We start from the raw sequence: 1,153,433 nt of genomic DNA on the forward strand, positions 1-1,153,433 counted from the left end.
CACGTCACTGGAAAGCCAGCACGCGATCCACAAATCACGAAACCGCACCAGGTTCGCACAGTGACACTGTACTGGTTGTAAGCACATTCGGACATTAATCGCAATTGCAGATCGTTGTAATGTAGAAGCCGAGTTTATCTTTCCGTGAATTCCCCGTCTCCCGCACACCACACAGCTCTGTGGCTGCATCAGCGGTCGATTGTTGCTGCTGGCGCCACGGAATGATGGCAGTTAGATTCAGAGTTTCTCCGGAGTAACTGGGACTCTGTTAAAGGAATGAAAACAGAAAGAAGTAACGAATGAGGCAACTCGGAATCAAACAGTACGTTTCTGGTAGATTAATGCGATGACAATTTTGAATGATAACTTTGGTGATGCGACTGCGTTACCAGCAATTACAGAAACCCAGGTTTTAAGTTGGGCCCTCCACAGACAAACTCACTATAGTTATCGTCCGTGCCAAGTTTCATTTTAAACACAACGGAATTGTACTATTTCCAATGAACCACACATAACTGAGCCTGTAATTCATGACCAAGTTGACTATTACTACTACTGCTACTCTCGTATTTTTTTTAGGTAAGGAATTAGCAAAATGCTGTCAATCATCCTGGAAACAATTCCTCTATCCAGAGCATTTCTTTCTCCGACAGAGGTATGATTTTACAATTACCTTTGCATGTAATTCGTACTTTACTGTATAAACTGCATATCTAGTAAAAGGGCGAACCGAGTTAAGTACTGCATAGTGTGAATGAATGCTGCGATTTTCCAACAAAGAACAACGGGCACAAAATACTGAGACTCGCCTACAGATATCTGCCGTCACCGAGCTGCAGTGGCAGCTGAGTCATTCGTGAAATCTTAATGGTGGCCACGGCTGCTGAGGCTCGTCTACAGATGCAGCAGCAGCCCACAGTGTGGGGTGACGTCACAAGGCACCCCTGTCTCCAAGACAACGCGCGACGTGTGTTACTATATCTTATCACTTATTTCCCTTTATCGAGCATTTCCATATTTACTCACCTTTGAACTCCACTATATTTTCTCGGTATCAATACAATCAATTTAAACGCTCTGTATAATACTTTTTTACGAGCGGCACGATTATTAACAATTTTACATTCAATTTTGTCGGGCACTTGTTCGTTAGTTACTGTATTTCCTCAATCTAAACCCAGCGTCAAACAAGTTGCGTGCACCTCTGAAACTTGGCCCGCCTTTACAAGGTACATCTCTAGTAGTGTTAGGTGCTTAACACGTCTGTACGATTTGCGTGCAAAACTTGATCTTCTATGAAAAAGGCAGACGTCATTTCGCGTCTGCTGCCAGTTGTAAGATGCATTCCAGTAACGTGTCCCACTCACTGACCAGTTACGCCGATTTTAATCTGTCCACCCGGTGCCATATCGCCGCCCACAGATTTCTGGATAGTCCTCCTACGTAACACAACTTTTCCGCTCTTTGCCTCCCGCTGCTGTTGATGTAGTTCAGATTTTCCGTTTCAAGATTCGCCAGACAGTCGATCGCTCGTAACACGCGGTCCGCGACCGCTTTCTCTGAAGACTGCCGCCGGTTGTTAATTTGGCTCTTTCTCCATTCAGATGATGTATCTTCCAGTGTCGCACCCAACTGCTTATGCCTCTTGTTACTCCATGCTACGAATTGTGACCTTTTACTGAAGACCTAAGAAAAATTAATGCCACGTATTATTTTGAGTAGTTGAAAAGTACACTTCGTAGGCAATATACTTGCACCTGACATTGAAATCAATTTTTTTCCTCTCAGGAAAAAAGAAAAGATGTTCCGGGGAGTGTTGGAATGTGACGAAAAAAACAGTATTTATTTCCATTCTTTGCAAAAGAAATAGGAAATATAAACTTATTTTATGTTTTAATATGCTACTGCTTATTTGAAAGCGCTTAGCAACGCTTCGCTCGAGAACGATAACAGTCTGAAATTTATTCTACGGCTCCTGACTGCGTTATACGATATTCTCTGGTGCTGTGTGGAGGCGAATTTGGAACCGCAGCCGCCTGTTTCTCTGGTGTGGCGGTCTTGTCCGCTCGCAGTTATCTCATTTTATCTTCTATCATACATATAGGCTACAGCCCTCCCTCGTTGCCCACTACAAGAGATTTCGATGTACGGATGTTCTGTTTTTATTTCTTGGAAGTGCGTGATTCGCACCCGAATCAGCGGTACACGCTGTGATGGCGCCCCGTGTTGCAGAAGACGGTAACTGCGAAAGGAGTTACAGAGGACGCAGTGTCGTCGATGGCCGACAGATGGCAGCATGCGACTTCCCCTGTTAAGCTTTGATATAGGGAATATGCCGGTGAAACGGAATACAGAGCGCGAAAAAGATGTATACGGGCTCCATTGTGTATAATATGGACACTGAAATTCTCATACCTTTATATAGTAAATTATAAATGTCGAACGGAGGAGAAAGTTTAGCGTAAAAATAAAATTTTTGAATCTCTTGTGTTTCCGTTTCGAGAAAGTAACGGTATGTTAATAATCGCTTTCATTGTGTCAAACAAAATATAAACGTTATTTAACAGTTCTACACACGGCTAATGAATGTGCTTTCCATAAAGCGATCTGTCGCTACCGCTTCTGGTTCGTCATGTAAACGCTATCATATCGACTCCCGAAACCTCGTTACCGATGCCGGATTTCTTGCTGTATTTCGAAGGAAAAAAACACCACCACAACATTCCATCGATTTACCGTTTTAAGCACATTCATTTTATCGAAGAATTGAGACTGCGGTCAGCACCCTTCTCGTGTCATGTCTGATAATGTGTAACGGTGCAGGACGGCGAAACCCCGCCCAACTGCCACTGCTTACGTTTGCGTTTTCTCACACACGTCAGTGACTGACTACCAAAAGGGACGCCACTCGAACGCCAGCACGGGTTACACAAAATCGTAAAACCAGCGTCGCATTCGCATAATGACACGGTACTGGCGTTGGGCACTTTTAATCGCGGTTGCAGATCGTAGAAACACAGAGGCTGAGTTTATTTTTCCGTTAATTCTGCGTCTGCTGCAGCCTACAGAGCTTTGTCGCTGCCACAGTGACCTATTGTTGGTGCTGGCGCTCCAAAATGTCGGCAGTTTATAACTTGATCGCGAACAATGGCGGTTTTAAGGAGGAAATGAAAACGGAAAAAAATGATAGTATATGCACAACCACCACTCAAACTTTACATTTTTCGGCGTTAAAAATAAACCTTTATACGATAAACAACGTCGGTGGGGCACACATAACTGCACGTAGTCCATATAAACCCTCATTTAGAGTTAGGCCTTCCTCACACAAACTCGCAAAAGTTATCGTTCTGTCCAATCGAAATTACGCATCGTATTCTTCAATGAAAAATGGTACTTGTGGCGTCATGCTTGCGTGACACTTCCACCTGCCTATAGCAAACGATTGTCTTCTATATTAAACACTGTCCGCACATAAAAGCATTTCAATATTTTCGCAATAGTAATTGACGAGCTACAAAGATTTATCGTCTTGTTACTGCTTAATTATCATGTCGTCATTCACAAACGTTATGTGAGCTTCGAGCACCGGTTTGTTAACAAGGATTGATAATGTTTTATCGCTCTGCAACAGCGGCTGAAACTCGTATGCAGACGTAGAAGCCGAATCGCAAAAGTCGTCGTTCGTTCCAACAGAAACTACCTATATGATACTGGTCGCTAGAAAATGATATTAACTTATATAAGCGAGACTAATTTCCATAGCCGTTGTCTTCCCAAAGCTGAATGTTTCGTAAACTCATCATCATAATTAGTTCAGAGGCTTTCGTTTCTTCAGCAATACGTAAATGAACAATTACAGAGACTTGGAACCGTGCCGAAACTTTCGTTACAAATGGGAACGGAGTGTACCGCAGCGACATTGCTCAGACACTCGCTTTCGGCGTTCTTCGCCGGATTAGCCGCGAATAACAAACCGAGGTTCGGGCGAATCTCTCCGTCGCCTCTTTGTGGCCCAGCCGACTACAGCCGTGCTGGCAAACAAGGTGTCGATGTCTGCGACGCTGCTTCCACCACAGGTTAAAAGTTATCAAGTCTAGGAGAGCCTCTGCAGCTTCCCAGCAGCCGCCGTGACGGTACAAGTTACTGCTGTACACTCTCGTCTCTGCGGCCTGTCTTCTCACGGAACAGATGTTCCTTGGTTTTACCTGAATATAAATAACTTAAATAATGTTGCCAAAACACTACAGCGAATATTTACATTTATTACTAACTGTTTTCTCGCATTATCGTCCAAAGCATATTCAGGTTTCCTAATACCCTCACTGTTTTCACATGTGTTTGTGGCCGCCGGCAATCAAACGCGCCATTAGCAGTGCAGGAAACTCTCCGTCGTCAAACCAGCGTCGGAGACAAATTTGCTTACCGAGAAAGCAACTTGTGAAGGTTTGCATCTATTATAGAGCCGACACAGCTTGGCCTGTTGTAGGACACACTAAGAGAAGACATGTAGCACTCGAAACAGACCGTCGTTTTAGGAAGTTAAGGAATTTCAAGGGCTTACTTTTTGCTTGTCTCTAGCTTCAATACACTCTAAAATCATCCCAGAGGTGTTTATGTTACCGTCTGCAACTCTGTCGCTTACGTATAATTAATCTGGCCTAAACTTGTGTTTTAGGAGCTGACTGCTTGACATGTTTTGCTTAATTTGGCACCTTCCATTGCGACGTGGTGCTGTGGCCCTTTACATATTCGGCCACACACTAAAAGTGTGTTACAATTGTCGTGATGATAATGGATAGAGAATGAGTTGTTGTTATTATCCTGCGTAGCTCTGCAGTCACTATGCGACAGTACTTAATTAACTAAAGGCCACGGCAGGCGTTACTTGCTCGTACACCACAGTGACGTCATAACATCCACACTCGCGTCTCATTCATTACGGCTGCCCACTGCCACATATGCTAGCCCTGAAATCGGGCGAGCCCGGCCTTTTTGCTTCTCGCTAGAATAACACGGCAACTACTCTAAAAAGAGACATGCATTTCTGGACAGACGATTTTTCCATTTAATACAACTTTTCTTTTACTACACATTTGGAAAGCGTGTAATCGGCGGATATCTGTCCGATCGTGTCTAACTCACGGGCTACAAGCGCAAAACTTGTACTCCTCACGGCTTTGTGTTCGCCTCGACAAACGGATTACGTGACGTCTGTTGCCAACATGCTGATTTTATTCCTGCAGCGTCTTCATATCTCGAAATTCTACCGCAGTCGGTTCCACATTCTTGGTATATATTAAAACAATCCGGCGATTTATTCGAATGACCACGAATACAAATGTTGTCATTTTTATTTCCTCTTCTTAAACGTACCATTCGCCGTGGTTCAACAGTCGACATCGCAAAGCTGTACCACAGATCGGCGCGATTTGTATATCTACACACTCTCTCGAAGCGATTGTCCAATATGGGACAAACACAACTGCCACGACATTTGCGATGATACAATTGTTCTCTACTATTCGAATCTCCGATTTCTCAGTAACATACTTGCGTAGGGGAGCGTATCTGGTACTCAGTCCGTTTCTGTGATCGTCAAATAGTGGGACAGCTACTATTAATTACATTGAGCAGTCTCTGCAAACGGATCTGCCAATAGCAGTTCCGTCTCATCACGCAACCTCTGCGATATGGATCCTGGAAATGTGCTTATGACCACAGCCAGCCTCTCGCTTAGTGGCGAGGGCCACGGCAAACAGTGGCCGGAGACAAGACACCCCCTGACTCTGTGCACAGCCGTGTGGATGGGTTTGTAGTCTTTGACAAGTTTTGTCGCCGTGCCTAAACGCCTAAAGCTTTTTGGTGAAATGTGTTTGCAACAGTGTCCATCTCGGACTTCTTTCCACAACGAGCGTAATCCTGATCGCTCAAGAAACCACCTACGAATGCTTCAATGGCCGAGCACGTGACTTTTGAACGTTGCTCCACTTCCAATCTCCACCCTCCACCACATCACGACTCCACTGGCGTCTGCCAGGAAGCCGTACTCTCCACTACTTGTTAATGTCTCCACCGCGTATTACGTAAAGACTGATAAGTCTTCTTCGTGAAGGACATCTGCATTGCAGAGACCACGCGTGTAATAATTATGAAGCCCGGGACATCGACGTTTGCTCACTCTAGCAAAGTCGATTACTGTTTAACGTGTAACCACATGATTAAAACTGTTTCCGAAATTTTCCTCCCCTGAATGTTGTTTTCCGTGTAGTCGTCGTCTCTGTCGTACCGTTCATCCTGACTGCTCAGTACAAACATGGAAACTTGCTGCAGGTGTCAGATACCTACATGGAGGACATGAGGCAAATTTCACGACATTTCAGTACAGTGAAAACCGTAAATAGAATATAGTTCGCCTCTGCCAGGGGAACAAATCAGGGCAACTCGGTCTCGTGGGTTACTGTGTCGCAGGTATATATCGAGATACGGAGAGCAGTTGATATCACGCTATTCATCGGTCTCTGAGTCATCACTTCCACATCACAGAAACTATAAAATTAATTCGTCTCTATGATAGGAGCAATGCTACCAACGCCATTAAAAGTTGCGTATCATTTTCAGTCCATAGGGAACTGACCAATGGTGCATTGTCTCTCTCGTTCCATTAATACCGACGTTGTAGGGGCTCATAATATGTTGCCCCATAATAATGTGCCAGACGCTTTTCTCACCACATTTATACATTTATTACTTGCTTAAACGTTTCGCATCTTCTTTCACGTACTTTCCGTCTACTAAATTTTATAGTTGTATATCGCTAACAACGCATTCCGTCATTTTGTCGTTTCCAGCACTTTCTATGGAGGCGTGGAGTTCGACTATCATTATGTCACTTGCTACGACACGCTTACTTAATTAAGTGGTGAGTCATTTTTCATTTACTTTGACCTTTTTAAGACATCTTCAAGTATTAAACATGGACATGCGATTGTCTTCATTTCTAAGGAAATATTGTGTGGTACGTCTCCTAAGTATGATGAACGTGTATGTGATGTTTTAAAGTTTTCTTGTTCTCATCCTGAAGACTGGTTAGTCCAAAGACTGTGTTCACCCGTACATTTTCTATAAATTACCTTTCATTTTGGGTAAATAAGTCTCCATGTCAGATTTTAATTACACTCCTGTAGCGCCCAAATTTCGCATTTGCGGCTCTTACTTGCGGCACTCAAATTCCTACGATTCGTACTGTCTTTCCGCCCTGCACTTTTGGTCAAATTGTTTTTCCGTACGCTGTATAACATTCCTGGATGGCAAACGTCGCTCAGCCAGCACCGTTTAAATTATTCACTTTTTACAGACGCTACACGTATCTCACTGAATGACGCGCAGCCAGGTTGACCGCCCACATTCCGCCACGTCACTGGAAAGCCAGCACGCGATCCACAAAATCACGAAACCACCATCAGATTTGCATGGTGACACCGTACTGATTGTAAGCACACTCAGACATTAATCGCAAACGCAGATCGTAGTATGCAGAAGCCGTGTTTATCTTTCCGTTAATTCTGCGTCTGCTGCAGACCACAGAGCTCTGTCGGTTCATCAGCGGTCGATTGTTGGTGTTGGCGCCACGGAATGATGGCAGTTAGATTCAGGCTTTCTCCGCAGTAACTGGGATTCTATTAAAGAAATCAAAACAGGAAGGAGTAACGAAAGCGGCAACTGGCAGTCAAACAGTACGTTTCTGTTAATTTAATGCGATGACAATTTTGAACGATAATGTTCGTGATGCGATTGAGTTACCAGCAATCACAGAAACCCAGGTTTTATGTTGCGTCCACCACAGACAAACTCACTAAAGATATCGTCCCTGCCACGTTCCTACGAACTACGCACAACTGAGCGTGTAATTCATGACGAAGTTGACTATTAATTTTACTAGTCTCGTATTTTTCTTAGGTAAAGAATGAGGAAAATGCTCACACGTGATAGAAGTGTTACGTCTATCATGCAATCGTGGAGGAGACAGTTGCTCCAGCCAGAGCAGAAATGCCCTTCATGTAATTTATATTTTTCTTTATAAACTGAACATTTAGTAACAGAGCGAGCCCAATTACATACTGCTTAGTGTGAATAAATGTTTCAATTTTTTGAGCAACCGTGATAAACAAGAACAAAATACTAAGACTTGGCTACAGATGTCCGCCATCATAGGGCTGCAGTGACAGCTGAGTCGTTCCTGAAGTCTTAATGGCGGCCACAGCGGCTGAGGCGCCACATCGCACTCCTGTCTCCCTAGACCACGCGCGACGTGTCTCGCTGCATCCAATCATTTATTTATCTTAATCGAGCATTTCGATAGTTTCTCACCCTTGAACACCAGTGTATTTTCTCGGTATCACTATAGTCAATTTAAACGCTCTGTATAATACTTTTTTACGAGCGGCATGATTATTAACAATTTTACATTCAATTTTTGTCTGGTTATTCGTTTGTTTCCGACTTTCCTCATTCTACACTCAGTAAACGTCAAGCATATTTGCTTGTACATTTCAAAGTTGCTCCACTATTACCGGGTATATCTTTAGTAGTATTAGGCGCATAACATATCTTTATAATTCATATGCAAATTCCGATCTTCCACAAAAAAGACACATGTCAATCCGTGTAGCTGGTTAAGAGAAACATTGGAGTCTCTCCCTACTCAAGCCAGCGAACTAATGTCCAAAACTGTGAGCACAGCATAATGCTGCGTCTGCCGCCAGTTGTCAGACGCATTCCAGTATCCTGTCTCACTCACTGACCGGTTACGCCGATTTTAATCTGTCACACGGTGCCATATCGCCGCCCACAGATTGCTGGATGCTCTTCCTATCTATCAGAACTTGTCCGGCCTTTGCCTCCCGCTACTGTTGATGTTCAGATTTTCCGTTTCAAGATACGCCAGGTAGTCCGTCGCACTCGACACCTGATTCGCGACCGCTTTCTCTGAAGACTGCCGCCGGTTGTTACTTTAGCTCTTTCTCCATTCAGATGATGTATCTTCCAGCGCCGCACCTAACTGCTTATGTCTCTTGTTCTCCATGCCAGGAATTGTGCCCTGTCACTGAAGAACTAAAGAGAAATTAAGGCCACGTATTATATTAAGTAGTTGAAAAGTACGCTTCGCAGGGAATATACTTGCACCTGACTTTGAAATCAATTTTTTTCCTCTCACGAAAAAAGAAAAGATGTTCCTGTTAGTGTTGGAATGTGACGAAAAAAAAACCTTATTTATTTCCATTTTTTTCATAGGACATAGAAAATATAAACTTATTTCATGTTTTAATATGCTACCACTTATTTGAAAGCGCTGACCAACGCCTCGCTCGAGAACGAAAACCATCTAGAATTTATTCTACACCGCCTGACTGCGTTATACGATATTCTCTGGGGCTGTGTGGCGGCGGATTTGGAATCGCTGCCGCCTGTTTTTCTGATGTGGCAGTCTCGTCCGCTCACAGTCATCACATTTTACTTTCTGTCATACAAACACGCTACAGCCTTCCCTCGTTGCCCAGAAGAGATTTCGATGTACAGATGTTCTGTTTTTATTTCTTGAAAGTGCGTGAATCGCACCCCAACCAGCGTTATCGAAAGACACGTTCTGATGGCGACCCGTGTTGCAGAATAAGTCAACTGCGAAAGGAGTTACAGAGGACGCAGAGTAGTCGATGGCCGACAGATGGCAGCATGCGACTTGCCGTGTTTAGCTTTGATATACCGAATAAGAAGTTGGAAAGGAATAAACAGCGTGGAAAAGAGTATGTTTACGGGCGACATTGTGTCACTCAACGATCAACGACCTTGTATATAATAATGGACACGGAAATTCTGATATCTTGTTGCAGAAAATTATAAATGTCGAACGAAGGAGAAATGTTAGGCGTAAAAATAAAATCTTTGTTTCTCTGTGTTTCCGCTTCGAAAAAGAAACTGTATGTTAATGATCGCTTTCATTGTGTCAAACAAAATATAAAACGTTATTTAACAGTGCTAGAGACGGCTACCGAATGTGCTTTTCATAAACCGAATCTGCCACTACCGCTGCTGGTCCGACATGTAAACGCTATCACATCGATTCCCGAAACATGGTCACGGATGCCGGATTTCGTACTGTATTTTGAAGCGAGAAAAAATACCGCAGCATTCCATCATTTTACGGTTTTAAGCACTTTAATTTTATCGAAAATTGAGACTGTGGTCAGTACCCTCGTCATGTCATGTCTGATAATGTGTAACGGTGCAGGATGTCAAAACCCCGCCCAACCGCCACTGCTTACGTTTGCATTTTTTCACACACGTCAGTGACTGACTATCAAATGGGACGCAACCCGAACGCCAGCACGGGTTACACAAAATCGTAAAACCAGCGTCGCATTCGCATAATGACACGGTAATGACGTTGGGCATTTTTAATCGCGCGTGCAGATCGTAGAAAGACAGAGGCTGAGTTTATTTTTCCGTTAATTCTGCGTCTCCCGCGGCCCACACAGCATTGTCGCTGTCTCTGCGACTGATTGTTGCTGCTGGCGCTCCACAATGTCGGCAGTTTTAACTTTCGCGCGCATAATGGCGGTTTTATGGAGAAAATGAAAACGGAAAAGGGATAGTAAGTGCACAAGCGTCAGTCAAACTTTACATTTATCGAAGTTGTAAGCGAGTAAACCTTTAAGTGATAAATAACGTCAATGGAACCCACATGACTGTATTTAATCTATATAAACCCACATTTAGAGTTAGGCCCTTCAGACATAAACTCGCAAAAGTTATCGTTGTGTCCAATCGAAATTACGCATCGTATTCTTCAATGAAAAATACCACTGACTTCCAGTAATCACTTGTGGCGTCATGCTTGCATTACACTTCCACCTCCCTGCAGCAAACTATTGTGTGCTATATTACACACTCTGTTCGCATTTGAAAGCATTTCAATATTTTCGCAATAGTAATGGACGAGCTATAAAGATTCAACGTCTTCTTCCTTCTTACTTATCCTGTTGGCATTCACATACATAATGTGAGTGCCGAGCACCGATTTGTTCACATGGAGAGCCAATGATTTATTGCTCTGAAATAGCGGCTAAAACTCGTATGCAGACGTGGACAGTAACAATCTATCGTAATCGTCACCAGGAAATGATACGAACTGATGTAATCGACAATAATTTCCATAATCGTTCTCTTTCCAAAGCTAAATGTTTCGTAGACTCGTCATCGTAATTAGTTCAGAGGTTTTCGTTTCTTCAGCAGTACATAAACGAACACTTACAAAGAGGTGAATTTTTGAAATGTCGCGAAAGCAGTACTGCGCCGAAAATTTCGTTACAACTGCGAACGGAGTGGGTCGCAGCGGCATTCTGGATACAAATGCTTTCGGCGTGTTTGGCGCGTTAGATTTGAATAAGAAATCGAGATTCGGACGAATCTCTCCATTGCCTCTCTCTGCACCAGCCGGCTGCAGCCGTGCTGTCAAAGAAGGCGTCGATGTCTGCGACGCTGCTTCCCCCCCCCCCCCCCCCCCCATGCTCGAATCGCAACCAAGTCGGGGAAATCCTCTGCAGCCCCTCAAGGAAAGGCTGTAGCCGCGGTGCCGGTGCAAGTATCTGCTCTACGTTCCCGTCTCTTGCGGCCTGCCTTTCCACGGAACTGATGTACCTTGGTTTTACCTCAGTATAAATAACGCAACTAATTTTACCTAAAATACTACAGCGAATATTTACATTTATTGCTAACTGTTTTATCGCATTATCGTCCAAAGTATATTCAGGTTTCGTAATACCCTCTCTGTTTTCACACGTGTTTTTGGCCGTGGGCAAGCAAATTGCACCATTAGCAGAGCAGGAAACTCACCACCGTAAAACCAGAGACGAATTTGCTTACCTGGAAAGCTGCCTATGACATTATGTATTCTGGAACCGACACAGCTTGGTCTGTTATTGGCCACGCTAAGAAAATACATTTGGCTCTCGGAAAGTTCCGTCGTTTTAGGAAGTTAAGGAATTTCAAGAGCATACTTTTAGTTTGTCTCTAGCTTTAGTTCACCCTAGAAACATCTGAGTGGTGTGTACGTAACCGTTTGCAACTCTGTCGGTTACATGTATTTATTCAGGCCTTACTTGTGTTGTAAGGGCTGGCTGCTTGACATGTTTTCCCTGATGCATGATTTTCTGAAGAGGTTTAGTACGACACTTTTTTTTCTAGTGTATGTGTTAACCCTCTTTGAAAGCGTGCAAATGGCGGATGTCTGGCCGATCGTTTTTAAGTCACCGGGCTACAAGCGCAAACCTTATACTCGTTATGGTTTCAAAATTCTAACGTAGTCTGTTTCACATTCTTGGTATATATTAAAACAATTCCGCAATGTTTTTTTGAAAAACCACGAAAATAAAAGTTGTCATTATTTATACCCTCTTGTTAAACGTGCCATTCGTCGTGTTTCAACAGACGGCGTCGCAAAGCTGTACCACACATCTGTGCGATTTGTATTCCTAGATACTCTCTCGAAGTCATTGCTCAATATGGGACAAAAACGTCTGCGGGACATCTGCGATGATAGAATCGTTCTCTAGTATTCGAATCTTCGATTTCTCCGTAATATACTTACATTAGGAAGCGTATCTGGTACCCAGTCCGTTTCTGTGAACGTCAAATAGTAGACATCTTCAACTTTTGTAGTCCTGTCTTCCTCAGTTGCGTGTAATATTACGGTATATTGATAATTTTTGCTTATGGACCGTCTGACAGTCTGCAACAGAAACCAATACATTGCATTGAAACAAGCGTTCAGTTCATAGTGCTGTGGAATGTGGGAAAAAAACCGCAAATTCGCATTCGTAAGAAGAAGAGCACCGAAAATGCAACAGGAGCGTAATATGTAAGAAATTGTCCACGCAACCTGCCACTGATGATGTCTTGCAGAAAATAAAGGCGAAACGCGTATGGCACTAAAATTGTGTTTTATTCAGTTGCTGTCAGACGGTCGATAAGTGAAAATTATCAATATACCGTCAAATAGTAGGACTGCCAATAGCAGTTCTGTCTTATCACGCAAACACTGCGATATGGATCCTGGAAATGTGCTAATAGCCACAGCCAGCCCCTCGCTTAGTGGCTAGGGCTACGGCAAACAGTGGCCGGAGACAAGGCACCCCCTGACGCTGTGCACAGCGGTCTGAATGGGTCCTCAGTCTTTGAGTAGTTTTGCCGCCGTGCGTAAACGCCAAACGCTTTTCGGTGAAATGTGTTTGCAGCAGTGCCCATCTCGCGCTTCTTTCCGCAACGAGCGTAATCCTGATTGTTTAATAAATCAGCTACGTACGCTTCAGTGGCCGTGCACGAGGCTTTTGGACATCCCTTTACGTGCAGTCTGCTCCTCACCTTCCCCCATATCACGACTCCACTGGCGTCTGCCAGGATTCCGTACTCTCCACTACTTGTTAATGTTTCCTCTTCATATTACACAAAATGACAAGTTCGCTTCGTCAAGGGCAGCTCCATTGCAGAGAGATGCGTGTAAAAATTATGAAGCTCTGGACATCGACGTTTGTTCATCCTATCAAAGCCGATTAATGTTTAACATGCAACCTCATCATTAGAGAAAAATGGTTTCCGAAATTTTCCTCACCTGACTGCTGTTTCCCGTGTAGTCGTCGTCTCTGTCGTACCGTTCATCTTGACTGCCGTATACAAACATGGAAAATCGCAGCAGGTGTCAGATACCTTGACGGAGGACTAGAGGCAAAATTCACCACGTTTGAGTACAGTCAAAAACGTAAATAAATTGAATGTGGTTTGCCTCTGATCAGAAGAAGAAATGAGGGCTACTTGCTTCCATAGGTTAACGTGTGGGGGGAGTTGATATGACGGTATTCATCGGTCTCTGTCATCACTTCCACGTCACAGAAGCTGTAAAAATACTTTACTTACGACGATAGGAGCAATGGGACCAACACAGTTAAAAATCGTGTTTAATTTTCAGTGCTTTGGGAACTGACCACCGGTGCACTGTCTCTCGTTTCGTGAATACCGATGCTGCAGGGGCTCATATGTTGCTCCATAGTAACGTCACGGAGGCTATTGTGATGACATTTGTAGATTCACTACTTCAGTCGAGGACTTTTTGCGATCAAGAAACGTATCTTACAGTCTAGCGCCTTGGTTAAACGTATCGCACTTTTTCTAATAAATTTTAAAGTTATCTACCAGTACCAACGCATTCCGTCATTTTGCCGTTTCCAGCACTTTCTATGGACTCCTGAGAAGTTGACCATCATTCTGCCTCGTCTTGTCTCACATGTACAGTGTGTGAAAAAAAAAAAAAAAAACAGTCTGACCCAAAGTGTAGGGCAGAAAGACAGCATTGAAAAAAGCAATCCGAGTATAGGAACTAGAGATCGCTGTTGAATATTTATAGCGCTATGCCAGCATAAAAACGGTGGGCAGTTTGAACATTTGCTGCGACATACTTAACACTAAGTAAGTGGTGGATCACGTTTCCTTTACTTTGCCCTTTTGAAGACATCTTGAAATATAAAACATGCACATGTGATTGTCTAAAGAAGTGTTTTGTGGAACGTCGGCTAAGTATTATACACGTGTATGTGATGCTTTGAGTTTTCCTTGTTACCTTCCTGAGACTCGTTCGTCCATAGACTGTGGTTACACTTACAGTTTCTGTGAATTGTCTTTCATTTTGAGTAAAGACGTCCACATGTCAGATTTCAATTACGTTCCTGTAGCGCCGAAAATACAAATTTGCGACCCCGAGTTGTACTCACTATGTTTCATACTGTCTTTGCGCGCTACACTTTTGGTCAAATCGTTTCTCCGGTCCCTGTATAACGATGCAGGATGGCGAAACCAGCACTGCTTAATTTGTTCACTTTTAACGTACGCTACACATACTTCACTGAATGACTCCCACCCCGGTCTTCCGCCCACATTGCGTCACGTCACTGGAAAGCCAGCACGCGACACACAAAATCACGAAACCAGCATCAGATCTGCATAATTACTCCGTACTGATTGTCAGCACATTTAGACGTTAGTCACAAATACATATAGTAGTAATGTAGAAGCTGGATTCATTTTTCTGTTAATTTTCCGTCTCCTGCAACCGACAGAGCTTTGTCGCTGCGTCAGAGACCGATTGTTGCTGCCAGCACCGCGGAATGTTGGCAGTTTTAACTCTCCCGCGAGTAATGGCGCTTTTCTGAAATAAGTGAAAACGGGAGAAAAATTCAGATGCAAGTGTTCATCATCGAAATGTGAGTGAATCCCAACTTGACGCATGTCTACCCACAGCAAGAACTCGCGTAGGTGTGTGTCCTTCCCCACATGTGAATCACACTCCTAGTCGCTGGCCAGTTGTACCACTGTAACGCATCCGGACTGTACTGTTTCGTACTCGGCACATTCGTGGACGGCCTTCTGTCACAGCTGCCTCCAGCTGATTTTACGCTACACCCCCGAGAAGGAGGCGATTGAGTGAAAAAATCTCCCGGTAAACATGTAAGGAAATCGTAACGAAGTACCGTCAAAACGTTTTAATCGAAGCCAAATAACTCACTGATGCTGTTTCATTACGCTTGCGTGGATCACACGCGTCGTGCAGAATACCTGGAACGGTAAGAGCTGGAACGTATTCACACTCCATGGTTTTCAAGACGTATAATGGACAGAAAAATTGCTCTACAGCCAAGGAGAAATCTTAGTCGTGTACCTAGAATTAGCGAATATGTTGTCACCAGGCCTCGCTTATGATGACGTAATTAAAAAGTTGACAGCATCATTTCTTTGTATCGATGTGTTAAATGGTAACAGATAAGAAAGGATTCCTCGAATGCCTTTACACACTGCTCATGATAGGAGGACGACTGCATTCGAGTCAACAATTAATTCACTGAGAAGGCAAAGAAATGGAAAAAGCTTGCGTCAGCGATATTATTCTGTCGTGTAGCTGGGTGGCGCCTATCGCGAGAATGAAGTCCGCCAAAAGTTTGGTTTACGATGCCTGACTTCGTTATGTGCTCCTCGCTGGCGTATGTGAATCTGTGAACACACACCGGGCTTCATGTGTTCGACCGTAGAGATACACATATACACGGCGCCTGCATCTATCCTTCCCGTGTTGTGGTTCGAAACCAAATGGATTAGACGGTTGCACTATCTGCAACTGGAATCAAGTACTGACTTCAACATCTGATCTTGTTGCATTAGTATCACTCATTTGGTAATTCAATTAATCTACTTTCTACAAGATTCGCGGCGTTAATGCGACAACTATCCTTGTTACGTTTGGCCATGTGGAACGACAGCAAACGTTTCAAACACTGCCCTGCCAACTCTTTATTTTCACAAATGGCAGAATTACAGGAATGCGACGAATTTCTCTTCTTGTTGGACTGTGGCTCATTCAGCTGGCCTCTTCCACAGAATCGGTTGGCGGGAATCATATAGTTTTCTGGCCATTTCCTCACGGCTACGGTCTAGCGGTTCTGGCGCTGCAGTCCGGAACCGCGGGACTGCTACGGTCGCAGGTTCGAATCCTGCCTCGGGCATGGGTGTGTGTGATGTCCTTAGGTTAGTTAGGTTTAAGTAGTTGTAAGTTCTAGGGGACTTATGACCTAAGATGTTGAGTCCCATAGTGCTCAGATCCATTTGAACCATTTGAACCTCACGGCTACGTCTCATGTGTGGCATTATGCTTTAAGAAGTGACATCCGTAACGTCCTATTTTTACCCGGAATAAAAACCTACGACCTGTGCTTTATCTAGTATAAATGACGAACCAATATCGAGATAAGAAGAAAACGTTGCTTGTAGAGTAAATTCATAATAGTGGGTTAGAGATTAACGCTCTGTCGTGTCAAAAATTTTCGCCATTCGTAGAGTTTCGGAAATGACGACCGACACAGCCAACATCCCTGCTTTCATCCAACCCAAGGATTTTGGGAAATGTTTGCCGCGTAGCGTGTGCTGTTGTCATTTGGGTTGAAATTCCCTCTTTTGAAAGAGTGTCCAAACATTCCTGAGTGATCCGTCAGTGGGCAAACTGTAACATCTTTTGTTTCACGTGTCTTTGTGATGGTCGGCAAGCATGGAACTCACCGCTGTCAGCCCAGCCCTACAAACGCATATGCAGATGTGTAGTCATACTGTGGAAAATTTACATATGTTCCATACACATGGCGTTCCATGATACACAACCGTGACGTTATAACATCTACACTCCCATCCTGTTTATTACGAGAGATTGTCACAACCCACATATGCAGCCCCTACCTCGTCCTCTGTTCACCAAGATGATACGTTCAGTGTTCCAAAAGATTCCTCCGTGTTATCGTTGTAGTTGCATCTTCCTCCGCAAAGTAGTTCTGCGACGTCTCACACATTCCGGCCACGTATCAATTCAATATCAGAGTTGCCTTGACGACGACACAGAGTAAATTACTCATTAATATCTGCTTCTACAAAATGCGTTGTGCACTCTCCGTCGTGTTTAAATGGTCCTTACTAGAAGACTGTAGTAGAAACTGGCGCCAGTCATACATGTACGTAATCTTTGAAAACTGTGACCCAATTACGGGAGACACACAGTTGCCGTACTAGAACCACTGTCTACTACTAGAAGTTTTAATTTGTCATTGATACACTGACTTTGGCGTAACAGAGCGTCTGTTGTACTCAGGAGATTTGCATGAATAATGCATGCTACGGCACTTCTGTTTCTTTCAGACCGATGCCTCGACGTAAACATCGAAACTTCCAGTTGCTATTGAAGTTTTGGAGCCAGTGAAGATCTGGTTCTGGAGGAAGTATTTTGCTGCTTTCAGTTTAGTCAGTATTGGTAACATTTGAAGCTAATTTGTCTTCTGGTCAGAAGAAACTGATAGCACCTCTTAGTTTCGCCGGCAGATTATACTTTACCGTTCCTGCACGTACAGCCACCACGTCACACAGCGTGTGTTACTCTTGCGCCGTAGCTTTATAGTGAGAGCAGAAAGGAGAAAAAAGACAGCTGATATCAGCATATTTAAAGAAGTCATTCATTTCTGTGTACGTTATTCACCTCTCGCTGTGTGCCCTGCTCTGTTTGGGAAAGGAGGAAGCGTCGGTAGCAAACTTTTGTCAACGGCTGAATCTGGAGGTCGTCCGTACTAGCGAGGCGATGAAGGCATTTGCGAACTAGGGGTAAATCTGTTTAATTTTTTGTTATTTCATCGCATAGGTGAATAGACGGAATCAGCATAGTGTGGTCTCCCCTAATCCACAGAAGATACGATAAGAAATGTTGCGTTCTTCCGATTAATCTACAGCTAAGAAAAACCTTATCATCGTAATCGCAGTTCCTTCCAGTTCACCGCCCTGTAATTCGTCAGAATCAGATAAACGGACAATTCAAATGACGCAGTGTTTACAATAAACTGTTGCGAAAACAGCTGTGCGCCTAAAATTCCGTTACAACGGGGAACGGAGTCGGTCGCGACGGCATTCTTACGTCAGACGCTGTCCGTGCTCTTGTCGAGTTAAACTTTTGTATCTGTTCAGGATTACTTTAGAAAGATTCGCCTCCTTTACTTCGGCTCCGCATCACTGTCGCCGTGCTGCCAGACGAGGTGTCGACGTCTGCGACGCTGCTACCCCACGTCCGGACGCAAATGATTCGACCAACTGCTCCGTAGAATAGCCGCTGCGCAAATTGAATTTTTTGGGGGGAAATCTGGTTTTTGCGGCTTCTCTGACGACAGAAAAATGTGAATCCCTTTTCTTATACAAAAGAATGTCTGTATTCCTATATTTTTTGTTGGTAACAGTACTCTAAATATTTTTACGTGTAACGCTAGGCAAAGTATTACACTTAGATGAGGCAAGTGGTAAACGAGGGAAAATGTTAGAAACATGGCGCGCTTCCCAGAATTGACTGTTCCCTTCGCTTCAGTTGTGTTACACATATTCAGGTCTAGGGAGGGCGTCTCTTGCTGATACACTGTGGAGACGTCGCAACATCGACACTCGCGAGTCATTCATTACCGACGATCCTGCACTGGCAAACACGCCACGCCTGTAATCGAGTGACCCTGGCCTCACATTCTCATTACTAAAGTACTGAAGAAACAATTTCTTTCCATTTCAATGAGTCTCTTTTTGCTCTACTATACGCTTGATACACCTTGAAAACGTAAACGGCGGACATCTTTCCGACTGGTTTCAACTCTGCTAGCTGCAGCTGCCAACTAATATAATTATTAATCGCTCTGTCTGCTGATTGTGCAAAAGGACCGCGCGAGCCGAGTAGACGACATGTTTACATCGCTGTGACGTCTTCTTTCCGGAAATGCTGCTGTGGTCTCCTGTACATTCCGGTCGTGTATAAAAACAGGCCAGTCTCGCCTTCTTGACAATGTGGAAACACGTAAAGTTATCCTTTTTGTAACCTGTTGTCAAGTATGCCGTCCAGTCTCTATCGTGTTTGAATAGTGGGTACCACAAAGCCGTAAAAGAAGTAAGTGCGCAACCTGTATCTACACTTAGTTCACAACCGTGCACCAGTAAACGTAACTTTTGTCGCTCAATACAGCACCTTCCAACGCTTTAACGCACGTGGATACTTTTGAACACCCGTCTATGTGCAACCTCCTCCTGCTCCCCATGTTTTCACTGGCGTCCGTAACAAGTCCGTACCCTCCACCATTTGTTAATGTCTGCTCTCGATATTAGGGAAACACCGAAAAGTTCGCTGTACCGAGGATAGTTGCATTGCAGAGGCTACGAGCGTAAATGTTATGAAGCTCGCAAAATAGAGGCTTCTTCGGACTAACGTTTCATATGCAAACATGACTAGAGAAAAGCTGTTGCCCACAGTTTCGTCTTGTGAATGTTGTGTCCCGTGTAAACGTCATATCTGTCGTACCGTCCGCCTTACCTGCTCAGTAACCAGGCTAGGTGTTAAATCACAGAAAATATTAAATTCTGGTCGAGGTCTACGTGGTTTCATAGATTGTTGTCCACATGTTTCAGATGTTTATTGAAATACAAAGAGAAGTTAATATCGCCGTATTCGACAGCCTCTGAGTCATCAATACCGAATCACAGGCGATAAAAAAGAGTACCGCCGTTACTCACGTTGATGGTAACAATGTGACCAACGCAGTTAAAAATTTTGCTTCGTTTTCAGTGCTTTGGCAGTTGACCGACGGTGCATAGTCTTTACTTTCATTAATATTGACTCTGTGCGGTCTCACGTGTTGCCCCATAATAGCGTGACTGATACTCTTGTCACGACACTTGTACATTTACTACTTTACCTGAGGACATTTTGTAATCAAGAAACGTATTTCACATCTATTTCCTTAGCGCCTTTGTTAAATGTATCATACTTATCATCCACTGAATTTTAAAGTTACAAATTGCTTCCAACGCATTCCGTCATTTTGCCGTTTTTCACACTTTCCATCAAAGATTAAGTGTACTGGACTCTACAGAATTCGACCAACCGTCTGTCACGCCTCGACTGGCATATGCAGGGTGCGGAAACACAATTTGACCAAAAGTGTAGGGCACAAGGACGGCATCAAATGAAAGAATCTCAATATAGAAGCCAGAGGCCGCACGTGAATATTTAAGGCGCTATGTCAGCATGACAACGGTGGTCGGTTTCAACATTCGCTACAGATAATTATGTTAATTAAGTGGCTGCTTATCCGTCATTCATTTTGGCTCTTTTATGAGATACTTAAAAATAAAACATGGTGCGTCAGCCAAGTCCGATACACGTGTGATACTTTAAATTTATCCTGTTCTTCAAATATTCTGTTTACGTATACACGTTCTGCAAATGCAGATCGTAGTAATATAGAAGCCGAGTTTATCTCTCCGTTAATTCACCATATCTCGCAGACCACAGAGCTCTGTCGGTGCATCAGCTGTCGATTGTTGCTGTAGGCGCCACGGAAAGATGGCAGTTAGATTCTGACTTTCTCTAGAGCAACTGCGATTCTATTAAAGAAATGAAAACAGAAAGAAGTAACGAACGCGGCGGCTAGCAGTCAGACAGCACTTTTCTTTTAGTTTAATGCGACGACAATTTTAAAAGATAAACAGTTTTATCTATTAAAAAAATCAAAGTTTAAAGTTACGCTCGCAACGGACAAACTCACTAAAAGTTATCGTCCTTGCCACATTTCATTTTACACACAACTGAATCAGACTATTTCTTACGAGCTACACATAATTAAGCCTGTAATTCATAACGAAGTTGACTGTTACTATTCCTACTGTTGTATCTTCCTTACGTAACGCTCACATGAGATAGTAGTCTTGTGTCTAGCACGCTATCACCCAGGAAACAATACCTCCAGCCAGAGCATTTCCTGTTGCCACACATGAATGATTTTGTCATTACCTCTACATGTAATTCATGTGACCTTCCAAACTGAATTACGTGAATGAATGTGGCAGTTTTCTCGGCAACAACGATAAACAAGCAAAAAAATAGAAAGACTTGGCTATAGATGTCTGCCATCACAGGGCTGTCGTGACAGCTGAGTCTTCCGTGACGTCTTAATGGTGACGACAGCGGCTGAGGGGCGTTTAGAGGCGGCAGCAGACCACACTGACGTGTGACGTCACTTGGCGACCAAGTCCTCTTGTATCCGCTGCAATTAATCATTTATTTTTATCGATCATTTCATAGGTATACATTTTCGGTAAATTAACCATCATCTGGTGCCAAGATGCCCGTGTGGGAGATTTTAATTACGTTCCGGTACCGCCGGAAATGTGCAATTGCGACGCCTAAATGCTATTCTCAAATTTCTGTGTTTCATGCAGCCTTTCCTGGCTACACTTTTCATCATATATTTTGTATGTACCCTGTACAACGATGCGGGATGGCAAACTTCGCTGAATCAGCACTGCTTAAATTTTTAATTTTTTACGTACACTGCACGTATGTCATTCAATGACTCCCACGCCGATCGTCCACCTATATTTTGCTACGTCACTGGAACGCTAGCACGCGACACACAAACCGTGAAACCAGCATCAGCTCCTCATAATTACACTGTACAGAGTGTGAGCGAATTTAAAAGTTAATCACAAATGTAGACAGTAGTAATGTAGAAGCTGAATTTCTTTCTCTGCTAGTCTTCCTTTCTCCTGCAACCGACAGAGCTTTGTCGCTGCCTCAGTAACTGATTGTTGCTGCTACCACGAGGATCGGTGTAAATTTTAGCTCTCCCGCGAGTAGTGGCGGTTTTCTGAGATAAACGAACACGGGAGGAAAATATATATGCAAGTGTTCGTCATCGAAACGATAGTGAATCCCTAATTGGCACAGCGACTTAATTTTTAATATTTAGGAACAGCAGAATCTTGCGTTGCCCGCCAATTGCGAGATGCGTGTCCATTCCCGCACGTGAATCACACTCCTAGCCGCTCGTAGTTGTACCATTGTAATGCATTCGGAGTGTGCTGTTTCGCACTCCGCACCTACATGGATAGCCTTCTGTCTCAGCTGCCTCTAGCTGGTCTTACCCTACACTCCTGAGAATGAGGAGATTCTGTGAGTAAATCTTCCCGAAAACACGTATACTAGTCGTCAAAAAGTACCGTCGAAACGTTTTTATCCAAGCCAATTACCGCATGTGATACTTTTATTATGCTCACTTGCATGACGTGCGCTGTGCGGAGTATGCGTAGCGATAAGGGATGGAGCTCCACGGTTTTGAAGACGTATGATGGCTAGAAAAATTCCTCTCGAGTCAAGGCGAAACCTTAAACACGTACATAGGATTAGCAGATATGTAGTCACCACTCATCGATTGTCAAGACATAATAAAGAAGTTGACAGCGACGTGTGTTTCGTATCGACGCGGATTGTAATCGCAGTGTCAGAACGTGTTTTACTTCGTACAATGTGTCCAGCTGTTGTCCCGTTTCTACAGATTGCGTTCGTAACTAGTAACGGATAAGGAAAAAGATCTATCGTCGGCTTTTACACACTGCATATGTGAAGACGAGAACCGCAGTGAAGGTCACAACTAATTTACTGGAAAGGCGATAAAAACAAAAAACAAAAAATCTTCTATCCGCGATATTACTCTGTCATGTCGCCGGTGAGCAATGATCGCGAGAACAAAAGTCACCAAGGCTTTATTTTACGGTGCCTGACTGCGTTATACGCTGCTCTTTGGCGCATGCGGACACACACCACGTTTCAAAATGGTTCAAGTGGCTCTGAGCACTATGGGACTCAACTGTTGAGGTCATAAGTCCCCTAGAACTTGAGAACTACTTAAACCTAAGTAACCTAAGGACATTACACACATCCATGCCCGCGGCAGGATTCGAACCTGCGACCGTAGCGGTCGCGCGGTTCCAGTCTGTAGCGCCAAGAACCGCTCGGCCACTCCGGCCGGCACACCACGTTTCATACCTTAGGCCATAGAGATACACATATTAAGGCACGTGCATCTATCCTTACTGTGTTGAGGTTCGAAACCAAGGCAGTTGCAGTATTTATAAAAACTTCATTCTGCAGTATTTATAGGTAGAATCAAGGACTGATTTCAACAACTGATCTCCTTCTTGTATTAGTATCACACACGTAGTAATGAAGTTGAGCTAATTTCCCCAAGATTCGCAGTGTTAATCCGATAACTGTCCTTATTGCAGTTGGCCACGTGAAACGACATCAAACGTTCCAAACACTGCCCTGACAATTCTTTGTTTTCACAAACGACAGAATACAGTAATACGACGAATTCCTGTTCTTGTTGGAATGTGGCTCATTTAGCTGGTCGCTTCCACAGAATCGGTTTGGCGGGGAGCATATAGTTTTCTGGCCGTTTCATCGGGAGTACGTGTGAGGTGTGTTATTAAGCTTTAAGAACATCCGTGATGTCCGAATTTACACAGAATACGAGGCTATGATCCCTGCATAATCCAGTACAGATACTGACACAGTATCGAGATATGAAACGTGATCTACCGAATACGTCACTCATGGAAGACATTAATATACCGAGTTAGAGATCAACATCCTGTCGTCTCATAATCTTCGCCATTCGTAGCGTTTTAGACCTGACGACACGCAACACAACGATTTTGAAACAGGTTTGGTGCGTAGCTTGTGGAGTCTGTTGGGTTAAAATTCTCCCTATTTAAAGAGTGTGTCCAAACATTCCTCAGTGTTCCGCCACCGGGTAGACTGCAACGACTTTTGTTTCACGTGTGTTTGAGACGGTCTGCAAGCACTTGCATAGTAAGCAGTGCTGATAATTCACTGCCGCCCATCCATCCCGGGAAACGCACAATATGCAGATGTAGAGACACGTACTTTGGAAAGTGTACGCACATTCTGTACCCATCGCGGCAGGCCTCGTTACGTGGTACACAACCGTGACGTCACAACACGGACACACTCGCCCTCTTTATTACGGCCGACTCTGCAGCGCCACACGTGCAGCCCCTGCCTTCCACAGAGCTCGGCCTGACAGTCTTCTTACTAAGACGATGCGTTTAGTATTGCAAAATATTTGTCCTATTATGAAGTTTTAGCATCTAAATGATGTACTGCTACTGCTTTAATATACGATCAAAACATATAAATGGCGTACATGTAATCGATCGCTGGGAAAACAGGGATTACAAGTTCCAAACGCACAAATTACCGTAGCTTTGTTTTCTGCATCGACAATCGAATCGCATAGCCTTTGTTGCCAAAGAGTTTTCCTTGTAGTTTGCTTCTTCCTCTGCGAAGTAGTACTGTGATTTCTTACACATTCCAGGCACGTATCAGCTCAGTCGCCTCGATGACAATAGAGAAGAAATTTTTCATTTCAGGGTTCTCGTACGAAGTTTGGTGTCCGCTACTCGACGTGTCCGAAATGTCCATACTACTAGGAATCTGTACTACAAATTGGCACACGCCGTATATGTAATGCAATTCTTTGGAAACCATGTCCCAGTTAGGGCAAACGCAGTCACCGAGTCGAAACTACTGTGCACTGTTAGAATCTTTCATCTGCCTGACTCTACATAGGTTGCGTCACAGGTACTCTGAACATTTCAGGGAATGTCGCCTACTACTTTTGTTTCGTTCAGAACGATGCTTCGAAGTAAATATCAAAACTTGCAGGATGAAAGAGCACAGTGTTGTCCTTAATCCACAGAAAACACGATAAGAAATGTTACGCTCCTCCGATTACGCCGCAGCTAAGAGAAGCCTGCAGCTCATCATCGTAATCGCATTTCTCTCCGCGTCACACCTCTGTCATTCGTCAGTACGAGATAAACGAACAACTAAAATGACGCGGTGTTTATAAATTGCCACGAAACCTGCTGTGGGCCGAGAATTCCGTTACAACTGGGAAGGGAGTTGCTCGCAACGGCATTCCTGCGTCGGACGCTGTCCGTGTTCATGGGAACGGCTGGTTAACTGTAGCCATTGTACGAGGTGGAACAGGTGTATCAAGTGTGTCTGGATTGGAAAGCTTTGTGGACAGAGACATCATAGCTTATAAAACCTATCACGTTACGGAATTAGCAAATAAGGATTTCGGCAAATCAGCATACATGTCACCTTCACCTTTCGTCCTGTATACTCGTAATAGACGTAAGATTAATGTAAATCAAAGTGTGTATATTTGGTGTAAAGGAAAAGGAGTTTGTGAGTATGTTAAATTTGTTGGAGATTGTACACCGTATTTTCATAAATAAATTGACCTGTAGCGTAGCCCGGGCGAACGCGTTATGCAGGAAGTTTTTTTTTGGCAGGGGGGGTCAGGGGGGGGCGCAGCCCCCCCCTGCAACGCATAGAGTTTGCTACGTTAATGGCGGCCGCGCGCTTTCCGCGCCAGCCGCGCGGTTGCGCAACGTACTTGGCAGCGCCTCACGAGCACGGCCCTTAATATTACTAGGGCCGTGCCGGCGAGTTTGCCATGTAGTTATAACATGGAGATAACACAGGCCGGCGAGCGCTGTGTTAACGAGACAAACAATATACAAGGCAGTGGAAGACGTCGAAATGACAACATCCGCTGCGGACAAGAAGAAGAATACTATGAAATCTGTTTCAGCACACGCACTGCTGGATGGACCATCTGTGTTTTGTGGATGCAGACTGAATTTCAGCATTGATGTGAATGACACATTTACACATGGGAACGGTTGGTTAACTGTAGCTATCGTCCGAGGAGGTACAGGTGTATCAACAGTGTCTGGATTGGAAAGCTTCGCGGACAGAGACATCGTAGCCTATAAAACCTATCCTGTTACTGCCGTCGTTCTGCCAGGGAACATGCCGATGTCCGCGACTCTGTTTCCCCGCGCCGGGACGTAAATGATTCGACGAGTTGCTCTGGACAACAGATGCCGTCCAGGTTGTAATTACTGTCGCAAAATCTGATATGTGCGGCCCCTTTGATGTCAGAATACGTAAAGCCTTTGTATGAAATAAAAAAGTTTGCATCCCTCAGTTTAGCGTTGATAACAGTACTTTAATTATTTTTGCCTAAAACACAAGTGCGAAATATTGTACAAAGTTGTTGCTGGTCTTCAGTTATGAGACTGGTTTCATGCAGCTCTCCATGCTACCCTATCCTGGGCAAGCTTCTTCATCTCCCAGTACTTATTGCAACATACGTCCTTCTGAATCTGCTTAGTGTATTCATCTCTTGGTCTCCCTCTACGATTTTTACCCTCCACGCTGCCCTCCAATGCTAAATTTGTGATCCCTCGATGTCTCAGAATATGTCCTACCAACCGATCCCTTCTTCTAGTCAAGCTGTACCACAAGCTCCTCTTCTCCCCAATTATATTCAATACCTCCTCATTAGTTATGTGATCTACCTATCTAATCTTCAACATTCTTCTGTAGCACCACATTTCGAAAGCTTCTATTCTCTTCTTGTCCAAACTGTTTATCGTCCATGTTTCACTTCCATACATGGCTACACTCCATACAAATACTTTCAGAAACGACTTCCTGACATTTAAATCTAAACTCGATGTTAACAAATTTCTCTTCTTCAGAAACGCTTTCCTTGCCATTACCACTCTACATTTTATATCTTCTCTACTTCGACCTTCATCAGTTATTTTGCTCCCTAAATAGCAAAACTCCTTTACTACTTTAAGTGTCTCATTTCCTAATCTAATTCCCTCAGCATCACCCGACTTAATTCGACTACATTCCATTACCCCCGTTTTGCTTTTGTTGACATTCATCTTATATTCTCCTTTAAAGACACTGTCCATTCCGCTCAAGTGCTCTTCCAAGTTCTTTGCTGTCTCTGACAGAATTACACTGTCATCGGCGAACCTCAAAGTTTTTATTTCTTCTCCATGGATTTTAATACCTACTCCGAATTTTTCTTTTGTTTCCTTCACTGCTTGCTCAATATACAGATTGAATAACATTGGGGATAGGCTACAACCCTGTCTCACTCCCTTCCCAACCACTGCTTCCCTTTCATTCCCCTCGACTCTTATAACTGCCATCTGGTTTCTGTACAAATTGTAAATAGATTTCGCTCCCTGTATTTTACCCCTGCCACTCATCTATACACAGTTAAGCCGAATACATTTTTCCGTCAGTTCTCCGTCCCTGCGGCCGACAGAGCTTTGCCACTGCCTCAGCTGCTGACTGTCGCTGCTGGCGCTCCTAAATGTCGGCAGTTCCACTCCCTCGCGAGTGACGGCGGTTTCCTGGCCTAAAGGAAAGCGGGAAAAGTTTTTCGAAAATGCCCACAGAAGAACGTCGCGTCGCCTGCCATTTACGAGATGCGTAACCATTCCCACATGCCATAATCACACTCCTAGTCGCTGGCTAGTTGCACTGTTTTAATGCATCCGGACACAGCTATTTCGCAGTCCCACTTTCATGGGTGGCCTTCTGTCACAGCTGCCTCCAGCTGATGGGGGGGGGGGGAGGAGGTTTTGTGAGAAAATGCTCAAGAAAACACGGATGGAAATCGTCAAAAAATACCGTCAAAACATATTTATCCGTGCCAGGTAACGCATGTGATTCTGCTTTATTATGCTCACCTAGATGACACGCGATGCGTGGTAAGAGGTGTAACGTATTTTTACGCTCCAAGATTATGAAGACTTGCAACCGCTAGAAAGATTCGTCTTGAGTCGAGGCGAAATCTTAATCATATTTGTATTATCAACGTGTATTTTGTAAACAGGCATCGATTGTGAAAATGTAATAAAAACAAATATCATGTGTTTTGTGCCGATGCGGAACTTAAACGCCGTGTGAGAAACTGTTTCCTTCCTTGGGGCAATGTGTCCAGCAGTTGCTTCTCTGCTTATACATGTTCCATTAGTAACTGGCAACTGAAAAAAGAGATCTATCCAGGACCTTCGCACACTGCATCTATGAGAACAAAGATCACGTTCAAGACAAACGGCGGTAGAAAATTAGAATAAAAACTTTGTGTCATCCATATTCTTTTGTCCTTTTGCTGGGCAGAGCCGGTCGCGTGATCGAACGCCACCAAAGCTTCATTCACGGTGCCTGAATGCGTTATTTGCCGCTCGTTGGCCAGTGTAAAACTTTGGACTCACACTATTTTCCGTACCTTCGGCCGACCTCTAAATTCTGCCGTAGTGTCCTTCATATTCCTGCCATTTATTAAAGCACTCTGACAATTTTTTTTATTATCACGTGAAACAAAAGTTATCATTTTGATGTCCTCTTATTGAATGAGCTGTCCCTCGTGTCGCATCGCAGAGTTGTCCCACAAGTCAGTGCGATTTGTATATCTGTGTACTCTTCCTAAATCATTCCCCAGTGTGGGACAAGCACATCTGCGAGAAATTTGTTATCAGACAATTATTATCTACTGTTTGAATCTCTGATTTGTTGGTACTATACATATTTAGGGACATGCGTGAGGTCTTCAAATCGTCTCTTTGACAGTAAAATAGTAGGACTGTTAATACATTCCACATAGGGCCGTCATTGCAAATCGATCTGCCAATAGCAGTTCTGTCTTATCACGGAAACACTGCAATATCGATGCTGCAAATGTCCTTATAACCACAGCCAACCTCTCGCTTAGGGGCATAGGCTCCATCACACAACACTGATTGATTACCCTATCACAAGTTTTCTGGCCATCCCTAAACGCCTAATCTTTTCAGGTGCAAAACCCTTCCACCAGTGCCCGCCTCGCATTTCTTTCGACAACCAGCGTAATCCTGGTCGGTTACAGAGGAGCCGCTAACGATGTAGTGGGCCTGGATAAGACTTTTGAACATCCCCTTACGTCTGACCTCATCATACTCTTCCAACTTATATTTTCACTGGCGTCCGTAAGGGATTCGTTCTCTACATTACTTGTTGACCTCTTCGTTTTGCAATACGGAAACACCACTAAGGTCGTTTCATTGTCGATAGTTTGCTCAGCGGAGACCATGGGTCTGAAACGTATGAATCTTGGAACGTAACGCAGGCGTTCGTTCCGGCTAGTAGAATCGATTAAGGTTTAACATGTAAACATGACTACAGAAGAGTAGTTTCCGAAATTTTGATCATCCCAATGTTGTGTCCCGCATGGCCGCCGTCTGTGTCGCGCCGTTCGTCTTGACTGCTCAGTACAAACATGGAAACTCGCAGCAGGTATCCGATTCTGTTAGCCCACCTTGATGCAGGGCTAGAAGCAATATTCACAACATTTCAGTACTGTCAAAACAGTTAATAAGTAGAATGGTGTTTGCCTCTGGTCCGGAGAAGGAGTAGGGCCTACTTGGTTCCATAGAGTATCGTCCTTGTGTCGTAGATATATATCGAACTAAGAAAGAGTAATCAATGTCACCGAATTCATGCTGCTCCGAAACATTACTTCAACATCATAGACGGTATAAATTTATTTCGTCTTTAATTTTAAACGCTTTGGCAACAGACTAACGGTGCTTGCTTTCACTAATACCTGTTCTGTGGGGCCTCACGCGTTGCCCTACAATAGCGTGACAGACACTCTTGTCACGACATTTCTGCGTCCACCACTCTACTAGAGGACTTTTTGTAATCACGAAACGTATTTCACGTGTAATTCAGTACTGCTTCGTTATAAGTGTGACATTCCTTTCACGTAGTTACTGTCTACTGAATTTTAAAATTACTAGTCGCTACCAACGTATTCCGCCATTTTGCCGTTCTTAGCACTTTCTACCAAGGATTAAGTGTACTGGACTCGTGAGAATTCGAACAACAGAGTGTAATGCATCGTCTGGCATACACAGGGCGCGGAAAACCAGTCTGACGAAGACAGTATCAAATGAAGGAATCTGAGTATAGAAAATACAGGTCGCAATTAAATCGTTGAACCACTATGCCAGCATGAAAACGGTGGTCAGTTTGAACATTTTCTATACATACTCATGTTAACTAAGTGGTGCCTAATTTTTCACTAATTTTGACCTTTTTGATATATATTCAAACAAGAAACATTGACATGTGGGTGTCCTCATTCATGAAGAAGTACTATCTCGTTCGTCAACTAAATACGATACACGTGTTAGTGATATTTTAAATTTATCTTGTTATAATCGTGACTGGTTAGTCCGAAAGTTCTGTTTATATATACATTTTCTGTAAATTACCTATCATTTTGAACAAGGACCACCGTATGTCAGATTTCAATTACGTTCCTGCACCACTGAAAATATATATTTACGACTTGTAGTTGCCATACACAAATTCCTATGCTACATGCTGTCCTTCCGCCCTGCAATCTTGGTCAAATGGTTTCTGCACGCCCTGTATATCGGTGCTGGATGGCAAAACTAGCTCAAACAGAACTGTTTAAGTTATTCACTTCATACGTTCGTTACAAGTATGTCACTGAATGACACCCAGCCAGGTTGTCCCCCTATGTTCCGCCACGTCTCTGGAAAGCCTGCACGCGATCCACAAAATCACGAAACCAGTTCCAGATTCGCATACTGACACTGTACTGATTGTAAGCACATTCAGACATTAATCGCAAATGCAGATCATAGTAATCTAGAAGCCGAGTTTATCTTTTCGTTAATTCTCCGTCTACTGCAGTCCACAGAGCTCTGTCGCTGCATCAGCGGTCGATTGTTGCTGTTGGCGCCACAGAATGAAGGCAGTTACGTTCAGAGTTACTCCGGAGTAACTGGGCTTCTATTAAAGCAATGAAAAGAAAGAAGTAACAGACGGGGCCACTAGGAATCAAACAGTACGTTTCTCTTAGTTTAATGCGGTGACAATTTTGAACGATGAGCTTCGTGATGCGATTCTGTTAACAGCAATTACACAAGCCCAAGTTTTAAGTTGGGCCCTCCACAGACTAACTCACTATAGTTATCGTCCTTGCCAAGTTTCATTTTACACACAACTAAATTACACTATTTCTTATGAACTACACATAACCGAGCCAGTAATTCATGACGAAGTTGACTATTCCTACTACCACTCTCGTATTTTTCTTAGGTAAGGAATGAGCAAAATGCTCACACGAGACAGCAGTCTTGCAATCATCCAGGAAATAATTCCTCCAGCCACAGCAATTCCTTTTGCGACACAGGAATGATTTTACAATTACCTGTGCATGTAATTCATATTGAACTTTATGAACTGAATATTTAGTAAAAGGGCGAACCGAATTACGTACTGCATAGTGTGAATGAATGCTGCAATTTTGGCGGCAACAAAGAACAACGAGCACAAAATACTAGGACTCGGCTACAGATGTCTGCCATCATAGGGCCGTAGTGGCAGCTGAGACGTCCGTCAAGTCTTAATGGCGGCCACAGCGGCTGATGTCCGCTACAGACGTAGCGGCAGCCCAGACGGACGTGTGACGTCACACGGCACCCCTGTCTCCCTGGAGCACGCGCCACGTGTCTCGCTGTATCTAATCATTTATTTCGCCTTATCGAGCATATCATCACATTCGAACACCAGTATATTTTGTAGGTATCAATATAATCAATTTAAACCATCTTTATAATACCTTGTTACGACCAGAATGATTATTAACAATTTTACATTCAATTGTTGTCGGGTACTTATTCGTCAGTTCCTGTCTTTCCTCATTCTACGATGATGAGCCTACAAACCAATTAGATTTGGAAAGAGAACGATTATGTAGATTATTGTGCCTTTTATCAGTTAATATCATTTTCTAGTGATCAATACGGTAGGTAGTTTCTGTTGGAACGAACGACGACTTTTGCGATTCGCTTTCCACGTCTGCAATCGAGTTTTAACCGCTATTTCACAGCAATAAAACGTTATCACTGCATGTTAACAAACCGGTGCTCGACGCTCACATTACGTATGAGAATGCCGACATGATAATTAAGAAGCGATAAATCTTTATAGTTCGCCCATTACTACTGCGAAATATTGAAGTGCTTTTATGTGCGGACAGAGTGTGTAAAGTAGTACACAATCGTTTACTGTCGAAAGGTGGAAGTGTTATGCAAGCAAGACACCACAAGTCATTAGAAGTAAGTAGCATTTTTCATTGAAGAATATGACGCATAATTTCGATTGGACGGAACGATACCTTTTCGAGTTTGTGTGTAGAATACCTAACTCTAAATGCTGGTTTGTATAGACTACATACAGTTAGGCATGCCCCACCGAGGTAATTTACAGTTTAAAAGTTTACAACTTGGATAAACGTAAAGTTTGACTGGTCATTGTGCATTTGTTATAATTTTTTCCCGTTTTCATTTTCTCCATAAAACCGCCATCATTCGCGAGAATGTTATGAACTACCGATATTTTGGAGCGCCAGCAGGAACAATCAGTCGCTGAAGCATCGACAAAGCTCTGTGGGCCGCAGGAGACGGAGAATTAACGGAAAAATAAACCCAACCTTCTATATTTCTACGGTCTGCGATCGCGATTAAATGCGTTCAAAGTCAGTACCGTGTCATTGTGAATCCGACGCTGCTTTTACGATTTTGTGGAACCCGTGCTGGCGTTCGAGTGGCGTGGAGTAACATAGGCGGACCTCTCTTCTACAAGTCATTCAGTGACGTATGTGAAAAAAAGCAAACGTGAGCAGTGTTGTTGGAGCGATGTTTTGTCATCCGGCACCGTTACACATGAGGTGCTGCCCGCAATCTCAAGAGCCCCGCACTCATTCCTCGATAGAATGAATGTGCTTAAAACGGTAGACCGAACGCGGTGATGCGCCGGTTAGCACACTGGACCCGCATTCGGGAGGACCACGGTTAAAACCCGCATGCGGCCATCCTCATTTAGGTTTTCCGTATTTCCCTGAATCGCTTCAGGTCAATGCCGAGATGGTTTCTTTGAAAGGGCACTGCCGACTTCCTTCCCCGTCCTTCCCTAATCCGACGACCTGGCTGTTTGGTTCCCTCCCCCGTCAAACTCACTAAAACGGTAAACAAGGTGTCGATGTCTGCGACGCTGCTTCCACCATGCTTGAAACGTTATCAGGTCTCGGAGATCCTTTGTAGCTCCTCGACGCTAAAAGACAACAGCCGGCGTGGCGGTAGAGGTCGCTGCCGCACATTGTCATCTCTGCGGCCTGTCTGTTCACGGAACTGATGTCCCTTGGTTGTACCTGAATATAAATAACGTAATTAATATTGCCTAAAACACTGCAGCGAATATTTACATTTATTACTAACTGTTTTCTCGCAATGTCGTCCTAAACATATTCAGGTTTCGTAATATCTTCACCGTTTTCCCATGTGTTTTTTTTTTTTTTTTTGGCCCTCGGCAAGCAAATGCACCATTAGCAGTGCAGAAAACTCACCGCCGTCAAACCAGCATCTGAGACGAATTTGCTAGCCTAAAAAACTGGTTATTATAGTTTGCAAGTATTCTGGAACCGACAGAGCTTGGTCTATTATTGGCCACACTAAGACAATACATTGAGCACCCGAGCAGCTCCGTCGTTGTCGGAAGTTAAGGAATTTCGAGGGCTTACTTTTCGTCTGGCTTCGATACACACTAAAAACATCTCAGCCGTTTGCATGTAACCGTTTCCAACTCTGTCGCCTACATGTAATTATTCTCGCCTTACTCGTTTTCTAGGAGCTGACTGCTTGGTATGTTGACCTTATTATGGCATTTTCCGACGCGAAAAGAAAAAGTTTTTATTATTTTCTCTCGTACTATCAAGAGTTTAGTGAGTATCTGTGCAGTTTATTTTTATTTTTATTTTCTTGGATAGTACTTCATTAACTAAAGGCAACGGCAGGCGTGTCTTGCTGATACCCTATGGTGACGTCCTAACATCCAGACTCGCGTCTCGTTCATTACGAACAGCTCTGCACTGCCAGATATCCTATCCCTGGAATCGAGTGAGCAGGGCCTTCTAGCTTCTCACTAGAATAATACATTAAGTACACTAAAAAGATCACGCTTTTCTGGACAGATTACTTTTTTCCCCATTTAATACCACTCTCTTTGTTAGTATAGATACAAACACACTTTGAAAGCGTGTAGATAATAGGCATCTGTCCGATCGTGTTTTAACTCACCGGCCTACAAGCGCAAGACTTTACGCTCCTCGTGGCTTTGTGTTCGCCTCGACAAACGGATCACGTGCTCTCTGTTGGCAACATGCTAGTATTATTCCTGCAGCGTCTCACATCTCGAAAGTCTACCGTAGTCGGTTTCACATTCTTGCTATATGTTAAAACAAACCCGCAATTTTTTTGATAACTAAGAAAACAAATTTGTCATTTTTATTTCCTCTTATTAAACGTACCATTCGTCGTGTTTCAACAGTCGAGATCGCAAAGCTGTACCACAAATCGGCGCGATTTGTATATCTACGAGACTATCTCGAAGTCATTGCCCAATATGAGAGAAACCCATCTGCGTGACATTTGCGATGGTAGAATTATTATCTAGTATTCGAATCTCCGTTTTCTCAGTAAAATGAAGACGTAGGGAAGCGTATCTGGTACTCAGTCTGTTTCTGTGACAGTCAAATAGTAGCTTCCTGGCAGATTAAAACTGTGTGCCCGACCGAGACACGAACTCGCGACCTTTGTCTTTCGCGGAAGGCAAAGGTCCCGAGTTCGAGTCTCGGTCGGGCACACAGTTTTAATCTGCCAGGAAGTTTCATATCAGCGCACACGCCGCTGCAGAGTGAAAATCTCATTCTGTCAAATAGTAGGACTGCTACTGCGTAGCACATAGGGCCGTCTTAGCAAACCGATCTGCCAATAGCTGTTCTGTCTTATTACGCAAACTCTGTGATACCTATCCTGGAAATGTGCTTATGACCGCAGCCAGCCTCTCGCTTAGGGCCAAGGGCCACGGCAAACAGTGGCCGGAGACGAGACACCCCCTGACTCTCTGCACAGCGGTGTGAATGTTTTTACTCTTTGAGTAGTTTTGCCGCCGTGCCTAAACGCCTAACGCCTTTTGGTGAAATGTGTTTGCAGCAGTGCCCATCGCGCACTTCTTTCCACAACGAGCGTTATCTTTATCGCTTAATAAGTCAGCTATGAACGCTTCACTGCCCGTGCACGAGGCTTTTGAACATCCATCTGCCCGCAGTCCCTTCCTCGCCTTCCACCACCGCATCATGATTTCACTGGCGTCTGTCAGTAATTCGTACTCTGCACTATTTGTTAATGTCTCCTGTTCATATTACACAGAGACTGATAAGTTCGCTTCGTCAAGGACAGCTGGATTGCAGAAACCATGCGTGTAAAAATTATGATGCTCGGGACGTCGAAGTTTGTTGAGCCTAGCAAAGACGATTAATGTTTAACATGTAAGTACATGATTAGCGAAAAACGGTTTCCAAAATTTCATCTGAATGTGGAGATCTGCGTTTGCCGTACCGATCATTTTGACTGCTCAATACAAACATGGAAGCTTGCAGCAGGTATTAGATACCTACATAGAGGACTTCAGCCAAATTTCAGTACAGTCAAAACCGCACAGAAATAGAACAAATGAGGGCAGCTGGCTTCCATAGGTTACTGTGTCGCAGGTATACATCGAGGAACAGAGAGCAGTCGGTATCACAGTATTCACCGGTCTCTGAGTCATCACTTTCACATCACACACGCTAGGAAATTATTTCGTCTCTAGTCACGATGATAGGAGCAATGCAACCGCGCCAATAAAAGTTGTGTTTCATTGTCAGTGCATTGGGAACTGCCCAGTCGTGCATTGTCTCTCGTTCCATTAATACCGATGCTGTAGGGGCTCATAATATGTTGCCCCATAATACTGTGACAGACGCTTTTGTCACGACATTTATACATTCACTACTTCGGTCGAGGACTTTTTCTAATCAAGAAACGTACTTTACATCTTACATAGTAGCACCTTGGTTAAACGTATCGCATTTTCTGTCACGTACTTACCGTGTACTAAATTTTAAAGTTGTATATCGCTGCCAACGCATTCCGCCATTTTGCCGTTTCCAGCGCTGGACTCGTGAGAAGTCGACTATCGTTATTAGCTACGACATACTTACGTTAATTAAGTAGTGGCTCATTTTTCTTAGACATCTTGAAACATTAAACATGGACATATTACTGTCTTCATTTCTAAAGAAGTACTGTCTGCTAGGTCGGCTAAGTATGATAAACGTATATGTGGTGTTTTAACTTTTTCTTGTTCTCATCCTGAAGACTGGTTAGTCGAAAGTCTGTGTTCCAGGTAGATTTTCTGTCAATTACCATTCATTTTGAGTGAAGACGTCCCTATGTCAGATTTTTATTACGTTCCTGTAGCGCCGAAAATACGCACTTCCGACCCTTAGTTGCGTTACTCAAATTTCTATGTTTCCCACTGTCACTCCACCCTGCACGTTTGGTCAAATTGTTTTCTTTCATCCCGTATAACGTTGCTGGAAGGCAAACGTCGCTCAGCCAGCACCGCTTACAGTATTCACTTTTTCACATACGCTACACACATGTCATTGCTCGACTCCAACTCACATCGTCCGGCTATATTCCGCCACGTCACTGGAACGCAATCACGCGAAACGTAAAATCGCGAAACCAGCGTCAGATCTGCATAACTGAACTGTACTGATTACGAGCACATTTCGACGGCCGGCCGATGTGGCCGTGCGGTTCTAGGCGCTTCAGTCTGGAACCGCGCGACCACTACGGTCGCAGGTTCGAATCCTGCCTCGGGCATGGATGTGTGTCACGTCCTTGGATTAGTTAGGTTTAAGTAGTTCAAAGTTGTAGGGGACTGGTGACCTCAGAAGTTAAGTCCCCCAGTGCTCAGAGCCATTTGAGCCATTTTTGAACCACATTTCGACGTTAATCACAAATGCAGATAGTGGTAATGTTCAAGCTGCATTTATTTTTTCGTTAATCTTCCTCCTTCTGCAACTGAGAGAGCTTTGGCGCTGCCCGAGCGACTGTTGCTGTTACTGTCAGCATCGCGGATCGTTGGCGGTTTTAGCTCTCCCGCGAGATTTGACGGTTTCTGAAGTAAATGAAAACGGGAAAAAATGTTCATCGTCGAAATAAGAGTGAATCCGTAGTTGATGCACCGATTTATTTTCAATTTCTACCCACAGCAGAACCTCGCGTATCCCTCCAGTTGCGAGAGACACGTGTCCTTTCCCACGTGTGAATCGCTCTCCTGGTCGCTGGCCAGTTGTACCATTGTAAGCACCCGGACTGTGTTGTTTCGCACTCGGCACATTCATGGATGGCCTGGCCTTCTTGCCACAGCTGCCTCCAGCTGATGTTACCCTACACTACTGAGAAGGAGGCGATTGTGCGACAAATACTTCCGGAAAACACGCATAGAAATCGTCTAAAAATACCGTCGAAACGTTTTTATCCAAGCCAGTTAACTCATGTGATGCCGTTTTATTATGCTCACCTGGGTATGCGTTTTGCGGAATAGGCGTAGCGGAAAGGGGTGGGACGTGTCTACACTCCATGGTTTTGAAGACGTGTAATGCCTAGAAGAATTCCTCTAGAGTCAAGTTGTTGTTGTTGTGGTCTTCAGTCCTGAGACCGGTCTGATGCAGCTCTCCATGCTACTCTATCCTGTGCAAGCTTCTTCATCTCCCAGTACCTACTGCAACCTACATCCTTCTGAATCTGCTTAGTGTATGCATCTCTTGGTCTCCCCCTACGATTTTTACCCTCCACGCTGCCCTCCAATACTAAATTGGTGATCCCTTGATGCCTCAGAACATGTCCTACCAACCGATCCCTTCTTCTGGTCAAGTTGTGCCACAAACTCCTCTTCTCCCCAATCCTATTCAGTACCTCCTCATTAGTTATGTGATCTACCCACCTAATCTTCAGCATTCTTCTGTAGCACCACATTTCGAAAGCTTCTATTCTCTTCTTGTCCAAACTATTTATCGTCCATGTTTCACTTCCATACATGGCTACACTCCATACAAATACTTTCAGAAAAGACTTCCTGACACTTAAATCTATACTCGATGTTAACAAATTTCTCTTCTTCAGAAACGCTTTCCTTGCCATTGCCAGTCTACATTTTATATCCTCTCTACTTCGACCATCATCAGTTATTTTGCTCCCCAAATAGCAAAACTCCTTTACTACTTTAAGTGTCTCATTTCCTAATCTAATACCCTCAACATCACCCGACTTAATTCGACTACATTCCATTATCCTCGTTTTGCTTTTGTTGATGTTCATCTTATATCCTCCCTTCAAGACACCATCCATTCCATTCAACTGCTCTTCCAAGTCCTTTGCTCTGACAGAATTACAATGTCATCGGCGAACCTCAAAGTTTTTATTTCTTCTCCATGGATTTTAATACCTACTCCGAATTTTTCTTTTGTTTCCTTTACTGCTTGCTCAATATACAGATTGAATAACATCGGGGAGAGGCTACAACCCTGTCTTACTCCCTTCCCAACCACTGCTTCCCTTTCATGTCCCTCGACTCTTATAACTGCCATCTGGTTTCTGTATAAATTGTAAATAGCCTTTCGCTCCCTGTATTTTACCCCTGCCACCTTTAGAATTTGAAAGAGAGTATTCCAGTCAACATTGTCAAAAGCTTTCTCTAAGTCTACAAATGCTAGAAACGTAGGTTTGCCTTTCCTTAATCTTTCTTCTAAGATAAGTCGTAAGGTCAGTATTGCCTCACGTGTCCCAGTATTTCTACGGAATCCAAACTGATCTTCCCCGAGGTCGGCTTCTACTAGTTTTTCCATTCGTCTGTAAAGAATTCGTGTTAGTATTTTGCAGCTGTGGCTTATTAAACTGATTGTTCGGTAATTTTCACATCTGTCAACACCTGCTTTCTTTGGGATTGGAATTATTATATTCTTCTTGAAGTCTGAGGGTATTTCGCCTGTTTCATACATCTTGCTCACCAGATGGTAGAGTTTTGTCAGGACTGGCTCTCCCAAGGCCGTCAGTAGTTCCAATGGAATGTTGTCTACTCCGGGGGCCTTGTTTCGACTCAGGTCTTTCAGTGCTCTGTCAAACTCTTCACGCAGTATCGTATCTCCCATTTCATCTTCATCTACATCCTCTTCCATTTCCATAATATTGTCCTCAAGTACATCGCCCTTGTATAGACCCTCTATATACTCCTTCCACCTTTCTGCTTTCCCTTCTTTGCTTAGAACTGGGTTTCCATCTGAGCTCTTGATGTTCATACAAGTGGTTCTCTTATCTCCAAAGGTCTCTTTAATTTTCCTGTAGGCAGTATCTATCTTACCCCTAGTAAGATAAGCCTCTACATCCTTACATTTGTCCTCTAGCCATCCCTGCTTAGCCATTTTGCACTTCCTGTCGATCTCATTTTTGAGACGTTTGTATTCCTTTTGCCTGCTTCATTTACTGCATTTTTATATTTTCTCCTTTCATCAATTAAATTCAATATTTCTTCTGTTACCCAAGGATTTCTACTAGCCCTCGTCTTTTTACCTACTTGATACTCTGCTGCCTTCACTACTTCATCCCTCAAAGCTACCCATTCTTCTTCTACTGTATTTCTTTCCCCCATTCCTGTCAATTGTTCCCTTATGCTCTCCCTGAAACTCTGTACAACCTCTGGTTCTTTCAGTTTATCCAGGTCCCATCTCCTTAAATTCCCACCTTTTTGCAGTTTCTTCAGTTTTAATCTACAGGTCATAACCAATAGATTGTGGTCAGAGTCCACATCTGCCCCTGGAAATGTCTTACAATTTAAAACCTGGTTCCTAAATCTCTGTCTTACCATTATATAATCAATCTGATACCTTTTAGTATCTGCAGGGTTCTTCCATGTATACAACCTTCTATCATGATTCTTAAACCAAGTGTTAGCTATGATTAAATTGTGCTCTGTGCAAAATTCTACCAGGCGGCTTCCTCTTTCATTTCTTAGCCCCAATCCATATTCACCTGCTATGTTTCCTTCTCTCCCTTTTCCTACACTGGAATTCCAGTCACCCATAACTATTAAATTTTCATCTCCCTTCACAATCTGAATAATTTCTTTTATTTCATCATACATTTCTTCAATTTCTTCGTCATCTGCAGAGGTAGTTGGCATATAAACTTGTACTACTGTAGTAGGTGTGGGCTTCGTATCTATCTTGGCCACAATAATGCGTTCACTAAGCTGTTTGTAGTAGCTTACCCGCGTTCCTATTTTCCTATTCATTATTAAACCTACTCCTGCATTACCCCTATTTGACTTTGTGTTTATAACCCTGTAGTCACCTGACCAGAAGTCTTGTTCCTCCTGCCACCGAACTTCACTAATTCCCACTATATCTAACTTTAACCTATCCATTTCCCTTTTCAAATTTTCTAACCTACCTGCCCGATTAAGGGACCTGACATTCCACGCTCCGATCCGTAGAACGCCAGTTTTCTTTCTCCTGATAACGACATCCTCTTGAGTAGTCCCCGCCCGGAGATCCGAATGGGGGACTATTTTACCTCCGGAATATTTTACCCAAGAGGACGCCATCATCATTTAATCATACAGTAAAGCTGCATGCCCTCGGGAAAAATTACGGCCGTAGTTTCCCCTTGCTTTCAGCCGTTCGCAGTACCAGCACAGCAAGGCCGTTTTGGTTATTGTTACAAGGCCAGATCAGTCAATCATCCAGACTGTTGCCCTTGCAGCTACTGAAAAGGCTGCTGCCCCTCTTCAGGAACCACACGTTTGTCTGGCCTCTCAACAGATACCCCTCCGTTATGGTTGTACCTACGGTACGGCTATCTGTATCGATGAGGCACGCAAGCCTCCCCACCAACGGCAAGGTCCATGGTTCATGGGGGGGGGGGGGGGGTAGAGTCAAGGCGAACTCTTAATCGTGTACTTAGAATTATCGGATATGTTACCAGCCACTGGCTTGTAAACATGTAATAAAACAGTTGACAGCATCGTTTGTTTTTTATCAGTGTGAAATTTAAACCCAGTGTGAGAATCTGTGTTACTTCGTCGCAATGTGTCCAGCTGTTCACCTTCTGTTCCTACAAACTGCATTCGTTAAATGGTAACAGATGCAAAACGATCCGCTGAGGGCCTTTACACACTGCACATGAGAGGGGAGACAGCGCATTCAAGTCAACAGTCAATCCACCGAAGAGGCGGTAAACAGGAAAAAGCTTGCGTCAGCGATGTTATTGTGTCTTGCCGCTGATCAGCGCCGATCGCGACATCGAAGACAGTGAAAGCTTCATTTTACGGTGCTCGACTGCGCCGTCCGCTCTTCGCTGGGGAGTGTGAAGCTGTGGACACACACCACGTTTCATACGTTCGACCATACAGATACACATATGCTCGGCGCCTGCCTCTACCCCTGCTGTGCTGATGTTCGAAACCCAGTGGACTAGACAATTACATTATCAATGCCTGCAATCAAACACTGACTTCAACATCTCCTTTTGTTGTATTTGAATTAACCTAATTTCCCCAAGATTCGCAGTGTTAATGCGATAACTATCCTTGTTACGTTTGGCCAGGTGGAACGACAGCAAACTTCTCAAACACTGTCCTGACAACTCTTTATTTTAACAAACGACAAAACTGCAACAATTCGAGGAATTCCTGTTCTTGCTGCACTGCGTCTCATTTAGCTGGCCGCTTCCGCGGAAGACTGAATACCGGTTTGGCGGGAAGCACATAGCCACCTCACGTGTGGCATTATGCTTCAAGAAGTAGCATCCGTAATCTCCGATTTTTACACGGAATAAAGAGCTATGACTTGTGTTTCATCCAGTACAGATATCGACACAATATCGAGATAATAAGCGAGATGTACCAGAAAACGTTACTTGTAAATTCATAAAAGTGGGTCAGAGGTTAACTTTCTGTCGTGCCAAATATCTTCGCCATTCGTAGAGTTTTAGATGTGACGACCGACATAGCCTACATCCCTACTTCCATCCAATCCAAGGACTTTGGAATACGTTGGCCGCGTAGCGTGTGCGGTCGTTTGGCTTGAAATTCTCTCTTTGCAAAGAGACTGTCCAGACATTCCTCAGCGCTCCGTCAGTGGGCGAACTGCAACGACTTTTGTTTCACGTGTGTCTGTCGTTGTCGGCAAGCACTTGCATCTTAAGCAGTACCGACAACTCACCACTGTCAACCCAGCCGTGAAAACGCGTATGCGGGTGTAGACACCTACTTTAGGGAATTTAGTTGTGTTCCGTGCGCATCGCGTTCCACGACAGACAACCGGGACGTTACAACATTGGCACTCGCGTCCTGTTTATTACGACCAACTCTCAAACCCCACGTGTTCAGCCCATACCGTCGCCAGATCTTGCCCTTATACTCTCCTCACTAAGATGATACGTTTAGCGTTTTGAAAGATTCCTCCTGTTATCAAGTTTACGTGTTTAAAAAGCGTACTTTTTGTTCTGCTACAGCTTTAATAAACTTTTATAACAAATAAACTAGCCGGTCGTTTGGAACACGGCGGGTTACAAGTGCCAAACCCACAAATTTCCATCGCCTCGTTTTCTACCACAACAATCGTATCGCGCAACTTCTGCTGCCAAAGTGTTAACTTTGTAGTTCCACCTTCATCCGCGATGTAGTGCTGCAATATCTTACACATTCCGGCCACGTATCAGTATTAAAGTTGCCTTGATGACGACCCAGATGAAATATAAAATTAATATCTCCTTTTACCAAAAGTGTTCTCCACTCTCTGCTGCGGTTAAATAGTCCATACTAGAAAACTGTACTAGCATTGGCGGGAATCGTACATGTACGTAATCTTTCAAAACTGTGACCCGATTACGGGAAACCAGAGTTATTCTGTTCTATTAGAATTTTTAATATGTCAGTGATACAATGAATTTTTGTAGTAAAGCGTTTCCCGTACTCAGAACATTTCTATACTACGACTCTTGTTTCGTTCAGATCGATGCTTCGATGTAAACATCGAAACATCCAGCTGCTATTAAAGATTTGGAGCCAGTGCAGGTATGGTTATGGAGGCAGTATTTCGGTGCTTCCAGTTTACTCAGAATTGGTAACATTTGAAACCACCTTCTCTTCTGGTCAGGAGAAACTATAGCACCTCGTTGTTCCGACAGATTATACTTCACCGTTCCTGCATGTGGAACCACCACGAAAGAAAAAGAGACGCTTCGTATCAGTATATTTAACGACGTCATTCGTTTCTGTGTATGTCATTCACCTCTCGCAATGTGTACTTCTTTGTCTCAGAATTAAGGAAGCGTCTCTAGTTAGTAGTGGTAGCAAACTTTTCTCAACGGCTAAATCTCCGTTTTCAACCCGGAGCTCTCCCTACTAGCAAGACGATGAAGTGATTTGCCAACTCGGGTTACATCTTCTGTTTTTTTTAATATACTTCTGTTTTTTTTAATATACTTCCACTGCTTAGGGGAATTGACTGAAACAACATTCAGGCAAACACGACAAGAAATGTTACTTTTTTACGATGAAACTACACCTACGAAAAGCCTTCACCTCATCATCGTAATAGCAGTTCTTTCCAGTTTACCGTTCTGTAATACGTCAGTATTATATAAATGGACAATTGCAATGACGCTGTGCTTATAAATTGCCGCGGAAACAGCTTTGGACCGAAAATTCCGTTACAACTGGGAACGGAGTTGCTCGCGACGGCATTCTTGCGTCAGACTCTGCCCGTGTTCTTGGGAGTTAAGCTTTACTTAACAGGTCTAGATTATTTTGAAAATGTCCATCGCCTTTTTTTCGGCACCGTATCACTATCCTCATGCTGGCAGAGAAGGTGTCGACATGTGCGACGCTGTTTCCCCACGTCGGGACCCAAATGATTCGACAAATTGACCTGTACAACAGCATCTGTACAGCTTGAAATTATTTTTGCGAAATCTGATCTTTGCGGCCTCTCTGATAACAGAGAAATGTGAAGCCCCTTTTTATGTAAAAGAATGTCTGTATTCCTCGATTTTTCGTTGATAACAGTACTCTAAAGATTTTTGCGTAAAACGCTTGGCGAAGTATTACACTTGGATGAGGCAAGTAGAATACTACGGAAAAAGTTATAACTATGGCTCGCTTTCCAGAATTAACTGTTCCCTTCGCTTCAGGTGTGTTACACATATTCAGGTCTCGGGAGGGCGTCTCTTGCTGATACACTGTGGAGACGTCGTAACTTCGACACTCGCGACTCACTCACTACGAACGAACCTGCCCTGCCAAACACGCCACCCCTGTAATTGAGTGACCCTGGCCTCACATTCTTATTATTAAAGTACTGAAGAAACAATTTTTTCACATCTTAATGTGTCTCATTTTTGCTCTAGTATACACACAATTCACCTTGAAAACGCAAACGGCGGACATGTTTCCGACTGGTTTCAATTCTCCCGGTTACAATTGCCAACTACATAATTGTTAATCGCTGTGTCTGCTGAAGCCGGAAAAGTATCGCGCGAGCCGCGCAGACGACATGTTCTTTCCCGACATGGTGCAGTGGTCTCCTCCACATTTTGGTCGTATATAAAAACAGGCCCGTACGTGTCTTGTTGACAATGTGGAAACACGTTATCATTTTTGTAACCTCTTTGTCAAGTATGCCATCCATTCTCCATCGTGTTTGAATAGTCGATACCACAAAGCCGCAAAAGAAATAGGTGCGCAACCTGTATCTACACTTTATTCATAACCGTCCACCAGTAAGTGTAACTTTGGTCGCTCAATAAGCACCTACGAACGCTTTAAAGGGCGTGAACACTTTTGAACACCCTTTCATGTGCAATCTCTTCCTCCTTATATTTTCAGAGGCGTCCATTAGAAATACATACCCTCTACCATTTGTTGACGTTTCCTCTCGATGTTAGAAAAACACCGACAAGTTCGCTGTATCAAGCGCAGTTGCACTGCAGACATCATGCGCCTAAAAATTATGGAGATCGCAACATGGAGACTCCTTCAGACTAGCAGAACTTATTAAGGTAACGATGACCAGAAAAAAGCGATTTCCGAAATTTTCGTCTTCTGAATGTTGTGTCCCGTGCAAACGTCGTATCTGTCGTGCCGTTCACTTTGCCTGCTCAGTAAACAGGCCACATGGAAATACGCAGCAAACACTAAATTCTGGTCGACGGCTGCGTGGTTCCATATATCAAAGGAAATGGTTCAAATGGCTCTGAGCGCTATGGGACTTAACTCCTGAGGTCATCAGTCCGCTAGAACTTAGAACTACTTAAACCTAACTAACCTAAGGACAACACACACATCCATGCCCGAGGCAAGATTCGAACCTGCGACCGTAGCGGTCGCGCGGTTCCAGACTGAAGCGCGTAGAACCGCTCGGACACTCCGTCCGGCTTCTACATATCATCGCCCATATGTTTTAGGCATATATTGAGATACAAAGAGAAGTTAATGTCACCGTACTTGACAGTCTCTGCCGAATCACAGACGATATGAAAGAGTACCGTGATTACTAACCGTGATGGTAAGAACGTGACCAACGCAGTTAAAAATAATGCTTCGTTTTCAGTGCTATGGCAATTGACCAACAGTCTATGGTCTTTGCTTTCCATAATACCGATTCTGTGGCGTCTCATGAGTTGCCCCATAATAACGTCACTGACACTCTAGTCACGACACTTACATATTTACTACTTAACTAGAGGACATTTTGTAATCAAGTAACGTATTTTACAACATTTTCTTAGCGCCTTTCTTAAACGTATCACAGTTATCCGTCTACTGGATTTTAAGGGTGGACATCACTGCGAACGCTTTCCGTCATTTTGCCGTATTTAGCACTTTCTACCAAAGACGAAGTGTATTGAATTGCTGAGAATTCGACCATCACCCTGTTGTCTCACGTCTGGTACAAACAGGGTGCGGAAAAACAATTTGACCAAAAGTGTAGAGCAGGAAGACAGCATCAAACGAAGGAATTTCAATATTGCAAATTGAGGTCGCAGTAGATTTATGGCGCTTTGCCAACATGACGACTGTGGTTATTTTCAACATTTGCTATACACACTCTTCTTCATTAAGTGGTGGCTCGTTTTTCATTAATTGTGACACTTTAAAGACATACTGAAACATAAAACATGCACATCTGACTCTCTTAATCTCTAAAAACGTGCTCTCTGGTACGTCAGCTAAGTACGATGCTTTAAATGTATCTTCTTCTCAACGTTACGGTTGTTTAGTCCATACAACCTATTTACGTATAAATTTTCCGTAGATCAACTATCATTAAGAGCCAAGATGCCCGTGTCTGAGATATTAATTACGTTCCGGTACCGCCGACAATGTGCAGTTGCGACGCCTAGTTGCTATACTCAAATTTCTGTGTTTCATGCTGCCTTTCCACGCCACACTATTTTGGTCAAATTGTTTCTATGTGCCCTGTATAACGAGGCTGGATGGCAAACTTCGCTGAATCAGCACTGCTTATATTTTTCATTTTTCACGGACGCTGCACGTATGTCATTGAATGACTCCCACGCCAATCCAATTAGCCACGTCACTGGAACGCCTGCACGCGACTCACAAAACCACGAAACCAGCAGCAGATACGCGTAATTACACTCTACCGATTGTGAGCATATTTAAACGTTAATCACAAATGTAAACAGTAGTAATGTATGGCGCGAATTTCTTTTTCCGTCAATCTTCCGTCTCCTGCAACCGACAGAGCTTTGTCGCTGCCTAAGCGACTGATTGTTGCTGTAGCACGGCGGAACAATGGCAATTTCTAGTCTCCTGCGAGTAATGGCGGTTTTCCGAAATAATCGAAAACGGCAGAGAAATTTATATGCACGTGTGCGTCGTGGAAACCATAGTGAAGTCCTAATGGACGCAGCGACTTAGTTTTTAATATTTACGCACAGCACAACCTCGCGTAGCCCTCCAGTTGCGAGATGCGTGTCCATTCCCACACGTGAATCACACTCCTAGTCGCTGGCAGTTGTACCTTTGTAACGCATTCGAGTTGTTCTGTTTCGCACTCCGCACGTTCGTCGGTGGCTTTCGGTCACAGCTGTCTCCAGCTGATGTTACTCTACATTCCTGAGGAGTCGATTCTGTGAGAAAATCTATCGGAAAACACGTATTGATATCGTCAAAAATACCATCAAAATGTTCTTATCCAAGCCACTTATGTTCCTTCGATGACACGCGTCGTGCGGAATATGCGCAGCGGTAAGGGGTGGAACGTATTTACTCTCCATGGTTTTGAAGACGTATGATGGCTAGAAAAATTCCTTCGAGTCATGGCGAAACCTTAAGCAAGTACATAGGATTAGCAGATATGTTGTCACCACCCATCGATAGTAAAGCTATAATAAAGAAGTTGACAGCGTCGTCTGTGTCGCATCGAGGCGGAATATAATCGCAGTGTGAGAACCTGTCTTACTTCGTGGCAATGTGTCCAGCTGCTGTCTTTGTGTTTCTACAAACTGCATTCGTATCTGGTAACGGATAAGGAAAAAGATCTACGGGAGCCTTTACACACTGCACATGTGGAATACCTCATTGAGAGTAACAACTAATTTACTGGAAAGGCAATAAAAATAAAAAATCAACTTACGTCACCGATGTTGTTGTGTCATGTCGCTGGGAAGCGCCGAACGCGAGAACGAAGGCCACCAAAGCTTTATTTTACGGCGCCTGATTGCGTTGTACGCCGCTCGTTGGCGCGTGTGGAACTTTGAACACACAACACGTTTCATACCTTAGACCATAGAGATACACTTGTAGACGGCACATGCATCTATCCTTGCCGTGATGAGGTTCGAAACCAAGTGGTTCACACAGTTGCAGTATCAAGCAGTGATTTCAACACGTGATCTCCTTGTCGTATTAGTGTCACACGTGTAGCAATTCAGATAAGCTAATTTCCCCAAGACTCGCAGTGCTAATCCGGTATCTATCCTTGTTGCGTTTAGCCAGGTGGAACGACAGCACACGTTTCACACACTGTCCCGACAATTCTTTATTTTCACAAACGATGGTATTCCTGTTCTTGTTGGACTGTGGCTCATTTAGCTGGCCGCTTCTACAGAAGAACAAATATCGGCCTGGCGGGAAGCATATAGTTTTCTGGCCGTTTTCTCTGGAGTACGTGTGACGTGTGTTGTTATGCTCTAAGAAGTAACATCCGTGATGTGCGTATTATGACCTCTGCTTAATCCAATGCAGACGTCGACACAGCATCGACTTATGAAGCGTGATGTGCCGAATACGTTACTCATGGAGTTAGAGATTAACAACCTGTCGTCTCAAAATCATTTTAGATCTGACGACCGACGCGAATTCCTACTATAAACCAATACAAGGATTTTGAAACAGGTTTGCTGCGTAGCTTGTGGAGTCGTTCGGGTTACAATTCTCCCTTTCCAAAGAGAGGTTTCAAACGTTCCTCAGTGCTCCGTCACTGGGCCAACTCTAACGACTTTTGTTCCACGTGCGTTGTGACGGTCTGCAATCACTTGCATACCAAGCGGTGCCGATACTTCACTGCCGTCAGCGCAGCCCTGGAAACATAATATGCGGGTGTAGACACCTGCTTTAGAAAATTTCCACATATTCTATACCCATCGCGGCAGGCCTCGTTGCGCGAGACACAACCGTGACGTCATAACATGGACACTCTCGCCCTGTTTATTACGGCCGACTCTGCAGCGCCACACGTGCAGCCCCTGCCATCGACAGAGCTCGGCCTTACAGTCTTCATACTGAAGATGAAGTGATTAGTATTGAAAAATATATATATTTAGTATTTAAATGATGTACTTCTTTTTCTGTTAAGCTTTAATATACTCTCAAAAACATATATATGGAGTACATCTAATCGATCGTTAGGAAAACGGGGGTTACAAGTGCCAAACGCACAAATTTCCTTCTCTTTATTATATACATCGACAGTCGAATGCACATCCTTTGTTGCCAAAGACTTTTCGTTGTGGTTTGCTTCCTCCTCTGCGATGTAGTGCTGTGATTTCTTACGCATCCCAGCCACGCGTCATATCAGCATGAAAGTTGCCTTGATGACAATACAGAAGAGATTTATCAGTACTAGGTGCTTGTACGAACTTTGGTGGTCGCTCTCCGACGTGTCCGAAAAGTCCATACTAGGAAACTGTACTACAAATTGGCACGCATTGTCTAGTAGCTAATCTTTGAAAAACTTGTCCCAATTGCGGCAAACAGACTTACTAAGCTAAAACTACTGTGTACTAATAAAATGTTTAATTTATCTTTAATACACTGTCTTTACATAGGAAAGCGTCCCATCTACTCAGAATATTTCTGTGAATGACGTATCCTACTTTTGTTTCGTTCTGAATGATAGAAGCAAATATGAGACTTGCGATTACTGTTTTGGAGTTTATCCACCTACGATTCCCGAGGCAATATGTAGCAGCTTTCAGTCTACTCAAGGTGGGTAACAAATGAAGATGCGCTGTCTTCTGGTCTTAAGAATAGCACCCCTTTGTTCCGACAGATTATCCTTAACCGTTCCTCCACGTGGATCACGACGTGACACACGGTTTGTTAGTCTTGTGCCGCAGTTATTCATTGAGACCAGAAAGGGAAAAAAAAGGATTAAATCATTATATATGAGGTCCGCTCATTCATTTCTGTGCACGTTATTCACTTATCGGCTTACGCAATGCATCATTTCGGAAGTAAGGACCGTCTCTAGTTAGTTTCGGTAGCAAACTTTTGCCCACAGCTGAAACCCCGTTTCCAAACCACAGCTGCCATGAAATGAGGTCGCCTTTACTAGTGAGGCGATGAAGCGATTTCCCAATTGTGGGTAAATCTTCTGTTTCTCTACTTTCATTGCTTAGTGGAATTCACTGAAAGAGCATAGTGTTGTCCCACTTAAACCACAGGAAACACGGTAAGAAATATTACGGTCTTCCGAGTAAACTACAGTTAAGAAAAGCCTTCAATTGATCATCGTAATCGCAACTCTTTCTCGTTCTTCCGTCTGTAGCTCTTCAGCATGAGATAAACGGACAATTAAAATGACGTGGTGTTTATAAATTGCCGCGAAACCTGCTGTGGGCTGAAAATTTCGTTACAACAGGGAACGCAGTTGCTCGCGACGGCATTCTTGCGTCAGACGCTGTCCGTGTTCTTGCCGAGTTAAACTTGAGTAGCGATTCAGGATTATCTTATAAAGGTCCATCGCCCTTTTTTTTTTGGGGGGGGGGGGGACCGTATCACTGTCATCGTGCTGCCAGGGAAGATGTCGATGTCTGCGACGCTGTTTCCCCACGTCGGGGCGTCAATGATTCGACGAATTACTCTGGAGTACAGCCGCTGTCCAGGTTGAAACTACAGTTGCGAAACCTGATCTGTGCTCCCTCTCTCATGACAGGATACGGGAAGCCTTTGTCTGAAATAAAGAAGTCTTGATCCCTCGGTTTTGCGTTCATAACAAAGCCATTGTATGATATAAAGAAGTCTGGATACCTCGGTTTTGCGTCGATAACAGTACTGTCAATACTTTTGCTTAAAACACAAGTGCGAAATATTGTACATAGTTAAGCCGAATATATTCTTCCGTCAGTTCGCCATCTCCTGCGGCCGACAGAGCTTTGCCACTGCCTCAGCGACTGACTGTCGCTGCTGGCGCTCCGAAAGGTCGGCGGTTCGACTCTCCGGCGAGTGATGGCTGTTTTATGACGTGAGTGAAAACGGGAAATTTTTTTTAAATCCACCCTCAGCAGTACGTCGCGTCGCCCCCCATTTGCGAGATGCGTATCCATTCCAACTCGTGAATCACACGCCTGGTCGCTGGCCAGCTGCTCCATTTTAAAGCATCCCGACAGTGCTGTCTCGCAGTCCGCACATTCATGGCTGGCCTTCTGTTGCAGCTGCCTCCAGCTGATGGTATCCCAAACTTCTGAGGAGGAGGAGGAGGAGGTTGTGTGAGACAGCCTTGCAGGAAACACGTATAGAAGTCGTCAAAAAACACCGCCAAAACATTTTTATCCGGGTCAGTTAATGCACGAGATTCTGTTTTATTATGCTCTCCTGGATCACACGCGTTGCGTTGTAAGAGATGTTACGTATTTACCCTCCAAGGTTATGGAGACTTGTAACGGCTAGAAAGATTCGTCTTGAGTCCCGGCCAAGTCTTAATCATATACGCATTATCAGCGTGTATGTTGTCAACAGACATCGATTGTGAAGATGTATTAAAAGTAGTCGACAATGTCACCTGCTTTGTGCCGATGCGGAATTTAAACGCAGTGTGTCCATCGGTTGCTTCTCTGTTTCGACAGATTCCATTCGTAACTGGCAACAGATAAAAAAATATCTATCCAGGACCTTCACACACTGCACCTGTGAGGACAAAGAGACACGTTCAAGTCAAACAGTAATTCACTGACAAGACGATAGAAAATTGAAACAAAAAATGTGTCTCATCCATATTCTTTTGTCGTGTTTGCTGGGCAGAGCCGGTCGCGAGATCGAACGCCACAAAAGCTTTATTGACGGCGCGTGAAGGCGATATATGCCGGTCGTCGGCCTGTGTTAAACTTTGCACACAAACCATGTTTCGTAGCTTCGGCCAGTCTCGAAATTATGCCGTAGTGTCCCTCATATGCTTGCGATATATTAAAACATTCTCACAAATTTCTTGACTATCACGTAAAACAAAAGTTATTATTTTGATTTCCTCTTATCAAACGTGCTATCAGTCGTGTTTCGACAGTCGACACGGCAAAGTTGTCCCACAAGTCAGTGCGATTTGTATGTCTACGTACTCTTTCTAAATCATTGCCCACTATGGGACAAGCACGTCTACGGGACATCAGAGATTCGAATACTAGATGATAATTGTATCATAACAGTTTTGTCAGTAATATACATATTTAGGGAGGTGCACGGGATCTTCAAATCGTTTCTGTGACAGTAAAATAGCAGGTCTGTTAACGCAATCCACACAGGGCCGTCTTTGCAAATCGATCTGCCAATAGCAGTTCAGTCTTACAGGGAAAAACTGCGATGTCGATGCTGGAAATGTCCTTACAACCACAGCCGACCTCTCGCTTAGTGGCAAAGGCTCCGGCACACAACAGTGACTGGTGACAAAAACATCCCCTTACCCCGTGTACGGCGGTGTGAATGTGTCTTTACTCGACCACAAGTTTTCCTGCCTTCCCTAAACGCTCAATCTCTTCAGATGCAAAACGCTTCCACCAGCGCCCGCCCCGCATTTCTTTCGACAACGAGCGTAATCCTGGCCGGTTAATAAAGCAGCCACGAAAGCTTTAATGGGCCTGGATAAGACTTTTGAACATCCTTTCACGTGTGATCTGCTCCTCATACTCCTCCATCTTATATTTTCACCGGCTTCCGTAAGGAATTCGTACTCTACATTACATGTTGACTTCTTCCTTTCACAATACGAAAACACCACTAAGTTTGTTTCATCCTCGACAGTTGCTCAGCAGAGACCCTGGGTGTAAAACGTATGAAGCTTGCAACGTACCGCAGACGTTCGTTCCGGCTAGTGGAATCGATTAAGCTTTAACATGTAAACATGACTACAGAAAATTGGTTTCCGAAATTTTGGTCATCTTAATGTTGTGTCCCGCGTAGTCGCCGTCTCTTTCGCGCCCTTCATTTTTACTGATCAATACAAATATGGAAACTCGCAGCAAGTACCAGATTCTCTTACACCACCTTGATGGAGGGCTAGAAGCAATATTCACCACATTTCAGTATTGTCAAAACAGTTAATAAGTAGAATACTGTTTGCCTCTGGTCAGGAGAAGAAATAAGGGCTACTTGGTACGCGCTTCAGCCCGGAACCGCGTTGCTGCTACGGTCGCTGGTTCGAATCCTGCCTCGAGCATGGATTTGTGTGATGTCCTTAGCTTAGTTAGGTTGAACTAGTTCTGAGTCTAGGGGACTGATGACCTCAGATGTTAAGTCCCATATGCTTAGAGCCATGTGAACCATTTTGAGCTACTTGGTTCCCTGGAGTATCGTCCTTGTGTCGTAGATATAGTTCGAATTAACACTGTATTCATCAGTCTCTGTAACCTCACTTTTACATCAATTTGCAGTAGGATTTTGGATCATATACTGTACTCGAACATTATGAATCACCTTGAAGAAAATGACTTATTGATACATAACCATCACGGATTCAGAAAATATCGTTCTTGTGCAACACAGTACGCTCTTTATTCCCATGAAGTAATGAGTGCTGTCGACAAGGAATCTCAGATCGATTCCATATTCCTAGATTTCCTGAAGGCTTTTGATACCGTTTCTCACAAGCGACTATTAATCAAATTGCGTGCGTATGCACTATCGTCTCAGTTACGTGACTGGATTCGCGATTTACTCTCAGAGAGGTCACAGTTCGTAGTGATAGACGGTAAATCATGAACAGAAGTGATATCTGGCGTTCCTCAAGGTAGTGTCATAGGCCCTGTGCCGTTCCTGATTTACATAAATGCTCTAGGTGATAATCTGAGCAGGCCCCTTAGATTGTTTGCAGATGACGCTGTAATTTACCGTCTAGTAAAATAATCAGATGATCAATTCAAATTACAAAATGATCTAGAGAGAATTTCTGTATGGTGCGAAAAGTGGCAATTGGCACTAAACAAAGAAAAGTGAGAGGTCATCCACATGGGTGCTAAAAGAAATCCTATAAATTTTGGGTATACGATAAATCGCACAAATCTAAGGGCTGTCAAGTCGACTAAATACCTAGGAATTACAATTACGAGTAACTTAAATTGGAAAGATCACATAAATAATATTGTGCGGAAGGCGAAACAAAGACTGCGCTATGTTGGCAGAAGATGCGACAAACCCACTGAAGAGACAGCCTACATTACCGTTGTCCGTCCTCTGCTGGAATATTGCTGCACGGTGTGGGATCCTTACCGGGTAGGATTGACGGAGGACATCCAAAAAGTGCAAAGGAGGGCAGCTCGTTTCGTGTTATCGCGCAATAGGGGTGAGAGTGTCACTGATATGATACGCGAGTTGGACTGGCAGCCACTGAAACGAAGGCGGTTTTCTTTGTGGCGAGATCTATTTACGAAATTTCAGTCACCAACTTTCTCTTCCGAATGCGTAAATATTTTGTTGACACCCACCTACGTAGGGAGAAATGTTCATCATAATAAAATAAGAGAAATCAGAGATCGAACGGAAAGATTTAGGTGTTCCTTTATCCCAAGCGCCATTCGAGAGTGGAATGGTAGAGAAGTAGTATGAAAATGGTTCGATGAACCCTCTGCCAGGCACTTAAGTGTGAATTGCAGAATAATCATGTCGATGCAGATGTAGATAGACGCTATAAATTTATTTCGTCTTCATTCACGATGATAAATGCAATGTGATCGACCCATTTAAATGTTTTGTTTAATTTTGAACGTTTCGGCAACTGACCAACGGTGCACGCTTTCAGTAACGCCGATTCGGTGGGGTCTCGTACGCTGCCTCATAACAGCGTGTCAGACACTCTTTACTGGAGGACTCACTCTCTGTAATCAAGAAGCGTATGTCACGTCTACTTTCCTAGCGCTTCGATAAACATGTCAGATTTCCTTTTAAGTAGTTACTGTCTACTGAATTGTAAAGTTACAAATCTCTACCAACGAATTCCGCCATTTTGCCGTTGTTGGCACTTTCTACCAAAGATAAAGTGTACTGGACTCCAGAGAATTCGAACAACATTTGTAACGCACCGTATCGCATATACAGGGCGGGGAAAAACGAAAATGAATGAGTACAGAAAATGCAGGTCGCTGTTAAATATTTAAGGCGGTATGCCAGCATGGAAACGGCGATCAGTTACAACATTTTCTGTACATACTCATGTTAATTAAGTGGTGGCTCATTTTTCACTCATTTTGATCTTTTAAGATATATCCAAACAAGGGCGTACCCAGGATCTGAACTAGGGGGGGGGGGGGGGGGGCTGCAGGTCATACCAGTCTCAGGAAACAAGGACTCGAGACAACATACAGCACTTCTTATTAAATAAAACAGCAAACCAGTGAAAAACTGCGAATATCTTCTAGGGGGCAGCTGCCCCCCCCCCTTCCCCTCCCTGGGTACGCCCATGTATCCAAACAAGAAGCATGGACATCTGATTGTCCTCATTTGCGAAGAAGCACTATCTGGTTCGTCAGCCAAATACGATACAGGTGTTAGTGAGGGTTTAAATCTATCTTGTTCTTATCATGACGCTTGGTTAGTCCAAACATTCTGTTCACCTATACATTTTCTGTAAATTACCTATCATTTCGAACAATGACCTCCGTATGTCAGATTTCAGTTGCGTTTCTGTAGCGCTGAAAATACGCATTTACGACTCTTAGTTGCCATACACACATTCCTCTGTTTCGTGCTGTCCTTCCGCCCTGCATTTTTGGTCAAATTATTTCTCCACACCCTGTACAACGGTGCTGGATGGCAAACCTCCCTCGAACAGGACTGTTTAAATTATTTACTTCATTTGTTCGTTACACATACGTCACTGAATGACACCCAGCCAGGTTGTCCACCTATATTCCGCCACGTCTCCGGAAAGCCAGCACACCATCCACAAAATCACGAAACCAGCACCAGATTCGCGTAGTGACACTGTACTGATTGTAAGCACATTCAGACATTAATCGCAAATGCAGATCATAGTAATGTAGGAGCCGAATTTATCTTTCCGTTTGTTCTCCGTCTCCTGCAAAACACAAGAGCTCTGTCGCTGCATCAGTGGTCGATTGTTGATGTAGGCGCCACGGAATGATGGCAGTTGTATTCAGACTTTCTCCGGAGTAATTGTGCTTATTTTAAAGGAGTGAAAACAGAAAGAAGTAACGAACGGGGCAAATAGGAATCAAACAGTTCGTTTCTGGTAGTTTAATGAGATGACAATTTTGAACGATAACTTCCGTAATGCGATTGAGTTAATAAAAATGGGTCTGAGCGTTATGGGACTTAACATCTGAGTTCATCAGTCCGCCAGAACTTGGAAGTACTTAAACCTAACTAACCTAAGGACACCAGACACATCCATGCCCGAGGCAGGATTCAAACCTGCGACCGTAGCGGCCGCGCGGTTCCAGACTGAAGCGCCTAGAACCGCTCGGCCACACCGGCCGGCTGATTGAGTTAACAGCAATTACACAAACCCAGGTTTTAATTTGCGCCCTCCACAGATAAACCCAGTAAAGTTATCGTCCTGGCCAACTTCCATATTACACACTACTGAATTACACAATTTCTTAGGAACTACACGTAACTGAGCATGACGAAGCTGACTATTACTACTACTACTCGTATTTTTCTTAACGAATGAGCAAAATGCTCACACGAGATGGCAGTCTTGCGTCTGTCATGCAATCATCCGGGACACATTTCGTCCAGCCTGAACATTTCCTTTTCCGACACAGGCACGATCTGACAATTACCTCTACATGTAATTCATATTTAACTTTATGAACTGAATATTTAGTAGAAGGGCGAACCGAATTACGTACTGCATAGTGTGAATGAATGCTGAAATTTTGGCGGCAACAGCGAGAAATAGGCACAAAATACCAAGACTTGGCTACAGAAGTCCGCCATCATAGGGCTGTAGTGACAGCTGAGTCGTCCGTGAAATCTTAACGGCGGCCACAGCGGCTGAGGCGCGTCTACAGACGTAGCAGCAGCCCACACTGACGTGTGACGTCACATGGCACCCCTGTCTCCGTAGTCAAAGCGGGACGTGTTTCGCTGTATCTAATCATTTAATCGTCTTTACCGACCACTTGTATATTTACTCACCTTTCATCTCCAGTATATTTTCTCGGCATCAATTCACTCAATTTAAACGCGCTGTATAATACTTTTTTACGAGCAGTATGATCATAAACAATTTTACATTCAATTTTTGTCGGATACTTATTCGCTAGCTGCCGCCTTTCCTCTTTCTACACACAGTAAGTGTCAAGTAAATTACGTGTACCTTTCAAACTTGGCCCGCTTTTACCGGGTACATCTTTAGCAGTATTAGGTGCGAAACATATCTTTACAATGTATATGCAAAATGCGATCTTCCACGTATGACACAGATGTCAATCCGTATATCTGATTAAGAGAAACGTTGGAGTCCCTTCCTACTCAAGCTAGCGGATTAATGTCCGAAACTCCAAGCAGAGCATCATTTCGCGTCTCCTGCCAGTTGTACGATGCATTCCAGTAACGTGTCCCAATCACTGATCAGCTACGCCGATTTTAATCTGTCCACAAGGTGCCATATCTCCACCCACAAATTTCTGGATAGTCCTCCTACGTAACAGAACTTGCCCGGCCTTTGCCTCCCGCTGCTGTTTCCGTTCCAAGATCCGCCAGACAGTCGGCCACTCGCAACACACTGATTCGCGACCGCTTCCTCTGAATTCTGCCGCCGGTTGTTAGTTTAGCTCATTCTCCATGCAGGTAACGTTTCTCCCAGCGTCGCATCTGACGGCTGCTGACTCCTGTCACTCCATGCCACGAGTGGTGCCTCTTTACTGAAGAACTGAATAAAAAATAATGCATCGTATTATTTTAAGTACTTGAAAAGTATACTTCATAGGGACTAGACTTGCACCTATCAGTGAAATCAAATGTTTCCTGTAATATATATATATATATATATATATATATATATATCCTGGTAGTGTTCGAATATGACGGAACATAGAATGTATTTATTTCGATTCTATTACAAATAAAGTACAAAACATGAACTTGTATCATGTCTTAATATGCTACTACTTATTTGAAAGCGCTGACCAACGCTTTCCTGAGAACGAAGACAGTCTGAAATTTATTCCGCGCCTCCTGACTGCGTTATACGACATTCTCTGTCGCCGCAGTCTTGTCCGCTCACAGTGTCTCATTTCATCTTCTTTCATACAGATAGGCTACAGCTTTACCTCGTGGCCCACAACAAGAGATTTCGATGTACAGATGTTCTGTTTCTATTTCTTGAAAGGGCGCGATTCCGATCGGAACCGGCGGTATAGAAAGACGCCTTCTTATGGCGCCCCGTGTTGCAGAAGTTAACTGCCAAAGAAATTACAGAAGACGCAGTGTTGTCGATGGCCGATAGATGGCAGTATTCGATTTGCGGTGTTACACTTTGATATAGGGAATAAGACGTTGAAACGGAATAAACAGCGCCAAAAAGAGTATGTCTGCGGACGCAGTTCTGCCACACAACGATCAAGGACCGTGTACATAACATGGACACGGAAATTCTGATATCTTTTTATAGAAAATTATACATGTCGAACTGAGGAGAAATGTTAAACGTAAAAATGCAGCATTTGATTCTCTGTGTTTCCACTTTGAAAAAGAAACGGTATGTTAATAATCGCTTTCATTGTGTCAAACAAAATATAAAACGTTCTTTAACAGTTCTACATACGTCTAACGAATCTGCTTCCCATAAACCGGTCTGCCACTACCGCTTCTGGTTCGTCATGTAAACGCTATCATATCGATTCCCGAAACGTGCTCACCGAGGCCGGTTTTCGTACTATATTTTGAAGGGAAATAACACTACCACAGCATTCCATTATTTTACCGTTTTAGTTAGTTGGATGGGGGGAGGGGACCAAACAGCGACGCAATCTGTGCCATCGGATTAGCGAAGGAGGGGGGAAGGAAGTCGGCCGTGTCCTTTCACAGCAACCATCTCGGCATTTGCCTGTAGCGATTCAGGAAAATACGGAAAACCTAAATCAGGATGGCCGGACAGGGGTTTGGAGAGTCGTCCTCGCTCGGTCTCCCGTTTTAAGGACTTTCATTTTATCGAAGAATAAGTACGGAGCTCCTGAGATTGTGGGCAGCACCCTTGTCACGTGACGTCTGGCACGTGTAACGGTGCTGGGTGACAAAACATCGCTCAGACACCACTGCTTGCGTTTGCCTTTCTTCACATGCGTCACTGGATGAATTCCAGAAGAGATGTCCGCCTATGTTCCGCCACGCCACTCGAACGCCGCCACGGGTTACACAAAATCGGGAAACCAGCGTCGGATTCCCATTATGACACGGTACTGTCTCTGAATGCATTTAATCGCGCTTGCAAATCGTAGAAATGTAGAAGCTGAGTTTATCTTTTCCGTTAATTGTCCGTCTCCTGCGGCCCACAGGGCTTTGTCGCTGTCTCAGGGAGTGATTGTTACCGCTGGCGCTCCACAATATCGGCGGTTTACAACTTTCTCGCGAATAATGGCGGTTTTATGGAGAAAATGAAAACGGAAAAAATGAGAGTAAATGCACAACCACCAGTCAAACTTTACATTTTTCGGCGTTAGAAACGGGTAAACCTTTAAACGATAAATAACGTCTGTGGGGTACCTGTAACTGCATTTCGTCTATATAAGCGCACATTTAAAGTTAGGCCTTCCACACACAAACTCGCAAAAGTTATCGTTCTGTCGAATCGAAATTACGCGTCGTATTCTTCAATGAAAAATGCTACTGACTTCCACTAATCACTTCTGGCGTCGTGCTTGCACAACAGTTCCACCCCCCTACAGCAAACGATAGTGTGCTGTATTAAACACTGTCCGCAGATTAAAGCATTTCAGTAAATCCCCAATAGTAGTGGACGAGATATAAAAGATTATCGTCTTCTTGCTTGTTAATTATCATGTCTGCAGTCACATACGTTATGTGAGCTTCGAGCAGCTGTTTGTTAACATGGAGTGATAATGTTTTATTGCAGTGAAACAGCGGTTAAAACTCGAATGCAGACGTGGAAAGCGAATCGCAAAAGTCGTCGTTCGTTCCAACAGAAACTACCCATCGTATTCTTCGCTTGAAAATGATACTAACTTATTCAAGCTACAGTAATTTCCATAATCGTTCTCTTTCAAATGCTAAATGTTTCGTAAACTCTTCATCGTAATTACTTCAGAGGTTTTCGTTTCTTCATCAGTACGTAAACGAACAATTACAAAGACGTGAAAACAGACCTGTGCCGAAAATTCCGTTACAAATGGGACCGCAGTGCATAGCAGCGACATTGTTGTGACAGACGCAGTATTAAACGTGAATAACAAACGAGGTTCGGACGAATCTCTCCATCGCCTCTTTCTGGACCAGCCGACTGCAGCCGTGCTGGCAAAGAAGGTGTCGATGTCTGCGACGCTGCTTCCACCATGCTTGAAACGTTGTCAGGTCTTGGAGATCCTCTGCAGCTTCTCAACGCTAAGACAATAACCGACGTGTCAGTAGAAGTTACTGCTGTACATTCTCATCTCTGCGGCCTGTCTTTTCACGCAACAGATGTACCTCGGTTTTACCTGAATACATGTAAAGTAAAATAATATTCCCAAAAGACTACGGCGAATATTTAAATCTATTGCTGTTTTTTCGCATTAAACATATTCACGTTTCGTAGTACCCTCTCTGTTTTCACATGTGTTTGTGGCCGTCGGCAAGCAAATGCACCAATAATAGTGCAGGAAACTAGCCGCCCTCAAACCAGCATTGGAGACGATTTTGCTTGCCTAGAAAGCTGCCTATGAAGGTTTACGTGTATTCTAGAATCGACACAGCCTAGTCTGTTACTGGCCACACTAAGAAAATACATTTAGCACTCGAAAAGTTCCGTCGGTTTAGGTAGTTAAGGAGTTTCAAGGGCATACTTTTTGTTTGGCTGTAGCTTTAGTACACTCTAAAATTATCTCAGAGGTGTTTATGTAACCGTGTGCAACTCTGTCGCTTACATATAATTAATCTGGCCTAAACTTGTGTTTCATTAGCTGACTGCTTGAGATATTTTCCTTAATTTGGCATCTTCCATTGCGACGCGGTGCTGTGGCGCTTTACATATTCCAGCCACATATTAAAAGAGTGCTACAATTGTCGTGATGCTAATAGAAAGAGAATTAGTTGTCGTCATTATTGTATCTCGTGTTGTCAAGAACTTTGTGCGTAAGTCTGCAGTTTCTTTGCGACAGCACTTCATTAACTAGAGACCACGACAAGCGTCTCTTGCTGATACACTATGGTGACGTCATAACATCCACACTCGCGTCTCATTCATTACAAACGGCTCTGCACTGCCACATATGCTAGCCCTGAGGAGGGCCTCTTTGCTTCTCACTAGAACGACACATTAAGTACTGTAAAAACATCCATCCTCTTTCCTTGAAGCGTGTAAACGGCGGATATCTGTCCCATCGTGTTTACCTCACCGTCCTACAAGCGCAAAACTTGTGCTCCTCGTGGCTTTGTGTTCGCCTCGACAAACGGATCACGTGATCTCTGTTGGCCACATGCCAGTAACATTCCTGCTGCATCTTGCATATGGAAATTCTATCGTATTCGGTTGCAGATTCTTGCTATATATTAAAAGAATTCCGCAATGTTTTTGATGACCACGAAAACTAAATCTGTCATTTTTATTTTCTCTTATTAAACGTGCTATCCTTCGTGTTTCAACAGTCGACATCGCAAAGCTGTACCACAAGTTGGCGGGATGTGTACATCTACATACTCCCTCGAAGTCACTGCCCAATTCGGGAAAAACACATCTGCGGTACATTTGCGATGATAGAATTTTTATCTAGTATTCGAATCTCCGATTTCCCAGTAATATACTTACGTAGGGAAGCGTATCTGGTGCTCAGTCCGTTCCTGTGAACGTCAAATAGTAGGACTGCTACTGCGTAGTACATAGGGCCGTCTTTCCAAGCCGACCGGCCAATAGCTGTTCTGTCTCATTACGCAAACTCTGTGACACCTATCCTGGAAATGTGCTTGTGACCACAGCCAGCCCCTCGCTTAGTGGCGAGGGCCACGGCAAACAGCGGCCGGAGACAAGACACCCCCTGACTCTGTGCACAGCGGTGTGAGTGTGTGTTCACTCTCTGACAAGTTTTGTAGCCGTGCCTAAACGCCTAACGCCTTTTGTTGAAATGTGTTTGCAGCAGAGCCCATCTTCCACTTCTTTCCACAACGAGCGTAATCCTGATCGCGTAACAAATCAGCTATGAACGCTTCAATGGCCGTGCACGAGACTTTTGAACATCCATCTACCCGCAGTTCCTTCCTCGTCTTCCACTGATTTCACTGGCGTCTGTCAGGAATCCGTGCTCTCCACTGTTTATGTCTCCCGTTCATATTACACAAAGACTGATAGGTTCTCTTCGTCAAGGACAGCTGTATTGCAGAGACCATGCGTGTAAAAATTATGTATCACGGGACATCGACGTTTGTTGACCCTAGCGAAGCCGATTAATGCTTAACATATAACCACATGGTTAGAGAAAAACGGATTCCGAAATTTTCCTCACCTGAATGTTGTGTTCCGTGTTGTCCTCGTCTGTGTCGTACCGTTCATCTTGACGAGTAAAAAAAATGGAAACTTGCAGCAGGTATTAGATACCTACATGGAGGACTTCAGGCAAAATTCACCACATTTCAGTCAAAACTGTAAATAAATACAACAAATGAGGGCAACTGGGCTAAGTTGTGTTTCATTGTCGGTGCATTGTTTCACTAGTACCGATGCTGTAGCGGCTCATATGTTGGCCCATAATAATGTGACAGACGCTTTTGTCACGACATTTATACATTAACAACTTCGGTAGGGGACTTTTTGTAATCAAGAAGGATATTTTACATCTTACGTAGTAACACCATGGTTAAACTTACCGCATTTTCTTTCACGTACTTACCGTCTACCTAATTTTAAAGTTATACGTTGCTACCAACGCATTCCGTCATTTTGCCATTTCCAGCAGTTTCTATGGACTCTTGAGAATTCGACTATCATTATGTCATTTGCTACGACATACTTACGTTAATTAAGTGGTGACTAATTTTTTGACTCATTTTTCATTTACTTTGATCTTTTAAGACATCTTCAAACATTAAACATGGACTTGTGATTTTCTTCATTTCTAAAGAAGTACTATCTGGTACGTCGGCTAAGTATGATACAAGTGTATGTAATGTTTTAATTTTTTCTTGTTCTCATCCTGAAGACTGGCTAGTCCAGAGACTGTGTTCATGCGTACATTTTCTGTGAATTTCCTTTCATTTTGAGTAAAGATGTCCCTATGTCTCAAATTACGTTCCCGCATCGCGAAAGCAGCATCAGATACGCATACCTAACGTGTACCGATTATGAGCACATTTACATGTAAATCGCAAATGCAGATAGTAGTAATGTAAAAGTTGAATTTATTTTTTCCTTAACTTTCCGTCTCTTGCAACCGACACAGCTTTGTCGTTGCCTCAGCGACTGATTGTTGCTGTTTGCTCCGCGGAATGTTGGCAGTTTTAACTCTCCCGGGAGCATTGGCGGTTATATGAAGTAAATGAGAACGATAAAGAAATTCACGTGCACGAGTTCATTACCGAAATGAGAGTGAATCCATACTTGACGCGGTGACTACATTTATAAAATCAACCCACAGCACAAGGTCGCGTATCGCTCCAGTTGCCAGACGCGTGTCCACTCCCACATGTGGCTCACACCGACGGTCGCTGGCCAGTCTCTCCGTTGTAACGCACCCGCACACTTCCTGTTTCGCACTCCGCACATTCGTGGATGGCCTCCTGTCTCAGCTGCCTCCAGCTCTACGCTTCTGAGAAGGAGGCGATTCTGTGAGAAAATCTCCCGAAAACAATGTGTAGAAATCGTCACAATGTTTTTATCCTAGCCAAATAACACATGTGATAGTTTTATTATGCTCACTTTGATGACACGCGTTGTACGGAATAGGAACAGCTGTAATGGGTGGAACGTATTTACACTCCATGGTTTTGAAGACATATATAATGGATAGAAAAATTGCTTTGGAGTCAAGGCGAAGTCTTAATCATCTAAGTAGGATTAGCGGATACGTTGTCTCTAGCCACTGCTTGTGAACATATAATAATCAAGTTGACAGCATCATCTGTTTTTTATGGATGCACACAGTTTTAATCTTCCAGGAAGTTTCATATCAGCGCACACTCCGCTGCAGAGTGAAAATCTCATTCTGGACTGATCTCCTTGTTATTTTAATGTTACCCATGTAGTAACTGAGTTATCGTAAATTCCCAAAACTCGCATTGTTATTGTGATGGCTATTCTTCTTACGTGGGACGACAGCAGACGTTTACTTATTCGATGAATTCCTTTTCATGGTGGACTGTGACTCATTCAGTTGAATGCTTCCACAGTGACAATACCAAATATCGGTGTGGCAGGAGGCATATAGTTTTCTTGCAATTTCCTCAGCTATACATGTGACACGCTCTATTATGCTACAGGACATCCTAATAATGAGTTAGAGAATACGTTCAGTCGTGTCAAAAATCGTCGCCATTCGTAGAGTCTTAGATCTGACGACCGACGTACATCCCTGCTTTCAACCCATACAAGGATTCTGAAACAGGATTGCTGCATAGCTTGTGCAGTCAACTGGCTTGACATTCTCCCTTTTGAAAGAGAGTCTCCAAATTTTCATCAGTGGCTAAATCGTAACGAGTTTTGTTTCACGTGTGTTTGTGATGGTCGGCAAGCACTTGCAGCTTAAGCTGACCCGACACCTCACCGCCGTGGAAACGCGTAAGAACATGTAGTCACCTACTTTAGAAAATTTACACTTAGAATTCTAAACACCTCGCTTCAGGCCTCGTTCTGGGATAAACAACTGTGACGTCATAACACGGACCTCGCGTCGTGTTTATTACGACCGACTCTGCAGCGCCACATATGCCGGCCCTACAATTGACAGAGCTTGTCCTTACACCCTTGTCACTAAGGCAAGGTCTAAGACGATTTCGAAACCTTTAAATTTGGGGTACACGTAATCGATCGTTAGGAACACCGCGGGTTACAAGCGTCAAACGTAGAGATTTCCGTCGCATTATTTTCTGCTCGGCATGCGAATCGCACAACCTCTGTTGGCAAAGTGTTTTCGTTCTAGCTGCTTCTGCCTCTGGGAAGTAGGCCTGCAACGTCTCACAATTTCTGGCCACGTACTTTAACAATTAGACTTGATGACGACAGAGGAGAGATGTATGATTAGTAGCTGCTCATGCGGAATTTAGAGTCCGCACTCCGCCTTGTTTTAATTCTCCGTAGTAGAAAACTACTAGGAATTGTAGTGAATATAAAGCTTGAAAACCACAGGACAATTACAGCAAAGACAACTGCTATGCTACAACCACTGCGTACTATTAAAATCTTTAATTTCTGTTTAGTACACTGACTTTATGTAGGAGAGCGTCTCTGGTACTCTGAACATTTCTGTGAATGACGGATACTACGTCTCTTCTGTTTCGTTCCGATCAGCGCTTCGATGTCAACATCGAACCTTAAAGTTCTGGAACGTATCCACACATGCGTCTGGAGGCAGTACTTAGCAGCTAACAGTGGTCATATACGAAGCTACGTTGCCTTCTGCTCGTAAGAAACTGGTAGCACCTGTTTGTTCCGACACATATGCTTATTCATCCCGCCACGTAGACGACATCACAGAGATTACGTTACTCTTGTGCACAGATGTACACTGAGTCGAGAAAGAGAGAAGTCGCTTGATATCACCATATATCGACGTCTCACTCGTTCACCTCTCGCCGCGTGCTTTGCTTCCCTGGGAACTAAGGAAGCCTCTGTAGTCAGTGACGGCAGCAAACTTTCGCTGTCGATCTCCGTTTCCAAACCAGAGACGCTATTAACTGAGGTCGCCTTGCTAACAAGGCGATGAAGCGATTTGACCATCTCGTTTAAATCTTCCGGTTTTAAGTTTCAGTGCTGCGGAAAGAGACTGGAAGTGCATTGTCTTCCCTCCCTTAACCCACAGAAAACTCTCCCGATTTACCAATATAAAAGAAAAAAGCCTTCACCAAATCGTGTTTGGAATCGCATTTCTTTCGAGTTCGCTGGTGTGCAATTCATCAGCGTCAGATTAACGAACAATTAAAATCAGGCGGTGTTTATAAATTGCCGCTGAGAATTCCGTTACAGCTGGGAACGGGATTGCTCACAAAGGCAATCTTGCGTCAGACGCTGTCCGTGTCCGTGCCGAATTACACTTGAGTAACAGATCGAGATGAGGACGAGAAACTCCACCGCCTTGTTTTCTTAGTTTTTCTTCGGGACCGTATTACTGCCGTCGTGCTGCCGGAGAAGCTGGCGATGTCTGCTGCACTGTTTCCACGCACGGAGACAATAAATTGCGGCGAATTTCTCTGTACTCAGTCAACGCTAAGACAATAGCCGCTTCCCATGCTGAAACTATGGTTGCAAAACGTGTTCTGTGCGGCGTCTCTGGTGACAGAAAATGCAAACCCCGGCCGGCCGCTGTGGTCGAGCGGTTCTAGGCGCTTCAGTCCGGAACCGCGCGACTGCTGCGGTCGCAGGTTCTAGTCCTGCCTCGGGCATGGATGTGTGTGATGTCCTTAAGTTAGTTAGGTTTAAGTAGTTCTAGGGGACTGATGCCCTCAGATGTCAAGTCCCATAGTGCTCAGAGCTATTTGAACCGATTTTGAGAATTCAGACTTAAAAGAACCTTCGCGCCCGGCCCAGGCAAATATTATAGAACCGTTACTTTTCATAATACATATATACCTGGCCTAGTACGCAAAGTCGGAAGTTCAATGAGCCTTTACGCGTACAATGATGTATACAGACGAGTCGGTACGCTGTAAAATTTGTAGCGAAATGCAGGAAGGCGTGCAAGGAAGCGACGCTCGGTGCAGCGGGTGGCAGTTAACCCTCAAAACAGACAAATGTGACGTGTTGCGAGTAATTACACTGGGAGACACTTTAGTGTGTGATTGCGAAATTACTGAACAATCAGTGGAAGCGGTCACTTCCGTAAAATGTCTTGGAATATGCGTGCGTAGCGATACGGAGTTAAATTAGAACGTAAAACTAATCTACATGTACAACATACTCCGAAAGTCAGCTGGCGGTGTGTGTCGGAGGGTGCCTCCTGTACCACTCACTGGTCCCCCCTCCCCCTCTCCAGTGGCGAATGGCGCCGGGAAGAACGACTGCTGGCGAGCCCCTGCACTGGCTTGCATTTTCTCGTCGCGGTCCTATCGCGAGGTGTGTGTGGGAGGAAGCGACACGCCGTCCGATTCTTCCGGAAAGAGCTGCCCCGAGGTTTCAGTGGCGGCCCTCTCCGTGACGCACAGCACGGCCCTCTTGCAGCGTCTGGTGCTGGGGTTTGTTGTTTCCATCGCGCCGAGCAAACCGCCCCGCTCTCCGCTGGATCTTCCCCGCCTCTCCTGCCAGAACTACCCGGTCAGCGTCCCACACTGATGAACGGCAGCGAAGAACTGGCCGCACAAGCGCCTCGTAATCCACGACTTACATTTGCGTAAGATTCTCCCTACGAATCTGATCGGGGTCCGCTTTTCCTACTAATTGGTTCATATGGTCACTCCACGTAGTATCGCTCTGTACATTCTCTCCTAGATATTTTTCGGTACATACTGTTCTCTCCGTAAGGAAGTCTCGTATCCTGTGGCAGATCTAGTCTGAAACTGGCGAAGCTCGTATCTGTTCACTCAGTGGCAGAGCGGGACGGTGTCAGATGCCTTCCTGCAGTCAGTGAACCTGAGCGCCCGTGTCTCATGGAGCAACAGGGCGAGCTGAGGTTCGCAAGGTCCCTTTCTGCGGAATCCATGTTCATTTTTAGAGAGGAGATTTTTGCTATCCAAGAATCTCACAATACCTGAGCACAAAACATGTCCCATAACTCTACAACAGCCGGCCGGAGTGGCCGAGCGGTTAAAGGCGCTACAGTCTGGAACCGCACGACCGCTACGGTAGCAGGTTAGAATCCTGCCTCGGGCATTGATGTGTGTGATGTCCTTAGGTTAGTTAGGTTTAAGTAGTTCTAATTTCTAGGGGACTTATGACCACAGCAGTTGAGTCCCATAGTGCTCAGAGCCATTTGAACCATTTTCGAACTCTACAACAGATGGACATAAACGATACAGGTATACAATTATGTGCATCTGCCCCACGACCTTTCCTGCAAACGGGAATGACCTGCGCTTTTCTCCAGTCGCTATATACCCTACGTTACTCTAGCGATCTACGATAACCTGCTGGTAGAAAGAGGGCAAATCTGATGCCAGACTGAGGTACATTGGAAGAATACCCAGGAAATTTCATCCGTCAACAGAGGCAGCACCTTACAAAAAGAACAACACACACACACACCCATGCCCGAGGAAAGACTCGAACCTCCAGCGAGAGGGTCGCGCAATCCGTGACATGGCGCTTCTAACTACGCGGCCACTCCGAGCGCAGACCAATAGTTGAAAAGCGCTCGTCAGACAGGACCGATAGATGAGACAGAGAAGATCCAGAGAAGAGTAGCGCGTTTCGTCACAGGTTCGTTTAGTAAGCGCGGAAGCGTCTCTGGGATGCTCTGCCAACTCCTGTGGCAGACACTGCAAGAGAGGCGTTCTGCGTCACGTTATGGTGTGCTGTTAAATTTCTGAGAGCGTACATCGCTGGAAGAGCCGACCAGTGCATTACCTGCTCCTAGGTTGTATCTCGCGAAAAGGCCTCGAGGACAAAACTGTGGAGGCTCAACAGCAATCGTTCCTCCCGCAAACCATACGCGTCTGGAACAGGAAAAGGGGGAGGCGGCACAGGTTCACAAACCACCCTCCGCCATACACCGTGAGCTGGCTTGCGGAATGTACTTTAGATGCAGACGTTGAGTAGCAGGCCTGTGGTTTTCCTCATAAAACACCTCTCCTCACTTGTTAGTAGTTCGTAATTTTCTTTAACACACCGAACCAAAATTAAGTGAAAATGACACAGTTTTATTTTTAACTGAGCGCGGTGTGCAGTTCTAGTTAGTAACTGTTGTGGAAAATGACGGCATCTCAGCAGTTAGCATTCTTTGTGTCCGAGGTCGCCAGTCACAATTTTTCTCTTTTTTCAAACTGTGATTGCTCGTCGATAACAAACTTGGGAAGGAAGTGGACGCAACGTAGGGCTCTTGTCGCTCTGCCCAGTTGGTCGGAGAGCTGTCTGTTTAGGCAGAATCTTGCAGGTAAATGTGATCAACATCTGTCCGAATAATGTGCTGTATTGGATCCCTATACGGTTCCGTTTGAATACAATAACTGCTCTCCTCAAAAACAGTCATAAACTTAGCTATTTTCAGTTACGTAAATAAACAAAATTTAAACTCTAGTCGAGCCGCCTTATACGGTATCAGAACCTGACGGTACGTCACGAGACTCCAGTCTGACGTCACCGCCCACCCCAGCCTCTGGCTGCAGTCCCTGTGAGACACTGTCCCTCTTCTAAGCAGAAACATTTTCACAAACTACACCACGCATTCATCACTTACATGTCTCTACACTGACGAGTCCATAAGAAACAAATTTTAACGACGAAACAATTGGTGCGTCAGAGAAACTTAAGTTTTTCTCTCTAAGTTAATTGCAAGTCGAGTTACAGCAGTTTGGTTTTGTACCGTACGTTTTGGGACACCCTGCAGACCACACTACTAGATTGTATAAGGAATTGGCGCGAATCGTGAATGTATTTAATCTCAGAAAGCTGTGTCCCACCTAGCGCAAACACATCTGCTACGGCAGAACTACTGTCTGCTTTCTCATTAATACACTAAAGTTTTCTGAGGAATCTCGCCTGGTACTGCCACCATGTCAATGAATGACGCATACTAAGGAACGACTCTCGTTTAGCCCACACCGGTAGTTGCACATAAACATTCCAACTTCAGCCAAGAGGCATTATTTGGACGCTTTACGCTTAAGCAACACTGGAAACAGATGAAATTAAGCTACGTTCTAGTGAGAAGAAACTGATGGCACCCGTTTGTTGCGACAGATTATGTTCACTACCTGCTGAACATGCACCACCGCGTTACACACGAAACGTTACCGTGTGACGTAGGTACATACTGAAACCGTAAAGAAAAGAGTGCTTCACATCCCTATTTACTCTTTGAACGGATATGCGCTTAATGATGTAGTGACGCTGTTCATCTTTAATCTGAGGCTCTTATTTGGTTTGGACGCAGCGTGTAATCCTGGCGGATTGGAGGACGATGTTATTCTTACAGCTGAGTCCTGGCATTCGCCTTATGAGTGGGTTAAAACCTTCCTTTAAAAAAGCATCACCTGCGATTGTTTGTCGATCGTTATGGCATTTTGTGTCCTGTTACATTGTACTAGTAGTCTTTAAGACCAATGCTTAGGAACTAATCTCTAGTATGATACGAAGGATTTGTAAGATAACTTTGTAAGTCAGACGTAAGTGCTATGTTATGTAGGAGAAACTGCTGTCTGAATGGTGTAGTGATATATGTCTTTGTATAGTCAGTAGCATAGCTACATCATATTTATAATTTCTGCTGTCATGACATTACATAGGTTTTGTTTTCAGCTAATGTAGTTATGTCAGTTATATCTCACTGAAGGTAATATTACAGACAGGGAAGTGGTCATGGATGTAAATGAGGTGGGAGATGTAACTGTGCGAGATCAAATTTGACAGTGTTCTGAAATATCCAAGTCGAAACGAGGCCCAGGGAGTAAACAGTCTTCTGGCAGGATTACAGGCAGCCTCGGGAGAGCCGGCCACGGCGGGGCTCTCCCACCTGTTGTGCCCGGCGTGTGAGACAGGCCAAGTACCCACAGACCTTAAGAAGAATGTAATGTTATCAGTTCCAAAGAAAGCAGTTGCTGGTAGGTGTGAACTATCGGTTTAATAACTCGTCTTTGTAAAATACTAACACAACTTCTTTATAGAAGAATGAAAAAACTGGTAGACGCTGACCTCAGGGAAGGTAAGTTTGGATTACCGAGAAACGTGGGAACATGCGAGGCGCAACTTGACCAAATGGAGGGTCGGTTGGTAGGACACGTTCCGAGACGTCGACAGGTAACCAATTTAGTTTTGAAGTGAAGTGTGGGTGAAAATCGTAGAGGAAGACCAGGTGGTGAATACAGTAAGGAGATTGGGATGGATGTGGGCTGCAGTATGTACTTGGAGATGAAGAGGCCTGCAAGTTATACAGTAGAATGGAGAGCTATTTTTAAAATCAGTCTTCACACTGAGGGGCGGAACAACATCTCTCTGTGTTATAACATCTTATTTTCCAGTTGGTGTATTTCTTCATTGTTTATAACTGACTGTCAGAGTACCTCTGAAGATGACGTGAGGAATACATATTTAGTTAAAGTAGGAGTAGTTGAAGATCACAGGTTGGTGCTGAAGGATAGATTTCGTGGATCCACTGTATTTTAATCTACTCGACTTGCTTAGCGATGGTTCCTGCTTGTTTGTGAAGGGGCTGACCTGCTCGTTAATTCTGCCGCATGTCGGGCCGCGACAACAGTACGCAGTGTCATCTGTGTACAGGGCTCTTCTTTCGTTCCTCGACCTTTAGCGATGTCAGCCGTGTTGTTGGTGTGTAGCAGTGGAGACGTGACTGTCCCACGTGGCGTCTCTGCGGCTGGCTTACTTGTCGAATGGTGATCACCAAGCAGCGCTTGTACTTACCTGTTTCCAGCAACGTTTTTAGTAAACTGCACACTTTGGGATGGGAAGTTCAAAAGTAACGTTTCAAATAGCAGCCCAGCATGCCACAACCAATGGAAGCTCTCCCTGTCACTGAGAGCGCGGTAACCTGTGATTTGGTGTTGTTTTTTGGTCTTTCGGGCTGGGAAATCATCTTGATTTTAGCTTGCTTCTATTTTAGAGAGACTATTTTCAGTTTCATGGCCGCGATGAAGAAACGTCTGATGTGTTTGAGGCAGGTGTCTTGTGAAAGGAGTGATTTATTTTGTTGTCTTCCAGTGCTTCCAGTCTCTGAGCTGCTTTCTTTCCATTTCATATTCGTCAATCTTATAAAGTAGTGGATGTTAAGCGGTTGCATTCGGATTTTCGAGTATTATTTCTTCGTCGGTTTCATCGGATTTTGGATACCGTGGATGACCGTGAATGTTTTTGTAGCACTTTGAGGAACTTTCTTGAGGTCGTCAGTAATGAATGACATTCTCATCTGCTATTAAGGATGGCTGTTCGCAAATGGCCTTGGAACTATTTTCCAAAAAACTACTGCTATTGTGGGACCTAATTCTTGTGATTACCTCGCGCATGATTTGGTGGGTTTCTCTTCTTATTAGGTCATTGAAAACGTTCAAGCCAATCGTAGCATATCCATTTGGTTAGTGCCGTATGGTCTGTAGACTTTCCCTACTGTTTAATTTTGTTTCTTATCTGCGTCAGGAGTCTTTCTCTTTGTTATGTTATTTTCTTCTTAGGGTAGTTTTAGGTATAGCAGGATGTATTGCTTCCACTTGTATTTGGTGATTACAATATGTTATAAGGAGTGGTTTCAATAGTTGATTCGTTAGGTTTTGTGTTAAAACATATCAATCTGAATTTTTCGACTATCCGATTTCGTGAGTTTATGATCGTTTTAAGTTTTTTCCTAGTTTTTGTGGTTCACAGCATAATAAATGTGAGGTATTCGTTTGCTATGCAGTCGCCAAATTCAGTATAGCTTCAGAATCTGGGTAGCTATGTTGTACGTACTATATGTTCTAAGATAGAAGTGCCATAGTGATTGATAAAAGGCGGCGAGTCATTTCTGAGTCTGGCGTGATTCAAAATGGCTACAACAAGTTTAATGTTTTTCTTGTTCAATTTTTCAGAAAATATCGTAGATCTAGCACTGAGTCACGTGTTCCTTTAGCTTGGCGAAATGAGGGTATGTAATTAACGAGATCAGTTGGCAGTTCCTCGACAGAATACATCGTTATGGTGTTTTATATGAATGACTCTGAAGCATCTATCTCAGCTTCTACTACGGTCTGGTTTGCGTGACAGATACAGTTCTCTAGATTGATTTCTCTACCTGCTCATGAGGTATGTGCTGCGACTATAATACCAACTTTTTTTTCTCTTACTATGCCTTTAGGGAGTTTGTTTTTAGAGCAGAAACCCAGTGTGTTGGCAATGCAGATAGTGGCAATATCTTTCTTAGGCTTGAATGTGAAGGTTAATTCTTGTTTCCTGGTGTCTCAGGGTAGGTTGGGCATAGGCCTCCTTGTCTATCAATATGGCGATATAGACGTGGATCCGTGTTCGCCAAAGAACGTAGTAGGAGCTTTTTTGAAGCTGCTGTTATTATTTCCCTTCTTTCAAATATCATGTTGCGAAGGGCTGTAGTGAAGACTCAGAGTATGTTTTCCGTTTGATTGTTTTCGTGACATTCTTGGACGAAGACCGCGATAGTTTCATCAATGCGCTTAATGTTTTCAGTTTTGTTTGCTGAGATAGGCTGTTTTGGTCTTTCTTTGCAACTCTCATCACTATTAACGTTAACAGTGTTGCAGCTCCTGCATTTTGGTGCTTCTTGTTTCGGGTCTATTTTGCAATTAAAAATTCGATGTGCTCGACTCCGTTCTTCACATTTCAATTTATATCGCAGCTTTTCGTGTCTTATTGGAAAGTGTTGCAATATCGACGTTGCTGTTATTGAGGAGGTAGTGTTTAAATAGTCCAACCTTGTGAGGTACACAGTGCATTCTGAAATGGTGAACAAGTAGCTTGTTAGTTGGTTGTTTGTAACTATAGATGACTGGAAGGAATAGCGGTGAATTTTGATTTAGTTTCCCGGTACCTTTAGGTCCCCTTCAGTTTTTTCGTTTGTTGTATCACGGTCAAAATTGGTTATCACAAAGGCGAGCGTGAGTCTGTGTGGTTTCTCTTTTGCTTAGTGTTTGGCGTGCGGTGTGATTTCTGCTACTGTTGCTTCACATCGGTAAGTAACTCAAACTGTTCTCTCGGGTTTCGATATCTGATGGGTGTGTTCTGATGTTGGCAAATTTTTTCGGATTTTTTTGTGAACGACTTGGTGGCCCAGGCAACTGTTTTAGTGCAGGTTACAACGATTTGGCGGTTTCTTTGCCACCTTCTTAGTTTATAGTTTATTGTAGGGTTTGCTAAAGTGCCATGTGTTAGATGTGCTTTAATTCCAACTGCATCCAACCAGTTGTAAACCTTGTTCTTCGTGAGATGTATTTGGATGAGTGTAAACTTTTTGTAATTGGAGTATCGTGTTTGTGGCGGCTTTGCCTGTTTACTTCGGGTTTCTTGTCCGGGTTTACGGCGTAGCGTTGCGTTTCTGGAGATCTGGTGGAGACAGAGTTCTCTACTTCAGTCTGGTGCGCTGAAAACTGTTGTTGCATATCGGAAACAGGACGATCCATAGACCCCACGCCCTGCTTGAGAACGCTCGCAGTCAGCGTTGACTTCTGTGCCTTTAGCCTCGGCAGATGCGAGTTGGTCGTCCCTGTGGCGGTTGTGCAGACTGCTGATCCCAAGTCTGAGTCGCTCTGACAATGCTGCATTTGACGACAGTGGCGCGAGTTACGCATGATGCACTTTGCACTGGACATCGTCTGAGTAACACGTGTGCTGTCGAACAACTACGTACATGTAACAACAGTTCAAGCAGTTTCGGCTGCGAGAATGCTTGTCCCCAGATGTATCAGAGGAAAGTCCTTAATAGGTATATCGGCTGCAGAAGTTAATGCTTGATACCCCACGAGTGAAAGGGTTGTAACAGGTGATTCGCTGACCACCCATATCTGCTCGCTGGTTCGCCTTTTTGAAGACCAGAACGTGACAGCAGCGGCTGTAAGCAGCAGCAGGGAGTGGCCAGTGGTGGGGCTTGCAGTCCTCTGCTGCTCCTGATTGGCTGAAAGGCCCACGTGTAGAAGGATTTCGTGGAGAGGCTCGGAGCTCGGGGAATCGAAAGCTGGCCGTCGGCGCCCGTGTGGCCGACGTGGCGGGTCGCGGGCGCTCTGGGGCGGAGTTCTGTGTCGCGACGCACAGTGTTCTCGAGTTTGCAAACGCCTTCTCGTTTGCGCGCATCCATTACCGCTTAAGAACTTTCCTGTCGTTATCTGCGAATGTTGCATAGTAATTAGTGTGGGCGTTTACGTCGAATTGTAGCTCAGGGAAAACTCCGTGATGTTAGCGAAGTGGTAGTGGACCTCCGACTCAGACTGACTTGGCTGGGGTAATTGGATAGCGATAATCTCAGTTTGTTATCCAAATCTGGGAGTAATGTTTTTTGAGTGACCGTCTTCCTGTTGAGTTTGAACTGTGTATTTCGTACAGCCAGTCGAAAGTAATTTCCTGGACTCGGCTGTGAATGTCCCCAGTACTGCGGTCGGGACTCGGGATCTTGCCTGGGGGTAAGTAGGTAGCACGAGGGCCGTTAACTACTGGCTTTCGAGCGATGAGGTTCGATACTTTCCAGCGGGTCGAGGCTCGGCTGGCGACCACTGTGTCGGGCTGACTTCACGCGTGTCCCGGTGGTGCAGGACGCTTGTCTGGGTGGGCCCCGTGTCGGCTCTGGCCGCCACCACCTAAAGAGGAGGCCGCAGCGCGCTCGTGTGACGTCACGCAGAGCGGGCCAGGGTTGGCTTGGCGCTGCGCTGACAGCATCGAGGCGCACGGCCTGCAAATCTTCGTCAAACGGTTTTACAGAACGTGTTGAGCTGCCGGCGCCCCCCTGCGGCCAGGCGGGCTGCACCCGGCACCTGCCTCCCTCGTGGCGCTGCGGCCTCTGGTTCCACTGCGTCCAGTACGAAAATCGCGGTTAACACTGCGGGTGCCTGGTAAACGCAAAATTCACGAAAATCACTCCACGTAGTACTATTTATCACAGGATTTTCAGTTGGGCTGGATACTAAATTCACACAGACACTCCTTTACTTTGCTCACTCAGGTTTTATTTGAACAAATGGGAGATAGTCTATTGATTACGAATCACAACAATTTCGGCGTACTGTGTGCTTCTGGTGAAGCTACTATGGCACATGTTTTCCAGGATTCACAGCACTGGCACAAGTTTATCCTTCCACAGTACTGTTTCTGTAAGTACGCCTTTAAGTAATGTTCTTCCTTGCTCAAGAGTGGCACATGGAAGATTAACTTTTAACATCTGCCATAGTACCCTTACAAACCTCTAGCTTAACAAATCACCATCTTGTCTCACAAACCCAATAACGCTAATCTCATATAACTCTGCCATTCTACACTTTGCGATCACTTCAAGCCACATTTCACACAACAAGGCATGTGTTACTTTAGTTTTATACCTATTTGAGCCACTCTATGTAATCGAACCACTAATAAGCTCAAAAAACCCATTTACACTTTCATGCACACACCACTTTAGTCATTGGCCCCTCTCTTTTCATTTTATAAGTACCTGAATGTGTCATGTCATGGTACTTGAATTACAAATCATGTAGAAGTACATCTTTCACACAGACATGGAAACTTTCTTTGTTTCAGACATAATGTAATATATACTAATATCATACATTATACATTAATAAAATCGACAAACTGCAAAGACAGATCCTCGAAGGAAAACGGAGAAAAGACGTCCTACGAACATGTGTCCAGAAATGCACCATCGCCACGGAAGATGACCCTGACGAACAGGAATTCCTCCGACAACGTGCTGCGTTTTCCTTGTATATAACAGGCCGTGTGATTGACGCAGCCTATTGTATACACAAAGCATTTCCCAACAATTTTAGTAAGTTGTCTCAGTGCATTAGAATAGGTAGACAGAGGCTACCACTCACAAATAAGCACACAGTTATAAATGAAGGAGACGTTAGGAAAGAGAAGTACTGGCTGTACGATATGAGATTTAATGACATTTAATATTGTCATACCAGGTACAGTCCATTTTTATTGCTGGGCTTAATGCAGTGTAGTGTGGAGACAGTTATTTGCGAAAAATACTGAAGGAGGCTACAGCGAGGATTCTGAAAAGGGAGACTGTTCATTGTTTCTCCTGGCCAGATTCCTCTCGGCTGCCGAACACAGCTCTAGACCTGCAGGGATGTTGGTTGGGTTCCACCAAAGAAGTATCCTGTTCTTCAGTAGGGGGAGCGTCGTTCCATTGCAAACGAAACAGACGAAGAGCACTGGTCCTTGCACCATCGTAACTAGATGCATATAGTACACTAACTGCGCTATTCCCTGAGCCTGGTGGAACCCAATTCTAATAATAATTCCTGTTCCACTTATTATAATGGCCTTAACTGACATAAAAAGACATTGCTTCTTTGAGGCAAATTTCTTGTTATCAACAATTTCGAGTTGCCGCATGGAGCACCGAGTACGTAGGTACATGTATCCAAGCAGTCCGAGACAAATCAAATTGAATGCCACAGACACTGAAATCCCTGCAAGGACTACTATACGACTGTAGATCAGGTAATATTTACTCGTCTTTTCCAAAGCAACGGCTGCCACACATACTATACTCCACGGGATAAACACACACAGCACCTCACGACAGAATAACTGGCTTACTTCAGCAGGTAGTAGCTGGTCAGGAAGCCTGAGATGGCGAACACAAGCATACATCTGGTAGCAGAATGAGTTCAGCCAGATACAGCTGAGAAGTGTGAGGGCGCTGTCTATCAGCACTGCTGTAGGTAAGTCAGGGACGCCTGCCATACGATACACGACCTCAGAACACAGGATCTGGGTTATGCACGTGATCTGAAAGGACAATAATATCTTACCAGGCAAGTTACGTAACTGGGGAAGGTACAAGTATACTCCGGCAGTCGAGAAACGGAAAATGATATTTATCAGTACAAATGAGATTTCTAAAGGTTTCAAGCTGTCTATTTTGAAATCCTTGTATTTCAAGGTAGCGTTGTTTAAACTTTTCTTGTAGTTCAGTGTTTCTTCTGTTAGCTTTTGATACAATATACTGCTAATACCATAGTACGCTCCAAATGAGAAATCAATGCGCGTACAATTATGGGAAGTCTTAATGGAGGAAAATTCGCGACACTTTAGCAACAGAATAGCTCTGGAAACAGAGCAGATGGCGTCTGTAGCGTTCGACTGCAGACATGATTGATCATCAGGACTATCGAAATAGCAGCGAGCATCGTGCACGCACTGTAGCATACTAAACGGGACGTCCTGACAAATGCCGTACGAGTTGACCGCCATCCAGGCCAGCAGACAGAGGTTGACGTTCGCCCTCTGCGTGTAGGCCAGGTAGCTGGTGACGGGTACGTGGGGCGACCTCTGCACCACGTCGTCCCACAGCTGCTCGCGGCACCGCTCGCGCTGCTTCACGGCTTCCAGTGGCAGGTCTTCCAGCGGACACGTGGGGTGGTCCAGGGCGTTCACCAACAGCTGCACGCAGTCAGTGTCCACGGAGAGCGTATCGTGGCTTCTGTCCTCCAGCTGCCACTCCTCGTCTGCAAGAAAACGACAGCAAGTAGGTGGTGGCCGTACACTGCAGGCAGCTGAATCCAAAGTCTTCTCTGGATGACGAGCCTGGGCCTTGTTTACCCACATTACCCTGGTTCAATTACCCAGAACTATGTAAGGCGGCATGTCAACACAAAGTAAGAGTATTAACAAAGACTGATATCATTGTTACTATGCACGTCTATTTCATCTACAGGGTGCCCAAGAAGTCCCTGCATCGCTCTTGACATAGTAAAAATAAGGAAGTAAATAGGTTTCATTGATATTCCTGCATTGGAGATGAGCAGTCTCCAATGAAAATCATTTGCAAAAGAGCAGTTGGACTTCAAGCATCTTCTTCAACAATGCACGACGACACTGAAAAAATACGAATACGAAAGGATTTAGGATCATGTTTGTTACTGAATTATCTGACAATGGTGTGTAGCAACGATTTGTAACCTGCCGTACTTCGTTGTGGCGACTTGTGCCGTGTCTCGCTCAAGAGTGTTGTTTACTTATAAATGTGCCATATACCACTGTTTGCTCATGAAAAATACTGTTTTCTTGTCTAAGGAAAGTACCCATTATCAGCAAGAGTTGGAAAGGAACCTACCTCACATTATGTGGCCCATTGTGTGTTCAGAATACCTGTTAGGACTACATTCTTTTGAAGCTTACATGAATGGGAACTTCCATTTCTCAATACAACAGAAGTTTTCAGTATCTCAGCTCCATGACAAGGCAATCACGGATCTTGTGTGGTTGTAGAAGGAAGGAGCTTGAGTCTCGTTTTGTTGTTCAGATGTGTGGGTTTCTTAATGAACAGCTTATTCTCGGATTGTATTTGGTTCTGCAGCATTTAAAGCCACATTAAAGTGGTTACCACGAAATCCCAACATTACCACCTCAACAACCTTTTGAAATCGTCATGACAAACTTTTGATCTTACCACGCAAATAACTGAATATGAAGAATAATAAAGCCTCATGTGGCTCAACGTTGAAAGATTAATGGAAAATTGACACAAGTGTTGAGCAAGTCTTTCTAAGCAGAATTACTAGAACGATCCGCAATAAAGCAAGGGGGACAGCGAGACACATAGATATCTGAGGAAGGTGTGATCGTCCATACACTGATCCGTTGGATACGTATTTTTTTTATATCTAACTACGTCCATATAGAATATACTCTTTTGACATAACTCCATAGGCGTCCTGTACAAAGAAATAGGATGCAGGCTGAATTCTCGTCTTTGTGATATTTCACTTTCCTCCGTGAACTTAGTGACCCCATCACGCAGCGTAAAAAAAAAGTGATGGAGCATATTTGTCACCAGTTTGTTTCGTTAACACGAGATTGTCGAGAAAAAGCGCAACAAAATACAGTAACTGACGATTTTGGGAGTTCCCGATAACTACTACGAGGGTAATACAGTATGATGCAGGTGCCGGCCAGAAAGGGCGTATGTATTCAAGGTGTTCGAGTGGCCTGGGAAGTATGATTGACAAGTTGATGTGGGTAGAGGGAGGTGTGAGGGAGGGATGACAGTGGTCAGGAGGCTGGAAGCGGGATCATCTACATATTGAAGAGGCGTAGACGCTAGGATTATAGCTGGTTGGAGGAGTAGGTGTCTACATACTATTCTGGAACAGGAAGAACCAGCCAGCTGAAGTTCCGCTCGAATAGGATACAGAAGGGTGGCAAGTGGAGGGCGCACCAGAAGCCTAGGTATCCAGAGGATAGGCGAGAAAAATTGCTTTTGTTCGCCACGTTTATGGAACGTTTACAATTTGTGACAAAGTCTGAGGAACTTCAGAAGAGAGGGCAATCAGCTGGTAGAGGTTGCGTCTGAGACGGCAAATATGATACAGAGTGCAAGGTGTTCTAAGACTGTAAGGAATAGTAAATTTTTGAGAGTGCTGAGATCCAAGCTATATTGGCGAAAGTAACACTGGGGCCACTAAGGCTTTTGGAAAGACGAAGGAAGAAACAAGATCAGGGGTTAACGTCCTGTTGGTGAAACAGCTATTAGAGCGTAACCCAGAATTGGGAAGAACGGGGAAGCAGGACAGCTGCGTCCATCCATAGGAACCCTCGTGTCATTCACCTTAAGCTGTGTAGGGACATCGCAGAGAAACTAAATATGGTCGAAAATAAAGTTTGGAGCCAACAGCTTACCACAGCATCGTCTCGTTCATTGGGTTTTACCCAAGTACAGAGGATGGCTGAATGATGGAATCCCCACATTGTCGAGTTTCCTTTCTTAATTCGAGTTTGTTGTAAGCTGGGGATGCGTGATTATTCCAAGATATGAGAAAGTGAGAGTCCTCTGCCCATGTCAGCAGAGAGGAATGGAGCAGCAGGTCCACCGCCTTACTGCAAGCGCTTATCTTCCTCCACGTAATTGGGCGCTGTCCTTGCATTGTGAGAGAACTGTGACTCGGAGTTATCTGTTGAGTGTACATGACTGTAATCGATGCGTTAAGAGCTTAACATCCACATCTGACACACATGTTGTTGTGTCATGCTTTTAATAAATTTACAAGTAGATAAATGAAACAGTCAATGATCAGAACGCCTTATTGTTTGGAAAGCAATACACTTATCTTTAGCTCCTCGTGGCTGTGACTGCGGGAGCATGTGTGGTATTAATTGGGGTTCAGATACACAGGAGCTGCTGAAAACACTGAGCGGCATTACAGTGCAAGTCTGCAGATGATGAGCACTGAACGTTTACTACAACTGTGCCAAATATGTGTCTGTTGCTGGCCCTCGACTCTCTGTACGTGCATGCTTGGCCTAGGCTTGACTGAGTGACGTTACGCCGACACTGCACTCTGAAGGCAGAAACTCGTCGCTTCTCTGCAGTCGTCATGGAACTGTTGATACCCTCGTAGACAGAACAGAACTCAGGCTGGACGCTGGCAGAACTCGTACCGGGCACTGGCAGAGCTGGAAATACTTGTCGTGTGTGGCGCCTCGAAGCTACAGGAGGAGTGGCTTACTGCTTCTTTCTCATAGGCGGTGGCGATGCTGCTTCGGTGTACAGCATCTCTGCGGTGGTCGATTGACGATTTGCTGCAGGCGATTGTCGTCGACACCACATGTGTCACCTTCAACAGTGTCACAGGCCTCATCAGTGTATCATGATACACTGAGGAGAGGTAATGTAATGTAGAACACTGACACGAGGTCTGGTGATGAGAAACTTTATGCCTCAATTCCCCCTCCCATCACTGGGGAAATACCAGCAATGCAAATTTCTTCCTTCACCTGGATTCGAACCAGCTTACCTTTGAAGAGAGTACCACCACACAGTCATGTTTATGTGTGCCATGGTGGAAGTTAGGGAGAGAGAAATGATTGGTGGTATTTATTGTAATAATTCCTTGGGTTTTTAACATAAGTGATTTTGATGTAGCAGAGGCTACACCGAGAGGTGAAGTTATCGAAGTAGATGAAGATATGCTGTTGAGTAAGATTTACAGTGACAAAAGAAGCATGGTGTGCCAGACAAGGAGCTATACAGTAAACATAATTCATTGGGACACCTGGCACTTGCCAGATTCCTCCCAGAGATCCGAATGTGCGACTATTGCGGAATATTTCGCGAATGGAGCAGTCATCATACCACTTTTCAATATCAGGCCACATGTCCTGTGGACAGATACCAGTGGTTCCGATTACCTTCTGCATTCTCATGCCTTTGAGCGCTGCTGACTCCTCAGGGTTTTAGGAGCAGGGGAAGAAAGTGCCTTGAAGCTCTATCCGCCCATCCATCATTACTGATGATTTTTATTCTAAATTTAAGCAGTAGCGAGGTTTGATCCTGGGTCCCATGACGTTTTGATTAGTATACAAAGACACTACCCTTAAATCATAGGTGAGCCGTGGGATATAAACTTGCATACAGTATGATATCACACAACTTGACTAGAGCTAGTAGGAAATAAGAGTTTTTTAAGGAGGTCGAAAGTAATGGAGTCATGAGCAGCCTCTCATAAGAATTTCCTGAAATTGTAAGACGTCGTGGTCTCCTTCATTGCTTACATATTCCGCCCTCACAATCGTATTCTGCACATCAAGATGCTTCATTCGAGCCCAAACTCGATAAGATAAAGTCAGTATTGTATGAATTCATGTAAACGATATGCAAATAACTAATAAATCGCAAGTGCGCACTGTGGTTGAAATACTCGAGGCTGGCGTACACACATACATTCCAGACACGACGGTCACAGGAGCTTTTAGCTCGAGAGAGGCAACTGCACCCCAGGAGGCCGGTCCCAAGCTATCTACGTCGGCCAGTGACCGCCTGTAGAGCAGACAGCGTTAGCCCAAGTGTAAGGACGACCCCGTGTTCGGCTTAAAAGCAAATTCCACTACATTGTGTGGGAGCGGTTAGCCTACGCATTCTTTACACATAGCACACAGTTTCAGAGATTTCCACAGGGAGATAGCAATCGCCAAACACCGATACTACAGATTTCCGTATTGGTCGCCTTAAACAAAACGTCATTCTCCCGTTTTAGAAGAGCAATGCTGATTGGCAGACGATATTTCTGACGCCTTGAGCTGAAGGAGTAATGGAAGAGATCGAAATATAGACCCCTTCACGTCTGGCGTGCAGAGAGGCCGTTCCGTTGTCGCTCCCGGAGCGAGAACACGTAACGAGAGCGTGCGCGCTCGTACGTGTACTCAAAGAGCGAGGAACAAGTCTCTCCTCAGTACTTCACTGGGAGAGCACCTCTGTCGAGAGCGAATCGAAGTGTGACTCTATATTGAGTCCTTGCGATTAAGCGTTGTTCACCCTGTTGGCCGCCACACTTATTGTGTAGTGTGAACGGACTGAGTAATAGTTAAACGCCTGTGACCGAATTTTTGAGTGGCATCGTGGTGGACTGGTTATCTGACCGGTGTACCACGCCAATAGACTAGGGGCGAATAGGAGTCCTTGACTTCATCAAGGCGTAGGGAGATTCTGATTGGCGAAGGTCAATCCAGAGAGGAGTTATCTTATTTGTCGGCAGCGAGCGGCGCAGACAGCAGTCATCACAGCTACAGCTCTTCGACCCCCACATTTCCTCCACAACAGTACCCTTCACTGCATATCACACGTAACAGCCTCGACTGTACCTAGCAACATTCTAAACGATAATTATTCAAGTTGAGTAGGTGCGGCTCTCAGCCATTCTGCCAAGTCAATAACAATCTTAAACTTTGTATAGAAATTTCATTAGCGAATCCTATGCTTAAGAGGTAACTTCACATTCTGAAAAGAACCCGCAAATAATGTGTTCAATTCATAACTAAAAGTGCTATTGTGATTTCTCAGTATTTTTGCAAAATAAATAATAATTTTCGTTACTTTCCTGTTTTTCTTACACTAACTAGCACTACTCCAGTACCCAAGTATCCTACTAGTTACGTAAGAAATTTTGTGAATTTTTGTGTCATTTCCTTACAGTGGACGACTCCACAAGGTATTTATTGCTGAAAGTTTGTCAGGCATTTCTCTTTAGAACGTTAGGAGTGTCTGTCTGACTTCTGTAGTAGTGTGGGGGTGGAAATTGCATCTTGCAGGGGCCAAAGGGTAAAGGGTACATCTCAGATTAAACTGTTGCGCAGAATGACAGAATAGCACGAACCCACACGCTCACAAAATGTGTGGCTTTATAGTCTTGTGTTGTAAATGCTATATTTAATTCGTTTTGTGGCGTTATAGACAGGTATTTTAAACTGGGACCAAGAGATATGGTGGTCGTATTTGTGTGACATTGTATGTCCCGAATTGTCGAGCAGTCATTAGATACAGTGAGTATATCTTTAAGATATGAAGCACTGAGTCTGGCTTGTTGAGGTTGTTTGGTAACGTGTGGTTGTTATGGATGAGAGGAGAATGAATCCTTTTTCACTAGATTGTTCAGTTTATGGAAAATGTGGCAGTGTTTTTGTTCATGTGTATCACCAATCCCAGGGTTTCTGATCTGCAGAATGAGGTGCTGGTATCAGGATGTCTCACAAGCACCCATTGGCAGTACCATCTGATTGTATGTTGTAGCAATTATCTGTGCTTTGTAGAGTGTAGAGTGACTGGGACTGTGTTACGTGACTGTAACAATTTTCATTAAAGTATAGTTGTAGCATTGAGATAACATGTGAATGATGAAGATCTCGTTGGATTTGATGGAACAGACATATGGATGGAATGCTATGCTGCTGCTTTGTCTTGATGTTTTATGTGGTGAAACAAGGTTAGGTATAGGTTTTAAGCTGATGTTTTGGTGTGGCTGAAGATAAAGTTGGCTTGCTTTTTGGAATAAGTGACTTGGATGTTAAAATGGAAGGTGACTGTGGCTGTTATCGTCATCTGTTGGACGATATGTGGACGTTGAAAGAGAGTGAATGTTGTGGAAAACAGTGGTTCTAAACTGGATGTCTTTCATGTTAGGGACGCGACACAAAAAACTGTTGGGATGATGACGTTGAGCTCGACTGACGGTGTAGAAAACTGTGGGTCTGAATTCAATGTCTTTGATGGTGAGGATGCAGTGCATGTAGTTGTTGGGGTGCGGAATGTAAGTTTAGTGTAGTGAATAATGCGTTTACTTTATATTTATTAGATCATTCGAGTTGAGGCTGTGTAGATGATGCAGTTGTGCTAGGATTGTACATTTGGCATAGTTAACATGGTTGGTTTTACGAACTTCAGTATGCTGCAGTAGTTTGGGTCAGCAACTTCTGGTAATCAGTGAAAGAAAAACCGTTCCAAGGTTTTGTTCATTCGATGAGTTACCTGTATGCACTGTAAATGTTCATCGCACGTTCTTGACATCTTCGGAAATGCCATTTTCGACTATGTTATGGTGATTTCAAAATGGGTCTCGGTCCGAAACAAATCATCGAATGAATAAAAAATAAAAATTTGCAACTTGGACTGGTTTTCTGTCCTACTGATGGGTGGTCTTGTTTGTAACTGGGATAGGTCAGGTGGTTCTGCGATACTGGGTCAGATAGTCGTCACACAGGAAGTATTTGTGACATCTGTAGGCATGGATTTGCGATTTAGGTGATGTTACACAATGGCAGCGACAACAGATCAGGGCTCAGTTCCTGATACGTTGGTCTGTTGTGGGCAAGCATCTAGTTCTGCTGGACAGTGATGCCTAAAGAAGCCGGCAGAGAAGCGCCACGGTTTTAATAGTGGCGAGGGCAACTCTTTCAGACAGGGGCGTTGTAGCAGCCTGCTGGATGGTGCAAACCATTTCGAACATCGCCACGTGCTCATGATTTCACTAAATTTATGGACATGAAACCAATAATTCCTCTCAACTACCGTCCTTTGTATCTACATCTACATACATAATCCGCAAGCCACCGTGAGGTGCGTGGCGGAGGGTACCCTGTTCTACAACTAGTCGTTTCCTTTCCTGTTCCGCTCGCTGACAGAGCGAGGGACAGACGCCAGTGTATATGCCTCCTTAGGAGCCGTAATTCCTCGTATCTTGTCTTCGTGGTCCCTACCAGAAATGTATGCTGGCGTTATTAGGATCGTTCTACAGCCAGGTTCTCTACACTTTCTCAGTTGTTTTCTTCGAAATGAGTGTCTTCTTCCTTGCTGAGCTCCAGAAGCATATACGTAACACTTGCATGCTGATCGAACCTACCGGTAAGAAATCTACCTGCTCCCCCTGAATTGTTTCGATGTCTTCTTTCTATCCGACCTGGTGCAGATCCCAAACACTCGAACAATGCTGAACAACAAGTCGCTCTGGCGTCCTATACGGGGTCTCCCTCACACACGAACCACACTTTCACAAAACTCTCACAATAAACCGAAGTGGACCGTTGGCCTTCCCTACCAGAATCCCCACATGTTTATTCCATTTCACCTCGCTTCGCAACATTACGCCCAGATATTTAAACGAAGCGACTGTGGTAAGCAGGACACTTGGAATGCCGTATCCGGATATTACGGGTTCGTTTTTGCTACTCATCCACTTTCTTCTACAGCAAGAGCCACCTGCCATTCATCACACCAACTAGAAATTTTGTCGACGTCATCTTGTGTCAACCTGCAGTCACTCAACTTATTCCATATGCTCGTTCTTCCGTTAGGACCCCGCAATGGGACACCGTGTCAAATGCTTTCGAGAAATCTAGAAATATGGAATCTGCCTGTTGCCCTTCATCCATAGCTCTCATGCGAGAAAAGGAAAAGGTGAGTTTCACAGAAGCGATGCTTACCAAAACCGTGTTGATTTGTGCACATAAGCTCCTTAGTCTGAAGAAAGTTGATTATGTTCGAACTGAGAATATGTTCAAGGATTCTGCAGGAAACGGGTGTTAGGGATATTGGTCTGTAATTTTGTGGGTCCGTTCTTTCACCTTTCCTATACACTAGAGTCACCTGCACTTTTTTCCATTCGCTTGGTTCTCAGCGCTGATCGCAAGATTCGCGGTAAATGCAAGCTAAGTAAGGGGCCAGTGCCGTACACTACTCTTTGTAAAACCAAAAAAATGGTTCAAATGGCTCTGAGCACTATGGGACTCAACATCTATGGTCATTAGTCCCCTAGAACTTAGAACTACTTAAACCTAACTAACCTAAGGACATCACACAACACCCAGTCATCACGAGGCAGAGAAAATCCCTGACCCCGCCGGGAATCGAACCCGGCAACCCGGGCGCGGGAAGCGAGAACGCTACCGCACGACCACGAGCTGCGGACCTTTGTAAAACCAAACTGGCATTCCATCTAGGCATTGCCACTTATTTATTTTCAGCTGTTTCAGCTGTTTCTCTACGCCAGGGGTACTCATTACTATGATTTCCATACGGGACTCTGTGCGATGGTCAAACGACGGCACGTTTGTACCATTCTCCTGCGTGAACGATTTCTTAAACGAGGAATTTTTAACTTTTTTTTTTGTCCCGAATAGGACGAGGACACGCTCACTTTTCGTGTCAGGTTCCACATCATTGTTTCCACAAATTATGAAAACTTCGGAAGTATCTGTAACCATCAATACTTTCTCTAGTAAATGCAGTAACATCGTTTATTGTGTCAGTTTTCTCCGCTTGTCTGTTACGTAATACGTGGAACATTTTAAGACACAATACGATCAAAATATCGAAGGCTAAACGGAGTCAAAAAACTTTGTAACTCACGAGTTTCTGTAACCATGTCCTTCACTACTGTCTATTAGTGCTAGTTCTTTACTCCATTCTGAATTAAATGATCCCTGTGTTTTCTATAACTTTAATGAATACTTCCATGGATAAAAGTGAGATAAAGTCCAATAAACCATAGTGAGTACGACAGACATTTGAGTGTACACTGGTTTATACCTGAGTATCAAGTGCCCTGGCCTGTCCTCGTCTTCTTCCACCTCGTAGTGCTCCACCTGTTTGCTGGCGAATTGCAAGTCCTGTAACCATCCGGTTAATTTCGTGCGCAGCATGTCTTTCACACGTTCCATGTCCTTAATCCAACCGTGGAGTTGCTGATCACTTGCGTGGCTACCCTGAGACACACAGAAAATAGTTCAAATTACTTTCATAACATCCACAAGCAGCAGCCTGTCTTAGTATACAGTTACATGTAGCACTATTACATGACACTGAAATTACTGCCAGCGCATGAGTGTAGTACATTCAGTTTTGTACAGGCATAAAAACATTAATGCACAGCAGATGCCTAGTGGTTTTTTTTTTTAAATAAATACATTTCTCAAACTGTGACATCAGATTAGAGAGGTGCAGATATTTCTTGGTAGTTGACATTACAGACGTCTGAATGTATGAATGTATACTCCCGTGACGATCTATCCAACTGAAATGTTCTGGAGCTGCCAGCAGCGTCGAGTTCCTACGTGTAAAGCCACATGGCGTGGCTGGAACTCTGAGGAGATTCTATTCAAACTTTTGAACGATTTTCGAAAATAGAATGGCCAGACTGTTGACAAATCCGTCAAAATCCTACTCGTTACCAACGCTGTGAGAAACCTGAACACATGTTATGACCTTCTACAAACGCAACGATAGACATCAGCCGCTCCATATCTGAAACATTATCTGAGTTAATTGTGCACACACGAAATGTCAGTTTGTCTCAAAATGTGGTAGCGTTTGTCTGTTGTCTGGCTGATCGCTTTTGCCGAAAATTTGCGTTTGTAGCTCGTCATCTAACACGATGCCGTCTGTATCTGAACACGTCTCGAATATTGCAGATTTGAAAGAATGTATTGACTGTCCGAGTGTTAAGATCATTTTTTCTGGACCATTTTCGGGTACGAAGTTCACATTTGTGTCACGTATTAAGGTCTATGCTCGTTTGACGTTGTACAAATTGTAGGCTTCTAAATCACTGTAATAAAGATATTGCCATTTAAATTACATAATTTCATACCTGAAAAATCACTCACAAAAATGTATAAGGTGCTCCCTGTTGATTTAGAATCATGACATTTTGGAAGAAGCCAGTTTTCACAGTGCAAATAAAGGAAAAAATCTTAAAATCCATAATTGGTAACTATATAACTCTAGAAAATACTTTTCGTATTATTTTTTATCAGTCTGTCTATTTGTCTGCCCATCTGTTGGGAATCTTTATCTCTGGATCAGTTCTGCGTATCATGTTCAAATTATGTCACATACAAAGGTATACGGACCCTTGGCGGCGTAAAAATTGTAATCTTATAACTGGCTCCAGTCAACAGATATGGCTGTTTATGTCTCCTGTTTTATAATCGAAAACTCACTCATCGAAACCTATAGGGTGCCCTCCATTGACTTGGAATCATATGATTTGGCAACAACTAAGTTTTCCGGTGCAAGTAAAGCAAAAAATCTGAAACTTGTTAACTTTTCATTATATCACATAAAAATGTCGTTTTCGATTTGGACATACATTGTATTCATGACCTGTCGAAAGTATAACATATGAACATTACTGCATCCAAACATAAAATGTATGTTGTATTCATGATTTAGTACGTAAACAAAAATGTGTTATCAAATCTTCTCTCCCTACATACATAAACTAAAGTCCTCTGCTTGCTTGTTCTTGTTTGTTTGGGCTGAGGAAATAACATAGAGTTTCTGAATCGATCTTGGTATTCCTGGGACCAGTATCTTGCCAGTAAAGTTACAAAGTGTCGATAACAGGCAAAAATCATTGGGAAACTCGATTCCCAGGATGGGGAGTTTGTACAGAACCCTTAGTGTGTGAGTCCCTCTCGCACTTGCCCATTCTGTTTTCCTTTCTTCTATCTACCCCAGCATCACCCAGTATGTTGTTCTGGAAGGTGAGTGCTCACCACAGACATGGGTGCCGTCGGGAGAGTCTGAGGGAAGTGGGACGGAACTGCTCTTGTTCTCTGTATGTGGGGTCCCCAATCCTTTTGGGTCACACTGAAACAGGTGACAGTGGTTCCACAATAGATTATATTGAGATAGGGAACCAATACTCGAAAGTGCATATTTATTGTGTTAAGGACATACACAGCATACACCACCTAACAACAATGTAGCTCACAGCAATTCTTCAAAGTAACGACGGTCAGTCTGAATGAATGCATGTATTGCAATGATGCCTGCAGTTCTTCACACTCTGGCAAAGATATCGGGTGTCCGTTGTGCACTCGAACAGTAGCAGCTGATAAACAGTGTAGACACCTGACCACCAAACGGACCTACTGTGCACAACTAGGCTCGCAGCACTCAAGCGTCGCAGTGGCGCATTAACCTGTGCTGCAAGCACACCACTGACCCTGCTGTCAGCTGTCCATTGCATCAGATAGCTTGTGTCGTGTTCGTGGTGAGGTGTGTTGCTGTGTACAGTGCACAATGAGTAATCAAAGATGAAATGTGCAAGCACTGGGACAAACGGATTTTGAACCCTATGTCTGCTTGTGTCAATCCGGTATCGTTCACAGCGCTGTACTGTCCAACTTCATACAGTTTGTATTGTTTGTGGATGAGGCCTCATTCAAGCGTGATGTTGTTTTCAAAAGCCAAACAGGCAGATCTAGAATGAGGACAACACCCACGCCACCCATATCGGAGGCCAACAGCAAAGATTCTCATTCAAGGTATTTTAGGGCATTATCCAAGATCATTCCACTTTGATGTTAATGTTTGCAAGCACCTGAAGAATACTCACACTCATTGTAGGACTGGAAAGGGGGGGTCCTCTCTGATGGCCATTGCGATCGCTGGATCTTACAACCCTCGACTCCATTCTCTGAGGTTATGCCAAGATGTAGGTGTACGAAACACCTGTAGATACAGCTGAAGACCTGCTTGCCAGGGTACAAGCTGCCTGTCTCCTGGTACAACATTGTTGCTCACGGGCGAGGCCTCCACGACGAGTGCGGCCGCTTCATGTTTAAAGATGATTAAAGGTGTAGCTGTTGTCACACACATCGACTCAGTCTGTGTTTCGACAAGTTTCTACACAGTTGTCACTTCTGCCCAGCTGCTCAGAACAATGAAGTGTGACATGTCTTGGAAGACAGTAGCGTGACTGGCTCGATTCCACTATCGCAGTAGCCGCCACGATACAGGAATGACCTGTGAGGATACGCTGACATCACTCCGAAACTGTGATCACAGAGAGAGCGTCATGCAGTCAAAGGTCGTGAGGTGGTGGTGTGAATGTGGGATATTTTCAAGAACACTGCCATCCTGAATTTGGAATCATTCAACTGTATGTCAGTCCGACACCTTAAGCAAGTGTACGGTGCTGGAGAGAAAAATGGATTTACTTGTGTTGCAGATATGTGCAAATATTACTTTCTTAATAAAAATTTTGTACTTGTTTAGATACTCCCGAGCTCATTTTTTACAGTTCTTTTGTCAGTTGTGTTTATTTACCAGGCGACATCTACACTCTTTTTGGAGAACTGTCGAGATGATTTCCCAAGTTTCTGCAATGTGTCACTCAAAACGTAGCCGATCAGCAGCTACTTGCAGCCAGCATATTCCATTTCGCGCATTTCTGTCACAGCACAATCCCACTCGTTTAATATGTGGAAGTTCTTCTTCTTACGAGAAATAAACCCGTTTCTGCTGCCTTGCGTCCACGCTTGGTAAGTAATGAGAGTAGTAGCAAGTTGAGAGAGGCATGTTCAAATCTGTACCAACACGCTGGGCACTGTCGCAATGCGCTATGTGTAAGTAATGTTAGTGGGGAGAGAAGAAGCGTGATGGACTGCGACTTGAATTGCTGATCAGCGCACGCTGCGTGGCTGAAGGCTTTTGTAAACAGCCCTGCGGGGGGCGACCCGAGTCTTGCTCTCTCTCCGACTGCCAGCCAGCCCTGAGTCAAGCGCTCGTGCGGTATCCGTGACGACGATGGTGACTGCAGTCGTGGCCACGCACGTTGGATAACAATGATGACGCCGCACTGTTGTCACTGTTTACCGACGACGGTGCGGTGTGACGTCATTCATCATGGTCACCTTGGCTGAGGATGAAAGCAAGTATACATATTTTCTATAGTGTTTTTGTTTATACACTACTGGCCATTAAAATTGCCACACCACGAAGATGACGTGCTACAGACGCGAAATGTAACCGACAGGAAGAAGATGCTGTGATATGCAAATGATTAGCTTTTCAGAGCATTCACAGAATGTTGGCGCCGGTGGCGACACCTACAACGTGCTGACATGAGCAAAGTTTCCAACCGATTTCTCATACACAAACAGCAGTTGACCGGCGTTGCCTGGTGAAACGTTGATATGATGCCTCGTGTAAGGAGGAGAAATGCGTACGATCATGTCTCCGACTTTCATAAAGGTCGGATTGTAGCCTATCACGATTGCGGTTTATCGTATCGCGACATTTCTGCTCGCTTTGGTCGAGATCCAATGACTGTTAGCAGACTATTGAAACGGTGGGTTCAGGAGGGTAATACGGAACGCCGTGCTGGATCCAACGGCCTAATATGACTAGCAGTCGAGATGACAGGCATCTTATCCGGACGGCTGTAACGCATCGTGCAGCCACGTCTCGATCCCTGAGTCAACAGATGGGGACGTTTGCAATACAACAACCATCTGCACGAACAGTTCGACGACGCTTGCAGCAGAATGGACTATCAGCTTGGAGACTGTGGCTGCGGTTACCCTTGACGCTGCATCACAGACAGGAGTGCCTGCTATGGTGTACTTAACGACGAACCTGGGTGCACGAATGGCAAAAAGTCATTTTTTCGGATGAATCCAGGTTCTGTTTACAGCATCATGATGGTCGCATACGTGTTTGGCGACATCGCGGTGAACGCACATTGGAAGCGTGTATTCGTCATCGCCATTCTGGCGTATCACCCGGCGTGATGGTATGGGGTGCCATTGGTTACATGTCTCGGTCATCTCTTGTTCGCAATGACGACACTTTGAACAGTGGGCGCTACATTGCAGATGTCTTACGACCCGTGGCTCTACCCTCTCTCTGCGAAATCCTACATTTCAGCAGGATAATGCACGACCGCATGTTGCAGGTCCTGTACGGGCCTTTCTGGATACAGAAAATGTTCGACTGCTGCCCTGGCCAGCACATTCTCCAGATCTCTCACCAATTGAAAACGTCTGGTCAATGGTGGCCGAGCAACTGGCTCGTCACAATACGCCAGTCACTACTCTTGATGAACTGTGGTATCGTGTTGAGGCTACATGGGCAGCTGTACCTGTACACGCCATCAAAGCTCTGACTCAATGCCCAGGCGTATCAAGGCCGTTATTACGGCCAGAGGTGGTTGTTCTGGGTACTGATTTCTCAGGATCTATGAACCGAAATTCCGTGAAAATGTTATCACTGTCAGTTCTAGAATAATATATTTGTCCAGTGAGTACCCGTTTATCACCTGCATTTCTTCTTGGTGTAGCAATTTTAATGGCTAGTAGTGTATGTGATTCTTATGGGTTCTACTTCTTCTTTTCTAGGTGTGAGCAGGCGTTACTGGCTGTGGGATCTGAACCCAGCAGCTGATAATGATGATGACGATGATGATGATCTCTGGGGAACAACTTCGATTGTTCAGAGGCAGATATCGCTTATTCTACAGTATTAAATTTTTTGTTTGTTATTTTTGAAATGCTCTAGTTTGTAGATGTTCTCAATGCGAATTTCGGTGTTTTGACACGACCACCAGCTACTAGTTCTTTTGCAACTGTGTTTCGTTTGGGTTTGTCCGTATTCTTTCAGACACATTCCCCTGCCGACGTCATTCATCTCCTCCAGTACCCATGCTGGATATGCCCTTAATGACAAACATGCCCGCTGATGATGAGTTGCTGGAAGTGTATTCCAGTAATGAACACAACAACAGCTTTACTTGTAAGTACCCAGAATTTATTATTATTATTGTACGAATACGGATTTTTATTTCTCCTTCCTTAGATACTTATCAACTGCGTCTCTTTCTGCTTCTCGTGTGCAGAGTTATTAGGAGTTGGACGTGTTGTTGGGGGGAAGAGCATTGTCCAAGTTAGGGGGAGAGCTGTCGTGACGTCATGGGGTGAGTCGGTACCAGAGTGGTCATACTGAGTCACTTTTCTGAGGTGCAGGAAAGGGAGTCCTGTAAGACACTCAGCTGTATGCTCTGTCTTGATTTATGTTCATAAGATTTTGATCAACTTATTGTGGGGTCCAGTTACATCTATCTTCAAAAGTATATACTGCTAACAAAAAGCATGTCCTAATGCCCAGAATCATGATGAGAGGAATTTAAATTGATTTCCATGGTTGCTTCTCGCTAGCGATAGAAATTAACCAAAAAATACAGGTCATACAGATACACAACAAACACCAGATATCCACTGACGATCTAGTTTCTCGTATATGTTGGAAAGCCATAAGGAGAAGACAAACATTAACACGCTGTGTGGCACATCGACAAAGAAGTCAAGCGTAAATTAGGTGGTCCCCTCTTCTTGCCCATATTAGCCGAGAAACAACCAAAAAGTGTAGACCTGCTGCTAATTTCTGAAGACGATACGCAACACAACGTATGGATAAAATGCATGTCCCACCTACGTTCCTCTGAAATGAAAACAAAAAAAGGTGCAAGATATTTTTGCGGTAGATGTCTCAAGTCGTTTACCAAGAGCATGTATCTTGAAAGACACCTGATTGGCTGTTAGAGCCAGGAAACAATATGTGTGGAAATGCTTATCAAGGATAAACGGTTCTAGAAGTTTAAGAATGCCTCTCACCAACACTTCTGTCCCTTCGTCGTTTACGTCGATTTAGAGCGCCTCCTAGCTCCTGTGGTACAGTGTGAACGTGGTGCCTCTGCCTCCCGTATCACTGCCACAATATGATGCATACGATATGTGGCTACCCATCAAGTTCTGTGCACTAAAATTAAAATCTTATGTCAAGGGGATAGTGCGAGATGGCTGCTCACTGAGCTTGAAAGTCTTGTCCGGGATGTTTATAACATTTATAGTGAAAACGTGAAGGAGAATGATGCACTGTACAAGCAGGCAGCTGATGGTTATACCTGGGGACTGTGACTGGACAGAGGTGAGGAAGCTCCCTGTACAGACTGTTGCCACGTAACGGGGAAGTCCCAGAGAGCAGCTGACAACCCATGTAACTTTAAGTACCAACTGCCACAGCACACAGCCATCTTTTCCACAATTTCAGTGAGCATGATGCCCACTTTCTAGTTCAGCACTTTGAGGAGTCTGGGTTGTAGGATGATAAGATCAGTGTCATTGCTGACACCGTTGACAGATACATGCCGCTTCACAGAGGATCACACCAAGAATAATGCTCCACTTCCTGGATTCACAACGCTTCATGCTCACGTCTCTTTAGAAATTTGCTGAACCAACGCGTCCTGAAGATATTCGTAGCAAAGGGAGCCACTTATCTCGATGATGTAGAGTTTCAAGAGTTTCAACTTGTGACGGAGAAGGGGTCTTTCCATACGAATATCTGGATTCTGTAGTAAACTAAGACGCATTTCCATAATGAATGGAAAGAACGGGCACTTAGTGAATGAACAGCAGGACTTCGGCATCTCTGATTTATCAGAACATGTAAAATGATGAACACCAATGTACATCTAACCGCCAACATCTTCGAGACGTTCGTAGCATATGGCTGAGATTTCGTGGGATGCCATGTTAAGAAAGACACAAGCCAGCAGCCAATTGTTCACCAACGTTGAGATGCATGTCCTCCTGGAACATGCGGTCCACGAGTGACTTTGCTAATGTGTGCGCAGGTATGCCAAGGCAAATAACTTGCAAATAATCGAGGGGGAGTACAGGTTGTCTGACGATTTCAGTTTCATCCTTTACCTGGATGTAAACTGTCTCTAAAGGCAAACCATGCAACAAAGTCTCCCTTTTCAAGGGCTCTCATGGATGTCCAAAGGGGAAATCACCAGACTGAGGAAAGAGATCAAATATGTGGCTGCTGATGCTGTTGAGGGATATGTCCTAGAGTTAGAGCTGGACTATCCCACAAGTCTGCATGACAGACACGGTGATTTGCACAGCCTGAAAGACTTTCACGTTCAGGGACTTCAGCAGGTGCCTCCTCTAGGGCATTGGCGCTGCGCCACAAATGCTTATCAGGAGACCTTTCGATTGAGGTTATATACTGAGGTATATACTGCAATTCCAGCTGGAAGCAGGGGTGTCCTACCACGATCACAAGTGGTTCATCGGGGGGCATAGGTGTGGAAATCTGCTGCACCCACACTATTTACTGATGTGTCTGGGTGGGTTTATTTGTTAGTAAAAAGGTAAAAAAGGTGTTCCACTTGACTGGGTGTGTGTGGAATATTTTGATGAGCTGTTTGTCACAGTTCTGACTGCATGTTTCAGATTATGAATGTTTCATTGCACACTGCGTGCGTCCATGTGTGTGTGTGTGTGTGTGTGTGTGTGTGTGTGTGTGTGTGTGTGTGTGTGTGAGAGAGAGAGAGAGAGAGAGAGAGAGAGAGAGAGAGAGACAGAGTATATATTTCGTGTGGAACATGTACAATATGGATCCGTGTAAAGAAAGTATTTTATATGTTTATGGTGCGTGTGTGTGTGTGTGTGTGTGTGTGTGTGTGTGTATTGTTCTTGAGCTGCCATTTCTGTTGCTGTTCTAAGTATGTACACACTGAAAACTTCTCTCTCTCTCTCTCTCTGAGTTACTAATAAGTGTTTAATAGACATTGGAAATTAAAAAATTTCCTTATTCACAAAAGAATGTGTACATTGTAATGAATCAGTTACGAAATAACAAAACTGTTACGTATATCACAAATACGAGAAAAAATGGAAATTAAAAAGCTTTCAGTTGTTTTCACAATACAGTTGTTCATCTTTTTCATATTTTTTGAATGAAATACCTCCTTTATAAGTTTTATATTGATGGCAGGTGCCAGAGAAAAAAGAAATCCTTTTCGAATACAATATTTTTTTTAATTTACATACATACATACATACATGGCCGACCGGTTCTAGGCGGGATCGCGATTTATCGCCTCCAATTCGTATTTGCGTAAGTAGATCTTTGCGGATGTGCGCCAGGAATACTGCACGCGTTTACATGTGTGTGTGTGTGTGTGTGTGTGTGTGTGTGTGTGACGTGTGTCACGTCCTCGCTGTGACAGCATGCGGTTAGCGGTCAGCGGGCAGCTAACATCCCGTTTGTGGTCTGATCCGCTTCGCGCTTCGGACAGCCCGGCTGTGGGCGTCACAGCAACACAGGGCGAGGGAGGCCAGCCAGCGACACGGGCCGAGTCCACACAGTAGGGGGTGCAGCGAACGGTCAAACCCAAACTCACTGCAGTGGTGACACGTGGCTGCAGTCGACTCTTACCCGTACGTCGATAAGCAGTACAGAAAACGAAAAATAAAATTCAGAATTTCCCTGGTTGTGCAGGAGCAGTGAATTGGAAGGTGCTGCAGACTTTTGAATCGGCACCTTCCAATACGTTGAATCCGTCGTCCTTGCCATGGCGCCACTGCGCTTTCTGCCATCTAGACCTAATCTATGCCACCGGTGTGGCCGAGCGGTTCTAAGCACTTCAGTCTGGAACTGCGCGACAGCTACAGTCGCAGGTTCGAATCCTGCCCCTGGCATGGATGTGTGTGATGTCCTTAGGTTAGTTAGGTTTAAGTAGTTCTAAGTTCTAGGGGACTGTTGACCTCAGAAGTTAAGTCACATAGTGCTCAGAGCCATTTGAACTATTCTGAACATACATACATACATATTTGCACACAGTATTATGTGAGAGCCCAGTTACCAGGGGCACAGGGTCAAAATCGTAAGCTGCGTCGTTACCTGGGCCACAGCACGCTTTGCCGTACTACTCTGCAGGGCTGTAGTGAAGAACCACGAGAGGAATTATCTCGAATACGAATACCTCAAGACTGCTGCAGCTGTCTGAAGACTTAAGTTTCATTCAGAAAGCAAAGTGTGTCTTTAAATCGACACTATCTGTACAACATTGGTTTCACGGAATAACTTTTCGCAATTACACTTTTCCTAAGCAGGTGCAGTGTATGGTCAACGAAACGTAGCTGCACCGCAAATGTAATAAAGAAGTCGTCCTTTAAACATTCTCGCAAGCTGTGAGGTACTAACTCTACAAAATATTGGACACGTATCAGGCAAATTGCCTTTGCTGCAGTGAAATGCATGGATGATGGTAACGAAAACAAGATGCAATGACAGGACATGATACGATGTCGGCAGAAACCATTCTTAAATACGGAACCCGCAACTATGAATCTCTGAAATTACCATCCAGCAAATATCCGTAATATTTATAGAAAAAAGATTTAATCTACTCAGAACCTTTTCAGTTCACTAAAACAGGTATCGCGTAATTCTCTTCTCAAATGATCCAAAATGAGGCTCACACGATACTTTAGGGACTGGCACGTTGCTACATACGCCACAAAAAGCTACACAAAGGCACAGATCATACTGCGTCCTTTTGCTTTCCATGTATACTACTGTCAGAATCCAAAGAGTCATAATGCACAGTGGCCATTCTATGTGTTAAGGTTGGGTTGTTTGGGGAAGGAGACCAGACAGCGAGGTCATCGGTCTTATCGGATTAGGGAAGGATGGCGAAGGAAGTCGGCCGTGCCCTAAATCAGAATGGCCGGACACGGGATTGAACCGTCGTCCTCCCGAATGCGAGTCCAGTGTATGTGTTAAGACCACATAGCTGTTATTCTCGGTAGTGGGAAAATCACTGGTGGTAGTGTTCATAAATCATAGACAGAGAATTCAAACTTGATAATGGTTCGAGTTATGCCACGAGACACGTGCAGAAAGGCTAACGACTAAGATGAATGCTCTCAGAAAGCAGCATCCGGTTTCAGGTTAGTCTGACAGAGATTTTCTTTGACCTTGACATATTCATAAAATGTTCTGGTTGTGACTGTAGTAGCACGGTGCCTTTAACAAAGCCACTCGCAGACGCAACACGCTCTAACTGGTGGACCTCAACTGCAGGTTTTCGTTATTGACGCGCGTCCTCTGTGGCTGCGGCGGCTGGGCCATTGCCGTGTCACACGGACAGTGCTGGCTGGCAGTGGTGAGCACAGGGGGCCACCAATGGCGTCGAGCCGCAAGTGTCAGCTGCGCTATCGTCTTGTCATGGAGTCGTGGGAAATGGTCACGTGAATGTTAAGGTGGGAAGAGTTTGAGCAGTTGTGTCAAATGTATGAATTATGTGGTATGTATACAGGTTCATTACGAGATTTGAAGTTGACGAACCTCCATGTTGAGAGAAGTAATTTTATAGGCCTTCCATATGGAGTAGAGATTCTTAGGAAGAGAAGATGCTGATGGAGACTTGAAATGCCACACTGAGACTCTAGACCACTCTCCACTGAATATGAAGCTAACATGCTTCAGCTTGTAAAGCAGGATTGTATACAAAGTTATCTGAATCTGTTAAAGAAGTAGCTAGCAAATACGAGAAAAGAAAGATACAGACGATTTTCTTCGATCTCTAACCATTCCGAGCTTAGCCTCCCTGTATCATAGCCCCAAAAGGCTCACAGAAGTAGAGGTTGGTTCAGAATTCTTCCAGATGGTTAGTATTAGAACTGGAGACCCAAAGATAGCTACAGTGTGAAGCAGGTAAACTGGGAAACACTCTCCAAGAACTGACCAGGTGGTGTGTGTCATTTTCTCACCCCCTGTACGTATAATACAGTTTATAAGAGGAGGAAAAAAGTCCACTTACCATTCGTTCGAATGCGAGGGGAACCAACAGCTGCGAGGTGTGCGTCGCACCGAGTGAGAGCAGCTGCGCCACGTCCCGAAAGTAGCTGGAGAGTCGTCCCCGGAAAACAGCCGCCTGGGCCTGCAGATCTGCACAAGACGGGAGACGACGGACTGGTGAACAAGCCAGTGGATCAGGCTTCTGTAGGAAGCACAGCTTTCACTTTCTGCCCCCACAAAGTGTATGCAGGTAGCATTTACCTTTTAAACTAGATCAATATACAATGTCAGTAATCGTATGAGTTACAGCACGGACACCTTGACCGGACTTTACAAAGCTCATATTCCAGCGACAAATTTAAAGAGCACATCAAGCAAAGAGAGAGGAGTACCACCACCTAACGTAGATCCAGTAATAAAAATTAACCTAAGGGTAGAAGTATCAAAATATCTGAAGAAGTGGAAATATACAACTATTTAAAAAATCACCCACACGGCTTGCCCAACAATAAGACAGATTTAAGAAATAAGAGATCTTGAGATAAATCCCAGTCAGTTTTATGTGCTAATAATAGAAAGTAACATTAATGAGGATGTATAGTTTGGCTATTTGACTTTGACTTACTGACAAGCATAGGACGTAACGATTTGCACAGAATCGTGTCTATGCTGGTTTTATATGAGTAGCCTTTACGACGTTTCGTGTGAGTTGTATGATATGTATGGAAATGAGGAAGAATTATGTCCACTCATACACGTTTTTATAATTAGGGTGTATTTATTTTAACATAAGTAATATATTTGAATAATTCAGTAAAAAAATGAATAAGGTGTTTTGCAAGTGTAGCTGAAAAAGCCATTCTCGGCCTAAACGTTCTAAGGGCCATGGAAATGTATGACTACATTTGTACTGGTACAGTACCTTACGTATTAACAGTACATTTTGCAATTACATGGTGATACACATAATGTTCTGTAATTTGTGACAAGTGTCTCATCACATGTCTTTATGTCATTTTTGTACTCCTTTTTCTTTTTATTTGTCCAGTGGATCAATTCATGTACGAAATTTGTTGTGAAGGCGATTTATGCCTTTGTGAGGTTAATATGGTACAAAGAATACATATGTAAAATGATATATATATATATATATGATTATTACTGCCATGGTTTCATAAGCAGCCAAGCTACTGTGAGCCTTTGACGATGGATACCATACGTACTATTACGAACTATCATGATAAAGAAATCTCTTATCTTATTTCTTTACATCAAATGATTGTATCGTAAACAGAATGGCAAATTCCGTTAACGAATGTACACACGATGTTAAGATACTCTGATATAAAACGTTTACTGCTAAGAACAAAGAAGAAACGACTTGTGAATATGTTCCCCACCAACCGCCTCAGTTGTCGTATAATCATCATGAACAGTGAGTGATTTGAGGCGATTCATGTTAGTGAAGTTAACATCATAACAATAAATTTATCTTATGCCACAACTATGATCCTTACGCTCATCTAAAGTTGATGTGCACTCGGAATTAGGAGGCTCAACATACAGAGACAACAGTGAGATATACACACGTCAGAAGATTCGTAAATTTTGACACCTCCAGTGGCCCGATGTAAGTGATGTGCTGTTTTTAGCATTTGTTGTAATATAATTGCCTCATGTATGGGATGATAGTGGCGTTCTATACATACCATCTGCCATTCACTTTTCGGTTATTGCTGTATTACTGTATAAAGTGCATAGGATTGAAAATGTAGTCGTGAAAACAAATAATGTTACAGTTAATGGCAGATACGACGTCTTTAAGAAAAATACTGCATTATTTTTCGCATTTCGTCCTTATGCGAGCTTATTTTCAGTACAGAAAAGACATTGCTAAAGATGGAGAATGATGTGTGTACATGATGTTTATTGCGTTCCTAATGCTATTGGAATTACTCAGCGGCAAATCGCAAAAGAGAAAGTCCAAGGAACGTGCATCTTTACGACTTTGTAAAAAAAACGAATCTTCGGCATGAGGGACTTGAGAGCATCGTACCGACACATTACACTGGCATCTGGCTGTAGGGCAACGACTGCGGAATGTATAGCCACGGGTTGGGGTGGAGACAACAGAGTGCTGAGAAGTTCACCAGCCATCACAGACAGACCGATGTAACCTGGGTTGAGATCTGTGGCTACCACTGACACCACACCACAAGCAGCATAGTGTAGGGCGTTCTGTGGTGTTCAGCGGCGGGAGTCGCTTTTGCCTGTGGCGGTCAGGTCGACGCTGCTCTGTCCTCAGGTGGCCTCGTGAGACGTCACGGGAAGCAGCGGTCGTCGAGATGCCTACCTCTCCAGCCCACAGAAACAAACAGGGGTCAGGAAGACTCGCGATCAAATCATGTGGAAGGCATTTGGAACAGTTCTTCGGAATTTCGAAAATTCTTGAGAAATTTGGAAGCCAAATTATTATTCAAATTGGTTCGTGAGATAAACAATCAGTATGTCTGGAAAATATCATTCACATAGTTCTGTATGTTGCAAGGGCACATAAGTGCGAGGACATCCGCACAATTACCTAAAGAGCTCTCACACTCAAGTTGCTGACAAGAATATGTGTATAAGACGAAAAAGAAGATTGAGGAAGTGTTAGATTACGATCAATTTGGTTTTAGGAAAGGTAAAGGCATCAGAGAAGGACTTCTGGGTTGGCGATTGATGATTAAAGCGAGACTTAAGGAAAATCTAGAAGCGTCCGTAGGATTTGTATTTAGATAAAAATCGTACGATAATTTAAAATGATGCAGGATTTCCGAAACTCTCATAAAAATGAGTGTAACCCCTACCAAAGAAGGGTTATGTGCAATATGTACATCAAACAAGACGAAAAAATAGGAAGACCAATAACTGCTCAGATTAGGAAAGGTGAAAGACGTACATGTAATCGCCCCTACCATTCAATTTGTACATCGAAGAAGCAATGACAGACATAAACGAGGGGTTCAGAAATGGAATTAAAATTCGTGTTGAAAGGCTATCAATGATAGGAATAGCTGATGTCATTGCAGTTCTCAGTGGAAGGGAGAGGTAACTGTAGGAAGTGTTGAATAGAATGAACAATCTAATGTGTACACTCTATGAATTAAGACTAAACCGAAGAAAGACTAAATGAATGAAGTCTAGCAGAAATGGGATCAGTGTTGAACTTAAGGTCAGAACTGTAGACGAGGATCTAGACCAACTGAAAGATTCTGCTACCTTGAGAATAAAGTAACTCATAATGGCCAAGTTAAAGAGAACATGAAAAGCAGAGAAGAACATCCAAAGAGGATGTTCCTGGCCAAACGAAGTCAACTAACATCAAATGTCAGTTTTGTAACAACGAAAACAAACAATTATTGATAAAATTATTTAATAGGATAGATAAAAGAATCTACTCACGAAGCAGCGGCAGAACACACATGAAAGTGGCACCTTCTTCAGACAGAAGGGTTGAAGGGGAAAGGAGAAGGGTGAAGGAAAAGGACTGAAGAGGTCTAGGAAAAGGGGTAGATTTTGGGAAAGTCACCCAGAACAGCGGGTCAGGGAGTCTTACCGTACAGGATGAGAAGGAAAGACTGATTGTTGGGGGCTGCATCGGACGGAATTTGTAAACCTGAGAGCTTAAAGGTGGAACACAGTGTAACATGCAACACAGAGATTACCTCTAAAACAGTGATCACAAGTTAATAAGAGTGTGTCCTCCTATCACCACCTATAATAGCCCTGTAACTGGCAAAACATATTCTATCAAAGGGAGAGCCAGCTGCGAAACGACACAAGTCATATCCCAGCTATTATAACACTGTTCAGCCTTCTACATACCATCAGATTATCAGTTAGGATGAATGGGTATAGGGTGAGGGTATACACTGCCAACTCACATTATCCTGTGGCAGAGCGTGCTCTACAGCATGACATTCGTGACCTCGGCGCCTGTTTCACCATCTGGATTCTTCCCCCAGACACCAGTTTCCCAGAACTCCGTAAGTGGGAACTACCTCTACAACATGTCCTTGGTTCTCGCCACCCATCTTTTTATCACTTTAACTGCTCTTTGCTTCACTCCGTTTCAGTTTCCTGCACCTTTCATTGTCTTTCCCATCTATTTTTCACCGCCCCATCCCACCTCTGTTATGTACAATGCACTTAGCTTCTCACTCTTTATAACTTGTGATAAATGTCTTAGCAGTAATCTCTCTCGTACATATCACCTCGTCTTCTACCTTCAAGCTCTTAGGTTTTCAAATCTCGTCCGATGCGGTCCCCAACAATTAGCCTTCCCTTCTCATCTCGTACGGTAAGTCTCCCCTGACCTGCGGTTCTGGGTGACTTTTCCAAAATCTACCCCTTTTCCTAGACCTCTCCAGTCCTTTTCCTTCACCCTTCTTCCTTCCCTTTCAACCCTCCTACCTAAAGAAGGAGCCACTGGCCAGAAAGCTTGTCAATCACAACAGTCTTTTATGTGTGTGCTCTGCTGCCGCTTGGTGAGTAGTTTTTTTTTTTTTTATCTATCCAATTAAATGACGGTTTTAGTTGGAATACGAGTAACTCATACTGTAAGTTTGGAGCACAGTATTCTATGAAAGTGAATCATGGACAGTGGGAAAACCGGGACAGAAAACTGAAGCGTTTGATATGTGGTGCTAGAGAAGAATGTCGAAAATTAGATTGACTGATAATAAAAGAAATGATGAGTTTCTCATCAGAATCGGTGAAGAATGGAACATACCAAATACTTTGGTAGGACGATGGGACAGCATTTTGTTCTTGGTCATGCAACCTTATTGTTCCCTCTTGGTTCTTGTACGTATTACCCGTCTTCCGTTGCAACTTACTCTTATTTTTCTCAATATTTCGAACATTTTCCAGACTTTTACATTTCCGGATGCTTTTTCTAGGTCTACAGGGCCTATGAATGTGTCCATTTTATTTTCCAAGTTTTGCTTCCTTCATCAGTTACAATGTCAGACATGCTAATAGCCTTCTGACAGTCAAAATGATCGTCATCTATCGTATCCTCTATTATCCTTTCCATTCCTCTGTATATATTATTCCTGTCGACAAATTCCATACATGAGGTGTTAAGCTGATTGTGCGATAGGCCTCGCAAGTATCTGCTTATATCTTCAGCCTTGTATCTAATGGTATAGCGTCATTCTCGTATATTCTAGACGCCAACTTCAGTAGTTCTTGGTTGACACTTTCGCCAATGATTTCGGAAACTCCGAAGGTATGTCACCTATCGCTTCTGCCTTCCAAAGCTGTGGTAAGCTCTGACTCTTATGTGGGGTCACCGAGCGAGGTGGCGCAGTGGTTAGACACTGGACTCGCATTCGGGAGGACGACGGTTCAATCCCGCGTCCGGCCATCCTGATTTAGGTTTTCCGTGATTTCCCTAAATCGCTCCAGGCAAATGCCGGGATGGTTCCTTTCAAAGGGCACGTCAGACTTCCTTCCCCATCCTTCCCTAATCCGATGACACCGATGACCTCGCTGTCTGGTCTCCTTCCCCAAACAACTCAACTCAACTCTTATCTGGGATCTCCAGTGTCTTCCGTTGTGATTCTCATTTCTTCTTCTGTCAAGTCATCAGACGGGTCTTTCCCCTCGTAGATGCCTTCAGTTTACTCTCTCCACCTACCTACACTCTCCTCTGCATTTGACAGTGGAATTCCCAATGCTCTCTTAAAGATGACGTCTTCACTTTTAATTACGTCAAATGTTCTTTTGAGTAATCTGTACAATGAATAAATCTTCCAGACGACCATGTGTTATTCTTTCTCTTCACATTTTTCCAACAGCCATTTCGCTTTGGTTTCACATCTACCCCTAGTTACTTCGTTCCCAAGTGACTTATACTGCTGTATTCCTGTGTTCCTCTGAACGTTTTTGCACCTTCTACATTTACCGATCAGTTGCAGTGTTTTTTTCTGTTTGCCAAGGTTTCTTTTCCTTTAGCTCTTTATATCTAACTTTGTTTGATATATGGAACATAAAATCCCGTCTGAGGCCTGTAATCATTTTCATGTTAATAATTGGCCATCGATGCTGTACAATCGCATGAGATGTTCAATTGAATCTTTTATTATAACATATTATGCGTTTCGGGATTACACCCATCTTCAGACATATGTTACAAGCAAGTACAAAACATAAGTGAACAGCACACTCAACACGTCGCAACGTTACAGAAAATGAGATCTGGCCATATGAGTTACATACCACAAACCTGAACTCCTTCCTACCCTACCAGGCGTACAGTCTTGACAACTCAAAGAACGTGTCGGGGCGCTGCATGGTCATGTGCTCCATGCATTCACATGTAATTCAATAATAATATACTCAGAATACAAATCTAACAGGGTGTAATTACGACTGGCTAACGGGTACTCGGAAAAATTTATACGACAGTTTGGAGCTAAAATTCTTAACAAGAAGCGGCAGTCAGGCCGCCAAAAATTAAATAGTAATATTGTGTCAATGAAATATGTTGGACCATGTTGCCAAAAAACAACTAGAGCCTTTAGGAAGGCTGGCGTTCGCGTAGGCTTCCATACAAGGAAGTAGTTGGGGGGAATATTAGTACATACGGACGAAGGGAAAACAGATAAGTTTAAGCAATCCGGTGTATACGAAGTTAAGTGTGGGGGATGTGCTGGGACATACATTGGGCAGACGGGTAGTGATTTTGCCACAAGGTTTACAGAACATAACTATAGTAATAATAGTGGGCTGGGGTGTCATATGAAGGAGACTGGCCAAAAGCGGGCCCTGATAGAAGATAGCCTAAGAATTCAGCATTTATAACCTAAAGGGAAGATTTTAGATAACTCTGAAGATCTGGAGATCTACGCGCGTATACAGCACGCTGCACACCCAGTATTTAATAAACAGGCTTCCGGTGGGAACAACTGGTTTTCTGGCTTGTTTGAACGGATACTGTTTTGAACTTGGTATCTATTATCCCCTCATTAGAAGTATGATTGTGTATTTTATAGGAGCTGGTGGTGTTCTGTCCACGTACCGTTATGATAAGCTAGGTTTTTTGCCGAGTGGTTGGCTAGTTTAACGTCATACAGGGAAAGTTAGATGGGCGTATAGGTTGGCATTTACAGATTTGTTCACCACCGTGCCCTTTGCGTGCTCTTTGGTGACACCATGGTTTATTTTATTGATTTTAGACTGAGGTTTTAACACTTTTAATGTTTTGTATTTGTTTTATAAAAATCTATAGCTCTCCGGTATCCGGATAGCATAGGTAGGACTGGGGCAATTGTCGTGCCACTGGTTTATATAAGGAATGTATGAGGTATAGCCCACGTATCTTTTGGGATTTTATGAAAATGCTCTTCCTCTCACCATTAAACTTTTTCCATGTGGTAGAGGGGTGTAAGTTGCTGTCTGAAGGCTTCTGTTTGGGCAATCATGGCCCATGAGTATCACTCGGCTGTAACTCGATAGGCGGATGGCTTCCGCCGATGTGGTTGCCGTTGGCTATAACAGATGGCGCCTAAGACGTTTGTGTACGCGAGCTGGTCACAGGGATTTAGTTTATGATGGATAATGTTGGTTATATTTAATCTGGTGGTATTCTTTTCGAGATTTGAGAGGTTGAAAGGTTTATTCACCAAGGAACTTCCATCCCCCCCCCCTCTCCCTATTATTTATTTTATATTGACATATGGTTTGAGTTGTGTTTAGTGCCACTACTGGCTATAGGCACAGTATGGCAATGTAAAAAAATTTGGAGTTTTTAAAAAAAATAAAGAAACTTTTAGTGTTAACGTGTAGAGAAGTAATTACACCCTGTTAGATTTATATGATGAGTATATTATTCTTAAATTACATGTTAACACATGGAGCACATGACCATACAGCGCCCCCTAGCGAGGGCGCTTCGCTGCTGGTTGACTTGTTTAGCGTCAGTATACGCTCTGCTTCAAGACTGCTCGAGCCGCAGTCATATATTATTCGACACTTTCTTTGAATTGTCAAGGGTGTACGCCTGGTTGAGCAGGAAGGAGTTGAAGTTTGCGGTATGTAACTCATATGACCACATCTCATTTTCTGTAACGTTGAGACGTGTTGAGTATGCTGTTCGCTTATGTTTTGTACTTGTTTGTAACATGTGTCTGAAAATGGGTGTAATCCCAAAACGCGTAACATGTTCTAATAAAAGATTCAATTGAACATCTCATGACTTTATTGCGATTGTACAGCATTGGTTGCCAGTTATTTGTTTGTCCAACTTCTGTGATGCCCTTTTCATAGATGTCCATTCCTGTTCAAATGAACTGCCTGTGTGGTATTCATCAACGTAGTATCTACAGCCCAAGAGAAATTCAGAGGCATTTCCTGAATGCTCTCCACTCCAGTGTCCCACTCCTTTCCGCATTTATTCTTCCAGACAATTCTCTTAAACTCCTATCCACTCTTCATCGCAATTCAATTGAGATCTGAGCTTATATCTGGCCCTACGGGTGCCACACAATCTACGAGCAGGATTTACAAAACGATAGATTTCGACTTCTAGACGTAGATAATCGGAAAATTCTTCCCATAAATACAGAAGTACGAGTATTAACAAGAGTCTCACCAGGACGTAACCTCAGATGGAACTTTCCTGTGCCTCCATCCTTTTGGAAGCCTACCTCCCGTGGGGAAGCGAGAGTTTTCTGTAGTTACCGACGGTTGCGAGTTAAAACAAAGAGCGACAGAGGGAGAGAGAAAGGGACTCCCCTCTCTTCCACTCCGCTCCAAGGCCAAACGTCGTGTGCAATCATGACTGTTTGTACTGAAGCAATAATGTTACGTAATTGCAATACGTAAAGTTTTGATATTTTTATCATTATGTAATTTGTTAAAAGAAAGGCGAACGAACATGTAAAAGTAATGCATCCACAGTTTGAAACAGTTATACTGTTTTACATCTAAGTCTACTTAAAGATGCAGAGCTACAATTTTTGTAGTATGTGTATTCTGATATAAAGCATAGCATGTGGAATTTATGAAACCCCATACATTAATTTCTGTCATCAGTGATAATACCTGCTACAGTTGCAAAATTGTACATCAGCAGTTGATTTTATCACTGGGGTGTGTATCAACAGTTGTGCATGTCCCATCAAGAGAAACGTGTGTTCTTATGTGTCTCCATTGTTGTTGTTGTTGTTGTTATTAGCAGAAGTAGTATAGTTATCACTACCGTGTGCTGCTCGTGTACTTCGCATGTCGTAATGTTGACTCATTGATATGTCAGGTTATATATAAGAGAGTGCACGAATGCCTTAATTTTATCAGGTGGAATAAACGAATAAAGAAGTAAATACATGTACACAATGTGCAAAATTCCGCTACTTTTTATAACGCACATTAGACTATTTCTAAGGACACGGGCTCTGTAGTTTCTTGCGACTCTTTGTGTCTGTTCTGCTGGGGTTGGCATCGTGTAGTGGATCCCCATACGCTCTGTAGCGTATGGCATTAAAGGTCTAAAAATTTCGGAAAAGTTACAGTACCTTCCTGCATTGTCACTTTTATCGCAACGACAATGAACGGGAGTGTTAAAACGTCACGTGTCAGAGATCTGTGCTGAAGTTTAGTGAGCGAGCAGTCTAGATCGCATCACATCGCATAGTGATTTTTTAATCCGGACCTGTGCGCTACCTTCATGCTGAGTATCCTGGGGACGCTCCCAAGACAGCAGCCGTGTTCACAGGCCGCGTGGACACGCTCCTGGCTGGACGGCCGAACACTCAGCCGTCCTGCCGCATCCCGACATGCCCGCTAAGCCATCCGGTCTCAGCCTCACAGGAAACGTCTGGCACCAGCGTGTGGACAGCGGCGGTCTCAACGTCCCTGCGATCTGGCGGCTCTACGGGACCTGTTGAGTGACGTCAGCTGAACACGACACAACTGGAGAGACTCGTGGACTCTCCTTGTCGGCCAACTCAGGCCCTTGTCAGGGCTAGAGGCGGTGTGCTCTACTCCTGTGTCAGCATGATCTCTCCTTATCTGACATCGAATGAAATCTGTCCTCAACCTTCATGTTTATTACTTGTAACCTTCCACATAAACATAACTAACTCGACCTTGTTTTGTAAGGAGAAAAACGTACACTTGCAAGATCTCAACCCTAGATACCAAACACCCGCCCTCTCTTAAGATAAATGGCCATACTTAAGATAATACTCATTTCAGACGTCTTGAATGCAGAGTTTTTAAAGTTCTGTAGGTGCAGGTTGCCTGCCACTGGCTCCGCCCCACTGCAGCTGCCTGATGCACGAGTGCAGAGTACTGTGCAGCGGGGTGACGTCCAGAGCCCTCAGACCCGCTTCATGTCGCAAGTGTGGGAAGACGTGTGTGGAGCCGGTCACGTCTGCCCCATGAACTTCGTTCATCAAGTAGAACACATGTTATTTAACATGAAAAACGGGTAAGCAATATGAGCAGATAGTATTTCAATGCCATGCGCATATATGGTCAACACTGCTTAGCAATATTTTAGGACATATTCTGCAGCAGTTTTTTATAACACACACACACACACAGATCTCTGTTACGGACAGAGGCAAGGTGAAATCTGACAATATTACATCTTCAAAGCAAGCTTCCTAAACAGTCAGTTCGTGATTTTACGTCTCCGTCGCATTGTGCCAATGGAGTTGTTTCACGAAAATGATCGTGGTGAAAGGGTATCGTCATAATTGTGACCACCATCCTCTCATAAAGAATAGTCTAACGTCAATCAACTATTCTTCTCTCCATTTAACGGGTCTTCTCTGCCGCAACTAAATCGCAAGGTACAAATAGTAGCACAAAGAATCGCTCATAGAGTTTCTTTTGCCTCGTGTAAGAGTTAGTCGAATAGCCACACATAACGACGCTTACCGGTCAGAACTGTCGCGAGCTTTGACGTTTAAACGTGGCAATTTGACCGTCACTGTATACTGCTCCTGGAAGTGCCACACTGTCTCTTGTCGGTTCACCGGCACTATAAACACGAACCTCTTACTCACCGTACCGTACAGTAGTTCGAGCTCCGACAATGGGCGACCGCAGCGGAGCGTGCCAGAAACAAGTGGAACACGGGCGTTAAAAACCTATGTGGTCAGAAGGTCTTAACTGCGTACAGTCATAATCGTGGTCCAAATCTGCGCGCGACATAGACAGCTGGGGCTCACACCTGGCAAGTGTGCGTTTTGTATGTGAGACCAGGTTGATGATCTTCTCTTGTTAGATGCAATCGGTTGTGATTAGGTAACTGTTTCTTTTCTCCAGTGTGATTGTTATTTACTTCTGATGTTTTTATTTCTATCCACTGTTATTAGGACTGAATTTTCAAATGTGGTGCTACTCCATCATCATGTGTTCATAAGCCTCGACGAGAGTTTTTATAGAATACCTAAATGAGCACATTACACTTAGTTTTTATAGAATACCTAAATGAGCACATTACACTTTATTTAACAATAACGAACTTCCAAATAATATACTCACCAGGTTTATCCATCCACTCAAAATAAACATGAAGCCACGACTCACAATTCGCCCTGCTGACCGTGGCTCTTGCGATGCGCTGAACAGCATGCGCTGACTGGGACAGGATATGATGCCTCAGATCATCCGTTTGCAGCGTTGTCATGTTCCATTCCATGTTATTCAACCTTTCAAAATAAAATGGAGTCAGCTTATGTGACAGATGATACTCTGAAACTTGACTGTATTTTGTAGACTAGAATAGTGAAAACTAAACTGAACTTGCCCTTCTCCAGCTTTTACGTTTCCCATTGATAGAGGTCGCCAGCCCATTAGAGATGAATCGAGGTGTCAGACAGGAATTGTTGCGTACATCACGGCTGGTATGCGAGTCTGCTAACATATTCTGGCGAACTGATCATTTCTGATGAAATACAAGAATTCACATACAAACATGCAGCCAGAACTATGATTGGACAAGCACGGCAGACCGCCTTCAAAGGCATGGAGTGGGCGCTCCCCCACAACATGGCTCACCGTCTGCTCCTTGGTGCCATAATCACGAGCAGCACTTCCACTATAATACCACGTTTTCAAGACGTTGCCATGTCTCTCTTCTGCCATTTGGATGAGGTTGAATCTTGGTCTTTCGTGACAAGAAAGACCATACTGCGCTACCTTACTCAGTTGGACTGAATACTTATTGCACCCTGTCTTAGGAATTAGTACCTTGGCATCCTTGATTGTGAGATTAGCAGGGACAAAATTGGACAGAACATGCAACCCCTAAGTGGGAGCTGTTGTAGCAATGTCATTAATAGTCAACATGGCTCCTTACGTCTTAACTGTATGAGTGCCATTCTCCCACGCTTTAGCACAATATGCGACAGCTCAATAACCAAGACAAATTGCAGTGTTGTTTTGTTTGTCTACATTTGCTCCACAGTTTTTTGCGGGAATGTAGTGCAGTTGATTTAGAATAGAACCAAACGACTTTCACAGGTCCGCGCAGTGCTGCATAAATGACAGTGACAGGAAGAGGGAGGCACCAAGGTAATTAACGAAGTAGCTGCAGGAAATTTTGGTCCTATCCAGGGGCACATATGACTGCCTGTGTGCCTCTGTATCGTGGAGGTAGAACTCTGTGGGCTCAGTTCCGCTTGTGTTTTGCTGGAGTCTCTATCTGTAAAAGTACTCCCTCTGTTTGGTGTCAACTCGTAGGCTCGTCGACACAGTCAGTAAGTAGCCAGTTCCACTAGATGAGTGTGGTCACTAGGCGACCACTACGAACAACAATAAAAAACTACCTGGGACCTTGGAGTGCGCAGAAATTGCCTAAGGGGACACGTGAAACGAAACCTGGATCAGTGGAGTGGGCTTGTGTTCACCGGCGAGTACAGGTTTCGAATGTCGACTGGGGATCGTCGTACAAGGCTGTGTAGGTGACCAGGCACCGGTGCAGGTCTCTATCCATGGGTTCTGCTGCGGGGCGGGACTGTCGTATTTTGGCCTGCTATTATGGTAATATCAACAGTAGCAGGAAACAGTGTAACGGGAGTAGGATTCTTTAGGAAGGTAGAGCAGAGAGTGTGTTACAGTGAACAGTTCAGTGATACAGTTATGCTTATCACAATCGACAGCAAACCAACACCGACAACGATAGTTCAGATACTACATGCCGACGTCGGAAGTTTAAGATGACAGAAAAAGTATATGAAGGTACTGCAAGGGTAATACAGTACGTAAAGGGAGATGAAACACCAATACTCATGGGAGACTGGAATGCAGTTGTAGGGGAAAACGTGGAGGAAATGGTTACTGCAGAATGTGGGGTTGGGATAGGGAATGAGAGAGAAGAAAGACTAATTCAGTTCTGTAATAAATTTCGGCTAGTAATAGCGAATACTCTTAATCACAAGAGGAGGATGTATAATTGGAAAAGGCTGGGTGACATGGGGAACTACAGTTAGATTACATCATGGTCCGACAGAGATTCCGAAATGATATAGTGGATTGTAAGGCATACGCAGGAGCAGATATAGACTCATACCACAATGTAGTAATGATAAACAGTACGTTGAAGTTTAAGAGATAAGTCAGAAAGAATCGATACGCAAATGTGTCAGATACAAAAGTACTAAGGAATGACGAGATACTCTTGAAGATCTGTAAGGCTATGGATACAGCAACAAGGAATAATCCAGTAGGCAGTCCACTTGAAGAGGAATGAATATCTCTGAAAAGGACAATAATGAAAGTTGGAAAGAAAAACATAGGTACAAAGAAAGTAACTGCAAAGAAACCATGAGAATTAAAATAAATAACTGTAGTATTTCTTTCATTACCCATGATGAAAGAAGGAAGTTCAAAAATGTTCAGGGAAATTCAGGAATACAGAAATGCTAGTCACTGAGGGATGAAATAGACAGGATGTGTAGGAAACCTAAGACGAAATGTCTGCCTGAAAAATGTCAAGAAATCGAAAAAGAAATGATTGTTGGAAGGACTGAGTCAGCGCATAAGAAAGTCAAAGCAACCTTGAGTGAAATTGTTAGCAAAGGGTGGTAATATTAAGAGTGCAGTGGGAATTTCACCGTCAAAAAAGGAGGAGGAAGTGGATATATGGAAAGAGTACATTGAAGGCCTCCATGAGGAAGGAAGATTTGTCTGATGTGATAGAAGAAGAAAGAAGAGTCGATTTAGAAGACATAGGAGATCCAGTAATAGAATCAGAATTTAAAACAGCTTTGGAGGACTTAAGATCAAATAAGGCAGAAGGGGTAGATAACCTTCCATAAGGACGTCTAAAATCATTGGGGGGAACTGGCGACAAAGCGACTATTCATGTTGGTGTGTAAAATATATGAGTCCGCCGACATACCATCTAGCTTTCGAAAAAATATCATCCACAAAATTCCTAAGACTGCAAGAGCTGACAAGTGCGACAATTATCGAACAATCTGCTTAACAGCTCATCATCCAAATTGCTGACAAGAATAATATATTGGAGAATGGAAAAGAAAATTGAGGATGAGTTAGATGACTATCAATTTGGCCTTAGGAAAGGTAAATGCAACAGAGAGGCAATTCCGACGTTGCTGTCCGTGATAGAAGCTAAACTAAAGAACAGTAAAGTTACGTTTATAGGATTTGTCGACCTGGAAAATATGTTGAGCAATGTAAAATGGCGCAAAGTGTTAGAAATTCTGGGACAAACAGGGGTAAGCTGTAGAGAGAGACAGGTAATACACAATATGTACAAAAGCTAAGAGGGAATAATAAGAGTGGATGACCAAGAATGAAGTGCTCGGATTAAAAGGGATGTAGGCAGGGATGTAGTGTCTCGCCCGTATTTTCAGTATGTACATTGATGAAGCAATGATGGAAATACAAGAAAGGTTCAGGAGTGGGATTAAAATTCAAGTTGAAAGGACCTGAATGATACGATTCTCTGATGACATTGCTATCCTGAAAGTGAAAGTGAAGAAGAATTTCGTGATGGGCTGAATGGAATGGACAGTCTAATGAGTACAAAATATGGGTTGAGAATAAATCGAAGAAAGACGAAAGGAATTGGAAGTAGCAGAAATGAGAACAGAGATAAACATAACATCAGGATTAATTGGCACAAAGTATATCAAATTAAGGAATTCTACTACCTAGGCAGCAAAATAACCAATGATAGATGGAGCAAGGAGGACATCGAAAGCAGATTAGCACCGGTGAAAAAGCATTCCTGACCAAGCGAAGTCTATTAGTATCAAAGATAGGCCTTAATTTTAGGAAGAACTTTCTGAGAATGTACGTTTGGAGCAGAACCTTGAATGCTAGTGAAAGATGGACTGTGGGAAAACCGGAAAAGGAGAGAATCAAAGCATTTGAGATGATGTACTACAGACGAATGCTGAAAATTAGGTCAACTTACAAAGTAAGGAATGAGGAGGTTCTGCGCAGAATGGAAGAGGAAAGGAATATGTGGAAGGGACGCGATGATAGGACATCTGCTAAGACATCAGGGAATGACTCCCATGGTACGAAATTGGAGAATACATCCAGCAAATAATTGAGGACGTAGGTCGCAAGTGCTGCTCTGAGGTGAAGAGATTGGCATAGGAGGGGAATTTGTAGTGGACCACATCAAACGAATGAGAAGACAGATGACTCAAAAAAAAAAAAAAAAAAAAAAATGGAAAGGTCTCTAACGTTTCGTCTCCAAATGCTGGAAACATCTTCAGAGGCTATAAAGGCTCAGGCAGCAGTTTGAAACTTCTATAAACTCTACAAGCTGAACTGTTTGTTCGGATCCCTGCCACAGTCGGGCTGTGATGTCGTCAGACGGCTGCTTAAGAGCGCAGAGTCACGAGTGCGTGCGTTGTCGAGCTTCTGCTGGGGAACACTTGGCGCTGGTCTCTGTATTCAGCACTGGGGCCAGCAACTAGCCTAATTTCCCTCATTCTTCTTTCCGTTAAAGTGGCTTTCGTGCTGTGGAATTTGAATGCCCTCTCTGTAAATTCAAGCAGAGTAATATTGGTTCTGTATTGCAGAGACGAATTTTTAGTTTCCCTGGTCCGAGTGGATGTTCTGCGACTGCCGATTTATTGCTATTTCGCAAATGACAACTGCTCTTCTGTTCCATAAACAAGAAATGAGTACTTCTGTTTGTACTACACATGTGTGCTTCACTGTGTGTGCAAGACAATTTATATATTCCTGCTGTGGCAAGTGCTGGCCGTACATTCTTTACAGTGTTCGAAACATTCACGCTCCTTCGTAACTGGTATAAACACTGCATCAATACTATGTATTCCTCGTACTCTGATCATGGGAACCATGACTGCTTTTACGAATGGGAGTAAATCTTTGTTTCTTCTTCATGAGAAGCTCCATATCTTTATGGACTTATTGCCCTATTTATATCTTTCTCAGATTAATCATTTCTTCTGAAAGTAGTGTTTAAATGGTCGGAGTGTTCTTCCAACTACTGTGGTGACACATTATTTAAGCCCAGCCCACCAATGTTCTCATTACTGCTCTTTTCAGTTTGTGACAATGACTGGCATTTTTGTGAATGTATCCACATGTGCGAGTGAGGTTTTTGCAGACCTTCTGTGCCTAACATCTGTGGATTTTCTAAGTAGCCGTACATTTTAAAATATTTCAACTTCTTTCTCTTTTTCTATACTGGATTTTACATTATAACTAATATCATTCGGAAGGTTTAGAAATTCTGAGTTCTTTTTGCCCATGAGGCTATATAACGAAGTATGAGTGTCATCAATATAACAAAACCAACGATAGTGATTTTTCTTACTGGGCTGATGAGCTGTTCCTTCCAGTTTTACATATAGAACTCCGTTGTAACTGTGCTGAGTGTGTTTCCTGTAATGTTGTAATGAATACAGTTTCAGAAAACTGGATCATTTATTTGAGAGCCTCACAAACTGAGCGAAGTCAGTAACGCTTTGGTCCGCCTCAGTTATTTGGCTTCGCATCTACTGGCAGAGCTGTTGAATGTCCTCCTGAGGGACATCGTTCGAAATCATGTCCAGCTGGCAGGGTAAGTCATGAAAACCCCGAGATTGTTGGAGGGCCCTGCCCAGTATGCCCCAAACGTTGTCAGTTGGGAGAGGTTTGGCGCCCTTCCTATTGAAGGTATGTTTGGCGAGCAATAGAAACACTCGTTGTGTGTGTAGTCGGGCATTACCTTGCTGATTTGTAATGTCAGTATGGCTTGCCATGAAGGGCAACAAAACTGGACGTGGAATATCGTCGACGCACCGCTCTGCTGTGTGGGTGACTACTAAAGTGGTCCTGCTAGGAAAGTGAACGGCACCCCAGACCATCACTCTCGGTTGTTGGGCTTCATGGCAGGCGACAGTCAGGTTGATACCCCCCAGTCTCCAAGGCGTTTCCTGATACATCTTTGCTGGACATTGGGGCTCAATTAGAAGCGAGGCTCATCATAGAAGACTGTTCCAGTCAATGAGATTCCTGGCCAAAGTCGCATCTGGAGATGCCCCAGATGGTCGTGGTATACCAATCTTACTGTCGTCCGCCCTATGGTCTGACAACCTCGAGTGATGGTGTGGAGTGTCATTTTTTTCACAGCAGGACTTCTTTGGTTTTAATCTGTGGTACCCTTACAGCACAGCAGTTCGTCTATGCCGTTCCACACCCCATTTTGCTGCCTTCAAGGTAAGCCATTCTTGGCTAACTATTTTTCCAAAATAATGCCCTCTCGCATATGGGGAGAGTTTTTACTATTTGTTTTTAGACTTGCCAAGCCCTACCTTGGCCAGCAAGGTTGCCAGACTTCTTCCCAATTGAGAATAATTGGAGCGATATAGGCAGGGACGTCCTACCAGGTCGGGATTTTGACGATCTACCGCAGCATTTGGACAAAATATGGCATGATGTTCCTCAGGGAGACATCCAACAACTCTGTCAATCAATGCCAAGATGAAAAATTGCTTACATAAGGACGCATTATTGACTTACTTAACTTGTTAAGCTTCCCTCTTGAATAAGTCATCCACTTGTTTGTCTGCTCATGTACAGCACAACTACTACTTTCTGTATCTTTCGGATATATCCTTCACAGAGTGTTCCTTTTTTTGTCTGAGTGTAAATTCCATATGTGACATCGTTTTATTAAGAGCAACTATAGTAAGCAGTAATAGAACGTCTAAGTGGGCTAATATCTGATGGACATGAAGGATTCTATTTTTTGTATAATGAACTGAACCTTTTATATGTCTTTTTTTGCTACAGAGGTCTGTAGAAGACTGGCCAGGTATTTGGCAGTCACGCTTGTCGAACAGTCCATAGCGCTAACAACTGGTCTTAATGGAATGACGGGTTTGTGAATTTTTGGTATACCACACAATCTTGATGGGACCAGTTCTGATGTAGTAAGACATTTCTAGTTGGTGAGAGAAATCGAAGAGGCTTTTACTAGCTGATGCGTTACCCTAATTACTGATGTTGGGAGATTGCTTTTAATTTCACTGTACCTTCCTGGTTGTAATACAACGCAAGTTTTTCTGCACATTCTCCACATTTAGGAGACGAAGTCTTAGGCACACAAATATGCCATGGACAGTGGCCTAATAGCCATTAAGCAAAATTCACCACTAGGTTGTATTTAAATTAGTTATCAGTACGAGTACAGGTGTTAGTGTTTGTAGGAATTACGAAAGAAACGAGGAGTGTAGAAATGGGGTGGCCAAGACATTGGCTCACGGGCCACACTCAGGCACAAGTGCATTTGGCTCATTATATACATCTCCCCAATTAACATTTACTAAATTTTCTCTGAAGTGCTCAATAAACACTGGGTTGAGCAACCGTACAGTTTTATTTCATGGTTTCTGAACTGTACACCTTGCTGTGTTTTCTAATTTAATCAATTGTACATCATGGGCTGATAATCCATTTATCAATGGAAAAGCATGTGTTAGTTTTACACCCTCTTGCTGTACAAATACATTATCTATTAGAGCGCTACTGCCTTGAGCTATATGTGTAGGGAAATTGATAGCTGATTCTATGCTATATGCAATTAATAACACTTACACTTTTCCCACCTTAACTGGTTAGAAAGTTTACTTAGAAATCATCACAGATTAATATCATCCTGTTTCTGTCCGACAGACAGCGTAATAGGTAGTCAAACTTTTTTATGACTAGCTCCCAATCTCCTAATGGGGACCTGTACACTGTTGATAACATCAACACTACATTATCTATCTCTAGTTTACATGCACAAACTTCAAAGTGCTGATCAATGCAGAATTTGCGTACTTCTACAGTTTTGTACTTATATCCTTGTTTTTTGTAAACGGCAACCCCTTCTTTATCCATGCTATATCTGGAAGTGTAAGAGGCTAAATTATACTAATTTATACTGACACTATCCATCACCACAGTTACATGGTGTTCAGACAAAGTATATCAATCTCATTGTTATTTGTGAGGTCATCTACAAAGAGAGCCTCACTCCATGTTTAAACGCAGCGAAAACCTCTCAGACAAACAGAACATAAACGATGTCAAAGTTAGCGTAAGGAGGGCTATGCATGAAGCGTTCAGTGAATTCGAAAGTAAAATTCTATGTACCGACTTGACAGAAAATCCTAGGAAGTTCTGGTCTTACGTTAAATCAGTAAGTGGCTCGAAACAGCATGTCCAGACACTCCGGGATGATGATGGCATTGAAACAGAGGATGACACGCGTAAAGCTGAAATACTAAACACCTTTTTCCAAAGCTTTTTCACAGAGCGCACTGCAGTTCCTTCTCTAAATCCTCGCACAAACGAAAAAATGGCTGACATCGAAATAAGTGTCCAAGGAATAGAAAAGCAACTGGAATCACTCAACTGGACCTGACGGGATACCAGTTCGATTCTACACAGAGCACGCGAAAGAACTTGCCCCCCTTCTGATAGCCGTGTACCGCAAGTCTCTAGAGGAACGGAATGTTCCAAATGATTGGAAAAGAGCACAGGTAGTCCCAGTCTTCATGAAGGGTCGTCGAGCAGATGCGCAAAACTATAGACCTATATCTCTGACGTCGATCTGTTGTAGAATTTTAGATGTTTTTTGCTCGAGTATCATGTCGTTTTTGGAAACACAGAATCTAGTCTGTAGGAATCAACATGGATTCCGGAAACAGCGATCGTGTGAGACCCAACTGGCTTTATTTGTTCATGAGACCCAGAAAATATTAGATACAGGCTCCCAGGTAGATGCTATTTTCCTTGACTTCCGGAAGGCGTTCGATACAGTTCCGCACTGTCACCTGATAAACAAAGTAAGAGCCTACGGAATATCAGACCTGCTGTGTGGCTGGGTTGAAGAGTTTTTAGCAAACAGAACACAGCATGTTGTTATCAATGGAGAGACGTCTACAGACGTTAAAGTAACCTCTGGCGTGCCACGGGGGAGTGTTATGGGACCATTGCTTTTCACAATATATATAAATGACCTAGTAGATAGTGTCGGAAGTTCCGTGCGGCTTTTCGCGGATGATGCTGTAGTATACAGAGAAGTTGCAGCATTAGAAAATTGTAGCGAAATGCAGGAAGATCTGCAGCGGATAGGCACTTGGTTCAGGGAGTGGCAACTGACCCTTAACATAGACAAATGTAATGTATTGCGAATACATAGAAAGAAGGATCCTTTATTGTATGATTGCGGAACAAACACTGGTAGCAGTTACTTCTGTAAAATATCTGGGAGTATGCGTGCGGAACGATTTGAAGTGGAATGATCATATAAGCCGGCCGAAGTGGCCGTGCGGTTAAAGGCGCTGCAGCCTGGAACCGCGAGACCGCTACGGTCGCAGGTTCGAATCCTGCCTCGGGCATGGATGTTTGTGATGTCCTGAGGTTAGGTTTAACTAGTTCTAAGTTCTAGGGGACTAATGACCTTAGCAGTTGAGTCCCATAGTGCTCAGAGCCATTTGAACGATTTGATCATATAAAGTTAATTGTTGGTAAGCCGGGTGCCAGGTTGAGATTCATTGGGAGAGTCCTTAGAAAATGTAGTCCATCAACAAAGGAGGTAGCTCGTTCGAACTATACTTGAGTATTGCTCAACAGTGTGGGATCCGTACCAGATCGGGTTGACGGAGGAGATAGAGAAGATCCAAAGAAGAGCGGCGCGTTTCGTCACAGGGTTATTTGGTAACCGTGATAGCGTTACGGAGACGTTTAGCAAACTCAAGTGGCAGACTCTGCAAGAGAGGCGCTCTGCATCGCGGTGTAGCTTGCTCGCCAGGTTTCGAGAGGGTGCGTTTTTGGATGAGGTATCGAATATATTGCTTCCCCCTACTTATACCTCCCGATGAAATCACGAATGTAAAATTAGAGAGACTCGAGCGCGCACGGAGGCTTTCAGACAGTCGTTCTTCCCGCGAACCATACGCGACTGGAACAGAAAAGGGAGGTAATGACAGTGGCACGTAAAGTGCCCTCCGCCACACACCGTTGGGTGGCTTGCGGAGTATAAATGTAGATGTAGATGTAGATGCTAACAGATCATCTACTTTATTTTTTATTCCCCTGATATTCTGATGAAGTAAGTTGATACTACTCTTAGCTTCATCCCTATTTACTGTACATGAAGCTTCTGTTATTCTATTTTTCTTGAGTGTTGCCTGTTTGGACTTTGACAACATAAGAAACCTGTCTACCCCACAGGGGCCACCCTCGTGTGACTGAGGCTCCCCCTTACAGTGTCTGCTAATAGAGAAGCTGACTTATCTTTCCCCTTCCTATTTAGGTGCAGGCCATGCGTAGTGTGTCCTCACCTACCAGTAATGTCAACAGGAACGTCGCGTATGTGAGGTTTTGGCGGTATCTGGAACATCCCGTTCCTCCACTACTTCAGATAGCAAGACAGAGTGTTAACACGCCTTACAGCAGTGTTTACGCAGGACCGAACATGGCGCTGAAAGACCTCCACAGACACCACATTTGTGTGGCCAGTTCATGTTCCTATTTCATCCAAGTCTCTCGCAATAGTACACCTTGGATTCACACCACAGGCTGTTTCCTGCTGCCCCAACTGTAATTACCTGATCTCCCTAGCGTTTGTTTTCACAAAACTTGTGAGCTGGTACGCTGCACCTAAGTCATCCTGAAGCTCCTGGCCTTGACTGTTAACTAGAAGCAATATTCTTCTTTTCCTATTCTGATTTGATCCCTACGTGTCTTTTTTTCTTGAAGCTAATATTCTGCTTCAAAATACATTCAACTACATCTGGATGAGGCCCTTCCTCCACTACTTCAGATAGCAAGCCAAACTGATTTACTAACTGAATTTCGAAGTTTTTTCAAGTTTCTCTTTTTGCTTCTGCCTTTTCCGAAGTCCCTGTTTCTTCCCTTAGCCTACATAATTCCAAGTCCTCATTTTCTAATTCAGTCTCAAGGGCACAAATTTTTGCCTCCTTTTCAGCGACTTTTCTATCCTTTCTACATAACGTACGTTGCCAAGGAGAGCATCTTATCTACCCAGTTTCCTCGCCGCTACATTCGCCCCAATAAACCATAACCTACACAGTCTTCACATCCCGCCTTCAGATTTCTACAGCAAAAGAGGATAACTTTGCACAAGAGCACTGATGTTACGTAACCTGTATTAATACGTAATGAAGCGCTAATGCAAACAAACTTTTAAAAATCTCAAAAACTTCATAAAACTACCCTTGTAATTCTTTCTAGGCCACAACGTATTCTTCAAACTTCGTATTTTGTTTAACACCAGTGATCTTAGGGAACTTCACTGTCTTTGTCAGAATGTGTCCGTTCCAGAAACGCGATTTTCTTTTTAAATGCATCCCCATCAAATGAGGAAAAAGTTACCTTGCAGTGCATTACTGTGGGCAGTGTGCATTCAAGTCCTGTTAAAATGTGAAATCTGCACTAGATTGCACATGTTTTAATTTTCGTTCCTGCATTCCTTTTTTTGTCAAAAAATTAAACGGTAGCAAGTTTTAAGTCGTTCCAGGTATGTCTCTCGACATAACCTACGTACTTTGCAGTACGATATGAAGTCTCCATAGGAATCGTTCAGTTTCACTGAAAACCGTTGCAGCTGAAAACGGAAGATGCGTGTGACTTCAGCAATTATACTATGCTTTCTTCCAATTTCGCCATGTGCCAAAGGCCTGCAAGTTTAGCACAAAGTGCTTTTTGATGTACAAAACAAGGAATCTCGTCTGTCGACATTCGTGATTTTATCCTGTTTCATTGTCAATCAAATCTTTAAACTCTTTCTGCATATTCCAGAATCCGAATCAAGAACAGTTCTCCACATGAGTAACCTAGAGGCAGATATCCTCCGATTTGTGAGGCAACTTAAATCACTTAATAACAGCAAGTCTTCCGGTCCGTACTGCATACCAATTACGTTTCCTTCAGAGTATGCTGATGCAACAGCTCCATACATAACAACCTGATACAACCGTCCGCTGGACGGAAGATCCGTATGAAAAGATTGGAAAGCTGCACAGGTTACACCAATATTCAAGAACGGTGGAAGGGGTAATCGAGTAAATTACAGGTCCATATTATTAACGTCGACATCCAGTAGGATTTTGGAACATATATTGCGTGTGAGGACTATGAATTACCTCGAAGAAAACGGTCTATTGACACACAGTAAAGACGGATTCAGAAAACATCATTCGTGTGAAGCACGAAGTGTTGAGTGCTATTGACCAGATCGGGTTAATGGAGTACATTGAGAAAGTTCAAAGAAGAGCTGCACGTTCTGTGTTACCCCGAAATACGGGAAACAGTGTTACTGACATGTTACAGAATTTAGGGTGGACATCAAAAAGGCGTTTTTCATTGTGGCAGAATCATCTCACGAAATTTCAAACTTTCTCCTTCGAATGCGAAAATATTTTGCTAACGCATACTTAGGGAGAAACGATCGTCGCAATAAAATAAAGGAAACGGGAACTATCAGGGAAAGGTATAGGCATTCGTTTTTTCCTCGCACTGTTCGATATTGGAATAATCGAGAATCGTTGTGAAGGTCATTCGATGAACCCTCCACCAGGCACTTAAGTGTGATCTGCAGAGCATCCATGTACATGTACATCTAATGTCGTTTCACAGTGGATATGCACTACCTGTAACGTATATGAATTGGGAAACCTCTTCGCTCTCTTCTGTCAGTGCCACTCATTTTAAAGAATCGCGACGGTAGATCGCTCGACTGCCTCCTTCGTGCAAACAGCCACTGGCCCAGTGAACCTCCACCGTACCGAGATCACACAGCGAAGGGTAGACAGGGCTGACAGCGCGAGTCTGCCGGACTCGAGAGACTTGTGCCGGCCGGAAGACGCCACGCCGCACCGCGACGCCGGATGAAGCGCCGCGCTCTTCCGGGCGCCTCCGAGAAGGACCGAGCGGAGCCGAGCGGCAGGCAGGCCGGGCCCGTGGCCCAGACACGCTGCACGCGTGACTTGTGGCACGGCGCGGCCGGCCGTGATTATGAGCCTCTACCCAGCTGCGGCGAAGTCATCCAGTCAACTCCTGAGGCGTCACCGGTGGCCACAGGTTGGATGTAAGATGTAATACTTCACGTGTGTTCGTTTGATATTTTCCAGGAAAAATATGTCCATTTTTACAAGTGACAAACATCAAGCGTGTAAAACACAATGCATCAGAATAACACACATTAAAAGCATAATATTACCAAGGAATACAGCAGTATCAAGAGCCATCAACTACAGACAATTACAGAGAACACTGCAATATATTGAGAAATGTCATTAGACCAGCTGATAGTACCAGCTTCGTGAGTAGTATGTACATATCTGAGAATAACATCAAATTACGCTGGTATACAACGAGGACAATCCCAGGCGAGCAGCGGAAATCTTCGGTTATCTGTTTACTGAATGTCGTAGTGTGAAGACGTTACTAACGTTAACGGGATTTGCAAAAGTTTAAACAATAAAGTCTTGTACCTCGAAGAAAGTTCAAACTCCTGCGCCTCACTCACTCAAATTGCTTGTAACACCATTTTTAATGTGGGCAACTAAAGGTAAAGCTGAAGGATGCAAACTGTAAGGAAATTGAAGCAGTAATTATACAATAAATAATGGTGCATGTGCTTGAGATCATATATTATTTGGGACAATATATTTTTCTATATCATGCAGTACCGCTTTTGCGTCAGTCACCTAGCTCGTGAAATTTATTTTTTCCTGTGCGAAAGTAAATATTCAGTCATGTTGTTGTGGTTTTCAGTCCTGAGACTGGTTTGATGCAGCTCTCCATGCTACTCTATCATGTGCAAGCTTCTTCATCTCCCAGTACCTACTGCAACCTACATCCTTCTGAATCTGCTTAGTGTATTCATCTCTTGGTCTCCCACTACGATCTTTACCCTCCACGCTGCCGTCCAATGCTAAATTTGTGATCCCTTGATGCCTCATAACATGTCCTACCAACCGATCCCTTCTTCTACTCAAGTTGTGCCACAAACTTCTCTTCTCCCCAATCCTATTCAATACCTCCTCATTAGTTACGTGATCTACCCACCTTATCTTCAGCATTCTTCTGTAGCACCACATTTCGAAAGCTTCTATTCTCTTCTTGTCCAAACTAGTTATCGTCCATGTTTCACTTCCATACATGGCTACACTCCATACAAATACTTTCAGAAACGACTTCCTGACACTTAAATCTATACTTGATGTTAACAAATTTCTCTTCTTGAGAAACGCTTTCCTTGCCATTGCCAGTCTACATTTTATATCCTCTCTACTTCGACCATCATCGGTTATTTTACTCCCTAAATAGTAAAACTCCTTTACTACTTTAAGTGTCTCATTTCCTAACCTAATTCCCTCAGCATCACCTGACTTAATTTGACTACATTCCATTATCCTCGTTTTGCTTTTGTTGATGTTCATCTTATATCCTCCTTTCAAGACACTGTCCATTCCGTTCAACTGCTCTTCCAAGTCCTTTGCTGTCTCTGACAGAATTACAATGTCATCGGCGAACCTCAAAGTTTTTACTTCTTCTCCATGAATTTTAATACCTACTCCGAATTTTTCTTTTGTTTCCTTTACTGCTTGCTCAATATACAGATTGAATAACATCGGGGAGAGGCTACAACCCTGTCTCACACCTTTCCCAACCACTGCTTCCCTTTCATGCCCCTCGACTCTTATAATTGCCATCTGGTTTCTGTACAAATTGTAAATAGCCTTTCGCTCCCTGTATTTTACCCCTGCCACCTTCAGAATTTGAAAGAGAGTATTCCAGTTAACATTGTCAAAAGCTTTCTCTAAGTCAACAAATGCTAGAAACGTAGGTTTGCCTTTTCTTAATCTTTCTTCTAAGATAAGTCGTAAGGTCAGTATTGCCTCACGTGTTCCAACATTTCTACGGAATCCAAACTGATCTTCCCCGAGGTCGGCTTCTACCAGTTTTTCCATTCGTCTGTAAAGAATTCGCGTTAGTATTTTGCAGCTGTGACTTATTAAACTGATAGTCCGGTAATTTTCACATCTGTCAACACCTGCTTTCTTTGGGATTGGAATTATTATATTCTTCTTGAAGTCTGAGGGTATTTCGCCTGTCTCATACATCTTGCTCACCAAATGGTAGAGTTTTGTCATGACTGGCTCTCCCAAGGCCATCAGTAGTTCTAATGGAATGTTGTCTACTCCCGGGGCCTTGTTTCGACTCAGGTCTTTCAGTGCTCTGTCAAACTCTTCACGCAGTATCTTATCTCCTATTTCGTCTTCATCTATATCCTCTTTCATTTCCATAATATTGTCCTCAAGTACATCGCCCTTGTATAAACCCTCTACATACTCCTTCCAGCTTTCTACCTTCCCTTCTTTGCTTAGAACTGGGTTGCCATCTGAGCTCTTGATATTCATACAAGTGGTTCTCTTCTCTCCAAAGGTCTCTTTAATTTTCCTGTAGGCAGTATCTATCTTACCCCTAGTGAGACAAGCCTCTACGTCCTTACATTTGTCCTCTAGCCATCCCTGCTTAGCCATTTTGCACTTCCTGTCGATCTCATTTTTGAGACGTTTGTATTCCTTTTTGCCTGCTTCATTTACTGCATTTTTATATTTTCTCCTTTCATCAATTTAATTCAATATTTCTTCTGTTACCCAAGGATTTCTATTAGCCCTCGTCTTTTTACCTACTTGATCGTCTGCTGCCTTCACTACTTCATCCCTCTTCTTCTACTGTATTTCTTGCCCCCATTCCTGTCAGTTGTTCCCTTATGCTCTCCCTGAAACTCTCTACAACGTCTGGTTCTTTCAGTTTATCCAGGTCCCATCTCCTTAAATTCCCATCTTTTTGCAGTTTCTTCAGTTTCAATTTGCAGTTCATAACCAATAGATTGTGGTCAGAATCCACATCTGCCCCTGTAAATGTCTTACAATTTAAAACCTGGTTCCTAAATCTCTGTCTTACCATTATATAATCTATCTGATACCTTTTAGTATCTCCAGGATTCTTCCAGGTATACAACCTTCTTTTATGATTCTTGAACCAAGTGTTACCTATGATTAAGTTATGCTCTGTGCAAAATTCTACAAGGCGGCTTCCTCTTTCATTTCTTCCCCCCATTCCATATTCACCTACTATGTTTCCTTCTCTCCCTTTTCCTACTGACGAATTCCAGTCACCCATGACTATTAAATTTTCGTCTCCCTTCACTACCTGAATAATTTCTTTTATCTCGTCATACATTTCATCAATTTCTTCATCATCTGCAGAGCTAGTTGGCATATAAACTTGTACTACTGTAGTAGGCATGGGCTTTGTGTCTATCTTGGCCACAATAATGCGTTCACTATGCTGTTTGTAGTAGCTAACCCGCACTCCTATTTTTTTTATTCATTATTAAACCTACTCCTGCATTACCCCTATTTGATTTTGTATTTATAACCCTGTAATCACCTGACCAAAAGTCTTGTTCCTCCTGCCACCGAACTTCACTAATTCCCTCTATATCTAACTTTAACCTATCCATTTCCCTTTTTAAATTTTCTAATCTACCTGCCCGATTAAGGGATCTGACATTCCACGCTCCGATCCGTAGAACGCCAGTTTTCTTTCTCCTGATAACGACGTCCTCTTGAGTAGTCCCCGCCCGGAGATCCGAATGGGGGACTATTTTACCTCCGGAATATTTTACCCAAGAGGACGCCATCATCATTTAATCATACAATAAAGCTGCATGTCCTCGGGAAAAATTATGGCTGTAGTTTCCCCTTGCTTTCAGCCGTTCGCAGTACCAGCACAGCAAGGCCGTTTTGGTTAATGTTACAAGGCCAGATCAGTCAATCATCCAGACTGTTGCCCCTGCAACTACTGAAAAGGCTGCTGCCCCTCTTCAGGACCCACATGTTTGTCTGGCCTCTCAACAGATACCCCTCTGTTGTGGTTGTACCTACGGTATGGCCATCTGTATCGCTGAGGCACGCAAGCGTCCTCACCAGCGGCAAGGTCCATGGTTCATGGGGGGGGATAGTCATAAGGCTGTAAAAATAACATGTTGGTAATATCTAAATCAACTTCCACTTCCATACTCCACAAACCCCTGCGAAGTGCCTGGTAGAGGGTTTTTCCTGCAGTAGCACATACTGGACCGTCTCCCAAGCCACTTCGCTCCTGTGCGCCCTGTAATTAGTGTGACCTCGTCTTTGCCGGCCCTACGAGAGCGACAGCCAGGCGTCCGTCTTGTATTCTCAGATTCTTCGCTTCATACAGCTTTTTGGAATGTTGTGAGTAGGTATTCATCTTGAGGCGATTTCTCTACATGAAATCTCAGTTTTTTTTTATCTCGTCTTTGATTTAAGAACAAAAATTTGAAAAGATTCAACCTTGAACAAACACGGTTTCTTCTCTTTTTACCGATACGTATTTCCGCCATATCTCATTATCACCAGCGGGTTTCCTTTATTCTTCTGCAGAGTAAAGAGTATAATATCGCATTGGGATACGCATATTTTTGGGAATGTGTTATTTTTGCTTAGAACGTTATAACAGAAATGTATACCATAGTAGCACATGACGTTGTTCATGTCGCTGCACGTCATCTGCAATACCGAGATACCAGCCAAACTGGAAATAGCAGACACGGACATCAGCAACAGCATGTGCCATTAACGCATATATCTTTCTGAGAACGTTTCGAATGCAAATGTACAATTCTAAAATTATACGTTTCCCCGTGTAACAATATATTCTTTCTAGAACCAAAAATTTCACTCTACAGCGGAGTGTGCGCTGATATGAAACTTCCTGGCGCATTAAAACTCGAACTCGCGACCTTTACCTTTCGCGGGCAAGTGCTCCACCAACTGAGCTACCAAAGGACGACTCGCGCCCCGTCCTCACAGCTTTAATTCCGCCAGTACCTCGTCTCCTACCTTCCGAACTTCACAGAAGCTCTCCTGCGAACCTTGCAGAACTAGCACTCCTGGAAGAAAGAATATTGCTGAGACATGGCTTACCCACAGCCTGGGGGATGTTTCTAGAATGAAATTTTCACTCTACAGCCGAGTGTGCGCTGATATGAAACTTCCTGGCAGACTAAAACTGTGTGCCGGACCGAGACTCGAACTCGGGACTTTTGCCTTTCGCGGGCAAGTGCTCTATCAACTTTTTTTCTTCTTTTTATGAAGAGGAAAAGAAAAATTTTCGTATCCACCCCCGCGCGGACCCATGACCTTCCATATCCTATTCCCGCGCGCTAACTACTTTTTCTTGTTTCTATTAGGAAGGTCACAGGTCGTGGCACACGCCGCACTAGCAGTGTGGTCTCTTCACGGCACTGCCGGTGCGTCGAGGCCCAAACCCCTCCTCCCACCCCTTTTCTCACGTCCCCAGTTGGGTCATAGCACTAGGTGTGCAGAAATCTTAACACAAAATTCCCATTCTCCGATGTCAGAAAAACAAAGAAACCTCTTCTCTGAGTAGGAACTGAACACTTATAAAAACTTAACAACTCTTCTTGAATCACACAAATACTTTGAAAGTCGAACACGAGTAATTCTGAACAAAATGTTTTGAGGAAAACTCTTCGTGTAACATAGAAGTTTCGGAAGCAAGGTAATAGTAAATAATAATAAGAACACAACTGACTTTTAATTCTCTTCTGTTCGTTCTCGTTCAAGGTGTTGTAGTGGTGCCACATATTTAACCGACACCCATTCCTTCAAAAATGATCTCCAGCATGTTGCCGTAGTGCTTCTTGTGGTTGCGATACCTGCTGATTTTTGCGTCTTCACACTCCATGTAAACGCGGAATTCTATCTCGTTGTCTGACCCAAGTCTGTTGATGACATAAGTAACATATTTTGCCAGTAACCAGCTAATGGCGTTGGTTTTTAATTTCGGAAAGTATGTCATGTCTGGTCTCAGGAGGAGTGATTGCGTTATATATTCGGTCGAGGAACTGACGAGAAAGGTGATTTGTTGCCTGATCCAATTCCAGTTATTCACACTGCCGCCACAGGCGAATCTGTGGGTGAGCGTATCCGCCAGACTGCGTTTTCCACAAAGGTGTGTCTGGTTTAAACCGATCCCATATAGTCTCTCGTTGGTGCTGATGACATTGTTAACTGTTTTGTACCATGCGGAAATAGCGTCTGCAGATAGCCTGGCATAGTTGATGTTCCGCCATACAGCTTTCCAGTCACAATTAGGGAATATCTTTTCAGTTTTGTTTCTGCCCTCATTTAACTTCCTTTCAAGTATGATGTCGCGCGTTGTGATACATGTGTTGCTTCTGATTTCGTCACTAAGGTAACTTGCTTCGAGGAAAAAGTTCCTCACAAACTGCAGACGGGCATTAATCCTTCGCACATCAATCGGTGCTTGCAGGCTATGGGGTGTCACAGCCTCAAAGAGCTTTGCGGTTATACATTGTGGAAGTTCTCTGAGTACATGGAAAGCCCGTTTGAGGAACAGAGCAGACGCTTTATTTCGAATGCCCACCAAACCGAGGCCCCCGTTTCTGACATCCAGTATAACTGTAGTCGCACCAACACTGAATATGTCTCCTCGCCATAAATAATTGGTAACAGTGGACATGATCCCTTTCGCTACTAGTTTGGGGACTGGAAATACCGGTGCAGTGAAATGCAGGAGTTCATGAATCTGACTGTTCGCACCTGGTCCACAGTTCGATGGATGTTGTCCATTACAGCACCATCAACTTTCCTCCTAGCTTCTGTCCAGTTAAAAGCAGCCATCCTCATCGGACATGCCATTAAGGTTATTCCCAAAGATTTATGTTTGTTGTCTTGTTTTGCCCATGCCAGTCGGAGGTGATCTAGGCCCCGCAGATTCAATATTTTACTTTTGTTTTCATTGGTTGTCGCTCCCGACGCTAGACAATACTTTTGGATTTCTCTTTCCAGTGTAACTGTCACCTCCTTATTCCTTATTACAACACCCACGTCATCAGCATAAGCTCGTATGACGGTTTTCTCACCACTCAATGTTATGCCTGTTAATCTTGCGTGGACAGTGCGAAGAAAGGGCTCTAAAGATACGGAAAATAAAAACATAGATAAGGGACTGCCCGTGGAACCCCTCGCCTTATCTGTATGGGTTTAGATGTTTGGCCATTGATTGCTATTTTCGCTTTTATACCTGTTGCAATATTTCTTAGCATGTTGACAATCTGAGTGTGGAAAGCCATTCTTGACAGCGTCGCAAAGAGGTATCTATGACTAACGCGGTCAAAAGCTTTGTTGAAATCTATAAAGATTAAAGTACATTTTATACTTGCCACTGACGTAATTGCAATGACGTCTCTGTATGCAGATAGACTTTCGAATATCGTTCTGGTTGGAGAACAAGATTAATGATGACTCAATATTTTGTTGGAAAAGGCACAGAGTCTTTTGTTGATAATTCGCGAAATTATTTTGTAATCAGAATTTAGTAGCGAAAGAGGCCGATAATTGTTTAAGTTGGTTTTGCCTTTACTCTTAGAAATCAGTACTATTTTACTTTCCTTAAACTCTGCAGGGACCGCTTTTCCGGTCAAGACCACATTCGCCATGGAAGTGATCTTGTCCCCAATTATAGACCAGTAGCGGGCATAAAAATCCACAGGGAGGCCACCAAGTCCCGGAGATTTTTTGAGAGGTGAGTTACACACTGCCTCATGCACTTCATCTTTAGTAATAGGTGGCAGGATGTCAGCGTTTTCTGTTCCCGACAACTGTGGACCTAAAATAGTGAGAAAATCCTCGAGAGCTGCATCGTCCACTGTGGTAGGGGCATACAAGTTGTCATAGTACCTGTGGACTTGGTCCAGTATTTCTTTCTGGCATGTGAGCCTTGTACCAGTATGCGTCTGGACTTCATCAATAAAAGCTTGACGTCTGTTTTTAGCATGCCGCACCAAGTGATACAGAGAAGCAGCTTCACCAGCTACTACTGATGTGGCTTTCTATTTAATTTTTAGTCCCTCCATCTGTTGCTGTTTAATGCTTAATAACTTGGTTTTTATTTTTTGATATCATTCAGACGAATTACGTCATCATGTGCCTCTTGATATAAGTCTCTTGAAACTTTATAATAAAACTCCATTGTATTCCTCAACTCCCTGCGCCTCGCTACACTATACTGCATGACAACTTTCAGCAGCCTTGGTTTAGCCCTCCTAGTCCACCGGTCAATGACTGTTGGGTGCTTGCCTGCTGTGCGGAGGCACATAGTCCAGTTCTTCGTCAGTTAAAACAGATATATTCAAATTCCATTGCCCTCTGAATCGACAGGTTGGCTGTACACTTAAATTAAAGCAAGTTAAAAGTGTACTGTGATCGCTAAAATACACGGGAACAGTTTCAACGTTTAATAAAAATGTTTGCAAATTTGGTGACACGTAAATTATATCTAGTCTGCTGCGGGAGTGGCTGGTTATATACGTGAACTCGACTGATGTCGGGTGCTGAAGTTCCTATACATCTTTGAGTTGTAGATCACTTACTAACTTTTTTAACTGTGGCGAGTAGTTGAAATTGGGTTGTTGATCTTTCTGGTTTAAAACACAGTTAATATGTCCACATAATATAAGAGAACACGGATTTTTACTCAATAAATAAATTAGTTCACCTTAAAAAGCATCGCACCATCCAGTTTATGGGAATTTCCTGATGGGGCGTAAAGGTTCAGCAGGGTCATATCGAAAATTTTTATGCCTACGGCTCTTCCTGATTCTAGTCGTTCGATTTCAGTCACCGGAATGCCTTCCCTTATAAGAATGGCTGTACCGATATGGCTTCCGTAGAAACATTAACAATTCCAAAAAAGCCTGGGATCCGAAATGCCGTCATCGCAACTTCTTGTAGCAACGCGATATCTGTCCCAGACTGGTACAAGAATTCTTCTGATTCTGCCAATTTGAAGGGTGACTGTATTTTATTAATGTTAACAGTAGTAATGATATAAACTTGCATCACAGACATACCAGAAGAAGCTATTTGGGATGAGGATCGGTATGATTATAGCAGCAACGTGCTTCTCTACAAGTCACGATCTTTACAAGCTGTGTGCCCATTACATGCACTAACTTCATAGAAAAAATTTTACTGCTTTTCAACAAAGTGCTTGAAAAGAAAATTATCCTGAAATCCTGACAATGCATTGCTATAAGTCACTGTGGTCTTTCTCTTTCTCCTCGTCAGTGTTGGCCCTGATGACTTCATATTTAATATTCTTTTGCTTGACGTCTTTCTTCTGTGGTGTGGTTTTCGCTCGATGACGCGTGACAGCAAGACCTGGTTTCGGTCGCAGCCTCCGACGGTGGCCGTCTTGCGCAACGGCCGTGGCTTGCGAGTCGTCAATATGTGGCTCCGGGGTGTTGTCGGTTGCGTTGTCCTGCTGGCGAGGCGGTGATGCTTGTTTATTTCCTCCTTCGGCGCGGTGTTCCGCTTCGGAGCCAGCAGGTTGTCTACTTGGTACTTCCTCGTACTGTTCGCACTGTATGGGCTGTGCACTCGATGCGGTTATTGCAGCTGTGACCTCAGGCTCAGGGTCACATTTCTGTGAAAGGCCACTACCAGCTGCGTCACTATCTGCTCGTGGCGGTATAATTCCTTGTGCGGAAGTGGGAGCCAAATCGACCTGCATTTCATCTCCTTTTACCACTTCCAACAGGACTTGGCTTCGGCTTCCTGGCAACGGGTGTTTCACAGGAAGAGTCCTCATCAACATTTTTTTCAGTGTCCTCTAGAGGACGCTTTTTAGTGGGAGTCTCGCTGTCACGGGACGGAATTTCAGCAGTTAATACAGGTTTTGAAGGCGGAAAGTCATTAACATTAAGTGCAACATTTTCAGAGGTAGTAACAGGATCCACGACAGCCGCCGCCTCTGTTGTATTACTGGCTGGCAACAAATCGTTGAGTGTTAATTTCCGGCGTTGCGTAAGGTTATTTGTTAGCACAAAAACACGGCGAGGGCAGTCCTGACGGAGGTGACCAAACTCGTTACATACGTAACATGTAGGGGTTTGCCCCGAGTACACAACATGCGCCTTGTGCCCGTCAACAAAGATGTGGGAGGGAATGTTTGCCTTCACTTCCATCTCCACGGAGCGAATGCCGTTAAAGCACTGCAGCTTGAAATGCGAAGCCCACCTTTCGTTGACTATTTGCCTGACAACCCCACACTTTGAAAGGACATCTTTAATTTTCGAGTTGTCTACTTCTACCGGAATATTCAAAACCCTAACATTTCTAATTACAAACTCGGAATTCCTGAGTTTTACAGTACTTGTAGTACCATCACGGTGTATAAATTCCGTTTCATAACCAAATTTTTCCAGAAAGTGGTCTACACTCACGGAATCGTTAAACTTTACAAACATGCAGTATTCATCAGAGTCTAGCTGCATGGTATGAGCAGATTCAGGATGAAGCCCAAATACCTCGGTGATCTAGTCGTGTATTTCCAGTGCAGAGGGCTGTACTCGACGGGTGTACTTGTCGAAGGTGAAAATCACGGTGTTTTTTCTCACGGAGTTTGCCATGGTGTTCTGCAGCGAAGAAATTTAGGACAACGCCGAAATCCCAACAGCACTACGTAGAAAGACAACATGAACGAAGACCAATAGCCAATAAACAGTCACGAAACACGAAAACACTGGCGTAAACACTGAACGTTCACGGAGCAAACTCGAGGAGCGTGCGACCGCGGCGACAGCTAAAACCAGACTGCTGGCTTACACGATCTGTTGATCTACCAATGTGGACTGTCCAAGTATCTGCAACGAATGGTGAACCACTCGTAGTGATGTGAGGCAGTGGCGTGAAAAGATTTACTGTCTGCTGTAGCGATATGCGGAGACAGCGAGCGGAGAGAGACGTATGCCACGAGGCACATTGCATTGACTGCTCAGTGGAAAGTGTCAACAGAAGAGGCGGCGGCAGAAGGTATTAGCGCGCTTCCTCTTTGGGTCTCACTAACGTGCCCTTATTGACAGATAGTTAGTATCGCAAAATAGGAAAAGTAGGTGACAGCATTGAGAATAAATTTAAGGAAAGAATTAGTTGTACGGTTAGTAGTAATGGCGTCGAGTGGTCTACATACCTCGGTACACAGCGGGAGTCGATACAGTCGTCAGCGATCCGGCAGTCGAGCTCCTCGATGAGTTCGAAGGATTCGCCATGCGTGAGGCGGCGGAGCTGCGCCAGGGCGCCGGCGCACCCCCCTCCCTCCACCGCTCCACCTGCCGGCGGCGGCGGCAGTCCGGAGTCCCTGAGGCGGGCTGCCAGGCGCTGCGCAGCTGACCACGCGGGGGGCTGCTGCTCCGGGCTGTCACACGTTGTGAACCACAGTGACGAATCTGCAAAACGTTCTTCAGTCACATCGAGGTCTGCACTCTGACTCACGAGCTTCCAGGGCCTACTCATATGCTCATCATTACTAGCAGCTACTGAAAGTGAAACACTAAGAGAGCTGCAGCGAACGATAATGGACACGGCGTGAGGTGTGCTGCGCACTTCTACAAGCAAAAGGTCAACAAGTCAGCTGACTGTCAGCACGGCGGCCACTGCTGCGGCTCCCCTTGACGAGGGAGCGGGAAGAGCTGCGCCGACAGTACAACACTGGACACTGTGCCGTCATTCCGTATGAGCCGAGGTTCTGACTGCAGCAACGGTGTGGACGGTCCGTGCATCGAAGCCCCGAGCAGAGCGGAGAATGCCACGTTGCACTCTCGCCCGTCTCACGGGGAGCCACTCGGTATACAATACGTGACTGGTTACACTGACCGCAGCTGTTACATTTCTGAGTCCTTGAGACAGCTCGCTTGCGATATTTTCATCCTTTCAACAAAATAATTTAATGTCGCATGTCAGCCATGCTGTTCTGCCCCAGCTTGACAGAGTTAGCACCGCTACCACAGGAACGTGCGATGTACCTGGCTAGGCGCAGACAGTAATATTTAAGTGAAAATCGCACTTATCGTTAACTGGTTTGATTGACGGGATTGGGAATAAGACATATGGACCCGTGCTCATAAACCTTTGCAGAACGCCAGAGCAGATACAGTCTTACGTTGGTGTCAGAGGTCAGAGGCTGGTGCGGGGCTGGAGAGGAGACTCCAGGCTGGCCGAGAGGCAGCTGGGCTGCAGGCGGCAGGGCGCTCCAGACGTCGCCCTTCGCTGGAGCGCCAGCCGGTGGCAGCCTTTCCTGCTGACTTCAGATCTCCAGTCCAGGCTGGGCCGCGAATGGTGACTCCAGGCATTCTGTACTCTCATCTCCTGGAGCGCCGCACACTTAGCCTGTCTCATCACAGTCTACCTGCCAAGTACTGCGTCACAGTCAAATAACCGCAGCCTGAAAAGCTGGAATTCCCAATGATGTAATCGGCATACCACTCTCCTCTCGCTTTAATCTCTGGGATCCGCCTCTGAGCTGTATTTTACTCTTAGCTGTAGCAGTGTTTACCCAGGGTATCTCGTTAGGTAAGTAGCAGAGGCGCTGCCATTCGTTGTTCTGTACACTTCCGACGCAGTAGTTGCACTTCTGTCCCTTTGTACTTGTCTAGGAACGTTCAGCGCTTACGGAGCAGGGAGGAAACAAATGTAATAGCTAAGTACTCATCAAATGTTGAGATCATTTTAGAAATAATCGAACTGAAATTGTCGACCGATATGCAAGTGCGGTTGACATACGGTTCCTCGCCGCAAATAAAGCAGCAATGAAGGCACTGAGTGGCAGAGAGTGGCTTTGCACTAAAAAGCGCTGATCTGTTCTCACCTGCCAGAAAGTTTACGGCAGAATCTCTGGACACACAAAAGATATTCTGCCTGCTCATTCCCTCACGAGGGACTCACGTCTTTTTTGAGCAAATGCGCTATAAAACCCGCAGTGAGTTAGACTGCAAAATGAAGCAAAAGGAAAGAAGAAAGCGTAATGTGTCTGTGAAGGAACAGACGGTTAGCCCGCGCAGCTACACTCGTCAGATCCGCTTCGCTAAGGCAGTCCAGCTGAGGCTACCTCGGCGGTGAGCTGACCTCGCCGGTAAACATTCTGAAAGTTCCGTACCTGCCCAGTGAGACTGCTAATTCTGACGACGTCTCTCGCCGTCGTTGTGGCTACCGGGCTCTAAACGTACAAACAGTCGCTTCTGATGTGACTGTGGGCAGCTGCTACTGTTAACCGAAAAATCGGGATGCCATTGCGGTGTGCCACCTGCAATTAACCACTGCGAACGTTCGAGTAATACACACCTGATATCAATAAACGTAATTGACTCGTACAGAGGGAAGTCCACGCTGCTGGCACAACACGGAGACCTCCGCCTCGTCTTGTCTGACGGCCGACTGACTCACTTGGCGCTCTCCGTAACCTGCGATGTATTCTCGCGAGAGCCTGTCCCCGTCAACTGTGCAGCGATTCTTGAAGCTTCCCGTACTGGAATTATGCCTCAGTTACGGCCAATGACTGAGGGACTTTCCCTGACAATCACTGTAACGAAAGGAAACTACTCCTATTGTGATTAAGCGAAAGTGTGTTTACGGCCGACTGGCGCGCCTCCTCCACGTACTCCCCGACCTGCGTGTCTGGCTGCAGGCAGGCCGGCCTCCCACGCAGCGGGCCACGGCCCCCACCCCCGCACTGGGCGACTCGCGCCGCGGGCCGCTCGCGTTCTCCGGCCGTGGGAACACACTCCGCCACAGCCTGGAACCTCTAAAGACTGGAAACTCTACAAGCCCCAGAAAAGAGCTGGTTGTGCAAATTACAAATGTGTGCAACTAAACAATCGCCCTTCGATTCTGCCTCGTATGAGGTCGTTTTATCTGCATTTTCAGTTTTTATCGTATGATAAATTTTAAGTTGTTCAGATAGCATGCGTATGTCTGAAAGCATTACGCGGGGACTACTAAGGTTCATTTTGTCCTCTGAACCTCCGCGAGTAAGTTTATGGGCGTTCCTTGAGCAGAGAGGGCCGCTGGGAAAGCTCGCCAGCAATACACCGGTGGAAAAAAATTGCAGCACAAAAAATATAATTACTGTAGAGTAATGAAATTGCGAGAGTACATCTCCCTAGGTGACACAGTTTAAAGCTTAGAAGAGAACTGTGAAGTACAAAAGCCGCTGCCTCAGTTCGAAGTAAAGCAAAGGTGAAAAAGCTGAAGTAAGGCATCCTGCAGCTCTTTTAATGTAAATGTTTGTAAAAGTAACATTTGGATTTCCTGGTCAACTCCTACGAATAACCCATTTTATTTTCCATGTATGCTGTAAGCTACGGGTAAAGACACAAGCTGGACATGCACTTGCATGTCAGATGTGACAGCGTTCGGCGCCCCACATATTGCCCACGATACTAACACAACACTGGCTGATGATGCCAACAGGGGGCGGGACTGGAGCTATCAAATGATGTCGACAGCACGAGGCTACGGAGCGTGGCTGAACTGCTTAGTTGACGAGTAACTCACGACAGTGCTACAGTGCTAGTGCTGTTGATGCAAAGCAATGGCGCCGATAAACAAAGCAAACATTGCGTTATATCTTCAGTAACACTAGCCAAACTCGAGATTTGATCAGAAAGGAACTCAAGAAATTTCGTTGAGTGAGAAAGAAGTGGCGGATGAGTCAGCGGAATGCGTGGTGTCGTGCGAACAATGTACAAGGGGAGTGCAGTGATGGCGATACGTGCACGGCACTAGAAAGTTGTACTGAAACAGGTGTGCTGTAGTTCATCGTCGTTGTCGGACAGAGGGCCGCAGCTCCCGTTTCCAGTCAAACGTAGTGAAGGACAGTCGTTGTCCAAGGAGCGGATGCTAAACATAATCACGTACTTGGAAAATCGCAGACAGCATAGCAAAAGAACAATTACGAACATATTTTGAACAAGTCAGCAGAAATATGACCGTTAGTGTGTAAGGAAAACTACAGACATTCAACGGAGGACAAGGCACACTTGTCAAAAAAACTGGTGTTTGCGCGTTTCAAGGATGCTCGACATACATTATAGAGACTTCAAGAGAAGCAGTGGATGCTTCCATGACGTCAAACAGTGCATACAGAAGTGTGAGACGTGAGATAATGAAATTTCGAAGGAAGCGTCAACTTGACGATGCACAGCAAACTACAGGATCGACCGAAATATTTGTAGATGAGATAAGCAAATTTGCCCCGTCGTTGAGCAAGGAATTTGTTTTCAACTGCAGCCAATCGGCATTTGAAAACGTACACTCTTTGACATAAAACTTGACCGGCGGCCGGCCGCTTCAGAGGCTAAGTCCGCGCCGATCGCGACATGGGACAAAAAAACTGGCCAACTCGCTAATTCTCTAAGTCCGGTTATCTGCACAATCTGGCAACACTGTAGACTGCGGCACTTCCTGGAGGAAAACTTGTCGCATGATAGAGAAACTCTAGGCTGATTACGCCTGTGGTCTAGCGGTAGCGTGCGTTGTTTCTGTTCATAATGTCAGTGGATCGAGAGCAGCTGGCATAAAATATTTTTATAGCCTCTTCTGTCTGAATGCTGAAGACGTGAATGTAATGGTAGCCCAGATTCAATCTATTTCGCTTTGTGACACACCGATATCAAAATTTTATCCAGTAACGATTTTGCGGCAGATTTCCTGCAGACTGTTCTCCTCTGGACGCCGTATGCGGCAAAGCTCCGGGATCCATTTGCTGGCTACTGGCAGCGGCCGTGGCGACAGCAGCGGCGCTGCACTCCCCCGTTCTTTATCGAAAGCGCCTGCTACCGCTCATCGCTTTTGATGATTTAAAACGCTTTATTATTAAACGTTGCTCCACAGAAAATTTCTACAATTTCCATTCACGCTCAAAAGCAACGGAGACAGACGCCCTGATTAGTAGGTGGGTATTATATTACATTAATCGGCAAGAGCTGAGTATGGCCCGAAATTAATTTTATAGACTGGGACGAAATTAAACCACCTCACTACATTCGATGAATTTATAAATGCTTCATACCTCGTTTCTTTTCCTTTCAAACTCAATTATTTGTGCAACTTTTGGTCAATGTTTGGATGTTTTCGTCAAGCCAGAGTGAGCGTCTGTGGTGTAACGTGTATTACAGTTCTTGTTTCATTCCTTATGGTAAGTCTATGCGATAAACTGTGTGAATACCTTGCAATGCATGCTCTGTAGCAGTGCAGGAACACTGCACATTTGGAGTTCCATGTATGGGTTCATGAAGTATTTATTGTTGATCGGAAGTGATAGTTAAGGTCATCAGATTTAAACCAGAAAAATTTGTCGTTTTGAAGGTTTCAGAGAACGGAAAGGAATTGCTAACGCCGGTGTTAGAAAACGTCTACAGTTAAATGCTATTGCAAAAATTTAGAAGAAGGGAACTATATTAATGAACATGTGCACTTCATAAACAACCTTCTGACATGTTAGACCTATATGACGAACAAAGCTCAAATTTGATTTCGCTTGAAGATGATGGGTACGAAACCCTTCGAAACGTTGCGAGAAGACGACGCCTTTACTCGGCTGATCACCCGAGAAGATTTCACGAAAGCTCAAATTTATATCGTTGACAGTAGGTTTGAATCTTTTCAGGGTCTATTTTACAGTGAAGCACCTTGGAATTTGCAAAGCAGAAATCCATGACATTAACTTAATTTACTAAGTCGAAATCGGACGAAGATTGATGTTTAAAGGCATTCTTCAGATTTCGCATAAGAAATTTTTACTAGCAGTTTGCAACTCCATTAATTAAAATGGAAAATAAAAGGTTGTAGTCAGCGGCTTCTACCGTGATTCGAACTGCTATGTCTTATAGTACAAGCACTGCAACGCACAAGGGAACCTCTGAGCTAACGACACACTGGCGGCCAGAGGCGGAATATAGTCACTGCGATGTTGCCTGAGCCTCAAAACGCAACCGTAAACACACGAACAGAGGAGGTGGAGATTACTGTTTTAACGTCCCGTCGACAACGATGTCATTAGAGACGGAGCACAAGCTCGGATTAGGGAAGGATGGGGAAGGAAATCGGCCGTGCCCTTCCTAAGGAACCATCCCGGCATTTGCCTGAAGCGATTTAGGGAAATCATTGAAAACCTAAATCAGGATGGCCGGGCGCGGGATTGCACCGTCGTCCTCCCGAATGCACACACAAACAGGTGTTAATTATGTGAAGAACGCCGTTCTTGGAGTCCAGAAATTAAATATACTTTCTAATTGTGTCATCTTGCAGTGGATTATATCGTACGAGTCTTCGATGTGGAAAACGAATGTCAAGTGAATTTAGCGAGGTAACGCCGACCTACACCCGGAAGTAAATGCACTATCAGAGTGTTGACAAATACTTGCTACGACGCCTTCGACCATAAATATAATAGACTGGCCCTGACGTCATTTTCGTGGCTCCAACATCTCTGTCACGTGAATGTTGGCAAAACATGGTTGTTTCGTGTTGCGCTTATGGCTTTACTCAGCGTTTTGTCGGGGAAATGGCATTACATTTCACGTGTGTTTCTATGATAGTGCAGATGCGTTTATTGAAATCTGCTGAAGTGACTTTTATATGTTTTTTCCACTTGAAATAGAGTATCACGTAAATTAAAGTGTTGAAAGTGATGCCTGTAAAGTCAGACTCATATTACATTTTGGAAAGTATCTGTGATAATTCGGTTACAGAAGTAAGTATAATCGTTTCTCGTTCCTACTCATAGGTTCCGTAAGGATGAAAACCGAAGGCAGCTTTGGATACAGGCCCTGAAACGGAAAAACTTTAAGCCATTTGCACATACGCGCCTTTGCTCGAAGCGCTACGCGGAGAAGTGTTTCGATAGGTTAGTTATTATTTACAATGTATATCTATAATTTGTATTTACAGTGTCTGTCAATTTTAAACCTAGGCTCCAAAATTATTTTCTGAAACTGCAAAGTCTCACCTTTCATCTAAAATATCATTTAGTTTAAACTTTTGTAAAAATAGTGGGAACTGAACCTTTGAAGTGCACCTAAAATTGATACTCTAAAATGGACCTGCTCCTAAAGTAAACAATTTTGACACCTATAGTTGACATAATTCCCATAGCGCATTTTCTTTTATAAGTGACTAGAGCTCGAAACGTGGCGAATCCAATGTTTAAAGTGTTGACACGAGCCGACTCTTACTGTTTAAAAGAATTTTAACGACATTTTACTATAATTGATAGTTTATAGTAATTTCGTCTCGCTGCCCACCAGAGTGGCGTTCGATGTATTTGTTAGATTTTATAAATGGTCTTTGAACAAATCCAGGTGAAATGTAGTTCTGGCATAATTTTTCACAAATAAAAAAGTAGTTTTTGTTGGAAGCGTTTGGCAGTCAATTGAGAAATGTGGGGAAAATACGATACAAGCATAGGATGGCAGGTCGCTGATTTGAAATCCCGCCACGTTTTGCCAACAGTCACGTGGTTTATGTTGGAGCCCATAGCTTCTGCACAGCAAGGCCAGTCTACTAGTATCTATGGTCGAAGTACGACGCTGCCATTTCTAGGCTCTCTGACGAGGCAGCTCTTCAGCGAAATGCTTGCCGTGATTCTCCGATACGGTTCTTCAGAGTGGAGACGCGCGCGCACGTTTGGTTTTTATGCGGCGTTCTCCCCTGATGGTTTCTGACGTCGCCTTGTGGGCTATGTATACATATGAGACATTCAATTATCATTAATCCAGAATCATACAAGTTTCAGCTTCCGGCGTGGAAGAAGGCTGTTGACGCCGACATTATATCATTTCAACGTAGGGAAAGCAAAACGGATCATTCGATGTTTCTCATTCAACATAAAGCATGTGAGATACTTTTCCGTAACGTTCATAATCATCTAAATATACAAACGAAGTAAAAATACACCGGAAGCTTATTCGAATTGAATATAACGCTTTGCACCTCGATGTCGAATTTGTCCACTTGCAATCTTTTGCAGCATACACATAGAATGTCATGATTACCACGAGAAGAAAGAAATATGTTGGTAAGGATGGAAGCAAGAAGAGACGCAGTCAACAAATATTCTATTCCTCATGGCATTCATTTCATTTGACACGTAAGAAGAGGTAAAGCGGGAATTTACTTTCGTTAACACGAAAGATATGCCGCACATATTGATAACGAGGAAGTCTGCGTCTTCATACGTTTCCTCCTTGAAATCTGTATGCTCTATTATATACTAAGTAGCCCGATCATTGTTTCAGTAATGTTACCCTCTTGTTTGACCCCGTAACGATGAACAGATTCCAAATGCATGTCTCCCTTCCTGGGTTGTTTTTTGTGTTTTATTGCTTGGAATTCCTGAAGCAGACCACTGTGCCTTCCCCCCTCGTGGGTTAGGTCTCAAAACTAAACCGCTTTGTATCCAATGGCATAATTTATTCAGACAGCATCAGCATAAGACTATCAAACAAAGCCTTCCATTTACAGTTGCAGCTCTCTAACCAGCACTGACCAAAGTGTAATCCACGGTCATGGTCCTAAATTACCAGCTGTCTGCCACTGTGGCAAAGTCCGTACTACACTTTCGATTCCGCAGCATCATTTTATCTGGTAACACTGTGTAGTTGCACAGTTGTGCTACCAGGTCTGTCCTCTCACTGTCAACTTTATGTATCTCACTTCTCCTGTAGCGTAGATCACGAGGAGCCGAAGTAAATGAGTGTATTCTGCATGACGTAACATTCAGTATTCCCTTCTTTCATAGCAACTCTTCATGTGCATCGATACCAAATAGGAATGCGAAAACTCTTGCGAGTGAGAGAATGACAATAACAATCGTAACAAGAACAAGCAAATAATGAATGACGTTTATTCCAACGCAGAACAAGAATGGCTTTAAATATAAAAATCTGTATCTATATCTATATCCATATCTATTGATCTTTGAGTTGGCACAATGCAAATATATTCTTAGCATTTAGTTACTGAATTTAGTTCTGGATGTTAGCAGAGAAAAGGAAAAGTCGGTACTTCTCGCTAGTGTAATATAATGTGAACCAGCAACTACCCTTTCCTTAGAACACGACTCAAGCAGGTCCTCAAGTAGGTAGCAAGGCACTGCTCTGATGACGGTTAATGCAGATAGTTCCGATTATGAAATACAAAACGTATTGCAGGTTAGTTCCTAGGATAGTAACATTAAATTTGCGTTGTAGACGGCACATGAACGTGACGACTATCCATATTACTCATCAATATAAAAAGACAATATTTTGGGAATTTAGCAGGATTACTCAAAATGAATTCTGAAATTGGGTGGCTGACTGCACAGGTGCTAAACGTCGTCAAGAGTATACGATGTCCTAATCGCATTAGGAATATGAAGATCGTCTTCGACAGCTCGCAACTATCACATTGCTATCTCCACCCTACTCCAGACAGCCCTCGGTGGAGTTGCACTACGTTGCCGATGTTATGGAAGGCCTTCAAACCGACAACAGACCACATATTGAAAAATACAAGCGAATTCTCTTGCAGCGTAAGCTTATTGTAACTAATCTAAAAATTATTGGAGAGGAACATTGTCCTATTCAAAAAAAGTAAAATGTGACACACTGTTGACGTCAAACGGACATTATCTATGTCCTGTCTTGTGTCCTACTCATCTATAATATCAAGTGTACTATGAAAATCATTATATATAATGGATGATAGGGTAATGCATTGATACCAGATGGTGGGGGCCGGCTGGTGTGGCCATGCGGTTCTAGGCGCTTCAGTCTGGAACCGCGTGACCGCTACGGTCGCAGGTTCGAATCCTGCCTCGGGCATGGATGTGAGTGATGTCCTTAGGTTAGTTAGGTTTAAGTAGTTCTAAGTTCTAGGGGACTGATGACCTTAGAAGTTAAGTCCCATAGTGCTCAGAGCCATTTGAACCATTTGAACTATTTAACACAAAATGACATTAAAAGTTAAAGTTATTCACGAGCAGCTAGTTGAGAATATGTATGAACATTAAATGACACGACGAACTGAAATAATATGACGAAGAGTTCAGCGCTCACTGGGAATAGAGCCCCACACATATCGTTGTTGACTACACACAAAGAGACGTCAGCTACCGAATTTTTCTCCACCAGCTGCTCAGAATAGCATCTTGAACTTACAGTCATCTCGCAAATAGTTCTGTGTCTCACTGGGAGGTAAAAACGTCAGATATCGTTAGTGTTGACAACGAATGAAAATACATTAAAAATCAAAATTATTACCCACCAGCAGATAGGTGTTCTCATGATAGAGCTTGATAATAAATAATTAAATCTTTAGTGCTGGGCCAGGATTCGATCCCATTCACGCGTAATATGTGAAGGTGATGAGGAATCTGCAGTTTTGAACAAACAACAAATTGTAGCCGAGCTGTATTGCCACGAAGGGATCAAATTCCGCGTTAAGGGCGGTCTGAGTTGCATTCCCAGTTTAGAACCAATTTTATCGACATACAGAAGCTCAAATAAAAGATGGAATAAGTGTCCTGTGACCATACATAGCGTTTGTGTCGTCACTTGAAATAAATAACTAGTATAAGAAAGGTTACTGGTGATAGAGTTTCTACATGTCGCCACTCCAGACTTTATTGTGGTTCAACCTACCGTCTACTTGGTAAAGAAGGAATATCATCTTTAATGTGAATTTTCAGACCACGCAGCCATTATATCTCCTTCCCTTGGTGTAGCCAGGAGAGAATGGAATCTGTCTCTCCCTATCTAAAATCATTGACGGAAGTGGGAATCGAACCCAGACCATAGGTATAACAACCTACCATCCGTCCAACAGACCACGAAATCCTCTTCTCTGCGAGTCATTTTTCTATCGTAACGCAGTTGCGCCACACTGGATGAGAATTCTGACACACAGGCTCCCTGTAGTAATTTGCAGCATGTTCAGAAAATTCATTTACTTGGTTGACCGAATCACCATGAACTAGCTGCCTCGGCTACCCAGTGCATACATTCGACTATTTTGTAATCACAGAAATAAAATCACGTAACTGCCACCTACACACAACTGCCAACAGTGTAGGATGCAGAAGTTTAAATAGGAAGTGTTCCTTTCCACTTGAGCTATTCTATTGCGCTATCTGTTACTAGAAAACGTCGTTCAGTCCAAAAGAAAAGCTGTAACTGTTTGTCTCTCAGAAGTCAAGACCTGGCCATATGCATAATCTCACAGTGCTGTGGAATCCAAAAGTTCTGGAGGAATAGTTGTCGAGCTCTGGAGCTGCTGTAGCTACGTGTCAGCTTGTAGCATAGATAAGATGTCGCGAGTTCGAATACATTCAGTGCTACATTTTTTAAAACGCAATTCTGCTCTCTGCTGAAGGTATCAATCTAATGGAACTTTGAACATAATTCCCTTCACTTCTCAACCCAAAGTAGTCGCATGTGGAAAAAGGGCTAACTACTGTGACATTTTGTTCTATTCAGGTTTAATAGACAGCAGGCAGCAGATGCATCTCGAAGATGTGCAGGGAGAGCGCATCGTGCCATAATATGTCAGAAAAGTATTTTCTACATTAGCCGTCGTGTGGTAGTGATATTTTATTCTTCTTCAAACTTTGTTTGACAGCTTTAACTCAGAACAAGTTTTCTACATGCATGTAATCAATAACCTGCATGTGCATTGTCAGACTGTCATAGGTAACATCAGAGAATTCGCATATATCGTTGATGATTAATTTCTCTCTCATGTTTACTATTGTTTTAACATCTCCAAAGGAAACCTTACGAAAATTGTGCACTGTATTATAAGAAATGAAATAAAACTAACCATGATAACCTTACGACGAAAGTATCTGTACACAAGCATGCCTCTATCGACACGAATTAGTAAAATACTACTCACTTAGATTTTGATTGGGTCTGTGTTTAATTGGTATGCTGTGTCATACTCAAGAGGTATGCAAATGTGGCATTTCATAAATATAGTTACGTCTTCCTAGAAACCCAAAATTCGCTTGGCAGCAGCGGAAAGAGGCCTTACCTGTTGTGCAGCATTGTAAGTTTTTCAACATTGCACTATGAGCTGAAAGCATTTTCTTGCGATTTCCTTATTGATGTTTGATCTGACTGCTTGTAGCTCTTTCACAGAAGGGATAAAAACGTTACAGTCAGTGAGACTGGAACTGTGAACCGAAACAGACGCATTTTCACAGTTCAGCACGTTACCACAGAGCTGGCGAGGAGGTATGGGTCTCAGCTTCCTATTACGAGGGCAATAATAACTAGAACTCGTAAACCGCTATTTGAAGGTCGAGATTAGTTGCGGTTTCCACCTGCAACGACTTTCCTGGGCTGAAAACCGTAAATTTCAAGCAATAACAACTCAGATTATTCAATGGAAATGACAGGTAAAATCAAGTGAACTTTGAGGCTTAATTCCGTGCACACCAGGAAGTAACTCGTCGATCACAGAGTTGCCAAACATACGTTGCCTTGTTGCCAAATCTCAGTTACAGTACCAGCAGGAAGAAGACGAAAAGATGTGATCCTACAGCGGTCTGGGAAGTGACCATAGCTGGTGTCTCCAAGTCGCGGCTGCTACGGCCTGGAATACGTAATGCGTCTGATTCGCTTTCTGTAACTAGGTTTAGGGACTGGAGCGTAGTTACTAATAATACTCAGAACTGACTGCAATCTGAGCATCATAAATCAGTAACTCTCATTGTTGTTTTTATATTTCATTCGTAAGTCTACTCAAAACTAAGAAAGTCATTCACAGGCGTTTTCGTGCCTCGCCGATAGTCGAGCACAACATACAAATAAAAATAAAAAAGAATGTGTGTGTGTGTGTGTGTGTTTGTGTGTGTGAGAGAGAGAGAGAGAGAGAGATAAATAAAAAGCAATGAGAGGGAGTGTAAAAAATTGCTGTAAAGAAATTGAATCATGGTATTTAAAGAAATCTTTCATTAAAATGACACGTTCCACATCATTGCGAAATGTCGTATTCATGATCTATGGAACAAGAGTTAATCTAATGTAATCTAATCTAATCTAATCACATCATATTGATGATTAGCCATGAAGAGTCATGAATTACCGAAATTTTGGCCCATACCAGTAACCAAATCTAAACTTGAAAATAAAAGACGACAATTTTTGTAATAAACCGTGACTCCTATCAAGACCCTTTCGTCCCTGTTATCTAACCACGAAAGATGTCTGATATACCTCCATTCTGAAGTAACAAAGTGTGCATGCATTTAAAGATGAAGTGCATGATGTGAAGTTCTGTGACGGAGATACGAACCCAACACGTAATCTGATTGTTAACTAAGAAAAATCAAATGTTACGTATCGGTTTTTCTTACGAGCCGCTAGGTGTCTGAATCTAAAATAAGGATACAAACTTTTGTGCCTAAGCGACAATCGAACTGCACACCTACCGTGCATCCACGAATATAGCTTAAGTATCAGTTGCTTACTCATGAACAGTAAGATGTGTGCGTGTTTGACCAGAAATAACGACACCTGTTGCGATTGTTGGAAACACATGAACAGACATTGAAATTGCGCGTTAATTTTCACTAGCAGGTGGGTGTGCACTTGATAAAGCTAGAAATGAAATTATGAATATTTTTGTACTGGATCATGTTTCAGACCCACATACTTACCTTTGGAGGAGACCTAGAGAAGATTGCAGTCTTGGGAAAAGGAACGAAATGACTGAACTATACTGTTCCGACAGATTCAGATCCTCGAAGGAGGAGATACGAATTCGAATCACAGTCCAACACCAAATTTTTAAACGTCTCTAGTTCAATCAAGTACAAGTAAAATAAGAGCCCTGTCCCTTTAAATGGCTATCGGTTCATCAAATAAAATAAAATTTTCTAATGTAAGTAAGCTTACTGGCGACTGTATTTCTGTTTACCATGACTTCCGCTGTGTCATTTCCCAACGTAAACCGGCTCTGCCCAGTTGGTAATGAAGGAACGTGATGTTTAATGCGGATTCTGGATTATAACGTCTTTCTCTTGAGGTTACCAGAGGTAAAATAAATCTGTTTGTGCCTCTTAAAAGTAAATGCCTGAACCCACGCATTGCACCTGTGATAGCTCGTTCCACCATACCATTGTGGCCACATTACCCAGCCCCAAGAGTGTGCTGTAACGGATGATGTGCTTAGCTTACAAAATTAGTCACGGTGGAAAAAATGCGAGTCTATTAAATGGACAAGTAGAAGCAAGCTTCTGACGCAGAGATTATGCTATTCTCATGTCAGCAGGATGTAAAGACTCTGCTAGGCATCATAGGCTGGATGTGAAGCCATTTTGATTTTTCAGAAATTCAGCAAATTTCTTAGTTCGAGAAAATCCACTGTGAAGTGTGAAGTTGCCGGATAATTCGATTATTACTGTTATTATTAATATCATTTTATTCATACCGCTGCTGGAACACGACCGTAGTCTTCAGGTAAAACGCGAGACCAGCTAATATGACGTCTGGCGACCGAAAGCACATATCGACAACATTTTTATCGCCCCTTTCCTCTCGGTGCTGAAGCTATGAGTGTAATTCAAGCGAATCTACAATATCATATTAGCTGGTCTCGCGTTTTACCTCAAGACTACGGTCGTAGTCAAGAGTAATGTACTAAGACTGGAGTCAAGATTTCCTCTGGGAAGTGCCGCAGTCTACATGTTGCTAGATTGAACATATTGCCAGACATAGAATTCTGAGAGGAGCACGACTGTATTGTCCACCTTACGTGAACGACTCGGCGGTCAATTTTTTGGTCTGAGACTGTATCTACAACACATATTGCACGCTGAAGACCCAGAAGAATTTAAATAAAAAGTAGTTTATGAGAGCAACGTTAACCATAGCGTTCGAAGTATTCATAGTATTGTATACGTGTGTGTAAACGCCTTCCAATGACCACTCAAGAAAGACAAGGATACACAGTCTAGCTCCAATATTATAAATACGCCTCAGTTTGTGGATGAACTCAGACTTAGGTTGATAATAATTGTGAAAATTTAGCAGCACTGTACCCATTGGTGTTCAACTCATTTTCAACCAATGATTCCCACAGCTACAGGGATACTACTTGTGATACCTCTTAGACAAAATACTTAAGCAGTGTTATCAGACGAAAAGATCAACCTGACACAAACTGTGGGAAGTTTGTTTTACAACCTTCGTACCTGGATATTCAGCTTTTTCCTATTTGAGATATCTGTGAACGTTGCTGCTTAAGACGATTTAAGCAGAAACTAAATTCCCTCAGCTTCGACAATGTTTAAAGAAATCGTGTTATTGGCACTAAATCGTGGTTTGTGAATTGTTTACCGGCCGTACTCTGCCGTATTTTGCCGGTTGGAAGGCAAAAGCTTACTGACAAATTTCACACAGAAATTACTGTTACAGTGTACTTATGGAGCCAAATGAGTGAATTGCGTATTTTCCGGTGAGAAAGAGCACTGGCAAACAGTCGTCGCTACATTAGGTTATTTAAACTGGTGTCACTCTGAGCTAGAATTTATGGTCAGCGACTAAGTGTAAGGTCAACGTTTCGGATGCGAGTTTTGCGACTGTGAAATACTTTCCTACATTATAGAAGCGAATATTAAATTTGAACTAATATTGCGAAAATGTTGTACTTGGACAGCTTAGAATAAAAATACTTCTGTTTATTTCAAAGGGAAACAATAGATTTTCTAAAACACTGTCTGTCATACTCAACTTGAAACAGGTCATGTCGACCAAATCATGTGGGAGAACTAACAGCAACGTATATCGGAAGGCAGTAAGATCTCTTGCCTTTTGGTTTGTCAGTACTCGATAGCCATTTCTAGGCGAAAGTAAATGAAGAAATACAGTGCTTTTTTGTTACCAAGTAACGTCTTCGTCAATTACTTTAGTTTTAAAGTAATCTACGAGTAATTGCTGGTGTTTGATATTAACATGAAAAGGATTCCGTAGACAGGGAAAGAACCTGTTCTTGGGAAACTACATCTATAGTGACCAAAAGGCATTAAATGATGTTCAAGCACTTGTGTTACAGCAGCGGTATGAATAAAATGATATTAATAATAACAGTAATAATCGAATTATCCGGCAACTTCACACTTCACAGTGGATTTTCTCGAACTAAGAAATTTGCTGAATTTGTGAAAAATCAAAATGGCTTCACATCCAGCCTATGATGCCTAGCAGAGTCTTTACATCCTGCTGACATGAGAATAGCATAATCTCTGCGTCAGAAGCTTGCTTCTACTTGACCATTTAATAGACTCGCATTTTTTCCACCGTGACTAATTTTGTAAGCTAAGCACATCATCCGTTACAGCACACTCTTGGGGCTGGGTAATGTGGCCACAATGGTATGGTGGAACGAGCTATCACAGGTGCAATGCGTGGGTTCAGGCATTTACTTTTAAGAGGCACAAACAGATTTATTTTACCTCTGGTAACCTCAAGAGAAAGACGTTATAATCCAGAATCCGCATTAAACATCACGTTCCTTCATTACCAACTGGGCAGAGCCGGTTTACGTTGGGAAATGACACAGCGGAAGTCATGGTAAACAGAAATACAGTCGCCAGTAAGCTTACTTACATTAGAAAATTTTATTTTATTTGATGAACCGATAGCCATTTAAAGGGACAGGGCTCTTATTTTACTTGTACTTGATTGAACTAGAGACGTTTAAAAATTTGGTGTTGGACTGTGATTCGAATTCGTATCTCCTCCTTCGAGGATCTGAATCTGTCGGAACAGTATAGTTCAGTCATTTCGTTCCTTTTCCCAAGACTGCAATCTTCTCTAGGTCTCCTCCAAAGGTAAGTATGTGGGTCTGAAACATGATCCAGTACAAAAATATTCATAATTTCATTTCTAGCTTTATCAAGTGCACACCCACCTGCTAGTGAAAATTAACGCGCAATTTCAATGTCTGTTCATGTGTTTCCAACAATCGCAACAGGTGTCGTTATTTCTGGTCAAACACGCACACATCTTACTGTTCATGAGTAAGCAACTGATACTTAAGCTATATTCGTGGATGCACGGTAGGTGTGCAGTTCGATTGTCGCTTAGGCACAAAAGTTTGTATCCTTATTTTAGATTCAGACACCTAGCGGCTCGTAAGAAAAACCGATACGTAACATTTGATTTTTCTTAGTTAACAATCAGATTACGTGTTGGGTTCGTATCTCCGTCACAGAACTTCACATCATGCACTTCATCTTTAAATGCATGCACACTTTGTTACTTCAGAATGGAGGTATATCAGACATCTTTCGTGGTTAGATAACAGGGACGAAAGGGTCTTGATAGGAGTCACGGTTTATTACAAAAATTGTCGTCTTTTATTTTCAAGTTTAGATTTGGTTACTGGTATGGGCCAAAATTTCGGTAATTCATGACTCTTCATGGCTAATCATCAATATGATGTGATTAGATTAGATTAGATTACATTAGATTAACTCTTGTTCCATAGATCATGAATACGACATTTCGCAATGATGTGGAACGTGTCATTTTAATGAAAGATTTCTTTAAATACCATGATTCAATTTCTTTACAGCAATTTTTTACACTCTCTCTCATTGCTTTTTATTTATCTCTCTCTCTCTCTCTCTCACACACACAAACACACACACACACACACACATTCTTTTTTATTTTTATTTGTATGTTGTGCTCGACTATCGGCGAGGCACGAAAACGCCTGTGAATGACTTTCTTAGTTTTGAGTAGACTTACGAATGAAATATAAAAACAACAATGAGAGTTACTGATTTATGATGCTCAGATTGCAGTCAGTTCTGAGTATTATTAGTAACTACGCTCCAGTCCCTAAACCTAGTTACAGAAAGCGAATCAGACGCATTACGTATTCCAGGCCGTAGCAGCCGCGACTTGGAGACACCAGCTATGGTCACTTCCCAGACCGCTGTAGGATCACATCTTTTCGTCTTCTTCCTGCTGGTACTGTAACTGAGATTTGGCAACAAGGCAACGTATGTTTGGCAACTCTGTGATCGACGAGTTACTTCCTGGTGTGCACGGAATTAAGCCTCAAAGTTCACTTGATTTTACCTGTCATTTCCATTGAATAATCTGAGTTGTTATTGCTTGAAATTTACGGTTTTCAGCCCAGGAAAGTCGTTGCAGGTGGAAACCGCAACTAATCTCGACCTTCAAATAGCGGTTTACGAGTTCTAGTTATTATTGCCCTCGTAATAGGAAGCTGAGACCCATACCTCCTCGCCAGCTCTGTGGTAACGTGCTGAACTGTGAAAATGCGTCTGTTTCGGTTCGCAGTTCCAGTCTCACTGACTGTAACGTTTTTATCCCTTCTGTGAAAGAGCTACAAGCAGTCAGATCAAACATCAATAAGGAAATCGCAAGAAAATGCTTTCAGCTCATAGTGCAATGTTGAAAAACTTACAATGCTGCACAACAGGTAAGGCCTCTTTCCGCTGCTGCCAAGCGAATTTTGGGTTTCTAGGAAGACGTAACTATATTTATGAAATGCCACATTTGCATACCTCTTGAGTATGACACAGCATACCAATTAAACACAGACCCAATCAAAATCTAAGTGAGTAGTATTTTACTAATTCGTGTCGATAGAGGCATGCTTGTGTACAGATACTTTCGTCGTAAGGTTATCATGGTTAGTTTTATTTCATTTCTTATAATACAGTGCACAATTTTCGTAAGGTTTCCTTTGGAGATGTTAAAACAATAGTAAACATGAGAGAGAAATTAATCATCAACGATATATGCGAATTCTCTGATGTTACCTATGACAGTCTGACAATGCACATGCAGGTTATTGATTACATGCATGTAGAAAACTTGTTCTGAGTTAAAGCTGTCAAACAAAGTTTGAAGAAGAATAAAATATCACTACCACACGACGGCTAATGTAGAAAATACTTTTCTGACATATTATGGCACGATGCGCTCTCCCTGCACATCTTCGAGATGCATCTGCTGCCTGCTGTCTATTAAACCTGAATAGAACAAAATGTCACAGTAGTTAGCCCTTTTTCCACATGCGACTACTTTGGGTTGAGAAGTGAAGGGAATTATGTTCAAAGTTCCATTAGATTGATACCTTCAGCAGAGAGCAGAATTGCGTTTTAAAAAATGTAGCACTGAATGTATTCGAACTCGCGACATCTTATCTATGCTACAAGCTGACACGTAGCTACAGCAGCTCCAGAGCTCGACAACTATTCCTCCAGAACTTTTGGATTCCACAGCACTGTGAGATTATGCATATGGCCAGGTCTTGACTTCTGAGAGACAAACAGTTACAGCTTTTCTTTTGGACTGAACGACGTTTTCTAGTAACAGATAGCGCAATAGAATAGCTCAAGTGGAAAGGAACACTTCCTATTTAAACTTCTGCATCCTACACTGTTGGCAGTTGTGTGTAGGTGGCAGTTACGTGATTTTATTTCTGTGATTACAAAATAGTCGAATGTATGCACTGGGTAGCCGAGGCAGCTAGTTCATGGTGATTCGGTCAACCAAGTAAATGAATTTTCTGAACATGCTGCAAATTACTACAGGGAGCCTGTGTGTCAGAATTCTCATCCAGTGTGGCGCAACTGCGTTACGATAGAAAAATGACTCGCAGAGAAGAGGATTTCGTGGTCTGTTGGACGGATGGTAGGTTGTTATACCTATGGTCTGGGTTCGATTCCCACTTCCGTCAATGATTTTAGATAGGGAGAGACAGATTCCATTCTCTCCTGGCTACACCAAGGGAAGGAGATATAATGGCTGCGTGGTCTGAAAATTCACATTAAAGATGATATTCCTTCTTTACCAAGTAGACGGTAGGTTGAACCACAATAAAGTCTGGAGTGGCGACATGTAGAAACTCTATCACCAGTAACCTTTCTTATACTAGTTATTTATTTCAAGTGACGACACAAACGCTATGTATGGTCACAGGACACTTATTCCATCTTTTATTTGAGCTTCTGTATGTCGATAAAATTGGTTCTAAACTGGGAATGCAACTCAGACCGCCCTTAACGCGGAATTTGATCCCTTCGTGGCAATACAGCTCGGCTACAATTTGTTGTTTGTTCAAAACTGCAGATTCCTCATCACCTTCACATATTACGCGTGAATGGGATCGAATCCTGGCCCAGCACTAAAGATTTAATTATTTATTATCAAGCTCTATCATGAGAACACCTATCTGCTGGTGGGTAATAATTTTGATTTTTAATGTATTTTCATTCGTTGTCAACACTAACGATATCTGACGTTTTTACCTCCCAGTGAGACACAGAACTATTTGCGAGATGACTGTAAGTTCAAGATGCTATTCTGAGCAGCTGGTGGAGAAAAATTCGGTAGCTGACGTCTCTTTGTGTGTAGTCAACAACGATATGTGTGGGGCTCTATTCCCAGTGAGCGCTGAACTCTTCGTCATATTATTTCAGTTCGTCGTGTCATTTAATGTTCATACATATTCTCAACTAGCTGCTCGTGAATAACTTTAACTTTTAATGTCATTTTGTGTTAAATAGTTCAAATGGTTCAAATGGCTCTGAGCACTATGGGACTTAACTTCTAAGGTCATCAGTCCCCTAGAACTTAGAACTACTTAAACCTAACTAACCTAAGGACATCACTCACATCCATGCCCGAGGCAGGATTCGAACCTGCGACCGTAGCGGTCACGCGGTTCCAGACTGAAGCGCCTAGAACCGCATGGCCACACCAGCCGGCCCCCACCATCTGGTATCAATGCATTACCCTATCATCCATTATATATAATGATTTTCATAGTACACTTGATATTATAGATGAGTAGGACACAAGACAGGACATAGATAATGTCCGTTTGACGTCAACAGTGTGTCACATTTTACTTTTTTTGAATAGGACAATGTTCCTCTCCAATAATTTTTAGATTAGTTACAATAAGCTTACGCTGCAAGAGAATTCGCTTGTATTTTTCAATATGTGGTCTGTTGTCGGTTTGAAGGCCTTCCATAACATCGGCAACGTAGTGCAACTCCACCGAGGGCTGTCTGGAGTAGGGTGGAGATAGCAATGTGATAGTTGCGAGCTGTCGAAGACGATCTTCATATTCCTAATGCGATTAGGACATCGTATACTCTTGACGACGTTTAGCACCTGTGCAGTCAGCCACCCAATTTCAGAATTCATTTTGAGTAATCCTGCTAAATTCCCAAAATATTGTCTTTTTATATTGATGAGTAATATGGATAGTCGTCACGTTCATGTGCCGTCTACAACGCAAATTTAATGTTACTATCCTAGGAACTAACCTTCAATACGTTTTGTATTTCATAATCGGAACTATCTGCATTAACCGTCATCAGAGCAGTGCCTTGCTACCTACTTGAGGACCTGCTTGAGTCGTGTTCTAAGGAAAGGGTAGTTGCTGGTTCACATTATATTACACTAGCGAGAAGTACCGACTTTTCCTTTTCTCTGCAAACATCCAGAACTAAATTCAGTAACTAAATGCTAAGAATATATTTGCATTGTGCCAACTCAAAGATCAATAGATATGGATATAGATATAGATACAGATTTTTATATTTAAAGCCATTCTTGTTCTGCGTTGGAATAAACATCATTCATTATTTGCTTGTTCTTGTTACGATTGTTATTGTCATTCTCTCACTCGCAAGAGTTTTCGCATTCCTATTTGGTATCGATGCACATGAAGAGTGGCTATGAAAGAAGGGAATACTGAATGTTACGTCATGCAGAATACACTCATTTACTTCGGCTCCTCGTGATCTACGCTACAGGAGAAGTGAGATACATAAAGTTGACAGTGAGAGGACAGACCTGGTAGCACAACTGTGCAACTACACAGTGTTACCAGATAAAATGATGCTGCGGAATCGAAAGTGTAGTACGGACTTTGCCATAGTGGCAGACAGCTGGTAATTTAGGACCATGACCGTGGATTACACTTTGGTCAGTGCTGGTTAGAGTGCTGCAACTGTAAATGGAAGGCTTTGTTTGATAGTCTTATGCTGATGCTGTCTGAATAAATTATGCCATTGGATACAAAGCGGTTTAGTTTTGAGACCTAACCCACGAGGGGGGAAGGCACAGTGGTCTGCTTCAGGAATTCCAAGCAATAAAACACAAAAAACAACCCAGGAAGGGAGACATGCATTTGGAATCTGTTCATCGTTACGGGGTCAAACAAGAGGGTAACATTACTGAAACAATGATCGGGCTACTTAGTATATAATAGAGCATACAGATTTCAAGGAGGAAACGTATGAAGACGCAGACTTCCTCGTTATCAATATGTGCGGCATATCTTTCGTGTTAACGAAAGTAAATTCCCGCTTTACCTCTTCTTACGTGTCAAATGAAATGAATGCCATGAGGAATAGAATATTTGTTGACTGCGTCTCTTCTTGCTTCCATCCTTACCAACATATTTCTTTCTTCTCGTGGTAATCATGACATTCTATGTGTATGCTGCAAAAGATTGCAAGTGGACAAATTCGACATCGAGGTGCAAAGCGTTATATTCAATTCGAATAAGCTTCCGGTGTATTTTTACTTCGTTTGTATATTTAGATGATTATGAACGTTACGGAAAAGTATCTCACATGCTTTATGTTGAATGAGAAACATCGAATGATCCGTTTTGCTTTCCCTACGTTGAAATGATATAATGTCGGCGTCAACAGCCTTCTTCCACGCCGGAAGCTGAAACTTGTATGATTCTGGATTAATGATAATTGAATGTCTCATATGTATACATAGCCCACAAGGCGACGTCAGAAACCATCAGGGGAGAACGCCGCATAAAAACCAAACGTGCGCGCGCGTCTCCACTCTGAAGAACCGTATCGGAGAATCACGGCAAGCATTTCGCTGAAGAGCTGCCTCGTCAGAGAGCCTAGAAATGGCAGCGTCGTAGCAAGTATTTGTCAACACTCTGATAGTGCATTTACTTCCGGGTGTAGGTCGGCGTTACCTCGCTAAATTCACTTGACATTCGTTTTCCACATCGAAGACTCGTACGATATAATCCACTGCAAGATGACACAATTAGAAAGTATATTTAATTTCTGGACTCCAAGAACGGCGTTCTTCACATAAGTAACACCTGTTTGTGTGTGCATTCGGGAGGACGACTGTGCAATCACGCGCCCGGCCATCCTGATTTAGGTTTTCAATGATTTCCCTAAATCGCTTCAGGCAAATGCCGGGATGGTTCCTTAGGAAGGGCACGGCCGATTTCCTTCCCCATCCTTCCCTAATCCGAGCTTGTGCTCCGTCTCTAATGACATCGTTGTCGACGGGACGTTAAAACAGTAATCTCCACCTCCTCTGTTAGTGTGTTTAAGGTTGCGTTTTGAGGCTCAGGCAACATCGCAGTGACTATATTCCGCCTCTGGCCGCCAGTGTGTCGTTAGCTCAGAGGTTCCCTTGTGCGTTGCAGTGCTTGTACTATAAGACATAGCAGTTCGAATCACGGTAGAAGCCTCTGACTACAACCTTTTATTTTCCATTTTAATTAATGGAGTTGCAAACTACTAGTAAAAATTTCTTATGCGAAATCTGAAGTGTTGTGTCTAAACCATACAGCCTAGACACAATGCTGTAGCCGATAGGGCACGCAAGGCTAACGCAGACGGGCGTGAAGTCTGGAACATGAGAACTTATAAATGAATATGAAGAAAAGTACGTAGATGCTTGTTACTTAACTTTTAATTAGTCCTTGGAATACATCTCTCTTGAATATTAGTAAGCTATAGGCACTGATACAAATGGCGCCTTGCTAGGTGGTCGCCATTTAACTTAGCAGAGGGCTATTCTACTGTCTATCTCTCGGCAAATGAGAGCAAGGCTTAGCACGTCCAATCGCTAGCTATGTTGTCCGTACAACTGGGGACGAGGTCTCCTCAGTCTCTCGAGACCTGCCTTGTGGTGGCGCTAGGTTTGCGATCCCACAGTGGCGACACGCGGGTCCGACATGTACTACAGGACCGCGGCCGATTTAAGTTACCACCTAGCAAGTGTGGTGTCTAGCGGTGACACCACATGAAGAATGCCTTTAAACATCAATCTTCGCCCGATTTCGACTTAGTAAATTAAGTTAATGTCATGGATTTCTGCTTTGCAAATTCCAAGGTGCTTCACTGTAAAATAGACCCTGAAAAGATTCAAACCGTCAACGATATAAATTTGAGCTTTGTTCGTCATATAGGTCTAACATGTCAGAAGGTTGTTTATGAAGTGCACATGTTCATTAATATAGTTCCCTTCTTCTAAATTTTTGCAATAGCATTTAACTGTAGACGTTTTCTAACACCGGCGTTAGCAATTCCTTTCCGTTCTCTGAAACCTTCAAAACGACAAATTTTTCTGGTTTAAATCTGATGACCTTAACTATCACTTCCGATCAACAATAAACACTTCATGAACCCATACATGGAACTCCAAATGTGCAGTGTTCCTGCACTGCTACAGAGCATGCATTGCAAGGTATTCACACAGTTTATCGCATAGACTTACCATAAGGAATGAAACAAGAACTGTAATACACGTTATTCCACAGACGCTCACTCTGGCTTGACGAAAACATCCAAACACTGACCAAAAGTTGCACAAATAATTGAGTTTGAAAGGAAAAGAAACGAGGTATGAAGCATTTATAAATTCATCGAATGTAGTGAGGTGGTTTAATTTCGTCCCAGTCTATAAAATTAATTTCGGGCCATACTCAGCTCTTGCCGATTAATGTAATATAATACCCGCCTACTAATCAGGGCGTCTGTCTCCGTTGCTTTTGATCGTGAATGGAATTTGTAGAAATTTTCTGTGGAGCAACATTTAATAATAAAGCGTTTTAAATCATCAAAAGCGATGAGCGGTAGCAGGCGCTTTCGATAAAGAACGGGGGAGTGCAGCGCCCCTGCTGTCGCCACGGCCGCTGCCAGTAGCCAGCAAATGGATCCCGGAGCTTTGCCGCATACGGCGTCCAGAGGAGGACAGTCTGCAGGAAATCTGCCGCAAAATCGTTACTGGATAAAATTTTGATATCGGTGTGCCACAAAGCGAAATAGATTGAATCTGCGCTACCATTACATTCACGTCTTCAGCATTCAGACAGAAGAGGCTATAAAAATATTTTATGCCAGCTGCTCTCGATCCACTGACATTATGAACAGAAACAACGCATGCTACCGCTAGACCACAGGCGTAATCAGCCTAGAGTTTCTCTATCATGGGACAAGTTTTCCTCCAGGAAGTGCCGCAGTCTACAGTGTTGCCAGATTGTGCAGATAACCGGACTTAGAGAATTAGCGAGTTGGCCAGTTTTTTTGTCCCATGTCGCGATCGGCGCGGACTTAGCCTCTGAAGCGGCCAGCCGCCGGTCAAGTTTTATGTCAAAGAGTGTACATGAAAGGGACCCTGGAAATTAGAGGTACCAAGACAGATCAATCAAGATAATCTATTATCAATTCGCATTCGTATACAGTTATGTCGACTGATTAACCAGATGGTAAATTGGCTGGAACGCTATTTATTGCTCTGCGTCCTTTGATTCTTTCTCGTGTGTGCAATTTTGGCAAGGGTCGTAGGGAATATTTACGTCACAGCAAACAAGAGTGGGAGAACAGACGTAAGAGAACTACAGCTATTGTATGATCACTGCTTTTGGCCAATAGCTCGTCAAAATAGGTGTTTTTTCTTGATTCCTAGGCTGCGCATACAAATCATACTCCTAAAGAACAAGCTACTGCTCCTGGAAAGTGTGTGACATAGCAGTTCGTACCACCTGGAACCACCAGATGAATTCTACCTCCAGATATCTGTCTTTTCAGTGCGTATGAAACATATTATAACACTACCTGCAGCAACGCCTTAAAGGACATCCAGTTTTACGATAAGCTCCACGACAGGTTGTTTCGCATTCGGTTGCACGCCATCACTTTCCTTCAGTTCTCGTCACCCTGTTACACCAATGTCATTTCTATACGTATTCCTTAAGAGTGGATACCTAGCTGAGCGTCCTCATAATAAACGTAGTCCTTCACTGTCAGGCAGAAAACGTGTAATTTTTAATAACAGCATATGTAAGCCAAGCCGCCTGTGAGTGTTTGATAAGTGGACTGTGCATAACGTCTTATGAATCCGTACAGCACGGAAGAGCACTTACTGGGATGGCGACAGTACTGCGACCATAGCACCAATTCACCGATTCTGAGCGCCGAGCGTTTCCCCAGGTGCCAGCAGACGCAATCCAGCACCGAGGAGGTCCCGCTTGCAAGCAGAGCTGCTGCCACTGTGGCAATTACGCCCGCCGGCTGCATTGTCCGCTGTCGACACTGGGGAGCAAACAGAAGCAGTGCGCGCCGCAGGCAGCGCGCGCTCAATATGACGGCGCGCGCAGCGGAAGTCTGCCGCAGGACGGCCAAACCACGGGAAGCGTGACGCCTCTCATCCCGGTCACACCCGTATTCCTGTCTGCCTGGTGAGAGTTCGCGAAAGTCGTCGAGTACAAGAAAAGTGATATCTGCCCTTCCCCAAGGAAGTGTTGTAGTCATTGTGCTGTTCCTAATCTATAAAAACGATTTAGGAGGCAATCTGAGCAGCCATTGTTTGCAGATGATGCTGTCTTTTACCATCTAGTAAAGTCATCAGAAGATCAAAGCAATAGCAAAATGATTTAGAGGGTGTACCGGTGCGGTGCGTAAAGTGGCAGTTGATTCTAAATAATGAAAAGTGTTATGTCATCCACAGGAGAACTAGAAGGAACTCGTTAAATTTCTTTTACTCGATGAGTCACACAAATCGAAAGGGTGCCGTTTCAGCTAAATGCCAAGGTATTACAATTAGGGCCAACTTAAATAGGAACGATCAAATAGAAAATCTTGTAGGGAAGACTGTGTTTTGTTTGCAGAACACCTAGACAAAGCGACAAGCCCACTAAAGAGACTGTCACTTAGTGATGCTAGAAGAACCCTCCGCCACACACCGCCGGGTGTCACGCGGAGTACTGGTGTAGATGCAGATGTACACCTACAACTCCACACAAGTCGCAATATGGTGCATGGTGGAAGTTGCCTTGCACCATCACTAGTCATTTTCTTTCCTGTTACGCTCGTAAATACAGAGAGGGAAAAGCGACTCTCTTTATGCCTCCATCATCATCATCAATCATCTGCTATATTAGCAGGTCCTTTGCCTCTCCATTTTCTGCGATCCATTGCCTCCTTCTTACGGCTGCTGTATGTTGTACCGTCCATTACGTCATCCAGTATCTGAAATCTCCTCCTTCCTCGCTTCCTTTTCCCTTCTACATAACCTTCTACAACTGTTTTTATCAGTCCGTCATTCTTTATTAATATATGCCCAATCCAATTTCTTTTTCTTCTCTTTATTACATCTAGCAACTGTCTTTTCTCTCCCACTCATCTCAATACCTCTTCATTTATTACTCTGTCCATCCAACTTATTCTTTCCATACTCCGCCATGTCCACATCTCAGAAGCCTCCAGCCTTTCTCGGTCTTTATTCCTCAAAACACATGTTTCAGGCCATACAGAAGAACACTCCATACAAAACATTTTAACTTTTCCTCAGTTCTCTGTCCACACTGCTGCATAAAACTCTCCTTTTCTTATAAAATGCCTCTTTTACCATTGCTATCCTTGTTTTCATTTCTGCGGTGCACTTCCAGTCGGTGTCTATCCTTCTTCCAAGATACTTAAAATTTAGCACCTGTTCCAATATTTCTCCATTCAGCATAATTTTTATTTCTTTATTTTCTCCTAGTGCCAATACTTTTGTTTTCTTTGTGTTAATATTCATTCCATAATGGCGTCAATGGTGTCCACTAAATCCTGTAATTTTTTTCCCCTGTGGCTAGAAGGACCATGTCATCAGCAAACCTCAAACACCCTACTCTTCTTCAATTTCTACTCCTTTGTCATCTAATGTGCATTGGGCAATCATATTTTCCAAGTAGACATTGAAAACGGTAGGTGATAGACAGCATCGTTGTCTTAGTCCTTTTCCTAGTCCGATCCAGTTTGTACTTTCTCCTCTCATTTTAACTGAGGCTTTTTGATTAAGATATAACGAGTCTTCTGGTTTTCCAGTCCACTCTCTTTTCTCTCATTACAGTCGCCAGCTTGTCCCAAGCCACATTGTCAAATGCCTTTTCTAGATCGGTGAAGCACATTTAGAGGTCTCTTCCTTTTTCAATAAACCTTTCTCCCAAGAGTCGTAGGAGCCCCACTGCATCTCTGGTGTCCGTATTCCGTCTAAAGCCAAACTGCTCCTCGCCAAGATTCTCCTCCATTAATTTTTAAAGTCTCTTATTAACTATTCTTAACATCATTTTGGCTGCATGTGAAATGAGGCTGATTGTCCTGTGCTCACTGCATTTCTTGGTTCCTTGTTTTTTTCGGTAATGGAATCATTAGTTTTGTCAGAAAGTCCTCAGGCCATTCACCACTGTCACATATTTTATTCATAACCTCAATATTTCCCTTATTTCATCTTGTTTCTAGCATTTTAATATTTCTCTCCGTATCTGTACCTACTGCTTTACCATTTTTCATTGCAGTTATGTCAGACATTACTTCTTCCATTATGATGATTGGGCCTTCCTTTCTGGTCATCATTTACACTGTTGAGTAATTGAAGTTGCACAGTTTCTGGTTTGCGATCTGTGTCATATAGCTCTTTTAGATATTCTTCCCATCGCTGGAGGACATCGTCACGATGTTTGTACACTACCTCTTCGTCTTTACTCAAAATTTCCATAGTAGCACTTCCTGCTCTGTTTTAAACCCATGTCATAGTCTTTACTCTGTTGTACAGTAAGTCGTATCTTCCCTTCCTGTCCAGTTCTTCGATTGCATTACATTCCTCTTAGCCATTTTTTCCTAGCCTGCTCTGTTTCTCTTTGCAGTTCATTATTTAACCTTCGGTACATCTTTCTTGCTTATTCAGTGTTCTTGTTTTTAAATTTTCTTCTCTCTTCCACATTCGAAATCATTTCTTGTGTGACCTATCGTTTCTTTTCCCTTTTCCCTTTTACATATCCTATATTTTGCTGTCCTGCTTTAATGATTTCTTCTTTTAGCATATTCCAGTACTCGTTGACATTATCAGGTGGTTCTTTGTCTCTTAATGTGTTTAGAAACTCAAGTGACAGTTTCTGTAATTTGTTCTTTGTTGGATCTTATCTTCTCTAGATCCCACTTCTTCACCACGACTCCACAGACACCCACATTTCTCTGTTAGTGCTCCTTAAGCGAAATGGACGTTGACGCCAGTGAAATCGTTCTGCAGTCAGCTTCTAATGTCGGTTCTCTAAATTTCCTCTATAATTTTCCTAGAAATAATATCGTGTTCGCTACAGGGGTTCCTATTTTCGTTCACAAACCACCTCCATAACACTAGCATGTTGTTAGATCCTGGAGGTAACAACTCTGGCTGCACAGTTAAATTGCTTCGACGTCTTTCCTTTATAAGACCTTGTGTGGATCGAAAACACTCAAACAGTGCTCAAGAACGGATTGTACTATATTCTGTCTTCTACAAATGAACCGTTCTTTCCTAAAATTCTCCAACTCGAAGTCGAGCATTCACCTTCTCCGCTGCAGCCTTACATGCTCATTTCATTTCACATTGCTTTGCAACGTCACACCTAGATATTTCATCGACGTGAATGTCAAGCAGCGCGCTGCTAATTCTGTATTCGAATATTTCTACATTTAGATCTAACTATAATTCATCTTACCAACTAGAAATTTTGCTTACGTCATCCTGTACCATCCTACAGTCACTCAACACTTAGACGTCCCTGTACACTACAGCATCATCAGCTCGTCCTGTCTGTCAGATTACGTTCTGCCGCACTCCTGGCGATACCTTTGTCTCTCATGAACACTCGCTGTCGAGTGCAAAGTAAGGGGTTCTGCTATTATGAAATTTGCGTTCCACTCCCATATCTAGAAACCTTTTCTGCGTTCATCCGTTAAGAGACTGCACGAGCGAAATCGCTGCTTCAGGATCTGTCAGTACTTTTCTTCCGGTGTCATATTACAGCAGACACATATCCGTATGTCGCCTTCCCATCCACTCACCCTTCCCTCCCCTCTCCAATCCCCCTACATTCCCCTCCCCGACACTGTTCTCGCCCAATAAAGATCATTTCAGGTCTGTATAAAGTAGTGAAAAGAACGTCACAAAGTGCAGTCAGCAGGGATGGGCCGAAAAACCAAACTTACTCGGCAATACCTATGTATTTTTACACCAGGTCAATGAACTCCAGCTGGAATGGAGCTACAATCCACAGAGTATCTTCCAGATTTATCAGACCTGCAGTCTTTCAACTATTTCACACAGAGATCAGAAGTTCCTCAAGTCGGCAAATCTGAGTTAAGTTGCAGAAGTGTACTGCTTTTCACCAACACATATACTGTGACTGTTAGTCTATCTAAAAGCGTCAGTGTAGGTCCAGAAATAGAAAACTTTCTACGTGTTTTTGGCATCACAGGACTATCTGTGCAGCATGAGGGAGTATACAAAGAAGTAGATGACAACAGAGTGTGGTGCATTACAATCACCAACTGACTTTAAAATGTATGGGAGGAGGGTTTCAACAGTGCATATGTACAGGGAAGCTATGACTGAATCAACTTCAGGGGATATGCCCATTTAAATAAAAGATTCGAGTGTGGGGAATTTGGATGATTTATACTGCATCTTAGCGACTGCTACAGACAGAATGACGTGCTGGTATCTGAATGTTAGAGGAGCAGTGTATAAATGCATGTATTCTCGCTGTACCAGGAGAGCCTATTACTATCGAGTTCAGTGAAGTAGAATTCAGGGGTGGTATGTCTGCTAATACATATGTTGAGGCACTTGCTGGACAGAATACTATACAAGCTGAATTTTTTAGACTCATATGAAGCAACGTCTGAGAAAACATTGCTCTACACAATGAGTATAAAACGTACATATGTAAGTAAAGAAAATACAGAATAAATTGTTCTTCCTCCCTCACTGCGTACCAATCCTCACCACTCAAGTGCACATAAACGTGCCATGAGCCAGTGCTTACTCGGGAGTCTCCAGCACTGTGCGCGAGACGCCTCTGTGGCGCACGTGTCGGCCGGGCAGTGCCGTGGCGAGCTGCCGCCGCGGGCCCCACGTGGCCACTGGCTGGAGGAGACCTGCAGAGGCGGGGCCGCAGCCAGCAGCCAGCAGCCAGCAGCCAGCCCACCACCCAGCCAGCCAGCCACGGCCTCCACAGCTGGTGAGGGCAGCCAGAGGGGTGGCACGCCACAGCGTGTGGCCCGCAGCAGTCAGCACTTTAATGCTAATGCTGAATTAGATACAGTTACTCTAACTCACTGGCAGTGTTTTATGAAGCAGCTGTGACTGTACATGATATTATTAATTGCTATTTCTTTACCTTGCAGTTGGCTACTGAACACACTTTATGCTGATAGGTAAATATGTCTATTCTAGAAGAAAATACATGTGTAATGCAGTACACTGTAAATAACTAGCCACATCTTACAATTTTCCAGACTTACAGAAACCCTCCTTTTCCATCATTTACATCTGGCTAGTCATTTATAGCGATTAGTTTCTTTTCTCCGAAATAACAAAGATATAACAAAACAATAAGTAATGGTTACTAACAATCTTTTTTTGTAAAAAAAAGATCGATGTGTATTTTTTAATATATTCATTTTCTATACCATTTAAGCCAGCCAGTGTGGCCGAGCGGTTCTGGCGCTTCAGTCTGAAACCACGCGACCGCTATGGTCGCAGGTTCGAATCCTGCCTCGGGCATGGATGTGTGTGATGTCATTAGGTTAGTTAGGTTTAGGTAGTTCTAAGTTCTAGGGGACTAACGTCCTCAGATGTTAAGTCCCATAGTGCTCAGAGCAATTTGAACCATTTATACCATTTAATCACATATATAATTTCACATTTAATTCCATATACATTTTTAAATTAATAGACTATCTGCTTTTTCCGTTTAATTATGTGCCATATTTGCATTTAATTCCATGTACAAATTAAAAACTAATAATAAGCACTCTGTTTTCCCAGTCAACCACTTTTTCTTTTCTAATTGGTTTTTGCCTTTACATAATGTGCGTAGGTGAAAAAAGAACCACACATATACACATGCACACATGTAGGCACTGAGGAGTAAAAGAAATTGGTTCATGTGGCACAGACTTGACTAATATCTGAATTAGTGCTGGAGGGAGCTGACACCATCAATCCTGCAGGACTGTCCATAAATCCATAAGAGAACGAGAGGGTGGACATCTCTTCTGAAAAACACGTTGCAAGGCGTCCAAGATATGCTCAATAATGCTCACGTCTGGGGAGTTTGGTGGCTAGCGGAAGTTTTTAAATTCAGAAGAAAGTTCCTGGAGTCACTCTGTAATAATTCTGGACATGTGGGTTGCCGCATTGCCCTGCTGGAATTGCCAAAATCAGTCGGACTTTACAATGGACATGAATGGATGCAGATGATGAAACAGGATGCTTATGTACGTGTCACCTATCAGAATTGTATATAGACATATCAGGAGTCCCATGTCACTGCAACTGAAAACGCTCCACACCATTCCTGAGCCTCCAGCCCCTCGAACGGTCGGTCCCCTGCTGACATGGATTCATGAGGTTGTCTCCATACCCTTAAATAGTCTTGTTTGAGGCACAGGTCAATGTCCTAATGGATTATCAGAAGAAATTACATAACTTTTGGCGCCAAAGGTAGCTCCATGTTTGTCTCGTTTATAATCGATTTCTAGAAATTGGCCATGGAAAATCGCGGAGGTAGTTATAATCAAGGAAGTCCGATAGATCTACTTGCTTCCTGGATGTTCTGTAAAAAGCCTTTGAAAAACTGGGTGGCTCCAGAAGTCGTCTCACCGGCTTCTGAGCGGCACAAACTACTGGCAGCTCGCTTTCCGTGCAGGGAAGGCCACTAAGAATGCCGCAAATGCAGTACAACAACTTGTCTGTGCAGCCGCGTGAAACCACGTAGTGGGCGGCCGACTGGGTGCCTCGGAGGCTGACGGCAGCTGACGACGGTGGCGGCCGGCGCTGTCCTCTCAGGCAGTGGGGGCTGAGCGCTCACTGCCGAGGTAGCCGCCACGGCTGCGTCCTGGAAGACCGGCGCGAGTTAACCGAGCTATCAGTGACTCCAGCAAAGGCTGCATTTTCTCTCTTTTGCGAGCCTGCATTTGCACAGCCAGGGTCCGCCACCTGATACTTTTCTGCGGACCTCAGTGCTCCACTCGGTGCACTCGGCCCCCGCCTCACCGCGGTGTCTGGCTGCGCAGCTGACGTCACGGGCAGCGCTGCCCGTGCACTGCCGCGTCGAGGTGTTTTGTCATTTTTTGTGTAAGATACAGCTGTAATCACTTCTCGAAATTATAATACATCAAATTTACAAATCGAAAATTATAAAATTTTTAACTTTTGAGAAGAGAAAAAAAGCAAAGTAGGAATGATTGGTAGTTGTGGCCTCAACAACGCTGCTGAGGAACGTGGTCTCAGATCGTGTCCTCGAGCCCGACCTCCCTGGGCGGCGCCTCCCATTATTAGTTTATCACATGAGATATTTCACGAAATGTCACGAGACCAGTCATCTGTGGCATAGCTGTTCTAATGTCTAAATCTAGTCCTGGGAAGATAGAAAAGACGATGGAAAGAAGCACAGAATGTGGCGAGGTATCCAGAAGTACTTACCCTCCAAGGTCGGCTTGATGGTATTACTTGCAGTAATAAACATCCACCAGTATACCCATTGCTCACAAACCACATTCGAGAACGGAGTTCATGTTTTCCATTTGAATTGATCACACAGCACTAAGCAAAGTTTCCACAGCCAACAACTCCCACTTGTCCCACAGGGTGTAAACAAACCAGAGAGTGTGGCTAAGGCTAATGTTCAAAGATTTACCGTTTGGACGGAGCTTATCTTTGGTCAACAGTAGCATTCTAGAAAATTGCTAAAAAGAAACAGTGTGCCAAAAAGGACTTTGTAGCTTTGGAATGATACAGAAATATATTGAAATGTCTTACAGAGTCGGTTGATGTGTTATTTAGTAGCAAAGAAGCTCAAGTTTCACATAAAAGTGTCATTTCGTTTCGATGTTACTACCATCTATGATGCGGGACACGTCCCACTGGTAGTCAACTTCCCCTTCCCACATTCCTTGCGGCAAATCGGGCGAAACTTGAGCAACGGCAGCGTAGATTAAATTTTTCAGGTCGGCCGAATTGTTTGCTACGGGAGGAACATACGCAAGGTCTTCAATGAAACCACAGAACAGTTATTGCAGAGTTCGTTTCATGGAACCAGGACACACAGCGGGCGCGCTCCACACCAGTGAAAGCAGCCATCCTAACTGAGCACAACGCTGGCGTTCCTGGTGGTGGAATGGGGCACTGATGGACTGAAGTACATGGAGGTTGTATGCTGCATAATCATACACCTACCGATTCTATAAGTTATCTCAATACATTTCTATATCATTCTAAAGTTGCAAATTCCTTTTTGATTCGCCCTGTACATCTCTATTTGGATTACATTCATTATAATTAAAGTCACAAAGAGAGTCTTGTAGAAGACTCTCTATAGCTTTAAATGATGCAGTGTTCTGATTCGAAAACTTTATTTGCCGAAATCGCAATTTATCGTACAGTGATGACTAGTTTCGGCAAATTTGAACTGCCATTTTTTAAATATTCCTCCTTAATACTTATTAATTATAACCTAGACGTCTGAGCTTGTAACCCCACACGCTATATGAGTTGCAAACCATTGTCGCCACATCAGTAGTAGAGCTATAACAAGCCTACAGGGCTTCCACAGACATTTCTGTGTGAAGTTATCTATTATAACTAAAAGTTACTCGTGATTTAATGTGTATGGCGAGCGTGGACTAGAGGTGGAAGATGGACGCTGATGATCTCATAGTATAGGATTATTGTCTGCAAATGTTGCCGCTCATGGTTGCTAATACACTGCCAGACAAAAAATTGGTACTTTTGGAGGTTAATAGGTGACTCAAGATTTATTGTTGCAATGGTGCATATGGAGTACGTGAAATGATAACACATACAGACGAATAGCACAAGCGGTTTGGACGAACCAGGCATCGACCCAAACTTCCCTGGAATACGTGATATCACGTCGTTGTGTAAGAGTCTTCGCTTGACACGTCGCATCTGTCACTTGTCGTCCCATCATAGCCCACACCTGCTGCACTGGAGAGGAGTCCAGAGATCGTACCAGCCAGGGAAGTTGCCACACGTCTTGCAGGGCACATTGAGCTCGATGAGCAGTATGTGGGCGAGCATTATCCTCTTGGAACAACACACCATCTTCCTGTTACAAGAAAAGCAAAAGAGCAGGTTTAACAACATTCTGCATGTCCTCTCCAGGAACGACACAGGTGAACAGTAAGGCCAGTGTGTACACTCTTTGAGGTAGCACTCACCAGCTCTCCTTCGTATGCACAAACGACCGTCACTTGGATGCAGGCAGTATCTGCTGGCGTCGCTGAAGACCAGGGCGCGCCATTCCTTCTTCCAGGTGAAGGAAGCCCTGGCGGCACCAGTCGATGCTGTGGTGTGGGTGGGAGAGGAGTTAGTAGTGTGGGTGCCCATAGTGTCATTGCTAATACGTGGTCCGCAACAGTTTGTGTTGAGGTGTCTGGTCTCACGAGCTGTGTTACCTGTGCTGCGGCAGCTGTACGCCCTGTCGCCGCTGCCCTGGAATAAGACGATTCTGGAGGGCGTCAGGGCTGCGAGGACGTGCAGGAGCTCGTCTGCGAGTGCGAGAGTGATCACGTGACCACTGACAGCATCACAGAGTGGCGCAGCACGTGCAGCTTATGCGGCAGTTCTGTAAAAGGACGACAATTTGACCCCTTCCAGATGTACTAATATACACTCCTGGAAATGGAAAAAAGAACACATTGACACCGGTGTGTCAGACCCACCATACTTGCTCCGGACACTGCGAGAGGGCTGTACAAGCAATGATCACACGCACGGCACAGCGGACACACCAGGAACCGCGGTGTTGGCCGTCGAATGGCGCTAGCTGCGCAGCATTTGTGCACCGCCGCCGTCAGTGTCAGCCAGTTTGCCGTGGCATACGGAGCTCCATCGCAGTCTTTAACACTGGTAGCATGCCGCGACAGCGTGGACGTGAACCGTATGTGCAGTTGACGGACTTTGAGCGAGGGCGTATAGTGGGCATGCGGGAGGCCGGGTGGACGTACCGCCGAATTGCTCAACACGTGGGGCGTGAGGTCTCCACAGTACATCGATGTTGTCGCCAGTGGTCGGCGGAAGGTGCACGTGCCCGTCGACCTGGGACCGGACCGCAGCGACGCACGGATGCACGCCAAGACCGTGGGATCCTACGCAGTGCCGTAGGGGACCGCACCGCCACTTCCCAGCAAATTAGGGACACTGTTGCTCCTGGGGTATCGGCGAGGACCATTCGCAACCGTCTCCATGAAGCTGGGCTACGGTCCCGCACACCGTTAGGCCGTCTTCCGCTCACGCCCCAACATCGTGCAGCCCGCCTCCAGTGGTGTCGCGACAGGCGTGAATGGAGGGACAAATGGAGACGTGTCGTCTTCAGCGATGAGAGTCGCTTCTGCCTTGGTGCCAATGATGGTCGTATGCGTGTTTGGCGCCGTGCAGGTGAGCGCCACAATCAGGACTGCATACGACCGAGGCACACAGGGCCAACACCCGGCATCATGGTGTGGGGAGCGATCTCCTACACTGGCCGTACACCACTGGTGATCGTCGAGGGGACACTGAATAGTGCACGGTACATCCAAACCGTCATCGAACCCATCGTTCTACCATTCCTAGACCGGCAAGGGAACTTGCTGTTCCAACAGGACAATGCACGTCCGCATGTATCCCGTGCCACCCAACGTGCTCTAGAAGGTGTAAGTCAACTACCCTGGCCAGCAAGATCTCTGGATCTGTCCCCCATTGAGCATGTTTGGGACTGGATGAAGCGTCGTCTCACGCGGTCTGCACGTCCAGCACGAACGCTGGTCCAACTGAGGCGCCAGGTGGAAACGGCATGGCAAGCCGTTCCACAGGACTACATCCAGCATCTCTACGATCGTCTCCATGGGAGAATAGCAGCCTGCATTGCTGCGAAAGGTGGATATACACTGTACTAGTGCCGACATTGTGCATGTTCTGTTGCCTGTGTCTATGTGCCTGTGGTTCTGTCAGTGTGATCATGTGATGTATCTGACCCCAGGAATGTGTCAATAAAGTTTCCCCTTCCTGGGACAATGAATTCACGGTGTTCTTATTTCAATTTCCAGGAGTGTATGAAATGGTTATGAATATGATCAGGGATAAATTGAGTTTTGTGAAAAGAATATAAGACTTTTGGTTGGTTGATATTACGAAACATCCTGGTCTGGTAAAAAAGCAAGAGATTGTCAACAGACGGTCAGGCAGAAATTATCTAGCTGACTAGTTAGATTCATGGCTGACTCTAGAGGAAACATTTGGACTCCATAACGAAAATATGTGACCCTGATTTGTCGTATGAACATTGTAATGAAAATATTGGTTTTGATTTCTGGAAGAGCATTAGTTTGACTTTTTCGTCTTTCATAGGTACTGAATTCGGTGTTCAGTAAGTTTCATCAGGTGAACAGCGTCGATACAATATTGCAAAGTTTAAAAGACGCGGCGGAACGGCATTTAAGTATGACTGATACTATCTTCCAGAAGGAAAGAAATGATAGCTGTTAAGATATTTAGTCCAAAACGTTGAATCCGTCGTCCTTGCCATGCCGCCACTGCGCTCTCTGCCATCTAGACCTAAATCTATGGCCGGCCGGTGTGGCCGACCGGTTCTAGGCGCTTCAGTCTGGAACCGCGCGACTGCTACGGTCGCAGGTTCGAATCCTGCCTCTGGCTTGGATGTGTGTGATGTCCTTGGGTTAGTTAGCTTTAAGTAGTTCTATGTTCTGGGGGACTGATGACCTCATATGTTAAGTCCCATAGTGCTCAGAGCCATTTTGAGCCTAAATGTATGGCCTGACACACTTTGTCTTTTACATGATGCGAGTCTCACCATGGCTTCATGCCAAATACCTACAAAGAATTTAAAATAAATTTCGTCCGTTTCGAAGAGCTACACCCATTGGTAACCGTTTCACTAAGTTTTAAAGATAAAAATAACTGATTTATAAATTTTATACAAGAATATAAGGAGAAGATTAAATCGATTAAGTAGACATATAGATATCAAAGTAGCAAATTTTACCTGGTGATTATCAGTACAACGGAGAATACAGAGGATCTGTGGTACCCTCATGTCGTTTATGTACGAAGTAAAATATTCGACAATGTACACTAAATTACTCCAATCCCTCCTCCACTTACACTGTTCGGTGGAAAGACCCTCGCCGCCGTGGGGTGGCGTGCGTGCCTCAGTGATGCACACAGCCGTACTGCAGATCCAACAACGTGGAAGGGGCGTCTATGCAGGAACCAGACCAACACATGGTTCCCGTAGAGGGGCAGCAGCCTATGCAGAATAATGCTGAAGGTATGATGGGTAAATTCAGTTCGTAACGAAAAGTTACATAATCGAGAGGATGAAACATATAGAAGGGATCGACTGACAGCAAACGTCTTCAAGTATCAAGGAATCGTTAATCAAGCAATGGAACAAAGTGTGCGGTAGTACAGAAAAGGCAAAGAACCTAACAGTCAATGGTTGGAGGTATCAGGAATTCTTTACGTCATTAGCTACAATTGAAAACACTACTTACAGATATTAGCATCCATAGGTTTAATACTGATTCCCAGGGCAATTTGAGACACATTGCTCATGATATCCACTCCTTTAGATTACGAACGACTGTGCAAAGAGTATTACTAAAATAATGGTCAAAGTTTTGCTTCGGGACAGAGATTTTCTTCGGTCAGTCCCATACTCCCTTTACCTGTGTTCTTCAGAAGTACAGTGCAATGTTCTTTCGGACATGTATACATATATGCACGCTTGCATGTCCGAAGAAACATTTCATCGTATTTCTGAACAACACAGGCACTTCAGCATCGCACTTATCCGCCGACACTGGGCAAGCGACTGTCTGTTAACATGTCTCCACATCAAATGGCTCTGAGCACTATGGGACGTAACTTCTAAGGTCATCAGTCCCCTAGAACTTAGAACTACTTAAACCTAACTAACCTAAGGACATCACACACATCCATGCCCGAGGCAGGATTCGAACCTGCGGCCGTAGCGACCGCGCGGTTCCAGGCTGGTGCGCCAAGAACCGCTCGGCCACCACGGCCGGCAACATGTCTCCCCTGTACGGGAATATACACAACGCATGTACGAGTGCAGGGGTAGCAGACACGTGGTTGACGACATATGGAAATCAGGGTCTGGTCTTGAAGAATTGCAAGTGAATTTACGCTAATGGGCATGAATTTATGCGCCATCCCGCCACATAAGTCTTCTAATGTCAATTAAGTAGGTGGTAGAACACTTGCATTTTTTCCTGGGTTTGTTGGAGAGCTAAAGTTTTCATTTTCTTCATTTCTTTCCCTGAGGGACTAGCTCGTACTTCCTGTTCCACTTTCTCCTGAACGTGAATGTGGCGTTCCACGTTCGCTCCAAAAACTAAACGCAGGCACACACTCTCAGATGAGAACAGCAGACAGTAAAGCGGTGTACCATCTGCAGTTCGATAGAAATACAACACAGTGACAAAGAAAGAAATAAGGAACTGTTTACCCATTGTGTGATAATGCAATGACTACTGTAGCGATGAAAATTAATACATTGCGCTGGGTGAGACCAGTAACAGGCGGTAGTGTTCTGTCTATACCAGTGGTGCAGGCACCAGTCCCTCATCCTGTACATACACACACACTCACACACACACACACACACACATAGTCAGAAGGTTAAGAGCTGCAAAGATGACAAATTTGTTATTGAGGTAGTGGATAAGTTGCAGAACATAGTCAATGAAGGAGAAGTTCCAAGTGAACACCACTCTTATTGACAAGAAGATGTACTGGTTATGGAAACATTAGGAGCGGCCGGGTTCAGACATCCTGTCCATTCCCTCCAATGTGTTGACCATCCCACCTCAAGCATGCTAACCAGACACACCTTGACTCTAGCCATTCCAAGAACCACGCAATTGTATAAAACAAACAACCACTTTTCAACCATGTAACTACAGCATTAAGAAACCATCCTATCCAATTTAGTAACTTATTAAAATACCCAAGACTAACCTTAGACTGTACACTAATGTGAAAGCTGCACATACAGACTATACAAGGAAAGTGTACAACAGAAGAATACTTCTGTAGCTACTTACTGATCAAACATGAGAATTGCATCCTTCTACTGTACCCCACAACTTCAAACCTGGGAACTGACTTGTCTCATTTTCCAGAGCCTGGAGTGTCGCTGGTGTGTTCCATGACGCCCCCTGTGGACATCAAATGAATGACTACTGTCGATTCCCTAGCGCCGTGAGACGAGGCTCCAACCCACTGCAACTACATTTCCGTGATATTGACAGAGAACAGGCGAGTAGCGAGTTACTACAGAATGCGTCAGACGTAAATTAACGGTTAAGACGGAGGTGAAACGTTGTTGGACACGAATGCATTTTAACGAAAATGAGATCTTCGTTAGCATCAGCCAACATGTGTCTGCACATGCCCACACATAACCTAGGGTTTCGTGAATGTAGTCTCTGCAAGTGCCCTGATATACGGATCACTGTCTGTTGCTTTTTCAGCAAAACCGTACTGAACATTCAAGTTGTCGAAGGAGGTGGCGAGTTCTGCTCCCGAAGAATAGGAGGAATGTTTAAAGTTTCAAGTCCTCTTGACGTCGAGACCATTCGAGTAGGGACATGGCCTCTCACTACAGAAGAATGAGGGCAGAAATCAACAGTACCCGTATTTAAGGGAAGGCCGCACTGTTTTCTGCAGTGCTTTGGCGAAACCACAAAAACCTAAATCTGGGAAGATGGACCGTGATTTGATCGTTACCTCTGTACCACACCTTTTCCTCTACATTTTTGGTTTCTGCTGGTGTTCCGTGTATGGTCACAGCGTGGGGATGTCAGGCACTCCAGCTGTACACATCACGTGGAACACGCACACAAATGCGCACAAAATGAGTATCTGTCGAATAATGTTCAGAGAAATTTGTTGCCAAAGCATTCGTGTGCTGCATTCTATAGACAAGTTGCGTAATTAGTCACTCAGGAATTCGTGTTCCAATGCAACATAGTCTCCAGCGGGGAGTTGGAAATGTGATGTCATAAGATATAGATTCTTCTACGATATTTCTGCAGCCGTGGTCCAGGGGTAGTTCCGCATCGAGCGCCGGATGGGAGGGTCGCCAGTTTACTGCCTCACCACAGTACGCGCATACCTGGACAGCTTTCCCTAAGTGTTTTCGTGGCCTCGTGTGTAACACATCGTCTTGGCCAGAAGAGTTTACTTCGGTCTCTTAGAGTGATGTGACGGGTATACAATGTGAACGCCATTCCACTCAATACCCTTCGCAGAGTTATAGTAGGATCCATTCAGTGCAGATGGTAGGAAAATACAACATTCCTTCCCATCTACAGTTTTGTGTATACCGCATTCATACATCATATTATGAGGAAGTAGCGACGTGATTTCTCATCAGCTACAGTAGCCACCTATTAACTAATTGCTACTGGAGGATATTTGTGTTGATCTCGTTTCTACTGCTCACGAGATTGTTGCCACGTCTTGGCCAGGTGCAATGGAGCAACAGAGGGAAGCGCATCTACCTGCTCCTGACTTTTCAGTTTGATCTTAGTTGCAGGGTCGTGAAACTGTCGTTAGCAGACTGGCTGTGTCCGCAGTGCAACACAAGAGATGTCGTATACAGGACAGAGAGCAGTTGGGTACATCTACTCCTCACACAGCGCTCCCTGAAGTGAGTCTGTTGGTTGTTATATACTGTAGTGCTGACTCCTGCTCTACTGGTGGGATTGATGGTGCGAAAAAGGAAGTTGAGATAGCTGGTGTGTGTCCTAGCATCTTCCAGAAACATACAGGCGTGGGGAAGTCGTTGGGATTTCTGGTGTTGCAATGATTAAACAACAGAAAAACTGAGACGCCTCTAAATTTGTCTGTCCCGTTTAAGTCACCCTTTCCTACGACCTCTTACCGGCTTTCTCCTGTTACTCCCATTAAGCCGATTGGTGGCGAGGATGTCCTCCCTCTTTATGCAGATGTGATGCCTGACTCCTCTCGTGTGTGCCGATCAGAATTGCAAGACAGAGCCTCTGGTTCAAATTGTTTTTCGGATAATCTGGCTAATGTTCAAGAACAACCTACGTACCTGACAGCAGTCGCTCTATTGCCTCGTAATCGCTATAAGCAACGCATCTTCCTTGAGTGGGTGGCAGCTTGTAAAAGGAAGAAAATGGGTCCTGGCCCGGAACTAGCTATCAAGTGAATAAAAAAGTGAAATATCCCACAGTGGCTGGTTTTTCGTTGTACAGATATTTTGTTTCAGCTGGTATGTTGCTAAAAACTTCCGTGATTTCGAGACAACGTTGATTTAACAGTATTCGCTCCTAATGACTTATCTGGTGTCATAAACTTAATATTATCAACCAAAGAAAATGAAAAGTAAGAGTTGTATCGAGTGGATGGACGGACACAACCTCACGAATCCATAGACTTTGCATATCAGCAGGGAACTGTTCAAGATGATGGATGCTCTGTAATGGTGTGCGGCATGTGCAGTTGGAGTGATATGGGACCTCTGATACGTCGAGATACGACTCTGAGAGGTGACATGTATGTAAGCATCCTGTCTGGTCACCTGCAGCCACTCATGTCCATTGTGCATTCTGACGAACTTGGGAAATTCCAGCAGGACAATGCGACACCCCACACGTCCACAATTGCTACAGAGTTGCTCTAGGAACACTCTTCCCAGTTTAAACACTTCCACTCGCCCCAAACTCCCAGACATGAACATTATTGAGCATATCTGGTATGCCTTTCAACGTGTTGTTCAGAAGAGATCGCCAGCCCCTCGTACTATTACGGATTTAAGGACAGCCCTGGACGATTCATGGTGTTATTTCCCCCAGAACTCATTCAGACATTAGTCGTGTTGCGGCACTTCTGCGTGCTCACGGGGGCCCTACACGATATTAGGCCTGTGTACCAGTTTCTTTGGTTCTTCAGTGTATAACGTAACAATTCAGAAATGTAATGGGGATGATACAGAAATACACGACGTTTCAGTGTATAGCTATGCTGATATTGAACGACAGGAAGAACCGGAACCTGAATGTGGATGTTCAAGGAGTGTACGCCGACCTACATATGAAGAAACGATCACGATAATAAAATAAGGGAAATCAGAGGTCGCACGGAAATATATGAGCGATGTTTTTTCCACGCGCTATACTTGATTGAAATAACAGAGAACTTTGAAGATGGTTCCATGAACCCTCTGACAGGCACTTAAATGGGATTTTCAGAGTATCCATGCAGATGTAGATGTAGATGTAGATGTAGTCTTCTGCTGCAGCACCTGGAGACCTGGTGAAGTCCGCATGACAGCGGGTATGGAGCAAAATCAGAAGGAGTGCTAGGACTGAGCATACGCAGAAGTAACAGAGGTGGCTGTGGAATTCAAACCGGAGTGTTTGGCAGAAGGAGGAAGTTGTTTTCGTGAAATTGTCAAAAAAATGGTTCAAGTGGCTCTCAGCACTATGAGACAACATCTGAGGTCATCAGTCCCCTAGACTGAGAACTATTTAAACCTAACTAACGTAAGGACATCACACACATCCATGCCCGAGGTAGGATTCGAACCTGCGACCATAGCAGCACCGCGGTTCCGGGCTGAAGTAGCTAGAACAACTCGGCCACAGCGGCTGGCGTGAAATTCTATTAGGTAAATTTACAGAAAAGGAATTCGAGGCAAAATGTGCTACATTTATGTTGAAACTATTGCACGTCTCAAGTAGGAACCTCGAGAACGAAGTAAGAGAGATTAATGTGCGTACAATGGTATCTATTCAGTTACACACACTCGCTAAATATGGCAAAGAAACAGTAGATACATTCGTTAAGGTTGTTACCAAGTACCATTGACCATGCTGTATTATTCATTGTTCAATGGTTCCTCTAAAACACGATACTCAAAAGTGAGGTTGCATGTCACTGCCAGGAGAGCTGATGGACATCAGAACAACTTGTGACACTTATCGCAGAAAGCGACGGAAAGGGCGGTGTTCTTGTGGAACACCGTCTCCTACTCACACAGCAGAGGCAGGACAACACTCTGGACACCTGCAGAGTTCAGTAATTCCTCAGACACAGGAGGATTGTTTCATGTTAAAGTTCCCCAAGCCACGAGACTGAGAGTGTATCTGATTTGTTACTTCCGAGGGAGCTGTGGTATGTAATGGAGAGTGGTGAAAGTGTGTAAATGTCTTGTCCTGTTGAAGGATCACTCCCAAAAGTAGCACAGTAGTACAGCTTGGAGGAATCCAGCACAGTTTAGTGTTCCCTCACAGAACAGCATGCGTTATTTTAAGTTACAGTTGGCCACAAAGGATATTTAAAAACTGATCCTTTAACCAGTAATACAGGATATGAGGAACATATGCGCTAGAGCAGCTGTGTGATTCAGAAAGTTTGTCAATAAGAGCTGTCCTGCTGAAACAACACATCCCAGTAAAGTTGTCCAAAAGGCAGCAGAACAGGCTTGTTGTAGGTAGCAAATTCTGTGTTTTCCGACCAAACACCACTGGTTGGCTTATTATTCTGTCCAGCATGAAACGCCAATAAATCAGCATGTCTGCGACAGCTGAGCTGAGCAACACCCTGCAGAGGAGATCCGTGTAACACAATAACTGAGTAGATGGGTGTCGTTCTGCGCAAAGGTTAAATCAGCTGGTTCTTTAGGAACAGGTGTGGTGTATACTGCTCTCATCAGGGTGCCGTGAACAGGCCTCAGGGGCTACTTTCGGCCGCAACTGAACACGACATGCAACCTGGATTAGCTCTTAGATGTCACAACCAGGTTGGTTGAGCTACTTCAGCACGACTGGAGCCATGAGTGAGGCGCATTCTCGTGCTGGTAGATACCAGTGTTGCAGGGTCAGTGCAGGCTAACACTTCTTATGTTCTCCACAGTTCAGCGTCTCCTTGACAAACACCAGGCTTCGTTTCAACCCTACGTTTCCGCACAGCATGATATATTAATCTGGTCTTGCATGTCTTCATGGTGGGACATAATGTGTATCACATCAACTGTATCACTGTAACACAGCATGGAAGGTGAGGTAATGCTGCTAATGTACGAACGGCAGCAGAGCAGGCTGGATGCTCCTGCCAACTTCCGTTTTACGTCCACAACCACCACACGTGATCTGCTGTAAACTCATAATATTCACTCTCACCTTTAAAGTTATCTTTCACATCAGACTCTATAACGTTTCCACGTAAAACATACTTTATAGCTATGCAACTACAATTTTATTTATGTATATACAGGCACTGATTACGTCTGTGGGCTCTGAATAATAATAGAATAGAGACAGTTATGATATATTTTGTATTTGTAAAGGATTAAGTAGTGGATTTGTGGAATATATCTGTGTCGGCGAGTTCTGAAACCGCCACAGAAAATAATTAATGAAGAATAACTCAAAAGTTTTCATCACAATCAGCCATTTTATAAATAGTAGTCTAAGAATAATATTGTCGTTGTCGTCTTCTTGGAGTCACATAGAGAGGAGGAACCTGTGACGCTATGTTTAACACATATGTAGTTTTCATTTGTCGAGATTGTAAGCAGGACGCTATTAGGCGCTGATTATTAAGAATGGTGTGTGAACTTGTTATTCGAGTTTTAAAAATAGTTGTTTAATGAGAATTCGTATGGTACTATTAGAAAGCTTGCCTGGTATTTTACACATCTATTTGCGACACTTTCAGGTTTTTAAGTCGTGTCCGCGGTGCAGAGCTGCGACACGGCGGAGCGAGCCGCCGCCGCGGCAGATTCAAATCTGATAATAAGGGCAATCATACGGCAATAAGCGGTCAGGTGAAAAGTGCATTTAAAATTGTTTCTCACAGCAGTTCGAGATCGGAGTACAAAGCAGCAGATTTTACGTTCTCTTTCACAGGCGGACGCGGGCTGCTAATATCGTAAACTTTAACAGCGTCAAAGTTAAAATACTTTCATGTTTCAAGAGGAAACCTTGCTAAGCAAAAATTATGGGCTAGTAAAAGTTATAGAAAATGGGTCAAATGGCTCTGAGCACTATGGGACTTAACTTCTGAGGTCATCAGTCCCCTAGAACTTAGAACTACTTAAACCTAACTAACCTAAGGACATCACACACATCCATGCCCGGGGCAGAATTCGAACCTGCTACCGTAGCGGTCGCATTGTTCCAGACTGTAGCCCCTAGAACCGCTCGGCCACCACGGCCGGCCAAAAGTTATAGAAAAATCATTTTCTGGTTAATAATGATAGTCTTATGCTCTAGTGTTAGCCATGGCACTGATTAATAATTAAAGTTGACGAAAAGTCCACGGCAAGGTTTGAGGTTCTTTAAGCACTCTGTACAGTAACTTCATTATTTTTGATAACAGAAATAATTTCAGAACATTTTTACGATAACTGTACCAGAGGTGGATATGTTGTGCATTCCACTGAGTTACAGTAACAAAACTGTTCATTTAATAAGAAGCCAGTTCCACTATTATAATAATTATCTCATTTGTTCGCAACATACAACTAACCAAACTAAACCAGTGTACACATAAAATAATTGGAGCACGAAAACTCACGCAATGAATTTTGGCAATAATATCCCACATACTAGCAAAAGTACGGCAACTAACAAATCTGGGCCTGGGGTAGGGGGAGACACAGTAATACGGTGTGACCTCCAGAACTAGAACCTGGGGGAAGAAATCGACATAAAACTACAGTCTCCGTATGTCCATCTCTCAGTCACTTCTAGCTGTTCCATGTCACTTCATCCTCAAGCCGCGAGTTAACGTCATTCCATTCCAGTCTGGGCAAATTACGTGAAATGCAAGCAAACCCTGTAATATGCAGGCAGGGGTAAATAAAAATGGCGCGGACGAATGGATACGATTGGAGGTGAATGTGACGCAGACACCACGTATATGCCGGCCACGTGATCCAGACCAGTGCAGAGCGCAGGGCCAGCTGTGTCAGTGCGAGTGGAGCAGTGCAAAGGAGGCGACGGTACTCACAGAGGAGCAGCGGGTGTCCGTTGTGGAAAGTTACGTGACAAAAAGGCATTGGAATGGTGTGGATACTTGTTTGTCGAGAAGTTTAATGGTGTCAAAGTGCCAGCAAGAAACGCCACGCAACGTTCAGTCCAAAACTGGCCTCAGACAGTATCTGTTTTGAACAAGTCAAAAAACATTCCGAAACATGTCCGGACACCAGAAAATGTGAACGGAGCTCACCAGAAAATGCTTTAATGTCCTATCAAATCAATACGACGCCTGTTGCAAAAAACTGGAATGACACGTCGATCATGCTGACGAATATAGCTGGGCCTGCACATGCATCCCTACTGAGTGTCTGTTGTTCGCGCATTAAAACCAGCAGAGTTCCCTTAGTGCGTCCAGTTTTGTGATTGGCTTCTTTATGTCTGACGAAGTCAGGTTTCACCTGAGTGGTTATGTCAACTCACAGAATCACAGGTTCTGTGCAGCGGAGAATCCATATAATTTCCACAAAACAGAGCTGCATTATTACAACGATGGGGTTAGGTGTGCAGTGTCTGCACACCACGTTATTGGCCCCATCTGCTTTCATCAGAGTCTGACTTCGGGGCGTTACATTGCCAACATTTTGAAATCATTTCTGGCAGCACTAACGGAGGAGGTAAACACCTATATTTAGTTTCAACAGGATGGAGCAGCTGCCCATACAGCCAGCCAAATCTGGGAGTCATGTGTGTCAGAGTTGTTAGCGGAGATCAGTCTGGTCACGACCGTAGCTGGCCAGCCATTACACATGATCTGTCACTGTGCAATCATTTTGTGTGGGGAGCTCTCATGTCTAGGGTGTGTCGCAATAACCCTCATAGCCTTCAAGGACTGCAGCAGAGCATTTGGGATGAGACTGCATCAATCCCAGCAGTCCAGCTTCGATCCACTTTCAGCAGCTGGCTGACCAGGACCCACAAGTGCCAAGAGGTGGACGGTGGTCACTCGTGGCATCTGCTACAGACAGGTCAGTACTGTATTTCCTTCACCCTGCTCTGTTCCTTCGTACCCCGGAACTCTGTCCTCTGGGACACTTTTATTTGCCCCACCATATAAACTGGCGAGCTATATTGAAGGCTAAATTCATCATCAAGTCTCATCATAACCACATTTATCCTCAGATCATTAGTTTGTAACTCGACAACATGACATAGCTAGCAATTAAGGAGATGCAACATTGATGATGTGCCACGAAAATTGCTCTGCGCCACAAACTCCGTTACAGCATGGAACTAAGTTTCTGATGATGACGTTCTTATGTCGTATGTTCTCGAAATTCCTTCCGTGTTAAATATGAAGAAAAAGTTCAAGTTCACAATAAATATCTCCATCGTCGTTATCAAAAACAACAGATAACCACTGGGCTACTAGACAAGGGGTCGGTGGCGGCCCCACCGCATACATTGCCGAGCTATCTCGAATGCTGTTTTCTCAAGTTGTGATGTAAATAATTTGGCGAATTACTTTATAGTCTCCTAGGGGTAAGATAATGACCGTCATTCCGGTGAAAGCCAATGCCCTACATTCTGATGTCTACATCCTCTTACACAGCAGAAAATGTAAGATATGAATGGCGTGTCGCATTTTTTATTGAATAAAACATCCATGTCCGTCTTCCGAGAATTACCTGCTCCTTTCTCTTCATTTGTATTAAATATATTTTAGTTTTCTAACATTGTGAACTTTTTTCGAGTGTTTTTCTGTGGTTTGGTAAACAGTTCCATCATACACAGTGCCGAAAACTCGTCATGGCGTAACCAGCGTCTGACAGGCATACGCAGACGTAAAAAGCACCTGCCGTAGAAAACTGCCGTGTCGCTGCACGCCTCACGCGGTTATAACGTCTGTGACGTCACGACATCAGCACTTGTGACACGCTTATTAGGAGTTAGTCTGACCCAGCACATCCAGTCTGGATAGGTCGGCCGTACATTCCTTTCACTACATTAATGCTTTGTAAGTGTCCAGAACTATGGAGGGCAAATTCTACATTTGTTTTTTGCCTCCTCAGCGGTATTGTGTTCCGCGGTTCTCGTATTTGTCTGTCTTCTCTGTAGAAGCAGTGGAGATAACTCAGTGCAGTCGCAGAGTGGCGCTGAGGCGGCCTGCGGCAGGGCACACACTTTCCACGCGTCGCCGTTGATTCTGCGTAAAGCCTCGATGCAGCCAACATCAGTACCCCATTCCCACCCGCTTCCTTTCTTCCCCATCCACATCAACTTACATATAAAAATACATATTCCTCACACACTGTCAGTCGAACAACGACGAATACAATACTGAATTTTTTTTGTTTTAGTCTTCAGTAGCAGTTTATTTATTTTGCTACTGGTTAAGTTTACTTCCCAAGTAGATGTAACGTGTCAAATACAAAAACCTGACAGAGTTACTTCGGAAGTGAGGGTCACTAATGCGTTCCAGAGGATGGCCTGAGGATGGTAGTGTGTACCACAACTGGTAGCTGGGAGGCAAAATAAACAAACTGCGGCTATAGACTAAAACCAACATTTTCAAAACAAAAATAAGCGCTCATTTTCATCTTCTTGTATCAGTCCACCTCAACAGTATTTCACCTCGGTGTGAGGGCGGTTTGGTCGACCTGTTATAAGTAGTCACGTAATTGGTTTGATAGTTTATGCTTAACGGACCTGAAAGCATCGACGTACAGTGAACTTTCCTTAGTCACCAATGTATTTGTTTACTGTAACAGACTTGTCCGAGTTGGCTACACCAGCCTCTCGCGCACTTTGGTCCACCCTCCTACGTACTGCGCACTCGGCTGAGGTTCAGGCACCTTTTTTTTGTTTTTTTTTCCTTTATTGTGATTTCATTCCCCTGCCCCATATGGTCAGGGGAGGGCTGTCAGCGGCACAATCCGCCGTTCTTCAGCCGAGCGACATGACAACTAAAATAAGAAGAAAATGTTACATACATAAGGCGATAAAAAGGGGAACATAAAACAGAGTAAAGGGAGAAAACGGAGGTAAAATTAGACTGACATGGAGACGTTCATGGGGGACAGTTAAAAAAGTCACCAGAAAGTTAAAAACACAGTTGGCGATGCTTAAAACACAGAGAAGACACTGAATGGACATGCACAGGTTAAAAGTCGGCAACATTTTTAAAAAAAGCTCCAGAACAACACACTTAAAACCCACTTGTAGCACACACGACGAAGAATAAAACTGTCAGGTGGGACCTGCCAAGGGAAAGGTCAGAGAGGATGGAAAAGGAGGGAGAGCAAGGGGCAGCAGGGGAAGCGGCGGGATGAAGAGAATAGGGTTGTCAGCAGGTACATGAAGAGGCCAGGAGATACGTGTGGCAGGAGATGAAGAGGGAAGACAGGGCAGGAGGGAGTGCAGAGACACTGAAAGAGGGCACAAGAGAGTGAGGGAAGTAGGAGGGGGAAGCCGCTCAGGAGGAGGAAGGGGGAGGAGAGGGAGCCCTGAGGAGGAGGCAGGAGATGGGGTTAGCTTTGGTAGGAAGGGTAGAAGTCAGAGCGAAGCTCATCATCTGGGAGGGATAGACGGTGGAAGTTGAGTTGAGATGGAGGGTGTGGAAATGGAGATAGGGTGGGACACAATGGTAAAGGCACGGCAACTGGTTGGGGGTGGAGAGGAAGGGAGACACCTGGGGGTGAGCGGGATCAAGGCGGCGGACAATACATAGTGTGCAGATGTGTTCAAGGAAAAGGAGAAGGTGGGGGAAGGGGATGACGTCGTAGAGGATGCTTGTGGGGTACGGAAGGCGGATGTGGAAGGTGAGGCGGAGTGCAAGGTGTTCGAGGATTTGGAGGGCTTTATAGAACCGGGGAGGGGCGGAAATCCAAGCTAAGCTGGCATAACAGAGGATGGGGTGGATCAAGGGTTTGTAGGTGTGAAGGATGGTGGAAGGATGCAGACCCCATGTCCGGCCGGACAGGAGTTTCAGGAGGCGGAGGCAGTTGTGAGGTTTGTTTTGGATGATAAGGAGATGGGGAGGCCAGGTGAGGTGGCGGTCGATTGTGAGGACAAGGTATTTTAGGGTAGGAGTGAGGTGGATAGGACGGCCATAAATGGTGAGGTAGAAATCATGGAGGCGGAAGGAGTGGGTGGTGCGGCCTATGATCATCGCCTGGGTCGTGGAGGGATTGATACAGAGGAACCATTCATTGCACTAAGTGGTGAATTGGTCAAGGTGGGTTTGGAGGGTACGTTGGGACCATTGAAGGGTAGGATAAAGGGCTAGGAAGGCGGTGTCATCAGCAAACTGGAGAAGATGAACAGATAGGGGAGGTTTGGGCATATCAGCAGTGTACAGGAGATAGAGGAGAGGGGAAGGGACAGAACATTGGGGAACGCTGGCAGAGGGATAGAAAGTACTGGAGTTGGAACTGTGGATAGTCACATAGGAGGGACGATGGGAGAGGAAGGAAGCAACGAGATCGATGAAGTTGATGGGGAGAGCATAGGTCTGGAGTTTGAAGAGGAGCCCAGGATGCCAGACATGGTCATAGGCGTTCTGGAGATCAAGGGAAACAAAGATATCAGAGCAACGGGAGTTAATTTGGAGGGAAAGAAGATTGGTTAGGTTAAGGACCTGGTCGTTGGCGGAGAAGGAAGGCCGGAAACCACATTGGGTAAGGGGAAGGAGGTGGTGCTGGTTAAGGTGGTGGTGAATACGGTGAGAGAGGATGGCCTCGAAGTCCTTACTGAACAAGGAGGTGAGGCAGATGGGACGATAGGAAGAGGTATCGGAGGGGAATTTGTTAGGTTTAGGGAACAGCAGGACATGGGAAGTCTCGCAGAGGTCAGGGTACAATCCAGTGGAGGACGTAGAAGGTAGCATGGACAGACAGGAAGGATGTGGGGGATTCCTTAAGGCGGTGGTAGGTGACACCATCATGACCAGGGGTGGTGGTGCGTTTGGAGCGGAGGACGATTGTGGTGATGGTGCAGTGATGGGAGTGGTGATGTCTGAGAGGGGTAACCCATCCAAGTACTGGAAGCTAGGGGCGAGCAGGGGGACAGAGGTGTTCGTGCGGTCAAGGACGGTGGGGAAGAGGGAGTAATCAAAATGGGGATCGTCAGGAATGGAGAAGACCTCGGATAGGTGGGAAGCAAAATGGTTAGCCTTACTTTGTCGGGAAAGGGTCGATCGTCATGGAGTATGGGGTAATGCAAGGTGGGATGGCTACCAGTAAGGCGGTGGAAGGCTGACCAGTACTTGGAGAAGTTAACAGGGAGGGTGGAGTTGAGGCGTGTGCATGTCTGGCGCCAGTCCCGACGTTTTTTTGCTGTAAGGAGTTTCCAGATGTGTCTCTCTAATTGCCAGTGGCAGGTGAGAGTATCCCAGTCATGGGTGCGGAGGAAGAGCGGTAGAGCCTGTGGGATTCACGCAGAAGAAGGACTGCCTGTGGAGGAAGCGTTGGGTGGTGAGAGTGGATGAGTTTGGAAGGACATGAGCCTCCACAGCATCAGTTATGGTCTTCCGGAGGAAGGAAGAGGCATGTGTGATTACATCAGGGTGGTGAAAGGTGATGGGGTGGCTTTCGACCTGTAAGGCAATGGATTCCTGTTAGGCCTCCCAATTCGCACGGTGGACAGGCTTTGGAGGGACAGCTGTGTGGGTGGCTGCAGGGGTGGGACAGGTAGAGGAGATGATCACTACCAATGGGATCGAGGAGGTTGGGGGAAGCGAGGATAACATCGGGGGTGGAGTTACTTTCAGGATAGGTTTGCTGTGGGAGAGGAACGAGGTCAACATGGAGTGTGGCAAGGAACTGATGCCACTGCCAAAGGGTGGCAGGATCACAGCTGTGGATGTTGAGGTCAGCGGCGATCATATAGGTGGAGAAGGTACAGTCAACATGGGAAATGAAGTCATAGGGGAGAGGAGCTGCATGGCAGATATAGATAGCGGCACAGGTGAAGGTGAGGGAAGGAAAAAATAGGCTGAGGAGTTCAGACGGGTCATTGAGAACGGGTTGTGGCCGGACAGGGAGATGCTTGAGGTGGCCTATAGCGACCCTGCCTTGGGCTAGGGGTAGGGGATTGTCAGTGCAGTGAAGGAAATAGGGGGTGGTGCAGACAACAAGGTGGGGTTGGAGGAAGGTTTCATTAAGGATGAAGGAGTCAACCTGGTTCTGGGAGAGGGTATGCATGAAGAGGTATTTGTTTGCAGGGAGGGAGCGAATGTTGAGGTAGAGGAGACGATACTGCTGATGCGCCAGGAGTTCGGAGGTGGGAAGGATGCGGGAAGGGGAGATAGGGGCCTAAACGAGGGTGTTGAGGCAGGTGAAGGTAAAGTGGGCCTGATTGTGGGAGTAGGTGGCGTAGGTGTTTAAGTGGAAAACAGAGCAGGCGGCAAGGGAAATCTGCTGGAGTGTGTGGGGGCGCTGGAAGTGGTGGATGTTCTGCAAGACAATGGTGAGGAGCCGGATGATGTCTTCTGCTGTAGGGGAAGGACAGAGGGAACTGTGAGGGTGGATGGTTGAGTAGACGGGGCGAACGGGGACAGTGAGTTCAGGGTTGGTGGGAGGGGGTTTGGCCTTGCATTTGGAGGAATAGGTGTGTGAGGTTCATTGCAGGTGTTGCAGGAAGGGGGGAGGCGAGGTTGGGACACTGTTTAAGGAAGTGGGAGGCTTCACAATGGGGCAGGTGGGTCGGTTCCTTCAGTTTTGGGTGAGGTGGTCGTTGTACAGGAGACAGCGCTGGCAGCGGTAGGAATGAGGAGGGGAATGGGACAGGTCAACAGGGTGGCAGCGGTTGAAAATCAGGGCTCCCTGCGTGAGGAGGTGGTCAATACAGGAGGTGGACTCGGTAAATATACGCATGATGAAAGTAGGGCCAGAGGAGTTGTAAATATGGCGGGCCAAGCAGACTTCCAGGGCAGGGTGGGCGTTCAGTTCTGCCAACACCTCAGCCTCCGTGACTACAGCAGTGAGTTTTGTAATGGCGGCAGTGAGGGTTGGTGGACGACGAGGCAGTTGGGGCTAATGAGGAGAGGAGGATGTAAGGAAGGGGGTGAGGGAAGCATGGGGCCCAAAGGTGATGCAGGGAAGACGCCAGAGGAGATCAGTATGGAAAGAGGGAGAGGGAGACTTGATGAAAACAGAGTCTCTGCGAGGGATAAGTTGGGTGATGGGTGCAGTGGGGATGAAATTCTGGATTTCAAGGGTGAGGGTGTGAGCATCCAGGAATTTCGGATCAGGGTCAGCTAGGACGAAGGTATACAGGGTGGGAGCTGGAGAGGAGGGAGGTGGGGTGGTATCCATGGTGAGGTCACAGGGAGGTGGGGCGGGCAGTGGCTTTTTGGAAGATTTTTATGCGGGTGTTGCCTGGGAGGAGGGATGAGGGACTGGATGGATGGGGAAATTGTGGAAAGCAGGGCCATCCTGTGAGGCAGTAGCACCGAGTGAGAGGGTAGGGCACTCTGTGGTGGCGACTGTGGCGTGGCAGGCAGTGACTCGGGCAGGGGAAGCAGAGGTAGCTGCAGGGGGGTGAGGGGGAGAGTCATCTGGGTGGGCGACAGGAGCAGAAGGGGGGGGGCGGGAGCTGGGGCAGGAGCTGGAGCAGGAGCAGGAGCAGGGGTAGGAGCAGTACAGGTGGGGATACAGTGATGAGGCAGAGATAGATGGGGAGGACTGTGAGTAGGGGAGGTGGATGGGACAGGTTAATCCCAGCGGAAGTACTCCATGATGTTACAGTTGGAGCAGGTGAGGGGGAGATGATGGTAGTAGTTAGGGTGTCCATGATCGCAGGCAGTCCCCAAGGGCAACAGGAGACGCCGAAGTACAAAAGGAACTAAAATGGGGGCGGCGACGCGCACTGGGCGGCGGCGAGCACAGGGAGACGGCGGCAGCGGCGGTGGCGGCAGCAGCAGCAGCAGCAGTAGCAGCGAGCACCGAGAGACGTCGACCAGGCGGCGGTGGTGGCGGCGGCGACCGGACGGCGGGCAGCAGAGACAGCGTGCTGATGGGCAACAACACGACAGGCGCGGTTGGGGATCTTCCACGTCGAAGATACACCCTGAGTGTAGCCCAGGCAGTGTGAGTCCTCAATCTGGAAGTGAGGGAATCCAACCCACGAATCCGTCTGAGTACCTGTGCTCCAGGCTTTGTAGCACAACTGCGGGCGCCGATAGGCTGCCCTGTAGGGTGTGCCCAGCACACAGCGCCAAGCTGGCGGCAGCGGCGCTCGCGAATATCAGCAGTGCCACCTGGCCGCTGTCATCTAGGCATGTGCGTTCTGGCAGGCTTCCGAACTCGACGTGTCGTGATGCCAGCGTTTGGACCTTTACTTGCTAATTAATAGACACAGGGAATAGTCACACTTGATATGTCGAAGTATGCTATGATTGTGTTTACCATTCGCATTAAACGTAATTTAAATTCTAAGTGGCTAATTTCGGTCGCTGATACACTCCCTGGACTTACCTAAAAAGAATATCTGACATGTGGTTTCCTGGTTTCACATTAGAAACTACAAGGCGGAAGGACACTCCTCGACCTCGCTACCTGCCAGCTTTCACAGGTAGCGTTTTGTGCACACGTGAGTAAGTGTAGCGTATGATTTTCTCAGAAGCGCTCTCTATCAGAAATGTTGCTCCAAGGCTTTGATAAAAACAGGAGCCACAATTCAATTTTTTGCAGCTATGGCTTTTAATTTCTGGTAAGTGTTATGAATCAAGTTGTTAGTGACTGTGAAACATCCAAATGTTGAAATGTGTGTGAAATCTTATGGGACTTAACTGCTAAGGTCATCAGTCCCTAAGCTTACACACTACTTAACCTAAATTATCCTAAGGACAAACACACACACCCATGCCCGAGAGAGGACTCGAACCTCTGCCGGTACCAGTGATACAGTCCAGCCTTAGACCGCTCGGCTAATCCCACGCGGCTGTGAAACATCCCCTTAGAAAATTATGGATTACTGTGGTGATAAACCTCTTACGTTATTTGATTTTCAAACAGCTGAGCAAAACTGAACGTACTCAGACATTTATCTCTTTACTTATTCTTATCATCACTATACTGAAACACAAGTTTTTTAAGCACAATGCAATCTGACTTTCAATAAGCCCTACAAAAGTCCGTCCCCAGTAGCTGAGTGGTCAGCGCGACAGACTGTCAATCCTAAGGTCCCGGGTTCGATTCCCTGCTGAGTCGGAGATTTTCTCCGCTCACGGACTGGGTGTTGTGTTGTCCTAACCATCGTCATTTCATCCCCATCGACGAGCAAGTCGCCGAAGTGGCGTCAAATCGAAAGACTTGCACCAGTCGAGCGGTCTACCCGTCACATGACATTTTTTCTATCCTCAGGTATCGCATCCTTAATGGGAAAACACGTTTGCCACCCAGAGGTGTCTTGCATATGGGAATGGCATGAGTGCATGCTGGAGTTCTGTGATGTTAGTAGCCGGCCGCGGTGGTCTAGCGGTTCTAGGCGCTCAGTCCGGAACCGCGCGACTGCTTCGGTCGCAGGTTCGAATCCTGCCTCGGGCATGGATGTGTGTGATGTCCTTAGGTTAGTTAGGTTTAAGTAGTTCTAAGTTCTAGGGGACTGATGACCACAGATGTTAAGTCCCATAGTGCTCAGAGCCATTTGAACCATTTTTTTGTGATGTTACTACAACACTTGGAGAACTCTAACTGTATACTCGAAAATATTCGCAACTTTCACCCGGTCAGTGTAGGCAGCAGCAGTGAGGGAGTGATGGGTCACACTGGCTTGCATCTGGTGGTGACTCATGGCAGTGTGGAGGTGCATGCGCCCATGGGGTGTCTTCACTGTGCAAATAGGTCTTCACTCCCATCAGGTCGTGTCAGCAACAGTGTCTAGGTGATCACTTATTTTTGGGAGGAATTCTTTAGGTGTCAAGTATGAAAGGGATGTCGCTGCCTCATGCTTGAGGGCACCTGTGCATGGTTTGACAGCACCCTCTGGTGGCAGTACTGTGTACTAGGTCAGTTGAACTCTAGATCTTGTGATGGACACACTTTCTGCAAAATAGAAATTTTTGTACAGCTCAGACAGAGTCCTTTTCCCACCATTTCCCTCCCTCCCCCTCCCTTGGATTACACCATAGGACGTATGACAACACACTCTGGTGGTGGTACTGTGTACTAGACCCAGAACTTGTGGTGGACACACTGTTTCCCGCCATCTTGGATAACAGTACTTGCATCATCATGGTGGTCATCTTGGATTATGGCATGTATTATAGCGCCCTCTGGTGGTGGTACTGTGTACTAGATCAGTTGGACTCCAGACCCCATGGTGACCCCATTGTTTCCCTCCATTCCCTCCCACCATCTTCGATTACATTACAGGAGGATGACAGCACCCTCTGGTGGTGCTACGGTGACTAGGTGAGATGAAGTCTGGACACCTTGGCGACCACACTGGATGGTGGTAGTGCCTCTAATTGTTTAAATAAAATAGTGCTTGCAAAATAATAAAGACTTACATCAAGCACAGGTCGAGTCCACTCCCCACAAGTTCCTAGGAAGAGGTGGTGGTCGGTTGACGTAGGATAGTGGAGAGTGGAGGTAGCCCAAGTGACCTATCTTCCGGCCATTTTCTTAGGTCAGTATAGATAACTTTGGTGTGATGTGTTCATTAACCTGTTGGAATCTGAACTTCCCCCCATTTTTCGGGGGGTTATGTTAGTGCAGGTAGCCCAGTTGACCTTCTTCTCACCAAAATTCAAAGTTCCCACCTATATCCGCCATCTTTGATGACATCACAGCCTCCATCTTGGATGACGTCATCGCCGCCATCTTCAATACATCTGGCAACAATGGAAAGTGGCACAGGATGCAGGTTGTCCCAATACTCTTGCCTGCGTCATTCAGTTATCACTGTATGGTTTGCCTCATCTGGCAAATATGGACAGATGTTAAGTTAATTATCTAACACGGAAAAATATCTTTTCTCTCACTTTTTCATCAGTTAGTTGGTTTGTGTGTCCGTCTTATGAACCGTTTTTCCCTGGCATAATTTGGTGTATCAAGTTCAAATTTATGTCACAAACTGAGGTTGATGGTCTGTTGGCGGTGTAAGAGTTTCGTTCTCCTAAGTGAAGTCAATCAGATGTGACTGCCACTTATGTTACATGTTTTAAAACACGAAGAGACGTGCCATCGACGCCAGTAGTGTGCTTCCTGTTGATCTAGAAGAATGAGACATGGATAGAATCAAGTGTTCACATTAAGGCAAATAGCGGAAAGTTGTTAGCTTGCAATTATAGAAGACACAAAAAGCCGAGTGTAGGCATGTCGCATACTTTGTCATTAAAAGTTGTGGTGAATAGTCTCTAAGGAATGTAACGTAGAGTTGAGAGTGTGTTGTGAAGTGCAGTAGGTGCGAGGTGTTTGAGACATGAGTTTCTCTCGCAGTCAGTTGCTTTTGGTGATCGCATTATTAGGGGGCTGGTATCAAGCAGAGCACAGGGGACAAGTCACATGACAACTCGAGAATCCTTGAAAGGAACACTTCCTGTGCTGGGTAGCATGGAGTGCAACTATGAGCAGGCAGCACAACATACACACTCTGAAGGCCAGAGGGACCACCACATATCCTGCCACACACATACTGTTGGCTGGAAAACTCTATTACGCATATATAGCATGGCTGGTATATGGTGCTCATTGTTGGACACACAATGCCATTAGGCGTATCTAGCAGGGCTGGTATGTCACGTGCACTGTTGGACACACAACACCATTAGGTGTATCTAGAAGGACTGGTATGTCATGCAGACTGTTGGACACACAACACCATTCGGCATATCTAGCAGCGCTGGTATGTCAAACACACTGTTGGACAAACAATGCCATTAGGCACATCTAGCAGGGCTGGTATCTCATGTGCACTGTTGGATGCACAATGCATTAGGCATATCTAGTGGGGCTGGTACACCTCTCGCTCACATCCCACATTAGAGCAAATTGCTTACCATCGATTCTCTTCTGAAAACTTCTCCACTGGCGTCACACAGCAGTGCTTGTGGTTTAAATACTGTAATGCTCCAATCTACGGCGATTTGTGCGTGTTTGATCTGTAAATTTCTGTTGCTGTTGTGACAGATAGCAGTTTGCAGTTTGGCACAGCTCCTATTCTACAACTTGGTGTCAACACTGTATTAATCGATATCTCCCAACTTCATGGAATATCATACTTTCGTATCACCAGAGAATTAGTGTCTGTCTGCTCCTCATCAGTCTCCATTTAATTGCCTGAAAAACATGTTTGTGTGATCGCAATTATAGTAAACATATTATTATTTACACAATATAAAATATATATAAACACTATGTGAGTTATTTGTTATAATACGGAATAGCAAGCTCAAATAACGGTTAATAATGACATGTACAGTATTGTACACTTAATCATTGTACATATACATACATTTTGGAACATACTAGTATCGTTCCTATTTATGTAAACCAACGTTACCTGTCGAAGCAGTCCTTCTAAGCACCCCAGGTGGCGCGAGTAGACCGCATGGCTATGCAGAGGTACGTTGTTTATATTTCTGTTCACTTGTAGATGTGTTTGCATAAAGGTATAACACACTGTGAAAGTAATTGAAAATGACCACAAAGTGCCATATTCCTTATGCGCCGGAGTGACCGAGCAGTTCTACGCGTTACAGTCTGGACCCGCACGATGGCTACGGTCGCAGGTTCGAATCCTGCCTCGGGCATGGATGTGTGTGATGTCCTTAGGTTAGTTAGGTTTCAGTAGTTCTAAGTTCTAGGGGACTGATGAGGTCAGAATTTAAGTCCCATAGTGCTCAGAGCCATTTGAACCATTTGAACCTTATGAATAACGGGTAATGATTATCACATTCCACCACGATGTCAATCTTGTCCGACAAATAGCAAAGAAACTGATGATTTCCATCACCGGAGTTGTCAAAACCATACACCAGCGTCAAGAAACAGGCTCCTATGGAGATCGTCCTCGCTCACGAGCACCCAGGACGATATCAGAACGCCAAGGAAAGTATTTGGTAGTGTCCAGTAAACGTAACAGATTAGAAACTGTCCCTGAATTGACTGCTGAATAAACGTAACGAGAGATACTCCAGTGGGTGAGTCAACAGTGAGACGACGACTAGCAGTTGACAAGGTTATGTAGCAACAAGGAAACCACTGTTGCGCCCTGTTAACAAGAAGAAAAGGCTTCAGTGGGCTAAGACACCCCAACATTAGACAGCAGAGGAAGGGAAAGAGTCTTACTAACTGATCAATCCAAGTTTCAAATATTTGGAAGTAAATTCCGTCAGTTTTTAAGCCATTTACCCCATCAACGCTTGAATCCACAGTGCGTAATTCCAACTGTAAAGCATGGAGGAGGTTCTGTGATGGTATGGGGATTCTATGGAGGGAATAAAGTCGGATATTTGGTGAAAATAGATGGAAAAAAGAACCAAAAGGATCATCATGCCATTTACCAGCGACATGCTAAGACATCTGGTTTGAGTCTGATTGCGCAAGGGTTTAACTTCCAGCAAGACAACGACCCAAAACATACGTCTCACTTGTGTCAGAACCATGTGAAGTCTCTATGGGTTCATAAAATATTGAAAAATATGGAAATGCCGCCACAATCCCCTGATTGTAATGCAATCGAACTGCTATGGGATGAATTGGACAGGACGAGCCTACAATGGGAAATCATGAGTGGATCACAATTGTGGGGGTTCCTACAGAAAGAATGGAGATTAATTCCAACTGAAATCTTGGTAAAACTGATGCAGCACATGCTGAGAGTGTGCAAGGCAGTGATGAAAGCAAAGGGTGGCTAATTTGAGGAAACTAAAATTTAATGGTTGCATCTTCCTCTGTATTATTTGAGCTTAATAAACATTTGCAAAACAACAATATGAATTTTTATACTGTTTTTTCTTTCTGTTGTCTATAATTACTAGGTGTTTCCCAACTAATGGAGGGTAGTATATATATATATATATATATATATATATATATATATATATATATATATATATATATATACTCCCTCCCTAAGTTCGGAAACACCTAGTAATTATAGACAACAGAAAGGAAATATGGTATAAAATGCATTTGGTTGTTTTTTTCTCAATATCCCTGCATTCAGTCCCCCATCTATCTTCCTGCTTCTTTTCCTCGCCCATTCCCTCCTCTACATCTACATCTACATGATTATTCTGCAATTCACATTTAAGTGCTTGGCAGAGGGTTCATCGAACCACAATCATACAATCTCTCTACCATTCCACTCCCGAACAGCGCGCGGGAAAAGCGAACACCTAAACCTTTCTGTTCGAGCTCTGATTTCTCTTATTTTATTTTGATGATCATTCCTACCTATGTAGGTTGGGCTCAACAAAATATTTTCGCATTCGGAAGAGAAAGTTGGTGACTGAAATTTCGTAAATAGATATCGCCGCGACGAAAAACGTCTATGCTTTAATGACTTCCATCCCAACTCGCGTATCATATCTGCCACACTCTCACCCCTATTACGTGATAATACAAAACGAGCTGCCCTTTTTTGCACCCTTTCGATGTCCTCCGTCAATCCCACCTGCTAAGGATCCCACACCGCGCAGCAGTATTCTAACAGAGGACGAACGAGTGTAGTGTAAGCTGTCTCTTTAGTGGACTTGTTGCATCTTCTAAGTGTCCTTCCAATGAAACGCAACCTTTGGCTCGCCTTCCCCACAATACTATCTATGTATTCTTTCCAACTGAAGTTGTTCGTAATTTTAACAGCCAGGTACTTAGTTGAATTGACCACCTTGAGAATTGTACTATTTATCGAGTAATCGAATTCCAACGGATTTCTTTTGGAACTCATGTGGATCACCTCACACTTTTCGTTATTTAGCGTCAACTGCCACCTGCCACACCATACAGCAATCTTTTCTAAATCGCTTTGCAACTGATACTGATCTTAGGATGACCTTACTAGACAGTAAATTACAGCATCATCTGCGAACAAACTAAGAGAATTGCTCAGATCGTCACCCAGGTCATTTACATAGATCAGGAACAGCAGAGGTCCCAGGACGCTTCCCTGGGGAACACCTGATATCACTTCAGGTTTACTCGATGATTTGCCGTCTATTACTACGAACTGCGACCTTCCTGACAGGAAATCACGAATCCAGTCGCACAACTGAGACGATACCCCATAGGCCCGCGGCTTGATTAGAAGTCGCTTGTGAGGAACGGTGTCAAAAGCTTCCGGAAATCTAGAAATACGGAATCAACCTGAGATCCCCCGTCGATAGCGGCCATTACTTCGTGCGAATAAAGAGCTAGCTGTGTTGCACAAAAACGATGTTATCTGAAACCATGCTGATTACGTATCAATAGATCCTTCCCTTCGAGGTGATTCATAATGTTTGAATACAGTATATGCTCCAAAACCCTACTGCAAACCGACGTCAATGATATAGGTCTGTAGTTCGATGGATTACTCCTACTACCCTCCTTAAACACTGGTGCGACCTGCGCAATTTTCCAATCTGTAGGTACAGATCTATCGGTGAGCAAGCAGTTGTATATGATTGCTAAGTAGGGAGCTATTGTATCAGCGTAATCAGAAAGGAACCTAATCGGTATACAATCTGGACCTGAAGACTTGCCCATATCAAGTGATTTGAGTTGCTTCGCAACCCCTAAGGTATCTACTTCTAAGAAACTCATGCTAGCAGCTGTTCCTGTTTCAAATTATGGAATATTCCATTGATCTTCCCTGGTGAAGGAATTTCGGAAAACTGCGTTCAATAACTCCGCTTTAGCGGCACAGTCGTCGGTAACAATACCATCGGCACTGCGCAGCGAAGGTATTGACTGCGTCTTGCCGCTTGTGTACTTTACATACGACCAGAATTTATTCGGATTTTCTACCAAATTTCGAGTCAATGTTTCGTTGTGGAACCTATTAAAGGCATCTCGCATTGAAGTCCATGCGAAATTTCGCGCGTCTGTAAATTTAAGCCAATCTTCGGGATTTCGCGTTCTGAACTTCGCATGCTTGTTCCGTTGCCTCTGCAACAGCGTTCGGACCTGTTTTGTGTACCATGGGGGATCAGTTCCATCTCTTACCAATTTATGAGGTTTGAATCTCTCAATTGCCGTTGCTACTATATCTTTGAATTTGAGCCCCTCTCTTCCTATCATCCTCTTTGCCCTATACCCTTCCTCCATCTTCTCACCATACCTATGTCCTCCTCCCCTCCTCCTCCACTTATCTCTGTCATTTTCCCTCTCTCAAACCTCCCACCTCCTCTCCCTCTCTCACTTCCTTCCTACCTCCCTCCCCTCCCTGCCTCCCTCCCTCACACCCTCCATCACGCCCTCCTACCCTCCCACCCTCCCTCCATTCTCTCTACTTCCTACTTTTCTCTCTCTCCATCTATTTCTTTCTGCGTTACAGCATGCAAAGCAATTAATGCAAGCTCCACAGTTATTGCACACACATTTGCTGAAAACAACGAGTTACTGTACGTGCAAGAGTCATTGTGCATGAAGGAGTTACTGTGTATCCAGGAGCTACTGCACAAGTGTGACTTACACTGCCCATTAGAAATACTGTGCATGCAAGAGATCCTGCACACACTATGGTTGCTACACTAGCTAGAATTGCTGAATGTCCAAGAGTTCCTGCACATTCCAGTGTTATTCTACATGCAAGTGTTACCGTGTACAGAAAAGTTGCTGCAAATGCAACAGTTACTGCACACCCAACAGTTACTGACTGCATTATAGCTATGGCATGCAAAACAGTAACTATGTATGAGAGTTACTGCATGCACAATAGTTGTTGCACACACAAGACTTTCTGTATGTACATGATTTACTGCATGCGCAAGAGTTACTGCATATGCAAGAGTTACTGCACCCATGAGAGTTACTGCACACACAAGAGTACAATTATTGTGCATGCAAGAGTTACTACATCCACAAGAGTTACTGCATGTCCAAGAGTCATTGTGCACAAGAATTACTATGCACACAAGGCTTACTCACTACGTTACTGTATACCAGATAGATATCCAGATACAAAGAGGAGTTGAGGAGTTGATATCACACGATGCATCAGTCTCTGAGTCATCACTTCCACATCACAGAAGCAATACAATTATTTCGTCTTTACTCTGAATGACAGCAGCAATGCTACCAACACAAATTGTGTTTCATTTTTAATGCTTTGAGAACTGACCAACGGTGCATAGTCCTTCGCTTCATTAATACCGATGCTGTAGGGTCTCATATGTTGCCCATAGTAACAGGACGTACCCTTTTGTCACGACATTTATACATTCACTATTTCAGCTGATAACTTTCTGTAATGAAGAGACATATTTTACATCTTACATCGTAGCACCTTGGTTAAACTTATCTCATTTTCTGTCACGTAGTTACCATCTGGTAAATTTCAAATTTATAAATCGCCATGAACGCATTCTGTCATTTTACCGTTTCCAGCACTTTCTATGGTCTCCTGACAATTCGACCATCATTCCGTAACATCTTGTCTGGGAAAAACAACATGACCAAAGGTGTAGGCAGAAAGACGGCATCAAAAATAATAATAATAGTCTGAGTATGGGAATATATACGGCGTAGTTGAATATATACGGCGCTATGCCAGCATAAAGTGGTAGTCTGTTTCAACCTTTGTTGCAACATACTTAGTTAGGTGGTCGCTTAATTATTATTTACTTCGAGCTTGTTAAGACATCTTGAAACATAAAACATGGACATGTGGTTGTCTCTAAAGAAGTGCTGTCTGGAACGTCAGCTAAGTATGTGATGTTTCAAGTTTTTCTTGATATCATCCTGGAGACTGGTTAGAGTGTGTTTGCGCATACATGTCATTTTGAGTAAAGACGTCAGTATGTCAGATTTTAATTGCGTTCCTGTAGCGCCGTAAATATGGATTTGCAACTGCTAGTTGCTGTACTCAAATTCATGTCTTTCATACTGTCTTTCCTCCCTACTCTTTTGGGCAGATCGATTTTTCGCACTCTGTATAACTTTGCCGGATGGCAAACCTTGGTCAACCACCACTGCTTAAATTATACATTTTTTACGTACGGTACACATACGTCATTGAATGACTTCCAACCCGGTCGTCTGACTATTCGTCACTGCAAAGCCAGCACGCGAAACACAAAATCACGAAAGCACCATCTGACCGGCATAATTTCACTACTGACTGTGAGCACATTTAGACGTTAATCACAAAAGCCGATAGCAATAATGTAGAAGCTGATTTTGTTGTTGTTGTTTTTGTGGTCTTCAGTCCTGAGACTGGTTTGATGCAGCTCTCCACGCTACTCTATCCTGTGCAAGCTTCTTCATCTCCCAGTACCTACTGCAGCCTACATCCTTCTGAATCTGCTTAGTGTATTCATCTCTTGGTCTTCCTCTACGATTTTTACCCTCCACGCTGCCCTCCAATACTAAATTGGTGATCCCTTGATGTCTCAGAACATGTCCTACCAACTGATCCCTTCTTCTAGTCAAGTTGTGCCACAACATTTGTCCTCTAGCCATTCCTGCTTAGCCATTTTGCACTTCCTGTCGATCTCATTTTTGAGACGTTTGTATTCCTTTTTGCCTTCTTCATTTACTGCATTTTTATATTTTCTCCTTTCATCAATTAAAATCAATATTTCTTCTGTTACCCAAGGGTTTCTACTAGCCCTCGTCTTTTTACCTATTTGATCCTCTGCTGCCTTCACTATTTCATCCCTCAAAGCTACCCATTCTTGTTCTACTGTATTTCTTTCCCCCATTCCTGTCAATTGTTCCCTTATGGTCTCCCTGAAACTCTGTACAACCTCTGTTTCTTTCAGTTTATCCAGGTCCCATCCCATTAAATTCCCACCTTTTTGCAGTTTCTTCAGTTTTAATCTACACTTCATAACCAATAGATTGTGGTCAGAGTCCGCATCTGCACCTGGAAATGTCTTACAATTTAAAACCTGGTTTCTAAATCTCTGTCTTACCATTATATAATCAATCTGATACCTTTCAGTATCTCCAGGGTACTTCCATGTATACAACCTTCTTTCATGATTCTTGAACCAAGTGTTAGCTATGATTAAGTCATGCTCTGTGCAAAATTCTACAAGGTGGCTTCCTCTTTCATTTCTTCCCCCCAATCCATATTCACCTACTATGTTTCCTTCTCTCCCTTTTCCTACTCTCGAATTCCAGTCACCCATGACTTAAATTTTCGTCTCCCTTCACTACCTGAATAATTTCTTTTATCATACATTTCATCAATTTCCTCCTCATCTGCAGAGCTAGTTGGCGTATAAACTTGTACTACTGTAGTAGGCGTGGGCTTCGTGTCTATCTTGGCCCCAATAATGCGTTCACTATGCTGTTTGTAGTACCTTACCCGTACTCCTATTTTTTATTCATTATTAAACCTAATCCTGCATTACCCCTATTTGGTTTTGTATTTATAACCGTGTATTCACCTGACCAAAAGTCTTGTTCCTCCTGCCACCGAACTTCACTAATTCCCACTATATCTAATTTTAACCAATCCAATTTAGTTTTAAGTTAATCTTATGTCTCCTTCAACCGATACAGCATTGTTGCTGCCTCAGCGACTGACTGTTGCTACTAGCACCGCGGAATGATGGCAGTTTTTAATTTTCTCGTGAGTAATGGCAGTTTTCTGAAGTAAATGAAAACGGAGAAATAATTCACATGCAAGTGTTCATCATCGGAATGAGAGTGAATCCCTACTTGGTGCAGCGACTTAATTTTTAATATCTTCCCACATGAGAAGCTCGCGTATCCCTACAGTTGCGAGATGCGTGTCCGTTCCTACATGGGAATCACACTCCTAGTCGCTGGCCAGTTGTACCATTTTAATGAATCCGGAGGGTGCTCTTTCGTACTCCGCACATTCATGGATGGCCTTCTGACACAGCTGCCTCCTGCTGATGTTAACTTACATGAGAAGGAGGCGATAGCATGAGAAAACCTTACGGAAAACACGTAAAGAAATCGTCAAAACTACCTTTAAAACGTATTTTAACCAAGCCAGTTAACTCATTTGATACTGTTTTATTATGCTCACCTGGATGACATGCGTTGTGCAGAATATGCGAAGCGGTAAAAGGGGGAACGTGTTGACACTCCATAGTTTTGATGTTTGGAGTGGCTAGAAATATCCCTCTCGATTGAAGCCGATATCTTAATCATGTATGTAGAAATAGCGGATATGTTGTCACCAACTATCGCTTGTCTAGACACAACAAAAGAGATAACAGTATCATCTGATTTTTATGGATGCGAAATATAAACTCAGTGTGAGAACCAGTTTTACTTGGTGGCAATGTGTCCCGCTGTTCTCCCTCTGTTTCTATAAACAGCATTCGTCAAACGGCAACAGATAAAAAACGATGCGTCGAGGGCCTTTACACAATGGAGGAGGACCGCATCCAAGTCGAGAAGTAATTCACTGAAAAGGCGATGAAAAGAAAAAGAAACTTGTGTCAGCGATATTATTCGGTCGTATCGCTGGGCAGCAGCGATCGCGAGAACGAAGGCCACCAAAGCTTTACTTTACGGTGCTTGACTGCGTTATACACCCCTAGTTCTCGTATGTGGACGAACACCACCATTCATGCCATGGACCATAGAGATGCAGAAACAGACGGCGCATGCTTCAATCCCTGCTTGATGGTCTCTGAAACCAAATAGATCAGACAGTTGTAGTCTCTGTACCTGGAATCAAGAACCGATTTCAACAACTGATCTCGTTGTTGTATTAGTGTCACACATGTAGTAATTCAGTTAACCAAATTTCCCCAAGAGACGCAGTATTAGTCCGATAACTATCCTTGTTACGTTTGGCTAGGTGTAACGACAGTAAACATTTCGAACACTGTCCCGACATTTCGTTTTTTGCACAAACGATAGAATTGCAGTAATTCGACGATTTTCTGTTCTTGTTGAACTGTGGCTCATTTAGCTGGCCGTTTTCACAGGAGACCGAATATCGGTTTGACGGGAAGCACATAGTTTTCTGGCCATTTACTGAGGAGTACGTGTGATGTGTTTTATTATGCTTTGTGAAGTAATATCCGTAATGTCCGATTTTTACAGGGAATAAAAGGCTATGACTTCTCCTTAATCGAATACGGCTAACGATGTAATATCGAGATAAGAAAGATGTGCCAGGATACGTTACTTGTAGAGGGAATTCATAATACTGGGGTAGAGATTAACGTTTTGTTGTGCCAAAAATTTTCGCTTTTCGTAGAGTTTTAGTTCTGACGACCGACGTAGCCTACATCCCTACTTTCGTCGAAGCAAGGATTTTGGAATATGATGGCTGCGTAGCTCGTGCAGTCATTTAGCTCGAAATTCTCCCTTTTGAAAGAGAGTGACCAAATTTTTCCCCGGTGCTTCGTCACTGGGCAAACTGTAATCACTTATGTTACACGGGTGCTTCTGATGGTCGGCAAGCACTCGCACCTTTAGCGGTGTCGACAACTCACCGCTGTAAACCCAGCCTCGGAAACGCGTATGAAGATGTAGTCACGTACCTTAGAACATTTACACATACAATTCCACACTTCGCGGCAGATCTCGTTGTGTGATACAAAGCCGAGTCGTTATAAGGTGGACGCTGTCGTCGTGTTTAGTACGACCGACTCTGCAACGCCACATACGTGGCCCCTACAATTGACAGAGCTTTTCCTTACACCCTTCTCACTGAAACAAGCCCTAATACGCAATTAAAACATTTAAATGGTGTACATTTAATCGATCGTTAGGAACAGGGTTGTTTAAAAGCGACAAACGTAGGGATTTCCTTCGCTTTATTTTATGCTCGGCATTCGAATCGCGCAACCTCTGTTGCCAAAGTGTTTTCTTTCTAGTTGTTTCTTCCTCCGTGAAGTAGAACTGCAACATCCTTCACTCCCCGCCCTCGTACTTAAGCATAACCGGAGTAGACGTGATGACGACAGAGGAGAAATCTGTCATTAGTAGCTACTCAAGGGGAATGTGATGTGCGCGTTTGAAATTCTCCATGATAGAAAACTACTAGGAACTGAAGTGAACCTATTCTTTGAAAACCATGACCAAATTAGGGTAATGACAATTGCTATGCTACAACTACTGTGTACTATTAAAAACTTTACTTTCTGTTCAATACAATGACTTCTTGTACCAGAGCGTGTCATATACGTTGTCTTTTGGTGATAAGAAACTGTTAGCACCTATTTGTCCCGGCACATTATCCTTATCGTTCCTGGAAGTAGACGACAACGTCAGGCAGATTATGTTACTCTTGTGCCATAGGTATATGTTGAGGCGAGAAAGAAGGAAACGGTATAACGTTATATAACGCCTTCTCATTGATTTTTGGTTGTTTAACATTAACTAAAGTTGGTGAAAAACAATTAGAATGAGAGACTTGAAATTCTGATCAACGCACAAGAGAGGGTACATCTTGTTCGACAGGCAGGACTTCCTGGAAACAAATACCCTCGATGGGAGGAACAACAGAAGGTCGTTGCCACGTCGCCTGAATGGGGGACGTCAACGGAACAGATAAATTTAGGGGCGCCTCAGTTTTCTGCTGTTTAGCCATTGCAACACCAGAAGGCTCAACGACTTCCCCACCTTCGTATGTTTCTGCAGGAGTTACTGCAGCTGTGGGAGGGATACTTGGAGAGACACTAGCCACCTCAGCTTCCATTCTCGCACCATCGACACTGTTAGCAGTGCAGAACTCAGCACTACAGGATGCAGCAACCATCAGACTCACTTGAGGGGGCGGTGTGTGAGGGGTAGATGTATCCGACTCCTCACTGACCTGTATACGACGTCTCTCGTGTTGCACTGTCTGCACTGCCAGTTTGGCCACAGCAATTTCAGGACCGTGCTGTGGCGGTGTTGTTCCATTGCGCACAGAGAACAGGTGGCACCAACCTCGTGAGCAGTACAAACGAGACCAGCCAACCGCAGTTTCCGATGCTGTTCAGAGGAGACCTTCAACAAAAATACCTCCCTCTGAACATTAGGTCTAAGGTTCGTTGCAGAGAAAGCACGTCCCTACTTGCCATTATGCATTGCATGAGTGCAGTAATCAGAGATCTGTGAATGAGAAGGAATGTTTTGTTTGACTACCATGTCGACTGAACGGATCCTGCTGTAACATTACAACCGGTATTGAATGGACTAGCTTCGCAGCGTATACCCCACACATAACTATAAGAGAGAAATGTCGACTGTTGTCAGCTTCTGGTGGGAGATTAAACACTCAGACATTTGTACAGTTCCTCGTTACCAGGAAGCAGCATACTTCTGGAACCATCTCGGTGCTTCAACGGAACCTGAGGACATGGAGGCTAAAGCAACCTATCTATTTGTAGTTGATCCAAAAACTTAACAAAAAAGACATATCAGAATGAAAATAGTATGAACGTGATCAGATGTTTCATGAATTGTACCAACGAGCCAGCTGTGAATCTCCAAAGACCCAGGCTGGAAAGAACCAGTGGGTTTGTCGAAACTGAAGCTGTCTTTACCTTTTCCCAGAACACCCATGGCCGATATTATGAGCGGACTACTCTGTTATCAGTGGACTCACACAACAACTGACACTAACGTCCGGACGACCATGTGCTTCACACGACGACACAAAAAACACCGAGAGAAAGCTGTCCAGGTGCGCGCGTACTGTGGTGAGGCAGTAAACTGGCGACCCTCCCACCCGGCGCTCGATGCAGAACCACCCCTGGACCAAGGCTGCAGAAATATCGTAGAAGAATCTGTATCTTATGACATCACATTTGAAACTCAGATTTCTCTGGTCACGCTGTGGCTTTGAAGCTTTCACGAGTTCCTGGATGACTAATTACACTACTAGCCTGTAGAATGTGGCAACCTCATGCTTTGGCAAACAGTTTCTCCAAACATTATTCCACAAATATTTCTTTTGTGCGCGTTTGTGTTCCTGTTCCAAGCGAGGTATACAGCTAGGGTGCCTGACATTCCCACACTATGACCATACGCGGAATGTCGGCAGAAACCACAAATGTGTAGCAATAGCCGTGGTATATTCGGCGCCGCGTTTACGAGAGGTAACGATGAAATCGCGGTCCATCTTACCAGATTTAAATTTTTGTGGTTTCGGCAAACCACTGCAGACAACCAGCGTGGCTTTTCCTTGAACACAGGTTCTGTTGATTCTTGCCCCCATCCTTGTCTAGTGAGAGCCCATGTCACTGTTCGAATGGTCTCGATGACAAGAGAACTTTAAAGTTCAAACTTTCCTCCTTTTCTTCAGGATCAGATCTCGCTGTTTCGTTCGATACCTGTCACAGGCAATATGGTTTCGCTGAAGTAGCTACACTTAGTAATCCGTATATCAGCTGAGGGTCCTGCTCAAACTAAGTATACGAGAGCTTAGATTGTGTAAGGGCCTGTGGAGACATGTCAGCTGGTGCAGACGACCCCAGTTTTCTAAAAATATACATTAGTGACCAAGAATGTTCATCTCCGCCTTAGCCGTTAATTTACATCTGCCACTTTCCTTAGACAGCCCCTACTGGCCTATTCTACGTCAATATCAAGAATTTGTAGTTCCAGTAGGACTGAGGCATGTCTTACGGTGTTGGGCAATCGACAGTAGTCATTCATCTGATGTTTGGAGGGGGTGTCATAGGAATGTCGGCGACACTCCAGACCCTGGAAAATGAGACAAGGCAATTTCCACCTTTGCAGGTGTGGAGTACACTACAAAGATCAAATTCTCATGTTTGATCGGTAAATGGCTACACAATTATTGTTCAGTTGTATAATTTTCCTGTAAGATTTGTATGTGCAGATTTCATGTTAATTTCCAGTCAATGGTTAGTCCAGTGCATTTTAGTGAGTTACTAAACTGGATAGGATGGTTTCATGAGGCAGTAGTTGCGGGGGTAAAAAGCGGTGATTTGTCATATTCAATTGTACGGATCTTGGTATGGCTGGTTTCAAGGTGTCTTTGGTTGCACTTGGTTGAGGTGGGGTCGTCAACAGATTGGAGGAAACGGGCAGGGTGATTGAACCTACCATTTTCATAAAGAGTACATTTTTTGTCAGCTTATCCAATAACTCAATTTTAGCAAATTCGTCATCTCTGCAGCTCTTACCATTCTGTGTGTGTGTGTGTAGAGGGTGAGGGACTAGTGTCTGTGCCCCTAGAACAGCATTGCACAGTTCCTCGTCTGCAGCATAACGACGTGCTGATGCATGTGCCTCAATGACTCCCCATCACATGTTGTCAGGTGTGGTGAGGTCAAGACTTCTTGGTGGCCATTTCAAGGGAGCCACTGTTGCTGATGAGCCAAGACCTGTCCAACCAATTGAGAAATTGTTCCATATACACTTGTATTCGCAAGAGTAGCACGCGGCTAGAAATACTAAACAGCAACAACTGTGTACTGGCCTGCACCCTTTCCAGGAGGATATTGCAGCACCGACAGGCGTTACTCAGCCGGCCCACTGTTTCCGTGCTGACAACAAGACAGCGTCCCTGCACTCCACGCAGCCGCTACGACAGTGCCGTCGCGCTGCCGTCAGTTTCTTCTCGACTAATTTTCTTGACTGCCACGTGGCAAGATCACAAGCCCTCTCACTGCGCTCTCAGTGTGGTCTGCTAGCTTCGGTGTGATGGTGTATAACGTGGTCAGGTGCTGGGATAACACTAATTCAGACGTATATGTGATTTCAGTCTTTCTCGGCGTATTCCACTGATGAATTCTTCTCGGGTTATCAGCCGAGTGGTGGTGTGATGTTCGCCAGAAGATGATGGGTACGAAACTCATTGAAACGTTGCGACAAGACGAAGGCACCACTTGGCTGATAACCCGAGAAGAGTTCATCACTGATTATTAACAAGAAATTCCTACTCAATATTTACAAAAAATTCATGTCACCCAACCTATTCTTTTCTTTAAAAAATGTAATCATTACAATACTCTTCATTAAATATTAATCCTGATCCAGTATTGATGGCAACTAGTTGTGATAGAATGACGTCAAATTTAAGATTATGACAATTACGACATTAGTGAAAGTTACTGCTAAAACTAGCTAATTGCTTAACATTAAAATTTAAATCCCAAAATCCCTCTTAAATATGTATATACTAGTAAACCCTTAACAAAATATATAATCACAAGTTGACATAGAATTTCAAAGCATTTTTCATAGAAAATCAGTTTAATATCAGAAATTATAATACACAGTGTAAATTACGTTGGGACTCCTACTCAAGTTTACACCCTCAACTTTCACTCGTTGCACAATTGAAGATTTACTCAAGTGCTGTTCGGAAGTACCAGTCGTCATATTTCTTTTCACTCCTGTACTGTGTGAACTTCTTGGTGATATATTAAAAACATAATTAAATTCGCATGACGAAATCTTTCTGTCTTTGTCACTGTGTTGTGCCTCTATCGACCTTTATACGGTAGACCGCTTTTCTCCCCTCTGTTGCCCATCTGAATGCGTGTATTTCCCTTTACTTTTTGGAGTGAAGGTGGAACGCCACATTCACGCTCACGAGAAAGCCTAACAAGAAGTACGAGTTGGTCGCACAGGGAAAGATATGAAAAAAGTATAAACGTTCACTCGCTGACAAACAAAGGAAAAAGTGCCAGTGTGTTACAGTATGTATAAATGACGTAAAAGGCTTCATGTGACGAGTTGGCGCATAAAATCATGCCCATTAGCGTACATTCAATTGCTTTTCTTCATGATCAGACCCAGCCTTCGATATGTCGTCAAGCATGTGTTTGCAACCCCTGGAATCGTACATCCACAGTGTATATTCTAATACGGGGAGACATTTTAACTGAAAGTCGCTTGTCCGGTGTCTTCGGACAAATACGTTGTTGCAGTGTATGTTGTTCAGAAATACGATGCTGTGTTTCTTCGAATATGCATGCATGCACGTCCAGAACAACATTGCATTGTACTTCTGAAGAACACATCTAGTGCAATATTATACTCTCATCCAAGGAAAAAGCTTTGACCAAAACTTTAGTCAGACTCTTTGCTTTGTGCACATCCTGTAGGACACGTTTGAGTTGTCTGAGGGAAAGTTTGTATAGCCCTTTGTAATCAACAGGCCTAGAAATCATAAACAAATTAAGCCGGCCTTTTGGTGGCCGAGCGGTTCTAGGCGCTTCAGTCTGGAACCGCGCGACCGCTACGGTCGTAGGTTCGAATCCTGCCTCGGGCATGGATTTGTGTGTTTAAGTTAGTTAGGTTTAAGTAGTTCTAAGTTCTAGGGGACTGATGACCTTAGATGTTGAGTCCCATAGTGCTCAGAGCCATTTGAACCATTTAAACAAATTAACTTGTGCATCAGAATGTAACCTATAGATGCTAACATCTGTAAGTAATGCTTTTAGGTGTACTTAATGACGTAAAGAATTTTTGATACCTCCAACCGTTCAGTGCTTAGCTTTTCAAATTTTTCCGTAAAAAAATAAATACCACACAATTCCTTCCGTTACGATTCCTTGATACTTGAGGATATATCCTACAAATCGATTCCTCCTATTAGTCAGATAGTACCAGTACTGTTTACTATCAGTTCGACCCAATACTTCTTCATTACGTATTCGATTTAGCCATCTTATCTTCAGCTTTGTTCTGTATATCATTTCAGATGCTGAATCGATGAGAGCATGACAGCTTTTTTTCCGCTTGCCAACGTATGGAGGGCATGTGGGCTAATGTTGCAAGGCCAGACTTTCTGCCAGTCACCTGGACTGGTCCCCTCTAACTAAGGAATAGGCTGCTGCCCCTCATCGGGAACCATATGTTGGTCTGGCTCCTGCATAAACGCCACTTGCACGTTGTAGCATCTACAGTATGGCCGTTTGCATCACTGAGGCACATACACCACCCCACCTCTGTAAGGCCTTGTTGCTAAACAGTGGAGGTGGAGGTGGGATTGGAGTATTGTAGTCTACAGTGTGGAATATCTTTCTTGGTTCATAAAAGACATGAGGGTGTCACAGGTTCTCTGTATTCTCCCTTGCACTGATAATGGCCAGGTAAGACTGGCTGCTCTGGCGTCTCTATGTCTACTGAATCTTATTTTTTTCAGATTCTTATATAAAATTTTTTAATTAGGTGTTTGTATCTGAGGATATACAGTTAAAACTGAATGAAGCGGTTACCAGTGACTGTGGATATAAAACAGAGAGGAAATTAATTATTGATTCTTTATAGGTGCTTTGTATGAAGCACTTGGTGACACGTACAACATTTAAGCCTTCAACCATTTTACGCCACACATTTAGAGCGTATGTGGAGTTTGTGGCGTAGCAGAAATGTGTGATTTGTCTTCTGGAATGGTTTCCGGCAAAGGAGACGTACACGCAAGGTATTTCGCATAACCCCACGAAAAGAAATCCTTGGGTGTCAGGCCCAAAGGTGTAGGAGGCAGAGAACGCAACGCCGCCATGGCAAGGTCGACAGATTCATCGTTTTGTTAGGTGTGCTTGAAAAATGGGGAGCGGCTTTGGATTCTCTGCTCTTGCACAAAGATGGAAATTCTAAAGTTTATTTTACATTGCCTGTAATGCTTATGACGCTCACATCCCCGCTGTCAAAATTAGTAGCAGTTTGAGCACAAACAGGATTTCAGCTCACGCAAATCGCTAACCGCCTGCGGTCACAGCTAGGATATGACGCCAGCACTCGTGGCCGCACTTCCCACACACACACACGTAAGCATGTGGAGTATTCTTGGCGCACATCCGCGGTGATCTCGTTACGCAAATAAGACATAACATGTCCTTAAACGGCAAGTGCATCGATACTGTGTGGAGACCTGTCTGTGGTGGACTAGTGTGCTGTTCTCGCCCACGTGATTTAGGCAAACTGAATTGTAATGTGTAATGGTTACTCACAACCGTCGATAGCCACCAATGCCATATGTCACAAGCTCCTAATACTAATTAATAGTTTATGACTGAAATACATTTTCACATCGACCTCCCAATAGAGAATTTATAGTTTTTAAAAGATTCAAGGAAATTTTGATCCTCATATCAGACAGGTACCGCGCTAACGCAATCACATAAAGCCCTATTTGGGAAGTAAGATCCGATCAAGTGTAAAATGGAAAGCACAGAGAAAATCCGATGATGCTTTACACAGATGTGATTGGCAGTGAGTCTAGTATGGTACTCGATCGCGTCACGTCGCTCTTTCCAGTTCTGACCGCACAGTGAGCACGTAAGGATGACTCGAAAATAGTGTCTCCCGTCAAGTAAGGGTGCGTGCGCTGTGTTTCGCCTGATTTCATGCAACCCTGCCTAACGTACCTGTCGTGTGTTTCCTTCTGCTGTGGCAACGAAGACGCTCCAGCAGCGTTTTGGATGGGCAGTTTTGATCGGCCACCATACATCCCGGACTTGATTCCCTCTGCTCATATGACCTGCTCGCTTTCAGGACAACCTCTTGGAACAGACAGACAGGTGCAGACGAGCTCGGAGAATTGGCGGACAGCACAGGTGGCTGCTTTCTATGACAAGGATGTCGGAAAGTTGGTACAACGCAAAGACAAATATCTAAGTCAGGGTGCCGACTGTGTAGAGAAGTATCGCGATCGCGTAGCTAACTGTTACAAACAAAACACTTTATATTATCACTGTGGTTTCCATTCCGCGGCCGATCGCACCTTACTCTCCGAATAGCCATTGTAAATGGTGGTGACTCCAGTCTACACTCTATATGTTGGCGACAGTGCATAATAAAGTCGGTGACAGGTATAAAATACTGTCCGAAAATCCACTAAATGCTTTTTCCGAAATTTATTTCAAGGACTTGGTTCCCGAGCCAAGGTCTGCAAAAACATTCAGTGACCATTCCGTAACAAATAATTCTGAGCACACTGGGAGCATCATGACACACTGATTGTTGCAGCTAGACTGAACAAGTTAACACCCAAATTCACTGAGAATCAAAGAAAAATATACATAACGTTAGCTTCATGACTTCATAAGCTTTCAAAACTATGCAGGCTTAGACCGGTTTTCACTTCAATTTAAAAAAAAATAGTATCGACAGCATTCGAGAGATTTATAACAACAGATGAGTATGACACGAAACTGCTCTCCCATGGCGCACAAAACAGGTCACTTTCGAAGAAGAAACAACAGGAAACGTTGTGAAATTTAAAACAATACAGTATCTCCAAGACTGCCGATGTTTTAAAGAAACTCAAAATTTAGAGTAGGCTTCGGTGTGAGAAGCTTTTAATATTTCCCACAATAGAATCTACATCTGGCATCAAACCAAGCGAGATTCTGGTCGTATGTAAAGTACGCCAGTGGCAAGACACAATCAGTACCACTCTGCAAGATGACAGCGGTAATATTACTAATCAAAGTGCCGCTACGACGGAGTCACTAAACACGATTTTCCGAAAGTCCTTCTCCAAATAAGAAGGAGTAAATATTACAGAATTCGAATCAGCAACAGCTGCCAACGTGAGTAAATTAGCAGTAGATACCGTCGATGTAGAGAAGCAACTGAAACTACCTAATAAGGGCATTTTTTCCGATTCAAATTGTATACCTGGCTCGACAAAATGTCTGCACCTAAGGATTGAAAAGTTCCACATGTGACACCTACAGTGAAGAAAGGAAATAGGATAAATTCACCGAATTACGAACCACTACGAGTAACATCGATTTTCAGTATGACCTATAACCTCCACTGTGTTCGAACATTACGAATTATCTCGAAGAAAACGATATATCGATACTTATTCTGGACCGATTCAGCACATATCGTTCCTATGAAACACAACCAGCTTTTCACTCAGTCAAAGTAATGAGAGCTATCTACAAGCAATCTTAAACCGATTAATTTCCAGATTTCTGGGAGCCTTTTGATACCGTTCTTCACAAACTGCTTGCAGTCACATAACGTGTCTATGGAGTATCGTCAATAGACCAACATCGACAGACGGATCAGGACTCCCCAGCCGCAGGCAGCACAATAACAGAGACATGAACTGTGGATTGAGTGAACACGGAATACGGAAAAAATGGGTTAATTCGTATTTCTTAACAACAAAGACAAATATAACATTATTGATCATAATTACTTCTTAGACCGGTAATAAACAATTGAGAAGAAACACAAGGTCAAGAATACTATGAATCCTTCATTGACTTCTGTAGGCATATGGAGTGTAAATGTAAGTGAGGAGGGTGCAGAAGGATGGACTGGGGGCGGGTTATAAAATGACTAATAAAATGAAGAAGCTATTATAGTGGGTGGGGGGGGGGCAAAAGGGTAACAAGTAAAGGAATAAGAAAAAAAAAGTGAAGTTACTGACTTTTTTAAAATTAAGATACACCTATGGTAAATGGGCACTTTTAAATGTTAAAGCTAGGATCAAATATAGCATATGTTAGGTCATTGTGTGGGAATGATGTGTCCAAAGTGAAGGTATGGCTTTAGTGTGTATCGGTATATTCTCTGTGTGCATTCATGTATCATAGTATTTTATGTGTTAAATGGTTGTGATACTAAAATTTATTCCATAAATTTAATAAAATAAAAGGTTTTATTGAGACTTAGTCAGTTTGTCCTTTGGTTATTGACAGACGTTTGGGGGGAGGTATATTGATTCCTCATGAAAGTAGTATATCTCAGAGGGAGGAAAGGGTACTTGAAACAACATCAATGACTAGCTGGACTGCTATATATTTATGGATGCAGCGGATGTTATCGACATGTTTGTTACGGTTTATGTTTATGAGCAGGCAACTTCATGGTATACTGAGATAAACAGGTACTGCAAAGATGTAACAGCTACCAAAGAAAATAAATTGCTCCTAACCTTTCATATCCTACAGGACACTGAGTCCAAAGATTTAAAAAAGTCACCTGCTTGTAAGAGGAATTTCTTTGACCAAGACAATTTGACACTTAACCAAATGTCATTCAGTCAATATGGTGTACTCAGTAATGAAGCAAAGCAGTAGACTCTGTGTCTAATAGTGCATTTTAATACGACAGTATGCCATCTTAGGAAATTTATAACACGTGTAAGTAAGCATTTCAAATATAGATTCTTACATGATCATGTCATTTGTTATGTATTTCACTGTTATTGTCTAACCTACTTACAGAAGACACTTGATAATGGCACTTTGAAGACGATATCATGATTGTGTAAGTGTAAATGTAACACTGTAAATAAACAACAGTCTAATGGCGGTACTGACTTTAAAGAATAAAAAAATTAATGGGTACCTCATTTAGCCTAACGTAGAAATGGTGTAGAGCATGCCTATTTCCTTTTGTGCCGTCACAACATTGCCCTCGGCGATCTCGAGAGACGTGTTACACGCATGAGGAAGACGAGTCTGATGCCGAATCAGATGGTACAGAGGAGTCAGTTGGCCCACAGCCCAGCGGACGTGGTTCGGAACGCCACCTCAACCCTCCCACTGGACGACGCTCCACTCCTAATAATCGCGTCTTTACACGCCTGACGTCTGCAATACGTAGCAGAGCCCGATGCACACTTTCTTAAAGGCCACAAAAGAGAGAGTAGTAAAATTCTTGCGTCCTCCGAAATTTCGGCGCTCTATCAGCGCACAGTCGTATCAACGTTTGTCAGAACCTCGGGTTTGCCCTCTGAACTCAGCATTCCAAAATGGAGGCTTATCATGCAGCTGGGTTCACCTTAATACGGTAAGGATCTCCATCTGCGCCGTATTCAACACCCTAGGGAATCAAAACATTTTCACCGACAGTCGTGTGTGACGTAATGTGACAGACACTACACTGTGGTCCGTGAAGTCGGCGGGGATGGCATCGATAGCCAAAGTCCTTTCACACGTCTGGTCAGACTAAATATGTGACACCTGTTGCTAGAACAAACAGTAAAATAAGTGAAACTGACAGGAAGTCGGATATTTACAGACGCAAAGAACGGAAAATTTAACTACTGAAACTTCCTGGCAGATTAAAACTGTATCTTCTGGTCCCGAGTTCGACTCTCGGTCCGGCACACAGTTTTAATCTGCCAGGAAGTTTCATATCAGCGTACACTCCGCTGCACAGTGAAAATCTCATTCTGGATTTTAACTACTACCGACAGAAATAAAAATTAGGAAACTGGTCTACAGGACGCAACACACAGTCAGAACAAGCACCTGTCAAAATAGTATCCAAACATTTTTGTAACAAATGAATCACCTGTTCCTTAAAAAATTCGGATAGATCTAAAGTGCGTCACGTACTGGATGACGCATAAAGGAGAATGGTCACAAGAAAAGTTCATCTTATCCCTTTACCATTATCAAGGATTTCAATTCCTTCAATGGAAATGTCCTCCCAAAAAAAAAATATAGAACACACGGGAGCCACATTAAACACATGCAAAAAACCGAGACAGAAAAAGATGTTGACTCGACTTCTCGTAAGAATACGGTACCTGCAAAGGAAACACAGAACGATTTACATGAAGAAGCTAGCCGCAAATCCTACACAACCCTATCAATATTCAAAGGAAGAAGCGTATGAGCCAGCACACTTTAACAAACAAGAAGCTAAATTCGATCTCATGGCTGGCTTAATTACGTGACCAGATTGTGTCAGGGTCCATTTCCCAGTCCGCTGACGCGTCCGCGTTAGACCGAGCTGCTAACCGGGCGGGCTTATCATCACTTACCCAGCACCGATTCAGTTAATATCGCTCCTCAGAAACACTACCGGCTCTTCACTCACTCAAAGTAATGAGTGCTATCGACAAGGTACCTTAAACGGATTCCTTCCCACATTTATGGACGGCTTTTGATACCGTTGCTCACAAAAGGCTTGTAGTCACATTGCGTGCCTATGGAGTATCGTCCCAGTTGTTCGTCTGTAATCCTGTATTCCTGTCGGAAACGACACAGTTCGTAATAACTGACGGAACGTCAACATAAGCTCAAAACCAGTTCGTTTTGTACCAGCGCGATGTAGAGGAAGGAGTGTCACGCATATGATCTGCGGGTTTGTGGTGGCAATAATTCAGACAAAGATGTTTTTCGTTGCGTCGAGACAAATTCAATTAAAAACTTTCTCCTGCGAATATAAAAATAATTTGTGGATGTCCATCCACATAGAGAGGAACGATAATCATAATAAAGTACAAGAAATCGGAGGTAGCATTTCATTTCTCATGCACGATGTTCGAGAGCGGAAGTGTACAGAAATAGGCTGGAGGTGGTTCGACAGACCCTCTGCCAGGCACTTTAGAGTCAATTACGGAGCGGCCATGTACACGTGCTGTCCGCCTACACACTGTATCTGGTCAACACTTGTTTGTGGTACAGGCACTGGTCTGATGGTACTTTACCGGCTGGTATGTCCTTTGCACTTCTGTACAGCCACTGCCGTGATACCCATTTCAGCCTTCTTACGGTAGTCGAGCGTTGGTCCACCTCTGCAGTTTCAACCTCCAGTACTTCCCTCATTAGAAACTCTACAATTCCTTGAAGTCTCAGTGTGACCTCTCAACCAAACCAATCTTTTAAGCAAGTTACCGCTTAAGTTTCCGTTTTTCCCATGTCAATGTAGTACTTCCACATTAGTTACTCAATCTACCCATTAAATAGTCAACAGTATTTTGTAGCGCCACTTTTTAAAAGCATCTGCTCCCTTCTTGCCTAAACTGCTGGTCAACATAAGACAAATACCTTCGGGAGAAGTTCGTAAAATTTCTATTTACATTCAATGGTAGTATATTCCTCTTTTTCAGATACGCTTTTCCGTTCTTCAAAATCTCATTTCGTGCTATTTCTTTTTTATTTTGTCGCCCTTTGTTTCGTCCATCTTCTGTTATTCTGTAGCCCATAGAGCAAAGCTCATGCCTACATAATTTCGTAAATTAATTCGTTCAGCAGCGCATCATTTAATTTCATTACATTCCATTATCACTCTTTTACTTTGCTAGAAAATCATTTACAACCGGTTTTCGAGATATTATCCATTCAGTTCTATTGCTGTCCCATGAGTTTCGGTGTTGCTGGCGGAACTGTGTCATGCAGAATGCTTAAAGGTTTTGCTTCTCGCCCCAGACCTTTCATTTCCTCACAAAACTTCTCTTCCCGTTCCTTTATTTGTTGCTTAGTAAACAGATAGTTCAACGTGGAGATAGGCTGCAACTCTCCATTTCAGTACTGTTTCTGGTTTGATGTGGCATTCCAAATGACCCCTGCATGATCTGCAGGATTAGGATCTGTTTGCTTAGTGAACCATTCAAGGCGCGATAGAGTGCTTGAAGGTTCCTAAAAGCAGGAACGTTTGTGTACAGACCTGGAAGATGTAACTGTCCATAGCACACTCGTCACGAATGGGTAGGATGAAGGACAACAATTGCTCACCAAGAATGTTGAAATAAACGACCTGATTTATATTCACGATATTCATGGTACATTATCATAACATCACAGAAGCGTCTGCAACCTGAGCAGTGCCCTCAACACAGGGCGAGTTAAACGACTCACTGGACTGTCAGTGGCCTTGACACCTCACATCATCTGAAGGACGCGACCGCTCAGCGCACACTGCACTCGCCTCCCCCTCTCCCCCCCCCCCCCCCCCCGCCACACACACACACACCAGTCAGCCTCTGGACAGTTCCTGTTCTGTGTGCAGCTATTATACGAAATGTTTGCTTGGAAAGTGGTTGACATGGACCTCGATTGACTGGCAGAGAACTGTTGTACTTAGAATCAAAGGAGACACCTCCAACGTATTCCACTCACTACCATGCCCTGCAAAGATAGCCATCTTGTCTTTGATGGATGCAACAATTTATGAATTTTGATATCTAAAAACTTTTTAAATTCATGCAGTTGCTCCTGTCACCTAACACTTGCTTTAAAATGTTTATGAATGTTCCTAGCTGGGTCGCCCAATCTCTGGGAAAACATTTACAAGCTTCACTAGCACATTTGTAAATAGAGTAAAATATGAATTAGGAAATAATTAGTTAAGGAAATTTTTCAGTTAACCGAGTAGCAGCAGCGACTCTAGGACGCTTCATATAATTACAGTCAGCAGAAGCAAATCTTATAATATTGTTTTCAGAAAAGTTGTACTAAAAAATGAAAGAATTAGATTAGAATAAAACGTTTTACTTGTTGCACCTTATCATATTCACCGTGCCTAGAGATTTCACAAATGTTCCAAAATTTACTTTCAATTTTATTTGTGTCCTCGTAAAATTTTTGAGAGCAGATAGTAAAAACCTGGGTGTTCACTCTTGCTTTCTGCAGTCTGCTTCCATAGCGCAACCATGTTTAATTTCATTATTCACTGTGTCACCAATTTTAATTTTCAGCATATCTAGCTGGGAAGACGCCACATTTCAATGTGGTACTCATCCGACACTGTCGTGATTTTATTCCTAATTTAAAATGTTCTTTCTTATCGATTACATGAGCAGCTCCTCCAATCGTTCAGAAAAGAGGTCTTAGTTTTCTCAAACCAATCGTTCACCATAGAGCGATTACCGAACAGCGACCTGGAAATTACATTTCCTGAAATTCAGTCTGTCTACATCCTCTGTTTTGCTACTCCAAACACCAATCTATCATCTTCATTCTGGTAGCGAAATTCTGAAATAGATCAGTTGGCGAAAATGGGAGATCAAACTTACATCTTCCATAGCTGTTTGTGATTCTATTACTGTATTCAGCTGCTCCTCCGCATTTAACAGTGGAATTCCCAGTGGACTCGTAATTTTACCGCCCTTCCTTTTAATTTCACCGAAGGCTGTTTTGACTTTTCTATTTCCTGGGACACTCCTTCCGCCAATTATTTATCTCTTTTTTGATTTCATCACATTTCATGCAGCCATTCCACTTAAGCTTTCATGCATTTCCTGTTTATTTCATTCCTAAATGACTTGTATCACCTTATTCCTGATTTTGCCTGCACGTTTCTGTACTTCCTCCTTTCGTCAGCCAGCTGAAGTATTTCTTCTGTTACCTTTTTTCTGTTTCCTCTCAATTACCTTCTTTTTAGCTATGTTTCTCTTTCCAAATTGTGTAGTCCTTCTTTTTATAAATGTCCATTCCTCCTCAATTTAATTTCCTTCTTAGCTATTCATCGGTGCTGTAATTATAGCCTCAGAGATCTTCAACCTTATATCTTTATTCATGAGTATTTCTGTATCCCAGTTCTTAACGCATTATTTCTTCCTGCCCAAATTGTTAAACTTCAGTCTACTCTTCGTCATTACTAAAGTGTGATCTGAGTCTACATCAGCTTCTGCGTGTACCTGATTGTAGTACTGGATTCCATATCTCTTTTGATTGCGGAATCTCTGCCTGACCATGATGTCATATAACTGGACTTTTCCCATATTTCCGAGCCTTTTCCTAGTACAGGCCTACCCCTACCACATGTAAATACTGAACAGAGCATTCGCTATTACTACCTGAAATCTACTGAAGAACCCCATTAGTCTTCGTCCTGTCTCATTGTTACTGCCAAGCCCATATTGGTCTTTAACATTTTCTTCTACTCCCTCCCCTACAACCGAATTCCAGTTCCTCATGACTATTTTGTTTCCCCTCCCTTTCCATACTGAATTACCCGTTCAAAACCCTCATATGTGATCTCCATATCTTCATCTTCCGCTTGAAACATTGGCAAGTATACCTGAACTATCGTTGTAGGTGTTGATTTGCTGTCGATCCTGATGAGGAAAACCAATATTTTAGGCACACTCTTTGGTTTGGTTACGTCCGTAGGACACATTTGGGTTGAGGTCTGAGGTAAAGTTTGTATAGTTGTTTGTAATCTACAGGACTGGAAATCATGAACGATGTGTTGTAAATTGCATTGCGTATCAGGATTAAAAATATGGATGCTAATATCTAGAAGTAATGGTTTAAATTGTAGCTAATGACGTAAAGAATTCCTGATAACTCCAACCATTCAATGTTTAGCGTCTTCCCTTTTTATGTACCACGCACTTCGTTCCATTACCTGATTCACTATTCCTTGATACTTCCGGTCATGTACTGAAAATCGATTCCTTCTATTTGTTGCATCACTTCGATTCAGCATCTGTTCATTAAATACTCGATGTACCCATCTTCAGCGTTATTCACCATAGGCTGCTGCCCCTCTTGGGAACCCCATGTTGGTCTGGCTCCTTTATAGACGCCTGTTCCATGTTGTTGCATCTACACTATGACTGTCTGCATAACTGAGGTACGCACGCCACCCCACGGCGGTCTTTTCGCTAAACAATGCAGGTGGAGGCGGGATTGGACTAATTTAGTTTACAAAGTTGAATATTTTACTTAGTGCACAAATGACATTGGGGTACGACAGTTTCTCAGGCTCTCCCTTGCAGTGATAATCTCCAGGTAAGATTTGCTACTCTGATATCTATAAGTCTACTTAATCCCACTAATATTTTCCTTACTCTTTTGCATTTTGTTGTTATATAAATTTGTCGAATTATGTATATGTATTTGTAGATTAAGAGTTCAAACTTAATGAAGCGGTTACCAATAGGTGTAGCTATTCGAAACACAGCAAATTTATTTTAGATTGTTTATAGGTATTTTCCATGAAGCCCATGATGACAAAAAATGGTTGAAATGGCTCTGAGCACTATGGGACTTAACAGCCGTGGTCATCAGTCCCCTAGAACTTAGAACTACTTAAACCTAACTAACCTAAGGACATCACACACATCCATGCCCGAGGCAGGATTCGAACCTGCGACCGTAGCAGTCGCGCGGTTCCGGACTGCGCGCCTAGAACCGCGAGACCACCGCGGCCGGCTCCATGATGACACGTGTAACATGTAAGCGACGACGCCATACAATTAGTAGTGTGTGTAAAGTAACCGACGCTTCAGAAATGGGCGAATAGTTTTCGGCGAATGTGGTATATACACAAAGTATTTCGCATAACCCCACGACAAGAAATCCTTGGGTGTCAGGCTCATAGGTCTAGGTGGCAGAGAACGTAGTGCCGCCATGCAAGGACGACGGATTCAACGTTTTGGGGGCTGCTGATTCAAAAGTGTGCAGTGCCTTCCGATTCACTACTCTTCCACAACGATGAAAATTCTGAATTTTATTTTTCGTTTTCTGTACTGTTTATCGACGCACTGGCAAGAGTCGCCTGCAGTAACGTATCACCACTGCAGTGATTTTGGGTTGGGCCGTGCGCTGCACCCCCTACTGTGTGGACTCGGCCCGTGTCCTCTGCTGGCCTCCCTCGCCCTGTGTTGTTGTGACGCCCGCAGCCGGGCTGACGGAAGCACGGAGCGGCTCAGACCGCAAACGGGATGTTAGCTGCTCGCTGACCGCTAGCCGCATGCAATCGCAGTGAAGACATGACGCACTTCCCACACACACACACACACACACACGTAAACGCGTCGAGTATTCCTGGCGCACATCCGCAATGGTCCACTTACGCAAATACTACTTGGAGGTAAGAAATCACGATCCTGCGTTAGTAGCTTCCCGCAGATCTAGAGATTTATACCAAATATATTAATAAGCGACGGTACTAATCTCCTATTGCGCACAGAACATGCCACTATTCAAGAAGAAAGGAAAAAAGCATGGGAAACTTAAAACAACGGAATATCACCAAGATTGGCAATGTGTTATAAAAACTCAAAATTTTGCGCGGACTTTAATGCAAGATGCCTTTAATAGTTTCCACAACGGAGCTTTGCCTACACATCTGGTAGAAAAACCCAGAGAGATTCTGGTCGTATGTAAAGTACATCAGTGGCAAGACACAATCAGCGCCATCTCAGAATTATGACGGTGGTTATGTTACTGATCAAAGTGCCGCTAAAGCGGAGTCACGAAGTGCGGTAAATATTACAAAATTTGGTCAATAACAGCAGCCGACTTGAGTAAGTTAGAAGTAGATATCCTCGATGTAGAGGAGCAACTTAAACCACTTAGTAAAGGCAACTTTTCCGGCCGAATTGTATACCAGTCACGTCGCCTTACGAGTATGATGGTATATATTTAGAAATCATCTACAACCACTAACTCGACAAAATATCAGCCCCTAATGAATGGAAAGTTCGACACGTCACACCAACAGTCACGAAAGGAAACACGAGTAATTCCCTGAATTACTGGCCCATACCAGTAACGTCGATCTTCAGTAAGATTTGGAACATACACTGGGTTCGAACATTATGAATTGTCTCGAAGAAAACGGTCTATTGAGGCATACTCAGCACCGATTCAGTAAATATCGTTCTTGTGAGCCACACCTAGCTTTCATAGTAACGAGTGCTATCGACAACGGTCTTTGAACTGGCTCTTTTCTTGATTTCCAGAAGGCTTTTGATACCATTTCTCAGAAACGGCTTGTAATCATTTTGTAAACCCATTGAATTTTGTCCTAGTTGTGCGACTGGATCCGTCATTTCCTGGCGGAAGTGTCACTGGGCGTACTAACTGACGGAAAGTCATCGAGTAAAACAGAAATGGAATTAGGGGTACGAAAGGGGAGGGTTATAAACCGTCTGCTGTCCCTAATCTGTATAAACGACTTAGGAGACAATTTGAACAGCTTTGTCAGAGTGTTTGTACATTATTCTGCCGTTAACCCTCTAGTAAAGTTGGCATAACATCAAAACCAATCCCCAAATGCCAATTTATTTAGCCAAAAGTGACAACTGACTCTAAACAACGCACAGAGGTAGGTCATACACATGAATACGAAAAGAGATCCTTCACGTACCGGATACGTAATAAATCACACAAATATAAAAACTGTCAGTTCAACTAAATACCTAGGAATTACAGTTACGAACTATTCGAATTTGAACGATGTTACAGAAAATGTCGGGAAAGGAACCAAAGACTGCGTTTCGCTGGAGTCCCTAATCTTGTTAGTATTGTTAGTTCATCTACATTGTAACTTATGTTTCTAATACCCAGTCTCAAATTGGAAGTGCTGTTACTGTTGATGAGATTTGATACACCTGCCTGCCTGATCCTGGAGCGCGGCCATTCCGCGTCCGGCGGTATTGGGCGGGTGCCCCTCAGCCTTTGTTGGTTTGTTTGTTGACTATTTTGGTCCCTAATAAATTCCCTCATAATCTTGCGTGATACCTCGTTTGCCAAACTATTTAGGCTATGATAGGTGTCAGCACGTCGTATTATGGAGAAGGTGTCTCTGTTCGGTGGTTGTTGTCTTAAATCATACGCTACGTCGTCATATATTGGACAGTCATAGATGATATGTTCAGGTGTGCCGTCCCGACGAACACCACAGTCACACGCTGGTGGAACCCGTCTACCAAATCGACGTAAGTACATCGGATATGGCCCATGGCCTGTAAGAAAGTGCAGCAGCCCTCTACTTGGCTCAAAGTAACCCCTCTCTAATCTTTCCTTGTTAATTAGGGAGCAGCTGAAATACCCTTCTCCCCGTTTCTTCATTTTCCCATGATTCCTGCCATAGCTCCTCCCCCATTTATCTGATAGCAAACTTGTCACCTAACTGTACCCCCATGTTTTGCCTGGCCTTTCCTTTGGTTATCCAGTACCATGCTGCCTGCTCCTGTATATTGATGTCTAATGGATACAGCCCCATTAACACCAACAACGCCCCCCCCCCCCCGAGTAGGAGTTCGATATGCCCCAACAGAGCGTAACAGCATATTCCTCTGCACCCTTCTCACGGTCATGGCAGGCCTCGTGAGCCTGTGTGCCCAGACCCCACACCTGTATCCTACTATTGATGTTGAAATACTATTGTGATAGAGTTTAGTGAGATTGGGTTTCAGATGGAATCTTTTATGACCTATGTTGGTGAGACTGTTTAAACCTTGTAGGGCTCGTTGAGATATGGTGTCTATATCTGACGTACAATTCCACTTTTCATCAATTACAACCCCTAAATATCTGGCCTCGCAGCGCCATACAACTGGTATTCCTTTGATTCTAATGGTTGGATTTCTAATCAGGCTACCTTTCACAATAGATACGTGGATCTGTGTGGTACAATCCTTATTTTCGCTTCGTGGCACCATTCTGAAAGTGATGTTATTGTTTTTTCCACTTTCGGTTCTAGGTCCTCACAGCTATGGCAACCAACCAGCAGGAGGTCATCTGCGTAGGCTGTCATGTCTAGTATGTCCTAGCTGAGTTATAATTTCTCTAGCAGCGGTTCTATATTTACATTCAAAGAGAGTGTCCCCAGTGCAAATCCATGGGGCAACCATTTGTGATGGTTTATTTTTCCGCTGGGTGATGATAACCAAACCTCCCTGTCCTCTTAACAGCTCCTCAGACAGCCACGGAGGGGCCCTGAGCACTCCTTCTCACACAAGGGGGAGAAGAGCGAGGGTTACCACAGGTTGTCGAAGGGGCCACTGATGTCCACCATGATGCCTACCACATACTTGCGTGGGGCTGAGCTGTAGACCTCAACCCTGCCTGTCGCTCATCCTGCACAGTATCCTGTGTATCGCCAGTCTGTCAGCCAAAAACTTCTCTATTAATTTCCCCAGGATATCTAGGAGACATATCGGCCTGTAGGAATTGCTTTCCTTATGGTCCTCAACTTTTCCTTTCCTTATAATTACCACATTTGCCCTTTTCCCGAGTTTTGGAAATTTACCAAGCCTTAAGCATTCATTGAAGAGCCTTGAAAGGCGCTGCTAGCTGATAGGCGAGGAATTGTACAGCCTCTGCTCCTATGCCATCTGGCTGTGGAGCGTTCCCCCTTCTGAAAGATTTAATATGTACTGCCACTTCTTCCTTCGAAAAGGGATACACCATGGTGTTGTTGCTGTACTCTGCATGATGTTCCTTACAGATATGGTATTGAATCTCATTGTCCTCATTCTCCTCATCATCTGGTAACAGAATCTGTAGAAGGACATCGGCAGACTCCTGCCAGGACTCTGTGATTTGGTCGCCATCTCTGGTTGTCGAGAGAACCTTGAGAGATCTTATTTTTTCTCTCTGACCAACTTATAGGGGCCTCCCCTACGGGCAGTGGCCAGTTGGTGCAGCACATATCTTTCCCAGCTTTTAACCCAAACCCCCCTCAGTTCTTTCTGAAAGACCTTTTTGGCTGCCCTGTATCGCTGCAGCCAGAACTGTTTTTCTTGCCAGACGACACTTCGCTGGTAATACTTCCTCGCCTGTCTCACACACTGGTGCATACGTTGCAGTTCGGCAGTCCGCAATGGCTCTCCTCCTGGGTGGTACAGCAGCTTTCACCACTCTAACTACAGACCCCACCATCTTTTCAGCATACCTATCAACGTCTACATCACCCTCAGGCAACGGATGAATGTCACACTCCAGAGCTAGGCATTACCAACATGTCTTATTGATGTTGTGTTGGATCTCCCACCCCAGGTCCCAGTGGCACTACTCGTCACTAAGGCTAAACACAATCAGATTATGGTCACTTGTTGTGACTTTATCTAGGACTCTCCAGTTCGATGTTGCTGATGGAACTGGGTGTTGACAGGATGACATCTATGTTTTTTTACAAGTCCACCTCCACCTCTATAGGTGTGGGGATTCCCTGGTCTGTTTGCCACAGCGAGTTGGGAGGCCATGATTAACTCTTCAGCCTTCTCTCCATTTGCATTTCTAGTGCCGCTGTACCATAGGGGGCATTTGGCATTCATATCGGCGGTTACAATAATCTTTTGCCCTGCTATGCCGTGGTGACTCGAGTGAGATGATTCAAGAAGTCATCAAAATTACCTCTATATTGGAAGTACATGTTAATGATGTACACTAGTCCTATAGGTGATTGTAATTCCACGATGTTGCAGTGGCTATTTGATAACTGTGCTATGGTAGCAACTTGTAAGGCCTTATTTGCTACAATTATAGCAGCTTTTGGCTCCTCCCCAGTGTACATTACGTGCCAAGTGGCAGCCATAAAGGAGATTTATCCAGCTTGGGAGTATGGCTCCTACAAGCAGATTATTTCCAGCCTCCTCTCCTCCACTGCCCTCAGCAGTTCCTGCATGACCAAGCGACTGTTGTGTGTGTTTATCTGTCCAATCATTATTTCACTTGACATTATGGAAAGTAAGTATGTACGTTACAATCAGGCCAGGTCGTTTTCCAATCTAACGCAATGTGTCCGTTTGCTAGGACACACTGTACGGTATTTAAATTTCCTCCAAATCAAATCTTTCATCTCGTCTTTCGAAAACCTTTTTAATGTGGTCACGCAGGGAGATTCATTGACTTGTATCCTGTCCACAGCCTCCATTGTCGAGAAGGTTACCTTTCTACCATATTTGTGCCCTATGCGTACGACGTGTCTGAGCGCAGTTGTCAAGACATCAGGTTGCTCCAAGTGCGAAAGCTGCATGTCAAGCTCTTAGTTTGAGTACACTCTTCTCGGATCTGCTCCCGTAGCTCTTTGTGCTGCCTGCAGCTGCATCGTGCTGGTAACAGTGCTTTCCTGTAGTATTTGTTATGAAAATCCTTCTTGTATGGGCATGGCACTGTTTATTGTACTAACACGCGAGCTGTTGTCTAATACTGGGCTGCGTTGGATTATGACTGGTCAGCCCACTACCACTGGTCGCCCAACATATCTTTCCGCTTCCTCAGTTTGAGTAGGCCCCCAGTTGAGGGAGGAGGAGAAACCAATAGGAGCCTGAGAGACTTTCTTTTTTTGGCTCTCCTGGTCTCAGTGACACCATCAGCCATAATCTATTCTGGAAATTAGGTACTGTTCCAACATTTTATATGTTGGGCAATTTCTACCAAATGCACCACAGGTCTTTTTGCCCCTATGCATGCTTGGTATACAGACGCCTGGTTTATTGCAGTTTTTTCTTAAGTGGTCCTCAGTTTTGACTTTGAGCATGCAGGCTTCCTTCTACAGTATTTGTGTATATGATCTATGTCTCCGCAATTGTGGCAATGACGTACCACGAGGTATACCAAGAGGTAATTTTTGAGGTGTATGGCATGGAACCCTACCTAATCCTTTTCCAGAGTTTTCAGTTTCTTCCACAGGGCCCTTGAGACCTCCGTGACACGATGGACTACATCTCGGTCCCTAGGTCCTGTCCTCAATCTTAGCTTGTAATCTTTCATAAACGTATTTATGTCCATGTCATCTAAATTTTGTTGGTGCACGGTTTCACATAAATCTTCATTTGTTAGAGTTGTAGGGACATCATACAAAATAACGAGTGGGTTTCGTTTCTGGGGTGGCTCACATTTAACTGACGTGCGCAATTTTTGATTAGCTAATCATTTGTTTTTATCATTCTCTGTAGCAACATCAACTATGACTAAATTTTTAGCTGCCTTAACTCTATTTTTTCTCTGACCAGGTTTACTGTAGTGGCGAATATCTCCTGAACTTTCTTGACGTCTTGGCTGGGCATTGGTCTTAAAAAGACCGCTGTGTCCGGTGGTTTGGAGACCTTGACCATGGTGTTCTCCATTGACTGGGCCTGCTTGTGCAGCAACGCCAGCCCATGTTTTGACAAGTTGTTTTCTCAGTCTTTCATTTTCCTCTTCTAGCTCCTCAAATCTGCCTTCTAACTTGGCATTGACAATTGCCCATGCTGCCAGCTCATTTTTGATGGACTGCGTCCTGACTAATTTTACGTTTTTAATATTTTAATCTAGGAACTGAGTTTTCCTTGTATGCCTATCCGTGATGCTATCCTCCATCACCTGACCCAGGCCATCTTGTGGCGAGGTAGGGGCTAGCATTGAAACCTTTAAGGAAGCACCAGAAGCGCGTCTCTCTTCAGTAGCCATCATTTCTTGGCAAGTGAAAAAGATTGGGAACCACTTCTCTTAACCTGGACCGACTCCTCTGGCATGGGCGGGGGGGGGGGGGGACTAAACTGCAGCTCCACCGCCGGCCTCGCCCCTAGACCGAGGACCCCTCAGCTGCCGGGTTCAATGCCTCGTTACCAGCACACTTGTCCCTTCAGTACTTGGTCACCACCGATTTCACTCGTCCTGCATCGGCATGTACAGCCCACAGTCCGTAGAGGCGGACGCACCTCTCGCCCTTCGACCCCTACTGGTCTGAGCTTCCACCTTGCGGCCAACGACCCACTCCTACTTAGGTGGTGGGCTGGTCACGCAGTTGTTCGGGGCTGTGGACCCATTTAGCCTAACCCTGGCTGTGTTACCACCCAGTGGGCTTGGCGGAACACGCCTCGGAAGACAGAGGAGTGGCGAGGCACACTTGCCGACTTGGGGTAAGATTTCACGACAGCAAACCAGGCCACCAGCAGCAGAGACACAGATGGTTGCATGTCCCTGTGTTCTGGGGAGCAGCAGCGCCGGGCGGGTGCAGCACGCCGCAGCCAAGGCCAGAAACGTGCCGCACCAGCCCTACACTGCCATTCAGCCCAGAACCCAGAAATGACAGATGTTGTGTCCCTTTTGCGCCGCTCCCCCTGTGCCATGGATCCTTTGCTTTCGCCTTGGGTTGGGAGACTCTTAACGTCGTCCAGGAACGGCAGCAGCCAGGCCGCAGGGTTCCGGAATCGTCGTTAGACTTACCCTCATACCCGCGCCCAGCTGCCGCACTCAACTCAGGAGAGACAGTAGGTGTGCCTCTCGTAATGCAGCTCCCCCTCCATCACGCACCCTTTGCTTTCGCCTCAGGTTGGGGGCGCTTAACGTCCCACCGTGACGGGAGTTTTACATCCTTCTTTGATATCTCCTGAAATTTTGCTCTGCGGTATGGGACCATCTGCTGACTGAGTTGGTGGAAGACATCGTAAAAGTTCAATGAAGGGCAGTTAGTGTTGTACTGTCGAAAAATAGTGGAGAGTGTCATGGATATGATCTACGAGTTGGGAAAGATGATTTTTCTTATGGCGAGAACTTCTCACAAAATTTCAGTCACCAACTTTCTCCTCTGAATATAAAAATATGTGTATGATGCAGCTGTCTGCAAAACCACAGAATTACACTAGGAAAAAGTAAAGAACGTTACAAAACTAAAATACACTCCTGGAAATTGAAATAAGAACACCGTGAATTCATTGTCCCAGGAAGGTGAAACTTTATTGACACATTCCTGGGGTCAGATACATCACATGATCACACTGACAGAACCACAGGCACATAGACAAAGGCAACAGAGCATGCACAATGTCGGCACTAGTACAGTGTATATCCACCTTTCGCAGCAATGCAGGCTGCTATTATCCCATGGAGACGATCGTAGAGATGCTGGATGTAGTCCTGTGGAACGGCTTGCCATGCCATTTCCACCTGGCGCCTCAGTTGGACCAGCGTTCGTGCTGGACGTGCAGACCGCGTGAGACGACGCTTCATCCAGTCCCAAACATGCTCAATGGGGGACAGATCCGGAGATCTTGCTGGCCAGGGTAGTTGACTTACACCTTCTAGAGCACGTTGGGTGGCACGGGATACATGCGGACGTGCATTGTCCTGTTGGAACAGTAAGTTCCCTTGCCGGTCTAGGAATGGTAGAACGATGGGTTCGATGACGGTTTGGATGTACCGTGCACTATTCAGTGTCCCCTCGACGATCACCAGTGGTGTACGGCCAGTGTAGGAGATCGCTCCCCACACCATGATGCCGGGTGTTGGCCCTGTGTGCTTCGGTCGTATGCACTCCTGATTGTGGCGCTCACATGCACGGCGCCAAACACGCATACGACCATCATTGGCACCAAGGCAGAAGCGACTCTCATCGCTGAAGACGACACGTCTCCATTCGTCCCTCCATTCACGCCTGTCGCGACACCACTGGAGGCGGGCTGCACGATGTTGGGGCGTGAGCGGAAGACGGCCTAACGGTGTGCGGGACCGTAGCCCAGCTTCATGGAGACGGTTGCGAATGGACCTCGCCGATACCCCAGGAGCAACAGTGTCCCTAATTTGGTGGGAAGTGGCGGTGCGGTCCCCTACGGCACTGCGTAGGATCCTACGGTCTTGGCGTGCATCCGTGCGTCGCTGCGGTCCGGTCCCAGGTCGACGGGCACGTGCACCTTCCGCCGACCACTGGCGACAACATCGATGTACTGTGGAGACCTCACGCCCCACGTGTTGAGCAATTCGGCGGTACGTCCACCCGGCCTCCCGCATGCCCACTATACGCCCTCGCTCAAAGTCCGTCAACTGCACATACGGTTCACGTCCACGCTGTCGCGGCATGCTACCAGTGTTAAAGACTGCGATGGAGCTCCGTATGCCACGGCAAACTGGCTGACACTGACGGCGGCGGTGCACAAATGCTGCGCAGCTAGCGCCATTCGACGGCCAACACCGCGGTTCCTGGTGTGTCCGCCGTGCCGTGCGTGTGATCATTGCTTGTACAGCCCTCTCGCAGTGTCCGGAGCAAGTATGGTGGGTCTGACACACCGGTGTCAATGTGTTCTTTTTTCCATTTCCAGGAGTGTATATTTAATACAGATGAAGAGAGAGAAACAGATAATTCTCAAAAGACGGACGTAGATGTTCTACATAATAATAAATGCGACACACCATTCATGTCTTACATTCTCTGCTGTGTAATAGGCTGTAGACATCAGAATGTAGAGCAATAACTTTCACCAGAATGACGGTTATTATCTTATCCCTAGGAGACGATAAAGGAATTTTCCAAATTATTGCCGGCCTCTTTGGCCGACCGGTTCTAGGCGCTTAAGTCTGAAACCGCGTGACCGCTACGGTCGCAGGTTCGAATTCTGCCTCGGGCAAGAATGTGTGTGATGTCTTTAGGTTAGTAAGGTTTAAGTCCATGAACCATGGACCTAGCCGTTGGTGGGGAGGCTTGCGTGCCTCAGCGATACAGATAGCCGTACCGTAGGTACAACCACAACGGAGGGGTATCTGTTGAGAGGCCAGACAAACGTGTGGTTCCTGAAGAGGGGCAGCAGCCTTTTCAGTAGTTGCAAGGGCAACAGTCTGGATGATTGACTGATCTGGCCTTGTAACAATAACCAAAACGGCCTTATTGTGCTGGTACTGCGAACGGCTGAAAGCAAGGGGAAACTACGGCCGTAATTTTTCCCGAGGGCATGCAGCTTTACTGTATGATTAAATGATGATGGCGTCCTCTTGGGTAAAATATTCCGGAGGTAAAATAGTCCCCCATTCGGATCTCCGGGCGGGGACTACTCAAGAGGATGTCGTTATCAGGAGAAAGAAAACTGGCGTTCTACGGATCGGAGCGTGGAATGTCAGATCCCTTAATCGGGCAGGTAGGTTAGAAAATTTAAAAAGGGAAATGGATAGGTTAAAGTTAGATATAGTGGGAATTAGTGACGTTCGGTGGCAGGAGGAACAAGACTTCTGGTCAGGTGACTACAGGGTTATCAACACAAAGTCAAATAGGGGTAATGCAGGAGTAGGTTTAATAATGAATAGGAAAATAGGAGTGCGGGTAAGCTACTACAAACAGCATAGTGAACGCATTATTGTGGCCAAGATAGACACGAAGCCCACACCTACTACAGTAGTACAAGTTTATATGCCAACTAACTCTGCAGATGACGAAGAAATTGAAGAAATGTATGATGAAATAAAAGAAATTATTCAGATAGTGAAGGGAGACGAAAATTTAATAGTCATGGGTGACTGGAATTCGAGTGTAGGAAAAGGGAGAGAAGTAAACGTAGTAGGTGAATATGGATTGGGGCAAAGAAATGAAAGAGGAAGCCGCCTGGTAGAATTTTGCACAGAGCACAACTTAATCATAGCTAACACTTGGTTTAAGAATCATGATAGAAGGTTGTATACATGGAAGAACCCTGGAGATACTAAAAGGTATCAGATAGATTATATAATGGTAAGACAGAGATTTAGGAACCAGGTTTTAAATTGTAAGACATTTCCAGGGGCAGATGTGGACTCTGACCACAATCTATTGGTTATGACCTGTAGATTAAAACTGAAGAAACTGCAAAAAGGTGGGAATTTAAGGAGATGGGACCTGGATAAACTAAAAGAACCAGAGGTTGTACAGAGTTTCAGGGAGAGCATAAGGGAACAATTGACAGGAATGGGGGAAAGAAATACAGTAGAAGAAGAATGGGTAGCTTTGAGGGATGAAGTAGTGAAGGCAGCAGAGGATCAAATAGGTAAAAAGACGAGGGCTAGTAGAAATCCTTGGGTAACAGAAGAAATATTGAATTTATTTGATGAAAGGAGAAAATATAAAAATGCAGTAAATGAAGCACGCAAAAAGGAATACAAACGTCTCAAAAATGAGATCGACAGGAAGTGCAAAATGGCTAAGCAGGGATGGCTAGAGGACAAATGTAAGGATGTAGAGGCTTATCTCACTAGGGGTAAGATAGATACTGCCTACAGGAAAATTAAAGAGACCTTTGGAGATAAGAGAACCACTTGTATGAACATCAAGAGCTCAGATGGAAACCCAGTTCTAAGCAAAGAAGGGAAAGCAGACAGGTGGAAGGAGTATATAGAGGGTCTATACAAGGGCGATGTACTTGAGGACAATATTATGGAAATGGAAGAGGATGTAGATGAAGATGAAATGGGAGATACGATACTGTGTGAAGAGTTTGACAGAGCACTGAAAGACCTGAGTCTAAACAAGGCCCCCGGAGTAGACAACATTCCATTGGAACTACTGACGGCCTTGGGAGAGCCAGTCCTGACCAAACTCTACCATCTGGTGAGCAAGATGTATGAAACAGGTGAAATACCCTCAGACTTCAAGAAGAATATAATAATTCCAATCCCAAAGAAAGCAGGTGTTGACCGATGTGAAAATTACCGGACAATCAGTTTAATAAGCCACAGCTGCAAAATACTAACACGAATTCTTTACAGACGAATGGAAAAACTAGTAGAAGCCGGCCTCGGGGAAGATCAGTTTGGATTCCGTAGAAATACTGGAACACGTGAGGCAATACTGACCTTACGACTTATCTTAGAAGAAAGATTAAGGAAAGGCAAACCTACGTTTCTAGCATTTGTAGACTTAGAGAAAGCTTTTGACAATGTTGACTGGAATACTCTCTTTCAAATTCTAAAGGTGGCAGGGGTAAAATACAGGGAGCGAAAGGCTATTTACAATTTGTACAGAAACCAGATGGCAGTTATAAGAGTCGAGGGGCATGAAAGGGAAGCAGTGGTCGGGAAGGGAGTGAGACAGGGTTGTAGCCTCTCCCCGATGTTATTCAATCTGTATATTGAGCAAGCAGTAATGGAAACAAAAGAAAAATTTGGAGTAGGAATTACAATCCATGGAGAAGAAATAAAAACTTTGAGGTTCGCCGATGACATTGTAATTCTGTCAGAGACAGCAAAGGACTTGGAAGAGCAGTTGAACGGAATGGACAGTGTCTTGAAGGGAGGATATAAGATGAACATCAACAAAAGCAAAACGAGGATAATGGAATGTAGTCGAATTAAGTTGGGTGATGCTGAGGGAATTAGATTAGGAAATGAGACACTTAAAGTAGTAAAGGAGTTTTGCTATTTGGGGAGCAAAATAACTGATGATGGTCGAAGTAGAGAGGATATAAAATGTAGACTGGCAATGGCAAGGAAAGCGTTTCTGAAGAAGAGAAATTTGTTAACATCGAGTATAGATTTAAGTGTCAGGAAGTCATTTCTGAAAGTATTTGTATGGAGTGTAGCCATGTATGGAAGTGAAACATGGACGGTAAATAGTTTGGGCAAGAAGAGAATAGAAGCTTTCGAAATGTGGTGCTACAGAAGAATGCTGAAGATTAGATGGGTAGATCACATAACTAATGAGGAAGTATTGAATAGGATTGGGGAGAAGAGAAGTTTGTGGCACAACTTGACCAGAAGAAGGGATCGGTTGGTAGGACATGTTCTGAGGGATCAAGGGATCACCAATTTAGTATTGGAGGGCATCGTGGAGGGTAAAAATCGTAGGGGGAGACCAAGAGATGAATACACTAAGCAGATTCAGAAGGATGTAGGTTGCAGTAGGTACTGGAGATGAAGAAGCTTGCACAGGATAGAGTAGCATGGAGAGCTGCATCAAACCAGTCTCAGGACTGAAGACCACAACAACAACAAAGGTTCAAGTAGTTATAAGTTGTAGGGGACCTCAGATGTTAAGTCTCATAATGCTCAGAGTTATTTAAACCATTTTTGAGCCAAATTATTAACATCACAACTTGTGGAAACAGCATTCGAGATAGGTCGGCAATCTACAGGGTGGGGCAGCCACCGACCCATTGTCTGGTAGCACAATAGTAGTCAGTTGTTTCTGAAAACGACGATGGAGATATTTCTTGTGAACTGGAACTTTTTTTTTCTTAAATGAACATGGACGGAATTCGAGAACGTATGACACAAGAACGTCATCCTCAGGAACTTTGTTGCACGTTGTAACGGAGTTTGAGGCCCAGAGCAGTTTTCGTGGCACATCATCAACTTTCCATCACTTTAATTGTTAGGTATGTCATGCTGTCGAGCTAGAAACTAGTGATCTGAGGATAAATGTGGTTACGATGAGACTCGATGAAGAATTTAGCCTCCAAGATAGTTCAGCAGTTTATATGGTGGGGCAAATAAAAGTGGTCCACAGAACGGAGTTCCAGGGTAAAAAGAAACACAGCAGGGGAAAGGAAATACAGCACTAACCAGACTGTGGCAGATACCACGAGTGGCCACCGTCCACCTCTTGGCACTTGTGGATCCTGGTCATTCAGTTGCTGAAGGTGGACCGAAGCTGGACCGCTGGGATTGCTGCAGTATCATCCCAAATGCTCTGCTGTAGTCATTGAAGGCTATGAGGGTTGTTGCGACACACCCTAGACTTGAGGGCTCCCCACACAAAATGACTGCACAGTGACAGATCAGGTGAAATGGCTGGCCTCCGCTAACAACTCTTTCACACGTGACTCCTAGGATTGGATGGCTGTATGGGCAGCTGCTCCATCCTGTTGAAACTAACTGTAGGTGTTTACCTCCTACGTTAGTGGTGCCTGAAATGATTTCAAAATGTTGGCAATGTAACGCCCCGAAGTGAGACCCTGATGAAAGCAGATGGGGCAATAACGTGGCGTGCAGACACTGCACACCCAACCGCATCGTTGTGGAAATTGTGCTGATTCTCTTCTGCCCAGAACCTGTGATTCTGTGAGTTGACAACCACTTCGTGGATCCATGTCCAAGCCATTCATTGTTATCTCATCCAGTCACAAAACTGGAGGCACTAAGGAACGAGTGCTGGTTATCATGCGCGAGAAACAGATACTCAGTAAGGATGCATGTGCCGAGACAGGTAGAATATTCGTCAGCATGATCGATGTGTCATTCCAGTCTCTTGCAACAGACGCCGGATTAATTTGGTAGAACATTAAAGTATTTTCTGGTGCATTAAAATCACATTTCCAGGTGTCCGGGCATGTTTCAGAGTGTTTTTGATACTGTCTGACGCCATTTTTGGACTACGCTTAGCGTGGCGTTTCTTGCTGGCACTTTGACACTATTAAAGTTCTCGACAAACAGCTGACCACACCATTCCACCGCCTTTTTTGTCACGTAACTTTCCACAACGGACACCAGCTGCTGTTCTGTGAGCACCGTCGTCTCCTTTGCACTGCTCCCCTCTCACTGACACAGCTCGCACTGCGCTCTGCACTGGTCTGGATCACGTGGCCGGCATATACGTCACAGCGTGTTGTTATGTGCACACGTTCACGTCCAATCGTATCCATTCGTCCGCGCCATTTTTATTTGTCCCTTCCTGTATATTACTGTGCCTGCTAGCATTTCACGGATGATGCCCAGACTGGAATGGAATGACGTTAACTCGCGGCTTGAGGATGAAGTGAGATGGAACAGCTGGAAGTGACTGAGAGATGGACGTACTGAGACTGCAGTTTTATGTCGATTTCTTCCCCCAGGTTCCAGTTCTGGAGGTCGCCCCGTATTACTGTGTCTGCCCCCACCCCATGCCACAGATTTGTTACATGCCGTACTTTCCCTATTTTGTGAGGCATTATTGACAATATTCGTTGCAAGAGTCTGATATGAAAGATAACTTTAAAGGTGAGAGTGAATATTATTAGTTTTTTTAATTTTACTATCAGATCAAGGGCAGTACAGCTATTGGATAAAGTAAATGAAACAAATTTTACCTCTGTTTACTTAATGAATGGAAATAACTTGCATCCTCATGCGCTACCTCTAGTGTGACAGTATCGTGGTGCTGTTTTCCAGCAGGACAATGCTCGCCCACATATTGCACGTGTCTCTGTGAACGGGCAGTGTCCTGTTGAAGTATTCCCTGACCCTGACGGAATGTGTGTGGGGCAGCCTCGGACGCCGGCTTCGTCCCAGTGTCAGCATCAACAGCTGTGCACCTGCTGGCCCCAGGTGGGTACAGAGCGACTCCATGACACCCATCCCACCAGAGGCGGTGGAACGTCACACTGATAACTGGGCTCATCTCTGTGAATTTGACTCGATCTTGCAATTACGGAAGTTACACCGATTATCTCCCTCTACCGCTGAAGTTTCCATTCGTTTTCTCCTCCCCTTCTCGACATTTAATGTTTTTTTGTCAGGTAGTGTATTTTATTATAATTGTCATTATTAAAAGTGCAGGCTTCTGTGGCACATTAAAAGTGAGCACAGATACGGCGTGATGCTAATGGCAAGTAATATATCCAGGGCTGTGGAGGGGGCTAGAGACAGTAGTAAAGTACGACCTTTAGAACTGCAACCTGGAGGATGTAATCGATATAAATTTGTTGTGGGAAAGGCAAGGAATAGTTAAGGTAATAGCGCTAGTTATTGCCTTATTTATTTAACTATCAAGAAACTGGGCATGGTGTATTTTAAAGTACTAATTAGACCTTAAGTCTTAGATATAATTGATTTGCATATTCAGGAAAAATTAGTAAGTTTAGCGACATGTGGTGACATCTACAACTACATCTACATCTATACTGCAGAAGCCGGCTTGCGCTGTGTGGCGGAGGGTATTTTGCGCAACGCTGTCACCTTCCCCTTTTCTGTTCCAGCCGCGTATGGTTCGCAGGAAGAGCGACCACTAGTTACCCTCCTTCTGTGCTAAGATCTCTCTACTTTTATCTTCGTGGTCTTTTCGCGGGATGTATGTAGGAGGAAACAGTGCGTTGGCTTCCAGCCCGTCTCACTCTGGCATCTCCCACCCGAAAACTGTTTTGTGTGTTGTTCGCCGGCCGGAGTAGCCGTGCGGTTCTGGGCGCTACAGTCTGGAGCCGAACGACCGCTACGGTCGCAGGTTCGAATCCTGCCTCGGGCATGGATGTGTGTGATGTCCTTAGGTTAGTTAGGTTTAATTAGTTCTAAGTTCTAGGCGACTGATGACCTCAGAAGTTAAGTCGCATATTGCTCAGAGCCATTTGAACCATTTCTTTGGTGTGTTCTTCCACTTCAAATCACTCCATAAACATACATCCTAGATATATTACGGAAATAACTGCTTCCGGTGATTGTTTCGCGCTCATGTCGTCATACGATAAAGAGTCTTTCTGTTTACGTATTGCCAGTACACTACATTCGTTTATGTTGAGCGTCAGCTGCCACTCCCTGCACCAGGCGTCGATCCTCTCCAGGTCTTCCAGCATTTCGCAGTAATTGTTTGATTAGCGACTTCTCTGTATACAACAGCATCATCCTTGGAAATCTCATGGAAATTCTGACGTTATCTACTAGGTCATTTATGTGTAAAAAATAAGTTATTTAGCACTCTTTTGGATCATACTCGAAATTACTTTAACGTCTGACGATTTCTCTGCGTTTAGAGTGTCATGTTGTGTTCTGTTTGCTAGAAACTCTTCAGTCCAGACACACAGTTGGTCTGATAGTCTGTACGAACCTAAAGCGTGATTATAATTAAAGTGCAATTACTCGTAGAGGTCCAGTGTGGGCTAGACATTCTAATGCCTTAACACAGAAATGATTTATACTGGCAAAAAAAAAAAAAAGTAGTTCCAGTTTTGGCCATCAGTTGCAGCTCTGGTGCTGTGAATGCTAGAAAGAAGTATAGAAGTTTTTCTTTTATTTTCTTTATGGGCAGCAGCATAATGAATGTCTGGTAACGACATGATTATTAGAGCAGATGCACCGAATAGCTGCTAAAAATCAGTAATCTTTATTTACGATAGACTGTTTCGGCTCTGTCGCATTTTCAAGTACGTCTAGATTGACGTGACGTCCATATTGCGTCGTTACTGAACTGTTTTAACTGCAACTGTTTTAATAAGGTAATAAATGATGTCAACATGTTGAAAATAAAATGTTAATAGAGATGACAGTGGTTTGACATTTCCACTCTTACGCTGATATATTAGCCTCATACAAACGATGTAAAGCTGGTTTGCACCGGGTGGGCAAAATCGGAATTCCGGAGGCAGCGTTAAGCAGATCTTTCATGGGTTCAACGACTTGAGTTGTTGTCCCATCTTGCATGAAAAGAGTGGTTTCCGCATTAATGCATTAGCATATCTGCCAAATTTCGCTGCCATGGAATAATTACAGCCAGTACTCGCCTCCATGAGCAGATGCACGTCAATTATAATCCCCTGGGATATTAATTTCTACTGACACCAACTGTGCAGAACTGTGGTGCTGGAGCCAAGTGTGAAGTTTACAGGTTGTAATAAAACTCGCGAAATTATTAATTTTCGGCAATTTCGGCACAAATCGTGAAACCAAAACGTCAAGAAAAGCTGTTACGATGTTTGTAATTGTAATATATACTCTGAAACCATAAAAATGAAGTAATATGCATTACAAATTCATTCTATTACATCAAAAAATAATCGACCCACTATATCCATGCAGTACCCAAATGGCGAAAAATGCAAACATTTATCGAACACGCACGTGTATGTAACTTCATATGGTGCTGATTATATATAACATAGAAATAGAAAATCACATTGGCAAGAAAGAACAAAATTAAGTATTTCACCTGTAATGGTGTATTATTGTGTTACATACTGTGGTGTTGCGTCACAAGTGGCACGTGTTCTTCCAGCAGCAAAACGCTCGATCACTCACTGAACATGTCACACAGCTCCAACCTTCCGCCGGTTATTCAGTTTCCTGGACAATGTACAAAACATAGAGGGGACACCACAAGCAAACGTAACCCAAAACAAGCCTTATCGTCTGTTGAGGGATCCTTATGGTGCAGGATGAAACAAAGCCCATTCGGTTTCCTCATCCACTACGTCGTCGCTGGAACGTGTGCTTCCAGCAAGACAACGCGACTGTACTCACTGCTTTCCACGCTCTGCTCTCACAAGTGTTCATTACTTCGGCTGGCGGTGACATACCCGACCAAGACTGAGTACCGCCCTGTGCGAAATCACAACCTAAAATTGCACCAGGCTAATGCTGAATTGGCACAGTAGTGTGCTGTATACATCCTGTCGATTCTGCTGAAGATTCTGCAACACGTTTACTTTCAGCAAGACAACGCGCTTTTACTAACATACTGCGTGAAACTGATTCTCCCTCCCACAAATTCCTAAGATTTTATGGCACAGAGATAAAAGATCAGTCTTTGGAATCAAATAGTCAGCACCTCTAGCCACAGGTAACCCATGAGGCTTGTTCAGGGCACCCAGAAGAGAGCAGGATACACCAGACCTGTTCCGACTCCATTCCTACAAAACCAGCTGATTTAATCTTTGAACGGGACGACACCCACCTACTCAGTTATTGTGTTACACGGATACGTTCAGCAAGGAGTTCACCTGACCCATACATACTGATATATTGGCGTTTCATGCTGACAGAATCATAAGCAAAATAACCAGTGGTGTTTGGTCGGGAATCACAGAATTCGCAAGATACAACAAGCCTGGTCTGCTGCCTTTTGCACAACTTTACTGGGATGTGTTGTTCCAGCAAGACAGCGCTTACTGACTAACTTCCTGAAGACACACGTTCCTCATATCCTGTGTTACTGGTTAAAGGGTCAGTTTCTAAATATCCTTTGTGGCATACTGCAACTTAAAATAACCCATGCTGTTCTGTGAGGGACAACTAAACTGTGCTGGATTCCTCCAGGCTGTAGTACTGTGCTGCTTTGCGCGTGACCTTTCAACAGCACAAGACATTTATTCACTTTTACCACAGGGTCACTCTCCAATACATACCACAGTTCCCTCGGAAGTGACGGGTCAGATACACTCTCAGTCTCGTGGCTTGGGGAACTTTAACATGAAACAATCCTCCTGTGTCTGAGGAATTACCGAACTCTGCAGGTGTCCAGAGTGTTGTCCTGCCTCTGCTGGGTGAGTAGGAGACGGTGTTCCACAAGAACACCGCCCTTTCAGTCCCATTCTGTGATAAGTTGCACAAGTTGTTCTGAGGTTCATCAGCTCCCCTGGAAGTGACATACAACCTCACTTTTCACTCTCATGTTTTAGGGGAACCATTAAGGAAACAATCCCTGATGATTGATCAATGAATAATAAAGCATGGTCAATGACACTTGGCAACTACGATATTTCTTTTCCATATTTACCGATTGTATGTGACTGATTAGATACCATTGTACGCACATTAATTTCTCTTACTTCGTCGTCGATGGTCCTGCTTGAGACATGCAATAGTTTCAACATAAATGTAGCACACTGTGCCTCGAATTCCGTTTCTGTAAATTTACCGAATGGAATTTCACGGAAACAACTTCGTCCCTCTGAACACTCCCGTTTGAATTCCACAACCACTGCTGCTACTTCTGCCTGTGCTCAGTCCTAGCAGTCCTTCTGATTTTGCTCCATGCCCGCAGTCAAGTCGTCTTGACCAGGTCTCCAGCTTCTGCAGCAGAAGTCTAGATCTGCATCTGCATGGATAGACTGCAAATAACATTTAAGTGCCTGTCAGAGGGTTCATCGAACCCCATTCACTGTTGTCTGTTATTCCAGTCTTGTATAGTGCATGGAAGAAACAAACACCTGTATATTTCCGAGCGAGCTCTGGTTTCCCTTATTTTATTATGGTGATCGTTTCTTCATATTATGTCGGCGTATACTGCTTGAACATCCCCTTTCAAGTTCAGGTCCTTCCTGTCGTTCAAAATCAGCATATCGATACATTGAAACCTCATGTATTTCTTTATTATCCCTACTACAATTCTGAATTGTTACATTATACACTGAAGAGCCAAAGAAACTGCTACACCGGCCTAATATCATGTAGGCCTCTGGCGAGCTCGCAGAAGTGCCACAACGCGACTAATGTCTGAATTAGTTCTGGGGGGAAATGACACCATGAATCCTGCAAGGGTGTCCATAAATCCGTAAGAGTACGAGGGGCTGGCGATCTCTTCTGAACAGCACGTTGCAAGGCACACCACAAATGCTCAATAATGTTCATGTCTGAGAGTTTGGGGCCAACGGAGGCATTTAAACTCAGATGAGTGTTCCTGGAGCCACTCTGTAGCAACTGTGGACGTATAGGGTGTCGCATTGTCCTGCTGGAGTTGCCCAAATCTGTCGGAATGCACAATGGACATGAATGGATGCAGGTGATCAGACAGGATTCTTACATACGTGTCAGAGTCGAATCTAGACGTATCAGGGGTCCCATATCAGCCAAAAACGGCACACACCCAACACCATTACAGAGCCTCCACCAGCATGAACAGTCCCCTGCTGACATGCAGAGTCCTCGGATTCATGAGGTTTCCTCTATACCCGTACACGTCCATCCACTCGATACAACTCTTACCTTTCATTTTCTTTGGTTGATAATACTAAGTTTATGACACTAGTTAAGTCATTAGATGCGAGGTATTCTTCGGCTTCCTGGAGGACGCTGACAAAAAGACTAAAATTAAGGACGTTTTTAGCAACATACTGGCTGAAACAAAATATCAGTACAACGAAAAACCAGACAATGTGGGATATTCACTTTTTTATTCACTTGATAGCTAATTTCGGGCCAGGACCCATTTTCTTCCTTTTACACGTTGCCACCCGCTCAAGGAAGATGCGTTGCTTATAGCGATTACGAGGCAATAGAGCGACTGCTGTCAGGTACGTAGGTTGTTCTTGAACATTAGCCAGATTTTCTGAAAAACAATTTGAACCAGAGGCTCTGTCTTGCAATTCTGATCGGCACACATGAGAGGAGTCAGGCATCACATCTGGATAAAGAGGGAGGACATCCTGGCCACCAGTCGGCTTAATGGGAGTAACAGGAGAAAGTCGATAAGAGGTCGTAGGAAAGGGTGACTTAAATGGAACAGACAAATTTAGAGGCGTCTCAGTTTTTCTGTTGTTTAATCATTGCAACACCAGAAATACCAACGACTGCCCCACGCCTGTATGTATAAGGAAAATGCTAGGACACATACCAGCTATCTCAACTTCCTTTTTCGCACCATCGATCCCACCAGTAGAGCAGAAGTGAGCACTACAGTATATAACAACCAACAGACTCACTTCAGGGAGCGCTGTGTGAGGAGTAGATGTACCCTACTCCTCTCTGTCCTGTATACGACATCTCTTGTGTTGCACTGCGGACACAGCCAGTCTGCTAACAACAGTTTCACGACCCTGCAACTAAGATCAAACTGAAAAGTCAGGAGCAGGTAGATGTGCATTCATCTGTTGCTCCATTGCACCTGGCCAAGACGTGGCAACAATCTCGTGGGCAGTAGAAACGAGATCACCTAACACCAATTTCGACGCTGTCCCAAGGAGGACTTCCACACAAATATCCTCCACTAGCATATTAGATCAGAGGTGGCCACTTTAGGTGATGAGAAAGAACGTCGCTACTTTCTCATTACATGTTGTGTGAATGCGGTACTCACAAAACTGCAGGTGGGAAGGAGTGTTGTCCTTTACTACCATCTCCAATGAACGGATCCTACTGTAACTCTGTGAAGGATATTGAGTGGACTAGCGTTCACATCGTATACCCCTCACATCAGTCTAAGAGACCAAAGTAAACTGTTGTCACACTCGTGGACACGAAAACGCTGAGGGAAAGCTGTCCAGCTATGCACGTTCTGTGGTGAGGCAGTAAAATGGCGACCCCTCCACCTGGTGCTCGATGCGGAACTACCCTAGGAACACGGTTGCAGAAATATCATAGAAGAATCTATACCTTATGACGTCGTATTTGCAAATCAGATTTCTCTGGTCAGTGTGTTGCACTGGAACTGTTCACGAATTTCTGAGTGACTATTTACGCAACTTGTCTATAGAATGCCGCAGACGAATGCTTTGGCAACAAATTTCTCTGAACATTATTCGACAGTAGTCATTCATTTGATGTTCATAGGGGGCGTTCATAGAAAATACCAGCTCTGGAAAATGAGACAAGTCAATTCCCAGGTTTGGAGGTGTGGAGTGCAGTAGAGGGATACAGTTCCCATGTTTGGTCAGTAAGTAGCTACAGAAGTATCCTTCTGTTGTACTCGTTTCTTGTATGATTTTTACTTGCGGTTCTCACGTTTCTTTACAGTCGAGGCGTAGTTCTGTGTATTTTAGTGAGTTAGTAATTTGGATAGCATATTTCCATGAGGCAGTAGTTATGAGGATGAAAAGTGGTTGTTTGTCTTATACAATTGCCTGGGTTTTGGAATGGCTAGATTCAAGGTGTGTCTGGTTAGCATGGTTGAGGTGGGATGGTCAACACATTGGAGGAAATGGACAGGATGTCTGAACCCGGCCGCTCCTAATGTTTCCATAAACAGTACATCTTCTTGTCAATAAGAGTAGGGTTCACTTGGAACTTCTCCTTCATTGACTATGTTCTGCAACTTATCCACTACCTCAATAAGAACAAATTTGTCATCTTTGCAGCTCTTAACCTTCTGACTATGTGTGTGTGTGAGTGTGTGTATGTACAGAGGCAGGGACTAGCGTCTGTACCACTGGCATAGACAGAACACTACCGTCTGTTACTGCTCTCACCCAGCGCAATGTATTAATTTTCATCGCTACAGTAGTCACTGCATTATCACACAATGGGTAAATAGTTCTTTATTTCTTTCTTTGTCACTGTGTTGTGTTTCTATCGAACTGCAGATGGTACACCGCTTTACTGTCTGCTGTTCTCATCTGAGAGTGTGTGCTTGCGTTTAGTTTTTGGAGCGAACGTGGAACGCCACATTCACGTTCAGGAGAAAGTGGAACAGGAAGTACGAGCTAGTCGCACAGGGAAGGAAATGAAAAAAATGTGAAGCTTCAGTCACAAACAAACACAGGAATAAATGCCAGTGTCCTACCAACTATTTAATTGTCATTCAAACACTTATGTAACGATATGGCGCATAAAATCGTGTTCACTAGCGCAAATTCACGTGCTTTTCTTCAAGACCAGACCATGATTTCCATATGTCGTCAACCATATGTCTGCAACCCCTTGCACTCGTACTTAGACTAAATATATTCACCTACAGGTGAGACATGTTAATTGACAATCAATTGCCCGGCATTGGCGGATAAATGCAATACTGCAGTTCCTGTGTTGTTCATAAATACGATGGAATGTTTCCTCGGACATGCACGCGTCCGTATTTGCATGCATGTCCGAAAGGACATTACAGTGTACTTCTGAGGAACACAGGTGGAGCAGTATAGTACTGGCCCACGAAAACCTCTCGTGCGAAGGAAAAATATTGACCAATATTTTAGGCACACTCTTTAGTTTGTTTACGTCCGTAGGACATGTTTGAGTTGTGGTCCGAGGGAAAGTCTGTACAGTTCTTTGTGATCAGCAGGACTGGAAATTATGTACAATGTGTCGCAAATTGACTTGCGCACCAGGATGTAACGTATGGATGCTAATATCTGTATGTAATGCTTTCAGGTGTACCTAGTGACGTAAGGAATTTCTGATACCTCCAACCATTCATTGCTTGCTTTTCCGATTTTTTTTGCACTACCTCACACTTCCTTCGGTTACCTACTTAACGATTCCTTGATATCTGAGGATGTGTCCTGTCAATCGATTCCTTCTATTAGCCGGACAGTGCCTGTATCGTTTCCTATCAGTTCGATCCTGTACCTATTCATTATATATTCTATTTCACCACCTTATCTTCAGAATTATTCTGTATCGTATTTCAGATTCTGCTACGATGGGAGCATGACAGTTGTATTTCCTGCTTGCCATCATCCGCCCATAACACCAACGTATGGAGGGCGTGTGGGCTGATGTTGCAGGGCCAGACCTTCTGACACTCATCTGGACTGGCCCCCTCTAACTGAAGAAAAGGCTGCCCTCCTCTTCGGGAACCATACGTTGCTCTGGCTGCTGTATAGACGCCCCTTCCACGTTGCTGCATCTGCAGTATGGCTGTATGCATCACTGAGGCACGCAGGCCACCCCAGTCTTGCATAGCCTTGCTGCTAAACAGTGGAGGTGGAGGTGGGACTGGAGTATTGTAGCCTACGCTGTCCAATATTTTCCTTGGTTCATAAATGACATGAGGGTATCACAGGCTCTCTATATTGTCCCTTGCACTGATAATCGCCGGGTAAGATTGTCTATACGTCTACTGAATCCTTTTAGTCTTCTGAGTCTTTCTTCATATTCTTATGTAAAATTTATAAATTACGTATTTGTATCTCAAGGTATACAGATAAAACAGAATGAAGCGATTACCAGTGGCTGTAGATATCCCGTACGGAGCAAATTTATTCTAGATTCTTTATAGGTATTTTGTGTGAAACCCTTGTCGACACAGACAATATGTAAGCGAGAACATTTCGTATCAAAGATTTAGATGCGTCTGTGGATGAATTGTCGCATCAGAAATGAGCGATTTGTGTTGTGGAATGGTTTTAGACATAGGTATTTCTCATAACCCCTGGAAAAGAAAAGAGTCGGTGTCAGGGCCAGAAGTCTAGCGGGCAGGTAACGCAGTGCCGTCGTGGCAAGGACGACGGATCCAACGTTTTGGGAGGTGCTGATTCTAAAGTCTGCAGCGGCTTCGGATTCGCAGCTCTTGCGTAACGATGGAAATTCTGAAGTTAATTTTACATTCTCTGTAATGCTTATCAATGTACTGGTAAGTGTTAGCTGCAGTCATGCGTCACCGCTGTAGTGATTTTGGGTTGGCCCGTACGGTGGGCCCCAAACTGTACGGTCTCGGTCCGTGTCGCTGGACTCCCACGCCCTGCATTATAACGCCCACAGCCGCGCTGTCGCAACCGGACTCAGTTTGGGGCACAAACAGGATTTCAGCTGACCGCAGACCGCTATCCGCCTGCGGTCACAGCTGGGATATGACGCCAGCACTCTTGCCTGCTCTTCCCACACACACGCACGTAAGAAGCTGCAGTATTCCTGGCGCACATCCGCAACGATCTCGTTACGCAAATACGCGTTCCTGCGTCAGTGGCTTCCCACTAAAGGATAAACATGTCTTTAAAAGGCAAGTGCGTCTATACTGTATGGAGGTCTGTGTGTAGCACGTCCTGACAACGCTAACTTTAAAATGGTTATGAATATTCATAGCTAGGTTTGGAAAGTCATTTACCAGCTTCACTGACACATATGTGAAAATGTGAAACACATCTGGAAACTCCTTGCAACAAAAAAACGCCGGGACTTATCCAAAGGCAACACCGCCCCTGGTCATGATGGCGTCATCTACCGCCACCTCAAGGAATCCCCCACATCCTTCCTGTCTGTCCTTGCTACCTTCTACAATGTCCTCCTCTCCATTGGATTTTACCCCGACCTGTGGAAGACTTCCCATGTCCTGCTGTTCCCTAAACCTAACAAACCCCCCTCTGATACCTCTAACTATCGTCCCATCTGCCTCACCTCCATATTCACCGCCACCTTAACCAATACCACCTCCTTCCCCTTACCCAATGTGGCTTCCGGCCTTCCTTCTCCGCCAACGACCAGGCCCTTAACCTTACCAATCTTCTTTCCCTCCAAATTAACTCCCGTTGCTCTGCTATCTTTGTTTCCCTTGATCTCCAGAACGCCTAAGACCGTGTCTGGCATCCCGGGCTCCTCTCAGATGTATGCTCTCCCCATCAACTTCATCCATCTCGTTGCTTCCTTCCTCTCCCATCGTCCCTCCTATGTGACTATCCACAGTTCCAACTCCAGTACTTTCTATCCCTCTGCCGGTGTGCCCCAAGGTTCTGTCCTTTCCCCTCTCTATCTCCTGTACACTGCTGATATGCCCAAACCTTCCCCACCTGTTCATCTTCTCCAGTTTGCTGATGACACCGCCTTCCTAGCCCTTTATCCTACCCTTCAATAGTCCCAACATACCCTCCAAACCCACCTTGACCAATTCAGCACTTGGTGCAACCAGTGGTTCCTCCGTATCAATCCCTCCATGACCCAGGCGATGATCATAGGCCGCACCACCTACTCCTTCCGCCTCCATTTATGGCTGTCCTATCCACCTCACTCCTACCCTCAAATAACTTGGCCTCACAATCGACCGCCACCTCACCTGGACTCCCCATCTCCTTACCATCCAAAACAAACCTCACAACTGCCTCTGCCTCCTGAAACTCCTGTCCGGCCGGATGTGGGGTCTGCATCCTTCCACCATCCTTCACACCTACAAATCCTTGATCCGCCCCATCCCCTGTTATGTCAGTGCAGCTTGGATTTCCGCCCCTCCCCGGTTCTATAAAGCCCTCCAAATCCTCGAATGCCTTGCGCTCCGCCTCGCCTTCCACATCCGTCTTCCATCCCCCACGAGCATCCTCTATGACCTCATCCCCCTCCCCCACCTTTTCCTTTCCCTTGAACACATCCGCACACTATGTATTGTCCGCCGCCTTGATCCCCCTCACCCCCCAGGTGTCTCCCTTCCTCTCCACCCCCAACCAGTTGCCACACCTTTACCATTGTGTCCCACCCTCTCTCCACACCCTCCATCTCAACTTCCACCGTCTACCCCTCCCAGATAATGAGCTTCGCCCTGACATCTACTCTTTCTACCAAATTTAACCCCATCTTCCTGCCTCCTCCTCAGTGGTCCCTCTCCCCCCCTTCCTCCTCCTGAGTGGCTTCCCCCTCCTACTTCCCTCCCTCTCTTGTGCCCTCTTTCAGTGTCTCTGCACTCCCTCCTGCCCTGTCTTCCCTCTTCATCTCCCACCACACGTATCTCCTGGCCTCTTCATGTACCCGCTGACACCCCTATTCTCTTCATCCTGCCGCTTCCCCTGCTGCCCCTTGCTCTCCCTCCTTTTCCATCCGCTCTGACCTTTCCCCAGGCAGGTCCCACCTGGCAGTTTTATTCTTCGTCGTGTGTGCTACAAGTGGGTTTTCAGTGCGTTGTTCTGGAGTTTTTTTAATACTGTGGCTGACTTTTAACCTGTGCATGTCCATTCAGTGTCTTCTCTGTGTTTTAAGCATCGTCAACTGTGTTTTTTAACTTCCTGGTGACTTTTTTAACTGTCCCCTGTGAACGTCTCCATGCCAGTCTAATTTTATCTCCATTTTCTCCCTTTGCTCTGTTTTATGTTCCCCTTTTTTATCGCCTTATGTATGTAACATTTTCTTCTTATTTTAGTTGTCATGTCGCTTGGCTGAAGAACGGCGGATTGTGCTGCTGACAGCCCTCCCCTGCCCATATGGGGCAGGGGAATGAAAAAAAAAAATGGTGCCCAGACCTCAGCCAAGTGCGCAGTACGTAGGAGGGTGGACGAAAGTGTAGCCGACTCGGACAAGTCTGTTACAGTAAACAAATACATTGGTGACTAAGGAAAACTCACTGTACGTCGATGCTTTCAGGTCCGTTAAGCATAAACTATCAAACTGATTACGTGACTACTTATAACAGGTCGACCAAACCGCCCTCACACCGAGGTGAAATAATGTTGAGGTGGACTGATACAAGAAGGTGAAAATGAGCGTTTATTTTTGTTTTGAAAATGTTGGTTTTAGTCTATACCCACAGTTTGTTTATTTTGCCTCCCAGCCACCAGTTGCGGTACACACTACCATCCTCAGGCCATCCTCTGGCACGCATTCGTGACCCTCCCTTCCGATGTAACTGTGTGAGATTTTTGTATTTGACACGTTACATCTACTTGGGAAGTAAACGTAACGAGTAGCAAAATAAATAAACTGCTACTGAAGACTAAAACAAAAAAATTTCAGCATTGTATTCGTCGTTGTTCGACTGACAGTGTGTGAGGAATATGTATTTTTAAATGTAAATTGAGGTGGAGGGGGAAGAAAGGAAGCGGGTGGGAATGGGGTACTGATGTCAGCTGCATCGAGGCTTTATGCAGAATCAGCGGCGACGCGTGGAAAGTGTGTGCCCTGCCGCAGGCCGCCTCAGCGCCACTCTGCGACTGCACAGAGTTATCTCCACTGCTTCTACAGAGAAGACAGACAAATACGAGAACCACGCAACACAATACCGCTGAGAAGGCAAAAAACAAATGTAGAATTTGCCCTCCATAGTTCTGGACACTTACATAGCATTAATGTAGTGAAAGGAATGTACGGCCGACCTCTCCAGACTGGACGTGCTGGGTCAGACTAACTCCTAATAAGCGTGTCACAAGTGCTGATGTCGTGACGTCACAGACGTGTATAACCGCGTGAGGCGTGCACCGACACGGTAGTTTTCTACGGCAGGTGCTTTCTACGTCTGCGTATGCCTGTCAGACGCCGGTTACGCCGTGACGAGTATTCGGCACTGTGTGTGATGGAACTGTTTACCAAACCACAGAAAAAAACTCGAAAAAATTACAGAATGTTAGAAAACTAAAATACATTTAATAGAAATGAAGAGAAAGGAGCAGGTAATTCTCGGAAGACGGACATGGATGTTTTGTTCAATAAAAAATGCGACACGCCATTCATGTCTTACATTTTCTGCTGTGTAAGAGGCTGTAGACATCAGAATGTGGGGCTTTGGCTTTCACCGGAATGACGGTCATTATCTTACCCCTAGGAGACTATAAAGTAATTCGCCAAATTATTTACATGAAAACATGAGAAAGCAGCATTCGGCAATGTATACGGTGGGGCCGCCACCGACCCCTTGTCTGGTAGCCCAGTGGTAATTGTTGTTTTTGATAACGACGCTGGAGATATTTCTTGTGAACTTGAACTTTTTGTTCATATTTAACACGGAAGGAATTTCGAGAACATACGGCATAAGAACGTCATCATCAGAAACTTAGTACCATGCTGTAACGGAGTTTGTGGCCCAGAGCAATTTTCGTGGCACACCATCAATGTTGCATCTCCTTAATTGCTAGCTATGTCATGCTGTCGAGTTACAAACTAATGATCTGAGGATAAATGTGTTTATGATGAGACTTGATGATGAATTTAGCCTTCAATATAGCTCGCCAGTTTATATGGTGGGGCACATAAAAGTGTCCCAGAGGATAGAGTTCCAGGGTACGAAGGAACACAGCAGGGTGAAGGAAATACAGTACTGACCTGTATGTAGCAGATGTCGCGAGTGACCACTGTCCACTTCTTGGCACTTGTGAGTCCTGGTCAGCCAGCTGCTAAACGTGGATTGAAGCTGTGAAGCAGACGATGAAATTGAACGTGTTGTGCTCAGCTGCGTGTTGTGCCACTGGTGGTGAACTTTGTTCCTGACTACAGTTTGCCAGTGACCATTCACTCTGATGGACAGCTGGTCGGTAGTCGTACCAACGTGCGAGGCTTTGGACCAGAGACGGTATATAACATGGCTGCTTTCACAGGTGGCCTGGCCTCTGATAGGGTAATTATCCCCCTCAGTTTCAGTCAATCCATTGTCCGCAAACCCTCCACCTGACAGTTGCCTCTTCCGCTGTTCTGTCACCCCCTCAATTCAGATCCCAACGTTGCCTTCAGAGTGTGCCACATCCTACCAGCCCTATAATTATACCTTCCACCACTCCCTCCTTCATTCCTAGCCAGTAGACTGGCAGCCTCCCTCTGACTCGCTAGCCAGCCAACCACCTCGACCCACCCCACCCGACAGCTAGTCCACCAGTGAAAAAATGGCATTAGCACTATTAATCCGTGTGTGTGTGTGTGAGAGGTCAACAAGGTCAAGCGATAAGTCTATTAATAGCTTTATCTCAAAGATTGATCCGAAATATTATAATCCATCCACTGCTACCATACTGTGTTTATGCTGTAGAAAGCTTGCTATCAAATTTTATTACACACCTACGTCCTACTTACACTTCTTGGCGATACATTACACACATTAAATTTGCATGGTGAAACCTGAACCATAAATCTTACCACCGGTCACACATGTACACACAACACAAATGGCGGTCACAAAGACAGACCTGATAACAATCGTTACAATATGAACATATAAAATAGACAGAACACTACCGCTTGTTACTGTTCTCACCCTATGCAATGTATTAATTTTCAGCGCTGCAGTAGTCATTGTGTTATTACGCAGTGAGAAGATAATTCCCTCTTCTTTTCTTTGTCGCTGTGTTGTGCTTCTATCGAAATGCAGACTGTACACCGCTCTACTGTCTGCTGTTGTCATCTGAACGAACGAACGTGGAACGCCACATTCACGCTGAGGAGAAAGTGGAACAGGGAAGGAAATGAAAAGAAAATGTAAAGTTTCACTCACCAACCAATACAGGAAAAAATACCAGTGTTCTACCACCTATTTAATTGACAGTCAAACACTTATGTGACGAAATGGCGCATAAAACCATGCCCATTAGCGTAAATTCACTTGCTTTTCTTCATCACTGGACCCTGACTTGGCTATGTCTTCAACCGTGTGTCTGCCATCTCTGCACTCGTACATTCTGCCTGAATGTCTGTTGACAATCTCTTGCTTTTTTTTACCAGACCAGGATGTTTCGTAATAATAACCAACCAAAAATCTTATATTCTTCTCACAAAACTCAAATTATCCCTGATCATATTCATAACTATTTCATATATTCGTACATCTGGAAGGGGTCAAACTGTCGTCCTTTTACAGAACTGCCGCATAAGCTGCACGTGCTGCGCCACTCTGTGATGCTGTCAGTGGTCACGTGATCACTCTCGCACTCGCAGACGAGCTCCTGCACGGCCACGCAGCCCTGACGCCCGCCAGAATCGTCTTATTCCAGGGGCAGCGGCGACAGGTCGTACAGCTACCACAGTGCAGGTAACAGAGCTCGTGAGACCAGACACCTCAACACAAACTGTTGCGAACCACCTATTAGCAATGACACTATGGGCACCCACACTTCTGGCTCCTCTCCCCTCCCTCCCTCCCACACACACACACAAACACACACACACACACACACACACACACACACACACCACAGCATCGACGTGGAGAGCTCGACTGGTGCCGCCAGGGCTTCCTTCAGCTGGAAGAAGGAATGGCGCGCCCTGGTCTTCAGCGACGCCAGCAGATACTTGCCTGCATCCAAGTGACGGTCGTTTGTGCATACGAAGAAGAGCTGATGAGTGCTACCTCAAAGAGTGTACTCTTCCGAAACACACTGGACTTACTGTGCCGTTCCTGGAGAGGACATGCAGAATGTTGTTAAACCTGCTCTTTTGCTTTTCTTGTAACAGGAAGATGGCGCGTTGTTCCAAGAGGATAATGCTCGTCCACATACTGCTCTTCAAACTCAATGTGCCCTGCAAGACGTGTGGCAACTTCCCTGGCTGGCAAGATCTCTGGACTCCTCTGCAGTCCAGCAGTTGTGGGCTATGATGGGACGACAAGTGACAGGTGCGACGTGTCAAGCGAGGACTCTTACACAACTACGTGACATCACGTATCCCAGGGCTGTATTCGCCACCTGTACGACCCACTGGATCACAGAGTCAGCGCCTGTGTTGCCGCCCGTGGTGGCTACGCCACGTGCCAATATGGATGTCTCAGGTTGGGTCGATGCCTGGTTCGTCCAACCGTGTGTGCTAATCGTCTGTATGTGTTACCACTTCACGTACTCCATATGCACCATTGCAACAATAAATCTTGAGTGACCTATTAACCTCCAAAAGCACCATTTTTTCTGGCAGTGTATTAGCAACCAAGAGCGGCAACATTTGCAGACAATAATCCTATACTATGAGATCATCAGCGTCCATCTTCCACCTCTAGTCCACGCTCGCCATAGACATTAAATCACGGATAACTTGTAGTTAAAATAGACAACTTCACACAGAAATGTCCGTGGCAGCCCTGTACGCTTTTTCTAGCTCTACTACTGATGTGGCGACAATGGCTTGCAACTCAAACAGGGTGTGGGGTTACAAGCTCAGACGTCTAGGTTATAATTATTATCTATTAAGGAAGAATATTTAGAAAATGGCAGTTCAAATTTGCCGAAAGTAGTCATCACTGTACGATCAATTGCGATTTCGGCAAATATAGTTTTCGAATCACAACACTTCATCATTTAAAGCTACAAGACTCTCTCTGTGCCACGTAATCCAATAGATGTGACTTTAATTATAATGAATGTAATCCAAATAGAGATGTACAGGGCGAGTCAAAAAGGAATTTGCAACTTTAGAATGATATAGAAGTGTATTGAGATAACTTATAGAATCGGTAGGTGTATGATTATGCAGCAAACAACCTCCATGTACTTCAGTCCATCAGTGCCCCATTCCACCACCAGGAACGCCAGCGTTGTGCACAGTTAAGATGGCTGCTTTCACTGGGGTGGAGCGTGCCCGCTGTGTGTCCTGGTACCATGAAACGAACTCTGCAATAACTGTTCTGTGGTTTCATTGAAGACCTTGCGTATGTTCCTCCCGTAGCAAACAATTCGGCCGACCTGAAAAATTTAATCTACGCTGCCGTTGCTGAAGTTTCGCCCGATTTGCCGCAAGGAATGTGGGAAGGGGAAGTTGACTACCAGTGGGATGTGTCCCACATCATAGATGGTAGTAACATCGAAACGAAATGACACTTTTATGTGAAACTTGAGCTTCTTTGCTACAAAATAACACATCAACCGACTCAGTAAGGCCGGCCGAAGTGGCCGTGCGGTTAAAGGCGCTGCAATCTGGAACCGCAGGACTGCTACGGTCGCAGGTTCGAATTCCGCCTCGGGCATGGATGTTTGTGCTGTCCTTAGGTTAGTTAGGTTTAACTAGTTCTAAGTTCTAGGGAACTAATGACCTCAGCAGTTGAGTCCCATAGTGCTCAGAGCCATTTGAACCATTTGACTCTGTAAGATATTTCAATATATTTCTGTATCATTCCAAAGCTACAAAGTCCTTTTTGACACACTCTTTCTTTTTAGCAATTTTCTAGAATGCTACTGTTGACCAAAGATAAGCTCCGTCCAAACGGTAAATCTTTGAACATTAGCCTTAGCCACACTCTTTGGTTTGTTTACACCCTGCGGAACAAGTGGGAGTTGTTGGCTGTGGAAAGTTTGCTTAGTGCTGTGTGATCAATTCAAATGGAAAACATGAACTACGTTCTCCAATGTGGCTTGTGAGCAATGGGTAAACTGGTGGATGTTTATTACTGCAAGTAATACCATCAAGCTCACCTTGGAGGGTAAGTAATTCTGGATACCTCGCCACATTCTGTGCTTCTTTCTATCGTCTTTTCTATCTTCCCAGGACTACATTTAGACATTAGAACAGCTATGCCACAGATGACTGGTCTCGTGACATTTTGTGAAATATCTGATGTGATAAACTAATAATGGGAGGCGCCGCCCAGGGAGGTCGTGCTCGAGGACACGATCTGAGACCACGTTCCTCAGCAGCGTTGTTGAGGCCACAACGACCAATCATTCCCATTTTGCTTTTTTTCTCTTCTCAAAAGTTAAAAATTTTATAATTTTCGATTTGGAAATTTGATGTATTATAATTTCGAGAAGTGATTACAGCTGTATCTTACACAAAAAATGACAAAAGACCTCCACGCGGCAGTGCACGGGCAGCGCTGCCCGTGACGTCAGCTGCGCAGCCAGACACCGCGGTGAGGCGGGGGCCGAGTGCATTGAGTGGAGCACTGAGGTCCGCAGAAAGTTATCAGACGGCGGGCCCTGGCTGTGCAAATGCAGGTTCGGAAAAGAAAGAAAATGCAGCCTTTGCTGGAGTCACACGCGCCGGTTTTCCAGGACGCTTAGCACGATGCTCCAGCCGTGGCGGCTACCTCGGCAGTGAGCGCTCAGCCCCCACTGCCTGAGAGGACAGCGCCGGCCGCCACCGTCAGCTGCCGTCAGCCTCCGAGGCACCCACTCGGCCGCCCACTACGTGTTTTCACGCGGCAACACAGACAAGTTGTTGTACTGCATTTGCGGCATTCTTAGTGGCCTTCCCTGCACCGAAAGCGAGCTGCCAGTAGCTCTTACCGCTCAGAAGCCGGTGAGACGACTTCTGGCGCCACCCAGCTTTTCATATTCTTTTTACAGAACATCCAGGAAGCAAGTAGATCTATCGGACTTCCTTGATTACAACTACCTCCGCGATTTTCCATGGCCAATTTCTAGAGATCGATTATAAACGAGACATAAACATGGAGGTACCTTTGGCGCCAAAAGTTATATAATTTCTTCTGATAATCCATTAGGACATTGACCTGTGCCTCAAACAAGACTATTGAAGGGTACGGAGACAACCTCATGAATACATGTCAGCAGGGGACCGACCGTTTGAGGGGCTGGAGGCTCAGGAATGGTGTGGAGCGTTTTCAGTTGCAGTGACATGGGACTCCTGGTATGTCTATATACAATTCTGATAGGTGACACGTACATAAGCATCCTGTTTCATCATCTGCATCCATTCATGTCCATTGCAAAGTCCGACTGATTTGGGCAATTCCAGCGGGCCAATGCGGCAACCCACATGTCCAGAATTATTACAGAGTGACTCCAGGAACTTTCTTTTGAATTTAAAAACTGCCGCTGGCCACCAAACTCCCCAGACGTGAGCATTATTGAGCATATCTTGGACGCCTTGCAACGTGCTGTTCAGTAGAGATGTCCACCCTCTGGTTCTCTTACGGATTTACGGACAGTCCTGCAGGATTGATGGTGTCCGCTCCCTCCAGCACTAATTCAGACATTAGTCAAGTCTGTGCCGCATGAACCAATTTCTTTTACTCTTCAGTGCCTACATGTGTGCATGTGTATATTTGTGGTTCTTTTTTCACCTACACATATTATGTAGAGGCAAAAACAAATTAGAAAAGAAAAAGTGGTTGACTGGGAAAACAGAGTGCTTATTATTAGTTTTTAATTTGTACATGGAATTAAATGTAAATATGGCACATAATTAAACGGAAAAAGCAGATAGTTTATTAATTTAAAAATGTATATGGAATTAAATGTGAAATTATATATGTGATTAAATGGTATAAATGGGACTTAATATCTGAGGACGTCAGTCCCCTAGAACTTAGAACTGCCTAAACCTAACTAACCTAAGGACATCACGCACATCCATGCCCGAGGCAGGATTCGAACCTGCGACCATAGCGGTCGCGCGGTTTCAGACTGAAGCGCCAGAACCGCTCGGCCACACCGGCTGGCTTAAATGGTATAGAAAATGAATATATTAAAAAATACACATCGATAATTTTTTTTACAAAAAAAGATTGTTAGTAACCATTAGTTATTGTTTTGTTATATCTTTGTTATTTCGGAGAAAAGAAACTAATCGCTATAAATGACTAGCCAGATGTAAATGATGGAAAAGGAGGATTTCCTTAAAGTCTGGAATCGCGCGACCGCTGCGGTCGCAGGTTCGAAACCTGCCTCGGGCATAGATGTGTGTGATGTCCTTAGGTTAGTTAGGTTTAAGTAGTTCTAAGTTCTAGGGGACTGATGACCTTAGAAGTTAACTCCCATACTGCTCCGAGCCACTTGAACCATTTTTGATTTTCTTAAATCAGTATTGTAAGATGTGGCTAGTAATTTACAGCGTGCTGCATTACACATGTATTTTCTTCTAGAATATACACCTTTACCTATAAAGCATGAAGTGTGTTCAGTAGCAAACTTCAAGGTAAAGAAATAGCAATTAATAATATTATGTACAGTCACAGCAGCTTAGTAAAAGACTGCCGTTGAGTTAGAGTAACTGTATGTAATTCATTATTAACATCAAAGTGCTGACTGCTGCGGGCCACACGCTGTGGCGTGCCACCCCTCTGGCTGCCCTCACCAGCTGCGGCGCCAGCACTGCTGTGGAGGCCGCGGCTGGCTGGCTGGGTGGTGGGCTGGCTGCTGGCTGCTGGCTGCGGCCCCGCCTCTGCAGGTCTCCTCCAGCCAGTGGCCACGTGGGGCCCACGGCGGCAGCTCGCCACAGCACTGCCCGGCCGACACGTGCTGGAGACTCCCGAGTAAGCACTGGCTCATCGCACGTTTATGTGCAGTACAATGGCGGGGATTGGTACGCAGTGAGGCAGGAAGAACAATTTATTCTGTATTTTCTTTATTTACGTATGTACGTTTTATACTCACTGTGTAGAGCAATGTTTTCCAACACGTTGCTTCATATGAGTCTACAAAATTCAGCTTGTATAGTATTCTGTCGAGCAAGTGCCTCAACATATGTATTAGCAGACATACCACCCCTGAATTCTACTTCACTGAACTCGATAGTAATAGGCTCTCCTGGTACAGCGAGAATAAATGCATTTATACACTGCTCCTCTAACATTCAGATACCAGCACCTCAGTGTGTCTGTAGCAGTCGCTAAGATGCAGTATAAATCATCCAAATTCCCCACACTCGAATCTTTTATTTAAATGCGCATATCCCCTGAAGTTGATTCAGTCATAGCTTCCCTGTACATATGCACTGTTGAAACCCTCCTCCCATACATTTTAAAGTCAGTTGGTGATTGTAATGCACCACACACTGTTGTCATCTACTTCTTTGTATACTCCCTCATGCTGCACACATAGTCCTGTGATGCCAAAAACACGTAGAAAGTTTTCTATTTCTGGACCTACACTGACGCTTTTAGATAGACTAACAGTCAGAGTATATGTGTTGGTGAAAAGCAGTACACTTCTGCAACTTAACTCAGACTTGCCGACTTGAGGAACTTCTGATTGCTGTGTGAAATAGTTGAAAGACTGCAGGTCTGATAAATCTGGAAGATACTCTGTGGCTTGTTGCTGCATTCCAGCTGGAGTTCATTGGCCTGGTGTAATACATAGGTATTGTCGAGTAAGTTTGGTTTTTCGGCCCATCCCTGCTGACTGCACTTTGTGACGTTCTTTTCACTACTTTATACAGACCTGAAATGATCTTTGTTGGGCGAGAACAGTGTCGGGGAGGGGAATGTAGGGGGATTGGAGTGGGGAGGGAAGGGTGAGTGGATGGGAAGGCGACATACGGATATGTGTCTGCTGTAATATGACACCGGAAGAAAAGTACTGACAGATCCTGAGGCAACGATTTCGCTTGCAGTCCACTGTGGTCCTGTGATACAGTGCCTCACTGCAGTCTCTTAACGGATGAACGCAGAAAAGGTTTCTAGATATGGAAGTGGAACGCAAATTTCATAATAGCAGAACCCCTTACTTTGCACTCGACAGCGAGTGTTCATGAGAGACAAAGGTATCGCCAGGAGTGCGACAGAACGTAATCTGACAGACAGGATGAGCTGATGGTGCTGTGCTGTAGAGGGAGGTCTAAGTGTTGAGTACAGGATGACTGAAGCAAAATTTCTAGTTGGTAAGATGAATTATAGTTAGATCCAAATGTAGAAATATTCGAATACAGAATTAGCAGCGCGCTGCTTGACATTCACGTCGATGAAATATCTAGGCGTGACGTTGCAAAGCAATGTGAAATGAAATGAGCGTGTAAGGGTGCAGCGGAGAAGGTGAATGCTCGACTTCGAGTAGGAGAATTTTAGGAAAGAACGGTTCATTTGTAGAAGACAGAATATAGGACACTAGTACAATCTGTTCTTGAGCACTATTTGAGTGTTGTGGATCCGCACAAGGTCTTATTAAGGCAAGACGTCGAAGCAATTTAACTGTGCAGCCAGAGTTGTTAGCCGGCCGCGGTGGTCTAGCGGTTCTAGGCGCTCAGTCCGGAACCGAGGGACTGCTGCGGTCGCAGGTTCGAATCCTGCCTCGGGCATGGATGTGTGTGATGTCCTTAGGTTAGTTAGGTTTAAGTAGTTCTAAGTTCTAGGGGACTGATGACCACAGAAAAGTCCCATAGTGCTCAGAGCCATTTGAACCATTTGAACCAGAGTTGTTACCTCCAGGATCGAAAAACATGCTAGTTTTATGGACGTGGTTTGTGAACGAAAATAGGAACCCCTGTAGCGAACACGATATTATTTCTAGGAAAATTATAGAGGAAATTTAGAGAACCGACATTAGAAGCTGACTGCAGAACGATTTCACTGGCGTCAACGTCCATTTCGCTTAAGGAGCCCTAACAGAGAAATTTGGGTGTCTGTGGAGTCATGGCGAAGAAGTGGGATCTAGAGAAGATAAGATCCAACAAAGAACAAATTACAGAAATGCTGTCACTTGAGTTTCTAAACACATTAAGAGACAAAGAACCACCTGATAATGTCAACGAGTACTGGAATATGCTGAAAGAAGAAATCATTAAAGCAGGACAGCAAAATATAGGATATGTAAAAGGGAAAAGAAACGATAGGTCACACAAGAAATGATTTCGAATGTGGAGCACAGAAGAAAATTTAAAAACAAGAACACTGAAGATGCAAGAAAGATGTACCGAAGGTTAAATAATGAACTGCAAAGAGAAACAGAGCAGGCTAGGAAAAAATGGCTAAGAGGAATGTAATGCAATCGAAGAACTGGACAGGAAGGGAAGATACGACTTACTGTACAACAGAGTAAAGACTATGACATGGGTTTAAAACAGAGCAGGAAGTGCTACTATGGAAATTTTGAGTAAAGCCGAAGAGGTAGTGTACAAAGATCGTGACGATGTCCACCAGCGATGGGAAGAATATCTAAAAGAGCTATATGACACAGATCGCAAACCAGAAACTGTGCAACTTCAATTACTCAACAGTGTAAATGATGACCAGAAAGGAAGGCCCAATCATCATAATGGAAGAAGTAATGTCTGACATAACTGCAATGAAAAATGGTAAAGCAGTAGGTACAGATACGGAGAGAAATATTAAAATGCTAGAAACAAGATGAAACAAGGGAAATATTGAGGTTATGAATAAAATATGTGACAGTGGTGAATGGCCTGAGGACTTTCTGACAAAACTAATGATTCCATTACCGAAAAAATCAAGGAATCAAGAAATGCAGTGAGCACAGGACAATCAGCCTCATTTCACATGCAGCCAAAATGATGTTAAGAATAGTTAATAAGAGACTTTAAAAACTAATGGAGGAGAATCTTGGTGAGGAGCAGTTTGGCTGTAGACGGAATACGGACACCAGAGATGCAGTGGGGCTCCTACGACTCTTGGGAGAAAGGTTTATTGAAAAAGGAAGAGACCTCTAAATGTGCTTCATCGATCTAGAAATGAAATTTGACAATGTGGCTTGGGACAAGCTGGCGACTGTAATTAGAGAAAAGAGAGTGGACTGGAAAACCAGAAGACTCACTATATCTTAATCAAAAAGTACAAACTGGATCGGACTAGGAAAAGGAGTAAGACAAGGATGCTATCACCTAACGTTTTCACTCTCTACTTGGAAAATATGATTGCCCAATGCACATTAGATGGCAAAGGAGTAGAAATTGAAGAAGAGTAGGGTGTTTGAGGTCTGCTGATGACATGGTCCTTTTAGCCACAGGGGAAAAACAATTACAGGATTTAGTGGACACCACTGACGCCATTATGGAATGAAAATTAACACAAAGAAAACAAAAGTATTGGCACTAGGAGAAAATAAAGAAATAAAAATTATGCTGAATGGAGAAATATTAGAACAGGTGCTAAATTTTAAGTATCTTGGAAGAAGGATAGACACCGACTGGAAGTGCACCACAGAAATGAAAACAAGGATAGCAGTGGTAAAAGAGGCATTTCATAAGAAAAGGAGACTTTTATGCAGCAGTGTGGACAGAGAACTGAGGAAAAGATAAAATGTTTTGTATGGAGTGTTCTTCTGTATGGCCTGAAACATGGGTTTTGAGGAATAAAGACCGAGAAAGGCTGGAGGCTTCTGAAATGTGGACATGGCGGAGTATGGAAAGAATAAGTTGGATGGACAGAGTAATAAATGAAGAGGTATTGAGATGAGTGGGAGCGAAAAGACAGTTGCTAGATGTAATAAAGAGAAGAAAAAGAAATTGGATTGGGCATATATTAATAAAGAATGACGGACTGATAAAAACATGTGTAGAAGGTTATGTAGAAGGGAAAAGGAAGCGAGGAAGGAGGAGATTTCAGATACTGGATGACGTAATGGACGGTACAACATACAGCAGCCGTAAGAAGGAGGCAATGGATCGCAGAAAATGGAGAGGCAAAGGACCTGCTAATATAGCAAAAAACTGATGATGATGGAGGCATAGAGAGAGTCGCTTTTCCCTCTCTGTATTTACGAGCGTAACAGGAAAGAAAATGACTAGTGATGGTGCAAAGCAGCTTCCGCCATGCACCATATTGCGACTTGTGTGGAGTTGTAGATGTACATCTGCATCTACACCAGTACTCGGCGTGACACCCGGCGGTGTGTGGTGGAGGGTTCTTCTAGCATCACTAAGTGACAGTCTCTTTAGTGGGCTTGTCGCTTTGTCTAGGTGTTCTGCAAACAAAACACAGTCTTCCCTACAAAGATTTTCGATTTGATCGTTCCTATTTAAGTTGGCCCAATTTGTAATACCTTGGCATTTAGCTGAAACGGCACCCTTTCGATTTGTGTGACTCATCGAGTAAAATAAATTTAACGACTTCCTTCTAGTTCTCCTGTGGATGACATAACACTTTTCATTATTTAGAATCAAGTGCCACTTTACGCACCGCACCGGTACACTCTCTAAATCATTTTGCTATTGCTTTGATCTTCTGTTGACTTTACTAGATGGTAAAAGACAGCATCATCTGCAAACAATGGCTGCTCAGATTGCCTCCTAAATCGTTTTTATAGATTAGGAACAGCAGAACGCCTTTCATGAGGAAGGGCAGATACCACTTTTGTTTTACTCGATGAGTTTCGTGAACTCTCACCAGGCAAACAGGAATACGGCGGTCATCCGGATGAGAGGCGTCACGCTTCCCGTGGTTTGGCCGTCCTGCGGCAGACTTCCGCTGCGCTCGCCGTCATATTGAGCGCGCGCTCCCTGCGACGCGCACTGCTTCTGTTTGCTCCCCAGTGTCGACAGCGGACAATGCAGCCGGCGGGCGTAATTGCCACAGTGGCAGCTCTGCTTGCAGGAAACGGGACCTACTCGGTGCTGGAGTGCGTCTGCTGGCACACGGTCAAACGCCCGGAGTTCAGTACCGGTGAAATTGTGCTACGGTGGCAGTACTGTCACCGTCCCGGTAAGTGCTCTTTCGTGCTGTACGGATTCATAAGACGTTATCAAACACTCACAGGCGGCTTGGCTTACATATGCTGTTATTAAAAATTATACGTTTTCTGCCTGACAGTGAAGGACTACGTTTATTATGAGGACGCTCAGCTAGGTATCCACTCTTAAGGAATACGTATAGAAATGACATTGGTGTAACAGGGTGACGAGAACTGAAGGAAAGTGATGGCGTGCAACCGAATGCGAAACAACCTGTCGTGGAGCTTATCGTAAAACTGGATGTCCTTTAAGGCGTTGCTGCAGGTAGTGTTATAATATGTTTCATACGCACTGAAAAGACAGATATCTGGAGGTAGAATTCATCTGGTGGTTCCAGGTGGTACGAACTGCTATGTCACACACTTTCCAGGAGCAGTAGCTTGTTCTTTAGGAGTATGATTTCTATGCGCAGCCTAGGAATCGAGAAAAAACACCTATTTTCTGACGAGCTATTGGCTAAAAGCAGTGATCATACAATAGCTGTAGTTCTCTTACGTCTGTTCTCCCACTCTTGTTTGCTGTGACGTAAATATTCCCTACGACCCTTGCCAAAATTACACACACGAGAAAGAATCAAAGGACGCAGAGCAATAAATAGCGTTCCAGCCAATTTACCACCTGGTTAATCAGTCGACATAACTGTATACGAATGCGAATTGATAATAGATGATCTTGATTGATCTGTCTTGGTACCTCTAATTTCCAGGGTCCCTTTCATGTACGTTTCCTCTTCAAATGCCGATTGGCTGCAGTTGAAAACAAATTCCTTGCTCAACGACGGGGCAAATTTGCTTATCTCATCTACAAATATTTCGGTCGATCCTGTAGTTTGCTGTGCATCGTCAAGTTGACGCTTCCTTCGAAATTTCATTATCTCACGTCTCACACTTCTGTATGCACTGTTTGACGTCATGGAAGCATCCACTGCTTCTCTTGAAGTCTCTATAATGTATGTCGAGCATCCTTGAAACGCGCAAACACCAGTTTTTTTGACAAGTGTGCCTTGTCCTCCGTTGAATGTCTGTAGTTTTCCTTACACACTAACGGTCATATTTCTGCTGACTTGTTCAAAATATGTTCGTAATTGTTCTTTTGCTATGCTGTCTGCGATTTTCCAAGTACGTGATTATGTTTAGCATCCGCTCCTTGGACAACGACTGTCCTTCACTACGTTTGACTGGAAACGGGAGCTGCGGCCCTCTGTCCGACAACGACGATGAACTACAGCACACCTGTTTCAGTACAACTTTCTAGTGCCGTGCACGTATCGCCATCACTGCACTCCCCTTGTACACCGTTCGCACGACACCACGCATTCCGCTGACTCATCCGCCACTTCTTTCTCACTCAACGAAATTTCTTGAGTTCCTTTCTGATCAAATCTCGACTTTGGCTACTGTTACTGAAGATATAACGCAATGTTTGCTTTGTTTATCGGCGCCATTGCTCTGCTTTGCATCAACAGCACTAGCACTGTAGCACTGTCGTGAGTTACTCGTCAACTAAGCAGTTCAGCCACGCTCCGTAGCCTCGTGCTGTCGACATCATTTGATAGCTCCAGTCCCGCCCCCTGTTGGCATCATCAGCCAGTGTTGTGTTAGTATCGTGGGCAATATGTGGGGCGCCGAACGCTGTCACATCTGACATGCAAGTGCATGTCCAGCTTGTGTCTTTACCCGTAGCTTACAGCATACATGGAAAATAAAATGGGTTATTCGTAGGAGTTGACCAGGAAATCCAAATGTTACTTTTACAAACATTTACATTAAAAGAGCTGCAGGATGCCTTACTTCAGCTTTTTCACCTTTGCTTTACTTCGAGCTGAGGCAGCGGCTTTTGTACTTCACAGTTCTCTTCTAAGCTTTAAGCTGTGTCACCTAGGGAGATGTACTCTCGCAATTTCATTACTCTACAGTAATTATATTTTTTGTGCTGCAATTTTTTTCCACCGGTGTATTGCTGGCGAGCTTTCCCAGCGGCCCTCTCTGCTCAAGGAACGCCCATAAACTTACTCGCGGAGGTTCAGAGGACAAAATGAACCTTAGTAGTCCCCGCGTAATGCTTTCAGACATACGCATGCTATCTGAACAACTTAAAATTTATCATACGATAAAAACTGAAAATGCAGATAAAACGACCTCATACGAGGCAGAATCGAAGGGCGATTGTTTAGTTGCACACATTTGTAATTTGCACAACCAGCTCTTTTCTGGGGCTTGTAGAGTTTCCAGTCTTTAGAGGTTCCAGGCTGTGGCGGAGTGTGTTCCCACGGCCGGAGAACGCGAGCGGCCCGCGGCGCGAGTCGCCCAGTGCGGGGGTGGGGACCGTGGCCCGCTGCGTGGGAGGCCGGCCTGCCTGCAGCCAGACACGCAGGTCGGGGAGTACGTGGGGGAGGCGCGCCAGTCGGCCGTAAACACACTTTCGCTTAATCACAATAGGAGTAGTTTCCTTTCGTTACAGTGATTGTCAGGGAAAGTCCCTCAGTCATTGGCCGTAACTGAGGCATTATTCCAGTACGGGAAGCTTCAAGTATCGCTGCACAGTTGACGGGGACAGGCTCTCGCGAGAATACATCGCAGGTTACGGAGAGCGCCAAGTGAGTCAGTCGGCCCTCAGACACTACGAGGCGGAGGTCTCCGTGTTGTGCCAGCAGCGTGGACTTCCCTCTGTACGAGTCAATTACGTTTATTGATATCAGGTGTGTATTACTCGAACGTTCGCAGTGGTTAATTACAAGTGGCACACCGCAATGGCATCCCGATTTTTCGGTTAACAGTAGCAGCTGCCCACAGTCACATCAGAAGCGACTGTTTGTACGTTTAGAGCCCGGTAGCCACACCGACGGCGAGAGACGTCGTCAGAATTAGCAGTCTCACTGGGCAGGTACGAAACTTTCAGAATGTTTACCGGCGAGGTCAGCTCACCGCCGAGGTAGCCTCAGCTGGGCTGCCTTAGCGAAGCGGATCTGACGAGTGTAGCTGCGCGGGCTAACCGTGTGTTCCTTCACGGAGACATTACGCTTTCTTCTTTCCTTTTGCTTCATTTTGCAGTATAACTCACTGCGGGTTTTGTCACACATTTGCTCAAAATTACTTGAGTCCCTCGTGAGGGAATGAGCAGGCAGAATATCTTTTGTGTGTCCAGAGATTCTGCCGTAACCTTTCTGGCAGGTGAGAACAGATCAGCGCTTTTTAGTGCAAAGCCACTCTCTGCCACTCAGTGCCTTCATTGCTGCTTTATTTGCGGCGAGGAACCGTATGTCAACCGCAGTTGCATATCGGTCGACAATTTAAGTTCGATTATTTCTAAAATGATCTCAACATTTGATGAGTACTTAGCTATTACATTTGTTTTCTCCCTGCTCCGTAAGCGCTGAACGTTCGCACACAATTAGAAGGGGACAGAAGTGCAAATACTGCCTCGGAAGTGTACAGAACAACGAATGGCAGCGCCTCTGCTGCTTACCTAACGAGATACCCCGGGTAAACAGTGTTACAGCTAAGAGGAAAATACAGCTCGGAGGCGGATCCCAGAGATTAAAGCGAGAGGAGAGTGGTATGCCGATTACATAATTGGGAATTCCAGCTTTTCTGGCTGCGGTTACTTGACTGTGACGCAGTACTTGGCAGGTAGACTGTGATGAGACAGGCTAAGTGTGCGGCGCTCCAGGAGATGAGAGTACAGAATGCCCGGGGTCGTCATTCACGGCCCAGCCTGGACTGGAGATCTGAAGTCACCAGGAAAGGCCCCCACCGGCTGCCGCTCCAGTCCGGAGCGCCCTGCCGCCTGCAGCCCAGCTGCCTCTCGGCCAGCCTGCAGTCTCCTCTCCAGCCCCGCACTGCCAGCTCTGACACCAACGTGAGACTGTATCTGCTCTGGCGTTCTGCAAAGATCTATGAGCACGGGTCCATATGTCTTATTCCCAATCTCGCCAATCAAACCAGTTAACGATAAGTGTGATTTTCACTTAAATATTACTGTCTGCGCCTAGCCAGTTACATCGCACGTTCCTGTGGTAGCGGTGCTAACTCTGTCAAGCTGGGGCAGAACAGCATGGCTGACATGCGACATTAAATTATTTTGTTGAAAGGATGTCGAAAATATCGCAAGCGAGCTGCCTCAAGGACTCAGAAATGTAACAGCTGCGATCAGTGTAACCAATTACGTATTGTATACAGAGTGGCTGCCCGTAGGATGGGCGAGAGTGCAAGGTGGCACTCTCCGCTCTGCTCAGGGCCTCGATGCACGGACCGTCCACACCGATGCTGCAGTCAGAACCTCGGCTCATACGGAATGACGGCACAGTGTCCAGTGTTGTACTGTCGGCGCAGCTCTTCCCGCTCCCTCGTCAAGGGGAGCCGCAGCAGTGGCCGCCGTGCTGACAGTCAGCTGACTTGTTGACCTTTTGCTTGTAGAAATGTGCAGCACACCTCACGCCGTGTCGATTATCGTTGGCTGCAGCTCTCTTAGTGTTTCACTTTCAGTAGCTGCTAGTACTGATGAGCATACAAGTAGCCCGTGGAAGCTCGTGAGTCACGAGTGCAGACCTCGAGGTGACTGAAGAGCGTTTTGCAGATTGGTCACCGGAGTTCGTAAAGTGCGGCAGCCCGAAGCAGCCGCCCCCCCAGTGGTCAGCTGCGCAGCGCCTGGCAGACCGCCTCAGGGACTCCGGACAGTCGCCGCCGCCAGCAGGTGGAGGGGGGTGCGCCGGCGCCCTGGAGGAGCTCCGCTCCCTCACGTGGCTCGAAACCTGCGAACTCATCGAGGACCTCGACTGCCGGGCCTGTATCGGCTCCCGCTGTGTACCGAGGTATGTAGACCACTCGACGCCATTACTACTAACCGTACAACTAATTCTTTCTCCTCTCCTTAAATTTATTCTCTATACTGTCACCTACTTTTCCTATTTTGCGATACTAACTATCAGCCAATAAGCGCACATTTGTGAGACCCAAAGAGGAAACGCGCTAATACCTTCTGCCTTCGCCTCTTCTGTTGACACTCTGAACCGAGCAGTCAAATAAATGGTTCAAATGGCTCTAAGCACTATGGGACTTAACATCTGAGGTCATCAGTCCCCTAGAACTTAGAACTACTTAACATCACACACATCCATGACAGGGCAGGATTCTAACCTGCGACCATAGCGATCGCGCGGATCCAGACTGAAGCCCCTAGAACCGCTCGGCCACAACGGCTGGCACCGAGCAGTCAATGGAATGTGCCTCGTGGCATACGTCTCTCTCTGCTCGCTGTCTCCGCATATCGCTACAGCAGACAGTAAATCATCTGATGATGACAGTCAAAGACTGAAAGCGGCAACTAACAACAAAAGCTTTTGCGATCGAGACTGCTAGCCTTACTAAAATTGAATTGATATCCCTATTTCCCAACCGTATTATCAAAAATCAATAAAAGTACAGCGTCGTTTGAGATGACAACAGCTGTAGCTCGATATCGTTGTTAGTTGTAAATTAGTTCAAAAGTGAACAATAAACACTGCAAGTGGCTAAATTAATTACTTTTCGAAACAAGCAATTATAGAGCCAACACCCTGCACCACCAGATTACAGTAATACTCCACAACATTTGCTGTATATACGTAATTAAAATTTCTAACACGGCAGCAGTCAGCAACAGTAAAATTATGGAAGCCATAGGAATCGAACAGCCAACCAGTGGCACGTCAGATGTTTATTCACACTTTTACCTTGCTTTACTGTTCATTAAGCCACGTGGCTATACCTTAGCATTTATATGGGTCATTTTAGTGTTGACTGACCTTTATGACCTGTTTTCTCTTTTCACATAATAAGTTTACACACGTTACTACTTCTTCCAAGGAAGAAATGCTTATATCTGTTTAAACCTAGGTAAGGATTCGAATAAACTTGTGAAGTACAACTAGCTGGTGCATGATTCCCATTCTTTCCATACATCATTAACTTATAGTAAGACAGTCACATTCAAGCCAACTTTTGCTTCAAGGATCATGAAATGGCATCACGGTATTACCGCCTCTAGCCTCGAAGACTTCGTCAACTCGGCGGGGAAGAGGGTTCCGAAAGTTTCTTCAGATACGCAGCATCTGCCCGAGGCCTCCCACTGCTGCATCAGATCCCGCAGAGCTACCAGTGTGTGGGGATGTCGGCTGCCACGTCTCAGCTGCTGTTCCAGACAGTACCGTGCAACGTCTGCGGCTCTGAGACCGGGTTGTCTAGTCGTCTCCTCGATGTGCTGTAGGGCGCCTGAGTGTTAGTGAAACCGGGAGTGTATGCACGCAGCCCTGGGAACACGACTGTGTGTGTCATCTTCTACAACGCAAGTGTCCAGAGAATAGGGCAACACTTCGTCACCGAGAATGTTGAAATAAACGTGCTGGTTCAGGTTTACATTGACCGTAGTGACTGGATCCAAGTCGCGGTGACAGAAACACCCCTATGACACCATAGAACCACCAGTGGCTTGAACTGCATCCTCTATAGGTCGTCGGTCCCATCGCCACCTCCATAATTTCAGAAGAGGCGAAATCGCGCGACTCGCGTGACGCACCTCCACCCAGCCACTGTCCGTCTCTGTGTGGTTTGGGCCACTCAAGACGCGCAGCTGTGTGTGTCTGTGTGAGCGACGGCCGCTGACTCCAAATGTCGAGTCTGTGCAGCCAGCCGCCTTCCGAACGATTGCTAGGCAGCTGGTTCAGATGGAGCTGCTTTGCCAGGCATTGGCAATTTGCGTCTCGTTTGAAACCGATCGCCAATCACTTGGAGTGACACTCGTCAACAGCCCTGTCGGCTGGGATCTTTTTACGCCACTGCCTCACATCACTACGAGTGGTTCACCATTCGTTGCAGATACTTGGGCAGTCCACATTGATAGACCAACACATCGTGTAACTTTACTAGTGGTGTGGTCGTGGACATGTCGAACCGCAAAAATTCCTTTCTGCCACTTCTCGACGCAGGTGACCGCCCTGATCCCACGCGAGCGACTGGCACGTACACACCGGATTGTCACCTCACCGTCACCACTGACGTCAGCGGTGGAGCGTCACGTGACCGCCTGGTTCCTCCCCTGCAGCACGGCATCCAGCCCTCCAAAGCTACCTCTGTGCTCAATTGAGTGGAGGCATAGCATTTCGTCTGATGAGATTAGTTCATGCTTTCTAGAAGGTCTGCGTTTTGTAACTTTTAGCCAACGCTTAATTCGTCTATGATAAGCATCAGGTGGGAAATAACTTTGTAGTTGGCGACTTGAAGCACACTTTGTTCGTTTTTAATTTCACTCATAAATGGTGTACCATAATCGGTGGATTACTTTCTTTCTACAAAAGACATATCGTTTTACGATCGCCACCCAAGTGTTGTTATTGCTGTTAGAGGCATATGTGTACTGTTCACTGAACACACACCAATTTCAAATCTTAGTTCGTCATTTGCACATAATGACATTTTAATATCATAAAGGAAAACGTTCCTGATGTTCTGCAACTACTATTTACATAATCACGGACTAGGATTTATGTTCTTATGCTGACATATGATGGGTTGTGATTAAATTCGTAACATCTGCGCAACATTGGGAAAATGTTTCCGTTGTGATATTATTTTCGTGCTCTGTCGATCATCGAACGATAATTCATTTACTTAGTTTCATTTTCTGTCAAATATGGTTATGTCTCCGTCATACACACATGAAAAATAGTTTTGCATCACCCTTCCCAGGGCTCCTGAAGATAGACGTTGATTTTGGATATTGTATCGCAGTTACAGTCCCTTCGACTATTCAGAGATGTCACTAAACCCGCCCAAAGACGTAAACAACCGTGCATGAGCAGCGCTTATAAGACGGAAGGGATCCGACAGTTCCAGTCGTTCCACCAGGAAGGAGGTACACGGCTGGTGTTGTCTGTAGTTCAACCGTGCCTAGACGGTCAATACCGCGGTTCGATCGCGTCCGCATTGTTACTTTGTGCCAGGAAGGGCTCTGAACAGGAGAAGTGTCCAGGCCTCTTGGAGTGAACCAAAGCGATGTTGTTCGGACACGGAGGAGATACAGAGAGACAGGAACTGTCGATGACATGCCTCGCTCAGGCCGCCCAAGGGCTACTACTACTTCAGTGGATAACCGCTACCTACGGATTATGGCTCGGAGAAACCCTTACAGCAACGCCACTATGTTGAATAACGCTTTTCGTGCAGCCACAGGGCGTCCTGTTACAACTGAAACTGTGCGCAATCAGCTGCATAATGCGCAACTTCACTCCTGACGTCCGTGGCGAAGTCCATCTTTGGAACCACGACACCGTGCAACGCGGTACGTGACCCACCAACCAATCTGAGGGATGTAGGTCGATTCGCCGTAGAGGAGTGAGACAATCTGGACCAACAGTGCCTTGAAGAACTTGTGGATAGCACGCCACGACGAATACAGGCATGTATCAGTCCCAGAGGACGTGCTGCTGGGTATCAGAGGTAGCGGTGTGTACAGCATCTGGACCATCACCTCTGAAGGTCTCGCTGTATGGTGGAACAACGTGCAACGAGTGGTTTTCTTGACCAATAAAAAGGGCGGAAATGATGTTTATGTTGATATCTATTCCAATTTTCTGTACAGGTTGCGGAACTCTCGGAACCGAGGTGATGCAATCTATTTTTTGATGTGTGTATTAAGTAGTGAAATACATCTCAACATATCCATATCTTACTAAGCGAGCTAATAAGATTGCTGAAACGTTGACCTGTCACATTCAAAAGGGTAATTAGATTAGGAAGGAAGACTCTAAAGCAGTAGATGAGTTGTCCTATTCAGGCAGCAACATAATTGTTTGCAGCCGAAGTAGACAGGACATAAAATACAGACTGGGTACGGCTTGGAAAACATCTCTGGAAGAGAGTAATTGTTTCGCTGTTTAACATAAATTTGACCTTTAGGCTGTCATTTCTTAAGGTACTTGTCACGAGTGTAGTCTTGTATGGAAGTGAAACATGGATGGTAAGCAGCTGACACAAGAAGAGAATATGAGGTACTGAGATGTAGTGCTAGAGCAAACTGCTGAAGAATAGGTGTTTAGGTGGTTTAATTAATGAGAAGATACTGAATCGAATTAGAGACAGTAAAAAATATGCCACAAGTTGACTGAAAGAAGGGATCAGTTGACAGAACACCTCCTGGGACGTCAGCGAATCGTCCGTTTGGTAATGGAGGTGTGGGGAGAAAAACTTGTAGAGGGACACCGAGTGATGAGTACAGCAAACAGGTTCAGAGGAATGCAGGCTGCAGTAGTGGAGGGGCTCGCACAGGATACTGTAGCATGGAGAGCGGCATCAGACCGGTCAAACAATGACAAAGACAAATAACTACGACAATTGTAATGATAACAGAAATAACGTTATTTCTCACTAATCTGAAATCTGAATCTTGCTAACAGATGGAAACTGTGTGTCAGGCTGGCACTCAAACCCAGTCCTCCTCCTTCTGCGGACACTTCTCACACCAACTGTAGTATCGAGATATGAACAACAATGTGGGCATTGTCGGTCCGCCTTGATGCAAAATATTTTTGTTGTTCATTTATTTATTTATTCATTGCCCATGTTAGTTTCAGAGACAAATATCGCCATCAATGTAAAACATGCAGAAAATAGCACAGCTATAAAACGGTGTAAAACGTTATTACATGTTTACTGTTTGTTTTTTAAATATTGTGTTCTGTGGGTACTTTCATAATAGCTTATTTATTATACATCACAGCGTGGTTTTAAGATTCTTGTTGGTGTTTGGGGCATATTTTCTGTGTTTCTCTGTTGCCGTTTTTCTCAACATAAATCATGTCATTTGCAACTGTGTGAGCGACTATTAGTAAACAAATACGAAAACGTGAACTTACGTATGTCAGCGTTATGCAGTTGGGACTACGGTAGTGTTGAGGATACAGTTTTGGTGTGTACTAGGTTGTTACATAGTTTCTCGTGTACTCATGTTCGCTTGACGGCTTGCAGCTAGTTCTATACACAGAAAAACATAACTGTCGCACTTCTTTCATAATGCATAACGTTACGCCAACTTGCCGCTGGCGTGTCTCGTGAGAAATGTGTCGCACGTTGCAAGAAGGTTATGAAAATTTAAGCGCGAGTTCTGACGACTTCCGTTCCTCATTTATGTATCTCTGTCTGATGGGCGAGTGGTTCTTTTGCAAGTGTGTGCTTTCTGTTGTGTGTCGTGCGTCAGTTCTCTCAGAGCAGTGAAGATTGTGTCGTTGAAAGGTGTTGTTTCTCCGTTTATTACGTTTTTCCCTTCCACTATTGCTTTTTGTATATAATAATTTTCTTCTGTTGTTGTTGGTATAAACAGAAAAACTTCTGGGATAGAAAGAAATGACCAACCTAAGTGATTATCCAACACAAAGATATCAAAGGAACCCAGAGACATTAATAAAAAGCATCACACGCATCCTCACACAGAACCGGACAAAAAGAATGATACAAAGGAGTCCTAAAGCTCCACTCTTAACAGGCCTCCCAAAGGTCCACAAACTTCTCATTCTAGTCAGGCCAGCGGTGGACTTCAGAGAGACACATGTACACATCCCTAGAGAAAACATACACATACCCAAACAACAGAAGCTTAAAAACGCCAGAAAACATAATAGAGAAAATTAAGAACATCCCCCCAACAGCAAAACTTGTATCTTCTGACATTACATCCATGTACACACACATACTCACAGAAGAAACTATAAACACTATAGAACAACAGATAAAGTACAAGAAATTCCCAGAAAGACAAATAAATAAAATCTCATCCATTCTTAGTCTAATCACTGAACAAAACTACTTCACTTTCAGCAACAACTTCTGTTTGCAAAAAGAGGGGCTAGCCATGGGATATCGCCTCAGTGGGAAATTAGTAGGCATATTCTTGGATCGTATAGATAGATGAAACACAAAACAGTTGAAGAGCTACACAGTAACATCAACACAGTACTACCTCAGTCCCACTTCACAAAGGAAAGAGAGAAAAAAAACAAGAATCTAAATTTCTTGAATCTTACAGTTACAAGAAACAAGCACCAACATTATTTTTCCATCTTCAGAAAATCCACATCCACAACCACTGCTACCTATATCTCATCCAACCACTATACATTCAGTAAATATGCCAGCTTTGCACCCATGCTCCACAGGATAAATACAACACGCCTTAAACTGAAGAGTACCCACAGGAACTAAATATAATCAAACACAGCCGGCCAGAGTGGCCGAGCGGTTCTAGGCGCTACAGTCTGGAACCACGCGACCGCTACGGTCGCAGGTTCGAATCCTGCATCGGGCGTGGATGTGTGTGATGTCCTTAGGTTAGTTAGGTTTACGTAGTTCTAAGTTCTACGGGACTGATGACCACAGCAGTTAATTCCCATAGTGCTCAGAGCCATTTGAACCATTTATAATCAAATAAATTGCTGTTGGAAATGACTACAAAACAGATATCATAAACAAGCTCAACAGCAAGGTAAATATGAAACATAAAAATAGTGGCCACCCACTCAAAAGCACGAGAAAAGAATCTGAAAACCCACAGGCCAAACACACAGACAACACAGCAGACCACATCACTTCAGGAAACGGGAACATATGGTACGCACTGACATACAGTAATAAAATATCACATAGAACTGGAAACATCTTGAAAAAGCAAGGGATCCCAATAACATTCTAAACAAACAACATAGTTCATAAAAGGCTAAGACCAGACAAAAGAATCTCAGAAAAATTCAGCATGCTGGAATATACCAGTTCACATGTAACTGCTATCAGACCTAACCCATAGGAGAAACAAAAATAATACATAAACAAATTTTTAAAAAAACTTTTAATTTATATATTAAATATAAATGAAGTGTCAAAAATATCCGAACGAAGTACACAGAGTCCTAAAAAGTGACAGCACACATTCCACTTTCGCAAGACACCCAATGAACAAAAACTGTACCTCTACTAATATCGAAAGTGATCTACACATAACAGAATGCACACACACGCAAAAAGACATAAACAAAGAACAGAACTTCCGCTACAATTTTCATAGCGTCCTTGTAACATGCGATACATTTCTCGCGACACATGCTAATGGCAAGATGGCGTAAACTTTTGGATTATGAACGAAGTGCGAAACTTACGTTTTTCTGTGTGTAAAACTAGTTGAAAGCCGTGCCGCGAACGTAAGTACACGAGAAACTATGTAACAACCGAGTACACATCAAAACTGTATCCACAACACTATGGCAATCCCAACTGTGTAACGGTGACATACATAAGTTAATGTTTTTTTATTTGCTTAGTAATAGCCGCTCATACAGTTGCAGATGACATAACCTATGCCGCGAAAAACGGCAACAGAGGCACACAGAAAATATGCCCCAAACACCAACAACAATCTTAAAACCGTGCCGTACTGTATAATAAATAAGGTATTATGAAAGTACTCACGGAAAACAGTATTTATAAAACAAACAGTACACATATAATAATGTTTTACAGTGTTTTATAACTATGCTATTCTCTGCATGTTTTAGATATAAAGACCCCATGACCCATTAATGATGGCGACATTTATCGCTGAAACTAGATTGGGGAATAAATAACTAAACAACAAAATCGTTTTGCATCCAGAAGGACTCACAGCTCCCTTTTTTTGTATGCAAACACCATCTGGAAGAGTTCAAAATAAAATTATTCTATGGAGACATGACTCACGACATGTACTCACAGCTTCAGTTTTGACATTTTCTTTTCTCCGGCACCTCGTTCTCGGAATGATAAGATGTCAGCCACGGCATTTTGGTATGCATGTTCCTGTCTTGGAAGAGGCGTATGAAGAGCTGGAAAGAAGACAGGACGACAGGCAACTCCTACGGATAGCTGAAGCAAGAGATAAGGCGACCAAGGACATAACATCAGTGAGACCGATAAAGGATAAATCAGGTGTAGTATTATACGACCTTGAGAAAATCCTGAATAGGTGGTGGGAGTACTTTCAAAGGCTATTGAATGAGGAAAATGTATGAGAGAAGTATGAGTATGGAGATATAAATGAAAGAATGACCCAAAGCATAAGTAGGAAAGAAGTCCAACATACGATGAAGAAAATGAAAAATGGGAGGCCCTAGGAGCTGACCAAATCCCAATAGAAGCATGGAGAAGTCTCGAAGAACACGGTACTGATATTCTCTGCGATCTAATGCAGAAGATCTGGAAAGGAGAAAGAACGCCGCATGTGTGGAGAAGCAGTATGCTTCTATATAAGGGCAATTATAGAGGGATAAAAGTGATGTCCCACACAATGAAGATCTTGGAAAGGATATTTGAGAGCAGGGTGCGTCTAGAAACCGACATATGTAAAGAACAGTTTGGATTTATGCCGGGAAGAGGAAAAACCAACAAAGGATGCGAAAAATCTATATATTAACCTGCAAGGAGAACAACTGATGATCAAGAAATTTAAATACCTAGGCTCTTACATAAAAAGTAATGGAGGACTGGAGGTCGAAATACAGCAGAGGATAAATAGTTATGGATGAACTGGAGGAAACTGAGCTGAGTACTGTGTGATAAGAAGGTTAGCTGCAGAATGGAAGGAAAGTTTTACAAGTCTGTGGTGAGGCCTGCGATGCTGTATAGTGCAAAAACTTGCCCAATTACAAAAGTCCAAGAGAAAAAGATGGAAGTGGCTGAAATGGGAATGATAAGGTGGATGAGTGGGGTGACACGAAAGTATAGACTAAGGAAAATGTACACCGGAGGAACAGTGAAAGTGGAGCCCATAGGGAAGAAGATCCAAGGAAGTAGGCTGAGATGGTATTTACACGTGCAGAGAAGAGGGGAGTACTATGCGGGGAGAAGAGTTGAAGACCTAGAAATCGAAAAATCGAGGAGAAGAGGAAGACCGAAACTGAGGTGGAAAGACAAGGTAGCAGGAGACCTACGGGAGAAAAGATGGCTCAGAGAAGAAGCACTGGATAGGAATTTATGGAAGAGAAGGATTCAGCAAAACAACGCCGATCCCACATGATGCGGGAAAAGGCTGATATGACGATTATGAGGATGACAATGATGTTCCTGTCATTTGTTTGGAATGATTTGGGCAAACAGTAGCAAGCGTAAGTCACAATAGACGGATCAGGTATCCTTGTTTGACAAACAGTTTAGGAGCTTTTCAAATCGCTGCTTCTAACACTCTGACCTTGTATACAGGATGATACTGGCTGTGTAATTCCCACCAGATGTTCTGATTATGTTACTTCGTGATCTTCCTAAATTACTTCAGGCAAATGCCCAGATGATTCCTTGCATGACCTCACGGCCAAGTGGCTGCTCATCCTCGTTAAACTAGACTTATGGGTGTCCACAGTTGTCAACGTGTGAAGCTACCGATGCCCAGTTTTCATCAAAGATGGATCCTCGAAGGAATAAAATTGCACTACACCTGCTACACGAACCGGGACGAGGGTGCTCAGACCGGCTGATGGTGTCGGTACCCCCTCCACGCTCATCACGTGAGCTCGCGAGGGCCGCCTTCCAGGACTGTGGCGGTACAGGCCCGAGGAGCGACGGCTCGGCCATGTGTGGGCAGCACGACGAGGGTCACGGGCAGGCGTGTCGCGGGGGAGCTGCGGGGCTCCTGCTGCACATGTCGGACATTAATGACCTGGCAGACGTAGTTAACAGTCACTGCACAGACGGTGTAGTTGACTGTACCAAAGTGAACATGGTCAGGGAAGGAGGGGACATGTTGGATTCTGCTCGCGACGACAACGTACAGGAGGTCGCGCAGTCACGATTTATAAGTGGGCATCCGAGGCTGCCGTCGAATGACAGTACAGGAAAATAGCTAAAATAAAGAGAATATATTTCAGTGCACACTGTGCAAGGAGCGCGCCCAGAGACGGAAGTTACCAGGTTTAGGCCATTCTAGGAGGCCAAACTACTAATTGCTCGAGGTCTGGATCACGAGAGAGGGAAGCAACCGTGTTCTGCATTGCAGAGTGCTCCAGTGTCCACACACGTGACCTGTATCCCACACACGCTACTGGGTAAAACCGATGGCGTGAATTCACTAGCAGTCTCAGCACAGGGCTCAAGGTGTCTCTTGTCAGCAGCTTCAACTGGGCAGAACTGCCACAGTCATGGAAGGCAGGCAACTTCTGTCACGTAGGCACAGCGTAAGTTGCTCTGGGAGAAAACTTGTAAAGATTTCATTGGGCCTTTGGAGTAAGTACTTTAAACCATTTCACTAAAATATTCCTTTACTGGCTATCAGCACGTTCAAACGTACTACCTCAAAGCAAAAGCACCGCATGTACCTAATCACATCTGGATAAGATCTTAACCTTCGAGATGGACAGTGTCATTTATCACAAATTTCTTTCTATATGCATCGTTAACTGTCTTACGCATTTTCGAGAACTACTTGAAACTTTTCACATGTAAGCGCTGTTCTCCTATGCCTTTTGCTAGAGAAAGCTGCGGTCTGAGCTGAAGGTAGTAGAGGTGCTTTTCCTTTTTCTCTCGTCCACATGTCACACACCGTCCTCTTTTCTTGGTGACAGGCTACCCAATTGTTTCAACCCACGGATCTTTGAATTTCTCTAGGAAAGTTGCTACGTTGACAGGAACTGAAGCAACCTTATCTGTTTTGACTAGCTGAAGCCTCGCAAGGGAAAATGCTAAGTCTTTCAAGGAAAATGCCCCTTTTCTGGATTTACCTCATTTGCGTCGAAAATGATTTGAGCTCTTATTCCAGCTATATCGATTACAGAATAGGATACGACCAGTGGCCATCTTCTTGTGGCCCATGCTATGGAATACGCTCTTCCCAGTTGATCGACTATGTAGACCCCTCCATTTGAGACATTGTAATAAATGCCTTATTGAAACAAGTTTATCAGTTGCTCTCCCTTCTTGTCTTGAGCTTTTGTCGTCAAAACGGATGCAACGTAAAAGGAACAGCAGTCTTCTATAGCTCATCACGTCTCCCGTAATCTCCATATTTCTGCCATCTGCTTTCCACAGTTCCACAACATTAGTGTGGCTGGCTTGCCTAATCCCAAAGAGGTAAAGCAATCCCAGTAATGCCATTATTTCTTCTTCTGTAGCGTTTTTAGCATCCCTTTCTCTTGAATACAGTACACTTTCTTTCTTAGACTGAGTACAGAAGAGTGTGTACTTAATATTTTGTCAAACGTTTCCAGGCTAAGTACTGTCCATTTCACTTATGACCTTTCTGGATTCACTTCCTGACCCAGCAAATATTTTTACAATATTCTTTCTTTTTGTTTTTATGACTACATTAGCGCATAATTGATTCCATTTTCATTTTTCTCTTTCCTAATAAAAATATAAATAGTGGAGAGCGACTGTTCGCGGTCATCGTCTGAATTGTGTTCCCGTTCGGGATCCGAACCTCGGTCACGTCGTGTGGCAAACTGTTCCTCTTCTTCCTCAGCGTCATCGCCAATATTCTTGCCTGATTCGGTATCGAACCCTGGATCCTCGTCGAGTGGCCACGCAGCCTCCTCGTTGTCGGCCAGCTTTGTTGTGGCCTGTACAGGGTGGCAGGGCCCGCTTGTGGACAAAAGGTAACGAGATGAGAGTGAAAGGAACGCCACTTACACGACTGGGCGCGTTGTGTACCTTGTATTCTAAGACGGCACACGCGTTGTTTATTTTACGTTTCTGCTGCTCACTTGGACGTGTGACAACACAACTTACCACTGAGCTGGCTGAAGCTATAATGAAGGTATAGGTACGGCTGGCAATTTTATAACATCAATGCAATTTTTTTATTTATTATGCAGAGAATTGGATAATACCATGCCATTTGCGGTTGGCGCGTTTTATGCATAGTCGCGCTCAATCGAGAGTTAAACTGCAGTGAAGACTGAAAACTTCCTTTACTTGTTTATAAACGTAAAACTGTGCACTTAAAAAATAAGCAGATAATAGTTATCCTACACCTGGCATACCAGTGAGTAATATTTGGAATCAGTCGGTTTACAGAAACACGTAGATGTACGAAATACAGAAACCTGTACTGGCAGTCGCAAATTTTCCTTAAAGCCTACCTGTAAATAAAAGTTATTTGAAAACGTCCTGCCTTCAACAAAACACAGTTTCTTCTTTTTCACCCATACATGTTTCGGCGAAGCTTTACCGTCATGACAGGTTCCCTTCATTTTTCTGTCGAACAAAGAATATATTCAAACTTCCTGGCAGATTCAAACTGTGTGCCGCACCGAGACTCGAACTCGGGACATTCGCCTTTCGCAGGCAAGCGCTCTACCAACTCAGCTACCCAAGCACGACTCACGCCCTGTCCTCACAGCTTTACTTCTGTCAGTACCTCGTCTCCTAAACTTCACAGAAGCTCTCCTGCGAACCTTGCAGAAACTAGCACTCCTGGAAGAAAGGATATTGCGGAGACGTGGGTTCCCCACAGCCAGGAGGATGTTTCTAGAACGAAATTTTCACTTTACAGCGGAGCGTGCGCTGATATCAAACTTCCTGGCAGATTAAAACTGTGTGCCGGACCGAGACCCGAACTCGGGACCTTCGCCTTTCGCGAGCAAGCTACCCAAACACGACTCAACGAGGTACTGCCGGAATGAAAGCTGTGAGGACGGGGCGTGAGTCGTGCTTGGGTAGCTCAGTTCGCGTGGCCAGCAGTCTGGCTTTAGCTGTCGCCGCGGTCGCACGCTCCTCAAGTTTGCTCCGTGAACTTTCAGTGTTTACGCCAGTGTTTTCGTGTTTCGTGACTGTTTATCGGCTTTTTGAACGTGAGTTAAGTGTTACAAATTGAGCTATTGGTCTCCGTTCATGTCGTCTTTCTACGTAGTGCTGTTGCGATTTCGGCGTTGTCCGATATTTCTTCGCTGCAGAACACCATGGCAAACTCCGTGAGAAAAAACACCGTGATTTTCACCTTCGGCAAGTACACCCATCGAGTACAGCCCTCTGCACTTGAAATACACGACTAGATTACCGAGGTATTTGGGCTTCATCCTGAATCAGCTCATACCATGCAGCTAGACTCTGATGAATACTGCATTTTTGTAAAGTTTAACGATTCCGTGAGTGTCGACCGCTTTCTGGAAAAATTTGGTTATGAAACGGAATTTATACACAATGATATACTAAAAGTACTGTAAAAAACAGGAATTCTGAGTCTGTAATTAGAAATGTTAGGGTTTTGAATATTCCCATAGAAGTAGACAACTCGAAAATTAAATATGTCCTTTCAAAAGTGTGGGGTTGTCAGGCAAATAGTCAACGAAAGGTGGGCTTCGCATTTCAAGCTGCAGTGCTTTAACGGCATTCGCTCCGTGGAGATGGAAGTGAAGGCAAACATTCCCTCCGACATCGTTGTTTTTTTTTGTTGTTTTTTTTTGGGGGGGGAAGGAGACCAGACAGCGTGGTCATTGGTCTCATCGGATTAGGGAAGGATGGGGAAGGAAGTCGGCCGTGCCCTTTCAGAGGAACCATCCCGGCATTTGCCTGAAGTGATTTAGGGAAATCACGGAAAACCTAAATCAGGATGGCCGGACGCGGGATTGAACTGTCGTCCTCCCGAATGCGACCACATCGTTGTTGACGGGCACAAGGCGCATGTTATTTACTCAGGGCAAACCCCTACATGTCATGTATGTAACGAGTCTGGTCACCTCCGTCAGGACTGCCCTCGCCGTGTTTTTGTGCTAGCAAATAACCTTACGCAACGCCGGAAATTAACACTCAACGATTTGTTGCCAGCCAGTAATACAACAGAGGCGGCGGCTGTCGTGGATCCTGTTACTACCTCTGAAAATGTTGCACTTAATGTTAATGACTTTCCGTCTTTAAAACCTGCATTAACTGCTGAAATTTCGTCCCGTGACAGCGAGATTCCCACTAAAAAGCGTCCTCTAGAGGACACTGAAAAAAATGTTGATGAGGACTCTTCCTGTGAAAACCCGTTGCCAGGAAGCCGAAGCCAAGTCCTGTTGGAAGTGGTAAAAGGAGATGAAATGCAGGTCGATGTGGCTCCCGCACAAGGAATTATACCGCCACGAAGAGACAGTGACGCAGCTTGTAGTGGCCTTTCACAGAAATGTGACCCTGAGCCTGAGGCCACAGCTGCAATAACCGCATCGAGTGCACAGCCCATACAGTGCGAACAGTACGAGGAAGTGCCAAGTAAACAACCTGCTGGCTCCGAAGCGCAACACCGCGCCGAAGGAGGAAATAAACAAGCATCGCCAGCAAGACATCGCAACCGACAACACCCCGGAGCCAAATATTGACGACCCGCAAGCCACCGCCGTTGCGCCAGACGACCACCGTCGGAGGCTGCGACCGAAACCAGGTCTTGCTGTCACGCGTCATCGAGCGAAAGCCACACCAGAGAAGAAAGACGTCAAGAAAAAGATTATTAAATATGAAGTCATCAGGGCCAACACTGACGAGGAGAAAGAGAAAGACCACAGTGATTTATAGCAATGCATTGTCAGGATTTCAGGATAATTTTCTTTTCAAGCACTTTTTTTAAAAGCAGTAAAAATTTTTCTATGAAATTAGTGCATGTAATGGGCACACAGCTTATAGAGATCGTGACTTGTAGAGAAGCACGTTGCTGCTATAATCACACCGATCCTCATCCCAAATAGCTTCTTCTGGTATGTCTGTGATGCAAGTTTATAGCACTACTACTATTAACATTAATAAAATACAGGCACCCTTCAAATTGGCAGAATCAGAAGAATTCTTGTACCAGTCTGGGACAGATATCGCGTTGCTACAAGAAGTTGCGATGACGGCATTTCGGATCCCAGGCTTTTTTGGAATTGTTATTGTTTCTACGGAAGCCATATCGGTACAGCCATTCTTATGAGGTAAGGCATTCTGGTGACTGAAATCGAACGACTAGAATCAGGAAGAGCCGTAGGCATAAAAATTTTCGATATGACCGTGCTTAACCTTTACGCCCCATCAGGAAATTCCCATAAATTGGATGGTGCGATGCTTTTTAAGATGAACTAATTTATTTATTGAGTAAAAATCCGTGTTCTCTTATATTAGGTGGACATATTAACTGTGTTTTAAACCAGAAAGATCAACAACCAAATTTCAACTACTCGCCACAGTTAAAAAAGTTAGTAAGTGATCTACAACTCAAAGATGTATAGGAACTTCAGCACCCGACATCAGTCGAGTTCACGTATATAACCAGCCACTTCCGCAGCAGACTAGATAGAATTTACGTGTCACCAAATTTGCAAAAATTTTTATTAAACGTTGAAACTGTTCCCGTGTATTTTAGCGATCACAGTACACTTTTAACTTGCTTTAATTTAAGTGTACAGCCAACCCGTCGATTCAGAGACCAATGGAATCTGAATATCTCTGTTTTAACTGACGAAGAACTGGAACAGGAAATAAGAATGGCGTGGACTATGTGCCTCCGCACAGCAGACAAACACCCAACAGTCATTGACTGGTGGACTAGGAGGGCTAAACCAAGGCTGCTGAAAGTTGTCATGCAGTATAGTGTAGCGAGGCGCAGGGAGTTGAGGAATACAATGGAGTTTTATTATAAAGTTTTAAGAGACTTATATAAAGAGGCACACGATGACGTGATTCGTCTGAATGATATAAAAAAATAAAAGCCAAGTTATTAAGCATTAAACAGCAACAGATGGAGGGACTAAAAATTAAATCGAAAGCCACATCAGTAGTAGCTGATGAAGCTGCTTCTCTGTATCACTTGGTGCGGCATGCTAAAAACAGACGTCAAACTTTTATTGCTGAAGTCCAGACGCATACTGGTTGGTACAAGGCTTACATGCCAGAAAGAAATACTGGGCCAAGTCCACAGGTACTATGACAACTTATGTGCCCCTACCACAGTGGACGATGCAGTTCTCGAGGACTGTCTCACTATTTTAGGTCCACAGTTGTCGGGAACAGAAAACGCTGACATCCTGTCACCTATTACTAAAGATGAAGTGCATGAGGCAGTGCGTAACTCACCTCTCAAAAAATCTCCGCGACTTGGTGGCCTCCCTGTGGATTTTTATGCCCGCTACTGGTCTATAATTGGGGACAAGATCACTTCCATGGCGAATGTGGTCTTGACCGGGAAAGCGGTCGCTGCAGAGTTTAAGGAAAGTAAAATAGTACTGATTCCTAAGAGTAAAGGCAAAACCAACTTAAACAAATTTCGGCCTCTCTCGCTACTAAATTCTGATTACAAAATAATTTCGCGTATTATCAACAAAAGACTCCGTGCCTTTTCCAACAAAATATTGAGTCATCATTTATCTTGTTCTCCAACCAGAACGATATTCGAAAGTCTATCTGCATACAGAGACGTCATTGCAATTACGTCAGTGGCAAGTATAAAATGTGTTTTAATCTTTATAGATTTCAACAAAGCTTTTGACCGCGTTAGTCATAGATACCTCTTTGCGACGCTGTCAAGAATGGCTTTCCACCCTCAGATTGTCAACGTGCTAAGAAATATTGTAACAGGTATAAATGCGAAAATAGCAATCAATGGCCAAACATCTAAAACCATACAGATAAGGCGAGGGGTTCCACAGGGCAGTCCCTTATCTATGTTTTTATTTTCCGTATCTTTAGAGCCCTTTCTCCGCACTGACCACGCAAGATTAACAGGCATAACATTGAGTGGTGAGAAAACCGTCATACGAGTTTATGCTGATGACGTGGGTGTTGTGATAAGGAATAAGGAGGAGACAGTTACACTGGAAAGAGAAATCCAAAAGTATTGTCTAGCGTCGGGAGCGACAACCAATGAAAACAAAAGTAAAATATTGAATCTGCAGGGCCTAGATCAGCTCCGACTGGCATGGGCAAAACAAGACAACAAACATAAAACTTTGGAAATAACCTTAATGGCATGTCCGCTGAGGATGGCTGCTTTTAACTGGACGGAAGCTAGGAGGAAAGTTCATGGTGCTGTAATGGAGAACATCCATCGAACTGTGGACCAGGTGCAAAAAGTCAGATTCATGAACTCCTGCATTTTTTCTAAAGCGTATTTCACTGCACAGGTATTTCCAATCCCCAAACTAGTAGGGAAAGGGATCATGTCCACTGTTACCAATTATTTATGGCGAGGAGACATATTCAGGGTTGGTGCGACTACCGTTATACTGGGTGTCAGAAACGGGGGCCTCGGTTTGGTGGACATTCGAAATAAAGCGTCTGCTCTGTTCCTCAAACGGGCTTTCCATATACTCAGAGAACTTCCACAATGTATAACCGCAAAGCTCTTTGAGGCTGTGACACCCCATAGCCTGCAAGCACCGATTGATGTGCGAAGGATTAATGCCCGTCTGCAGTTTGTGAGGAACATTTTCCTCGAAGCAAGTTACCTTAGTGACGAAATCAGAAGCAACACATGTATCACAACGTGCGACATCATACTTGAAAGGAAGTTAAATGAGGGCAGAAACAAAACTGAAAAGATATTCCCTAATTGTGACTGGAAAGCTGTATGCCGGAACATCAACTATGCCGAGCTATCTGCAGACGCTATTTCCGCATGGTACAAAACAGTTAACAATGCCATCAGCACCAACGAGAGACTATATGGGATCGGTTTAAACCAGACACACCTTTGTGGACAATGCAATCTGGCGGATACACTCATCCACAGATTCACCTGTGGCGGCAGTGTGAATAACTGGAATTGGATCAGGTAACAGATCACCTTTCTCGTCAGTTCCTCGACCGAATATATAACGCAATCACTCCTCCTGAGACCAGACATGACATACTTTCCGAAATTAAAAACCAACGCCATTAGCTGGTTACTGGCAAAATATGTTACTTATGTCATCAACAAACTTGGGTCAGACAACGAGATAGAATTCCGCGTTTACATGAAGTGTGAAGACGCAAAAATCAGCACGTATCGCAACTACAAGAAGCACTACGGCAACATGCTGAAGATCATTTTTGAAGGAATGGGTGTCGGTTAAATATGTGGCACCACTACAACACCTTGAACGAGAACGAACAGAAGAGAATTAAAAGTCAGTTGTGTTCTTATTATTATTTACTATTACCTTGCTTCCGAAACTTCTATGTTACACGAAGAGTTTTCTCAAAACATTTTGTTCAGAATTACTCGTGTTCGACTTTCAAAGTATTTGTGTGATTCAAGAAGAGTTGTTAAGTTTTTATAAGTGTTCAGTTTCTACTCAGAGAAGAGGTTTCTTTGTTTTTCTGACATCGGAGAATGGGAATTTTGTGTTAAGATTTCTGCACACTTAGTGCTATGACCCAACTGGGGACATGAAAAAAGGGGTGGGAGGGGTTTGGGCCTCGACGCACCGGCAGTGTCGTGAAGAGACCCCACTGCCAGTGCGGAGTGTACCACGCCCTGTGACCTTCCTAATAGAAATAAAAAAAAATGTAGTTAGCGCGTGGGAATAGGATACGGAAGGTCATGGGTTCGCGCGTGGGTGGATGCGAAAAATTCTTTTCCTCTTCATAAAAAAAGAAAATAAAAGAAGTTGGTAGAGCACTTGCCCGCAAAAGGAAAAAGTCTCGAGTTCGAATCTCGGTCCGGCACACAGTTTTAATCGCCGGCCGCGGTGGTCTAGCGGTTCTAGGCGCTCAGTCCGGGACCGCGCGACTGCTACGGTCGCAGGTTCGAATCCTGCCTCGGGCATGGATGTGTGTGATGTCCTTAGGTTAGTTAGGTTTAAGTAGTTCTAAGTTCTAGGGGACTGATGACCATAGATGTTAAGTCCCATAGTGCTCAGAGCCATTTGAACCATTTTTGAACAGTTTTAATCTGCCAGGAAGTTTCATACCAGCGCACACTCCGCTGTAGAGAGAAAATTTCATTCTAGAAAGAATATATTGTTACAATGGGAAAAGTATAGTTTTAGAATTGTACATTTGCATTTAAAACGCTCTCAGAAAGATGTATGCGTTGATGGCACATGCTGTTGCTGATGTCCGTGTCTGCTATTTCCAGTTTGGCTGGTATCTCGGTGTTGCAGATGACGTGCAGCGACATGAACAACGGCATGTGCTACTATGGTTTACATGTCTGTTATAACGTTCTGAGCAAAAATAACGCATTCCCAAAAATATGCGTATCCCAATGCGACACTTTACTCTTCACTCTGCAGAAGAATAAAGGAAACCCGCTGGTGATAATGAAATATGGCTGAAATACGTATCGGTAAAAAGAGAAGAAACCGTGTTTGTTCAAGGTTGAATCTTTTCAAATTTTTGTTCTTAAATCAAAGACGAGATAAAAAAAAAGTGATATTTCATGCCGAGAAATCACCTCAAGATGAATACCTACTCACAACATTCCAAGAAGCTGTATGAAGCGAAGAGTCTGAGAATACAAGACGGACGCCTGGCTGTCGCTCTCGTAGGGCCGGCAAAGACGAGGTCGCACTAATTACAGGGCGCTCAGGAGCGAAGTGGCCGGGGAGACGGTCCAGTATGTGCTACTGCAGGAAAAACCCTCTACCACGCACTTCGCAGGGGTTTGTAGAGTATGGAAGTGGAAGCTGATTTAGATATTACCAACATGTTATTTTTACAACCTTATGACTGAATATTTACTTTCGCACAGGAAAAAATAAATTTCACGAGCTAGGTGACTGAAGCAAAAGCGGTAGTGCATGATATAGAAATATATACTGTCCCAAATAATATATGATCTCAAGCACATGCACCCTTATTTATTGTGTAATTACTGCTTCCATTTCCTTACAGTTTGTATCCTTCAGCTTTACCTTTAGTTGCCAACATTAAAAATGGTGTTACAAGCAATTTGAGTGAGTGAGGCGCAGGAGTTTGAACTTTCTTCGATGTACAAGACTTTATTATTTAAACGTTTGCAAATCCCGTTAACGTTAGTAACGCCTTCACACTACGACATTCAGTAAACAGATAACCGAAGACTTCCGCTGCTCGACTGGCATTGTCCTCGTTATATACCAGCTGGCCGGCCGAAGTGGCCGTGCGGTTCTAGGCGCTGCAGTCTGGAACCGCGAGACCGCTACGGTCGCAGGTTCGAATCCTGCCTCGGGCATGGATGTGTGTGATGTCCTTAGGTTAGTTAGGTTTAAGTATCTCTAAGTTCTAGGGGACTAATGACCTCAGCAGTTGAGTCCCATTGTGCTCAGAGCCATTTGAACCATATATACCAGCTTATTTTGATGTTATTCTCATATATGTACATATTACTCTCACAGCTGATACTATCAGCTGGTCTAATGACATTTCTCCATATATTGCAGTGTTCTCTGTAATTATCTCTAGTTGATGGCTCTTGATACTGCTGTATTCGTTGGTAATATTATGCTTTTAATATGTGTTATTCTGATGCATTGTGTTTTACACGCTTGCTGTTTGTCACTTTTAAAAATTGACATCTTTTTCCTGTAAAATATGAAACGAACTTATGTGAAGTATTACATCTTACATCCAACCCGTGGCCACTGGTGACCTCTCAGGAGTTGACTGAATGACTTCGCCGCAGCTGGGTAGAGGCTCATAATCACGGCCAGCCGCGCCGCGCCACAAGTCAAGGCCGGTTCCCACTAGGGCTGCCGCGCCTCAAAACCGCGCGTCAGCGGCGTGGTTGCCATGGAAACGGCGTCACCGGCAAGGCGCGGCGGGCTCTGCGTCGCAGTTTGACCATGTCGAACCGCTTCCGCTGCCGCGTGACGCGCTCCAGGTACGCGCCGCCAATCACAGAACGCGCTGAGAGTGACGTCAGGTACGGAACCCCGGGCCACACGAACTTTCGCCGAACCGCTAGCGCGGACGCGGCGGCAGCTATGAAATACTTATCATCCGATTCCAAGGAAACTATTCGGTAGAAAAATTTGATTCTTGGGCATGTTACAGCCTGATGTCTTCTCTCGATAAAGGACCGAATTTATTTTCGTTATTCGTTGTGGTTACTTTCTGTATCCCATTTACGTAAACCTTTACACGAAATTTGAATGAGTGTGCAGAGGTAAAAACGCATTGCGTGGACTTTGCGTACAGTTCATTTTAGGTAATACATTATTGCATATGAAATTTAGTCAACATATCCAAATTGTTTTTAAAGCTGAGAGCAGAACGATAGCTATCATCGTTCTCGAGATATTGAATGATATGTCGGCGGACGATGTTGGGGCGTGAGCGGAAGACGGCCTAACGGTGTGCGGGACCGTAGCCCAGCTTCATGGAGACGGTTGCGAATGGTCCTCGCCGATACCCCAGGAGCAACAGTGTCCCTAATTTGCTGGGAAGTGGCGGTGCGGTCCCCTACGGCACTGCGTAGGATCCTACGGTCTTGGCGTGCATCCGTGCGTCGCTGCGGTCCGGTCCCAGGTCGACGGGCACGTGCACCTTCCGCCGACCACTGGCGACAACATCGATGTACTGTGGAGACCTCACGCCCCACGTGTTGAGCAATTCGACGGTACGTCCACCCGGCCTCCCGCATGCCCACTATACGCCCTCGCTCAAAGTCCGTCAACTGCACATACGGTTCACGTCCACGCTGTCGCGGCATGCTACCAGTGTTAAAGACTGCGATGGAGCTCCGTATGCCACGGCAAACTGGCTGACACTGACGGCGGCGGTGCACAAATGCTGCGCAGCTAGCGCCATTCGACGGCCAACACCGCGGTTCCTGGTGTGTCCGCTGTGCCGTGCGTGTGATCATTGCTTGTACAGCCCTCTCGCAGTGTCCGGAGCAAGTATGGTGGGTCTGACACACCGGTGTCAATGTGTTCTTTTTTCCATTTCCAGGGGTGTATTTGTCTGTCCATCTGTTAGGAATCTTTTTCTCTGGATACGTTCTGGGTATCATGTTCAAATTATGTGACATACAAAGGTATACGGACCCTTTGCGGCGTAAAAACTGTAAGCTTATAACTGACTCCAGTCAACAGATACGGCCGTTTATGTCTCGTGTTTTGATAATCGAAAACTCAGTCATCGAAACCTATAGGGTGCTCTCCATTGACTTGGAATCATGAGATTTGGCAACAACTAAGTTTTCCGGTGCAAGTAAAGCAAAAAATTTGAAACTTGTTAACTTGTAATTATATCACATAAAAATGTCGTTTTCTATTTGGACATACATTGTATTCACCACCTGTTGAAAGTATAACATACGAACATTACTGCATCCAAACATAAAATTATGTTGTATTCATGATTTAATACGTAAACAGAAATGTGTTATTAAATCTTCTCTCCCTACATTCATAAACTAAAGTCCTCTGCTTACTTGTTCTTGATTGTTTGGGCTGGGCTGAGGAAATAACGTAGAATTTTTGAACCGATCTTGGTATTCCTGAGAGCAGTATCTTGCCAGTAAAGTTACAAAGTGTCGATAACAGGCAAAAATCATTGGGAATCTCGATTCCCAGGATGGGGAGTTTGTACAGAACCCTTAGTGCGTGAGTCCCTCTCGCACTTGCCCATTCTGTTTTCCTTTTTTCTATCTACCCTAGCATCACCCAGTGTGTTGTTCTGGAAGGTGAGTGCTCACCACAGACATGGGTGCCGTCGGGAGTGTCTGAGGGAAGTGGGACAGAACTGCTCTTGTTCTCTGTACGTGGGGTCCCCAATCCTTTTGGGTCACACTGAAACAGGTGACAGTGGTTCCACAATAGATTATATTGAGATAGGGAACCAATACTCGAAAGTGCATATTTATTGTGTCAAGGGCATACACAGCATACACCACCTAACAACAATGTAGCTCATAGTAATTCTTCAAAGCAACGACTGTCAGTCTGAATCAATGCATGTATTGCAATGATGCCTGCAGTTCTTCACACTCTTGCAAAGATCTCGGGTGTCCGTTGTGCACTCGAACAGTAGCAGCTGATAAACACTGTACACAACTGACCACCAAACGGACCTACTGTGCACAACTAGGCTCGCAGCACTCAAGCATCGCAGTGGCGCATTAACCTGTGCCGCAAGCACACCACTGACCCTGCTGTCAGCTGTGCATAGCATTAGATAGCTTGTGTCGTGTTCATGGTGAGGTGTATTGCTGTGTACAGTGCACAATGAGTAATCAAAGATGAAATGTGCAAGCACTGCGACGAACGGATTTTGAGCCCTATGTCTGCTTGTGGCAATCCAGTATCGTTCACTGCGCTGTAGTGTCCAACTTCATACAGTTTGTGTTGTTTGTGGGTGAGGCCTCATTCATGCGTGATGTTGTTTTCAAAAGCCAAACAGGCAGATCTGAAGAATACTCACACTCATTGTAGGACTGGAAACGGGGGGTCCTCTCTGATGGCCATTGCGATCGCTGGATCTTACAACCCTAGACCTCATTCTCTGAGGTTATGTACAAAACACCTGTAGATACAGCTGAAGACCTGCTTGCCAGGGTCCAAGCTGCCTGTCTCCTGGTACAACATTGTTGCTCACGGGCGAGGCCTCCACGACGAGTGCGGCCGCTTCATGTTTAAAGATGATTGAAGATGTAGCTGTTGTCACACGCGTCGACTCAGTCTGTGTTTCGACAAGTTTCTACACAGTTGTCACTTCTGCCCAGCTGCTCAGAACAATGAAGTGTGACATGTCTTGGAAGACAGTAGCGTGATTGACTCGATTCCACTATCGCAGTAGCCGCCACGATACAGCAATGAGGATATGGTGACATCACTCCGAAACTGTGATCACAGAGAGAGCGTCATGCAGTCAAAGGTCGTGAGGTGGTGGTATGAATGTGGGATATTTTCAAGAACACTGCCATCCTGAATTTGGAATCATTCAACTGTATGTCAGTCAGACACCTTAGGCAAGTGTATGGTGGTGGAGAGAAAAACGGATTTACTTGTGTCGCAGATATGTGCAAATATTATTTTCTTAATAAAATTTTTGTACTTATTTAGATACTCCGAGCTCATTTTTTACAGTTCTTTTGTCAGCTGTGTTTATTTACCAGGTGACATCTACACTCTCTTTGGAGAACTGTCGAGATGATTCCCAAGTTTCTGCAATGTGTCACTCAAAACGTAATCGATCAGCAGCTACTTGTAGCCAGCATATTCCATTTCGTGCATTCCTGTCACAGCACAATCCCACTCGTTTAATATGTGGAAGTTCTTCTTCTTACGAGAAATAAACCCGTTTGTGCTGCCTTGCGTCCACGCTTGGTAAGTAATGAGAGTAGTAGCAAGTTGAGAGAGGCATGTTCAAATGTGTACCAACACGCTGGGCACTGTCGCGATGCGCTATGTGTAAGTAATGTCAGTGGGGAGAGAAGAAGCGTGATGGATTGTGACTTGAATTGCTGATCAGCGCACGCTGCGTGGCTGAAGGGGTTTGTAAACAGCCCAGCGGGGGGCGACCCGAGTCTCGCTCTCTCTCCGACTGCCAGCCAGCCCTGACATCGGAGTCAAGCGCTCGTGCGGTATCCGTGACGACCATGGTGACTGCAGTCATGGCCACGCACGTTGGACAACAATGATGACGCCGCACTGTTGTCACTGTTTACCGACGACGGTGTGACGTCATTCATCGTGGTCACCTTGGCTGAGGATGAAAGCAAGTATACATATTTTCTACAGTGTTTTTGTTTATACACTACTGGCCATTGAAATTGCTACACCACGAATATGACGTGCTACAGACGCGAAATGTAACCCACAGGAAGAAGATGCAGTGATATGCAAATGATTAGCTTTTCAGAGCATTCACACAATGTTGGCGCCGGTGGCGACACCTACAACGTGCTGACATGAGGAAAGTTTCCAACCGATTTCTCATACACAAACAGCAGTTGACTGGCGTTGCCTGGTGAAACGTTGTTATGATGCCTCGTGTAAGGAGGAGAAATGCGCACCATCACGTTTCCGACTTTGATAAGGGCCTGATTGTAGCCTATCGCGATTGCGGTTTATCGTATCGCGACATTGCTGCTCGCGTTGGTCGAGATCCAATGACTGTTAGCAGAATATGGAATCGGTGGGTTCAGGAAGGTAATACGGAACGCCGTGCTGTATCCCAACGGTCTCGTATCACTAGCAGTCGAGATGACAGGCATCTTACCCGTATGGCTGTAATGGATCGTGCAGCCATGTCCAGATGGGGACGTTTGCAAGACAACAATCATCTGCATGAACAGTTCGATGACGTTTGCAGCAGTATGGACTATCAGCTCGGACACCGTGGCTGCGGTTACCATTGACGCTGCATCACAGACAGGAGCGCCTGCTATGGTGTAGTCAACGACGAACCTGGGTGGACGAATAGCAAAAAGTCATTTTTTCGGATGAATCCAGGTTCCGTTTACAGCATCATGATGGTCGCATTCGTGTTTGGCGACATCGCGGTGAACGCACATTGGAAGCGCGTATTCGTCATCGCCATACTGGCGTATCACCCGGCGTGATGGTATGGGGTGCCATTGGTTACACGTCTCGGTCACCTCTTGTTCGCAATGACGGCACTTTGAAGAGTGGACGTTACATTGCAGATGTCTTACGACCCGTGGCTCTACCTTCATTCGATCCATGCGAAATCCTACATTTCAGCAGGACAATTCCTCACCGCATGTTGCAGGTCCTGTACGGGCCTTTCTGGATACAGAAAATGTTCGACTGCTGCCCTGGCCAGCACATTCTCCAGATCTCTCACCAATTGAAAACGTCTGGTCAATGGTGGCCGAGCAACTGGCTCGTCACAATACGCCAGTCACTACTCTTGATGAACTGTGGTATCGTGTTGAGGCTGCATGGGCAGCTGTACCTGTACACGCCATCAAAGCTCTGTTTGACTCAATGCCCAGACGTATCAAGGCCGTTATTACAGCCAGAGGTGGTTGTTCTGGGTACTGATTTCTCAGGATCTACGCACCGAAATTCCATGAAAATGTAATCACTGTCAGTTCTAGAATAACCTATTTGTCCAATGAATACCCGTTTACCATCTGCATTTCTTCTTGGTGTAGCAGATTTAATGGCCAGTAGTGTGATTCTTATGGGTTCTACTTCTTCTTTTCTAGGTGTGAGCAAGCGTTACTCGCTGTGGGATTGAACCCAGCAGCTGATAATGATGATGACGATGATGATGATCTCTGGGGAACGACTTCGATTGTTCAGAGGCAGATATCGCTTATTCTACAGTATTAAATGTTTGGTTTGTTATTTTTGAGATGCTCTAGTTTCTACTCAATGCGATTATCGGTGTTTTGACGCGACCACCAGCTACTAGTTCTTTTGCACCTGTGTTTTCGTTTGGGTTTGTCCGTATTCTTTCAGACACATTCCCCTGCCGACGTCATACACCTCCTCCAGTACCCATGCTGGATATGCCCTTAATGACAAACATGCCCACTGATCATGAGTTGCTGGAAGTGTATTCCAGCAATGAACACAACAACAGTTTTACTTGTAAGTACTCAGAATTTATTACTATTATTATACGAATACGGATTTTTATTTCTCCTTCCTTAGATACTTATCAACTGCGTCTCTTTCTCCTTCTCGTGTGCAGAGTTATTAGGAGTTGGACGTGTTGTTGGGGGGAAGAGCATTGTCCAAGTTAGGGGGAGAGCTGTCGTGACGTCATGGGGTGAGTCGGTACCAGAGCGGTCATACTGAGTCACTTTTCTGAGGTACAGGAAAGGGAGTCCTGTAAGACACTCAGCTGTATGCTCTGCCTTGATTTATGTTCATAAGATTTTGATCAGCTTATTGTAGGGTCCAGTTACATCTATCTTCAAATATATACTGCTAACAAAAAGCATGTCCTAATGCCCAGAATCATGATGAGAGGAACTTAAATTGATTTCCATGGTTGCTTCTCTCTAGCGATAGAAATTACCCTAAAAATACAGGGCATACAGATACACAACAAACACCAGATGTCCACTGACGTTCTAATTTCTCGTTTATGGCCGAATGTAGGAAAACCATAAGAAGAAGACAAACATTAACACGCTGTGTGGCACATCGACAAAAAAGTCGAGCGTAAATTAGGTGGTCCCCTCTTCTTGTCCATATTAGCCGAGAAACATCCAAAAAGTGTAGACGTGCTGCTAATCTCTGAAGACGATAAGCAACACAACGTATGGATGAAATGCATGTCCCACCCACGTTCCTCTGAAATGAAAACAAAAAAGGTGCAAGATATTTTTGCTGTAGATGTCTCAAGTCGTTTACCAAGAGCATGTATCTTGAAAGACACCTGATTGACTGCTAGAGCCAGGAAACAATATGTGTGGAAATGCTTATCAAGGATAAACGGTTCTCGAAGTTTAAGAATGCCTCTCACCAACACTTCTCTTCTATCCCTTCGTCGTTTACGTCGATTTAGAGCGCCTCCTAGCTCCTGCGGTACAGTGTGAACGTGGTGCCTCTGCCTCCCGTATCACTGCCACAAAATGATGCATACGATATGTGGCTACCCATCAAGTTCTGTGCACTAAAATTAAAATCTTATGTCAAGGGAATAGTGCGAGATGGCTGCTCACTGAGCTTGAAAGTCTTGTCCGGGATGTTTATAACATTTATAGTGAAAACGTGAAGGAGAATGATGCACTGTACAAGCAGGCAGCTGATCGTTATACCTGGGGACTGTGACTGGACAGAGGTGAGGAAGCTCCCTGTACAGACTGTTGCCACGTAACCCCGGAAGTCCCAGAGTGCAGCTGACAACCCGTGTAACTTTAAGTACCAACTGCCACAGCACACAGCCATCTTTTCCACAATTTCAGTTAGCATGATGCCCACTTTCTAGTTCAGCACTTTGACGAGTCTGGGTAGTAGGATGATAAGATGAGTGTCATTGCTGACACCGTTGACAGATACATGCCGCTTCACAGAGGATCACACCACTTCCTGGATTCACAACGCTTCATGCTCACGTCTCTTTAGAAATTTGCTGAACCAACGCGTCCTGAAGATATTCGTAGCAAAGGGAGCCACTTATCTCGATGATGTAGAGTTTCAAGAGTTTCAACTTGTGACGGAGAAAGGGTCTTTCCATACGAATATCTGGATTCTCTAGTAAACTAAGAGGCATTTCCATAATGAATGGAAAGAACGGGCACTTGGTGAATGAACAGCAGGACTTCGGCATCTCTGATTTATCAGAACATGTAAAATGATGAACACCAATGTACATCTAACCGACAACATCTTCGAGACGTTCTGTAGCATATGGCTGAGATTTCGTGGGATGCCATGTTAAGAAAGACACAAGCCAGCAGCCAATTATTGACCAACGTTGAGATGCATGTCTTCCTGGAACATGCGGTCCACGAGTGACTTTGCCAATGTGTGCGCAGGTATGTCAAGGCAAATAACTTGCAAATAATCGAGGGGGAGTACAGGTTGTCTGACGATTTCAGTTTCATCCTTTACCTGGATGTAAACTGTCTCTAAAGGCAAACAATGCAACAAAGTCTCCCTTTTCAAGGGCTCTCATGGATGTCCAAAGGGGAAATCACCAGACTGAGGAAAGAGATCAAATAGTGGCTGCTGATGCTGTTGAGGGATATGTCCTAGAGGTAGAGCTGGACTATCCCACGAGTCTGCATGACAGACACGGTGATTTGCACAGCCTGAAAGACTTTCACGTTCAGGGACTTCAACAGGTGCCTCCTCTAGGGCATTGGCGCTGCACCACAAATGCTTATCAGGAGATCTTTCGATTCAGGTTATGTACTGAGGTATATACTGAACTTCCAGCTGGAATCAGGGGTGTCCTACCACGATCACAAGTGGTTCATCGGGGGGCATACGTGTGGAAATCTGCTGCACCCACACTATTTACTGACGTGTCTGGGTGGGTTTATTTGTTAGTAAAAAGGTAAAAAGGTGTTCCACTTGACTGGGTGTGTGTGTGGAATAGTTTGATGAGCTGTTTGTCACAGTTCTGACTGCATGTTTCAGATTATGAATGTTTCATGGCACACTGCGTGCGTCCATGTGTGTGTGTGTGTGTGTGTGTGTGTGTGTGTGTGTGTGTGTGTGTGTGTGTGTTTGTGTGTGTGTATTGTTTTTCAGCTGCCGTTGCTGTTGCTGTTGCTGTTCTAAATATGTACACACTGAAAACTTCTCTCTCTCTCTCTGAGTTACTAATAAGTGTTTAATAGACATTGGAAATTAAAAAATTACCTTATTCACAAAAGAATGTGTATATTGTAATGAATCAATTACGAAATAACAAAACTGTTACGTATATAACAAATACGAGATAAAATGGAAATTAAAAAGCTTTCAGTTGTTTTCACAATACAGTATTTCTTCTTTTTCATATTTTTTGAATGAAATACCTCCTTTATAAGTTTTATATTGATGGCAGGTGCCAGAGAAAAAAGAAATCCTTTTCGAATACAATATTTTTTTAATTTACATACATACATAGAGGGGATTCTTTGATGACACTGATCATTATTTAATATGCAGTGAAATTGGGATTGTGAGGCCGAAAGTGCAGGAGGTCAGATCCATATGTAGGAGGATAAGAGTGGAGAAACTTCAGGATAAGGAAATCAGGCACAAGTACATAACAGCGATCTCAGAAAGGTACCAGTTAGTTGAATGTAGTCAATTACAGTCATTGGAAAAGGAATGGACAAGGTACAGGGACACAGTACTAGAAGTGGCTAAAGAATGTCTTGGAACAGTAGTGTGTAAAAGTAGGAAGAAGCAAACAGCTTGGTGGAATGACACAGTCAAGGCAGCCTGTAAAAGGAAAAAGAAGGCGTACAAAAAATGGCTACATACTAGAACTCAGGTAGACAGAGAAAGTTATGTTGTAGAAAGAAACAAAGCCAAACAGATAATTGCAGCATCCAAGAAGAAATCGTGGGAAGACTTTGGAAACAGGTTGGAGACTATGGGTTAAGCTGCTGGAAAACCATTCTGGAGTGTAATTAGCAGTCTTCGAAAGGGAGGTAAGAAGGAAATGACAAATATTTTGGACAGGTCAGGAAAACTGCTGGTGAATCCTGTGGATGCCTTGGGCAGATGGAGGGAATATTTTGAAGAGTTGCTCAATGTAGGTGAAAATTCGATCAGTAATGTTTCAGATTTCGAGGTAGAATGGGATAGGAATGCTGATGGAAATAGGATCACATTTGAGGAAGTGGAAAAAATGGTCAATAGATTGCAGTGCAATAAAGCGGCTGGGGTGGATGAAATTAAGTCGGAACTCATCAAATACAGTGGAATGTCAGGTCTTAAATGGCTACACAGGATAATTGAAATGGCCTGGGAGACGGGACAGGTTCCATCAGACTGGACAAAAGCAGTAATCACACCAATCTTTAAACATGGAAACAGAAAAGATTGTAACAACTACAGAGGTATCTCTTTAATCAGCATTGTGGGTAAAATCTTCTCAGGTATTGTTGAAAGGAAAGTGCGAGTATTAGTTGAGGACCAATTGGATGAAAATCAGTGTGGGTTTAGGCCTCTTAGAGGTTGTCAGGACCAGATCTTTAGCTTACGGCAAATAATGGAGAAGTGTTATGAGTGGAACAGGGAATTGTATCTATGCTTTATAGATCTAGAAAAGGCATATGACCGGGTTCCTAGGAGGAAGTTATTGTCTGTTCTACAAGATTATGGAATAGGAGGCAAACTTTTGCAAGCAATTAACGGTCTTTACATGGATAGTCAGGCAGCAGTTAGAGTTGACGGTAAATTGAGTTCATGGTTCAGAGTAGTTTCAGGGGTTAGACAAGGCTGCAACCTGTCTCCACTGTTGTTCATATTATTTATGGATCATATGTTGAAAACAATAGACTGGCTGGGTGAGATTAAGATATGTGAACACAAAATAAGCAGTCTTGCATATGCGGATGACTTAGTTGTGATGGCAGATTCGATTGAAAGTTTGCAAAGTAATATTTCAGAGCTAGATCAGAAATGTAAGGACTATGGTATGAAGATTAGCATCTCCAAAACGAAAGTAATGTCAGTGGGAAAGAAATATAAACGGATTGAGTGCCAAATAGGAGGAACAAAGTTAGAACAGGTGGACGGTTTCAAGTACTTAGGATGCATATTCTCACAGGATGGCAACATAGTGAAAGAACTGGAAGCGAGGTGTAGCAAAGCTAATGCAGTGAGCGCTCAGCTACGATCTACTCTCTTCTGCAAGAAGGAAGTCAGTACCAAGACTAAGTTATCTGTGCACCGTTCAATCTTTCGACCAACTTTGTTGTATGGGAGCGAAAGCTGGGTGGATTCAGGTTACCTTATCAACAAGGTTGAGGTTACGGATATGAAAGTAGCTAGGATGATTGCAGGTACTAGTAGATGGGAACAATGGCAGGAGGGTGTCCACAATGAGGAAATCAAAGAAAAACTGGGAATGAACTCTATAGATGTAGCAGTCAGGGCGAACAGACTTAGATGGTGGGGTCATGTTACACGCATGGGAGAAGCAAGGTTACCCAAGAGACTCATGGATTCAGCAGTAGAGGGTAGGAGGAGTCGGGGCAGACCGAGGAGAAGGTACCTGGATTCGGTTAAGAATGATTTAGAAGTAATAGGTTTAACATCAGAAGAGGCACCAATGTTAGTACTGAATAGGGGATCATGGAGTAACTGTATAAGGGGGCTATGCTCCAGACTGAACGCTGAAAGGCATAATCAGTCTTAAATGATGATGATGATGATGATGATGATACATACATACATACATGGCCGACCGGTTCTAGGCGGGATCGCGATTTATCGCCTCGAATTCGTATTTGCGTGAGTAGAGCTTTGCGGATGTGCGCCAGGAATACTGCACGCGTTTACATGTGTGTGTGTGTGTGTGTGGGACGTGCGTCACGTCCTCGCTGTGACAGCGTGCGGTTAGCGGTCAGCGGGCAGCTAACATCCCGTTTGTGGTCTGAGCCGCTTCCAGTTTCCGCCAGCCCGGCTGTGGGCGTCACAACAACACAGGGCGAGGGAGGCCAGCGGGGGACACGGGCCGAGTCCACACAGTAGGGGGCCCGGCGTACGGCCCAACCCAAAATCACTGTAGTGGTGACACGTGGCTGCAGTCGACTCTTACCGATACGTCGATAAGCAGTACAGGAAACGATAAAAAAAATTCAGAATTTCCCTCGTTGTGCAGGAGCAGTGAATTGGAAGGTGCTGCACACTTTTGAATCGGCACCTTCCAAAACGTTGAACCCGTAGTCCTTGCGATGGCGCCACTGCGCTTTCTGCCATCTTGACCTAATCTATGCCGGCCGGTGTGGCCGAGCTGTTCTAAGCGCTTCAGTCTGGAACTGCGCGACTGCTACGGTCGCAGGTTCGAATCCTGCCTCTGGCATGGATGTGTGTGATGTCCTTAGGTTAGTTAGGTTTAAGTAGTTCTAAGTTCTAGGGGACTGATGACCTCAGAAGTTAAGTCCCATAGTGCCCAGAGCCATTTGAACTATTCTGACTATACATACATACGTACATATTTGTACACAGTATTATGTGAGAGCCCAGTTACCAGGGGCACAGAGTCAAAATCGTAAGCTGCGTCGTTAGCTGGGCCACAGCACGCTTTGCCGTACTACTCTGCAGGGCTGTAGTGAAGAACCACGAGAGGAATTATCTCGAATACGAATACCTCAAGACTGCTGCAGCTGTCTGAAGACTTAAGTTTCATTCAGAAAGCAAAGTGTGTCTTTAAATCGAAACTATCTGTACAACAGTGGTTTCACGGAATAACTTTTCGCAATTACACTTTTTCTAAGCAGGTGCAGTGTATGATCAACGAAGTGTAGCTGCACCGCAAATGTAATAAAGAAGCCGTCCTTTAAACATTCTCGCAAGCTGTGAGGTACTAATTCTACAAAATGTTGGATACGTATCAGGTAAATTGCCTTTGCTGCAGTGAAATGCATGGATGATGGTAACGAAAACAAGATGCAATGACAGGACATGATACGATGTCGGCAGAAGCCATTCTTAAATACGGAACCCGCAACTATCAATCTCTGAAATTACCATCCAGCAAACATCCATAATATTTATAGAAAAAAGATTTAATCTACCCAGAACCTTTTCAGTTCACTAAAACAGGTATCGCCTAATTCTCTTCTCAAAGGATCCAAAATGAGGCTCAAGCGATACTGTAGGGACTGGCACGTTGCTACATACGCCACAAAAAGCTACACAAAGACACAGATCATACTGCGTCCTTTTACTTTCCATGTATACTACTGTCAGAATCCAAACAGTCATAACGCACAGTGGCCATTCTATGTGTTAAGGTTGGGTTGTTTGGGGAAGGAGACCAGACAGCGAGGTCATCGGTCTCATCGGATTAGGGAAGGACGATGAAGGAAGTCGGCCGTGCCCTAAATCAGAATGGCAGGACACGGGATTGAACCGTCGTCCTCCCGAATGCGAGTCCAGTGTATGTGTTCACATAGCTTTTATTCTCGGTAGTGGGAAAATCACTGGTGGTAGTGTTCATAAATCATAGACAGAGAATTCAGACTCGATAATGGTTCGAGTTAGGCCACGAGACACGTGCAGAAAGGCTAACGACTGAGATGAATGCTCTCAGAAAGCAGCATCCGGTTTCACGTTAGTCTGACAGAGATTTTCATTGGCCTTGACATATTCATAAAATGTTCTGGTTGTGACTAGTATCGCAGTGCCTTTAACAGAGCCACTCGCAGACGCAACACGCGCTAACTGGTGGACCCCAACTGCAGGTTTTCGTTATTGACGCGCGTCCTCTGTGGCTGCGGCGGCTGGGGCATTGCCGTGTCACACGGACAGTACTGGCTGGCAGTGGTGAGCACAGGGGGCCGCCAATGGCGTCGAGCCACAAGTGTCAGCTGCGCTATCGTCTGGCCATGGAGTGCTGGGAAATGGTCACGTGCATGTTAAGGTGGGAAGAGTTTGAGCAGTTGTAACGAACTGTATGAATTATGTGGTATGTATACAGGTTCATTACGAGATTTGAAGTTGACGAACCTCCACGTCGAGCAGAAGTAATTTTCCTTCCATATGGAGTAGAGATTCTTAGGAAGAGAAGATGCTGATGGAGACTTGAAATGCCACACTGAGACTCCAGACCACTCTCCACTAAATATGAAGCTAACATGCTTCAGCTTGTAAAGCAGGATTGGATGCAAAGTTATCTGAATCTGTTAAAGAAATAGCTAGCGCATACGAGAAAAGAAAGATACAGACGATTTTCTTCGATCTCTAACCATTCCGATCTTAGCCTCCCTGTATCATAGCCCCAAAAGGCTCACAGAAGTAGAGGTTGGTTCAGAATTCTTCCAGAAGGTTAGTATTAGAACTGGAGAGCCAAAGATAGCTACAGTGTGAAGAAGGTAAACTGGGAAACAGTCTCCAAGAACTGGCCAGATGGTGTGTGTCATTTTCTCACCCCCTGTACGTATAATACAGTTTATAAGAGGAGGAAAAAACTCCACTTACCATTCGTTCGAATGCGAGGGGAACCAACAGCTGCGAGGTGCGCGTCGCACCGAGGGAGAGCAGCTGCGCCAACTTCCGCCCGTAGCTGGAGTGGCGTTCCCGGAAAACAGCCGCCTGGGCCTGCAGCTCTGCACAAGACGGGAGACGACGGACTGGTGAACAGGCCAGTGGATCGGACTTCTGTAGGAAGCACAGCTTTCCCTTTCTGCACCCACAAAGTGTATGCAGGTAGCATTTACCTTTTGAAACTAGATCAATAAACAATGTCAGTAATCGTATGAGTTACAGCACGGACACCTTGACCGGACGTTACAAAGCTCATATTCCAGCGACAAATTTAAAGAGCACATCAAGCAAAGAGAGAGGAGTACCACCACCTAACGTAGATCCAGTAATAAAAATTAACCTAAGGGTAGAAGTATCAAAATACGTGAAGAAGTGGAAATATACAACTGTTTCAAAAATCACCCACACAGCTTGCCCAACAATAAGACAGATTTAAGAAATAAGAGACCTCGAGATAAATTCCAGTCAGTTTTACGTGCTAATAATAGAAAGTAACATAAATGAGAATGTATAGTTTGGCTATTTGACTTTGACTTACTGAAAAGCATAGGACGTAACGATTTGCACAGAATAGTGTCTATGCTGGTTTTATAATATGAGTAGTCTTTACAACGTTTCCCGTGCCGTGAGATGTATGATATGTATGGAAATGAGGAAGAATTATGTCCACTCATACACGTTTTTATATTTAGGATGTATCTATTTTAACATAAGTAATATATTTCAGTAATTCAGTAAAAAATTGAATAAGGTGTTTTGCAAGTGTAGCTGAAAAAGCCATTCTCGGCCTAAACTTTCTAAGGACCATGGAAATGTATCACTACATTTGTACTGGTACAGTACCTTACATATTAACAGTACATCTTACAATTACATGATGATACACATAATGTTCTGTAATTTGTGACAAGTATCCCATCACATGTTTTTATCTCACTTTTTGTACTCCTTTTTCTTTTTATTTGTCCACCGGATCAATTCATGTACGAAAGTTGTTGTGAATGCGATTTATACTTTTGTGATGTTAATGTGGTACAAAGAATACACATGTAAAATTATATATATATATATATATATATATATATATATATATATATATATATATATATATATATGATTATTACTGCCATGTTTTTATGAGCAGCCAAGCTACTGTATGCCTTTGACGATGGATACCATATGTACTATTACGCACTATCACAATAAAGAAATGTCTTATCTTATTTCTTTACACCAAATGCTTGTATCGTAAACAGAATGCCAAATTTTGTTAACAAATGTAAACACGATATTAAGATACTCTGGTATAAAACGTTTACTGCGGCATGTACAATCACTGCTAAGGGCAAAGAAGAAACGACTTGTGAATACGTTCCCCACCAACCGCCTCAGTTGTCGTATAAACAGCATGAACAGTGGTTAGAGGGGATTCATGTTAGTGATGTTAACATCAGTAACAATATATCTACCTTATGCCATTGCTATGATCCTTGAGCTCATCTAAAGTTGATGTACACTCGCAGTTAGGAGACTCAGCATACAGAGACAACAGTGAGATATACACACGTCAGAAGATTTGTAAATTTTGACACCTCCAGTGGCCCGATGCAAGTGATGTGCTGTTTTTAGCATTTTTTGTAATATAACTGCCTCATGTATGGGATGATAGTGGCGTTCTATACATGCCATCTGCACTTCACTTTTCGGTTATTTCTGTATACCTGTATAAAGGGCATAGGATCGAAAATGTAGTCGTGAAAACAAATAATGTTACAGTTAATGGCAGACACAATGTCTTTAAGAAAAACACTGCATTATTTTTATGCCTGTGCCAGATTTTTGGCATTTCGTTCTTTTGCGAGCCTATTTTCAGTACAAAAAAGACATTGCTACAGATGGAGAATGATGTGTGTACACGATGTTTGTTCTGTTCCTAATGCTATTGGAATTACTCAGCGCAAATCGCAAAAGAGAAAGTCCAAAGAACATGCATCTTAATGACATTGTAAAAAAAACGAATCATCGGCATGAGGGACTTGAGAACATCGTACCGACACATTACACTGGCATCTGGCTGTAGGTTAACGACTGCAGAATGTATAGCAACGGGTTGGGAGAAGTTCACCAGCCATCACAGACAGACCGGTGTAACCTGGGTTGAGATCTGTGGCTAGCACTGACACCACACCACAAGCAGCACAGTGTAGGGCGTTCTGTGGTGTTCAGCGGCGGGAGTCGCTTTTGCCTGTGGCGGTCAGGTCGACGCTGCTCTGTCCTCAGGTGGCCTCGTGAGACGTCACGGGAAGCAGCGGTCGTCGAGATGCCTACCTCCCCAGCCCACAGAAACAAACAGGGGTTAGGAAGACTCACGATCAAATCATGTGGAAGGCATATGGAAGAGTTCTTAGGAATTTCGAAAATTGTTCAGAAATTTGGAAGCCAAATTATTATTCAAACTGGTTCTCCAGATAAACAATCAGTATCTCTTGAGAATATCATTCACATAGTTCTGTATGTTCAAGGACACATAAGTGCAAGCCGGCCGAAGTGGCCGTGCGGTTAAAGGCGCTGCAGTCTGGAACCGCAAGACCGCTACGGTCGCAGGTTCGAATCCTGCCTCGGGCATGGATGTTTGTGATGTCCTTAGGTTAGTTAGGTTTAACTAGTTCTAAGTTCTAGGGGACTAATGACCTCAGCAGTTGAGTCCCATAGTGCTCAGAGCCATTTGAATTTGAACACATAAGTGCGAGGACATCCGCACAATTACCTAAAGAGCTCTCACACTCAAGTTGCTGACAAGAATATGTATATAAGAGGAAAAAGTAGATTGAGGAAGTGCTAGATTACGATCAATTTGGTTTTAGGAAAGATAAAGGCATCAGCGAAGGACTTCTCAGTTGGCGATTGATGATTAAAGCGAGACTTAAGGAAAATCTAGGCATGTCCGTAGGATTTGTAGTTAGATAAAAATCGTACGATAATTTAAAATGTTGCAGGATTTCCGAAAATCTAAGGAGATGGGTGTAACCTCTAGGGAAAGAAGGGTTACGTGCAATTGGTACATCAAACAAGAGGATAAAGTAGGAAGACCAATAACAAACAGATTAGGTTAGGAAAGGTAAAAGACATACATCCAATCGCCCCTACGATTCAATCTGTACATCGAAGAAGCAATGACGGAATTAAAAATGGGGTTCAGAAATGGAATTAAAATTCATGTTGAAAGGTTATCAGTGACAGGAATAGCTGATGTCATTGCTGTTCTCAATGGAAGTCAGAGTTAACAGTAGGAGATGTTGAGTAGAATGAACAATCTAATGGGTAGACTATGTATTAAGACTAAACCAAAGAAAGATTAAATTAATGAGGTCTAGCAGAAATCAGATCAGTGTTCAACTTGTCAGAATTGTAGACGAGGATCAAGACGAACTGAAAGAACTCTGCTACCTTGAGGACAAAGTAGCCGGCTGAAGTGACCGTGCGGTTCTAGGCGGTGCAGTCTGGAACCGCGAGACTGCTACGGTCGCAGGTTCGAATCCTGCCTCGGGCATGGATGTGTGTGATGTCCTTAGGTTAGTTAGGTTTAACTAGTTCTAAATTCTAGGGGACTAATGACCTCAGAAGTTGAGTCCCATAGTGCTCAGAGCCATTTTAACCAAGGACAAACTAATTCATAATGGAAAAATGAAAGAGAACATAAAGAGTAGAGAAGAACATTCAAAGAGGATGTTCACAGCCAAACGAAGTCAACTAACATCAACTGTCAGTTTTGTAACAACGAAATCAAACAATCATTGGTAAAATTATTTAATAGGATAGATAAAAGAATCGACTCACGAAGCAGCGGCAGAACACACATAGAAACTGTTGTGATTGGCAAGCTTTCGGAGCCAGTGGCTCCTTCTGCAGGTAAAAGGGTTGAAACGAAAGGAAGAAGGGTTAAGGAAAAGGACGGGACAGGTCTAGGAAAACGGGGAAAAGAGGTAGATTTTGGGAAAGTCACCCAGAACCGCGGGTCAGAGGAGACTTACCGTACAAGGTGAGAAGGAATGTTGGGGACCGCATCCAGGGAGCTTAAAGGTGGAAGATAGGGTAATATACAAGACAGAGATTACTGCTAAAACATTGATCTCGAGTTAACAAGAGTGTGTCCTCCTATAATAGCCCTGTAACTGGCAAAACATATTCTATCAAAGGGAGAGTCAGCTGCGAAAAGATACAAGTCATATTCCAGCTACTGCGTAAACACTGTTTAGCCTTCTACATAGGCATGACTACCATCACATTATCAATTAGGATGAATGGGCATAGGCTGAGGGTATATACTGGTAACTCACAATATCCTGTTGCAGAGCATGGTCTGCAATGTGACAATCGTGACACCAGCGCCTGTTTCACCACCTGGATTCCTCCCCCAGATACCAGTATCTCAGGACTCTGTAGGTGAGAACTAACTCTACAATGTGTCCTTGGTTCTCGCCATCCAACTTTTTATCACTGTAACTACTCTTTGCTTCACTCCGTTTCAGTTTCCTGCATCTTTCATTGTCATTCCCAGCTATTTTTCACCGCCCCATCCCACCTCTGTTATGTACAATGTGCTTACCTTCTCACTCTTAATAACTTGTGATCAATGTTTTAGCAGTAATCTCTGTCGTGCATATCACTTTGTCTTAAACTCTTAGGTTTTCAAATCTCGTCCGATGCAGTCCTCAACAATTAGTCTTCCCTTCTCATCTCATCTCATCTCATCTCATCTCTCTTACAGTCAGTAAGTTTCCCCCGACCCACAGTTCTGGGTGACTTTCCCAAAATCTACCCCATAAGTTTTGAGCACAGTATTCTGTGAAAGTGAAACATGGACAGCGGGAAAACCGGGACGGAAGAGAATCGAAGCGTTTGAGATGTGGTGCTAGAGAAGAATGTCGAAAATTAGATGGACTGATAAAAGAAAAAATGATGAGGTTCTCAGCAGAATCGGTGAAGAATGGAACATACCAAACGCTTTGGTAGGAAGATGGGACAGTATTTTGTTCTTGGTCATGCAACCTGATTGTTTCCTCTTGGTTCTTGTACGTATCACCCGTATTTCTTTGCAACTTACTCCCATTTTTCTCAATATTTCGAACATCTTGCAGATGTTTACACTTCCGGATGCTTTTTCTAGGTCTATGGGGTCTATGAATGTGGCCATTTTATTTTCCAAGTTTTGTTTCTCTCATCAGTCACAATATCAGACGTACCGCCCTCTCATGCTATTAGCCTTCTGACAGTCAAAATGATCGTCATCTATCATATTCTCTATTATCTTTTCCTTTCGTCTGTATATATTAGTCCTGTCGACAAATTCCATACATGAGGTGTTTAGCTAGTTGTGCGATAGGCCTGCAAGTTTCTGCTCTTATCTTCATGGTTGTGTCTAATGGTATACCACCATTCTCGTATATTCTAGACGCCAACTTCAATAATTCTTGGTTGACACTTTCGCCAATGATTTGCTGATCAATTGCTGTGTTTTTTTCTGTTTCCCAAGGTTTCTTTTCCGTTACCTCCTTATATCTATCTTTGTTTGTCCAATTTCTACGATGCCCTTTTCATAGGTGTCCATTTCTGTTCAAATGAACCGCCTGTGTGGTATTCATCAACGTAATATCTACAGACCAAGAGAAATTCAAATGAATTTCGTGATTGCTTTGCACTTTAGTGTCCCACTCCTTTCCGCATTTTGTTCTTCCAGACCATTCTCTTAAACTTCAATCCACTCTTCATCGCAATTCAGTTGACATCTGAGCTTATATCTGGCCCTAGGCGAGCCACACAGTCGAAGAGCAGGATTTAGAAAACGATAGATTTCGACTTCTAGCTGTAGATAATCGGACAATTCTTCCCATAAATACAGAAGTACGAGTATTAACAAGAGTCTCGCCAGGACGTAACCTCAGATGGAACTTTCCTGTGCCTCGATCCTTTTCGAAGCATACCTCCCGTGGGGAAGCGAGAGTTTTCGATAGCTACCGACGGTTGCGAGTTAAAACAAAGAGCGACAGAGGGAGAGAGAAAGGGACTCCCCTCTCCTCCACTCCGCTCCAAGGCCAAACGTCGTGTGCAATCATGACTGTTTGTACTGAAGCCATAATGTTATGTAATTGCAGTACGTAAAGTTTTGATATTTTTATCATTATGTAATTTGTTAAAAGGAAGGCGAACAAACATGTAAAAGTAATGCATCCACAGTTTGAAACAGTTACACTGTTTTACATCTAAGTCAACTTAAAGATGCAGAGTTACAATTTTGTAGTATGTGTATTCTGATATAAAGCATAACATGTGGAATTTATGAAACGCCATACATTAATTTCTGTCATCAGTGATAATACCTGCTACAGTTGCAAAATTGTACGTCAGCAGTTGATTTTATCACTGGGATGTGTATCAACAGTTGTGCATGTCCCATCAGGAGAAACGTGTGTTCTTATGTGTCTCCACTGTTTTTGTTGTTGTTATTAGCAGAAGTAGTATAATTATCACTACCGTGTGCTGCTCGTGTACTTCGCATGTCGTAATGTTGACTCATTGAGATGTCAGGTTATATGTAAGAGAGTGCACGAATGCCTTAATTTTATCAGGTGGAATAAACGCATTAAGAAGTAAATAAATGTACACAATGTGCCAAATTCCGCTACTTTTTTATAACGCACATTACACTACTTCTAAGGACACGGGCTCTGTCGTTTCTTGCGACTCTTAGTGTCTGTTCTGCTGGGGTTGGCATCGTGTAGTGGATCCCCGTACGCTCTGTAGCGTACGGCGTTAAAGGTCTAAAAATTTCGTAAAAGTTACAGTACCTTCCTGCATTTTCACTTTTATCACAACGACAATGAACGGGAATCTTAAAACGTCACGTGTCAGAGATCTGTGCTGAAGTTCAGTGAGCGAGCAGTCTAGATCGCATCGCATCGCATAGTAATTTTTTAATCGGGACCTGTGCGCTACCTTCATGCTGAGTACCCTGGGGACGCTCCCAAGACAGCAGCCGTGTTCACAGTAGAGATGGGGGATCCGCTCTTGAACTAATTCATAGAGTTGAATCTTTCAAAGGAGTGAACAATCAGTGATTCAGAAAAAAAGAACGGTAGCTCCAAACGTTTCCCACGGCAGAGAGAGAGAGAGAGAGAGAGAGAGAGAGAGACGGAGCATATCAGCAGCGCCTCTGCTGGTCAGAGCACAGTGCACGCCACACAACACAGCCAGCGCCGGCCTCTGCCCTGCTTCTACCTTGGCTGCCTGCACTGTGCAGTGCCCCATTGGATTTCGTGTTTCACATATGCCGTGCCGTCTCTGTGCGTCGTCTGCCGTGTGCAGTGTCTGGCGCAGCTTAACTTCGCATCGCACTCTGTCAGCGATCGTTTCAGTCGCACGTCCTGCCCTCTGGGCAGTTGATGCGAGCAACAGGACAGAGAGACACCTAGCGGATAACATAGGAACTACTTGCAAAAACCTGCTCGCAAGGGAATGGACGATTTGTCTCGGAGCGGGTGAGTTCACCGCTCCCCCCACCCTCGGAACTCACCCGCTCAACGCTCACCCCACCGTCTCGACTCTAGCCAGAGCGTTGAGCAAAGCGACTCAGGTGTTACTCTGGTCTCTGCGTCTCAGCTCATGCAGTAATACAGCTCGCGGCTCGACCTGCTCGACTCAGCGCCTCTGCATCGGAGTTCGTCCCCACTGGATATTGTTCTTCGTAGTAATACCGCTATGTATATTACATTATTATGTTATGTATACATCAATCGTTTTTATTTTATTTTTATTTGTTTAAACTGATTAGATTAGGTTCCTGATGACTCCTCTTACCATAGGATTTTTATTATGGACACTCGAATTTACGCTTTAATTACGAGCGAACCGATAAACGTATCGCAAAATGTGATACACCAATATTTTCCTTGTTTTATTCTGCGTAAGGCTATATGCAGCACTTTCGTTTTACAGTCAAATTTATATTTTTTTTTTTCTTATTCTGGTACGGATTTTGCGATTTTAGGCGTCTTCGGAAGGAAACGTTCACTTTAAAAATATATGGCTTGCGATGTATTTGTATGAGGTTAATGAAATTTTAATACATTATAGCCAAATATATTGTTAATGTAAATCTCAAGTTACAACATTTTCTGATCACCCAAAAAACCACGATAGTGCAAAATAAATCAATAATCAAAAACTGTCATATCGTGGAAATTTCAATAAACAATACAAAATTCTTACTCATTATCTGTGTTACTTCAAAATAGGATCAAATAAGATCAAAATACAGGTATAGTACTGGAATAAACCAAGTTTAAAGGGCAATGTGCCTTCCATTTATTTTCTATTGTAAATGAGTGGTGAGTCATGAAAAAGAGCTAATTCATTTCAGGGAGTGAACAGTTCTGATCCAATCTCTGAAAAGAACAGTTTTGCCCATCTCTAGTTCACAGGCCGCGTGGACACGCTCCTGGCTGGACGACCACTCAGCCGTCCTGCCGCATCCCGGCATGCCCGCTAAGCCATCCGGTCTCAGCCTCACAGGAAACGTCTGGCACCAGCGTGTGGACAGCGGCGGTCTCAACGTCCCTGCGATCTGGCGGCTCTACGGGACCTGTTGAGTGACGTCAGCTGAACACGACACAACTGGAGAGACTCGTGGACTCTCTTTGTCGGCCAACTCAGGCCCTTGTCGAGGCTAGAGGCGGTGTGCTCTACTGCTGTGTCAGCATGATCTCTCCTTATCTGACATCGAATGAAATCTGTCCTCAACCTTCATGCTTCTTACTTGGAACCTTCCACATAAACATAACTAACTAGACCTTGTTTTGTAAGGAGAAAAACGTACACTTGTGAGATCTCAACCCTAGATACCAAACACCCGCCCTCTCTTAAAATAAATGGCCAGACTTAAGATAATATTCATTTCAGACGTCTTCAATGCAGGTTGCCTGCCACTGGCTCCGCCCCACTGCAGCTGCCTGATGCACGAGTGCAGAGTACTGTGCAGCGGGGTGACGTCCAGAGCCCTCAGACCCGCTTCATGTCGCAAGTGTGGGAAGACGTGTGTGGAGCCGGTCACGTCTGCCCCATGTGTTTCGAAACTTTGTTCTTCAAGTAGAACACATGTTATTTAACGTGAAAAACGGGTAAGCAATATGAGCAGATAGTATTTCAATGCCATGCGCATATATGGTCAACACTGTTTAGCAATATTTTAGGACATATTCTGCAGCAGTTTTTCATAAAACACACGCACGCACACACACACACACACACACACACACACACACAGATCTCTGTTACGGACAGAGGCAACGTGAAATCTGACAACATTACTTCTTCAAAGCAAGCTTCCTAAACAGTCAGTTCGTGATTTTACGTCTCCGTCGCATTGTGCCAATGAAGTTGTTTGACGAAAATGATCGTGGTGAAAGGGTATCGTCATCATTGTCACCACCATCCTCTCTCCATTTAACGGGTCTTCTCTATGACTGCCGCAACTAAATCGCAAGGTACAAATAGTAGCACAAAGAAACGCTCATAGAGTTTCTTTTGCCTCGTGTAAGAGTTAGTCGAATAGCCACATATAACGACGCTTACCGGTCACAACAGTCGCGAGCTTTGAAGTTTAAACGTGGCAATTTGACCGTCGCTGTATACTGCTCCTGCAGGTGCTGCACTGTCGGTTGTCGGTTCACCGGCACTATAAACGCGAACCTCTTACTCACAGTAGTTCGAGCTCCGACAATGGGCGAACGCAGCGGAGCGTGCCAGAAACAAGTGGAACACGGGCGTTGAAAAGCTATGTGGTGAGAAGGTCTTAACTGCGTACAGTCATAATCGTGGTCCAAATCTCCGCGCGACATAGACAGCTGGGGCTCACACCTGGCAAGTGTGCGTTTTGTATATCAGACCAGGTTGGTGATCTTCTCTTGTTAGATGCAATCGGTTGTGATTAGGTAACTGTTTCTTTCCTCCAGTGTGATTATTATTTAGTTCTTATGTTTTTATTTCTATGCACTGTCATTAGGATTGAATTTTCAAATGTGGTGCAACTCCATCATCATGTGTTCATAAGCATCGACGAGAGTTTTTATAGAATACCTAAATGAGCACATTACACTTTATTTAACAATAACGAACTTCCAAATAATATACTCACCAGGTTCATTCCTCCACTTAAACTGAACATGACGCCACCTCCCACATCTCAACCTGCCGACCATGGTTCTCGTGAGGCGCCGAACAGCACGCACTGACTGGGACAGGATATGATGCCTCAGATCATCCGCTTGCAGCGTTGTCACGTTCCATTCCATGTTGTTCAACCTTTCAAAATAAAATGGAGTCAGCTTATGTGACAGATGATACTCTGAAACTTGACTGTATTTTGTAGACTAGAATAGTGAAAACTAAACTGAACTTGCCCTTCTCCAGCTTTTACGTTTCCCATTGATAGAGGTCGCCAGCCCATTAGAGACGAATCGAGGTGTCAGACAGGAATTCTGGCGTAAATTAAGGCTGGTGAACTGATCATTTCTGATGAAATACAAGAATTCACATACAAACATGCAGCCAGAACTATGATTGGACAAGCACAGCAGACCGCCTTCAAAGGCATGCAGTGGGCGCTCCCCCACAACATGGCTCACCGTCTGCTCCTTGGCGCCATAGTCACGAGCAGCACTTCCACTATAATAGCACGTTTTCAAGACGCTGCCATGTCTCTCCTGTGCCATTTGGATGAGGTTCAATCTTGGTCTTTCGTGACAAGAAAGACCATACTGCGCTACCTTACTCAGTTGGACTGAATACTTATTGCACCCTGTCTTAGGAATTAGTACCTTGGCATCCTCGATTGTGAGATTAGCAGGGACAAAATGTGACAGAACATGCAACCCCTAAGTGGGAGCTGTTGTAGCAATGTCATTAATAGTCAACATGGCTCCTTAACGCTTTAGCACAATATGCAACAGCTCAATAACCAAGGGAAATTGCAGCGTTGTCTTTTTGTCTGCATTTGCTTCCCAGTTTTTTGCAGGAATGTAGTGCAGTTGATTTAGAATAGAACCAAACGACTTTCACAGGTCCGCGCAGTTCTGCATAAATGACAGTGACAGGAAGAGGGAGGCACCAAAGTAATTGAGGAAGTAGCTGCAGGAAATTTTGGTCCTATCCAGGGACACATATGACTGCCTGTGTGCCTCTGTATCATGGAGGTAGAACTCTGTGGGCTCAGTTCCGCTTGTGTTTTGCTGGAGTCTCTATCTGTAAAAGTACTCCCTCAGTTTGGTGTCAACTTGGAGGCTCGTCGACACAGTCAGTAAGTAGCCAGTTCCACTAGATGAATGTGGTCACTAGGCGACCACAACAATAAACAACTACCTGGGACCTTGGAGTGCGAAGAAATTGCCTAAGGGGACACGTGAAACGGAACCTGGTTCAGTGGAGTGGGCTTGTGTTCAAAGGCGAGTACAGGTTTCGATTGTCGACTGGGGATCGTCGTACCAGGCTGTGTAGGTGACCAGGCACCGGTGCAGGTCTCTATCCATGGGTTCTGCTGTGGGGCGGGACTGTCGTATTTTGGCCTGCTATTATGGTAATATGAACAGTAGCAGAAAACAGTATAACGGGAGTAGGATTCTTTAGGAAGGTAGAGCAGAGAGTGTGTTACAGTGAACAGTTCAGTGATACAGTTACGCTTATCACAATCGACAGCAAACCAACACCGACAACGATAGTTCAGATACTACATGCCGACGTCGGCAGCTTAAGATGACAGAAAAAGTATATGAAGGTACTGAAAGGGTAATACAGTACGTAAAGGGAGATGAAACTCCAATACTCATGGGCGACTGGAATGCAGTTGTAGGGGAAAACGTGGAAGAAATGGTTACTGGAGAATGTGGGGTTGGGGTAGGGAATGAGAGAGAAGAAAGACTAACTCAGTTCTGTAATAAATTTCGGCTAGTAATAGCGAATACTCTTAGTCGCAAGAGGAGGATGTATAATTGGAAAAGTCTGGGTGATATGGGGAACTACAGTTAGATTACATCATGGTCCGACAGAGATTCCGAAATGATATAGTGGATTGTAAGGCATACGCAGGAGCAGATATAGACTCATATCAAAATATAGTAATGATAAACAGTACATTGCAGTTTAAGAGATAAGTCAGAAAGAATCGATACGCAAATGTGTCAGTTACAGAAGTTCTAAGGAATGACGAGATACTCTTGAAGATCTGCAAGGCAATGGATACAGCAACAAGGAATATCCCAGTAGGTAGTCCACTTGAAGAGGAATGGGTATCTCTGAAAATGACAATAACAAAAGTTGGAAAGAGAAACATAGGTACAAAGAAAGTAACTGCGAAGAAACCATGGGAATTAAAATAAGTAACTGAAGTATTTCTTTTATTACCCATGATGAAAGAGGGAAGTTCAAAAATGTTCAGGGAAATTCAGGAATACAGAAATGCAAGTCCTGAGGGATGAAATAGACAGGATGGGTAGGAAAGCTAAGACGAAATGGCTGCCTGAAAAATGTGAAGAAATCGAAAAAGAAATGGTTGTTGGAAGGACTGAGTCAGCGCATAAGAAAGTCAAATCAACCTTGAGTGAAATTGTTAGCAAAGGGTTCTAACATGAAGAGTGCAGTGGGAATTTCACCGTCAAAAAAGGAGGAGGAAGTGGATATATGGAAAGAGTACATTGAAGGCCTCCATGAGGAGGGAAGATTTGTCTGATGCGATAGAAGAAGAAAGAAGAGTCGATTTAGAAGAGATAGGAGATCCAGTAATAGAATCAGAATTTAAAAGAGCTTCGGAGGACTTAAGATCAAAGAAGGCAGAAGGGATAGATAACTTTCCATCACGATGTCTAAAATCATTGGGGGGAACTGGCGACAAAGTGACTACTCACGTTAGTGTGTAAAATGTATGAGACCGCCGACATACCATCTAGTTTTCGGAAAAATATCATCCACACAATTCCTAACACTGCAAGAGCTGACAAGTGCGACAATTATCGAACAGCCTGCTTAACAGCTCCTGCATCCAAATTGCTAACAAAAATAATATATTGGAGAATGGAAAAGAAAATTGAGGATGAGTTAGATGACTTTCAATTTGGCCTTAGGAAAGGTAAATGCAACAGAGAGGCAATTCCGACGTTGCTGTCGGTGACAGAAGCAAGACTAAAGAACGATAAAGTTACGTTTATAGGATTTGTCGACCTGGAAAAGGCGTTGACTAATGTAAAATGGCGCAACGTGTTAGAAATTCTGAACAAACGGGGGTAAGCTGTAGGGAGCGACGGGTAATACACAATATGTACAAAAGCCAAGAGGGAATAATAAGAGTGGATCACCAAGAATGAGGTGCTCGGATTAAAGAGGATGTAGGCAGGGATGTAGTGTTTCCCCCGTATTTTTAGTATGTACATCGATGAAGCAATGATGGAAATACAAGAAAGGTTCACGAGTGGGATTAAAATTCAAGTTGAAGGGGCATGAATGATACGATTCGCTGATGACATTGCTATCCTGAAAGTGAAAGTGAAGAAGTATTACATGATGGACTGAATGGAATGGACAGTCTAATGAGTACAAAATATGGATTGAGAATAAATGGAAGAAAGACGAATGGAGTTGGAAGTAGCAGAAATGAGAACAGAGATAAACAAAACATCAGGATTAATTGTCACGAAGTATATCAAATTAAGGAATTCTACTACTAAGGCAGCAAAATAACCGATGACAGATGGAGCTAGGAGGACATCGAAAGCAGATATGCACCTGCGTAAAAGGCATGCCTGACCAAGAGAAGTATATTAGTATCAAACATAGGCCTTAATTTGAGGAAGAATTTTCTGAGACTGTACATTTGGAGCAGAGCCTTGAATGGTAGTGAAACATGGACTGTGGGACAACCGGAACAGGAGAGAATCACAGCATTTGAGATGATGTACTACAGACGAATGCTGAAAATTAGGTCAACTTACAAAGTAAGGAATGAGGTGGTTCTGCGCAGAATGGAAGAGGAAAGGAATATGTGGAAGGGAGACAATGATAAGACATCTGCTAAGACATCAGGGAATGACTTCCATGGTACGAAATTGGAGAATACATCCAGCAAATAATTGAGGACGTAGGTCGCAAGTGCTGCTCTGAGGTGAAGAGGTCGGCATAGGAGAGGAATTCGTGGTGGACCACATCAAAAGAATCAGAAGACTGATGACAAAAAAAAAAAAAAAAAAAAAAAAAAAAAAGGAAAGGTCTCTAACGTTTCGTCTCCAAATGCTGGAGATATCTTCAGAGGCTATAAAGGCTCAGGCAGCAGCTTGAAACTTCTATAAACTCTACAAGCTGAACTGTTTGTTCGGATCCCTGCCACAGTCGGGCTGTGATGTCATCAGACGGCTGCTTAACAGCGCAGAGTCACGAGTGCGTGTGTTGTCGAGCTTCTGCTGGGGAACACTTGGCGCTGGTTTCTGTATTCAGCACTGAGGCCAGCAACTAGTCTAATTTCTCTCATTCTTCTTTCCGTTAAAGTGGCTTTCGTGCTTTGGAATTTGAATGCCCTCTCTGTAAATTCCATCACAGTAATATTGGTTCCGTATCGCAGAGACGAATTTTTAGTTTCCCTGGTCCCAGTGGATGTTCTTCGACTGCCGATTTATTGCTATTTCGCAGATGACAACTGCTCTTCTGTTCCTTAAGCAAGAAATCTTTACTTCTCTTTGCACTACACATGTGTGCTTGACTGTGTGCGCAAGACAATTTATATATTCCTCCTGTGCCAAGTGCTGGCCGTACATTCTTTACAGTGTTCAAAACATTCACGCTCCTTCGTAATTGGTATAAACACTGCATCAATACTATGTATTCCTCGTACTCTGATCATGTGAACCATGACTGCTTTTACGAATGGGAGTAAATCTTTGTTTCTTCTTCATGAGAAGCTCCATACCTTTATGGACTTATTGCCCTATTTATCTCTTTCTCAGATTAATCATTTATTCTGAAAGTAGTGTCTAAATGGTCGGAGCGTTCCTCCAACTACTCTGGTGACATATTATTTAAGCCCAGCCCACCAATGTGCTCATCCCTGCTCTTTTCAGTTTGGGACAATGACTGCAATTTTTGTGAATGTATCCACATGTGTGAGTGAGGTTTTTGCAGACCTTCTGTGTCTAACATATGTGGATTTTCTAAGTAGCCGTACATTCTAAAATATTTCAACTTCTTTCTCTTTTTCTATAGTGGATTTTATATTATAACTAATATCATTCGGAAAGTTTAGAAATTCTGAGTTCTTTTTGTCCATGAGGCTATATAACGAAGTATGTCATCAATATAACAAAACCAACGATAGGGATTTTTCTTGCTCGGCTGATGAGCTGTTCCTTCCAGTTTCACAGCAGGACTTCTTTGGTTTTAATTTGTGGTACCCTTACAGCACAGCAGTTCGTCTATGCTGTTCTACACCCCGTTTTGCTGCCTTCAAGGTAAGCCATTCTTGGCTAACTTTTTTTCCAAAATAATGCCCTCTCGCATATGGGGAGAGTTTCTACTATTTGTTTTTAGACTTGCCAAACCCTACCTTGGCCAGCATGGTTGCCACACTTCTTCCCAATTGAGAATAATTGGAGCAATATAGGCAGGGACGTCCTACCAGGTCGGGATTTTGACGATCTACCGCAGCATTTGGACAAAATATGGCATGATGTTGCTCAGGGAGACATCCAACAACTCTGTCAATCAATGTCAAGATGAAAAATTGCTTACATACGGACGCATTATTGACTTCCTTAACTTGTTAAGCTTTCCTCTTGAATAAGTCATCCACTTGTTTGTCTGCTCATGTACAGCACAACTACAACTGTCTGTATCTTTCGGATATTTCCTTCACGGAGTGTTCCTTTTTTTGTCTAAGAGTGTAAATTCCATATGTGACATCGTTTTATTAAGAGCAACTATAGTAAGCAGTAATAGAACGTCTAAGTGGGCTAATATCTGATGGACATGAAGGATTCTATTTTTTGTATAATGAACTGAACCTTTTATACGTCTTTTTTTGCTACAGAGGTCTGTAGAAGACTGTCCAGGTATTTGGCAGTCACGCTTGTCGAACAGTCCACAGCGCTAACAACTGGTCTTAATGGAATGACGGGTTTGTGAATTTTTGGTATACCACACAATCTTGATGGGACCAGTTCTGATTTAGTAAGACATTTTTAGTTGGTGAGAGAAATCAAAGAGGCTTTTACTAGCTGATGCGTTACCCTAAGCACTGATCTTGAGAGATTGCTTTTAATCTCACTGTACCTTCGTGGTTGTAATACAACGCAAGTTTTTCTGCAGTAGGTTCATTATTTCATGAGCATTGTAGCGTTGCCCTTATCTGCTGGAAGCTCTAGAATACATCAGAATTGAAATCTCGGACAGGTCTCTTTCCACAAGTTAGTGTTGTGTCATTGTTTATTGCCTCTGGTGGTGTCTCTGGTGGCGCCTCCACATTTAGGAGACGAAGTCTTAGGCACAGAAATATGCCATGGACAGTGGCCGAATACCCATTAAGCAAAATTCACCAGTAGGTTGTATTTAAGTTAGTTATCAGTACGAGTACAGGTGTTAGCGTTTGTAGGAATTACGAAGGAAACGAGGAGTGTAGAAATGGGGTGGCCAAGATATTGGCTCACGGGCCATGCCCAGGTACAAGTGCATTTGGCTCATTATATACATCTCCCCAATTAACATTTATAAAATTTTCTCTGAATTGCTCAGTAAACACTGGGTTGAGCAACCTTACAGTTTTATTTCATGGTTTCTGAACTGTACACTTTGCTGTGTTTTCTAATTTAATCAATTGTACATAATGGGCTGATAATCCATTTATCAATGGAAAAGCATGTGTTAGTTTTACACCCTCTTGCTGTACAAATACATTATCTATTAGAGCGCTACTGCCTTGAGCTATACGTGTAGGGAAATTGATAGCTGATTCTATGTTATATGCAATTAATAACACTTACACTTTTCCGATCTGAACTGGTTAGAAAGTTTACTTAGAAATCATCACAGATTAACAACTTCCTGTTTTTGGCTGACAGCGTAATAGGTCATCTTCATATGCTAACAGATCATCTACTTTATTTTTTATTCCCCTGATATCCTGATGAAGTAAGTTGATACTACCCTTAGCTTCATCCCTATTTACTGTACATGAAGCTTCTGTTATTCTATTTTTCTTGAGTGTTATCTGTTTGGACTTTGACCTTGACATAAAAAACCTGTCTACCTCGTCCCATTAACCACAGGGGCCACCTTCTTGTGACTGAGGCTCCCCCTTACAGTGTCAGCTGACTTATCTTTCACCTTTCTATTTAGGCGCAGGCCATGCGTAGTGTGTCCTCACCAACCAGTAGTATCAACAGGAACATCGCGTGTGTGAGGTTTTGGGGGTATCTGGAACATCCCGTTCCTCCACTACTTCGGATAGCAAGCCAGAGTGTTAACACGCCTTGCAGCAGTGTTTACGCAGGACAGAACATGGCGCTGAAAGACCTCCACAGACACCACATTTGTTTGGCCAGTTCATGTTCCTATTTCATCCAAGTCTCTCGCAATAGTACACCTTGGATTCACACCACAGGCTGTTTCCTGCTGCCCCAACTGTAATTACCTCATCTCCCTAGTATTTGTTTTCACAAAACTTGTGAGCTGGTACGCTGCACCTAATTCCTCCTGAACCTCCTGGCCTTGACTGTTAACTAGAAGCAATATTCTTCTTTTCCTATTCTGATTTGATCCCTATATGTCTTTTTTCTTGAAGCTAATATTCTGCTTCAAAATACATTCAACTACATCTGGATGAGGCCCTTCCTCCACTACTTCAGATAGCAAGCCAAACTGATTTACTAACTGAATTTCGAAGTTTTTTCAACAGTTTCTCTTTTTGCTTCTACCTTTCCCGTCCCTGTTTCTTCCCTTAGCCTACATAATTCCAAGTCCTCATTTTCTAATTCAGCCTCAAGGGCACAAATTTTTGCCTCCTTTTCAGCGAGTTTTCTGTCCTTTCTACATAACGTACGTTGCCATGGAGAGCGTCTTATCTACCCAGTTTCCTCGCCGCTACATTCGCCCCAATAAACTATAACCTACACAGTCTTCACGTCCCCGCCTTCAGATTTCTACAGCAAACATCGCATTTGCTAGACATGTTTTGACAGAAAAATTTACACAAAGGAAGAGGATAACTTGGCACAAGAGCACTGATGTTACGTAACCTGTATTAATACGCAATGAAGCGCTAATGTAAACAAACTTTTCAAAATCTCAAAAACTTCATAAAGCTACGCTTGTAATTCTTTCTAGACCACAACGTATTCTTCAAACTCCGTATTTCCTTTAACACCAGTGATCTTAGGGAACTTCACTGTCTTTGTCAGAATGTGTCCGTTCCAGAAACGCGATTTTCTTTTTAAATCCATCCCCATCAAATGAGGAACAAGTTACCTTGCAGTGCATTACTGTGGGCAGTGTACAGTCAAGTCCAGTTAAAATGTGAAATCTGCACTAGATTGCACATGTTTTAATTTTCGTTCCTGCATTCCTTTATTAAACGCTAGCATGTTTTAAGTCGTTCCAGGTATGTCTCTCGACATAACCTACGTACTTTGCAGTACGATATGAAGTCTCCATAGGAATTGTTCAGTTTCACTGAAAACCGTTGCAGCTGAAAACGGAAGATGCGTGTGACTTCAGCAGTTATACTATGCTTTCTTCCAATTTCGCCATGTGCCAAAGGCCTGCAAATTTAGCAAAGTGCTTTTTGATGTACAAAACAAGGAATCTCGTCTGTCGACATTCGTGATTTAATCCTGTTTCATTGTCAATCAAATCTTTAAATTCTTTCTGCATATTCCAGAATCCGAATCAAGAACAGTTCTCCACATGAGTAACCTAGAGGCAGATATCCTCCGATTTGTGAGGCAACTTAAATCACTTGATAACAGCAAGTCTTCCGGTCCGTACTGTACACCAATTACGTTTCCTTCAGAGTATGCTGATGCAACAGCTCCATACATAACACCCTTATACAACCGTCCGCTGGACGAAAGATCCGTATGAAAAGATTGGAAAGCTGCACAGGTTACACCAATATTCAAGAACGGTGGAAGGAGTAATCCAGTAAATTACAGGTCCATATTATTTTCGATATCCAGTAGGATTTTGGAACATATATTGCGTGTGAGGACTATTAACTACCTCGAAGAAAACGGTCTATTGACACACAGCAAAGACGGATTCAGAAAACATCATTCTTGTGAAGCGCGAAGTGTTGAGTGCTATCGACAAGGATTTCGAAAAGGCCTTCGACACTGTACCACACAAGCGGCTTGTACTGAAATTGGGTGCTTATGGAATATCATCTAAGTTAGCTAACTGGATTCGTGATATCCTGTCAGAGAGGTCACAGTTCCTTATAACTGACAGTCATCGAGTGAAACAGAAGTGATTTCTGGCATTCCTCAACGTAGTGTTATAGGCCCACTGCTGTTCCATATCTATATAAATGATTTCGTAACAATCTGAGGAACAATCTGAGATCCAAAAATGCAAAACGATTTAGAAAATATATCTGTATATTTTGGAAAGTGGCAATTGATCATAGATAATGAAGTCCTCCATATGAGTGCTAAAAGAAATCTGTTAAACTTCGATTACACGATACATCACTAAATCTAAAGCCCGCAGATTCAACTAAAACCGTAGGAATTATAATTACGAGCCACTTAAATTGGGAAGAACACATAATGTTGAGGGCGAGGCAACCCAAAGACTGCGATTCATTATCAGAATATTTAGAAAATGTAACAAATCTACTAAAGAGACTGCCTACGCTACGCTTGTATGCCCTCTTTTGGAGTACCACAGCACAGTGTGGGATCCTCACCAGATAGGGTTAACGGAGTACATTTAGAAAGTTCAAAGAAGAGCTGCACGTTCTGTATTACCCCAAAATAGGGGAAACAGTGTTACTGACATGATACAGACTTTGGGGTGGACATCAAAAAGGCGTTTTTCATCGTGGCAGAATCATCTCACGAAATTTCAGTCACCAACTTTCTCCTTCGAATGCGAAAATATTTTGCTACCGCAGACATACTTAGGGAGAAACGATCGTCGTAATAAAATAAAGGAAACGGGAGCTATCAGGGAAAGGTATGGGCATTGGTTTTTTCCTCGCACTGTTCGATATTGGAATAATCGAGAATCGTTGTGAAGGTCATTCGATGAACCCTCCGCCAGGCACTTAAGTGTGATCTGCAGAGCATCCATGTACATCTAATGTCATTTCACAGTAGATATGCACTACCTGTAACGTATATGAATTGAGAAACCTCTTCGCTCTCTTCTGTCACTGCCACTCATTTTAAAGAATCGCGACGGTAGATCGCTCGACTGCCTCCTTCGTGCAACAGCCACTGGCCCAGTGAACCTCCATCGTACCGAGAACACTCAGCGAAGGGTAGACAGCGCTGACAGCGCGAGTCTGCCGAACTCGAGAGACTTGTGCCGGCCGAAAGACGCCGCACCGCGACGCCGGACGAAGCGCCGCGCTCTTCCGGGCGCCTCCGAGAAGGACCGAGCGCAGCCGAGCGGCAGGCAGACCGGGCCCGCTGCACGCGTGAAGGCCGGTTCCCACTAGGGCTGCCGCGCGTCAAAACCGCGCGTCAGCGGCGTGGTTGCCATGGAAATGGCGTCAGCGGCAAGGCGCGGCGGGCTCTGCGTCGCGGTTTGACCATGTCGAACCGCTTCCGCTGCCGCGTGACGCGCTCCAGGTGCGCGCCGCCAATCACAGAACGCGCTGAGCGTGACGTCAGGTACGGAACCCCGGGCCACACGAACTTTCGCCGAACCGCTGGCGCGGACGCGGCGGCAGCTATGAAATACTTATCATCCGATTCCAAGGAAACTATTCGGTAGAAAAATTTGATTCTTGGGCATGTTACAGCCTGATATCTTCTCTCGATAAAGGACCGAATTTCTTTGCGTTATTCGTCGTGGTTACTTGCTGTATCGCATTTACGTAAACCTTTACACGAAATTTGAATGAGTGTGCAGAGGTAAAAACGCATTGCGTGGACTTTGCGTACAGTTCATTTTAGGTAATACATTATTGCGTATGAAATTTAGTCAACATATCGAAATTGTTTTTAAAGGTGAGAGCAGATCGATAGCTATCACCGTTCTCGAGATATTGAATGATATGTCGGCGGACGGGCTGTGCCGTGACCGCGGACGGGCTGTGCCGTGACCGCGCGCGGGTTGCTCGTGGTGCGACCGATACTTCGTCCTGCTCGTCGTAAACCGTGTGGTTGTATGAACCGCAAATTTCGTAAACGGTTCAAGAAATCGAAAGGGTTTTTTTTTGCAAACAATAACTTGTGAAAAGTCATGTATTTCGTCGCATGATAAATATCCTAAATCTGTTTATCTACCGAGATATGAAAGTAACTACAGTTTTTCAGAAGGGATAGATGAATTGTTTTAAACAGCATTTAATAGCATGTGGAATGAGAAGTTATACCCAAATTAATTTGCTGGTATGTCATAAAATGTAATTTACTAAATATCTACAGCTATTGATTATTTCCTTTGGTAAGTAACAAACTTTTTTTTCTTTATCCAATGAACTTTACTGATTCAACGCGCGTTTCGCCTTTTACTTTAAGGCATCTTCGGTGGAATCTAGAATGATTCAGTTTTGTTTTGATATGTGATACTTGCAGATTATAAAACAGTTCACATCTTTTTTTACGTGAATGACTGATTACTTACAGTGAATCGAGTTTTTGGCGGACATATACGTTTCGCCTCACCTGGTCACATGCTGGAGGTTGAACTAAAACTTAGATTATGGAACATAAGCACATTTTCATGTTCGCTCTTTTTTCTTCTGTCACTAGCTGTAGACGTTTTACCGAAAACTCTGATTTGAAGTCGTAACTACAGTGTGTTCACCTCATGTCCCTTCCTGTCTGGTTTGTTTATGTACATGTTGCAAATATGCAGAATTATATGCTGAAAACTAATGTTTGTTTATTTTTGTTCTCTTTATATCTGTATATATGTGTGGCTAGCCAGTGATAATTATAGAAAGTTGAAAGTAAATCCAGTAGTTGTCAGACAGTGGTTGAAAGATTTGGTGTTCAGCTGATTTCAGTTTTGGTTTAAATGTTTTGTGGAGGAGTGCATGGAAGAGTAAATTCACTGCTTACAGTAATAGATAAAATAGTAGAATAGCATTTCAACAGATGATTATTATCAGAATACTATCACCCAACCCCTTTGTCCTCACTCTTTGACGCCCCATAATACGTCCTGTCAACTAACCCCTATTGTTGTCAAGGTTGTGCCGTAATTTCCTCTTCCTCCTCTATTTAATTCCGTACTTCTTCTTTAGTCACACGATCCTCGTATCTAATCATCAGCATTCTTATTGATCACCACGTTTTGAAAATGTCCATTGTCTTCTTGACAGAACTGTTCATGGTCCACATTTCACTTTCATACAAGGCTGCACTCCTCCACACAAATACCTTTGTAAAATAGTATCCAACAATTAGAATTTATATTCGATGTGAACAAATTTTCTTTTATAGAACGCTTTTCTTGCTATTGAGTCTTCAGTCAGGTTTGCGTCTGCACCAGGAAATACCTTACAATTTAAAATCTGGTTTCGAAAACTCTGTTCCAAATTTATATTATTCTTTCGTGATTCTTAAGCAAGGTGCTGGCGATGATTACATTATGCTCTGTGGGAAATTCTATCAGGTGGCTTCCACTTTCATCCCTTCCACCTAGCCTTTGTGTTCTTACTATTTTCGTGTACCTGCTACCGTATCACATTTTAAACTTTTGTCTCGCTTAACTATCTGAATAATCTCTTTTATCGTACATTGTTTCAATGTGTTAGGGGATAGTGAACAATTATGAACGGTAGTCATGAAATCTGTTTATGTTGAAATGAGAAAACATGAATAATGAAATATGTGAAAGAGTACATTGTACAGAAAATGAAAAATTGGTATGTCTTCACCCAACTTCGTCTTTCCTTCATGTAGGTGTAAGATATTGTTATTCAAACACACCGGTCGTTTCGGTGGGTCCCAGCCCGTACCTCAGTGGCTGTCCGCCATTGGCTACCACTAGCGTCTGCCGCTTCCAGGTGAGAACGCCAATTCCGCGAGCCGCCGCGTCAACGCGGAAAACGCTTGCCGCTGCCGTTGCCGCACGACGCGCTGGCGCGCTCTAGTGGGAACCGGCCTTGAAGGCCTTGAAGGCCGGCTCCCACTAGAGCGCGGCAGCGCGTCGTGCGGCAACGGCAGCGGCAAGCGTTTTCCGCGTTGACGCGGCGGCTCGCGGAATTGGCGTTCCCATCTGGAAGCGGCAGACGCTAGCGGTAGCCAATGACGGACAGCCACTGAGGTACGGGGAGGGACCCACTGAAACGCCCAGTGCGTTTGATTAACTATATCTTACACCTACATGAAGGAAAGACGAAGTTGGGTTAAGACATACGAATTTTTCATTTTCTGTACAATGTACTGTTTCACATATTTCATTATTCATGTTTTCTCATTTAACCATAAACAGAGTTCATGACTACCGTTCATGATTGTTCACTATCTCCTAACACATTGAAACAATGTACGACAAAAGAGATTATTCAGATAGTTAAACGAGACAAAAATTTAAAATGTGATACGGTAGCAGGTACAGGAAAACAGTAAGAACACAAAGGCTTGGGGGAAGGGATGAAAGTGGAAGCCACTGATAGAATTTTGCACAGAGCATAATGTAATCATCGCCAGCACCTTGCTTAAGAATCATGAATGAATAATACATATTCGGAACAAAGTTTTCGTAACCTGATTTTAAATTATAAGACATTTCCCGGTGCAGGCGCAAACCTACAATACTTTATTGGTTACGAACTGCAGTTTACAACTAAAGAGACAGTAAACGGTAACAAATTAAGGAAATGGAACTTGAATAAGTCAAGACCTACAGTTTTTCGATAATCTTAAAGTTACCATAATGCAACGACTGACTGAAACAGGGAAAGGAATCCGCTAGAATACGAATGGATATCTTTGAGAGAAGAAGTTGTGTATACAGCAGAGTATGTGAACGGGAAGAAGGTACAGCAGAAATCGTTAAATAAAACGTGACATATTAAATTTGACAAGAGGGAAAAATATAAAAATGCAGCAAATAAAGTAGGCCATGGGAAATGTCTAAACATGAAGTTGACAGAAAGTCCAAAATTGCAACGCGATTTTGCACTTGGAAAACATAGGGGAATGAAAATGAGAAAGAACAAAGAAAACTTTGCTCAAAGGAGAAGCAACTGTCAAGAACTCATTTGGCAAGCCAGAACTTAGCAAATAAGAGAAGGCTAGAAAGTGGGAGGAATTTGTAGAGGGGAGAAGGGGAGGGGTTGTACAAACTAACATAAGCACAATGTTACATTCCTGTGAGATGTCTGAACACGCAAGGCAATACTGATCCTACCACTTAGCTAAGTGGACACACTGAAGAACTGCGAAACTGTGTTTATAGCATTTGCTTGTTTAGAGAAAGATTTTGACAATCTTAAAACATTCTTTGAAGCTCTGGAGATGTCATAGATAAAACACAGGGCCACAAGATTATCTACAACTTGTACAGAAACCAAACTGCATTTCTAAGACTTAAATGACTTGAAAGGGAAGCAGTAATTGAGAAGGCAGAAGTAGAGAGGATATAAAATGAAGACTGTGAATAGCAAGAAAAGCATTCTGAAAAAGAAAATTTGTTCACATCGAATATAAATTCTAATGATTGGGTACTATTTTACAAACGTATTTGTGTGGAGGAGTGCAGCCTTGTATGTAAGTGAGACGTGGGCGATGAACAGTTCTGTCAAGAAGACAATGGCCGCTTTCAAAACGTGGTGATCAATAAGAATGCTGAAGATTAGATATGAGGATCGTGTAACTAAAGAAGAGGTACGGAATTAAATAGAGGAGGAAGAGGAAATTACGGCACAACCTTGACAACAATAGGGGTAAATTGACAGGACATATTATGAGGCGTCAAAGAGTAAGGACAAAGGGGCTGGGTGATATATTCTGATAATAATCATCTGTTGAAATGCTATTCTACTATTTTATCTATTAATGTAAGCAGTGAATTTACTCTTCCATGCACTCCTCCACAAAACATTTAAACCAAAACTGAAATCAGCTGAACACCAAATCTTTCAATCACTGTCTGACAACTGCTGCATTCAGTTTCTACTTTCTATAACTATCACTGGCTAGCCACACACACATACAGATATAAGGAGAACAGAAATAAAGAAACATTAGTTTTCAGCATATAATTCTTTAGGTTGGCAACATGTACATAAACAAACCAAACAAGAAGGGACATGAGTTGACCACACTTTAGTTACGACTTCAAATCAGTGTTTTCGGTAAAATGTCTACAGCTAGTGACAGAAGAAAAAAGAGCGAACGTGAAAATGTGCTTATGTTCCATAATCTAAGTTTTAGTTCAACCTCCAGCTTGTGACCAGGTGAGGGGAAAAGCAGATGTCTGCTAAAAACTCGATTCACTGTAAGTAATCAGTTATTCAGGTAAAAAAAGATGTGAACTGTTTCATAATCTGCAAGTATCACATATCAAAACAAAACTGAATCATTCTAGATTCCACCGAAGATGCCTTAAAGTAAAAGGCGAAACGCGTCTTGTACCAATAAAGTACACTGGATAAATAAAAAAAAACGTTTGTTACTTACGAAAGGAAATAATCAATATCCGTAGATACTTAGCAAATGACATCTTATGACGTACCAGCAAATTAATCTCGGTTTAACTTCTCATTCCACATGCTATTAAATGCTGTTTAAAACAATTCATCTATCCCTTCTGAAAAACTGTAGTTACTTTCATATCTCGGTAGATAAATAGATTTAGGATATTTATCATGCGACGAAATACATGACTGTTTACAAGTTATTGTTTGCAAAAAAACGCGTTTCGATTTCTTGAACCGTTTACGAAATTTGCAGTTGATACAACCACATGGTTTACGACAAGCAGGACGAAGTATTGGTCGCGTCGCGAGCGACCTGCGCGCGGGCACCGCACAGCCCGTCCGCCGACATATCATTCAATATCTCGAGAACGATGATAGCTATCGTTCTGCTCTCAGCTTTAAAAACAATTTGGATATGTTGACTAAATTTCATATGCAATAATGTATTACCTAAAATGAACTGTACGCAAAGTCCACGCAATGCGTTTTTACCTCTGCACACTCATTCAAATTTCGTGTAAAGGTTTACGTAAATGGGATACAGAAAGTAACCACAACGAATAACGAAAATAAATTCGGTCCTTTATCGAGAGAAGACATCAGGCTGTAACATGCCCAAGAATCAAATTTTTCTACCGAATAGTTTCCTTGGAATCGGATGATAAGTATTTCATAGCTGCCGCCGCGTCCGCGCTAGCGGTTCGGCGAAAGTTCGTGTGGCCCGGGGTTCCGTACCTGACGTCACTCTCAGCGCGTTCTGTGATTGGCGGCGCGTACCTGGAGCGCGTCACGCGGCAGCGGAAGCGGTTCGACATGGTCAAACTGCGACGCAGAGCCCGCCGCGCCTTGCCGGTGACGCCGTTTCCATGGCAACCACGCCGCTGACGCGCGGTTTTGAGGCGCGGCAGCCCTAGTGGGAACCGGCCTTGACTTGTGGCGCGGCGCGGCTGGCCGTGATTATGAGCCTCTACCCAGCTGCGGCGAAGTCATTCAGTCAACTCCTGAGAGGTCACCAGTGGCCACGGGTTGGATGTAAGATGTAATACTTCACATAAGTTCGTTTCATATTTTACAGGAAAAAGATGTCAATTTTTAAAAGTGACAAACAGCAAGCGTGTAAAACACAATGCATCAGAATAACACATATTAAAAGCATAATATTACCAACGAATACAGCAGTATCAAGAGCCATCAACTAGAGATAATTACAGAGAACACTGCAATATATGGAGAAATGTCATTAGACCAGCTGATAGTATCAGCTGTGAGAGTAATATGTACATATATGAGAATAACATCAAAATAAGCTGGTATATATGGTTCAAATGGCTCTGAGCACAATGGGACTCAACTGCTGAGGTCATTAGTCCCCTAGAACTTAGAGATACTTAAACCTAACTAACCTAAGGACATCACACACATCCATGCCCGAGGCAGGATTCGAACCTGCGACCGTAGCGGTCTCGCGGTTCCAGACTGCAGCGCCTAGAACCGCACGGCCACTTCGGCCGGCCAGCTGGTATATAACGAGGACAATGCCAGTCGAGCAGCGGAAGTCTTCGGTTATCTGTTTACTGAATGTCGTAGTGTGAAGGCGTTACTAACGTTAACGGGATTTGCAAACGTTTAAATAATAAAGTCTTGTACATCGAAGAAAGTTCAAACTCCTGCGCCTCACTCACTCAAATTGCTTGTAACACCATTTTTAATGTTGGCAACTAAAGGTAAAGCTGAAGGATGCAAACTGTAAGGAAATGGAAGCAGTAATTACACAATAAATAAGGGTGTATGTGCTTGAGATCATATATTATTTGGGACAGTATATATTTCTATATCATGCACTACCGCTTTTGCTTCAGTCACCTAGCTCGTGAAATTTATTTTTTCCTGTGCGAAAGTAAATATTCAGTCATAAGGTTGTAAAAATAACATGTTGGTAATATCTAAATCAGCTTCCACTTCCATACTCTACAAACCCCTGCGAAGTGCGTGGTAGAGGGTTTTTCCTGCAGTAGCACATACTGGACCGTCTCCCCGGCCACTTCGCTCCTGAGCGCCCTGTAATTAGTGCGACCTCGTCTTTGCCGGCCCTACGAGAGCGACAGCCAGGCGTCCGTCTTGTATTCTCAGACTCTTCGCTTCATACAGCTTCTTGGAATGTTGTGAGTAGGTATTCATCTTGAGGTGATTTCTCGGCATGAAATATCACTTTTTTTTTATCTCGTCTTTGATTTAAGAACAAAAATTTGAAAAGATTCAACCTTGAACAAACACGGTTTCTTCTCTTTTTACCGATACGTATTTCAGCCATATTTCATTATCACCAGCGGGTTTCCTTTATTCTTCTGCAGAGTGAAGAGTAAAGTGTCGCATTGGGATACGCATATTTTTGGGAATGCGTTATTTTTGCTCAGAACGTTATAACAGACATGTAAACCATAGTAGCACATGCCGTTGTTCATGTCGCTGCACGTCATCTGCAACACCGAGATACCAGCCAAACTGGAAATAGCAGACACGGACATCAGCAACAGCATGTGCCATCAACGCATACATCTTTCTGAGAGCGTTTTAAATGCAAATGTACAATTCTAAAACTATACTTTTCCCATTGTAACAATATATTCTTTCTAGAATGAAATTTTCTCTCTACAGCGGAGTGTGCGCTGGTATGAAACTTCCTGGCAGATTAAAACTGTTCAAAAATGGTTCAAATGGCTCTGAGCACTATGGGACTTAACATCTATGGTCATCAGTCCCCTAGAACTTAGAACTACTTAAACCTAACTAACCTAAGGACATCACACACATCCATGCCCGAGGCAGGATTCGAACCTGCGACCGTAGCAGTCGCGCGGTCCCGGACTGAGCGCCTAGAACCGCTAGACCACCGCGGCCGGCGATTAAAACTGTGTGCCGGACCGAGATTCGAACTCGAGACTTTTTCCTTTTGCGGGCAAGTGCTCTACCAACTTCTTTTATTTTCTTTTTTTATGAAGAGGAAAAGAATTTTTCGCATCCACCCACGCGCGAACCCATGACCTTCCGTATCCTATTCCCACGCGCTAACTACATTTTTTTTTATTTCTATTAGGAAGGTCACAGGGCGTGGTACACTCCGCACTGGCAGTGGGGTCTCTTCACGACACTGCCGGTGCGTCGAGGCCCAAACCCCTCCCACCCCTTTTTTCATGTCCCCAGTTGGGTCATAGCACTAAGTGTGCAGAAATCTTAACACAAAATTCCCATTCTCCGATGTCAGAAAAACAAAGAAACCTCTTCTCTGAGTAGAAACTGAACACTTATAAAAACTTAACAACTCTTCTTGAATCACACAAATACTTTGAAAGTCGAACACGAGTAATTCTGAACAAAATGTTTTGAGAAAACTCTTCGTGTAACATAGAAGTTTCGGAAGCAAGGTAATAGTAAATAATAATAAGAACACAACTGACTTTTAATTCTCTTCTGTTCGTTCTCGTTCAAGGTGTTGTAGTGGTGCCACATATTTAACCGACACCCATTCCTTCAAAAATGATCTTCAGCATGTTGCCGTAGTGCTTCTTGTAGTTGCGATACGTGCTGATTTTTGCGTCTTCACACTTCATGTAAACGCGGAATTCTATCTCGTTGTCTGACCCAAGTTTGTTGATGACATAAGTAACATATTTTGCCAGTAACCAGCTAATGGCGTTGGTTTTTAATTTCGGAAAGTATGTCATGTCTGGTCTCAGGAGGAGTGATTGCGTTATATATTCGGTCGAGGAACTGACGAGAAAGGTGATCTGTTACCTGATCCAATTCCAGTTATTCACACTGCCGCCACAGGTGAATCTGTGGATGAGTGTATCCGCCAGATTGCATTGTCCACAAAGGTGTGTCTGGTTTAAACCGATCCCATATAGTCTCTCGTTGGTGCTGATGGCATTGTTAACTGTTTTGTACCATGCGGAAATAGCGTCTGCAGATAGCTCGGCATAGTTGATGTTCCGGCATACAGCTTTCCAGTCACAATTAGGGAATATCTTTTCAGTTTTGTTTCTGCCCTCATTTAACTTCCTTTCAAGTATGATGTCGCACGTTGTGATACATGTGTTGCTTCTGATTTCGTCACTAAGGTAACTTGCTTCGAGGAAAATGTTCCTCACAAACTGCAGACGGGCATTAATCCTTCGCACATCAATCGGTGCTTGCAGGCTATGGGGTGTCACAGCCTCAAAGAGCTTTGCGGTTATACATTGTGGAAGTTCTCTGAGTATATGGAAAGCCCGTTTGAGGAACAGAGCAGACGCTTTATTTCGAATGTCCACCAAACCGAGGCCCCCGTTTCTGACACCCAGTATAACGGTAGTCGCACCAACCCTGAATATGTCTCCTCGCCATAAATAATTGGTAACAGTGGACATGATCCCTTTCCCTACTAGTTTGGGGATTGGAAATACCTGTGCAGTGAAATACGCTTTAGAAAAAATGCAGGAGTTCATGAATCTGACTTTTTGCACCTGGTCCACAGTTCGATGGATGTTCTCCATTACAGCACCATGAACTTTCCTCCTAGCTTCCGTCCAGTTAAAAGCAGCCATCCTCAGCGGACATGCCATTAAGGTTATTTCCAAAGTTTTATGTTTGTTGTCTTGTTTTGCCCATGCCAGTCGGAGCTGATCTAGGCCCTGCAGATTCAATATTTTACTTTTGTTTTCATTGGTTGTCGCTCCCGACGCTAGACAATACTTTTGGATTTCTCTTTCCAGTGTAACTGTCTCCTCCTTATTCCTTATCACAACACCCACGTCATCAGCATAAACTCGTATGACGGTTTTCTCACCACTCAATGTTATGCCTGTTAATCTTGCGTGGTCAGTGCGGAGAAAGGGCTCTAAAGATACGGAAAATAAAAACATAGATAAGGGACTGCCCTGTGGAACCCCTCGCCTTATCTGTATGGTTTTAGATGTTTGGCCATTGATTGCTATTTTCGCATTTATACCTGTTACAATATTTCTTAGCACGTTGACAATCTGAGGGTGGAAAGCCATTCTTGACAGCGTCGCAAAGAGGTATCTATGACTAACGCGGTCAAAAGCTTTGTTGAAATCTATAAAGATTAAAACACATTTTATACTTGCCACTGACGTAATTGCAATGACGTCTCTGTATGCAGATAGACTTTCGAATATCGTTCTGGTTGGAGAACAAGATAAATGATGACTCAATATTTTGTTGGAAAAGGCACGGAGTCTTTTGTTGATAATACGCGAAATTATTTTGTAATCAGAATTTAGTAGCGAGAGAGGCCGAAATTTGTTTAAGTTGGTTTTGCCTTTACTCTTAGGAATCAGTACTATTTTACTTTCCTTAAACTCTGCAGCGACCGCTTTCCCGGTCAAGACCACATTCGCCATGGAAGTGATCTTGTCCCCAATTATAGACCAGTAGCGGGCATAAAAATCCACAGGGAGGCCACCAAGTCGCGGAGATTTTTTGAGAGGTGAGTTACGCACTGCCTCATGCACTTCATCTTTAGTAATAGGTGACAGGATGTCAGCGTTTTCTGTTCCCGACAACTGTGGACCTAAAATAGTGAGACAGTCCTCGAGAACTGCATCGTCCACTGTGGTAGGGGCACATAAGTTGTCATAGTACCTGTGGACTTGGCCCAGTATTTCTTTCTGGCATGTAAGCCTTGTACCAACCAGTATGCGTCTGGACTTCAGCAATAAAAGTTTGACGTCTGTTTTTAGCATGCCGCACCAAGTGATACAGAGAAGCAGCTTCATCAGCTACTACTGATGTGGCTTTCGATTTAATTTTTAGTCCCTCCATCTGTTGCTGTTTAATGCTTAATAACTTGGCTTTTATTTTTTTATATCATTCAGACGAATCACGTCATCGTGTGCCTCTTTATATAAGTCTCTTAAAACTTTATAATAAAACTCCATTGTATTCCTCAACTCCCTGCGCCTCGCTACACTATACTGCATGACAACTTTCAGCAGCCTTGGTTTAGCCCTCCTAGTCCACCAGTCAATGACTGTTGGGTGTTTGTCTGCTGTGCGGAGGCACATAGTCCACGCCATTCTTATTTCCTGTTCCAGTTCTTCGTCAGTTAAAACAGAGATATTCAGATTCCATTGGTCTCTGAATCGACGGGTTGGCTGTACACTTAAATTAAAGCAAGTTAAAAGTGTACTGTGATCGCTAAAATACACGGGAACAGTTTCAACGTTTAATAAAAATTTTTGCAAATTTGGTGACACGTAAATTCTATCTAGTCTGCTGCGGAAGTGGCTGGTTATATACGTGAACTCGACTGATGTCGGGTGCTGAAGTTCCTATACATCTTTGAGTTGTAGATCACTTACTAACTTTTTTAACTGTGGCGAGTAGTTGAAATTTGGTTGTTGATCTTTCTGGTTTAAAACACAGTTAATATGTCCACCTAATATAAGAGAACACGGATTTTTACTCAATAAATAAATTAGTTCATCTTAAAAAGCATCGCACCATCCAATTTATGGGAATTTCCTGATGGGGCGTAAAGGTTAAGCACGGTCATATCGAAAATTTTTATGCCTACGGCTCTTCCTGATTCTAGTCGTTCGATTTCAGTCACCAGAATCCCTTACCTCATAAGAATGGCTGTACCGATATGGCTTCCGTAGAAACAATAACAATTCCAAAAAAGCCTGGGATCCGAAATGCCGTCATCGCAACTTCTTGTAGCAACGCGATATCTGTCCCAGACTGGTACAAGAATTCTTCTGATTCTGCCAATTTGAAGGGTGCCTGTATTTTATTAATGTTAATAGTAGTAGTGCTATAAACTTGCATCACAGACATACCAGAAGAAGCTATTTGGGATGAGGATCGGTGTGATTATAGCAGCAACGTGCTTCTCTACAAGTCACGATCTCTATAAGCTGTGTGCCCATTACATGCACTAATTTCATAGAAAAATTTTTACTGCTTTTAAAAAAAGTGCTTGAAAAGAAAATTATCCTGAAATCCTGACAATGCATTGCTATAAATCACTGTGGTCTTTCTCTTTCTCCTCGTCAGTGTTGGCCCTGATGACTTCATATTTAATAATCTTTTTCTTGACGTCTTTCTTCTCTGGTGTGGCTTTCGCTCGATGACGCGTGACAGCAAGACCTGGTTTCGGTCGCAGCCTCCGACGGTGGTCGTCTGGCGCAACGGCGGTGGCTTGCGGGTCGTCAATATTTGGCTCCGGGGTGTTGTCGGTTGCGATGTCTTGCTGGCGATGCTTGTTTATTTCCTCCTTCGGCGCGGTGTTGCGCTTCGGAGCCAGCAGGTTGTTTACTTGGCACTTCCTCGTACTGTTCGCACTGTATGGGCTGTGCACTCGATGCGGTTATTGCAGCTGTGGCCTCAGGCTCAGGGTCACATTTCTGTGAAAGGCCACTACAAGCTGCGTCACTGTCTCTTCGTGGCGGTATAATTCCTTGTGCGGGAGCCACATCGACCTGCATTTCATCTCCTTTTACCACTTCCAACAGGACTTGGCTTCGGCTTCCTGGCAACGGGTTTTCACAGGAAGAGTCCTCATCAACATTTTTTTCAGTGTCCTCTAGAGGACGCTTTTTAGTGGGAATCTCGCTGTCACGGGACGAAATTTCAGCAGTTAATGCAGGTTTTAAAGACGGAAAGTCATTAACATTAAGTGCAACATTTTCAGAGGTAGTAACAGGATCCACGACAGCCGCCGCCTCTGTTGTATTACTGGCTGGCAACAAATCGTTGAGTGTTAATTTCCGGCGTTGCGTAAGGTTATTTGCTAGCACAAAAACACGGCGAGGGCAGTCCTGACGGAGGTGACCAGACTCGTTACATACATGACATGTAGGGGTTTGCCCTGAGTAAATAACATGCGCCTTGTGCCCGTCAACAACGATGTGGTCGCATTCGGGAGGACGACAGTTCAATCCCGCGTCCGGCCATCCTGATTTAGGTTTTCCGTGATTTCCCTAAATCACTTCAGGCAAATGCCGGGATGGTTCCTCTGAAAGGGCACGGCCGACTTCCTTCCCCATCCTTCCCTAATCCGATGAGACCAATGACCACGCTGTCTGGTCTCCTTCCCCCCCCAAAAAAAAACAACAAAAAAAAACAACGATGTCGGAGGGAATGTTTGCCTTCACTTCCATCTCCACGGAGCGAATGCCGTTAAAGCACTGCAGCTTGAAATGCGAAGCCCACCTTTCGTTGACTATTTGCCTGACAACCCCACACTTTTGAAAGGACATATTTAATTTTCGAGTTGTCTACTTCTATGGGAATATTCAAAACCCTAACATTTCTAATTACAGACTCAGAATTCCTGTTTTTTACAGTACTTTTAGTATATCATTGTGTATAAATTCCGTTTCATAACCAAATTTTTCCAGAAAGCGGTCGACACTCACGGAATCGTTAAACTTTACAAAAATGCAGTATTCATCAGAGTCTAGCTGCATGGTATGAGCTGATTCAGGATGAAGCCCAAATACCTCGGTAATCTAGTCGTGTATTTCAAGTGCAGAGGGCTGTACTCGATGGGTGTACTTGCCGAAGGTGAAAATCACGGTGTTTTTTCTCACGGAGTTTGCCATGGTGTTCTGCAGCGAAGAAATATCGGACAACGCCGAAATCGCAACAGCACTACGTAGAAAGACGACATGAACGGAGACCAATAGCTCAATTTGTAACACTTAACTCACGTTCAAAAAGCCGATAAACAGTCACGAAACACGAAAACACTGGCGTAAACACTGAAAGTTCACGGAGCAAACTTGAGGAGCGTGCGACCGCGGCGACAGCTAAAGCCAGACTGCTGGCCACGCGAACTGAGCTACCCAAGCACGACTCACGCCCCGTCCTCACAGCTTTCATTCCGGCAGTACCTCGTTGAGTCGTGTTTGGGTAGCTTGCTCGCGAAAGGCGAAGGTCCCGAGTTCGGGTCTCGGTCCGGCACACAGTTTTAATCTGCCAGGAAGTTTGATATCAGCGCACGCTCCGCTGTAAAGTGAAAATTTCGTTCTAGAAACATCCTCCTGGCTGTGGGGAACCCACGTCTCCGCAATATCCTTTCTTCCAGGAGTGCTAGTTTCTGCAAGGTTCGCAGGAGAGCTTCTGTGAAGTTTAGGAGACGAGGTACTGACAGAAGTAAAGCTGTGAGGACAGGGCGTGAGTCGTGCTTGGGTAGCTGAGTTGGTAGAGCGCTTGCCTGCGAAAGGCGAATGTCCCGAGTTCGAGTCTCGGTGCGGCACACAGTTTGAATCTGCCAGGAAGTTTGAATATATTCTTTGTTCGACAGAAAAATGAAGGGAACCTGTCATGACGGTAAAGCTTCGCCGAAACATGTATGGGTGAAAAAGAAGAAACTGTGTTTTGTTGAAGGCAGGACGTTTTCAAATAACTTTTATTTACAGGTAGGCTTTAAGGAAAATTTGCGACTGCCAGTACAGGTTTCTGTATTTCGTACATCTACGTGTTTCTGTAAACCGACTGATTCCAAATATTACTCACTGGTATGCCAGGTGTAGGATAACTATTATCTGCTTATTTTTTAAGTGCACAGTTTTACGTTTATAAACAAGTAAAGGAAGTTTTCAGTCTTCACTGCAGTTTAACTCTCGATTGAGCGCGACTATGCATAAAACGCGCCAACCGCAAATGGCATGGTATTATCCAATTCTCTGCATAATAAATAAAAAAATTGCATTGATGTTATAAAATTGCCAGCCGTACCTATACCTTCATTATAGCTTCAGCCAGCTCAGTGGTAAGTTGTGTTGTCACACGTCCAAGTGAGCAGCAGAAACGTAAAATAAACAACGCGTGTGCCGTCTTAGAATACAAGGTACACAACGCGCCCAGTCGTGTAAGTGGCGTTCCTTTCACTCTCATCTCGTTACCTTTTGTCCACAAGCGGGCCCTGCCACCCTGTACAGGCCACAACAAAGCTGGCCGACAACGAGGAGGCTGCGTGGCCACTCGACGAGGATCCAGGGTTCGATACCGAATCAGGCAAGAATATTGGCGATGACGCTGAGGAAGAAGAGGAACAGTTTGCCACACGACGTGACCGAGGTTCGGATCCCGAACGGGAACACAATTCAGACGATGACCGCGAACAGTCGCTCTCCACTATTTATATTTTTATTAGGAAAGAGAAAAATGAAAATGGAATCAATTATGCGCTAATGTAGTCATAAAAACAAAAAGAAAGAATATTGTAAAAATATTTGCTGGGTCAGGAAGTGAATCCAGAAAGGTCATAAGTGAAATGGACAGTACTTAGCCTGGAAACGTTTGACAAAATATTAAGTACACACTCTTCTGTACTCAGTCTAAGAAAGAAAGTGTACTGTATTCAAGAGAAAGGGATGCTAAAAACGCTACAGAAGAAGAAATAATGGCATTACTGGGATTGCTTTACCTCTTTGGGATTAGGCAAGCCAGCCACACTAATGTTGTGGAACTGTGGAAAGCAGATGGCAGAAATATGGAGATTACGGGAGACGTGATGAGCTATAGAAGACTGCTGTTCCTTTTACGTTGCATCCGTTTTGACGACAAAAGCTCAAGACAAGAAGGGAGAGCAACTGATAAACTTGTTTCAATAAGGCATTTATTACAATGTCTCAAATGGAGGGGTCTACATAGTCGATCAACTGGGAAGAGCGTATTCCATAGCATGGGCCACAAGAAGATGGCCACTGGTCGTATCCTATTCTGTAATCGATATAGCTGGAATAAGAGCTCAAATCATTTTCGACGCAAATGAGGTAAATCCAGAAAAGGGGCATTTTCCTTGAAAGACTTAGCATTTTCCCTTGCGAGGCTTCAGCTAGTCAAAACAGATAAGGTTGCTTCAGTTCCTGTCAACGTAGCAACTTTCCTAGAGAAATTCAAAGATCCGTGGGTTGAAACAATTGGGTAGCCTGTCACCAAGAAAAGAGGACGGTGTGTGACATGTGGACGAGAGAAAAAGGAAAAGCACCTCTACTACCTTCAGCTCAGACCGCAGCTTTCTCTAGCAAAAGGCATAGGAGAACAGCGCTTACATGTGAAAAGTTTCAAGTAGTTCTCGAAAATGCGTAAGACAGTTAACGATGCATATAGAAAGAAATTTGTGATAAATGACACTGTCCATCTCGAAGGTTAAGATCTTATCCAGATGTGATTAGGTACATGCGGTGCTTTTGCTTTGAGGTAGTACGTTTGAACGTGCTGATAGCCAGTAAAGGAATATTTTAGTGAAATGGTTTAAAGTACTTACTCCAAAGGCCCAATGAAATCTTTACAAGTTTTCTCCCAGAGCAACTTACGCTGTGCCTACGTGACAGAAGTTGCCTGCCTTCCATGACTGTGGCAGTTCTGCCCAGTTGAAGCTGCTGACAAGAGACACCTTGAGCCCTGTGCTGAGACTGCTAGTGAATTCACGCCATCGGTTTTACCCAGTAGCGTGTGTGGGATACAGGTCACGTGTGTGGACACTGGAGCACTCTGCAATGCAGAACACGGTTGCTTCCCTCTCTCGTGATCCAGACCTCGAGCAATTAGTAGTTTGGCCTCCTAGAATGGCCTAAACCTGGTAACTTCCGTCTCTGGGCGCGCTCCTTGCACAGTGTGCACTGAAATATATTCTCTTTATTTTAGCTATTTTCCTGTACTGTCATTCGACGGCAGCCTCGGATGCCCACTTATAAATCGTGACTGCGCGACCTCCTGTACGTTGTCGTCGCGAGCAGAATCCAACATGTCCCCTCCTTCCCTGACCATGTTCACTTTGGTACAGTCAACTACACCGTCTGTGCAGTGACTGTTAACTACGTCTGCCAGGTCATTAATGTCCGACATGTGCAGCAGGAGCCCCGCAGCTCCCCCGCGACACGCCTGCCCGTGACCCTCGTCGTGCTGCCCACACATGGCCGAGCCGTCGCTCCTCGGGCCTGTACCGCCACAGTCCTGGAAGGCGGCCCTCGCGAGCTCACGTGATGAGCGTGGAGGGGGTACCGACACCATCAGCCGGTCTGAGCACCCTCGTCCCGGTTCGTGTAGCAGGTGTAGTGCAATTTTATTCCTTCGAGGATCCATCTTTGATGAAAACTGGGCATCGGTAGCTTCACACGTTGACAACTGTGGACACCCATAAGTCTAGTTTAACGAGGATGAGCAGCCACTTGGCCGTGAGGTCATGCAAGGAATCATCTGGGCATTTGCCTGAAGTAATTTAGGAAGATCACGAAGTAACATAATCAGAACATCTGGTGGGAATTACACAGCCAGTATCATCCTGTATACAAGGTCAGAGTGTTAGAAGCAGCGATTTGAAAAGCTCCTAAACTGTTTGTCAAACAAGGATACCTGATCCGTCTATTGTGACTTACGCTTGCTACTGTTTGCCCAAATCATTCCAAACAAATGACAGGAACATCATTGTCATCCTCATAATCGTCATATCAGCCTTTTCCCGCATCATGTGGGATCGGCGTTGTTTTGCTGAATCCTTCTCTTCCATAAATTCCTATCCAGTGCTTCTTCTCTGAGCCATCTTTTCTCCCGTAGGTCTCCTGCTACCTTGTCTTTCCACCTCAGTTTCGGTCTTCCTCTTCTCCTCGATTTTTCGATTTCTAGGTCTTCAACTCTTCTCCCCGCATAGTACTCCCCTCTTCTCTGCACGTGTAAATACCATCTCAGCCTACTTCCTTGGATCTTCTTCCCTATGGGCTCCACTTTCACTGTTCCTCCGGTGTACATTTTCCTTAGTCTATACTTTCGTGTCACCCCACTCATCCACCTTATCATTCCCATTTCAGCCACTTCCATCTTTTTCTCTTGGACTTTTGTAATTGGGCAAGTTTTTGCACTATACAGCATCGCAGGCCTCACCACAGACTTGTAAAACTTTCCTTCCATTCTGCAGCTAACCTTCTTATCACACAGTACTCAGCTCAGTTTCCTCCAGTTCATCCATAACTATTTATCCTCTGCTGTATTTCGACCTCCAGTCCTCCATTACTTTTTATGTAAGAGCCTAGGTATTTAAATTTCTTGATCATCAGTTGTTCTCCTTGCAGGTTAATATATAGATTTTTCGCATCCTTTGTTGGTTTTTCCTCTTCCCGGCATAAATCCAAACTGTTCTTTACATATGTCGGTTTCTAGACGCACCCTGCTCTCAAATATCCTTTCCAAGATCTTCATTGTGTGGGACATCACTTTTATCCCTCTATAATTGCCCTTATATAGAAGCATACTGCTTCTCCACACATGCGGCGTTCTTTCTCCTTTCCAGATCTTCTGCATTAGATCGCAGAGAATATCAGTACCGTGTTCTTCGAGACTTCTCCATGCTTCTATTGGGATTTGGTCAGCTCCTAGGGCCTCCCATTTTTCATTTTCTTCATCGTATGTTGGACTTCTTTCCTACTTATGCTTTGGGTCATTCTTTCATTTATATCTCCATACTCATACTTCTCTCATACATTTTCCTCATTCAATAGCCTTTGAAAGTACTCCCACCACCTATTCAGGATTTTCTCAAGGTCGTATAATACTACACCTGATTTATCCTTTATCGGTCTCACTGATGTTATGTCCTTGGTCGCCTTATCTCTTGCTTCAGCTATCCGTAGGAGTTGCCTGTCGTCCTGTCTTCTTTCCAGCTCTTCATACGCCTCTTCCAAGACAGGAACATGCATACCAAAATGCCGTGGCTGACATCTTATCATTCCGAGAACGAGGTGCCGGAGAAAAGAAAATGTCAAAACTGAAGCTGTGAGTACATGTCGTGAGTCATGTCTCCATAGAATAATTTTATTTTGAACTCTTCCAGATGGTGTTTGCATACAAAAAAAGGGAGCTGTGAGTCCTTCTGGATGCAAAACGATTTTGTTGTTTAGTTATTTATTCCCCAATCTAGTTTCAGCGATAAATGTCGCCATCATTAATGGGTCATGGGGTCTTTATATCTAAAACATGCAGAGAATAGCATAGTTATAAAACACTGTAAAACATTATTATATGTGTACTGTTTGTTTTATAAATACTGTTTTCCGTGAGTACTTTCATAATACCTTATTTATTATACAGTACGGCACGGTTTTAAGATTGTTGTTGGTGTTTGGGGCATATTTTCTGTGTGCCTCTGTTGCCGTTTTTCGCGGCATAGGTTATGTCATCTGCAACTGTATGAGCGGCTATTACTAAGCAAATAAAAAAACATTAACTTATGTATGTCACCGTTACACAGTTGGGATTGCCATAGTGTTGTGGATACAGTTTTGATGTGTACTCGGTTGTTACATAGTTTCTCGTGTACTTACGTTCGCGGCACGGCTTTCAACTAGTTTTACACACAGAAAAACGTAAGTTTCGCACTTCGTTCATAATCCAAAAGTTTACGCCATCTTGCCATTAGCATGTGTCGCGAGAAATGTATCGCATGTTAAAAGGACGCTATGAAAATTGTAGCGGAAGTTCTGTTCTTTGTTTATGTCTTTTTGCGTGTGTGTGCATTCTGTTATGTGTAGATCACTTTCGATATTAGTAGAGGTACAGTTTTTGTTCATTGGGTGTCTTGCGAAAGTGGAATGTGTGCTGTCACTTTTTAGGACTCTGTGTACTTCGTTCGGATATTTTTGACACTTCATTTATATTTAATATATAAATTAAAAGTTTTTTTAAAAATTTGTTTATGTATTATTTTTGTTTCTCCTATGGGTTAGGTCTGATAGCAGTTACATGTGAACTGGTATATTCCAGCATGCTGAATTTTTCTGAGATTCTTTTGTCTGGTCTTAGCCTTTTATGAACTATGTTGTTTGTTTAGAATGTTATTGGGATCCCTTGCTTTTTCAAGATGTTTCCAGTTCTATGTGATATTTTATTACTGTATGTCAGTGCGTACCATATGTTCCCGTTTCCTGAAGTGATGTGGTCTGCTGTGTTGTCTGTGTGTTTGGCCTGTGGGTTTTCAGATTCTTTTCTCGTGCTTTTGAGTGGGTGGCCACTATTTTTATGTTTCATATTTACCTTGCTGTTGAGCTTGTTTATGATATCTGTTTTGTAGTCATTTCCAACAGCAATTTATTTGATTATAAATGGTTCAAATGGCTCTGAGCACTATGGGAATTAACTGCTGTGGTCATCAGTCCCGTAGAACTTAGAACTACGTAAACCTAACTAACCTAAGGACATCACACACATCCACGCCCGATGCAGGATTCGAACCTGCGACCGTAGCGGTCGCGTGGTTCCAGACTGTAGCGCCTAGAACCGCTCGGCCACTCTGGCCGGCTGTGTTTGATTATATTTAGTTCCTGTGGGTACTCTTCAGTTTAAGGCGTGTTGTATTTATCCTGTGGAGCATGGGTGCAAAGCTGGCATATTTACTGAATGTATAGTGGTTGGATGAGATATAGGTAGCAGTGGTTGTGGATGTGGATTTTCTGAAGATGGAAAAATAATGTTGGTGCTTGTTTCTTGTAACTGTAAGATTCAAGAAATTTAGATTCTTGTTTTTTTTCTCTCTTTCCTTTGTGAAGTGGGACTGAGGTAGTACTGTGTTGATGTTACTGTGTAGCTCTTCAACTGTTTTGTGTTTCATCTATCTATACGATCCAAGAATATGCCTACTAATTTCCCACTGAGGCGATATCCCATGGCTAGCCCCTCTTTTTGCAAACAGAAGTTGTTGCTGAAAGTGAAGTAGTTTTGTTCAGTGATTAGACTAAGAATGGATGAGATTTTATTTATTTGTCTTTCTGGGAATTTCTTGTACTTTATCTGTTGTTCTATAGTGTTTATAGTTTCTTCTGTGAGTATGTGTGTGTACATGGATGTAATGTCAGAAGATACAAGTTTTGCTGTTGGGGGGATGTTCTTAATTTTCTCTATTATGTTTTCTGGCGTTTTTAAGCTTCTGTTGTTTGGGTATGTGTATGTTTTCTCTAGGGATGTGTACATGTGTCTCTCTGAAGTCCACCGCTGGCCTGACTAGAATGAGAAGTTTGTGGACCTTTGGGAGGCCTGTTAAGAGTGGAGCTTTAGGACTCCTTTGTATCATTCTTTTTGTCCGGTTCTGTGTGAGGATGCGTGTGATGCTTTTTATTAATGTCTCTGGGTTCCTTTGATATCTTTGTGTTGGATAATCACTTAGGTTGGTCATTTCTTTCTATCCCAGAAGTTTTTCTGTTTATACCAACAACAACAGAAGAAAATTATTATATACAAAAAGCAATAGTGGAAGGGAAAAACGTAATAAACGGAGAAACAACACCTTTCAACGACACAATCTTCACTGCTCTGAGAGAACTGACGCACGACACACAACAGAAAGCACACACTTGCAAAAGAACCACTCGCCCATCAGACAGAGATACATAAATGAGGAACGGAAGTCGTCAGAACTCGCGCTTAAATTTTCATAACCTTCTTGCAACGTGCGACACATTTCTCACGAGACACGCCAGCGGCAAGTTGGCGTAACGTTATGCATTATGAAAGAAGTGCGACAGTTATGTTTTTCTGTGTATAGAACTAGCTGCAAGCCGTCAAGCGAACATGAGTACACGAGAAACTATGTAACAACCTAGTACACACCAAAACTGTATCCTCAACACTACCGTAGTCCCAACTGCATAACGCTGACATACGTAAGTTCACGTTTTCGTATTTGTTTACTAATAGTCGCTCACACAGTTGCAAATGACATGATTTATGTTGAGAAAAACGGCAACAGAGAAACACAGAAAATATGCCCCAAACACCAACAAGAATCTTAAAACCACGCTGTGATGTATAATAAATAAGCTATTATGAAAGTACCCACAGAACACAATATTTAAAAAACAAACAGTAAACATGTAATAACGTTTTACACCGTTTTATAGCTGTGCTATTTTCTGCATGTTTTACATTGATGGCGATATTTGTCTCTGAAACTAACATGGGCAATGAATAAATAAATAAATGAACAACAAAAATATTTTGCACCAAGGCGGACCGACAATGCCCACATTGTTGTTCATATCTCGATACTACAGTTGGTGTGAGAAGTGTCCGCAGAAGGAGGAGGACTGGGTTTGAGTGCCAGCCTGACACACAGTTTCCATCTGTTAGCAAGATTCAGATTTCAGATTAGTGAGAAATAACGTTATTTCTGTTATCATTACAATTGTCGTAGTTATTTGTCTTTGTCATTGTTTGACCGGTCTGATGCCGCTCTCCATGCTACAGTATCCTGTGCGAGCCCCTCCACTACTGCAGCCTGCATTCCTCTGAACCTGTTTGCTGTACTCATCACTCGGTGTCCCTCTACAAGTTTTTCTCCCCACACCTCCATTACCAAACGGACGATTCGCTGACGTCCCAGGAGGTGTTCTGTCAACTGATCCCTTCTTTCAGTCAACTTGTGGCATATTTTTTACTGTCTCTAATTCGATTCAGTATCTTCTCATTAATTAAACCACCTAAACACCTATTCTTCAGCAGTTTGCTCTAGCACTACATCTCAGTACCTCATATTCTCTTCTTGTGTCAGCTGCTTACCATCCATGTTTCACTTCCATACAAGACTACACTCGTGACAAGTACCTTAAGAAATGACAGCCTAAAGGTCAAATTTATGTTAAACAGCGAAACAATTACTCTCTTCCAGAGATGTTTTCCAAGCCGTACCCAGTCTGTATTTTATGTCCTGTCTACTTCGGCTGCAAACAATTATGTTGCTGCCTGAATAGGACAACTCATCTACTGCTTTAGAGTCTTCCTTCCTAATCTAATTACCCTTTTGAATGTGACAGGTCAACGTTTCAGCAATCTTATTAGCTCGCTTAGTAAGATATGGATATGTTGAGATGTATTTCACTACTTAATACACACATCAAAAAATAGATTGCATCACCTCGGTTCCGAGAGTTCCGCAACCTGTACAGAAAATTGGAATAGATATCAACATAAACATCATTTCCGCCCTTTTTATTGGTCAAGAAAACCACTCGTTGCACGTTGTTCCACCATACAGCGAGACCTTCAGAGGTGATGGTCCAGATGCTGTACACACCGCTACCTCTGATACCCAGCAGCACGTCCTCTGGGACTGATACATGCCTGTATTCGTCGTGGCGTGCTATCCACAAGTTCTTCAAGGCACTGTTGGTCCAGATTGTCTCACTCCTCTACGGCGAATCGACCTACATCCCTCAGATTGGTTGGTGGGTCACGTACCGCGTTGCACGGTGTCGTGGTTCCAAAGATGGACTTCGCCACGGACGTCAGGAGTGAAGTTGCGCATTATGCAGCTGATTGCGCACAGTTTCAGTTGTAACAGGACGCCCTGTGGCTGCACGAAAAGCGTTATTCAACATAGTGGCGTTGCTGTAAGGGTTTCTCCGAGCCATAATCCGTAGGTAGCGGTTATCCACTGAAGTAGTAGTAGCCCTTGGGCGGCCTGAGCGAGGCATGTCATCGACAGTTCCTGTCTCTCTGTATCTCCTCCGTGTCCGAACAACATCGCTTTGGTTCACTCCAAGAGGCCTGGACACTTCTCCTGTTCAGAGCCCTTCCTGGCACAAAGTAACAATGCGGACGCGATCGAACCGCGGTATTGACCGTCTAGGCACGGTTGAACTACAGACAACACCAGCCGTGTACCTCCTTCCTGGTGGAACGACTGGAACTGTCGGATCCCTTCCGTCTTATAAGCGCTGCTCATGCACGGTTGTTTACGTCTTTGGGCGGGTTTAGTGACATCTCTGAATAGTCGAAGGGACTGTAACTGCGATACAATATCCAAAATCAACGTCTATCTTCAGGAGCCCTGGGAAGGGTGATGCAAAACTATTTTTCATGTGTGTATGACGGAGACATAACCATATTTGACAGAAAATGAAACTAAGTAAATGAATTATCGTTCGATGATCGACAGAGCACGAAAATAATATCACAACGGAAACATTTTCCCAATGTTGCGCAGATGTTACGAATTTAATCACAACCCATCATATGTCAGCATAAGAACATAAATCCTAGTCCGTGATTATGTAAATAGTAGTTGCAGAACATCAGGAACGTTTTCCTTTATGATATTAAAATGTCATTATGTGCAAATGACGAACTAAGATTTGAAATTGGTGTGTGTTCAGTGAACAGTACACATATGCCTCTAACAGCAATAACAACACTTGGGTGGCGATCGTAAAACGATATGTCTTTTGTAGAAAGAAAGTAATCCACCGATTATGGTACACCATTTATGAGTGAAATTAAAAACGAACAAAGTGTGCTTCAAGTCGCCAACTACAAAGTTATTTCCCACCTGATGCTTATCATAGACGAATTAAGCGTTGGCTAAAAGTTACAAAACGCAGACCTTCTAGAAAGCATGAACTAATCTCATCAGACGAAATGCTATGCCTCCACTCAATTGAGCACAGAGGTAGCTTTGGAGGGCTGGATGCCGTGCTGCAGGGGAGGAACCAGGCGGTCACGTGACGCTCCACCGCTGACGTCAGTGGTGACGGTGAGGTGACAATCCGGTGTGTACGTGCCAGTCGCTCGCGTGGGATCAGGGCGGTCACCTGCGTCGAGAAGTGGCAGAAAGGAATTTTTGCGGTTCGACATGTCCACGACCACACCACTAGTAAAGTTACACGATGTGTTGGTCTATCAATGTGGACTGCCCAAGTATCTGCAACGAATGGTGAACCACTCGTAGTGATGTGAGGCAGTGGCGTAAAAAGATCCCAGCCGACAGGGCTGTTGACGAGTGTCACTCCAAGTGACTGGCGATCGGTTTCAAACGAGACGCAAATTGCCAATGCCTGGCAAAGCAGCTCCATCTGAACCAGCTGCCTAGCAATCGTTCGGAAGGCGGCTGGCTGCACAGACTCGACATTTGGAGTCAGCGGCCGTCGCTCACACAGACACACACAGCTGCGCGTCTTGAGTGGCCCAAACCACACAGAGACGGACAGTGGCTGGGTGGAGGTGCGTCACGCGAGTCGCGCGATTTCGCCTCTTCTGAAATTATGGAGGTGGCGATGGGACCGACGACCTATAGAGGATGCAGTTCAAGCCACTGGTGGTTCTATGGTGTCATAGGGGTGTTTCTGTCACCGCGACTTGGATCCAGTCACTACGGTCAATGTAAACCTGAACCAGCACGTTTATTTCAACATTCTCGGTGACGAAGTGTTGCCCTATTCTCTGGACACTTGCGTTGTAGAAGATGACACACACAGTCGTGTTCCCAGGGCTGCGTGCATACACTCCCGGTTTCACTAACACTCAGGCGCCCTACAGCACATCGAGGAGACGACTAGACAACCCGGTCTCAGAGCCGCAGACGTTGCACGGTACTGTCTGGAACAGCAGCTGAGACGTGGCAGCCGACATCCCCACACACTGGTAGCTCTGCGGGATCTGATGCAGCAGTGGGAGGCCTCGGGCAGATGCTGCGTATCTGAAGAAACTTTCGGAACCCTCTTCCCCGCCGAGTTGACGAAGTCTTCGAGGCTAGAGGCGGTAATACCGTGATGCCATTTCATGATCCTTGAAGCAAAAGTTGGCTTGAATGTGACTGTCTTACTATAAGTTAATGATGTATGGAAAGAATGGGAATCATGCACCAGCTAGTTGTACTTCACAAGTTTATTCGAATCCTTACCTAGGTTTAAACAGATATAAGCATTTCTTCCTTGGAAGAAGTAGTAACGTGTGTAAACTTATTATGTGAAAAGAGAAAACAGGTCATAAAGGTCAGTCAACACTAAAATGACCCATATAAATGCTAAGGTATAGCCACGTGGCTTAATGAACAGTAAAGCAAGGTAAAAGTGTGAATAAACATCTGACGTGCCACTGGTTGGCTGTTCGATTCCTATGGCTTCCATAATTTTACTGTTGCTGACTGCTGCCGTGTTAGAAATTTTAATTACGTATATACAGCAAATGTTGTGGAGTATTACTGTAATCTGGTGGTGCAGGGTGTTGGCTCTATAATTGCTTGTTTCGAAAAGTAATTAATTTAGCCACTTGCAGTGTTTATTGTTCACTTTTGAACTAATTTACAACTAACAACGATATCGAGCTACAGCTGTTGTCATCTCAAACGACGCTGTACTTTTATTGATTTTTGATAATACGGTTGGGAAATAGGGATATCAATTCAATTTTAGTAAGGCTAGCAGTCTCGATCGCAAAAGCTTTTGTTGTTAGTTGCCGCTTTCAGTCTTTGACTGTCATCATCAGATGATTTACTGTCTGCTGTAGCGATATGCGGAGACAGCGAGCAGAGAGAGACGTATGCCACGAGGCACATTCCATTGACTGCTCGGTGCCAGCCGTTGTGGCCGAGCGGTTCTAGGGGCTTCAGTCTGGATCCGCGCGATCGCTACGGTCGCAGGTTAGAATCCTGCCCTGTCATGGATGTGTGTGATGTTAAGTAGTTCTAAGTTCTAGGGGACTGATGACCTCAGATGTTAAGTCCCATAGTGCTTAGAGCCATTTGAACCATTTATTTGACTGCTCGGTTCAGAGTGTCAACAGAAGAGGCGAAGGCAGAAGGTATTAGCGCGTTTCCTCTTTGGGTCTCACAAATGTGCGCTTATTGGCTGATAGTTAGTATCGCAAAATAGGAAAAGTAGGTGACAGTATAGAGAATAAATTTAAGGAGAGGAGAAAGAATTAGTTGTACGGTTAGTAGTAATGGCGTCGAGTGGTCTACATACCTCGGTACACAGCGGGAGCCGATACAGGCCCGGCAGTCGAGGTCCTCGATGAGTTCGCAGGTTTCGAGCCACGTGAGGGAGCGGAGCTCCGCCAGGGCGCCGGCGCACCCCCCTCCACCTGCTGGCGGCGGCGACTGTCCGGAGTCCCTGAGGCGGTCTGCCAGGCGCTGCGCAGCTGACCACTGGGGGGGCGGCTGCTTCGGGCTGCCGCACTTTACGAACTCCGGTGACCAATCTGCAAAACGCTCTTCAGTCACCTCGAGGTCTGCACTCGTGACTCACGAGCTTCCACGGGCTACTTGTATGCTCATCAGTACTAGCAGCTACTGAAAGTGAAACACTAAGAGAGCTGCAGCCAACGATAATCGACACGGCGTGAGGTGTGCTGCACATTTCTACAAGCAAAAGGTCAACAAGTCAGCTGACTGTCAGCACGGCGGCCACTGCTGCGGCTCCCCTTGACGAGGGAGCGGGAAGAGCTGCGCCGACAGTACAACACTGGACACTGTGCCGTCATTCCGTATGAGCCGAGGTTCTGACTGCAGCATCGGTGTGGACGGTCCGTGCATCGAGGCCCTGAGCAGAGCGGAGAGTGCCACCTTGCACTCTCGCCCATCCTACGGGCAGCCACTCTGTATACAATACGTAATTGGTTACACTGATCGCAGCTGTTACATTTCTGAGTCCTTGAGGCAGCTCGCTTGCGATATTTTCGACATCCTTTCAACAAAATAATTTAATGTCGCATGTCAGCCATGCTGTTCTGCCCCAGCTTGACAGAGTTAGCACCGCTACCACAGGAACGTGCGATGTAACTGGCTAGGCGCAGACAGTAATATTTAAGTGAAAATCACACTTATCGTTAACTGGTTTGATTGGCGAGATTGGGAATAAGACATATGGACCCGTGCTCATAGATCTTTGCAGAACGCCAGAGCAGATACAGTCTCACGTTGGTGTCAGAGCTGGCAGTGCGGGGCTGGAGAGGAGACTGCAGGCTGGCCGAGAGGCAGCTGGGCTGCAGGCGGCAGGGCGCTCCGGACTGGAGCGGCAGCCGGTGGGGGCCTTTCCTGGTGACTTCAGATCTCCAGTCCAGGCTGGGCCGTGAATGACGACCCCGGGCATTCTGTACTCTCATCTCCTGGAGCGCCGCACACTTAGCCTGTCTCATCACAGTCTACCTGCCAAGTACTGCGTCACAGTCAAGTAACCGCAGCCAGAAAAGCTGGAATTCCCAATTATGTAATCGGCATACCACTCTCCTCTCGCTTTAATCTCTGGGATCCGCCTCCGAGCTGTATTTTCCTCTTAGCTGTAACACTGTTTACCCGGGGTATCTCGTTAGGTAAGCAGCAGAGGCGCTGCCATTCGTTGTTCTGTACACTTCCGAGGCAGTATTTGCACTTCTGTCCCCTTCTACTTGTGTGCGAACGTTCAGCGCTTACGGAGCAGGGAGAAAACAAATGTAATAGCTAAGTACTCATCAAATGTTGAGATCATTTTAGAAATAATCGAACTTAAATTGTCGACCGATATGCAACTGCGGTTGACATACGGTTCCTCGCCGCAAATAAAGCAGCAATGAAGGCACTGAGTGGCAGAGAGTGGCTTTGCACTAAAAAGCGCTGATCTGTTCTCACCTGCCAGAAAGGTTACGGCAGAATCTCTGGACACACAAAAGATATTCTGCCTGCTCATTCCCTCACGAGGGACTCAAGTAATTTTGAGCAAATGTGTGACAAAACCCGCAGTGAGTTATACTGCAAAATGAAGCAAAAGGAAAGAAGAAAGCGTAATGTCTCCGTGAAGGAACACACGGTTAGCCCGCGCAGCTGCACTCGTCAGATCCGCTTCGCTAAGGCAGCCCAGCTGAGGCTACCTCGGCGGTGAGCTGACCTCGCCGGTAAACATTCTGAAAGTTTCGTACCTGCCCAGTGAGACTGCTAATTCTGATGACGTCTCTCGCCGTCGGTGTGGCTACCGGGCTCTAAACGTACAAACAGTCGCTTCTGATGTGACTGTGGGCAGCTGCTACTGTTAACCGAAAAATCGGGATGCCATTGCGGTGTGCCACTTGTAATTAACCACTGCGAACGTTCGAGTAATACACACCTGATATCAATAAACGTAATTGACTCGTACAGAGGGAAGTCCACGCTGCTGGCACAACACGGAGACCTCCGCCTCGTAGTGTCTGAGGGCCGACTGACTCACTTGGCGCTCTCCGTAACCTGCGATGTATTCTCGCGAGAGCCTGTCCCCGTCAACTGTGCAGCGATACTTGAAGCTTCCCGTACTGGAATAATGCCTCAGTTACGGCCAATGACTGAGGGACTTTCCCTGACAATCACTGTAACGAAAGGAAACTACTCCTATTGTGATTAAGCGAAAGTGTGTTTACGGCCGACTGGCGCGCCTCCCCCACGTACTCCCCGACCTGCGTGTCTGGCTGCAGGCAGGCCGGCCTCCCACGCAGCGGGCCACGGTCCCCACCCCCGCACTGGGCGACTCGCGCCGCGGGCCGCTCGCGTTCTCCGGCCGTGGGAACACACTCCGCCACAGCCTGGAACCTCTAAAGACTGGAAACTCTACAAGCCCCAGAAAAGAGCTGGTTGTGCAAATTACAAATGTGTGCAACTAAACAATCGCCCTTCGATTCTGCCTCGTATGAGGTCGTTTTATCTGCATTTTCAGTTTTTATCGTATGATAAATTTTAAGTTGTTCAGATAGCATGCGTATGTCTGAAAGCATTACGCGGGGACTACTAAGGTTCATTTTGTCCTCTGAACCTCCGCGAGTAAGTTTATGGGCGTTCCTTGAGCAGAGAGGGCCGCTGGGAAAGCTCGCCAGCAATACACCGGTGGAAAAAAATTGCAGCACAAAAAATATAATTACTGTAGAGTAATGAAATTGCGAGAGTACATCTCCCTAGGTGACACAGCTTAAAGCTTAGAAGAGAACTGTGAAGTACAAAAGCCGCTGCCTCAGCTCGAAGTAAAGCAAAGGTGAAAAAGCTGAAGTAAGGCATCCTGCAGCTCTTTTAATGTAAATGTTTGTAAAAGTAACATTTGGATTTCCTGGTCAACTCCTACGAATAACCCATTTTATTTTCCATGTATGCTGTAAGCTACGGGTAAAGACACAAGCTGGACATGCACTTGCATGTCAGATGTGACAGCGTTCGGCGCCCCACATATTGCCCACGATACTAACACAACACTGGCTGATGATGCCAACAGGGGGCGGGACTGGAGCTATCAAATGATGTCGACAGCACGAGGCTACGGAGCGTGGCTGAACTGCTTAGTTGACGAGTAACTCACGACAGTGCTACAGTGCTAGTGCTGTTGATGCAAAGCAGAGCAATGGCGCCGATAAACAAAGCAAACATTGCGTTATATCTTCAGTAACAGTAGCCAAAGTCGAGATTTGATCAGAAAGGAACTCAAGAAATTTCGTTGAGTGAGAAAGAAGTGGCGGATGAGTCAGCGGAATGCGTGGTGTCGTGCGAACGGTGTACAAGGGGAGTGCAGTGATGGCGATACGTGCACGGCACTAGAAAGTTGTACTGAAACAGGTGTGCTGTAGTTCATCGTCGTTGTCGGACAGAGGGCCGCAGCTCCCGTTTCCAGTCAAACGTAGTGAAGGACAGTCGTTGTCCAAGGAGCGGATGCTAAACATAATCACGTACTTGGAAAATCGCAGACAGCATAGCAAAAGAACAATTACGAACATATTTTGAACAAGTCAGCAGAAATATGACCGTTAGTGTGTAAGGAAAACTACAGACATTCAACGGAGGACAAGGCACACTTGTCAAAAAAACTGGTGTTTGCGCGTTTCAAGGATGCTCGACATACATTATAGAGACTTCAAGAGAAGCAGTGGATGCTTCCATGACGTCAAACAGTGCATACAGAAGTGTGAGACGTGAGATAATGAAATTTCGAAGGAAGCGTCAACTTGACGATGCACAGCAAACTACAGGATCGACCGAAATATTTGTAGATGAGATAAGCAAATTTGCCCCGTCGTTGAGCAAGGAATTTGTTTTCAACTGCAGCCAATCGGCATTTGAAGAGGAAACGTACATGAAAGGGACCCTGGAAATTAGAGGTACCAAGACAGATCAATCAAGATCATCTATTATCAATTCGCATTCGTATACAGTTATGTCGACTGATTAACCAGGTGGTAAATTGGCTGGAACGCTATTTATTGCTCTGCGTCCTTTGATTCTTTCTCGTGTGTGTAATTTTGGCAAGGGTCGTAGGGAATATTTACGTCACAGCAAACAAGAGTGGGAGAACAGACGTAAGAGAACTACAGCTATTGTATGATCACTGCTTTTAGCCAATAGCTCGTCAGAAAATAGGTGTTTTTTCTCGATTCCTAGGCTGCGCATAGAAATCATACTCCTAAAGAACAAGCTACTGCTCCTGGAAAGTGTGTGACATAGCAGTTCGTACCACCTGGAACCACCAGATGAATTCTACCTCCAGATATCTGTCTTTTCAGTGCGTATGAAACATATTATAACACTACCTGCAGCAACGCCTTAAAGGACATCCAGTTTTACGATAAGCTCCACGACAGGTTGTTTCGCATTCGGTTGCATGCCATCACTTTCCTTCAGTTCTCGTCACCCTGTTACACCAATGTCATTTGTATACGTATTCCTTAAGAGTGGATACCTAGCTGAGCGTCCTCATAATAAACGTAGTCCTTCACTGTCAGGCAGAAAACGTGTAATTTTTAATAACAGCATATGTAAGCCAAGCCGCCTGTGAGTGTTTGATAAGTGGACTGTGCATAACGTCTTATGAATCCGTACAGCACGGAAGAGCACTTACTGGGATGGCGACAGTACTGCGACCATAGCACCAATTCACCGATTCTGAGCGCCGAGCGTTTCCCCAGGTGCCAGCAGACGCAATCCAGCACCGAGTAGTTCCCGCTTGCTGCAAGCAGAGCTGCTGCCACTGTGGCAATTACGCCCGCCGGCTGCATTGTCCGCTGTCGACACTGGGGAGCAAACAGAAGCAGTGCGCGCCGCAGGCAGCGCGCGCTCAATATGACGGCGGGCGCAGCGGAAGTCTGCCGCAGGACGGCCAAACCGCGGGAAGCGTGACGCCTCTCATCCCGGTCACACCCGTATTCCTGTCTGCCTGGTGAGAGTTCGCGAAAGTCGTCGAGTACAAGAAAAGTGATATCTGCCCTTCCCCAAGGAAGTGTTGTAGTCATTGTGCTGTTCCTAATCTATAAAAACGATTTAGGAGGCAATCTGAGCAGCCATTGTTTGCAGATGATGCTGTCTTTTACCATCTAGTAAAGTCATCAGAAGATCAAAGCAATAGCAAAATGATTTAGAGAGTGTACCGGTGCGGTGCGTAAAGTGGCAGTTGATTCTAAATAATGAAAAGTGTTACGTCATCCACAGGAGAACTAGAAGGAACCCGATAAATTTCTTTTACTCGATGAGTCACACAAATCGAAAGGGTGCCGTTTCAGCTAAATGCCAAGGTATTACAATTAGGGCCAACTTAAATAGGAACGATCAAATAGAAAATCTTGTAGGGAAGACTGTGTTTTGTTTGCAGAACACCTAGACAAAGCGACAAGCCCACTAAAGAGCCTGTCACTTAGTGATGCTAGAAGAACCCTCCGCCACACACCGCCGGGTGTCACGCGGAGTACTGGTGTAGATGCAGATGTACACCTACAACTCCACACAAGTCGCAATATGGTGCATGGTGGAAGTTGCCTTGCACCATCACTAGTCATTTTCTTTCCTGTTACGCTCGTAAATACAGAGAGGGAAAAGCGACTCTCTTTATGCCTCCATCATCATCATCAATCATCTGCTATATTAGCAGGTCCTTTGCCTCTCCATTTTCTGCGATCCATTGCCTCCTTCTTACGGCTGCTGTATGTTGTACCGTCCATTACGTCATCCAGTATCTGAAATCTCCTCCTTCCTCGCTTCCTTTTCCCTTCTACATAACCTTCTACAACTGTTTTTATCAGTCCGTCATTCTTTATTAATATATGCCCAATCCAATTTCTTTTTCTTCTCTTTATTACATCTAGCAACTGTCTTTTCTCTCCCACTCATCTCAATACCTCTTCATTTATTACTCTGTCCATCCAACTTATTCTTTCCGTACTCCGCCATGTCCACATCTCAGAAGCCTCCAGCCTTTCTCGGTCTTTATTCCTCAAAACACATGTTTCAGGCCATACAGAAGAACACTCCATACAAAACATTTTAACTTTTCCTCAGTTCTCTGTCCACACTGCTGCAGAAAACTCTCCTTTTCTTATAAAATGCCTCTTTTACCATTGCTATCCTTGTTTTCATTTCTGCGGTGCACTTCCAGTCGGTGTCTATCCTTCTTCCAAGATACTTAAAATTTAGCACCTGTTCCAATATTTCTCCATTCAGCATAATTTTTATTTCTTTATTTTCTCCTAGTGCCAATACTTTTGTTTTCTTTGTGTTAATATTCATTCCATAATGGCGTCAATGGTGTCCACTAAATCCTGTAATTTTTTTCCACTGTGGCTAGAAGGACCATGTCATCAGCAAACCTCAAACACCCTACTCTTCTTCAATTTCTACTCCTTTGTCATCTAATGTGCATTGGGCAATCATATTTTCCAAGTAGACATTGAAAACGGTAGGTGATAGACAGCATCGTTGTCTTAGTCCTTTCCCTAGTCCGATCCAGTTTGTACTTTCTCCTCTCATTTTAAGTGAGGCTTTTTGATTAAGACATAATGAGTCTTCTGGTTTTCCAGTCCACTCTCTTTTCTCTCATTACAGTCGCCAGCTTGTCCCAAGCCACATTGTCAAATGCCTTTTCTAGATCGGTGAAGCACATTTAGAGGTCTCTTCCTTTTTCAATAAACCTTTCTCCCAAGAGTCGTAGGAGCCCCACTGCATCTCTGGTGTCCGTAATCCGTCTAAAGCCAAACTGCTCCTCGCCAAGATTCTCCTCCATTAATTTTTAAAGTCTCTTATTAACTATTCTTAACATCATTTTGGCTGCATGTGAAATGAGGCTGATTGTCCCGTGCTCACTGCATTTCTTGATTCCTTGTTTTTTCGGTAATCGAATCATTACTGTTGTCAAAAAGTCCTCAGACCATTCACCACTGTGATATATTTTATTACATAACCTCAATATTTCCCTTATTTCATCTTGTTTCTAGCATTTTAATATTTCTCTCCGTATCTGTACCTACTGCTTTACCATTTTTATTGCAGTTATGTCAGACATTACTTCTTCCATTATGATGATTGGGCCTTCCTTTCTGGTCATCATTTACACTTTTGAGTAATTGAAGTTCCACAGTTTCTGGTTTGCGATCTGTGTCATATAGCTCTTTTAGATATTCTTCCCATCGCTGGAGGACATCGTCACGATGTTTGTTCACTACCTCTTCGCCTTTACTCAAAATTTCCATAGTAGCACTTCCTGCTCTGTTTTAAACCCATGTCATAGTCTTTACTCTGTTGTACAGTAAGTCGTACCTTCCCTTCCTGTCCAGTTCTTCGATTGCATTACATTCCTCTTAGCCATTTTTTCCTAGCCTACTCTGTTTCTCTTTGCAGTTCATTATTTAACCTTCGGTAGATCTTTCTTGCATCTTCAGTGTTCTTGTTTTTAAATTTTCTTCTCTCCTCCACATTCGAAATCATTTCTTGTGTGACCTATGGTTTCTTTTCCCTTTTCCCTTTTACATAGCGTATATTTTGCTGTCCTGCTTTAATGATTTCTTCTTTCAGCATATTCCAGTACTCGTTGACATTATCAGGTGGTTCTTTGTCTCTTAATGTGTTTAGAAACTCAAGTGACAGCATTTCTGTAATTTGTTCTTTGTTGTATCTTATCTTCTTCAGATCCCAGTTCTTGACCATGACTCCACAGACACCCAAATTTCTCTGTTAGTGCTCCTGAAGCGAAATGGTCGTTGACGCCAGTGAAATCGTTGTGCAGTCAGCTTCTAATTTCGGTTCTCTAAATTTCCTCTATAATTTTCCTAGAAATAATATCGTGTTCGCTACAGGGGTTCCTATTTTCGTTCACAAACCACCCCCATAACACTAGCATGTTGTTCGGTCCTGGAGGTAGCAACTCTGACTGCACAGTTAAATTACTTCGACGTCTTGCCTTAATAAGACCTTGTGCAGATCCAAAACACTCAAACAGTGCTCAAGAACGGATTGTACTAGTGTCCTATATTCTGTCTTCTAAAAATGAACCGTTCTTTCCTAAAATTCTCCTACTCGAAGACGAGCATTCACCTTCTCCGCTGCACCCTTACATGCTCATTTCATTTCACATTGCTTTGCAACGTCATACCTAGATATTTCATCGACGTGAATGTGAAGCAGCGCGCTGCTAATTCTGTATTCGAATATTTCTACATTTGGATCTAACTATAATTCATCTTACCAACTAGAAATTTTGCTGAAGTCATCTTGTACCCTCCTGTACAGCACAGCATCATCAGCTCATCCTGTCTGTCAGATTACGTTGTGCCGCACTCCTGGCGATACCTTTGTCTCTCATGAACACTCGCTGTCGAGTGCAAAGTAAGGGGTTCTGCTATTATGAAATTTGCGTTCCACTCCCATATCTAGAAACCTTTTCTGCGTTCATCCGTTAAGAGACTGCACGAGCGAAATCGCTGCCTCAGGATCTGTCAGTGCTTTTCTTCCGGTGTCATATTACAGCAGACACATATCCGTATGTCGCCTTCCCATCCACTCACCCTTCCCTCCCCACTCCAATTCCCCTACATTCCCCTCCCCGACACTGTTCTCGCCCAATAAAGATCATTTCAGTTCTGTATAAAGTAGTGAAAAGAACGTCACAAACTGCAGTCAGCAGGGATGGGCCGAAAAACCAAACATACTCGACAATATCTATGTATTTTTACCCCAGGCCAATGAACTCGAGCTGGAATGCAGCAACAAGCCACAGAGTATCTTCCAGATTTATCAGACCTGCAGTCTTTCAACTATTTCACACAGAGATCAGAAGTTCCTCTAGTCGGCAAGTCTCAGTTAAGTTGCAGAAGTGTACTGCTTTTCACCAACACATATACTGTGGCTGTTAGTCTATCTAAAAGCGTCAGTGTAGGTCCAGAAATAGAAAACTTTCGACGTGTTTTTGGCATCACAGGACTATCTGTGCAGCATGAGGGAGTATACAAAGAAGTAGATGACAACAGAGTGTGGTGCATTACAATCACCAACTGATTTTAAAATGTATGGGAGGAGGGTTTCAACAGTGCATATGTACAGGGAAGCTATGACTGAATCTACTTCAGGGGATATGCGCATTTAAATAAAACATTCGAGTGTGGGGAATTTGGATGATTTATACTGCATCTTAGCGACTGCTACAGACACACTGAGGTGCTGGTATCTGAATGTAAGAGGAGCAGTGTATAAATGCATTTATTCTCGCTGTACCAGGAGAGCCTATTACTATCGAGTTCAGTGAAGTAGAATTCAGGGGTGGTATGTCTGCTAATACATATGTTGAGGCACTTGCTCGACAGAATACTATACAAGCTGAATTTTGTAGACTCATATGAAGCAACGTGTTGGAAAACATTGCTCTACACAGTGAGTATAAAACGTACATACGTAAATAAAGAAAATACAGAATAAATTGTTCTTCCTGCCTCACTGCGTACCAATCCCCGCCATTGTACTGCACATAAACGTGCGATGAGCCAGTGCTTACTCGGGAGTCTCCAGCACGTGTCGGCCGGGCAGTGCTGTGGCGAGCTGCCGCCGTGGGCCCCACGTGGCCACTGGCTGGAGGAGACCTGCAGAGGCGGGGCCGCAGCCAGCAGCCAGCAGCCAGCCCACCACCCAGCCAGCCAGCCGCGGCCTCCACAGCAGTGCTGGCGCCGCAGCTGGTGAGGGCAGCCAGAGGGGTGGCACGCCACAGCGTGTGGCCCGCAGCAGTCAGCACTTTGATGTTAATAATGAATTACATACAGTTACTCTAACTCAACGGCAGTCTTTTACTAAGCTGCTGTGACTGTACATAATATTATTAATTGCTATTTCTTTACCTTGAAGTTTGCTACTGAACACACTTCATGCTTTATAGGTAAAGGTGTATATTCTAGAAGAAAATACATGTGTAATGCAGCACGCTGTAAATTACTAGCCACATCTTACAATACTGATTTAAGAAAATCAAAAATGGTTCAAGTGGCTCGGAGCAGTATGGGAGTTAACTTCTAAGGTCATCAGTCCCCTAGAACTTAGAACTACTTAAACCTAACTAACCTAAGGACATCACACACATCTATGCCCGAGGCAGGTTTCGAACCTGCGACCGCAGCGGTCGCGCGATTCCAGACTTTAAGGAAATCCTCCTTTTCCATCATTTACATCTGGCTAGTCATTTATAGCGATTAGTTTCTTTTCTCCGAAATAACAAAGATATAACAAAACAATAACTAATGGTTACTAACAATCTTTTTTTGTAAAAAAAATTATCGATGTGTATTTTTTAATATATTCATTTTCTATACCATTTAAGCCAGCCGGTGTGGCCGAGCGGTTCTGGCGCTTCAGTCTGAAACCGCGCGACCGCTATGGTCGCAGGTTCGAATCCTGCCTCGGGCATGGATGTGCGTGATGTCCTTAGGTTAGTTAGGTTTAGGCAGTTCTAAGTTCTAGGGGACTGACGTCCTCAGATATTAAGTCCCATTTATACCATTTAATCACATATATAATTTCACATTTAATTCCATATACATTTTTAAATTAATAAACTATCTGCTTTTTCCGTTTAATTATGTGCCATATTTACATTTAATTCCATGTACAAATTAAAAACTAATAATAAGCACTCTGTTTTCCCAGTCAACCACTTTTTCTTTTCTAATTTGTTTTTGCCTCTACATAATATGTGTAGGTGAAAAAAGAACCACAAATATACACATGCACACATGTAGGCACTGAAGAGTAAAAGAAATTGGTTCATGCGGCACAGACTTGACTAATGTCTGAATTAGTGCTGGAGGGAGCGGACACCATCAATCCTGCAGGACTGTCCGTAAATCCGTAAGAGAACCAGAGGGTGGACATCTCTACTGAACAGCACGTTGCAAGGCGTCCAAGATATGCTCAATAATGCTCACGTCTGGGGAGTTTGGTGGCCAGCGGCAGTTTTTAAATTCAAAAGAAAGTTCCTGGAGTCACTCTGTAATAATTCTGGACATGTGGGTTGCCGCATTGGCCCGCTGGAATTGCCCAAATCAGTCGGACTTTGCAATGGACATGAATGGATGCAGATGATGAAACAGGATGCTTATGTACGTGTCACCTATCAGAATTGTATATAGACATACCAGGAGTCCCATGTCACTGCAACTGAAAACGCTCCACACCATTCCTGAGCCTCCAGCCCCTCAAACGGTCGGTCCCCTGCTGACATGTATTCATGAGGTTGTCTCCGTACCCTTCAATAGTCTTGTTTGAGGCACAGGTCAATGTCCTAATGGATTATCAGAAGAAATTATATAACTTTTGGCGCCAAAGGTACCTCCATGTTTATGTCTCGTTTATAATCGATCTCTAGAAATTGGCCATGGAAAATCGCGGAGGTAGTTGTAATCAAGGAAGTCCGATAGATCTACTTGCTTCCTGGATGTTCTGTAAAAAGAATATGAAAAGCTGGGTGGCGCCAGAAGTCGTCTCACCGGCTTCTGAGCGGTAAGAGCTACTGGCAGCTCGCTTTCGGTGCAGGGAAGGCCACTAAGAATGCCGCAAATGCAGTACAACAACTTGTCTGTGTTGCCGCGTGAAAACACGTAGTGGGCGGCCGAGTGGGTGCCTCGGAGGCTGACGGCAGCTGACGGTGGCGGCCGGCGCTGTCCTCTCAGGCAGTGGGGGCTGAGCGCTCACTGCCGAGGTAGCCGCCACGGCTGGAGCATCGTGCTAAGCGTCCTGGAAAACCGGCGCGTGTGACTCCAGCAAAGGCTGCATTTTCTTTCTTTTCCGAACCTGCATTTGCACAGCCAGGGCCCGCCGTCTGATAACTTTCTGCGGACCTCAGTGCTCCACTCAATGCACTCGGCCCCCGCCTCACCGCGGTGTCTGGCTGCGCAGCTGACGTCACGGGCAGCGCTGCCCGTGCACTGCCGCGTGGAGGTCTTTTGTCATTTTTTGTGTAAGATACAGCTGTAATCACTTCTCGAAATTATAATACATCAAATTTCCAAATCGAAAATTATAAAATTTTTAACTTTTGAGAAGAGAAAAAAAGCAAAATGGGAATGATTGGTCGTTGTGGCCTCAACAACGCTGCTGAGGAACGTGGTCTCAGATCGTGTCCTCGAGCACGACCTCCCTGGGCGGCGCCTCCCATTATTAGTTTATCACATCAGATATTTCACAAAATGTCACGAGACCAGTCATCTGTGGCATAGCTGTTCTAATGTCTAAATGTAGTCCTGGGAAGATAGAAAAGACGATAGAAAGAAGCACAGAATGTGGCGAGGTATCCAGAATTACTTACCCTCCAAGGTGAGCTTGATGGTATTACTTGCAGTAATAAACATCCACCAGTTTACCCATTGCTCACAAGCCACATTGGAGAACGTAGTTCATGTTTTCCATTTGAATTGATCACACAGCACTAAGCAAACTTTCCACAGCCAACAACTCCCACTTGTTCCGCAGGGTGTAAACAAACCAAAGAGTGTGGCTAAGGCTAATGTTCAAAGATTTACCGTTTGGACGGAGCTTATCTTTGGTCAACAGTAGCATTCTAGAAAATTGCTAAAAAGAAAGAGTGTGTCAAAAAGGACTTTGTAGCTTTGGAATGATACAGAAATATATTGAAATATCTTACAGAGTCAAATGGTTCAAATGGCTCTGAGCACTATGGGACTCAACTGCTGAGGTCATTAGTTCCCTAGAACTTAGAACTAGTTAAACCTAACTAACCTAAGGACAGCACAAACATCCATGCCCGAGGCGGAATTCGAACCTGCGACCGTAGCAGTCCTGCGGTTCCAGATTGCAGCGCCTTTAACCGCACGGCCACTTCGGCCGGCCTTACTGAGTCGGTTGATGTGTTATTTTGTAGCAAAGAAGCTCAAGTTTCACATAAAAGTGTCATTTCGTTTCGATGTTACTACCATCTATGATGTGGGACACATCCCACTGGTAGTCAACTTCCCCTTCCCACATTCCTTGCGGCAAATCGGGCGAAACTTCAGCAACGGCAGCGTAGATTAAATTTTTCAGGTCGGCCGAATTGTTTGCTACGGGAGGAACATACGCAAGGTCTTCAATGAAACCACAGAACAGTTATTGCAGAGTTCGTTTCATGGTACCAGGACACACAGCGGGCACGCTCCACCCCAGTGAAAGCAGCCATCTTAACTGTGCACAACGCTGGCGTTCCTGGTGGTGGAATGGGGCACTGATGGACTGAAGTACATGGAGGTTGTTTGCTGCATAATCATACACCTACCGATTCTATAAGTTATCTCAATACACTTCTATATCATTCTAAAGTTGCAAATTCCTTTTTGACTCGCCCTGTACATCTCTATTTGGATTACATTCATTATAATTAAAGTCACATCTATTGGATTACGTGGCACAGAGAGAGTCTTGTAGCTTTAAATGATGAAGTGTTGTGATTCGAAAACTATATTTGCCGAAATCGCAATTGATCGTACAGTGATGACTACTTTCGGCAAATTTGAACTGCCATTTTCTAAATATTCTTCCTTAATAGATAATAATTATAACCTAGACGTCTGAGCTTGTAACCCCACACCCTGTTTGAGTTGCAAGCCATTGTCGCCACATCAGTAGTAGAGCTAGAAAAAGCGTACAGGGCTGCCACGGACATTTCTGTGTGAAGTTGTCTATTTTAACTACAAGTTATCCGTGATTTAATGTCTATGGCGAGCGTGGACTAGAGGTGGAAGATGGACGCTGATGATCTCATAGTATAGGATTATTGTCTGCAAATGTTGCCGCTCTTGGTTGCTAATACACTGCCAGAAAAAATGGTGCTTTTGGAGGTTAATAGGTCACTCAAGATTTATTGTTGCAATGGTGCATATGGAGTACGTGAAGTGGTAACACATACAGACGATTAGCACACACGGTTGGACGAACCAGGCATCGACCCAACCTGAGACATCCATATTGGCACGTGGCGTAGCCACCACGGGCGGCAACACAGGCGCTGACTCTGTGATCCAGTGGGTCGTACAGGTGGCGAATACAGCCCTGGGATACGTGATGTCACGTAGTTGTGTAAGAGTCCTCGCTTGACACGTCGCACCTGTCACTTGTCGTCCCATCATAGCCCACAACTGCTGGACTGCAGAGGAGTCCAGAGATCTTGCCAGCCAGGGAAGTTGCCACACGTCTTGCAGGGCACATTGAGTTTGAAGAGCAGTATGTGGACGAGCATTATCCTCTTGGAACAACGCGCCATCTTCCTGTTACAAGAAAAGCAAAAGAGCAGGTTTAACAACATTCTGCATGTCCTCTCCAGGAACGGCACAGTAAGTCCAGTGTGTTTCGGAAGAGTACACTCTTTGAGGTAGCACTCATCAGCTCTTCTTCGTATGCACAAACGACCGTCACTTGGATGCAGGCAAGTATCTGCTGGCGTCGCTGAAGACCAGGGCGCGCCATTCCTTCTTCCAGCTGAAGGAAGCCCTGGCGGCACCAGTCGAGCTCTCCACGTCGATGCTGTGGTGTGTGTGTGTGTGTGTGTGTGTGTGTGTGTGTGTTTGTGTGTGTGTGTGGGAGGGAGGGAGGGGAGAGGAGCCAGAAGTGTGGGTGCCCATAGTGTCATTGCTAATAGGTGGTTCGCAACAGTTTGTGTTGAGGTGTCTGGTCTCACGAGCTCTGTTACCTGCACTGTGGTAGCTGTACGACCTGTCGCCGCTGCCCCTGGAATAAGACGATTCTGGCGGGCGTCAGGGCTGCGTGGCCGTGCAGGAGCTCGTCTGCGAGTGCGAGAGTGATCACGTGACCACTGACAGCATCACAGAGTGGCGCAGCACGTGCAGCTTATGCGGCAGTTCTGTAAAAGGACGACAGTTTGACCCCTTCCAGATGTACGAATATATGAAATAGTTATGAATATGATCAGGGATAATTTGAGTTTTGTGAGAAGAATATAAGATTTTTGGTTGGTTATTATTACGAAACATCCTGGTCTGGTAAAAAAAAGCAAGAGATTGTCAACAGACATTCAGGCAGAATGTACGAGTGCAGAGATGGCAGACACACGGTTGAAGACATAGCCAAGTCAGGGTCCAGTGATGAAGAAAAGCAAGTGAATTTACGCTAATGGGCATGGTTTTATGCGCCATTTCGTCACATAAGTGTTTGACTGTCAATTAAATAGGTGGTAGAACACTGGTATTTTTTCCTGTATTGGTTGGTGAGTGAAACTTTACATTTTCTTTTCATTTCCTTCCCTGTTCCACTTTCTCCTCAGCGTGAATGTGGCGTTCCACGTTCGTTCGTTCAGATGACAACAGCAGACAGTAGAGCGGTGTACAGTCTGCATTTCGATAGAAGCACAACACAGCGACAAAGAAAAGAAGAGGGAATTATCTTCTCACTGCGTAATAACACAATGACTACTGCAGCGCTGAAAATTAATACATTGCATAGGGTGAGAACAGTAACAAGCGGTAGTGTTCTGTCTATTTTATATGTTCATATTGTAACGATTGTTATCAGGTCTGTCTTTGTGACCGCCATTTGTGTTGTGTGTACATGTGTGACCGGTGGTAAGATTTATGGTTCAGGTTTCACCATGCAAATTTAATGTGTGTAATGTATCGCCAAGAAGTGTAAGTAGGACGTAGGTGTGTAATAAAATTTGATAGCAAGCTTTCTACAGCATAAACACAGTATGGTAGCAGTGGATGGATTATAATATTTCGGATCAATCTTTGAGATAAAGCTATTAATAGACTTATCGCTTGACCTTGTTGACCTCTCACACACACACACACGGATTAATAGTGCTAATGCCATTTTTTCACTGGTGGACTAGCTGTCGGGTGGGGTGGGTCGAGGTGGTTGGCTGGCTAGCGAGTCAGAGGGAGGCTGCCAGTCTACTGGCTAGGAATGAAGGAGGGAGTGGTGGAAGGTATAATTATAGGGCTGGTAGGATGTGGCACACTCTGAAGGCAACGTTGGGATCTGAATTGAGGGGGTGACAGAACAGCGGAAGAGGCAACTGTCAGGTGGAGGGTTTGCGGACAATGGATTGACTGAAACTGAGGGGGATAATTACCCTATCAGAGGCCAGGCCACCTGTGAAAGCAGCCATGTTATATACCGTCTCTGGTCCAAAGCCTCGCACGTTGGTACGACTACCGACCAGCTGTCCATCAGAGTGAATGGTCACTGGCAAACTGTAGTCAGGAACAAAGTTCACCACCAGTGGCACAACACGCAGCTGAGCACAACACGTTCAATTTCATCGTCTGCTTCACAGCTTCAATCCACGTTTAGCAGCTGGCTGACCAGGACTCACAAGTGCCAAGAAGTGGACAGTGGTCACTCGCGACATCTGCTACATACAGGTCAGTACTGTATTTCCTTCACCCTGCTGTGTTCCTTCGTACCCTGGAACTCTATCCTCTGGGACACTTTTATGTGCCCCACCATATAAACTGGCGAGCTATATTGAAGGCTAAATTCATCATCAAGTCTCATCATAAACACATTTATCCTCAGATCATTAGTTTGTAACTCGACAGCATGACATAGCTAGCAATTAAGGAGATGCAACATTGATGGTGTGCCACGAAAATTGCTCTGGGCCACAAACTCCGTTACAGCATGGTACTAAGTTTCTGATGATGACGTTCTTATGCCGTATGTTCTCGAAATTCCTTCCGTGTTAAATATGAACAAAAAGTTCAAGTTCACAAGAAATATCTCCAGCGTCGTTATCAAAAACAACAATTACCACTGGGCTACCAGACAAGGGGTCGGTGGCGGCCCCACCGTATACATTGCCGAATGCTGCTTTCTCATGTTTTCATGTAAATAATTTGGCGAATTACTTTATAGTCTCCTAGGGGTAAGATAATGACCGTCATTCCGGTGAAAGCCAAAGCCCCACATTCTGATGTCTACAGCCTCTTACACAGCAGAAAATGTAAGACATGAATGGCGTGTCGCATTTTTTATTGAACAAAACATCCATGTCCGTCTTCCGAGAATTACCTGCTCCTTTCTCTTCATTTCTATTAAATGTATTTTAGTTTTCTAACATTCTGTAATTTTTTCGAGTTTTTTTCTGTGGTTTGGTAAACAGTTCCATCACACACAGTGCCGAATACTCGTCACGGCGTAACCGGCGTCTGACAGGCATACGCAGACGTAGAAAGCACCTGCCGTAGAAAACTACCGTGTCGGTGCACGCCTCACGCGGTTATACACGTCTGTGACGTCACGACATCAGCACTTGTGACACGCTTATTAGGAGTTAGTCTGACCCAGCACGTCCAGTCTGGAGAGGTCGGCCGTACATTCCTTTCACTACATTAATGCTATGTAAGTGTCCAGAACTATGGAGGGCAAATTCTACATTTGTTTTTTGCCTTCTCAGCGGTATTGTGTTGCGTGGTTCTCGTATTTGTCTGTCTTCTCTGTAGAAGCAGTGGAGATAACTCAGTGCAGTCGCAGAGTGGCGCTGAGGCGGCCTGCGGCAGGGCACACACTTTCCACGCGTCGCCGCTGATTCTGCATAAAGCCTCGATGCAGCTGACATCAGTACCCCATTCCCACCCGCTTCCTTTCTTCCCCCTCCACCTCAATTTACATTTAAAAATACATATTCCTCACACACTGTCAGTCGAACAACGACGAATACAATGCTGAAATTTTTTTGTTTTAGTCTTCAGTAGCAGTTTATTTATTTTGCTACTCGTTACGTTTACTTCCCAAGTAGATGTAACGTGTCAAATACAAAAATCTCACACAGTTACATCGGAAGGGAGGGTCACGAATGCGTGCCAGAGGATGGCCTGAGGATGGTAGTGTGTACCGCAACTGGTGGCTGGGAGGCAAAATAAACAAACTGTGGGTATAGACTAAAACCAACATTTTCAAAACAAAAATAAACGCTCATTTTCACCTTCTTGTATCAGTCCACCTCAACATTATTTCACCTCGGTGTGAGGGCGGTTTGGTCGACCTGTTATAAGTAGTCACGTAATCAGTTTGATAGTTTATGCTTAACGGACCTGAAAGCATCGACGTACAGTGAGTTTTCCTTAGTCACCAATGTATTTGTTTACTGTAACAGACTTGTCCGAGTCGGCTACACTTTCGTCCACCCTCCTACGTACTGCGCACTTGGCTGAGGTCTGGGCACCATTTTTTTTTTTCATTCCCCTGCCCCATATGGGCAGGGGAGGGCTGTCAGCAGCACAATCCGCCGTTCTTCAGCCAAGCGACATGACAACTAAAATAAGAAGAAAATGTTACATACATAAGGCGATAAAAAAGGGGAACATAAAACAGAGCAAAGGGAGAAAATGGAGATAAAATTAGACTGGCATGGAGACGTTCACAGGGGACAGTTAAAAAAGTCACCAGGAAGTTAAAAAACACAGTTGACGATGCTTAAAACACAGAGAAGACACTGAATGGACATGCACAGGTTAAAAGTCAGCCACAGTATTAAAAAAACTCCAGAACAACGCACTGAAAACCCACTTGTAGCACACACGACGAAGAATAAAACTGCCAGGTGGGACCTGCCTGGGGAAAGGTCAGAGCGGATGGAAAAGGAGGGAGAGCAAGGGGCAGCAGGGGAAGCGGCAGGATGAAGAGAATAGGGGTGTCAGCGGGTACATGAAGAGGCCAGGAGATACGTGTGGTGGGAGATGAAGAGGGAAGACAGGGCAGGAGGGAGTGCAGAGACACTGAAAGAGGGCACAAGAGAGGGAGGGAAGTAGGAGGGGGAAGCCACTCAGGAGGAGGAAGGGGGGGAGAGGGACCACTGAGGAGGAGGCAGGAAGATGGGGTTAAATTTGGTAGAAAGAGTAGATGTCAGGGCGAAGCTCATTATCTGGGAGGGGTAGACGGTGGAAGTTGAGATGGAGGGTGTGGAGAGAGGGTGGGACACAATGGTAAAGGTGTGGCAACTGGTTGGGGGTGGAGAGGAAGGGAGACACCTGGGGGGTGAGGGGGATCAAGGCGGCGGACAATACATAGTGTGCGGATGTGTTCAAGGGAAAGGAAAAGGTGGGGGAGGGGGATGAGGTCATAGAGGATGCTCGTGGGGGATGGAAGACGGATGTGGAAGGCGAGGCGGAGCGCAAGGCATTCGAGGATTTGGAGGGCTTTATAGAACCGGGGAGGGGCGGAAATCCAAGCTGCACTGACATAACAGGGGATGGGGCGGATCAAGGATTTGTAGGTGTGAAGGATGGTGGAAGGATGCAGACCCCACATCCGGCCGGACAGGAGTTTCAGGAGGCAGAGGCAGTTGTGAGGTTTGTTTTGGATGGTAAGGAGATGGGGAGTCCAGGTGAGGTGGCGGTCGATTGTGAGGCCAAGTTATTTGAGGGTAGGAGTGAGGTGGATAGGACAGCCATAAATGGAGGCGGAAGGAGTAGGTGGTGCGGCCTATGATCATCGCCTGGGTCATGGAGGGATTGATACGGAGGAACCACTGGTTGCACCAAGTGCTGAATTGGTCAAGGTGGGTTTGGAGGGTATGTTGGGACTATTGAAGGGTAGGATAAAGGGCTAGGAAGGCGGTGTCATCAGCAAACTGGAGAAGATGAACAGGTGGGGAAGGTTTGGGCATATCAGCAGTGTACAGGAGATAGAGAGGGGAAAGGACAGAACCTTGGGGCACACCGGCAGAGGGATAGAAAGTACTGGAGTTGGAACTGTGGATAGTCACATAGGAGGGACGATGGGAGAGGAAGGAAGCAACGAGATGGATGAAGTTGATGGGGAGAGCATACATCTGAGAGGAGCCCGGGATGCCAGACACGGTCTTAGGCGTTCTGGAGATCAAGGGAAACAAAGATAGCAGAGCAACGGGAGTTAATTTGGAGGGAAAGAAGATTGGTAAGGTTAAGGGCCTGGTCGTTGGCGGAGAAGGAAGGCCGGAAGCCACATTGGGTAAGGGGAAGGAGGTGGTATTGGTTAAGGTGGCGGTGAATATGGAGGTGAGGCAGATGGGACGATAGTTAGAGGTATCAGAGGGGGGTTTGTTAGGTTTAGGGAACAGCAGGACATGGGAAGTCTTCCACAGGTCGGGGTAAAATCCAATGGAGAGGAGGACATTGTAGAAGGTAGCAAGGACAGACAGGAAGGATGTGGGGGATTCCTTGAGGTGGCGGTAGATGACGCCATCATGACCAGGGGCGGTGTTGCCTTTGGATAAGTCCCGGCGTTTTTTTGTTGCAAGGAGTTTCCAGATGTGTTTCACATTTTCACATATGTGTCAGTGAAGCTGGTAAATGACTTTCCAAACCTAGCTATGAATATTCATAACCATTTTAAAGTTAGCGTTGTCAGGACGTGCTACACACAGACCTCCATACAGTATAGACGCACTTGCCTTTTAAAGACATGTTTATCCTTTAGTGGGAAGCCACTGACGCAGGAACGCGTATTTGCGTAACGAGATCGTTGCGGATGTGCGCCAGGAATACTGCAGCTTCTTACGTGCGTGTGTGTGGGAAGAGCAGGCAAGAGTGCTGGCGTCATATCCCAGCTGTGACCGCAGGCGGATAGCGGTCTGCGGTCAGCTGAAATCCTGTTTGTGCCCCAAACTGAGTCCGGTTGCGACAGCGCGGCTGTGGGCGTTATAATGCAGGGCGTGGGAGGCCAGCGACACGGACCGAGACCGTACAGTTTGGGGCCCACCGTACGGGCCAACCCAAAATCAGTACAGCGGTGACACATGACTGCAGCTAACACTTACCAGTACAGACAATGTAAAACTAACTTCAGAATTTCCATCGTTATGCAAGAGTGGCGAATCCGAAGCCGCTGCACACTCTAGAATCAGCACCTCCCAAAACGTTGAATCCGTCGTCCCTGCCACGACGGTACTGCGTTCCCTGTCCGCTAGAGTTCTGGCCCTGACACCAACTCGTTTCTTTTCCAGGGGTTATGTGAAATACCTATGTCTAAAACCATTCCACAACACAAATCGCTGATTTCTGATGCGACAATTCATCCACAGACGCATCTAAATGTATGATACGAAATTATCTCGCTTACATACTGTGTCGACAAGGGCTTCATACAAAATATCTATAAAGAATCTAAAATAAATTTGCTCCGTACGGAATATCTACAGCCACTGGTAATCGCTTCATTCTGTTTTATCTGTATACCTAGAGATACAAATACGTAATTTATAAATTTTACATAAGAATATGAAGAAAGACTCAGAAGACTAAAAGGATTCAGTAGACGTCTAGACAATCTTACCCGGCGATTATCAGTGCAAGGGACAATATAGAGAGCCTGTGACACCCTCATGTCATTTATGAAGCAAGGAAAATATTGGACAGCGTAGGCTACAATACTCCAGTCCCACCTCCACCTCCACTGTTTAGCAGCAAGGCTATGCAAGACCGGGGTGGCCTGCGTGCCTCAGTGAAGCAGACAGCCATACTGCAGATGCAACAACGTGGAAGGGGCGTCTATACAGCAGCCAGACCAACATATGGTTCCCGAAGAGGAGGGCAGCCTGTTCTTTAGTTAGAGGGGACCAGTCCAGATGAGTGTCAGAAGGTCTGGCCCTGCAACATTAGCCCACACGCCCTCCATACGTTGGTGTTATGGGCGGATGATGGCAAGCAGAAAATACAACTGTCATGCTCCCATCGTAGCAGAATCTGAAATGTGATACAGAATAATTCCGAAGATAAGATGGTGAAATAGAATATATAATGAAGAGGTACAGGATCGTACTGATAGGAAACAATAGAGGCACTGTCTGACTAATAGAAGGAATCGATTGACAGGATACATCCTCAGATATCAAGGAATCGTTAAGTAGGTAACCGAAGGAAGTGTGAGGTAGTGCAAAAAAATCGGAAAAGCAAGCAATGAATGGTTGGAGGTATCAGAAATTCCTTACGTCACTAGGTACACCTGAAAGCATTACATACAGATATTAGCATCCATACGTTACATCCTGGTGCGCAAGTCAATTTGCGACACATTGTTCATAATTTCCAGCTCTGCTAATGACAAAGAACTATACAGACTATACGGACGTAAACAAACTAAAGAGTGTCACTAAATATTGGTCAATATTTTTGTTTCGCACGAGAGCTTCTCGTGGGCCAGTATTATGCTGCTCTACCTGTGTTCTTCAGAAGTACACTGTAATGTCCTTTTGGACATGCATGCAAATACGGACGCATGCATGTCCGAGGAAACATTCCATCGTATTTATGAACAAAACAGGAACTGCAGTATTGCATTTATCCGCTAATACCGGGCAATCGATTGTCAATTAACATGTCTCACCTGTAGGGGAATATATTTAGTCTAAGTACGAGTGCAAGGTGGTGGTGGTGGTTAGTGTTTAACGTCCCGTCGACAACGAGGTCATTAGAGACGGAGCGCAAGCTCGGGTTAGGGAAGGATTGGGAAGGAAATCGGCCGTGCCCTTTCAAAGGAACCATCCCGCCATTTGCCTGAAACGATTTAGGAAAATCACGGAAAACCTAAATCAGGATGGGTGGAGACGGGATTGAACCGTCGTCCTCCCGAATGCGAGTCCAGTGTGCTAACCACTGCGCCACCTCGCTTGGTCGAGTGCAAGGGGTTGCAGACATATGCTTGACGACATATGGAAATCATGGTCTGGTCTTGAAGAAAAGCAAGTGAATTGACGCTAGTGGACAAGATTTTATGCGCCATATCGTTACATAAGTATTTGAATGTCAATTAAATAGTTGGTAGGACACTGGCATTTGTTCCTGTGTTTGTTTGTGACTGAAGCTTCACTTTTTTTTTTTTATTTCTTTCCCTGTGCGACTAGCTCGTACTTCCTGATCCACTTTCTCCTGAACGTGAATGTGGCGTTCCACGTTCGCTCCAAAAACTAAACGCAAGCACACACTCTCAGATGAGAACAGCAGACAGTAAAGCGGTGTACCATCTGCAGTTCGATAGAAACACAACACAGTGACAAAGAAAGAAATAAAGAACTGTTTACCCATTGTGTGATAATGCAATGACTACTGTAGCGATGAAAATTAATACATTGCGCTGGGTGAGAGCAGTAACACGCGGTAGTGTTCTGTCTATACCAGTGGTACAGCCACTAGTCCCTCACCCTGGACACACACACACACTCACACACACAGACGTAGTCAGAAGGTTAAGAGCTGCAAAGATGACAAATTTGTTCTTATTGAGGTAGTGGATAAGTTGCAGAACATAGTCAATGAAGGAGAAGTTCCAAGTGAACCCTACTCTTACTGACAAGAAGATGTACTGTTTATGGAAACATTAGGAGCTGCCGGGTTCAGACATCCTGTCCATTTCCTCCAATGTGTTGACCATCCCACCTCAACCATGCTAACCAGACACACCTTGAATCTAGCCATTCCAAAACCCAGGCAATTGTATAAGACAAACAACCACTTTTCATCCTCATAACTACTGCCTCATGGATATATGCTATCCAAATTACTAACTCACTAAAATACACAGAACTACGCCTCGACTGTAAAGAAATGTGAAAACTGCAAGTACAAATCATACAAGAAAAGTGTACAACAGAAGGATACTTCTGTAGCTACTTACTGACCAAACATGGGAACTGTATCCCTCTACTGTACTCCACACCTCCAAACCTGGGAATTGACTTGTCTCACTTTCCAGAGCTGGTATTTTCTATGAACGCCCCCTATGAACATCAAATGAATGACTACTGTCGAATAATCTTCAGTGAAATTTGTTGCCAAAGCATTCGTCTGCGGCATTCTATAGACAAGTTGCGTAAATAGTCACTCAGAAATTCGTGAACAGTTCCAGTGCAACACACTGACCAGAGAAATCTGATTTGCAAATACGACGTCATAAGGTATAGATTCTTCTATGATATTTCTGCAGCCGTGGTGCAAGGGTAGTTCCGCATCGAGCACCAGGTGGGGGGGTCGCCAGTTTACTGCCTCACCACAGAACGTGCATAGCTGGACAGCTTTCCCTCAGCGTTTTCGTGTCCACGAGTGTAACAACAGTTTACTTTGGTCTCTTAGACTGATGTGAGGGGTATACGATGTGAACGCTAGTCCACTCAATATCCTTCACATACAATAGGATCCGTTCAGTGGAGATGGTAGTAAAGGACAACACTCCTCCCCATCTACAGTTTTGTGAGTACCGCATTCATACAACATATAATGAGGAAGTAGCGACGTTCTTTCTCATTACCTAAAGTGGCCACCTCTGATCTAATATGCTAGTGGAGGATATTTGTGTCGAAGAAATTGGTATTAGCTGATCTCGTTTCTACTGCCCATGAGATTGTTGCCACGTCTTGGCCATGTGCAATGGAGCAACAGCTGAATGCGCATCTACCTGCTCCTGACTTTTCAGTTTGAATTTCGATGCAGGGTCGTGAAACTGTTGTTAGCAGACTGGCTGTGTCCGCAGTGCAACACAAGAGATGTCGTATACAGGACAGAGAGCAGTTGGGTACATCTACTCCTCACACAGCGCCCCCTGAAGTGAGTCTGTTGGTTGTTATATACTGTAGTGCTGACTCCTGCTCTACTGGTGGGATCGATGGTGCGAAAAAGGAAGTTGAGATAGCTGGTGTGTGTTCCTAGCATCTTCCATAAACATACGGGCGTGGGGAAGTCGTTGGGATTTCTGGTGCTGCAATGATTAAACAACAGAAAAACTGTGAGGCCTCTAAATTTGTCTGTTCCGTTTAAGTCACCCTTTGCTACGACCTCTTACTGTCTTTCTCCTGTTACTCCCATTAAGCCGATTGGTGGCCAGGATGTCCTCCCTCTTTATCCAGATGTGATGCCTGACTCCTCTCATGCGTGCTGATCAGAATTGCCTCTGGTTCTAATTGTTTTTCAGATAATCTGTCTAACGTTCAAGAACAACCTACGTACCTAACAGCAGTCGCTCTATTGTCTCATAGTCGCTATAAGTAACGCATCTAACCTGAGCGGGTGGCAACTCGTAAGAGGAAGATAATGGGTCCTGGCTCGAAACTAGCTATCAAGTGAATAAAAAAGTGAAATATTCCACATCTCGTTTTTCGTTGTACTGATATTTTGTTTCTGCCAGTATGTTGCTAAAAACATCCTTAATTTAAATCTTTTTGTCATGGTCCTCCAGGAAGCCGAAGAATACCTCGCATCTAATGACTTAACTAGCGTCATAAACTTAGTATTATCAACCAAAGAAAATGAAAGGTAAGAGTTGTATCGAGCGGATGGACGTGTACGGGTATAGAGGAAACCTCATGAATCCGAGGACTCTGCATGTCAGCAGGGGCTGTTCAGCTGGTGGAGGCTCTGTAATGGTGTTGGGTGTGTGCCGTTTTTGGCTGATATGGGACCCCTGATACGTCTAGATTCGACTCTGACAGGTGACACGTACATACGAATCCTGTCTGATCACCTCATTCATGTCCATTGTGCATTCCGACGGATTTGGACAATTCCAACAGGACAATGCGACACCCTACACCACAATTGCTACAGAGTGGCTCCAGGAACACTCTTCTGAGTTTAAACACTTCCACTCGCCCCAAACTCCCAGACATGAACATTATTGAGCATATCTGGTATGCCTTTCAACGTGTTGTTCAGAAGACATCGCCAGCCACTCGTACTATTACGGATTTATGGACAGTCCTGGACGATTCATGGTGTTATTTCTCCCAGAACTCATTCAGACATTAGTCGTTTTGCGGCACTTCTGCGAGCTCACGCGGACACTACACGATATTAGGGCTGTGTACCAGTTTCTTTGGTTCTTCAGTGTATAACGTAACAATTCACGAATTTAATGCAGATGATACAGAAATACACGACGTTTCAATGTATAGCTATGCTGATATTGAACGACAGGAAGAATCTGAACCTGAATGTGGATGTTCAAGGAGTGTACGCCGAGCTACATATGAAGAAAGGATCACCATAATAAAATAAGGGATATCAGAGGTCGCACGGAAATATATAAGTGTTGTATTTTCCATGCGCTATACCTGGTTGAAATAACACAGAATTGTGAGGGTGGTTCCGTGAACCCTCTGACAAGCACTTAAATGGTAATTGCAGAGTATCCATGTAAATGTAGATGTAGATGTAGACTTCTGCTGCAGCACCTGGAGACCTGGTCAAGTCGGCATGACAGCGGGTGTGGAGCAAAATCAGAAAGAGTGCTAGGACTGAGCATACGCAGAAGTAACAGAGGTGGTTATGGCATTCAAACCGCAGTGTTTGGAAGAAGGACGAAGTTGTTTCCGTGAAATTCTCAAAAAAATGGTTCAAATGGCTCTCAGCACTATGGGACAACATCTGAGGTCATCAGTCCCCTAGACTGAGAACTATTTAAACCTAACCAACTTAAGGACATCACACACATCCAAGCCCGAGATAGGATTAGAACCTGCGACCGTAGCAGCACCGCTGTTCGGGACTGAAGCGGCTAGAATAGCTCGGCCACTGCGGCTGGCGTGAAATTCGATTAGGTAAATTTACCGAAAAGGAATGCGAGGCAAAAATGTGCTACATTTACGTTGAAACTATTGCAAGTCTGAAGTAGGAACCTCGTTGCTTAATGGTTCCTCTAAAACATGATACTAAAAATTAGGCTTGCATGTCACTGCCAGGGGAGCTGATGGACATCAGAACAACTTGTGCCACTTATCGCAGATAGCGACAGAAAGGGCGGTGTTCTAGTGGAACATCGTCTCCTACTCACCCAGCAGAGGCAGGACAACACTCTGGACACCTGCAGAGTTCAGTAATTCCTCAGACACAGGAGGATCGTTTCATGTTAACGTTCCCCAAGCCACGAGACTGAGAGTGTATCTGATTTGTTACTTCCGAGGGAACTGTGGTACGTATTGGAGAGTAGTGAAAGTGTATAAATGTCTTGTCCTGTTGAAAGATCACTCCCAAAAGTAGCACAGTAGTACAGCTTGGAAGAATCCACCATAGTTTAGTGTTCCCTCACAGGACGAAATGGGTTATTTTAAGTTACAGTTGGCCACAAAGGATATTTAGAAACTGATCCTTTAAGCAGTAACACAGGATATGAGAAACATCTGCGTTAGAGCAGCTGTGTGATTCAGAAAGTTAGTCAGTAAGCGCTGTCCTGCTGAAACAACACATCCCAGTATAGTTGTCCAAAAGGCAGCAGACCAGGCTTGTTGTATCTTGCGAATTCTGTGATTCCCGACCAAACACCACTGATTATTTTGGCTTATGATTCTGTCCAGCATGAAACGCCAATATATCAGTATGTCTGGGTCAGGTGAACTCCTTGGAGAGCAGATCTGTGTAACACAATAACTGAGCAGATGGGTGTCGTCCTGTTCAAAGATTAAATCAGCTGGTTTTGTAGGAATGGAGTTGCAACAGGTCTGCTGTATCCTGCTCTCTTCTGGGTGCCCTGAACAAGCTTCATGGGTTACCTGTGGCTAGAACTGAACAAGACACGCTACCTGGATTAGCTCTTAGATGTCACAACCAGGTTTGCTGAGATACTTCAGCACGACTGGACCTATGAGTGAAGCACATTGTCGTGCTGGTAGATACCAGTGTGGCAGGGTCTGTACAGGCTAACGCTTCTTATGTTCTCCACAGTTCAGCGTCTCCTTAATAAACACCAAGCTTCGTTTGACCTTACGTTTCCGCACAGCATGATATATTAAACTGGTCTTGCATGTCTTCAGGGTGGGGCACAATGAGCATTACGTCGGCTGTATCACTGCACCAGAGTATGGGAGATGAGGTAAAGCTGATAATGTACCAACGGCCACGGGGCAGGCTGGATGCTCCTACTGACTTCCGTTTTACCTCAACAACCACGATATGTGACTGTCGGTTACAGATACACTCAGTAAGGGTCCTGCCGTCTCATCCACAATCAGTGCGTATACATTTTATATTAAGAGGTGCTGACTATTTGATTCCAAAGACTGATCTTTTATCTCTGTGCCATAAAATCTTAGGAATTTGTGGGAGGGAGAATTAGTTTCACACAGTATGTTAGTAAAAGCGCGTCGTCTTGCTGAAAGTAAACGTGTTGCAGAATCTTCAGCGGAATCGACAGGATGTATACAGCACACTACTGTGTCATTTCAACATTACCCTGGTGCAATTTTAGGTTGTGATTGCGCACAGGCCGGTACTCAGTCTTGGTCGGGTATGTCACCGCCAGCCGAAGTAATGAACACTTGTGAGAGCAGAGCGTGGAAAGCAATGAGTACAGTCGCGGTGTCTTGCTGGAAGCACACGTTCCAGCGACGTAGTGGAGGAGTAAACAGAATGGGCTTTGTTTCATCCTGCAGCATAAGGATCCCTCAACAGACGATAAGGCTTGTTTTGGATTACGTTTGCTTGTGGTGTCCCCTCTATGTTTTGTACAACATATGCATATTACTTCATTTTTATGGTTTCAGAGTATATATTACAATAACAAACATCGTAACAGCTTTTCTTGACGTTTTGGTTTGACGATTTGTGCCGAAATTACCGAAGATGAATAATTTCGCGAGTTTTATTACAACCTGTAAACTTCACACTTGGCTCCAGCACCACAGTTCTGCACAGAAATTAATATCCCAGGGGATTATAATTGACATGCATCTGCTCATGGAGGCGAGTACTGGCTGAAATTATTCCATGGCAGCGAAATTTGGTAGATATGCTAATGCATTAATGCGGAAACCACTCTTTTCATGCAAGATGGGACAACAACTCAAGTCGTTGAACCCATGAAAGATCTGCTTAACGCTGCCTCCGGAATTCCGATTTTGCCCACCCGGTGCAAATCAGCTTTATATTGTTTGTATGAGGCTAATATATCAGCGTAATAGTGGAAATGTCAAACCACTGTCATCTCTATTAACATTTTATTTTCAACATGTTGACATCATTTATTACCTTATTAAAACAGTTGCAGTTAAAACAGTTCAGTAACGACGCAATATGGACGTCACGTCAATCTAGACGTACTTGAAAATGCGATAGAGCCGAAACAGTCTATCGTAAATAAAGATTACTGATTTTTAGCAGCTATTCGGTGCATCTGCTCTAATAATCATGTCGTTACCAGACATTCATTATGCTGCTGGCCCTAAAGAAAATAAAAGAAAAACTTCTATACTTCTTTCTAGCATTCACAGCACCAGAGCTGCACCTGATGGCCAAAACTGGAACTACTTTTTTTTTTCAGCGTAAATCATTTCTGTGTTAAGGCATTAGAATGTCCACCAACTTTCGTGACCATACGGTAATTACAGCCCACACTGGACCTCTACGAGTAATTGCACTGTAATTATAACCGCGCTTTTCGTTCGTACTGTCAGACCAACTGTGTGTCTGGACTGAAGACTTTCTAGCAAACAGAACACAACATGACACTCTAAACGCAGAGAAATCATCAGGCGTCAAAGTAATTTCGAGTATGGTCCAAAAGAGTGCTAAATAACTTATTTTTTATCACATAAATGACCTAGTAGATAACGTCAGAATTTCCATGAGATTTCCAAGGGTGATGCTGTTGTATACAGAGAAGTCGCTAATCAAAGAATTACTGCGAAATGCTGGAAGACCTGGAGAGGATCGACGCCTGGTGCAGGGAGTGGCAGCTGACGCTCAACATAAACGAATGTAGTGTATTGGCAATACGTAAACAGAAAGACTCTTTATCGTATGACGACATGAGCGCGAAACAATCACCGGAAGCAGTTATTTCCGTAATATATCTAGGAGTTGTGTTTATGGAGTGATTTGAAGTGGAACAGCACACAAAATAGTTTTCGGGTGAGGGAGACGCCAGAGTGAGACTGGCTGGAAGCCAACGTACTGTTTCCTCCTACATACATATCGCGAAAAGACCACGAAGATAAAAGTAGAGAGATCTTAACACAGAAGGAGGGTAACTAGTGGTCGCTCTTCCTGCGAACCATACACGGCTGGAACAGAAAAGGGGGAGGTGACAGCGTTGCGCAAAGTACCCTCCGCCACACAGCGCAAGCCGGCTTCTGCAGTATAGATGTAGATGTAGTTGTAGATGTCACCACATGTCGCTAACCTTACTAATTTTTCCTGAATACGCAAATCAATTATATCTAAGGCTTAAGGTCTAATTAGTACTTTAAAATACACCATGCCCAGTTTCTTGATAGTTAAATAAATAAGGCGATAACTTGCGCTATTACCTTAACTATTCCTTGTCTTTCCCACAACAAATTTATATCGATTACATTCCCCAGGTTGCAGTTCTAAAGGTCGTACCTTACTACTGTCTCTAGCCCCCTCCACATCCTTGGATATGTTACGTGCCATTAGCATCACGCCGTATCTGTGCTCACTTTTAATGTGCCACAGAAGCCTACACTTTTAATAATGACAATTATAATAAAATACACTACCTGACAAAAAAACATTAAATGTCGAGAAGGGGAGGAGAAAACGAATTGAAACTTCAGCGGTAGAGGGAGATAATCGGTGTAACTTCCGTAATTGCAAGATCGAGTCAAATTTACAGGGATGTGGGCATATGAGCCCAGTCATCAGTGTGACGTTCCACTGCCTCTGCTGGGATGGGTGTCATGGAGTCGCTCTGTCCCCACCTGGGGCCAGCAGGTGCACAGCTGCTGATACTGACACTGGGACGAAGCCGGCGTCCGAGGCTGCCCCACACACATTCCGTCGGGGTCAGGGAATACTTCAACACGACACTGCCCGTTCACAGAGACACGTGCAATATGTGGGCGAGCATTGTCCTGCTGGAAAACAGCACCACGATACTGTCACACAAAAGGTAACGCACGAGGACGCAAGTTCTTTCCATTCAATAAGTAAGCAGAGATAAAATTTGTTTCATTTACGTTATCCAATATCAGTACTGCCCTTGATCTGATAGTAAAATAAAAAAAAAACTAATAATATTCGCTCTCACCTTTAAAGTTATATCAGACTCTTGCAAGGAATATTGTCTATAATCTCGCACACAATAGGAAAAGTACGGCAAGTAACATATCTGTGGCTGGGATGGGGGGGAGACAGAGTAATACGGTGTGACTTCCAGAACTGGAACCTGGGGGAATAAATCGACATAAAATTGCGGTCTCCATATGTCCTTCTCTCAATCACTGGCCGTGAATTTCCAGCTGTTCCATCTCACTTCATCCTCAAGCCGCTAGTTAACGTCATTTGCATTCCAGTCTGCGTATCATACGTGAAATGCTAGCAGGCGCAATAATATACAGGCAGGGGCAAATTAAAATAGCAAGGACAAATGGATACGATTGGACGTGAATGTGTAAACATAAAAACACCCACAAGATTTCGGGATTGCAGCCGGATCTCATCGACTTCTTTCCACGTTTGACACAAACACTCGCCTGAAGATGGCTGTAAGGTTGTCAGCCGAAATATCGTGGAAAGAAGTCGATGAGATCCGGCTGCAATCCCGAAATCTTGTGGAATATTCGATACGCCGGGAAAACTTCAAGAGTCACATAAAAACACGCTGTGACGTATATGCCGGCCATGTGATTCAGACCAGTTAAGAGCGCAGTGCGAGCTGGGTCAGTGCGAGTGGAGCAGTGCAGAAGAGACGACGGTGCTCACAGAAGAGCAGCTGGTGTCCGTTGTGGAAAGTTACGTGACAAAATAGACGGTGGAATGGTCTGGTCAGTTGTTTGTCGAGAACTTTAATAGTGTCAAAGTGCCAGCAGGAAACGCCACGCTAAGCGCAGTCCCAAAATGGCGTCAGACAGTATCAAAAACATTCTGAGACATGCCCGGACACCTGGAAATGTGATTTTAATGCACCAGAAAATACTTTTATGTTCTACCAAATTAATCCGGCGTCTGTTGCAAGAGACTAGAATGACACATCGAGCATGCTGACGAATATTCTACCTGTCTCGGCACACGCATCCTTACTGAGTATCTGTTTCTCGCACATGATAACCAGCACTCGTTCCTTAGTACCTCCAGTTTTGTGACTGGATGAGATAACAATGAATGGCTTGGACATGGATCCGTTCTTTATGTCTGACGAAGCCGAGTTTCACTCGAGTGGTTATGTCAACTCACAGAATCACAGGTTCTGTGCAGCGGAGAATCCATATAATTTCCACAAAACACAGCTGCATCATCACAACGATGGGGTTAGGTGTGCAGTGTCTGCACGCCACGTTATTGCCCCATCTGCTTTCATCAGAGTCTGACTTCGGGACGTTACGTTGCCAACATTTTGAAATCATTTCAGGCAGCACTAACGGAGGAGGTAAACATCTACAGTTAGTTTCAACAGGATGGAGCAGCTGCCCATACAGCCATCCAATCCTAGGAGTCACGTGTGATAGAGTTGTTAGCGCAGGTCAGCCATTTCACCTGATCTAGGGTGTGTTGCAACAACCCTCATAGTCTTCAAGAACTGCAGCAGAGCATTTGGGATGATACTGCAGCAATCCCAGTGGTCCAGCTTCGGTCCACCTTCGTCCACTGAATGACCAGGACCCACAAGTGCCAAGAGGTGGACGGTGGTCACTCGTGGTATCTGCCACAGTCTGGTTAGTGCTGTATTTCCTTTCCCCTGCTGTGTTTCTTTTTACCCTGGAACTCCGTTCTGTGGACCACTTTTATTTGCCCCACCATGTAAACTGCTGAACTATCTTGGAGGCTAAATTCTTCATCGAGTCTCATCGTAACCACATTTATCCTCAGATCACTAGTTTCTAGCTCGACAGCATGACATACCTAACAATTAAAGTGATGGAAAGTTGATGATGTGCCACGAAAACTGCTCTGGGCCTCAAACTCCGTTACAACGTGCAACTAAGTTCCTGACGATGACGTTCTTGTGTCATACGTTCTCGACATTCCGTCCATGTTCATTTTTGAAAAAAAAGAAGTTCCAGTTCACAAGAAATATCTCCATCGTCGTTTTCAGAAACAACTGACTACCGCTGTGCTACCAGACAAGGGGTCGGTGGCTGCCCCACCCTGTACATTGCCGACCTATCTCGAATGCAGTTTCTACGAGTTGTGATGTTAATAATTTGGCTCAAAAATGGTTTAAATAACTCTGAGCATTATGAGACTTAACATCTGAGGTCATCAGTCCCCTACAACTTATAACTACTTAAACCTAACTAACCTAAAGACATCACACACATTCTTGCCCGAGGCAGAATTCGAACCTGCGACCGTAGCGGTCACGCGGTTTCAGACTTAAGCGCCTAGAACCGGTCGGCCAAAGAGGCCGGCAATAATTTGGCGAATTCCTTTATCGTCTACTGGGGATAAGAAAATAACCGTCATTCTGGTGAAAGTTATTGCTCTACATTCTGATGTCTACAGCCTCTTACACAGCAGAGAATGTAAGACATGAATGGTGTGTCGCATTCATTATTATGTAGAACATCTACGTCCGTCTTCTGAGAATTACCTGTTTCTTTCTCTTCATCTGTATTAAATATATTTTAGTTTTGTAACGTTCTCTACTTTTTCCTAGTGTATTTCTGTGGTTTTGCAAACAGCTGCATCATACACATATTTTTATATTCAGAGGAGAAAGTTGGTGACTGAAATTTTGTGAGAAGTTCTCGCCATAAGAAAAATCATCTTTCTACAAATTACTGACATCCCAACTCGTAGATCATATACATGACACTCTCCACTATTTTTCGACGGTACAACACTAACTGCCCTTCATTGAACTTTTACGATGTCTTCCACCAACTAAGTCAGCAGATGGTCCCATACCGCAGAGCAAAATTTCAGGAGATATCAAGGAAGGATGTAAAACTCCCGTCACGGTGGGACGTTAAGCGCCCCCAACCTGAGGCGAAAGCAAAGGGTGCGTGATAGAGGGGAAGCTGCGTTACGAGAGGCACACCTACTGTCCCTCCTGAGTTGAGCGCGGCAGTTGGGCGAGGGTATGAGGGTAAGTGTAACGACGATTCCGGAACCCTGCGGCCTGGCTGCTGCCGTTCTTCTCGTCCTGGACGACGTTAAGAGTCTCCCAACCCAAGGCGAAAGCAAAGGATCCATGGCACAGGGGGAGCGCCGCAAAAGGGACACAACATCTGTCATTTCTGGGTTCTGGGCTGAGTGGCAGTGTAGGGCCGGTGCGGCACGTTGCTGGCCTTGGCTGCGGCGTGCTGCGCCCGCCCGGCGCTGCTGCTCCCCAGAACACAGGGACATGCCACCATCTGTGTCTCTGCTGCTGGTGGCCTGGTTTGCTGTCGTGAAATCTTACCCCAAGTCGGCAAGTGTGCCTCGCCACTCCTCTGTCTTTCGAGGCGTGTTCTGCCAAGCCCACGGGGTGGTAACACATCCAGGGTTTGGCTAAATGGGTCCACACCCCCGAACAACTGCGTGACCAGCCCACCACCTGAGTAGGAGTGGGTCGTTCGCCGTAAGGTGGAAGTTCAGACCAGTAGGGGTCGAAGGGCGAGAGGTGCGTCCACCTCTACGGACTGCGGGCTGTACTTGCCAATGCAGGACGAGTGAAATCGGCGGTGACAAAGTACTGAAGGGACAAGTGTGCTGGTAACGAGGCATTGAACCCGGCAGCTGAGGGGTCCTCGGTCTAGGGGCGAGGCCGGCGGTGGAGCTGCAGTTTAGTGACCCCCCCTCCCTCCCCCCCCGGCCATGCCAGAGGAGTCGGTCCAGGTTAAGAGAAGTGGTTCCTAATCTTTTTCACTTGCCAAGAAGTGATGGCTACTGAAGAGAGAAGCGATTCTGGTGCTTCCTTAAGGGTTTCAATGCCAGCCCCTCCCTCGCCACAAGATGGCCTGGGTCAGGTGACGGAGGATAGCATCACGGATAGGCATACAAGGAAAACTCAGTTCCTAGATCAAAATATTAAAAACGTAAAATAAGTCAGACCGCAGTCCATCAAAAATGAGCTAGCAGCATGGGCAATTGGCAATGCCAAGTTTGAAGGCAGATTTGAGGAGCTAGGAAGAGGAAAATCAAAGACTAAGAAAACAACCTGTCAAAACATGGGCTGGCGTGGCTGCACAAGCAGGACCAAAGGCCCAGTCAATGGACGACACCATGGTCAAGGTCTCCAAACCACCGGACACAGCGGTCTTTTTAAGACCAATGCCCGGCCAAGATGTCAAGAAAGTTCAGGAGATATTCGCCACTATAGTAAACCTGGTCAGAGAAAAAATCAATAGAGTTAAGGCAGCTAAAGGCGTAGTCATAGTTGATGTTGCTACAGAGAATGATAAAAACAAATTATTAGCTAATCAAAAATTGTGCACGTCAGTCAAATGTGAGCCGCCCCAGAAACGAAACTCACTCGTTATTTTGTATGATGTCCCTACAACTATAACAAATGAAGATTTATGTCAAACCCTGCACCAACAAAATTTAGATGACATGGACATAAATACCTTTATGAAAGATTACAAGCTGAGATTGAGGACAGGACCTAGGGACCGAGATGTAATCCATCACGTCACAAAGGTCTCATGGGCCTTGTGGAAGAAACTGACAGCTCTGGGAAAGGATTACATAGGGTTCCATGCCATAAGCGTCAAAGATTACCTCGTGGTACCTCGTTTCCACAATTGCGGAGACATAGATCATATACACAAATGCTGTAGTAGGAAGCCTGCATGCTCTAATTTCAGAGCTGAGGACCACTTTAGAAAAAACTGCAATAAACCAGGCGTCTGTATACCATGCACGCATAGGGGCAAAAAGACATGTGGTGCAATTGGTAGAAATTGCCCAACATATAAAATGTTGGATCAGCGCCTGATTTCCAGAATAAATTATGGCTGATGGTGTCAGTGAGACCAGGAGAGACAAGAAAAGAAAGTCTCCGAGTAAGAGGAGGATGGATGCTGACAGGGAATGCAAATTTAAGGACTTTTTTAAGTCTTTATCAGAGTCAAGAGAACGAAGAACAACTAAAGTTGATATATGTATTCAGACCGAGCCTGTGGCTCAGGCTCCTATTGGTTTCTCCTCTTCCCTCATCTGGGGGCCTAATCAAACTGATGAAGCGGAAAGATATGTTGGGCGACCAGTGGCAGTGGGCTGACCAGACATAATCCAACGCAGCCCAGTATTAGACAACAGCCCACATGCTAGTACAATAAACAGTGCCATGCCCGTACAAGAAGGACTTTCATAACAAATACTACAGGAAAGCACTGCTACCAGCATGATGCAGCTGCAGGCAGCACAAAGAGCTATGAGAGCAGACCCGAGAAGAGTGTACCCAAACTTAGAGCTTGACATGCACGTCGTATGCATAGGGTACAAGTATGGTAGGAAGGTCACCCTCTCGGCAATGGAGGCTGTGGACAGGACAGAAGTCAATGAATCTCCCTGCGTGACCTCATTAAAAAGGTTTTCGAAAGACGAGATGAAAGATTTGATTTGGAGGAAATTTAAATACCGAACAGTGTGTCCTAGCAAACGGACACATTGCGTTAGATTGGAAAAAGACCTGGCCTGCTTGTAACGTACATACTTACTTTCCATAATGTCAAGTGAAATAATGATTGGACAGATAAACACACACAATAGTCGCTAGGTCATTCAGGAAGTGCCAAGGGCAGTAGAGGAGTGGAGGCTGGATATAATCTGCTTGTAGGAGCCATACTCCCAAGCTGGACAAATCTCCTTCATGGCTGCCACTTGGCACGTAATGTACACTGGGGAGGAGCCAAAAGCAGCTATAATTGTAGCAAATAAGGCCTTACGAGTTGCTACCATAGCACAATTATCAAATAGCCACTGCAACATCGTGGAATTACAATCACCTGTAGGACTAGTGTACATCATTAACATGTACTTCCAATATAGAGGTAATTTTGATGACTTCTTGAATCATCTCACTCGAGTCACCACGGCATTGTGGGGGCAAAAGATTATTGTAACCGCCGATATGAATGCCAAATCCCCCCTATGGTACAGCGGCACTAGAAATGCAAATGGGGAGAAGGCTGAAGAGTTAATCATGGCCTCCCAACTCGCTGTGGCAAACAGACCAGGGAATCCCCACACCTGTAGAGGTTGAGGTGGATTTGGAAAAAAACATAGATGTCATCCTGTCAACACCCAGTGCCATCAGTAACATCGAACTGGAGAGTCCCAGATAAAGCCACAACAAGTGACCATAATCTGATTGTGTTTAGCCTTAGTGACGAGTAGTGCCACTGGGACCTGGGGTTGGAGATCCAATACAACATCAATAAGACATGTTGGTAATGCCTAGCTCAGGAGTGTGACATTCATCTGTTGCCTGAGGGTGATGTAGACGTTGATAGGTATGCTGAAAAGATGGTGGGGTCTGTAGTTAGAGCGGTGAAAGCTGCTGTACCACCCAGGAGGAGAGCCATTGCGGCCTCCCCATCACAATGGACTGCCGAACTACAACGTATGCACCAGTCTGTGAGACAGGCGAGGCAGTATTACCATCGAAGTGTCGTCTGGCAAGAAAAACAGTTCTGGCTGCAGCGATACAGGGCAGCCAAAGAGGTCTTCCAGAAGGAACTGAGGGGGTTAGGGTTAAAAGCTGGGAAAGATATGTGCTGCACCAGCTGGCCACTGCCCGTAGGGGAGTCCCCTATAAGTTGGTCAGAGAGAAAAAATAAGATCTCTCAAGGTTCTCTCGACAATCAGAGATGGCGACCAAATGACAGAGTCCTGGCAGCAGTCTGCCGAGGTCCTTCTACAGATTCTGTTACTAGATGATGAGGAGAATGAGGACAATGAGATTCAATGCCATATATGTAAGGAACATCATGTAGAGTAGAGCAACAACACCATGGTGTGTCCCTTTTAGAAGGAAGAAGAGGCAGTACATACTAAATCTTTCAGAAGGGGGAAGGCTCCAAAGCCAGGTGGCATAGTAGCAGAGGTTGTACAATTCCTCGCCCCTCAGCTAATAGGACCTTTCAAGGCTCTTCAATGAATGCCTAAGGCTTGGTAAATTTCCAAAAGTCGGGAAAAGGGCAAATGTGGTAATTATAAGGAAAGGAAAAGTTGAGGACCATAAGGAAAGCAATTCCTACAGGCCGATATGTCTCCTAGATATCCTGGGGAAATTAATAGAGAAGTTTTTGGCTGACAGACTGGCGATACACAGGATACTGTGCAGGATGAGCGACAGGCAGGGTTGAGGTCTGCAGCTCAGCCCCACGCAAGAATGTGACAGGCATCTTGGTGGACATCAGTGGCGCATTCGACAACCTGTGGTGGCCCTCGCTCTTCTCCCCCTTGTGTGAGAAGGAGTGCTCAGGGCCCCGCTTTGGCTCTCTGAGGAGCTGTTAAGAGGACAGGGAGGTTTGGTTATCATCGTCTAGCGGGAAAATAAGTAAAACCATCACGAAGGGTTGCCCATGGATCTGTTCTGGGGACACTCTCTTGGAATGTAAGTATAGAACCGCTGCTAGAGAAATTATATCTCAGCTAGGGCGTAATAGACGTGACAGCCTACGCAGATGACCTCCTGCTGGTTGGTGGCCATAGCCGTGAAGACCTAGAACCGAAAGTGGAAAAAACAATAACATCACTTTTAGAATGGTGCCACGAAGCGAAAATAAGAATTGTACCACACAGATCCACGTATCTATTGCTAAAAGGTAGCCTGATTAGAAATCCAACCGTTAGAATGAAAGAATCAGCAGTTCTTTGGCACCGCGAGGCCAGATATCTAGTGGTTGTAATTGATGAAAAGTGGAATTGTACATCAGATATAGACACCATATCTCAATGAGCCCTACAAGTTTTAAACAATCTCATCAACATAGGTCATAAAAGACTCTATCTGAAACCCAGTCTATTACAATAGTATTTCAACATCAATAGTAGGATACGGGTGTGGGGTCTGGGCACACAGGCTTACGAGGCCTGCCATAACCGTGAAAAGGGTGCAGAGGAATATGCTGTTACGCTCTGTTGGGGCATATCGAACTCCTACTCGGGGGGGGGGGGGGGGGGCGTTGTTGGTAGAGAGGGGTTACTTTGAGCCAAGTAGAGGACTGCTCCACTTTCTTACGGCACACCTGAACATATCATCTATGACTGTCCAACATATGACGACGTAGCGTATGATTTAAGACAACAACCACCGAACAGAGACATCTTCATAATACGACGTGCTGACACCTATCATAGCCTAAATAGTTTGGCAAACGAGGTATCACGCAAGATTATGAGGGAATTTATTAGGGACCAAAATAGTCAACAAACAAACCAACAAAGGCTGAGGGGCACCTGCCCAATACCGCCGGACGCGGAATGGCCGCGCTCCAGGATCAGGCAGGCAGGTGTATCAAATCTCATCAACAGTAACAGCACTTCCAATTTCACACTGGGTATTAGAAATATAAGTTAGAATGTAGATGAACTAACAATACTAACAAGAATAGGGACTCCAGCGAAACGCAGTCTTTGGTTCCTTTCCCGACAACATTTTCTGTAACATCGTTCAAATTCGAATAGTTCGTAACTGTAATCCCTAGGTATTTAGTTGAACTGACAGTTTTTATATTTGTGTGATTTATTACGTATCCGGTACGTGAAGGATTTCTTTTCGTATTCATGTGTATGACCTACCTCTGTGCATTGTTTAGAGTCAGTTGTCACTTTTGGCTAAATAAATTAGCTTTTGGCGATTGGTTCTGATCTTATGCCAACTTTAGTAGAGGGTTAACGGCAGAATAATGTACAAACACTCTGACAAAGCTGTTCAAATTGTCTCCTAAATCGTTTATACAGATTAGAGACAGCAGACGGATTATAACCCTTCCCTTTCGTACCCCTAATGCCATTTCTGTTTTACTCGATGACTTTCCGTCAGTTAGTACGCCCAGTGACCCTTCCGCCAGGAAATGACGGATCCAATCGCACAACTAGGACAAGATTCAATAGCTTCGCAATATGATTACAAGCCGTTTCTGAGAAATGGTATCAAAAGCCTTCTGGAAATCAAGAAAAGAACGAGTTCAAAGTCCGTTGTCGATAGCACTCGCTACTATTAAAGCTAGGTGTGCCTCACAAGAACGATATTTACTGAGTCGGTGGTGAGTAGGTCTCAATAGACCGTTTTCTCCGAGACAATTGATAATGTTCGAGCCCAGTGAATGTTCCAAATCTTACTGCAGATCGACGTTACTGGTATGGGCCAGTAATTCAGGGAATTACTCCTGTTTGCTTTCGTGACTGTTGGTGTGACGTGTCGAACCTTCCAGTCATTAGGGGCTGATATTTTGTCGAGTTAGCAGTTGTAGAGGATTTCTAAATATATACCACCATATTCGTAAGGGGACGTGACTGGTATACAATTCGGCCGAAAAAGTTGCCTTTATTAAGTGGTTTAAGTTGCTCCTCTACATCGAGGATAGCCGGCCGCTGGTGGCCGAGCGGTTCTGGCGCTACAGTCTGGAACCGCGCGACCGCTACGGTCGCAGGTTCGAATCCTGCCTCGGGCATGGATGTGTGTGTTGTCCTTAGGTTAGTTAGGTTTAAGTAGTTCTAAGTTCTAGGGGACTTATGACCTCAGCAGTTGAGTCCCATAGAGCTCAGAGCCATTTTACATCGAGGATATCTACTTCTAACTTACTGAAGTCGGCTGCTGTTATTGACCGAATTTTGTAATATTTACCGCATTTCGTGACTCCGCTTTAGCGGCACTTTGATCAGTAACATAACCAATGCCATCATACTGAGATGGCACTGATTGTGTCTTGCCTCTGATGTACTTTACATACGACCAGAATCTATTTGGGTTTTTCTACCAGATGTGTAGGCAAAGCTCCGTTGTGGACACTATTAAGAGCATCTCGCATTAAAGTCCGCGCAAAATTTTGAGCTTTTATAAAACATTGCCAATCCTGGTGATATTCCGTTGTTTTAAGTTTCCCGTGATCTTTTCCTTTCTCCTTGAATAGTGACCTGTCCTGTGCGCAATAGGAGATTAGTACCGTCGCTTATTAATATATTTGGTATAAATCTCTCGATCTGCGGGAAGCTACTAACGCAGGATCGCGATTTCTCGCCTCCAAGTAGTATTTGCGTATTTGGACCATTACGGATGTGCGCCAGGAATACTCGACTCGTTTACGTGTGTGTGTGTGTGTGGGAAGTGCGTCATGTCTTCACTGCGATTGCATGCGGTTAGCGGTCAGTGGGCAGCTAACATCCCGTTTGCGGTCTGAGCCGCTTCCAGTTTCCGACAGCCCGGCTGTGGGCGTCACAGCAACACAGGGCGAGGGAGGCCAGCGGGGGACACGGGCCGCGTCCACACAGTAGGGGGTGCAGCGTACGGCCCAACCCAAAAGCACTGCAGTGGTGACACGTTACTGCAAGCGACTCTTGCCGGTACGTCGATAAGCAGTACAGAAAACGAAAAATAAAATTCAGAATTTTCATCGTTGTGGAAGAGTAGTGAATCGGAAGGCACTGTACACTTTTGAATCAGCACCCCCCCCAAAACGTTGAATCCGTCGTCCTTGCCATGGCGGCACTGTGTTCTCTGCCACCTAGACCTCTGCGCCTGACACCCAAGGATTTCTTGTCGTGGGGTTAAGCGAAATACCTTGTGTATATGCCACATTCGCCGAAAACTATTCGCCCATTTCTGAAGCGTCGGTTACTTTACACACACTCCTAATTGTATGGCGTGATATGGTTTGTCGCTTACATGTTACACGTGTCATCATGGGCTTCATGGAAAATACCTATAAACAATCTAAAATAAATATGCTGTGTTTCGAATAGCTACACCTATTGGTAACCGCTTCATTAAGTTTTAACTCTACATCTACAAATACAAATACCTAATTCAACAAATTTATACAGGAATATGCTAAAGAATAAGGAGAAGATAAATGGGATCAAGTAGACATATAGATATCAGAGTAGCAAATCTTACCTGGAGATTATCACTGCAAGGGAGAGCCTGAGAAACTGTCGTACCCCAATGTCATTTGTGCACTAAGTAAAATATTCAACGTTGTAAACTAAATTAGTCCAACCCCGCCTCCACCTGCATTGTTTAGCGAAAAGACCGCCGTGGGGTGGCGTGTAGATGCAACAACATGGAAGAGGCGTCTATAAAGGAGCCAGACCAACATGGGGTTCCCAAGAGGGGCAGCAGCCTATGGTGAACAACGCTGAAGATGGGTACATCGAGTATTTAATGAACAGATGCTGAATCGACACATATAGAAGGAATCGATTTTCAGTACATGACCGAAGTATCAAGGAATAGTGAATCAGGTAATGTAACGAAGTGCGTGGTACATAAAAAGGGAAGGCGCTAAACACTGAATGGTTGGAGTTATCAGGAATTCTTTACGTCATTAGCTACAATGTAAACCATTACTTCTAGATAGTAGCATCCATATTTTTAATCCTGATACGCAATGCAATTTACAACACATCGTTCATGATTTCCAGTCCTGTTGATTACAAACAACTATACAAACTTTACCTCAGACCTCAACCCAAATGTGTCCTACGGACGTAACCAAACCAAAGAGTGTGCCTAAAATATTGGTTTTCCTCATCAGGATCGACAGCAAATCAACACCTACAACGATAGTTCAGGTATACTTGCCAATGTTTCAAGCGGAAGATGAAGATATGGAGATCACATATGAGGGTTTTGAACGGGTAATTCAGTATGGAAAGGGAGGGGAAACAAAATAGTCATGAGGAACTGGAATTCGGTTGTAGGGGAGGGAGTAGAAGAAAATGTTAAAGACCAATATGGGCTTGGCAGTAACAATGAGACAGGACGAAGACTAATGGAGTTCTTCAGTAGATTTCAGGTAGTAATAGCGAATGCTCTATTCAGTATTTACAAGTGGTAGGGGTAGGCCTGTACTAGGAAAAGACTCGGAAATATGGGAAAAGTCCAGTTAGATGACATCATGGTCAGGCAGAGATTCCGAAATCAAAAGAGATATGGAATCCAGTACTAGAATCAGGTACACGCAGAAGCTGATGTAGACTCAGATCACAATTTAGTAATGACGAAGTGTAGACTGAAGTTTAACAATTTGGGCAGGAAGAAATAATGCGCTAAGAACTGGGATACAGAAATACTCATGAATAAAGATAGATGGTTGAAGATCTCTGAGGCTATAGTTACAGCGCCGATGAATAGCTCAGAAGGAAATTAAATTGAGGAGGAATGGACATTTATAAAAAGAAGGACTACATAATTTGGAAAGAGAAACATAGCTAAAAAGAAGGTAATTGAGAGGAAACAGAAAAAAAGGTAACAAGAAATACTTCAGCTGGCTGACGAAAGGAGGAAGTACAGAAACGTGCAGGCAAAATCAGGAATAAGGTAATACAAGTCATTTAGGAATGAAATAAACAGGAAATGCATGAAAGCTAAAGTGGAATGGCTGCATGAAATGTGATGAAATCGAAAAAGAGATAAATAATTGGCGGAAGGAGTGACCCAGGAAATAGAAAAGTCAAAACAGAGTTCGGTGAAATTAAAAGGAAGGGCGGTAAAATTACAATGGTAATTCCACTGTTAAATGCAGAGGAGACAGCTGAATACAGTAATAGAATCACAAACAGCTATGGAAGATGTAAGTTTGATCTCCCATTTTCGCCAACTGATCTATTTCAGAATTTCGCTACCAGAATGAAGACGATGGTCTCAGATTGGTGTTTGGAGTAACAAAACAGAGGACGTAGACAGACTGAATTTCAGGAAATGTAATTTCCAGGTCGCTGTTCGGTAATCGCTCTATGGTGAACGACTGGATTGAAAAAACTAAGACCTCTTTTTTGAACGATTGGAGGAGGTGCTCATGTAATCTATAAGAAAGAACATTTTAAATTAGGAATAAAATCACGCCAGTGTCGGATGAGTACCACATTGAAATGTGGCGTCTTCCCAGCTAGATATGCTGAAAATTAAAATTGGTGAGACAGTTAATAATGAAATTAAACATGTGGACTGGAGTACTTAAGTAAGTCAAGATAAGCTAGTATATTATAATATCACTACAATTACAGGCCGTAATGGTTACATTATGGAAGTAGACTGCAGAAAGGCAAGAGTGAACACCCAGGTTTTTACTATCTGCTCTTAAAAATTTTACGAGGACACAAATAAAGGTGAACGTAAATTTTGGAACCTTTGTGAAATCTCTAGGCACGGTGAATATGATAAGGTGCAGCAAGTGAAACGTTTTATTCTAATCTAATTCTTTCATTTTTTAATACAACTTTCCTGAAAACAATATTATAAGATTTGGTTCTGCTGACTGTAATTACATGAAGCGTCCAAGAATCGCTGCTGCTACTCGGTTAACTGAAAAACTTCCTGAAGTAATTATTTCCTAATTCATATTTTACTCTCTTCACAAATGTGCTAGTGAAGCTTGTAAATGTTTTCCCAGAGATTGGGCGACCTAGCTAGGAACATTCATAAACATTTTAAAACAAGTGTTAGGTGACAGGAGCAAGTGCATGAATTTAAAAAGTTTTTAGATATCAAAGTTCAAAAATTGTTGCATCCATCATAGACAAGATGGCTATCTTTGCAGGGCATGGTAGTGAGAAATTTAGAAGAGTGGAATACGTTGGAGGTGTGTCGTTTGATTCTAAGTACAACAGTTCTCTGCCAGTCAATCGAGGTCCAAGTCAACCAGTTTCCAAGCGAACATTTCCTGTAACAGCTGCACACAGAGGAGATGTGGAGCTCGGTACCTGTAATAAGGCCATCGCCCACAGTGGCACATAACGCTGCACGTCTCCAGTGGGCCAAACAGCACAAAAACTCTCCAGAGGCTGACTGGAGTGTGTGTGTGGGGGGGGGGGGGGGGCGAGTTCAGTGTGTTGCAGACGCTTCTGTAATGTTATGATAATGTACCATGAATATCACGAATATAGATCAGGTCGTTTATTTCAGCATTCTTGGTGACCAATTGTTGTCCTTCATCCTACCCATTCATGACGAGTGTGCTATGGACAGTTACATCTTCCAGGTCTGTACACAAACGTTCCTGCTTTTAGGAACCTTCAAGCACTCTATCGCGCCTTGAATGGTTCACTTAGCAAACAGATCATAATCCTGCAGATCATGCAGGGGTCGTTTGGAATGCCACATCAAACCAGAAACAGTACTGAAATGGAGAGCTGCAGCCTATCTACACGTTGAACTATCTGTTTACTAAGCAACAAGTAGAGGAACAGGAAGAGAAGTTTTGTGAGGAAATGAAAGGTCTGGGGCGAGAAGCAAAACCCTTAAGCATTCTGCATGACACAGTTCCACCAGCAACGCCGAAACCCATGGGGCAGCAATAGAACGGAATGGATAATATCTTGAAAACCGGTTGTAAATGATTTTCTACTAAAGTAAAAGAGTGATAGTGGAATGTAATGAAATTAGATGAGGCGCTGCTGAACGAATTATGTAGGCATGAGCTTTGCTCTATGGGCAACGGAATAACTGAAGATGGACGAAACAAAGGGCGACAAAATAAAAAAGTAATAACAGGAAACGAGATTTTGAAGAGCAAAAAACCATATCTGAAAAAGAGGAATATACTATCATTGAATGTAAATACAAATCTTACGAACTTCTCCTGAAGCTATTTGTCTTATGTTGAACAGCAGTTTAGGCAAGAAGGGAACAGAAGCTTTTAAAAAGTGGCGCTACAAAATACTGTTGAATATTTGATGCGTAGATCGAGTAACTAATATGGAGGTACTACATTGACATCGGAAAAACGGAAACTTAAGCGGCAACTTGCTTAAAAGATTGGTTTGGTTAGGAGGTCACACTGAGACTTCAAGGAATCGTAGAGTTTCTAATGAGGGAATTACTGGAGGTTGAAACTGCAGAGGGGGACCAACGCTCGACTACCGTAAGAAGGCTGAGATGGATATCACGGCAGTGGCTGTACAGAAGTGCAAAGGACATACCAGCCGGTAAAGTACCATCAGACCAGTGCCTGTACCACAAACAAGTGTTGACCACATAAAGTGTGTAGGCGGACAACACGTGTACATGGCCGCTCCGTGTTTGACTCTAAAGTGCCTGGCAGAGGGTCTGTCGAACCACCTCCAGTCTATTTCTGTACACTTCCGTTCTCGAACATCGTGCATGAGAAATGAAATGCTACCTCCGATTTCTTGTACTTTATTACGACCATCGCTCCTCCCTACGTAGATGGACATCCACAAATTATTTTTATATTCGCAGGAGAAATTATTTGACTGAATTTGTCTCGCCGCAACGAAAAACATCTTTGTCTGACTTATTGCCACCCCAAACGCGCAGATCATATGCGTGACACTCCTTCCTCTACATCGCGCTGGTACAAAACGAACTGGTTTTGAGCTTATGTTGACTTTCCGTTAGTTTTTACGAACTGTGTCGTTTCCGACAGGGTTACACGATTAAAGACGAACAACTGGGACGATACTCCATAGACACGCAATGTGACTACGTCTTTTGTGAGCAACGGTATCAAAAGCCGTCCATAAATGTGGAATGGAATCCGTTTAAGGTACCTTGTCGATAGCACTCCTTACTTTGAGTGAGTGAAGAGCTGGTAGTGTTTCAGAGGAGCGGTATTAACTGACTGAATCGGTGCTGAGTAAGTGATGATAAGCCCGCCCGGTTAGCCGCTCGGTCTAACGTGGACGCGTCAGCGGACTCGGAAACGGACCCTGACACAATCTGGTCGCGTAATTAAGCCAGCCATGAGATCGACTTTAGCTTCTTGTTTGTTAAAGTGTGCTGGCTCATACGCTTCTTCCTTTGAATATTAATAGGGTTGAAGCGGATTTGCGGCTAGCTTCTTCATGTAAATTTTTCTGTCTCTTTTTTTGCATGTGCTTAAATCGGCTCCCGTGTGTACTATATGTGTTTTTGGAGAGGACATTTCCATTGAAGGAATTGAAATCCTTGATAATGGTAAATGGATAAGATGAACTTTTCTTCACGTGACCATTCCCCTTTATGCGTCGTTCAGTACGTGACGCACTTTAGATCTCTCCGAATTTTTTAGGGAACAGGTGATTCATTTGTTACAGAAATGTTTGGATACTATTTTGACAGGTGGATGTTCTAACTGTGTGTTGCGTCCTGTAGACCAGTTTCCTAATTTTTATTTCTGTCGGTAGTAGTTAAATTCCAGAATGAGATTTTCACTGTGCAGCGGAGTGTACGCTGATATGAAACTTCCTGGCAGATTAAAACTGTGTGCCGGACCGAGAGTCGAACTCGGGACCGAGTTCGAATCTCGGTCCGCCACAGTTTTAATCTGCCAGGAAGTTTCAGTAGTTAAATTGTCCGTTCTTTGCGTCTGTCAGTTTTAGTTATTTTACTGTTTCTTCTAACAATAGGTGTCACATATTTAGTCTGACCGGACGTGTGAAAGGACTTTGGCTGTCGATGCCATCCCCGCCGACTTCACGGACCACAGTGTAGTGGCTGTCACATTACGTCACACACGACTGTCGGTGAAAATGTTTTGATTCCGGTGGGTGTTGAATACGGCTCAAATGGAGATCCTTACCGTATTAAGGTGCACCCAGAAGTGTTGTAGCATAGTCTCTGGTCAGCTGCGTGATAAGCCTCCATTTTGGAATGCTGAGTTCACAGGGCAAACCCTAGGTTCTGACAAGCGTTGACACGACTGTGCGCTGATAGGGCGCGGAAATTTCAGAGCATGCAAGAATTTTACAACTCTCTCTTATGTGCCCTTTAAGAAAGTGCGCATCAGGCTCTGCTACGTATTGCAGACGTCAGGCGTGTAAAGGCGCGATCATTAGCAGTGAAGCAGCGTCAAGTGGGAGGGTTGAGGTGGCGTTCCAAACCACGTCCGCTGGGCTGTGGACCAACTGACTCCTCTGTATCATCTGATTCGGCATCAGACTCGTCTTCCTCATGCGTGTAACACGTCTCTCGAGATCGACGAGGGCAATGTTGTGACGGCACAAAAGGACATGCTGCGTGCTCTGCACGATTTCTACGTTTAGCTAAATGATGTACCCATTAATCTTTTTTTCTTTAATGTCAGTACCGCCATTAGACAGTTGTTTATTTACAGTGTTACATTTACACTTACACATTCATGATCTCGTCTTCAAAGTGCCATTATAAAGTGTCTTTTGAAAGTAGGTTAGACAATAACAGTGAAATACATAACAAATGACATGACCATATAAGAATCTATATTTGTAATGCTTACTTACAAGTGTTATAAATTTCCTAAGACGGCATACTGTCGAAAAAAAATGCACTATTAGACACAGAGTCGATGGTTCTGGCAGAACCTACTGCTTTGCTTCATTACCGCGTACACCATCTTGACTGAATGACAGCTGGCTAAGTGTCAAATTGTCTTGGTCAAAGAAATTGGTGTTACAAGCAGGTGACTTTTTTAATCTTTGGACTCAGTGTCCGGTAGGATATGAAAGGTTAGGAGCAATTTATTTCCTTTGGTAGCTGTTACATCTTTGCAGTACCTGTTTATCTCAATATACCATGAAGTTGCCTGCTCATAAACATATACTGTAACAAACCTGTCAATAACATCCGCTGCATCCATAAATATAGCAGTCCAGCTAGTCATTGATGTTGTTTGAAGTATCCTTTCCTTCCTCTGAGATATACTACTTTCATGAGGAATCAATATACCTCACCCCAAACATCTGTCAATAACCAAAGAGCAAACTGACTGTCTCAATAAAACCTTTTATTTTATTAAATTTATGGAATAAATTTTAGCATCACAACTACTTAACACATAAAATACTATGATACACGAATCCACACAGAGAATATACCGATACACACTCAAGGCATACCTTCACTTTGGACACATCATTCCCACACAATTACCTAACATATGGTATATTTGGTCCTAGCTTTAACGTTTCAAAGTGCCCATTTACCATAGGTGTATCTTAATTTTAAAAAAGTCAGTCACTTCACATTTTTATTCTTATTCCTTTATTTGTAACCCTTTTGTCCCCCCCCCCACTACAATAGCTTCATCATTTTATTAGTCATTTTATAACCCACCCCCGATCCATCCTTCTATACCCCCCTCCCTTACATTTACACTCCATATGTCTAGATACGTCAATGAATGATTCATAGTATTCTTGACCTTGTGTTTCTTCTCAACTGTTTATTACCGCTCTAAGAAGTAATTATGATCAATAATGTTACATTTGTCTTTGTTGTTAAAGAAATACCAATTAACCCAGTTGCTCGGTATTCCGTGTTCACTCAATCCACAGTTCATGTCTCTGTTATTGTGCTGCTTACGGCTGGGGAGTGCTGATCCGTCTGTCGATGTTGGTCTGTTGATGATACTCCATAGGCACGTAATGTGACTGCAAGCAGTTTGTGAAGAACGGTATCAAAAGGCTCCCAGAAATCTGGAAATTAATCGGTTTAACTTGCTTCTAGATAGCTCTAATTACTTTGACTTAGTGAAAAGCTGGTTGTGTTTCATAGGAACGATGTGCGCTGAATCGGTCCAGAGTAAGTGTCGATATATCGTTCTCTTCGAGATAATTCATAATGTTCGAACACAGTGGAGGTTATAGTGCATACTGAAAATCGATGTTACTCGTAGTGGTTCGTAATTCGGTGAATTTCTCCTATTTCCTTTCTTCACGGTAGGTGTCACATGTGGAACTTTTCAATCTTTAGGTGCAGACATTTTGTCGACCCAGGTATACAATTTGAATCGTAAAAAATGCCCTTATTAGGTAGTTTCAGTTGCTTCTCTACATCGACGGTATCTACTGCTAATTTACTCATGTTGGCAGCTCTTGCTGATTCGAATTCTGTAATACACTCCAGGAAATTGAAATAAGAACACCGTGAATTCATTGTCCCAGGAAGGGGAAACTTTATTGACACATTCCTGGGGTCAGATACATCACATGATCACACTGACAGAACCACAGGCACATAGACACAGGCAACAGAGCATGCACAATGTCGGCACTAGTACAGTGTATATCCACCTTTCGCAGCAATGCAGGCTGCTATTCTCCCATGGAGACGATCGTAGAGATGCTGGATGTAGTCCTGTGGAACGGCTTGCCATGCCATTTCCACCTGGCGCCTCAGTTGGACCAGCGTTCGTGCTGGACGTGCAGACCGCGTGAGACGACGCTTCATCCAGTCCCAAACATGCTCAATGGGGGACAGATCCGGAGATCTTGCTGGCCAGGGTAGTTGACTTACACCTTCTAGAGCACGTTGGGTGGCACGGGATACATGCGGAAGTGCATTGTCCTGTTGGAACAGCAAGTTACCTTGCCGGTCTAGGAATGGCAGAACGATGGGTTCGATGACGGTTTGGATGTACCGTGCACTATTCAGTGTCCCCTCGACGATCACCAGTGGTGTACGGCCAGTGTAGGAGATCGCTCCCCACACCATGATGCCGGGTGTTGGCCCTGTGTGCCTCGGTCGTATGCAGTCCTGATTGTGGCGCTCACCTGCACGGCGCCAAACACGCATACGACCATCATTGGCACCAAGGAAGAAGCGACTCTCATCGCTGAAGACGACACGTCTCTATTCGTCCCTCCATTCATGCCTCTCGCGACACCACTGGAGGCGGGCTGCACGATGTTGGGGCGTGAGCGGAAGACGGCCTAACGGTGTGCGGGACCGTAGCCCAGCTTCATGGAGACGGTTGCGAATGGTCCTCGCCGATACCCCAGGAGCAACAGTGTCCCTAATTTGCTGGGAAGTGGCGGTGCGGTCCCCTACGGCACTGCGTAGGATCCTACGGTCTTGGCGTGCATCCGTGCGTCGCTGCGGTCCGGTCCCAGGTCGACGGGCACGTGCACCTTCCGCCGACCACTGGCGACAACATCGATGTACTGTGGAGACCTCACGCCCCACGTGTTGAGCAATTCGGCGGTACGTCCACCAGGCCTCCCGCATGCCCACTATACGCCCTCGCTCAAAGTCCGTCAACTGCACATACGGTTCACGTCCACGCTGTCGCGGCATGCTACCAGTGTTAAAGACTGCGATGGAGCTCCGTATGCCACGGCAAACTGGCTGACACTGACGGCGGCGGTGCACAAATGCTGCGCAGCTAGCGCCATTCGACGGCCAACACCGCGGTTCCTGGTGTGTCCGCTGTGCCGTGCGTGTGATCATTGCTTGTACAGCCCTCTCGCAGTGTCCGGAGCAAGTATGGTGGGTCTGACACACCGGTGTCAATGTGTTCTTTTTTCCATTTCCGGGAGTGTATTTACTCCGTCTTATTTGGTGAAGGACTTTCGGAAAACCGTGTTTTGTGACTCCGCCGTAGCGGCACTTTGATTGGTAACATTACCACTGCCATCGTGCAGAGATGGTACTGATTGTGTCTTGCCACTGGCGTACTTTACATACGACCAGAATCTCTCTTGGTATGATGCCAGATGTAGAGACAATGATTCTATTGTGGGAAATATTAAAAGCTTCTCACACTGAAACCTACTCTAAATTTTGAGTTTCTAAAAACATCGCCAGTTTTGGAGATACTGTATTGTTTTACATTTCACAACGTTTTTTGTTGTTTCTTCTTCGAAAGTGACCTATTTTGTGCGCCATGGGAGAGCAGTTTCGTGTCATACTCATCTGTTGTTATAAACCTCTCGAATGCTGTCGATACTACTTTTTTTTTTAAATTGAAATGAAAACCGGTCTAAGCCTGCATAGTTTTGAAAGCTTATGAAGTCATGAAGCTAACGTTTGTCTCCTTTTTTTTAATACATATATTTTTCTTTGATTCAGTGCTGCAAATATTTTTGTCTGAAACGAAAGTGCGAAACATTATACACAGATAAGTAGAATTTATTTTTTCGTTAATTTTCCGTCTCTCGCAACCGACTGAGCTTTGTCACTGCCTCAGCGACTGATTGTTGCTGTTAGCATCGCGGATTGTTGCCACTTGTAACTCTCCCGCGAGTAATGGCTGTTATGTGGAGTAAACGAGAACGACAAAGAAATTTGCATGCATGAGTTTATCGCCGAAATAAGAGCGAATCTATATTTGACGCAGAGACTACATTTTTAAAATGTACCCACACCACAACCTCGCGTATCCCTCAAGTTGCGATACGCGTGTCCACTTCCACATACGAGTCACACTGACAGTCGCTGGCCAGTTTTACCATCTCAACGCATCCGCACAGTTCCTGTTTCGCACTCGACACATTCATGGATGGCCTTCTGTCTCAGCTGCCTCCAGCTGATGTTAGTCTACAGTCCCGAGAAGGAGGCGATTGTGTGAGAAGATCTTCCGGAAAACGTGTAAAAATCGTCAAAAAATACCTTCTAAACGTTTTTATCCAAACCAATTAACACATGTGATACGTTTATTATACTCAACTGGATGACATGCGTAGAGAGGAATAGGAATAGCAGTAAGGGGTGGAACGCATTTACAGTCCATGGTTTTGAAGACGTGTAACTGCCTAGCAAAATTCCTCTAGCGTCAAGGCGAATTCCTAATCATGTACATAGTATTAGCGGATATGTCACCAGTCACTGTAGAATGAAAGGAGAGTAACGGAAAGTGTTTAATTTGTAACTACATAAGACGAAAAAGTAGCTTTTGCGCGAGTTTGTGTAATCCGTTTTTCGGTTTGTATTTGCGTCTTTGAGTGCGTTTTTCTCTGGGACAGTAAGGTCGTATCGAGCTGAAATTTTTATGACTTACTGAGGTCGGTGGTCGCTTAGCGGTGTCAAAGTTTTAAGACTGTGAGTGACGTGGCGTATGTTGCGTTGACGCAGTAGGTATTTTCGCGCCGTTCTGTATACGCGGGCCTCTCGCTGTCACTTGGTCGCAGCGGCCGCCTTGTAACGTAACTGGGAGCAAGCGGAGCGCAGCGGAGTCGGGTGGCGAGGAGGGGGACAAATCGCAAAGTCGCTTGCGAAGTCGGGCGGCTAGGAGGGAGACAAAAAGCATGCTGCCAAGCCAACAGGCCGCCCACTGCACCCACCCCCCCCCCCCCCCCCACGCCCACAAACTATACAAATGCGCCTGTTGAAATAACTTGTTTGCGACTTCGCTTGTTAAGTTGGGAAGCAAGTAAGGAAGCAGTATGTGCAATGCCAAGCCATCAGACACACCAGCCCCCAAGCAGCAATTAAAATAGTCGCTGTTGATTGTATTAGCAGGCGTGCCAGCCCCGCCTCTGACGGCGAGTATTACAGCGGATTTTTTTTCCCCTGGATTTCCTTCTGGACATCCTTTCACTGCTGCCACACAGCACTGCTTGTGGTTTAATTATTATGTAATGCTCCAATTATTTTAATGCAGCCCAATTGCGACGATTTGTGTGTGTGTGTGATCTGTAAATTTCTGTTTTGCTTTCTCAGCCGCGAAGCCAGGGTTGCAACAATATTACATTGAAGCCTGCTAACTCAGGAAGTGCAGCCTGGAAGCAAATAGCTGAACATGGATGTTCGCCATGTCGATATGAAAGTGCTGAGTCTGAACAGTCAAAATTTTATGGCGCCTCCAGGCGACTGTGAGAGGCTGTGCTCATCCCTGGAATCGCACCACGGGATATCGGTCGCAAGCTGCGAATTCCGACGAACGACGGGCCGCATTTTGTGCCCCTTAACCCCCCCCCCCCACCGCTACCCCTATCGCAATACTGGACCGCGCTTTCCGACGCATTCCGTCCCTGGCGTACAATGTATCGGCTGCCCCGTGTCCCACGCTCTTCACACTTTCCTTTTTTTTTTTTGTTGTTACAGTCTATAGAAATCCCTCCGCGTTTTCGGCAGGCACTTCATCTGTAACACTACGTTATGTGAATGGGCGGCACAAGTGGCAGCGTCCGATGATGCTTTGCACAGATGTGATTGGCAGTGAGTCTAGTATGGTAATCAATCGCGTCATATCACTCTTTCCAGTTCTGACCGCACAGTGAGCACGTAAAGATGACTCGAAAATAGTGTCTGCTGTCAAGTAAGGGTGCGTGCCCTGTGTTTCGCCTGATTTCATGCAACCCCGCCTAACGTACCTGTCGTGCGTTTCCTTCTGCTGTGGCAACGAAGACGCTCCAGCAGCATTTTGGATGGGGAGTTTTGATTGGCCACCATACATCCGGGACTTGATTCCCTCTGAGTTTTTATCTCTGCTCATACGACCTGCTCGCTTTCAGGACACCCTCTTGGAACAGACAGAGAGCTGCAGACCAGCTCAGAGAATTGGCGGACAGCACAGGTGGCTGCTTTCTGTGACAAGGATGTCGGAAAGTTGGTACAACGCAACGACAAATATCTAAGTCGGGGTGCCGAGTGTGTAGAGAAGTATCGCGATCGCGTAGCAAACTGTTACAAACAAAACACTTTTTATTATCACTGTGGTTTCCATTTCGCTGCCGATCGCACCCTACTCTCCGAATAGCCGTTCTAAATGGTGGTGACTCCAGTCTATCCTCGATATATATGCGACAGTGCATATTAAAGGGATAAAATACTGCCCGAAAATCCACTAAATGCTTTTTCCGAAATTTATTTCAAGGACTTGGTTCCGGAGTCAACGTCTGCGAAAACATTCAGTGACCATTCAGTAACAAATAATTCTGAGCACATTGGGAGCATCATGACGCTTACATGGATTGTTGCAGCTGGACTGAAAACTTAACACCCAAATTCACTGAGAATCAAAGAAAAATATATGTACTAAAAAATAAAAATTGAGACAAACGTTAGCTTCATGACTTCATAAGCTTTCAAAACTATGCAGGCTTAGACCGGTTTTCATTTCAATTTAAAAAAAAAGTAGTATCGACAGCATTCGAGAGGTTTATAACAACAGATGAGTATGACACGAAACTGCTCTCCCATGGCGCACAAAATAGGTCACTTTCGAAGAAGAAACAACAAAAAACGTTGTGAAATGTAAAACAATACAGTATTTCCAAGACTGGCGATGTTTTTAGAAACTCAAAATTTAGAGTAGGTTTCAGTGTGAGAAGCTTTTAATATTTCCCACAACAGAATCATTGTCCCTAGATCTGGCATCATACCAAGAGAGATTCTGGTCGTATGTAAAGTACGCCAGTGGCAAGACACAGTCAATACCATCTCTGCACGATGGCAGTGGTAATGTTACTAATCAAAGTGCGGCTACGGCGGAGTCACTAAACACGGTTTTCCGAAAGCCCTTCACCAAATAAGACGGAGTAAATATTACAGAATTCGAATCAGCAACAGCTGCCAACATGAGTAAATTAGCAGTAGATACCGTCGATGTAGAGAAGCAACTGAAACTACCTAATAAGTATACCTGTTGGATTAACTACAGAGGACGCTGGTCAAATGTCCGCACCTAAAGATTGAAATGTTCCACACACCACACCTACAGTGAAGAAAGGAAACCAATACGAGTAACAAATGGTTCAAATGGCTCTGAGCACTATGGGACTTAACATCTGTGGTCATCAGTCCCCTAGAACTTAGAACTACTTAAACCTAACTAACCTAAGGACATCACGCACCTCCATGCCCGAGGCAGGATTCGAACCTGCGAGCGTAACAGTCGCGCGGTTCCGGACTGCGCGCCTAGAACCGCTAGACCACCGCGGCCGGCAATACGAGTAACATCGACTTTCACTATGACCTTGAACATCCACTGTGTTCGAACATTATGAATTATCTCGAAGAAAACGATATATCGACACTTACTCTGGACCGATTCAGCGCACATCGTTCCTATGAAACACAACCAGCTTTTCACTAAGTCAAAGTAATTAGAGCTATCTAGAAGCAATCTTAAACCGATTAATTTCCAGATTTCTGGGAGCCATTTGATACCGTTCTTCACAAACTGCTTGCAGTCACATTACGTGCCTATGGAGTATCATCAATAGACCAACATCGACAGACGGATCAGCACTCCCCAGCCGCAGGCAGCACAATAACAGAGACATGAACTGTGGATTGAGTGAACACAGAATACCGACCAAATGGGTTAATTCGTATTTCTTAACAACAAAGATAAATGTAACATTATTGATCATAATTACTTCTTAGAGAGGTAGTACACAATTGAGAAGAATACTACGAATCATTCATTGACTTTGTAGGCATATGGAGTGTAAATGTAAGGGAGGAGGGTATAGAAGGATGGATTGGGGGCGGGTTATAAAATGAAGAAGCTATTATAGTGGGGGGGGGACAAATAATAAAGGAATAAGAATAAAAATGTGAAGTGACTGACTTTTTTAAAATTAAGATACACCTATGGTAAATGGGCACTTTGAAACGTTAAAGCTAGGACCAAATATACCATATGTTAGGTAATTGTGTGGGAATGATGTGTCCAAAGTGAAGGTATGCCTTGAGTGTGTATCGGTATATTCTCTGTGTGGATTCGTGTATCATAGTATTTTATGTGTTAAATAGTTGTGATACTAAAATTTATTCCATAAATTTAATAAAATAAATGTTTTATAGAGACAGTTAGTATGTCATTTGGTTATTGACTGATGTTTGAGGTGATGTATATTGATTCCTCATTAACGTAGTATATCTCAGATGGAGGAAAGGATACTTCAAACAACATCAATGACTAGCTGGACTGCTATATTTATGGATGAGGCGTATGTTATCGACAGGTTTGTTACTGTTTATGTTTATGAGCAGGCAACTTCATGGTATATTGAGAAAAACAGGTACTGCAAAGATGTAACAGCTACCAAAGAAAATAAATTGCTCCTAACCATTCATATCCTACAGGACACTGAGTCCAAAGATTAAAAAAGTCACCTGCTTGTAACACCAATTTCTTTGACCAAGACAATTTGACACTTAGCCAGCTGTCATTCAGTCAAGATGGTGTACTCAGCAATGAAGCAAAGCAGTAGGCCTTGCCAGAACCATCGACTCTGTGTCAATTGGTGCATTTTAATTCGACAGTATGCCATCTTAGGAAATTTACAACACTTGTAAGTAAGCATTACAAATATAGATTCTTATATGGTCATGTCATTTGTTATGTATTTCACTGTTATTGTCTAACCTACTTTCAAAAGACACTTTATAATGGCACTTTGAAGACGAGATCATGAATGTGTAAGTGTAAATGTAACACTGTAAATAAACAACTGTCTAATGGCGGTACTGACATTAAAGAAAAAAAGATTAATGGGTACATCATTTAGCTAAACGTAGAAATCGTGCAGAGCACGCAGCATGTCCTTTTGTGCCGTCACAACATTGCCCTCGTCGATCTCGAGAGACGTGTTACACGCATGAGGAAGACGAGTCTGATGCCGAATCAGATGATACAGAGGAGTCAGTTGGTCCACAGCCCAGCGGACGTGGTTTGGAACGCCACCTCAACCCTCCCACTTGACGCTGCTTCACTGCTAATGATCGCGCCTTTACACGCCTGACGTCTGCAATACGTAGCAGAGCCTGATGCGCACTTTCTTAAAGGGCACATAAGAGAGAGTTGTAAAATTCTTGCATGCTCTGAAATTTCCGCGCCCTATCAGCGCACAGTCGTGTCAACGCTTGTCAGAACCTAGGGTTTGCCCTGTGAACTCAGCATTCCAAAATGGAGGCTTATCACGCAGCTGACCAGAGACTATGCTACAACACTTCTGGGTTAACCTCATATGGTAAGAATCTCCATTTGCGCCGTATTCAACGCCCTAGGGAATCAAAACCATTTTCACCGACTGTCGTGAATGACGTAATGTGACAGCCACTACACTGTGGTCCGTGAAGTCGGTGGGAATGGCATCGGTAGCCAAAGTCCTTTCACACGTCCGGTCAGACTAAATATGTGACACCTGTTGTTGGAAGAAACAGTAAAATAAGTAAAACTGACAAAAGTCGGATATTTACAGACGGACTGAATTTTACTACTACCGACAGAAATAAAGATTAGGAAACTGGTCTACAGGACGCAACACACAGTTAGAACAACCACTTATCAAAATAGTATACAAACATTTATGTAACAAATGAATCATCTGTTCCTTAAAAAAATTCTTATAGATCTAGAGTGCGTCACGTACTGGACGACGCATAAAGGAGAATGGTCACGTGAAGAAAAGTTCATCTTATCCATTTACCATTATCAAGGATTTCAATTCCTTCAATGGAAATGGCCTTCCCAAAACAACATATAGTACACACGGGAGCCACATTATACACATGCAAAAAAAGAGACAGAAAAATGTACATGAAGAAGCTAGCCACAAATCCGATACAACCCTATTAATATTCAAAGGAAGAAGCGTATGAGCCAGCACACTTTAACAAACAAGAAGCTAAAGTCGATCTCATGGCTGGCTTAATTACGCGACCAGATTGTGTCAGGGTCCGTTTCCGAGTCCGCTGACGCGTCCACGTTAGACCGAGCGGCTAACCGGGCGGGCTTATCATCACTTACTCAGCACCGATTCAGTCAGTTAATACCGCTCCTCTGAAACACTACCAGCTCTTCACTCACTCAAAGTGATGAGTGCTATCGACAAGGTACCTTAAACGGATTCCTTTCCACATTTCTGCACGGCTTTTGAAACCGTTGCTCACAAAAGACGTAGTCACATTGCGTACCTATGGAGTATCGTCCGTTGTTCGTCTGTAATCGTGTATTCCTGTCGGAAATGACGCAGTCAATAATAACTGACGGAAAGTCATCGAGTAAAACAGAAATTATACACTCCTGGAAATTGAAATAAGAACACCGTGAATTCATTGTCCCAGGAAGGGGAAACTTTATTGACACATTCCTGGGGTCAGATACATCACATGATCACACAGACAGAACCACAGGCACATAGACACAGGCAACAGAGCATGCACAATGTCGGCACTAGTACAGTGTATATCCACCTTTCGCAGCAATGCAGGCTGCTATTCTCCCATGGAGACGATCGTAGAGATGCTGGATGTAGTCCTGTGGAACGGCTTGCCATGCCATTTCCACCTGGCGCCTCAGTTGGACCAGCGTTCGTGCTGGACGTGCAGACCGCGTGAGACGACGCTTCATCCAGTCCCAAACATGCTCAATGGGGGACAGATCCGGAGATCTTGCTGGCCAGGGTAGTTGACTAACACCTTCTAGAGCACATTGGGTGGCACGGGATACATGCGGACGTGCATTGTCCTGTTGGAACAGCAAGTTCCCTTGCCAGTCTAGGAATGGTAGAACGATGGGTTCGATGACGGTTTGGATGTACCGTGCACTATTCAGTGTCCCCTCGACGATCACCAGTGGTGTACGGCCAGTGTAGGAGATCGCTCCCCACACCATGATGCCGGGTGTTGGCCCTGTGTGCCTCGGTCGTATGCAGTCCTGATTGTGGCGCTCACCTGCACGGCGCCAAACACGCATACGACCATCATTGGCACCAAGGAAGAAGCGACTCTCATCGCTGAAGACGACACGTCTCCATTCGTCCCTCCATTCACGCCTGTCGCGACACCACTGGAGGCGGGCTGCACGATGTTGGGGCGTGAGCGGAAGGCGGCCTAACGGTGTGCGGGACCGTAGCCCAGCTTCATGGAGACGGTTGCGAATGGTCCTCGCCGATACCCCAGGAGCAACAGTGTCCCTAATTTGCTGGGAAGTGGCGGTGCGGTCCCCTACGGCACTGCGTAGGATCCTACGGTCTTGGCGTGCATCCGTGCGTCGCTGCGGTCCGGCCCCAGGTCGACGGGCACGTGCACCTTCCGCCGACCACTGGCGACAACATCGATGTACTGTGGAGACCTCACGCCCCACGTGTTGAGCAATTCGGCGGTACGTCCACCCGGCCTCCCGCATGCCCACTATACGCCCTCGCTCAAAGTCCGTCAACTGCACATACGGTTCACGTCCACGCTGTCGCGGCATGCTACCAGTGTTAAAGACTGCGATGGAGCTCCGTATGCCACGGCAAACTGGCTGACACTGACGGCGGCGGTGCACAAATGCTGCGCAGCTAGCGCCATTCGACGGCCAACACCGCGGTTCCTGGTGTGTCCGCTGTGCCGTGCGTGTGATCATTGCTTGTACAGCCCTCTCGCAGTGTCCGGAGCAAGTATGGTGGGTCTGACACACCGGTGTCAATGTGTTCTTTTTTCCATTTCCAGGAGTGTATTTTGCGTACGGAACGGAAGTGTTAGAAACCGTCTGCTGTTTCTGATCTGTATATACGATTTAGGAGCCTATCTGAGCAGCCCTGTGACTGTGTATGCACATGATGCTATCGTGTTTCGGCCAGTTCGTTTTGTTCCAGGGAGATGTAGAGGAAGGAGTGTCACGCATATGATCTGCTGGTTTGGGGCGAGACAAATTCAGTCAAAAACTTTCTCCTGCGAATATAAAAATTATTTGGGAATGTCCATCTACATAGGAAGGAACGATGGTCGTAATAAAGTACAAGAAATCGGACGCAACATGGGAAGATACAAGTGTCATTTCTCATGCACGATGTTCGAGAACGGAAGTGTACAGAAATAGACTGGAGGTGGTTCGACAGACCCTCTGCCAGGCACTTTAGAGTCAAACACGGAGCGGCCATGTACACGTGTTGTCCGCCTACACACTTTATCTGGTCAACACTTGTTTGTGGTACAGGCACTGGTCTGATGGTACTTTACCGGCTGGTATGTCCTTTGCACTTCTGTACAGCCACTGCCGTGATATCCATCTCAGCCTTCTTACGGTAGTCGAGCGTTGGTCCCCCTCTGCAGTTTCAACCTCCAGTAATTCCCTCATTAGAAACTCTACAATTCCTTGAAGTCTCAGTGTGACCTCCTAACCAAACCAATCTCTTAAGCAAGTTACCGCTTAAGTTTCCGTTTTTCGCATGTCAATATAGTACTTCCATATTAGTTACTCGATCTACCCATTAAATAGTCAACAGTATTTTGTAGCGCTACTTTTTAAAATCTTCTGCTCCCTTCTTGCCTAAACTGCTGTTCTACATAAGACAAATAGCTTCGGGAGAAGTTCGTAAAATTTCTATTTAGATTGAGTATAGTATATTCCTCTTTTTCAGATACGCTTTTCCGTTCTTCAAAATCTCATTTCGTGCTATTACTTTTTTATTTTATCGTCCTTTGTTTCGTCCATCTTCAGTTATTCTGTTGCCCATAGAGCAAAGCCCATCCCTACATAATTTCGTAAATTAATTCGATCAGCAGCGCCTCATTTAGTTTCATTACATTCCACTATCACTCTTTTACTTTGGTAGAAAGTCATTTACAACCGCTTATCAAGATATTATCCATTCAGTTCTATTTCTGTCCCATGGGTTTCGGCGTTGCTGGCGGAACTGTGTCATGCAGAATACTTAAAGGTTTTGCTTCTCGCCCCAGAACTTTCATTTCCTCACAAAACTTCTCTTCTTGTTCCTTTACTTGTTGCTTAGTAAACAGATAGTTCAACGTGGAGATAGGCTGCAGCTCTCCATTTCAGTACTGTTTCTGGTTTGATGTGGCATTCCAAATGACCCCTGCATGGTCTGCAGGATTAGGATCTGTTTGCTTAGTGAACCATTTAAGGCGCGATAGAGTGCTTGAAGGTTCCTAAAAGCAGGAACGTTTGTGTACCGACCTGGAAGACGTAACTGTCCACAGCACACTCGTCATGAATGGGTAGGATGAAGGACAACAATTGGTCACCAAGAATGTTGAAATAAACGACCTGTTTTATATTCACGATATTCATGGTACATTATCATAACATCACAGAAGCGTCTGCAACCTGAGCAGTGCCCTCAACACAGGGCGAGTTAAACAACTCACTGGACTGTCAGTGGCCTTGACACCTCACATCATCTGAAAGACGCGACCCCTCAGCGCACACTGCACTCGCCTCCCCCCCCCCCCCCCCCCACACTCACACACACTCCAGTCAGCCTCTGGACAGTTCCTGTGCTGTTTGGCCCACTGGAGACGTGCAGCGTTATGTGCCACTGTGGGCGATGGCCTTCTTACTGGTACCGAGCTCCACATCTCCTCTGTGTGCAACTATTATAGGAAATGTTCGCTTGGAAACTGGTTGACATGGACCTCGATTGACTGGCAGAAAACTGTTGTACTTAGAATCAAAGGACACACCTCCAACCTATTCCACTCTTCTAAATTTCTCACTACCATGCCCTGCAAAGATAGCCATCTTGTCTACGATGGATACAACAATTTATGAATTTTGATATCTAAAAACTTTTTGAATTCATACAGTTGCTCCTGTCACCTAACACTTGTTTTAAAATGTTTATGAATGTTCCTAGCTAGGTCGCCCAATCTCTGGGAAAACATTTACAAGCTTCACCAGCACATTTGTGAAGAGAGTAAAATATGAATTAGGAAATAATTAGTTCAGGAAGTTTTTCAGTTAACCGAGTAGCAGCAGCGACTCTTGGACGCTTCATATAATTACAGTCAGCAGAAGCAAATCTTATAATATTGTTTTCAGATAAGTTGTATTAAAAAATGAAAGAATAAGATTAGAATAAAACGTTTCACTTGCTGCACCTTATCATATTCACCGTGCCTAGAGATTTCACAAAGGTTCCAAAATCTACGTTCACCTTTATTTGTGTCCTCGTAAAATTTTTAAGAGCAGATAGTAAAAACCTGGGTGTTCACTCTTGTCTTTCTACAGTCTACTTCCATAACGTAATCTTTACGGCCTATAATTGTAGTGATATTATAATATACTAGCTTATCTTGAGTTACTTAAGTACTCCAGTCCACATGTTTAATTTCATTATTCACTGTGTCACCAATTTTAATTTTCAGCATATCTAGCTGGGAAGACGCCACATTTCAATGTGGTACTCATCCAACACTGGCGTGATCTTATTCCTAATTTAAAATGTTCTTTCTTATAGATTACATGAGCAGCTCCTCCAATCGTTCAAAAAAGAGGTCTTAGTTTTTTCAAACCAATCGTTCACCATAGAGCGATTACCGAACAGCGACCTGGAAATTACATTTCCTGAAATTCAGTCTGTCTACATCCTCTGTTTTGCTACTCCTAACACCAATCTGAGACAATCATCTTAATTCTGGTAGCGAAATTCTGAAATAGATCAGTTGGCGAAAATGGGAGATCAAACTTACATCTTCCATAGCTGTTTGTGATTCTATTACTGTATTCAGCTGTCTCCTCTGCATTTAACAGTGGTATTCCCAGTGGACTCGTAATTTTACCGTCCTTCCTTTTAATTTCACAGAAGGCTGTTTTGACTTTTCTATTTCCTGGGCCACTCCTTCCGCCAATTATTTATCTCTTTTTCGATTTCATAACATTTCATGCAGCCATTCCACTTTAGCTTCCATGCATTTCCTGTTTATTTCATTCCTAAATGACTTGTATTACCTTATTCCTGATTTTGCCTGCACGTTTCTGTACTTCCTCCTTTCGTCAGCCAGCTGAAGTATTTCTTGTTACCTTTTTGCTGTTTCCTCTCAATTACCTTCTTTTTAGCTATGTTTCTCTTTCCAAATTGTGTAGTCCTTCTTTTTATAAATGTCCATTCCTCCTCAATTTAATTTCCTTCTGAGCTATTCATCGGCGCTGTAATTATAGCCTCAGAGATCTTCAACCATCTATCTTTATTCATGAGTATTTCTGTATCCCAGATCTTAGCGCATTATTTCTTCCTGCCCAAATTGTTAAACTTCAGTCTACTCTCCGTCATTACTAAATTGTGATCTGAGTCTACATCAGCTTCTGCGTGTACCTGATTCTAGTACTGGATTCCATATCTCTTTTGATTTCGGAATCTCTGCCTGACCATGATGTCATCTAACTGTACTTTTCCTAGTACAGGCCTACCCCTACCACTTGTAAATACTGAACAGAGCATTCGCTATTACTACCTGAAATCTACTGAAGAGCTCAATTAGTCTTTGTCCTCTCTCATTGTTACTGCCAAGCCCATATTGTCCTTTAACATTTTCTTCTACTCCCTCCCCTACAACCGAATTCCAGTTCCTCATGACTATTTTGTTTCCCCTCCCCTTCCATACTGAATTACCCGTTCAAAACCCTCATATGTGATCTCCATATCTGCATCTTCCGCTTGAAACATTGGCAAGTATACCTGAACTATCGTTGTAGGTGTTGGTTTGCTGTCGATCCTGATGAGCAAAACCAATATTTTAGGCACACTCTTTGGTTTGGTTACGTCCGTAGGACACATTTGGGTTGAGGTCTGAGGTAAAGTTTGTATAGTTGTTTGTAATCTACAGGACTGGAAATCATGAACGATGTGTTGTAAATTGCATTGCGTATCAGGATTAAATATATGGATGCTACTATCTAGAAGTAATGGTTTAAATTGTAGCTAATGACGTAAAGAATTCCTGATAACTCCAACCATTCAGTGTTTAGCGTCTTCCCTTTTTATGTACCACGCACTTCGTTCCATTACCTGATTCACTATTCCTTGATACTTCCAGTCATGTACTGAAAATCGATTCCTTCTATATGTTGCATCACTTCGATTCAGCATCTGTTCATTAAATACTCGATGTACCCATCTTCAGCGTTATTCACCATAGGCTGCTGCCCCTCTTGGGAACCCCATGTTGGTCTGGCTCCTGCATAGACGCCTCTTCCATGTTGTTGCATCTACACTATGACTGTCTGCATCACTGAGTTACGCACGCCACCCCACAGCGGCTTTTCGCTAAACAATGCAGGTGGAGGCGGGATTGGTCTAATTTAGTTTACAATGTCGAATATTTTACTTAGTGCACAAATGAGATTGGGCTACGACAGTTTCTCAGGCTCTCCCTTGCACTGATAATCTCCAGGTAAGATTTGCTACTCTGATATCTATATGTCTACTTAATCCCATTAATATTTTCCTTACTCTTTTGCATTTTGTTGTTATATAAATTTGTCGAATTATGTATGTGTATTTGTAGATGTAGAGTTCAAACTTAATGAAGCGGTTACCAATAGGTGTAGCTATTCGAAACACAGCAAATTTATTTTAGATTGTTTATAGGTATTTTCCATGAAGCCCATGATGACACGTGTAACATGTAAGCGACAAACCATGTCACGCCATACAATTAGGAGTGTGTGTAAAGTAACCGACGCTTCAGAAATGGGCGAATAGTTTTCGGCGAATGTGGCATATACACAAGGTATTTCGCATAACCCCACGACAAGAAATCCTTGGGTGTCAGGCGCAGAGGTCTAGGTGGCAGAGAACGCATTGCCGCCATGGCAAGAACTATGGATTCAGCGTATTGGGGGGTGCTGATTCAAAAGCGTGCACCAGCTTTCGATCCGGTGCTCTTGCACAACGATGGAAATTCTGAATTTTTTATTTTTTTTTATTTTTCGTTTTCTGTACTGCTTATCGACGTACCGGCAAGAGTCTCCTGCAGTAACGTATCACCACTGCAGTGAGTTTGGGTTGGTCCGTACGCTGCACCCCCTACTGTGTGGACGCGGCTCGTGTCTCTCGCTGGCCTCCCTCGCCCTGTGTTGTTGTGACGCCCACAGCCGGGCTGTCGGAAGCGCGCAGCGGCTCAGACCGCAAACGGGATGTTAGCTGCCCGCTGACCGCTAACCGCATGCAATCGCAGTGAAGACATGACGCACTTCCCACACACACACACACACACGTAAACGCGTCGAGTATTCCTGGCGCACATCCGCAATGGTCCACTTACGCAAATACTACTTGGAGGCGAGAAATCACGATCCTGCGTTAGTAGCTTCCCGCAGATCTAGAGATTTATACCAAATATATTAATAAGCGACGGTACTAATCTCCTATTGCGCACAGAACATGCCACTATCCAAGAAGAAAGGAAAAAAGCATGGGAAACTTAAAACAACGGAATATCACCAGTATTGGCAATGTTTTATAAAAGCTAAAAATTTTGCGCGGACTTTAATGCGAGATGCTTTTAATAGTTTCCACAACGGAGCTTTGCCTACACATCTGGTAGAAAAGTCCAAAGAGATTCTGGTCGTATGTAAAGTACATCAGTGGCAATACACAATCAGTGCCATCTCAGTGTGATGACAGTCGTTATGTTACTGATCAAAGTGCCGCTAAAGCGGAGTCACGAAATGCGGTAAATATTACAAAATTCGGTCAATAACAGCAGCCGACTTCAGTAAGTTAGAAGTAGATATCCTCGATGTAGAGGAGCAACTTAAACCACTTAATAAAGGCAACTTTTCCGGCAGAATTGTATACCAGTCAGGTCCCCTTACGAGTGTGGTGGTATATATTTAGAAATCATCTACAATCACTAACTCGATAAAATGAATGGAAAGTTCGACACGTCACACCAACAGTCACGAAAGGAAACACGAGTATTTCCCTGAATTACTGGCCCATACCAGTAATGTCGATCTGCAGTAGGATTTGGAACATACACTGGGTTCGAACATTATGAATTGTCTCGAAGAAAACTGTCTATTGAGACATACTCAGCACCGATTCAGTAAATCTCGTTCTTGTGAGGCACACCTAGCTCTTTACTCATTCAAAGTAACGAGTGCTATCGACAACGGACTTTGAACTGGTTCCTTTCTAGATATCCAGAAGGCTTTTGATACCATTTCTCAGAAACGGCTTGTAATCATTTTGCAAACCCATTGAATTTTGTCCTAGTTGTGCGACTGGATCCGTCATTTCCTGGCGGAAGGGTCACTGGGCGTAGTAACTGACGGAAATTCATCGAGTAAAACAGAAATGGCATTAGGCGTACGAAAGGGAAGGGTTATAAACCGTCTGCTGTCCCTAATCTGTATAAACGATTTAGGAGACAATTTGAACAGCTTTGTCAGAGTGTTTGCACATTATTCTGCCGTTAACCCTCTAGTAAAGTTGGCATAAGATCAAAACCAATCGCCAAATGCCAATTTATTTAGCCAAAAGTGACAACTGCCTCTAAACAATGCACAGAGGTAGGTCATGCACATGAATACCAAAAGAAATCCTTCACGTACCGGATACGTAATAAATCACACAAATATAAAAACTGTCAGTTCAACTAAATACCTAGGAATTACAGTTACGAACTATTCGAATTTGAACGATGTTACAGAAAATGTTGTCGGAAAAGGAACCAAAGACTGCGTTTCGCTGGAGTCCCTAATCTTGTTAGTATTGTTAGTTCATCTACATTCTAACATATTTCTAATACCCAGTGTCAAATTGGAAGTGCTGTTACTGTTGATGAGATTTGATACACCTGCCTGCCTGATCCTGGGGCGCGGCGGATCTCGGTCGTAACGGCGGCCGGCCATTCCGCGTCCGGCGGCATTGGGTAGGTGCCCCTCAGCCTTTGTTGGTTTGTTTATTGACTATTTTGGTCCGTAATAAATTCCCTCATAATCTTGCGTGATACCTCGTTTGTCAAACTATTTAGGATATGATAGGTGTCAGCTCGTCGTATTACGGAGAAGATGTCTCTGTTCGGTAGTTATTGTCTTAAATCATATGCTACGTCGTCATATGTTGGACAGTCATAGATGATATGTTCAGGTGTGCCGTCCCGAACACCACAGTCACACGCTGGTGTAGCCCGTTCACCAAATCGACGTAAGTATATGGGATATTGCCCATGCCCTGTAAGAAAGTGGAGCAGTCCTCTACTTGGCTCAAAGAAACCCATCTCTAATCTTTCCTTGTTATCAGTGAGCAGTTGAAATACCCTTCTCCCCTTTTCTTCATTTTCCCATGATTACTGCCATAGCTCCTACCCCCTTTATCTGATAATAAACTTGTCACCTAACTGTACCCCCATGATTTCCCTGGTCTTTCCTTTGGTTATCCAGTACCATGCTGCCTGCTCCCGTATATTGATGTCTAATGGATACAGCCCCATTAACACCAACAACGCCCCCCCCTCCCCAGGAGGAGTTCGATATGCCCAACAGAGCGTAACAGTATATTCTTCTGCACCCTTCTCATGGTCATGGCAGGCCTCGTGAGCCTGTGTGCCCAGACCCCACACCTGTATCCTACTATTGATGTTGAAATACTATCGTGATAGAGTTTAGTGAGATTGGGTTTCAGATGGAATCTTTTATGACCTATGTTGGTGAGACTGTTTAAAACTTGTAGGGCTCATTGAGATATGGTGTGTATACCTGATGTATAATTCCACTTTTCATCAATTACAACCCCTAGATATCTGGCCTCGCGGCGCTGAAGAACTGGTGATTCTTTCATTCTGACAGTTGGATTTCTAATCAGGCTACCTTTCAGCAATAGATACGTGGATCTGTGTGGTACAATCCTTATTTTCGCTTTGTGGCACCATTCTAAAAGTGATGTTATTGTTTTTTCCACTTTCGGTTCTAGGTCTTCACGGCTATGGCCACCAACCAGCAGGAGGTCATCTGCGTAGGCTGTCACGTCTATTACGCCCTAGCTGAGATATAATTTCTCTAGCAGCGGTTCTATACTTACATTCAAAGAGAGTGTCCCCAGAACAGATCCATGGGCAACCCTTCGTGATGGTTTTACTTATTTTCCCGCTGGGTGATGATAACCAAACCTCTCTGTCCTCTTAACAGCTCCTCAGACAGCCACAGCGGGGCCCTGAGCACTCCTTCTCACACAAGGGGGAGAAGAGCGAATGCGCCACTGATGTCCACCATGATGCCTACCACATACTTGCGTGGGGCTGAGCTGCAGACCTCAACCGGCAGGGCAGTTGCGTCAGACACTGATTGGCCCAGCCAAAAGCTAAACTGCCTGTTACTCATCCCGCGCAGTATCCTATCGCCAGACTGTCAGCCAAAAACTTCTCTATTAATTTCCCCAGGATATCTAGGAGACATATCGGCCTCTAGGAATTGGTTTCTTTATGGTCCTTATCTTTTCCTTTCTTTATAATTACCAAATTTGCCCTTTTCCCAATTTTCGGAAATTTATCAAGCCTTAGACATTCATTGAAGAGTCCTGTAAGAGGTCCTATTAGCTGAGGGGCGAGGAATTGTAAAACCTCTGCTACTATGCCATCTGGCTTTGGAGCCTTCCCCCTTCTGAAAGATTTAATATGTACTGCCACCTCTTCCTTCTAAAAGGAGTACACCATGGTGTTGTTGCTCTACTCTACATGATGTTCCCTACAGATCTGGCATTGAATCTCATTGTCCTTGTTCTCATCATCTGGTAACAGAATCTGTAGGAGAACCTCGGCAGACTCCTGTCAGGACTCTGTCATTTGGCCGCATCTCTAATTGTCGAGAGAACCTTGAGAGATCTTAATTTTTTTCTCTGATCAACTTATAGGGCACTCCACAAGGGGCAGCGGCCATTTGGTGCAGCACATATATTTCCCAGCCTTTAACCCTAACCCCCTCAGTTCTTTATGGAAGACCTTTCTGGCTGCCCTGTATCGCTGCAGCCAGAACTGTTTTTCTTGCCAGATGACACATTGTTGGTAATACTTCCTCGCCTGTCTCACAGACTGGCGCATACGTTGTAGTTCGGCAGTCGATGGTGATGGGGAGGCCGCAATGGCTCTCCTCCTGGGTGGTACAGCAGCTTTCACCGCTCTAACTACAGACCCCACCATCTTTTCACCATACCTATCAACGTCTACATCACCCTCAGGCAACGGATGAATGTCACACTCCTGAGCTAGGCATTACCAATATTCTTATTGAAGTTGTATTAGATCTCCCACCCCAGGTCCCAGTGGCACTCCTTGTCACTAAGGTTAAACACAATCAGATTACGATCGTTGTGACTTGGTCTAGGACTCTCCAGTTCGATGTTGCTGATGGAACTGGGTGTTGACAGGATGACATCTATGTTTTTTTCCAAATCCACCTGCACCTCTATAGGTGTGGGGATTCCCTCATCTGTTTGCCACAACTAGTTCCGAGGCCATGATTAACTCTTCAGCCTTCTCCCCATTTGCATCTCTAGTGCCGCCGTACCATAGGGGCGGTTACAATAATCTTTTGCCCCCCACAATGCCGTGGTGACTCGAGTGAGATGATCCAAGAAGTCGTCAAAATTACCTCCATATTAGAAATACATGTTAATGATGTGCACTAGTCCTACAGGTGATTGTAATTCCACGATGTTGCAGTGGCTATTTGATAATTGTGCTATGGTAGCAACTCGTAAGGCCTTATTTGCTACAATTATAGCTGCTTTTGGCTCCTCCCCAGTGTACATTACGTGCCAAGTGGCAGCCATAAAGGAGATTTGTCCAGCTTGGGAGTATGGCTCCTATAAGCAGATTATATCCAGCCTCCACTCCTCCACTGCCCTTGGCACTACCTGAATGAGCTAGCGACTATTGTGTGTGTTTATCTGTCCAATCGTTATTTCACTTGACATTACGGAAAGTAAGTATGTACGTTACAATCAGGTCAGGTCTTTTTCCAATCTAACGCAATGTGTCCGTTTGCTAGGACACACTGTATTTAAATTTCCTCCAAATCAAATCTTTCATCTCGTCTTTCAAAAACCTGTGGGGAGATTCATCGACTTGAGTTGTACCCTGTCCACAGACTCCATTGCTGAGAGGGTGACCTTCCTACCATATTTGTACCCTATGCATACGACGTGCATGTCAAGCTCTAAGTTTGGGTACACTCTTCTTGGGTCTGCTCCCATAGCTCTTTGTGTTGCCTGCAGCTGCATCGTGCTGGTAACAGTGCTTTCCTGTAGTATTTGTTATGAAAGTCCTTCTTGTATGGGCATGGCACTGTTTATTGTACTAGCATGTGGGCTGTTGTTTAATACTGGGCTGCATTGGATTATGACTGCTCAGCCCACTGCCACTGGTCGTCCAACATATCTTTCCGCTTCATCAGTTTGAGTAGGCCCCCAGATGAGGGAGGAGGAGAAACCAATAGGAGCCTGAGAGACTTTCTTTTTTTGGCTCTCCTGGTCTCAGTGACACCATCAGCCATAATCTATTCTGGAAATTAGGTGCTGTTCCAACATTTTATATGTTGGGCAATTTCTACCAAATGCACCACAGGTCTTTTTGCCCCTACGCATGCATGGTATACAGATGCCTGGTTTATTGCAGTTTTTCCTTAAGTGGTCCTCAGCTTTGACTTTGAGCATTCAGGCTTCCTGGTACAGTATTTGTGTATATGATCTATGTCTCCGCAATTGTGGCGATGAGGTACCGCGAGGTATACCAAGAGGTAATTTTTGACGTGTATGGCATGGACTCCTAAGTAATCCTATTCCAGAGCTGTCAGATTCTTCCACAGGGCCCCTCAGACCTCGGTCACACGATGGACTACCTCTCGGTCCCTAGGTCCTGTCCTCAATCTTAGCTTGAAATCTTTCATAAAGGTATTTATGCCCATGTCAGCTAATAACTTGTTTTTATCATCCTCTGTATCAATATCAACTATGACTACATTTTTAGTTGCTTTAACTCTATTAAATTTAATTTTTTCTCTGAACTTTCTTGACATCTTGGCCAGGCATTGGTCTTAAAAAGTCTGCTGTGTCCGGCCATTTGCAGAACTTGACCATGGTGTCCTCCATTGACTGCGCCTTTGGTCCTGCTTGTGCAGCCACGCCAGCCCATGTTTTGACAGGTTGTTTTCTTAGTCTTTCATTTTCCTCTTCTAGCTCCTCAAATGTGCCTTCTAACTTGGCATTGACAATTGCCCATGCTGCTAGCTCATTTTTGATGGACTGCGTCCTGACAAATTTTACGTTTTTAATATTTTGATCTAAGAACTGAGTTTTCCTTGTATGCCTATTCGTGATGCTATCCTCCGTCACCTGACCCAGGCCATCTTGTTGCAAGGTAGGGGCTAGCATGGAAACCCTTAAGGAAGCACCAGAATCGCTTCTGTCTTCAGTAGCCATCATTTCTTGGCAAGTAAAAAAGATTGGGAACCACTTCTCTTAACCTGGACCGACTCCTCCGGATGGGCGGGGTGGGGTGGGGGGTGGGGGGGGGGGACTAAACTGCAGCTCCACCGCCGGCCTCGCCTGTAGACCGAGGACCCCTCAGATGCCGGGTTCAGTGCCTTGTTACCAGCACGCTTGTCCCTTCAGTACTTGGTCACCGCCGATTTCACTCGTCCCACATCAGCAAGTACAGCACGCAGTCCGTAGAGGCGGACGCACCTCTCGCCCTTCGACCCCTACTGGCCTGAGCTTCCACCTTGCGGCCAACGACTCACTCCTACTCAGGTGGTGGGCTGGTCACGCAGTCGTTCGGGGGTGTGGACCAATTTAGCCTAACCCTGGCTGTGTTACCACCCCGTGGGCTTGGCAGAACACGGCTGGGGACAGAGGAGTGGCAAGGCACACTTGCCGACTTGGGGTAAGGTTTCACGACAGCAAACCAGGCCACCAGCAGCAGAGACACGGATGGTGGCACGTCCCTGTGTTCTGGGGAGCAGCAGCGCCTGGCAGGCGCAGCACGCCGCAGACAAGGCCAGCAACGTGCCGCACCGGCCCTACACTGCCACTCAGCCTAGAACCCAGAAATGACAGATGTTGTGTTCCTTTTGCGCCGCTCCCCCTGTGCCATGGATCCTTTGCTTTCGCCTTGGGTTGGGAGACTCTTGACGTCGTCCAGGAAGTGAGGAACGGCAGCAGCCAGGCTGCAGGGTTCCGGAATCGACGTTAGACTTACCCTCATACCGTCGCCCAGCTGCTGCGCTCTACTCAGGAGAGACAGTAGGTGTGCCTCTCGTAACGCAGCTTCCCCTCCATCACGCACCCTTTGCTTTCGCTTGGGGGCGCTTAACGTCCCACCATGACGGGAGTTTTAAGTCCTTCCTTGATATCTTCTGAAATTTTGCTCTGCGGTATGCGACCATCTGCTGACTGAGTTGGTGGAAGACATCGTAAAAGTTCAAAGAAGGGTAGTTAGTGTTGTACTGTCGAAAAATAGTAGAGAGTGTCATGGATATGATCTACGAGTTGGGATGCCAGTAATTTGTACAAAGATTATTTTTCTTATGGCGAGAACTTCTCACAAAATTTCAGTCACCAACTTTCTCCTCTGAATATAAAAATATGTGTATGATGCAGCTGTTTGCAAAACCACAGAAATACACTAGGAAAAAGTAAAGAACGTTACAAAACTAAAATATATTTAATACAGATGAAGAGAAAGAAACAGGTAATTCTCAGAAGACGGACATAGATGTTCTACATAATAATAAATGCGACACACCATTCATGTCTTACATTCTCTGCGGTGTAAGAGGCTGTAGACATTAGAGTGTAGAGCAACAACTTTCACCAGAATGACGGTTATTATCTTATCCCTGGGAGACGATAAAGGAATTCGCCAAATTATTGCCGGCCGCTTTGGCTGGCCGGTTCTAGGCGCTTAAGTCTGAAACCGCGTGACCGCTACGGTCGCAGGTTCGAATTCTGCCTCGGGCAAGAATGTGTGTGATGTCTTTAGGTTAGTTAGGTTTAAGTAGTTATAAGTTGTAGGGGACTGATGACCTCAGATGTTAAGTCTCGTAATGCTCAGAGTTATTTAAACCATTTTTGAGCCAAATTATTAACATCACAATTTGTGGAAATTGCATTCGAGATAGGTCGGCAATGTACAGGGTGGGGCAGCCACCGACCCCTTGTCTGGTAGCACAGTGGTAGTCAGTTGTTTCTGAAAATGACGATGGAGATATTTCTTGTGAACTGGAACATTTTTTTTTTCAAAACTGAACATGGACGGTATGTCGAGAACGTGTGACACAAGAATGTCATCCTCAGGAACTTAGTTACACGTTGTAACGGAGTTTGAGGCCCAGAGCAGTTTTCGTGGCACATCATCAACTTTCTATCACTTTAATTGTTAGGTATGTCATGCTGTCGAGCTAGAAACTAGTGATCTGAGGATAAATGTGGTTACGATGAGACTCGATGAAGAATTTAGCCTCCAAGATAGTTCAGCAGTTTACATGGTGGGGCAAATAAAAGTGGTCCACAGAACGGAGTTCCAGGGTAAAAAGAAACACAGCAGGGGAAAGGAAATACAGCACTAACCAGACTGTGGCAGATACCACGAGTGACCACCGTCCACCTCTTGGCACTTGTGGGTCCTGGTCATTCAGTGGACGAAGGTGGACCGAAGCTGGACCGCTGGGATTGCTGCAGTATCATCCCAAATGCTCTGCTGCAGTTCTTGAAGACTATGAGGGTTGTTGCAACACACCCTAGACTTGAGGGCTCCCCACACGAAATGACTGCACAGTGACAGATCAGGTGAAATTGCTGACCTTCGCTAACAACTCTTTCACACGTGACTCCTAGGATTGGATGGCTGTATGGGCAGCTGCTCCATCCTGTTGAAACTAACTGTAGGTGTTTACCTCCTACGTTAGTGCTGCCTGAAATGATTTCAAAATGTTGGCAATGTAACGCCCCGAAGTGACACCCTGACGAAAGCAGATGGGGCAATCACGTGGCGTGCAGACACTGCACACCTAACCCCATCGTTGTGGAAACTGTGCGGATTCTCTGCTGCCCAGAACCTGTGATTCTGTGAGTAGACAACCACTTCGTCGGACATAAAGAACGGATCCATGTCCAAGCCATTCATTGTTATCTCATCCAGTCACAAAACTGGAGGCACTAAGGAACGAGTGCTGGTTATCATGCGCGACAAACAGATACTCAGTAAGGATGCATGTGCCGAGACAGGTAGAATACTCGTCAGCATGGTCGATGTGTGATTCCAGTCTCCTGCAACAGACGCCGGATTAATTTGGTAGAACATTAAAGTATTTTCTGGTGCATTAAAATCACATTTCCAGGTGTCCGGGCATGTTTCAGAGTGTTTTTGATACTGTCTGACGCCATTTTTGGACTACGCTTAGCGTGGCGTTTCTTGATGGCACTTTGACACTATTAAAGTTCTCGACAAACAACTGACCACACCATTCCACCGCCTTTTTGTCACGTAACTTTCCACAACGGACACCAGCTGCTGTTCTGTGAGCACCGTCGTCTCTTCTGCACTGCTCCCCTCTCACTGACCCAGCTCGCACTGCGCTCTTTACTGGTCCAGATCGCGTGGCCGGCATATACGTCACAGGGTGTTGTTATGTGCACACGTTCACGTCCAATCGTATCCATTCGTCCGCGCCATTTTTATTTGTCCCTGCCTGTATATTACTGGGTTGCTCGCATTTCACGGGTGATGCCCAGACTGGAATGGAATGACGTTAACTCGCGGCTTGAGGATGAAGTGAGATGGAACAGCTGGAAGTGACTGAGAGATGGACGTACTGAGACTGCAGTTTTATGTCGATTTCTTCCCCCAGGTTCCAGTTCTGGAGGTCGCCCCGTATTACTGTGTCTGCCCCCACGCCATGCCACAGATTTGTTACTTGCCGTACTTTCCCTATTATGTGAGGCATTATTTACAAAATTACAAATTAAACACTTTCCGTTACTCTCCTTTCATTCTACTGTGGAAACTAGTATTTTTTTACGTCGCCACGCGGTCCGATATCAAAGCAAATTACGCTTACTGCGCTAGCCGGCGCGGCGCGTCTCCGCTCATCGTGTTTCAAAACACACAACATAAACGTCCGTAACTCATCGATGCCTTCACTTACAATCTTAAAACTTTGACACCGCCAAGCGACCACCGTCCTCAGTACGTCATAAAAATTTCACCTCGATACGACCTCACTGTCCCAGGCAAAAACGCACTCAAAGACGTAAATACAAACCGAAAAGAAAAACGGGTTACACAAACTCACGCAAAAGCTACTTTTTCGTCTTATCTAGTTACAAATTAAACACTTTCCGTTACTCTCCTTTCATTCTACTGTGGAAACTAGTATTTTTTTACGTCGCCACGCGGTCCGATATCAAAGCAAATTACGCTTACTGCGCTAGCCGGCGCGGCGCGTCTCCGCTCATCGTGTTTCAAAACACACTGCATAAACGTCCGTAACTCATCGATGCCTTCACTTACAATCTTAAAACTTTGACACCGCCAAGCGACCACCGTCCTCAGTACGTCATAAAAATTTCAGCTCGATACGACCTCACTGTCCCAGGCAAAAACGCACTCAAAGACGTAAATACAAACCGAAAAGAAAAACGGGTTACACAAACTCACGCAAAAGCTACTTTTTCGTCCTATCTAGTTACAAATTAAACACTTTCCGTTACTCTCCTTTCATTCTACTGTGGAAACTAGTATTTTTTTACGTCGCCACGCGGTCCGATATCAAAGCAAATTACGCTTACTGCGCTAGCCGGCGCGGCGCGTCTCCGCTCATCGTGTTTCAAAACACACTGCATAAACGTCCGTAACTCATCGATGCCTTCACTTACAATCTTAAAACTTTGACACCGCCAAGCGACCACCGTCCTCAGTACGTCATAAAAATTTCAGCTCGATACGACCTCACTGTCCCAGGCAAAAACGCACTCAAAGACGTAAATACAAACCGAAAAGAAAAACGGGTTACACAAACTCACGCAAAAGCTACTTTTTCGTCTTATCTAGTTACAAATTAAACACTTTCCGTTACTCTCCTTTCATTCTACTGTGGAAACTAGTATTTTTTTACGTCGCCACGCGGTCCGATATCAAAGCAAATTACGCTTACTGCGCTAGCCGGCGCGGCGCGTCTCCGCTCATCGTGTTTCAAAACACACTGCATAAACGTCCGTAACTCCTCGATGCCTTCACTTACAATCTTAAAACTTTGACACCGCCAAGCGACCACCGTCCTCAGTACGTCATAAAAATTTCTGCTCGATACGACCTCACTGTCCCAGGCAAAAACGCACTCAAAGACGTAAATACAAACCGAAAAGAAAAACGGGTTACACAAACTCACGCAAAAGCTACTTTTTCGTCTTATCTAGTTACAAATTAAACACTTTCCGTTACTCTCCTTTCATTCTACTGTGGAAACTAGTATTTTTTTACGTCGCCACGCGGTCCGATATCAAAGCAACTTACGCTTACTGCGCTAGCCGGCGCGGCGCGTCTCCGCTCATCGTGTTTCAAAACACACTGCATAAACGTCCGTAACTCCTCGATGCCTTCACTTACAATCTTAAAACTTTGACACCGCCAAGCGACCACCGTCCTCAGTACGTCATAAAAATTTCACCTCGATACGACCTCACTGTCCCAGGCAAAAACGCACTCAAAGACGTAAATACAAACCGAAAAGAAAAACGGGTTACACAAACTCACGCAAAAGCTACTTTTTCGTCCTATCTAGTTACAAATTAAACACTTTCCGTTACTCTCCTTTCATTCTACTGTGGAAACTAGTATTTTTTTACGTCGCCACGCGGTCCGATATCAAAGCAACTTACGCTTACTGCGCTAGCCGGCGCGGCGCGTCTCCGCTCATCGTGTTTCAAAACACACTGCATAAACGTCCGTAACTCATCGATGCCTTCACTTACAATCTTAAAACTTTGACACCGCCAAGCGACCACCGTCCTCAGTACGTCATAAAAATTTCAGCTCGATACGACCTCACTGTCCCAGGCAAAAACGCACTCAAAGACGTAAATACAAACCGAAAAGAAAAACGGGTTACACAAACTCACGCAAAAGCTACTTTTTCGTCTTATCTAGTTACAAATTAAACACTTTCCGTTACTCTCCTTTCATTCTACTGTGGAAACTAGTATTTTTTTACGTCGCCACGCGGTCCGATATCAAAGCAAATTACGCTTACTGCGCTAGCCGGCGCGGCGCGTCTCCGCTCATCGTGTTTCAAAACACACTGCATAAACGTCCGTAACTCATCGATGCCTTCACTTACAATCTTAAAACTTTGACACCGCCAAGCGACCACCGTCCTCAGTACGTCATAAAAATTTCAGCTCGATACGACCTCACTGTCCCAGGCAAAAACGCACTCAAAGACGTAAATACAAACCGAAAAGAAAAACGGGTTACACAAACTCACGCAAAAGCTACTTTTTCGTCTTATCTAGTTACAAATTAAACACTTTCCGTTACTCTCCTTTCATTCTACTGTGGAAACTAGTATTTTTTTACGTCGCCACGCGGTCCGATATCAAAGCAAATTACGCTTACTGCGCTAGCCGGCGCGGCGCGTCTCCGCTCATCGTGTTTCAAAACACACTGCATAAACGTCCGTAACTCATCGATGCCTTCACTTACAATCTTAAAACTTTAACACCGCCAAGCGACCACCGTCCTCAGTACGTCATAAAAATTTCTGCTCGATACGACCTCACTGTCCCAGGCAAAAACGCTCTCAAAGACGCAAATACAAACCGAAAAACGGATTACACAAACTCGCGCAAAAGCTACTTTTTCGTCACATGTAGTTACATATTAAACACTTTCCGTTACTCTACACTCATTCCACTGTGGAAACTAGTATTTTTTTACGTCGCCAAACGGTCCTATATCAAAGCAAACTACGCGTACTGGGCCAGGCGGCGCGGCGCGTCTGCGCACTTCGTGTTTCAAAACACGCTGCATAAACGTCCGTAACTCCTCGATGCCTTCACTTACAATCTTAAAACTTTGACACCGCCAAGCGACCACCGTCCTCAGTACGTCATAAAAATTTCAGCTCGATACGACCTCACTGTCCCAGGCAAAAACGCTCTCAAAGACGCAAATACAAACCGAAAAACGGATTACACAAACTCGCGCAAAAGCTACTTTTTCGTCACATGTAGTTACATATTAAACACTTTCCGTTACTCTACACTCATTCCACTGTGGAAACTAGTATTTTTTTACGTCGCCAAACGGTCCTATATCAAAGCAAACTACGCGTACTGGGCCAGGCGGCGCGGCGCGTCTGCGCACTTCGTGTTTCAAAACACGCTGCATAAACGTCCGTAACTCCTCGATGCCTTCACTTACAATCTTAAAACTTTGACACCGCCAAGCGACCACCGTCCTCAGTACGTCATAAAAATTTCAGCTCGATACGACCTCACTGTCCCAGGCAAAAACGCTCTCAAAGACGCAAATACAAACCGAAAAACGGATTACACAAACTCGCGCAAAAGCTACTTTTTCGTCACATGTAGTTACATATTAAACACTTTCCGTTACTCTACACTCATTCCACTGTGGAAACTAGTATTTTTTTACGTCGCCAAACGGTCCTATATCAAAGCAAACTACGCGTACTGGGCCAGGCGGCGCGGCGCGTCTGCGCACTTCGTGTTTCAAAACACGCTGCATAAACGTCCGTAACTCCTCGATGCCTTCACTTACAATCTTAAAACTTTGACACCGCCAAGCGACCACCGTCCTCAGTACGTCATAAAAATTTCAGCTCGATACGACCTCACTGTCCCAGGCAAAAACGCTCTCAAAGACGCAAATACAAACCGAAAAACGGATTACACAAACTCGCGCAAAAGCTACTTTTTCGTCACATGTAGTTACATATTAAACACTTTCCGTTACTCTACACTCATTCCACTGTGGAAACTAGTATTTTTTTACGTCGCCAAACGGTCCTATATCAAAGCAAACTACGCGTACTGGGCCAGGCGGCGCGGCGCGTCTGCGCACTTCGTGTTTCAAAACACACTGCATAAACGTCCGTAACTCCTCGATGCCTTCACTTACAATCTTAAAACTTTGACACCGCCAAGCGACCACCGTCCTCAGTACGTCATAAAAATTTCAGCTCGATACGACCTCACTGTCCCAGGCAAAAACGCACTCAAAGACGTAAATACAAACCGAAAAGAAAAACGGGTTACACAAACTCACGCAAAAGCTACTTTTTCGTCTTATCTAGTTACAAATTAAACACTTTCCGTTACTCTCCTTTCATTCTACTGTGGAAACTAGTATTTTTTTACGTCGCCACGCGGTCCGATATCAAAGCAAATTACGCTTACTGCGCTAGCCGGCGCGGCGCGTCTCCGCTCATCGTGTTTCAAAACACACTGCATAAACGTCCGTAACTCATCGATGCCTTCACTTACAATCTTAAAACTTTGACACCGCCAAGCGACCACCGTCCTCAGTACGTCATAAAAATTTCAGCTCGATACGACCTCACTGTCCCAGGCAAAAACGCACTCAAAGACGTAAATACAAACCGAAAAGAAAAACGGGTTACACAAACTCACGCAAAAGCTACTTTTTCGTCTTATCTAGTTACAAATTAAACACTTTCCGTTACTCTCCTTTCATTCTACTGTGGAAACTAGTATTTTTTTACGTCGCCACGCGGTCCGATATCAAAGCAAATTACGCTTACTGCGCTAGCCGGCGCGGCGCGTCTCCGCTCATCGTGTTTCAAAACACACTGCATAAACGTCCGTAACTCATCGATGCCTTCACTTACAATCTTAAAACTTTGACACCGCCAAGCGACCACCGTCCTCAGTACGTCATAAAAATTTCAGCTCGATACGACCTCACTGTCCCAGGCAAAAACGCACTCAAAGACGTAAATACAAACCGAAAAGAAAAACGGGTTACACAAACTCACGCAAAAGCTACTTTTTCGTCTTATCTAGTTACAAATTAAACACTTTCCGTTACTCTCCTTTCATTCTACTGTGGAAACTAGTATTTTTTTACGTCGCCACGCGGTCCGATATCAAAGCAAATTACGCTTACTGCGCTAGCCGGCGCGGCGCGTCTCCGCTCATCGTGTTTCAAAACACACTGCATAAACGTCCGTAACTCATCGATGCCTTCACTTACAATCTTAAAACTTTGACACCGCCAAGCGACCACCGTCCTCAGTACGTCATAAAAATTTCAGCTCGATACGACCTCACTGTCCCAGGCAAAAACGCACTCAAAGACGTAAATACAAACCGAAAAGAAAAACGGGTTACACAAACTCACGCAAAAGCTACTTTTTCGTCTTATCTAGTTACAAATTAAACACTTTCCGTTACTCTCCTTTCATTCTACTGTGGAAACTAGTATTTTTTTACGTCGCCACGCGGTCCGATATCAAAGCAAATTACGCTTACTGCGCTAGCCGGCGCGGCGCGTCTCCGCTCATCGTGTTTCAAAACACACTGCATAAACGTCCGTAACTCATCGATGCCTTCACTTACAATCTTAAAACTTTGACACCGCCAAGCGACCACCGTCCTCAGTACGTCATAAAAATTTCAGCTCGATACGACCTCACTGTCCCAGGCAAAAACGCACTCAAAGACGTAAATACAAACCGAAAAGAAAAACGGGTTACACAAACTCACGCAAAAGCTACTTTTTCGTCTTATCTAGTTACAAATTAAACACTTTCCGTTACTCTCCTTTCATTCTACTGTGGAAACTAGTATTTTTTTACGTCGCCACGCGGTCCGATATCAAAGCAAATTACGCTTACTGCGCTAGCCGGCGCGGCGCGTCTCCGCTCATCGTGTTTCAAAACACACTGCATAAACGTCCGTAACTCATCGATGCCTTCACTTACAATCTTAAAACTTTGGCACCGCCAAGCGACCACCGTCCTCAGTACGTCATAAAAATTTCTGCTCGATACGACCTCACTGTCCCAGGCAAAAACGCTCTCAAAGACGCAAATACAAACCGAAAAACGGATTACACAAACTCGCGCAAAAGCTACTTTTTCGTCACATGTAGTTACATATTAAACACTTTCCGTTACTCTACACTCATTCCACTGTGGAAACTAGTATTTTTTTACGTCGCCAAACGGTCCTATATCAAAGCAAACTACGCGTACTGGGCCAGGCGGCGCGGCGCGTCTGCGCACTTCGTGTTTCAAAACACGCTGCATAAACGTCCGTAACTCCTCGATGCCTTCACTTACAATCTTAAAACTTTGACACCGCCAAGCGACCACCGTCCTCAGTACGTCATAAAAATTTCAGCTCGATACGACCTCACTGTCCCAGGCAAAAACGCTCTCAAAGACGCAAATACAAACCGAAAAACGGATTACACAAACTCGCGCAAAAGCTACTTTTTCGTCACATGTAGTTACATATTAAACACTTTCCGTTACTCTACACTCATTCCACTGTGGAAACTAGTATTTTTTTACGTCGCCAAACGGTCCTATATCAAAGCAAACTACGCGTACTGGGCCAGGCGGCGCGGCGCGTCTGCGCACTTCGTGTTTCAAAACACGCTGCATAAACGTCCGTAACTCCTCGATGCCTTCACTTACAATCTTAAAACTTTGACACCGCCAAGCGACCACCGTCCTCAGTACGTCATAAAAATTTCAGCTCGATACGACCTCACTGTCCCAGGCAAAAACGCTCTCAAAGACGCAAATACAAACCGAAAAACGGATTACACAAACTCGCGCAAAAGCTACTTTTTCGTCACATGTAGTTACATATTAAACACTTTCCGTTACTCTACACTCATTCCACTGTGGAAACTAGTATTTTTTTACGTCGCCAAACGGTCCTATATCAAAGCAAACTACGCGTACTGGGCCAGGCGGCGCGGCGCGTCTGCGCACTTCGTGTTTCAAAACACGCTGCATAAACGTCCGTAACTCCTCGATGCCTTCACTTACAATCTTAAAACTTTGACACCGCCAAGCGACCACCGTCCTCAGTACGTCATAAAAATTTCAGCTCGATACGACCTCACTGTCCCAGGCAAAAACGCTCTCAAAGACGCAAATACAAACCGAAAAACGGATTACACAAACTCGCGCAAAAGCTACTTTTTCGTCACATGTAGTTACATATTAAACACTTTCCGTTACTCTACACTCATTCCACTGTGGAAACTAGTATTTTTTTACGTCGCCAAACGGTCCTATATCAAAGCAAACTACGCGTACTGGGCCAGGCGGCGCGGCGCGTCTGCGCACTTCGTGTTTCAAAACACGCTGCATAAACGTCCGTAACTCCTCGATGCCTTCACTTACAATCTTAAAACTTTGACACCGCCAAGCGACCACCGTCCTCAGTACGTCATAAAAATTTCAGCTCGATACGACCTCACTGTCCCAGGCAAAAACGCTCTCAAAGACGCAAATACAAACCGAAAAACGGATTACACAAACTCGCGCAAAAGCTACTTTTTCGTCACATGTAGTTACATATTAAACACTTTCCGTTACTCTACACTCATTCCACTGTGGAAACTAGTATTTTTTTACGTCGCCAAACGGTCCTATATCAAAGCAAACTACGCGTACTGGGCCAGGCGGCGCGGCGCGTCTGCGCACTTCGTGTTTCAAAACACGCTGCATAAACGTCCGTAACTCCTCGATGCCTTCACTTACAATCTTAAAACTTTGACACCGCCAAGCGACCACCGTCCTCAGTACGTCATAAAAATTTCAGCTCGATACGACCTCACTGTCCCAGGCAAAAACGCTCTCAAAGACGCAAATACAAACCGAAAAACGGATTACACAAACTCGCGCAAAAGCTACTTTTTCGTCACATGTAGTTACATATTAAACACTTTCCGTTACTCTACACTCATTCCACTGTGGAAACTAGTATTTTTTTACGTCGCCAAACGGTCCTATATCAAAGCAAACTACGCGTACTGGGCCAGGCGGCGCGGCGCGTCTGCGCACTTCGTGTTTCAAAACACGCTGCATAAACGTCCGTAACTCCTCGATGCCTTCACTTACAATCTTAAAACTTTGACACCGCCAAGCGACCACCGTCCTCAGTACGTCATAAAAATTTCAGCTCGATACGACCTCACTGTCCCAGGCAAAAACGCACTCAAAGACGTAAATACAAACCGAAAAGAAAAACGGGTTACACAAACTCACGCAAAAGCTACTTTTTCGTCTTATCTAGTTACAAATTAAACACTTTCCGTTACTCTCCTTTCATTCTACTGTGGAAACTAGTATTTTTTTACGTCGCCACGCGGTCCGATATCAAAGCAAATTACGCTTACTGCGCTAGCCGGCGCGGCGCGTCTCCGCTCATCGTGTTTCAAAACACACTGCATAAACGTCCGTAACTCATCGATGCCTTCACTTACAATCTTAAAACTTTGGCACCGCCAAGCGACCACCGTCCTCAGTACGTCATAAAAATTTCTGCTCGATACGACCTCACTGTCCCAGGCAAAAACGCTCTCAAAGACGCAAATACAAACCGAAAAACGGATTACACAAACTCGCGCAAAAGCTACTTTTTCGTCACATGTAGTTACATATTAAACACTTTCCGTTACTCTACACTCATTCCACTGTGGAAACTAGTATTTTTTTACGTCGCCAAACGGTCCTATATCAAAGCAAACTACGCGTACTGGGCCAGGCGGCGCGGCGCGTCTGCGCACTTCGTGTTTCAAAACACGCTGCATAAACGTCCGTAACTCCTCGATGCCTTCACTTACAATCTTAAAACTTTGACACCGCCAAGCGACCACCGTCCTCAGTACGTCATAAAAATTTCAGCTCGATACGACCTCACTGTCCCAGGCAAAAACGCTCTCAAAGACGCAAATACAAACCGAAAAACGGATTACACAAACTCGCGCAAAAGCTACTTTTTCGTCACATGTAGTTACATATTAAACACTTTCCGTTACTCTACACTCATTCCACTGTGGAAACTAGTATTTTTTTACGTCGCCAAACGGTCCTATATCAAAGCAAACTACGCGTACTGGGCCAGGCGGCGCGGCGCGTCTGCGCACTTCGTGTTTCAAAACACGCTGCATAAACGTCCGTAACTCCTCGATGCCTTCACTTACAATCTTAAAACTTTGACACCGCCAAGCGACCACCGTCCTCAGTACGTCATAAAAATTTCAGCTCGATACGACCTCACTGTCCCAGGCAAAAACGCTCTCAAAGACGCAAATACAAACCGAAAAACGGATTACACAAACTCGCGCAAAAGCTACTTTTTCGTCACATGTAGTTACATATTAAACACTTTCCGTTACTCTACACTCATTCCACTGTGGAAACTAGTATTTTTTTACGTCGCCAAACGGTCCTATATCAAAGCAAACTACGCGTACTGGGCCAGGCGGCGCGGCGCGTCTGCGCACTTCGTGTTTCAAAACACGCTGCATAAACGTCCGTAACTCCTCGATGCCTTCACTTACAATCTTAAAACTTTGACACCGCCAAGCGACCACCGTCCTCAGTACGTCATAAAAATTTCAGCTCGATACGACCTCACTGTCCCAGGCAAAAACGCACTCAAAGACGTAAATACAAACCGAAAAGAAAAACGGGTTACACAAACTCACGCAAAAGCTACTTTTTCGTCTTATCTAGTTACAAATTAAACACTTTCCGTTACTCTCCTTTCATTCTACTGTGGAAACTAGTATTTTTTTACGTCGCCACGCGGTCCGATATCAAAGCAAATTACGCTTACTGCGCTAGCCGGCGCGGCGCGTCTCCGCTCATCGTGTTTCAAAACACACTGCATAAACGTCCGTAACTCATCGATGCCTTCACTTACAATCTTAAAACTTTGACACCGCCAAGCGACCACCGTCCTCAGTACGTCATAAAAATTTCAGCTCGATACGACCTCACTGTCCCAGGCAAAAACGCACTCAAAGACGTAAATACAAACCGAAAAGAAAAACGGGTTACACAAACTCACGCAAAAGCTACTTTTTCGTCTTATCTAGTTACAAATTAAACACTTTCCGTTACTCTCCTTTCATTCTACTGTGGAAACTAGTATTTTTTTACGTCGCCACGCGGTCCGATATCAAAGCAAATTACGCTTACTGCGCTAGCCGGCGCGGCGCGTCTCCGCTCATCGTGTTTCAAAACACACTGCATAAACGTCCGTAACTCATCGATGCCTTCACTTACAATCTTAAAACTTTGGCACCGCCAAGCGACCACCGTCCTCAGTACGTCATAAAAATTTCTGCTCGATACGACCTCACTGTCCCAGGCAAAAACGCACTCAAAGACGTAAATACAAACCGAAAAGAAAAACGGGTTACACAAACTCACGCAAAAGCTACTTTTTCGTCTTATCTAGTTACAAATTAAACACTTTCCGTTACTCTCCTTTCATTCTACTGTGGAAACTAGTATTTTTTTACGTCGCCACGCGGTCCGATATCAAAGCAAATTACGCTTACTGCGCTAGCCGGCGCGGCGCGTCTCCGCTCATCGTGTTTCAAAACACACTGCATAAACGTCCGTAACTCATCGATGCCTTCACTTACAATCTTAAAACTTTGACACCGCCAAGCGACCACCGTCCTCAGTACGTCATAAAAATTTCAGCTCGATACGACCTCACTGTCCCAGGCAAAAACGCACTCAAAGACGTAAATACAAACCGAAAAGAAAAACGGGTTACACAAACTCACGCAAAAGCTACTTTTTCGTCTTATCTAGTTACAAATTAAACACTTTCCGTTACTCTCCTTTCATTCTACTGTGGAAACTAGTATTTTTTTACGTCGCCACGCGGTCCGATATCAAAGCAAATTACGCTTACTGCGCTAGCCGGCGCGGCGCGTCTCCGCTCATCGTGTTTCAAAACACACTGCATAAACGTCCGTAACTCATCGATGCCTTCACTTACAATCTTAAAACTTTGGCACCGCCAAGCGACCACCGTCCTCAGTACGTCATAAAAATTTCTGCTCGATACGACCTCACTGTCCCAGGCAAAAACGCTCTCAAAGACGCAAATACAAACCGAAAAACGGATTACACAAACTCGCGCAAAAGCTACTTTTTCGTCACATGTAGTTACATATTAAACACTTTCCGTTACTCTACACTCATTCCACTGTGGAAACTAGTATTTTTTTACGTCGCCAAACGGTCCTATATCAAAGCAAACTACGCGTACTGGGCCAGGCGGCGCGGCGCGTCTGCGCACTTCGTGTTTCAAAACACGCTGCATAAACGTCCGTAACTCCTCGATGCCTTCACTTACAATCTTAAAACTTTGACACCGCCAAGCGACCACCGTCCTCAGTACGTCATAAAAATTTCAGCTCGATACGACCTCACTGTCCCAGGCAAAAACGCTCTCAAAAACGCAAATACAAACCGAAAAACGGATTACACAAACTCGCGCAAAAGCTACTTTTTCGTCACATGTAGTTACATATTAAACACTTTCCGTTACTCTACACTCATTCCACTGTGGAAACTAGTATTTTTTTACGTCGCCAAACGGTCCTATATCAAAGCAAACTACGCGTACTGGGCCAGGCGGCGCGGCGCGTCTGCGCACTTCGTGTTTCAAAACACGCTGCATAAACGTCCGTAACTCCTCGATGCCTTCACTTACAATCTTAAAACTTTGACACCGCCAAGCGACCACCGTCCTCAGTACGTCATAAAAATTTCAGCTCGATACGACCTCACTGTCCCAGGCAAAAACGCACTCAAAGACGTAAATACAAACCGAAAAGAAAAACGGGTTACACAAACTCACGCAAAAGCTACTTTTTCGTCTTATCTAGTTACAAATTAAACACTTTCCGTTACTCTCCTTTCATTCTACTGTGGAAACTAGTATTTTTTTACGTCGCCACGCGGTCCGATATCAAAGCAAATTACGCTTACTGCGCTAGCCGGCGCGGCGCGTCTCCGCTCATCGTGTTTCAAAACACACTGCATAAACGTCCGTAACTCATCGATGCCTTCACTTACAATCTTAAAACTTTGACACCGCCAAGCGACCACCGTCCTCAGTACGTCATAAAAATTTCACCTCGATACGACCTCACTGTCCCAGGCAAAAACGCACTCAAAGACGTAAATACAAACCGAAAAGAAAAACGGGTTACACAAACTCACGCAAAAGCTACTTTTTCGTCTTATCTAGTTACAAATTAAACACTTTCCGTTACTCTCCTTTCATTCTACTGTGGAAACTAGTATTTTTTTACGTCGCCACGCGGTCCGATATCAAAGCAAATTACGCTTACTGCGCTAGCCGGCGCGGCGCGTCTCCGCTCATCGTGTTTCAAAACACACTGCATAAACGTCCGTAACTCATCGATGCCTTCACTTACAATCTTAAAACTTTGACACCGCCAAGCGACCACCGTCCTCAGTACGTCATAAAAATTTCAGCTCGATACGACCTCACTGTCCCAGGCAAAAACGCACTCAAAGACGTAAATACAAACCGAAAAGAAAAACGGGTTACACAAACTCACGCAAAAGCTACTTTTTCGTCTTATCTAGTTACAAATTAAACACTTTCCGTTACTCTCCTTTCATTCTACTGTGGAAACTAGTATTTTTTTACGTCGCCACGCGGTCCGATATCAAAAAATTACGCTTACTGCGCTAGCCGGCGCGGCGCGTCTCCGCTCATCGTGTTTCAAAACACACTGCATAAACGTCCGTAACTCATCGATGCCTTCACTTACAATCTTAAAACTTTGGCACCGCCAAGCGACCACCGTCCTCAGTACGTCATAAAAATTTCTGCTCGATACGACCTCACTGTCCCAGGCAAAAACGCACTCAAAGACGTAAATACAAACCGAAAAGAAAAACGGGTTACACAAACTCACGCAAAAGCTACTTTTTCGTCTTATCTAGTTACAAATTAAACACTTTCCGTTACTCTCCTTTCATTCTACTGTGGAAACTAGTATTTTTTTACGTCGCCACGCGGTCCGATATCAAAGCAAATTACGCTTACTGCGCTAGCCGGCGCGGCGCGTCTCCGCTCATCGTGTTTCAAAACACACTGCATAAACGTCCGTAACTCATCGATGCCTTCACTTACAATCTTAAAACTTTGACACCGCCAAGCGACCACCGTCCTCAGTACGTCATAAAAATTTCAGCTCGATACGACCTCACTGTCCCAGGCAAAAACGCTCTCAAAGACGCAAATACAAACCGAAAAACGGATTACACAAACTCGCGCAAAAGCTACTTTTTCGTCACATGTAGTTACATATTAAACACTTTCCGTTACTCTACACTCATTCCACTGTGGAAACTAGTATTTTTTTACGTCGCCAAACGGTCCTATATCAAAGCAAACTACGCGTACTGGGCCAGGCGGCGCGGCGCGTCTGCGCACTTCGTGTTTCAAAACACGCTGCATAAACGTCCGTAACTCATCGATGCCTTCACTTACAATCTTAAAACTTTGACACCGCCAAGCGACCACCGTCCTCAGTACGTCATAAAAATTTCAGCTCGATACGACCTCACTGTCCCAGGCAAAAACGCTCTCAAAGACGCAAATACAAACCGAAAAACGGATTACACAAACTCGCGCAAAAGCTACTTTTTCGTCACATGTAGTTACATATTAAACACTTTCCGTTACTCTACACTCATTCCACTGTGGAAACTAGTATTTTTTTACGTCGCCAAACGGTCCTATATCAAAGCAAACTACGCGTACTGGGCCAGGCGGCGCGGCGCGTCTGCGCACTTCGTGTTTCAAAACACGCTGCATAAACGTCCGTAACTCCTCGATGCCTTCACTTACAATCTTAAAACTTTGACACCGCCAAGCGACCACCGTCCTCAGTACGTCATAAAAATTTCAGCTCGATACGACCTCACTGTCCCAGGCAAAAACGCTCTCAAAGACGCAAATACAAACCGAAAAACGGATTACACAAACTCGCGCAAAAGCTACTTTTTCGTCACATGTAGTTACATATTAAACACTTTCCGTTACTCTACACTCATTCCACTGTGGAAACTAGTATTTTTTTACGTCGCCAAACGGTCCTATATCAAAGCAAACTACGCGTACTGGGCCAGGCGGCGCGGCGCGTCTGCGCACTTCGTGTTTCAAAACACGCTGCATAAACGTCCGTAACTCCTCGATGCCTTCACTTACAATCTTAAAACTTTGACACCGCCAAGCGACCACCGTCCTCAGTACGTCATAAAAATTTCAGCTCGATACGACCTCACTGTCCCAGGCAAAAACGCACTCAAAGACGTAAATACAAACCGAAAAGAAAAACGGGTTACACAAACTCACGCAAAAGCTACTTTTTCGTCTTATCTAGTTACAAATTAAACACTTTCCGTTACTCTCCTTTCATTCTACTGTGGAAACTAGTATTTTTTTACGTCGCCACGCGGTCCGATATCAAAGCAAATTACGCTTACTGCGCTAGCCGGCGCGGCGCGTCTCCGCTCATCGTGTTTCAAAACACACTGCATAAACGTCCGTAACTCATCGATGCCTTCACTTACAATCTTAAAACTTTGACACCGCCAAGCGACCACCGTCCTCAGTACGTCATAAAAATTTCAGCTCGATACGACCTCACTGTCCCAGGCAAAAACGCACTCAAAGACGTAAATACAAACCGAAAAGAAAAACGGGTTACACAAACTCACGCAAAAGCTACTTTTTCGTCTTATCTAGTTACAAATTAAACACTTTCCGTTACTCTCCTTTCATTCTACTGTGGAAACTAGTATTTTTTTACGTCGCCACGCGGTCCGATATCAAAGCAAATTACGCTTACTGCGCTAGCCGGCGCGGCGCGTCTCCGCTCATCGTGTTTCAAAACACACTGCATAAACGTCCGTAACTCATCGATGCCTTCACTTACAATCTTAAAACTTTGACACCGCCAAGCGACCACCGTCCTCAGTACGTCATAAAAATTTCAGCTCGATACGACCTCACTGTCCCAGGCAAAAACGCACTCAAAGACGTAAATACAAACCGAAAAGAAAAACGGGTTACACAAACTCACGCAAAAGCTACTTTTTCGTCTTATCTAGTTACAAATTAAACACTTTCCGTTACTCTCCTTTCATTCTACTGTGGAAACTAGTATTTTTTTACGTCGCCACGCGGTCCGATATCAAAGCAAATTACGCTTACTGCGCTAGCCGGCGCGGCGCGTCTCCGCTCATCGTGTTTCAAAACACACTGCATAAACGTCCGTAACTCATCGATGCCTTCACTTACAATCTTAAAACTTTGGCACCGCCAAGCGACCACCGTCCTCAGTACGTCATAAAAATTTCTGCTCGATACGACCTCACTGTCCCAGGCAAAAACGCACTCAAAGACGTAAATACAAACCGAAAAGAAAAACGGGTTACACAAACTCACGCAAAAGCTACTTTTTCGTCTTATCTAGTTACAAATTAAACACTTTCCGTTACTCTCCTTTCATTCTACTGTGGAAACTAGTATTTTTTTACGTCGCCACGCGGTCCGATATCAAAGCAAATTACGCTTACTGCGCTAGCCGGCGCGGCGCGTCTCCGCTCATCGTGTTTCAAAACACACTGCATAAACGTCCGTAACTCATCGATGCCTTCACTTACAATCTTAAAACTTTGACACCGCCAAGCGACCACCGTCCTCAGTACGTCATAAAAATTTCAGCTCGATACGACCTCACTGTCCCAGGCAAAAACGCACTCAAAGACGTAAATACAAACCGAAAAGAAAAACGGGTTACACAAACTCACGCAAAAGCTACTTTTTCGTCTTATCTAGTTACAAATTAAACACTTTCCGTTACTCTCCTTTCATTCTACTGTGGAAACTAGTATTTTTTTACGTCGCCACGCGGTCCGATATCAAAGCAAATTACGCTTACTGCGCTAGCCGGCGCGGCGCGTCTCCGCTCATCGTGTTTCAAAACACACTGCATAAACGTCCGTAACTCATCGATGCCTTCACTTACAATCTTAAAACTTTGGCACCGCCAAGCGACCACCGTCCTCAGTACGTCATAAAAATTTCTGCTCGATACGACCTCACTGTCCCAGGCAAAAACGCTCTCAAAGACGCAAATACAAACCGAAAAACGGATTACACAAACTCGCGCAAAAGCTACTTTTTCGTCACATGTAGTTACATATTAAACACTTTCCGTTACTCTACACTCATTCCACTGTGGAAACTAGTATTTTTTTACGTCGCCAAACGGTCCTATATCAAAGCAAACTACGCGTACTGGGCCAGGCGGCGCGGCGCGTCTGCGCACTTCGTGTTTCAAAACACGCTGCATAAACGTCCGTAACTCCTCGATGCCTTCACTTACAATCTTAAAACTTTGACACCGCCAAGCGACCACCGTCCTCAGTACGTCATAAAAATTTCTGCTCGATACGACCTCACTGTCCCAGGCAAAAACGCACTCAAAGACGTAAATACAAACCGAAAAGAAAAACGGGTTACACAAACTCACGCAAAAGCTACTTTTTCGTCTTATCTAGTTACAAATTAAACACTTTCCGTTACTCTCCTTTCATTCTACTGTGGAAACTAGTATTTTTTTACGTCGCCACGCGGTCCGATATCAAAGCAAATTACGCTTACTGCGCTAGCCGGCGCGGCGCGTCTCCGCTCATCGTGTTTCAAAACACACTGCATAAACGTCCGTAACTCATCGATGCCTTCACTTACAATCTTAAAACTTTGACACCGCCAAGCGACCACCGTCCTCAGTACGTCATAAAAATTTCAGCTCGATACGACCTCACTGTCCCAGGCAAAAACGCACTCAAAGACGTAAATACAAACCGAAAAGAAAAACGGGTTACACAAACTCACGCAAAAGCTACTTTTTCGTCTTATCTAGTTACAAATTAAACACTTTCCGTTACTCTCCTTTCATTCTACTGTGGAAACTAGTATTTTTTTACGTCGCCACGCGGTCCGATATCAAAGCAAATTACGCTTACTGCGCTAGCCGGCGCGGCGCGTCTCCGCTCATCGTGTTTCAAAACACACTGCATAAACGTCCGTAACTCATCGATGCCTTCACTTACAATCTTAAAACTTTGGCACCGCCAAGCGACCACCGTCCTCAGTACGTCATAAAAATTTCTGCTCGATACGACCTCACTGTCCCAGGCAAAAACGCTCTCAAAGACGCAAATACAAACCGAAAAACGGATTACACAAACTCGCGCAAAAGCTACTTTTTCGTCACATGTAGTTACATATTAAACACTTTCCGTTACTCTACACTCATTCCACTGTGGAAACTAGTATTTTTTTACGTCGCCAAACGGTCCTATATCAAAGCAAACTACGCGTACTGGGCCAGGCGGCGCGGCGCGTCTGCGCACTTCGTGTTTCAAAACACGCTGCATAAACGTCCGTAACTCCTCGATGCCTTCACTTACAATCTTAAAACTTTGACACCGCCAAGCGACCACCGTCCTCAGTACGTCATAAAAATTTCAGCTCGATACGACCTCACTGTCCCAGGCAAAAACGCACTCAAAGACGTAAATACAAACCGAAAAGAAAAACGGGTTACACAAACTCACGCAAAAGCTACTTTTTCGTCTTATCTAGTTAGAAATTAAACACTTTCCGTTACTCTCCTTTCATTCTACTGTGGAAACTAGTATTTTTTTACGTCGCCAAACGGTCCTATATCAAAGCAAACTACGCGTACTGGGCCAGGCGGCGCGGCGCGTCTGCGCACTTCGTGTTTCAAAACACGCTGCATAAACGTCCGTAACTCCTCGATGCCTTCACTTACAATCTTAAAACTTTGACACCGCCAAGCGACCACCGTCCTCAGTACGTCATAAAAATTTCAGCTCGATACGACCTCACTGTCCCAGGCAAAAACGCACTCAAAGACGTAAATACAAACCGAAAAGAAAAACGGGTTACACAAACTCACGCAAAAGCTACTTTTTCGTCTTATCTAGTTACAAATTAAACACTTTCCGTTACTCTCCTTTCATTCTACTGTGGAAACTAGTATTTTTTTACGTCGCCACGCGGTCCGATATCAAAGCAAATTACGCTTACTGCGCTAGCCGGCGCGGCGCGTCTCCGCTCATCGTGTTTCAAAACACACTGCATAAACTTCCGTAACTCATCGATGCCTTCACTTACAATCTTAAAACTTTGACACCGCCAAGCGACCACCGTCCTCAGTACGTCATAAAAATTTCAGCTCGATACGACCTCACTGTCCCAGGCAAAAACGCACTCAAAGACGTAAATACAAACCGAAAAGAAAAACGGGTTACACAAACTCACGCAAAAGCTACTTTTTCGTCTTATCTAGTTACAAATTAAACACTTTCCGTTACTCTCCTTTCATTCTACTGTGGAAACTAGTATTTTTTTACGTCGCCACGCGGTCCGATATCAAAGCAAATTACGCTTACTGCGCTAGCCGGCGCGGCGCGTCTCCGCTCATCGTGTTTCAAAACACACTGCATAAACGTCCGTAACTCATCGATGCCTTCACTTACAATCTTAAAACTTTGACACCGCCAAGCGACCACCGTCCTCAGTACGTCATAAAAATTTCAGCTCGATACGACCTCACTGTCCCAGGCAAAAACGCACTCAAAGACGTAAATACAAACCGAAAAGAAAAACGGGTTACACAAACTCACGCAAAAGCTACTTTTTCGTCTTATCTAGTTACAAATTAAACACTTTCCGTTACTCTCCTTTCATTCTACTGTGGAAACTAGTATTTTTTTACGTCGCCACGCGGTCCGATATCAAAGCAAATTACGCTTACTGCGCTAGCCGGCGCGGCGCGTCTCCGCTCATCGTGTTTCAAAACACACTGCATAAACGTCCGTAACTCATCGATGCCTTCACTTACAATCTTAAAACTTTGACACCGCCAAGCGACCACCGTCCTCAGTACGTCATAAAAATTTCACCTCGATACGACCTCACTGTCCCAGGCAAAAACGCACTCAAAGACGTAAATACAAACCGAAAAGAAAAACGGGTTACACAAACTCACGCAAAAGCTACTTTTTCGTCTTATCTAGTTACAAATTAAACACTTTCCGTTACTCTCCTTTCATTCTACTGTGGAAACTAGTATTTTTTTACGTCGCCACGCGGTCCGATATCAAAGCAAATTACGCTTACTGCGCTAGCCGGCGCGGCGCGTCTCCGCTCATCGTGTTTCAAAACACACTGCATAAACGTCCGTAACTCATCGATGCCTTCACTTACAATCTTAAAACTTTGGCACCGCCAAGCGACCACCGTCCTCAGTACGTCATAAAAATTTCTGCTCGATACGACCTCACTGTCCCAGGCAAAAACGCTCTCAAAGACGCAAATACAAACCGAAAAACGGATTACACAAACTCGCGCAAAAGCTACTTTTTCGTCACATGTAGTTACATATTAAACACTTTCCGTTACTCTACACTCATTCCACTGTGGAAACTAGTATTTTTTTACGTCGCCAAACGGTCCTATATCAAAGCAAACTACGCGTACTGGGCCAGGCGGCGCGGCGCGTCTGCGCACTTCGTGTTTCAAAACACGCTGCATAAACGTCCGTAACTCCTCGATGCCTTCACTTACAATCTTAAAACTTTGACACCGCCAAGCGACCACCGTCCTCAGTACGTCATAAAAATTTCAGCTCGATACGACCTCACTGTCCCAGGCAAAAACGCTCTCAAAGACGCAAATACAAACCGAAAAACGGATTACACAAACTCGCGCAAAAGCTACTTTTTCGTCACATGTAGTTACATATTAAACACTTTCCGTTACTCTACACTCATTCCACTGTGGAAACTAGTATTTTTTTACGTCGCCAAACGGTCCTATATCAAAGCAAACTACGCGTACTGGGCCAGGCGGCGCGGCGCGTCTGCGCACTTCGTGTTTCAAAACACGCTGCATAAACGTCCGTAACTCCTCGATGCCTTCACTTACAATCTTAAAACTTTGACACCGCCAAGCGACCACCGTCCTCAGTACGTCATAAAAATTTCAGCTCGATACGACCTCACTGTCCCAGGCAAAAACGCTCTCAAAGACGCAAATACAAACCGAAAAACGGATTACACAAACTCGCGCAAAAGCTACTTTTTCGTCACATGTAGTTACATATTAAACACTTTCCGTTACTCTACACTCATTCCACTGTGGAAACTAGTATTTTTTTACGTCGCCAAACGGTCCTATATCAAAGCAAACTACGCGTACTGGGCCAGGCGGCGCGGCGCGTCTGCGCACTTCGTGTTTCAAAACACGCTGCATAAACGTCCGTAACTCCTCGATGCCTTCACTTACAATCTTAAAACTTTGACACCGCCAAGCGACCACCGTCCTCAGTACGTCATAAAAATTTCAGCTCGATACGACCTCACTGTCCCAGGCAAAAACGCACTCAAAGACGTAAATACAAACCGAAAAGAAAAACGGGTTACACAAACTCACGCAAAAGCTACTTTTTCGTCTTATCTAGTTACAAATTAAACACTTTCCGTTACTCTCCTTTCATTCTACTGTGGAAACTAGTATTTTTTTACGTCGCCACGCGGTCCGATATCAAAGCAAATTACGCTTACTGCGCTAGCCGGCGCGGCGCGTCTCCGCTCATCGTGTTTCAAAACACACTGCATAAACGTCCGTAACTCATCGATGCCTTCACTTACAATCTTAAAACTTTGACACCGCCAAGCGACCACCGTCCTCAGTACGTCATAAAAATTTCAGCTCGATACGACCTCACTGTCCCAGGCAAAAACGCACTCAAAGACGTAAATACAAACCGAAAAGAAAAACGGGTTACACAAACTCACGCAAAAGCTACTTTTTCGTCTTATCTAGTTACAAATTAAACACTTTCCGTTACTCTCCTTTCATTCTACTGTGGAAACTAGTATTTTTTTACGTCGCCACGCGGTCCGATATCAAAGCAAATTACGCTTACTGCGCTAGCCGGCGCGGCGCGTCTCCGCTCATCGTGTTTCAAAACACGCTGCATAAACGTCCGTAACTCATCGATGCCTTCACTTACAATCTTAAAACTTTGACACCGCCAAGCGACCACCGTCCTCAGTACGTCATAAAAATTTCAGCTCGATACGACCTCACTGTCCCAGGCAAAAACGCACTCAAAGACGTAAATACAAACCGAAAAGAAAAACGGGTTACACAAACTCACGCAAAAGCTACTTTTTCGTCTTATCTAGTTACAAATTAAACACTTTCCGTTACTCTCCTTTCATTCTACTGTGGAAACTAGTATTTTTTTACGTCGCCACGCGGTCCGATATCAAAGCAAATTACGCTTACTGCGCTAGCCGGCGCGGCGCGTCTCCGCTCATCGTGTTTCAAAACACACTGCATAAACGTCCGTAACTCATCGATGCCTTCACTTACAATCTTAAAACTTTGGCACCGCCAAGCGACCACCGTCCTCAGTACGTCATAAAAATTTCTGCTCGATACGACCTCACTGTCCCAGGCAAAAACGCACTCAAAGACGTAAATACAAACCGAAAAGAAAAACGGGTTACACAAACTCACGCAAAAGCTACTTTTTCGTCTTATCTAGTTACAAATTAAACACTTTCCGTTACTCTCCTTTCATTCTACTGTGGAAACTAGTATTTTTTTACGTCGCCACGCGGTCCGATATCAAAGCAAATTACGCTTACTGCGCTAGCCGGCGCGGCGCGTCTCCGCTCATCGTGTTTCAAAACACACTGCATAAACGTCCGTAACTCATCGATGCCTTCACTTACAATCTTAAAACTTTGACACCGCCAAGCGACCACCGTCCTCAGTACGTCATAAAAATTTCAGCTCGATACGACCTCACTGTCCCAGGCAAAAACGCACTCAAAGACGTAAATACAAACCGAAAAGAAAAACGGGTTACACAAACTCACGCAAAAGCTACTTTTTCGTCTTATCTAGTTACAAATTAAACACTTTCCGTTACTCTCCTTTCATTCTACTGTGGAAACTAGTATTTTTTTACGTCGCCACGCGGTCCGATATCAAAGCAAATTACGCTTACTGCGCTAGCCGGCGCGGCGCGTCTCCGCTCATCGTGTTTCAAAACACACTGCATAAACGTCCGTAACTCATCGATGCCTTCACTTACAATCTTAAAACTTTGGCACCGCCAAGCGACCACCGTCCTCAGTACGTCATAAAAATTTCTGCTCGATACGACCTCACTGTCCCAGGCAAAAACGCTCTCAAAGACGCAAATACAAACCGAAAAACGGATTACACAAACTCGCGCAAAAGCTACTTTTTCGTCACATGTAGTTACATATTAAACACTTTCCGTTACTCTACACTCATTCCACTGTGGAAACTAGTATTTTTTTACGTCGCCAAACGGTCCTATATCAAAGCAAACTACGCGTACTGGGCCAGGCGGCGCGGCGCGTCTGCGCACTTCGTGTTTCAAAACACGCTGCATAAACGTCCGTAACTCCTCGATGCCTTCACTTACAATCTTAAAACTTTGACACCGCCAAGCGACCACCGTCCTCAGTACGTCATAAAAATTTCAGCTCGATACGACCTCACTGTCCCAGGCAAAAACGCTCTCAAAGACGCAAATACAAACCGAAAAACGGATTACACAAACTCGCGCAAAAGCTACTTTTTCGTCACATGTAGTTACATATTAAACACTTTCCGTTACTCTACACTCATTCCACTGTGGAAACTAGTATTTTTTTACGTCGCCAAACGGTCCTATATCAAAGCAAACTACGCGTACTGGGCCAGGCGGCGCGGCGCGTCTGCGCACTTCGTGTTTCAAAACACGCTGCATAAACGTCCGTAACTCCTCGATGCCTTCACTTACAATCTTAAAACTTTGACACCGCCAAGCGACCACCGTCCTCAGTACGTCATAAAAATTTCAGCTCGATACGACCTCACTGTCCCAGGCAAAAACGCACTCAAAGACGTAAATACAAACCGAAAAGAAAAACGGGTTACACAAACTCACGCAAAAGCTACTTTTTCGTCTTATCTAGTTACAAATTAAACACTTTCCGTTACTCTCCTTTCATTCTACTGTGGAAACTAGTATTTTTTTACGTCGCCACGCGGTCCGATATCAAAGCAAATTACGCTTACTGCGCTAGCCGGCGCGGCGCGTCTCCGCTCATCGTGTTTCAAAACACACTGCATAAACGTCCGTAACTCATCGATGCCTTCACTTACAATCTTAAAACTTTGACACCGCCAAGCGACCACCGTCCTCAGTACGTCATAAAAATTTCAGCTCGATACGACCTCACTGTCCCAGGCAAAAACGCACTCAAAGACGTAAATACAAACCGAAAAGAAAAACGGGTTACACAAACTCACGCAAAAGCTACTTTTTCGACTTATCTAGTTACAAATTAAACACTTTCCGTTACTCTCCTTTCATTCTACTGTGGAAACTAGTATTTTTTTACGTCGCCACGCGGTCCGATATCAAAGCAAATTACGCTTACTGCGCTAGCCGGCGCGGCGCGTCTCCGCTCATCGTGTTTCAAAACACACTGCATAAACGTCCGTAACTCATCGATGCCTTCACTTACAATCTTAAAACTTTGACACCGCCAAGCGACCACCGTCCTCAGTACGTCATAAAAATTTCAGCTCGATACGACCTCACTGTCCCAGGCAAAAACGCACTCAAAGACGTAAATACAAACCGAAAAGAAAAACGGGTTACACAAACTCACGCAAAAGCTACTTTTTCGTCTTATCTAGTTACAAATTAAACACTTTCCGTTACTCTCCTTTCATTCTACTGTGGAAACTAGTATTTTTTTACGTCGCCACGCGGTCCGATATCAAAGCAAATTACGCTTACTGCGCTAGCCGGCGCGGCGCGTCTCCGCTCATCGTGTTTCAAAACACACTGCATAAACGTCCGTAACTCATCGATGCCTTCACTTACAATCTTAAAACTTTGACACCGCCAAGCGACCACCGTCCTCAGTACGTCATAAAAATTTCTGCTCGATACGACCTCACTGTCCCAGGCAAAAACGCACTCAAAGACGTAAATACAAACCGAAAAGAAAAACGGGTTACACAAACTCACGCAAAAGCTACTTTTTCGTCTTATCTAGTTACAAATTAAACACTTTCCGTTACTCTCCTTTCATTCTACTGTGGAAACTAGTATTTTTTTACGTCGCCACGCGGTCCGATATCAAAGCAAATTACGCTTACTGCGCTAGCCGGCGCGGCGCGTCTCCGCTCATCGTGTTTCAAAACACGCTGCATAAACGTCCGTAACTCCTCGATGCCTTCACTTACAATCTTAAAACTTTGACACCGCCAAGCGACCACCGTCCTCAGTACGTCATAAAAATTTCAGCTCGATACGACCTCACTGTCCCAGGCAAAAACGCACTCAAAGACGTAAATACAAACCGAAAAGAAAAACGGGTTACACAAACTCACGCAAAAGCTACTTTTTCGTCTTATCTAGTTACAAATTAAACACTTTCCGTTACTCTCCTTTCATTCTACTGTGGAAACTAGTATTTTTTTACGTCGCCACGCGGTCCGATATCAAAGCAAATTACGCTTACTGCGCTAGCCGGCGCGGCGCGTCTCCGCTCATCGTGTTTCAAAACACACTGCATAAACGTCCGTAACTCATCGATGCCTTCACTTACAATCTTAAAACTTTGACACCGCCAAGCGACCACCGTCCTCAGTACGTCATAAAAATTTCAGCTCGATACGACCTCACTGTCCCAGGCAAAAACGCACTCAAAGACGTAAATACAAACCGAAAAGAAAAACGGGTTACACAAACTCACGCAAAAGCTACTTTTTCGTCTTATCTAGTTACAAATTAAACACTTTCCGTTACTCTCCTTTCATTCTACTGTGGAAACTAGTATTTTTTTACGTCGCCACGCGGTCCGATATCAAAGCAAATTACGCTTACTGCGCTAGCCGGCGCGGCGCGTCTCCGCTCATCGTGTTTCAAAACACACTGCATAAACGTCCGTAACTCATCGATGCCTTCACTTACAATCTTAAAACTTTGACACCGCCAAGCGACCACCGTCCTCAGTACGTCATAAAAATTTCAGCTCGATACGACCTCACTGTCCCAGGCAAAAACGCACTCAAAGACGTAAATACAAACCGAAAAGAAAAACGGGTTACACAAACTCACGCAAAAGCTACTTTTTCGTCTTATCTAGTTACAAATTAAACACTTTCCGTTACTCTCCTTTCATTCTACTGTGGAAACTAGTATTTTTTTACGTCGCCACGCGGTCCGATATCAAAGCAAATTACGCTTACTGCGCTAGCCGGCGCGGCGCGTCTCCGCTCATCGTGTTTCAAAACACACTGCATAAACGTCCGTAACTCATCGATGCCTTCACTTACAATCTTAAAACTTTGGCACCGCCAAGCGACCACCGTCCTCAGTACGTCATAAAAATTTCTGCTCGATACGACCTCACTGTCCCAGGCAAAAACGCACTCAAAGACGTAAATACAAACCGAAAAGAAAAACGGGTTACACAAACTCACGCAAAAGCTACTTTTTCGTCTTATCTAGTTACAAATTAAACACTTTCCGTTACTCTCCTTTCATTCTACTGTGGAAACTAGTATTTTTTTACGTCGCCACGCGGTCCGATATCAAAGCAAATTACGCTTACTGCGCTAGCCGGCGCGGCGCGTCTCCGCTCATCGTGTTTCAAAACACACTGCATAAACGTCCGTAACTCATCGATGCCTTCACTTACAATCTTAAAACTTTGGCACCGCCAAGCGACCACCGTCCTCAGTACGTCATAAAAATTTCTGCTCGATACGACCTCACTGTCCCAGGCAAAAACGCTCTCAAAGACGCAAATACAAACCGAAAAACGGATTACACAAACTCGCGCAAAAGCTACTTTTTCGTCACATGTAGTTACATATTAAACACTTTCCGTTACTCTACACTCATTCCACTGTGGAAACTAGTATTTTTTTACGTCGCCAAACGGTCCTATATCAAAGCAAACTACGCGTACTGGGCCAGGCGGCGCGGCGCGTCTGCGCACTTCGTGTTTCAAAACACGCTGCATAAACGTCCGTAACTCCTCGATGCCTTCACTTACAATCTTAAAACTTTGACACCGCCAAGCGACCACCGTCCTCAGTACGTCATAAAAATTTCAGCTCGATACGACCTCACTGTCCCAGGCAAAAACGCTCTCAAAGACGCAAATACAAACCGAAAAACGGATTACACAAACTCGCGCAAAAGCTACTTTTTCGTCACATGTAGTTACATATTAAACACTTTCCGTTACTCTACACTCATTCCACTGTGGAAACTAGTATTTTTTTACGTCGCCAAACGGTCCTATATCAAAGCAAACTACGCGTACTGGGCCAGGCGGCGCGGCGCGTCTGCGCACTTCGTGTTTCAAAACACGCTGCATAAACGTCCGTAACTCCTCGATGCCTTCACTTACAATCTTAAAACTTTGACACCGCCAAGCGACCACCGTCCTCAGTACGTCATAAAAATTTCTGCTCGATACGACCTCACTGTCCCAGGCAAAAACGCTCTCAAAGACGCAAATACAAACCGAAAAACGGATTACACAAACTCGCGCAAAAGCTACTTTTTCGTCACATGTAGTTACATATTAAACACTTTCCGTTACTCTACACTCATTCCACTGTGGAAACTAGTATTTTTTTACGTCGCCAAACGGTCCTATATCAAAGCAAACTACGCGTACTGGGCCAGGCGGCGCGGCGCGTCTGCGCACTTCGTGTTTCAAAACACGCTGCATAAACGTCCGTAACTCCTCGATGCCTTCACTTACAATCTTAAAACTTTGACACCGCCAAGCGACCACCGTCCTCAGTACGTCATAAAAATTTCAGCTCGATACGACCTCACTGTCCCAGGCAAAAACGCACTCAAAGACGTAAATACAAACCGAAAAGAAAAACGGGTTACACAAACTCACGCAAAAGCTACTTTTTCGTCTTATCTAGTTACAAATTAAACACTTTCCGTTACTCTCCTTTCATTCTACTGTGGAAACTAGTATTTTTTTACGTCGCCACGCGGTCCGATATCAAAGCAAATTACGCTTACTGCGCTAGCCGGCGCGGCGCGTCTCCGCTCATCGTGTTTCAAAACACACTGCATAAACGTCCGTAACTCATCGATGCCTTCACTTACAATCTTAAAACTTTGACACCGCCAAGCGACCACCGTCCTCAGTACGTCATAAAAATTTCAGCTCGATACGACCTCACTGTCCCAGGCAAAAACGCACTCAAAGACGTAAATACAAACCGAAAGGAAAAACGGGTTACACAAACTCACGCAAAAGCTACTTTTTCGTCTTATCTAGTTACAAATTAAACACTTTCCGTTACTCTCCTTTCATTCTACTGTGGAAACTAGTATTTTTTTACGTCGCCACGCGGTCCGATATCAAAGCAAATTACGCTTACTGCGCTAGCCGGCGCGGCGCGTCTCCGCTCATCGTGTTTCAAAACACACTGCATAAACGTCCGTAACTCATCGATGCCTTCACTTACAATCTTAAAACTTTGGCACCGCCAAGCGACCACCGTCCTCAGTACGTCATAAAAATTTCTGCTCGATACGACCTCACTGTCCCAGGCAAAAACGCACTCAAAGACGTAAATACAAACCGAAAAGAAAAACGGGTTACACAAACTCACGCAAAAGCTACTTTTTCGTCTTATCTAGTTACAAATTAAACACTTTCCGTTACTCTCCTTTCATTCTACTGTGGAAACTAGTATTTTTTTACGTCGCCACGCGGTCCGATATCAAAGCAAATTACGCTTACTGCGCTAGCCGGCGCGGCGCGTCTCCGCTCATCGTGTTTCAAAACACACTGCATAAACGTCCGTAACTCATCGATGCCTTCACTTACAATCTTAAAACTTTGACACCGCCAAGCGACCACCGTCCTCAGTACGTCATAAAAATTTCAGCTCGATACGACCTCACTGTCCCAGGCAAAAACGCACTCAAAGACGTAAATACAAACCGAAAAGAAAAACGGGTTACACAATCTCACGCAAAAGCTACTTTTTCGTCTTACCTAGTTACAAATTAAACACTTTCCGTTACTCTCCTTTCATTCTACTGTGGAAACTAGTATTTTTTTACGTCGCCACGCGGTCCGATATCAAAGCAAATTACGCTTACTGCGCTAGCCGGCGCGGCGCGTCTCCGCTCATCGTGTTTCAAAACACACTGCATAAACGTCCGTAACTCATCGATGCCTTCACTTACAATCTTAAAACTTTGGCACCGCCAAGCGACCACCGTCCTCAGTACGTCATAAAAATTTCTGCTCGATACGACCTCACTGTCCCAGGCAAAAACGCTCTCAAAGACGCAAATACAAACCGAAAAACGGATTACACAAACTCGCGCAAAAGCTACTTTTTCGTCACATGTAGTTACATATTAAACACTTTCCGTTACTCTACACTCATTCCACTGTGGAAACTAGTATTTTTTTACGTCGCCAAACGGTCCTATATCAAAGCAAACTACGCGTACTGGGCCAGGCGGCGCGGCGCGTCTGCGCACTTCGTGTTTCAAAACACGCTGCATAAACGTCCGTAACTCCTCGATGCCTTCACTTACAATCTTAAAACTTTGACACCGCCAAGCGACCACCGTCCTCAGTACGTCATAAAAATTTCAGCTCGATACGACCTCACTGTCCCAGGCAAAAACGCTCTCAAAGACGCAAATACAAACCGAAAAACGGATTACACAAACTCGCGCAAAAGCTACTTTTTCGTCACATGTAGTTACATATTAAACACTTTCCGTTACTCTACACTCATTCCACTGTGGAAACTAGTATTTTTTTACGTCGCCAAACGGTCCTATATCAAAGCAAACTACGCGTACTGGGCCAGGCGGCGCGGCGCGTCTGCGCACTTCGTGTTTCAAAACACGCTGCATAAACGTCCGTAACTCCTCGATGCCTTCACTTACAATCTTAAAACTTTGACACCGCCAAGCGACCACCGTCCTCAGTACGTCATAAAAATTTCAGCTCGATACGACCTCACTGTCCCAGGCAAAAACGCACTCAAAGACGTAAATACAAACCGAAAAGAAAAACGGGTTACACAAACTCACGCAAAAGCTACTTTTTCGTCTTATCTAGTTACAAATTAAACACTTTCCGTTACTCTCCTTTCATTCTACTGTGGAAACTAGTATTTTTTTACGTCGCCACGCGGTCCGATATCAAAGCAAATTACGCTTACTGCGCTAGCCGGCGCGGCGCGTCTCCGCTCATCGTGTTTCAAAACACACTGCATAAACGTCCGTAACTCATCGATGCCTTCACTTACAATCTTAAAACTTTGACACCGCCAAGCGACCACCGTCCTCAGTACGTCATAAAAATTTCTGCTCGATACGACCTCACTGTCCCAGGCAAAAACGCACTCAAAGACGTAAATACAAACCGAAAAGAAAAACGGGTTACACAAACTCACGCAAAAGCTACTTTTTCGTCTTATCTAGTTACAAATTAAACACTTTCCGTTACTCTCCTTTCATTCTACTGTGGAAACTAGTATTTTTTTACGTCGCCACGCGGTCCGATATCAAAGCAAATTACGCTTACTGCGCTAGCCGGCGCGGCGCGTCTCCGCTCATCGTGTTTCAAAACACACTGCATAAACGTCCGTAACTCATCGATGCCTTCACTTACAATCTTAAAACTTTGACACCGCCAAGCGACCACCGTCCTCAGTACGTCATAAAAATTTCAGCTCGATACGACCTCACTGTCCCAGGCAAAAACGCACTCAAAGACGTAAATACAAACCGAAAAGAAAAACGGGTTACACAAACTCACGCAAAAGCTACTTTTTCGTCTTATCTAGTTACAAATTAAACACTTTCCGTTACTCTCCTTTCATTCTACTGTGGAAACTAGTATTTTTTTACGTCGCCACGCGGTCCGATATCAAAGCAAATTACGCTTACTGCGCTAGCCGGCGCGGCGCGTCTCCGCTCATCGTGTTTCAAAACACACTGCATAAACGTCCGTAACTCATCGATGCCTTCACTTACAATCTTAAAACTTTGGCACCGCCAAGCGACCACCGTCCTCAGTACGTCATAAAAATTTCTGCTCGATACGACCTCACTGTCCCAGGCAAAAACGCACTCAAAGACGTAAATACAAACCGAAAAGAAAAACGGGTTACACAAACTCACGCAAAAGCTACTTTTTCGTCTTATCTAGTTACAAATTAAACACTTTCCGTTACTCTCCTTTCATTCTACTGTGGAAACTAGTATTTTTTTACGTCGCCACGCGGTCCGATATCAAAGCAAATTACGCTTACTGCGCTAGCCGGCGCGGCGCGTCTCCGCTCATCGTGTTTCAAAACACACTGCATAAACGTCCGTAACTCATCGATGCCTTCACTTACAATCTTAAAACTTTGACACCGCCAAGCGACCACCGTCCTCAGTACGTCATAAAAATTTCAGCTCGATACGACCTCACTGTCCCAGGCAAAAACGCACTCAAAGACGTAAATACAAACCGAAAAGAAAAACGGGTTACACAAACTCACGCAAAAGCTACTTTTTCGTCTTATCTAGTTACAAATTAAACACTTTCCGTTACTCTCCTTTCATTCTACTGTGGAAACTAGTATTTTTTTACGTCGCCACGCGGTCCGATATCAAAGCAAATTACGCTTACTGCGCTAGCCGGCGCGGCGCGTCTCCGCTCATCGTGTTTCAAAACACACTGCATAAACGTCCGTAACTCATCGATGCCTTCACTTACAATCTTAAAACTTTGGCACCGCCAAGCGACCACCGTCCTCAGTACGTCATAAAAATTTCTGCTCGATACGACCTCACTGTCCCAGGCAAAAACGCTCTCAAAGACGCAAATACAAACCGAAAAACGGATTACACAAACTCGTGCAAAAGCTACTTTTTCGTCACATGTAGTTCCATATTAAACACTTTCCGTTACTCTACACTCATTCCACTGTGGAAACTAGTATTTTTTTACGTCGCCAAACGGTCCTATATCAAAGCAAACTACGCGTACTGGGCCAGGCGGCGCGGCGCGTCTGCGCACTTCGTGTTTCAAAACACGCTGCATAAACGTCCGTAACTCCTCGATGCCTTCACTTACAATCTTAAAACTTTGACACCGCCAAGCGACCACCGTCCTCAGTACGTCATAAAAATTTCAGCTCGATACGACCTCACTGTCCCAGGCAAAAACGCTCTCAAAGACGCAAATACAAACCGAAAAACGGATTACACAAACTCGCGCAAAAGCTACTTTTTCGTCACATGTAGTTACATATTAAACACTTTCCGTTACTCTACACTCATTCCACTGTGGAAACTAGTATTTTTTTACGTCGCCAAACGGTCCTATATCAAAGCAAACTACGCGTACTGGGCCAGGCGGCGCGGCGCGTCTGCGCACTTCGTGTTTCAAAACACGCTGCATAAACGTCCGTAACTCCTCGATGCCTTCACTTACAATCTTAAAACTTTGACACCGCCAAGCGACCACCGTCCTCAGTACGTCATAAAAATTTCAGCTCGATACGACCTCACTGTCCCAGGCAAAAACGCTCTCAAAGACGCAAATACAAACCGAAAAACGGATTACACAAACTCGCGCAAAAGCTACTTTTTCGTCACATGTAGTTACATATTAAACACTTTCCGTTACTCTACACTCATTCCACTGTGGAAACTAGTATTTTTTTACGTCGCCAAACGGTCCTATATCAAAGCAAACTACGCGTACTGGGCCAGGCGGCGCGGCGCGTCTGCGCACTTCGTGTTTCAAAACACGCTGCATAAACGTCCGTAACTCCTCGATGCCTTCACTTACAATCTTAAAACTTTGACACCGCCAAGCGACCACCGTCCTCAGTACGTCATAAAAATTTCAGCTCGATACGACCTCACTGTCCCAGGCAAAAACGCACTCAAAGACGTAAATACAAACCGAAAAGAAAAACGGGTTACACAAACTCACGCAAAAGCTACTTTTTCGTCTTATCTAGTTACAAATTAAACACTTTCCGTTACTCTCCTTTCATTCTACTGTGGAAACTAGTATTTTTTTACGTCGCCACGCGGTCCGATATCAAAGCAAATTACGCTTACTGCGCTAGCCGGCGCGGCGCGTCTCCGCTCATCGTGTTTCAAAACACACTGCATAAACGTCCGTAACTCATCGATGCCTTCACTTACAATCTTAAAACTTTGACACCGCCAAGCGACCACCGTCCTCAGTACGTCATAAAAATTTCAGCTCGATACGACCTCACTGTCCCAGGCAAAAACGCACTCAAAGACGTAAATACAAACCGAAAAGAAAAACGGGTTACACAAACTCACGCAAAAGCTACTTTTTCGTCTTATCTAGTTACAAATTAAACACTTTCCGTTACTCTCCTTTCATTCTACTGTGGAAACTAGTATTTTTTTACGTCGCCACGCGGTCCGATATCAAAGCAAATTACGCTTACTGCGCTAGCCGGCGCGGCGCGTCTCCGCTCATCGTGTTTCAAAACACACTGCATAAACGTCCGTAACTCATCGATGCCTTCACTTACAATCTTAAAACTTTGGCACCGCCAAGCGACCACCGTCCTCAGTACGTCATAAAAATTTCTGCTCGATACGACCTCACTGTCCCAGGCAAAAACGCACTCAAAGACGTAAATACAAACCGAAAAGAAAAACGGGTTACACAAACTCACGCAAAAGCTACTTTTTCGTCTTATCTAGTTACAAATTAAACACTTTCCGTTACTCTCCTTTCATTCTACTGTGGAAACTAGTATTTTTTTACGTCGCCACGCGGTCCGATATCAAAGCAAATTACGCTTACTGCGCTAGCCGGCGCGGCGCGTCTCCGCTCATCGTGTTTCAAAACACACTGCATAAACGTCCGTAACTCATCGATGCCTTCACTTACAATCTTAAAACTTTGACACCGCCAAGCGACCACCGTCCTCAGTACGTCATAAAAATTTCACCTCGATACGACCTCACTGTCCCAGGCAAAAACGCACTCAAAGACGTAAATACAAACCGAAAAGAAAAACGGGTTACACAAACTCACGCAAAAGCTACTTTTTCGTCTTACCTAGTTACAAATTAAACACTTTCCGTTACTCTCCTTTCATTCTACTGTGGAAACTAGTATTTTTTTACGTCGCCACGCGGTCCGATATCAAAGCAAATTACGCTTACTGCGCTAGCCGGCGCGGCGCGTCTCCGCTCATCGTGTTTCAAAACACACTGCATAAACGTCCGTAACTCATCGATGCCTTCACTTACAATCTTAAAACTTTGGCACCGCCAAGCGACCACCGTCCTCAGTACGTCATAAAAATTTCTGCTCGATACGACCTCACTGTCCCAGGCAAAAACGCTCTCAAAGACGCAAATACAAACCGAAAAACGGATTACACAAACTCGCGCAAAAGCTACTTTTTCGTCACATGTAGTTACATATTAAACACTTTCCGTTACTCTACACTCATTCCACTGTGGAAACTAGTATTTTTTTACGTCGCCAAACGGTCCTATATCAAAGCAAACTACGCGTACTGGGCCAGGCGGCGCGGCGCGTCTGCGCACTTCGTGTTTCAAAACACGCTGCATAAACGTCCGTAACTCCTCGATGCCTTCACTTACAATCTTAAAACTTTGACACCGCCAAGCGACCACCGTCCTCAGTACGTCATAAAAATTTCAGCTCGATACGACCTCACTGTCCCAGGCAAAAACGCTCTCAAAGACGCAAATACAAACCGAAAAACGGATTACACAAACTCGCGCAAAAGCTACTTTTTCGTCACATGTAGTTACATATTAAACACTTTCCGTTACTCTACACTCATTCCACTGTGGAAACTAGTATTTTTTTACGTCGCCAAACGGTCCTATATCAAAGCAAACTACGCGTACTGGGCCAGGCGGCGCGGCGCGTCTGCGCACTTCGTGTTTCAAAACACGCTGCATAAACGTCCGTAACTCCTCGATGCCTTCACTTACAAACACCGCCAAGCGACCACCGTCCTCAGTACGTCATAAAAATTTCAGCTCGATACGACCTCACTGTCCCAGGCAAAAACGCTCTCAAAGACGCAAATACAAACCGAAAAACGGATTACACAAACTCGCGCAAAAGCTACTTTTTCGTCACATGTAGTTACATATTAAACACTTTCCGTTACTCTACACTCATTCCACTGTGGAAACTAGTATTTTTTTACGTCGCCAAACGGTCCTATATCAAAGCAAACTACGCGTACTGGGCCAGGCGGCGCGGCGCGTCTGCGCACTTCGTGTTTCAAAACACGCTGCATAAACGTCCGTAACTCCTCGATGCCTTCACTTACAATCTTAAAACTTTGACACCGCCAAGCGACCACCGTCCTCAGTACGTCATAAAAATTTCAGCTCGATACGACCTCACTGTCCCAGGCAAAAACGCTCTCAAAGACGCAAATACAAACCGAAAAACGGATTACACAAACTCGCGCAAAAGCTACTTTTTCGTCACATGTAGTTACATATTAAACACTTTCCGTTACTCTACACTCATTCCACTGTGGAAACTAGTATTTTTTTACGTCGCCAAACGGTCCTATATCAAAGCAAACTACGCGTACTGGGCCAGGCGGCGCGGCGCGTCTGCGCACTTCGTGTTTCAAAACACGCTGCATAAACGTCCGTAACTCCTCGATGCCTTCACTTACAATCTTAAAACTTTGACACCGCCAAGCGACCACCGTCCTCAGTACGTCATAAAAATTTCAGCTCGATACGACCTCACTGTCCCAGGCAAAAACGCTCTCAAAGACGCAAATACAAACCGAAAAACGGATTACACAAACTCGCGCAAAAGCTACTTTTTCGTCACATGTAGTTACATATTAAACACTTTCCGTTACTCTACACTCATTCCACTGTGGAAACTAGTATTTTTTTACGTCGCCAAACGGTCCTATATCAAAGCAAACTACGCGTACTGGGCCAGGCGGCGCGGCGCGTCTGCGCACTTCGTGTTTCAAAACACGCTGCATAAACGTCCGTAACTCCTCGATGCCTTCACTTACAATCTTAAAACTTTGACACCGCCAAGCGACCACCGTCCTCAGTACGTCATAAAAATTTCAGCTCGATACGACCTCACTGTCCCAGGCAAAAACGCTCTCAAAGACGCAAATACAAACCGAAAAACGGATTACACAAACTCGCGCAAAAGCTACTTTTTCGTCACATGTAGTTACATATTAAACACTTTCCGTTACTCTACACTCATTCCACTGTGGAAACTAGTATTTTTTTACGTCGCCAAACGGTCCTATATCAAAGCAAACTACGCGTACTGGGCCAGGCGGCGCGGCGCGTCTGCGCACTTCGTGTTTCAAAACACGCTGCATAAACGTCCGTAACTCCTCGATGCCTTCACTTACAATCTTAAAACTTTGACACCGCCAAGCGACCACCGTCCTCAGTACGTCATAAAAATTTCAGCTCGATACGACCTCACTGTCCCAGGCAAAAACGCTCTCAAAGACGCAAATACAAACCGAAAAACGGATTACACAAACTCGCGCAAAAGCTACTTTTTCGTCACATGTAGTTACATATTAAACACTTTCCGTTACTCTACACTCATTCCACTGTGGAAACTAGTATTTTTTTACGTCGCCAAACGGTCCTATATCAAAGCAAACTACGCGTACTGGGCCAGGCGGCGCGGCGCGTCTGCGCACTTCGTGTTTCAAAACACGCTGCATAAACGTCCGTAACTCCTCGATGCCTTCACTTACAATCTTAAAACTTTGACACCGCCAAGCGACCACCGTCCTCAGTACGTCATAAAAATTTCAGCTCGATACGACCTCACTGTCCCAGGCAAAAACGCACTCAAAGACGTAAATACAAACCGAAAAGAAAAACGGGTTACACAAACTCACGCAAAAGCTACTTTTTCGTCTTATCTAGTTACAAATTAAACACTTTCCGTTACTCTCCTTTCATTCTACTGTGGAAACTAGTATTTTTTTACGTCGCCACGCGGTCCGATATCAAAGCAAATTACGCTTACTGCGCTAGCCGGCGCGGCGCGTCTCCGCTCATCGTGTTTCAAAACACACTGCATAAACGTCCGTAACTCATCGATGCCTTCACTTACAATCTTAAAACTTTGACACCGCCAAGCGACCACCGTCCTCAGTACGTCATAAAAATTTCAGCTCGATACGACCTCACTGTCCCAGGCAAAAACGCACTCAAAGACGTAAATACAAACCGAAAAGAAAAACGGGTTACACAAACTCACGCAAAAGCTACTTTTTCGTCTTATCTAGTTACAAATTAAACACTTTCCGTTACTCTCCTTTCATTCTACTGTGGAAACTAGTATTTTTTTACGTCGCCACGCGGTCCGATATCAAAGCAAATTACGCTTACTGCGCTAGCCGGCGCGGCGCGTCTCCGCTCATCGTGTTTCAAAACACACTGCATAAACGTCCGTAACTCATCGATGCCTTCACTTACAATCTTAAAACTTTGACACCGCCAAGCGACCACCGTCCTCAGTACGTCATAAAAATTTCAGCTCGATACGACCTCACTGTCCCAGGCAAAAACGCACTCAAAGACGTAAATACAAACCGAAAAGAAAAACGGGTTACACAAACTCACGCAAAAGCTACTTTTTCGTCTTATCTAGTTACAAATTAAACACTTTCCGTTACTCTCCTTTCATTCTACTGTGGAAACTAGTATTTTTTTACGTCGCCACGCGGTCCGATATCAAAGCAAATTACGCTTACTGCGCTAGCCGGCGCGGCGCGTCTCCGCTCATCGTGTTTCAAAACACACTGCATAAACGTCCGTAACTCATCGATGCCTTCACTTACAATCTTAAAACTTTGGCACCGCCAAGCGACCACCGTCCTCAGTACGTCATAAAAATTTCTGCTCGATACGACCTCACTGTCCCAGGCAAAAACGCACTCAAAGACGTAAATACAAACCGAAAAGAAAAACGGGTTACACAAACTCACGCAAAAGCTACTTTTTCGTCTTATCTAGTTACAAATTAAACACTTTCCGTTACTCTCCTTTCATTCTACTGTGGAAACTAGTATTTTTTTACGTCGCCACGCGGTCCGATATCAAAGCAAATTACGCTTACTGCGCTAGCCGGCGCGGCGCGTCTCCGCTCATCGTGTTTCAAAACACACTGCATAAACGTCCGTAACTCATCGATGCCTTCACTTACAATCTTAAAACTTTGACACCGCCAAGCGACCACCGTCCTCAGTACGTCATAAAAATTTCAGCTCGATACGACCTCACTGTCCCAGGCAAAAACGCACTCAAAGACGTAAATACAAACCGAAAAGAAAAACGGGTTACACAAACTCACGCAAAAGCTACTTTTTCGTCTTATCTAGTTACAAATTAAACACTTTCCGTTACTCTCCTTTCATTCTACTGTGGAAACTAGTATTTTTTTACGTCGCCACGCGGTCCGATATCAAAGCAAATTACGCTTACTGCGCTATCCGGCGCGGCGCGTCTCCGCTCATCGTGTTTCAAAACACGCTGCATAAACGTCCGTAACTCCTCGATGCCTTCACTTACAATCTTAAAACTTTGACACCGCCAAGCGACCACCGTCCTCAGTACGTCATAAAAATTTCAGCTCGATACGACCTCACTGTCCCAGGCAAAAACGCACTCAAAGACGTAAATACAAACCGAAAAGAAAAACGGGTTACACAAACTCACGCAAAAGCTACTTTTTCGTCTTATCTAGTTACAAATTAAACACTTTCCGTTACTCTCCTTTCATTCTACTGTGGAAACTAGTATTTTTTTACGTCGCCACGCGGTCCGATATCAAAGCAAATTACGCTTACTGCGCTAGCCGGCGCGGCGCGTCTCCGCTCATCGTGTTTCAAAACACACTGCATAAACGTCCGTAACTCATCGATGCCTTCACTTACAATCTTAAAACTTTGACACCGCCAAGCGACCACCGTCCTCAGTACGTCATAAAAATTTCAGCTCGATACGACCTCACTGTCCCAGGCAAAAACGCACTCAAAGACGTAAATACAAACCGAAAAGAAAAACGGGTTACACAAACTCACGCAAAAGCTACTTTTTCGTCTTATCTAGTTACAAATTAAACACTTTCCGTTACTCTCCTTTCATTCTACTGTGGAAACTAGTATTTTTTTACGTCGCCACGCGGTCCGATATCAAAGCAAATTACGCTTACTGCGCTAGCCGGCGCGGCGCGTCTCCGCTCATCGTGTTTCAAAACACACTGCATAAACGTCCGTAACTCATCGATGCCTTCACTTACAATCTTAAAACTTTGACACCGCCAAGCGACCACCGTCCTCAGTACGTCATAAAAATTTCAGCTCGATACGACCTCACTGTCCCAGGCAAAAACGCACTCAAAGACGTAAATACAAACCGAAAAGAAAAACGGGTTACACAAACTCACGCAAAAGCTACTTTTTCGTCTTATCTAGTTACAAATTAAACACTTTCCGTTACTCTCCTTTCATTCTACTGTGGAAACTAGTATTTTTTTACGTCGCCACGCGGTCCGATATCAAAGCAAATTACGCTTACTGCGCTAGCCGGCGCGGCGCGTCTCCGCTCATCGTGTTTCAAAACACACTGCATAAACGTCCGTAACTCATCGATGCCTTCACTTACAATCTTAAAACTTTGGCACCGCCAAGCGACCACCGTCCTGAGTACGTCATAAAAATTTCTGCTCGATACGACCTCACTGTCCCAGGCAAAAACGCACTCAAAGACGTAAATACAAACCGAAAAGAAAAACGGGTTACACAAACTCACGCAAAAGCTACTTTTTCGTCTTATCTAGTTACAAATTAAACACTTTCCGTTACTCTCCTTTCATTCTACTGTGGAAACTAGTATTTTTTTACGTCGCCACGCGGTCCGATATCAAAGCAAATTACGCTTACTGCGCTAGCCGGCGCGGCGCGTCTCCGCTCATCGTGTTTCAAAACACACTGCATAAACGTCCGTAACTCATCGATGCCTTCACTTACAATCTTAAAACTTTGACACCGCCAAGCGACCACCGTCCTCAGTACGTCATAAAAATTTCAGCTCGATACGACCTCACTGTCCCAGGCAAAAACGCACTCAAAGACGTAAATACAAACCGAAAAGAAAAACGGGTTACACAAACTCACGCAAAAGCTACTTTTTCGTCTTATCTAGTTACAAATTAAACACTTTCCGTTACTCTCCTTTCATTCTACTGTGGAAACTAGTATTTTTTTACGTCGCCACGCGGTCCGATATCAAAGCAAATTACGCTTACTGCGCTAGCCGGCGAGGCGCGTCTCCGCTCATCGTGTTTCAAAACACACTGCATAAACGTCCGTAACTCATCGATGCCTTCACTTACAATCTTAAAACTTTGGCACCGCCAAGCGACCACCGTCCTCAGTACGTCATAAAAATTTCTGCTCGATACGACCTCACTGTCCCAGGCAAAAACGCTCTCAAAGACGCAAATACAAACCGAAAAACGGATTACACAAACTCGCGCAAAAGCTACTTTTTCGTCACATGTAGTTACATATTAAACACTTTCCGTTACTCTACACTCATTCCACTGTGGAAACTAGTATTTTTTTACGTCGCCAAACGGTCCTATATCAAAGCAAACTACGCGTACTGGGCCAGGCGGCGCGGCGCGTCTGCGCACTTCGTGTTTCAAAACACGCTGCATAAACGTCCGTAACTCCTCGATGCCTTCACTTACAATCTTAAAACTTTGACACCGCCAAGCGACCACCGTCCTCAGTACGTCATAAAAATTTCAGCTCGATACGACCTCACTGTCCCAGGCAAAAACGCACTCAAAGACGCAAATACAAACCGAAAAACGGATTACACAAACTCGCGCAAAAGCTACTTTTTCGTCACATGTAGTTACATATTAAACACTTTCCGTTACTCTACACTCATTCCACTGTGGAAACTAGTATTTTTTTACGTCGCCAAACGGTCCTATATCAAAGCAAACTACGCGTACTGGGCCAGGCGGCGCGGCGCGTCTGCGCACTTCGTGTTTCAAAACACGCTGCATAAACGTCCGTAACTCCTCGATGCCTTCACTTACAATCTTAAAACTTTGCCACCGCCAAGCGACCACCGTCCTCAGTACGTCATAAAAATTTCAGCTCGATACGACCTCACTGTCCCAGGCAAAAACGCTCTCAAAGACGCAAATACAAACCGAAAAACGGATTACACAAACTCGCGCAAAAGCTACTTTTTCGTCACATGTAGTTACATATTAAACACTTTCCGTTACTCTACACTCATTCCACTGTGGAAACTAGTATTTTTTTACGTCGCCAAACGGTCCTATATCAAAGCAAACTACGCGTACTGGGCCAGGCGGCGCGGCGCGTCTGCGCACTTCGTGTTTCAAAACACGCTGCATAAACGTCCGTAACTCCTCGATGCCTTCACTTACAATCTTAAAACTTTGACACCGCCAAGCGACCACCGTCCTCAGTACGTCATAAAAATTTCAGCTCGATACGACCTCACTGTCCCAGGCAAAAACGCACTCAAAGACGTAAATACAAACCGAAAAGAAAAACGGGTTACACAAACTCACGCAAAAGCTACTTTTTCGTCTTATCTAGTTACAAATTAAACACTTTCCGTTACTCTCCTTTCATTCTACTGTGGAAACTAGTATTTTTTTACGTCGCCACGCGGTCCGATATCAAAGCAAATTACGCTTACTGCGCTAGCCGGCGCGGCGCGTCTCCGCTCATCGTGTTTCAAAACACACTGCATAAACGTCCGTAACTCATCGATGCCTTCACTTACAATCTTAAAACTTTGACACCGCCAAGCGACCACCGTCCTCAGTACGTCATAAAAATTTCAGCTCGATACGACCTCACTGTCCCAGGCAAAAACGCACTCAAAGACGTAAATACAAACCGAAAAGAAAAACGGGTTACACAAACTCACGCAAAAGCTACTTTTTCGTCTTATCTAGTTACAAATTAAACACTTTCCGTTACTCTCCTTTCATTCTACTGTGGAAACTAGTATTTTTTTACGTCGCCACGCGGTCCGATATCAAAGCAAATTACGCTTACTGCGCTAGCCGGCGCGGCGCGTCTCCGCTCATCGTGTTTCAAAACACACTGCATAAACGTCCGTAACTCATCGATGCCTTCACTTACAATCTTAAAACTTTGACACCGCCAAGCGACCACCGTCCTCAGTACGTCATAAAAATTTCAGCTCGATACGACCTCACTGTCCCAGGCAAAAACGCACTCAAAGACGTAAATACAAACCGAAAAGAAAAACGGGTTACACAAACTCACGCAAAAGCTACTTTTTCGTCTTATCTAGTTACAAATTAAACACTTTCCGTTACTCTCCTTTCATTCTACTGTGGAAACTAGTATTTTTTTACGTCGCCACGCGGTCCGATATCAAAGCAAATTACGCTTACTGCGCTAGCCGGCGCGGCGCGTCTCCGCTCATCGTGTTTCAAAACACACTGCATAAACGTCCGTAACTCATCGATGCCTTCACTTACAATCTTAAAACTTTGGCACCGCCAAGCGACCACCGTCCTCAGTACGTCATAAAAATTTCTGCTCGATACGACCTCACTGTCCCAGGCAAAAACGCTCTCAAAGACGCAAATACAAACCGAAAAACGGATTACACAAACTCGCGCAAAAGCTACTTTTTCGTCACATGTAGTTACATATTAAACACTTTCCGTTACTCTACACTCATTCCACTGTGGAAACTAGTATTTTTTTACGTCGCCAAACGGTCCTATATCAAAGCAAACTACGCGTACTGGGCCAGGCGGCGCGGCGCGTCTGCGCACTTCGTGTTTCAAAACACGCTGCATAAACGTCCGTAACTCCTCGATGCCTTCACTTACAATCTTAAAACTTTGACACCGCCAAGCGACCACCGTCCTCAGTACGTCATAAAAATTTCAGCTCGATACGACCTCACTGTCCCAGGCAAAAACGCTCTCAAAGACGCAAATACAAACCGAAAAACGGATTACACAAACTCGCGCAAAAGCTACTTTTTCGTCACATGTAGTTACATATTAAACACTTTCCGTTACTCTACACTCATTCCACTGTGGAAACTAGTATTTTTTTACGTCGCCAAACGGTCCTATATCAAAGCAAACTACGCGTACTGGGCCAGGCGGCGCGGCGCGTCTGCGCACTTCGTGTTTCAAAACACGCTGCATAAACGTCCGTAACTCATCGATGCCTTCACTTACAATCTTAAACCTTTGGCACCGCCAAGCGACCACCGTCCTCAGTACGTCATAAAAATTTCTGCTCGATACGACCTCACTGTCCCAGGCAAAAACGCACTCAAAGACGTAAATACAAACCGAAAAGAAAAACGGGTTACACAAACTCACGCAAAAGCTACTTTTTCGTCTTATCTAGTTACAAATTAAACACTTTCCGTTACTCTCCTTTCATTCTACTGTGGAAACTAGTATTTTTTTACGTCGCCACGCGGTCCGATATCAAAGCAAATTACGCTTACTGCGCTAGCCGGCGCGGCGCGTCTCCGCTCATCGTGTTTCAAAACACACTGCATAAACGTCCGTAACTCATCGATGCCTTCACTTACAATCTTAAAACTTTGACACCGCCAAGCGACCACCGTCCTCAGTACGTCATAAAAATTTCAGCTCGATACGACCTCACTGTCCCAGGCAAAAACGCACTCAAAGACGTAAATACAAACCGAAAAGAAAAACGGGTTACACAAACTCACGCAAAAGCTACTTTTTCGTCTTATCTAGTTACAAATTAAACACTTTCCGTTACTCTCCTTTCATTCTACTGTGGAAACTAGTATTTTTTTACGTCGCCACGCGGTCCGATATCAAAGCAAATTACGCTTACTGCGCTAGCCGGCGCGGCGCGTCTCCGCTCATCGTGTTTCAAAACACACTGCATAAACGTCCGTAACTCATCGATGCCTTCACTTACAATCTTAAAACTTTGGCACCGCCAAGCGACCACCGTCCTCAGTACGTCATAAAAATTTCTGCTCGATACGACCTCACTGTCCCAGGCAAAAACGCTCTCAAAGACGCAAATACAAACCGAAAAACGGATTACACAAACTCGCGCAAAAGCTACTTTTTCGTCACATGTAGTTACATATTAAACACTTTCCGTTACTCTACACTCATTCCACTGTGGAAACTAGTATTTTTTTACGTCGCCAAACGGTCCTATATCAAAGCAAACTACGCGTACTGGGCCAGGCGGCGCGGCGCGTCTGCGCACTTCGTGTTTCAAAACACGCTGCATAAACGTCCGTAACTCCTCGATGCCTTCACTTACAATCTTAAAACTTTGACACCGCCAAGCGACCACCGTCCTCAGTACGTCATAAAAATTTCAGCTCGATACGACCTCACTGTCCCAGGCAAAAACGCTCTCAAAGACGCAAATACAAACCGAAAAACGGATTACACAAACTCGCGCAAAAGCTACTTTTTCGTCACATGTAGTTACATATTAAACACTTTCCGTTACTCTACACTCATTCCACTGTGGAAACTAGTATTTTTTTACGTCGCCAAACGGTCCTATATCAAAGCAAACTACGCGTACTGGGCCAGGCGGCGCGGCGCGTCTGCGCACTTCGTGTTTCAAAACACGCTGCATAAACGTCCGTAACTCCTCGATGCCTTCACTTACAATCTTAAAACTTTGACACCGCCAAGCGACCACCGTCCTCAGTACGTCATAAAAATTTCAGCTCGATACGACCTCACTGTCCCAGGCAAAAACGCTCTCAAAGACGCAAATACAAACCGAAAAACGGATTACACAAACTCGCGCAAAAGCTACTTTTTCGTCACATGTAGTTACATATTAAACACTTTCCGTTACTCTACACTCATTCCACTGTGGAAACTAGTATTTTTTTACGTCGCCAAACGGTCCTATATCAAAGCAAACTACGCGTACTGGGCCAGGCGGCGCGGCGCGTCTGCGCACTTCGTGTTTCAAAACACGCTGCATAAACGTCCGTAACTCCTCGATGCCTTCACTTACAATCTTAAAACTTTGACACCGCCAAGCGACCACCGTCCTCAGTACGTCATAAAAATTTCAGCTCGATACGACCTCACTGTCCCAGGCAAAAACGCTCTCAAAGACGCAAATACAAACCGAAAAACGGATTACACAAACTCGCGCAAAAGCTACTTTTTCGTCACATGTAGTTACATATTAAACACTTTCCGTTACTCTACACTCATTCCACTGTGGAAACTAGTATTTTTTTACGTCGCCAAACGGTCCTATATCAAAGCAAACTACGCGTACTGGGCCAGGCGGCGCGGCGCGTCTGCGCACTTCGTGTTTCAAAACACGCTGCATAAACGTCCGTAACTCCTCGATGCCTTCACTTACAATCTTAAAACTTTGACACCGCCAAGCGACCACCGTCCTCAGTACGTCATAAAAATTTCAGCTCGATACGACCTCACTGTCCCAGGCAAAAACGCTCTCAAAGACGCAAATACAAACCGAAAAACGGATTACACAAACTCGCGCAAAAGCTACTTTTTCGTCACATGTAGTTACATATTAAACACTTTCCGTTACTCTACACTCATTCCACTGTGGAAACTAGTATTTTTTTACGTCGCCAAACGGTCCTATATCAAAGCAAACTACGCGTACTGGGCCAGGCGGCGCGGCGCGTCTGCGCACTTCGTGTTTCAAAACACGCTGCATAAACGTCCGTAACTCCTCGATGCCTTCACTTACAATCTTAAAACTTTGACACCGCCAAGCGACCACCGTCCTCAGTACGTCATAAAAATTTCAGCTCGATACGACCTCACTGTCCCAGGCAAAAACGCTCTCAAAGACGCAAATACAAACCGAAAAACGGATTACACAAACTCGCGCAAAAGCTACTTTTTCGTCACATGTAGTTACATATTAAACACTTTCCGTTACTCTACACTCATTCCACTGTGGAAACTAGTATTTTTTTACGTCGCCAAACGGTCCTATATCAAAGCAAACTACGCGTACTGGGCCAGGCGGCGCGGCGCGTCTGCGCACTTCGTGTTTCAAAACACGCTGCATAAACGTCCGTAACTCCTCGATGCCTTCACTTACAATCTTAAAACTTTGACACCGCCAAGCGACCACCGTCCTCAGTACGTCATAAAAATTTCAGCTCGATACGACCTCACTGTCCCAGGCAAAAACGCTCTCAAAGACGCAAATACAAACCGAAAAACGGATTACACAAACTCGCGCAAAAGCTACTTTTTCGTCACATGTAGTTACATATTAAACACTTTCCGTTACTCTACACTCATTCCACTGTGGAAACTAGTATTTTTTTACGTCGCCAAACGGTCCTATATCAAAGCAAACTACGCGTACTGGGCCAGGCGGCGCGGCGCGTCTGCGCACTTCGTGTTTCAAAACACGCTGCATAAACGTCCGTAACTCCTCGATGCCTTCACTTACAATCTTAAAACTTTGACACCGCCAAGCGACCACCGTCCTCAGTACGTCATAAAAATTTCACCTCGATACGACCTCACTGTCCCAGGCAAAAACGCACTCAAAGACGTAAATACAAACCGAAAAGAAAAACGGGTTACACAAACTCACGCAAAAGCTACTTTTTCGTCTTATCTAGTTACAAATTAAACACTTTCCGTTACTCTCCTTTCATTCTACTGTGGAAACTAGTATTTTTTTACGTCGCCACGCGGTCCGATATCAAAGCAAATTACGCTTACTGCGCTAGCCGGCGCGGCGCGTCTCCGCTCATCGTGTTTCAAAACACACTGCATAAACGTCCGTAACTCATCGATGCCTTCACTTACAATCTTAAAACTTTGACACCGCCAAGCGACCACCGTCCTCAGTACGTCATAAAAATTTCAGCTCGATACGACCTCACTGTCCCAGGCAAAAACGCACTCAAAGACGTAAATACAAACCGAAAAGAAAAACGGGTTACACAAACTCACGCAAAAGCTACTTTTTCGTCTTATCTAGTTACAAATTAAACACTTTCCGTTACTCTCCTTTCATTCTACTGTGGAAACTAGTATTTTTTTACGTCGCCACGCGGTCCGATATCAAAGCAAATTACGCTTACTGCGCTAGCCGGCGCGGCGCGTCTCCGCTCATCGTGTTTCAAAACACACTGCATAAACGTCCGTAACTCATCGATGCCTTCACTTACAATCTTAAAACTTTGACACCGCCAAGCGACCACCGTCCTCAGTACGTCATAAAAATTTCAGCTCGATACGACCTCACTGTCCCAGGCAAAAACGCACTCAAAGACGTAAATACAAACCGAAAAGAAAAACGGGTTACACAAACTCACGCAAAAGCTACTTTTTCGTCTTATCTAGTTACAAATTAAACACTTTCCGTTACTCTCCTTTCATTCTACTGTGGAAACTAGTATTTTTTTACGTCGCCACGCGGTCCGATATCAAAGCAAATTACGCTTACTGCGCTAGCCGGCGCGGCGCGTCTCCGCTCATCGTGTTTCAAAACACACTGCATAAACGTCCGTAACTCATCGATGCCTTCACTTACAATCTTAAAACTTTGGCACCGCCAAGCGACCACCGTCCTCAGTACGTCATAAAAATTTCTGCTCGATACGACCTCACTGTCCCAGGCAAAAACGCTCTCAAAGACGCAAATACAAACCGAAAAACGGATTACACAAACTCGCGCAAAAGCTACTTTTTCGTCACATGTAGTTACATATTAAACACTTTCCGTTACTCTACACTCATTCCACTGTGGAAACTAGTATTTTTTTACGTCGCCAAACGGTCCTATATCAAAGCAAACTACGCGTACTGGGCCAGGCGGCGCGGCGCGTCTGCGCACTTCGTGTTTCAAAACACGCTGCATAAACGTCCGTAACTCCTCGATGCCTTCACTTACAATCTTAAAACTTTGACACCGCCAAGCGACCACCGTCCTCAGTACGTCATAAAAATTTCAGCTCGATACGACCTCACTGTCCCAGGCAAAAACGCTCTCAAAGACGCAAATACAAACCGAAAAACGGATTACACAAACTCGCGCAAAAGCTACTTTTTCGTCACATGTAGTTACATATTAAACACTTTCCGTTACTCTACACTCATTCCACTGTGGAAACTAGTATTTTTTTACGTCGCCAAACGGTCCTATATCAAAGCAAACTACGCGTACTGGGCCAGGCGGCGCGGCGCGTCTGCGCACTTCGTGTTTCAAAACACGCTGCATAAACGTCCGTAACTCCTCGATGCCTTCACTTACAATCTTAAAACTTTGACACCGCCAAGCGACCACCGTCCTCAGTACGTCATAAAAATTTCAGCTCGATACGACCTCACTGTCCCAGGCAAAAACGCTCTCAAAGACGCAAATACAAACCGAAAAACGGATTACACAAACTCGCGCAAAAGCTACTTTTTCGTCACATGTAGTTACATATTAAACACTTTCCGTTACTCTACACTCATTCCACTGTGGAAACTAGTATTTTTTTACGTCGCCAAACGGTCCTATATCAAAGCAAACTACGCGTACTGGGCCAGGCGGCGCGGCGCGTCTGCGCACTTCGTGTTTCAAAACACGCTGCATAAACGTCCGTAACTCCTCGATGCCTTCACTTACAATCTTAAAACTTTGACACCGCCAAGCGACCACCGTCCTCAGTACGTCATAAAAATTTCAGCTCGATACGACCTCACTGTCCCAGGCAAAAACGCTCTCAAAGACGCAAATACAAAGCGAAAAACGGATTACACAAACTCGCGCAAAAGCTACTTTTTCGTCACATGTAGTTACATATTAAACACTTTCCGTTACTCTACACTCATTCCACTGTGGAAACTAGTATTTTTTTACGTCGCCAAACGGTCCTATATCAAAGCAAACTACGCGTACTGGGCCAGGCGGCGCGGCGCGTCTGCGCACTTCGTGTTTCAAAACACGCTGCATAAACGTCCGTAACTCCTCGATGCCTTCACTTACAATCTTAAAACTTTGACACCGCCAAGCGACCACCGTCCTCAGTACGTCATAAAAATTTCAGCTCGATACGACCTCACTGTCCCAGGCAAAAACGCTCTCAAAGACGCAAATACAAACCGAAAAACGGATTACACAAACTCGCGCAAAAGCTACTTTTTCGTCACATGTAGTTACATATTAAACACTTTCCGTTACTCTACACTCATTCCACTGTGGAAACTAGTATTTTTTTACGTCGCCAAACGGTCCTATATCAAAGCAAACTACGCGTACTGGGCCAGGCGGCGCGGCGCGTCTGCGCACTTCGTGTTTCAAAACACGCTGCATAAACGTCCGTAACTCCTCGATGCCTTCACTTACAATCTTAAAACTTTGACACCGCCAAGCGACCACCGTCCTCAGTACGTCATAAAAATTTCAGCTCGATACGACCTCACTGTCCCAGGCAAAAACGCTCTCAAAGACGCAAATACAAACCGAAAAACGGATTACACAAACTCGCGCAAAAGCTACTTTTTCGTCACATGTAGTTACATATTAAACACTTTCCGTTACTCTACACTCATTCCACTGTGGAAACTAGTATTTTTTTACGTCGCCAAACGGTCCTATATCAAAGCAAACTACGCGTACTGGGCCAGGCGGCGCGGCGCGTCTGCGCACTTCGTGTTTCAAAACACGCTGCATAAACGTCCGTAACTCCTCGATGCCTTCACTTACAATCTTAAAACTTTGACACCGCCAAGCGACCACCGTCCTCAGTACGTCATAAAAATTTCAGCTCGATACGACCTCACTGTCCCAGGCAAAAACGCTCTCAAAGACGCAAATACAAACCGAAAAACGGATTACACAAACTCGCGCAAAAGCTACTTTTTCGTCACATGTAGTTACATATTAAACACTTTCCGTTACTCTACACTCATTCCACTGTGGAAACTAGTATTTTTTTACGTCGCCAAACGGTCCTATATCAAAGCAAACTACGCGTACTGGGCCAGGCGGCGCGGCGCGTCTGCGCACTTCGTGTTTCAAAACACGCTGCATAAACGTCCGTAACTCCTCGATGCCTTCACTTACAATCTTAAAACTTTGACACCGCCAAGCGACCACCGTCCTCAGTACGTCATAAAAATTTCAGCTCGATACGACCTCACTGTCCCAGGCAAAAACGCTCTCAAAGACGCAAATACAAACCGAAAAACGGATTACACAAACTCGCGCAAAAGCTACTTTTTCGTCACATGTAGTTACATATTAAACACTTTCCGTTACTCTACACTCATTCCACTGTGGAAACTAGTATTTTTTTACGTCGCCAAACGGTCCTATATCAAAGCAAACTACGCGTACTGGGCCAGGCGGCGCGGCGCGTCTGCGCACTTCGTGTTTCAAAACACGCTGCATAAACGTCCGTAACTCCTCGATGCCTTCACTTACAATCTTAAAACTTTGACACCGCCAAGCGACCACCGTCCTCAGTACGTCATAAAAATTTCACCTCGATACGACCTCACTGTCCCAGGCAAAAACGCACTCAAAGACGTAAATACAAACCGAAAAGAAAAACGGGTTACACAAACTCACGCAAAAGCTACTTTTTCGTCTTATCTAGTTACAAATTAAACACTTTCCGTTACTCTCCTTTCATTCTACTGTGGAAACTAGTATTTTTTTACGTCGCCACGCGGTCCGATATCAAAGCAAATTACGCTTACTGCGCTAGCCGGCGCGGCGCGTCTCCGCTCATCGTGTTTCAAAACACACTGCATAAACGTCCGTAACTCATCGATGCCTTCACTTACAATCTTAAAACTTTGACACCGCCAAGCGACCACCGTCCTCAGTACGTCATAAAAATTTCAGCTCGATACGACCTCACTGTCCCAGGCAAAAACGCACTCAAAGACGTAAATACAAACCGAAAAGAAAAACGGGTTACACAAACTCACGCAAAAGCTACTTTTTCGTCTTATCTAGTTACAAATTAAACACTTTCCGTTACTCTCCTTTCATTCTACTGTGGAAACTAGTATTTTTTTACGTCGCCACGCGGTCCGATATCAAAGCAAATTACGCTTACTGCGCTAGCCGGCGCGGCGCGTCTCCGCTCATCGTGTTTCAAAACACACTGCATAAACGTCCGTAACTCATCGATGCCTTCACTTACAATCTTAAAACTTTGGCACCGCCAAGCGACCACCGTCCTCAGTACGTCATAAAAATTTCTGCTCGATACGACCTCACTGTCCCAGGCAAAAACGCTCTCAAAGACGCAAATACAAACCGAAAAACGGATTACACAAACTCGCGCAAAAGCTACTTTTTCGTCACATGTAGTTACATATTAAACACTTTCCGTTACTCTACACTCATTCCACTGTGGAAACTAGTATTTTTTTACGTCGCCAAACGGTCCTATATCAAAGCAAACTACGCGTACTGGGCCAGGCGGCGCGGCGCGTCTGCGCACTTCGTGTTTCAAAACACGCTGCATAAACGTCCGTAACTCCTCGATGCCTTCACTTACAATCTTAAAACTTTGACACCGCCAAGCGACCACCGTCCTCAGTACGTCATAAAAATTTCAGCTCGATACGACCTCACTGTCCCAGGCAAAAACGCTCTCAAAGACGCAAATACAAACCGAAAAACGGATTACACAAACTCGCGCAAAAGCTACTTTTTCGTCACATGTAGTTACATATTAAACACTTTCCGTTACTCTACACTCATTCCACTGTGGAAACTAGTATTTTTTTACGTCGCCAAACGGTCCTATATCAAAGCAAACTACGCGTACTGGGCCAGGCGGCGCGGCGCGTCTGCGCACTTCGTGTTTCAAAACACGCTGCATAAACGTCCGTAACTCCTCGATGCCTTCACTTACAATCTTAAAACTTTGACACCGCCAAGCGACCACCGTCCTCAGTACGTCATAAAAATTTCAGCTCGATACGACCTCACTGTCCCAGGCAAAAACGCTCTCAAAGACGCAAATACAAACCGAAAAACGGATTACACAAACTCGCGCAAAAGCTACTTTTTCGTCACATGTAGTTACATATTAAACACTTTCCGTTACTCTACACTCATTCCACTGTGGAAACTAGTATTTTTTTACGTCGCCAAACGGTCCTATATCAAAGCAAACTACGCGTACTGGGCCAGGCGGCGCGGCGCGTCTGCGCACTTCGTGTTTCAAAACACGCTGCATAAACGTCCGTAACTCCTCGATGCCTTCACTTACAATCTTAAAACTTTGACACCGCCAAGCGACCACCGTCCTCAGTACGTCATAAAAATTTCAGCTCGATACGACCTCACTGTCCCAGGCAAAAACGCTCTCAAAGACGCAAATACAAACCGAAAAACGGATTACACAAACTCGCGCAAAAGCTACTTTTTCGTCACATGTAGTTACATATTAAACACTTTCCGTTACTCTACACTCATTCCACTGTGGAAACTAGTATTTTTTTACGTCGCCAAACGGTCCTATATCAAAGCAAACTACGCGTACTGGGCCAGGCGGCGCGGCGCGTCTGCGCACTTCGTGTTTCAAAACACGCTGCATAAACGTCCGTAACTCCTCGATGCCTTCACTTACAATCTTAAAACTTTGACACCGCCAAGCGACCACCGTCCTCAGTACGTCATAAAAATTTCAGCTCGATACGACCTCACTGTCCCAGGCAAAAACGCTCTCAAAGACGCAAATACAAACCGAAAAACGGATTACACAAACTCGCGCAAAAGCTACTTTTTCGTCACATGTAGTTACATATTAAACACTTTCCGTTACTCTACACTCATTCCACTGTGGAAACTAGTATTTTTTTACGTCGCCAAACGGTCCTATATCAAAGCAAACTACGCGTACTGGGCCAGGCGGCGCGGCGCGTCTGCGCACTTCGTGTTTCAAAACACGCTGCATAAACGTCCGTAACTCCTCGATGCCTTCACTTACAATCTTAAAACTTTGACACCGCCAAGCGACCACCGTCCTCAGTACGTCATAAAAATTTCAGCTCGATACGACCTCACTGTCCCAGGCAAAAACGCTCTCAAAGACGCAAATACAAACCGAAAAACGGATTACACAAACTCGCGCAAAAGCTACTTTTTCGTCACATGTAGTTACATATTAAACACTTTCCGTTACTCTACACTCATTCCACTGTGGAAACTAGTATTTTTTTACGTCGCCAAACGGTCCTATATCAAAGCAAACTACGCGTACTGGGCCAGGCGGCGCGGCGCGTCTGCGCACTTCGTGTTTCAAAACACGCTGCATAAACGTCCGTAACTCCTCGATGCCTTCACTTACAATCTTAAAACTTTGACACCGCCAAGCGACCACCGTCCTCAGTACGTCATAAAAATTTCAGCTCGATACGACCTCACTGTCCCAGGCAAAAACGCTCTCAAAGACGCAAATACAAACCGAAAAACGGATTACACAAACTCGCGCAAAAGCTACTTTTTCGTCACATGTAGTTACATATTAAACACTTTCCGTTACTCTACACTCATTCCACTGTGGAAACTAGTATTTTTTTACGTCGCCAAACGGTCCTATATCAAAGCAAACTACGCGTACTGGGCCAGGCGGCGCGGCGCGTCTGCGCACTTCGTGTTTCAAAACACGCTGCATAAACGTCCGTAACTCCTCGATGCCTTCACTTACAATCTTAAAACTTTGACACCGCCAAGCGACCACCGTCCTCAGTACGTCATAAAAATTTCAGCTCGATACGACCTCACTGTCCCAGGCAAAAACGCTCTCAAAGACGCAAATACAAACCGAAAAACGGATTACACAAACTCGCGCAAAAGCTACTTTTTCGTCACATGTAGTTACATATTAAACACTTTCCGTTACTCTACACTCATTCCACTGTGGAAACTAGTATTTTTTTACGTCGCCAAACGGTCCTATATCAAAGCAAACTACGCGTACTGGGCCAGGCGGCGCGGCGCGTCTGCGCACTTCGTGTTTCAAAACACGCTGCATAAACGTCCGTAACTCCTCGATGCCTTCACTTACAATCTTAAAACTTTGACACCGCCAAGCGACCACCGTCCTCAGTACGTCATAAAAATTTCAGCTCGATACGACCTCACTGTCCCAGGCAAAAACGCTCTCAAAGACGCAAATACAAACCGAAAAACGGATTACACAAACTCGCGCAAAAGCTACTTTTTCGTCACATGTAGTTACATATTAAACACTTTCCGTTACTCTACACTCATTCCACTGTGGAAACTAGTATTTTTTTACGTCGCCAAACGGTCCTATATCAAAGCAAACTACGCGTACTGGGCCAGGCGGCGCGGCGCGTCTGCGCACTTCGTGTTTCAAAACACGCTGCATAAACGTCCGTAACTCCTCGATGCCTTCACTTACAATCTTAAAACTTTGACACCGCCAAGCGACCACCGTCCTCAGTACGTCATAAAAATTTCAGCTCGATACGACCTCACTGTCCCAGGCAAAAACGCACTCAAAGACGTAAATACAAACCGAAAAGAAAAACGGGTTACACAAACTCACGCAAAAGCTACTTTTTCGTCTTATCTAGTTACAAATTAAACACTTTCCGTTACTCTCCTTTCATTCTACTGTGGAAACTAGTATTTTTTTACGTCGCCACGCGGTCCGATATCAAAGCAAATTACGCTTACTGCGCTAGCCGGCGCGGCGCGTCTCCGCTCATCGTGTTTCAAAACACACTGCATAAACGTCCGTAACTCATCGATGCCTTCACTTACAATCTTAAAACTTTGGCACCGCCAAGCGACCACCGTCCTCAGTACGTCATAAAAATTTCTGCTCGATACGACCTCACTGTCCCAGGCAAAAACGCTCTCAAAGACGCAAATACAAACCGAAAAACGGATTACACAAACTCGCGCAAAAGCTACTTTTTCGTCACATGTAGTTACATATTAAACACTTTCCGTTACTCTACACTCATTCCACTGTGGAAACTAGTATTTTTTTACGTCGCCAAACGGTCCTATATCAAAGCAAACTACGCGTACTGGGCCAGGCGGCGCGGCGCGTCTGCGCACTTCGTGTTTCAAAACACGCTGCATAAACGTCCGTAACTCCTCGATGCCTTCACTTACAATCTTAAAACTTTGACACCGCCAAGCGACCACCGTCCTCAGTACGTCATAAAAATTTCAGCTCGATACGACCTCACTGTCCCAGGCAAAAACGCTCTCAAAGACGCAAATACATACCGAAAAACGGATTACACAAACTCGCGCAAAAGCTACTGTAACAGTTGTGATACTAAATGTGACACTTCTGTCACTAAATGTAACTGGGTTTTCTCTTTTGATGCTGTCAATTGTCAGGATGAGCATTCTAAAGCATTCTGTCAGGGTGAAAATATTAAATAAATTAACTTTTCTCTCTTAACAACATGTGGGCAGGGTGGGTTCTTCCTTGGCTCGGGTATGAGGTCGAATGAAACATCATTTTACATAAGATAACTTTTATTGAAGATTTGTACAACTGTATCTTACGGGATGTTCTGGTTCGGAGAGCGGCAGCTGTGTCGTTTGTGAAGTATTCTGCTGCGGCAGCGGCGGCGGCGGCGTCTGATTACGCGTAGCGGTGTGTATCTCGTGACGTCGTCTGGCCCAGCTGACTGGAGACGTGCAGCGCGAGGTGGCCGGTTTACTTATTGCGAGCGAAGTCGTGCATCGGCTGGTGATACCTTGGATGTGGCGTCCCAGCGTTTCTCTTCTCTGAGCGGCCGCGTGTGTTGTGCGTCGACCAGCGGAGCGGCGCGGCGGGGCAAGGCCAGTGTCCCGGACTCGAACCACGGACTCCCGCTTGCCAGTCTTCGGCTGTCAGGTCTTCATCCCAGCTCACAGGTGACTGCTGATGTGAGGCCGTCTCCTTCCCGTCCTCACGAGTCACCCGGGTATGTAAAAATCAGACTTCAAATACCTTTTAACTTCTGTCTTCTGGCGCCGAGGCTTCTGGTTGCTATTCCATTACAGCGGCGGACTTGGTTCGTCTGTGCATGATGCAGACTCTTCTTACATGACGGTCTTCAGCACCGAAACTGACTGAAAACTACTGCTTCGCTTCTTCGTCTTCTTCGTCTCTCGTCTCCGTCTCCGTCTTCGACTCCGTCTTCGTCTGCATCTCTCTGGCCCACTGCGTCTTGCGTATTTATTCACTTCAGTTTACTCGAGGTGAACGACTTCACGGTCATTGCCTCGTCTGTCACGTTGAAAACCTTCTCGAATAATCTTCTTAACGTCGGTCATTGGCTCTTGGAATGTAGGCGAGGGCCTGTGATCACACGTAACGGCTGAGAAACACGTGAGCCGGTCGGGCGATGCCCTGGCGGCTGAATCGACAGCGCCCGCTTATGTGGAACTCGCTGACTCCACGGTCATTGTCTATTCTGTTCTGCTGTTCGGCCCGCTGTTTGCGAGTATGTAACTCTCTTAACTAAACCAAGTTTTTCATTTATATTCTAATTTCTAGTTCACTTTGATTTCACTAATTTATTTACTTGAGTACCACTCAACATTCCTCCACCCTTCGGAGAAATTCGCCCTCGAATTTACCACTCAACATTCCTCCACTCTTCACACGACAAAAGCACAAACAATGAAAACTCTCGACTTAGAATATTACACACGCTTCACATTAAGTATGTGGAAAACACTTTATCACTTTACAAAAGCACTGTACGGTCATGAATCACATAGTTCACAAATAAATGGTCATAATAAGTGTAACCAACCTTGGTGACAATGAATAAACAAAAAAAAAAAGATTATTCACTCAGAAAGTTACATAGCAACACCTGTTTAATCAAACCTATATGAATGCATGAATATTTATTCTACAGAATTGTTTACTTTAACATAAGACTGTGTAGTAAAGAATGAAGTACAATAAACAAAATTAATACACTAATGCTCAAAAGTAACAACTGAAGTACACCAGTTAAGAGTGTGGTATCCAATTAACAGGTATTTGATGAAGTGGTATATTATTATTTGGCTTATTTTTTCGTCTTAGATAAAAGAAAACTGTACAAAGTAGAAACACCAACACAAAGGTTCCAGATATACCTGTTCCTAGCATTATAATTTTAGTTTTGTGTTCACCTTTTAATTTTAAAACATGTTGCATCATAACATTGGCATCAATTTTGCCCTGCTGTGAGTTTATGAACGTATCTAATGACTTCAGAAGGGAACTGTCAAGGGAGGCATTGAGGTAGGACAGGTTTTGTGTAGGAAATGCTTGCATGGCGTCTTCTGAAAAAAGCAAACAACATGGTTAGTAAAAACAAAAACAAAGGAAAGAATGAATATATTGTTAACTACAAGATCTACATCAATCTACGTTCAACCTCTTTTTTTTCTTAAAAAATAAACCATTATCATTATTAATTATGTACATTTTTATACTGTCCACAGTCTACTAAGATTCAACTAGGACATTCGCACTCTTGGTCGAAGATTGTATGGTGCCATGTCTGTATGTTGTGCTGGCGTGGCCACTCTTTTTTCTTTACGGGAACTTCCTCCACCCTTCGGAAAAGCAGACACTATTGTTGAAGGAATTACATCTGGAGCGCCCTTAAAAGGTTTTAAACGACTTGCATGGACAATGGTAGTTCGGGTGGGCAGTTGCAATTTAACGTTGACTGGTGACGTGATCTCAATAATTTGATAAGGACCTCTGTAGTTTGTTACAAATTTCTTCGTTTTTCCTTTAGCAACGTAAGGAGTTGAAAGCATAACCCACTGACCGATTTTGTAATTTGGATATTTAGCGTGGGTATTACCTAATCTTTCCTGTCGTTCCAAAGCCTTTGTATTAGATTTTTGAACCTTTTTCCATACATCCTTCATCATTTGGCTGAAATCTCTTACTGTTTCTCCGACTTTTCCGTTTTTCTGCCTGATTACATCAAAAGGGGACGGCATTTTTCTCCCATAGACCACTTCATAAGGTGACATGCCAGTTGCTTCATGCGTTTTGGCGTTGTATACCGACACGATTATTGGTAAATACGTATCCCAATTGGAATGTTGTTCGTTAATATAATAACTAAGCATCTTGCCAATTGTCCGATGAACTCTTTCTGTGCGCCCGTTGCACTGAGGGTGTAACGGAGTTGTGCGTAATTTACGTATTTTTAGTAAGTGGCATAGCTGTTTCATTAGTTCAGACATAAAATTAGATCCCTGATCTGTGATAATAGCTTCAGGTACGCCAAATTTAAGTATCCAGTTGTTAACTAAAGCTTGGGCAACTGTATTTGCTTGCTGATCTGGGAGACTCACCATAGCTAGATAGCGTGAAAAATGATCTATAATTGTAAGGACATACTTATTACCAGCAGGTGTTTTATGAAATGGCCCGTAGAGATCGATTCCACAGATTTGATATGGACATGAAGCCTCAGGGAGCCTCTGTAAGGGCATTTTTGAACGAGAAAGTTCAGCTCGTTGTGCGCACGCAATGCAATTACGAACGTACTGCGCAACATCCTGCTTTCTGGTTTGCCACCAAAATCGCTCTGCTACACGTCTTTCGGTTGTCCGCTGTCCACCGTGTCCTGCAAGGATATGATCGTGGGCCTCTGCCATTATTTCTTGTCTAAGGTGTTGGGGAACAACAATTCGCGGTCCAAGTTTTGTTTTACGGCATAATACACCATCTTCAAAGCAAAATTGTTTTTGAGTTGCGTATTTTTTGCATTCTGTATCCTCATCTTGTGCCTTTCTCCAGTCCTCAGTATCTCGGCCTGTTGCTTCCAAAAGTGCTATTTTCCGACTTAGGCAATCTGCATTCGTGTGTTTTTTGCCTGGTTTATGAATAACTTCGAAATCCATTTCGGAAAGACATAGGGCCCAACGGGTAAGACGACTAGATGGATCCTTTAATCCAAGCAACCATTTTAAAGCTGCGTGGTCTGTAATGACCTTGAATTTCCTACCATACAAGTAGCATTTGAAGTATTTGATACCATAAATAACACTTAACAATTCTTTCTCCGTTGTGGAATAATTTCTTTCTGCTGTTGTTAGTTGTCTCGAAGCGTAGGCTATGGGGTGTTCCGCGCCATTAATATTCTGACTCAAAACAACTCCTACTGAATGACCACTTGCGTCACAGAATAAAATAAATTCTTTATTATAATCTGGATAGGCTAATACTGGACTGTGTGTTAACTTATCTTTAAGGGTTTCAAATGCTGATTCACAATCTTCAGACCAATGAAATTTTGCACCCTTTTTCAATAATTGGGTTAAGGGTCGGGCAATTTCAGCAAAATTTTGAACATATTTTCGGTAATACGATGCGAGACCAATGAAACTTTGTACCTCCTTAACGCGTTGTGGTGTTGGGAAGTCCTTAACTGCCGAAATTAATCGAGGATCTGTTTTAATTCCTTTTTCACTAATGACATGCCCTAGGTATGTAACCTCTGTCAATGCAAAACTACATTTTTCCATATTTAATGTTAACTTAGCTTTTCTAAGTCTCTGGAAAACATTACGAAGACGCACAGCATGTTCATTAATGTCTTTGGAGAATACAATAATATCGTCTAGATATACACAACATTGCTGAGTTTTGAGTCCTCGCAATACTCCATCGAGTAGTCTTTGAAAAGTTGCTGGTGCATTTTTCAAACCGAAAGGCATTCTTTTAAATTGCCAATGGCCTCCAGGGGTAGAAAATGCTGTTTTATGCCTATCTTCAGGAGCAACTTCCAATTGATGATATCCGCTACGTAAATCGATTGTTGAAAAGTATTTACTGTTACCCAAACTGTCAATGATATCTGTAATGTTTGGAAGAGGATAAACATCCGAGATAGTTTGTTTGTTAAGGTGTCTGTAGTCACAACAGAATCTATATCGTTTCGTACCGTCGGGAGACTTCTTTGGAATAATTACGATATTTGAATTATAAGGCGAATCAGAATATTCTATAATTCCATCTTTTAGATGCTGTTCTATAAATTCATCCAGTACTGGCTGTAAGTGATGCGCAACTCTATAAGGCTTCCTATAAACTGGGGGGCTACTTCCTGTTGGGATCCTATGCTGTGTGATATTTGTTGCTGGCAGTGGACCTTCTGCATTAAATAAATCTTGAAACTCAACTAAAACTGCTTCTATCGTGTCTCTATCATTTCCTTTCAAATGCTCAATCTTCTGGCGTAATGCGGTTTTATAGGCGTCTGGTTTCTGACCATCATTAATATCTGACCAAATGAAATCTTCTTCTTCAAAAGTACTGACTGTAGCTACTAATATTCCCTTATGCAACTCTTTGTCCTCCACTCCAAAATTGTCAATATGTACCGGTACTTTTCTTTCGCCCTCAACGTCTTGAACCCGTACAACACTTCTACGTACAAAACAATGTGATACATCTAATTCCTCATTTTCCTCTAAAGGCTCTATTAGACACACTGTATCTGTAGGTACCTCGGGGTCAACTGTCATCCAGAAAAGTTTTCCTGAGCCAGATGGTATCTGATCCCGCGAATCAACCTTCAAGGACGTTGCACGCAGTATAGTTGATTTCGCCTTCCGGTTAGGGTAATCTTGCGGCAGCGGGCCCTTTGCAGCGGTGTCACCTAGCTGAAACACTATTCCGCTAAGTTCGACAGTTTGCTGTCTGAGGTCGATTTTAGCGTGATGTTTATTCAGGAAATCCAGTCCTAGGATCGCGTCGTACCCGTCAGTTACCTTTGTTACCACTTCTACATCTTCTTGAAATTGTACACCGTGAATATAGAAAATCAGTGATGTACATCCTAATGACTTCACTGTACCTCCTCCTACTCCACTCAATCTATACCTTGGAGGGTCATATTTCTTTTCTCCAATACATTCATTACTTACTATTGATACGTTTGCACCTGTATCCACTAGTATCCTTGCCTCCTTATCCTGTATGGTAGCAGATAACCAGCATTCCGCCTTCACATTAGCCTTAATGGCATGAAATTTTATTGGGAACGCCTGGCGGCGGCTCCGACATTCCCGTTTGAGTTTAACTGATTTCTATTTCCAAAAACTTTCTTAGACCTGCATTCCTTGAATGTGTGACCTATTCTTTGACAATTAGTGCATTGAGGTTGTCTGCAGTTTTTTGCTATATGGCCCTGTCGATCGCACCTAAAACATCGTACTCCTGCTGAAAATACATTTCGCTTCTCCTTGTATCTGGTGGCACTGTCAATTTCTTCAAAAGCTGTCGCCACAGATACAGCTTCTGCTAAATTTTTAGGAAACTCTGCCCTGACACGACGGGACGTTTCAGGAGGTAACCCACGTAAAAATGTATCCAGAGCTCTATTTTCTGCCTCTTGTAAAATAACTTTATTTGCTTCATCACTAGTTGTCAACTGATAGGTGTTAATATTAACTGTTCTAATCCTATCTACAAAACTTTCTAACGACTCGTTTTGCCTCTGAGTGATAGTGTTTAACTGTTCCCTATAAAATCTACAGCTGTTCTGTTTTTGAAAACGTTTAAGCAATCCTTTCTTCAATTCCTCAAATGTTAGAGCATTCCGTAATTCTTCATGGTATAAGACGTGTGCTTTAGCCTCTCCTGTCAATCTTAACTTTGTCATTTGTAAGAGCTGTTCATCTGACCATGATCCTAACTTTCCAGCTGCTACTAAATCATCAAAAAAGGCTGTTATGTCCTCGCCAGGTTTACCTGAAAAAGGAGTTACTAAGGCTGCTGCTGAGGAATCTAGGGTGGGAGGGATTGAACTGGTTTGCCTAACCTCACTCAACTGTTTAAATAATGCATTATTATCATTTTTAAGCTGTGCTATCTGATTAACTAAGCTCTGAATAGCTTCCTCAGTAGAAACCGCTTGTGGTGCTGACTCTGACTTTGTACGATTTCGTGTCATCATTTTACAACTATTGGTTACACAATCTTACCACACTGAATTCAAAAGATGTTTAAATATTTTCGACAAACTCTTAACATTATGAGAGAAAATACACTTCTAACTAAAGAAAATATTACGACTGCTATGCAAACCTCTATCCTTTCACACATTAAACAATACTAACTGCGGACCTTTAGTGACTGTCATTCACACCTCATATTGAGCCAAGGGTTTTTTCTCTGACACCAAATGTAACAACTACAACGGCTTCTGGCATCAAATATAACTGGGTTTTCTCTTTTGATGCTGTCAATTGTCAGGATGAGCATTCTAAAGCATTCTGTCAGGGTGAAAATATTAAATAAATTAACTTTTCTCTCTTAACAACATGTGGGCAGGGTGGGTTCTTCCTTGGCTCGGGTATGAGGTCGAATGAAACATCATTTTACATAAGATAACTTTTATTGAAGATTTGTACAACTGTATCTTACGGGATGTTCTGGTTCGGAGAGCGGCAGCTGTGTCGTTTGTGAAGTATTCTGCTGCGGCAGCGGCGGCGGCGGCGTCTGATTACGCGTAGCGGTGTGTATCTCGTGACGTCGTCTGGCCCAGCTGACTGGAGACGTGCAGCGCGAGGTGGCCGGTTTACTTATTGCGAGCGAAGTCGTGCATCGGCTGGTGATACCTTGGATGTGGCGTCCCAGCGTTTCTCTTCTCTGAGCGGCCGCGTGTGTTGTGCGTCGACCAGCGGAGCGGCGCGGCGGGGCAAGGCCAGTGTCCCGGACTCGAACCACGGACTCCCGCTTGCCAGTCTTCGGCTGTCAGGTCTTCATCCCAGCTCACAGGTGACTGCTGATGTGAGGCCGTCTCCTTCCCGTCCTCACGAGTCACCCGGGTATGTAAAAATCAGACTTCAAATACCTTTTAACTTCTGTCTTCTGGCGCCGAGGCTTCTGGTTGCTATTCCATTACAGCGGCGGACTTGGTTCGTCTGTGCATGATGCAGACTCTTCTTACATGACGGTCTTCAGCACCGAAACTGACTGAAAACTACTGCTTCGCTTCTTCGTCTTCTTCGTCTCTCGTCTCCGTCTCCGTCTTCGACTCCGTCTTCGTCTGCATCTCTCTGGCCCACTGCGTCTTGCGTATTTATTCACTTCAGTTTACTCGAGGTGAACGACTTCACGGTCATTGCCTCGTCTGTCACGTTGAAAACCTTCTCGAATAATCTTCTTAACGTCGGTCATTGGCTCTTGGAATGTAGGCGAGGGCCTGTGATCACACGTAACGGCTGAGAAACACGTGAGCCGGTCGGGCGATGCCCTGGCGGCTGAATCGACAGCGCCCGCTTATGTGGAACTCGCTGACTCCACGGTCATTGTCTATTCTGTTCTGCTGTTCGGCCCGCTGTTTGCGAGTATGTAACTCTCTTAACTAAACCAAGTTTTTCATTTATATTCTAATTTCTAGTTCACTTTGATTTCACTAATTTATTTACTTGAGTACCACTCAACACTACTTTTTCGTCACATGTAGTTACATATTAAACACTTTCCGTTACTCTACACTCATTCCACTGTGGAAACTAGTATTTTTTTACGTCGCCAAACGGTCCTATATCAAAGCAAACTACGCGTACTGGGCCAGGCGGCGCGGCGCGTCTGCGCACTTCGTGTTTCAAAACACGCTGCATAAACGTCCGTAACTCCTCGATGCCTTCACTTACAATCTTAAAACTTTGACACCGCCAAGCGACCACCGTCCTCAGTACGTCATAAAAATTTCAGCTCGATACGACCTCACTGTCCCAGGCAAAAACGCTCTCAAAGACGCAAATACAAACCGAAAAACGGATTACACAAACTCGCGCAAAAGCTACTTTTTCGTCACATGTAGTTACATATTAAACACTTTCCGTTACACTACACTCATTCCACTGTGGAAACTAGTATTTTTTTACGTCGCCAAACGGTCCTATATCAAAGCAAACTACGCGTACTGGGCCAGGCGGCGCGGCGCGTCTGCGCACATCGTGTTTCAAAACACGCTGCATAAACGTCCGTAACTCCTCGATGCCTTCACTTACAATCTTAAAACTTTGACACCGCCAAGCGACCACCGTCCTCAGTACGTCATAAAAATTTCAGCTCGATACGACCTCACTGTCCCAGGCAAAAACGCTCTCAAAGACGCAAATACAAACCGAAAAACGGATTACACAAACTCGCGCAAAAGCTACTTTTTCGTCACATGTAGTTACATATTAAACACTTTCCGTTACTCTACACTCATTCCACTGTGGAAACTAGTATTTTTTTACGTCGCCAAACGGTCCTATATCAAAGCAAACTACGCGTACTGGGCCAGGCGGCGCGGCGCGTCTGCGCACTTCGTGTTTCAAAACACGCTGCATAAACGTCCGTAACTCCTCGATGCCTTCACTTACAATCTTAAAACTTTGACACCGCCAAGCGACCACCGTCCTCAGTACGTCATAAAAATTTCACCTCGATACGACCTCACTGTCCCAGGCAAAAACGCTCTCAAAGACGCAAATACAAACCGAAAAACGGATTACACAAACTCGCGCAAAAGCTACTTTTTCGTCACATGTAGTTACATATTAAACACTTTCCGTTACTCTACACTCATTCCACTGTGGAAACTAGTATTTTTTTACGTCGCCAAACGGTCCTATATCAAAGCAAACTACGCGTACTGGGCCAGGCGGCGCGGCGCGTCTGCGCACTTCGTGTTTCAAAACACGCTGCATAAACGTCCGTAACTCCTCGATGCCTTCACTTACAATCTTAAAACTTTGACACCGCCAAGCGACCACCGTCCTCAGTACGTCATAAAAATTTCAGCTCGATACGACCTCACTGTCCCAGGCAAAAACGCTCTCAAAGACGCAAATACAAACCGAAAAACGGATTACACAAACTCGCGCAAAAGCTACTTTTTCGTCACATGTAGTTACATATTAAACACTTTCCGTTACTCTACACTCATTCCACTGTGGAAACTAGTATTTTTTTACGTCGCCAAACGGTCCTATATCAAAGCAAACTACGCGTACTGGGCCAGGCGGCGCGGCGCGTCTGCGCACTTCGTGTTTCAAAACACGCTGCATAAACGTCCGTAACTCCTCGATGCCTTCACTTACAATCTTAAAACTTTGACACCGCCAAGCGACCACCGTCCTCAGTACGTCATAAAAATTTCACCTCGATACGACCTCACTGTCCCAGGCAAAAACGCACTCAAAGACGTAAATACAAACCGAAAAGAAAAACGGGTTACACAAACTCACGCAAAAGCTACTTTTTCGTCTTATCTAGTTACAAATTAAACACTTTCCGTTACTCTCCTTTCATTCTACTGTGGAAACTAGTATTTTTTTACGTCGCCACGCGGTCCGATATCAAAGCAAATTACGCTTACTGCGCTAGCCGGCGCGGCGCGTCTCCGCTCATCGTGTTTCAAAACACACTGCATAAACGTCCGTAACTCATCGATGCCTTCACTTACAATCTTAAAACTTTGACACCGCCAAGCGACCACCGTCCTCAGTACGTCATAAAAATTTCAGCTCGATACGACCTCACTGTCCCAGGCAAAAACGCACTCAAAGACGTAAATACAAACCGAAAAGAAAAACGGGTTACACAAACTCACGCAAAAGCTACTTTTTCGTCTTATCTAGTTACAAATTAAACACTTTCCGTTACTCTCCTTTCATTCTACTGTGGAAACTAGTATTTTTTTACGTCGCCACGCGGTCCGATATCAAAGCAAATTACGCTTACTGCGCTAGCCGGCGCGGCGCGTCTCCGCTCATCGTGTTTCAAAACACACTGCATAAACGTCCGTAACTCATCGATGCCTTCACTTACAATCTTAAAACTTTGGCACCGCCAAGCGACCACCGTCCTCAGTACGTCATAAAAATTTCTGCTCGATACGACCTCACTGTCCCAGGCAAAAACGCTCTCAAAGACGCAAATACAAACCGAAAAACGGATTACACAAACTCGCGCAAAAGCTACTTTTTCGTCACATGTAGTTACATATTAAACACTTTCCGTTACTCTACACTCATTCCACTGTGGAAACTAGTATTTTTTTACGTCGCCAAACGGTCCTATATCAAAGCAAACTACGCGTACTGGGCCAGGCGGCGCGGCGCGTCTGCGCACTTCGTGTTTCAAAACACGCTGCATAAACGTCCGTAACTCCTCGATGCCTTCACTTACAATCTTAAAACTTTGACACCGCCAAGCGACCACCGTCCTCAGTACGTCATAAAAATTTCAGCTCGATACGACCTCACTGTCCTAGGCAAAAACGCTCTCAAAGACGCAAATACAAACCGAAAAACGGATTACACAAACTCGCGCAAAAGCTACTTTTTCGTCACATGTAGTTACATATTAAACACTTTCCGTTACTCTACACTCATTCCACTGTGGAAACTAGTATTTTTTTACGTCGCCAAACGGTCCTATATCAAAGCAAACTACGCGTACTGGGCCAGGCGGCGCGGCGCGTCTGCGCACTTCGTGTTTCAAAACACGCTGCATAAACGTCCGTAACTCCTCGATGCCTTCACTTACAATCTTAAAACTTTGACACCGCCAAGCGACCACCGTCCTCAGTACGTCATAAAAATTTCACCTCGATACGACCTCACTGTCCCAGGCAAAAACGCACTCAAAGACGTAAATACAAACCGAAAAGAAAAACGGGTTACACAAACTCACGCAAAAGCTACTTTTTCGTCTTATCTAGTTACAAATTAAACACTTTCCGTTACTCTCCTTTCATTCTACTGTGGAAACTAGTATTTTTTTACGTCGCCAAACGGTCCTATATCAAAGCAAACTACGCGTACTGGGCCAGGCGGCGCGGCGCGTCTGCGCACTTCGTGTTTCAAAACACGCTGCATAAACGTCCGTAACTCCTCGATGCCTTCACTTACAATCTTAAAACTTTGACACCGCCAAGCGACCACCGTCCTCAGTACGTCATAAAAATTTCAGCTCGATACGACCTCACTGTCCCAGGCAAAAACGCTCTCAAAGACGCAAATACAAACCGAAAAACGGATTACACAAACTCGCGCAAAAGCTACTTTTTCGTCACATGTAGTTACATATTAAACACTTTCCGTTACTCTACACTCATTCCACTGTGGAAACTAGTATTTTTTTACGTCGCCAAACGGTCCTATATCAAAGCAAACTACGCGTACTGGGCCAGGCGGCGCGGCGCGTCTGCGCACTTCGTGTTTCAAAACACGCTGCATAAACGTCCGTAACTCCTCGATGCCTTCACTTACAATCTTAAAACTTTGACACCGCCAAGCGACCACCGTCCTCAGTACGTCATAAAAATTTCAGCTCGATACGACCTCACTGTCCCAGGCAAAAACGCTCTCAAAGACGCAAATACAAACCGAAAAACGGATTACACAAACTCGCGCAAAAGCTACTTTTTCGTCACATGTAGTTACATATTAAACACTTTCCGTTACTCTACACTCATTCCACTGTGGAAACTAGTATTTTTTTACGTCGCCAAACGGTCCTATATCAAAGCAAACTACGCGTACTGGGCCAGGCGGCGCGGCGCGTCTGCGCACTTCGTGTTTCAAAACACGCTGCATAAACGTCCGTAACTCCTCGATGCCTTCACTTACAATCTTAAAACTTTGACACCGCCAAGCGACCACCGTCCTCAGTACGTCATAAAAATTTCACCTCGATACGACCTCACTGTCCCAGGCAAAAACGCACTCAAAGACGTAAATACAAACCGAAAAGAAAAACGGGTTACACAAACTCACGCAAAAGCTACTTTTTCGTCTTATCTAGTTACAAATTAAACACTTTCCGTTACTCTCCTTTCATTCTACTGTGGAAACTAGTATTTTTTTACGTCGCCAAACGGTCCTATATCAAAGCAAACTACGCGTACTGGGCCAGGCGGCGCGGCGCGTCTGCGCACTTCGTGTTTCAAAACACGCTGCATAAACGTCCGTAACTCCTCGATGCCTTCACTTACAATCTTAAAACTTTGACACCGCCAAGCGACCACCGTCCTCAGTACGTCATAAAAATTTCAGCTCGATACGACCTCACTGTCCCAGGCAAAAACGCTCTCAAAGACGCAAATACAAACCGAAAAACGGATTACACAAACTCGCGCAAAAGCTACTTTTTCGTCACATGTAGTTACATATTAAACACTTTCCGTTACTCTACACTCATTCCACTGTGGAAACTAGTATTTTTTTACGTCGCCAAACGGTCCTATATCAAAGCAAACTACGCGTACTGGGCCAGGCGGCGCGGCGCGTCTGCGCACTTCGTGTTTCAAAACACGCTGCATAAACGTCCGTAACTCCTCGATGCCTTCACTTACAATCTTAAAACTTTGACACCGCCAAGCGACCACCGTCCTCAGTACGTCATAAAAATTTCAGCTCGATACGACCTCACTGTCCCAGGCAAAAACGCTCTCAAAGACGCAAATACAAACCGAAAAACGGATTACACAAACTCGCGCAAAAGCTACTTTTTCGTCACATGTAGTTACATATTAAACACTTTCCGTTACTCTACACTCATTCCACTGTGGAAACTAGTATTTTTTTACGTCGCCAAACGGTCCTATATCAAAGCAAACTACGCGTACTGGGCCAGGCGGCGCGGCGCGTCTGCGCACTTCGTGTTTCAAAACACGCTGCATAAACGTCCGTAACTCCTCGATGCCTTCACTTACAATCTTAAAACTTTGACACCGCCAAGCGACCACCGTCCTCAGTACGTCATAAAAATTTCAGCTCGATACGACCTCACTGTCCCAGGCAAAAACGCTCTCAAAGACGCAAATACAAACCGAAAAACGGATTACACAAACTCGCGCAAAAGCTACTTTTTCGTCACATGTAGTTACATATTAAACACTTTCCGTTACTCTACACTCATTCTACTGTGGAAACTAGTATTTTTTTACGTCGCCAAACGGTCCTATATCAAAGCAAACTACGCGTACTGGGCCAGGCGGCGCGGCGCGTCTCCGCTCATCGTGTTTCAAAACACGCTGCATAAACGTCCGTAACTCATCGATGCCTTCACTTACAATCTTAAAACTTTGACACCGCCAAGCGACCACCGTCCTCAGTACGTCATAAAAATTTCACCTCGATACGACCTCACTGTCCCAGGCAAAAACGCACTCAAAGACGTAAATACAAACCGAAAAGAAAAACGGGTTACACAAACTCACGCAAAAGCTACTTTTTCGTCTTATCTAGTTACAAATTAAACACTTTCCGTTACTCTCCTTTCATTCTACTGTGGAAACTAGTATTTTTTTACGTCGCCACGCGGTCCGATATCAAAGCAAATTACGCTTACTGCGCTAGCCGGCGCGGCGCGTCTCCGCTCATCGTGTTTCAAAACACACTGCATAAACGTCCGTAACTCATCGATGCCTTCACTTACAATCTTAAAACTTTGACACCGCCAAGCGACCACCGTCCTCAGTACGTCATAAAAATTTCAGCTCGATACGACCTCACTGTCCCAGGCAAAAACGTACTCAAAGACGTAAATACAAACCGAAAAGAAAAACGGGTTACACAAACTCACGCAAAAGCTACTTTTTCGTCTTATCTAGTTACAAATTAAACACTTTCCGTTACTCTCCTTTCATTCTACTGTGGAAACTAGTATTTTTTTACGTCGCCACGCGGTCCGATATCAAAGCAAATTACGCTTACTGCGCTAGCCGGCGCGGCGCGTCTCCGCTCATCGTGTTTCAAAACACACTGCATAAACGTCCGTAACTCATCGATGCCTTCACTTACAATCTTAAAACTTTGGCACCGCCAAGCGACCACCGTCCTCAGTACGTCATAAAAATTTCTGCTCGATACGACCTCACTGTCCCAGGCAAAAACGCTCTCAAAGACGCAAATACAAACCGAAAAACGGATTACACAAACTCGCGCAAAAGCTACTTTTTCGTCACATGTAGTTACATATTAAACACTTTCCGTTACTCTACACTCATTCCACTGTGGAAACTAGTATTTTTTTACGTCGCCAAACGGTCCTATATCAAAGCAAACTACGCGTACTGGGCCAGGCGGCGCGGCGCGTCTGCGCACTTCGTGTTTCAAAACACGCTGCATAAACGTCCGTAACTCCTCGATGCCTTCACTTACAATCTTAAAACTTTGACACCGCCAAGCGACCACCGTCCTCAGTACGTCATAAAAATTTCAGCTCGATACGACCTCACTGTCCCAGGCAAAAACGCTCTCAAAGACGCAAATACAAACCGAAAAACGGATTACACAAACTCGCGCAAAAGCTACTTTTTCGTCACATGTAGTTACATATTAAACACTTTCCGTTACTCTACACTCATTCCACTGTGGAAACTAGTATTTTTTTACGTCGCCAAACGGTCCTATATCAAAGCAAACTACGCGTACTGGGCCAGGCGGCGCGGCGCGTCTGCGCACTTCGTGTTTCAAAACACGCTGCATAAACGTCCGTAACTCCTCGATGCCTTCACTTACAATCTTAAAACTTTGACACCGCCAAGCGACCACCGTCCTCAGTACGTCATAAAAATTTCAGCTCGATACGACCTCACTGTCCCAGGCAAAAACGCTCTCAAAGACGCAAATACAAACCGAAAAACGGATTACACAAACTCGCGCAAAAGCTACTTTTTCGTCACATGTAGTTACATATTAAACACTTTCCGTTACTCTACACTCATTCCACTGTGGAAACTAGTATTTTTTTACGTCGCCAAACGGTCCTATATCAAAGCAAACTACGCGTACTGGGCCAGGCGGCGCGGCGCGTCTGCGCACTTCGTGTTTCAAAACACGCTGCATAAACGTCCGTAACTCCTCGATGCCTTCACTTACAATCTTAAAACTTTGACACCGCCAAGCGACCACCGTCCTCAGTACGTCATAAAAATTTCAGCTCGATACGACCTCACTGTCCCAGGCAAAAACGCACTCAAAGACGTAAATACAAACCGAAAAGAAAAACGGGTTACACAAACTCACGCAAAAGCTACTTTTTCGTCTTATCTAGTTACAAATTAAACACTTTCCGTTACTCTACTTTCATTCTACTGTGGAAACTAGTATTTTTTTACGTCGCCAAACGGTCCTATATCAAAGCAAACTACGCGTACTGGGCCAGGCGGCGCGGCGCGTCTGCGCACTTCGTGTTTCAAAACACGCTGCATAAACGTCCGTAACTCCTCGATGCCTTCACTTACAATCTTAAAACTTTGACACCGCCAAGCGACCACCGTCCTCAGTACGTCATAAAAATTTCAGCACGATACGACCTCACTGTCCCAGGCAAAAACGCTCTCAAAGACGCAAATACAAACCGAAAAACGGATTACACAAACTCGCGCAAAAGCTACTTTTTCGTCACATGTAGTTACATATTAAACACTTTCCGTTACTCTACACTCATTCCACTGTGGAAACTAGTATTTTTTTACGTCGCCAAACGGTCCTATATCAAAGCAAACTACGCGTACTGGGCCAGGCGGCGCGGCGCGTCTGCGCACTTCGTGTTTCAAAACACGCTGCATAAACGTCCGTAACTCCTCGATGCCTTCACTTACAATCTTAAAACTTTGACACCGCCAAGCGACCACCGTCCTCAGTACGTCATAAAAATTTCACCTCGATACGACCTCACTGTCCCAGGCAAAAACGCACTCAAAGACGTAAATACAAACCGAAAAGAAAAACGGGTTACACAAACTCACGCAAAAGCTACTTTTTCGTCTTATCTAGTTACAAATTAAACACTTTCCGTTACTCTCCTTTCATTCTACTGTGGAAACTAGTATTTTTTTACGTCGCCACGCGGTCCGATATCAAAGCAAATTACGCTTACTGCGCTAGCCGGCGCGGCGCGTCTCCGCTCATCGTGTTTCAAAACACACTGCACAAACGTCCGTAACTCATCGATGCCTTCACTTACAATCTTAAAACTTTGACACCGCCAAGCGACCACCGTCCTCAGTACGTCATAAAAATTTCAGCTCGATACGACCTCACTGTCCCAGGCAAAAACGCACTCAAAGACGTAAATACAAACCGAAAAGAAAAACGGGTTACACAAACTCACGCAAAAGCTACTTTTTCGTCTTATCTAGTTACAAATTAAACACTTTCCGTTACTCTCCTTTCATTCTACTGTGGAAACTAGTATTTTTTTACGTCGCCACGCGGTCCGATATCAAAGCAAATTACGCTTACTGCGCTAGCCGGCGCGGCGCGTCTCCGCTCATCGTGTTTCAAAACACACTGCATAAACGTCCGTAACTCATCGATGCCTTCACTTACAATCTTAAAACTTTGGCACCGCCAAGCGACCACCGTCCTCAGTACGTCATAAAAATTTCTGCTCGATACGACCTCACTGTCCCAGGCAAAAACGCTCTCAAAGACGCAAATACAAACCGAAAAACGGATTACACAAACTCGCGCAAAAGCTACTTTTTCGTCACATGTAGTTACATATTACACACTTTCCGTTACTCTACACTCATTCCACTGTGGAAACTAGTATTTTTTTACGTCGCCAAACGGTCCTATATCAAAGCAAACTACGCGTACTGGGCCAGGCGGCGCGGCGCGTCTGCGCACTTCGTGTTTCAAAACACGCTGCATAAACGTCCGTAACTCCTCGATGCCTTCACTTACAATCTTAAAACTTTGACACCGCCAAGCGACCACCGTCCTCAGTACGTCATAAAAATTTCAGCTCGATACGACCTCACTGTCCCAGGCAAAAACGCTCTCAAAGACGCAAATACAAACCGAAAAACGGATTACACAAACTCGCGCAAAAGCTACTTTTTCGTCACATGTAGTTACATATTAAACACTTTCCGTTACTCTACACTCATTCCACTGTGGAAACTAGTATTTTTTTACGTCGCCAAACGGTCCTATATCAAAGCAAACTACGCGTACTGGGCCAGGCGGCGCGGCGCGTCTGCGCACTTCGTGTTTCAAAACACGCTGCATAAACGTCCGTAACTCCTCGATGCCTTCACTTACAATCTTAAAACTTTGACACCGCCAAGCGACCACCGTCCTCAGTACGTCATAAAAATTTCAGCTCGATACGACCTCACTGTCCCAGGCAAAAACGCTCTCAAAGACGCAAATACAAACCGAAAAACGGATTACACAAACTCGCGCAAAAGCTACTTTTTCGTCACATGTAGTTACATATTAAACACTTTCCGTTACTCTACACTCATTCCACTGTGGAAACTAGTATTTTTTTACGTCGCCAAACGGTCCTATATCAAAGCAAACTACGCGTACTGGGCCAGGCGGCGCGGCGCGTCTGCGCACTTCGTGTTTCAAAACACGCTGCATAAACGTCCGTAACTCCTCGATGCCTTCACTTACAATCTTAAAACTTTGACACCGCCAAGCGACCACCGTCCTCAGTACGTCATAAAAATTTCAGCTCGATACGACCTCACTGTCCCAGGCAAAAACGCTCTCAAAGACGCAAATACAAACCGAAAAACGGATTACACAAACTCGCGCAAAAGCTACTTTTTCGTCACATGTAGTTACATATTAAACACTTTCCGTTACTCTACACTCATTCCACTGTGGAAACTAGTATTTTTTTACGTCGCCAAACGGTCCTATATCAAAGCAAACTACGCGTACTGGGCCAGGCGGCGCGGCGCGTCTGCGCACTTCGTGTTTCAAAACACGCTGCATAAACGTCCGTAACTCCTCGATGCCTTCACTTACAATCTTAAAACTTTGACACCGCCAAGCGACCACCGTCCTCAGTACGTCATAAAAATTTCAGCTCGATACGACCTCACTGTCCCAGGCAAAAACGCTCTCAAAGACGCAAATACAAACCGAAAAACGGATTACACAAACTCGCGCAAAAGCTACTTTTTCGTCACATGTAGTTACATATTAAACACTTTCCGTTACTCTACACTCATTCCACTGTGGAAACTAGTATTTTTTTACGTCGCCAAACGGTCCTATATCAAAGCAAACTACGCGTACTGGGCCAGGCGGCGCGGCGCGTCTGCGCACTTCGTGTTTCAAAACACGCTGCATAAACGTCCGTAACTCCTCGATGCCTTCACTTACAATCTTAAAACTTTGACACCGCCAAGCGACCACCGTCCTCAGTACGTCATAAAAATTTCAGCTCGATACGACCTCACTGTCCCAGGCAAAAACGCTCTCAAAGACGCAAATACAAACCGAAAAACGGATTACACAAACTCGCGCAAAAGCTACTTTTTCGTCACATGTAGTTACATATTAAACACTTTCCGTTACTCTACACTCATTCCACTGTGGAAACTAGTATTTTTTTACGTCGCCAAACGGTCCTATATCAAAGCAAACTACGCGTACTGGGCCAGGCGGCGCGGCGCGTCTGCGCACTTCGTGTTTCAAAACACGCTGCATAAACGTCCGTAACTCCTCGATGCCTTCACTTACAATCTTAAAACTTTGACACCGCCAAGCGACCACCGTCCTCAGTACGTCATAAAAATTTCACCTCGATACGACCTCACTGTCCCAGGCAAAAACGCACTCAAAGACGTAAATACAAACCGAAAAGAAAAACGGGTTACACAAACTCACGCAAAAGCTACTTTTTCGTCTTATCTAGTTACAAATTAAACACTTTCCGTTACTCTCCTTTCATTCTACTGTGGAAACTAGTATTTTTTTACGTCGCCACGCGGTCCGATATCAAAGCAAATTACGCTTACTGCGCTAGCCGGCGCGGCGCGTCTCCGCTCATCGTGTTTCAAAACACACTGCATAAACGTCCTTAACTCATCGATGCCTTCACTTACAATCTTAAAACTTTGACACCGCCAAGCGACCACCGTCCTCAGTACGTCATAAATATTTCAGCTCGATACGACCTCACTGTCCCAGGCAAAAACGCACTCAAAGACGTAAATACAAACCGAAAAGAAAAACGGGTTACACAAACTCACGCAAAAGCTACTTTTTCGTCTTATCTAGTTACAAATTAAACACTTTCCGTTACTCTCCTTTCATTCTACTGTGGAAACTAGTATTTTTTTACGTCGCCACGCGGTCCGATATCAAAGCAAATTACGCTTACTGCGCTAGCCGGCGCGGCGCGTCTCCGCTCATCGTGTTACAAAACACACTGCATAAACGTCCGTAACTCATCGATGCCTTCACTTACAATCTTAAAACTTTGGCACCGCCAAGCGACCACCGTCCTCAGTACGTCATAAAAATTTCTGCTCGATACGACCTCACTGTCCCAGGCAAAAACGCTCTCAAAGACGCAAATACAAACCGAAAAACGGATTACACAAACTCGCGCAAAAGCTACTTTTTCGTCACATGTAGTTACATATTAAACACTTTCCGTTACTCTACACTCATTCCACTGTGGAAACTAGTATTTTTTTACGTCGCCAAACGGTCCTATATCAAAGCAAACTACGCGTACTGGGCCAGGCGGCGCGGCGCGTCTGCGCACTTCGTGTTTCAAAACACGCTGCATAAACGTCCGTAACTCCTCGATGCCTTCACTTACAATCTTAAAACTTTGACACCGCCAAGCGACCACCGTCCTCAGTACGTCATAAAAATTTCAGCTCGATACGACCTCACTGTCCCAGGCAAAAACGCTCTCAAAGACGCAAATACAAACCGAAAAACGGATTACACAAACTCGCGCAAAAGCTACTTTTTCGTCACATGTAGTTACATATTAAACACTTTCCGTTACTCTACACTCATTCCACTGTGGAAACTAGTATTTTTTTACGTCGCCAAACGGTCCTATATCAAAGCAAACTACGCGTACTGGGCCAGGCGGCGCGGCGCGTCTGCGCACTTCGTGTTTCAAAACACGCTGCATAAACGTCCGTAACTCCTCGATGCCTTCACTTACAATCTTAAAACTTTGACACCGCCAAGCGACCACCGTCCTCAGTACGTCATAAAAATTTCAGCTCGATACGACCTCACTGTCCCAGGCAAAAACGCTCTCAAAGACGCAAATACAAACCGAAAAACGGATTACACAAACTCGCGCAAAAGCTACTTTTTCGTCACATGTAGTTACATATTAAACACTTTCCGTTACTCTACACTCATTCCACTGTGGAAACTAGTATTTTTTTACGTCGCCAAACGGTCCTATATCAAAGCAAACTACGCGTACTGGGCCAGGCGGCGCGGCGCGTCTGCGCACTTCGTGTTTCAAAACACGCTGCATAAACGTCCGTAACTCCTCGATGCCTTCACTTACAATCTTAAAACTTTGACACCGCCAAGCGACCACCGTCCTCAGTACGTCATAAAAATTTCAGCTCGATACGACCTCACTGTCCCAGGCAAAAACGCTCTCAAAGACGCAAATACAAACCGAAAAACGGATTACACAAACTCGCGCAAAAGCTACTTTTTCGTCACATGTAGTTACATATTAAACACTTTCCGTTACTCTACACTCATTCCACTGTGGAAACTAGTATTTTTTTACGTCGCCAAACGGTCCTATATCAAAGCAAACTACGCGTACTGGGCCAGGCGGCGCGGCGCGTCTGCGCACTTCGTGTTTCAAAACACGCTGCATAAACGTCCGTAACTCATCGATGCCTTCACTTACAATCTTAAAACTTTGACACCGCCAAGCGACCACCGTCCTCAGTACGTCATAAAAATTTCAGCTCGATACGACCTCACTGTCCCAGGCAAAAACGCTCTCAAAGACGCAAATACAAACCGAAAAACGGATTACACAAACTCGCGCAAAAGCTACTTTTTCGTCACATGTAGTTACATATTAAACACTTTCCGTTACTCTACACTCATTCCACTGTGGAAACTAGTATTTTTTTACGTCGCCAAACGGTCCTATATCAAAGCAAACTACGCGTACTGGGCCAGGCGGCGCGGCGCGTCTGCGCACTTCGTGTTTCAAAACACGCTGCATAAACGTCCGTAACTCCTCGATGCCTTCACTTACAATCTTAAAACTTTGACACCGCCAAGCGACCACCGTCCTCAGTACGTCATAAAAATTTCAGCTCGATACGACCTCACTGTCCCAGGCAAAAACGCACTCAAAGACGTAAATACAAACCGAAAAGAAAAACGGGTTACACAAACTCACGCAAAAGCTACTTTTTCGTCTTATCTAGTTACAAATTAAACACTTTCCGTTACTCTCCTTTCATTCTACTGTGGAAACTAGTATTTTTTTACGTCGCCACGCGGTCCGATATCAAAGCAAATTACGCTTACTGCGCTAGCCGGCGCGGCGCGTCTCCGCTCATCGTGTTTCAAAACACACTGCATAAACGTCCGTAACTCATCGATGCCTTCACTTACAATCTTAAAACTTTGGCACCGCCAAGCGACCACCGTCCTCAGTACGTCATAAAAATTTCTGCTCGATACGACCTCACTGTCCCAGGCAAAAACGCTCTCAAAGACGCAAATACAAACCGAAAAACGGATTACACAAACTCGCGCAAAAGCTACTTTTTCGTCACATGTAGTTACATATTAAACACTTTCCGTTACTCTACACTCATTCCACTGTGGAAACTAGTATTTTTTTACGTCGCCAAACGGTCCTATATCAAAGCAAACTACGCGTACTGGGCCAGGCGGCGCGGCGCGTCTGCGCACTTCGTGTTTCAAAACACGCTGCATAAACGTCCGTAACTCATCGATGCCTTCACTTACAATCTTAAAACTTTGACACCGCCAAGCGACCACCGTCCTCAGTACGTCATAAAAATTTCAGCTCGATACGACCTCACTGTCCCAGGCAAAAACGCACTCAAAGACGTAAATACAAACCGAAAAGAAAAACGGGTTACACAAACTCACGCAAAAGCTACTTTTTCGTCTTATCTAGTTACAAATTAAACACTTTCCGTTACTCTCCTTTCATTCTACTGTGGAAACTAGTATTTTTTTACGTCGCCACGCGGTCCGATATCAAAGCAAATTACGCTTACTGCGCTAGCCGGCGCGGCGCGTCTCCGCTCATCGTGTTTCAAAACACACTGCATAAACGTCCGTAACTCATCGATGCCTTCACTTACAATCTTAAAACTTTGGCACCGCCAAGCGACCACCGTCCTCAGTACGTCATAAAAATTTCAGCTCGATACGACCTCACTGTCCCAGGCAAAAACGCTCTCAAAGACGCAAATACAAACCGAAAAACGGATTACACAAACTCGCGCAAAAGCTACTTTTTCGTCACATGTAGTTACATATTAAACACTTTCCGTTACTCTACACTCATTCCACTGTGGAAACTAGTATTTTTTTACGTCGCCAAACGGTCCTATATCAAAGCAAACTACGCGTACTGGGCCAGGCGGCGCGGCGCGTCTGCGCACTTCGTGTTTCAAAACACGCTGCATAAACGTCCGTAACTCCTCGATGCCTTCACTTACAATCTTAAAACTTTGACACCGCCAAGCGACCACCGTCCTCAGTACGTCATAAAAATTTCAGCTCGATACGACCTCACTGTCCCAGGCAAAAACGCACTCAAAGACGTAAATACAAACCGAAAAGAAAAACGGGTTACACAAACTCACGCAAAAGCTACTTTTTCGTCTTATCTAGTTACAAATTAAACACTTTCCGTTACTCTCCTTTCATTCTACTGTGGAAACTAGTATTTTTTTACGTCGCCACGCGGTCCGATATCAAAGCAAATTACGCTTACTGCGCTAGCCGGCGCGGCGCGTCTCCGCTCATCGTGTTTCAAAACACACTGCATAAACGTCCGTAACTCATCGATGCCTTCACTTACAATCTTAAAACTTTGGCACCGCCAAGCGACCACCGTCCTCAGTACGTCATAAAAATTTCTGCTCGATACGACCTCACTGTCCCAGGCAAAAACGCTCTCAAAGACGCAAATACAAACCGAAAAACGGATTACACAAACTCGCGCAAAAGCTACTTTTTCGTCACATGTAGTTACATATTAAACACTTTCCGTTACTCTACACTCATTCCACTGTGGAAACTAGTATTTTTTTACGTCGCCAAACGGTCCTATATCAAAGCAAACTACGCGTACTGGGCCAGGCGGCGCGGCGCGTCTGCGCACTTCGTGTTTCAAAACACGCTGCATAAACGTCCGTAACTCATCGATGCCTTCACTTACAATCTTAAAACTTTGACACCGCCAAGCGACCACCGTCCTCAGTACGTCATAAAAATTTCAGCTCGATACGACCTCACTGTCCCAGGCAAAAACGCACTCAAAGACGTAAATACAAACCGAAAAGAAAAACGGGTTACACAAACTCACGCAAAAGCTACTTTTTCGTCTTATCTAGTTACAAATTAAACACTTTCCGTTACTCTCCTTTCATTCTACTGTGGAAACTAGTATTTTTTTACGTCGCCACGCGGTCCGATATCAAAGCAAATTACGCTTACTGCGCTAGCCGGCGCGGCGCGTCTCCGCTCATCGTGTTTCAAAACACACTGCATAAACGTCCGTAACTCATCGATGCCTTCACTTACAATCTTAAAACTTTGGCACCGCCAAGCGACCACCGTCCTCAGTACGTCATAAAAATTTCAGCTCGATACGACCTCACTGTCCCAGGCAAAAACGCTCTCAAAGACGCAAATACAAACCGAAAAACGGATTACACAAACTCGCGCAAAAGCTACTTTTTCGTCACATGTAGTTACATATTAAACACTTTCCGTTACTCTACACTCATTCCACTGTGGAAACTAGTATTTTTTTACGTCGCCAAACGGTCCTATATCAAAGCAAACTACGCGTACTGGGCCAGGCGGCGCGGCGCGTCTGCGCACTTCGTGTTTCAAAACACGCTGCATAAACGTCCGTAACTCCTCGATGCCTTCACTTACAATCTTAAAACTTTGACACCGCCAAGCGACCACCGTCCTCAGTACGTCATAAAAATTTCAGCTCGATACGACCTCACTGTCCCAGGCAAAAACGCACTCAAAGACGTAAATACAAACCGAAAAGAAAAACGGGTTACACAAACTCACGCAAAAGCTACTTTTTCGTCTTATCTAGTTACAAATTAAACACTTTCCGTTACTCTCCTTTCATTCTACTGTGGAAACTAGTATTTTTTTACGTCGCCACGCGGTCCGATATCAAAGCAAATTACGCTTACTGCGCTAGCCGGCGCGGCGCGTCTCCGCTCATCGTGTTTCAAAACACACTGCATAAACGTCCGTAACTCATCGATGCCTTCACTTACAATCTTAAAACTTTGGCACCGCCAAGCGACCACCGTCCTCAGTACGTCATAAAAATTTCAGCTCGATACGACCTCACTGTCCCAGGCAAAAACGCTCTCAAAGACGCAAATACAAACCGAAAAACGGATTACACAAACTCGCGCAAAAGCTACTTTTTCGTCACATGTAGTTACATATTAAACACTTTCCGTTACTCTACACTCATTCCACTGTGGAAACTAGTATTTTTTTACGTCGCCAAACGGTCCTATATCAAAGCAAACTACGCGTACTGGGCCAGGCGGCGCGGCGCGTCTGCGCACTTCGTGTTTCAAAACACGCTGCATAAACGTCCGTAACTCCTCGATGCCTTCACTTACAATCTTAAAACTTTGACACCGCCAAGCGACCACCGTCCTCAGTACGTCATAAAAATTTCAGCTCGATACGACCTCACTGTCCCAGGCAAAAACGCTCTCAAAGACGCAAATACAAACCGAAAAACGGATTACACAAACTCGCGCAAAAGCTACTTTTTCGTCACATGTAGTTACATATTAAACACTTTCTGTTACTCTACACTCATTCCACTGTGGAAACTAGTATTTTTTTACGTCGCCAAACGGTCCTATATCAAAGCAAACTACGCGTACTGGGCCAGGCGGCGCGGCGCGTCTGCGCACTTCGTGTTTCAAAACACGCTGCATAAACGTCCGTAACTCCTGGATGCCTTCACTTACAATCTTAAAACTTTGACACCGCCAAGCGACCACCGTCCTCAGTACGTCATAAAAATTTCTGCTCGATACGACCTCACTGTCCCAGGCAAAAACGCTCTCAAAGACGCAAATACAAACCGAAAAACGGATTACACAAACTCGCGCAAAAGCTACTTTTTCGTCACATGTAGTTACATATTAAACACTTTCCGTTACTCTACACTCATTCCACTGTGGAAACTAGTATTTTTTTACGTCGCCAAACGGTCCTATATCAAAGCAAACTACGCGTACTGGGCCAGGCGGCGCGGCGCGTCTGCGCACTTCGTGTTTCAAAACACGCTGCATAAACGTCCGTAACTCCTCGATGCCTTCACTTACAATCTTAAAACTTTGACACCGCCAAGCGACCACCGTCCTCAGTACGTCATAAAAATTTCAGCTCGATACGACCTCACTGTCCCAGGCAAAAACGCTCTCAAAGACGCAAATACAAACCGAAAAACGGATTACACAAACTCGCGCAAAAGCTACTTTTTCGTCACATGTAGTTACATATTAAACACTTTCCGTTACTCTACACTCATTCCACTGTGGAAACTAGTATTTTTTTACGTCGCCAAACGGTCCTATATCAAAGCAAACTACGCGTACTGGGCCAGGCGGCGCGGCGCGTCTGCGCACTTCGTGTTTCAAAACACGCTGCATAAACGTCCGTAACTCCTCGATGCCTTCACTTACAATCTTAAAACTTTGACACCGCCAAGCGACCACCGTCCTCAGTACGTCATAAAAATTTCACCTCGATACGACCTCACTGTCCCAGGCAAAAACGCACTCAAAGACGTAAATACAAACCGAAAAGAAAAACGGGTTACACAAACTCACGCAAAAGCTACTTTTTCGTCTTATCTAGTTACAAATTAAACACTTTCCGTTACTCTCCTTTCATTCTACTGTGGAAACTAGTATTTTTTTACGTCGCCACGCGGTCCGATATCAAAGCAAATTACGCTTACTGCGCTAGCCGGCGCGGCGCGTCTCCGCTCATCGTGTTTCAAAACACACTGCATAAACGTCCGTAACTCATCGATGCCTTCACTTACAATCTTAAAACTTTGACACCGCCAAGCGACCACCGTCCTCAGTACGTCATAAAAATTTCAGCTCGATACGACCTCACTGTCCCAGGCAAAAACGCACTCAAAGACGTAAATACAAACCGAAAAGAAAAACGGGTTACACAAACTCACGCAAAAGCTACTTTTTCGTCTTATCTAGTTACAAATTAAACACTTTCCGTTACTCTCCTTTCATTCTACTGTGGAAACTAGTATTTTTTTACGTCGCCACGCGGTCCGATATCAAAGCAAATTACGCTTACTGCGCTAGCCGGCGCGGCGCGTCTCCGCTCATCGTGTTTCAAAACACACTGCATAAACGTCCGTAACTCATCGATGCCTTCACTTACAATCTTAAAACTTTGGCACCGCCAAGCGACCACCGTCCTCAGTACGTCATAAAAATTTCTGCTCGATACGACCTCACTGTCCCAGGCAAAAACGCTCTCAAAGACGCAAATACAAACCGAAAAACGGATTACACAAACTCGCGCAAAAGCTACTTTTTCGTCACATGTAGTTACATATTAAACACTTTCCGTTACTCTACACTCATTCCACTGTGGAAACTAGTATTTTTTTACGTCGCCAAACGGTCCTATATCAAAGCAAACTACGCGTACTGGGCCAGGCGGCGCGGCGCGTCTGCGCACTTCGTGTTTCAAAACACGCTGCATAAACGTCCGTAACTCCTCGATGCCTTCACTTACAATCTTAAAACTTTGACACCGCCAAGCGACCACCGTCCTCAGTACGTCATAAAAATTTCAGCTCGATACGACCTCACTGTCCCAGGCAAAAACGCTCTCAAAGACGCAAATACAAACCGAAAAACGGATTACACAAACTCGCGCAAAAGCTACTTTTTCGTCACATGTAGTTACATATTAAACACTTTCCGTTACTCTACACTCATTCCACTGTGGAAACTAGTATTTTTTTACGTCGCCACGCGGTCCGATATCAAAGCAAATTACGCTTACTGCGCTAGCCGGCGCGGCGCGTCTCCGCTCATCGTGTTTCAAAACACACTGCATAAACGTCCGTAACTCATCGATGCCTTCACTTACAATCTTAAAACTTTGGCACCGCCAAGCGACCACCGTCCTCAGTACGTCATAAAAATTTCTGCTCGATACGACCTCACTGTCCCAGGCAAAAACGCTCTCAAAGACGCAAATACAAACCGAAAAACGGATTACACAAACTCGCGCAAAAGCTACTTTTTCGTCACATGTAGTTACATATTAAACACTTTCCGTTACTCTACACTCATTCCACTGTGGAAACTAGTATTTTTTTACGTCGCCAAACGGTCCTATATCAAAGCAAACTACGCGTACTGGGCCAGGCGGCGCGGCGCGTCTGCGCACTTCGTGTTTCAAAACACGCTGCATAAACGTCCGTAACTCCTCGATGCCTTCACTTACAATCTTAAAACTTTGACACCGCCAAGCGACCACCGTCCTCAGTACGTCATAAAAATTTCAGCTCGATACGACCTCACTGTCCCAGGCAAAAACGCTCTCAAAGACGCAAATACAAACCGAAAAACGGATTACACAAACTCGCGCAAAAGCTACTTTTTCGTCACATGTAGTTACATATTAAACACTTTCTGTTACTCTACACTCATTCCACTGTGGAAACTAGTATTTTTTTACGTCGCCAAACGGTCCTATATCAAAGCAAACTACGCGTACTGGGCCAGGCGGCGCGGCGCGTCTGCGCACTTCGTGTTTCAAAACACGCTGCATAAACGTCCGTAACTCCTGGATGCCTTCACTTACAATCTTAAAACTTTGACACCGCCAAGCGACCACCGTCCTCAGTACGTCATAAAAATTTCTGCTCGATACGACCTCACTGTCCCAGGCAAAAACGCTCTCAAAGACGCAAATACAAACCGAAAAACGGATTACACAAACTCGCGCAAAAGCTACTTTTTCGTCACATGTAGTTACATATTAAACACTTTCCGTTACTCTACACTCATTCCACTGTGGAAACTAGTATTTTTTTACGTCGCCAAACGGTCCTATATCAAAGCAAACTACGCGTACTGGGCCAGGCGGCGCGGCGCGTCTGCGCACTTCGTGTTTCAAAACACGCTGCATAAACGTCCGTAACTCCTCGATGCCTTCACTTACAATCTTAAAACTTTGACACCGCCAAGCGACCACCGTCCTCAGTACGTCATAAAAATTTCACCTCGATACGACCTCACTGTCCCAGGCAAAAACGCACTCAAAGACGTAAATACAAACCGAAAAGAAAAACGGGTTACACAAACTCACGCAAAAGCTACTTTTTCGTCTTATCTAGTTACAAATTAAACACTTTCCGTTACTCTACTTTCATTCTACTGTGGAAACTAGTATTTTTTTACGTCGCCACGCGGTCCGATATCAAAGCAAATTACGCTTACTGCGCTAGCCGGCGCGGCGCGTCTCCGCTCATCGTGTTTCAAAACACACTGCATAAACGTCCGTAACTCATCGATGCCTTCACTTACAATCTTAAAACTTTGACACCGCCAAGCGACCACCGTCCTCAGTACGTCATAAAAATTTCAGCTCGATACGACCTCACTGTCCCAGGCAAAAACGCACTCAAAGACGTAAATACAAACCGAAAAGAAAAACGGGTTACACAAACTCACGCAAAAGCTACTTTTTCGTCTTATCTAGTTACAAATTAAACACTTTCCGTTACTCTCCTTTCATTCTACTGTGGAAACTAGTATTTTTTTACGTCGCCACGCGGTCCGATATCAAAGCAAATTACGCTTACTGCGCTAGCCGGCGCGGCGCGTCTCCGCTCATCGTGTTTCAAAACACACTGCATAAACGTCCGTAACTCATCGATGCCTTCACTTACAATCTTAAAACTTTGGCACCGCCAAGCGACCACCGTCCTCAGTACGTCATAAAAATTTCTGCTCGATACGACCTCACTGTCCCAGGCAAAAACGCTCTCAAAGACGCAAATACAAACCGAAAAACGGATTACACAAACTCGCGCAAAAGCTACTTTTTCGTCACATGTAGTTACATATTAAACACTTTCCGTTACTCTACACTCATTCCACTGTGGAAACTAGTATTTTTTTACGTCGCCAAACGGTCCTATATCAAAGCAAACTACGCGTACTGGGCCAGGCGGCGCGGCGCGTCTGCGCACTTCGTGTTTCAAAACACGCTGCATAAACGTCCGTAACTCCTCGATGCCTTCACTTACAATCTTAAAACTTTGACACCGCCAAGCGACCACCGTCCTCAGTACGTCATAAAAATTTCTGCTCGATACGACCTCACTGTCCCAGGCAAAAACGCTCTCAAAGACGCAAATACAAACCGAAAAACGGATTACACAAACTCGCGCAAAAGCTACTTTTTCGTCACATGTAGTTACATATTAAACACTTTCCGTTACTCTACACTCATTCCACTGTGGAAACTAGTATTTTTTTACGTCGCCAAACGGTCCTATATCAAAGCAAACTACGCGTACTGGGCCAGGCGGCGCGGCGCGTCTGCGCACTTCGTGTTTCAAAACACGCTGCATAAACGTCCGTAACTCCTCGATGCCTTCACTTACAATCTTAAAACTTTGACACCGCCAAGCGACCACCGTCCTCAGTACGTCATAAAAATTTCACCTCGATACGACCTCACTGTCCCAGGCAAAAACGCACTCAAAGACGTAAATACAAACCGAAAAGAAAAACGGGTTACACAAACTCACGCAAAAGCTACTTTTTCGTCTTATCTAGTTACAAATTAAACACTTTCCGTTACTCTACTTTCATTCTACTGTGGAAACTAGTATTTTTTTACGTCGCCACGCGGTCCGATATCAAAGCAAATTACGCTTACTGCGCTAGCCGGCGCGGCGCGTCTCCGCTCATCGTGTTTCAAAACACACTGCATAAACGTCCGTAACTCATCGATGCCTTCACTTACAATCTTAAAACTTTGACACCGCCAAGCGACCACCGTCCTCAGTACGTCATAAAAATTTCAGCTCGATACGACCTCACTGTCCCAGGCAAAAACGCACTCAAAGACGTAAATACAAACCGAAAAGAAAAACGGGTTACACAAACTCACGCAAAAGCTACTTTTTCGTCTTATCTAGTTACAAATTAAACACTTTCCGTTACTCTCCTTTCATTCTACTGTGGAAACTAGTATTTTTTTACGTCGCCACGCGGTCCGATATCAAAGCAAATTACGCTTACTGCGCTAGCCGGCGCGGCGCGTCTCCGCTCATCGTGTTTCAAAACACACTGCATAAACGTCCGTAACTCATCGATGCCTTCACTTACAATCTTAAAACTTTGGCACCGCCAAGCGACCACCGTCCTCAGTACGTCATAAAAATTTCTGCTCGATACGACCTCACTGTCCCAGGCAAAAACGCTCTCAAAGACGCAAATACAAACCGAAAAACGGATTACACAAACTCGCGCAAAAGCTACTTTTTCGTCACATGTAGTTACATATTAAACACTTTCCGTTACTCTACACTCATTCCACTGTGGAAACTAGTATTTTTTTACGTCGCCAAACGGTCCTATATCAAAGCAAACTACGCGTACTGGGCCAGGCGGCGCGGCGCGTCTGCGCACTTCGTGTTTCAAAACACGCTGCATAAACGTCCGTAACTCCTCGATGCCTTCACTTACAATCTTAAAACTTTGACACCGCCAAGCGACCACCGTCCTCAGTACGTCATAAAAATTTCACCTCGATACGACCTCACTGTCCCAGGCAAAAACGCACTCAAAGACGTAAATACAAACCGAAAAGAAAAACGGGTTACACAAACTCACGCAAAAGCTACTTTTTCGTCTTATCTAGTTACAAATTAAACACTTTCCGTTACTCTCCTTTCATTCTACTGTGGAAACTAGTATTTTTTTACGTCGCCACGCGGTCCGATATCAAAGCAAATTACGCTTACTGCGCTAGCCGGCGCGGCGCGTCTCCGCTCATCGTGTTTCAAAACACACTGCATAAACGTCCGTAACTCATCGATGCCTTCACTTACAATCTTAAAACTTTGACACCGCCAAGCGACCACCGTCCTCAGTACGTCATAAAAATTTCAGCTCGATACGACCTCACTGTCCCAGGCAAAAACGCACTCAAAGACGTAAATACAAACCGAAAAGAAAAACGGGTTACACAAACTCACGCAAAAGCTACTTTTTCGTCTTATCTAGTTACAAATTAAACACTTTCCGTTACTCTCCTTTCATTCTACTGTGGAAACTAGTATTTTTTTACGTCGCCACGCGGTCCGATATCAAAGCAAATTACGCTTACTGCGCTAGCCGGCGCGGCGCGTCTCCGCTCATCGTGTTTCAAAACACACTGCATAAACGTCCGTAACTCATCGATGCCTTCACTTACAATCTTAAAACTTTGGCACCGCCAAGCGACCACCGTCCTCAGTACGTCATAAAAATTTCTGCTCGATACGACCTCACTGTCCCAGGCAAAAACGCTCTCAAAGACGCAAATACAAACCGAAAAACGGATTACACAAACTCGCGCAAAAGCTACTTTTTCGTCACATGTAGTTACATATTAAACACTTTCCGTTACTCTACACTCATTCCACTGTGGAAACTAGTATTTTTTTACGTCGCCAAACGGTCCTATATCAAAGCAAACTACGCGTACTGGGCCAGGCGGCGCGGCGCGTCTGCGCACTTCGTGTTTCAAAACACGCTGCATAAACGTCCGTAACTCCTCGATGCCTTCACTTACAATCTTAAAACTTTGACACCGCCAAGCGACCACCGTCCTCAGTACGTCATAAAAATTTCAGCTCGATACGACCTCACTGTCCCAGGCAAAAACGCTCTCAAAGACGCAAATACAAACCGAAAAACGGATTACACAAACTCGCGCAAAAGCTACTTTTTCGTCACATGTAGTTACATATTAAACACTTTCCGTTACTCTACACTCATTCCACTGTGGAAACTAGTATTTTTTTACGTCGCCAAACGGTCCTATATCAAAGCAAACTACGCGTACTGGGCCAGGCGGCGCGGCGCGTCTGCGCACTTCGTGTTTCAAAACACGCTGCATAAACGTCCGTAACTCCTCGATGCCTTCACTTACAATCTTAAAACTTTGACACCGCCAAGCGACCACCGTCCTCAGTACGTCATAAAAATTTCACCTCGATACGACCTCACTGTCCCAGGCAAAAACGCACTCAAAGACGTAAATACAAACCGAAAAGAAAAACGGGTTACACAAACTCACGCAAAAGCTACTTTTTCGTCTTATCTAGTTACAAATTAAACACTTTCCGTTACTCTACTTTCATTCTACTGTGGAAACTAGTATTTTTTTACGTCGCCACGCGGTCCGATATCAAAGCAAATTACGCTTACTGCGCTAGCCGGCGCGGCGCGTCTCCGCTCATCGTGTTTCAAAACACACTGCATAAACGTCCGTAACTCATCGATGCCTTCACTTACAATCTTAAAACTTTGACACCGCCAAGCGACCACCGTCCTCAGTACGTCATAAAAATTTCAGCTCGATACGACCTCACTGTCCCAGGCAAAAACGCACTCAAAGACGTAAATACAAACCGAAAAGAAAAACGGGTTACACAAACTCACGCAAAAGCTACTTTTTCGTCTTATCTAGTTACAAATTAAACACTTTCCGTTACTCTCCTTTCATTCTACTGTGGAAACTAGTATTTTTTTACGTCGCCACGCGGTCCGATATCAAAGCAAATTACGCTTACTGCGCTAGCCGGCGCGGCGCGTCTCCGCTCATCGTGTTTCAAAACACACTGCATAAACGTCCGTAACTCATCGATGCCTTCACTTACAATCTTAAAACTTTGGCACCGCCAAGCGACCACCGTCCTCAGTACGTCATAAAAATTTCTGCTCGATACGACCTCACTGTCCCAGGCAAAAACGCTCTCAAAGACGCAAATACAAACCGAAAAACGGATTACACAAACTCGCGCAAAAGCTACTTTTTCGTCACATGTAGTTACATATTAAACACTTTCCGTTACTCTACACTCATTCCACTGTGGAAACTAGTATTTTTTTACGTCGCCAAACGGTCCTATATCAAAGCAAACTACGCGTACTGGGCCAGGCGGCGCGGCGCGTCTGCGCACTTCGTGTTTCAAAACACGCTGCATAAACGTCCGTAACTCCTCGTTGCCTTCACTTACAATCTTAAAACTTTGACACCGCCAAGCGACCACCGTCCTCAGTACGTCATAAAAATTTCAGCTCGATACGACCTCACTGTCCCAGGCAAAAACGCACTCAAAGACGTAAATACAAACCGAAAAGAAAAACGGGTTACACAAACTCACGCAAAAGCTACTTTTTCGTCTTATCTAGTTACAAATTAAACACTTTCCGTTACTCTCCTTTCATTCTACTGTGGAAACTAGTATTTTTTTACGTCGCCACGCGGTCCGATATCAAAGCAAACTACGCTTACTGCGCTAGCCGGCGCGGCGCGTCTCCGCTCATCGTGTTTCAAAACACACTGCATAAACGTCCGTAACTCATCGATGCCTTCACTTACAATCTTAAAACTTTGGCACCGCCAAGCGACCACCGTCCTCAGTACGTCATAAAAATTTCTGCTCGATACGACCTCACTGTCCCAGGCAAAAACGCTCTCAAAGACGCAAATACAAACCGAAAAACGGATTACACAAACTCGCGCAAAAGCTACTTTTTCGTCACATGTAGTTACATATTAAACACTTTCCGTTACTCTACACTCATTCCACTGTGGAAACTAGTATTTTTTTACGTCGCCAAACGGTCCTATATCAAAGCAAACTACGCGTACTGGGCCAGGCGGCGCGGCGCGTCTGCGCACTTCGTGTTTCAAAACACGCTGCATAAACGTCCGTAACTCCTCGATGCCTTCACTTACAATCTTAAAACTTTGACACCGCCAAGCGACCACCGTCCTCAGTACGTCATAAAAATTTCAGCTCGATACGACCTCACTGTCCCAGGCAAAAACGCTCTCAAAGACGCAAATACAAACCGAAAAACGGATTACACAAACTCGCGCAAAAGCTACTTTTTCGTCACATGTAGTTACATATTAAACACTTTCCGTTACTCTACACTCATTCCACTGTGGAAACTAGTATTTTTTTACGTCGCCAAACGGTCCTATATCAAAGCAAACTACGCGTACTGGGCCAGGCGGCGCGGCGCGTCTGCGCACTTCGTGTTTCAAAACACGCTGCATAAACGTCCGTAACCCCTCGATGCCTTCACTTACAATCTTAAAACTTTGACACCGCCAAGCGACCACCGTCCTCAGTACGTCATAAAAATTTCAGCTCGATACGACCTCACTGTCCCAGGCAAAAACGCTCTCAAAGACGCAAATACAAACCGAAAAACGGATTACACAAACTCGCGCAAAAGCTACTTTTTCGTCACATGTAGTTACATATTAAACACTTTCCGTTACTCTACACTCATTCCACTGTGGAAACTAGTATTTTTTTACGTCGCCAAACGGTCCTATATCAAAGCAAACTACGCGTACTGGGCCAGGCGGCGCGGCGCGTCTGCGCACTTCGTGTTTCAAAACACGCTGCATAAACGTCCGTAACTCCTCGATGCCTTCACTTACAATCTTAAAACTTTGACACCGCCAAGCGACCACCGTCCTCAGTACGTCATAAAAATTTCAGCTCGATACGACCTCACTGTCCCAGGCAAAAACGCTCTCAAAGACGCAAATACAAACCGAAAAACGGATTACACAACCTCGCGCAAAAGCTACTTTTTCGTCACATGTAGTTACATATTAAACACTTTCCGTTACTCTACACTCATTCCACTGTGGAAACTAGTATTTTTTTACGTCGCCAAACGGTCCTATATCAAAGCAAACTACGCGTACTGGGCCAGGCGGCGCGGCGCGTCTGCGCACTTCGTGTTTCAAAACACGCTGCATAAACGTCCGTAACTCCTCGATGCCTTCACTTACAATCTTAAAACTTTGACACCGCCAAGCGACCACCGTCCTCAGTACGTCATAAAAATTTCACCTCGATACGACCTCACTGTCCCAGGCAAAAACGCACTCAAAGACGTAAATACAAACCGAAAAGAAAAACGGGTTACACAAACTCACGCAAAAGCTACTTTTTCGTCTTATCTAGTTACAAATTAAACACTTTCCGTTACTCTCCTTTCATTCTACTGTGGAAACTAGTATTTTTTTACGTCGCCACGCGGTCCGATATCAAAGCAAATTACGCTTACTGCGCTAGCCGGCGCGGCGCGTCTCCGCTCATCGTGTTTCAAAACACACTGCATAAACGTCCGTAACTCATCGATGCCTTCACTTACAATCTTAAAACTTTGACACCGCCAAGCGACCACCGTCCTCAGTACGTCATAAAAATTTCAGCTCGATACGACCTCACTGTCCCAGGCAAAAACGCACTCAAAGACGTAAATACAAACCGAAAAGAAAAACGGGTTACACAAACTCACGCAAAAGCTACTTTTTCGTCTTATCTAGTTACAAATTAAACACTTTCCGTTACTCTCCTTTCATTCTACTGTGGAAACTAGTATTTTTTTACGTCGCCACGCGGTCCGATATCAAAGCAAATTACGCTTACTGCGCTAGCCGGCGCGGCGCGTCTCCGCTCATCGTGTTTCAAAACACACTGCATAAACGTCCGTAACTCATCGATGCCTTCACTTACAATCTTAAAACTTTGGCACCGCCAAGCGACCACCGTCCTCAGTACGTCATAAAAATTTCTGCTCGATACGACCTCACTGTCCCAGGCAAAAACGCTCTCAAAGACGCAAATACAAACCGAAAAACGGATTACACAAACTCGCGCAAAAGCTACTTTTTCGTCACATGTAGTTACATATTAAACACTTTCCGTTACTCTACACTCATTCCACTGTGGAAACTAGTATTTTTTTACGTCGCCAAACGGTCCTATATCAAAGCAAACTACGCGTACTGGGCCAGGCGGCGCGGCGCGTCTGCGCACTTCGTGTTTCAAAACACGCTGCATAAACGTCCGTAACTCCTCGATGCCTTCACTTACAATCTTAAAACTTTGACACCGCCAAGCGACCACCGTCCTCAGTACGTCATAAAAATTTCAGCTCGATACGACCTCACTGTCCCAGGCAAAAACGCTCTCAAAGACGCAAATACAAACCGAAAAACGGATTACACAAACTCGCGCAAAAGCTACTTTTTCGTCACATGTAGTTACATATTAAACACTTTCCGTTACTCTACACTCATTCCACTGTGGAAACTAGTATTTTTTTACGTCGCCAAACGGTCCTATATCAAAGCAAACTACGCGTACTGGGCCAGGCGGCGCGGCGCGTCTGCGCACTTCGTGTTTCAAAACACGCTGCATAAACGTCCGTAACTCCTCGATGCCTTCACTTACAATCTTAAAACTTTGACACCGCCAAGCGACCACCGTCCTCAGTACGTCATAAAAATTTCACCTCGATACGACCTCACTGTCCCAGGCAAAAACGCACTCAAAGACGTAAATACAAACCGAAAAGAAAAACGGGTTACACAAACTCACGCAAAAGCTACTTTTTCGTCTTATCTAGTTACAAATTAAACACTTTCCGTTACTCTACTTTCATTCTACTGTGGAAACTAGTATTTTTTTACGTCGCCACGCGGTCCGATATCAAAGCAAATTACGCTTACTGCGCTAGCCGGCGCGGCGCGTCTCCGCTCATCGTGTTTCAAAACACACTGCATAAACGTCCGTAACTCATCGATGCCTTCACTTACAATCTTAAAACTTTGGCACCGCCAAGCGACCACCGTCCTCAGTACGTCATAAAAATTTCTGCTCGATACGACCTCACTGTCCCAGGCAAAAACGCTCTCAAAGACGCAAATACAAACCGAAAAACGGATTACACAAACTCGCGCAAAAGCTACTTTTTCGTCACATGTAGTTACATATTAAACACTTTCCGTTACTCTACACTCATTCCACTGTGGAAACTAGTATTTTTTTACGTCGCCAAACGGTCCTATATCAAAGCAAACTACGCGTACTGGGCCAGGCGGCGCGGCGCGTCTGCGCACTTCGTGTTTCAAAACACGCTGCATAAACGTCCGTAACTCCTCGATGCCTTCACTTACAATCTTAAAACTTTGACACCGCCAAGCGACCACCGTCCTCAGTACGTCATAAAAATTTCAGCTCGATACGACCTCACTGTCCCAGGCAAAAACGCTCTCAAAGACGCAAATACAAACCGAAAAACGGATTACACAAACTCGCGCAAAAGCTACTTTTTCGTCACATGTAGTTACATATTAAACACTTTCCGTTACTCTACACTCATTCCACTGTGGAAACTAGTATTTTTTTACGTCGCCAAACGGTCCTATATCAAAGCAAACTACGCGTACTGGGCCAGGCGGCGCGGCGCGTCTGCGCACTTCGTGTTTCAAAACACGCTGCATAAACGTCCGTAACTCCTCGATGCCTTCACTTACAATCTTAAAACTTTGACACCGCCAAGCGACCACCGTCCTCAGTACGTCATAAAAATTTCACCTCGATACGACCTCACTGTCCCAGGCAAAAACGCACTCAAAGACGTAAATACAAACCGAAAAGAAAAACGGGTTACACAAACTCACGCAAAAGCTACTTTTTCGTCTTATCTAGTTACAAATTAAACACTTTCCGTTACTCTACTTTCATTCTACTGTGGAAACTAGTATTTTTTTACGTCGCCACGCGGTCCGATATCAAAGCAAATTACGCTTACTGCGCTAGCCGGCGCGGCGCGTCTCCGCTCATCGTGTTTCAAAACACACTGCATAAACGTCCGTAACTCATCGATGCCTTCACTTACAATCTTAAAACTTTGACACCGCCAAGCGACCACCGTCCTCAGTACGTCATAAAAATTTCAGCTCGATACGACCTCACTGTCCCAGGCAAAAACGCACTCAAAGACGTAAATACAAACCGAAAAGAAAAACGGGTTACACAAACTCACGCAAAAGCTACTTTTTCGTCTTATCTAGTTACAAATTAAACACTTTCCGTTACTCTCCTTTCATTCTACTGTGGAAACTAGTATTTTTTTACGTCGCCACGCGGTCCGATATCAAAGCAAATTACGCTTACTGCGCTAGCCGGCGCGGCGCGTCTCCGCTCATCGTGTTTCAAAACACACTGCATAAACGTCCGTAACTCATCGATGCCTTCACTTACAATCTTAAAACTTTGGCACCGCCAAGCGACCACCGTCCTCAGTACGTCATAAAAATTTCTGCTCGATACGACCTCACTGTCCCAGGCAAAAACGCTCTCAAAGACGCAAATACAAACCGAAAAACGGATTACACAAACTCGCGCAAAAGCTACTTTTTCGTCACATGTAGTTACATATTAAACACTTTCCGTTACTCTACACTCATTCCACTGTGGAAACTAGTATTTTTTTACGTCGCCAAACGGTCCTATATCAAAGCAAACTACGCGTACTGGGCCAGGCGGCGCGGCGCGTCTGCGCACTTCGTGTTTCAAAACACGCTGCATAAACGTCCGTAACTCCTCGTTGCCTTCACTTACAATCTTAAAACTTTGACACCGCCAAGCGACCACCGTCCTCAGTACGTCATAAAAATTTCAGCTCGATACGACCTCACTGTCCCAGGCAAAAACGCACTCAAAGACGTAAATACAAACCGAAAAGAAAAACGGGTTACACAAACTCACGCAAAAGCTACTTTTTCGTCTTATCTAGTTACAAATTAAACACTTTCCGTTACTCTCCTTTCATTCTACTGTGGAAACTAGTATTTTTTTACGTCGCCACGCGGTCCGATATCAAAGCAAACTACGCTTACTGCGCTAGCCGGCGCGGCGCGTCTCCGCTCATCGTGTTTCAAAACACACTGCATAAACGTCCGTAACTCATCGATGCCTTCACTTACAATCTTAAAACTTTGGCACCGCCAAGCGACCACCGTCCTCAGTACGTCATAAAAATTTCTGCTCGATACGACCTCACTGTCCCAGGCAAAAACGCTCTCAAAGACGCAAATACAAACCGAAAAACGGATTACACAAACTCGCGCAAAAGCTACTTTTTCGTCACATGTAGTTACATATTAAACACTTTCCGTTACTCTACACTCATTCCACTGTGGAAACTAGTATTTTTTTACGTCGCCAAACGGTCCTATATCAAAGCAAACTACGCGTACTGGGCCAGGCGGCGCGGCGCGTCTGCGCACTTCGTGTTTCAAAACACGCTGCATAAACGTCCGTAACTCCTCGATGCCTTCACTTACAATCTTAAAACTTTGACACCGCCAAGCGACCACCGTCCTCAGTACGTCATAAAAATTTCAGCTCGATACGACCTCACTGTCCCAGGCAAAAACGCTCTCAAAGACGCAAATACAAACCGAAAAACGGATTACACAAACTCGCGCAAAAGCTACTTTTTCGTCACATGTAGTTACATATTAAACACTTTCCGTTACTCTACACTCATTCCACTGTGGAAACTAGTATTTTTTTACGTCGCCAAACGGTCCTATATCAAAGCAAACTACGCGTACTGGGCCAGGCGGCGCGGCGCGTCTGCGCACTTCGTGTTTCAAAACACGCTGCATAAACGTCCGTAACTCCTCGATGCCTTCACTTACAATCTTAAAACTTTGACACCGCCAAGCGACCACCGTCCTCAGTACGTCATAAAAATTTCAGCTCGATACGACCTCACTGTCCCAGGCAAAAACGCTCTCAAAGACGCAAATACAAACCGAAAAACGGATTACACAAACTCGCGCAAAAGCTACTTTTTCGTCACATGTAGTTACATATTAAACACTTTCCGTTACTCTACACTCATTCCACTGTGGAAACTAGTATTTTTTTACGTCGCCAAACGGTCCTATATCAAAGCAAACTACGCGTACTGGGCCAGGCGGCGCGGCGCGTCTGCGCACTTCGTGTTTCAAAACACGCTGCATAAACGTCCGTAACTCCTCGATGCCTTCACTTACAATCTTAAAACTTTGACACCGCCAAGCGACCACCGTCCTCAGTACGTCATAAAAATTTCAGCTCGATACGACCTCACTGTCCCAGGCAAAAACGCTCTCAAAGACGCAAATACAAACCGAAAAACGGATTACACAAACTCGCGCAAAAGCTACTTTTTCGTCACATGTAGTTACATATTAAACACTTTCCGTTACTCTACACTCATTCCACTGTGGAAACTAGTATTTTTTTACGTCGCCAAACGGTCCTATATCAAAGCAAACTACGCGTACTGGGCCAGGCGGCGCGGCGCGTCTGCGCACTTCGTGTTTCAAAACACGCTGCATAAACGTCCGTAACTCCTCGATGCCTTCACTTACAATCTTAAAACTTTGACACCGCCAAGCGACCACCGTCCTCAGTACGTCATAAAAATTTCAGCTCGATACGACCTCACTGTCCCAGGCAAAAACGCTCTCAAAGACGCAAATACAAACCGAAAAACGGATTACACAAACTCGCGCAAAAGCTACTTTTTCGTCACATGTAGTTACATATTAAACACTTTCCGTTACTCTACACTCATTCCACTGTGGAAACTAGTATTTTTTTACGTCGCCAAACGGTCCTATATCAAAGCAAACTACGCGTACTGGGCCAGGCGGCGCGGCGCGTCTGCGCACTTCGTGTTTCAAAACACGCTGCATAAACGTCCGTAACTCCTCGATGCCTTCACTTACAATCTTAAAACTTTGACACCGCCAAGCGACCACCGTCCTCAGTACGTCATAAAAATTTCACCTCGATACGACCTCACTGTCCCAGGCAAAAACGCTCTCAAAGACGCAAATACAAACCGAAAAACGGATTACACAAACTCGCGCAAAAGCTACTTTTTCGTCACATGTAGTTACATATTAAACACTTTCCGTTACTCTACACTCATTCCACTGTGGAAACTAGTATTTTTTTACGTCGCCAAACGGTCCTATATCAAAGCAAACTACGCGTACTGGGCCAGGCGGCGCGGCGCGTCTGCGCACTTCGTGTTTCAAAACACGCTGCATAAACGTCCGTAACTCCTCGATGCCTTCACTTACAATCTTAAAACTTTGACACCGCCAAGCGACCACCGTCCTCAGTACGTCATAAAAATTTCACCTCGATACGACCTCACTGTCCCAGGCAAAAACGCACTCAAAGACGTAAATACAAACCGAAAAGAAAAACGGGTTACACACACTCACGCAAAAGCTACTTTTTCGTCTTATCTAGTTACAAATTAAACACTTTCCGTTACTCTCCTTTCATTCTACTGTGGAAACTAGTATTTTTTTACGTCGCCACGCGGTCCGATATCAAAGCAAATTACGCTTACTGCGCTAGCCGGCGCGGCGCGTCTCCGCTCATCGTGTTTCAAAACACACTGCATAAACGTCCGTAACTCATCGATGCCTTCACTTACAATCTTAAAACTTTGACACCGCCAAGCGACCACCGTCCTCAGTACGTCATAAAAATTTCAGCTCGATACGACCTCACTGTCCCAGGCAAAAACGCACTCAAAGACGTAAATACAAACCGAAAAGAAAAACGGGTTACACAAACTCACGCAAAAGCTACTTTTTCGTCTTATCTAGTTACAAATTAAACACTTTCCGTTACTCTCCTTTCATTCTACTGTGGAAACTAGTATTTTTTTACGTCGCCACGCGGTCCGATATCAAAGCAAATTACGCTTACTGCGCTAGCCGGCGCGGCGCGTATCCGCTCATCGTGTTTCAAAACACACTGCATAAACGTCCGTAACTCATCGATGCCTTCACTTACAATCTTAAAACTTTGACACCGCCAAGCGACCACCGTCCTCAGTACGTCATAAAAATTTCAGCTCGATACGACCTCACTGTCCCAGGCAAAAACGCACTCAAAGACGTAAATACAAACCGAAAAGAAAAACGGGTTACACAAACTCACGCAAAAGCTACTTTTTCGTCTTATCTAGTTACAAATTAAACACTTTCCGTTACTCTCCTTTCATTCTACTGTGGAAACTAGTATTTTTTTACGTCGCCACGCGGTCCGATATCAAAGCAAATTACGCTTACTGCGCTAGCCGGCGCGGCGCGTCTCCGCTCATCGTGTTTCAAAACACACTGCATAAACGTCCGTAACTCATCGATGCCTTCACTTACAATCTTAAAACTTTGGCACCGCCAAGCGACCACCGTCCTCAGTACGTCATAAAAATTTCTGCTCGATACGACCTCACTGTCCCAGGCAAAAACGCTCTCAAAGACGCAAATACAAACCGAAAAACGGATTACACAAACTCGCGCAAAAGCTACTTTTTCGTCACATGTAGTTACATATTAAACACTTTCCGTTACTCTACACTCATTCCACTGTGGAAACTAGTATTTTTTTACGTCGCCAAACGGTCCTATATCAAAGCAAACTACGCGTACTGGGCCAGGCGGCGCGGCGCGTCTGCGCACTTCGTGTTTCAAAACACGCTGCATAAACGTCCGTAACTCCTCGATGCCTTCACTTACAATCTTAAAACTTTGACACCGCCAAGCGACCACCGTCCTCAGTACGTCATAAAAATTTCAGCTCGATACGACCTCACTGTCCCAGGCAAAAACGCTCTCAAAGACGCAAATACAAACCGAAAAACGGATTACACAAACTCGCGCAAAAGCTACTTTTTCGTCACATGTAGTTACATATTAAACACTTTCCGTTACTCTACACTCATTCCACTGTGGAAACTAGTATTTTTTTACGTCGCCAAACGGTCCTATATCAAAGCAAACTACGCGTACTGGGCCAGGCGGCGCGGCGCGTCTGCGCACTTCGTGTTTCAAAACACGCTGCATAAACGTCCGTAACTCCTCGATGCCTTCACTTACAATCTTAAAACTTTGACACCGCCAAGCGACCACCGTCCTCAGTACGTCATAAAAATTTCAGCTCGATACGACCTCACTGTCCCAGGCAAAAACGCACTCAAAGACGTAAATACAAACCGAAAAGAAAAACGGGTTACACAAACTCACGCAAAAGCTACTTTTTCGTCTTATCTAGTTACAAATTAAACACTTTCCGTTACTCTCCTTTCATTCTACTGTGGAAACTAGTATTTTTTTACGTCGCCACGCGGTCCGATATCAAAGCAAATTACGCTTACTGCGCTAGCCGGCGCGGCGCGTCTCCGCTCATCGTGTTTCAAAACACACTGCATAAACGTCCGTAACTCATCGATGCCTTCACTTACAATCTTAAAACTTTGGCACCGCCAAGCGACCACCGTCCTCAGTACGTCATAAAAATTTCTGCTCGATACGACCTCACTGTCCCAGGCAAAAACGCTCTCAAAGACGCAAATACAAACCGAAAAACGGATTACACAAACTCGCGCAAAAGCTACTTTTTCGTCACATGTAGTTACATATTAAACACTTTCCGTTACTCTACACTCATTCCACTGTGGAAACTAGTATTTTTTTACGTCGCCAAACGGTCCTATATCAAAGCAAACTACGCGTACTGGGCCAGGCGGCGCGGCGCGTCTGCGCACTTCGTGTTTCAAAACACGCTGCATAAACGTCCGTAACTCCTCGATGCCTTCACTTACAATCTTAAAACTTTGACACCGCCAAGCGACCACCGTCCTCAGTACGTCATAAAAATTTCAGCTCGATACGACCTCACTGTCCCAGGCAAAAACGCACTCAAAGACGTAAATACAAACCGAAAAGAAAAACGGGTTACACAAACTCACGCAAAAGCTACTTTTTCGTCTTATCTAGTTACAAATTAAACACTTTCCGTTACTCTCCTTTCATTCTACTGTGGAAACTAGTATTTTTTTACGTCGCCACGCGGTCCGATATCAAAGCAAATTACGCTTACTGCGCTAGCCGGCGCGGCGCGTCTCCGCTCATCGTGTTTCAAAACACACTGCATAAACGTCCGTAACTCATCGATGCCTTCACTTACAATCTTAAAACTTTGGCACCGCCAAGCGACCACCGTCCTCAGTACGTCATAAAAATTTCTGCTCGATACGACCTCACTGTCCCAGGCAAAAACGCTCTCAAAGACGCAAATACAAACCGAAAAACGGATTACACAAACTCGCGCAAAAGCTACTTTTTCGTCACATGTAGTTACATATTAAACACTTTCCGTTACTCTACACTCATTCCACTGTGGAAACTAGTATTTTTTTACGTCGCCAAACGGTCCTATATCAAAGCAAACTACGCGTACTGGGCCAGGCGGCGCGGCGCGTCTGCGCACTTCGTGTTTCAAAACACGCTGCATAAACGTCCGTAACTCCTCGATGCCTTCACTTACAATCTTAAAACTTTGACACCGCCAAGCGACCACCGTCCTCAGTACGTCATAAAAATTTCAGCTCGATACGACCTCACTGTCCCAGGCAAAAACGCACTCAAAGACGTAAATACAAACCGAAAAGAAAAACGGGTTACACAAACTCACGCAAAAGCTACTTTTTCGTCTTATCTAGTTACAAATTAAACACTTTCCGTTACTCTCCTTTCATTCTACTGTGGAAACTAGTATTTTTTTACGTCGCCACGCGGTCCGATATCAAAGCAAATTACGCTTACTGCGCTAGCCGGCGCGGCGCGTCTCCGCTCATCGTGTTTCAAAACACACTGCATAAACGTCCGTAACTCATCGATGCCTTCACTTACAATCTTAAAACTTTGACACCGCCAAGCGACCACCGTCCTCAGTACGTCATAAAAATTTCAGCTCGATACGACCTTACTGTCCCAGGCAAAAACGCACTCAAAGACATGTTCAGGACTGGGGAGGGCGTCTGTTGCTGATACACTGTGGAGACGTCGCAACATCGACACTCGCGAGTCGTTCATTACCGACGATCCTGCACTGGCAGACACGCCACGCCTGTAATCGAGTGACCCTCGCCTCACATTCTTATTACTAAAGTACTGAAGAAACAATTTTTTTCCATTTCAATGTGTCTCATTTTTGCTCTACTATACGCTCAATACACCTTGAAAACGTAAACGGCGGACATCTTTCCGACTGGTTTCAACTCTGCTAGCTACAGCTGCCAACTAATATAATTATTAATCGCTCTGTCTGGTGATTGTGCAAAAGGATCGCGCGAGCCGAGTAGACGACATGTTTACATCGCTGTGACGTCTTCTTTCCGGAAGTGGTGCTGTGGTCTCCTGTACATTCCGGTCGTGTATAAAAACAGGCCAGTCTCGTCTTCTTGACAATGTGGAAACGCGTAAAGTTATCCTTTTTGTAACCTGTCCTCAAGTATGCCGTCCATTCTCTATCGTGTTTGAATAGTGGGTACCACAAAGCCGCAAAAGAAATAAGTGCGCAACCTGTATCTACACTTAGTTCACAACCGTGCACCAGTAAACGTAACTTTTGTCGCTCAATACAGCACCTTCCAACGCTTTAACGGACGTGGATACTTTTGAACATCCGTTTATGTGCAACCTCCTCCTGCTCCTCATGTTTTCACTGGCGTCCGTAACAAGTCCGTACCCTCCACCATTTGTTAATGTCTCCTCTCGATATTACAGAAACACCGAAAAGTTCGCTGTACCGAGGATAGTTGCATTGCAGAGGCTATGAGCGTAAATGTTATGAAGCTCGCAAAATAGAGGCTTCTTCGGACTAACGTTTCATATGCAAACATGACTAGAGAAAAGCAGTTGCCCAAAGTTTCGTCTTGTGAATGTTGTGTCCCGTGTAAACGTCATATCTGTCGTACCGTCCACCTTACCTGCTCAGTAACCAGGCTAGATGTTAAATCACAGAAAATATTAAATTCAGGTCGAGGTCTACGTGGTTCCATAGGTTGTTGTCCACATGTTTCAGATGTTTATTGAAATACAAAGAGAAGTTAATATCACCGTATTCGACAGCCTCTGAGTCATCAATACCGAATCACAGACTATAAACAAGAGTACCGCCGTTACTCACGATGATGGTAACAATGTGACCAACGCAGTTAAAAATTTTGCTTCGTTTTCAATGCTTTGGCAGTTGACCGACGGTGCATAGTCTTTACTTTCATTAATATTGACTCTGTGCGGTCTCTCGTGTTGCCCCATAATAGCGTGACTGATACGCTTGTCACGACACTTGTACATTTACTACTATACCTGAGGACATTTAGTATTTCACATCTATTTCCTTAGCGCCTTTGTTAAACGTATCATAGTTATCATCCACTGAATTTTAAAGTTACAAATTGCTACCAACGCATTCCGTCAATTTGCCATTTTCCACACTTTCCATCAAAGATTAAGTGTACTGGACTCTAGAGAATTCGACCAACCCTCTGTCACGCCTAGTCTGGCATATGCAGGGTGCGGAAACACAATTTGACCAAAAGTGTAGGGCACAAGGACGGCATCAAATGAAAGAATCTCAATACAGAAGCCAGAGGCCGCACGTGAATATTTAAGGCGCTATGTCAGCATGACAACGGTGGTCGGTTTCAACATTTGCTACAGATAATTATGTTAATTAAGTGGCTGCTTATCCGTCATTCATTTTGGCTATTTTATGAGATATTGAAAAATGAAACATGGTGCGTCAGCCAAGTCCGATACACGTGTGATACTTTAAATTTATCCTGTTCTTCAAATATTCTGTTTACGTATACACGTTCTGCAAATGCAGATCGTAGTAATATAGAAGGCGAGTTTATCTCACCGTTAAATCTCCATCTCTCGCAGACCACAGAGCTCTGTTGGTGCATCAGCGGTCGATTGTTGCTGTAGGCGCCACGGAAAGATGGCAGTTAGATTCTCACTTTCTCTAGAGCAACTGCGATTCTATTAAAGAAATGAAAACAGAAAGAAGTACCGAACGCGGCAGCTAGCACTCAGACAGCACTTTTCTTTTAGTTTAATGCGACGAGAATTTTAAAAGATAAAGAGTTTTATCTATTAAAAAAATCCAAATTTAAAGTTACGCTCGCAACGGACAAACTCACTAAAAGTTATCGTCCTTGCCGCATTTCATTTTACACACAACTGAATCAGACTATTTCTTATGAGCTACACATAATTAAGCCAGTAATTCATAACGAAGTTGACTATTACTATTCCTACTGTTGTATCTTCCTTACGTAACGCTCACATGAGATAGTAGTCTTGTGTCTAGCACGCTATCACCCAGGAAACAATACCTCCAGCCAGAGCATTTCCTGTTGCCACACATGAATCATTTTGTCATTACCTCTACATGTAATTCATATGTGACCTTCCAAACTGAATTACGTGAATGAATGCGGCAGTTTTCTCGGCAACAACGATAAACAAGCAAAAAAATAGAAAGACTTGGCTATAGATGTCTGCCATCACAGGGCTGTCGTGACAGCTGAGTCTTCCGTGACGTCTTAATGGTGACGACAGCGGCTTGTTTGGTGTCCGCTACTCGATGTGTCCGAAATGTCCATACTACTAGGAATCTGTACTACAAATTGGCACACGCCGTATATGTAATGCAATTCTTTGGAAACCATGTCCCAATTAGGGCAAACGGAGTCACTGAGTCGAAACTACTGTGCACTGTTAGAATCTTTCATCTGCCTGACTCTACATAGGTAGCGTCACAGGTACTCTGAACATTTCAGGGAATGTCGCCTACTACTTTTGTTTCGTTCAGAACGATGCTTCGAAGTAAATATCAAAACTTGCAGGATGAAAGAGCACAGTGTTGTCCTTAATCCACAGAAAACACGATAAGAAATGTTACGCTCCTCCGATTACGCCGCAGCTAAGAGAAGCCTGCAGCTCATCATTGTAATCGCATTTCTCTCCGCGTCACACCTCTGTCATTCGTCAGTACGAGATAAACGAACAACTAAAATGACGCGGCGTTTATAAATTGCCACGAAACCTGCTGTGGGCCGAGAATTCCGTTACAACTGGGAAGGCAGTTGCTCGCAACGGCATTCCTGCGTCGGACGCTGTCCGTGTTCATGGGAACGGCTGGTTAACTGTAGCCATTGTACGAGGTGGAACAGGTGTATCAAGTGTGTCTGGATTGGAAAGCTTTGTGGACAGAGACATCATAGCTTATAAAACCTATCACGTTACGGAATTAGCAAATAAGGATTTCGGCAAATCAGCATACATGTCACCTTCACCTTTCGTCCTGTATACTCGTAATAGACGTAAGATTAATGTAAATGAAAGTGTGTATATTTGGTGTAAAGGAAAAGGAGTTTGTGAGTATGTTAAATTTGTTGGAGATTGTACACTGTATTTTCATAAATAAATTGACCTGTAGCGTAGCCCGGGCGAACGCGTTATGCAGGAAGTTTTTTTTTTGGCAGGGGGGGTCAGGGGGGGGGGGGCGCAGCCCCCCCCTGCAACGCATAGAGTTTGCTACGTTAATGGCGGCCGCGCGCTTTCCGCGCCAGCCGCGCGGTTGCGCAACGCACTTGGCAGCGCCTCACGAGCACGGCCCTTAATATTACTAGGGCCGTGCCGGCGAGTTTGCCATGTAGTTATAACATGGAGATAACACAGGCCGGCGAGCGCTGTGTTAACGAGACAAACAATATACAAGGCAGTGGAAGACGTCGAAATGACAACATCCGCTGCGGACAAGAAGAAGAATACTATGAAATCTGTTTCAGCACACGCACTGCTGGATGGACCATCTGTGTTTTGTGGATGCAGACTGAATTTCAGCAGCAGTTACACATGGGAACGGTTGGTTAACTGTAGCTATCGTACGAGGAGGTACAGGTGTATCAACAGTGTCTGGATTGGAAAGCTTCGCGGACAGAGACATCGTAGCCTATAAAACCTATCGTGTTACTGCCGTCGTTCTGCCAGGGAACATGCCGATGTCCGTGACTCTGTTTCCCCGCGCCGGGACGTAAATGATTTGACGAGTTGCTCTGGACAACAGATGCCGTCCAGGTTGTAATTACTGTCGCAAAATCTGATCTGTGCGGCCCCTTTGATGGCAGAATACGTAAAGCCTTTGCATGAAATAAAAAAGTTTGCATCCCTCAGTTTAGCGTTGATAACAGTACTTTAATTATTTTTGCCTAAAACACAAGTGCGAAATATTGTACAAAGTTGTTGCTGGTCTTCAGTTATGAGACTGGTTTCATGCAGCTCTCCATGCTACCCTATCCTGGGCAAGCTTCTTCGTCTCCCAGTACTTATTGCAACATACGTCCTTCTGAATCTGCTTAGTGTATTCATCTCTTGGTCTCCCTCTACGATTTTTACCCTCCACGCTGCCCTCCAATGCAAAATTTGTGATCCCCTGATGCCTCAGAATATGTCCTACCAACCGGTCCCCTCTTCTTGTCAAGTTGTGCCACAAATTCCTCTTCTCCCCAATTCTATTCAGTACCTCATTAGTTATGTGATCTATCCATCTAAGCTTGAGCATTCTTCTGTAGCACCACATTTCGAAAGCTTCTATTCTCTTCTTCTCCAAACTGTTTATCGTCCATGTTTCACTTCCATACATGGCTACACTCCATACAAATACTTTCAGAAACGACTTCCTGACATTTAAATCTAAACTCGATGTTAACAAATTTCTCTTCTTCAGAAACGCTTTCCTTGCCATTGCCAGCCTACATTTTATATCTTCTCTACTTCGACCTTCATCAGTTATTTTGCTCCCTAAATAGCAAAACTCATTTACTACTTTAAGTGTCTCATTTCCTAATCTAATTCCCTCAGCATCACCCGACTTAATTCGACTACATTCCATTATCCTCGTTTTGCTTTTGTTGACATTCATCTTATATTCTCCTTTAAAGACACTGTCCATTCCGCTCAAGTGCTCTTCCAAGTTCTTTGCTGTCTCTGACAGAATTACACTGTCATCGGCGAACCTCAAAGTTTTTATTTCTTCTCCATGGATTTTAATACCTACTCCGAATTTTTCTTTTGTTTCCTTCACTGCTTGCTCAATATACAGATTGAATAACATCGGGGATAGACTACAACCCTGTCTCACTCCCTTCCCAACCACTGCTTCCCTTTCATTCCCCTCGACTCTTATAACTGCCATCTGGTTTCTGTACAAATTGTAAATAGATTTCGCTCCCTGTATTTTACCCCTGCCACTCATCTATACACAGTTAAGCCGAATACATTTTTCCGTCAGTTCTCCGTCCCTGCGGCCGACAGAGCTTTGCCACTGCCTCAGCTGCTGACTGTCGCTGCTGGCGCTCCGAAATGTCGGCAGTTCCACTCCCTCGCGAGTGACGGCGGTTTCCTGGCCTAATGGAAAGCGGGAAAAGTTTTTCGAATATGCCCACAGAAGAACGTCGCGTCGCCTGCCATTTACGAGATGCGTAACCATTCCCACATGCCATAATCACACTCCTAGTCGCTGGCTACTTGCACTGTTTTAATGCATCCGGACACTGCTATTTCGCAGTCCGCACTTTCATGGGTGGCCTTCTGTCACAGCTGCCTCCAGCTGATGGTATCCCAAACTTGTGAGGAGGGGGGGGGAGGAGGTTTTGTGAGAAAATCTTCAAGAAAACACGGATGGAAATCGTCAAAAAATACCGTCAAAACATATTTATCCGTGCCAGGTAACGCATGTGATTCTGCTTTATTATGCTCACCTAGATGACACGCAATGCATGGTAAGAGGTGTAACGTATTTTTACGCTCCAAGATTATGAAGACTTGCAACCGCTAGAAAGATTCGTCTTGAGTCGAGGCGAAATCTTAATCATATATATATATTATCAACGTGTATTTTGTAAACAGGCATCGATTGTGAAAATGTAATAAAAACAAATATCATGTGTTTTGTGCCGATGCGGAATTTAAACGCCGTGTGAGAAACTGTTTCCTTCCTTGGGGCAATGTGTCCAGCAGTTGCTTCTCTGCTTATACATGTTCCATTAGTAACTGGCAACTGAAAAAAAAAGATCTATCCAGGACCTTCGCACACTGCATCTATGAGAACAAAGATCACGTTCAAGACAAACGGCGGTAGAAAATTAGAATAAAAACTCTGTGTCATCCATATTCTTTTGTCCTTTTGCTGGGCAGAGCCGGTCGCGTGATCGAACGCCACCAAAGCTTCATTCACGGTGCCTGAATGCGTTATTTGCCGCTCGTTGGCCAGTGTAAAACTTTGGACTCACACTATTTTCCGTACCTTCGGCCGACCTCTAAATTCTGCCGTAGTGTCCTTCATATTCCTGCCATTTATTAAAGCACTCTGACAATTTTTTTTTATTATCACGTGAAACAAAAGTTATCATTTTGATGTCCTCTTATTGAATGAGCTGTCCCTCGTGTCGCATCGCAGAGTTGTCCCACAAGTCAGTGCGATTTGTATATCTATGTACTCTTTCTAAATCATTCCCCAGTGTGGGACAAGCACATCTACTGTTTGAATCTCTGATTTGTTGGTAATATACATATTTAGGGATGTGCGTGAGGTCTTCAAATCGTCTCTTTGACAGTAAAATAGTAGGACTGTTAATACATTCCACATAGGGCCGTCATTGCAAATCGATCGGCCAGTAGCAGTTCTGTCTTATCACGGAAACACTGCAATATCGATGCTGCAAATGTCCTTATAACCACAGCCAACCTCTCGCTTAGGGGCATAGGCTCCATCACACAACACTGATTGATTACTCTATCACAAGTTTTCTGGCCATCCCTAAACGCCTAATCTTTTCAGGTGCAAAACGCTTCCACCAGTGCCCGCCTCGTATTTCTTTCGACAACGAGCGTAATTCCGGCCTACTAATGAAGCAGCCACGAACGCTTTAATGGGCCTGGATAAGACTTCTGGACATCCCTTTACGTGTGATCTGCTCCTAACACTTCTCCATCTTATATTCTCACTGACCTCCGTAAGGAATTCGTACTCTACATTACATGTTGACGTCTTCCTTTCACAATACGGAAACACCACTAAGTTCGTTTCATTGTCGATAGTTTGCTCAGCGGAGACCATGGGTCTGAAACGTATGAATCTTGGAACGTGCTGCAGACATTCGTTCCGGCTAGTAGAATCGATTAAGGTTTAACATGTAAACACGACTACAGAAAAGTGGTTTCCGAAGTTTTGGTCATCCCAATGTTGTGTCCCGCGTGGTCGCCGTCTGTGTCGCGCCGTTCGTCTTGACTGCTCAGTACAAACATGGGAACTCGCAGCAGGTATCCGATTCTGTTAGCCCACCTTGATGCAGGGCTAGAAGCAATATTCACCACATTTCAGTACTGTCAAAACAGTTAATAAGTAGAATAGTGTTTGCCTCTGGTCAGGAGAAGGAGTAGGGGCTACTTGGCTCCATAGACTATCGTCCTTGTGTCGTAGATATATATCGAACTAAGAAAGAGTAATCAATTTCACCGTATTCATGCTGCTCCGAAACATTACTTCAACATCATAGACGGTATAAATTTATTTCGTCTTTAATTTTAAACGCTTTGGCAACCGACCAACGGTGCTTGCTTTCACTAATACCTGTTCTGTGGGGCCTCACACGTTGCCCTACAGTAGCGTGACAGACACTCTTGTCACGACATTTCTGCGTCCACCACTCTACTAGAGGACTTTTTGTAATCACGAAACGTATTTCACGTCTGATTCAGTAGTGCTTCGTTATAAGTGTCACATTTCCTTTTACGTAGTTGCTGTCTACTGAATTTTAAAATTACTAGTCGCTACCAACGTATTCCGCCATTTTGCCGTTCTTAGCACTTTCTACCAAGGATTAAGTGTACTGGACTCGTGAGAATTCGAACAACAGAGTGTAATGCATCGTCTGGCATACACAGGGCGCGGAAAACCAGTCTGACGAAGACAGTATCAAATGAAGGAATCTGAGTATAGAAAATACAGGTCGCAATTAAATCCTTAAACCACTATGCCAGCATGAAAACGGTGGTCAGTTTGAACATTTTCTATACATACTCATCTTAACTAAGTGGTGCCTAATTTTTCACTAATTTTGACCTTTTTGAGATATATTCAAACAAGAAACATTGACATGTGGGTGTCCTCATTCATGAAGAAGTACTATCTCGCTCGTCAACTAAATACGATACACGTGTTAGTGATGTTTTAAATTTATCTTGTTATAATCGTGACTGGTTAGTCCGAAAGTTCTGTTTATATATACATTTTCTGTAAATTACCTATCATTTTGAACAAGGACCACCGTATGTCAGATTTCAATTACGTTCCTGCACCACTGAAAATATACATTTACGACTTTTAGTTGCCATACACAAATTCCTATGCTACATGCTGTCCTTCCGCCCTGCAATCTTGGTCAAATGGTTTCTGCACGCCCTGTATATCGGTGCTGGATGGCAAAACTAGCTCAAACAGCACTGTTTAAGTTATTCACTTCATACGTTCGTTACAAGTATGTCACTGAATGACACCCAGCCAGGTTGTCCCCCTATGTTCCGCCACGTCTCTGGAAAGCCTGCACGCGATCCACAAAATCACGGAACCAGTTCCAGATTCGCATACTGACACTGTACTGATTGTAAGCACATTCAGACATTAATCGCAAATGCAGATCATAGTAATCTAGAAGCCGAGTTTATCTTTCCGTTAATTCTCCGTCTACTGCAGTCCACAGAGCTCTGTCGCTGCATCAGCGGTCGATTGTAGCTGCTGGCGCCACGGGATGATGGCAGTTACGTTCAGAGTTACTCCGGAGTAACTGGGCTTCTATTAAAGCAATGAAAAGAAAGAAGTAAGGGACGGGGCCACTAGGAATCAAACAGTACGTTTCTGTTAGTTTAATGCGGTGACAATTTTGAACGATGAGCTTTGTGATGCGATTCTGTTAACAGCAATTACACAAGCCCAAGTTTTAAGTTGGGCCCTCCACAGACAAACTCACTATAGTTATCGTCCTTGCCAAGTTTCATTTTACACACAACTAAATTACACTATTTCTTACCAACTACACATAACCGAGCCAGTAATTCATGACGAAGCTGACTATTTCTACTACCACTCTCGTATTTTTCTTAGGTAAGGACTGAGCAAAATGCTCACACGAGACAGCAGTCTTGCAATCATCCAGGAAATAATTCCTCCAGCCACAGCAATTCCTTTTGCGACACTGGAATGATTTTACAATTGACTGTGCATGTAATTCATATTGAACTTTATGAACTGAATATTTAGTAAAAGGGCGAACCGAAATACGTACTGCATAGTGTGAATGAATGCTGCAATTTTGGCGGCAACAAAGAACAACGAGCACAAAATACTGAGACTCGGCTACAGATGTCTGCCGTCATAGAGCCGTAGTGACAGCTGAGACGTCCGTCAAGTCTTAATGCCGGCCACAGCGGCTGATGTCCGCTACAGACGTAGCGGCAGCCCAGACGGACGTGTGACGTCACACGGCACCCCTGTCTCCCTGGAGCACGCGCGACGTGTCTCGCTGTACCTAATCATTTATTTCGCCTTATCGAGCATATCGTCACATTCGAACACCAGTATATTTTGTAGGTATCAATATAACCAATTTAAACCATCTTTATAATACTTTGTTACGACCAGAATGATTATTAACAATTTTACATTCATTTTTTGTCGGGTACTTATTCGTTAGTTCCTGTCTTTCCTCATTCTACGATGATGAGCCTACAAACCAATTAGCTTTGGAAAGAGAACGATTATGTAGATTATTGTGCCTTTTATCAGTTAATATCATTTTCTAGTGATCAATACGGTAGGTAGTTTCTGTTGGAACGAACGACGACTTTTGCGATTCACTTTCCACGTCTGCAATCGAGTTTTAACCGCTATTTCACAGCAATAAAACGTTATCACCGCATGTTAACAAACCGGTGCTCGAAGCTCACATTACGTATGAGAATGCCGACATGATAATTAAGAAGCGATAAATCTTTATAGTTCGCCCATTACTACTGCGAAATATTGAAGTGCTTTTATGTGCGGACAGAGTGTGTAAAGTAGTACACAATCGTTTGCTGTCGAAAGGTGGAAGTGTTATGCAAGTAAGAGACCACAAGTCATTAGTAGAAGTCAGTAGCATTTTACATTGAAGAATACGACGCGTAATTTCGATTGGACAGAACGAAACCTTTTCGAGTTTGTGTGTAGAAGACCTAACTTTAAATGCTGGTTTATATAGACTACATACAGTTAGGCATGCCCCACCGAGGTAATTTACAGTTTAAATGTTTACTCGCTTACAACTTGGATAAACGTAAAGTTTGACTGGTGATTGTGCATTTGTTATAATTTTTTCCCCTTTTCATTTTCTCCATAAAACCGCCATCATTCGCGAGAATGTTATGAACTGCCGATATTGTGGAGCGCCAGCAGCAACAATCAGTCGCTGAAGCAGCGACAAAGCTCTGTGGGCCGCAGGAGACGGAGAATTAACGGAAAAATAAACCCAACCTTCTATATTTCTACGGTCTGCGATCGCGATTAAATGCGTTCAAAGTCAGTACCGTGTCATTGTGAATCCGAAGCTGCTTTTACGATTTTGTGGAACCCGTGCTGGCGTTCGAGTGGCGTGGAGTAACATAGGCGGACATCTCTTCTACAAGTCATTCAGTGACGTATGTGAGAAAAAGCAAACGTCAGCAGTGTTGTTGGAGCGATGTTTTGTCATCCGGCACCGTTACACATGACGTGCTGCCCGCAGTCTCAAGAGCTCCGCACTCATTCCTCGATAAAATGAATGTGCTTAAAACGGTAGACCGAACGCGGTGATGCACCGGTTAGCACACTGGACTCGCATTCGGGAGGACCACGGTTAAAACCCGCATGCGGCCATCCTCGTTTAGGTTTTCCGTATTTCCCTGAATCGCTTCAGGTCAATGCCGAGATGGTTTCTTTGAAAGGGCACTGCCGACTTCCTTCCACGTCCTTCCCTAATCCGACGACCTGGCTGTTTGGTTCCCTCCCCCGTCAAACTCACTAAAACGGTAAACAAGGTGACGATGTCTGCGACGCTGCTTCCACCATGCTTGAAACGTTATCAGGTCTCGGAGATCCTTTGTAGCTCCTCGACGCTAAAAGACAACAGCCGGCGTGGCGGTAGAAGTCGCTGCCGCACATTGTCATCTCCGCGGCCTGTCTGTTCACGGAACTGATGTCCCTTGGTTGTACCTGAATATAAATAACGTAATTAATTTTGCCTAAAAAACTGCAGCGAATATTTACATTTATTACTAACTGTTTTCTCGCAATGTCGTCCTAAACATATTCAGGTTTCGTAATAACTTCACCGTTTTCCCATGTGTTTTTTTGGCCCTCGGCAAGCAAATGCACCATTAGCAGAGCAGAAAACTCACCGCCGTCAAACCAGCATCTGAAACGAATTTGCTAGCCTAGAAAACCGGTTATTATAGTTTGCAAGTATTCTGGAAGCGACAGAGCTTGGTCTATTATTGGCCACACTAAGACAATACATTTAACATCCGAGCAGCTCCGTCGTTGTAGGAAGTTAAGGAATGTCGAGGCCTTACTTTTCGTCTGGCTCTGGCTTCGATACACTCTAAAAACATCTCAGCCGTTTGCATGTAACCGTTTCCAACTCTGTCGCCTACATGTAATTATTCTGGCCTTACTCGTTTTCTAGGAGCTGACTGCCTGATATTTTGTCCTCATTATGGCATTTTCCATTCCGACGCGAAAAGAAAAAGTTTTTATTATTTTCTCTCGCACTATCAAGAGTTTAGTGAGTATCTGTGCAGTTTATTTTTATTTTTTATTTTTTGGATAGTACTTCATTAACTAAAGGCAACGGCAGGCGTCTCTTGCTGATACCCTATGGTGACGTCCTAACATCCAGACTCGCGTCTCATTCATTACGAACAGTTCTGCACTGCCACATATCCTAGCCCTGGAATCGAGTGAGCAGGGCCTTCTAGCTTCTCACTAGAATAATACATTAAGTACACTAAAAAGATCACGCTTTTCTGTACAGATTATTTTTTTCCACATTCAACACGACTCTTTTTGTTAGTATAGATACAAACACACTTTGAAAGCGTGCAAATGGTAGATATCTGTCCGATCGTGTTTTAACTCACCGGCCTACAAGCGCAAGACTTTACGCTCCTCGTGGCTTTGTGTTCGCCTCGACAAACGGATCACGTGCTCTCTGTTGGCAACATGCTAGTATTATTCCTGCAGCGTCTCACATCTCGAAATTGTACCGTAGTCGGTTTCACATTCTTGCTATATGTTAAAACAAACCCGCAATTTTTTTGATAACTAAGAAAACAAATTTGTCATTTTTATTTCCTCTTATTAAACGTACCATTCGTCGTGTTTCAACAGTCGACATCGCAAAGCTGTACCACAAATCGGCGCGATTTGTATATCTACGAGACTATCTCGAAGTCATTGCCCAATATGAGAGAAACCCATCTGCGTGACATTTGCGATTATAGAATTATTATCTAGTATTCGAATCTCCGTTTTCTCAGTAAAATAAAGACGTAGGGAAGCGTATCTGGTACTAAGTCTGTTTCTGTGACAGTCAAATAGTAGCTTCCTGGCAGATTAAAACTGTGTGCCCGACCGAGACACGAACTCGCGACCTTTGTCTTTCGCGGAAGGCAAAGGTCCCGAGTTCGAGTCTCGGTCGGGCACACAGTTTTAATCTGCCAGGAAGTTTCATATCAGCGCACACGCCGCTGCAGAGTGAAAATCTCATTCTGTCAAATAGTAGGACTGCTACTGCGTGGCACATAGGGCCGTCTTAGCAAACCGATCTGCCAATAGCTGTTCCGTCTTATTACGCAAACTGTGTGATACCTATCCTGGAAATGTGCTAATGACCACAGCCAGCCTCTCGCTTAGGGCCAAGAGCCACGGCAAACAGTGGCCGGTGACGAGACACCCCCTAACTCTGTGCACAGCGGTCTGAATGGGTCTTTGGTCTTTGAGAAGTTTTGTCGCCGCGCCTAAACGCCTAACGCCTTTTGGTGAAATGTGTTTGCAGCAGTGCCCATCGCGCACTTCTTTCCACGACGAGCGTAATCTTGATCGCTTAATAAGTCAGCTATGAACGCTTCACTGCCCGAGCACGAGGCTTTTGAACATCGATCTACCCGCAGTCCCTTCCTCGCCTTCCACCACACCATGACTCCACTGGCGTCTGTCAGTAATCCGTACTCTGCACTATTTGTTGATGTCTCCTGTTCATATTACACAGAGACTGATAAGTTCGCTTCGTCAAGGACAGCTGGATTGCAGAAACCATGCGTGTAAAAATTATGAAGCTCGGGACGTCGACGTTTGTTGACCCTAGCAAAGACGATTAATGTTTAACATGTAAGTACATGATTAGTGAAAAACGGTTTCCAAAATTTCATCTGAACGTTGAGATTCGCGTTTGCCGTACCGTTCATTTTGACTGCTCAATACAAACATGGAAGCTTGCAGCAGGTGTTAGATACCTACATAGAGGACTTCAGCTAAATTTCAGTACAGTCAAAACCGCACAGAAATAGAACAAATGAGGGCAGCTGGGCTCCGTAGGTTACTGTGTCGCAGGTATACATCGAGATACAGAGAGCAGCTGATATCACACAATTCATCGGTCTCTGAGTCGTCACTTTCACATCACAGACGCCATAAAATTATTTCGTCTCTAGTCACGATGATAGGAGCAATGCAACCGCGCCAATAAAAGTTGTGTTTCATTGTCAGTGCATTGGGAACTGCCCAGTCGTGCATTGTCTCTCGTTTCATTAATACTGATGCTGTAGGGGCTCATAATATGTTGCCCCATAATACTGTGACAGACGCTTTTGTCACGACATTTATACATTCACTACTTCGGTCGAGGACTTTTTGTAATCAAGAAACGTATTTCACATCTTACATAGTAGCACCTTGGTTAAACGTACCGCATTTTCTTTCACGTACTTACCGTGTACTAAATTTTAAAGTTGTATATCGCGCTACCAACGCATTCCGCCATTTTGCCGTTTCCAGCGCGTTCTATGGACTGGTGATAAGTCGACTATCGTTATTTGCTACGACATACTTACGTTAATTAAGTAGTGGCTCATTTTTCATTTACTTTGACCTTTCTTAGACATCTTGAAACATGTACTGTCTGGTAGGTCGGCTAAGTATGATAAACGTATATGTGGTGTTTTAACTTTTTCTTGTCCTCATCCTGAAGACTGGCTAGTCGAAAGTCTGTGTTCCTGGTAGATTTTCTGTCAATTACCATTCATTTTGAGTGAAGACGTCCCTATGTCAGATTTTAATTACGTTCCTGTAGCGCGGAAAATACGCATTTGCGACCCTTAGTTGCGTTACTCAAATTTCTATGTTTCCCACTGTCACTCCACCCTGCACGTTTGGTCAAATTGTTTTCTTTCACCCCGTATAACGTTGCTGGAAGGCAAACGTCGCTCAGCCAACACCGCTTAAATTATTCACTTTTTCACATACGCTACACACATGTCATTGAGCGACTCCAACGTCCATCGTCCGCCTATATTCCGCCACGTCACTGGAACGCAACCACGCGACACATAAAATCACGAAACCAGCATCAGATCCGGATAAGTTAACTGTACTGATTACGAGCACATTTCGACGGCCGGCCGGTGTGGCCGTGCGGTTCTAGGCGCTTCAGTCTGCAACCGCGTGACCGCTACCGTCGCTGGTTCGAATCCTGCCTCAGGCATGGATGTGTGTGATGTCCTTAGGTTAGTTAGGTTTAAGTAGTTCTATGTTGTAGGGGACTAATGACCACAGAAGTCCCATAGTGCTCAGAGCCATTTGAACCATTTTTGAACCACATTTCGACGTTAATCACAAATGCAGATAGTGGTAATGTTCAAGCTGCATTTATTTTTTCGTTAATCTTCCGCCTCCTGCAACTGAGAGAGCTTTGGCGCTGCCCGAGCGACTGTTGCTGTTACTGTCAGCATCGCGGAACGTTGGCGGTTTCAGCTCTCCCGCGAGATTTGACGGTTTCTGAAGTAAATGAAAACGGGAAAAAAATGTTCATCGTCGAAATCAGAGTGAATCCGTACTTGATGCACCGACTTAATTTTTAATATCTACCCGCAGCAGAACCTCGCGTATCCCTCCAGTTGCGAGAGACACGTGTCCTTTCCCACGTGTGAATCGCTCTCCTGGTCGCTGGCCAGTTGTACCATTGTAAGCACCCGCACTGTGTTGTTTCGCACTCCGCACATTCATGGATGGCCTGGCCTTCTTGCCACAGCTGCCTCCAGCTGATGTTACCCTACACTACTGAGAAGGAGGCGATTGTGTGAGAAATACTTCCGGATAACACGTATAGAAATCGTCTAAAAATACCGTCGAAACGTTTTTATCCAAGCCAGTTAACTCGTGTAATGCCGTTTTATTATGCTCACCTGGGCATGCGTTTTGCGGAATAGGCGTAGCGGAAAGGGGTGGGACGTGTCTACACTCCATGGTTTTGAAGACGTGTAATGCCTAGAAGAATTCCTCTAGAGTCAAGGCGAACTCTTAATCGTGTACTTAGAATTATCGGATATGTTACCAGCCACTGGCTTGTAAACATGTAATAAAACAGTTGACAGCATCGTTTGTTTTTTATCAATGTGGAATTTAAACTCAGTGTGAGAATCTGTGTTACTTCGTCGCAATGTGTCCAGCTGTTCATCTTCTGTTCCTACAAACTGCATTCGTTAAATGGTAACAGATGGAAAACGATCCGCTGAGGGCCTTTACACACTGCACATGAGAGGAGACACAGCGCATTCAGGTCAACAGTCAATCCACCGAAGAGGCGGTAAGCAGGAAAAAGCTTGCGTCAGCGATGTTATTGTGTCTTGCCGCTGATCAGCGCCGATCGCGACATCGAAGACAGTGAAAGCTTCATTTTACGGTGCTCGACTGCGCCGTCCGCTCCTCGCTGGCGAGTGTGAAGCTGTGGACACACACCACGTTCCATACGTTCGACCATACAGATACACACATGCTCGGCGCCTGCCTCTACCCCTGCTGTGCTGATGTTCGAAACCCAGCGGACTAGACAATTACATTATCAATGCCTGCAATCAAACACTTACTTCAACATCTCCTTTTGTTGTATTTGAAGTAACCTAATTTTCCCAAGATTCGCAGTGTTAATGCGATAACTATCCTTCTTACGTTTGGCCAGGTGGAACGACAGCAAACTTTTCAAACACTGTCCTGACAACTTTTTATTTTAACAAACGACAAAACTGCAACAATTCGAGGAATTCCTGTTCTTACTGCACTGCGTCTCATTTAGCTGGCCGCTTCCGCGGAAGACTGAATACCGGTTTGGCGGGAAGCACATAGCCACCTCACGTGTGGCATTATGCTTCAAGAAGTAGCATCCGTAATCTCCGATTTTTACACGGAATAAAGAGCTATGACTTGTGTTTCATCCAGTACAGATATCGACACAATATCGAGATAAGAAGCGAGATGTACCAGAAAACGTTACTTGTAAATTCATAAAAGTGGGTCAGAGGTTAACTTTCTGTCGTGCCAAATATCTTCGCCATTCGTAGAGTTTTAGATGTGACGACCGACATAGCCTACATCCCTACTTCCATCCAATCCAAGGATTTTGGAATACGTTGGCCGCGTAGCGTGTGCGGTCGTTTGGCTTGAAATTCTCTCTCTGGAAAGAGACTGTCCAGACATTCCTCAGCGGTCCGTCAGTGGGCAAACTGCAACGACTTTTGTTTCACGTGTGTCTGTCGTGGTCGGCAAGCACTTGCATCTTAAGCAGTACCGACAACTCACCACTGTCAACCCAGCCGTGAAAACGCGTATGCAGGTGTAGACACCTACTTTAGGGAATTTAGTTGTGTTCCGTGCGCATCGCGTTCCATGACAGACAACCGGGACGTTACAACATTGGCACTCGCGTCCTGTTTATTACGACCAACTCTCAAACCCCACGTGTTCAGCCCATACTGTCGCCAGATCTTGCCCTTATACTCTCCTCACTAAGATGATACGTTTAGTGTTTTGAAAGATTCCTCCTGTTGTCAAGTTTACGTGTTTAAAAAGCGTACTTTTTGTTCTGCTACAGCTTTAATAAACTTTTATAACAAATAAACTAGCCGGTCGTTTGGAACACGGCGGGTTACAAGTGCCAAACCCACAAATTTCCATCGCCTCGTTTTCTACCACAACAATCGTATCGCGCAACTTCTGCTGCCAAAGTGTTAACTTTGTAGTTGCACCTTCATCCGCGATGCGGTGCTGCAATATCTTACACATTCCGGCCACGTATCAGTATTAAAGTTGCCTTGATGACGACCCAGAAGAAATACAAAATTAATATCTTCTTTTACCAAAAGTGTTCTCCACTCTCTGCTGCGGTTAGTCCATACTAGAAAACTGTACTAGCATTGGCGGGAATCGTACATGTACGTAATCCTTGAAAACTGTGACCCAACTACGGGAAACAAGAGTTATTCTGTTCTATTAGAACTATTAATTCTTTAGTGATACAATGAATTTTTGTAGTAAAGCGTTTCCCGTACTCAGAACATTTCTATACTACGACTCTTGTTTCGTTCAGATCGATGCTTCGATGTAAACATCGAAACATCCAGCTGCTATTAAAGATTTGGAGCCAGTGCAGATACGGTTATGGAGACAGTATTTCGGTGCTTCCAGTTTACTCAGAATTGGTAACATTTGAAGCCACCTTCTCTTCTGGTCAGGAGAAACTATAGCACCTCTTTGTTCCGACAGATTATACTTCACCGTTCCTGCATGTGGAACCACCACGAAAGAATAAGAGTCGCTTCGTGTCAGTATATTTAACGACGTCATTCGTTTCTGTGTATGTCATTCACCTCTCGCAATGTGTACTTCTTTGTCTCAGAATTAAGGAAGCGTCTCTAGTTAGTAACGGTAGAAAACTTTTCTCAACGGCTAAATCTCCGTTTTCAACCCGGAGGTCTCCCTACTAGCGAGACGATGAAGTGATTTGCCAACTCGTGTTACATCTTCTGTTTTTTAAATATACTTCCACTGCTTAGAGGAATAGACTGAAACAACATTCACAGCAAACACGACAAGAAATGTTACTTTTTTACGATGAAACTACACCTACGAAAAGCCTTCACCTCATCATCGTAATAGCAGTTCTTTCCAGTTTACCGCTCTGTAATACGTCAGTATTATATAAATGGACAATTGCAATGACGCTGTGCTTATAAATTGCCGCGGAAACAGCTTTGGACCGAAAATTCCGTTACAACTGGGAACGGAGTTGCTCGCGACGGCATTCTTGCGTCAGACGCTGCCCGTGTTCTTGGGAGTTAAGCTTTACTTAACAGGTCAAGATTATTTTGAAAATGTCCATCGCCTTTTTTTCGGCACCGTATCACTATCCTCATGCTGCCAGAGAAGGTGTCGACATGTGCGACGCTGTTTCCCCACGTCGGGACGCAAATGATTCGACAAATTGCCCTGTACAACAGCATCTGTACAGCTTGAAATTATTTTTGCGAAATCTGATCTTTGCGGCCTCTCTGATAACAGAGAAATGTGAAGCCCCTTTTTTATGTAAAAGAATGTCTGTATTCCTCGATTTTTCGTTGATAACAGTACACTAAAGATTTTTGCGTAAAACGCTTGGCTAAGTATTACACTTGGATGAGGCAAGTAGAATACTACGGAAAAAGTTATAACTATGGCTCGCTTGGCAGAATTAACTGTTCCCTTCGCTTCAGGTGTGTTACACATATTCAGGTCTCGGGAGGGCGTCTCTTGCTGATACACTACGGAGACGTCGCAACATCGACACTCGCGACTCATTCACTACGAACGAACCTGCACTGCCAAACACGCCACCCCTGTAATCGAGTGACCCTGGCCTCACATTCTTATTATTTTTTAAGTCTCCTGCGAGTAATGGCGGTTTTCCGAAATAAACGAAAACGGCAGAGAAATTTATATGCACGTGTGCGTCGTGGAAACCATAGTGAAGTCCTAATTGACGCAGCGCCTTAGTTTTTAATAGTTACGCACAGCACAACCTCGCGTAGCCCTCCAGTTGCGAGATGCGTGTCCATTCCCACACGTGAATCACACTCGTAGTCGCTAGTAGTTGTACCTTTGTAAAGCATTCGAATTGTTCTGTTTCGCACTCCGCACGTTCGTCGGTGGCTTTCGGTCACAGCTGTCTCCAGCTGATGTTACTCTACATTCCTGAGGAGTCGATTCTGTGAGAAAATCTACACGTATTGATATCGTCAAAAAATACCATCAAAATGTTCTTATCCAAGCCACTTATGCTCCTTGGATGACACGCGTCGTGCGGAATATGCGCAGCGGTAAGGGGTGGGACGTATTTACTCTCCATGGTTTTGAAGACGTATGATGGCTAGAAAAATTCCTTCGAGTCAAGGCGAAACCTTAAGCAAGTACATAGGATTAGCCGATTTGTTGTCACCACCCATCGATTGTGAAGCTATAATAAAGAAGTTGACAGCGTCGTCTGTTTCGTATCGATGCGGAATATAATCGCAGTGTGAGAACCTGTCTTACTTCGTGGCAATGTGTCCAGCTGCTGTCTTTGTGTTTCTACAGACTGCATTCGTATCTGGTAACGGATAAGGAAAAAGATCTATCGTCGGCCTTTACACACTGCACATGTGGAATACCTCATTGAGAGTAACAACTAATTTACTGGAAAGGCAATAAAAATGAAAAATCAACTTACGTCACCGATATTGTTGTGTCTTGTCGCCGGGCAGCGCCGAACGCGAGAACGAGGGCCACCAAAGCTTTATTTTACGGCGCCTGATTGCGTTGTACGCAGCTCGTTGGCGCGTGTGGAACTTTGGAGACACAACACGCTTCATACCTTAGACCATAGATATACACTTGTAGACGGCACATGCATCTATCCTTGCCGTGATGAGGTTCGAAACCAAGTGGTTCACACAGTTGCAGTATCAAGCAGTGATTTCAACATGTGATCTCTTTGTCGTATTAGTGTCACACGTGTAGCAATTCACATAAGCTAATTTCCCCAAGACTCGCAGTGCTAATCCGGTATCTATCCTTGTTGCGTTTAGCCAGGTGGAACGACAGCAGACGTTTCACACACTGTCCCGACAATTCTTTATTTTCACAAACGATGGAATTCCTGTTCTTGTTGGACTGTGGCTAATTTAACTCGCCGCTTCTACAGAAGAACAAATATCGGCCTGGCGGGAAGCATATAGTTTTCCGGCCGTTCTCTCTGGAGTACGTGTGACGTGTGTTTTTATGCTCTAGGAAGTAACATCCGTGATGTGCGTATTATGACCTCTGCTTAATCCAATGCAGACGTCGACACAGCATCGACTTATGAAGCGTGATGTGCCGAATACGTTACTCATGGAGTTAGAGATTAACAACCTGTCGTCTCAAAATCGTTTTAGATCTGACGACCGACGCGAATTCCTACTATAAACCAATACAAGGATTTTGAAACAGGTTTGCTGCGTAGCTTGTGGAGTCGTTCGGGTTACAATTCTCCCTTTCCAAAGAGAGGTTTCAAACGTTCCTCAGTGCTCCGTCACTGGGCCAACTCTAACGACTTTTGTTCCACGTGCGTTGTGACGGTCTGCAATCACTTGCATACCAAGCGGTGCCGATACTTCACTGCCGTCAGCGCAGCCCTGGAAACATAATATGCGGATGTAGACACCTGCTTTAGAACATTTCCACATATTCTATACCCATCGCGGCAGGCCTCGTTGCGCGAGACACAACCGTGACGTCATAACATGGACACTCTCGCCCTGTTTATTACGGCCGACTCTGCAGCGCCACACGTGCAGCCCGTGCCGTCGACAGAGCTCGGCCTTACACTCTTCATACTGAAGATGATGTGATTAGTATTGCAAAATATTTGTCTCATTATTATGTTTTAGTAATTAAATGATGTACTTCTTTTTCTGTTAAGCTTTAATATAGTCTCAAAATCATATATATATATATATATATATATATATATATATATATATATATATATATATATATATGGAGTACATCTAATTGATCGTTAGGGAAACGGGGGTTACAAGTGCCAAACGCACAAATTTCCTTCGCTTTATTTTATGCATCGACAGTCGAATCGCACATCCTTTGTTGCCAAAGACTTTTCGTTGTGGTTTGCTTCCTCCTCTGCGATGTAGTGCTGTGATTTCTTACGCAATCCACCCACGTATCAAATCAGCATGAAAGTTGCCTTGATGACAATACAGAAGAGATTTATCAGTACTAGGTGCTTGTACGAACTTTGGTGATCGCTCTCCGACGTGTCCGAAAAGTCCATACTAGGAAACTGTACTACAAATTGGCACGCATTGTCTAGTAGGTAATCTTTGAAAAACTTGTCCCACTTGCGGCAAACAGACTTACTAAGCTAAAACTACTGTGTACTAATAAAATGTTTAATTTATCTTTAATACACTGACTTTACATAGGAAAGCGTCCCATCTACTCAGAATATTTCTGTGAATGACGTATCCTACTTTTGTTTCGTTCTGAATGATACTTAGAAGCAAATATGAGACTTGCAGTTACTGTTTTGGATTTTATCCATATACGATTCCCGAGGCAATATGTAGGAGCTTTCAGTCTACTCAAGGTGGGTAACAAATGAAGATCCGCAGTCTTCTGGTCTTAAGAATAGCACCCCTTTGTTCCGACAGATTATCCTTAACCGTTCCTCCAAGTGGATCACGACGTCACACATGGTTTGCTAGTCTTGTGCCGCAGTTATTCATTGAGACCAGAAAGGAAAAAAAAATACGATTAAATCATTATATATGAGGTCCTCTCATTCATTTCTGTGCACGTTATTCACTTATCGCCTTACGCAATGCTTCATTTCGGAAGTAAGGAGCGTCTCTAGTTAGTGTCGGTAGCAAACTTTTGCCCACAACTGAAACTCTGTTTCCAAACCACAGCTGCCATGAAATGAGGTCGCCTTTACTAGTGAGGCGATGAAGCGATTTCCCAGTTGTGGGTAAATCTTCTGTTTTTCTACTTTCATTGCTTAGGGGAATTCACTGAAAGAGCATAGTGTTGTCTCCCTTAACCCATAGGAAACACGATAAGGAATATTACGGTCTTCCGAGTAAACTACAGTTAAGAAAAGCCTTCAATTGATCATCGTAATCGCAATTCTTTCTCGTTCACCGGTTTGTAGTTCTTCAGCGTGAGATAAACGGACAATTAAAATGACGTGGTGTTTATAAATTGCCGCGAAATCTGCCGTGGGCCGCAAATTCCGTTACACCTGCGAACGGAGTTGCTCGCGACGACATTGTTGCGTCTGACGCCGTCCATGTTCTTACCGAGTTAACTTCAGTAGCAGTTCGAGATTATTTTAAAAAGGTCCGTCGCCCTTTTTTTCGAGACCGTATCGCTGTCGTCGTGGTGTCACGGAACATGTCGATGTCTGCGACGCTGGTTCCCCACATAGGGACGTATATGCTTGGACGAATTGCTCTGGAGAAACGCCGCTGTCCAGGCTGAAATCACTGATCTGTGCGGTCTCTCTGGTAACAGAAAACGTAAGGCCATAATTATGATATAAAAAAGTCTGTGTCCCTCGGTTTTGCGTTCATAACAGTTCCGTAAATATTTTTGTCTAAACTGTAAGTGCGAGATACTATACGTAGATAAGCGGGATGTATTTTCGCGCCACTTCTCCGTCTGCTGCGGCCCACACAGCTTTGCCACTGCCTCAGCGGCTGACTGTTGCTGTTGGCGCTCCTAAACGTCGGCCGCTCGACTCTCTCGAGTAATGGCTGTTTCCTGGCGTAAACGAAAACGGGAAATTTTTTTGAAATCTACCCACAGCAGACGGTCACGTCGCCCGCCATTTACGAAATGCGTGTCCATTCCCACGTGTGAATCACACTTATAGTCGCTGGCCAGTTGCACCATTTTAATGCATCCGGACAGTGCTATTTCGCACTTCACACATTCATGGATAGCCTTTGTCACAGCTGCCTCCAGCTGATGTTAACCTAAACTCCTGAAAAGGAGGTTCTGTGAGAAAATCTTCCAGAAAACAGGTATAGAAATCGTCAATAAATGCCGTCAAAACGTTTTTATCGGCACCGATTAACGCATGCGATACTGTTTTATTATGCTCACCTGCATCACACGTGTTGTGTGGTAAGAGGTGTAACGTATTTACGCTCCAAGGTTATGAAGACTATAGTTCAATTCTTTTATCTTGGCGGCTCGCGCATGCCCGCCCAGACGCGGGAGATTGCTGCGTTGCCACTTGCACACGACGCACGCACCAATAGAAGCAGCGCCATAGTATAGCATGGTTCGCAAGCTTACGTGTAGGGGGGAGCGCGCAGTTCATGAAGTAAAGCAACCGAGGCCGCATTAACCCTTTCGCTGCTACAAAGACGTGCTCCCTGCATTCCGCGCTGTGCGCGATTTTGTCACTGCACTGCTCGCCTGTGCAGACACATCGAGTTCCGACTGCTTTGACACTCTTATCAATCGATTCCACAAAAACTATTTGGCCCAAAAATTAGATTTTTACACATCTTGTTGACTGATACCTTCCCCCCATAAATGACTTAATTTTGTTTCGATGTTCAACGCAGTTATTATGCAGCATTAAATATAGTAAACCATTGCACGAAATTTTGAAGAGTTTGCAGAGGTAAAAGTCCATAGAGTATATTTTTCCGTATGGTCGATTTTAGTTGCCACAATGTTGAGAATGAAATGTGGACAAGATACCTAAATTTCATATAAAATTTACTGTATAACAATAGCTCATTTACGTACCACATAGGGGTCGTATGTAATATTGAGAAATATTCCGTCTTCCGCGACTGTAACAAAAGTTTTATTTACACTGAGCACGTTTGGCTATATTTTAAAGCACTTCAATCAATCAGAAGGAAGTAGACGAAATACATTAAACAAAACTGTGGACTTACAAAAACATTAGGACTTGAATATACCGTCTATCAGTGAAGTGCTCTGAGCTATGTCAAATATAATTTTTGTGTGTGGCACACACAAACATCATTTATTTGCTAAAACACTGATCTGCCAACACAAACGTTGAATATTGTGTTACCGCAGCACAAAACTACGAAAGGTGACTTGGCAATGGAGGAGACAAAATACTGTCCACTGAAGATGCTCCAAAAGAGAGAAACGGGTCTGGTCTAAATAAGTCCCTTATTACAGTTGCAGAAGAGGAATATATTTCAGTACCATTGGTAAAACTGCGACTGTGGAACAAAAACGAGAAAGAGAACATGAGTACCATTGTGTATGTGCCATACCTCTCCTTGATTGAAGTGCTTTAAAATGAAGCCAATCGCGTCCGGTGTAAATAATACTTTTATTACAGTCGCGAAAGACGGAATATTTCTCAGTATTACATACGACACCTATGTTGTACTTAAATTAAATGAGATATTGTTATACAGTAAATTTTACATGAAATTTAGGTATCTTGTCCACATTTCATTCTGAACATTGTGGCAACTAAATTCGACCATATGGAAAATGTACGCTATGGACTTCTACCTCTGCAAACTGTTCAAAATTTCGTGCAATGGTTTACTACATTTAATGCTGCATAATAACTGCGTTGAACATCGAAACACAATTAAGTCATTTATGGGGGGAAGGTATCAGTCAAGAAGACGTGTAAAAATCAATTTTTTGGGCCAAATAGTTTTTGTGAAATCGAATGAGAAGTGTGTCAAAGCAGTGGGAACACCATGTGTCTGCACAGGCGAGCAGTGCAGTGATGACAAAATCGTGCACAGCGCGGAATGCGGGGAGCGCGTGTCTGCAGCAGCAAAAGGGTTAATGATGAGACAAAGCACTAGAAATTTCAAAAAATTGCATTCAAACAAATATAATTCGTGAAGTAAGGCACTTCGATATTGTTTTTAAATAATGAAAATATTAAGCACCGCATAAGGCTTGAACTCATAACCTTTCACGTAGCAGCCTAATACCTTAACCGTTACGCTAAAGCACCTCGTCTGACTATTTGATGCAATGAGGAGTATAATATGTGAAGCAAAATACCGACAAACACTGTTGGTATGACTATGAATTACTCACGCTTCGTCGAAATACAGTAGGAAATAAACAATTATTGCGAAAAAGCGGTTCTTTGCTATCGCCCGAATTAGGAGTCTTATTGCTTGTTTGGTTTAATTAATTAATAGAATATGAAGCAATTGGTATAAAGAATGCTTTTTCCAAACTTTCTATAAAAGAATGTCTGCTATCAAGATATTGCTTTTGTTCTATTACTTTATTTACGAATCAACGTTTCTAAAACTGAAGACACTCGTCCATGCTCTGCACTGCAGTCGAGATGTGGCAACGTCGTTCTCTGTTCATTGGCTGACTGTGTTTTGTGACGACAGATGCGCAGAACGAACCTAAACTCGGCCGCCAACATAAATGACGCGCACTTTAGAGTCAAGGCGCAATCTTACTCACGTACACATTATCAGCGTATATTTTGTCAACAGGCATCGATTGTCAAGATCTAATAAAAATAGTCGACAATATCAGCTGTTTTGTGCAGATGCGGAATTTAAATGCAGTGTGAGAAACTGTTTCCTTTGATGGGGCAATGTGTCCACCTGTTGCTTCTTGGCTTCGTCATATTCCAATCGTAGCTGGCAAGTGATAAAAAAGGTTTATCAAGGACGTTCACACACTGCATCTGTGAGGACAAAGATCACGTTCGAGACACACAGTTACTGACTGACAAGGCGCTAGAAAATTAAAACATAAACCCTGTGTCATCCATGTTCTTTTGTGTGTTGCTGGGTAGAGCCGGTCGCGAGAACGAAGGCCACCAAAACTCTATTTTACGGTGCCTGATTGCGTTATATGCTAATCGTTGGGGCGTGTAAAACTTTGGACACACATCATGTTTCGTAGCTTCGGCCAATCTCGAAATTCTGCCTCAGTGTCCTTCATATTCTTTCCATATATTAAAACAATCTGACAATTTTTTTGTTTATCACGTGAAGCAAAAGTTATCACATTGATTTCCTGTCATCGAATGAGCTATCTGTCCTGTTTCAATAGTCGACATCGCGAAGTCAGTGAGATTTGTGTACTAGCGTACTCTTTCTAAATCATAGCCCAGCGTGCGACAAACATATGTGCGGGAAATTTGTTATGATATAACTATTATCTAGTATTCGAATATCTGACTTGTCGGTAATGTACATACTCAGAGAGGTGTGTGTGGTCTTCGTATCGTTTCTGTGACAGTAAAATAGTAGGACTGCTAATACATTCCATATAGGGCCTTCTTTGCAAATCGATCTACCAACAGCACTTCTGTCTTATCGCGTAAACACTGCGATATCGATACTGGAAATGTCCTTACAACCACAGCCAACGTCTCGCTAAGTGGCAGAGGCTTCAGCACACAACAGTGACTGGTGACAAAAACATGCCCTAAGCCTTCGTACAGCGGTGTGAATGTGTCTTTACTGGACCAGAAGTCTTCCTGCCTTCCCTAAACGCTTAACCTCTTGAGGTGCAAAACGTTTCCACCAGTGCCCACCTCTCACTTCTTTCTACTACGAGCGAAATCCTGGTCGGTTAATAAAGCAGCCACGAACGCTTTAATGGGCCTGGATAAGACTTTTGAACTTGGCTTTACGTGTGATCTGCTCATCACACTGCTCCACCTTACATTTTCACTGGCGTCCGTAAGGAATTCGTACCCTACATTATTCTACATTACTTGTGGACTTCTTCCTTTCACAACACAAAAACACTGCCAAGTTCGTTTGATCGTCCACAGTGGTTCTGCAGAGACCATGGGTGTAAAACGTATGAAGCATGGAACGTCCGGCTAGTAGAATCGACTAAGGTTTAACGTATAAACATAACTACAGAAAATTTGTTTCCGAAATTTTGGTCATCTCAATGTTGTGTCCCGTGTAGTCGTCGTCTCCGTCGCGCCGTTCATCTCGACTGCTCAGTACAAACATGGAAACTCGCAGCAGGTACCAGATTCTCTTAGCCCACCTCGATCGGGGGCGAGAAGCAACATTGACCACATTTCAGTATAATCAAAACAGTTAATAAGTAGAATAGTGTTTGCCTCTGGTCAGGAGAATAAATAAGGGCTACTTGGTTGCATAGAGTATCGTCTTTGTGTCTTAGATATATATCGAACTAACAAGGAGGAATTAATTTCACCATATTGATCAGTCACTGAAACATCACTTCCACATCATAGACGCTATAAATTTATTTCGTCTTCATTCACGATGATAGATGCTATGTGATCGACACAGTTAAACGTTTTGTTTAATTTTAAACGCTTTGGAAACTGACCAACGGTGCATGCTTTCACTAATACCTGTTCTGTGGGGTCTCATACGTTGCCCCATAATAGCGTGACAGACACTCTTGTCACGACATTTCTGCGTCCACCGCTCTACTAGAGGACGTTTTGTAATCGAGTAACGTATTTCACGTCTAATTGCTTAGTGCTTCGTTATACGTGTCACATTTCCTTTTACGTAGTTACTGTCAACTAAATTTTAAATTTACAAATCGCTACCAACGCATTCCGCCATTTTGCTGTTTTTAGCACCTTCATCCAAAGATTAAGTGTACTGGATTCCTGAGAATTCGAACAACATAACGCATCGTCTGGCATCTACAGGGTACGGAAAAACAATTTGACCAAAAGTGTAAGGCACAAAGACAGTATCAAATAAAGGAATCTGAGTATAGAAACTAGAGGTTACAGTTGAATATTTAAGGTGCTATGCCAGTATGAAAACGGTGGCCCTTTTGAATGTTTTCTATACATACGCATTTAAGTGGTGGCTCATTTTTCACTAATTTTGACTTTTTTAAAGATATATCAAAACAAGAACTATGGACATGTGATTGGCCTCATTTCTGAAGAAGTACTATCTGGCTCGTCAGCTAAATACAATACATGTGTTAGTGATGCTTTAAATTTATCTTGTTCTCACCGTGATGATTGCTTAGTCCAAAAAAATACTAGTTTCCACAGTGGAATGAAAGGAGAGTAACGGAAAGTGTTTAATTTGTAACTACATAAGACGAAAAAGTAGCCGATTCCCGAGTTTGTGTAATCCACTCGAACACCATCTCGGGTTACTCAAAATCGGAATACCAGCGTCGGACTCCCATTATGACACGGTACTCACTTTGAGCACATTTAATCGCGCTTGCAAATCATAGAAATATAGAAGCTGAGTTTCCGTTTATTCTCTGTCTCCTGCGGCCCACAGGGCTTTGTCGCTGTCTCAGGGAGTGATTGTTACCGCTGGCGCTCCACAATATCGGCAGTTTAGAACTTTCTCGCGAATAATGGCGGTTTTATGGAGAAAATGAAAACGGAAAAAATTATAGTAAATGCACAACCACCAGTCAAACTTTACAATTTTCGGCGTTAGAAACGGGTAAACCTTTAAACGATAAATAACGTCAGTGGGGTACCCGTAACTGTATTTCGTCTGTATAAGACCACATTTAAAGTTAGGCCTTCCACACAAACTCGCAAAAGTTATCGTTCTGTCGAATCGAAATTACGCATCGTAATCTTCAATGAAAAATGCTACTGACTTCCACTAATCACTTCTGGCGTCGTGCTTGCATAACAGTTCCACCTCCCTACAGCAAACGATAGTGTGCTGTATTAAACACGTCCGCATATTAAAGCATTTCAGTAAATCCGCAATAGTAGTGGGCGAGATATAAAAGATTATCGTCTTCTTACTTGTTAATTATCATGTCGGCAGTCACATACGTTATGTGAGCTTCGAGCAGCGGTTTGTTAACATGGAGTGGTAATGTTTTATTGCAGTGAAGCAGCGGTTAAAACTCGAATGCAGACGTGGAAAGCGAATCATATTTAAATTCATTTTATTATTATGTGTGGGGAGGTTACAACGTGTCGCATCTTTCCCAGCCATAGTTTACGCAGGATAAGGTTAAGAAGAAAATCAGCATTCTACGCACAACACGCAGTAAAATAAAAAGTCGAAATTCTTCCAAGGGCGATGTAGGCTTCACGTTCCCACATTGTGGTACCTTAATAATCTGTCATAGAATACCAAGTAGAAGAGAATAAATCTTCTCATACTTGTGTCTTCTTTTTCAATGTGAGCGGGAAGGTGCTCCAAACAAGTTATTCGAAGTTTCCCTGTCCATTCGCAGAAAGCTGACGTAGCCGTCACGTTCCGAGTGTAACATTTCCCTTTAACAGGCTACAGCTTGTGTATTTCTCATTCTAAATCACCTCTCGACCACCATCTTGTTTTCTTATTCTTTAAAGACAGTGCCAGAGTATGTTAGAAATGTTTTACCTGCATTTGGAGCACAGACAAACAGCGTCTGCTCCAAAAGTGAGATTAAATCAACAGACTCGTCGGTTCACGATTGACAAATAAGTGCGCGGACCTTATATCGACACGGCAGCCGCTTCCTGTTCTCCTGTCGGCCGGTCACAGCACGGGACACGTGACGCCACACGGACGTGCTTCTGGCGGTACGACACAGCACCGAGGGCGCTCACCGCAGTATTCGTGCGGTATTATTTTCACTGTCCTGTCAAATGAAGTTTCTGGTGACGGCCTGATGTGTGGCAAACCGCGGCTGGCTGAAAGAAGCAAAGCGACGCGCCGCCACGTTTGTTTACGTGTTTGCATAGCTAAAGTACCTTATTTGGTGGACCTATACTTGCATACTACGAAAATATGCAGTTTAATTAATGCACCGCACTAGAGACCTGTCCAGAAAGCGACGTTTTTTCTGCGATTTGTCGTACAGTAGGGTGAGGAAAGTGTGTTCAGCAGTTGTCGCCACGTCACTTTTTTAAACAGAAAATGAAAACCACTTTAATCGCAAAATTTAAAGTGTTCGTCTTATGATGCATCAAATTCGAATGACGTGGGACCACTACGGAACGTTTAGACTCGCACTCAATTTTAAATATGCAACAGTCTTGTAGTAATAAAGTCGAACATTGTTGACTAACGTGCGGTGTTGTGTGCACTGCTTACTATTATTGTCGAGAAAAATGAGCGAAAAGTCCGCACCTGGACGTTTTAGCGGGCCGCTGTCGACTTTTCTGTCACGTCTGCTATGCGACGACGCATTTCATAATATTTTCCTTTATAAGGTGTAATCTGTTAATTATAATGTCTCAAACAGAAAACCGTCCCCAGTTGTCGAAAGAGAGCGCAGGTAAGGTGGGCAGCAGAAGCGATTCATAAAACTGCCGCCAAATATCCTCCACATCGATTTGTTGTGCAATTTTAGCAGATAATCTGAGTTAAAACATAGTGAGATGCCTCTAACAGAATGAGGTCCTCTACGTCAAGTAGCACGCATTTCGGAAACGTCAATCTCGTGAAACCCATCTCACTTATTTCTCTCACGGCATACTAAAAGCCACGAGTGGAGGCAGTCAGGTAGTCCCAGTACTTCTCGATGTCCTAAAGTCATTTGAATCAGTACCACATCTACTCTTAATATCAAAAGTATAATTGTACGGTGTATCGAGCGAAATTTGTGACTGGATCGAGCATTTTGTGGTAGGGAAGACGAAGAAAGCTGTCACGCATTGGAGATTCATCGGCGGATGTAGAAGTAACTTCTTGCCTTAGGAAACTGTGTTGAGATCGTAGCTGTTCGTGATGTCCCATTAATGACCATGCAGGCAGTATTAATAGTAACCTCAAACATTTTGCAGATGATGCAATTCTTTGTATGGAAGTAGTGTTTGACAAAAGATGCATAAAACACTCAGTCAGGTTTTTAAAAGATTTCAAGGTGTACAAAGATCGGTAACTTGCTTTAAATGTTCGGAAATGTAGTATTATGTACTTCACAAAACGAAAAAAACGTAGTATCCTGTGACTGTATTATCGACGAGTCACAGCTGGAATCGTTTACAAATGGCTGCGTGTCACACGTTGTAGCGATACGGAATGGAATGAGAACGCAGGCTCTGCGGTGAGTGAAGCAGGTGGTGGGCATCGATTTGTTGGTAGAATACTGAGGAAGTGCAGCCGGTCCGAGACTGGTTTACGAATCACACGTGCGCCCCATCCTGGAGTGGAGCGTGGCCGCCCTGGCAGCGTCTGTGCTACCCGCCGATCGAGAGCTCCTCCGCGAAAGGGTCGCCTCAAAGAGCGGCGTCAGCATCTCAGTGTTCAGAACAAAAATCCAGCACTATCGGACTTAACTGCAGCGGTCATCAGTCCCCTAGAACTTAAAACTACTTAAACCTAACTAACCTAAGGACATGACACACATCCATGCCCGAGGCAGGATTCGAACCTGCGACCGTAGCGGTCGTGCGGCTCCAGAACGTAGCGCCTAGAACCGCTCGGCCACTCCGGCCGGCCCGTGAAGAGGAATCCACAAAGTGTCACGAAATAAGCAATGCCACCAACTTACCTTGGTTTATCGTATATACGATACGCCACCCTTTTGACTCGAATAAATTGTTTTTGGAGGTTATGATCTATGCCTAATATTTCCAATAAAGATTTTGCTACCTAAGGTTTCGAATAAACCTGCGATTGCAGTCCATATATTCCGGATTATATCCCGATATATTTTCATCCTCAGGATACCAGAACCGAACTCTTATCAGTTTCTGACGCTCCATATTTAGTGCGTGAGAAAAACGGTCGGTTTGACCGAAGAAAACCAACTCGTCTGAACTTCAGCGATTGTCGTCCGAAGTCTGTACGTTCGGGAGAGAAGACGTGCCGTAGTGTGACGGCGCACGCAGCGGCGGACTGATTTGAAAAGATCGGCCGGCCGCCTCCGGCCGACGTCGGTCGTCGGCGGAATCCACCGACACCGGAGCCACCGCGGGCGCCGCCTGACAAGGTACGCGGGTGCGTGCGGTGCGTAGCGGGGCCCGCCCCCGCACGGCCTGCGCGGCGGTGCCTCGCACTGCCGGTGGCACCAGCGCCGCTCTGGAAACATGTTTTCGAGGTGACGTAAAATACTGTCCAACTTCCAGCGTGCTGGAGCAGCTCGGGTCAGCAACTTCCGTTACTCAGTAGAACCAGAAAAACCAGTCCGAGTTGCCACTTTTTACCCTTCATTCATTCGATGAATCATCATTACCATTTTCAAATCATAACACATCCGAAAATTGTATTTCCGAAAACGCCAAAAATATGCAATGGTCAGTGCATACAGATAACTTATCTGTACGCACTGTAAATGTTCATTGCACATTTTTTTACTTCTTCGGTAATGCCATTTTCGACTATGTTATGGTGATTTAAAAATGAGTCTCGGCACGAAACTAGTCATCGAATGAATAAAAAGTAAAAATTTACAACTTGGACTCGTTTTTCCATTCTACTGGTAAAATGTTTTCCGAAGCGACATAGCACTGACCTGCAATGCTTCACGTGCTTTAAGGGATTAAATATTTGTCTGCCATAGAAGAGTAACAAATTAAAAACTTAACAATTCATTCACAGCATTCAGTAAAAATACAAGGTAGCTGATCTTTTCCCAGTGTCTACATAACACGCCTCCATCTGGTTGTAGCCCTCGCGGGATCCTCGATTTTTGAGCGGAGTTTCTAAAACTTTGAATCGTTAGGCTAATACTGATGTCTTTTGGAATTCAACCACCCATCACTTTTCGAGAAAAGCAGCGAACGGTTGACGCTCGGTGTTTTCTTTTGTTTGCTTATTTAATTGTTTTGATTCTATGTATCACGAAACTAAGAGAGAAAAATTTTTCAGTGTTTGTTCGATTTCTACGTTTATTACAGGACGTAATTGGAACGATAAACCGACAATCGGTTAGTTCAGAAACAGTTTGAGCGCTTTTCACATTCAGGTTAAACTGGCGTGGAAAAAATTTATACAGCCGAAAACCGGTTGCTTCAGCGATACACGTCCATCTGCTCGGTACAATTTGAAACGAAACTCGTCCGACCAGGCAACATGCTTGCAGCCATAAACAGTCCAAGGGCCTTCGGCTCCGGAAGCCCATATCGATGTTTCGCTGAATGATTCGCACGCTGACACTTGCTGCTGGCCCAGCATTGAAATCTGCAGTAATTTGCGGAAGAGTCGGACGTCTGTCACGTTGAACGATTCTCTTCAGTCGTCGTCGGTCCCGTTCTTGCATGATCTTTTTCCGGCCGCAGCGATGTCGGAGATCTGACGTTTTACCGGAGTCCTCATATTCACAGTACACTCCTGAAATGGTCGTACGGGAAAATCCGCACTTCACCATTACCTCGGAGATGCTGTGTCCCATCGCTCGTGCGCCGACTGTAACACCAGGTACAAACTCACTTAAATATTGATAATCTGCAATTGTAGCACTCTGTATTTGAATACGCATGCCTATACTAGTGTCTTTGGCCCGTGAGTCTAAGACAACAGGTGTCTGGCGCACTTGTTAAATAGGTTACTGCTGCTAGAATGGCAGTTTATCAAGATTTAAGTGAGTTTGAACGTCGTGTTATAGTCGGCCTACTTGCGTCTCCGAGGTAGCGATGGAGTGGAGATCTGCGCGTACGACAATTTCACAAGTATACTGTATCAGGAATCCGGTAAAACATCAAACGGAGCCGTGACGCATGTGGCCTTCCACAACAGAAATCGTGAGCGACCGTAGGAACTATTCGAGACAGACGATCGTCGTTTAATGACCGTGTCGGCAGACGGTGGAACGAACACAGCACAATTCAGAGCAACAGCGTTCTACGATTATCGTTCCACGATCACTGTTGAACGATAATGGCAACAGTCGCAACAAGGAGAACGTACCTTGAGGAAGAACAATCGTTTACACACCGTGGGCAAGTCGATCTTCGCAACACGGTGTAATCGTCAGTTGAAAATTCCATACTACTCGAGGAAGTCGACAAAAGCGACGCCATCGGTATATTGCCATTCAGTGCGTGTTTTTCGAGACCCGCACCGTGGTCTGCGGTCTACTGACGGGAATCTAAACACAGCCGGGCATCTCGACTTCCTCAGATGTGCTGCCGCCGCAGCTACTGGGGGACATAAGGCAAGCAATGTTTCACCATCGTGAATCCCGCTTTCTCACTTCTGGCGGCGGAGTCTCTGGAGAGAACACTTGGAGAGCACTGGAACGGTAGTTCAGAAAACGCGAATCGGTCTGCTCATTCGTCAAACTTAACACTACTATGATTTCATCTGTGGGAAAAATTAAAACAAGCATTCTATTAGGAAACAGCGATCACTGCCAAAGGCACGGAATGCGTTACAACACGGGCCTGTGCTGGCGGTAACTCCAGATGTAAGTCAACGTGCAGTATTATTTGTCGAAAATAATTTTATAGCAATTCTCGTTATCAACGTTTTGAGCACTTTGGATGACAGCCATGACAATAAACAGACGACAGTATGTGAGAAAATGTTTCTTTGTGGTAAGGTCTTAGTCTAACTTAAACTAACTTGCACTGCTGAAAATACACGCTGCCATGTCCGAGGGAGGATTCGAACCTCCGACGGGGGGAGCCGCACGGACCGTGACAAGGCGCCCCAGACCGCGCGGCTACCCAGTGCGGCCCGTATGTGAGTTCGGGTTTGCTTACATTTGGTATAATAGGGCATACATTTGTGGAACCTGTACTCCTGACGATGGGCAGTGGTTTGCGGGTACGTATTCTGGTGAGTCACGGAGAATGTTAAGAATACATCGAGATATTGAAGCGAGTGTGATTTTTTAAAAGTACGATGATATACTTTTTTTAACGGCGTCCGAATGCGCTTGAAGAGACGACTACAGGGATATAAATATTGCTAATTTTGGAGTTGAAACTTTTCGATAAATAATCCAACAAATATTCTAAGAGTGAAGGCAAGTCGGCCGGAGTCGGCTATTGCGTTTAAACACGCTCATGCTAGGCTACGTGATTGTGTAAGCATGTCGACTGTTTACTCGTCTGCATTGCGGGACCAGCAGGAACTGTGTCTTCTGTCGGCAGGTCATTTCCGCTGTAAGGCTCCTCGCACGCTGATGAGGAGAAGTTGGACGTGGCGCTTCTGCACGGCGAATGCCGAAGAAATGCTGTCGAGACGGCAGGGACGGCCATCCCGATCGACGCTGCCCGTCGCGTGAGGCACTCGCACGAATTACGAGGCCAGCAGCGCGAGCGGGCAGTTCCGGCGCCAGGCAGGGGGCGGCGGCGAGGGCTGCGGCCGACGCAGCTCACGAGGGAGCCGTCCTGGCTGCGGCGGCTGTTCAGTCCGCGGTGTGTCGTGCCGAGGAACGCGGGACCGGCCAGGGGAGTGTCATCCGCATCTCGCATCGACACAAATTCCACCCTCGTCGTCTGCCACTGCATCAGCCGCCCGCAGGACGTGATTTCGAACGTCGGTGCAGAATTCTGCCGCTTTGCTCTGCGGCGCCTGGGACGCGACACTGCGATTTTCCGACGTGCTACCCCTTTACCGAGGAAGCGACGCTCACGAACGGCAGTAATGCAGATTTACGTAACGTGCACTGCTGGCCAGCTCAAAGCCCACGCTGGCCCCGTCACGCACAGCACCGACGACCGTGGAGCGTAAACGCGTGGTGCGGCGCCATAGGAAACTCCACCGTGAGTTCTCACGTCATCGAAGGGCTGTTGAATAGGCACCCTTCTCTACGAACACTCCGTCTCTTCTCCTCGAAGACGGAGCGCCGGATAAGAGTCAGCGTACGTGGTTCCGACAAGACGGCTGCCCAGCTCGGTCATCCGATAGGAAGCAGTGCTGCACTGCAGTTGCCTGCCGCTCTCGACTGCTCATCTCTGAGGGCAGCGCTGGAAGGTGCAGCCTGTCACGAAGCGCCAGTCACACCAGGCTGTGTGCGCCGTCGCATCCCCACAGTAGGCTACGACGTAACATCCAGTCTACTTTTATCTGTTCATCTTTCTCTCGAACGGCGGTTCCAAGTCTGCAGTCGATTGTAAACAATTCGAGCACGTAGTTAAGTAAGGTGTAAGGCTCGTTTCACACTGGGACACTTGTGACGGTCACTGATAGAGATACATTCGTTTGAATTGGAGCGTTCACACCGGGACACTGCACTGAGTGACCGAGTCACGGTGACCCAGCAGTGACTCACCCTCGCCACATGTGACGGACACCGACACTGTTCGCTGCGGTCACCGCCGGACACGCATCAGCCTGTATTGGAGTGTTCACACTGGGACACCGATCACAGACACAGCGGTGCAGAGCTGCCAACAGACAGGCAGCCGTTGCTGAGCCCAGTGGTTCTCCACACAGTGCAGCCATCAGTTTCGAGTTCATCAACACAGAAGATTTTATAAGTCAAGTGGAAAGTCGTCCCGTTATTTGGGATATGAAAAGCGATGACTACAGTAACAGAGTCATGAAAATGAAAGCGTGGCAAGAAATTATTACGAAGTTTGTGCCCGATTTCGATGAAAAGAGCATAGATGAAAGAAACAAAATTGGTAAGTTCTATATTCTTTTTTCACTTTAATACCGTATTTTTCGGACCACAAGAATAGCGAAATATATTTTCTGCTCCTGTACGAGGCTAGGAGGTTAATAACCTACAAGGAGAATGCTATCCCTCACCCCTTTTCTTTTGCATTACCAATAGCAAGTGTACTGTTATGCAGTCTCAATGCGAGAAGAATGGACAAAATGGATGAGCGCAGAAACCATGTACTCACCCCTACAGGGCGAATGAAAGTAAAATAAAATAAATAGTTTTATTTCAACATTTTCATAACAAAATTAAGGGTACGTCTTTTCGTAGTCTAATAAGGCGCTCCGCCTTATCGTCCTAAAAATACAGTTAAAATATTATTCAAAACAACAATAATTTACGCATATGTTGTTACTATAATAATGAATTTTATTTATTTACCATAATACTATTGACTTACAAGTTTTTGACACCCGAATGAGATCAGTGCTCGTGCTTGGGTTCTGTTCAGTTAGGTACACACAACCGTAATACAAAAAAGTGCATTGTAATTACAATTTTAATTGCAAGTTTTAATCAGTTCAGTGAAGGCAACAGTATGGTTTGTTACAGTTAACATGGTAATAATTGAGCACTGCACATTTCAAATACAATTCCAATGAACATTTATGCCTAACGACATTAATGTCCACATAACATTTCTAGCACTTAGATTTTTTGCAGCTGCCATGGCACTTCGCCTTCAGGGCTGATGAAGTAGTTTGCGAGATCTTCTCTAATACCGTTCGCAATATTTCCTCCACGGACCAAGCAAAGTGACATGTGCTGCAATCCCTGAATAGTTAACGTATCCTCAAACTGTATTCCATCACGATCACGCACAAAGTTATGGAGGAGGCAACATGTCTTCACAATAGACTCCGCTAAATCTAATTTAACATCCAGTGGTCGATAGAAAATGCGCCACTTGTTTGCAAGAATTCCAAAAGTACACTCGATGTACCTTCTATCTCTGCACAGTCTATAGTTTAACACACGTTTTTTAATGTCTAAATACTTTCCACCATAAGGGCGCAAAATGAATTTTGACAATCCGAAACCTTCATCTGCTACTAACATGAATGGCATAGGTCTTTCAAACGATAATGACAGTTGTTTTGGTGCAGGTAAATCTGGCGTACCATCCTGTAGTTTATTATTTAACATTGTATTACGAATCACAGTTGAGTCGGACGATTTCCCATATGCTCCAACGTCTATAAATAAGAATTTGTACGTCGAATCACAAACAGCTAACAACAGAATGGAAAAATAGTTCTTATAATTATAGTAGAGTGAACCACTGGAAGTGGGTTTTACAATTCTGATGTGCTTCCCGTCCACTGCACCCACACAATGAGGAAAGTTGGCCCACTTATGGAATCCTTCAGTTGAGGCAAGCCATAGATCTTTCGAGAGGTCGGGAAAACATTTTGATTTCATTTTACGCCATATGGCAGAGCAAACGTCTCGTATAATATACGAGATGGTTGATACTCCAATTCTGTACTGAAAATGTAAGTCCATCATGGATGATCCGGCCCCCAAGTACCTGTAAAAAAAAGATAAAGCATATGGAGCAAAACTACAAAATTATGCAGGTTACACACAAGCATACACACGCACGCACACGTAGACATTATAGATAACCAGCTGAAACACCCGGCAACTATAATTTTAATAAATGTTAATAATTGTACTCTGCCTATAACTTTCGCGCAAGTGACAAAGTTTCGTCGCAATCGGATGAACGGTACGGCTGCGCATAAAATACGAACAAAACCAAACAAACATTCATTTTTATATATTAGATATTACAATACTATGGTGGTTTTTGTCTGTTGCAGGGACAATCCTTCAAAGGAAATGGAAGAGCTTAAGGGCCAGTTATACCAGAGAGTTATTAAGGCAAAAAACAGAAAAGAGTGGTTCTGCAGCGAGTGGTAGGAAGAAGTGTATATCTACTTCGATCAGCTGCGATTCCTAACAACTGACTGTAAGAACACTACTTCTAGTATTGACAATGATGATGATGAAGGCAGAAACGAGTTTGATGAAGGAGAAAATTTAGAGCAGGAGGCACGTGAAAAAACTGCTGAGCGACGGCAAAAAAGGCCACGTGAAAGGAAGAGTATTGAAGAAGAAGATATCCTATATAACATTTTGAAGGAAAAGTACGCCAGAAAAAAACAATTCATCACAGCAAGCCGACGAAGATACGAGTAGCTTGTTTATGCAGTCTTTAGTACCTGAATTTAAAAAATTACCCAGTCATGCAAGATTGAAAGTGAAATCAGATTTGATGAATGTCATTATTAATGCCCAACAATATTACAGCGCTTCCGCTCGGGGAGGAAGCAAATAGGATTTGCGCCGGTACCAAATTACGCTACGGGGGATCCGCATCACGACCGTGCACATCGTGGAACAGTTCAAGGCTACTCTGGAGGACAGTCGAGGTTGTCCGATCAGTTACCAGCTGTGTGCTCGCCAGCGGCCTCGGAGTACAGTGACGAGTCCTTAATATACTTTTCAACAGCACAGGCAGAGAAACAATGAACTTAAAACTATCAGTGGAAGTTTTACAATATTTTGTAATGTATATTAATACCAGTTAAAATCTGTAAAATGTGCTTTCAATGCCGGTCGGAGTGGCCGTGCGGTTCTGGGCGCTACTGTCTGGAGCCGAGCGACCGCTACGGTCGCAGGTTCGAATCCTGCCTCGGGCATGGATGTGTGTGATGTCCTTAGGTTAGTTAGGTTTAATTAGTTCTAAGTTCTAGGCGACTGATGACCATAGCAGTTAAGTCGCATAGTGCTCAGAGCCATTTTGTGCTTTCAATAAAATAAAATAATACTACAGTACCTACCTTAATGTAAGAGCAAGTTTTTCCTCTGGTGGGATAGCCTTCCTTAGTATAGTGTCTTTTCCTGTGATTGCGTCTTTCACATTTTCTAGTAGTTCATCAAATGAAGTTTTTGACATTCGAAAATACTGAAAAAACTTCTTCTCAGATTGTCTCAGATCGTCATAAAGGGTGTAATACAATCCTTTCTCCAGCCGATCACGTAGCAGTGGATGTATGTGTAATGAACGTTTTGTCTTCATTCTCCTCCTCCTCCTCCTCATTACAAGTACTAACAACAGTTCCTCGTCGCTCGAGTCCATTTCACCAACTAGTCAGTTGGCAACAGCCGCAGTGTGGGACACAGGAGTGTTCGCCACAGTCACCGGTGACCGTCACAAGTGTCCCAGTGGGAAACGAGCCTAAAATTCCAGGTTTCCACGGCGCTAGCGGCAACAATCATTCGTTGAGGCAGCGACAAACGTCTTACGGCTGCAAGGGAAGGAGAATTAACGTAAAAGTCAACGCAGCTTCTACATCACTACATCACTACCATGTACTCACAATCAGTAATGTGTCAATGTGCAGCTATGGTACCAGTTTCGTGATTTTGTGGATACCGTGCTGGCCTTCAGTGACATCGCGGAATATAGGCGGACGACCGGGTTGCGAGTCGTCCAAGAACGTATGTGTAACGTGCGTAAAAAAATTAATAATTTGAGCAGTGCTGGTTGAGCGAGGTTTGCCATCGAGCAGCGTTATACAGGATTAGGAACAAACGTTTGACCAAAGGTGTAGGACGAATAGATAGTGTGAAACATAGGAATTTTAGCAACTAAGGGTCGCAACAGCGTATTTTAGGCTCTACAGGAACGTAACCGAAATCTGTCATATGGACGTCTTTACTCAAAATGAAAGGTAATTCACAGAAAATGTATGCCTAAACACAGTCTTTGGATTAACCAGTCTTCACGGTGAGAACAAGATAAAGTTAAAGCATCTCATTTCCATGTATCGTACTTAACTGACGTACCACACAGCACTTCTTTCGAAATGAAAACAATCACATGATCATGTTTCATGTGTTGAAAACGTCAAAGTAAACGAAAATGAGCTACCTTTTAAATAAGGTAAGTATGTCGTAGCTCTTGTTCAATCTGACCACCGTTTTCATGCTGCCATAGCGTCGTAAATAAACTACGATCGCTATTAGCCAAAATTAGCTACGTTATGTGTATTCACTTAAAACTAAGGGACACCAGTTCTGTCAAAAGACAGGCCGTAGAGACGAGAACGTTCAGCAGTAACTTGTACCGGTACGGCGGCTTTTGTCTTAGCGCTGAGAGACCGCAGAGGACATCGGACATTTGTTTACGTTTTCGGCATGCCGACATCGAGACCTTCTATCGCAGCACGGCTGCAGTCGGCTGGATAAATTTGCTGTTCAGATTTAACGCGGCAAGAACACCGAGAGCGTGTATCACAAGAATGTCGCTGTGAGAAACGCCGTTCCCAGTTGTAACGGAATGTTCGGTCCACAACTCTTTTCGCAGCATTCTTTAAATTGCACATCTTTGTAATTGTTCGTATATATTTTGCTGATGACCTGAAAACCTAAGAACTGAGGAGAAATGCAATTATGTGTTCGGTTGACCAAACATTTATCTTCCGAGAATAATCGATTATGGAAAATATTATCACTTATATAATTTTCCAGTGACCAATACGACAGTTACTTTCTGTTGGGATGAACGGTCACTTTGGCGATTCGCTTTCCACGTCTGCGTGCAAGATTTACGCACTGTCTCACGGCAATAAATCGTTATCGCTGCCATGTGAAGAAACCGGTGGTCGGCCGTCACATGACATGTGTGAGTGCAGACACGATAATTATGAAGCCAGAGGGTGATATTATTTATATCTCTACCGTTACAATTATTGAACTATTTTTACATGCAGACAGAGGGCATAAAGGAGCACATGCAAACATGACGCCAGCAGTGGTTAGTGGAAGTCAGTATCGTTTTCAGTGAAGAAAACGATGCATAATTTCGTTTGGGAAGAAAGATAACTTTTGCGAGTTTGTCTGTGAAGGCATATCTCTAAATGTGGGTTTATGTAGCCTAGTCACTGTTATGTGCACCCCATCGACGTAATTTATCGTGTGCAAGTTTAGTCGCTTATTACTGTGCTAAATCCAAAGTCTGGCTGGTGGTAGTGCGTTTATTATGATTTCTTCCTGTTTCCACTTACGTCAGCAGACAGCCGTTACTCGCGATAAACTGCCGACATGTTGGAGCGCTGGCACCAACAATGAATCGCTGTACGGACGGAGCTCCGTGGACTGCAGAGACGGAAAGATAAAAGTCAGATTCTCCATTTCTGCCATCTGAAGGTCCGATTAAACGTTTCACCGTCAGTATGCGAACCGAAGATGGTTTTACTATTTCGTGCTTGTGGCGGAACACTGGCCGACGACGCGTTTGGAAGTCGTTAAGCGATGTATGTGTAACGTATGTCAAAAATAGGAGTAACTTGAGCAGTGCAGATTGAGCAAGGCTTGCCATCGAGTACCGTTACATATGCCGGACACGGCGTGACAGGAGTACTAACCGCATTTTCAGCAGTTCAATACTTAGCATTTGACAAAATAGAATATGCTTCAAAACCGCAAAATGATGGATTGCTCTGGTATCGACTTTCACTTTCAATATATGGTAGCAAAACCGGCATCTGAAACCGCATTGCGAGAATCGATACGAAAGTGTTCACATAACGAACCGGAAATGGTACTCGGAGATCGGTTAATGAAAACCACATTTGCTAACCATAGGTAGTACTTTTAAAGTACGTTTCATATTCTAGTTGGCACAATTACAGTGAATATCCACCTATCGTTCCTTTTCCAGAACGGGAAGACAGACAAAAAAAAAATATTTTTACACTCCACATTCCTCCTCCGTTCTGCAATTACAGCTGTATTTGAAATCGTATCATAAATCCTGTTTCCAGTATTATACTCTATAGATTGTCCTTCATGGTTGTGTGACAGAATGGCGCCCGATAGACGTATTAGCCTTTTCTGCACTGTTTATTTCTTTGTAATATCTTATTATTTATTTCACTGTTCAACACTGCAAGTCGCATATTGCCATCTGTCGGCCAGCGGCTACACTGCATCCTCCGCAACTGCTTTCTGCATCGCGAGGCGCCAACAGAATGTCTTTCCGTATCGCTGGTGCGGAGCAAATCACGTGAAATAAAACAGAACATCCATACGCCGAAATCTGTTGCCTGTTAGCATGAAAGAAGGTAACGTGAAATAACTGTGAGCGGGCAAGACTGCCACGTCAGAGAGACAGGCGGCTGCGGTTTCAAATCCGCCTCCGCGCTGTGCCAGAGGGTATCGTATAACGCAGAGAGGCGGCGCGGTGTGAACGACAGATTGCCTTCGTTCTCGAGCAAAGTCGTGGGAAGCGCTATGAAATAAGTATGTATTAAAACCATGAAATAAGTTTATGTTTTGTTTTGCTTTTTAAGAGAATGGAAGTGAACAAACCCTTCTTTTCGTGTGATTTTCCAACACTACACGGAATATAATTGTTCTTAGAGGGAGGAAAAAAATGATCTGAATATCACGTTCGAGCGTACTCCCTAGGAAGAGTAATTTTCGGCAACTTAAAGTAGTACGTTGTATTTCTTTTTTTGTTGGGTACTTCTAAAAACATAGCACCATTCGTGGCATGGGGTAACAAGAAGCATAATCAGTTAGGTGTGAAAAATGTGAACAGCAGCGCGAGATAAAGGCCGGACAGTTTCTGTTACGTAGGAAGAGTATCCAGTAATGTGTGGGCGGCGGTACGACACTCCCTGGACAGATTGAAATCGACCTAACTGATCACTGAATGGGACACGGTACTAGGCAAGCACCTCGAAACTGGCAGGGTACGCGAAATTGAGCTGTGGGCAGAGTTTCAGACATTAGTTCGTTGCCCCAAGCAGGGAGAGACTCGAGTGTTTCACTTAAACAGAAACACGGATTGACCTTTGTCTTTTTCGTAGATTAAGTTTTGCGTGTATATTACACATAAATTTTATTCACCAATTACTGCTGGAGGTGTAGCCTGTAAAAGCTGGCCAAGTTTCAAATGTACACGTATTTTGCTCGAAGCTGAGTGTTGAGTGACGAAATACGGTAACTAACGTGTAAGTACTTGGTAAAAAGTATAATGTAAAACTGTTAATAATCATAGCGGTTGTAAAGTATTATACAGCGCGTTCAATTTGATTCTGTTGATACCAAGAAAAAGATACTGATGTTCCAAAGTGAAGAAATAGCGAAATCATCGATAAAGAGAAATGAGTATATGTGGCGAAACACGTCACGCGTCGTCAACGGAGACAGGGGTTCCATGTGACGTCACACGTCGGTGTGTGCTGCTGCTGTTCGGTTCCTCTGCCTCTGAACGCGCCTCAACCGCTGTGGTCGCCATTGAGATTTCACGAACGACTCAGCTGTCACTACAGCCCTACGATGGAACACATTTCTAGCTAAGGCTTTCAATTTTGTGGTTGTTTATCGTTTTTGCCGCCAAAATTGCAACATTCATTCACACTATGCAGCACGTAATTCGGTTCTCCCTTTTATTAATTATTCAGTTTATAATGTTACAGATGAATTCCTGGTACAGATAATTACAAAATCTTTTTGTGTCGCAACAGGAAATGCTCTGGCTTGAGGAACTGTTTCCTGGATGATTGCATGCTAGAAGATAGACTGCTATCTCGTGTGGGTATTTTGCTCGTACTTTACCTAAGAAAAATAGTAGTAGTAATAGACAACTTCGTAATGAATTACAGGCTTAGTTAAGTGTAGTTCATAAGAAATAGTTAAGGACAGTTGTGTGTTATACGAGATGTGGTAAGGACGTTAAGTTTAGTGAGTTTGTGTGTGGAGGGCGTAGCTTTGAATGTCGATTTCTGTAATGGCTGTTTACTCATACCCCTACGTACTTTACGGTTTAAAATTGTCATCGCATTAAACTACCCGAAACGTGCAGTTTGACTCCTCCTTGCCGCGCTCGTTACTTCTTTCCGTTTTTATTAATTTCGTAGAATCCTTCGTACTTCGGAGAAAAACCGAATTTAACTGTCATCATTCCGTGGCGCCAACAGCAACAATCGACCGTTGATGCAGCGACGGAGCTGCGTGGTCTGAAGAAGACGGAGAACTAACGGAAAGATAAATTCAGATTCTACATTACTACGGTCTGCGTGTCTAAATGTGCTCACAATCAGTTCAGTGTCACTATGCGAATCTGGTGATGGTTTCGTGATCTTGTGGATCGCGTGCTGGCTTTCCAGTGACGTGGCGGAATATAGGCGGACGACCGGGCTGGAAGTCATTCAGTCAGTAATGTGTAACGGACGTAAAAAGGGAATAACATAAACAGTACAGGTTAAGCGATCGAGCACCGTTATACAGGGCGTGGAAAACATATTTGACCAAAAGTGCAGGGGGGAAAGACAGCATGAAACACAGGAATTTGTGTACGGCAACTATGGAACGAAACTGCATATTTTCAGCGCTACAGGAACGTAATTTAAATCTGACATTCAGATGTGTTTACTCAAAATGATGGGCAACTTACAGAGTATGGATACGTAAACAGAACCAATCGTCTCGGTGAGAACTTGATGAATTTAAAGTATCATTTACACGCATATCGGACTTAGCTGACGTACCAGACTGTCCTTTTTCAGAAATGAAGATAATAACGTGTTCATGTCTCATTCTTCAATATTTCTTTAAAGGGCAAAAATGAATGGCAATTGAGCCACCACTTAATTAACAAAATTATTTGTAGTAAATGTTTAAAGTGACCACCATTTTCACACTGGCGCAGCGCCTTAGATATTCATTTGCAACCTCTACCTTCTATACTCAGATTCCTTCATTTGATACTGTCTTTGTGCCCTACACTTTTGGTTACATTGTGTGTCCGCACCGTGTATATGCCACACGGACAGAATGTTGGTCGAATTCTCAGCGAGTCCAGTACACTTAATCTTTGGTAGAAATTGCTAAAAACGGCAAAATGACGGAATGCGTTGGTAGTGATCTGTAACTTTAAAACTGAATAGACGGTACCTACGCTACGTTTAAAACACGCTAAGAAAATAGATGTAAAATACTTTTCTTGACTACAGAAAGTCCTCTAGTGATGTAGCAAATGTATAAGTATCGTGAAAAGTGTCAGTTATGTTATAATGGGGCAACACGTGAGACACCACAGAATTTGTATTAATGAAAGTAAAGACTATGCGCCGTTGGTCAATTGCCAAAGCATTGAAAACAAAACAAAAATTTTTAACTGCGTTGGTCACATTGCTCCTTTTATATCGTCTCTGATTAGGCAGTAATGACTCAGAAACTGTTAAATACGGTGATATTAACTTCTCTTAGTATCTCAATACATACCTAAAATATATGGGCAATGATCTATTGCACCACGCAGCCGTCGACCAGAATTTAATATTTGCTGCGAATTTCCATGTAGCCTATTTACTGAGCAGGCAAGGTGAACGGTACGACGTTTACAAGGAACACGACATTCAGAAGACGAAAATTTTGGATATCGCTTTTCTCCAGTCATGTTTACGTATTAAACCTTAATAGGTTTTTCTAGTCTGAAGAAGCCTCCATGTTGCGAGCTCCATAATTTTTAGGCGTCTGTCCTTGATACAGCGAACTTGTCGGTGTTTATCTAATATGAGAGGAGACATTAAGAAACGGTGGAGGGTATGCATTTCTTACGGATGCCAGTAAAAATATAAGGAGGAGGAGATTGCACACAAAGGGATGTTCAAAAGTTTTATCCACGTCCGTTAAAGCTTTCGAAGCGTTTGAGCAACCAAAGTTACGCTTACTGGTACACGGTTTTGAATTAAGTGTAGATACAGGTTGCGCACTTATTTCTTTTGCGGCTGTGTGGTATCGACTATTCAAACACGATGCAGAATGGACGGCATGCTTGACAAGAGGCTACAGAAATGATAACTGTACGTGTTTCCACATTGTAAACAAGACGAGTACGAGCCAGTTTTATATATGACCGAAATGTGCTGTGGAGACCACAGCATCATTTCGGGAAAGAAGACGTCACAGCGATGTAAACATGTCGTCTGGACGGCTCAAGCGATTCTTTTGCTGAATCAGCAGACAGAGCGATTAATAATTCTATTAGTTGGCGGCTGTAGCCAGAAGAGTAGAAACCGGTCGGAAAGATGTCCGCCGTTTGCGTTTTCAAAGTGTATTTGACGCATATTAGAGCAAAAATGAGTCACATTAAAATGGAAAAAAATGTTTCTTCAGTACCTTAGCAATAAGAATTTGAGGCCAGGGTCACTCGATTACAGTGGCAGTGCAGGATCGTTCGTAGCGAATGAGTCGCGAGTATCGATGTTATGACGTCACCATATTGTGTCAGCAATAGACGCCCTGCCGAGACCTGAATATGAGTAGCGACGGGAACAGTTAATTCTGGGAAGCGCGCCATATTTCTTACATTTTACCTCGTTTGTTACTTGCCTCATCAAGTGTAACACTTCGCCTAGCGTTTTACGTAAAAATATTTAGCGCACTGTTGTCAACGAGACATTCTTTTGTATAAGAAAAGGGCTTTATATTTTTCTATCGTCAGAGAGGCCGCACAGATCAGATTTCGTAAATCTTCCAACATGTACAGCGACTGTTCAGTAGAAAAGTTCGTCGAATCATTTACGTCCCGACGTGGGGAAACAGCGTCGCAGACGTCGACACCTTGTCTGGCAGCACGACGGTAGTGATACGGCGCCGCGACAAAGGCGATGGACCTTTCTAAAATACTAAGGTTTTAATTCGACAAGAGCACGGACGGTGTCTGGCGCAAGAATGCCGTCGCGAGAAACTCCGTTCCCAGTTGTAACGGAATTTCCGGCCCACAGCTGTTTCCGCAGCAATTTACTGTAAACACCGCATCATTTTAGTTGTCCGTTTATCTGACTCTGACGAATTACAGGACGGTAAAAAAATGGTTCAAATGGCTCTGAGCACTATCGGACTTAACTTCTGAGGTCATCAGTCGCCTAGAACTGAGAACTACTTAAACCTAACTAACCTAAGGACATCACACACATTCATGCCCGAGGCAGGATTCGAACCTGCGACAGTAGCGGTCGTGCGGTTCCAGACTGTAGTGCCTAGAACCGCTCGGCCACTCCGGCCGGCCAGGGCGGTCAGCAGGAAAGAACTGCGATTACGATGATAAGCTGAAGGCTTTTCTTAGCTGCAGTTTAATCGGAAGAGCGTAACCTTTCTTACCGTGTTTTCTGTGGATTAAGGGAGACAACACTATGCTGTTTCAGTCCCCCTAAGCAGTGAAACTAAAATACAGATTTACCCCGAGTGGGCAAATCGCTTCATCGTCTCGCTAGTACGGACGACCTCCAGTTTGAAAATGGAGATTCAGCCGTTGACAAAAGTTTGCTACCGACGCTTCCGCAGTTTCCAAACAGAGCAGTACACACACCGAGAGGTGAGTAACATACACGGTAATGAATCACTTCGTTACATATACTGATCTCAGGTGTCTTTTGTTTTTCTTTCTTGTCTTACTATAAACCTACGGCACAAAAGTAACATACTCTGTGTGACGTGCAGGAACGGCGAAGTACAATCTGTCGGAACAAAGAGGATCTATCAGTTTCTTCTGACCAAAAGAAAGCGTAGCATCACACACTACCAATATGTTACCAGTTCTGACTAAACTGGCTCCAAAATCTTTACGTCGAAGTGTCGATCTGAACGAAACAGAAGCAGTATGCATTATGCATGCGAATCTTCTGAGTACAACAGTCGCTTTGTTACGTAAAAGTCAACGCATCAATGACAAATTAAAAATTCTAGTAGTACACAGTGATTCTAGCACAGCAACTGTGTTTCCGGTGATTGGGCGACGGTTTTCAAAGATTACGTATGACTGTCGCCAATTTCTAGTACAGTTTTCTTGTAAGAACTATTTAAACACGACGTAGAGTGCACAACACATTTGGTGGAGCAAATATTAATCATAAATGTATTCTGTGTCGTCATCAAGGCAGCTTTGATACTGATTTGATACGTGGTCGGAATGTGTGGGATGTCGCAGAACTACTTTGCGGAGGAAGATGTAACTACAACGTTAACATTTTGGCAACTGAAGTTGCGCGATCCGATTGTCGAGGCAGAAATCAAGCGATGGAAATTTATGCGTTTGGCACTTGTAACCCGAAATGTTCCAAACGACCTGTTAGGTATACGTCATCTATTTGCTCACCCTTTAACTGCTCTGAACGTGTTACCGCGCACGCCTTTGTACTTGTCCCTATGTGCTCTGAACATGTTTACCTGGTACTCTGAACGTGTCTTTGGAACACTAAACGTATCATCTTAGTAAACATAGCATAAGGTAGGGGCTGCATATGTGGCGTTTGGAAGGGAAGTCGGTCGTAATAAACAGGACACGAGGGCAGAGGTCATAACGTCGCGGTTGTGTCTCATGGAACGCGATATATGTAGAACATACGTAAATTTTCCGTAGTAGGTCTATGCATCTGCATATGCGTTTCTAGGGCTGGGCTGACGGCGGTGAGCTGTCGCTATGACGTATCGTGAAAGTGTCTGCTAACCATCCGAAACACACGTGAAACAAAAGTCGTTACAGTTTGCCCATTGACGGAGCACTGACGAATGTTTGGACACTCTTTCGACAGGGGGAATTTGAACCCAAACGACAGCACAAGCTACGCAGCAAACAAATTCCAGAATCCTTGGGTTGGATGAAAGTAGGCTATGTCGGTGGTCAGATCTAAAACTCTATAAATGGCGAAAATTTTTGACACGACAGAACCTCTAACCCACTATTATGAATTTGCTCTACTAGTAAAGTTTTCTGGTACGTTACGCTTGTTATCTCGATATTGTGTCGGCATCTGTACCGGATTAAGCAAAATCGTAGCGTTTTATTCCGTACAAAAATAGGACATTACCGATGTCACTTCTTAAAGCATAATGCCACACGTAACACGCAGTCCTGAGGAAATGGCCAGAAAACTACGTGCCTTCCCGATATTTAGCCTTGTGTGGAAACGGCCAGCTAGATGAGCCACATTACAACAAGATGAGGAATTCGTCGAATTACTGTAGTTCTGTCGTTTGTGGAATTAAAGAAATGACTGGACAGTGACTGAAACGCTTGCTGTCGTTCCACTTGGCCAAACGTAACAAGAATAGTTATCGCATTACAATTGTGACTGTTGGGGAAAGTCGGTTAATTGAATTACTACATGTGTGATACTAATACAACAAGATCAACTGTTGAAATCAGTAATTGATTCCAAGTGTAGATAACGTAACTGTCTAATCCACTTAAGTTTCGAAGAATAGATGTGTGCTCCGTGTATATGTTTACCTCAATGGCCGAACGCATGAAACGTGGTGTGTGTGTGTGCACAGTTTCACATGCGCCTACGAGAGGTGTATAAAGCAGTCAGGCGCCGTAAAACAAAGCTTTGCCGATCTTCGTTCTCCCGATCGACGCCGATCAGCAACACGACAAAATAATACCACTGACACGAGCTTTTTCCTTTTCATCGCCTTTTCAGAGAAATTAATTGTTGGCTTGAATGCAGTCTTCCTCCTCTCATGTTTAGTGGTTAAAGGCCCTCGACGGATCGTTTTTTATCTGTTGCCGATTAACGAATGCAATTTGTAGAAACAGAAGGTGAACAGCTGGAAACATTGCCACGAGTTCATAATTCGCATCGATAAAAAACAGACGATGCTGTCAAGTAGATTATTACATGTTCACGATGGCTGGTGACAATGTATCCGCTAATCCAACGTACGTGATTAAGACTTCGCCTTGACTCTAGAGGAACTTCTATAGCCAATATGTCTTCAAAACAATGAGGTGTAAATACGTTCTACTCCTTACCACTATCCCTATTCCGCAAAACGCGTGTCATCCAGGTGAGTATAATAAACGTATCACATGTGTCAATTGGCTTGGATAAAAACATTTTGACGGTATTTTCTGACGATTTCTACACATGTTTTCCGGAAGATTTTCTCACACAATCGCCTCCTTCCCAGGAATGTAGAGTAACATCAATTGGAGGCAGCTGAGACAGAAGGCCATCCATGAATGTGTCGAGTGCGAAACAGGAACTGTGCGGATGCGTTAAGATGGTAAAACTGGCCAGCGACTGTCAGTGTGACTCACATGTGGGAGTGGACACGCGACTCGCAACTTGAGGGATACGCGAGGCTGTGCTGTGGGTACATTTTAAAAATGTAGTCTCTGCGTCAGATATAGATTCACTCTCATTTCGGTGATAAACTCATGCATGCAAATTTCTTTGTCGTTCTCATTTACTCCATATAACAGCCATTACTCGCGGGAGAGTTACAAGTGGCAACAATCCGCGATGCTAACAGCAACAATCACTCGCTGAGGCAGTGACAAAGCTCTGTCGGTTCCGATTGCGAGAGGCGGAAAATTACCGAAAAAATAAATCCGACTTATATGTGTATAATATTTCGCATCTTGGTTTCAGACAAAAATATTTACAGTACTGCTATCAACGCAAAACCGGGCGTACAGACTTTTTTAAATCATAATATTGCTTTACGTTTTCTGTTATCAGCGAGGCCACACAGATCAGATTTCGCAACAGTAATTTCAATCGAGACAGCGGCGTTTCTCCAGAACAATTCGTCGAATCATTTACGTCGCTACGTGGGGCAAAATATTTTAAAATATTGTCGAACTGCCACTAAGGTTTTAACTCGCTAAGAACACGGACGGCGTCTGACGCAAGAATGCCGTCGCCAGCAACTCTGTTTCCAGTTGTAACGGAATTTTCTGCCCACAGCAGGTTTCGCGGCAGTTTATTATAAACGCCGTGTCGTTTTAATCGTCCGTTTATATGATACTAACGAACTACAGAGCGGCGAACTGGAAAGAAATGCGATTACGAAGATGAGGTGAAGGCTTTTCTTATAATTTCATCGGGAGAGAGTACCATTTCTTATCGTGTTTTCTGATGATTAAGACAGATATCAGTATGCGCTTTCAGTCTATCCCCATAAGCGATGAAAATAAAAAAAAAAAAAACAGAAAATACCCGAGTTGATGAACTCGCTTCATCGCCTCGTTAGTAAGGGCGACATCATTTCATGGCGTCTCTGGTTTGGAACCGGAGTTTCAGCTGTGGGCAAAATTTTGCTACCGTTAGTAACTAGAGACACATCCTTACTTCTCAAATAAAGCATTGGATACACAGAGAGCTGGATAACATACACAGAAATCAATGGGACGAACTTATTTATAATGACTTCATCGTTTTTTTTCTTTCTGGTCTCAATCTATACCAGCGCCACAAGACTAACATAGCGTGTGTGACGTTGTGGTCCACATGGAGGAACGGATAAGCATAACCTGTCGGAACTAAGAGGTGCTGTCAGTTTCTGAAGACAAGAAGACAACGTAGCTTCATTTGTTAGAAATATGGATTAGTCTGAAAGCTGCTGCATATTGCCTCCGGAACCGTATGTGGATAAACTCCGGAACAGTAACTGCAATTTTTGATACTTACTTCGAAGCATCGGTCTGATCGAAACAAAAGTAGTATGCGTCAGTCACAGAAATGTTCTGAGCACCTCAGAGGCTTTCCTATGTAAAGTCAGTATATTAAAGACAAGATTGTAATAGCAGACACTAGTTTTACCTTAGCAACTGTGTTTGCCCTAGTTGGGACATGGTTTTCAATGATTAGGTACATGTACGATGCGTGCCAGTTTGTAGTACAGTTTTCTAGTATGGACTTTCCGGACACGTCGGATAGCGGACACCAAACTTCGTATGAGCACCTACTGACGATGAATTTCTTCTCTATTGTTATCAAGGCAACTTTCATAGCGATTTTAAACGTGGCTGGAGTGTGTAAGAAATCACAGCATTACTTCGCTGAGGCGGAAGCAAACTGGAACGAGAAGCCTCTGGCAACAAAGGTTGTACGATTCGATTGTCGATGCTGAGAATAAAATGATGGAAATTTGTGCATTTGGTACTTGTGATCACCGTTTTCGTAACGATCGATTAGATCTACGCCATTTATATGTTTTGAGAGTATATTAAAACTGTAGCAGCACAAAAATTACACGATTCAAATGCTAAAACTTAATAATAGGACAATTCTTTTCCAATGCTAAGCGTATCGTCGTGAGTAAGAAGACCGTAAGGCCAAGCTTTGTCGATGGTAGGGGCTGTATATGCGGCGCTGCAGAGTCGGTCGTAATAAACAGGACGAGTGTGTCCATGTTGTGACGTCACGGCTGTGTATCACGGAACGTGGCCGGCCGCGATCAGTACAGAATATGTGTACATTTTTTAAAGTAGGTGTCTACATTTGCATATATTGCGTTTCCTGGGCTGTATGGACGGCAGTGAATTATCGGCAGTGCTTAATATGGAAGTGGTTGCAGACTGACACGTGGAACAAAAGTCGTTATAGTTTGCACAGTCACGGAGCAATGAGGAATGCTTGAACACTCTGTTTGAAAAGAAACAATTTTAGCCCAAATGACTGTACAAACCTGTTTAAAAATCCTTGCATGCGTTGAAAGTATGGATGCATGTTGGTCGTCAGATCTAAAAGACACTCTTGGCCGCACGTCGTTTCGACTGTTCAAGCGTGTCACATAAGTGGCCGTACCTTTTCCCTGGCTTCACCCACAAGCACAAAACTTTTCCACTGCCATCGCGCTATGGACACTAGAATGTGACATAGTTTTCAACTTGATACGCCAAAGTCTTCCTCTGTTTGTAGTTTATTTATACATACACGCTGCTAGAAATTCTTGCAAAAACTGGCAACAGGTGCTTGTTTTTCTTTGTGTGTTGTGTTTTATCGACACGTCCGCCATGTTCAATAAAAAAAACACTGAAGGAGACAGCGTACATTCTACCTTCGTATAGTCGTGGTTTACTTCAAGGAAGGGAACAGCTTCTTCTCCTCGTATTAAGGGGCACGAGTCAGTTTCTTACACAGCAGCCAACAGACAATGGGGCGCACTAAAGCGAACTCGCCGAAACCTGTGTTGCAACTGCCGCCTGCCTCTCACTCTTGCCTACTCTTGCCTGTAACAGTCCGAAGACATCGCGTCGGTGGCATGTGCGCTGCTCCTCCCCCCCGTCAGAGTTTCGAGTCCTCCCTCGGGCATGGGTGTGTCTGTTGTCCTTGGCGTAATTTAGTTTCAGTTAGATTAAGTAGTGTGTAAGCCTGGGGACCGATGACCTCAGCAGTTTGGGACTTAACACCACCACCTCGGTTGCATCTACTACAAATCGGTCCTACGACAGTGAATGGCTAATGCGTAAGTACGAATGCAATCTTCTGTTCACACCTCTACTCGTCCCGTGACCAAAATACAGCGTCTCAGTTCCATCGTTGCGTTCACCAGAAGTGGTATTGGGAAATCGGTTTGTTACCAGCTGTATAGCACGGAACGAGATAAACCGACTGTGGCGTGGGTGGACGCAGTCGATCCGGCAGTGCCGACACGGACGTGGACGCCTCGCTCTCTCTGGTGCAGCCGTTCCCTCGCATGCCGCGGGCCGAGCCAACACCTTCTGATACACAGGCCTCACGGCGGAACTATGACGTCATCAGCGCTAGGCTAACACCTTCTGCCGCTGCAAGACAGCCTGTGCGCTAGAGCCGATGAACGTGTATTTCTTTCGTGAAACCATAACAAATTCACTGATCGTTAAATTTGCCCTTTACAGAGAAATTGTGCTGCCCTTGTATGATATCGCGCGCAATGTGGCACACTGATCACAACACAGTGTGATCTCCTTCTGTTGTGTTTAAAATCGTATGCAAAATCTGACTTACTTGTTAAGAAAAACGTCGCTACAGAAACCTAGATCCATTAGTCAGTGAATGACACTAACGGAGATACTTCGTAACTGTTAACAGACAGGATGACGAAATTACTGTAGTGATCATAAGCTTATTAATTGGGGAAAAATGTAATTCACTGCGGCATGAATGGCTCATCAATGATCGCATAGATATTGGAGATATTGTCACAGTGAGAAGTTTAATTACAAACGCTCATTTAACAACTGCAAAAGCGTGAAATAAGACTCATTTGTGGTGTACATTCAAGAACATAATGTATAAACCTACTCAAAGAACTGGTTATTTTAACCACTGCTTCTCAGTACATTTATTCCTTAATGCAATTTGTTGCAAACAATATGTCTCTACTTCCAACCAATAGCTCAATACATAGTACCAATACTAGGAATAAGAACAATCTACATAAAGACCTAAAATCACTTACCTTGGTCCAATATTCAGGAATACACATTTTCAATAAATTACCAGCAACCATTAAAAACTTGATTTAAGATAAAGCACAGGTTGAAAAGCTTCTTGGTAGGTAACTCCTTTTGTACTCTATAGATGAATTTTTTAACAGGGACTGTTAGAACAGCTGAAGTAAAAATGTCTGTTAGATTTAAGCTCTGACAGCACTTGGCCACAACAGTCAAGATTAGGTAATTTGTGTATGAGATATTTAGTAAAAGTGTATAATTATGTTTCGTTCTGACTGTGTACATTCTGTAGAAAATGATTCAAATGGCTCTGAGCACTATGGGACTTAACTTCTGAGTTCATCAGTCCCCTAGAACTTAGAACTACTTAAACCTAACTAACCTAAGGACATCACACACATCCATGCCTGAGGCAGTATTCAAACCTGCGGCCGTAGCATTCTGTAGATATTAGCAGTTTCAGTTTACTGTAAAGTATCTGGATATCTTGACAATCTACTGGCAAAATGGTCAGGGAAGTGAGTATTATATTAAAGTGTCCTATGTTTTTATGTTATATCTTCTGACATGTCCCACACCCATGAGACTCATATCATCTTTGAGTCTACAGTACAAAAACTGAATCTACTCTAACCTTTAACCCACAAAGCAAAATCAGGGATTTTGTAAGTTTGACACCTTTGTCTGTCTCTCTCATCAAAACTCTCAAATATTTAACAGAATATTCTTGACAATGATATGACATCATTGTAAATAGAATATAGGCCTAATTTTATGCACACTCATTTTAAGCAATGCAGCCACACACATCAAGTAGAGAAAAGTAGGAATTAGGAGAGAATGACAAATCTAAATGTTTGTTAACCTGTCACAAAATTTATTCTAAACTACTTTACAGTTGACAGTTTTCTTTCTCATTTTACTGCCAATATGGCTGTCATTAATTTTTTTAACATAATTATTGAGAAATATATTACATGCTACTTTTACTACAGACTGAAGAATTTTGTCATCAGTGTGATCTACCTGACTACAAGAAAACTCCCTTAGGAAAAAGTCTTCCCTTTTAATTACATCAACAGCTAATCTTATAACTAGATTTCTCTGGGATGTACAGTCGTGGACAAAACGAGCGAGACCCCTCGCCTTTTCGTTATGCTGATCCGCACGGCTTTAAAGTCTGCTACACAGCATAACAGGCAAGGCGACGAAGTGCTACCAACATACTATGCGCAGGCGTGAAATTGACAAACTATCTGAACTTTTTTAGACTGTATTCCATAATTTCTAAGACTATATTAATGCTGATTAGTGTGTTAAATACAACACGTAAACATAGGACAGAACTGAAAGAAGAAACGCTAATTTGTATGAAACGGACGAATAAAAATGAATTTCAGCTTATCCAGATAACAGACAAAGAACCCCAGACCGTTACGAATTAGCAAAATATTATCCGCATTCGCCCGCGAAACGGTCTGTGTCAACGTTCAGACCAGTCATACTGGATTACCATTGCTGACCTACCATGAAAGTGTGCAAATTTAGCAATGCGTGAAGATTCATAACGAAATTCACTTAAACATCATTCAGTGCCACACTTAAGTCAATTCCATTATTGACAGAAGCGGAAAAAGGAGGCAGTATCATGTATGAAATTCTGCAAGAGTGTCATATTGACATCCACAGAGCGCCAGTACAGAATAAAGGTAGCGATAAATCGTATTGGGTGCGCGAGAATTTCTTAAAATTGCTTTACTGATATTCTACCTGCCTCCATAGAGATTAGAACCGAAAACAAACCAGACCTTCCTTTCACTATGCTAGCAGACAACCTAGGCAAACAGCCCTCTATTATTACCCCAGACATGAACAAGCCGGCAATTTCGCAATAAAAATCTGCAGTTTCTGTTGCATAGAGCTTTCTGGACTCAAAAACATGAATTTTCTTCCTTTATGTCACCACTTATGCGACAATCATTCGGGATGATTATCGAAATAACAAATTACTGTTATTAGAGAGTAAATTTTGTAGGATAATTCTGCACCACCCCAGGAAATAAACGGCTACATAGCTGCCAAACGTATTCTGCATTGTTTCGAATTCTCCACTAGACTCGCCACAGCCAGAAAACGTTCATTAGCAGAAGTGTTTCTTAAGCTAGCTAGCAATGAGAATGTTCGTACTTCTAAAACGCGGTGGCATTAATACTGGGATGTGAATTACCACGTGTATAGGCAAATACATTCTATTTGCATTCCTGTAAACGTGATTTGGATCGACAACGTAGCTACGACTAATATGCTTATGTATCGACAGCAACTAGAACATTTCGAATAAAGAGTAGCGGGTGTTATTTATGCGGCCCTCATCTTCAGTGTTTCCGTTGTTAGGATTTCGTCACCTAAACCGGTAAAAACGGAACCCTACTAGTCTCACTTTCTTGACCGTCTATCGGTCTACCCAACCCTTAAAACCCGTTTACCTCCAGAACGGGTGGACATAATAAGCGGAAATGTATCGCACTTCTTGCTGTAACCGGTCCCTTGCTGGTGTAAAAAAGTGAGCTTCTATGTCAACGCAATCAAAAGATACGACGGTTTATGTAAAGAAAATTTACGCGAAAGGTCAAAAAATGGCTTCAAGAACTATGCGACCTAACTGCTTAGGTCATCAGCCCCTAGACCTAGAACTACTTAAACCTAGCTAGCCTAAGGGCATCACAGACATCTATGCCCGAGGTAGAATTCCAACCTGCGACTGAAGCAGCCGTGCGGTTCGTCACTGAAGCGCCTGGAACCGCTCGGCCACCGCAACGCGGCGAAACCCTACTCACCTCATGTATAATGATAATATATACTGTCTAGTGAGGATAAACTGTATTCTCCAGCAACTGAGATCGTTTGATCACGGAACTTTTACGAAGCTACATTCAAACTTTGTCGAAGTCGTCTGCAATATCCATTACAAACACCCTAGGAACTTCGTATGCGATATCCACTTCTGAATACGCTGGCAGATAATGCAGTACTATAACAAGTAGGTGGGAACTTATTGTTATTGGTCCATGCATGACACTTTATTTCAATATCACTTTAACGCGCCTAGGTGTTCGTATATGGCTGAAATTAATGAACAAAAAGTAAATAAACAGTAAACAACTTCGATGTTCAGATCAAGTGAAAGTCACATGTCGTAATTACAACATAATTTCGTTGTTACATCTACATGACTACATCAACAGGATTTCTTTGCAATCCGGACTTACGTGCCTGGCAGAAGGTTCGGATTATTTCTCTACTGTCCCACTCATTAACAGTGTGCGGGAAAAGGGACTACTTAAATCTTTTCTTGCGAGCCTTGAATTACATTATTACTATGGTTTCTTCTTGTGTAAGTACCCTAGGAAATAATGTTTTGGCATTCAGAACATATGGTGGTGATTGAAATTTCGTGAAAAGATCTCGTGGCAACGAAAAACGCATATGTTTTCATGAATGTTACCCCAACTCGATTATCAAATCTGGGATCCTCTCTCCCCTATTTCGTGACATTACAAAGCGTGCTACCGTTCCTTGGACGTTTTTGCGTGCACAGTCAATCACGTCTGTCAAGGATATTATAGCAGTGGACGGACAAACGTAGTGTAGGCAGTGTTTTCAGTTGGCCTGTTGCGTATTCTTAGTGTGCGGCCAATAAAACGCAGTCATTCGTTTGCCTTCCCCACAAAAGTATGTTTTCGATCTTTCCAGTTTAAGTTTTACTGGGTACTGAGATGAACTGACAGTGCTTCGACTTGTGTTTTGTCATGTAACCGAAAGTTAATTATTGTTATTGGACGCAGCTTTCGTGTTTAATGTATTCCTCAGTCAACAACAGTAGACTCCTCGTACACCACACATAACTGTTTCAAAGTATTAAATTGTTACTGATCTTACCATGTTGCAGTGGTCATCTTAACTTGCCGTTTTGAAAAAAAGGAAAATATTTTAGCGAAATGTAGCAACTAAGAAGCGGAGTATCCAAACAAACAAACGTTTCCGGTTTAAGTAGTTGCAGTAGGTCTACTACACAGTAACGTAAATTAGGAGCAAAGTCCATAAGTAGATCCTCATCAGGAAAACCAGCCCTCATAATGCAAAGTGCAACTACAACAAAGAAAGTTTCCAAACATGTCAATGAGTAGTCGAGGAAAGTGGACGCATTCTGTCTACTGAATCCCAACGCACGCAATTTACGAGGGGGCACGCCAAGTGTCAGACCCCGATCTTGCTTTTAACTACGCTCATTGAAAGAGGGGACAAAATAAGCTTAAACTCTACCGCTTCTGAGAAAACGACGGTCAAAGTGTTCAATGCGTTGTTGCTATAGTGTAGATACCGCTTAGCGGTTAAGGATTCAACTGAAGCGGTGGCTCTGCGGCTACCATAGCGACTTCGGAACTTTGCGCTGCGAGTTCGAAACCCGGTTTTTCCTTTTTTCCCCCCTCACTCTCTGAATTATCTACGAATGTTTATTCCAATTTATGATGAAACACTGTTGTCGTTATTCGTCAGTTAATTTACTGTGTAAAGAAATAAGTTAAAAAGGGAACACACAGTGCGTAGTGGGGCGATCACTCTGTTGTAGAAATAATTCAGAAGCCAAGATCGCTTAAATACTGTCTACTGGATAACCGGTTTCAACACACTAAAGGTGCCATTATCGGATCTAAATGTAGATTAACATTGATAAACCATTTGGATATAACGATACATGAGGCAGACGAGATGATTTTATATCAGCTTGTCTCATTCGTTTATTATTTTTTTAATTCATTAATTACACATAAAGTTAATTGTCGAGTAATGACAACATTATTTCAACATAAATTAGAAAAAAAACATTCGAAGATAATTCTGATAGAGAGGCAGGAAAATAAAATAATTAAAAAACCCAATATGGTCTCGAACACGGGAATCAATGCTAAGAAGGAACGACGGTAGCCACTGAGCCACCGCTTCAATTGCGTTCTCGGCTGCAGAAGGTATCTACACTAGAGCAACAGCGCGTTGATAACTTTGGCCGTCGTTTTCTCGGAAACGGTCGAGTGTCTGCAGATAAGCCGAAACACAAGTTCGCTTATTTTGTCCTCTCCTTCACTGACAAGGGGAGGCCGCCAATTGTGAAATTCAGATTCGATTCATACTGCGCATAATAAAAGCTCATGGCCAGAGGTGTAATGTGGCAAAGCACCAAGATGCACTTCTCAGCCGTTGTCGAGAAAATCGACAGTTAGAAGAAACTGCTGCGGTGAAATACTCTCTACGATTCATAATTTTCTACAGCGTCGTGGCGCAGCGGTAAGCGCTCGAGTTCGTAATCCGAAGGTCGGCGGATCGAATCTCGCTCCATGCAACTTTTTTTTTTTAGTATTTGTTTTTTGTAATTCAAATGTGTGTATAAACACACACACACACACACACACACACACACACACACACACACATATATATATATATATATATATATATATATATATATATAATTCCCGGCAACAGGTTGCAACAATTATGCATATAATAAGTTGTTGAAAGTCGTTTGTCGTGGAAAAACTGGCGACTTCGAACATCATTATGTTTTCCGCTAACAAATTTGTATTTCACAAATGTTATTAATTGTCTTCATAATGTTAACCACGTATAGTTAGCGGAAGACGTAGAAACGATATTCCGAAACGAATACGTATAGCGTAAGTCAAACGTTCGAATTAGAATAGAAACCCCACGAACACAAATTTGCTGTGGCAGGTATGAAATATAAACTCCGTTAATCGCTCGTTACACTTGAAGGACAGATGTTGAATGGGCCGAAACGAGCCGCCGCATAACAGCGTAGTTGCCTGCTAACTTCGAAAGAAGGTAGATGCGGTCCCTAGCACAACTTATAACACCGTCGAAAATCAGTGCGGACGTGAGAGCTTTGGTACACCCTGTTAAACAAACGGTAAAATGGAGGCGGTACAATTGGAGAGCGATCCGCCTTCACCAACATGCATAAGCAATTCATTAATAGTATATATATATATATATATATATATATATATATATATATATATATATATATATATATATATATATTTGAATTACAAAAAAATAATAATAATAAAAAAATGTTGCATGGCGTGAGATTCGATCCGGCGACCTTCGGATTACGAACTCGAGCGCTTACCGCTGCGCCACGACGCTGTAGAAAATTATTAATCGTTGAGAGTATTTCACCGCAACGGTTTCTTCTAACTGTCGATTTTCTCGACAACAGCTGAGAATTGCATCTTGGTGCTTTGCCACATTACACCTCTGGCCATGAGCTTTTATTATGCGCAGTATGAATCGAATCTGAATTTCACATTTGGCGGCCTCCCCTTGTGAGCAAAGTTTCGGGACAATCAGCCTATGACACTTGGCGAGTTCCCCTCGCTCGTCGAGTCGCTTCTTACGCCCGGCGAGAATTATGTATGCCTCCGAGTAAACTGCGCCACCTGGAAACACGGCGAGCGGGGATAAACACGTTTTCTTTCTTATAAGGCAACCCTCTACAGATAAAATTCATGAAGTGTTCTTCAGGTTGCCTCAGATATTTCAGAAATGTTTCTTGCGTCAGGCCTGCCGCATATGCAAAACGTAAACATTTCATTTCATGTAATATTTATCAGGATAAGACATGACAAGAGTGGACCAGTCCCTTCTGAGAAAAATTAGAGATTTTAAGTTGCTCCACTATGTAATGACACGGGTATGGGCTTGCGATCTCTCTTTTATGCCATCGATTTCCGTGTTACACATACTTGGCCACTGCGTTGTGGCTGCCATCGTGGAGGAGGCAGTCTGTTTCCTGCCAGCGCTGTTTCCGCAGCCAATATTAACCGCGACGAATCATTCAGTCAACGCTAAATGGCCCATCTGGCTGAGGCAGACAAGGGCGCTATAATAGAACTCCATGCAGAGGGATCTTCAAATGCCGACATAGCAAGAACTATGGGTCTTCACAAGTCGACGGTAGCCAGGTGGATCAGACGAAAGGAAGAGAGTGGTAACTTGAATGGGAGGCCTCATGGCCGTCGCCGCAAAACAACAGCAGCTCAGGATCAGCAGATACGCCGTTTCAGTGAGAACCACCCATTTGTCAACGCACGACAAATTCAGCAAACTTTGGGTCTCAATGTTAGCAGTAAGACCGTCACTCCTCGTGTAAGGGAAGGTGGACTGAGAGCAAGAAGCGCTGCTGTGAAAGAGACATTGACTGTTTCCCAAAGAGAAGCTTGCCTTGCTTTTGCTACTGAAAATGGCGACAAACCTCTCCAGTTTTGGAGGCGAGTGATTTTCACGCACCAAAAAGTTTTCTCTACGGCATCATCCGGAAAAGTACTAGTTTACCGGCCTAAATGTGCTAGGTATAATCGAAAATATATTTACAGTTGCCGAAGGAGTGGCAGGTTGTCGGTGCCGGCCGGTGTGGCCGTGCGGTTCGAGGCGCTTCAGTCTGGAACCGCGTGACCGCTACGGTCGCAGGTTCGAATCCTGCCTCGCGCATGGATGTGTGTGATGTCCTTAGGTTAGTTAGGTTTAAGTAGTTCTACGTTCTAGGGGACTGATGACCACAGATGTTAAGTCCCACAGTGCTCAGAGCCATTTGTAGTCGGTAACGGTATGGGCGTGGATATCGGCCGAAGGGTGTGGGCTCCTGTGGGAAGTGGAAGGAAGATTCGATGCGCGCAATTACATATCAATTCTGGAGAACGTGATGTTGCCTGCTGTGGCAGCAAGATTTGGCGATGATCAGATCATGTTCCAACAAGATCGCTCGTCTATTCATATGGCACGTGTGGTTAAGAGGCGGGTCGACGACCATAGTAATATTACTGTAACGGAATGGCCACCTAAAGGAGCTGACACGAATCCCATTGAGAATATCTGGGCAGAAATGGTCAGAGTAATACGAGAAAAGGGCAGTCACCGTCGACTCGCCGACAGCTTTCTGATGTGATTCATGACGCTTGGAATGAGTTACTTGAATCTCCTAGTTATGTGGCTCGAGTTGTGGGCTCAATGCCCAACAGACTTCGAGCTGTTGTGGAAGCCAAAGGAGGCTTCACCAATCAGCTGTTTCAAGCTTTGTTTCTTTCTTCTTCGTCTTTTTTTTTTTTTTTACTTACAGACGTATATTTTATATAATTTCAAGGAAACGCAGTAAATGGAATGTGGACTGATTTTTGAGGCTTCATTTTGTGACGGCTAAACAGTGCTGCATCATGGGACCCGCTATTTGTCCACATGTGGCTGAACATCAGAGGTGTAAAAAATTTTGAGGTGCCGAAGTTCTCTGGAAGAATAACGTCTTTTAGACAAGGAGATGATTTTTAGTTCATTTCATTTTAACCATTCACACTATGATTTGACATTCTAATCTTTGATTTCATTTTATTACTATGTATCTTTTCTCCAGTGAAAGTCAACGGTAGTAAGTTTCAAGATATGAAGAATAACTGGAAGTTTCTAATTTGTGGAAAGCTTATTTAACAGTTAATATTTTCGACAAATCTGTAGTTATAGGACATATTAAGAAGCGAGTCAAAAATGGCATTGTGGAATGATCAGGTTGGTCTCTAAAGGGTAACGACGATAAAATAGCAAATATGAAACTATGGGTAACAACTATTGTTGATGGTGAGGAGCCATAATCGATATGTCACTTTTCCGTAATTGTATTTCTGAAGTTTATCGTCAATCCTAGGACTGACACCGATACTCTGTTTTACGTAAAGAATACAACCTTCAAAATTTATTTAGCAGCGCAGAATATTAAATCACAGTTTATAGATCAGGAACCTAATCCAACTGCCTTTAATTTTATTTTCACGGATGACATTGAGACAGTAAATAACAAGAGAAATAAGAAAACTCTCAGAATCAATATAGAGAATTCAAGTATCATGTGAATTCAAAAGTTTGCTATAATAGCGATTAATTGCTTTTTACAGACCCCTTCATGCCTACGTTTTCCGTCAGACAGACAATGTTTGAAACTGGGACTAACGAGGTAAACAATTTTTCCACAAATTGTCAAATTGGAAGTCGGAGAGCCAGTTACATAAATTACGATGACAACAAACGTTTTTCAAGTAAACTGATCACAGGAGGCATCCAACGCATTTATTGTGAGTTACATGCACAGTATGTAAACTGGCAACGCCACCAACACACAATACCACTAACAAGGGAACATCCCCATCGCACCGCCCTCAGATTTAGTTATAAGTTGATACAGGGGATAGGCCTTGAAAAACTGAACACAGATCAATCGAGAAAACAGGAAGAAGTTGTGTGGAAGTATGAAAAAAATAAGCAAAATATACAAACTGAGTAGTCCATGCGCAAGATAGGCAACATCAAGGATAGGGTGAGCTCAGGAGCGCCGTGATCCCGTGGTTAGCGCACGCAGCTGCGGAACGAGAGGTCCTTCCGTCAAATTTTCCCAGGAGTGAAAAGTTTAATTTTTATTTTCAGACAATTATTATCTGTCCGTCCGTCCGTCCGATGCGAGGTAACCGCGCCGTAGTATGATGACGCTACACCTAAAAAACATCGAAAGACATGACGACAGTCGACTATAGCGCACGGAAGAGAGAGTATTCCTGCTAATGAGGCTCCCTGGCTGGCAGTTAACTGTTCGCTACTTTGGACGAGAGTGCATTAAATACGTGCGATGCATTGCGTGGGCAATATGAATCCAGCAAATATAGCTCGTGACTCCAATAACAATGTCAATGAATATTTTCCGAACTGTAAGGCATCGGAAAGTTCCTTAAGGGATCGAACGATTGTCGAACATTTGTATGATTATTTCCTACATTTGTTGAATAACAGTACGTGTGGTGATGATTGTCTGAAAATAAAAAAAATCAAACAACTAACCCGAGGGAAGCCTTAAACCAACGACCTCTCGTTCTGCAGCTCCTCACGCTAACCACGCGACCACTGCGCTCCCGTGCTCAAGCTATCCTTGATGTTGCTTATCATGCACACGGACTACTCAGTTTGTTTGGTTTGAATATTTTTTTCATAGGTCCACACAACTTCTTCCTGTTTTTCGAATGATCTGTGTTCAGTTTTCAAGGCCTATCCACTGTGTCAACTTATAACTAAATCTGAGGAGGGTGCGATGGGGAGGTTCCCTTGTTAGCTATGAAACAACTGTAGCAAAACGGAGCATCCTCGTTATCCATGTGATGGATAAGACGACTAATTCGCAACATAAATGTCAATGTAAGCATCAGTTTCTGTTGGAACGTGCTTCCCGGACCAAATAACATACATTTCCTACGTCTTCAATGCGAATCATGTAGCAAATGTAATTTAAAGGACATAAAAATATCGAGTGAATTTACTAAAATAATTATGAACCACTTGAATTTGCATTCAACAGGCAATGTTCAGAAGTCTGGTGTAGGAGTACTGCATGCTCTAATTCGAAACAACAAAAATCAACAGAGTAACTATTATTGAACGTCATCAGGTCACTCATCGAGCATTCCTATGCAGTACTGTTACTGGTGACGTGTTATGATGCCTTTATCGTTAACTTCCTAAGAAGAAATGAAAGGCTGAGCCCCACCAAAAGACGTAAACTCGAGGAGAGAGTTGCGTGAACATATTATTTTACATCTGATAAATCCAAAAGTGTGTTTTGGGCTACGAATTCTGCCCCCAGGGTGTGTGCAACACAGCTGGAATTTGTTGCCAACAACTGAGTCACCTTTCGGTCACAGTGTAAGAAAATCGAGCAACAAAACTACATCACCTGTGCTACTGCATGATAACGCACTATGTTGATTTGAGAAACAAAACTATCCAGGAGATTGATAGGAAAGTCGTCTCTCAGGCACATTTGTATTGATAGGGAAGTCCTCTCTCAAGCACTTGTCCCTCTCGTCATATATTTGTAAAATTTTACCTTTCCCACTCTAGATCGATCAACCGTCAAGGCAATTCATTTCTAGACGAAAATACTTTTAAAACTACTCTGGTTTATTGACATCGTTAGAACAAGTAGGTTTCTACAGGCGTAGAATTTGTAAACAACTTTACCATTGTCATATCGTTTTAGACATCGTGAAAGAAAATTCTGCTGCTAATTAATTTCTCTTTGATAATTACTGTTGCGTTTAGTAAACTAATGGAAAATGCAATTAAAATATTCACTGTACTAATACAAACTAAAGTCAGCTTAATACAGAAACATCACGACGGCAGTCTATCTTAATAAAGCATTAAGTTTCTGTGAGACAATTGGGCTTATTTTAACACGAATTAGTAGGATATTACAGACTTTACACTTACAAAAGATCTGTATTTATTTCATTTCCTGTACCATTCGTAAGTGTTATGAAAATGGGGCTTTTCATAGATAAAATTATGTATTCACAACAACAAAAAAATGTCGGCAGAAAACAAAAGTGGCATTATGAATCTGGCAGTACCGTAAGGTTTTCACTCTGACACTAAGAGTTACTGAAAGTAGCAAGAAGAATTTTGCTCGAGCGTTGTCTTACGATTCCCTTATTAAGTTTTTATCTGCCTGCTTGTAGCTGTGCTACAAAAGAATTAAAAATCTGGCTTTCAGCAAGTCTCGAAAGGCGAACAAAAGCAGCTTGCACCTGGTTACTAAGCATGTTACCTGGGGACTGGTTTTTTCTTAAAGCGGGAAGACATCCTTTTGTGGTTCAATTGGCAAATGTCAGTCAGACGTGTGACGTTAGTCTAAGCGTTTCGGTGTGTTGAATTTGTACCAATGATTTTTCTACACGTTTTTTCTGTCCCAAATAGAGTTGAAGTCCCCCATTAGTATTTTCACGTCATCTTGGTGAATTTTGCTCATGGTATTTTCGAGTGTGTTCCAGAATTTTGCAACATTGTCGATGTTTTTCTTATTTTCGATGTTGGTGGGTTCAAATGGTTCAAATGGCTCTGAGCACTATGGGACTTAACATCTGAGGTCATCAGTCCCCTAGAACTTAGAACTACTTAAACCTAACTAACCTAAGGACATCGCACACATCCATGCCCGAGGCAGGATGCGAACCTGCGACCGTAGCGGTCGCGCGGTTCCAGACTGTAGCGCCTAGAACCTCTCGAACACTCCGGCCGTCGATGTTGGTGGGGACACGTGCATTGATGAGTGTATATGTTTTACTGGGGCTCTGAATGACCATAGTCATAAGTCGCTTGTTGACGGGCCAGCCGCGGTGGCCGAGCGGTTCTTGGCTCTTCAGTCCGGAACCGCGCGACTGCTACGGTCGCAGGTTCGAATCCAGCCTTGGGCATGAATTTGTGTGATGTCCTTAGATTAGCTAGGTATAATTAGTTCTAAGTTCTAGGAGACTGATGACCTCCACTGTTAAGTTCCATAGTGCTCAGAGCCACTGGAACCTTTTGATTGTCGATCGGTGTGATTTCTTTGACAGAGTTGATAGATCGGTGTTCGAGAAATGCAATGCCGAAGATTGGTACGCCTTTCGTTACCTTTTGTTGTATTCTGCTCTTGAAGATGCAATGGTTTCCCTAATGCACGGTTTCATTGTCAGTTAGTCGTGGTTCTTGAAGTGCAAGGATGAGAATTTTTTGTCGGTCCATTTCTTTTGTGAGATTATTTAGTTTTCGTGTTTGGATCAAGGTATCGATGTTTACTTTTAAATGCATGTTTTTTGCTTGTAGGGAAATTTACCAGAGATCTTCGATATTCTCTGTCGTGCTAACCTGGACTCCCCAGAATCCGAAAATCCAACTGCCGCCTGTCGACAGCCGGGTTGTGTACCACCTGGGATAAAGTTGACTTTGCTTGCATAGTTTACGTTTGCTTGTGTTTCATTGGTTGTGCTTGGGTGATACCAGGACCGGACAGGACCAGAGGGTGTTGAAGCCTTTGAAAGCAAATATTTTCAGCCAAGCTCATTGAGCTAACACGGTGACCAGAGTAACGGTGATTTTCACTCAGACGTGTCTGGATTTTGCGTTCAACGGATTGAGTAGCCGTTCAGGATTGTGTTAGTATTTGGTTCACCCCTAGTATTTGATTTCCTCGGTACCACCCATATGGGGGAGGGTTTCCACTATCCGCCACACGCGATTATTATTATTATTATTATTATTATTATTATTGTCATTATGTCTCAGCAAATCCCATATGGTGTATCTTCCCACCACTGAAATAGATGTGTATTGTTCGATTCAGTATTTCCATCACATAAATGTGGTTTATAATTACGTTACATTGCTACTAGTAGACATATTTCTCACTTTTTCTTAGACAGTTGCTACCTGTTACTCCATCATAGGAATTTATGTGCGAAGCATTGTTGAAATACAGACGTTCAAATTATCCGATTTCTGTAATTTCATTTCGATACCAGATCGTTCTAATCGGATTCAGCCAGGTAGTCTTAATGTGGATATCCGACCACGACTGTCATCATATGATAGACTGTGTAAACCACATTCTTTATCGGACTGTTGAATATAGATCACTTATCTATGACAGGACCTGAATTCTTAAACACTGTGGAAAATAATAATCCGATGTGCTTATTACAAATACGTTATTCCAATATAAATATGTGAACTAACGAGATAACAGTTTATTTACAGGAGCAGAACTAATGTTCAAATGTTCAAATGTGTGTGAAATCGTATGGGACTTAACTGCTAAGGTCATCAGTACCTAAGCTTACACACTACTTAACCTAAATCATCCTAAGGACAAACACACACACCCATGCCCCAGGGAGGACTCGAACCTCCGCCGGGATCAGCCACGCAGCTCATGACTGCAGCGCCCCTGACCGCTCGGCTAATCCCGCGCGGCTACTAAAAGTATACTCGTCCACAAAACCCATGTGGACAATTATCTGATAATCGGTCAAGCTTTGCTTTGTCGCAGCCCTTTAGGACAAAAGAATGGACAGCTCCCTGCTTTTTGCGTTTCCGATAGCGCCTACGATAAGAATCTGGTGTCATATTATGTTTCAGAGCCGTAAACTGTTTATTTTTTCACCTCATACTAAAACAAAAGCTATGATATGAGACGAGGAAATGACTTATATGCTTCTCAGGAACTTAAGTTTTTCGCGTTAATTTTCTCACTTCATTCTAAAACAAGGACGTTAATATGAGAAGAGGAAATGAAATATACGCTTCCAAGACATATTATTTCCTTGTGTGCTACTACTGCATACATGAAAGCCCTGCAGTTAATTTTTGTATGTTGGATAAATTTTGATATCACCTCACATTCCTTTGTGAGAAGGTTCCTATTTTCTTAGGATTCAAATAGAGTGGACATTTCATCACTGGTTAATATTCTCATGACTAATGACATGATACCCGTTGCAATTGCTCCATGGCACCTGTGAGTAGAGTCTCACGTTGGTTACTATAAGAACACGCAGGCAGTGATATCCGCTCACTGCAGTCAGAGCCAAGGTGATTTCTTTCTGTTTATGGCGAAGCGTCTGCTGCAGTGTCCACGCTCAGCCAACATAAACAAATCGCGGCGGCATTGGGCAGTGCTGATCGCTGCGCTTGTCGCAGGCCTCGACAACAAGAGCGCACTCTCTGCTAACGATACTATGGAGTTAATACATCTTACTTAACGTAATATGCAGGACGTGGGTTAGGTGAAAATTCAGTTTGTAACTTCCCATCGCATTAACATACTTTACAGTCATATTTGATGCCCGGTTGTCTGTCTGATGTTAATAGTATTGATTCAGATTGTGCATTAACACGAAAACTCACTCACACACACACACACACACACACACACACACACACGCACACACACACACACACACACACACGCACACACTCATTGATTCCAGTGAGGGTGACAACTACTGTGTGTTGAACAACACATGCACCAGTCAGTTCCTCAGTTGGCGTCGAGTGGATGAGTTTTTTCAATTACCTTGCATTGCAAGAATTGTAAGGAGGAGCCTGAAAGTAAATGGGCTTGTATCCTAAAGAGCTGCGACAAAGCAAAGCTTGACCGATTATCAGATAATTGTCCACATGGGTTTTGTGGACGAGTATACTTTTAGTAGCCGCGCGGGATTAGCCGAGCGGTCAGGGGCGCTGCAGTCATGAGCTGCGTGGCTGATCCCGGCGGAGGTTCGACTCCTCCCTGGGGCATGGGTGTGTGTGTTTGTCCTTAGGATGATTTAGGTTAAGTAGTGTGTAAGCTTAGGTACTGATGACCTTAGCAGTTAAGTCCCATACGATTTCACACACATTTGAACATTTGAACATTAGTTCTGCTCCTGTAAATAAACTGTTATCTCGTTAGTTCACATATTTATATTGGAAAAACGTATTTGTAATAAGCACATCGGATTATTATTTTCCACAGTGTTTAAGAATTCAGGTCCTGTCATAGATAAGTGATCTATATTCAACAGTCCGATAAAGAATGTGGTTTACACAGTCTATCATATGATGACAGTCGTGGTCGGATATCCACATTAAGACTACCTGGCTGAATCCGATTAGAACGATCTGGTATCGAAATGAAATTACAGAAACCGGATAATTTGAACGTCTGTATTTCAACAATGCTTCGCACATAAATTCCTATGATGGAGTAACAGGTAGCAACTGTCTAAGAAAAAGTGAGAAATATGTCTACTAGTAGCAATGTAACGTAATTATAAACCACATTTATGTGATGGAAATACTGAATCGAACAATACACATCTATTTCAGTGGTGGGAAGATACACCATATGGGATTTGCTGAGACATAATGACAATAATAATAATAATAATAATAATAATAATAATCGCGTGTGGCGGATAGTGGAAACTCTCCCCCATATGGGTGGTACCGAGGAAATCAAATACTAGGGGTGAACCAAATACTAACACAATCCTGAACGGCTACTCAATCCGTTGAACGCAAAATCCAGACACGTCTGAGTGAAAATCACCGTTACTCTGGTCACCGTGTTAGCTCAATGAGCTTGGCTGAAAATATTTGCTTTCAAAGGCTTCAACACCCTCTGGTCCTGTCCGGTCCTGGTATCACCCAAGCACAACCAATGAAACACAAGCAAACGTAAACTATGCAAGCAAAGTCAACTTTATCCCAGGTGGTACACAACCCGGCTGTCGACAGGCGGCAGTTGGATTTTCGGATTCTGGGGAGTCCAGGTTAGCACGACAGAGAATATCGAAGATCTCTGGTAAATTTCCCTACAAGCAAAAAACATGCATTTAAAAGTAAACATCGATACCTTGATCCAAACACGAAAACTAAATAATCTCACAAAAGAAATGGACCGACAAAAAATTCTCATCCTTGCACTTCAAGAACCACGACTAACTGACAATGAAACCGTGCATTAGGGAAACCATTGCATCTTCAAGAGCAGAATACAACAAAAGGTAACGAAAGGCGTACCAATCTTCGGCATTGCATTTCTCGAACACCGATCTATCAACTCTGTCAAAGAAATCACACCGATCGACAATCAAAAGGTTCCAGTGGCTCTGAGCACTATGGAACTTAACAGTGGAGGTCATCAGTCTCCTAGAACTTAGAACTAATTATACCTAGCTAATCTAAGGACATCACACAAATTCATGCCCAAGGCTGGATTCGAACCTGCGACCGTAGCAGTCGCGCGGTTCCGGACTGAAGAGCCAAGAACCGCTCGGCCACCGCGGCTGGCCCGTCAACAAGCGACTTATGACTATGGTCATTCAGAGCCCCAGTAAAACATATACACTCATCAATGCACGTGTCCCCACCAACATCGACGGCCGGAGTGTTCGAGAGGTTCTAGGCGCTACAGTCTGGAACCGCGCGACCGCTACGGTCGCAGGTTCGCATCCTGCCTCGGGCATGGATGTGTGCGATGTCCTTAGGTTAGTTAGGTTTAAGTAGTTCTAAGTTCTAGGGGACTGATGACCTCAGATGTTAAGTCCCATAGTGCTCAGAGCCATTTGAACCATTTGAACCCACCAACATCGAAAATAAGAAAAACATCGACAATGTTGCAAAATTCTGGAACACACTCGAAAATACCATGAGCAAAATTCACCAAGATGACGTGAAAATACTAATGGGGGACTTCAACTCTATTTGGGACAGAAAAAACGTGTAGAAAAATCATTGGTACAAATTCAACACACCGAAACGCTTAGACTAACGTCACACGTCTGACTGACATTTGCCAATTGAACCACAAAAGGATGTCTTCCCGCTTTAAGAAAAAACCAGTCCCCAGGTAACATGCTTAGTAACCAGGTGCAAGCTGCTTTTGTTCGCCTTTCGAGACTTGCTGAAAGCCAGATTTTTAATTCTTTTGTAGCACAGCTACAAGCAGGCAGATAAAAACTTAATAAGGGAATCGTAAGACAACGCTCGAGCAAAATTCTTCTTGCTACTTTCAGTAACTCTTAGTGTCAGAGTGAAAACCTTACGGTACTGCCAGATTCATAATGCCACTTTTGTTTTCTGCCGACATTTTTTTGTTGTTGTGAATACATAATTTTATCTATGAAAAGCCCCATTTTCATAACACTTACGAATGGTACAGGAAATGAAATAAATACAGATCTTTTGTAAGTGTAAAGTCTGTAATATCCTACTAATTCGTGTTAAAATAAGCCCAATTGTCTCACAGAAACTTAATGCTTTATTAAGATAGACTGCCGTCGTGATGTTTCTGTATTAAGCTGACTTTAGTTTGTATTAGTACAGTGAATATTTTAATTGCATTTTCCATTAGTTTACTAAACGCAACAGTAATTATCAAAGAGAAATTAATTAGCAGCAGAATTTTCTTTCACGATATCTAAAACGATATGACAATGGTAAAGTTGTTTACAAATTCTACGCCTGTAGAAACCTACTTGTTCTAACGATGTCAATAAACCAGAGTAGTTTTAAAAGTATTTTCGTCTAGAAATGAATTGCCTTGACGGTTGATCGATCTAGAGTGGGAAAGGTAAAATTTTACAAATATATGACGAGAGGGACAAGTGCTTGAGAGAGGACTTCCCTATCAATACAAATGTGCCTGAGAGACGACTTTCCTATCAATCTCCTGGATAGTTTTGTTTCTCAAATCAACATAGTGCGTTATCATGCAGTAGCACAGGTGATGTAGTTTTGTTGCTCGATTTTCTTACACTGTGACCGAAAGGTGACTCAGTTGTTGGCAACAAATTCCAGCTGTGTTGCACACACCCTGGGGGCAGAATTCGTAGCCCAAAACACACTTTTGGATTTATCAGATGTAAAATAATATGTTCACGCAACTCTCTCCTCGAGTTTACGTCTTTTGGTGGGGCTCAGCCTTTCATTTCTTCTTAGGAAGTTAACGATAAAGGCATCATAACACGTCACCAGTAACAGTACTGCATAGGAATGCTCGATGAGTGACCTGATGACGTTCAATAATAGTTACTCTGTTGATTTTTGTTGTTTCGAATTAGAGCATGCAGTACTCCTACACCAGACTTCTGAACATTGCCTGTTGAATGCAAATTCAAGTGGTTCATAATTATTTTAGTAAATTCACTCGATATTTTTATGTCCTTTAAATTACATTTGCTACATGATTCGCATTGAAGACGTAGGAAATGTATGTTATTTGGTCCGGGAAGCACGTTCCAACAGAAACTGATGCTTACATTGACATTTATGTTGCGAATTAGTCGTCTTATCCATCACATGGATAACGAGGATGCTCCGTTTTGCTACAGTTGTTTCATAGCTAACAAGGGAACCTCCCCATCGCACCCTCCTCAGATTTAGTTATAAGTTGACACAGTGGATAGGCCTTGAAAACTGAACACAGATCATTCGAAAAACAGGAAGAAGTTGTGTGGACCTATGAAAAAAATATTCAAACCAAACAAACTGAGTAGTCCGTGTGCATGATAAGCAACATCAAGGATAGCTTGAGCACGGGAGCGCAGTGGTCGCGTGGTTAGCGTGAGGAGCTGCAGAACGAGAGGTCGTTGGTTTAAGGCTTCCCTCGGGTTAGTTGTTTGATTTTTTTTATTTTCAGACAATCATCACCACACGTACTGTTATTCAACAAATGTAGGAAATAATCATACAAATGTTCGACAATCGTTCGATCCCTTAAGGAACTTTCCGATGCCTTACAGTTCGGAAAATATTCATTGACATTGTTATTGGAGTCACGAGCTATATTTGCTGGATTCATATTGCCCACGCAATGCATCGCACGTATTTAATGCACTCTCGTCCAAAGTAGCGAACAGTTAACTGCCAGCCAGGGAGCCTCATTAGCAGGAATACTCTCTCTTCCGTGCGCTATAGTCGACTGTCGTCATGTCTTTCGATGTTTTTTAGGTGTAGCGTCATCATACTACGGCGCGGTTACCTCGCATCGGACGGACGGACGGACAGATAATAATTGTCTGAAAATAAAAATTAAACTTTTCACTCCTGGGAAAATTTGACGGAAGGACCTCTCGTTCCGCAGCTGCGTGCGCTAACCACGGGATCACGGCGCTCCTGAGCTCACCCTATCCTTGATGTTGCCTATCTTGCGCATGGACTACTCAGTTTGTATATTTTGCTTATTTTTTTCATACTTCCACACAACTTCTTCCTGTTTTCTCGATTGATCTGTGTTCAGTTTTTCAAGGCCTATCCCCTGTATCAACTTATAACTAAATCTGAGGGCGGTGCGATGGGGATGTTCCCTTGTTAGTGGTATTGTGTGTTGGTGGCGTTGCCAGTTTACATACTGTGCATGTAACTCACAATAAATGCGTTGGATGCCTCCTGTGATCAGTTTACTTGAAAAACGTTTGTTGTCATCGTAATTTATGTAACTGGCTCTCCGACTTCCAATTTGACAATTTGTGGAAAAATTGTTTACCTCGTTAGTCCCAGTTTCAAACATTGTCTGTCTGACGGAAAACGTAGGCATGAAGGGGTCTGTAAAAAGCAATTAATCGCTATTATAGCAAACTTTTGAATTCACATGATACTTGAATTCTCTATATTGATTCTGAGAGTTTTCTTATTTCTCTTGTTATTTACTGTCTCAATGTCATCCGTGAAAATAAAATTAAAGGCAGTTGGATTAGGTTCCTGATCTATAAACTGTGATTTAATATTCTGCGCTGCTAAATAAATTTTGAAGGTTGTATTCTTTACGTAAAACAGAGTATCGGTGTCAGTCCTAGGATTGACGATAAACTTCAGAAATACAATTACGGAAAAGTGACATATCGATTATGGCTCCTCACCATCAACAATAGTTGTTACCCATAGTTTCATATTTGCTATTTTATCGTCGTTACCCTTTAGAGACCAACCTGATCATTCCACAATGCCATTTTTGACTCGCTTCTTAATATGTTCTATAACTACAGATTTGTCGAAAATATTAACTGTTAAATACGCTATTCCACAAATTAAAAACTTCCAGTTATTCTTCATATCTTGAAACTTACTACCGTTGACTTTCACTGAAGGAAAGATACGTAATAATAAAATGAAATCAAAGATTAGAATGTCGAAGCATAGTGTGAATGGTTAAAATGAAATGAACTAAAAATCATCTTCTTGTCTAAAACACTTTACTCTTCCAGAGAACTTCGGTACCTCTCAAAATTTTTTCAGCTCTGATGTTTAGCCACATGTGGAAAAATAGCGGGTCTCATGATGCAGCACTGTTTAGCCGTCACAAAATAAAGCCTCAAAAATCAGTAAATAAAACTATTCTTGTACAGTTGCTCCGAATCGCATATACCAACCGCCCTTTGCTGCGACAACTACTCAAAGTCTATTGGGTATTTGATTTTGTTCTGCTTTTTCGGGCCTCCTTACCTCTCCTTCTAGCCCAACCTTTGTTCTGCAATTACGTCTTCATCGGGGAGCTTCTCCTCAACATTTTTATTTTGTGCTGAACTGTTTTGTACCCTTCTTGCATACACACGTGTGTCACGTATTTTATAGAGACTGAATGAATATATAAGGTGAGTATTTCTTCTCTTATCAAATTAAATATTACATATCTTGCTGTGAATTAATTTGTTTGTCCCCATTCCACTTATTGCGTTTCCTTGAAATTATATAAAACATAAGTCTGTAAAAAAAAATCGCGTATAGCCTCCTTTGGCTTCCACAACAGCTGGAAGTCTGTTGGGCATTGAGCCCACAACTCGAGCCACAGAACTAGGAGATTCAAGTAACTCATTCCAAGCTTCATGAATTTGCTGATTTGTCGTGCGTTGACAAATGGGTGGTTCTCACTGAAACGGCGTATCTGCTGATCCTGAGCTTGCGTTGTTTTGCGGCGACGGCCATGAGGCCTCCCATTCAAGTTACCACTCTCTTCCTTTCGTCTGATCCACCTGGCTTTCGTCGACTTGTGAAGACCCATAGTTCTCGCTATGTCGGCATTTGAAGATCCCTCTGCATGGAGTATTATAGCGCCCTTGTCTGCCTCAGCCAGATGGGCCATTTAGCGTTGACTGAATGATTCGTCGCGGTTAATATTGGCTGCGGAAACAGCGCTGGCAGGAAACAGATTGCCTCCTCCAAGATGGCAGCCGCAACGCAGTGGCCAAGTATGTGTAACACGGAAATCGATGGCATAAAAGACAGATCGCAAGCCCGTGCCCGTGTCATTACATAGTGGAGCAACTTAGAATCTCTAATTTTTCTCAGAAGTGACTGGTCCACTCTTGTCATGTCTTATCCTGATAAATATTACATGAAATGAAATGTTTACGTTTTGCATATGCGGCAGGCCTGAGGCAAGAAACATTTCTGAAATATCTGAGGCAACCTGAAGAACACTTCGTGAATATTATCTGTAGAAGGTTGCCTTATAAGAAGGAAAACGTGTTTATCCCCGCTCGCCGTGTTTCCAGGTGGCGCAGTTTACTCGGAGGCATACATAATTCTCGCCGGGCGTAAGAAGCGACTCGACGAGCGAGGGGAACTCGCCAAATGTCATAGGCTGATTGTCCCGAAACTTTGCTCAGTGAAGGAGAGGACAAAATAAGCGAACATGTGTTTCGGCTTATCTGCAGACACTCGACCGTTTCCGAGAAAACGACGGTCAAAGTTATCAACGCGCTGTTGCTCTAGTGTAGATACCTTCTGCAGCCGAGAACGCAATTGAAGCGGTGGCTACCGTCGTTCCTTCTTAACACTGATTCCCGTGTTCGATACCATATTGGGTTTTTTAATTATTTTATTTTCCTGCCTCTCTATCAGAATTATCTACGAATGTTTTTTTCTAAGTTATGTTGAAATAATGTTGTCATTATTCGCCAATTAACTTTATGTGTAATTAATGAATTAAAAAGTAATAAACGAATGAGACAAGCTGATCTAACATCATCTGGGCTGCCTCATGTATCGTTATAACCAAATATTTTATAAATGTTAATCTACATTCAGATCCGATGATGGCACCTTTAGTGTGTTGAAACCGGTTATCCAGTAAACAATATTTAAGCGATCTTGGCTTCTGAATTATTTCTACAACAGAGTGATCGCCCCACTACGCACTGTGTGTTCCCTTTTTAACTTATTTCTTTACACAGTAAATTAACTGACGAATAACGACAACAGTGTTTCAACATAAATTGGAATAAACATTCGTAGATAATTCAGAGAGTGAGGGAAAAAAAAAAGGAAAAACCGGGTTTCGAACTCGCAGCGCAAAGTTCAGAAATCGCTATGGTAGCCGCAGAGCCACCGCTCCAGTTGAATGCTTACCCGCTAAGAGGTGTCTACACTATAGTAACAGCGCATTGAAAACTTTGACCGTCGTTTTCTCAGAAGCGGTAGAGTGTAAGCAGATAAGCCGAGACACGTGTTCGCTTATTTTGTCCCCGCTTTCACTGAGCGAAGTTTCAGCAAGATCGGGGTATTTCCTCGGGATCACAGGAAGAAACCATAGTAATAATGTAATTCAAGGCTCGCAAGAAAAGATTTAAGTGGTCCTTTTTCCCGCACACTGTTAATGAGTGGGACGGTAGAGAAATAACCCTAACCTTCTGCCAGGCACGTAAGTCCGGATTGCCAAGAAATCCTGTTGATGTAGTCATGTAGATGTAACGACGAAATTATGTTTTAATTACGACATGTGACTTTCATTTGATTTAAACATCGAAGTTGTTTACTGTTTCAAAATGGTTCAAATGCCTCTGAGCACTATGGGACTCAACTGCTGTGGTCATAAGTCCCCTAGAACTTAGAACTACTTAAACCTAACTAACCTAAGGACATCACACACATCCATGCCCCAGGCAGGATTCGAACCAGCGACCGTAGCAGTCGCACGGTTCCGGACTGCGCGCCTAGAACCGCGAGACCACCGCGGCCGGCTCGTTTGTTGTTTATTTACTTTTTGTTCAATAGTTTCAGGCATATACAAACACCTAGGCGCGTTAAATTGATATTGAAATAAAGTGTCATGCGTGGACCAATAACAATAAATTCCCACCCACTTGTTATAGTACTGCAGTATCTGCCAGCGTCTTCAGAAGTGGATATCGCATACGAAGTTCCTAGGGTGTTTGTAATGGATATTGCAGACGACTTCGACAAAGTTTGAATGTAGCTTCGTAAAAGTTCCGTGAGCAAACGATCTGAGTTGCTGGCGAATACAGTTTATCCTCACTAGACAGTATATATTATCATTATACATGAGGTGAGTAGGGTTTCGCCGCGTTGCGGTGGCCGAGCGGTTCCAGGCGCTTCAGTGACGAACCGCACGGCTGCTTCAGTCGCAGGTTGGAATTCTACCTCGGGCATAGATGTCTGTGATGCCCTTAGGCTAGCTAGGTTTAAGTAGTTCTAGGTCTAGGGGCTGATGACCTAAGCAGTTAGGTCGCATAGTTCTTGAAGCCATTTTTTGACCTTTCGCGTAAATTTTCTTTACATAAACCGTCGTATCTTTTGATTGCGTTGACATAGAAGCTCACTTTTTTACACCAGCATGGGACCGGTTACAGCAAGAAGTGCGATACATTTCCGCTTATTATGTCCACCCGTTCTGGAGGTAAACGGGTTTTAAGGGTTGGGTAGACCGATAGACGGTCAAGAAAGTGAGACTAGTAGGGTTCCGTTTTTACCGGTTTAGGTGACGAAATCCTAACAACGAAAACACTGAAGATGAGGGCCGCATAAATAACACCCGCTACTCTTTATTCGAAATGTTCTAGTTGCTGTCGATACATAAGCATATTAGTCGTAGCTACGTTTTCGATCCAAATCACGTTTACAGGAATGCAAATAGAATGTATTTGCCTATACACGTGGTAATTCACATCCCAGTATTAATGCCACCGCGTTTTAGAAGTACGAACATTCTCATTGCTAGCTAGCTTAAGAAACACTTCTGCTAATGAACGTTTTCTGGCTGTGGCGAGTCTAGTGGAGAATTCGAAACAATGCAGAATACGTTTGGCAGCTATGTAGCCGTTTATTTCCTGGGGTGGTGCAGAATTATCCTACAAAATTTACTCTCTAATAACAGTAATTTGTTATTTCGATAAACATCCCGAATGATTGTCACATAAGCGGTGACATAAAGGAAGAAAATTCATGTTTTTGAGTCCAGAAAGCTCTATGCAACAGAAACTGCAGATTTTCATTTCGAAATTGCCTGCTTGTTCATGTCTGGGGTAATAATAGAGGGCTGTTTGCCTAGGTTGTCTGCTAGCATAGTGAAAGGAAGGTCTGGTTTGTTTTCGGTTCTAATCTCTATGGAGGCAGGTAGAATATCAGTAAAGCAATTTTAAGAAATTCTCGCGCACCCAATACGTTTTATCGCTACCTTTATTCTGTACTGGCGCCCTGTGCATGTCAATATGACACTCTTGTAGAATTTCATACATGTTACTGCCTACTTTTTCCGCTTCTGTCAATAATGGAATTGACTTAAGCGTGGCACTGAATGATTTTTAACTGAATTTCGTTATGAATCTTCACGCATTGCTAAATTTGCACACTTTCATGGTAGGTCAGCAACGGTAATCCAGTATGACTGGTCTGAACGTTGACACAGACCGTTTCGCGGCCGAATGCGGATAATATTTTGCTACTTCGTAACGATCTGGGGTTCTTTGTCTTACTGAAACAGTTAAATCATCTCGATAAGTTGAAATTCATTTTTATTTGTCCAGTTCATACCAATTAGCGTTTGTTCTTTCAGTTCTGTCTTATATTTACGTGTTGTATTTAACACACTAATCAGCATTAATATAGTCTTACAAATTGTGGAATACAGTCTAAAAAAGTTCAGATAGTTTGTCAATTTCACGCCTGCGCATAGTATGTTGGTAGCACTTCGTCGCCTTGCCTGTTATGCTGTGTAGCAGACTTTAAAGCCGTGCGGATCAGCATAACGAAAAGGCGAGGGGTCTCGCTCGTTTTGTCCACGACTGTACATCTCATGAAGGAGAGCTCATGTTCTCCAGACACCAAGTTTTTAACAATCAAATAAGTGAAAATAACAGCATTAATGACCTCATTATTAGGGCAATACAATCCACCTCTATCTACGTTTCTTAGAAGTCCATAGCTTTCATCACTTTCTATTACTGATAATGTTTTATCAAGCACTAAGTATGTTTTACATGTTTCACACCTCAGCTTCTTAAGAACAGCTCTGGCACAGTATCCTGACAAGTATGTGAAAACAGGCAAGTATTCCTGAACAGACTGGACTTGTTCTTCACTGAAATCCATTATGCTCTGAAAGTTTGATGGTGGTGGTAAGGTAATATCATCTACACAATCACTTTCAAAAGAATCTAAATCTATGCCAACTTCACCGAGAGCAGAGGATGAAATTTTCAAGGAAAGCAGAGTCTGAATTCTTAGCTTGGATTCAATTTCAAATACCTGTCTCAAAGATACCAAATACTGAGATCCTGCCATTGTTCGATATTTTCCAAATCTTGCTTCTAGAGCATCTGTCTGAACTTTACCTGGCAAAAGATATTTAAAATTCAGCTCCTCAGTGCAATACTTGGTCAGTTCTAGAAGGGCATGAGTGGTATGTGATATGGCCAAATGTGTATCACTGGATAATCCAAATGTACTATCAAAAATATGTTTCCATTTATCCAGCCATGATAGAAATCTTTCTAAATATCTGATATTTTCATTACTTGTGCTCGAGAGTGGTTTCAGCATTGCATCCTTGAAAGGGATATCTTTACCAGGTGAGCTAACATTAACAATGTTCCACCATGTACAAATTAATTTAATGAATTTAGCAGTGCTCTCAAAACTTTCAATATGATGATGTTCCCCCAAGGCTAGCAAACCTTGGACAGTCATCTCATTGAAAACATTAAGTACAAGTTTGACATTTTGTCGCTCCAGGTTACTTGGAAAAAGAGACTTTAAATTAAGCTTATTGGCAAATTTTACTATCTGTGTACACTCTATGTCATGAAGTTTTTTAACTGAAGAGAATCTGGCCATATACAGCTGTGTATTTTCTGAATCTGTTTCAAACTGGGGGTACATAATTGTCTGATCAGGATATTTTTTATTAATCCAATTGTTTCTGACACATTTTAAAATGTGAACAGAATCTAAAACATAAAAAAGAGGATCAGTGTCTTCACAGGGGTGTTTGTACACAATTGACAGTTGAGGAGGGGAAGCAAAGAATGACATTGCCCTTCTGTTAACTGAATTGTTGTCACTAACAACACAGACTACCTTAAAACCTATTGCATGCAGTCCGGAAATTGTTTTCTTTATTACAGTGAAAAGTCCTTCACCATTTATATTTTTTACTGGAAGAATGTGGACTACATCTTTATATGAAGACAACAAACTCTGTATCATAAAAACCTGAGCACTAGTTGCCACATTTTTAGAATTGAATGCAGCACCCAAAATGTTACCTCCTGTGAAGTCTAAATAAGGTTTCAAGTGTATTTCATCTAACATTAGTGAAACAACATGATCTGATTCACAAAGAAACTGGAAATTCTGTTTTATATACATCAGAAAATTGCCGCCTAGCTGCTCAGCTGCTGGGTTTGTTTGAAAATGTGAACAGATTTTATGCAGGGTATTAGGATGAGGTAGCACAAGATACTGTGTACTTCTTATAAACTTATAAGCATGTGGTGATATTGAAAATAGAATACTACAAAATATAATACAGTCTGTTGAGTATCTGTAATGGCGCGCCCCGGCTGTCTGTGCGGCCCAGTTGTGGCGGAGCGGCCAGGCGTGTGGCGGCGTGTGGCGCAGTCCAGCCTGTCGGCGAGAACACCAGAGACAGGTGGGGCGGGCAGCCGGCCTCCACTGGGGTACTTGGAAGCTGCGGATGTTGTGCTGTTCGCTTTTGTGTGGCTTGTCGCGTAACTCACGACGGAACTGCTCTTGCTTAATACATTGTCTTACTTTAACAATTAGGATCGATACGAACATTAGGGATGGCGAATAGTTTGTTAAATTAATGCGTCGAGTGTTTAATAATTTATTATTCGTTATTTATCGCCTTGTTACAGTCGTTTAATCACTGATACCTTGAGTGAGAATAACGTGCAACGAACAGAAAATAGCGCCACATACAGTCGGGCAGTGTTTCGATGTACCATTGTCGATTTCTGTAGATTTCTCGTACCACAGTTGTTGGAAACGAAAACCACGCGTTCCTGGTTACGTCACTGCAACGAAATAACCAATGTTCGTAGAGGACGCAAGTATGCGAAAACCATCAAACAGTCAGCACTTGGGACTGAGTGAGTTTCAGTGCGACACGGCGTCTTCCGCCACTGATTCCAGCAGCCGTGGTTGTCTGTAATTCTGGACCGCCTGCCGAGAGCAACTGCAGGTTGCCTCAGTTGCGGCTTGCAGGGCTGACAGAAGTTTATTTTTCAATATTTCGCTTAATTTGGCCGAATTTGAACACCTACAATGTTGTAAGGTATTCATTCAAAGGTATAACCTGACGTTACGGCTTTCACACACTAAGAAAAGTATCACAGTTGTAAACTTAAGGCGTGTTGCGAGGTAACGTAACGCACGGCGCTGAAATACGCGAACGTTATTCACCCAGTATTTGAGCACTTGGCGACTTCGAACACACGTTGAGAATAATTTCAAACCGTTCCTAAACTTTTGCTCGCTTACATGCTTAACGTCAGATATTACAGGCGTTAACTCATCTGCAAAGTAATCAGACGTCCGAAGTTGTTTAGTGCATAGGCATTCCGAATCCTGTACTCCACTCGCGAATCAGAACTCGTGGCGTCATGCCGACATGTTTCTGACGATGAAACGCAGCACTTGTGTTTGTTTCGGTATTTTTACAGTTTTCTGGAATTTAGGTTGTGATGCACGAGCGATCTGCTGTTTTCCCCAACCTACGTTAGACTGAGGCGAAGATTTGGTTCCTTGTTGGCGAATTCTTGGAAATTGATCGTAATGTTTGCGTTCCATGAAATAAAACTTCCCTATTCTTTTTTATCGTTCTGTGACGTCACGTTTCGTTTGTGATTTGCTGATCAAAGAGAAGCGATCACACACCACAATTTTTTTGCTCTATTGAAGTCTGCAGCGCCGGCCAGAGTGGCCGAGCGGTTCTGGCGCTACAGTCTGCTAGCGCGCGACCGCTGCCGTCGCAGGTTCGAATCCTCCCTCGGGCATGGATGTGTGTGATGTCCTTAGGTTAGCTAGGTTTAAGTAGTTCTAAGTTCTAGGGGACTGATGACCTAAGGAGTTAAATCCCATAGTGCTCAGAGCCATTTGATCCCAACTCTGCAAGGCTTTGTCTGGCTGTCACGTGTTATTATTTGCCTGATAAGAGACAAAGCAACGCATGAGAGGTCTTTGAGACGCGTCGTGTTCTCTGCGGCTTGTTGTGCAGAAAAGTTGTCGCAATCGTGCTTGCGCATCAGTCGTATCTTACGTGACCAAAGAATGAATGATGGTGATTGACTGTCACTTGCCAACTTCTTTATCTGACGTTCAAGTGACACAATTATAGTGCAGTGTAAATTATTATATGCGGCCTATAACGACGGCAGAATCTAGAATTAATTTGTGCCATTTCCAGTGCAATATTTGCGAGAATCGAGGTAGATTTGTTATTAGTTTCCGTCAGAGCACTGAATCACGTCGGAATTACATTTGTGGCGGCATTTGCTAATTATATTTGACTGAAACCTATAGCAAATATTATTTCGTTTAGGCAGATACTGCTACAGAAGCCTTACCCTTTACTGATGGTAAGTCACTGGGAATTATCGGTAGCCACTGACGTCAGATTTACCGACACTTTAGCATGATAAAATACTGAAAATCTTGAAGACTTCTGAAATGTCGTGTTTCATTTAGACTACATATCGTCATAAAACGCAAATTTGAGTACCAAAGATACGAAATTGCTAACTTTAACTTCGCAAACAGGTAGATCAGCACAGCAACTGTCCAGTTTGCTCCCCGCATCCAATCGCAGAACAGGACGCGTGATGTCACATAAAAGTGACTGTCTTCACACGTGAGGGACAGGATGATTAAATAAAAGTTCCACGAATTTTATGAATAATGCGTAACCCGAAATCTGAGCTCCAAATGGCTCTCACTTTCGTGACACTGAAGTGTGTGTGTGTGTGGTGGTTTCCGTTTTTATACTCGGCTATCACAAAATATGCAACGCAATTGAAGCACCGTATTGAAGACCTGTCCAAAACGTCTCGTGGGTAGCGAGATCAGTTGGCTGAATTGTCGGTAAATGTGACGTTGACGGACGAGGAGTGGCCGCAACCAAAACAGTTTCAGAAAAAGGCCGCCATTTAATCGAGAATGTGTGGAATTCGCTCTCTGAGGCACACATCGATTGCCCATAATAACGGATTAAGATCGCTGGTGACTTACGAATGTGTACAATGTTTCTGGGTGCTTTTAATTCTTCACGTGTTCTGTCCACCAGCAGAATCTTTGACAGTGTGTTGTCTCACACGATACTTGGGCTGGCAGTAACGGTGCTGTACCACTGGGCGCTCATAATCTGAAGTTGAGCCACTCACAGGGGTCCAGTGTGGACTGTAACTATTGTATGGCAGAGAAACTTGGTATACCAAAGCCCCCATGCGGAACCGATGTACAGTCGTGGACAAAACGAGCGAGACCCCTCGCCTTTTCGTTATGCTGATCCGCACGGGTTTAAAGCCTGCTACACAGTATAACAGGCAAGGCGACGAAGTGCTACCAACATACTATGCACAGGCGTGAAATTGACAAACTATCTGAACTCTTTTAGACTGTTTTCAATAATTTGTAAGACTATATTAATGCTGATTAGTGTGTTAAATATAACACGTAAATATAAGACAGAACTGAAAGAAGAAACGCTAATTGGTATGAAACGGACCAATAAAAATGAATTTCAACTTATCCAGATAACATAACTGTTTCAGTAAGACAAATAACCCCAGACAGTTACGAATTAGCAAAATATTATCCGCATTCGGCCGCGAAACGGTCTACCAAGAATGTGTGCAAATTTAGCGATGCGTGAAGATTCATAACGAAATTCACTTAAAAATCACTCAGTGCCACACTTAAGTCAATTCCATTATTGACAGAAGCGGAAAAAGGAGGCAGTAACATGTATGAAATTCTACAAGAGTGTCATATTGACATCCACATGGCGCCAGTACAGAATAAAGGTAGCGATAAAACGTACTGGGGGCGCGAGAATTTCTTAAAATTGCTTTACTGATATTCTACCTGCCTCCATCGAGATTAGAACCGAAAACAAACCAGACCTTCCTTTCACTATGCTAGCAGACAACCCAGGCAAATAGCCCTCTATTATTACCCCAGACATGAACAAGCCGGCAATTTCGTAATGAAAATCTGCAGTTTCTGTTGCATAGAGCTTTCTGGACTCAAAAACATGAATTTTCTTCCTTTATGTCACCGCTTATGTGACAATCATTCGGGATGTTTATCGAAATAACAAAATACTGTTATTAGAGAGTAAATTTTGTAGGATAATTCTGCACCACCCCAGGAAATAAACGGCTACACAGCTGCCAAACGTATTCTACACTGTTTCGAATTCTCCACTACACTCGCCACAGCCAGAAAACCTTCATTAGCCGAAGTGTTTCTTAAGCTAGCTAGCAATGGGAATGTTCGCACTTCTAAAACGCGGTGGCATTAATACTGGGATGTGAATTACCACGTGTATACGCAAATGGATTCTATTTGCATTCCTGTAAACTAGAACATTTCGAATAAAGAGTAGCGGGTGTTATTTATGCGGCCCTCATCTTCAGTAGCAGTCGTAGCTGTTTTCGTTGTTAGGATTTCGTCACCTAAACCGGTAAAAACGGAACCCTACTAGTCTCACTTTCTTGACCGTCTATCGGTCTACCCAACCCTTAAAACCCGTTTACCTCCAGAACGGGTGGACATAATAAGCGGAAATGTATCGCACTTCTTGAAAAGTGAGCTTCTATGTCAATGCAATCTAAAGATACGACCGTTTATGTAAAGAAAATTTACGCGAAAGGTCAAAAAATGGCATCAAGAACTATGCGACCTAACTGCTTAGGACATCAGCCCCTAGACCTAGAACTACTTAAACCTAGCTAGCCTAAGGGCATCACAGACATCTATCCCCGAGGTAGGATTCCAACCTGCGACTGAAGCAGCCGTGCGGTTCGTGACTGAAGCAAAAAATGGATCAAATGGCTCTGAGCACTATGGGACTGAACTGCTGTGGTCATAAGTCCCCTAGAACTTAGAACTACTTAAACCTAACTAACATAAGGACAGCACACAACACTCAGCCATCACGAGGCAGAGAAAATCCCTGACCCCGCCGGGAATCGAACCCGGGAACCCGGGCGTTTTTTTTTATTTTTTATTTTTTTTTAAGCGCTGACCATTCAGCTGTTTTTTTTTTTATTAAAGTAAGAAAATTACCTCTTCCACTTCAGGCGTTGGCCCCTATCACCCATACTACCCCCAAAAACCTATCTAGCCTAAAAACAAAAACAAAGCTAGTGCCACCGCCACTTTCATCCTAAAGCTAACTAGGACGGCCGTTCGCCGCCACTTCAGGTTCCGCCAACGAACAAAAATTAAATATGCCTCTGAACTTTGTATAAAAAAATAAAATAAAAGAAGAAAGGAAAGGGTATAATACTTTATTAAATTTTATTTGTTGTTCATTTTGTTCTTATTTTGTTCTTGTGTATTTATTTGGATTTGAACGCTGGTCTCCTGCCCACGTTTTATTTTTATTTTTATTTTTATTTATTTATTTTATTTTATCAATGTGCGAACAGTCACAGTTAACCAAGCCTGGAAAACTAAAACAGAATGAAGACGCCATCGAAGATATGAAACATAAATAGCATGAAAAGAAAGCTACCACGTCGTAGTGAGGCTTCCCAGCGACTACGCCCACTGATAAGATTGTTCAATATATGGTCGTTTGCAGTTCGTTCTGACCTCATCTGCCACTGCCTGGAACATTCCAGCTACACGGCGGGCTGTGAAAGGCACTCCATAGGTAGTTCGCGAAGCACTGTCGATATCTGGTATGCCCGGAAATAGCATGATGTCTTTCTTGCAAATAGAGCCAGAAGTCAAGGAAATCCTTGTGTCCGTCACGACAGAGGTAATGGACTGCATGTCCACGTATCCAGGTGACAGAGTTGGTTCGAGTTTTGGGGTAAAATGTCTCATCCGGAAACAATAACGTGCGTGCAGATATATGCTCCGGCCTAACTCGCAAGAGATAAGCCAGCATCTGCCGCACTAGGTGCCAAACCGTTTCCGCCTCTCCACAGCTGAGGCGGTGCTCGTCAGAATCTACTGTATTACAACCCACACAATTGGGAGATTCTGCCATGTGGATATTGTAGAGACGTTCTTGCGTCACGAGCTTCCCATTAACGACGACGTACCATTGAGAAACAACATCGGAATCGAGCATGGCATCGTGTACAGTCTTCCACACCACGCGCCACCGTACGTCAGGATATCTTAGTTCGACCACATTTAGGGGGCGGCGTTGCAGCATGTCATGATATAGGCGTCGAGTTGTGGCCATTTGTGGTGTCGTGAGCGCGACACTGCAATAACTTTGTTCTAAATAGAAACGTCCTATATAAAAGAGGGGCGCTGGGATGTCCTGTAGTGGCACCGGCGCCCTTAGTGAAGCAGGACGTAGCGCCGTCAGAAGCAGACTCGTGAGGCTCGTAGGACAACGGCGCAGCAGACATAACTGTGAGCTAACATAGAGGGCAATGGCCCTATCATGGACGTTAACTAGGCCGAGACCACCTTTTTCCTTGGGGAGGGTAAGAGATACGTATCTGATCTTCAGTAACATACCAGCGGTGACGAAGTATCCCAGCGCTGCCATAATGCTACGAGCCAAGGGCTTCGGAATGGGTAGCGTTTGGGCGACATGCGGTATGCGGGATGCAAGGTATACATTGGCATAATACGCCCGCTGAACGATGTTGAGGGATCGCAAGCGCTGATTTGCAATTCCGGCCCTAATTTGGTTAAGAAGGCGTCGATAATTGAGCGTCGTCGCGCGTCGCATGTCGTTCATGAAATCTAAGCCCAAGCAGCGTACAGTATCACTGAAGCGTAAGGGGGCAATGTGCTCCTGCGGTAGCCCAATCCCGACGCTCAAGGCGACGGACTTGTCAACGTTGATTTGACTACCAGAGGCTGTACCGTAGGTTTCAATCCAGTCCAAAGCCGCGGCCATATCGTCAGCTCCTCGTATGACGATCATCAAATCATCCGCATATGCGGTGCAGCGATAGATGGAGCCGCCGAACTGTATCCCAGTGAGCCTGTCTCGGAGACCACACAACAAGGGTTCTAAGGCCAATGCAAATAACAATGTTGATAATGGACATCCCTGTCGTACTGATCGGCGGATCGGCATGGGTGCCGTCAGTCTTCCATTGACAAGAACTCGAGAAGTTGCACCATGTAGTAGGCGTGTCAACACTGTGATAAAGGGGTTGGGGTATTCCATGCGCCGTAGAACGGCCGTGAGGAAAGTGTGGCCCACACGGTCAAAAGCCTGGCTAAAGTCGATAGACGCGAGGGCTGCCGGCAAACGTCTCACCCGTGCAAGGGAGATGAGATCTCTGTAACGACATAACGCAGTTCTGATGTTGTTGGGTCCTCCCAAGGACGTCTGATCGCCGGACAAGACGTGCAATAGTGTGCCGCGAATACGTTCTGATAGCAGCCTCGAAAAGATCTTGAAGTCGCTGTTCAATAACGTTACCTTGGGACGATAGTCGCGGACATGATTCCGTCCCTTCGGCTTATGGATGGGGACAATCAGACCTTCCAAGAATGGTGCAGGCAATGTTATACCCGGGGACATCAATTCCTGGCAAATTTCAATCAAACACGGTAGCAACAGTTGTTTAAAGGCTCGATAGAACTCTAATGGTAACCCATCGATTCCTGGTGATTTATGGGGAGCACCTTTACCAATGGCGGCGAGCACTTCCTCTTCTGTCACTTCTCCCAGTAAAGTCGGTACCATGTCTGGTGGAACTGTACCGTGGACATGTGCTGAAACGGTGTCTACCGTCGCCATATCAGGGAGCATTGCTGAATAAAGTTGAGCGTAATGCCCATAGAAGGCTTCTGCTATATCTGCTTGTTCTACCACGTGTCGACCGTCGTCGGTTATCAAGTCGGCTAGCAGTGCCCTACGTCGCCTCCTGCGTTCCATGAGCACGTGGTGCATAGATGGCCTTTCTGATTGTATCATGTCTGGAGCACGCGACCGTATAACAGCGCCTTGTAAATGATGGCGTGCTAAGGAGACGAGCCGCGCTTTCGCGCGATTGACTGTGATCTGCCTGTCAGGTGAGGGCTCCATAGCAAGACATTCCCGTAGGACGGTGTAATAAAAGTTTTCCGTGCTCCTCCTCCATGCCGCTGCTTCCCGGCCGTAAGCCATGAAGGTGCGTCTAAGAGCAGGCTTCGCACATTCAATCCACCAACTGAGGGTCGATCGGTAACGACCACGACGCCGTAAGGACGCGTTCCACGACTCTTCGACAGCACCTTTACATGCCGGCTCGTCCAGATGGGCGACGTTCAGTTTCCAGGGGGGCCTACTGCGCCACACACGTGCAGGTTTGAGGGCAATGGTGCAAATATAGGCTGTGTGGTCGGTGAATGCAGTGGGCCAGAGCTCTGCTCCTCTCGTCGCCGTCGAAAGGGTGCTTGTGACGTAAATCCTGTCCAACCGACTTGATGAATGGCTTGTATAATGGGTGTAACCAGGAGCTGGGCCATGGATGTGGCGCCACGTGGAGGTCACGCACTAGCATTTCCAATTCCGCACACGGGACATGGTGTGGCTGCTGATCAGATGGAGATAATGTACAGTTAAAATCTCCTCCGATCACCATATCGTCTATGTGGCCCATAAAGATACGCGTAACTTCTTCCGAAAAAAAGCGGGCCCGATCTCTCCGTCTCCCTGATCCTGAAGGGGCATATACATTGATGAGTCGTACACCGTTGACAGTTACTGCCATGGCTCTTGCACTCGGTAAGTACAAAACGTCCGTAGCCGCCAAACCGTCCCGTAGCAGAACAGCCACACCACAATCGGTAGAAGAGGCGTGGGAGATGTGGGCGGTATATCCGTAGAAGTCAGGGAAACTAGCGACACATACTTCCTGTAAGAGGGCCACGTCGATGTCCGCCGCATCAAGCATGCGTTGTAGCATTGTCAGTTTGTGTGGTGCCCTTATAGCGTTGATATTGATTGTGGCAAGGCGAAAGGTGTGCTGCCTAGCCTCTTCACCTAGGGTAGACGCCATGGCAATAAAAGCTAACCGCAAGAGATGCCGGACCCACCAAACCCGTTACAAATTATGAGCCTTTCACCCTAGGAGTGGCATCCCCAATGCCGCCCCCTCCCCTGTCACCCGTGCCCTCTTCAGGAAGTTCCTCAACATCGTCCGACCACAGTGGGTGCAACACGATGCTGTGTGGCTGATCGGCACCTAAATCTCTCTCACGTACGTCGTCTTTGGTGGAGGTAGGCGGATCGCCATCCATCGACGCGACCTGCCGCGTTTGTGGTGCAAGAAGTAACTGGGCACTCGTAGTATGGGCAAGTGAACCGTCTACACCACTTAGATCCTGAGCAGGCGCAGCATCCATGCTGTCTGATGAGATGTCACCTTCTTGACCGGCCGTGTGTAGGAGGCAATCGTCAGAAGGGGTCCGCCGACGTCGCTTGCGTCGTCGGGGCGAACGTTGCTTTCGAACGTGGACATCCGTATCCGAATGTGGGAGGCAATCCAGCGTCGTATCACCTTCCGCTAGGAAAGCCGCGGTCGGGACAATGTTCGCGTCCACGTCCATCGCGTTCTGAATGTGATGTTGCGTCTGGAGTCCGTGGGACTGTTGCTGCTGTTGTTGCTGTGGAGGGGGCGACATATCGGTTGGCACCGAGGGTCCTCCCTCTTCCTCCCTTGGTACTTCTGGCGTCGATGGATGTGTCTGATCGCCCGTTTCGTCCTCGACTATGGTGTGCATCGTCGTCTGAGCGTACGTGAGGGGCAGGATTGTCGTCCCCGTCGGGGAAACGGAGTCTCCCACTGGTATCTGCGTAATTCGACGTTGTAAGCAGCTCGAGCGAACATGGCCTTCCTGCCCACATCCGGAACAGGTACGCGGTTGACCGTCGTACATGATGATTGCACGACAGCCACCGATGTTCAAATAGGACGGCACATGTTTCTTGAGCTCAAGTTTAATGTGGCGCACACCATTGTAGACCTTATACGTCGAGAAAGTTTGCCACTTTTCTGCAACGTGGCTGATAACGTTGCCATATGGTTGGAAGGCGTCCTTGACAACTTCCTCTGGGACCTCGAAGGGGAGCTCAAAAACTCTTACAGTCCTTAGGCCCATGCCTGCATGATCCACCGTCACTGCACCGATATGCCCGTCAGAATGTTTGAATCGGAGAGAGTTCGAGTATTTAGAAACCACTGTCGCGCAGACCTCTGCACTGGTCATTTTAACATAAACCACGCTCGCCGTTATAGAAAAATGTATTCCGACGACAGTCGCCGGATCTAGACGTAGATCGTCGCGTATGAACTGTTCTATTTCATAGGCTCGAGGACGCGCGTGATCTGGTTGGAAAGTAATTTTGATCGTATCGTGGCGCCATGTGTGTGCCATAATCGCACTGAACTTGGAACAAATACAACTCGCGCCGCGAGAAGGTAAACACAAGCAAGCGCTCACGGTCGCGCACGGCGGGGCGCAGCGGACGTCCTCGCCCCACCGCAGCCGAAAGCAGACTGGCCCGAGGTAGGATTCCAACCTGCGACTGAAGCAGCCGTGCGGTTCGTGACTGAAGCAAAAAATGGATCAAATGGCTCTGAGCACTATGGGACTGAACTGCTGTGGTCATAAGTCCCCTAGAACTTAGAACTACTTAAACCTAACTAACATAAGGACAGCACACAACACTCAGCCATCACGAGGCAGAGAAAATCCCTGACCCCGCCGGGAATCGAACCCGGGAACCCGGGCGTTGGAAGTGAGAACGCTACCGCACGACCACGAGCTGCGGACGATCTTACCAAGTTGCAGTGGTCATCTTAACTTGCCGTTTTGAAACAATGGAAAATATTTTAGTGAAATGTAGCAACTAAGAAGCGGAGTATCCAAACAAACAAACGTTTCCGGTTTAATAAGTTGCAGTAGGTCTACTACACAGTAACGTAAATCAGGAGGAAAGTCTATAAGTAGATCGTTATCAGGAAAACCAGCCCTCATAATGCAAAGTGCCACTACAAGAAAGAAAGTTTCCAAACATGTCAATGAGTAGTCGAGGAAAGTGCCCGCATTCTGTCTACTGAATCGCAACGCACGCCACTTACGAGGGGACACGCCAAGTGTCACACCCCGATCTTGCTGAAACTTCGCTCAGTGAATGGGGGGACAAAATCAGCGAACACGTGTCTCGGCTTATCTGCTTACACTCTACCGCTTCTGAGAAAACGACGGTCAAAGTTTTCAATGCGCTGTTGCTATAGTGTAGATACCTCTCAGCGGGTATGGATTCAACTGAAGCGGTGGCTCTGCGGCTACCATAGCGACTTCGGAACTTGGCGCTGCGAGTTCGAAACCCGGTTTTTCCTTTTTTCCCCCCCTCACTCTCTGAATTATCTACGAATGTTTATTCCAATTTATGTTGAAACACTGTTGTCGTTATTCGTCAGTTAATTTACTGTGTAAAGAAATAAGTTAAAAAGGGAACATATAGTGCGTAGTGGGGCGATCACTCTGTTGTAGAAATAATTCAGAAGCCAAGATCGCTTAAATACTGTTTACTGGATAACCGGTTTGAACACACTAAAGGTGCCATCATCGCATCTGAATGTAGATTAACATTTATAAACCATTTGGATATAACGATACATGAGGCAGACCAGATGATTTTAGATCAGCTTGTATCATTCGTTTATTATTTTTTAATTCATTAATTACACATAAAGTTAATTGGCGAATAATGACAACATTATTTCAACATAAATTAGAAAAAAACATTCGTAGATAATTCTGATAGAGAGGCAGGGGAAAAAAAATAATAAAAACACCCAATATGGTCTAGACACGGGTATCAAAGTTAAGAAGGAACAACGGTAGCCACTGAGCCACCGCTTCAATTGCGTTCTCTGCTGCAGAAGGTATCTACACTAGAGCAACAGCTCGTTGATAACTTTGACCGTCGTTTTCTCGGAAACGGTCGAGTGTCTGCAGAAAAGCCGAAACACATGTTCGCTTATTTTGTCCTCTCCTTCACTGAGCAAAGTTTCCGAACAATCAGCCTATGACACCTGGCGAGTTCCCCTCGTTAGTCGAGTCGCTTCTTACGCCCGGCGAGAATTATGTATGCCTCAGAGTAATGTGCGCCACTTGGAAACACGGCGAGCGGGGATAAACACGTTTTCCTTCTTATAAGGCAACCTTCTACACCTAAAATTCACGAAGTTTTCTTCTGGTTGCCTCAGATATTTCAGAAATGTTTCTTGCGTTAGGCCTGCCGCATATGCAAAACGTAAACATTTCATTTCATGTAATATTTATCAGGATAAGACATGACAAGAGTTGACCAGTCCATTCTGAGAAAAATTACAGGTTCTAAGTTGCTCCACTATGTAATGACACAGGTACGGGCTTGCGATCTCTCGTTTATGCCATCGATTTCCGTGTTACACATACTTGGCCACTGCGTTGTGGCTGCCATCGTGGAGGAGGCAGTCTGTTTCCTGCCAGCGCTGTTTCCGCAGCCGATATTATCCGCGACGAATCATTCAGTCAACGCTAAACGGCCCATCTGGCTGAGGCAGACAAGGGCGCTACAATAGAACTCCATGCAGAGGGATCTTCAAATGCCGACATAGCAAGAACTATGGGTCTTCACAAGTCGACGGTAGCCAGGTGGATCAGACGAAAGGACGAGAGTGGTAACCTGAATGGGAGGCCTCATGGCCGTCGCCGCAAAACAACAGCAGCTCAGGATCAGCAGATACGCCGTTTCAGTGAGAACCACCCATTTGTCACCCCACGACAAATTCAGCAAATTCATGATGCTTGGAATAAGTTACTTGAATCTCCTAGTTGTGTGGCTCGAGTTGTGGGCGCAATGCCCAACATACTTCGAGCTGTTGTGGAAGCCAAAGGAGGCTATACGCGATACTAAGCAGCACCAGCAGAGGTGGTTTTTTCTTAAGCTCTTCACCAATCAGCTGCATCAGCTGTTTCAAGCTTTTTTCTTTACTTACAGACGTATATTTTATATAATTTCAAGGAAACGCAGTAAGTGGAATGTGGACAGACAAATTAATTCACAGCAAGATATGTAATATTTAATTTGATAAGAGAAGAAATACTCACCTTATATATTCATGCAGTCTCTATAAAATACATGACACACGTGTATATGCAAGAAGGAGACGTAACGAGGCCCGAAAAAGCAGGGAAATATCAAATACCCAATAGACTTTGAGTCGTTGTCGCAGCAAAGGGCGGTTGGTATATGCGATTTGGAGCAACAGTAGAAGAATAGTTGTACTTACTGATTTTTGAGGCTTTATTTTGTGACGCCTAACAGTGCTGCATCATGGGACCCGCTATTTGTCCACATGTGGCTAAACATCAGAGGTGTAAAAAATTTTGAGAGGTGCCGAAGTTCTCTGGAAGAGTAACGTGTTTTAGACAAGAAGATGATTTTTAGTTCATTTCATTTTAACCATTCACACTATGCTTCGACATTCTAATCTTTGATTTCATTTTATTATTATGTATCTTTTCTTCATTGAAAGTCAACGGTAGTAAGTTTCAAGATATGAAGAATAACTGGAAGTTTTTAATTTGTGGAATAGCGTATTTAACAGATAATATTTTCAACAAATCTGTAGTTATAGGACATATTAAGAAGCAAGTCAAAAATGGCATTGTGGAAAGATCAGGTTGGTCTCTAAAGGGTAACGACGGTAAAATAGCAAATACGAAACTATGGGTAACAACTGTTGTTGATGGTGAGGCGCCGTAATCGATATGCCACTATTCTGTAATTGTACTTCTGAAGCTTATCGTCAATCCTAGGACTGACACCGATACTCTGTTTTACGTATAGAATATAACCTTCAAAATTTATTTAGCAGCGCAGAATATTAAATCACAGTTTATAGATCAGGAACCTAATCCAACTGCCTTTAATTTTATTCTCACGGATGACATTGAGACAGTAAATAACAAGAGAAATAACAAAACTCTCAGAATCAATATAGAGAATTCAAGTGTCCAGTGGATTCAAAAGTTTGTTATAATAGCGAATAATTGCTTTTACAGACTCCTTCATGCCTACATTTTCTGTCTGACAATGTTTGAAACTAGGACTAACAAGGTAAACAATTTTTCCACAAATTGTCAAATTGGAAGTCGGAGATCCAGTTACATAAATTACGATGACAACAAACGTTTTTCAAGTAAACTGATCACAGGAGGCATCCAACGCATTTATTGTTACATGCACAGTATGTAAACTGACAACGCCACCAACACACAATCCCACTAACAACGGAACATCCCCATCGCACCGCCCTCATATTTAGTTATAAGTTGGCACAGTGAATAGGCCTTGAAATCTGAACACAGATCAATCGAGAAAACAGGAAGAACTATGAAAAAATAAGCAAAATATACAAACAGAGTAGTCCATGCGCAAGATAGGCAACATCAAGGATAAGGGGAGCTCAGGAGCGCCGTGATCCCGTGGTTAGCGTAAGCAGCTGCGGAACGAGAGGTCCTTCCTTCAAATTTTCCCTCGAGTGTAAAGTTTAATTTTTATTTTCAGACAATTATTATCTGTCCGTCCGTCCGTCCGTCCGATGCGAGGTAACTGCGCCGTAGTATGACGACGCTACACCTAACAAGGGAACCTCCCCATCGCACCCCCCTCAGATTTAGTTATAAGTTGGCACAGTGGATAGGCCCAGAAAAATTGAACAGGGATCAAACGAGAAAACAGGAAGAAGTTGTGTGGAACTATGAAAAAAAATAACCAAAATATACAAACTGAGTAGTCCATGCGAAGATAGGTAACATCAAGGACACTGGGAGTCAAGGAGCGCCGTGGTCCCGTGGTTAGCGCGAGCGGCTCCGGAACGAGAGGTCCTAGGTTCAAGCCTTCCCTCGAGTTAAATGTTTAATTTTTTATTTGTAGTTTATGTGAGCAACTCTTATGTTTTCATCACTTTTTTTGGGGGGGGGGGGTTGTTTGGGGAAGGAGACCAGACAGCGTGGTCATCGGTCTCATCGAATTAGGGAAGGATGGGGAAGGAAGTCGGCCGTGCCCTTTCAGAGGAACCATCCCGGGATTTACCTGGAGTGATTTAGGGAAATCACGGAAAACCTAAATCAGGATGGCCGGACGCGGGATTGAACCGTCATCCTCCCGAATGCGAGTCCAGTGTCTAACCACTGCGCCACCTCGCTCGGTACTTTTTTGGGAGTGATTATCACATCCACAAGAAAACCTAAATCGGGCAAGGTAGAAGAATCTTTTTACCCATTCGCTAAGTGTACAAGTTAGGTGGGTCGACAACATATTCCTGTCATGTGACGCACATGCCGTCACCAGTGTCGTATAGATTATATCAGACGTGTTTTCCTGTGGAGGAATCGGTTGACCTATGATCTTGGGATCAAATGTTTTCGGTTCCCATTGGAGAGGCACGTCCTTTCGTCTACTAATCGCACGGTTCTGCGGTGCGGTCGCAAAACACAGACACTAAACTTATTGCAGTGACCAGAGACGTCAATGAACGAACGGACAGATCATAACTTTGCGAAAATAAAGTAAAATTTTCAGTCAAGGGAAGACTTGAACCAAGGACCTCTCGTTCCGCAGCTACTCACGCTAACCACGGGACCACGGCACTTCTGAGCTTAGTTGTTCCATGATGTAGCATATGTTGCGCATGGACTACTCTGTTTGTATATTTTGCTTATTTTTTCATAGTTCCACACAACTTCTTCCTGTTTTCTCGACTGATCCGTGTTCAGTTTTCAAGGCCTATCCACTGTGCCAACTTATAACTAAATCTGAGGCGGGTGCGATGGGGAGGTTCCCTTGTAAGCAAACATCGAAACACATGACGTCAGTCGACTACAGCGCGCGGAAGAGAGAGTATTCCTGCTAACGAGGCTCCCTGGCTGGCAGTTGACTGTTCGCTACTTTGGACCAGAGTGCATTAAATACGTGAGATGCATTGCGTGGACAATATGAATCCAGCAAATGTAGCTCGCGACTTCAATATCAATGTCAATGAATATTTTCCGAACTGTAAGGCATCGGAAAATTCCTTAAGGGATCGAACGATTGTCGAACATTTGTATGATTATTTCCTACATTTGTTGATAAACAGTACGTGTGGTGATGATTGTCTGAAAATAAAAAATCAAACTACTCACTCGAGGGAAGACTTGAACCAAGGACCTCTCATTCGGCAGCTTTTTTTATTAAGTGCTCTACCATCTTTTTTTTATTTTTTTATTTTTTTTAGATGATGAGTAAGACAACACAAACACCCAATCCGAGAGCGGATAAAATCTCTGACTCAGCCGGGAATCGAACCCGGGCCCCAGGGCATGACATTCCGTCTCACTGACCACCTTTTTTTTATTTTTTTTTATTTTTTTGTTTTATTGTTTTTATTTTTTTCCTCTGCCAATCTTTTTTTATATATAGATGGAAAAAGGCGTCTTTCAGTTACGACAAACAAAATTAGAATGTACATCCGTAGCAACAACAGAACAAGAGTTTCTTCTAAACTATGAAAGAGAATTTGAAACCAATAGTGTGGTGATAGATAATGAAGAAAGAAAAATGTAACCAATCCCGCACGCCATTCCATGTGCATGGCCCATCTGCGTACAGATTCCATGTTCCAAATTGGTACAACATTTCGCAGCGTGTGGAGCCCCATGAAGGCGGTCATCCTCTGCCCGGTACTCCCCAACTGTGAGGGGGGTTATCGAAGACACTGCGCAAATAGTTCCCAAATAGCTGTCGGTATCGAGGTGTACACTCAAGTGTGCTATGACTGTCCTGGAGAAATTGCCAGTAATCAAGCACCATCTTCTCATCATCGCGAAAGAGGTAGTATATGGACATGCCTTTAAACCATGTGAGAGCGTGAGTCTTCGCAGGTGGGAAATAAGTGTCCTCTGGACAAAGGAGGAGCCGTGGCTCAATTGTGCGAGGCGCGATACGTAGGTAGCAGGCGAGGATCTTCTGCACTAGCAGCCATACGTCTAACGCCGATCTACATGTTAAACGGTGTTCGTCAGTATCCACGAGGTGGCAATGTGGACAAAGGGGGGAATCCGCCATCCCAATAGCGTGCAGCCTTTGTCGTGTTACAACCTTCCCGTTCACCACCTGGTACCACGCGGCTCGTACCCGCGTGGGGAGGAACGGCTTCTGGACCGATCTCCACACTGCAGGCCATAGGGACGTAGGGCTCTTCCTCTCAATCACATTCCGAGGTCTGGACCTTAGCAGCAGTCTGTAAACGTCTCTCGCCTTGGGAGTGCGAGTGTTGGGAAGGTCTGGGTGCACGTAACTATACTCAAGAATAAATGCCGAGAGGTGCGAGAGTGAGGGTGTAATGTGCGCAACCGTGACAGGTGGCAGAAGAGACGCCGGCAGCAATTCCTCTAACAGACGACCCGTAAGGGAAGCATCTTTGTGGGTCCACAATTTCATCATTGTGCACAAGTATAATGCTGTAGCCCTCGCTCGTACATTTATAAGTCCCAGTCCGCCATCAAGCTGAGGGAGGGTGAGTGTTTCGTAGCGGACTTTGAATAGGTGTCCGGCGGTAAGGTAATATCCAAACGCTGCTTGCAGTCTGTGTGCCATCGCTGTCGGTATCGGTAGGACCTGTGCCATGTGGATCATCTTAGTTGCCACGTAAAGGTTGAGGTATTCCACACGCTGTAGGAGGTCCATCCGTCGAAGTAAGTTCCGGCGAACTTCTGTGCGTATTGCCTGTAGTAATCGTGCATAGTTCATGGCAGCCGTGCGGCGCACATCCTGTGTAAATGTTATGCCCAAGAACCGGATCTTGTTAACTAGTGGGAGTGGGGCTAAAGCGTCCTCCTGTAGACCTCTCCCAATGGGCATCGCTGCCGATTTGGCCACATTCATGAGGCTGCCCGCTGCCAAACCATAGCGATTGATCCATTGTATCACCGAGCGTACCTCGTCACCAGATCGGAGAAGTAATAGAAGGTCATCAGCATATATCCTGCAGTGAAAGGTGTGATCCCTCAATGGCATGCCCGAGAGCCTGTTTTTCAACACTCCGACAAGTGGTTCGAGTGCGATCGCGTAAAGGATCATGGAGAGTGGGCATCATTGGCGAACTGACCGTCGGATCGGAAAGGGACCCGCAATCCGTCCATTCACCAGTACACGGGATGCAGCTCCACGGAAAAGGAGCTGAAAGATGTCGAGAAAGTCAGGCGGGAAGCCCATGCGGGCCATAACGGACAGAAGGAACTTGTGGTGAACTCTGTCGAAGGCGTGGTCGAAATCAATGGAGATCAGAGCGGCTCGAAGGCGACAGGATGTGGCGATGGCTATTAAATCCCTGCATTCGCTGGTTGCCGTTTGCATGTTGGTCACTCCGCCCTGTGTCGTTTGCTCCATTGAGAGGAGTAGGGGCAGAACCGTCTTTATGCGGCTGGCGAGTAGTCGGGCGAAGATTTTATAGTCCGAATTGAGCATTGTAATTGGCCTGTAGTCCTCGACCGTCCGACCTCTGGAAGGCTTGTGTATCGGTATAAGGAGACCTTCCACGAATGCAGGGGGCACGTGAGAACCGGGGGTCATCAGTTCTTGGTACATGATGATCCATCGGGGCATCATGAGATCGCGGAAAGTACGATAAAACTCGAGCGGCAGTCCGTCTGGCCCGGGAGATTTGTTGAGTGCTCCCTTGTTAAGCGCGTCCTCGATGTCGTCTCGTGTAATCCCACCTAACAGCGTCGCCGCTGCTGCATTGTCGAGGGTGTGCGACACGTGCTGCAGTATGTCGTGATCGTCCGCTTCCTCGTCCTCTGTATTCACCTCGTCGTAAAACCGGCGATAGTGATCTGCGAAGGCTTCTGTAACTGCCGCCTGAGTCATTACGACCCTACCACCTGGCAATACGAGGTCCGTGATCAGCTGCTGTCGGCGTCGGCGGCTGTCGAGCACGATGTGATGCATAGACGGGTTTTCTCCTTCCACTCGGTCTTGACGTCGCGATCGCACTACGACCCCCTCCAAACGTTTCCTCGTAAGAGTCAATATTTTACCTTTAATACGGCGGCTGTCCATTTGTCGGTTTGGAGATGGTGGTTGGCTGTCGAGTTCGCGAAGCATCGTGTAATAAAAGTCCAATGTGTGACGATGCCAAGCCGCGATATCTTTTCCGAATTGTGTTAGCACACGCCGAAAAGCTGGTTTTGCACAGTCCACCCACCATGCTAGAGTCGATGGGTATCGGGGAAGACGACGTTCGCAATCCAGCCATGTGTTGGCGATAATCTGACGGCATTCCGGGGCTTGAAGATGTGCCACATTCAGCTTCCAGGGTCCTCGGCTGCGCCATATCCGCTGCTGTTGTAGAGTGAGTGTGCATATGGAAGCGCTATGATCGGAGAAGGCAAGCGGCCAACGTTCGGCGTCCAATACTCCCGGCGCTAGAGCTCGTGAGACATAAATGCGGTCTAGGCGACTGGCGGAGTGACTAGTAAGGTATGTCGGCCCGGGACGTTCACCGTGCACTGTCTCCCACGTGTCGGTGAGAAGCAGATCTCGAACCAGGAGCCGAAGTTCTTGACAAGTCGAGAAGTGTGGGACTTGGTCTTTGGGGTGGAGCACACAGTTAAAATCGCCCCCGAAGATATATTGCTCGAAGCGGCTGATAAAGAGGGGGGCGATATCCTCCGAGTAGAACAGCGATCGTTCGCGGCGTTGGTCAGTTCCTGATGGAGCGTAAATGTTAATGATGCGCGTGCCCAGTGCTGTGATCGCCAGCCCCCTTCCTGACGGAAGGTAAGTCACTTCGTCGATGGCAATTCCGTCGCGCACTAGTATTGCCGTACCGCTGCCATTCCGGTCCGCCGGTGACACATATGTCACATAACCGTAGAAAACGGGGAGGGCCGCTATATATACTTCTTGCAACAGGGCAATGTCAACATCCGAAGAACGAAGCATCTCACGCAGCAACTGGATCTTCACTGCCGTTCGTATCGTGTTGAGGTTAAGCGTGGCGATACGATAAGCTTGTTGCCGAACCGCAGGTGTTGAGTTATCCATTAAGACTGGAATTACCTATGACGCTTCTGACTGTATTGACACCTCCGCATCCCCCCAAACCTCACCGGCAGTCCTTGCTAGAGAGCCGGCGCCAATGGCGTGGGCCCTGTTGGCGTAACTTGCATGGTTCCGTCGTCGTCGTGGTCATCCGCCCACGTCGGGGAACTGAAAGTAAGGTCGGCCTCCCTAGCTTCCTCAGGACACGGCATGGGTGCTTGCAGTCCAGAAGGTGGTGGGCAGCATCTGTCCTGCAGCTCGGCATCCGATTTGGCACTGTAGATACATGTGGTTTGTCCTCAGTTTCGTTCGATGGTGCCACACTGCAGCAAATGGCGGCTGCCTCTGTGGTAGCGTCGTCATTGAAGGTGGAATCGTCATCCTCTGGAGGCTGTGTCGCATCCCGTTCGGAAGTTGCTCTACGCCTCCGCTTCCGTCGCTTCGGGGAGCGTTGCTTCCTGGAGTGTCCTTCTGTGTCAGACGACGGCAAAGATTCCCGACGTTCCGGCACAAAGGCAGCTGTAGGCACAATAAGCGAGTCTACGGCCATGCTATCGTCATGTATGTTGTTATCCGACGACGGGGGCGGCGTCATCGGAATTGAATCCGTAGCTTGTGGAACGGGTGTGTCGTCATCGCCCTGTATTGGAGCATGGAGCCGCGACCCAACAGTGGATGTTGGCCGTCGTGGTGAAGTGGTAGCTGTCGTGAGGGCTGCTGCATAAGTCACGGGAAGCAGCGTCGGCTGCGATGGCGGGTCCGCTTCAGCCGGCGGCAGTTGAGTGATGCGACGTTGCATACATTCTGATCTGAGGTGTCCCTCCTTCCCACAACCAGAGCAGGTCTTCGGTTGCCCATCGTAGATGACGATGGCACGGCAGCCACCGATAGTCAGATATGAAGGTACATGTCTTTTAAGTTCTATTCGAACCTGGCGGACGGCGTTCAGCACAGGATATGTCTGGGATTGCGTCCATTTTTCCGCAATATGATCATGGGCGCAGCGCTGTCACGACGTCCTCCGCCGGTAGTTCGAAAGGAAGTTCGAAAAGTCTGACCGTGCGAAGTCCCATGCCAGAATAATCGACGTGCACAGTCCCCACATTGCCATCAGCATGGCAGAAACGGAGGCCCTGTTTCGTGTCCCGAAGGATCCGTTCACATGTCGCGTCGTTGATGATCTTGACATATACGATACTACTCACAATAGACAAGTGAATGCCGAGAATGTCGGTCGCCGGGATTTTAACTTCTTCTCGTAGAAATCGTTCGACTTCGAGTGCTTTGGGCCGTGCAAATTCGTTGCGGAACGTAAATTTGTGCGTCGATTTTTTGTATTGGTGCGCCATAGTGATCTATATGCTGAGTACGGCACGCGCGAAACGGCCGAGTACTATGTAAACAACACGAGCGCTCGCTCCGCGGCAGGAACACAAACAGCGCGTCCTCACCGCAGCACAGCCAATGGCCAACTGTTGCTGTTCACTCTAACCACGCGACCACGGCGCTCCCGAGCTCAAATTATCCTTGATGTTGCTTATCATGCGCATGGACTACTCAGTTTGTTTAGTTTGATTATTTTTTTTCATAGGTCCACACAACTTCTTCCTGTTTTATCGATTGACATGTGTTCAGTTTTTCAAGGCCTATCCACAGTGCCAGCTTACAACTAAATCTGAGGAGGGTGCGATGGGGAGGTTCTCTTGTTAGCTATGAAACAGCTGTAGCAAAACGGAGCATCCTCGTTATCCATGTGATGGATAAGACGACTAATTCGCAACATAAATGTCAATGTAAGCATCAATTTCTGTTGGAACGTGCTTCCTGGACCAAATAACATGCATTTCCTACGTCTTCAATGCGAATCATGTAGCAAACGTAATTTAAAGGACATAAAAATATCGAGTGAATTTACTAACATACGAGGGCTATTCGGAAAGTAAGGTCCGATAGGTCGCGAAATGGAAACCACGGTAAAAATCAAAAATGTTTTATTTGCAACAGTTAGATACACCTTGCAGCTACTTATCTCCATAGTCGCCGATCCGACTTAGACGTGTATCGTAGCGTTGTACCAACTTTCCAATACCCTCGCTATAGAAGGCAGCCGCCAGTGCTCTCCGCCAATTCTCTACGCTGGCCTACGGCTCGTTGTCTTGTGCCGAAATGTTGTCTTCATAACCAGCGGTTCATGTGACCAGAGATGAAACTCAGGGGGAGACAATTGCGGACTGTATTGTGGGTAATCTAACATTTCCATTTGAAAACGATGCAGGAGCATCTTCATTGCCCCTGCAGAATGCGGCTGAGAATTGTCTTGAAGACGAAACAGCACGACAGTTATGTAATGTTAGCTGCATAGCTTCAGGCGAAATTTCTCACCAGGCCCTCGTACTTGGCGGCAGACACTATTTTCTAGACATCTTTACGCACTCACTGCGAGCTCAGAAATGAGAAGAGCGACGTGATGTTAACTGGGGTTATACTAGAGACACTACCCAACACATCTGTGCAAAGCTTTATCGGATTTTCATAGTCGTTTCCATTTCGCGACCGATCGGACCTTACTTTCCGAATAGCCCTCGTAATTATGAACCACTTGAATTTGCATTCAACACGCAAAGTTCAGAAGTCTGGTGTAGGAGTACTGCATGCTCTAATTCGAAACAACAAAAATCAACGGAGTGACTATTATTGAACGTCATCAGGTCACTTATCGAGCATTCCTGTGCAGTGCTGTTACTGGTGACGTGTTATGATGCCTTTATCGTTAACTTCCTAAGAAGAAATGAAAGGCTGAGCCCCACCAAAAGACGTAAACTCGAGGAAAGAGTAGTGTGAACATAATGTCTTACATCTGATAAATCCAAAAATGTGTTTTGGGCTACGAATTCTGCCCCCAGGGTGTGTGCAACACAACTGGAATTTGTTGCCAACAACTGAGACACCTTTCGGTCGCAGTGTAAGAAAACCGAGCAACAAAACTACATCACCTGTGCTACTGCATGATAACGCACTATGTTGATTTGAGAAACAAAACTATCCAGGAGATTGATAGGAAAGTCGTCTCTCAGGCACTTGTATTGATAGGGAAGTCCTCTCTCAAGCACTTGTCCCTCTCGTCATATATTTGTAAAATTTTACCTTTCCCGCTCTTGATCGATCAACCGTCAAGGCAATTCATTTCTAGACGAAAATACTCTTAAAACTACTCTGGTTTAATGACATCGTTAGAACCAGTAGGTTTCTACAGGCGTAGAATTTGTAAACAACTTTAGCATTGTCATATCGTTTTAGATATCGTGAAAGAAAATTCTGCTGCTGATTAATTTCTCTTTGATAATTACTGTTGCGTTTAATAAACTAATGGAAAATGCAATTAAAATATTCACTGTACTAATACAAATTAAATTCAGCTTACTACAGAAACATGACGGCGGCAGTCTATCATAATAAAGCATTAAGTTTCTGTGAGACGATTGAGCCTATTTTAACACGAATTAGTAGGATATCACCGACTTTTGACTTCGAAAAGATCTGTATTTATTTCATATCCTGTACCATTCCTAAGTATTATGAAAATGTGACATTTCATAGATGAAATTATGTATTCACAACAACAACAAAAATGTCGGCAGAAAACAAAAGTGGCATTATGAATCTGGCAGTACCGTAAGGTTTTCGCTCTGACACTAAGAGTTACTGAAAGTAGCAAGACGAATTTTGCTCGAGCGTTGTCTTACGAGTCCCTTATTGAGTTTTTATCTACCTGCTTGTAGCTGTGCTACAAAAGAATTAAAAATCTGGCTTTCAGCAAGTCTCGAAAGGCGAACGAAAGCAGCTTGCACCTGGTTACTAAGCATGTTACCTGGGAACTGGATTTTTCCTAAAGTGGGAAGACATCTTTTTGTGGTTGAATTGGCAAATGTCAGTCAGACGTGTGCCGTTGGTCTAAGCCTTTCGGTGTGTTGAATTTGTACCAATGATTTTTCTACAGGTTTTTTCTGTCCCAAATAGAGAGTTGAAGTCTGCCATTAGTATTTTCACGTCATCTTGGTGAATTTTGCTCATAGTATTTTCGAGTGTGTTCTAGAATTTTTCGACACTGTCGGTGTTTTTCTCATTTTCGATGTTGGCGGGGACACGTGCATTGATGGGTGTATATTTTTTACTGGAGCTCTGAATGACCATAGTCATAAGTCGCTTGTTGACGGGCCGGCCGCGGTGGCCGAGCGGTTCTAGGCTCTTCAGTCCGGAACCGCGCGACTGCTACGGTCGCAGGTTCGAATCCAGCCTTGGGCATGAATTTGTGTGATGTCCTTAGATTAGCTAGGTATAAGTAGTTCTAAGTTCTAGGAGACTGATGACCTCCACTGTTAAGTCCCATAGTGCTCAGAGCCATTGGAACCTTTTGATTGTTGATGGGTGTGATTTCTTTGACAGAGTTGATAGATCTGTGTTCGAGAAATGCAATGCCGAAGATTGGTACGCCTTTCGCTACCTTTTGTTGTATTTTGCTCTTGAAGATGCAATGGTTTCCCTAATGCTAGGTTTCATTGTCAGTTAGTCGTGGTTCTTGAAGAGCAATGATGAGTATTTTTTGTCGGTCGATTTCTTTTGTGATATTATTTAGTTTTCGAGTTAGGATCAAGGTATCGATGTTTACTTTTAAATGCATGTTTTTTGCTTGTAGGGAAATTTACCAGAGATCTTCGATATTATCTGTCGTGCTAACCTAGACTCCCCAGAATCCGAAAATCCAACTGCCGCCTGTCGACAGCCGGGTTGTGTACCACCTGGGATAAAGTTGACTTTGCTTGCATAGTTCATGTTCGCTTGTGTTTCATTGGTTGTTCTTGGGTGATACCAGGACCGGACAGGACCAGAGGGTGTTGAAGCCTTTGAAAGCAAATATTTTCAGCCAAGCTCATTGAGCTAAAAGACGGTGACCAGAGTAGCGGTGATTTTCACACAGACGTGTCTGGATTTTGGGTTCAACGGATTGAGTAGCCTTTGAGGATTGTGTTAGTATTTGGTTCACCCCTAGTATTGGATTTCCTTGGTACCACCCATATGGGGGCGGGTTTCCCCTATCCGCCACACGCGATTATTATTATTGTTATTATTGTCATTATGTCTCAGCAAATCCGATATGGTGTATCTTCCCACCACTGAAATAGATGTGTATTGCTCGATTCAGTATTTCCATCACATAAAGGTGGGTTATAATTACGTTACATTGCTACTAGTAGACATATTTCTCACTTTTTCTTAGACAGTTGCTACCTGTTACTCCATCATAGGAATTTATGTGCGGAGCATTGTTGCAATACAGACGTTCAAATTATCCGATTTCTGTAATTTCATTTCGATACCAGATCGTTTTAATCGGATTCAGCCAGACAGTATTAATGTGGATATCCGACTACGACTCTCATCATATGATAGACTGGGTAAACCACATTCTTAATCGGACTGTTGAATATAGATCACTTATCTATGACGGGGCCTGAATTCTTAAACACTGTGGAAAATAATAATCCAATGTGCTTATTGCAAATACGTTATTTCAATATAAATATATGAACTAACGAGATAACAGTTTATTTACAGGAGCAGAACAAATGTTCAAATGTGTGTGAAATCGTACCGTACTTAACTGCTAAGTTCATCAGTACCTAAGCTTACACACTACTTAACCTAAATTATCCTAAGGACAAACACACACACCCATGCCCAAGGGGTGTGTGTGTTTCCTCTGCCGGGATCAGCCACGCAGCCCATGACTGCAGCGCATCTGACCGCACGGCTAATCCCGCGCGGCTACTAAAAGTATGCTCGTCCACAAAACCCATGTGGACAATTATCTGATAATCGGTCAAGCTTTGCTTTGTCGCCGCTCTTTAGGATACAAGCCCATTTACTTTCAGGCTCCTCCTTACAATTCTTGCAATGCAAGGTAATTGAAAAAACTCATCCACTCGACGCCAACTGAGGAACTGACTGGTGCATGTGTTGTTGAATACACAGTAGTTGTCACCCTCACTAGATTCAACGACTGTGTGCGTGTGTGTGTGTGTGTGTGTTTTCGTGTTCATGCACAATCTGAATCAATACTATTAACATTAGAGAGACAACCGGCGTTAAATATTGCATCAAATACGACTGTAAAGTATGTTAATGCGATGGGAAGTTACAAACTGAATTTTCACCCAACCCACGGCCTGCATATTACGTTAAGTAAGATGTATTAACTCCATAGTATCGTTAGCAGAGACAGTGCGTTCTTGTTGTAGCCCGCATCTCGTGGTCGTGCGGTAGCGTTCTCGCTTCCCACGTCCGGGTTCCCGGGTTCGATTCCCGGCGGGGTCAGAGATTTTCTCTGCCTCGTGATGGCTGGGTGTTGTGTGCTGTCCTTAGGTTAGTTAGGTTTAAGTAGTTCTAAGTTCGAGGGGACTGATGACCATAGATGTTAAGTCCCATAGTGCTCAGAGCCATTTGAACCATTTCTTGTCGTCGAGGCCTGCGACAAGCGCAGCGATCAGCAGTGCCCAATGCCGCCGCGATTTCTTTATGCTGACTGAGCGTGGACACTGCAGCAGACGCTTCGCCATAAACAGAAAGAAATCACCTTGGCTCTGACTGCAGTGAGCGGATATCACTGCCTGCGTGTTCTTATAGTAACCAACGTGAGACTCTACTCACAGGTGCCATGGAGCAATTGCAACGGGTATCATGTCATTAATCATCAGAATATGAACCAGTGATGAAATGTCCACTCAATTTGAATCCCAAGAAAATAGGAACCTTCTCACAAAGGAATGTGAGGTGATATCAAAATTTATCCAACATACAAAAATTAGCTGCAGGGCTTTCATGTATGCAATAGTGGCAAACAAGGAAATATTATGTCTTGGAAGCGTATATTTCATTTCCTCTTCTCATATTAACGCCCTTGTTTTAGAATGAAGTGAGAAAATTAACATGAAAAACTAAAGTTCCTGAGAAGCATATCAGTCATTTTCTCTTCTCATATCATAGCTTTTGTTTTAGTATGAGGTAAAAAAATAAATTGTTTAGGGTTCTGAAACATAATATGACACAGATTCTTATCGTAGGCGCTATCGGAAACGCAAAAAGCAGGGAGCTGTCCATTCTTTTGTCCAAAAGTCTGTTTCCTTTCATCCATTACTCACGCTAGGAGATTCTTATTTAAGGACTTGTGGGCATCACGTTCTTCAGCAGAACAAGCCTTATGTTATTGTGCTAATTACGGTATGGAAAAAATGCAACAAAGACGAGTTCCCCTAGAGCAGTGAGGTTATTTGCACATGTCTGTATTCACCAATGACTGCCAGCTGCCACAACACTTCACAGAATCCTTGCGGCAGGCAACATAAGTGTGCGTGCACTTCAGACTTCATTCAGTAAGACGTCAGGAGATGGTTGGAAACGTCAAATTAACGTAGCTTTCCGAGTCGTATTCAATCCAGAATGAGGTGTTATTAAGGTAGTTGAACGTTCTAGCAATTACACTTCTGTAATTCCCATATGAGTATTGCGATAGCCAAAAGAACCCGTTAGTGCGAAACCATCTGGAACTGCATTAACATCAAACTGCAGGAACTTGAGACAATACGTGGACTCTTCTCTTCGCTAGGTGACCTATTACCGATATTTAGGATTCTCTCCGTCCTAGGCGTAATGGAAATGGAACTTCAGAGGCGCTTTCCGCTATTCTTGACAAACATGAGATACTTGTAATCACTGCGAGTTACAACTGCGTGATGATAATGGTTCAGGTTTTCAGTAGTTGTGGTGGTGTTATGCTGTCAAACTGCTTACAGCAACGTTAATGGTGGCGCACATAATTCAGCGCTGTCACAGCGCGTTGAAACACAGCAACGACGGCAGATGAAAATTTGTGACCGACTGAGCTTCGAACCTAGACCTCCTGCTTACTAGACAGACGTGCTGACCACTGCACTATTATTTTTTTTTTTTAAGTTTGAGAAGACTTTCAGCACCAGGTAGGTGGAGGCAAAGAGGGTAGGGGTCGAAAATCCGAGGCATGGCCACAATGCCTGCCCCCATACCTGTCACTGAGCAGCTGCATTATTCACATGTATTCCATGTTTGCACCCATATATTCCTTCAAATTGTAGAAGAAAATTGAAGTAGTAATTAAGGTAAAATAAATTACAGATTGTCGCCTCCAATGGCGTGCGTTCCTTGTGGAACATAACTTATAACAGTGAACGGGGTGACGGAAAAATAAAGTGCATGTTTTATATTCCAGAAGAACATTATAAGCTAAAGAAGAATAACAAATATAAGGAATGGTTTAAAAATTGTTTATCTATTGCTTTATGTGGGCTACAAAGAGGTGGACAGTTTTATTGATTAGAAGCAGAATATTATTCTTCCACTTTTTGCATTCCTGGAATATTCCTTTACGTTGTGATTCTTGAGTTTCTCCCGGCGTATTTGATAATCAAAATATCCACGGGTGTGCTGCCGGTCTATAGTGTCCAACGGGCACAATATTTCGGCGATCATACATGTCGCCATCATCAGGTGAACTGACGGACTGAGTTCCTGTGAACGTGCCGGCACGGAGATCCGTACGCTATGGATGCTCAGAGAGAACTGGGTTCGGTCGCGGCGGCGGCCGATTGAAATACCCTCCGCCCGCGGCGCGCTCTCTTCGCCGTCCGCGCCCCGCGCCACGGTCGCGCGGTGGAACAGATTACGACGGCGTCTGAGATGACGTCGGTGTGATGGCTCTGTCCGCCGTGGTCTTCACAACTATACGTTTGCTCGATTTACTCTTGATTAACCCAATCGCTGGTTCCCAAGCCTTGCTAAAATTATAGCCACAGTCACGGTTTATGAGGTCGTCATTGGTGCGAATTTCGATGGCCTCTCTAACAACGCTGTCCCAGTATCTCGACGTCTGTACCAGAATCCTCGTGCGGTCATACTCCATAGCGTGATTTTCCGACAAACAATGTTCAGCGACCGCCGACTTGCTCGGATACATCAGTCGAGTGTGCCTCTGGTGTTCACGGCATCGATCCTCGACGGTACGCATCGTCTGACCAATATACGACTTGCCACATTGACACGGAATCTGGTACACGCCGGCCTTCCTCAAACCGAGGTCATCTTCGGCGCTCCCCACCAGTGCACGAGTTTTATTTGGAGGACAAAACACAGTTCCGACCCGGTGTTTCTTCAGAATGCTGGCGATTTTCCCCGAGAGTGCGCCTGTGTATGGAATAAATGCAGTGCCTACCTCCTCCCTCGTGACTTCATCCATATCAACAGGTTGTGCTGCAGTGGTTGGGCGGAGAGCACGTTGAATCTGCCACGTGCCTTCGTCTGATCCACCTGGCTACCGTCGACTTGTGAAGACCCATAGTTCTTGCTATGTCGGCATTTGAAGATCCCTCTGCATTGAGTTCTATTGTAGCGCCCTTGTCTGCCTCAGCCAGATGGGCCGTTTAGCGTTGACTGAATGATTCGTCGCGGATAATATCGGCTGCGGAAACACCGCTGGCAGGAAACAGACTGCCTCCTCCACGATGGCAGCCACAACGCAGTGGCCAAGTATGTGTAACACGGAAATCGATGGCATAAACGAGAGATCGCAAGCCCGTACCTGTGTCATTACATAGTGGAGCAACTTAGAATCTCTAATTTTTCTCAGAAGTGACTGGTCCACTCTTGTCATGTCTTATCCTGATAAATATTACATGAAATGAAATGTTTACGTTTTGCATATGCGGCAGGCCTAACGCAAGAAACATTTCTGAAATATCTGAGGCAACCAGAAGAAAACTTCGTGAATTTTAGGTGTAGAAGGTTGCCTTATAAGAAGGAAAACGTGTTTATCCCCGCTCGCCGTGTTTCCAAGTGGCGCACATTACTCTGAGGCATACATAATTCTCGCCGGGCGTAAGAAGCGACTCGACTAACGAGGGGAACTCGCCAGGTGTCATAGGCTGATTGTTCGGAAACTTTGCTCAGTGAAGGAGAGGACAAAATAAGCGAACATGTGTTTCGGCTTTTCTGCAGACACTCGACCGTTTCCGAGAAAACGACGGTCAAAGTTATCAACGAGCTGTTGCTCTAGTGTAGATACCTTCTGCAGCAGAGAACGCAATTGAAGCGGTGGCTCAGTGGCTACCGTTGTTCCTTCTTAACTTTGATACCCGTGTCTAGACCATATTGGGTGTTTTTATTATTTTTTTTCCCCTGCCTCTCTATCAGAATTATCTACGAATGTTTTTTTCTAATTTATGTTGAAATAATGTTGTCATTATTCGCCAATTAACTTTATGTGTAATTAATGAATTAAAAAATAATAAACGAATGATACAAGCTGATCTAAAATCATCTGGTCTGCCTCATGTATCGTTATATCCAAATGGTTTATAAATGTTAATCTACATTCAGATGCGATGATGGCACCTTTAGTGTGTTCAAACCGGTTATCCAGTAAACAGTATTTAAGCGATCTTGGCTTCTGAATTATTTCTACAACAGAGTGATCGCCCCACTACGCACTATATGTTCCCTTTTTAACTTATTTCTTTACACAGTAAATTAACTGACGAATAACGACAACAGTGTTTCAACATAAATTGGAATAAACATTCGTAGATAATTCAGAGAGTGAGGGGGGGAAAAAAGGAAAAACCGGGTTTCGAACTCGCAGCGCCAAGTTCCGAAGTCGCTATGGTAGCCGCAGAGCCACCGCTTCAGTTGAATCCATACCCGCTGAGAGGTATCTACACTATAGCAACAGCGCATTGAAAACTTTGACCGTCGTTTTCTCAGAAGCGGTAGAGTGTAAGCAGATAAGCCGAGACACGTGTTCGCTGATTTTGTCCCCCCATTCACTGAGCGAAGTTTCAGCAAGATCGGGGTGTGACACTTGGCGTGTCCCCTCGTAAGTGGCGTGCGTTGCGATTCAGTAGACAGAATGCGGGCACTTTCCTCGACTACTCATTGACATGTTTGGAAACTTTCTTTCTTGTAGTGGCACTTTGCATTATGAGGGCTGGTTTTCCTGATAACGATCTACTTATAGACTTTCCTCCTGATTTACGTTACTGTGTAGTAGACCTACTGCAACTTATTAAACCGGAAACGTTTGTTTGTTTGGATACTCCGCTTCTTAGTTGCTACATTTCACTAAAATATTTTCCATTGTTTCAAAACGGCAAGTTAAGATGACCACTGCAACTTGGTAAGATCGTCCGCAGCTCGTGGTCGTGCGGTAGCGTTCTCACTTCCAACGCCCGGGTTCCCGGGTTCGATTCCCGGCGGGGTCAGGGATTTTCTCTGCCTCGTGATGTCTGAGTGTTGTGTGCTGTCCTTATGTTAGTTAGGTTTAAGTAGTTCTAAGTTCTAGGGGACTTATGACCACAGCAGTTCAGTCCCATAGTGCTCAGAGCCATTTGATCCATTTTTTGCTTCAGTCACGAACCGCACGGCTGCTTCAGTCGCAGGTTGGAATCCTACCTCGGGGATAGATGTCTGTGATGCCCTTAGGCTAGCTAGGTTTAAGTAGTTCTAGGTCTAGGGGCTGATGACCTAAGCAGTTAGGTCGCATAGTTCTTGATGCCATTTTTTGACCTTTCGCGTAAATTTTCTTTACATAAACGGTCGTATCTTTAGATTGCATTGACATAGAAGCTCACTTTTCAAGAAGTGCGATACATTTCCGCTTATTATGTCCACCCGTTCTGGAGGTAAACGGGTTTTAAGGGTTGGGTAGACCGATAGACGGTCAAGAAAGTGAGACTAGTAGGGTTCCGTTTTTACCGGTTTAGGTGACGAAATCCTAACAACGAAAACAGCTACGACTGCTACTGAAGATGAGGGCCGCATAAATAACACCCGCTACTCTTTATTCGAAATGTTCTAGTTTACAGGAATGCAAATAGAATCCATTTGCGTATACACGTGGTAATTCACATCCCAGTATTAATGCCACCGCGTTTTAGAAGTGCGAACATTCCCATTGCTAGCTAGCTTAAGAAACACTTCGGCTAATGAAGGTTTTCTGGCTGTGGCGAGTGTAGTGGAGAATTCGAAACAGTGTAGAATACGTTTGGCAGCTGTGTAGCCGTTTATTTCCTGGGGTGGTGCAGAATTATCCTACAAAATTTACTCTCTAATAACAGTATTTTGTTATTTCGATAAACATCCCGAATGATTGTCACATAAGCGGTGACATAAAGGAAGAAAATTCAAGTTTTTGAGTCCAGAAAGCTCTATGCAACAGAAACTGCAGATTTTCATTGCGAAATTGCCGGCTTGTTCATGTCTGGGGTAATAATAGAGGGCTATTTGCCTTGGTTGTCTGCTAGCATAGTGAAAGGAAGGTCTGGTTTGTTTTCGGTTCTAACCTCGATGGAGGCAGGTAGAATATCAGTAAAGCAATTTTAAGAAATTCTCGCGCCCCCAGTACGTTTTATCGCTACCTTTATTCTGTACTGGCGCCATGTGGATGTCAATATGACAGTCTTGTAGAATTTCATACATGTTACTACCTCCTTTTTCCGCTTCTGTCAATAATGGAATTGACTTAAGTGTGGCACTGAGTGATTTTTAAGTGAATTTCGTTATGAATCTTCACGCATCGCTAAATTTGCACACTTTCATGGTAGACCGTTTCGCGGCCGAATGCGGATAATATTTTGCTAATTCGTAACTGTCTGATTTGTCTTACTGAAACAGTTATGTTATCTGGATAAGTCGAAATTAATTTTTATTGGTCCGTTTCATACCAATTAGCGTTTCTTCTTTCAGTTCTGTCTTATATTTACGTGTTATATTTAACACACTAATCAGCATTAATATAGTCTTACAAATTATTGAAAACAGTCTAAAAGAGTTCAGATAGTTTGTCAATTTCACGCCTGTGCATAGTATGTTGGTAGCACTTCGTCGCCTTGCCTGTTATACTGTGTAGCAGACTTTAAACCCGTGCGATCAGAATAACGAAAAGGCGAGGGGTCTCGCTCGTTTTGTACACTGGAAAGAAATTATTTCCGATTTTGGCCACCAAATGGCTCTATCAACGGAAGAAAGACGTGTAGAAATGTTTCCATATGTAATTGACTGGCAATGCAACGTGGTCAGGAAGGGTCAAACAAGGGAGAAAGGCAGAATGTTGATCTTGTTATTAACCGCCAGCTGCACAATTTGTTCAGTATGAGCACCCAAGACTTCGACGAGAGGTTGTACAGCGACAGATTCGCACCTGGTAACTAAAATCGGAGCTGATTTCCTTCAGCGCAAACTGGTTTCGCATTAACGCCTTAGCATACCTGCCAAGTTTCGTTGCCATACGACAATTAAAGACCACAGTGAACCTCGGTGAGTGGCTGCATTTTACTTACGACCACCCGGTACTTCTATGGCTCTGCTGAAGGAAAAAGCGATTCGCGAAGATTTCGCTGTCGCATTTCTGGCCCATTTGGTCATAAACCATTTAGTAGTTAGCCAGTTAAAAAAAGTCTGCAGTTGTCTGAGATCCGTCTTGTTTCACCTTTTTGAAGCGTCAACACTCCTTAGGTGCTGCAAATACCCGTCTTCCCAGTACAGGCGGCTGTCTAAACTGGAGCAGGTCGCAGCTACCGATAGGGGGCGTCGACATTGCTCCGTGGCGTAATGATGTACTCCGTGACGCCATATATACTTACGGATACAACAGAACGCGGTGATGTTTACATGGCTGCCATATTACGTATTTTTTCTAATATAGGTTGTGGTGGAAAAGTGATGTGTTGCATAGCCCGAGGTCTAGGCTGCGTTGACAGGTTACAGTACGGTTGTCAGTTAGCGGAGCCAAAGAAATGGAGTGTTACAGTAACGATAATTATTGCTGTGTCAGATAATTTATGCACGTTAGATTTCGACGAGTGGTTTACGTCCGTTTTGATGTCGTCATGGATCGAAATACAGTTGTAATGGCAGGTTCAGTATTGGTCACAGTTCGTGCCTAGCGTAAACGTACGTTTACACCTGTGTAAATCTGCGTGTGCACAAGACGGACGCAGCCTCTGCACAAACAGGCATCGGTGCAGCCAGCCTCGTACGCCTGTTGACACGTGGGCGCGGGCAGTCAACACGTCCCAGGCGAATACAGACCTTGCTGTCCCGTCCACGGTTTTGTTTCGTTTGCTCTGCTTTGCTGCGTCGCACTATTAAGTCCCAGTTTTTTGTGTGCTTTCAAATTTAAGTTAACAAAAAAATGGCTCTGAGCACTATGGGACTTAACATCTATGGTCATCAGTCCCCTAGAACTTAGAGCTACTTAAACCTAACTAACCTAAGGACATCACACAACACCCAGTCATCACGAGGCAGAGAAAATCCCTGACCCCGCCGGGAATCGAACCCGGGCGCGGGAAGCGAGAACGCTACCGCACGACCACGAGCTGCGGACTTACGTTAACACATTGGCCGAGTGGCCTAAAAAGGAACAAATGGATCTGAAGACTATTATCGTGCATACTTACGCCGCTAGTTATCGGTAACATCCAGTATGACTTCTGAATGATATAATGGATAATCGAGTTGAACTTTTTACCGCTAATGTTATGAGGAAACGTGGTTTCCAATGCAGTGGTAACGCGTATCGTTTACTAATGGCCTTCTGAATAATATTCATGTTGATTTGAGACACACTATATAGTGCCTGCTATCTATCGCTGCACTCTCGAAAACAAACAGCATGAGAAACTAGGCTGTAGTAAACTTATAAAGATTACAACTTAATTAGGGCAGTCAACCACGAATATGATATGCAAAGTTTATTTACACAAAAACATTGCTGGTTGCCGATTTTCAAAAATAAGTTGTTAGGCGGCTTTCATAATCTGAACAGTACTTGCGTTAACAACCATTTAAAAGAATATTCGTTTCTGTGCAAAATATCAAACCTTCACGATCGGTTTTTCTCTGGAGGTGTGAAGTTATCGACTAAATTTTCACATGCAGAGCCGCGCGGGTTTAGCCGAGCGGTCTAAGGCGCTGCAGTCATGGACTGTGCGGCTGGTCCCGGCGGAGGTTCGAGTCCTCCCTCGGGCATGGGTGTGTGTGTTTGTCCTTAGGATAATTTAGGTTGTGTGCAAGCTTACGGACTGATGACCTTAGCCCATAAGTCCCATAAGATTTCACACACATTTTTCACATGCAGATGACGTCGGAGCCTTGCGTTCGGACACTACATTACTAGATGGAACGCAACATTGAACCCAGCTACAGATTCAGTATGCCTTAAATGAAAAACAAACAGGACGCAGGATCATTCGTGAGTGGTAACGAAAATGATGTACATTATCAGTACAAGCCAGTAATACAGTACAGGTCCATCTGCCCTGTAAAGAACGTTAGATCAGTTACTCTGGCAGTTCGTATCTTGTAATCGGTATTTCAGGTAAGGAAAGGAGCCACTCGTCACTGATTCTGTAAGTAAATTGTCAGCAAGACGTGAGTTAAAAGTTAATGAATAGCAGCACTGATAGCTCACCATACCTGTTAGAAAACACTATGACTCATAAATTTCTCAGCATTGTTTTGCAGGAAGAATAAAGCCATTGGGGTATTAATTTTTCATTCTTGAGGCTGGACAGAAAGAAGTTATAGATTTAGTTACGGAATTCAAAATCACGTTATCTATTAACGATACCTGTGTCTTGGTCTATGAGTACGTCAGTCAGGTGTGAAATTGCGTTGGGTTGCATGATCGTACTTAATGAATAGTGTATTGGAAAGGAGTAATAAAAGTCGAATGCAAGTAGGCATATACTCACCATTTACGTACCTCATCGTTGACTGCTTACGGCAAGATGGCAGATACTAATGTACGCAGTATAAATAGTAGCATTGAAGTCACTACATACACTCCTGGAAATTGAAATAAGAACACCGTGAATTCATTGTCCCAGGAAGGGGAAACTTTATTGACACATTCCTGGGGTCCGATACATCACATGATCACACTGACAGAACCACAGGCACATAGACACAGGCAACAGAGCATGCACAATGTCGGCACTAGTACAGTGTATATCCACCTTTCGCAGCAATGCAGGCTGCTATTCTCCCATGGAGACGATCGTAGAGATGCTGGATGTAGTCCTGTGGAACGGCTTGCCATGCCATTTCCACCTGGCGCCTCAGTTGGACCAGCGTTCGTGCTGGACGTGCAGACCGCGTGAGACGACGCTTCATCCAGTCCCAAACATGCTCAATGGGGGACAGATCCGGAGATCTTGCTGGCCAGGGTAGTTGACTTACACCTTCTAGAGCACGTTGGGTGGCACGGGATACATGCGGACGTGCATTGTCCTGTTGGAACAGCAAGTTCCCTTGCCGGTCTAGGAATCGTAGAACGATGGGTTCGATGACGGTTTGGATGTACCGTGCACTATTCAGTGTCCCCTCGACGATCACCAGTGGTGTACGGCCAGTGTAGGAGATCACTCCCCACACCATGATGCCGGGTGTTGGCCCTGTGTGCCTCGGTCGTGTGCAGTCCTGATTGTGGCGCTCACCTGCACGGCGCCAAACACGCATACGACCATCATTGGCACCAAGGCAGAAGCGACTCTCATCGCTGAAGACGACACGTCTCCATTCGTCCCTCCATTCACGCCTGTCGCGACACCACTGGAGGCGGGCTGCACGATGTTGGGGCGTGAGCGGAAGACGGCCTAACGGTGTGCGGGACCGTAGCCCAGCTTCATGGAGACGGTTGCGAATGGTCCTCGCCGATACCCCAGGAGCAACAGTGTCCCTAATTTGCTGGGAAGTGGCGGTGCGGTCCCCTACGGCACTGCGTAGGATCCTACGGTCTCGGCGTGCATCCGTGCGTCGCTGCGGTCCGGTCCCAGGTCGACGGGCACGTGCACCTTCCGCCGACCACTGGCGACAACATCGATGTACTGTGGAGACCTCACGCCCCACGTGTTGAGCAATTCGGCGGTACGTCCACCCGGCCTCCCGCATGCCCACTATACGCCCTCGCTCAAAGTCCGTCAACTGCACGTACGGTTCACGTCCACGCTGTCGCGGCATGCTACCACATGGAGCTCCGTATGCCACGGCAAACTGGCTGACACTGACGGCGGCGGTGCACAAATGCTGCGCAGCTAGCGCCATTCGACGGCCAAGACCGCGGTTCCTGGTGTGTCCGCTGTGCCGTGCGTGTGATCATTGCTTGTACAGCCCTCTCGCAGTGTCCGGAGCAAGTATGGTGGGTCTGACACACCGGTGTCAATGTGTTCTTTTTTCCATTTCCAGGAGTGTAGTTTTGGCAGTATGTGATTAGATAGTACAGAAGTGCTAGTACATTTTGTGAATGAAGTATTAGGCGCTGCGGTGATTAATTGGAGATGAACAGAAGCGATTTGATTCTTAACATTGTCAGGAGAATCCTTGGAGGCAGGTTTTGTGTGCAAATATTATTAAAAGAATTTGTAAATACAACATTGTCAACCTTTCCGACTAATAATTAAGAGAACTTTTGGCGTCACACGAAAACAACAACGGGATCGAAATCATGAGTTGAGTCGCTCAGTGACCATACCGTCACAGCAATGGAAGACGACACAGGAGGCGAAATACAGGGCTACCAATAAATTGAAACGTCCCCTTTAAACTATTTATACATGACTGTGCTTAAACTGACACACAATATGGCCCTGACTATCATTAACCTATACGTTTCACAAATCACTTACCTCACAAAAATCTTCGCTACTCAAGCTACTGCAATACAGCGAGCGCCACTACTGCCAGCTAAATAAAAGATTCAAAGTACTGAAGGCACTAACTACTGATAGGCATAGTTAGCAAATGAAAGATTTTGATAGAGAACAACCGATGTATTTACCTCAATAGTCATAATATATATAGCAGTTCATGACAAATTTCAAAACTCCGCCATCTCTCTCCCCACATCCACCACTGCTGGCGGCTCACCTCCAACTGCACAACGCTACGCGCTGTTCACAGCCAGCTGCCTAACACTACAATGGCGAGTATTACAACAATGCAAAGCAGCCACAGACTGCACACAGCACAGCCAGTGATTTTCATACAGAGGTGGCGTTACCAATAAAAAAACCTAAACAGCCTACTTACATAGCCCCCATGCTCCCCACAAAAAATTTTACAAATTGTTTTGGGCACTGGGCAATACATATTTGTTAAAATTTTTCATAATCGTAATTACAATAACAAAGAAATCAAATGCACACACTTATTGATACAATGTTGGTCAAAAGCTAACTTTCTCACAGCCCATAAAGACAGTCCTAATCGTTCATCATAGTAAAATTAGCAGTGTTTTTCTCAAAGTCTCAGCAGTAAAAGAAAATGCACACGGAAGTAGTGGGTTTCCATGCAGTCTTGAAGAAGTAGCGTTGTCCTTCCAACGAAAAGACAGTGTTGACTCTTGACATGCAGACAGGTAATGGGCCACTACATAGCAAACCCACAGCAGAGTCATTCGACGTTTTGAAGAATATTGGTAGGTAGGTCATCACAGAGTAGACCCACTGTAGTCCTGGTAGAGATTACGGTATTGATGGATCATCAAAGATGTAGACCCACTGTAGTCCTTGTAGAGATTATGGTACTGGTGGGTCATCAAAGATGCAGACCCACTGTAGTCATTGTAGAGATGGCCAGCAGCCATCTGTTGTGACTGTGCAGGTGCACAATCACAATTGAAGAGTCTTGCGGATAATATAGCAAGTCCATAACCACCACTTGTGCACTCTCAAAGTTTTTGGAATTGTCCTTAGAACCAGCAATGCTGTTATCCAGTCCCTTGCTGAATTATTAACACACGTGCAAACACTAACAGTCCCAACTGCTCACATGCTGTGCATATATTATGATCAACAAAAACGTGTGCAGTGAAATGTAACTTACAAGTTAATAATATGATGAACTGGTGACAATTACAATTTTATAACATGAGAATACAATTACAAAGATACAGAAAACATCATTAAAAACATAGCAATACAGATAACATTTGTAGTAATACAGGCTTTACAACAGAATAAAAATAAACATATACATCAGTGTTACAAAAATAATGACATAAGTACATACATAAAAGATCAAAATAACCTTTGAAACATCGACTTCACACATGAGCATTAAAACAAAACAGATAAATAATGTCTAAACATCTTTACAAAGTAAATAATATTATTAATGCAAATTATATTTGAGGATAACAGTATTCCTCATCATAGTGAATGTGGCTTAGTATTAGAAAAATTCTACAACATAAGTCTTATCAGATAAACATATAAATACAGGAAAAACATAAATACCCAAGGGTACACAAACATATAGCGGAATAATACAAGGAAAGGACAGGGTTTGTTTTACTGCAGTATTTTGCAAACAAAACTTTCTTTACTTCTCAGAGATCTCCCTTTGTTCTTCATTATTTCCAAAAGTCCTATCTATACCTGCTTTCTGTGCTTTTCTCGTATAGCCTCTCAGTGCATTTCTTAAAATTCATCGCAACTCATTCTCTTATAGGCTACCCCCTCTTAAGCTAACTTAAATCTACTGAGCTCAGATGCTAAACTAAGGGACGAGGCAATGCAGCAGTACAAAACAATAAACACAAACAGCACTGACAAATAAAATGGAAATTTGCAAAGCAAGCGACAGTAAATCTAAATTACCAACCAATGCAACATTACAACTAATATGAGCCAATGTGCAGCAACAAGAAAAATAAATCAGTAGTAAAACTAGCTTAACAGAATAATACAAAGTGAAATTTAGTAGCATTATGCCTGGCAAACAGCAGAAGCAAAGGTAATAAATTATATATAAACATGACAAAGCTCAAGCAGAAAAATATTACAGTAAAGACAACAATGCAGACGAGGGAAATGTATATTCACATCTTAATGTCTATGTAATTAAAGTGGTACACCACAACTTACTCTACCATAAAAATTACCAAGTACTTGAAAAGAAAATTATATATACAGTTACTGTTATTAGTCCCTTCTTATTGTTCTTTCCATTCCAAGTGCTCCCTTTTTTTTTTTAAGAATGTGGATTACAAAATTATTATTTAATAGATCTGTTGACAGAAAGTGTTCACATTAGCAAATGTATTTTATTTTATAAAAGCAATGCTGCAACACAGCTGGAAACCAGATATCAAATGAAATAAGCAACTATGTACAAAGTAAAGCATAAGAACATCATTCAGTAGTCATGAGGTATTTCATAAGTTGGTAGAAAAATCTCTCAACTAGAGAGACAGTAGTCATAATCAGGTGTATAGACATGAAAATATTTCTCGTCGTTTCATTAGGCATTTCAGTAAATATCATAAATTAAGCACAGTGTAATCACAGTGTAATACACCACAGTGTAATCATATGTTTTCAAGTTCGACCATGTCGTTTTTGCGATGCTTTCTACAAAGGAACGTCATAAGCGAGGATAATGGCCTCCCCTTTTTTTTTTCTCCACCTGTACCTCTGAAAGGGGCACACGCTAATGGCTTTTTTCCAGGCGACTGTCGCCCAGCTGGGTGCCCACGACGCATTATGTGCAGGTGGTCACTTAACTTTCTTACCGAAATATTTACGATACCAGTTTCCGCTACAGTGACATTCTCATATGAAAATTTCACAGGTCGAAAATTTACGTTACAAATGTGTAGAAACAAAATCCTATGAATATAACAATTTTCAAGAAATTTTCGTCGGCATTGTAATACACTCACGCATTTACATACATTTCATAACTCTTAAAGTACGATTCTCGGTTTCCAACATCCTTTTTCACAAACCAGTGTCCCTAACCTCTATTCATTATTCATATACATATAAACACGTAATCACATTCCTTATATAGCATCAGCTTATTGATCATAAACATACCTCAACAGCATAATACACATCGTCGTCGAAACAATAACATCATAACACCTCAGTCAAATCTCAAAATCGTCGTAGCCTCCTCCAATAATATCAAAACCTAAAGAAAATTCTCTGCTCATTTCAATAGTGTCATCTACCTCAAATGTACTTTAAAAATCATGCTCCCTTACCAAATACATCATTCAAAGCTCTCATAGTATCACAATGGTTCCGAAAAAAATATGAGCATTTCACAATGTACAGACAAAATACAATTTCATAAGTGTGAAGTTATCCAACTGTGTAATTGCGTAAACATGTGTCACTGATATAGTAAAGAAAATGTTTGTCTCTCTCAGTTAAATGATCAGATAGCTGTGTAATTTGTGTGTTAGAGAAATATGGTACCGATGTGTAAAGTTGTATAAGCAAATACCATATTAGCTAGGGCTCCTTGTGTTTGCCACACACATGGTACACAAAGTAGGCGCGTACCCCCCTGAGGATTAATGTAATTATAACCTCAGGTGTTACAGATTACACCAATGGAATGAAATGTATCACGGAAAACCTTTGTATCATTATAATTCAAAAATCTTTAAAAATAAATGTTTTAAGTACAAAATTAATCACTAAAATACGTGTCCTGTAGCGCTAAACTGTGCGTCTTGTTGTAAGATTCTGTGGAAGTGTCGTAGTTGTCGTCCTCCGAAAGCTAAGTTCTGCTGAAGTCAATGTACTTACCTCATGATAAACAAAAGTGGAATGCTTTGCGTATAGATATCTTAGTTATTACGATTGCCGTGATGAAGAAAGTACTGTGCTGTAACGTATTGTTGTGCTATGGAAAAGGCTGTCTCCTTGTAGCTATACCACAAAAGTTACTACTAAAACGTGTTTTACTTTCCAGAAGAATTCAGAAAAACTGTGCAGATATAAAACAGAAACACCGCAATAGCAACATTGTAAATTGTCACTCATTAGTAGCGTCGTGATATAATCGTGTAGCTGTCAAAGAAACCAAATGCTAAGTCATCTTTAATCCCACAGAAAGTACTTCAAATAAAGGATGTATTTTCAAGCAAACCAAAATGTTGCATTAAAATCTCATTAACAGTACTGGTAAATGTTCTAAGTATATGAGCCTTATAGTCGTTACGTAATCGTGCAACAAACAAGCAAGAATGCACACACACAATAACACTGTGTCGTCTGTCCACAATAACAATGCATTCGTAATTTCTGTTTAAATAAGTTCTCTTGGTTCTTGACTGGATATTTAACTTCAAACATTATTGCATGTTAACAGTTTCTTAAATCTTACAAAGCATACTAAAATGTAAAGTGAAAAGTTATATGGCAAAGACAAAGTTAAAAAGCAGATTATTTTTCAATAAACGGTTTTATATGTGAAGTGTGGTGAAATCCTTTACTCTTCATAGTACTCAGAGTTTGAACTTGAATGCAATTGTCATGCGGTGTACGTCGGTAAAGAATACTGGAATTTTTCTCAAGGTTAGCGTCTATGTTATTTTTCTCTGAGCCAGCCGGCGCAGGTGGCTGCCTGCGGTGCGAGTCATTGTCTGTTCCTTTGTTGGCGCGCGTCGTTATTGGGATTAGGAGACCTAACGTCTACAAATTCGCCTTGTCGAGAGGGCCCTGCCCTGTTTGAATCCCGCCAGTTCTGATGCAATTCAGGTCTGTCGTTACGATCATATCGTGTGTCGTCATGTCGGTAGATTCCATAGTTTCTTTCTTGTCGGTCACGTGGTGGAGAATTTCTCCCTGAATCGTAACTGCGCGCTGGACCGTTATGTCTAAAGTTATTCTGACTCCCCTGATAATAATTGTTTTGGTTCCCATATTGTCTGTTCCTATGATTGTCTCTGTGATAGTCATTACCGCGGAGAGGTGATCTTTCCCTGTAATTATTACTACCCTGCCAACGGTTGTCATACGGGTGGTGTCTGTTTTGGTCACGATTTGTGTTGTGAGAATAGCCTTGTCGTGTCCAGTTATTATCGCGGAACTGTGACGGATGTGACCTGTAATTATTGTGTTCCTGTTTCCGCATTCCGCGATTGTCAGTGTCAATTTCCAATTCTTGTAACAGTCCCTGAAAAGCTCCAATGTCGTCTTTGCAGCGTCCTGCCAAAATAATGTGTCGTAAATGTTCAGGCAATTTGATTAAGCAAATGCGGATAAGTTCTGAGGGGCTGTATGGGTTTGACAGGTACTGATTCTTGTGCAACATGTCTTCAAAATATTTCATAAGACTGGAAAATTCAGATTGTTCGAAACGTTTCATCATTATGATGCTATGTTTTACTCGGTCTTGTGTAGCTTGAGACCAATATGCTGAGAGGAAGGCATGGTAAAATTCTCCTTCACTGTGACAATCGTGAATGACCGATCGCATTCTTACAGCTGGTTCATTCTCTAAATAGCCACACATAAATTCTAATCTGTGCTGCAGTGACCAGTTGGGAGGAAAACAATGAGAGAATTGATGGAGCCACGCTTGTGGATGAATGTCGTTGCCAGAATTCTTAAATGTTTTGAATTTACGTGTAGTAATAAACAGCTTATAGTCAAAATCATCATGTCGGCGAGTCGCATATCGGTCATTGTTAGGTCGTGTCGGCCGTTCCATCTCAAAATTCGGTGCACCTTGCCAATTTCTTTCATAATTTCCGAAGTGTCCTGTGTTATTATCTTGTGGGTGTTCTGTATTTCTAAGTCCCTCTTCCCGTGTTGGGGCGCGAGTGTCCTCTGAAATACGTAATTCTTGTATTACCTGTGTCAGCTGATCTTGTACTTCCCGGATTTCTCTTTGGTGTTGCGTATTAATTTGATTCAGATTTTGTTTCAGTTTCCTAATTTGTTCGCACTCTTCTGTCTCATTAAAGACTACCGGTTTTGTGTCATTCAGATTATCATCTACCTTCATAGATAAATTATTTAGCTGACCCGAAAGTTCAACTACTTTCTCTGATAATGAACTAATTTCCTCCATGTGTCTTTCTGAACCAATTTTCAGAGTATCTACTGTGTCCTTTAAGTTTCCCTGAGTTTTTGCAAGTTGCGTAACTGAATCGGTAGATGCAACTGAGTCAAATTTAGCTTGCAAGGTCTCATGATTTTCATGAACAATAGTTTGCAGTTCTTTTATGGCTGCTTCGTGATTCTGTAATGCATTTTCATGCCGCGAAAAAATAGGTTGAAAATGGTGACAAATTTGAGTTTTTACGTCATTACAGACTTTTTGACATTTCGATTCAATGTTATTTAACTCAGTAGTTAAATCTTCACGTGTTTGTTCAAGAGTTTGTTCCAATGAGTCTAACTTTTTAAGATTTTGTTCCATTGTGTCTAACTTTTGCTGTGTTTGTCTCTGATTTTGTTTCATTTGCTGCATTAATTGCAGTAATAATGTATTAGTGTCTGGAATCTGTTCCTCTATGCATTTCGGCAGTGCATTTGCACCAGCAGCATTCACATTTTGACAAGCAGAAAACGTGTTTTGACTTATTTGAGAAAACGGTGAGGCCCCAAAACCTGAATCTACAGTATTTGCAAGACTGTGTTCTGTCATTTCGGATTCCTGAGGCGAGCTGTTGCCGACCGATCGATCGATAATGCTTCCCTGTTCACTACCTGTTTCACTGTCTACGCCATTGTTTGCAGCCCGCTCCATTTCCCTATGCACAGTTACCAAATTACTACTTTGAACGTCTGTTAATTCATTACACAGTGGTGCTGGCAAGCTACGCTCGTCGTCACTATTATTTCTCAGTTTACTTTGGAGCCTAGTGTTACGTTTTTCACACGCCATTATTGTCACAATATTTCACACGATAACACAGAAAAGCACAATTTGAAGAGCAAAATTAAGAGAACACATTAACATAGCACTGAAAATAATATCTAGTGAATTGCAGCTGCGAAATACTTTGTGCAAATCTACATGCATGCCACAACTGTTTTACTGTACAACAATGAAAGACTGCAACTACAAAGGAGATTTTCTCTACAATTACGCGCTAGCAATAAACAAAAGCTACGCTAATTACACAAACTACAAGAAAAAATCAGAAGATTCCAGTGAGGTATCCTCGGCTAAGGGTCGACATATGAAACGTCCCCTTTAAACTATTTATACACGCCTGTGCTTAAACTGACACACACTATTTTGTTAGCGCAACGCAATCTGACTTTCAAAAATCCCTACAAAAGAATGGCCCTGACTATCATTAACCTATACGTTTCACAAATCACTTACCTCACAAAAATCTTCGCTACTCAAGCTACTGCAATACAGCGAGCGCCACTACTGCCAGCTAAATGAAAGATTCAAAGTACTGAAGGCACTAACTACTGATAGGCATAGTTAGCAAATGAAATATTTTGATAGAGAACAAACAATGTATTTACCTTAATAGTCATAATATATATATAGGAGTTCATAACATCCAGTTTTACAAATATCAAAACTCCGCCATCTCTCTCCCCACATCCACCACTGCTGGCGGCTCACCTCCAACTGCGCAACGCTACGCGCTGTTCACAGCCAGCTGCCTAACACTACAATGGCGAGTATTACAACAATGCAAAGCAGCCACAGACTGCACACAGCACAGCCAGTGATTTTCATACAGAGGTGGCGTTACCAATAAAAAAACCTAAACAGCCTACTTACACCGAGCGAGGTGGCGCAGTGGTTAGACACTGGACTCGCATTCGGGAGGACGACGGTTCAATCCCGCGTCCGGCCATCCTGATTTAGGTTTTCCGTGATTTCCCTAAATCGCTCCAGGCAAATGCCGGGATGGTTCCTCTGAAAGGGCACGGCCGACTTCCTTCCCCATCCTTCCCTAATCCGATGAGACCGATGACCTCGCTGTCTGGTCTCCTTCCCCAAACCAACCAACCTACTTACAAAATCATTCACTGGTTTCCAGAATTCTACATTTTCCGAAATATTTTTAGCCTCAGCGAGTTTACACTGTGCCGAACACCTGATCTTACGAATGCAGCGCCTTGTGAAAATGCCGAAAAGGCGAGAGAAGAGTTTTCGTGTGTTGTAATGTGCGGGATATTTGACCAAATGTGGCAGCTTCGGCCGTGGAGGAGGGTGAGCGAGATTTTTGTACAAAGAAGTCAACAGCAGCGACAAACCGCGAACTCTGAATACCGCAGCAAGGTGTGTGGAAGACCGTGCGTCGGCTGTTACACTTCGAACCGTACCGTCTGCAGCCCGTACAACAATTAAAAGCTGAAGGTTGCGGCCGGCGCATTCAGATTCGCGCCACAACGGAGGGAGCACTGAAGGATGAACCTCCATGCTGAACCTCCATCCTGATCTTCAGCGACGAAGCAACCTAGAATTTATCTTAAAAATTTAATCTCCGCAATATGAGTGTGGGCTACTGAAAATCCTCATGAAATTGCGGCGCATGAACCAGATTCGCCGATGGTTAATGTTTTCTGCACAGTGTCACAGACAAAGCTTGAATGGGCCGTTTTTATTCTGTGAAGGAACTACAACGATCCTCAGTACGCCATACTCTCACATGGCGGAGATAAACATTTTCAGATAAATGCGAGGTTGCTTCGTTGCTGAATATGAGCGTGGGGACGAAATGTCGATCCTCAACCGGTACGTGCATTGTGGCGCAAATCTGAAGGCGCCGGCCGCAACCTTCTGCTTTTAATTGTTGTGAGAAATGCAGACGGCGCGGTTCGACGTGTGACCGCCGACGCACGGTGTTCCACACACTTTGCTGCGGTGTTTAGGGTTCGCGGCTTGTCGCTGCTGTTGACTTCTTTGGACCGCGTACAGAAATCTCGTTCAGCCCCCTACACGGTTGCAGCTGCCACATTCGGTCAAATATCCCGCACATTACAACACGAGAAAACTCTTCTCTCGCTTTGTCGGCATTTTGCAAGGCGCCGCATTGTTAATGTGAGGTGGTCAGCACAGTTTAAACTCGTTGTGTTTGCTGTTATATTCATACACCAATCATATTTCTACATGTAATATTTCGGAAAATTTAGAATTCTGGAAACGAGTGAATGATTCATGGCAGCTCTGTATTTCGCCTTCTGTCTGTCGTCTTCCGTTTCCGTAACAGTATGGTCACTGAGCGATTCAACTCATGGTTTCGATCCGCTTGCTGGTTTTATGTTATGCCAAAAATTAGTTCAATTTTTAGTCAGATCGGTTGACAATATTGTATTCACGAATTCTTTGAATAACGTAGGAATATTTATACAGATAATCTGCCTCCAAGAACAGCCCCTACAATATTTACAAACAAAATACTTCTGTGCCCTTACTATTAGTCGCAGCAGCGCCTAATATTTCTTTCACAGAACGTGCTTGCACTTTGCCCCTTCCTGACCACACAGCGCCGACACTGAAGGCACCGCCTCTGATGCCAGTACTTACACTGTGTACGTTACTGTCCGGAATCTTTCCGTAAGCAATGAACGATTACGTACGTAAATGGTGAGAATAGCCTACTTGTATCGGACCCACAATACTCCTTTCTGGTACACAACTTAGGTACGTACAGTCATGCTCAAAAGTATCCGAACGAATCGAATTGCATTTCGCCTGATTCGCATGCAATCCGCATAACGCAGCTGTTTAGCAGGTCCTCTAATAGCCTCTCAGTACAGTCGTTTGACTATTGAAAATGGTTACAAGAAGTCACCACTTGGAAACACTGCTCTGTCTCGCAGTAACTCAAGATGTAAAGTAATACCAAGGTACTGCAAACATCAGGGAACCCCCTATCACATATAAACTGTCCTTAACGCTTGTAAGCTCACATTTATTACAATAAATGACATACCTCAAATGTTACCACTCTCATTGTTACGTCGGATACGTAATGCACGTAGTACGTTCGTCATATTCATGATTTTTTCTTGAAAGTAACATACCGTACTTATTATTTAACGCAAAATGCCATTAAAAATTTAAGTTATTCACGAGCAGCTAGTTGAGAATATCTATGGACTTCAACTGACACGACGAACCGTCTCGTTCTCCATATGGATTCAAACCCAGGTCATGTAGACTAAGCAAAGATTTCGTGACTGACGGAAACTAACAGTCATTCCTGACTAGGCGTACAGAGAGTGATATACCTCGATTTTAGACAGCATCAGTTAGCAAATTTCAACTATAAATTACATAACGTAAACATTTTTAATGGACGCGGATTCCTACCCAGCATCTATTGTCCTTGTTAACGAACTACGAGAGATGTTAAATATTGCCTCTTCACATGTAACTTACTTGAAATGCCGTGACGTCAAGCTTTGTGTAGGACTGGGGTTCGAACCCAGAACCTATTCTCATTTCTCCTCATACTATTACCAGTTTACTCCTGTTCCGCTCGCGAATGTCGCGTGGTTGGGGCGATCGTCGGCAGGGCCTCTTATATTGGCTGCAATTCCTCAGTTTTTCTCGTCGTGGCGATTTCGCTGCAAGCCTGAAAGCCTCGAGGAGACGCGTTGGCACGACACTTTTTCAATTACATGCCACACGTCCTGTGGATACATTCAGTCGAGACCATAGCGACATCACTTTTAACGACTTATTGGCTATAACATCGAAATCTAATGGTTCTATCTAAACCGTACATGAATGCTGTATTTAGGCTATAACACAGGAATCTAATGGTCCCATCTAAACCCTACATGAACGCTATATTTGTAAAGTCCCTTAGGACGTCTCTTTTTGCGACTTACCGAATAAAACTACGTATTTTTGTTCCATTTTCGGACAAATGTATCGGCTGTAAGATCCAATCGTAGTTTTTTTTTTTTGCTTATTTGGGGAGGTAACTCTTATTTTCAAACATTCGATTTCTGCAGATTGTTCGTTTCAGATCAGGCGTCACAACGAATACATCGTCAAATGCAAAGTGAGTACGTACATCTTAGATGCTAAAAGCAAACTAATGTAACAGAGTACGTTAAGTATGGCAGTATATTGTAGTATGTGTTACTGTACAGCGTATAGTTCAGAATCGCTAACAAGAGATCCATTTTTTGCATTCACATGATACAATTGTATCGTCAGTTACTTTCCTAACCATTTCAGGAGTGAAAAGTTTTTTGATTGATTCAGATACTGCTTTCCCAGCTGTACTTCTTCGCTGAGGTTTATGGGCCAAGTTCGCAGAACCACTTTTACGTATTCTTGGAGCTGCTTCTGGATACACTCTACCAGAACTTCTAGCATATTGGGAGTGTTGTCGTGTGCATTGTTTCTTCATTGCCCCCACTCCTCCCCGTATCTTCTTTATTTTTATTCTCTTCAATGTCTATATAATTCGACTCGAAATCCGTTAACTCTGATACTTGTTCGTCTATTAGATGTTAAGCGAAAATTTCCGCCTCGTTCAGGTCTCTTATGACTCATTGTAGAAAATCTTCCTGAAAAGAAACACGTTTGCTCAACCGTGACAAACTGCTAATAATAGTGGTTAGTCTATAAATAAACCATGAAAATGAAACGAAGCAACTAGACATTCAACAATGCGCCATCAAACTTGCATTCTGGGTTGCCCAAAGAAATTTAGACCGAATTAGAATTGCGGTCGCAGGTGGCGTCAAACCAGTGCAAAATATGCCCTTGGGCACAAAAGGGATGATGGGCGATCTGTTATGTTAAAATGTGTGGATAAAAGTCGTATTTCAAGATCGCTAAAACTCCTCTACTGATTACTAGTTTCAGATCATTGACGAGACTTCTTCAGATATAAAATACAAAAAGGTAGCATAAAAGAGGGCAACTATAGCATAACAAGTTTTATGTTTAAAATTCCTGCATCATTTTCAGTTTCGTGCAGGCCTATGAAATTCTTTTAAAAAAGTGAACATTTTTTTTTTTTTACTTTATTCAGAATGGGTTGAATGTGCGGAAGCCCATTCTGAACAATTAAATTGAGTGTGTGCGCAAAGCAGGGGTTGTGTTTCCAGGCTGTGAGTCTTATAGCTGCCACAATATTAGCAGCATTGTCGCTAACAACACACACGACTTTTTCTTGAATGCCCCATTCCCTTGTGACACGACACAGTTCTTCGGAGAGTTTTTCTGACGTGTGCCTTTCGTCGTATTTAAAGCACTCTAGGAGGGAAGATGCCAGCTCCAGGTCTTTAACGTAGTGTGCTGTCACCAACAAATAACTCTCATTTGTGGTTGAGGTCCACCCATCCATTGTCAGCACAACCGCTTCCGCAGAATTTATTTTGACTCTTACAATTTCTTTCATCATGGTGTACTGTTGTAGTAGTGTATCGGAAATGGTCTTCCGAGCTGGCATTCTGTAAGCACCATTTAGTTTGCCTACAAAACTTTGGAAATGTTTGCTTTCCATTATGTTGAAGGGCAAATAATCCTTTACAACAATCTCCAGAAGTGTGAAATCTATCTCCTGATTTCTTTTGTTCGAAAGAGGTTTCGAAAAATACGTAGGTAATGTCCTGTGTTATTGATGCCTGCTGTCTTATAATGAAGTGATACTGTTATTTTCTGGCACCGACTGCTGTTCGCTTCTGACAATTGCTGGTGTTGGTTCCGGATTGTTCAGGTTATTTGTCCAAGGAATATCGGAAGATGCAGGAGCAGGGGGCGCTAAGCGCCTGACTGACATGACACTGTTGGATGCAGCACTCGAACATGACGCGCTAGGTTAAATGTATTTCCTCCTTTATATGAAACACACGTAGAACAACAGTTGCACTTTGCTTTCCCATCACCTAAATTTGTGAAGAAACCCCAAATTCCACTGCTTTTACGTGATCGCGAGTTGCTAGCCATAGTATAAGAGAGTGTTGGGACGAGACGACGCCGCCACTCGGCTGATAACCCGAGGAGAATTCGTCGAGCGACCCCTCGGTTTCCGGGCCCGCGCCCCTCCTCCAGGCCCACCAGACTCAACTGTCTCAGCAAGCTGGAGAGAGCCTTTAATCTCCCCTGCACAGCCGACACAGCTGTAAGACTAGGCGACAGTGGTAAATGGTAGAATGGCGATGTTGAACAGCTGAAAAAAATTTTTTTTCTCATAGTCTCTTTCATGGTTTCAGACCACTCTTTCTCACTTCTCTTTCGCGCTGCATCTGTCATTTCCTCACTGACGCAAAATTTCCGCCTTAGTTTCCTGTTGCAGTTTCTCGGGCTCGCTCTTTGGCCGGCTTGTGTCCTCATACATTCGCAGGACTGCACAAGATGAGGTGCCACTTCCCCTTGCGCTGTTCTCATTTATGCCCTTATTTATCTAAGATTGCTGTAATTTTTCAGGGAATCCAGCGTAACTGGACTGTCTGTGCATATTTCTCGTGAGTCGTCCTGAGCTTCTGTGCCTATATCTGGAACAAGCAGCATTTTCTAAAACATATTTTCCAGTTCCTAAAATTATTCTCTGTTCCACGGCTCGAAATGCCTCGATAATGCCCACGCGTAGCTCATACATGTCAACAGTCACAGTTACTTTCATCATTTCCACCGGAAGATAGCGATGGATTTGCAGGTATGTGTGCAAACTGAGGAAGTAACTTAATGAACCACGATCGCTGCACCTCAGAACTCTAACGATGCTGAAATGACGGTCGAGCGAAGGATGATTAAACTTTACTTTCAGCACACAAGTGACTGGCCTTTTCCACAACTATAGACACAAAGAACGAAATACAAAAGGACTGACACGTCAAAAAGAGTCAGAGGTAAACTATTTAGTGCTCGTTCCACAGGATCGAACGTGAAAAAGTGCTCATAGCTCATAAGGTATGCATTTCAGAACTTCGTTTACTGGACCGTTTCTCTCTGATCGCCCTTTATAGGTGTCCTTCTTATTCTACTGAACTGGCTAATGCGCTATATTGCAGTATCAGTAGCTTCAGAGACATTTAAGCTTGCCTCTCCATTACTTAGTACTTACGTATTCCACTTTTTTGCGTATTGTTTCTTCCTGACTAATGTTTCAAACTTCAGTCTACTCTTCACCACTATTAAATTGTGAGCTGAGTCTATAACTGCTCCTGGCTATGCGTTACAATCCAATATCTGATGTCGGAACCTCTGCCTGACTGTAATGTAATGTAACTGGAAACCTCCTGTATCTCACGGCCAGCATGTTCTCCAGACATAAGCCCTATCGAACATGGCTGGGATAGATTGTAAACGGCTGTTAATGTGCGACGTGACCCACCAACCATTCTGAGGGATCTACGCCGAATCGCTGTTGACGAGTGGGACAATCTAGACCAACAGTGCCTTGATGAACTTGTGGATAGTGTGCCACGATGAATACAGGCATGCATCATTGCAAGAGGACGTGCTACTGCGTATTAGAGATACCGTTGTGCATAGCAATCTAGACCACCACCTCTGAAGGTCACGCTGTATGGTGGAACAATATGCAATGTGTGGTTTTCATGAGCAATAAAAAGGGCGGAAATGATGTTTATCTTGATTCTATTCCAGTTTTCTGTACAGGTTCTGGATCTCTCGGAACCGAGGTGATGTAATACATTTTGATGCGTGTATCTACAGGCAGATCAGATTTGCAAACCTTTTTAGCATCAAATGCTAAGCATTGTCCTAACAGAAAGCCTGAAGTTAGTACTATTGGACCTCCACTTACAAAGTCAATACCGTCTTCAGTTGCTCATATCTCTGTTTTAAGTATGTGCAAGTAACTTGAACCCTTCTTAAGCTGTTTAAATGTGTGTTTATATCGTCGAAATTTTTTGACACTGTACCGTACTGGCTCTATTCACTCAATGAGTGAATATATTTACTGTATGTATGATTGAGGGTTTGCAGAATAGTATGACGTATTTATCATATCTGTAAATATCTTGCATAATATTTGTTTTGCACTGGTGCTCTTTCAATGAAAGACAAATACACATTTTAAATAACTTTGTTTATTAACGTTTTATACATGCACAAAATAAAAAAAACAATTGTTGATACATTTCTTATTATTCATTATGTCTTATATCCCTACATTATTCTTTAAATAATTGTTTTTTTTATGCTATAAATTCTGCTTCCATTGTCTTCAATCCAGCAGGAGCAACGACGTATCTCCGTTCTCTGTCTGTAAATCAGGCTCTACAGTTTCAATATTTATAGGATTATAGTAGCAGCCCTTGGTGCTGCAAGCATACATATGTTTACATATTGTTCTAAATCATCTTGTATGCAACATTCATTTACATAACATACAACATCGTTTAGTAACGCTTTCACATGTAGTTGCCACCTTATTTGTCTGTTGCAATCCGTAGTGCACTGCATAACCAATACAACTTCACGACACTTTTATACAGGTCGATAATGGTTGCCTTATTGCTACAGATGTTCATGTGAAGAGGAAGTTGAAAAGGATCGTAGTCTGTTGTCATCAACCTCTCAGTTTGCTTCATCGGCAAACAATGCTCGCCCCAACTCGTATCTGTAAATTGTGTTTTACATTACGACGGACATCCTCAGTTTCTACTATAACTTCACACTCACGGTCTCATGCTAATCCTACATTTACATGTTTTGAACCATAAGGTAACATGTATGTACTGCTAAATAGTAGCATTCTGAAATGAACTGATAATATCATAGAGCTGTATGGTTTATATACCTCTCTGCAGTATAGATGACCTGGAAATCCCAAGACTTAATGCAATAACATGCAAAAATTATATTGCACGACGACAGGGCAGTTAACACACTTTCTGAGCAGTGAAGAGATAGTGAAAATGACACTGTGCAACGACTCTCGTCGGTAAGTACTATATCAGTATCCACAGCCCAGTTCACTTCAGGATACACAGACCAAGACCATGGGAGAAGCATAACTGATAAATCATATGTAATTATTTGATGAAATTATGGCATACACCTCAGGATCCAGAAGACAGCCCATGGGTAATTATATATCTTGATAATTAAGCATGCATATAATCGAATCAGCACGTTTGAGGATAAAGAGATCTCTGGAATTAGCATTAGATTTGATCATCATGTGACGTCACAGCAGCGGGCAGGACATGCAGCTGCCTCAAGCGTGCTGCAACATGTGACCCTGTTTCTGTTATGATAATACTGAGGCCATCGAAACTGGAATATTTAGAAAGCGACATTGAATTGTCTGTAAAAAGAACATTTAACCCATAATTAAGATAAGCACATCAGCCTTCTCCGCTGCTAATCCATTTCAAGATCCTCTACTGATGTCTGGGGAGATCGAATCCTGTCTGCATGAATGGGTCCTGGACTAGATGCTTGTTGACTATTGATGACCGACTCTACTGAATTTTCCGTAAATGGTTGGCAATCAAAGAGAACACAACGAGGTTTTCTGCTGTGCATGATGAGGGTTTCCTTGATTTCAAGTGTTGATGTTCTGCCTGTGGAGCATCTCGATGACTGGCCAGCTGAGGATTTCTTCAGAATGTTCTTCCAGACCTTTAGGAGAGCTGGTTTCTTAGAGCTGGGGGTGGGATGATGCTGAGAACAGGAAGTGTTAGAGCGATTGTACTCTGAATACATCCCATAATACCTGATTCAGTTGGACATCTATCTTCTTAGTATGAGAACTATTGATCCTGGTCGAACAGTAATCTTCAGCAACAGACCACCTATGATAGGGTTAGAGCTATGGATCTCAAAACACGAGCATTAGCTCCCCATAAGATACCACCAAATTTTTAAGACTGTTGTTTCTCGTTTTGAGTTTAGGTGCTACTTGTAAGTCAAGAGTTCTATCTAGCGCTGTTCCTATGTATTATGGTGTAATGCAGTACAACGAGACTTGGTCTCTGAATCTGTCTTCTGGTGTGCACTCTGACTGTCTTCTGCACAGATGTAATGTAGATACAAGTATTTTCTGTGGATTTAGGTGGAGCCACTATTTCTTGATTTATACATCTAAGACTTCCATATCAGTGGATAAAGAGGTTTCAGCATCATAAACGTTGAGGCTCTGAGCCACCAAGCAAATGTCATCAGGATAAATCAATTTTTTTGAAGGCTTTTGGTAAACTGTGCATGTACAGACCAAAGTGGTAGTGGACTCAGAACAGACATTTGAAGTAAACTATCATTTGGTTTAAGTACCCTGCATCTGTCATTGTGAGAATGGATATGAAATGCTCTATTGTTTAGCATGTTGTTAAGTAAGTCCTTAAATTTACGACACAATTGTGAATTTCTAAAGAAGTGCTTCTCACCAAGCAGTGTCGAGAACAGCTGATAGGGCCAAAAAGGCAGCTACACTTACTAATTTCTGCTCATACTCATTTTCGATATAAGTAACTAGAGAGAGTGTCTCTTCCTTAAATTACTTTCGCTTCTTAAGCTGGGCTAGCGCCTTTGTTCTTGTTACTATATGTTGAGGGTTGCACTATGTAACTTTGTTGATGTAACCAATAGTCTATGGAAAATGTGGTTCATTAGTCAGCATGGTATGTTTTCATTATTTCTATTTGCTTATTTCTTTAATATCTGAAAACTACTATTGACATTCACCCGATGGGTACTTTCCAATTACTTACACAGCTCCAGGAAATGCTATTAGATGATGGGGCTCAAGCGTACAGAATTCTTAGCCAGGTAGTATTTACCATGATTGGCAAATCATCATGCAATACTAAGTAACTTTATTAAATTTGGTTAAATCTAAGGCAATTCCCTGTTTATTGTTTCTTTTATAAGCTAACAATAGTTGATTGGCAACCAAAGCGTGTAATGAATGGTAAAGCAATGTGTTTTTGCGATCAAGAAAATTAAAAGGTTTCGTAATTAAGTTTTAATGTTTTACAAATACATAAGATCACTTATCTGCAGCACCTGATAAGTCAGGTCTTAATAACATGTCATTAATGTCAGGATCATTCGTCGACTACTTCAGACTGACTTTGTCAAAGAATGTCTGTTTCTGAGTTGCTGGTCCCAATTACAGTCACTGTTGACAGGGGAGAGGTGAAAATGAAAATATTTAAGTTTAGTACAAGCAGCAATGTGCCCTAGCAAACGTGTTACTCTTTGAACGGAAATGCGCTTAATGATGTAGTGACGCTGTTCATCTTTAAGCTGAGGCTCTTATTTGGTTTGGACACAGCGTGTAATCCTGGCAGATTGGAGGACGATGCTATTCTTACAGCTGAGTCCTGGCATTCGCCTTATGAGTGGGTTGAAACCTTCCTTTAAAAAAGCATCACCTGCGATTGTTTGTCGATCGTTATGGCATTTTGTGTCCTGTTACATTGTACTAGTAGTCTTTAAGACTAATGCTTAGGAACTAATCTCTAGTATGATACGAAGGGATTTGTAACATAACCGTGTAAGTCAGAGGTAAGTGCCATGTTATATAGGAGAAACTGGAGTCATTCTGAATAGTGTAGTGGTCTAAGTCTTTGTATAGTCAATAGCATAGCTACAACATACTTAGAATTTCTGCTGTCATGACATCACATAGGTTTTGTTTTTTCCTAATGTAGTTATGTCAGTTATATCTCACTGAAGGTGATATTACAGATAGGGAAGTGGTCATGGATGTAAATGAGGTGGGAGATGTAACTGTGCGAGATCAAATTTGACAGTGTTCTGAAATATCTAAGTCGAAACGAGGCCCAGGGAGTAAACAGTCTTCTGGCAGGATTATAGGCAGCCTCGGGAGAGCCGGCCACGGCGGAGCTCTCCCACCTGTTGTGCCAGGCGTATGAGACAGGCGAAGAAAGTAATGTTATCAGTTCCAAAGAAAGCAGTTGCTGGTAGGTGTGAAAATTACTGAACTATCGGTTTAATAACTGATCGTTGTAAAATACTAACACAAATTCTTTACAGAAAATGAAAAAACTGGTAGACGCTGACCTCATGGAAGATAAGTTTGGATTACCGAGAAACGTGGGAACATGCGAGGTGCAACTTGGCCAAATGGAGGGTCGGTTAGTAGGACACGTTCCGAGACGTCGACAGGTAACCAATTTAGTTTTGAAGTGAAGTGTGGGTGAAAATCGTAGAGGAAGACCAGGTGGTGAATACAGCAAGGAGATTGGGATGGATGTGGGCTGCAGTATGTACTTGAAGAGGCCTGCAAGTTATACAGTAGAATGGAGAGCTATTTTTTAAACCAGTCTTCACACTAAGGAGCGCAACAACATCTCTCTGTGTTATAACATCTTATTTTCCAGTTGGCGTATTTCTTCATTGTTGATAACTGTCAGAGTACCCCTGAAGATGACGTGAGGAATACATATTTATTTAAAGTAGGGGTAGTTGAATACCACAGGTTGGTGATGAAGGATAGATTTCGTGGATCCATTGTATTTTAATCTACTCGACTTGCTTAGCGATGGTTCCTGCTTGTTTGTGAAGGGGCTGACCTGCTCGTTAATTCTGCCGCATGTCGGGCCCTGACAACAGTACGCAGTGTCATCTGTGTACAGGGCTCTTCTTTCGTTCCTCGACCTTTAGCGATGTCAGCCGTGTTGTTGGTGTGTAGCAGTGGAGACGTGACTGTCCCACGTGGCGTCTCTGCGGCTGTCGTAAAACTTTCGAACGTTGATCACCAAGCAGCGCTTGTACTTACCTGTTTCCAGCAACGGTTTTAGTAAACTGCACACTTTGGGGTGGGAAGTTCAAAAGTAACGTTTCAAAGAGCAGCCCAGCATGCCACAACCAATGGAAGGCGCGTTCGCCGTCCACGAGAAAGCGTGCCGCCGTTGCGCCTGCCGTGTTGCGTCCAGCCTGCGTCGCTCTGCTGCTCAGTCCTGGGACCGGGTCGCCTGTGCTGTGGTTGCCGCTGAATCCGGCTTGTTCTTGTGCGATTATGTTGCTCTATTCCTTGAATATTTTTAGTCTGTATCGATAGCTTTCCCTGTCACTGAGAGCACGGTAACCTATGATGGTGTTGTTTTTTGGTCTTTCGGTTTGCGAAATCATCTTGCTTCCATTTCAGAGAGACTATTTTCAGTTTCATGGCCGCGATGAAGAAACGTCTGATGTGTTTGAGGCAGGTGTCTTGTGAAAGGAGTGATTTATTTTGTTATCTTCCAGTGCCTCCAGTCTCTGAGCTGCTTTCCTTCCATTTCATATTCGTCAATCTTATAAAGTAGTGGATGTTAAGCGGTTGCATTCGGATTTTCGAGTATTATTTCTTCGTCGGTTTCATCGAATTTTGGATACCGTGGATGACCGTGAATGTTTTTGTAGCACTTTGAGGAACTTTTCTGGGGTCGTCAGTAATGAATGACATCCTCATCTGCTATTAAGGATGGCTGTTCGCAAATGGTGTGCTATGACCTGTTGGAACTTTTTTCCAAAAACTACTGCTATTGTGGGACCTAACTCTTGTGATTACCTCGCGCATCATTTGGTGGGTTTCTCTTCTTATTAGGTCATTGAAAACGTTGAAGCCAATTGTAGCATATCCATTTGGTTAGTGCCGTATGGTCTATAGAATTTCCCTACTGTTTATTTTTGTTTCTTATGTACGTCAGGAGTCTTTCTCTTTGTTATTTTCTTCTTAGGGTAGTTTTAGGTATAGCAGGTTGAATTGCTTCCACTTGTGTTTGGTGATTACAATGTTATAAGGAGTGGTTTGAATAGTTGATTCGTTAGGTTTTGTGTTAAAACGTATCAATCCGAATTTTTCGACTATCCGATTTCGTGAGTTTATGATCGTTTTAAGTTTTTTCCTAGTTTTTGTGGCTAACAGCATAAGAAATGTGAGGTATTCGTTTGCTATGCAGTCGCCAAATTCAGTATAACTTCAGAATCTGGGTAGCTATGTTGTACGTAGTATATGTTCTAAGATAGAAGTGCCATAGTGATTGTTAAAAGGCGGCGAGTCATTTCTGAGTCTTGCGTGATTCAAAATGGCTACAACAAGTTTAATATCTTTCTTGTTCAATTTTGCAGCAAATATCACAGATCTAGTACTGAGTCTCCTGTTCCTTTAGCTGGGCTAAATGAGAGTATATAATTAACGAGATCAGTTGGCAGTTCCTCGGCAGGATACATCATTGTGGTGTTTTATATGAAAGACTGTGAAGCATCTATCTCAGCTTGTACTACGGTCTGGTTTGCGTGACAGATACAGTTCTCTAGATTGATTTCTCTACCTGCTCATGAGGTATGTGCAGCGACTATAATACCAACTTCTTTTTCTCTTACTATGCCTTTAGGGAGTTTGTTTTTAGTGCAGAAACCCAGTGTGTTGACAATGCAGATAGTGGCAATATCTTTCTTAGGCTTGAATGTGAAGGTTAATTCTTGTTTCCTGGTGTCTCAGGCTACGTCGGGCATAGGCCTCCTTGTCTATCAATATGGCGATATAGACGTGAATCCGTGTTCGCCAAGGAACGTAGCTTTTTAGAAGCTGCTGTTATTATTTCCCTTCTTTCAAATATCATGTTGGGAAGGGCTGTAGTGAAGACTCAGAGTATGTTTTCCGTTTGATTGCTTTCGTGTCATTCTTGGACGAAGACCGCGATAGTTTGATAAATGCGCTTAATGTTTTCAGTTTTGTTTGCTGAGATAGGCTGTTTTGGTCTTTCTTTGCAACTCTCATCACTATTAACGTTATCAGTGTTGCAGCTCCTGCATTTTGGTGCTTCTTGTTTCGGGTCTATTTTGCAATTAAAAATTCGATGTGCTCGACTCCGTTCTTCACATTTCAATTTATATCGCAGCTTTTCGTGTCTTATTGGAAAGTGTTGCAATATGGACGTTGCTGTTATTGAGGAGGTACTGTTTAAATAGTCCAACCTTGTGAGGTACACAGTGCATTCTGAAATGGTGAACAAGTAGCTTGTTAGTTGGTTCTTTGTAACTATACATGACTCGAAGGAATATCGGGGAATTTTGATTTAGTTTCCCGGTACCTTTAGGTCCCCTTCAGTTTTTTCGTTTGTTGTATCACGGTCAAAATTGGTTATCACAAAGGCGAGCGTGAGTCTGTGTGGTTTCTCTTTTACTTAGTGTTTGGCGTGCGATGTGATTCTGTTACTGTTGCTTCAGATCGGTAAGTAACTCAAACTGTTCTCTCGGGTTTCGATATCTGATGGGTGAGTTGTGATGTTGGCAAATTTTTTCGCATTTTTTTTGTGAACGAATTGGTGGCGCAGGCAACTGTTTTAGTGCAGGTTACAATGATTTGGCGGTTTCTTTGCCACCTTCTTAGTTTATAGTTTATTGTAGGGTTTGCTAAAGTGCCATAAGTTGTGTTAGATGTGCTTTAATTCCATCTGCATCCAACCAGTTGTAAACCTTGTTCTACGTGAGATGTATTTGGATGAGTGTAAACTTTTTGTAATTGGAGTATCGTGTTTGTGGCGGCTTTGCCTGTTTACTTCGGGTTTCTTGTCCGGGTTTTCGGCTAGTTCGCGTAGCGTTGCGTTTCTGGAGATCTGCTGGAGACAGAGTTCTCTACTTCAGTCTGGTGCGCTGAAAACTATTGTTGTTGCATATCGGAAACAGGACGCCCTGCTTGAGAACGCTCGCAGTCAGCGTTGAGTTCTGTGCCTTTAGCCTCGGCAGATGCGAGTTGGTCGTCCCTGTCTCAAAGTGTGGCGGTTGTGCAGACTGCTGATCCCAAGTCTGAGTCGCTCTGACAGTGCTGCATTTGGCGACAGTGGCGCGAGTTACGCATGATGCACTTTGCAGGGGACATCGTCTGAGTAACACGTGTGCTGTCGAATAACTACGTACATGTAACAACAGTTCAAGCAGTTTCGGCTGCGAGAATGCTTGTCCCCAGATATATCAGAGGAAAGCCCTTAATAGGTATATCGGTTGCAGAAGTTAATGCTTGATACCCCACGAGTGAAAGGGTTGTAACAGGTGATTCCCTGACCACCCATATCTGCTCACTGGTTCGCCTTTTTGAAGACCAGAACGTGACAGCAGCGGCTGTAAGCAGCAGCAGGGAGTGGCCAGTGGTGGGTCTTGCAGTCCTCTGCTACTCCTGATTGGCTGAAAGGCCCACGTGTAGAAGGATTTCGTGGAGAGGCTCGGAGCTCGGGGAATCGAAAGATGGCCGTCGGCGCCCGTGTGGCCGACGTGGCGGGTCGCGGGCGCTCTGGAGCGGAGTTCTGTGTCGCGACGCACAGCGTTCTCGAGTTTCCAAACGCGTTCTCGTTTGCGCGCATCCATTACCGCTTAAGAACGTTCCTGTCGTTATCTGCGAATGTTGAAATAGTAATTAGTGGGGGCGTTTACGGCGAATTGTAGCTCAGGGAAAACTCGGTGATGTTAGCGAAGTGGTAGTGGTCCTCCGACTCAGACTGACTTGGCTGGGGTAATTGGATAGCGATAATCTCAGTTTGTTATCCAAATCTGGGAGTAATGTTTTTTGAGTGACCGTCTTCCTGTTGAGTTTGAACTGTGTATTTCGTACAGTCAGTGGAAAGTAATTTCCTGGACTTGGCTGTGAATGTCCCCAGTACTGCGGTCGTAACTCGGGATCTCGCCTGGGGGTAAGTAGGTAGCACGAGGGCCGTTACCTACTGGCTTTCGAGCGATGAGGTTCGATACTTTCCAGCAGGTCGAGGCTCGGCTGGCGACCACTGTGTCGGACCGACTTTACGCGTGTCCCGGTGGTGCAGGACGCTTGTGTGGGTGGGCCCCGTGTCGGCTCTGGCCGCCGCCACCTAAAGAGGAGGCCGCGGCGCGCTCTTGTGACGTCACGCAGAGCGGGCCAGGGTTGGCTTGGCGCTGCGCTGACAGAATCGAGGCGCACGGCCTGCAAATCTTCGTCAAACGGTTTTACAGAACGTGTTGAGCTGCCGGCGCCCCCCTGCGGCCAGCCGGGCTGCACCCGACACCTGCCTCCCTCTGGTTCCACTGCGTCCAGTACGAAAATCGCGGTTAACACTGCGGGTGCTTGGTAAGTGCGCGATGATGCCTGTAGTTTCACAATTCACGAAAATCACTCCATGTAGTACTATTTATCACAGGATTTTCAGTTGGGCTGGATACTAAATTCACACAGGCACTCCTTTACTTTGCTCACTCAGGTTTTATTTGAACAAATGGGAGATCTTCTATTGATTACGAATCCGACAATTTAGGCGTACTGTGTGCTTCTAGTGAAGCTACTATGGCACAAGTTTATCCTTCCACAGTACTGTTTCTGTAAATACGCCTTTAAGTAATGTTCTTCCTTGCTCAAGAGTGGCACATGGAACATTAACTTTTAACATCTCCCATAGTACTCTTACAAACCTCTAGCTTAACAAATCACCATCTTGTCTCACAAACCCAATAATGCTAATCTCATATAACTCTTCCATTCGACACTTTGCGTTCACTTCAAGCCACATTTCACACAACAAGTCATGTGTTACTTTATTACTATACCTGTTTGAGCCACTCTATGTAATCGAACCACTAATAAGCTGAACAAACCCATTTACACTTTCATGCACACACCACTTCAGTCATTGGCCCCTCTCTTTTGATTTTATAAGTATCTGAATGTCTCTTGTCATGGTGCTTGAATTACAAAACATGTAAAAGTACATCTTTCTCACACATATGGAAAATTTCCTTGTTTCAGACATAAAGTTATATACTAATATCATACATTATACATAAATAAAACCGACAAACTGCAAAGACAGATCCTCGAAGGAAAACGGAGAAAAAACGTCCTACGAACATGTGTCCAGAAATGCACCATCGCCACGGTAGATGACACTGACGAACGGGAATTCGTCCGACAACGTGCTGCGTTTTACTTGTATATAACAGGCCGTGTGATTGACGCAGCCTATTGTATACACAAAGCATTTCCCAACAATTTTAGTAAGCAGTGCATTAGAATAGGTAGACAGAGGCTACCACTCACAAACAAGCACACAGTTATAAATGAAGGAGACGTTAGGAAGGAGAAGTACTGGCTGTACGATATCAGATTTAATACATTTAATATTGTCATACCAGGTACAGTCCATTTTTATTGCTGGGATTAATGCAGTGTAGTGTGGAGACAGTTATTTGCGAAAAATACTGAAGGAGGCTACAGCGAGGATTCTGAAAAGGGAGACTGTTCATTGTTTCTCCTGGCCAGATTCCTCTCGGCTGCCGAACACAGCTCTAGACCTGCAGGGATGTTGGTTGGGTTCCACCAAAGAAGTATCCTGTTCTTCAGTAGGGGGAGCGTCGTTCCATTGCAAACAAAACACACGAAGAACACTGGCCCTTGCACCATCGTAACTAGATGCATATAGTACACTAACTGCGCTATTCCCTGAGCCTGGTGGAACCCAATTCTAATAATAATTCCTGTTCCACTCAATATAATGGCTTTAACTGACATAAAAAGACATTGCTTCTTTGTGGCAAATTTCTTGTTATCAACAATTTCGAGTTGCCGCATGGAGCACCGATTACGTAGGTACATGTATCCAACCAGTCCGAGACAAATCAAATTGAATGCCACAGACACTGAAATGCCTGCAAGGACTACTATACGACTGTAGATCAGGTAATATTTACTCGTCTTTTCCAAAGCAACAGCTGCCACACATACTATACTCCACGGGATAAACACACACAGCACCTCACGACGGAATAACTGGCTTACTTCAGCAGGTAGTAGCTGGTCAGGAAGCCTGAGATGGCGAACACAAGCATACATCTGGTAGCAGAATGAGTTCAGCCACATACAGCTGAGAAGTGTGAGGGCGCTGTCTATCAGCACTGCTGTACGTAAGTCAGGGACGCCTGCCATACGATACACGACCTCAGAGCACAGGATCTGGGTTATGCACGTGATCTGAAAGAACAATAATATCTTACCAGGCAAGTTACGTAACTGGGGAAGGTACAAGTATACTCCGGCAGTCGAGAAACGGAAAATGATATTTATCAGTACAAATGAGATTTCTAAAGGCTTCAAGCTGTCTATTTTGAAATCTTTGTATTTCAAGGTAGCGTTGTTTAAACTTTTCTTGTAGTTCAGTGTTTCTTCTGTTAGCTTTTGATACAGTATACTGCTAATACCATAGTACGCTCCAAATGAGAAATCAATGCGCGTACAATTATGGGAAGTCTTAATGGAGGAAAATTCGCGACACTTTAGCAACAGAATAGCTCTGGAAACAGAGCAGATGGCGTCTGTAGCGTTCGACTGCAGACATGATTGATCATCAGGACTATCGAAATAGCAGCGAGCATCGTGCACGCACTGTAGCATACTAAACGGGACGTCCTGACAAATGCCGTACGAGTTGACCGCCATCCAGGCCAGCAGACAGAGGTTGACGTTTACCCTCTGCGTGTAGGCCAGGTAGCTGGTGACGGGTATGTGGGGCGACCTCTGCACCACGTCCTCCCACAGCTGCTCGCGGCACTGCTCGCGCTGCTTCACGGCTTCCAGTGGCAGGTCTTCCAGCGGACACGTGGGGTGGTCCAGGGCGTTCACCAACAGCTGCACGCAGTCAGTGTCCACGGAGAGCGTATCGTGGCTTCTGTCCTCCAGCTGCCACTCCTCGTCTGCAAGTAAACGACAGCAAGTAGGTGGTGGCCGTACACTGCAGGCAGCTGAATCCAAAGTCTTCTCTGGATGACGAGCCTGGGCGTCGTTTACCCACATTACCCTGGTTCAATTACCCAGAACTATGTAAGGCGGCATGTCAACACAAAGTAAGAGTATTAACAAAGACTGATATCATTGTTACTATGCACGTCTATTTCATCTACAGGGTGCCCAAGAAGTCCCTGCATCGCTCTTGACATAGTAAAAATAAGGAAGTAAATAGGTTCAATGGTTCAAATGGCTCTGAGCACTATGGGACTCAACTGCTGAGGTCATTAATCCCCTAGAACTTAGAACTAGTTAAACCTAACTAACCTAAGGACATCACAAACATCCATGCCCGAGGCAGGATTCGAACCTGCGACCGTAGCGGTCTTGCGGTTCCAGACTGCAGCGCCTTTAACCGCACGGCCACTTCGGCCGGCAAGTAAATAGGTTTCATTGATATTCCTGCATTGGAGATGAGCAGTCTCCAATGAAAATCATTTGCAAAAGAGCAGTTGGACTTCAAGCATCTTCTTCAACAATGCACGACGACACTGAAAAAATACGAATACGAAAGGATTTAGGATCATGTTTGTTACTGAATTATCTGACAATGGTGTGTAGCAACGATTTGTAATCTGCCGTACTTCGTTGTGGCGACTTGTGCCGTGTCTCGCTCAAGAGTGTTGTTTACTTATAAATGTGCCATATACCACTGTTTGCTCAGGAAAAATACTGTTTTCTTGTCTAAGGAAAGTACCCATTATCAGCAAGAGTTGGAAAGGAACGTACCTCACCTTATGTGGGCCATTGTGTGATCAGAATACCTGTTAGGACCACATTCTTTTGAAGCTTGCATGAATGGGAACTTCCATTTCTCTGTACAACAGAAGTTTTCAGTAAATCAGCTCCATGACAAGGCAATCACGGATCTTGTGTGGTTGTAGAAGGAAGGAGCTTGAGTCTCGTTTTGTTGTTCAGATGTGTGGGTTTCTTAATGAACAACTTATTCTCGGATTCTATTTGGTTCTGCAGCATTTAAAGCCACATTAAAGTGGTTACCACGAAATCCCAACATTACCACCTCAACAACCTTTTGAAATCGTCATGACAAACTTTTGATCTTACCACGCAGATAACTGAATATGAAGAATAATAAAGCCTCATGTGGCTCAACGTTGAAAGATTAATGGAAAATTGACACAAGTGTTGAGCAAGTCTTTCTAAGCAGAATTACTAGAACGATCCGCAATAAAGCAAGGGGGACAGCGAGACACATAGATATCTGAGGAAGGTGTGATCGTCCATACACTGATCCGTTGGATACGTATTTTTTTTTTATATCTAACTACGTCCATATAGAATATACTCTTTTGACATAACTCCATAGGCGTCCTGTACAAAGAAATAGGATGCAGGCTGAATTCTCGTCTGTGTGATATTTCACTTTCCTCCATGAACTCAGTGACCCCATCACGCAGCGTAAAAAAAAGTGATGGAGCATATTTGTCACCAGTTTGTTTCGTTAGCACGAGATTGTCGAGAAAAAGCACAACAAAATACAGTAAATGACAATTTTGGAAGTAGCTTTACCACAATGAACGATTTACTGTTAATACTCTGTTTGCATACATTCAAAACACGCAGAAAAATGTAATTACTTCGTCTCACTTGTACCTAGAGTAATGATAATAATGCAGCAATAAATGCAATTGGGACATATATGCCTCAGCTGCTGAGTGGATGAATGTGGGATTACAACTCCAGAGATTTGGGATTCAGGCATTGCTCCCGAGATTCCTTCTGTCACTTATCTCTTCTTTCACCTCTGACATTGATTTATGGAAATCGAAAATGTTGGAACTGTAGAATTGTTCGGAGACCCAATAATTAACTGTGTCCCACAATTATTAACTGGGTAAGTTAGTTCAAAAGTAGGAAGACGGCGAGTGACCACAACCTGCAGTAGGACAATGGCTGACGAAGCACTATGTTGAGCAAACCAGGCTTCAGCTTGATGACGGCTTTACCTACTGCATTCTGAGAAGTCCTGATGGTCGTTTTCCTCGAGCACTATTCCTGTTCAGAGAACAAATCAAAGGAGAATGATACTGATATGCTACACATCATCCAATGTATATACACTCCTGGAAATTGAAATAAGAACACCGTGAATTCATTGTCCCAGGAAGAGGAAACTTTATTGACACATTCCTGGGGTCAGATACATCACATGATCACACTGACAGAACCACAGGCACATAGACACAGGCAACAGAGCATGCACAATGTCGGCACTAGTACAGTGTATATCCACCTTTCGCAGCAATGCAGGCTGCTATTCTCCCATGGAGACGATCGTAGAGATGCTGGATGTAGTCCTGTGGAACGGCTTGCCATGCCATTTCCACCTGGCGCCTCAGTTGGACCAGCGTTCGTGCTGGACGTGCAGACCGCGTGAGACGACGCTTCATCCAGTCCCAAACATGCCCAATGGGGGACAGATCCGGAGATCTTGCTGGCCAGGGTAGTTGACTTACACCTTCTAGAGCACGTTGGGTGGCACGGGATACATGCGGACGTGCATTGTCCTGTTGGAACAGCAAGTTCCCTTGCCGGTCGGGGAATGGTAGAACGATGGGTTCGATGACGGTTTGGATGTACCGTGCACTATTCAGTGTCCCCTCGATGATCACCAGTGGTGTACGGCCAGTGTAGGAGATCGCTCCCCACACCATGATGCCGGGTGTTGGCCCTGTGTGCCTCGGTCGTATGCAGTCCTGATTGTGGCGCTCACCTGCACGGCGCCAAACACGCATACGACCATCATTGGCACCAAGGCAGAAGCGACTCTCATCGCTGAAGACGACACGTCTCCATTCGTCCCTCCATTCACGCCTGTCGCGACACCACTGGAGGCGGGCTGCACGATGTTGGGGCGTGAGCGGAAGACGGCCTAACGGTGTGCGGGACCGTAGCCCAGCTTCATGGAGACGGTTGCGAATGGTCCTCGCCGATACCCCAGGAGCAACAGTGTCCCTAATTTGCTGGGAAGTGGCGGTGCGATCCCCTACGGCACTGCGTAGGATCCTACGGTCTTGGCGTGCATCCGTGCGTCGCTGCGGTCCGGTCCCAGGTCGATGGGCACGTTCACCTTCCGCCGACCACTGGCGACAACATCGATGTACTGTGGAGACCTCACGCCCCACATGTTGAGCAATTCGGCGGTACGTCCACCCGGCCTCCCGCATGCCCACTATACGCCCTCGCTCAAAGTCCGTCAACTGCACATACGGTTCACGTCCACGCTGTCGCGGCATGCTACCAGTGTTAAAGACTGCGATGGTGCTCCGTATGCCACGGCAAACTGGCTGACACTGACGGCGGCGGTGCACAAATGCTGCGCAGCTAGCGCCATTCGACGGCCAACACCGCGGGTCCTGGTGTGTCCGCTATGCCGTGCGTGTGATCATTGCTTGTACAGCCCTCTTGCAGTGTCCGGAGCAAGTATGGTGGGTCTGACACACCGGTGTCAATGTGTTCTTTTTTCCATTTCCAGGAGTGTAGTTCATTGGCGTGTTGAGCGCAAATGTATACCCAGTAAGACGAATAAGTTATGAAAGATTCTTATACACAGGCACATTCTGTGAAAGTCCGAATCCAGGACATTGTCGTAAATTATTTTCTTTGTTATTCATTCCACTCCCACCACATTATCGTGTGGTGCGCAAGCTTCGGACACTTTGCTGCTCTTCAGCCTATCGAAGTTAGGCCAGTATAGCTTTTATGGGAGAATGAATAAAATGATAGGTTTCAAAAAAATAAAAGCCATAGCGTCTCTAAATAAACACACGTACATTGAAGCTGATGATGGTGCTATGGTGAAGATAAGGCTCTTGCTTCTGGCAAGTCACTGGCAGTCAGTTCCCAATAACTACTACGAGCGTAATACAGTATGATGCAGGTGCCGGCCAGAAAGGGTGTATGTATTGAAGGTGTTGGAGTGGGCTGGGAAGTATGATTGACAAGTTGATGTGGGTAGAGGGAGGTGTGAGGGAGGGATGACAATGGTCAGGAGGCTCGAAGCGGGATCATCTACATATTGAAGAGGCGTAGACGCTAGGATTATAGCTGGTTGGAGGAGTAAGTGTCTACATACTATTCTGGAACAGGAAGAACCAGCCAGCTGAAGTTCCGCTCGAATAGGATACAGAAGGGTGGCAAGTGGAGGGCGCACCGGAAGCCTAGGTATCCAGCGGATAGGCGAGAAAAATTGCTTTTGTTCCCCACGTTTATGGAACGTTTACAATTTGTGACAAAGTCTGAGGAACTTCAGAAGAGAGGGCAATGTAATCAGCTGGTAGTGGTTGCGTCTGAGACGGCAAATATGATAGAGTGCAAGGTGTTCTAAGACTGTAAAGAATGGTAAATTTTTGAGAGTGCTGAGATCCAAGCTATATTGGCGAAAGTAACACTGGGGCCACTAAGGCTTTTGGAAAGACGAAGGAAGAAACAAGATCAGGGGTTAACGTCCTGTTGGTGAAACAGCTATTAGAGCATAACCCAGAATTGGGAAGAACGGGGAAGCAGGACAGCTGCGTCCATCCATAGGAACCGTCGTGTCATTCACCTTAAGCTGTGTAGGGACATCGCAGAGAAACTAAATATGGTCGAAAATCAAGTTTGGAGCCAATAGCTTACCACAGCATCGCCTCGTTCAGTGGGTTTTACCCAAGTACAGAGGATGGCTGAATGATGGCATCCCCACATTGTCAAGTTTCCTGTCTTATTAATTTGAGTTTGTTGTAAGCTGGGGATGCATGATTAGTCCAAGATATGAGAAAGTGAGAGTCCTCTGGCCATGTCAGCAGAGAGGAATGGAGCAGCAGGTCCACCGCCTTACTGCAAGCGCTTATCTTCCTCCACGTAATTGGGCACAGTCCTTGCATTGTGAGAGAACTGTGACTCGGAGTTATCTGTTGAGTGTACATGACTGTAATCGATGCGTTAAGAGCTTAACATCCACATCTGACACACTTGTTGTTGTGTCATGCTTTTAATAAATTTACAAGTAGATAAATGAAACAGTCAATGATCAGAACGCCTTATTGTTTGGAAAGCAATACACTTATCTTTAGCTCCTCATGGCTGTGGTTGCGTGAACACGTGTGGTATTAATTGGGGTCCAAATACACAGGAGCTGCTGAAAACACTGAGCGGCATTACAGTGCAAGTCTGCAGATGATGAGCACTGAACGTTTACTACAACTGTGCCAAATATGTGTCTGTTGTTGGCCCTCGACTCTCTGTACGTGCGTGCTCGGCCTAGGCTTGACTGAGTGACGTTACGCCGACACTGCACTCTGAAGGCAGAAACTCGTCGCTTCTCTGCAGTCGTCATGGAACTGTTGATACCCTCGTAGACAGAACAGGCTGGACTCTGGCAGAACTCGTACCGGGCACTGGCAGAGCTGGAAATACTTGTCGTGTGTGGCGCCTCGAAGCTACAGGAGGAGTGGCTTACTACTTCTTTCTCATAGGCGGTGGCGATGCTGCTTAGGTGTACAGCATCTCTGCGGTGGTCGATTGACGATTTGCTGCAGGCGAGTATCGTCGACACCACATGTGTCACCTTCAACAGTGTCACAGGCCTCATCAGTGTATCACGATACACTGAGGAGAGGTAATTTAATGTAGAACACTGACACGAGGTCTGGTGATGAGAAACTTTATGCTTCAATTCCCCCTCCCATTACTGGGGATATACCAGCAATGCAAATTTCTTCCATCACCTGGATTCGAACCAGCTTACCTTTGAAGAGAGTACCACCACACAATCATGTTTATGTGTGCCATGGTGGATGTTAGGGAGAGAGAAATGGTTGGTGGTATCTATTGTAATAATTCCTTGGGTTTTTAACATAAGTGATCCTGATGTAGCAGAGGCTACACCAAGAAGTTAAGTTACCGAGGCAGAAGGAGATATGCTGTTGAGTAAGATTTACAGTGACAAAAGAAGCATGGTGTGCCAGACAAGGAGCTATACAGTAAACATAATTCATTGGGACACCTGGCACTTGCCAGATTCCTCCCAGAGATCCGAATGTGCGACTGTTGCGAAATATTTCGCTAATGGAGGAGTCATCATACCACTTTTCAATTATAAGCCACATGTCCTGTGGACAGACACCAGTGGTTCCCATTACCTTCTGCATTCTCATGCCTTTGAGCATTGCTGACTCTTCAGGGTTTTAGGAGCAGGGGAAAAGAGTGCCTTGAAGCTCTATCCGCCCATCCATCATTACTGATGATTTTTATTCTAAATTTAAGCTTTAGCAAGGTTCGAACCTGGGTCCCATGACGTTTTGATTAGTATACAAAGACACTACCCTTAAGTCATAGGTGAGCCGTGGGATATAAACTTGCATATAGTATGATATCACACAACTTGACTAGAGCTAGTAGGAAATAAGAGATTTTTTTTTTTTTTTTGCCGGAGGTCGAAAGTAATGGAGTCATGAGCAGCCTTTCATAAGAATTTCCTGAAATTGTAAGACGTCTTGGTCTCCTTCATTGCTTACATATTCCGCCCTCACAATCATATTCTGCACGTCAAGACGCTTCATTCGAGCCCAAACTCGATAAGATAAGTCAGTATTGTATGAATTCATGTAAACGATATGCAAATAACTAATAAATCGCAAGTGCGCACCGTGGTTGAAATACTCGAGGCTGGCGTACACACATACATTCCAGACACGACGGTCACAGGAGCTTTTAGCTCGAGAGAGGCAACTGCACCCCAGGAGGCCGGTCCCAAGCTATCTACGTCGGCCAGTGACCGCCTGTAGAGCAGACAGCGTTAGCCCGAGTGAAAGGACGACCCCGTGTTCGGCTTAAAAGCAAATTCCGCTACATTGTGTGGGAGCGGCCAGCATACGCATTCTTTACACATATCACGCAGTTTCAGAGATTTTCACAGGGAGACATCAAACGCCAAACACCGATACTACAGATTTCCGGATTGGTCACCTTAAACAAAACGTCTTTCTCCCGTTTTAGAAGAGCAATGTTGATTGGCAGACGATATTTCTGACGCCTTGAGCTGAAGGAGTAATGGAAGAGATCGAAAGATATACCCCTTCACGTCTGGCATGTAGAGGGGCCGTTCCGTTGTCGCTCTTGGAGCGAGAATAAGTAACGAGAGCGTGCGCGCTCGTACATGTACTCAAAGAGCGAGGAACAAGTCTCTCCTCAGTACTTCACTGGGAGAGCACCTCTGTCGCACGCCAATAGACTAGGGGTGAATAGGAGTCCTTGACTTCATCAAGGCGTAGGGAGACTTTGATTGGCGAAGGTCAATCCAGATAGAACGAGAGTTATCTTATTTGTCGGCAGCGAGCGGCGCAGACAGCAGTCATCACAGCTACAGCTCTTGCGACCCCCACATTTCCTCCACAACAGTACCCTTCACTGCATATCACACACGACAGCCTCGACTGTACCTAGCAAAATTTTAACCGATAATCATTCAAGTTGAGTAGGTGCAGCTCTCAGCCATTCTGCCAAGTCAATAACAATCTTAAACTTTGTATAGAAATTTCATTAGCGAATCCTATCCTTAAGATGTAACTTCACATTCTGAAAATAACCCGCAAATAATGTGTTCAATTCATAACTAAAAGTGCTATTGTGATTTCTCAGAATTTTTGCAAAATAAATAATCATTTTCGTTACTTTCATGTTTATCTTACACTAACTAGCACTACTCCAGTACCCAAGTATCCCGCTAGTTATGTAATAAATTTTGTGAATTTTTGTGTCACTTCCTTACAGTGGACGACTCCAGAAGGTATTTATTGCTGAAAGTTTTTCAGGCATTTCTCTTTAGAACGTTAGGAGTGTCCGTCTGACTTCTGTAGTAGTGTGGGGGTGGAAATTGCATCTTGCAGGGGCCAAAGGGTAAAGGGTACATCTCAGATTAATCTGTTGCGCAGAATGACAAAATAGCACCAACCCACACGCTCACAAAATGTGTGGCTTTATAGTCTTGTGTTGTAAATGCTATATTTAATTCGTTTTGTGGCGTTATAGACAGGTATTTTAAACAGGGCCCAAGAGATATGGTGGTCGTATTTGTGTGACATTGTGTGTACCGAATTGTCGAGCAGTCATTAGACACAGTGAGTATATCTTTAAGATATGAAGCACTGAGTCTGCCTTGTTGATGTTGTTTGGTAACGTGTGGTTGTTATGGATGAGAGGACAATGAATCCTTTTTCAATAGATTGTTCAGTTTATGGAAAATGTGGCAGTGTTTTTGTTCATGTGTACCACCAATCCCAGGGTTTCCGATCTGCAGAATGATGTGCTGGTATCAGTATATCTCACAAGCACCCACTGGCAATACCATCTGATTGTGTGTTGTAGCAATTATCTGTGCTTTGTAGAGTGTAGAATGACTGGGACTGTGTTACGTGACTGCAGCAATTTTCATTAAAGTATAATTGTAGCATTGAGATAACATGTGAGTGATGAAGATCTCGTTGGAGCTGACGGAACAGACATGTGGGTTGAATGCTATGCTGCTGCTTTGTCTTGATGTCTTATGTGGCGAAATAAGGTTAGGTATAGGTTTTAAGCTGATGTTTTGGTGTGGCTGAAGATAAAGTTGGATTGCTTTTTGGAATAAGATGTTAAAATGAATGTTAAAATGGAAGGTGACTGTGGCTGTTATCGTCATCTGTTGGACGATCTGTGGACGTTGAAAGAGAGTGAATGTTGTGGAAAACAGTGGTTCTAAACTGGATGTCTTTCATGTTAGGGATGCGACACAAGAAACTGTTGAGATGATGACGGTGAGCTCGACTGACGGTGTAGAAAACTGCGGATCTGAACTCAATATCTTTGATGGTAAGGATGCAATGCATGTAGTTGCGGAATGTAAGTTTAGTGTCGTGAATAATGCGTTTACTTTATACTTGTTAGATCATTCGAGTTGAGGCTGTGTAGATGATGCAGTTGTGCAAGGATTGTACATTTGGGCACAGTTAACATGGGTTTACGAACTTCCAGTATGCTGCAGTAGTTTGGGTCAACTTCTGCTAATCAGTGAACGAAAAAGCGTTCCAAGGTTTTGTTCACTGTAGGCCAGTTGGTTCTGCGATACTGGGTCAGATAGTCGTCACACAGCAAGTATTTTTGACATCTGTATTGCACTGTAAATGTTCATTGCACGTTTTTGACATCTTCGGAAATGCCATTTTCGTCTATGTTATGGTGATCTGAAAATGGGTCTCGGTCCGAAACAAATCATCGAATGAATAAAAAACAAAAATTTGCAACTTGGACTGGTCTTGTTTGTAATTGGGATAGGCCAGTTGGTTCTGCGATACTGGGTCAGATAGTCGTCACACAGGAAGTATTTTTGACATCTGTAGCCTTGGATTTGCGATTTTGGTGATTTTAGACAATGGCAGCGACAGCAAATCACGACTCAGTTCCTGATACCCTGATACGTTGGTCTGTTGTGGGCAAGCATCTAGTTCTGCTGGACAGTGATGCGTAAAACAGCCGACAGTAAAGGACCGCGGTTTTAATAGTGGCGAGGGCAACTCTTTCAGACAGGGGCGTTGTAGCAGCCCGCTGGATGTCGCAAGCCATCTCCAACATCGCCACGTGCTCAGAAGAGATTCGCACCCGTTACTTCTTCCTCCCCCCCCCCCCACTCCCTATCTCGACCGAACTGCCACGATCTCTCCGATCTCTCTGGATTATCATGACAACTTTCCCCTGAAGATATCTTCAATGTCGGGCTTAAAGTTAGCTTCCAGACAAACGGCTAGTGGTCCACAACTCTGTAAGCTCTTGTCGCTGCTCATTCTTTAATATCTTGTCGCAACTCGCGAGGAATAGAAACGTCAACTTCAGCTCAGACGTTTGTTCTCGGTGTCCATTACAGTTTGTCATACTTATAGACTTGCTGCCGAGTGCAGCTGAGTCTAGAAACAGATGGGGTAAGAGTCTGCTTGTTTAGTAACTTGCTAACAATGCGTATTTCCGTTTATGTGCCACTATTATTCTTATGAGTGTCTGCAGGAAATTATCGGCTGCAGCCGAAATTTTGTAAAGGCTGTTCTTCGCAGTATTACAGTCCCTGATTCTAATATACGCATATTCTTATGACAACTTACTTCTTTATCTGTTGTAACCCTTTTCGACCACCTTAGTTTCTTAATTAGTCGGCTTACTACCAATTAAAACCCTGCAAGTTCGATTGCCTGAAGCGGTCAAGAGTGCCAACGGCAGGCATAAATACTTTTTCCGCTGAGGGAGCACAAGCTCACTGTCCCCCCTTCCTCTCATTTAAATGGAGTTACTCCCTACCGAACAAGAAGCTATCAGGCAGGTACAAAGAAAGAAGTGAACGATTACAGCTCGTTTCATGTCTGGTGCACGATAGATAGATGATCGAGTAAGAGATAAAGTCCAGCAACGAGAATAAAATAATAAATTTAAAGAATATAGTGATTCGAACAAATAGAGTTCTTTAGCAAACAGGTGCGATAGCTGAAAATACAGTGTTTCCTCAGTCCTACTACAGTTCATAGTATTAACACTTCTAAGGATAATATTAACAGTGTATCTCATACAATTAACTGTTCAGTTACAAATCGAAATATTATTCGTCAAAGAAAATTAGTAAATACGAACAGTATCATGCCAGGATCATAGATGATAAATGTAGAACACTACACCAGTTACAGTATTGACAAAACATTAGCTTGTCTGTAGCCGTTAAGTTGCAGAAACCATTCGCCATTTTTAAAACAAGCCTTAGACTAGGTCTGAAAAAAAAACTACGTGTAAAGAATTTTAGAGCGTTTATAGAAGATAAGAAGGAACACTTTTTTATATGAGGCACGTGTCGCACACGTATGAAGGTGTTATCTGCACTGGCGTTCAGAGACGGAGTTCAAAGTGCTGTGGGATGGGCACTGTTTTAGAGGTGTTGCGTGCCTCCTACGGGAGGGAGACGAGTTGTTCAGTGTACCAGACACTGGCAGACACCCCAGGTGAGGTGGTTGCCTGTTAGGCTGAGGCTGCAAACATTATTTGTGAGACACCCACTTGTTTCGAGTGTGTTGCACAATCATTAGCAGCCAGCTGGCACTTGAGTAACGTCTCCAAAACATCACACAGCCTCTGTACATCGCTGGCGTCGAAACCTTCACGGGCCACGAGCAGGTGGGGGTACACCTTTGACCTTTGTGTCACATAAACTTGTCATAGATCCAGACAGAGAGTTGCCGAGGAATCTAAACACTGACTTTGGAAAGAGCACCAGAGATTATCTTGCGTGGCATGCAAAATCACGCAAGATCTAAAACTACATATTCAGAAGGATATTTGAATCTCATTCCTCGAACAACTGAACAGTTGTCAGCGCATAACCGTGAAGTGGCCGGGTCCCAGTATTAAACTTACCTACAATCTTCAAATCATCTTTGTAGAATCCATCCTTGTACTCAGCTGCAATGGCCCAGTAGACACGATGGAAGGCGTACAGTTCATCAGCGAGACTGAACATTTGCGACGCCTCTGGCTGCCGCTCCTTGCACAGCGCACTGAAGTCGTCGTCAGAGGAGAGGCTCCACGGATGATAGCGCAGCAGGCGTTCACTCAACAGCGGCCGCCTGTAGCACACAAGGTGCGAGGTTAAAAGTTGAAAACCTAGCATGTATAGTTTATGCAAGAACGTACAAGTATCCAAAAATGTGTGTGAAATTTTATGGGACTTAACTGCTAAGGTCATCAGTCCCTAAGCTTACACACTACTTAACCTACATTATCCTAAGGACACACACCCATGCCCGAGGGAGGGCTCGAACCTCCGCCGGGACCATCCGCGCACCACATGACTGAAGCGCCCCAGACCGCTCGGCTAATCCCGCGCGGCTAAAAGTATCCAGAACGGATTTCCACTCACCAGTGGATTAGAAACTTCCTGGCAGATGAGTACTGTGTGCCACACTGGGACACAAACCTGGAACTTTTTCATTCTTTAAAGGATGCATAGTAACACAGCAAACAATCGCAAACCCATTGGTCTTTTTAGCATTTTAGCGCATCAAGATTTCATCTTTAGATTTCGGAGCACTTGAGTGAGACACCGATTATAACTATTTCCTGCAGATCATCCACTCCGTTCTGTGCTGCTATATCGTTTTAAGTGGTTTCAGACTCATCAAACTGCAGAACTGCAGCGCTTGCCGCAGAATACCTCTTTTCTTTAAAGAAGAATTTCGTATGCATTGCAAGAGAGTGAACATGTGATATTTATGTTAAGGATATAAATGACTTGTTCAAATTTGTTATAGATGATTTTAGACGCTGACATGTAGACATGACTGTCATGAGCTGAAGCAAAATCGTGCACATTACCACTTGAAAATGGCTCAAAAGGCCGAAACTGCAATTGTAAAACAATTTTTAAAGTCAATGGCGAATATGACGTCCTTATAAAAATAGACATCGAGCTGGGCAGGCAGGAACCGAGAGCCGCCGTCGCAGCCTTACTTCCGCCAGAACCTCAGCCGCTGCCTTCCAGCCGTCACAGAAGCTCCCCTGCACGGCTGGCGGGACCAGCGCTCCAGGAAGGATGGGCACTGCAGTGACCAGAGGCCTCGGGAGTTGCTTCCTGGACGAATCCTCACTCTGCAGGGGAGGGTGCAGTCACTTGAAACGCCGCGGATCCGACCTGCCAGGGAGTTTCCTATCTGCATTAGGTGATGTGACATCTGCGATAACTTTCCGTAAAGACTGTATGACAGCTGAAAGCAGAACTGTCACAGGAAGATGAGTTCAATGGACAAACGTGAATGTACCGTCAAGCAGGTCCACTTATTGAGTCCCTTTCAGCTGATCCAACGGCTAAGGACAGCACTATACGATGACTTGAGCTTTTTCAAATCCGTCTTTGCAAATACCAAACATGTGTTTTCATTTCACAATACGTGTTTTACTTTACTCATTATACCCTTATCAGTTGTGGCATTTTTATAATGTTTCCGCTTACATCCGACAGTGCGCAGCCCACCATCTCACACTTGTATGCTTGACGTGCAGAAGTACATGTCTCCTGACGTAAAACTTGACAAAATGACGCTTCAGTATTGCATAAAAATGTTTATTTACTTGGCTCTGAAGCATTCGCTCGGTCTCGCTTCGTGATTGGTTGGTGCGGGTCTCTCGTTTGGCAGTGAAAATTGTTGTTGTTGTTGTGGTCTTCAGTCCTGAGACTGGTTTGATGCAGCTCTCCATGCTACTCTATCCTGTGCAAGCTTCTTCATCTCCCAGTACCTACTGCAACCTACATCCTTCTGAATCTGCTTAGTCTATTGGTCTCCCTCTACGATTTTTACCCTCCACGCTGCCCTCCAATGCTAAATTTGTGATCCCTTGATGCCTCAAAACATGTCCTACCAACCGATCCCTTCTTCTAGTCAAGTTGTGCCACAAACTTCTCCCCAATCCTATTCAATACCTCCTCATTAGTTACGTGATCTACCCACCTTATCTTCAGCATTCTTCTGTAGCACCATATTTCGAAAGCTTCTATTCTCTTCTTGTCCAAACTGGTTATCGTCCATGTTTCACTTCCATACATGGCTACACTCCATACAAATACTTTCAGAAACGACTTCCTGACACTTAAATCTATACTCGATGTTAACAAATTTCTCTTCTTCAGAAACGATTTCCTTGCCATTGCCAGTCTACATTTTATATCCTCTCTACTTCGACCATCATCAGTTATTTTACTCCCTAAATAGCAAAACTCATTTACTACTTTAAGTGTCTCATTTCCTAATCTAATCCCCTCAGCATCACCCGATTTAATTTGACTACATTCCATTATCCTCGTTTTGCTTTTGTTGATGTTCATCTTATATCCTCCTTTCAAGACACTGTCCATTCCGTTCAACTGCTCTTCCATGTCCTTTGCTGTCTCTGACAGAATTACAATGTCATCGGCGAACCTCAAAGTTTTTACTTCTTCTCCATGAATTTTAATACCTACTCCGAATTTTTCTTTTGTTTCCTTTACTGCTTGCTCAATATACAGATTGAATAACATCGGGGAGAGGCTACAATCCTGTCTCACTCCTTTCCCAACCACTGCTTCCCTTTCATGCCCCTCGACTCTTATAACTGCCATCTGGTTTCTCTACAAATTGTAAGTAGCCCTTCGCTCCCTGTATTTTACCCCTGCCACCTTCAGAATTTGAAAGAGAGTATTCCAGTTAACGTTGTCAAAAGCTGTCTGTAAGTCTACAAATGCTAGAAACGTAGGTTTGCCTTTTCTTAATCTTTCTTCTAAGATAAGTCGTAAGGTTAGTATTGCCTCACGTGTTCCAACATTTCTACGGAATCCAAACTGATCTTCCCCGAGGTCCGCTTCTACTAGTTTTTCCATTCGTCAGTAAAGAATTCGCGTTAGTATTTTGCAGCTGTGACTTATTAAACTGATAGTTCGGTAATTTTCACATCTGTCAACACCTGCTTTCTTTGGGATTGGAATTATTATATTCTTCTTGAAGTATGTGGGTATTTCGCCTGTCTCATACATCTTGCTCACCAGATGGTAGAGTTTTGTCATGACTGGCTCTCCCAAGGCCATCAGTAGTTCTAATGGAATGTTGTCTACTCCCGGGGCCTTGTTTCGACTCAGGTCTTTCAGTGCTCTGTCAAACTCTTCACGCAGTATCTTATCTCCCATTTCATCTTCATCTACATCCTCTTCCATTTCCATAATATTGTCCTCAAGTACATCGCCCTTGTATAAACCCTCTATATACTCCTTCCACCTTTCTGCCTTCCCTTCTTTGCTTAGAACTGGGTTGCCATCTGAGCTCTTGATATTCATACAAGTGGTTCTCTTCTCTCCGAAGGTCTCTTTAATTTTCCTGTAGGCAGTATCTATCTTACCCCTAGTGAGACAAGCCTCGACATCCTTACATTTATCCTCTAGCCATCCCTGCTTAGCCATTTTGCACTTCCTGTCGATCTCATTTTTGAGACGTTTGTATTCCTTTTTGCCTGCTTCATTTACTGCATTTTTATATTTTCTCCATTCATCAATTAAATTCAATATATCTTCTGTTACCCAAGGATTTCTATTAGCCCTCGTCTTTTTACCTACTTGATCCTCTGCTGCCTTCACTACTTCATCCCTCAGAGCTACCGATTCTTCTTCTACTGTATTTCTTTCCCCCATTCCTGTGAATTGTTCCCTTATGCTCTCCCTGAAACTTTCTACAACCTCTGGTTCTTTCAGTTTATCCAGGTCCCATCTCCTTAAATTCCCACCTTTTTGCAGTTTCTTCAGTTTCAATCTGCAGTTCATAACCAATAGATTGTGTCAGAGTCCACATCTGCCCCTGGAAATGTCTTACAATTTAAAACCTGGTTCCTAAATCTCTGTCTCACCATTATATAATCTATCTGATACCTTTTAGTATCTCCAGGATTCTTCCAGGTATACAACCTTCTTTTATGATTCTTGAACCAAGTGTTAGCTATGATTAAGTTATGCTCTGTGCAAAATTCTACAAGGCGGCTTCCTCTTTCATTTCTTCCCCCCAATCCATATTCACCTACTATGTTTCCTTCTCTCCCTTTTCCAACTGACGAATTCCAGTCACCCATGACTATTAAATTTTCGTCTCCCTTCACTACCTGAATAATTTCTTTTATCTCGTCATACATTTCATTAATTTCTTCATCATCTGCAGAGCTAGTTGGCATATAAACTTGTACTACTGTAGTAGGCATGGGCTTTGTGTCTATCTTGGCCACAATAATGCGTTCACTATGCTGTTTGTAGTAGCTAACCCGCACTCCTATTTTTTTTATTCATTATTAAACCCAGTGAAAATTATCATATAGAAATTATTGGCCGTAAAACTTCGTCCTAAGGTCAGTGTTCCGTACATCGATTCGATACATATGTGTCAGGTACATGTTGTAATGAGAATGGAGCCCTCAGAATCGGGTATGAGATAATTTTTTCCTGATTAATCTACGACTGCATTCCCTATAGCCCATTAACGATGGAAAGTTTCCATACTGCCTGATACAATGCAGAACAATCATTACTCCCTGTACTCCTTGTAGTATGGTCCTTGGTTATCACTGTTACTTGACAACGACGTTGCCAATTAAAGCATGAAGCTGCATCATAATGAGTTCCGTGTGATGTCTGGGTCCCCATCGATAAGGTCCTGCCTGTTTGTGCTGGCTGCCGAACTAGCTGCTCGACACAGTTTTCGGAAAACGTGTTCAAAAGTCCTTCACGAGACTGTCTGTCTACACGACCTGCAGTGAATCCATAGACGTCCCAGTCTATACTCGGTAGGTTAAGGTCACCGCCAGCTAGTGTCGCGTGATCTGGATATTTATGCAATGCTGACTATTTACCTTCTTTGAATGGCTCCACATCTGTCCCAGCGGAGTCGGGTGGGTGGTAAAAACATCCAACAACTGATATGGTTTCACCTGGTCCTGTTAAGTGCGACCACGTAACTTCACTATTGCACTCAAATTCAACCTCAGTAAAGAGAATGTTTTTTGTCAACTGCAATAAACACTTCCCCTCCTACGGCGTCGAATATGTCTTTCCGATAAACATTCCAAGACTCGCTAAATCTCTCAGAGTTTTTTTACTTTGGGTCTTAGCCAGCTCTCAATTCAAGAATAAATTGAGGCTGAGAACGTTCATGGAGGAGAGCAAATTTGGGAACTATGTTACAAATACTTCGACAGTTGACTGATAAAAGTTTCAGAGTCGAACTGACTTTACTCTGAAAGCTATCTGATTTCCCTAAATGTGTACCAACTGGCGAGTGTTCATGAGAGTACCTCAAACTACTGGCCAGCCTGAAACCCCCCATGTGCACTCCACAAGTACTCTGCTATCCGATCAGCTGCTTCCTTTGTGTGCTGCACCCCTGTCTTGAAATCTACCCATGTCCGATTTTCAGTTCACCTTCCCAACCACTGTTACCTTCATTCCCACTGCCTGATACAATATCGATAGTTTTATCCCGTCACACTATCTGCATGTGTCCGTACACAGTGAACCAGTAACCCACTCACAGTTCTGATGACAGATGTGGAGTAGCAAACCAGAAATCCCCACACAATAAACATTGTGGCGTAACAATACCGTTCCTCAAAAACAGCTCCAGTGGGCTACAAATCATGTTCAATCATGCTGCATAATACTTTATCCTGAGTGTGTATTTTACCACCCTGGCCGTGATCTGTCCTACTGCCTGTCTCTGTCCGAGCCATCCTATAGCACATAATTTCGTTCCTCACACTGACCACTGCCTCTCCACAGCTGTTTACCCACATCAATTCTCATGATGAACTTAACTGTGGATGTCGGTTGATCACCTTCGTTTCAGAAGACCTAGTCCATTTCCCAGCCACACTCATCCCAAAGTAGCTCCCCTACGGACATCTTCAGATATAACTGCAGAAGTCTTTCATCCAATTGATAGCAATCACGACTGAGTCTAATTGTCCATCGTAATCCATGTCCTCCCCCTCCACAATAACACAACAACACCGCCACAAGACCTGGGGTGTCTGCTGGGAGCTTACCCATTCCCACATAGGAATCCACCTGGTCACCCTCCATAGTGCCAACATATCTCCTACACTACTCCATCCCATGGCCCCATATGTCAACCACTCGAGCGACTATTCCGCTTTCCTCTCGCTCGCAACCTCCAGTATTTACGCTCTATGCTACGGACTGATTTAAACACACCAACCACAGTACAAAATACAAGAACGATGGCTATCCGTTTCCTGCCCTATGCGGTGCTTAGATTTTTCCTCCATCTATTGAGATGAACATGACTTGTGGCCTCTTTTCCTCACCGACTGGATGCCAGTATCTGGACTAGAGTCGCTACTACACGGTATTACCGTAATTTCTCCCGCAGTGTTTTTTTTCTTTTTCTTTTTTTTTTTGTCCCGAATAAGACGAGGACACGTTCACATTTCGTGTCAGGTTCCACATCATTGTTTCCACAAATTATGAAAACTTCGGAAGTATCTGTAACCATCAATACTTTCTCTAGTAAATGCAGTAACATCGTTTATTGTGTCAGTTTTCTCCGCTGGTCTGTTACGTAATACGTGGCACATTTTAAGACACAATACGAATCAAAAAATCGAAGGCTAAACGGAGTCAAAAAACTTTGTACATCACGAGTTTCTGTAACCTTGTCCTTCACTACTGTCTCTTAGTGCTAGTTCTTTACTCCATTTTGAATTAAATGATCCCTGTGTTTTCTATAACTTTAATGAATACTTCCATGGATAAAAGTGAGATGAACTCCAATAAACCATAGTGAGTACGACAGACATTTGAGTATACACTGGTTTATACCTGAGTATCAAGTGCCCTGGCCTGTCCTTGTCTTCTTCCACCTCGTAGTGCTCCACCTGTTTGCTGGAGAATTGCAAGTCCCGTACCCATCCGGTTAATATCGTGCGCAGCATGTCTTTCACACGTTCCATGTCCTTAATCCAACCGTGGAGTTGCTGATCACTCGTGTGGTTACCCTGAGACACACAGAAAATAGTTCAAATTACTTTCATAACATCCACAAGCAGCAGCCTGTCTTAGCATACAGTTACATGTAGCACTATTACATGACACTGAAATTACTGCCAGCGCATGAGTGTAGTACATTCAGTTTTGTACAGGCATAAAAACATTAATGCACAGCAGATCCCTAGTGAGGTTTTATTAAATAAATACATTTCTCAAACTGTGACATCCGATAAGAGAGGTGCAGATATTTCTTGGTAGTTGACATTACAGACGTCTGAATGTATGAATGTATACTCCCATGACGATGTATCCAACTGAAATGTTCTGGAGCTGCCAGCAGCGTCGAGTTCCTACGTGTAAAGCCACATGGCCTGGCTGGAACTCTGAGGAGATTCTATTCAAACTTTTGAACGATTTTCGAAAATAGAATGGCCAGACTGTTGACAAATCCGTCAAAATCCTACTCGTTACCAACGCTGTGAGAAACCTGAACACATGTTATGACGTTCTACAAACGCAACGATAGACATCAGCCGCTCCATATCTGAAACATTATCTCAGTTAATTGTGCGCATACGAAATGTCAGTTTGACTCAATATTTTGTAGCGTTTGTCTGTTGCCTGGCTGATCGATTTCGCCGAAAATTTGCGTTTGTTGTTCGTCATCTAACACAATGTCGTCTGTATCTGAACACGTCTCGAATATTGCAGATTTGAAGGAATGTATTGACTGTCCGAGTGTTAAGATCATTTTTTCTGGACCATTTTTGGGGTACGAAGTTCACATTTATGTCACTTATTAAGGTCTATGATCTTTTGGCGTTGTACAAATTGTAAGCTTCTAAGCCAATGCAATAAAGATATGGCCATTTAATTACACATTTTCATACTTGAAAAATCACTCACAAAAATCTATAAGGTGCTCCCTGTTGATTTAGAATCATAACATTTTGGAAGAAGCCAGATTTCACAGTGCAAATAAAGGAAAAAATCTTAAAATCCGTAATTGGTAACTATATAACTCTATAAAATACTTTTCGTATTATTTTTTATCAGTCTGTCAATTTGTCTGTCCATCTGTTGGGAATCTTTATCTCTGGATCAGTTCTGGTTATCATGTTCAAATTATGTCACATACAAAGGTATACGGACCCTTGGCGGCGTAAAAATTGTAAGCTTATAACTGACTCCAGTCAACAGATACGGCCGTTTATGTCTCGTGTTTTATAATCGAAAACTCAGTCATCGAAACCTATAGGTTCCTCTCCATTGACTTGGAATCGTGAAATTTGGCAACAACTAAGTTTTCCGGTACAAGTAAAGCAAAAAATCTGAAACTTGTTAACTTGTAATTATATCACATATAAATGTCGTTTTCGATTTGGACATACATTGTATTCATGACCTGTTGAAAGTATAACATACGAACATTACTGCATCCAAACATAAAATGTATGTTGTATTCATGATTTAGTACGTAAACAAAAATGTGTTATTAAATCTTCTCTCCCTACATACGTAAACTAAAGTCCTCTGCTTGCTTGTTCTTGTTTGTTTGGGCTGAGGAAATAACATAGAATTTCTGAATCGATCTTGGTATAGCTGGGATCAGTATCTTGCCAGTAACGTTACAAAGTATCGATAACAGGCAAAAATCATTGGGAAACTCGATTCCCAGGATGGGGAGTTTGTACAGAACCCTTAGTGCGTGAGTCCCTCTCGCACTTGCCCATTCTGTTTTCCTTTCTTCTATCTACCCTAGCATCACCCAGTGTGTTGTTCTGGAAGGTGAGTGCTCACCACAGACATGGGTGCCGTCGGGAGTGTCTGAGGGAAGTGGGACAGAACTGCTCTTGTTCTCTGTACGTGGAGTCCCCAATACTTTTGGGTCACACCGAAACAGGTGACAGTGGTTCCACAATAGATTATATTGAGATAGGGAACCAATACTAGAAAGTGCATATTTATTGTGTTAAGGACATACACAGCATACACCACCTAACAACAATGTAGCTCATAGTAATTCTTCAAAGCAACGACTGTCAGTCTGAATGAATGCATGTATTGCAATGATGCCTGCAGTTCTTCACACTCTGGCAAAGATCTCGGGTGTCCGTTGTGCACTCGAACAGTAGCAGCTGATAAACAGTGTAGACACCTGACCACCAAACGGACCTACTGTGCACAACTAGGCTCGCAGCACTCAAGCATCGCAGTGGCGCATTAACCTGTGCCGCCAGCACACCACTGACCCTGCTGTCAGCTGTCCATTGCATCAGATAGCTTGTGTCGTGTTCATGGTGAGGTGTGTTGCTGTGTACAGCGCACAATGAGTAATCAAAGGTGAAATGTGCAAGCACTGGGACAAACGGATTTTGAGCCCTATGTCTGCTTGTGTCAATCCAGTATCGTTCACAGCGCTGTACTGTCCAACTTCATACAGTTTGTATTGTTTGTGGATGAGGCCTCATTCATCCGTGATGTTGTTTTCAAAAGCCAAACAGGCAGATCTAGAATGAGGACAACACCCACGCCACCCATATCGGAGGCCAACAGCAAAGATTCTCAGTCAAGGTATCTTAGGGCATTATCCAAGATCATTCCACTTTAATGTTAATGTTTGCAAGCACCAAGCACCTGAAGAATACTCACACTCATTGTAGGACTGGAAAGGTGGAAAGGGGGGGTCCCCTCTGATGGCCATTCCGATCGCTGGATCTTGCAACCCTAGACCTCATTCTCTGAGGTTATGTACAAAACACCTGTAGATACAGCTGAACACCTGCTTGCCAGGGTCCAAGCTGCCTGCCTCCTGGTACAACATTGTTGCTCACGGGCGAGGCCTCCACGACGAGTGCGGCCGCTTCATGTTTAAAGATGATTAAATGCTAGCTGTTGTCACACGCATCGACTCAGTCTGTGTTTCGACAAGTTTCTACACAGTTGTCACTTCCGCCCAGCTGCTCAGAACAATGAAGTGTGACATGTCTTGGAAGACAGTAGCGTGACTGACTCGATTCCACTATCGCAGTAGCCGCCACGATACAGGAATGACCTGTGAGGATACGCTGACATCACTCCGAAACTGTGATCACAGAGAGAGCGTCATGCACGTCAAAGGTCGTGAGGTGGTGGTGTGAATGTGGGATATTTTCAAGAACACTGCCATCCTGAATTTGGAATCATTCAACTGTATGTCAGTCCGACATCTTAAGCAAGTGTACGGTGCTGGAGAGAAAAATGGATTTACTTGTGTTGCAGATATGTGCAAATATTATTTTCTTAATAAAATTTTTGTACTTATTTACATACTCCTGAGCTCATTTTTTACAGTTGTCAGCTATGTTTATTTACCAGGCGACATCTACACTCTTTTTGGAGAACTGTCGAGATGATTTCCCAAGTTTCTGCAATGTGTCGCTCAAAACGTAGCCGATCAGCAGCTACTTGCAGCCAGCATATTCCATTTCGCGCATTTCTGTCACAGCACAATCCCACTCGTTTAATATGTGGAAATTCTTCTTCTTATTTACCAGGCGACATCTACACTCTTTTTGGAGAACTGTCGAGATGATTTCCCAAGTTTCTGCAATGTGTCGCTCAAAACGTAGCCGATCAGCAGCTACTTGCAGCCAGCATATTCCATTTCGTGCGTTTCTGTCACAGCACAATCCCACTCGTTTAATATGTGGAAATTCTTCTTCTTATTTACCAGGCGACATCTACACTCTTTTTGGAGAACTGTCGAGATGATTTCCCAAGTTTCTGCAATGTGTCGCTCAAAACGTAGCCGATCAGCAGCTACTTGCAGCCAGCATATTCCATTTCGTGCGTTTCTGTCACAGCACAATCCCACTCGTTTAATATGTGGAAATTCTTCTTCTTACGAGAAATAAACCCGTTTGTGCTGCCTTGCGTCCACGCTTGGTAAGTAATGAGAGTAGTAGCAAGTTGTGAGGGGCATGTTCAAATGTGTACCAACACGCTGGGCACTGTCGCAATGCGCTATGTGTAAGTAATGTTAGTGGGGAGAGAAGAAGCGTGATGAACTGCGACTTGAATTGCTGATCAGCGCACGCTGCGTGGCTGAAGGGTTTTGTAAACAGCCCTGCGGGGGGCGACCCGAGTCTTTCTCCCTCTCCGACTGCCAGCCAGCCCTGATATCGCAGTCAAGCGCTCGTGCGGTATCCGTGACGACGATGGTGACTGCAGTCATGGCCACGCACGTTGGATAACAATGATGACGCCGCACTGTTGTCACTGTTTACCGACGACGGTGTGATGTCATTCATCATGGTCACCTTGACTGAGGATGAACGCAAGTATACATATTTTCTATAGTGTTTTTGTTTATACACTACTGGCCATTAAAATTGCTACACCACGAAGATGACATGCTGCAGACGCGAAATTTAACCGACAGGAAGAAGATGCTGTGATATGCAAATGATTAGCTTTTCAGAGCATTCACAGAATGTTGGCGCCGGTGGCGACACCTACAACGTGCTGACATGAGGAAAGTTTCCAACCGATTTCTCATACACAAACAGCAGTTGACCGGCGTTGCCTGGTGGAACGTTGATATGATGCCTCGTGTAAGGAGGAGAAATGCGTACCATCACGTCTCCGACTTTCATAAAGGTCGGATTGTAGCCTATCGCGATTGCGGTTTATCGTATCGCGACATTTCTGCTCGCTTTGGTCGAGATCCAATGACTGTTAGCAGACTATTGAAACGGTGGGTTCAGGAAGGTACTACGGAATGCCGTGCTGGATCCCAACGGCCTAATATGACTAGCAGTCGAGATAACAGGCATCTTATCCGCACGGCTGTAACGCATCGTGCAGCCACGTCTCGATCCCTGAGTCAACAGATGGGGACGTTTGCAATACAACAACCATCTGCACGAACAGTTCGACGACGCTTGCAGCAGCATGGACTATCAGCTTGGAGACTGTGGCTGCGGTTACCCTTGACGCTGCATCACAGACAGGAGCGCCTGCTATGGTGTACTTAACGACGAACCTGGGTCCACGAATGGCAAAACGTCATTTTTTCGGATGAATCCAGGTTCTGTTTACAGCATCACGATGGTCGCATCCGTATTTGGCGACATCGCGGTGAACGCACGTTGGAAGAGTGTATTCGCCATCGCCATACTGGCATATCACCCGGCGTGATGGTATGGGGTGCCATTGGTTACACGTCTCGGTCATCTCTTGTTCGCAATGACGGCACTTTGAACAGTGGACGTTACATTGCAGATGTCTTACGACCCGTGGCTCTACCCTCTCTCTGCGCAATCCTACATTTCAGCAGGATAATGCACGACCGCATGTTGCAGGTCCTGTACGGGCCTTTCTGGATACAGAAAATGTTCGACTGCTGCCCTGGCCAGCACATTCTCCAGATCTCTCACCAATTGAAAACGTCTGGTCAATGGTGGCCGAGCAACTGGCTCCTCACAATACGACAGTCACTACTCTTGATGAACTGTGGTATCGTGTTGAGGTTGCATGGCCAGCTCTACCTGCACACGCCATCTAAGCTCGGTTTGACTCAATGCGAAGACGTATCAAGGCCGTTATTACGGCCAGAGGTGGTTGTTCTGGGTACTCATTTCTCAGGATCTATGCACCCAAATTGCGTGAAAATGTAATCACATGTGAGTTCTAGAATAATATATTTGTCCAACGAATACCCGTTTATCATCTGCATTTCCTCTTGGTGCAGCAATTTTAATGGCGAGTAGTCTAAGTGATTCTTTTTGGTTCTACTTCTTCTTTTCTAGGTACGAGCTGGCGTTACTCGCTGTGGGATCTGAACCCAAAAGCTGATAATGATGATGACGATGATGATGATCTCTGGGGGACGACTTCGATTGTTCAGAGGCAGATATGTGAGAATTCTAAAGTATTAAATTTTTTGTTATTTTTGAGATGCTCTTGTTTGTAGATGTGCTCAATGCGAATATCGGTGTTTTGACGCGACCACCAGGTACTAGTTCTTTTACACCTGTGTTTTCGTTTGGGTTTGTCTGTATTCTTTCAGACACATTCCCCTGCCGACGTCATACACCTCCTGTAGTACCCATGCTGGATATGCCCTTAATGACAAACATGCCCACTGATGATGAGTTGTTGGAAGTGTATTCCAGCAATGAACACAACAACAGTTTTACCTGTAAGTACTCAGAATTTATTATTATTATTATACGAATACGGATTTTTATTTCTGCTTCCTAAGATTCTTATCAGCTGCGTCTCTTTCTCCTTCTTGTGTGCAGAGTTAATAGGAGTTCGACGTGTTGTTGGGGGGAAGAGCATTGTCGAAGTTAGGGGGAGAGCTGTCGTGACGTCATGGGGTGAGTCGATACCAGAATGGTCATACTGAGTCACTTTTCTGAGGTGCAGGAAAGGGAGTCCTGTAAGACACTCAGCTGTATACCCTACCTTGATTTATGTTCGTAAGATTTTGATCAACTTATTGTGGGGTCCAGTTACATCTCTCTTCAAAAGTATATACTGCTAACAAAAAGCATGTCCTAATGCCCAGAATCATGATAAGAGGAATTTAAATTGATTTTCATGGTTGCTTCTCACTACTGATAGAAATTAACCAAAAAATACAGGGCATACAGATACACAACAAACACCAGATGTCCACTGGCGTTCTAACTTCTCGTTTATGGCCGAATGTAGGAAAGCCATAAGAAGAAGACAAACATTAACACGCTGTGTGGCACATCGACAAAGAAGTCGAGCGTAAATTAGGTGGTCCCCTCTTCCTGTCCATATTAGCCGAGAAACATCCAAAAAGTGTAGACCTGCTGCTAATCTCTGAAGACGATAAGCAACACAACGTTTGGATAAAATGCATGTCCCACCTACGTTCCTCTGAAATGAAAAGAAAAAAGGAGCAAGATATTTTTGCTGTAGATGTCTCAAGTCGTTTACCAAGAGCATGTATCTTGAAAGACACCTGATTGCCTGCTAGAGCCAGGAAACAATATGTGTGGAAATGCTTATCAAGGATAAACGGTTCTAGAAGTTTAAGAATGCCTCTCACCAACACTTCTGTCCCTTCGTCGTTTACGTCGATTTAGAGCGCCTCCTAGCTCCTGTGGTACAGTGTGAACGTGGTGCCTCTGCCTCCCGTATCACTGCCACAAAATGATGATTGTGACATGTGGCTACCCATCATGTTCTGTGCACTAAAATTAAAATCTTATGTCAAGGGAATAGTGCGAGATGGCTGCTCACTGAGCTTGAAAGTCTTGTACGGGATGTTTATAACATTTATAGTGAAAACGTGAAGGAGAATGATGCACTGTACAAGCAGGCAGCTGATCGTTATACCTGGGGACTGTGACTGGACAGAGGTGAGGAAGCTCCCTGTAGAGACTGTCGCCACGTAACGGGGAAGTCCCAGAGTGCAGCTGACAACCCATGTAACTTTAAGTACCAACTGCCACAGCACACAGCCGTCTTTTCCACAATTTCAGTGAGCATGACGCCCACTTTCTAGTTCTGCACTTTGACGAGTCTGGGTAGTAGGATGATAAGATGAGTGTCATTGCTGACACCGTTGACAAATACATGCCGCTTCAAAGAGGATCACACCAAGAATAATGCTCCACTTCCTGGATGCACAACGCTTCATGCTCACGTCTCTTTAGAAATTTGCTGAACCAACGCATCCTGAAGATATTCTTATCTCGATGATGTAGAGTTTCAAGAGTTTCAACTTGTGACGGAGAAGGGGTCTTTCCATACGAATATCTGGATTCTCTAGTAAACTAAGAGGCATTTCCATAATGAATGGAAAGAACGGGCACTTAGTGAATGAACAGCAGGACTTCGGCATCTCTGATTTATCAGAACATGTAAAATGATGAACACGAATGTACATCTGACCGGCAACATCTTCGAGAAGTTCTGTAGCATATGGCTGAGATTTCGTGGGATGCCATGTTAAGAAAGACACAAGCCAGCAGCGAATTCTTGACCATCGTTGAGATGCATGTCTTCCTGGAACATGCGGTCCACTAGTTACTTTGCCAATGTGTGCGAGGGTATGCCAAGGCAAATAACTTGCAAATAATCGAGGGGGAGTACAGGTTGTCTGACGATTTCAGTTTCATCCTGTACCTGGATGTAAACTGTCTCTGAAGGCAAACCATGCAACAAAGTCTCCCTTTTCAAGGGCTCTCATGGATGTCCAAAGGGGAAATGACCAGACTGAGGAAAGAGATCAAATATGTGGCTGCAGATGCTGTTGAGGGATGTGTCCGAGAGGTAGAGCTGGACTATCCCACAAGTCTGCATGACAAACACGGTGATTTGCACAGCCTGAAAGACTTTCACGTTCAGGGACCTCAACAGGTGCCTCCTCTAGGGCATTGGCGCGGCACCACAAATGCTTATCAGGAGACCTTTCGATCGAGGCTATATACTGAGGTATATACTGCAATTCCAGCTGGAAGCAGGGGTGTCCTACCACGATCACAAGTGGTGCATCGGGGGGCATAGGTGTGGAAATGTGCTGCACCCACACTATTTACTGATGTGTCTGGGTGGGTTTATTTGTTAGTAAAAAGATAAATAGGTGTTCCACTTTACTGGGTGTGTGTGGAATAGTTTGATGAACTGTTTGTCACAGTTCTGACTGCATATTTGAGATTATGAATGTTTCATTGCACACTGCGTGCGTCCGTGTGAGTGTGTGTGTGTATGTGTGTGTGTGTGTGTGTGTGTGTGTATTGTTTTTGAGCTGCCATTGCTGTTGCTGTTCTAAGTATGTACACGCCGAAAACTTCTCTCTCTCTCTGAGTTACTAATAAGTGTTTAATAGACATTGGAAATTGAAAAATTACCTTATACACAAAAGAATGTGTATATTGTAATGAATCAATTACAAAATAACAAAACTGTTACGTATATCACAAATACGAGAAAAAATGGAAATTAAAAGGCTTTCAGTTGTTTTCACAATACAGGTGTTCTTCTTTTTCATATTTTTTGAATGAAATACCTCCTTTATCAGTTTTATACTGATGGCAGGTGCCAGAGAAAAAAGAAATCCTTTTCCAATACAATATTTTTAAAATGTACATACATACATACATGGCCGACCGGTTCTAGACGGGATCGCGATTTATCGCCTCCAATTCGTATTTGCGTAAGTAGAGCTTTGCGGATGTGCGCCAGGAATACTGCACGCGTTTACGTGTGTGTGTGTGTGTGTGTGTGTGTGGGACGTGCGTCACGTCCTCGCTGTGACAGCGTGCGGTTAGCGGTCAGCGGGCAGCTAACATCCCGTTTGTGGTCTGAGCCGCTTCGCGCTTCCGACAGCCCGGCTGCGGGCGTCACGACAACACAGGGCGAGGGAGGCCAGCGGGGGACACGGGCCGAGTCCACACAGTAGGGGGCCCGGCGTACGGACAAACCCAAAATCACTGTAGTGGTGACACGTGGCTGCAGTCGACTCTTACCCGTACGTCGATAAGCAGTATAGAAAACGAAAAATAAAATTCAGAATTTCCCTCGTTGTGCAGGAGCAGTGAATTGGAAGGTGCTGCACACTTTTGAATCGGCACCTTCCAATACGTTGAATCCGTCGCCACTGGGCTTTCTGCCATCTAGACCTAATCTATGCCGGCCGGTGTTCTAAGCGCTTCAGTCTGGAACCGCGAGGCTGCTACGGTCGCAGGTTCGAATCCTGCCTCTGGCATGGATGTGTGTGATGTCCTTAGGTTAGTTAGGTTTAAGTAGTTGTAAGTTCTAGGTGACTGATGACCTGATAAGTTAAGTCCCATAATGTTCAGAGCCATTTGAACTATTCTGACCATACATACACACATATTTGTACACAGTATTATGTGAGAGGCCAGTTACTAGGGGCACAGGGTCAAAATCGTAAGCTGCGTCATTACCTGGGCCACAGCACGCTTTGCCGTACTACTCTGCAGGGCTGCAGTGGAGAACCACGAGAGGAATTATCTCGAATACGAATACCTCAAGACTGCTGCAGCTGTCTGAAGACTTAAGTTTCATTCAGAAAGCAAAGTGTGTCTTTAAATCGGAACTATCTGTACAACATTGGTTTCACGGAATAACTTTTCGCAATTACACTTTTCCTAAGCAGGTGCAGTGTATGACCAACGAAGCGTAGCTGCACCGCAAATGTAATAAAGAAGTCGTCCTTTAAACATTCTCGCAAGCTGTGAGGTACTAACTCTACAAAATATTGGATACGTATCAGGTAAATTGCCTTTGCTGCAGTGAAATGCATGGATGATGGTAACGAAAACTAGATGCAATGACAGGACATGACACGATGTCGGCAGAAACCATTCTTAAATACGAAACCCGCAACTATCAATCTTTGAAATTACCATCCAGCAAACATACGTAATATTTATAGGAAAAAGATTTAATCTACCCAGAACCTTTTCAGTTCACAAAAACAGGTATCGCCTAATTCTCTTCTCAAAGGATCCAAAATGAGGCTCACACGATACTTTACGGACTGGCACGTTGCTACATACGCCACCAAAAGTTACACAAAGACACAGATCATACTGCGTCCTTTTGCTTTCCATGTATACTACTGTCAGAATCCAAACAGTCATAATGCACAGTGGCCATTCTATGTGTTAAGGTTGGGTTGTTTGGGGAAGGAGACCAGACAGCGAGGTCATCGGTCTCATCGGATTAGGGAAGGACGGGGAAGGAAGTCGGCCGTGCCCTAAATCAGAATGGCCGGACACGGGATTGAACCGTCGTCCTCCCGAATGCGAGTCCAGTGTATGTGTTAAGACCACATAGCTTTTATTCTCGGTAGTGGGAAAATCACTTGTGGTAGTGTTCATAAATCATAGACAGAGAATTCAGACTCGATAACGGTTCGAGTTAGGCCACGAGACACGTGCAGAAAGGCTAACGACTGAGATGAATGCTCTCAGAAAGCAGCATCCGGTTTCACGTTAGTCTGGCACAGATTTTCATTGGCCTTGACGCATTCACCAGATATTCCGCCTGTGACTGTAGTAGCACGGTGCCTTTAACAAAGCCACTCGCAGACGCAACACGCGCTAACTGGTGGACCCCAACTGCAGGTGTTCGTTATTGACGCGCGTCCTCTGTGGCTGCGGCGGCTGGGGCATTGCCGTGTCACACGGAAAGTGCTGGCAGTGGTGAGCACAGGGGGCCACCAATGGCGTCGAGCCACAAGTGTCAGCTGCGCTATCGTCTGGTCATGGAGTCGTGGGAAATGGTCACGTGAATGTTAAGGTGGGAAGAGTTTGAGCAGTTGTGTCGAAATGTATAAATTATGTGGTATGTATACAGGTTAATAAGGAGATTTGAAGTTGACGAACCTCCATGTTGAGCATAAGTAATTTTATAGGCCTTCCATATGGAGTAGAGATTCTTAGGAAGAGAAGATGCTGATGGGGACTTGAAATGCCACACTGAGACTCTAGACCACTCCCACTAAATATGAAGCTAACATGCTTCAGCTTGTAAAGCAGGACTGGATGCAAAGTTATCTGAATCTGTTAAAGAAGTAGCTAGCACATACGAGAAAAGAAAGATACAGACGATTTTCTTCGATCTCTAACCATTCCGAGCTTAGCCTCCCTGTATCATAGCCCCAAAAGGCTCACAGAAGTAAAGGTTGGTTCAGAATTCTTCCAGAAGGTTAGTATTAGAACTGGAGAGACAAAGATAGCTACAGTGTGAAGAAGGTAATCTGAGTCTCCAAGAACTGGCCAGATGGTGTGTGTCATTTTCTCACCCCCTGTACGTATAATACAGTTTATAAGAGGAGGAAAAAACTCCACTTACCATAAGTTCGAATGCGAGGGGAACCAACAGCTGTGAGAAGTGCGTCGCACGGAGTGAGAGCAGCTGCGCCAAGTCCCGCCAGTAGCTGGAGTGGCGTTCCCGGAAAACAGCCGCCTGCGCCTGCAGTTCTGCAAAAGACGGGAGACGACGGACTGGTGAACAAGCCAGTGGATCAGACTAGAGATGGGTCGAGCTCGTTCATTCCCGTGAACTACTTCATTCATTTCACTCTTTGCCGTGAAGCGTTCAAATGAAGTAGTTCATTCATGAAGTGCGGAAGCCTGGCGAAGTTGCCCAGTTCGCCGCTCAGCCGCGGCTACGCTCGCTTCGCCTCGCTCGTACAATAAAGCTTCGTAATACTTCATAATTTTACCAACAGATGGCCGAACTATGCAGTAACGTGCACGCAACGTTTTACGCTCTTACAGTGTCTGAGAGTTAAATAGAGCATGGTCGAAGGGGACAAAGGAAAGATAAACAGAGAAACCTGTCACATATAAAGAAGGTATTACATTTAATCTTGCTCGACATTTTCTCATGAAGCGCCCAAAAAAGTCTTTATCTGCCAAGTGAAACCTTATTTGTTGTATTCATGGACTGAAAACTAGGGCTACCAACGAAATGCAGTCCAATATTGTTCCTTTTAAAATTTAATCCAAAATAGAATGAGTATGTTTACCACTGTTAGAAAGTCTATATACCTACATTAAGTAATTATTCAGAAGTTTTCCTGTAGATTTTATTTTTGTTGAGAATAATAACCCTCCAAATTCAAAACGTAAACTGTCACCTGTAGTCATTGGTACGATTTCAGGTAAAATCTCTCTTTATTTTCTTTGGAAAGCAGTTTTTGTGTCTGTTCGCTCTTATACAATGGCTAGCAACTCGCGGTCGCGTAAAAGTAGTGAGCTTTGGGGTTTCTTCGCCGATTTAGGTGATGGGAAAGCAAAGTGCAATTATTGTTCTACGTGTATTTCATATAAAGGAGGAAATACATTTAATCTAGCGCGTCATGTTCGAGTGCTGCATCCAACAGGGTCATTGTCAGTCAGGCGCTTAGCGCCCCCTGCTCCAGCATCTTCCGATATTCCTTGGACAAATAACCTGGACAATCCGGAACCAACATCAGCAAATGCCAGAAGCGAACAGCAGTTGGTGCCAGAAAATAACAGTATCACTTCAGTATCAGAAAGCAGACCTCAATATCACGGAACATTACCCATGTATTTTCCGAAACCTCTTTCTAACAAAAGAAATCAGGAGATAGATTTCGCACTTCTGCAGACTGTTGTAACGGATTATTTGCCCTTCAACATAGTGGAAAGCAAACATTTCCAAAGTTTTGTAGGCAAACTGAATGGTGCTTACAGAATGCCATCTCGGAAGACCATTTCCAATACGCTGCTACAACAACAGTACGCCATGATGAAAGAAATTGTGAGAGCCAAAATTAATTCTGCGGAAGCGGTTGTGCTGACAATGGATGGGTGGACCTCAACTACAAATGAGAGTTAATTGTCGGTGACAGCACAATACGTTAAAGACCTGGAGCTGGCGTCTTCCCTCCTAGAGTGCTTTAAATACGACGAAAGGCACACGTCAGAAAAACTCTCGGAAGAACTGCTACGTGTCACAAGGGAATGGGGCATACAAGAAAAAGTCGTGTGTGTTCTCAGCGACAATGCTGCTAATATTGTGGCAGCTATAAGACTCACAGCCTGGAAACACATCCCCTGCTTTGCGCACACACTCAATTTAATTGTTCAGAATGGGCTTCTGCACATTCAACCCATTCTGAATAAAGTAAAAAAATTGTTGAATTTTTTAAATGAAGTTCGCTGGCCTGCACGAAACTGAAAAAGATGCAGGAACAGTTAAAAGAGCCAGTTCTGACACTAAAACAGGACACTGTTACAAGATGAAATTCAACCTATGATATGCTGCGAAGAATAATCGAGGTTAAGAATTCCCTAATGACAGTTATCACTCTGAATTAGCCGGATCTTCCAAGTCTGACTGCAGAGGACATTGCAAGTGTAACACAAGCCTGTGACCTGTTGAAAGTTTTCAAAGACTGCACTGAGGAAACGTCAAGTGAAAATGTTGTCACTGCTTCTAAAGTTATACTCCTTAGTCGCTCGTTGAAAAAATGGTGTTGCAGGTTTGTTAATAACACTGAAATTCATGTAGACGTGCAACAGATGGCTGAAAAGTTAGCTGAAGACCTAAAACGACGATTTAGAAATATAGAGGAAAATTCCATTTTCGCGGAAGCAACTGCATTGGATCCTCGGTTCAAATTACATGGTTTTTCTGATAAAAATTCAGCTGAGAAGGTGAAATTAAACCTGATCAGGCACTGTGAGAAATTTGTGACGAACACATCCGCTGCTACTGCAACAATCTCAGTTCCAACCACTGAATCTACTTCCAGTCTCTGGCTCGAATTTGATGAAGTGTTTTCCAGGCTGCAGAGTAATCCACACCCGAGAGCTGCTGCAATAGTGGAAGTGGACAAATACTTACAAGAACCCCTGCTACAGAGACAAGGCAATCCACTTCAGTGGTGGTCTGAACGGCTGTCAGTATACTCCTCGCTCTTTTAACTTGCAAAAATACGACTGTGTATTGTCGCAACCTCCACGCCGTGTGAAAGTGTTCTCGAAGGCAGGACACCTTATAACTGACAGAAGAAATAGCCTGACAGGCAAAAAAGTGGAGCAAATCATGTTTTTAAACGGAAATCTCTGAAGATTCACCAAATCCGTTGATGTTTATTCATAAATATATATGTGTATTTTTTTAAAATTTAATTAGGACAATCCTCAAATTCACATTTAGTGTAACTATTTCAATTATGTGTACGAGATAAACATTCCTACATGAACGATTATCTTTCAAGCGTGGATTCCACGCATGCTTCAGTCCCAGACTCACAAGGTAAGCATTTTATTTTCATGTTGGCTGTGCGTGCTCACACAACCAGCCTCTTCATTTGTATTTTAATATTCATTTGTCTGCAAGCGCTGCCAACGGTAGCTTACCCGTAGACGCGAAGTATAACTGCACAAATAGTCGCTGGTAATGATGTCAGCACTGCAGGAAGCAGCTGACGCTACCTTCCCCTCGCCCCTCATCGCCGCTACCCCTACTAACCCTATCGTTCTCCACAAACACCGCGCGATTCGTCGACAGGCAGTAGAGGGAGGACTGAAGTGAAGGGCGAATGAGTGACGTAGCGCCGATGTAGTGGGAGAGGGAGAGGGGAAGAGAGTGAGTGAACTAGAGAAAACTGTGGAGTGTGCTATCTGTGAAGAGTTTGAAGTACCAGTTCTTTGAAATTGAGTGGTTAGTTCACACTTCACTGGAGTGAAGCGTTCATTTGAACGACTCATTCACGAGCTCCTCATCACTAGATCAGACTTCTGTAGGATGCACAGTTTTCACTTTCTGCCCCCACAAAGTGTATGCAGGTAGCATTTACCATTTGAAACTAGATCAATATACAATGTCAGTAATCGTATGAGTTACAGCACGGACACCTAGACCGGACGTTACAAAGCTCATATTCCAGCGACAAATTTAAAGAGCACAGCAAGCAAACAGAGAGGAGTACCACCACCTAACGTAGATCCAGTAATAAAAATTAACCTAAGGGTAGAAGTATCAAAATACCGGAAGAAGCGGAAATATACAACTATTTCAAAAATCACCCACACAGCTTGCCCAACAATAAGACAGATTTAAGAAATAAGGGATCTTACGTACTATTACGCCCTATCATAATAAAGAAATGTCTTATCTTATTTCTTTACATCAAATGATTGTATCGTAAACAGAATGGCAAATTCCGTTAACGAATGTAAACACGATGTTAAGATTGATATAAAACGTTTACTGTGGGATGTACAATCACTGCTAAGAGCAAAGAAGAAACGACTTGTGAATATGTTCCCCACCAACCGCCTCAGTTGTCATATAAACAACATGAACAGTGGTTTGAGGGGATTCATGTTAGTGAAGTTAACATCAGTAACAATAAATTTACCTTTGCCATTGCTATGATCCTTACGCTCATCTAAAGTTGATGTACACTCGCAGTTAGGAGACTCAACATACAGAGACAACAGTGAGATATACACACGTCAGAAGATTCGTAAATTTTGACACCTCCAGTGGCCCAATGTAAGTGATGTGCTGTTTTTAGCATTTGTTGTAATATAACTGCCTCATGTATGGGATGATAGTGGCGTTCTATACATGCCATCTGCCCTTCACTTTTCGGTTATTGCTGTATACCTGTATAAAGTGCTTAGGATTGCAATTGTAGTCGTGAAAACAAATAATGTTACAGTTAATGGCAGATACGACGTCTTTAAGAAAAATACTGCATTATTTTTTCGCATTTCGTCCTTATGCGAGCTTATTTTCAGTACAGAAAAGACATTGCTAAAGATGGAGAATGATGTGTGTACACGATGTTTATTGCGTTCCTAATGCTATTGGAATTACTCAGCGGCAAATCGCAAAAGAGAAAGTCCAAGGAACGTGCATCTTAATGACTTTGTAAAAAAAACGAATCATCGGCATGAGGGACTTGAGAGCATCGTACCGACACATTACACGGCATCTGGGTGTAGGGCAACGACGGCAGAATGTATAGCAACGGGTTGGGGTGGAGACAACAGAGTGCTGAGAAGTTCACCAGCCATCACAGACAGACCGGTGTAACCTGGGTTGAGATCTGTGGCTACCACTGACACCACACCACAAGCAGCGTAGTGTAGGGCGTCCTGTGGTGTTCAGCGGCGGGAGTCGCTTTTGCCTGTGGCGGACAGGTCGACGCTGCTCTGTCCTCAGGTGGCCTCGTGAGACGTCACGGGAAACAGCGGTCGTCCAGATGCCTAGCTCTGCAGCCCACAGAAACAAACAGGGGTCAGGAAGACTCCGATCAAATCATGTGGAAGGCATATGGAACAGTTCTTAGGAATTTCGAAAATTCTTGAGAAATTTGGAAGCCAAATTATTATTCAAATTGGTTCTCGAGGTAAACAATCAGTATCTCTCGAAAATATCACTCACATAGTTCTGTATGTCGCAAGGGCACAAAAGTGCGAGGACATCCGCACAATTACCTAAAGAGCTCTCACACTCAAGTTGCTGACAAGAATATGTGTATAAGAGGAAAAAGAAAATTGAGGAAGTGCTAGATTACGATCAATTTGGTTTTAGGAAAGGTAAAGGCATCAGAGAAGGGCTTCTGGGTTGGCGATTGATGATTAAAGCGAGACTTAAGGACAAATCTAGAAACTTCCGTAGGATTTGTAGTTAGATAAAAATCCTACGATAATTTAAAATGATGCAGGATTTCCGAAACTCTCAGGAAAATGGGTGTAACCTCTAGCAAAAGAAGGGTTACCTGCAATATGTACATCAAACAAGAGGATAAAATAGGAAGATCAATAACATTTCAAATTAGGAAAGGTGAAAGACATACATGTAATCGCCCCTACCATTCAATCTGTACATCGAAGGAGGAATGAGAGGTTCAGAAATGGAATTAAAATTCGTGCTGAAAGGATATCAATGACAGGAATAGCTGATGTCATTGCTGTTCTCAGTGGAAGGGAGAGGTAATTGTAGGAGGTGTTGAATAGAATGAACAATCTAATGTGTACACTCTATGAATTGAGACTAAACCAAAGAAAGACTAAATTAATGAAGTCTAGCAGAAATGGGATCAGTGTTCAACTTAAGGTCAGAACTGTAGACGAGGATGTAGACCAACTGAAAGAATTCTGCTACCTTGAGAATAAAGTAACTCATAATGGACAAGTTAAAGAGAACATAAAAAGTAGAGAAGAACATTCAAAGAGGATGTTCCTGGCCAAACGAAGTCAACTAACATCAAATGTCAGTTTTGTAACAACGAAAACAAACAATTATTGATAAAATTATTTAATAGGATAGATAAAAGAATCTACTCACGAAGCAGCGGAAGAACACACATGAAAGACTGTTGTGATTGGCAAGCTTTCGGAACAAGTGGCTCCTCCTTCAGGCAGAAGGGTTGAAGGGAAAAGGAGAAGGGTGAAGGAAAAGGACTGAAGAGGTCTAGGAAAAGGGGTAGATTTTGGGAAAGTCGCCCAGAACAGCGGGTCAGGGAGTCTTACCGTACAAGATGAGAATGAATGACTGATTGTTGGGGACTGCATCGGACGGGATTTGGAAACCTGAAAGCTTAAAGAACACAGGGTAACATGCAAGATTACTGCTAAAACAGTGATCACATGTTAATAAGAGTGTGTCCTCCTATCACCACCTATAATAGCCCTCTAACTGGCAAACATATTCTATCAAAGGGAGAGCCAGCTGCGAAACGACACAAGTCATATCCCAGCTATTATAACACTGTTCAGCCTTCTACATAGGCATGACTACCATCAGATTATCAGTTGGGATGAATGGGTATAGGGTGAGGGTATACACTGCCAACTCACAATATCCTGTGGCAGAGCGTGCTCTACAGCATGACATTCGTGACCTCGGTGCCTGTTTCACCATCTGGATTCTTCCCCCAGACACCAGTTTCCCAGAACTCCGTAGGTGGGAACTACCTCTACAACATGTCCTTGGTTCTCGCCACCCAGCTTTTTATCACTGTAACTAATCTTTGCTTCACTCCGTTGCAGTTTCCTGCATCTTTCATTGTCTTTCCCATCTATTTTTCACCGCCCCATCCCACCTCTGTTATGTACAATGCACTTAGCTTCTCACTCTTTATAACTTGTGATAAATGTCTTAGCAGTAATCTCTGTCGTACATATCACCTCGTCTTCTACCTTTAAGCTCTTAGGTTTTCAGTCCGCAGCTCGTGGTCGTGCGGTAGCGTTCTCGCTTCCCGCGCCCGGGTTCCAGGGTTCGATTCCCTGCGGGGTCAGGGATTTTCTCTGCCTCGTGATGTTGTGTGCTGTCCTTAGGTTAGTTAGCTTTGAGTAATTCTAAGTTCTAGGGGACTGGTGACCATAGATGTTAAGTCCCATAGTGCTCAGAGGCATTTGAACCATCTTAGGTTTTCAAATCTCGTCCGATGCAGTCCCCAACAATTAGCCTTCCCTTCTCATATCGTACGGTAAGTCTCCCCTGATCTGCGGTTCTGGGTGACTTTCCCAAAATCTACCCCTTTCCCTACACCTCTCCAGTCCTTTTCCTTCACCCTTCTTCCTTCCCTTTCAACCCTCCTACCTAAAGAAGGAGCCACTGGCCAGAAAGCTTGTCAATCACAACAGTCTTTTATGTGTGTGCTCTGCTGCCGCTTGGTGAGTAGTTTTTTTTTTTTGTTTATCTATCGAATTAAATGTCGGTTTTAGTTGGAGGGCGAGTAACTCATAGTGTAAGTTTGGAGCACAGTATTCTATGAAAGTGGATCATGGACAGTGGGAAAACCGGGACAGAGGAGAACTGAAGCGTTTGATATGTGGTGCTAGAGAAGAATGTCGAAAATTAGATGGACTGATAAGAAAAGAAATGATGAGGTACTCAGCAGAATCGGTGAAGTATGGTACCAAATATGGGACAGCATTTTGTTCTTGGTCATGCAACCTTATTGTTCCATCTCGGTTCTTGTACGTATTACCCGTCTTTCTTTGCAACTTACTCTTCTTTTTCTCAATATTCCGAACATTTTGCAGAATTTTACATTTCCGGATGCTTTTCCTTTCAGGGCCTATGAATATGTCCATTTTATTTTCCTACTTTTGCTTCCCGCATCAGTTACAAAGTCAGACGTGCCGCTCTCTTGTGCTATTAGCCTTCTGACTGTCAAAATGATCGTCATCTATCACATCCTCTATTATCTTTTCCATTCCTCTGTATATATTATTCCTGTCGACAAATTCCATACATGAGGTATTATGCTCATTGTGCGATAGGCCTCGCAAGTATCTGCTTATATCTTCAGCGTTGTATCTAATGGTATAGCGCCATTCTCGTATATTCTAGACGCCAACTTCAGTAGTTCTTGGTTGACACTTTCGCCAATGATTTCGGAAACTCCGAAGGTATGTCACCTATCGCTTCTGCCTTCCAAAGCTGTGTTAAGCTCTGACTCTTATGTGGGATCTCCAGTGTCTTCCACTGTGATTCTCACTTCTTCTTCTGTCAAGTCATCAGACGGGTCTTTCCCCTCGTAGATGTCTTCAGTTTACTCTCTACACCTACCTACACTCTCCTCGGCATTTGACAGTGGAATTCCCAATGCTCTCTTAAAGATTACCTCAAATGTTCTTTTGAGTAATGTGTACAATGAATAAATATTTCAGACGCCCGTGTGTTATTCTTTCTCTTCACATTTTTCCAACAGCCATTTCGCTTTGGTTTCACATCTGCCCCTAGTTACTTCGTCCCCAAGTGACTTATACTGCTGTATTTCTGTGTTCCTCTGAACGGTTTTGCACCTTCTAGATTTACCGATCAGTTGCAGTGTTTTTTCTGTTTGCCAAGGTTTCTTCTCCGTTAGCTCCTTATATCTATCTTTGTTTGATATATGGGACATAAACTCCCGTCTGAGGCCTGCGATAATTTTTATGTTAAAAATTTTGCCACGCGTTTCGGGATTACACCCATCTTCAGACATATGTTACAAACGAGTACAAAACATAAGTGAACAGCACACTCAACACGTCTCAACGTTACATAAAATGAGATCTGGACATATGAGTTACATACCTCAAACTTAGTGTCGGGGCGCTGCATTCACATGTTATTCAATAATAATATACTCAGAATATAAATCTAACAGGGTGTAATTACGACGGGCTAACGGGTACTCGGAAAAATTTATACGAGAGTTTGGAGCTAAAATTCTTAACAAGACGCGGCGGTCAGGCCGCCAAAAATTAAATACGGTAGTAATATTGTGTCAGTGGAATATGTTGGACCATGTTGCCAAAAAATAACTAGAGCATTCAGGGAGGCTGGCGTTTTCGTAAGCTTCCATACAAGGAAGAAGTTGGGGGGGGGGGGGGGGGGATATGAGTACATACGGACGAAGGGAAAACAGATAAGTTTAAGCAATCCGGTGTATACGAAGTTAAGTGTGGGGGATGTGCTAGGACATACATTGGCCAGACGGGTAGGGATTTTGCCACAAGGTTTACAGAACATAACTATAGTAATAATAGTGGGCTGGGGTGTCATATGAGGGAGACTGGCCAAAAGCGGGCCCTGATAGAAGATGGGCTAAGAATTCAGCATTTATAACCTAAAGGGAAGATTTTAGATAACTCTGAAGATCTGGAGATCTACGCGCGTATACAGCACGCTGCACACCCAGTATTTAATAAACAGGCTTCCGGTGGGAACAACTGGTTTTCTGGCTTGTTTGAACGGATACTGTTTTGAACTTGGTATCCATTATCCCCTCATTAGAAGTATGATTGTGTATTTTATAGGAGCTGGTGGTGTTCTGTCCACGTACCGTTATGATAAGCTATGTTTTTTGCCGAGTGGTTGGCTAGTTTAACGTCATACAGGGAAAGCTAGATGGGCGTATAGGTTGGCATTTACAGATTTGTTCACCACTGTGCTTTTTGGGTGCTCTTTGGTGACACCATGGTTTATTTTATTGATTTTAGACTAAAGTTTTAACACTTTTAATGTTTTGTATTTGTTTTATAAAAATCTATAGCTCTCCGGTATCCGGATAGCATAGGTAGGACTCGGGGAATTGTCGTGCCACTAGTTTATATAAGGAATGTATGAAAATGCTCTTCCTCTCACCATTAAACTTTTTCCACGTGGTAGAGGAGTGTAAGTTGCTGTTTGAAGGCTTCTGTCTGGGCAGTCATGGCCCATGAGTATCACTTGGCTGTAGCTCGATAGGCGGATGGGCCGATGCGGTTGCCGTTGGCTATAACAGATGGCGCCTAAGACGTTTGTGTACGCGAGCTGATCACAGAGTTTTAGTTTATGATGGATAATGTTGGTTATATTTAATTTGGTGGTATTCTTTTACAGATTTGAGAGGTTGAAACGTTTATTCACCAAGAAACTACCCCCCTCTCCCTATTATTTATTTTATATTGACATATGTTTTGAGTAGTGTTTAGTGCCACTACTGGCTATAGGCATAGTATGGCAAAGTAAAAAAATTTGGAGTTTCAAAAAAAATTTTAAAAACTTTTAGTGTTAACGTGTACAGAAGTACTATTCCGACTGCTAGTCGTAATTACACCCTGTTAGATTTATATGATGAGTATATTATCCTTAAATTACATGCAAACACATGGAGCACACGACCATACAGCACCCCCTACCGAGGGCACTTCGCTGCTGGTTGACTTGTTTAGCGTCAGTATACGCTCTGCTTCAAGACTGCTCGTGCCGCAGTCATATGTTATTCGACACTTTCTTTGAGTTGTCAAGGATGTACGCCTGGTTGGGTAGGAAGGAGGTGAAGTTTGCGGTATGTAACTCATATGACCACATCTCATTTTCTGTATCGTTGAGACGCGTTGAGTGTGCTGTTCGCTTATGTTTTGTACGTGTTTGTAACATATATCTGAAGATGGGTGTTAAACCTGAAACGCGTAACATGTTCTAATAAAAGATTCAATTGAACATCTCTTAACTTTATACCGATTGTAGAGCATTGGTTGCCAGTTCTTAACTTTGTTTGTCCAACTTCTGTGATGCCCTTTTCATAGACGTCCATTCCTCTTCAAATGAACTGCCTGTGTGGTATTCATCAACGTAGTATCTACAGCCCAAGAGAAATTCAGAGGCATTTCATGAATGCTCTCCAGTGTCCCACTCCTTTCCGCATTTATTCTTGCAGACAATTCTCTTGAACTCCTATCCACTCTTCATCGCAATTCAATTGAGATCTGAGCTTATATCTGGCCCTACGGGTGCCACACAATCTACGAGCAGGATTTACAAAACGATAGATTTCGACTTCTAGACGTAGATAATCGGAAAATTCTTCCCATAAATACAGAAGTACGAGTATTAACAAGAGTCTCACCAGGACGTAACCTCAGATGGAACTTTGCTGTGCCTCGATCCTTTTCGAAGCATACATCCCGTGGGGAAGCGAGAGTTTTCTATAGCTACCGACGGTTGCGAGTTAAAACAAAGAGCGACACAGGGAGAGAGAAAGGGACTCCCCTCTCTTCCACTCCGCTCCAAGGCCAAACGTCGTGTGCAATCATGACTGTTTGTACTGAAGCAATAATGTTACGTAATTGCAATACGTAAAGTTTTGATATTTTTATCATTATGTAATTTGTTATAAGAAAGGCGAACAAACGTGTAAAAGTAATGCATCCACAGTTTGAAACAGATGCTGCAAAAATCGATGTTTTACACTGTTTTACATGTAAGTCAACTTAGAGATGCAGAGCTACAATTTTTGTAGTATGTGTATTCTGATATAAAGCATAACATGTGGAATTTATGAAACCCCATACATTAATTTCTGTCATCAGTGATAGTACCTGCTACAGTTGCAAAATTGTACATCAGCAGTTGATTTTATCACTGGGGTGTGTATCAACAGTTGTGCATGTCCCATCAAGAGAAACGTGTGTTCTTATGTGTCTCCATTGTTGTTGTTGTTGTTGTTATTAGCAGAAGTAGTATAGTTATCACTACCGTGTGCTGCTCGTGTACTTCGCATGTCGTAATGTTGACTCATTGAGATGTCAGGTTATATATAAGAGAGAGCACGAATGCCTTAATTTTATCAGGTGGAATAAACGCATAAGGAAGTAAATAAATGTACACAATGTGCCAAATTCCGCCACTTTTTATAACGCACTTTACACTATTTCTAAGGACACGGGCTCTGTCGTTTCTTGCGACTCTTAGTGTCTGTTCTGCTGGGGTTGGCATCGTGTAGTGGATCCCCGTACGCTCTGTAGCGTATGGCATTAAAGGTCTAAAAATTTCGTAAAGTTACGGTACCTTCCTGCATTGTCACTTTTATCGCATCGACAATGAACGGGAGTGTTAAAACGTCACGTGTCAGAGATCTGTGCTGAAGTTTAGTGAGCGAGCAGTCTAGATCGCATCACATCGCACAGTGATTTTTTAATCCGGACCTGTGCGCTACCTTCATGCTGAGTATCCTGGGGACGCTCCCAAGACAGCAGCCGTGTTCACAGGCCGCGTGGACTCGCTCCTGGCTGGACGACCGAACACTCAGCCGTCCTGCCGCATCCCGACATGCCCGCTAAGCCATCCAGTCTCAGCCTCACGGGAAATGTCTGGCTCCAGCGTGTGGACAGCGGCGGTCTCAACGTCCCTGCGGTCTGGCGGCTCTACGGGACCTGTTGAGTGACGTCAGCTGAACACGACACAACTGGAGAGACTCGTGGACTCTCTTTGTCGGCCAACTCAGGCCCTTGTCGAGGCTAGAGGCGGTGTGCTCTACTGATGTGTCAGCATGATCTCTCCTTATGTGACATCGAATGAAATCTGTCCTCAACCTTCATGTTTTTTACTTGTAACCTTCCACGTAAACATAACTAACTCGACCTTCTTTTGTAAGGAGAAAAACGTACACTTCCGAGATCTCAACCCTAGATACCAAACACCCGTCCTCTCTTAAAATAAATGGCCATACTTAAGATAATACTCATTTCGGACGTCTTGAATGCAGAGTTTTTAAAGTTCTGTAGGTGCAGGTTGCCTGCCACTGGCTCCGCCCCACCGCAGCTGCCTGATGCACGAGTGCAGAGTACTGTGCAGCGGGGTGACGTCCAGAGCCCTCAGACCCGCTTCATGTCGCAAGTGTGGGAAGACGTGCGTGGAGCCGGTCACGTCTGCCCCATGTGTTCCGAAACTTTGTTCTTCAAGTAGAACACATGTTATTTAACATGAAAAACGGGTAAGCAATATGAGCAGATAGTATTTCAATGCCATGCACATATATGGTCAACACTGTTTAGCAATATTTTAGGACATATTCTGCAGCAGTTTTTCATAAAACACACGCACACACACACACAGATCTCTGTTACGGACAGAGGCAAGGTGAAATCTGACAATATTACCTCTTCAAAGCAAGCTTCCTAAACAGTCAGTTCGTGATTTTACGTCTCAGTCGCATTGTGCCAATGAAGTTGTTTGACGAAAATGATCGTGGTGAAAGGGTATCGTCATCATTGTCACCGCCATCCTCTCATAAAGAAGAGTCTAACGTCAATCAACTATTCGTCTCTCCATTTAACGGGTCTTCTCTATGACTGCCGCAACTAAATCGCAAGGTACAAATAGTAGCACAAGGAAACGCCCATAGAGTTTCTTTTGCCTCGTGTAAGAGTTAGTCGAATAGCCACATATAACGACGCTTACCGGTCACAACTGTCGCGAGCTTTGACGTTTAAACGTGGCAGTTTGACCGTCGCTGTGTACTGCTCCTGGAGGTGCCACACTACAGCTTGTCGGTTTACCGGCACTATAAACACGAACCTCTTACTCACCGTACCGCACAGTAGTTCAAGCTCCGACAATGGGCGAACGCAGCGGAGCGTGCCAGAAACAAGTGGTACACGAGCGTTGAAAAGCTATGTGTTCAGAAGGTCTTAACTGCGTACAGTCATAATCGTGGCGCAAATCTCCGCGCGACATAGACAGCTGGGGCTCACACCTGGCAAGTGTGCGTTTTGTATGTGAGACCAGGTTGGTCATCTTCTCTTGTTAGATGCAATCGGTTGTGATTAGGTAACTGTTTCTTTTCTCCAGTGTGATTATTATTTACTTCTGATGTTTTTATTTCTATCCACTGTTATTAGGACTGAATTTTCAAATGTGGTGCTACTCCATCATCATGTGTTCATAAGCCTCGACGATAGTTTTTATAGAATACCTAAATGAGCACATTACACTTTATTTAACAATAACGAACTTCCAAATAATATACTCACCAGGTTTATCCATCCACTCAAACTGAACCTGACGCCACCACTCACATTTCAACCTGCTGACCGTGGCTCTTGCGATGCGCCGAACAGCATGCGCTGACTGGGACAGGATATGATGCCTCAGATCATCCGTTTGCAGCGTTGTCATGTTCCATTCCATGTTATTCAACCTTTCAAAATAAAATGGAGTCAGCTTATGTGACAGATGATACTCTGAAACTTGACTGTATTTTGTAGAATAGAATAGTGAAAACTAAACTCAACTTGCCTTTCTCCAGCTTTTACGTTTCCCATTGATAGAGGTCGCCAGCCCCATAGAGACAAATCGAGGTGTCAGACAGGAATTGTTGCGTACATCACGGCTGGTATGCGAGTCTGCTAACATATTCTGGCGAACTGATCATTTCTGATGAAATACAAGAATTCACATACAAACATGCAGCCAGAACTATGACTGGACAAGCACGGCAGACCGCCTTCAAAGGCATGGAGTGGGCGCTCCCCCACAACATGGCTCACCGTCTGCTCCTTGGCGCCATAGGCACGAGCAGCACTTCCACTATAATAGCACGTTTTCAAGACGTTGCCATGTCTCTCTTGTGCCATTTGGATGAGGTTGAATCTTGGTCTTTCTTGACAAGAAAGACCATACTGCGCTACCTTACTCAGTTGGACTCAATACTTATTGCACCCTGTCTTAGGAATTAGTACCTTGGCATCCTAGATTGTGAGATTAGCAGGGACAAAATGTGACAGAACATGCAACCCCTAAGTGGGAGCTGTTGTAGCAATGTCATTAATAGTCAACATGGATCCTTATGTCTTAACTGTGTGAGTGCCATTCTCCCACGCTTTAGCACAATATGCAACAGCTCAATAACCAAGAGAAATTGCAGCGTTGTTTTGTTTGTCTACATTTCCTCCACAGTTTTTTGCAGGAATGTAGTGCAGTTGATTTAGAATAGAACCAAACGACTTTCACAGGTCCGCGCAGTGCTGCATAAATGACAGTGACAGGAAGAGGGAGGCACCAAAGTAATTAAGGAAGTAGCTGCAGCAGATTTTGGTCCTATCCAGGGGCACATATGACTGCCTGTGTGCCTCTGTATCATCGAGGTAAAACTCTGTGGGTTCAGTTCCGCTTGTGTTTTGCTGGAGTCTCTATCTGTAAAAGTACTCCCCCAGTTTGGTGTCAACTCGGAGGCTCGTCGACACAGTCATAAGTAGTCAGTTTCACACGATGAATTTGGTCACTAGGCGACCACTACGAACAACAATAAAAAACTACCTGGGACCTTGGAGTGCGAAGAAATTGCCTAAGGGGACACGTGAAACGGAACCTGGATCAGTGGAGTGGGCTTGTGTTCACCAGCGAGCACAGGTTTCGAATGTCGACTGGGGATCGTCGTACAAGGCTGTGTAGGTGACCTGGCACCGCTGCATGTCTCTCTCTATCCATGGGTTCTGCTGCGGGGCGGGACTGTCGTATTTTGGCCTGCTATTATGGTAATATCAACAGTAGCAGAAAACAGTATAACGGGAGTCGGATTCTTTAGGAAGGTAGAGCAGATAGTGTGTTACAGTGAACAGTTCAGTGATACAGTTACGCTTATCACAATCGACAGCAAACCAAGTCCGACAACGATAGTTCAGATACTACATGCCGACGTCGGAAGCTTAAGATGACAGAAAAAGTATATGAAGGTATTGAAAGGGTAATACAGTACGTAAAGGGAGATGAAACTCCAATACTCATGGGCGACTGGAATGCAGTTGTAGGGGAAAACGTGGAAGAAATGGTTACTGGAGAACGTGGGGTTGGGATAGGGAATGAGAGAGAAGAAAGACTCACTTCTGTAATAAATTTCGGCTAGTAATAGCGCAATACTCTTAATCACAAGAGGAGGATGTATAATTGGAAAAGACTGGGTGATATGGGGAACTATAGTTAGATTACATCATGGTCCGACAGAGATTCCGAAATGATATAGTGGATTGTAAGGCATACGCAGGAGCAGATATAGACTCATATCACAATGTAGTAATGATAAACAGTACGTTGAAGTTTAAGAGATAAGTCAGAAAGAATCGATACGCAAATGTGTCAGACACAGAAGTACTAAGGAATGACGAGATACTCTTGATGATCTGCACGGCTATGGATACAGCAACAATGAATATCCCAGTAGGCAGTCCACTTGAAGAGGAATGGATATCTCTGAAAAGGACAATAATAAAAGCTGGAAAGAAAAACATAGGTACAAAGAAAGTAACTGCAAAGAAACCATGAGAATTAAAATAAATAACTGAAGTATTTCTTTTATTACCCATGATGAAAGAAGGAAGTTCAAAAATGTTCAGGGAAATTCAGGAATACAGAAATGCTAGTCACTGAGGGATGAAATAGACAGGATGTGTAGGAAAACTAAGACGAAATGGCTGCCTGAAAAATGTGAAGAAATCGAAAAAGAAATGATTGTTGGAAGGACTGAGTCAGCGCATAAGAAAGTCAAAGGAACCTTCAGTGAAATTGTTAGCAAAGGGTGGTAATATTAAGAGTGCAGTTGGAATTTCACCGTCAAAAAAGGAGGAGGAAGTGGATATATGGAATGAGTACATTGAAGGCCTCCATGAGGAAGGAAGATTTGTCTGATGTGATAGAAGAAGAAAGAAGAGTCGATTTAGAAGAGAGAGGAGATCCAGTAATAGAATCAGAATTTAAAAGAACTTTGTAGGACTTAAGATCAAATAAGGCAGAAGGGGTAGATAACCTTCCATCAGGATGTCTAAAATCATTGGGGGGAACTGGCGACAAAGCGACTATTCATGTTGGTGTATAAAATGTATGAGTCCGCCGACATACCATCTAGCTTTCGGAAAAATATCATCCACACAATTCCTAAGACTGCAAGAGCTGACAAGTGCGACAATTATCGAACAGTCTGCTTAACAGCTCATGCATGCAAATTGCTGACAAGAATAATATATTGGAGAATGGAAAAGAAAATTGAGGATGAGTTAGATGACTATCAATTTGGCCTTAGGAAAGGTAAATGCAACAGAGAGGCAATTCCGACGTTGCTGTCCGTGATAGAAGCAAGACTAAAGAACAATAAAGTTACGTTTATAGGATTTGTCGACCTGGAAAAGATGTTGAGCAATGTAAAATGGCGCAAAGTGTTAGAAATTCTGAGACAAACAGGGGTAAGCTGTAGAGAGAGACAGGTAATACACAATATGTACAAAAGCCAAGAGGGAATAATAAGAGTGGATGACCAAGAATGAAGTGCTCGGTTTAAAAGGGATGTAGGCAGGGATGTAGTGTCTCGCCCGTATTTTCAGTATGTACATCGATGAAGCAATGATGGAAATACAAGAAAGGTTCAGGAGTGGGATTAAAATTCAAGTTGAAAGGGCATGAATGATACGATTCGCTGATGACATTGCTATCCTGAAAGTGAAAGTGAAGAAGAATTACATGATGGGCTGAATGGAATGGACAGTCTAATGAGTACAAAATATGGGTTGAGAATAAATCGAAGAAAGACGAAAGGAATTGGAAGTAGCAGAAATGAGAACAGAGATAAACATAACATCAGGATTAATTGTCACGAAGTATATCAAATTATGGAATTCTACTACCTAGGCAGCAAAATAACGAATGACAGATGGCGCAAGGAGGACATCGAAAGCAGATTAGCACCGGCGAAAAAGGCATTCCTGACCAAGAGAAGTCTAAGTATCAAAGATAGGCCTTAATTTTAGGAAGAATTTTCTGAGAATGTACGTCTGGAGCAGAACTTTGAATGGTAGTGAAACATGGACTGTGGGAAAACCGGAAAAGGAGAGAATCAATGCATTGGAGATGATGTACTACAGACGAATGCTGAAAATTAGGTCAACTTACAAAGCAAGGAATGAGGAAGTTCTGCGCAGAATGGAAGAGGAAAGGAATATGTGGAAGGGACACGATGATAGGACATCTGCTAAGACATCAGGGAATGACTTCCATGGTACGAAATTGGAGAATACATCCAGCAAATAATTGAGGACGTAGGTCGCAAGTGCTGCTCTGAGGTGAAGAGGTTGGCATAGGAGAGGAATTTGTAGTGGACCACATCAAACGAATGAGAAGACAGATGACTCAAAAAAAAATGCAAAGGTCTCTAACGTTTCGTCTCCGAATGCTGGAGACATCTTCAGAGGCTATAAAGGCTCAGGCAGCAGTTTGAAACTTCTATAAACTCTTCAAGCTGAACTGTTTGTTCGGATCCCTGCCACAGTCGGGCTGTGATGTCATCAGACGGCTGCTTAAGAGCGCAGAGTCACGAGTGCGTGTGTTGTCGAGCTTCTGCTGGGGAACACTTGGCGCTGGTATCTGTATTCAGCACTGAGGCCAGCAACTAGTCTAATTCCACTCATTCTTCTTTCCGTTAAAGTTGCTTTCGTGCTTTGGTATTTGAATGCCCTCTCTGTAAATTCAAGCACAGTAATATTGGTTCTGTATTGCAGAGACGAATTTTTAGTTTCCCTGGTCCGAGTGGATGTTCTGCGACTGCCGATTTATTGCTATTTCTCAAATGACAACTGCTCTTCTGTTCCTTAAGCAAGAAATGAGTACTTCTGTTTGTACTACACATGTGTGCTTCACTGTGTGCGCAAGACAATTTATATATTCCTCCTGTGCCAAGTGCTGGCCGTACATTCTTTACAGTGTTCGAAACATTCACGCTCCTTCGTAATTGGTATAAACACTGCATCAATACTATGTATTCCTCGTACTCTGATCATGTGAACAATGACTGCTTTTACGAATGGGAGTAAATCTTTGTTTCTTCTTCATGAGAAGCTCCATACCTTTATAGACTTACTGCCCTATTTATCTCTTTCTCAGATTAATCATTTATTCTGAAAGTAGTGTTTAAATGGTCGGAGCGTTCCTCCAACTACTTGTTTATGATATCTGTTTTGTAGTCATTTTCAACAGTAATTTGTTTGATTATAAATGGTTCAAATGGCTCTGAGCACTATGGGACTTAACTGCTGTGGTCATCTGTCCCCTAGAACTTAGAACTACGTAAACCTAACTAACCTAAGGACATCACACACATCCACGCCCGATGCAGGATTCGAACCTGCGACCGTAGCGGTCGCGTGGTTCCAGACTGTAGCGCCTAGAACTGCTCGGCCACTCCGGCCGGCTGTGTTTGATTATATTTAGTTCCTGTGTGTACTCTTCAGTTTAAGACGTGTTCTGTTTATCCTGTGGAGCATGGGTGCAAAGCTGGCATATTTACTGAATGGATGAGATATGGGTAGCAGTGGTTGTGGATGTGGGTTTTCTGAAGATGGAAAAATAATGTTGGTGCTTGTTTCTTGTAACTGTAAGATTCTTGTTTTTTTTCCCCTCTTTACTTTGTGAAGTGGGACTGAGGTAGTACTGTGTTGATGTTACTGTGTAGCTCTTCAGCTGTTTCGTGTTTCATCTATGACAATTATGTCATCCTCGTATCGGTACCAATAAATTATTTTGTACTCATCTTGTTTTAAAAAGTTGTTGAATATTGTGTTCTCTATACGATCCAAGAATATGCCTACTAATTTCCCACTGAGGGGATATCCCATGGCTACCCCCTCTTTTTGCAAACAGAAGTTGTTGCTGAACGTGAAGTAGTTTTGTTCAGTGATTAGACTAAGAATGGATGAGATTTCATTTATTTGTCTTTCTGGGAATTTCTTGTACTTTAGCTGTTGTTCTGTAGTGTTTATAGTTTCTTCTGTGAGTATGTGTGTGTACATGGATGTAATGTCAGAAGATACAAGTTTTGCTGTTGGGGGGATGTTCTTAATTTTCTCTATTATGTCTTCTGGCTTTTTGAAGCTTCTGTTGTTTGTGTATGTGTATGTTTTCTCTAGGAATGTGTACATGTGTCTCTCTGAAGTCCACCGCTGGCCTGACTAGAATGAGAAGTTTGTGGACCTTTGGGAGGCCTGTTAAGAGTGGAGCTTTAGGACTCCTTTGTATCATTCTTTTTGTCTGGTTCTGTGTGAGGATGCGTGTGATGCTTTCTATTAATGTCTCTGGGTTCCTTTGATATCTTTGTGTTGGATAATCACTTAGGTTGGTCATTTTATTCTATCCCAGAAGTTTTTCTGTTTATACCAACAACAACAGAAGAAAATTATTATATACAAAAAGCAATAGTGGAAGGGAAAAACGTAATAAACGAAGAAACAACACTTTTCAACGACACAATCTTCACTGCTCTGAGAGAACTGACGCACGACACGCAACAGAAAGCACACACTTGCAAAAGAACCACTCGCCCATCAGACAGAGACACATAAATGAGGAACGGAAGTCGTCAGAACTCGCGCTTAAATTTTCATAACCTTCTTGCAACGTGTGATACATTTCTCACGAGACACGCCAGCGGCAAGTTGGCGTAACGTTATGCATTATGAAAGAAGTGCGACGGTTATGTTTTTCTGTGTATAGAACTAGCTGCAAGCCGTCCAGCGAACATGAGTACACGAGAAACGATGTAACAACCTAGTACACACCAAAACTGTGCCCACAACTCTACCGTAATCCCAACCGCATAACGGTGACATACGTAAGTTCACGTTTTCGTATTTGTTTAGTAATAGTCGCTCACACAGTTGCAAATGACATGATTTATGTTGAGAAAAACGGCAGCAGAAAAACACAGAAAATATGCCCCAAACACCAACAAGAATCTTAAAACGACGCTGTAATGTATAATAAATAAGCTATTATGAAGTACCCACAGAACACAATATTTAAAAAACAAACAGTAAACATGTAATAACGTTTTACACCGTTTTATAACTGTGCTATTTTCTGCATGTTTTACATTGATGGCGATATTTGTCTCTGAAACTAACATGGGCAATGAATAAATAAATAAATGAACAACAAAAATATTTTGCACCAAGGCGGACCGACAATGCCCACATTGTTGTTCATATCTCGATACTACAGTTGGTGTGAGAAGCGTCCGCAAAAGGAGGAGGACCGGGTTTGAGTGCCAGCCTGACACACAGTTTCCATCTGTCAGCAAGATTCAGATTTCAGATTAGTGAGAAATAACGTTATTTCTGTTATCATTACATTTGTCGTAGTTATTTGTCGTTGTTATTGTTAGTTCGAAGACCGGTTTGATGCCGCTCTCCATGCTACACTATCCTGTGCGAGCCCCTCCACTTCCAAAACACTACTGCAGCCTGCATTCGTCTGAACCTGTTTGCTGTACTCATCACTCGGTGTCCCTCTACAGGTTTTTCTCCCCACACCACTTCTCCATTACGAAACGGACGATTCGCTGACGTCCCAGGAGGTGTTCTGTCAACTGATCCCTTCTTTCAGTCAACTTGTGGCATATTTTTTACTGTCTAATTCGATTCAGTATCTTCTGTTTAATTAAACCATCTAAACGCCTATTCTTCAGCAGTTTGCTCTAGCACTACATCTCACCTCATATTCTCTTCTTGTGTCAGCTGCTTACCATCCATGTTTCACTTCCATACAAGACTACACTCGTGACAAGTACCTTAAGAAATGACTGCCTAAAGGTCAAATTACTCTCTTCCAGAGATGTTTTCCAAGCCCTAGCCAGTCTGTATTTTATGTCCTGTCTACTTCGGCTGCAAACAATTATGTGGCTGCCTGAATAGGACAACTCATCTACTGAGTCTTCCTCTCTAATCTAACTACCCTTTTGAATGTGACAGGTCAACGTTTCAGCAATCTTATTAGCTCGCTTAGTAAGATATGGATATGTTGAGATGTATTTCACTACTTAATACACACATCAAAAAATAGATTGCATCACCTCGGTTCCGAGAGTTCCGGAACCTGTACAGAAAATTGGAATAGATATCAATATACACATCATTTCCGACCTTTTTATTGGTCAATAAAACCACACGTTTCATGTTGTTCCACCATACAGCGAGCGAGACCTTCAGAGGTGATGGTCCAGATGCTGTATACACTAGTACCTCTAATACCCAGCAGCACGTCCTCTGGCATTGATACATGCCTGTATTCGTCGTGGCGTGCTATCCACAAGTTCTTCAAGGCACTGTTGGTCCAGATTGTCTCACTCCTCAACGGCGAATCGGCGTAGATCCCTCAGACTGGTTGGTGGGTCACGTACCGCGCTGCACGGTGTCGTGGTTCCAAAGATGGACTTCGCCACGGACGTCGGGAGTGAGGTTGCGCATTATGCAGCCGATTGCGCACAGTTTCAGTTGTAACAGGACGTCCTGTAGCTGCACGAAAAGCGTTATTCAACATAGTGGCGTTGCTGTCAGGGTTTCTCCGAGCCATAATGCGTAGGTAGCGGTTATCCACTGAAGTAGTAGCAGCCCTTGGGCGGCCTGAGCGAGGCATGTGGTTTGCAGTTCCTGTCTCTCTGTATCTCCTCCGTGTCCGAACAACATCGCTTTGGTTCACTCCAACACGCCTGGACACTTCTCCTGTTCAGAGCCCTTCCTGGCACAAAGTAACAATGCGGACGCGACCGAACCGCGGTATTGACGGTCTAGGCACGGTTGAACTACAGACAACACCAGCCGTGTACCTCCTTCCTGGCGGAACGACTGGAACTGTCGGATCCCTTCCGTCTAATAAGCGCTGCTCATGCACGGTTGTTTACGTCTTTGGGCGGGTTTAGTGACATCTCTGAACAGTCGAAGGGACTGTAACTGTGATACAATATCCACAATCAACGTCTATCTTCAGCAGTTCTGGGAACTGGGGTGATGCAAAACTTTTTTCATGTGTGTATGACGGAGACATAAACATATTTGACAGAAAATGAAACTAAGTAAATGAATTATCGTTCGATGATCGACAGAGCACGAAAATAATATCACAACGGAAACATTTTCCCAATGTTGTGCAGATGTTACGAATTTAATCACAACCCATCATATCTCAGCATAAGAACATGAATCCTAGTCCGTGATTATGTAAGTAGTAGTTGCAGAACATCAGGAACGTTTTCCTTTATGATATTAAAATGGCATTATGTGCGAATGAGGAACTCAGATTGGAAATTTGTGTATGTTCAGTGAACAGTACACATATGCCTCTAACAGCAATAACAACACTTGGGTGGCGATCGTAAAACGATATGTCTTTTGTACAAAGAAAGTAATCCGCCGATTATGGTACACCATTTATGAGTGAAATTAAAAACGAACAAAGTGTGCTTGAAGTCGCCAACTACAGAGTTATTTCCCACCTGATGCTTATCATAGACGAATTAAGTGTTGGCTAAAAGTGTACAAAACGCAGACCTTCTGGAAAGCATGAACTAATCTCATCAGACGAAATGCTATGCCTCCACTTAATTGAGCAGAGAGGTCGCTTTGGAGGGCTGGATGCCGTGCTGCAGGGGAGGAACCCGGCGGTCACGTGACGCTCCACCGTTGACGTCAGTGGTGACGGTGAGGTGACAATCGCGGTGTGTACGTGCCAGTCGCTCGCGTGGGATCAGGGCGGTCTCCTGCGTCGACGTGGAGATGTCGAGAATTGGCAGAAAGGAATTTTTGCGTTTTGACATGTTCACGACCACACCACTAGTAAAGTTACACGATCTGTTGGTCTATCAATGTGGACTGTCCAAGTATCTGCAACGAATGGTGAACCAGTCGTAGTGATGTGAGGCAGTGGCGTAAAAAGATCCTAGCCGACAGGGCTGTTGACGAGTGTCACTCCAAGTGACTGGCGATCGGTTTCAAACCAGGCGCAAATTGCCAATGCCTGGCAAAGCAGCTCCATCTGAACCAGCTGCCTAGCAATCGTTCGGAAGGCGGCTGCACAGACTCGACATTTGGAGTCAGCGGCCGCCGCTCACACAGACACACACAGCTGCGCGTCTTGAGTGGGCCAAACCACGCAGAGACGGACAGTGGCTGGGTGGAGGTGCGTCACACGAGTCGCGCGATTTCGCTTCTTCTGAAATTATGGCGATTGGACTGACGGCCTATAGAGGATGTAGTTCAAGCCACTGGTGGTTCCATGGTGTCATAGGGGTGTTTCTCTCACCGTGACTTGGATTCAGTCACCAAGGTTAATGTGAACCTGAACCAGCACGTTTATTTCAACATTGTCGGTGACGAAGTGTTGCCCTATTCTCTGGACACTTGCGTTGTAGAAGATGACACACACAGTCGTGTTCCCAGGGCTGCGTGCATACACTCCCGGTTTCACGAACACTCAGGCGCCCTACAGCACCTCGAGGCGAACACTAGACAACCCGGTCTCAGAGCCGCAGACGTTGTACGGTACTGTCTGGAGCAGCAACTGAGACGTGGCAGCCGACATCCCCACACACTGGTAGCTCTGCGGGATCTGATGCAGCAGTGGGAGGCCTCGGGCAGATGCTGCGTATCTGAAGAAACTTTCGGAACTCTCTTCCCCGCCGAGTTGACGAAGTCTTCGATGCTATAGGCGGTAATACCGTGATGCCACTTAATGATCCTTGAAGCAAAAGTTGGCTTCAATGTGACTGTCTTACTATAAGTTAATGATGTATGGAAAGAAGGGGAATCATGCACCAGCTAGTTGTACTTCACAAGTTTATTCGAATCCTTACCTAGGTTTAAACAGATATAAGCATTTCTTCCTTGGAAGAAGTAGTAACGTGTGTAAACTTATTGTGTGAAAAGAGAAAACAGGTCATAAAGCTCAGTCAACACTAAAATGAACCATGTAAATGCTAAGGTGTAGCCACGTGGCTTAATGAACAGTAAAGCAAGGTAAAAGTGTGAATAAACATCTGACGTACCACTGGTTGGCTGTTCAATTCCTATGGCTTCCATAATTTACTGTTGCTGACTGCTGCCATGTTAGAGATTTTAATTACGCATATACAGCAAATGTTGTGGAGCATTACTGTAATCTGGTGGTGCAGGGTGCTGACTCTATAATTGCTTCTTTCGAAAAGTAATTAATTTAGCCACTTGCAGTGTTTATTGTTCACTTTTGAACTGATTTACAACTAACAACGACATCGAGCTACAGCTGTTATCATCTGAAACGACGCTGTACTTTTATTGATTTTTGATAATACGGTTGGGAAATAGGAATATAAATTCAATTTTAGTAAGGCAAGCAGTCTCAACGAAAAGCTTTTATTGTTAGTTACCGCTTTCAGTCTTTGACTGTCATCATCAGATCATTTACTGTCTGCTGTAGCGATATGCGGAGACAGCGAGCGGAGAGAGACGTATGCCACGAGGCACATTGCATTGACTGCTCGGTGGAAAGTGTCAACAGAAGAGGCGGCGGCAGAAGGTATTAGCGCGCTTCCTCTTTGGGTCTCACAAATGTGCCCTTATTGACAGATAGTTAGTATCGCAAAATAGGAAAAGTAGGTGACAGTATCGAGAATAAATTTAAGAAGAGGAGAAAGAATTAGTTGTACAGTTAGTAGTAATGGCATCGAGTGGTCTACATACCTCGGTACACAGTGGGAGTCGATACAGTCGCCAGCGATCCGGCAGTCGAGCTCCTCGACGACTTCGAAGGATTCGTCCCACGTGAGACGGTGGAACTGCGCCAGGACGCCGGCGCACCCCCCTCCCTCCTCCGCTCCACCTGCTGGCGGCGGCGGCAGTCCGGAGTCCCTGAAGCGGTCTAGCAGGCGCAGCGCAGCTGGGACCGCGGGGGGCGTCTGGTCCAGGATGTCGCACGATACGAACCCCGGTGACAAATCTGCAAAACGTTCTTCAGTCACCTCGAGGTCTGCACTCTGACTCACGAGCTTCCACGGGCTAACAATATGCTCATCAGTACTAGCAGCTACTGAAAGTGAAACACTAAGAGAGCTGCAGCCAACGATAATGGACACGGCGTGAGGTGTGCTGCACACTTTTACAAGCAAAAGGTCAACAAGTCAGCCGACTGTCAGCACGGCGGCCACTGCTGCGGCTCCCCTTGACCAGGGAGCGGGAAGAGCTGCGCCGACAGTACAACACTGGACACTGTGCCGTCATTCCGTATGAGCCCAAGTTCTGACTGCAGCATCGCTGTGGACGGTCCGTACATCGAGGCCCTGAGCAGAGCGGAGAATGCCACGTTACATTCTCGCCCATCTCACGGGGAGCCACTTGGTAATTGCTTACACTGATCGCAGCTGTTACATTTCTGAGTCCTAGAGACAGCTGGCTTGCGATATTTTCGACATCCTTTCAACAAAATAATTTAATGTCGCATGTCAGCCATGCTGTTCTGCCCCAGCTTGACAGAGTTAGCATCGCTACCACAGGAACGTGCGATGTACCTGGCTAGGCGCAGACAGTAATATTTAAGTGAAAATCACACCTATCGTTAACTGGTTTGATTGGCGAGATTGGGAATAAGACATATGGATCCGTGCTCATAGATCTTTGTAGAACGCCAGAGCAGATACAGTCTCACGTTGGTGTCAGAGCTGGCAGTGCGGGGACGGAGAGGAGACTCAGGCTGGCCGAGAGGCAGCTGGGCTGCAGGCGGCAGGGCGCTCCAGACTGGAGCGGCAGCCGGTGGGAGCCTTTCCTGGTGACTTCAGATCTCCAGCCCAGGCTGGGCCGTGAATGACGACCCCGGGCATTCTGTACTCTCATCTGCTGGAGCGCCGCACACTTAGCCTGTCTCATCACAGTCTACCTGCCAAGTACTGCGTCACAGTCAAGTAACTGCAGCCAGAAAAGCTGGAATTCCCAATGATGTAATCGGCATACCACTCTCCTCTCGCTTTAATCTCTGGGATCCGCCTCTGAGCTGTATTTTCCTCCTAGCTGTAGCCGTGTCTATCCCGGGTATCTCGTTAGGTAAGCAGCAGAGGCGCTGCCATTCGTTGTTCTGTACACTTCCGAGGCAGTAGTTGCACTTCTGTCCCTTTGTACTTGTGTGCGAACGTTCAGCGCTTACGGAGCAGGGAGAAAACAAATGTAATAGCTAAGTACTCAACAAATGTTGAGATCATTTTAGAAATAATCGAACTTAAATTGTCGACCGATATGCAAGTGCGGTTGACATACAGTTCCTCGCCGCAGATAAAGCAGCAATGAAGGCACTGAGTGGCAGAGAGTGGCTTTGCACTAAGAAGCGCTGATCTGTTCTCACCTGCCAGAAAGTTTACGGCAGAATCTCTGGACACACAAAAGGCATTCTGCCTGCTCATCCCCTCTGGCGAGAGCGACTCACGTCTTTTTGAGGAAATGCGTGAAAACACCAGCTATGAGTCAGACTGCAAAATTAAGAAATTAAGAAGCAAGCGTAATGTCTCTGTAAAGAAAGAGCCCACGTGGCTACACCCGTCATATCCACTTCGCGAAAGAGAGTCCAGCTGAGGGTACATCGGCGGTGAGGCAATGTCGCCAGCAAGCATTCTAAAAGTTTCCTACCTGCCCCGTGAGACTGCTAATTCAGATAACGTGTCTCGCAATCGGTGTGGCTACCGGCCTGTAAACATACAAACAGTCGCTTCTGATGGCACTGCGGGCAGCTGCTACTGTTAACCGAAAAATCGGGATGCCATTGTGGTGTGTCTATTGTAATTAACCATTGTGAACGTTCGAGTAATGCACACCTGATATCAATGAACGTAATTGACTCGTACAGAGGGAAGTCCACGCTCCTGACCCAACACGGAGACCTCCGCCTCGTCGTGTCTGAGGGCCGACTGACTCACTTGGCGCTCTCCGTAACCAGCGATGTACAATTGTACGACTCGGTGTTTCTCGTATATTCTCGCGAGAGCCTGTTCCCGGCAACTATGTAGCGATACTTGAAGCTTCCCGTACTGGAATTATGCCTCAGTTACGGCCAATGACTGAGGGACTTTCCCTGACAATCACTGTAACGAAAGGAAACTACTCCTATTGTGATTAAGCGAAAGTGTGTTTACGACCGACCGGCGCGCCTCCTCCACGTACTCCCCGACCTGCGTGTCTGGCTGCAGGCAGGCCGGCCTCCCACGCAGCGGGCCACGGCCCCCACCCCCGCACTGGGCGACTCGCGCCGCGGGCCGCTCGCGTTCTCCGGCCGTGGGAACACACTCCAGCCACAGCCTGGAATCTCTATAAGTCTGGAAACCCTATAAGCCCCAGAAAACAGCTGGTTGTATGTAATGAAACAATCGTCCTTCGATTCTGCCTCGTATGTGATCATTTTTTCTGCATCTTTAGTTTTTATTGTGTGATATTTTAACTTGTTCAAATAGCAAGTGTATGTCTGAAAGCATTACCCGGGATTGCCAAGGTTCACTTTCTCTTCTGAACCTCCGTGCTGAAGTTGATGATCGTTCCTTCAGCAGAGAGGAGCGAGGGCAAAGGTCGCTAGAAATACACTGGCGGAAAAGAAAAACTCAGCACAAAATAAAAATTACTGTAGAGGAATGAGACTGCGGGCGTACATCGCTCTGGATGACACACCTTATAGCTTCGAAGGGAACTATGAAGTACAAAACCCGCTGCCTCAGCTCGAGGTAAAGCAAAGGTGAAAAAGCCGAAGTAAGGCATCCTGCAGCTCTTTTAATGTAAATGTTTGTAAAAGTAACATTTGGATTTCCTGGTCAACTCCTACCAATAACCCATTTTATTTTCTGTGTTTGCTGTAAGCTACGGGCAAAGACACAAGCTGGACATGCACTTGCATGTCACATGAGACAGCGTTCGGCGGCCCACATATTGCCCACGATGCTAACACAACACTGGCTGCAGGTGCCAACAGGGGGAGGGACTGGAGCTATCGAATGATGTCGACAGCACGAGGCTACGGAGCGTGGCTGAACTGCTTAGTTGACGAGTAACTCACGACAGTGCTAGTGCTGTTGATGCAAAGCAGAGCAATGGCGCCGATGAACAAAGCAAACATTGCGTTATATCTTCAGAAACAGTAGCCAAAGTCGAGAATTGATCAGAAAGGAACTCGTTGAGTGAGAAAGAAAAGGCGGAAGAGTCAGCGGAATGCGTGGTGTCGTGCGAACAATGTACAAGGGGAGTGCAGTGATGGCGATACGTGCACGGCAGTAGAAAGTTGTACTGAAACAGGTGTGCTGTAGTTCATCGTCAGAGGGCCGCAGCTCCCGTTTCCAGTCAAACCTAGTGAAGGACAGTCGTTCTCCAAGGAGCGGATACTAAACATAATCACGTACTTGGAAAATCGCAGACAGCATAGCAAAAGAACAATTACGAACATATTTTGAACAAGCCTGCAGAAATATGACCGTTAGTGTGTAAGGAAAACTACAGACATTCAACGGAGGACAAGGCTCAGTTGTGCGTTTCAAGGATGCTCGACATACATTACAGAGATTTCAAAAGAAGCACTGGATGCTTGCATGACGTCAAACAGTGCTACAGAAGGGTGAGACGTGAGATAATGAAATTTCGAAGAAAGCGTCAACTGGACGATGCACAGCAAACTACAGGATCGACCGAATTATTTGTACATGGGATAAGCAAATTTTCCCCGTCGTTGAGTAAGGAATTTGTTTTCAACTGCAGCCAATCGGCATTTGAAGAGGAAACGTACATGAAAGGGACCCTGGAAATTAGAGGTACCAAGAGAGATCAATCAAGATCATCTATTATCAATTCGCATTCGTATACAGCTATGCCGACTGATTAACCAGACGGTAAATTGGCTGGAACACTATTTATTGTGTATCACACTATTTATTGCTCTGCGCCCTTTGATTCTTTCTCGTGTGTGTAATTTTGGCAGGGGCCATAGGGAATATTTACGTCACAGCAAACAAGAGTGGGAGAACAGACGTAAGAGAACTACAGCTATTGTATGATCACTGCTTTTGGCCAATAGCTCGTCAAAATAGGTGTATTTTCTCGATTCCTAGGCTGCGCATACAAATCATACTCCTAAAGAACAAACTACCGCTCCAGGAAAGTGTGTGACATAGCAGTTCGTACCACCTGGAACCAGCAGATGAATTCTACCTCCAGATATCTGTCTTTTCAGTGCGTATGAAACATGTTATAACACTACCTGCAGCAACGCCTTAAAGGACAGCCAGTTTTACGATAAGCTCCATGACAGGCTGTTTCGCATTCGATTGCACGCCATCACTTTCCTTCAGTTCTCGTCACCCTGTTACACCAATGTCATTTCTATACGTATTCCTTAAGAGTGGATACCTAGCTGAGCGTCCTCATAATAAACGTAGTCCTTCACTGTCAGGCAGAAAACGTGTAATTTTTAATAACAGCATATGTAAGCCAAGCCGCCTGTGAGTGTTTGATAACGTCTTATGAATCCGTACAGCACGAAAGAGCACTTACCGGGACGGTGACAGTACTGCCACCGTAGCACAAATTCACCGCTACTGAACGCCGGGCGTTTGTCCATGTGCCTGCAGACGCACTCCAGCACCGAGTAGGTCCCGTTTCCTCCAAGCAGAGCTGCCACTGTGGCAATTACGACCGCCGGCTGCATTGTCCGCTGTCGACACTGGGGAGCAAACAGAAGCAGTGCGCGTCGCAGGGATCGGGCGCTCAATATGAGGGCGGGCGCAGCGGAAGTCTGCGGCAGGACGGCCAAACCACGGGAAGCGTGACGCCTCTCATCCGGATGACCGCCGTGTTCCTGTTTGCCTGGTGAGAGTTCGCGAAAGTCGTCGACTAAAACAAACGTGGTATCTGCCCTTCCCCAAGGAAGTGTTGTAGTCATTGTGCTGTTCCTAATCTATAAAAACGATTTAGGAGGCAATCTGAGCAGCCATTGTGTGCAGATGATGCTGTCTTTTACCATCTAGTAAAGTCATCAGAAGATCAAAGCAATAGGAAAATAATTTAGAGAGTGTACCGGTGCGATGCGTAAAGTGGCACTTGATTCGAAATAATGAAAAGTGTTATGTCATCCAAAGGAGAACTAGAAGGAAGTCGTTAAATTTCTTTTACTCGATGAGTCACACAAATCGAAAGGGTGCCGTTTCAGCTAAATGCCAAGGTATTACAATTAGGGCCAACTTAAATAGGAACGATCAAATAGAAAATCTTGTAGGGAAGACTGTGTTTTGTTTGCAGAACACCTAGACAAAGCGACAAGCCCACTACAGAGACTGTCACTTAGTGATGCTAGAAGAACCCTCCGCCACACACCGCCGGGTGTCACGCGGAGTACTGGTGTAGATGCAGATGTACACCTACAACTCCACACAAGTCGCAATATGGTGCATGGTGGAAGTTGCCTTGCACCATCACTAGTCATTTTCTTCCCTGTTACGCTCGTAAATACAGGGAAGGAAAAGCGACTCTCTTTATGCCTCCATCACCATCATCAATCATCTGCTATATTAGCAGGTCCTTTGCCTCTCCATTTTCTGCGATCCATTGCCTCCTTCTTACGGCTGCTGTATGTTGTACCGTCCATTACGTCATCCAGTATCTGAAATCTCCTCATTCCTCGCTTCCTTTTCCCTTATACATAACCTTCTACAACTGTTTTTATCAGTCCGTCATTCTTTATTAATATATGCCCAATCCAATTTCTTTTTCTTCTCTTTATTACATCTAGCAACTGTCTTTTCTCTCCCACTCATCTCAATACCTCTTCATTTATTACTCTGTCCATCCAACTTATTCTTTCCATACTCCGCCATGTCCACATCTCACAAGCCTCCAGCCTTTCTCGGTCTTTATTTCTCAAAACACACGTTTCAGGCCATACAGAAGAACACTCCATACAAAACATTTGATCTTTTCCTCAGTTCTCTGTCCACACTGCTGCATAAAACTCTCCTTTTCTTATGAAATGCCTCTTTTACCACTGCTATCTATATATATAAAAATATTATTCAGTTATAGTAAGTAGTTTTGAGAGGAACCCGGCCGGGGCGGCCGAGCGGTTCTAGGCGCTACAGTCTGGAACCGCGCGACCGCTACTGTCGCAGGTTCGAATCCTGCCACGGGCATGGATATGTGTGATGTCCTTAGGTTAGATTGGTCTAAGTAGTTCTAAGTTATAGGGGACTGATGACCTTAGAAGTTAAGTCCCATAGTGCTCCAAGCCACTTGAACCATTTGAGAGACAGTATGTGCCATAAGCAATAATTGAAGTGAAATTAATCTAATGCACTAAGAAAGAAGAAGCCAATCACACTGAAAACAATGAACATGCACTGAAGTGAAATGATATCCTGGAAAACCACTCAGAAAAGTTGAACTTGCAAAGTAATGTAATGAACATTAGTGACAGTTTAAATTTTGTTTCACATCACGACCGCAAGTTAGATTTCCTGCTTAGCATGAACAGACACTTTAACAGATATTTGTAATCTTTCACTTTGAGAGACAGTTAATAGGATTTCTTTTCTTTAAAACAGTGATTTAGTGCATTAGTGATCAGTATATTTCGGTTTAGGAATGCACTTGAATTCCGTGTGTTTGTAAGTTGCTCTGTTGGTGAACATGTTTTTTCCACCATGTAGCTCCATTCATCGTTTGTCTACTATTCAGAATTGCAGGCAAAGTAAACTTGGAGGGATAGGAAACTGTATAATTTATCTGTGACGGGAACATTATCACAAATTACCTCCTACCTGCTGGCTCTGAGTTTTGCGGTCAGCAAGGGATTATTTAGATTATTCCCTGAAAAAAAACTGTGTCCAACTAATACTCAGAAACAGAATCCAGCTTGTGATTTATTAGATCTACATTGATCGAAGTGTATCTGCTAGATGCTTCATATGGAATGAGAATGCATTTGGACATAGCAATAATTTCTTGTCTTTCGTGACGTTCAGTTCCATGGCTTCAGATCCAACATTTGCATGTCCTGTAGCATTGTGACACTAAAGATGGTCTTGAAGGTGCTGTCATTACACATGAAGGAATACACCACTGCCTTTGTTCTGTTTGGAAATGTTCTGGACAGTAGAAATACTACTGCTAAATACTTTTATCAATGGTATAAGTCTTCATGAAAGTTACCACTTGTATCTTATAAGCAATTTTTGTGTCACAGACGTCTACCCTTTCAAGCACTGACATACGGTTATGTTCCTAACTAACTCAAAGCGTATTGTAAATTGTGGGAAAATACATAAGATCCGCAAGCATCCTCTCGTCTGTTACATTTATGGAGATGATATTTAGGCTAGTTTTATGAGCTGGAACTGTTTCGTAGTCAATTACTGGTCTTGCTGTTCAAACGTGTGCAGTTTTCTGCAAATTTTAGTTCCTGTTGAACTGCAAACTGATTTATGAGCATTTTCCTTACATATCTTCTTCATCTTGGAAACCTGAAGTCCTTGTCATATTACGAGATGTGATTTAAAATCAGTAGCATGTGATGTTGCTGGCAGCAGACATCCCATACTAATCTGGGTATAGTGGTGTCATAAGATGCTGACTAACGATGACTGTGGATGCCTCGTTAATTATAACACTGTATATCATGTTACTCACTCATCTGTTAAATCGCATTTTGCTCACAGTCATATTAAAAATTGTTTTTCACTCAGTCATATTCATTGTCAAACCCAACTATCATTTTCGCTGGATGTGAGTTACAAGCTGAGGTCTGATATAAAATATATATGTACATTCTGGCAATAGATCTGACATGTTCCTAGCTATAGTACTACGAAAACTGCATTGAGCTCGATTCTTAATGAGAAGCAGTTTTAGTTGGTTGGTTGGTGTGGGGAGTAAAGGGGTCAAACTACGCTGTCATCTGTCCCTTTCCCAACATTCAAACAGCTCTCGGGTTAAAAACATTACCAAAACGATTTCGGGAAAGCAAAAGGAGAAAGACTGACTCGAAACTACACTGAAGAAGAAAACAAAAAAGGCTAACAAAAGGGAAAACGTAAACTAAAATAAAAAACAGTGGATGGTATCAGAATAACATAGCAGATGGCCAGGTCTGGGTGATCACGACAGAAATAAAGGATGAGCGAGCCACTCTGCAACACACTAAAACCTCCAGCCTTAAAGACAAGGCTAGACGAACTTGGACAGGGAAAATACGAACACCAAGGCTAAAAAACAGCAAAGAAAGAGTGAGGAAGAGTTAAAATAAAGGTAGATTGTGTGAAAAAATTCCCCTCACAAATAAAACGTAAAACGATGTCAACAGTTAAGACATTGACTCCCAACACCGTTAACAGTGTGATGGGAAGGTTAAAAGTCCACTGCAGAGCAACTAAACTAGGGCAGTCCACTGAGATGAGGACGACAGTCAAGTGGGACCTACAGCAACACTGAGGTACGTCCTAGCGACGGAGGAGGTGTCTATGAGTCAGCCAGGTGCGGCTGATGTGGGGTTAGCAAAGGACAACAGACTCCCTGCGAGTAGCTTGCATGGATGATTATCACAGATTCGTATTCTCCTTGACAACACATAGTTTATTTGGTGTACTGACCGTGTGTCATTCAGCATCCCAGATCCTGAAAACTTAACAGCATAAGACCAACTGGAGATCAGTCTCCAGTAGCAAGATCTCCAGAGTTGGTTTACTGGTAGCATGTTTGGTCAGCCTGCCAGCAAGTTCACTGCCCAGGATCCCAGCATGTCCTGGGGTCCTAATGTAGGTCACTGAATGTCCGCTGTCGCCGAGGGCACAAAGAGACTGCTGGATAGTTAACAGCAAAGAGTGGTGAGGGAAGCACTGATTGAGAGCTTGTATGCTACTTAAAAAGTCACTACAGATGACGAAGGACTCACCTGTGCAGGAATGGATATGCTGAAGAGTGCAAGAGATAGCTACCAACTGTGCAGTGAAAACACTGAAGCAATCCAGCTAGGAGCTCTGTTCAGCATGTCCAACGTGAGCATAAGCGAAGCCAACAAGAGCCATTGAGCCATCTGTGTAGACTGTTTCTGAGTCCTGGAACTCACCAAGAATAGAGAAAAACTGCCATAGAGGCCACAGGTGGAACTGAGCCTTTTGGGCTTTGCGATAGGTCCAGACGAACCAGTGGCTGTGGTATGGACCACGAAGTGAACACATAGAAAAGCGATAGAAGGAAAGTGACGAGATCAGTAAGAAGCAAACAAAAACTGCAATTGGCATCCCCAATCTGCGCTGCTGTTGTCAGGGATGGGTAGCCATATTAGGGAAAGGAGATCATAATTTGAATGGTAAGGCGAATAACGAATATGGGCAGTATAGTTCGCAAGCAACTGCTGTCACCTAATTCGCAATGGAGGAACACCAGCCTTTATTAGGATGCTGGTTTAGGAAGCTCCTGTCGCACAGTGGTGTATAGAGTCCAGCAGTTGGAATGCTGAGGGCAAAGCAGAACCACACACCAGGCATCCATAGGAAAAAACGGACTGCAGCAGTGTAGGGCGATCAGCACCCAATTCGTTGTGGTGCAGGCATTGAATAACATTAACATGCTGCCAGCACATTTTCTTAAGTTGGCGAAGATGGGGAAGCCAAGTTAAAAAAGTATCAAAGACCAGTCCCAAAAAGCAGAACGTCTCCACTACATTAAGTAGTTGGTCATCAAGGTAAAGTTCCACATGGAGATGGCAGTACAACAAAAACAGAAGGGCATGACACAAGTCTTGGCAGCTGAAAACTGAAACCTGTGAGTGAGGACCCACTGCTGCACCTTTTGTATGACTTCCAGCAGTCGACGTTCAGCCACCAACAGAAGAGGAGCAAAGGGAAATACAAAAATCATCAGCATATAGGTGGGGAGATATTGAGGACCATTAACTATGATTAAAAAGATTGTAACGCTCAGGACAGAGCCATTTTGGACCCCATTCTCTTGCATGTGAGGCGAACAGTGTGAGGCACCAGCTCGAGCTCTGAAATGCGTAGCGACAAAAAGTTCCGTATAAAAATCGGGAGCGGGCCCCAGAGACACCACTCATGCAGAGTAGAGAGGATGTGGTGTCGCCAAGTGATATTGTAGGCTTTCGTCAGACCAAAAAAGGCGGAAATCAGGTGCTGACGCCATGAGAAGGCCATTCAGATGGTAGTCTCCAGGTAGAGTAAGTTGTCAGTGGTGGAGCGAACTCGCCAAAAACCGCCCTGGGAGGGAGCCAGAAGACGCTGAGACTTGAGGAGCCAACACAATGGCCAGCTCACCATACATTCAAGCAGCTTGCACAGAACGTTGGTGAGGCTGATAGGACGATAACAGTCCAAATCTAGCAGGTTCTTACCAGGCTTTAGCACTGGGATGATCATACTTAACTGGCACTGCGATGGGGAGTCGCCATCGCTCAAGATTCAGTTGATGATAGCAAGGAAGTGGCGCTGATAATCCACTCACAGACATTTAAGCTTTTGGGAATGGATGTAGTCTGCCCCAGGGGTTGAGTCAGGAGAATCGGCAAGGGCCCTGAGCAATTCCCACTCACTGAAGGGAGCACTATATGTCTCGGGTTGGTGTGAAGCGAGAGATAGGAATTGTCGTTTCACCACGATTTAATTGTCAGATGCAGAGATGCGAAGATAATGATCCACAAGACATTCTGCAATTACATGTGTATCGGCATATACAGCTCCATCTGTCGAAATTCCATGTATACCTGAAGGAGTCTCATATCCGTAAAGGCATCTGAGCTTGGTCCAGACCTGGGAAGGAGAGGTTTTTGTGCCAGTGGTGGAGATGTATCGTTCCCAATAGTCCCATCATTCAATGAACTGACAGACCTGGACACAATGCATTTTGAGGGCAATGAGGTGCTCTAGAAATCAATGGCGCTTATGATGTTGAAGGGCCCACCTACAGTCTCTAATGGCCACAGCGATTTTGAGTGACCACCAAGGCACTGACTACCACTGGGACAACCTGAGGAACAAGGGATTCAAGATTCAGCTTGGGCAACAATGGTAGTAATGGTGGTCCCATGCAAAGGAGATTCAACAGTTGTAGTGCCCTTGAGAGCATCCCATTCAGCCTTGGTAAGAGCCCATATGGGCAAATGTCCAGGCGATGCTGGGGTAGGGACAGAAAGAGTGGAAAGTGGTCACTACCACACAAGTTGCCATGAGATCTCCAGCGGTTATAAAGGAGGAGACCAGGACTGCAAACCAAGGGATCAATGGCTCAGTATGTGTCAGATGCCACACTAAAGTGAATGGGGGCACCTGTAATGAGGAGGCAAAAGCCGAGGTGAGTTAGTAGACCCTCGACAGTCTTACCACAGCAGCAATCTTGGTTCCACCCCAAACAAGGTTGTTGTTGTTGTGGTCTTCAGTCCTGAGACTGGTTTGATGCAGCTCTCCATGCTACTCTATCCTGTGCAAGCTTCTTCATCTTCCAGTACCTACTGCAACCTACATCCTTCTGAATCTGCTTAGTGTATTCATCTCTTGGTCTCCCTCTACGATTTTTACCCTCCACGCTGCCTTCCAATGCTAAATTTGTGATCCCTTGATGCCTCAAAACATGTCCTACCAACCGATCCCTTCTTCTAGTCAAGTTGTGCCACAAACTTCTCTTCTCCCCAATCCTATTCAATACCTCCTCATTAGTTACGTGATCTACCCACCTTCTCTTCAGCATTCTTCTGTAGCACCACATTTCGAAAGCTTCTATTCTCTTCTTGTCCAAACTAGTTATCGTCCATGTTTCACTTCCATACATGGCTACACTCCATACAAATACTTTCAGAAACGACTTCCTGACACTTAAATCTATACTCGATGTTAACAAATTTCTCTTCTTCAGAAACGATTTCCTTGCCATTGCCAGTATACATTTTATATCCTCTCTACTTCGACCATCATCAGTTATTTTATTCCCTAAATAGCAAAACTCCTTTACTACTTTAAGTGTCTCATTTCCTAATCTAATTCCCTCAGCTTCACCCGATTTAATTTGACTACATTCCATTATCCTCGTTTAGCTTTTGTTGATGTTCATCTTATATTCTCCTTTCAAGACACTGTCCATTCCGTTCAACTGCATTCCCAAGTCCTTTGCTGTCTCTGACAGAATTACAATGTCATCGGCGAACCTCAAAGTTTTAACTTCTTCTCCATGAATTTTAATACCTACTCCGAATTTTTCTTTTGTTTCCTTTACTGCTTGCTCAATATACAGATTGAATAACATCGGGGAGAGGCTACAACCCTGTCTCACTCCTTTCCCAACCACTACTTCCCTTTCATGCCTCTCGACTCTTATAACTGCCATCTGGTTTCTGTATAAATTGTAAATAGCCTTTCGCTCCCTGTATTTTACCCCTGCCACCTTCAGAATTAGAAAGAGAGTATTCCAGTTAACATTGTCAAAAGCTTTCTCTAAGTCTACAAATGCTAGAAACGTAGGTTTGCCTTTTCTTAATCTTTCTTCTAAGATAAGTCGTAAGGTTAGTATTCCCTCACGTGTTCCAACATTTCTACGGAATCCAAACTGATCTTCCCCGAGGTCGGCTTCTACCAGTTTTTCCATTCGTCTGTAAAGAATTCGCGTTAGTATTTTGCAGCTGTGACTTATTAAACTGATAGTTCGGTAATTTTCACATCTGTCAACACCTGCTTTCTTTGGGATTGTAATTATTATATTCTTCTTGAAGTCTGAGGTTATTTCACCTGTCTCATAAATCTTGCTCACCAGATGGTAGAGTTTTGTCATGACTGGCTCTCCTCAAGGCCATCAGTAGTTCTAATGGAATGTTATCTACTCCCGGGGCCTTGTTTCGACTCAGGTCTTTCAGTGCTCTGTCAAACTCTTCACGCAGTATCTTATCTCCCATTTCGTCTTCATCTACATCCTCTTCCATTTCCATAATATTGTCCTCAAGTACATCGCCCTTGTATAAACCCTCTATATACTCCTTCCACCTTTCTTCCTTCCCTTCTTTGCTTAGAACTGGGTTGCCATCTGAGCTCTTGATATTCATACAAGTGGCTCTCTTCTCTCCAAAGGTCTCTTTAATTTTCCTGTAGGCAGTATCTATCTTACCCCTAGTGAGACAGGCCTCTACATCCTTACATTTGTCCTCTAGCCATCCCTGCTTAGCCATTTTGCACTTCCTGTCGATCTCATTTTTGAGACGTTTGTATTCCTTTTTGCCTGCTTCATTTACTGCATTTTTATATTTTCTCCTTTCATCAATTAAATTCAATATCTCTTCTGTTACCCAAGGATTTCTATTAGCCCACGTCTTTTTACCTAGTTGATCGTCTGCTGCCTTCACTACTTCATCCCTCAGAGCTACCCATTCTTCTTCTACTGTATTTCTTTCCCCCATTCCTGTCAATTGTTCCCTTATGCTCACCCTGAAACTCTCTACAACCTCTGGTTCTTTCAGTTTATCCAGGTCCCATCTCCTTAAATTCTCACTTTTTGCAGTTTCTTCAGTTTCAATCTGCAGTTCATAACCAATAGGTTGTGGTCAGAATCCACATCTGCCCCTGGAAATGTCTTACAGTTTAAAACCTGGTTCCTAAATCTCTGTCTTACCATTATATAATCTATCTGATACCTTTTAGTATCTCCAGGATTCTTCCAGGTATACAACCTTCTTTTATGATTCTTGAACCAAGTGTTAGCTATGATTATGTTGTGCTCTGTGCAAAATTATACAAGGCGGCTTCCTCTTTCATTTCTTCCCCCCAATCCATATTCACCTACTATGTTTCCTTCTCTCTCTTTTCCTACTGACGAGTTCCAGTCACCCATGACTATTAAATTTTCGTCTCCCTTCACTACCTGAATAATTTCTTTTATCTCGTCATACATTTCATCAATTTCTTCATCTGCAGAGCTAGTTGGCATATAAACTTGTACTACTGTAGTAGGCATGGGCTTTGTGTCTATCTTGGCCACAATATTGCGTTCACTATGCTGTTTGCAGTAGCTAACCCGCACTCCTATTTTTTTATTCATTATTAAACCTACTCCTGCATTACCCCTATTTGATTTTGTATTTATAACCCTGTAATCACCTGACCAAAAGTCTTGTTCCTCCTGCCACCGAACTTCACTAATTCCCACTATATCTAACTTTAACCTATCCATTTCCCTTTTTAAATTTTCTAATCTACCTGCCCGATTAAGGGATCTGACATTCCACACTCCGATCCGTAGAACGCCAGTTTTCTTCCTCCTGATAACGACGTCCTCTTGAGTAGTCCCCGCCCGGAGATCCGAATGGGGGACTATTTTACCTCCGGAATATTTTACCCAAGAGGACGCCATCATCAAACAAAGTTAGGGGCATTAAAATCACCCAGAAGTAGGAAAAGTGGGGGTGGAGGCGAGAGATGAGAAATTAGTACAGCTCATACATGGTGCAACACTTCACCGTCTGGAGGGACTTATATCTTGGCTGATGGTAATTTCCTGCATTGTCCTCACAGTTTCCAAAAGTGTTTCAAGGGGGAATAGGTTCGCTACAGACATAGACATAGATGCAGACTCCACCTCGCAGTCTGTCACAGTCAGTACAATTTTTGTAGTACCCCTGTCAGGCACAAAGAGCTGCGGTCCACATCACAGGAAACAATGTTTCTTGAAAAGCAATGCAAAACGCAAGTCTAATGCTTAAAAGTTGTCATAATTCAGCGAGGTGGGAGAAAAAACCGCCACAGTTCCACTGGAGCAATAGGTTGTCAGTCATTTGGGAACACATGAAGGGATCAAGGTGACAGTTTATGCCTCAGTGTGACCATGAGTGCTGGTATCCAGGACTGTTGCGTCTGAAGCGTCAGCACGATATAGGACCTTGAGCGATTCTACAATCTGCACATCGTCCTCAGACTTGGAACTGCTAGGGACTGGTGGTGTTAGGACCACTGGTGACCCATGGTAAAGTTAGCTTTGAAAAGCGCGCCACAGCACGTAGCGTCAAGCAGTTGCCCTCCGTTTTCTGGCGGTGGCGCCTTTGTCGCAATTGAAGGCTTCGGTGTCTCCCTCTAGAGGGAAAGGGGAAAAGTGGGCTGTTCGCGTGGGTTTAAGATGTGGCTGTATGGGCTCTTGTGGAGAGTTGGCAGTTGCGGCATGAAGAAGAACTACTTAAACCTAACTAACCTAAGGACATCACACACATCCATGCCCGAGGCAGGATTCCAGCCTGCGATCATAGCAGTCGCGCGGTTCCGGACTGAAGTGCCAAGTACCGTTCGGCCACCGCGGCCGGCCACCTGCGGGTTTATTCGACTGTTAGCCTCTGCTATGTCTGTGAAAGTCTAAGGCACCAATGGTTGTACTGTTTAAAATGCAGAGCACTAAGACCTGATTCATTTTCTCGCCTGCCATAACTGGTATTACTAGACTCACATGTAAAAGGTACTCTAAGAAAGAAGAAAAAATTCCTTTTTCCTCGTGGTAAGAACTAGTCAATTGCATAAGGAATTCCTGCTCATCTGGAAGCTCTGACTTACGTAAATTTGTGTTTATATATATATATATATATATATATATATATATATATATATATATATATATATATATATATGGCTATAATCAAGCAAGGTTGTTAATGAAACTTCCTGGCAGGTTAAAACTGTGTGCCGGACCGAGACTCGAACTCGGGACCTTTGCCTTTCGCGGCCAAGTGCTCTACCAACTGAACTACCCGAGCATGACTCACGCCCCGTCCTCAAAGCTTTACTTCTACCAGTACCTCGTCTCCTACCTTCCAAACTTTACAGAAGCTCTTCTGCGAACCTTGCAGAAGATTCAGTATAACTGTCACCCTTATTTAGCCTTCCTGTGCATAATTCTGATTAAATTTATGTGTGTGTTATCTCTACATTTACACAACACTGTGCTCTCGAAAGTTATGGACTATTGTTTTGTAAGAGTGGAGGTGCCGTCTGATAGCGGGCCAGATGTGTTCCATCAGGTTGACACCATGCAAATTATGTGGACGAGACAAGACGAGTTCAGTATCATTCTCCTCCACTCACTGTAGCACAATCCTGTCTTCGTGACAGGGTCATCGTCGTTGAGGAAGACATAAAGCGTGAAAATGTACAGGTTATCTGCATTAGTGTACAGGTAATCCTCAGCTGTCATGGTGGCATCGGTTACAGATGCCATGTAAGCCCAGATGATTACACCCACCACATAGTCCAGCTCTCACTGTCCAGCATATATGTTGTGCATCTTTTGGGTAACTATTCACCTGGATGATGGCATGTCTGGAGATTGCCATCAGCATAATGTAACCAAAAGAACATGATTCATCCTACTAGACCATACGTTTCTAGTGATCCACTGTCCAGTCTCGATGAGCCTGCTCCCACTACAGTGGTAATGACTGTTCTGGTGTAACCACTGGCGCCAGAACGAAGACAAAGAACGCAAGACCAGAGAAGGCAGTGAAACGACATGGGCCAATAGTGCACTGATTAGGACCGCACCATGACTGGAGTGACAACTGCAAGAAATGAATATAGGCGCCGCTCCTGCCAGCCTCGGCCAGACATTAGTGGACAGCATTAGCATGGCCTAGCAGAGACTGCTACGAGAACTGATATTTGTGATCAACAAACTGAGAGACAGACTTGCCTGAACATTGCATATTGCACTAGACTAATTTATATTGCATTTCGCCCATCGCTTGCGACTCCTTTTTACATTAAAGTTAAGTATTGTCAATCTGCTTTAACGAAGTAAAACTATTAAAGTTATTTGCTTGAATTGTTGTATAGCATTCTGAGAACGAAGCATCCATTAGGCACCCTACACAAGACGAGAGGACAAGATCCAACAATGATGCTTTAATTCTGTCCACATGCAAACTTGTTTCAGGTCATGTAGTATGAATATTCACATTCAACAACTTGTGTCAAACTTTGTCCTGCGAACCACTTGTACCGGCACCAGAATTATACTGTGTCGCCAGATCTGCAACAAATCACCACTCGCCCTGCTGTACAAACCTCTGACCTCGGTGTTCTGAGATGAGTTGTGGGCGCTCAACCCATCACTATCTGCTCTTGGTTTCACTGATTTCCAGCCACTTTCTCTAGATGCCGACAACGCTGGCACGTTCGAAGCCTCTCCGTTTCTGAGGTTATCATTCGTAGGCACTTAGTCTTTCATAGCCTGTGATCTTTTATGTAAGGTGTTTTACGCCTTCGCACAGCTGTCAGCGAGAAAGGTCTTAACTTTCTTCTACCTGTACATTATTGGAACCATGCATAACAAAAGTCTTTCTCGACACACGTTCTGCTCTCTTCTTGATATACTTACTAACACAATTCTCGACCATTCTTTTAAATTCTGTCCTAATTTGTTTTGTGTTCTGTTCTAACATTTGTTTCCTTCTCCAGTAGTACCCTCATCGCTTTTTGATATTTTATTGGGACTGCGTCCCTCAAATTTTCGTAACTCTATAAATTGGTATAATTCCTTTTCTGTTACGTACTTTAACCGAGATTCCACTAATTTTGAATATACCACATACAATATATTTTAAAGTATTTCCTCGACAGTATGTACACTGTGTTTAACAATATCGTATGTTTTGCGGTGTGCAAGTTTGCTTGTCACCTCAAGCAGAGAGGTACCTGGCATTTCTACAGATTCTCGCTGTGGTCTGTCTCTTTAATAATTTTTTCGATTCTTTCTTCTCGTTGGCTGTTAGCATGCACCTCTTTTTGTGTTACATCACCTGCATTACTTTTATGCACGACATTGGGCAAATGCTTGTCAGTTTCCAGTTCGTGATGTAACTTCAGAATAAGTGTTCTGTCTTCCATGATTAGCTGTTACTGTGTGTGAATTGTATAGTCCACCTATGGTGTACGAGGCTTTTAAATGTAAACTGGATCCACAGTTTATGCATGCCCATGGCTGACTGTCCTGGTTCACCAAAGCACGAAGTACTGGAATCTCTGTGGAGCAGGCGTTGTGTTTCCTTAAATTCACTTACGGACTTTGTACCAAAATACATACTTTACAAAACTTCTTTCGCTCCCATATATCCCCTTGAATAATAAAGAAATTCTTATGTCACACAATACCTTATTGTATTACACCTTAATTATATTAAGAAGGCATGTTGAACACTGTCATTGTTGCTAATTGTGGGCATGTATACGCATTGTTCACGTGCAAAATTCATTGTCTTTGACTTTAACAGTAAGTGCATTGGCAATGAAATCAGTATATGGCCCTGTGCATGCGCTACAAACATATGACACAGCTCTCTTGGAAGCCTTGCTATGCTTCGCAGCAGGTGCATAAACACACTGCCTGTGTCCAGTGGCCTATAGAAGCACAGTGAGGCTAGGACAGAGGAGCATGCTACTCAGAATGCTGCGTGCTTTTGGCACCACGTCAGTAGAAGCCTTGTGTGTGGTTATGGGGTCTTGCCGCATTGACGTCATTATCTACCACAGAGCGGTGGTGTGCTGGGTCAAGAGGGGTACACACTACAAGATTCCACGAATAACAGGAGAAAACATTGTAGACATGAGTCAATTAAATAACTGCCACCTTGACACCTGAAAAATGGACTGGGAGATGACCGACAAAGGTCATTGTGTTTTCTCCGTCTTCCACAATTTACAGGTACAGCTTCATCACAAGCATACGGATGCGACTGGGCTTGAACGGAGTGGGCCTTAGCTAAAGTACTACATGCACGTGTGGGGCATATAGGTCTCCTGAACATGTGACATTACATTCAACACCCTCACACATATAAGATCTGTAACAGAGCATAACGACATCAAAGAAATGCTACGAGACCCACACAAATAGTGTGCTCTAAGCAACGCAACTGTTAATGATTCAAGAACACTGCACGAAATCTACAGACGAGGGAACTCATATGGCAGATCTCAGACAAGCACATAACAACCACAACAACACGATCCTTGGGAGGACACAAACTCAGACACATCACAGACATTGATGTAGATGCGGGCACAGAAAATGACACAAGCACAGCAATAACATCATATTATAAGAGGTTCAATAGCTAAAACAGACAAAAAAAGATAACTATCAGAAAGGAGGCATCGCATGTGATTTTTTCATTTACCTGATATGAATTTTCAATACAACAGTTAAAAACGGGAAGGAAAACGACTAATTGAAGAACTGAGACACTCATTACATCTAAGGAATATGCTATATGGTGAGGCAAATCTTCAAGTTTAAGTTCTGTGGTTCCACTCCAGCCTATGACACTGCTTAAAGATAAAAACATCATGCTCAGAGACATACAAGATAACAGCACACATACGACATGTATATGGGTAACTACATCTAGCCATTGCAACACAACTAGTGCAATAGTACACCCTAGATAAGATCTAATAAGTGTCACTACACCATAGACAGTATAAACAAATACACTCGCAGTCACTCATGATATATTTCATTTAGTAACGTTTCTGCCAAGGCCCTCCCACATGGAATGGCAAGCACACAAACCATAATTTATATGTTATATTTTGTTTTAACAGTAAAATGATATTTGGAAATCATTCCTTTCCTATGTTTCTATTTTCTGTTATAAATTACTATCATTTATTAATACTCTATTTCCTACAACCAATGTAATTTACTTTGTAATTCATTGTTATTACCCTCCTTTTATAGCTCAAAACTAATTTTACTAGTGATGTAGAACAATTCAGTATTATATGTAAAATTGTATAATGCACGACATGCTTTTTAAAATGTCAGGTAGCAGGTCTTTAAATACGTAAAAAATGTAATGCAATGTGCACTCACAGTTTTTCGTGAAGTCAACTACCATTATCTGCTACCACCGACAATCGATTTGCATAAAGATAAGTCGATATCAGGATGCATTTTCGCAGAAATTTCCCCATGCTGAATCAAGATCTGTACCCATAGCACCTGTGAAACACCGTCAATTGCAGGGATTTGTTTACAGAAGACGTCATACGCCACTACACACGACTCCACCCGACCACACGCGCAGCAGGATTGCCTGATTAGCACGAGCAGCCATCTTGACCATTATGTAGTGACCACCGAAAATTTGTCCCATACTGGCTGTCGAATACGGACTTCTCGCTCATCACAAGCAGTCGCCTTTACTACTAGGCTGCCTCACCACACGACTGCACGTGTGACTTCCAGTTTCATTGAGGCTGATGTTCCAAACAAATGATTTCCACTGCCAGACGATCTCATATTCAGCTCTCGTGGCAGACTGAACCTCCGTGTCTTACAGACGCCATTCATTCAATGGTGCTATTTCGGCTCATCCTGTGAAACGCAATTAGAGTGTCTGCAAAACAAACATGGAAATAAAACTGACAGCTGAAAGTTTGAGCCAAGTGAGGTCGTTTGATAGGATGACCTACTAGTTAAGGCTACTGCTTGTTGCAAATGTTAAACAGGTATTTTACACCCAGTATGGCGCAAATTTACAGTTGTTACTAAATACTGACACGTCAAAAAATAATTTGAAGGAAAAAATACAGGAAATCACATAAAAATTAAACTTCATTCTACAACAGTCCATAACTTTATTCTGCTAATGGATATCATTTTTACGTCTTTTCCTTCATAATGACCCATCATCATTTCCTTTTGACGACCATAACGAACTTGCAGATAATTATTTATTCTCATTAAAGTAATATTTTTAGTTACAATGCATAAATGTAGCTGTAACACCAATTTTATACAAATTTACTTTAGGAGATGGGAAACCACCACTGAAACGATAACTTTCACCCGACACACCTATTCATTCACTACATTTGGAGAGTAAAAGTTGTTTATAGTACCTTTGTCAAATAACTGTGGTCTGAACGGGTTGTAATTCACACTCTGTTCCCAGAAAAATATCTCGAGAAACACTATGATACATGCTTACACAAACATCAAAAATTAACAAATAAAATGCCGTTTCTTGACAATTATAACTTCTATTTTATCGAAAAATACAATAAAGTGAGATTCTGTTTTTGGATAAGATCACTTGGCTAACGCCCTCATAAGTGGTATGATGAATGTGGAAAACGTGCATGTATAGCGACAGTACTCACCTCAGGAAAGAGACGGAAGCATCGTCAAACGTGGGTGTGGGGCAGGTAGCTGTGTGCTTTGCAACTGGAATAGGGGCCCTGCTGCAGTTTTTGTGGCCAGTGTGCAGCTGACCGGTGGGGGTGACCTCGCTGTCTCCAGTGGCTGGAGTGCTGTGCAGGGACACAGGGTGTAGTCACTCTGTACACACGGAGGACAGAGGGCATCCTACTGCAGACAGTGCTGCTGAGAACTTGTCCAGACACAACTAATAGAACACACACTTTCAACATCAGTAGTGGGTCCTCAGACGAAGGACTTACCCCTGTGCTAATCGGTTTAGCCCCCACACTAGTAGCATCTCTTAGCAAACAACAGGCTGAATAAATTAAAGTACAAATAAAAGGTACATGCTAAGGTCAACATTTAGGTTGAACTGATATGACAACTAGTCATCAGCGTAGTTTAAATACATAAAAACAACATTCCCACAGAAATAAAAATGGAAATAATCTTTACATGTACAACTTGTACCATTATCATCAGATTGTATCGGTAGCTGTTAGGGACTTGGCTGTAGGATGCACAGCTGGTAAATTACAGAAGAGCAGATTTTGAACTGTGCACCAAAAGAAATTTAGAGAAGCAAGGGATACAGATGTGTGATACTGTGCAGCTATTCCCTTAATACGTTTAACTGTCACCAAAATAGGCAAGTAAATATATTTGTTTCACATTGGCCAACGAGCACTCTCAATAAACTAGCGAACATTGAGCAATGAGTAAGATAAAAAAGGCAAACAGAAGCATTCTATACATACACTTATGCGTGATATGTAGTCAGAAGTTGTTATTCGAATGAAAATAGAAATTATGTTCAATTCTTATATTCTATATATACAGTTCTATCAGACTGTGATAAGAAGATTTCCTGTAGAACGAAGGAAAGAGTTGGATTTAAATTAAGGAGACATGGGTTACATAACACAGGACACAATGTAATGTTGTGTAAATACGCATTAAATCATTATCAGTCATTAAATGTGACTAAGTAAGCTGTGGTTGCTACAAGTGAGGAGAAGATACAGGTCGATGAGTGGAAACTCTATCAGTGATGGAAGCATACATAGGGTGTTCGTAAATTCTCTTTACAAACTACTAGGACTTGTAGGGGGGGGGGGGGAGAGAACGTAATATGTTGAACAGGAACTCCGTCTGGAAATGTACTGCATGCATTCTACGACAGTTTGAGTTCACGTGTTTAAATCATTCACTTCTGCTTCAAGAAGTGAATTAGGCATGATGTAATACAGTTATTAGGTAACAGTCCGAAAGTAAACACAGCTAAGCATCCATTTATCAGTTCCACACATCTGTTTGCATTAACACGTAAACATTACCTTCTGCATGTACAGTATGTTAGCTTGATCTTTTGTTTTGGAGTAATGTGAACACGTAATATTTAAGTGATAATACAAACAAGGAGGCTTAGCTGATAAAGGAATCTTTCGTTGTGTTTCTTTCGAATTGTTATCTAGTAACTGTACTGCATCACACCTAACTCAGCTGCTCAAGCAGAAGTGGATGAGTTCAACATCTGAACTGAAACCGTCGTAGGAGGGAAACGGTTTGTTTCTGGACATGGATTCCAGTACTCACTCCTCTCTACAAATCATATAAGTCTCTAAAGGAAATTTCTGAACCTACTGTACACACACACACACACACACACACACACACACACACACACAAAACATCTGCAAAAAGCAAATATGTGTGAACTATTGGGCATTAGGATTTTATGGTGCATTTGTTAAGTGATACAGCATATAGAAAATGATAGTGAGACAAAAGGTCTTATGAATACTCATATTGTGGGAGATGTATCAGTAATTGCAATGTATAGGCTAGGGAATGTCCTAACACTGTGAAGTTCTTTGGGCAGCATTTAGAAACAGCATAGAGAACCACAAACAAGGTTGCCAGGTTGGTAGACAACTGACAGATGTTCCACCAAGAAGCACATACAGTGTTTTGACTAATAAAACCACCTCTCCTAATGTGCTAGAGAATGGGAATGTCCAAATTACAGCACATATACTTTGGAACAACGGAACACAAGGCGAAAGGAAATGGGAAGCGTTGTGTGGATGTGCGCATTTTGTGGATCTTTCAGGGTTGCGGAGACTGGCCTGTTGTCTCCTGAAGTGGCCGCAGACTGTTTGAGGAGTAAGTACCTACAGCTTCCTGCAGACGTACTTGTGTCACGTCCTGAAACGGATGTCTTCCTCATGATTCGATTCAGCACCGCACCCGTCTTCTTGGATTCTAGCATACATCTTAAGACCTGTATCTAATAACACTCTACTACTTGGGGAGAATAAACAAAGTTTGTTCTGTGAACCGTAGGTATATTTCAGAAATGAACATAGAAAGTGAAGGAGAAACATATAAATCAAACTGCAGTAGTGGTGTGGAAATAGTGATCAGTCTGACCGTCTTCTGTACAGCACCTATTTTTTGCCAAGGTTTAATTTTTATGTCATGACAACATCAGAGATGGAAAGTTTTAAATTCTTTTCTGATATCTTTGAACTGCGCTGCAGAGTTCCTGGTGTTAACGCCGGACTACACGCTTGTTGATCAACGCCATCCTTCCTTTATGCAGCATATGTCGGTTGTAAGTATCTCATCGTGAACACCAGAAGAGACAGCAGACAACAATATATGTAATATTGAGTAAAGAGATTTTGGTGAATTGCACAGCACACAGAATAAAGCCTGCAGGTCGCTGCCATGGCTGCTGACACTACACATCGTTGTGTCTGGTGTACATCTGTTGTGAGCAGCACATCACTGTGTCCACCCCACTGCTGATACAGCTCCTACCCTCTTCACAGCAATATACCGCTTATTCAGATACTTTACACCAGAACCTATAAGGCAGCACATCTAATGGCCGCAAATAATGATAAATCTATTTATAAATCTACGAATAATTAAGTTCTCCAGTGATTTTTTAAACCTAACCTATCCGGTAATAAACCCAGTTGGATCTAGTACTTCTTTAATTCTAACAGGTGTGAATATTACTGAACTATCAGTTTAACAGGTAACAGCAGAATAATAATAAACACGAATTCTTTACAGACGAATGGAAATGGTAGAAAGCGAGCATGGGGAAGACCAGTTTGGATTCAATAGAAATGTTGCAAGATGTGAGGCAATACTGACCCTACAACTTATAAGATAGATTAACGGTAGGTAAACCTACGTTTGTAACATTGGCGGACATAGAGAAAGCTTTTGAGAATGTTGACTGGAATACTCTTTTTCAAATTTTGAAGGTGGCAGGGGTCAAATAGAGGGAGCGAAAGGCTATTTACAATTAGTACAGAAACCAGATGGCAGCTATAACAATAGACAGGCTTGACAGGAAATCAGTGTTTGGGAAGGGACTGAGACAGGGCCGTAGCGTATCCTTGATGTTATTCAATCTATATATAGAGCAAGCAGTAAAGGAAAAAAAAGAAAAATTAAGAGTAGGAATTAAAATCCATTGAGATGAAATAAAGACTCTGAGGTTTGGCGACGACATTGCAATTCTGTCACAGACAGCAAAGGACCTGGAAGAGCAGTTGAAAGAAAAGGACAGTGTCTTGAAAGGAGGATATAAGATGGACATCAACAAAAGCAAAAGGCGGATAATGAAATGTAGTTCAATTAAATCAGGTGATGCTGAGGGAATTAGATCAGGAAATGACAAAGTAGTAGATGAGTTTTGCTATTTGGGGAGCAAAGTAGCTGATGATGGTCGAAGTAGAGGGCATATAAAATGTAGACCAGCAGTGGCAAGGAAAGCGTTTCTGAAGAAGAGATATTTGTTAACATCGAGTATAGATTCAAGCGTCAGGAAGCCTTTTCTGAACGTATTTGTATGGAGTGTAGCCAGCCATGTATGGAAGTGAAAGATGGGTGATAAATAGTTTAGACAAGAAAAGAATAGAAGCTTTCGAAATGTGGTGCTACAGAAAAATGCTGGAGATTAGATTGGTAGATCACAGAAATAATGAGGATATACTGAATAGAATTGGGGAGAAGAGGAATTTGTAGCACTTGACTGAAGGAAGGGATCCGTTGGTTGGACATATTCTGAGGCATCAAGGGGTCACTGATTTAGTATTGCAGGGCAGCGTGGGGGGTTAAAACTGTGGAGGGAGACCCAGACATGAATATATTAAGCTGGTTCAGAAGGATGTTGGTTGCAGTAGGTACTGGGAGATGAAAAAGCTTGCACAGGATAGAGTAGCATGGAGAGCTCCTTCGAACCAGTCTCTGGACTGAAGACCACAACAACAACATTAAACTAACATGAGAAATCAATGAAAGCATCGCGAGATATCAGTAAATGTCTGTCAGTGATGGTGTATTTTGCTGCACAGATACACGTAAAGGAGCTGGAAATACACGCACACACACAGAACTACACAGGACTGGACAACGTAGACATGTAGCTTCTCTTGTATTTACCTGGTTTCCGCTGGTGGCTCAGACAGCAGCTTGAGCACTTCAATCAGATCTTCAGGCTGACAATGTAGCGCATCTGCCCAGCCCTTCGTGGCCATCACGTGTAAAATATGAGTCTTTATGAAGGCGGCGGCGGCCTTCTTAACGCTGCTACAGGAGTTCCGAATAGCGAGAACAGCTGTGGCCACCGCAGTCTCAACAGACAGCTGTGCAGCCAACTGCTGCTCGCACTGTGCCTTCAGGCCTGACAAGCCGTACATATCAGCCGCGACCAGCAGCTGGGGGTCCATTCTGGCCAGCTGCGGGGCCTGCAGGGTATACATGTAGGCCACGAGGTGGCGCAGCAGCGGGCCCCCCACGTCTGGAACTGTGGCCTCCAGCGTGCCGTGGCTGAAAACAGCGGCGAACACGGGACTCCTGGCGGCCAGGACGGCCCTGTGCGCTGCCAGACGGGTGTCGCCCGCCACCAGAGTCACCACGGCGCTGTCTCCAGCGTCCAGCAGGGTGCCCAGGTCCACAGCTGCAGCCTCTTTCACCTCCTGGACCTGTCCTGCTGTGGGCGATTCTGAAACACAGCGTCACTGAGTAGACCCTCCCCCTTGCACAGCACCCTCCGTGTGAGAACATGCTTGAGCCACAACTGGACCTGCGTCAACCATCACTTCCTAACACTAAAAGAACCAGACTTCGCCAAACCCCTGGTAGTACCATGTGGGTCATTTTTGACCCGCAGTAGAAAACCACCATTTTGTTCGTATTTGGGTGGTATTTTAAGCGTCTTCATGTTGACAATACGTCTCTAAAATGAACAGTACGTGGTCAAATATAAATTTTCTCTAAGTAAACATTTTTTTTTTTATTTTAAATGTTACAGAAGAAATTCCACAATCTTTCGTAAATTTGGTAAAGCAATGTTGTAATGTTTTTCTTTATAAAAAGATTGAAACAGAATCAAAACATATTGTTTATGTGAGTATTAATAGTATTTTTCCTTTTATAGAAGAATATGATAAGCACCAAATATTTGTGAAACATTCTGAAAAGCAGTAGGTGACTAAAATGCTCTGCATTTTTTGTAGTTATTGCAATGAAGGAAATAAAACATAAGAACAAATAACTTCAGCCTATAATTATAGATATTTAAGTATATTTAAGAAAAAGGACGTGACAGAATTGCCTACTCAGCGATTCAGAAAGCCGACAACAGTTTTTGCTCGGCATCTTTTGCACACGTACTTGTTGCACTTGACGTTTTATTTCCCTTTATTGTTTTGTTGTCTGCAGGAAACCTGAATTTGAGAAGACCTTCTAATTCCTTATTGGCCATTGGCAGTATCGAGTGGCTGTAAGGCGAGACTGACTTTTGTCTGCAGTATGTAAGAGGCAGCGAGGTCATCTGCTACTCTGAGGATAAGGTCCCGACCGGAAATCTTCTGAGAGGTACATAACTTAAAAATTGTGCGAGCGTTAATCATGGCGAGGTCAAGGAAAAGACACTTACAGAGCATCGTTGTGTAACAACTCGGAGACTGTAGTATCTAGCGATTTGGTCAAAAACATCGACTCCATCCTTAGTGTCGTTATAAAACTTCACTGTTTCTGGAAGTTACTTCTCAGAATTCTCATTCTTCTGACATCCAGCATGCATGTTACTCAGGATACGGATATCTTTTACGTTTTCCCATCGTAATCTGTGAGAAGATGGTCGCCTGACTTGTGAGTGTGTTGCATACAGTGTGTCGTCTCCACTTCAGCGCTCATCTGCCTGTTTAATGGAGGTGAGGAAGCTGTCAGTCGTGACGTTCCATAAGGGCGACGCGACTGACATCTGCTGTAGTGTAAGAGAACTGTTAGCAGTGCTCCAGACAGTAGTGTAGGAGGGGCGTTGGGATTCTGCACTGTATAATATGTTGTCTCGAATGAAAAACAGCCCACAGTTGCACTAAATTTTGTTTCTTTTAAATCTGGACCGTGGTTTCTGCTATAATAATATAGCCTTCTTCAGAACTCATACACACAAATAAATGAATAATCTCTTAGACCAGCAGCTGTGTCAAGACCAATAAAATAGTTTCAAGAGGCATAAGCCTGTTTCGAATATAAATAAAATTACATATGGCAACGTATGTCCTCCGCCACTACCTCTGTTATACTGTCACTGCCACGATGAAAATAATGAAGTATAATATGTCACATGTTATTTTGTAGTTTTGCAGTGTTACTTCGCGTAGGTCTGCACGTCGCCAGTCCATAGAAAACGGAAAGCCTCGCTGATATAAAGTATCATTCGACAACCGAATAATTTGTATTTAACGTTCTTTTTGGCCCAAAGTATAATGTACCCTAACAGCTCGCGAATAACGTCGAGGCGTGCCCAGATCATATTTAGTGACAGAAAACCGGTATTACTGATATCAAACTGTGCGTTAAATAGGTATGGGTCAAAAATGACCCACATCGTACTACTGGTATAATAGATAAATTTTTCGTACTTCTAGGTGAGTGAGCTAGGGGGGATGAAATTTTGGTAAGTTGTACAATCCCATAAATGATGAAACGTCACGGGAGCGTTTGGTCGTGCGATGATTATAGAGGCGGGTAACGTGGGTCAAAAATGACCCACATAGTACTCCTAGTAGAAATATTGTTCTTCACAAGTCAGCACAACAATACGACATTCTTCCCGTGTCAAAATAATGAGTCACGTGAATACCCACATATCCTTAACGACACCATTTGATCCAGCACATCTTAGATTCCACCTTAAATGAAGTGGACAAAGTCATGACGAAACTGTATTACTAATGGTTTGTGACAAAACGACGACAAATCAGCGTCCGAGTACCTGTCGTGGATGGCCACGTACTCTGACACCTTGTTGCTTATTTAGGAAATAATTCTGGTAACACACCAGAAAAATGCTTCCAAAAGCGTGTTTGTAGTGTTGCATCTTGTAAATGTGAGACCTGGACTCTATGATATAAGGAACTGAAAAACGGAATACTTTTGAAATGTGTTGTTAAAGGCACACCTTGAAAAGTCAAAGGGACTAATAAGATAACAAACAACGAAATCAATAAAATAATGCTGGCTAGAAGGGGTTTGTTGATTATCTGTTTAGGTGCAATGGACATTTATATATCATCAGAAAAATACCAGAGGAAGTCCACGGTTGAAGTTCGAGAATCAAACTACGAGAGATGCCTGCTGCCACATCCACACAGAGGTAGGAAAATCATGGGATAGCGGTATGCACTTTCACATATGGCGGTAGTCCGGCATACAAAAGGTATGAAGCGGCAGTTTATTGGCCGAGCTGTCGATTGTATTCAGGTGATTCACATGAAAAGGTTTCCAGCTTGATTATAGCCGCACTACGGGTATTAATAAACTATGAACGCTGATTAGAAGGTGGAGGTAGACAAATGGGACATTCCATTTCGGAAATCGTCAGACAATTCAACATTTGGAGATCCACGGCGTCAAGAGTATGCCGAGAGTACCTCTCACCACAAACAAGGCAGTGGCCGACGGCGTTCATTTAGGGGCCGGGAGCAGCGGCGTTTGTCAGTGCTAAGAGGCAAGGAACACTACGCGAAACAACCGCAAAAATCAATGTGAGACATACGATAAACGCATCTCTTAGGACAGTGCAGCGAAATTACGTTAATGGGCTATGACAGCAGGTGACCAACGTGAGTGCAATTGCATAACAGCACGACTTCCCCTGTAGCCCCTCTCCTGTGCTCGTGATCACACTGGTTGGACCCTAGACGACTGGAAGACGGTGGTCTGATTGGATCACGAAGTCCAGGTCCAAGCTGTCAACAAGACACAGTGCAAGCTGGTGCTGGCTCTATACTGGTGTGGACTGTGTTTACATGGCGTGGACTGGGTCCTCTGGTCCAATTGAGCCGATCATTGACTGGAAATAGTAATGTTTGGCTGCGTGGAGACAATACACGATTGGGCTGTAACTATGAGATAAGTATTTGATCGCTAAGTATCAAAAAATTTGATTACCACATGAAGCTACAACAATTCCAAAACTTTTCTGTGCCTAATGCAATTTATATATTTCCCCTCACTTTGCAAATTTGCCAATATCGTACATTCAACTTTATTTAGTATACTCTGCCAAAGAGGACGGTGTCTTCTGTAAGTACTGTTTGTTTTTCGCTATGACAAATCTGGTAAAGATAGTAATCAAAATGTTACAGCCCTGGAAAACTCCAAGTTTCTGGTGTGGAAGCATGATCAATATTTCAACATCCAGGCGTGCAGTACTTACTATATAGTTACTCTAATCCACGGTCAAAATTTTGTTCACATGATGATGAACAAGACAAAAGATATGAAACATCGCCAGGACCAAGGCTTGGTGGAGCAGGTGGGAAGGAAACAGAAAAGGGCTAGACCCTCTCATCGATGTGGTGATTAACTGTGGATGTCAGGAGATTGAATTAAGGCCGCCTTAATGACTTAGATCCTACTGAAGTTGACAAACAAGATGACAAGTACATGGGTAACTTTCGTGCAATTATAAAGCATGTTTCAGAGGACAGGCCTATGACTGTGCTGCATCTATGTGGGGGAATTCCTGTGGGGTTTATGCATTCATACTACAGAACTACCCTCTGGCTGTTTATTCTCACTGTGGAGCTCATAATTTCTGCAAAATCCATCTCTTTTTCGTTATTGAGTATCCCACTTGAAGCAAAAAATTTTCTTAGTTTCATTATTGTCCGTTCGAAAGGCAAATTAACTGTTTGTCACAATTTATAATTACAATCTGACTATACCTCCTCTGCGTTTCAGAACAAAATACAATTCTGTGGATTTGGCTCCACCTAAATCCCTGGAGCCGGAACTAAACATTGAAATGACCAACACTCGGTGAGAGCTGTTTTCCAAATCAGAAGCCTACTTCTCGCCGCTGCATTGTCGTCATCGATGGCGTATAGACAATAGCATGAATCGGCCAACTCTCGTCGATGGGAACTGTCCACAGTGATCCCTGGGTTTCCTTAAATAGTTATTCTCCAGGAAGAACCGTGCTGTCCCGTTCTAACTCGTGACCGGATACGGGCACGGTCTTGCGATAAGGCCAGCGACTTCTTACTTTTGCCTTTCGAGATATCTATTGGTCTGTAGTTCTTAGTGCGCCTTCTGAAAATCTTGCGTGGCAGCTATGGACTGTATGAGCGTTACATTCTGTGACATACATGGTACAACCGTAATTCATGTTGCCGCTGCCCGCCCTTCTCCCCCAAAAGTGCATCTAGGCCACAGCAGGCCCTGGAGGCCTCGACCGTGTTGGAGCATTCACCATTCTGGGGAAGGGGGGGGGGGGACTGGATCCACTTCTATTCATATGGGATGAGAGCGTGACGAATTGTGGCTGGCCACAGGAGGTCTTGGGTGGGGGAAATGGTAGATGGCGCAAAGAGAGTCGCATTACAGGCGTCTGGAATGCAAGAAGGAGTTATGGCACCCATTAGTGGTTTGGATCCATGATGGGCCCATACTTCATGGATATGCCAGCAGCGACAGCCTCTTCACAGCAACTGAAATTCAAACATTGCCTGCCCAATCAAATGGAGAATAAAGGGAGGGTGTCTACAGCTGCACTGGATCCTGCAAAGAAAACCTACACCATCCATTGATCCAAGAAGGTATGGGGCTGTTCTGATTCTAGGGAAAATGGTGATTTATGAGGTTGACCATGTGGACTGATGAAACTAAATTGAACAGCAAGAATCAGAATTCTGCTGATGATAATTGGGGCCATTGTCAGTGACCAAGGCTTGTGGGACACCTTTAAGGGCGAACAAGCATGCAACAATTTGGATCTTCACTGAGGTTGTGAATGGCATGAAAAACGCAAAGGAGAACCCACTGCTTACATTCAAAATCAGGCGCCACACAGATCCAAGGAATGGGCCAGCAAAGTCCAAATGAAGACAGGACCAATGAGTCACCATAGGAGGCGATGGAAAATACTGACAGGGGGGCACAGCTTGCTTGTTTTGACATGTGAGGCACTCTTTCACCATTCTCGCATTGTCTCCATACCCTTCCAGTGGATGTATTGCTAGGAGACTAAAAATGACTTCCCAATGCCATAGGGTTCTGGGAATGAGGACCTGAGCGTGGCCCATTGCGACCTTTATCAGCGCAATGTGATGCAAGGATAAAGACTTTTGCTGCGTGCTACAGAAGGCTTGGAGGTCTAGGTACATGAGAGATTACTTTGTCTGCAGGCCATCTTTCTGTTGTATAATGCAAAACCTCCTGCAGGACATGGCCTGTCACTGTGTGTTATCCCACAAGGCGTGCATCAATTGGAAGATAGGTCTTTGGTGATGGCAGTCTCACTGTCCTCATGAAAACAGACTTCTGGACCCTCATGAAATTCTGGGTTCTGGCTGACATGAAATCGCGATAGGATATTGGCATTGGCGGCATTACGGTGATACTGGATACCATAGGCATATCCTGAGAGAAACAGAGCCCACAGTGGAAAGTTGCTGAATACTTGAAGAGTCTCATTAGAGGCTTATGATCTGTCATGAGTGTGAAACGGCGGCTATAGATGTAGGCATGGAAGCGTTTGCTGCCAAAGATGATGACCAAAGCCCCCTTTTCTATGTGGTTCCTCTGTCCTGCTGTAAGTGTCTTGGATACAAATGCTGTGGGTCACTCCATGCCATTCTCAATATGGGACAAAAGTGTGCCAGTCAGCATCAGCCACTAATACCAATGGTTTCGTTGGATTGTATACCATGAGACAAGTCGGTCGAAGAGGGCCTTCTTCAGGTTTTGGAACACCTTATTAAATTAGGATGGCCACTTCCAGGGAACTCTGTTACAGAGTGAGTGGTGCCAGAATCGCTGAAGCATGAGGCATGAATGGTCTATAGCAGTTTGGCTGACTTAGACTTCGGCTGGAATGCATCTATCGAGGCCAGTAATTTTTGGATGGCAGGCACACAATGTGGTGTAAGCCATATGCCTGATGTCCTGAAGATGTGTCCTAAATATTCGACCTGGTGGATGGAAAAAGAACATTTGCCAAGATAACAACGAAGGTAAGCTTCTGTGAATGGGGAGAAGACCAACATCAGCTGTATACTTTCCAACAACCAGAAAATTGTCAAGGTAGCTCACGGTCCCTGAGACGTCCTTTAAGTGTTGCTCATCCCCGCCCCCACCCCCCTGTAAACCATGGACCTTGCTGTTGGTAGGGAGGCTTGCGGGCCTCAGCAATACAGATGGCCATACCATACGTGCAAACACAATGGAGGGGTATCTGTTGAGAGGCCAGACAAATGTGTAGTTCCTGAAGAGGGGCAGCAGCCTTTTCAGTACTTGCAGGGGCAACAGTCTGGATGACTGACTGATCTGGCCTTGTAACACTAACCAAAACGGCCTTGCTGTGCTGGTACCGTGAACAGCTGAAAGCAACGGGAAACTAGAGCTGTAATTTTGCCCGAGGGCATGCAGCTTTACTGTATGGTTAACTGATGATGGCGTCCTCTTGGGTAAAATATTCCAGAGGTAAAATAGTCCCCCATTCAGATCTCCGAGCAGGGACTACTCAAGAGGACGTCGTTATCAGAAGAAAGAAAATTGGCGTTCTACAGATCGGAGTGCGGAATGTCAGATCCCTTAATAGGGCAGGCTGATTAGAGAATTTAAACAGGGAAATGGATAGGTTAAAGTTAGATATAGTGGGAATTAATGAAGTTAGGTGGCATGAGGATCAAGACTTTTGGTCAGGTGAATTCAGGGTTATAAGTACAAAATCAAAGAGGGGTAATGCAGGAGTTGGTTTAATAATGAATAAAAAAAATAGAAGTGCAGGTAAGCTACTACAAACAGCGTAGTGAAAGCATTATTGTGGCCAAGATAGACATGCAGCCCATGCCTACTACAGTAGTACAAGTTTATATGCCAACTAGCTCTGCAGATGATGGAGATATTGATGAAATGTATGATGAGATAAAAGAAATTATTGAGGTAGTGAAGGGAGACTAAAATTTAATAGTCACAGGTGAATGGTATTCGAGAATAGGAAAAGGGAGAGAAGGTAACATAGAAGGTGAATGTGAATTGGGGATTGGAAATGAAAGAGGAAGCTGTCTGGTAGAATTTTGCACAGTGCATAACTTAATCATAGCTAACACTTGGTTCAAGAATCATAAAAGAAGGTTAGATACATGGAATAATCCTGGAGGTGCTAGGAGGTATCAGATAGGTTATATAATGGCAAGACAGAGATTTAGGAACCAGGTTTTAAATTGTAATACATTTCCAGGGGAGGATATGGACTGACCACAATCTATACGTTATAAACTGTAGATTGAAACTGAAGAAACTGCAAAAAGGAGGGAATTTAAGGAGATGGGACCTGGATAAACCGACTAAACCAGAGTTTGTACAGAGCTTCAGGGACGGCATAAGGGAATAATTGACGGGAATGGGGGAAAGAAATACAGTAGAAGAAGAATGGGCAGCTCTGAGGGACGAAGTAGTGAAGCCAGCAGAGAATCAAGTAGGTAAAACGACGAAGGCTAGTAGAAATCCTTGGGCAACAGAAGACATATTCAATTTAATAGATGAAAGGAGAAAATATAAAAATGCAGTAAATGCAGCAGGCAAAAAGGAATACAAACGTCTCAAAAATGAGATCGACAGGAAGTGCAAAATGGCTAAGCAGGGATGGCTAGAGGACAAACGTAAGGATGTAGAGGCTTATCTCACTAGGGGTAAGACAGATACTGCCTACAGGAAAATTAAAGAGACCTTTGGAGAAAAGAGAGCCACTTGTATGAATATCAAGAGCTCAGATGGAAATCCAGTTCTAGGCAGAGAAGGGAAAGCAGAAAGGTGGAAGGAGTATATAGAGGGTCTATATAAGGGCGATGTACTTGAGGACAATATTATGGAAATGGAAGAGGATGTAGATGAAAATGAAATGAGAGGCACGATACTGCGTGAACAGTTTGACAGAGCACTGAAAGACCTGGGGTCGAAACAAGGCTCCAGGAGTAGACAACATTCCATTAGAACTACTGACGGCCTTGGGAGAGCCAGTCATGACAAAACTCTACCATCTGGTGAGCAAGATGTATGAGACAGGCTAAATACCCTCAGACTTCAAGAAGAATATAATAATTCCAATCCCAAAGAAAGCAGGTGTTGACAGATGTGAAAATTACCGAACTATCAGTTTAATAAGTCATAGCTGCAAAATACTAACACGAATTCTTTACAGGCGAATGGGAAAACTGGTAGAAGCCGATCTCGGGGAAGATCAGTGTGGATTCCATAGAAATGTTGGAACATGTGAGGCAATACTGACCTTATGACTTATCTTAGAAGAAAGGCAAACCTACGTTTCTAGCATTTGTGGACTTAGAGAAAGCTTTTGACAATGTTAACTGGAATACTCTCTATCAAATTCTAAAGGTGGCAGGGGTAAAATACAGGGAGCGAAAGGCTGTACAATTTGTACAGGAACCAATAGGCTGTTATAAGAGTCGAGGGGCACAAAAGGGAAGCAGTTGTTGGGAAGGGAGTGAGACATGTTTGTAGCCTCTTCGTGGTGTTATTAAATCTGTATACTGAGCAAGCAGTAAAGGAAACAAAAGAAAAATTCGGAGTAGGTATTAAAATCCATGGAGAAGAAATAAAAACTTCGAGGTTCGCCGATGACGTTGTAATTCTGTCAGAGACAGCAAAGGATTTGGAAGAGCAGTTGAACGGAATGGACAGTGTCTTGAAAGGAGGATATAAGATGAACATCAACAAAAGCAAATCGAGGATAAATGAATTTAGTCGAATTCAGTCTTGTGATGCTGAGGGAATTAGAATAGGAAATGAGACGCTTAAAGTAGTAAAGGAGTTTTACTATTTGGGGAGAAAAATAACTGATGATGGTCGAAGTAGAGAGGATATAAAATGTAGACTGGCAATGGCAAGGAAAGCGTTTGTGAAGAAGAGAAATTTGTTAACATCGAGAATTGATATAAGTCGTTTCTGAAAGTATTTGTATGGAGTGTAGCCATGTATGGAATTGAAACATGGACGATAAATAGTTTGGACAAGAAGAGAATAGAAGTTTTCGAAATTATGGAATTGAAACATGGACGATAAATAGTTTGGACAAGAAGAGAATAGAAGTTTTCGAAATGTAGTGCTACAGAAGAATGCTGAACATGGGAAGATCACATAACTAATGAGAAAGTATTGAACAGAATTGGGGAGAAGACGAGTTTGTGGCACAACTTGACAAGAAGAAAGGACTGGTTGGTAGGACATGTTCTGTGGCATCAGGAGATCACAAATTTAGCATTGGAGGGCAGTGTGGAGGGTAAAAATCGTAGAGGGAGACCAAGAGATGAATACACGAAGCAGATTCAGAAGGATGGAGGTTGCAGTAAGTACTGGGAGATGAAGAAGCTTGCACAGGGTAGAGTAGCATGGAGAGATGCATCAAACCAGTCTCAGGACTGAAAACCACAACAACCACATAGTACCTCCAAAAATTGATGTAACTTTGGCGATGTCAAACGGAAGCTATTTGTATTGAAGCAGTCCAAAGGGAGTTGCTATGATAGTTATGATTACAGTCTCCTGGGAGCCGTTACGCAGTGTGAGGTGGAGATAAGCATCATGATGGTAATTTTTGGCAAATAAGCATAATGAAGGTCATTTTTGGCAAATACCATAGACCCCGCGAGATGTAAACAGTGTCCTGAAGCATGGGAGTGGTATATCTGACGACTACAGACTGGGCATTCACAGTGTCCTGGAAGTCACCACAAATGCATACAGCGCCTGATGGTTTCTCCACAGTGAAATTGGAAGGGCCCATTGGCTGTGTGTTACTGGGATGAAGACGCCCTCATCCTGAAGATGTTGCAAGTCCTGTTGATGCTTATCCTGGGATGCAAACTAGACGCTACAGACCTTAAATAATTTTGGAGCTGCAGTAGGTGTAAGGTATATATGGAACCCCAGGATGCTCACTGGCAGAACACTGGTCCTAATTTAACCAAGATGTAGGTGGTGTAGGAAGAGGCCCAGGGCTTGGACTGCATCAGAGGTGGCGCAGAACTCAAGCCCCAAGGCATGGAATAAGTCTATGCTCGATAGGTTTGAGATATAAGGGGCCACAACCTTCAGAATGCAAGCTGGAGCTACTGAGGCGCCACAGTAGCGTTTGCTATAGAAAAGGCCTCTAACAGATATGTCCTGTAACAGAAATGGTGTTGTTACTAAAACTACATAACTTTGTTGTGAAGCGGTGCCTGGAGGAGACTTAATGGCTTGTGTAGCCCAGTCGATTACTGTAGCTGATGACTCAGTGTCAGTCTGGAATCTGACTGGCTTGCGTTACAACTTAGCTTGTATAGAAAGCAACTGAGTAGACTGCAAGAGTATAGCCTGTACCAGTGTCGCTTCTGTAAAATATGGCTGGGAAGAATATTCCTTGGTGTCGCCCAGTCACCAGTCCACAGACATAGAAGTGGAGGTGTGGCAAATTTCAGCTTTGTGGGCACACTAACACCTAGTAACACAATTCACCTTGTGGAAATGGCATTGAGGACTTTTCCAGACTTGGGCTACAACCAATGTTGCATAGCTTCCAATTTGGGTTATGTGGCAAATACCAGAGTTGGGTCTTCGATAAAAGCTGCTGCTGTGGCAGCCTGCTCAGAAGCTCGAATGATAGGAAGTCATGAGATGAGCAATGGATCTTTGAGGTTCAGAAGATTCTATTGGAGGTTTTCATCAGGAATATCAGCTAAAATCTTGTCACAGATGAGAGCTGGTGCACAAGGGATGCATTGTGGCACATGGGGACCAGCATTCCTGGGAGAGACCCCGGACCCTAGCTATTGATTTAGGAATGTAGATTCTGACAGCTAATGAACTTGCATTGATCCGCAGCAATGTGTATCTGAGCATTGAAGTTTTATACAGCTTTCATGCGTTCATGGGTGGACTATGGGTGCATGGTTTATGCATTGGCGAGGCCTTTCGATTTGAATTGACACTGTCCACCTTGAGGGACTCCAGTTGGCCACAGGTCGCTATAGGGCCAGTCCCATACCCAGCCTATGTGCTGAGGCTGGGGGGTCACCAGCAGCTCCACCTAGTGCATCAGGCATGCAAGTTCCTCACAGCTCCAACTTCAACCACACTCTATAATGTTGCTCATCCCCCTTATTTCGAACCGTTGAAGAGCCACAATGCCATTTGCGATCCACGTGCACCATGTGCTGGAGTCCCTCAGTGTGGAGCCAGTACTGCCCCAAACCCAGGGTTTTAACTGCCTTGGTTACTGGAGAGACCCAGAGTGATTTTAGATTTGGGGCGCTACAAGAGAGATTACACACCTGCTTCCGCTTTTAATGACATATTTTCTGACATTTTACCTGGGCACCACAACAATATAGCTGTTTTTATGCATGTATCGCTACAGGGGGATCCTGTTGGTTGCTCTGTTTTTTTTTTTTTTTTTGACAGATCTTGCCCTCAAGATCATACTGCGTTAAGCGTTTACCGTCTTTTATGCAGAATTTTATGCGATCTTGCGGTCATTGGAGTAGGTGAGACGTTCTTCCAGTGATAAATTTCTTGTCTCATCCAATTTTCTAAGTTCCCTTCACTCTGTGAAACTTTTGTACTCAGCAGGAAAGCTAGTCCCTCCTTCATCTACAACGACTGGGGATTTAGGTGTCCTTTCGCTGGGTACCAGGACACATCGGAATTGTGAGGAACGAAAGGACAGATCTGGCAGCCAAGAGGATTGTCTCGATTCTCAAGTATTACAGTGTGCCATCCTCCTGTATGCTATCACCTCGATGTTGAGCTTAAGAGTCTTGCATCTGTGGGAGGGTGAGTGGCTGGAGGAGACTTTGGTCCACAAAGAAAGCTCTGTTCTGGAGAACAGATGTAGCGTAGGTGCATAGGAAACACGACAGAACCCAGACGACAAGTGCTGCATTCCACTTGGTAATGTATGCAAGAGTTAAGAAGAATCAGGATACTTGTATAGAATTCTTCGACCTAGGAAAAGCGTTCTACAGCGTGATATGACTAGAAATACTCGGAAATTTGGGTATACAATAATATGTATAGGAACACAAAAGAAGCTATAAGAACGGAAGACTATGAGAAAAGAGATGTGCTTAATGAGGGTGTAAGGTAGTGAAACGGTGTTTCTCCCCCACTGTCTAATCTGTACATTTAGGAAACCGTAATGAAAATAAAAGACAAATGTAGGAGTTGGATTAACAGTCATGGTTATAAAGTGCCATGGGGAAGATTCGCTTAAAACATTACCGTCAGTGAAGACCAGGAAGAATTATAAGGTCTGTTGTATGGAATGGGGAGTCAAATGAATGCAAATATGTACTTAGTGTGAACAAATGAAAGATTAAAATAATGAAGAATACCAGAAATGAGATTAGCGTTAAATTTAACGTCAAAGTCTGGGATCACAAAATAGATGAAGGAATTTTGCTTCCTTGAAAGCAAAATTACAGATGAAGGACAAAGTAAGGCGGATTTAAGAGGCAGACATACAGAGGGAAAGATGGCTTTCCTCTGTCGAAGGTGTCTACTACAACCAAACATAAGGAAAATATTTCTAAGATATTACGTCCTGGTATGAATTTTCAACATGGAACGTGATATAACCCGTTCTACTCTGAAGGTAAGAGGTTGGTACAGGGAGGAGGTCGCGACAGTGCATCAGATTAGGCAGAAGGTAAATGACACAAACTGACCAGGTACATGAGATGCTCAAATGTCACTGACATTAGACTTGCAGTGTATTCCTACAACAACTAACTCCCAATATTTTACATGAAAGTTATGAGTCACCTGTCTGTAACCACTGGGTAACTCAACCAAACCATCCTTTCTTCAGAAATAAGCATCACATGATGTGGCAGTACATCATGTAAACAGCTGAAAACCTACTCTGGGGAACTAGATGGAATACATAGATTTCACTCATGTTTTAATGCAACACTTCACCACAGTATTTGTCTTATCAAAATGAAATACACCATCATATGAACTCATTAGAAAAAGGTGCCCTGCACAAAATTCCAGGGAACTCTAATTGGATGTTACAAATGTGGAGAACCTCAAATTATTAAAATAATTAATTCATACAATCAAATGTATTGAATGCTTTGCAATTAGGAATAAAAATAATTTGGCTTTCAGAGGAATATTCCTATCTTTGTATTTGTGTATACCTTAGAGCGTTGACACAGAAATTGTTTTTCTGTAAATACCTTGTGTGATTTGACTAAAGCCTTTGTGCTGTTCAGCCTGCTATTAGCAATTATAAAATCAGTCACTCAACAGTTAACCGGCTAAAACCTTGTCCCATCACAGGAAGTTTCTGTGGCATCAGGACAAGGAGTTACATTTTTGTATAGCCTAGCGTCCCCCTATGCTTCGAATTTCTGGTAACAATCTGCACACAGCAGGCATTAATTAGGTGTGAAATTAAATTAATGCTTACAGACGACACCAACGTGGTTACTTAAAATTTATGATCTACAGACATCAATTACGTCCCATTCTTGAATGACATTTTGTTTACCATGTGGTTCCTTCGAAACAGTGTACATATCAACTACATACTGCTACGAAAATGTAGACCAACTTGTAGTTACTTTCTGTAACGTACTGTTACAGAAAGTAAATAGCAATAATTTGATGGACATTCACTCAGATGACAATCGTAATAGGGAACATTACATATCTCACACTGTGAAGAGGTAACTCGACGGGGTTTGGTTTATTATTGATTTAGTAATGTTACTAACAAGAGAATCATAATGCTACTGGTATAGTTGTAGCATGTGCCACGTAACTGGTTCTTACAGGCATACCTGTCTTCCTAAAATAACCATTATTTCCAAGAAAAGAGAAACTAGTATGTTGTTCGAAATAAATTGAAGGAGTAAGTGCTACAAGTCATCTATATGGATGGGAATACTTAACACTCCTTTAAAATTTACTGTTTGTGCCCATGTGAAGGTTCTATGGAACTCTGTTTTACATGAAAGCAAATGTTCAGCTGAACCACAATGATGACATCCACTATTAATTTAAAAATTCTGCCACTGATGAAGGGACACGTTGGAAGCAAACGTACCATAATTTTGAACCCATACCTCAATGAATTTAAACAGATAAGAAACAGGGATATACCGTAGTCAGCACAAGGATTACAGTTTCTGATGGATACCTCCTGAGATGATTACCATTATCAGATTCGTGTTTTTAATTGGTTACATAAATATTGTGAACGTGAGAAGGTTTTTCTGTAGTCAATATAAATTTATGGAAGGCGGTGTACAATGTACTGCCGTAATCCTGGAAGACATGTCAAATACCTGTATACCACGACTACTTATGTGAAATGATGCTGTTTAGCTTCGTCTAATCATGTGTTATATTGATCTAGATGAGACCACTAAACCTTTATGAAAATAATTCAGAAAAAGGCTATGATTACCACTCTCAAGGCCTACCAACACGTATGTAGCACATATGTAAACTGTATTCCAACTCATACCGACTATAAAAGCAAAAGTAATAATATAGAAACTCAGTGAAGTTAGAGATTTTACACATAATAATCAAATCAGTTATTAAATCATCAAATAAGCCTAGCAATGAGATAAGTTTGTACTGCATGAATTTCTTGAACCATGAAAAGTTTCTGGAAGTAATGGAAAATAATGACACTTACCCTGATTGTCAGTTCCAAAGTGGTAGACTGTGAGTACAGGATCGAAACCTGAAACACAAATATATGAAATACGTAATGAACATATTGAATATGTTTTTCATTACCTACTAAAACTGGTTGTTCATTATCATATACAGACTTACGTCAATTTACACAAGTAAAATCTTTACCTGCACTGGGATGAGAGTCGCTATAGTCGGCAGCTGTGAGTACTGCGACAAAAATAAAGATGAACCAACTAACGCTCCTGCAGAACATGACGTAAGGACAATGCTGTCAGGCCAAATAAACAACTGCTGGAGAATCTGTAAATTTATGAGTAAATATATCTCCACAGTTCATTTACTTTCAACAAACTGGATTGAAAATCTAAATTAATATAATAACCTAATTTGGATTACGATGGTTAATGGGGAGACCACACTAGGAGGTTCGAAAAATCCAGTTTTTATAATATAAATCGTTAAGCTACCTATCCAAGAATACTCTGTCAAAATTTCAAAGCAAAATTCGCATTCGTACAGAAGGAAATTCTTCCGATATAAGATTTATCAGGCGATGAATTACTGGAGAAATGTGTAGATGGCCACACACAAAATGCTAATGAAACTTTTAATTCCAGTATTTGGTGATTAGCTCCCAAACACTAGCACTCCGGATTATGAGTGGTTGATTTGGCGTCGTATTTAGCAGCTGGCTTATTCAATGAAGGCAATTCATCCCTTCTGATGGCCATGAACGAGGCAGGAATTGTAGGAGACACGTAAAGCTTCAGTTATGCCGAATAAATTGGTAACCAGCGCGTATGCCGGCAGAATCGACGTAGTTCATTGAATCGAAGGAAAGTCGGAAAGCTAGGAAATCACTGCAGCAAGCGCAAAATGAAGCCTGTGAGGAAGAAGAATGATTACTATATGGCGCTGGACTCGCAGATCAATTGGTAAGCATTTTACACTATTGTTGACTTCCATGAATTTTCAGTTTCCAAGAATTGATTTCTCAAACGCGTTCATCTCTAAATGACTTTGTTCACATTTGCGTGCAGTCTAACTCAAAAAGTATTCAATCGATCATTATTAAATGTGATAGTATGATTGTGTATAAAACTACTAATTATATGAACCAACTTATGAGGAGATGTCATGATTTCACGGGTATTTTTCTTCGCCTAAATGGAGAAAAAAACGTGAAAATCACAGTAAATTGTTCCAACGCCTGCACAGTTTTTAATTTTCATTATTTTCACCTGCATTGAGGCTCATATTCTTACAAAATAAGTTAGTAATGTAAAATCAAATCCTTTCTGATTTCAGATGAAAATCGGAATGGCTACACTGCACGTAATTGGAGAACTATACTCACAATCTTCAGCAGATATCACAGAGCAACTTTGTTATTTTGGCTGAAATTAATCAAAAAATTCACAAAAACTCACGGACTTCGAACATCGTCTTGCGATTAGACGTCACTTTTATAATACGTCTGTATGCGAGATTTCCACACTCCTACACATCCCTAGATCCACTATTTGAAATGTGATAGTGTAGTGGAAACGTGAAGCGCCAAATACAGCACAAAAGCGTACAGGCCGACCTCGTCTGTTGACTGACAGAGACTGCCGACAGTTGGAGAATGTCGTAATGTGTAACAAGCAGACATCTATCCAGACGATCACACAGGAATTCCGAACTGCATCAGGATCCACTGTAACTACTATGACAGTTAGGCAGGAGGTGAGAAAACTTGGATTTCACGGTCGAGCGGCTGCTCGTAAGCCACACATCACGCAGGTAAATGTCAAACAAAGCCGCGCTTGCTGTAAGGGGCATAAACATTGGACGACTGAACAGTGGAAAAACGTTGCGTGGAGTGACGAATCACGGTACACAATGTGGCCAGCCGATGGCAGGTGTGGTTATCGAGAATGTCCAGTGATCGTCATCTGCCAGCGTATGTAGTGCTAACAGTAAAATTCGGAGGCGGTGGTGTTATGGTGTGGTCGTGTTTTTCATGGAGGGAGCTTGCACCCCTTGTTTTTTGCGTGGTACTATCACAGCACAGGCCTATATTGATATTTTAAGCATCTCATTGCTTCTCACTGTTAGAGAGCAATTCGGTGATGACTATTGCATCTTTCAAAACGATCGAGCACCTGTTCATAATGCAGAGTCTAAGGCGGCAGTAGAAGACAATAACATCCCTGTAACGGACTGTCCTGCACAGAGTCATGATATGGGTCCTATGGAACACCTTTGGGATGTTTTGGAGGACCGACATCATGCCAGGTATCACCGAGAAACATCGATATCTCTCTTCAGTGCAGCACTCCATGAAGAATGTGCTGCCATTCCCCAAGAAACCTTCCACCACCTGATTGAACGTATGCCTGCGAGTGTGCAAGCTGTCATCAAGGCAAATGGTGAGCCAACACCATATTATATTCCAGCATTAGTGATGGAGAGGCCACGACCTTGTAAGTTATTTTCAGCCAGGTGTCCGAATACTTTTGATCACATTGTGTATTTTCAAGGTCAAAATCTTACATGAGTCATCTCGCATGTATTAAGAGAAAATCAGGCACTCCCTCATACATTACTCAGTCGCTGTCTTTATGTACATTTGCACAGCATTACACAGAATGTTACGTTTCCTGTATAGTGGTAAAGTCGAAACCAGTTCACAATAATTGTACAAATCGCACCAGTTGTGGAAGTGCACTGTGTCAAGAATGCGAGAGAAGAGCACTGGCAGAGATACCAACATTATGGTACATTTTGAAAATTGCGGAGTACACGAGGTCTTGTCCAGGCTGGATTTGAGGGACGTTCATCAGTCTGTTAGTGAAGTACTGGTGCAGGAAAGAGAGAAGAAGGTAGCGCGCGTTTAGAGAAAGCTGGTTTCTGGTACCAGAGAGCAGAGAAGCGAGCAGTCGGCAAAGTGCGGTCAGCTACGACAGAAGGCTGCAAATACAGGAGGGTCTGCTCTGCATGGCGACTGCGTCACAAGAGGGCGACACTTCAGTGTCCTCTGCTCCACAGGACGCGCCCAGTGGCAACATGTGACCCCTTTCTCAAGCTACCCAAATGGCTGTGGGGTACATTCAGCAGAGGAATGAAATCGTACCCTGTGATCGGATTTTTCTAGATAGAGCCCCATATGCTATGCAGGGTTCTATATCTACATCTACATCTACGTGATTACTCAGCTACTCACAATAAAGTGCCTGGCAGAGGGTTCAATGAATCACCTTCAAGATGTCTCTCTACCGTTCCAAATGGTTCAAATGGCTCTGAGCACTATGGGACTCAACTGCTGAGGTTATTAGTCCCCTAGAACTTAGAACTAGTTAAACCTAACTAACCTAAGGACATCACAAACATCCATGCCCGAGGCAGGATTCGAACCTGCGACCGTTGCGGTCTCGCGGTTCCAGACTGCAGCGCCTTTAACCGCACGGCCACTTCGGCCGGCTCTACCGTTCCACTCTCGAATGGTGCGCGGGAAAAACCAGTACTTAAATTTTTCTGTGTGACCCCTAATTTCTCTTGTTTTATAGTGATGATCATTTCTCCCTAGGTAGATGGGTGCCAACAGAATGTTTTCGTAATCGGAGGAAAAAACCTGATGATTGAAATTTCATAAGAAGATCTCATTGCGACGAAAAACATTTTTGTTTTAATGATTCCCACTCCAATTCACATATCATTTCTGTGGCACTATCTCCCCTATTTCGCGATAATATAAAACGGGCAGCCCTTCTTTGAACTTTTCAGGTGTCATCCGTCAGTACCACATGATGGGGATCCCACACCGCACAGCAATACTCCAGAATAGGGCGGACAAGCGTGGTGTAAGCAGTCTCTTTAGAAGACCTGTTGGGCCTTCTAAGTGTTCTGCCAACGAATCGCAGTCTCTGGTTTGCTCTACCCACAACCTTATCTATGTGTTCGTTCCAATTTAGGTTATTTGTAATTGTAATCCCTAAGCATTTAATTGAATTTGCAGCCTTCAGATTTGTGTGAGTCATCGCGTAATCGAAATTTAGCGGATTTCTTTTAGTACCCACGAGAATAACTTCACAGTTTTGTTTATTCAGTGTCGATTCCCATTTTCCGCACCACACGGATATCTTATCTAAATCATTTTGCAATTCGGTATGGTCATCTGATGACATTGTAAGACAATAAACGATAGCATCTTCTGCAAAGATCCTAAGACGGCTACTCAATTTGTCTCCTATGTCGTTAATTGTTCTTGTTGTTGTTGTGGTCTTCAGTCCTGAGACTGGTTTGATGCAGCTCTCCATGCTACTCTATCCTGTGCAAGCTTCTTCATCTCCCAGTACCTACGGCAACCTACATCCTTCTGAATCTGCTTTGTGTATTGATCTCTTGGTCTCCCTCTCCAATTTTTACCCTCCACACTGCCCTCCAATGCTAAATTTGTGATACCTTGATGCCTCAAAACATGTCCTACCAACCGATCCCTTCTTCTAGTCAAGTTGTGCCACAAACTTCTCTTCTCCCCAATCCTGTTCAATACCGCCTCATCAGTTACGTGATATACCCACCTTATCTTCAGCATTCTTCTGTAGCACCACATTTCGAAAGCTTCTATTCTCTTCTTGTCCAAACTGGTTATCGTCCATGTTTCACTTCCATACATGGCTACACTCCATACAAATACTTTCAGAAACGACTTCCTGACACTTAAATCTATACTCGATGTTAACAAATTTCTCTTCTTCAGAAACGATTTCCTTGCCATTGCCAGTCTACATTTTATATCCTCTCTACTTCGACCGTCATCAGTTATTTTACTCCCTAAATAGCAAAACTCCTTTACTACTTTAAGTGTCTCATTTCCTAATCTAATCCCCACAGCATCACCCGATTTAATTTGACTACATTCCATTATCCTCGTTTTGCTTTTGTTGATGTTCATCTTATATCCTCCTTTCAAGACACTGTCCATTCCGTTCAACTGCTCTTCCAAGTCCTTTGCTGTCTCTGACAGAATTACAATGTCATCGGCGAACCGTTAAGTTTTTATTTCTTCTCCATGGATTTTAATACCTACTCCGAATTTTTCTTTTGTTTCCTTTACTGCTTGCTCAATATACAGATTGAATAACATCGGGGAGAGGCTACAACCCTGTCTCACTCCTTTCCCAACCACTGCTTCCCCTTCATGCCCCTCAACTCTTATAACTGCCATCTGGTTTCTGAACAAATTGTAAATAGCATTTCACTCCTTGTATTTTACCCCTGCCACCTTGCCGGCCGAAGTGGCCGTGCGGTTAAAGGCGCTGCAGTCTGGAACCGCAAGACCGCTACGGTCGCAGGTTCGATTCCTGCCTCGGGCATGGATGTTTGTGATGTCCTTAGGTTAGTTAGGTTTAACTAGTTCTAAGTTCTAGGGGACTAATGACCTCAGCAATTGAGTCCCATAGTGCTTAGAGCCATTTGAACACCCTGCCACCTTCAGAATTTGAAAGTGGGTATTCCAGTTAACGTTGTCAAAAGTTTTCTCTAAGTCTACAAATGCTAGAAACATAGGTTTGCCTTTTCTTAATCTTTCTTCTAAGATAAGTCGTAAGGTTAGTATTGCCTCACGTGTTCCAACATTTCTACGGAATCGAAACGGATCTTCCCCGAGGTCCGCTTCTACCAGTTTTTCCATTCGTCTGTAAAGAATTCGCGTTAGTATTTTGCAGCTGTGACTTATTAAACTGATAGTTCGGTAATTTTCACATCTGTCAACACCTGCTTTCTTTGGGATTGGAATTATTATATTCTTCTTGAAGTCTGTGGGTATTTCGCCTGTCTCATACATCTTGCTCACCAGATGGTAGAGTTTTGTCATGACTGGCTCTCCCAAGGCCATCAGTAGTTCTAATGGAATGTTGTCTACTCCCGGGGCCTTGTTTCGACTCAGGTCTTTCAGTGCTCTGTCAAACTCTTCACGCAGTATCTTATCTACCATTTCATCTTCATCTACATCCTCTTTCATTTCCATAATATTGTCCTCAAGTACATCGCCCTTGTATAAACCCTCTATATACTCCTTCCACCTTTCTGCCTTCCCTTCTTTGCTTAGAACTGGGTTGCCGTCTGAGCTCTTGATATTCATACAAGTGGTTCTCTTCTCTCCAAAGGTCTCTTTAATTTTCCTGTAGGCAGTATCTATCTTACCCCTAGTGAGACAAGCCTCTACATCCTTACATTTGTCCTCTAGCCATCCCTGCTTAGCCATTTTGCACTTCCTGTCGATCTCATTTTTGAGACGTTTGTATTCCTTTTTGCCTGCTTAATTTACTGCATTTTTATATTTTCTCCTTTCATCAATTAAATTCAATATTTCTTCTGTTACCCAAGGATTTCTATTAGCGCTCGTCTTTTTACCTACTTGATCGTCTGCTGCCTTCACTACTTCATCCCTCAGAGCTACCCATTCTTCTTCTACTGTATTTCTTTCCCCCATTCCTGTCAATTGTTCCCTTATGCTCTCCCTGAAACTCTCTACAACCTCTGGTTCTTTCAGTTTATCCAGGTCCCATCTCCTTAAATTCCCACCTTTTTACAGTTTCTTCAGTTTCAATCTGCAGTTCATAACCAATAGATTGTGGTCAGAATCCACATCTGCCCCTGGAAATGTCTTACAATTTAAAACCTGGTTCCTACATCTCTGTCTTACCATTATATAATCTATCTGATACCTTTTAGTATCTCCAGGATTCTTCCAGGTATACAACCTTCTTTTATGATTCTTGAACCAAGTGTTAGCTATGATTAAGTTATGCTCTGTGCAAAATTCTACAAGGCGGCTTCCTCTTTCATTTCTTCCCCCCAATCCATATTCACCTACTATGTTTCCTTCTCTCCCTTTTCCTACTGACGAATTCCAGTCACCCATGACTATTAAATTTTCGTCTCCCTTCACTACCTGAATAATTTCTTTTATCTCGTCATACATTTCATCAATTTCTTCATCATCTGCAGAACTAGTTGGCATATAAACTTGTACTACTGTAGTAGGCATGGGCTTTGTGTCTATCTTGGCCACAATAATGCGTTCACTATGCTGTTTGTAGTAGCTAACCTGCACTCCTATTTTTTTATTCATTATTAAACTTACTCCTGCATTACCCCTATTTGATTTTGTATTTATAACCCTGTAATCACCTGACCAAAAGTCTTGTTCCTCCTGCCACCGAACTTCACTAATTCCCTCTATATCTAACTTTAACCTATCCATTTCCCTTTTTAAATTTTCTAATGTACCTGCCCGATTAAGGGATCTGACATTCCACGCTCCGATCCGTAGAATGCCAGTTTTCTTTCGCCTGATAGCGACGTCCTCATGAGTAGTCGCCGCCCGGAGATCCAAATGGGGGACTATTTTACCTCCGGAATATTTTACCCAAGAGGACTCCATCATCATTTAATCATACAGTAAATCTGCATGTCCTCGGGAAAAATTACGGCCGTAGTTTCCCCTTGCTCTCAGCCGTTCGCAGTACCAGCACAGCAAGGCCGTTTTGGTTAATGTTACAAGGCCAGATCAGTCAATCATCCAGACTGTTGCCCCTGCAACTACTGAAAAGGCTGCTGCGCCTCTTCAGGAACCACATGTTTGTCTGGCCTCTCAACAGATACCCCTCCGTTGTGGTTGCACCTATGGTACGGCCATCTGTATCGCCGAGGCACGCAAGCCTCCCCACCAACGGCAAGGTCCATGGTTCATGGGGGAACTGTCGTTAATACAGATCAGAAACAGTAAAGTGCCTATAACACTTCCTTGGGGAACGCCGGATATTACTTCTGTTTTACTCGATGTCTTTCCGTCTGTTACTACAAACTGTGAGCTTTCTGACAGGAAATCACGAATCAAGTCGCACAACTCAGGAGATATTCCATAGGCATGGTTGGAAGAAGCTTGTGAGGAACGGTGTCGAAAGCCTTCTGGAAATCTAATAATAGGAATCCCCCGCCGACAGCACTTATTACTTCGTGAGTAAAAAGACCTAGTTGTGTTTTAAAAGAACGATATTTTCTGAGTCCTTGCTGATTATGTGTCAATAGATAGTTTTCTTCTCGGTGCTTCATAATGTTTGGATGTACTGGTTGGTCACATAGGAACTGCAAGAACTCATGCTAGTTTCCAGGACAGCAGCTTGGATGCAGCTATATGCGTAACAGAAAATGTAAAGTATAGATACAGGGTGACTAACATAAAATTTGCACCGAAAATATTGCGGAGATGGAAAGTGCTATTGATGCGCAGTTATCACAGAACGTACAGGTAGTCAGGGCTCCGTATTGTTGGCCAATAAACAGTTTGTAATAATATTTGTAAAGTGTATTTTTTGTGCAAAGGTACACTTTTTGAATGGAACAATGCTTACTGTCTTTAAGAAACTAAAAATAGTGTAAATTATAATGTTGGTTGGTTTGTTGCAGGATTCTAGTGCAAGCTGCTTACAATATAAATACTTTGTAAAGTTGCCACACTGTCACTTGTACAATACCTGTGGTAGTACACACTAAAGGACAACGTAAATGCATGCACTAGTTATGTGGATCCTGGGCAGTAACGAGGTAACTGACCATCACAAGTTGTGTTCACAATGACCACCAGTAGCGGCAGCACACGTTTGCTATCTGATATGGAGCGACTGCTGCACACATGCTAGCATTTCGTCGAACATCTCCGAGCAGTGTGCAGTTATGACTCGTTGCGTATCATCAAGTGTAGTCGGTATGTCCTTGCAGACAGCGTGATTCAGCTTTCCCCACAGAAAAAAGTCTACAGGCATCAAATCTGGAAAATGGGGCAGCTAACGTACTGGTCCTCGCCATCCAATCCAACGTTTTGGAAACAATTTGTGAAGACACGCCGTAATACTCCACGCACTATGTAGTGCACAGCGTTCATATTGGTAACACAGGTTCCTCCTTGTGCGCAGAGGAAAGCCTTCTAGTATCTGTGGGAGATGGTTTGTTAGGAGGCTGTGATAGTTGTGTGCATTGATTGTTCTATCTATGAAACTCATGCCTATGATTTGATGGTTTACTATCCCACAGCAAATGTTTACACTCCATGGGCACTGATGTTCCACCCAAGGAAGCCAATGGGGATTGTCAACATACCAATAGTGCACGTTTTCACCGTTTACCTGGCTTCACCACGAAAGAAGACACATGAAACATCTGGAGTACTAGTCGTAATGCTTATGTACAGAAGTTAACACGATTCTTATAATTGTTTCCATGGAGCTCTTGACTGAGGTAGATGTAATGGGGATGGAATTTACGCTGATGGAGAATGTGTAGGGCACTTGCCTGACTCATGCCACTTCCACAATCGATTGCACAGGAGGTACTGTGTTGATCAACTGCAACAACAGCAAGAAAATTAATTTCCCCCCATCTGTCATCACTTGTTTCATTCTGTTGCGTTCCATAGTTGTTACACTATCATTTTCACACAATTGATTGAGAAGATGGGCGAGATTGGGCTCCTGCCGCATGCACCGATAAATCCCATTGTACACACATGAGATACTGCTTAGACTGTCACTTAGTAACTCATAGCAGTACACTCAAGGAACACACAAGTACACTGTAAACCAACGTAACAACATCGATCTAACAACTATGCAGGTTGAATGGCACAAAGAAGTGTCAGTGTGGAAACTTTTCACAATGTCATATCCCATAAGTGGCTCGCACTAGACTTCTGCAGCAAACAGCACTGAAATTCTAGTTTACCCCATTTTTAGTTTGTTACTGGCAGTAAGATTTGTTTCATTTGAAAAATTACAGGTACAGAAAATACAGTTTCTAAGTATTATTACAATTTGTGTATTGACTAACAGTACGAGACTCTGGCTTCCAATTCATTCTGTGAAAACTGCACGTCAATATCACATCCCATTTCCATAATATTTGCAGTGCAAGTTTGAGATGGTTCACCCTGCAGTCGCCATACAGAGCACCACAACATACAAATCAAGAGAAGAAAATGGTTTCAAGCCCTTGACATGTAGGCCACACAGTATTATATGTGTGTTGTGGGAGTATTATCAGCTTGTTTTGTCATCACGTTTAATAGGGGCTACAAGTCTGGGGAGGTTGAAATACATAGAGAAGGCAATGCTAGAGAAAGGGGCAGATGGGGATGGATGGAGATAAAGAGGGATGGAAAGAGAGATGGAGCACCAAGAGATGAATAATGAGAGCTTTATAGCGTAAACTCACGAATCCAGTCACAGATGATACTCCACAGGTATGTAATTTTATTAGAAGCTGGTTGTGAGGAACGGTGTCAAAAGCTATCTGTAGGCCTAGAATTATGGAATCAACTACAGGTCCTCTGTCGATAGCAGTAATTACTTTGTGTGGACAAAAAGCCAGTAGGTTTCCATAAGAAAGATATTTCCTGACTCAGTGTTGTCCATGTGCCGATGATTCAAGGTACTTTATAAAGTAGGATCAGCCTGTATATTCCAAAATCTTACTGACTATAATGTCTGTGATATGGGTGTACAGTTTAGAGGATCAGTTGTATGTCACTGTTCCCACAATTTCACTTGCAAACCTGTATGGCACATATATTGCATACATCTCTGCCTGCACACTGTCTTCATCCATCTCCTCCTCACCCCTCTGTCTGTCTGTCCAGTCCTATGCCCTCATCATTTTCCATCTTACAACTACTCACCTACACTATCCATCTGGCTCCTGCAACCCCTGTCTCAGTTCATCTCATTCTCCCTCTACCTCTGATTATCTCCTCTATTTTCTCTTACATTTCCTCCTCCTCCCTCTCACTCTGTCCATCTTCTCCATCCCCTCTCTCCATTTTCTCCTTTCCCTTTTCTCACTGTCCACATCCTCCTCCCCACTTTGTCCATAGCCTTTCCATCACTCTCCCTCTCCATCTCTTCCTGCCTCCAATCTGTTATTCCATCTAAATGTGCCCCCTCTATATATCCATTTCCTCTTGCACCCTCTCCCTTTGCATCTCCCATCCTTCCCTATCCACTTCCTCCTGGCCTCTTTCACTTATCAATCTCCTCCTGCCACCGTTTCTCTTTCCATTATCTCCTACACCTCTCTACCTTTCTGTCCTCCTCTTCTCCAAACCCATCTCTTCTTCACTGACCTCTGTGGCCGAGCGGTTCTAGGCGCTTCAGTCTGGAACCATGCAGCTGATACAGTCGCAGGTTCGAATCATGCCTTGGGCATTGATGGGTGTGATGTTCTTAGGTTAGTTAGGTTTAAGTAGTGCTAAGTCTACAGGACTGATAACCAGATATTAAGTCCCATAGTGCTTAGAGCCATTTTGAACCATCTCTTCTTCCCTACATTTTTTCCTCTCCTCCTGCCCATCTCTCCTACCCATCTCCTCCTATCCCCCACTCATCTACCCCAGCCACCTCTCCTAATTCATCTTCTACTCCCGGCCACTCAGTGTTCACCTCCTCCCACTCCCATCTCTCTTTATGTCTTCTCCTACTCCTTCTCTCTCGGTCCATCGCCTCCTATCATCTCCCCCTGCCTCCACTTACCGTCCATCATTTCCTGGTCCCTCCCTCAGTCCATCCCCTCCTCTATCCATTTACAAATTCCCCAGCCATGCCCACCCACATATGTAGCCATTACTAAACATGTCGATAAAGCAGGCTGATAATATTCCCACAACAAACATATTGTGGATTGCAGCTTACACATCAGGGACTTGAAACCAATCAGTGCCCCTGATGTCATGCAAAGAAAATCGATAAACCAGGTCAGTTCTACTTGATCCCAACACGCTGTTGTTCAGTACAGCCTACCCACTGTAAAACCATTTTGTACAGTCGATTAGTAGGCATCACAGCAAAGCAGGTTCCTAAGACCAGCCACCTCTATATGAACACAACATGCCTATTATATGGAGCAGCTGATATGGCATGAGCTGTCAAAATACGATATGGTCCATATTCCCACTCCTATCGACCTGGAAGGCTACAAGACAAGCAGTGATGATGCTCATACAGTCATGTAGTTTGTTTGTTTCTCATATTTCGGTGAAACGGGTCCAGGGGTTTAATGGGAGGTCATAAGCAAACACTACGAGAACAAAAGTATCCGGACTCCCCCACAACAAAAGCATCCGGAGACCCCCATAAACATAAGTTTTTCATATTAGGTGCATTGTTTGCCACCTACTGCCAGGAACTCCATATGACCGACATCTGCAGTCATTCGTCACCGTGAGACAGTAGAATGGGGCGCTCTGCGAAACTCACAGACTTCGAATGTGGCCAGGTCATTAGGTGTCACTTGTGTCATACGTCTGCACGCGAGATTTCCACAATCCTAAATATCACTAGGTCCACTATTTCCAATGTGATACAGCACAAAAGCGTACAGGCCGATCTCGTCTGTTGACTGACAGAGAGCGCCTACAGTTGAAGAGGGTCGTAATCTGCCCAGACCATCATACAGGAATTCCAAACTGCAATAGGATCCACGGCAAGTACTATGACTTAGGTGGGCGGTGAGAAAACCCGGGTCTCGTGGTCGAGCGGCTGCACATAAGCCAAGCATCACGCTCGCAAAACTGTACGAGGTTAAAGTAAAGCACGATTTCTATTTATCTTGTTGTTACTGGTCTGTTGAATCTAATAAAACATGACCCAGACGTCTATCTGCAGTGGAACGTCCAGAGAAGGCAAGGTTGTTGTACAAGTAAATTTGTTTACTTTTCATTAAGAATGTAGAAACGTTTATGTCATTGTTGGTTACCATTAATGAGTTGTTTCAGTCGTTCCCTAACCTTTACACTAGTTTTCTGTACTGTTCAATCAAAGAACACAATAAGAACAGTGTATTTAAGTAAAACCATATAGTAACTGTTGTAGTTTGTAGATTATTTCTGAAATAAGGATGCCTTTCAAATTTACGACGTATGAATACGCCGATATAGTGTTTATTTATGGAAAATTGATGGCAATGCTACGGCTGAAATTAACGAATATCGCGGACGTTATCAATCTCGGAGGATTCCGAATGGACGAATCATTAGTGGAGTATTTCGAATGTTACAGGAGACAGGTTCTCTACCTAGCGTTCATAATCAGTACGAGAGCTCGACACGTGAAGACGACGATGAAGATATTATGGATGCTGTTCAAGGTAGCCTGGGTACAGTACACGACGTATCTCTCAACGACTAGGCATTTCACAATGTAAGGTATGGTGTAGACTGAAGTACAATAATGTGTGTCTCTACCATAAACAAAAAGTGCATCATTTACACCTGGGAGATCCTGCCCTTCGCTTGGAGTTTTGCAACTGGTTAAAAACTAATCGACAGTTACACAAATACGTTTTATTTATTGATGAGGCACTGTTTACTCGAGATAGTATAAACAATTTTTTTAACGAGTACGTATGGTCTGAAGGAAACCCACAAGCAACAGTGCAGCGCAATTTCCAGCAGCGATTTAGCATAAATTTGTTGTCTGGTATAATCAACAGACGCTTTATTGGACCATTCATTTTCCCAGGACGTCTAACTGGCATGTCGTACTTACAATTCCTTCAAGAAGAAATGCCCCACTTGCCCGAAGATATTCCGCTTGCTACGCGACTGCAAATGTATTTTCAATATGACGGCGCGACTCCACATTTCACCAGCGCAGATACTGCACATTTAAATGAACATTTTCCACAGAAATGGGTTGGTCGTGGTGCTACACGTCTGTGGCCACCCAGATTGCCCGATTTAACACCAATGGATTTTCGTTTATGGGGATGGATGAAAGGCATAGATTATGATGACAAAGTCAATAAACGTGAGGCACTACTTGGTTGCATTATGAATGCAATAGACGAAATTATGAACAAGTCTGTGAAACTGAAAGGAGCAACAAAATCTGTTCATACACGTGGAGCTAAATGCACTGAACTCGGCGGAGACATTTTTGAACATTTATTGTGATTGTGATTGTATTGCGAAATTTTATGTACTTTGTACAAGTTTCTTAACAGTGAGTCTCGGTTTTTTTCGGTTTAACACGAATTCACGTGTGCTGTGGTATAAATAAAAGCAGATTATGTGACACATTCATACAGTTCCAGTTAACGCTTTTACCACAAATTTTCCAAAATTAAATTCTCTACAACTTCTGTTGAAAACTTTCTGTAATTGTCTAGAACTTAAAAAAAACTAATTGGGCGAGGCAGTTAACAAATTAAAAATTTTACGAAATTACGCCTTTGCTTCTCTGGATATTCTGGAAAACTGGGACATGTTTTACTATATTGACCAGACCAATAACAACAAAATAAATGGGAATCGTGCTTTACTTTAAACTCGTACAGTTTTGCGACGGCCTCATGTTAACGAAGTTGCTAAATTTCAGGCAAAATTTTTATTAGCCGTAACCCTGTAACCAAACATTTGCATATCTTCGTGAATCCCCCTGTATATTAGGACTGTATGGCAGTATTCCAGCAGATCTCTACTGCTTCAGTTGTCGAATCTGACAAGTTTGCATCAAAAGTAGCAGGCCCTCGGGAACCTGTTTCTGTGGCACACAACATGTAACAATAATTAGTGTGGCCAGTGGCTCCATTACGTAGACTACGCCGTAAGAATCAGTAGCTGCTGAAATACGTAGATGACGTGAACCGATACCGGAATGCATATCAAGAGCTATTGCGCTAGAGGTGGTAGAAACATGTGAGAAAATTGTATTAAAACTCGGTACCACCTCTAGCTACTCTCGTTTCATAGATACCAAGGAGGGTACCATTGAGAACAGGAGACCGTCAAGTCGAGGAAAGTGATACGCTGAGCACACCGCACAGTGCTGGAAGAAACACATAGAGGCTTACCAGATGTGTGAGTTCTGCTCTGTGCCGCTGCAGCCAGTGTAGTGGGCTGTCGTGAAGACAGCCTTTTATCCATATCTTGGCCACTGCTGGACTGGGTTGACACCTCCCACCTTCTCTGTCCGCAGCCTGCCCTCTGCTCCAGAACCCCTCCCCCTCTCACCCCTGCCCCCCCCCCCCTCCACCAGCCACTCATCAAACTTTCTCGGCGTCCGACGTTGGAAGTATACTTGCGCAACGCCTCGCAGCACTGACCTCAAGGGCACGTGATAATTATGGCAAACGCCCTGCTGCTCATTCTGACCTCGCGGCATCTTCCAGTACGACTCCACGGTAGCCAGGTACCTGCTCACCGCGGGGTGCTCACATCAGAGCCTGTTCCAGTCCATCCCCTGACAAGCACGCCATGAGGATGCAAATACCGTCAACACTGCGTGTACCCTTGACAGTGGCCTCCATTCGGCTACGAAGGAAATACACGGATTTCGTATGGTATGCACCAAATGATGACTACATCTGTAGAGCTACTAGTCGGGGGTGAGCTGCGATCACACGCTGTTCCAGGAACTCGCAGACTCGCATTTCTATGGGACTAAGATCGATAGATTTAGTGGGGCTATTAAGATGTGATAGGGTTCCTGAGCGTTTGTCAAGAGGGGAACGTATCCATTCAGTCCCGTGAATGTGGCTGTTGTAATCTATCGAAATGGGAGTGTCTACAGCATGCTCATCAGGAAGTGCAGAAGTGAGTGGTAAGGTGGTAGAACAGTAAGCAGGGCACACGGGCTTCTGGAGTGGAATGTTGGCGTCATTTGTGGACACAAAAATTTATTCTCACGACGTTAATTAAAACAGAGCACTGTTAACAACACAATGCTTAATTAGCATTTGCAAATTGGGATGATCTACACCGGTTATTCAATTGAATAAAAGCAATGAGAATAATTCAAAACATAATTTTAAAGAGAAACAGCCTCATGGCCACAACTTTAAATTAATAAGAAATTACTTTACAGAAATGTAACCGTATCATAACTACAGTTCTGAGCTCACTAATCACTTGTGAATATGAAAAATTACAATTTGTAAAAGCTATTTGCTTTCAAAACAAATACTCAAATAGCAAGGTCTCATAAACACGCGAATTAATTATTATGGAAAACATTCGCCAATATGATGTTACGGTAGCCCGAAAGATTTATACAGCAATCAGCACCCTCTCGACGTTTGGCGCTCACATCGGCCGCGCGTCTGAATTCCGTGCTCGAGAGCTAAAGTGACACCAGCAGGCAGGAGGGCCTGCACAAATCAATAACGGCTTCTAGATCACACTAACCCAGTATTAACACACAGGTCACTAAAATACTAAAACCAACAGCCAAGTACTGGGTAGCGCGAAACGTTGGACGAGATGTTAAACGTTATAGTGTGCCAATCCCAGTTACTGTTAAAGCAATAGTTCATTACACAGTCTCCAATGACGTCAAATTTCACTTGATAAATTTATAAACCACAACTAGTTCAAGGTGATAATGATCAGACAATCCGCACACATCGTTAAAAAGCAAAGCGCCATTTGAAGATGTAAAGTTGTTACTATTACAGTTGCCAACGACAATGAAGTTGGCAATTCCAATTTAAATTGGCGGCTCGAGTTTTATACAGAGAATAAGCTTTCAAAAATGGTTCAAATGGTTCTGAGCACTATGGGACTTAACATCTGTGGTCATCAGTCCAATAGAACCTAGAACTACTTAAACCTAACTAACCTAAGGACATCACACACATCCATGCCCGAGGCAGGATTCGAAGCTGCGACCGTAGCAGTCGCGCGGTTCCGGACTGCGTGCCTAGAACCGCTAGACCACCGCGGCCGGCGAATAAGCTTTGACTCATAAAATTGACGACTGAACGTATTAACAATAATAGTAATAAAAGGAATCGCCGAATATCGGCCACACTTGTAAAGCAACAGAACCAGTGCACAGTGCAGTTAGACGGACTTTCAATACCAAGTATCCCACATCCAAGTGGTTGAAGGAATGACTAGCGGAAATCAAAGAGGCTACACGGAGCAATGACATCCAAAAGTTGTACAACAAATGGCTCACCATTTACAGTTAGTCCAGGAGCTCGCCGTTAAGTTGCACGCCAGGGTAAATTCCCGCGCTCTGCTCAGGATTCCAGACAGACCCTACTCCTTCAACAGAGCCCGTGTTGGCCGGTGACCGCTTCCGCCAGACCCAGGCGCCGGAGTGTCAACACGGTGCGTCCCCGCAGTACACGGAGCGCCGGCCGGCCGCTCGCGGCGCCCCGCGCGCTGCCTCCTTCCCCCTGTCACTGCCGCCTCTCCGCCAGAGCCGCGGCCGTCCTAATTAGAGGACGCTGGCCAACCTGGACGCCTCAAAGCGCGTAACATCGACAGAGAAACTATCCAGCCGAGAGCATGGCAGGAAGCCACGGCTCAGTAACGGCAACAACTGCACACCGAGAATGTACCAAAGTACACACGGTGGTCCACGTTCACGGTAACCTGAATGAGTGGGCCTGAGTAACGGTACACGAAACACCGCGAAAGCTGACTGAGCCGCTTCCAGCGTGAACTGCAGCCTCCACACGTACCGGGCAGAACGCCTCGTTGCTTCTTCGGTGCTCTCAGGGCCTCGCGTCACTTGACGAGGGAGCAGACCTGTGATACGTCGGGCCAAACTGCACACCTCCTACCGGCCACTGCCCAGTTCCCGTGCTGTCTGGCACAGCTGAAGACCAGCTGTCTCATGTGCTGCTGGCTACCAACGCAAAATGTCCATTGTATACGGTTCTCTTAGCAAAGTTCACTCGCAAACTTGTTGAAATGGCCAGACTCACAGTGACAGCAGCAATTAATAATAGGTTTGATGCCTGCTGTCATTAACGAGGTGTGACACTCCTCTTGCTTCTTACGATCTCTGTCCCCATGTCGCAATACATGGAGGTGAGTGTTAAGACACGTTGGGCAGTCCGCTTTCGTATACACTCATATCAGACACCTTTATTCAAGTTGTAGTCCTACCTCATTATACAACTTCCCTTGATTGTTTCTGATGAGGTCGTCAGTCTTTTAATTTTTGTATAACTACAGCAATCTATATCCATTTCAACGTACCTACTTTATTCAAGCCTCTGTCTCCTTCCACAACTATTACCCCCATTGTCCACGTATCTTTCCACAATGGAATCGACAATTCATTATTGTATCAAGACGTTTCCTATCAACCAGCTTCTTCCTTTACTCAAGTTGCGTCATAAATTTCCTTTCCCTCAATTCAGTTAAGTACTTCGTCACCTAATCAAATGAAAGTATATGGTTCCAGAGATCTCTTCAAGTCTGAAACATCTGTGTTATATATATATATATATATATATATATATATATATATATATATATATATATATATATATATATACGAGGGCCGTTCAGAAAGTAACCTCCGGTTGATTTAAAAAAATACACCAAGTTAAATAAAAATATTTTAATATATACATCTTACAACTACATCTTTGCACTATTTTTCTACATAGTCTCCATAGCGATTGAGGCACTTATCGTATCTCTTCACAAGCTTTGAAATTCCTTCTGCTTAAAAATCACCCGCTTGTGCCTGGAGCCAGCCTGTGACCGCATCTTTGAGCTCTTCGTCGTCATCAAACCGCTGTGACCCGAGCCATTTCTTCAAATGCACGAAGAGGTGATAATCACTTGGCGCCAGGTCTGGGCTGTAAGGTGGATGGTTGATAACGTCCCACTTGAAGGACTCAAGAAGGGCCGTTGTTCTGCGAGCAGAGTGAGGACGGGCGTTATCGTGCAAAAAAACGATACCGGAAGTCAGCATACCACGGCGTTTGTTCTGTATAGCCCGTCGTAACTTTTTTATTGTTTCACAGTACACGTCTTAATTAATGGTCGTACCACGTTCCATGAATTCAACCAACAACACCCCTTTGGCATCCCAAAACACCGTTGCCATCAGTTTTCTGGCAGAAAAATCTTGCGAGGCTTTTCTTGGTTTGGTAGGCGAATTTGAATGTGCCCACATCTTTGATTGTTCTTTTGTCTCAGGGTTCACGTACTTAATCCAGGTTTCGTCACCGGTCACGATTCTGTTTAACAATGGTTCTCCTTCGTCCTCATAACGTGACAGAAAGTCTAATGCAGAGGCCATTCTTTGAGTTTTGTGGTGGTCGGTAAGAATTTTGGGCACCCATCGTGCACAGAACTTACGGTAACCCAATCTTGCTGTCACTATCTCGTACAAGAGAGTCTTAGAAATCTGTGGAAAACCAGTAGACAACTCCGACATTGAGAAACGTCGATTTTCACGAACTTTTGCATCAACTGTCTGAACGAGTTCGTCAGTCACCAATGATGGTCTACCACTCCTCTCTTCATCACGAACGTTTTCTCGTCCACTTTTAAATAAACGTACCCATTCACGGACAACTCCTTCACTCATAACTCTTGGTCCGTACACGGCACAAAGCTCACGATGAATAGCTGCTGCAGAATATCCTTTGGCTGTAAAAAACCTTATGACAGCACGCACTTCACATTTGGCGGGGTTTTCTATTGCAGCACACATTTCAAACTGCCACAAAAACTAAACTAGCGCAGGTACGACGTTCACTCGACCACGGCTTGATGCCGACTGACCTGTTGAGTGCGTGAACGCACAGATGGCGTCGCTACTCCCCCCACAACCCGCACTGTGACCAATCGGAGGTTACTTTCTGAACCACCCTCGTATATATATATATATATATATATATATATATATATATATATATATATATATGTGTGTGTGTGTGTGTGTAGACTGGAGCGAGAAATGAAAATTCATACCAAGGCCAGGATTTGAACCTGTGTGTCCTGCAGCCTAGGCAGCTGTGCTGGTTAGTACGCCACCCTGCTACAGTGGGTTTGCAGAACAGTGTACACTACACTTGCATGCCTCAATGTTCAATTAAAATTCCCATTCCTACCAAACGGCCTCAGGTGTGAATATGGATTTGGTTTGGGGAGGGAGGTGCTCTAGGATAGTCTGTGGAGTTGTGCAAAGCCATTGTGCCAGCGTGGCGCAGTGGTTACTGCTTCTCCAAAGTGCGCAGGATCCTCATTTCAAATCCCTGCCTTGGTACAAATTTTTGTCTCTCTCTTCTATCTTCTTCATTTGTTATTCAGTACATCATACCTTCAACGTTTTTTAAAATAGAACCATGCTGTTGTCTGATCTGATAATCATCCACGATTTACTGCCAAACAAATACCTACATGTCATACTCCATAACACTTAAACTGATGTTACACCTTAACAAACACTTCTTCAGTATAGCTTTCCCTGCTATTGTCACTCTACACTCTATATCCTCTGCACTACAATCTTCATCAGTTATTTTGCTGTCCAAACAGTAAAAGTCATCTACTACTTTTAGTGTATCATTTCCTAATCGAATTAGCATGGCACTGCCTCATGTAATTCTGCCACACTTAATTGTCGTTGATTACTAATCTCGATGTTCATCTTATAATATATCATCAAGTCGCTATCCATTTATTCAAAGTGCTCTTCCAAGTCCTTCGCAAGCCTTATAACATTAGGATGTCGTAACCATACTTAAATGTTTTTATTTTTTTACACTTAACTTTAATTACCTTCCAAAATATCTCCTGATTTTACTTCAAAGCTTGCTCCACGTACAGACTCAATAGAAGCGGCGATTGTTTACAATCCCGTCTCTCTCCATTCTCGACACTTACAACCACCTTCTTGTTTCTGTACTTAATGTGAATAACCTTTCACTACGTACGGTATCTGATCAAAACTATCCAGACACCCGGTTCATAATGACTTACAAGTTCGCGGCGCCTTCCATCGGTAATGCTGGAATTCCTTTTGGTGTTGCCCCCCCCCCCCCACCCTTAGCCATGATGACAGCCTACACTTTCGCGGGCATACCTTCAATTAGGTGTTGGAAGGTTTCTTGGGGAACAGCAGTTCATCCTTCACAGAGTGCTGCACCGAGGAGAGGGGTCGACGTCGATCGCTGAGGCCTCATACGAAGTCGCGTTCCAAAACATCTCGACGGTGTTCCATAGGATTCAGGACAGGGCTATGTGCTAGCCAGTTCATCCCGGTTCTTGTCGTGTAACCAATCCGCCACAGGCCGTCAATTATGAACGGGTACTCGATCTTGTTCAAGGATGCAATCACCATCCCGAATTGGTCTTCAACAATGGGAAGCAAGACGGTGCTTAAAACATCAGTTTAGTCCTGTGCTGTGATAGTGCCACGCAAAACAACTAGGGGTGCAAGCCCCCTCCAAGAAAAACACCACCACACCGCAACACCACCGCACTACACACGCTGGCAGATGTCGTTCACTGGGCATTCGCCATTCCCACACCCTGCCATCGGATCTTCACATTGTGTACGGTGATTCGTCACTCCACACAGCGTTTTCCCACTATTCAATATTTACGCTCCTTAAACCAAGCGAGGCGTCGTTAGTCATTTACCGGCGTGATGTGTGTCTTATGAGCAGCCGCTCGACCATGAAATCCAAGTTTTTTCATCTCCCGGCCAACTGTCATAGTACTTGAAGTGGATCCTGATGGAATTGGGAATCCCTGTGTGATGGTCTGGATAGATGTCTGCCTATTACACATTACGACCCTCTTAAACTGTCGTCAGTCTTTGTAACTCAACAGACGAGGTCGGCCTGTACGCTTTTGTGCTTTACGAGTCCCTTCACTTTTCCACTTCAGTATCACATGGGAAACAGTGGACCTAGGGATGTTTAGGGGTGTGGAAATTTCGCGTACAGACATATGACACAAGTGACACCTAATCACCTGACCACATTCGAAGTTCGTAAGTTCCGCGGAGCTCCCCAGTCTGCTCTCTCACGATGTCTGACTACTGAGGTCGAAGGTATGGAGTACCTGGCAGTAGGTGACAGCACAATGCACCTAATATGAAAAACGCACGTTTTTGGGGACGTCCGGATATGTTGGATCACAGAGTGTATATTTCATCTCAGTGTCTTTGAGAACTCGAAGTGGTATTTCAATCAACATTGTCAAAAAATTTCCCTAAATCTACAAACGCTATAACAAAATGTTTGCCTTTCTGTTCTAGAGAAAGTTGCAGGGTAAGTTCAGCCTGGTGTATGCTTGCATTTCCTTGGAGCATATGCTTACCTCCCCTGACATGGGTTTTTTGTCACTTTTTCCATTCTTCCATAAATAATTCGTCTGAACATATGGCGACTGTACCTCACTAAATTTGTGGGTCTGTAGAATTTTCACTTGTCAGCACCTGCATTATGTGAAATAGGAACGATCACATTCTTCCAGTGGCCTGAGGATATTTCGCCTGTGCCTGTCAACACTGATATTGACTGTTGATGACTGGAAACATGTTGACTTGTCGGACGAGTCACGTTTGAAATTGTATCTAGTATCTAGACGCCGCCTCATGGCCATGGGCCCTACATGTCAGCAGAGGTCTGTTCACTGTTCTATAATGGTGTGGGGCGTGTGCTGTTGGAATGATATGGGACTCCTGATACGTATAGATACGACTCTGACAGGTGACACGTATGTAAGCATCTTGTATGATCACCTGCATTCATTTCTGTCCATTGTGCATTCCGACGCACTTGGGCATTTCTAGCAGGACAATGCGACACCACCACACGTCCAGAATTGCTACAGAGTGGCTGCAGGAACACTCTTCTGAGTTTAAACACTTTCGTTGGCCACAAAACTCCCCAGACATGAACATTACTGAGCAAATGTGGGATGCCTTGCAGTGTGCTGTTCAGAAAAACTTTCCACCCGTTCGTACCCTTACGGATTTATGGACAGCTCTGCAGGATTCATTGGGGTCAGTTCCCTCTAGCACTACTTCAGACAATAGTGGAGTCCATGACTCGTCGAGTTGCGGCACTTCTGCGTGTTCGCTGGGGCCCTCTATGAAAATAGGCAGGTGTACCAGTATCTTCAGCTCCTTCAGTATATATGATGCAATTAAGACTTTTCGTAATTTTGCGATAAATGCTGTAGATATGCTAATGTTAATAGCTGATCTTCCCAAAATCCATATATATTTGCAATCAATATGAGAGAAATAAATGTAATATATCATATTTGAGTAAAATAAATTATCTGAAATGAATGGACTTATCAGAATGAGAGAGATGAAATGTAACAACGTGAAACCATACCATTGCAATGAACACACCATCAGACATTAAGATACAATTATTTTTGAAAGTTTTGTGGCCGGTCGCGGTGGTCTAGCGGTTCTAGGCGCTCAGTCAGGAACCGCGCGACTGCTACGGTCGCAGGTTCGAATCCTGCCTCGGGCGTGGATGTGTGTGATGTCCTTAGGTTAGTTAGGTTTAAGTAGTTCTAAGTTCTAGGGGACTTATGACCACAGATGTTGAGTCACATAGTGCTCAGAGCCATTTGAACCATTTTGAAGGTTTTGTGGAACTCCTTTCGTCGTGGAATGACAGTCGAATTATTTAGTTGTGGTTTCGCAGCTTGCTTGAAACCACTGGCCAGCTGCACTGATGAGTGACTTTCCACCAGGGAAACACTCAGGCGCTCCCTGGACTCGTCGCGGGTCAACAGCGTAGGGGTCGCCAGCGATAGCGCGGGCCTCGCCTTCACCAGAGCGTGCCGTTTTGCGACCAGATAACACGAAGTAAAGGAGAGATCATTTCTTGTTGCCGTTCTAATGAAAATTCGAATGGCAAAAACCAAAAGAACAGCTTTAAAACAAGAACAAGTGGAGCAACGAAGTAAATGAAAAAAACACAAGTCTTGACATTTTCCAAGAAGGAAATTAGAAGCCATCATTGCTGACGTCAAGCTGCTGATGAGTTATGGAACATGTTTTATGCTCACGTATCACGTACTCTCCTTGAGTGTCACAGCGCTGTAGACATCGGCGGCCAGCTTGATTCCTCCTAGTTCAGTGACTTCAGGAAGTCACTTGGGGCAGTGCCGGCACTCCGTTTGCTGAGGAAACAAGACGTCGCCGATCAGGGGACCAGACTCAATCCTTCCCTGCGGCCAGAATTCAGCACGCTGCTCTTTAAGGAACTACATCGTCAGGTGGAAAGGTGATTTCATTCGCATCAGAAGGACGTGTCAAAGGACCGATACTGTTAACATTACATACCGGGTGTTTCCGTAAGGTCGAACAAAAATTCAACAGGACATAGAGATTTCTCCACTGAACAATTTGAGGTATGGAACCTGGGGTCTGAGAAACCAGCTTAACAAGATATGGGAGTATACTCGTCCACTGCTCTGTCTAGTGTTACTGTTTTCCAGCCTATTTACAACTAACATGTGTAGAAGTTTACTGTTGGCCCTCTGAATTTTACTGTTGGCACGACACACGCTGGCAAAAGACGTTCACTTCGCATTCGACATACCACACCCTGCCATCGGATTGCCAAACTGTGTACTGTGATTCGTCACTCCACACAGCGTTTTTCCATTGTTCAATCGTCGAGTGTTTACGCTCCTTACAGGAAGCGAGGCGTCGTTTGGTATTTACCGGCGTGATGTGCGGCTTATGAACAGCCGCTCGACCACGAAATGCAAGTTTCACTCACCACTCACATACCTGTCGTAGTACATTCAGTCGATCTTGATGCAGTTTGGAATTCCTGTGTGATGGTCTGGATAAATGTCTGCCTATTACACATTACGACCCTCTTCAACTGTTGGTCAACAGACGATGTCGGCCTGTACGCTCTTGTGCTGTACGTCTCCCTCCTCGTTTCCACTTCACTATCAAATCTGTAACAGTGGACCTAGGGATGTTTAGGTATGGGGAAATCTAGCGTACAGACGTATGACACAAGTGACACCCCAATCACCTGACCATATTCGTAGTCTGTGAGTTCTGCAGAGCGCCCCATTCTGCTCTCTCACGATGGTTAATGACTACTGTGGTCGCTGGTATGGAGGACCTGGTAGTACGTTGCAGCACAATGCACCTAATACCAAAAACGTACTTTAGATAACATTGTGAATTTTTTTTCTCTTCCTTTTCCTACACTCGAATACCAGTCCTCTACCAAAATTAAATTTTGTTCTACGTTAACTTATGAATAATTTCTTTTATTTCATATTAAATTGTTTCATTTTATGTATCATTTGCGAAGTTCTGGATATTTTTGAACACATTCTAAGTTGGTATCTGAAAGAATCATAAGTTGTTTTCGCATGTATACATAATCTAGGTGATATCTCTACCAGGGAATTCCCTCGCGTGTAGAAATAAAAACAGAGGACGGTGCTATACGAGCTGAGCCGAATAAACCCGAATGGGTGAATGCTATTTGCAGTTTGTTTATGTGGTTGATTGGAAGTGCGAATTATCAGCGTTATTTTATTAGTTAAAACCATAAATTCAGACTATCAGAGTGGAAATAACTGGTAAGACGGATTACATATTATATTTCTGCGCTTATCCAATAAAAGGAAATTTTGAGAGAAAATTTTTGCCAGATCGCTACATTACCAGTTGTACACTCCCCGGTTAGCAGTCGCATTAAGTTCTGCTCTCGGTAGAGAGCGGAAAACGAGTCGTACGAATACGTAATGACGCCTGAACGGGGAACAAACGCACGATAATTGAACCTGTGGTGCTGGCAGGGTTACTGAAATTAACCAGAGAATAAGCTTTCACAATGGAAGGAATACTTACAGAATTTTTGATGAAAAGATTCTTGTTAGAACGAGAAAGGAGAGGAAACGGCGACACCACACAAATTATGTGGTTGAATATGACGACTGCAAATTTATATAATAGATTTGGTAGTACTATTTTTCGATCTCATGAACGAAACGTGATACTATTTCTTAATATAAAACTTTGTGCTTGTAGTAGGCCTAATAGACATTTGCTATTGATACTTCGTGAATTATGCTGTCATGTTACTTACGTAAGCGAGGTAAATAAAAATGATCATTTGTGCGAAAACTGTCTCACTTATTTGGTGTGTGCTACAATTGCAGCAATATTAGGAAGGGCAGTTCATTTTAACTAGCAGACAGTGGAAAAATAGACATAATCAAGTCGAAAAACCACACAAGTCTTGAGTACTACGCGTATTAACAGCTTTTACAGTATTAGAAGACGACATCTTGATTTTGCATATAGCAGACCGTTTGACGGACTTTTATGAGGTAATAGATTCTTTCACAGGAAGGAAGGCACGCCATGGAAATCTGTAGCAAGATTAGAGACAAAAAAATTCTGGGACCTAAGGATTAAAGAGATGTGTATTGTTTTGATGGTCTCTTATTTTCACTGTTTTTTTTTTTTCTTCCTTAGGAGGAGGCAGGATGTGAAACCGAATGACTAGAAGCAAGAAAGGCACTAGAGGACATTTTATTTTCCACTGTCCTGAATATACGTTTGATGGCTTCCACTGCAAAATATACACGATCGAATTCCACAGAGCAAAATACAGTGACGTGTGATAGAAGAATGCTGTATGAAGAAGCGTGGCACTCCAGTTCAGTTTGGCATACTTAAGACCGAATAAGTTGTCTTACAAATCCTCGAACATATATATTTTATTCATCAAACCCTCGAGAAAGATGCGCATTTCAAAATGAACATATGTTTGAATAATTTAATCTTTTTAAATTTTTTACGTCATATCACAAACACTCGAGGTGGGGAGGGGAGGATGGGTTCCACTACGTTCCTGCCTCGCTCGCCATGTTGCAGCTCTGCGAACTGAAACAGCCTCTCGAGTGTACCGCGCTTTATCGGTGTGACGTAGGGAGCCGCCGACTTAGCGAAGGCGAGGCGCCGCATATCGCTTGTGAACCACTGCCCTCGACCGCCAGCAGTCGCTATCAAAGTTTATTTTTTCTTTTCTGAGAAGTAATTACTCACCAGTGCAGCTGAGCAACAAACAAACTGCGAAGAAGGGCGCTGCTCATGAGGAAAAAGACGTAAAGTCACTCTCTGTATGCAAATTTTATGATATGTTTAATATACAGTTCACGTCAAATTATATCGCCGTTTTCATTATACAGGGTGTATGAAAAAGAATCATCCGATTTGGCACGTCTACATTTTTGAAAGTAACAAAGATATAGGAGGTTGGTTCAGTAAGTAATGCCCCACATTTTTTCCTCAGAACGTATATATTGTTAAGACTCAGAATTTTGTGACAATATAATTCAACATGTCTTGTTCATGTCCTATTTTTCTGCGTAGTCTCCATCACGATCTTTGGCTGTACCCCAATGTTGTGGAAGAGCATGTACTACCCGCTGGTAAAAGCTCTTGTCCTGCGGGCGTAGCCAAGTTTTCACTGCATGATGACACTCTCGCCATCTTCAAAGTGTGTTCCCCGTAGAGAATCTTCAAGCGGCCCAAAGAGATGGAAGTTGGGGGGGGGGGAGGGGGGGGGAGGTCTGGACGGTAGGATGGATGCCACAGTGATGTACAAACCAGTTTGGCGATGTGTTCCCGGGTACTCATACTTATGTGCGGGCGTGCATTATCGTGTTGGATCAAGATTTCTGCTGGTTTCTTGTCCGATCGGACATGTCGGAAACGGTTCTTTATTCAGAGTCTTCAGGTATGTCAATGAATTGATGGTTGACTCCCTTGGCATCACATCTACCAGAATGACGCCATCACAACCCCAAAATACTGTCATCATGACTTTTCCGGCAGAGGGGGTTGTCTTGAACTTCTTCTTTTGTAGTGAATGAGGATGATGCCACTCCATCGACAGCCTTTTTGTTTCCGGCGCCAAGTGGGGCACCCTGCTTTCGTCACTGGTAACGATCCGTGACAGAAAGGTCCCTCCGTCGGTCTCAAAACTTCAGATGAAATGGCTTTTCTTTTAATCTTGTGGTCCGCTGAGAGCATTCGTGCAACCAGTCGTGAGCACCTCTTTTCATATCCGAGAGTCTCGATCATTGCAGACGCACTTCCAGTGGTGACCGACAACTGTAGAGCCAATTGTCGAGTTGCGTTGCGCCGGCCGGCACGAATAATGGCTTCCCCACCACTCAGCATGTCTGGAGCAGTGGCTGTGACAGGACGTACCGAGCATGGCTGATCATGGAGTTCTGTTTCTGAATTTCCTGAGGCTGTAACTTCCTTTACCCATCGACCAACTGTACTCCTATCAACTGCATCATCGCCAGAGACTGGACGCAAAATTTTATGGATGTTCACCCCAGTTAGTTTTCCTGTACACAAGAATTCAATAACAGCACGCTGCTTGTAACGTGAGTCGTATGTAGACGCAATGTTGACGCTGTACTACGGCTCTGCCATCTGCCAGAACGGTTCGAAACTTCACCGGGCACAGAACAAACATAAAATGTGAAGCATCAACAAGGACATTTGTCTTTGTACATTAACGCATTTTCCAAACAAAATGTGGAACATTACTTAGTGACCCTCGTACAATGAATATCCTTTTTTCATTAACGGGAAACTGAAAAAGTTTCTTTTTCATACCTTTTCGTAGGTGTTCAGTATGCTTCCCTTGACATGAATGGCAAGTGTCAATCCGGTATTCAAACTGTTCCTCACTGCAGCGAGCATGTCTTGAGTTACAGGTTCCACAGCTGCTGTTATGCGATGTCTCGGTTCATTCACTGTTGTTGGTAATGGAGGCGCATGAACGGAGTCTTTCATAGATCCCCTCTAGAAATAGTCACATACAGTCAGGTCCGGTAACCTTGGAGGCAAGAATGTAAGGCTGAATCATTTGGTCCAGTACGATCGATCCATCGTTCAGTAATCCTTTGATTTAAAAATTCCCGCACTTCCAGATGCCAGAGTGGTGGTGCCCAATCCTGTTGGTAAATGAAGTCGTTCGAATCCAGTCTCTAACTGTGGGATAGGATCGCTTACAAACATATCGAGGCTTATGCTTCCTGTAACAGTGTTCTCGGCAAAGCAAAATGGACCGTACATCTTTTACCGTCTAACTGCACAAAACACATTAAAATTTGGAGAATCCCTCTCATGTTGTACAACTTCATGTCGTTGTTCCGTACCCCATACTCTCGCAGCATTACGGTCCACCTTTCCTTTAAATGGAATGTTGCGTCGTCACTTACCACTAAGGGTGGAAGAAAACTGTCACCCTCCATCTTGCTGACAGCGAAATTACAGAACACACGTTGTTGTTTGTCACCTTCACGAAGAGCTTGCAGTGGCTGAATTTTGTACGGTTTCACGTGTAAACGTCTACGCAACACACGCCAGACGGACATCGGAGGCATGTTGAGCTGTCGGCCTGCACGGCGAACGGATTTCTGCGGCCTCCTTGTGAAACTATGGCGGATTCGTTCGACGTTTGTGTCAGACACTCGCAGATGTCCCGGCGATTTGCCTTTACGGAAACAACCTGTTTCTCGCAATTGTTCGTGCCATCGTCTAACGTGCTGTAGCTGTGCTGTAGCAGGATCCACACCATACCCAGTACGAAAGTCACGCTGAAAAGTTATTACCGTCGCGCACTGCACAAAACGTAGAACACAAAACGCTCTCTCTTGTCTTTACTAGAACTGAAGTGGGTGCACACTACTGCTAGTTGGCGAGAACCATGTAAAACTTGAGAGTTTTCTGTTTCCATCAGTACATTATTCACGCACGTATCTGAAGTAACGTAATAGTTGCATTTTTACCGGGTCATCGAATTTTACACTTAGTTGATTGGAATCGAAAGAAGGTCAGAAAACTCGGAAAGAACAGCTGCAAGCGCAAAACGAAGCATATGAGGAAGAGGAATGGTTACTATTTGCTGCTGGAGTCGCAGATTGATCGGAAAGCATTTTACATTATTGTTAACTTCCTTGAATTTCTAGTTTCCGAGAATTTATTTTTCAAAGGCGTTCATCTCGAAATGACTTTTCTGACATTTGCGTGCAATCTAACTCAAAAAGTACAGAACCGATCATTATGAAATTTGATAGTATGATTCTTTATAAAATTACGAAATATTTGAACCACCGTGTAAAACGATATCATGGTTTTAAGGGTATTTTTCTTTGCTTAATTAGAGAAAAACAATCCTGAAAATAGAAGTAAATTGTTCCAACGCCTGAAGACACTTATAATATTCATTATTTTCACCTGCACTGAGCTTCATATTCTTAGAAAATAAGCTATTAATGTAAAATCAAAAACTTTTTGATTTCAGATTAAAATTGGAATGGCTGCACTGCACGCAATTGGAGAACTATACTCACAACCTTCAGCGGACTTCACAGCCTAACTTTGTTAATTTTGGCTGAAATTATTCAAAAAAATTCACAAAAACTGTTCGACATATGAATTAACTGATATAAAAATTGCTTAAAATTCTGATTAAATCTTCCCACCCCAAAATAATCTCGAAAATTCGGTGTCAAACAGCTTCCTCATGTGGTTTCCCCCCTCAAAGATTATCGACATCTTTATACACTTTCAGGCGCGAACGCCTTCTCCTCCAACAGGAAGGATATAGAAAAGGCCAAGGAGCGTTTGGAACAGCGAACGAAATGTAGCAGTCAAGATCTTCTCAATTTTGTAGCTCTACAAATCTAGTCATCAAATGTAGGGTGCATCGCTGGACCGGGACCACTACCATGGCTGGACGTAGTGCTGACGGCAAGTGCGAGGCGCCTCCTGAGGGCGAGTAATTGTCTGTCCGGGGTGCGTATCTCGCAGAAGGAGAGGGAAAGGCCACTGAAATGAACACCTCGTGGTGGGCAAGTACGTCGTTGTCGGGGAATGGAGTGGGCAGAGGCTGGGAACGAACAACATCTGATGTGGCCCACGTGGCTTTCTGCTAGTCAGAGGTTCCAGCCACTCTGTTCCGCGATCGCTCATCTCAATCTCTGCAGTTTCGGTGTTCGTGCGATGATTGAAAGGAGGGACCGCATTTCGCGCTGAAACATTTTAGAAATACCGAATGCATCACTTTGCATTACGATGCCAGTATGGCCACTGGATGACACAATACGCGACTTGAATTCACTTACTGGGTTTGCGTAAGAGCAAGATTTCTTAGTGCTTAGACTAAGATGAGACGGGAAAAATACTTCGAATGTCAGACCTATGCAAGGGTTATCGTTGGCGGAGCGGCGGGGGGAGGGGGAAGGAGTGGGGAGAGGGAGGGGGTCTCGAGGAAAACTGCGGACAGAGTGGGTGGGAGGCGGCAGACCAGTCCATGAGAAGAGGCGAGTCTCGCTGCCGACCACCACTGCACTGGCTGCCGAGGCGCGCGACGTGTCTGGTGAGTCTCTACATACTCCTGCCATCAACGTAAAGTATATACTGTGCGTGTAACTTCCCTCAATCTCCTGTTCTCAGTGTTGTCCACACTGAAAAGTGCCGGGTATGAAAACGGGGAAAACGTAAAGTGAGACCGAGCTGTTTTTCTCTTTTCCCAACTATTTTCCTCTGCCTGTAGCGTGACAGCTCTTATTATGAACTCCTGTATTGTCTCCTGTCAGCTATGATCTTTGGTAAATACTGATTCTTACAGCACAATGGAAATAATGGTGCTACTAGCAGTAGTTATTATTGTCCCGAGTGGCATGGTTTTGAAAGTGGTTTCAGAACGAATGTTGCTTTTGATGTATACTTGTCGGATCTAAATGACAACTGAAGCAGGTGAGGCATCCGCAATGAAGTGGGACAAGCATGTAACGGCAGTTGTGGGGAAGGCGGGTAGTCGTCTTCGGTTCATTGGTAGAATTTTGGGAAGATGTGGTTCATCTGTAAACGAGACCGCTTATAAAACACTAATACGACCTATTCTTGAGTACTGTTCGAGCGTTTGGGATCCCTGTCAGATCGGATTGAGGGAGGACATAGAAGCAATTCAGAGACGGGTTGCTATATTTGTTACTGGTGGGTTTGATCATCACGCGAGTGTTACGGAAATGCTTCAGGAACACGAGTAGGAGTCTCTAGAGGGAAGGAAGCGTTCTTTTCGTGAATCGCTACTGAGGAAATTTAGAGAACCAGCATTTGAGGCTGACTGCAGTACAATTTTACTGCCGCCAACTTACATTTCGCGGAAAGACCACAAAGATAAGATAAGAGAGATTGGGGCTCGTACAGAGGCATATAGGCAGTCATTTTTCCCTCGTTCTGTTTGGGAGTGAATCAGGGAGAGAAGATGCTAGTTGGGGTACGAGGTACCCTCCACCACGCACCGTATGGGGGATTGCGGAGTATGTATGTAGATGTAGATTTAGAAGTTTTCACTCCGCATCAGAGTGTGCCTAAGTTGAAACTTCCTGGCAGAGCACTTTCCCGCGAAAGGCAAAGTTCCCGAGTTCGAGTCTTGGTCCGGCACATAGTTTTGATCTGCCAGGACGTTTCAGGCGACAGTTGCTGGAACACTTCTACAGAGTGGTAATATGCGTAACATCTGTTTGCCAGCAGGAAGAAAGTCAGATGCTCTGGGTTCATATATGTTTTCACTAAACTAAGTAACAACATGGAGGAAAGCTGGATGTTCAGTTTATGTGCAGGCCGATTCCAGAAGTTTACTCAACAACGTTGTGCACAACAGTAGCTGTTCGAAACGACGACTATTTGGAACGCCTGCAGCCTTACGTGTGCAAGTACGTGACGTACACGATGCCAGTCACTAGATCGAATGGGGAGACCAATTTGCATGTCTCCTGCGCTCCCCTCATCGGAAGCCTCTTAATGTTTTTTATCTCTTTTCATATCAACAACATCGTCTGCATGACACGGTGTCTGTAAAAGTTCAGTTTCGTTAACACATGTTGCCGTAAAATTTACAGTCCGTCACTCAAGTTGGATGGCGTCACTTTATTTGATGTCACACTTTTGGGGTATGTTGACATTAAATAATTTGTGCAATACTTAATCAGTTTATTACTTCCCATTCGCTCAAGCACCAAGTCGGTACACACTCAAGTTCTATATCAAAGTCTGCACCATTGCTGTAGTTCAAAGTCTCACTCTATTTCTCAGACGAAATACCTCTTTTATTTCGTACACATTCTCTCTTAGTGTAACGTATACCCGTGTTCTGTAACAACTATTGGTTCCTTCTCGTACTTCCCTTGTCTCCACACTTCTTCTTGATAATCTTATATCGTTTCCGTCGATAAACAGGTTAAATTTGAGTTCTTGGACCTTTTCTCTTTCCTTCTGACTTCTCTGTCGATAATTTCGAAACAAATAATGGTCTCTCCACACATTTTTGTATTTTAATGCGACAGTGCTGCTGTGTTACTTTGCTGGCTACTTTACCTCTTCCTTAGTCCCTGGGTGCTCAAACTACTTCCACTGCCTGCGTGCTATAGTTCTTTTCCCTCCGACTATTACTAAACTCTTCTGAGTAAAATCATTACTTTCCCTACTAATAAAACAAGACTCTCCTTCGGCACACCTTTACATAACCACATCCCTGGTTCAGCTAACTCGCTTTCGTCTTAAAAAAATTTGCACAGGTTAAAATTCTCATATCGGACTAAAGTATTCTCTTTGACGCACGAAGCAATAGGAATTTTATACACACTGCGTTTAATTTAGTTTAAGATCTGAAATGCATACTTCTGTTGGCAGCAGGTAATTATTGCTTGTCTGAAACCTCACTTTAAAGTCGCTGGAAGGCGATATAGTTTTATGAGGATTAACAACAAGAGTGTGCCTTTTACCGATGTCTTTATGGGACCTCGCACGCCATTTTCCCCCATTCCGAGGTCAGTTTAATTCCGGCGACACCCTGCGATTTCTGTTATGTAGGTCAGACTCCACCAATGGAGAAAGGATGCCATTTAATACTACATCTAATTTATTTCTCTGTAAAACTTTGTTGCCCTCACAGTCAAACACTTTGGCAACTTCACAAAATATACAGCGAGATCTTTAATTTTGCTTACCTCGGCAATCGTTCAGTTTCTGAGATTCGGTAGTGCTTTCTCTATACAGAAATTTTTGCGAAAGGCTGTTAAGAAGTTGTGGTCAGCCACAAAAATCAGTATTGTATCCGAGCCACATTCTCATACAGTTTTGAAAAGAATTGAAGGACTCTAATAGGTCTGTAACAAATTTCGATTATCTGCACTTTTCAAAATGGTTCAAATGGCTCTGAGCACTATGGGACTTAACATCTGAGGTCATCAGTCCCCTAGGACTTAGAACTACTTACACCTAACTAACCTATGGACATCACACACATCCATGCCCGAGGCAGGATTCGAACCTGTGACCGTAGCGGTCACGCGTTTCCAGACTGAAGCGCCTAGAACCGCACGGCCACACCAGCCGGCATCTGCATTTTTGCTGATTTCTGTTTCCACACATCATTGAAGTCTGTCAGGAAGTATGGCCCCAGTCATTAAATGATTAGATACAGACTTAATAACTCAGGACCAGATTAAAATAGAAATAAATCTATTGCGCCTGTATTGGGTTTGTTCCCACTTTGAAGAAGTAACCATAATCGCTATAGCAGAGATTGACACGGTTGAGGGTCGGCCCCACATGGCAAGGAGGTTATGAGGGAGTTATTTATTTTAGTAGGTACCTACTACGAAGATGTGGCACTGATTAACTGTTTTTCATAATTTTTTAGTTTCTTGTCCTAATAAATTGTGCTTCGCTTTCTCCACACATTCCCCATCCACAAATTTAGTAGCAATTGCCTCTTAGCTCAGATACTGGGTATGATTTTGGTAACAGTAGTTATAGCTGTATGGCGTGCTACGTAGCGACTACGATAGGTCGACCATTATCTGTAGAAGGCAAGGAAGGACTGAAAACTGTACCTCTGAATGTTGATAAACTGAGGAACGAATGAGGTAATAAGTCCAGACGAATATGTTTCACTGTGTCCAGAACACTCGTGATCACTGTGCCTTGCATGTATTGACCAGGTATGTAAGAGTACTTTAGCACTTGTGTGTAATTGTTGTAGTAGTAATGCTAGTAGCAGTAGTAGTAGTTTTTTTATTAGTAGATCACTTTTTACAGGCATATCGGACACGTCTTGGTATTACAATTTAAGAACAAGTGAACGAAATTCACTGATAGAGACATTAGAGGCTTATAGGCGTAGAATGGAATAAGTGTGACAAGTAGTTAGCCGTGGCCTCATAGTAGGAATAAACCTAGCATTTACCTAAGATGGTTTACGGATACCACGAAAATCTAAATTAGGGTGGGAGAACGAAGAGCGGACCATCCACCCTCCCGAATATCAGGCCAGTCGGTTAAAGACAATGCTACCTCATTCGGTTTATCCCTTGCGTACATACTTCAGGCAGCAGGGAACTCGGTTGGATGGGTAAGGAGTTGGTGGCCAAATGAAACAATCTAGCACACAATACGAATTCATCAAACAAAGTCGACATCTAGCAAAATTACAGAAGTCGGTCGTTAAAGAATTATGCATGTCACATGATCACAAAATTTAAAGATACTTATTACTCTGAGATCATCTAGCAAGATTATTCATACTTCACAGAGTTTAATTTCTGATAAATGTGTTTCATAAGCTTGCAATGTAACGAATTTTTCCATACCCGATTTTACTGTTATTTGACAGAAACGCTCTGACAGTCCAAGATATTGTACAGCTATATCACACAATTCTCTGTCCATACTTTAGGCAACATATTCATTCACTGATGCCGCCATTGTAGTAACCATTTTTCTATTACTGACCAACTGGGACGTCCCAAAACTCTGAAGAATATTTATGAGGATGCTACCAGTTTCATTTATGATACCTGTGTTTATGTTTATGTCTTTACACAACAATATGTAGACTTTTGTACCTGAGATGTTAGCTAGTACTTCTGTTAATTTAATGAGAAAAGTGTCCACACTATCACTAGGATATCGATACGCACACGTGGTGGTTAATTTCTTGGCGTCATTAGGCCCTGTCCATTCAATTGCCGATATATGAGAGAGTTTTTCTTCACTTACCGTACTAAGCCCATATCTTGATTCGAACTGTGATGTCTTTCTGAAATAAGTACATGATCCTACACAATTTGTAGTAGTCATACAATAAGAGTCTGTCCTTTCATGCAACGAGAATTTTACATGTTCGATTTCTGAGTCTCCACCCCAATGCTCAGTTACAGAGAATACTGTGTAGTTCAACAGCTGAAACTCGAAATTGCTCTATTTTATTTTGTATCTATTGCATGTTTCGGTGAACGTTTGTTAAGTCTGTGAAGTGTCCTATATTACTTTTCTCGTTGGTCTCTTTTCCTTACGATGTGTAGAAGGTGTGTTACAATCTATCTTGTTCATGATTGATTGAAAATTTTCTAAATTACTGGAGATAGTATTTAGGCAGGGGAACCTTTTGTATGGACTTGCCTAACAAAGACCTGTTTCTACTGCCAGTGACAAACGGTGTTTCACAACGCATCGCATCGCCCAAGACCCATCCGCTGTACCAATCTTCTCGTCCCAGTTCTGTTCAGGTGTAGGACATCCCTAGCGAAACCCTGTCTACTGACAATGCTGGAAACCACCAGAGCAACATGTGCAAAGTCATCTGTCATCAGTGCAGTCTCTAACCCCATATTAATCCACTTCCGAGCAACGCTCATGTGTAGCCATGGCCTTTAGCCTCGATACTGACTACTTCGATGCTGCTCTCCACGCTAATCTGTTCTTTGCAAACCTCAATATGTCTGCATAACTCTTCTAGTCTACATTCGTTTCACTCTGCTTGCAGTATTCAGTATTAGATTTCCCTCTACAAATCCTACCTCCCACACTTCCCTATGTTAGCAGAGAGACCGATTCCTTTATGCCTCATTATTTATCCTGTCAATCGATTTCTTCTTTTATTCAAGTTGTGCCATAAATTACATTTTCTTTCAGTTTGATTCAGTAACTCCTTATTTGTTATTCCATCTACCCATCCAATCTTCAACGTCCTCCTGTTGCATCACATTTCGAAATGTGCTATGATGTCCTTCATCATCATCATCATCATCATCATTTAAGACTGATTATGCCTTTCAGCGTTCAGTCTGGAGCATAGCCCCCTTATAAAATTCCTCCATGATCCCCTATTCAGTGCTAACATTGGTGCCTCTTCTGATGTTAAACCTATTACTTCAAAATCATTCTTAACCGAATCCAGGTACCTTCTCCTTGGTCTGCCCCGACTCCTCCTACCCTCTACTGCTGAACCCATGAGTCTCTTGGGCAACCTTGCTTCTCCCATGCGTGTAACATGACCCCACCATCTAAGCCTGTTCGCCCTGACTGCTACATCTATAGAGTTCATTCCCAGTTTTTCTTTGATTTCCTCATTGTGGACACCCTCCTGCCATTGTTCCCATCTACTAGTACCTGCAATCACCCTAGCTACTTTCACATTCGTAACCTCAACCTTATTGATAAGGTACCCTGAATCCACCCAGCTTTCGCTCCCATACAACAAAGTTGATCGAAAGATTGAACGGTGCACAGATAACTTAGTCTTGGTTCTGACTTCCTTCTTGCAGAAGAGAGTAGATCGTAGCTGAGTGCTCACTGCATTAGCTTTGCTACACCTCGCTTCCAGTTCTTTCACTATGTTGCCATCCTGTGAGAATATGCATCCTAAGTACTTGAAACCGTCCACCTGTTCTAACTTTGTTCCTCCTATTTGGCACTCAATCCGTTTATATTTCTTTCCCACTGGCATTACTTTCGTTTTGGAGGTGCTAATCTTCATACCATAGTCCTCACATTTCTGATCTAGTTCTGAAATATTATTTTGCAAACTTTCAATCGAATCTGCCATCACAACTAAGTCATCCGCGTATGCAAGACTGCTTATTTTGTGTTCACATATCTTAATCTCAACCCGCCAGTCTATTGTTTTCAACATATGATCCATAAATAATATGAACAACAGTGGAGACAGGTTGCAGCCTTGTCTTACCCCTGAAACTACTCTGAACCATGAACTCAATTAACTGTCAACTCTAACTGCTGCCTGACTATCCATGTAAAGACCTTTAATTGCTTGCAAAAGTTTGCCTTCTATTCCATAATTTCGTAGAACAGACAATAACTTCCTCCTAGGAACCCGGTCATATGCCTTTTCTAGATCTATAAAGCATAGATACAATTCCCTGTTCCACTCATAACACTTCTCCATTATTTGCCGTAAGCTAAAGATCTGGTCCTGACAACCTCTAAGAGGCCTAAACCCACACTGATTTTCATCCAATTTGTCCTCAATTAATACTCGCATTTTCCTTTCAACAATACCTGAGAAGATTTTACCCACAACGCTGATTAAAGAGATACCTCTGTAGTTGTTACAATCTTTTCTGTTTCCATGTTTAAAGATTGGTGTGATTACTGCTTTCGTCCAGTCTGATGGAACCTGTCCCGACTCCCAGGCCATTTCAATTATCCTGTGTAGCCATTTAAGACCTGACATTCCGCTGTATTTGATGAGTTCCGACTTAATTTCATCCACCCCAGCTGCTTTATTGCACTGCAATCTATTGGCCATTTTCTCCACTTCCTCAAATGTGATGCTATTTCCATCATCATTCCTATCCCATTCTACCTCGAAATCTGAAACATTACTGATCGTATTTTCACCTACATTAAGCAACTATTCAGAAGATTCCCTCCATCTGCCCAAGGCATCCACAGGATTCACCAGCAGTTTTCCTGACCTGTCCAAAATACTTGTCATTTCCTTCTTACCTCCCTTTCGAAGACTGCTAATTACACTCCAGAATGGTTTTCCAGCAGCTTGACCCATAGTCTCCAACCTGTTTCCAAAGTCTTCCCAAGATTTCTTCTTGGATGCTGCAATTATCTGTTTGGCTTTGTTTCTTTCTTCAACATAACTTTCTCTGTCTACCTGAGTTCTAGTATGTAGCCATTTTTGATACGCCTTCTTTTTCCTTTTACAGGCTGCCTTGACTGTGTCATTCCACCAAGCTGTTTGCTTCATCCTACTTTTACACACTACTGTTCCAAGACATTCTTTAGCCACTTCTAGTACTGTGTCCCTGTACCTTGTCCATTCCTTTTCCAATGACTGTAATTGACTACATTCAACGAACTGGTACCTTTCTGAGATCGCTGTTATATACTTGTGCCTGATTTCCTTATCCTGAAGTTTCTCCACTCTTATCCTCCTACATATGGACCTGACCTCCTGCACTTTCGGCCTCACAATCCCAATTTCACTGCAGATTAAATAATGATCAGTGTCATCGAAGAATCCCCAGAATACACGTGTGCCCCTCACAGCCTTCCTGAATTCCTGATCTGTTATTATATAGTCAATGACAGATCTGGTTCCCCTGCCTTCCCAAGTATACCGGTGAATGTTCTTATGTTTAAAAAAGGAGTTTGTGATTACTAAGCCCATACTGGCACAGAAATCCAAGAGTTGTTTCCCGTTCCTGTTGGCCTCCATATCCTCTCCAAATTTACCCATAACCTTTTCATACCCTTCTGTTCGATTTCCAATCCTGGCGTTAAAATCACCCATGAGCGGAACACTGTCCTTGTCCTTTACTCTAACAACTACATCACTGAGTGCCTCATAAAAACTATCCATCTTATCTTGATCTGTCCCTTCACAATGCGAATATACTGACACAATCCTAATTTTCTTGCTAGACACTGTCAAATCTATCCACATCAGTCGTTCGTTTACATTCCTTATTGCAACTACGCTGGGTTCCATTTCTTTCCTGATGTAAAGCCCTGCACCCCATTGTGCTATTCCTGCTTTGACTCCTCACAGGTAGACCTTGTATTCTCCCACTTCCTCTTCTTTCTCACCCCTTACCCGAAAGTCACTAACAGCTAAAACGTCCAGCCCCATCTTACTTGCAGCCTCTGCCAGCTCTACCTTCTTCCCAGAGTAGCCCCCATTGATATTAATAACTCCCCATCTCATTACCATTTGATTGCCAAGTCGTATCTTAGGAGTCCCTGGTGTGTCAGTTGGAGGTGGGACTCCGTCACCTCCAAAGGCCCGAGGCGTTTTGCTCTGATTGTTGCATTTAAAGTACCAGGGAAGCAGGTTGCTAGCCTTACCTGCCGCGAGTCCCATTGGGTTTTACCCCTAACGGTTGAGGGACTAACCGGTGGATTTGATAGTCTTTGCCGTATGAGCACGAAGGTGACCACGACTCAGAATATGTCCGAGATGCCCAGCCTTATTCCAAAGTAACTGGTATCCCGACTGTCGGGACCACTTACTTGGCCACTCATACGTTGCCCGTGGTTCATGAACTAGGACGTGACTACAGGAACCCACACCATGAACCGATGTCCTTGTCTGAACTATTTAACGTCCATGTTTTACTTTCATTCACGGCTGCACTGGTGACAGACATCACTAACTGTCACTTAAATTGTTACCAGCAACTAACACTAAAAACTGACATCAGATCTTAACAGATTCCTCTTTTTCAGTAATTCCTTTCGTGTTGTTTCCAGTCTGCGTTTTATATCCCACCTATATCGGGCATCAACAGTTATTTTCCAGTCCGTATAACAAAGTATTTCAACTACGTTTAGTGACTCATTTCCTAACCCAATTTTCTACTCATCACTTCATTTGATTCGACGACATTTCAGAACTATTGTCACACATTTATTGATGTTCATTTTATAACCTCTTTTCAAGACTGTATCCATTACGCACAACTGATCTTCCAAATCATTTGCTGTCTCTGACATAAATAGAATTTCATCAGATAACGTCAATTTTTTTATTTCTTCTCCCTGAATTTTTGTTTCTTTTGCTAGTTTATCCTTGATTTCTTCTCAAGACGCTCAATGTGTACATTCAATTACGTACGCTATAGGCTTCAAAGCTTGTAACTGCAGTCCAATTTCTGTACAAGTTGTAGATAACGTTCCATTTCCTGCAAAGAGACAATTCCAAATCTAGCAACGCCTCGCTCCTGAAATGACATACTGTACATTCCTTCTAGAAGAGGAGAAAATTGTTTCGTATTGTCTAAATAGAAACAGGTTGACATTCTGTCAGATCCAGTGGCTAATCCTCTGTTGAGTGATTTCAGTACTTTTTGTGTCCAATGGACATGTATTTCGATACCTGTCATTCAGACGTTCGCTTGACGAATTAAATAAGGAACGACCGTAATATCTTCCTAAGCGAAACAATTCTGAAAAAAGTTTTGTATGTCGGTTATCTCTGTCATCCCGCATTTAGATGCCATAATGTGGGGACATATCACTTCAACACTTTCACTGACTTAACAGAAGGAGAAAACTACTTAGCATTTTATTTGAAGTCAGTTGTCTAACAATTTATAGATTGTTTAGCGAATTATTGAGAAATGGACAGCCGGCCGGAGTGGCCGAGCGGTTCTAGGCGCTACAGTCTGGAACTGCGCGATCGCTACGGTCGCAGGTTCGAATCCTGCCTCGGGCATGGATGTGTGTGATGTCCTTAGGTTAGTTACGTTTAAATAGTTCTAAGTTCTAGGGGACTTATGACCTCAGCAGTTGAGTCCCATAGTGCTCAGAGCCATTTGAACCATTTTTTGAGAAATGGACAAATAAAACGGTAGGGCTAATAACGCTGACAAACACAATAGGATCATAGTTCAAAATTTATAAATATTTATTGATGTTACTGAAATATCAGTGAATGGTGATCTCACTTCAGTGTGAATTAAAAGCAAAGTCATTAACAAATAATCATAAATAAAGAGAAGTACAGCATAAAAGCAAAACATATGCAACAGTCTTATTTCTCAAATCAGTAATTGCCAAAACCTATGTGCAAACCGTAAATTGGTCACAAACTACGGGGCGTGCACGCACTTTATTCAATACGTAAACGTCACTACAGGTATTCGAATTTAGGTTATGACATGGTCGATACGCCTGGCATCATTGGCGATGATGTGGTGCACACGAATAGCGGAATTCCGCACGACACGCTAATGTGTCGGAACGTCGATGCTGTCGATGACCTGAATGGTTTGTTTTGAGCTCAGCAGTGGTCTCGGAGTTACTGCTGTAGACCTTATCTTTAATATAGCCGCACAAAAAGGAGTCGCATGTGTTCAGATCCGGAGAGTGTGGAAGCCAATCGAGGCGCATGCCAGTGGCTTCTGGTTACACCAGAGCTGGAATGTGGTCGCCGAAGTGCTCCTCCAGGTCATCAGACACTCGCCTGCTTCGATGTGGTCGAACTCCGTCTTGCATGAACCACATCTTATCGAAATCACGGTCACTTTGGATAATGGGAATGAAATTATTTTCCAAAAATTTTATGTACCGTTTGATAGTCACCAAACGAATATCACAGCGATTATTCCGTGACTGGACATTGCACATCACACAGTCACCCGTTGATGGTGAACAGACTTCTCGATCGCGAAATGCAGATTCTCAATCCCCCAAATGAAACCATCCAAATGAAAGTGGGCTCCGTCTGTACACCAAACCAAACCAAACGCATACTAATTCCCATTGTGTCCCGCGGCCAACCGTGCAGTTTGAACCTCCTAAGGCAAACCGTTCGTGAGTTATGGCTATTTTATTTCATGTACTTCAATAATTTTCACCTTGCAAGTTCACTTCTGCATTGATGCTCACAAGTACGAAGCTAAAGTTCCAACAAATACTCCAAACTAAATGATGAAAATTGTGTTCAGAGTATTCCAAATTGTGCACGAAGGTAAAGTGTGGGGCAGAGCTCAGAAAATTAAGAGAAGTCCAATGCTCTGCACCCAGAAACAGTTCGCGTTAAATCGCACGGCTATATCGCCGACCAGATCTCTTTTCAGATTTACCTCTCGTGAGAACACCGGAACGAACCTCCAAGACAGAAAGCTGCCGAAACTCAAAGGACGGAAAGCCAAAAACTGGAAGACGCAAAGACAACACGCGCAAAGATTCACGCCTTTCCTTATTCTTTGTGGCATCGCCTAACACTAAGTCGACGTTTAACACTGAGAAATATTCAGATTTAATGTTGTCCCACATAGACACTATACATTAAATTCAAGTCAACACGGTCATTTTGTGGCCATGAGCTGTTGAATATTACCTAAGATATTAACGAAAATGTAAATCATATACAAATAAGTTCTTCTGTACCCCAACAATTATGCTGAAACTTCCTGGCAGACTAAAACTGTGTGCCGGACCGAGACTCGAACTCGGGAACTTTGCCTTTCGCGGGAAAGTGCTCCACCATCTGAGCAACCCAAGCACGACTGACGCCCCATCCGCACAGCTGTACTTCTACCAGTATCTCGTCTCCTACCTTCCAAACTTTTCAGAAGTCGTCCAAATCAGTCTCCATCTGTGTGATAAGAACGTTTTCAAGCATATCGTGATATATACTTCTTGTAACAGAATTATCGGCAAAGAAAACTGCACCGTAGGCCTTTTCCCGTGAAACTGCTCGAAACACATTCAATTTTGGACAGTCCCTCTCATGTTGTACATTTTCATGTGGCAGTTCCGTACCCCATATTCTCACATTATGACGGTCCACCTTTCCATTTAAATGGAATGTTGCCTCGTCACTGGACACTTAGCGTGGAAGAAAACTGTCATCCTCCATCTTGCCAAGAACGAAATTACAGAACTCCACACGCTGTTGTTTGTCACCTTCACGAAGAGCTTGCAGTAGCTGAATTTTGTACGGTTTCGTATGTAACCGTCTACGCAACACACGCCAGACGGACATCGGGGTCATGTTGAGCCTTCGAGCTGTGCGACGAACAGACTCCTTGTGAAACTATGGCGGATGCGCTCGACGTCTGTGTCAGACACTCGACGACGGCCCGGCAATTTCCCTTTACACACACAACCTGTTTCTAGGAATTGTTCATCCCGTTGTCTACTGCTCTGTGGTATGGGATGTTCCACACGAAAGTCGCGCTGAACGCTTATAACTGATCCGCACTCTCCAAAACTTAGAACACAAAGCGCTTTCTGTTGTCCCGACACCATTTTTACTGGAACTGAAACGGGCGCACACTGCTGCTGACTGGCTGAAATGGTGTAAAACTCGGGCCTGCTCTTTCCAGAAGTAAGTTGTTCATACACATATGTCAAATAACATAACAGTCACGATAGTTTTGAAATCGGATGACGCACTCTGATTCACCCTATGTTTCTTAGAGCAAAGTTCCCGCCAGCACCACACTCGGAAGCACACGCTGGCGTGTCCTTAGCCGGCTGAGGCTCCTCTAGCTGGCTAACGCCACTGCTGTAGGCGAGACACAGCCCGTCCTTCTCTCCCTCTGCATACCAGATCAGCACGTATAGACATATACTATGGTTTCATTTGAAAAAAGCGAATTTGATCCCCGTCTCCTGCAATTAATTTGAGTATTACAAGGGACTATACGTCACCCGTACAGCAGTTTCTCGCAATTAATCAGGTGCAAACATCATAACGATCTCTTAAATGGTTTCGAAAGTGTTTGTCTTAAACAGTGCAGCTGATCAGCCAGTATACATGGTCGTTCTCGAAGATACGCAAATATTCCAATAACGTTATTCTACAACTAAAACTAAAGAAAATGTCCATATAAACATTGTTCCGCAAATGTTAGTTACGGAGTTACGGTTAATAAAGGATTTTGCCTCAAATTTAGCAACTTCAGTAATATGAAGCCTTCGCAAAACTGTAAGGGGTTTAAGTAAAGCATGATTTCTATTTACTTCGTCGTCAGTGATATGGTGAATCTAATAAAATATTTTCCCAGCACGTCTAACTGGCGAGACGTACTTACAGTTCCTTCAAGAAGAAAAGCCCCGCTTGCTCGAAGATGTTCCACTTGCTACGCGATTGCAAATGTATTTTCAACATGACGCCGCACCTCCATTTTCGCCAACCCGTCACTACACATTTAAATGAACATTTTAGCCAGAAATGGATTGCTCGAGATACTAGACATCTGTGGCCACTCAGATCGCCCGATTTAACACCAATGCATTTTTTTTGTATGGAGATGGGTGAAAGACATAGTTTATGAGGACAAAGTCAAGACACGTGAGGCATTACTTTCTCGCGTTTGAATGCTATAGGCAAAATTAAAAACAACCCTGTGAAACTGAAACGAGCAACAAAATCAGTTCATACATGTGTAGCTAAATTCATTGAACTCGGTGGACACGTTTTTGATCATTTATTGTGAATGTATTGTGAAACTGTATGCCCACTGTACAACTTCCTTACCACTGAGCTTTATTTTATCCGCTGTAACATGAATTCACGTGTGATACGGTATTAATAAAAGCAGATCATCTGAAAAATTCATACAGTTTCAGTTAAAGTTATTAGCATCATTATTTCAAAATAAAATTCTCTACAACTTCTGCTGAAAACTTTGTGCAGTCGCCTCCAATTTAAAAAACAAATTGGGCCGAGTAATAAATTAAAAATTTTACGAAATTACTTCTTTGCTTCACTGGATGTTCTTAAAAACTGGTGCAGATACGCGCCTGGAGCATCTCTTATTAGTTTCACCAGATGAATAACAACAAAATAAATGGAAATTGTGCTTTACTGTAACCTCGTACAGTTTTGCGATGGCTTCGTATTAGCGAAATTGGTAAATTTCAGGCAAAATCTCTCACTATCCGTAACTCCGTAGAGGAACATTTGCGGACCTGTGTTCACACGAACTTATTTCTTTATTTTTACTTGTAGAATAACAAATTAAAACCTTTGCATACCTTCGTGAATCACCCTGTATATTCGGAACAACGGAGTGGCATCCATCTTGTGAAATGGTGTAATTCAGATTAATTTACGTTTCTTTATTTACTATACAGGTAGTTGCAAAAAAAAGTGCGTTTTGTGTTTACACTTTTTCGTAAAATTTCAGGTTGTAGGCAGACTGCAAGTTCGGTGAAGTTGTTTTGAGGGAAAAGTTTTTTACTTGGCCCGACACCTGCGACCTTCCGTGATGTTTCGCAGAAACGCTAGTTGGTTCATCCGCATTTGTGTGGCGGTGGTCATATGTAGTGGCTACAGTCGCCCAGTTTCCGTTACAGGTAAATATTATGTTTTTTTCGATTCCTATGAGGCTGGGTATGATAATGGACAGCAATTTTTTGTGAAGTAATGAAGTAAATGTTTAAGTTTTGCACTGAGATCTTTACGAATTTATTTTCCGGAATCGTATACAGAAGTCACCGGACATAGTTTAACAGCCGACCACTCAGGTAAGTGTTTCATCCGTTACTCATGGTCCAAGTGGTTCTTTTGGTGCTAGTTTATTTAATCACGGTAGCCTTATTTCTGCTTTGAGATGTCCTCGCCGGCGCCGTGGGGAGGCGAGCGTGTGCAAGCTTCCCTCCAGCTGCCTGCGCCACCTGTTCCCTGCTTGTCTTATTCATACACACTGGAATAGTGGCCTACTTGAATATATATATAGGTTATATTTTTAGAACAGCGAGAGAAGATATAAAATAAATATACATCATTTGTTCAGAAATCTCTCTCGTCCAAGGGTCGCACAAACTTGTATTCAGTACAGTTCGTTGCTCCTGCATGATAGGCAATACGTACGTCAGACGTTATTGCTATGCAAGTAGCATAACTGGCAGAGTCGGGCGTGACCCACCCGTGGTACACACAGGCGTGAACTTGTTGGGGTAACTGCTTTGGGTCACAGGGCAGTCATAAGAATACTGCGAGGGAACTGCGCAACATCGTTGGGTATCAGTGTATCATTGTATTTGGTATTGTAGAAAGCTCCAGTTGGAATGCCATTTGGTCATCATGTTGCGTAGACTGGGTGATTTTTACGACCGTGTACAGACTCTATCGATTGATCGGTGAGCGGATATGGAAGAAAAAGGTCTACCGAACTTATGTCCGGAAATGCATGGTTTCCACACTAGAGACCATTTATTCAGTCATACACTGTTACTAATACTCGCTGTACCGCGTAGCCACGGTTACAGTATGTACTGAAAATGCTTTCCATGTGCCTCAACGCATGCGTGCATACGCTCCGTACCGTGCTCTGTATCACACGCTCACACCGGCCAGGCTGCATACGAACAGCGTCATAGGCAGGATGAATACGCTGCTCCAGTGTCTCCACATCTGGAACTGGCTACGCGTGCACGATACTTCTGAGGTGGCCCCATAACCAGAAATCGCACGGGTTGAGATGCGGTGGACGAGCGGGCCATGCAACTGGACCACCTTCTCCAACCCATCAACCAGGGAAGACACGAATGAGATGCGTCTGGGCGTTAACGGCAAAGTGTAGCAGCCACATAACCATTTGAATCATCAATAGCACTTCATCCAGAAAGACTCCCACAAGGAATGCCGATAGTTCAGGCCTATTAGGCGATGTGGAAGGAAGACTGGTCCCAAAATACGGCCGCCAATTATCCCGGTCCACACATACCGGCTGCACCGATGCTGATAATTCGCTGTCGCCATACCATGGGCGTTCTGCATACCATCCCACAGATGCCTGTTATGAGAGTTGAAGACACCACTCCACGTAAAGGTGCCGTCATCTGTGAACAGGATGGATAACACAGATCCCGGAATCGTGGTTGCCTGGGGAACAAATCAGTGACAGAACTGTTCCCTATGTGGAAAGTCTGTCGCTAGTACGCCCCGCACACACTGTAAGTGATAACGGTAGTAACAATCGTCATGGAGAATGTCCTACACGGTCGTCTGGCTTACCCTGTACAGGCTGGTCCACGGCCTGCTACTGAGATGGCGGTCGCCTTCCACACTGCTGATTACATTTTCTTTCAACTCTAGTGTCTGGTCATTTCGCGTACGTCCTTCACGACTTCTTGCATCCTAGGTCATGATGTGCGAGAACCGGTACCACCCTCTATGAGGATATCATGCATACTGTAACTGTAGCTGCATGATATTACACTGCAGCTTCTGTAACAAAGTATGACTGAATAAATGGTCTCTGGCATACGGATCATGCAGTTCTGGGCATCATCAGACATTTTTTGTTCCTTATCCTCTCATTGATCAATCACTAGAGTTTGTACATAGTTGATAAAATCATCTTGAATATTCCATAGACCCTTAAAGTGATAAAACTAATCTGTCTGTGTAACGTATTGGTAAAATTTTCGCAATGGTTTACTTAGCTGTGTTATGTTCCACACCGTAACTTTTTTTTAGAGACATACTGATGTTACAGATTTCATCTTGGACATGCAAGTTCAAAATGTGACACTAAGCCAGCTGAATTGGAGAATCCCGCAGTTCCCATGGCTATTTACTCATAATTTCGTATACAAATCGACTTCCTCTATTTCCTTCGTGTCCAATTAAAATCAGATATGACAGATAAATTCTCCTCTAAGAGTCACGTCCTAAAACGTCACATCAATTTTAAACATATTTCGTGTTAACTGTATTAAAATACTGCTTGAGTTCCAATATATTCCGTTTTCGTACGCTGTGTACCACCAGAAACGTATTTTCTGCTGTAACATCAATTGCGATCAACATTTATCCTCCATAAAAATTATCGGAGTAGCAGCCTCATTCAAAGAAACATTTATCCCATGTTTAATTGTCTATCAAAATGAATAAACGTAAATTATATAAAATTTTCACAAGCTACCAGTGATGTGTAGTACATATGCCGTAGAAAATCAGTGTTTGTGTAGCGCTTGTTGTAAGTAACATGTATCCCATTGTCTGCATTTACTGTAAACTAACGATAATTTTCATTTGGTTTTCGACTACAATCTCTAAAAATTTCACGAGATTAGTAGCGTTTATAGACGATATAAAGGAAACATCGATTTGCGTACGGACTGCTTCAGATCTTAACGGTAACTAGTTATACTTGGAGATCAACTGGTCCAGAACATAAAAAAGAACCTGCAGGTTTACTTCAATGATACTTGTTTACTGTTCTGTAAAACATTACACCAGCCACACTGCAGCCCTACTGTGAACACCGTCCTCGAACGTGGGAAGAGTTAGCTGACGTTCGTAAGTTAAGATCAGTCGCCTGGAAGCTGCTGTATATGGGTGTTTCTGGAGAGTTACCAGCAGTCATGTAACAGATATGCCACAGATACCTGTTACTATCTCCTGCTGTCGCTTCTACACGGAGTACATGATCTGTCCCCACTGATCCACTTGACTGTCAGCAGTTTCTGCAGGAAATACATGATCTGTCACCGCCCATCCACTTAGCTGTAAGCGGTCTGTCAGTGGTAGGACTAGGCTGCGTGGACAGTAGAGCGGGGACCAGGGAGGACCCAGCACGCGGTACCTATCACCCTAACCAACAAATAGGAGGTGCAGGCTTCCACTGAAATCGAAACTGAGTCAGTGAGACTGACTTCAGTTGTTGAGTAATATGGTATGTGCAGTGTCAAGAAGAGGAAAACACAAAAGGATAGCATCTGTTAACAGTATCAAGTTCAAATGTACGGCAAGTGAATGTATCCATTAGGGAAATGCAGAAAACGATGTGAGGGAACACTAAGTGTACTCACTGTCGATGGCTGGGAGCCTTATTCAGCCTGCCGAAGAGGTCATTCCGTCAACTGCTGAGGGAACGTGGTGCTACCGGCAGCTGATTGTTCTCTGTGGCCACACTTGGATCATTCAACTGCCAGAGAAAGTTGAGAATGGTGGTCTCACTCATCTATTTCAGTGAGACTCACAATTTGCTGCAGTGCAAAACTGGTCGTGCCCCCCACGTTCTGAATCGAATGTAACTACTGACTCAGAGTTCGAAGGTTCTGTGACAAAGCAGCCTGAAATTTCTTGGACTTGCGTCAAGGGGTTGAGAACTCTATGGAGACCCTAAATGGGTCAGGTGTTTGGTACACATCAGAGGCTGCTGCTCAGGTAGCTGTTTGGGTGCGGAGTGGACACAGCGGTTTTCAGATTAGACTACTCTTCATCCAGTCCAGGTAACGATAAGGACCAGAGAGTGTCAGTAATAGTTCCAAAGAAGAGTCACATACTGGCGAGAGTATTACAATTCAAGTGATTAACTTCTGAAGCACTGATAACAACGTGCCAGGTTTGAAGCTGGCCCAGTAGAGCTCACATAATACCCGGTACAGAAGGCTGGTGGAAACGCGGAACTGACAGCAGTGAGAGACTGATAAAAATTTCAGCGTGTATCCAAAATATACATGGAGATAGTAGGGCATTTGTCCCAGGTCACAAACAAATTGTACCAACCAAAACAGAAACATAAACTGCGTGTTAGGGTGTCTGGGAAAGACTCAGTATCATGGGTGGGGATTAATTTGGAAACAGGTCCCTCTGTCAACTTCTAGATCTACTCCAGATGCAACAAAAAATTATAGAGAAAACCGAAGCACTGTTACATAAGTTTCCAATTCACACTCTAATTGTTGAAGTAGATGTTAATTGTGCAACAATCGACTGAGAAAATGACAGTTTAGTAAGAGATGGGGGTGACAAGATGTCTGGTGAAACACCTCTAAATGAGTTGTCTGAGAATTAACTAAAACAGACTGTTTGGGAGCCCATTAGTGATATTGCATCTGATAGTTTCAAAATGACCATAACTCTTTGAGGAAGCTCACACAGAAACTAATATCAATGACCATGAAGCAACAATGATTTACAACGTACAAATGGCAACTAAAACAAGTAGCAGAATACATATATGTTCAGCAAACCAGATATAGAAGCAGTTGTGACCTATTTCAATACAAATCTCGAAATATTTAGCTCTGGAGAAAAACATGTAGAAAAATTGTGATTCAGGTTTATAAGAACATTCAGCTGTACACTTTGTACATATGTAGAGCAGTTCATGGTAAGAGGGACACTCCACAGTCTGCAGTCATTTTAAAGAAACATCTAAAGAAAAAGAGACAACTGGCCAATGAATGCTAGGCAAAACGTGGGGCTACATGTAGGAAGATGCTAAATGAGATGTATTTGGCTGATGAAAGAGAATGTCGTCTAACCTACTAAGATTACCGAGTCGCAGATAGTCACAACAAAAGGACTCATAATTAAAGCTTTCGGTCATTTAGCTGCAGTCAACAATAGACAACAAGCACACACACACACACACACACACACACACACACACACACACACGTACTCACGCAAACGAAACTCACACACACGACTGCACTCTCAGGCAATTGAAACCACACTGCGAGCAGCAGCACCACTGCATGATGGGAGCGGCGACAGGGTGGGGGTGAAGAGGCGGTTGCGGTGGGGAGGGGTAGGGGTAGTATGTGTGGGTGGCGGACAGTGAAGTGCTGCATGTTAGATCGTGGGAATGGGAATGGTGGGGAGGGGGAGGGAAGTAGCAGAAAAGGAGGGAAATAGAGAGACAGTCTTTGGTGGTGGAATGACTGTTATGTTGTGATGGAATGAGAATAGGGTAGGAGCTGGATGGGTGAGGACAGTGACTGACAAAGGCTCCCACAACCCACCTGGCGTCCTCCTTTGTTAGTCACTGTCCTCACCCATCCAGCAAGGTGCCCTGTTCCCATCCCAGCACTACACAGCCGTCATTCCACCACCACCCCCAGTCTTTTTATTTCTCTGCGTTTCTGCTACTTCCCCTCCCTCCCCACCTCTCCGCTGCCCTCTGTCTAACCTCTAGCACTTCACTGTCCACCACCCCACCATACTGTCGCTCCCCTCCCTGCCACAGCCTCCTCCTCTCTCCACACCCAGTCGCCACTCCCATCATGCACTTGTGCTGCTGCTCACAATGTGGTTTCAGTTGCCTGAGACTTCACTCATGTGTGTGAGTTGCGTGTGTGTGTGTGTGTGTGTGTGTGTGTGTGTGTGTGTGTGTGTGCATGTCTACTGTTGACGAAGGCCTCATTGGCCAAAAGCTTTAACTCTGAGACTTTTTTGTTGTGCTTATCTGCAACTCAGCATTTCTGCTCTATGGTGAGTTGCAACTTTCGTTTTTGTAATATTGTTACATTCCATCCTGGATTTTTCATAATTTTACTCCTACTAAGAATACTGTAACAGAATAGCAATGATCTCTCACAAAACCAAGAAAATTCCGGTATTATGTAAAGCTGGTACCATATTTTGTGTTCAGACACTCGCAGACCAGGTAATGACAGCAATTAAGAATAGCAAAGCAAAATCAGAAACTCTGAATTAGTATCCCGAAATGTTTCTTTAGAGGTGGTATTGTGGGGTATTGCTCTAATTTGTGACGATGACAGATATAGATGTACCATTAGTGTCATTAGTGTTGAGAAACAGCTGAGATTTAACAAGGCTCCCGAGGGTGATGGAATCTCTATCAGACCTTACACCGAATTTGAGTCTGATTTAGCCCCTCTCTTAACCAAAATCTATTGTAAATCTCCAGTACAAATAACAGTGCCCTGTAGTTGGAAGAAGTTCGAGGAGACACCCATCTAGTAGAAGAGCAGCAGGAGTCATTCACAAAACTATCGTGCAATATCCTTGCCATCCATTTCTTATAGGATTTTTCAACATGTTCTCAGCTCAAACGTAATGAGGTTCCGTGAATAGAAGGAGCTCATTGCCAATCAGTATGGATTTCTAAAACTGTCACTTCTCACATTCCCTTCATGACATACTTAAAGCCATAATCAAGACAGTAAGGTAAATGCAGTAATTTCGGATTTTCGATAAAATCATTTGACTCACTGCCATAACCACACTTATTACCAAAAGTAAGATTATATGGGGCATGATGCGAAATTTGTAACTTAACTGAGGATTTATTTGGTAGGGAGGACTCAGCGTGTTGCTTCAATGCAGATAAATTAGTGTGTACAATGTAAGTGTATTACTACTCGAATTTGATGTAATTCTAAAATTAATAGTCTGTGAAAGAATTGAAACGTTAAAACTTCACTTGAAACACTGGTTCATGCAAGCGGGAAGTAGGTGTGTAATCGTCTGAAACTTGAAAGAAAGGCTCCTTTGCACGTACAGTAAGTAGGTGGCTAGCACGCAAAGTGTTCACACAATGTGAACTGAACGATGCAAGAAGAGCGGCAAAATTATTTTATGTAGCTTCGGATGTCGAAAAACGCAGGCTCATTTTTCAAGGTATTCACTGGTTAGCACTGAAACACCGTACCAAAAAGAGAATATACAGCAAGAGCCATGGATATTTTTGGCACATTTTTTGAATAGCCACATGAGATCGACACTGCCACCACCTGCAACTCACAGAATCATTTGAGTACTGACTAATTGCATAGACCACTTATCTGTTCTATTAATGAATAATAAGTTTTTGTTCCCTAAACAATGGGTTTGGCACTCTTATTTTATGCACAATCATTCACTTATACGAGTTCCTATTCCAAGTGCTGCAATAATCCCAGCATTGAACTTTAATATTCAAAAGTCTTCAGAGTATGTCTTTAATATCTCCAGTTCTATTCGTACTTCCTCATTGGGTATGTGTTATGGAACAGTGAGGCTTCGTGCGAGCGATGTGCGGTAGGAGAAGTACAGTTTGCTAAGAAAGTCCCGGACGCCACTCGCACTGAAAAGTACCTAAGGGCCACTTTAAAACTAAGTTTGAGGAATATTACAAGGGGGGAATATAAGTAGTACGTTAACGTCGGCGTCAACTGTTCTGTCCGCGCAATGACACGTCGGACACGGTTGGCTCTGTAAAAAAAAAAAAAACTTGGCACATTGAAAGTAAATGGTTTACCAAACACAAATTTAGGGTAATTGACACTATAATTACGAACTTGGACTTAACGTACATATAACATGTTAACACTTACGTCAATAACAATGACAGAACTTGAGTGGTTTGAAAAGTTTACAAATCACGTAGAAATGTCCATTCATTAACCAATCTGCGTTTTTCACACATGCTAGTCCCACATGCAACAAAATGACAGTATTTATCTGTAGGATTTAACAAATGACAAGTCTAATAATGACCCCTATGTAATGGTGCGTCCGTATTATACAGGAGATAAGAAGAGACTGATATCGTCCGGCAGTGGACGATGGGTTGCGCGCTTCTTTTTCTTTAATATTAAAAAGTCTTCAGAGTATGTCTTTAATATCGATGTTTTACATGTTCGATGAGTTAGTCTGTAGTTTCTTAGGAGCGTCAGTGGTGCTGGCTTCATTTCTCCTTGTAAATCGTCAAAAATACATCATTACAATGCATAGTTAAATATTATACATAGGCAAATAAATGACTCTTGGTCTCTTTCAGTACTCAAATCAGTGTTTTGTGTGCTGAGATGTGGTGGTGTGGAAATACATCTCACACCACAAGCTTCTATGCCCTTAATGTTTAAACTCTTTATAGCCTACGTTCCACTTCCATACATCGCTACACTCCACACAAATACTTTCAGAAAAGACTTCCTTACACTTAAATCTATACTAGTTGTTAACAAATTTCTCTTCTTCAGAAATGCTCTTCTCGGCATTTCCAGTCTACATATTATATCATCTCCATTTCGACCATCATCAGTTGTTTTGCTGCGCAAATAGCAAAACGCATCGACTACTTTAAGTGGCTCATTTCAGAATATAATTCCCTCAGCATCACGTGATTTAATTCGCTTAAATTCCATTACCCTTGTTTCGCTTTTGTGACTTTCATCTCATATCAATCTTTCGAGACACAGTCCATTCTGTTCTATTGTTCTTCCTACTCCTTTGCTTTGTCTGACAGAATTACAGCGTCATAGGTAAACCTCAAAGTTTTTAGATCTCCTTTCTTGACTTTATTTGCTCACGCAAATTTTTCTTTGTTTTCATTTATTGATTGCTCAAAAATAGAAATTGAATAAAATCGGGTATAGGCTACAAACCTGTCTCACTCCCTTCTCAATCCCTGCTCCACTTTTGAGCAAGGATAGAAAATGTTTCAAGGACAAAAGTTTCCAACAAGTAAGCTGATCGAAGAACCTCTTGTAGAAGTTAGTATTGCTCCACAGTTAATAATTGTTCACTTGTAATAATCATTCGGTGTCTGCCTTAATATATATGTGTTGTTGTGAGCCACTTGTTGCAAAAATGGTTAGTATCCTTCCGTGTTGTTCAAGCAAAACTTCTGTTACATTGCTTGATAAATTGTGCTACTGCTTGGTGTCTTATTTCCAAAACATAATTTCAGTACCAAATAAAGTCAATCCCAATACTTAACTCCCTCTATAAACGGTGCTCGCTCTTGGTACCACTTTTTCTAATTAGGCTGGTGACCGTTTCCTTGTGCATAATCGCAATTTACTTTATTAGTAATGGAACCGGGATTCTAGTCTCGCTTGTTCTGTTATTGCCTCCTTTCAATAGGAATGCTTAGAGAAACGAAAATAGTCCCATACCTTGACCATTAGACACAGTCACGGTCAAATTAAAATCCTTTCTCAGGAGGAACATTAGGGTATATTACTAATTGAGAAAGAACCGGTAGTGTTATGAATCTTAGGTTGCCTCTATAATCGCGTGTAGAAATTCCGGACGTTTTCCTCATTGGGCGAACCAGTGCATAAGCAGGTGTGGCGATTCGTGCAAGGCGACGGTTCCACCTTGCTTAAAATGCTCTGGTCAGCGCTCAGTTTCAGATAGGCGATGTGTGGTATTTCTCCATCAACAAGAACTACAACGTACAAGGGCCTACGCCCCGTCGGGAAGGGCAACTGGTAGCTCACAGTACACGCACTCAGATCGTGTACGACAGCCTCCCATTCCCTTCCCATTTTGCCCTCTACAGCTCCCTCTAGTACCATGGAAGTCATTCCCTCATGTCTTAGCAGATGTCCTGTCCCTTCTCCTTATCAGTGTTTTCCACATATTCCTTTCCTCTCCGATTCTGCGTAGAACCTCCTCATTCCTTACCTTATCAGTCCACCTAATTTTCAACATTCGTCTATAGTACCACATCTCAAATGCTTCGATTCTCTTCTGTTCCGGTTTTCCCACAATCCATGTTTCACTACCATACAATGCTGAACTCCAGACGTACATCCTCAGAAATTTATTCCTCGAATTAATGCCGGAATTTGATATTAGTAGACTTCTCTTGGCCAGAAATGCCTTTTTTGCCATAGCGAGTATACTTTTGATGCTCTCCTTGCTCTGTCCGTCATTGGTTATTTTACTGCCTAGGTAGCAGAATTCCTTAACTTCATTGACTTCGTGACCATCAATCCTGATGTTAAGTTTCTCGCTGTTCTCATTTCTACTACTTCTCATTACCTTCGTCTTTCTCCGATTTACTCTCTAACCATACTGTGTACTCATTAGACTGTTCATTCCGTTCAGCAGATCATTTAATTCTTCTTCACTTTCACTCAGGATAGCAATGTCATCAGCGAATCGTATCATTGATATCCTTTCACCTTGTATTTTAATTCCACTCCTGAACCTATCTTTTATTTCCGTCATTGCTTCCTCGATGTACAGATTGAAGAGTAGGGGCGAAAGGCTACAGCCTTGTCTTACACCCTTCTTAATACGAGCACTTCGTTCTTGATCGTCCACTCTTATTATTCCCTCTAGGTTGTTGTACATATTGTATATGACCCGTCTCTCCCTATAGCTTACCTCTACTTTTTTCAGAATCTCGAACAGCTTGCACCATTTTATATTGTCGAACGCTTTTTCCAGGTCGACAAATCCTATGAAAGTGTCTTGACTTTTCTTTAGCCTTGCTTCCATTATTAGCCGTAACGTCAGAATTGCCTCTCTCGTCCCTTTACTTTTCCTAAAGCCAAACTGATCGTCACCTAGCGCATTCTCAATTTTCTTTTCCATTCTTCTGTATATTATTCTTGTAAGCAGCTTCGCTGCATGAGCTGTTAAGCTGATTGTGCGATAGTTCTCGCACTTGTCAGCTCTTGCCGTCTTCGGAATTGTGTGGATGATGTTTTTCCGAAAGTCAGATGGTATGTCGCCAGACTCATATATTTTACACACCAATGTGAATAGTCGTTTTGTTGCCACTTCCCCCAATGATTTTAGAAATTCTGACGGAATGTTATCTATCCCTTCTGCCTTATTTGACCGTAAGTCCTCCAAAGCTCTTTTAAATTCCGATTCTAATACTGGATCCCCTATCTCTCCTAAATCGACTCCTGTTTCTTCTCCTATCACATCAGACAAATCTTCTCCCTCATAGAGGCTTTCAATGTATTCTTTCCACCTATCTGCTCTCTCCTCTGCATTTAACAGTGGAATTCACGTTGCACTCCTAATGTTACCACCGTTGCTTTTAATGTCACCAAAGGTTGTTTTGACTTTCCTGTATGCTGAGTCTGTCCTTCCGACAATCATATCTTTTTCGATGTCTTTACATTTTCTCTGCAGCCATTTCGTCTTAGCTTCCCTGCACTTCCTATTTATTTCATTCCTCAGCGACTTGTATTTCTGTATTCCTGATTTTCCCGGAACATGTTTGTACTTCCTCCTTTCATCAATCAACTGAAGTATTTCTTCTGTTACCCATGGTTTCTTCGCAGCTACCTTCTTTGTACCTATGTTTTCCTTCCCAACTTCTGTGATGGCCCTTTTTAGAGATGTCCATTCCTCTTCAACTGTAATGCCTACTGCGCTATTCCTTATTGCTGTTTCTATAGCGTTAGACAACTTCAAACGTATCTCGTCATTCCTTAGTACTTCCGTATCCCACTTCTTTGCGTATTGATTCTTCCTGACTAATGTCTTGAACTTCAGCCTACTCTTCATCACTACTATATTGTGATCTGAGTCTATATCTGCTCCTGGGTACGCCTTACAATCCAGTATCAGGTTTCGGAATCTCTGTCTGACCATGATGTAATCTAATTGAAATCTTCCCGTATCTCCCAACCTTTTCCAAGTATACCTCTTCCTCTTGTGATTCTTGAACAGGGTATTCGCTATTACTAGCTGAAACTTGTTACAGAACTCAATTAGTCTTTCTCCTCTTTCATTCCTCGTCCCAAGCCCATATTATCCTGTACTCCTTCCCCTACAACTGCGTTCCAGTCGCCCATGGCTATTACATTTTCGTCCCCCTTTACATACTGCATTACCGTTTCAATATCCTCATACACTTTCTCTATCTGTTCATCTTCAGCTTGCGACGTCGGCATGTATACCTGAACTACCGTTGTCGGTGTTGGTCTGCTGTCGATTCTGATTAGAACAACCCAGTCACTGAACTGTTCACAGTACCACACCCTCTGCCCTACCTTCCCCTTCATAACGAATCCTACACCTGTTATACCATTTTCTGCTGCTGTTGATATTACCCGATACTCATCTGACCAGAAATCCTTGTCTTCCTTCCACTTCACTTCACTGACCCCTACTATATCTAGATTGAGCCTTTGCATTTCCCTTTTCAGATTTTGTAGTTTCCCTACCACGTTCAAGCTTCTGACATTCCACGCCCCGACTCGTAGAACGTTATCCTTTCGTTGATTATTCAATCTTTTTCTCATGGTAACCTCCCCCTTGGTAGTCCCTCCCAGAGATCCGAATGGGGGACTATTCCGGAATCTTTTGCCAATGGAGAGATCATCATGACACTTCTTCAATTACAGGCCACATTTCCTGTGGATACACGCTACGTGTCTTTAATGCAGTGGTTTCCATTGCCTTCTGCATCCTCATGTCGTTGATCATTGCTGATTCTTCCACCTTTAGGGGCAATTTACCACCCCTAGGACAAGAGAGTGCCCTGAACCTCTATCCGCTCCTCCGCCTTCTTTGACAAGGCCGTTGGCAGAATGAGGCTGACTTCTTATGCCAGAAGTCTTCGGCCGCCAATGCTGATTATTTATCACAATTTAGGCAGTGGCGGGGATCGAACCTGGGACCGAAGATGTTTTGATTATGAATCAAAGACGCTACCCCTAGACCACGGGTAAACCATTCCACTAATATGCCCGGATATTCCACCAGTAACTCCAAGGTTCGCTCCATAACCGCCCATCGCTAAACAAAACTATTTCAAAACACCGTCAGCACCGCCACTGGCATCCCAGTTGGAAAGAGACAGCCACCTGCCACTTTACAAATATGGCCCATAGGACAATTCTTAGACAACATATGTGTATGGAGATAAACAGCGATTAATTTACATATAATCAATTATTCAAAATGACAGTCACAATCGCATTATTTATTTTGACGCCAACCGGTTTCAACTCGCGTTGGGGTCATCTTCGGGGCAGTTTACTCCATTTGGTCGCTTGCCACCAACCAGGTTGAAATCGGTTGGAGGCAAAATAAATAATGCGATTGTGACTGTCATTTTGAATAATTGACTCTATGACAATGATTAACGCCCTTCCCAACTCCTAGCGGCTATGGCAGGATTTATGGTACAACAATGGAATGCGCTATCTGCGATCACCAACGAGAATGTACTCCCACAAGGCCTTTGGACGTGGAAAACAGCATTGGCAACCATCTCTGATACAAGTTCTCAACCTGACACTGCAGCCCCCTTTGGGGATATCAGGTATACTGAATAGACAGAGAGGGAGACCGAGAAGGAGCTGCGCTCTTCACCAGTGGTGTGTTGTGCCACACACCAGTACTGATGTACCACGACGCTACCGCAGCTTCCAAGCGGTAGCGGTCAGGTTCTCGTCTCCAGTTGGTCGAATCACCATAGTGGCTGTCAGCTGTGGTACATTTATCCGACGAGTCATAGGCATTGCACAACAGCTGGAGCCTCCTTTCCTACTCTGTGACGATTTTAACGAACGCAACACATTTTGGGCCGGCGTGTTGCATGATAAACTGGGTGCCGAGATTATGAAGATTCTTGAGGAGTTCAATCTTGTCGTTCTCAGTGACGATTCGACTACATTACTCCTGTTACTGGGTCAGCGACCGTCAGCCGCCTACCTTGTTCTCTATTCCCTCGTTTCTTGCACGGACTGCTATTCTCATCCTGTGGGATCGAGTCACGACACTCTTCTTGTATCAGTGTTCACACAGATCCCTGTAATGGTCAACAGGTCACGTCTGAAATGGCTCGTCCTGAACGCGGATTGGTCATGGTACTGTGCAGTAATGGATGCACCATTTCCCTCGTTCCCCAGCGAGAAGTCACCGCATGTAAGGTATATTATCAGATTAGAATGGTGGTTAAAAAAAACAGGAAAAGCTCCCCCAGACGCAATACGGATTTTCTAAGGGTAGAAGTATTTTTGACAACTTCACATTCGGTGCAATGGACACTGAAAAAATCTTGCTGACTTGAGGGTACCTTATGACTTAATTTCTTGATTTTTCAGGAGCTCTTGACTGTACTACTGCTGCACCTCGCACTTTTACGAATTATCTATGATTTACTAGCCTGTCGTAACGTTTACATCAGTGACCAGAAAGAAGTGTCATATGGGCCTCGCGTGATGTCTTGTGGCATTCCACAGGATGCGATACTGAGTCCCTTACCATACACCCTTCATGTCACCGACCTGAAGAGTACTTATCCTCAACGCCAAAGTTTTCAGTACATGGATGATATTGTATCTACGCCCATTCACCATGTCACTAACATGAACAAGTGTTCTGCCAATTCTACATTCAATCGCATTTCATCCTCTTCATCAACAACTTCATGGCAACAGATTGGTTACAGTTCTCTGAACATCATCTACGGAAAGTGCAAAGTGATCTGACGTACCTACGCTAAATTGTGTTAAAAGATAAACATCGTTTTAAACCATGGGCAAGCCAATCTTTGCAATATGTACTAATCGTCAGTTGAACTTCCACGCTAACTCAAAAAAAAAAAAAAAAAAAAAGTAAAACTGCCCTCTTGCTACATTATCGCTTTATGTGTGTTTCTCAAGACCTACGTTTTACTGATTTGCGTCTAAGTACACTCTGTTGCCCGCAAATACTGGAACACATTCCACTGAAAACAAGGCAATCAGCGTGGTACCAACACGACGGATGTCCCTCCCATTCTGGACGCTCACTGAAGGGCCAAAGAGACTGGTACACGTGGCCATTATCGTGTAAGGCCCCCATGAGCACTCAGAAGTGCCGCAACACGACAGAGTAGGCATTCGACTGATGTCTGAACTAGTGTTGGAGGGAACAGACACCATGAAACCTGCAGGACTGTCCACACGAGAGGGTGGGGATTTCTTCTGAACAGCACGTTGCAAGGAATCTCACATATGCTCAATAATGTTCATGACTGGGGAGTTTGGTGGCCAGCGGAAGTGTTTCAGAAGAGTGTTCCTGGAGGCATTCTGCAGCAATTATGGCCGTGTGGGGTGTCGCATTGTCCTGCTGGATCTGTCGCAGTCCGTCGGATCGCTCAGTGGTTGTGAATGGACGCAGGTGATCAGACAGGATGCGGTTGTCTCTGTACCCGTACACGTCTGTCCACTCAATACAATTTGAAAAGAGACTCGCCAAACACGGCAACATGTTTCCAGTCATCAACAGATGAATGTCAGTGTTGATAGGTCCAAGAGATGCGTAAGGCTTTGTGTCCGGCAGCCATCAAGGGTGCACTAGTGGGCCTTCTACTGTAAACCCCCTATCGATGATGTTTCAATGAATGGTTCGCATGCTGACACTTGTTGATGGCCGAGCATTGAAATCTGCAGCAATTTGCGGAAGGATAGCATTTCTGTCACGTTGAATGATTGTCTTCAGTCATCGTTGGTCCCGTTCTTGCAGGATCTTTTTCCGGCCACATCGACAGCGGCGACGTGATGTTCTACCGGATTCCTGATATTCTCGGTACACTCGTGAAATGGTCGTACGGGAGAATCCCGACTTCTTCGTTGCCTCGGAGATGCTGTGTGCCTTCGCTCGTGCACCGACTATAACACCACGTTCAAACTCACTTATATCTTGATAACCTGCCATTGTACCATCAGTAACCGATCTAACACATGCGCCAGACACTTGTCTTATACAGGCGCTGCCTGTTTGCATGTCTGTGTATTTCAATACGCATGCCTATAACAGGTTTCTTAAGCTCATCAGTGTACAATGACAAACGTTCCTAAGAGAATATTTGGAGAGCATCGGAACGGTAGCTCAGGAAACGCAAACTGGCCTGCACAACCACCGAACTTCTATATATTTATCCGTGGCAAAAATTAGAGCGAAACATCTGTGATGAAACACCGACGTCTCACGAAAATATGAAATGCTTCGTGACATGGATCCATACTGCCGTTAACTCCAGATGAAATTCTACGTGCCGTATTGTTTCTCCAGAATCACTTTATTACGTATAATGAGCTCAAGGCCCGTCTTAGCAGCTTCTCCCTGTCTAGAGGAGATATCCCAGTTCATCACGCCCGACCAAGTTACCTGCGTCGACCGACTGCCCATGCGTTCGCCTCCAAGTAGCACGAAAAGGCGAAGCTCCCTTTGATCGTTGTGTCGGTTCGCACCAAAAAAGCATATTTTGTTGCGTTTTGTTGCCAATCACGGCAGAATAAAGTTCCTAGAAACTCTCAAACCTCTCTACCAGAAGAGTTTGTCTTGCAAACTCTCTGCACAATTCCTTTGAATAACCTGGTGGAATTGCTAAACGTCTGTAAGAGAGAATGTGGACTGTAGTTACCACTCTGACAGAGGAGGAAGAATGGGGAAGATACCTTCAAGTCCGTCGAGAACCAGTAATTTCTGAAACTACGTAGAACTCTTTTGTGGTAGCTTAATGTGGCTCGAGTTGTGCAACCTTCGACATATTAGTGGCTCATGTGTTCCATCATGCCAAAACACCTTAAAAATGAGCAACGGATGCATTCATAAATCTGACAGAATGGCAATTGCAAAGCACTTTCGTAATAAGCAATTGGAAGGACGGCATTGTAGGAAAGGTGGTGCACATATGTGGCTATTCATCGAACTAGCTTTCCATACCCGAAAACGGCGGTTCAGCTTTACGTAACCTGATTCATGCGCATATTCGTCAACTGATTCGGTGGCACATATTACAAAAACAAACGCCACACGAGAACTGAAACATATATATGAATGTTTCTTTATTTGTCCCTCCTTCGATTCCATACTACTCGATCTTTTGCTATTAAACATTGCTGATTTGTTGTGTATCAACAAACGGAGATTTCTCAATTGTATTAAAGTTGTCGAAGAAAAATCTAGAAACTGGATGTGTCGAGAATAAAACATTCCAAGAATAAACAAGAGCAATTAATGAAAAAATTAAGCAAACATTTTGGCAACCGTTAACACACAATGGAAATGTAACTGACAGGCATCTCGGAAGTTGCCAACTTTAAACTGAATGCAAGTGGCCGAAGGCGAAAACGCTATCCGTCTGTGCAGGTACGTCAACATTGAGGCGTTACCATAGACATGTACTCAAATTTTATTGTCGAATAGGTGGTGCGCGTGGCCTTTTAACATATTTGTGTGTGTCACATTGTTCAGCGGCAGTTCTTGCGTTTCCGTATGTACGAAGTATGTTAAGTGAGTTGAACATAGATATAGACATTTCTGTTCGTGTGTTACGTAACAAGTCGTGTTAATTATAAACTTCAAACTACAACTCGGAATAACACAACTGACACAATTTTCTCTTCTTTTGACAAACTAATTATAATAGTTTCCGCGAAGTAATACTTTCACTATCAAGCGAACCAGATGATGCAGTCGTTAGCAAATTTTCTTATTCGGGAAGATGAAGATTTCGAACCTGCGCATCCAGATTTAAGTTTTCGTGATTACCTTGTCGCTCCTGGAAAATACTGGAGTGGTTCCTTTGAAAGGGAACTGCCGGATTGGTTCCCCGTCATTGAAACATTCCGACCGTGTGCTCCGTCCCTAATGACCTAGATCTCTACGGGTTTGAGCCCCAATTTCCTCCCTTCCTGCTTTAAATCAGTTACGCCATCTTTACAACGAGCTGTTGGTCAATGTAGACCTCCAGCACGGAAGAAAAAGGCATCACGAACCGCAGAAACAAACGAGCATCTTGAAGTAAAATTGGAAAGCGATCGACTACGCGCTTTTAAATTCAGATGAGCACTGCATACCGATCTATATCTTGGTACATTACACTGTGGCGCTAATTTTGATTTGAGGCATCACACAGAATCTGATAATTGAACTTGTAGTGCTCTCTAAAATGAAACACCAACAATACACAAAGCAGGTGGATAAGCGAAATAGACGAAATTACATTCATCACCCTCAACATTATCAACGTTAGTACCAGGTGACGTAAACCTATCGAACATTTGTATGCAGAAATGGCCATTCAGGTTATTTTAACATATTCACATGCAGCCATTCATGGGACGAAGTAAAAGAACTTAGGTTCACTGGAGGGTTATCAAATGAATGCCATAATATTTTCTGACTTTATACAAACATTAGTACAATTCACGTATCCAAATGACATTACCCGGTGCAACATGTATCATGTGTGAAAATTCTATCGCAACATTGAAAGTACAAGGGAAAATTTATCATCTTACAGGATCTCTACTAGCGTAGACAAATGAAGATACAAATTATTTCGTATTTACTTCATGGAAAACACTCATGAATATCTTTGTTAACGTTCTCAGTTCAGTATAGATGCTAAAGGAGAAACTGTCACTGCATTACAAATTTTATTCGATCTACAAACGAATTAAAACTATAGTTCACATCTGGCCTTGAATGAATGCCTGCTGATGCTACAAAGTTGTAGCTAGAGCAGGCAGAACACCTGTCAGCCAACGCGAAACTGAAAACATAACTCCAACAATTAATGAAATAATGACAGTTACAGTTGGCGCAGAGTTAAACTCGCATGTTCGCAGAGAATTTAACTAACTTGATGTAATTCTTCTTCGCAGATATGACGATGTTAATCGAGTATCCAAATCTCATCTCTCATACGAAGGATTGCAGTATCGGAGTGTATTTTGACGAAGAGAACATTGATGTTTTCACAATATCAAATGGTTCAAATGGCTCTGAGCACTATGGCACTTAACATCTGTGGTCATCAGTCCCCAAGAAATTAGAACTACTTACACCTAATTAAACTAAGGTCATCACACACATCCATGCCCGAGGCAGGATTCGAACCTGCGATCGTAGCAATCGCACGGTTCAGGACTGAACCGCCTAGAACCACTTGGCCACCGCGGTCGGCCACAATATAAAGCTAAGAAATTGAGAGAGTGCTAAGGAAACAAATAAGGAAATTAGAGCTACGAATTACTATTCACATCGATTGATGGTTCGTGGAAAAGCTGAAAATCAGATCTTGAAATGTCAACAATTGTTCCAGTAATACATTCGATTAAATTTAACCAAATGGCGTTCCAGAGAGTTCCCTTATTTACGTCAGTCAGTCGTTAATGGTGGCAACGGAATGCCAATGAGCTGGGAAAAACTGTCATATTAGTGACAAGGCTTTCCACTGCACATGCATGATACGCGCAAGGTACAATGACATTTGTTTCCACAAATGGCCACTCAGCTTATTTTAACATATTCAAATGCCACCATTCACGTGAAGTAAAAGAACTTAGGTTCACTGGAGGGTCATCACATGAATCTCATTGTCCGCGCGTGACATTATACAGACATTGAAATTCTGAATAATTTTCGTTGTCGATCGTCATGGTTTTGGAGAGACACGCTGCTGCACGTATTCCGTTGAACGGCAAAGTAGAGGAGTATCACACGAATACATTTTGATTTTATTGGCCACAAAATCGAGGCCACTTCAAACTCATCAGCAGAAGCACAAAAACCAGAAGCCGACATTGACCCATATCTAATGGAAGCCTTCAAGAAAAACATGATTTGTAGTCCATATGAATTCTGCAACACCAGTTCTCCTTACATGCCTCTCGGAAAATGCAGGAAAAGTAACGAAAGATGACTGTCGGCGAGACTACACCTGGCAATGACGGATACCAATTTTGTCGTCGACCATTGTCTGAAGATACCAGACAATCGATCACTTTAATAAAACTATATAACAATGATACATAAGTAGTTAATCATTAGGAGATACCAGAATCACCGTCTTCCGCGAAAACGTGCAAGCCTCACACCAACAGCGAATAGTGCAATTTGGCAAAATGGATCAAGTACATTTGCGAACCAGGCTACAAAATGAGTGATAGGGCAGTGGAAAGCATATATCAATAAAATCGACCAATTTTAACTGGTACCCTGTAACAATGAAGCTGTATAGTGCATTTTTTTTCTCTTCCAAGCCACGATCGACATAGTTTCTCCTTTGATAGTTCAGATTCAAAATGGACAGAGCGTGTCTTTCACATACAGAAAATGGCAGTGCAAGGGGATTGTCACCACCTCGAACTGTGTTACCAGCACCTTTCTCACTGTGCATGGCCATTACTTTTGATAAGACGCAATTTTACTCTCACGTGTCAACATATTACGCATGAAAAATGTTAGATCCAGCCTAGTCGTCAAATGTGGGGTGTCTAGAAAACCTGCTTTCTCGGATCGTTAGGCAACACTCAGACAAATCGTATTCGTGAGTTTTATTACAAAAGGAAAAGATAACAAAACTTTGTCAATTACACAGATGTGTCACAAGCAAAGGCCGACATGCAAAATAAGCAACGATCTTCAGTATAAACGCCGACTGCTGTGGACGAGTGATTCTAGGCGCTTCAGTCCGGAACCGCGCTGCTGCTACAGTCGTAGGTTCGAATCCTGCCTCGGGCATGGATGTGTGCGATGCCTTTACGTTAGTTAGGTTTAAGTAGTTCTAAGTCATGGGACTGACCTGAGATGTAAGTCCCATAGTTCTCAGAGGCATCTGAACCTTTTTTTTTTTTAGTATAAACAATCCTAAGTTGCTGACCCCCCCCATGAACCATGGACCTTGCCGTTGGTGGGGAGGCTTGCGTGCCTCATCGATACAGATAGCCGTACCGTAGGTACAACCACAACGGAGGGGTATCTGTTGAGAGGCCAGACAAACGTGTGGTTCCTGAAGAGGAGCAGCAGCCTTTTCAGTAGTTGCAAGGGCAACAGTCTGGATGATTGACTGATCTGGCCTTGTAACAATAACCAAAACGGCCTTGCTGTGCTGGTACTGCGAACGGCTGAAAGCAAGGGGAAACTACGGCCGTAATTTTTCCCGAGGACATGCAGCTTTACTGTATGATTAAACGATGATGGCGTCCTCTTGGGTAAAATATTCCGGAGGTAAAATAGTCCCCCATTCGGATCTCCGGGCGGGGACTACTCAAGAGGATGTCGTTATCAGGAGAAAGAAAACTGGCGTTCTACGGATCGGAGCGTGGAATGTCAGGTCCCTTAATCGGGCAGGTAGGTTAGAAAATTTGAAACGGGAAATGGATAGGTTAAAGTTAGATATAGTGGGAATTAGTGAAGTTCGGTGGCAGGAGGAACAAGACTTCTGGTCAGGTGACTACAGGGTTATAAACACAAAGTCAAATAGGGGTAATGCAGGAGTAGGTTTAATAATGAATAGGAAAATAGGAACGCGGGTAAGCTACTACAAACAGCTTAGTGAACGCATTATTGTGGCCAAGATAGATACGAAGCCCACACCTACTACAGTAGTACAAGTTTATATGCCAACTAGCTCTGCAGATGACGAAGATATTGAAGAAATGTATGATGAAATAAAAGAAATTATTCAGATTGTGAAGGGAGACGAAAATTTAATAGTTATGGGTGACTGGAATTCCAGTGTAGGAAAAGGGAGAGAAGGAAACATAGTAGGTGAATATGGATTGGGGCTAAGAAATGAAAGAGGAAGCCGCCTGGTAGAATTTTGCACAGAGCACAATTTAATCATAGCTAACACTTGGTTTAAGAATCATGATAGAAGGTTGTATACATGGAAGAACCCTGGAGATACTAAAAGGTATCAGATTGATTATATAATGGTAAGACACAGATTTAGGAACCAGGTTTTAAATTGTAAGACATTTCCAGGGGCAGATGTGGACTCTGACCACAATCTATTGGTTATGACCTGTAGATTAAAACTGAAGAAACTGCAAAAAGGTGGGAATTTAAGGAGATGGGACCTGGATAAACTGAAAGAACCAGAGGTTGTACAGAGTTTCAGGGAGAGCATAAGGGAACAATTGACAGGAATGGGGGAAAGAAATACAGCAGAAGAAGAATGGGTAGCTTTGAGGGATGAAGTAGTGAAGGCAGCAGAGGATCAAGTAGGTAAAAAGACGAGGGCTAGTAGAAATCCTTGGGTAACAGAAGGAATATTGAATTTAATTGATGAAAGGAGAAAATATAAAAATGCAGTAAATGAAGCAGGCAAAAAGGAATACAAACGTCTCAAAAATGAGATCGACAGGAAGTGCAAAATGGCTAAGCAGGGATGGCTAGAGGACAAATGTAAGGATGTAGAGGCTTATCTTACTAGGGGTAAGATAGATACTGCCTACAGGAAAATTAAAGAGACCTTTGGAGATAAGAGAACCACTTGTATGAACATCAAGAGCTCAGATGGAAACCCAGTTCTAAGCAAAGAAGGGAAAGCAGAAAGGTGGAAGGAGTATATAGAGGGTCTATACAAGGGCGATGTACTTGAGGACAATATTATGGAAATGGAAGAGGATGTAGATGAAGATGAAATGGGAGATATGATACTGCGTGAAGAGTTTGACAGAGCACTGAAAGACCTGAGTCGAAACAAGGCCCCCGGAGTAGACAACATTCCATTGGAACTACTGACGGCCTTGGGAGAGCCCGTCCTGACAAAACTCTACCATCTGGTGAGCAAGATGTATGAAACAGGCGAAATACCCTCAGACTTCAAGAAGAATATAATAATTCCAATCCCAAAGAAAGCAAATGTTGACAGATGTGAGAATTACCGAACAATCAGTTTAATAAGCCACAGCTGCAAAATACTAACACGAATTCTTTACAGACGAATGGAAAAACTAGTAGAAGCCGACCTCGGGGAAGATCAGTTTGGATTCCGTAGAAATACTGGGACACGTGAGGCAATACTGACCTTACGACTTATCTTAGAAGAAAGATTAAGGAAAGGCAAACCTACGTTTCTAGCATTTGTAGACTTAGAGAAAGATTTTGACAATGTTGACTGGAATACTCTCTTTCAAATTCTAAAGGTGGCAGGGGTAAAATACAGGGAGCGAAAGGCTATTTACAATTTGTACAGAAACCAGATGGCAGTAATAAGAGTCGAGGGACATGAAAGGGAAGCAGTGGTTGGGAAGGGAGTAAGACAGGGTTGTAGCCTCTCCCCGATGTTATTCAATCTGTATATTGAGCAAGCAGTAAAGGAAACAAAAGAAAAATTCGGAGTAGGTATTAAAATCCATGGAGAAGAAATAAAAACTTTGAGGTTCGCCGATGACATTGTAATTCTGTCAGAGACAGCAAAGGACTTGGAAGAGCAGTTGAACGGAATGGACAGTGTCTTGAAAGGAGGATATAAGATGAACATCAACAAAAGCAAAACGAGGATAATGGAATGTAGTCAAATTAAATCGGGTGATGCTGAGGGGATTAGATTAGGAAATGAGACACTTAAAGTAGTAAAGGAGTTTTGCTATTTGGGGAGCAAAATAACTGATGATGGTCGAAGTAGAGAGGATATAAAATGTAGACTGGCAATGGCAAGGAAAGCGTTTCTGAAGAAGAGAAATTTGTTAACATCGAGTATAGATTTAAGTGTCAGGAAGTCTTTTCTGAAAGTATTTGTATGGAGTGTAGCCATGTATGGAAGTGAAACATGGACGATAAATAGTTTGGGCAAGAAGAGAATAGAAGCTTTCGAAATGTGGTGCTATAGAAGAATGCTGAAGATTAGATGGGTAGATCACATAACTAATGAGGAGGTACTGAACAGGATTGGGGAGAAGAGGAGTTTGTGGCACAACTTGACCAGAAGAAGGGATCGGTTGGTAGGACATGTTCTGAGGCATCAAGGGATCACCAGTTTAGTATTGGAGGGCAGCGTGGAGGGTAAAAATCGTAGGGGGAGACCAAGAGATGCATACACTAAGCAGATTCAGAAGGATGTAGGTTGCAGTAGGTACTGGGAGATGAAGAAGCTTGCACAGGATAGAGTAGCATGGAGAGCTGCATCAAACCAGTCTCAGGACTGAAGACCACAACAACAACACAACAAGTTGCTGATGTGCAAGTGCCTAACCTACAAGCTGCTACAGAACTCGCTGATCTTGAAGCTACCACTTAACTGGGCCGCGACCAGTCGGGCGCGGCGCTAATTCGTCTTCGCGTAGGGGCCGCCGCTCTCGCGTTGTGATCCTGGAAAAGCGTCGGCCAGCGTGCGATTGGCCGACGTCTTCTCACAGTCATCTCCATTCTATCGTCCACGACTGGTATACCGGCGCTTGACTGTAGCAGAAAACATCAGCGAACAAGTTGCAACGTCGCCAACCATGTAGAGCAGTTGCAGCCGTCCTAGTTTGTAGTCGTCCAACGGTTTAGGCCGCTTGTATACTGGTCGCCCAAACAATGCACAATGCTTCTGTTTACGGTTACTGTTAATCAGCGTACGTAGACCGACATCCTTCCAACAACTAAGCAGAGAAAACGGTGAGGTAGGCTATGTTTCACTTATTTTGGAGCCCTTAAGGAATATAATCGCCTTTAAAACGAGGCACATAGGGCACTTCGCTCTGTGATGCAGCGAATATTGCTCAACCATAGCAAAAACACACCTTATCTGCAGTAAAGTTCACGTCATGCTTAACCGGAACCGTGGGTCATTTAGGACACGCCGGCAAGAATAAAACCGTCTAACAACGGAAACACATGGAGTTTTCTTCGTGTGCTACCCCCCCCCCTTCCTTAGTTTACTCAAAAAAACGCCAATATTAGAAGAATACACGCTTTTGAAACCCCGTGCCACAAAATAGTCGCGCACTGCGCTTCGTTGGCGTAGTGAACGCTTTGGAGAAATGAGGCTGCACAAAATAGCTGTGCCCTGCGGCGTGGTGTCTACCCCCACCCTCACTACGTGTGCAACGGAAGTGAGTGCTAACTTGCCAACCGTTGCGGAATTCCGCTAAGCGTATTGGAGTTTTTTGGCCTTCGTGGCGTAGCGGCGAAATTCTGGAATTGTTAAAAATGTAGTGGAATTCAACTTTCTTTGGCGAAATGTAAAACCCTCGCAAATTTTCACTGCCAAGTACAAAACATGTAATATATGAACGGGAATGCAGGTACTTTCTCCATCATGACAGACATTAAAAATGAAAGACTTACTAAGCTACTCGCAGAAACGTTAAGTGACTTGTTGAAAGTATGACTAGACATCCAAAAAAAAGAACCGTTATTGATCATTATTATATTTCGTACGTAATTACGGAGGGACATTTCCGTAAGTTTGAAAAACGTATCAAGTATTATCTGAGAACTGAAGGTGATCAAAATATTGCTGCATCAACAAATTCATATATTTCACTGTGATTTTAATAAACATTGAAACGTTTCACACACACAATGCTAAAAAAAAACCTTGTAAATTAACTCCTTACGCCTTACTCAGTTCAGATTCCATATAAAGAGGAAAATTACCTGTCGGATCAAACGACAATTACTATATTAACAGCAACTATTTGAATGAAGCACGATATTCAGGTCCACCACTGGACATTGTCGTCCAAGCTGTCGCTGATCGTTAAATGCCCCAGCTGGAAAGATATGGAATATATTTGTTTATAGCTTAAATTATTTATTTAGCATGTATATCGTCAGGAATTATGTAGACTATATCATAAATTACATTTGAATCTGTAGTGGAATTTGGATGTGCTAATAGCGGAATTAACTTATTATTGGCTGGCAACATTGAACGGAATAAATCCAGTGTGTTCTGTAGCTTCCCCTTGGGCAGTCACAATTAGAGTGACGAAGTTTCGGGCGTAGCATGTTAAACCAGCTTAAACTGTGCGTGCGTGTGTTTAGTTGTTAAAAGAGTCGCGTTTGAAAAAAAAAACTATGAAACGGACAAGACAGAAATCCCTTCTGTTTTTTTTTCTAAAAAAGAGACACAGAATTCTGATGCACTTGTTTCGAAAGAGAGTGGCATGTCACCACGTGATGTGGAATCTCAGCATGAAGAAGCGGGACCATCCAGGAAAACTGAGGATGAAGCAAAGAAGGGTGAGTCTCCTATTAACCATTATAAAAAGGGTTACATGATTTTGAGCCGCAGTTTTGCAAAAATTAAGAAGAACCTTCTAGTTTAACATTTAATTACAAATTAACAAATGGGCCTATTGCAAAATACGTTATACCAATTTTTTCTAGTTTAATTCTGCGTTAGGCTATTATATGAGAGAATTTGGTTATAATGTTTAATAACTATTTTCTACTTAAATTTATACTAACAATTGCCTGGATTATGGGCGTTTTCCCTAGGAACTACTCACTTCAAAACTCTTGAAACGTGTTAGTCTCATCTTCATGAAGTTTCATGTGGTTACAGGCACATGTATTGGCAGAGTGAATCTCAACTTCAGGAATTATTCAATCACTTATTGAAAGTTTCTTATAATTTTTCTAAAATAAGTTTTCCATGGACAATATAAACATAGAAAGCGTGTGATTGTTTTGGAGCTCTCTTTTTGTGGTACCTAATCTTGAAACTACGATCACTGAGACTGTACAGTGTGGTATAATTTAATGAAGTTTAATAATGAATAATAGTTGCAACTTTGTCCATGTTGAAGTAGCTTTTCTGCCAGCAAAAATGGTGGACTGTTCATTGGCTGAAAAGTAAATGTGACAAACAGTGGCGGATAAAAAAATTTTGCACCCCTGGTGGTGCAACTAGATTGTGAAGAAATTATTAGTAAGTTATCAGCAAGACGTAAAAGGCTAAATATAATACTTTAAATTAAAGTAATTAATGTTTATTTTTAAATTAACTTACGACCTGAAGTTGCAGCAAAATGCCAAAGTGTCACAATTTAAATACAAAGAGTAATATAATAATATTATTGCTTAATATAAATGATTAATAATGATATTCAAAAATATATAATTACCTTCAATGTTAGCTTAGAATTAGCTGATTTTTCATAAATAAATACCTCAACAGCTACAATACATATGTTTTATTTAAAGACGCTTGCATGAATTAATGTTTCTCTACAGTTATAGGCGCATGTAATATGGATGCTAACGTATTTGTGGGTTTTTAAATTTCTGCTTGATTAACTATTGGCGTTAACAGCAAAATCTGTTTATGTGGTGGGGCGAAGACAGGTTTACCTTCTTAAATGATAGTGTTACACCCCCCACCCCCATGCAAAAGCTGTAGGTACGTTCCTGTCTCAGTACATTGTGAGGTGCACCAGGAACAGGGAGCTCGCTACTTGAAATTTACTGAAAGCCCAATGTGACCCACGATTGCAGATAAGGGCTTCTTTTAGTCAGTGTATATTGAATTATTTTGTGGGTTTCAAACACTTTGTTCCCAGAATGCAGCAGAGTCTCACCGAAAAAGAAATCTGTGAACTGTTATTAGACGAAAAATATTCAGATACAGAACCTTTAAGCGATTTTGAACCTTGAGATTAAGAGAACATAAGTGACGATGACATAAGTGGCGATGAAAATACACAGCAAGAAATTGCTTCTCATTCAAGTAATTCATAGTCTGGTGATTCAGTAGAGAGAGTTAGCCGGCTCTCAAGTAGTTCAAGTGGTCTACCCATCCACCAGCTAGGTCCAGAGCAGAGGCCACATCATCATCACTCACCTGCCTGGTCTCATCGATACAGTTCCTGAAAAACGCATCATGTCACCAATTCAATCACGGCAGTTGCTGATATCAGATGAAATGATCGCACATATTTACACTCACACTAATCAGAAAATAACAGAATATTCAGAAAAGTATTGAACTATTGCTACTTCCACTAACCATGTGAGTGTTATGGAAATGAAAGCGTTCTTTGGGTTGTTACTGTTATCAGGTGTATTGAAATCTGGCCATGAAGACATACAGGGTTTATGGGCAACTACTAGAATAAACCGAGATATATTCAGAATAACGATGTCAATGAAGCGATTTATGTTCCTGTTATCTGCTTTGAGATTTCAATATATGAATTCTAGGGAAGGAAGAAGAACTAATGAAAGCGCTACTCTCACTCCGAAATATTTAGAAATTTCATTCTGAACTGTCAAAAAAATAAAAAGTAGCTGCTCACAATATTTGACAGTTGATGAACTGCTTTGCTCTTTTAGAGGGACATGTTTTTTCAGGGTTTATATGAACTCGAAGTCTGCTAAATATGGCATCAAGCTAAATATGGCATCAAGATTAAGTGCCTTCGCGATGCTAAAACACATTGTTTATACAATGCGTTTATCTATGTGGATCACGAAAAAGAGGAAAATATTGTTTATGTGGTCATAAAACTGACAGCAAACAATCACAAAAATGTGACACATGTTTTAAATTCATCTGTAAATGGCATGCAGAAAAAGAAGTGTTGTGTACCAAGTGTCATTCTTCGTTCATGTACTGATATAGATAACATTTGGACAGTTACATGTTTCGTTTTCATTATTTTTGTTTCTGACTGATGGCATGTAGAGTCGTTATTTATGTTAAGGGGAAGCTGTAAGCCTTTTTTGTAATCATATAGCATTCCAAAGTAACATTCTAAAAATCTCATAAAACATGAAACATAGGACTTAAAGCTAGACAAATAAAAGAATGTAAAATATATATTTGAAATAAAATTTATTTTAATACAATCACTATGTATTTTCATATGAATTATATCTCTTAGGGGGTTTATGTTGAATTTTTATTTAAGGTCACCCACAATAATATGACGTTGACTAATTAGCACATTTGTTGAAACGAATGTTCTGGGATTGGTTCCAGAATAACGTATAGGCTATGACACAACCATGCATACAATTAGAAGTCAATGTCGTTGATAGTATATCCTACATGCCCCAGGAGGCAAAATCAGAACGTTGCCATTTCATTTATTTTGAAAAACATATGGTCAGAATAAAGTCGCACCCTTGCAGCTGCGTCATCTGGAACTGCAGCAACTCCTTTCGATAGTGGCCAAACATCACATTCAGCAACAAAACTATTGTCGACTGTTCAGTCACTGTGATATCTTGTAAGGGATCCGTGATCCCACGAACATTGATGCTAGTATCCGACGCCCAGGTTGATAGTAGACAGGAGTCGATTGTCAAGCGCTGCAGTAGGCAGTGAGACTAGTGTCGAGTGCGGAGTACTATTGGAGAATATCGAGTGAGAAGTGGTGAACCATGGACCTTGCCGTTGGTGGGGAGGCTTGCGTGCCTCATCGATACAGATAGCCGTACCGTAGGTACAACCATAACGGAGGGGTATCTGTTGAGAGGCCAGACAAACGTGTGGTTCCTGAAGAGGGGCAGCAGCCTTTTCAGTAGCTGCAAGGGCAACAGTCTGGATGATTGACTGATCTGGCCTTGTAACAATAACCAAAACGGCCTTGCTGTGCTGGTACTGCGAACGGCTGAAAGCAAGGGGAAACTACGGCCGTAATTTTTCCCGAGGGCATGCAGCTTTACTGTATGATTAAATGATGATGGCGTCCTCTTGGGTAAAATATTCCGGAGGTAAAATAGTCCCCCATTCGGATCTCCGGGCGGGGACTACTCAAGAGGATGTCGTTATCAGGAGAAAGAAAACTGGCGTTCTACGGATCGGAGCGTGGAATGTCAGGTCCCTTAATCGGGCAGGTAGGTTAGAAAATTTGAAAAGGGAAATGGATAGGTTAAAGTTAGATATAGTGGGAATTAGTGAAGTTCGGTGGCAGGAGGAACAAGACTTCTGGTCAGGTGACTACAGGGTTATAAACACAAAGTCAAATAGGGGTAATGCAGGAGTAGGTTTAATAATGAATAGGAAAATAGGAACGCGGGTAAGCTACTACAAACAGCTTAGTGAACGCATTATTGTGGCCAAGATAGATACGAAGCCCACACCTACTACAGTAGTACAAGTTTATATGCCAACTAGCTCTGCAGATGACGAAGATATTGAAGAAATGTATGATGAAATAAAAGAAATTATTCAGATTGTGAAGGGAGACGAAAATTTAATAGTTATGGGTGACTGGAATTCCAGTGTAGGAAAAGGGAGAGAAGGAAACATAGTAGGTGAATATGGATTGGGGCTAAGAAATGAAAGAGGAAGCCGCCTGGTAGAATTTTGCACAGAGCACAATTTAATCATAGCTAACACTTGGTTTAAGAATCATGATAGAAGGTTGTATACATGGAAGAACCCTGGAGATACTAAAAGGTATCAGATTGATTATATAATGGTAAGACACAGATTTAGGAACCAGGTTTTAAATTGTAAGACATTTCCAGGGGCAGATGTGGACTCTGACCACAATCTATTGGTTATGACCTGTAGATTAAAACTGAAGAAACTGCAAAAAGGTGGGAATTTAAGGAGATGGGACCTGGATAAACTGAAAGAACCAGAGGTTGTACAGAGTTTCAGGGAGAGCATAAGGGAACAATTGACAGGAATGGGGGAAAGAAATACAGTAGAAGAAGAATGGGTAGCTTTGAGGGATGAAGTAGTGAAGGCAGCAGAGTATCAAGTAGGTAAAAAGACGAGGGCTAGTAGAAATCCTTGGGTAACAGAAGAAATATTGAATTTAATTGATGAAAGGAGAAAATATAAAAATGCAGTAAATGAAGCAGGCAAAAAGGAATACAAACGTCTCAAAAATGAGATCGACAGGAAGTGCAAAATGGCTAAGCAGGGATGGCTAGAGGACAAATGTAAGGATGTAGAGGCTTATCTTACTAGGGGTAAGATAGATACTGCCTACAGGAAAATTAAAGAGACCTTTGGAGAGAAGAGAACCACTTGTATGAACATCAAGAGCTCAGATGGAAAACCAGTTCTAAGCAAAGAAGGGAAAGCAGAAAGGTGGAAGGAGTATATAGAGGGTCTATACAAGGGCGATGTACTTGAGGACAATATTATGGAAATGGAAGAGGTTGTAGATGAAGATGAAATGGGAGATACGATACTGCGTGAAGAGTTTGACAGAGCACTGAAAGACCTGAGTCGAAACAAGGCCCCCGGAGTAGACAACATTCCATTGGAACTACTGACGGCCTTGGGAGAGCCAGTCCTGACAAAACTCTACCATCTGGTGAGCAAGATGTATGAAACAGGCGAAATACCCTCAGACTTCAAGAAGAATATAATAATTCCAATCCCAAAGAAAGCAGGTGTTGACAGATGTGAAAATTACCGAACAATCAGTTTAATAAGCCACAGCTGCAAAATACTAACACGAATTCTTTACAGACGAATGGAAAAACTAGTAGAAGCCGACCTCGGGGAAGATCAGTTTGGATTCCGTAGAAATATTGGGACACGTGAGGCAATACTGACCTTACGACTTATCTTAGAAGAAAGATTAAGGAAAGGCAAACCTACGTTTCTAGCATTTGTAGACTTAGAGAAAGCTTTTGACAATGTTGACTGGAATACTCTCTTTCAAATTCTAAAGGTGGCAGGGGTAAAATACAGGGAGCGAAAGGCTATTTACAATTTGTACAGAAACCAGATGGCAGTTATAAGAGTCGAGGGACATGAAAGGGAAGCAGTGGTTGGGAAGGGAGTAAGACAGGGTTGTAGCCTCTCCCCGATGTTATTCAATCTGTATATTGAGCAAGCAGTAAAGGAAACAAAAGAAAAATTCGGAGTAGGTATTAAAATCCATGGAGAAGAAATAAAAACTTTGAGGTTCGCCGATGACTTGTAGGGGACTTGCACCCCTTTGTTGTTTTGCGTGGCACTATCACAGCACTGACCTATATTGATATTCTAAGCACCTTATATATATAAGATGAACATCAACAAAAGCAAAACGAGGATAATGGAATGTAGTCGAATTAAGTCGGGTGATGTTGAGGGTATTAGATTAGGAAATGAGACACTTAAAGTAGTAAAGGAGTTTTGCTATTTGGGGAGCAAAATAACTGATGATGGTCGAAGTAGAGAGGATATAAAATGTAGACTGGCAATGGCAAGGAAATCGTTTCTGAAGAAGAGAAATTTGTTAACATCGAGTATAGATTTAAGTGTCAGGAAGTCTTTTCTGAAAGTATTTGTATGGAGTGTAGCCATGTATGGAAGTGAAACATGGACGATAAATAGTTTGGACAAGAAGAGAATAGAAGCTTTCGAAATGTGGTGCTACAGAAGAATGCTGAAGATTAGGTGGGTAGATCACATAACTAATGAGGAGGTACTGAATAGGATTGGGGAGAAGAGGAGTTTGTGGCACAACTTGACCAGAAGAAGGGATCGGTTGGTAGGACATGTTCTGAGGCATCAAGGGATCACCAATTTAGTATTGGAGGGCAGCGTGGAGGGTAAAAATCGTAGGGGGAGACCAAGAGATGCATACACTAAGCAGATTCAGAAGGATGTAGGTTGCAGTAGGTACTGGGAGATGAAGAAGCTTGCACAGGATAGAGTAGCATGGAGAGCTGCATCAAACCAGTCTCAGGACTGAAGACCACAACAACAACAAGTGGTGCTGGAAAGACGGACAAGAATGCTGGTCGAGTAAAATTCACCAGAATATGACGAGTGAGCACGTCCCCCTGATCGTCGTGGGGTTGACCCTCACTAATACCGATTTGCGAGTGATATGAAACAGAAAGTGACAAGTGCCGAATTACGTGTTTCGCGTCAACCGCGTCGGCCAGCAACAACCATGGATTGCAGTAGGGATTGTTGTGAAAGTTAAACATCAGCATTGCGTGTGGCGAAGTACTGAAAATCAACAACCAATAAAAAGATATAACTGTGATTAGACGGGTAAGGCGAAGGTAGTAACTGCCTCATCATTTGTGTGTTAGTAGGAAATCAATTTGTACATCGCAACCTTTGTGGTCCTTAATAATAGACAAACTTTCTATCATTTCCACTATTCAATCTCAGAACAGCCGCACTCGGTTGAAATACCCCCGAAACCAACAGAAAAACCGATAGCCTTTCTTCCATTAAGCACACGGTCATATAATCGTAATAATTAACTGTTTGGCGGCTTCGGTAAATTACACAAAATCCAATAAGGAATTTTAATCCGGGGTGTTTCAATCTCCATTAAGGAGGGGGTTATGTTAGTGGAGGTAGACCAAGTGTACAATCCTACGCCATATGGTGGATACTCTGAGTCCAGCCATCTCGATTGACGTCACGGTCGCCATCCTGGATGACGTCACGGTGGCGATCTCTGGTGGCGACGATGTGAACTAAGTCAGTTGGAGTCCAGACTCAGTGGCGCACGCACTTGTTTGAAACTGGCTAAATAATAAAGACAAGTACATTTTTACCACCATTTTAATAGATGTGACCCATTATCATGTTGGAATTTGAACTTCCCGCCATTTCCTGTGGGAGGGCTGGTTGGGTTAGTGGAGGTAGCCCAATTGAACTTCTTCCCGCCAAAATCCGCCATTTTGGATGACGTCATTGTGGCGCTCTCAGGTGGCAACGATAACATCTATACCAGTTGTGCTCTAGAGCTCGTGGCGAACACACATGCTTTAAAGTGGTTAAATAATAAAGAGAAGTTCCTTTTTCCCGCCATTTTTCTTGATGTGACGCATTATCCTGCTGGTATTTGAATTTCGGGCCAATTTTTTTTTTTTTTTTTCTGGAGGGTTAGGTTAGTGGAGGTAGCCAAATTGACGTATCTTCCTGCCAAAATTCAAACTTGCCGCCAAAATCCGCCATCTTGGATGATGTCATGCGCTGTTGCCAAGTCTACAGGCCGCCATCTTGGATGACGTCATGGCCGCCATCTTCGATACACCTGGCACAATGGAAAATGTGGCCACAGCAGACTTGGTTCTCTACTGCCCTGATACATTTGGACACGAATCTTGACAGGTGACACGTACATAAGCTTCCTGTCTGATCACTTTCATCCATTCGTGTCCATTGTACATTCCAACGGACTTGGGCAATTCCAGAAGGACAATACGACACCCCACGCGTCCAGGATTGCTACAGAGTGGCTCCAGGAAAACTCTTCTGAGTTTAAACACTTCCACTCGTCAGAACACTCCCCAGACATGAACATTATTGAGCATAAGTGAGAATCCTTGCAACGTGCTGCTCAGAAGAAGTCTCCACCCCTTCGTACTCCTGCGGATTTATGTACAGCCCTGCAGGATTAATAGTGTCAGTTCCCTCCAGCACTACTTCAGACAGTAGTCGAGTCCATGCCACGTCGTGTTGCGGCACTTCTGCGTGTTCGCGGGGAACCTACACGAAATTTCTTTGGTTCTTCAGTGTATATAACGTTCAAATGCTTAGTGTGTGTAGTTAGTTATACATACAGATCGTTCACCTTCCTACGTGTAGACATACATTGTGTAATGGGTATAACTGCAGATATTTGTACTGGTGACTGAGAACAGTGTACTAAACAATATTATATCAGTACTTGCGCCATTTGCAGACTAATAATTATGGCTGTTAGTGGTCATACGTTTTAGATGGGTTATTATTTGCAAGTACAAATGGCACAAGCAAGCCATTGAAAGTGTACTTTTCTATGGGCAGCAGATCAGGTATTGAAGGGTGGATGCGTAGAGGCAAAATGAAAGTCTATAGTGACAGGAGTAGTCCATTTTTACGTACAATTACGACGGTGAAGTACACAAGATATATAAAAAAACTGAAAAAAGTATTTATGGTTGCTAAAACCTTAAGTGCCTATACAATTTAAGTGAATCTTATTAAACTTTATTTTGTGTCTCAAAAATCTTTAATTTTTGTGTCAGAAAAATCTGATAACAAAAAAATGGGTCAAATGGCTCTGAGTACTATGGGACTCAACATCTTAGGGCATAAGTCCCCTATAACTTAGAACTACTTAAACCTAACCTAAGGACAACACACGCCCATGCCCGAGGCAGGATTCGAACCTGCGACCGTAGCAGTCCCGCGGTTCCGGACTGCAGCGCCAGAAATCTGATAACAAACAGATGTAATATGCTTACAGGAGAGACGTCTTTCGTTATTCAGGAATGAGACCAGATATTATAGATAAACCGTAGAGTATTAACAAAATGCACACAGCAGTATAATGTTCACTGACGAAAGAAAGACAATGAAGCAGTCGCCTGTTCTCTGTTGACCACACAGGGGCAGAAACGAAAGTAGGAGAAGAATTGTGAAAGCATCACGGAGTTTTTGAGCATCGAGGAACAGTGTGTGTAGTCTCCAGACGGACTTGCATTTAGAGCAAAACATCTTTCCAACCCCGATTCCTTGGCCACCAAGTTGTCTTGGCGTGGAATACGACGACCACGGTGAGGTACAGCTATCTGTCCTCAGCAGGGAGCAGCCTCAACGACACCAACATTTAATGCGTAAGCACTGTAAGTTTTGTGTGGATTTATGTACAAAGAGACTTAACCAACGAAATGTTTGACAGAACACAAAATATAAACGTTTTCCTTGTGATTACAAGTGTGTGAAAGGAAAAGCCAACAGCCAATGCACAAAAGAAGTGTATATGAGTATGCAGTGATTCTGTATACCTGCTTCAATATTGCCTATATGTGAAAGGGAAGTCCATGGTGTAAGCTGTTCTCAATCAGCAGCTTAAATGTCCAAACGCCACCTCTATTAACCCTTTAGCGACAGGTAGACGCAAGTGCATATTTCGTCCAAGCTATTCCTTTCCATGATGTTAGACTTGGCGCACGGCTCAGCTCCAGAAACAGGTGTTGCTCCTGCGGCAGTGCGTGTCTGCGGCCAATCACGCACTGAAGACAGTTGACAGTGATCAAGGAACAGCGACAGGTCATACATAAAGCACGCCAGTGGCGAGACGCAATCAATACCTCCACTGCACGATTAACAACGGTGAAGTCATTGATGACAGTGCCACTAAAGCAGAGTTATGAAACACATTTTCCGAAACTAATTCACCAAAGAAGACGAAGTAAATATTTCTGAATTCCGATAAAGAACGACTGCCTAGATGAGAAACATAGAAGTAGAGACATCCACGGTGCAGCAAAGCAGGTTAAATCACTTAATAAAGGCAAGTCCTCCGGTCCACATTGTATCCCACTCAGGTTCCTTTCCGATTATGCTGATGCTGTAGCTCCATATTTAGGAATTATATACAACTGACTGCTCACAGAAAGTTCCGTACCTAAATTCTGGAAAATTGCTCAAGTCACACCAATAGCCAAAAATGGAAGTAGGAATAATCCGCTGAATTCCAGACCCACATCAATAACGTCGATTTGCAGTAGGGGAACATACACTGTGTTCGAACATTATGAATTACCTCGAAGAAAACGATTTATTGACACATAGACATCACGGGTGCAGAAAACATCGTTGTTGTAGAACACAACTACCTCTTTATACTCATCAACTGATGAGTGCTATCGACAGGGCATGTCAAACTGACTCCAAATTTTTAGATTTCCAGAAGACTTTCGACACCGTTCCTCACATGCGTCTTCTAACCAAACTGCATGAATATGGAAAATCGCCTCAGTTGTGCGACTGGCTTCGCGATTTCCTCTCAGTAAGATCACAGTCCGTAGTAATAGACGGAACGTCATCGAGTAAAACAGAAGCAATATCCTGCGTTCCCCAAGGAAGTGTTATAGGCCATCTGTTGTTGCCGAGCGGGGTAGCCGCGCGGTCTGGGGCGTCTTGTCACGCTCCCTGTGACTCCCCCGTCGGAGGTTCGAGTCCTCCATCGGACATGGGTCTGTGTGTCGTCCTTAGCGTAAGTTACTTTATGTTAGATTAAATAGCGTGTAAGCTTGGATGACCTCAGCAGTTTGGTCCCATAAGACCTTACCACAAATTTCAAAGTTTTTCCCTCCGTTGTTCCTGAACAATATTAACGACATAGGAGACAATCTGAGTATCCCTCTCAGATTGTTTGCAAATGATGCTGTTATTTACCGTGTTGTTAAGTCATGACCAAAACGAACAGCAAAATGATTTAGATAAGATATATGTATGGTGCGAAAAGTGGCAATTGAAGCTGATAAAGAAAAGAGTGAAGTTATTCACATGAGTGCTAAAAGAAATCCAAAGAAATTTTGATTACGCGATAAGTCACACTTAATATTAAGGCTGTAAATCCAACTAAATACTTGGGGATTACAATTACAGATAACCTAAATTGGAACGATCACATAGATCATTTTTTGCTTAGAGCAAACCAAAGACTGCAGCCGAGGGGCATGAAAGGAAAACAGTGGTTGAGAATGGAGTGAGACATGGTTGTAGCCCATCCCCAACGTCATTCAGTCTATGTACTGAGCAAGCAGTAAAGAAAACAAAAGAAAAGTTCAGAGTAGGAATTTAAATCCGAAGAAGAAATAAAAGCTTTGATGTTTGCCAATGACATTGGAATTCTCTCAGATAGAGCAAAGGACCTGGAAGAGCAGTCGAATGGAACGGACAGTGTCTTCAAAGGAGGATAAAAGATGAACTTAAACAAAAGCGAAACGATGATAATGGGAAGTAGTCGAATTAAATAAGGTGAGGCTGAGGGGATTAGATTAGCAAACGTGGCACTTAAAGTAGTAGATGACTTTTGCTATTTGGGGAGCAAATTAACTGATGATGGTGGAAGTAGAGAGGATGTAAAATGTAGACTGGCAATGACAAGGAAAGCGTTTCAAAAGAAAAATTTGTTAAAATCGAGTATAGTTTCAAATGTCAGGAAGTCGTTTCTGAAAGAATTTTTATGGAGTGTAGCTGTGTATGGATGTGAAACATGGACGATAAATAGTTTATGCAAGAAGAGAATAGAATCTTTCGAAATGTGGTGCTACAGAAGGATGCTGAAGATTAAATGGGTATACCATGTAACTGATCTGGAGGTACTGAATAGAATGGGAAGAAGAGAAATTTGTGGCACAAATTGATTAGAAGAAGGGATCTGTTCGTCTGCCTTTTTTTGAGGCATCAAGGTTATCACCAGTTCAGTATTGGAGAGCAGCGTGGAGGGAGGCCAAGATATGAATACATTAAGTAGATAGCGGTAGGTACTTTGAGATGAAGGAGCTTACATAGGATACAGCAGCATCAAACCAGTCTCTGAACTGAAGACAACAACAACAACAACATTTTTACGATAGAAATCAGGAAGGAAAGTTATTCATACAGGATGACAATTCCAGATTGAAATTTTCACACTACAGCAGAGTGTGCGCTGATATGAAACTTCCTGGCATATTAAAAGGGTGTGCCGGACCGAGACAAGAACTAAAGACCTTTGCCTTTTGAGGGCAAGTGCTCTACCATCTGAGCTACCGAAGCAGGACTCACGTCCCCTCCTCTGGGCTTCAGTTCTACCAGTACCTCGTCTCCTACCTTCCAAACTTCACATAAGCTCTTCTGCGAATCTTGCAAGGCTAGCACTCCAAAAAAGAAAGGATATTGCGGTGACATAGCTTAGGCACAGACTGGGGGAATGTTTGCAGACTGAAATTTTCACTCTGCAGTGGAGTGTACGCTGATATGAAACTTCCTGGCAGGAGTGCTAGTGAAGTTTGGAAGGTAGGAGACGAGGTACTGGCAGAACTGAAGCCCAGAGGACGGGACGTGAGTCGTGGTTGGGTAGCCCAGTCGATAGAGCAGTTGCCCGCAAAAGGCACAGGTCCTGAGTTCGAGTCTCGATCTGGCACACAGTTTTAATCTGCCAGGAAGTTTGAGAGTGACAATTATTGACCTACATGAAATGAAATCGTCATAGCTTCTGAACGGTTTGCTTTATGACGTTCAAATTGTACTGTTGGCTGCGGGGGATGATGGGAATTAGTTTGCGTATGCACGTGCGCCTTGTTGTTGTCGGCTATGTGCACGAGAAAACGTCACGGTACAGCGTACCTGAACATATACCACTTGTGAAGGCCTACTACACGAGCAATAACAGCCCAAATGAGGCTCAAAGGAAGTGGTGTGACCGAGATCAAGATGAAGACAACCGGTCCGTGTGTGCTAAAAATCAAGAATATGATTCGCAAGTTTGAGAGAACGGGTAGCTTTCATGCTAACAGTGTTCGCAATGTCGGTGGACCGAAACGGATGGAAACGCCTGAAAACATCAAGACGACAAGCGCTGTGTTTCAAACCAGCCCCAGGAAATCTATCAGACGAGCTGCACAACAGCTGGGAATAAACTGGGAGGCACTGCGACGTATAGTTGTTGAAGACATGCGTCTTTTCCCATACAAAATTCAAACTCCTCAGCCATTAAGCCAGAGGGCCATGGAACAGCAGTTTTGTTTCGCCTACACTCTTGTCTCCAGAATTGACGAACAGGACTTTGATGTGAATATGGTTTCGTTTCGCCCCTATGCCCACATTTATTTGGATGGGTTCGTCAATAAGCGAAATTGGCGCATTTGGTGGACTGAGACTGCGCATTCGGTGATCGAGAAGTCTCTTCACCCTCAACGGGTGACTGTGTGGTGTGCAGTCTCCAGTCACGGAATAATCACTGCAATATTCTTTTGGTGACTACCGAACGGTACATAAAGGTTTTGGAAGATGATATCATCACGATTATCCAAAGTTACCCTCATTTCGATAAGATGTGATTCATGCAAGATAGTGCTCGACCCCTTCGAAGCAGGGAAGTGTTTGATGTCCTGGAGGAGCATTCTGGGGACCGCATTCTGGCTCTGGTGTACCCAGGAGGCACGAGCATGGGCCTCGATTGGCCTCCATATTCTCTGGATCTGAATACATCGACTTCTTTCGGTGGGGCTGTATTAAGGTCAAGGTGTACAGCAATAGCCCAGAGACTGTTGCTGAGCTGAAAACAAACATTCAGGAGGTCATCGCCAGCATCGACTTTCCGACACTTCAGCGGGTCACGCAGAGTTTCGCTATTCATCTGCGCCACCTCATTGCCAATGACGGCAGGCACATCGAAGATGTCATAACCTTAATCCGAATATATGTAGTGACGTTTACATTTTGAATAAATTGTAACACGCCGAACTTTGTAACTAATTAACATTTTTTTTTCTTCTTTATATACAGTCAGCCAGAAAAATGTATGCACACCATAAGGAACGAAAACTATTACTTATGTGTTTATTTTACAACTAATAATTCATCACATATGTTGTACAACTTTCAGCTTAGCATAGGGTTACTTTAAGTGTTAAAATGTTTACAGTCGGCGGGTATACACATAGCAGAATGACGAGCGGTCGTTAAAATTCTCTAAGCACTATGGTACTTAACATCTGATGGCCTTACTCCCTTAGACTTAGAACTACTTAAACCTAACTAACCTAAGGACATCCCACACATCCATACCGGAGGCAGGATTCTAACCTGCGACTCTAGCATGAGCGCGATTCCGGACTGAAGCGCCTAGTACCGCTCGGCCACAGCTTCCCGCTCGTCGCAACTATGTCGGTCACTGTTACAGTGGAGATCGCTGCACATGTCGCTGTAATCTCCTGGCGAAGTTCCTCCAGCGTGCAAAGTTCCTCCAGTTCGCCACAAGTAAAAGTCCGTAGGTGTTAGATCTGGCGACTGTGGAGGGAACTCAATGGGTCTTCTTCATCCAGTCCAATGCCACAGCCGTGGGACACGATGGGAATTAGAATGCCCATCGAACACCCCATGTTGTTGTCGGCCACTTTTATTTGTATGGTTTCGTTAGTAAGTGAAATTGGCACGGTTGGGGGCTGAGAGTCAGTATTTGGCGATCGAGATGTCACTTCACCCTCAATGGGAGACCGTGTGGTGTGCAATGTCCACTCATAGATTATCCAAATTTATCATGGAGGTGCACTTTTGGGACAATTCTGGTTCTGATGCAGACAGAGGCCACTAGCATGGGCCTAGATTGTATTCTCCCCCTTCCTAAGTACGTGTTCGTTGAATAAATTAAAGATAATTGTTTATAGTACACCACCCTGCCGGACTCATTTGTGAACATGCGTAGAACCTGTGTAGAGTGCACTCCAATGGAAGTCTTCTCTTTTATTATACAGCTTCCACATAACATATCACTCTCTATGCATATTCCTACTCTCTCCTGTATCTCAAACTTTATTTGGCCATTTTACATCATGAGACATTTCCTGTATACCTACCAAAGCTATGTATTTACAGTTTCAAATTAAGTTTAATGATATTACTCCTTCTTGGATTCTTCGTTTTTTTCCAAATCCAAACTGACTTTTTGATAATCGTGTGTCAACTGGTCGAAGACAGTGGAAGCTTTTATTTGATAAGGCATTCACAACTAAGCTAAGACTTCGGTAATTTTCGTATTTTAAGACATTCCTCCTTTAAGGACAAATACCGTATAATGTTTTTCTAGAATATGAGGGCAAATTCCCCTGTTTCTATATGTTACGATAGGGAATATTTAACAGATTTCTAATTCCAATTCTTCCACGTTCGACAAATTCAGTTAGAATGTTGTCTTTCCCATTGCTTTCTTGTTTCTCGGATTTTCAGAGCTAGCTGATAGAAAATAAGTGCTATAAATAATAGTAATTTAAAATGTCAATTAAAGGATCAACCTGATCATCTAACGTAGTAACTGGAACTGTGACTATTTTCAACGCTAATAACAGCTTATAATGAAGAACTCACAAGAACAAAGGTCAGTTATCAGTGCCATCTGCAACAATTTGGTAGGGTGTCATCAATTAACAAAAGACGGAAAAAATGTGTGTTGAAAATATGGCATATTCCCTATGACTGGCTCTGACATACCCCCCTACAGTAATGGCTTTATCCCAGAGTGCACACTAGCTAGAGCTCCACCTCCCCCACCCCACCCCCTTACCCTCCCAAACACACACACTAAGTCATCGTCTTTAGCAATTAACTAAATTCCACTAAGAAGAATATTTCCTTTGAAAATTTTTATTTTGAAGGTGATGAAAGGTAAATGATACTTGGCATTTGTAGACGTTTTATTAAACCTCAGACTAATGTGTCAATTATACAATTGGTACTTCTTATTTGTAATGATGTAGCCATTCTCATTGCGTCTAAGACTACTCAAAAATGGAAGTTAGCTAACTCTCTGCAGTGAAGTTATGCACTTATTACAAAACTTGTTTCCTCTACACCACTTCTCTCTCTATTGACACTTGTGTCACCCTCACCCTGCACCTTTACTTAAAATCAATCAAGTGAAAATTCGTGCACTCTACTTACTGTTTCTGTATCACTTGATTGCTGGACTCCTTACTTCTGCAGTGTCAGAAATCGAACGATTTTAACTTGCCAACGCTTTGAGTCTGACTAGGTGTCACAAACAATAATAAAAATAAAGTACTGTAGACATCTTACACTACAATAGTAGCCACTACATAGTAAGTGTTGAGTTGAAGATTAATATTTTTTCGTTTATTATTATGAAGTGAGTGATGACGAAATTTCTGGTCATTTGCTACAAATTTTTATGAGATATTGAAATATATGTGATCTATATGTCTCGATTTCTCCATCATGGTACAAAGTGAAAACTATTGTGTGCAGCAGGAGGATTATGTGTGGAAGATGAAGTTCATATATTCGTTTGACAAGCTGTAGCATGCACCACTTGTGTCATTCATTTCTTCTATAATTTAAAAATAAAAATTAATTAATGTTAACTTATGTAATAACTATTACATTGTTGTGAAATAGTAATGATAAACATGATCCTTTAGAAATAATTAGTATTGTGAGCGAAACACAGTTGGACACAGTTGTTTGTACCCCACATAAAATTTAATTTTATCCACTGGGGGAGGGGGGGGGATGGGGCCGTTATGCCACTACCCTACAAAATATTGGGTGTTGTCATGTTGGAATATGTGAGAAGTTCAAGCTATGCCCGCCACCTCTATATAATTTTTCTAGAAAGTCATTCCAGATTGTGACAGCAGTTAGTTGATCCCCTGTATCAGTTCCTGGAGAGAAACATGCTGGGCTAGCAGTTAAGGGCAGAGGGATACAGATTTCAGACATAAAATATCATTGTTTTCTTAAATAAGTGCAGAAATTGGGACTGTGTGTTGAATAAAATATGCTCTTAGTTTTGTGCTAGATCTCCATTTTGATACTTTGAGCAAGTAATTGTACAAAGAGAAATGATAGGCAGCCTGTATTCCTTCCGTGGCATTTTTTACAAGCAAATGGGGAAGTTTTAAGAGGAGATGTAATAGATTTTCAAAAGTATTATTTCCTTCATCTACACACTTTAATCTATGTTGTGTGTGAATTTTATCCTGATGGCAGCTTTATAAATGCCATTAAATTGATAAAATGATTAACTCTGCACTGGTAGCCAATCCCACCTTTCCCTTGGGAAACTGTGTTCCAGAATCCCTCACAGTGGGACGAGTTCAGGAGGCTGAGGAGGCCACGGCAGTTGATCTGGGTGCCCTGCTGGACGCCGGGGACGGCGCTGTGGTGACTCTGCTGGCCGGGGACACGCGGCTCGTGGCTCACAGGGCTGTCTTGGCCGCCAGGAGTCCCGTGTTTGCAGACATGGTCCGTCGCGTCACTGTAGAGGGCAGCAGCAGCCAGCTCGTACTCTCGGACACAGAGGGTCCTGTGCTGCGCCAGTTGCTGGCATATCTCTACACCCTGCAGGTGCCTCAGCTGCCCAGCATGGCCCCACAGCTGCTGGTCGCCGCCGACGTATACGGCCTCTCGGTACTGAAAGCGCACTGTGAGCAACAGGTGGTCGCCCAGCTGTCTGTCGAGACTGCGGCAGCTGCAGGTGTTATCGGGATTAGGCATTCCGCCAACAGGCTGAAGCAGGCCGCCGTCGCCTTCATAAAGGCCCACATGCTCCGTGTGATGGCGACGCAGGGCTGGGCTGAGGCTGTAGTTAACGACCCACAAACCATTGTGGAGTTGACTCATCTGATTGCAGAGACACCGACAGACACCAGGTAAGCGTGAGACAAGTTACAATTCTACGTTACACAACGATAAGTGTGTGTACTGCCAGGCCTACAATGTCCACCACAAAGTTTAATTAGATGTGCATGCGCAGTAAAATACACTACTACTGATATCCATTTTCTTGTATACAGTATGTGATCAAATGTATCCAGACACCTGGCTGAATATGACTTACAAATTCAATGAAACCCTCCATCAGTAATGCTGGTTTTCAGTGTGGTGTTGGTCCACCCTTAGCTTGATCTCAGCTTTCACTCTCGCAGCCATACGTTCAATCAGGTGCTGGATCGTTTGTTGGTGAATGGCAGCTCATTCTACACGGAGTGCTGCACTGAAGAGAGGTATCGATGTTGGTCGGTGAGACCTGGCACGAAGCTGGCGTTCCAATATATCCCAGATGTGTTCTGTAGCGTTCAGGTCAGGACTCTGTGCGGGCCAGTCCTTCACAAAGACGTTACTGTCATGAAACCACTCGGCCACAGCCCATGCATTATGAAAAGATGCTCTTTCATGTTGAAAGATGTAATCGCCATCCCCGAACTGCTCTTGAACAGTTGGAAACAAGAAGGCGCTTAAAACATGAATGTAGGGCTGTGCTGTGATAGTGCCACGCAAAACAACAAGGGGTGTAAGCACCTTCCATGACAAATACGGCCATATCATAAAACCACCGCCTCCGAATTTTACTGTTGCCACTACACATGCTGGCAGAGAGAGTTCACAGGGCATTCGCCATACCCACACCTTTCCATCCGATTGGCACATTGTGTACCATGATTAGTCACTCCACACAACGTTTTTCCACTGTTCAATCGTCCAATGCTTACGCTTCTTACACCAGGCGAGGCGTCATTTGACATTTACCATCGTGATGTGTGGCTTAAGAACACCCGCTTGACCATGAAATCCTAGTATTGTCACCTCCCGTCTAACCGTCATTGCACTTGTAGTGGATACCGACGCAGTTCCGATTTACCGTGTGATGTTCTGGATAGATGTGTGCCTATTACAGATTACGACCCTCTTCAACTGTCAGCAGTCTCTGTCATTCAACAGATGAGGTCGGCCTGTACGCTTTTGTGCTGTATGTGTCCCTTCACGTTTCCACTTCGCTATCACATCGGACCTACGCATGTTTAGGAGTGTGGAAATCTCGCGTACAGACGTATGACAAGTGAGACATCAATCACCTGACCACATTCGAAGTCCATCAGTTCCGTGGAGTGCCCCATTCTGCTGTATCACGGTGTGTAATGTCCACTGAGGGCGCCAATATGGAGTACCTCGCAGTAGGTAACAGCACAATGCACATAATATGAAAAATGAATGTTTCTGGGGGTGTCCAGATACCTTTGGTCACATAATGTATGTCATACAAATGCCGGAGTTGTCTTCATGCGATTGTCACACACTAACTGAATAGCTTGTCTAAATGCTCTCAAGGAACACGCATGCTCGAAGTAAGCAAACATAAAGACATTGTACTTCGCAACTAAGCAGGTTGAATGCCACAAACAAGTGTCGATGTCGAACATTTCAAATACGGTATCTCGTAAACGACTCGTACTTGGATCCTGCAACAAACACCACTGACATTCTGAACTACGCTACTCTTCGTTTGTTAACGTCAATAGGAGTAGGTCTAATTAGAAAAGTGTATCTTGTCACAACAAATACACTTCCTAGGTATTAGTACAATCTATGGATTGGCTAACAATACGAGCTCCAGACTACCAATCCACTGTATGAAAACAGCAGATGAATAGCACTTTCAATACCTGCAATATTTCTGGAAGAAGCATTAGGTGATTTACCCTATATATTGGCAAAATAGTAAAATTTCTTCCATACTGACACTCTAACCTGGATCCTGGAAGTTGTTAAGGCCACTGCTCGCATAAAGTGGGAAATCCAGGTTCGGGTCCCAGTCTGGCACAAATTTTCTAATGTCATCAGTAAATTGCAGAGTGAGAATCTCATCGTATTTTAACTGCAAACACATTTCTTATGCTAAATACAGCTGTGAACTGCAGCAGGGTCTGTTCCTTCAGACATGCATCCTTGTCTGAAGGACATGCTATAGGGGGTTTTTAAACACAGGCACTGTAAGTAGTATTCATATGCCCAGGCAGAGGTCGTGGCAACAATAAGTAAGTTTCTTCCTGTGTGAGAGTTACAGTGATTGTTCTACAGCAAGACATGGAAACTCGCGGTGATATGTGGAGTTTTAGGTCGGTCACTGAAGCATCCTCGCATAGATGACGTTGTTCGGCGATCGTATTTGCACATTGGGAAATTCAGATTCCAGTCCAGGTCTGACATCAAGCTTTTGACATCACCAGTAAACTGTACAGTTGGAGTCTCATCGAATTCACGATTGTGAATACGTTTCTTGTTCTTCACGCAGCTGTAGCTCACGCAGTACTTGTTTCTTCAAACATGCAATGATGTCTGAAGGCCATTTCACAGTAGAGCCATAAACACAGACACTGGAAATAGAAATAGCACTTTCTGATGGCTCACAATGCTTTCGTTGAATTCTAATAACATTTTCATCAAATCTTTTGTTGGCAGATAAGTTAGCAAGAAGAGAATCATGCAATAGCCAAGATTTCCATAGCTACGTGGATTATTTAGGTCTTATTTGCAGTCAACATTTCTATTGAATTGCATGTGTACAACAAGCTGTTATTTACGTTAGCTCCTGAAATGTTTGAAGAAAAAGGAAAATTAGCTGTGGCCACTGCAGGTTCCGTTCTAGTGATGGACACAATGATGGACTGCTCAGATCACAGACAGACACCACAGTGACATGTGCTGTTGGCAGCTAGGGAAAGCCCGCTCTGTTCTCTGTGCTGTACATGCTACCCTAAACCTCTTCCTTCAAAGTACCCTCTGTTCTCGTTTGTTGTCTCCCCTGCTTCTGGGAATGAGATACCTATAAATGGCGTTATACTGTGTAAAGTGAAGGTGAAGAAGCTGAGCAAGTCTCTCTCTCCTTACCAGGACCAGGGAAACATCTACACTATGTGGTGAAAAGTATCCGGACTCCCCATAAAACATACGTTTTTCATATTAGCTGCATTGCGCTACCACCTACTGCCAGGTACTCCATATCAGTGACCTCAGCAGTCATTAGACATCCTGAGAGAGCACAATGGGGCGCTTCGCGGAACTCATGGACTTCGAACGTGGTCAGGTGATTGGGTGTCACTTGTGTCATACATGTGTACGCGAGATTTCCATACTCCTACACACCCCTAGGTCACTGTCTCCGATGTGATAGTGAAGTGGGAACGTGACGGGACACGTACAGCACAGAAGCATACAGGCCGACCTCGTCTGTTGACCGACAGAGACCGCAGACAGTTGAAGAGGGTCTTAATGTGTGATAGGCAGACATCTATCCATATGATCACATAGGAATTCCAAACTGCATCACGATCCACTGCAAGTACTATGGCAGTTAGGCGGGAGGTGACAGAACTCGGATTTCATGGTCGTGTGGCTGCTAATAGGCCACACATCATACCAGTAAATGCAAACAATGTCTCGCTTGGTTTAAGGAGAGTAAACATTGTACGACTGAACCGTGGAAAAACGTTGTGTGGGGTGACGAATCACGGTACACAATGTTGCCATCCGATGGCAGGGAGAGGGTGTGGCGAATGCTTAGTGAACGTCATCTGCCAGTGTGTGTAGTGCCAACAGTAAACTTCGGGGGCGGTTATAATGAAGAGCAATTCGTGGGTGGTGATTGCATCTTTCAACCCGTTCAAACACCTGTTCTGAATGCACGGCTTGGGGCGGAGTGGTTACACCTCAGTAACATCCCTGTAATGGACTGGCCTGCACAGAGTGCTGACCTGAATCCTACAGAATTTCTCGTGATGTTTTGGAACACCAACACCGTGCCAGGCCTTGCCGACTGACAAAGATACCTCTCCTCAGTGCAGCACTCCATGAAGTATGGGCTGACATTCCCCAAGAAACCTTCCAGCACCTGATTCAACGTATGCCTGCAAGAGTAGGAGCTGTCATCAAGGCTAATGGTCGGCCGACACCATATTGTATTCTAGCATTACCTATAGAGGGCGCCACAAACTTGTAATTCAATTTCAGCCAGGTGTTTGGATACTTTTGGTGTATCTTAGAATGCTGCAGCACAGTTGAAGGTGTGCAGCAACGTATTTTAAATTCCCCATTCGTGATGTTTCCATTCTGTAAAACCTGAAATCTTCGTTGTAGTGGTCAGTCACATTAGTCGCTACACCCATATCAGTACAACAGTTTTGTGTGTTGTGTATCTCCCTTTTACTTTCTAGGTATATATGTGGGTTTCGCTGACAATTTCTGTAACAAAATTCATTAACTCTAAAAAACTATTCGAGGGGAATTAGAAAAAACTTTTTTGAAGTTTACTAATCTCTAAGGAATATGTTGTCATTCTCAATCGGAGTATATTTGGAACATCTCCCTTGAAGAAGATGATATGAAAACATAATTTCTAAACACCACATGACCACCTCACAAGAAAGGCGACTGGGTTTCATAACAGCTCTGCCGCTTCAGGCAGTTCCACATAATGCTCTGTCTTCCTTCACATTTCCTTCCCGCTTCTAGTCTGTTCTTTCCCATGATATTGCCATACTTCAGTGCACTCCCTTGTGCAACACACAAAGGAAGGCGCTTTTTTGTGTGAAAACTCCGTACTTGGCTCTTTAGAAGAGGGTCTGTCAAATATCTACTGACCAGTCTTTGCTTAATTTTCCCTGTGGTTTTTGTAAATATTAGTCCTGCAGTGTTTTCTTCTGGTAGAACTTAGTGTTTTCCTTTTCTGACCTGTTCCAGTTATTGGTCCATCCCCAACCTCTTCAAAATGAAAGAGATCTTTAGATACTTCTATTCTTTTTTATGAACATATCACATTATAAATACTCACTACAATGCCAGTGACTAGTAATTATCATAAATTACTTTTATTTTTAGATATATCTGAATATTTATGCACCACTTATTGAGCTGCTTCAAAAGCTGGAATTCATATCCTTCACATAATAATCCTTACACTCAATTATTCATTTCTCATTTATTTTTATTGTTACAGAAGTGTATTCCATAATTTTAAACGAAAATCAAGGTTTGAATGAAAATGCTTATCGCCACAGCCATGTTTTCAAGATGCCTATTATTTACACATTAAATTTAAATATGTAATTCTATCTGAATTATTTAGAAGTAAAGTTGGAAAATCCACTTCTTAACTTAAATAGCATGCATGTCACAAGACCCAACCAGTATCTACTTCATTGCCTCAAGCTATGTACACTATTGCATTGTAGCTATTCATCTGCTTACCATGACAACCAGTTCACACACAAGTATCCATCCACATTACGTGCATATACATGAAGCCTCTCTTCTTATGTCAATGGTAAATTCATCGCCCAGTTTCGTCGTGAGAAATCACAAACGTTAACCAACACACACACATACAACTACAACTGCCAAAAGTAGAAATTGCCACATCTTCAGTAACATAGTTCTCATTTGATACACGTATCTCCAACCAGTTACTGCCATTGAACACCGCTTCTACATGTAGCATTGTTTGCAGAGCTCTGGAAATGCTTGTATTTTTCCGTGACAACACTTACTTCATAAGCACCACTTGTAAACTGCACGTCGTCCAAACACCAGCCACAACTTTTTCACTGGTTATCACACTACATACAAATTTCCATCAACTGGCATATGTAGCATAGTTCCTTTGTCTGTGCATTGCACTTATGTTTAAATTATTATGCACTAATATAACACACACACACACACACACACACACATACACACAAACTCACAGACACACACACACCTTTGTCTGTGCATTGCACTCATGTTTAAATTATTATGCACTAATATAACACACACACACACACACACACACACACACACACACACATACACACACTCACACACAAACTCACAGACACACACACACACACACACACACACACACACACACACACTCACTCACTCACTCACTCACACTCAAACACTTCAGTGACTACCTTGCAGTCTCCAGATATTTGCCTGTATCTTCTTCTAACTTGAAGAAGGCACAATGGACTTTCTCTACTGTCTATGTGAAAGCATGATTTCATGAATCTTTACTGAGATATATTTGGTGCATTGCCTTATGTAACCTATTTCTCATGGTTTTCAATCATATTGAATCATTCTTGTATCCATGGCATATACTAATACAGTCTGATAAATATCATTACACTGAACCTAGTAACAAAACCAAATTCTTGATTTCAGTGAGAGAGACAACCTGTAATCAGCCCTTAAGCATATATATATATATATATATATATATATATATATATATATATATATATATATATAAAATTAATGTGTCTGCTTATTATGCTGATCATACTCATAGACTTGTTCAGCCTCTCAGCCAGGTACTATTCAACGTTCACCTGTTTCGTGTGAGTGCTCATTGGCCAGTGTGAATCAAATAAATCTATTGGCCGAAGTTTCAATTCTGTGATAAAGGTTTTAATGGAAGTTAAATTATTACTGCAGTAGCTTCGTAATATGACAAATACTGTGCTCCATTTTTCTCTGAATTTTCTTCCCCAGTCATTTCAGAAGTATCTGTCACCATATTTACTGTGTGTTCCCCCTACCGCCCAGTCTGTAGCATATGACCTACAAACACCATCTGCTGGACATAGTAGCAAATTAAGTAAATTTAAACGTTTTGCCAATCTAATTTCTGAGTGATTGTAACTTGGTATGTTAAACTGCTAGTATGAGGAACTCATGAGAGGCAGTGTGTAAACTGATTGTCTCACTAGGTAAGTCATTTATCTTAGTGGAATAGTCGACTCACTGTCGCCTTTGGCTGTATTGGTCCCGTTATCTGTGGATGGACAGCTGCCCTGTGGTCCCTGTGTGAATACATGTATCGGAACAGTCTACCTCTGCACTGTGGGCCAGCCACTGGACACAGCAGGACCAACCCCCAATATACAGCCACACAGTGAGCACAGCGGCTGAGGCCGGACCCTCGTCACAGCTGTGCAGACCACAGTCCCCACTCAGGCCCCGTCTGTGGCATGTCGTGAGTTCTGTCACTACATAAGCATATCTTTAAACAAATTAGAGGAGGGTGGCGTTAGCGAAGTGTTATGGCGAAAAAATCGAATTTTAGTTTCTAAAAAGCAGAGATGGCAATGGTTAACAGTAAACTTATTGTTTTAATCGTTGTCAACATCTTTCTTTGCATTATGTTCATTCAGTGTGGTAGTATGGGGATTGTTTCCTAAGCTAAAATTCTTTTCCAAAGTTTCTGTATTTATTAATGTAGTGGATGGAGTTCTAGTTTCATTGTTGGTTATATATCTCCCAAATTAATCTTGAAGGGAATGGATGTGGAAGTATGTTGCTGGTGCATTGCTATATGAGATGAACATAAATTTATGGACTTTACCAGCTGCAAAAGTGGAAGGTAGAGTCTGCAGAAAGTGAAGCATGTAAGACTGGAAAGATAACCTCCACGTAGGACTATGAACATCACTTCATGTGGAATTAATGTTTAAATATACATTACATCAACAAGAACTGAAGTATCTGGAAGGGCTAACGAAACTAAATGATACTTCACAGGTTGAGACAGTATGTGACATTATATCAGTCATTGAAAAACCCAATCAAATTTACACAGAACTTAGTGGCATGAACCGATTTATAATTTGGCATTGCAACCACACTTACCTGGACACATGCGTTGGTCCTGTTGGGAAGAACATCCTAAAGTCATTATATCCTCTCTTGAGGCAAAGTGGCCCATATCCATTGCAATTCGTCCTTGATATCACGGTTACTACGACTGCAATGGATTGACACCCGACATGATCCTACTTGTTAGATCTGGATGTCTTTCGGGACATGGGGGTATTTCAGCGTCATGCAGACAATTCATGAAGATACATCCCATGTGTGGGTGAGCATTTTCCTGTTGATTGTTGATGTCACAACACTGTTGCAAGAGAGGCAGCAAATAGGGACACAGGATGTCAGTGGCGTACCATTGTGCTGACAGTGTCCTCAGTCAGTATGGGTCTTGAGCTGAGGTCACACCCAGTGGTTCCACACACCATGACACCAGAAGTAACACTGCTGCACGTCTCCAGAAAACAGGAAGAATGCGACCTCTACCAAGGTCGCCGCCATAGTGTCTGACGATGCTCATCTGGTCCAGTACAAAATGAGATTCATTGCTGTAATGCCAGTAGTCTATGCATTATATTCACAGCACCACCCCAGTAGTAGCCTTTTCTGTGTTGGTAGTAATGACAGCTACACATGGCTCAATAATTCCACAGTCCATCTGCTAGTAGTCTCTGACACCAATGCAGGGACGAGGAAGACATGCTCATGGCCTTAGGGACTGTGAACAAAACAATACATTACTGTGATTGGCTGGTCCAATAACAGAAGTGTTAAGGGAGGTGACCACGAGCGTATCTAAGAAGATTACAAAAATGAGTGAAATATAAGTGGTACACTTTTATCGGTTGCAATGCTGTCTCGAGGCAGTAAAATATTGCCGGACATGATAGCGTGGCCAATTTGGCTCCAAACCTGGAGAGACCCTAGATACTTATGTTAGTACAGGGTGGAGCAAATGAAAGTGGCCTGGGGGATTGGATACGATTGCACGTGAATATATGCATCTAGCCACACCCTGAGACATGCACGCCATGTGATCCACCACGTGATCCACATCAGTTCAGATTGCAGTGCGGGCTGTGCCAGTGTGAGTGGAGCAGAGCAAAGGGGGCGATGGTACTCGCAGTGGAGCAGCAGGCGTTCGTTGTGAAAAGTTATGTGAGAACGAAGTCATGGAAACGGTATGGTCAGTTGTTTTCTGCGAAATTTAGTGGTTTTAAAGTGTGAGCAACGAGTCCCATGCAACGCTTAATCCGAAAGTGCTGTCAAACAGGATCTGTTTTGAACCAGTCAAAAAAAAATGCCTAAACTCCCCTGCACACCACAAAACATGGCTGCAGTGCGCCAGAAAATATTTCAGAGACCTACCAAATCAATCCAACACCTGTCACAAGAGACCATGATATCACACTGATTATGCAGACCTGCATATTCAGGGTGGTCCATTGACTGATTGGGCCAAATATCTCACGAAATAAGCGTCAAATGAAAAAACTTGTCTAGCTTGACGGGGGAAACCAGATGGCGCTATGGTTGGTCCACTAGATGGCTCTGCCATAGGTCAAACGGATATCAACTGCGTTTTTTTTTTAAATAGGAACCCCCATTTTTATTACATATTCGTGTAGTACGTAAAGCAATATGAACGTTTTAGTTAGGCCCCTTTTTTCATTTTATGATAGATAGCGCTGTAATGGTCACAGACATAGTATTTTAAATTAAAATACAGAACTTAAGTACGTTTAAACATTTTATTGCGGTTGCTCCAATGCGATACATGTACCTTTGTGAACTTATCATTTCTGAAAACGTATGCTGTTACAGCATGATTACCTGTAAATACCAGATTAATGCAATAAATGCTCAAAATGATGTCCGTCAACCTCAGTGCATTTGACAATACGTGTAACGACATTCCTCTCAACAGCGAGTAGTTCGCCTTTCATAATGTTTGCACATGCATTGACAATGCGCTGACGCATGTTGTCAGACGTTGTCGGTGGATCACGATGGCAAATATCCATCAACTTTCCCCACAGAAAGAAATCCGGGGACGTCAGATCCGGTGAACGTGCGGGCCATGGTATGGTGATTCGACGATCAATCCACCTGTCATGAAATATGCTATTCAATACCGCTTCAACCGTACGCGAGCTATGTGCCGGACATCCATAATGTTGGAAGTACATCGCCATTCTGTCATGCAGTATCATCCCGTAATTTCTCTTGTGCCCAATGGCAGAACTATACACGACGTTCAAAGTCGTCGCCATGCAATTCGTGGTGGACAGAAATATGGAACGGGTGCAATCGATGTTGATGTAACATTCTCAACACCAACGTTTTTGAGATTCCCGATTCCCGCGCAATTGGTCTGTTACTGATTCACTTTCCTCAAATAACGTAGGCTAACTATCCGGCGAACGGTCCGGACACTTGGATAATTTCGTCCAGGATACCGAGCAGCATTCATAGCACACGACCATTTGGCATTTTCATCACAATAGCCATATATCAACAAGATATCGACCATTTCCGCAGTTCGTAAACGGTCCATTTTAACATGGGTAATGCATGACGAAGCAAATACCGTCCGCACTGGCGGAATATTACGTGATACCACGTACTTGTACGTTTGTGACCATTACAGCGCCATCTATCACAAAACGAGAAAAGTGGTCCACCTAAAACATTGATATTTCTTTACGTACTACACTAATATGTAATAAAAGATGTGAGTTCCTATTTAAAAATACGCAGTTGATATCCGTTTGACCTATGGCAGCGCCATCTAACTGGCAACCATAGCGCCATCTGGTTTCCCCAGTTCAAGCTAGACGAGTATCTCTTTTTGTAGTGTTTTCGTTTGATGCTTATTTCGTGAAATATTTGGCCTGGTCACTATCAATGGACCACCCTGTATATCCCTATCTCATGTCTGTTGGTCATGTATTAAAACCAGCAGATGTTCCTAAGCACCTCCATATTTGTGAATGTCCATTCACTGAGATAACAGTGAATGGCTTGGACATGGATCTTTTCTTTATGTCTGATGGAGACTAATTTCCGCTGAGTTGTTACGTCAACTAACAGAATCACAGGTCTTGGGTAGCAGAGAGTCAGCAGTACTTCCACGAAACACCTTTGCACGATCATAAGGTTGGATTCTGGTGTGCAATGCCTGCACGCAGCATTACTGGTTTCACCCTCTTCAATCAGCTGCTGACTTTGGCCCATCACATTGCCAACGTTTGGGAGCTATTTGTGGCAGCATTAATGGAGGAGGGAAAGGCGTTCAGTTACTTCCAAGAAGATGGAGCAACTGGTCATACAGCAAGCTGAACCTTTGAGCACAGATATACAATTTCATGATTCACAGTTGTTAGCCTAGGTCAGTCTGGTTGGGGCCCTACCTGGCCATCTTTGTCACCAGATCTCTCAGTGTGTTATTACACTGCACAAGAGCCCACAAGAGCAGAGTCAATCACAACAACCCTCACAGTCATCAAGAACTGCAGCAGAACACTCCAGATGAGACTGCAGCAATTCAAGCATCCAACCTTCGATCCGCCTTCAGCAACCTACCGACCAGGGGGCCCAAAAGAGATGAATGGTGCTCATTTTCAACAGCTGCTATAGTCATCTTAGTGCTGCATTTACTTTCCTCTGTTGTATTGCTTTGTACTATAGAACTCTAATCTCTGGCTGCTTTTATTTGACCCCACCTTCTAATAAATTGCGTGTGTATGTGCGTCCACCTTAGACTACAGTATATGGAAAGAGCAAAGCTATACAAGGCAGTAAGATAGTAACCTTTCTCTCTGAGTCAGAAAATATAATGTAATCTTTTGTAACTGCAGTATAAGTATTTGTATTAGTGTTAATATTAGTAACAACTGTCAGTAGTAACATAGCAGTAACAGTAGTAGTTGTAGCTTCTAGAGAAAATTCATGGTGATGTAGTAGAGGCTTTCAATAGTTGTAAGAGTTATATTGTTTATTACTGCAATTACAGTATCAGTTCTCATTGTAGTGTTAATACCAATATGTAAAATGAAATAGGAAAATTAGGCAAGATGATTTGAAATAACGAATGCGTCTAAAATCATGGCGGCTGCAGTGTAACACGTGTTAAGTTCGGCTCGCGAAATTTAGTTGAATTCGAAGGTGTTCTCGCAGGTGGTGTTGTCTAGTACAAGTGGAAATCGTGTAAACAACAGTGTTCTGTGCAGCAGTGCTATTTTTTTTCTGTGCTCCGCCAATATCTTCGATAAAATGGTAAACAGAAGAGTGAACAGCAGCGCGTCCAGCAGCGGGGCAGCAGCAGGTGCGGCGGGCCCGCTCTTGGCGGAAGGTGCGGCCGCGGCTCCCGGTATAGCGGAGCTGGTCCGCTCTGAGGTAAACGCTGCGCTTCGCGATAAAAACAATCTCGATCTGATAGCAGGCACTATATCAGATACTGTAACGGCAGCAGTATTGGCCAAAATGCGTGAAACTGTTGAGGCCAATACTGCCGAAATTACAGCACTAAAAAAGTCTGTGTCTGAATACGAGAAAAAGGCACGAGAGTTGGAAATGAAACTATCTGCCGCAACAGACGAACTAGAACAGTACCAAAGGCGAAATAGTCTACGACTGTTTGGAGTAGTAGAAAATAAGGAAGAAGACACGGACAACCTGCTTATACAGGTTGCGCGTGAAAAATTAGGCGTTGAAGTGACCAAGGCAGACATTGACAGGAGCCATCGGGTGGGACGAAAACTACCAGGTGCCACCAAACCTCGTCCAATAATAATTAAATTTATCTCGTACCGAAAAAGGGCAGAGATCTTTACCCAGAAGAAGAAGTTAGCAAGGACAGGGCTTACAATAAGGGAAGATCTGACACACGAACGGCTAAAGATTTTAAACAGTGCCATATCCCATTTCGGTCTTCAGAATGTGTGGACTCAGGATGGCAGAGTAATCATTAAGACAGCATCTGGAAAGAAGACAGTCACAAACATGACAGAACTGAATAGTATTAAGTGAAGCTACTCGAGCCAAAAGTGCAAACTTAACACCATTTGCAAATTGTAACAGCCCTATACTCAGATATAGTCTTGTAATTTTATTAATTTTTTAATAATACCCATATTTGTACCTTCAACTAATTGTTTTTGTAACTGTATTAACTTTTCACTATATTTTTTGTGTCTGTAGCTCTAACCATTACTTAATTTTAGTTACTGCTAATACTTTTTTTCATTTTCTCAGTTTATTCTCTTCCGTTCTGAATTAGTTCTATTGCAATTATTAGTCTCTCCTTTAGTTCATTAATCACCCATCTCTTCGGTTTAAATTGTTCATAACAAAAATCACTATCAGTATCACTTTAGCAAATCTCAATCTAATTGTAGCTTCCTACGATAATCACTACCAGTATCACTTTAGTAAATTTCAATTTAATTCTAGCTTCCTACGATAATCTATTAATTATTAAGCTTACTTCTCTCTGCTGGCAGCATCGGCCTCTTAAATCACTCCCTTTTCCCTTATTTCCACCCTAAGCTGTTTCAAATACGCTAATTACATTTCTCCTCTTACGACAGAGGATACACAGTGACACACAGCCGTCACTATTTTGGTTATTCTCCTTGCACCGAATACCACTAATCCATTTTCTATACTCCCGCAACCTCAGGAAATCTCTAGCAGTCGCCTTTCTTTCGGCACTCGCGGTGTCACACACAGGGCGCGCAAAATCTCGGACACCCCTGTGTTATGTCACTTGGCGGAAGCAGCGGCCAGTGCCCCTCGCGGCAGGTAGTGCCTAACAAAGGGAGAAACCAGTCTGCCACCCTGCTCCAGGCTGCTCAGCGGAACGCGTCAGAGCTTTTAGCAGCTCACTGCAACATCCAGTCTTTACCTGCACATTACGAAGAACTTAGCCTCCTCTTCAACCAACTAAACTACCACGTAATCCTCTTATCCGAAACGTGGTTGAAACCACACATATCCTCTGCATCTATTCATCTCCCAGGGTACACATTTCTTAGGGCAGACAGATCAAAAAAGCGAGGTGGCGGGGTCGGCGCATATATACGAGCAGATCTCAAAGCGAAAGTCTTATGTACGTCAAATCCTGCTGAGGAAAAAGAGGCTGAATTCATGTTCATTGAAATAAATATACAAAGTCGGAAATTCTTGACTGGCGTCGTGTACAAGCCGCCAAAAATAAGCTCAATGAGTTCCTTCCAGTCGGAATTACATTCACTTCAGTGTCAATACGAACATGTAATCGTAATGGGTGACTTGAACATAGACCTGCTAAGAGACACTCCCTCCGCAATAAACCTAAGAAGACTGCTTAGTTGCAATAGCATGAACAATCTTCCATTACAACCTACACACCATACGGTACACAGTCATACTCTTATAGACGTAATCGCAACGAAACAGACTGACAAAATAAGAGATGTTGGTCAAACATCGGCCCCTGGCCTCTCAGCACATGATGTAATATTCCTGGCCTACTCTGTGCAGCCCCCAAGGATCAAATCGCGTTACATAACTTGTAGGAACATGAAACGTATTGACCTTGACGCTCTAACAGCCGATTGCTCAGAAATCTCATGGCATCAAATAATCAGAAAACCCACAATCGACGGCAAACTTAATGAACTTGGTGATAAACTCACTGCCCTCTATGACAAACATGCACCTGTGCGCACAATCCGTGTAAGAAAATCTGCTCCATGGCTGACAGCTGAATTACGTCAAATGATGACTAACAGGGATGCTGCCCACAGGCGTTTCAAGGCAGATCCGAAACCCGAGCGTTTCGAAGAATATAGAAAGCTACGGAACAGAGTGAAACAATGCATTCGCAATGCTAAAATCAGGCACGCTCGCTCCCTTGTATGCAGCGATCTGACGCCCACGACTCTATGGAAGAATCTCCGTAGCTTGGGGGTCGGAAAGGCAAAATCGGAAACTACTTTTCATGTGTCAGCTAACGAATTAAATGAATTCTTCTCTGCACCTCTGAATACCAGCACAGCTGATAATTACCGTCCACAAGAATCCCTAAACAGGATAACTAACAACGATACCTTCCATCTAAAACATGTAACAACAAATACGGCAAGAAAAGCAATAATGAGAATCTCTTCTGATGCAATAGGCAACGACAGTATCGGTATAACCATGATTAAGAATGTTGCCGATATCTTAGTGCCTGTCTTAACTGACATATTTAATTTTTCCCTCGTGAACGGAATATATCCCACTGCATGGAAAAGAAGCCTAATTCGACCCATCCCTAAGATCGAAAACCCGCAACTGCCTAGTGATTACCGACCAATTAGCATACTGCCTGCTGTTTCCAAAGCACTTGAATATATTGTTCATGACCAAATCACTGAACACTTGCATGATTTCAGCCTATATGACAATTTTCAATCCGGTTTCCGTAAACATCACAGCACAAACACTGCTCTAATTAAAGTAACTGATGACCTGAAATATGTCATCGACAATCGAAAGGCAACAACATTGACGCTACTGGACTTCAGCAAAGCTTTTGACACTGTTAACTTTGACATATTGCTCAGAAAAATGCAACAGCTTAATTTCTCTGATAGTGCAATGAGATGGTTTGAAAGCTACTTAAAAGACAGACAGCAATGTGTTGTCTGCGTAAATGAAAAATCTTCCTGGAAACATGTTTCCTCGGGAGTGCCACAAGGATCAGTCTTAGGACCACTTTTGTTTTCTTTATATGTCAACGATATTTCGTCGGTTCTGTCCTCCTGTAAATATCATTTCTATGCCGATGACCTCCAGCTCTACCTAAGCGTCAGACCTGAAGATGTAAACACTGCAATCGCTCAGATGAATGATGATCTGTCTTCAGTAGTGACATGGGCGAAAAACCTGGGGCTTAAATTAAATGCAAAAAAGACGCAAGTAATCTTAATAGCCCATCAGAAATTAATAAGTTCAGATTTCCGCGAACGGCTACCTCCTATTCTGCTCGACGGTACTCCAATACCATATCAGAAAACAGTGAAGAATTTGGGTGTAACTTTGGATGAGCATCTCAACTGGGCGGAGAATACAGTCGCAGTGTGCCGAAAGACGTCTGCTTGTCTCTATGCTCTCAAAAAGTTTCGGAACATATTTCCACAGGACTTGAAACGCCAGCTCGTGCAAGCACTCGTTCTACCGAACCTCCACTATTGTGATGTGATTCAACAAGGTATGAGTAGTGAAAACAAAAGACGGCTAGAGCTAACCATGAATGCCTGTGTGCGTTACACCTGCAACATTCGCCGATACGATCATGTTAGTGCTTCATACTCCGAGCTAGGGTGGCTGCGGCCGGACAAATTGCGTGACTACCACACTCTATGTCTACTCCACCGACTCTTCGTCGCGCAAGCACCCCAGTACCTTGCTTCAGAGATCAAAAACCTGTCATGTCATCATAATCGAAACACGAGGTCACTCTTATTTGGTATCCTAACTGTGCCCACTCACAAAACAAAAACTTTTGCAAATTCCTTCTCAGTTGCCGCTGTCCGCCTCTGGAACAAACTGCCCCTTACCTTGCGCAAAATTCAATCTCCTGCTGCTTTTAAGAAGAAGTTGAAGCATTTCCTACTATTATCATCCTCATAAAGTTCACCACAAAATTAATGTACAAGGGCAATCCCCTCATCTGTCAAATAGCAAAGCTAGCGTCTCCTATCTTGCTCCTGAGATGCCTTCCTCTTCATCTGTCTCTATTAGCCACGCAATATTCTTTTCCTTTATATTTCCTTAATTATGTTTCATCATGTCTCTTTATTCTTCTCCTCCCTTCACCATAAGTCTCCCTCATACTCCCTGCTGCCAGCACTCCTACCTCAAATCTGTCTGTTCAATAATGTCTAATTATAACAGTACTTGTGATCTAAAAATATAAACTCTATATGTATGTATTTTTCCAGGTGTACCTTTCAAATTGTTTATTTTACTTTTTGTACTAGATGTAGTTTAACATGCCTACTAAAACATATGAATGTAAAATAAGTAGAATGCCTGGTTAGATGTAAGAGAGGGCCTGATGGCCCTAATCTTGCCAGGTTAAATAAATCAATAAATAAAATAATTAAATAAATAAATTATGTAGAACACCACATCGATATCCATATAAATGTTGGGCCATACTAGTAGACAGAAATAAGGACAGTGAAAATCTGATATTTTAGACATGTTGTTGTTGTTGTGGTCTTCAGTCCTGAGACTGGTTTGATGCAGCTCTCCATGCTACTCTATCCTGTGCAAGCTTCTTCATCTCCCAGTACCTACTGCAACCTACATCCTTCTGAATCTGCTTAGTGTATTCATCTCTTGGTCTCCCTCTACGATTTTTACCCTCCACGCTGCCCTCCAATGCTAAATTTGTGATCCCTTGATGCCTCAAAACATGTCCTACCCACTGATCCCTTCTTCTAGTCAAGTTGTGCCAGAAACTTCTCTTCTCCCCAATCCTATTCAATACCTCCTCATTAGTTACGTGATCTACCCACCTTATCTTCAGCATTCTTCTGTAGCACCACATTTCGAAAGCCTCTATTCTCTTCTTGTCCAAACTGGTTATCGTCCATGTTTCACTTCCATACATGGCTACACTCCATACAAATACTTTCAGAAACGACTTCCTGACACTTAAATCTATACTCGATGTTAACAAATTTCTCTTCTTCAGAAACGATTTCCTTGCCATTGCCAGTCTACATTTTATATCCTCTCTACTTCGGCCATCGTCAGTTATTTTACTCCCTAAATAGCAAAACTCCTTTACTACTTTAAGTGTCTCATTTCCTAATCTAATCCCCTCAGCATCACCCGATTTAATTTGACTACATTCCATTATCCTCGTTTTGCTTTTGTTGATGTTCATCTTACATCCTCCTCTCAAGACACTGTCCATTCCGTTCAACTGCTCTTCCAAGTCCTTTGCTGTCTCTGACAGAATTACAATGTCATCGGCGAACCTCAAAGTTTTTACTTCTTCTCCATGAATTTTAATACCTACTCCGAATTTTTCTTTTGTTTCCTTTACTGCTTGCTCAATATACAGGTTGAATAACATCGGGGAGAGGCTACAACCCTGTCTCACTCCTTTCGCAACCACTGCTTCCCTTTCATGCCCCTCGACTCTTATAACTGCCATCTGGTTTCTGTACAAATTGTAAATAGCCTTTCGCTCCCCGTATTTTACCCCTGCCACCTTCAGAATTTGAAAGAGAGTATTCCAGTTAACGTTGTCAAAAGCTTTCTCTAAGTCTACAAATGCTAGAAACGTAGGTTTGCCTTTTCTTAATCTTTCTTCTAAGATAAGTCGTAAGGTTAGTATTGCCTCACGTGTTCCAACATTTCTACGGAATCCAAACTGATCTTCCCCGAGGTCCGCTTCTACCAGTTTTTCCATTCGTCTGTAAAGAATTCGCGTTAGTGTTTTGCAGCTGTGACTTATTAAACTGATAGTTCGGTAATTTTCACATCTGTCAACACCTGCTTTCTTTGGGATTGGAATTATTATATTCTTCTTGAAGTCTGTGGGTATTTCGCCTGTCTCATACATCTTGCTCACCAGATGGTAGAGTTTTGTCATGACTGGCTCTCCCAAGGCCATCAGTAGTTCTAATGTAATGTTGTCTACTCCCGGGGCCTTGTTTCGACTCAGGTCTTTCAGTGCTCTGTCAAACTCTTCACGCAGTTTCTTATCTCCCATTTCATCTTCATCTACATCCTCTTCCATTTCCATAATATTGTCCTCAAGTACATCGCCCTTGTATAAACCCTCTATATACTCCTTCCACCTTTCTGCCTTCCGTTCTTTGCTTAGAACTGGGTTGCCATCTGAGCTCTTGATATTCATACAAGTGGTTCTCTTATCTCCAAAGGTCTCTTTAATTTTCCTGTAGGCAGTATCTATCTTACCCCTAGTGAGACAAGCCTCTACATCCTTACATTTGTCCTCTAGCCATCCCTGCTTAGAAATTTTGCACTTCCTGTCGATCTCATTTTTGATACGTTTGTATTCCTTTTTGCCTGCTTCATTTACTGCATTTTTATATTTTCTCCTTTCATCAATTAAATTCAATATTTCTTCTGTTACCCAAGGATTTCTATTAGCACTCGTCTTTTTACCTACTTGATCCTCTGCTGCCTTCACTACTTCATCCCTCAAAGCTACCCATTCTTCTTCTACTGTATTTCTTTCCCCCATTCCTGTCAATTGTTCCCTTATGCTCTCCCTGAAACTCTCTACAACCTCTGGTTCTTTCAGTTTATCCAGGTCCCATCTCCTTAAATTCCCACCTTTTTGCAGTTTCTTTAGTTTCAATCTGCAGTTCATAACCAATAGATTGTGGTCAGAATCCACATCTGCCCCAGGAAATGTCTTACAATTTAAAACCTGGTTCCTAAATCTCTGTCTTATCATTATATAATCTGTCTGATACCTTTTAGTATCTCCAGGATTCTTCCAGGTATACAACCTTGTTTTATGATTCTTGAACCAAGTGTTAGCTATGATTAGGTTATGCTCTGTGCAAAATTCTACAGGGCGGCTTCCTCTTTCATTTCTTCCCCCCAATCCATATTCACCTACTATGTTTCCTTCTTTCCCTTTTCCTACTGACGAATTCCAGTCACCCATGACTATTAAATTTTCGTCTCCCTTCACTACCTGAATAATTTCTTTTATCTCGTCATACATTTCATCAATTTCTTCATCATCTGCAGAGCTAGTTGGGATATAAACTTGTACTACTGTAGTAGGCATGGGCTTTGTGTCTATCTTGGCCACAATAATGCGTTCACTATGCTGTTTGTAGTAGCTAACCCACACTCCTATTTTTTTATTCATTATTAAACCTACTTCTGCATTACCCCTATTTGATTTTGTATTTATAACCCTGTAATCACCAGACCAAAAGTCTTGTTCCTCCTGCCACCGAACTTCACTAATTCCCACTATATCTAACTTTAACCTATCCATTTCCCTTTTTAAATTTTCTAACCTACCTGCCCGATTAAGGGATCTGACATTCCACGCTCCGATCCGTAGAACGCCAGTTTTCTTTCTCCTGATAATGATGTCCTCTTGAGTAGTCCCCGCCTGGAGATCCGAATGGGGGACTATTTTACCTCCGGAATATTTTACCCAAGAGGACGCCATCATCATTTAATCATACAGTAAAGCTGCATGTCCTCGGGAAAAATTACGGCTGTAGTTTCCCCTTGCTTTCAGCCGTTCGCAGTACCAGCGCAGCAAGGCCGTTTTGGTTAATGTTACAAGGCCAGATCAGTCAATCATCCAGACTGTTGCCCCTGCAACTACTGAAAAGGCTGCTGCCCCTCTTCAGGAACCACATGTTTGTCTGGCCTCTCAACAGATACCCCTCCGTTGTGGTTGCACCTACGGTACGGCCATCTGTATCGCTGAGGCACGCAAGCCTCCCCACCAACGGCAAGGTCCATGGTTCATGGGGGAAGATTTTAGACATACCATGTTATAATGTTCAAAATAAGAAAGAAATAAGAGAAAAAAAAGCTTCACATATTTGAGGTACCTAATAGTTTCCCGAGAGCATGGCAGAGGATGTCCTGAGGTGGTATTGTGTACCAAAACCAGTAACCAGTAGGCTAAATGAAAACTGCTACTAAGGACTAAAACATAAACACTCATCAGCCAGAACATTATAATCACCTATGTAACAGCTGATATGTTCACCTTTGCAATGGATAGCAGCAGTGACACATCATGGTCTGGAAGGGAATTGGCACCACACTGCCCACACAAGGCACCTAATTCCCAATAATTCCTCACCAGAGGAATGAGCACTTACGCCACGTCGAGGCACATCCCAGATGTGTTTGATAGCATTCCCATCTGGTGAGTTGTGGGACCAGCACATTAATTGAAACTCGCCACTCTGTTCCTCGAAATACTCCATCACTTCCATTCCTTGTGATATGGTGCATTACCTGTTTGAAAAACGCCACTGCCATCGTGAAACATGATCCTTATGAAGAGGAGTATGTGGTCTGAAACAAGTGTATATTACTTGTTGGCCATCATGGTGCCTTGACCAAACTCTACTGGACCTATGAATGTCAAGGTGAATTTCCCTAGAGCACAATGAAACCAGCGCCAGTTTGTCTCTGTCCCACAGCATAGGTGCCCAGGAGCTGCTAGTGGTCAAGTGCCCATTTCAGTCATAGTTGCTGATGTCATGGTGTTAACATTGGCAAATGTATGGGTTGTCAGCTGCAGGGGCACACTGTTAGGAGTCTTGAGGGCACTGTGTGTTCAGACACACTTGTAGCCTGCACCGTCTGTCGCGTTCTACCAGTCTGCCTGGCCTTCAACATTCGCGATATGTAATGAGGGATGGCCACCCAACCCCATGACGTCTGGACATAGTTTCACCTTGGTTTCACCACATGTCGAAGGCACTCACCATAGCGCTCCTCGAACACTCAACAAGTCGTGCATTCCGAAATCCTCATGATGAGCGTTCAGGTCATCATAAAATTCCCTCCTTCAAACTGAGACATATAGCTTACCTCCCCCTTCTACAGATGGACAGCACATTTGCTGATCCTACATCGACTGTGCATGCGTCTGACTAGCAGTCATTCCTCGTGAAGTGACGCTGCTATTGCCAGTACACGTTTAATCGATGATAGGCAGGTGCTCATAATGTTCTGGCTAATGAGTCTGTTATTTATAAATTGCAATGATCGCTGTTCCACCCGAGAGGGTATTGAGAAAATGACATAAATAAACCAATAAATGAATCTCTGAACCAAAGTGCAGGATAACATACTGCTGATAAAAGACCATTATTTGGTCTCAAATGGTAGGCACAGTTGTAAAGGGGTCACTGTGAGCCCAGTATGCAATATAGCATTCTTCCCTTGTCTTGACCAGACATGATAGACTGTAACCTTGACAACGATAATGCCTGCCCTCGTGGTCATGTGCAACTCAACACTGCTACATTGTAACATCTAAATGCCCCAAAATCTTATTGCTGCACAATTAGACCAGCCATGCAACTGGAGATCAAGAGTGGAGCAGCTTCCAAATTTTGTCAGCTGCAGATAACACATGTGTAGAAAGTGTCTCTGTATCCTTCACAAGTATCACACAACATCTGACACTGTTCACGGGCATTATATAAACGTGCTGTGGTGTCGAGTCTACCAGTCATGGAGATTTGAAACCTTGATCAGTTACACTGCAGCTGATGGCGTGTTTGTGTAAGAAGCCAGAATGACATCTCACCGCTTTTTCGGTATGCTTCAATTTATCTGTCATGCATCGAGTTATATATTCTGAAACAGTGACTTGTAACAGTACACTTGTTTCAAACGGTGTCTTCACTCTTCTTTGGATTCACAGACTGAATAGCGTTCAGTTTTGAATTCGAATGTGACACCTTTTATTTCACAGATAAGAGAGACATCAGAAACTACCGACCTGTTTCACTGCTTCTATCATTTACCTAAATTTTTGAGAAGGTGATGTATTGTAGAAGATTATCTCACCTTGGCAACAATAATATTGTCATCAAATCACAGTTTGCCTTTCAGAAGAGGTGCTCTACTGAGAATGCCATTTAAATGTTCACACACCAGATAGTACAAGCATTAAATAACAAAACAGTACAGGTGGGTATTTTCTGTGACCTATCCAAGGCATTTGATGGTGTAAATCATAATATACTGCTAGATAAATTTTGTAGGGTTGATGGTGTAGTCAACCAATGGATCTTATCATATCTAACCAAAAGGTTGCAAAAAGCTGTATTTAGTAGTAACTAAACCAATAGATTTCAGGGACATAATTCTGACTTATTGGATATCACATGTGGGGTTCCCCAAGGCTCAATCTTAGGTCCACTACTGTTTCTCATATATGTTAATGATCTACCATCTAATGTACAGCAAGCAGAATTAGTTCTTTTTGCAGATGACAACAGTATTGTTATCACTCTCAGTATTAATACAGACCTGGAAGAAATGGTAAACAAAGTTCTCAAAAGTATCATTGTTTGGTTTTCTGCAAATTGTCTCACCCTGAATTTCACAAAGACACATTATATACAGTTCTGCAGCTCTGGGGGGTATTGCATCAGTGATAAGTGTAACACATGGTGGTGAAGTAATACATAGGGCGGAAATGTTTAAAATTCTTAGGTGTCCATATTGATGAGAATTTTAATTGGAAAAACATAAATTTTGGAACTTCTAAAAAAAACTTAGTTTAGCTACATTTGCACTTAGAATCATAGCAAGTTTAGAAAATAGGTAGCCGGCCTGAGTGGCCATGCGGTTCTAGGCGCTACAGTCTGGAGCCGAGCGACTGCTACAGTCGCAGGTTCGAATCCTGCCTTGGGCATGGATGTGTGTGATGTCCTTAGGTTAGTTAGGTTTAATTAGTTCTAAGTTCTAGGCGACTGATGACCTGAGAAGTTAAGTCGCATAGTGCTCAGAGCCATTTTAGAAGTTGACATATTTTGCTTCTTTTCATTCAGCAATGTCGTATGGAATAATGTTCTGGGGTAATTCATCTTTAAGAAAGAAGGTCCTCATTGCCCAAAAACGAGTTGTAACATTAGTATGCCGCGCTCACGCGCGATCGTCTTGTAGCCATCTGATTAAGGAGTTGGGCCTACTGACTACCGCTTCACAGTATATTTAATCCCTCATGAAGCTTGTTGCAAACAATCTACTACAGTTCAAAAGGAACCATGAGGTACATGATTACAATAATAGAAGAAAAAATTACATTCATTACTGAACATTAAGGTTTTCTTTAGGTTGCCATTAAGGTTTGAACCAAAAACTTTGACCACTTACCCTGTGATATAGAATGTCTAACAGACAGTATGGTAAAATTAGGAAATAAATTGAAAAAGTTTCTGCTTGAGAACTCCTTCTACTCTGTAGAAGACTTTCTATGTTTGTAATTTGTAAAAGGTTATCGGTGGGAACTGATAACTCAATCTGTATTTCTTGTTACCATTTTGGGGAAGAAGAATAGTAATTGTATGGTGATGTTTAGAGTACAAATAGACGTATAAATTAACTGGCAATTTGAATCTAAAATGACTCATTCCACGACCTGACTAAGTAACAAGCGTTTCTTTCTATTCACTGTGAGTGGGCAAAATTCACTTAAACATCTGAAAATTCGGTTACTGTCTTCTATCGTACCTCATTCGTTTCATATTATGCAACATTTATCAACGACATTGTACCTTGTAGACATACTGTATTTGGCTATTTTGCCACCGCCTTGTGAGGCATTAAAATACCATAATACAGAAAAAACTCGCAGTGCAGCTATTACGCGGTAATGGCGTACGAGCACTCTGTCTAAGACTCGTGGAAGTCTAACGACTTGATGGAACAGTAAGTGATAAGAATTAATCCCTACATGTTATATGTCTACTTCTAGTACTCATAGATCAACTTTTTCATTATACCATAAATACCGTACGCCTCAGTTGTCTTTGATGGCGAGTAGAGAGCGGCGAGACGGAAATGACGTCCCTTGTGACAGTAGTGTGCTTGGCAAAGGAGCAGTTCTGCGCTTTCGAGTTTCTCTCGCTGTACACAGACATGAAGGTCGACCCCAGTTTTCGGCGCAGCATCCGCCTCACCCAGTGGTGACCCACGATGCAGCCGCCGGGCTGTCTGCCGTTTACCCAGGGGGGGGCCACGAGACGCCTGGGGCGGCTGGCGACTTAGGCTGTCGTCATCCTGGCCCCAGGGCAGAACTGGCGCCATTCACCGTGTCACCTCACGTCACGCGAGCGTTGCGGTGCTTGTGTCGTTTTGGGTCACCAATAATGTTCGGAAGCGACATCCCACAGACTAACAACCTTGCACAACATCATATCACTGGCATAATTCATCTCCTTCTTGATGTATATCCCATTTCTTCGTGTTCTGGGATTATTTTCGCATCATTCTGACAGACAACAGCGACGAAAGAACGCAAAGAGATTTTTAGATACCTGTTTCCAATTTCTTCCCCCTATAGTCCGATTCCTGTCTCTTAAGCGGGTAGGAAGTCAAAATTTTTTTTAAAAAATCGACTTTTCGGAAATATGTCTGTTTTGTACAATACATCTTTCTGAATAGTTTGATGTATAAAACACATATATTTCAGTGATTATAAGGCACGCTATTTGGTCCTACGTGTACCAAGATGAAGCGCTACACCCCTTACCACAGACGTCTGCTGTCATACATACGTGTATTTCACTGTGTAGAAGTCGAATGTTTATATTTGCGCCAGAGATGGGCATACGTGTAACAAAGGACTATCTTGATGGCGGCACCCAAACACCAATGAAAGCTTTAATGAATGTGCATGGAAAAGATTGCCAAAAACCAATTTCTGTGTGGAAGAGATGCACTTGCTGTTGGTGTTTATGATGCAGTTACATGTTTTGATGATGGTGTGCAAAGCCGGATATATATTTTAGAGAAAATGGGAATCAAGGGCAAAGTGAACTGCATCAAAGCTTTATATGGGATAAACAGAGAGCGTGTAGTGAAAGCACGTAAATCATTTTTGGAAGTGATAAATTCGGAAAAAGTGAATCATAGAAAAGACGAAAACTGATTTACAAAATGGAAAAAACCCTCTTTATGGTGATGGACAGTTCTAAAAGATGCCAAATGCTGCCAGAAACTTTAATGGCCATTTTCTGCAAAACACAAATTTCTGTTCTCAGGTACATGTAACATCCAAAATAAATATCCCATTCCTTTTCCAACGTGGTATCCTTATTAAACACAAACTCCTTGATGCAAAACTCTAGAATTTTCCATCTCTATTAAAAACTGTGGTAAAGTTTGAGATAATTAACTATAAAATTTGAGTTTTTTCTAAACATGAAGTTTAAAATGTAGCAGGTCATTCATTTTCTTGTAAGTTAAACAAAATCTAGAATTTCATACACCTTAATGTATGGATTGTATGCTGTGCAAAATTAATCGAAGAATCTCTCTTACTTATGAAGAAAAGTGTACCTATAGCAAAAAATGCAGCCAATAGTAAGTGAAAAAATTATAAAGTTCCACATGTAAAAAAAAATTATTTCCTTGTGTTTTTGATCTTTCACTGCTATGATTGTGAATCCTGGTCATGCTGACAAAAATTCTATGAATTTATTTGTAAAAATATAGACAGTAGAATTTAGTATCTTGTGGTGCCTCTTCTGCTCCATGTCGGCCCGCTTGACGTCCAACCCGCTTAACATACGAGCTACAAATACCATCTCATGACGGTAGTACCACATTAAGTGCATTTAAGGGTTACTGACATTCAAATTTTTTTTGTGATATACGCTGTTGTGTATTGAAATTATGTTGACCAATTGGTGTTGTAAGCACAGTTGTTGAGCTTTCTACACATCTTATATTTATGCTTTATTTTGTACCAAATATTGTGTAATATGCTAGGCTACAGGTATGAGAAAATGAGGAGAAGGAAGATGAATGATTACCTGAATGCTGTCATTCATCTTGCGTGGGCCACTACTGTCGTTGGCAGTGTGTGTTCTATTATCTGTGTGTGGACAGTACCTCAGCCGTACCGTCTGTGGTAATCTGCCCACTGGACTCGATGTGAAAACCGTTTTTGAGGCAGTGTTCCTTCTGTGCAGCACGCCAAGCGCTGGAGAGAGCAGGACCGGCCCCTCCTCGCAGCCGCACAGTGGCCACAGCGACGACGGCCGGAGGCCAACCACAGTTGTGCCTCCCACCTCTCCCCAGACGACTCCCCAGCCTGATGACGTCGCCATCTCTCTCCTGCGGTGAGTTCAGCCACTTAACGTGTAGACTGACCACAATCACAACGCGACATGTTGGGCAGTTAGCCAAGTGATAAAGTCAAGAAATCGAATGTCGCTATTTTACGTTTTTGACGAAGCAGAAGTTGTAGTTCTCGTATAAAGTTTTTCCTTTCATTAATTGTGACGTTCGACGAGGCAAGGATATAAGGGGATCTATACACCCTTCTACAGGTTTGTTACATGACTCGTTTTCAGTTCCTAACACAGCTGACTTGTGTAAGATAACACTAAATATTTCCCCAAAATTAACGACTGTGCTGGTGTGTTGGGAGCAATTTCAGTTTTCAGAGAAAACTCTGTCTAGTAATCTCGCAGAAAGCCCTAAGATGTTCTGGTAATACATTAAGCACACTAGTGGAAAGAAGCAGTGAATAACCTTCACTGTGTGATAACAATGGTGAAGTCACTGGTGACAGTGCCACTAAAGTAGAGTTATTATACATAGTTTTCCGAAACGCCTTGACCAAATAAGAAGAAATAAATATTCCTGAATTCCTATTAAGAATAACTTCAAAGTGAGAAACATATAAGCAGATATCCTCGGTGTAGCAAAGTAGCTTAAATCACTTAATAAAGGCAGGGCCTCCGATCCAGATTGTATGTGTCAGGTTCCTTTCAGAATATGCTGTCATAAAAGTTCCATATTTAGCAATTATATACATCAGCTCGCTCACAGAAATATCCGTACCTAAAGACTGGAAAACTGCTCATGTCACACCAGTACACAAAAAGGGAAATAGGAGTAATCCGCTGAATTACTGGCCCATATCACTAACGTCGATTTCCAGTAGGGTTTTGGAACATATGCTGTCTGAACATTATGAATTACCTCGAAAAAAACGATTTATTGACACATTATCAGCAAGGGCTTCCTGTGGAACACAACTAGGTCTTTATACTTGTGAAGTAATTAGTGCTATCGACAGGGGATGTCAAAAGATTCCATATTTTTAGATTTCCTGAAGGCTTTCCTAGCCTAACTGCGTGCCTATTGAATATTGCCTCAGTTGCGCGACTGAATTCGCGATTACTGTCAGAAAGGCGTCAAGTAAAGCAGATGTAATATCGGGCGTTCCCCAAGGAATTGTTATAGGCCCTCTGTCGTTCCTGATCTATATTAACGACGTAGGAGGTAATATGGGTAGCCCTCTTAGATTGTTTGCAGATGATGCTGTCATATACCGTCTTGCAAAATGATTTAGATGCGATATCGGTATGGAGCGAAAAGTGGCAATTGACCCTGAACAAATAAAAGTATGAAGTTATTCACACGAGTACTAAAAGAAATCCACAAAATTTCTATTACGCGATAATTCACACAAACCTGAAGGCTATAAATTCAACTAAATACTTAGGGATTACAATTAAAAATAACCTACACCGGAACGATCACGTAGATATTGTTGTGGGTAGAGCAAACGAAAGACTGCGAATCATTGGCGGAACACTTAAAAGGTGGAACAGGTCTGCTAAAGAGGCTGCTTACACTACGCTTGTCCGCCCTATTCTGGAGTACTGCTGTACCGTGTGGGATCCGCATCGGATGGGACTGACGAATGACATCGAAAAAGTTTAAAGAGGGGCAGCTCATTTTTTATTACCCCGAAGTAGTGGAGATAGTGCCACGGACATGATTCGTGAATTGGATTGGCAATCATTAAAACAAATGCGTTTTTCATTACGATAGGATCTTATCATTAAATTCAACTACCAGTTTCCTCCTCCGATTGTGAAAACATTCTGTTGGCACCCACCTAAATAGCGAGAAATGATCACCACGATAAAATAAGAGACCTCAGGTCTCGCACAGAAAAATTTAAGTGCTCGTTGTTCCCGCGCGCCGTACGAGAGCGAAACGGTAAAGACACAGCTGGATGGTGGTTCATAGAACCCTCCGCCAGGCACTTTATTGTGAATAGCAAAGTACTCACGTAGACGTGGATGTAGATGGTTTCCTATCTTATGAATTAACTATGAGGGGAGAACCCTTATCTTGGATTTCCACGATTATTCTCCCAACGGTATGATGAGGAATTCTCTCACAGGGTGTGTGGTAACACCGCAGCTGAGGGAGCGGAATCAGTTGAGATCCGTGGCTTATATCCTACTGCGAGAGACGTATGTGGCAACGTCTAGTGGCAGTTTTTGGGAATCATTCGTGGCAACAACAGCTTCAACGAAAGTGGAAGTCGGACCTGTCGGTGTCCTACTGATTAAGGCGGCCATTTTAAATCACGAAAAATTTTGTCAATCCTATTGTGTGGGCATGGTTGAGTGGAGATGGACACAGTAGCCATATGTCGAGAGCTGTAAAACCTTCTGTAGCTCAGGGAGTTTCACAGGCGACCTGACATAAATTTTTCTTTTTATTCATCGCAGACCAGTTTCAGTGTAAATTCGTCGTGACTTCACTTTTCTTATTTGAAATCATAGATCTATAGTGGTAGTCACCGATATTTGACTGACGCTTTGTAAAATAATCCTGTCTGATAGTGAACTGATATTGTTGCAGGACACATTTCAGTTGATGCCTGAATTCTACAGGCCTAAAAGTGGCAATTCAGAGTATTCAAATGCCTTTACAATTAATGAGAGCAGAATCCAACAAGTTACTGGACAATAGATGAGTCTGACCTCACCAAGTAGTTTAACAATGAGAATGGGATCAGTAATGTTTCAGTGGACTTATGAAAACATATTCTCTCCCAGTGATTCAAGGATTTCGGGCTTTAATTACCTATTATGGTCAGCCACAGATGTACGATGTCTTACATTTAATGTTTGCACCAAATTGAGCAAATACTTCTCAGAATACTTTTCCCAGTCTAAAAGCTTTATGCACACAGGCAGTCAACAAAACATAATCCATGGGTCTGATAATATAGAAAGATACAGAGAATGTACGCTGAAATTTTATAAGATACTGATAGGTATTTACCCAATTTGTCGAATACAAATAGCATCAGCCATTTGACATAAGAAGACAACCAACGAGAAGTAAGTGTAGCAGGAAAGACTAAAGATAGAGAGATCAGCGAAGAAGACTGTGTAGATGAGCCAGAAACTCGTCAATGTAAGATGATGCAGCATAATCAATAATAATTAATGAATATGATGTCAGGCAACGTCTGTAAATTATGTTGTACGTACTAGACATAAAATTGGCAGAAGCTCAGGAGAAAATGGGCAGAAAACAAATTAGATAATAAATTATTGTTGTTGGACAAGAGACAAGACATGGAAAGGAAAGAATGTTCCAGCATAAAAAGACTGACATAAAAAGAGGAGAAAGCTGGCTAAACAGCAACAGAGAAACATCAGCATGAAGATATAAAATATTAAGAGCAGGAAATGAAACATATTAAGACAATACTCGATAATGGAGTGAAAAGTGTGTTGAAAGAGAGCTAAAAAGGCCAGGATGGATAGCAGATCGTGCGTAACATGGTAGTAATGTGACTATCAGACGGCTGAGGTGGAAGAGGTCCTACATAAACATAGGCTTTGGGAGACTAAAAGCGTGAACAGCTTTAAACAAAAATAGTTTACAATCATAAATACACAGATGGAAAAGAATCACAAAACCAAAAACCTGTTAATATAGAATAGTGAAGCGTCGGGAATACATTTGCCAGGGTAACATATTTAACTGATTAACTCTGCAAGATCGCAAGTTAATGTAAGTGCGCGATAAGCCACTGGAAACGTGAAATGCTGGAGCACTGTAAGGAGGTCGAATGCAAGCGTGCAGACATGCATGCATTGTGTTGCTCAAGTATCGGATGTCAGTATTTGAAATGGAGTTCGATGCCTGATGCACTTGGTTGGTAAGTACAGGGACGATTAATGCTGTTGGTGAATGATGCCAGAGGAACTGTATGATGATGTCCCATATCTACTCTGTTGGAAACAGACCTGGTGATCGAGCGTGCCAAGAGACACGTCAACACTCTATAGAGTATGTTAGGTTACAAGAGCGGTAAGTGAGCGAGCGTTATCCTGTTGAAAAACTGCCCCTGGAATGCTGTTCGTTAATGGCAGTAGAATGGGTCGAATCACCAGATTGAAACAGACAAGGTGTGTGGGATAACCATGAGAATGTTCCTGCTGTCCCAGATCATAACTCCAGATGTAGGTCCAGTGTGTTAACACACAGAAAGGCTGTGAGTTTTTTTCAGCTGATTTTATCAATAGACTGGGGGCTCTTCGTCTTAGCAGTGTAAAACTTCTAGTAAGTTTTGATGTCGTCTCACTTTTTACAAAAGTTCCTCTTGCAGATTTGACACTGATTGGTAGCATGTTTCCTGTTGATATCACTGCTTTGTTCAGGCATGCTCTTTCCTCAACTTATTTTATGTTTAATCAAGAATATTTTGAACAGAATGACGGTGTCGCCATGGGTAGTCCTCTGTCTCCTTTGGTGGCCAACCATTTTATGGAGGATTTTGAAGAGGGAGCGCTTGAATCGGCTGCCCTGAAACCAACAGTATTTTGGCGGTATGTGGATGACACTTTCATAGTGTGGCCTCATGGAGAAGATAAATTAATGGAGTTTCTACATCACCTCAACTCCATTCATAGCAACATCCTGTTCACCATGGAAATAGAGAAAGATGGTTGTTTGCCTTTCTTGGATGTCCTGTTTCGAAGGAAGAATGATGGTTCTCTAGGGCATTCAGTTTACCGGAAACCCACTCATACTGATTTGTACCTGCAAGCATCGAGTTGCCATCACCCATAGCAAACCATGAGTTTGCTTAAAACACTTGTTCATAGAGCTCATACTGTCCCAGATCTAGATAGCTTACCTCAAGAACTCGCCCATCTAAAGGCAGTATTCAGTGAAAATGGGTATTCCATCCGGCAGATTAACAGGGCACTAACAGTTAAAACTAAGAAGCAGGAAGTGAATAAAGAGGAGAACATGCCGGAACAATCTTTAGCTTTTCTTCCTTTCGTTGGCAACACGTGGTTTAAAATAGCAAGAATCCTCCGAAAATTTCAGGTAAAAGTGGTTTTCCGCCCACCATCGAAGATTGCGGACCTTGTGGGATCCGTTAAGGACAATCTGTTGCTACGAAAGGCCGGAATTTACAAAATATCGTGGCAATGTGGTATGGCTTACATAGGTCAAACCACACGCACCGTGAAAGAACGCTGCACTGAACATCAACGTTACACCCGCCTTTTGCAGCCAAGCAAGTCCGCTATGGCTGAACATTATATTGCTACTGGACATTCAATGGAGTATGAGAAAACAATGATTTTGTCCACAGCAACGTCTTTCTGGGACTCCATTATTAAAGAATCCGTAGAAATACGACTGGCGGAAAATCTGTTAAACCGTGACAGCGGCTACCAGCTGGACAGTGCATGGAATCGCATCATCTCCACGATTTGCTCAAATCGAATACGACAGAGTGCGTCGACGGCCGTGGCAAACAGCAACGCAGATGGCGACTGAGTTCCGCTATTCCACCATCGAGGGCGCTGCCGGAGGGCAGTGTGGTTCAACTATCAAGTTTTCGACTCATGCGCAGAATAGTTACAGCACGCTATATATTGCGGAACGGGGGCCGTTTTCGCCAGTCTGCGACGGCTCACCTGAAGATGACTGGCAGGTGCCCAGTTGAAATACCGTGCGACGTATTGAACGACCGGCTGCAAGCCCGAAATTTGTTTGAACACACAGAAAGGCTGGTTGTAAGCCCCGAAATGGCCTAATCAAAACATGGCCATTACAGACAGCGAGGCTGGTGGTTTGGGATCAGTGAGACGCATGTTACAGGGCATCTGGTTCGGAGTTGTCTTTAAAGTAACCCTTTTGTAAGAGTTCATTGTGTTACTTGGTAACACCTGCTGCTCAAACTGCTGCTGGAGTTGTATTACAATGCGCCAGAGTAATACGCAGAACACGATGGTCTCCCCTCTCAGTAGTCCCACGTGGCCGTCTGTAGGCCAGTCTTCTTGCTACCGAAATTCTTCTGATCACCGCTGCCAGCAGGCATGTATAGCTGCTACATTACTGTGAAATATTTCTACATCACGGAAGGAACAACCAGAATCTCGTAGCCCTATTACAGACTTCGTTTAATCCCTATGAGATGTTGATAAATGCGTCTTTGTCGTCTCAAAGACATTTTTTCCCTACATAAACTCACTAAGTCCAGTCTCAAAATGTAACTAACGCTAAAGCCCGTTACAGCGTATAATTAAAGCAGGCTTCATTTGCTTCCTCACAGTGGTGCTACTAGTACCACTCTTAAGCGACGTGACTGCCGCAAAAAGTCATCATCATTCAGATGTAGAACCACGCCTACCAACTTTCGTTAATGTCGCACAGCTTTATCTTGGTGCTGCAATCCTTCATTGTATGTACTATTTCGAAAGTAAAAGACGTTGTTAACAATGTTACCAAAATCTCAAAAAGTTATTGAACGATTTACTTCACATTTTTACGCGATACTCTAATGGACGTTGGGACAGTGGTCATGAGATCAGGAGCTGCAGGTGATAACATACTGTTAGTAAATGCACTTTCATTGGTCATCTTTTGCCGCAGCCCACTGACGCCAAATTTAGCCGCACTTCCGAACAGATACGTTGGTAGTACCTTCTGCATTGATTTCTGCGGTTATTTCACGCAGTGTTGCTAGTCTCTTAGCACTGACCAACCTATGTACAAGCCGCTGCTTTAAGTCGCTATCTGAAGGCTGTCAGCCACAGCATTGACCGTGGTGACAGGTAATGCCTGAAATTTTGTATTCTCGGCACACTCTTGACACTGTGGATCTTGGAATACTGAATTGCCTAACGATTTCCGAAATGTAATGTCTCATGCGTCTAGCTTAAACTACCTTCCGGTGTGAAAAATCTGTTAATTCTCGCTGTCTGGGCATATGGTCACAATCACGTGGGAAACTTTTCACATGAATCACCTGATTACATATGATAGCTCCGCCAGTGCACTGCCCTTTCATATCTTGTGTAAACGATACTACTGCTATCTTCGTATGTGCACATCACTTTTGCACAACTTGTCACCTCGATGAAAGTCATTTAGGATTGACATATGTACCATGTTCTAGGTAGCCAAGGCTAAATAACTGCAGAAAACTTAAGACAAAACTTTCCACAAACAGTCATAGGAAGGACTGACACAGAATATAGAAAAGTCAAAATAATAATTACCATGGGAATTCCATTCCCAACGTCAGAAGAGAGAGCAGATAAATGGAAAGATCACATTGACAGCTCCTATGAAGGAAGAACTTTTCTCATGACATGGAGGAGGAAGCAATCTGTGTTGCCGTGGAAGATATAGAGGATGTACTGTTAGAGGCAATATTTAAAAGAACTCTGGTCGATTTGATAACACGTAAAGCTAAAAGGATACATAAAATTTAATCATGACTACTGAGTTCATAGGGGAAAGTGGCACCCAACGACTGTAGAATCAATGAGACAGGCAATGTACCGTCACACTTTCAGAAAAAAATCATCCACATATTTCCAGAGGTAACAAGGGCAGATAATTGTGAAAACAAAAGCGCAGTCGTCTTTGGAACTCATACATCCGAGCTGCTGATGAGAATGATATAAATAAGAATGGAACAGAAAATTGAGAAACTGTCAGATGACGGTCAGTTTGGTTTTAGGAGAGGTAAAGGCGCCAGAGAGGCAGTTCGAAAGTTGTACTTGATAATGGAAGCAAGTCTGACGAAAAGTCAAAATACAGTCAAAAGTTTTTTTACCTAGAAAAAGCATTAGACAATATAAAATTCTGCAGGATCTTCGAAAGTCTTACGTAAACGTAAGTAAGTTACAGGGAAAAACAGGTAGTTTACAATATGTACAAGAACCAAGAGGGAAGAATACTGGAAAATAAAGAACAAAGTGCTCAGATTAAAAGTGTGTAAGACAGGGTGCAGTCGTTTCCCCTACTATTCAATCTATTCGTCGAAGAAGCTATGATGGAAATATAATAAAGGTTCAAGCGTGGGATTCAGATTAACAGTGAAAGGATGCCTAAGAAAAAATTTGTTGATGACATTGCTGTTCTCAGAGAAAGTTGAATTGAATGGAGAGTCTGATGAGTAAGGAATATTAATTGAGAATGAACCACGGAAATAAATTTCTAATGAGAAGTAGCAGATATTGGAATTTTTTACATTTAAATTGGTGGTCATGAAGTAGACGATATTAAGGAATTCTGGAAGCAAAATAGCTCATGATATACAAAACAAGAAGGACATAAAAAGCATACTAGCAAAGGCAAAATTGGTACAACTAGCCTACATAATTCTACCATTATGAAACAAAGGTCATAATTTGAGGAATAAATTTATGAGAATCTATGTTTAGAGAACTACTTTGTATGATACTGAATAGTAGACAGTGGCAAAACACTGGGACTGAGGAGACTACGGGCGTCTGAGATATGGTGCTAGAGAAAAGTGTTGAAAATTAGGTGGGCATGTTGGATATGGAATGAGGGGATACTTCGCAGAATTAGTGACATGGGGAAAGACTGACAAGACGAAGGGGATGTAGAAACTGAAGAGAAAGGCAGATTGGCCTACATCCAGGAGTTAATTGAGCATGTAGTGTGTATCTGCTATTTTGAGATGAAGGTTGGTGCAAGAGAGGAATTCGTGGCAGGCCACATCAAACCAATTGGATAACTACTGGCTAAAACAATTTCATTTGGCAGATTAATAAAAATTATTTGTACTTAATTGTCTTTAGTTCAGAAAGAAAGTTTTACATGTTATTCCTGAAGCTGCAACACACAGTTTGTAACATCAAAATGTAGGTGTTGCTGTCACATGCAAATAACATGGCCCGTTTCTCAGTAGACATTCAGTTACATCGACAGTTTCTGGACCTCATTAGTGAACATTAATAAGGGATATGTCTACGTTTCATCTCTATGAAGGCTTTGACTCTGCTGAGGAAACTTTCAGTAATGGGTCTGAACTTCAGTGGAAAAATGAGAACCCATCCTTCCTCAACGTTGGACTCTGCAGCGAAGTCTGCTTCTAACTCATCCCAAAGCAGCTACATTGGATTCAGCTCGGAATTCATGGCAGAATAGTACATTCATGGAATGTTGTTGTCCACAAACTGTCACATGACAGATAATGATTTATTACAAGGAGCACTGTCTTGCTAATACAAACAATGATACTGTATTGTATGCAGTACATAAAGCTGGAAAACGTGATTGATATTCTGTCGAATTTAGTGTCCTCTTAAGCTCAATAGGGGAATAATAACATAGCCATGGATATACCCCATAATGTAACGCCATCTTCTCACTCCTTCACTTTTGGCATTACACAAAATGGCAGGCAATAGTCATCAACCAAAAACAGAACCTTCCATCGGACTGCCACAGGTGGTTCATCTGTCTGGACCATTCGTTTCCACTCATTCATCGTCCAGAGGCATTACGCTTTACACCAACGTAAGTGTTGCTTAGTACTGACTGCAGATATGCGTGGCTCATTGGGGGGGGGGGGGGAGCTACTCGACCATTTTACCCCCTTCTTTTTACCTCCCTGTGGACAGTCGTTATGCTGGCTGCAGTGCTTCATGCGATTTTTTACAACGACCCTCCATAAAGCTCCATGGTCCCTATTGGTCGGTGCATGGATCCTCCTCTTCTACCTTTTGCTATGGTTGTTCCTTTGCATTTCCACTTCACAAGGGCTACTGTGTAAGGGTCGAAATATTACTGGTACATTTGTTACTCAGGTCCACATTCGAAATTACTGAACCTCCCTGATGGACCCATTCTGCTATTTCTGGTTTTCTGCTGACAACACATGTGTCTCTGCCTCCTTTTATACTGGCAGATCGTCCTTTCATTACATTTGTTGGTCAATCACACATTAGATAGAGGTGTTTATATAGTTTTGATCCTATTGTGTAGCTTGTCCCAAATGTTATTCAATCTGTATATTGAGCAATCGGTAAAGGAAACAAAAGAAATATTTGGAGTAGGAATTAAAAGAAATTGCTGATGACATTGTAATTCTGTCAGTGACGGAAAAGGACCTACAAGAGCAGTTGAACAGAATGGACAGTGTCTTGAAAAGAGGATATAAGATTAACATCAACAAAAGCAAAACGAGGATAATGGAATATAGCCAAGTTAAATTAGGTGATGCTGAGGGAATTAGATTACGAAATGAAACGCTTAAAGTAGTAAATGAGATTTGCTATATGGGGAGCAAAATAACTGATGATGGTCGAAACAGATATGATATAAACTGTAGACTGGCAATAGCAAGGACAGAGTTTCTGAAGAAGAGAAATCTGGTAATGGCGAGTAAGGATTTAAGTGTCAGGAAGTCGTTTCTGAAAGTATTTGTATGACGTGTAGCTATGAATGGAAGTGAAACTTGTATGATAAACAGTCTACACAAGAAGGGAATAGAAGCTTTCGAAATGTGGTGCTACAGAAGAATGCGGTGGATTAGGTGGGTATATAATATAACCGATGAGAAGGTATCGAACAGAATTGGGGAGAAGAGGAATTTGTGACACAACTTGAAGCAGGGATCGGTTGGTAGGACATGTTCTGAGGCATCAAGGGATAACAAATTTAGTACTGGAGGGCAGTTTGGAGGCTAAAAATCGTAATCAGAGACCAAGAAATGAATACACAAAACAGATTCAGAAGGATGTAGGTCGCAGTAGTTACTTGGAGATCAATAAGCTTGCACTCGGTAGAGTAGCATGGAGAGCTCATCAAAGCTGTCTCTGGACAGAAGACCGCAAGAACCTGAACAGTGTATGTAAATGCTGTCAGGTCTTTAGTGTGTTCACGCAGCCAAGATCCAGATTGCCTAGTAATTTGAATGGTATGAAAAGCGCATGAAATTCGATGTACACTGGTGTCCAAAATTAAAGCAACAAACTGAAGTTTTGCGAGGTTGCGTTTATTTTGCCATAAGATAGTACAAACAGGTGATAGTGAAGTAGGAAAAATGTTAAGAACAAAGAACATAAACAACTACAATATGCATAAAGGTAGAAAAAAATGTTCTTCGTTTTTTACAACTTAACAGATTTGCAAACACAATCCAACAACTGGATAATGTGCTCAGCATGGGCCGTGAGCACCTCTGTCTCATACAACCCTGACATCGACAAGGCAAGCTGTGAATGATGTCATCAATCTCACGTGGAGGCAATAACTCCATTCCTCCTGCATCACTGCTCTCAAGTCTTATGGAATTGTTGGTGGATGCTTGTGTGATGCAACCCATCTCACTACTACATATATTTAGTATGCATACTGCAAACAATTTACAATAAATCCACACATTATAGAATAATTTGTCCTCTATAAAATTTACAATATTACAATGCTAATTTATAAAATAAAATTCATCGAAAACTATATACAGTATAATAAAATTTTATACAGTCTTTGTTTCCCTTTTCATTCTTCCAGAAGTCCACATATGCCCTCGCTACTTTGCTGCACGCCATCAGGTTTTGGGCCGTGCAGGCTCTTGGATGGTTTAGTAATGGACATTGAAGCAGGAGGTTCATCGTCTGGATGTCCCCACACGGACACAAAGCACTTTCACTAATTCCCCACTTGTGCAGATTTCTGTTACATCTGTCCATTCTTGAACATAGCCTGTTCAGGGTTTTCCATCTCTCCCACACAAGTTCCGCATCTGATGGCAGCACTTCCTCAGAATCGTGTGCATGTTCTTGTTGTTCCTGCCACAGTCTTTTTCTAGAAGTTTTTGGTGAACCTGTGAGCGGTTCGGTTGAGTGGAGAAAACTACTTCTTGACATAAGGCGTTTTGGTACCATTTGGTACCCATGAAGCAGATGACATTGATTTTGAACCTGTTTTGTTCGTTCAATTCTGCTCTGTATTGAACATCGGACATTTGGCGGAGCAATTCCTGACCAGCAGTATATGTGTTCTACTCTTGTTGGCTTAAGACATCCAGTAATATGTGAACACATCTGGTTCAGGACAGTGTCCAGCTTGCAAACTCAGCAGCAGAGTAACAGAGTGCCATTGTGGTGGTGCATAAAACTTTTGGATTAGGTCGAGATTTTGATGTTGTTAGCTTGCCAAGTAAGTTATTCCGTGATTGGATTTCTGCCCTGCTCTTCTCAATGTGCCACTTGAATGACAGTGTCCTACAAGAGTAACTCCCAAGTTCACTTGGAGAGGGCAGTGTGTTAATCTTGTGACATTCCACCAAACATTCAGTTCTTGTTTCGCCTCTCTGTTGTTAAGATGGAATAGGCGAGTCTGGGTCCTACTTGGATTGGAACTGATTTTCATTGTAATAGTTGGTGAGATTTTCCAGGTTCTCTGCTAGTATTTCCTCAATATCCTTGTAGTTTTATGCCTGAGCTGCTATTGCCCTATCATCAGCATAAATGAAAGATCTTGACCAGGGACTAATAGGCTGGTCATTTGTATAAATATTGAATAACATGGGGGCAATAACACTGCCCTGGGGAAGCCCATCTTTTTGTAGTCTCCATCTGCTCTTGTTACCTTGGAACTTAACAAAATACCTTCTGTTAAATAGAACTGATTCGAGTACGGCAGTCAATTGAGGACGTTTTGTTGTTTTTTCCACTTTTGCAATGAGATTTCTGAGGTTGAAGGTATCATATGCTTCCATAAAATCTATAAACACGATCCCCATAGTAACTCTTTTCTCAAACCCATCTCCAATATAGTGGATTAGGCTGAGAGCTTGACTGGTACAAGATTTGCCATGCCGAAATCCTGCTTGCTCTTTTATTAGGGTGCCCTCAGTAAGCTCTTTGAATCTGCTTAGTATCAAACAGTTTGTGTGTTGTACACAACAGAGAGATTGGCCGATAACTCTTAGGATCTTCTGGGTCCCTACCAGGCTTAAAAATTGCAGTTATTTTTGCCTGTACCTAGATTTCAGGAATTCGTCCAGTTGTCCAACAGTAGTTCATAAACTCCAACAGCCACAATTTAGAGCGAACACCAAGACGTATCATCTGTTCATTTTCAATATCATCTACGCCTGCGGCCTTACCAATCTTTAAACTTTTGATTGCTTCTTTCAGTTCTGATATTGTAAATGTATGATCGAGTGTATCATTATTTTCTTCTTGGAAAGCATTTAGTCTACTCGTATGCCCTTTCTTCAGTCTGTGTTTCGCTTTACCGTTTTTCGGCAGTTGGGAGGCTATTTGGTTTGCTGTACCGCCAGCAAAGCCTGGTGTACCTGCAGGTATACCATCTAATTTTTGAGCAGTCTCTACGCTTTCCGACTACTGTGAGTCATGTTAATGCTTTCTACAGTCTGTTACAACTTCTGTCTTCTATTTTCAATCATTGTTGTTATGACTTCTTCGCCCGCCTCCATTGTTTATGGGGAGAATGGGTTGGCATCATAAAGACCACAATACGTTTCGTATTTCTCTTTTGTCTCTTCGCTGTAGCCTTGAATGTACGATTTTCTATATCCTCTTGTGTATTCTGCAGTGCACAGTATTTTAAAGCTTTAACAAACTCACTGAAGTTTTCTGGTAGAGGTGTGTATCTGCGATATGCTCTATGGGATTCAAATTGGGAGATCGGGCTTACCATCCCAGGTGTGCAATATCTTCCATTTCCAAGAAAATGTCAATCAGCTGATCTCTATGGGGCATACCTTTATCGTCCATCAATACGAAGTGGTAGACCACAGCACCTCGCACCGACGGCATATGAGGTTCCAAGATCTCGTCACGATACCTGACAGGAGTTGCCAATTCACCCATACAATGTCATGAAGAGGTGTTCAGGTAGTCCACGTAATCACTGAGGACACCATTAAAGAACCACCCAGATATCAGTCTCTTTTGCACGATATTTGGGTCACGAAATCCTGTTCCACGTTCCCTCCATATGAAAATCCGTCGAGAATCACTCTCCAGACCATTTTGGGACTCAAGTTGACGACTTCACTCTACACATTTCTTTCCGTGAAGTGTCAGAGGTACATAAACAATGGGCCCCTGACAATAAGTGGCACTCTGGTGAGATCTTCTGTATAACGTTTGCCTAGATACAACACATCCAGTGCATCCTGCAAGGTGAGGTGCCAGTTGCTGTGTAGTAGTAAGGCAGTACCGTGATGCCCTTTTAACCAAATAACGGTCCTCCCTTTCTCGTATCACATGTGGTCTGCCCTCGTCTTCGAGATACAGTTTCCGTCTCTACGAACAGTCGCCACATCTGAGAAACAACAGTGCGATTCACATCAAGCCATCGGGCCACATCAGGTTGTGACTGTCCTCCTCCCATTCTTCCTATGGCCCTCCACTGCGGAGAGCCTGGTATGCGTCTTCTCTGCACCATACTGCACCATCTGTGACTGCGTCTACAGCGATTGTGGATGTGGGAGTACCCAGCAAACACTACCCCATTGCTAGCTGCACTGACTTCGTCGTGGGCGTGGTTGTCCTTTGACTGGAATGCTAACTTCCGTGTAGAACACGGTTGTGCAGATATCTGTTGACAGTTTGCATGATTACATCATGAATTGGACACAGGACGTGAAATCGCATTTAGAAGCTTTAATTTTCGACACCAGTGCATTGCAGTAATCTTCTCGACTTTTAGGGACTCATCAAAGTTCTGCTTTGGCCATAGTGTTTCATCCTCGGGCGTGTGCGTTTGGAGCAATTTGTAAGTATTCTCCTTTTGTTGCAGGGATCTTTCTGGAGACGAGAAGGGCAAGATGCTGATTGCGGCAGCTAAGGAGGGGTCAGTGAGCAAGGTGCGAACGTTGCTGACGGTGGGGGCGGACGTGGAGGCGATGGACGAGAACCAGCAGAACTCACTGCACTGGGCAGCAGCCAGGGGACACTTGGAGGTGGCGAGGCGTCTGCTGGAGGATGGAGCTGATGTCAACGCCAGGGACCGCTGGCAGAACACGCCTCTGCATCAGGCTGCATGGAATGGCCAAGCACCCGAGGTGCGGCTGCTGGCAGCATCCCCTGCCAACCATAACGCCAAGGATAAACATGGGAACACACCACTGCACGATGCGGCACGGCGTGGCCACCCAGACGCGGCGACTGCGCTACTGGATGCAGGGGCTGACAGAGAAGTCAGGAATGACGATGGGGACACGCCGCTGGACCTAGCCAAGCGGAACAACCACCAGCGGCTCGTAGACATCCTAGGATCAAATATAGTGCAAACGACTGTGAAGTAAAATAGAAAAAGCCTTCTATGTACCCTTTGTTACTTATAAAATAAATAATACAGAAAAGTTTATCCTGCAGCCTTGGTTTGCACCCATATTTACATAGTACAACCAACGACCCAAGTACCATTGCACCAAGTGCTTATAGACGACTGTAAGTTCAAACGGGGACTCTCCTTTTGCTGAAAATTCAAAACAAACTGAATAATTCTTGATTACTAACGAACACCAGTTTTCTACAATATTTTTTTACTGAAAAATACTTTTTAGGTGCATGTTTGGTGCTATGTGGAACTTATATAAAACTCTTATAAATTTCCTTATATCCAGATTGCTGACACATAAGCTCTGTACTTAAATTACATCTTCATTTGAGATCTTTCACTGAATTTACTTCTGTACCTAATGTGCTGACAGTCCAGCAACTTGTGTCTGCAGTTAAAAATTGGTATTATTACCAGTACTTACAACACATTAGTTCCGATTCCAGACTGAATTTTGTTGTATACTGCCAAGCTGTCGACATCCCGTGGCCTAGGAAATCTCCTTCTCGGATCACTAGACAATACTTGTAGCTAATCGTAATAAACAGTTTTATTACGAAATGAATCAATCACATTACTTAACTCTGCAAGCAAAGGGCGACATGCAAGAAAGAAATATCTTCAGCATACACAATTCCTAAGTAACTGGTCTCGATGTGACTAATCTCTGATGTAGAAGTGGCCGCGACAAGCTGGGAGTGGCGCGCATGTTGTCTTTCCCTGAAGGCCGCAGCTGCCGCGTTGTCGTCGTAGACAGAGGTCGGTCAGCGTGATATTGGGTGATATTGGGTGACGTCTTCTTCACAGCCCTGTCTGCTCTATCGTTCCCGACTGGGGTGACAGCGCTTGACTTTACGTCATAGCATTCCTCCCCCCAAAACGACGGACCGTCGTCGTATAAGGAGTGCGACAACGAGATGGAAGGCCGGAGCGTGGATGCAGCGATGGACTGGAAACTGTGGCTGCAGCAGACGTCAGGCTTCCAGTTGTAGCCCGCCATCTGGCCTGCGCTCAGGTGGAAATGTCCCCCGGAAAACGCACAAAAGGGCACGCATCCAACTCCTGAGACCCATAAGCAGATGGAGAAGCCGCAAGCTGCTGCGGCGTTGGCGGGTTCAGCTATAAGCGTATACCACAAGCAACCAAAAGATCCCACAAAATCTACGTGCACACGTTGCCATGGTGATTGCGACTTAAGCCAAGAAGAGAATTTTTATGATGGAGCGAACCGATTTCCCGCACATGCGTGACGCTGTTCTATTTGGCTGTTTGTACCCTCCCAATTACAATATCGACGATCTAACTGTTTCGTAATAATCCCCCAGAGTCAGTCCACTATCATTTTGAACAAGAATCAACCCTCACTTTATATCGAGGCTATGCCGACGTGCAAAGTATTGGCGCGCTACGGAGTTTTTAATGCTATACTATGAGCGAGGCAAATTGTGCGAATGTAGTTCAGCAGAACGTCCAAATCTGAATCAGCTTCCGTGGCCTGTGCAATTTTCCTGTTGTTCCGAGGAAAAGGTTGAAGCAATTCCGAATCCTGACCATCAATGTGACAACAAGATGCTGCAGAAGCGTCAAAGTCTGTACAAGTGTCAATCGTAAGACGTGAAACTACGTTCGCATTACCATGTTGATCTGTCATAAGATTTACAATCTCATACTGATATTGGAATAACAATAAAGCCCATCTTCGCAATTTTTGGCCAGTTCGTATAGGTACATCGACGGCAAAGGCTTGTGATCCGTTACTAAGTAGCATTTCATGCCATACAAATAGTGATGGAATTTGGTGACACCATGCACAATAGCCGGTGCCCCTCTCTCTATTCGTAAATAATTACACTGAGCTTTGGAAAACACTTTTGATGCGAATGCAACAGGCCTGTCTTTATCACCCAATCTATGGGAAAGAACTGCACCGAGTCCATAACAGGAAGCTTCAACTTGCAACACAACAGATTTGCAGGATCAAAGTGAACTAAGCATCGATCACTGAGTAACGCATCTTTAAACTTCTTGAAAAGCTACTTGGCACTCATTTGTTCAAACAAAGGGGACATTCTTGCGACGCAAGCGGTCGAATAGAGCTCCATTTTCTGCAGCATCCGGTATGAACCGAAAATAATAGTTCATTTTCCCTAAAACTGACTGCAATTCTGTGAAATTTCGAGGAACTGGCAGGTCTCGTATGGCTAACAAATGCTACTGAAGAGGATGTAAACCTTGATTGTTTATGACATGACCAACATAGTGTAACTCAGGTTTAAAAAAATCACACTTTTCCGGTCTACACTTTAGTCCTGCATCAGGTAACACACAAAGCACGCAAATTTGCAATGTGTTCTTCAGGGGTACGACCTGCTACGACAATATCGTCTAAATAGTTTGAACAGTTTGGTACTTGAGTAGTCAGCTGTTCCAAATACCGTAAGAAAATGGGGGGTGCGGAGGCACTGCCAAAAGGCAAAAGCAAACATTTAAACAAGCACAAATGAGTGTTCACAACGCACACTTTTTTGATTCTTCATCTGGTGGTGTTTGAAGATATGCATCGCGCAAATCAAAAATCGATGTTTGAAACGTAGTGATCAGTGCCTAATCTATCCATGAGATCCTCTGGGAGTGGCAATGGATAAATACCACTCACTTTTTCCAATTGACTGTAGTCTTAAAGCCAACACAGAGGTGAATGAGATCTGAAGGTTTGGGGAGCAAAACCAGTGGACTTGACCATTGACTAGCTTGTATGGGTGCTCATTCTGAATTTGTGAATAGGTAGATAGAGCTTTCGACAATACTATTGTCGCAAATGCGGTAGGCCTGTCTTTATCAACAATTCTGTGCGAAATCGCAGCACCGATTCCGTGAGACGAAGCGTCAGTTTTCAATATCATTGGTTTGTGAAGATTAAAGTGAACTAAGCATCGATCACTGAGCAATGCATCTTTATGTTTGAAAAGATACATGGCACTCATCTGTCGAAACAAAGGGGACATCCTTACGACGCAAGCGATGCAATGCAGCTGCGGCATGTGCAGCATTAGGTATGAACACAGTATAATAGTTCATTTTTCCTAAGGCTGTCTGGAATTCTGGCACACTGCAAGGAACTGGCAAATCTCATGGGCTAACAAAGGCGAATGAAGAGGATGTAAACGTTGACGGATTATGACATGACCAAGATACTGAAGCTCAGGTTTAAAAAAATTACACATGTCCAGTGTGCACTTTAGTCCTGCATTAGATAACACACAAAACAAAGCACACAAATTTACAACATGATTTTCAGGTATATGGCCTGCTACGACACTATCGTCCAAAGAGTTTGATCAGTTTAGCACTCGAGCAGTCAGCTGTTCCTAATAACATTGGAAAAGATCATCTGTGGAAGCACTGGCATAAGGCAAACGCAAATATTTAAACAAGCCCAAATGAGTATTCACTACACACACTTTTTGAGATTCTTCATCGAGCATTATTTGAAGACACGCATCGCACAAATCAGTTCTTGAAAAGTAGCGACCAGTGCCTAATCCATCCAAGAGATCCTCTGACCGACGTAAGGGGTAAGTATCAGTTTGTGGGTTGTCCATGCACTTGAAGTCGAGACAGAGGGGAATGCGACCTGAAAGTTTGGAAGAAAAACCAATGGAGTGGCCCATTGACCAGTTTGCATGGGAACAATAGCTCCGCTAGCTTGCAGTTCTTTATGTCAAAAAAATGGTTCAAATGGCTCTGAGCACTATGGGACTTAACATCTATGGTCATCAGTCCCCTAGAACTTAGAACTACTTAAACCTAACTAACCTAAGGACAGCACACAACACCCAGCCATCACGAGGCAGAGAAAATCCCTGACCCCGCCGGGAATCAAACCCGGGAACCTGGGCGTGGGAAGCGAGAACGCTACCGCACGACCACGAGATGCGGGCTTCTTTATGTCCAGCGGCTATTTTGTCCAGTAATGCAATAGGGACAGTTCTAGCCCAGAGAAATTTCGGTTGACCATTGTCATTTGGAGTAGGCTAATATGTGGAACAAAACTGTTAGCCTTGCCTAAACGTTCAGAAAAGAGCTAAGGGAATTCTTTTAGCAAACCAGCTACACTGTCTTTAGCATTGAATGCATTGACTGCCAACACATTATACTGAATTTGAAAGCCAAACAAATCAAATGAATCAAGGCCAAATTAGCTGTCACAATTGCATGATTGTAGCACAGTGAAAGTTAAAGTTCACGAATGTGAGCGATACATGGCAGGCAAAGTACATTTTCTGAGAACGGGAATGTCTTGTCTGTTATAAGCCATCAGGTACATGCTAGCTTTATACAGGCATGGGGAACCTAAAATTTACGATTCAGCGATTTTACTGAGGCACTTGTGTACAACTGAAATTTCACATGTTTTCCGCTAATGTGCAAATGAACAATAAGTTTGCCCACAAACTTTTTGTGTGCACTGAAGAAACTGCACAGAAGAAACTGTTCACTTGCTAGTTATGCTGATGCCTGCAGCAGGCGTTGACTACACTGCATTGATTACATGGGCCTTGTGATTACAATTTCGTTAATGTTTGTTCTGTTACATACATATGGATTGTACGTGACCTTTCTTTCCCAAGCATAACACTGTGCTTGTCTAGACAGGCAGTCTTGGCGTTTGTGAATAGCAACAAGGGCATGACTTTACTCTGTTTGCCTCTGTGGAGAGCTGGTTACGCTGCATAGAGAACTGTTTATTTGGCATGGCGCTCGCAAGTGGCCGCTGCCTAATGGGCCTGTCGCGAGCAAGGGACTCAACTTGACAGATTGGCGGCTGCTTAAATTTATCAGCCGACATGGCACCCAAATTGTGCTGATCTAGTATTTCCACTACTTGCTGAAGAGAATGATCAGACAGTTTCAATGTCTGTTCTGTAAGTGTGACATCAGTTACATTGTACACGATCACATCACGTGACATAACATGTGTATATAAAGCACCACAACCAGTTTTGAATTAACATTCCCTCGTCACACCATGCAAATCTGTTACCCACTCACAGTAAGATGGTTCTGACCGTTTCTTCCAACGAAAGAATTGATATCTAGCTGCTACCACATTCACTTGTTGTTCATAATAGTTAATTAGCGAATCTACAACCTTATCATAGGGAAGTTCACTCAGAGTTGCGGTAGGGAATAATCTCTGAATGAGACAAAATGCAGCACTTCCTACTGTTGATAATAAATAATGAGGTTCCACAGTACCTGGTATGTTGTGAGCAATTATGTGGGTTTCAAACTGTTGCAACCACTCGAGCCATTCCTCTTGTTAATTAAACTGGCGGAAAGGCAGTATGACACTTGGAGCTAGAGGTGTGGTATTTTGCGCTTCAGTTATGGCTTTAGGTGAGTAGCTGCTGTACTGGACTCAGTAGAGTTGCGATTTGCTGACTCTGAAACTGGAACATCTGTGTCAGCTGCGTTGCATATATCGCGAGCAGCTGTGCCGCTGGAGCAAGGGGTGGGAGAAGTGGGTTGCTCGATTTGGAAGAGAGAACTGCAATAAACAGACAAGGCAGGCTATAAAAATAAGTACAGAAGCAAAGAAAATCTCCGCAACGCCCACCTGGAAACACTGATTAGCGAAAACCATATGAGAGAAACTATTAACTCTGTGGTTCACGAATTTCACAGCAGTGGACAACTTATAATGGTCAATTTTCTGGCATTTTTAGTCATGCGGCTGCAAATGCATGCAGCGCACAACACCAGTAGGGACTGCCGACTGCAGTGAACTGGATGCATTAGCAGCCTCAGGACTGATTGAAAATGCCAAAGAAGCGACCATTAACAGCTGTCCACTGTAGAGGATTCTATGCGCCACATGGTTAAAACAAGTAAACACACCCTTGAAAAGAAAAGCAAACGCAGAATTAAGGCGCCAGTAAAATAGAAAAGGAAATCTGTGGCCGTCAGGGACTGAGTTCCTCTTAATACTCATCACCAATGTTGTATCATGCCTAGATGCCCAATATATTGTGCCTAGGGAACCTGCTTCTCGGATCGCTAGACAGCAGTTCAAGCCAATAGTATTTAAGTGCTTTACTACGAAATGAACCAATGGCAATACTTAACTTTCACAATAACACAGAAGTATTGCAAGGAAAGGGCGACTCGCAAGCAAAAAAATCTCTTCAGTATATACAATTCCTAAGTCGCTGGTCTTGAAGTGCCTAATCTTGACGCTGTGGCCGCGACCAGTCGGGACCTACCCTGAAGTTCTCTTCGCCCAGAGGCCGCTGCTGTCGCTTTGTCGTCTTAGAGAGGTGTCAGTCAGCGTGCTATTTACAGACGTCTTCTACACAGCCCTCTCTGCTATAACGTTCCCGACTGGCTAGCCGGCACTTGACTTTACACTGGAACTAATTGACTCATGTCAGAGACAGCAAAGGACTTGGAAGAGCAGTTGAACGGAATGGATGGTGTCTTGAAGGGAGGATATAAGATGAACATCAACAAAAGCAAAACAAGGATAATGGAATGTAATCGAATTAAGTCAGGTGATGTTGAGGGTTTTAGACTAGGAAATGAGCCACTTAAAGTAGTAAAGGAGTTTTGCTATTTTGCTATTTGGGGAGCAAAACAACTGATGATGGTCGAAGTAGAGAGGATATAAAATGTAGACTGGCAATGGCAGGGAAAGCGTTTCTGAAGAAGAGAAATTTGTTAACATCGAGTACAGATTTAAGCGTCAGGAAGTCGTTTCTGAAAGTATTTGTATGGAGTGTAGCCATGTATGGAAGTGAAACATGGACGGTAAATAGTTTGGACAAGAAGAGAATAGAAGCTTTCGAAATATGGTGCTGCAGAAGAATGCTGAAGATTAGATGGGTAAATTACATAACTAATGAGGAAGTATTGAATAGGATTGGGGAGAAGAGAAGTTTGTGGCACAACTTGACCAGAAGAAGTGATCGGTTGGTAGGACATGTTCTAAGGCATCAAGGGATCACTAATTTAGTATTGGAGGGCAGTGTGGCTAAAAATCGTAGGGGGAGACCAAGAGATGAATACACTAAGCAGATTCAGAAGGATGTAGGTTGCAGTAGGTACTGGGAGATGAAGAAGCTTGCACAGGATAGAGTAGCATGGAGAGCTGCATCAAACCAGTCCCCAGGACTGATGACCACAACAACAACAACAACATGTGCATAACAGATAGCTCAGTGATTAATCTGTATAACTGCAGTGTGCCATCTGCAGCAATAATCAAACAAAGTTATGTGCTAATCCATGAAAAGTGTAGCAGTTTATTTTAATGAAGAAGGAATTGTAGAACGACATATAATCACAAGTAGAACACACAGCAGTAATACTCTGCTTAGGAGATTTATTAGCACGTATCATGTAACATTGATCTCCACTATCACATTACAGAAAGTTACAGATATTTTTCCCTTTTTCCCACACTTTCCTTCTGCCCATCTTCAGCGCATTTTCCTCTGTCAGGCATTACGTCTACAATGCGTCTGCAGGGGCCGCCCTGCTACCAGCTGCACAGCAGCCCTGGAGAGGCAGCCGCCCCTGCCGGAAGCATCTCCACTGCCTCAGGCATCTGTCTGCCCAACTATGGCCTGCGGGAAGTGTACAACTGCATGAGGAATTTGTATAGGGAATTCTGTCAGAAAGTTTAACATGTCAGATAGTGCGTGACTGCCACTCCACTCTCAAGGGGTAAAACCCGAAACCGCTCATAATATTTAAAAAATGGCTGCAAAGATAGAGAGGTATTTGTTTACCTTCTGCCAAAACAGACAGTAGAAGATTACAGTCAACAGACTCAGTTCTCAAACAGAGGACTGCTAGAGACTGCCAGGTAGTAGCTAAAAAGCTTCAATATAATGGCCATGTAATACAATACTCTTTGAGACTATCGGAAACCAAGTTACATTCAATTAAATAAGAACAACAGATAAATTTGGTTTAGACTAAGGAAAGATGAAGGAGTGCCCAGATGCACTAATACAGTCGTGAATGAATGATGACGTATGTGAAAAATAAAATGAGTGTTTTCTTGACGTTATCCCATCAATTTTCCGACATCAAAGTACAACTGTCAAAAGAACTGAAGTTGCACTTCAGACAGAAGGCAGACTGCCAACTATGAACACAAGGCAGCAACACATAGTTCACAATGCTGGACACACACATCAGCTAGAAGGATTCAATTACGGTTGTAATTAAAGTAATTGAAATAAAATTCTCTACTTTGGCCCATAAATCGAATACAGAACTCAAATTTATTTATTGATTCATTAATTAATTGAAAGGTCGATACATTTATTAATCACAGTTATAGACTTGCCCACACTTTCGCAGAATACTAAAGCAGAATATTTCTTCTCATTTTTTGTATAAAGTATGGTGTTGAATGCAGCTCCAAGCAAAATCAGCTGCAGACAATGAGTGCCTCATACTTCAGTATCTAGATGGTGTATAACTTATGTCTTCCATGTAGTCACCCGTCCAAAGTTCAACAATGAATAAGGAGATTTTATTGCAAACATATTTTAGAATTATCTGCAGATAATTCAGGTTTTGTATATATTATGTGCTGTTGGAATGTCACTAGGAGTGCTACTAGAGATTTATCTTGGTTTAATGTACTAATCGGATGAGTATCTCCAAACAACTTACCTCATCCATGCCAATCTGCACAGACCTTGAAAACATTGATCATACAAATTCCAACTCACAGTTTCCTCGCAAGATACCCTAAAACAATGGATAAAGACAGTAAGATTTAATATCATCATCATCATCATCATCATTTGAGACTGATTATGCCTTTCAGCGTTCAGTCTGGAGCTTAGTCCGCCTTATAAAATTCCTCCATGATCACCTATTCAGTGCAAACATTGGTACGTCTTCTGATGTTAAACCGATTACTTCAAAATCATTCTTAACCGAATCCAGGTACCTTCTCCTTCGTCTACCACGACTCCTCCTACCCTCTACTGCTGAACCCATGAGTCTCTTGGGTAACCTTGCTAATCCCATGCGTGGAACATGACCCCACCATCTAAGTCTGTTCGCCCTGACTCCTACATCTATAGAGTTCATTCCCAGTTTTTCTTTGATTCCTCATTGTGGACACCCACCTGCCATTGTTCCCATCTACTAGTACCTGCAGTCATCCTAGCTACTTTCATATCTGTAACCTCAACCTTATTGATAAGGTAACCTGAATCCACCCAGCTTTCGCACCTATACAACAAAGTTGGTCGAAAGATTGAACAGTGCACAGATAGCTTAGTCTTGATACTGACTTCCTTCTTGCAGAAGAGAGTAGATCGTAGCTGAGCGCTCACTGCATTAGCTTTGCTACACCTCGCTTCCAGTTCTTTCACTATGTTGCCATCCTGTGAGAATATGTATCCTAAATACTTGAAACCATCCACCTATCCTAACTTTGTTCCTCCTATTTAGCACTCAGTCCGTTTATATCTCGTTCCCACTGGCATTACTTTCGTTTTGGAAATGCTAATCTTCATACCATAGTCCTTACATTTCTGATATAGCTCTGAAATATTACTTTGCAAACTTTCAATCGAATCTGCCATCACAACTAAGTCATCCGCATATGCAAGACTGCTTATTTTGTGTTCACATATCTTAATCTCACCCAGCCAGTCTATTGTTTTCAACATATGATCCATAAATAATATGAACAACAGTGGACACAGGTTGCAGCCTTGTCCTACCCCTGAAACTACTCTGACCCATGAACTCAGTTTACTGTCAACTCTAACTGCTGCCTGACTATCTATGGAAAGACCTTTAATTGCTTGCAAAAGTTGGCCTCCTATTCCATAATCTCGTAGAACAGACAATAACTTCCTCCTTGGTACCCAGTCATATGCCTTTTCTAGATCCATAAAGCATAGATACAATTCCCTATTCCACTAGTAACACTTCTCCATTATTTGCCGTAAGCTAAAGATCTGGTCCTGAGAACCACTAAGAGGTCTAAACCCACACTGATTTTCATCCAATTTGTCCCCAACTAATACTCGCACTTTCCTTCCAACAGTACCTGAGAAGATTTTACCCACAATGCTGATTAAAGAGATACCTCTGTAGTTGTTACAATCTTTTCTGTTTCCATGTTTAAAGATTGGTGTAATTACTGCTTTCTTCCAGTCTGATGGAACCTGTCCCGACTCCCACGCCATTTCAATTATCCTGCGTAGCCATTTAAGACCTGACATTCCACTGTATTTTATTAGTTCAGACTTGATTTCATCCACCCCAGCTGCTTTATTGCACTGCAGTGTATTGACCGTTTTCCTCACTTCCTCAAATGTGATTGTATTTCCATCATCATTCCTATCCCACTGTACATCGAAATCTGAAGCATTATTGATCGTATTTTAACCTACATTGAGAAACTCCTCAAAATATTCCCACCATCTCCCCCAGGAATCAACAGGTTTCACTAGCAATTTTCCTGACCTGTCCAAAATACTTGTCATTTCCTTCTTACCTCCCTTTCGAAGACTGCTAATTATACTCCAGAATGATTTTCCAGCAGCTTGACCCAAAGTATCGAACCTGTTTCCAAAGTCTTCACAAGATTTCTTCTTGGATGCTGCAGTTATCTGTTTGTCTTGGTTTCTTTCTTCTTAACAGTGTTAAAAAAATTGGCAGTATGCTTTAATTGATCAGATGTATAAAACTGAACATTACACAAAATGCACAAACGTAGAGTTCTATGATTTCAATATCAGTGAATCAAATCTAGAATCAGTTAACTCATATAATTATCTGGGGTAACTGTTTGTAGGGATATGACCATAACGACCACAAAAGCACATTCACAGGTAAAATAGATGATAGATTCTTTTGCAGGATCTTAGGAAAATGCAGTCAATCTACAAGAAAACTGCGAACAAAACTTCTCTGTATGCATTCTTGAACGTTGATCTAGTATATTGTAGAAAATAGAACTAACAGCAGGTATTAAATGTTTACAATAAGGACAGCACAACTAGGATTTTACTATAGTATCTTAATTTAGCAGTCCACGTAAGAATGGAGAGAGAAGAGAAGCTAGGGGTATCATATGATACAGTGGTAACTGTCTGCTGTCAGCTACCTCAATGGTTTCTACAGGGCAGGTGTATTGGAACAACACGGGTACTAGGACAAACTACAGTTATCCAAGATGGGGGCGATTACATCATCCAAGATGTCGGCGATGACGTGATACAAGATGGCGGATTTTGGAGGTAAGTGTGAATTTTGTCGGGAAAGTATCAAGCCCCCCTCATCCCAGAAAAATGGCGAGAAGTTCAAATTCCAACATGGAGCAGTCGCCTTCCCTCCTACAGACACCTTGCGACAAAATAGCGCAGTTGGGCTAGAGTCTAAGCAGAGTGTATGACCGGAAATCATGTTACTGGAAGTGCAATCATCTCGGATTTGTAGAGTATAAAAGGATGCATGACATCCGCATCTAATCAGTCTTCTGTGGTAGATGAAAGTGTCAGCATGGATTCCTCCAAAGTGCTTAAAACACCTCAACTATTAGGGGGGAGGACGAGACCAGCTGACGAACGCTTTGGTTTATGGTTACTACTGGAGAACCTGGACAATCTAGTTTCTGACATTGGTAACATAAATTATACCGAAAATGGTACGCTCCTTAGCAAGCACTATTTAAATGTGCTTCCTTTTATTACAGAACCCTTTTGCGATAACTTTGTGGTAGTTAAAATCTGTGATCAAGAGGACTGTCAGGAGCAGTTAGTGAAGGGACGATCTGTAATGTTAAAATAGGAGATGTGTGGCTCATTTAACTATTATCTACGTAGTAAAGTCTCCAACTTCGTCACCGCGAGACATGGTGTCAAGACGAAGCTACCATTTCTCCTACATGGAAGCGACAGTGTGATAGCTAGAGGAATTTTTGACAAAATCGTCAAGGAAGCACTGGAGACGATTTCGAAGAAACATAAGAATCCTGTGGCTATACCATATAAAGTGGAATTAGAGGACTTTAAATTGGATGTTCTAATGGAGGAGTTGCCCAGAATATTGTAGCAGCTACTTATGGACGATTATTACCTTTTGGATTTAGACATAACGCAAGACTTTGCCGGAATTTTTAATGAAATGGAGACGTGCGACTACCTAATATCAACCCACGACTTCTGCATGGAAGGAGACCATCAGGGAAGCAGCAATGTGATTGTGGACAACGATAAAACATCTGGAAGAGACTGTTCAACGCGGATGAGCTCCAATTGTAGGGTAAAGGTATGTAACAAATTTATATGTCAAATCACAAGTCCAGGAGTAAACAAAGTTAGAAGTTATAGATGGATAAAGTGTCCAGACACGAGCCCACAGGAAACATTTACGTATTCTTTGGCTAAGGAGTATGGCATTACCAAGCTGGAGGCCACAATATACAACTACAGAATGGATCGTGTGTTCGAGTCAATGCTAAGTTGTTTAAGTGTATTGGACACCAACAAGCAGTATTTACGATGTGCCCCACTTTACTCTCTGCCAATTGCATCCATGTGGTGTCAGCTAACTAAGAATTTACAGAACAGTTGCTGTGTGGTGTTTAACAACGTTCTAAAATTTGTCTACTGGGGTAATAAGAACACCCGAAAATTGACGGGTGTGCAAGTAAGTCTGCCGGACACTCAAGACCGAGAAAAGCTTATAAATTATACTTGTCTGCATACAGTTTTAATTATCTACCTGTAAACTACGTGGAGATCTTTAACTCTGACTCCAACAAAGACAATATAAGTACTACTCAGAAGCGCTATGTCAGAGCAGGAGAAACTTATTTTTGTCAGTCTAGAACCCTGTCTAGAACCCTGTTCTCCACAATACAGATATCGCTGAATTGGGACTGGTTCCTAAAGATAATGTTATACCTCACGTCTTAAGAAAAAGGACCAATGTATCAAACAGACTTAAACCATTCCCCATTAAATAAATTAGTCCATTAAGTGCAGTTAATGTATTAAGAGCACGGAAACGAAAGCTGGATATGGAGGAACTCGAAGTAAAGAAAAGGAGACTGGAGTGTATCGAGAAGACGTTATAAAGCAAGAATATAAGCTGCAATTGGAAAAGGAAGAAGCTATTGGCGATGTGAAAGCCAGGTTTACGTATGGATTTAAACATTCTGTATGGAAAAATCTGACTACGAAAGGGGAATACAAAATATTGGCATTTACAGTAAACAGCCATAGAAACTGGTCACATGTTGGGGTACTGGCCGAAATCGGTGGAATCGAGAACGTTTACTATATTAAGGGATGCACGAAAAACGTGTTTATTAATCTCTATTCCCGTTTGGATCGGCTTAAAAGGGATGGTTATATTCTATCTAAGTGTGGCGTGCTGGATGTTGTCCACCTAGCAACAGAACAGCCATTTGCCAAGTTTAAAACTGATGCAATAACTACATTTAATGGCCACTCGCTTGCAAAAATAGTAAACTTAAAGTTCTATACAGGAATCCCGGAAGAATGTGGAGCAGAAGAGTTGCCGACATACACACAGGAGGACGTGGAACGCTTTAACAGCAGCGTCATGGAGGATATACGAGGAAAAATTAAAATCCCCGAATGCTCTCGCCTAGAAGAACTGCAGGAATGAACAGGGCTAATAATTAAAGCCATAAAACAAGTATTTTACAGGAAGAAAATTAGATATGTATTAGAATTCGAGAATATATCTTCTCTGTATTTGTCAAATTAGTGGTTGGAGAAAGAATGATAATGATGTGCATTTAAGCTATAAGTTAAAAATTAAATTGGACATTATTAAAGCTACACCTAACAAAAATAAAGAAAGAGATGTTTTCTGTGTGTAAATGTATATGCAAAAGTTAATAAAAAATTTCTAAGAGGTTATTTACGTGTCTTACTCGCTAACATACCAAAAATCATAAGACACTTCCTGCATACATCGATCTATGTCCCTGTATTCCGGATGTGGAAGTGAGCGGTTGGGTGACCTTGAAAAGTAGTTGAAGGTGAAGCGAACCCTATTTCTTACCTGTATGAATATTTCGGCTGTTTGTGCATGCGCATGAGCATGTTCTGATTATAATATGCATCCTGGCTCCATCCCTCTGCATTGCAGAAATCTGCTGAACAGAATTTTTGTACTTATACCTCCTACACTCCTCCATTATCATACTCTTTCATACGTGATGTAGTGGACTGTGGTTACAGGCTTCCCTCGAATGTCTGCATGTAACGCAGCTATTGAAAGGGGCTCTATCATTCACATTCATCTCGATGATCGAACACAGGACGATGGTTTGACCTTGACGGCTCAGCAAAGACGGAACGTGCACTACCAATTACAGTCATCTCAGTGGAGAAAAATAAATTGTCGCCATCTTGGATAACGATACTCGCGTCATCAGCTGACGTCAAGACAGCGTCCTCTGTGTACCAAGCCACGTGGTGGATACACTGGGTGCAGCCATCTTGAATAACGGTACTTGCGTCATGATCTGACATCACGGTGGTGTTCTCTGGTGGCGACGATATGAACTAAGGCAGTTGGAGTCCAGACCTGGTGGCGAACACACATGCTTGAAATTGGTTACATAATAAAGACAAGTAAATTTTTCCCACCATTTACGTAGGTATGACGCATTATCATGCTGGAACTTGAACTTCACACCATTTTCCTGGGGGAGGGGGTCGTGACACATTACTGTAAAATTCAATCTTCCCACCAAAATCTGCCTTCTTGGATGACGTCATCACCACCATCTAGGATTACGTCATCGCCCCCATCTTGGATAACTGTTGTTCCAATACTCACCGGTGTTGATGTAGAAATTTTGTGCTTCCCAGCAGAGCAATGTATGGTAAATGGCAGACTGGTGTAATGTTATTAGACACATACGACCTAGATTTGCTAGCTAATTTAAGCAAAAACCTTGAAAAATAGCTATGTCCAAGCTTTAAATATCGTAACAAGTACTGTCACCAAGTTATTACTGAACAATAGCCACTACTTTCTAAAGCCGCTGCTGGGACTCCCTGCTCCGCCGATCTCTCGTCTGCTGCTGCTCTTTCTCGCTGTATTTTAATTTCATCTGCTTGTAAACTATTAAGGCTATAGTGATGACAAATATGAAACAAATTGTTCAGAACCATTTTGTAAATATCCTTAACAATGTTTTTACACTTTTGGAGGTTTCTTAAACTTTCTTTGTAGATCTCATCACACACGAAAAAAAAAGCTTTGGGTTATCGTTTGATAGTTATGTTTTTGGTATTGTTGCCATTTGCTTGAAGGTAATCCATATCATCCGTTTTAGCTTTCCATATGGTAAAAAGGCAAACAGACAGAAGACGTCGATTTTAAAGCAAATTTAAATACACTCCTGGAAATGGAAAACAGAACACATTGACACCGGTGTGTCAGACCCACCATACTTGCTCCGGACACTGCGAGAGGGCTGTACAAGCAATGATCACACGCACGGCACAGCGGACACACCAGGAACCGCGGTGTTGGCCGTCGAATGGCGCTAGCTGCGCAGCATTTGTGCACCGCCGCCGTCAGTGTCAGCCAGTTTGCCGTGGCATACGGAGCTCCATCGCAGTCTTTAACACTGGTAGCATGCCGCGACAGCGTGGACGTGAACCGTATGTGCAGTTGACGGACTTTGAGCGAGGGCGTATAGTGGGCATGCGGGAGGCCGGGTGGACGTACCGCCAAATTGCTCAACACGTGGGGCGTGAGGTCTCCACAGTACATCGATGTTGTCGCCAGTGGTCGGCGGAAGGTGCACGTGCCCGTCGACCTGGGACCGGACCGCAGCGACGCACGGATGCACGCCAAGACCGTAGGATCCTACGCAGTGCCGTAGGGGACCGCACCGCCACTTCCTGGGGTATCGGCGAGGACCATTCGCAACCGTCTCCATGAAGCTGGGCTACGGTCCCGCACACCGTTAGGCCGTCTTCCGCTCACGCCCCAACATCGTGCAGCCCGCCTCCAGTGGTGTCGCGACAGGCGTGAATGGAGGGACGAATGGAGACGTGTCGTCTTCAGCGATGAGAGACGCTTCTGCCTTGGTGCCAATGATGGTCGTATGCGTGTTTGGCGCCGTGCAGGTGAGCGCCACAATCAGGACTGCATACGACCGAGGCACACAGGGCCAACACCCGGCATCATGGTGTGGGGAGCGATCTCCTACACTGGCCGTACACCACTGGTGATCGTCGAGGGGACACTGAATAGTGCACGGTACATCCAAACCGTCATCGAACCCATCGTTCTACCATTCCTAGACCGGCAAGGGAACTTGCTGTTCCAACAGGACAATGCACGTCCGCATGTATCCTGTGCCACCCAACGTGCTCTAGAAGGTGTAAGTCAACTACCCTGGCCAGCAAGATCTCCGGATCTGTCCCCCATTGAGCATGTTTGGGACTGGATGAAGCGTCGTCTCACGCGGTCTGCACGTCCAGCACGAACGCTGGTCCAACTGAGGCGCCAGGTGGAAATGGCATGGCAAGTCATTCCACAGGACTACATCCAGCATCTCTACGATCGTCTCCATGGGAGAATAGCAGCCTGCATTGCTGCGAAAGGTGGATATACACTGTACTAGTGCCGACATTGTGCATGCTCTGTTGCCTGTGTCTATGTGCCTGTGGTTCTGTCAGTGTGATCATGTGATGTATCTGACCCCAGGAATGTGTCAATAAAGTTTCCCCTTCCTGGGACAATGAATTCACGGTGTTCTTATTTCAATTTCCAGGAGTGTATATTAGTTCAAGGTATGAATCTCCCAGAGTTTTTTTCGATAAGGCTTCTCAAAGATGGCCGTTACTAAAGTTGTGCTTCTTCAATGGAAACAGACTCCTATATCTCACGTGCTGACACTTGGAATAGAAAGCGCAGATATTTAGGAACACAAAGCTGGTACTGACATTTAGTCTGACATTTGCATGTTAAAATGTCGGCAACTAATCTAAGATCTCTGAAAATTTTGCTTATGTTTCTGGAACAAGAACAGCTGTTCATCTTTCTTCCTGTCCTGATACACTGCTCTAGGTTGTTCCCTTAATCTGCAGTGTGACGAGCATGTTACACAATGGCCCGTTCTGCACAACAAATCCTCTCAGAGACAATAAGCTCAATCTTGCTCCTAAAGTAGGGGGCATATTTCCTCACTCTCCTCAACAATTCAATAGTAATGTCCACAGCTCGTGGTCTAGTGGCCTGCATTGCTGCCTCTGGATCATGGGGTACTGGGTTCGATTTCCAGCCCAGTTGGGGACTTGCTCTACACGGGGTCTGGGTGTTCCTGATGTCCTCTTCATTTCATCATTATCATCATCATCATTGGTGACAGTGGCTAGACTAGACTGCAAAAAAAAAAAAGAATTGGACTATGTAAAAATTGGGAATTTGCATGGGCGCTGATGACCATGCAATTGAGCGCCCCCAAAACCAAACATCAACACCAAAAGTAATTTTGGCAGCATTGTCAGCGAACATCAGTCTTGGCAAACTTCACGCTCTAGCAGGTGCAGCTGTCAGGCTATTACTGTGCTGGGCTGGGTGGTCAGCAGCTCACTGCTCTCCCCTCACCAGACGGCCTCTGGCTGTGGAACACTCCCTGATGCTGCTGTGGTTTTCAGTCCCAGCTCTAGTCTGATGCTGTCCTCATCACTACTCTACCCTCTGTAGTTCCCTCCACTTCTGCATAGCTCTGAAACCTTCATCGATTCGACCCTGTATCCTGTAACCAAGCCCTGGTCTCCCACTGCAGTATCCATCACATCCCCCAGACCACCACAACTTTCCTCCATTACCAAACTGATGGTTCTTGATCCTGATCCAATTTAGTACTTCCTCAATAGACACTATAATAGTACTACAGTAATTGTTTATATATCTGGAACAGCTTTAAGGATTATTGTCATTCTGATGGGTATTCTACTTGTATAGACTTAATTTTTCTAAATGGATTCTTTACCAGTTCCATTTTCTATGACTTTTCATAAATATTTCTTAGGTAGACGTCTGCAAAGAATTTACCCAATAGGACCATTCTGAAAAGTGTCCCAAACAATAGCTTTCGGACATGTCCAAAACTATTGTTTTTTATCACCCTAATTTGATTATTGTGTTCTGCAGATTCATTGTCGATGAGCAACGAAGCTTTGTTGCTCATTTGGCGCAGTTTGTGTGGCTGACGTTTCAGTTCTTTCGTAATGGCGGTTCACGGAGACGGTTTGTCTGATGAACAAATTTTAAAATATTTGATCTCAATGTCAGATGGGGAATACGAAGGAGAAGATCCTCATTATATTAGTGAGGCTGGTGAATTACGAGAAGACGACGCTGCAAGCGCTGTTGACGATGAGGAATATATTCCACCCATCAATGAAATCAGTGACTCTTGAGACAGCGCTGTTGCAACTACCGGACAAGAGCAAGCCGAGAAGCTGCAAACCAGTGTTGCTTCACCTACAGCAGGTACGTTTATATAGCCGTTGTACTATAATTTCATATTTTATCGCAACTGATATTTCAACAAGCGTTATAAATGTGTTCTATTTTTCTGTATTACAATTTGAAATTCATGGTTTTTGTAGTGAGCGAATTATTCTATTATATACTGTATATTTAGGTACATTAAATAACACTGTGCGCTTACCTCCAGCTAACAGCACTAGACGCGTTCGTGGCAGAGTGAAAGAAGAAATTCAGATGGAACTAAATCCTTCCATTGGGAGTAGTGAGACAGCTAATGACGGAACAACGGGGACTGTTACACATATGAAAGCTGTTCCTGGAAGACATCCACAGTGGAACAACTTGAAGATAGCACTGGGACCTACAGGCTATGCAAAGAAGATTGCCAGAAAAGGTGTATATTGCAGTGCATGGAGACTGCTAAATGATGACAGGGTGCTACAAAATATAAAGGAATTAAAGATAATAGATCAAACCAAAAGCTACATGATAATAATAATAATGGCGTGTGACGAGGGCCTCCCGTCGGGTAGACCGCTCGCCTGGTGCAAGTCTTCCGATTTGACGCCACTTCGGTGACTTGTGCGTCGATGGGGATGAAATGATGATGATTAGGACAACACCCAGTCCCTGAGCGGAGAAAATCTCCGACCCAGCCAGGAATCGAACCCGGGCCCTTAGGATTGACAGCCTGTCGCGCTGACCACTAAGCTACCGGGGGCGGACAGCTACATAATGATGATCAGACCATTAGCGTCGATTCAATAGAAGCCGAAATATCACTTATTTATTTACGATGCGTATATACAGTATATAAAAAAAAACTTTCTGTTGAAGCTGTTATGGTCAGATACATGGGGGCCAACATTTTTTCGTAACACAAAGATCAGAAATAAGTTCACCGAAGTATTTTGGTTTATGCGATTTGACGAAAAGATCACACGTCACATAGACTAAAGACAGATGGTTTTGCACCTGCTACCCCTACGTGGAATCCTTTCATTGCCAATTCCTTGGTGTGTTATATTCCAGGTGAAAATATCACTGTGGATGAGCAACTGTTTCCATGCAAGGCTAGATGCTCTTTCATTCAATACATGAGCAACAAAACAGACCCATTAGGAATATGGTTTTGGCTAGCAGTTGATACGAACTCTAAATATCTGGTGAATGGGTTTCCTCACCTCGGCAAAGATTAGAAGCGTCCCACAGGTGTTCCCCTTGCAGGGCATGATGCAACGTGTCTTATGCAGCCCTCTGTTTCCGCAGGAAGAAACATAGCCAGCGCCAATTTTTTCAAAACGACATGCCTTGCAGAAATTTAGAAACGTAAGAGTACAAGCATTGTAGGCACAGTGAAGAAATCTAGAAGGGAAATACCTCGATCAGCAAAATCTGCTGTGGCACCTTTACACACAACTATTCTTTGTAAGTCAGGTGACATAACACTAATATGCTATCAGGAGAAAAAGAACAAAAATGTGCTTATTTTGAGTTCAGTGCATGACACAGTAACTATCGATGAACGACATCTTAAAAAGAGTCAGTGGCCTATTGCAGTAGCACTAAGTATGGCGTTGACGTAAACGATCAAATGGCTCGGCTTTGCATGGTGAAGCATGGATGCCGCAGATGACCCATGCAGCTTTTGCTCAATGCCTTGGATTTAGCAGCTATAAATGCTTGGGTACTCTGTAAGGAAGTAAAACGAGAAAAATTTAGCAGACGTTAGTTTATACACAAATTGGCAGAAGGGTTGGCTTCAGTATATAAGGACCCAAGGGTACAAAATACTCTTCCTCATACAGCATCACAATATCGCATCATTCGGAAGACTGGTCAAATTGGAGGGTGTAGAGGCAACAATAGAAGCAAGCATTTATGTATAATGTTGATAAGTACGTTTTTGGACCATGTTTAGGCAATGCTGAATACTCTTGTGTGAGGTGTCCTACGCAGCAGGTGGTTCTGAATGAGTAAAGGCAGTGTTATAAATGTTTCCTCTACAATACAGGGTGGTTCATTGATCTTGATCGGGCCAAATATGTCACGAAATAAGCGTCAAACGAAAAACCTACTTGTCTAGCTTGAAGGGGGAAACCAGATGGCGCTATGGTTGGCCCGCTAGATGGCGTTGCCATAGGTCAAACGGATATTAACTGCATTTTTTTTTTAATAGGAACCCCCATTTTTATTACACATTCGTGTAGTACGTAAAGAAATATGAATGTTTTAGATGGACCACTTTTTTCGCTTTGTGATAGATGGCGCTGTAATAGTCACAAACATATAGCTCGCAATTTTAGACGAACAGTTGGTAACAGGTAGGTTTTTGAAATTAAAATACAGAACGTAGGTACGTTTGAACATTTTATTTCAGTTGTTCCAATGTGGTACATGTATCATTTTGAACTTATCATTTCTGAAAACGCATGCTGTTGCAGTGTGATTAAATACCACATTTATGCAATATATGTTCAAAATGATGTCCGTCAACCTTAATGCATTTGGCAATACGTGTAACGACATTCTTCTCAACAGCGAGTAGTTCGCCTTCCGTAAAGTTTGCACATGCATTGACAATGCGTTGACGCATGTTGTCAGGTGTTGTCGGTGGATCACGATAGCAAATATCCTTCAACTTTCCCCACAGACAGAAATCCGGGGACGTCGGATCCGGTGAACGTGCGGGCCATGGTATGGTGCCTCGATGACCAATCCACCTGACATGAAATATGCTATTCAATACCGCTTTAACCGCACGCGAGCTATGTGCCGGACATCCATCATGTTGGAAGTACATAGCCAATCTGTCATGCAGGAAACATCTTGTAGTAACATCGGTAGAACATCACGTAGGAAATCAGCATACATTGCACCATTTAGATTGCCATCGATAAAATGGGGGCCAATTATCCTTCCTCCAATAATGCCGCACCATACATTAACCCGCCAAGGTCGCAGATGTTCCACTTGCGCAGCCATCGTGGATTTTCCGTTGCCCAATAGTGCATATTATTCCGCTTTACGTTACCGCTGTTGGTGAATGACGCTTCGTCGTTAAATAGAACGCGTGCTAAAAAATCTGTCATTGTCCCGTAATTTCTCTAGTGCCCAGTGGCAGAACTATACACGACGTTCAAAGTCGTCGCCTAGCAACTCCTGGTGTATAGAAATATGGTACGGGTGCAATCGATGATGATGTAGCATTCTCAACACCGAAGTTTTTAAGATTCCCTATTCTCGCGCAATTTGTCTGCTTCTGATGTGCGGATTAGCCGCGACAGCATGTAAAACACCTGCTTGGGCATCATCATTTGTTGCAGGTCGTGGCTGACGTTTCACATGTGGCTCAACACTTCCTGTTTCCTTAAATAACGTAACTATCCCGCGATTGGTCCGGACACTTGGATGATGTCGTCCAGGATACTGAGCAGCATACATAGCACACGCCCGTTGGACATTTTGATCACAATAGCCATACATCAAAACGATATCGACCTTTCTGCAATTGATCAAATGGTTCAAATGGCTCTGAGCACTATGGGACTTGACATCTTAGGTCATCAGTCCCCTAGAACTTAGAACTAGTTAAACCTAACTAACCTAAGAACATCACACACATCCATGCCCGAGGCAGGATTCCAACCTGTTCCGCGGTTCCGGACTGCGCGCCTAGAACCGCGAGACCACCGCGGTCGGCCGCAATTGATAAACGGTCCATTTTAACAAGAGTATTGTATCACGAAGCAAATACCGTCCGCACTGACGGAATGTTACGTGATACCACGTACTTATACGTTTGTGACTATTACAGCGCCATCTATCACAAAGCGAAAAAAGTGGTCCAACTAAAACATTCGTATTTCTTTACGTACTACACGAATATGTAATAAAAATGGGGGTTCCTGTTTAAAAAAAACGCAGTTGATATCCATTTGACCTATGGCAGCGCCATCTAGCAGTCCAAACATAGCGCCATCTGGTTTCCCCTTTCAAGCTAGAGGAGTTTCGTTCTTTGTAGTTTTTTCGTTTCATGCTTATTTCGTGAGATATTTGGCCCAGTCACTATCAATGGACTACCCTGTATATTGTGCGTTTCAGATATTTGTGATAAAACACGGTTTTCTTTTCTACAGAAAGTTATCCATTCCACATTGTGTTACATAATATTTTGATTAATTTTAGGTTAAAAATTTTCATTGTAACATGCGATTCTACAGAACGATCTAAAATTGTATCGTGGTAAACTGTGTAACTTGTCTGAAATACATTCTCTTCTATTAGTGTAAAGGCTTATTACATTTACTGGTTGGGACAGAGCTCAGCATCGTGCAGTAATGTCTCGCATTGATTGGTTGGTGGCTGTAGTAATTGTCATTCAACTAATTAGTATTTATTAATAAATGATACATCTTGACTGAACTTACTAGAGGCTCTATCAGTTTACACCACGAGCTGCCAATCATCATCAGGTCACATAAATATTTTCATCAAATGATTGAAGAAAAGCGTTAGTTATCAAGTGAGATGAACAATAAAGATTAATTTTGGGTTAGCTCACTATGTAGTATGACGACCATTTATTAATCTCTTGTTGTAATCAGCGAGACAGCTGTGAATTGCACGTTGTCGAAATGGTGTAACTCATGCTTCTATTTCAACTATACGGCCTTATATCATGACCTACAAGATTCGCATTTTAGATCAAAGTATTCATACAATACTTGTTTGTAGTTGTGATCCCGGTCAACTCAGCAGAGTCAGTGATAACCATGGGCAGCGAGTGCTTAATACTGTGCCCCCAATTCAGTAACTACACTCTGGAATGCATAAAGCATTTCACATTATTTATAATATACTGTATGGCACCATAAATCTTAGGAAGTCTTAAATTCAATGTACCTGCTGCCACTCAGCGTCAGAAAAAATTTGGCTGAAGGCTACAAAAGTATGTCTTTGTCATTATTAAGATACGTGTGACACTACAATCTTTAACTGGACTGGATATGTGCTTTTAACATTTACGATATTCTACTAGTGACAATCGCGGGGTTCAAGGTTGGATTTCACTTATTCCCTGGATTTACTGGAAATGTGCTCCCCATTTATGCCAGTTTTAAGGAAAAATCAAAGGTCAAAAACCCCAAGCGAATTAGAACATCTCACCAAAGTTATCACTTTCTGTGTCATAACGAGATATTGCTGTGATAATGACTTCTGATCGGCTATTAGAACTTTAAGACGGACACTATCAACTGTATACTTTATTTCATTTTTCTTGAGTTTTGCGATGACTGCATAAGTTGTACTTTCATTAGAATGTAGGCAAAGCAGTAGACCATTCCTACAGCTAATCAGTCTTCTCCTCTGGGGATGGAAATACTTGACTCTTCACATCACTACATCACTGTGTCATTGGCGATATTGTCGGTTGGGTAACGTTTGAGATCGTTTGTTGAACATTCAGAAAAGCCATAGTGGATTCTCAGCTATGGGTGTATGCCATTTTGTGACAGCAACACTGTCAGGGATGGACAACACAACTCCAAAAGGTGCCCAGCCTGACATGATGCTGTATTACATCAATATTTTAAGATGAGTACAAGCAAAAACTCTTGTTAGTGCCCTTTGAAAAGGAATCGATTAATACATCGCAGTGGTGTTTCCTCAAACAATTTAACTTTGAAATATTGTCTTTACAGGATTTATGTTAAGAGCAGTTATTTACATGAATTGGTAGTTTCAGAATACTGATCATAAAACTGTCCAATATCAGGCAACATGCCGGTCTCTGTGGCCGAGCGGTTCTAGGCGCTTCAGTCCGGAACTGCGCTGCTGCTGAGGTCGAAGGTTCGAATCCTGCCTCGGGCATGGATGTCTGTGATGTCCTTAGGTTAGTTAGGTTTATGTAGTTCTAAGTCTAGGGGACTGATGACCTCACATGCTAAAGTCCCATAGTGCTTAGAGCCATTTGAATCATTTCAGGCATCATGTTGACATTGCCACACCACTTACTTTCCTTCTTGACTATTTTTCGACCGTGACTGTCTCAAGACCCATGTTAAAGAGTTTTTTTTTTTTTTTAAATTACCGCTACCAGTCACAAACTTTGTCAGCTATTGTATTACTTACTTATTTAGCGACATGTTTGGAGGGTTAAACCTCATCTTCAGCTAAATGGCACTAAAACAACAACTTTACAATAAGGTCATACTGATATTACATAGTTTTTTCGTAAATGCTGTGGTCATCCTGTGGAAGAAGAGAAAACGTAGTAAGAGGCGATGTCACTTTGGAAGCTGGACTGATGTTTGAAAGAAAATGTTGTGTAACACTCAGTCACTTTTTTCTTCTGGCGTGGCAGTCTCATTGTGATGTGCTGCGGTGAATCCATTTCCGTGAATCTTTTGGTCACTGTTCACAAAATGTCACTAATATAAAATAAAAAAAGCCTTTACAATCTTTCCTCCTGCTCGATATTCAGTTTTAGGTTTTGTGCATTTACAGTACAGACAGAAGTGTCCTTCTAAGCGGCAGAACATCAGAAGTGACTTATAAAAGTTCTCAAATGAGCCACACTCACATTCCTCTTCTGTTGCCACAACACAGTTCCATATGAGGTGATTCTCGAGGAGCAGGGTAGACACACATAGCATCAGCTTGTAAGCAATCAATGAGCACTTCACAGTTTTATTCCCATGACGCTGCCCATAATATGTTCATCACTGATACATCCTGATTTCAGATCAGCCTAACGGTCAAATGGTTCGAATGGTTCTGACCACTATGGGACTCAACTGCTGTGGTCATCAGTCCCCTAAAACTTATAATTACTTAAACCTAACTAACCTAAGGACATCACACACACCCATGCCCGAGGCAGGATTCGAACCTGCGACCGTAGCAGCAGCGCGGCTCCGGACTGGAACGCCTAGAACCGCACGGCCACCGCGGCCGGCCGCCTAACAGTCAGCGATATGTGATTTGAGAACTGTACTGTGTGAGATCCCCTCCAGCAGTTCTACACAACTCATTGTCCCTAATCAGTTACATACAGTATTTAATTTAGACAACCCCCAAACCACTTATAAACTCCGTTAGTTGAATATACTGTAAGTGCAATCATGTTTTCCCAAATTCCTTTACAGATATGCCTATTATTTCAGTAGCATCCTCAACCTCTGCATATGGCAACGTCTTTGTACCACACACTTGACAGCCTCTCAGGCAAACGAGCATAGTTGTTAGGCTACAGGAATGGCTTCTACAGAGTGCGATCTTTATTCTGTACTCACTCCTATGACATATCGTACTTGTATTAAGGTCATCAATTCAGACCCAAGTTAGCTCGCCTAACATGAAAAAGTTCTTCATATCTGTTTACAAAAAACAGAATATAAGATAGGCAAAATTGCCTAGCTAGACAAGATTCTAAAAGAATGGGACCTTGAAAATCCAGGTAAATTCTCTCTCTCTCTCTGTCTCTCTCTTTCTCTCTCTCTCTCTCTCTCTCTCTCTCAGTATGAAACAAGGGAACAAAAAATTCCTGTTACTGTCTACTATCACTAAATCACTACTCTCAATGGTCACCATTTGTCTGTGTTAGTCTCCACAAGATGTGCTCTGTGTGACCGCCAGCCATTTCAATGCATCCTTCCATCCTACATCAGATGGAATCATACATTCGTTGGTACAATTCTGATTTTTGCCAGATTGTGTCACAGATATTGAACAAGCATTCTCTTAGTGTATCGACATAATTTGTGGCACTGCATATGGCAAGGTCCTCACAGATCTTCAAAGCCAAAAGCCCACAACATTAAGGTCAAGAAGCCAGGTAGGCAAAGGTATTGGTCCTCCCCAAGCAATCCATCACTCCTCAAAGATTCGTGTTAGGTATCACCTCGCCTAATGCATGTACCAACATTCTCCAGCAACACATGTAATTGGTTCCAAAGAAAGTGACGATTCCTAGCACAATTCAGTGTGTGGTGTATAACGTAAGGACATAGCACTCTCCTCCAATGGATGTCTGCCTAAATGTTGATACTAAATGTGTGGTGGTGTCACATCTCTTCAAGCTCACATGGTTTGGTATTGGCCTATATGTGTGTGTATTATGGCAATTTATGATACCATCTCTTCTGAAGCCCAGTCCATTAGTTAACAACACTTTTGCTGTGAACTACAGTATACCATGTCATGCATATTTGGCAACATAAAGGTTACATGCCCATAAGCTGTTTTCATCTGCCTGCCAGAAGGAGAAGAGCATATGTGCCATCTCCTACGCAGAGTAGTAGGCCAGGCCTCCTTTGGATACTGTACATGCAGTGACAGACATGCAAACAAATTACAGGAATGTACTGCCCTGTCAGAGCAAACAATGCACCATACGAGCCCTACAGATACACCAGATGAAAATAACATACTTGACCAATACATTACATGCTGTAGCATGCTGCGGAATACTGTAAATGTTCTTGGGTTTGAGTGGATGCTTGATACGAATGCAAAGAAACTGTGTTGCAAAAATGTCTAGTACATATGCTGTTTTCTCACTTGTATTGTGTAGAAGTATATGGTGGGCAAGATATGCTCTTCGTAAACGCACACAGGCCATGACGCTAAAGATAAATGTTTCTGGGAACATTTTTTCTTTTCTTGGTGCATACTACACCCTCTGCAAATGTTTGAACCTCTCGCCCTTTATATACACATACTGAAAGTTAAGTTCTGATACTTCTATTGGTGGCTGGGTATGATGTACTGAACCCATTACATCAGTATTTACATCATTTGTTGACTAACAATTATAGTAATTACAAATTGTATGTTTTTAGGATGGGTAGTAACTCCAAGTACTTTTGGCAAGAGCAAGCCATAAATTATTATTATCTCCTGGGCAGTAGGTAGGTGCTGAAGTATAGACATGTGGACCCAAAATGGGTAGTCATTATAGAGTAACGGGGATAGTCGGCTTAGAGGTGCAGCTACAACCATGTAGAAAACATCAGACAATAAATCATATGACATGTTAGTGCGATGACTGTTCATTGCAGGGAAAAAGCAATCACTTTACTGCTGTGCGTACTTATTAAGGCACCACATTTAAAAGAATCTGCATTTATACACAGCACACAAAATTACTAGAACTTGTAGAAGGGAGTGAGTATGTAATATCTTGAATAGGAATTAATATCCCGAAATGAACTGTTCTATCACAGTTTCACTTCAGATGAGTAACGCGTCCACATCTGCTGAGGGGAAGAGAAAAGTCTCAGAGTTTGCTTGTCCTGGTATGCAACAGGGTAGGCAGGATGACGTGCACAGCACCTGATGGTCACTTGATGTCATTAATGGCATATGCAAGGTATGCTATATAAAACTCCTGCAGAGACAGAGGAAGGTATGCTGGCACAAGTTCTGGACACTGCACTAGAAATTAAAGAGACACTAGGTGGGAAGGAGATTGCATACCAGAACATGCTTCATAAGCACAATGTCTGTAACAACGCAGGTGGTCGCCACATCAAGCACCTGTTGTAATGCATCAACAGTGTTCTGTGCATACAGCATGCTGGGTTGCTTTTTGTTTCGGTATTATGTAAACATTTGAGGTTAAAATCCTAATACAAATCAATGTACTTAAATAGTAAATTCATGTCTCGTTATGTTTCATTTCGAATTGTTACTTGATAACCACATTGTCTCACGGATCATTCAAATCGTCAAGTATAAGTGGATGGGTTAAATATCTGAACTGAAACTGTAATAGAAGAGAAGCAGAATGTTTCCAGATATGTGTTCCTATTCTACATATTATGAACTCCCTCCCCTCTACAAGTCCTAGAAGTTTGTAATGGATAGTTCCAAACACCCTGTATACATATGAGTTACATTTCTGAGAGAAGAATCAATAATTAATTATCTAGAAGCACAAGTTATTAACAGAGTCTGTTGAAAAAACAGACCAGTTCTCATTACATAAATTCTTAACTACACGAAAATGAGATATACATTTGATTATGCTGCAAAACCATTTAAATTCTTTTTGTCCCTTCACAACGCTGCATGGGTCTTATACTTCCCAGAAGTTTCCTTCCATTGTGCCCTCTCGTTTACTTTCCTTCTCCAACCTCTAATTCCTAGGGCCCTGGAGTTTCCTTCCACATCATTTAGTCATCCCTTGGTCTCAACATAATAACAGGAAATCCACCTCACATCACCAGCTATGATTATTTTAAAAAACATGGCTGTGGGACGAACTTGGCGTCAACAAGAAACATTCCAAGTTGCTGTGTGAGGATTTCGTGACATGATCCAACTGAAATGCTACATTCTTCTGCAATCTCTCGGACAGTCTTCTATTGACAGGCACAATTTCCTTCACGATCCTGACATGAGCGTCGTCGGTAGGCGTCGAAGGACGTCCTGGACGAGTATCATCTTTAACTTCCGTCCAGCCGTTCTTACACCATGTGAACCATTCGTAACGCCTAGTACAACTTAACTACTCATCAGCGTAGGCTTCCCGCATCACTTGGTGTGTCTCTGTAAAGGTTTCTTAAGTTCGACGTAAAATGTAATGCAGACGCGTTGGTCCTCTAGCTCTGCCATGTCCCAATTCACACACTGCAGGACACAACTTTCTACTCACTACAGCACTGAACCATAACTAACGGACGTACAGCAATGAAACTTCAGCAGTTACACGTTTAACACAGGCGTGTTCAGGGATGCCAATCGAATTCGTTCCAGCACAGCACTGGTCCGAAATTACAAACGTTACGGAAATTTTTTAACAGACATCATACAGAAAACGACAGCTCAACAGAAACCTATGTCCCGCTGTGTGTGTGTCGGAAGACACTACAGAAAGACCCCCAGTTATCTCGACTTACATAAACCATGTGTGAGACAATGCGGATTCCCAGCCCCCCCAAATCTGACGGTTTTTCTTATTGACGAACCCAACCTAATGAAGATGGGCTTCGTCACTAAGACAAACCATGCATGCGCATACTAATTCCCATCTTGCCCCGCGTAAACTGTTCACAAGTTGTGACGACTTTGTTTCATATAGTCGAGTAATTGTCACCCTGTACCTACATTTCCTTAGGTATCGACTCTACAACCTCGGACGCTTTTCCCAGATCTGCAGGTACACTGAAAATGTGCTGTTTTTCTTTAATTACTTTCCACTACTAAACTAAATGCCAGAATACCGTCTGTGACACTTTTTATCTCTCCTTTAATACAAAGTTGTATAAATAAACATTTTTAATCAAGAAATGGAAAAGGGTCGTGGGATGAGCTGCTGACAGCGGAAATCTGGTAGAAATCTTGTGGTCAACTAACTAGAGATCGTGTGGGCTCACGCAAACACATAGAGAGCAATTCCTGGCTGTAAGGGTGAACTGCGCAGCCTCTGCCTGACAGCAGAGCACCGACCCGAGGGTACGAGAGTGATACGGAAGGATGAGCGGGAGAGGCGGAGAAGATTCGATGAAGGGTTGCGCGTTTTGCCACGGGATCGTTCACTCGCAGCGTGAATCTTACAAAGATCCTCAGCAGACAGCAGTGGCAGTTGCTACAAGTCAGGAGAGGGCTCCTGTTGGAAGTCCGAGAGAGCGCGATCAAAGAAGAGACGGAAAACGTATCACTTCCTCCACATGTAACTCAGCACGACCAGAAAATCAGAGACGTCAGAGCTCATACGAATGTTTATAGGAAGCCATTGTGCACATGCACCGTTCACGAACGGAACAGGCGACGGGAGTAAACAATCATAGAGGTAGCAGAGATACCCTCCGCCACACACCGTAAGCGACTAACGGAATGCTGACGTAGATATGGAAGAGGAGGCAGTGATCGTATTGACGCTCGACACAGGAAATACTGGGCAGCCTTTGATAAAAACCACAGAGTCCACATAGAAAGCACAAACGCATTTAATAGGAGGAGCCTTTATAACTCACTTCAAGCCTACTACTGAGAGAAATACCACAACTCATCTTACCGACGTTGCTGGTATCACGTCGTTATTTGAAATATTTGTTAGTTTGACAAAACCACCTGTTAAATAAACAGGTGGTACCTGTTCTTTCGGTGATGTCCGGTAGAACAGACACCACATATACATGGAAGCGACAAAGCAGTTCGTATAGGAACGCGTATTCAAACACAGAGATATGTAAACAGGCAGAATATGGCGCTGCGGTCGGCCACGGCAGTATAAGGCAGCTAGTGTCTGACGCAGTCGTTAGATCGGTTACTGCTGTTACAATGGCAGGTTATCGAGATTTGAGCGTGGAGTTATAGTCGGCGCACCAATGATGGGTACACAGCACCTCTGAGGAATTTCCCGTGCGACCGCTTCACGAGTGTATCGTGAATATCAGGAATCCAGTGAAACATCAAAGCTCCGACATCACTGTGGCTGGAAAAAGATCCCGCAAGAATGGTACCAACAACGACTGAAGAGAATTGTTGAATATGATACAAGTGCAGCTCTTGCGCAAATTGCTGCCGATTTCAATGCTGGGCCATCAACACGTGTCAGCGTGCGAACTATTCAACGAAACGTTTTTGATATGAGCTTTTGGAGCCGAAGGCCCACTCGTGTACTCTTGATGACTGTGCGACACAGCTTTACACCTCGCCTGGACCTATCAGCATCGACATTGCGCTGTTTATGAGTGGAACATATTGTCTGGTTGGACGATTCTTGTTTGAAATTGTATGGGGCGAATGGACATGTACGGGTATAGAGATAGCCTCACGAATCTATGGACCCTGCCTGTCAAAATGGTTCAAATGGCTCTGAGCAGTATTGGGCTTAACATCTGAGGTCATCAGTCCCCTAGAACTTAGAACTATTGAAACCTAACTAACCTAAGGACATCACACACATCCAAGCCCGAGGCAGGATTCGAACCAGGGATTGCAGCGGGCGCGCAGTTCCAGACTGAAGCGTCTAGAACCGCTTGGCCACAACGACTGGCCCCTGCCTGTCACCAGGGGAATGTTGAAGCTGGTGAAGGATGGTGGGGCGTGTGCGCTTGGAGTGATATGGGACCCCTGATACATCTAGATACGAGTCTGATAGGTGACACGTAGTTAAGCATTGTGTCTGAACACCTGCATCCATTCATGTCCATTGTGCATTCCGACGGACTTGGGCAATTCCAGCAGGACATTGCGACACCCCACACGTGGAGAATTGCTACAGAGTTGCTCCAGGTACACTTCTGAGTTTAAATAATTCCGATGGCCACCAAACTCACCAGACAAGATTATTGCCTTGCAACGTGCTGTTCTGAAGAGATCTCCACCCCCAGATACTCTTAGGGATTTATGGACAGCCCTGCAGGACTCATGGTGTCAGTTCCCTCCAGCACTACTTCACATATTAGTCGAGTCCATGCTATGTCGTGTTGCAGCACTTTTGCGAACTCGCGGGGCACTACACGATATTAGATAGATGTACCTCTTTCTTTGCCTCTCCAGAGTATATGTAATTAAGGTGAGATGGCCAATGGTCTCCTCAGTGTAGATGCACACCACGCCCGAACTCTTACGGTAATCGGCAAAATGCCGCGAGTAATGTTCATAATTGGGAAGGTACTCTAAATTATTAGTATGTTGAATATGTTGAATATGGCATTGAATATGTTGAATATTTCGGTTGGACAGAAGGCATGTTAGGTCAATTCGTGCAGTTGCAATGACCAGCACATCTGGTAAGTTTAATGATCAGAGAATCTACCTAGTAAGCTGGAGACCCGGATACAAATCGCAGTCTGCCGCAAATTTTCAACTTTTCTCATTGATTTGAATCAATACAGGCTGCCAGCCAAGGTCTGTAATTTCTTAGTACCTATTAAAGTTAGTACTACAGTGCATATTTGTTGTCTGAAAAGGAAAGAAGACACAATGTCAATTACCAATAAAACAATGCAGAAAGTTCTAAAAATTAAGAGACCCTCAGAAACTGCCAACTTGTCTGTAGCTGAGAATTTTCATCAACTGAGGACATCGCGGGAAAGTGTTCTCTTGATTCGTGTGACTAATGAAGTCCAGCGGTACCAGTTAGCTTTATCAGGCCATTTAACAATTGCCGTAGTGCGTCTAAGTACATTCCTCACGTCACAATGACATGAGCTCTAATTCATATTAGCCACACGTTGTAGAGGTTTCAATTATTTGCTTTCGAAAGCAGCTATGATCTGAAGTTCTTGTGTTTAGAAAAATGATGCTGAAAGAGCAGAATAAGAAGCGGTTTTAAAACAAAATCAACTGAACACTAAGAATCGTTAAGGTCAGGAAATGAGAAAATGAGTCAAATTGTAGATATGTCACTATTAGTTCTTTAAAGCTAAAATGTCTTCCATAAAAAAGTGGAAGAAATGGGGAAAAGAAGAACAAGAGAAGACGTGGACACAGTCATATTCAAGATGGGACTCGCTCAATTATAAGAGATGGTATGAGGTGCATACATAAAGTAAGCTCCAGTCACGTGTTGAGATGGCTTGAGTCGTGTGATATGGATGTGCACGCGAAGGAGTAGAGATGGGATGTGTATAAATAATGTAGTGCAGTTGTAGTGTTGTGACAGCAATGGTTACCGCACAGTGCTAAGGCAAAATGGTTGCCCTTACATTGTCTCCCACCAACTATGAGGTTCGTGCAGTTATCCGATTTTTGCACGCTCGGAAGCACACTCCTGCAGAGATTCATCGCTAAGTGTGCCACGCGTGCAGACACGACACTGTGAGCGACAGTGTGGTCAGAAGACGGCGCAGACAATTCGCCGAGGGACGAACCAGTATTCACCAGCTCAGTGGTCGGTGTCTGACCGTGCCTGGTGACACCAGAACAGCTGGAAATGTGTGCGGCAAGGAATTTTGCAGAATCGGCGCTTCAAATTTACTGAACTCTCTCGTCAATTCCCAAAACGTCTCGCTCGTTGTTTCCCGAAATTGTCTCCCACTTGCGTGGTTTTCGTAAAGTGCGTGCAGGATGGTGTCAAGGCAACTGAAACATAAACACAAAAATAAAAGTCTGGCTCTAGCATTGGTACTCCTGCAGCAGCACGCAGAGAAAGATGACTAGTTGCTCAACCATGTTGTCGCTGGAGAAAAGACAGGCGTATCGCAATACCACACCAGAAACAGTACAGGATTCCATGTATTGGTGACATAGTGTTTCACGTGTAAAGACCAAATTGAACTAGGCAGCCTGTCAAAAAATCACGTGCACTGTCCTGGGATCGACGAGGTGTCCTTCTGTGCAAGTTTTTACCACGAGGGGAGACGTTAAATGGTGATTGATATTGTCAGGCATTGAAATATCTGAGGAGGGTGACCCAGAACAAGAGACATGGAATGTTGACAAGACGAACTAATCTTGTGCATGACAATGCAAGACACCATGCAGCCAACGACACAGGAAATGTGTTGAGTCAGTCTGGATGGGCGGTCTTCGACCATCCACATTACAGCCCCGACCTGCCCCTAGTGACTTTCATCTCATCCACCACAACGACGCGCAGGTGCAGACTGATGCGACTTCCTGGCCCTGGGAACTTAGTTTCTGCAGGCAACTCGTATTTCTCAAACACTGCTTATTTACAGCTTCTGTTACCAGCAGACGGTAGCAGGTGATTAATTGGAAGCAATATCGTAATCTGAGGTTAGTCATTTTTTATTCTAAAGAGGAATGTACGTAATTATCATTCCTCAATTACAACAACAGGATATGGGTAGTCAAGCCGTTTATTTAAATAATGAATCCTAGTTTTGTAGTAGATTTCTTATTAATGGTTATGATGTTGAATGGAAAATAAAATTGAATGACTACTGATAGTATCGCATCACGACTTGTATTCAGCGGTTAGAGCCGAGGTCCCTCACGAAATTATCAGTAGAAATTTCTGAAATCAGCTTACAAATTTCCTTAATTTTAATGTTCCGTTCCAAGGTTTTGATTTCCCTCCGAAAATTTTGCCTAAATCAAGAGTGTCGTATTTTCTGTTGAAGCGGGAGATGGTGACATAACAGTTATTTTGTGTCCGAGTAGTCTGAATTCTTCATACTTAGCAATGCTTAGAGATTTTCAGTGTGATCTTAAAGCATCAAATATACCACTTGTCACAGAACACTTTAATTTTGAAAATTTTAGAGTGTTTCAGTATTTGTGTCGTCCTCACTCAACTATTTCTTAACGATTTTTCTTTTAGACTTCATTATGGTTACTTTTCAGTGTCCAAAGCAGCCGATAAAGCACAGACTCGGTGCCACGCAGAGTAACTGAGCAGCACGTGGTACACTTCATTGAACAGCTGAGTGTGAAGTGTGCTGGCGTCTGCAGCCCTCACCTGGAAGCTTTTATCGAGGGCAGGACCGGCGGCGGTGTGCCAGACTTCACACGTGCAGTGTGAACATGCCACGTGTGAGCCGAGGTTAGGCCCGTCACTCGCCTGTGTTCGGAACCTCTCCAAGTATGCAGGAGAGCGCAGCATTGCATTCAGCATTGCTGGGCGGCATTTTTTCGGTCGGCATAAGTCTCGAGTTCGGCAGACTCGCGCCGTCAGCTCTGTTCAACATTCGCTACATTTTCTTTATATGAAGGACGTTCACAAGTCCAGTGGCTGTTTGAGAAGGAGGAGGGATGAGAATTCTCAGTTTACAACAAGCGACAGGTACTACATATTTGTTGTGAAAAAACTTTACAACATAAGGAAAGAATTTAAAAATTTAATTCACAATTAATGGGTGAAAACTACAATAGTTGAGAAATGGACTTCATTGTTCTGTACATAAAGAAGCGCTTTATGCAATTTCCAGGCCTGATTACACAAAACATGTGAGAAATAAACTAATTTTCAAAGTAAATCACATAGTTATCTGAAACATAAGAAAAAATCAGCTTATAGCTGTCTTATAAATTTACCCAAAAAGATTATGAAGTTATCTAAAAAACATTAACAGCAGACAAATGTTCACTTTATTATCGGCTCATTGCCGTCCATTGAAACTCAAAAGAAATTATAGCATTACATAAATTGTATTAAAATAGAGACACCTTCTCGGCTCATTGCCGTCTTTTTCAAAATCACTATTCACACTTTCGAAAATAAATGACTGAAAATCACTCTTTTACGTACACTTTCACTATTACAGGAAGAAACGCATGCGACTCACAACGTCAACAGGGGCTTCTGTTGTCCATTAAGTGGTCTTGCATTGCGTAGTTCATCTCAACTGGTGCTGGGTTTGACAAGTGACTGTCCATTCTCACAAGGGAACATCCCCATAGCACCCCCCTCAGATTTAGTTATAAGTTGGCACAGTGGATAGGCCTTGAAAAACTGAACACAGATCGATCGAGAAAACAGGAAGAAGTTGTGTGGAACTATGAAAAAATAAGCAAAATATACAAACTGGGTCGTCCATGCGTAAGATAGGCAATATTAAGGGCAATATGACCCGAGGAGCGCCGTGGTCCCGTGGTTAGCGTGAACAGCTGCGGAACGAGAGGTCCTTGGTTCAAATCAGCCCTCAACTGAAAATTTTAACTTTTTATTTTCAGTTTATGTGAAAAACTCTTTTGCTTTCATCACTTTTTTTGGAGTGATTATTACATCCACAAGAAAACCTAAATCGGGCGTGGTAGAAGAATCTTTTCACCCATTCGCCAAGTGTACTATAGTTCAATTCTTTTATCTTGGCGGCTCGCGCATGCCCGCCCAGACGCGGGAGATTGCTGCGTTGCCAGTTGCACACGACGCACGCGCCAACAGAAGCAGCGCCATAGTATAGCATAGTTCGCAAGCTTACGTTTAGGGGGGAGCGCGCAGTTCATGAAGTAAAGCCACCACGGCCGCATTAACCCTTTCGCTGCTACAAAGACGTGCTCCCTGCATTCCGCGCTGTGGGTGATTTTGTCACTGCACTGCTCGCCTGTGCAGACACATTGTGTTCCGACTGCTTTTACACTCTTTATCATTCGATTCCACAAAAACTATTTGGCTCAAAAATTAGATTTTTACCTATCTTCTTGACTGATACCTTTCCCCATAAATGACTTAATTTTGTTTCGATGTTCAACGCAGTTATTATGCAGCATTAAATATAGTAAACCATTGCACGAAATTTTGAAGAGTTTGCAGAGGTAAAGTCCATAGAGTATACTTTCCGGATGGTCGATTTTAGTTGCCACAATGTTGAGAATGAAATGTGGACAAGATACCTATATATTTCATTTAATTTAAGTACCACATAAATGTCGTATGTAATATTCAGAAATATTCCACCTTTCGCGATTGTAACAAAAGTTTTACTTACACTGGGCACGTTTGGCTTTATTTTAAAGCACTTCAATCAATCAAAAGGAAGTAGACGAAATACATTAAACAAAACTGTGGACTTACAAAAACATTAGGACTTGAATATACCGTCTATCAGTGAAGTGCTCTGAGCTATGTCAAATATAATTTTTGTGTGTGGCACACACGAACAGCATTTATTTGCTAAAACACTGATCAGCCAACACAAACGTTGAATATTGTGCTACCGCAGCACAAAACTACGAAAGGTGACTTGGCAATGGAGGACACAAAATACAGTCCTCTTATGATGCTTCAAAAGAGAGAAACGCATCTGGTCTAAATAAGTCGCTTATTACAGTTGCAGAAGAGGGATATATTTCAATACCATTGGTAAAACTGCGACTGTGGAACAAAAGCAAGAAATAGAACATGAATACCATTGTGTATGTGCCATACCTTTTCACCTTTCACTTTAAAATAAAGCCAAACGCGCCCTGTGTAAATAAAACTTTTATTACAGTCGCGAAAGACGGAATATTTCTCAATATTACATACGACACCTATGTGGTACTTAAATTAAATGAGATATTGTTATACAGTAAATATTATATGAAATTTAGGTATCTTGTCCACATTTCATTCTCAACATTGTGGCAACTAAAATCGACCATACGGAAAGCATACGCTATGGACTTTTACCTCTGCAAACTCTTCAACATTTCGTGCAATGGTGTACTACATTTAATGCTACACATCAAAACAAAATTAAGTCATTTATGGGGGGAAGGTATCAGTCAAGAAGACGAGTAAAAATCAAATTTTTTGGCCAAATAGTTTTTGTGAAATAGAATGATAAGTGTGTCAAAGCAGTCGGAACACCATGTTTCTGCACAGGCGAGCAGTGCAGTGATGACAAAATCGCGCACAGCGCGGAATGCGGGGAGCACGTGTCTGCAGCAGCGAAAAAGTTAATGAAGAGGCAAAGCACTAGAAATTTCATTCAAACGAATAAAAATCGTGAAGTAGGGCACTCCAATATTGTTTTTAAATAAAGAAAATATTAAGCACCGCACAAAGCTTGAACTCGTAACCTTTCACTTGGCAGCCCATCACCTTAATCGTTCCACTGCATCGGCTCATCGAACATTGTAACTCCATAAGGACTCTAACACCTCATGCAACTACTTATAAACACTGTTGGTATGACTTTGAATTACTCACGCTTCGTCGAAGTACAATAGGAAATAAACAATTACCGCTGTTCTTTATTGCGAAAAAGCAGTTAGTGAGATTCAAACAAACACCTTTCCTTGCTATCGCCTGAATTAGGAGTCTTATTGCTTGTTTGGTTTAATTAATTAATAGAATATGAAGCAATTGGTATAAAGAATGCTTTTTCCAAACTTTCTATAAAAGAAAGTCTGCATCAAGACATTGCTTTTGTTCTGTTACTGTATTTATGACTGAACGTTTCTAAAACTGAAGAGACTTGTCCGTGCTCTGCACTGCAGTCGAGATCTGGCAACGTCGTTCTCTGTTCATTGGCTGACTGTGTTTTCTGACATCAGATGCGCAGAACGAACCTAAACTCGGCCGCCAAGATATATGACGCGCACTTTAGTTAGGTGGGTCGACAACATATTCCTGTCATGTGACGCACATGCTGTCACCAGTGTCGTATACAAAATATCAGACGTGTTTTCCTGTGGAGGAATCGGTTGACCTATGACCTTGTGATCAAATGTTTTCGGTTCCCATTGGAGAGGCACGTCCTTTCGTAACTAATCACACGGTTTTGCGGTGCGGTCGCAAAACACAGACACTAAACTTATTACAGTGAACAGAGACGTCAATGAACGAACGTACTGGTCATAACTTTGCGAAAATAAAGAAAGCAAAATTTTCAGTCGAGAGTAGATTTGAACCTAGGACCTCTCGTTCCGCAGCTGTTCACGCTAACCACGGGACCACGGCGCTCCGCGCCTCACATTGCGTTTAATATTGCCTATCTTACGCATGGACGACCCAGTTTGTATATTTTGCTTATTTTTCATAGTTCTACACAACTTCTTCCTGTTTTCTCGATTGATCTGTGTTCAGTTTTTCAAGGCCTATCCACTGTGCCAACTTATAACTAAATCTGACGGGGGGGGCGATGGGGAGGTTCCCTTGTCAGTCTCCAACTCCAGCATACAGGACCGGTACATTTCATGTAACAATACAAAATGCCTCATATTAGATTTCTAATAAAAGTTAACTGATCCCTGAAATAAACTTTTGATTATACAATACAATGGATATGTACATGAATAGACCTCTAAAGTAAACTTCATTCTGTTTGAATGCAGTGACACTGTTTATAAACAGTGACTGCTATCATATGGCTAGGGCGTTGCCCGCAGCGTATGATGGGTCGATGTCCATTCACAACATGTGACTTCCAGTACTAGCGCCATGACTCATTCATACAGACGCCAGTTGTTGCCGTACGCTTTAACTCTGACAGACATCTCTGCGCCGGATAACTGTTTCATTACGCAGACTTATACGACTGCACCTCCAACTCATTCTCATACGTTATTTCTACATTTTTCAATAAAGTATCATTTTAGATATTACGTAAACAGTTTTCTTAATCATTAATAGGCATACAGTTGCGATTCACAGATACTGAGAGAACACTTCAGAATAAATCTCTTAATGAAAATTTTGGCTGGCAGAAACGTTGTGTCACTCAACAGTAAAAGTTACCATACCTTTCTCTTCTCGTGTAAGTGTTGTTACTATTCCTATTACCAGTGGAACTGTATTAATGTGTTCATATGTGTATACTTCTGTAATCATTCCTGTGTCAAAAGTCGTATGTAAGTATTATGTGACTTCATGCAGGGACTGTCTGAACTATTGATTGCTAGCATTGTAGTTTTCATTTTTCTTATTATAGACCAGTGAGCTATTCTCCATATCTTATATAATGTGGCCTTATCTTTAAATCGTAATTGTATTGTGTCTGTGTCCCTTGAATGTTCGTGCTGGTGTTGTGTCTTGCTCACATAAATGACAATACGTCTATTCTCTCGTACTTCATAACCAGTTGGCGGAACCACTTCGCCAATAAATACCTCCTTAATAATGGGCCGACTCACAAGTCGCCTTGTACCTCCACTTCCTCATCATAAATAATGGGCAGACTTACACGTCGCCGAATAATTCTCATCTCCTCACTTCTTCATTTACAATAGGCCGACTTAGCTATCGCCTAATAACATTTCTACACAACATAAACCCCTTTGGCAGGACCATCCCTTGCCTATAAATACATAGTCTCTTGCCTCAGCGGAAATTGCGTACTGGCAATTCATACTTAAGAATATAATATATTTATTTCCACAAAACTTAACACAACTTTTGCACTAATAATTTCCCGACATCGTTTTCTGCCACCCAATCTCATTCTTTCGTCATGTTCAGTTACCTGGTTTAGCGTCATCCTCTTCTTCAACAACTGCTAGCTTAGGTCTGTAATACGAGCCCATATGTCACTTATTTGCTACTTTTTCCAGATTTTTCAAACAATGCGTGATGTGTAGTCTTACTAGTTCTTAAAATTCAAAAATAAATCGTTCCACTGTATACTTTGTGCCAGGTGTAATGTCATTAAAAGGTTATACTGATGTTTTTTAAGGCAACGTAATACCGTGTTCCCTAGCTTGTGTATCTGTGATGTTATACTTTGGTGTTATAAAACTCGCTGTTCATATATTTTCCGTCAAATCCTGGTTTTCACCCGTGCAATGCAGATGTTTATACTGCTGGGTTACTATGTTGTCATTAATTATGTTCTTTGTCACAAATCGGGTCAAAAATTGTCATAGCTGTGCATAAAGAAGAATGTAAAGAAGACAGAATATAGCCCAGAATGAACGAAGAGGAAGAAGGAACAGCATGAAAGAAAATCAAGTAATGCTGTCAGTTAACTCGGGTACCTGGTAGTCGTCATCTACCTAGCAGTGCAAAGAACGGTATTGCCCCCTGAGGGTTACTAATGTTCATAGTACGTTTTTTATGTCTACGATATTGTAGAGTCCTTTGCTTACTCCCATTTTAATGTTCAGGAGCATGATCCCTTCCATTGTTATGACATTCTCTATTTCTACCATAATATCCTCCTCTATTCATACCTCTCTGAAAAGCACCTCTCCCTCTTCTTGAAGCACTGCGACTGTAACGAGGCGGCCTATTTTCCTCTCGGTCGCGACGCTCGTCGCTTCTGTTTGTGCCTCTGCTTCCGCTTGACTCACGGTCATTACGGTCTGCACGCCACCTGTTCCTTCTCCGGCCTTCCTGCACTTGCTTGTTGCCTGACAACGGATCTAACTGCTCGAGGACGTGTAGTAGGTTATTGACATCGCTTTTGTTTACATTGATTAACTTCTCCTGTACAGACACTGGAAATTTAAGTATGATTATTTCTATGAGGTCTGATTCTCTTAAAGGTTCAGATAAGTGTTGATTCTTTTCCAAATAGTGTTGAAAAAACTCTTTGTAACTGTTACAACCACTACTAGCTAAACTCCTTCCCTCAAAAATTTCACTGCTGACGCTATTTGTGTGCTAGTAGACCAGTATTGATTTAAAAATACTTGTGCAAATTCCTTGTATGTGGTACATGTGTTGCTAACCCCAGTTCCCCATGATATTACGTCTCCCTGAAATCTACTTGCCACAGCCTTTATTTTTTGTTGTTCTGTTAGATTTTCAGGAAGTGTACCATGGAACTGTTTAATAAAATCAACTGGACGTATGTTACCTCTACTAGAGAAAGGATGGTAAACAATAGTGGGATTTGTTACATCACTAGCATGTACACACACTCTGTACTTACTTTTGTCAGGAAATTGCTTAACTGCTTGCTCAGATTCCTTCAATTTATCTTGAATCGCATCTGTGGTACCTTTACAATGAGCACCTATTTGTGAAACCTTACGACTAAGTACCTGCTGCTCATCTTTGATGTTTTCTAATTCACTTAACTGCTGTTCATGTTTATCAATACATTCTTTAGCAGCCTTGCTTTGCTCGTTTATTACTTGGCTAACATTAGTACTTATTGTTGATATTACACAATCCTGAGCCCCCATATCATCATTCAGCTTTTTAATTTTACAATCAAACTTCTGATTTATCTCAAGCTTACATAATTCTAACTTCTTACCCCATTCTTTTGTTTCTCGATCTATGTTACTGGAACAAGCCTCAGTTTTACCTTCAAGTTTTGATACCTTTTGTTCTAAAGCCTTAAAATAGCTATTGATTTGAGTCATTACTGCATATGCTTTCCTGACATCACCTTTTGTTTCTCTTAACTAGGCTTTTATCTCTTCTTTACTGTCATTTTTCCGTTTATCTGGCCGGCCGAAGTGGCCGTGCGGTTAAAGGCGCTGCAGTCTGGAACCGCAAGACCGCTACGGTCGCAGGTTCGAATCCTGCCTCGGGCATGGATGTTTGTGATGTCCTTAGGTTAGTTAGGTTTAACTAGTTCTAAGTTCTAGGGGACTAATGACCTCAGCAGTTGAGTCCCATAGTGCTCAGAGCCATTTGAACCATTTTTTTCCGTTTATCTATTTTTTCGTTAGTTTCTTTTAAAAGTAATAATAACGTAGATAACGTATTTTGCTCCTTGCTGATTTCCATCTCCCCATTATCTACTGTTGGCAATGTTTCAGCTGAAGCAGTGCCATGACTTAAGCTGTGTGACTCCACTGTTGCCTCATTTGCAGTGTTGACGTGAGATTCAGTGTCTGACATCATCAAAATCTACTACGTCGTTGTGGTCAGGTGCAACAGTGTCTACATTTTCTGTACAGAATCAGCATTTTCCGAAACATTTTCAGCTTCATTATCTAACCTTTGCAAATTATCTGATAGAACATCAACAATGTTATCTATTTGCAAATTTTGTGACTGATCTGAAGGATCATTGCCATCAATATCTACTTGATCCGTTTCCCTACTTCTAAGACGATATCTTTTTTTAATTTTGTCAGACATTTTACACTTAATATAATTTTACAAATTTTAGCCAAATATGTTTAAAGGGATCAATTTTAGACTTTGAAGTTACAATATTATTCTACTGACCGTTACAGAGATTAGCTATTTGCGCCAGAATAACACTTACTCTTCGATGCTATTCTGCGTGCTGCTGTCGAGAAGCTCCTCCTCTGCTCTGGCTGCTGAAGCTGAAGTGTCGTACTGCTGTCCAGACTGCAGGAACACCCTGTTCAGCGGCTGCTACTGATCTCGCCCGCTGCTGGCTGCCGATCTTCGCACCTGACGCGGAGAACTGCGGCCGCTCGCTCTGCTTCCCAGCGCTGCGTTGCGTCGCCTCGTAGCACGTCGAAATCTCGATGAAAATTAAACGTAATCCCATGGACCGCGCACACGTATTTGATTTTCTGTCACTTGCACTTTAACACTTTCAGCATATACTTTACACGGACGTTATGTTCTCGTGAGTAAAAAAACTTGTCTGTGGCATCAAAAATTGAAGTTCAAGTAAAGTTCAAAAGAGTTCAAACACAGTTCAAAAATCATTTGAAACAGTTCCTACACATTTCTATTGTCATGTAGTAGCAGAACAGTCACTTTAGGTGTTATGAATATTTCCAAGAATTTTTCACAGTTCACAGTCCTCGCTAATTATCAAGCCTCATATCTCCAGAGCACTCAAACATCGAAGATTTTTCCCCGCAAGGGATGCCATGTACGCCAAGAAAAAGGAATAAAAGTGAGACAGAGTTAATACTTCCATCCTTCTTTACCTCCTCTGCATTACTGCAGATGACGTGTCACTGAGCACATTTGTACCGTGCGTGCAGTACACGTGAGGTGCCTAGTTGTTTCCGCTGCCCTGTGTGGAATACATAAGTTCCTTTTACACTTCACTGACCTGCTGTCTTCATGATGATGATGTCCCCAGCGCAGAAAACAGCACGCACGTCGTGGATTCTTTTTCTTGAGGATGAAATTAACTTCGCAAGGAACTGCTGCTACGAATAAACTATAACTTATTTGGGATGCCACTCGCGTTTTTATTGATATAGACACGACAAACTATTCTAGGTCACAGAGTATTGAACATGTCTTTCCACAGTCATTATATGTGGCTAAAATATCGTGAAATACATACTGCCACCGACATGTCTGTCTACTGGAACCGTCAGAACCGGAGAATAAAATTACATGAATCAAATACTACTATTACACACAACATGTCTGTACCTAGCGACGGTCGGAACAGCAGTAAATAAAATGGCATGAAACAAATACTGCTATAACAGAGAACATGTCTGTCTACTAGAACGGTCAGAACTGGAGAGCCGGACTGCCCGAGACACTTTGCGCGCCAAGTCGGCAAGTCGTGACCCGAACGCCAACGAAGTGCATCGGCAGTAATATCGTCAGTCTTTTGTTTTAGTAATACTTTGATTTTAATAATTTTGAAATGAATGATTGATAGCTGGCTGTTGAGAGATGTTTATTTTTAAAAAATGAAGTAATTTGGGTGACAGGTTTAATTAATAATAGCAACTAAATTTTAACGTTTTGGCGCCCTACCGCCGAACCCAGCAGCCAATCACAGAGTAGCAGCATCATGCAGGCGGTCTTTCTCATGGGAATGGTACTGAATCTAACGTCTGTCACCGGTACCTCATCCCACATTGCGTCATCTCTATGCTTCTTGCATCTCCACTGCCCTGGGAATAGTTTCCTGGAGCCTAATACGATGGCTGAATAAGCCAGAAATATTACAGCAGGAATATAATTTATAAATCTTAAAGACATTCAATATGGCGTGAAACAAAAGTTACATTATTTTACGCAAAAAGAGAAAGTAGGACTACCTAATTTGTGGCGAGTCAGTTGTGAAGTACAGCGGGATTTATCTACAAACGGCCCACCTCACAATCAGCACTCCTAGTAAGAGATAAGCTGATACACGTGTCCCGGTTATCGGAGTTCCCCACACAGGTGATATCAGCCCAGCACTGCGGCGATCCACGTCCTTCTGTAGCAGTGAGCGTCGGGCTGAGGGAGACGGAGCAGCCGAGAGGTCAGCACCTGCACAAGTAGCGGCCGCACACCGTTACTCTCCATCAAACGTGGCATCCGGCAAACAGCAGACACAGGTACTCTCGAATTATCAACATATGTCTGATGCTGCACCTCTTTTTAGAATGGTTACTCGGAGAAAAACCTCCTCAGACATGTACATACATCATGGAATTAGCCACTTATACAGCCCAGTGCGTTATACAAACACACAAATGTGTTTCCTCAAGGTGGCTCATTAAAACGCTTCGTGCCTAGTTTATTTTCAAGACTGTTGCATTAATGAGAACCGACAATGATACTGAACTTTTCTTTTTAAGATCTTGTTGATGTAAAGAACGGAGGACAGCCAACTAAGAAACTCGTTAAACTATTGGCCATTAAAATTGCTACACAAAGAAGAAATGCAGATGATAAACGGGTATTCATTGGACAAATATATTATACTAGAACTGACATGTCCTTACATTTTCACGCAATTTGGGTGCATAGATCCTGAGAAATCAGTACCCAGAAAAACCACCTCTGGCAGTAATAACGGCCTTGATACGCCTGGGCATTGAGTCAAACAGAGCTTGGATGGCGTGTACAGGTGCAGCTGCCCATACAGCTTCAACACGATACCACAGTTCATCAAGAGTAGTGACTGGCGTATTGTGACAAGCCAGTTGCTCGACCACCATTGACCAGACGTTTTCAGTTGCTGAGAAATCTGGAGAATGTGCTGGCCAAAGCAGGAGTCGGACATTTTCTGTATCCAGAAAGGCCCGTACAGGACCTGCAACATGCAGTCGTGCATTATCCTGCTGAAGTGTGGGGTTTCGCAGGGATCGAATGAAGGGTAGAGCCACGGGTCGTAACACATGTGAAATGTAAAGTCCACTGTTCAAAGTACCGTCAATGCGAAAAAGAGGAGACCGAGACGTGAAACCAATGGTACCCCATGCCATCACACTGGGTGATACGCCAGTATGGCGATGACGAATACACGCTCCCAATGTGCGTTCACCGCGATGTCGCCAAACACGGATGCGACCATCACGATGCTGTAAACAGAACCTGGATTCATCCGAAAAAATAATGTTTTTTCATTCGTGCACCGAGGTTCGTCGTTGAGTACACCACCGCAGGCGCTCCTGTCTGTGATGCAGCGTCAAGGGTAACCGCAGCCACGGTCTCCGAGCTGATAGTCCATGCTGCTGCAAACGTTGTTGAACTGTTTGTGCAAATGCTGTTGCCTTGCAAACGTCCCGATCTGTTGACTCAGGGATCGAGACATGGTTGCACGATCCGTTACAGCCAATGCGGATAAGATGCCTGTCATCTCGACTGCTAGTGATACGAGGCCGTTGGGATCCAGCACGGCGTTCCGTATTACCCTCCTGAACCCACCGATTCCATATTGTGCTAACAGTCATTGGATCTCGACCAATGCGAGCAGCAATGTCGCGATACGATAAACCGCAATCGCGATAGGCTACAATCTGACCTTTATCAAAGTCGGAAACCTGATGGTATGCATTTCTTCTCCTTAGACGAGGCATCACAACAACGTTTCACCAGGCAACGTCTGTCAACTGCTGTTTGTGTATGAGAAATCGGTTGGAAACTTTCCTCATGTCAGCACGTTGGAGGTGTCGCCACCGGCGCCTGTTTTGTGTGAATGCTCTGAAAAGCTAATCATTTGCATATCACAGCATGTTCTTCCTGTCGGTTAAATTTCGCTTGTGCATCTTCGTGGTGTAGCAATTTTAATGGCCAGTAGTGTATTTCTTACCACTGTTGCAGCCCTACGATGACTGCGGGCTTAGGACTAAACTTAAATTGAAAATTTTATTTTCTTTGCAGTTTTTATTTTCATGTTAAACATAAACAAGCGGAATATCAAGTAATATTAATTATTTTGCTGTTCACTGAAGGATCCAATGTCTGTTACCACTTTTCGAGTAATGCTAATTCGAAGACAAGCTGTTACGTTGAAGTCTGCCAGTGAGCTTGTGTGGGTGGATTTCCTTCTCTTTATCGCGTAAAAAAGCAGCGTCTACTTGTAAGTCTAAACAGCGACGTAATCTTAGCTACATATTTGAAATGTTGTACAACACTACTTTAGGTCAACTGGAGTCTAGGAGACCTCTTTCGCTATGAATCTGCTCATCCAACGACACATGCAGGTGTATAAGTTCCTGCTGTAGCAGAGTTTCCACACTGTCAGTGTAACTGCGCTATCCTTTGCAACGTGAAAAGCAGTATGGGAACTTGACCCAACTGCAGATTCAATCGCTGAGAGTTCCTCCTTAAAACAAAAATCTATTTTCATAGTGAAAAGTTTGGGCAAATTATTGGGATGTTTCTTTCTTTGATCCCGTACGTTCTTTGTTCAATCATACCGCTTAAAAGCGAATTCTTTTTTAGCTTCTCCACTTCGACTTCTCTGTGTTTGCCATCCAAGTGTACAAAATCATTTGCACTGAAATGTATTGTACTGTAGTTGTAAACTGAATTCATCTGTCGTGTTCAGAGTTCTGAAGCATATTAATAAAACAGTCATGATAAGTTAATCATGACTCCATAGCATATAACAAACATGTAGATTAGGCATCCTGCACTGATACGTTAATGTTGATGTGTCTGACCGCTTTGATTTTCTAACCCAACATCCATGCTAGCTTTCATCCCTTTAAAGACAGCTACACTCCGTTTTAAGGAAGATTTGTGTCTAAAACTTCCATTTCATTTAGAAAAATTTACTAGCTACTCATACTTTTGGAGAGTTGACTTTTAAAACCCAAAGCTGTTTGGCTGCATTCGAATTACAAGTGCGTCTAAGAAATATTTGAAATACTGACTGCATAAGGGGCTGTGGCACACCGAAAGACGCCGAAAATAATTTCTGCTTTCTATCAGCATCAAACACAACCATCTTTACTTTGGCCTTGGCATAACTCAGACTGCGAAAAACAAGTTGCAAGATTTCCGGGGAAACTGAAGTGAAACAATTGGCAGCCAGTGAAGCCAATCTTTGGAAATCCGTTACTTTCACTATTGAATGTGGTAAATAAATTTTGGTAATACATTGAAGTCCTGTTCATTACAGTGAATAAATTCCAAAGACATTGCCATTAGCTTACAATCAGATATCCCTTCCACTGCATCTCCTCAAGAAGACCGTGAGTAGATCTTTATCAAGAAAATTCAAGAGAAAGGTTACCCTGCTTTTGAAATGATAGGAAGAAGCCTCATGTAACCAGGAAGGGAAACCCCCTTGGTGCCAGTGAATTTTAAAGGCTATGTGTCCTGTAGTAACATTAAAAAAAAAAACGTTTTTTGCTTTTCTAAGCGGAGTACCAACATTTTTATTATAAATACTAACCAACTTGACTGAAATTTTTGCAGAAAGTAGTCTGGACGTGTTTACATACTTCTGCGTATTTATATTGTAGAAAATGTAATTTGTTTATTTCTGTGGTGTCACAGCCAGACACCACACTTGCTAAGTGGTAGCTTAAATCGGCCGCGGTCCATTAGTACATGTCGGACCCGCGTGTCGCCACTGTGTGATCGCAGACCGAGCGCCACCACACGGCAGGTCTCGAGAGACGTACGAGAACTCGGCCCCAGTTGCACGACGACGTTGCTAACGACGATACGGACGAAGCCTTTGCTCTCATTTGCCGAGAGACAGAATAGCCTTCAGCTAAGTTAATGGCTACAACTTAGCAAGGCGCCATTAGCCTCACACAGTTTGATAGTTATCGTATGAAATGTCTCATCAAGAATGCTGTATTCACAACAAGGATAAATAAAAGTTAAGTATTGAGGAGCTGCATACTTTTCTTATTAGAATTCACTACTTATCCTGTTCCAGAATTCACGCCCGTCTGCGTTAGATAGCGTGCATTTCGGCCTCCTCTATCTACAAGGTGTTGGCACATTCACCAACACATCATTGGCGACGAGGGAAAAGTGTTCTTTCTGATTGCTTACATTTACTTGTGTCATGGCTTCGCCAGATGTACTGTCCGAATTTTATCGCTTGCAGACTCAGCAGACGCAGGCCTTATTGGATGCCCTTGGACAGCTTGTCCAGGGTCAACGTGCGCTGCCACACGATGCGGCCGCCGCCGCTTCATCGCTACCGCAGCCACCACACGCGGTTGCACCTCCGTTTCGTAGCTCTGGCGCAGCTCAAGAGTCGTGGACTGAGTGGTCCCGACAATTTGCCTTCCATCTCGCTGCCTACAGAATTCAAGGTAATGAGCGGCAGCCGTTTTTGCTTTCTTGTGTCAGTGTGTCAACCTACCGTGTGATAGTGAAATTGTTTCCCCGACGCGACATAGCAACTCTGTCCTACGATGAAATTTTGTCGGCATTAGATGCCTATTTCAAAGAAACAGTTAATGTAGTTGCAAAACGCTATACGTTCTTTCGTACAAAACGTACGGCCGGTCAGACTAATAGGGAGTGGGTTGCAACTTTGCACGGACTTACTAGGGATTGTGAATTTGCATGTGAATGTGGACTTCCGTATTCAGATACTATGGTGCGTGATGCAATAGCACAGAACGTTTCTGATGTTCGCATACGGGAACAGATTTTGAAACTAGTTAATCCCTCCCTTCAACAAGTGATAGACATATTAGATAGGCAAGACACACTTGACTTTGCTCAGGAATCATTTGAAACTTCGCCAGCAGTGTGTCACATTAACCGGCCCGCCGGGCGCGCAGCACGGGACACTAAATGGCCCTCGCGCACGTTCGCGCAGCTACAGCCTAGCTCGCAAACACGTGTGCCGCGTAAGCATGCCAATGCCGTGCTCAAATCGTGCCCGCGGTGTGCAACTAGACATTCGCTTGAAAATTGCCCGTCACGCCAAGCTATTTGCTTTTACTGTCGTAAGAAAGGACATGTTCAAAGTGTTTGCCAGAAAAAGCTAAGATCAGACAATCAAAACCATTCCAGGCCCTTTGCTTCGCGCCGGAATCGAACCGAGGACACTCAGGCTCGTGGACTTTCGCCCATGGATGTTCATGTAGTTCATTCCACCCCGTCCAGTGACACATTATCTACCGGTGACTGTGTTCGTCCCACAGAAAGTGTGCGTCGACGTCGCCGGAAATCCCGTAAAGTCGCCAGTGCTTCTGTACCTGTATCAGTTCAAATTGCACGTGAAAGTCGATCTTGTCGTCAGCAGGACAATAAACTTTTTGTAGATTTGGACTTTGCCGGACGAGTGATACCGTTCCAGCTCGATACCGGAGCTGCAGTTTCTTTGCTCAATCACGACACGTACAAACAACTGGGCGCACCTGCGTTGCGTGCCGCAAATGTTCAGCTCAATAGTTACTCAGGCCAGAAAATACCTGTTTAGGACAGTGCAGCCTTCTTGCCACATACCAGGGACAAACAAAACTTGTGTCATTTTACGTTCTTCGTTCTTTTACTGCAGTGAACTTGTTTGGTTTAGATTTATTTAAGTTGTTTAACATGTCTATCGTAAATCAGGTCCTATCAGTGAATCAGACTGTGCCTTCCGACAGTGTTTCTCGTCTTTGTGCAGAATTTGCAGACATTTTTGCACCGGGCCTTGGTTGCGCTAAGGACTATGAAGCACATTTGGAACTGAAAGTGAACGCGCAACCGAAATTTTTCCGAGCGCGCAATGTTCCCCACGCATTGCGTGATGAGGTCGCCAGAACATTACACGATTTAGAATCTCAAGGTGTAATTGAACGTGTGCAGGCTTCTCTCTGGGCCTCACCCTTAGTAATTTTGCCAAAACCTTCCGGAAAATTGAGACTTTGTGTGGACTTCAAGGCAACTGTGAATCCCCAACTTGTGACTGCAACTTTTCCTTTGCCCCGCCCGGAAGATCTTTTTGATAAACTTTGCCCGGGTAAATACTTTTCGAAATTGGACCTAGCAGATGCGTACTTGCAAATACCAGTGGACGAAGAATCCCAGCGCGTGTTGGTGGTTAACACGCATCTTGGATTGTACCGATTCAAAAGACTGCCATTCGGGTGTGCATCCGCCCCTGCATTGTTTCAGCAATATTTACAAACTGTTTGTGCGTCGGTCCCTACTGCTGCGAACTATCTGGATGATATTGTGATCTCCGGAAAGACAGAAGCCGAACATTTAGCCAACCTACGAACGTTATTTCAGGTCTTGCGACAACATGGTCTTCGCTTGAGGAAGGACAAATGTGTGTTTTTTGCTCGTGACTTACCATACTTGGGCCATGTCATTAATGCCCAAGGCATACATCCGAGTCCAGAGCACCTCCGTGCCATACAGGACTTGCCTTACGCCATTCGATCCCCAGAAACCCCTTTTGTTGATGGTAGATGCATCGGAATTCGGGATCGGTGCTGTGCTTGCGCACAAAGATGGATCGCATGATCGTCCTATTGCCTTTGCGTCCAAATTGCTCTCGTCTGCGCAACGCAATTATTCACAGATAGAGAAAGAAGCGTTAGCTCTCGTGTTTGGTGGTACTAAGTTCCATGATTTCTTGTCTGGTCGTCACTTTACCATCATCACAGACCACAAGCCTTTGACATCGCTTTTTCATCCGAACAAGCCTGTACCTCCACGTACAGCGCAGAAATTCATTCGCTGGTCTCTTTTCCTCTCGCAGTACCGCTACGATATCTTGTATCGGTCCACTGATAAGCACGGAAACGCTGATGCATTGTCCCGTTTGCCTGTTGCCGAGGATAAAGCATTCGATTCTTCCGAACTTGCTTGCATGCGGAAACCGATGACGTGGTCGAATCGTTTCCGATTGATTTTCGTCGTGTAGCTACGACCACAGCTGCTGACCCTGTCCTTGCTACTGTTTTGCGTTTTGTTGCTACGCAATGGCCATTGTCAAAGTCACGGATCGAGGATCCGTTGGTTCGCCGATTTTTTGCTCACAAGGAGAGACTTTTTGTACGACGTGGTGTTTTGTTGTTGCGTTCTGATAATGATCAGTCTAGGGTCGTGGTCCCACGTTCGTTACAGTCCTCTGTCTTAACGCTTCTCCACCAAGGACATTGGGGTATAGTGCGTACAAAACAACTTGCTCGTTAGCACTGTACTTGGTTCGGAATCGATGCTGCGATTACGAATATGTGCTCTTCTTGTGTGGCGTGTGCCGAACAACAATCCGCACCGCCGCGGAAATTCTTTGCATGGCCGAAAGCCCCTTCCCCTTGGCAACGCTTGCACATCGATTTTGCTGGTCCATTCTGGAATGCTCGATGGTTGGTTGTGGTCGATGCTTTCAGTAATTTTCCTTTTGTTGTCCGGATGTCTTCCACGATGTCGTCTGCCACAATCCACGCCTTGTCTGCTATCTTTTGCATTGAAGGTCTTCCGCAGACTATCGTTTCCGACAATGGCCCACAATTCATGTCCGCAGAATTTCAGTCATTCTGCAGGGCCAATGGTATTCAACATCTGACATCCGCGCCGTTTTCGCCTCAGTCAAACGGTGCCGCTGAACGATTGGTCCGGACTTTCAAGTCACAGATGTTGAAGTTGAAAGAGTCGCATTCTCGGGAGGACGCATTATTGCTCTTTTTGTCCTCATATCGCTCTCAGCCCCGCGATTGTCGCTCGCCGGCTGAGTTGCTCCATGGTCGTCCTCATCGAACCTTGATGCCTTTGCTGCATCCGCCGCATCAGGTTCCTGTGCAGCGGCAGACTCCTGCTTTTGCACCAGGCGACGGTGTATTTTATCGCAACTATCGGGGTTCACGGCGTTGGCTCGCAGGGCGCATTCTTCGCTGCCTCGGCCGCGCGATGTATTTGGTTTTGGGGGCCTCTGGTGAGGTGCGTCGGCATCTCAATCAGCTGCGCCTCTGTCGTCGCCTGGGTTCTGCCGCTCCCTGTCTGCTTTCAGCGACGGTGCCGTCAGGTCAGCGCCCTGGGGACCCATCTACTGACTCGCCTCATCCCCAGGTGTTACCGGCGCTGCCTTCTATTTTGCCTCATGGCGACGCGCCGCCGCCGCCGCCTGTTCTCCCGCCGGCGCCGCCCGCAGTGGACGCGTCGCTGCAACCGCCACGCGCCTCCCTGGGTCACGCGCCGCCGCTCGCTTCCCGTGACTGGCCGTCCTCCGCCATGGACCTCTTGCCCGCTCCGGACCTGATGTCGTCATCGCGCGTCGGATTCCCCGACGCACTGGAGGTCGACCCTTCGGCCCCTCCTGTCTCATTACGGGCGCCTACACCGCATGTTGACGTGCACCCTGGACTAGGTTTTCAGGCGTTTCCTAGCTCCCCTCGGACCGAATGGCCGGGTGCGGGTGGCACAGCCTCGCCTGTTGTTAGGCTCCCCACCTCATCGCATACGTCAACATGGGGTCCTCCCCACGGCGGGCGGAAGCCTTATCCCACGACCGTTCGCCGATTTGCGGGGGAGGAATGTGGTGTCACAGCCAGACACCACACTTGCTAAGTGGTAGCTTAAATCGGCCGCGGTCCATTAGTACATGTCGGACCCGCGTGTCGCCACTGTGTGATCGCAGACCGAGCGCAACCACACGGCAGGTCTCGAGAGACGTACGAGAACTCGGCCCCAGTTGCACGACGACGTTTCTAACGACGATACGGACGAAGCCTTTGCTCTCATTTGCCGAGAGACAGAATAGCCTTCAGCTAAGTTAATGGCTACAACTTAGCAAGGCGCCATTAGCCTCACACAGTTTGATAGTTATCGTATGAAATGTCTCATCAAGAATGCTGTATTCACAACAAGGATAAATAAAAGTTAAGTATTGAGGAGCTGCATACTTTTCTTATTAGAATTCACTACTTATCCTGTTCCAGAATTCACGCCCGTCTGCGTTAGATAGCGTGCATTTCGGCCTCCTCTATCTACAAGGTGTTGGCACATTCACCAACACATCAATTTCATCATCACGTTAATGTATCGATAATTAAAGAAAATTTAAAGCTGAAAATTGAAATAAACGCTGAAACCAAATTACTAATATTTCTCATGAAATGAATGCACGGAACCATTGAGGTATGTCTTGTGGATGTACCTACAGAATTCGGCATGTGAAAATTGTGGTGTCAGTAACAAAAGTTGGTTTTCAAGACCACCATTAAAATCACATTAAAAGTTCAGAACTCGAAAAGCTATGACGCTGTGTACTTCAGAACTTAGGTACTGCTACATCTTTTCACAATACACACGATTTTAAAATGTCTTATGCTATCGGGAAAGTGGAAGACAAGTTACATTTTTGAGTGGAGTGTGCGCGTACGCCCCGCTCGATAAAAACTGTGTCTTCATGTCTAAGGCTACGCCGAAATTCATTGAACTCATTCCTCTGAAGGCAGCACAGTATTTGCACTTCTCCTGTGCTACCAGTGGGCCGTGCTGCGGCACGTAAACTGTACAGCGAGCGCTCCTAGTGGAACATCCCCTTAGAAAAATTTATGAATTACAGTGCTGATAAACCTCTTACGTTATTTGATTTTCTAGCAGCTGAGCAAAACTGAACGTACTCAGACATTTCTCTCTTTACTTATTCTGATCATCACTAAACGGACACACAATATTTTTTTAGCTCAACGCAAATCTGACTTTCAATAATTCCTACAAAATAAAGGTCCTGTCTAACAATAACCTATAACTTTCATGAATCACTTACCTCACAAAAATCTTCATTACTCAAGCTACTGCAATACAGCGAGCGCCACTACCGCCAGCTAAATAAAACATTCTAACTACTGAAGGCACTAACTACTGATAGGCTTAGTTAGCAAATGAAAGATTTTGATAGAGAACAGACACTGTATTTACCTTAATAATATTCTAAAGTCATCATATATATACAGGGTGAGTCACCTAACGTTACCGCTAGATATATTTCGTAAACCACATCAAATACTGGCGAACCGATTCCACAGACCGAACGTGAGGAGAGGGGCTAGTGTAACTGTTTAATACAAACCATACAGAAATGCACGGAAGTATGTTTTTTAACACAAACCTACGTTTTTTTAAATGGAACCACGTTAGTTTTGTTAGCACATCTGAACATATAAACAAATACGTAATCAGTGCCGTCTGTTGCATTGTATAATGTTAATTACATCCGGAGATATTGTAACCTAAAGTTGACGCTTGAAACCTCCGACGTTCGGTTGCGTGTTGTAACAAACACGGGCCACGGTCGGCGAGCAGCATCTGCAGGGACATGTTTACGATGACGACCGTGTTTACGAGTGTGGCTGTAGTGCACTGTTGTGGTTTGGTCTAGCTGTCGCAGTCTCCGCATGTAGCGCTTGCTGCTATTGTTATTCTGCGTTCGTCTCCGCACGCAGACCAACTGTAATACACCGTGTTACCAGACGTCTGTGATAGTGTAGTGTTGTAGGAACTGTGACCGTGGTGTATTCGAACTCTGAAAAGGCGGAGATGATACTCATCTATGGCGAGTGTCGACGAAATGCAGCTGAAACCTGCAGGGTGTATGCAGAACGGTACCAGGACAGAGAGCATCCAACGTGCCGCACATTGCAAAACATCTACCGCCAGCTGTATGCAACAGGTATGGTCGTAGCACGCAAACGGGTCCGTAACAGGCCCGTCACAGGAGAAGCGAGTGCAGTTGGTGTGTTAGCTGCTGTTGCCATGAACCCACACATGAGTACACGGGACATTGCGAGAGCCGGTGGACTGAGTCAAAGTAGTGTCATGCGCATACTGCATCGTCACCGCTTTCACCCGTTTCATGTGTCGCTACATCAGCAATTACATTGTGATGACTTTAATCATCGAGTGCAATTCTGTCAATGGGCATTAACAGAGAACGCGTTGCAGATCTACCTGTTTACCGATGAAGCGGGTTTCACAAACCACGGGGCAGTGAATCTACGGAACATGCATTACTGGTCCGTGGACAATCCTCGCTGGCTCAGACAGCTAGAGCGACAGCGACCGTGGACTGTAAATGTACGGTGCGGAATCATTGGCGACCACCTCATTGGTCCTCACTTCATTGCAGGGGCCCAAACAGCTGCAACATACATCGCGTTTCTACAGAATGATCTGCCAACGTTGCTCGAAAATGTCCCACCGGAAACGCGTCGACGTATGTGGTATCAGCATGATGGTGCACCCGCACATTCCGCAATTTAACACTAGGCTGACCCTTGACAGGATGTTCGACGGGCGTTTCATAGGACGTGGAGGACGCATAAATTGGCCAGCCCGTTCTCCCGATCTTACACCTCTGGACTTCTTTCTGTGGGTTACGTTAAAGGAGAATGTGTACCGTGATGTGCCTACAACCACAGAGGATATGAAACAACGTATTGTGGCAGCCTGCGGCGACATTACACCAGATGTACTGCGGCGTGTACGACATTCATTACGCCAGAGATTGCAATTGTGTGCAGCAAATGATGGCCACCACATTGAACATCTATTGGCCTGACATGTCGGGACACCTCTATTCCACTCCGTAATTGAAAACGGAAACCACGTGTGTACGTGTACCTCACCCCTCATGGTAATGTACATGTGCGTCAGTGAAAAAGACCAATAAAAAGGTGTTAGCATGTGGACGCAGTGTGCTGTTCCAGTCTCTTCTGTACCTAAGGTCCATCACCGTTCCCTTTGGATTCCTACGTAATTCGGTGCTCTCCGATACACACGATCGAACAGCGGAGGAGTGGTACTCAAGCGTCAACTTTAGGTTACAGTATCTCCGGATGTAGTTAACATTTTACAATGCAACAAACGGCACTGATTTACGTATTTGTTTATATGTTCAGATGTGCTAACAAACCTAACGGGGTTCCATTTAAAAAAACGTAGGTTTGTGTTAAAAAACATACTTCCGCTCATTTTTTATGGTTTTTATTAACCAATTACACTAGCCCCTCTCCTCACGTTCGTCAGTATTCGATGTGGTTTACGAAATATATCCAGCGGTAATGTTAGGTGACTCGCCCTGTATATCTTTTTTTTGTCAGTTTGAAAGTGTATTTTTTGGTAGAATTATCTGTTATGTATGTGATGTTTACTCCCTGACTTTTTAAAATGTTGGTGACTTTATGTGTGAATTTGTGTCTGTAAGCCAATTTGTGTTCTCTCACATACTTTCTTGATTGTTCGGTGTAGTGTGTAGTTGTTGTGGTACTGATTGTGTTTGGTTGTTTTCTGATGTTTTCAGTGGTTTTGTGCTTTCTGCTTTTATTTTACTTTTAATTTTGTTGTTTGTGAATAATTCATATCAAACCAAAAGTGTAACATAACTCCATTATCGATTCTGATGATGCCTTAAACCGGAAAAAACCGAAACGCGTTTCTGAGAATGAAATACAGTGCAGCAATGGAAGGCGTTTTTATTTACAAAACAAACATCCGCCTGTTTATTTTACGGAGCATAGCGGCTTCGAATGTTGAAATGTGCAAATTCCTGAGGCATCGAACTGCTGAGGTCATCGCTCCCTAGACTTAAAGAACTACTTAAACTAACTTATTCTAAGAGCAACACACGCACACATGCCCGAGGGAGGACTCGAACCTCCGGCCGGAGGGTCCGTGCAATCCGAGACATGGCTCCTCTCACCGCGAGGCCACTCCGAGCGGTTCGCGGCTTCGAGTGGGCAACAAATTACCGAATATCGTCAGAAATAGACATCCATCTCTTTTGAAAATTCGGTACAAGTTATCCTCGTGTTCAGCACCTCAGTTCCGACAGCGAAATGTGCCAACAGAAACGGCGACATTTCAGTTCAGTTGTCGACGGGCGGGCGAGTCACACAGGGCTCGGTACGCGAAAGAAAGGCCCCCATCCGCTACTGTCCCGGGGCAGCTTTCTGGAAACTCGAATATGACACTCAGTGTTTCAGCTAAAACAGGTCACAGCAGAATTAATGTGCACGAAAGAACAGCAAATGAGAGGGCCAGTTATTCGGGAAACGCCGGCAGAGAATTTTGCAGATGAAGAACTGGCATCGTACCACTTTCAACATGACAAGCATAGGAACCAATAGTAGTTCCTTGCTTATAGACAACATGACAATGGCGATCGTTTAACAATTGAAACCGCCGTAACTGAACACGTGCACCCATACTTCGCAGATCTCTTCACACACAGGCCGTCTGCGATGTCGTCCCTGTTGCTGCAGGTTCGAACCCCAGTCACCTCGGAGCACAGCCAATGCCCACAAGAGACAGTTGTCAGGGATGACCTGAGGCAGATTCCCAATGTGCCAAAAATGAATCAACAGGTAACGATGACATGCCCATCGGATTTTTTCACACATATCTGGACATAACTGGACCCACTGTTACAGAGACTGGATTGAAGTTACCGCTGCCTTCCAAATTCCTGCCGTACTCCTCGAAGGGATCAAAGAAAACTTGTGGTCTCACGGTGGGAGATGTTCACCGAAGCTCTCACCTAACTGCAGACTACAAACTCTTTATGAAACGTTTCGTGCCAGTACTGAAAACCACAAATGCATTAGTCTTTACCGAAACTGCGGAGACCTATAGAAGAACATTTGTTGAGTCGTTTGTGCGTACAGGTGTGTGGCAGCACACGCAGTAAAGAACACGTGTGACGTCAGCAGTTCTTCCGGTCGACTTCCTTAAGGCTTACGATTATGTCAACCATGAAGACATATGGCACAACTTTGCTCAAACTAGCTTTTAGTGAACGTTTTACAAACTCCATGCGGAATCTATTAATCAGTACAGTTGTATAATAGCTGTCAGTGACTAGAAAACCCATCCTGTGACAATTCCTAGGTCTGTCAGGCAAGGGCATCCGCTGACAACGCATCCGTATGTCTTAGCCTTGGATCATTTTCTTAGTACTGTCCACGAAACACTAAATGACGTTTCAATAGAAAAAACCAAACGTAATGTAACAGCATATGCCCGAGATGTGGGCGTCTCTCTAAAAGACGAATCTGACCTTAATCTAGTCTGGCCTCTAATGTCTGTATCTCAACAGGTAAAAGGGACAACAGTAACCAAAACGTTTCTGCTGCCCATTGGAGCAAGGAAAGAGGCCGAGCATTCCTTCACTTCAGTGGTCGAAGTGAGCCAGCGCACGGTCTGTGGTGCCGGTATAAACAGATCGGACAACACCAGTAGCCTTCGGCATATCTCCAGACACATACAGTCACAAGTTTCGGCCGGAATCGGACCATAACTGATGCAATTATGGCCTTCCTCCACCGTTTCCAATGCGAAAACGAAATTACGTGTGTGAGAGACGATGAAATGTGGCTTTGTTTGTACTGTACGCTGCTCTGTTACAACTTCGATTGGATTCAGGATATTGTCGCTAAATGCCGTACACGCGCTGTTAGAAAGATGCCGATAATGCAGAAATATTCGGTGCCCACAATTGAAATGCAGGGAGTATGTGACGTCCCCTTCGTGAAGAGGTGTCTGCGGTGAACATCGGCGTGTCTGACGACGGCAGTAACGGAGATGCGGAACTGGGATGTTTTCGCTCTGCTGATGACCGCTGTATCGTCCCAAAGCGCCGCAACGGCAGAGAACAACAGAACAAGGGTGTGAGGAACGTGTCGAATCTACGGCGACAGCGTATGAGATGGTGCTGTCTTATCACGGCTACGGTGTGTGAGATTGCGCGTGAAACGGTACGAAGTGCTTAAGGGGCTCCGGAAAGGCTCAAAATCATGAAAAGTTCAATTTTTACTTTTTTGCGTTTTCTGAATCTGCAGACTATTACCTTTTAATAGATATATAATTTATTCAATTCCGAAGACTACAACTATTTTTAAATTTTTTTTGAAATGTGTTCTACATGGGCGTGACCCACTGTGGCGCTGTTAAACTGCTGTCAAATGGTGTTATTATTAACGTCCGTGTTCATCAGGTACATTTTAGTGATGTGAGATAAAGTATGCGATGTGGCTAACCTGTGATGGTTCAATATATATCGCTGGTGTGATTGTCGATTGTTTCATGTTTATTTACTCTGTCGTTATCTCGAAAATATTCGTAATTAATTCTGTTTCTTGAGTCTCTGTTTCGTTGAAGTATAATAATGAGTAAAAGTGAAGTTATTAGAAATCCTCTGAAGGCTTTTAAGAAAAGGAGAAATGTTGGAAAGCCAAAGGTATGTGTTATTACTGTAAACAATAAAGACGATAACCAAGTGAGTGAACCTAACCTCTCAAGTACACCTGCCCATAGCAGTCAAAGTGGGAAAGAAAATACTTCACAGAAGAAGCTCGGTTCAATGAGTGAAACTATGAATGTTTTATGGGCGAATCGGATGTGAATGAAATATTTGATATGTCGGTTCTCAAAGGAATTTTTTCAAACTGTGTAAGATGTATTCATTGTAGTGAAGTTGGTCTGGAACTCTCCATAATAAAGCACGTAGGACTTGCTAGTGAAATACAACTGAAATGTGATAAGTGTTCGTACATGACCACCTTTTGGAACAGTGTTGCAGTAATTGCAACTGAAGAAAATGGTAGCAAAATCTACGAACACAACAACGAGCGATGCTTGCTTTAGACAAGGAACGCCTTTGGGCTGCAGACAGGGCTGTAAAGAGTCTAGAAATACAAGCAAGAGTAAACAGGAGGAGGAACAAGAGGAAGCTGGAGGAGGAGTTTGCAGAGGATGAAGATAATCCATCCTATGGACCTGGAATGCACTAAAAAGTTAATCCAATCTTTGTCGCTCGATTCCCAAAACTTTTATTTTCTCATACTAATTACATGTTTTCTAAGGATCTTCCAAACATATTTGTTTCAAACTTTCAGTAAATGTTACACAGTACCTTCTGCATAATTTAAGACAGCCTTTTTCCAAAAAACTGTATATTTTTGAATATATAAATAAAAAATTGCAAAAAAATGTTGTGAATTTTCATTACAAAATCATCTTTAATAACTGAACTAAAATTTTGTAAAATCCCTGTGTTAAGTTGTAGCCCATATTCCAATAAATAATCTGTAAAAAGTTCAACTTCCTACCTCAAATACTTTGTGAGGAAAGATGTAATTTATAAGCGTTATTTTAACATTGCAAGTATAGGGCGTTCCGGAGCCCCTTAACCCATTTTCTACCTCCGTGTCTGGTCGTTTCAGAGCCGAGACGAGACGAGAAGTGGCGCTGTCAGTTTCTGTACAGACGGAGACACCGGTACCGCACTTTCCCCGTTTCCACTATGCGAGAAAACATCCACACAGGTTAAGACAGACACTCGGCTAAATAAGTGGCCCTCAGTTCCTCAGCGACACACGACGGCAGGTCTGCGGATCGACTGTTTCGTTCACACCAGTGCTTCGATATAAACAACGAAAGTTGTAGTTAATATCTAACTCCTGGAGCTTACGGACGAACTGTTGTGGAGGCAATAAGTCAAAGCGAGCGCTGGATAACTGGCAGGCTGGTGAAAGCATTTGAAAGTCAGAGTTGAGTGGTCGAACAGCATCGAAATTCAGCCATCGCAAAACTCAGCCTGGTTAATCGCCCTGTCCATTTGTTTCGACACATTCAACATGTGGGCGACGTACCAGGCCCTTGACACCACAAAGACGCTGGGTAGCCCTGATTTCTGAATTAGGTTCATCTTGCGTATTGCGTGTCTGTTAGTTACAGCCCTGACAGTAGTCAGTATTCACAGCCAGTTCAGTGCCACCGTGTATGGCTTCTGCACACCGAGCTGCTCCTATGTGCAGGTCCGCGTTTATGGTGACGGCTAATACATTCACACGTGGTAGGTTTTAATTTCGATACTAGGATTTTTACAACGAGTTTGCAATCGTCATTTAGGAGGGTTATTGGACGAAGATCTCCGGCTCTATGACTACATGTTTCCTTTGGTACAAAAATAATCATTTCCTCCAAGAGAATTTGGGTGGCAGCAATAAGTTCATTCACATTCCCTGTAAAACAGGTTCCAATAACGTCCCAATACGTTTGATAAAACTGATTTTGGCACACGTCTACATCCACGTCTACATGGATACTCTGCAAGCCACACTTAAGAGCTTGGCAGAGGGCTCATCTAACCACCTTGACATTAGTTCTCTGTTATTCCATCTCGAATACAGAGCGGAGAAAACGAACGCCTACATCTTAGCGTGCGACCTCTGATGTCCCTTATTTTATTACGATTATCATTTCACCCTATGTTGGACAGCAAAATATTTTCGCAATCGGAGGAGAAAGTTGGCGACTGAAATTTCGTGGAAAGCTCCCGCCACAGCGAGAAACGCCTTTGTTACAGTAATGTCCACCACAAACCCTGTACCATGTCAGTGACACTGGCTGCCCTATTTGTAGATAAGGCAATACGTGGTGCCCTTCTTTGAACTTTTTCGATGTACTCCTTCACTCGTACCTGGTAAGGATCCCACACCGCTAGCAGTACTCCAAAAGAGGGCGGCCAGCCGTATTGCAGGCAGTCTCTTTCCTACACGTATTGTGTCTTCCAAGTTTTCCGCCAATAAATAGTAGTCTTTGTTTCGCTTTCGTGACAATATTTTCTCTGCGTTCTTTCCAACTTACGTTGTTTGTAATTGTAATTCCTTGGTATTTAGTTGTGTCTATGGCCTTCAGATTTGATTGATTTATCGTGTAATCGAATCCTTTTACCACTAATGTGGATGATATCGCCAATAAATAGTAGTCTTTGTTTCGCTTTCGTGATAATATTTTCTCTGCGTTCTTTCCAACTTACGTTGTTTGTAATTGTAATTCCTTGGTATTTAGATGTGTCTATGGCCTTCAGATTTGATTGATTTATCGTGTAATCGAATCCTTTTAGCACTAATGTGGATGATATCGCCAATAAATAGTAGTCTTTGTTTCGCTTTCGTGATAATATTTTCTCTGCGTTCTTTCCAACTTACGTTGTTTGTAATTGTAATTCCTTGGTATTTAGTTGTGTCTATGGCCTTCAGATTTGATTGATTTATCGTGTAATCGAATCCTTTTACCACTAATGTGGATGATATCACACTTTTCATTATTTACCGTCAATTGCCAATTTTCGCACCATACACATGTGTTTTCTAAATCGTTTTGATCTCCTGATGCCTTTACTGGGCGATAAACAACAGCATCATCTGCAAACAACCCAAGACAGCTGCTCCAGTTGTCTCTAAAATCGTTGATATAGATAACGAACAACAGGGGGGCTATGACAGTACTTTGAGGAACGCCAGAAATCACTTCCGTTTTACTCGATGACTTTCGGTCAGTTAGTACCAACTGTGACCTCCCGGATAGGAAATCAAAAAATACAGTCGCATATCTGAGACGATATTCGATAGTCACGAAAATTAATTTCAAGTCGCCTGTGAGGTAAAGCGTCAAAAGACTTGTGTAAATCTAGAAATACGGAATCAATTTGAAATCACCTGTCAGTAGCACTCAACACTTGGTGTGAGTAAAGGGATAGCTGTGCTTCACAACAGTGACGTTTTCTAAAGCTTTGTTGACTGTATGTCAGTAGACGTGTTGATTTGTATTTTGCATATTACGTGATAAATTGTCTGAAGTGATCACTGTCAGCTGCGACTTGTGGGTATTCGATGTGTTTAGAGCTGAGTGAGGTCTGAACCTGCGGTAACGGGGAAGACACTGCACAAGGGACAGTCGGGCTGTGGGCGGAAAGATACACAGAAGGTGAGCGGACGTGTTTAGTTACAGCGGTTTCCGCTGTTAGACAATCGCCATTCTGATGCTGAACACATGGAAGGAAGCTCTTGTGCATTTTGTGTTTTGCCTTTTGAAAGTGCTTCCGTGCGATACTTTCATTTGGAAAATTTCCTGTAGGCCTTGCCTAACAACTGGCGCTCCCATCTGCTATGTTTTGAAGCGCATTAATTCTGTTTTGGTCTGTTTAAGTTGACAGTGTGGGTCGCTGTTACCACTAGCAGAAGGCCTAGTGACATCTGAAACAGTGTTTGTGAAGTTCGACTGCAGTTTCTATTCAAAAACCTGCATCAGAGCAGCAGCTGGTGAGGGCCTCTCGTACAGCAGGTCTGGCGTAAATCGCCCACCGGACTGCGACTGGGTTTAAATTTTGCCGTTTGTGTTGACAAATTTTCATGGTATCGATGATTTCGGAACGGACGTCCTGAAGAGGAAGGTAACTGGTATTGAATTTCTAAAGAGAAGCAGGTCTCTGTGTGATGGTAATGTTAATTTTAGACGCATGTGGAAGCCACAATCGTCCGTAAGCTACGCAGTCAAAATTTCAACTTGAAGCCACAACATATGATTGTAACTGCTGTGTTCAAAATTCATAAAGGAACATGGCTGAAGCGAGTAGTGTACTCATCACAGATCACTCTGGCGGTTTTTTTAGGAATCTGCTCACATTTTCCAACATTTCATATTTGTTTCTCTCTTTGTTTCTTTTCTTCGTACTCCAACTACGTTCCAACCCAATACTTGAAGTCATTTTACATTTTGCAATCACATGTTCAGAAATAGCAACAGTTCAACTACGTAAAGAGAAACGTAAGATATAGTGCATTAAGTAATCGGTAGATGGCATACGAGTATAACCACCATTGAAAGGGCACTACTCCAGGAGTAAAGCCCTTTCATAAATGATGCTGCCGTAACTGAGTCGCACCGACACATTTGCAGTATCGGGAATATAAAGTCCTCCTCATACAAAAATATGTATCTATGTGTGTAGGATCTGTTACTGTTCTTAATTCATTTTGTCAAAATTTGGAGTATGGGCCTTTCAAAACTGACTGTATCAGTATCAAATGTACCCTCTTAGGGTAGACAAGACAGATTAAGACGTGACGCAGTTGTCAACAATACACGGCTCTCGTCATCGGCCGACGCCGTCGCTTAGCAACGGTTTGAGTGGAAAGGCGAGCAAGACGACTGTTCCTGTCCCCGTTCCCAGCAGAGTCTTAGAAAACAGACAAACGCGGCAAGAGCGCGCAGCAGCGGCAGCGGCCTGTGGCGAGTCACCAACCAGCCTCTGGTCTCTGTCTGCCAAAGCACGGCCACCGAAATGACTGCACCTTTCTGCGCATGCGTAACATTAATTCTCGACTCGTGCGTGTTTAATAAACGTGGACATCATCGACACAGCAGTCATATTTAGAACAATTTAATTTTACAGACCGGTCGAAATGATTATTCATACGAAACTGTCTAGAGCAGTTTGTGTAGGACAATCATCAATTTTATTTAGCTTTTAACTACAGGAAGATCAGGCGTCTGCAAATTAAAAAAGCTCCTACAAAGCTGCCTTGCCAAATGCTTTCTTCATACGCTCGTTTAGATAATGCTCGACGAGGTTAGCACATCATTGTGGCTTGCTGAAACACACGTCCTCCATGGACCTATCGTAAGACATAATTTAGTCTTACTAGATTTTCCACCGGCCTGTAGATGAATTTCAAGTACTATTTTGGTTCAATTCTAGTGGCCTGTTCCACCAGTCAGCTTTGATCAGCGACGTCTTGTTTGACATCATCGGTCTACGATGCGAAAGATCAATGGGTTTTAGTGCCTGACGTAAAATGTGCCGTTTACTGTATACACGTCGCAGTTTCCCAGTGTGTGGTTGGGCAGTAACCTAAGGGCACAGCTTAAACTGCTGCTAGTGAATCAAGCAGCAATCGTGTTTCTAATCTTGCTTCTCGTAAAATATTTGACTGCTTCTTTCCCAATAAGACATGATTTCTGAAGGTGAGGTGAGGCAGGAATCTAAGGGGACAGCTTAAATTCCTGAGAATACAACGATCGGCAGTCTTATTTACAATCCTGATTCTCGCGAATACTTGGCTGTATTTTACCACAAACGGCACGTTTTGTGAGGGTGAAATCAGGTAGGAACCTAAGAAGATAGCTAGGCCTACACAGGTAAATTGTAGTTATTTTCTCTGACACTTCAAAGGTGTGTATTTTTTTCGGTTCTTGTCTCTGTCCTTGAGTTATCGAGGTGAAGTTTAGTTGTCGATTCCACAATTTCTTATTTGTCGCTGTAGCACAGAATGTAACGACAACAATAGAAATCCTGTAACGAAGACCTGCATCCACCTACTACAGAAACGCTGAAAATAATGAAACTTGAACTCGTGAATTTTCCTTACCTCTGTAGGTTTTGTCCTTTGAAATGACAGCAATAACGTCAGCAAAAACAAGATATTTCATCTGAGATCTTCCTTTTCTTTGTTCTAGATGGATTCCTTAAACGTTTTTCTCTTGTACTTCTCTTACTCCCTCTCTCTCATGCCCTTCTCTGAGATCGCATTGAAGAGAATCGGTGAGAGCCCATCGCCGTGCCGGACTCTTGTGTTAATTCGGAAGGCTTCAGAAATTTCTCCTAGGAATTTAACTTTTTTAAGTTGTGTCTGTAAGTGTCTTGTTTGACTGACTGTCCGCTAATTTTGTCAGTACCTGCTTCTTCCAATGTTTTTTGAAATCAGCGAATGTAACGATTGTATTGAGGTATCGCATTGTTCTCATCCTGATGAGAATTCTCTCTGGGCAAAAACTATTTTTCCTCAACCGCACTTGGTAGCCGCCGGTTGTGTGTTCTGCTTGGTCTTCTGTCTTTCTCAGTAGAGGCGTCAGAATGGAGCTGGGTAAGTGTGGGCGTCTGTCCTGTCTCCCTTCTTATGTGGCGGATGGATTATCGGTTGCTTCCAGTCGTCCGGTACTCCTCCATCCTCCCAGCAGTATTTCGTAACCTCGTAAACGGTTTCAGCTGCCCCCTCCCTTCTAGTTTTCACATCTCAGTCAACATCCCGTCTTCTTCTGGCGCCCCTGTTGTTCTTCTGCTGGCCAGTGTATTGTCCAGTCTAATGAAGGACAGTGGCTCTGAAGGTGGCTTTTCCTTTTGAGGCTGTCTGAAAGTTCCTCGCAGTTTAGAAGATTTTTGAAGTATTTTGCTAGTAATACAGAGTTCTGTTTGTTGGTAATCAGTTGGCCTTTTGAATCTTTGAAGTCCACCTGCTTGTTCCTTGTTATTACTTCTTTGAAAACAATATAGAATTCCCTTGCATTGTTCTGTCTGAGGTCTGGGTCTATACGCTTCCCATATGTTACTTTTTATGTCATTTTGCCATTGTTGTGCTAGATTTTAATTTGTCCCCGCCCGAAATCCCCACTTTCCCGTGATATCCGATTAGATTCAATAGTTATTACTAAGTATTACTGTTATTCCATAATATTCCGCTAAATGTGTCAGGAGTCACAACACGCAGGAGGCGGCTACACGGGTAGCAGGGACTGTGTGGCGTGGACTGGGCGGTTTTTTATGTTAGACCGCCTCAGAGAAACACAGAAAGGGCTTCAGTCTCAATGGGTGCAAGTCTGACGCAGGAAGAACGTAGATCCAGGATCCATCGTTATAACAGTTGTAAATTATCCTACCGTCATTGGCACAGAAAGCTGGCTAAAAATGGAGATAAGTCTAGCCGGAATTATTGCAAAGGACCCGACGGTGTTCAGAGAGGATAGCCTAACACAGAGTTCGCGGTGGCGTGTTTGTTGCTGTTAGAGGTACCCATAGTTTATCTTTTAGCCAAATTGAAGTAGATAGTTTCTCTAAGTTAGTATGAGTTGAGCTCACTCTTGGCAACCGGAATAAAATAGTAACTGGACCACTTGCCGACCTTCCAGCTCAGATGAAGCAAGTTGGCAGAGCGCTTGCCCGCGAAAGGCAAAGGTCCCGAGTTCGAGTCTCAGTCGGGCACACAGTTTTAATGTGCCAGGAAGTTACGTAAGTGTTATTTGCAAAGTATCCATGTAGATGTAGACGTAGATTCCGAGTTTACTACGAGTGATATTGTAGTGGGGTTTAAAGGCCGTCTATGGTTCTTTCATTTGCTCGCGTGAACTGTGACAATAATTTATTTAATGCATGTTTGTTTTTGTTGGGAACATTCATATTTTACACTTTGATGCGTTATATGTATGGTAGTTTATGTTTTCTCCTTGATCTTCATTATGTACATCGTTGAATAAATGGTCTCTAAAAATGCGTGTTCCTAGCAATACGGTGTATTGCGTATTTGATTAAATGGTCAACTTTATAATCTCACAGAGGACGAATTAGAGTCAATATCTAATAGTTTTTCATGTTGTTACTTACTTTTCTTCTACCTCAATTTCTTTGTGATATAACTTGTGGCTATTCAATTAATCGCGTGAGCTCCTATGAAATTGTATTGTGTGTATGTGTATTATCTTTCTTTTCTGCGATATATTCTTTGGTTTAGGAATAAACCTCATTGCCTTCAGATGTAGCGTTGTGACTTAGATATGATGTCGGTCCAAGCCATAGAGTAGAAAAATCTCTGGAGTGTGCACTGCACGATACGCACGTTGTCAGCATTAAGCTGAAATTATCACGTGATCTCGTAATCACTCTTTTTAAGACCAGTTCACCTCGGCCATTGAGTCCCGTCACATTAGGTCAAACATCCCACAATGCATTTCAAATGGCGGCATTCATACAAGTCGTCAACAGACCGTCACGTCTCGTCTCGTCACGGCAGGTTTCCCGGGAAGGAAATGTCGACAATATCATCGTCTGCCAACATCGTAAGTTAACCTATTTTGCCGCATTCACCTGTATTACGGTAGTTGATATTGTGCTTTTGTATCTTCTTAATCTTTATTTTATTATTGTGCTTTATTTTCGTGGCAACTTGTAAATGTTTCATGCCGACTTGGAGGTTTTTTGCATTTGATGTTTTTACACAAGCAGTGTGAGATATCCGAAAGCGACAAAACTATTTAGGTTTGACAGTAACAGCACAGATGCCCACTTTCCCACACCACAGAAATGTCGACGTTTTGAAATGTTGTTTCACGTCTCAGCACAAACGAAACCGATCAAGAACATACCTTATGAGGTTTTCTTTGGCCATTAACAACCTTGTTTCCTCAGTTGCAATACTATACTCTCACACAGACTAAGCGAACTGACGCGACATGACGTGACAGACAGTGTGAACACACGCTGACGTGACGGTGCAGTGAGGCGACGCCCGCTCATTTTACTCATCTAAGCTGAGAGAAGAATTTATTCCAGGTATCGAATGCAAATTGTTATGGCGTCTACAAAACACCTGTCCAAATACACAGCACATACGAAGGGTCTCTGTCGGTACTAAGGATATGGCGGCATTCCAAATTTGTGGGACGTTTTACGGACAGACATACGCCGCCCCGAAAATCAAATCCGTGCATCCGAATGTTGACTCTGTGGTCAAAGCCGAGGGTGAAACGGGACACTAGAATTTATTCATTGCTCTTTTACCGTTTGTGTACCATTAAGTGAGGCGTCTTTATCGTCCTTGCGCCAATGAAATTCGCATCCTTAACACCAGTGCAATGCTGTCACGTTATGTTGGCTTCTCGTCTCCCTGGAACTGAAATAGTAGAGACTGCACGGATTCGAGCTGCCGATACTTTGATTCATTTCGCTGTCGACTTTGGCAAAGCCAAATTCTCGTAATTTTCTGTAGTATGGTATGTATGACACACGGACGTGTTTCTCATTTAAACCTGTGTATGATGTGGGTATTCCGTTTGGCATGGTGTCACATTTTCATGCTATGAACATGCTGTTTACACCTTGTAGACACAGAAAACACTGATCTTCGAAAGATGTATTTGTAAGTGTATTCACAGAAAACATAGTTCCTCCAAAGGTGTATGATTTTATGTACCTATGATCTTCCTGTGAACATGTGTTATCGTACAGGGACATACAACCTATACTATTCATCTTTGGGCATCAGTCAATCAGTATCTTCCATAGTATATTTTCAGACCAAATTCACTACACATCTAACTACTGTACTAATGTTCATTCTGTGGCTCAATTGTTTAATGACTGGAAAACATATTTGCTACCTGTTTGTCACAGATTTAGACGATTTGGACTTTCTGCACGCTGTGACACTCATTTCAATAGACCTTCACGATGACTTCACTTAACAATGTCTGATTATACCCAGTGAACGTGATAATGACTTAAGGCCAAAATCATGATATTAATATAGGACAAGGAAGTCTGTACAGTCAGAAGGCGGAAATATCATTCAAAAGCTGTGATCGTCGTTGATTAATGCTGTGTTTTATTTCAGTGATATGTAACGTACAGCAGTGAGCATCATTTACCTGTGACCTCTTACACACTTGTGCATCCTATTATCTGATAGGTTCGCCGACGACGAGTTCATCTATCAGCCTACACATGAGCAATATCTCGCTGGCAATGTCACGAGCAGTTGTTGCTAATTATTGGTCACAAAACGCACCAGCGATTTATATGGCAATTTTAATCAGTAATTCGAACGCCACTAAGTCTCGAACACCTGCTATCGGAAATTACCTGGAGTGATGATCAAAACGTCGTATGTCCGTTAATACTCGCAGAGAAACAAGAGTTGAAATGTATTAACGTTGTTTTGGGATGTTACCGACTGGAAATTGTAACATCTCAATTAAAATCGTGTTCAGACTTTAACTATCTGCTCTTCTTCCTTTTCCCTTATCTCAGCATTTCTAAGTAGGGCTCAGGATTAACTCATTGCAGCTTATATGTATTATGGGTATTTTATGCTGTACTACATTGTTGTCAGTTAATTTTTCTCAAAATTTCCCTGGAAAGAACTACTCGTGACAATTCAAACCTATTCGTGAAAAATGCGTGTTTCTCCTAACTCATACATATTTTTAAAGCATAATATCTAGGAACCCATAATGGAGAGAAAAAATCGTAGATGCAAGTTTGCAGAAAAATGCTCTACAAAATCTATTGACGCTGCGTTTACCGAAATTTCCACTGGAATAAAGACACATAGGGAAAAAGATTTTGTCGCGATTTCGGGTGGTTGTTCGAATGTGACCACATGCACAAGTCCACTCTAATGTCGACACCTTAGACTTTACAGCAGGGGTAAGTTAATATAACATACTAAAAATTTGGAACTACCGGAATAAATGCGATCGCGGATTACTAATTGCATTGAGCTACAGGGTATTCGGAAATTCCTGTTGCAAATTTCTAATACTTGTAGATGGTAGTGGGTAAATAATATTTTGAAGAAAAATCCACGGCCGAAAACTTACGGCTTGTCTCCAGCTGTTGAATTCACCCACTTTCACTTGAGAAACTGATTTATGCTTTGTTGTTGTGGTCTTCAGTCCAGAGACTTCTCTGATGCAGCTCTCCATGCTACTCTATTTTCTGTGCAAGCTTCTTCATCTCCCAGTACCTACTGCAACCTACATCCTTCTGAATCTGCTTAGTGTATTCATATCTTGGTCTCCCTCTACGATTTTTACCCTCCACGCTGCCCTCCAGTCCTAAAGATGTTTTATCTGCGGACCACGGGAACAAAAAGGACTCCGGCCGAACACGCGGCTGAGTGTTGTCTAAGCACAGTCTAGACTTAACACCACACAGGTGCCCGTTTTTCTTATGCACAGCGACGGCAGCGCCCCAAGCGGACAGTAACCTGCACTCCTGAAGACGATAAGGGATGAGAGCGGCTAGTATCGTGTGTGACGACTTACAACACAGTTTTCACAGGAGGCAGCGTATGTAGTGCAGTAAAAATCGGCATTAACTTAAAAAGTACGCCGTATTTGTCTCTCTTTAGTTTGCTAAAGACCTCGGGAGGTACACAGTGGTACATTAAGCGGGGTTTACAGGGGCACGTATCGGTCGCGCACGTTCACTTACACGAGTAAAGGTGCGCGTGCGGGCGCCCAAAATAGCACGTCGTAGCAACTGGCGCACGTAGAGATGAAAATTGAAACCAGGTGTACCTAGTATCTTGGCCTCGTTTCGACTTTATCCATTTACCTACCTTCGTGCAAAATTTGTCCAACTTTGAATTTCCTAGTGTGACTTACCTTCTTTTTTTGCATTTTCCTTTTCTCAGCTGCCTTTTTTGTATTAGTAATTGCAATGTCAATCAATTCACGATGACGTAAACATTGTGACTTGGGGAAACAAGTTCTTTATTTTGACTGGCGGATTTTTATTCTTCAAAACTGAATGTGGCGAGAGCAAAGTTGAATCATTATGAATTCTATGAACGGTGTGCTGAAATATCTGTCCCATTCAGTGTGTTGTTTGGTTCGTCTGTTGCTGCTTCACAAGTGTCTACCTTGGCTTTGATTCTTCACCTGTGTTGTCGAGAGCAAAAGATGTGTCAGTGAAAAATTGTGTATACCATTGTGTATTGTTTGTGTGTGGAAAAAGCTCCAATCTGCTAATTTCCTGTTGCTTGATGGAAATGCTCTGCTGAAACTTTACTGTTAATCTCTTGAATTAAACAAAGTTGTCCCTGTGCTTTAATGATCTGCCAAATAATGTTGTTCATGGAATTGCCCCTCTGCGCTGATAATTTTCATATCAAACAGATCGTGAAATGGAAATGTCTCACCTCGTAATGTAAGTGCTTGGGAACGCAGTGCTTGCTGCTCTCCACGCGCCAGTTGCGAATTTCTGACTAAAGTTGCAGAGAGCTTATTGGCGATGCTCCAGCCAGCAAGTAAACTACGTTATACACACCACTGAGTGAGAGAGTCCTTTAAATAAAAATGACTTGGACCGAGGATGTGGACAATGCTCTTAGGTGAAATATGCCTTTAACAAACTGTTTTTACATTATCTGATATATTATTAACTGTATGAAATTTATGTTACAACATGCACTTACATTGAAAAAGGACAACATTTATGTCAAATGCTTACTCTCACAATTGTTAGAAAAATAATTGACAGACATGAAAAAACCCCTACAGTGAAAATTAAACAATTTTTAATGAAAGATCTCAATTTCCTTCACATGGCTGTCTGATTCAACAATGAATCTAACTACGCGCGACTGCAGTGCTACAAAATAAAAAAAAAATGTTTCCTTTATCCCAGCAGCGATGACAAAAACCAACAGACCTTCCAGCGACACAGTTGCTGTGAGCAAAGACTGCGAGCGAATAATAAGCGACTCAGAAGTGTATCTCAGCGTCTGAGCTATACGCAGTACGTACAAAATCCAGAAGTGCAAATAACAGACTCCCAGTAGACCTGTTCAGTGACAGGTTTGTTCTCCTGCTCTTTCTCGGCAGGTTAAGCTGTGTATTCTGGCTGCCACCATTTACTCTGCCACCTGCTGGGCTTTAACTCCAAATGAAGATGAGCTACTGGAAAACTGGTGTTGACATATGGCCAAATAAGTACTTCCGTCTTTCATCTGGTAAGCGATTACATCTTATTAACGATTTTAATATTAGATCCTGGAATCTCGAATGCTGTCTACAGATTCCTATATGAAATGTAGCAATGGGTTTGTTCGCCTTCTCTTTATCAGCAGGTTAATGAGCATCTTATGGGTGCCGCCACTTAACTCTTCCATCGATTGCGTTTTATTTGCAAAGGGGTCTTCCCTGTAAAGCTGGCTTTCAAATGTAGAGAACTGATTACGACCTTCTTTACTCTGGTAAGTAATTACATCTGGTTAACATATTTACTATTACGTTCTATATATTGAAAGCATCACCTCGGTTCCGAGAGTTCCGGAAACTGTACATTTCCGCCCTTTCACGAAACCCACATATTGCATGGTGTGCCACCATACAGCGAGACCTGCAGAGGTGGTGGTCCAGATTGCTGTACACACCGCTACCTCTAATACCCAGCAGCACGTCCTCTTGGATTGATGCCTGCCTGTATTCGTCGTGGCATACTTTCCACAAGTTCATCAAGGCACTGTCGGTCCAGATTGTCACACTCCTAAACGGCGATTCGGCGTAGATCCCTCAGAGTGGTTGGTGGGTCACGTCGTCCATAAACAACCTTTTCAATCTATGCCAGGTATGTCCGATATTGTTCATGTCTGGAGAACACGCTGGCCACTCTAGTCGAGTGATGTCGTTATGCTGAAGGAAGGCATTCACAAGATGTGCACGATGGGGGCGCGAATTGTCGTCCATGAAGGAGAATGCCTCGCCAATAGGCCGCCGATGTTGTTGCACTGTCGGTCGGAGGACGGCATTCACGTTTCGTACCTCCGTTACGCCGTCTTCCGTGACAACCAGTGGCGTACGTCGGCCCCACATAATGCCACCCCAAAATAGCAGGGAACCTCCACTTTGCTGCACCCGCTGGACAGTGTGTCTAAGGCATTCAGCCTGACCGGGTTTCCTCCAAACACCTCTCAGACGATTGTACAGTTGAAGGCTTATGCGACACTCATCGGTGAAGAGAACGTGATGCCAATCCTGAGCGGTCCATTCGGCATGTTGTTGGGCCCATCTGTACCGCACTGCACGGTGTCGTGGTTGCAAAGATGGACATCGCCATGGACGTCGGGAGTGAAGTTGTGCACCATGCAGCCTATTCCGCACAGTTTGAGTCGTTAACACGACGTCCTGTGGCTGTACGAAAAGCAGTATTCAACATGGTGGCGTTGCTGCCAGGTTTCCTCAGAGCCAAAATTCATAGATGGCGGTCATCCACTGCAGTAGTAGCCCTTGGGCGGCCTGAGCGAGGCATGTCATCGACAGTTCCTGTCTCTCTGTATCTCCTCCATGTCCGAACAACATCGCTTTGGTTCACTCCGAGAGGCCTGGACACTTCTCCTGTTCAGAGCCCTTCCTGGCACAAAGTAACAATGCGGACGCGATCGAACCGCGGTATTGACCGTCTAGGTGTGGTTGAACTGCAGACAACACGAGCCGTGTACCCCCTTCCTGGTGGAATGACTGGAACTTTTAATATTTTTTGTGGAATCTGAATTTTAAAAACCTCTCTCACACCGGCCTGATTTAGCTTCACTGATCAGGATAGTAAAAAACAAGCGTATATTAAGGGAATTTTCATTCACAAAGCAGGCTTATCACATTCACACAGTTCAATACTGTTCTATCCTGATTAAATTGAGCTTAACTTAAATTCCATAAGGCAGTGAAGCAATTTCGAAGTCTCGGTGCGACGAAAATTGTCAGTCGATCTCCTAAAAACATTTGTAATAATTATTAACTTTCGGTGGTCACATGGGGAAGACCGGAGATCTGCTGGTAAGACGGTGTCAGCCCATTTATTGAAAGTAATAAACTGGATATCTTGAGCGTACAAAACGGCATGTTCGTCCAGTGTAACTCAGATGCTCCCCACTGATCCCGTGCAACACAGCGTAGTAAGCAGACACTGTCAGTAATAATCAGTTAAATAACACGCGAACACACTTACTTTATGAAACTTCCTGGCAGATTAAAACTGTGTGCTGGACCGAGACTCGAACTCGGGACCTTTGCCTTTCGCGGGCAAGTGCTCTACCAACTGAACTACCGAAGCACGACTCACGCCCCGTACTCACAGCTTTACTTCTGTCAGTACCTCGTCTCCTACCTTCCAAACTTTACAGAAGCTCTCCTGTGCAGGAGAGCTTATTTTAGTCTTTCATTATTATGAGAATGCATATTAATTCACTTTATGGCTCCCAGCCACAGAAATGTGTTTTGTTTTCATTTGACGTGGAAGCTGTAAAGGAAGAGAGACCGGAATATCACGAAACATACACACGGGTCACGTGGAGAATGACCCCCCACTGTAACTCAGCTTGCTCTGCGCATGCGCGAATCTGGCATTATTAAAAACGATTTCTGGGTAGCATCTGGCTACTCGCTGCTACTGCTCACACGGCAAACAGCCGCGTTTCAAGTGGCCAGGAGCGGGAGAAGGCACTGCTCATACGCGAATTCAGCTCTGCGCATGCGCACGAACGCGCTGGCAACTGCTCACAGGAACCTCGGGCCTCCTACGTAGTCGCCGCCGCGCGTGCGCAGTGACGCCTGTTTCCTGGCGCTCCCTGGCAGCTGCTCAGACGGACGTAAGCAGCCGTAGGAAGACGAAAGGCCCCACAAAATTGTCGCCAGAAATAGAAAATACTTTTTTCGTTACAGATGTGACACAGGCTGAACTTAATTTAATAGTTATCAGCGTATGACGCGGAATGTGCAAAGTAGCTGTTTAGCGGAAGAGTGGAACTGTTTTCTGGCAACACTTCGATGGTTAATTCTGGTTGGGAAAGACGGTAGCTTTTTAGTTTCATTTCGTTCAGCTAAACACAAATCTACAAAGAAGAGGGATTTGCTTCGTGAAAGCGGAAGGAAAGCGTAATGCATTACAACTGTAACCACACTCATGTTGCCATTTTTCCAGATGTCGATGAGTCTGTCACTACTTTGTCTGTGGGAGACGTTGACCTTTCCACAAGTCCTGCACTTTCCAGCCGATTGACACAGGTAACAATGAACACTGAGCCATCCAGAGTGATAATGTATATTACCCTGTATAGAAATGTGGGTGCAGATACTGACTCAAAATCCGCCTCTTTACGTCTCTCAATGAAAGCGTCCTTTTATCGCAAATTCAGAGACTGGTTTCATTGTTCACGGTAGACTCACTGTGAATAGCGATCGTATTCTTTACATATCAAACGAAACGTACCAACACCGAAATTTGAATAATACAGTTTTAAGACCTTCTTCTCGGTACCTTCTTTATTATCTTTCTAGACGTGATTTTCTGCGATGTTTTCGAAGCGGGTAGTCCAACTTGGTGAAGCACAAATTCCTTCGCTCCTTATATCGTTAGCAATATCAGAAACCATGTCATACAAAATGGTGTTTCTGTCACTGATTGACTTTTCTATTGCTTCATAGAAATAGGTCCAAAGTTTGTATATTAAACGTCCCGATTATTAACGACCGGATTTCACGTTATTCTGCATCTTCCTATTCATCGGATTGGTTTCCATCAGGGCTACCAATGTGTAAGCATTCCTTACGACACACTTCTCAGCAAGTTCTTTCACCCCATACACCAACGCTTTCCGTACTTGCGGCATGGAAATTGTAACTCTTAAATTAATTTCGGAAACATTTGCTGGTCATCTACGTCACTATCGTTGGCCGTTTCATTACGAGAGTAACTGCCTACGATTTCTTCACTTCGGAGAACCAGCAGTCTGTTTTATGGAGCATTTCAGTCCCAAGGAACCACATGCTGCACTACTTAAACGCTCATCTGAGAGGTTAACAACAATTTTGTTCTTCACACAGTCCTTACAGGTGTTTGCCTTTGATGAGTGTTTCATTTTGATGCATTCAGTTGGCGCCAATCCTAAATCTCCGTAGCAAGCCGCGAAACATTCACGGCACTCCCTATGACCTGTGTGGCGAGACTGAATGCGAAGAATATTTTTAACACGAATTACGCTCATGAGGTGATGGTACAGATTTATTCTTTGTTGGGCGTAGTGTAGCTGTGGCTGTGGATAAATAACGAAACGTGTAAGCAGTGAGCGTGGCTCGAATTGTGTACGACGTGAGATCGACTTAACGGCATTACTTTCAGTTCTGGAGAACACGGTGTGTGTTTTGTCGTAACGTCTCACACCTCGCTACAGGCAGCAACTGGGTACAGGAGTGCGCTGTGTCCTCTACACAGGGTGTTCAGTACCACGGCGACGGTGTGGAAGATTGCGTGCGACGTGGTACGAAATGATTAACGCAGTTACTACCGCAATATTGGATATAAATAGCAGAGGACGCGAAAAACCAAAACTTGGGTCGGCGGACGAGAATCGGTGTATTAAAGAAGTACGGCCGTGTGGGCGTCTCTCCAGACATACAGAATTCACAGCTGTCGGCCGAAACCGGGCAATCTTTTATGCAAGGATGGCCTTCCTGGATTGTGTAGGATGCGGTAATGAAATTACGTGTGTAAGTGGTGGTGAAGTGTTGGTCTGTTTCTACTGTACTCCACTACGTTCCACCCTCGACTGGATTCAGGAGTTGATACTACCACTAAACTGGACGCTCACGCTTTTTGGAAGATGCCCATAATGCAGAAATATCTCGTGTCGGCAGTTAAATGAGAAATGGAAACGGGGTGTCCTATTTTCTGTGTCAATTTTCAAGTACTTTGGGCCACAAATCTGAATGAAGTTGTGAATTTGACAATTGCACTCAACCTCTGTAGTATCGGTACAACCATATTCGTTGTAGGTCTGTTGCCGACAGCACAGGTGTTGCTTCCTTTCACGGCAGTAGCAGGCAGTGTGTGTCGGGCGGTCTGGCTGTCTACTCGGCTGGAAGCTGGCCTGCCGTGTGCTGGAGACAGCGTTACATCAGGGGGATTTTGTACCGACATACGTCGAGTAATGAAAACATGTCCGTATTTCACATACTTGTAACTGTGTAGTTTGTTATTGTTATGACACTGCGAATGGCTGACGTTTGCAGAAGAAATTTCATATTGCAACATAACGTTTTGTCTCGTAAGTGAAAAAACTGTTATCAAAATAGTGTTTAGTGTTTGTACACCGTATACTGCCATTAGGTAGATGTAAGCTGCTGAGATACAACTGCGAAATTACTCGTAGAACAGAAGAAAATATCTTTGTAACATCGTGACATTAACTGGCAACCGGACGTTGGTGTCTCCGATCACGGCTGAATTTTGAATTGTCGAGTGCAACTGGAGCTCGTATCGCTAAACAGTGTTGCAAATTTTATATGCTAAGTGATAATCCCGATTTAGTTTCGGCCTCCCCGTCGCGTAGCCGGTATTCTCTCTCTCTCTCTCTCTCTCTCTCTCTCTCTCTGCTCGCAGCGCCCCTACCTCCTGTTCCCGCCACGCCCGCCGCTTCTGAGCATGCGCGGCCCTCGGCCGGATTCGCTGCCCACATTCCGCGTCGCGCCCCCACCTACGACTTTCCCCGCGGCGTAAATGTCGCCCCCTGAAGCTACTTGTACGTGGATAAAAGTGCCGTAAACGTGTTTGCCTAAACCACCAGACCGAATGTTTACGCAGGTTTTCGTCACGTAGAGAGTAACGCAGCAAGTTACAGGTGTGTATCGCTTCCCACAAAGAACTCTTTCTTTGGCTCGAGTTCCACTGTTGACATTTGGATCTCTGTCATTTCTGTAGACTGTTCTCTCGTGTTCTGGCGTGCGCCGAGGCGCACTTGTATGGAAATCGGTGCCTCAAACTCATCGCTGTGATCCTACAGCGTACTGTACGATACTCTTCAACTCCTTCCACTGACACCCACGCTGTTTGTGCTGCAGAGGAAATTTTAGTGCTGACTGCTCAGGTAGTCTGAAGCCTGTTTCTCGTCGCTCTTGCTGAGCAGAACGACCTTCCCACCTTTCTTTGTATTCCTGTTTACAGTCGTCTTCAGTGATGCTGTAACGGCCTTGTGATCCACGATTCCCAGTTCTACCCCAACACATTCGAAAAGTTCGAGTCTCTTTGTTACCGGCAGGTCTAAGATGTTATCTTCACGTGGCAGTTCTCAGATTAATGGTTCGAGTTAGTTTTTGGGTAAAGCACTTGGATTAATTTATTATGATTTTCTGGCCCTACCACCAGTTTTAGCCACCTGAGTCTCCCTGTATACATGGCAGCATAAAGTTTCCACCTAAAACTATAACATGGCCAGCAAATTCACGCGAAATATTCTCCAGCTTCCGCTCAAACTGTTCCGCCACTGTTGCTGCTGAGTCTATAGCGTCCCATTACCACGTTTGATCCAACTTTAATGCTTGGCTTGATACCAATTATTTTACATTTGGGATCTCCAATGATCTCTCTAATGTAATCCTGCTTCTCACTGCTTTAAACACCAGCGGTCGACCTCTCTTTACGACCTACGTTGCGACCGGAATTTAGAATCTCGTTGCTACTGACTTTGGGTTTCACTCAGCTTTCTGTCCCTACTGCTGTGTGACCCTTGTTACCGCTTATAAGCGAGATTAGTTCTGAGAACTTTCCGTAGACGCTCCTGCAGTTAACTAATACCATGTTGAGACAGTGAGAACAATTCAAGACCAAGTTCTCCAGATTATAGCGTGCTGCATGCGTGACGGCGCTGGATCGGTTGTAATACACACGTCTCGAGTTGCGCGGATTCTGGGAGCAATGGCCGCTCAACGTCGGTCTCTCGCCAAAGGACGAAAAACCAGACAGAGCTCTTAACAGACGAGTAGTCCAAAGATATTTCTCGCACCGTCCCTGAGGACTAACCTGGCACGGCCTTTTACTTACCGAATATTCTAGAGTCCTCCGTTCCGAATCATTGATACATGGGAAGCATGTCAATAGAAACGGCAGAATTTCAGCTCCGTTCTCTATTGGTTCCTCAGTTACAGTAATCCTAGCGTGAGAATGAACCTTGTCCACTACAGTTGTGAAGGAGCTTTTAGGAAAACGAGGGCAATGCAATTTCATAATCTCAATACAGTTCAACAGAACTGTATAAAAACTAAATTTTGAACGGAAGTACGTGAAGGATGCGCTCGGCACTTCTGCTAATCGTAATTGGAACTGATACTTTGAGATGAAACTTATGAAAGCTGTTAACTCTTGTGGGTGTAAAGTTTTTCAGTCGATTTCAAACTGTTTGATGAGAGTACAACACATTCGCGACTGCAACAGGAAAAGGCTGAAACACCTGTGGTACTCAGACTTACCTCCGCCAAACACCAGAATGCATCTGTGAAGATATCACATCATTTCAGACGTTTCTGATCGGTAAATTGTTTCAGAAAGGTGTTATTTGTCAATTTTTAAGCAGTTTGACACAAACTCAGATGCGTTAAATTTTGTGTTCATTTGCATTATAAATACAAAAGCAGTTCTGGTACAGTCATTGTTTCCATATCTAAAGATAAGAATTAACAGTATCCAGGGCCAACATTTTAATCTAAGTCATTAGTTTTGTAGACAAGTTGCGTATATAAATTACATTCAAAACGGCCTGCTCTCTCGCAGGCAAATTGTTTGATGAACTGCCTACAGGGGATTTCGCATCGTGTAGCGTGTCCTTCACATACATTTTTATACAGTTCTGCTGCCCTGTATTGAGATTTACGCATTTCGGTATCAAATTTCAACAATTTCTCAGATACCAGACAGACACTTTAAACGACGAGTTTAAATAAATACGAACACGTTTCAAAAGATATCACTTTACTTTTATCACAACATATATGCAGTGAATGCCGTTGTGTTTGTTGATGGAAAGAACACAAATGGAGTTCTGGGCTGTTTCCCCTCTGCTGAAGCGTGCCGTACCGTTGCAGTAATACCAGAGAACAACAGACGAAGGCCGTTAAAGGAGCGTTCCGAATTTTCGGCAGTCGCCGTTCTTCAGCGCTCTCTATCGCCGTCACCGCTCGTCACAAAATCAGACCTGATTGGTGCGTTTTGTAGAAGAGATTGACTGCTGTAATTTCGTGCCGGGTTTCAACTTCGAGAAACGCATAGTCTTCTTGAAACGGACGAAAATCTGAGAAGAGAGTGAAAATTTTAAGGCTTTCTGGATCTTTCGTTGTGAAGCCGATCTCCTACAATGCACCAAACACGAAATTTGGATTTAGCATCACAAAACACGTAATTATAGAACCGCTGAGAAATGATGTTCCGCAGTTTAGTTATGGTACAACCTTCAGTTTTCTGCGCTTCATTCAGTTGCAGAGGTGAAAACAGACATACACACAACGTTGTATTTTAAGAATCTGCCAAAGGAAAGAGGTCTAAAACTAAACTTTGGAATATTTGTAGTTATTTAGCTCCATTACTTTGTATATTTTTCCATTTTCTTCGATGGCAGTTCGCTCAACACCGATTATGTTAATTATTTTTCCACTACCTCTAAGACATTTTTTGCACAATTAGATATCCGTTGCGTCATTTGAATTACATTTTCGAAATTATGGTTGAACCTTTCTTCACCTGATTGTTCTGTAGTCTCCTAGGGACTATCGCAACCTGTAAGGACTGTTCTATAACTGGCAATGCGAGAAAAAGAGATTACTTTTCCTAATATCAGCCTTTACTGTGCAGCTGTCAGTAAACATATACAGGGCTGATAATATTTCGTAATGATTTTCTCATGTAGGGTGTGGGTCGTGCAGCACTGCATTCAGACTCAGTTCTGGAGACATATTGTGCTGGAACAGCTGGAGGCTGTCAACCACAGACGTATCAGTAAAAACACGAAATGTAGAAATTACCCCAAAACTAATAACATACCACAAAATATTTCAAATATGAAACGATGTAACAATCATGGTGCCAAGGTGGACAATGTGTTTTGCATTATAGCACAGCACTGTAGCTATCAACGCAGCGCGCGAAATCACAATAGATTCTCCAGTTCCTGCATGGTGATTTCGCATCGTGTAGCGTGCTTCACATACTTCCGATCAACATTTAATTTTAAAACAGTTCTGCTGCCCTGCTCTGAGATTAACCCATTTACATATCAACATAAATTTTACCAGTTTCTCAGATACCAACCAGACATTTACATAAAAGAGTTTAAACAGGAACACGTTTCAGACTATTTGGCGTGCGGGTATTGAGCGATATGAGCAGTGAATTCCGGCGTGTTCTGACGATACGAGGAAAGGGGACGGAGTTCTGGGCTGTTTCCCCTCTGCTGTAGCGTGTTGTGGAGTTCCAGTGAACCGCAGTAGCAGACAACACCAGGTGGAGGGCGTCAGGCGCGTCCCGAACTTTCGGCGAGATGCATAACATGGCTCTCTGTTACCTCCACTAAGAGCGTTGAATATCACGGCGGTGTGTAAGATTGTGTCTCATATGGAAGTCATAGTTGCACACAGAGCATCGAAACGTCAGCTTACATGTGCCACATGTGGGGAAGACGTGGCAAAAAGAAGCACTCGAGTTAACTGCGATACTTCCCCATGACGTTTCTCCTCTGTCTCCAGTACAACTGCTGTTTCTGAGAAACTCATTTAAAACGAAAGTGGCAGCTATGGAAAGTTTTAAAAGAAAATACCGGCAACGAGAGGGTCTGTGTGGGTAGGTGCCATGCATCCATTTGCCGAGAATTTGCCAGGCTTACAATGGGCGGTTGAACTTGCTAATAACATGGACTGCGGGAGCAACACATTGAACTAAGGAGCATTCAGAAGTATTTGAAATTATTAGCTGCAATAAACATACGTAAAGTTGTACAACCCGGAGAAACATATGTTTCAAGTAGTATTAATAAGTGTCTCGCGGAAGAATTAAATCAGCTGAGAAATGTTGGGATACTATTTACGCAGGAAGTTGCGAAGTAGCAGAAAATATCGGAATATCACCTGAACTGAATGTAATGATTGATGACGGAGAGAAACGGCACGGCAGAAGAAAACGCTTTGTTGATGAAGCAGCAGGGAACGATTTAAACCATAGCTCGAGGAACAGTTTTCAGCTAAATGTTTGCCACGTTATTACACAGCTGTAGGGAACTTGACCGTACCGTGTGCAGCCACACGCAACACGGACACATTCCGTTTCCCGTGGAACTACGTGAGCGAAAACGATTCTCCGGTCCAAGAGCTTGTGGGAAACGACGAATCTTGCTACAGTGTAGACGTGAACAACGAAGGTCTCGGAGAAGAAATTTTACTGTTGAAAAGATTCGTGAAGGCAATATTGTGTGTGAGGATTTCTTCTGCGCCTTGTCAGTACTCTTTGTGAGTGAAGTTTGAGTGACGGACTCACGGACTGTTCTGCCGTTTGCCTGCTGGCGCCTCACAAGCAGAGAGGCGGCTGACAGTTGTGGCAGGAGCCACGGACTGGCAGGGAGCGGCGAGCTGCGTCAGCTGCGGCTGCAGCACGGCCACAGGGAATGAAGCGAGGTGACAGCAACTGAGTTGACAGGCGTACACTCTCCACTACACTTATTTACTCGATGTATGAGTCAAAGTAAGTGTAATTTTATTACCTGTAGCTCCACGACTTGCGTTAGCGTCTCAGCTGTGCCGTTGTGACCGACGAGTGTCGAGACTCCTGTGCGTCGTTGTGAAATTGCTTTCGTGAGCTGAAACTCGGGCCTCGGTGTTCTGTCTCGAATACAACTAGGATTACTTTGCTTGTTGCAATCTTTTGCGTCAAGTAGAGACAACAGTAGCAGATAGAGAGGATTTCCTTTACATCTGCTATGCGTCTCATGTTGTGGTCTGATTGTGTTTAGTTAAATGTAGACTGACAGTATGGTTCCAGATGTTAGTCGCATTATGTGGTGTGAATACCGCTACTAATATTTCATTGTTATTAAACACAACAGGTACGGTAGAGTAGAATGTTTGCTGAATATGGAGAAGTAAATTGAGTCTGGTATCAGGAGCAAAAATTGTCGTGATAGAACTGATATAGCGTCAATCTCGGTATGTTGCAAATTAGAATAGTCTGATGCAGCACCTTGTAGACTGGTGTGAAATACTTATCAGCGATCAGATATTATAGAGCAGTTGTGATTGTTCACAATGAACTGATGACTTTTGCCAAGTTTAGTCTGGAAGTGTACTCGAGACATTTTTCTTGAGAGAAGGACTGTCCGTTGTTACCTGAATTATTTTGCTGTTATCTGGAGTTGTCCGGGTTTTGCTACAGCATTGCTTAGAGTATTTGTGTGCTGTGTGTTACTCGAGGAGGCCTGAAATTAGTGAGTCGCAATAGGACTGAGTTTTTTTGGATCTTTATTTAAAAAATTATGAATGTTACTCTCCTACAAACTCTTTCAGTTCCTGCTTTTTGCACAGAGTTCGTTGGACTGTCTGCCACATCACAGCATCTCCACCAGGCGCCTCTGGTTGCACCGCCTGGCGACGTCCAGCGCTGTCCGCCCATCACCAGTTGTCGCCCCCCTGTCGGCCCCCGCGACGAGCAGCGCAGCCGCCACTTCTGCGTGGCCATTGGCTGCCGCACAGTGCAGCGGCGTCCACCCACCGTCAGTCCTGGCGTCCACCGCCGCCCCCGCCCCCACCAGCAGCCTCGCCGCCTCGACGTCTCCCCAGCCCGCTGCACAGTGCAGGGCGGTCCGCCCACTCCCGTCCCTCGCCGCCACGTCGGCCCCTGCGGCGATCAGCGCCCTCAGCTCCCCCACTGCCTGCTGCTTAGCCGCCTGGACCAGCCTCCTGCCCCTCTCCTCTGCAGAGAGGCTCCTGCACAAAACACACAAACTGCCACTCTCTGCTACAAACACACAACACACAGAATGGGGAAAACAGCCACACGAGGAAACAACTGTTGTGAATACAAATCTGTCCTGAAACAAACCTACCGTATCCCCCTCCCACAGTACAAAACAGTGCGCAATTGTGTGTATGTATTAAATTACAGCAAATCTGTTCTATCCCTCTCATAAGAAAATCTTCATTCATCGTCCATTACAAATAGCATTATACAACCTCTGAAAGAATTTCACTACCACATTTTGTCACACTCATTCCTGCAAGTCAGCTCCTTCGCTCTCGGGACGCTACACCTAACCAGTCGCTCACCTCCACTACAGAACAGCCATCTTGCACCTGATACTGGTCTCTGTCTGCAGCTTCACTGCCAGACGTCACACACAAGAAGAATCCCATCTCCTGGTTTTCAGACACACACTTTCCTGGTACGCAGGCAAAAAAATTTCACTGCAGTTACCGGCAGTTTTCTTGATTCAGCCTCACCAAACACTGAAACTTTCTGACACATAGACAACAATTTATTCAAAACATGTGAGAGATAAACACAAACTCGGCAACACCACCCCCATAAAAAAACTGTGTGTATGCGTCAGATTTTATGGCCTCATAGCACACGCACATGTATTTAACATGTGGTATCATGCTCAATCATCTGAACGATCTCAGTTGTCGTCCATCTTGATGTTTTTGCAGCGTAAGGACTGTTCCACAAAGTTCCTGGCGTGCAGCCGCATAAATTCAGTGGTTCGGTCCTCGGGTTTAAAAGAACGGACCAAGTGCGCCAGCGTCAGTCACCTCAGCTCACTCTGGAGATGGCGGGACGGTGTTCGGCCGAAATATTAGGAGAGGCTGAATTTATGCGGCTGCACGCCAGAAACTTTATGGAACGATCTGAATTGTGTTTCGCCTGATTTGTAATCAGTCCTCGTAACATTGTTCCTCTGCTCTGTTTTCGGTACAGTCTTTGCCTGTACAAAACGTTCACTGCATGAGGCCACAAGAGACAACTGCTCTGTGCGACCATCGGTTTAGATGCAAACTGACACTTCGGTAATGCAAATACCAGGAAACGTGTTATTGGACATTACACAGCCATTACGTTTGCATATTCAAACTTATTGTAATAAATGAAACCTCAGAAATCAGCATCCTCCTTTAAATGACACGACGAAAGTTTTCTCACTGCGCTACTATCCGGGAATGCAATCTAACAAGTAAAGAAGAAATATGTCAAGTATGGTTTCAGTCACAAGTAACGAAGAGTGTGCAAGTTCAAACTCGAAATGATCTGCCATAAAGTTTTGTGTTTCCCGGATATTCGAACGCAGCACTTGATCGGATGGTTAACTAAGCACAATGAAACGTGAGAAACCGTCATTTTTAACCAGCAATGAGATGACAAAAACCAGCAGACGAAAGTGTTTTGCGTTATGGGCATTCGAAACCAACACCTATCCACACTGACTTCTAGTCACGCATGGACGTTGAGCAGCGAAATGTGGACATGTCATAATTTTAAATACAACGATGAAAATTTTCTGCTGACTAGGAATGGAACCCTAGACACATCGTTGTTGACTACATACAAAGATACCTCGACTGTACTATTCTCTTTCACCAGTAGCTAGGAGTGGCATGTTAAACTGACACGACAGGACGAAAAGCTGCCCGTCTGACTTGGGACTCGAAACCAGTACCACCATTATTGTTAACAAAGCCCAGAGAATCGGTAAAATCAGAATAATTTCTCACATGTATTTTGCTGAGCTCATGCTGCAACTTAAAGTGACATGCCAGGATTCGAACCCAGGGATGTGTCTCTTGTGAATGTCTTTATGACTTTGCAGACAAGTGGAGACAACGAAGCAGTGGAAATGCATCACCTGAAAGTGATCAAACGTGGCGAAAAGGGAGATCTGAGTTCGAATTCCAGTCCATCGTCAATATTTTCCACGTCTCAGGCTCGAATACAGTAAAAGTCAAGTGCGCTGCGGCCTTGTACAGCAATTGGCTCATTGATTTAAAAAGATATCGCTTAAGAAAGGTGACTGGTGACAGAGTTTCGACCCGGCATGACTTCCGCCTCTGTCAGGACCCAACCTGTAGCGACTCTCCTCCAGGTTAAGAGAGGTGGGAGAGATGCTGCTTATGCTTGTTAAAAATGATTGCCGGATGTGAGAAACGAACCCAGACCTTCAGCATATGTAGCAAGAATCATTTCAACTTTTTCTTAACTAGCAACTATTACCACGAATTAAAATTCATGCGAGTTGCGGTATTCGAATCCACTACATGCAGACTAGAAACTCGCGCCCTTAACCCCTTTTCTTTCATTTAATTTTTTAACCATTCCGAGGTCTGGCCACGACGCCTCCCCCATACCTGTCACCGAGTCGCTGCGCTATTTTCGCGCATAATTCTTTTATTTTGTTATTTCTAATTTTTTTTAATTTTTAGCATATCATCTGAAAGACCATGTTTGCACACTAACTCAGCTGAGAGCGACGCCTTCCAAGTTCCGTGTTCACGATGGTTTGCTTTCCGATTTATTTCTCAACATCTTGTAATTCGCCCAGTGCCTCGGTTCCCGAGGCTTGTTTGGCAAGTTGGTCTTCTGCCATCCCCGAGTACTGCACGCGCTGGAAGCTCCGTGCTGCGATTCCTGATACAGCGGGTGAAGATGAGTGTAATGGAGAACAGCAGAATCAGCGCAGTCGCTTCTCGTTAAAAGGACTTTCGACATACGGAACGAAGTGAAATAAAGTGTACTAAAAAGTACCACGTGTTCTGTCGTGAGGACCAGCTTTTCCTCCGAGATTCCTTCAACACAAAATAGAGTGCTTCTGACCTATGTATTTTAAATTAGATTTCTGTTTCCTTAAAAATAAATAAGGCAGTAAGAAACACCGTTTAACACAAAAGAGCTTAAGGACGATTTGTTATGATGTTCTTGCGTTCACGCCTTTTTCTATTCAGTTTGCACACTGTAACACGTAACTGTATGTACTGAAACATGTTACGAAGTTCCTCTCGCAGTTTCCCGCCTCAGCGACGCACACGCCGCCCCGTGGCCCGCTTGTGGCCGGCGTGCGTGCGGCGACCCACCCAGCGCCCGCCCGTCTCCTTTCCCTCTGCTGGCAGGTGGTACGTTCTTTGTCCTCTTAGCCAGTTTACAGCATTCCTTTATTCACACGGCACGTCGCTACGATTCAAAAAAATTGTAAGGCAAGGTACTGGGAGTAGAGTTCGTGTTATCGTGGCTAACAATTATGTGATAACTCACCAGATGTCGTTCACTTGAGCGCGTACCAACCTCGCCTGCTATCAGGTCGTAATTCTCTCACGTGCTGCCGACCACCCAGGTGGACTGCCTCAAGTTTCACTTTGGTTGCTACTTTCCTGTTTACTGCCCTCTACCGAGTAGTTTTCACACTTGTAGGTAGATGAGGGGTGCTGATGTTTGTCCAGATGGCCCTCCAGCTGTAGTGTGGCTACTTTTGTACAGTCACGTTTCCGCTTTTGCTTCTCATTAATTCCACATACATGCTCTTGACTTACCATATTCGACGGCAAACTCTGGTTTGAGTATAACTGAGTTCGAATCAAAATTGTTCAAAATGATAAAAGCCATTGGCGACGTGCCGTACATCTATGGGTGGATTCGAGACAGTGGGAGTAATTTCGTCTGGTGAGTGCGGCGTGAGGGTCGTCTGTGTCTTCTTCCGCATCTCCCAAAGTCGGCAATATTTAATCCCCCCCCCGTTTCCGCCTGAGATGGTCAACGTGTCAAACTTTATCTTAAAAATATTACCACGAGTTACAAAATGACCCAAAGATGTCAGAAATCCTGCTGCTGTTTCACCTGGTATGGGTAAAACATGTGCCACACAGTTGACTTTAGAGACCATCTACATATGTGCAAAGTGTGGCCTTTGGATGTCGTCATGCCTTCTCTATGTTCTTTGACTCCAACTGGCACGCTGGCAAGCACTTTCTTAGAATTTGCAGCTGCAGTACGATTTACGTTAGAGCTGTAGTCCAGACCACAACTTGGACTGAGGTCTCGCATGTTTCGCAAAGATATTCCGCACCCCACATTCATGATGTGTGGTTTAGTGTTGGTTAGCTTTGAACCTGATGCAAGTTGGTATTTGTTGGTGACCTGCAACGCCTTCTGCGACTCGCTCTCGCCGGAGATCACGAGACCCCCGTCACCCGTGTATGACCTACACACGATATTGTGGCGGTATGTGTGTGTGTGTGTGTGTGTGTGTGTCTGCATGCGTGCAGCCCTCGTAGCTGTTTCTGCAGAGCGGCTAGCAGGGCCTCAGCGGCAGTGGCGAACGAGGCCCTCCACACAGGACCACCTCTCGTCGCACACAGCTCTTGAGTGCGAGCTGCCTTGTTAGCTGACCACTGATCATGATTTGCAAACTGCTGTTCTTCAACATTATACCAATTACCTGGACAAAATATTGCAGAAAATCCAGTACGGTCATTGTTTCAAGAAGGCACTGGTGACTCACCCTACCGAAAGCATTCCCGAAATCGAGCGACCTTATGGCGCATTCGAGCGTGTGAACATGTGCCGCAGCTACCATGTCGCTATATTCACGGACAGTTTGAATACTTTATCTGCCTCTACCCACCGTAGTTCGATACGGGCCAGTCACCTCATGCATTATCATTTTCACTCTCCAGGCAAGAACGCGCACCATTAATTTTGTAACCACCATTCAGGACAATAACTGATCTCAAGAGTCCCTTTAGTCAGCCATAGTGCCACTAGTGTCAGTGTCGTCGAAACTGCAGTCTCCGTCACGTCTGCTGTGCAGCGAGCTACCTTAATGTAAGTATTAACTGTATTTTTTTTACTTGTCACTGCTTCCTCCGTGTGTTTTTGCTTTTAGGAAGCTTTAATTGTCGAGTGCCAGTAATAGTGTTCTATAGATTTCGTGTTTGTTTTGAATACAGTCAGAGAGAGTCCCTTTAGTCAGCCATAGTGCCAGTAGTGCTAGTGTTTTCAATACAGTCCTTAGACTGGTAGTGCTACTTCTACAAGAAATGTCTAGTAACCACAGTTACCTATCAGCCGCCTTTAGTGAATTAGCAGTCTAGTTAAAAGTTGATTAACTCTCTACAGTAAATTGATTTCTTAGGACGGATAGAATGTGTGACTGCTGTGTACGGACGCAGGGGGAGCTGGCCACTGTCCGCGAACAGCTGAGCGTGTTTATGGCCGCGGTCAGCCGTCTTCAGGCTGCTGCCTCGGAGTGTAGCGGCAGTGGGGAGTCTGGTGCGTCGCATGGTACACCCCAGGTGTACACATGCGTCACCCACTGTCCCTGCTGTCGAGACATCCTCGCGGGTTCCTGGCACGGTTGGGCCACCCTCTTCCCAAGGGGAGTGGCGGGTTCAGCGGCGTTCGCGGCGCACGAGGCGGAGGGTAAATGTGGAGGCTGGCCGTGTGGCATCGCCCGCTCTGCCTGTGAGTGGACATGTGGCTGCTCCTTCAGCAAGGTCCGAGCAGGCACACGGGGGGAGAGGTTTATTAGTTATTGGGAGCTCCAACGTTAGGCGGGTGATGCAGCCCCTTAGGGAAATAGCGGAAAGGTCGGGGAAGAAGGCCAGTGTTCACTCTGTCTGCTTGCCGGGGGGTCTCACCGGAGATGTGGAGGAGGCCCGGCCTGCGGCGATAGAGAGCACTGGCTGCACCCGACTGCAAACTGTTGCTCATGTCGGCACCAATGACTCGTGCCGTCTGGGTTCAGAGGTCGTCCTCAGTTCGTACAGGTGGTTGGCGGAGTTGCTGAAGGCGGAAAGCCTCGCTCGCGGGGTGGAATCTGAGCTAACTATTTGTAGTATCGTTCCCAGAACCGATCGCGGTCCTCTGGTTTGGAGCCGAGTAGAAGGCTTAAACCAGAGGCTCAGACGATTCTGCGGAGATCTGGGGTGCACATTTCTCGACCTCCGCTGTCGGGTGGAGGAATGTAGGGTCCCCCTGAATAGGTCAGGCGTGAGGAAGCGGCTACAAGGGTAGCGGAGTAAGTGTGGAGTGCACATGTGGGTTTTTTAGGTTAGAGAATTCCCTCCCTAGGCCCGACAAGACCCCTCTTGAGACGCGACAAAGTAGTAGTAGGCAAAACGCAATGGGGAATAACAATATTAATAAGCTATTAGTAAACTGCAGAAGCGTCTATAGAAAGGTCCCAGTAATGCTCTCATTAATAAACGGTCACAATGCGCACATAGTACTAGGGACAGAAAGTTGGCTGAAACCAGACGTAAACAGTAATGAAATCCTAAACTCAGATTGGAATGTATACCGCAGAGACAGGCTGGATAGTGAAGGGGGAGGCGTGTTTATAGCGATAAAAAGTGCAATAGTATCGAAGGAAATTGACGGAGATCCGAAATGTGAAATAATTTGGGTGAAGGTCACGGTTAAAGCAGGCTCAGACATGGTAATTGGATGTCTCTATAGGCCCCCTGGCTCAGCAGCTGTTGTGGCTGAGCACCTGAAGGATAATTTGGAAACTATTTCGAGTAGATTTCCCCACCATGTTATAGTTCTGGGTGGAGATTTTAATTTGCCGGATATAGACTGGGAGACTCAAACGTTCATAACGGGTGGCAGGGACAAAGAATCCAGTGAAATTTTTTTAAGTGCTTTATCTGAAAAGTATCTTGAGCAGTTAAACAGAGAACCGACTCGTGGCGATAACATATTGGACCTTCTGGTGACAAACAGACCCGAACTATTTGAAATAGTTAACGCAGAACAGGGAATCAACTATCATAAACTGGTTACTGCATCGATGATTTCATCCGTAAATAGAAATATTAAAAAAGGTAGGAAGATTTTTCTGTTTAGCAAAAGTGACAAAAAGCAGATTTCAGAGTACCTGACGGCTCAACACAAAAGTTTTGATTTAAGTACAGACAGTGTTGAGGATCAGTGGACAAAGTTCAAAACCATCGTGCAATATGCGTTAGATGAGTATGTGCCAAGCAAGATCGTAACAGATGGAAAAGAGCCACCGTGGTACAACAACCGAGTTAGAAAACTGCTGCGGAAACAAAGGGAACTTCACAGCAAACATAAACATAGCCAACGCCTTGCAGACAAACAAAAATTACGCGAAGCGAAATGTAATGTGAGGAGGGCCATGCGAGAGGCGTTCAATGAATTCGAAAGTAAAGTTCTATGTACTGACTTGGCAGAAAATCCTAAGAAATTTTGGTCTTGTGTCAAAGCGGTAGGTGGATCAAAACAAAATGTCCAGACACTCTGCGACCAAAATGGTACTGAAACAGAGGATGACAGACTAAAGGCCGAAATACTAAATCTCTTTTTCCAAACCTGTTTCACAAAGGAAGAATGCACTGTAGTTCCTTCTCTAGATTGTCGCACAGATGGCAAAATGGTAGATATCTAAATAAACGACAGAGGGATAGAGAAACAATTAAAATCGCTCAAAAGAGGAAAGGCCGCTGGACCTGATGGGATACCAATTCGATTTTACACAGAGTACGCGAAGGAACTTGCCCCCCTTCTTGCAGCGGTGTACCGTAGGTCTCTAGAAGAGCGTAGTGTTCCAAAGGATTGGGAAAGGGCACAGGTCATCCCAGTTTTCAAGAAGGGACGTCGAACAGATGTGCAGAACTATAGACCTATATCTCTAACGTCGATCAGTTGTAGAATTTTGGAACACGTATTACGTTCGAGTATAATGACTTTTCTGGAAACTAGAAGTCCACGAGATCCAAGAGGGCCATAGACACAGGTTCCCACGTAGATGCCGTGTTTCTTGACTTCCGCAAGGCGTTCGATACAGTTCCCCACAGTCGTTTAATGAACAAAGTAAGATCATATGGACTATCAGACCAATTGTGTGACTGGATTGAAGAGTTCCTAGGTAACAGAACGCAGCATGACGTTCTCAATGGAGAGAAGTCTTCCGAAGTAAGAGTGATTTCAGGTGTGCCGCAGGGGAGTGTCGTAGGACCGTTGCTGTTCACAATATACATAAATGACCTTGTGGATGACATCGGAAGTTCACTGAGGCTTTTTGAGGATGATGCTGTGGTATATCGACAGGTTGGAACGATGGAAAATTGTACTGAAATGCAGGAAGATCTGCAGCGAATTGACGCATGGTGTAGGGAATGGCAATCGAATCTCAATGTAGACAAGTGTAATGTGCTGCTAATACACAGAAAGAAAGATCCCATATTATTTAGCTACAATATAGCAACTCAGGAGCTGGAAGCAGTTAATTCCATACATTATCTGGGAGTACGCATTAGGAGTGATTTAAAATGGAATGATCATATAAAGTTGATCGTCGGTAAAGCAGATGCCAGACAGATTCATTGGAAGAATCCTAAGGAAACGCAATCCGAAAACAAAGGAAGTAGGTTACAGTACGCTTGTTCGCCCACTGCTCGAATACTGGTCAGCAGTGTGGGATCCGTACCAGATAGGGTTGATAGAAGATATAGAGAAGATCCAACGGAGAGCAGCGCGCTTCGTTACAGGATCATTTAGTAATCGCGAAAGCGTTACGGAGATGACAGATAAACTCCAGTGGAAGACTCTGCAGGAGAGACGCTCAGTAGCTCGGTACGGACTTTTGTCGGAGTTTCGAGAACATACCTTCACCGAGGAGTCAAACAGTATATTGCTCCCTCCTACGTCTCGTGAAGAGACGGTGAGGATAAAATCAGAGAGATTAGAGCCCACACAGAAGCATACCGACAATCCTTCTTTCCACGAACAATACCAGACTGAAATAGAAGGGAGAACCGATAGGTACTCACGGTACCCTCCGTCACATCATCTAACTTAAAACTAACTTACGCTAAGGACGACACACACGCCCATCACAGAGGGAAGACTCGAACCTCTGACGGGGGCAGCCGCGCAGACCGCGCAGCGAACGGTGGAAAGTATCAACACAAAGGCATCAGACGTGACGAAAAGGGAGATCCGAGTTTGAATCTCAGTCCAGCACCGATATTTTCCACATCACATGCCGAAATAAACTAAGAATCAGCTGCCCAGTGATCTTGCACGATGAGTGGCACATTCATCAAAAAACACTCTCGCGTAAGGAAGCTTACTGGTGACTGACTTTCAACCTGGCATGGTTAGGGCTCTGTCATGGCCCAACCTATAAGGACTCTCGCGCAACAAGTAGCAAAGTCACGTCTCTTATGTCCGTTTGGAACCACAGTGCAACACTACATTTTTCGAATGACGTCACCAGAGGTGATGATGTGCTGTTTGTACTTCTTAAATTGATTGCCTTATGTGAGAACCTAGCCCCGACCATCACAAGAATCATTCCAAATAAACACCCGTCTGCACAGAGCATTGGTTCATGACTGTGTCGTAATGAAGGCCTTTCCGCACTAGTGGAAAATTCCGATTCCGTGGAGGTCGATTAAAACCTGTTCGAAACATTTCTTTGTTGGTCCACATCGACAGTCAGTGGCCACCTTGGCTACCTAAGGCGTGCTCCTGACTTGGTTCTGTTATCGCCGAAATAAGATCACGTTAAGAGGCAGCTGCACGAAAGGCCAACACGGTACAGTGCGCAGATTTCTGCAGGATGTGCCTCTCCACTTGCGATTCTACGCTCATACTATTTCGCGTCTATTCACAAATTTGTGTCAACCCAAAGGTCAGATATCGAACATACTCTCGTCTTTGGTTTCGAAATTTCATTTCGTCTCGCATGATTGCATTCCTGCAGATTTTATGGGGAGAGTGCTGAAGTATGTAAGCAACCACGGTAGATTATACCTAAAATCTGGACAAGTTTCTGTCAAAACTTAAATAGTGTTTGCAGCTGCTAGTAACATAATAATTGGTTGAATGAAAACGTGCACTTTTGAAATGCAGCAAACAGCTGAAACTAGCCAATAATGTGGATTTAAAAACTTCGTTTCAAATAAATTCACTGCCTCAGCGAGGAAGATTAATAAAAGCCAAATTTCTTTAGCAAACTGACAAAAATAACTATTGTTCTGCAAGGCGATTAAGGTCCGACTGTCAGGAAGGTGGAAATAAAATAAATTCTGAAACTAATAACATATTTTAGTCTACTGTACTCTAATCAATGTATTTTACTTCGCTTGATAGCTCCCGGCCACAGAAATCGATTTTGTTTTCGTTTGACGTGAGAGCAATAAACGAAGAGGAGACAGCAAAATCACTAAACGTAAACGCAGGTCACGTGGAGGTTAGCCACCTCCCCACCATAACTCACAAGGAGACGGCACGACCACGGGGTCGGGGATTTGTCCGAAATTTTGCGTGGTGAAAGAGGACCCCTTCAAGTCATTGTGGTATTATTTTGTGAATAGGAAATTTTCAACGAACTCCACACTACATTCCATTCATCTGGCTGATTCCCCTTCGTGTACCACTTGCAACCTGATTGACACAGATGAGCAATTTGTCTGTGGAAATGCAAATAATAGATGGTTGTCAATCAGAAAAAATATTATCAACTATGCAGAGAAAATCGCCGTATTTGATAACGCCAACGTGCCTTTTATACCCGGAAGAAGAATTATACCCCACCTCAAAGAAAAATGCCGTCAACTGGTTGAAGGGACACGCGGTGTTTTACCTGCTGTCAAGTAAAAGGAGCAAAGGAGACTTTTGGACGTACATCTCCGACCAGCATCACAAGCTACTACGCATAAATAATTACTATGATACATACGCCAACTTCCTCAGAAGAATCGTCATGTGAACTCCATTTTCGTTTGTGCGATTCAGAACATGAAGAAACGAGAATTTAATCTTTGAAAAACAAATACTATCAAGTGACGAACATTACTATCTGATTTAGGCCTTGATTTCTTCTAATATGTCAAGGAACCTGTAATTTTCGTTTGTTTTATTACTTTTAAATGTTAGTTGATAATTATGTACTACTGTGGAATGTTATGACCAATTTTAAAAAATGGTTAGGGCTCGGACTCATATGCCAGAGGCCTTGGGTTCTTTTTCTTCTGTTTCATTTTCTTTTGTTATTCCACAATTATTAAAAAGTTTCTCAAACTGACATTATTTTAGCCCTAGAATGTAAAGTTTTTCATTCACTGAAAAATATTCGTGCTCGTTGTTCAATTTCGTTTCATGGGGTTTCAAGGTTTAAAGGGGCTTTGTAAGGGCCCCTTGGGATTATAACGGTCATCTGCGCATAGGACTGTGCGCGAGCCGTGAGAAGTAAACGGCAGTTTGTTTTTCGACTTCGTCGTGAACGGACATGCCTGTTTCAAATTTCGACGTGTTATTCCGATCCGCGGTTAAACACGACTGAAGAAGTTGCTGGCTCATCTGGAATAGGAGAAGAAATTCCTGAAGAGTCCGTTCATAGTGATCTATCAAAATTACGATTGAAGGGCGCAGTGGTGTATTATGAAAAGCTGTTGACGGAAAATATTTTAACTGCATCGACGTCTTCAGAAGAAATCTCTCACGATGCTATGTTATTGGCCGGAGAACTTTATAATTATACACTGGAACTTTTTGGCGCAAAAACATTCGTAACTGAAGAGGAATTAATTCACGCTCATGAGGATTGTGAAGAATGTGAGGAGAACGACGAACAGTTCGAAGTGCCACAAAATGATTCGTCTCCAGACGAATATAAACTGTCACCGAAAAGATTTAAAAGTGACATGATTCCCATAGCCTACAAAGTCGTGAATATTGCTAAAGCGCACCTCACGTGGTCCTTGGCGACGTTGGGAAAAAAGGATCCGGCAATTGAAGAGAAAAGAATCTTTCCCAATGGGAGAAAGATATTAAAAGTGGTGGTACGCGAATGGATAAATTTGAGGCGATAGATTCGTGGACCTACGACCGTTTTGTGGAAGCAAGACAGCAACATCATTAAGTCACGACAAGAAATTTACAGCAATGGACATTGGTTGCGGCTGCACAATTCGGCGATTTCAAATTCAAGGCGTCTGATCGATAGGTCACGGCATTTAAACAGAAGCACAGAATTTCACAACGCAAGATCACGAAACTGGTTTCGAAAAAAGAGGCGGCGTCAATGGAGGCCATCCAGGCGTCTGCGGAGGCCTTTCGTCGGCAGACGTGCCGGTTAATCCCTCAATACCACGACGAGGATTATGCGATACATACTGACCCAAAAGGGAAACACATGTTTTCTGCGTACAGAATGTTTTTACCGATGTAAAATATATCACTTCAAATTAATTATAGAAAAAGATATTTACATACACATTCGAATATTGTTTAATATTAAAAATTCTATTGTTTGATACCAATATCAATCTCACTGAAAACGTAAGTAAAACAGTTTTCGTGAAAAAGTTGGATTTGAATAAAGTGATGCATTCTTACACTGCACAATATTCAATAACATTATCCGGAAAACTGCTCCCACATGTCTTCATATGCTTACAAGAAGCGACCGGTCGTTTCGGACCTCGTATTCACTAATTAATAGATGGCTATGGCAATACTTATACGAACGTCATCGTAACATCATCGCAGTCCGGAAAAGGAACAACAGTTTTATGCATGAATTTTCTCCGCAAATATTTAAAATCTTTCGTCGGGGAGAGTAAATATTTACTTCTCATTGACTCTTGGGGAGTTCAAACGATTCCGGAGACATATGATGCAATTTTTCAAGATGACGAAAATATGCCAACTTGGTCTCTAAAAGTCATACCTCAAAAATGCACTTCTTTGGTGCAAACTTGTGATGTTTACTTTTACAGGCAAGTTAAAAATTTCGTAAAGCACTTGCAAAATTGCAGCGCATTGTAACAGGAGAATCGTGAAATAATTCCCGGGAAGATTGTATCAAAATTCATTCTATAATTCTCCATCAATCATCGTCACCAATATTCCGAGACATGATTCAGTATGACTGGCTTGCCTCAAAATTATCAGAAACTAGGAACATTTTCGTAAATGTTAATGGGGCATGTTTTTCTACAGATTTATTGCAAACGCCCGTTTTTATTTGTTGCGCAAGATGTCGCAAAAATTATTGCTTTGTTTGTTTTTACGATAATTACCACTGCGGTTCTTGTTTATCATTATTATATGTATAAAAATTGAATGTTTCCCAATCGACTTTGTTATTCTGATTAAAAAACCAATGTTTCTCCTCATGTACTTTACAATGGAAAATGGAAAACCCACTGCCATGATTTGTGTTATTGGACAAAAAGAAAGAAATGACATAAATGAGGTGGCAGATAATTGCAGTCTTACATTACAGTGTTCACAGAATGAGTCTTTAGCAGTAGCACAAATTAGCACCTTCACTGTCACCTTCAACTGGCGGCAGTTCAGCACGCACATTTTCTTCTTCTGCAGCCTGAGGTTCATCATCATAATTTCATTCAGTAAATCCTTGACGAGTGTTCCTTCCAGGGTAAATTACGTGGACAGAGGAGCAGTCCCGAACAGCGACATCGCAAAATCCTTCACTGCCTTTTATGTTTGTCAGTTCCAGCCTTCTAAACGCATCCTTGGGGAGTTCAAGATATTCCTTTATATCAGACACCAGATGTTTGCCGTCATATTCTTGTATCTGCTGTACTACTGATTTATTTTTCATGTGCGACTTGCAGGTGAGGTTGGGGTCGGGAACGTGAACCCAACCCATTCCCTCTACTACGAATCCAGTTCCTAACCTATACTCATTCTTTTGAATACATTTCGGAGCATGTTACCATAGTTCTTATTGTGATTCTGATATTTAAGTATTTTCTCGAATTCATTTTCCATATTTTCATGTTTCCGTCTTTCAGCTAAAATCGCCTTTGCTGTAACATTTTTGTAGTTTAAAAGCTTTTTGCTGAGATAACTTAGTTCAAGATTATACTCCCTAATGTGTTTTAGCTTAAAACTTATTTTTTGTATATTTATCGGCGGCTCTACACTTTCTGGCCTGACAATGTCGTATAGTTTTGCTGTAGTGCACCCTGGATCATTACACATTATGCCCCATGTTCGTTTAACATACAATGCCATCGCTTTACACTTTATGTCAGACCCATTCCTCCATTGCGTGGATCCAAAACTGCTGTCTTTACCGGCACTTGAAACAATTCCCCTTTCCACAAGAACTTTGCTAAGGTGGACATGATCGCCTTCTCCACCATTGATGGAATGGGGAGAACCTGTGCTATGCAGTAGGCCTTGGATAAAATATACGTGTTGATAAACAGTATTCTCTGGAACTGGTCTATGCTACGTTGACAGTTTTCAATCAAAGCTCCCTTGATTTTTCTTGCCACCTCCCACCAACTTATTGCTATCATTTTTAAAAGGGGAGTTGTCAATGCTATTCCAAGGGCTTTGCTTTCATTAACATGGTTCACCCACTCAATGCGCAAGTTAGCAAGCCGCTTTACATCTAGAAATTTACTTTTATTTCCATTTACCCTCGCAACTGGTGCGGAACAGTATTTTGCAAGTACCATCTCTAGTTGTGTCACATCTGTTTGGTCTCTGATGATTACGCCTGCATCGTCAGCCTAAGCGCCTACCACGGTCATGGTAATGCCTGTCAGCCTGTGCTGTAGCTGTCTCAGGGGAGGTTCCAGCGGTATGTCGAACAGGAGCATGGATAAGGGGCTTCCTTGGGTAACACCCCTTTTTATGTCAATTTGTTTTGTCAGTTGAGAGCTAACGGAGATTTGTGCAGCAACACCCATAGCCACGTTCTCGAGGATGTAGATGGTTTTTGGCAGGAAGTCCATTTGACGCATTGTCTCTATCAGGTATTTGTGATTAATTTGATCAAATGCCTTATGGACGTCTATGAAAAGCAGTCCACATTTTATGTTACTTGCCTGCGCTAGCGCAATGACATCGCGATACAAGGCCGCAGTTTGTACAATCGTCCTTCTGAAAGCACAAGTCTGCTGCCTTCTGAAAGCACAAGTCTGCTGTTGACCTATGATGTCAGCGGTGCATGGCGTAAAGCGCTTGTTAATTACTCTAGCTATAATTTTATAATCCGAATTTAAAAGCGAAATCGACCGTAGGTTGTTCATTTTTTTGCAGCATTGTTTGAACTCTGCAGGCACTGGCTTCCCCTGTAAGACTTCACTGACAATTTCGGTGAACTTTTCTCCTATTAGGGTCCAAAATCGTTTATAGAATTCAATGGGCAGTCTGTCAGATCGTGGAGATTTCCTAGCGGGTGAGCTGCACACGATTTCTAATACATCTTCCTTGGTGATGTCCGAAGAAATGTTATCATCTCCTCGCGATATTCATGGAAGATATGCACCAAACAGCTCATCGTATTCTTCTTCGTTTGTTTCCCCTGACGCATACATACGTTCATAATACACTGAGATCTCTGTAATTATTTCCTTCTGGGTGGTGAGTATGGTACCATCGTCAATCTGAAGTTCATCCACGAAACTACTACTACTCTTGGCGTGTCTGACAAGGTGGTACAATGCAGCAGTCTCATCTTCAGTGACTGACTTTGCTTTGGATTTCATTTCAAGTCCCTCCAGTTTCTTACGTTTCAGACTTGATAATTTTCCTTTTACTTGCTTGGTGTCTTTTAATCTTGTAGGAATTGCATCTGTCTGATCGTAGAGTTCCCTTAGCACGCTGCAGTAGAATTCTACAGTCTGTTTCCTTCCTCTGGCCATATCTGTACTGAAAGATATTAAAACTTTCCTTAGCTTCGGTTTCGCTCGTTGGGTCCACCATTCTATCACACTTGGAAAGTTGTTCAGTGAATGGAGACACACTTCCCAAGCTCTGGTTAGGGCATCTTCTAAGTCGTCTTCTGATAATAACGAAATATTTAGATTCCACTGGCTTCTTACTCTTCTGGTAGGTTGTGGTGTTAAACTTACGCAGGTCAACAACGCACTGTGATTGGAAAAACTAACGGGAACAGTTTCTGTTTTCAGTACTTTATCTGCTAAATTTTCCGATACGTAAATTCTGTCTATTCTACTACATGAATTCGCAACAATATGAGTGAAGTTCACCACTGTTGGTTATTTTATTTCCCACGCATCTTTTAAATCAGCAACGAGACGTCTCAAGTCAGTTGAGTAATTGAAGTTGGGGTTTGATCCTTTCGACTCAATACACAATTAAAATTTCCCCCTATTAAGTTGGAGGGGGTTTTTCCTCAGTAAAGAAATTACGCTTTCATTAAAGAATGTGGCTCTTGCAGCTTTATTACTGCTGCCAGAAGGAGCATATAAACTGACTATAGTGACTCCTGCTACGTTTATTCCAATACCTCACCCCGACTCTAATTTATCAACGTTATCTACGGGGATGCCTTCTCTAACTAAAATGGCCGTGCGACACTCGTCTCAGTGGAAATATTATAAAAATCGACGTAACTGGACAAATTTAATTGTGGGAATACCACTTCCTGTAGGAGAGCAATATCCGTCGCTGACTCATACAGAAACTGTTTCAGAGCAGCTATTTTAACATCCGACTGTATCCTATTAATGTTTAACGTGGTAATCGTATATGACTAACATAGGGGAGTGACCTTTTTCCCGCTAGTCTATCATTTCATGCCACTCCATGCCGGATACTTCCTGAGAATCTGACTGGAGACCACTGTCCCGGTTTGCTTTAGAACCTTTTTTTTTACTTTTCTTGCGATTTGCATCGAGTCTGGCCTTCACCAAATGTCTGCTCCGCCCACCCCCTGAGCAGTTTTCCACTGAGGGCGGTGTCGGTGGATCTGAGTGGCAGTCGTGTGCCACCGTCTCGTCTGGTCTGCCAAAGGCGGCGCAGACGCAGTTTGCAAACGTTCTTCCAATGCCCCGTCACTTCCATGATCACTTTCGTTTGCTGTTTGTGTGTTATTGCTGTAAAACTCCGCTTCTTCGTCTTGGGATTTGGGCTGTGACGTCGCCTGTTGTTGACAATCACTCGCTACCTCGTCACGTTTGGTTTCAGTTGCATCTGCGAGTGAATCTGTCTGCGTTGGTTGACGTACGGGTACTGCAGCGGCGCTGTTGCGTCACCAAGACGAGCGCATTGCCATCTAATGGTGCGCCCAGCGCTACAGAACGTCACTTTGACCTGTTCCGGTAATGGTGGCGGATTCGATTTGTCTACTCATGCACTTGAGACAAGAGTTTGAATCTATGCAGACAATATTGTGTGAAATCTGTGCTACTGCCGTTACAAGTTCGACGTCTCTTGTTAGTGGCTATACTACTTTTTCTAGCCGGATTGTCTGCAGTGTCTTTCCTGAGTAAAGGTGGAAATGCTTAAAGAGTATTTTGTGGCCCGTCGCCCACATTTCGCGTAATGCTGGAAAGGTCGCCACTCGTCATTGATTTTCGGTCAAAAGATCAGCCAATGATAACCTTTCACGCTGTTGTAAATTATTCTGCAATACAAACACTTTTTTTGGACAGTTTTGCCGGAGATGCGCACTTTCATATGTGACAAATCAAAGTCTGTTCATTGTATATTACGTGCGCTTTGTAGCCACAAACCAAAATATGAGATGGAATGTTGTGTTTGACATGCATATCGACAGAACAAATCTATGCTGGCTTGACCATCATTCATTACAAATTTGCCTGATGTCACCATATTTAGATAATACGTCTTTTAAGTAGCAGTTTTCTACCTCAGGGGGCAAATTAAATTCTCTGACTTGTTTATAATCAACATCAGCATTTGAAATGGTAACTCCACTCACCGAATTATCGCGATGGCGGAATTCGGCTTTTCCTTCAAATTTCTGCAAAATCCGTTCCAGCACCAACGAGGAAAGCAGCTTCACAAAAAAGCAGTATTGCTCCAAGTTATAATAAGAAGTGTGTGTCTGATCCGAAGTAAGGTCAATAACGTCAACGATCCAGTCATGAGTTTCCAGTTAACTTGGCTGAACATTACGGGCTGCTTTGTCAAATCCAAATCTTAGGATAAGCTTCCTAGGAAACGTGGTTGCCATGTCAGCAGTTAACAGCTCGCGAAAACAAGGAAACTAAAATGCTGCATCACCAGAATCAATTTTACACAACACTGTAACGCAGAGACTGAACGTAAAGTCGTAAAACCCAAACAGAAGCGCCACAGCGCGCCCGGTCAGGACGGCCGCAAAAGCCGCTATTCTGGTCCCAGACAAACGAAACTTTTGTGTAATTGCTTGTCTAAAGGCTATGAATGATAATTGACACCGCCCAAAGCACAACTGTCCGTAATAAAAATATATTTTTAAATTATTTAGCAGTGCGAACCAAACTGCAGTCTCTGTTTACGTTGCTACGCAGAGATACGACTACGATACAGGGGTTCACTTATGTCGCTTTGAGTACTAAAAACTCAACGAAATTGCCCATTGCTAGGCTTCTTTCGATGCGTTGTATTTACATTTGACTTTTTTTCCTGGAAGGGTAATCGGAAGTTTGCATCAGTGACAGAGTTACCGCCACAATCTTATCTTTACGGATACAGACTAACATTGAATTTACTTGCGTTATTGCAGTGCCTGTGGTATTCCGAATTACGGTGCAAAGTTCCTGTGCACCTCCGAAGGAACGGGCAAAGCGGTGACTACAGGTGCTGCGAAATACGAGAAACGCTTCCGCACTCGCGAATACGGACAACCGTCAGATGTACAGTGGAATGACGACAGTGAAAGTTTGTGTTGGACCGGGACTCGAAGCCGTGTTTCCCGCTTATCGCGACCGGTCGCAATATCGTATTTACTCGCCGACATCAGGCAAACGACTTCCAGGTAAAATGTCTCACCTGTACAGATGTACGAGTACACGCTATAGTCGCCGTCGTGCCTGTTCCACTGGAGACGCAGCAAGCACATGCAGCGGAACTTCGCACTGTGACTCGGAATAACACGGGCTCTGAAATGTCGTATTCAGTATACTGTACAAGTACGTTTAGATGAAACTTACACCAGTTGTCTTAGTAACGTTACTGGACCTGAATAAGTGTTACTAATCCGTACAAATATAAAAATGCTAGTTATTGCTATTATATACGCGTGCCCTAATTGCTTTGTACTTTAGCATTTCCAACGACAGAGACCAATGTTAATTACACTAATGGGAAACGTCTCATTTTTCTGGAATGAAAAATTTTGTGAAGATCACATTAACAGCTATAAATTGTTTGCAGGCATGTGTTTGAGATCGACAGTGTTATGTAGAAATTGTCCCCACAAATCAAAATCTTTGAGTGCAACTGTGTCAAACAGAAGAAAAAATTGTATTTGGTAATGCAAGCTGCCAGTCCTACCTCGTACATTATGTTCAAACTTCGTCCTACCCAGTGCTGTGAGTATGTACTAACTTTAGAGATTTTTGGGCCTTGCGGGAGAGTTTAGAATTCCAACTTTCCTCGGCGCTAGCGGCAACAATCATTCGCTGAGGTAGCGACAAAGGTCTGTGGGCTGCATTAGACGGGGAATTAATGGAAAAGTCAATTCGGCTTCTGCATTACTACCACGTGAATTTGTGATTAATGTCTGAATGTGCTCACAATCAGTAATGTGTCACTATTCAAGTATGGTGCTGGTTTCGTAATTTTGTAGATAGTGTGCTGGCTTTCTAGTGACATGGCGGAATGTAATGATCATTTGGCATTGTTGGGCGGGAGGCCCCACGCGTGGGAGTTCGGCCGCCGTATTTCAAATCCTTTTCAGTTGACACCAATGATGATGACATGATGGACACACATCGTCTCGAGGCAGAGAAAATCCCTGACCTCGCTGAAAATCAAACCCGGGACTCCGAGCGCGGGAACCGAGAACACTACGGCAAGACCACGAGCTGCTGACGCTTGGCGGAATGTAGGCCGACGCCCGGGTTGGCGGTCATTCAGTGATAATGCATAACGCACCTAAGAAATGAATAATTTAAGCAGTGCTGGTGGAGCGAGGTTTGCCATCAAACAACATTATAAAGGGCGCGGAAAAAGAGTCTGACGAAAAGTGTAGGGTGGATGGACAGCATGAAACATAGGAATCTGCAGGATCGCAACAGCTTATTTTCGGCGCTACCAGAGCATAATCTAAAACTGTCACGTGGACCTCTTTACTCAAAATAAAAGGTAATTCCCAGAAAATGTATACATAAACACAGTCTTTGGACTAACCAGCTGTCACGATGAGAACAAGATAAACTGAAAGCATCACATTCACATGTATCGTACTTAGGACTTCTTCAGAAATGAAAACAGTTACACGACCATGTGTCATGTATTAAAAAGGTCAAAGTGGAAATGAGTATGCAGAGATGTGGAAGTGCTGATCATGTGCGCACATGTGCGACAGCAAACGACAGTGACATCTGTTATTAGACATGTGTCCTAAATGAACGGCGGCGGCTCCACTTCCCTGTTTATGTGGTACAAGCAAGACGGCAACATACCCAGTCCCGTTTACCCCTGGTGTCCGAAACCTTGACAGAGAAGTACTGAGAAATGGCAGGTACTCTGAAAAAGCAAAGGACTCACCTCAGGGTGAGTGGCGGACTGCAACGCATTCGCATTGCTCGAGGCGGAGGGTCAATGTGGAGGCTGGCCGGCTGGCCTCGCCCGTTCGTCCTGTCAGTGGGCAGGTGGCCGCTCCTTCAGCAGGGCCCGAGCAGCCACACGGGGGCAAAGGCTTGCTGGTTATTGGGAGCTCCAACGTTAGACAGATGATGGAGACCCTTAGGGCAGTAGCGTACAGGGCTGGAAAGAATTCCAACGTGCACTCTGTCTGTCTGCTGGGGGGCCTCATCCGAGATGTGGAGGCGGCCTTGACTGCGGCTATCGAGTGTACGGGGTGCAGTCTTCTGCAAGTAGTTGCTCACTTCAGCACCAGTGATGCCTGTCGCTCGGGTTCCGGGCGGCTGGCAGATTTGGTGAAGACTGCTGGCCTCGCGCGTGGGGTGCAAGCAGAGCTATTTGCAGCATCGTTCCCAGAGTAGATCGGGGTCCTTTGGTTTGGAGCCGAGTGGAGGGTCTCAACCAGAGACTTCATCCGCTCTGTGATGGTCTCGGCTGCAGATTTCTAGACTTGTGCTATTGGGTGGGAAATTGTGGGACGCCCCTAGATAGGGCAGGGGTGCACTACACAAAGGAAGCGGCTACTCGGGTAGCAGAGTACTGGTGGCATGCACATGGTTTTTTTTTTAGGCTACGCAGTAGTGCGAGGTGTCCTGATGAACACTCACCAGTCGACGTGCAGGCAGAGAAATCAGGACGCGCTCTGTGTAAAGACACTTCAGCTATCAAGATATTAGCAGTAAATTTCCAGTGTGTTCGGAATAAAGTTAACTGCCCACCAGGAAGCGTGTGGCGTGCAAATTATTCTCGGAACTGAGACCTGGCTGAACCCTGAGATAGGAAGTTCTGAAATATTTAGTGAGGGTTGGAATGTGTATCAGACAGACAGATTAGACACCGTAGGAGGTGGTGGTGTCTTCATTGCAGTCGACAGTTGTGTCTACTGAGGTCGAAGTAGAGTGTGATTGTGAAGTTCTCTGGACACGCTTAACAGGGCTAGGGGAAATAAAGTTAATTGTGGGGTGTTATTACCGGCCACCAGGTTCCACCGTCACAGTTCTAGAATCATTCAAAGGGAGTCTACATTCTGTATCGCAGAAGTACCCAGATCATGCTATATTAGTCGGAGGCGACTTCAACCTACCTAGTATAGACTGGGATGTCTGTGGATTTGTTACAGGTGGTACAGACAAGCCGTCGTGTGAATTACTTTTGAACGCATTATCCGAAAACTGTCTTGAGCAGCTACATCGACAGCCGACGCGTAATGGAAATATTTTAGATCTGGTAGCCACGAACAGACCAGACCTTATCTATGGTGTCAGTGTTGAGACAGGGATTAGTGATCATGATGTTGTCATTACGACTATGGTTATGAAAGTTAAAAACTCGGTGAAAAAGGCTAGCAGAGTATTTTTACTAGAAAGAGCAGATAAGCAGTTGTTAGCATCCCACTTAGTAAATGAATCAACTTCATTGACTTCCGGTACGATGGACGTGGAAGTATTACGGGCAAATTTTAAACACATTACAAATCACGCATTGGACAAGTATGTGCCAAAAATGTGGGTTACGGACGGAAAAGACCCACCGTGGTTTAACAGCGCAATTCGGAGAATGCTCAGGAAGCAAAGGCACTTACACTCACGGTGCAAGAAAGATCGGGAGAATGAGGACAGGCAAAAGTTAGTAGAGATTCGTGCTGCTGTAAAAAGAGTGGTGCGCGAAGCATTCAACCACTACCACCGTCATACCCTTGTAAAAGATCTTGCTAAAAACCCAAGGAAATTCTGGACTTACGTAAAATCGGGAAGCGTGTCGAAGGCTTCCATCCAGTTACTCACTGATCAGTCTGGCCTGACAACCGGAGACAGCAAAACGAAAGCTGAAATTTTAAATTTAGCATTTGAGAAATCTTTCACGCACGCGGATCGTACAAACATACCGCCGTTTGAGTCTCAGATTCCCATATGGAGGGCATAGTGATAGACATCCCTTGGGTTGTGAAGCAGCTGAATGGGTTGAAAATAAATAAATTTCCAGGTCCTGATGGGATTCCATTTAGGTTTTACAGGGAGTACTCTACTTCATTGGCTCCTTACTTAGCTAGCTTTTATCGCAAATCTCTTGCCCAACGTAAAGTCCCGGGCGACTGGAAAAAAGCATAGGTGTCGCCTGTATATAAGAAGGGTAGAAGGACAGATCCTCAAAATTGCAGATCAATATCCGAAACGTCGTTTTATTGCAGGATTCTTGGACATATTCTCAGTTCGAATATAATGAATTTCCTTGAGACAGAAGTTGCTCTCCATGAATCAGCACGTCTTTAGAAAGCACCGCTCCTGCAAAACACAACTTGCGCTTTTTTCACATGAAATCTTGCGAACCATGGATGAAGGGTATCAGACGGATGCCATATTCCTTGACTTTGGGAAAGCGTTTGTCTCGGTGCCCCACTCCAGACTCCTAACTAAGGTATGTGGATATGGGATGGGTTCCCAAGTATGTGAGTGGCTTGAAGACTTCTTAAATAATAGAACCCAGTACGTTGCCCTCGATGGTGAGTGTTCATCGGAGGCGAGCCTATCATCTGGAGTGCCCCAGGGAAGTGTGGTAGGTCTGCTGTTTTGTGTCTACATAAATGATCTTTTGGATAGGGTGGATAGCAATGTGCGGCTGTTTGCTGATAATGCTATGGCGTATGGGAAAGTGTCGTTGTTGAGTGACTATAGAAGGATACAAGATGACTTGGACAGGATTTGTGATAAGAATGGCAGCTAACTCTAAATACAGATGAAAGTAAATTAATGCAGGTGAATAGGAAAAAGAATCATGTAATGTTTGAATACTCCATTAGTAATGTAGCGCTTGAGATAGTCACGTCGATTAAATATTTTGGGGGTAACATTGCAGAGTGATATGAAGTGGGACAAGCATGTAATGGCAGCTGTGGGGAGGGCAGATGGTCGTCTTTGCTTGATTGGTAGAATTTTGGGAAGATGTGGTTCATCGCTTATAGAACGCTGGTGCGACCTATTCTCGAGTACTGCTCGAGCGTTTGGGATCCGTAACAGGTCGGATTGAGGGAGGACATAGAAGCAATTCAGAGGTGGGCTGATAGATTCGTTACTGGTAGGTTTCATCATCACGCGAGTGTTACGGAAATGCTTCCGGAACTCGGGTGGGAGTCTCTAGAGGAAAGGAGGTGTTCTTTTCGTGAATCGCTACTGAGGAAATTTACAGTCTATCCAAACGAACAGTGACAAGACGTATCAGTGCTATGGCCAGCAATCTGCACAGGCAGCTAGTAAATAAGGCAAAAGACTTTGTTGCTTTCTCTGTTATGCTTGATGAAGCAACAGATCTTACAGATACAGCCCAAGTTGTGATATACATATGAGGTGTCGATAACGCACTTTCTGTAACAGAGGACTTTTGGACTTAGTACCCTTGAAAGGGACTACTACAGGTGCGGACTTACTCCAAGCTGTCGAGAAAGCAAGCAATTGATGGTGTCGGTATGGATTGGAATCGGTGAGTCTCAGTGACCACAGATGGAGCCAAAAGCTAGGGCGCACAAATGAGACGTATGGAATTCACTGCATTCTGCATCGAGAGGCGCTTTGTGCAAAATCAGTAACTTTAGCAAACGTCATGCAAATTGTTGTGCATACTGTAAACTACCTGAAGACACATGGGCATAAGCATCGCCAGTTTCGGCAGTTCTTGGAGGAATTAGGAGCGGAGTACGGCGACATAGCTTACTATACTGAAGTACGCTGGATCAGTTGAGGTAAAATGCTGAAAATATTTTTTGATTTACGTTTGGTCATAGTAACATTCTTACATGAGAACGGAAAAAGTGAACCTATGTTGGAAGACCCTTGTTGGATATCAGGCCTTGCATTTTTTGTGGACATTACGTCTCACATGAACAGCCTGAACGTCAGTTTGCAAGGTGAAAATAATTTAATTTCTGACATGTTGGAAAAAGTAAATGCCTTTTAAAGGAAGCTTGCACTTTGGGAGCGCCAGCTAATGACAGAAAACACTGCACATTTCCCGACTCTTGGACTGGTCCATGAAAGTGCTAAATTGTAAAAATTAAGGAACAATTTCGAGCACAATTTGCAGATGATACGAGTGTCTCCTGCCATTCGCCTCTTTGCTAGACCGTTCTCGTCGTCAGTTGAAGATGCTCCGAATGATCTACAGATGGAACTGATCGACCTACAGTGCAATACAAGACTGAAGGACAAGTTCCTTGCAGTGCGAAGTTCAAAAGAATTCTATGAAAATTTTTCACAACAAGAATTTCCACGCCGGCACAAAGATGCCGCAAGACTTATGTCCATGTTCGGGTTGACGTATGTTTGTGAAAGGTTTTTCTAGGTGATGAAAATGAATAAATCAAGGTTTCTATCAAGCATAAGTGATGAAAATCTTCACAACTGCTTGCGTTCGTCAATGAGCTGAGCTTTTATGCCCGATATTAACTATATCATTCCTCATGACCAGTGATAAACATGTTTGGATTTATTCCTTTCATTACTAAAAATTATTGTTTACTAACTGTGCATAATTGCATCATTCTGCTCCATGGTACATTATCAGGAAAATTGCTCATTAAACCGATTGTTCCAATGTATACTTACATTTAGGGTTTTTTTAATGTGTGAAGGGCTACGCTCAGCTGAAGTCGATAAACAATAACCTTCATCTAATTGTCGGTTATTATGCAGATTTTAGACAGAACTGGTAATAGTATTGAAATAGCAGGTGATCGAGAGGTCTGCGGTTATCATTCTGTTCAGAGGTCAGTGAGACAGAAATTATGTGGGTGTAACTGAGGGCACCGAGAATTAGTTATAGGAAACTCTGCATTAGTTTAATGTCATTTGAAATCATGAATAAGGTTCACTGTAAGTCGCTGACTGCTCTCTTTCTTAAATACTAGATCAAAAACATTACGCGCATTTGCGTGCTGTCACTGTATTTCTTGTCTTACTGGGTTAAACTGGTAACATAAAAGTAGACGTCTCAATGAGTAGACTGTGACAGTATTTTAAATGTTTTAATACGCAAAATACCTTCCCATGGTTGGCTTGCAAGCTGTGGAAAGAGCACTAGAATGCGCTGGTACAGATTACCCCAGCAAGTGCATAAAGCGACATCTGTGCATAAACATGCACTACATGAACGCTGGCGGCTGCGGCATGCACGCTGTGACCCGGAAGTTGCACATGTGCAGGAGCACCGCACGTGTGCAGAATTTCTGGCCGGCCCTGAGAAAGCAGAATTTATTACTATCTTAGAAAGCAACAGTTGATCATTTTCGGCTAACCCGGACTGGCTAATTTTGGATACTGTATTGCAACTCTGGATCATGATCCATTCTTTGTGGAACCGTATTCGGTACCTTTTTCTAAAAAACAGGACATACAGAATGAAACAGATAAGATTATGGAATGAGGAGTGATATAACACAGTAACAGCGAATATATCAGTCCACTTATCATTGTAAACAAGGATGGAGGAGTACATGTTGCCATTGATGCACAAACTCTAAACAAAGTAAAAAGAGGTGCACAGGCCTGAAAATCTGGACAAAATGTTGCAAAAATTTCATAATGAGGTATTTAACCAGTTTCGACATGACTGCTGGCTATTGGCAAATCCCATTAAGTCTAGAATTGCATGAATATAAGGCAATCCTGTTTACCGGGAAATGTTATCGATACAAAGTAGTTCCATTTGGACTGAATACCTCTCTGGCAGTGTTTATTAGAGCTCTGGACTTTGTGTTAGTGGAGGAGTTGAGTTCCAGGTTAACTATTTATGTAGATGATTTATTTATCTCCAATGAAAACTGGCAAAAAAAGCTCCAAACTGTTGCTCTTCAAGCAGGAGGCATCACTTTAAAATTATAGAAATGTGAACTTGTAAAATTAGAAATTAAATTCTTGAGCCATATAATTACTAATACCGGCATTTATAAGGACCTGGAGAAAGCTACGTGCCTTAGAAAAATTTCCCCCACCAAAAAATAGGAAACAGTTGTAAGCCTTTTTAGGTTGGTGTGGATTTTACAGAAAATTTGTTAAGGGGCAACCCTTCAATAATCCACACTTGAACAATCTATAAAAAGATTTAGTGCTTTTGTTTGGACAGATGAGAGTCGGCAGGATTGTGAATCTTTAAAGATTAAACTTTGACATGATAATGTTTTACATCACCCAGTACTGTCAGAGACTTCCAATATGAATACTGACAGTAGCATCTATGGGATTGGCATTGAAATTTTCCAGGAGATAAATGGCACAGGAAATTGAGCACATAGAACTATAGCTTTTGCCAGCAGGGCATTGACAGGAAACAAAAGGAACTACACCATATCAGAGGAGGTAGCCTTGGCCATATTATGGGACCTCAAGAAATTTATAGATTGGTGGGGTTTTAAGATCATCACACATTGACCACAAAGCTCAAACATTCCTTAAAGATTGTTGCCTTCTAAATGGCAGGCTCACCAAATGGGCTTTATACCTGCAACAATTTATTTATGAAATATGCTATGTAAAGAGTACAAAAAATTATGTGGCAATGAATTGTCCCAATGGTACTGATGAAGTACCCAAGGAATGCAATGGAGATGGAACTTTGCAAATTAATTACATGAAGAAGTTCAGGCAAAAATGAATTTGAACAGATTTGCAAAAGCATGCGATATCATCAAAATGAGCATCCAACTTTGAAATCTGTGAAAATAAACTTTGATTTTTAAAAGTATCTTGTATGAGAGGAAAGGCTTCATTACTGAAGAATGGATGGTGTGTTGGCCTACCCAATTTGATACAGAAGTCAGATAATTTTCACTATCATTGGGCCAAAGGAGTGTCTAGATAAATTGGCTAGTGTTATAGTGATTGCCAATAGTCCGAGTCGAAAGGTAACAATGTATTAGGTCTTGTGACATCTGCCAGAGAGCTAAGGTAACCAATAGAACTAATCAAGGCCCAATGCAGAACACATTACCTAAAGATACCATGGATTTACTGTCTGTGGACCTGTATGGACCCCTCCCCACAACTTCTGGTAATTGTAAATGTATTTTACTGATTTTGGAAGTATTTTCTAAATTTATAAAATTGCATCTCCTGAAAAAGGTTAAGAACCATTGGAAAACCCAGTGCAGTACTGCCCAATAATGGCCCCAATTTAATTCCAAAACCTGGAAAGATGGCATGCAGCAGAATGGTGTAGAAACTAAATATATTGCGGCCTACCATCCAGGCAGCAACCCTGTTGAACAGTATACGAGGGAAATAGCATGGTTATGTAGGACCTATTGTCACCATAACCACTGAGCGTAGGGCAGATTTGTATGTGAATTTGACAGTTTAATGAAGACCTTGCCTCATGGGTTTACTGAGTTCACACTTGGGGAAATTCTGCTCAATACTAAGAGCAAATGTTTAAATGAGGAAAAACTAGAGTTCCCACCGTTTACAGATTTGGGATTAGCCCAGAAGAAAGAATTGGTAAAAGAAAAAACAAAGCCGAAACGAGATCTAAAACGCACAATAGCAACCTGAAGTTTGCCATGTTCAAAATTGGAGACTATGTTCTTCTGAAGACCCATGAATAATCAAGTGAACTTAACCACGAAATATCTAAATTTATGTATATAGAATGGGCCATTCACAGGACAAGACACACCTCACAACAATGCCTACTATTTAATCTACCCAGAGTCGAAGAAGCTCCTTGATGTCCATAATGTAGTGAATCTCAAACTGTATGTACCTAGGAATGAATAAATGAAGAAATCATATCAGACTAAAAATGTATATTATGCTGTAGATGAAATAATGTATCTATCTTATGAAGATACTATACTGTATTTAACTGTAATTTATGTTCTTATAAAAAGGTTACGTATGTAAAATTGCTGTTACTATCTTAGAAGTTTCAGATTCTAAAAACTGTTCTAAATTTGTGATACCCTGTACTGATAGAGCTACAAGCAAATGTTGTCAAATTGAAAAGAAATGTGGAATGCCTTAAATACAGAATGGGCAGCATAGAAGACTTGCCAAAGTGGGGCAAAACAAAACTGTCTGTAATAGACTGCCAAAACCCAAAATGGGCAGCCAATTGATTAATGTAATATGTAATTTGTTAATGTTGTCAAATGCAGTGCAAGTTCCTATTGCAGGTATCAAAATTATTTTATTTTCATATCTGTTAGTGTTGTATGTGTTTTGCTACAGTTTTCAAAGAGGGACTGTGTTTCAAATAAAGGCAGTAAGAAACGAATAGTAAGTTCAGTTTAAATCTGTTTGTTTATGTAAATATCAAAGAATGGACTACTATTATTAGAATCAGCATTGATAGTTTCCTCCTTTGTAACTTCAAAATCACGCTATAGGATGTGTTGCATGTACAAGGTCGAATTGCTTGTGATATATGTAGGGGGTATACTTGTATGTGTATACCTACATTTCTTGAATGCTTACAAAATGCTACCCAATATTCTTGGCAATACAGATAAATTTTGCTTACTACTCAACTTTCTGTTTCACAATATGAGAGTCAGTTATGACAGGTGTACATAATTGAATAAGGTTGCTTTCTTGTTTTGGTAATGAAGTGTATAGGGTGTATAGTGTTTTAATGTATTCTTTTCATGCTCAACTCTGGATGAAGTGATTATTATTTTCAACTGCTTGGTACCATTAAGGTGTTATTGATGTTTGCCTAGCAGGAATCTTCAGTGAACCATGGGGCATATGTAACATCCATTTTTGACCTACTTTGTATTGATGTTTCTATTTGTAGAGTTGCTTATGTAGAGTGCTGTATCTGTCATATGTAGAGTGTTTTATCTGTCATGGAAATTCTTTGATAATGTATACATATTTCAGTTATGTGAACTTTTGGAACAAAGTTTAAATTAAGCTTGTTAATGTAAATAACTACTGGAATGATTATTATGTAATGCACTGTAAATGACTTGGTCCATAGTTAGGGAATGCAGGGTTGAATGTAAAAAATGTGGGGAATCCCTGCAGCTACAGAAGTAGCCTGGCAGAATGGAAAAGGTGTCGTTCACGCAAGCGGCAACTTGTCCCTTGCGACGGCTAAGGAGTCTGGCTTGAGCAGTGCTGTGGTTAATATCTCACTGGCAGTAGCGGAACATTGTGGCTCATATTCTTGCAGTTTTGAGGCAGAGGAGCTAAGAGCGTTATTTATGCACCTTTGATTCTGCATTTGGTGATACCACGTATAATGGCACGGTTTTCGGCCCTGCAAAAATATAATTCAGAAGATCTATAACAGGGCGAGGCCAACAGTACTGCCATGACTACATCGCCGTCATGTTAACAGCCACTGCAAATCACGCCACCAGTGCCACCAGCCTTCCACCAAAATGTTTATATTTGGCACTCCGTAAATGGACCAGGTATTTGTGAAATTTGGTTGATTTTAATAATAATCACGGTATTGCTAAAAGCTCTATCTTGCACCTGTGATTATCCCAAATCACAAACCTCACCAGGAATCCTATCCTAGTGAATTTAATTCCAAGTGTGCTAATTTATTATGAAAAGACTATTCAGAAATAGTTGTGATTACTTCCTGATGTGTGGAGTTGTGTTTAAAGTTCAGTTTTATAGTTTGAGAAATACTACACTGCCAGTGCGTTTTTAAATCGAACTGCAATCATTTTCTTAAATAATTTGCCTTACTTAAAAAGGTACCAGTAAATAGTAAAGTTGTTAGTTAAAAGAATAATAATATTGAATAGAAGTAAAAAAGATTATTAATTATGCACTTTGATCAGAATTACAAAGCTTTATCACTGTTCATTTTATGAGTACGTGTTTGAACTTGAATTTAAAATTGTTTTGGCATTTGCACAGTCAACCATATTTTGAGAAGGTTAAAAGACTGCTTTTCAAAGCACATTTGTTATTTGAAGAGTTATATTTTGTTGTGCTTCACTTAATAAATAATTATTCATGACAATACTCACCATTTCCCATACACACTTGTGTAGTTTTGTTAATGAGCATGGTTCATCAAACCATCAAAGTTTAATAGCCCTCATGTGCTAGGCTAGTTGGTTTATGAAGCAAAGCAAAGGTCCCTCCAGAGCCACTGTAGTTAGATTTGCTTTCTGTTTAATTGCTTCAAACTGAGCTCAAGAAAGAAATATTTACTGTGTTAGCTATTTTAATGCAAGCTGGTTCATGTAATGGCATAGAGAAACTCTACGAAGCAATTATGTTGTAGAGTATGATCATAATAAACCCCAATTTAAATCAGAATCATTTCATGCTCTGCCCTGTTCAGTAATGCTATTAGTATCATGTGTGTTGGTGACCGGTTGTATTAACTGCTGCATCTGGTTCATTCAAGGTACATCGTCCTGACTTCCAAGTTAGTACTACATTTATCTGCAAGGTTAGGTTACTGTGTTCTAGTGCGAACAGATATCAAGAAAGAGTTTAGTAGGCGTTAAGGAAAGTTAGGTTAGCCTTAGCACTGCCTTGAGCTTTATTACATTGTTTGACAATAATTTCTAATTAGGCTGGTGACATATTAAGGCATCAAGGGATCACCAATTAAGTATTGGAGGGCAGCGTGGAGGGTAAAAATCGTGGGGGGAGACCAAGAGATGAATACACTAAGCAGATTCAGAAGGATGTAGGCTGCAGTAGGTACTGGGAGATGAAGAAGCTTGCACAGGATAGAGTAGCATGGAGAGCTGCATCAAACCAGTCTCAGGACTGAAGACCACAACAACAACAACACATATTAATATGTAATATTACGACTTGCTTTTGTGCTGGAGAACATCTGTTCCTCACCCATCTTTTTAGTGTTGGTTATACTCTGCTGGAGTGTTTTGAAATGAATCCCAGTCAAACAGATTGATTATACTGTTCCCATTACGTTATCTCACGGTCACAACTTTCTCAAAAATTCCTCATGGAGGTTTAATGTAATCACTGACTGCCATTTATGGTGGTCGGTGTTGCCATTACAAGCACTCCCTTTGGAGGAGCCCTCCTGCACCATTCCACCACATGTGGATGGCTGACTTGCTGCAAGGCTGTGCCCTGTGTTCTGTGACATTTGTATGGCTGCTTCGGTATCTTGGCATTTTCAGCTCTTAAGGAGGGAGGCAGAGCTTTAGTTGGTAAAGACATTTCCAGATGGAGTACATCACAACCAGACACACATTATAGAATCAGGTATTGGATTTTAAGGTGTACCCAGGACCAGATGTACAGTCAGATCACAATTTAGTTATGACAATGAGTGAAGTAAATTTTAAGAGAGTTGTTACGTGAATTCAGTGTGTAAATAAATAGGATACAGAAGTACACAGGAATGGAATGTGAATTTTAACTTCTATGAGTCTCTAGATAATGCGATAATGAATGGTGATCAAATGAATTTTCACGTCTGTCTATATAATCGATGAGACACAAATCATAACAACAGACAGCCAGAAAGAGACATCCAAACACTACAGATGTGACCAAGTGCTAGTAAGTGCGATAGCTTACGCACAATGAGCTAAACAGCTCATGAATCCAACTTACTGACAAAAATAACAACATCCGGAAGAATGGAAGACAAAGTTGATGATCTGTTTGAGGATGCTAAATTTGGAGTAATGGATCCAGGGAGGTCAACTCGACCTTCAACCTTATAGTGGCAGGAATGTGTCAGAAAAATCAAGAGATATTTATTGGATTTGTAGATCTTTACATGACATTTGACAGCATGAAACAGTGAATTTTTTCTCTCTAAAAGGTACGTATATGGTACAGCAGATAACATAGAATATGAGCAATAATCAACAAGAATTGGTACTCTGAATCAAAGATGATTGAAGAAAAGGATGCAGGTAGTCTCCACAAATGTTCAGATGAACACTGAAGAATCATTGGTGGAATTGAAGAAACGTCCAGGAATTTAATTAAAACTGAATGTGAAAACAATTTCGTTTAATAAAATTCACTGGTGATATTTCTGTGTTCACTGAAAGTTCGAATGAATCACCAGAGTTTATGAATGTAATAAATAGTTGAATGAACACTAAATCAGGATTAATGAATGGAAGAAAGAGGAAAGTATTGCGGAGTAGCAGAAATAACATTGGTTGCAAAGTTTACATCAGAATTAAGGACCACACAGTAGACTGCTTGTAGTGACTATTACACATGAAGCTAATTTACATTGAGGGACAGAGCGTGGTCGTTATAAGGAATGAAGCTGCATGGAAAAGCAGGAGATTCCTTGTAAAACAAAGTTACTAATACCAAGGATAGGCCTTAATTTGTGTTGGATGTCCCTTAATGTATGTTTGGAGCACAGTACTGCATAAAAATTAATCGTGGATTATGGAAAAAACAAGAGGGTAATCTGAGCATTCTAAATTCGGTGCTATAGAAGGATGTTTACACTAGGCGAACTCATAACAGAAGAACTGTGGAACGTCTCTGCAGAACAGGTGAGGATATTGTGATATGTGGAAAACTGTGACAAGTACGAGGGTCAGCATAGTAAGTTATATTTGAAGGCATCAGGGAATAACTGCTGTGGCACTACAGGTAGTTGTTGAGGTTAAAAACTGAAGGGAAAGACAGAGAGAGGAACACATACCACAAATGACTGGATTCTGGGTGCTCATGGCACTGTAAATCTGTTGCTCACACAGATAGACACATTGTCAACAGGAGGCAGAGTTTCTGTTTCGCATGTCTGTGGTTACTGGTACTGGCTGTTACAGCAGTGGGGGAACCAAGGTGGACCACACACTGACAAGGTAAGGCTCTGCTGACGTTTGCTTCTGGCTGGCGCTTGCAGAGTGTATTTTTTGTTACTAACAGAAACTTTATAGCAAATTATTGGGTTGTTTTTCCCGTCTCATTCCTGACGAGAACCATAAATGTTCTCATAAATGTGTGTCTATGTGTGACCTCTGCTAGACCATTCGAATACATCCAGAGTAACATACAATTATCTCATTTGACACAGTGTTACACATTCAGTGCACTCATACCCTACCTGCCACTAAATTTTCTGTGGATCACATTGCGTGAATTATTGTTGGCATTGGTTTGCTGATCTTGATGAGAATAAGTCACTGAACTGTTGACAATAGCTATTTTCTCTACCAACCTATTCTTAATTAACCTCTCTCCCATGATACTATGATCTAGTCCTGAGGACACCACCCATGAATGTATGTTCTGAGGCTTTTCAGTATTTATGTCTGATCTACCATATAATGGTGTGTGTGTGTGTGTGTGTGTGTGTGTGTTGAGGGAACTCACCGCATTTGAGAGACAGTGGCCTCATCAGGTTGAGTACTCGTGGGCCGCGCAGCAGCAGGTGTCTGGCGAGGTGCGCTGGCAGAGGTGGCGGCAGCGGCGGAGGTGGTGGTGGTTCTGGTTGTGGTACTCAGCTCCGTAACGGCTGGTGTGCTGCACATACAGAGAGAGGCAGGGTGTGAGCTGGCTGGCGTTTCCTCGTGGGGATGTGGGGGTGCCTCCCTATGGCCAGCACTGCTGAGGGACCATCCACACACTGGCAACTAATGGACGACATGTGCCAAATATGGGGATAGGGCTCCCGTTAATACAAATGAATGACCAGTAAGCTAGTAACTATCAACTGCACCTCCCGAGCTTCCCACGGCAGTCACTGAACACCATACAACAGGTAGTTCAAAACAAAGTACAGCCAGAAGGTACATACAATGCCCAACATTTGCAAAAACTCCATTACAGAATTACTGGAGAAGTCAGCTCAGGTACTATCACCATCAAATCTATACAAACGGCCTGAATTCCACTCCACCTAATTTGTATGTACCCACATAATGTTACAGTCTTACAGTCCCTCCGATCTCTTTTCAGTACGGGCATTTCACTCTACAAAATGGTTACTACAAGACAATACTTGAAGAAATTGATCTGTAATACCGAGTCCACAATCAGACTAATGTCACGATAATGTAAATATCACGAAACCTGGTATAATCAGGTGACAGTCTTCAACACTTGTAAACTCAAGTTTATTGCAATAAATGACATTCCAGAAACTTAAGTTTCAACTTGAAATTACATGACTAAGACATTTGTATTACAATTAAGCAACTATTGTCTCTTAAGTAAGTATGAAAGATCTTAAATATCATTTTGGCCACACGGAAGCATGTGTGTGCAAATGTTGAAATGACATAGCATAAAGTTTTGTGTTAGATGATTCAAACCCAGCAAACAATAGAATTGTTAACCAAGGGCAATAATACATTACATATCCAAATATAGCAGGATGAAAATCTGAAATGTTGAGAAAGTATTTTGTACCTTTACTGGGATTTGAATCCAGCACCTATCATTGTTTTCTAACCACAAATACACATTAAACATCTGCTTAGTTTAGCTGTAGCGAGATGTGCACATGTCTGAAACGGAAATAACTTTACGGAAAGTTCTGTGTGGAGTGGGAATCTAAGCCTGCATGCTTCATCATTGTTGACTGCACACAAGAAAATGTTTATTATCGAATTCCTTTTTGCCAGTTGCTACGAGTGACATGTCTTAACTTGAAATGATGGCTTGAAAAGTTTTGTGTGACAGTTGAAATCAACACCACCCGTCATTGTTGACAAGACACATAGAGGCGATAAAAATCAAAATTACTTTTCACCTTTGGTTTTATGAGCACATATTACTATTTCAAATGACACAATGAAATTATTTGCAGACAACCACGAATACAACGGATGCTTACTACTATGGACATATCCCTGGGAACAATTTCTTAGCACAAAAGGCCTTTGTCACACCAGATGCATACTGTTACATTCTGAGGACTCATTAGCCTCTGATTGTACATTTTATTCTAAGGACCAAACATTTTCTTTTTTGACGTTAACGCCCAATGGCTCAAATGTCCACCCAACCATCCTGGTTTACATTTTCCTTTTTTTTTTTTCTTAAACTGATCAATGCAAATGCTGTGACCTTTCCCTTGAAATGCCACTATCGATTTACTTTCCCACATTTGAGTGCTGTAGATTCTGCTTTGTCTCTTATGGTCTTGCGCTCGATAGGACATTTAACACTAAATTACTTCTTTCTTTATTCCGCAATATTTGCTATTGAATTAAAGTGTTGTATGATGGTTAACTGGTCACATTTCATGACGTCTGCCAGTAATCATTTGGGCCATACTAGTAAACCACCACATCAAGACAAACCAACTCAAAATGAGAAAATTATTTTCTGATTTGATTTGTTCAGCGAACTTACCACATACACGCACAAAATACTTTGTGCACCAATTTCAAAGGCTTCAACAACAATCTTCATGACCGTCAAGAGTACAACATTCAGTAAGTCACTCCAAGAATAATTTATAACTTCCAATAAAAAATTATGGCTGATAACTAAACTTATTGCAACCTGTATGAGAACATGTAAAACAAAATCTCTATGATCTTATGCATGAATCTACTTGTTTCAGTAAAATTATGGGTGGCCCTTTTAGGCAATATGCATCAATGTAGTACGCTACATAGAAAAAATTATGGACTTTCTTACGCAATTGCACAATACTTTTTTTAGGCCGCCTTTTACCACCTGGAATTTATCTGGAGGGATTATCTGTGCTACGTAAGCTACGTTTACTGAAGACAAGTCTCGTCTTTGCAATGACCGGTGGTGTTAATAGTAACAGAAGAAACTACAATAATGAATGACCTCTTCAAAAAAACATTACATTGCATAAACAAAGCTGCTTAGTACCACCTCAAAGTAAAAAATAAATTTCTTCAGAAATTATAACAAAAGGAATCCACTTCGAGAACAACAATGGACCCATTCTCAGAACAACAGTGACTGCCTATGATTGATTTCCTTATAAATCAAATACATCGCTTCTCTTAGTAAAATTATATGCCCCTAGCACAAAAATAAAGAACTAGAAAATAATTAACTTTCCTTGACACAATACCACACTACTGCAGTTATTAATACAACAAAGGTACCAGGAGAACGTTCTGAAAGTTTGATTGATACTTGTCACCAAGTTTTTTTGTATGATCTAGTATTGGTGAAACCTAAACTCTTAGAAGATCACAGCTGCTCAGGTGGGAGAAACATTTCCTGCAAAAATTTCCATAGGCTACAATAATTCCAGTAAGGCAGGTGACAATTATGTGATTTTATTTCATCGATTACAAAATCAAGTCGAAAGTACACATTAGGTAGGTAAGGCCACTAGTGAAAGTTGATTATGGGTTAACAAGGAAAAGAATGTTTTGTAAAGGCTGTAATTAACCTCCAGGGAAAGGGAACGCTCATCCAGTGAGGAGCATCCTCCGTTAACAACAAAACAATGGCACTGGACTGAAAGGCGTTCATGAACCCACTGAAGTAGTGAATAAGGATTTGGAAATTAAGGAACTGAGTGCCGAGATTGAATTTTTAAACAACCGAATGCATGAAACAAGCGGCACTAAGAAAATGTGATGCAGCCTTACGAAGTGAAACGAGCGATCTCTGACGTGTTCTTTCGTTGAAGCGGGCAGAAAAGTCATCTGACGCGAAAGAAAAAGTCAAATTGCACAAAAGTATAAATAGTGTATTGTCAAAGTGTTTTACACCAGCGCAAATAACATCTCCATTAAATGAAAATGAAAGGGTAAAGTGGAATTCAGAGGACATTGCCCATGCATTTACTTTCAGAGCTCTGTCACCTAAAGCATACACTTATTTGCTAAAGCGAAAAATTCCTTTGCCGTGCAGGGCAACCCTTCAGAAATGGACGAAGGAATTTAAATGCAGACTTGGTATTCTTGAAGATATCCTGTGTTTACTGAAAACCAAGTCACACACTTTTACTACTCAGGAGAGACTAGCCGTTCTGAAATTTCACGTAATCAATGTTGATGGCCGCATATGTTACGGTTCGTCTGAAGACATAGTAGTCGGACCACATTCCAATGTACAAGTTTGCACGATACGTGGGTTGTGTAAGCAGTGGAAACAACCAGTTTACTATGATTTTGACACTGTGATGACCAGTAATTTGCTTCAGAACATCATTAATGCAGTTGAGGAATCTGGAATCGGTGTTGTTGCTGTGACGTGTGATATGGGCGGAAAAAATATAAAAGTTTGGAAGGAACTGTCTGTCGATACAGAGAGAATTTATTTCGTAAATCAAGCAGATGACACCAAGAATGTATGGGTTTTCTTCGATGTACCACACCTGTTAAAGTTATTACGGAACCGTTTCTTGGATACAGGCATTACACTACCTGATGGATCCAAAATATCTAAGGCAGCTATACAGGAACTTTTAAAGCACCAGAAGAGTGACTTAACGATAACACACCACATTACTGGTGCGCACTTAAACGTAACTGGACGAGCATGACAGAATGTACTAATCATGACACCTGGTGACCTCCATCATCCATCAGTTGCAGGAGTTTGTTTACGAGTGACGAGCCATACAGTGCTGTACGCATCTCCACTCAGCCACACCCATAGCATTTCTCACTTATCGAGAGCAGCTGAGTGCGTTTGCTGGCGTAGATGGAATTACCATTGTGGATGATGTTTTTTACCCATGGTTTGCAGACACCACCACCAGAGGTTCTCATGTACATCCTCTGCAGTAAGATAAACACATCCACCGATTCGATTTCCCTTTTGCTACTCTTCCCACAAGTCCCCTGGGATAAACTCTTGTGCAAGTGTAGATGAGAAGCTGAGTGGAGGTGTGCTCAAGCAGCCTACTGCTCAAGGAGACTGCCTGCAATAAGCAGCAAATCTGGGTTCCTCTTCCAGTGCGGCACAGATTTTCAACAGTCACTACAGATGTAACTGACCAGAGAACCATTTAAGGAATATTCGAATGACATTTTAAGACATACCCAAAACAAGCTGTATCCTCATTCCGGTACTAAATATTAACTTTGTCATTATTACTTGTATTTCTGTTTACCTTTTTTTCGCCATTTCTTCCTGAGTGTCTTCAATAACTTATATCTACAACCATTCACATAAGTTATGTTGAGTGGAATTGTGTGAAAAATCCCGTTTCCACACCCATTTAATTCAGAATCAATTTGTAAGACACACAATCACTAGAAACAAAATCTAGAATCAACACATGAATATATAAAGAATCTTTGGGAATGGGTATGATTTGTATGCGACACTTCCTACATAACTACAGTTGAGTGACTCTGAACTGAACGTAATTCTCACGGCAAATACAGAGAATGAGAAATCTTCTGCATATGTGCTCAATCTACAAAATATCATAGCCAAAAAAGTGAGAAAGGAGTAACGTTTATTGGCAGCTGTAACCTCTATCCAAAAACTGAAGGAATCTGTATTTTATTTTATTTACTATATTGGCTGGTTAATGCCAAAATAAGCAGTACTGTGAGGGTAAGACCTCGGCACGTGTGGTAACACAACTCACCGGAAGCGCGAGACGGCTGCGTCATCAGGTGGAGGGGTGTGTCGGGCAGACATGGGAGGCGCAGCTGCAGCAGGAGTTCGGCTGTGGCCGCTGCGGGGTTGACGGTCAGAGTTGGGGATGGACCCGCCCCCTGCGGCGGTCGGCGAGCTGCACAGAGAAACACTGTGTGGGTGGGCGTGTTCACACAGGGGCTCACTGCAGGCGGTACAGCTGAGGGACTGTCCACTGGGGCAACAGAACACTCAGTGCCAACAACACCAGCCTGTCAATGTGACTGTGCCACCAATTAACTGGTCTTTTTCTGCACTACTTCTGCTATATTCCCCACTGGCGTAGCTTAAGATGCAAAACAAATTGTTCAAAATGAAGCACAAACCAAATCCCAAACTTAAGGGCAAACAATTTTGCTGCCCTGACAGAACAACTATCAGACAGAATTTAGAAGCAGTTAAAGTCAACTGGCTGCTACTTTTGGTTGTGAGGTAATCTGAAAACTGATATATGGATGCTGAATTATATCACTGGAGGAAGAGAGAGAGAGAGAGAGAGAGAGAGAGAGAGAGAGAGAGAGAGAGAGACAGTGATAGGGAAACAAACTGATAAGTTGGGGCATCAACTTACTGTTGGATATGCAGGGGTTGTTTGATGTGGAGCCTGAGGGAATGAAGAAGATGGACAAGAATTACAAGAGCTATGCTATAAAATTTATGGAGAGTATATTCAAAATTTGCATTTCAGTAAAGCAAATAGGACTATATGTATCTAACGTCTTCATAATTCGATTCCTTGAAAAGATAGCAGTGGTGATGTGTTTCTTAAACAATTTTCTTGTTGAGCAGTTTGCAGTACAGACCACCATTAAAAGAAAAAAATGGGTTAGACCGTGTATGGACAATGGTTCCAACTTGTGAAGTAACCTGTAGTCTATTGAATATGGATTTAAAAAAAGTTGAAAAGGAAACGAAATAGACTTATATGGAGTAAATGTATCTAAGAGACAGAGGCAACAACATTGTGGGAGATATGTCTTACACCTGTAGGTGGACAGACAATATGATCTGCTGTATCCCAGTTGCAGGAAACCTGATGGCATTCCCTGGACGACCTTTGGTAACGCCACGGAGAACTTCAAACAAGGCAGGAGGGCAGAGATTGCCTGTCTGTTTAGTGAAAGGGAATGCACGGAAAATATTCAGGGCGATAGCTGAACAGAGACGAGAAGGAAATGTGATTGTAAGACACAGCATTGTGTGTGACAATGTTATTGTGCTGGCTGGATTATTCTCTTCTTGTTTCCCCCCAGTGTGCACTAGCCCCAGTGCTCATAGCTCCTGCTTTACTGGATCTCAGGGAGTCATACCCTGCTCTTTGGGGCCTGTCACCTAGGGGTATCATCTTTTTTAGTAATCAGGGAAGTCCTCAGTCCCAGGTTCGAACCTCTCCATCACTTAAATTTTGAATAAGAATAATCAGCATTGGTGTCTGAAGACATCCAGCATAAGGTGTCACCCTCTTTCAGCCAACAGTCTTTCCAGAGAGGGCGGAGGGGCCGACTGATGTTCAGGGCACTCTCTTTCCCTTGAGGTCGGAAACTGGTCCTAAATGAGGAAGAATTGGCAATGATCAACAATGTGAGGATACAGAAGGCAATGTAAACCACTGCATAAAGATACATAACGTGCATCAACATGACATGTGGCATGTGATTCAAAAAGAGCCATAACGGCCTCTCTATTGGCAAAAGGCTAGTCCCCCATTCAAACTAGCAGGCGAGGTGGCCCAAGAGGGAGGTGACCACGAAAAAAAGGTTGAGTAACCAACGAAAGGATAACATTCTATGATTCGGGAGCTGGAAAGTGAGGAGTTCGAATGTGGTTGGGAAGCCCTAAAATAAGAAACGGATTTCTGGTCACATGAGAATAGGGTAGTAGCAACAGCAGTAGGATTCAGTATCAATAGAAAGGCAGGGCAGAAAGTGAGTATAGATATGTTCTCGTGAGAATCAAAAGCAAACCAACAACATGCATAGTTCAGGTATACATGATGACGTCGCAAGTTGAAGGTGAAGAGAGAGAAAAAGTGAGGATATTGAACAGGTAATTCAGTACTATGTAACAGTCATGGAGGGACTGAAATGTAATCGTAGAGGAAGGAGTAAAAGAAAGGGTTACATGAGAATATGTACTTGATATAAGGAATAGGAGAGAAGAAAGGCTAGTTAAGTTCTACAGTAAATTTATCCTCTTAATAGCTGGTATAGTCTGTTCAAAAATCACTAGACGAGGGGGTATACTTGGAGAAGAATCAAAATATGGGAGGTTTAAAGTCACACCATATTATTGTCAGGCGAACATTTTGAAATCAGATACTGGGCTGTAAAGCATACCCAGGAGTAGATATAGACTCTTAACAATTTAGCAGTGATTAAGAGTAGGCTGAATTTTACGAGACTTGTCAGGAGCAATCGATGTACAAGGAAGTGGAATACAGTAGTACTAAGGAAAGAAGAGATGAGATTTATGTTCTCTGAGGCTACAGATACTGCAATAATAAGCAGCTCAATAGGTAGTTCAGTTGAAGAGGAATGGATATCTTTAACAACGACAGTAACAGAAGTTGGAAAGAAAAACGTAGGTACAAAGAAGCTAACTGCGAAGAAACCATGGAAAATATAAGAAATCCTTCAGTTGATCAATCAAAGAAAGAAGTTCAAAAATATTCAGGAAAATTCAGTAAGAGAGAAATATGTCACTTAGGAATGAAATGAATAGGAAGTGCAGAGAAGCTGAGGCGAACTGGCTGCACGAAAAATGTGAAGAAATCAAAGAAGAAATAGTTCTTGGGACGACTGACGCAGCATATAGAAAAGTCAAAGCAATCTGCCACGGAATTAAAAGCAAGCGTGGTAACATTAAGAGCACAATGGGAATTCCAGTGTTAAATACAGAGGCGAGATCGGATAGTTGTAAAGAGTACACTGAAGGCCTCTCTGATTGCAACAACTTGTCCGATGGCGTGACAGAAGAACAAACAGGAGTCGGTATGGAAAATATTGGTGAGTAGAATCAGAAATTTAAAAGTGCTTTCGAAAATTTAAGATCAAAGAAGGCATAAGGTATAGACAACATTCAATCAGAAGTTCTAAAATCACTGGGGGAGGTTGCAAAATGTCTATTCTCACTGGTGTGTAGAATGTATGAGTCTGGCAATATACAATCTGACTTTGAGAGAAATATAATCATCACGATTTGGGAGACTGCAAGAGCAGAGAAGTGTGAGAATTATCGCACAATCAGCTTAACAGCTGAAGCATCCACGTTTCTGACAAAAATAATACACAGGAGAATGGAAAAGAAAATTGAAGTTCCGTGATGTTCATAGGATTTGTGGTCCTGGAGAAAGCGTTCAACAATATCAAGTGGTGCAAGATGTTAGAAATTCTGACAAAAATACATGTAAGCTATAGGAAAAGTCGAGTAATTTGCAATATGTACAAGAGGCAAAAGGTAAAGTAAGAGTGGAAGACCAAGAATGAAGTATTCAGATTAAAAAGGATGTCAGACAGGGATGTAATCCTTCGCCCCTACTGTTCAATCTATACATCGAAGAAGCGATGACGGAAATAATGGAAAGATTGTAGAGTGGAATTAAAATTTATGGTGAAATGATGTAAGATTTGCTGATGACTGATTCCCTCAGTGACAGTGAAGAAGAATTACAGGGTTTGCTGAATGGAATGAACAGTCTAATTAGTACAGAATATGGAATCAGAGTAAATCAGAGAAAGGCGAAATTGATAAGAAGCAGAAGAAGTGAAAACAGCGAGAGACTTAGCATCGTGACCGACGATCAGAAAGTAGATGACATTAAGGTGTTATGTTATGTAGGCAGCGAACAAACCAAGGCAGCGAACAAACCAAGGCAGCGAACAAACCAAGGACGACGTCAAATTCACACTAGCACTGCCAAAAAGGGAATCATGCTTACCTGGCTTCTGCTGGTGGCTCACCGAGCATACTGCAGACTTCAATGACTTCTTGCGGGTACTCGAGCAGAGCGTCCGCCCAGCCCCGCGTGGCAATCACCTGCAGGTGGTCCTTTATGAAGGCGACGGCAGCCCTGGTGGCGTCCGGGCACGAGTGCCTCACTGCCGTGACGGCCGTCGCCGCTGCGGTCTCGACGGCCAACTGCGAGATCAGCTGCCGCTCGCAGGCAGCCTTCAGGGCCGACAAGCCGTATTTCTCTGCCGCTGCCAGCAACTGGTGGGCCGTGTCGGGCAGCTGGGGGGCCTGCAGGGTATACGTGTAGGCCACCAGGAGCCTCAGCACAGGGCCCTCCACGTCGTCGACGCTCACCTGGCCGCAGCTGGCCTCCAGCATGTCGTGCGCGAACATCGCTGCGAACACGGGGCTCGCGGCTGCCAACACGGCCCTGTGAGCCGCCACCCTCGTCTCGCCCGCCACCAGCGTCACCAGGCCGTCTTCACCCCCGTCTACCAGGGCGGCCAGGGCCTCGGTTGTGGTGTTCTGAACCTCCGTAACTGCCGACATGGTGGGTGGTCCTGAAACACAGTGCCACTGAGCAGCCCTCACACTGCACCCTCAACACTTGTACGAGGCGCATGCAGACCTGTACGAAATGAAACAACAGCTGGTGAGTGTTGTCCACCCTGAATCAATTGCAACGTCACCAGTTTCATTAAAATGACAAGGGTCCGTACTGCTTTGTGACCACCTAAGGTTTATAACTACCAGCGTGGTGCTATGATAGACTGCTTTCACCTTCTAAAAATGTTATCGTTCTCAGTCAAAAGATGGTTTATATATGTCATAGCAAAATAATGGCAAAGCAACAAACTTCTTTCAGCACTAAAGTTACAGGACTTATATTTAAATCCAAGCTCGTGGCACCTCTGAGAAATATTTTCTTCCTCCTTATCTCAGGTTCCTCAGATCCGTGACACCTCATCAGAAGCAATGCACATGTAATGCAGAAATCGGTTTCCTCGGTCAATGTCTCACGGTAGGCACGATTAAACGTGACCGGCCACCGTGGCCGAGTGGTTCTAGGCGATTCAATCCGGAACTGCGTGCCTGCTACGGTCGCAGGTTAGATTCCTGCCTCGGGAATCGATGTGTGTGATGTCCTTACGTTAGTTAGGTTTAAGTAGTTCTAGGTTCTATTGGACTGATGACCTCCGATGTTAAGTCCCATAGTGCTCAGAGCCATTTGAACCGTTTTGAACCACTGTAAGTCTAAATTCATTGGTATCTTTAACTCTCCTTTGAACAGATCGATATCTGCGTCTTCTTTCTTCAGAAAAAGATGCAGCGCCCACCTCCGTGGTAAAGAATGCTGCATAATACAATCTTAAATCATGTCGCCATTTTATCCGAATGTTGCAAGCTATGGTGTACCAAGGTATTTCCAGGTTGAGCAGTTTAGGAATGAAACTCGTTGTCTCCATTTCCAGAACATGTGTTGTGGAACTTTCGCACAAATATATATTTGTATCTCCTTTTGGCGTGGACGTGTTTGTATAGCATCTTTGCCCCACGGAACGTACGAATACTTATTACATGACAGATACGTCATGGCTAAACCAAACTAAGCTCTATCACAGCTCCGACATCACTCTTTACTCTCCTGGTCGTATGTGGGGGCAAACGACGGAGTCAGTGAAATAGTTCCACATACTACAGTGTAAACCGGTTTCCGAAATTCACACAAGTGGGTTTCGCGAGCACGGCGTCCACTTTTTTCGAAACGTGCCGAATCAGCATCTCCATTCCACCAGCGTAAGAGCTCTGCCGGATCGTTATGGTGCTAGCAGAGTGCCTAAGAATTCGTCCGAAGGCTTCTGTCACGCCAGGTCGACGTGGATCGAGACGCCGAGGCAGTGCTGTACAGAGCGTAGCGCCGGAGGTCAGCGCAGGGTCGCAGGCCAACACGTACACTACAGGCTTCTGGAAGCCACCCGACCAACCCAAGTCTTCCTTCCCCATCCCTCATTAGTTAGTTGTACATTTGCTTCCGTTTTACATCGCTTTGTGTTTTCGCCTCCCCATTCCATGTATGCACTCAATGTTATAGGCTCAAAACTTTGGACACTGGCGTTGTAATCGCATAATGAACGACTTTTTACTGTTGTTTACAGGTATTGTTACCGTATTTTCCTACATCCAAATGGTGCTGCATGTAATTAAACATAGCGGTAAAAGCTGTAAAGCCGTTTACATTTCTGTACAGTCTTTGAGCATCGACATGTTCCTCGTCTAAGAAACAGACGTCATTGTCTTATAAATCTTTAATGTATCCGGAGATCAGTGGTGTAGTATTCTACTTTTTTGAGACACTCACAATGCGACTAGTTTACACTGAGCTTTCGCAGATTCTTTCACTCAAACGGTTTTCTAGGTAATCACAAATTTGCCAAGATACTGAGCGGGATCGCGTGTGAATTATTAGTAGACAGAGAGCCATGGTCCCGATCACCTTCAGCATATTTTGGAGACAATCTTCGTGCGTGTCTGCGCCATGTAACCGGCAGAGAAACGTGTGTGAAATGCAAGTAGTGGACTGGATATGCAGGGCGCGGCGGTGAGACACTCTGGGCTCTCATTCGGGAGGACAGTGGTTCGACCACACACCGTGCAGTGGTCTGCAGCAGGTCTGCAGACTAAGGGCGAATGAGTGGATGTGGCTGCTTGTCATTTGTGTCTTCTGCACCGGTTTTGTTTGCTGCCCACCCACACAAGTTTTTCTTCATAGAGTCTCTCTCAATAGGAGTGCCGTGCTGGTGCCCTAGAAGAGGCATGACCTTTAAGGTAGCCCTACCAGTCTTCGTTACCGAATGTTCCAATTTGCAACAGATATTTAGCTGTCTGTGTGTCATTTCCCAGAAAAACCATGAGGAAGTGGTTTCATTTCGTCCATCATTAAAGTTGTTTACAAGCTTTCCAATGAGTACGACGTGCATTAAACTACTTTTCAATATTTATATGATTTCCAATGGTGGTGATGTTTTCTTCTACAGTGTAATTTCCGTGTGTGGGTCACAAAAGTCAAACGATTTCACGGTGCCATCAATTTGGAATATTTACAGTCGCCTCATCAGTATGAATTGCAGACTTCTCTATTCTTTTTCCATCCAAATTAGAAATTAATCAGCAAAAGCATTCTACGCCCTCTCGAAGTTTTTTTTTTAATGAGTAAACATTTGCCTGAGCTTTTGATATTAATAGATCACTTTCTTCCACCCCTCAGAGGCGTTTTCGATGTGATGGGGCCTTCCACTGTAATTCCACATCTCTGATGGCATCTGGTCTGTATCAACCAACTGGTCCAGAAATAAATAATCGACGAAACTAGTTTTTCAGACAGTATTTTCTGAATAGACAGCCAACAATGATCCAATATTTCTAAGACAATATATCGTACTCCGGATAGATTGTTAGATAACAATGTCTTTCTACGTTTTTCTTAAGAGGGGACTTCTTTCCACGTCGTTGATTAAAATGCAAATTGCAACTCGTAATCTCTGCTTCAGGAAAAAAATTTCCAGCTGATTGGAATGGACATTCGCAATTACCAGAGTCATTATGAGAGAAGCAGGGTTCCATCCGAGCACATTTTTATTTGTTAAGTAATAGTAAATATTAGGACTATATAGTGTGTGTCAAATAGTGAGATGCATTCTGACTCCTAACATGTGCACAATTGTCTTTCATGATTCTAACGAACTGTTAACAGTGGTTAAATTGCGCTCTGTGCAAAATTCTGCCAGGCAGCTTCCCCTTTCATTCCCTTACTTCAGTTCTTTTCTCCTCCAACTTACTTCCGCCTCGTATTGTGCCTATCGATTTCGAGTGACTCATTACTAGTTTTCATCTCGTTTAATGATCTGCCCAATTTCTTTTCTCTCAAAAAGCATTTCCTTAATCTCTTCGTCATTTTCGGAACTAGTTGACGTGCAAGCCAGTACTTCTGTAACTGGTTTGGCTGTGTGTCTGTCCTGGCTGTGGTAACAGCTTCACTGTGCGATTGATAGCAGCTCAGATATCAATAAGATGTTACTGTTTTCGGCCGAGAACGATATTAAACAAATTTCCAGTGACCTCAGGGAGAAATCTAAGCAGGAGCTATTCTGAAAGACACGCATTTCTTGCTACCAGATGCTGAGAAGAAGACAGGCATTGTGAAGAATCTAGCGACACCAAGATCAAGGACCCAGATTAAAATACGTAAGCATAATCATCATCCAACTGAGCTAATTATAAAACTACGGGGGCATTCGATCTGCAACGCTACACTTTTTTCTCGGCCAATTTCTGTGGGAAAAATGCGAAATTTGTGAGACATCGTGGAATATTCCCACTTCAGCCCCTACAGCTTCATGGAATTCCAACAGCTGACAGCACCGTATGTAGCCTCCAAAATGGCGTCCGTAAAGGAGTTGCGACCGAAGCAGAGAGCTGTCACCGAGTTTCTTTCGGATGAAAACCGTAGCATCGGAGATCTTCATACCCGCTTGCAGAACGTCTGAGGAGATTTGGCAGTGAACAGAAGCACCGCGAGTCGTAGTGCGATGTGTCTGTCATCGTCAGAGGAGCTTACTGGTGATCAACGCCCGGCCTAGCAGCGTCATCGTCGCAGCAAGGTTGTGCATATCTGGCCGACCTCCACGTGTCGGTCAGCTGCAGACGGCTGTGACTGCTGCGATGTGGGAACGTGCTCTCATTCAAGGTGACCGATGGATCACTCACAGCTGAACAACCCGCATCTCGCACCTTCCGACTTCCGTCTGTTTGGTCCAACGAAGGATGCACTCCACGGCAAGCAGTACACGGATGACAGCAGGTCACTGATGCAGCAAGACGTGAGTGGCTGATCAACTGTTAACTCACTCGGTCAGTTTTATCAGTTTAACGAAACAACCAGATCAAACTGGCCATGTCAGCTATATGAACACTTTTTCAACCACTCTCTGGGTTTGCAATGTAGCTAATTATTACGAATTGTCATCTTACATCGAAAGCGTAGCTTACCACGGAGCTGGGAGGAGAGCAGAATTTTGGTTCTCACGCTGGCCCAGCTGATTTCAAGTGAATAACTTCAGTACTTTCGGAGATATAAATTCTTACGCAAGGGACGACTGTGATGGATTCATCTATAGCATCAATTGAAACTACAACCAGAAGTACAGGTCCATAAGATCTAATTGTCTGGAATTTCCTTTCGTTTCATTACCACAGATTTCTGACTAAATAGAAAGTACTTTGGAAAATTATTATTTCATTGTGTTATGGTTATCGAAGTGTTTTGCAGGGTCTGACGAGATACGTTGAAATTTTATGGAAATTAAGTAAATGTATGTGTGAGAACATTTCTTGTACAATAGTGGAATTTGTGACGTATGTCCGACTTTGTTTGGTTTTGTAAAAGGCAGCCAGAAGGGGCGTTGCGTATTAAATTTGTAAGTAATTTATGTTGCGGAATGGAATCTAATTTTGTCTTCGTTTAATTTTATTTAGTTTCGGAATTACGTGATTTCTCGTCTAAATGACCTGCAGTAATCTGATTGGCTGACATTAAAAATACCTGAAGTGTACAAGTGCTCGAAATGATCTGATTGGTTGTTTAATTTATTAGCCAATAGGAGTTAAGCATATCCCGTGCGTACGAGTATGGCTTTGTGCCTCCGATCTAGGAGTCTATTAAGTCGTTCGGGAGCCATCTTCTGGTAAACGCCTAAGTTTATTCCAAAATAAAGAAATTTGCGCGTTTTATTGCTTCTCTTGTCGTTGACAAAGAGCGACTACAGTACTGAATATTTTGTGAAAGCTAGAGATTTGTGAGTGATTTATTTTAGGAGATATTCGCATGTGAACATTTTATTTCGTACGCAAACACTGCGCGGCGTGTTTCGTGCTGATTACGAGACATTATATGCATTATAGGAATGTTTCTATACTGCGTCTGGGTGAGTGATTTCACTGACTTTTGTTTTCAAGGTTTATTGGAATGCCGCAATTGTTACATCAGTCCAGAATTTTGCCATTCTGCATGCTTTTCGAGGAGCTAAGGACTGCACTGAGTGCAGGTTATTTCTGGAGGAGACAATATTCCATAAAAGCACATTTAGAAAGTCTGTAGAACCAACGTCAAATCCTGACTGTGCGAATACATCAGAACTCCATTCTTATTGCTCTCGCACAGATCACGAAGACTGATTACTGCACACACACAGAGGCACTTTAATGATTCTTCACACACCCCTGAACGTGAATGGACCATGAAAAAGTCCTATAGTTCAATTCTTTTATCTTGGCGGCTCGCGCATGCCCGCCCAGACACGGGAGATTGCTGCGTTGCCAGTTGCACACGACGCACGCGCTAAGAGAAGCAGCGCCATAGTACAGTACGCAAGCTTACGTTTAGGGGGGAGCGCGCAGTTTATGAAGTAAAGCCACCACGGCCGCATTAACCCTTTCGCCACTACAGACACGTGCTCCCTGCATTCCGCGCTATGGGCGATTTTGTCATCACTGCACTGCTCGCCTGTGCAGACACATGGTGTTTCGACTGCTTTGACACACTTATTAGATTTCACAAAAACTATTTGGCCCAAAAATTAGATTTTGACATCTTCTTGACTGATACCTTCCCCCCATAAATGACAATTTTGTTTCGATGTTCAACCCAGTTATTGTGCAAACTCTTCAAAATTTCGTGCAATGGTTTACTACATTTAATGCTGCATAAAAACTGCGTTGGACATCGAAACAAAATTAAGTAATTTATGGGGGGAAGGTATCAGTCAAGAAGACGTGTAAAAATCTAATTTTTGGAGCAAATAGTTTTTGTGAAATAGAATGATAAGTGTGTCAAAGCAGTGGGAAGACCATGTGTCTGCACAGGCGAGCAGTGCAGTGATGACAAAATCGCGCACATCGCGGAATGCGGGGAGCACGTGTCTGCAGCAGCGAAAGGGTTAATGAAGAGACAAAGCACTATAAATTTCAATTTGAATAATGAAAATATTAAGCACCGCACAAGGTTTGAACTCGTAACCTTTCACGTAGAAACCCAACACTTTACCCGTTGCGCTAACGCAACTCATCTATGTAGAGCACGCCATGAGGAGTCTAAAGCGTCACGCAAAATACTGACAAACAATGTTGGTATGACTATGAATTATTGACGCTTCGTCGAAGTACAATTGGAAATAAACAATTACCGCTGTTCTTTATTGCGAAAAAGCGCTTCGTGAGATTGAAACAAACACGTTTCCTTGCTATCGCCTGAACTAGGAGTCTTATTGCTTGTTTGGTTTAATTAATAGAATATGAAGCAATTGGTACAAACAATGCTTTTTCCAAACTTTCTATAAAAGAAAGTCTGCTATCAAGACCTTGCTTTCGTTCAGTTACTTTATTTATGACTGAACGTTTCTAAAACTGAAGACACTCGTCCATGCTCTGCACTGCAGTCGGGATCTGGCAACGTTCTCTGTTCGTTGGCTGACTATTTTGTGACGTCAGATGCGCAGAATGAACCTAAACTCGGCCGCCAACATAAATGACGCGCACTTTAGTAAGTGATACGATGGATGTACCCACTGCCATGCACTTCAGTCGTTTCAAGGGTGTAGATAAGTGAGACTCAGTTTGGGAGGAGGAAGAATCACACTATCTTTTAAGGGACTAACTGATTGGTTTCTCCAGTAAATATAAGGGCCTTGCTGCTCTCACACGTAAACAACTCGGGTAATACATAGCGAGTCCGTAATTATGAGCAATATATCATCCATCGGCGGTAACTATAGACTTTGCATTACTATACTGAAACTTCCTGCAGAGCTGAAAGGAAACGACCATGTGCTCCCTCTGAACGTCATCACGTCACCAGCGCACACAAATGCAACTGTGAGGCTACATAAATGGACGGCTGTGTGTCTATCAAACGTCAGTTTTCGTCTTTTTTTTCCCCCTGTATGCAGACATCGTGAAGTGATTAATGGGCAGAACCACTCACAACAACAGTCAGTGCCCATCCTGACACATACGATGCATTTCATTATGCACTTAGTCGGGGATCTGCGATTGTGCAACACTATTGCATTGTAAGTAACATATGAGACACTTCGCCCGACTAAAAACCAGGACGGCCTTCCTGCTGAAAAAGACACACTTTCTCCTGTCCTCCGGCAAAGTGGCTCTGCTTCCCCACTCTAACCAGCAACCTCCGAAAACCATGCAGTCCTTAAAGGACTACTTAAAACCTGTTCGTGTCTCAAAGTCAGAACCCATATCAGTGTTGAGTGGAAAAAGCTGGTCAAGAGGTATCGATTACATTTATCAAATCACCCACCAAATGTCTGAAGTACGGCAAGCTGCAATCATTCTGGAGTGTTATACATGTGAGAAACAGATTTCCTCTGGAAAAAATTAACAGCAGCTACCGCACCTTACAAACACATTTTCTTTTGCGAACTTCCAGCATGCTGCAGTACCATAGGGCAACAACTACTATTCATCAGTACATAAAAAACCAGCCCAAGTTGCAAATTTTTACTTTTTATTCATTCGATGACCAGTTTCGGGCCGACACGCATTTTGAAATCGTCGTAACATAATCGGAAATGACATTTCCGAACGTTTCAAAAATACACTACGAACATTGACATGTTCGTAAATGCTATGATTTGAAAATGGGTCTCGGCCCGAAATTAGTCATCAAATAAATAAAATGCAAAAATTTGCTACTTGGACTGCTTTCCCATTCTACTCACTCTTTTTTGCCACAGACGTTTTGGTCATAAGTTCTCTGTATAAAATAAATGCCTCTGAAAAACCTACACGAGGCAAAATTCTAACTTCAATAAAAGTCAAAGGGAAGAATCGTTAATCTCACGAAATAATCTTGATTCAACTGACGATGTCAGTTATTTGAAGTGCGCGAGCGCGCACGCGCGCACGCACGCACGCGCGCACGCACGCACGCACGCACACCAAAAGTAGTCTAGCCTCACCTGAGTTTCGCGAGTTCTGGAACCTGTACAGAAAAAATGGAATAGACAGCAACATGAACATCATTTCCGTCCTTTTTATTGCTCACGAAAGCCACACATTGCATGATGTACCACCACACAGCGAGACATTCAGAGGTGGTGGTCCAGATTTTAATACCTCCAATCCCCAGTAGCACGTCCTCTTGCATTGATGCATGCCTGTATTCGTCGTGGCATACTATCCACAAGTTGATCAAGGCACTGTTGGTCCAGATGGTCCCACTCCTCTATGGCGATTCGGCGTAGCTCCGTCAGAGTGGTTGGGGGGTCACGTCATCCATGAACAGCCCTTTTCAATCTGTCCCAGGCATGTTTGGTAGGGTTCATGACTGGAGAACGTGCTCGCCACTAGTCGAGCGATGTCGTAATCCTGATGGAAGTCATTCACAATATCTGGACGATGGGGGCGCGAATTGTCGTCCATGAAGACGAATGCCTCGCCAATATGCTACCGATATGGTTGCACTATCGGTCGGAGGATAGCATTCACGTATCGTACAGCCGTTACGGCGCCTTCCGTGACCACCAGCGGCGTACGTCGTTCAGACTGACCTCCAAACACGTCTCAGGTGACAGTCTGATTGAAGGCATATGCGACACTCATCGGTGAAGAGAACGTGATGCCAATCCTGAGTGGTCCATTCGGCATGTTGTCGGGCCCATATGTTCCACGCTGCACGGTCTCGTGGCTGCCAAGATGGACCTCGGGATGGACGTCGGGAGTGAAGTTGCGCATCATGCAGCCTATTTTGCACAGTTTGAGTCGTAACACGACGTCCTGTGGCTGCACGAAAAGCATTATTCAACAGGGTGGCGTTGCTGTGAGAGTTATTCCGACGCGTAATCCGTAGGCAGCGGTCATCCACTGCGGCCTGAGCGAGGCATGTCAGACAGTTCCTGTCTCTCTATATCTCCTCCATGTCCGAACAACGTCGCTTTGGTTCACTCCTAGACGCCTGGACACTTCCCTTGTTGAGAGCCCTTCCCAGCACAAAGGGAAACTACATACAACACGAGCCGTGTACCTCCTTCCAGGTGGAATGGCTGGAACTGATTGGCTGTCGGACCCGCTCCGTCTACCAGGCGCTGCCCATGCATCGTTGTTTACATTTCTGGATGGGTTCGGTGACGTCTGTGATACGATATCCACAGTGAACGTCTATCTTCAGGAGTTCTGGGAACGGCTAAACTTTTGGTGTGTGCGTGTGTGTGTGTGTGTGTGTGTGTGTGTGTGTGTGTGTGTGTGGTGGGGGGGGGGGTGTTGTAGTTACACTCACCGCACGAGAGAGCTCCCATGAGAAGTGAGCCATGGTAGGACAATGAAACATTTGTGAGGACATGGGGAAGAGTAACAGTGAACAAACCATTAAAAATCGCATTTTAATTTCCACATGAGAGGGTAAACGTCGTTAATTGCGTTCAGTGTTTACATTCCACGTCACGAACTTCGGTCAGTGTGGAGACGGTGTGCATCGGAGGCAGCCTCGTCAGCTCGCCACGCCTCCCCTGGACACGCGCCGCCTCGCCTCTTCCCTGCGGCGCCACGGGCAGTGTTGACGCGGCCCGCGCCACCGGCAGAGTTGAGGCGCGCCGAGTCACAGCTTCCTGGGCGCTACGGACGTGCGTACACGCACAGCTGTCTTTCCGCCCTGTTCTTCTCGCAGCTGTTCAGTGGTCTGTCTGTGTAGTTCGAGAGTGCATGTTGCTGTGTTCGCTCTCTGCAGAATCCGACTTACATTCCTCTAATTTCGTCAGTTTTCTTGTTTTCTACGTGAGAAATTCACGTCGCCGTGGTTGCACAGATAAAGAAATCCTGGATATGCGCACTAAGAGCGACAGTGGGTGTGGATTATCTGACGTTGCTAACAGTGATGGGTCTTCAACAGAATCTCGAAGCTGTAGTCCTCAGCCATTTATGTCAGAGGGGAGAGCGAGAATTACAGTCAGCAGTTCCTCTCAATCCGAGGAATCAGAAAGCGACAGTGAAACGGTTCAGAAAAATGCGCACTTACGTGACACGTTTGACTGGAAAGAAACCGATTTCCAGCCATTAAACCATTACTTTGATGACGAGTTCAGGACACATACCAGATACTGACCCAAACATTCTTTCATTTTTTTTTATTTATGTCTCAAGAACTTTCAATTTATTGCAGACGAAACAAATTCGGTTTTACGTTTACACCAGAGAAAATACTACAGAATCTGAATTCTCCTGCGCCGGCCGGTGCTGCCGTGCGGTTCTAGGCGCTTCAGTCTGGAACCGCGTGACCGCTACGGTCGCAGGTTCGAATCCTGCCTCGGGCACGGATGTGTGTGATGTCCTTAGGTTAGTTAGGTTCAAGTAGTTCTAAGTTCTAGGGGACTGACGACCTCAGATGGTAAGTCCCATAGTGCCCAGAGCCATTTGAACCATTTTTTTGTGAATTCTCGACTGTCAAAATGGAAATGTATCGTTTTGTTGCTGTTTGCCTTCTGGTGGCGCAGGTTCAGAAGCTAAAATTAACTGCTTATTGGTCCAGAGATACACTTTTGAACACACCAGTTTTCAGCGAAATTATGTCCCGAGACCGTTTTTGTCTACTTCTGAGAATCTTACACTTCAGTGATAACTCTGCGAGTACTGTTAAGTGACAGTCTATTTAAAATTAGGGCTAGTGTTGGCAAATTTCGTAAGACATTTCGTAATTCATGTCGCCCACATCACAAGATTTGTATAGATGAAAGTCTCTTGCTGTTCGAAGGACGATTATCTTTTAAGCAAGTTATTCCAACGAAGCGAAGTAGATTCGGAATAAAGACATTCGGACTGTGTAACTGTCACAGTGGGTATATTTCAAATTTTATTGTGTATACAGACGCACCAACAGAAATTGAGTTCTACAATTTGTGGCGACGAAGTGGCAACTCTTTTGGGACCATATTTGGAACAGGGTCATATTCTGTATGTCAATGACTGGCTGGTACTGCAGCCGGACCTGTTCCTCTGGCTTCACATCATGGAACAGCCGCGTGTGGCACTACTCGTGAGAACAGGCGTAACGTGTCAAAACTGCAAACGAAATTAAAACGAGGAGAAACTGACAAGGTCCTTGCAATCAAGTGGTGCGATACGAGAGACGTGTGTACATAATGACCGGAAGTCACACAACACGAATGGTTGAAACAGAGAAGACTGACAAATACTGACGAAAAAATAGAGAAACCGCAATGTATTGTAGAGAACAATTCTAGTATGGGTGCAGCTGACCGTTGTGACATGTAACTGAGGTCAGTGGAATCAGCGCGTAATAAGTATTTTTTTTTCACATTCTGGATTTGTGCATTCTAAATGTTCATGCTCTCCACCGGTGGTAACAGGGCGAAAACTGGCACCCGCAGAGTTTCACCTTTCTCTCGTAAGGGAGATTGTAGAAAAATATGCTACAGAGCGGAGGAAAGCTGGTAGGGGAAGGTACTGCCATGACGAGAATCCTCTGCGATTCACACGGAGGCATTTCCCGGCTGCTGTGAGTGAACATTCGCAGGAAAGTACGCTAATGCGCAGATGCGTGGTTTGCACGAAACAGTAAGTGCGCCGGAAACTGGATACCGATGCAAAACTTGCGACGTTCCATTACGTGTTGCACCCTGGTTTGAGACTAATCATACAAAGAAGCATTACTCATCATTGGGAACTAACTCTGAGAAAATTTATTCACACTTCTGAATAAATCACTAAAAAAAAAGGCAAAAATGTAAGAAATATAAACCTATTTTTATCTCCGCCAAAGCCCGGTAGATGCAACAAGTGTAAAATTATTTAAACGAAGCCTGACTTCATATGTAGCAGTTTACTGGCAAATGAACGGACCCATTGGTGATTGAGATGGCGCAATATCTGTACTGTGTGAAATGTAATTACGCCGAGTACATTGCGCCAGTATAACAAAACCCTTCATTAATCTGCATACAGTATATTTAAATTATTAACACGTAACATGGACACTTATATTCTTCCATCCTTAACAGTACAAATGTATATCACACTGTCTACTTGTACAACAAAACATGTTTTCCATAACTGATTTAAACGGCTTCGATCTACGAGAAACAACACGCCAATGTTAAAACTCTTCTCAGTGCGATTTTTCTTGCTACTTTGCCTCTGTTGTCGGTCAATACTGAAAATTAAACTCTGTTCTGGGGAGGGTGGGGGGCTTAAAATTTGTTGTTCGAATGAGAATGGCTTTGAACCATTAATAGAAAACGGTATTTGAAAAAGGAGTGTCTAATACAACCTGCTTTCATCTTTTCATGAAAATCAACATATTTTCGACTAATTTGTGGATTATTCGAAAATAGTAGGGGAATAAAAATTTTTTCCTTATCTTTATGCAGTCAATCCATTGCACTCTAAATTTCATTTTCATCATGCGTTCACACTACTAGACATGCTAACCCGAAGTTTACATTGTTTTCGGGCCTGATTTTCGCGACCAACTTTCATTCCAGTTGTACAGCTTAGTATGTTCTATGGAGCACAGTTTTTTTTAGCAAAATCGGAATGAAAATACCGCATTTTTGACGTTTTTATGAAATCCTCAATTCTGTGCTTAATTCATTCAGTACTGGAAAGTGCTTTGGAAATGTAACTCTGTATTTAAGAACCTTTTGTTGTTAGGTTACTACATGCCAAGTTTCACGTTCGTCATAGCATTAGTTCAGGAGATGCAAGAAGCCAAACTGAAATTTTTTCGAGTGCCTAATTTTTTGGCCGATTTACCTACAATTTTCTGGCTGAATATGGTTCTTAGGAGAACGCATAAAGTTGTACAAGATGGCCGGCCGAATTTTATTTCTTTACAAAAACGATTGCCCGAGATATTACAGCTCAAAGTCGGCACAATTTCACGGTGGCTCTGCGCGGGCCGATCCGGTGAAAGAGCTGCGTGCGTTAGTTCCAGTACGTCTGGGAGCTGAACAGTCTTTTCATTTCTGGGGCCAAATAACTTCAGTCGGCTCCAGGTCAGTTCTGTTGGATTCATACTGTAATGGTACAGTAGCAAATGCAGCATTTGTATGCTGTGCGCGATGCTGTGAAAATTATTGTTATTCATGTTCCTACGACACACATCTGTGGCATAGAACGGACACCGTGCAAATAAGGAGTATTTAGCTTTTCATTTTTGCACTGAATAATTAAATTGTTATGTTTTCCCAATTTGTTAACTGTCTTTCATAAAATATCGATAGTTGAGAATTTAAAATTGAAATGAAATTTCGCGTACAATATGCACTTAAAAACAGGAAGTTTTGCATTATTCATAAAAAATGATGATTTTTACAAATACGAGATGCAGGTAATTCAAATTGAACGAGACAAACCTGCCCGAGGCGCAGTACTTTAACCAGCGAACCATGTATTGCAATAATTCACCAAGCCATTACGCCCCGCTGTACATTCACTTTTAGTTACGTTGTAGCTATATGTGACAGTCCCTCGGAAAACTTCAAAGCCGATTATCTCTGAATTTATGACAAACAGCAAGAACAGCCAATTTATCGGCACTTTTTACCCGTGTTCCACGAGCGCGCCTCACCACGCAACAGGAAGCAGCCTCGGCCATTTTCGTACAGCGCGACAGTGGGAGCACAACGCTGCAGGGGCCGTGGCTGCACACGGTGTTTGAAATACAAACTACTTAGCTGAAGCGTGGTTAAGTCTGGATGATTGACTGATCTGGCCTTGTAACACTAACCAAAACGGCCTTGCTGTGCTGGTACTGCGAACGGCTGAAAGCAAGGGGAAACTACAGCCGTAATTTTTCCCGGAGGCATGCAGTTTTAAAGTATGGTTAAATGATGATGGCGTCCTCTTGGGTAAAATATTCCGGAGGTAAAATAGTCCCCCATTCGGATCTCCGGGCGGGGACTACTCAAGTGGACGTCATTATTAGGAGAAAAAAACTGGCGTTCTACCGATCGGAGCGTGGAATGTCAGATCCCTTAATCGGGCTGGTAGAGAATTTAAAAAGGGAAATGGAAAGTTTAAAGTTAGATATAGTGGGAATTAGTGAAGTTCGGTGGCAGGAGGAACAAGACTTTCAGTCAGGTGAATACAGGGTTATAAATACGAAATCAAATAGGGGTAATGCAGGAGTAGGTTTAATAATGAATAAAAAAATAGGAGTGCTGGTAAGCTACTACAAACAGCATAGCGAACGCATTATTGTGGCCAAGATAGACACGAAGGCCACACCTACTACAGTAGTACAAGTTTATATGCCAACTAGCTCTGCAGATGAAGAAATTGATGAAATGTATGATGAGATTAAAGAAATTATTCAGGTAGGGAAGGGAGACGAAAATTTAGTAATCATGGGTCATCCGAATTCGAGAGTAAGAAAGGGAGAGAAGGAAACATAGGTCAATATTAATTGGGGCTAGGAAATAAAACTGGAAGCCGCCTGGCAGACTTTTGCACAGAGCATAACTTAATCATAGGTAACACTTGGTTCAAGAATCATGAAAGACGGTTGTATACATGCAAGAATCCTGGAGATACTGACAGGTTTCAGATAGGTTATATAATGGTAAGACAGATTTAGGAACCACGTTTTACATTTTACGACATTTCCAGGAGCAGATTTGGACTCTGACCACAATCTATTCGTTATGAACTGTAGATTAAAACTGAAGAAACTGCAAAAAGATGGGAATTTGAGGAGATGGGACCTGGATAAACCGAGAGAACCAGAGGTTGTACAGAGTTTCAGGGAGAGCGCAAGGGAACAATTGACAAGAACAGGGGAAATAAGTACAGTAGAAGAAGAATGGGTAGCTCTGAGGGATGAAGTAGTGAAGGCAGCAGAGTATCAAGTAGGTAAAAAGACGAGGGCTAGTAGAAATCCTTGGGTAACAGAAGAAATATTGAATGTAATTGATGAAAGGAGAAAATATAAAAATGCAGTGAATGAAGCAGGCAAAAAGGAATACAAACGTCTCGAAAATGAGATCGACACAAAGTGCAAAATGGCTACGCAGGGATGCCTAGAGGACAAATGTAATGATATAGAGGCTTATCTCACTAGGGGTAAGATAGATACTGCCTACAGGAAAATTAGAGAGACCTTTGGAGAGAAGAGAACCACTCGTATGAACATCAAGAGCTCAGATGGAAACCCAGTTCTAAGCAAAGAGTGGAAAGCAGAAAGGTGGAAGGAGTATATAGAGGGTCTATACAAGGGCGATGCACTTGAGGACAGTATTATGGAAATGGAAGAGGATGTAGATGAAGATGAAGATGAAATGGGAGATACGATACTGCGTGAAGAGTTTGATAGAGCACTGAAAGGCCTAAGTCGAAACAAGGCCCCGGGAGTAGACAACATTCTATTAGAACTACTGACAGCCTTGGGAGAGCCAGTCCTGACAAAACATTACCATCTGGTGAGCAAGATGTATGAGATAGGTGAAATACCCTCAGACTTCAAGAAGAATGTAATAGTTGAATGCTAATTAAACATTTCTAATTTTCAAGGTGATAATAGACCTGCTTAGGCGATTACAAAAACGCTATTACTATTGCTTCTTTTTCGTTTACAGATAACTAGTCTGAGCTTACATTCGCATTTTACGCAGTTGAACAACATCATAGCTATGTCAGCTCTCACTGCAATGTAGAAGTGTTTTTCTCAGTTATTGGTTCAAATGGCTCTGAGCACTATGGGACTTAACATCGGAGGTCATCAGTCCAATAGAACTACTTAAACCTAACTAACCAAAGGACATCACACACATCCATGCCCGAGGCAGGATTCGAACCTGCGACCGTAGCGGTCACGCAGTTCCAGACTGAAGCGCCTAGAGCCGCACGGCCACACCGGCCGGCTTCTCAGTTATGCCCGAATTCGACAACTGCAAGTAAAATCACGAGTGGGAAAACAAAATGTGAGGCATTATATGACGCTTCCAACAAAGGTAGCCTAATCAAAAAAGTTATCCAATTTATGTAAGCTGCTTCCATGCGCAAGCACAGAATTCTCGATTCCAAAACACAAGGCGAGTTTGTCCCAGGTTTCAAGTTTTCCTGTACACAATGCAAATGCAAACTGTGGGAAGAGGAACTATGTTCACTTAAAAAAGGAAAATCGTGGGAGAGTGAAATCAAATTGCTGCACACACACATATACTCCGTAATTGCTTTAAATGTGGTACGAACGCTATGTCAACAGATACTGAAATGTTAGTAATTAAGACTTTCAACTATTTCTTAAATTCATCTAAAAGGTTATTTAAGTTGAGAGAGTTCTTTCAATTTGTTGATACAAAATACAATGCTTTGTCGAGATATGTACCTGCAAGGTAGGTAAGCCTAAAGCCTGCCATAGAAAGTGTGTTCAAAAATCTTCCTGCAATTATGCCATACTTTCCTAGTGTAGATGATTGCCCCAGCTATATCAAAAACAACTTGATAGGTGTGTATAGTTCAGGAATACAACTTATTTTAGTGGAACTGTATGTTCAATTTTCCTTGCACTTGTTGTTGTTGTCTTCAGTCCTGAGACTGGTTGGATGCAGCTCTTCATGCTACTCTATCCTGTGCAAGCTCCTTCATCTCCCACTACGAATCTGCTTAGTGTATTCATCTCTTGGTTTCCCTCTACGATTTTGACCCTCCACGCTGCCCTCTAATACTAAATTGGTGATCCCTTGGTGCGTCAGAACATGTCCTACCAACCGATCCCTTCCTTTAGTCAAGTTGTGCATGAACTCTTCTCACCAATCCTATTCAATACCTCATTAGTTACGTGATCTACCCACCTAATCTTCAACATTCTTCTGTAGCACCACATTTCGAAAGCTTCTATTCTCTTCTTGTCTAAACTATTTATTGTCCATGTTTCACTTCCATACATGGCTACACTCCATACCAATACTTTCACTAACGACTTCCTGACACTTAAATCTACACTCGATGTTAAACTTTTCTTCAGAAACGCTTTCCTTGCCATTGCCAGTCTACATTTTATAACCTCTCTACTTCGACCATCATCAGTTGTTTTGCTCCCCAAATAGCAAAACTCCTTTACTACTTTTAGTGTAATTTCCTAATGTAATTGCCTTAGCATCACCCGATTTAATTCGACTCCATTCCATTATCCTAGTTTTGCTTTTGTTGATTTTCATCTTATACCCTCCTTTCAAGACACTGTCCATTCCGTTCAACTGCTTTTCCAAGTCCTTTGCTGTCTGACATTTACAATGTATCGGCGAACATCAAAGTTTTTGTTTCTTCTCCATGGATTTTAATACCTACTCCGAACTTCTTTGTTTCCTTTACTGCTTGCTCAATATACCGATTGAATAGCATCGGTGAGAGGCTACAACCCTGTCTCACTCCCTTCCCAACCACTGCTTCCCTTTCATGTCCCTCGACTCTTAACTGCCATCTACATTCAGTACAAATTGTAAATAGCCTTTCGCTCCCTGTATTTTACCCCTGCCACCTTCAGAATTTGAAAGAGTATTCCAGTCAACATTGTCAAAAGCTTTCTCTAAATCTACAAATGCTAGAAACGTAGGTTTGCCTTTCCTTAATCTAGCTAAGATAAGTCGTAGGGTCAGTATTGCCTCACATGTTTTAACATTTCTGCGGAATCTAAACTGATCTTCCCTGAGGTCGGCTCCTACCAGTTTTTCCATTCGTCTGTAAAGAATTCGCGTTAGTATTTTGCAGCTGTGACTTATTAAACTGAAATGACATTTTTTCGAAGGGTGTACTCAACTTTGAAGAAAAAAAAAAAGAAACTTAATTTGTGAAATATACCGTGTGATAAGGAAAATAAAAATGGAGGTAGAACGTAGGATAAATTATCGTTTTTTGTTATATGGTGCAACAGTTGCTAGACAAATTGGAGGACCAGATCCCACATGAAAGACAAACGCGACTGGAAAAATGCAGACATATATAAGGTCTGTGTGAAATATTGAAATAAATAGTTCGTTTTTTTATGACTAACTTTCTGTCCTTAATGGATTGCATATCACTTGGAAAAATCCTGTGCTTCAAAATATTTTGAAATTAGACGGATCACTTTGCATTGTTGATTTCCTTGGTGTAGATAATGCTATGGTTCCCCATTTGTTTTGGGGGGAGGGAACGAGCACTTGAGAGCAAAGTTGGCTGCTGTGACAACAACACCGAGGTGAGTCTGCATTATAGAAATGATTGGCGCATCAAGACTGTGCAGTGTTTTAAAGTACATTTTCTTCAAATGCATTCATGAAGAAAGTTTTCTCCATGACGAACAATACACTGAGGGATGAGCGAAACAGAGCTTCAGTTGATCTACTAAAAACGGATTGTACACTTATTTCAATTACGATGAAAGCTGCCGTGATTTCAAGACAGCATTGTCTCATAAAAAGTGTTGAGATTTGCACGCTCAGCTGAAAAGTACTCCTCTTTATTGTGTGGAGTGTGTTCTGGAGAAAATGTGCAAAAAACAATTATTTTAAAAAGTGTCGGTTTCGATACATCTGTTCCCATTTTCCCGAACTGGAATCTGGGGGCAGGAAGGCCGTTCTGCGCTCCGTCGTCGCGTCAGCCTCGCTGCCGCACACTCCTCTCCCACACAGCAACAGGTACATTTTTTCCGCGGGTGTGGCCGCACTGCGCCAGCTGCCCGGGGAAGTCCCGGCCTCTGTGGAGCCTGGGCTGCCCTCGGCGGGCGGCCGCTCCCCGGTAGCAGACCGCTCTCTCTCTCGCAGTGGCTGTGTGTCTCCTCAGTGTTTCGGCCTTGCAGCCGGAGTATTTGCTTCTGCGCCTCTCAGCAAAACGGCAACCACACCCGAGTATTCTGGCTTTTGAGTTTATATCCCGGAGGAGGATTCCGACGAGGAAGCCGGTTGAGCTACCCGCTCACGCCTTATGACACAACCTTAAACGAATGTAGATATGCGAGTTTCATCTACAGTGCTTCTCGAAATTAAAATGTCAGCTATGTTTTACAACAGTATAAGCGACCCTGCAGTGTTCACGATTCATTGTTAAGTTACCTCGTTTATACAGAAGATATACAAGCATAATATGTGAGACACTAATGAAAAACTCCCGAAATCGTCATTTATTCTGATTTTTTCACGATACGCAAGTTGGTAGGCGCTACAAACATATCTGTAGTAAAAACGTTCGTAAGTTCATTTAGATGCGAAACAGTTTTACATTTATTTCGAAAAGTATTCGTATTTTCCGGATCTGGCTTGACTGCCGCTGTTTGCGAAATACTAAAATTTATGCCGGTGCGGGAGTAACCCGAATGCCGAACAAACTTTCACAGCCCACGTCAATCCCGATTCGTAAAATGCGAATCCATTTCGAAATGTTTACCACAGCTGTAATCGCGAGAGGAGAGTGCCTGCACCTCTGAAGGGCATTGTAGTGTGACCCGGACATGGTATTAAGACGGACGTTGTCACCTCGAGTTGAACGTATTTCAGAGTAACTACGTACCACTGTATTTCGATTTAGAATCTCGTTGAGTACACTGGAATATGCAATTGGAATTATCGTGCATTGACGGACACTAATGGGTTACGATTTCCCACAATACTCTTGTGACAGCGTAAACAAGCGACTGGAGCTATGGCTTGTCCACTTTGACAAAGGTTTTTCTCTACTCCAAACCACGCTGGGCAGCGGCAGTTTTAGCTCTGGTTTTGTTTCGCAAAGACGCAGTAACATTTCTTACGCAAGAGGGCTTTCCTGAGTGTAGCCGAAATTTTCTTTCGTTTCTATTCTGAGTTCAGTAGCAAGCTGCTCTCGTAAATGGCGTTAGCAGGAGAGTTTCGTGTTCATTCCTACTGTCTGGCACCACTTAGACAATCTGAAAACGACTTCTTCCTTACAGGTTAAACACCGCAAATATAGTTCATTATGAAATTAGTTTGTGCTTCTATCTCTTTGAACTGATGTCTGCGTATCACTACCCAAAACAGGTATCACACTTTTTTGTGAACGAAGGTAACAGACTCCAGACAACAAGACGGACTGCATGTCGTACTGACAGATATGCCCTTCGATATGCTGCAGTCTGTGTCGGCAGCTTCGACTGCACTTAGTCTGGGCTGGGAATACGACATGACCCTGGTTTCAGCTGTAGAAACAATCTGTACCTGTCAGCGACAGTTTCCGTCCACCCCTGTCCGACCATGTGTACAGGTCTAAAGCGGCTGTAATGTTTCTTCATCCATTCTTAGATAGTCCCTGAAATCGTCACACTCAAGAACTGGTAGCAGCTTTAAGTGACAGAACTGGTCTCTTCTTTGCAGCCATTTGTTCACCCTGAACTTTGGTCTCTTCTGTTCCTCAGGCAGTCACACAGTTCCTGCAAACAGCGGCAGCAAAGTACATTCATCGTCCGCCCCGCCCCACTCCACACGGCAGACCGGCGGTCTGCGCGGCGACGGGGGAAACAGCCCAGCATGCCGCGCGCTGAAACCTGCTGTGGCAGGGTGAAGGGAGACCCGCTGCACGCCGCAGCTGGCGCGGTCAGCTCCACTGCGGGGGCGGGTCACGCAGTGGGGTGGCGAGGTGGCGCCGCCAGAGGGGGGGCGGCACAAGACATTCCCCCTTCAACAAGTGCCACATTCGTAGGCGAACGCAGCTCTTCTGGGCGAATTGCGCTGGTGAACTCTGCTGGGAAACTGGCCCAACGTAGTATTTCCGTGTCACCAGGAGGCGGGACGCAAGAATATTGCCGCTACGTTGCTCCGAAACAAACGCATCACTCGGCACATTTCACGAGAATTCGCTATTTTCAGTTTCTTAGTACTTGTGCACCTTCTCCAGGCGACGTGTAAACCGCCCTTTCGAAACACGAAAGACGACCAGCAGTTAAACGTCTGGAGCAGTCGCGACCAACACCGACTCAAAGGAAGGCCTCGGCGCTTGATGGTGACGTCACGTCCGCTAGGCACGGCGAACGCCACGTCTGTTGCAGGCAGAAACGCCTGGGCGTGCTTATCACTATGAATCTCTCATTTTGGGACTAACTGTTTGGTGTTGTTTTGGATTCTGCAGTTTTATTTAGATGAAATATTTTCATACTATCGTACAGCTACAAATAAAGACCTTACTTCTGAATTACTGAATCCTGTTGAAACAAACGCAGATCAATATGAGAAGGTGATTTGCCCCATCGCAAGCTTCGGAAATTTTACATTCAAGAAACTATATTTACTTGATCCATTTTGTGATCGAAACTTACCCCAACCCCCTTACAATGAACTCGTTTCTTTTATTTATTTTCGTTTGACATCCTCACTGAAAATGTGAACTAATTTACATGTGTAAATGTCCAACTGTTGCCAGTCATTAGATTACAGACGTTTTGAACGAAACGAATTCTAAACAGGAAATAAAATAGCTTCGTACATCGAAAATACTGCTGAGCTGAAACATTTTTTGAACATGCAGATTAGAAAAGATAAATATTCCCCTCTTGCAACTGAATTGAGAAACTTTATAAGATAAAAAAATTGCATTTGATAAAACAAGTATCTCTTTTGCCTCTTCTTCTGTCCCCCACCCCCTCCTCCAGCGTGTTCAATCGCAAGATATTTCATTAACATTCAGTGCTCGTCACCCCATAGTCAACCGAGATACCTAAAGAAGAGCACCAATATGTTCACAGTTTCTTGTAAAAGGAACCCAGTACAAACGTAACTTCCTCAGATTTGCAAATAAGGTAAAGAAGCACGAATTCTGTTGCTTCTGGTCCATAAAGTTGTTTTTGTATGTCAATCCCTAAAACAGGCGGAAATTTAAGTTCAGGAGTACACTATTTGTGAACAAGTGTAATGAATTGCATAATTAATTGATTGCAGAAATCTCTCAGAACAATGTGTGTTGGTCAGCTACCGCCAATAGTTTCACATTTTCCTGTGTCAGGGTGGGAGACACCACCATTACGTTTCTGCCTGCAACAGACCTGGCGTTCGCCGTGCCTAGCTGACGTGACGTCACCAACAAGCCCCGAGGCCTGCCTCTGAGTCGGTGTTGCCGCGACCAGGCAAGTGGATGTTTCTCAGACACTCGTCACTGGCCGTCTCATGTATTTTTTTTTTTCTTCACAGTGCGCTTGTCCGTGACGTTCATAAAGGTACAAATATTTTGTGAATCTATTTTGATATTCTGTTGCAAAACCGTCCTCGTCTCTTACATTCTCGCATCACTTTCGGATGATGAACTTGATAGACTCCTTGGTGCCGAGTATACGCAACTTTATTTCTCCATAATTTTTCGGCAACCGGACAGCCGATAACTGAAAACTATCCTCCCACTATCCTTCCGACTACAGGTGTTCATGAAATATGCCTTATGGCGAAGGCTTCATGTCCTACAAAACATACGGTAGTTTGTAACCCGTAACACAAGATTCACACGTCATTTTTAACTTATTTTTGTTCAGCCTTTTGTAAAATATTGTGTTTCCAATATCACTGTTACTGTGAATGACCGAAATTGGAGAATGTCGACTTTCTCCCCTGAATGTCAACAGATACCAAATACGTCGCTGAAAGATAGAAGATTTCATTACACTGTTGTACATTCGGACCCTCTCCGGTGTGTGTCGACAATCACAGATATGTTCTGGTGGAGGTCCAAAACATAAGAGTCAAAAAAACAAAAAAAACTGGCTCTCTCCCGCCAAATCCTTTGTTCTGCTCGGAGTCAATCAGCTTTGTCAGTCTTACGCAAGCTTTGATAACGCCAGCAACGTTTTCTTAATTTTTTTTTCGGTACCCTAATTTATACTAAATGGATACAGCAGTAAATCGTGGTCTTTTTCATGTAAAGTTATATGCATTAATTGCGGGTAATGGAGAAGACACCCTGTTTTTATATTTCTCAAGAAAAGTGTTCTAAAACGCTTTCTGAAGTGGTTTCCGCTAAAATTAAATGCAACACACCTTTGGATAACTGACGATTAAAGCGACTGACGATTAAAGCGACTGACGATTAAAGCGACTGACGATTAAAGCGACTGACGATTAAAGCGACTGACGATTAAAGCGACTGACGATTAAAGCGACTGACGATTAAAGCGACTGACGATTAAAGCGACTGACGATTAAAGCGACTGACGATTAAAGCGACTGACGATTAAAGCGACTGACGATTAAAGCGACTGACGATTAAAGCGACTGACGATTAAAGCGACTGACGATTAAAACGACTGACGATTAAAACGACTGACGATTAAAACGACTGACGATTAAAACGACTGACGATTAAAACGACTGACGATTAAAACGACTGACGATTAAAACGTTTTGATGCTTTAAAAATTAATGATAAAGAGAAGTTAATTTTACCATCGAAACTAGGGGAAACGAACATACAATATTATCTTACCAATGAGGAATTGTACAGTATAGTCTAGTATATGAAACTCACATCAGAATAGGCCACGGAGGAAGAACATGCATGCCTAAAGAGTTTCAAGATAAATACTAAAATATTACGTATGGACTTGTAATGTTTTATTTAAATTTATGCAAACAGCGTCAAATGAAACGCAGTGCACCTAAGAAAGGTATTGTTGTGAAGCCAATGGTTAGTTCTGAATTGAACTCAAGATGTCAAGTTGATCTGATAGATCTGCAGTCAGAGATGGCGAATATATGTGTTCATAATGGTGTGTCAAGATCATTTAACTACGTTTGTCCAGCTACGACCTTTGAAAACTAAAAGCGCTGAAGAAGTAGCGCATCACGTTCTTTGAATATTTTTAACATTTTGTGCACCAGCAATATTGCAGTCATATAATGGTAAAGACTAGAGTAATCAAGTCATATCCGAAATATGCGCTACGTGGAAAGATGTTAAAATAGTTCATGGAAAGCCTCGTCACATTCAAACAAGACTCAGTTGAAAGGGCCATTCAGGATGTACAGAATACGCTAACTGCATAAATGAACGGTAACGACACAAATAAATGGTCAGATGGTTTATCCTTTGTTCAATTTGCCAAGAACACTACATACCACGAAGGAATACACCAAAGTCCGTATGAAGCCATGTATGGCGTTAAAACAAGAAGAGGCATAGCATCGTCTTTTTTGCCTGGCCAACACATCGCAAATATTGAAACTGAAGAACTCTAAGAAAGTGCCAATACTTCTGAAACCGAAAGACAGCTTGAAGAAGCTGTTAATGCTTATATAAAAAAAAGTTTAGCTGTGGTCATACCGAAAACCACATTCCAAAGAAAAATATTCAAGAAGACCTACAACTTACAACGTCTTCACATCAAATTCTGTCTGAAAAACAAGAGTTGATTTCTACAAAACGAGCGGCCGCGAAAGAAAATCTTCTACTGCAAGCAACAAAGATGTTACGAACCTCACAAAAACAATTTCCTCCTGCTCAAATTGGTGATAATGTACGAATACGAGTCCCTGATGTCGACCGTAGTCTTACAGATAGCCGAAATGTGTTAGCGGTTGTTGTGGGAATAGAAGACTCCGACTTCTATAAACTGGCAAATAAAAATGGTACCTTCATGCAGCTTTACACACGTAATCAGTTCGTAATTTGGAAACAAAAGTTACTTTCCATAGATGAGATTTCTTTTCAAGAGATGTCGCTGGGACAAGCAGCTGCAGCTATTTCTAGAAGGGGGGGGGGGGGGGGGCAAGACTATACAAGGCATCGTTGCAAGAGCAAGAGTTCCCAAAAAAATAATAATGCAGTTGTAAAAGCAAGGGACTCTTGTGCAATTCAAAGTGGCATAATAGTTCAAGTTGTTGCAATAAATAAGATTAGAATCATATAATTAAGTCATTTTTATATTATATTCTTTTCTCATGTAGAATGTACTGTGTATTTTAAGTTCTTGGTCATTCCTTTCAGAAAGGGGCGAAAAAGTTACGTCACATCTGTGACGTTTTATAGCGACTGAATTACGGAGAAGAAAATATAAATCTCCAACATGTTCACCTTTCACCATTAGTGCATGGTGAATGTCAACATTTACCGGTTTAAGTCAGAAATAAGGGTGTTTAGGAAATATTTCGGACATACACTAAGCGACTACGTGGATGTTGACATTCACCGGTGAAAGTCGACATTCTCCAGATTTCGGTGTTTCACTGTAACAGCACCACCACCAGATATCCGGCAATTGCTTCCGAAGTCTACAATGATACACTCGTAATTTGCGTTTACTATCGCAATCGAAAGCATGCTACGATTGCCCTCACATTTACTACTTGACAGTAGCGTCAGTTGGCTGTTGCAACTGCCAATGAAGAGAACCACAACATTCATTCTGCTCAGTCTCCAAATTGCCATTAACGTTGACATCATTACCAAGATAGACATAACGCTATCATTCACGCCACAGGCAATGAACAGACTGAAACAATGTACGGTAAAAGAGATTACCCAGTTAAGCGGGACAAAAATTTAAAATGCGGTGGGAGACTGGAATACGGTAGCAGGTATAAAAAGAGAAAATAGTAAGAAAATATAGACTTAGGGGGAAGGGATGAAAGAGGAATCCATCTGATAGAATTCTGCACAGACCATAATGTAATGACCGCAAACACTTTGCTCGATAACCATGAAAGAATAATACATACGTGGAACAGAAAAAAAAAATGGTTTAAATGGCTCTGAGCACTATGGGACTTAACATCTGAGGTCACCAGTCCCCTAGAACTTAGAACTACTTAAACCTAACGTAAGGACATCACACACAGGCAGGATTCGAACCTGCGACCGTAGCAGTCGCGCGGTTACGGAATGAAGTGCCTAGAATCGCTTGGCAAACGCGGCCGGCCTTGGAACAGTTTTCGAATCAGATTTTAAACTGTAAGCCATTTTCGGGTACAGACGCACACATACGATAATTTATTGGTTACTGACTGCAGTTTACAACTACGCAAAATGACAGTAAACGGAAGCAGATTAAGGACGTGGCACCTGAATAAGTTAAGGCGCAGAGTTTTTCGTTAATGTTACACGCAACGGCTGATTGAAACAGAGGAAGGATTCGATTACAATACGAATAGATATCTTCATTGAGAGAAGAACTGGTCACTGCAGCAGAGAATGTTAATCGGAAAAAGGTACAGTTGAAATCTTTGGATGAAACACGAATGTTTAATTTAATAGACAAAAAAATATAAAAACGTAGCAAATAAAGGAGACCATGGGGAACAGAGATATCTAAAAATACGCTGACAAGAGTCGAAAATCGCAAAAGCGATTTTGCACTTTGAAAACTTGGGTGCCGACATTAAATAAGAAAGAAAACTTTGCTCAAAGGAGAAGCAACTGCCGAAAGCTCATTTGGGTATCCAGAACTAAGGAAATAAGAGAAGGATATATGGCGGAAGGAGTATGTAGAGAGGAGAGGAGGAGAGGCTATACGAACTGATATGAGCGCAATGTTAGATTCCTGTAAAATGTCTGAACACGAGAGACAATACTGATCCTACCACTCAGCTAATTAGACAGACTGAAGAAAGGCAAACCTGTGTTTATAGCATTTGCATGTTTAAAGACAGGTTTTGACAAAATTAACTGAAAGACACTCTTTGAAGCTCCGAAGGTATCAGTGGTAAAAAACAGGGACGCAAGATTATCTACAGCTTGTAAAGAAACCAAACTCCAATGACTTTGAAGGGAAGCAGTTATTGAGAAAGCAGGAGTAGAGAGGATACAAAGTGCACACAGTCAGTAGCAAGAAAAGCGTTTCTGAAAAAGAACATTTGTCCACATCGAATAAATTTTAATGGTTGAGTGGTATTTCATAATGGTATTTGTGTGGAGCGTAGCCTTCAGCTTTCAGCTATGTAAGTGAAACATGGACGATGAACAGTTCTGTCAAGAAGACAATGGACGCTTTCTAAACGTGATAATAAATAAGAATGCTGAAGATAGATACGAAGATCGTATAACTAAAGAAGAGTTACTGGATTAAATAGAGGAGGAAGAGGAAATTATGGTACAACTTGTCTACAAGAGGAGTTGGTTGACAGGGCATATTATGAAGCATCAAGGAATCTTCAGTTTGGTAATGGAGGCTTAATTGTAGGGAAAGACCGAGGCTTGCCAATGGCAAGCAGATTAGAATGGATGTAGGATGAAGTAATTACGTGGCGATGAAGAGGCCTGCAGAGGATAGACTACTGTGGAACACTATCAACACACGTAAGAATTGTTTTTCCTATTAATGAAGCCCAACAGCAAATAACATAACTTTTCATTACGTACGTCAGTTGCGTATTTATTGCCAGAATATTTGTTTAATGTAGCCTCTAGCACATATTCTTGTGATATCTCTATTAGTTTCTGCAAACAGCCATAGGTTAGGGGAAAGTTATGACTTGAACGCAGTTTTCTTATGGCGACTGTCAGCAAATGATGAAGGTTATTACAGGGTGTATACGTGCACAACGAAAAAGAATTCCCGGATTTTCCGATAAAAAATAAACTTTCTCCCGGGTGAAAATACACTTTTTCCGTGTTAAGTGACATACTATTCCTCGAAACTGTAAAACTTATTAATCCTTTGAATGGTTGTGGTTTTGTACACCGGCGTGGAATTTCGAGGCACTTTAGGAAACGATTTCAATGCTTCAGAAAGTAACATGCGGTGTTTGGTGGCATTCGAATTGATACTTTCGTAACACGAAAATATAAAGTGTACATGTTACTGCGTATCAGGCGGAAAAAACTTGTTTTTTTCCCTGAATTTCGAGATTTCGATGCGCTTTTCAAAGCCAGTCATAGCTCATGTCACGTCATCTCGCCAGTCGATGTAGTGGATATTCAGAGCACAGGACATGATGTAGGCAGCCAACATGAACATGACTGTCAAGTAGCGCGAACACACAAACACGAAACGTTCATGGTTTAAACTAACATACATAGTGTTGCTACAAGAAAAGGAAAGCTTTCACATATTAGTGTCTAAGATTAATAAACTGCAAGAGAAGTTAAACTTTTACATATAATATTTTCTTTTTTTTTCTTTCTTTTTTTTGCGCGTGTCACTTTTAAGATACACTACAGAAACGGGCCAGTAAAATTTGTAACAACGACATGGCTCGAAATTATTCTGAATGGTCGTCCTGAAAGGGTTGATTTTTAAATGAGATCAAATGCTCCGTGATTTAAGAAACCCATCGTACATTCTCGCACATACATCATCTTGCGTAAAAGGAAATTTACTATGAAGTAACGCTTTTCAAACATCATTCGCATTATTTTCCCGCGAGCGGTTAGAAATAGGATCGTGTCAGCAGTTGCCAGAGAGCGACATGTAAGAGGCGCACCGCGCTTGCGCAGCTACGTTGACGCAGGAAGCCCGAATGTTCGTGTGTGTAAAACATTGAAAGATCTTACATTATGTCATAAAAGAAAAAAAGACATTATAGAATACTCGAAGAGCATGGGAATTTCGTGCACCATACTAAAATGCATAATTCGGCTTAAAGTGCACATTTGCATGTCCTGATTCGGATGAAAATTTTTTGAAGTACCGGTACTGTATTATCTCATGTTTGGTTCTTTATTATGGCATAATGCCAAACGTGCTAGAAGATGAAAATGTGCACTTGAAATTCAGCGAACAGTTAAAGCTAGCTAATAATGTGGAAATAAACACTTCGTTTCAAATAAGTTAACTGCCTCTGCGGAAAAGGTTAATAAAGCCAAATTTCTGTAGCAAACCGGCAAATTCACTTCATTGTTCTGCAAGGCGACTAATGGTTGACTGTCAGAAAGGTGAAAACAAAAATAGTCTTAAAGTAATAAATTTTAGCCTTCCGTAATTATGTGAATATTTTATTTCACTTGATAGCACCCGGGCACAGAAAAAATCCGTTATGTTTTCATTTCATGCGAGAGCAATAGACGAAGAGCGAACAGCAAAATCACTAAAACGTAAACATGAGCCACGTGGAGACTACCCACCTCTCCACAACAACTCAAGACTGCTCTGTGCATAGCCCCTGTATCTACGATATTTACGAACCGGGGTAATACAAGAGTTTTTTTTCATATTTTCAAAAAATATGTTCATTTTGTAGCGCACATCTTTCTGAAGGGTTTGATCTATAAAACACACGTGTTCGAGGAAATGTGAGACATGTTATTTGGTCAGAAGTGTGCCAAAGTGCAATGCCACGCCTCTCCACACAGCATTTTTCTATCGCTCGTCACAGTATTTCGCTCTGTGAAATTCAAACGTGGAATATTGTGTAATGGAAGCCACCAAACTATATTCAAGACGGTGGTAATTAAAATGTCCTGCGCTGTCTCACCTGCCCCTCCTAAAAAAACTGAATTAATATTGGATGGTATTATTTGTAATCCGAAGAACAAGAACTCTCTACAAAATTTGCACTCTTTATTGCTTATTAGCTAACAACTTGCTGTTTTGTGACAAAATTATATATAGGATACATAAAACCAGGAAATACAAAAGACAAGCATGACAGTACACATTTCTTCAATCCGTAAGTCCTAGCATTTTTCTCCCTACTCCTGCTACAGCTTTACATGGCGTGCTTTCTTTTCTGGGAAAGAATCTATTCCCTCATCAAAGTTCGTCAAACGTTTTGCTACATGAGAAAACGATATGTCGCTGTCTAGTACTGAAAAAGCTGTTAATACAAATAGTAACTAAGACTACTGTGGTTTCTGCACATGATTACGCGTATTTTGTCACTGCTAGACGAAATAGGCCTGCATAATATTGCAGCAGTTTTTACACACACCAAATAAACAAGATGTTTTGGCATTTTTTTATAACACAACATAATATAATTCACCAAGCGCCAATATCAAATTCGTTATTCGGCCACCTACAAGCAAAACGTTTTTGTGTTAGGAAACAGTTACACATTTCAATTACACACACTAGCTTCTCAAGCAGGAGATCGAAAAGTAGTAGTACGAAACTTGATATAAATTTGGAATCTTCAAATTTTTCCGTAATATGTGATGTCGCCGTTTCTTCTCCTTCCTCGTCCGAACAAACAACCTTGTTACCACTTATTTTGTAACTATTCCTGCCAGTGTCAAAAATTATTCTCCGCTTAACTCCACTAACCTTACCTCAATCACCGGTTTAGTTACCCCACGTTTATTCTCCGGTCAGGCGTTATTACGTATTCGTACAACGCGCTTTCCGCGCCACTACCAGAATACAGCTTTAGCGGCTGCTATCCGGGACTGTACGACTGGCCCTTACTAGTGTAACGGTCTGGCCAAAACTTCCTTGTCAGAATTTCCTTTTCATGGATCCACCGACAAGATAATAAGTAATCTTTCTTACCTCTTATTCCTGTTACTCGTTTATTTCCGCTCTGGTAGTCTCAGCCTATGGATTTCGCTAATAATTATAACAACGCTTATCATTCGCAATCTTAGTCAACCATATAAACAGCGATTGGCATTCACCCGTTCGGCTTTGTTCCGCTCAGCTTGTGTAGCCCTGTCCCCTTTTGTCTGCAGGAAAGTTTATTTCTAGATGCGACGGGGATTCCCCTGGCATACACATCACGTACACTACGCACGCATACAAAAATTTGAACTTATGATTCATTCAGGAATCGACTTATAATTTGTTCAAAAATGTTCAAAATCCTAGTGATGCGGTTCAAAATCATATGAAGACTCGATAGTCCAACAACGTGTGCTGGATGCTAGGCGCTTTGAGAAACGATGTCTTTTTCGTCAAGAATATGAATTTTACCCCCCCCCCCCCGAAATTACTGCCCGGGACAGATACCGCAGTTTGCCACTCGTCCCCTAGACCCGGGCCTGTTACGCATGCGTGAATGTGTCAGCTTAGGCGCGTCAGTGAAATTTTTCCGGGCAGCACCTGGCTGCTTGCTGCTATTGCTCATACAACTAACTGCCACACTTCTGTAACCAGAAAAGGGAGAAGGTACTACTCATACGCGACTCGACTGCTCAAAAGAAACTAATTTAAGCAGTTGTGACGTCACGCTCATCGGAAGCAATTTGTCGTCACGAGGTCTTCCTAAAGCCTTTCACACATTTTGCTACTGGCAGACGCTTCTATGAGCACTGTGTTTTTATGTTGTACATGGCGCATTTCCTTCGCAACTCGAGTGTTATTTTCGTTTTCTATTCTCTCGTTCACGTTTTATTGCTGCAGTATTATTCTGCAGTAGCGAGATACAGCAATAGCCTTTGTTAGAGCGTTGGTTCTTACCAATCGACGTTATAAAAATTTAACTGAAAACTAAAACAATGAAAAATTCCCGGAATTCTAAAATATTTCCGGGTTTTCCCCGGTTTTCTCCCGGATGAAAAATTCCCGGATTTTTCCCTTATCTCCCAGGTCGTATACATACACACACACACACACACACACACACACACACACACACACACACACAGGTTAATAACCATTTTGGCCACTCTGCCATTTGTAGCATTTTCCATAAGACATGTATTCCTTCATGAGACAACAAACAATGAATGGTTACGTATTATCCGTGACTTTAGAATGCACTGGCAGTACACAGACATTTTTTCTTATCGTTTATTTTTTTGTTTACACGTCAAGCTCCGTAGGGCCAAATTGAGGAGCAAATCTCCAAGGTCATGGAGCCTGTCAGTACATGAAATTACAACATAAAAGTGATGACAAAAAAAAATGTTAACGAACGCGAAAAAGTCAATCCATAAAGTCAACGAACAATACAACAACAATCACCTCAATTTTTCAAGGAAATCTTCGACAGAATAGAAGGACTGGACCACCCATGAGGAAACACTTCGATTTCGATTTGAAAGTGGGTGATGTACTACTAAGATTTTTGAATTCGAGCGGTAGCTTATTGAAAATGGATGCAGCAGTATACTGCACAGCTTCCTCCACAGGAGTTAAGGAAGTCCAATCCAAATGCAGGTTTGATTTGTACAGAGTATGAACTGAGCGAAAGCTGCGACATAAGCACATATTCACGTTAATTTTTTTTCTTTACAATTTTAATATTCTTTGCGCTATTTGGTGTGGAGCATAATTAGTCCATCACTAGCGGTGGATATTTTAACAAAAATTAATTCAGAGTCGGAACTACTGTGTGTTCAATGTATGTCTCTTATTTGATTTGTTTATCTACACGTTGCCAACCTAACGATGTATATGCTGAAACTGAAGTCTGTTCCCTTTGAGTGTGTGTGTGTGTGTGTGTGTGTAGTTAGGGTGCGTTATAGGACGTTGAATGCGAAAGTAGTATCTGCCAGAGCGTAGTTAAGAGTTTTCATGTTCAGCTGATTTTCGATTTTTTGTTTAAATATTTTTTGAAGGGTTCATGTAAGAGTAGGGACAAAGGGGTTGGGTGTTAGTATTCTGGTAATAATCATCATCCTTTGAAATGTTATTCTACTATTTTATCTACTAATGTAAGTAGTGAATTACTCTTACATGAACTCCTCCACAAAACACTTAAACCAAAACTGAAATCGGCTGAACACCAAACTTTTCAACCACTCTGACAATTATTGCATTCACTTCCAACTTTCTGTAACTGTCACTGAACAGAAGTAAACAACCAGTTTTCAGCATATAATTCGTTGGGTTGGCAGCATGTACATAAACGAAAGAAGTGGAGACATGAATTGAACACACTGTAGTTACGACCTTAAATTACAGCTTTTGGCAAAATGTCAACAGCTACTGACACGAGAAAAAAAGAGTGAACACAAAAATGTGTTGACCACGTGAGGAGAAACGCAGATTTGCGCCAAAAACTATTTAAGTTTAAGTAATTACCTTTTCACACAAAAATACGATTAACTTTTATAACCTACAAGCGTCACATATCAAAACTAACTGAATCATTCTACATTCCACCAAAGATGCCTTAAAGCAAAGGGCAAAACGCGTCTTTAGCAAATAAAGTACACTGCAGCAAGAAAAAAGGATTCATTATACCAAAGGAAACGATCAACAGCTGTACATACTTAGTAAATTACATCTTATGACATACCATCAAATTAGTTTCTGTAGGTCAAGTTAGAGTATTGTAAATATGAAAGTGTTCCATGTCACTGCAATTCTCATTTCGCTTGTTATCAAATGCCGTTTAAAAAATTAAATCGATCCATGCTGAAAAACTGTAGTTACCTTCACATCTCGATAGGTAAATAAATTTTGGATATTTATCATCCGACCAAATATTGGAATCATTAGAAGTTACCATTCGCAAAAAAAGAAAGTTTCGATTTCTTGAACGGTTTAGGAAATCTGGGGCCGATAACAGCCACGTGGTTGACGAGGAGCAGCGAGAAGTGCGTGCCGCATGGCGGGCGGCCCGCCGACGAACCACTGAATATCTCGAGAACGCTGATAGCTACCGCTCTGCTCTCAACTTTAAAAACAATTTCGGTATGTTGACTGTATTTCATACGCAATAATGTATTATCTGAAATGAACTATAGGCAAAGCCCACGCAATGGCTTTTCACTTCTGAAAGCTCATTAAAAATTCGTGTAATGGTTTACGTAAATACGATGGAGCACGCAACCACGACGAATAACGAAAAGAGTCAGTTCTTTACCGACAAAAGGCATCAGGCCGTAAGACGCAGAAGAATAAAATCTTTTCACTGAACCGTTTCCTTTAAATCGGATGATAAGTGTTTCATACCTGCCGCCGCGTCTACGCCAGAGCGCTTCGGCCAAAGTTCGTGTGGCCCGGGGTTGTGTGAGTGACGTCACGCTCAGTGCGGTCTGTGATTGGCGGCGCGGCACCGGTTCGTGTGCAAAGAGCGACGCACGTGGCAACCGAGGCCCAGTCCCGCGGTTTTTTGGTGGGAAAGGGCCTTATACAAGTTTCTGCACATGCGCAACTGGCGTGGCGTATAATTCCCTACCGACCGAATATATAGGGTTTGATGAACAATGTCCGCGGTTCGCGGCGTGCACTGCTAGCCCTTACCACTCAATTACTTCCTACGTCAATGCCACCACTTGGTAGCACCCGGCAGCAAATTTATCTGCGTTCGCCATAAATCCCGCTAGCGGCAGCATACACCACAGGCACACACTGTACATAGCAAAATCAGATCGGACATCAGCGTATGTTATACTGAGAGGGGGAAAAAAACATTTTCTGAGATTCTGAACGAGATGTTTTGGAATTTATCGTACAGTAATACATTTGTGGGGCTGAGAACCATGAAGCACCTAATCGTCCATTGTTAGACAGTAGAATTTATTCATGCTTCTGACATCTGTTGGGTCAGTTTATCTGTACTGTAGGGCCACATTGTACTTATATCTGAACACTCACTGAGAGCTGTCACTGGTTTCTCTGATATTCACTTAAATATTGGGGGTCGAAGACTAAGTGCTCTTGGCCGTTACGGCTCTTAGCGCCTCACTTGTCTTCTAGTCAAGTCACCTTGTCGGCAAATGGTACAAACTGAATTTAATCATTTACGCAAACGGCTGTTTCTGTCTGGAGTTGGCTGTCTACTGTGAAGAAATCGGCTTTCTAGTGGAGTAGCAACGAGAACTCTATTGAACGTGTATTAAGTGCTAACAGAAAAGAAAATTACCTGGAAAAGTTGGCCGCAAAGAATTTACGGCATTCAAGACGAAATCCGTTGTCACAGAAAATGACGAAATCAAGCGTGACAAGCCAACAGGATTTTCGGCCCAGACGTTTATTAGATAACACATGAATTAGGAACCTTGCCGAAAAAAATACAAAACCACGAAAACTGAAAGTTACACAAAAAACGCGAAACGGAGGGTAGTGGAAGCTCAAATATTATTCCGTTCTTACCATAAACTACTTAATTTTGGACAAAACAACAAAATCAACAATACCATTTCTTCCTCTTTGCAGAGAAGTGATTATTATTATTATTATTATTATTATTATTATTATTATGGACAGCTGCTGATGAATGTGTTGATGAGCATAGCTGTTACATAGCAGACGTTATTAATTTCGAGCTATCACATTTATCTGAATTTAAAAATTTGTCAACACCCAGAACGTATACCTGCGAGGGACTACAGGCACATAGAAACAATGCCCGACGGAATGTGGCGCTATTTTCCGTTCGTTCCACATTATTCTAATGGAAGCTTTCAACGATCAGATGACTGCAGTATTACGGCAAATAACAAGCAGCGAATTATTAAACACTCGACAGGGTAATTTAACACGCTATTCGCCATTCGTTTGTTGGCAACAATTCTATTTAGTAATCAAAGTACGACAATGGATTAGGAGCAGGTCTGCCGTGAGTTAGGCGACAAACCAGACAAAAGCGTGCAGAACAACACCCACAGCTCCCTGAAATTACAGCACAGGCCAGCTGCCCGCCTTACCTTCGTCTGGAACTCTCGCGGAGAAGAGATGCTCTGGCGGCGCACTGCTCTCCGTACGGCTGCTGCGTCACAACTGGGCCGCACCGACAGCCGGGGCGCGTGGCTGCCCCCACCCAGCTCTGACGTCACGGGGCGGCGTTGCCAGCTCGCGCGGCAGGCGAGGAAAGCCTTCAGCAGAGCGAAGGTGTCGGTGTCGGCACTGCCGGGCCGCCTGCCTCCTCCTCCTCCACCGCCTCAGTCCGTTTATCTCGTACCGCGCTATACAGCTGGCACCACACACCCCCTTCGCATGGCGTTCCAAAAAACGGCTTTCTTATATCGACTTCCCGATACCGCTTCTGGGTGGTTATGTAAAGCCTTAATCGATTTTTGTAAACCGCTTCTAGTTGCCTGTTTTCCAATTCCGCAATCTATTTTCGCTTCCATGTAAACGCATCCGGTTTTGAAGCGTGCTTGGGCTGAGAGGTTTCTTCTTATTTTGAAAAACTTTCAGGTAATATGGACAGAGCGGCTTTTTGTACAGTGAAGGACAAGTAGAAATATTAGACCAACTATTTACACCTCGTCTACGTGCATAGGAACAGCAGTTGCACAGGCTAAATCAGATACTGTAACAGCTCTTTTCCTGGTGCCATATTTAACAGGGCAGCAAATGCGTTGAGGCCTTAACATGTAACCACGAGACCGAAAAGCAGTTTGCGAAATTCGGTTTTCGTCTTTCCGACGAGGTGTCGCATGTAGAAGCCATTTTAAGGCATGTACACACTAGGACCTAGGCTAGCGTCACCAGAAGCTCCGTCTTTAATGGGAATGGCCATTTTTTCGTTCTGTGTCCCGTTGACTATCCAATGGGAGGCAAAATGCCCCGCTTTTTCGTAATCAGAAGTGACATTTTGTTTCATTTTCTGCTTTTAATTATTTCTACGTCAATTTCGCATGACACACATGTTTTTTTTAAAGATTTTCGGGAGTCTTGCTTTGCCTAGAATTCAAAGATGGAATACAGAAGCTGTATTTTGGTCACAGGATGAGGAGAGGTGTGAACAGAAGATTTCCGGTCATCACGCTCGGTGAAAGTGACTCAAGCGTGAGCTTCGCGATTCGTATCCATCATTTACTACTGCAGAAATAACGGACGGATGTAACAAGTTTTCGTTAAAGAACGTTACAGGGCTATCAACGTGCAATTGTACTTGCAGTTACGAACTAGCTATTCACTGGTAGATGACATACATTTGCAGAAGATGCGACCGACACGATGTCTTCGGACTGTTTGAGAGAACAACGAGAAGCAGGCGGCAGTTTCAACACTAGATTCGGCAAACTTGCTTCAGTGCGCTCCATTCTCTGTTGTCCGTTGTGGGGAAACGAGAGTCGTCTTCCTCCAAATCCATGGAAGACGAGTTCGCGTTTTTGAAGGAAACCACGACTATGCGAAGGTAAAATGTGTGCTGCGTCGTTCAGTTTTTTCCACTGAATAAACATGCAAGGCTTGCCGATATAACGCATCACACGAAGACAATGAAGCACCTGTTGGCAGTTTGTTCGGGAACTGACAGTGTAACTTGCTTTGTTAGTACGAATGAACTACAAACAGGCGAACATAAAAGCACCGTTACCGCAAAACATACACGTAATTACACGTATTTTCTGTTAAAGGACTGCATGGTTCTTGTCATCAGAGACCTGTTTGAGAAGAAACGCTTATGTTCTGGGACACAATGGGAGTCCATCTTAGTGAACGTTTTATGGCCTTACGCAGTGTGTTAAGTTGAGTCAGGATTTGAAGATGCAAAGTATCTGCCCGTGATGGCTGACGCATCAAATGACAAAACCTGAAAGCTGGTACCGATTCTAGCTGGATAATTCATTCGTTCAGAAAGTTGGTCAGCGCAACAGAATCTCTCTTATCAACAATGGCGGAGAACCGGTAGCATTATTAGCTAGCTGTAGTCTGGGTATTTTAAAAAAGAAAAATATAGTTTACGAGATTGTCACATTTCGTGCATATAATTGTAATTTCAACGTTGATAGGCACAAGATTGCAGGAACAAACAATGTTTATTGCAAACTGAACAGCGTTCTCGAGATGAGCACTGAAGGCATCCATTATGTTGTCCACGTGGTACAGAGCGGAGGTCGAGTGCAGAAATTCTTCCCACTCACACAGAAACGACAGCTAATTAAATTTTTCCAGTATTTTCACATTTACACTCAGCGTGTGGAGAAACTGAAATACTTCTGTGATTTCGTTGATACTGAATACAAACAAGTTCTACGTAGTATTAACACTAGATGGTTGTCATTGTTGCCGGGAGTCACAAGAGTTACTGATCTGTATAAACCTCTGAAATCTTATTTTCTGTCTCAGGATAGGTGTCTCACATTGGTGCAAATTTTGTGAGAATCCACGGACACGTCTTTGCCCTCATTTCACACAAAGCTAATGAAAATATTTTGAGATTCAATCCAAAAGTTTGAAACAACCACGATTTCGGTTACACATTCAGGTGAAGAGAGAGCTGCTTAAAGAAAAATCGTTGTCAGGAAACTTGGTATTCAGTTATTTTTTCGATTTTAATTAACTGGGTAAAGGAAGGCATTTTCAGTCCGGTACGAGCCAGTTATCAATTTGTTTTATGACACTTTTGTGACTTATTTAGAGAAGGGAACTTGTGTGTTTCATTCTCTGAAATAGTTTCATTGGGTAACACTAAAAATTTCCGTTTCTTGGGCTCAACTTTTAAATTGTCTGAAATTCATAAGACAGTAGAGTGATGTGCAACATTTCAGTTGAGACAGGATGCCTGCACAAACTTGTATCCCAGAAACTTGAGGAATGGGAAAAAACTAATTTGGAAACTCTTGAGAGATGGTGTGATGTATTCCATACACTTTAAAGTACAGGTACTTCATGTAAAAGTATAGAGACGCATGTGAGGTTTGCTCGTGCTTTACCAGGCACAAATGCTGTTGTGGAAAGAGCATTTTCAACTGTGAATTCCTTTTGGATTGTTAGGAGAAACCGTTTTACGACAAACTGTTGAAGCAATTGTAATAGTTGAGACTCGTTATGAAGATCTCACCTGCAAAGATTTCTGCAATCTGCTACTAACCTAGTCAGAGCTTTCGAAAGCTGTTAGGTATTCTGACAAGTACCAAGTTACTAGCAGTGCACGCCGTACAGTAGCTGAACTGTTTGCGTATTTTTGATGTCTACATTATCGTTCATTTGTCAGAAATCGTTCTATCATCTTCTCAGTATTTTCAATTGTAATCATTTTCTGGAAAAACAATGAATTATGAAATGAAGCAGTGGCGTTACAATCATGTTTTGAAGCGCATTGTTAGAATGTGTCTTTATGTGTATGAAGTTTAGTTTTTATGTATGTTGGTAAAGCAATGCAGTCATATATGCAGAATATGTTTTTTTTTGCCTAGTGTCCCGTTTTTTATCGCAATTTCCGCAAATACCCCGCTTCCTCGTGTCGGAAAAGAGGCCGAGAACTGTTCAGTGTGTGCAGACGGCAACTCCGGCCGGCCTCGCCTGCAGCTGGGTCTGCTGGCGGCAACACCAAAGCGCCGCCGTCTGGCTGCCGCCGGGTCCCCACTGCCGGTGCTCCGATGTTCGTCGGCTCAGCAGCGACTAGCCGTGTGTCTGGAACGGCTGTGGGAGTTTCTGACGATAGCCACCGGTCGCACTGAGTATGTTTTGTTGCCCGGTTTCGCTCTTTAAGTGAACCAGACTGCCATGAGAAGCTCTGGAATTTACAGTATCAAATACATTAGCTGGCCGTTATTCTACGACCAGCATGAGAATAAACCGGATGTAAACATTACACTGTATTATTCCGCTTTTGCTGGAATCTCACCGAGTTGAGTTTGACGAGGAGCGGCAGCCGAGCTGACTGCAGTACAGTAAGGATACGTTTTGCGCTGTGCGTTGCCGCTACGTCGGCTGAGCGGTAATACGGGACCACAGCTTTAGCTGCGGATCTAACTTGTACAGCACTGTCCAGCGAGCTGGTCCAACTAACCTGCCGTAATCTGAACGTTGCAGTTAAATCGTGAGAAGGGACGAGCAGACAATATACCTAGCTTAGAATGTCATTTAATTTTTGAAGAGAATGAAGTAATGTTCGGCACTATTCCAGCAATACCGCACGCTTCTTGGCTGACCGAGCAGAATGCTTAGCATTCTCTCGTTCTTAGCTAACATAGTAGTGTAATTAAAAAGAAGAGTGATGGAAATTCTAACTTAAACACCGGAAAATGGATCTGCGCCAGATACGTGTAATGCAAAAGCGTATTGCACAGATCCAGTACGGGAAGGTCAAGTGTGGTCCGGGAAACGCCACTACGTGCCGGTAACATTGGAAGCGAAGATAAGAGCGTAGGCAGTCACAAGGCTGGAACACCCTCGCCTGGTATAAAACATTCTGTACACCCGTATATCAGTGGTAAGATTGTCATCAACCGTACGTTTCGATATCTATGTAAAGGTTCCACAAGGCCATTGAGTCATATTTGAAGAACAATCTTTGTAAGAGGAGAAACGGCGAGATCGGAATCTTACGATGACGGCCTGGAAGGAATAAGACTAAATAAAAAAGTATGAGAAGAAATTATCCTGGTAAGGCACCTACCCAAGAATCGCTCTGAAAGATGCGATGACTGGGGAAGTATGGCTTCTGGGTGAAAGTGGCCGTCGTGAGTACTCGTGACAGGTTTATTGCAAATTGTTGTGTTTACATTCGTTACGCTGACGTAATTGTTTTGATTTAAATATTATGTACCTCGTAATGGAATGTTTTTGTGTGTTTCAGGAATACGTCCACCGGAACCACGTTCCAGGTACCGAGCGCCAGCTCCCCCTCAATCCGTGCCGCTGGCTCTGCTGCCGCTCTCTCGTGGCGACACATCTGCCGCGCAGTTAGCGTTCCGAAAAATTTAGTCAGTCGTCTTTCTTGCTACAAGAAGACGACAGCCACAAATTAAGTCTGTCCGACGAGACGTCGTGGCCCAGAGCCAAGATTCGAACTGGACCCTCCCCTTCTCCGTCAAATTTACTTCCAGGCTGAGCTGTCCGGCAGCGCTTCGCGACACAGACGGCTCTCCAGGGCTCCACCGAGTCTCTCCAGGCGGCCTGACCAGCCGCTCTGCTCTGCCCTCTCTGACCCTCCACACACACCGTTTCAAAATCAGTCTTCGGAAATCAGTTTCCTGACGAAGTACGACTCAGTACTAAACAACACTGCAAAAAATAGAATTTGAAGATTCCCGAGCGCCATTAAGCAATACTTGTTTTTTATTTACTAATAGCGCCAAAATAAGGAACTTCGTAATTAATTAAAATTTTGTAGTAAACTGAAAAATTACTCACTTTTAAATGAAGAAACTGTAAATTCTTCATTTGTGTGGCCGTAGTGTCCTTAGTTGCTTCATAATTCTCGAGTGTATTTTTGTTCTGTCGTTGCAATTACAAAAATGCGTGATTTTTTCACCGCACGCGTTTCGCTTTACTAAGGTACAGCTGATAATGTTTTTCGTCAACAAAGCGAAACGCGTCTGGTGAAAAAAATTCACGCATTTCTGTAGTTGCAACGACAGAACAAAAATACCCTCAAGAAGAAACTATAGTGTACACCAACAGTACTACTCAATGTCGAGCAATCAGCTTGAATTTCATTTAAAATTTGAAAACTCGCACTTTTTTGTACCGGATTTTGACTTCTTGTGATTGCGCGTGTTTTCATCCGATTAGAAATAAAAAATAAAAATTTTCTATTTTCGTTAATTAAAACGCCAAACTGATTATAAAATTATAAGCTACGTAATGCAGAATGTAGCTAGTGAGAACTGCAGTAGAGTTTACACTAGTCTAAGATTACAACGGTACGTTCTCACATCCAGGCATTTTGATTTGAAATGCTCACAGTGTTTTGTACTTAAAAGCCGTGCGAACCCTTGAACGCCGATATTTTCGCGTGTAATTCGAAGTGTGTCGTACTACTGTAGTAAACAGATCTCTGAACGCTGCACTTTGATTTTTATTTTTTTTTATTTTTGAACAAAGTTAGCACACGATTACCCTCGCAGTGTGTCCCACTATTTGGCGTGGATCGGTGCAAGGTTCACCTTTCAGCTAGCGCACTTCATCACGAAGGATAATTTAACGTTTTCTTCAACCCGAAGGGAGTTTCAGAAGAAAACTAGTCTGTGTGAGCTACACGGCAGCTGCCAGATGTAACGCTATCGAAATTTCAGCAGGCCTGTTACCAGTGGACGTGGAAAATATAGTTACGAAACTTTGTTCGTACTTCACCCTTCTTATCCTGATGATGCTTTGTATAAAAACGGCAATTCAGAAAAAGTTTATCAAGTCTAGAAAGATCATCCCCGGTAAAACGAACCCATTTGCTTCTGAAAGAACTCCCAGTAACTATTCAAACTACTTTAAGAATGTCCTAACACTTGTGAAAAAGAGGATTCCACTGTGATCCGACGCCAAACTTCAATGTCTCGCCTTCAAAGAATGTCATTTCACAATCGTCAGATGTCTGAGTTCCACTCATCTACCACTAACAGACTGCATCAGTTTGGACGTGTAGCTGTAAATACGCCATTATCTTCCGGTGGACGCAATGAATACAAATGCCAATGTTCTTTGACGACATATGTAATCCCAAGTACCGGCATTACAGAGACACTTGGGTGAGAAAAAAAATGGTAGGAGTTTTGTAAGTGGAAAGTACAGTTACGGAAACGCTCGATGTTCCAGATACAGAACCTGCACAGAAGCCTTAAGCCAGGGCTTAACAACTGGCCGGTTTTGAGCGCGAGTACTCGCGTGTGCTCTGGCACGTGCTCGCGAGCAGGTGCAGGGTCGCGGAGTAGGGTGGGAGGGGAGGGGAAATGCGCGCGCACGTTTGAATAGAGCCTATTGAATTCGCGCCAACTGTGTAACGTTTCAAGTACTACGATCAGCTGTAACAGTCACTACGCTGGTTAACAATCATGTCAAGTCGCCGTTGTGTAACCCCAACCGTGCTTTCGCAGTTCAACCCCCATTGGGAGGAACTGTATCCGTTTACAGAAAAATATGGTTTTGCAAAATGTTTACTATGTCACAAAACGCTGAATTCTTTTAGGAAATTTAATTTGCAGCGACATTATACGTCGTACCACGCGAAAGACTACGGAAGTGGAAAATGTGATGTGCCAGATCGTGCACAGGAAGTTATTAAACTTAAAAGGAAGCTATCCGAAGAAGATCTGGATGACGAAGAAAAATCAACTGAGGCAGCTCTCAGAGTGAGTTACAAAATTGCTTTGCTTTTAGCAAAATCTCTGCGACCCTTCACTGATGGCGATTTAATAAAAGAATGTTTGGTAGTTGCAGCGGAACATTTGTGTCCATTTCAAGTTGAACAGTTTCGGATTGTGCCATTATCTAACATGACCATTATGCGTCGCATACAGGACATGGCAGACGACGTCCAGAGCCAACTTGGAAATATCTGTAAAGATTTTATGGCGTATTCTCTAGCTCTGGACGAAAATTTTGATATCACTGGAACAGCGCAGCTTGCCATATTTATTAGAGGTGTTAATAGAGATCTTCAGGTGAGGGAGGAGCTCCTCGATGTAGTAGCCACGAAGAACACTACAACCGGAGGTGATATTTTAAGTAGTGTTGAAGAAAGTGTTGAAAATATAGGATTGTCGTGAAATTCTTTAGTTTCAGTGTCTACAGACGGTGCACCAGCGATGACAAGGAAAAAATCAGGTTTCGTTGCGCTGTTGAAGGAGAAAATGCAAAAACTGACCGTGCCGAATGAAATAAGGGGCGTTCACTGTGTGATCCACCAGGAAAACTTATGAGCAAAGAGTATCACTCTAAAAAATGTGATGAGTGTGTGTTCGTACAACGAATTATATAAAGAAGCATGGGCTACAACACAGGCAATGTAAAAGCTTTCTTCAGTATGTAGAAAGCCAGTATGGTAGCCTGCCTTATTACAACGAGGTCCGCTGGCTTAGTCGTGGCGAATTATTAAATCGATTTTTTTTTGCGTACTACATGAGATAAATACGTTCATGGAAATAAATAACATGTGTGTTTCTGAATTGAAAGAGCCTTCATGGAAATGCGATCTCGCATTCTTAGCAGATTTAACTAGCCATCTGAATGCTTTCAACATTTCACTACAAGGTAAAGATCTGCTAATTACTCATTTCATAGATCGAATACGAGCTTTTAAAATGAAATTGACACTTTGGGTGAGTCAGCTGTAAACAGGAAATCTAGCTCATTTTCCTAAATTATCATCCATGCAAGATGTTCCCAAAGACTGAACGTTATTCACATAGTTCAGTTGCCCTTAAGGAAGAATTTGATCAACGCTTTCAAGATCTGACAGCAGTAGACAGTGATTTTGATCTGTTCTCCTCTCCATATTCAGCGAATATTGAAGAGATTCGTCCTGAGCTGCAGCAAGAAATTATTGACCGGCAGTGTGACAGAATACAGAGAGAAATTTCAGAACAAGAAAAACATTTTGGAATTCTACAGACACTTACCTCAGGATAGATTTCCTCGTTTGCACAAACTGGCGGCTACAATAATATCAATGTTCGGTTCCACGTATGTTTGTGAACAACTGTTCTCTGCAATGAAATGTAACAAGACGCGCCTGAGAAACGCATTGCCTGATCGAAATTTAAACTGCACGCTGCGCCTACAATGCACAAGAACAATTACTCCGAACATATACGCAATTGTAAAGGGCAAAAAGTACAATATAACCGAGAATCCCACACTTCAGTGACACCTTTTATTGTGTAACAGTTCACAAATTAATACGAATGTAGAGGCATACACTAAGCTAATAAAATTATGTGGCACGTGTACATTCTCCGTTATTTGTTTCATTTGTCGCAGTAATAATTCGTGAGTGATATCCCTGCAGGTGGCCGCGGATTTACATCGACTGGCGGCAGCTGTTGAGCCCCACGTGACTCTCCCGCCTTGCTGCTCACAGCTTGCTCCGCGAGCACGTATGTTGTGAAGCCCCGCCTTAAGCGAATGATAAATACATACAGGCAGACCACAAACTGGAATCATTAAAAATTTTAGGAATCCAAAGTACTTGCGAGTTGAAACGAGGGACGAAATTAGATAATTCTGACAGAGAAAATGGGAGCTCAACTTGGAATCGACTAAAGTACAGGTAGGAACAACTGTGGATGAATAGCCGGCTCAAGAAAGTGCAGAAGAAATCTACAGCAGAATTCCTGCGTCTGTGGTGAAACGAAAATTAAGATGCACAGCGATGAAAAAAAAAAAAAAAAAACAAGAAAATGAGAACGAGAATGGCCCGAAACTACGAAAGACGCTATGATAATACGATGCTAAACAGCATCTTCTACATCCGCTTCTGCATCTATATACTCTGCCAACGACCGTGGTAGAGAGTACGTCCCACTAGACCAGTTATTAATGTTTCTTCCTGTTCCATTCACGAATGGAGATAATGACTGAATGCCTTTGTACGTGTAGTAATTATTCTAATCTTATCTTCACGATCTCTATGTGAGCGATACGTAGGGGGTTGTAGTACATTCCTAACATCACCACCTAAAGCAGCTTCTTGAAACTTTAACAGACTTTCCGGGTGAGAGAAACCTGTGACTATTCGTGCTGCCCTTCTGTGTATACGTTCAGTATCCCTTGTTAGTCCTATTTGGTGCGGGTCCCACACACTTGAGCAAAATCTGGAACCGGTGGTACGAGTGGTTTGTAAGCAAAGTCCACCGTATGCTGACTGCTCTTCCCCCAGTATTCTACCTGTAAACGGAAGTCTGTCACCTGCTTTACCTACAACTAAGCGTATGTCGTCATTCCATCTCGTACCAGGTACTTTTTATGTGTCGGCCGATTCCAACAGTGAATACTACTTTCTTCGTTTTCTGGAGGCACAGTTTTACATTTATGAACATTTAAATCAAGTTGCCGTCTTTCCACCGCTACGAAATCTTATCAAGATCTGAGTGAACATTTATGCAGCTTCTTTCAGACAATACATCTTAGATAACTGGATCATCTGAAAAACGTCTGAGGTTACTATTAATATTTCGTCTTCCGCAGAGATAGCCATGTGGTCTGACCTTGCAGCTGTGTTAAGGGCAACCTACAGTTCACAGGAGTTTCTGCAAACGTGACGTCATTTTGACGACAGAAGTTCTGCATCCGTGTGGATCGGGCTGTGGATAAGGGAGAGATTAAAGTGTTGCCAACAATTAGCTCCGACACATATTGAAAAAGTTGTGGCAACTGCTTTTGCTAATACGCCTTTATCAACACCAAAAGTGAGACCACTTACTGATTCACAAGCAAAGGAATCTGCACCTTGTCAGCAGAGACTCCAGTAACGTGCTCATTAAAGCGCCTCAACAAAATATATTGACTTCAGGGAAGTATTTGACACCATCCAGCTCTGCCGTTTGGTGGGAAAAATACCAGCTTACTCAGTATCGGACGAGATGTGACTCAATCACGAACGAAGTGGCTTACAAGGAGCTTGTTCAACCGATTCTTGGTGGTCCAGAATGAGATTTTCACTCTGCAGCGGAGTGTGCGCTGATATGAAACTTGGAAAGTTTGGAAGGTAGGAGACGAGGTACTGGCAGAAGTAAAGCTGTGAGACCGGGCGTGAGTCGTGCTTCGGTAGCTCAGTTGGTAGAGCACTTGCCCGCGAAAGGCAAAGGTCCCGAGTTCGACTCTCGGTCGGGCACACAGTTTTAATCTGCCAGGAAGTTTGATTCTTGGTGGTGTTCACCAACCTGGGATCCTTAACAGATGGTACTGATAAGAGATAGAGATGATCCAAGAAAGAGCTCCACGTTTCGTCATAGGATCGTTTAGTCGGCGCGAGAGCGTTACAGAGGTGCTCAACTAATCCAATAGTAGGTATTTTACAAGAGAGGCGTTATGCTTCGTTGAACGATTTAATATTTAAATTGAGAGAGAGCGCTTTCCGGGAAGAGTCGATCAAGATATTACTTCCTCCTACGTACAGCCACATCTCGTGAAATGACCACGGCGAGAAAATTCGAGACATCAGAGCTGATACAGACACATACCGACAATCAATCTTCGCACGCGCCATTCGTGAGTGGAACAAGGAATGGGGGAGCGGGTGGATTAGTGGTATCAGAAGTACCCTCGGCCACACACCGTTAGGTGGCTTGTCGGATATTGCTGTAGGTGTGTGTAGAAACCCGCCTCCTTGGACAACTTTCCACGATGCTTAGTCGGGATATTTGAGTAGACTGCTCCTGTGACGGTGTTCCCTTTCACAAGCATAATCTGTTAACACACCGCGTTGGCAGACCCTCCCTCAATTCTCCCAACCATAAAAAAACCACCAGCACGTTGCCCAATGCTGGCCCTCCACCTTTTTCGGCGGTAATGAAGTCACTCTTTTCCACTGCTTACTCGCTATTCCCCTTTGTCTTGGGATGTTTAGGTGGCTAAACAAGTTGTTACGACCAGAAGAAACTACAGTCGTTCAGTCACAGCTGTAGGCTCTTTGATTACCCTGGGAGATGTATGCTTGAAACTACAACATATGGAACATTAGTTCACTTTATTACAAGACTGATAAGAAGATTTACTTAACTTTATACAGTCCTTTGCCACACGGATGATCCGAATATTTATGACTGTCTTCGAACAATAAAGCATCACTTGATGCACACAATTACAAACTGATCCCTTACAGTATAAGTACAACATTTACAAAACAGTTCCACCTGAGACTTGAATAGCACTCGTGTCCTAACTAGATGAGGACTGCTTCATCGCAGGTCACTAACTGAGCAGAGCGAGTCCTTGTTTGGCTCAATACCGACCTCTGTGTGGTGGCGCTGCAGTGCTTAGAGGCAGGGCGTGTTCCTAGGAGCCTTTCTCATTTGTCATTACGGATTGCAGCAAGACATCGCTCATGTCTGTGGTATCAATACGCTTTGCCGATTTTGGTGTGGATCGCGATCTTCGGACGATAAAGAAGAAGTCACCCGTATTGGCCTGACATAGGCACAATATTTCCACCGATGGCTCTGAAAGCTGATGTGTGGAGTTGGTCCGTTGTCAGAAAAGGCGGGCAGCCATTCTAACAGGCGAAGTAAACCATCAGCTCGTTTACATTGTGTCCAGTGAGCAATGCCGTTTCGAAACACTAACACCAGCTAGCACATCTAGAAAGCACGTCACTATCGGTAACATTTGTTGTAGTAAAATAAAGAAAAGCGTAATTTTAGTGGTTGAAGATGTACTTTATTCTGAGACGTTTATCTGGGAAAGACGTGGCCTAGAAAAACTAGCCCGTAAATTGTCTTTTGTACACTTTACATATGGCTACATTTTATGTATAGCTGAGACTAAGCTACCTTTTTATTCTGTTGCAAATGTGTCAGTTCTATGCTTTTTATTTTGACCGCACACTTGCGTAGGACGTTTCAGTTTTCCAATACCTATGTACCCTAAAATGTATCACAGAGTTTCGTGGTGTGGAATTTAATAAATAGTGACTCCGAAATGCACCACTTACGCTTCGCGGAAACTGAATATAACGTGGCGTCTACTACGACTGCTGCTTCCCACCAAACACAAAACGATACAACTGAAGTCATGAGAAAAGTTACTGACGTCTAACTTTAAATGACGGGAAAATTCTCCGTACAACTTCGTATGCATTACGTAGCTAAAAATGAAATTTCCATCCCGATGACAAATTTATTACTGTCTGTTCATTTACATACTGATGAGTGAACCATCATTTGAATTCTGGGTTCCATATAACACTTTACAGCTTCGCATCAGAAGATCATGTGATCAGAGACACCTAAAGAGTGAATAGTAAAGATATTGTTTTCCGACGCAGACTGAATGCACATTTAACAGCACATGACGATTCTTGCTGCACGAATTTCGTGAAAGGAAAAACGGACCAGTACTCTACGAGATGTGTCTACACTAGGAATAAGAAAGTACCGCACCTGTTGCTACCGCTGCCGATCTTCTTTGACCGACGACGAAAATGCCGGATAAACCACTCACCAAAACGCAGTATGCGTAAAATACGTGAAGTAAGAAGGGCTATTTAGTTTGTTTCCATCACAGCAGATTCATACACTTCACCAAATCACAAACTGCCCTTTCAGTCTCAGCTGCAGAATAATGTCAGCACACCCTGCCTTCCAAGCAACAATGTGGGAGGGAAACAAAGGTCAGTGTTGTGTTCTGGCTCTGCACAGATTAGAGTGTCCCGTGAAATTATGACACAGGTCAAAGCCAGAGTGTGGCATCGCTAGGTCACTCGGTGGGGAGTCTTGTTTTACGGTACGTGGTTGTGCCCTAGCAGTTTTAGATTTTAATTTGGAAGGCATGATATATACGGCAAAGTGCGTTGAATATATTGCAAGCCTGGACATCGGAATATAGTCCGTTCATCACAATGAACTTCATGTAAACATTACACTATGTACTCTTCCGCGTTTGCTGGAACCTCATTGGATTTAGTTTCAGGTGGAGCGGAAGCCAAGCGGTCACAAGTGCAATCAAGTACGATGATGAGAGTTCGTTTAACGCTGTGCCTATCGACTTGTGCTGTAATACGGGGCAACAGCTTTACCGGCGCGTTTAGCTCTGACAGCGCTGGCCGGGCAAGTGGTCCAGCTAACGTACACTGGTGTGAGCAGTGGCAGTTCAGAGGTAAACAGAGACGAGCAGAGGACAACACAGGTGTGGATGTGAATTTTTAAACAGAAGGAAATAATATGTGGTAAAACTCTGGTGATTTTCTCCTTAGGTGACCGGACGGAAAGTATAACATGCCATCGATATTAGCGAACATATTTTCATTAAAGGCAGGAGTGATGAAAATTCGTGACTAACGAGGGTAATTTTTCTACATGAGCTGTGCGTGGCGTAAAAGCGCACTGTAGTAGCGCAATGTAGTCAAATACGTAAGCCACTGAAGGTATCGGAGTCAGTTGTCTGGTAATCTCTGAACTCCTTCCACATCGGACACCGCTGAACACACTTCAGTACAGCTACGTTGATAACGAGTCTATCAGAGACAGAACCCCAAGCCAGAAAAATGTCCACATTTCCTCCTCCTCCTCCTCCTCTTTCGTGACGTGCTGTTCTGCAGTTCGCCATCGTTAGGCAGTGACGTGTCACAAAGCTTCGCGCATTAGTTGCAGTACGTTTGACAGCTTAATGTCTTGTTAATCCTCGCGACAAATCCCTTAACTTCGCTCCATATCAACTCTGTCGGGTTCAGACTGCAGTGTTACGACCACAACTCTAAAAATAATCCATTTGTACAGCGTGCTCGACGCCGTCAAAATTGTCTTCCGTCTTTCTGCGACATTTATCACTCTGGCTCATGTGAGACCACATCTGTCCTACAAAACAATGGGCATATTTAAACAGAGTACTTTTTAATTTTTCTCCAAAAAATTTAATCACGTAATCTTTTATCTTCAACCATCTTGTGCAATCTTTTATAATATATCTGTAATTAAAAATGTATACTTGCAATGAAAACCAGAAGTTTTCGTGTGATATGTAATTGTAAACTACAAGATGTGCATTTTTCTTAAAATTGGTGATGCACAACTTAATTACCATATATGGCTCAAAACCGTATCAACCAAAACCACTAAAAATAAACGCAAAATATATCTATTTAAAACAGCAGATACAAATTCGCTTGATGCCTTCCAAAGAGAGAGTCTCCATTCCTCCCAAGCTAATTATGTAAGAGTAGACCAGATATGGCTCAAATTCAAAGATACAGTATCGACAGCAATAGATTCATACCATCTAAGTTAATAAGAGACGGGACTGATCCATCACGGTACACGAAACACATCACAACACTGTTGCAGAAGTAACCAAAAGAGCATGCCAAATTCAGAAGAACGCAAAATCCCCAAGACTGGCTAAGTTTCACGGAAGCTCGAAATTTAGTGCGGACGTCTATGCGAGATGCTTTTAATAGTTTCCACAATGAAATATGGTCTCAAAATGTGGTAGAAAACCCAAAGAGATTCTGGTCGTATGTAAAGTACACCAGTGGCAAAAAACAGTCAACACAGTCACTGCGCGATAGCGATGGAAAAGTTACCGACGATGGTGCCACTGAAAAACCACAGCAGGTGTTAGCAAGAGTGACATAAAAGTAGGTGTCTTAGGTGTTGCGATACAACTCAAATCACTTAAGAAAGGCAATTCTTCCGGTCCAGATGGTATACCAATCAGGTTCCTTTCAGAGTATGCAGATACAATACCGCCTTTCTTAGTAATCATATACAACTGCTCACTTGACAAAAGGTCTGTTTCTGAAGACTGGAAAGTAGCAAAGGTCACACCAATACTCAACAAAGGAAATAGGAGTAACCCATTTAATTACAGACCCAAATCAATGACCTCAATTTGCAGTACGATTTTGGAGCACATACTGTACTTTAACATTATGAATCACTTTGAAGAAAATGACTTATTGATACATAACCAACACGGCTTCAGAAAATATCGTTCTTTATTCCCATCAAGTAATGAGTGCTGTCGAGAATGGATCTCATATCGATTCGATATTCCTAGATTTCCATAAGGTTTTCGACACCGTTCCTCACAAGCGACTATTAATCAAATTGCGTGCATATGGAGTATCGTCTCAGTTGTGTGATTGGACTCTTGATTTCCTCTCCGAGAGAGGTCACAGTTCGTGGCGATAGACGGTAAATCATCGAGTAGAACAGAAGTGATATCAGGCGTTCCGCAAGGTAGTGTCATAGGCCCTCTGCTGTTCCTGATTTACCTACATGATCTAGGAGATATCTGGGCAGCCCCCTTAGATTGTTTGCAGATGACGCTGTAATTTAGTCTAGTAAAGTCATCAGACGATCAATTCCAACTAGAAAATGACCTAGAGAGAATTTCTGTATCGTGCGAAAAGTGGCAATTGGCACTAAGCAAAGAAAAGTGCGCGGTCATCCACATGGGTACTAAAAGAAATCCGAGTAATTTTGGGTATACGATAAATCGCACAAATCTTAGGGCTGTCAATTCGACTAAATACCTAGGAATTACAATTATGAGCAACTTAAATTGGAAAGACCACATAGATAATATTGTGGGGAAGGCGAAACAAAGACTGCGCTTTGTTGGCAGAACACTAAAGAGAGAGCCTACATCACACTTGTCCATCCTCTGCTGGAATATTGCTGCGCGGTATGGGATCCTTACCAGGTAGGATTGACGGAGGGCATCGAAAAAGTTCAAAGAAGAGCAGCTCATTTCGTGTTATCGCGAAACAGGGGTGAGAGTGTAACTGATAGGATACGCGAGTTGGGGTGAGAGTCACTGAATCAAAGGCAGTCTTGATTGAGGAGAGATCTATTTACGAAGTTTCAATCTCCAACTTTCTCTCCCGAATGTGTAAATATTTTGTCGACACCCAACTAAGTAGGAAGAAATGATCATGATAATAAAATAAGAGAAATCAGAGCTCGAACGGAAAGATTTAGGTGTTCCTTTCTACCACGCGCCATTCGAGAGTGGAATGGTAGAGTAGTAGTATGAAAATGGTTCGATGAACCCTCTGCCAGGCACTTCAGCGTGAATTGCAGAGTAACCATATAGATGTATATGTAGATGTGATGGCTTTCATATTTAAATGCTTTAGGTATTCAAACCAAACAAAGAAAATAACGCACCACGTGGAGCGTAGAACCACCGCCCGCCGGCACACACGATGGTCAGTCTACGACCCTGTCGATCACGGCACGCATGTAGTTAACACCTCCCTTATTTCTGATACACAGTCCTACTCGAGAAAGTCAAAAGCTGATTGTGAAGAACATTAACTACTTGTCTCTCGCCATTAACGGTGTTCCACGCATGTGTTTCACTACGAAGCAGGAAGCAGTGTCGTCCATTCTCGCGGTACGTATGAACAGCGAGACAATCAGAGCACAAGTACTGGTTACAGGGACTGTGACTGTACACAATTTTTAAGATAAAAGTTACGTAGGTAAAGTACGATTAAGACAGACGTTGATGGCTGTTAATACGTCAGAATGTCTGAAAGGTTCTTCCACACTGACATACTAATGAGCTATCGAACACTTAAGTTGGACCTACTTCCAAGAGCGGAGCACCACCAGAGGTAACAGAGCTACGGCTGCTGACCAGTCACCACGCTTGCGTTTGTTTACATCTGGTTTGCTCTTATGATTAAGTACATGCTACATACGAACCCCGTAGCCCCACCCTTTATTTCGCATTCACGTTTATTCTCTTATCCGTCTCTCAACCGTATCTTCTTATTCCACACCAACCTACACCTCTTGCTGTGCTACGGAGTGCTGGAAGCTTGTTCCCAACAAATAAGTAGGATTCTCAGCCACATATGAATTTTTCCAGATGGACTGAAATACGCTGTTGTTCAACAACGGCATAAAAAGGGGGATAGGTCTGATGCGAACAACTACCACCCAGTCTTAGGTCTGACATCTTTATCCAAAATTCTTGAAAAAGTCATGTATTCAGGAGCAGAATCTCCTATCTGTAAAAATCACGTACTAATTAAATGTCAATTTGGTTTTCAGAAAGACTTTTCAACAGAAAAATGCTATATATGTGCTTTCACTGATCAAATATTAAATGCACTGAATAACCAAACATCACCCATTAGGATATTTTGTCACCTCTCAAAGGCTTTTGATGGTGTGAATCATGAATTTTTTCTACACAAGCTTAAGTATTGTGGCATGAGTGGGACAGTGCACAAATGGTTTAATTCATATTTAACTGGAAGAAAGCAGAAGGCTCAAATTAACAGTACAAATAGTCTGCGAAAACCAGCAGAGTCCTTTAACTGGGGAGCTATCAAGAACGGTGTCCCACAGAGTTCAGTCTGTTTCCTTGTTGGTCTTAAAATACATTAATGACTCGCCACTCTATATTCATGAAGATGCAAAGCTAGTTCTTTTTGCTAATGATACAAGTACAGTAATCACACTCAAGGAAATTGTAAATAATGTCTTTCACAAAATTATTAAGTGGTTCTCTGCAAATGGACACTCATTAAATTTTGAGAAAAAACAGTATGCAATTCTGTGCAGTAAATGGCGTAACACCATTGATAAATATAGGCTATGAACGCAAGTCTGTTGCTAGGGCAGGGTATTCAAAATTTCTGGATGTTTACACTGATGAGAAATTGAATTTGAAGAAATATCAATGATCTGCTGAAATGATTAGGTTGAGCTACTTATGCTACTGGGGTTATTGCAAAATATTGGTGATGAACATCATTAAAGTAGCCTACTATGCCTATTTTCATTCACTGCTTACACATGGTATCGTATTAAGGGGCAGTTCGTCACTAAGAGAAAAAGTATTCATAGCATCAGACTAACAGCTGGAGCCCACCGAAGATGACCTTGCGGACATTTATTTAATAAACTTGAGATATTCACAGTACCTTCGCAGTACATATATTCATTTATGACGTTTGTCAATATGACACCCCAATTCAAAAATAACAGCAAAGTGCATAGCTACAACACTAGAAGAAACGAAGATCTTCACTACTCTGGATTAAATCTCACTTTGTCACAAAAAGGTGTGAATTATGCTGCCGCAAAAATATTTGGTCATTTGCCAAATAGCATTAAAAATCCGGCAGATATCTAAACATCATTTAAAAGAAAAGAAAAGTATTCCTGAATGACAGCTCCTACTGAATAGATGAATCTTTAGACATGAACTATTAACTATAAAAATATTTACTATTTTGTATAAAGAAAACTTATGTTCAAGTGACACATCCAACATCATTACGAAATGTATTAATGCTCTATGCAACAAGGATCAATGTATGTATGTATCTATGGATGCAGACCAATTTGTCAACAACTCATATTTCAGGGAGGTGGCTATCGTATCAGCCCTTCTTTGTGGAAGTTTGTCTACAACCACCTGCATTGCTATTTTTCATTTACTTACACAAAAGACGATGAAATTACCCCCAAGTATTAATGTCAAGAGATCCGCTTGCTGATATAAACTGTGTATTCCTTCCTCTACGCAACAGCAACACACTTTATACTGTAGGCAACTACAGATGTAACAATGCGTTCTTCTTAAAGCCGCAACAGTTTAATAATTCTTTATTTGTCCTAATAAAGTATTACTCAGGAGCAGCCGTTTGGTTTGACAAGAACATGTATGTGAATCTTCAGTTTCTCCCAACTTATTTTTTGATGGAACAGTCCACAGGTGAACTGCCTGTTCGTAGTATCCAGCGTGCACGCTATGAACCGAAAGTACAGCTATGGACTGTTCCATCGAGAATATATATAATAGTCGAGTTCTGCAGTGAGATTTGTAACTGATACTCTGTATTTTGATATCGTTCTGAGCAATGACAAACACTTGTCAGAAAGGATTCTGAGGATGGCTGGTTTTACTGCCAAAGTGTTTGAGTACTGGTCCTTTACGTGGGATACTGCTTCACTCGTCCAGATACCCCCTTATCAGAAAACCGACTCCTTTTTTGGTAAGTGTACGGCACAGTCACTGCCTGGAGATGCACGATTATTAACAGAAGTGAAGACTAAGCCCCTAACGCCGGGAATTTTGACAACGTTTCCAGCAAGAGGATCAATTTTAGGTCAACGTAAGAATTCATTAATTTCTGCACTTACACATATAGAACAAATACGAAATGGACGATAGCCTTATCTGTCTTACTGACTACCCAACAGACTACTTTGTCACCAAAAACATTACTCTAGAAAAGTGAAAATATCGAAATTCAATGGAACAGCGTTCTGTACTAAAGCACATTTGCGTGACTTAAAGTGCTGACGATTGCTAATGCAGGACTGGGAGAAACAAGCTAACAGATCAGTTGTACTAAATTCGGCAGTTTTCGTGGAGCTGACTGCTTCGGGAAATACAGGATTCAATGCTCCACTATCGAACTGTCAAAATGCGTCTAGCTTGGTTTGATTTCAAACCATTAGGAATAGGATCAGACTGTCCCAAGGTCTACGCACTATCCTGACGTAAAGTAATTGTTTAATTCCTCAATAGTCGAAGTTGCCATAGCATCTTATCTACTTGCAGAAGCAGTGTTCCGTCATTCTGTTCTGTTATTCCTAACACGCAGAATAATCCTTTTATGGATCAGATGTGTACAAATACGAACCTGTATTTCGGGAAAAAGAATTCAACAAAATGGCGCGAATACGAGTAGAAATCTCGTCCGAGCCTATGCTTTTCACTCATGCCTTAAGTCCGTAGAACAGCGGAATTAATAGGAATGTCGGAAGGACTTTAAAATAACAGGATTTGTAATACGAAATTCGTTAGTATTTTGAGAGCGTAATAACCGAACGCGGTTTGCTTTATAAGCGATAGTCTCCATAGTGAACCTGAATGAGACCTTACAGCTACCGTGGCTTTGCAAAAACAAACCAAAAGAAAACAAAGAAAATAATTCAGCACTGCGGGAACGCATGAAAACAGTCGTCCTCACCTTATTAAGGGTGTGTGTGTAGCAGAAGAAATTCTTGGCGCAGAAACAGCAGCACGAAATCCCAACGCAGAACGTCACACTGGACAGGACTCACAACAAGTGCGACAGACGCCTGAAGCGGCAGGGCTGTGGCACGCAGTCAGTGCTGCCAACGGCTGCGAGGCCGGCAGGTACCAACTGCAGCCTGCTACGAGGCCTCACACAGCGGGCAGCGCTTCCAGGGACCCGCGCAGAACATGCGAACGTAATACGAAGACTGTCGTCCTAATTTTGTTATTGCGGACAAGCTGAAAAAATAAAGTAACATGTTTGTGAAAGTACTTTTCACGTAATGTAATTCAATTCTACGCTCACTGTGACACTGCTGTGGCCACTGCAGTACCTCTGAGAAAATTATGCCCGCACCGGAGTCGAGGGAACCAGCGGCTGAGAGACGGACTCGCCGCAGCAATATCTGTTGTCGTCAACACACGGCCGCTGCCCATGCGTCGATTCGATTCATTGCTGCTCGGTGCCTCTCCGCGCCATTTCTACTCATTGTTGTGGATAACAATCAAGCATTAGATCCCACCCGTCAGCAGGTTGTTTCCCACAGAATGATTGTTTTATTGTCGTCAGTTGAAACATATGCCTGCCGTACTTTCCCACTTCACGTGTTGTGTGTGCACTGTGTGTGAAGATACAGTGTTTTTCCCTGTCCTGTGGAGTTCAAAGTGCCAACAGGGAAACCTTTCCTGAAAGGGACAGATTTAAAAGATACGATTCATGTATTCAGAAGATCAAGAAAAAGCTACAACTGAACAGTGTTTGAACTCACAAGAAGGCGCTTCCGGAAAATTTCTCCTACCAACAACGTCAGACAGTGAGACTTAAGCGTGCTTAAGGGGATACGGAATCGGATTTTGGGTTAAAAAATCGAATTTTTTTTATTGGCGTATTATATTCTGCCATGTTTCCTCTTTAAAATGACGTATCATACATAGCTCTACTACAATTATAACTATTTTATTTTTATATATTTGTGAGATCGGGTGTTGCGCTCTTCACAGTGGTATAATGTTCGCTATGTCAAATATCTGGGAGATGGTGACTCTAAAGCATTCAAAGAAGTTTTGGAAAGCAAACCATATGGGAACAGTGTAAATATAAGCAAACTTGAATGTATAGGACATGTGCAGAAGAGAATGGGTGCCAGGCTGAGAAGGTTAAAATCAGTTATGAAAGGGAAAAAACTAGATGATGGGAAAACCTTGGATGGCAGAGGAAGATTGACTGATTCCATAATAGACCACATTCAGAACTGCTATGGCCTTGCAATCAGGCAAAATACAGGCAATCTTGAAGAAATGAGGAGAGCTATATGGGCTTTATATTTCCACACCGCATCCACGGATGAGCATCCACAACATGGTTTGTGCCCCAAAGGTGAAAACAGCTGGTGTAAATACAATAGGGGACTAACAACAGGAGAGAAATACATTCACCACCACAGTCTACCATCAGCCATCATGGCAGAAATAAAGCCCATTTTCAGAGATCTGGCTGACAGAAGTCTTCTGATGAAATGTCTTCACGGAAAAACGCAGAACCCCAACGAGTGCTTGAATAGTGTGATATGGCATCGTCTCCCAAAAACAGTGTTTGTCGGAATTAATACACTACATTTTGGTGTGTATGATGCTGTGGCAACCTTCAATCTTGGAAATATAACTAAATGCCAGGTCCTTCAAAAGTTGGGTATGTGTGTTGGTTCCCGTACGGTACGTGCTATGTTCTTTTTAGATCAGCACAGACTAAGGCATGCTGATAATATAATCAAGACATTAGTGAAAAAAGCAAGACAGGTGCAGAGGGGTGCCAAAAGAAGACTTGAAGATGATTATGAAAACTGTGAAGGAGGTAGTAGCTACGGATCAGGAATGTTTTAATCTTCTTTCTCCGTTTCCCGTAAGTTTACTTTTTACTTCATCTAGGAACATTATCTCAGGTACTGGTCAACCTAGAAGTATGAAATTTTTATGACGTAGTGACATAGGTCCCTATTACATACTGAAACAACGATTTTTTAATTACTTGATTTACAAAAGACTTAGGGGTGATAGTCTAGTAAAAAGCGATGGAAAAAATTTACTTAAAAATAAATGTACAATATCTCTGTAAGAAAATACTTTGACAATAAACTGTTGTTTCAGTATTGTTGTAACATATGAATGCACATACAGTAAAATTTTTACCTCTCTGTCTCCAGTAGTTTGTGAGAAAATGTTCCCTATAGTAGGCATATATTAACATTGCGGGGATAGGTGATTCCGTATCCCCTTAAAAGGCCATGTCCCTAACAGCAGCCTCTCATCGTGTGGTGCTTCAGATGCAAGTGAACACAAGCACTGGAATACGGACCTCCCGCTGTCCCACATGGGGGTAGGCCTACTGCTAGCAGTTGTGAAGCAGTCACGAGTTTGGACCCAGGCACTTGGCCTAATAGGTTAACATCCACAGTGATAAATGAAATTTTACATAAAGGCCCTAATAACATTGTAAGTTTTGAGTATCCTTTAAACGAGAATGGAAGAAAATTTTCAACTCATTTCTAACATAAGAAGTTTACCAAATTGAGAAAAACTATGATCGTAAATGGCTTAAGTATTCGAAACCTACCGACAAAGTTCTTTGTTTTTAGTGTAAACATATTCGATCTCCTTCAAACAAGCTATCAGATGATGGACTCTGTGACTGGGTTCATTTAGGAAATCGGCTTCAAGAGCATGAATAATAATTTAACAACATAAACAGTACAAGAAAGTGGGTAGAATGCGAGGTAATTTGAAACAACAAAGTGGTGTTGATCATACTGACCTTGAACTACTGGAAAAAGAGACAGAACATTAGCGTCAGGTTCTAATATGAATTATACTCACCGTCAGGTACCTAGTTCAAAGTAATATTGCCTTAAAGGGAGGCAGCGACAAGCTCTATCAAGGAAATAATGGTAGTTTTCTTAGTTTGATGGAAATGACAGCAGAATTAGACCCTGTTTTGCAGGAACATTAGAAGTGGGTAAAGGCTCAAGTAAGTCATGACCATTTTCTTGGAAAAAAACATTCAAAATGAACTCATAAATTTGCTTGACAACAAAGTAAAAAACAGCATTGCTAATTCTGTAATCGAAAGTAAATATTTTTCTGACATGCTTGATTGTACTCCTGACACATGCCACAATGAACAAATGACACTGATTGTTAGGTCTGTAAGTTTATCAGAGGACGCAGCGACTGTAGAAGAACGCTTGCTCGACTTGCTGAACGTCACTTCAACAACAGGAGAAAGTTTGACTGAAACCGTTTTGTCGAAATTAGATGAACTAGGGCTCGATATTCATGATTGCAGAAGCCAACGTTATCGATTATAAAAGGTTATCGAACTGGTGTTCAAGCCAGAATATTAAGGTGCAAACCAAGAGCATTTTATATGCCATGTGACAGCCACAGTCTTGTGTTATCAGATGCGGCGGAATCTACTGCAAAAGCAATCAGATTTTCTGGTGTAATTCAAAGGATATACATTATTTTCAGTGCATCCACTCAGAGATGGGAAATCTTATTGTACAGGGGGCCAACTTGAACAGCGATGAATCTTTCAGATTCAAAGTAGGGTGTAGAGTGTCAAAGCTGTTAAAGAGCCAGACGAGAGAATTCAGAGGCGCCCTTCCTGAGGTGAGCGACAGCGCTGTTGAATCGAAAACAAAGAGCGAAGCTCACTCGCTTGCTGTGGACGATTTGAAAAGCTTCGAGTTTATTGTAGGCGTTCTCGTATAGTATGGCCTTGTCTTTGCCATTAGCGCAACAATTAAGGCAGTTCGAGCAGCAGACGTGGACGTGAAAGTGGCAACTAAATCCCTCGAAAGTCTAATTACGTTTATTGGGAATTTCTGCGAAGGAGGTTTCGTTAATGTGCGGTTAATAGCGAAAGAGATACCTGAAACTTCGCAGACTTGACCAAAATTTGGAGAAAGGAGAACTGGCAAGAAGGCGAAGCAATTTGATTATGAAGGTGACGATTTGGTTTGCAGAGCTCAGCCGTCAGAGGAGACATATAGGATCGATTTTTTCTACCTTGTCGTTGAGACAGTGTTAAAAAGTTTGAAAGAGAGGTTTCGCCAAATTCCGGAGTACTCGACTTTTTGTTTTCTCTAGAGAGTTTAAAATACATACAGGACGAAGAATTGAAAATGCTGTCTAAAAAACTTGAGAAAGAGCTAAGTGTAAACATCAATTGTGAATGTTCGAAAGACATTGTTGCTTCAGCTCTCTTGACAGACATTAATGTGCTCAGAGAAATGGCGCCCGATGACGTGAAAACTCCTACGTTAATACTGAAATACTCGAATGACGCTGCAAACCCGTCTAACGGGATTTGCATCGCCCACAGTATTTTGCCAGCTGTGCCAGGAACTGTCCCCTCCGCTGAAACAAGCTTTCCACGTTCAGAGCTCGTCAAGAATTATTTCCAAAGCGGCATGTCGGCCATGTTGTCAATAGAACACGGCGTGGTTCCAAAATTGAGTTCTGAAGATACTATTCATGAATTTGCTCTTCAAATAGCGAGGAAAAGATGTTTTGTGTATACCCTTTGTGTTTATAACCTAGAACTCAGTTAATTTTTGTGAACACAGAGCACAGTCGAGTGATGAAAACATTGAAGCGTATATCCTGAACAAAATTTGTGAACCTTACCTGATTTTGAATTTCATTGAGTTGGAAGCATTCCCGTAGCAGTCTTATTATTAACATTTTTTTAATAACCATAACTATTAAGATTTCTTCTCCAATTAACTATTTTCCTACAACGACAGTAGGTCCCCTGTGGTAACAGTCTGCTGATGCACTGGTACTGCGTTAATGACGGAAGTTAGAATTCTTTTGAACGTCACGGAGATATGTGACCTGTGTTGGAGGAGGGACTGGGAGTTTTGGGGGGGAGGATGTGGGAGAGCCCCTCGCAGAACTTGCGCACACGTCCCCACGCCGGCTGAGCCCTGCTCACCCACTGCTGGATCTGGAATTTTCTGTAAGCAGGCTTTCACGCAAACACTACTTTGCCTATTCGCACTACCCTTCTCTGTACGCGTTCAATATTCCCTGTTAGTTCTCTTTGTAATGGGTCCCACACACCCGAGCGATAGTCTAGGATGGACCACACGACTGTTTAGTAAGCTGTCTCCCTTGTAGTCTCACCGCATTCATCCAGTGTCTCTTCCACTCTGCCATCTAGTTTACCTACAACTGAGACTATGTGATACTTCAATTCTATATCACCTCAGTGTGCCACACCCGTGTCTTTGTATGAGTTGACTGATTCCAAAAGTGACTCACTAATATTACAACAACCTTAGAATACGACGTTTTTGCGTGTTTTTAAGAGCACAATTTTGTACGTAACTTCTCTGCCAAACAGACTGAAGTAGATGGCAGGGTATTCGTCGAGCCACCATCACACGATTAGCCTTACATTTCTTCCCGCTTACAGCAATTTGTCGAAGCCTCCTTTACTTTGAAATCATGTGAAAATATGAATAAATATTTGTACAGCTTCTTTCAGACACTCCTTCATTATAGAGAATGTATCATCTCCACAAACTGTAACCTTACTGTTAACATTGCCTCCAAGGTCATTAGCATACGACGTGGACAGCAGTGCATCTCTGAGGCGTGTCTCAAGCTACTTCCACACCTGTTGGTATGTCTCCTTCCGAGATACCATGCTGCGTCCTCCAGATACGTAGACAGATAGACAGGCAGATGGACAGAGACGGGGAAAGTGGGGGGAGGGAGGGAGAGAGACAGAGCTGGAGACAGAAGCGCGTCATTCGCGTGCAGGGGGCGGCCCCCGCCTCCTCTCCCCTCGTGGTGAATGTCGCCGCAGTCCGACACACACTGCCGACACTCCTTTCCGCTCTCTATACACCCCTGACAGCAGCGCTCCAAGCGGACACTAAGCTAAAGTTCTGAATGCGATATACGAGGAATGCGAATAGTATCATTTATATTAATTTGTAACACATTTTTCAATAATGGCTCTGAGCACTATGGGACTTAACATCTATGGTCATCAGTCCCCTAGAACTTAGAACTACTTAAACCTAACTAACCTAAGGACATCACACAACACCCAGTCATCACGAGGCAGAGAAAATCCCTGACCCCGCCGGGAATCGAACCCGGGAACCTGGGCGTGGGAAGCGAGAACGTTACCGCACGACCACGAGCTGCGGACAACACATTTTTCAACAAGGAGCGTCTGTAATGCTGTAAAAATCTGCAGTAGCTAAAAAATTACATCTCATTTTTTTTTAATTTAATAAGGACTGTGGGAGCTATGAAGTGGTACATTTCGGTACGTTTTACTTACGATTCTCTTGTAAGTAACATATATTTAATGAAGGATATCGTTTTCCTACAACGAGAAGAAAAATGGCTAGTAAACAGCAGAAGACCTGACATTCAACAGAGAGACATCGTATACTTATTCGGCGACGTGAAGTTTTGTTCACAACACTTCCAGTCGGATGAATGAACGTGGAACGTGGGAAACTTGTATGGAATGCAATATCTGCATTACGTAAGGTACCAAATAAGCCACAACAACTATAGATGAAATGAAAAACACACAAATGTGATAATAAGACGTAAAAAACAATGAAACTTTTTCCAACACGGATCACATCAATTCCACAACTGTTGCTACATCTCTGCCAAGAACGGCAATAATCTTACAACACATTTGGTCTTGAATCAAAAACAATTACATTGAAAGAAATATTCCTGTGTTAGGAAATCGATTGCGGTGTAAGAATCTGTGAATGGTTATACTCCATACAAAACTGTTACTTCTCAAAGGCCGGCCGCGGTGGTCTAGCGGTTCTAGGCGCGCAGTCCGGAACTGCGCGACTGCTACGGTCGCAGGTTCGAATCCTGCCTCGGGCATGGATGTGTGTGATGTCCCTAGGTTAGTTAGGTTTAAGTAGTTCTAAGTTCTAGGGGACTGATGACCACAGATGTTAAGTCTCATAGTGCTCAGAGCCATTTGAACCATTTTTGAACTTCGCAAAGAGACTGTCCATCATAACAAGAACAGAGAGCAACAGAGATATCTGTATCTCATGCTTCAAACATGTGTTTGCGTTGTCTTCCTTTAAGAGGAGCAAGCTGCAGTTATACAAATTATTGCCTCACGAGTAAATTGTAGCTTACGTCACAGAATCAATGAAATTCGGCTGTTTTGACATTTACTTCACCGCCATTCACGTCCCTGGCTAATTTAGTAATGCTTGGATGCAACAGTAGAGTAACCATTTAGTTAATTAAGTAGAAAAATTATTAAAAACTAACGTTAATCTCATGGCTGGCTTTCTCGCTGCTAGGTGGGCTAGTCTCGTTCCTCTGTGTTGTGTGTGTGTGTGTGTGTGTGTGCGTGTGTGTTTGGTGTTGATTTTTTCACTTATTTTTAGCGGTCATTGGTGACTTTCAGCCAGGCATCTATGCTGCAATTGGCTGGTGAAAAGCAGACCGTGAATTCATCGTTGTGATGCTAATGTGCCGTATTTGACTTGTGTGTTTTTAACCCCGTGGGACAAATTTTCTAGTGGCGACTGAAGGTTATTAAGTAACATTAGTTTCTTGTAGGTATTTGTAAACTAAAATTGAGGAAATCGTGCCGGCCGCAATGGCCGAGCAGTTCTAGGCGCTACAGTCTGGAACCACGCGACCGCTACGGTCGCAGGTTCGAATCCTGTCTCAGGCATGGATGTTTGTGATGTCCTTAGGTTAGTTAGGTTTAAGTAGTTCTGAGTTCTAGGGGACTTATGACGTCAGAAGTTAAATCGCGTAGTGCTCAGAGCCATTTGAACCATTTGAACTTCATCGTTGTGATGCTAATGTGCCGTATTTGACTTGTGTGTTTTAACCCGCGTGGGACAAATTTTCTAGTGCCCACTGAACATTATTAACTAACATTAGTTTCTTGTAGGTATTTATAAACTAAAATGGAGGAAATGGTACACCGGCATATAGTGAGAAATTCGAACTGGAATCCGTACTCCTGCAAAACAAAAAAAAGGTGAAATGTACTACTTGTACTAGTTGTGTCTAATGACCTCAGAAGATAAGTCCCATAGTGCTCAGAGCCATTTGACCCATTTTTGGAGGAAGTGGTACACCGGCATATAGTGAGAAATTCGAACTGGAATCCGTAAAAAATAAAAAAAAAATAAAAAGAAAAAAAAGAAAAAAGAAAAAAGCGTGAAATTTCGGGAGGACGGCGGTTCAATCCCGCGTCCGGCCTTCCTGATTTAGGTTTTCCGTGATTTTCCTAAATCGCTCCAGGCAAATGCCGGCATGGTTCCTCTGAAAGGGCACGGCCGACTTTCTTCCCCAGCCTCCCCTAATCCGGTGAGACCGATGACGTCGCTGTCTGGTCTCCTCCCCCAAAAGAACCCAACCCACTCGGTACGTGAGAGTGTTGTGCCCGTGAGACGGTGCAGCTAGGGGCACGCGCTCTGTGGCCGGCACTGCAGTGTGACGAGTGGCGTGAGAGCCGCGCAGGCGGGCAGGCGCTGTGGCCGGCGGGGGAGGGCCGGCTGGGGGCCTCCTGTCCGGGGCGCTGCGGCCTCAGCTGCAGTTCACCGCACAGCCCGCACAAGTCAGCGACGACGAGTAGGCCGAGGAACGAACCCCAACTGTAAACAAGTGCGTTCCGTGCCTTTCTAGCCGGCCGCTTCACGACCAGCGGCACCAAGCACGACTGTGACGAACCTGAAGATCTTGGCTCACTCACAACGTCGCTGTTAATGTAACAACTGTAGTCTGATGCAACAGGTACCTTCCTCTTTGTGTGATATTTGAATTTGCGAAGATGTAACGTATTCATTCGTAAGGTACTTTTTTTTGCTATATGAAATGTTTTAATATTTCTTAAAACGACAGTGAATTACATGAGGCTGTACATGTAGCAATATTTTGCTCACCTTGTGGCACCTGATTATGTTTGTTAGTGAAGCGATACATTTTCAAACCTTAAGAATCTTCAGGAATAACAAGGGGAGAGATTTTTGTCTTACGTACTGCAGTAGCATCGTATAGATTTGAACTGTCCAACTTGTCGCTCTTTGTGGAGAAAGAAAATGTGATAAAACTGACTGACAGAATTCTGGTGAATCTACTTTATGGGTATCGACATATACAGTACACATCTTATTGAGGACAATATACTATTACATTTACCTGTCACCTCAACTTAGTTTTAATACAATGCTTTCTTTAGTGAAATTATTCATTATCGCTATTTTTTGTATTTTAAGATTGTAATGATGAAAGTCTCTTCGGGTTTGCTGCCGGATCATAAAATCAACTTGACTAGATATTTCGGCGATCCAAATATCGAGTCAAGCTGATTTTATTAGAACTCTCCATCAGACGAGTCCATCAAATGTTCGCCTGTGTGAACTTAAGAATATGTTTTTCCGTGAGTGTGTTCAAAATGCTACAATAGTGCTTGTTTTGCATGTCTAGTCGCACTCTCAAGTCACTTACTTCGTTACAGTTTCAGGGTTTAGGCTGTTATGTTTTGTAGCTTTATATATATGTCGTTATCGGGAACGCCCGTTCAATATATGCATTGCAATGCTGCAACACTAGTATTATTTTTCCTAGTTTAGCAAGATTCGAAAACACACATTGTTCGTCAAAAGGAAGATGGGAGCGCGCAGATTAAACTGTAGCCAACATGCAGAGTAGGGTACATATTAAATGTGTATTATTCTCTAACATACTGAAGACCCAAAATTAACGTAATACTGGATTAAATATTTTTGTACTTTGAAATGAAAATTTACGCGGGTTTTACTTTCAGGTAAAACAAATTGAATTACAAGCATATTTTTTACAATTTCAGCATTCTGGCGGAAAGCCGTGGATATGAAGCAACTCCGCTGCCGTTGGCAGCACTGTTCCCGCGCCTCGCGCCACGTAACGTGCAGAGCCGCGACACGTCGGCCGGCGCTTCGGCGCCAGTTTTTCAAACCGGGCCACTGTTGCGACTGTTATTGGAAAACAGTTTCCACCTTTCCACAATAACTATCTTTTTATAAAAATAAATATAATTGGTATTTGTTTCGATATTCTGAGGGAGTATTATATCGGTGGAATCAGAGCATGTACAGCTCTGTCGAACAAATTAATTACAAAATACTTTTTGTATGGTACAGTTCAAGGCAGCGTGTTCCACGAACCCCAACTTCGCACTCTACACAAAACACACGTGCTTTTCTTCTCGCTTATTCCCGACTGGCAACACACATGGCATTTTCGCGTTGGCGCCTGGTTTTTCACGGAAAGGTCGTATGCGTGATTCTGGAAGATGTCGTTCCACCAGACGTGTCGGCACCGACACCTGTCAAGGTTCCATGCTGAGAGGATCAGCTGACGTCGATACTGCCTCTTTCTGTGAGGTTCATTTGAAACTCAAGTCTTCGGAATTTTACCACCAAGTTGGTTGTACAACAGGTACGGATTCAGAGCTGCTACGTCTATGAAATGGCCAAATCGCTGCATATATATTTTCTAAGACGTTTCCTCGTCGCCGAATAACTGGTCCTGTATTGGTCAGCTGAATCAACGCCAGCCGTTCTCTCCCTGCACTCCAGGATCACTCCAGGTTTCCACTGCACTTTTATCTCCTCAGTCTGCCGCAGCTCGCCACTGTAAACACAGGGAAGCGTGTACACGTCTCTGCTGTCTCGCCACCACACTGCCATCAGCTTCCCTCTGTAATAGGTCTTACATTTACCTTTCTCGACTTTTGCCTCCTTCAGAGCTGTTGCCATTTCTTTCCCGTTAATACTAACAGTATATAGAGGGTCTATACAAGGGTGATGTACTTGAGGACAATATTATGGAAATGGAAGAGGATGTAGGTGAAGATGAAATGGGAGATACGATACTGCGTGAAGAGTTTGACAGAGCACTGAAAGACCTAAGTCGAAACAAGGCCCCGGGAGTACACAACATTCCATTAGAACTACTGATGGCCTTGGGATAACCAGTCATGACAAAACTCTACCATCTGGTGAGCAAGATGTATGAAACAGGCGAAATACCCACAGACTTCAAGAAGAATATAATAATTCCAATCCCAAAGAAAGTATCTGTTGACAGATGTGAAAATTACCGAACTATCAGTTTAATAAGCCACGGCTGCAAAATACTAACGCGAATTCTTTACAGACGAATGGAAAGACTGGTAGAAGCGGACCTCGGGGAAGATCAGTTTGGATTCCGTAGAAATGTTGGAACACGTGAGGCAATACTAACCTTAAGACTTATCTTAGAAGAAAGATTAAGAAAAGGCAAACCTACGTTTCTAGCATTTGTAGACTTAGAGAAAGCATTTGACAATGTTAACTGGAATACTCTCTTTCAAATTCTGAAGGTGGCAGGGGTAAAATACAGGGAGCGAAAGGCTATTTACAATTTGTACAGAAACCAGATGGCAGTTATAAGAGTCGAGGGGCATGAAAGGGAAGCAGTGGTTGGGAAAGGAGTGAGACAGGGTTGTAGCCTCTCCCCGATGTTATTCAATCTGTATATTGAGCAAGCAGTAAAGGAAACAAAAGAAAAATTCGGAGTAGGTATTAAAATTCATGGAGAAGAAGTATAAACTTTGAGGTTCGGCGATGACATTGTAGTCCGAGACAGCAAAGGACTTGGAAGAGCAGTTGAACGGAATGGACAGTGTCTTGAAAGGAGGGTATAAGATGAACATCAACAAAAGCAAAACGAGGATAATGGAATGTAGTCAAATTAAATCGGGTGATGCTGAGGGAATTAGATTAGGAAATGAGACACTTAAAGTAGTAAAGGAGTTTTGCTATTTAGGGAGTCAAATAACTGATGATGGTCGAAGTAGAGAGGATATAAAATGTAGACTGGCAATGGCAAAGAAATCGTTTCTGAAGAAGAGAAATTTGTTAACATCGAGTATAGATTTAAGTGTCAGGAAGTCGTTTCTGAAAGTATTTGTATGGAGTGTAGCCATGTATGGAAGTGAAACATGGACGATAACTAGTTTGGACAAGAAGAGAATAGAAGCTTTCGAAATGTGGTGCTACAGAAGAATGCTGAAGATAAGGTGGGTAGATCACGTAACTAATGAAGAGGTATTGAATAGGATCGGGGAGAAGAGAAGTTTGTGGCACAACTTGACTAGAAGAAGGGATCGGTTGGTAGGACATGTTTTGAGGCATCAAGGAATCACAAATTTAGCATTGGAGGGCAGTGTGGAGGGTAAAAATCGTAGAGGGAGACCAAGAGATGAATACACTAAGCAGATTCAGAAGGATGTAGGTTGCAGTAGGTACTGGGAGATGAAGAAGCTTGCACAGGATAGCTGCATCAAACCAGTCTCAGGACTGAAGATCTTAACAACAACAATACTAACAGTTCCAATACAGCCACTGCTTTTAGAAACGAGAAAATCGAACCGCTGATGCATAATACAGAACCTGTCGGTAAACAAAGTATACCCATTGTTAAAACATCCGTGAAGCAAAGACGAAACCACTTTAGACACTAGAGGATGTTCACTATATTGTGGCTTAAACACAATGCCTTTTCCACTGCAAGTTACAAAGTGTTACAAAGAATCGCTACCTGCTTAATACAAGCGAAACTATTTAATATCAAAGCGAGATTGATAGACGTCCCGCCCTTTCCACAATTAACAGCGATTTATGATGGCATAACTCATGTCCGGGAGTAAAAAGCCTCCTCAAATGTTTTCTATAGATGATCAATGACAGATCTGTATCCACACAATTCAGCGGGAATACCAGAGTCATTTTGAATAAACACTCTTGTCATTAAAATGAAGGAACCTCAAATAGTACATTTCAAAATTCAGTCTTTAAATAATCCCTGAGAGGAATAAGATATCGAATAAAGATTACAATTCCCCAATACTTTTTTCTACCCATTTGCGAACACACGATCGCTGTTTTAATGTGTCCTGCGTGTGCGTTTATGAACTGTTCAGCACATTTGTTCGTCTCGCTCGCCATCTTTGCTAGCAAGCTCCCATAAAAAAGTGATTGTGGAGGATCTCCAAAGAAAGTTTTACATCTAGATTTCGTGTCGAACGGAATTTACTCCTATCTACACTGCAATTAGCGGACCACGAAATTACCGAACCGGAACCATTGTAATCAGTTATCACTTCTTGTCTGACGTCCCCTTCACATCTTGACGTTTCTGAGTCATTGTCATTGAGTCACTATCATCGCTGTCTTCACCACTACTCCACACTCCGTAGCTTTTATTTATTTATTTTTTCACTCATCACTCTTCTGACTGGTTTGATGCGGTCCGCCAACCTCTCCACCTCAGAGTAGCGCAGGCAACCCAGGTCCTCAACTGTTTGCTGGCTGTACTCCAGTCTCTGTTTTCCTCTACAGTTTGTACCCTCTACAGCTCCCTCTAGTACTGTGCGAGTTATTCCGTCATGTCTTTACAGCTGTCCTACCATCCTGTCCCTTCTTGTTGTCATTGTTTTCTCCATATATTCCTTTCCTCGCCGACTCTGCTGAGAACCTCCTCATTCCTTACCTTATCAGTCCACCTAATTATCAACATTCTTCTGTAGCACCACGTCTTACATTCTTCTATTCTCTTCTGTTCAGGATTTCAGGCAGTCCATGTCTCACGGTCGTATAAAGCTGTGCTCCAAACGTACACTCTGAGAGATTTCTTCCTCATAATTAAGGCCTATTTTTAATACTAGACAACATCTCTTTTTCTCAACACATACTAATCGTACGGGGGTAAATGAGGTGTCGTTAGAAAGTTTTTTAACCGGCTTCTGACACTGCATATTAATATTGCACTAAAATTTTGCTACTTGCGGAAAATTTAGCTTAAAGGAGACTTTCAACTGTCACACGCAAAAGGGTATCGCGGATGCCGAGCTTCACACCTATATTCTACGAAGCTAAGTTATTAACCAGGAATAACAGTCTCCCTCTTCATACCACCTTACTACAAAAATAATTTTATTTGTTGTAAAGCACTTATTAACTGGACAGTTTGTATACAGCACTGTCACAGATAATGTCTGTGGCCACTGCAGTTATCCGCTGTATCTGCCATTGTACAAGTTGACTTTCCTAATCGAGTACACCTTTGAAACGACACACATATCTGCCATTGCCACCTTCAGTTCTGATTTACCTAGAGCCACCATGACCTAACGTGCTCACTGTAACTGAAAATGCCTCTCGAGAGGAAGTTACGGGTTACGTGGATGCTCTGACAGTCCCTGACCTCTGCCACTCGTACAGACCGGGACAAACAGTCCGAATGCAAAACACATTTCTGGAAACATGAACGTATCATACATAATCCACGATTATTATTTCACGTCGTTCGGTTAGTTTTTAAAAATGTTTCCTCTTGTTCCCACAAGTACCCTTATACCAGTGACTAAACTTATTCGAAATACTGACATTATTTAAAACTGTAACAGCGAGCATGTTTCGCACAGGTCCCGTGGTTATGTTGTGTATTCCATCGTCTTTGACATGGATAAGTAGGGGATTTTCCAGTCGATTCCATATAGGTTTCCCAAGCTTTAGAGGACCTTAATACTAATTCCAAAGTGCTTGAGATTTTAACATGGCTGCATCATAAAGTTTTTGTACGAGTTACTTTCAGGTATCGTCTTAGTCACAACCCTTCTAGCTATTTGGTGTAATGTGTCTGACCTCTCTCCCGCCTTTCTTCACTTTCTTTTGATGGCACTATTCTTTATCAGACGATTCAGATACGGTTTACATTGATCAAACAGAAACGGTAAAAATGTAATGTGTACTCAGGACTAACTGCCTTTTCTAATACCTAGGGTCATGGACATCTTCACTTGACAGGTACTCTGTTGGTGCATGAAAACTACGAAGTGTGGTGCGGACGTCGCAACACAGAAAAAACGCAAAATCATGACTGGCGATGTCCTTACTGGAGCTGGAAATTTCTACGCAAGATGAGTTTAATAGTTCCCACAAGGAAAGTGTGTCTCGAAAACTGGCAGAAAATCAGATTTTGGTCGTAGTAAAAGTACACCAGCCCAAAGACACAGCCACCACCCGCACTCTGCGATAGGAATTTTGCGATAGGAATTCTGATGTTTTCTATGACAGTCACTAAAAGCGATTTCCCAAATTCAGCGAAGATGATGAAGTAAATACTCCAGAATTAGAGTCAATGACAGCTACAAATATGAGAAACTTTGAAGTCCAGATCGTCAGAGGAGTTAAGCAGTTTAAATCACTTAATGAGGGCAGGTCCTCAGGTCCAGATTGTACACCAATTGGTTTCCAGCTGTAACAGTCCCGTACTTAGCAATCGTATACAATCGCTTGCTCGACGAGAGACCCGTACCTAAAGACTGGAAATCGGCACACGTCGCACCATTACACAAGAAGGGGAACAGGAATAATCCGCTGAATTACGGACCCATATCACTGACGTCAATTTGCTATAGGATTCTGGAACACACACTATGTTTGTAATTAAACTGCACGCCTACGGAGTACCGTCCCAGTTGAGCGACTGGATTCGTGATTTCCTGTCAGAAAGGTCACAGTTCGCAGTAAATGACGAGACGTCATCGACTAAAACAGGTGTCCTACCTGGCGTTACCCAAGAATGTGTTACAGCGCCCACTGTTGTCGTTAATCTACATCAGGGGTGTCCAGCGCACAGCGCACGAGCCGCATGCAGCCCAAAGCAAGTGTATAAATGCTGCCCAAGAATTCAACACCTCTCACGCTATCGGAAAAAATCCGTTTGTGTGAAGTTACGATAAACAAAAGTTTTGAATTTGAAACACTCGCCACACGAAGCTGCAAAGTACAAAATATCTGTCTGATGCGAGAAGCGGCAGTTGACACGATCCACACGAGTACTAAAAGGAATCCGGTAGTTTTCTGTTAGACGATAACTCACACAAATCTGAAGGACGTCAATTCTGCCAAATACCTAGAGATTACAATTACGAACAACTTAAACTAGAACGATCACATAGATAATGTTGCGGGGAAGGCTAACTAAAGTCGACGTTTATTGGCAGAACACTTAAAGGTGCAGCAGGTCTAGTGAAGAGAATGCCTACACGAAACTCGTCCGTTCTCTTCTGGAGTGTTGCTGTGCAGTGTAGGACCCTTACCAGATAGGACTGACGGAAGACACCGAAAAGTTTGAGAGAGGGGCAGCTCATTTCGTGTTATTGCGATATAGGGCCAGAGTGACACGGATATGATAAGCGATAATATTTTGTTGACGCCCACCTACACAGGGAGAAATGATCACCGTGTTGAACTAAGAGACAATACACCTCGCACGGAACGATTTAAGTGGTCGTGTTATCCACGTGGTGTTCGAGAAGGGCACGGTGCAGACAGAGTGCGGAGGCGGTCCGGCGAGTCCTCTGCCAGGCACTTAAGTGTGAATTGCAGAGCAGTCGTGTGGAGGCAGGTGTGTATGTAGGTGGGACAGGGGTAACCAGGAAATGAAATAAACAGAAGACATTGGTTAAATGCCATTAAAGCACGTTAAATTTATTTTCATTGCAACACACAAATTGTAAGTTACTTTCACTTAAATTTTGCCAAGATACGGAAGAAGTACAATGGCTTTTATACAGTGAAATAACCGGTGGATTTAATTTCAGACGTATTCGTACATTGTTTGTGCTCATCAGGACCACACAGGTGTCCCTGCTGAATTGTTTACATTGGCCGAAGACGGACAAAAGGAAGTAATATCACCATAAGGACTCACCATTTCGAAACAAAGGTGTTCAATTTCTTTCCGTTTCCTCTTCCTATGTGACATCGTTGAAGCTCCAACAACAAATTAAACAACAATTTTGTTCAACAGTTCTCCTTTATCCATCCTCTGCAAGACAACTATCTTGTTGACCGTGGACATAAGCACGTCCCTTCTCTTTGATGTCCCTCTATACTCGCAACAGATGGGCCAATAGAGCAAACTACACAACTCGATGTTGACTTGTTAAGTGGCACTGCGCTTGGATCTCTGTATGCCAGTGGCTGTATTTAAATTTAATGTTTGTCACCATCGATTGTTCCCTCTGCAGTATCCTATACTATATAGTTATTCAGATGAACGACGTATCTGAATTAAGGAGGGTCGGGTAAGTGAAGTTCTGCTGTCTCCGCAGCTGTAACCACCTGCCTCCCTTGGGACAGGAATCGTTACATTCTTCTTGAACTCTGAGGATACGTTGCTTACCTCATATGTCTTGCACACCGGGGGGGGGGGGGGGGGGAGAATGTTTTATCCTGGCTGGCGTAGCCAAGCATCTTAGTGACTCTGAGGGGATGTCATGTACTCCGCAGACCTTGGATCTTTTAGTTGTCTTTTGTATCGTGAGGATTTGAAAGCAAAGTGCATAATACGTGTTAGTGATTAAATGACAGAGGACGTAGCCTTCCGGCGCCAGAGTCACTTTGCCTTCAATCACCGAAGGATCGCTCACATGTGGAGCTGTCGACAGTCGCCCATAAAGCGAGTGAAGCCACCTGTAGCACACTGATCATTCATCCCAAGACACACAGTGATACAGCTGAGCACCACAGTCACATTTCTGGACTCGTTTAAGATACTGTAATACGATTTGCCCCCATATTAAACACTGTGAGAAAGGCTTCAGTGAATGACGTATAGTCTCTTTTCATGGTTATATTAATCGCAGGGATATCGGCATCAATTTAGCTTTTTGCAATAGGACTGTTGTAGTTTCTGCTGTTAGTATCGTAGTTCTGAAAGAGACCAAGTCTAGAGCATTTCGCTCTTCAAAATCTAATTAGTACTTTCGGAGTAATTACAGTATCTGTAATTTAGGGTTAACCAGAGGCGTTAAGTAAGTAATGCAGCACATTTGTTTTTCTCCGCCAGTTTCGCTTGAAAAAAATGCGGAATGTGTGGTGGGGAATCGTGGAATACTCCCGCTTCAGCCGTCACAGTTTCATGGAGTTGCGACAGGTGGTGGTACGATACGCAGACTTCAAAATGGCGTCTGTAACGGAGGCGCGTTCCCAGCCCATAGCCGCCACTGACGGAGGCCTGGCAGTGAACAAAAGCACGGGGAGTCGGCGCGCGAGGCGTCCGTCGTCTTCACAGCGAAGTTGCGCAAACCCGTCCGATGTCCCGTGTGGCGGCCGGGCGGCCACGCACAGCTGTGGTTCCTGCAACATTAGAACGTGCGGACTCTCACTCGAGGTAAACGAAAGGTCAGTGTCAAGCAGGTCGCCGCTCAGCTGAACGTCTGTGTTGGCAGCGCTGGCACACTCGTCCACACTCATACACAGTGCCGACTCAGCTTCGCCAAGCCGGCCCTGGAGACGCACGATATGCAGGTGTAGACACCTGCTTGAGAAAATTTACGTGCGTTCTGTACACATCGCGGCAGCCCTCGTTCCATGGTACACACCCGTGGCGTCATGACATCGACACAGGCGTCGTGTTCAATACGACCTACTTTGCAACGCCACACGTACGAAGCCCTTACAATCGACAGAACTTGTCCTTAAACTCTTATCACTACAACAATTCGCAACGTTTATCAAGTTTAAGCATTTTAAGGTCGTACTTTTTATTTTGCTACAGCTTTAACACATTTTTAAAACGTGTAAATGGTGTTCATGTAATCCATCGTTTGGAATACGCCGGGTGACAAGCCTCGACAATCGAATCCCGCAATCTCTGTTGCCAAACTATTTTTGTTGCAGTCACTTTTTCCCGCTGCCACATCTTACACATTCCGGCCACGTACTTAAACAGTACCGTAGTAGCCTTGACGAGGGCAGAGGAGAAATGTATAATTAGTAGCCGCTCGTATGAAATGTGGTGACCGCACTCACAAGTGCTTGACTAGTCCATAGCAGAAAACTACTAGGAACTGGCGCGATTAGTGCGAACAGAATTGCTATGCTAGAACTACTGTGTACTACTGAAATCTTTAATTTCTGTTTAGTATACTGACTTTATGTACCAAAGCGTCTCTGGTATTCACAGCAGTTCTGTGAATGACGCATACTACGACTTTCTTGTTTCGTTCGGACCGGTGCTTCGATGTAAGTATCGAAACTTCCAGCTGCTAGTAAAGTTTTGCCGAGCGTATCCACATATGCGCCTTGAGGCAATATTTAGCAGGTTTTAGTTTAGTTAAGACTGGTGACATATGAAGCTACGTTGTCTTCTGGTCAAAAGAAACTGGTAGCACCTGCTTGTTCCGACAGATTATGCGTAACCGCTCGCGCACGTATATCACGACGCCACACAGATTACGTTACTCTTGTAACTACATATTGAGACGAGAAAGAAAAAGAACCGCTTGATATCACCATATTTAACGACGTCTCATTAATTTTTGTGCTTCTCATTCAGCTCTCGCTGTGTGTACTGCTTCATTTGGGACGCTTCTTAGTAACGGCACCAAACTTTTGCCAGCGGGTCAGTCTCTGTTGCCAAACCAGAGACGCTATCAAGCCACGTCGCCCTTACAAACAAAGCGATGAAGCAATTTGACAAACTCGTTTAAATATTCTGTTTCTATGTTCCAGTGCTTCGGGAATAGACTGAAATGGCGTTGTCTTCTCTCCCTTTATCCAGAGAGAACAGTGTTGCGATTTGACAATAGAAAGGAAAATATCTTTCACTGGTCTGTAATTCGTCGGTATCAGACGAACGAACAATTAAAATGACGCGGAGTTTGTAAGCTGCCGCGAAAACAGCTGTGGGCCGAGAATTCCGTTACAGCTGGGAACGGAGCTGCTCGCGGCGACATTGTTGCGTCAGACGCTGTCCGTGTCGTTGCCGAGTTGAGCTCGAGTAACAAATCGATATCAGGGCGAAAAACTGCACCGCCTTTTTCTCCGTGACCGCATTACTGCCAGGGAAGGTGTCGATGTCTGCGACGCTTTTCCCACACACGGAGACGTAATAAATTCCGGCGAATTTCTCTGTACTCAGTCGGCGCTAAGACAATAGCCGCAGCCAGGCTGGAACTATATTGTTGTGGAATCTGTTTTGTGTGGCGTCTCTGGTCACAGAAAACGTAATTCCGTTTTATTACGTATGCCTCGGTATTCCGTTGATAACACTACTGCAAATGATTTTGTCTAAGACAGTAGTGTGAATTGTTCTAATTAGTTTAGTCACGTAGAAAATTACTGAAAATGTTAGAAATATGTGACGATTCCGAGATTTCACTGCTTTAGTTGCGTTACACGTATTCGAGACCGAGCGAGGTGGCGCAGTGGTTAGCACACTGGACTCGCATTCGGGACGACGACGGTTCAATCCCGCGTCCGGCCAGCCTGATTTAGGTTTTCCATGATTTCCCTAAATCTCTCCAGGCAAATGCCGGAATGGTTCCTTTGAAAGGGCACGGCCGACTTCCTTCCGCATCCTTGCCTAATCCGATGAGACCGATGACCTCCCTGTTTGGTCTCTTCCCCCAAACAACCAACCAACCAACGTATTCGAGTCTCGTAGTATTACTTCGCATTTTCAAATGAGTTTACGTGGGTCGTCCAGCAGTGACAACGTACGTGGCGCCGACAACTCCTGCCCGTCTAACCAGCATCTGGAACGATACGCAGACGGAAGACATGTACTCCACAGAAGCCCTGTGTAGGCTGTTCTGCCGATCGCTGAATGCCTCACACCACTATAGACAACTGTGGCGTCGCAACGTAGACATACTTGAGATATTGGTTAACACCGAGTCTTCACCGTCATGTCTACATCTGAATCGACGTACAAACCACTGCGACGAGCATGGCAGAGAGTACTTGGCACCGTAACACTTGTCAGAAGTTTTCCCCTTTCCAGTCGCACATGATGGAGAGCGGGCAGAGTGTTCGCTTAGGCGCCCCCGTGCTGCAGTGCTGTGCTCAGCCCGACTCTCTACCGACGGCCCTCACCACGTGTTTCCTCTGGTATGCGTATAATCATCCCTTCCCAGTCTTAATGAAGCGTAGTTGTACTTGGAGCCTTTGTCCTCATTTATCGGTCGTTAACTTCAGTTCCTCATTTTTCATTCTTCACTTTTATGGATACGCTTGCATACTCGCTGCAGAAACATTTTTATGAAAACTGATAAGATAGCCTCTTGTACTGCACGTCGCTCGCAAGCACGGTAAATGAAATTTCGTTTTTGACAGTTTCATCCTTACCTTAATAGTAATATGTTGCAGAGCAGACGAACGTTCCATTCGCACAGGTAGGCCAACAAATGTAATTACCATCAGAGTTCATGTCCACTGTAATGCACAGTGACCGTCGCAATGTATGTGTGAAAATATCATGTAATTTCACAGGTTTCTAATCAGCAAATGATTTCATACAGGTGTTATCTTGTGAGTTTTCAAACTGTTGTAACACAAAGTCAGATGTCTTACGTTTTATGTTCCTTTGCTCTATAACTACAATAAGAATTCTGGTAGAGTGATCGTTTGTAAGCCTAAAGATAAAGATTAACAAGATTCAGGGCGAACATTTTAATCTGATTGTAAAATGTAAACTTCCACGCCCGTAATTGTCATAATTAATGAAATATTCCGGGCTATTATGCCGTGGTCGAAGGGATTTCACTTTAAAGCACGACGTTTCGTCCCCATGTGGGGAGGACATTTTCAAGAATGATCGTAGCTTCGTTGCTGGTCTGCTGTTGCTCTGCGACAGACGACGGCATGTCTAGGGACCGACTGTTTCCTCCAGGCCAGTGCTTCGATATAAACATCGAAAGTTGTAGTTGAGATCTAACTCCTGAAGCTTATGAACGATCTGTTCTCGAGACAATAAGTCAAAGCGAATACTGGATAAGTCGCAGGCTTATGAACACGTTTCAGAGTTAGACTTGAGAGCTGTTCCCGATGGAGTAGCTTTGCGGCCAGGCCTGGATTTCCTCTGGCAGGGCTGAGCGCTCAGCGGCAAAGGGGGTACCGCGGCAGGTGGCAGAGGGCGTCGCCCCAGTGGCCACGGAGCTCTGCTGGAGGCTCGCCTGCTCTGGAGAGGGCGACTCTGGGCACTGGAGAGAATTCAAGCCCTGTAATTATTCCAGAAACGATGTGTCCAATAAAATGTCAATGACAATTGTGTGAATACAAACGTAGAAGTTAAAAACTATAGCAAAACTAATGAAATTCCAACTATTTATTTAGTCAGGCACCATCAATCTGGTGGTGGATAGCAGCATGGGGCCAAAGGTATCTAAGCAACAAACAAAATGACGGTTTTATTATGTAAATGTGTCCAGCCATTAGGGTCCTCAACATTCACACAACAAAATGAAGCAGTACAGCATTGTTTTCTGTGTTGATTATTTCACTTTTTTCTAACGCAGTCTGAGGGAATTTCGCCTGTCTCATACATCTTGCTCACCAGATGGTAGACTTTTGTCAGGACTGGCTCTCCCAAGGCTGTCAGTAGTTCTAATGGCATGTTGTCTACTCCTGGGGCCTTGTTTCGTCTTAGGTCTTTCAGTGCTCTGTCGAACTCTTCACGCAGTATCCTATCTCCCATTTCATCTTCATCTACATCTTCTTCCATTTCCGTAATATTGTCCTCAAGAACATCGCCCCTGTATAGATCCTCTATATACTCCTTCCACCTTTCTGCTTTCCCTTGTTTGCTTAGAACTGAGTTTCCATCTGAGCTCTTGATATTCATGCAAGTGGTTTTCTTTTCTCCAGAGGTCTCTTTAATTTTCCTGTAGGCAGTATCTATCTTACCCCTAGCCATCCCTGCTTAGCCATTTTGCACTTCCTGTCAATCTCATTTTTGAGACGTTTGTATTCCTTTTTGACTGCATCACTTACTGCATTTTTGTGTTTTTTCCTTTCATCAATTAAATTCAGTATCTCTTCTGTTACCCAAGGATTTCTACTAGCCCTCGTCTTTTTACCTACTTGATCCTCTGCTGCCTTCACTATTTCATTCCTCATAGCTACCCATTCTTCTTGTACTGTATTTCTCTCCCCCATTCCTGTCAATTGTTCCCTTATGCTCTCCCTGAAACTCTGTACAACCTCTGGTTTTTTCAGTTTATCCAGGTCCCATCTCCTTAACTTCCCACCTTTTTGCAGTTTCTTCAGTTGTAATTTACAGTTCATAACCAATAGATTGTGGTCAGAGTCCACATCTGGGTATATCTCGCGAAAAGTCCACGGGGATAAGATTGTAGAGGCCTACCGGTAATCTCTCTTCCCGCGAACCATACATGACTGGAACAGGAAAAGGGGGAAGCGACACCGGTTCACAAACTACCCTCTGCCACACACCGTCGGGTGCCTTGCCGTATACACTTTAAATGCAGAATACACAAAAATATCTGTGGAAAGGAGAGGTGTGACCTGGCAGCAAGTGGAGGAAGAAAAGTGGTGGGAGGACCGAGCCAAATGGAGAGGACTCGTCAGCACCCAGAACTGGCAGTAGCTGGAGCGGGATCCAGATATAGATAGACCTAGGAATCACAATTGCGAACAACATAAAATGGAGAGAACACACAGGAAATGTTGTGGGGGAAAGCGAACCAAAGTTTGCGTTTTACTGGCTGAAGATGCAACAGATCGACTACAGAGACTGCCTACACTACGCTTGTCTGTCCGCTTTTGGAGCGCTGCTGTGCGGGGTGGGACCCTACCAGATAGAATTAACGGACTACATCGAGAATGTTCAAAGAAGAGCAGCACATTTTGTACTATCAAGAAATAGGGGAGCGAGTGACACAGACGTGATGCAGATTTTCGGGCGGACATAATTAAAAATAAGGCTTTTTTCGTTGTTCTAGAAACTTCTCACGAAATTTCGATCACTAAGTTTTTCCCCCAAATGCGAAAATATTTTTTTGACACCGACCTCCATACGGAGAAACGATCATCATCATAAAATAAGGGAATCAGAACTCGCTCGGAAAAATATGTGTTCGTTTTTTCGCGCCCTGTTCGTGATTGTAATATTCGAGGATTATTGTGAAGGTGGGTAGATGAACCCTTCGCCAAGCACGTAAGTGTGATTTGTAAGTGCCCATGTAGATGTAGAGGGCTCCAAGAACTATGGGACTTAACATCTGAGGTCATCAGTGCCCTAGACTTAGAACTATTTAAACCTAACTAACCTAAGGACATCACACACATGCATGCCCGAGGCAGGATTCAAACCTGCGACTGTAGAGGCAGCGCGGCTCCGGACTGAAGCGCCTAGAACCACTCGGCCACAGCGGCCGGCATGTAGATGTAGATTACGAGTTTACTACGAGTGATATTGTAGTGGACTTTGAAGGCCAGCTATGGTTCTTTCACTTGATCGTGTAAACTGTGATAATAATTTATTTAATGCGTGTATGTTTTTTATGTTCTTACTTTCTTTTTTGTTACCCCAATTTCTTTCTGATGTAACTTGCGACAATGTAATTAATCGCGTGAGCTGCAATGGGATGTTATTGTATGTATGTGTATTATCTTTCTTTTCTGAAATACATTCTTTGATTGAGGAATAAATCTCATTGCCTTCATATGTCGCCTCTAAGTAGCATCTGTGACTCAAATATGACGTCGGTCAAAGCCACAGAGTAGAAAAATCTCTGGAGTGTGCATTTCGTGCTGCGCATGTTGTCAACATTAAGCCGAAATTGTCACATGATCTCAGGATGACTCTTTTTGAGACCAGTTCACCTTGGCCGTGATGTCCTGTAATGTCAAGTCATAACATTCCGCAATCCATTTGAAATGGCGGCATTCAGACAAGTCCTCAACAGACCGTCACGTCACGTCACGGCAGGCCAAGGTTTCCCGGGAAGGATTTGTCGACGGTATCATCGTCTGCTATCATCGTAAGTTAACCTATTTTGCCGCGCTCGCTCGTCTTATAGGAGTGGATCTTGTGGTTTTGCATCTTCTTAATCTTTATTGAATTATTGTACTTCGTTTTCGTGGCAAATTGTAAATGTTTAGAGTTATTTCCACTAGATGTTTTAACACAAGGAATGTGAGATATCTGGAAGCAAATTATTCAGGTATGACAATAACAGAACAGACGCCCTCTTTTCCATAACACAGAAATGTCGATGTTTTGAAATATTGTTTCACGTCTCAGCATTTCAACAAACATAACTGATCAAGAACGTACGTTATGAGGTTTGGTTTGGCCATTAATAACCATAGTTCCTCAGTTGCAATACTACACTCTGACAGGGACTAAGTGAACTGACGTTACGTGACGTGAGAGACAGTGTGAATGCACGCTGATGTGACGGTGCTGTGACGTGATGCCCGCTCATTTTGCGCATCAAAGCTGTGAGAATAGTTTATTCTAGGTATCAAATTCAAATTGGTAAGGTGTCTACAAAACACCTGTCCCAAATACACAACACAAACGAAGGGAACCTATCTGTACTAACGATATGGCGGCATTCAAAATTTATAGAACGTTTTATGGAGAAACCTATGCCACCCCGAGATCACATGTCCGCGGTGGCAATGTATGACGACAATAGAAAATAAATTCCGTGCATCTGAATCCTCACTCTGTGGTCAAAGCCGAGGGTGAAATCGGACACTAGAATTTATTCATTTTTTTCTGTTAATGTATCATTAAATGGGGTGTCTTTATCGTCCTTGAGACAATGTAATTCGCATCCTTAACACCAGTGCAGTAGTCCCATAATCTTGGGTTATCGTCTCCCTAGAACTCAATTAGTAGAGACTGCGCGAATTTGAGCTACTAATATGTTGATTCATTTCGCTATCAACTTTGGCACTCAGGCCATAGGCCTGACACTCTAGTGGTCTGCAACATATTGGTTACAACGCAAAATATTTTAATAGCAAACTTTCGCAGTTCTCTGTAGCATGGTATGTATGACATATGGACGTGTTTCTCATTTAAACTTGTATACAACGTGAGTATTCTTTTCTGGATGATATCATATTCTTGTTCTGCAAACATACCGTTTACACCTTGCGGTCGCAGATAACACTGTTCTTCCAGAGATGAATTTATTTATAAATCTATTCACAGATAACATAGTTCTTCCAAAGATGTTTGATTCTATGTATCTATGATCTTCCTGTGAGCATGGATTGTCCAACATAGACATGTTATTCATCTTTGGCCATGTCAACCAGTTTCTTCCATAGTATATTTTCAGATCAAATTCATTACACATGTAACTACTGTACTGATGTTCATTGTGTGCTTCGATTGTTTAATGACTGGAAAACATAATTGCTACCTATCTGTCGTAGACTTAGACAATTCTGCACTTTCTGGATGCTGGAACATCCATTTTAGATCTTGACGATGCCTTCACATACACTATGTGATGAAAAGTATTCGGATACCTGGCTGAAGATGACTTACAAGTTCGTGGCGCCCCCCATCTGCAGTGCTCGAATGCAATGTGGTGTTGGACTTGTTATTATTCACAACTCCAAATGAATTACAAGATTTCTCTTTAAAGTACTTTAATCACGATATGGGATCGTAGTAACTTTGAAAATTAATTGCAAATGTCTTGGGAAATCGTAAATTAAAAAACAGGAGAAAAGTTGTGCATAATTCGGGCTGCCAGAACTTGCTCAGTCGTATTCCTCGCTAAACTCCAGTCGTGGCAGAGATCTCGCTCAGACGTCGACTTCAATTCTCCAGTCGCGAGACTGGAGTGAGAGTGGCACTGTTGCAGGGACGCCGATGGTGGGGGAAATGGAAGAGAAGTTGATCTCGACAACCCAAAGTGAAAGGAGCAAAGGTTAAAGAGAAAAGGAACAGAAATAAACACGGAAGCACTATGTAACACGACGTTTTTGCTGATTGACAATCCAGTGTGGGGCCCCATTAACTGAAAAGACCCTAAGTAAGTCTTGGTGCCACGCGATTCTGCCAAAAGCCCGCAGAAATTCACAGGTATAAGGTATAAACCTCGGAAAAAAGTACATTGCATCCTGTGGGGTAAACGTTGGTCACAAGTAGTGTTGCTGTATTTGGGATAGAATTATACATTTCGATTTGCAGCTTCAGAGTGAATAACGTAACAATTTCTGAAACAGACTGTTGCAAGTCCAGTATTGGCTGCCAACCAGTAGGAAAACTTTCTGAGCCGAATTACCTCAATGAGTGTGCGTCATCATGGTTTGGTGCAACTTACAAAAACGCGACCTTCCGTCGTATGAATACGACGGAGAGTCTACTTTATATTCTAAACTTTGGAGAACATTCCCAGCGAGTCGGAGGATTACACCGTCCGAGAACGTCCTCAGCTTGAGTAAAAGGTGTGGGGGAGGTCGCTCAAAACAAAGAACATTTCGTATCAGTAAAACTAGAGGAGCCTATCACAAGTCGAGAACATTCCCTGTTATTTGAAGTGATCTCTGTATCATACATCAAACTGAGTAAGTTCTGTTGAGGTTAATTTTTACCGACTTTTTGGCGCCTGGAGCATTTCCTTCGAGAAAATCATGAAAAAAAGAGGGGTGACCTTCCAAACGAAGTGAAAATTAAAACACTTTTTCAAAGTGATGTAGGAGAAGACTTTGGTATAGATACAACAACTGTGCGGCTGACATTTCCGGATATTCATAATCATGTTTTTTCACAGTATAAATCTAATATCTTGTTACGTTAGAAATGTAGACGAATCAGAAAAATTATCAGCTGGTTGATTACGAACCTAGCGATCTGTTTCTCGTAACGAACCCCACAGGCGATCGCTTGCGTCCTTGACGCGCGAGCAGATCGTTCCGCGTCGTATTCAATCAAAATTATCTCGTGTTAGAAAGCTCTGCCACAGTTCCGCTTTGGAGTAGATGAAAAATCGTGTAATCTTAAGATTTCATTCACATAATGTGTTCACCTAACTTCAGTAACAGAAGAGGTTCCCGCATATCGTTAATTCGATAAGATCGCAGAAAACGCATTTTTCTAAATTGCCCCACGTAAAAGTGAAATCGATCGTAGTGCCTCTTCCAGAACACACTGATCCCAGTTCCATGTTTGTACACTAAATGATTTGCCTGTTTGAGCGAGCTGAATGAAGTCTGGCGTTACGCGTGCGTTCTGTGCGTGACACGGCGGACGACACACACAGAGAACCTTCTCAGGGTGGTGGGGAGGAAGTGGGGAGGAAACTCTCTCGTCGGAGAATACGCTTCCAATTTTTCATTCATATGAAACTGCAAACTTTCTCAGTGAATACTCTTTTGCTCTGAGAATCTGCTCTGGGGAATAACCTCACGGTTTGTCCCTATGAATGTGAAATCGAAGGGTGTAACCACGATATAAACTAGTGGAATTGGGTGGGAGAGGGGGGGCAAGTCACAGTATTATCGAAGGATAGGGAGTAGGCAAACCAGGAATCATTTCTTGATAAATAAAACGGAAAACTGGTGACAAACGGCTTTCAATAAACATTTTAAACACAAGAATGCACTCGTATAACAAAATAATTTAAATTCTTGGATCGGACTCATATTTTTCTGATACTTCCTTTTCTAACATCCCGCCACTAGGGTGACAAGGGGGGCATCACCCGAAGGGGGACATCACCCCAAGGCCGGTGTCGCCCCAAAGTAGGTCATCCCAGACAAGGATGTTGCCCCAAAGTAGGTCACCCCAGACCAGGACGTCACCCCAAACTAGGTAGACTCCAGATGAAGTCCATGACGTCACTGATGACGCAAGTGCTACACCCCTTGCCACACACCCATGGCGGGAGGTTTGAAATTTGGCGGGAAAGTGCCACGCTTCCCTCCCTCACCAAAATGGCGGGAAGTTCAAATTAAAACAGGATAATTCATCACACCACGGTTATATCTACTAAGCTAAGAAAATCACGGGAAGATAGGTCACTCGAGCTACCTCCACTAACCTGTCACCTCATCCTAGGAGCAGGTGGGAAGTTTGAATTTTGGCGGGAAGATAGGTCAATTGGGCTACCTCTGCTACCCTAAGAAAAATGCGAAAAGAAAGGACACTTGGACTAACGTAAGTCATCCGACTGCCTTTTCCTAGGGATTCGTGGAAGAAGGCCTCAGCTTGCACTGGGCTGGTGGAGAGAGGAAGGAGTGTACTTTATTTATTTTGGAACAATTTATTTAGGAATGGAGTATATTTATTACACTGTTACAAAACACACACTCTGACATGCTTGGGGTCACGTCACACAGCCTACAGACATGTGAATCACTAAAAGACTCTGCAAACATGATTGCTAATCAGCAACTGTCGAAATCATGCACCAGTCTGTATCTCAACAATTTGAGGCTCTACCGTCGTCCAATATGTTCGCCACGATGTCCAGAGCCCAACTGAGCTAGTACACAGTACCGGCACCAGAGGGCACTATCATCCCTCTCATCTGTTTGACCGCTTTCTTAGATAAGATTAGATTAGACTAGATTTGATTAGTACTTGTTCCATATATCATGAATACAACACTTCATAATGATGTGGAACTTGTCAGGTTAATAAAGGTGTCTATACAAGACATTACATTACACAAAATATTACATGACACTCAATATTTTTAATTTCTTTTTTTGTGGGGTTGGGAAAATTATCCACTTACTATATCCAAAAATTCATCTAATGAGTAGAAGGAGTTGCCATTAAGAAATTCTTTTAATTTCCCTTTAAACGCGATATGGCAATCTGTCAGACTTTTGATGCTGTTAGGTAAGTGACCAAAGACTTTTGTGGCACCATAATTTACTCCCTTCTCAGCCAAAGTTAGATTTAACTTTGAGTAGTGAAGATCATGCTTTCTCCTAGTGTTGTAGCCATGTACACTGCTATTACTTTTGAAATCGTTTGGATTGTTAATAACGAATTTCATAAGTGAATATATATATTGTGAGGCTACAGTGAAGAGCTCTAGCTCTTTGAATAAGTGTCTGCAGGATGATCTTGGATGAGCTCCAGCAATTATTCTGATTACACGCTTTTGTGCAATGAACACACTTTTACTCAATGATGAGTTACCCCAGAATATGATGCCATACGAAAGCAGAGAATGAAAGTAGGCGAGGTAAGCTAATTTACTCAGATGTATATCGCCAAAATTTGCAATGACCCTAATAGCATAAGTAGCTGAACTCAAACGTTTTAGCAGATCCTCAGTGTATTTTTTCCAGTTCAACACCTCATCAATTCATACACCTAGAAATTTTGAATATTCTACCTTAGCTACCAATTTCTGATCAAAGTCTATATTTATCAATGGTGTCATTCCATTTACTGTGTGGAACTGTATATTCTATGTTTTGTCAAAGTTTAATGAGAGCCCATTTGCAGAGAACCACTTAATGATCTTTTGAAAAACATTGTTTACAATTTCACCAGTTAATTCTTGTCTGTTGGGTGTGATAGCTATAACTGTATCATCAGCAAAAAGTACCAGCTTTGCATCTTCATGAATATAGAATGGCAAGTCATTAATATATATTAAGAACAGCAGAGGACGCAAGACCGAACCTTGCGGCACCCCATTCTTGATTGTTCTCCAGTTTGAGAAATCATCAGTTTTTTGCATGTTATGTGAACTGATTATTTCAACTTTCTGCACTCTTCCATTTAGGTACGATTTAAACCATTTGAGCACTGTCCCATTCATACCACAGTACATAAGCTTAGCTAGAAGTATTCTGTGATTTACACAATCAAAAGCCTTTGATAGATCACAAAAAATCCCAACGGGTGACATCCGGTTACTCAGAGCATTTAATATTTCATTAGTGAAAATATATATAGCATTTTCCGTTGAAAAACCCTTCTGGAAACTAAACTGACATTTTGTTAAAACTTTATTTTTACAAAGGTGTGAAGCTACTCTACAATACATTACTTTTTCAAGAATTTTGTATAAGGCAGTCAGAGGAGAGATTGGGCAGTAGTTGTTGAAATCAGGCGTATCCCCTTTTTATGCAGTGGTTTAACAATGGCATACTTCAGTCTATCTGGGAAAATACCCTGTTCAGAGAGCTATTACATATGTGGCTAAGAATCCCACTTATTTCTTGGGGACCAGCTTTTATTATCCCGCTGGAAATGCCATAAATTCCATGTGAGCTTTTATTCTTGAGATAGTTTATTATCTTCCTAATTTCAGAAGGAGAGGTGGGCGGAATTTCAATTGTATCAAATGGTGTGGGTAAGGACTTTTCCATTAACTGCCTTGCTTCTTGTAATGAACATTTAGATCCTATTTTCTCTACAACATTTAAAAAATGATTATTCAAAATGTTTTCGACTTCCGGCTTGTTGTTTATCATGTTTCCATTCGCTCTGATGGTGATGCCGACATCCAGCACTGATGGTTGCCCTGTCTTCCTTGTAATAATATTCCAAATTGTTTTGGTTTTTTTTCAGAGGTTTTAATCTCAGACATGATGCACATGCTTCTGAACTTTTTAATGACCTTTCTTAATGTAGCACCATAGTTTTTATAATATTTGGCTGTTTCTGGGTCATTACTCTTTCTTGTTGTTAGATACAGTTCCCTTTTGTGGTTACAAGATATTTTTATTCCTTTGCTAAGCCAAAGCTTTTTGCATGGTTTCTTATAATTAGATTTAACTACTTTCTTGGGGAAACAGTTTTCAAATTCTCTTACAAGTGTATCATGAAATAAATTATATTTTAAATTAGCATCGAGTTCTTTGTACACCACATCCCAGTCTAACTACTGAAGATTTTCTCTGAAATTTCTAATTGTTGAGTCACTAATTGAATGCACAACTTTGGAGGGTAGTTTTGAATTACTGAATGGAGCTATGTCATATACTGTAACTAGCTGAGCATCATGATCGGAAAGCCCATTCTCAACAGGACAAGAATTTGTTATTAAACCTATCTTGGTCTATAAAAGTGTTATGCTGCGATCGTACGGGAGCGAAGACCTATTTTCAAAGCACAGACGCCACAAGGTGGCATGCTTCTGAAAACACCCTTAATAGTAAGAGCGTTCTCCTTATTTGGAAATAGATCACTGTCTAAGCACAGGCGGGGGCCGATTGTCGCAAGCACTTCTAACAACATTCTCAACCTTATACTCATGTCACACGACTACGTGAAAATAAGAACTGAGCCGACCTCACGGAAATTGTATAATGTCCCAGAAATTGTTAATTCTCGTTTTTCTTGATGTCTCAGCTTGTATGCAAGAAAATTCTTGCCCTAACAGAACCTGTTTACGAAAATAGCGCAGAATAACGTTGAATGCAGTCTCCCTCGTGGACCTAACGAGGCACACCCTCTATCGCATGTTACCCTTCCTGCTTTCAACACACACAAACGTCCCCTCCGCTATGTAGAGGCCCCTATATCCCAGCACAAAGGATGTGAATGAATCGGACATCATGATTGGCTCTTATCGAATTTACTCACCGAATTACTGATGCCGCCGGTATCAAAGCAATGTCCGCCTTTTTCCTTCTGCAGACGAGAATTTATGGATATGTGTGTGTGTGCGAGTGTATACCTGTCCTTTTTCCCCCCTAAGGTAAGTCTTCCCGCTCCCGGGATTGGAATGACTCCTTACCCTCTCCCTTAAAACCCACATCCTTTCGTCTTTCCCTCTCCTTCCCTCTTCCCTGATGAAGCAACCGTTTGTTGCGAAAGCTTGAATTTTGTGTGTGTGTTTGTGTTTGTTTGTGTGTCTATCGACCTGTCAGCACTTTCGTTTGGTAAGTCACATCATCTTTGTTTTTAGATATATTTTTCCCACGTGGAATGTTTCCCTCTAATATATATATATATATATATATATATATATATATATATATATATATATATATATATATATATATATATATATATGATTTGTGAATTTTAAAGGATTGATAAAAAATGTGGAATACACTGTGAGTAGATATGTAACATTACATTCTGCTCATCTTTTACCGAATCATTCAAGAAAATAGGCTGCCCCGTAGTTATTGATGAAAACTTTTCAGTTTGTTTTATTGGTCTGTCTGTCCATCCTGCTCTGAAATTTTGGTTGTGATGACAGACTAACCTGTAGCATTGCCAAGGCTCTATGTCAGTATGGAATGTTGTGTGTATTAACATCAGTAATGTTCTATTTCCAGAATAGAAATTACTGGTCTCTCAGTTAAATATTGTCGATTTGTGAATTTAAAACTGATGAAAAAGAAATGTGTATTACACTGAAAGTAAATAATGAAAATTCTGTTCTCCTCTTGTTTTAGCTGTCTTATTTGCCAATTATTTTGTTATGCAGTTACTGAAAAATACTTGTCAGAGTGTTTTATTGGACTGTCTGTCCATGTTGTCCTGATGTCTTGGTTGTGATGAAAGACTAACCTGTAGCGTAGCCCAAGAGCTGGGTGAATCAGGAATGTTGTGTGTAGTGTAAGATCAGTGTCCAGTGGAAAACTCAGCGAAGCAAGTACTAAAGATGTTAAAAAAGTTCAAGATACTCACAAAAGTAAAGTGAAAAATAATGTTAGTATATTTCATCAAAATATTGGAGGATGAAGAATAAAATTCATGAGCTTCTGCTTTGTTTAGAAGATATAGAAACCGAGAATGTAATAGATGTACTATGCCTGTCTGAGCATCACATTGTCATTGATATGCAAAAGGTTAGCATCAATGGGTACAAATTAGCTGCACATGTAAGTAGAGATAATATGATGAAAGGAGGAGTTGCCATATATGTCAAAAGCTTCCACAGTGTAAAAAATTTAGAAACTAAAAAATTTTGTGTAGAGCAACATATGGAAGCATGTGCCACTGAACTTAAACTAAATGATGGCACTTTCATAATTGTAACAGTGTATAGGTCCCCCTCAGGGAATTTACAGCTATTTCTAGAAAACTTGGATGCTTTGTTGTGCTATCTGTCAGACAGGGGGAAGCAAATTATCATTTGTGGGGATTTCTATGTTGATTCCTGAAAGAGTGTAATAGGAAGAATGACCTTCTAGTATTACTTAGTTCTTTCAATTTGAGCTCTGTCATTGATTTTCCTACTCGGATAACAAAGAACAGCTGTACATTGATAGATAACTTTTTTATAGACCAAGATAAGTTTAAGGACATAAATGCTTATCCTGTTGAGAATGGTCTTTCAGATCATGGTGCACAGCTAGTTACAGTATATGACATAGCTCCATGCAGTATATCAAATCAGACTTTCAAAGCAGTGCGTTCAATTAACAATATAAATATTGCAAACTTTAGGGCAAGCGTACAGCAGCTCGACTGGGATGAAGTGTATAAGGAACCCGATGCAAACTTGAAATATAACTTATTTCACGATACATTTTTAAGGGTATTTGAAAATTGTTTTTCCAAGAAAATAGTTAAACATAATTCCAAGAAAACATATTAAAAACCTTGGCTAACTAAAGGAATAAGAATATCTTGCAACCGTAAAAGAGAACTGTATCTAACAGCAAGAGGGAGCACTGACCCCGAAATTGTTCAATATTATAAAAACTATTGTGCAGTACTAAGAAAAGTTATTAAAAAGTCCAGAAGCATGTGTATCATGTCTGAGATCAGTAACTCTGATAATAAAATTAAAGCAATTTGGAATATTATTGAAAGGGAAACAGGGCAACCAAGAGCACAGGAAGACTTAAGTGCCATAAAACTGAATGACAAGTGTAATAGCAAACAATCAGAAATTGAAAATATTTTCAATAATCATTTTTTAAATGTTGTGGAGAAAATAGGATCTAGATATTCACTAGAAGAGGCAAGGCTACTAATAGAAGAGGCCATACCTGTGCAGTTTGAAACAACTGTAATTCAACCAACCTCTCCCTTTGAAATCAGTAAAATAATAAACTCCCTGAAAAGTAAAAGCTCTTACAGAATTGATGGCATTTCCAGCAAGGTACTTAAAGCTTGTTCCCCACAGATAAGTAGGATTCTCAGCCACGTATGTAATAGCTCTTTGGAGCAGGGTGTTTTCCCTGATAGACTGAAATATGTCATTGTAAAACCATTGCATACAAAGGGGTATATGTCAGATGTCAACAACTACCGCCGAATCTCTCTTCTGACAGGTCTATCCAAAATTTTTGAGAAAGTAATTTATTCAAGAGTAGCCTCCCATATTTGTAAAAATAAAGTACTAACAAAATATCAGTTTGGTTTTCAGAAAGGATTTTCAACAGAAAATGCTATATACGCTTTCACTGATCAAATATTAAATGCTCTGAATAAGCAGACATCACCCATTGGTATTTTTTGTGATTTCTCAAAGGCCTTTGATTGTGTAAATCATGGAATTCTTTTGGTGAAGCTGGATCATTATGGTTTGAGGGGGGCAGTGCAGAAATGGTTTAATTCATACTTAACTGGAAGAAAGCAGAAAGTTGAAATAAGTGGTTCATGTAATGTTAAGACAACAGCTGATTCCTCAAACTGGGGGGTGGGGGGGCTATCAAGTACGGTGTCCCACAAGGTTCGGTCTTAGGTCCTTTACTGTTCTTGATATACATTAATGACTTACCATTCCACATTGATGAAGATGCAAAGTTAGTTCTATTTGCTGATGATACAAGTACAGTAACAACATCCAAAAACCAAGAACTAAGTGATGTAATTGTAAATGATGTTTTTCACAAAATTATTAAGTGGTTCTCAGCAAACGGACTCTCTTTGAATTTTGATAAAACACAGCATATACAGTTCTGTACAGTAAATGGCACAACTCCAGTAATAAATATAGACTTTGAACAGAAGTCTGGAGCTAAGGTTGAATTTTCAAAAATTTTTAGGTGTGTCCATTGATGAGATGTTAAACTGGAAGCAACACATTGATGGTCTGCTGAAACGTCTGAGTTCAGCTACGTATGCTATTAGGGTTATTGCAAATTTTGGTGATAAGAATCTCAGTAAATTAGCTTACTATGCCTACTTTCATTCACTGCTTTCGTATGGCATCATATTCTGGGGTAATTCATCGTTGAGTAGAAAAGTATTCATTGCTCAAAAACGCGTAATCAGAATAATTGCTGGAACCCACCCACGGTCATCCTGCAAACATCTATTTAAGGATCTAGGGATCCTCACAGTAACCTTACAGTATACATATTCACTTATGAAAATTGTTGTTAATAATGCAACCCAGTCAAAAGTAGTAGCAGTGTGCATAGCTATAACACCAGGAGAAAGGATGATCTTCACTATGCAGGGTTAAATCTGACTTTGGCACAGAAAGTCTTTGGTCACCTACCAAACAGCATCAAAAGCCTGACAGATAGCCAACTAACATTTAAAAATAAGTTAAAAGAATGTCTAGATGACAACTCCTTCTACTAACTGGCTGAATTTTTCGATATTAAATTAAGGGAAAAAAAAACAACTTACACACTAGTGTCTTGCAATATTTTGTGTAATGTAATATCTTGTACAGACATCTTTTGTTAACCTGACACATTCCGCATCATTACAAAATGTCGTATTCATGATCTATGGAACAAGTATTAATCTAATCTAATCTAATCTGTACAGAAGTGGATTTCTTTTCCTATGTATGCACTATATGTTACATTTATTTACGTTCAGGGTCAACTGCCAGGGTCTGCACCATTCATGCAAAAGACGGTAGCAACCAACTGAAGGCGTTAATAATGCTGTTTTGGAGTGATTTAATACAGCATGTGCCAGAGAATTGCCGCGCTACAAGAAAAAGCTCTTAAATTTGCTTCTTGTCTTGGACTTCCTGATTTCGATACAAACATCGTCTGGGCAGATCGATTTCGTCTTCGATACAGAATTGCTTCCTGAGCAGTCTGTGGAGAAAGATCAGCAGTTAGTCAAGATGTGGTACCGGACTGGAAGTCGAAACTTAGAGTAAAAACAAGTGGCTATTGTGATAGCGACATTTACGACGTAAATGATTTTTTAATGCTATTTCAGACAACACACTAACTGCGAAGTATACATCTACCAATACTGGGCAAGCGACTTTCAAGGAGGACGTCTGGACAGACATAATGGATGTACGAGTCCAGGTCACAGACACGTGGTTCACGACACGTGGGAGTTTGCGTCTGGCCCGGAGACTTGCACAGGCAGCCGGGATCGAGCCCCGGTCTGTGACAAATTTTCACTGTCGCCATTGCACTCTATAGCTGATGGTCGTCTTTACTCGCAGTTGTAAACAAACTTAATGTATACTTACTGTGAAGAGTGGTCAGTGCGAAGGCAGCAAAACGGCGCAACAAAGATTAACGATCGGTCTTTGAGCTAACCTCTGCAGTGAAAAACTATAACGACTAGTGATAGATACACAAAATCGTTGACGGTGCTTCAAAATGCAAATAAAAAATGTACGTATGACATGTGACATTCTCCGTTCTTGGATGAATAACTTAAATTCCAAAATGGGCATTCACAATCGTGAAATACTACTTTTTGTATATAAGAATGTAGGCTTCCGCGGCCGGTGTCATAGTGATTAAAATTCTTCTGGGTATTATGCCGCATCATTGCTAAAAACTAACAACAATAATAAACTAAAACCGACGTTTCGGCGGAATTGCAACAGCCTTCCTTAGGGCACGTGCCCAGAAGAATTTTAATCACTACTTTTTGTAGTTAATACACCATGCGATTGCAGCGAAAAGTTACCAAACGTGGAAGAAAAGTTTTTTCCTGCCTACGCAACATCGTATCTTCAGCCTCTTGACCAGAGAGTGATCCGATCTTTTATGTTAAATTACTGAAAGATGGTTCTGCGTTCCGTAGTTGCGAAAATGGACACCGCCACGTGCGTATATGAGCTAACCAAGCTTGTGACCGTAGGTGGCGCTGTTAACTGGATTAAAAGTGCTCGGAATGAAGCGAAAAAATTAGAAAATGCTTCATTAATTCTGGTTTTAAGTCTTCACAAAATGTGGACGCTGCAGAAGGAATTTTGGGAAATAAACATCATCAGTGAGATGTTGCCAATACAGAACTGGACATTTCTACAGAGAATGAAGAAACCGGGTGCTTCAGTAGTTATGATAGTGGGGAATAGGTCATTGCAGAAAGGAGCCCAGATTCTCGGTGTCCTGACAACGAAAACACTATTGTAAACGTAAGGCAATGAAACTTCCCCTTAGAAAAATTAGTGAATTACTGTGCCGATAAACCTCTTACGTTATTTGATTTTCAAACAGCTGAGCAGAACTGAATGTACTCAGACATTTCTCTCTTTACTTATTCTGATCAACACTAAATTGACACACAATATTTTTAGCGCAACGCAATCTGACTTTCAATAATCCCTACAAAAGAATGGCCCTGACTAACATCAACCTATACGTTTCACAAATCACTTACCTCACAAAAATCTTCGTTACTCGAACTACTGCAATACAGCGAGCGCCACTACTGCCAGCTAAATAAAAGATTCAAACTACTGAAGGCACTAACTGCTGATAGGCATAGTTAGCAAATGAAAGATTTTGATAGAGAACAAACAATGTATTTACCTTAATAGTGTTCAAAAGTCATAATATATATTGCAGTTCATGATATCCAGTATTACAAATTTACTCTTTCTGGCGGACACACGTCCAGATCGTCCGCTCTTAAAATTCCACAATTTCTCTCCCCACATCCACCACCGCTGGCGGGTCACCTCCAACTGCCCAACGCTACGCGCTGTTAACAGCCAACTGCCCAACACTACAATAGCGAATATTCCAACAATGCCAACCAGCCACAGACTGCACACATCATAGTCAGTGATTTTCATACAGAGCGCTACGTGGCGGTACCAACATAAAAACCTAAACAGCCTACTTACAGCAATTCCTGTAGAGGCAGACCCATTAGGCGATACGCAATATTGTTTGACACCAGTCACTTACTTCTGATGTTTTCTATCAGAAACTGTTGTTTTTAAACCTCGGGTGGAGCAGAAACATTAGAATGAGATTGTAAACGAATATATGGAAAAGTCGGTGCTGATGCCAATTTCAGTGCATTTTACTACGCAAACGATTAAGTATGTCACAAGTAAATGTGATGAATGTTGAGAGCAAGCGAGATACCACATAGACATCTTATAACACCACAACTCTGTGGATGAACATACATTTTCACCATATTTTGAGAAGTTTGATTTATTAGTTGTGCTGAGTATTATTCTTGTAAATATCTTGTCAAGTTACAAATGCTATTTGTTATTTAAGAAAGAAAGTACGCATGGGATGTTAACATTTCGTGAGTAGACAAGCTAGTCTTGTCAGGGAAAACATATTGTCAAAGAGTGCAATAAACTGCAAATGCATTACCACTGGGCACGCAAGCGCCCCTCCCCCCACCTCCCCCCCCCAAAAAGGTTCCGAAGCACGGAGATTAAAAAGTCTGTTTCCGAAGTGCGGAGCAGTGAAAACTGAAATGGTTGGTTTGGCGGATAATGTGGCCAAGCCACAGCATTTATTGGGCACAGCACAAATGCAGCAAGAGTAATCCACATAACATCAAGAGTAGTGTGGGCCCTTGTTATTGGCAAGAAGATGAACCTGTGCGCTATTTTACTGTTAAATACAGCCACTCGACAAACCCACGGCATCATAAACTGGAGTCAGATCTAGACTTTTTATAACGAGAAGAGTAATAGACTGACCAGCTTAGTTGGATTTCTATTCCATAAATAGCACTGTTGTCGTGCATATGGTCACGTAAATAATTTTCCAAATCTCATTCAAGTGGTATCCATCCTATCCCCTTGTATGAACCGAGATAATCAGAAAATGAACTGAAAATGATCACTAATTTAGTGGATTATCAAAACATAATTTTTCCAACTTTTGGTCAATTATGTAATAATTAAATCTTTGGATGTAGTACGAATAATGTCAGAAATGGAATGATTCAAAAGCCAGTATTGATTCTTTTGCTAAAAATAGAGTAGTTTTCGTAATAAAAGATTGGTAGTAAAACATTACGTAAGTTGCACACTGAATTTCATTGTCAAGACACAGTTCTAATTTATAGCTTGTGGCATAATTTATAACTTTTATTGCAAAGAAATATCTGAGTAACTGTTAGGTAAATGACAGTCCTTACCAATGAGTAAATTCAAACAACCTTTCTGTTTGCTACAATTACGACAATCAGTATTACGGTGAGTAACGTAACAAAAAGTTTCTTTCCACAGCCAGTAAACAATCTTACTTTAATTGATCGTTTGAAATTAATATAATATGTTTACGTGTTTGCTGTTTGATTGTTACCTGACTACTGTGATATGCGTGGTGTGAAGTACTTGAATGTGTGCCTTAGGTACTGTTCCTAACTCAATACGCCAATAACTATTCTTATGTAAGATTGCTTACGAGCATAAAGTTCCGTTTCAATTTAATTATTCTTGTTCCAGTGAGGAACTTGTAATTTCATTAATGACGTGCTTTGAAATCCTTTTTTTCCAGATTTTCCACTAAGTGCTGTTAATTAAAAATTAGTTTACGTGGTAAAAACGTATAATTCAACCGAACTTTGTTTCTTCGTCATTGGTAAAGTACTTAGCAGTGGCGATTCGGTTATAATTTCACCTACTTCACTCGGTTTTGCATTATACTTCGGAGTAAATGCCTTTTCTCCAAATATTAGGGTCTTTAAGTACAAGGTCATATAGGAAATCATAATTAGCTGCAGAGGTAGGAGGGTTATAGTCTCACAGAAATGAAAACAACAAATAAACGGGAATGAACTGTTACAACAAAGGAATTCAAAAGTCAAAGCTTCCAAAAAGAAACGCAACTTCAAAAAGTTAAAAAATAGTTTCGACTGAGCACAGAGAAATTGTGTGGTTATGAAACTGTTGCCTTCATCATTTCCTTGGGAGTGATCACGTTCACATTCTTACGAACACCTATGTAGGGCAAGCAGGCGTATCTCATTCAGTTACCGGTCGTACAAATTAGGTGCGTCGCTAAGAGACGCCTCTCATATGACGCACATACTGTCACTAACGCCGTGTGTGACACAGCGGACATGTTTTCCGGTGGAGGATTCGGCTGACATGTCGCCTTGTCATCAAAGGTCTGCGGTTCCCATTAGAAAGCCGCTTCCTTTCGGCTGGTAATAGAGTAGTTGTGCAGAGTCAGCTGTCATTATGGGTCCCTATCTTACAACTCGCTGTTGCAAACGGACGTTACACAACGATACAGGCACAAATTTGAATAAAGCGAAGCGCTGAAAAAAAAAAAAAAGCATGAGAGAGACTTAACCACGACGCAATTTTTCGTTTTGGCTGCTCTATATCGTAGTTCTTGTTCTTGGACCGTTCACTGTTTCCATTTTGCTTTTCTATTTTTTTTTTAATTCCAGTACAAGTTGTTCCTGTTTTCATACTTGATCTGTGTTCAGATTTCGACGGGCCATCCACTGGGTCTTCTTACCACTGAATGTGGGGGGGCTTTGCGAACGGGAGTTTCCCTTGTTAAGGTGACAGCAACTACTGCTGCAATTGCTGGAGCTAATAATAACAACAACAATGACGTTCACTTTTATTTACAAACGAACTGCTGCAGAGTGGGCACCTGAACGTTGTTAGTTGTAAAACAAGTTATCTCCATGATCCTTCCGGACTCTCTCACATGCACCTACTTCTACACAGATTCCGTATACAGGGTGAGTCACCTAACGTTACCGCTGGATATATTTCGTAAACCACATCAAATACTGACGAACCGATTCCACAGACCGAACGTGAGGAGACGGGACAGTGTAATTGTTTAATAAAAACCATAAAAAAAATGCACGGAAGTATGTTTTTTAACACAAACCTACGTTTTTTTAAATGGAACCCCGTTAGTTTTGTTAGCACATCTGAACATATAAACAAATACGTAATCAGTGCCGTTTGTTGCATTGTAAAATGTTAATTACATCCGGAGATATTGTAACCTAAAGTTGATGCTTGAAACCTGCCGCCCGCGGTGGTCTAGCGGTTCTAGGCGTTCAGTCCGGAACCGCGCGACTGCTATGGTCGCAGGTTCGAATCCTGCCTCGGGCATGGATGTGTGTGATGTCCTTAGGTTAGTTAGGTTTAAGGAGTTCTAAGTTCTAGGGGACTGATGACCACAGATGTTAAGTCCCATAGTGCTCAGAGCCATTTGAACCATTTTTATTTTTTATTTCTTATTTATTTATTTATTGTTCCGTGGGACCACATTTAGGAGAAGTCTCCATGGTCATGGAACGAGTCAATACATGAAATTATAACACGATTGTAGAAACAGATAAAATGAAATATAAGAAACATATTCAGGCGACAAGTCGTTAGTTTAAATAAAGAAAATCAAGAATGTAACACTGGAATTTGCTTAATTTTTTAGCTCTTCCAGGAGCTCCTCGACAGAATAGAAGGAGTGAGCCATGAGGAAACTCTTCAGTTTAGACTTAAAAGTGTTTGGGCTACTGCTAAGATTTTTGAGTTCTTGTGGTAGCTTATTGAAAATGGATGCAGCAGAATACTGCACTCCTTTCTGCACAAGAGTCAAGGAAGTGCATTCCACATGCAGATTTGATTTCTGCCTAGTATTAACTGAGTGAAAGCTGCTAACTCTTGGGAATAAGCTAATATTGCTAACAACAAACGACATTAAAGAAAATACATACTGTGAGGGCAATGTCAAAATTCCCAGACTATTGAATAGGGGTCGACAAGAGGTTTTCGAACTTGGACCATACATAGCTCGAACAGCCCGTTTTTGAGCCAAAAATACCCTTTTTGAATCAGAAGAATTACCCCAAAAAATAATACCATATGACATAAGCGTATGAAAATATGCGAAGTATACTACTTTTCGTGTGAAATGTCACTTATTTCAGATACTGTTCTAATGGTAAATAAAGCGGCATTTAGTTTCTGAACAAGATCCTGAACATGGGCTTTCCACAACAGCTTACTATGTATCCGTACGCCTAGGAACTTGAACTGTTCCGTCTCGCTTATAACATGCCCATTCTGTCTGATTAAAATGTCAGTTCTTGTTGAATTGTGAGTTAGAAACTGTAAAAACTGAGTCATACTGTGATTTAGCAACAAATTGTTTTCCACAAGCCACGAACTTATTTCATGAACTACATTATTTGATACTGTTTCAGTATTACACACAAGATCCTTCACTACCAAGGTGGTGTCATCAGCAAACAGAAATATTTTTGAATCACCTGTAATACTAGAAGGCATATCATTTATATAAATAAGAAACAGCTGTGGCCCCAGCACCGACCCTTTGCTTGAAACCTCCGACGTTCAGTTGCGTGTTGTAACAAACACGGGCCACGGTCGGCGAGCAGCATCTGCAGGGACATGTTCACGATGACGACCGTGTTTACGAGTGTGGCTGTAGTGCACTGTTGTGGTTTGGTCTAGCTGTTGCAGTGTCCGCATGTAGCGCTTGCTGCTATTGTTATTCTGCATTCGTGTCCTCACGCAGACCAACTGTAGTACACCGTGTTACCAGACGTCTGTGATAGTGTAGTGTTGTAGGAACTGTGACCATGGTGTATTCGAACTCTGAAAAGGCGGAGATGATATCTATGGCGAGTGTCGACGAAATGCAGCTCAAGCCCGCAGGGTGTATGCAGAACGGTACCCGGACAGAGAGCATCCAACATGCCGCATATTGCAAAACATCTAACTGTATGCAACAGGTATGGTCGTAGCACACAAATGGGTCCGTAACAGGCCCGTCACAGGAGAAGCGAGTGCAGTTGGTGTATTAGCTGCTGTTGCCATGAACCCACACATGACTACACGGGACATTGCGAGAGCCGGTGGACTGAGTCAGTCATGCGCATACTGCATCGTCACCGCTTTCACCCGTTTCATGTGTCGCTACATCAGCAATTACATGGTGATGACTTTAATCATCGAGTGCAATTCTGTCAATGGGCATTAACAGAGAATGCGTTGCAGTTCTACCTGTTTACCGATGAAGTGGGTTTCACAAACCACGGGGCAGTGAATCTACGGAACATGCATTACTGGTCCGTGGACAATCCTCGCTGGCTCAGGCAGGTAGAGCGACAGCGACCGTGGACTGTAAATGTATGGTGCGGAATCATTGGCGACCACCTCATTGGTCCTCACTTCATTGCAGGGGCCCAAACAGCTCCAACATACATCGCGTTTCTATAGAATGATCTGCCAACGTTGCTCGAAAATGTCCCACTGGAAACGCGTCGACGTACGTATGTGGTATCAGCATGATGGTGCACCTGCACATTCCGCAATTAACACTAGGCTGACCCTTGACAGGATGTTCGACGGGCGTTTCATAGGACGTGGAAGACGCATAAATTGGCCAGCCCGTTCTCCTGATCTTACACCTCTGGACTTCTTTCTGCGGGGTACGTTAAAGGAGAATGTATACCGTGATGTGTCTACAACCCCAGAGGATATGAAACAACGTATTGTGGCAGCCTGCGGCGACATTACACCAGATGTACTGCGGCGTGTACGACATTCATTAAGCCAGAGATTGCAACTGTGTGCAGCAAATGATGGCCACCACATTGAACATCTATTGGCCTGACATGTCGGGACACACTCTATTCCACTCCGTAATTGAAAATGGAAACCACGTGTGTACGTGTACCTCACCCCTCATGGTAATGTACATGTGCGTCAGTGAAAAAGACCAATAAAAAGGTGTTAGCATGTGGACGTAATGTGCTGTTCCAGCCACTTCTGTACCTAAGGTCCATCACCGTTCCCTTTGGATCCCTACGTAATTCGGTGCTCTCCGATATACACGATCAAACAGCGGAGGAGTGGTACTCAAGCGTCAACTTTAGGTTACAATATCTCCGGATGTAATTAACATTTTACAATGCAACAAACGGCACTGATTACGTATTTGTTTATATGTTCAAATGTGCTAACAAAACTAACGGGGTCCCATTTAAAAAAACGTAGTTTTGTGTTAAAAAATATACTTCCGTGCATTTTTTTATGGTTTGTATTAATCAATTACGCTAGCCCCTCTCCTCACGTTCGGTCTGTGGAATCTATTCGTCAGTATTTGATGTGATTTACGAAATATATCCAGCGGTAATGTTAGGTGACTCACCCTGTATACTTTGTACAACCTACCACATAATACCTAATTTTGTTTTTAGATGATGGCAAAGAATGTGGATGGGTGGTTGTAAGGAGGGAAATTATAGTCACCTTACAATACCCCCACCTAAAGAACTATTTTGTACTGGGATCGTGTAATTCTTATAGTATTATCTCACCCAGTACAAAATCATATAACCATCAATTGTCTGTTCAAGAGGACTAAAAAGAATGTGTGGGCAGAGGAACACTTGAATCATGATAAGTTCATCTACAGTTATTCTGCATTCATTCATGGGTTTACTGCCATAAATGTACTTATTACATTTTTATTATAAACTGTCTACCCCTCATTTTTGGAATACTGTTCTGAGATGTGACAATTGTAATATACAATATCAAAAGAAATTTAAATAACATTACAAAATTTTATTCTGTTTAAAGAAATGGCAGTTCCCATCTTTCTTAAGACCCACGCTCTCTGTCATTCATCCATCCACAAGACATTTCACAAATTGATTTACCAAGTCTAGTGTTTCCCTAAGGTGTATACCATTTAAACAGTTCAAAAATCTTATGTTCTAACGCGTTCTTTGACAAACTGCATTTACATTTACTGTGCCGATTAATATTTGTAATAAGAGTTCGGATTGACCACCAATTTAAACTTAAGTGTTTGTCCACAGTGCATATTATGTAATACATAAAAACATTAAAAACCCATAGCATCATTAACAAAGACAATAAACAATAATTTTACATAAATACATACACAAATAAAATTCTGGAAATATACAAATATATAGAAACAGTGAAGGACATCACATCATTATCAAATAGAATGTTCAAAATGGTTCAAATGGCTCTGAGCACTATGGGACTCAACTGCTGAGATCATTAGTCCCCTAGAACTTAGAACTAGTTAAACCTAACTAACCTAAGGACATCACAAACATCCATGCCCGAGGCAGGATTCGAACCTGCGACCGTAGCGGTCTTGCGGTTCCAGACTGCAGCGCCTTTAACCGCACGGCCACTTCGGCCGGCCAAATAGAATGTCAAACAATACTTTTACATGAATACATACACAACTATTTTCTTAAGACCACTCTGAAAAATAAGTACAAAATGTTTACACAATGAAAGATATCGGAAAGTGTTAGTTTTTTGGGTGGACTTGTTCAGTGTTCACTAGATTATGCATCTTTTTATCAAGAGTCACACACTGATTCGGATTTCACAACACACTTTCTTCTTCATTTGTGTACGCGGATGGAATCAACAGTTTTTTTTTTTTAAGTTTAGGATGCAAAGATTATTTGAGATCGGACATGTTGCCTTTACAAGTCAGCCTTTGGACCCTCAGCCCATTGCTGATTACGTCAGGTTACCAGCCTCTCGCAGAGTTGATGACGTGGAATGGACCTCGGAATGTACAGCCAGGTAAGTGGGTGTATGTTTTGAAACAGCCAAGATTGTTGTGGAACTTGCACACAGTATGTGGAAGGTACAGTGAAGTAGGATCTTTATAGGTCACCTAGAATTCTTCTGTGTCAGCTAAGAGAAGTGTAATTGTATCTAGTCTTCAGTTCTTTGTGTTTCTTCTTTTGCTATGTTTGTGTTCCTCCTATTCTTCATGTCGCTTCTTTCTCTTGATATAACTATTGTATTTTGAATAAGGATATCGATAATTGTGGATGGGTAGGTTATGTGTTTGGTGACACTGTACATGGAACTTGTGCCCTTGTGTGAGATCAGATTCCTCAGGAGTCAATGCCAGATGACTGACTGCTACAGATCATGATGTTTATCAGCCTCTCTCTGGCAGAGGACCGCAGAAGAAAACCAAACATAGTTGACAGTTCCGTACAGCTATTAGCAGTTGTGCTGCAGGCTGAACTGACGGTATTATGTGTGCAAATGGTTTACCTCGTCTCCATCGCGTAGTACAACAGTGGAGAGAAGTCATCAGGGGCCGTTTAAGTACCACCTCTGCGGCCCTGGCCACGTTACCTGGTGCCATTGTCCGCCACCCGGGGTCTCCAGGTAACCGACCAACAGCCCACGTCCGTGTCCGCCGCGACATGGCTGACGGTGTTCCTTGCTTCTGCTCTGTTCCATCTGCACACCGCATTGTTGCTTCCAGTGTGTCCCACAAAGATTTTTGTGCATCCTGTGCCCACTAATGTCCACATTTAGTTTCCAATTTACAACAAATACTATACAATACATGACACAATATTATTGACATTTATGAAATATAAAATTTTAAGATGCCTTCTCTAGAGATGTCATTTACATTTACATTTATTATTGTTCTATTTGTACGATCAGCCAAGATGCTCACGTATTTACTGTTATGATCAAAATTTCATGTGCAAAGTTAATTCTAATTATAAGAGACCATTACTATGTCAATAAATTATTAAATATCTGTCAGCATCTGTATACCTATAAAAACACATATTCATTAGTTGTTCATACACTAATAGAATTATAATCATCACCAGGCCCAATGTTAATAACTGCAAACTACTTGTTAACTACTGGTAATTACTGGCCAGCAGGATAAGTCTAACTACGACAGTATTCAAAGAAAACTGCTCTGTTGTTGGGTATCACAAGATCGTCTGATCTCATGGCTCTTGGTTTCGTCGTGGATGACGGCGTGAATATCTGTGAACAATAAAGTGCACGTCTGCACACACAAGCATACACAAATGAATGATTAGGTGTATCTCTACTTCATTTCATGCTTCAGCTTGATTCCTGTGGGCAGTCATCAACTACATAGCAAGTATAGTATAAACCAGTGCTAGTTTCCTTATCCTACTTTCACGTACTTTATCTCATGGTTTTTTCCGCAGCTCGTGGTCGTGTGGTAACTTTCTCGCTTCCCGCGCCCGGGTTCCCGGGTTCGATTCCCGGCGAGGTCACGGATTTTCTCTGCCTCGTGATGAGTGGCTGTTGTCCGATGTCCTTAGGTTAGTTAGGTTTAAATAGTTCTAAGTTCTAGGTGACTGATGACCATAGATGTTAAGTCCCATAGTGCTCAGAGCCATTTCTCATGGTTTTACTCAGTAACAGCTTCTCTGCCGCTGTCCTTTCTCCCGGAGATGCTGCTATCACCTTTCTGTGGTGTTCTCTTCCTATTTTGGCTCCTAAGGTTATATTTTATTTTGACTAGTGGTACGTGCAAACATAAAGATTTTAGTACATTATGTAAAATCACTGCTCATCAACACCTTATGTATTACCATCTACTTCATGTGCTTTGAACTTACAGCATTCTTGATGTCTTTTATTACATTTTACGTGTCTATAACCCCTTATTAAACTTCCATTTCATGTCGCTATAACACTCAATTAATATTTCGATGCGCTCATACGGAACTCTGAAGAACTGGCCACCATGTACACAATTATTCCATCTCTTTGAACGGCATAAATACAACATTCCCATACAAATAACGGTGCGCTCTCGTGTATGCACGTGGAGCTGGTCACCTATTGAACTCTCGTTTCTCTGAATGGAGACAAAAACGTACTTGGACGACACACTTGTGTGTCACCACAGACCCTATTAGCAAGTCACTCATTTATGATCCCATTCTAAACATGTAAAATAGACACTCATTTATAAAATTTTAACAATTGACATTCTCTCTTAATACGTTCTACATCAATTGGTTAACAATTATTTCTTATTCCCACTGTAGCGTTCTAGCTGTTACGCGACTGCAGATTTTTGCAGTAAGTTTGTTACGTTGTGGCAAGCTGTTTTGGAAGCCTGCAGTATAGTAGCATTGGGCACTGGCTGGCATGTGGCCTGCCGTATGTGTCTTAGCCACACCTGTCACTAAAGCGGACCGTGAGAATGCTCACTGTGGCGCGTTCTGAAATCAGTTATCCACCTCACCTAAGAAACTAAATAACTATGTTAAATATTAACTGCTTTATTCCAAATTTTATACATGATCTTTTGTTATTCAGACGAACTTTGTTTCAAAATTTGATGCCGCTATAAAATAGTTTCGGAGATATAAAAAAAAAACCTTAAAATTACTTAACCAACACTCAAGAAAGTAAATTCAGATAGGAACAGTAACAGTTTATATTTCTTTTGTTACTTGAAAACAGTACTTACTTCATAAAGATTATCAATTCTAAACTTTCGATAATTTTTCTTTCGTAATGAAAATAACAGTTTAAAAGTTAATATTTTTTGTGTTACGGTGAGAGTAAATGAGAGTGACTGTGAGTGTGTATGTGGGATACGTCAAATTTAAGTTCTACATTGCATTACACCTTGTGTAACGAGCAAGTGTTACGCCACCAGGATGTCATGGAAACTGTAAATCCCCCTCACTGGTGGATGACATATTGCTACGGGCGTTTGCTTTTGTAATAAGGCAGCCAGAAAGGTAATAAGAGGATAATCAGTTCTAAAGCATATTTCAAGCATAGTTTTCTCTTAGTTTTCGTTTCGATTGGTTTGGTGGAACATTTTTCTAATATTTTCAGAATGAGATGACGTAAACGCATCTGCGAATGTTAATTGGAGTCAAGCAGTTTACGCGCGAATATGGCCTTGAAAGATTGATCTGATTGGCTGTTAGTTTTGATCAGTCAACCAGAGTAAAGTCTTGCCCGCGTATTGGAAGGAGTTGTATGCCGCAGTAAGCAACGGCACTGGGGAGCCGCGGCCTAGCTGCCGGGCGAGGAGGTCATGTTGGGCGTGTCCGAAAAAGTTACTTGTAAAATGAAGAAGCGAGTGACTGTTACCTCGCTTTCGGTTTATATCGCTGTGCAAACAGATGCAGTTACGGACAGTTCTGTGAACTTTTGGGAGACTTTGGAGTGTTTGTTGTAGAGAAAACCGTGTATAACTATCGGCCTCTGTGAAGAATTCTACGTGGCGTGTTCAGTATGCGTTTACAGAACATTTTTTTGTGAGCATCTTCCTTTGAAGAATCCACTGAAAAGGACCGAATGTGAAACTTATTTCGTAGCATAACATAGACTGCATTAATCTCGTAATGTTTTGGGATGGACTTCGCACATTTCTGGCTGTGTTGCGTAAGCTGGATGAACTAGTAGTGGATGTGCTATCGACTTGAATGTGGGCTTGTTGACACCATAAGTAAAAGACCAAAAAAAAAAAAAACGTTAGTATCGATAAGCGGACATTTTCAATGAAGCAAGGAAGCATCCACTTTTGCCCGTTATTACTAGATCTACAGGTTTATTTTGTTACCTGAGTTACGCGGACTTTGCAATCGTAAGTATGAACGGTGGTTTTGTTCAATGCTACTTTTAACATCGTCTACATAGTACACACGAACGCAGAGAAATGGATGGTGAACGAACGCTGTACGGGGGTAGGTGTTCATTAATTTTGCAGCTTGCTTCATTCAGTGCTAACGAGTCTTTTAAAAAACCCCTACTCTGCACCGCAACTTTTCAACATTTTTGCAGTACCACATGTTTCTCAATTTTACTTTATTCCTTTGTGGACAGATAGTACATCATAAGCTCTGAACACCTAAAATTGTACACTCATTTTGTTTTTCACGTAGTTATAGTCTACACAAAGAAGCATACCCTTATTTTCTTACCCACGACATCCTGCCCTTTCATGTACTGTAGTACCTCTTTTAATCTGATAATATTGCAGAAAATTTGATAAATCTATGAATAACTTCAGTGTAATACTTAACTTAATTGCTAACTATATACGATACTATACTTTTGCCATACAAGCTCCCTTCAATTCTCCCTACTTATTCTATAAATGGCTTGAGATGGCTCACATGATGGAGTTCCAAAAATTTCCAGACTCAATTTCAACCGTATTTGCATGTGCTAGTCTTCTTATTCATACAGGGCTGCTGTATCGAAGAACTTTTGACATATCTTCATATGTTTGTTGTACAACCTATACGATTTAACTAAGACCTTTTGTCCGACTACAAATTCCGTTAGGTGCGCCTTTTGGTCTGTGCGCACCTTACGCTTCTCTCCAGTGACCCGAATATTGTGCAAAGCCTCCTCCACTATGACTTTATATTGTCGGCGCGTCCTTTGTGGAAAATCGATTAGTCCTAAAATTTTATCTGGAGACTCCCTGTTCTCCAGAACCATCATAGCTGGCATCAGTGTAGTGCTGTGAGGAAGCTCCTTTATCACATCCTGAAAATCTGTAAGACATACATCCCAGCTAGCATGATTCCCTCCACAGTATAATCTACATAAATTACCGAAAACTTTCATCGGTCTCTCTGCGGGGTTCAGACTCAGGTGAAACCTACTAATAAATATACCTACTTAGTGTTCTTATCCATACCTCAGATTTATACTGAGGTCCATTATCTGAGATAATAGTCTAGACTTCACACTTGGTTTATGAAGTGTGCACAAGGCGCTACTTATAGTTGCACCAGTCGCCCTTTCCAGTGGCGTCTGCGCCAGAAATTTGGCTCTCAGCTCCAATACTGCCGATATATATTGATGGCCCCTCGGTGTCTTGGATAATGGTCCCATTAAATCCGTCGCTGCCATATGCCTTAGCTGCTCAGGAATAATTGGGTATAAAGGGGCATGGGTTCCTAGTTATGGATTTCGCCTTTTAGCAGTTTTTACAGATGGCTAGTACTTTCTGGATGCGTTTCTCCAAGTTTTTAAAGTAGCAGACACTACTCATTTTTATAAAACTTTTATGTGGAGCGAAATGTGCGTAACTTGGGTGTGTATACCATATAAGCTTGTTTATTGACGCATTTGGTATGCACACCACCCACACCGAATCATTAACGTTTGCCCTATAAAACAGAATGCCTTTTCTCAAAAGGTAGTGCTGTCTTATGTGGGCCTGCGTCCTATCCTTCCATTTTTCTTTTATTTTCACTAAATCTGGATCCTTGTCCAGCACATTCTACATATTCTGCATCGTTCCAGTAACGAAGTTTTCAAATGCCACTCGTTGAGGCAGCACAACGAAAAGTGCTCTTCTTCTAATGCTTTAGCCGTCTCTTCTGTTATACCAATAGGTGAGTGGGACAGGGCATCAGCGATAACGTTTGTCGGACCAGGTACATAGACCATTGAAAACTGGTATACCTGAAGTACAGATACCCATCTCGCTAGTCTTCCATGCAAAAGTTTTGCGGTTAGGAGAAATTCAAGGGCCCTATGGTCCATATAGACTTTTGTTTTTCTACCAAACAGAAAGTATCTAAACTTTTTAAATCCCCATACTATTGCAAGGGCTTCAAGTTCGGTAACAGAGTAATCTCTTTCACTTTCGGATAGTACTCTGCTACCAAAGGCTATTGTTCTCTGTACTAATTTGCCATCTTGTTCAGACTCCCGAAACACCATAACACCCAGACCGATTTTCACGCTGCCAGAGGCCATACAAAAATCTTGTGATAAGTCAGGATGTGATAAAATAGGATCAATGACGAGTGCTGCCTTCAAATTATTGGATTCTCGGTTAATACACTCATCCCGCACCCAGGGTGTTCAATTTCCTGTCAACTGCCACATTTGGGGAATAGCTAATGTTTTCACAAAGATAAACTTCTTGTAAAAATTTATTATTCCTAGAAACATTCTCAGTTGTTTTCTGGTTGTAAGAGTGGTAAACTTTGTAATTGCCACCATCCTCTCTGGGTTGGGACTAATCCCTTCTCCTGTTATAAAGTGTCCCAGAAAGCTAACCCTACTGCTACCAAAAAAAGACTTCTCAATGTTTTCGGTTACCCCATACCTTTTCAAACTGCTTAACACTTCCTCTTTTTTGTCTCCCCCAGGTGTTTTCTGCTATCAAAATGTCGTTGACAACACGTGAGCTTCTCTTTTAACTCTTCATTCAATATTTTGCTAAAACCCTTGATAAATGCACCTGAAGATATATTCAATCCAAAAGGGAGCCTTTTGAATTGAAAACACCTTACGAAGGCAATAAAGGCCGTGTATTTTTGGCATTCAGGATCGAGCTCTATCTGCCAAAAGCTCGATCCCAAATCAAGTGAGGAAAACACCGAAACTCCGTGAAATCTTTGAAGGAGCTCCGGAAGCCTTTCAGGGCGATCCGTCTCTGTCACAATAATGGTATCTATCTGCCGTGAGTCTAACACCAGTCGAGTTCCACCGTTCTTTTTGTCTACTATGCGTAGTGGACTATTGCACTCAGATCTCGCGGCCTCAATTACACCTTCGTCCTCCATTCTTCGTAGTTTACTTAGAACCCTTTCCCGGTATGACCATGGGATGGCATAAGGGGGTACCCGAAATGGTCTATGTCTCTTTACATCAAATTTATATTGATACCCTTTAATGCATCCGGTTTTTGGTACGAAGATCTTTGCATTATTTTTGAGTTCAAGCTCCAACCCTTATATATCCTTATTATCTACACTCCTGGAAATGGAAAAACGAACACATTGACACCGGTGCGTCACACCCACCATACTTGCTCCGGACACTGCGAGAGGGCTGTACAAGTAATGATCACACGCACGGCACAGCGGACACACCAGGAACCGCGGTGTTGGCCGTCGAATGGCGCTAGCTGCGCAGCATTTGTGCACCGCCGCCGTCAGTGTCAGCCAGTGTGCCGTGGCATACGGAGCTCCATCGCAGTCTTTAACACTGGTAGCATGCCGCGACAGCGTGGACGTGAACCGTATGTGCAGTTGACGGACTTTGAGCGAGGGTGTATAGTGGGCATGCGGGAGGCCGGGTGGACGTACCGCCGAATTGCTCAACACGTGGGGAGTGAGGTCTCCACAGTACATCGATGTTGTCGCCAGTGGTCGGCGGAAGGTGCACGTGCCCGTCGACCTGGGACCGGACCGCAGCGACGCACGGATGCACGCCAAGACCGTAGGATCCTACGCAGTGCCGTAGGGGACCGCACCGCCACTTCCCAGCAAATTAGGGACACTGTTGCTCCTGGGGTATCGGCGAGGACCATTCGCAACCGTCTCCATGAAGCTGGGCTACGGTCCCGTACACCGTTAGGCCGTCTTCCGCTCACGCCCCAACATCGTGCAGCCCGCCTCCAGTGGTGTCGCGACAGGCGTGAATGGAGGGACGAATGGAGACGTGTCGTCTTCAGCGATGAGAGTCACTTCTGCCTTGGTGCCAGTGATGGTCGTATGCGTGTTTGGCGCCGTGCAGGTGAGCGCCACAATCAGGACTGCATACGACCGAGGCACACAGGGCCAACACCCGGCTCCATGGTGTGGGGAGCGATCTCCTACACTGGCTGTACACTACTGGTGATCGTCGAGGGGACACTGAATAGTGCACGGTACATCCAAACCGTCATCGAACCCATCGTTCTACCATTCCTAGACCGGCAAGGGAACTTGCTGTTCCAACAGGACAATGCACGTCCGCATGTATCCCGTGCCACCCAACGTGCTCTAGAAGGTGTAAGTCAACTACCCTGGCCAGCAAGATCTCCGGATCTGTCCCCCATTGAGCATGTTTGGGACTGGATGAAGCGTCGTCTCACGCGGTCTGCACGTCCAGCACGAACGCTGGTCCAACTGAGGCGCCAGGTGGAAATGGCATGGCAAGCCGTTCCACAGGACTACATCCAGCATCTCTACGATCATCTCCATGGGAGAATGGCAGCCTGCATTGCTGCGAAAGGTGGATATACACTGTACTAGTGCCGACATTGTGCATGCTCTGTTGCCTGTGTGTATGTGCCTGTGGTTCTGTCAGTGTGATCATGTGATGTATCTGACCCCAGGAATGTGTCAATAAAGTTTCCCCTTCCTGGGACAATGAATTCGCGGTGTTCTTATTTCAATTTCCAGGAGTGTATGTTATACAGATTCTCGAGTTCCGAATCAATCCTACCGTTGATTTTATTAACATGTTCACGTTCGGCTTTGAAATGTGCTCTATTGTCAGTATCTTTTTTTTAATTTTTCTTCCCTCCGAACTTCCCTTCCCTTCCCTGGGAATTGTAGTTTTAAACCGCTAACTGGAATTTGAGCTTCATTGCCTTCTCATCAACTCTGATTTTTATTTTATTTCATATTATAAAATAATATATTTATTTATTAAAATATTTACAAATATGATCAGCATGAGAAAAAATCAGTACACTCTTTTTTAAGCGGTGCAGCAGAAGTACAGTATTTGGAAAATAGCTGCTTCTTGTAAGCTTGAAATTCAGCATGTATATCTCGTAATGTTATGGGTGAATTACAATAGTCCGGTATTCGATCAGTATATTTGAGTTCAACATTTTCAACACTTATTCGAGGAATAGCACAATACTTGGGCACTGGTGTTATACACGTACTAAAACAATGTTCTATATCATCTATGTGGATGCTACATGTGTGAAGCGAGTTAATGATGTCGGTGTATACTGCCTGAACATATGGGCACCATCTATTTAGTCCCTCTATCGTACTAGTTAGAGCCATGTCTAAATTGAACAAGTCATCAACACTGCGGTGGTGCATGAAAATATTATAACCATCCTAGATCGATGATAGCTTTCTGCACTGAAAGAAAATCTACATCGAATATTATGTCAGATGTTAGTTTCAGTATTATGAACAGATTTACAGTCATATGGTGTCCTTGGCAATCAAAATCTAGACATATTTGTTGAGATATTTCCATAATCTTTCAAACTAACGCACCTCATACCTTTGTTTTTGTGTACCGTGAGCATAGGTGGATTAACTGACTTCTTGCATCTAGCGAACAGCCTATCTCAAATAGCTGAGAGTTCGCTTCCAATATCTATTACAGCAGTACCCATAATTCCTCCAATTTGTACTGTTACCACCAGATAGATTTCCTGTTTGGGTAATGTTTCCTTTTCATCAAGTAATATCTCCCTAAGTCCTCATATTCTATAATATTATTTTATTACTTCCGAGACGGTTTATGGGCGCATTTTCTCTAGTGTCTGTCGTCTGGCCTAGTCATTGTTCATTTTCCATGTTATTTTGCGTACTCTCCCAGGGTTAGGTGGTCTAATTTCAATCAGTTTTTTCCAATTCCTGTTGTTGTTCAGTCCACCCCATCCTCGGTCAGACCAGTGACAGGTTTCTCTATTGTCGCCCCATGATGCGCCATAATTTTGTGGCTCCTATCTCCGGCCATTTTGTTGCCTATATTCTCTGCCATAGTTTCTCCACTGCCCGTTATTCCCACTACGATCTCTCGCGCCCATGTTTTCATGGTGCGGACTATTTACATTCTTTTGCTAATTATGGCCTCTATTATTCCCTTCGCTGTCCTCCCTTATTTCGCCCTGCACGTCTCTCTGCCTACGTTTTTCTCCCGCCTGCTGCTCGTTGAAAGCGAACTCCAATTCTCTTAAGATACTCTTGAAGTCTTCTACACCACTTCCACATCGGTCGACGAGCGTTTGCGGGTAGGCAATTGGCAGCTTCATCTATCACAGTCTTATCTCAGCCGGTGTGCATGGATCGTCCAAATACTGATTTTCTTGGTCAAGTCTTCGAAAACCTTCACTGGACTATGGAACTCTGAACTCTCGAAGTCTCTGCTCATCATTAGAACCTGTCCTGTGTCTCTTTGGACCAGTATTTGTCTAAAAATGCGTCACGAAACTCATCGCATGACGTGAGGTTTTTGCAATGTCCCACATGCTTTCGGCCATTGTTCCCTCGATATGTGAACATACGAAGTACAGTGAGGTAATGATAAATCAATTTGACCGAGAAAAGTTTTCGAGTGTAAAACATTACCCTCGTCTTTGTAATGCTGAAATTTTCGTACAGAGATAAAATGCATAAAATCGAAAATTTCATTAGAGTTTCTCCCCACTCGGCCCATCACATTCTCACTTCGTGCTAAAGTTTCCGGTCTACCATTACAGGGCTATTACAAAAGATTGAAGCGATTTCATAAATGCACTGTAGCTCCATTCGTTGACATATGGTGACGACACACTACAGATACGTAGAAAAACTCATAAAGTTTTGTTCGGCTGAAGCCGCACTTCAGGTTTCTGCCGCCAGAGCGCTCGAGAGCGCAGTGAGACAAAATGGCGACAGGAGCCGAGAAAGCGTATGTCGTGCTTGAAATGCACTCACATCAGTCAGTCATAACAGTGCAACGACACTTCAGGACGAAGTTCAACAAAGATCCACCAACTGCTAACTTCATTCGGCGATGGTATGCGCAGTTTAAAGCTTCTGGATGCCTCTGTAAGGGGAAATCGACGGGTCGGCCTGCAGTGAGCGAAGAAACGGTTGAACGCGTGCGGGCAAGTTTCACACGTAGCCCGCGGAAGTCGACGAATAAAGCAAGCAGGGAGCTAAACGTACCACAGCCGACGGTTTGGAAAATCTTACGGAAAAGGCTAAAGCAGAAGCCTTACCGTTTACAATTGCTACAAGCCCTGACACCCGATGACAAAGTCAAACGCTTTGAATTTTCGGCGCTGTTGCAACAGTTCATGGAAGAGGATGCGTTCAGTGCGAAACTTGTTTTCAGTGATGAAGCAACATTTTTTCTTAATGGTGAAGTGAACAGACACGATGTGCGAATCTGGGCAGTAGAGAATCCTCACGCATTCGTGCAGCAAATTCGCAATTCACCTAAAGTTAACGTGTTTTGTGCAATCTCACGGTTCAAAGTTTACGGCCCCTTTTTCTTCTGGGAAAAAAAACGTTACAGGACACGTGTATCTGGACATGCTGGAAAATTGGCTCATGCCACAACGGGAAACCGACAGCGCCGACTTCATCTTTCAACAGGATGGTGCTCCACGGCACTTCCATCATGATTTTCGGCATTTCTTAAACAGGAGATTAGAAAACTGATGGATCGGCCGTGGTGGAGATCATGATCAGCAATTCATGTCATGGCCTCCACGCTCTCCCGACTTAACCCCATGTGATTTCTTTCTGTGGGGTTATGTGAAAGATTCAGTGTTTAAACATCCTCTACCAAGAAACGTGCCAGAACTGCGAGCTCGCATCAACGATGCTTTCGAACTCATTGATGGGGACATGCTGCGCCGAGTGTGGGAGGAACTGGATTATCGGCTTGATGTCTGCCGAATCACTAAAGGGGCACATATCGAACATTTGTGAATGCCTAAAAAAACTTTTTGAGTTTTTGTATGTGTGTGCAGAGCATTGTGAAAATATCTCAAATAATAAAGTTATTGTAGAGCTGTGAAATCGCTTCAATCATTTGTAATAACCCTGTATTTTGGGCATCCCCTCTTCTATTCTCTGTCACTTTGTCCTCGCTGGAAAAATGTTCCGTGTTGCGCATTAACAGATAACAATTAAGCATTTGAAACATTTCATTGCTCTTCTACGTGTTCGCAATTTTCGATCCAGTCGTACTCTGTGTAGATGCAGGGTCCATATCTCTAGCAATATTTCGTCACTCTGCAGATACGCTTTCAGTCTCTAGTTGGCGAGCAACTCTTACATTGCAGCACATTCTAATAATGTCTGGGGTTGAACGTGGTCGTGAAGAGTTTGAACTGGCTCTTTCACATTCTGTTGTTTCCAAATTACCTAATATTTCTTTTCCGGGAGGTGATTTTTGTCTGTCTTGGTTGCGACCTGACTTCCTGAGATAATTGTTTAATTTCGCTTTCTATGTTCTGTTTAAATTGGGAGATCTCCACAATCAACGCCTTATTTGATGCAATTTCTGTCTTTTGCAGCTGTCTTGTCTCATGCGCCTCTGCAACTTCGTTAATGCACCTCTGTCTATCTTTGCCATGTTTTCTGTCTTCTCTAATGTTTCAATAGCAATCCGCTTTGCGCCCCTCGCTAGTAATCGACCTTCGTTCGTGGTTCTTCTGACTTCCGCCGTCTGTCATTCTAGTTTTGTTCTGAGCGTCACAACCTCATTTTCACTTTATGTTTTATTGCCTGAATTTCGACACTAACGTTCTGGACTTTATTTCCCATTTCAGAGCGTACTTCATCATTCTCACTTTTTATTTGACTTCCCAATTCAGAGCCGACCTACTGAATTTTACTTCCCGTTTCTGAGCGTACTTCATCATTCCCCTTTTTTATTTGCACTCCCAATTCAGGCACGACCTTCAGCATTTCAGCACTAACGTTTTGAATTTTATTTCCCATTTCACTTCCCATTGGTTTTAGGTATGTAAGGATGTCCAACACATCCGTGTTATCTAAATCTTCTCTCCTGTTGTAACTTTGCGCTCCATACTCTTGCGTGAACTTCTCCCCTTTTCCCTTTCCATTTTTGGTATTCAAAAGAGTCATCACCACGCGCCCCTTATATGCTGACTCGTGACGATGTCACTGACGGCGATATACCACAAATCTTAGTTGTTCCACATTCACTTGGACTCCCTACATAATACTCCCGTATCTTTATGGTTGCTTCAGTGTGTCGCTGTTCCTCATCTTCGCTATCAGATTGCCCATCACGGGCTTGACTGTGTGTATCATCCTCACAAAATACCCTTGGATCGTTATTCTCCTCACCAGTGCCTTTTGCTGCTAACATAGCTGACTCTCATCCCATAGGCTTTCTTGACTACCCCGTGTATCTGCCATTTCTAGTACTCTGCTGTGCTACTTAGCGCGCTTTCGCCCTAGTTAACATGGACTGACCCCTGATAACAGTCCTCTCATAAAGGTACACAATCTACACAACCCACATTTATTATGTAACGGGCATGTAACATAAAATATCTCCAACAAGGAAGTTAAACTGATGGCTACGTCATGAACGAGTGCCAACAGGTGTGGCCAAGTGGTTCTAGGCGCTTCAGTCTGGAACCGCGCGACCGCTACGCTCGCAGGTTCGAATCCTGTCTAGGGCATGGATGTTTGTGATGTCCTTAGGTTAGTTAGGTTTAAGTAGTTCTAAGTTGTAGGAGACTGATGACGACAGATGTTAGGTCCCATAGTGCTCAGAGCCATTTGAACCAGCAATGAACGAGCAGTGTCGTTACAATTTAAGCAAAAAACAACGATAAATACATTACATGAATATCAGTGAACTGCAGCCAGAGGGATGAAGCGCAACGCCTCTGAAGAGAAATACATTAAAATACACAAACATTATTTTTAATGTTATCGCGTGAATATGCCACTGCAAACTATACACGCAAGCTTGTGATCACTATCAACAACATCTAAACATTAAAAGAAAAAGACTTTTCGAAAATATCCCAGGTTTCAAACCACTTTATGACGACTATCGAAAGGGCGTAAGTAGGATCCTGGCAGGGTAAGCCATATCCAAGATGCTACTAGAGGGAGGTTTAAATGAACGTGCACTACGGAAAATAATAAACGCTAAAACGAAGATCTGGCCCTGTCTGACTACCCCTTGAAGCAGATCTTAGGATCTCTTAATGGACTTTAGCATGTAAATTACAACGTAAACATAAATTAATTAATAAGACAACTAATACTACTAAATGCTAATGTTGTTCCTGCTTATATATTTATTGTATATAAAAAACTTTATATTACGAAGTTTACATTTCCTAAGTAAAATTACTAATGCGATCGGCCGGCCGAAGTGGCCGTGCGGTTAAAGGCGCTGCAGTCTGGAACCGCGAGACCGCTACGGTCGCAGGTTCGAATCCTGCCTCGGGCATGGGTGTTTGTGATGTCCTTAGGTTAGTTAGGTTTAACTAGTTCTAAGTTCTAGGGGACTAATGACCACAGCAGTTGAGTCCCATAGTGCTCAGAGCCATTTGAACCACTAATGCGATCTAATACCAATAACGTGAAATGACTGACATCATCTACGTACCAAACTCTAGAAGACAGTACTTTCAAAAATGATCTACGGTGGTGTGGAACCTCAGTGCATATAAGCTAAAGTGATCACAGCTGTTTAGCTTTTATAGCCCTAATAAGCTGAAGCAATTTCGATATCACCGTAGCGGTAGCGTTCTCGCTTCCCACGCCCGGGTTCCCGGGTTCGATTCCCGGCGGGGTCAGGGATTTTCTCTGCCTCGTGATGGCTGGGTGTTGTGTGCTGTCCTTAGGTTAGTTAGGTTTAAGTAGTTCCAAGTTCTAGGGGACTTATGACCACAGCCGTTGAGTCCCATAGTGCTCAGAGCCATTTGAACCATTTGATATCACCGTATGTACTCCGTGCGGTGCGCTGAAGTGATGGTTCTCGTAATCGTCTGTGACAATGGAAGAACTCGAGCCACAAATAAACTCATTCAAATACTAGGAAGGCACAAGGCGATCCGCTGCCAAATATAATACTGTCTTCCCTCTCTATGTTCTAGACGATAAATGTGAACTCCCAGCCACGACGGAGTTCAGATAACTTCTCAAAGTAAGTATAGGCAGGGGAACTGCTCCCAACTACTGAACGCTGCGTACTCAACGACGACTTCCAACCTGGAGATGAATTGAAGCTCAGAATCGTATAGTGCAGTGCCTAACTGTTATAAGTATAAACTCTCCTGGGACGAAAGACAGCAAGTCCGTCTGTCCCAACAAAGCCGATATCGGCCGAACGTCACACATGGGCACTCACAATGGAAGACCTCGTCTCTCCACCGCTGGCTTGCCAGCAAGGCTCCGAAAACGAATCATATTCCCGAAACCACGGAATACTTTCTCTCTCTATATATTCTTCCCAACGCCGACCTAACATATTTTAGTATTTTGTCGTCCAGCGCGAAAGTTTGCGAGGAAATACCTTTACTTATAGAATGGTACGCTTCTGAGTAAAAATCCAAGGAAATAAACCAGCCTGCATGGTTTCTGAGGTACCGCTTCTTCGTTCCTCTCACCTGCGTCCAAGATTTGTAGAGATCGGAAGTATTATCCAGTTATCCTTCTGGCACTACAATAGCGGCCGGTCGCCCCTGTATTGTGTCTTCGCGCTCAGGTGTCCAGACTGTCCGTCTCGGCACTTCCTGTGTGGAGCTGAACCACCACGCCTGTGGGGGCCCTCCACCCAGGGCTTGAGTTCCGCCTGCCATTTCATCTCCACTGTCGTTCCAACCTCTACTAGTATAGGCAGTCATTCATTACGCCGTTCTGATAATAAAGACACTGCATCACTTTTCATTCAATAAGCGTTAACAGTTATAAGGCATATGTGGCAATGTCAGTCTCCTTTATATATTCATATATAAGAGGTGCAACCTATCACATGATACTTAATTGTGTTTCTAGATCACTGACAAAGAATGTGGATGGGTGCTTGTAAGATGCGAAATTATAGCGACCTTAAAGATGAAAGAGGAAGAAAAGCGTGACGTGTTAGAATTGGGCTCTGAGCAGTATGCGACTTAACTTCTGAGGTCATCAGTCACATAGAACATAGAACTAATTAAACCTAACTAACCTAAGGACATCACACACATCCACGTCCGAAACAGGATTCGAACCTGCGACCGCAGCGGTCGCTCGGCTCCAGACTGTAGTGCCTAGAACCGTGTTAGAATCGCAACAACATTCCTACTGCCATTTCTCCAGATATCGATGAGTCTGTCTGTTGGCTCCAATGTATTTATTTATTTATTTTTCGTGTTCAGCTCATCTTCAGTTGCGGACGTATTCTCTTTGACGCATTCCGCAAAGCAGTGGAAGGTCATCCTTGCATCTAATACGTCCCCATTTCTGACGAATATAGACTGTGTGTGTCTGGAGAGGAGCTGGAGTCTACTTGTGGGGTGTGACAGCTGGTGGGTATACCCCACACCGCCAACGGGCTTGGCGCTGCGCCACTTACTCGTGTAAAATGCTCTTTGCTCAGATAACAGCTGCCCCAGAAAGATAATAACATTAAGCTGGTGGACGATATTTGCCGCTGGCAGGGCTATAACGGCCAAACGCGCAAATCGCAATCTGAACCTCATCAGAGAGCTGAGCTCATCGACTTCCTTTTGCTATGAAAGGTGCGGTACGTGAACAGAAATTCGGTGCTCTAACGAAATAATGTGCAACCAGTTACGTTTTGCTGTATGCACTAGAGTCCTGCATGACCGAGTAAGCGAGCACAAAATACGAGATGGGGCGAGCACACCCTAACTGGATAGGCTGCCCGCACTAGTTCTGGTGACCGAGCATAGAAGCCGTGACCGAATAACTTCAAACACACTACACGTGTCATTATCCGTGTGAGACCACAGCCAGTACGGGCTTCTCATTTGTGGTGTGTCTCTCTCTCTCTCTATAATCATGCAGTGCGAGGAAGCCAGTGCAGTAAGACGTAAGATTGAAACCAATGTTTACACACTGAAGAGACGGGAAGGTCTAAAAAGTCAAGTATGGAGCATATTTTTGTTTTATGTAGACAAAAACAGTACGTCTACTGGGCACGTATCGTGCATAAACTGCTCCACATTACTGTGTTTCCAATCGGGAACCACTCATTTAAAGAAACACAGTTGCAAGAAACCTCACAAAGATACAGCTCCTTCAGGAATACCGGCAATAATAAAAAATAGTATTACAGCAAAGTGTGTTGCAATGTGTGCTAAAGATATGAGACCTTTTAATGCTGTTTCTGGTGGTTTCAGAGAACTATGCCAAGAATTAATACATCTTGGTGCCCATTATGGAGTAGTTAACGTGGCAGATGTCATGCCACATCCCTCTACTATAAGCAGACATGTCAGAGACCAATCTGATGCAATACGAAACAACATAATGCCTTCTGTTATTGCGGAAGTTATTAAATGGTTCAAATGGCTCTGAGCACTATGGGACTTAACTTCTAAGGTCATCAGTCCCCTAGAACTTAGAACTACTTAAACATAACTAACCTAAGGACATCACACACATCCATGCCCGGGGCAGGATTCGAACCTGCGACCGTAACGGTCGCACGGTTCCATACTGTAGCGCCTAGAACCGTTCGGCCACACCGGCCGGCGGAAGTTATTAATAAAACATTTGCTGCGAGAGTTGATATGTGGACTGATTCGCATAATCAGATGCACTATATGACGCTTACAACACATTACATTAACACAGATTGGTCTCTCGTGATCAATGTTTTATTTACAAGAAAATTCCCGGACGTTAAGGTGGTTGGTTGTTTTGGGGAAGGAGACCAGACAGCGAGGTCATCGGTCTCATCGGATTAGGGACGGACGGGGAAGGAAGTCGGCCGTGCCCTTTGTGAGGAACCATCCCGGCATTTGCCTGGAGCGATTTAAGGAAACCACGGAAAACCTAAATCAGGATGGCCGGACGTTAGCAAGACGGGAGTAAATATTATAAAAGAAAGTGCTCTATGAATTTAGCTGTGTGACGTAGCCGTTCTTCGAAACATTACTTTTGTATTAAAAGAGAGAGATGGAGAGAGACAGAGATAAATATATATTGTGATTGTGTGTGTGTGTGTGTGTGTGTGTGTGTGTGTGTGTGTGTGTGTGAGAGAGAGAGAGAGAGAGAGAGAGAGAGAGAGAGAGAGAGATACTTTGGATTTGTACAGTACAGCGCAGCGAGCCGGGACGAGGCGAGGTGAGACGTCAGCGGTGACCGGTCATGCTCGGTCATGCTCGGTTATCCGCGTGTCCGGAATCCGGACAACAGGCATGGGGCGAGTACGTGGCCGAGCCGAGTGGTGCGGGGCCAGACACGAGAGGCTCGGTCCCCCCGTCAACAGGCGAGCTGTGACCGGTCAAACACTGACCGTTGCAGCACTCTAGTATGCACCTCATTGATGACACTCGCAAACAATGTGAGAATAACATCCTGAAGACGGGCCAGAAATCAGATTTCTTTTCTGCAGCTGGTTGCTTATTATTTCGTCACATACAACAGCTCCTGGTTAAAACATTAAATTCGGTGCTGTTCGCCACGTTATTTCATTGGATTCACGCAACACCCTGTTCCGCAAGAGCTCCTCCAGCGTTTCGGCACATCTTTCTTACATTGTCATAAAATGCACAAAACTGACCACCATTTCTGTGCCAAAATGCTACCAACTAGGCATGAATTCTAAGATTACTGGCTGACAATACTGACACTAGTAATGACAGTATTCGTTAAACTGACACTTCACCTTAAATAAACATACAGATGTAAAAAGAAAATCGAAAGACCCAAACGGAGTTGTTTGTCATAAGTTAGGAGGCATGTTCCTACATCTCAGATGTCGCGTCAGTTGAATAAGAGTGGAGCTAGTGGCCCCGCTTTGAGGATGCAAATGAGGTGTGCTTCAAACGTGCGATTTAACAGTAGCGGTCGTGGGCGTTAGTTGCCTTTAGCAGTGGGAGTTGCTTTTAAGGCGACAAAGACGCCATTACCAACACCCCACCGAGTTTGAAGGAGGTCATGTAATATGGGTACGAGACGCCGCATGTTCCTTCTGCAGAAGGACTTGGCAGGAATGTAGACACTGTGCGTGGTTCCTGGCAGATGTGGTCACAGGAATGCACAGTCGCCAGAAGACAGGGCTCCGGACAGCCACGTGGCTCTGCCGAGA

General features: G+C 43.5%; 5 protein-coding genes across 8 annotated transcripts; 1 reads left to right on the forward strand and 4 right to left on the reverse strand.

Annotated features, from left to right (window-relative positions):
* Positions 1-77,208: 77,208 nt before the first annotated feature.
* On the reverse strand, positions 77,209-734,012 carry LOC126212581 (uncharacterized). 3 transcript variants are annotated; one of them, XM_049940012.1, is made up of 8 exons: positions 733,841-734,012; positions 729,017-729,272; positions 717,524-717,690; positions 703,593-703,720; positions 691,575-691,750; positions 684,593-684,801; positions 672,900-673,077; positions 77,209-78,579 (listed from the first exon to the last, which is right to left on the reverse strand). In XM_049940012.1, exons 1-8 carry the CDS (start codon positions 733,992-733,994, stop codon positions 77,280-77,282), a joined length of 2,568 nt encoding a protein of 855 aa, XP_049795969.1. In that variant the 5' UTR covers positions 733,995-734,012; the 3' UTR covers positions 77,209-77,279. The 3 variants fall into 3 exon arrangements, with proteins under 3 accessions (XP_049795969.1, XP_049795968.1, XP_049795967.1); XM_049940011.1 differs by having other exon boundaries at positions 77,209-77,747; positions 672,068-673,077; XM_049940010.1 differs by lacking the exon at positions 77,209-78,579 and having other exon boundaries at positions 670,578-673,077.
* On the reverse strand, positions 78,442-314,347 carry LOC126212583 (uncharacterized). Its single transcript, XM_049940013.1, has 5 exons — positions 314,271-314,347; positions 111,505-112,790; positions 99,983-100,110; positions 88,105-88,280; positions 78,442-78,757 (listed from the first exon to the last, which is right to left on the reverse strand). Exons 2-5 carry the CDS (start codon positions 111,659-111,661, stop codon positions 78,703-78,705), a joined length of 516 nt encoding a protein of 171 aa, XP_049795970.1. The 5' UTR covers positions 111,662-112,790; positions 314,271-314,347; the 3' UTR covers positions 78,442-78,702.
* Positions 734,013-750,464: 16,452 nt separating the features above from the next.
* On the reverse strand, positions 750,465-785,741 carry LOC126212721 (protein roadkill-like). Its single transcript, XM_049940132.1, has 4 exons — positions 785,663-785,741; positions 770,769-770,816; positions 754,976-755,537; positions 750,465-750,618 (listed from the first exon to the last, which is right to left on the reverse strand). Exons 1-4 carry the CDS (start codon positions 785,733-785,735, stop codon positions 750,465-750,467), a joined length of 837 nt encoding a protein of 278 aa, XP_049796089.1. The 5' UTR covers positions 785,736-785,741.
* A 16,173-nt stretch (positions 785,742-801,914) lies between these two features.
* Positions 801,915-902,627, forward strand: LOC126213381 (ankyrin-3-like). Its single transcript, XM_049941087.1, has 5 exons — positions 801,915-801,994; positions 816,585-816,753; positions 860,071-860,647; positions 887,138-887,287; positions 902,058-902,627. Exons 2-5 carry the CDS (start codon positions 816,666-816,668, stop codon positions 902,563-902,565), a joined length of 1,323 nt encoding a protein of 440 aa, XP_049797044.1. The 5' UTR covers positions 801,915-801,994; positions 816,585-816,665; the 3' UTR covers positions 902,566-902,627.
* An 84,503-nt stretch (positions 902,628-987,130) lies between these two features.
* LOC126213429 (ankyrin repeat domain-containing protein 54-like) lies at positions 987,131-1,087,903 on the reverse strand. Of its 2 annotated transcripts, none has more exons than XM_049941175.1 (5): positions 1,087,812-1,087,903; positions 1,030,712-1,031,285; positions 1,026,725-1,026,871; positions 1,021,549-1,021,698; positions 987,131-987,612 (listed from the first exon to the last, which is right to left on the reverse strand). In XM_049941175.1, the coding sequence occupies exons 2-5, from the start codon at positions 1,031,272-1,031,274 to the stop codon at positions 987,234-987,236; spliced, it is 1,239 nt and encodes a 412-aa protein (XP_049797132.1). In that variant the 5' UTR covers positions 1,031,275-1,031,285; positions 1,087,812-1,087,903; the 3' UTR covers positions 987,131-987,233. The 2 variants fall into 2 exon arrangements, with proteins under 2 accessions (XP_049797132.1, XP_049797131.1); XM_049941174.1 differs by lacking the exon at positions 1,087,812-1,087,903 and adding an exon at positions 1,067,188-1,067,335.
* Positions 1,087,904-1,153,433: the final 65,530 nt, after the last annotated feature.

The sequence above is a fragment of the Schistocerca nitens genome, chromosome 11 (genome assembly GCF_023898315.1).
Source record: "Schistocerca nitens isolate TAMUIC-IGC-003100 chromosome 11, iqSchNite1.1, whole genome shotgun sequence".
Lineage (NCBI taxonomy): Eukaryota > Metazoa > Arthropoda > Insecta > Orthoptera > Acrididae > Schistocerca > Schistocerca nitens.

Excerpts from the sequence above, each read along its gene's own strand:
- LOC126212583 (XM_049940013.1), bottom strand. The coding sequence starts at position 111,661 with ATGGAATGGAACATGACAACGCTGCAAACGGATGATCTGAGGCATCAT. Across the intron at positions 88,281-99,982 it reads CCCTCGCATTCGAACGAATG|GGTAGCCACGCAAGTGATCA; the intron begins GTAAGTGGACTT and ends TGTGTGTCTCAG. Across the intron at positions 78,758-88,104 it reads CCAGGGCACTTGATACTCAG|ACGAGGAGTGGCAGCTGGAG; the intron begins GTATAAACCAGT and ends GTTTTCTTGCAG.
- LOC126212581 (XM_049940012.1), bottom strand. The coding sequence starts at position 733,994 with ATGCAGCCGGCGGTCGTAATTGCCACAGTGGCAGCTCTGCTTGGAGGA. Across the intron at positions 729,273-733,840 it reads GCAGTACTGTCACCGTCCCG|ATTTGTCACCGGGGTTCGTA; the intron begins GTAAGTGCTCTT and ends AACGTTTTGCAG. Across the intron at positions 717,691-729,016 it reads GACTCCCACTGTGTACCGAG|GTTGAATAACATGGAATGGA; the intron begins GTATGTAGACCA and ends TTATTTTGAAAG.
- LOC126212721 (XM_049940132.1), bottom strand. The coding sequence starts at position 785,735 with ATGGATAAAAGGCTGTCTTCACGACAGCCCACTACACTGGCTGCAGCG. Across the intron at positions 770,817-785,662 it reads GAGCAGAACTCACACATCTG|GTTTCGATCCTGTACTCACA; the intron begins GTAAGCCTCTAT and ends TTTGTGTTTCAG. Across the intron at positions 755,538-770,768 it reads CTTTGGAACTGACAATCAGG|AATCGCCCACAGCAGGACAG; the intron begins GTAAGTGTCATT and ends GCTGTGTTTCAG.
- LOC126213381 (XM_049941087.1), top strand. The coding sequence starts at position 816,666 with ATGTTTCGCAGAAACGCTAGTTGGTTCATCCGCATTTGTGTGGCGGTG. Across the intron at positions 816,754-860,070 it reads TCGCCCAGTTTCCGTTACAG|AATCCCTCACAGTGGGACGA; the intron begins GTAAATATTATG and ends ACTGTGTTCCAG. Across the intron at positions 860,648-887,137 it reads GAGACACCGACAGACACCAG|CACGCCAAGCGCTGGAGAGA; the intron begins GTAAGCGTGAGA and ends CCTTCTGTGCAG.
- LOC126213429 (XM_049941175.1), bottom strand. The coding sequence starts at position 1,031,274 with ATGTCGGCAGTTACGGAGGTTCAGAACACCACAACCGAGGCCCTGGCC. Across the intron at positions 1,026,872-1,030,711 it reads GAGCCACCAGCAGAAGCCAG|CTCGCCGACCGCCGCAGGGG; the intron begins GTAAGCATGATT and ends TTCTCTGTGCAG. Across the intron at positions 987,613-1,021,548 it reads GCCACTGTCTCTCAAATGCG|GAGCCTCTCTGCAGAGGAGA; the intron begins GTGAGTTCCCTC and ends TGTTTTGTGCAG.